This window comes from Dermochelys coriacea, chromosome 1, assembly GCF_009764565.3.
Source record: "Dermochelys coriacea isolate rDerCor1 chromosome 1, rDerCor1.pri.v4, whole genome shotgun sequence".
NCBI lineage: Eukaryota > Metazoa > Chordata > Testudines > Dermochelyidae > Dermochelys > Dermochelys coriacea.
The window spans coordinates 196,927,549-197,880,113 of NC_050068.2; the positions used below are offsets into that span (position 1 = coordinate 196,927,549).

General features: G+C 41.1%; 14 protein-coding genes and 5 long non-coding RNA genes across 78 annotated transcripts; 7 read left to right on the forward strand and 12 right to left on the reverse strand.

Moving 5' to 3' along the window:
* Positions 1–1,705: 1,705 nt before the first annotated feature.
* Positions 1,706–27,876, reverse strand: NXPE3 (neurexophilin and PC-esterase domain family member 3). Of its 6 annotated transcripts, XM_043510984.1 has the most exons (8): positions 27,667–27,806; positions 24,340–24,540; positions 23,148–23,367; positions 12,822–13,011; positions 12,251–12,380; positions 11,037–11,110; positions 5,979–6,185; positions 1,706–4,429 (listed from the first exon to the last, which is right to left on the reverse strand). In XM_043510984.1, the coding sequence occupies exons 3-8, from the start codon at positions 23,238–23,240 to the stop codon at positions 3,879–3,881; spliced, it is 1,245 nt and encodes a 414-aa protein (XP_043366919.1). In that variant the 5' UTR covers positions 23,241–23,367; positions 24,340–24,540; positions 27,667–27,806; the 3' UTR covers positions 1,706–3,878. The 6 variants fall into 6 exon arrangements, with proteins under 6 accessions (XP_043366919.1, XP_038235790.1, XP_038235750.1 ...); XM_038379862.2 differs by having other exon boundaries at positions 12,251–13,011; positions 24,340–24,474; positions 27,667–27,876; XM_038379822.2 differs by having other exon boundaries at positions 12,251–13,011; positions 27,667–27,876.
* Positions 27,877–31,901: 4,025 nt separating this feature from the next.
* On the reverse strand, positions 31,902–51,698 carry CEP97 (centrosomal protein 97). Of its 5 annotated transcripts, none has more exons than XM_038407965.2 (11): positions 51,431–51,698; positions 48,529–48,671; positions 46,162–46,320; positions 45,603–45,704; positions 44,382–44,495; positions 43,119–43,285; positions 42,180–42,344; positions 41,730–41,863; positions 40,368–41,148; positions 38,379–38,454; positions 31,902–37,488 (listed from the first exon to the last, which is right to left on the reverse strand). In XM_038407965.2, the coding sequence occupies exons 1-11, from the start codon at positions 51,480–51,482 to the stop codon at positions 36,763–36,765; spliced, it is 2,619 nt and encodes an 872-aa protein (XP_038263893.1). In that variant the 5' UTR covers positions 51,483–51,698; the 3' UTR covers positions 31,902–36,762. The 5 variants fall into 5 exon arrangements, with proteins under 5 accessions (XP_038263893.1, XP_043366940.1, XP_043366948.1 ...); XM_043511005.1 differs by having other exon boundaries at positions 43,119–43,258; positions 51,431–51,566; XM_043511013.1 differs by having other exon boundaries at positions 31,902–33,447; positions 51,431–51,566.
* Positions 51,699–51,755: 57 nt separating this feature from the next.
* Positions 51,756–57,829, forward strand: RPL24 (ribosomal protein L24). The gene is made up of 6 exons (XM_038407987.2): positions 51,756–51,823; positions 51,936–52,011; positions 53,408–53,518; positions 56,162–56,298; positions 56,931–56,994; positions 57,699–57,829. The coding sequence occupies exons 1-6, from the start codon at positions 51,819–51,821 to the stop codon at positions 57,777–57,779; spliced, it is 474 nt and encodes a 157-aa protein (XP_038263915.1). The 5' UTR covers positions 51,756–51,818; the 3' UTR covers positions 57,780–57,829.
* A 12,311-nt stretch (positions 57,830–70,140) lies between these two features.
* Positions 70,141–103,191, forward strand: ZBTB11 (zinc finger and BTB domain containing 11). The gene is given in 18 exon segments (XM_038404073.2): positions 70,141–70,968; positions 75,109–75,344; positions 76,953–77,184; positions 78,358–79,178; positions 82,463–82,642; positions 83,067–83,303; positions 84,283–84,427; positions 86,167–86,284; positions 92,615–92,773; positions 96,805–96,836; positions 96,839–96,892; positions 96,895–96,978; positions 99,378–99,484; positions 99,486–99,512; positions 99,514–99,547; positions 99,550–99,782; positions 99,784–99,820; positions 99,823–103,191. Coding segments are annotated over 18 exon segments (3,138 nt in total). The 5' UTR covers positions 70,141–70,658; the 3' UTR covers positions 99,915–103,191.
* Positions 102,690–106,949, reverse strand: LOC122459405. Its single transcript, XR_006280071.1, has 2 exons — positions 105,015–106,949; positions 102,690–104,879 (listed from the first exon to the last, which is right to left on the reverse strand). It is a non-coding gene; the product is annotated as an uncharacterized LOC122459405 (long non-coding RNA).
* Positions 106,950–107,183: 234 nt separating this feature from the next.
* Positions 107,184–126,727, forward strand: LOC122459402. Its single transcript, XR_006280065.1, has 3 exons — positions 107,184–107,201; positions 123,901–123,906; positions 126,000–126,727. It is a non-coding gene; the product is annotated as an uncharacterized LOC122459402 (long non-coding RNA).
* LOC119859285 (PEST proteolytic signal containing nuclear protein) lies at positions 111,447–125,291 on the reverse strand. 2 transcript variants are annotated; one of them, XM_038411201.2, is made up of 6 exons: positions 125,059–125,291; positions 120,000–120,059; positions 117,440–117,608; positions 115,183–115,257; positions 113,737–113,792; positions 111,447–112,452 (listed from the first exon to the last, which is right to left on the reverse strand). In XM_038411201.2, exons 2-6 carry the CDS (start codon positions 120,014–120,016, stop codon positions 112,326–112,328), a joined length of 444 nt encoding a protein of 147 aa, XP_038267129.1. In that variant the 5' UTR covers positions 120,017–120,059; positions 125,059–125,291; the 3' UTR covers positions 111,447–112,325. The 2 variants fall into 2 exon arrangements, with proteins under 2 accessions (XP_038267129.1, XP_038267120.1); XM_038411192.2 differs by having other exon boundaries at positions 117,440–117,660; positions 125,059–125,285.
* A 2,588-nt stretch (positions 126,728–129,315) lies between the features above and the next one.
* On the reverse strand, positions 129,316–133,186 carry TRMT10C (tRNA methyltransferase 10C, mitochondrial RNase P subunit). Its single transcript, XM_043511191.1, is given in 5 exon segments — positions 129,316–129,637; positions 129,639–129,990; positions 129,992–130,936; positions 132,376–132,454; positions 132,988–133,186. Coding segments are annotated over 3 exon segments (1,296 nt in total). The 5' UTR covers positions 130,906–130,936; positions 132,376–132,454; positions 132,988–133,186; the 3' UTR covers positions 129,316–129,607.
* A 166-nt stretch (positions 133,187–133,352) lies between these two features.
* Positions 133,353–137,953, forward strand: TXNL4B (thioredoxin like 4B). 2 transcript variants are annotated; one of them, XM_043511309.1, is made up of 4 exons: positions 133,353–133,498; positions 135,235–135,407; positions 136,972–137,119; positions 137,672–137,953. In XM_043511309.1, the coding sequence occupies exons 2-4, from the start codon at positions 135,272–135,274 to the stop codon at positions 137,835–137,837; spliced, it is 450 nt and encodes a 149-aa protein (XP_043367244.1). In that variant the 5' UTR covers positions 133,353–133,498; positions 135,235–135,271; the 3' UTR covers positions 137,838–137,953. The 2 variants fall into 2 exon arrangements, with proteins under 2 accessions (XP_043367244.1, XP_038231897.1); XM_038375969.1 differs by lacking the exon at positions 133,353–133,498 and having other exon boundaries at positions 135,269–135,403; positions 136,969–137,119.
* Positions 137,954–139,255: 1,302 nt separating this feature from the next.
* Positions 139,256–146,877, reverse strand: LOC119844468 (putative protein FAM172B). Of its 10 annotated transcripts, XM_038375398.2 has the most exons (5): positions 146,076–146,870; positions 145,596–145,762; positions 145,103–145,201; positions 144,444–144,509; positions 139,256–140,574 (listed from the first exon to the last, which is right to left on the reverse strand). In XM_038375398.2, the coding sequence occupies exons 3-5, from the start codon at positions 145,106–145,108 to the stop codon at positions 139,516–139,518; spliced, it is 1,131 nt and encodes a 376-aa protein (XP_038231326.1). In that variant the 5' UTR covers positions 145,109–145,201; positions 145,596–145,762; positions 146,076–146,870; the 3' UTR covers positions 139,256–139,515. The 10 variants fall into 10 exon arrangements, with proteins under 10 accessions (XP_038231326.1, XP_038231514.1, XP_043367207.1 ...); XM_038375586.2 differs by lacking the exon at positions 145,596–145,762 and having other exon boundaries at positions 146,076–146,877; XM_043511272.1 differs by lacking the exon at positions 145,596–145,762 and having other exon boundaries at positions 139,256–140,571.
* Positions 146,878–146,915: 38 nt separating this feature from the next.
* Positions 146,916–227,756, forward strand: SENP7 (SUMO specific peptidase 7). 7 transcript variants are annotated; one of them, XM_038374323.2, is made up of 24 exons: positions 146,916–146,972; positions 157,443–157,495; positions 160,526–160,633; positions 164,824–164,940; positions 176,291–176,488; positions 178,027–178,224; positions 188,668–188,786; positions 191,093–191,256; positions 197,054–197,375; positions 199,605–199,777; positions 200,448–200,594; positions 202,168–202,201; positions 203,082–203,264; positions 206,920–207,182; positions 208,376–208,512; positions 210,730–210,846; positions 212,377–212,496; positions 215,414–215,506; positions 217,548–217,765; positions 218,268–218,317; positions 220,932–220,972; positions 221,237–221,305; positions 224,038–224,188; positions 225,641–227,756. In XM_038374323.2, exons 3-24 carry the CDS (start codon positions 160,566–160,568, stop codon positions 225,776–225,778), a joined length of 3,120 nt encoding a protein of 1,039 aa, XP_038230251.1. In that variant the 5' UTR covers positions 146,916–146,972; positions 157,443–157,495; positions 160,526–160,565; the 3' UTR covers positions 225,779–227,756. The 7 variants fall into 7 exon arrangements, with proteins under 7 accessions (XP_038230251.1, XP_038229915.1, XP_043367092.1 ...); XM_038373987.2 differs by having other exon boundaries at positions 146,922–146,972; positions 164,843–164,940; XM_043511157.1 differs by having other exon boundaries at positions 146,922–146,972; positions 164,843–164,940; positions 208,379–208,512.
* LOC122459401 lies at positions 149,942–162,670 on the reverse strand. Its single transcript, XR_006280063.1, has 4 exons — positions 162,659–162,670; positions 162,285–162,290; positions 151,712–151,718; positions 149,942–150,151 (listed from the first exon to the last, which is right to left on the reverse strand). It is a non-coding gene; the product is annotated as an uncharacterized LOC122459401 (long non-coding RNA).
* A 107-nt stretch (positions 227,757–227,863) lies between the features above and the next one.
* On the forward strand, positions 227,864–327,412 carry IMPG2 (interphotoreceptor matrix proteoglycan 2). 2 transcript variants are annotated; one of them, XM_038387518.2, is made up of 19 exons: positions 227,864–232,717; positions 235,049–235,309; positions 255,216–255,382; positions 280,419–280,450; positions 280,553–280,576; positions 293,472–293,521; positions 294,039–294,130; positions 297,829–297,990; positions 301,219–301,277; positions 306,161–306,405; positions 307,407–307,492; positions 312,951–313,269; positions 313,698–315,397; positions 316,390–316,609; positions 318,285–318,495; positions 319,732–319,920; positions 320,848–321,046; positions 322,690–322,769; positions 324,535–327,412. In XM_038387518.2, exons 1-19 carry the CDS (start codon positions 232,639–232,641, stop codon positions 324,545–324,547), a joined length of 4,188 nt encoding a protein of 1,395 aa, XP_038243446.1. In that variant the 5' UTR covers positions 227,864–232,638; the 3' UTR covers positions 324,548–327,412. The 2 variants fall into 2 exon arrangements, with proteins under 2 accessions (XP_038243446.1, XP_043367085.1); XM_043511150.1 differs by lacking the exons at positions 227,864–232,717; positions 235,049–235,309; positions 255,216–255,382 and adding an exon at positions 255,419–255,482 and having other exon boundaries at positions 324,535–327,195.
* Positions 322,764–398,883, reverse strand: LOC119849986. Its single transcript, XR_005290662.2, has 3 exons — positions 398,790–398,883; positions 327,754–327,910; positions 322,764–323,459 (listed from the first exon to the last, which is right to left on the reverse strand). It is a non-coding gene; the product is annotated as an uncharacterized LOC119849986 (long non-coding RNA).
* Positions 398,884–398,988: 105 nt separating this feature from the next.
* On the forward strand, positions 398,989–810,224 carry LOC119844474 (ABI family member 3 binding protein). 22 transcript variants are annotated; one of them, XM_043511028.1, is made up of 60 exons: positions 398,989–399,047; positions 423,709–423,880; positions 465,160–465,220; positions 490,355–490,426; positions 546,798–546,977; positions 588,905–588,973; positions 599,747–599,879; positions 626,270–626,451; positions 636,242–636,306; positions 651,136–651,187; positions 656,881–656,952; positions 657,702–657,797; positions 658,203–658,280; positions 665,036–665,110; positions 666,706–666,780; positions 675,223–675,303; positions 677,232–677,306; positions 680,925–680,990; positions 681,389–681,463; positions 682,590–682,646; positions 688,066–688,140; positions 690,128–690,202; positions 691,219–691,293; positions 692,223–692,300; positions 692,822–692,896; positions 693,659–693,733; positions 695,150–695,224; positions 696,266–696,340; positions 697,242–697,316; positions 700,717–700,812; positions 703,727–703,807; positions 704,711–704,785; positions 705,109–705,183; positions 706,371–706,445; positions 707,921–707,968; positions 708,488–708,562; positions 710,386–710,433; positions 710,920–710,994; positions 711,129–711,203; positions 714,734–714,808; positions 719,219–719,293; positions 722,348–722,425; positions 726,820–726,894; positions 727,725–727,799; positions 728,294–728,368; positions 730,559–730,633; positions 734,371–734,445; positions 734,948–735,013; positions 736,101–736,175; positions 747,950–748,042; positions 755,841–755,951; positions 761,980–762,111; positions 763,479–763,547; positions 768,022–768,234; positions 772,177–772,285; positions 793,947–794,026; positions 796,293–796,322; positions 798,389–798,550; positions 806,114–806,236; positions 808,882–810,224. In XM_043511028.1, the coding sequence occupies exons 1-60, from the start codon at positions 399,031–399,033 to the stop codon at positions 808,995–808,997; spliced, it is 5,136 nt and encodes a 1,711-aa protein (XP_043366963.1). In that variant the 5' UTR covers positions 398,989–399,030; the 3' UTR covers positions 808,998–810,224. The 22 variants fall into 22 exon arrangements, with proteins under 22 accessions (XP_043366963.1, XP_043366994.1, XP_043367028.1 ...); XM_043511059.1 differs by lacking the exons at positions 398,989–399,047; positions 423,709–423,880; positions 465,160–465,220 and adding an exon at positions 490,044–490,261; XM_043511034.1 differs by lacking the exons at positions 398,989–399,047; positions 423,709–423,880; positions 465,160–465,220; positions 490,355–490,426 and adding an exon at positions 498,985–499,165.
* LOC119844483 lies at positions 508,956–519,284 on the reverse strand. Its single transcript, XR_005289287.2, has 4 exons — positions 519,253–519,284; positions 516,819–516,865; positions 510,398–510,473; positions 508,956–509,137 (listed from the first exon to the last, which is right to left on the reverse strand). It is a non-coding gene; the product is annotated as an uncharacterized LOC119844483 (long non-coding RNA).
* A 684-nt stretch (positions 810,225–810,908) lies between the features above and the next one.
* On the reverse strand, positions 810,909–845,911 carry TFG (trafficking from ER to golgi regulator). 12 transcript variants are annotated; one of them, XM_043511205.1, is made up of 9 exons: positions 845,649–845,911; positions 841,788–841,916; positions 839,272–839,480; positions 828,798–828,881; positions 826,776–826,922; positions 825,246–825,413; positions 820,924–821,064; positions 814,523–814,612; positions 810,909–811,680 (listed from the first exon to the last, which is right to left on the reverse strand). In XM_043511205.1, exons 3-9 carry the CDS (start codon positions 839,453–839,455, stop codon positions 811,322–811,324), a joined length of 1,173 nt encoding a protein of 390 aa, XP_043367140.1. In that variant the 5' UTR covers positions 839,456–839,480; positions 841,788–841,916; positions 845,649–845,911; the 3' UTR covers positions 810,909–811,321. The 12 variants fall into 12 exon arrangements, with proteins under 12 accessions (XP_043367140.1, XP_043367134.1, XP_043367166.1 ...); XM_043511199.1 differs by having other exon boundaries at positions 845,583–845,858; XM_043511231.1 differs by having other exon boundaries at positions 825,336–825,413; positions 845,649–845,855.
* A 3,858-nt stretch (positions 845,912–849,769) lies between these two features.
* On the reverse strand, positions 849,770–879,935 carry ADGRG7 (adhesion G protein-coupled receptor G7). Its single transcript, XM_043505878.1, has 13 exons — positions 879,663–879,935; positions 875,112–875,255; positions 873,212–873,312; positions 872,288–872,406; positions 872,087–872,188; positions 868,350–868,510; positions 863,516–863,665; positions 860,832–860,944; positions 857,753–858,081; positions 856,551–856,632; positions 855,196–855,357; positions 853,464–853,620; positions 849,770–850,368 (listed from the first exon to the last, which is right to left on the reverse strand). The coding sequence occupies exons 1-13, from the start codon at positions 879,933–879,935 to the stop codon at positions 850,135–850,137; spliced, it is 2,127 nt and encodes a 708-aa protein (XP_043361813.1). The 3' UTR covers positions 849,770–850,134.
* A 22,889-nt stretch (positions 879,936–902,824) lies between these two features.
* TMEM45A (transmembrane protein 45A) lies at positions 902,825–941,766 on the reverse strand. The gene is made up of 6 exons (XM_038377177.2): positions 941,474–941,766; positions 916,189–916,399; positions 913,253–913,465; positions 912,284–912,468; positions 909,940–910,085; positions 902,825–908,733 (listed from the first exon to the last, which is right to left on the reverse strand). Exons 2-6 carry the CDS (start codon positions 916,376–916,378, stop codon positions 908,640–908,642), a joined length of 828 nt encoding a protein of 275 aa, XP_038233105.1. The 5' UTR covers positions 916,379–916,399; positions 941,474–941,766; the 3' UTR covers positions 902,825–908,639.
* Between the last annotated feature and the right edge of the window lie 10,799 nt (positions 941,767–952,565).

Here is a 952,565-nt window from a genome sequence, read left to right on the forward strand (position 1 = left end):
CAGCTACATGCCATTGTAGGCAGTCTCATCATACCATCCCCTCAATAAATTTATCAAGTTCAGTTTTGCAGGGCACAAGGATGTGTAGGACATGTGCACAGGTCAAACAGGCATTGTTACCAAAAGTCTCCAATCAAAGGTGCACAGGGTACAAGCACACCTGAAATGGTATGCCCATAGCGTCATTACTTGACAAAGAACTAGAAAGTTTTCAGATTTTTCCCTTTTTCTTGGTCAAAAAATTTCAACTAGACTTTTTCACCACAGGTTCCAAAAAACAGCCTCAGCTGAAATAAGTGTGAGGAGACCAGGGTTCTAGAACCACTTGCCACTGATTCACTGTATTACCTTGAGCAGCAGCAAATAACTTAATTCCACTGTGCCTCCATCTCCTTGTCTGTAACTTGGGGGAAATGATTCTTACCCACCTTTTGTAAAGCATTTTGAAATCTTCAGGGGAAGACCACCATGAAAGTGCTAAGTATTTTTAATTAAAATTCCCTGTTATTTTTAGATATTTACAATCAGGATTAGGGCTTAGGGTGTGGGAAACAGTATATAAAAAAAACCCAACCAAAAAAAAACAGTGCCTGCCCCAAAGGGTTTACAATTTAAAGATGTAAATAGATCAGGGATGAGAATAATACACACAAGCAAAAGAATGGTGAAGAATTGTCTCAGCTATGTATTATTTTTTGTTCCTTTAGTTGTGGTTATGGGCAGGGAGTAGGCAAATAGGGGAAAGAGAAATAGTCACAGTTTCTCACTTGGCTAGCCATGATCAGCAGGCTGGGTTTTGTTGGCATGACAGAGGTGAGTGTTAAGGGGCTGGAAGATAAAATTTTAAATGGCCACAATCTTATCAGGAAGTTTATATAACTGCTTCTCAAGGCTTAAAGCAGTTTATTTAGCTCATAACGACAGAAACCATGAAGTAATTGATTTAAAAATATTTTATTACTTATTGTTGTGATTCTGTAGATCGGGGTGGCCAAATTACGGCCCGTGAGCTGGATATGCAGCCAATGGGAGCTGCGGGGCAGGTACCTGGAGGTGTGGCAAGGGCAGCGCATGGAGCCCTGTGCGCCCCCCCCCTTCCCCAGGGGCCATGGAGGGATGTGAGTCTGGCTGCTTCCCGGCGTGGAGCCAGGACAGGCAGGGAGCCTGCCCCAGCGCGTGCTGCTGCCACCCTGGCACCGCTTTAGGTAAGCGGCAGGGCTGGGCTGGAGCCTGAACTCCTCTTGCACCGCACCCCACCCCCCCAACTCCCTGCCTTCACGTCACACCCCTCCTGCACCCCAACCCTGAGCGCCCTGCTGCACTCCTGTGCATCCCAACTCCCTGCCCTGAGCCCCCTGCCACACCCCGCACCGCTCCTGTACGCCAACCCCCTGAGCTCCCTCCTGCAGTCCGCACCTCTCCTACATCCCTGCCTGGAGCCCCCTCCTGCACTCTGCACCCCTCCTGCGCTTCAACCCCCTTCTCTGAGCCCCCTCATATACCTCACACCCCTCCTCTTCCCCAATCCCTTGCCCTGAGCCCGTTCCTGCACGCTGCACCCTCTCCCACACCCCAACCCCCTGCCCCGACCCTGCATACCATTTCCCCACCCAGATATGGCCCTCAGCCCAAAAAATCTGCCCACCACTGCTATAGCTACGTCAATATACAACAGGTGAGATCACTGACAAATAGAGATGAAAACAGCATTGCAATAAAATTTTACTGATTTAGAAGTATAGTGTGACCATTGTTAAAAATGCTGAACACTGGAAACTCCAGTTTTTTTTCTTTCCTGTCAATCCCCATTCCCAAAATAATGAAATATTGGTCCTTAACTTGAGTAAACTGGCAACTTTCTTATTTTAAAATTCATGACCTAAAAGAAGTTGGTCATAAATGTGATTGAAACCAATTTCAATTAGATTTTTAAAAGCAAAAATACCCCTTGTGGCAGTCTTTCACCCCTTTTTGAAACTGCTAAAATAGGAACAATTGCATACTGGACCCATAAAGGGATTTAGTTTTTCTATTACTGTTGCTCCCAAACCAAAACTATCTGTGTCACCACAACATCTTGCAAAGGGGAGATGTGCTGGTTTGCACATACTTATGTCTGATGCAAGAGAAATAACCACACCAACAAAGGCTCAAGTTAAGCTGCCATGGTGTAGGTCAGTTATCTGACAATTCAATGGTTACGGTACATGTGTATACATTTGTGATAAATGAAGGGGGGGGGGCGGTAGCTCCCTTTGATGGACACCCAGCCAGCCACTTAGCTGTAAAATCCCTCCTGGTAACTGTTCTCTACTTGCTTTACTTGTGAAGGGTTAAAAAGTCCCCCAGGTAAAGGAAAGGGAGTGGGCACCTGACCAAAAGAGCCAATGGGAAGGCTAGAACTTTTAAAATTGGGGAAAAAAACAAAACAAATTTAGGACTCTGCTCACACCTGTTGCACAGTGACAGGGGAGCAAGACTTTGGCAGAGAAGCAGAAGGACTACAAAAAGAGAAAGATGGCAATGCTCTGTTCCCACTGAAGTCAATGGTAGAATTTCCATTGGTTTCAATGGGAGCAGCCTTCTGAAGATCGCATCGTTAGTGTTTAATCTGGGAATTGAACTTCATCAAGCCAATAAATCAAAGTGTGACTTACACTGTAACCAGGTCCAGTCAAAACAGAAAGCACAATGTGCAAATCTCATTAAGCCCTTCTCTAAAAGGGCCACTCAGCAATAAATTTTCAGCTTATCATTGGAAATTCAGGTGGGATTTACCAAGTACACAGGGCAACACTGAAGGTATTTGAAGCTGGCAGATTTGGCAGCTATGAAAATGGTGCAAAAAATGCCCAACGTAGAAGTGGAAGAACAAAGATCAGTCAGAGCAAGAATTTATAATGACACTGTCAAGAATTGTAGGCTCAAAATTTGACTCTTCCTCCCACTGTATCTGTTTGTGAAGTCCATGTAATTCTGTGTGTTCCTACCCCTCAAAACAAATATATTCCTTAATATAAACAGAAGCCGGATCTCATAAGCAGCAGTGAAGTGCTAAAACAGAGCGAGCACACAACAGAGGAGAAAACATTTTTGTAAGGAAACATTCCAATGAGTTATCGCAATTTTGTTGTTGCTGCTGAAGAAGAAACTACCTACAACTGGTGCTGGCTATTTGTATTCTTTAGAAGCCATTCTGTAAACATTGTGAATGGGTGATTAACATCAATGCCGACACATCCAATAAATATTCTGATGATTCTGCAGGCTTTTTAGGTTGTGCTTCCTGGACTGATCCAGAGGTTTTAGGACATCCCATTTAGATTCCCGATTAGGACTTTGAAAGAGGTATCCCCAGATTACTTCAATCAAAGAAGGACAATATGAAACATCTTTGGTTATTCCAGATACCAAATACAACTTTGGAACAACCAAAGAAAAAGCGGTTCCCAAACAATCCTTCCCAGGTTTCACACAGTACTCTGGATAGTAAGAAAGGACTTTGGTAACTGAATCAGTTCTGTATGAATAATCATGCAGTGCAGACAGACAATTAATAAAGCTAATAATTTAAGTACTTCTGTAGTGAGTCTTGTAGTTTTGATTTAAGGACCACCCTAGTAATCTGAGACAAATTACAAGGTCAAGAGAAACCATCCCTACAGGAAGATATAAAAGTGGTCAGAATTAGTCTATTCCTCCTTACTGCCATTCACAGTCATCTGTCTTCATGGCCAAGCAACTGAGATCACTTGTGGGAACAGGAACCATACAGTTTGCCTGTAGTTTCATTTTATAGCTCAGAGAGAATGACTTGGTTATGATACAGCAAAACACTATCTATCTATCTATCATGGGGCTCCTCTCCACCAATTGTGCTAAGTTTCTGAAGGACAAACGAAAGACAGGAATGCATCTATCTGATTCTTAACAATGACGTCCTGTGGATGCAAGTTGTGTGGCAAGTAATGGGCCAGAGACATCTCCCAGGCGTCCACAAAGAACACAGCAATTCCTGAGAACATCTTCCTCATGATTATGTCAAGCTGAAAGGAATACCAGTCACTGTTGAAGAGACTCACTTCTGGCCCAAGCTCCTGAACATTGGCTGTTCTGATGACCACCAGAGTTTTGGGGCTGCGATCTAACAGTTGAATTATGGACCTGCGAATGTTCCTCAATCTCCGGATGTACACCTCTACAGGGAAGGTACTGAAGTGGGACCATACGGTTATGGCTATCACGGTGTTTCTTCCACCTACAATGCCATTCAGCTCATTGGCAATGTAGCGTAGCTCGCTACTGAAGACAGTGGTAAAGCGAATGGGTGGCCCATGACAGCGGAACTTCAGCAGGACATTGTGCTTCAGGTCCACGGACATGAAAGGACCTACGTTTTTAGGACTCCCAAGGTTAAATTCCACTAGATCTGAAACACAAGAAGAATAATGTTTCCTCACCTGCTATCTTTTACTATCCATAAATAATTTGGACAGTATGGAAGTTCTGGTGTTTGAATAGAATACTAAATGCAGTTAAAAAAAACCCAAATGAATAAGCACATGGTACACTTTCTGAACTCCAGTGTTTGCTACCTGAGCACCGAAACATATACCCACTAAGACTGGCATCTCTCTAAAGATGAAATGCTAATCAATGAAAAGCTATATCTTTGATTGACTTCAGATAAAGTGTTTTCCCCCCCCCACCACCTTACAAATAAAAGGGATTTTCTGAGCAAATTCCTTCCATCATAAATACCCTGCCATATAAAGTGCCAGCAGAAAGCCTTCTCTGCCAACTTTTAACCTCCATTTAATTTAATTAGCACTTAAGGAGCGAAGTCAACTGTTAAAATGATTTCTACCCTTTATCTAAATAAAATTGATTCCTTTATGCAGTTATGATGGTTAATTCAATTACTGGCTGTTAAATTATGCCATCTCATAAGGAAGATCAAAATTTTGAGTGAAATGAAAGAAGAAAGAGTCCAACACTGACCCACAATAATTGAAAAAGTTACATTACTGGGACATTGCAATTGCTACCACGTCTTATACAAGCTACATCATGCCCCCTGGTGGTTGTATATTAACATGCTCACTTATCTCAAAGTAATAGAAATGGTCTTGATAGACGTAAGCAGAACACACTCCACAGTGCCAGTTTTGAGGATGTATTGTAGGAATAGGCAAACTTTTTGGCCGAAGGGCCACATCCCCAAACAGCCTGGCCCTGCCCCCTATCCTCCCCCTCCCACTTCCTGCCCCCTGCCTGCCCCCCTCAAAACCCCTGACCCATGCAACCCTCCTGCTCCTTGTCCCCTGACCGCCCCCTCCCGGGACCCCTCCCCTAACCACCCCCATCTAACCCCTCCGGCTCCCTGTCCCGACTGCCCCCCCCCAAAAACTTCTGCCCCATACGACTGCCCCCTGTTCTCAGTCCCCTGACCGCTCCATCCCCGACTGCCCCCCGGGACCTCCTGCCCCTTATCCAAACCCCTGGCCCCCTTACCATGCCACTCAAAGCAGCATATCTGGCTGTTGCACCGCCCAGCTGCAGCCAGACACACTGCCATGCTGCTCTGCATGAGCAGGCAGCCCCGCCGCCTAGAGTGCTGCCCACGCGGCAGCGTGGCTGTGGGGGAGGGAGGACAGCAGGGGAGGGGCCGGGGGCTAGCCTCCCGGGCCAGAAGCTCCGGGGCTGGGCAGGCACATCTGGCCTGCGGGTCATAGTTTGCCTACCTCTGGTGCATTGCATATATATTTGTTCACTGGGATTTGGCCCCATATATTTCCAATCTTTACTAAGGAATTTGGATGACTCATCCTGTCAATGACTATTTATTGAAAATCCATTTGCCGTCCATCCCTCTTTACTTCTTCCATGATTTTGATAGTAGGATATAAAATCATTATGGAGCGAGAGACGTAAAGACTTTTTGAAAGCAATCAGCACAAAGCAAAAAAATAACCAACCTGGAACAAATGTGGTCAGATATTCAAACCACTGTCTTATTGTAGAATCTCCAAACAAGTGGACTACTTTTCCTTGTAAGCATTTGCTTATATCAGCTGTCTTGTTAAAATGACGGATCCAACGTGTTCTTGGCCTCCACTCGTCTTGGTAATAGTAACCCAAAGGGAAAATATCTGGGCCTTGAGATCTGTCCACATTGGCTGATTCTGGAAGAAGAAAATGATTCCAAATTAATACACAATTACAAAAATAATCTCTATAATTTTCATGGAAGTATATCCAACCGAGAAAAAGCATCAACCCTTATCCTAACGCAAAGCAGCAAGACAAAGCAAACTGATTAAACACCCCAGTCTAACACATTTTTTCCTCCTTCTGCAACAAAAGACCGTTATAGGCATCTCTACCAGCTTCACCTACAGTTAAGGTTACTTAAGCATATTTCACATTAAAAGGCCCCATTGTAAGTTCCTTGCAACTTTGCCATCCTTTAACGGTTCAGGCTGAAACATTCCATGCAAGCTGTCTGCTTGAGGCTGAATTTTTTTTAAAATGTTTCAGCAAAAATGGTTCAGCTATTTCTGAGAAGAATAGTTTCCCCCAGGTTTAAAAAAAATAAAAAATCTTACAATCATTTAGTTGATAAGCTCTAGAATCTCCAGGCTTTAGAGAAAGGAACTGAAATCTGGATGAGGGGGGTTATCTGTCAGGGATGTGTCATGAAAAATCATCAGACCAAAATTGGTCAAGTTATAAGCCTTTGAAAAAATCTCAAATTTGCACATGTGCAGTAGAGACTTGTTTGAGTTTGGCAGCTAAATTTTCCCAAGATACCATTCCTCGCTGAGCATGCCCCATCCTGGGGTTGCAGGGATGGAGCTGCAATTGCTCCTCCCAGCTGTTGTGGACTGCTGTGGTACCAAGCATCAGAACCGAGGGCAGGAACCTGTCTCTCCTGTGATCTCAGAGGTCCCCCTGCTGGCTCCCAGTTAGCATGGAGAAGGAAGCAGCCTAACTCAAATACAAAGAGGACGGGGAGACTGGGACAAGGAGCTGCTAGGATTGGGAAGGAGTGACAGATTGGAATTGGCTGGGCAAGGAGCCTGGGACTGGGGCAAGAAGAGACTGAAGGGAACAGGAGCAAACAGGGTCAAGGTTGGAGGGGGGGGAACAAGGGAAGAAAGGTCTGTGCCCACTACAGCACACTCCCCTCCAGAGTGGAATAGAACAAAAGATTCCCTTGTCTCACCATTTCTCCGCTGTTAGCAAACACCTGTGAAACCCACTGGGCAAAGACTTGCTCTCTCATCCCCCTCTAGTGGCTGGCAGGGACACAGCTAAGGAGCGGGCCCAGATTACTGGCCAGCCACACCAAATTTGAGAAGTGCTGCAACCTGGTACCTGAGGTTTCAGATTGGATCACATATTCATTCCTTCATTCATTGCCTTTCACTTCAAAGCACCTTCATGGCTGGCCCATATAAAGGATGACAACCTAATATTGCTGTCAGTTACTCCATTAGCTTAAGTGGCAGAGGTCACTTCTGCAGTGGACATAAGGTTCCAACCCTTGAGGACCCATGTGGGTGTCAATATTACGCCACATGATAGTACTGTTTTTTCAGTTTGTTTTTTCCAAAAAACTAGGACGTTACATATAAAAACTGTTAAAACAACATTTCAGTTGCAAAGTCAAGCACTCAAAAGTTAGGAAATACCAAAGGTAAAGTTGCCCATGCGACCTTAAAGTTGCAAGGGCAACGTTAATTCAGACCTCATGTATGCATGCATTATGTTGCCGTCTTTAATTACATGATCACATAGTATTCTTTCCACAGGACCCCTGCCTCAGTCAGCACACAAGATGAACTATACTTCCAGATGAATCAAGGTTGTATAGTGAAGGAAGATGTGGTCTATAGGATCCATCTCATATCTAGGCCCCTAGGTGTCACTGAATACCGACAAACATATAGGTGGAAACCAACCTGGTTTACCTGTGTGAGAGTGTAGGATGCTGCATGTATTACAATTAATTGTAATATCTGCATGTTATAAAGTAATATTGAAATGTTGGCTCTCTAACTATAAAAATGTTTGCTTAGGCTTTGTTTGCCGGAACTTAGTCGGCAAAACTTTTGTTGTTCAGGTGTGTTAAAAAACACCCCGCAAACAACAAAAGCATTACTCACGAAAAGTGCTGGTGTGAACAGCACTTTCTCAGCAAGAGCGCTCTCCTACAATTAGTCAGAGGAGGAGCACTGCCAAGTTTGAAATGCTAGTTCACCACAAGAGGTGTTATCTTCTCCCTGACAAAAGATGGTCTACAGACATCAGCCAAATAAAAGACTTTGTAGCTTGCTTCCCCACACCCATGAAGAGGGTACATGCACAAGCCCACATCCCATCACAGCTTGAATGCTGGAGGAAGGAAATAAAAATGCCTGTTAAGGAGAAATTGTTATTCCTAAACTGCTTGAACTCTGAGGGGTGAGGATTTCTAAGCTTAAGCAAGGAGTCCTCAAGTGTTTAGCTTGGGTTAGCCCAAAAGGACACAGAGTTTGCTTATTAGAGAAGTTTCTATTATCTTTTGAAATCTAAGATTAACTCATTTGTATGTGTAAATTTATCCGCTTTAATCTTGTAAATAACTCTCATATGTTTTTCCCTAGTAATAAGCCTTTGGTGAGTTTATTACGGGGTGGCTACAAGTGTTGTCCTTGGCTTACAATCTAAATACAGCTGAGCTTAGGTAAACGACTGGTCCTTTGGGACCAGGAGTAAACAGATTACTGATTTGATTTTTGGTGTAAGCGACCATCAATCACAAAATTCCAGCTTGCCTGTGTGCCAAAATAGACTGGAATGCCCAAGGGGACAGTCTGTGACACCATGGTAGGACTGTTATAGTGCTATAAAGAAAAGGAGGACTTGTGGCACCTTAGAGACTAACAAATTTATTTGAGCATAAGCATAAGCTACAGCTCGCTTCATCGGATGCATTCAGTGGAAGATAAAGTGGGGAGATTTATATACATAGAGAACATGAAACAATGGGTGTTACCATACAGACTGTAACAAGAGAGATCACTTAAGGTGAGCTATTACCAGCAGGAGAGTGGGGTGGGGGGGGACCTTTTGTAGTGATAATCAAGGTTGGCCATTTCCAGCAGTTGACAAGAACCTCTGAGGAACAGTGGGGGGTGGAGGGGGGAAAATAAACATGGGGAAATAGTTTTACTTTGTGTAATGACCCATCCACTCCCAGTGTCTATTCAAGCCTAAGTTAATTATAGCCAGTTTGCAAATTAATTCCAATTCAGCAGTCTCTCATTGGAGTCTGTTTTTGAAGTTTTTTTGTTGAAGAATTGCAACTTTTAGGTCTGTAATCAAGTGACCAAAGAGACTGAAGTGTTCTCCAACTAGTTTTTGAATGTTATAATTCTTGACATCTGATTTGTGTCCATTTATTCTTTTACCTAGAGACTGTCCAGTTTGACCAATGTACATGGTAGAGGGGCATTGCTGGCACATGATGGCATATATCACATTGGTAGATGTGCAGGTGAATATATAAATCTCCCCACTGTATCTTCCACTGAATGCATCCGATGAAGCGAGCTGTAGCTCACGAAAGCTTATGCTCAAATAAATTTGTTAGTCTCAAGGTGCCACAAGTACTCCTTTTCTTTTTGCGAATACAGACGAACACGGCTCCTACTCTGAAACCTGTCATTATACTGCTTTAGGAGTTCATACTTGTTAATGCGTTGGAGACATTAATTATAGAACATACAATCAGACTGGGGGTTTTGCCCTGCTTCTTGACAGTCTGCCCTGAGGTTGGCACTCACAGTCGTGAGCCACTCCGGACAGTGTGACAATTCCTTCATTCATTGCCGAAGTTGGAAGATGCATAGCAAACGAAGCAAGGAATTGCAGGAAGAGAAGGATGGTCTAACGATTGAGTCAGTTTTATACTGCCCTGGAGGCTTCTAACCCTGCCTTTGCCACAGAGGTCCAATTTGATGCTCATCGTATCACCTAAACCAAATTTTTCACAAGTGGTCACTAACTGTGTGTTCCTCATTTTCTAGTGCCCAGCTTGAGACCCTGGGTCTGAGTATTTGCAACTGAAGTCAGTGGGAGCTGTGCAGTGAACATATAACGGGGGTGGCCAAACCGCAGCTCGTGAGCCACATGCAGCTCTTTTACAGTTAGAGTGCAGCTCTCAGAGCCCTCCGCCCCCCCTTCCCCATTCTCTGCCTATCAGCCTGTTTGGGGGACCTTCTGCCTGCAGGGAGGGAGATCTTGGGGCTTCAGCCCCACAGGAGGTGCCTCAGTCTGTCCTCCCCCACTAGACCTTATGAGCCTGTCTGTAACCCCCAGCAGCTCTACGCTGTCTGTCTCCATATCCCCCATCTCCTGACCTGGCCCGACAGGTGCTGTGAAGAAAGCACTGCAGGCTCTCTCTTCTCCCTAGCAGGCAGGAGAGTGGCTACTCTGTTCAAGCGTCATAGTACCCTCTGGTGGGCAAAAGGTGGAACTGCAGCAACTTTCTGGCAGAAAGTATGGGGGCAGGGGAGAGAGGAGGAATGGATGGGAATTAAAATATGCGCAGCACATTAAATATGAACATGTGCAGTGGTGCAGAATTCCCCCAGGAGTAAGAGAGAGTTTGTGACATGAAAACTTATGCTCAAATAAATTTGTTAGTCTCTAAAGTACTCCTTTTCTTTTTGTGACAGAAAAGTGTACAATCAACTGATGATTCCATTCCTAGACAACGCCTCTTTAAACAAAAGCTCACTGTTGTAAGTTGTTTAGTTTCTATTTACATGGCAAGGATTTGTACACCTGTTAATACTTCCTAAATAAATAGTTTTTTTAAAAAAGAGCTTTACCATCTAATTGTATTCAATGCATAAATTAAAAAAAATATTTTTGCCAAATAGCTGAGAAAACAAAGTCTCCAGTATTATTTAATCATGCCTGTTTCCCTTTCTGTTGATTTCACTATGATTTATAAAACAATGATATTTAAAAACACACTTTACCTGTAAATCCTAAGGGTTCTACAGTCACTGAATCAGAGCCACTGGGAAGTACTGGCACTTTGATATTCACATCACTTGAAGAACAGTAAGAAAAATATAAATGTAATAAAGCAATGCTGGATATTTCAAGTTCATTTTTTAGCATCAGTTTCTCCTTACTTGTGTGCACACACTGTATATGTGATACATTTTTTATTTCTAAGACGCACTCTACTTTCTAGAGCTCCAATCAGTACGTATTAATCTCCTTGAGACAACTCTCTTAATCCCACTTAGCCAAAGATTTAACATTTTGGTAGTCCTAGGATATTAGATTTTACTTTATAAACCCATTTTTACTTGCACAAAGCCAGCAGGGTACATCACTTCAGGCAATTAGAAGTCTGTACAAGTCACTAGGGGAGCTACCTCATAGATTCCATGGAGTCCTTAAGCCATGATGGGCTTTTCCTGGCTGAGACCTACACATTCTTGTATTGGGAAGGCAGAGCCATAGATGCTACACAGTGACCTCCAGTTCTACTATAGGAATAATTCATAATTGAAGGCTATCATGCACCCATTTTCTGTCATTTCAGGCCATGGTGATTGAGAAGGAGTGAAGGGCACAGCAGGCAAATCAATTTAGCAACAACATCCTGATTTTCTAAGAAAAAATTACTGTGACTGAAATCACCCTTGTAGTCACACACTTTTGAAATAATTTTTGTACAAAATATGCCTTGTGAGGTATCATATGAACACTAACAACACAGATCATCAATATTCTTATGTAATGCATGTACCAAATTGCATATTAAGAGTTATGAACATAAACTGAAATTATGACTGAAATAAATGGAGCAATAACAAAAAACAAAACAAAAAAAAACCAACCACCATCAGTGGCAGTAACACTCATCAGTGTGAGCAGACAAGCCTAGTACTGACTTCAGGGCACAGAGACTCCACTACCTCTCTCTTAGTTTCTTCAGTTTAAGACTGAAGCATGCGGGCTGAGCAGCATGAGGAAAACTTTCGCTGCTACTACTACTTAAGCAGTATGTTTCTGCTAATAAAGAGAAGATTTTGATCTCCAGGAATTTCAGTCCAGCACCTTTCATCAACATTACAACTAACTTGTTGCTTGATCTTGTCAACATAAAGACACAGATATAACTTAAGGACCATTAAAAAAAGTGTGCGCTTATGCATATATTTACAAACATACATACGTTTGGAAAAAGAGACTCTCAGAAGGTGTCAGAAGGCCCTTTTGATATCCTCCCTTGGCATGGTTGATTCTGCTGGCACAGGACAGTTTTCTTGGCTTGTAGCAGAACCATGGCTCACCAGTGAAGAGGTCTGAGAAGTTACAGACAGGAAGCTCTCCAGGCAAACATACATTGCATACAGTGGTTTCTGAAGTACTACCAGACCTGAATAAGCTTTTAAAGAAGACTCTGTCTGGTCTTTCTTCCCGTAAGCGCTGCAAGACTTGTATTCCTTCACTAGGATGGACCAGAGACACAGATACTCTGACATCCCCTGGCCAAAGTAGAGTGAAAAAGACTTTGTAAAACCCATTCTGATCATCTACAACCCTTCCCGTTGCTCCAGCTTTCAGCAGAGGAGAGTGAATTCTTGCCTGTATGTAGTCTCCACCATACTGTTTTGGTTTGCCTTGAAAATCCTTCATGTGGACAAGCACCTCTAACTGATCTCCCACCTTGAAACGCACATGGGAATTCAAAATCACAAAATTGCTGTGGGCAGGATCAGTGCTTCTTATAAATGGGATTTTACCTAAAGGGGGGTTTGGCCACTGTATAGCAGCAAATAAGGATTCCTCCTCAGCTTGTTCTCTTTTGGACAAAGTTTGATGTTCATAATCACAGTAGTGCTTTCGGGTTGCTTTAGTTGTTGGCGATGAAGACTGCTGGTCACCGGTCTCTATTATCCAATTTAACCCCGAGACCGTGTTGTGATCCAAGTGCTGCAAAGGAAGAGGACTGTTAGGAAATAGGCTATTAACATTACAAGTGACCAATGTTTTGTCAGGATATAAAGCCATAAAAACTGTGCTTTGTTTTGGGTAGTGTAGGTGGTGATTAAATATCTTAGTTTCACAGAAACACAGAAGATGATTATATTCACCCTAGGATTTCCGAGAAACTAGGTGCCTGATTTTTCATTTACACAAAGGCTCTGAAAATTAGGCCCAAAGATTTTATGGTTACATTTTGAACATCCATGCAGCAAAGTAATCATTATAAGGCTTCCTTTGCTTAAGAAAGAAAGGTTATCTAATGTTTTATTTTAAAACTAAGGGCCAAATTTATCACCAACATGAAGCAAGGGAAGTTGGTTACATTACTCCAGAGAAAAAACTGATCCTGCACGTTTACATGCTTTTTAGACTGCCCACTGCCTTTGGCGATCATGCTGTATTTGTCTAGTCACCCCACATTACTTTTCATCATCCTTGTGTAAAAATGCAACTCGTTCTTTAAAGTCAAGAATTAAAAGAAGTTACAGAAATTCAAAAAATGATTGAAAGACACCACTGAACGCATGAACTGGTTAGTGGTTACACAAGTAGAATAGTGAGTGACAAGACCCAAAAAGCATTCATCAGGACAGACTATGATTTCACATGCTGCTAAAGCTCTAAATCAGTAAACAAAACATTGTAGGGGGAAAAAGTAGCATAGATCAAGTGTTCCATGAAATTGAAGGAGATTTAAGAAAGTTAGGAAGGTTTAAGTGCTAAATCAGGCTAACAAAGAGGGAAATCTCTAGGGCAGGTCTTCACTACCAGCTGGATCAGCGGGGGTGGTGATCCAAATATTGGGGATCGATTTATCGCATCTCATCTAGACGCTATAAATCAATTCCTGAACGCGCTCCCCGTTGACTCCGGAACTCCAGCATATGAGAGGCGGAAGAGGAGTTGATGGGGGAGTGGTAGCGGTGGACTTGCTGCCATCCTCACGGCAAGGTAAGTCGACCCAAGATACACCAACTTCAGCTACGCTATTTGCGTAGTTAAAGTTGAGTATCTTAGATCGAACCCTCCCCTCCCCCCTAGCGTAGACCAGGGCCAAGGAAATTGCTGGAATTTCAGCAAACTGAAAGTATTCCCAAAAATAAGTTTTAGGAAAAACATTAAGACACCAGAGAATTCATGGTGGCTTCTACTTGCCAAGTACACCCTCCAACTTCAGTCCTCAGTTCAAACATGCATGAAGCCAGGGGTTATGGAGATATTTTCCTGTATGTGACAGAACCTCGCTAATTGATACACAAAATAGGGAAACTCTTCTTACTTCTTGGTGAAGACTTCATGTGAGATCTCTTTACTTTAAAAAAAGAAAAGGAGTACTTGTGGCACCTTAGAGACTAACAAATTTATTAGAGCATAAGCTTTCGTGAGCTACAGCTCACTTCATCGGATGAAGTGAGCTGTAGCTCACGAAAGCTTATGCTCTAATAAATTTGTTAGTCTCTAAGGTGCCACAAGTACTCCTTTTCTTTTTGCGAATACAGACTAACACGGCTGCTACTCTGAAACCTCTCTTTACTTTACTTACTAATGCCTCATCAACTTTACAAAAATATCTGAAGTGGGTTTTTACCCACAAAAGTTTATGCCCAAATAAATCTGTTAGTCTTTAAAGTGCCACCAGACTCCTCACTGTTTTTGTGAATACAGACTAACATGGCTACCCCTCTGATACTTTATAAAATATATTATTCTACGTTATAAGGTTTCTAAAAAAAAAAACAATCTACAGTATCTAAAAAGAGATGAGATACAATAGAAAGATTTTTTTTTACTAAAACAAACCAAAGGTTTTTGTTTGCTTGCCCTATAATTCACAAGATTCAGTAATACAGTGGATTTCCCAGTAATTTGAATTAGTGAAGTTCTAATGTAACACAATCCTCTACATGACATGGTAGCACATGACATTGTTTTGTATCTTTATTCATCCATTCCCCATATGTCTCCCCACACTATCATTATTTAAATTTTCAACTATTCCAAGCAGAGATTGTGTCTTTATGCTCTTAGAGGTGCTTATGTGCTGCTGGGTACTAGATATTTTTAAGAATAAGAATGCGTGGAATACACCAAGTCATTAGCAGAGGGTTTTTTTTAGTCTCAATGTAGTGCTGGCAGTGTGCAGCCCTGGGAAGTCCTATACTTATCCACACAACAGGCATTATACAGGCATTGCAAACTTCCTCACACTGCCCCACTAGCGTGCCACAGTACTATCTTGGAGGGTACACTTTTCAAAGTCAGAAGATACCATGCCCTTTCAGTGTCTGGTCTCTGCCATGTTTACCAATAAATGTACCAACAAATGTACCAGTGCAAAGCGAGTTAGTGTCAGCTGGGACATCTTTTGTGATGTGATCACCTTCCACTGACAGTTGGACTGAGATCAATTTTCACCCACACAACCAGAAAGCCATCAGATAGCAACAGCTGTTGGCTTCCACTGACCAAAGATGGATTCAAACTGGAAACACAGAGGTGAAATGTTCTATGTCCTATCATCAGTGGTCTGGGAGACAGTCTTAAAAGGTTAGTGACTTTCTGGATTACCCTCATGGTTAATTTCAGGTGCTAAACTCTCCAAAAACTGGCCAACAATGACAGCACTGTGAAGGCAACAAGTTGCTTTACAGTTTCCATGAATAAATGACCCAAAGCTGCATCGAAAGGCCCTGAGACATATGCTACTTGGAGGACGGATTAGTTGACCTCCTGTGGAGCCTTTGAGGAAGGGTTGGTGGGGAAGAATTACAGTGTGGGAGTAACCCTCTCATGTACAAATGAAAACCTGTATTGACTACTCAGGTAAGCACCCAATACAGGGCTGAATAGAAAAGTTTGAAAAATTTAAAATTTAAATTCACTTTTAAAATTTCAGTATGCTTCCAAGCAGATGAAACTTCAGCTCTGTTCTAATGCCCATAATTCTGTTTCAGTTATAATTCTTAGCACATCTTAACATACCTGGATGTCTCATTGTTGCAAACCAGCATTCGTCACTATAACATTAAAAGCAACACATCGCAATGGGGGGAAAGAGTCCAAACAGTAGAGACCAATTCTGAACAAGTGTGGAGAAGAGTAAACACTCTACTCCTTCCTTCAAGAGATTTTTATCCCCATAAAAATATAGACGACACTATATGGCACAAAACATGCCCAACCCGATAGCTTAGTCATCTTATTTTTATAGTATCATATCCTTTGTACCTTGTGCCTACTCACTGCCAGCTTAGACTGGAACAGGTCATTTCTGACATCAAAGCACATGGCTGAAGCTATGTAAATAAGTTTTTCTAAATGTTGAAGACAATTCTAAAAAGCTAACACCCAATAGAAAAAAAACAAACCTTCTAGAGCTGGTTGGCTGTCTTGGATGTTTGGGAACCGTCAGCTTGACTTAAGAACACACGAATGGCCACACTGGGTCAAACCAATGGTCTATGTAGCCCAATATCCAGCCTTCTGACAGTGGCCAATGCCAGATGCTTCAAAACAAGGCAATATTGAGTGATCCATCCTGTTGTCTAGTCCCAGCTTCTGGCAGTCAGAGGTTTACGGACACCTGGAGCATGGGGTTGCATCCCTGACTATTTGGGCTAATAGCCAATGATAGACTTATCCTCCATGAATGTATCTAATTTTTTTTTCTTAACCCAGTTATACTGTTGACCTTCACAACATCACAAAGACTTGCCTAATTTAATAAAAATAATAAAAAAACTAATAAAAAAACTTCCTGGACTAACCTTACTGAATTAGGTTTAAGTATCTTAGGAGTTCATTGTTGGAAGGACTGATCCTGTGCTACAGTTCTTATTGAAGTTGGGAGTGATCTCTGGTAAGCTTATTAGCATGAATGTAGGTTCTTTCATTGTTTTAATATGTTTTCTCTGTAGTGCTTTTACCTTAATAATAAATTTGCTTGCTTAGAAAGAGCTGTGTGGTAACATAACTGTGAGCAATAACTGTCTCTGAGAAGAAGGCAAAGCAGGACTGCTGAGGCAGTCTGACTTGCTGTGCAATTCACAGTGTAGGCAAGGAATAGTGTAGCCTGGAAAAATCCAAGTCTGGAGGGGGAATAGACATTGCTCTGCCCAAGAGAGGTGATGGCTGGGGTGCTAGAAGCCTGGGAATGAATGCCTTTGCTGGAGCAGAAAGGGGGAACATGGACACCGCTGCCCTGAACTGTGATCGATGTTAAAAGCTAGGAGCAGAAAAATAAGTAGCAGCACTGTTTTAGACTCTGCACTGCAATATTATGGACCCAGACAACAGAAACTTTGTACTTTATTCTCATCCTTTCAGTAATTGTTGTTTAATCGTGCTTTAAGTTTCACTTTGCACATCCAGGGCAGGGATTTGCACATACCTAAAGCAGCTACCACATTATTAGGTGTTATAAAAGAAATACTTGCTTCATTACATTAGTCCTATTGGATGATTATTTCCCTATGCACAAACAAAACCAAAAAGTCTGCACAAGAAATTGTTGCCAAAGGATATGCACACTTATTGAAAAAAGTGAAACACTTTTGGACAGAATCATATTAATAGCTTGGTGCAATATTTAACCCAAATGGTACAATGGCCCCAGCAGTATGGTAAATATTCTGGCTTTGATTCTCCAGATCACTGGAAGTAGTTAGGCCAAGTAGACATTTATCTCCAAATGGGCAAGACAAAACTCTGTTTTAATATCTTTCTCCATGAAATATAAAACCTGATTCCACACCAAACATTCCGCTTATAGGGTTGAGGAACCTATTTTGGATTTTTCAAAGGGATTTCAGCTCTGAATCAACGGGATGACAGCGGAACTCCTTAAGCTTAGGTATGGCCACATTGCAGTGTGTCATTTTAGCATCCCTGGAAAGAAATCCCTACCAGAAACACTGTGACCTGATCTACACATAGGTCTTTCAGCCCTGCCTACACTCTTGGTTATCATCTGCTAAGGTGGCTGTGTGACTATTCAGGTGGCATTTCTATTGTAACAAAGAAGAGCTGCAGCACACAAGCACCGTCTGTACAGCCAACTGAGCCTCCTGTATGCCAACACTACTACACAAGGTATTTGTTAAGTTTTGCAGACACATACTGGCATTAGTCAGCCTGTGGTAACAATCAGTGCACTATGCTTTAAAGCTGAGAATTCTGAACACAGAAGAAAGGCATGTTGTCCTTGTTCACCCAGGACCACCATAAGCCTCTAGTATGCAGTGTCCCGGATGCCTTACCTCACGGGTTTTAAGTCACTACTTTTAGACTTCAGGTTTGTTGGACACTTCTTTTAAAGAAACTCCAGTCGGACTCACGAGCTTAGGAAGGTTAGTTACTCATTTATATATAATGCCCAGGTGAACTTGACTTCATAAAGAACACATTGCAGAATCCCTGTGTCAAAACTTTCACAATCTAATTCATACAGATACAACACTTGGTCTAACCCATCAAGTGATGGAGAAGCACAGATGGTCATCGAGGAAAGCAGTATGTAACAGGAAGGCATTACAAAAGGTGTTCTCATAAACCAGGGGTGGGCAAACTTTTTGGCTCAATCAGGGTTGCGAAACGGTACGGAGGACTGGGTAGGGAAAGCTGTGCTTCCCAAAACAGCCTGGCCCCAGCCCCCTATCCATCCCCTCCCACTTCCCGCTCCTCCCACCCCGACTGCCCCCCTCAGAACCTCTGACCCATCCAACCCGCTCTGCTCCTTGTCTCCTCACCGCCCCCTCCTGGGACCCCCCCGCTGTTTCCCCCCAAACCTCTGCCCCATCCAACCATCCCTGTCCCCCGACTGCCCCCCTGAAAGTCTGGGATGTGGGTGGGTGCAAGGTGTGCTGTCCGCACGGCAAGCTGAGACTGTGGTGGAGGGGCCGGGAGTTCAAGGGCCAGGCAGGACAGTCCCACGGGCCTTGCCCACCTCTGTGATACACACACAGAAAATTGGGAGATATCCACACATAGTGGGGCACCCAAGGACATTCCTAACCAATCCTGAAGTGGCTCTGTTAGTCCAAGTAACATTGGGTATGTAAATATTTGTTTGCTTTCTATAAACAAGTCACCTCTTTGATGCAACAACCTAATGCTCCACAGAAGACAATTAAGATTATTCTTTTATTCTGTTTTATCTTCAAGAACCGCATCACATCTGTCACTATAATGCAGCACTCAACCGTAGATCTCAATATGGGAGCAGCTCAGCCTTAAGAAGCAAATAGTCTATCAAAACACTGAATGGGCAGCTCGAGGTCTTAACTGAAGCTAAAAAGCTAGCTGAAAGTTCAAAGAGAAGTGACATTTCTTAGCACTAGACTATTAAACAGTAAGTGGTTTGCATCTGCATCCATATGTTAAACAGTAATCAGTAGGAAAGGAGACTTCCAGAATAAACTGCATTTGGACTACCTCTGATTCTCTAAAAGCTCTCTCAAACCAGATCTTTTCTGAGAGCATTATTCATTTGAAGAATATCAACATATAAACCTGTGCTAAACTGATTGGAGAGCTATGCCCCCAAAAAAGAAACAAAATGTCGCAGCAGATGCATTTAGAGAAGTCAAGGACAATAAAAGAATCGGAACCTTTTGAATGTATCTGACGGAGTGATTTTATAGCAACATATAACTTTTGGGGGAATGTGGGATTTATACGAGAACATACCTCCCACCCAAAATGTATTTGTGAATTTGACTCCCCAAAAATAAGAGAGTCAGAGCATATATTTCTAGGACAAGTAATAAAAAATTAAATGTGTTGCCAGAGACAAGAATATCCCAATATCCTACTGTAAATGAAAAATCGGTAAGAGATAGCAACAGGAAACAAAAAGAAGAAACAAAGAAGGATCACCAGTTTTCACTAAGAGCAAATGCCATAGGAAAGGTACTTGACGCTCCTGAGACAGTCTGCCTAACCCACTATGTTGTAAAAATCAGTTGTGATGTCAAATTCCTATTTGGTAGATAACAGAACTAGTTGTGAAGATCAGCAAAGGAAATCTATGGTGTCCTACTCAATGTCAAACTGGGTACTAAGTGTCCATTTAAAGATAATACTTGAATTAGATGTATTCAGCATTTAGAAACAGCAGTTAGTGTATCTCCCCAACAAGATTTGGCTTTAGCACAATCAACTGAAACTTTGTTAATTTCTAAGAGCCCTTCTTAAAGGTGTGTCACTGCACACAAATATGCAGTGCTTAGTAGAAGACAACGGAATCCACAGAATGAAAGCCGAAAGGCTTGTTCTTGATTTTTGCAACCATTTGTGCGGAAGTTGCCAAATGCAATCATCCAAATATCTATGAAAACAGGAAGACATCTGCCTTGTTGAAAGTCAAGATTAGGCTGCACAGTATTTAACTATGAAAGGCAGTGCAGCCTCCATGGCCAGAAACTTTAAATGCGTCTGCTCAGAGACAGCCTTAATATGTGCTGACTTTCAAAGTTGGAATATTTTAAAAACTTTTTATGATGCTGTTTTTATTCCCCATATGTAACAAAATGTGTCCCAATATTTGATGCTCAAAAGCATTCACCAAGCTGGCAAGCAATAAAATGTTTGCAACACAAAAATTCTGATGTAAAACAAAATGAACGTATCACTTCAGAAATATAGCAAACATTTTTGCAAGATACTGTTCAGTTTATGTTTCTTGAGAAGAGTACTACATATTCAATAGACTGAATAAAAGTTGAATAAGCATTTCCAATTATACCCGGCTAACAGATATTTAATATAAAAATTTCATTTCTCTTCAGCGCCAGAAGCCTAAATTTCAAATTGCTGGAAGATGAATACTTTCTATCCCTTACGCACACACACAAACCCCTTTGTTGTAGCAGTTCTATTCGGTGAAATTAATGTATCTAGATAGCTGTGTATGAAACAATGGAGTATCAGAGAAAGAGGGGATGAGATGGACTGAACTTGCTGGAGATAACTGATAAACATTATTATGAAGCAATTCTGGATGAAAGGAGATTAGGATGTAAACCGAAGAGTAGACCAACCACTGTCCCACTGGTCTTTCCATTGACCTTGAAGAGCTACCTTAAACAAGAACAAAGCAAAACACAGACTTTCACTGGTAATATGATTTTAGTATGAGCTACACAAGGACCTTTTGGGGCACTGATCACACACACACACACACACACACACAGGTGGACAACACTCTGATAAGAGAGCGTTAGCACATGTAAAGCCAGAGAAAATGTACATACAAGACTTAGATATAAAACATGAAGAATGAGCAGTGCAACAGGAAATGGAGACATTATCTTTTAGTGGGGACTAATTTACACAGAAGGTCAAAGCAGAAGTGCTGATACTACAGGAAGAGCTTAGTGGCAAAGTGATAAACAGTAAGAGCTGGCAGATAGGAAAGCACCACAGCAGGAAGTAGATACATAAAAGTAATTCACAAAAAAAAAAAAAAAAAAAAAACGGTGGACTTGTGGCACCTTAGAGACTAACAAATTTATTTGAGCATAAGCAATGCATCCGATGAAGTGAGCTGTAGCTCACGAAAGCTTATGCTCAAATAAATTTGTTAGTCTCTAAGGTGCCACAAGTACTCCTTTTCTTTTTGCGAATACAGACTAACACGACTGCTACTCTGAAACCTGTCATAAAAGTAATTCAGTTAGTATTGTAAACTAAATGAAATAATGTTAATTAAACCAGTTATTTAAAGTGTTATAGGATAATGTGGTTGTGAAAGTATAGTTTGCCTGTTTTATTTAGTCCAAACACAGATTTGGGGAAGAGAAATTGTATATCAACTACTGTTAAGCCATAGTCAAAACATAATATTACTCCTCAGGGAATTCTGCACCAAAAATTTAAAAATTCTGTGCCAAAAAAAATAAAAATTATGCGCACAATATTTTAAAATTCTACAAATTTTATTTGTCAATAAATAAATGTGGCTCCAGCATAGCAGTGGGGAGCACAAGCCACTGGTTGCACTGAAGTGGGAGATCACCCTAAACCCCCACCTCTTCTGGTACAGGGACTCGACAGTGAGGCTGCACCCAACCCTGACACAGTGCAAGGGCCGGGTCTCACCCAGAAACACGCCGGGATCCTGACCCTCTGCACCAGGCACAGGTGTTGGTGGGCAGGCTCAGCCCAGCAGCATCCAAGCATGGAGGGGCTTAGTTTGGGGCAATCTGGGTGCAGGCAACTCAGTGGGGGATCTGAATTCACAAGGGCTCATTAGGAATTCTGGCTGCAGGGGCAATGGGACTCTTCAGGGGATCCAGGTGTAGGTGGCTGGGGCTCAGCAGGGGGGGTTGGGTGTGAGGAGATGGGGTTCAGCAGGGGGGTTGGGTGCTGGGGGCTCATTGGGGAGGTCTGGATGCTGGGTGAGTGGACTTGATGGGGTGGGGGTCCAGGTGCAGCTGGTTGGGGCTCAGTGGGGTGGGGGTCTGGGTGAGGGGGGGATGATCAGGGGGTCCTGATGTAGGCGGATAGGGCTTGTCAGGGTGAGGGTTTGATGGGCCTACTTAATTGGGGAACCCCAGCACCTGCCGAGGAGACACCACATGCCGGGCTCACCCCACGATTCCCCTATACCCTTTTCTTCCTCATCTCATCCCTCTCCCCCACTGCCCCATGCCTCTCCCTTCACTCCCACATTCCCCTCCCCCTGCCCTATTCCACCCCCCCTTCCTTCCCCACTACCTCATTTCCCCCACCCCCACAGCCAGCACTCACTGTTTAACAGAAAACAGGAAGGCTCCCAGCACACAAAATGGGAGCTCAACTGGCACTAGAACCCAGGAGGTGGCATTCAGCTGCAAAGTCAGTGGATCTGAGATATGGCTCTCTTCTGTTTAGGGGGGCAATCCCCACCCAAAAAACTGCACCCATGATTGTGTGGGGGACGGAAAACTGTTTCCCTTTGCTTACCTGCTGTTTTCTGCAGGGAAGCACAGGAATTCTGCAGGGAGAAGGGGAGTTTTTCTGCAGCATGCAGTCCCGCAGAATTCTCCCCTGAGCAGCATAAGCTAAACAGGAAGACTGTTACAGAAAACTGCTTGACTCACCTCAAACTGATGGAAGTTGTGTACCAACACCAGAATTGCCAACACTGCTAGGATCATGCAGAAAACCTGTAGTCTACAGAAACTGGGCCACATTGTCCACTTATGTCTTTCTCAACCATGTTAGTTGCTGACATGATTTCCATATCCCACAGGCACCAATGTCATCGTGTTTCAGTATTACACAAGAGATTCAGTTGACTTCTACTTCATTAGTCTCTTCCTGTGAATGCATTTACAAGGATTTTACTAAGTCCCTAGATGTATTCGAGAGTGTTGGTTTAACACTGAATTAGAAATACCTAAACATTGAACCAAGGAGAAAGGGAAAAATAGACTAGATAATATATTTTTATGGCACTATTATTTTACCTAGACAATACTCACGGTTACATTACTAAGTTACGCCCTTCAGTGTTTAGACTCACGACCTTACCATGAAATCAAATTTGGCCACCTATACTTAATAGCATCACCCATGGAAGAGCGTTGCATGATCTCTTGCCTGTAACTAACAATAGAAAGTGTACTCATAATGTAGGTTGACTCCACAGCCACAATCCATCTCGAAGGGGCCAAGATTTTCAGCAGTGACTGGTGACTTAGGTTATCTCCATTTCTAGTTGCCCAATCTGAGACACCTTCATAGGACCTGATTTGCACAGTGCAGGTGTTTAGCACTTTCTGAAAATCAGGCTCCTTTAAAGGTATCTCAAATTGGGGCACCAAACGATTACTAGTCTTCTGCAAATCCGTGACAGAATGACCAAGACAGACTGCTGCTCCGATCTTTCATCTATTCTCAAACAAAATTCCCCCCAACTCTGTCAGAGTCCAGGATCTGAACCTACATATTTCCCCTTACAAACGATGCAAGTTAGTTTTTCCCCCAAACATAAAGGCAACTGTAAAAGCTGATAATTAGACAAGTGCCATCTGTATTAATGAGAACTTCATGTCTTAGCATTAACTGAAAATTTATGAAACAAAGCACACCATTTTTTTTTCATGTTAAGCTGCATCATCTTTAAGTTTCGATACGAGAGAAACAGTATCCATTCATAGGTACATGAAAAAAGATAGAAAGATGTTTAAGGGATGCACTGAAGATCAGGGAGGATTATTTTTATAACCGATTACTATGAATGTTTCTTTTATAATAGTTCTTTTAAGGTTAAATAACATAGACACTTACCTTTTATGAAATGTAAAGATCTTCCTTAATGTTGTTAGATTTTTTTTTAAATGTTATAGGAGCAGGAATTTATCCACAATTGTTGACAAACTGCTCATAGCCTGACGCATCCTCAGTTTTACATCATTCTTCCTCCTTTGGGATTAATTTTGGGAGTCATTTTTGCATACAAGTTCACCATTCCTGTAGTGCAACTTGACACTTGAAAACAGAGAGTAGTCATTAAAAAAGGAGTCAAAAGACATTAGCTTCTTAAAATAAAATATGCTCAATGCAATTTTCCTTGTATAAACAACCATAAAGTATCTCTATAGAGTTACATGATTAGATCAACTTTGATTGAAAAGTTAGACTATTTGTTAAAAATTTAAGTGAAGGATGCTTAAATTGAAGATTGCATGCTAAACTGGATAACAGCGGTACAGTTACGGTTTTTAAATAAGTCACTACATGCACATAGAGTAAAAGATTCCTGATTATATCGGTAATATTCTGTAATAATAAAATAGAATGCACATGGAATTGCTTTACAAGCACTCCTATCAAGATTATACTTCAACTGCTTTCCAATGAGATTACAGAGATTACACTATATTTTTGATTGATGAACTAGACTGCCAGGGCAAACTATCCATTTAAAAAAAAAAAGGATTTAATATAGTTTTAATGACTGAACATACAAAAAGCTGCAGCTTTGTTAGAACTATCTTTACAGTATTCTGAAAAACCAGAGCTCAAAAGTCAACTGCAGTACAATACAACAATTGCACCGTTTTTACAACAACAAGAAAATCTGGTTTGCATATTTAAATCAAATTACAGCACCTGCTCTCTGCATTCTGACATGCTTTCAGTGCAGTAACAAAAAGCAATTTAAATGGACATGGGCAAACAAGACTCCAAGCTACACCCCATAGTTTGTTTAAAAGTAAATATTGTGCAACATTCCTGAAGGATGCTTTCTATATATTTTCTAAACAAAACAAAGAGATACTTGATTGCTTTGATCCTGAAACCTTTTTGAAAATACAAAAGGTATAATACACATACTTGCATAATTGAAATGGCAGGCACACACAAATGATAGTCATACAATAAACTGATAAGAGATTTATGATTCAATGTATTTATCATGCACCTTTGTGTGTATTCTTCCATCCCAACCACCTGAGAAACTTCAAAGGACTACTTTTATTCTTCCATCCCAACCACCTGAGAAACTTCAAAGGACTACTTTTTTTTTTTTTTTTTTTTTAAAGTCTCCTAGAGAAACGTCCTCCCAACAAATTCCTACTAGATTGTTCTCCCCCCCAAGTTATCACCATTTGAGGTCCAATACAGTTAACGTTCAACCCTGGGCCAATGATGGCTTTTCTATGCATAAAGACATGCTTAAGGTCCCATATCTTTTGCCATTAGAGGGATAGAAATAAATGCATTATTATACCATGGAAAAGAGGATATTTCCAACATTCTGATGGATGAAAAAGTACCCACTTCCAGTCGTTGAAGGGCCCACGTTTTGGTTGCAGCCCCTTGCAATGAGCTTTTTTTCAGGGAAGCATGACAGCTTTCACAAATATGACTCAGCTCGTGTCTAATCTCATTTTATAAAGACAAGGTCCATATGTGCAGTGGGTATGAACTGGAAGAAGGAGCCACTGCTGCTACCAATTTAATTAGGCCTTCAAGTTTTATCATCTTCTTTTTTATCCCACTCATCATTCCCGGAGCAAGCATATACATTTGTTGCTATAAGGATACACTGGCGGATTTGCATACATCTTGTGTGCTGGTAGGTTTCCTCATTTGCAGACAGAATAAAACCCTTCAAGAGGCTGCAAGTAAATCTCAACATCTGCAGTAGCTGGAAACTCCTTGCAGCGGAAACTGGGATGAAACTGACAGGCACTCAAGTGCACCTGCTAAAACGCATAGGCTTATAAATGGCAAGTCTGAGCTGAGCAAGAGCTGAACTCCAGAAGTGGATACAGACCCAGAAGGACCCTAGACACACACTCCAACCCCACAAACCCAGTGCCAGGTTTCCAATACGACCAGTGGCTCTATGGAGCCGGGCCCAGGCTCAGCAGGGGCCCCGGCCCACTCCACTTGCACTGTGCCCCGAGACCCTGCTCCTCCCCCTGCCTACCACTTGCTCCTGTTGGCCTGCCTGCTGGCCAGGGGCTCCTCTACTCCCCTGGCCCCACCCCCTGCTCCTCACTGCCCCCTGGCAGGACCCCAGTGCACCTCTGGCTCCATGTGAAGCCCTGCCTGTCTCCTCAGAGATGAACTGTCTGGGACTGGTGCAGAAGCCTGGCCAATCTCAGCCTGGGGAGGCAGACGGTGTGGGGGGGGCTTGGCTGGGCCCCTCCAGGCAAGTGCATCTTGAGGGAGCTCGGCCAGAGCAGGCCTTGGCCTGGCTGATCGTACCACTCCTGAAGGGACAGAGCAATTCCTGGCCCTGGGATCACCTGGCTGTGCTGCCTGCTCAGCCCAGCAGACACAGTCACCTTCCAGCAGGGCTGGGGAGTGCAGCCGGGAGGCAGGACATGGGGTCTTGGGGGTGGGGGGTTTGCTGGGCTGTGAGGGGGCAGGGAAGATGTGTGGGTTGAAGCAATATAGGGGTTCTATGCTAGACAGTTGTGGTGGGGCTGTAAGCAGGGGAGTGCTGGGCAGCGGTGCTGTTGCGCGGGGTGCTGTACATTTCTGGAGGAGCACTGGGCATAGTGGGCCCAGGGGGGCTCTAGTCAGAGGGAGTCCAGGGGTGTCGGGCAGGGGGTATGTGGCAGGGGCCTGTTCCCCCGAGGGGAAGGGGCATGCTGGCATCACAGGGCCACTGTGCGTCTGGCAGCTGCCAGTTTGTAAACAGTGCCCTCACACTGGGCTGGGCAGAGCGGGGCCGCCCTTGCCATGCCCCATTGCCTTCGGCTGGCCCCTCGATCTGGGGGCTGACCTCCCCGCACCATGCGCCATTGCCTCCATGGGGGCCCACAAAAGGTGAATCTGGCCCGGCACAAACCCCACTCACTCCAGCACCCTGGTACCTCATCACGCACCCTACCAGCTCACCCACTGTCCCCCCACCCCTCCTAAACCCCGCTCCTAGCCACGCACCCAGCCCCCGCCACCCCAGCGCTGGTCTCCCCAATACCAGCCAGTCTCCCCCATGACGGCCCGCCCGTGCCAACACCAGGCCCCCTGAACCCCACTAGCCCAGTCCCCCTAAGCCCTGAAACCACCTCTACCTCCCCCCTCCGAGCACGCCCGGGGGTGGGGGGGCTTCCTAGAGCCTCCGCCGCAAGGACCCCTGCCCCGCTCACTCACCGGCCCCAGGGTCCCAGCCAGCGCCGGCCCCGCCCGACTCCCAGCGCTCCACGGCCCCTGGGCGGCCCGGGGGGGGGGACAAACAAACAAAAACCATTGGCTGGGGCCGGCCGGAGGCGGGACTGACCCTGGGAAGGAGGCGGCTGCGGAAAGCGCGTCAGCCGCCCCAGCACCCACCTATCCCCTCTTACACCGCCCCCCCCGGCCCCCGGCGCTCAGCAGCCCCCGGGCCCACCGGAGCGAGCTCGCTCCCGCCCAGTGCGCCGCCGGCTCCTGCTGGTCTCCGATGGGGCGGCCGCACGCTGCCTCTGGGCTCGCTACGGCTGCCTCTCCCCACGCGCCCTGGCGTCGCCTCCCCTGGGCTTCGTGCCTCCGTCCCCATCCACCGGCGTTCTGCGCAGGACATCCCCTTTCCGCCACGTTGCCTCCTTCACAGCCCCTGGCTCCGTCCGCCCTTCCCGCAAGGGGCCCCCAACAGCCCCACCAAGCGCTTGTCAGGGGCCCCGGAGCCACGAGCGTAGGCTGGGCCAGAGCCCAAGCGCTGACCCCTGCCGCTGCGCGCAGCCCTGTCGGCCTTTGGGATTTCTTTAAAAAGAAAAGCAGGACTGGTGGCCCCTTAGAGACTAACACATTTATCGGAGCGTAAGCTTTCGTGAGCTACATGATGCATCCAGACACTAACACATTTATCGGAGCCTAAGCTTTCGTGAGCTTTTCCACCAAATGCATCCGAGGAAGCGAGCTGTAGCTCACGAAAGCGTGTGCTCTAATAAATGTGTTGGTCTCCAAGGTGCCACAAGTCCTCCTTTTCTTTTTGCGAATACAGACTAACACGGCTGCTCCTCTGAAGCCTAGGATTTCTTTCACTCTCAGCGAGGAATAAAAACAAAGCCCATTTCTGGAGGGGCTGCTTCGTGTATTTCTTTCCCATGTGTTTCTGTGCTGCGAATTCAACTACAGTGAAATACGCAGATGCCACAGAAACTGGGTCTTCCTATGACTTTTAGCTAACATACATCCACAGCTGTAGTTCCAAATTTGCAAAGTGACCTAGAGGAAGGGGAGGGGGCTGTAACCCAGGCAGGAAGATTTGGTAAATAGGAATTCCTACATGCTAGATTAGAAAATAAAGAACACAGATAGATAACAGGAGAGGAATGTAATAGCTAAAACCATCCTCTTAAGGCAAGTAAAAATTAACTTTTCTATCTCCCTCCTAGTCTCATTCAATTCTTTTTTCATTTAATAACCAAGCAGGAGCTGAAGTCTCTGGGTCAGATTTTCAAAAGAGCTCAAAGCTACAGTTTCAGGTTCTCAGCATTCACAATTCAGACCAGATTCTCCAAAAGCGTTCAGCACTCAGTAGCTGCCATTCTGACACTTGAAAACTTGGCCATAAGAATCAATGTCAGGAATTATTTTAAAACCAGCCATTTATTTAGGTGCCTAAATGGGAGCTAAACTCTTCTGAAAATCTAACTGCAACTGAGAACACTGAACACTTTTTGAAAATTTGGCCTTGTGAGAGAATTATAAAAGAGAACCACAGTCTGAGAACATTTGAGAGCCACCAACCCGTTGTGGCAAAGAGTCCGGTGGCACCTTATAGACTAACATACGTATTGGAGCATAAGCTTTCGTGGGTGAATACCCACTTCGTCGGATGCATGTAGTAGAAATTTCCAGAGGCAGGTATAAATATGCAAGCAAAAATCAGGCTCGAGTTAACGAGGTTAGTTCAGTCAGGGAGGATGAGGCCCTCTTCTAGCAGTTGAGGCGTGAACACCGAGGGAGGAGAAACTGCTTTTGTAGTTGGCTAGCCATTCAGTCTTTGTTCAATCCTGAGCTGATGGTGTCAAATTTGCAAATAAACTGAAGCTCAGCAATTTCTCTTTGAAGTCTGGTCCTGATGTTTTTTTGCTGCAGGATGGCTACCTTTAAATCTGCTTTTGTGTGTCCAGGGAGGTTGAAGTGTTCTCCTACAGGTTTTTGTATATTGCCATTCCTAATATCTGATTTGTGTCCATTTATCCTTTTACATAGGGACTGTCCAGTTTGGCCAATGTACATAGCAGAGGGGCATTGCTGGCACATGATGCCATATATTACATTGGTGGATGTGCAGGTGACCCCGTTGTGCTGTCCTCAGCATCTATTTCCTGTTGATGTGGCAATGTAAACAAACACTTCTTTCTCCACCCAAGAGAGCATTTTTATTATTAATTTCCACACATCCAGTTTTTTTCCCCCCTATAATGAGCATGTTCAGCTTACAATATGAAACCACACCAGAATAAACTGAGGGAAGCAACACCCACAATAAAGTTAAACCATAAAAAAAAAAGTAGAGACAATAGAGAATGGAGATTCAATTTTGAAAGGGAGACTTGGCAAGATGTAGCAATACCAGGAGGCTGATGCAGATAAGAAAGCTCTCACACCAAAAATGATGAAATGTGGAATGGGGTGTAGAATAGGAGATACATGTTAATTTAATCTGAAAAGAGGTCTATTTTTTTCTCTATCTTAGGATCCAATTATTATTATATAGCAATGGAGTTTGCCAGGTCTTTAACTGGTGTAAATTTAGCAAAGCTCCATTGAAGCCATTATGATTTAAAGAGCTTTGAAGCCAGTGGAACTATGCCTGTTTACACCTGATAAGGATCTGGCCTAATTCCCCTGACCTCCCTCCCCTCCCCAAAAATAATTTTGTTAGGACACTTTCTGCATAATTTTAAAATGAAAAATAATTTCCTTACAAATGTTAATGTAAAATTCTCACTTTAATCTAAACGTTTACCACTCAATGCTCTTTATTTTGTGAATCTCAGGCAGAATGGACAATAGAAATTAAACCAACCAGTGTAACTTTTTTAGTTTCTAATCCATTTCACCTTCTGGCTCTCTGTGCTAAGAAAAGGGCTGTGATGTTGGGACTGAATCATTTTTCATTTTCCCTACACTGTCTGCAAACAAAACAAACCTCACATCTTCACAAATTTTTAATGACACTTTAGTTAACTGAGGTTTTGTAACAACCTGCAACTCTATATGGCTCTGCACAGTCCTGAGCTGCTACAATATTTTGAAGGAGGTGGGTTGGCTGGTTTGGTAAAATCCAAATGACCTTTAGAATATTTTTTTAATTGCATGGCAGCCACCTGGCAGTTCCACAGTACTAGGAGGGGGATTAATTTACCCTGTAATTCTGTATCTCTTGATGATTTCCTGGCAGGATTCTTATTCTTGGACCTTGTGCTCCCTAGCTGAAAGGAGGACTGAAATCCCCATCTCTGAAGGTTCTTGGTCACTAAAGGCTGCAGTAGTGAATCGAGAGACACTTCTCTGCTAATGCTCATGTGCCACCCAGAGTACAGCACTCCTAGAGCTTAAATGGTTCCTTAACTACACTAAATGAAAACTCCACACTGGAACTATACTTTTTCAACTGCCAGTCTGGCTCTTCAACCTAGTCAGAGTTGATCTTGCTCTTTTTCATTAAATTTATTTCTAGAACAATGGTAGGATGTACTTCAAATAAATCTTGGCTGTGTGCCCCAGGACTTTGATTGGGCACTAACCATCCCACTGCCCTTTGCCCCTGTGCAATTGCCATTCACAGCTTATATTAACTTTGCTTTTTTCAAAGTCTCATGTTGCTTTGACTCTGGCTCTCTGCACTTCTAAATTAATTCAGCTCAACAGCTACTTGTTTCAACTGTTTAAGCTCTGCTTTCCCTCCCCCCCCCCAGGATGTCAATTGCCTTAGTCCTTTGGGAGGAAAGAAGATTGTGCAGGGACAACAAACAATGTGAGGCAAAAGATCTAAAAATGGAGGAGCAAATTTGTTGTATCCTCTGCCCAGAAATCATGGTTTTGTGCAAAACACCTCAAGCCCTCCTAATCTGATCATAAGACAACCTGAAAAACAGTTTGAAGCAGGGGACTGGGAGTCAGAACCCCAAAAATCATGACTGTCAATATGATTCATAACTTTAGGCAAGTCACTTAAGATCCAGTACTGCTCCAATTTTCATCAGTGGTAAGGTGGGCCCTTAACCTCTTTACCTCTCTGCATACAAGCATAAATCTAATACCTACCTTACTGACTATGATTTATTGATTTTCATATTTGTAAATCACTTAGAGCTTCAGATTAAAGGCACTACAGAAAACTCAACTGAAAGTGACTATCAGACATTTGTATAATCTTAACACCAAGCTCAAACATATCCAATAAGTGTAAAATTTATTTAAAATCAAAACTCAGAGGTACAAACTAAATATCAGAACCAATAAATTCACACATGTAAACAATCATAGAAAATATACAAATTGTACCAGCGTAACCACTCAACATTCTTCACAGAAAATAGCGAGAAGTATAAAGACAAATCAAGGCTTAATTGTTGTTTTTAAGACTAGTTTAGAGGTAGAATACTACTGTGAAAGATTCAAATTTAACAAAATTGACTTCAGAGAAGTTGCACTAAGGGTGAATTTAGTCCACTGTATTCATATGTAATGAAGCCATAAAGTGGTCTCCTATATCACTATTTACACCTATTAGTTCTGTAAGTTAAGATTTGGTATCGCACTTATTCACAGTTAAAGCACCTCTTATTGTAATACTATTAAATAGTTTATAGGAGTTAAGTGTCTTGGGTCTTACTTTTTGCTGAAGTGATGTGAACATTTAAGATAGCACAAGTCTTGGCCACCAAGACAAAAAATGTTGTGTGAAACACTTCTGAGAAAGTTACAGTAGGAAAATGGTCTATTATTAAAAGGAGACTTTTTGAAAGGCTTCACTATACTTTAAGTTTACTTAATTGAGTGGCACAATCCTCAAGGAAAAAATAAATAGAAAAGTCTCCTTTCCACTACTCAAAACAGAGGAACTGACCAGCTTTATACTGCATTTTCATTCAAGGGATCTCCATTTCAAATTAGACATATTTTCAACTCAAATAAAACAAAGCAAAGTAGACTTGGAGGAATATAGCTTCCATTTCTTGAGTTTGGCCAGTTCCCCAAACAATCCGCCACAAGTGGCAATAAGGCTTGGAGTTCTATAGACATTATGTACAAAAGTCATAATGTCAATATACTTTTAAAATATCATGAACAATTTGCAAGCTCAATGGCATTCTATATTCAGAAAAATGAAGTTATTTACATACATACACACACAGATTGGCTGATAAGTACATTTTCTTATTAGGTGTAGCATGCATGTTATGGGGTCTCCTAGAAATAAATCTATAAAAATTGTTACACTTGCACCATTTAACTTATCAAGGGCTTCCACAGCTATTTGTCCAGTGATACTTATGTTTTAGAATGATCAAACCAAACTTGTAATCTTAATGTTTTCCCTGCACTGTGAGAAAAGCATTTCTGTAAAGATGATAAACTTCTAGGGTGGGATTTGCAAGAGCACTCAGTGTAAGCCTAACTCCGCTTCCTTTGAAGTGAATGGGAGCAGTGTTAGACCACTGCTTCATGCTTTTGAAAAGTTCTCCCTTAGAGCGCTCATTCATTTTGTTTACCAAACAGCATAAAGGGTGGGGAGGTATAGAGGACAGATTAGTCACCACTCAAGTATCTAGAGCAACAGATTCTAAATTCCTTATATACTCAGAACTCCCATTGATTTCATTACAATTCTAGATACCTGAGGAATGCACTATAGTAATCATTACATAAGTTTCATACAAAAAAAAAAAATGGTGATCCATCTGTCTTCTCCAATGGGGAATTTCCCCATTTTTCTTTCTAAGGAAGGAAAGAGATTACTTAATATATAAATCAATTGTTCTCTAAATAGATTTTTAAATGGTCTGCATTTTAAGATTATCTTTCAATTCCATTTATCCAAATTCTACCCTGTGAACATTCACAGTCTATCACTTATTACATGGAGTGGAAATTAAAATAAACTGCCTTCAATCATAAAAATGTAGAAATATTGTAAACCAAAACACGGATCACAACTAGGACTTGTGTACACATATCCCAAAATTGACCAAAATTACTCTTTAAAAGTTTTATTCCCTCTAAGAAAAATTAGAGCCATAAATTAAAGTATGATACTATAAAAATTGCTTATGAGACTCCATTAGCTCAAATAAGCCTATTTTAGCATACATGTTTTTATTTGCTATTTTTCAGCTTTCTTTCATTATCTCTTCTCCTTTCATATTTAAGGTATTATTTAGCCTTTTGTTTCATGCTGCTCAACAATACTTTTTTGCTTATGTACAACTAATTACTTTTAATCCTGCAAAAGTTAATCCAAATCTTTCTCTCTATAACATTTAAATATGCTAAATTTAGGCAATTTATTTTCTACACATGCAAGATATACCGCACAATAACAGAAGAGATACTTTGTGCTTCAAAGCTTTTGAAAAAGTAACAAGATACAGCTGAATATTATAAGTTGGTATATATTTTGCTCTATCTTCACAAAATGAAAGATTTTTGGATGTTATATAGAGAGTTGGATGTACAGGTTACAAGTAAAAGTTGATATAGATACTGGGTAAAATAAGTCTTCATGCATTTGTGTTTGCAAGTCCCATGACTACAGGGAATACTATGAACTTCTATGGCTTCCATGGAAAATTAGTTTTATGAAGGTATTACCTTTTGGCACTTACACAACATATGTTGACTCTTCTCAGCTTAATTCCTGGCAGCAAATGAGGTACTTTTATATGAAATAGCAAAATTAAAGTCTTCAGTAATTGATACCGTTCTTATCCAAAGAAATTGAGAGCTCTAACTATTTTTCAACATGAGATCTATTACGCTGACATTCTGTCATTAGAGAGAGAACTTTCACTTCCTCCCAATCCCCACTTAGTGATTCCTTTCAACATTTGGCAACTGTTTTGTGTACTGCAGAGAAGTCTTCTCACACTTAATGGTATGCTCCAAGTCCCTTTAAAGAGCTGCATGAGTTCCACACCAGATTGATACAAAATCACCAACCCCCCACAGGGGCGCCATCCTGAAAGAGGCAGAGATCCCCAGCAGCCATTGATTTCAATGGAAGTAGAGAACTTGCATCTCCTTAGATCATCTAAATGCCAACTCAATTACACTACAGATATGTTTTAACTAGCATTAGGTGGCAAGATGTACATTTAATATATTTCAACCTCAATTATCTAAATATTCTCATTATTCAAAACAGAATCAAGAGCCCTAGCTTCTTAATTACAACAAGAATTCCTGGATTACCCAATATGTATATAACATCCCCATGACTTCTGGAAAAAAAGAAGGTTGTACTATATATAAAGATAAGCTTTATTCTTTCAAGGTGAAGTTCACGCCTGTGCACAGGGCTGGTAAAAGGCCCATACACTACTTGAGTTCCACTTCAGCTCTATTTTGGGGACTTAAGTGGTTCACTGGCTTTCTGCCAACCATCTGCACAGGGGTGAATTCCATCCTTAGGACCTAACAGGGACTGGGAATCAAGACTTTTAAAAAATAATCATCTCCAGAATTTAACAGGGTGACATGTTTGGAAAAATCACTTTATATTTAAAGAAGCAATAGCTGACCTTGTGAAAACTATCTTTGTTCATGTGATTAGTTGCACTGATCTCAGAGAAATTCACACACAATTCAAAGAGCATTGATCTCTCATCTTGCAAAATGCAACACTAGTGATCTGGAGGTTCAGCCTCACAGCACTTTTGATTTTTTTATTTTACTGATGACCTTTCCCAATTACATAGCACAATTTTCTATTGCTACTTTTGTGCCATACTGAAGATTTTATTTCCCCGAACAAGGTATAACAGGATAAAGTGGGGTTTGCATTATACCTAACTGCCATTTATACATTATCTGCTGTCACCGCTTCCCCAGAGTTTAAAAGGAAGGTGAAGCAAAACTAAATCAGCACATTCAGAGAGACGCACATTTACAATTAATTAAAACCAATTAGTGTCAAATGTTTAATGCTACTTTACATGGGGAAAAAACCAACAAAGGGGCAGGAAACAGTTTCAACTCATGGAATTTCCTTCTAATATTTACACCTGAGATACCAGCAGATAACAAGGCCATCTTTGTGGAGGTTCAATACTTCTAATTAGCTAATTTTAACCACACCAGTATGGCTCCCCCCAAACTATGTTTTCATCTTGTTCCTACCACACATTGCTGCGATTCACTTGGCAGAGAGGGACACTGCATATGCTTATGTTACTAGGTCCTTTTGGAGCCCTTACTCACGAAATACTGCTATTGACCCTACCATGAGTCTTACCTGAGAAAGGACAGCACGATTGGGCTGAATGGGAGACAAGGGTCAAGACTTGCTTTAAAGATGCATCCCTAAAGTTTGACTCGCCTAAATCCATATTTAGGCTTCTAAATAAATGGCCTATTTTCAAAGGGGCAGAGCACCCAGGAACTTCAATTGTCTTTTTTTTTTTTTTTTTAAAAGACCTAAAAGAATCTTGTTTTTCTGCGGATGCAGCTGTTTGTGGCCTACTGCCCCATCACTTGCAACTTGTCCTGGCAGTGACTTGCGATTCAAGTTTTAGAGCACTTATTTTTAAAAATCTTGACTTATCTAAATTCGGGTCCACAGAAACTCTAAGTGATTTCTGTTGTCCTGTTTCCTGTCAGTTTATACCGACAGATGAGTCTTTATTCTTCCTCTTTCCTGTTTTTTCCTATGCTGTTTCCTTATTTGCACAGAACATGAACTTAAGCTCTGAATTTTAGGAAAAATAAAAACTTACTAAAGCTTATCTACTTTAGCTGAATTGAGCCAATAGGAAAAAATCATAATCTTTTGAATTATATTTTATGAAAACCAGTTAAGCTACAAGAGTCATTAAGAAATAAAGTGCATTACGTCCATCACGGAGAACTTCGCTCATTTCAGTTTAGCATAGTTAGCATCAACATTCAAGATGCTATTAAAAGTTAAGTCTTTCTGGTGAAATGGGTATAGGAATCCAGAACAGAATATATGAAAAGAATACAAATATATTCTGTATAAATGTCAAAAAAAAAAAAGTTAACCATATTCCCTAATTTTCCATGGAGCTAAGCCCACTACACTGCTATGCCAACATGCAGGACCTGAAATGAAGCATCACATTCTGTTTGCTTCCCTGACACCACTCCTGAATTCAATTTGTAACTTTCTGGCGTCTGATTAATTTCATTTGGTGCAGGTGAAGGTACATCTTGAGAGACATTTATAGAAACAGCGTTGGACAAAACATCCTGTTTTTCTCCTGATGCAGCTGTCTGTGGCCTACTCCTTTCTGTCCCATCACTGCAACTTGTCCTGTCATCAGCCTCTTCTAGCTGCTGAACTGACTTCAAGTATTGTTGGAGAAGACTACTGTCCTGCTCACTATTTGAGCTCTCTTTACTCCATTCCTCATGGTCTGCCTTGACATCCTCTGTATCTGAAATACATTCTGAGACAGGATCTCCACACTGTTTGACTGTTTCTATAGAATTCCCAATCAGAGAGCTCTCATTTCTTTCTGTGGAACTCTTTTCAGAGCCATGAGAGTCATTAACATGAGTTTGGTCAGTTATAGAGGAGTGAAAGCCAGAATCTGGGAACTCAGGTAAAGTCTTCTCATGAAGAGCTTCAGTAGCTGAAATCAACCAGGTAGAACTACCAACAGGAGAGTTTTCTTGATTGAGCCCGGATGACTGGACAGATAGTTTGGATGGACACAAAGTACTTGATGCAGAAGCACCATGCTGCCAAGTGCTAAGGTTTTGGTTCACTGAAAGTTGCCACTGCTGAAGGGATCTAACCTGTAAACCATAGGGGAAAAAAGATTTCATGATGAAATAACATTTTGTTTCTTAGGAATGTTTTGTAAAGTGGCAGTCAATCTAATATCCAATGTACGATACAAGGACTAAATAAAAAGTAAGTGCACTTTGCCTCAAAGAAAGGGAAGATGCACTTCCCACTGTTAAACAGGGGAGGGAAGGGAAGGGGATGAAAGGGAAAAGAAAAGAAACAAAACCATTGAGGAAGATTTTAAGAAGGGACAACACATGTTTAAAAGAATATAAAGGTTTCACTGTTGTGGTACTACAACTACAGGAGTACCCAACTCTTTGAAAGAGGTCCACCTATAAGATGTAGCATCAACCTTTCAGAGTTAGAAATTAGTTAAAGAACAATGTGTAGCTTCCAGAATTAGTATGGTTTCATAGTCTTCAGTCACTCAGAGAATACTGTGGCAATAGCCAGTTATTCTTTCACTAAACCCACTGTGGGTTTCTACACACATTTTCAAACTGCTAGTGGCAGACAATATAGCCATTAACAGAACTTTCTAGTAAGGGATCCACCATGTCAAGTCAGTTTTGCTTCCCATTTTCTCCCACTTGACTCATTTACCTTCTCCTGTATTTTCTCCTTACTTCTATTCTAAACTGATTTTATTTTTAGTTATAAAACATATTTAAGTTTCTAATTTTACAGACAGTTCTGCATACTTTTTCTAGAGTTTTAATGGCAGGCAATATAGCCAATTAGCAGATAACCTTCTAGTAATGCATCTAGCATGCAAGATCAGTTTTGCAAGGATGAGCTACACTTTGTATACTTAAAGAATATATATTTAGAAGCATGCTTTTTAGTTAATCTGTAAATGGGAAAAAGAGAGGGAGAGAGAAAGAAAGAGGCTTACCTGGTTCCAAAGGTATCTGACAGCCTCGTCTTGTACAAGTTTTTGAATCCTCTCTTCTTCTCTTTCTTTTCTTAATCTACACACACACACACACCCAAGATATTTTAATTTTAAATACTGAAATAAAGCAGTGGTTTTTTGGTTGAAAATACCAGTACATTTGTATAAATGCACAATTTTACATGAGGCTATTCTTGAAAGATACTACAGGGCAAACATTTAAATATTGCAACTTGACTTATCAGCATCTTTTAGCTGCTGAACAGACTTCAAATACTGTTGGAGAAAACTACTATCCTGCTCATTATTAAAGCTTTTTGTACTCCATTCTCCATGGTCTACTGAACATCCTTTGTATCAGAAGGACATAGGGTCCTCATGCCGTTTAACTGTTTCTATAGCACTCCCCTTCAGAGAGCTCTCACTTCCTTCTGTGAAACTCTTTTCACAGATTTCAGAGTAGCAGCCGTGTTAGTCTGTATCCGCAAAAATCAGAGGAGGACTTGCGGCACCTTAGAGACTAACAAATTTATTTGAGCAAATAAATTTGTTAGTCTCTAAGGTGTCACAAGTCGTCCTCCTCTTTTCACAGACACATCCATCACTTTGGTCAATCATGGAAAAAAGTGAAACCCACTGTGGGTTTCTACACACATTTTCAAACTGCTAGTGACAAACAATACAGCTATTAGACAACTTTTTAGTAAGGGATCCACCAGGCCAGGTCAATTTTGCTTCCCACCAGCTTTAAGATGTGGGTAATTACAAACAAATGATTGAAGTGTTTCTCTTCTGTAAAGTACCACTGAAAGTGGCATTATGAGGTTGTATTTTATTGTGTCTCACTGGTTTTCTATAAAATTTGCTCACTTTATCCAATGCTTTTCTAACTTCTAGCTCATAACTCAAACTGAGCTCCAAGAGCCAAGCTGAGATATTTCCCTTTTCATGCATCAACATCAGTAATAACTGTTCTGCATGAACCTCTTCAAACCCAACCATAGGTTACTGGATTGCACCTATATAACCATAGGCATCATCTGAAAGCAATGGAATTTCACAGGTGGCACTGAGGGCCTAATTTGACTCACAGAATCTTTACTACTTATAATAAGATGGAATGATCCTAGATCTTCACTCAGATCCCAAGCTGAGTCTGCAGGGCTGACAAAATACTCTTCTCAAAGTTGCTCAGTTTACATCATATCATACAGACGTTGGACTCCTATGATGCCTTGTTACATAGCCACTTTTCAGAGAAGAACCTCATATTAAAAATGAATACCCCGAAACACTGATTTACTGTGATCTCAGCACGGATCCTGGACCACCATCTTTCACATTCAGAACCACTCATACTCTCGCTGAACTTTAAGAGAATGTCAAAGTATAGTTGCTTTATGCTACCTTATTTTGCCTTAATATTTGAGTCTATTGTCCTGAGCGTGGGAGGATGAAGAAGAGAGAAAATTTCCCTTTAACCAAACGCGTGTAGATAGAGCTATAGAGTGAAGAGAGGGGAGTTACATACATCCTGATAAGGGAGACAGAAGAGAAAGCTGACTCCTGCTGTGATCAGAGTAGTTCTGTGTTAGCATACCAAAGAGCTACTGTGCACAGAGTCACAGCCATAGAAATAGTTCCAAAAAGAAAAGGAGTACCCGTGGCACCTTAGAGACTAACAAATTTATTAGAGCATAAGCTTTCGTGAGCTACAGCTCACTTCATCGGATGCATCCGATGAAGTGAGCTGTAGCTCACGAAAGCTTATGCTCTAATAAATTTGTTAGTCTCTAAGGTGCCACGGGTACTCCTTTTCTTTTTGCGAATACAGACTAACACGGCTGCTACTCTGAAACCAGAAATAGTTCCATAAGCCAAGATAAGTTTATACTCATTCTGAAATGCATTAGAACAAGTTACTTTTCTGTTCTAAGTACATTAATTCAGTTTTGAGAATAAGAACATAAAATAAGACTTTTGACTTACTTTCTTACTTCATCAGTTAAGAAAACAATATGCTCTTGCATTCTGCTTAGCCGAATTTCGTAACGCACTTCCTTGGCTCTGGGATGGTAGTTTCTTGTGTGGAATCCCCTCCAGCAGGCTTGAAGCTTGGTGGCCGCTTTGTTCATTCTTTGAAGTTCAGCATCTTGGTCAACAGCAGCTGATGCATCAGTAGAATTTCTCTCTATAGTTTGCTCAGTATAAAGATTTTTAATTAATGGCTCATCATCAGTTAATGGTGGCTTGAGGTGGCTGCACAGAACTTGGTCAACAGAAGATGCGAAACAGTCATTAATACTCGCAATTGGGTTAGTAGTGACTGTTGCTGGACTAGGGGAAGGCAATATTCCATCCTCATTATCTTCCTCTTGAGTTTCCACAATTTCGGCTGTTTTGATGGAACATTCATTTGTAACCCAAGAAGTCTTTTCCTGCTTGTTATCATCCTCATCTTTATTGACCCCTTTCACAAATACAATCACTGTATTATCATCTTCTTCTAGGTTCAAATTGATTCCATGTAGCCTTAATTCTGTAGTGGGAGATACTGGAGATAGTCCTGAAGCAACTGGCATAAAAGTAGATTCTGAGGACAGAAGACTGCAGTTCAGTTTGTCCTCGTCAGTCTGTATGTCCTCCAGGTACAGCTCATTGCGACAGCTTCTTTCAGCTTGCACTGAAGCTGGAAAGACATTCTTAACTGCATAGGAATGGTCATCACTGGAGCCTGGCCCAACCCAAGAATTCCTTTGGATAACAGGTTCTAGAGGATCAGAAAGCCAAATTTAGACCACACAGTATTTAAATATATAATTTGTTTATTTAAATCAACAGGTATTTATTTATTTAAATCAACCCAAGTACTTACTGAGTAATAATAGTATCTGAAGTGCTAACAATGGCAATCATATGATTATTTAACATAGATATTGCAGTAGCATTTGGGAACCCCATTAAATGCCAGGGTGCTATATACTATACAAAAACAGTAAGAAATTGTCCCTCCGAAGAAGAAATGTCTAACTAGACAGAACAGTCAAAAAGTAGTAGGCACATAACAGAAGTAATGAGCTAATAGAAGGTATTATTATTATTAGTTACTTATTAATCTCATTTGTGATTGGTTTTCAAGATCTGAATAAGTGATGAAAGTGGTATTAGAAAACAAAGTATATCAATACCTGTTAAAAACAATCCAAACAAATACAATAAAGATCTGAAGGATCTGTTCCAGAGTCGAACTACATTGCTAATTTTCCCTTCACAAAGTTATTTGTGTGCAAACAGCTATTTTGTTCATTTCCACAGTGAACAGTAGCTCACAGTAGCAGATTTGGATCTTACCACTTTCAGGAATTATCTGGGGCCTTTGGGTTGGACTGTTGTGTTCATACACTGCAGGCACCACTTTGTTGGGAGTAGAGGATGTAGGCAGCCCTTCATTTTGGCTTTGGTACATCAACTGCTTCTGGTGGAGCCTAAACACAAACAAAATCCAAGTAATTGTAAAATCTCTCTTTTAAAATAAGAATTGAACTAGTGGTGCAGAAGGGAACTATAACTACCAACTATTCTGTGGAAAAAATAATTGGTTAAACCATTCTAAAACAAGGGGCTGACTGTACAAATCCTTACACATACAAGAAGTTTCACTGAAGCAACCTTACAACAGTTAGGGCTTGCAAGACCTGGTCCTAAACTGTCAAAATTAATTAGATTATCCTTAAAACCCCTCAGCTGAATAGACTAGTACTTACTAAGTGGCATCAATAGTTCAAGTTAAAATGTCCTTACCTCTGCTTACTCAGTATTTTTTCCAGTTTGGCATCCTCTTCAGTCTGGAGACCAAATGTAGCGGTAAGAGGACAAACAGTGGCCAGATACTGGACTAACTGAACATGCTGGCCAGGTCGATATGATCGTCCTTTACCTTGACTGTAAAGCCATTCTGCTTTCAAACTGGGGGGAGAAAATGCACAGTCATTGTCTTGGCATAAAATCATAGTTGTATACAAGTCATTTTCTTATTGCTAAGCTCTCTTTGTAACTTTTCTTTTACTGTGTGCCTTTGCCATATAAATGCAAAGCATGGTCCTGCGCACAAAAGGCCAGAGAAACTGGGATCTTCAAAGGAGCTGATGGAGGAAGAATCCCTCACAAAAAAAAAAAAAAAAAAAAAAAAAAAAGAGGCTATGAAGTAGAAGATCTATTCTGCAACTGATATTTTAGTCCACGGGCTGGCAATGCTCTTCACCTATCCATTCTCCGTCCAATTTTTTAAATTAATTCACTTCATCTGTGTTTATGCCCCTTTTTGTAGTCTATAAACATATGGATGAATGAGTTTATTAGCAGGAATGTTCACTGAAACAAACTTTATAAGCATATACTGTAGAATATTCACAGAAAGTAAACAGTAAATTTTAAATTGTGAGTATTCACACTGTAAACCTTATAAGAGTTATGCTCATCCAGTCAGGGAGCAGTAATATACTGACAGATACATACCATGTCCAGAATATCTATTCACAATGAAATGAATCATGACAAAGCAGAGACTGAGTATTTTTTCCTGTACACTCCAAACATATAGTAGCAAAGGAACAAAAAGACAGAATGGATAAGTATAGTTGATCCGGAGATACATTTCCACTCACGCAAAAATAATATACTACTTCACTTTATCCAAACATATGAATCAATTAAAAAGAGCAATTAAAAAAATTATTTCACCTCTCTTTCTGAGAAATCACATATCCATCCAGAACTTTAAGATTCAGACACCAGCTGACAATATATGGCCGATAGTCAAATCCAGGAATAGAAGGTGTGGCCATCACACAAGGGTTGTTCATAATTGACAACTGCTCCAACTCAGGAAAGGAAGCCAAGAAAGAAACCTGTAACAAACGATGTCTTTGTTGACAAAAGAGAACTACTCCATGTTTATAAAACGTAATGTATTTCCATTGGTTAGACATCTTGGGCAGAGTACCAGCATTATAGATGCAGTAACTTTTGCTTGCAACACATACACTACTTCAAAAAAAGAAAGAAGTACTAACAATACTGTGAACACCACTGTCATGTAACCATCCACTTTCCTGTAACATAGCAACCCCCATGGCCTTTGGAAAGAATCACCTCCTTTCAGTGCCTGGGTATGTATAAAATGATTAGATATTTGTGTTATTCTGCATCAGCACAGGAGAGAAGAATGTCTTACGATGGTCAGGCCAATCAGTAGAAAAGATGGACTGTGACCATGTGATCCTAAGGAAAAGGACGGAGGAATGTAAATCTGACCAAATTAAGGGGTCCCTCCAACACAAAGGCTACGATGACAATTTGGCAGGAGCAACTACTTATTTATATAATTTTAAAATAAAAAAAATAATAAATAATAATAACAAACAACTATAGCCAGACTATTTGCCATCTGCTTCATGGTAAAAGAACAGAACAGAGATGGGCCCCAACCAAAACTACGAATACAAATTTAGGAAAAGTTTGGGTCCAGGCTGTGCACTTCAGACCTATCCTTTCAGAACAGAAATTGTTTGTTGGATTTCTCAGCTGTCAAAGCCAGCAGCTGATCAGATTTGTTCTCACTCTGTAGATACAGGAAGAAAAGCCAGGAGAAGTATTTTATCAATTTGTAGGCAACATCTGGCCCGTGGACTGGACTTTTGGTATCTTTGAGCAATTAAACAAGGAAGGGGAAAAATGACAACTGAAAGTTAAAACTTCCATCCCAACACATTTCTTTTTGGTTTTAAGGAAAACATCCAAACCAGAGGATCAGCTGGTTTGTGTAGTAGTTCACTGCATGAACCTTTACTACAGAAACAAATTAGTACAAATAAACCCCAGTAGTCTAGCATGTTTGGAGAAAGCAAAGCCAGTTTTACATACATTCTTGATACTTTGTTCTCAAAAGAACTATCCTTTTTTATTGTAAGTTAAAATTTGAGGATAAATATTCCACATTCTTACCTCGTTTAAGTCTCTGATTTCATTTTCTGCCAAAGAGAGAATAATCAGACTTTGAGGTAGGCAAACAGGTACCACACGAAGCGAGGTTATAATATTTCCATGCAGCAGCAGAGTCTATGAAACAAAAAATATTGTAATGAAATGTATGCTTTTTTTTGTCAAAACATGAATGTTGTGAACAGTGATAGCTGCAGAACACACACACAGTGAAATGACAATGTAAAGATTTGCAAACAGATTATTGGTTGTTAGAGTCAGGGAAATAGTAATACCTTGAAAAAACCTCACATTTAAAAGCAAAAATTTTCCTTTATAAAATGTACGGTTTTAAAGTTTCTAACTACCGATATTTTTAAAAGTACATTTGTAAACGTATCTTTCTCCTATGCAGACAGTTCAGTGCAAAAAAGGTAGCAGAATTTGCTTTGTCCTGATTCAGTACTTAAGAGGAGGAGGATTAGTTTATTCTGAGGGTAGGTCTATACTACTGCGGGGATTGACGCTCTGAGATCAATCCACCAGCAATCGGTTTAGCGAGTCTAGTAAAGACCCACCAACTTAAATAAATACAGATTGCTCTCCAGTCGATCCCTGTACTCTACTCATGACGAGAAGAGTAAGGTAAGTTGACGGGAGATTTTCTCCCGTCGATCCCTCACGGTGTAGACCCCATAGTAACTCGACCGAAGGTATGTCAACTCCAGCTACGTTAAGGGGGAGGGATAGCTCAGTGGTTTGAGCATTGACCTGCTAAACCCAGGGTTGTGAGTTCAATTCTTAAGGGGGCCATTAAGGGATCTGGGGCAAAAATTCGGGATTGGTCCTGCTTTGAGCAGGAGGTTGGACTAGATAATCTCCTGAGGTCCCTTTCAACCCTGATATTCTAGGACTTACTGCAGTAGTGTACACATAGCCTGAGAAGAGAACTGGGAGCCAGGAATTTAAGTTCTCACCACTACTCTCATACCAATTCACTATGTGGCCTGGGACAAAATTAAAGATTGATCACAAGTGAATCACAAATGCTCTGCCTCAATCTCTTCATCTTTAAAATGGGGATAATAAATTTTTACATACCTCCGTAGTACAGCAATTATGGTGATTAATTAAAATGCTTTTAAAAGTGAATGGATAATGAAAAATGCTATCTGCTTAGAGTTACTGTCACAACTGTTTTTTGCAAAGAATATTCCAAAGACAGAGAGGTAAGGAAGCATTTACCTTTAGAGACAAAAGCTTGGAGAGATCTCCTATTTGAGGTATATTGTTGTCTGACAAATCAAGATGTTGAAGAGATGTGCAGCTATTGATCTGATCTATGGTCTACAACAAGAGAAATAATCATATTAGTTACTCTAAGACTTTCTTTTTCTATTAAATAAAAGTTAATATCAACATTCTGCAATCTTTTCTGAAGGTAATTAGACTGGACAAACTGTACCATTTCAAAACTACATTATTAATATAACTATAGTAAAAATGAGATTATTAAGTTTAGTATCTGACCTGCATTTCAAAAGATTACCCAAATCCCTTTATATTTTGGTATTCAGTTATTTAGGTCAGTTTTCCTAGGAGATCCCTTACACAAATACTATCTTTCTCCACTTCAGAGACTGGAAAGACACAAAATGATCCCATTAAAGTGAATGGGAATTTAGTGGGCGCAAAAATGGAACAGAATCAGGCTATGCAGGGATGTTTTTTCAGTATTTTCCTATTTACCCACTACATTCTGAAATACAGATTTCAGAAAACGTACAAAGAATAAATATTTCACCTTAAGGTTATTTCCTGCCAAGTTTAGCCACTCCAAGTGCACCAAATCCTTCAGCCCTTCCACATAACCAATACTGTTGTGAGGCAAGTTTAGTACCCGGAGCTGCATCAGTTTTGCCACACCCATCATCCTTACAAGTCGATTGTTGGCTACAGATAGCTGTAGATTGAATATAAGAAATGTTTTATATTTACTATCAAAGTCTATGAACAACACAGCCTATCGGAGATCTTTCTCTGATTTAACAGCTAAATATCCAATCCAACAAAAATGCTATGAATCTAGATTTTCCATTTTCACACAAAGGATAAGGTGGACAAGACAAATTGGAGAACTATACAGACTCTTTCTTCATCAAACTCTTAAAATCTCATACAACAAACTGGGACAAATTCACCTGGGCTTTTACCTGCTGAAACCAAAGAAACTGAAACCTAGTATGAATTTAGCAACTGGTAATCAGTATTTTAAATCAGCTTTGCAAAGTCACCATGAAAATGTACTATTCCAGGATCAAAATACACTTGCTTATCCTCATCATAGTGGAGAATTAAAAAAAAAAAAATTTACACAACTGTCAAAAAATAGTTTTTATCCCCAGAAAAAGAGTAATTTTTAATTATGTTTTAAATACAGACCACTTATAACGGCCACTTTCTACTCTGATACCAATATATGTTTTAATATGAAGCGTCATGAAAAACTGACCTTGTACATATTTTTGATATGTCAACACCAACCAATCGATAATGTCTTAGTTATAGTTACTCTGATACAATAGGACCTGTGGTTCAGCTGTGAAAAGGATTAACTACTCTGTTTTTCTACTGTAATTTTAGCTGGAATTGAAATTTGCTTGTGTGAACTCCCGGTGCATTTGTAGCTCCAAGCAGGTATAATAAAACTAAATACTAGTCCATCCCAAATGTAATGTATGGACTTTAGGAATGATAAATTCCTACACGAACAGTCATAGCACAAATTAAAACAACATTCTCCTAAGCCAATATTGTGAGCACTAGGCTTGAAAGACTCCTTTCATATATTAGTTTAGATTCTCTTCTGGAAGCTAATAAGGGGACTCAAAAAGACTGTTATTCATGTCTGGCTGGAAGTACATCGAATGATAGTTAATGATGGACGTGGACTTAGAGATGTCCTGTGGAGACCAGAGCCGGGATCCTACAAACATGTATGCACGTGTTTAACTTTACTACCGTGAATAGCCCTATTCATTTCAACAGACTACTCCTGGGACTAAAGTTAAGCATGGACATTAGTATTTGCAGAATCAAGGCCTAAGTGGCTCAGGGCATTAGTGTCAGAATGTAAAACCATTTAATTTTACAGTTAGCACTTTTACTTCTTGTAATTTATCCTGTTTTACATTTATTTTTTTTTTCACCTCTACTTGTGTTAAATTTTTATACCATATTTCAGGGGTTATTTACCAGTCAATTCATTTTAGCAGTTGTATATTGTGTAACTTGGAAATTTACATACATTAGCACAGGACTCACTTATAACTATGGTCTTACATTTTATGTTGCAAAGGCCTGGCTATTAGATGGATTGCCCTAAAAGTGATATTGGAATTTGTGATAGCAGTAGTTATAAAGGCATGAAAATAAACTAAGTATTTTTCTTTTTAAGCACCAATAAAAAGTTTTTTGACAAAACGGAACAAAGATGAACTATAGGTCAAACTGAAAAGAGTCCTGTTTAAAAGAGTGCAAATGAAAGGAGGACTGCATGGTCTGGTGACAGGGCATAGCACTAACAGTCATGAGATAGGCATCTACATCTAGCTGTGCCAGTGTGTGTGACCTTTTGAGTCACTAAACCTCCTAGTACCTCAGCTACACCACATGTAAAATAAGGATAATGATGCACTCTCTTTGTAAACAGCTCTGAAATCCAAGGATGGAAAGTGCTATATACATACAAATTTATTACACATGGAAAATTTATGTTAAAAGAACATTATTATGGTTGAGTCAAGCATTAAGCATTAAGATTACTTTTGACTTCACTAGGAACTGAGTTCACTCAATATCTGAGTACTAGGCACCAGCATATATATTTTTTTTTTAAGACAATGAAATACATTTTCTCTGAATTATATAGGTAACCAAGGAGACAATTTGTGCTACTATCAGCTGCAGACCTGTACTGGACTGCACTAAAAAAAGTCTCTAATTTTTAGCTATCACCTTGTCCATTCAGAAATATAGGAAGTTGAGTAGTTTACTATGAAAAAGGAACTTTTTGAGCTCAATTAATTAATTCTTGTGACAGAAATATTTTATCAACAAGCACAGTGTGGTTAAGTTATTTCATGGCCAACTCGAACCATATAATACTAACCTGCATTAAGTTCCTGCATTTCTCCAGGTGTTCCAGTTTAATTATTTGGTTTTTATCCAGAATTAGAGTATGAATGTCAGCATCACAGGGTAATGTTGGATCCAACTTTTGCAACCCCTGACCTGACCAATTAACTACCGAACCTTGGAGAAAGGGGGGAAAAAAGAAGTAAAGTACGAGCATGTGTGCTGCCAATTCGCAAGCAATATAAACAGACTTGTATTCATGACTAGAGAGAAATAACTGAATTCTATCATTTGCATCTCTGAGACTTTGTCAAATGAATATTTCAGACTGAATAAATGAGAAGAAGGATGACCCAGTGATTAGGACACTACCTGGAGACTTGGGAATCCATATTCCACCACAGACTTTCCTGTGTGACCTTTGGCAAGTCACTTAGGTTCTGTGTGTCTCAGTTCCCCTGCTAAAGCAGCAATAATTCTCTACCTCACAGATATGTAGGGGTACATAAAACATTCAAGACTGTGATAATAAAGTAATGGGTGCCATATAAGTATCTCAGACTTGACAGGTAGATATAATGGCTCTACAAACAATATTATAATGCTTCAGCCTTGAAAAAATGCTGTGAAAATTTTCCATCCCAATCACCAAATCTACTCATCATCTTTTACCATGAAAAATTTAATACATCCCTTGCCTTTCAAAAAATCCAATCACCTTTGCTGTAGTAGTCATAAGAGAAATACTGCAAAAAAGAGATCACTATATTTAGTGGGAATAGGAGCTAACAAAGACTTGTAATTCTTTCTCAGTTAGCAATCCCATTAATAGGAAGTCGAGGAGATTCGTGACACTACTCTGAATAGCAATAACAAAACAGAGCAGAGTCTTATTAATTTCATTCTGCGGCTTCCTGGGAAAGCTACGAGCAGCAGAAGTACTGGGGCAGTCTGCACATTCAGAAAAATGACTGCATTGTTTTTTATCTGGAAGGTTGTTTATTTACACCAACTTAAGGGGAAGGAGTTTTTTCTTCTCAATGGCTTAAGTCCCAACACAGAGAAATCTTCCCATTTGTCGCTGGAAAGGTTTTCCCCACTCCCCACCTGCTAAACTGGGAGCATGTATACTAGACTGGTTGGAATTTTTTTGACAAAATCTTTTTTTATTGTTGTTTTTGAAAAATGCTGTTTCATCAAAGCTGTAATGTTTTGAGGAGACACAGATTTCAACAAAGTTTCTGATGGGAAGGTTTCTGATCTTCGAGTGGACTTTCTGGGTGGAAACTTGACACGATTCTGTTTCACAAAAAATATCCAAAAGGTTTTGTTTTCATTCCAATGTGAAACAAAAAATTTCAAAACTTTAAAAGTTGTCACAAAACAGAATAGCTGTTCTCTGGCCAGCTATAATGCATATTACAACTCTACACAGCATCAAATTAACTTTCCCATGGGGTCCAGAAATGGGGAAATGCTAACTGATGGGCTAACTGTTCCAGATTCCAGCACTGCCTCTAGTGGAAAGCCTGAGCAAACAGTCCACAGTAAAAGTATGCAGTGCTTGAGTCCAGATATATTTTGGGCAAGACAAAATTCTAAAAAGTTGAGGCCCACCACTTAACTCTGTCCCCAGAGTTAAAACATTCCAGACGAAAGCACTTGTCGTAACAGAGCTGAGAAGGAGGGGCAGTCTCCAAAGTAAGTGAAACTTAGACCACTAAAGTTTCAGGATCTACAGCTTCCAATTATCTCTTTCAGATATTAGCCCAGCTTAGGAGGAGGTACTGACTGTATCCTATTTACAGCACATGTAAACCGCTCTCCCATTCCTACCCCCTGCTGGTTCCCCTCCCACCATCAGCTCAGTAGCAGACCACTACCCTCCAGTCTCGAACTCTGTAGTAGTAGGAAACAATCAGTTCTGACAATCAATATAGGTTCTATATGACTACATTCTTATACTCCTGTTGGAAGCATGCTATGGCTAAAAAAGAGACTGTTGGTGAAGAACAGTCTTCAAGCACTGAACTGATAGGCTAAATACAAAATTAACAGTTATTCTGCTGGTCGCTTTCCCAAACAGAATCAGAGTTAACCACACACACTATTACTTTTGTCAAGTTCACACTTGTCCACAGAATTCTCAATAGCAGCAGTGGCAATGCTACCTACAAAAGCTATAATAACAATAGAGACATAAAAGCTGTCTGGAAATTCAGGGAAACATGGTATATTTCTTATTTATAAGATTATCTTTGCAATAAGGCCTACATTTTTAAACAAATAAAACAACTTCTGTTTTAGCTCTCTCACTCATGAAGGAAAGCCCCCGGAACAGTGAACAGGATATTTTAGGAACTGTTTGTTGTAATTTACATACACCTGTGGGACTGGATGTCAGCTGCTTACTTGCAACAGAGCCTCCCCCACATCCAAAACCCAGCCACATCTCTTGGGGTGATTTCAGCACCACTCTGGCAACGGGAAGGTGGATGGCAACCAGTGCTATTGTCTCATGGTCTCTCTGAGCTCGCTGTTTTGTGGGGAGGGGAGAAAAGGACAGGTAACCCCCCCCCCACCTTTCCTGACATGCCCTGAATGGGGAAGGGACCGACTCGCCCAGCCTCCCCCTTCCCCTGCTGCACCCCCATTAACGGGCGACCACGGCCCCCCACCCCCTTTAGCTAATCCCTCTGCGCCCCATTCACCAGCACGGTTGGGGGGGAGCGCAAAGCCCTCTGGAATTTGTAGTCCACTCCCTGAGCTAACACCCAGGCTGTGCCACGGAAAAAAACTACAAATCCCATGATACATCGCGCGACCCACCTACTCAACGGTAGGCGAAAAGACACTAAATAAACCCCTGATCCCGGCTACCAAGATTCCCCAGGATCCCTGTAGCCCACCCGGCCGGTCCCCAGTGCCCCCGATACCTTCCCTGGCTCCCAGGGACAACGTAGCCGCCTCGCTCCTTGCCGCCGCCATACTTCCCGCTTGCTAACGACACCAGGCAACCGGGCGCCGCGCGCGCGCGCTGATTGGCTGCTTTAAGCCGCGAGAAAAAAATAACGTCTGGGTGTTTTAGCAGCGCACCCCCAGACCAGAAGCCCCGCGTCGCCGCCAACGGCCATTTTTAAAGGAGTTGGGAGGGGGGCCGGGGGAAGAGAAGGTCCCTCTCGGGCTGCGAGCGGGACGCTTCCTCCCGTGATGCACTGCGCGGCAGGCGTTTCCCAGCGTGCTCCGCGCCGGGTATAGAAGGCGGTTTCCCATGATCCTCTCTTTCTCTTAGCCGCTGGAGGCGTTGGGGCTGCCGGCGCCATCATGAAGTAAGTGCCGGCGAACGGCGAGACCATCCGGCCCCATCCTGCGGGCCGAGCCCCCCACGGGGCCGGGCTCCTCCGCGGCGCTAACCCGCTCTGCTTTCTCCCTCCCCCGCAGGGTCGAGCTCTGCAGCTTCAGCGGCTACAAGATCTACCCGGGTCACGGCCGCCGCTACGCCCGCACGGACGGCAAGGTGAGGGGCCGGGCTCGGAGCGGGGTCCACGGCCGCGGGGGTGGGGCCAAGCGCTGCCGGCCTGGGGCTCGAATCCCGCCTGGCTGCCGCATGGAGGCGACGGGCGGCCCGGGGCCACTGGATGAAGGGGCCGGCCCCGGCTGCCCTAGCGGGGGGAGGCTGCGCGCTGGGGCCTGGCCGCCCTGGCGGGGGGGTCTGTGGTGCGCCTGGGTCTGGCAGGCAGCATCCATGCTGTGGCCTGAGGTGCTGAGAGCGAAGAGTAGTTCACTCGTGGTTGGGAAAGGGGTGGCTTTAAGCCTCAGGTCTGAAATCACTAGGCCCTGCAGAAAGCTTTGAATCCCAGGTAGATTGATTCACCCGCTTGCGCTGCCAAGGCCAATACGCTGAGTGGAAAGGAGTTCGCTGTGTCGGGCTCGCTAAGATTACTCTTCAGACAGATCATCATTCTTTGGAGACTGAAGGTCTTTTGTTCCCCTGTAACCAGTAAGATTTACCTCACCTCGAGTAGTACGGTAGTGAATCTCACTGCAAACACTGGCCTAAACGTACTGACGTTTTTTATCTTGGCATTCTCTCTTTTCCCTTCTCACCCCCCAGGTGGGGATGGCTTTTTTTTTTTTTTTTTTTTTTTTTTTAAAGCATAGATTGTACTACACCGTTGGTACCTCATCCGCTTGCCTACTCTTGAGAGCATAGCTTGACATAGTGAACATTATGAGAGGAGGGATTTTGGTGACATTTTGATGTTAGGCATTCGTTATCATGTGAGGAAGGATTAGTATTAAAGCATTAATTGTTAGTTTTATCAAAGAACTGCCTGCTTCCAGTTCCTGTGTACTGGAAAGTTGTTTGTACTTAGTGGAGGAGTCAGACATTTAGCTTGATACACAGTATAACCATTAACCCAAGTCTTGAAATTTGTGTTTAATGTTTGTGCTTTCATTGGTCACCCAGATGGTTAAATGGAAAGCAGGGATGTAAGCTGGAGTTTGAATTTCTTTACTTTCAAATATCTTATAGCATTTCCGTGTTATTTCTGCCATGAAAAGACTAGCATGAACGTTTTCAAACATAAGCTTAGAAATCAGTCTTAATTTGCACTAGGATGCGTTGTTCCACAGAAGAATGTCTTTCTGTACTATAACAGATCATTTTTCTTAATAACAATGTATAGTTTATTTTAATTTCAAAAGATTTTTTAAATATGATGTCATATGCTACATTTATTTGAATTTTGCTTTAGAAGAGGGCATACTTTAATTTAAAAAAAAAAAGAGTTAAAGACTTTAATGCATCAGTGAGGTGGAAAGGATACCTAACATAAAACGTCACTTGTGGTTGTTCGGTATTTTACTAGAAACAAAGTTGCCTTAAAAATGCATGTTCAACTTCCCAGGTTTTCCAGTTTTTGAATGCAAAATGCGAGTCTGCCTTTCTTTCCAAGAGAAATCCTCGTCAGATCAACTGGACTGTATTGTACAGGCGCAAACACAAGAAAGGGCAGTCTGTAAGTATACTGCATGTGTTGTGACAAACACTACTTTAAACTTTCAAGAATGGTTTCCTGGGTGTCCTGGAACAATCGATCTAGCTGCCACCTGAGGTGAAAGTAAGCCGGTACGCCCCGGTACGGTGTACCAGGGTGGATCGGCTTCCCCAGGTGCAATTTAAAAGGCCTGCGGCTCCCAGCAGTGGCTGGAGCCCCCAGCCCTTTAAACCACTGCCAGAGCCCCTAGCTGCCATTGTTACTCTGGGGAGGGGGAAGGAGGCACTTGCTGGTACAGCCCTACACGCCAGCCCCAGATCAGCCCTGTACTGGTAAGTCCCTAGACTTTTTTTACTTTCACCCCTGGCTGCCACTGACAAGCAGGTAAGTGAAAGGTTTCTCTGGACACCATAGGGAGCCTAAACCATTGAGTTCTGTAAACCTTCATGTTTGTAAAGAGGTTTTTCAAGCCCTCATGACTGTGAAGACGTTACCACGCAAACACTATTTCCATGTAGTTCCAATACTTAGACTCGTGGCTTTGCTAATGACAAGTACATTGAAATGAAGCTGGTAATCTGATGCCATGGCTGCAGTCTTGGGCAGATAGTATTACATTGGTTCACATTTGAAAGGTGGATATTTGTTGAGCACAAACTACGAATGTATGTTTCAGTAGTACCTTGAGGCCTCAGTCAGGGCCATGCTGGGCTATGGACTGACAAACTGATTAACAGTTCATGACTTAAAAGTTGATCTGTATACAGTGGGGTGCTAGTTAATCCATTGGTGGTGACTTTTATTATTTTGTGTTTTTGTTTTTCTAAAAGTGAAATTTTATAAATGCACTGCTTGTGGCGGTATGGTAAACTGGTTTTAGAATGTTATCTTTGCAAACAGCTAGTATCAAAAATGCTCCTGTCTGAAAATTTTGGCTGTGAAGTTGAAATCTTTGGAGATACTGTAGCCCTGATGAAAATATTTTTGTATGGCATTTCTTCTGTATATATTTCCAGTGGCCTTATTTATGTTCCAGGTGCATGGGTTTTTAAAGATCTTAGTCAGTGTTCTGTAAAATCATAGTAAGTTAGGAGGATTTTTAGCATTTGGTTTGATTGGAGCAGAGAAGTATGGCTGGGATATGTCTACAACCAGGAGTGGTTTTTTTTTTTTCCCTTTCTGAGGCCTCCCCAACATGCTAAAAAAAACTCCACAGCTCCTCTGCCACAACTGTTTTTCTGCATATAAAAGCCATGGCCACTGTTAAGGGGTAGCAAGCAGGGCAATTGCCTAGGGCCCATTCCACAGGGAGCCCTGCAACGCTAAGGTGCTCAGGCTTTGGTTCAGTTCCAGGTGGCGGGGCTTGGGGCCCTGGGCTTCAGCCCCTTGTGGTGGGGCTTCAGCTTTCTGCCCTGGACCTCAGCAAGTCTAATGTAGGCCCTGCTTGTGGCCCCCCGGGGGCCCCAGACCCTTGTTTGAGAACCACTGGTCTAGACTAGTTTGTTTTTTGTTTTTTTTTTAAACCCTTGGGTTAATTCCCCAGGCAGTTGTTCCAGGCAACCCGGAACAAGAGCAAACCTTTGCATCCAGGAACAAATGCATTGGGAGCGTCCACACTAGCCTTTTCTCAGGGGTTGAGTATCTAAGTTAATTGGCAATCATAAAAGTCTAGTGAAATAAGCCCTTAGCCAGAAACCTCCTAAACTCTATCTTCACAACTCCAGCAAAGGTCACTGGGGATATGTAGCATAAAGTTATATGCAAGTCTTTAAAATTGGGGCCTGGACATTAAAAGCACAAAAGGTAACAAATGTGCATTTTTGGTATAAGAATTGCAAAACATTCACTAGCACATTGATTTATCAAATGAATGCTATTTAGATAAATGGTAATCCTGAGGATTACACTTAACCTGTTACAAAAACGACACTGTAACAAGACCCACTTTTGATTTCAATTTTTTACACTTAACAGTTTTGTTGGTCTTCCTTGCCTGACATAATTTTGTGGTTTTTGTACAGCTGTTCTTCACCGTGATCCCTGAGCATCTGCCACTTAAAATAGGCTGGCAGTGTTGAAGTCCCTTGCAGTGCCCAAGCAGCCTCTCTTGATTCTTCTTCCTTTTGGGGCTATAGAAAGCTGTTCTTGAATGTAAGACTTTGAGAAGAGGTCTAGAGAGCAGTGTAGCTGATATTCTGGTATAGAGGGAAAGCTTTTGCCAAAGAGGAAGGCTTTGTAGTATTTCCTAAAGATTCATCTTATGTTTGGAAGTTCATTCCATGACCATTAGAACGAATAAGCTTGATACAGCTAATTGGCATTCTGTTTCTAGTCAGTCACAGGGAATTTCTGATTAAAAAGTTTAATTTTTAGCTAGCTATTTTCTATGTTTTAATGGTCTGTGAATTCAGTGACTATTATACTGTTGGATTCTGCACATAAAGTGGAGATAGTGGTTGCCATTAGTCAATATTTGCCAAGACAGTAATTTCCTGTTTGAAGTATCTGAGATACCACAATAATTCTGTATACTACTGTTTGATAGCGGCAGATAAATTTTGACTTCACAACAACCACTTTGCTAATTGCCCCTTGTGGGGTTTTTTATTTGTATTTTTGTTTAAGTGTTTGTAGCACTAATTATTTTAAACCTCTCCATTTTAGGAAGAAATACAAAAGAAGCGCACACGCCGTGCAGTCAAGTTCCAGAGGGCTATCACTGGTGCATCTTTGGCTGAAATAATGGCCAAGAGAAATCAGAAGCCTGAAGTGCGAAAGGCCCAGCGGGAACAAGCCATTAGGTGAGAATCTCTAGTCAGTTGCAGCAATCTCCTTAGTATTTCCAAAATTATGGATTGTGATTTCCTTTACAAATCCCTAAGCTGTGGAAGAGCTCTGTGGTTTGCATGCTGCAGGCTGTTGAAAACAAACTTAGAGAGATTAGCTATTAATTGTTGGGACTGTAAAATACTAAATCACATAAAATTTGTTAATATTGCTTGAGCTTTTAAAAATTTAGCATTATTCCAATAGTTGGGTATGATGTCAGGGTTTCTTAACAAGACTTGCCATTTTACTAATATTTAATTAAAATTTGTGAGGAAATATAGAAAGACAAGATGGGTGAGGTGGTAATTTCTGAAATGCTGAGAAATAGAGTTCAGACATGGGAAATGTAGTTTGTCATGATACTCAAGTATCTTGTTATATAACTCAGCTAAGGGCCTTGATGAACCTTTTGGGATGCTTCATGTGGCTGAAGATAGGAGAGCCAACATACCTTAATTTTAAGTTTGTCTCATGGTAACTTTTTAATTACTTTATCTATTTAAACAGAACTTGCTTCACTTTTGAAAGGGAGCGATAAGGGTGAGTGGGAAAAATAAATAGCTGTTAATTTGTTCATAGTTCTTGCTATAAATATAATTAACAGGGCTGCCAAAGAAGCCAAGAAGGCTAAGCAGGCAACCAAGAAGTCTACACCCTCTACAACAAAGGTAACATCCATTAGGCAATGAATAGGTGCTGTTTGAGTGCTCAAATAAATTTGTTAGTCTCTAAGGTGCCACAAGTACTCCTTTTCTTTTTGCGAATACAGACTAACATGGCTACTACTCTGAAACAGTAGTATATGGTAGTACAAAACGTTTTAACTGGAAACTTGGGGTTTCCTTTACCAGAATTCTGAGCTTCGGCATTCTCATATCAAAACAACATTGCCCAGTCTGTGTTAAAGCTCAACACAGGTTATTCAGGATGAACAATATCTGAAAGAATAATCTTATGCTTAAAATACTGCTATCTTGTGATCTGTGTCTGAGAGAAGACTTTTAGCTAAATAATTAGTCCAATAGCCCTATAAGTGACTGTGTATTGTGTTGATGTATGCCTATTTTGGGAAGCAATAGATCTACTTTGCCCTCCATGTAATTAGTAGCATTATGCTCTCTTTGTATTACATGAATACTTGAGTTTAAACTGTGATAAGGGCATGCTGAAGTGAGTAATGGTAATGCAGCATAGATATAGTGTTGACAACGTTATGTAGTGTGTGTCAGTTCTTTGGTGTTTTACCTGAAGTAGACTTGACATAAATGTCCTACTTGATTATTTGGCAAATCTTTTCAAAGCCAAAAATGGAAATATTTATTTGGAGAACTAAATTTCATCCCCCACAATCGTGTTTAATGTCTCTTTACAGGCTCCCACAAAGGCTGCGCCTAAACAAAAGATTATGAAGCCAGTGAAAGTTTCTGCTCCTCGTGTTGGTGGAAAGCGCTAAGTTGTCAAACAGTAGTTGGTTGCATTAAATAAACATCTGACTGACTCTCATAACTTGTGCAGTGTTGTATTTGTTTTAAATATATGGGCTCATTTAAAGAATGATAGTCTGCTTTGGCTGATTAGGTATACCCACTTCCTGTACAAAAATTTACCTTTACTATTGGAAGGCAACAAAATCAAATGTAACCACAATTACATACAGTACTAACTGGCTTAGTTCAACTGTTAAACATACAGGATTCCAATAAGACACTTTTTAGTGTGTGTCGACACAGCAACTTGTCACCCACAGCTGACCGATGTCAACTGACTTGAGTTGCACGGCTGTTTCATTGCTATGTAGACATCTGGGTTCAGGCTGGAGCCCATGCAATAGGACCCTGCGTGGCAAGAGCCCTGGGTTTTTCTTTGCTGTGTAGACGTACCCTTCGAAATTATACTTTGTTTTTTGTGTTGGTGGTAATTGCAGGTGCTGGAGGGATCTGCCCTACAGTACAAGCAGGGTCCTCTAGACTTTGAAATAGGATGCTTTGTCCGCACTGTGCAGTGGTATGAGTAAAGCTGATTTCTTTCAGGAGACTGCTGGAGGGTCAGAATACCACCACACTAAGTATAAACCTCACTCAAATGGTGTGAGGTGAGTGACATAAAGGAGACTTTTAAGAAGGGTCAAGGGTTTAAAATAGGGCTGTCAAGTGATTAAAAAAATGTATTGCGATTAATCATACTGTTAATAATAGAATACCATTTATTTAAATATTTTTGGATGTTTTCTACATTTTCAAATATATTTATTTCAATTACAGCACAGAATACAATGTGTACAGTGCTCACTTATATTTACTTTTTATTACAAAAATTTGCACTGTAGAAAACAAATAGTGCAATCTCTATATATTGAAAGTTGAACTTACAAATATAGAATTGTGTACAAAAATAACTGCATTCAAAAATAAAACAATGTAAAACTTTAAAACCTATCAATCCACTCAGTCCTACTTCAGCCAATCGTTCAAACAAGTTTGGTTACAATGAGATCACGCTTACTTCATGTTTACTTCAAGTCTTGTCCGCGTCCTGTTTACAATGTCATCTAAAAGTGAGAACAGGCGTTCAAATGGCACTGTTGTAGCCGGCATTGGAAGATACTTACATGTCAGATGTGCTAAAGATTCATATGTCCCTTCATGCTTCACTCACCATTCCAGAATACATACATCGATGATGATGGTGGGTTCTGCTCAATAATGATCCAAAGCAGAGTGGACTGATACATGTTCATTTTTATCATCTGAGTCAGATGCCACCAGCAGAAAGTGGATTTTTCTTTGTGGTTCGGGTTCTGTAGTTTCCACATTGGAGTGTTGTTCTTTTAAGACATCTGAAAGCATTCTTCATACCTCTCCAATTTTGGAAGGAACTCCAGATTCTTAAACTCTGGGTCAAGTGCTGTAGTTATGCTTAGAAATCTCACGTTGGTACCTTCTTTGCGTTTTGGCAAACCTGCTGTGAAAGTGTTCTTAAAACAAACGTGCTGGGTCATCATCCGAGATTGCTATAACATAAAATATATGGCAGAATGTGGGTAAAGCAGAACAGGACATGCAATCCTTCTCCAAGGAGTTCAGTCACAAATTTAATTAACTCATTTTTTTTTAACGAGCATTGGAAGCATGTCCTCTGGAATGGTGGCCGAAGCATGGAGGGGCATACAAATGTTTAGCATATCTGGCTGCAACGGTGGCTACAAAAGTGCCATGCATACACCTGTTCTCGCTTTCAGATTGTAACTAAGCAGTCAGCAGTATCTCCCATAAATGTAAACAAACTAGTTTGTCTTAGCAATTGGCTTAACAAGAAGTAGGACTGAGTAGGCTTGTAAGCTCTGAAGTTTTACATACACTGTTTTTGTTTTTGAGTACAGTTAACAAAAAATGCTACATTTGCAAGTTACTTTCATGATAGAGATTGCACTACCGTACTTATGAGGTGACTAGAAAAATACTATTTTTACAGTGCAAATATTTGTAATCAAGAACAATATAAAGCAAGTAATGTACACTTTGTATTCTGTTGTAATAGAAGTCAATATTTTTGAAAATGTAGAAAAACCATCCAAAATTTTAAATAAATTTCAATTGTATTAACAGTGCAATTAATCATGATTGATTTTTTTGAGTTCATTTTTGAGTTAATCACATGAGTTAACTGTGATTGATAGCCCTAGTTTAAAACTTAAGACCTTCAGTCTCTTTCTACCAATTACAAGATCAAAACACATATGCTATTGGGTTGAGTACTTAAAATTTAGTTGGTGACTTCAGTTGATAACTATTCCCCAACCAAAAGCTATATTAAGCTGTTTTTAAGGTTATGAATTCTCATTAGAATGTTGCATTAAAAATACAAAAGCCAGAAGTTATTTGTACTTAAAATGGAGAGTTTGGAAATGCGGGCTTAAGGGCATAACTTGTGTTAAAAATAAACAGGGAAACATTGCCACACTAGCTGATGGGTAATACAAAGATGCTATTTAGTTCACTGTCCACCTCCTTCCCCGATCATTTCAAGCTATGCACAGAGGCCTTCTAATTACAGCACTTAATGGATTAAACTAATAACAAGAGCTTTGGATACAACAGCTTGTCTGTTGGATTGTGCACAGTTTACATCAAGTCTCCCTGTGTCCTCGTTAACCTTTCAATGACTACCTCACCTTTATTTCAACATAATAGCTACATTAGTTGCTGAACTCTCATAGATGACCATCATCTTGCTTTTTTTCTTCTCTCCAAAGTACAGTCTCCATCCTGCCATTGTGGCATGTAATTGAATCAGCATCTCTCCAAATCTGTGTAATCATGGAATGATTTCCTTACCAATGGTAAAGCAGATATGCGTTGTTGCCCAGAATCAGTGGCTTGACACCCTTAATGTCATTTAGTGAGAATAGTTTTTAGAAATCCAGCATTCTTAATATAGCACTTTTCTAGATTCTATATCTAAATCTATGTGCCACAATGCTCCAGTGAGGCTTGCACCATGACAGCTTCAGTAGCTAATTATTATTTCCTGTCAATGTACTACCGGGCTTGTTTTGAGGGAAGGGAGGAAAAAGCAGAAACCCATGTGTTCATTCAATAACTCCAGCAAAGTAGGAGTTCCCATTCTTTAAATCCTTCAGTTATACTACTTTAATTGAGTATGTACTGCCATGCACTCCCTTCATAGCAACAATGTCCATCATGAACTTGCTAAATTGCTCCCTGACTTTCACGGTAAGTAGATATTCCACCCCCACCCCCGTTGAATGGCAAAACTTAGCACAAATAGGTGGTGCCTGTTTGTTCAGCCTAGGTTGCAAGATGTCATCCCAGTGGTCTCTGGCTTGACTGGGGTAAGACCAAAAATGATACTCCAACTAGTAAAAGCCAACCAAGTTCTATGGGTTTTGCTGCTTTGGGGTGCATGGCCTTGCATCAAAAATGCAGTAAACTATTGGTTTGGCTCTCAGCATGTTTGCCACTAAAGTGCAGTCATGTTAACTGCTTTGGAAAAACACTAGCAGACACCTTCCGTTCTGAGTAGAGTGAGAGTTGAGAATCTTGGCTTCCATTTTCAAGCAGATCCTTCACCAGAGTTTCACCTTGTTCCACAGTTCTTTGGGGCTTTCAGAAAGTACTCTATCAAGGAAACTTTGAGATCGGTCCCCAAATAACACTGCAATTTTATGTAGTCAATGCAAGTGTGAATGGGGGGCAAAACAGCAACTGAAACAACATATTTAGGGTGGACATGCTGCATTATTAGAATTTTACACCAGTGCTATCCTATTAGCTCAGTTCTCTGCTGTAGGAAGCCTCAGGTTTAACCTGCAACTGTAGACAGAAACTCCAAAATAACTCAGGTGTGCATCAATTCTCCAAAAATGGCCACATTTTTTTAATTTAATGTATACACACATCATTCAAAAGTTTATGTACATTTAGATGAGGTAGGGGAAGCTGTCAAGTGGGTAAGATGGTAAGTGAGGTGAAACAATGGTATCCCAAATAAGAATAATTTTTGTACACTGCAACATGACTGATTATACTTTTTACTGTTTAAGTTAATTTCAACACCTTAATGTGATAGTTATTGGTCAAAGCTACCAAAAGACAATGTATTAAAAGATTTTTACTGGTTTTGCATAGGCAAGTATACTAACGTTATTTTTTCACATCAGATATTCTTAATTCTCAAAGTATCTCACAAGTTGTTAAACAATTTTCTATATTTTCAACTGAACTGTGCTGACCAGATTAGTCTCACACTGAAAGCTGTACATCAGTAGCAGGAGATTGCATGCCCATAGTTTATACTGGAGAGCAGATAGATATAAATGTATATTAATTCCTAATGCATCTTTCTCCATTTGTAAGCTTTTGTACACATTATGTAGCATATAGTCTGCCTGGTAGAAGGTTTTATTTTGTAATTGCCTATACATGCAGTACTAGCCTTTGAAATATTTTAGAGAAACTAGTTTTTTAATTCAGTGATACTTATGCAGTGTTAGAAATGACAATACATAGCTTCATATTATAAATATGCAAAAGCTATAAGAGAAAGAAGTGCCTAACAAGTAGTAGTGAAGACAAATGGGCCCTGAGCCAAGCAAGGGGTGTGTTTTGGTGGCTCCTGTGATGGGAGACGACAGAACAAGTTAGGTTCAACAAGATTTTCAGCTGCTACAGCTCTTCTAGGATGGGCATGAGGGCTTGTGGGATTTGTCACAAGATTTTGAGCCATAAGGTCTCACGGGATTTAGCATAAGACTTGGAGCCATGATAGGTTCACAGTACCACTTCCTGTTTTCTTGTTTCCAGAAGTCAACCCTCCCTCCCTCCTTTATCTAGGTCGCTGCAGGTTATGCTAGTTGCCACTCTGAGGCTGGGAAGGAATTTTTTCCCATAGCACCAGATTGGCGGTGGCTGGTTAGGTTTTTTGGTTTTTTTTGCCTTTCTCACAGCAAAAACTAGGGCCTGCTTTTGGTGAACTGGACAGCTGGGATTCTCCCTGTTCCAGAGGGCACAGTTGGACCTATGAGAGAATCATTTAGTTCTTGCAACTTTTGGCAGGTACCTAGTATAAGAACTTTGATTTAGGCTCCAGATCCAAAAAGGTAACATAGTGGGCATCCCAAGGGCATCTCTTAAGAGATGGGGGCATCGTGTCTAACCCCCTATTGGCAAATGCAAGCCAGAGCACTATCCCAGGGGCACCACCCCACCAATGCCCTTTATGGCAGTACTGGTTGGGGGTTTAGGTCCCCTCTCATCTCAACTCCTGAAAGGGGGAGGGATGCTAGCAGGCAAGTGGAGGTGGCCAGAGACCCTCCTCGTTTGATGATTGGCTCCCCCTGCAGTGAGAGCCCCCAAGAATTGACACAGGATCAATGGGGTGCAAGTTACTGTGTGGGACTGATCCCAGTCAGGAACTTTGGATGTAATTTGACTAATAAAAGTTACAGCCTGGCCTGTACCATGTGTCTTTGCCACCTTCCATGCAATGTGCACAGCAAAGTCCATAAACAAGTCCTTGTCTCTGCACTGAACAGGGATGAAGAGCACATTACAGTTCTTACTAAACATGTCTTTAACAATATCACAAACCCATTTGACCTGAATCAGACCCAGGGGTACTTACCAATATATCTACTGTACTGCATGCAACGTCAGATGTATAAGAATCTCTACTGAAGATAGCAGATATTGGCAAAGAACAAATGGAGAGATTTGTGAAAGGTGTATTCGACCCTGATGAGACACAGCTTCTTCAGCTCACTCAAGAAATCTGACATCAAAATATTTGGTGACATGGGGAAGACGACCAAATTTAAGTCTGGCAAGGGAGGTCACAGTAGTTACCAGTCCAGAAACTGTTTTCTGCAGAGCCCTGTTCTTAGCAAGATGCAGTAATTATGTTTCAATAGCACTCAATAGAACCTGTGCCTGTGTCCCTCTTCCATGCTGACAGAACAATGAGAAGAACAGACAGAGCGGAATTGGGCATCAGCTGGAAGCTCAAGCTGAAAGATCCCATGAGAAAAAGCATGCAACAAAGAAACCACAGTGTACATCAGAGATGGCATAGCTGTCCTACTAATGATGTCTGGAGACAAATTCCACAGATTTGATGAATTGGCTACCGAGGACTTGAGGCAGGTCCTAAAAGAATTTGACAAATCTAATTATGTAACTAAAGTCTTTGACAGATATGACAACAGTAACTCTGTGAAAAGTACAGAAAGACTGCAGGATCTAAGGTTGGATTAAAAAAAATTCCAGATGATTGGTGGATGCCCTGTGCCTCCAAAGGAAAAAGTTTCTAAATGTGGCATCCAATGAGCAGTCACTTGTAAAACTTCTCTTTTTGAATATATGGTTCAAAGTACCACACAAGCACTCCACGATGGAGGCTTTTCTCAGTGCTTAATTTGTAATGAAAGAGGTGCCAGGGCTCAAGCAATTTTTTTACTTTCATAACTGAAGCAGCAAGTCCAGAGGTCCCAGGGTTATGAACTGCCAACCCTAGAGGTGCCAGGACTCAACCCTGGCAGAAATTAAGCACTGACTTTTCAAATTTTGCAATAGTAAATTTCATCACCAGCAGATGTGTGGAAGAAGCCCAAAACTTGTATAGCATTGAGAAGCGGATACAAAGATGCTTCTGGAGGCTGAATGGGCCAATATGGCTTTTGGGTCTCTTGGGTGTCAAAAGACACGTAATAAGGTCACACAAATGTTTTGGTCCTTGCTGTTCACTCTTTTCGAAAAATGGAACACATAGATAACATGTGGATTGAAACAGGCACCATTACCGGCACAATTGATAAGCTTTGCTTCACACCTGTGGGTGAAATTTTTGATGCATTCACTCCTGACTTCTGCAACATACTTTCTGCTATACACGTGATGTGACTGTGTTTAATTTCAAAGCAAAGGGAGGTTACCACTTCAGAGATCTTGTCAAATTGGGGGAGAGTGAGGGGCAAGCCACAATATCTGCAGCAAGAAAGTTAGTAGCAATGCTGTATGACCACAGCGAGAAAGAAAAGGTGACCCACTGCATATGCCTCAATCAAGCCCTCAAAAAGGGCAATTCACTGGCCAAACTCCCACCATGTGATGACAGTTTTGAAGAGCATGTCAAAAGAGCATCTTGGCAAACGAAGATTTAGATGTTTTCACACATAGGCAAACCAGATATTGGATCACCATTGCAACATGGATAGGAAAATGTGGATGATGAACTACTTCCTGTATTCTTCAAGGGCCCAATGGCATCTAAAGCTTCTATAAGACCTTATATGTGCCTGAACTGGTAGGAGTCACTGTACAATCAACTGTGGCTGTAGTCTATAGTCAGAATAATCTTCCCTGAACAGAAATGGAGCAATATACGGACTTTCTTTCCTACCGCAGTCATTTGTTTATTAGATAGACATGCAACTCAAGAGAATATTTGTGAAGTTTATGCTGGGATGCCAGAATTTTCCTAGGAAGGATCCTGCCATCATCACGAGAAGGGATATATAAGGGATACAGAGAACAGATGTTCCTTGAATGAATAATAACTACATGACAATATGAAAATGATTTACACTATATGTGAAACTTTGTCTAAGGATCCAAAGATAGCCAAAGTCAGAGTTCCTCTCCCTAACAATAGAAACTAAAATGGATAAATGAGAATATTGTTAATCAACTGGGAAAGAATCTCTCATAATTTGCATATGAATCAAACCTCTTTCTCTCTTCCAGTCTAGCTAAAAAGACTGGTAACACCCTTCTGCCTATACAGATCTTGAACATAAGAACAGCCATACTGGGTCAGACCCAAGGTCCATCTAGCTCAGTATCCTGTCTTCTGACAGTGGCCAATACCAGGTGCCCCAGAGGGAATGAATAGAACAGGTAATCATCAAGTGATCCATCCCCTGTCGCTCATTCCCAGCTTCTGGCAAACAGAGATTGGGACACCATCCCTGCCCATCCTGGCTAATAGCCATTGATGGACCTATCCTCCATGAATTTATCTAGTTCTGTTTCAAACCCTGTTATAGTCTTGGCCTTCACAACATCCTCTGGCAAGGAGTTCCACAGGTTGACTGTGCGTTGTGTGAAGGAATACTTCCTTTTGTTTGTTTTAAATCTGCTGCCTATTAATTACATTTGGTGACACCTTGTTCTTCTCCTTATTTAACTTTCTCCACACCGGGCATGATTTTATAGACCTCAATCATATCCCTCCTTAATCGTCTCTTTTCCAAGCTGAAAAGTCCCAGTCTTATTAATCTCTCTTTATATGGAAGCCGTTCTATCCCCCTAATCATTTTTGTTGCCCTTTCCTGAACCTTTTCCAATTCCAATATATCTTTTTTGAGATGGGATGACCACATGTGCATGCAGTATTCAAGATGTGAGCGTACCATGGATTTATATAGAGGCAATATGATATTTTCTGTCTTATTATCTATCCCTTTTTTAATGATTCCCAACCTTCTGTTCGCTTTCTTGACTGCCGCTGCACATTGAGTGGATAATTTGTTATTTGATAGACATAACATTTTACGGGAAGCGGTGTAGCGAACTGAGAATAGGCATGATGCACTCACGGTAGCCTGTGTTGTGGAGATGTATGGCAGCATTTTGTACTAGTTGGAGTTTCCTAAGTGCTGAAGATTTCATGTCCAGTTATATCACATTGCTGTAGTACAGCAAAGAGATGACGAAGACATGAATAACTGAGTCCAGGTCTTGTGTTACCTGCAACTGTTGCAATGTGAGGGCTCAGCATCAGTGAGGAATCCAAGAGTTCCCCTAGACTATGGACTGAATTGACCAATTGTGGATGTGAACCTTGAATCAAAGAAGACTGCATCATGGCTGCAACTGCCTCAAAATACTTTCCTCTGCCCACCAGCAACACCTCTGTTTTGCTCGGGTTCAGTTTCAGCCAGTTGTTCTTCATCCGTGAGCTGATTGACCATCCTGGTGGTAGTAGTGCGGTGAAGTATAGGTAGAGTTGTGTGTCATCTACATATTGCTGGCACTTGAGTATTTGTTGTCTGACCAGTTCATCTGAGTTTACATATAGATGTTGAAAAGAACCAGAGAGAGAACTGATCCTAATGAACAGTGGTACTGGAACTAGGGACGTTGGGGGTGCTACTGCATCCCCTGACTTGAAGTAGAAATAACAGACACCAAATATATGGTTTCCATGATCAGGACCTCCACTATAAAATCTGTTCCAGCACCCCTGCTTGTGGAACCCCACAAGTGAGAGGTCTAGTGGTTGAGGTGCAATTTCCCATCACTACTATTTCTGTACACCCTCCAGAAAGGACTCAAATAACGGTAGCACATTACCCTGGACTCCTGTCACCGCTCTTAAGCAAGACAACAGTATCTCATTGTCAACAGTGTCACAGATTACAGACTGGTCCAAGAGGATGAGAATGGTAGTCTTTCCTCTACCCAAAGATGGGAGATCATATATCAGTGCCACTAAAGCAGTTTCAGTTCTGTATCCTGGCCTAAATCCAGACTGTGCCAGGTCTAGAATGTTGGCTTCAGTTAGATGAGCTTGTAGTCAACCTTTGACTAGCTTCCCTATGAGCTTGCTCAGGAATGATGGGTTTGACACTGGGAGATAGTTGGCTAGGACTAACATGTCCAGGGTGGGTTTCTTCAGTGTAGATTGGACTATTGCATGTTCTGTGGCAGAAACACATTTAGCAAGATCCAGGCTTTAATTGCAGTACTGAAATGATGATGGTACTTTGAGATCTATAAGACTCCTTGGCTCCAGTGTGAATGCTGGAACCTGAGAAATGTGGATATGTAAATTGGTCCTAAAATGTTTTTCCCAACATTTGGCTCATGAATTATGATCAGTGCAATTAGACTGGATAACAGATATCAGTGCAATTAGACTGGATAAGAACCAGTGTTAGCTGATCAGATTCTACTTCAAAACCTGCATTTTAAACAGAGATCTGCTGTCTAGAGCATGCTGTCATACTCAGGACAGAATCAGCAGTACGTTTTTCATCTGGAGGACGGGTTAGCTCAAAAGTGAACAAGTTTAATGAGGAAATAGATTTTAAGATATTATACTTGGACCTACTATGTTACCTGCAGCAATTTTAAGTTAAAAAGTCCATGCTTCAAATGTTGTCATTGTACAGAGGTCCACTGTTCACATATTTCTATAGACATTGATCAGAACAATACTAATAGTTAAAGTGCTTTTCTACATGTTTTAACAAAAATATTATTTGACATTAAAGGATCCTTAAAGGGTTAGCATATATTCCTTTACATACACACAAAAATGATAGATAGTTCAGAAATGCAGATCATAGTTTGATTGTAGCCTTCACTCAGCAAATAATTTATCTTTCAAATCAATTTTTGGGAATGCTTATAGGATTTATATTTGAATAAGTATCCAACCTGAATGAGTTTCTTACAAAGATCCTGATTCTTTAGTTTCCAGCCAGATTGCAACGAAGATCAATTAATGCAGATCCAATTGAAAGATCAGGACCATATATACTGGCTGTATATTCTGCTTTCATAGATACAAACGATTTTAAGAAACTGGGCACTTTCCTCGTCTCCCTTGTTTTAATTTGCAAACTTTATTTTAGAATAGATAGCCCCAGATAACATGAAAATAGAGTTCAAAATGTTCTTCTGGTTCCTACGGCTAAAATTATTTTGGAAAAAAGCAACAATTTAGTTGATCTGCTAGTTACTGAGGTTACTGCTTCTCCAGATGAAGCCAACAAAAACCCACAGACAATAATGGACTTTCCACTACCAGAATAGTTTTTAATATAATTTGATAATATAAATCCCTTCGTCTTGGTCAAGGATTGTCACCAATCCTTAATTCCTGGTATTATATTAACAGAGGTGATCCTACAGTTTACAATTGCTGCTTTGTGGGATAGTTATGGGTCCTGAAATCACTTTCAGAACAACCAGTGGTGAGCTGGAGCTGGTTTGCACCAGTTTGCGTGAACCGGTTGTTAAATTTTGAAGCCGGTTTAGAACCGGTTGTTAAAGAATACAAGGAACCAAACAGTGTGCAGTGAGGCAACTAGAAAGCTTTTGAATGCTGTCACAAGAAAACACTTAAGCACACAGTTAACTTTAGGCAATTTTTACTCACTCGGTGGCGCTCCAGGTCTCCGGCAGCGGGTCCTTCACTCGCTCAGGGACTTCGGTGGCGGATCCTTCAGTGCCGCCAAAGACCCAGAGCGAGGGAAGGACCCGCTGCCGAAGTCCCGGAGCGAGTGAAGAACCCGGTTTTTCACCTTTTGGCAGCTATCACTGAGATCAACCACTAAAAAAAAAAGTTGTGGTGTGATGGTGAGCAATGGGACACAAGGACATGTTGGGGTGGTATACACATTCTGCATCATGCAATATTGCCAACTGTTATTACTTTAATTATTTGGTGCTTTTAAACTCCAGCTCGTGGAATCAAAGAGATCGCATGAAAATTGTAGCTTCCTTAAAAATAGCCCTTGCGGTTGCAATGGTTCAGCAACCAAAGGACAAATATAAAGAACACAATTTGTATGTTTTAAAATCTCATGATTTTAAAGTTCGTTTTTGATTGCTGGGGGCTGGCAACCCACATTTAAGGTTCCAGTGCTATCTGAACATAACGGGGGATGCTTTTATGGGCGAGGTGAGGTTACTGCGCCAAAATATTGGTTGCTTCATGATCGCCACCGCTCTGAAAATAACCAAACGAAGCGGCAAGGCTGAGTGGCAATGAATTGCCCACGGCCAACAGTCCCCTCCCAGACGGGAGAGTCGGTGATGGAGACAGCGAGCCTATCGAGGGCAGTTTAGCATTTTGGCAAAACTAGCTTTGCCCTATTTCAAGATGGCTGCTCCTGTAATTTAAGCCTCCCAGGCTAAGGAAAGGAGGACTTGTGGCACCTTAGAGACTAACAAATTTATTAGAGCATAAGCTTTCGGGAGCTACAGCTCACTTCATCGGATGAGGTTTTGCCCTAGTTCAAGATGGCGGCGGTCCGACCTCACTTCGGCGCTTTTTGCCGTGTTCTAAGACAGAAGCAACCAGAACTCAGCCGCGCACTCCTTGCCCTCTTCTAAGATGGCGACGTCCCGACCTCAGCCCTTTTTGCGCTTTCGTCCGATTCCAAGATGGCGCCCCGCAATGCACGTTGCGCTCTGGAAGCACCCCGCCCCCCCCGCCCCGGGCCCAGCTCCAGCTCCCTCCTTGAGCCCCTCCCCGGCGCTCGGGCTTCTGACCTCACTTCCGCTTGTGCAGCAGCCATTTTGTCTTTCCGTTGCTGCTGCCCGAGCTTCTCCCTCCCTCCCGCCGCCGCTGGCTGGGAAACTCCAGTTCCCCCCCCGGGCCCAGCTCCCTCCGGACCCGCTGCCTTCAGCCTCCCACCTCCTGCCCAACGGCTGGCCAGGTTGCCTCGTAGCGCGTACCCGCGGATCGGCGTCTCTCGCCCCCTCCCCCCAGCGGCGCATGCTCTGCCGGGCCCACGGCCGCGCGGACACCTGGTAGCGCCCCCCGCTGCCCGAGGGGCTGGGGCGCCCCTCAGGGACTGGCCACGGCATCCCCCAGCTCTCGGGGAGACGCCCCAGGGCCCTCCCCCACGCTGAGCGCCGGAGACAAGCCCCTCCCTAGGGGCCGGGTGCGGAGGCGGGGCTGGCCCCAGCTGCCCCTACCCGGGGTGCGCGGCTGAGACGCCCCGCGGAGGAAAGGGGGGCACTGGCTCGGCAGGGGCCCCGGCAGCCGCGGAGCCGGTCCCGCCCAGCCCGGCGGCGCCATGTCCAGCGAGGAGAGCTACCTGGCCATCCTGCGCTACCTGACCAACGAGCGGGAGCCCTACGCGCCCGGCACTGAGGGTAACGCCAAGCGCAAGATCCGCAAGGCGGCCGCCTGCTACGTGGTGCGCGACGGGACCCTCTACTACCAGCGGCGGCAGCGGGACCAGCAGCGCTTCGCCGAGCTCGAGGTGGTGCTGCAGGCCGAGCGCCGCGCCCGCCTCATCCGCGCCGCCCACCTCGGCCCGGACGGCGCCCACCGCACCCGCCTGCAGACCTGGCAGGGGCTCTCGCAGCGATACTGGTGGAGAGGTGAGGCGGGGCGGGGCCCGTGTCCGCGCGCCCTGGCCGGGAGAGGCCGCCCCGGGGCCGGCGGCGTGGCTCAGCCCCACCGCGCCGCAGCGGGGAGCGGGGTCGCGTGGTGGGCGGCGCCCGGCCGGGGCCGATCTCTCGCGGCAGCGCGCTGAGCCCGCTCGGGGATGATGGGCCGGGGAGAAGAGCAGCTGGGGACTGTCCTGCGCGGCGACTCTCGCTGCTGCCGCCGCCCGGTGGGGTAGGTGGGGCGCGACATGCAGCTGCCTGCGGGAGCCGGCCAGCGTGTCTGGGCGGGGCTCCGCTCGGGAGCTCGCCAATCCCTGGAGGGCGTGTGCGCGAACCCCGGTGGTGCTCCCCGGCCCGAGTAGCGGAGCGCCGTGGTGAGCGGGGTGTCGCAGAGCCTGGGGCATCTGTCAGGAAGGGGCCAGGAATGGGCTCCACCTTTGCCAGCACGTTAACTACAGTAGAAGCAGGTTTCAGAGGAGCAGCCGTGTTAGTCTGTATCCGCAAAAAGAAAAGGAGGACTTGTGGCACCTTAGAGACTAACACATTTATTGGAGCCTAAGCTTTCGTGAGCTTTTCCACCAAATGCATCCGATGAAGCGAGCTGTAGCTCACGAAAGCGTGTGCTCTAATAAATGTGAAAAGGTGCCACAAGTCCTCCTTTTCTCTTTACATTAGAAGCAGGATGCTTGTCAAACAGGCAGTGGGGCCAGTGGATGATTGAGGGATTAAAGGGGGACTCGAGAAAGGCAAGGTCATTGTTGAGAAACAAAACAGATTTTTGCATCGGATTTCACTGCAGACGATGTGAGGGAGATTCCCGTGACGGATTTATTCTTTTTCGGTAACTGAGCTGAGGAATTGACCTAGATTGAGGTGTCAATAAAGAAGGTTTTAGAACAAATTGGTAAATAGTAAAAGGTCCCAAGCCTGATAGTATTCAACAAAGAGTTCCAAAGGAACTCACGTAGGAAATTGCCGAAACAGTTAACTGTGGTATATAAGCTATCACTTAAATCAGCCTCTGCGCCTGATGACCTGAGACTAGCTAATGTAACACCAATTTTTTAAAATGTCCTAGAGGTGATCTTGGCAATTACAGGCCAGTAAGCTTAACTTCAGGACAGGGCTAATTGGTTGAAACTATAATAAATAGAATTATCAGACACATAGATGAACATGATATGTTGGGGAAGAGTCAAAAAAGCTTTTTTGAAGGGAAACCATGCCTCACCAATCTCTTTGAGGGGGTCAGCAAATGTGAACAGGGGGGGATCCACTGGATATAGTGTACCTGGACTTTCTGAAGGCTTTTGACACAGTCCTCATCAAAGGCTCTTAAGCAAAGCAGGCAGTGATGAGTAAGAGGGAAGGAAGATAGGAGACAAAGAATAGGAATAAATGATTAGTTTTCACAGTGGAGAGAAGTAACAAACAGGGTCCTGCAAGGAGCTGCACTGGGGCCTGTAGTGTCCAACGTATTCATAAATAATCCGGAAAAAGGGGTAAATCGTGAAGGTGGCAAAATTCGTAGACCATACAAAATTATTCAAGATAGTTAAGTCCAAAGCTGACTGCGAAGAGTTACAAAGGGATCTCATAAAACTGGGTGACTAGGCAACAAAACAGCAAATGAAATTCAATATGGATAAATGCAGAGTAATGAACATAGAAAACATAATCCCAACTGTACATACAAAATGATGGGTCTACATTAGCTGTTACCACTCTAGAAACAGAGCTTGGAGTAGGCACGCCGGAGCGGGGCCAAGCCATGTGGTGCTTCCCGTGACCCAGCACCCCGGCAGGAGTGGGGCCAAGTGACTATTGTCCAAAGTCGTTGTTGCTCCAACTACTTCCCTAAGTACTCTGGGATGAATTTCATCTAGCCCTTTTGGCTTAAATGTATCCAACTTCTTTAAATAGTTTTTAACCTGTTCTTTCCTGATTTTGGCTTATGCCCCTTGTTATTAATATTAATTTTGTTGAATATCTGGTCACCGTTAACTCTTGGTCTTTCTATTTTTCTGTGTTCGTACAGTGCCTAGCACAGTGGGTTTTGGTCCATGCCTAGGTAGTACTACCACAGAAATAATAATGCTTAGTCATTCCTCGTATCTGTTTATTATGGGACAGCTTTGGATGAAGCATTCTTACAGTTAATTTCCAGTGACTATCGCTAGCTCGGGAGGGGCAGGGCTGGGATGAGCCTGAAATCTGTATTTCCTGATTCACAGGCTTAAGTGTACATACATTTGACATTCTGGAAGGGTATGAAGGATTGCCCATCAACCTTAACTCTGAGTTACCCAAGTTATGGGCCTGTGATAAACAGTTGGGTTTTGCATCATGATCTTCTGAAGTCAGCAGGCACAGGTTCTCTTTTTGCACTAACGGGAGAAATTAATTTGAATTGAAGACTGTGAGTGTTTACACTATGAGAGCTACAGTGGTACAACTGCACAGTAGATCCACCCCCTTTAAAGGCAGTGGCTAGGTTGACAGAAGAGTCCATCTGTCACCGTAGCTGCATCTAGAGTTGGGGGCTAAGTCAGCCTAACTATGTCGCACAGGGCACGATATTTTTCAGAGCCTTGAGCGATGTATTTAAGTAATGAGAATCCCTTGGGAGCTGCCCTAAGACATTTAAATCTAAGTACTGTTAATTCAGATGCCTCATCTCAGCTGCAGGTGTTGAAGTATTGGGAATAGTTTACACTCAGATGCCCTAAACTCACATGGAGCCTCATTAATTTCAACAAGTATCCATGGCTGTCCTTTCCATTTAATCAACTGATTATTATTGTCCACATGCATAGAGCCAGTTGCAGGATCAGTGTCATAGGTTGTAAAGCTAGGTTCCTTTGGAATTAAATGCTACATAAATGTAAGATTGGAAGAAGCAATCATGCACAAGTCCTTCTGGAATGATGTTTGACCTAATAAGTCTAATAATCTTCAGTACTTCCACCATGAACGAACTGTTAATAATCAGTTGATTAAATGGAAAGAACATTGAGTCACTCAAGCCCTTAAAAGCAATGAAAATGGCCACTTACACAGTTATTCTCTTTTAACATACCTTGAGCCTCGTACATCACATGAATCATTTCACTGACCATCTCCATATACCTTCAACATTTTGACAGTTATACAATTCAGGCGTTGTATTCTTTACCCTCACACGGTAATAAAACCTTAACTTTGACATCAGCAACATACATGTCTGTCAGGCATCTGCATACTTGTGAACTGTCTAATATGGTATTTTATCATTGGGATGTATGAGGAACAGTGAGTTGCAGACAGGTGAAAAAGTATAATTCAGGAATCTTTGAATGCTAGTGTGCTGTTCTAACCAATGAGCAGTCTTTCTCTAAATTAATCTGACATAAACGCTACAAAAGCTAAGGTTCTGAAGAAGTGTCTAAGACTGTTCTTGTCCCAGTGAAAACTATGTGAGGTAGGGAGTAAACTTCTTTCCATATGGTTTGTGATATTTTATTAGAGCTGGCTGAAATTTTGCAAATTCAGTTTTGATGTAAAATGGCAACCAAAAAAACTGACAACATTTTCATGAATTCCCATCCCCACCTCTTTCCATTTTTAAGCCAGCTCTAGATATTTTCCCTTTAAATGACTTATACATCACAAAGATAATTTAAAAAAAAAAAAATTCTTGGGCTATTTCTGGCTTTACAAACTGGGTTGAGCTAGCCTGGTAGTGTGGCAACAGAATGGAACATTGGTGGAGACAATGGTTTAGTAATGACTTGGTGATTGATTCATCTTCCTGGTTTAATGGAATTCGGCTGTGTGAAAAGAGGTTATTCAGTATGGTGATGAGGTATGTTTATAAGTTATAAATAATACAGGCAATCCTGGAGGGTGTTGTACATCTCCATTTCCTGATAACAGCTGGGATACAATAATGGTAGTCATGTATATTCAGTTAGAAAGGGCAAACGGGAGCCAGAGAATGAAAGTGTAGAAAAACAATTGGACCTATTTCTCTCAATAAATACACAATAGTATGGATGTAATACATCAGTAAAACGACAGATTGCCCTTTCTCACGTGTGTAATGTAAAAAGATGACTGACTAATGAAGCATTCATTAATACTTTTCCTTAGGTATTCTTAAGCAAGTTAAAGATTACATTAAAGAATGTAGTAAGTGCCAGGAAAAGCTAGATCGTTCTAGATCCTTGTCAGATCCTTCTGAAATGCTGGAGGAACTAGGACTGGACACAAGATTTCATGAAGACAGTAATGAAACAGATGATGAATTAAGTAACACTGCGTCAGTCCCAGCTGCATCACCAAAACCTGTGAAAAAGAAACCAATAGCAAAACATGAGCTTGTATTTGTAAGTAGCATTTTATCTACTTGTAAAATTATAAGATGTTAATTTAACCCTCTTAGTCAAATTATTATTTATCATAGCTCTTACTAGTGCTTACTATGATCTGATACTAAATTTCACTGAATGTTCAAGTAGAGTAGAGCATATTGCAATGTTTAGAAACTGGATCAAATGAGTGTCCAAATATCTGTTTTTCTGTCACCCTACTTGTCATTTTTGTTTCACAAATGATTGTGTGTATAGGAATTTAAAAAAAAAAAAAAGTTCCACAGGTTTTTGATTTCTGTATATTTTTCTTTTTTTCTATCATTTTGTCTGTTTTCACATTGTGCGAGTATAATTTTAAATAAATGTCTAAAAGGGACAGTGTTAGCAAATTGAAACAATTAATTAAAAGTCTTGCTTTTTTCAGATGAGCTGATCTTTTTTCAGGGTGGACTCGACTTAATCATGGTTTTCTACATAAAAGTGCATTCTTTTTGGTTGTTATAACCTTAATACTTATTCTTCACAACTCGGAGATAGATGTAGGTTTCATTTTTAGAAGATACACATTATACATTTTTAAACAGTGATTTATTTTGAAAACTTTTCAGATTGCTTTTACAGCTATATCAGAAAATGAATTATTGTTTGGTTATTTCATTTACCAAAGGTAATTGAAGCAGATACTGTATTTATGAAGCCATTGGAAGGTGAACTATCTCCAATTCAACAAGTTAATCATAAATATTTAGAGGATTTTCTTTCCACGCTGTATTAGGAGGAGAACATCACCAGAAAGATATTTAACTTGTTTTATTTAACTATCACAACAACATAAAGTATTCTGGATTTTTTTTCTTCAGCAGCAAACATATAATATTTTAACAAAACCAGCATATGTCCCTCACTTCTCACGTTTATCTCCAGATTTCTTCCACTTGTCCATGTCTCTTCCGCCCCTTACAATCTTCTATTCATTGAACTTTTTGAAACGTTGCACTCTTTTAGAGAGAGGTAAGGGATTGACTCTGTGCACACAAATTTGGAGAGGGACAATAGAGTTTCTCACTTCTATTTATTTATGTATGTATGTAAAAACATTTTTGCTTTGCTGTTAACAAGCATGTTATCTCTGGAGACAAAAATCCACAGTTTGAGAACTGCAAAACTAAGCATCTCTGATGGTATCTTCTAGACTGAGTCCCATTGGGTAGATAGAAAGATTAAACTAAATAATCTATACAGAAGCCTGTGGAACCCCATAAGGTTGGGTCCCTAATCCATGAACTATTGGAACTCATTTACAAAACTTTTCTTAAACATTACACAAATATATTGTCTAATACTATACAATTAGAATTTATAATCCCTATTCCATGATGAGATATCTTTGAGCTATAATGTATCTTAATTAAAACTATCTTTAGATAAGCTTTTTTCTCAAAAAGCATTTTATCAACAAAATCTGATTGAAATTTAAAAAAATCAGTTTTGTTTTTTTTTTTAATAATTCATTTTTATTCACCCTGTCTTTTTTCCAGAAAAGAAGAAATGTCTAGTGCTCAGTATGAATGCTTAAAAAGATAAATGTAAAGCAACTTTTTGTAATGGATTTGTTTATGGCAGGTTGATAGTAAAGGCCTTGTGAAGCAGTCTTCTTCAAAACATTCTCTGTCAGTTTTAAACCAACTGAACCAACAGAGGCTTTCCAATCAGTTCTGTGATGTTACTCTGTTGATTGAAGGAGAAGAGTACAAAGCACACAAATCTGTCTTGGCAGCCAACAGTGAGTACTTCCGGGAACTTTTCATCGAAAAAGGAGCTGTCTCCAGTCATGAAGCAGTAGTGGATCTTTCAGGTAAATAGGCTCTAACTTCAAAAGATTTTAAGCAGAAAATATTAAGTAAGGCTTAATGAATATGGTGTAGTAGCTTCTGAATATGTAAGAAGACTGAGCATTTGAGCTCACTTCGTGATTTAGAAACGTTGTGGGTGTTTTGGATTTTATGATAGAAGAAACCATTGTGATCATATAGTCTGACCTTATGCATAACACAGGCCGTAGAATATCAGTCAGTAATTCTTCTGTAGACTTTGAATAACTATTTTTTAATCTGCTTAGTTGTGTTCATTCTTCATATTGGTTTATTGCCTTTAAAAGCAGGTAAATGCTTGAATACATAAAGGAATGTTTATTATCTTCTGGAAGAGTTCTTTTGCCTGAGCAAATGCTTTTGGTCAAGTGGCCATTCTTATACAACTATAGGCATCAGAAAACTTGACCCTTCAAGTCTCTTGAAGCCAGGAGAATATTAATATAGCTTCAAAAACTGTGTTTTCATGACGGAAGTTATAATATATAGCACCTGGGTAGATGCTTGGTATGTTGGTCTACTAGTACTGGCCTTTCTTCTTGTTTCCTCTCCAATTCCTATCCTTCTGTAGCTTAGATGGATGAACAAATTGACTTTTAGCATGATAGTCCAGAAGCTGCACAAAAATAAGTTACAGTGGTTCTCATAATTGTGGGTGGAAAAATACACATTTTAAAATAAGTTAGTCACTATAAGTCTCTTGAACCCCTGTCACTTTTTCTCTCTCTTTCCTCTCCTCTTTCTTCAATCCTCTACTACATCAATTTTAATCTTACTACTCCTACACTTTTTTCCTTCAAGCAAGAAGATACCCATTAATTTAGGGCCAGGATTTCTATTTCAGAAAGGGTAGCAGTACCAAACTTTATGTAGAAGCAGTTTAAAAAAAAACTTAGTTGAGAACTTCCTCAGTTGTATTTAATATTGTGATCCTAGTGTGTTTGAATCTGCAGGCTTCCATGCTGGGAGTACACTTCTGCTCATGAGTGAGATACTAATTGAAACTATATGCAGCTGCTGCATCAGCTAGCTGATAGACATTACTCTAAAGCAGAGACCCATCCACATTAAGGGGTGTCCATTATGGATTAGCTTGGAACAATTTGGTGACCTCTATTTGTTTTCTATAATCTCACTTCTTGTGTTACTCCATACAGGTTTTTGCAAGACAAGTTTCCTTCCTTTACTGGAATTTGCTTATACCTCAGTGTTAACTTTTGACTTCTGTAGCATGGCAGAAGTTGCCATGCTAGCCCGGCATCTCTTCATGTCAGAGGTCTTGGAAATCTGTGAAAATGTGCACAAACAGATGGAAGATAAACAAATCACAGTGTACCAAAAGGGAAATATTCACACTGTAGAGTCTACACAGAGTTTACCGGAGCAGAATGCAGTTGAAACACAGCCTGTGGATAGTGTTGAACAGCCTTTACCTATGGAAGTGGTAAACAGTGAAGTAGTAGCAACTATGAATGGAGCATCTCCCAGTACTGGACAAGAGGAGGCAATAGCACTGCAGTCTGACCCTCAGACTTCAGAGCCTACAGGGGATATAACTGAGCCTACAGTACAGTCTGTTTATAGTGAAACAACTGGAAATGAAATAAAAATAGAAATGGTACAGAGCATTGCAAATAATATTGTTTCTGTCATGCAGTCTGAGCCTCCGGTGGCAGAGGAGATGGAAACATGCTCTCCGACTGAAGCTGAGGCCGATCAAAATGAGAGCAGCACAGCAAATGCAGAAATCGCCTCCGAAGAGTCTTTAGAAGCACTTAAGCAAAAATGTGGCAGGCCATGCAATTCGGAGGGCACTCCAGTGTCACAACCTGAGAGCATCGTCTGCAGCCAAGATGATACTTATAAAAGCAAACTTCGTCAGCGTTCTGTTAGTGAGGGTGGATATATCAGACTGCACAGGGGAATTGAGAAAAAGCTGCAAAATAGGAAGACAAACCCCAAATCAGCAATACAGCAGGTATGAGAAATACCTTTTTTTTCTTAGAACCATAATCTAGTTTTCAGTGGAAGAAAATCTCTTTTGTTTTCAAAATAATGTAAAAAAACCATTTTCATTTAACTTCTAAGCAACACCTTGGACAGATAAATATTAGTTAATGTTAATACAACATTAGTGTGGATAAAAATAATTGCTAATACATGTGACAGCTATTTGTGTGAAAACAAACAATATCCAAATTTCTTGCAGTCTGGTGATCTTAGTCGGCGTTTCTCAAATGCGGCCACCGAGGGTTTTTCTTGCCGCCACAACCTCCTGGGCAGTGACTGGGGAGGAGGGGGGCAAAGCATTCACCCCTTCCCTGGGGCCACAAGTAGCGGTTGGGCTCTGCCCTCCTCTGGAGCCACAAACACCAGAGGAGCAGGCAGCCAGTGTGAGTTTTTTTCCCCCCTTTCCCAGGGGCAATGGGGCTTGGGCTTCTGGCTTTAGCTCTGGGTCTTTGGGCAGCAGGCTCTGGCCATGGGGCTACGGGTTCCAGCTGCCGGGCTTCAGGCTCTAGCCCCAGGCTCACCCTCCACCCCCTATCGCCCAGGGCCCCCTGCTGCCTTCCACTGCCCCTGGCCCCTGCTGCCTCCCTACACGCACCTCCATTCAGAGCTTAACTTTTCCCCCGGCTTGCCAGGGCTGAGTACGTCCGCTGTGAAAAGCGATATTAACAAACCTACAAATATCAGTTTTCACAGGAGCAGACTTACTAGCTAGCAAGTCTAAAAACAGAAGAAACAACAACAAAAAGAGAAAAATGTTCAAAGCACTTTATTTTGTTTCTATTCTGTTTAGGTCCAGTAAAGAACAGAGACAATTGTACATTATTTTTATTATTGAGTCTGGAAAAAAACCCTACATAAATAAATTACAATGATTTGGACATGGATATGTGCATATTTATTTGTTTTTCCTAAAGTTAATTAAGTATTTTAGGAAAAATTGGGGAGCAAGAGTTGGTGGCCACATTCTAACGCCACCAAAAATTTTCTTGCGAGAACCCCCGTCTTAGATTTACTGTTGCTCCAGCACATAGAAGTATTTATCTTGAATGCTCAAAATATTCAGCTCAGTTTGAGTAATTTTTGGTGCCTTTTTATGCCATAATTGCAGGTGTGTGCACTCCCCTAAACAGAGAGATTTTTAGATGGGGTTGTGTATGTGGGTGGGGAAATCCAGCTATTTAAATGCATCTGACCATTTTACCAATGAATCTCCAAATTTTGGAGGCTTGAAAATAAAGTATATTTTAGGAGAGAAAAGGTCTGAGGCTGTTAGTCACATCACTGTATAGTTCCTTAAATGTGGCCCTAAATCAGAGCATTGCCAACCTTGCTATTAAGCTTGCAGATTGGGACAATTCTGCTTATAGATTACATAAGAAATTGAGTGAAGAACTTCTAAGGTTGCAAAGTTGAGCACTCATATTAGGAAATGACAAAATTAAGGTTGTATGGGCAACCTTAATTCAACCCTTTTGTGTGTATGTATTATGATACGGTCTTCAATTACATAGTCACATGCATTTTTTTTCCACAGGACCCACTGCCTCTCGTAAAGAGCACAGGATGGATGGCTTTCACTGAATTCAATATTTCTTTTAATAAAATTTGCATCCCAAGATCTTATTTACCACACACAATCTAAATGCTGCATTGGATACAGAATTATTAATTTCCCTTGGGGCTTTTCTATAGAAGCTCTCACTGTAGTATCTAAGTGCTTCACAAACACTAATGAATTTATCTTAACAACATCTCTGTGAAGTGAAGTGGTGGAATTATTCCCATATAACAGTTGGGGAACAAAGGCACAGAGGTTAAAGCCTACTCAATCAAAAGTGTCCCCTAATTTTGAATGCCTTGAGACACTTGGGGACTGATTTTTTTTTTTATTGTTATTTTTTTAAGACTTTTAAATTTTCAAGCATAGTTCCCATTTATTTCAGTTACAACTGTGAATGCTAAGCTCTTTTGAAAAACTGGTCCCCTTTGAGTCAAGTTAAACACCCAGAATATGAGACAGTGAAAACCTGACATGTTTGGTTTAAGTGACTTACCTAGCATCACATAGAAACTGGTAGAAGCAGGGATAGATTCCAATTCTCCTAGGCAACATTCAGTTGCCTTAATCATACGACCATCCTCTCTCTTCCTTCAGTCCCATGCCACATTCACTATTCAGCCCTTCCAAATTCTGTAACAAATGGGGAGTTGTACAGACAACAGTTTCGTTCACTACACTGCTGTTCTCCTTCTCAAAAACCAGAGGCAATACATAGACTTGAATCACACTTTCTCTTAAAACAGAGCCTGTGCTGGAGTTTCATTCCAGAGATTCGTCTACAGAATGTAATAGCCCCTGTTTAGCAATTGGTAGCTAGTATTAAGTGTAGCTGCACTGGGCTGACTCCTAAAGTATAGACATGGACATAAAGGGGTTTCCACCATTGAGATAACTGCTAATCTGCTTCAGGCTGAAATTGAACTGGGAGGATTGATGCTCTCAGCCATGGAATGTGCCCCATATTTAGGTAGGAATGTGGATTTGCACAGACAGCAAAAATTACAGGAAAAGAAACAGGAGCACAGTCTGTCCTGAGACAGTCTCTCAGCTAGTTTACTTATGATACTTACCTAGACTTTACTACTACTGGGAGGATGAGAGTAAGAATAATTTCAGGAGCTGTCTTACTATCTTACTATCTCTCAAACATAGCTTTTCTTTAAGTGATTGGTAAAAAATAAACTAGCCCAGCTGGTTTAGCTGGCTATTTTTTTAGAAAAGCAAGCAAAAACACTGAGAAGGGAACTTGAGTGAAGAACATAATTTAGCTGACTCAATCTGAAACAGAGGAGACGGTGGTCACTTGAAATGGAGGAAGCTGTGTTCTCTGTCACTTGGTTTTCCTAAAACAAAAGATTTCTGATTTGTAATAATCACTACTTCAAAGCAGGCATATGCACTGAAAACTCAGATATTGATCCTTCTATCTAGATGTTACTAAGGTGGCATCCAGTTTATGGTAAAACATTGTTCTTAACATATGGTCTGCAATATAATTGTGGGTTCAGTTTGCTTTTAAACAGGTACTAGAAACCTAGAGCAATTAGTTAACACTAAAGTAGTTACTGACAATGTAATAATATCTAGCTCTTGTATAGTAATATTAAAAGTAATGAAGGTTGATGCTTAAAAGCAAGCGTAAGACAGAACATAGTACTTTTTATTAGAAACTATCATTGTTTTCCAATTAGGTTGCCATGAAGTTAGTGCAAAGAGGGAAGAAGATGAAGCAGCCCAAAAGAGATACCACAGAGAACAGTGAAGTGGAAGCTCAGATCAAATGCACTGAATGTGGGATGGTTTTTCAGAGACGTTATTCGCTTATAATGCATACACTGAAACATGAAAGAACTAAAGATTATAAATGCCCGGTAAGTTTCTTTGTAAATTTTTCAATTTTTTGTAAATCCTCTGAGTTGGTAATTGCTCTTAATGTTGCTATTGGCACATACATTTATTCTTGTCTTATGGATTTAGAAAAGTCTGGAAGTGAATGTTATTGGGAACTGATCCAATGCAAAGCTGCTTCTGCCAGTAGTTGCCTCTGCCACTATTTTAATATTTACAATTAATAAATTAAGAACCTTACCTGAAAGTAAGTTGAGATGTAATGCATATTTATAGTTTTAGTAGCTGGATTTATAGAGTAGCTAATCATATTACTGTGATTTTATGTTTTATTTACAAATGTGAAACTTTTTTATTCAAAGGTTTCTTAAAATAAGATAATTCAACAGTTTTGAAATAATTTAAGAAAATAATGCTCATTATAGCTCGATGTATTTCTTTTCCTAGCTATGTAAAAAAGAGTTCCAATATGGTGCCTCTCTGCGTGCCCACCTTGTTCGACATACCCGAAAAAATGAAGTGAGCACTGCAACTGCTAGTATAGAAGAGACGGGAGCGTCAGTAGTGAAAGGCAGAACTAAGCGGGAGTTTATATGTGATATATGTGGAAGAACTCTACCCAAGCTCTACGCTCTCAGAATACATATGCTCAAACATACGGGTGTAAAGCCACATGCATGCAAGGTAAAGAAAATACATCCTTTCCTGATGTCTTAGAAATTTGAAAAGACTTCTTGATTCACTAGTAACTACTCTGCACCTTACAACCTAGGTTTCAGAGTAGCAGCCGTGTTAGTCTGTATTCGCAAAAAGAACCTTGTGGCACCTTAGAGACTAACAAATTTATTTGAGCATAAGCTTTCGTGAGCTACAGCTCACTTCATCTTAATCTTAATCACTTCACAGTGCTTGTGTGAAAAATAAGTAATGTAAGAACTTTGATTTTAAATATAATTTGAGATTGAAGGGGAATTAGAGGGAATGTAATTTCCCAAATTGGAATTTGGCTGGAACACTAGAGTTAATGCCCCTTCTCCCAAGAAGATGTCCTGGGATTTTTCATTACAAATGGTCAGGATCTCTATTTTTATGGTGTATCCAAAGATGACATCTCCAGCAGCACAGTGCCCTGCAACCCCAGGCTCGGAAGTTGGTTCTGTGTTGATTCAAATGGAGGAGCGTCCATCCAGTGATTTACTAGTAGTAGTCTTGGGTTTTCCTTTGTTCTCCCTTTGATATGCTAACCCATCCTGACTGCTTAGATGGAACAGCATGTCATGTTACAAACATTTCATATGGTGTGATGATGATTTGAATGACAACTACCTCAATGTTCCATACTTATCTGGGAAAGTGGCCTTTGCCCAAATATGCCTCTTGGCTACCTCTGTAACAAGAAATAAGGCAAAATAACCACAATGTTAAGGACAGAAATTTTTTTTGCAGTTTGTACAGTGGTTTCCTGCTGACACGAAGCCACAAGCATGATCAGCTAGGTTTCCCAAGTAGCATACTTTTTTACATTATATTTGAAGAGAAGGTAACATTTATGCTCTGAAAAATCTATGGTGAGATGCAATACTGTCTTTGTCTCAATGACTTGTAAATTTTAAGATTTATTTGATCTTATATACTTTTATCCAGTTGAGTTTTTTCTTCATAGGTCTGTGGAAAGGCATTTACCTACAAGCATGGATTAAAAATGCACCTGGCTCTCCATGAGACACAGAAGCAGTTCAAATGTGACTTATGTGAAAAGTCTTTTGTCACAAAACGGAGTCTTCAGGAACATATGAGCATTCATACAGGTAAACAGTGGGCAAGAGTGGGAGTAATGAGAACCATGGTATGTTGATAAACACTTTGGGGAACATAAAAGTTAATTCATTCGCTCTGTTGACTTCTGTAGATAGGGTCCAAGGAATTTGTAAAAATGTTTTTATTTTCATTGGACACCCATTCAAAAAAGACGTTAACATTTATTTTAAATTTCTGTTTGGACTCTAAGACAGAATAATAAATCTATAGATTTATTATTTTATTTTTGATGCCCAAAATGTGTTAGGCTCTTTACAAACTTAGAATAAAACAGGTCCTTGCCTTGAACTACCTATCTAAATATAGGGAGACATGGTCAGTCCACTTCTTGTATTTTTACCTGTAGTGTTTGCATATCAGAAATGGGGAAGTTTCTGGAAAGCCCGGGGGAGAGGATGGAATAGGCTTTACACTTACTATTTATCCTTTTGAGGGAGAAAACTAAGTTGAATCTCCTGCCTCTTGGATTTAAAGCATCCTCCTAGATTTAGTATTTTCTTAGACTTGTTGTAACTGTAAAAAAGCTTAGATAACTAGCATTAAATATTTGTAGCTGCACTAATTAGGTTGGTATTTGTGTAGAAAGATGTTCTGTTTTTCTTAAATACATTCATTTGATGTGATTCAGTGGCTTAATTGAAGTGTAAATTATTTTCTAGCACTTCACTCTTTACTCATTGTGATTTACACTAGTTTCCCCAATGTTCTGGCAGTGTTTGTCTGCATGTGACTTTATGCTTATGATTTGGGAGTTTCATGCCTTGTCAAAAAAGCCATCTTCATTCCACTGGAGTTCTGAGGCTTTTGCCCCAATTTAAATGTTCTCTCCAGCTTCACTCTACAAGGAGCCACCACGTTGCAATAGCCATCCCCTTAACTAAGGAATAGAGGACGTGTATAAGAACTTGTGAAATTAATGAGTTCTCAGATATAAGGAACTGATAGGAAAGCTTGAGGGTGAAAAGAGAATGTGAGATATGACAGTATAATAGTTTAGTGTGAACTCTAGGTATTTTAAGGTAGCTTAATGTATTGATTGAAGTCCTGTGCATTTTTATTTCCTGGAGTGTGATGTATTAAGAATTGGGTACAAAAGATCGTTTTATTTTACAATGCAGTTTTAAGTTCCAGAAAATAAAAGGGTTTTTACATACCTTCTTACAAATATCCTTTTGGCAGTCTAGTATTCAAGAACAGCCTGATAGCATCTGGGAATTTCCTGTTAAGGTAGCCTCCCATAGATCCAAGGTCTGATTTCTCTTCCCATGCCCCCCATTCATGTATGCTGAACTATTACTAAAGTTGCTGCAGATGCTGTGCTCTGACTGTTTGCAATCTATTTCTTCAGCAGTACATTGTTTTTTGTTTTTTTAAGATTGTTCAGAGTTAAAATAAGAACAAATTATAATTAAAGGCTATGAGATTTTTGTCTGAACCATTTTAAGTATCTGATGATACAGTAGATTAAAGTTGTGACTCAGCTTCTTCAAATACGTACAGCAATATTATCCAAGATTATACCAGCATGTAAAGAATATTCTTGAAAATCCCAACTAGATTCCAAGTGTATGTAATTAAACTTTCCTCTTCCTGTAGTAATAAAGCTCTGAGTACTTCAGATGAAATCTGTAAAAATTATATACTCCCTTTAAAGCACTACAGAGAGTTGGGGCTCAGATAGGAGACTTAACCTTGTAAAGTACTTTTTTTGTTGCTGTTCTGTTTACAGGAGAATCCAAGTATCTTTGCTCCATTTGTGGGAAGTCTTTTCATAGAGCCTCAGGACTTAGTAAGCACATAAAGAAACACCAGCCAAAGCCTGAAATTCGTGGATATCAGTGTACACAGTGAGTATAAATTGACCTTTAAATCCCTGGATTATTAAAGATAGTTTTACTTGTCTCTCATGCTGCAGTTGGTCACATGGAATTATTTAGAATAAAATATGTTTAAGCACCGGGGCGGAAAATGCACTTGTGAAGTTCATATAAGAACAAATGCAAAGTACTCCTCTTAGGAAGGAATAGTCAATTTGCACACATGCAAAATGGGAATTGACTGTCTAGGAAGGAGTACTGCAGAAAGGTGTCTGGGGTCATAATAGATCACAAGCTAAATATGAGTTGATGTTGCATGTTTGATGTTGCTAAAAAAAGCAAACATCATTTTGGGATGTAGTAACAGGAGCATTATAAGCAAGGGACAAGAAGTAATTCTTCTGCTTTACTCTGCACTGATACAGCCTCTACTGGAGTATTGTGTCCATTTCTGGGAGCCGGAGGCCCACGGCTAGCAGCTGGGGGCCAGGAGCATGTGGTTGGGACCCAAACTGGGCACAAGGCCGGAGCAGAGCTGAGGGGACAGCAGGGCTGGGTGGCGCTCTTTCCCTGCTCTGTGCTGGGGCTGGCCCCGGGCCCTGCTGCGCGCCCCCTAGTGGAGTGCCCCCCACAGTTTGGAGACGGCTGACATAAAAATTACAAGGAAGAGAGAGAAAAAATGTTTTTAATGTCTGAGGATAGGACAAGAAGCAATGAGCTAAAATTGCAGCAAGGGCAGCTTAGGTTGGACATTAGGAAAAACTTCCTAACTCTCATAGTGGTTAAGCACTGGAATAAATTGTCTAGGGACGTAGTGGAATCTCCATTATTGGAGATTTTTAAAAGCAGGTTAGACAAATGCCTGCCAGGGGTCGTCTAAATAATATTTTTTCCTGCCACTAGGTCCCTTCCAATCCTTTGATTCTATTTATTGGAGATGAAAGGCTTGATTAATATTAACCTTGATCATGCTTGTCCTCACCCCAGATTCTATTTAGATAAGGTTGTTTGGGTTTTTGGTTTTATTTTTATTTTTTTTCCATGGGTGTGTTACACTTTTCTCTAACAGTTTCAAAAGCAGTTTTAAAACTGTATTGGGTAGAGATGGGAGAGTGGTAAGCTCTTCAGTAATGAAGGGTCTTCTGCCTGCTCCTGGTCTTATTTTACTATGTAACTAATCTCAATTAAATCGGCACATAACTTTACATAATGTACAGTAATAGTATACATGGCAATAGCCTCATACAGTACAGAATACACTGTGCTTAGCATATAGTCAATTAACAATGATAATGATTAAATGGAAAAACATTTCATTAACTCAAAGTTAAGGCTGCCTGATAATAGCTTGGGCCCTTTTTGAACACTGAGTTCAGCAAAACAGAAATTTCCAAAAGAGTTAAGGTAAACACCAATGTAACCTTAACTCCTCCTCCCTGGACTTGCAATAGCTATTGGGAATGATCTGTATGCATTCCAACTTAATTCCCTGTGTTATGTGTAAGTGTATTGAATGGTGGAGGAATAAGTTGGAATGGCTTGCAAGATCTAATGTTGTGATATGAGAAGATCTTGGGATTAGCTTGAGGAGCATCCTAGAGCTGTGAATGTGATCTGAGTAGATATGGGTCTGAGTCCTTTCCTCCCTCTCCCACTCATGTGTGTTGTCAAAGGGAGGAGGTGTGTGTGTATCTTGAGGTTCCAATGTGCATAATTTCAATACAAAACTGTATAGACTGTCAGTAGTAGGGCACTGAGGTCTTTTGGCCATGGCTATTGTCAGTAGTGAGGTGGGATCTGAGAGTAGCCTGTGGATTTAATGATGTGTAAGGGAAAGTATATGTTTAGATATCTTGTGTACAAGTGTGAAGGAGTTATAAAAGGATATGAAGCGGTTATTACATTTTACAAGCATGGTATTGTCTCTGCGGGGGAGTGAGCTCCGTGTTTGAGCATACAGCAAGTGCAGGTAGTGCCTCTCCATTACAGTGAAAAGGCAGGGTGGGAATGTGTGTGTTATGAGTGTATTGTGGCATCGCTCAAAGAAGGCAGAGTTAAGATTGCAGGGGTGTTTACCTTAACTCTGAATTTCCTGGGTTTCAGAAGTTTCAGTTTTACTGAGCTCAATATTCTGGCAGGACACTAGCTATCACTGGGCAACTATAACTCTGCGTTAACTGCTTGTTGCCATTTAATTTTCTAGGTTTTTAAACAAAGACGACTGTTTCTTAGTAGGAGTTAGTGGTTATTTAGATTTGATATGCTACTGTGGCTAGATAATCAAAAGACTTAGCTCGTATATAGTGCTTTTCATCAGTTGATCTCAAATAACTTTTACATCAGTAGCCCCATTTTACAGATAGGAAACTGAGTCTCAGAGGGGTGAAGTTATTTACCCAAGGTTACCCAGGAGGCCAGTGGCAGAGCTAGAAATAGTCCCAGCCCAGTGGTCTTTCCATTAAGTCTCATGGTTGTGTGAGATTCGTCAGTGCTCCTCCCCCCTTTGTACATTTTGATATAATGGAGTGGGGTAATTGTCGTGCTTTGAAATGTTTGCAGTGAAGAAGAGCTCTGTGTAACCCCAGGAGCTTGTGCGTCTCACAAACAGAAGTTGGTTCAATGAAAGATATTTCCTCACACACCTTGTGTCTCTAGATGCTAACAAGGCTCATGAGAGAAATCTCATCCATAGTCTATGACCCAAATCCTTGACAGTTTTATTACATGATAGCTACAGTAACTTTAAGCATGTGAAAGAAAACTGGTGTGTGTGTCTCCCCGTGTCCCCTTGTCCATCCCGTTTTCATCTCATTAAGCCATTAGTTGGCACTGTAGAAGCCATAAACACATAAGAAGTTGCTCTTTATTATATCCTGTCCTATGCTGCTGTGTACATGTAGGAAGCAGTTTACTGGAGGACCATACGCTACCTTGGTATGTGTCCTGAGCTGCACACTGAACTGGGCTCTTCACTACCACTATTCACCCCCAGCTGGTGTTTAAATTTGTTACCTTCATTCCCTTCACCCCAGATCTCTGCCCACATGAAGGGGCAGGAAAGATGCCGGATCCCTGCAGCGGTCCCAGCACATACACAGAAGGGGATAATTCAGAGCTGACAAGTGCCTCCCGGTACTTGCAACCACAACTTTCTTTGCTACCCTTGCATAGCTGAGAGCTGCATTGACATAACCTAAATGTATTAACGCAACGGTATTTTTCAAGTGATTGCATTTGACTATTTCCAAGTTCACGTGTATATTTAAATTCCTGGTTTATTAGAACAAACGATTTAAAATCTTCCCCCAAACAAGAAGATTTTGTTTTAAGGAGATTTTTTTCAAATTTATTTTCAAAAGCACAAATGACAATTGGCACCTAACTGCAATTTATGCCTTTGAAAATCATCTTTTTATTATATACACATGCAAAATGATTTACTTCCTACATTGCAGACATGGTTTCAATGAGAAATAATATATATTGTAACACTTTCTAAAAAGTGTCTAATGTGGTGCTATCATATATTAATAAGCGTATACATTTTTCCTAACTGTAAAAAAGAACTCACTTTAACTCCATGGCATTTTATTAGTTTCTTAATAGCTTGTAACATGGACAGAAATTTATTTTTGTTTGCTCTGGGTTTCCAGAGGACGACTATAAATTGGCTAATTAAATATATTGGAGGGAAGAAAATATGTATTTTTGGAGGGGAAATAATTTTAAACCAGTTTACATTCTCTCATCCATGACTATACTGCGCTAACAAGGTTAGGTGATTGAGAAACATGTAGCTATCCCAAGTCCTTCAGAATTGGTACAATGCTTTGTCTTCTACAATGAAGATCTCTACTAAGTGTGTATGTTAGGGGATGGAATAATTCATGTTTGTCATAAAAGAATTGATCTTGACCAACTAAAACTGACAGTCATCAGCATTTTGTCACAAACTTCTGTTCTTAGCTGGCTCTGTAGCTCAGCTCAGTTCCTCAGATAGATCTCCATCCAACCTCTCTTCTGAGCTTTTGTCTTAGGCAAACCTTTACACACCTGGGGATCTTCTCTGGCACACCCTAGGTAGTTTGCCAGATGAAGAAGGTGCCTTCTTCCTAGAAGGTCGTCTTCTCTGACAACTTTGCCTAAGAGCTTCTCTCTTTTCTGTAAAAGCAGCAGAGAGTCCTGTGGCACCTTATAGACTAACAGACGTATTGGAGCATAAGCTTTCGTGGGTGAATGCCCACTTCGTTGGATACATGTGATGAAGTGGGTATTCACCCACGAAAGCTTATGCTCTAATACGTCTGTTAGTCTATAAGGTGTCACAGGACTCTTAGTCTGGATCTGTAAAAGCGGCAAACATGGCTACCCTTCTGATCTCTTTTCTAATATTCCCTGTTGTTAAGTGACTTGGGTAATGGGGCATTATGTCAGGGAGAGGAGGAGGCTTTCAAACAAGATGCCTGAGAAGCAGAGTTTATTGGTCCACTAGAGAAGAAGCACCTTCTTGATCATGCATATTCCTGAGGCTTGCTAAAGAGTAGCTGGTGAACCGTAGCCTCCCAGGGAGCTGTTATGGGGTGGCATGGATGAGGGGAGGCATTAGGAAAATTTGGGTTGAGGGATTGGCAGGGGGAGTGTCTTTGAGAAGCAGAGCTAGCAGTTGTAATGAATGTGCTTGAGCAATCTGAACAGTAAAACAATTTAATGTCTTCTTTCCTAGTCAATCCTCCATGGTTACAAAAAAAGAGATGCCAGTTCTTTCATAAGCATGGCTCTTCTAGCTTATAGAACAACACTTTGTGTACTGTAACTTGTGATGTCCTAACTCTCCATAACTCTCTTTTGTTTTTTGGGTACTGGATAGGAGTTATACAAACTTTTTTTCCCTATAACAGAGCAATTAAAGGAAATCAGCTTTCTATAACAGATAAAGGGAAAATATGCCTGAAGCCCATAAGATACATTCCAGATCTTTACATTAGCTGCTATTTCTTTTAATTTCCCTTAATGTAGAAGAGGATTATGTTGTTAATATAATGGTTAAAAGAAAAGGAGTACTTGTGGCACCTTAGAGACTAACAAATTTATTTGAGCATAAGCTTTTGTGAGCTACAGCTCACTTCACTGGATGCATTCAGTGGAAAATACAGTGGGGAGATGATTTATATACACAGAGAACATGAAACAATGGGTGTTATCATACACACTGTAAGGAGAGTGATCACTTAAGATGAACTATTACCAGCAGGGGTGGGGGGGAAGAAAACCTTTTGTAGTGATAATCAAGGTGGGCCATTTCCAGCGGTTGACAAGAACGTCTGAGGAATGGTGGGAGGTGGGGAAATAACATGGGGAAATAGTTTTACTTTGTATAATGACCTATCCACTCCCAGTCTCTATTCAAACCTAAGTTAATTGTATCCAGTTTGCAAATTAATTCCAGTTCAGCAGTCTCTTGTTGAAGTCTGTTTTTGTTGAAGAATAACCACTCTTAGGTCTGTAATCAAGTGACCAGAGAGATTGAAGTGTTCTCCGACTGGTTTTTGAATGTTATAATTCTTGACGTCTGATTTGTGTCCATTTATTCTTTTAAGTAGAGGCTCTCCAGTTTGACCAATGTACATGGCAGAGGGGCATTGCTGGCACATGATGGCATATATCACATTGGTAGATGCGCAGGTGAACGAGCCTCTGATAGTGTGGCTGATGTGATTAGGCCCTCTGATGGTGTCCCCTGAATAGATACGTGGACACAGTTGGCAACGGGCTTTGTTGCAAGGATAGGTTCCTGGGTTAGTGGTTCTGGTGTGTGGTTGCTGTTGAGTCAAGAATTATAACATTCACAAACCAGTCGGAGAACACTCCTTCCCCCCCCCCCCCGCTGGTAATAGCTCATCTTAAGTGATCACTCTCCTTACAGTGTGTATGATAACACCCATTGTTTCATGTTCTCTGTGTATATAAATAATCTCCCCACTGTATTTTCCACTGAATGCATCCGATGAAGTGAGCTGTAGCTCCTGAAAGCTTATGCTCTAATAAATTTGTTAGTCTCTAAGGTGCCACAAGTATTGCTTTTCTTTTTGTGAATACAGACTAACACGGCTGCTACTCTGAAACCTGTCAATATAATGGTTGACGCTGGAAACCTTGTCTATGTCATGAAGTCTTCCAGTCTTTTAAAATTACCAATATATACTGAGCTTTAGGCAACATGTAAATGATAAAGTACAGTGTTTTTGTGCCATTGAAATTGTGGTCCAGGATTTTCATTTTTGGACAATCCTCCCTCCATAGTTATCTTCATCTCATTATTATCCTGTCTTATGTGGGAGTCTGAAACCTTTATTGTTACAGATGTGAAAAAAGTTTCTATGAAGCTCGGGATCTCCGGCAGCACATGAACAAGCATCTTGGTGTGAAACCATTCCAGTGTGAGTTCTGTGGGAAGTGTTACAGTTGGAAGAAAGATTGGTATTCTCATGTGAAGTCCCATTCTGTCACAGATCCTTACAGGTGAGTGAGGGTCAGTTCACAACTGTTGTAAGCTGAGCACACTAAGGTGTTGCTGACCCACAGCTCTAATTAGACCAGTGAGGATCTGCTTCTTTGCCAAGAGCTATCCATAGTTAGAGACATGTAGCTTTCAGCAACAGATATAAAAGAATAACTTCATATGATGATCTCAGTTGAAGAAGAGATCTTGAATGTTTATGGATCAGTGTCCTAACAGAGAAAGCACAAGATGGGGTGCTAGTTAGTGTCTACTACCGACCACCAGATCACACTGGAGAAAAGGATAACTGGCTTCTTAATATATAGGGGGGGAAAAAGCTGCGTGATCTTGGGGGACTTCAATCTGAGTGACATACTGGAGCTCCCAGGCTGCCAGTAGTAAAATGTCCTTGGAATTTCTAAAACTGGTAAAGGACAATTTCCCAGGAAATGTTACTTCCAACATGAGGGAATTCTATATTAGACTCATTTGACAGATAAGGTATTGATCACACAACTGAAAATTAGTGGTTGCTGAGTGATACGAGTGACCGTGACTTTATTACATTCGTTGTGTGCAAACAGAATGACGTGCAAGCCAGTAATACATACACACACACACACACGCACTTGGTGCTTTAAAAGAGCTAATTTCATAAAGCTGAAAACAATTATGAGTCAAATTAGCTAGGAGAAAGTGTTTTTGCCCCCAAAACAACAATCCCGGAATTCAGAGAGAGAAGTTAGTTGGCTTAAAAAAACAGTGTGGCTTAGAGGGGAATTAAAAGCAGCTCACGCTCTCGTGCGCACTCTCTCTCTGTTATGGGATTGTTCTTTTGGGCAGAATTCCTTTCCCCAGCTGATTTGACTTATTGTTTATCAGCTTTGTGAAATGGTACTTTAAAGCACGGTGTTTGTGCGTTACTGGCTTGGACTTTATTCTGTTTGCATATAAACGTAGTCAAGTGATGATCATTTGTGTCACTAAACAACCATTAAATTTCAGTTGTGTGATGAATGAAAATATATAATATAGGGGGAGGGCGAGGGAGGGCTTGGAAAGATTAAATCTAGTAACACATAACTGGTTTCACTTTCCCTCTAAGACATTTACTGATTTAAAAAAAAATTAGTCCTTCCAAGCCTAAATATTAATTAGAAGCTATCTACTTCCCCTTTTTTTCTGTTGGTTTTGTGTGTTGTCTCTCTTTCTCGTTGAATGATTACATTTTTATCAGTATATGTCAGTAAATGTTGATTTCGCTCTACACACACAAACTGACAAAAATATTTCTGTTGCTAGTAATCAAAATTTACAGATAGGCAAAGTAAGAAAAATTCTGCTTGAGATCTTACTAGAGTCAAAATTCAGTGATTTAGACTTTTGAATTAGACTTGTTACAAATAGAATAGACTAGTGAATTAATAGTATAAATAGGTTTTAGTTGGAGTTTAAGGATATTTACATTGTCAAATGACAGGTCAAAATATACTGTTTGTGTTTTAATGGTTTGTAAAGCTTTAATTGTCTGACCACCCTCCAATAATTTTTCACAACTCTGGACATTTAAATAGATAATCTAAAATAATGCTAAAAATAACATCAATATCTGTTGAAATTCTGGGGAAAAAGTCAAATTCTGCAAAGCCTAGTTATAGTCATTGCTAGAAATTGTAGAAAATTGATAGAGAAGCAAAAAGTCACAAGGAAAAATCAATAGCCAGCAAAATTAAAGACAATAAGAAGGAGTTTTTTAAATATGTGAGGAACAAAAGGAATCCTAACAATAGTATTGGTCCATTGCTAGATAGAAATAGTACAATTGTCAATAATAATGCAGAAAAAGCAGTGTTCAATAAATATCTTCTGTGTTTGGTAAAAGGTCGGATGATTTCATAATCAAAAATTACAGGAGAGTGATATAATGCCAATCAACATAGATTTATGGAAAATAGATCCTGTCAAACTAACTTGATCTTTTTCTGATGGGATTAGATTCTAAGGCCAGAAGGGACCATTGTGATCATCTAGTCTGACCTCCTGCATAACACAGGCCATAGAACTACCCCAGAACAATTCATGTTTGAACTAGAGCATGTCTTCTTGAAAAAATCCACTTCTGATTTAGAAATCCACCACAACCTTTGTCAGATTGTTCCAATTGTTGATTACCCTCACTGTTAAAAATGTATGCCTTATTTCCAATGAGAAATTGTCTAGCTTCAGCTTCCAACCGCTGGACCTTGTTATACCTCTCTCTCCTAGATTGAAGAGCTCGTTATCAAAAATTTACTCCCATGTTAAGAACTTGTAGACTGTGTTCATGTCACCCCTTAACCTTCACTTTGTTAAGCTAAATAGAGCAAGCTCCTCCAGTCTGTGGCCTGGTCTACATTTAAAAATTAGATCAACGAAGTTGTGTTGCTCAGGGTTGTTGAAACAATTTGCTTCTTGAGCTCAGGAGTTAGGTTGACGTAATCCCTACTGTCAACCTAGCTACCACATCTTGGAGAGATGGACTACATGGATGGAAAAGCCCCTACTGTCAGTGTAGAAGTGTCTGCACTACAGCGGCATAGCTGCAGCTGTTCTGCTATAGCGCTTGTAGTGTAAACGTAGCCTATCACTATAAGGCATGCTTTCTAATCCTTTAATCATTCTCGTGGCTCTTCCAATCCCTTTCCAATTTATCAACATCTTTCTTGAATTGTGGACAACAGAACTGGAGACAGTATTCCAGCAGCGGTCACACCAGTAACAAATACAGAGGTAAAATAACCTCTTTATTCGTACAAGTTTTGATTTATGAAGATACTAATATTGATGTAATATACTTAAACTTCTGTAAAGAATTTGGCATAGTGTTGCACAATATTTTGATTAAGAAACTAGAACTACACTAAATTAACATGGCACACATTAAATGTGCTAACTGATATGTCTCAAAATGTAATTGTAAATGGGAAATGCTTATCGAGCAGATGTTTGCAAACCACACAGATTCAGAGAGTGGTAAATAGTGAAGAGGATGGATCACTGACACAGATGGATCTGGAACTACATCCAGTTCCCTTCAGTATCTTCAGGGAAAACTGAAGCTGGTAAAGTTCCCTATGGAATGCTTTCAGGAAACAAAATGGGGATACATCAGAATTACTTGGCATCACTAGCATACACTTCAGGATCCCGAATCCCATCTGTTCATCCATAACCTTATTTAGGCTTTATAAAAGATGCAGCACATGGTTAGCATTTTAGTCCATGTCCATGACTGCCTTTCCTGTGGGTGGCAAATTAATAATTGTACATGGAGGAGTCATGGTTATGTTCATTGGTTGAATACGTGCATTTCTTAAAACATTTTTTCCCCTAATGTACAAATAGCACAAACTAGGTCATTAAGGGCCAGAAGCAAACTTATTAGTACGGAGAATATAGCGATACTATTTCAAAACAGTTTCTTGCATTAATAATGTACAAATAAAACTGTCTGATGTAGCCAGTATTCCAATTCAAATATCATGTAGAAAATAGCATTGAGAGGATTCTGTAGGCTATCCCCTAAAGTGTATGTAGAAAATGGGTAATTCAACAAACTTAGTTACTTGGAGTACTTTACCTCTGCCCTCACACCTCCATCATTCTCCACGTACGCCTGCATAGTATGCATCCTCAAAGATAACAATATGAGCTACAAATAATAATGCATGTGAAACTTTAGAAGGATTAGTATGTCTTATGCAAAGTTAGAAATGTTTTGGTTATTAATCTTTGTGGTTTTGCTAATGTGGAATGGTGAGTGGAAGTTTGCGTCCAGGATTAAGAAAGCATGTGGGTGTAGTCTCATGGCACAATAATATTTTAAAATCTGAAACCATTTCTCTTACATTGGAGCATCAGAATCTAATATCTTTAATTATAAAACTGGTATTCCTTTAAACTTTTCCTATTTAAGTTAAAATGCGCTTTAAAAGCTTAACCTAAAATAGGCATGGGATAATGGTTTCAAGCATATTTTCTGTATCTAATAGGTATTCTTCTCACATTTTAGATGTAATGTGTGTGGCAAAGAATTCTATGAGAAAGCTTGTATAGAAGACATGTAAAGAAAGCCACTCATGGGAAGAAAGGGAGAGCAAAGCAAATCTGGAACGCGTGTGTGAGCACTGTGGAAGAAAATTCACCCAACTGCGAGAATACAGACGACACATGAATAATCATGAGGGTACACAGAAAATAAGTGATTGTGTCCTTTCTGTAAAAATACTAGTATTTTAACAGATAATATGTTTAGGGTCCCCATGAGTGGGGAGCCACAAGGAAATAGTTATGGATCATCAAGTCAACAGAAAGTAGGGTTTACACTCATCCTGTTATTTGACATGTTTCTAGCGACTTCCAAAAGTAGACATTAGAATCCTTCTAAAACCTTATAGCACTGGTCATGCAATAGATACAAAAGGTGTATTCTCAGTACTCTGGAAGGGTTGTAATAAAACACATTTTCAGGTGTTTCGGTGAGACTCCATAAAGTTTTTTGTGTGTGGCAAGGATTAATATTGTGTAAAAATTATTAAAATATTCAACTTCTACATAAGTGCAACCCTACCTCTTCTCTCCCCCCCCAAAGAAAAAAAAAGAGAGAGCAAGAGTGTGATTGATTGATTTCAAACACTTATAACTTCTAAAAATATTGTTTCCTTTTTTTGGACTGAAATTTGTCAGTTCATTAGTTTACAGTGGAGACTAAAACCTTTAAAGCATTTTGGGGACAATATGAACAGAACAGTTGGAATTAAGAAGTTTCCAATATATGCATAAGCATTTCATAAGGAAGCTCAGCATGAGACTTGGAATAATTGAATAGTCCTGACTAGCACTTTGTGTAGAAGTACATAATATTGTGGCAAAAATCACTTTTTCTAAACGTCCTTACCCATAAAGAACTGTAATAAGTCTAAAATCTCATTCACTGCTGGGGGGTAGAAATTTAAGTGTTTGTTTACATTAAAAAAAGAAGCACCTATAATGTCCCATATTTCTGCCATAAAGCTGTAGCAGTGTAATATAGGAAGTTAGCACTGAAATTTTCTTTTGTACGTCAGTGCAAATAGCGATCATACATACATTATGCATAATAATTTTTGCTATACACTGACTTGAGGAAGAAATAGTTTCAAACTAGGGATTTCAGGTTCAGTGGAAGATGGACACACAACTGTACAGAAATTAACAAAAATCAGTGAGTAGGATTTGGTTAGCAAGGTGCCAGGCAGTACATTTGGAGGAGAGATGGTACCAAATGGAAAGGCAAGAATGGGAGACATGGGATGTAACAGTGAGACTCTGTGCCCCAGGCGCTCCTAAGGTGAGACGCACAATATAGAGATATGCTCCATATAAGTGCCTGTGTAAAGTTTCGGGCTTTTTCTGTGCCTGCACAGATCCCCATTAACTGTCTGTTGCATCTCTATGAATAGAGATGTAGCCTCTCAGGCCCATTTCATTACCTTTGATACCTCTCTACCAGTTAACCCAATCTGTTACTTCTACCTCCCAGATTTAAATGAAAATTTATAGCTAGACAAAATATGGTTTTAGGAAATAGAAGCACCATCAACACAGATAGAAGCTTTAAAACCTAATCTCTTGGTGACATTTCAGAATGATATATAATGGCATGAAGATAAAAAGAAACGTTGGCAGAAAATGTTTCTGATATAGTTACAAATCCGATAACTTGGTTAGGAGATGGTGTATGGAAGAATGTTTAAAAGCAAGATCCTTTTTAAGGGAAAATCCTGTCCGCAATGGGATAGTTTTAGATGGGCCAAAAAGGTTTTTGCAAGCCTCGTCCTCTTCCGATGTTCTTTAACTTACAGGCTAAGCACAATTTTGTAATGATTATGTTGTAACTCTTGACCTCTACTATGAGGGTTCAGCTATACTTCTAGGATGAGATTTCCTAACACACTCAGCATTGCCTTCAAGAATAAGGCCATGCTGAGTACTTGTGAAAATAGTCCCTGTAACCTACTATTCATTTGTATTACAATATGACCCAAAGACCCCAGTGCACTACAAACATTAATAGGACAGCTCTTCTCCTCCAAGAGCTCGTCCTGGATTAACATATCTGATATAGTTGTGTATCCATCCCTCATATACTCTTGCTCTGGGCTGAGGGGGTTTTGCAGGCACTCTTCAAATATTATAGAATGCACTCAAATTTGTAGAGTAAGATTTTACTCACGTCTCTTTTGCTCTGTGATATGTGACTAGAAATTTTGTATTCATGGTTACCTATGAAAACAGTGGTTTTCAACATTTTTTCATTGGTGGACGCCTAAAAAATTTCAAATGGAGGTGCGGACCCCTTGGAAATCTAGACATAGTCTGGGGATCCCTAGGGGTCCTGTGGACCATAGTTGAAAAACCACTGTTCCATGGTAGCAAACAACCTTTCTCCGCCCTTAGACATAGTCTGTAGACCCCCTGGGCTCCGTGGACCACAGGTTTAAAACCACTGTATTAGAATGTTATCTTTGGGCCTAAATTTCTCATTCTCATTTACACAGATTTACCAAAACCTAATAATCTTCCTTCTCTTGTTTTGGTGATCAGGTTTTAAGCCTTTTGAATGTCTGACTTGCGTAGTAGCCTGGGCTGATGCACGTTCCTTAAGCGTCATGTGAGACACATACTGAGAACGACCATACGTGTGTCCAGTAATGCAATGAAGCGTACATAGATGCCCGGAACGCTACGGAAGCATATGACCAAGTTCCACAGGGATTAGTACCTTGCAAAATTATGCTGGAAAAGGACACCCTTCAGTTTCATAACCAGGGGACCCAGGTGGAACATGCCAATCAGTATTTAACAGCAGACATGCAAGAACAAGAAACTGAGATTAGCATTGGCAGTGAGGAGATTGAGACTGTGGTAGTGGCAGGAGAAACATTGAAGCTATTGAAGCTGTTGGCAGCTACTGAGGAATGTACATCAGTATCCACTCTTTCTGACCAAAGGCATCATGCAGGTGGTGAATTATGTATTGGCACAACAGCAGGACAGAAAATAGCTGAAGTTACACAAGCCATTGAAACTGTAAAAGTAGAAGTGGCCCACATCTCAGAACAGAGTGAACACCATCTCTAACAGAGAGGAGAAGAGTGCAGTATTGTCATGTAACAAGCTAAGTATTAACTGTGAGTATTTGAGGCTTACAGTAATACTGACTTTCAGATACAGAATCTCCTATATTGAGTTTCTTGGCTGCAGAATGATATTGCACAATGCACTGGTTAAAAAAATAAAATAAAGTGCAGATACTTCAGTACAGAGCAAGAGTTTGGAAGACTGATTTCTGGTATCAGTCCTCAATTAGTACAGAAAGGTCTAAAAATAAATATTTCCTGTGTAATGGCAGTAAGTATCATGTTGTAAATTTTTTTATAAACTTTTACAAAGAAGCTGTGCTAGAATTGTACAGCTGTTTACAGTAGCATTTTGCTTTTGTTTTAATATGTATTTCATCAGGGTCAGTGAATGAAGTTTAAGTGATGGGTTCTGTCATCTTTTCTTTCACTCTCCAAATCAGGGGATGTTGGACTACTGTGGAGTGCGTGTGGCCTTGTGAAGGGCTGTGGTATGGGGTCTTTTGCCTTAGGTAAACTTGCTAATTGTGTATAAATCTACAAAGGCTCCACAGGAATTTTGCAAAATTAGCTTAAGCTCCTCAGGAACTGTGTGGCCAGGGTCGTACACTTAAGGAGTCTGCAAACACACTGTACAATGACTTGCATAATCATGTAACTGTAACCAAATTTACTCAGTGAAGTCCATTGGAATCTGGGGAAAAACGGTCCACGTGGCGAACAATTACATTCCATAAAGTACAATGGGATCAATAGGGCTACTCAAATAGTAACTGCTCTTGCAGTGTGAATAGGGGTTTAGTCTGGCCCTATATGTGCAACCCTGTTTAATTTATTTTGCTAGTTCAGTTGTGTAAACAAAGCTTTACACAGCTTCATTGTACGTATCCAAGGTAGGCAAACTAATGATGGATGTAGAACTCTTCTAATTTTATATTAAATTTATGTGGAAGTTTCCACATGAAAAAAGTTAAGTGTAATTGGGTGCAGTTCTTTGGGAATGGGACACTGGTAGAAATCATCTGGTTTTTCCAACTACTGTATCATGGAGAATTGTTATTGAGAGGGCTGGGATGGTGGGAGTTAATAATTCCAAAATGGGGCAGACAGTAGCACTAGGATTGAATATATGAATGTCATAATGTCATGTTAAAAGCTAAATTTGTGACACATGCTGGAAATCTCCAAAGGCCTATTATAACCACAGCTATATGAAAACACGTGTAAGGCAGGCTGTTAATCCTGTTGCATCTCCTCATCTTTGTGGAAGAAACTTTCAGTCCCTATTGGTTAATATGTTAAAATAAAGTGAAGCAGAAATATTTGTTCTAATATTAAAGAAATCCCTTGCAATGAAGTTGCTAATCTTTTTCAGTGATGTATAATTCCCCTGGCTTTTGCCGGAAGCAGAAGCCCCGTCTCTGTCTCTACCAGCCCTGCCAATCTCTCATACTTGATCAAATCATTGTATCATGGCCATAACTTCTGTGTATGTATTGAGAGACTGCCATCCACTTTCATGTGTATTAAAGCAACATATATGTTTGGCATATTTGAAATTCATTATCTTTCAATACAATACAGCTCCAGATTGAAGGCAATAGACTATAGCAATGAATGAGAGAGACCGTGTCATCCAATCCTATATGCGCAACAGATGAAAAATGAACAACTTAAGCATGTATGTACATGAGGATTAGCTGAGACCAGCTTTGAGTTAGTATCCTTACATTAGCTTCAGCCTGTGTGTGATATAATCTACTCTCATTGTGTAAGATGCATACTGAGAGTGTTTAGTTCATGGACTAAACAGAAGATGTAGATGGTAGTTTTGAGTTCATGTTCTGAAAGGATATAGCATAAAAGCTTGTACTGTAAAAGTATTCAACGGGGGTAAGACCGCTGGTCCCTGCTAGATAAACTTAACAAATTGGTTATATTACAATTTTCTTGTGCGGCCTGTGAAACTGGCTTGCCTTACATATTAACAAAATAAGGGGTAAATCCCTGACAGGTGTCCAGCTCATTTGAATTAACATTTCTGTAAATGTTCCATCGCTTAGCTGAAAGATCTCATTTAGTAGGCTGTACAACAGACCACTTTCTATGTATTTTGCAGGCATGTAGATAAGCTGTTGAAAATATTACTTTTTTAAAAGCAATAACTAATGTAATTACGTTGAATTACTGCCTTGGGTCTGAACTGAGCTGTAGGTTACGGTATTCCAACGGACAAAATGTCTTCTGTGAGAACCAAACATGATGGCAATTTCATATTATTCACATACACCTTGTAACCTCTTATAATTGTGCTAGTCTCTAAGTATTGCAATGGAGTAAAATTGCATAAAACATACACTTGAAAAAAATAGTGCTAGTTGTATTTTCCTGAACACTTGTATACCCAAAAACATTATGGACAAGCACCCTGGAAAGATCAGTCTATGATAATATAAGCTAAAAACAGAGGTAAGTGTATCAGTTCTTATAACTATTATAATGTGAAAAGATTTTAATAGATTGTTAGGTGAATTTCCAAATTTTCTGAGTACTAGTAATTTATGCGTAAGTATATATTGATAAAGTTGTGAGGAAACATGTTCAGGACAACTATCTGTAAATATTGTTTAGAGCTTCAGTTGTATATTCAGTGTGCTACCTTTCAACACAATACTTGTTAGCATCTTAATTAATCCTTGGGTACCTTTATTTTTCATCCCTCTGGAGACAAAGGAGTCTGAATTTAATTAAAAAAAAAAAAGTATAATGCCTTCTGTAAGAACAAAAATATGTTTAATTGGCTTTATGACCTGCCACTCAATAAAATTGCAGAAAGGTTGTTAGATAAACAAAAAATCAAGCCAGCAATATGAAAATTAAAAGCTACGGCATCTCTTCCTTAACATGTACAGTTGTGCCTTAATTTTTTTCAGAATGGCATACAGTAAGTAGGGGAGTATCATTTAACCTTGCTGTTCCTGGATTTGTGAGGTTGCCTTTATTTAAGTACACCTCTTAAATTACTAGTTTGAGAGGTTACTACCCTACCACAATTTATGTGAAATCAGGCCATGAACATGAGCATTTAAGATTGTTGAAGCTAGATTTTTTGTTTATAAAAACTCATGAGAAACTCAGTCTATTTCTGAAGTATTCCTACTGAATTCCTGGACATAGTGAATTAAACGTCTTTGGTTTGTACATTCTGCTGTTTTGGTGTGTTAGATGTATAAAGTTCTGGTTATTTCTGTCATTAAATAAACAGATCTTTGCCATTATTCTTTTAAGCAACTTTCTTCAGAAAAGCGCACTCCAGAATTACATTTTTTGTGGTATGTAGCCACAGAATTCATGTTTAATTGCAAACTACTGAAGGGGCTCAGTTACTGGAGTGCAGTGAACAGCTCCAGTTTTACAATTGTGGATGGCCAGCTTAACTCCTTCCTAGAGAGTTAAATCTGAAGAACATTAATCATAGCAATTACTCATGCATTTGCATTAAATTACTCATGAGACCTTAAGGTCACTGGCTTTTTACTATGATGTGGTGGTTCTTTACTGCACCCACCCTTCATTTGAAAGGGGGCTGCTTTATGTTCAAGATCTTTGCATATTTTACTTAATTCCAGCTTTCTGCTATATAATTTATGAGGCAGGACCATGGCCTGCTCTCTCCCACCCAGTTGGTTTCCCGTTTTTTATGTATGTTGATAAGCATTCAGTGTGTTGGTACTTTTGTTTGACCAGTAATTGAAATTGTAGAAGTTGTCTGGGTAAAAGCTGAAGTTTCCACAGTTGGGAACTAGCCCCCCAGAAAAGATGCAATAATGGCAGTGAATTTGCTATCCAGCAAGCAATCAAGGGCTTTGGTTCTGAGGTGGAGAGGAGCAATCTGTTAGGCAACAACAGAGATTAGCTCTGAATTTGGAATGTGCTGGGGGAAGAGTGTGAATGGAGGTTTGAATCTTGTTCCATGCCCTGTTAACCCTTGACACCAATTAGCTGCACTCCCTCTCACCTTGATATGCCAGTAATGTCCAACAATAGTGAACACTTGTATCATTTTGTTAAAATGATCAGTGATGAACTAGTTAAGATTGCCACTTAAATTATCACCTACAAACACCCGATTGAGATCCCACTTCTCTGTTGCATTATTTGTTTCCTGCAGGCTCAGGCAGACATTACTGCATCACTTTGTGTGCAATTCATATTTTGGTTTTCTTTGCACTCACAGTTGCTATAGACCTGCATTCTTTTACGGTTTGTCCATTATTATTATTATTATTATTAATAAATATTATATTGGCAGTAGTGCTTAGAGATCAGTGTGTAGTTTAGTTGAGTAGCAGAACACTGAGTTACAGATTGCAACCAATATTATGTGCCCGAGGATGCCGGTAGCCTTTTCATACAACTGTTTGCACAACAGCAGTTGAAAGAACATCTACAGTGGGATCTGATTATACATGGATATTAAATGCATTCATGTTCAGACTTGTACTACATGAAGCAAGGTACAGACTCTTTGCAAATGAAACAACCCCTTTGTTCCCCTACCGATTTAGCTGATCCCCTCATAAGCAAACCCACTCAAAATAAATTTAAAAATTGTGGAACTAACATGTTTAGCACCATCACATTGTTCACTTCGCTTGTGTATTTTATGCCTTCTCTCCTCCTGGCTCTGTTTGTCTATTTAGACAGTATTGCCACACTGTGAGAATAATCCTGGAATGACTTCAAGAGTCATGGTGAATTCTCCACCACTGACAATTTTTAAATCAAGATTGGATGCTTTTCTAAAAGATGCACTCTAGGAATTTTTGGGGGATGTTCATGGCCTGAGTTATACAGGAGGTCAGATTAGACTACCACAATGGTCCCTTCTGGCCTTGGACTACATGAAATTATGAATTGTTTCCTTGTACTTGCCTATTGGATGTCTTCTGTCTTAAACTGTAAGCTTTTTGAGGCATCCGATGAAGTGAGCTGTAGCTCACGAAAGCTTATGCTCTAATAAATTTGTTAGTCTCTAAGGTGCCACAAGTACTCCTTTTCTTTTTGCAAATACAGACTAACACGGCTGCTACTCTGAAACCTTTTTGAGGCAGGGACTGTCTTTCTGTGATGTGCGTTCAGCACCTAGCACAATCGTGTCCTGGTCAGTGACTGGGGCTCCTATGTGCTACAGTAATACAAATAATCCAGTCTTATCTTCCTTATGCTATTGTTATCCAGGGATAGGAGGAAATGCAGAGAGAAGAATTTGAGATCAGGAAAGGAGCGAAGGATCCTGGGCAGGTGCCTGCGTTGGGGCAGAATAGAGTAGGCATGTGGTGGTGTCAATCATGGGGTAACCCCATCTGCAGAATTTAGGTATGAGAATGGAGTTCCTAACTCCTGGTTGGCTAACTACTGTCTGCTGAGGAAATCTGATAGATGAGGGATTCTCAACCTGGGGGTCTTTCCAGGAAGGCAGGGCGAGCCATGCCAAATTTGAGTGAAAAGGGCATTGCAAGTTGGCACTATTGTAGGAAGGTTGATCCAGTTTTTTTTTAAAGCAGCTTAGGTGAGACATAATTCAAAAAAGGTTGAGAATCTCTGTGCTAGATAATTTTGTTCCTAGTAGGTGAAGGGCTATGGGAGTTACACCAAGAAGATAGCACCATTTCAACAGCTTGATTCCTTCCTGACAGAGGGGAGGGAAAAAGCACCCTGTTGCCTCTTCATAAAATAGAATACAGTGCAGCACTGTTTTTGTCAGGACCCTGGACTGTGGCTCCATCCCCAAGTCCAAAGGAATGTGGATAAGGTTCTGGAAGCATCCTTGGGGGATTCCCCTCTCAGAAGCCATTCATCCAATTGCAAGTAAATTACATATTCCTTGCCATCTCAGGTGGGTAGCCACTACTGCCAGGTACTTTGTGAATACTCTTGGCAGGACGGTAGACAAGCTGAAAGGGTACTCTGTATGGGTAGTGGTTGTAGCTCACTGTAAATGTGTCCTGAAGATTGAGAGCCGTTAAACGAATGCTAAACTTCTAGAGAATTGATGGAGGCTAGTGTTGCTAATCAATATGAATTACAATAAACTTTAGTCATCTCAAGTCCAGTAAACTCATTTCCTCTCTCTTTGGAATATAAGGAATTAGCAAACATAGAAACCCCTCCCTCTGAAGTCCTGAGGTAGTACTACTGTGGTTCTTAATTAACGTAAGAAATCCACTTCTTCCCTGAGTTGTTTCATGAGATGGATCTGTGAAGAGGGACAGCAAAGTGGGGTGGAGAGCAGGCTCTGGTAATAAATCTCCATTGTTCTGAGGTAATCGTAGCCTGTGCCTGAAAAAAGTTGGATTGGGAGAAGGATGGTGGGGATTGGCACATAGCTCTTGACTTGAATATCAAACCTCTGGATGGCAGAGAGGGATGGGGCTCTCTTCCAGAAACACCAAGACTAATTAGAGGAGTAATCAACAGGTGTCTGTTGCTGATAGAAGTTCTGTCAGAAATGGCCCTAGTATCTAAATGGTTTTCTCCTCTTGGGAACTGTAGCAATACCCAGCACCCCCACTGTTGCCTATACTCAAGTTATATAATAGTTTATCTGTACAAGAAGTCCATAGGTCTGGCCCTCAGAAGGGTGATCTTCAGTGGTTGTTCGATTGAACAGATGTAACAAAGCTGCCCTCCTCATGGTGGTGGATGTGGCTATTGAATAGAGTGCTGTATCAGTTTTCCAAGGACTGCTTGGAGGGCAGTTCTAGCTACTTACTAGTCCTGCCAAAATGATGGCTTCCAGGCCAACCCTCATTTCCCCTGGAAGCTTGTTAATGAATGGGGATATTCTATCCAAGCTCACTCATATTTAGTAAATATGGCTTGATAGTTGGCTATGTGCAGTTAGAAACACCTAGAAATAGGCCTTTCTGCTTAAGAGGTCAAGGATCTTTGTCTTTTGAGTAGCTTTAGGGAATCCTGTTTGTTTGGAAATCCTTTTTGAGGTAGTTATCTTTTGTTACTGTTGAAGATATAAAAAGAAAAGGAGTATTTGGGGCACCTTAGACTAACAAATTTATTTGAGCATAAGCTTCAGGAGCTACAGCTCACTTCATCGGATGCATTCAGTGGAAAATAGTGGGGAGATTTATATACACCACACAACATGAAACAATGGGTTTTATCATACACACTGTAAGGAGAGTGATCACTTAGATGAGCTATAACCAGCAGGTGGGGGGGGGGAGGGGAGAAGGAAAACCTTTTGTGGTGATAATCAAGGTGGGCCGTTCTTCCAGCAGTTGACCAAGAACTTGAGGAACAGTGGGGGTGGGGAAATAGGCTTGAATAGAGACTGGGCGTGGATGCGTCCTTACACAAGTAAAAATGAAGTTAATTGTATCCACAGTTTGCAATTATTCCAATTCAGCAGTCTCTCATTGGAGTCTGTTTTGAAGTTTTTTTTTGGTTGAATAACCACTCAGGTCTGTAAAACTACTGACCAGAGAGATTGAAGTGTTCTCCAACTGGTTTTTTGAATGTTATTCTTGATGTAGTGCTGTGTCCATTTATTCTTTTACGTAGAGACTGTCCAGTTTGACCAATGTACATGGCAGAGGGCATTGCTGGACATGATGGCAAATCACATTGGTAGATGCGCAGGTGAACGAGCCTCTGATAGTGTGGCTGATGTGATTAGGCCCTCTGATGGGTCCCCTGAATAGATATGTGGACACAGTTGGCAATGGGCTTTGTTGCAAAGGATGGTTCCTGGGTTAGTTGTTCTGTTGTGTGGTTGCTGGGGAGTATTTGCTTCAGGTTGGGGGCCTGTCTCCGAAGATCTGTGAGAGTGATGGGTCGTCCTTCCGATAGGTTGTAGATCCTTGATGATGCGTTGGAGAGCTTTTAGTTGTGGGCTGAAGGTGATGGCTAGTGGCGTTCTGTTATTTTCTTTGTTGGCCTGTCCAGTAGTAGGTGACTTCTGGGTACTCTTCTGGCTCTGTCAATCTGTTTCTTCCTTCAGCAGGTGGGTATGTAGTTGTAAAAATGCTTGATAGAGATCTTGTAGGTGTTTTGTCTCTGTCTGAGGGGTTGGAGCAAATGCAGTTGTATTGTAGAACTTGGCTGTACGCAATGGATTGTGTGTGTGATGTGGTGAAAGCTGGAGGCATGTGGGCTCACGGAAGCTTATGCTCAAATTTGTTAGTCCCTAAGGTGCCACAAGTACTCTTTTTGTGAATACAAACACAGCTGCTACTCTGAAACCTGTTGAAAATAGGCTGGAGTCTGCACAAGTCATCTCTAGGCTCTAGTACTCCACTTATTGGTATTGACAATCTGCCTGGGAGACTGGAATGCAGAATATTCAATTGTGTGTGCTTTCTCTTCTACCACCAATAATCCAAGGTCCATAATGTCCACCTTTCCTTGTAATTCCTGAAAAGAGTCTATTAGCAGGAAAATGTATGGGAGAGGATGCCACTGCCTCATCAGTGAGGATTAAGAATAAATCCTTAGTAGTTAGCTGGAAAGAGATTAAGAATTTCCTGTGGCCCATGACATCCTTTGATCCCTTCCACTCCTGGGAAGAGGTTCAGTGGTACAAGTTGCTCTTAGAGCAGAGGTGGTAGGTGGCTGTCTCAATGTAGTACTGGGATTCAGGGGCAAGCTCCCATTCAGTGCTGAACTCAGTCTGAAGATTGGGGACAGCTGCCTGAAGGGGTAAGAGACCTGTTCTCAGTACTAATGACAGGAACCTTGATCAGAGTCTTTATTTACAGAAGTGCTAAAAGAGCAGGATCTCTTGCAAGAGATGCCCTTTTGGGTGAAATGAACATCTTTCTGAATTGCTCTAGAAGGTAGAGCTTTAGCCAAATGCCTCTGCAGTATCAGACAATAGCAGCGGAATGCACCCTATCTGTGGGGTGACGGTTCCTATTATTTCAGCTAGTGGGTCCATGAAAGAGCTCAATTTCTTTTCACATTTAGCTTGAGTGAAGATCAGCTGTTACACTCAACACAATATACTAACTAACCAATTTCCCTCCAATAAGAAACTTTCACATGAGAAGACTGCTTATCTGCTACATTTCAACACAGATTTACCTAATGTGAAACAAGGGGTTTATCTGCCTCCTCCTTGACCCTCTTCTAGAGTGAGGTTGTATAATCTCCATGGCAGAAGTCTGAAGCAAAGACTCAAGTTATAGTAGAAGGATGAAAGTCTATACTAACAAATCTATATGTGCAAGTAAGTTAGTGTAATTGGCATCTTTCTTTAGGGTGTGAAGCTAAAAGACTTAAGTAAAGTGGGGGATGCTATTAGGCAAAACAGATGGAATTCAACCAGGCCTGTATTATCCAATAGTACCATTTCATTTTATCAAATTGTGAAGGGTTGTCCCTAAAGTAAACTACCTCCATTAAAAATCTACAGGCTGATGGCAGCCTTTTTCTTGCTTTAAATTTTGTAGTTGACCTTACAAGGTCTGACCCCCAGCTCTATCCCATTTCTCTATAAACATAACTTTTGAACACCATTTGATCAATTCTAAAATATCAAGATATGTTCTAGGCATCAGTGACCATAACCCTATTGATTTTTGGGGACAACTGCACCCCTCAAAAGCTGGAAATGGACACATGGAGCTGTTATCTGTTGATGGTATGTATTAACAGTTTGCACTATTACGTGTTGATACCTTACAGCAAAGAAGAAGACTGCTTTCTCTGCTGGGAGTTGAGCGGAGAGGTTGCTTCCTTCCTCTCCTAATGTCCTGCTACATCAATCCTTGGTCCAGGCTGGGGAGACTGAGCCCGGCTTTGAACAGTAGAATGGCTAGTGCCCTGGTGGAGAAGGTATTTAGCAGGGGGGACAAATAAGCCCGATCAGGACAATGGAGAAGGCTGCTGTGGGGGAAAGGAGCATGGTGGAAGAGTAGGTCAAGGGGAAAGAGAAACCTTTACCCTGAAGGGGAGAATGAGGGGGATTGAGGTATACAAGAAAATCCTGGTGTGCACAATAAGCTCTACCTACAGAAGCTATGAAGTATACACCTTGTTTAGTTTAGTTTTGACTACTACTCAGTGCCAACATACACTGTAGCCTAAAGATTAACCTAAACCCTCTAAATTTGAGACATACCTATTATGAACACCTTCCACTGACTGACAGACATAAGCAACATCCTTTCTGGTTGGGCATAAACCATAAGCAAGTCCAGGCAGGAATCTGAGCTATGTATGCCAAGAGGTTTGAGGAGAGGGCTGAATGGAAATACTGGAAGCAGCAGAAGGCAGTCTAGAGCCAGGCAAAAGAACTTCTATGACGGTGGGGAAAAGCTTTGGGGTAAGTGCTAGCTGGAAAGAGAGCTTGCAACCATGAGCAAAGAAAGTGTCTCCTCCCTTGTTCACAGAAAACAGGATTTTATATACATTCTTTGTAAACAAATAGGACTGCACCAAACAACCAACACCATCAGTTCTCTTAACAGACAATGCACAAGACCCCAAATACTGCCAACCACTCAGGTCAAAAGGGGTATCATCATCAAAAAGGTAGTAGGTCTATGCACATTTCCATTGCTTTAGAAGGGAAGTTATTCTAGACAAGTGTAACCATGCATTAAATCTATTAAAGACTAAAGTAGGTGGTACAATTTAAGTGTCCCATTGTGTCTCCACTGCAGTCAACAAGAGTTTGTCACTACCTTCATGAGGGGTAAGAGGCAAAAGTAGTTTAGAAGCACCACTTTTTTTTTTTTAAGTCCTTACATTCAGCCTTCAAAGAGTTTATAAAACAATTTTTGCTATGAAAAAGTATATTTTATGTTACATTTATAACAAGCTTTTCAAGAAAATAATAGATACATGTATTCAATTGCATCAGACTTCAATGAAAAGACTACACAATACAAAATGTTAGACTTAAACTCAGGAGTCTAATTGGTCAGTACTTTTCTAACCTCTAAGATGCACTTTCTTCTCCACCAACTATACTCAACTTTAGCATATGGAAAGAATTTAAGGGGAAAGTAATTAAGGTGGATTCTGTTCATGAATATTCAATAGACAAGTTTACAACCAATTGCAAACAAGGATAACTTTACTAGCAGACACTATCAGATAGTTTTGAGCACTCCAAAAAATGCATGTATTAGATTTTTTTTTTTTTAAGACAAATGTCTTCAATTTTTGAAATTAAATGAAAATAGCTTAATGGAATTTAGACAACCCTCACCATGTTTGAAATCTTAACAGAGCACTGTACTAGTATATGAAATTCTGAAAATGAAGGTGATTAATATCATTGCTCAAACTAGGTGCAAAAACTTAGCCTAGTGAAAAGTAATTTTTTTTTTTTTTTTTTTAAGAACTGTTAGTCAGAAATATAGTAATGCAGGTAACAAAAATATGTTTTAAGCCTGATAGCGTTTTGCAGCCACAAACATATTTTAGCATCGACGTATTAAAAAAATGTCAAAATAAAGGAAGTGCATCTTACTGCTTATAAGTACAAAAACTAAGTCTCTACATTTTTGGTGTGCTTTTATTCCTTTTAGGCATAATAAAGAAGATGTTTAAGCCAAATATGATGTTTAAATAAATTATATACTTTCATCTTTTTGGTGGTGGCTTTTCTATATTGATAATTGCCTATTCATTTAATTCACAAGGAAATGCTAACAAGCACTACTTATACTACTGACTAAAGAGCACGCTGTAGTGAATATTCTTTAGAGACTGTATCTAATATACAGCTAAGACCACTTCCTTAGGATGAACTAGACCACAGATAGACTATTACACACATTACATAAAGTTTCAAAGGAAGGTTAGAGCTAAAGCTACCATAGCACTCAGAGCAACACAATTCTTAGTTTGTGAAGAACAAAAAGTGACCAGAGGGGAGGAAAAAAAATTCAGGTTGTTAAGATTTCTACTGTCTAAATTTATGTTCAAATTAATAGCCCAACACTTTAGCACAAGGCACTGTTCCCTCTCTCTAACAGTGATCTTAGGATCCAAATGTTTCATCTGATATAAAGAGGGAGCTAGAAGCCAGAGTGCAGTAGCATTCAACATTAACCTGATTAAAGAGACAGTAACCTTTTTTGTCCACCTTAGTGTATGAGTTGCTGTTACCCCCAAAAAATTTAAAAAATACCACTTCCAATTTCTTTATTTGTAATCTTTTGAAACTAAATCACAGAACTACAAAATTAGCAAATGCCTTGAAATCTGTATACAAAACATAAATTACCTCTAATTTCAAACTCAGTTATTATTGTACCACTCAATCCTTAGAAAAAGTGGCTCCAACAGTAAATCTCAGACCATTCTTAAAAAAGGAAACTGTTCCTTTAATGTCACACCCTGCCCTCCCCCACACCCGAATTTCAACAGATATCATTTAGTCATCCTCCTCAGGGACATTGCCAAGATGAGATTTTATGTTCCGTTCCCATAACTTCTGGTTGTCAGAAAACCCATGCTTTCCTTTGTTGAAAGAATTTGGTCCTGCTGAGGTTGGTGTATCTCTGCAAAAAGAAAAACAACAATTAGATGTGGAGATTAGTTTAATCAAATAGTTGGGAGAACTGGATGTGTGACTGGACTGTTTCAGCTTCACTTTGCTGTTTCATATCCAGCTTGTGTCAGGAGTGCCCAAAAGTTATAACTGTTGGTATGGCTCTTCAGGGGCTTCTTATGTGAAATGTTTAGTTCCCTCAATTTGGTTTCCAGTGGATAGGTGTCTGTCACAAGAAGTCATCACAAGTGGCAGTGTTGTCACCTGTTCCCAGAACTGATCCCTCCAAAATCAGCCTGAGACACCTGGGCAAGGGGGGGAGGGACACAGAAGGGGTAAGTTCCACTGCTGCTGCCTGTGAAATACTAGCTCTATGGATTTAAAAAACACATACACACAGAGGATCCAGGCCTGTCAATTTTGCATCTTTCAATAATAAGCCTACAGACTTTTTTTTTTTTTTTTTTAAAGAAATAAAATGTTAAACTGCTTCTAAAGTCAGACTCAAACTTAGCCATCATCTCTGGGTGCAACTTCACTGAAGACACCTCTGTTTATATTAGAGCCTAACTTGGCCCTCTCACTCTCTCATAGTTGTAGCAGCCAGAAAAATAAGTTTACAGTTACATCCAGAGAATTATATTATAATTAAACCATTATATACTCATATTATATACTCATATTATTTTCAGTAAGAGTTAAGTCCCCATATGGAGAGATTATGCTGGTGTCTTAACCATAGCATACTAAAGTACTTCTTTTGGGGCAAAATTCATTAAAAAAAACCCCATTCAACCCAAGCCCCTTTTTCCATATGCAGAGATTCAAGTTCTGAACAGACTACCCCAGCTAAGGAATATTTATACAGTGAAGGCTAAAACCAGACAGTTTGGGGTTGGGGAAATCTGGAGTTGGATAGAAAAAAAAAAAAAAAAAACTAGGAAGAGCAGAAGTAGTTTGCTTCTTTCAGTAACAACCACAAACTGCACCCAAATTTGCATCCTGTGGGAGGAAGCAGAACCTCTCTTCTCACTCTGGCAAAGCTAAGGGGGTATTTAAATGGGTGCATATCTGCAGGCCTGCATTTAGCCACAGCTGAAACATGAGAGGAATTCCAGTTGATAACGTCTCATTTCTGCAGAAAATGACACTAAAGCTACACTAACCTGTTTGCCCTTCATACATTTCTGGACCATATGCAGGACTTAATCTGAACTGTAGAAGGTCCATCCTCCCCACCCATTCAACTTCCTCCCACCCCTCCTTTGGAAGAATGAGGTTAAAGCTGATCTACCTTCCAATATTCTTCATGCGCATCTTTGCTTCTGGAGGCATTTCTTCTGGTTCACTCTAGTTAAAGAGAAAGAAGATGGATATTAGGGCATAGTTAAACATTTTATTATTCTTCTCTTTTGAACACTCAGAAGCCAGACATGAAATGGAACTAAATCTCTCAGGAAAGTAATACGTTTTAGAGTACACAGTGCCTCTAGTCTATAAAGCCAAAAACAGGTGTAAAGAAGTTTGCATGTGATAAGTAGATCCACACTATAGAGAAAGACCTTTATATTCAAATTCAGTAAGATACCAGCAAACATGCAGTACAATTTATCAGTGGCTACCGTTTTGGCAGCATGAGTTAATCACCTTCAATCATTTGCCTTTTAGGGCAGACTTACCCATCATATCATAATGTGTTGCAATGACACCCTAGAAGCTGTCTCATGACCTTTTAACATTCTGCAAGTGTAGGACACCAACAAGTGGCAATGCCTCACTAACATCAGGAAAATCTTGGGAGAGGAATGGTACCCTCCATGTCCTTTCCCAATTAGCTGAATTGTTTACCACCACATAATTGCTCTTCACTGGGGGGAGATCATTTCTTTTCAATTACTCTAGCCCCCCCATCATCAAACCCATAGACAGAAAGCAGCACTGAGAATTTGAACTGGTTTCCAGCAGGGCAATCTGGAGATCTGGACTCAAGTTCCATAAGTAAAAATGAGATTACTGGTCTCTTTTCTAGTGAAATTTTAACAGTTCTAATTATTGCATCTATTGACTTTTGTCAGTTAACTGCTCAAATATTTTTATGTATATGCTTTGCAGCTTGTGTAAAGTGAGGGTGCTTAAGCAGCTGTGGAAAAGCCTTGAAAGAATGTGGCTTAATTGGAAAGATTGGTCCTGGAAGGTAACTTATAAAAGTCTGAAGAAAAGACCCCAATTATCAGGAATGGTGCTAACGGGTTTTAGCATGGAGCAGTGCTAAAGTCATGTAGGTTCTGATAAATAATGTAATTAAAAAGATAAATTATTAACAATTTCATTGCTAGTATCTGCTGTCCGGTGTCGGAACCAGCCAAGCACCCCAAGTTTAGTCCTGTTGTAAGTATCTGACCAGTGCTTATAATGGCATGTTACTATATGGGTGTGATGATTTCTTAGGTGTTTAAGGCCCATTTGAAGTGTCCCTATAAGCACCATTCAACCTTTAGATTTAATAAAGGAATTTATGGTTGAAGTGGTTTTGTGGTGGTATTCTGTATTACTGATAAAATAAAAAATTCCAACAATTTCCAACAGTGTTTAAGGGAAACACTGGATCAGTTCTAAATTATAGTGCACTGGCATTTTTGTGGAGAAGCTTACAGAGTACCTACTCACACTGCCTAACTGTAACCAGCACCAACTGTTCCCCTCTGTAGTGAGTGCCAGCCATCAAGTGGTATTTACTTACATCATCATCTTCATTGAAAACTGCTGCTACAGAAAGGGTTTTTGGAGCAAGGGTGGGAGCAGGCTCTTTAGGTTTCTGAAATAGATTGAAAACGCACCAAATGAAATCAGACATGTCTGCTTACTTGACTAGGATCCATTTAACCTTTCAAAAGACTTTTTAAAAATGGAATTCATTAAACATCTTCACTTTAATTGAAGTAATTTTTTTTTAAAGACATGCATAAGTTAATTTCTAACTGGCTAAACTAAAAGGCAAGATAGTTCTCAAAAGCAGACAGAAAAGAGTTTTCCAGTAACAGGAAAAGAGTGCATCTGTCCATTTGGTCAAGATGTTTTCTGATGAACTAGTCCGATCCTCCCGGGTTTCAATTCCTTAAAAGCAAGTATTTTTGCAAACATGCACATTACAGGGGCACGTGGCTACTGGTGCATGACATGGGAAATTAAATCAGAATCTGAGCAGCTTGTGACAACTATGTCTCAAAAAATCACACACACAGGATTTGGCCATATCCCCATCTGTTCTTTATTCTTGAGGCCACACTGGAGTATTTAAGTCTGTCAACTGTAAGAGGCTGAGCATGTTTGTCTTTTTGTACTTTAACAAGTCTTAAAAAGCATTTGATCAATCAAGAAAAATTCTAACGAATGTTTCCAATTCAGAAGCAGAAGGTCGCATCAGACTGTTTCATACAGGGGGTCTTTGTTGGCAAAAGCTCAATTTACACTTCCCAACAGACACCTTCCTCTACTCAAATAGTATCCAGTCATCAAAATTGAGACATTTTTGTACTCTGTATAATGCAAAAGGAATCAAAATTAATGACTCCAAAGAAAAATAAGACAACGATGTTTAAACTGCTGGTAATAACTTTGATTTACATAGCATCCTCCTGCTCTAGTGCACAATGCTTCCTCACTTCTGTAGTATTATGGAGACATTCTGCATACATTTACACTCTGTGGTCATACATACAGTAGTGGGTATTGGGGAGGAACAGGATTAGGTTCAGTGTGTCAATGCAGCCACATTTATTCATTATCCTGCCTGTAAGGAACAATTGCTGCTAAGAAGTTTATCTTCCCTAGAGACATCAACACAGACCACTAGGATAGGCCAGAGGGCAGGGAAAAAATAACAACCCCAAATTTGGATGCAAACGTAGTTGAATCAGTGAGCTAGAAATCCTAAGAGCCAACTGAACTTGCTAGTGGCTCAAAAGGCATGTTTGTCAATTTTTCAAGGACTGTGTTTACTTTATTGTGTATGTTCTAAAAATGTTTTGTTTTGAAAGCAACATGCCCTTAGAAAAACATCCTATTGAGCAATCTTTTTACCTGCTGCTGGTTTGTAAAAATGCTGACATTGCACCTACAGAGTTCTTTAAGAACAGAGATTGAACTGAACCTATTTAGAGATTTACAATCAACACTCACTGTGGTATTTGAAACCTATTTAAGAATTACACTTATAAACAAGCATATGCTTGCCTGTCCCAGAAATAGTGAACAATGAAGCAGGTTAGTCAATGGGAAAGTAAAGTCCATTTGACTGGTAACAAACTGGAAACCTCTTCATTTAATTTAATACATTCACATAAACAAACGCGAGAAGGAATTATCAAATCTGGCCTGGACAACAGAGGATTAGATTCTTAGAAACGTAGCATGGCAATGAGGCCCATTTCCTGTACATTCTGCAGATAACCGATCTCAGCCCGTATTACCTTCTAGTATCTTTAAATCAAGCACACCGAAGAGGCATTTGTATAAATTAGACTAATTGGCCTTGTGACAGAAGAAGCAAAAATGAAAGATACATTTTCCATGCAAAGTAATATCTTAGAAGATGACAAGAATTACTAGTCCACCCACGGTGTTAGTGCAAGATATATTCCTCCATCTAGTTATAGCAGTCCTGAGCATTGAAGCTTCCAGCACTTTATTCAGGAAAGCTATTCCAGGCTTAGATCTTAGAGAATTATTTCAGATATTCAAGGACAATTTAGAGTTAATTTTGTCCCATTACTCTTCCTCTCTCTTGGACAACTCTAAACAATTCTCATTGGTGTTATACCCTTAAAATACTTATAGAACAAAAAAGGATAGGCCCCACATATCAACTTCAATATTTTTCATCAACCTACCTACATTAAGTTTCATTAGCTTTCTCTCCAAGTCAGTCCCTCAAGAATAAAACACTCTCTTGGTCTTATGTTTCCTTTAAAAATAAACCAAATATTCAAAAAACTTACATTTGCTCCAAGTTTGATGGATATCACAGGTGCCTTCTTTGTTGTCTGACTGCCTATGGCAAATCCAAACTTGGACATTTTGGCAGGAGCAGGCTTTGTGGTGAAATCTTCAGCTTCTTCATCAGCTACCCGTTTCTCTGCACTGCGACTCGAACTTTCCCCTCCATTACTGGAAGAAACAGTCTTAGTTTTCACAGGTTTTTCTGCCTCTTCTTCAGGTCCTGGTGAAGTCGAAACAACTTACCAAGATGAGCTATTTTTACTGAGCAGATTGTTGGGAGCAGCAACCTCATAAAGCATTGTTATGGGGAGGGTACTTACAGTGCCAGCAGTCTCCACCACTGCTGCATATACAGCAGACAGCATGTCAAGACAAACAGTGAAAGAAACTGCAAGCACTTAACTAAAAGCAGTACAAAAAAGTCTCTCTCTCTCCACACACACACACACACACACACACACACACGTCTGAAAAAGCATTGAAGCATCAGATCACTGTTAATATGGGACTGTAAGTTTATCTAGACAGTTACATTTAATTTTTAACAGTCTTCTGGGGTCTAGGTTGCACAAGTTAACATTTCACATTTGGAATCCCAGTTTCAAACCTAGTGTACACAATTTAATTTAAGATTAGACACAGATTTATTTACATAAAAATGCCCATGTCAGTCTATGTATAAGCTCCCTTAGCAGATCATTAAAACCATACGAGTAGTTGAGACTGGTAGTCTTAACCTAATTTCTAATCACTGCTTGTCTACATCCCTCAATTCAATATAACTGAGGGATTCTGTTTCAGGAGGAGATCAGCACCAGAATTGCTAACTGAAGCAAAGTGCTTTTGAGAAGCTTGTATCACACCTGGATTTGCAAACTCATGAGAAATGCCCTTTTCCTGTGAAAATGACCCATCCAGCACAACACTCCCATCACACCTGTGCTCATATGCAGAGCTCCCTCAGCCACACCAAGTGAAAAAAATGGTACTCGGAAGTTTCACTATGCTCCTGGAGTTGGTGCAGACATGGGCACAGCTTGCTCCTCTGCTGCTGCAAGAGCAGGAAGAAGAGGAAAAACCAATGGAGAATGGACAGAAAAGAAGGGAGTTCACACCAGTGGTCTGAGGACAATATTACCACGTTTGGGATCCAACTACATCCCTTGCTACGAGGGAAAACAGGGGATGGGAGTACCACACAGGCAGCAAATTCAGACCTTGAGTGAAGGGTCTGCTTTGCACTGCTCACTAGCAACTGTCAGCAACCATGTGGAAAAAACATCAGTTCAAAACTGGGGATGATTACCAAGATTATAGCCTTAGGGGAAAAACAAAATCTGGAGAAAAAGAGGGGCAACAGAAACAGGGAAATCTGTGAAAGGGGAAGTCATACTCTGTTTTAGCATAACAGAAGTCTTTAAATACATATTTAAATCTTAAATATGATGCCTCCATAAAACAGCACCACTATTTTTCCTAAGTACGGATGCATGGTGCCCTCTCTACCCATCCTCATCCTCCATCTATAGCAACTCCTCACTTAACATTGTAGTTATGTTCCTGAAAAATGTGACTTTAAGAGAAATAATGTCAACCGAATCCAATTTCCCCATAAGAATTAATGTAAATAGGGGGGGTTTAGGTTCCAGGAAAATATTTTTCACCAGACAAATAAATATACACATATACACACCCAGTATAAGTTATAAACAAACAATTTAATACTATACACAGCAATGATGATTGTAAAACTCGGTTGAGGTGGTCAAGTCAGAGGGTGGGATATTTCCCAGGGAATGCCTCACTGCTAAACAATGAACTAGCACTCGGCTGAGCCCTCAAGGGTTAACACACTGTTGTTAATGTAGCCTCACACTCTACAAGGCAGAACAAATGGAGGGAGGGGAGACAGCATGGCAGTCAGAGACACACAGCGTGTGTTCGTGTGTGCGCGTGCGTGGCACGCATTGCCCTTTTAAGTACACTGACCCCACTGTAAGTACATTGCCTTTTAAAGTAGCTCAGCAAGTTAGGACTGCAGCTGCTCCCAGCAAGCTCCCTCCGTCCTGAGCCCCATCATGTCCCGTCCTCTGCCCCACTTTACAGAGATGGGGTAAGCGGGGGGCGGGGCAGGAGCAGGGGGAAACCCTGACATTAGCGCGCGCGCACACACACACACACACACACACACACACACACACCTCCCCCGCACAGCAAGTAGGAGGCTCCCTGGAGCATCTCCAAGGCAGAAGGCAGGAGCAGCATATGGCAGTGAGGGGAGGGACAGCTGAACTGCCTGGCAATTGATAGCCTGCTGGGCGGCTGCCGCACAGGGAACTTAGAGGAGCGGGGAGCTACTGGTCCACCCTGGTTCCAAGCCCCCACCAGCTAACTGCAATGGGCTGCTTTTTCTGCAAGCAGTAAACAAAGCAGGCAGCTGCCAAACAACATTATAAGGGAGCATCGCGCAACTTTAAATGAGCATGTTCTCTAATTAATCAGCAACGTAACAACAAAACAACGTTAACCGGGACGATTTTAAGGGAGGAGTTACTGTACCTATAATTTCCTGCCATGCTTTCCAAGTCATAGAAACTGCCTGTCCATGAGGTTTCTTGACTGGGGAGCAAAATATATTGTTAGCTCACTGTTTCAGTCAGCAAAACAATAACAACTAGATGCAACCAACTTAGAACAGTTATTTTACCCTTGGGAACAAAATAGACAGTGAAACTGACTAGGAGCTCAATGGTAATTAGTTTCACTATCCATGAGCATGCTAGTCTGTGCTGCTACCCAGCTTGACTTAGGAACAGAGAAATAAAAGTGGAGGTAAGGAAAGAATAAAGTTACAGACAAGTGAGACAGAATCAAGAGGAAGAAGGAGCCATGAAAAAGTTAATTAGGAACAGCAATGTTCCTAGTTCTAATGCTAGTAATTCCATCTGAGACTTCTGAATGCACATTACAGAGCAATTTTTCTAAGTGTGCCTTAAAGCAGCTCTAAGTGCAAGACTAGTCTTTCATGTAATCAACCAAAGCTTTAATTCCTAACTTTAGAAAATGGTAGTTTAGGATAGGGCATATTTAATCCAAAATGTTTCAGGCAGAGAAACACCACTGTACTTGGAATATGTTGTCTTGCCAATGGAACATAAATAACCCTTTCTTAAAATGCTGAAAGAAATATTTCTCTAATAATGAAGATCACAGCAACAAGAAGATCTTGTCACAAAGTTGACTATACAGCCCCACTGTCTAATTAAGCTTAAGTTCAATCAGTAAAATGTGGAAGTTCAGAAGCCAGTTTTAGCAACTACACTCAGAGATCCAAACTGAACTGGAAGGAAGGGAAGGCCTGGGAATCTCAAAATGTAAACTCAAAAATGGGTTATTCTGGAGAGAAAACCCTTGCTGGCTTGCAGGCAAGGGAATCACCAAGAGAAGGAATGAGTGTAATGAGCCAACAGGATTTATTTATTTTTTTTAAAAGAAGACATTTTCCCAGTCAGCAGTCTGGCCAACTCATTCTCTACTTTGTGGTATTTTATTTTCTTCTCTTTCACTCCTCATTTTGGAATTTTTCTTGCTTTATCTGAAGGAACAGGCAGTGTGTTTATTGCTGACAAGCAGCTTGTAAATTTTGACTTCAAGAGCAAAACAGAGTGATGTGTGTATTCATGGAAGAGTCTGAGGAATAACTGAAGAGTGATTATGCAGATTGGACACCCTCAGTAAGAGTGCTGGGAAGTACACAACTAAGAAAAAAAAACGTAGTTATGCTTCAGTAAGAACAACATGCCTGCACTCAGACTGGCTGAGAATTTAAGTTCTGGCAATTATGTATTGAATTGATAATGCAGTATTTAAGTAGTTGGCCAAAGTTGAAATATTAATAAAACAATAATCCAAGATTAGCCAAAAAAAAAATTAATTACCTGAACTGGAAGCTTAGACAAGACTGACAAGTCTACTCTGAATTTATTCCTTGAACAGTTTAGATTGTTCATTGGCAAAGAAATTACAAGTTAACTGGAATCTCAACATTTCAAGAGACCCTCTCACAGGTGCCCATGTAACAAGTTTCAGGTAACTGATAAATGAGGCAAGCAGAGATGGGTTTAGAGCTTAGTTCCCGTTTTGAAATTGTGCGCACCTCTCTTTGTTAAGAATGTAGGACTTGATTCTACTGAAAATCTTGCAGAAATCAGATGAGCTTGCATAACCATGCAAAGTAATCAATTTTCCAAGAGATGCAGCAATATGTGCTGAATATCAGAGGAACAAGATAAAGCCCTTTATATGTAAGTGCTGCACTAAAATTCTATATGCAGTGAGGTTAGACAACAAACAGATCTCAAGGTTAGAACCACTATAACATTACACACGTTATGCATAACATTAGTATTGAATAGGAAAAGTGTATGATGATGATTTTCAGGACTTTAAAGCCACATTCTCCTATTCTCTCCCACCCGTCTTTCTGAAAATTACTACCTCTATCACCACCATTCTTTGTACCTCTCACACCCTGCCACTCTGAGCTAAGCAAGATTATATTTTTATAGAAATTAACATTTCTTCCTATAGAAGCCCCAATGTATTGCATTTCTGAAGTCTTTCTTCTGCAGGAATTTCTAAGCACTTCCCTATTAAGCCATAGGGAGCCAAATTATGTAGTTTAAGGCTATATTTAAACCTTTCTAGGGCTCCAAACACTATAAGAAGGAAGTACAGTACAGAGACAGGGGAAGCTCTTAATAGGAACGTTTCATCACTGTATCAGTTATGCCTTTCTAGAGTATGATTTTTACAAAGGGAGATGAGCTTACTCATTCAGAAAGGGAAAAAAAAAAAAGAAAGAAAAAAAAAAGAGACTCTACCCAGTCCAGACATTTACTTTTATGGAACAATTAAATCATTATCTTTAAAAAACATTAATGGCAAACCTGAAATACTGATAACTAAAAGCTGAATTCTAACTACTGCACTCAAGGAGCACGAGTCTTGTCCTCTTTTTACTTTCAACAATTTGATATTGAGTCTTCTCTTTCCCAAAATTGGCTTCCAGGACACCCTGTCGAAGTGGTGTGAACATTTAAGACCAGTCATGGATTGCCAGCAGCAAAAGCTTCCCTACAGAAACTTCACTTGCCTGATGAGCTGCATTTTCCACCAAATGCATCCGATGAAGTGAGCTGTAGCTCACGAAAGCTTATGCTCAAATAAATGTGTTAGTCTCTAAGGTGCCACAAGTCCTCCTTTTCTTTTTGTAAAATGTTTAAAGAGCCCAGTGAAAATTTCCCTTAAGTACTCTGTTTCTGTAGGAAATAAAAGAAATCTAGATACTAGTCTTCTCTGTTCTTGAATTAGGTTTACCAGCTGTTCTCAAGTGGAATTTTTTTTAGCCTTTCTCTAAGCCCCACAGTGCATTTGGGGTTTTGTGCTTTCATATTCTTTTTTCTAATCTCAACCAGATCACATTCCACCTCCCTTTTCTACCTTCCATAAGCATCACTGCTATCTTCATAACTACCCAGACCTGTGCTCTGTATTTAGGTTATAGCTAGATAGAGGAGTGTTGCTTCAAGGAAGAACTACTCACTTGCAAGTCAACAAGGACATACAAGTGAGCAGTTTTCACTTTCTTTTCTGTGTAGGTTGTGCATCTGATAAACAGGACTGGCAACGATGCTAATTTTATAGCTTTCTCAAGTTTCTGCACTGCTCATCCAATAGATCTCTTGCCTCTGGGCAAAGTTGAGAGTTCCAGACCCCGGTGTAGGACTATTAAGAGTCACATCAGAACAAGAGCACTTCCCACCTATGTTCATTTTGGAAAGCCTTCAGCAACTCAGGAAAAAATTCAAGGTTTCACATTAGTTTCTAAAGAGCAAGGAATAACTCCAGTGTCTTGGCCAACCTCCCACTTTAATTAAAAATAATGTTCTACTGTCCACAGTTGCGTGTGGGCCACTGAAGACTGCATGTCTGCAAAACTATTCAGTCACTGAATTACTAGCATCCAATTTACTGTTTCCTAAAGCACTGAAGTTTAAGGAGCTACACAAAACCAAATGTTTTTGTACAGATAACTATCTGTATAGAGGACTAAAATGAAACTACTTATGTGCCTATCTGAAGATATTCTCACTTGTCAAGTCTGTTCTAATTAGTTTAAAGCCTTCATTTATTGCTAGAGAGTGGCCCCATCTGAAGTCCCAATGTTTATGTTTAAACCAAAAAGGGGGAAGGGGTCAGCCTTTGGCTTGACAAATATATCATTACTACCAGGTGGAAGATGAGGAGGGAAAAAATTCAGTTTTCCAAGACAACAGACAATAAATGATATGCTGATAGGTTCTAATAGCAGACTCAAACAACATTAACCTCATTTTCACTTTATATAACAGAAATCTGATAGTCAACTACTATCAAAAAGAGCGTATAATGTTTGAAGTACTGTGTAAGGAAAATTATGGTTTACTGAGAACTGCAGAGGCACCATATAACCATAAAATAAGCTGAACCTTAAGAGGCAAAGGTATTGTAGATCCTTTGGAGCTATGATATAAATTATTGCTCTCAATATACGGTACAGCTACTCACTGGGCAGTTTGCTAACAAATTACATGTATTTGTTTATGCAAATTAATCTACTGGATATCTTATGTAAAACTTAGAAAAAAATAAGAATCAGGAAATATGACAAAAAAAATTGACATCCTTGGACAATACTAAGCCCAATCCTGCAGTCTTCATCCAGGCAAGATCCCCACTGAACGACAGGAGCTTTACCCAACTAAGCACTGCAGGATCAAGTCCACTAACTTTAAAGATCAAGTTTAACTACTAGGTACAATCCAGTAAGAGTGGAGCACACAGGGTTAATGACTAGACTGCCATTTTTCCTCTGATTCAAGTAGCAAAATAACCCCAAAAGCCTATGCCATGAGACATAATTTCAAAGATGTGGGTACCAAATTTACTGAAATCAAGATCTCTATCAGGCTGGTCTAGTGATCTTGGCATCACAGGAGGACAACCCCTCTCCAGAATAGGCGCTAGAAACTAAGGGTGCGGGGAGGAGGCGGGGGGGGGGGAAGGTGCTGCAACACCCCCGGTCTTGAAATGGTTCCCGTCACATCCAGCGTTCACAGTTCGGCTCAATAGCTCTCAGCACCCCCACTGTACAATTTGGCCCTGCTCCCCAGCCGTACAGCTCCAGGCCTGCGCGGGTCGGTCCCGGTCAGCGCAGGTGACACCCCCACGCCGCTGCAGCCAGCGACCGCCACGCCCGGGCCCCGCACTCCCCTCGCTAGGGGATGAAACCATCCAGCCAGGGCGGGCCGGTGACTCACCCCAAGCGGCCAATCGCCCGCGGGCGGCACTGAAGCCACCCGGAGCCAGACACGGCTCCCTGGCTCAGCAGCGGGGCAGGCGGCCGGACTCCGAGCAGCCGGAGACCGCGCCCCGGGCCCTCCCCCGCGACGCGACGCGACGCGCCCCGGGCCCTCCACCCCCAGGGGGACCCCGCCCGGCTCCCCTCCCCTTGCCCACCCTCGGGTCCCTCATGCGCGGGGAAGGGGGGATGTGGTGAGCGGCGCTGCGTGTTCACCTCCGTCTGCCTGCGGCTGCGTCGGCTTCTCCTCTCCGCTTTGCTGTCCGCCATTTTCCCCCACCGCCTCCCCCGGCTTCTGAGCATGCGCGTTAGCCTGCTTTAGTTCTCCCGCTCCCTCCCTGCCATACAGGAGAGGCGGCGGCCCCAGAATCTCTAGAAAGAACTCGCCCCCTGTGGCTGGGAGTGACGACGCCGGAAACGGTCAGCGCGTCACATGTCTCAGGGCAACGGCGCTTCCGCTTAAGCGGCCAGACGCTCCTAGATGCAGGGCAAACTGACTTCCGCTGCGAACGTCGGCACCGCAGAGGAACAAAGATAGCAATAAGCCGCTCTCTGATTGGTCTGGAGGAATGGCTCCGTCCTAACCAATCAGGGTGCCACTTGGGCATGGTTGGTGATTCGCACTGGACATTTAAAGGGCCAGGACAGGAGGTAATCTCTCATCCCCCTTAACACAGGCTTTTCTGCCCCAATGGGCTGGGAGGTGGGGGACAGACACAGAGCGACTCACACGGTGCCCCACGTAATGGCAGGACAACGTGGAGCGAATACACGTCATATGAGAGCCTGGCTGCTGCACCATCAGCCCTTGATTGGAGGCTGATCTCTACCACAGATTTACATATGGGTCCGTTCCTGGACCCACAGGTCCGCCTGCACTTGGTACAGACGCAGGTCAGGCCAGGCCGAGCCACCACTGCTCCAGAGTGAGCTGACCCAAAGCCCAGTGACGTCAATAGACAGACCATGGGTTTGAGATCAGGCCCACCGTCTGACCCTCAACCTCTGTGCCCTGAGAGAGGAGAGTCCTTTCGCTCAGACGGACAGGAACAGCTCACAGCTTTACAAACAGAAGTCCCAGGTTCAGTCTCTGCTACAAATGACACAGCCAGGAGCATGCTGTTACAAGGGATGACAAACAGGAAGAACTGAACTAGTGGGTGTTGTAGCTACATTGACCCCAGGATATTACAGAGACAATCTTCATATTACCTCATAGAGTCTCAGGGTTGGAAGGGACCTCAGGCGGTCATCTAGTCCAACCCCCTGCTCAAAGCAGGGCCAATCCCCAATTTTTGCCCCAGATCCCTAAATGGCCCCCTGAAGGATTGAACTCACAACCATGGGTTTGGCAGGCCAATGCTCATCCACCTTGCCTTTCTATGAATGTGACGCTTGGGACAAGCTTCCCTGTCCCCACTCCGCCCAGACCCCACTGCTGGTGGATGACCCACATATACAGTTTTATGAGCTGGCTGACAACTGAATCTTTTAGCTCAGGCAGAAGGTCCACAATCCTGAGGTCCCAGATTTGATCCCTGATGATGATGTCCTAGGGCCAGGTGAAGCATTTCTGCCTGTATATATTCTATTCCTGTTTTCATTTTTAAATATAGAGCTAAACTAAAAGGACTATCACTTTCAAATCTAGTCAGTTTTAAGAGCTTTAAAAACTAGTTTGTGGTTCCACACTTAGCCTAATCACTCCACCAATTTTTATGGTTTTAAAACCATATTTTCCAAAAATGGTTTTCTTTCCTGTTACTGTATAAAAAATAAGCAAGGGAATAGATAATAGTAAAGGTGAGGTTGATTGTACATCAAGTGTTCTCCTGCACACAGTAAACCTCACTGAAAACAAAATAAAGTTATTGTAAAAGATGAATCAAACAAACTTACATTATTTGTAAAAATACACTTTTAGATACAAGTGCATTTAAGTTGATGTTTGCAGTATTGTAGCTGTGTTGATCACAAGATATTAAAGAGACAAGGTAGGTGAGATATCTTTTATTGGGCCCACTTCTTGTTGGTGAAAGAGACAAGCTATCAAGTTTACACATGGCTCTTCTGGGGGGGAGGGGTGAAGGTGTAAATTTGAAAGGATTTAAAAAAGGGTCTCCCATTGCTCTCTGGTCCAATGACTGTTCTGCTGTGGATAAATACTTAGTTCTTGGGCCAGAGAGAAAAAGAGAATAACTGTGTAGTCCAATGATTAGGATACCTATGTTGGAGACCCTAGGGCATCCCCCTGCTCTAATCGCTCTTTCATTATTTATTCAGAGTGCAATAGGTTCAATAGGAGAGACTGAGGGCACCCCACATCTGAATATCCCATAGCTCAGTTGTTAAGAGTACCCTCCTGTACAAATACTTTCTCCCCTGCTGGCAGAGAGGTGGGGAAATGAAGCTAGGTTTCTCACATTCCAGGTGAGTGATTTACCTACTGGGTAGACCACTCCCAGCCCTTTTATATGGGGCAAGTCACGTGCCAAACTCATTCCTTCAAGAAGCAGTTTAGGTGCCCCTACCACATACCTCCAGGATTTGTTTGTGGATTGCTAAACTGACCTAGGCTCCTCTCTGAGAGAGAGGAGTGGGGCTTAGCATACATCTAGTCTGCATCTCCCCCGGGCTAGATTAGGTGGCACCTCCCTTAGCCTGATGCAGAGTGCACTTTTAGACCTCTCTCTCCCCTGCTCCATTGTATAAGGCCTAGATATTCAATTTAGCTTTAGGGAGCACAGCATTATTCTTTTCAGAGTAGCAGCTGTGTTAGTCTGTATTCGCAAAAAGAAAAGGAGTACTTGTGGCACCGTAGAGGCTAACACATTTATTTGAGCATAAGCTTTTGTGAGCTACAGCTCACTTCATCGGATGCATGAAAGCTTGTGCTCAAATAAATGTGTTAGTCTCTAAGGTGCCACAAGCATTATTCCTGTGATTTTCTAGATGGTTAAGATGGGCACCATGATGCTCAGCATTGCAACACTTATAACCCCTCATAGATTCCACCCGAAGTAGCTTCTCAAAAGGAAGACAGATTCTCATTTGTATTTTTAAAGATGCAGGGACCAATGAAATGTCAGATTCTTTTGATCAGCACTATTTTTTCAATCACATCTAGCAAGATATCCTGTTTGAAATATGAAGGTAAACAGGCCTGACCTTTACTTTTCCCTTGTTGCTGTGTAAAAAGTCTACTCGGGCCCCCATTAAAGTCATAACATTTCTGTTTAAAATTTTTGTAGGCAAGATAGGGAAATTGTCCCATTCTCACTGCTCTTGGGCAGAGGGTAACTAGAACTGACATGTAAAGGCTTTTTCAAAGGTAGGAAAAAACCCTAATCTGTAACTTGGTCATTTTCACCTAAATCAGTGATTTAAACTCCATACATAACTGAGAAGTGTTGTGTATTTTCAGTACAGTACTGCCATATGAAAAGAGACTCTCTGCCCCTACAGGTATTACTAGTACCAGTGTTTATTATTTTCAAAAGTTGTAGAGGATTAGAAAATCTACATGATAAAAAGGGACAAAAAATGCATATTTAAAAAAAAAAAGTCTTTCACAGGTCCACATCGCTCTCTTCCACACGGTGAGTGAATTTTAGAACCGCAGGTCAGATTGTTTTATATTTACATTCAGAAGGCATCACATCAGATACTAAAATACTTTGAATGAATAAATGGTGCAACATCATAATGAGATCTTTCTAAAACACCATGGAGCAAACTTCCTGCTCGTTCCCCTCCACCCCAAAAAAACCAAACCAAAAAGAAAACCCTAGGAAAACAAAACCACAACTTATTCACTAGGGTAAGAGCCAGTGGGCAAATCAGCTACATTCTAAGATCAGTATTCAAGACATTAGCAGCATTGTAAACAAATAGAAAGGCTAAGGTCTAAAATATTTACTAAGGCATTTGTAGTACATCCACTAGATTAATAGTATCCAGCTAGTCTCTTACAGTGTCTATTGTAGGGGACTGCGAAAAACTTTGTTACGGCCTAGCTAGGAAACTTCCGCTTTCTTGTTCTAATAAATTATTATAAAACATAAAAACCCAGCTAGAACCGGCTGTTGGCTGGTTACAACTGCTTCGCATGGCCCTTTGCCAGGTAGCAAAAAACCCCTTTTTAAAAAGTACCTAATTCTATATTCATAAGCCGTTTCTGTGTAGTGCTTATTAATGCTGGCCGTCGGACTCCGTCCCAGACAGAGCTCCGGTGTGCTGGGTTCCCCGCCTCCGTAACTGCAACGCTTGGAGTCCCCATTGCAAGTGTGTTGCTAACCTTCAGTAAAGCCAATAACTCACAGCTGTGTGTAAGCCTCGTTTTTTCAAAATACTCCTGCCAGGCCTGTGTTGCTTTGAACGTCTTGGCCCAGAACATCTATATTTACCATACTTCAGTCCATGATCTAATCAAGCGCATTACAGCATTTGGTGTTAAACAAATAAGGGTTTAAATGAAGTTATATGCACCACAGTTTTATTCAATTTAATTACATTCTTTCTTATGGTGCAATTTGTAGATTTGATCACCACAGCTTTTCCTCATGGATTTTTTTTGGGGGGGGGGGGGGGGAGGGAGGGAGAGGGAACAATCCTGTTAAGCTTCTGTTTAAATAACTGCAATACAAAGGTTATAAAAAACCCATATCAGACAGCAGTACTAGTTACTCTTTTACCCTTCAGTTTTTTCATCAAATTCCCACAGAAGTCAATGGAAATTTAAGCCTATTAACAGTATAGTTTGCCCTTAAGATTCTTCAGCTATCCACCATTTTTTCCTGTGTTTGCTTCCTGAAGGAATTCTCTGCAAAGGGCTTCTTTACTTTTTCCTGACTATTGCTAAATTCAGACTCCTTTGTTCTTCTCCCTGTATCAGTTTTGCGCTTTGAATAGAAGGATGTATCTACAAAAGCTTCGTATTTTCTTTTTGGAACAAATTTCAGCGCCTCCATCCAATCTCCAGTATCTTTTAAAGTTAATAAAATACGAATCATTTGGTCCAATGTGAGATTTTTGGCACCACTTTCCCACTTCAAGTACCTCTCCAGTGGAAGACGTTCAGTTGTTAATTTCAAGCGTTTTGCATGTGCAAGAGAGATTCCAGTCTGTATATTCCTGTCAACCATTGATAATATAAATTTTATCATGCTCAAACGTCTTCATTACATTGGGCGAATCAGCAGTTAAGTAGATGAGCTTGTCTCTTGGAAAGACATCTGTGTGAGACTGTTCTGTCACAGTCACAAGTAAATTGTCCCATGCCTCTCCATAGCGCTTGGCAAATTCTTTATGATATGGGCCATCTACTTTGATATTACAGAAATGTAAGTGAAAAGGATCCATAGCTCTTCGATTGCACCCTTCAGTCTCCATTAGCTGATTCACTGTATTCTCCATTTCTCTACGTGACATGTAATTTTCGTAAGCCATGTCAAATACTAGAGGCTGGCCAAAGATCATAGCCTGAGCAGTCCTCCAGTTATACATCTTATCCATAGACTTGGACCAAAATTGCAAGAAGAAAGTATTCTTCAGCTCACCAGTATCATTTTCTTTAGCCTTTTCCAGCCTTTCCCTCTTTGCTTCCTTTTGCTTTTCCTGTTTTACTTTACTAGCTTTCTTCACTTTTTCTTTGACAGCTAAGTATTTTAAATACTTCTTTTTGGATGACTTAGTGGAACATTCCATAAGGGTCTTTAACTCTTCTTCACTGATATTTTCTGGAACAGTTTTGCCAGCTAGCCTCCACATCTCCACAAGTTCCCTTGTGGCAGCTAAAGTGGAATTCCCCTCACTCTTGGATACCTCACCGACTTCCTCTTGCATTCCAGATCTCATGACATTTTTCCACCCATCCAAATCTAGCTTCTCAGTGGGGCTGGATGAAATCTGCTTCTTCAGGGCAGGAGACAAAATCAGTGTTCTGCATGGAAATGACCTCTGGGGAGTTGTTAAAAACAAATCTTTTTTTGTCCCATTCTGCATAGCAAAAGGAAAAACAGAATGTCTCACAATGCTTCTGAGAAGCATATTAAAAAACTTCATATTTAGGAGAGTGTTGTATCCAAGCAGTTATCTGCAAAAATGGTAACAAGACAAAAGAAAAACAAAATCATTAGTGTCAGATGTGAGAAAAACTCAATCTGCTTCGAACTTTAACTCCTCAGATGAACAGGAAGTTACTTCTTAGCACTTGATAACAATATTCTAATTAGATTTTTACTTTTTTACTGTCTCTAAAAGAAAATAAAGTTGATGTTGCTACTAGAGGGAACATCAGTTAGCACCGTTGCATAAATCAGCTGTGTGTATAATTCCAGATCAAGTCAAACAATACTTAAATATGTTTCAGCACTCCCACTTCAATCACTCTTGTATGTCATTTGTAGATAGGAAACTTTGTGATGGAAGCATGCCACAGCACACAGATGCCATGAATGCTTTCAGAGATGCAGACCACAGAAGCAATTCATTCTACTTGTGGTGCGACAATGTGGGTGATGATTTCTTTTTGAGTAGTTTTTCCAGAAAATTTTCACATCACTAATGGTCATCTCTTTGAAATGTAACAGTAAAGTAGGGAAGCGCCCTTGGAAACTCCTGCAGGCTTATGGGCTTAATTTTATGCTGTCATTGAAGCTAATGGGACTACTCACAATATGTAAGGTTATACATGTGAATAAATCTAAGCCTAAAGTACCAATCCTGTAAACACTAAAGCACATACATAGCTTTACTCATATGAGTAGTCCCATTAATTTCAACAGGACTCATCACACAAATAAAGTTAAGCAAACAAGCTTAAGTGTTTGCAGAACTGGGCCTAAAACAGAAGTAACTAAGCTGTTTTTTCATATCTTTTCTCCCCATGGCCAACCCTAAGTAGAGCCAATGAACAAATTACAGAGTTCAATTTAAAAATATTAAACAAATTAAAAGCAAAAATAAGTTATACATTAAAAAAAAAAACTTTGTATGCTGTAATCTTTATTTACTATACCACCTGAAACTTAGTGTCCTTATTTGAAAAGAACAACTTAAATCTTTTTTTAAATTAAAGAAACTAAAGTATAATCAGGCAACAGATTAATAAAACAAAATATTCTGTAAATATGCCATTGTTTTGAGATGCTATGACTGCAGCAAAAGTTAATTGACTAATATAATGAAAAAGATCGACTTTTAAAGTTGATGGACAACCACAATAAAATTGTTAATATGAATTATCAACATTGAAACAAGAGACAGTACAATTTACAGGACAGTAAAATAAAAATGATTCATTCTGTGGAATAGAACAAAAAAGCCACTGAAACTTTAACAAATTTGATACTTCAAATATGACATTAAGGCACTAAAATCAAAAATGCACATGACAGAATGTACATAAAGGAAAAACATAGGGGCCCACCCTCAGGTAATCTAACGTTACATAGCTCTAATGAAGTAAATGGATCTGTGCTTATTTAAACCAAGTAAGAATTTGACCCAAGTTTTCCAATAAAGCCATGTTACCTCTAGACTTGTCCAAGACTGAGTGTATTTGCTACTGGTTCATTTTTGCTGAAAGCTCTAAAAATCCCTTTAGAAGAACCTGGGTATGGAACACAGAAAACCACATTATTTTGTATTTATATACACAGGAAACACACCCCTTTTAAACACAGTTTTAGTGCTAGGTCTCTCAGAAGCTAAACTGTCTTAGTTGAACAAATAATTCTGCTATGTTTTCCGTAACAGAGGTACAGAAACTCAAGTTGTAGCTCATGAAAGCATATGCTCAAATACATTAGTTAGTCTCTAAGGTGCCACATGTCCTCCTTTTCTTTTTGTGATGAGGTGACCATTTGAGTTAAAGAACTTGCTTGTCCCTTCTACTGAAAACTGCAGAAGGGGATGCTTTTAAAACGATCTTAAAAGTTAACCCATAATGCTTAGCCATTACAAATACATTTGCCATTTCAAAGCACTTTTCATACATTATCGTTCAGCCTTTAGTGAACGTTATTATCCCAACTGCACTGATGGGTGAGTGGCGTGCACGCACACGGGGCTCAGTGACCCAGACAAGGGCTTCCTCCGCCCCACGCGTGACACCGGGCCCGCTAGCAGGAGCCGCTGCCTTACAGGCCGCCCCCGCAGCAGACGAGAGGCCGGGTCGGTGTCTGCCCCCCCCGCGCACTGCCATGGCCCGGGCCGACCACCCCGGCGGCGCCAGCGGACCCCAATGGAACGGGGCCTCCCGCTGCAGGACCCGGGGGGAGCCAGGGGCCCCCTCCCCCAGGGCCGCTCCGGCTGTGCTGGAAACTCGGCGCCCTGCGCCCGCCCCTGGACACGCACCTGTCCCCACGTGCCTCTCGCTCCGCTCTATCCAGTCCCACCACGAGAACCCTCCGACCCGCCGCGCTGCCACTCCCAGCCGGAGGGTTCTCAGTGGCGGACCCGCCTCCCCTCATCGGAAGGGAAAAAAAGCTCCGGCAGCCGCGCCGCTGGGCGGGCCTGCTTTTCAGCTGCTCTGATTGGCTTTGGTTTGTGGCCAATCATAGGGTAGGATCTGCGCTTGCGCGCGGAGCGGTTCTGTCCGGCAGATGGGCCCGGCGGTTCGATCCCTGGGTCCGATGCCTCCATTTTTCCCCAGGTGCGCGGTGTCTCCCCGTCCTGGTCCTCGGGGTTGTGCAGCTGCAAATCTAGGTTCCTACCTTCCCCCAGGGTCCTACTGCGCTGCCTGCCTCGGGGTTCTGCGGCAGGGCAGCGGGCAGCTGGAGGCCGGGGCAGGTTCCAGGGCTCATGCAGGGACGAGACGGGGGAGCCCGGTGGTAGCGGGGGCTGGGCAGCAGTTTGCAATGGCATAGAGCGGCCAGAAGAAATCAGTGTGATTGAGGGAGGCTGCAGATGAAGGGGCCTCGTGTCCCAAGGTGGGGAAGGGTGTGTCAGTATCAGATCCGCTTTCTGTGGCTCCCAGGAGCCCCTAGGCTCTGTTCTCGCCTCAAAAGGCTTCATGCTCCACAGGACAGTGGACACAGCCCCTTTCTCTGCGGAGTCTGCAGCTGGGATATCAGTCCATCCGTTGCTCGGTACCACGACAACATTGACAACTTGGAAGGAGTTCAGAGCAGGGTAACAGAAATTATGTGGAAAGCCTGACAGGAGGAAGAGTTTAAAGGAGCAAAATATTAGAGCTTTGACAGATGAAGACTAGGGAAAAGGTTGAAGAAGATACAATAACAGTAAAGAAATATTGACCAGTGTAACTATCTGTGATGTAGAGGAATTACGTAGTGTGGTATATGAGGATATAATAATGGGATAAATAAAGAAAAAGAAACTTCGAGCTGATTATCTGGGGAAATAACTTCCTGAGAGTGAACCGTACTGTGGTGTAGCACAGTCTCCCAAAGGAAGTGATTGCAACTCCTTTGCATAAATTATTTTAGACTAGACAAAGTGCTAGGAAAGTGTGCAGAAGGAGGCAGTCCTTCTTTGGCAGGGAGATGTACTGAGTGATCTAATAGGTCTCTCAAATCTCAAACACATTTTATTTGGTGGCTGGTACAGCTGAGGGGTCTCAATCTGGTGAAAGTTGACAGCCTCCCATAAAGATTGGGAACCACTGATTTAGGCTGTGCATGTAAAGTGCACATAGGGTGACCAGATAGCAAGGGTGAAAAATTGGGACACTTTTTTGGGGGTGGAGGTGGTAATAGTTGCCTGTATAAGACAATATCGGGACATCTGGTCACCCTAAGTGGACATGCTGTGGCATAGAAGATTTTGTTTTGTGACTGCATCATATCTTATATTTACTGCCAACAATGTATATTCTTCAACAGGTCTTCTGTTATATCCTTCCAGACCTTTTTGATATAACTGAACTAACTAGATAGAACTGCAGTGGCCAGACAACCTAGAGTTTGTACAAAATGTAAATTGATAGCTCCCCCTTGTCTTTAGGGACCTGCTTTTTCTCCGGCTGCTCACAACAGTATCCTTTTTTTCTCTTGCATCTTTGTATACCATATATCACCTTCTTTGCCAATAGTCCCATATTTAAATAATTCACACAGCCTTTTTTAAATGTTGTTTTTAAAACTGATTATCTTTAAATCTGTGTGCAACTCTCTCTGAAGCCCATGATATAATAGACAGGTATGTAAGTAAGCTAGTCTTTCTTTTGAAGAAAGCTGCACTGTGTAGTAATATTTAATTTTTAGTATTTGGAGCAGTATTTTCTCTCTTGCCCCTTAAAAAAAGAAATCCTAATAGATTAGGCTGCTTTAAGCAAACACTTAAAGCCCATTGTCTAATCAACTACTTTTTTGTGTGTGGTACGGAGTCAGGTTTACCAATTTTGACAGTGTTTCTTTTAATAATTAAATACAGTGTTTGATGTCTGGAGCCATTTTCAATCAAGATGAGTTTCCTGCTGCCCAAACTGACCAGTAAAAAGGAAGTGGATCAGGCAATAAAAAGTGTAGCAGAGAAAGTTTTGGTTCTTCGATTTGGGAAAGATGATGATCCTGTTTGTCTGCAATTGGATGATATTGTAAGAGCAGTTTTTAAAAACCTTTTATTGATGCTATGCCAATCATTGCATACACATTTGGTGCAATAGAATAAAATGACAAAAGGAGCCAAATTACAATTAAGTTATTAGTGCACTGGGAATGAAATGTAAAGTGGAGTAATTAGAGAATACTTCGCTCCCTTCCTAAAAGTGTGGTGAAAATTAATCATTGTTAGGGCTCCATGTCTGTCACAGAGGTCATGGATTCCATGACTTTCCACGACTTCTGCAAGGGCCAGTGTAGTTGACCCTGGGGCCAGCTACCGGAGTGGCCCTGGGACAGCCACTGTTCCGCCCCCAGACAGCAGTTCCCAGCTACCTGGAGCAGCCACGGCCCTGGGTAGCAGTCCCTGGCTGGCCAGCTGGAGCGGTCGCGGTCCCTGGCCCCGGGCAGTGGTTCCCAGCCAGCCAGAGCAGCTGCAGTACGGGGCAGAGGTCCCCAGCCAGCTCGCCAGAGTGTCCACGATCGCAGGCAGCAGTCTCCGGACAGCCGGCTGGAGCAGCTGCAGTCTGGCCCCTGGCAGCTGGAGCCACTGGACCCAGGCACCCTCTCTAGCAGCAGCAACCCCCCTTCCTGCCCTCCCCCATTTAAACACAGGTATTTTTAGTATAACTCATGGACAGGTAACACACAGGCTGTAAATTTTTGTTTATTGCCCGTGACCTGTCCATGACTTACTAAAAATACCCGTGACTAAATCATAGCCTTAATCATTGTTTGCAAAACACTTTGAAACTGAAAAGTGCTATATAAACTTTACTTTATAGCATTTGCATATAGTACAATTAGGGGTGCAAGGCACCTCACAGAGAGAATAAAGACATGGAGTGATATCCTTGCCCCTCTGAAGTCAGTGGGAGTTTTGCCATTGTCTTCAGTGGAGCCAGGATTTCATCCGGATTCCTTCACCTAAGCAGTTAGACTACACAGTAATAAAAACAGCTGTACCCTTTCTACAATACAGCTTCCACCATTGCTGCCAATGGTGGAGGTGCACTCATGAAAAATTACAGGATTGATTTTTTTTCCCCCAATGTAAATGCACACAAAGGGAAGTTAAATGACTTGCCCATGGCCATACAGCAAGTGGTAGAAGTGGTCTTACAAATCAGGCATTTTTTTCCAGGTCTCATGATATGAACACTAGTCCATGCTGCTTATGTTTGAAACAAGATGGATTAATATTTATATTTAAAATTCAGTAATGTTCAAATATCCATGATGTCTTCTCATAAGACGAACATTTCTCCATCTGAGAATGAATTGCCATGACAGAGGTCTTTGCTTCCTTATGCTTGCACAACTGTCTTTACAGTGACCAAAACATGATATTGGGGAAAAAAGCATGTGCTCAAAGCAGCAACCCAATTATGAATTAATTATAAAATATTTTTTTTTAAAGATAAAGATCAGTTTTCACTAATTCTGACTCTCCCTGATTTAAAAAACAAGGTTAGCAATTACAGCTGTGCTTTTAAACTTGGCATGTTTTGCCTGCTCATGTTAGAATCTGTTTTTATCATGTCTTTCTCCATTTCTAAAGCTTGCAAAGAATCTCATGACTTAAGTAAAATGGCAGCCATTTACTTGGTGGATGTGAACAAGGTACCAGTGTATACCCAGTATTTTGACATCAGTTATATTCCATCTACTGTCTTTTTCTTCAATGGACAGCACATGAAAGTGGATTATGGGTATGTCAGTTTGCATGAGGTTCTCTTCTGCTTACCATAATTAGCATAGTCTCTGCCTCTGTTATCTTATGAGGTGGCTTGAGAAAACTGTATTTTCCTTTGTCAGTAGTTGCATGAATATTGAAAGAGAGCAGGCCAAGTAATGAATGGACAGAGATGCTGAACTACGCCTTTCATTTTGAAATACCCTCTCGTTTAGTACTGTGTAAAAAAAAAAACAAAAAAAAAACAACAAAAAAAACAAAACAAAAAAAAACCTCTTTGATACATTTCACAGATGATGTGCAGTATAATGTCACACTTGACTCTGCTCTCCATGTTAAATTCTTGATCGTACCACAGCATCTTTTTAGGTTTTTGAGGTCTGGTCACATAATTCCTATATTGCCTTGTCTTTTTACTTCATGTGTACCATACCAGAGTGGTTCAAGCCATAAGAGTGACTAAATCAAAATCCTCCTTTCTTTTGAATAAGTTTTCATGTCTTTAAAAAGTTTGTTTCAGACCCTTTAACAGGCATTTACATTTCTACTGTCTTTATCTGCTATGTAGGTCTCCAGATCACACTAAATTTGTGGGAAGCTTTAAAACAAAGCAAGACTTCATAGATTTGATTGAAGTGATTTACCGTGGAGCAATGCGTGGAAAGCTCATTGTACGAAGTCCTATTGATCCAAAAAATGTTCCCAAATATGACCTTCTCTATCAAGGAATTTAAAATACTGATTTGAGATGAGCAAAACTCGTGAATTCATCTTGAAGATCATATTGGTCACCCTTTGAAGACAGACATTCTGTCACTTTCTTATAAATAAAGGTACATGTTTACTTGTATGAGTCACAGAAATTATTCTCTGAGATGCACACTATCTAATTGTTACGATATGGTGCTTTGAGAATGAAATCAGCTCTGTGGCACTGGTGAGTGAACAAATCACATTAAAGCATGAGCGTGTACTGCTTTGTGATCACTTTATACTATTCTCAATACGAACAGTATGCAAACAATTGACCAATTTTTCATTTTTGTTTTAATGTAACCCTTTCATTTTTCATATTTCACTAATTACTTCCTTCCTATGTAAGTAATTAATTCCGTCCCTTATTGCTAGGCATTCCCACTCCGCTGCTAGAAGCAGCAGCAGCAGCAGAGCATGGTTAAGTCTACCATTGAGCAAAAGGATAGAGGGAAACTATTACTCATTCTTCAGGCACAATCGTATCCTCAAAAGATCCTGGCCAAAATGGAAACTGAGGCCACCACTAAACACTAACGTTCTGTCATCTTTTAAGGCTCAATCTTGCAAGGACTTGAGCATCCTTAACTCCCACTGATGTGAACGAGAGCCAAGAATAGCCATTTTGTTTACATTTTACTTTCCAACATGCTGACATTCAATCAGTTTGCACAATCTCATTATGGAGGTGCAGAGAGCTCTTTCGCTTTAAGAAATACCAACCCCAATTTGAAATGAGACAGCGGAGGAAAGGGGAGAAATAGTAATATTTTTTATTATTTTTAGTAAAATAATAGTAATATTTTTCATATGGTCATTTTTTAATTACAGATTGCTTTTTTATGCCAAGTTTTTATTTTATTTTTAATTCGTCCAGGTTACTACACTGCAATATTTCCACAGCAATCATTCAATCTGAAAAAGGAGTTAAATGAGGCCAAATTAATTTCTAGAGTAATCTCACTGGTTTCATTGGAGTAACACTGAGGATAAATTTGATCCACTGTATATATGTTTAGACTATCTCATTTCTCTGACTGGAGGAAGGTGGTAGTGTATGGTTCAGTGAAGAATCTTTAGATGACAGGCTAGTGTCCAAAGGGAAGCAATAGAAGACTGAAAAAAATAGGAGAATATTTAAGGAACAGCTGGGCACTGCCAAGTGAGTGGATAGGCTAATGTTAGATTTGTACAGTCTTTAGCATTAATTTCATATGCCAAATTGCTCTTTACAGTAAAATGTACGGATTTTTTGCTGACAAAATCTACTTAGCTCAGATATGCACAAACTTCACAACATAAGCTTTCAGAATCAACATAGGTAAACTCTGGCACACCTTAACACTGTTACTATGTACCATTTTAAAGTACAGGAATAACACGAGCTCAAGTTTAAAGCTCACATGAATTATTTTTTTGAAATTGCAAGAATTAGCTTCCAAAAAGAAAAGACCAAACTTTTCTAATGTTTGGTGATAACGTTATTTGTTCTCCCAATTAGTTTTTCAACAATAATAAAAATCAGAAACCCAATACCACCCTTATGGCCATAAATCACTCTGCAATGCAAGGAAACTAACATGGTAGCTTCAGTTTCAAGCTTCCACGGAGTGGTTTTAAAGAGGGAGAAGAATCCTGAAAAATACTTCAGCATTCTTTTTATATATTGCCTCTCTTTTTATTTTTGCTGCTCCTTGTTACAATAGGAGAACGAGATAAAGCTACTGTGTTCCTAGCTTTCAGTGTGCTCTTCAGGTACTTGAAAATGGCCTGTAAGGTGGAGGATGGTGCTAACCTGTATTTTTCAGTCCCAGCAGAGACTGTAGGACAGTCCGCTTTCACAAGGGAACCCGTGGGTCTGTCTAGAGGTTTACTGTTTGTTACCCATTCACGGCAATGTTTCTGTATCCATTCTTGCACTTGTGGATTATTTTTTGCCTGGTGTAACGTGTGGTGCATGGAGTCAATAAGTGCCACAGAATACACTTTATTCATCACTTCCCATGTTCTCTGCATGAGCAGATTGATGAAAACCAAGCCTCCATAGCCATGGGCAATGAAGGCCACATTCTTGGCTGCGCTCTTTGAAATAAAATTATCCCAAATGTAAATGGTGTGCTCTTCGGGGCTGCTGCTGCACCTCTTTGGGATCCACCAGGAGGAATTTACAGTGGAAGATTCTTCCTTGGTAGATAAACTTAACCACTCATCTTCCATCTTCAGATCAATGAAATTGTCATTGGGATTTAAAACAATCACTCCTCCATAGCACTGAAGGGCCGTTTTAATGAATGGTATTTGAGTTCCATGGTCCAGGCCCTCATGGATTATGGTCTTTAGCCCCCATTGACCAGCCCGAAAGACTCCATGGTCTTGTAGGAGCACAATTAAGCTTGAGGAGTTAGATAATGCTTTCTCGTTGATGAAAAAGAAACTTCTGGGTTCATCTTCTGTAGCATCTGTTGGGATGTGGACTTTCTGAAGCTTGCAGACTCTTTCCAGGAGCTCATAAACATACTGTGTAATGAGATGTCCCAGAACTTGATAGCGTTTATGGTTCCTCTCATGTGCATTTTTGTAATAATTAAAGACAAAGGGCTCATTGGTATCTAGATGCTTCAGTTCACCATTTTTGTTGAAGTCGTATTTCAGTTGCTCTGGACACTCTGAACTCTCTACTAGTTTCCTGAAGCTTAACTCCTGCTCCATTTGCAACTGCTACAAATAAAACAGATGATGCCCTTACAACTGTAGACTTGGCTTATTTTTTTAAACATCATTTCTCAGGCCACTGATTCTGAAATTGTGGCATATGGACTACACATGGAACACAAAATGCTTGCTAGTCTTCAGCAAACTGGCTACTCCCTGCCTTCTAATTGCCAAATCACATTAAAAGAGGCTAAAAACACAGTAAGTACTTTCTTAACTCTGTTTTGCTGCAAACAATTGCTATAGTTGCCAAAAGGAGATTATAGGATCAAGAGTGGGAGACAAAGTAATCCATCCACACAATCATGAACGGGAAGGGAGAAGGTCCACAAGAAAATCTGTCTTCTAAGATTCCTTTGATTTCATCTTTTAAGGTTAAAAAAAATTGAGAAACCTCTGTTTTAGACAGTGTACTTTTTTGATTGCCTTCTATTGTAACTGATCAAAATTGCAGCAGCAAGAGTTTGGTATACTTTTAGGCTTTGTGTACAGCTTAATGTTTTTAAGATTGATATTGTTTCCCATTTTTCTATTTGTCTCCTCTCCCCAACCCTTTAGTGTAGGTGGGAGCAAGCTAGCCCTTCTTGCTGCTGCAATACTGCTTTAACAGGAGTTCGGTGCTAGCGCAGGGAGAGCAACTGGAGAGAACTCCCATGATCATTGACAATTTTCTTTTAGTGTTGTCTGTCTCTGTACACTAATTTGAAATTTGATAAATGGTTTGAATTAAGCCACGGTACTTGAATAAAACTGTGCATGGTGGATTGATTTAAATCAAAGTGAGAGGTTTTTAAGAACAGGTTAGACAAACGCCTTTCAAGATACTCTAGGTCAGTGGTACTCAGACTGAGCATCGCCAGCTGCAAGTGGCTCTTTAATGTATCTCCTGCCGCTCTTTGCAGCACATATTAAAACACTATGTGATTTAATTATTAACCAATCTAAGTTATTAACCAATCAGGATGCTTTTACTATGTTATTTACCAATTGTAGTTGATAAAACAATACTTGGTCAGTCATTTTTCTCTGTGCGTGTGTGTGTGTATATATATATATATATATAAAAAATTAAACAATGAATTCACACTACTGTGGTTCTTTTGGATAATGTTGATCGTTAATTTGGCTTCTGAGTATCACTGGTCTCGGTATACTTGGTCCTGCGTCAGCATGGAGGGATGGACTAGATGACCTCTTGAGGTCTCTTCTAGCACTACATTTCTATGATTCTAAAAATCACGAATTTTAACTATGATTTAAATCAGCAAACAAAATACCTTGATTTAAATAATTGATTTTAATTTTGTTTCGCATTTGTATTTTTAAATTATTTTCCTGAAGAATGGTTGATTCTCATTGATTCGTGACCAGTAAAACCTATTGATTTGAGCATAATTATAGCCTTTACACTAAATTTGGTACTCCTTATTGCCAGTCAAATAGATTCACTATATCGTTACACATTTATTTAAGCAATTATATAGCTTAACATACATGTGTTAAGAGTCTTAACTTCTACATTTTTATTGTATTTTAAAATGGTAAATTACATTTATTTGCTTGATTATAATTAATTTTTTACTTTTGTGTCAATCTGCAGTTGGAGGAAAATTGGAATTCAATTACAAATGCACAAAAATAGCATTTTAATTTTTTTGTAATAAATAAAACTATCCTAAATATGCTGAATACATAAGAGGGAGAAAAATAAGTTTATCAAAACATGTTTTGCATTTAAAACTAACTGGTTTATTAAACAAATGAAGTATTAGCTACAGATGGTCACCTATGATTCTTCCAATCTGTGGGAAGGTCAGTGGAGAGAAGAGAATTAATGTGTATTTCAGGAAGGGAAGTACACAAGAACCACAGTATGTTGGATGTAGCACTGAAGTGAGGACAATTCATATGGGGGAGAGACTCTTTCATATAAGAAGAGCTGCATATATGGATGTCTGTTCCTCAAAGCAACACAGTGGGAGGTGGTTGAATGCAAATGTCAGAGTAAGAGACTACACGGAGTAACAGATTTCAGAGTGGTAGTCGTGTTAGTCCGTATCAGCAAAAACAACGAGGAGTCCTTGTGGCACCTTAGAGACTAACAAATTTGTCCTCACCACAGCTATTTCAGATTTGGGTACAATTTATACCTTCAAGTCAGCTGGACTGCTATGGGTACCCGCATGGCCCCACAATATGCCAACATTTTTATGGCTGATTTAGAACAATGCTTCCTCAGCTCTCGTCCCTTAATGCCCCTACTCTACTTGCGCTACATTGATGACATATTCATCATCTAGACCCATGGGAAGGAGGCCCTTGAGGAATTCCACCAGGATTTCAACAATTTCCACCCCACCATCAACCTCAGCCTGGACCAGTCCATACAAGAGGTCCACTTTCTAGACACTACAGTGCTAATAAGCGATGGTCACGTAAACACACCCTATACCGGAAACCTACTGACCACTATACTTACCTAAATGCCTCCAGCTTTCATCCAGACCACATCGCACGATCCATTGTCTACAGCCAAGCTCTAAGATACAACCACATTTGCTCCGATCCCTCAGACAGAGACAAACACCTACAGGATCTCGATCAAGCATTCTTAAAACTACAACACTCACCTGCTGAAGTGAAGAAACAGATTGACAGAGCCAGAAGAGTACCCAGAAGTCACCTACTACAGGACAGGCCCAACAAAGAAAGTAACAGAACGCCACTAGCCGTCACCTACAGACCCCAACTAAAATCTCTCCAGCTCATCATCAAGGATCTACAACCTATCCTGAAGGATGATCCCTCCCTCTCACAGACCTTGGGAGACAGGCCAGACCTCGCTTACAGACATCCCCCCCAACCTGAAGCAAATACTCATGTGCCATACAACAAAAACACCAACCAAGAAACCAAACCCTGCAACAAAACCCGGTGCCAACTCTGTTCACATATCTATACAAGGGAAACCACCAGAGAACCTAACCACATCAGGCACACCATCAGGGGCTCGGTCACCTGCACATCTACCAATGTGATATGCCATCATGTGCCAGCAATGCCCCTCTGCCATGTATATTGGTCAAACTGGACAGTCTCTACGCAAAAGAATAAATGGACACAAATCAGACATCAAGAATTATAACATTCAAAAACCAGTCGGAGAACACTTCGATCTCTTTGGTCACTCAATTACAGACCTAAAAGTTGCAATTCTTCAACTAAAAAACTTAAAAAACAGACTCCAACGAGAGACTGCTGAAGTGGAATTAATTTGCAAACTGGACACCATCAAATTAGGCCTGAAGAAAGACTGGGAGTGGTTGGGTCATTACAAAACCTACTTTTCCCCATACTAATGTCCCCCTACTGTTACTCACAGCTTCTTGTCAACTGTTTGAAATGGGCCACTCTCCTTACCACTACAAAAGTGATTTTTCCTCCCTTGGTATCCTACTGTTAATTGAATTGTCTCATTAGACTGACCTCCCACTTGGTAAGGCAACTCCCATCTTTTCATGTGCTGTGTATTTATACCTCCTACTGTATTTTCCACTCCATGCATCTGATGAAGTGGGTTCTAGCCTACGAAAGCTTATGCCCTAATAAATTTGTTAGTTTCTAAGGTGCCACAAGGACTCCTCATTGTTTTTACACAGAGTAAGGTGATGACAGTCTGGAAAAAGGAAGAAGCTACTCACTAGCAGACTGCCATCCAACCAAAATATCCCCAAGATAACAGCCTAGTGGTACACAGCATCTCACCTCGCCTATTCCAGGCTACGTTATTATTCTATAAATTTCCACAAAAAAAAGAGAATATTGATATGATAGCAATTTAAATCCTGTAAATATAACTTGGAACATATACTTACATCCATGTTTACTTTAGGACACTGGGAAGGGCTTCTGGTGATTTCATTCAGCTCTGTCTTGGGATTCTGTTTTTATGGATGAAGCAGTGACATATTAATGTAAATGTAGCAAATTACTCTCTTTTGTTGTGGCTACACGTCTCCACAAGCCCTCTACCCCAAAAAATAAGTACAGCCAGGTGACAATTCTAAAGTTTTGAAGCAATTTACAATCATTTATACCTAAGACTTTTTGATTAAAAGCAAATTATAAATTATAACCCTATTAGTTGGGAAGAGGGATTTTATTGCAGCTGTATCATCTTCAGGTTTAAATAGCAGTGACTTCAGATGGCTAATAGTGCAGTCTCACTATATTAACCTCTGGGTTCTAGAACTGAACTTTAAAATGGTGAAGCACTCCAGTCTGTGCTGCATTGTTCCATGGATATAAATAACTAGGAATGCAATATTCAGAGTCAATCTGGTATCTTTTACAAATTCTAAGTTCATGTCAAAATATATATTCAAATGAAAAATTAACTTTCCCCCTGCTGTACATAACATAAGTCTCAACTGTAAGGCCTGCTGGGCTGAGATTTTGTCATCTAGCATGTTTGGAGCACTACTGCAAAAAAAAAAAAATACTGTATTTTATGAGGTTTAAAATCCAAGTTTACCTCCATCTCAACAAGACCCACTTATCTCACCGCTTCTTCTTGTAAATTTCGTTATCAGAAAAGCAAAATTTTAAATCAGAGGTTGGAGAAAACTTCACTCTTTTAAAGAAAAGAAACCTATGTTATGTTATTTCAAGCTTTCAACTTCACTAATTTGTTATGTACCTCCTTTGGGGGCTGTAAAAGGGGTCAGAAACTATTGTCAGATCATACACCTGTGGTTCAAAAGTCTGCAAGTTATGATCTAAAGTATCATTCTCAGACTTTGACTACTCCTTGACAGTGTCAAGATTAAAGCCTTTTTAACAATACTGAGCTGAGTTGCCAACACTGGTTTTCAGCAAATACTTCCCCTGACCTGATACAAAAATGGTTTAAGTGCTACTGAAGAGAGGAAAAAAACTATTTTCAATACCACGTCAAAGGGTGCTTTTGACTTTTCTTTCTGAAACAGTACTGAAAACATTTTTATCTCATCTGTACTAACACTTACAAAGTTCACAGCAGGAGCAGTTGCTGAAAGCTATCACCAGAAATGCAATGTATTACTTCCCAAACTTGCACACTGATCCAGAAGAGGGAACACCTGTGTCTCCAAACAGCCCCAGTGACTTTAATAGGGCTCCACTCAGAAGCAGGCATCTGCACTTACTGATCCTACTGGAGGACCAGATAAATAAGACTTTATGAATTCAAGTACAATTAAAATCTGATCCCAACCTCATTACAACCTCTCTTGAGTTTGACCAGGATCAGGGATTCAATCTCAGTGTGGCAAGATGTGAGAAATTTTGTAACGGTTATATATTTAGGTGTGTGTTTTCTTGATCAATTCCCCCTGTTGCTTCAATTCCCTATACTGGAGGACTTTTTCTTTATACCACATGCCTCAGCCCACATTTCAGTAAAATTAAATGAGAATTATTTGCTTTTATAAGGAAACATGTATGAAAGAGGCAAGCCCAATTGTTACCCTTTAATTTGCTCTCTTTCCTCAGGTTAAGTCGGGTGTTTGTTTCGGGGGTTTTTTTTTGGAAATCGAGTCAAAAGAAAATTTTTATTTCTTTGGGGCGTTGGTAATATTGGGGATTAAAATTAAAAGAGGGTTAGATGCTGAGGGAAATAGGGTAGTCACAAAATAGGGAAGGACACAGGAAGAGAGTGCGGGGCCATTGGTGCGACACTGAAAGAAAGACCAGTGTGACAGGAGTAAAGCCAAGCTTGCAGGGGAAACAATGATGGGGTACAGAAGCAGTGGCAGGAGGTGGTATTCAGTGGAGCTCCTGGGTGGTGTGAGAGGACGTGGGGCAAAGAGCGGGATCGGGTGGGGCCCCCGGGGGCTGAGAGAGGGCTGTATTTGGTGGGGCTATAGGGTGATGGGAGGAGGTGGATCTGGTGGAGCTCTGGGATGGTGTGGGGCCATTAGCGTTGTGGGGAGCTGGGAGGAGACGGTATCCGGTGGGGCTGTGGGATTGTGGAGGGGGTCCGGGCGGGGAACAAGGGGTTGGTGGGGCGGTGGGAGGAGGGGGTGGGGGGCTGTGGGGGCAGTGAGAGAGCAGAATCCGATGGGGCGGGCTGGAGGGGAGTTTGGGGGTTATGTGAAGTGGGGGAGTTGTGGGGCACTGTTTGGGGGGCTGGGGCAGTAGGACGGGGAAGGGGGTTTGTGGGGCGATGTGGCGGGGTCCCACAACCGAGGGCAGCGGGTCTCTGTGCGGACCCGGCGGGAGGGGGCAGCAGCGGCGACCCCCGGGCCGCTGGGCGGGGGCGGTGCCCGGCGGCGGCCCGGAAGTAGCCGGGGAAGCTGCGCAGGCGCCGGCGGCGGGGAAGCGGCGGCGGCGAGCGGAGCTGGGAGGCGGCGCGGCCCGCCCGGGTGAGCAGCGCGGGGCCAGGGCACGGGCTCCGCAGGGCGCGGCACAGGCCCGGTCATTAGCCCCCTGCTCCCTGCAGCCGCCCCCTGCGCCATTCCCGGCTTTGAGCAGAGACGCGGGCCCTGGGGGGCGGCAGCGGGTAAGAGCCCCGCGACCGCCCCCCCGCTTGTCTTGCCCGTGGGGGGGGGGCGAGGTCTCTGGGGCTGGGCTGGAGGCGCCCCCCCCTCCCCCACGGGCTTTCCTGTGCCGCGGGGGTTAGGCGCTGACTTCTTAGCAGCAAAGCGACCGCCTTGTCTGCACGCCCCGGCTGCGATGCATCAACTACCCTAGTGCTGCAGGGCACGGGGCCCAGCCCGCCCAGTGTGGCCGCAGTGACGCGCTATAAACGGGCTAAGGGGATGAGCCGGCCTGGTGTAAGGTGCTTTTATACCGGGATTAACCGCATCTGTCCTGGTGGGGCGTGATGCTAAGAGAGGGGTGCGAGTTAAACACCAAAGCGCACCTCTAAGGGACATTGCTGTACTGGTAAAAAGAAAAGGAGGACTTGTGGCACCTTAGAGACTAACAAATTTATTAGAGCATAAGCTTTCGTGAGCTACAGCTCACTTCATCGGATGCATTTGGTGGAATGAAGTGAGCTGTAGCTCACGAAAGCTTATGCTCTAATAAATTTGTTAGTCTCTAAGGTGCCACGGGTACTCCTTTTCTTTTTGCGAATACAGACGAACACGGCTGCTACTCTGAAACCTGCTGTACTGGTGTAAGAGCCAGAGCTCAGAGTCTCACGGAATCTCCTGAACGCGGGAGGAGGAGCTCAGTGTGTATGGTGAGAGCTGGCAACTCTGCTGAGCCTTTCTGTGATGCTGAGCTACCATCCCTCCTGTCCGCCTGCCTCGCGGATGCGTGCAGTCATCCTTGTGACACCCCTGTGAGAGAAGGAAGTTTTATTATTCCCATTTTACAGATGGGATTGGGGAGCCGTTGGGGGGTAGCAGGGAAAAGAAGGTCAGACAGATCTGACGAGCCAGGGTATGGGGGAAGAACTTGGGAGTGGCTGGCCAACGAGACTGGATGAAGAGCCTGAGGAGGGAGACTGGGACTGGTAGCCAGTGGGGTGGGAGAACATGGAGGGAGGGGGATAAACCAAGGCCAGGTGGGAAGGAGAGAGATGGATCAGATAGGGAAGGGAACTGAGCTTGTCTGGACAAAGAGACTTTCACTGGGACTATAAACTTGAGGACTGGAGAATGAAATTGCCTAGGTTTATTTCTGCCTGTAAATCCCCTCTCTTGAAGATTTCTTCTTAGCACTGGGCTCAGAGTGTAAATAGGCATCCTTTGTGAACCATACAATACTCAATTTACGTATAGCCAGTCAGGTAAACATCATTTGCCTGAAAGAAGCTTGTTTGTTACCAGGTGACAAGTCACAATTCTCAAGAACATAATTTTCAGTATATATACGTAACTTACATGTTGTCCATACATACATTTTGCAAGGATTATGACAACCAGTGTGACGTAGGCTGTCAGTAGAGACCTTACATGACGCACATTGACAAACTAGTATGAAGATACCAGATCTTTATGTACCCCTGTGCCCTTAGACATTTGGCACCAGGAGGTCCCTGGGTCACAATGATTTAATGGTTAAGACAGTTGAATGCTGCCCTGGGAAACTGGATTCTATCCCTGGCTCTGCCTAAGAGTTCTAATGTGATGCTGGGAAAGTCACTGAAACCAAGCATTTCACAAGTACTCCTGAGGGCATTCTGCACCAAACCCAAAAAATTAAAAATTCTGCACACAGTATTTTAAAATTCTGCAAAATACCACAAATTTTATTTGTCAAATAAATGTGGAGGCTGCAGTGTGGCATTAGGGAGCACAGGCCACTGGCTGCACAGAGGAGGGAGATCACTGTGCAGCTTCCCCGCCCCCCAGGACACAGACTATCTGGTGAGGCTTTACACAACCCCGACACAGTGCAAGGACTGGGTCTGCCCCAGAAACACCCCAGTGCCCTTCTCCTCCATGCCAGGTGCACCAGGTGTGGGCAGGCAGGCTCAGCAAGGTGGGATCCAAGTGTGGAGAGGCTTAGTGTGGGCGGATCCAGGTGTGGGTTGAGAGGGTTCTGTGTGGGGCAGTCTGGGTGCGGGTGGCTCAGCGGAGGATTTCGGTGTGTGTGGGGGATCTGGATACAATGGTAAGGGGACTCTGCAGGGGAGTCCAGGTGAAGGTGGTTGGGGCTCAGCAGGGGGGAGCGTCTTGGCATTGGGGGGGATAGGACTTGGCAGGGGGGTCTGGGTGTGGGCGGCTCAGTTGGAAGGTCCAGATGCTGAGGGAGTGGAGCTCAGTGGGGTGGGGATGCAGGTACAGATGGTTGGGGTTCAGTAGGGTGGGGATCTGGGTGCAGGTGGCTTGTTGGGGTGGTCCAGGTACAGCGGGGGTGGGGCTCATTGGGGGAGGTTCCAGGTGTGGCGGGTGACACTCGGCAGGAGGGTCTGGGTATGAGGGGGTGGATGCACAAGGATTGGGTGAATGGGGGAGCAACTCCCTGTACAATGATCCCTCCCCCTGCAGCTGAGGAGTGATGGGTGCAGGAAGGAGCAGGGGAGTTTGCAGAACTTCCTAGAGCCAGGGGAGAAATCCGGGGGTGGTTCTGACATGACCCCCAATGCCATGCAGGGGAAGAGGAAGTCCTTTCCGCCCCAGCGCAGCTGGGACTAGCAGCTGAGCCCAGCACAGGATTGGAGCCACCAGCTGTGTTTTCCCCAGTCCCGCCCCCTGCCCCACAGTGATTTACCTCTCTTCTAAAAGAAAAGGAGTACTTGTGGCACCTTAGAGACTAACAAATTTATTAGAGCATAAGCTTTCGTGAGCTACAGCTCACTTCATCGGATGCATTTGGTGGAAAAAACAGAGGAGAGATTTATATACACACACACAGAGAACATGAAACAATGGGTTTATCATACACACTGTAAGGAGAAAAGGAGTACTTGTGGCACCCTAGAGACCAACAAATCTACCAGAGCACAAGCCTTCGTGAGCCACAGCTCACTTGAAGTGAGCTGTAGCTCACGAAAGCCCACGCTCCAACAAATTTGCCAGTCTCCAAGGTGCCACAAGTACTCCTTTTCTTTTTGCGAATACAGACTAACACGGCTGCTACTCTGAAACTGTAAGGAGAGTGATCACTTAAGATAAGCCATCACCCACAGCAGGGGGGGGAAAGGAGGAAAACCTTCCATGGTGACAAGCAGGTAGGCTAATTCCAGCAGTTAACAAGAATATCAGAGGAACAGTGGGGGGTGGGGTGGGGGGGAGAAATACCATGGGGAAATAGTTTTACTTTGTGTAATGACTCATCCATTCCCAGTCTCTATTCAAGCCTAAGTTAATTGTATCCAGTTTGCAAATTAATTCCAATTCAGCAGTCTCTCGTTGGAGTCTGTTTTTGAAGCTTTTTTGTTGAAGTATAGCCACTCTAGGTCTGTGATCGAGTGACCAGAGAGATTGAAGTGTTCTCCAACTGGTTTTTGAATGTTATAATTCTTGACGTCTGATTTGTGTCCATTCATTCTTTTACGTAGAGACTGTCCAGTTTGGCCAATGTACATGGCAGAGGGGCATTGCTGGCACATGATGGCATATATCACATTGGTAGATGCGCAGGTGAACGAGCCTCTGATAGTGTGGCTGATGTGATTAGGCCCTATGATGGTATCCCCTGAATAGATATGTGGACAGAGTTGGCAACGGGCTTTGTTGCAAGGATAGGTTCCTGGGTTAGTGGTTCTGTTGTGTGGTGTGTGGTTGCTGGTGAGTATTTGCTTCAGATTGGGGGCTGTCTGTAAGCAAGGACTGGTCTATCTCCCAAGATCTGAGAGAGCGATGGCTCGTCCTTCAGGATAGGTTGTAGATCCTTGATGATGCGTTGGAGAGGTTTTAGTTGGGGGCTGAAGGTGATGGCTAGTGGCGTTCTGTTACTTTCTTTGTTGGGCCTGTCCTGTAGTAGGTGACTTCTGGGTACTCTTCTGGCTCTGTCAATCTGTTTCTTCACTTCAGCAGGTGGGTATTGTAGTTGTAGGAATGCATGATAGAGATCTTGTAGGTGTTTGTCTCTGTCTGAGGGGTTGGAGCAAATGCGGTTATATCGTAGCGCTTGGCTGTAGACAATGGATCGAGTGGTATGATCTGGATGAAAGCTAGAGGCATGTAGGTAGAATAGCGGTCAGTAGGTTTCCGATATAGGGTGGTGGTTATGTGACCATCGCTTATTAGCACCGTAGTGTCCAGGAAGTGGATCTCTTGTGTGGACTGGTCCAGGCTGAGGTTGATGGTGGGATGGAAATTGTTGAAATCATGGTGGAATTCCTCAAGAGCTTCTTTTCCATGGGTCCAGATGATGAAGATGTCATCAATGTAGCGCAAGTAGAGTAGGGGCATTAGGGGACGAGAGCTGAGGAAGCGTTGTTCTAAGTCAGCCATAAAAATGTTGGCATACTGTGGGGCCATGCGGGTACCCATCGCAGTGCCGCTGATTTGAAGGTATACATTGTCACCAAATGTGAAATAGTTATGGGTCAGGACAAAGTCACAAAGTTCTGCCACCAGGTTAGCCGTGACAGTATCGGGGATACTGTTCCTGACGGCTTGTAGTCCATCTTTGTGTGGAATGTTGGTGTAGAGGGCTTCTACATCCATAGTGGCTAGGATGGTGTTTTTAGGAAGATCACCAATGGACTGTAGTTTCCTCAGGAAATCGGTGGTGTCTTGAAGATAGCTGGGAGTGCTGGTAACGAAGGGCCTGAGGAGGGAGTCTACATAGCCAGACAATCCTGCTGTCAGGGTGCCAATGCCTGAGATGATGGGGCGTCCAGGATTTCCAGGTTTATGGATCTTGGGTAGCAGATAAAGGACAAAGGAGGTGCTGTCGTCATCATGAATAGGTCGGAGTATGAACAAGAGGCTACTAGGCAGCTCTCCAACACCACTTTCTACAAGCCATTACCCTCTGATCCCACTGAGAGTTACCAAAAGAAACTACAGCATTTGCTCAAGAAACTCCCTGAAAAAGCACAAGAACAAATCCGCACAGACACACCCCTGGAGCCCCGACCTGGGTTATTCTATCTGCTACCCAAGATCCATAAACCTGGAAATCCTGGACGCCCCATCATCTCAGGCATTGGCACCCTGACAGCAGGATTGTCTGGCTATGTAGACTCCCTCCTCAGGCCCTTCGTTACCAGCACTCCCAGCTATCTTCGAGACACCACCGATTTCCTGAGGAAACTACAGTCCATTGGTGATCTTCCTAAAAACACCATCCTAGCCACTATGGATGTAGAAGCCCTCTACACCAACATTCCACACAAAGATGGACTACAAGCCGTCAGGAACAGTATCCCCGATACTGTCACGGCTAACCTGGTGGCAGAACTTTGTGACTTTGTCCTGACCCATAACTATTTCACATTTGGTGACAATGTATACCTTCAAATCAGCGGCACTGCGATGGGTACCCGCATGGCCCCACAGTATGCCAACATTTTTATGGCTGACTTAGAACAACGCTTCCTCAGCTCTCGTCCCCTAATGCCCCTACTACTTGCGCTACATTGATGACATCTTCATCATCTGGACCCATGGAAAAGAAGCTCTTGAGGAATTCCACCATGATTTCAACAATTTCCATCCCACCATCAACCTCAGCCTGGACCAGTCCACACAAGAGATCCACTTCCTGGACACTACGGTGCTAATAAGCGATGGTCACATAACCACCACCCTATATCGGAAACCTACTGACCGCTATTCCTACCTACATGCCTCTAGCTTTCATCCAGATCATACCACTCGATCCATTGTCTACAGCCAAGCGCTACGATATAACCGCATTTGCTCCAACCCCTCAGACAGAGACAAACACCTACAAGATCTCTATCATGCATTCCTACAACTACAGTACCCACCTGCTGAAGTGAAGAAACAGATTGACAGAGCCAGAAGAGTACCCAGAAGTCACCTACTACAGGACAGGCCCAACAAAGAAAACAACAGAACGCCACTAGCCATCACCTTCAGCCCCCAACTAAAACCCCTCCAACGCATCATCAAGGATCTACAACCTATCCTGAAGGACGAGCCATCGCTCTCTCAGATCTTGGGAGACAGACCAGTCCTTGCTTACAGACAGCCCCCCAATCTGAAGCAAATACTCACCAGCAACCACACACCACACAACAGAACCACTAACCCAGGAACCTATCCTTGCAACAAAGCCCGTTGCCAACTCTGTCCACATATCTATTCAGGGGATACCATCATAGGGCCTAATCACATCAGCCACACTATCAGAGGCTCGTTCACCTGCGCATCTACCAATGTGATATATGCCATCATGTGCCAGCAATGCCCCTCTGCCATGTACATTGGCCAAACTGGACAGTCTCTACGTAAAAGAATGAATGGACACAAATCAGACATCAAGAATTATAACATTCAAAAACCAGTTGGAGAACACTTCAATCTCTCTGGTCACTCGATCACAGACCTAAGAGTGGCTATACTTCAACAAAAAAGCTTCAAAAACAGACTCCAACGAGAGACTGCTGAATTGGAATTAATTTGCAAACTGGATACAATTAACTTAGGCTTGAATAGAGACTGGGAATGGATGAGTCATTACACAAAGTAAAACTATTTCCCCATGGTATTTCTCCCCCCCACCCCACCCCCCACTGTTCCTCTGATATTCTTGTTAACTGCTGGAATTAGCCTACCTGCTTGTCACCATGGAAGGTTTTCCTCCTTTCCCCCCCCTGCTGTGGGTGATGGCTTATCTTAAGTGATCACTCTCCTTACAGTTTCAGAGTAGCAGCCGTGTTAGTCTGTATTCGCAAAAAGAAAAGGAGTACTTGTGGCACCTTGGAGACTGGCAAATTTGTTGGAGCGTGGGCTTTCGTGAGCTACAGCTCACTTCAAGTGAGCTGTGGCTCACGAAGGCTTGTGCTCTGGTAGATTTGTTGGTCTCTAGGGTGCCACAAGTACTCCTTTTCTCCTTACAGTGTGTATGATAAACCCATTGTTTCATGTTCTCTGTGTGTGTGTATATAAATCTCTCCTCTGTTTTTTCCACCAAATGCATCTGATGAAGTGAGCTGTAGCTCACGAAAGCTTATGCTCTAATAAATTTGTTAGTCTCTAAGGTGCCACAAGTACTCCTTTTCTTTTTGCGAATACAGACTAACACGGCTGCTACTCTGAAACCTACCTCTCTTCTGGCTGTCCTGGGCGCCTGAAACATACTGCTGAGGTCGTATGACCACTCTTCTGGCTTCCCTTTGCTTCCCCATCAGAAAGTAATTTTTCTGGGAGGAAGCAAAGAAGTCTGCAAGGGACATAAATTCTGTGTATGTGCAGTGTCGCAGAATTCTCCCCAGGAGTACTTTATCGCTATATGTGTGTTATCTTTTTCTGGGTGTCTGACTTTAGACTGGGGTCTGATTTGCAGAAGTGCTGAGCAGTCACAACTGCAACTGAAGTCAATGGGAACTGTATTTTGAACGTATAAAGTGTTACGTTGCAAAGTACTCTGAAAAATTCTCTCTCTAAGGCCAGGTCTGTAGTAAAAAGTTAGGTTGACCCAGCTACATTCCTCAGGGGTGTGAAAAATTCACACTGCTGAGCAACTTAGCCAAGGCAACTTAGCCAATTGTGTAGACAGCGCTAGGCTGATAGAAGAATTCTTCCACCAGCCTTGCTACTGCCTCTTGCGGAGATGGTTTAACTACAATGATGGGAGAATCCCTCCTGTCACTGTACTGAGAGTATACGCTGAAGCACTATAGCAGTGCCGCTGCAGTGTTTCTAGTGAAGACATAGCCTGATTCGGCACCTATAATTATTATTATTATTATCCTATTATTATATGGATATTTTTTACCTTAATCTCTCAGTGCTTCTGTTGTCCATCTGTAGAATGGGGATAATACTGCTCCATCAAACAGGGGTGTTGTGAAAATAAGGTTTGTGAAGCACTCAGATGCTATTGTTGTGACTTCTATAGAAAAGCCAACGAGAAAATTAATGATTCTGTCTTCAGAGCAGGGTCTGAATAGTGAGCAGTAAATAAGGCATGGGGCTGGCCACACTGAACAGTGAGGAGAAAACAAAATATTGAAGAGAGCACCATCAATTTTGTGCACCTAGGTATCCTGTGGAAATCATGTAATTAAAGACTGGTATCATAAGGAATATGCATAAAGGGACATTTCCTAACTTTTGAATGCTTAACTTTGCAACTTTAATAATGTTCTTTTAACATCATTTGTGTATATGTAATATCAGTGTAGCTTAGGTTAGATTCCTTATTGACAAGTTGAATTAGCAGAAGCCACTCTTAGCTGAAATAAGAATGTTTCCAGTGGTTTATCTAAGTTTAAAAGCACCTAAATTGGTGCAAGTTTGTGTGTAGATAAAATCTTGTGGTGAGTCTGGGTGAGAATTGGAGTTTCAGTGCAGTGCCTTAACTACAAAGCTTTGCTCCTCTATTAGTTCCCATTTCAGCAAGGTACATAAGCATGTGCCTAACTTTCAGCATGTATAGGCCCATTGTAGTCAATGGGAGTATTTGTGTTCTTAAAGTTAGGCATGTATCTAAGTATCTTGCTGTTCGGGGGCTTTAGGAATGGGTTTTGCCTACATGTTCACGGTCTAATTCTTCAATTTGTGCACCAGCTCAATAAAACAAGCAAAAATACTTTTATAAGCAAGGAACTCAATACCATTTAAAAACATAGAAGTCTGTTTCACATATTGCCTTTCTAGTACTTTACATCCCCCAAGGGTATTAGATGCACTAATCTTTGCAGTCCCTCCCATTTTGTATGGGGAGCAACTGAGGTATACAGGTTAAGTGACTTTTCCCAAGGCCAAACAGTAGATATCAGAGCGGGCATTAGAGTTTTGGAGCTACTAGTCTTGTTTTTAGTCTACTAGGCCACACTGTCCTTGCAAGGAAAACGTGAGCAACAATAACAACAATCAATTAGCAAAAAGAAAAGGAGTACTTGTGGCACCTTAGAGACTAACAAATTTATGAGAGCATAAGCTTTCGTGAGCTACAGCTCGCTTCATCGGATGCATTAAGCTTATGCTGTAATAAATTTGTTAATCTCTAAGGTGCCACAAGTACTCCTTTTCTTTTTGCGAATACAGACTAACACGGCTGCTACTCTGAAACAATCAATTAGAAAATTCTTAGGTTGTAATAACCTTCTAAAAGATGGAAAGAAGGAATATGAATGGTCTTAATTGACTTAGGGTACAGTTAATTTATTAAGTAGAACTGGGGCTTAAATAAACTCACTCCTCATAGAGAGGAATTCAGACTATAGTTCTAGTGAGCGGAGTAGTTTCCCCATCAATTAGAACTGCCATTTGCCAGACAAACTTTCACATAAAAAAAAGTCGGTTAGATCAGGAGAATTTTTTTGGTTGGAGGCTTCATGCTGGATATGTGTCATTAAGATGTCATTAGGAGATATGCAGAATATGTATAAAAGAGTAATTTCCCACTCAGTTCAGTGAGGTCTGACCTCTATATTCTTCCCTGTGAGGAAAGAGATTTGTAGAAGTTCTTTCTGCCAGAAACTCTTGAGTTACAATCTTAGTCCTGTCACTCAGCTCCCTCATAGTCTTGGGTAGGTAGCTTTCTGTTCCTCATTTTCACAATCTGTAAAAAGGGGATAATCAGGACTCAAAGGTTTATGAAATCTCCTCCTCTGGCTGGAAGGTATAAAACAGGGAATGCCTTGCTATCTGGACCCAAATGCTGGTGAGAACTCCAGTTCCCAACGAGCTGCTAGAATTCCTGCTTGAGCACAGTCCTTGGACCCTGCTTGAGTGGTGCTCTGTCTCTCGTATCCACCTTGGTTGGTAGGTGTCTAGAAAGGAGAAGGAGCTTTTTCTCTGTTAGCGGTCCCAGAGTTTCTTTCAGCATATAGGTGTCTGCAATGATTAAGTGCAGTGCCTGTTTCTCCTGTTGCTCAAAGCAATTGCATGCAACAGCAGAATGATACACCTGATTTTGGTCAGTTTCAGAGCTGCAGAATAGCAACCATGAAAATAAAAGACTTCGAACTTGAGAAAGTTCTAAGCTGCGGCAGTGGTGAGCACTTAGGAAAACTGCACTGAATAAATTTACATTAGCAACTCTGAAGACGAGAAACTTGTATTTAATGAAATCTCAGGTTCTGGAGAAGTTAATATCATTGACTTTTCCCCCACGTAGTGGGCAGGAAAAGCTTTAAACTCATTAAAGGCAAATAGGTTATTTTAAATCCTAGGAATGCTTTTACCTCCATCTGTCCCAAGGGTGTTGAGAAAATTAATTGGTTAATGTTTTTAAACTCTGAACAAGTAAAGTACAAATTACTAAGTTGATTTTGTATCCATTTACAGTAGTGACAGTTATGGAAGGAAGTGGAAAAACTGCTGCATCAAGTCATCTGAAAGTAAGTTTTGTATTGTTTATAAGAAAATTCTGCAGGCCTGGCATTATGTACTTGCAAAAATTCAAGAAACTGCAAATATACTTGTGAATTCTGCAAGCTTCACTTTATTGGGTTGGCTTCCCCAGGGAGCCAATTTAGTCTAGTCATGGGATCATGTTCATATGCATAAATATATGTTGCTTAATGGAGGCATATTTGGGTAGGGTTAGGTGATGTATAGCCAGGTGTTAAGTTCAAGGCTAATATAGAAGTTATTACATAGGAAAAATAATTAAGTACAGATCTTTGAACCGTGATTTAAGGACTTCAATAGCTCAGACATGGGTGAGGTTTTTCATAGGAGTGGGTGGGTGAGATTCTGTGGCCTGCGCTGTGCAGGAGGTCGGACTAGATGATCAGAATGGTCCCTTCTGACCTTAGTATCTATGAAAGTAATTTTTATTTTGTATTTAATCAGTACACTGTTTTGTATAAGGTCTTTAGACTACTCATGGCTTCTTTTTAGGGCTCAGTTCTATAACCGTTATGCAAAAAAACAGCTGTGTATTTCAAAGAATGGTCCACAAAGGTGCACCAGAAACTGTCTGTTAGCCTTTATTCTTCCTTAAATTTCCATGTTACTACCACTAGCACAATTCAGCTAGAGGCAGCAACACTGGATACACTGCTGAAGGCAAAGAACCTGTAGCAGTCAGCTTTTTAACCACCTTGTCTGGCCCTGGTCAGAGCAGGGCTAGGTAGTACAGTGGTTAAAAATTTAGCTGCTGCTACCTCTTGTTCACATTAGCTTTCCCACTCTTGCTACCATAAGTGGCAAATTTTAGGGAAATAAGGCTAGTGTAGACAAAGCTAAAATGAGTATTCTATAATGTATATATGCACATACCCAGATCCAATAAGCTTACGTCAGTGGGAGGCTGAAATGGGACTTAGAATTCTATTGCTACTAAAGAAAATATGTGATGATTTTAAACTTTGATTGCTCATTTGCCTTTTTCATGTTCATCTTGTCATAAGCGTAATTGTGAATATTTGGAGCTCACTTTTTTTTTAAAATGAGTGTGAGGATTGGAAAAGTGTCCTACTATGAGACTTGCAGGGTGGGAGAGTGCAGTAGAGGTTCATCTTAATATCCTGTGCCCTTTTTTATCCCTGTCCCCACTTTCTTTCCTTTTCTTCTTTCCTTCCTTTGAAGTTAGTCATTAAAAAAAGTCCTTTCTCTCTGTTGCAGTGTTTTTGTCACCTTTCGCTTTCCAGCTGCTCCCAAGCTTTGATCACACCAAACAGATGTTAAAATTTTAAATCAGATGATTACCAAATTATGGGGCAATCTTATAGAAACTTGCAGTCAAACACCACTCTGAATTTTTAAATATGAAAATTTAGATCACTAATGCCCAGACATAAAGAATAATTTTCAACTGTTATTAAAGCATGTGTACCAGTGTGGACTCTTCCTCAAAAAATATTTTCAAATGATGAACATCATATAATACTTCAGCACAAAAAAGTCAAAATAGTTCCCCCCCCACCCCCCTCCCGTAATACTGGTTGGTTAACAAGGAAAGTACACAGAGCATAAATGACTGGATTACTGCAGATGGATTAAGTTTGCCATCTTTAATTTGATGGTATTATCTTTGAAAACATATTCTTTATTGAGAGATCCTTTGGTTATCAAAAGCACAGTCTGATGGAGTGTGACAGTGCACAACAGACATTTGACTAGACAACATTCTGTCAAAATACAGCTACCCAAGTTCAGAGGCCAGATTTTGATTCTCTACACAGCCAGAAAGTAGAAAGAAATAGGAGTGGAAAGTAACTGAGCCTCCTTGTATTAAGACTATTCTATAGATATACAAATCAAAAGGACTGAATTTACAGAAGTCTGCAAACAGCTCCATAGGAAAAAGCTTGGATTTGCATTGATTTTTCCCAGCAATCCGGAATATATATCAAGTGGGTCAAATGTCACACTTTCTGTACTCCAGGAGAAGCACAAAAATTGCTGAAATCAGTCCCAAAACCAAATTCCCATGACCAAGAAGAAATGGGAACTGATTAAAGTTCAATTTAATCAAGAGTTCTCCCAAGTATCAAAGGGAAATGTTAATGATATAATAAGATGTGGGCAATATGTTGCTACTTATTGTTATACATATCAAGACTATGTAATTGTAATGTCTTCTTGTTAATGACCCAAAATTCCAAGTCTTTTCCTGTTAAAAACAAACAAAAGATGGGTTAAAATAATCTGATTGAAAAAAGATACTTGTTGCCTGTCAAAACATGCCCATAAGGATTTAATTGATCAGTTTTTGTTTTGATCTTCTGATGTCTATTGAGACCTGTGTTATTTCCTAAATGATGCTTTTAAAACATAAGATAAGAAAACTGACACAATGTTTTTATTATGTTGAGGCTGGGAATAGTAACACACGCTAGCATGTGTTCCATGCATCCTTTTTGATATGTAGATGTTGGTTGTCAACTCAGAAATATTGCTTTGGGGTTTAATTGTTCTTGAGAGGGGATTTTTAAAACATTTTCTTTTGAGAAAATGTAGGTTGATTTATTTGAAAGTTCTGTTCTTTCTGTTTTCTCTTTATCTTTCTGTGAAACTGGCATGCTAAGATTAGAATTCGATGTAAGTGAATCAGAAAAGAACGGAGGAAGTTACAAGAGGAGGGTGGATCTATTTTTATCCTTGAGGCATATGCATGGAGTAGTTAATGAACTTAACTCAGGATTTTTTTTTGTCTCCACCTCCCCTCCCCTCTGCAGTTTATTGAGATTTAAAATTAATTTTCCAGTGCCCAATGTGATAAGAAAGACAAACCAGGAATAGGGAATCATAAATACAACCTTCAAATTCAAGTTACAGTCGGTATTTCTCTTTTTCCATGTTCTTAACTTGGCCTGAGGGGTGAGAAGGGTGAGAATACATGAGTTCACAGCGCTAGGGGAGAACTGAATCATTTAATTTTAACAGATAATTAATGTAAAAGTAACATTCTCTGCTTCCAGTTTCGCATACCAAAGAAGAAACCAAACACAAAGTCAGAGGATGTCCATGTTCAGTCCCCTTTGTCAAGGCTCACAGACTCCCACCAATGGGACTGCCCTTTACAAGAGGTAAATAGAAGCTACTTAAAATCTGTTTTATTTGAAATTTTTCCAAATGAAATGTCAGGAACACATTATACATTTCTTGTTTGTTCTGAAATTGAGCACTCTCTTCCATCTATCGAAACGAGGTCACAACCGCAGGAGTGTGGGTGGGGCTGTCATTGACTTGACAGAGGCTCAAGTCTATGTCCATATATACGGTTGCAGTATGAGGACCTGATTGCAATATTGCCAGCCTCACATGTTCAAAAATCATGAGCCTTGCCTGAAACCCTTCCTCCCCTGTAAGATTATCTTAAAAATAATGATTTTTTTTTTAAATATACATTTGGGGTTAATTTTGTCTTTTGGTTTCTGAGTTTTCAGGTTAAACTGATGTCAGGTTGTAAAGCTTTTCTCTGCAACCATTTGCATTAGAAACTTACTTTAAAAAAAAAAATTTGAAAACTGAGATTCTGGACTCCCCGAGATGGGACTTAAGAAAAACATGACATATTGGGAGCCTTGAGATAAAATTGTGAGAGTCAACATTGTAATTTGATAAGACTCATGCATGCCTAGATAGTCCTCTTTTGCTGAAAAGATACCTTATTAAAGACTGTCTTAATCTTCTCAGTCATTTGTAGAAACACATAATTACCAAGTAATTTACTTTCAAAATTAATTAAATGAGATATAAAGATGCTCCATGTCATGAGTGTATTGTGGTGCTATTAAGTAGTATTTCAATTCAGCTTTAAAACTTTGTTTCTGATCATACCCACAGTATACTAGCTGCTGTGCAAACAGAAATGATGGCACAGGCTCTGCCCCAAAGAGCTTAGGATGAAGCTTTCAGAAGAACATAAAGGACTTTTGAGCACAAGTCCCATTGAAATTCACTGCTCCTGAATCCTTTAGGTGCTTGTAAAAAACCTGCCCTTTACACTCTTAAAGACTACACAGATGGAGAGGAAGGCACAGGGGAACATACAGTTTAGGTAGTCAGGTGATGATTGTCTATTTCCTAACGAAGTATTCTAAATTTGTTTTGGGGTTTTTTTGTTTTTTTTTGGTTTGGTGAAAAATGCAGATTCTCTTCAAGTGACCTACAATCTTGTAGAATCAGCTGCTTAGTTTTTTATAAGCTTCATGTCAGAAGATTTGTCTATGAAGAGGGTGGTGGTCTGCGAACCAGCTCTGGAAGGATGTTTCTTAGCCCACTTGCTGAATGTATAAAGTGGGGAATACTAAACCTAATCTTCTTCTAATTGCTAACATGCTTATCTATGTAGCAGTTAAAAAATAAATCTCGAAGAGCTTCTCCTCCCTCTTGGATCTGTGTTCCTGTGTGTAACTGGGATCAGAGTGCTTGGAAGCAACAGGTTTTCCACTAGTAAACTGCCTTGTCACTCTATGGTACACTCTTATGAGTGTCCTTGGCTCCTTGAGCTCAGTACTTACCATGTAATTTTGAGTGCTACTGAGTCTGAAGTTGCAGTATATATACACTTATGGACTAATTTTTAAACATTACTGGTCTGTCAGCTTCTTGTTCTTGTATATATTTACTGGATCCCCATTATCTTCAGCTCTGTTGTTGTAGGCATAACCTCTGCGTTTAGTTGCTCCTGGGTTTTGACATCCTTGTTACCCTGTGCATAACACCATTCAGTACTTTTCTCTGGGGAGTTTCAGCACTGCTCAGAAGCTAGGTATAAGGCATGTGGTTCTCTCCAGTTACCTCCCTCTTTCATGGCTCCACTTCCCAATACCCTCACAGTTATTGTGGGAAGTAGTTGTAGCAGGACTTGCTCTCTCATTGCAATTTGGGTGTTGGATTATCTCCTCCTTGATGTCCATCTAGCTCCACGTTTAAGAAACACCTCAGCTTCTAATCTGGACAGCTCTTAGCTTTCTGCAGCTTCCCCATGCTCCTTTCAGCTTATAGATCTGTGGCCTTGCAGTCGCTTGGGTGTTTGTGCCCTTTAATAATAACACTGTTTAACCTTAAGGAAGTGCAATGCACAAGATAACTTCAAAGTGTTTTACAAAGCTGAATAAATATCAACCCCATTCTACAGATAGAAACTGAGACCCATTTCTAAAATGGCTTGGCCAAGGTCATACGTCAGGTCACAGTGCAGGAGCTGGGAATAGAACTCAAGTCTCTTGACCTTCAGTCCAGTGCTCCCATCCATTGGATCATGCTAAAGCCCATGATTGTCAACTCAGAAATATTGTTTTGGGGTTTAATTGTTCTTGAGAGGGGATTTTTGAGTGTGTATCTGGGAGGCTGTATGACTACCATATTTTGCATTGTTATTCATCAGCTGAGTTGAACCTTAAGTTACATTAAGACTTAAGTCAGAAGCATGTCAGCTGTGGTAGCTAGCATCAGCTCTCTTCCTGCTCAGGAGATTGGCAGATCAGTTCCCTACATTTTAAGAAAATAAATTGCTTGGACTGAATGTCCTTTAAAATAAATACAATTTAAGTTTGGCTTCTTGCTATTACAGCATCTGTTTCCATCTTTCTCATTTCTTACCTGCTACTTATTTACTGAGAGCTCTATATTTTAAGTCCTTTATTTGTGTTTGGCCCCTTCTGATCACTCAGGGTTTTTTTGCTTGTTTCTTATTTTTATTTTTTAAACTCAGCTCTCATGATTAAACAGGTTTATGTTTCATCTGCATGTAGAAGCCAATATCCATCTTGGAGTTATACTTTATAGTGTTGTCTGCTAGTTTTCTTTCTTATTGTGTGAAAAGATCGTCCTTGAAGCTTTCAGTGGAATTCTGTTAGACAGATTTGTACTACACTGACGACAAATAATGTCCCATTATGCCCTCATGGTGGTAGAGGCAGAGTTACTTGCTCTGGTTGGCAGAGCAAGCCTTACTATTTTTGAATGGGCACGCAGAACAATTTTTTGCCACCAGCCTTTCACAGTTTTGGGGGCAGTCCACCACGATCCACACCACTATGCATAAGGCAAGCCCTCACGATTTTGGAGGGGGGTGGATACTTTCTTTGGGGCACAACCCAGACTTAGTTGATCCATTAGATTGTGTGTGTGCGTGTGAAATCTTCAGATTTCCCTTGGTCTCCCCATCCAAGCCTTCTACTGCAGAAGTGAACGAGGCTCAGTTTGCTTGTGTGCTTTCTACCCTGTTGATCCATTGGCATCAATTTTTATGTTTCGGTCTCTCTCTGAAAGCTGATATAGGCTCCTTTATATCTTCAGCTCTCCCAAAAATGGAGGGGACAGGAAGGAAATAAAGACTGTCTCTGGCTTTGGAGAACTCATTGTGTTTCTATAGTTTCTCGTTACGAATTACTGGTCAAAAAGGAACTGATGATTTAGGACATTAGTAACAATTGTGTCTCACCATTGTGTTGTGAAACAGAGCTCTGCCGTGCCACCCATCATGGAGGCAGTGTAACAGTTTTCGTTTTTGACATTACAGAGCATTCAAATCCCTGTCTTTCATAGAAGCATGAATCCTGAAGTGTACCTCAGTGATACTTAGACTTCAGTGGTTCAGGAGCCAATTTAATGATCAGCATTACTGACAAGAGCCACAGTAGTTTGAATGACAGGGAAATTTTTAGTTTTTATATACATTATTCTCAGAGCAAATATGTTAATAACTTGGTGAAAGTTGATGACTTAATTGGTTAATTGCATAGTAAAAAGCATCCTGATTGGTTAATAATTAAATCACACAGTGTTTTAATATCATGTGCTGCAAAGAGCAGCAGGAGACACATTAAAGAGCCACTTGGCTTGAAGGCCACAGTCTGAGTATCACTGACATGCATCAAATTAAGTCACTTCTTAAGGGAATTAAGCTAGACAGGTGCCTTACTGGATCATGATAAATATTGAACAAACCCACTACAAAAGCGCATGTGCTCTTTTCTTAAGTAAAGGTTCACAATCTTGTTGTCCTGCACAAACAGTCAAATTTCTTAGGGAAAGGGCAGATTTGAGACTTGGTTGGTGGTATTCATAAAAATGCTGGAAATTATACTGATTTCAATACTTTATATTCTTTGAACTGAATGTCTAGTTTTCTTTGCTGCTGGTCTTTTATGCTATGTAAGCAGTTATGTTGTTTCAAGCTCTGTCCTTCTCCTCACTCTTCCACCTATCCTTATCTCTTCCCCATACATTAACCATCATTTAATTTTTAAAATTTCTTCATTATTAGACCTTTTTTTAAATTCCAGTGGAAATTAAGGAAAAGAAATCAAGAGCCTTATCCAAAGTGGAAAAGACAAAGGGACTCTGACAGACCCAGCTTCATTGGCGAAGGATCAACAATTGGGTAAGATGTCTCACATCAAAACTAGCTAATTTTACAGTATAGTGTTTTACCTATTCTGAGCATTATAAACTTTTCTTGAAGACAGGTATCCTTATATTCCACACAATTATTAGGGCCATACAAATGCTACTTTCATAGCTGTTTAGAAAGCCCAAATTGAGATTAGTGGCTAGAATGTGTTTATATAGTAATCGTATGGTATTATACCCTCACAAATAGATTACAAGTAAGGCTGTTGATTAATTGTAGTTAACTCACGCAATTAACTCAAAAAATGAATCGCAATTATCGCGATTAATCGCACTGTTAAACAATAGAATACCAACTGAAATTTATAAAATATTTTTTCATGTTTTTCTAAATTTTCAAGTATATTGATTTCAGTTACAACACAGAATACAAATTGTACAGTGCTCACTTTATATTATTTTTATTACAAATATTTGCAATGTAAAAATGATAAAAGAAATAGTATTTTTCAGTTCACCTCATACAAGTACGTAGTGTAATCTCTTTATTGTGAAAGTGTAACTTATAAATGTAGATTTTTTTTTTTTTTGTTCCATAACTGCCTTCAAAACCAGAACAGTGTAAAACTTTAGAGCCTACAATTCCACTAACTCGTACTTCTTGTTCAGCCAATCTCTAGGACAAACAAGTTTGTTTACATTTACGGGAGATATTGCTGCCTGTTTTTATTTACAATGTCACCTGAAAGTGAGAACAGGCATTCACATGGCACTGTTGTAGCCGGCATTGCAAGATACTTACATGCCAGATATGCTAAACATATGCTCCTTCATGCTTCGGCCACTATTCCAGAGGACATGCTTCCATGCTAATGATGTTCGTTTAAAAATAAAAATGCATTAATTAAATTTGTGACTGAACTCCTTGGGGGAGAATTGTATGTCTCCTGTTCTGTTTTAACCGCATTCTGCCGTATATTTCATGTTATAGCAGTCTCAGATGATGAACCAGCACATGTTTGTTTTACGAACACTTTCACAGCAGATTTGACAAAACACAAGGTACTAATGTGAGATTTCTAAAGATAGCTACAGTACTCGACCCAAGGTTTAAGAATCTGAAGTGCTGTCCAAAATCCGAGAGGGCTAATGTGTCAAGCATGCTTTCAGAAGTCTTAAAAGAGCAACACTCAGATGCGGAAACTACAGAACCTGAACCACCAAAAAAGAAAATCAACCTTCTACTGGTGGCATCTGACTCAGATGGTGAAAATGAACATGTATCGGTCCGCTCTGCTTTGGATTGAGCAGAACCTTTCATCAGCGTGGACACGTCCTCTGGAATGGTGGTTAAAGCATGAAGGGACGTATGAATCTTTAACGCATCTGGCATGTAAATATCTTGCGACGGCAGCTACAACAGTACCATGCGAACGTGTGTTCTCACTTTCAGGTGACGTGAACAAAAAGTGGGCAGCGTTATCTCCTGCCTATTTTAACCAAACTTGTTTGTCTGAGCGATTGGCCAAAGTAGGACTCAGTGGACTTGTAGGCTCTAAAGTTTTATGTTGTTTGTTTTTGAATGCTGTTATTTTTTATAAATTCAACTTTCATGATAAAGAGATTGCACTACAGTACTTGTATTATGTGAATTGAAAAATGCTATTTGTTTTGTTTTTTACAGTGCAAATATTTGTAATAAACAAATATAAAGTGAGCAATTTATTTGAAAATGTAGAAAACACCCAAAAATATTTAAATAATTCTATATTCTATTGTTTAACAGTGCGATTAATTGCAATTAATTTTTTTAATCGCTTAACAGCCCTAATTACGAGCTTTACTTTGTTGTAAGATTTCTCACAAGGTTGGTTGGCAGCCTCAAACTAGGAATACAAATCTAACAGAGGCCTTATCTACACTATGGGGGTAAGTTGACCTAAGTTGTAGCTGGAGTCAACGTAGCTTAGGTTGACGTAGTGCAGTCTCATCACCGTGCTGTGTCAATGGGGGAGACTCTCCCGTCAACTTATCTTACTCTTCTTATTCCGGTGGACTACTGGAGTCAACTGAAGAGCGCTCTGCAGTTGATTTAGCAGCTCTTCACTAGACCCGCTAAATCGACCCCCGCTGCATTGATCGCATCAGCGTAGATCCCAGTAAGTGTATACATTGCCTAAGTCAGTAAGTTCTGTGGCCTGTGTTATTCAGGAGGTTAGACTAGATGATCAACTGGTTCTTTCTGGCTTTATAATCTGTGAATCTGTGCCAGTTAAATTATTTGAGATCCTTAGATGAAGACTGTTACTCTTTAAATACAAATTATTATTTCAGCATTTGCTGCTCTTGTGGGTTTTTTCCCCCAAATCGGTTTCCAGATCATCTTTCAAATATATACATCACTATGGGATCTCTGAAAGATAATAAATAAGTTGGTTTTGTCAGCTGTCAAAGGAAAACAAAGCCAACCAACATGATTAGCAGTAAGTACTGAGAAGTTAGATACAAGCATGTTCTCAGACCTCTTAAGTGAGTGAATGTGTGAGGTGGTGTGATTTACAGAATCTTTATACTGATGACCTTTTTTGTCATTGGTATCTTTTGGCTTGCCTCAGAGGTTAGTCGTGAATTGTATAGAAAACATCTATTCTGTAGCAACTGGATAGTTACGTATGTTAAAGAATATGTGTGAGAAATCGCATGCGGAAGGAATAAGAGTATTTGACACAGCTAAATGTTAAGAGTTCTTAATTTCTGTCATGAGGACTGAATCTAAGTATTTCATGATGCAGTTAAATCTACATAATTTAAACAATTAGATAATTACAGTTGTTTCTAGTTTGTGAATTGCAGAATTAGGATAATTCTCTATCTCATGGTTGGTATTTAGAATAAACTCGTTTATGAAGTAGTTTCTTGGAAGGAAAATATTCTAAAGTGCAAACTTTTGAAGAAGAAGCTACAGTTTAAGGAAGTGCTTAATGTAAAGTATGTCACATGATTCTGCACCTTGTACTCAATGTGTAAGTGACCACAAAGGTTTCTTTGGTGATTACTTAGCCCTGCATTTATGTACAATAACTCCTCACTTAACGTTGTAGTTATGTTCCTGAAAAATGCTACTTTAAGCGAAACGATGTTAAGCGAATCCAATTTCCCCATAAGAATTAATGTAAATGGGGGAGGTTAGGTTCCAGTGAAATTTTTTTCCCCAGACAAGAGACATCTCTCTCTATGTGTGTGTGTGTATATATATATACATACACACACACACACACACACACACACACACACACAGTGTGTTTTAAAACTTTTATAAACAATTTAATACTGCAGTGATTGTGAAGCTTGGTTGAGGTGGTGGAGTCGGAGGGTGGGATATTTCCCAGGGAATGCCTTACTGCTAAATGATGAACTGGCACTGGGCTGAGCCTTCAAGCATTGTTAATGTAGCCTCACACTCTTCAAGGCAGCACGAATGGAGGGAGGAGAGACAGCATGGCAGAGAGAGACAGAGACGCACCACCCTGTGTGAGAGAGAGAGAAATGCACATTGCCCTTTAAGTGACCCTACTCTAAGTACATTGCCTTTTTAAGTAGATCAGCAAGTTGAGACAGCAGCTGCTGCCAGCAAGCTCCCTCTGCCTGAGCCTTGTCCCCCTTGCCCCCCCCACTCCATTCCAGCCTGCTCTGTGAAGATGGGGGTCAGGAGCAGGGGGAGGGTGACACCCTGACATTAGCACCCCTCTTTCCTCCCCCCTTGCACAGCAAGCAGGAAGCTCTGGGGAGCAGCTCCAAGGAATAGGGCAGGAACAGCACATGGCAGTGGGGAGAGGGACAGCTGAACTGCCCGGCAAGCCCCCACCCAGTGGCTCCAATGGGCTGCTCTTCCTGCAAGCAGTGGACAAAGCAGGTGGCTGCCAAACAACATTATAAAGGAGAATTGCGCAACTTTAAATGAGCATGTTCTCTAATTGATCAGCAGCGAAACAGCGTTAACCAGGACGACTTTAAGTGAGGAGTTACTGTATTGAATGCTGCAAACTGTTGGAGGTAAGAGGTATGCATAACAGACATTCTAATTTAACTTTCCTGCTTCTCCAAAGGCATAAATATCTGCTCTGGCTTTGATGCCCCGGAATGCATCCTTCTTTAACATAAGATACAAGGGCGCAACTGGCAGGAAATGAAGCTTTTCTATTCCACCCCAGCCAACTTAAAAACTGGAGTTATTGTAACCTTGTGTTGTGACTTGGTATTCCAGTGGGGAATACTTGCTTGTCTCTGTGATGCCAGATAACATTATTGGGGTGTTGCAGGAGACCTTGAACTGGCCATTGTGACTTTGGGAAACTTAAAGAAAATGGATACCTTTTAGAATCCATTACACAAATTACTTTCACTTGATATTTGAGGTAGAGGTGCATAGAGTTAAATACTTTCCTAAAAACTCATTGAAGACACCCTAATATAAGAGAGGATTAGTAATATAGCGAGGCATCAAATGTTCAGAATTAATTTATGCTTTTCCAGAATTTTTTTTTAAGGCAGAGTTTGTACAGAAAATTGAGATGTTGAGAACAAAATTAATCAAGGGGTACAATAAGAAATTCTTTAATTGCATATTCACCAGTGCTAGGAGGCTGGATAATAAATGAGAGGAATTGTGTATTTAAGAGTATAATCTTCACCTAGTGGGTGGTATATAAACCTGTTGGGAAGATTCTTATAATTGAAATGTTAAAATAAATGGAATTTAGGAAGGAAGAAGTGGGCAGAAGGGGAGACGAATAGCACTCCATGTCAAAAATGGTTTTATCTATTTCCTGAGTGACACATCAGACCTCCAGCATGCTGGCAATACTAACATGTCCTTGGACTTTTTAAAAACTATAGAGGACAATTTCCTAACTCAACAAGTTGCTTCAACCCATGGGAATTCTGTATTAGACCTCATCGTGACAGACAGACATTGATCGCAGAACTGGTGATTGCTTAGTGATGCAAGTGATTTATGACTTAATTACATTTGTTGTGTGCAAACAGAATAAAGTCCAAGGTAGTAGTATATATTTAGTTCTTTAAAGGGCCAGTTTCATAAAGCTGATGATAATTATGGGCCAAATCAGCTGAAGAAAGAATTTAGATAGAAAGTTGTACATGTCAATTGGGAACTGTTTAAGAACATTTTACTAGATGCCCAAAATGTTATAATTGAGAAAGAAGGCTATAAAAAACAAAAACAACCACTAAAAAAACAATCTGGCTTAAAGGAAAAGTTTGGGACAGTTTCCCACCCTGGCCTGGGGGGGAGGGAGGTAAAGAGCTCCTATGGGCTCAGTTAGCCCTCACCTGGCGCACCTGGCCTGTTGCACATGGAGAGAAATGGCTCCTTAAAAGGGAGGACCAAGCCCCGCCGAGTATGGCACTCAGAAGGAAGTGGAGCAAAAGAACAGAGGTCCCTAGCCCCACAGAACAGAAGCTGTTTACCCAGAAAGCTGTTAAAAATCCTCTGCTGCTTGGATCCTCTGGAGAGGTAAAGAGACAGACGTAACTTTTTCTTTTTTTTCTTTTTCCTTTTTCAAGCCCAGGAAGCTCAGCATGGGCTGCTCAGATACCCAAGAAGATAGCAAATCGGCCTCTTTCATATAGACTATTTGCTTTTTTCCTTGTGAGAAACAGCAGGGTAAGCCCAGACTGTTGTGTAGGTTGTAGGATTATTTTGTTTGCCTTTTCCTTTTTTTTTTTTTTTTTTTTTTGGAGTGCAGTTATACCCAGAAGGTGGGGAGCTGTCTCGCCAAGATTTACAGCTGGGAGACTGCATCCTTCACTCCAAACTGGTGCTACAGTGACATCTACAGCCTGAGAGGGATGTCTGGGATGAGAGAGAGATACGTACCCTCACCCCATGGGGGAGCCCTGGAGGTACAACCCATGACAGGAAGAGGAAGCAGATTTTACATAAAACAAATGGAAGAAAGGGGAAGTTGATAGCAATGAATATAAATTAGAAGCTAGAAATGTAGAAATTTGATAAGGGAAGCAACAAGACACAAGGAGAAAGCTATGGCTAGCAGAGTTAAAGATAGTAAGTAGTTTTTGAAGTATATTAGGAACAAAAGGAATCTTAACAATGGTATAGGGTCCATTCTTATATGGAAATGGCAGAATTGTCAAGAATTCAAGAATTTTCTGCAGAAAAGGCAGAAGTGTTCAATAAATATTTCTGTATTGTACTCGGGGAAAAAAGCCAGAAAATGTAGTCCTGTCTTATGATAATAAAATGCTTTACATTCCAGTAGTAATTCAGGAGGCTGTTAAAGAGTAGCTACTAAAGTTAAACATTTTAAAATCAGCAGATCCAGATAACTTGCATCCAAATTTTTTAAAAGCTGAGCAAGGAGTTTTTGGGGCTGTTAATGTTGATTTTTCAGAAAGTCTTGGAACACTGTGGAAATTCCAGAAGACTAGAAGAAAGCTAATAATGTTCCAACGTTGAAAACGGGTAAGCGGGATGACCTTGTCAGCCTGACATTGATCCAAGGCAAAATAATGGAATGCTGATATGGGACCTGATTAATAAAAAATTCAGGAGGGTAATTATAAATACCAATTACCATGGATTTATGGGAAATTAATCCTGTCAAACTAACTTGATATCTTTTTTTGGTGAGTTTACAAGATTGACTCATCTAATACAATTAGACTTATGTAGGGCATTTGACTTGGTATCACATGACATTTTGATTAAGAAATAGAACAATAAAAATCAATATGGCACACATTAAATGGATTAAAAACTGGATAATTGTTAGGTCTCAAAATGTAATTGTACAGGGGGACTCATCATTAAGCAGGTGTGTATCTTGTTGGGTTCTGCTGTTATTCAGGAGGGACTCTGGTGTACAGGTGTGAGCAGCAGGATGGAATAAAGATTCCTAGCTTTTCTTCCCAGCAAACATGTGAACTTGTTTAATTCACTTAACCTCCCTATGCCTCAGTTTATTCATGTATAAAATGGGGAAAATACTAATTAATAAGTGTGTTGTGGTTTAATACTTAGAATGCACCACAAACACTAAGTAATCTTCACAATACCCCAAAAAAGCACATACATTGTATTCCTATTTTACTTATGGGTAAAATAAGACTGAATATAGTCAAGCAACTTGCCCAAGGCCACAGAGGGAGTTCTTGATTCCTAATCCCATTTTCAAACCACTTACCCCTCTTTCGTTATTAATTGTCATAAACCACTTTCAGATCCTGTGATGAAATAGCACAATGTATTATTACTGTCTGTGCTGTAAAGTTCACTTTAGTATTTGTGTACCAGATCAATTAACTTAATTTTTCCTTAAAGCATATATGAGGCTTTTAAAAATAGTTTTTTTACAGATGGGATACAACTCTTTCAGAGGCAGGTATCAGGACCTGGAACCAGACTTCACTGGCATCCATTTATCAGCATTTGCTCTGGAGTACATAGGATGGGCGCTTTTATTGTTCAAGCTTTTGATTCTTGTCCGCCTAGTTTTCCTTTTGGAAAAAAATTTGTAGAAATACCTGAGTTTCTTGAAAAAGGTGTGTAATGTTTTCCTGTTAGCCTGGCATTGTAAGCATTTCATTGATAAATATATCAGGATTGGGTGAAGTAGTGACTGCTTTGTCACAAAGACTTAACTCCTGTAATCAGTTACTGACAAACTTACTTGGGAAATGATTCCTTGCTCCTGGTCTGCAAGATTAGTGTGGAAGCTTGTTTGCTGCTAAAGTTAACGAATGCAGTGTTGGTTATCTGCCTACCACATACCTCTCACTTGCACAAAGATGTTTCTCTTTATATAAAAGTAGTTCCTCCTATAGTATGTATAATTCTTTAGTCTTCGTCTTTCTCACTTTATATATACAAATCTCCATGGGAAGCAATTTCTGCCATGCAAGTCTATTAAAATCAGGATGCGTATTTCACCATGTTCTCAAGATCAACCTTTTTGTACAACCAAGCTTAATTGTTACCCATTTAAAAAAAATGTATAATTCCATCTATTCATGACAAATCATATAGCAAATATATCACTAAAGCGGCTTACGTGAAATTGCTGTTTTGCATTCCTTGCTGCAGAACCAATTCAGTGCAAAAGAGACTTCAGTCTCAACTAGCAGAGCAAATGCAGCACATTAAGAACTGCCATACTGGGTCAGACCATAGGTCCATCTAGCTCACTAGCCTGTCTTCTGACAGTGGTTGATGCCAAGTGCTTCAGAGGGAATGAACAGAACTGGTAATCATCAAGTGATCCATCCCCTGTCACCCAGTCCCAGCTTCTGGCAAACAGAGGCTAGGGACATTCAGAGCATGGCATTGCATCCCTGATCATCCTGGCTAATAGCCATTGATGGACCTATCCTCCATGAACTTATTTTGTTCTTTTTTGATCCCTGTTATAGTTTTGGCTTTCACAACATCCCCTGACAAAGACTTTCACAGGTTGACTGTGCGTTGTGTGAAGAAGTACTTCCTTTTTTTTTTTTAACCTGCTGCATATTAATTTAATTGGGTGATTCCTATTTCTTGCGTCATGTGAAGGAGTAAGTAACACTTCCTTATTCACTTTCTCCAAACCAGTCAAGATTTTATAGACCTCTGTTATATCCCCCCGTGTCACCTCTTTCCAAACTGAAAAGTTCCAGTCTTTTTAATTTCTCTTCATTCAGAAGCTGTTCCATACCCCTAATAATTTTTGTTGCCCTTCTCTGAACCTTTTCCAATTCCAATTTATCTTTTTTGAGATAGGGTGACCGGATCTGCACACAGTATTCCAGATGTGAGAGTACCATGGATTTATATAGAGGCATTATGATATTGTCTGTCTTATCTATCCCTTTCCTAATAGCTCCTAGCATTCTGTAAACTTTTTTTGACTGCAGCTGCACACTGAGTGGATGTTTTCAGAGAACTATCCACAATGACTCCAAGATCTTTCTTGAGTCATAATAGATAATTTAGACCCCCATTGTTTTGTATGTATAGTTGAGATTATTTTCCAATGTGCATGACTTTGCATTTATCAACATTGATTTTCATCTGCCATTTTGTTGCCCAGTCACCCAGTTTTGTGAGATCCCTTTGTAAGTCTTCACATCTGCTTTGTACTTAACTATCTTGAGTAGTTTTGTATCATCTGCAAATTTTGCCACCTCACTGTTTACCCCTTTTTCCAGATCATTTATGACTATATTGAACAGTACTGGTCCAAGTACAGACCCAGGGGGATATCACTGTTTACCTCTCTCCATTGTGGAAACTGGCCATTTATTCCTACCCTTTCCTATCCTTTTTTTCCTATCATTTAAACAGTTACTGATCCATGACCTTCCCTCTTACCCCATGACTGCTTACTTTGCTTTAAGAGCCTTTGGTTAGGGACGTTGTCCAAGGCTTTCTGAAAATTCAAGTAGGCAATTTTCATTGGATCTCCCTTGTCCATATGTTTGTTGACCCCCTCAAAGATTCTAGTAGATTAGTGAGGCATTGTTTCCCTTTGCAAAAGCAGTGTTGACTCTTCCCCAAAATACCATGTTCATCTACATGTCTGGAAATTCTGTTCTTTACTATAGTTTCAACCAATTTGCTTGATACTGAAGTTAGGCTTACTTGCCTGTAATTGCCCAATTGCCTGTGGAGTCTTTTTTTAAAAAATTGGTGTTACATTAGCTATCCGCCAGTCGTCTGGCATAGAGGTTGATTTAAGTGATAGGTTACATACCTCAGTTAGTAGTTCTGCAATTTCGTATTTGAGTTTCTTCAGAACTCTTCGGTGAATATCGTCTGGTTCTGGAGACTTATTACTGTTTAATTTATCAATTTGTTCCAAAACCTCTGGCACCTCAATCTGGGACAGTTGCTCAGATTTGTAACCTAAAAAGAGTGGCTCAGGTGTGGGAATCTCTCTCTCATCCTCTGCAGTGAAGACTGATACAAATAATTCATTTAGTTTCTCCAAATGGCCTTATCTTTCTTTAGCACTCCTTTAGCACCTTGATCGTCCAGTGGCCCCAGTGATTGTTTAGCAGGCTTCCTGCTTCTGATGTACTTTAAAAAAAAATTGCTGTTACTTTTTAAGTCTTTGGCTAGTTGCTCTTCAAATTCTTTTTTGGCCTGCCTAATTATACTTTTACACTTGATTTTGCCAGAGTTTATGCTCCTTTCTATTTTCCTCAATAGGATTTAACTTCCAGTTTTTAAAGGATGCTTTTTTTTTTTTTTTGCCTCTAACGGCTTCTTCTAAATTGTTTAGCCATGGTGGCACTTCTTTGGTTCTCTTATTACAGTATGTTTTTTGTTTTGGGGGGTATACATTTAATTTGAGCTTCTATTATGGTGTTTCTTAAAAGTTTCCATGTGGCTTGCAGGCAATTCACTTTTGTGTCTGTACCTTTTAATTTCTGTTTTAATTAGCTCCCTCATTTTTGTGTAGTTCCCCTTTCTGAAATTAAATGCTATTGAGGTGGGCTGCTGTGGTGCACTCCCTGCCCCTCTTGGGATGTTTAAAATTAATTATATTATGGTTGCTATTACCAAGTGGTTCAGCTATATTTACCCATATTCACATCCTGTGCTCCACTTAGGACTAAATCAAGAATTGCCTCTCCTCTTGTGGGTTTTAGGACTAGCTGCTCCAAGAAAGTCATTTATGGTGTCAAGAAACTTTGTCATGTAGCACAACTCATGTAAGCAACTTTAATAGTAACTTGAACTGACCTTGTAATTTATAATTACATACAATTTCTCAAACATAGATGGCCAGAAACTTTTAATGTTGGGACATAAAAATCAAGGTGATGATCTGACAAAATATTTGGCTATGGTAATAGCATAATTTTCTTGCAAAACCTCATTTTGAATCTGTGCATGAGCCGCTAAATGCTTTATTGTCCTTAAAGTGTTCCCACAGTATGACCCCCTGTTTTCGCCCTTTGGTACAGTCTGTCTTGAAGATGCTCATATCTACAGTTTCAGTGCAGTTTGAGGTTCTTGTAGCACCAGTTCTGTGAACTTTAATAGAGGTGGTACAGGATGTGTGGAGATTTTGCTGCATTAAAAATTTACCCCTGTACATCCATTTGTGTTTGGGCTAGTTACTGATGCCAGAATGCAAATTTCTGAAAGGGATTCTGTCACCCAAGAGAATCAGTCTTGACTCTCCATCTGTACAAAGAGTAATTTTACAAGTCATCAGCTGAGCAAATATACCTCTAGCCGGGATGAAAACTGTTATTGCAGGGATTACAAAGTCCTTAAAGAAACTTTGTTGAATTCATGTACCTTCTCTAGACTTCAGCACTATATTTATTATGTCTTATTGTCTGTATGGCAGGCAACCCAAAGTTATGTTGACGAATGTCCTGAGGACAGAAATAGGAAGAAAATACACACAGAGCCATCTTATTACTGATGCTAATTTATCTGATGTTGACAAGTTGCAATCAGATCGACCACCCTCATCATCCGTTGCCAGCCTAGAGATATTGCAAATATTAAATCCTTCTCTCCAAAGCCTTTTTATATCCAAAAGGTATGTTGTTCAATACTGATTAAGTCTTAACATCCTGGACTTTTGCTTCATTTAACTAAAAATCATAATCATTTGCTTGCAATTGTTTTTTACGGAAAAGTATTCCTTATTACATTGTAGATGTTATGTGTTGTCTTGAACTCAAGCCTCACTCTTGTGAGTGTCGCTTTGGATCATATAATTTGAGTATGCCTGTACCAACCACAGTCTTATGGGATTTCTGATGAGTTGGTGTCTAGAACTTGATTAATTCTGGTCCAGCTTATTGGACTCTCTGAGATGGGTGTTTTTCATCACTCCGGTGAAAAGAAAACACATTAACATCTAACTGTCCCCCTAGAAGAAGAAATCTACAGTTCTTTCCTCTTCTGATTGTTCTTCTGGATCTGATTTTTGACTCTCTTCCAAGTCATACTTCTCATCACAGATCACCTGTGCTCCAGCTCTGGCAACTTGACAGCTGCTCTGCAAACACCAAGGCTCCCTTGAAAAGGACTTTGTACCTCTCAACAGAACAGGAATGGAAAGAAAGACATCAGACACCACAACATGCTATGCTGGAAAGTGACCCATGTGGATCAATACACAGAGAGAGAGGACAGAGGGAGGTGTTTGCAGGGCAGAGCTAGGAGACCGCGTCATTCATCCAAATTGAGAAAAGGCTGTGGCTGTACATCATCATCATCATCTGAAAGAAATCACGATGGGAACTGCAGAGCATAAGCACCAGAGTTTGAGGGAAGAGAGCCATTAGTCAGGCAAAACAGCAAATTGACTGTGATCACACATGTACGAGATTTTCAAAGTATTTAACATTTGAACCACTGATAAAATGCATTTTGTCATCTCTTGATGTTTTTGATTGACCTAATTTTGGTGCTCATCTCTTCTGACACATGCAGATGTTCTTCTCAGCCTCACAGTCTCACCTGATATATGGCAGAGTGACACCTGGGATTTGTGACAAAGGGCCAGAATTAATTACAGAGTTCGTTACATGCTTTACATATATACTGTTCACCAGCTGATGGCTAGAACCATGAGTGAATCAGACTGATTGACAATAAGATTTGTTTTATTGGAGACTTCCTGTTCCTAGGAGAATTTTTAAGATCACTCTGTAATTCTATCAGTGTTGAGATTTTGCATGGAAGTTATTCTGAGATAAACTTTATGTGAGCAGAGAATGATAAATACTTTGTTGAGATGTCAAAGGCAGTCTAAATGCAACAATATGCTAACATACTGTAGATGAGCTAAAGTTACATCAGTTTCCCCCTTGTCTCCTCTTGACTACCCAACTTCCAACCCATGGTCTGTTGTCATTGTTCTTTGTGTTAGCTGCCTGACATAGATTGTAAGCTTCTTGGTGGAGAGATCTTGTCTTATGTCTGTAAAGGACCATGAACAAAATGGTACTTCGTTAGTAGTAATGATATTTGGTGTTACCAAGCCATTAAGTTACATGAATTCAACCAAAAGTTTCTTTATCTAGATTTCAGTGCAGTATTTATCATTTATTATTATATGTATGGCAGGCAACCCAAAGTTATTTTGAAGAATGTCCTGAGGATGAAAATTGGAAGAAAATACATAAAGAGACAGCTTATAACAGATGCTAATTTATCTGATCCTGACAAGTTGCTATCAGGTCAACCACCCTCATCATCTGTTGCCAACTTGCAGACATGTCACATATTAAGTCCTCCTCACCAAAGCCCTTTTATATCTGAAAGGTATGTCCTTCATTATTGCTTTTGCTAGCCGTATTCTCTCTGAAACAACGTAACTTGTCATGAAAAAGATAACTTCTGTTAAACTGTTTTTATGAGAATCTGACTTGAAGCAATAGTTGAATTTCCTGAGTACAAACTAACATACAGTATTTTCAACAACCCATCATTTTAACATTACATTATTCTCATCCTTGCTACATCTGACATTACTTGGTCACCTTTTGTTGCTAAAAGAACTTAGATTTGGACTAGATCAATGTTTTATGTGTAGATATGATTACAAGGTTTTAATATGACTATGTTGGTTTGAAATTATGTCCAAAACTAACAATTATGTCACTTGCCTGTTGCTGTGATATTTGCTAGCTTGGTTCTAGGTTTTCTTTGACATATGCTCAAAGCACTTGTATATGCTAGTCCTGTTCCTCTTCCTAAATCCATAACTGGTCTCAACCCCACCATTAGTGTGCAGCAAGGACTGCCTCTCTCATTGGTTTAGCTCTCTATTTTTCCTATTTCCGTGTTTACATAGACGTCAGTACAACAAAAATGCTTTGTGTGTGGAATTAGCTGTAGAAATGAAGCTGACTAGGATTATATAATGTAAATTTCATTCTGAATTTGCAAAGTGAACTATTCCGTCTCTCCTCCTCCTATGCTCGTCTCTCTGCTTAAAAGAAAAACAGCATCAAGAACAAAGGAAAATAAGAGGAGGAGGAAATAATGAAATAAAGGTTATGACTACATAGCCGGTGGGAGGTGCGATGAGAATAGACATAGATGCACTAGCTCCACAAAAGTTAGCATATGAAAACAGCAGCGTGGCGACGGCAGCTCAGGCTAGCCACCAGCATACATTCTTATGTGACCCCCTGAGTATGTACTTGGGTGGCTAGCTCAAGCCGCCACCAGTGCCACTGCAGTTACACTAATGACCCTCCTCCCTATCCTTAAAATCCTGATGCAAACATGAGCATTTTGCAAGTTAGCATGCAGTACAAACAGTTGATTTGATCTTACAGGGTAGATGTAATGGTGTTAGGCAGATGCATCCCATTATTCCTTTATGAGGGCTCTTCTTTTTTTCAGTCTTCGCTGTCTCTTTATAGCTAGGATCATTCCAAGAAACAATGTGAAGTGCTGACTCAGATGAGGCTTGACAAGCCAGTACTGGGCTCTGAATCCACTCTGCTGCTACTTACCCCAGAATGAGACTTAAGAAAAATCTGGGTTTGTTGGATATTAACCACATAGTTGAAGGTGACATACTTGGCTGTATAAATCAGCTCATGCATGTTTTACAACAGCACCTGTAAGAGTGTGACACTGAATGGAAATGGTGAGATTTGTATTCTGCTGTAACTGGATATAATTTTGGAATGACAGTTATGTGTATTCATAGAGATCAGACTGTATGTGAAATTGGGTAGATAGTTCATTGTATTTATAACTGGAAGACAATAGGTAAGTTATACATCTGGAATAGTGAACATGGACTCACTCTACCCACTGATAAATATCTAAGGGGCAGCTGCTGTATAGGTTTCACTTTAAGCAGTATATTAGAAAAGGCAGTACAGGCATTTCAGTTTTGAAACTGCTAATTGCATCTTTGCACTATGTAACCCATTCTGATAAGTGTTATAGTTCACAGTGTAGGCAGGGCAACTGCACCTGTATTTCCCCCCTCGCGGTCCAGCAAGGTTCCAGCTCCCCAGCTGTCAAATCTCTTGGGCAAAGACATGTGTCTCTCTCCCTCCTGGCCAGGTGTTTTCCAGGCTGCACAGTTCCCTGCCTACACTGTGAATTCCCCAGCAAATCAGTCTGACTAAGCAGGGCTGCTTTGCCTTCTCTTCAAAGATTATAAACAGTGTAGTTGCCCATACATATACATTACCATACAGCTTTTCCTAAACATACATGTTTATTCTTAAGGTGAATGATTACAGAGAAAACATATTAAAATAATAAAAGAACCTATACGCATGCTAATAATACCAGAGATCACCCCAACTTTACCAAGGACTCTGGCAGGTGTACAGTTTTTCAGATTCCACTAAGAGGATTTTCTGAGTTCATAAGTTCATAATAGCTGCTAGATCAGAACAAGCACACCCATGAAAAGATTAGTCCTTCCTTTGTAGAGACGGAGTCTTTGATCTGAAAATAGGTAATTTGTAGACAATGTGTTTCTCCTTCAAAAGTTTAGGTAGGTACTTTTATAACTAACGGAGTTGCATTGGCATACGTCTCTCCCTAGAGATTTCCTGGGAAACCCACTTAATTTAAAAAGTCATTTTGTTTCAAATAACCCTCTGAAGCTCTCATAACACTTCCCAGAATTTACTTAACCATGTCTCCTCCCTAGAGACATTACATACAATCCCACAATAATGCATCAAATTTTCATTTTTAATAGAATGAACTCTTAAGGTACTTAAACTTAATTCAGTAAGATTTGCCTAGGATATTGCAGGAATTTGCCATATCTGTCACAATAAGCATGAGTAAGTGCATGCTTTGTGAAGGCAATGCAGAGCGACAGGTGAGGTATGTTTAAACTAAGATGAAAGAACTTTAGGCTACCTCTGCTGAAGTTTTTAGATGGGAATGGAGATGGCTCTATGTTAAAAATTAGTTTATTCAAGCCAAGCGTTAACATGTTTTTTCAATATCTTCTCCAGGTACATTCACTGAAACTAAGTGTTTCAGAAATTGGTTCTCTCAGCTTGCTTTGTAGCAGGGTTCTTTGTTGCTTGAGGGATTCATTTCTCATATTTATTTTGTAGTAATCTTCTCTGACCCCAGGCAGTAAGTAAAAATGTTGGGCCTGTTTGATAAGGCATGTTAATAGGAGAAACCAATTTTCAGGAATCAAATGTTACTTTTAATGGTGATGAGTAAGTGCTGATAAGATTGCTTACAAACCTGAGAAGTCTGTCTAAAATGTGTGGTGTAAAAATAGTAATGCTGAAACATCTTACTAGTGAAATGACACGTTTCAGAGTAGCAGCCGTATTAGGGAAGTAACTGTTTTAGACAAGCTCTTCAAACACTACCTGGTAGTTTTGTCCAGGATACGTTTGGGACCTGATTTTCACTAGCACAAAGGCCCCTTTACACAGCTCTGGCAGAGTAATAAAGCCTGTATAGTGGGTTCAAATACATGTACATCCCCATTAAGGTCCCGTGACATAACCAGAGCAGTGAATAAGGGCCTCCGTATATATGAGAATCACACCTTTGGTGTAGAAAAAGTATCCAGTTTTGTACTGTGGATATAAAGGGCCAATAAATATATATTTTAATTTATAATATTTATATAATAATAATACATGTTGGAGGCCTTAGCTGGGCTTTTCCATTCTTGCACCTCTACAGGGCAGTCAGTTAATTATGCCTGCTATTTAACTCGAACATGTAAATAACTGATTTGTTTATACTTGTCCTAGTGATTTAGAATTGTGGGTGTAGAAATTTATACCATCTTCTGAAAATCTGCTCCTCAATGTCTGCAGTAGGGAAGCATAATTTTTTAGTGGCAGGAGAAATTTTACTCCACTGTGGGTAGAAAGGCCAGAGATGTCCATTGCAAGTGGTGATAGAGCCTGATCCTGAACCCCATGAGAAGTTAATGGCATTTCTCATGTGAGTAGGTGATGCCCCATTTATGAAAAATGCATCAGTACTTTTCAAATGATTGCTATTGGAGAATTGCTTGTAGCACTCAGGGAAAAAAAGCAGAAACCGAGGTACTTGTATTAAATCACTTCTTGCCTCTGAATATACAGCTTTTCCCACACTGATACTGTATAAATAACTTATTTTGTCTTGATACCTGTCCAAGGAGAATGCTTTAAGGTGCAAGGCAATGGAGAATTAAGTCTAGTGTATATAGTAGCCTTGTAGTTTAGTGGTTCTGGTGCTCTGATTAATGCTGCTTTTCCCTCCAGTTCTGACATGTAATTTAAACTGCAACTTCTTGTCAATTGTATATACAAGATACTACATAGGTAACTGAATGTGTGTGCGTGTGTGTGTGTGTATTATATGGGGAGCTGGGAGCAACCCTTATGTTAGTTTCATAATACTATCAACTATAAAATATTCTTGCAACCCATTTTTGAGACGCAGCTGCAGCAGTTCACTCTGCTCTGGGAACCCTATGAGTGGACAATCTCTCTGTGAAGGGGGAGGAGAGAGTTAGACTGAGCTCCTCACAACAATCCCTATGCCTAGGCCCACCACATGGCTGCAGTGGCCCATCCCCATGTGGAGAAGCATCACATGGTGATGAGCAAACCCAGAGTGCTTATTACGTAATCAGAATGCATCAGTGTGTGTGTGTAAAGCTTTATTCAGAGTTCTGTTTCCTATTTTTGATGTGTTGTGACCATGTGTGAATTTAACAAGGAAAATTTTGGTGTAAATTTGAATACAGAATGCTCCCTCATTCTTTTCTGCATGTCTGTTTGCATTCATGATACTGTATTTTTAATTTGATTTTTCTGACTTGGCCTATCTGCCTGCCAGAATGGATGGTCTTCCTGTCTCTTTAAGGTTGTCATCTTGAATCTTTCATATCAGTAAGATGCTTTTACAGTAACATGTATCTCAGAATTTTTGTGAGGTACCTTTTTATCAGACCTCTGTCAATGTTGTAAGTAGCATTACTTCAGGTGTTAACACACACACACCTCACCATTCTAAAAACAGATTTGAAACTCTTTTGAAGAATGGGAAATCTATTCACAGAATATTTACAATAACCAAATAAGATGTTTATTAATGTACAGGTAACCTTAACAAGAAGATACAGAAGAATTAAAGGGAAATAATTCAAACCTCCTGTTCTACTATACCTGAATTAATAACTAGTCTATAAGAGTATTACATAAACATACCCAGCACTCCACAAATACATATTTCTTCTAATCATAGTCTGATCACAGCCGTCTGTCTTGTCTTATTCCCATTTCAGCCACCAAACAAAACTGGTTGGGATTTTAAATGTAGTAAATTTAGACTAGAAGATGAAAACATTAGTAAATAGTGCTAGATGTTGAGCCCTTTTAATTGCTTCAGAGTATGTCTACACTGCAGTCAGAGTTGTGACTGAAGTTCCTGAATACACACCCAAGCTATCTTTAATTTACTCAGCGCGAGCACAAATAGCACTGAAGTATCACATGCTTCAGCGTGGGCTATACAAGTCTACCCAGGGCTCTGAGTACTTACTGGAGCAGCTAGCCTGCACTGAAGTCAATGACTGGTATTAGTACTCAAGCTAGCTAGATCAAAACTAGGTTGAATGTGTCTATACGTGCTTCAATCACATCTCTGAGTGCAGTATAAACATTCCCTTGGAGACCTGATGGGTGCTGCAGAGGCTCCCAGAATTCATCAAATCACAGAGTTCCTTTTGTGAACCACTTGCAATATTCCCAGATCATTTGATAGCCCAGAGCTGAACAATTAACTGTTCCCTCATTGTAGCATTTGTTACACAAAATAATTTGGGAAGAGGGACAGAAGGGTTGAGAAATTTGCAAGCATATTATGAAGTCTCCTGAACTCCCATAAAAGATAGATAAGGTAATTGGTAATTTGTTTGTTTTCCATGTGTTAATCCCCATCCAGCAATGTGAAAATCTCATTTTTAAGTGCATTCCACACTTGGAAAATTATTACTAACTAATAGCTAATCAGATTTTACAATTAATAAACAGGAAAAAGAAGTGAGAAACTCCAGCCCCATAAGTACCCACCAATTTGCCTTGAAAGTAACGGTGTTTTATTTGTAATTCTAACACTATATTAGGAATCTCATTTATTTTCCACAGGGTATAAGAATATTTAAAAAAATATTCCTTGAGACAGCTTTGCAGTATGTTCAAAAACAAACCCATGAATCCTCCCCTTTGAATTACCTTACATCTTGAGACCATCTCCAGAGGTGACCCATCACCATGGTGATCCTGGGCAGATCATAGCTGTATAGAAACCTGGGGAAAGTAAGCTGTGTATGTTGGACCATCCCTCCTGGCTATTTGAAGGATTCAGCACATTTTCACAGCTGTTTGATTATTCATATATCTATGCGGTCACCTTTTAAAGTAATATTCACTGTCAGTACTAGAGGATGAAAATAAGATGAGCTGAGTTTATCTTTATTTATGATAAGGGGAAATGTTTGTGTTTGGATATATATTTGCTGAAACATTCCTGAAGAAATGTTTGATTTAGGGTATGTGTCAGGTGTCCTGGGAAGATTGATTAGTGGTACTAAACTAAATGCCAGAAACTCCTGATGCTTTTTGTGGGGTCTCTTAAACTGGGAAACTGTATGACAGACAGACAGACACAAACACACACGCACCACACACACACACACACACACACTAAAATAACATTATTTAAGATGAGAAAGTCAAGCACTCAAAAGTTAGGAAATGCCAGAACTAAAGTTGCCTGTGCAACCTTAATTTGGCTCCTTTGTGTGTATGCATTATGATAGTCTTCAATTATATGATCGTATACTCTTTCCCCCCCTCCCCACAGGCTCCCTGCTTCATTCAGTGTACAGTACTTAATCAATGAGCAGCTATTCAATATTTTGTTTTATCCTAATAGTTCAATATATAGCCCTTGCATGCCTTACTTACTGCATGCTATACCAATTCTGCTCAGAAGACAGAATTATTTTCTCCATGGAATTTTTTATGGCAGTCATTGATACAGTATGAAAGTGCTTCACAAACATTAATTTATCTTCACAACACACCTGTGAGATAAGGGAGTGTTATCTCCATTTTACAGATATGAAGAAGAGAGACAGCAAGATTAAGGTTAAAAGTATCTACTAACTCTGTGTGCCCAATTTGAGACAACTAGGATCAGATGTATTTAGCATTATAGAGTAATTTATATGTTCAAAGCACAGCTTCCATTTACTTCAGTTGCAGCTGTGAGTGCTCAGCAATTCTGCAAATCAGACCCCAAGATCTCTAGTCAGGCACCCAGAAAATGAGGAATGTGCAACTTATGACCACTTGTTTAAGTGACTTGACTAGAATTACATAGAAACTCTGTGGCAGAGATAAGGATAGAATCCAATTCCCTAGAGCAGCATTCAACTGCCTTAACCATGAGACCCTCCTCTCTTTTCTGGCAATGCACTGCATCATTCACTCCACACCTTCCAACATCTACAGCAAATAAAACAATGATCCTCCAGACCACAGTCGTCTTCACTACACAACCCAGATTCATTGCCACAGCAGGTCCAGCCTGTGCACTAAAGGAGGCAGGAATCCTGTAGAAAAAACATTGTGATCATGTAATGAAAGGCTAGCATAATGCATGTGCACAAGGGAGCGAATTAAGATTGCACAGGCAGCCTTAACTCTGGCATTAACCAGTGGTGTAAATAAGCCCTAAGGTATGTTGATATAATTTATGTCACTCAGGGGTGCAAATAAACCACCTGCCTGAGCAACATTGTCCACACTGGCACTTAGTAGGTGTAGCATGAGGTATATCAGTGGGAGAGCTTCTCCCACCAACATAGCTATCGCCTCTCGGGCAGGTGGTTTTATTAAGCTGATGGGAGAGCTCTTTCCTGTCAACATAAAGTGTCTTAACCAGGCACGCTATAGAGGCGCAGCTGCATCGGTTCAGCTGTGCCGCTGTAGCGCTTCTAGCATAGATTAGCCCTAACTTTTGAGAGTTTGACATTGTAATATCAGTGTCCTTTTAACATAGCACTTGGGCATAATTTCTTTGGCTTTTAAAAAAGTTCTATTGTGACATCATATGGACACCCGTATGGTTCATCAGCAGGGGTAGAAGCTTTAGATCCACCATGCAGACCTCTGCCAGTTGAGCTGATGGAGTAACTGATAGCAGTAGTAAGTTATCCTCTTTGTGGCACAGCACTAGAGGGGATGAGACGTACACTTTGCCTGTGGGTATCACAGATATTTGCTATCGGCAGAGGACTGGGGAAGTTCAGGAATCTTGGATTCCATTCTAGGCTTTCAGAGTAGCAGCCGAGAGCCAGTGTTCTTCAGTGGGCACCGATTCTTCTACCCATTTCACACAAGTGACCTCTTTTGCCCCCTCTCCTCCAACCTATCCCTGTTCCAGTCCTGTCTGTTCCTCACCTTTGCTCCTTGACCCAGGCCCATTCTCCTCACTTTACCAGATCCAGTTTCCTTGCCCAGCAAGTACGTCTTGCTTCTCTGGATTCTCCACCCCAGTTCTCTCCACTTCATGGCTCCTCATCCCATGTTTCTCCCCCTTCCTCTAGTCATGACCTCCACAGCCCCGATGTTTCCTAGTCACTGGCTCCTAGGCCCAGTCACCCTCTCTGGGCCCTCATCCAGTTTGTATCTCCTCTGACTTCTTGTCCCAGTCTCTTGAGCAAATCCCAATTTTCCCCTACCCCGCAGCTCCTCATCCAATATGTTGCCCTATACCTACTGTGTCTACATTGTATCCTATTTGCATTTGAATCAGAGCTTCCTCCTCAATGCTGCCTTCCAGGAGGAAGGTCATTGAGAGCAGGGAGGGTACGTCTACACTGCTTACTTCTTACAGCTGCATGTACAGTGCATACACTGCTTGCCCCCTGGCCCAGGTATAAATAGAAGTGTTGACAGTGAGGCACTGCTTAGGCGATTAAAGTAAAGAGATGCCTTAATCCGGTGGATATATACCCTACACAGCTCTCTGCGCACCCAAACAATGCCTACTCCATCTCCAATGCTGTTTTTAGCAGTGTAATGTCCCGATGTAGGGAAAGGATCTGGCAGAGGAGAGGCAGCGAGGAAAGGCTCCAGCGGTTCTTTGCTGCTTGACCCTTTTCTTGCCACAGAGGAAAAACTCCAGTAGCTAGGAGGCAGCAGGAAAAGCAACTGGCAGCTCCCCTGCCAAATCTCTTTCCCCTTGTCTCCCCCTTGCCAGAGCCTTTCACTGATACTTCTAGCTACACATTGCAGTGAACACAGCCTGGCATATAGCTACACGTACGCTACATGCCAGTGGTGTGCAGTATAGACGTAGCCAGAGATAGTGTCCCTGGTCTCAGTTCAGGTACCTGGACCCTGACCTGGTGCAGCTTGCAGCAGTCCAGAGCTGCAATTGCAGGGACAGTCCTGCTCAGCCCTGAACCGGATCCAGCATGCTCAGTGCAGAGGGAATTTGAGGTATTTAGATACTAGAATCTAAGAAGTCTCTACTGAACATGTGCAAACTATAATTTTTCATGGTCTTACAGCTTGGGTAGATTTTCACAAAAGGGCACTTGCCTGACCCAAAGGCAACTCTTGTGCCAAATTTCAAGCCACCACTCTAAGGCAAGGGAGTGCTTTTTAAAAAAAAGAATTTTTTAACATGGGCAAATGAACATATTTTCCCCTCACTTCATTCTCTGAAATGGCTGAACTATTTTGTCTGAAATTTTCCCAGAAAATTCAGGTTGAAGCAGACAACTGGCATGGAAAATATAAAATAGATTAATATGGCTTATTGTCCAAAGTGACCATTCTTTTTGCTGGTGTCGGAAATACATTTAAGCACCCACATCTGGCAGGTCCCAATCCTGCTAAGTGATGTCTCCTTGTCTGGTACAGTACTAAGCTTTGTCAACTCACATTAACTTCAATAGGAGTTGAGGGCCATCAGCAGCTCACAAGATCAGACCCTCAAAACTGAAATGTGACATCAGTTTGTTACCAGTAAATTTTGTACAGGAAAAAAAGAGTTGTAGAGGGCAGTAAAAGTCTTGGTTCTGCTATTGTTGCTTCCATTTTTAAAATAAAACCAACAGCTTGAGAAATAAGCACAGATTAAGACCCGTAGTTTTCTTTTCATCAGTTTCCAGTAATCTTCCCTATCTTCCTTCAGCCCTCTGTGTGCAAAGCACATCCTTTTCAAGACCCCTTTAGCTGGAATTCTCTGTTTGAAACCTTTTCTCTGGGGAACAACTCATACTTTGGAATCTTGTGCCCATTTAAAGTCTCAAATAATATGAAATATGCTATAGTTCCACCTATACCCGATGTTAATGACAAAGGGAAAGAGATATCTAATTGACTATGGCTTTTCTCTTTGCAGTCAGTGCTTCTGATCATTGTCTCAACAGTGCTTCACAGGCAGCACTGGCAGAACAATATTTAAATGACTAACCTTTACCAGTGAATCAGATTCTCAGGTTGCACACCTTCTTAGAAGCATCCTTTTCATTGGTGATCAACACTGCTAATGTCAATACGTCTAGTGTATTTCCACCAAGGAAACTAAATTTGTCTGCATTGTATTTTGCTATGCTTCACAGCACTTACTAGTGAAGCAGGATTCTGTAATCTGATCCTATCCATAGAGAGGGTTAGTCAGTACTCTTGCAGGATTAAGGAGAATTCATAGTTGTTGTTTTTACAGGAATGAATGGCATCAGAAGAAGACAGATAACAGTCTTCTGAAATTGTCTGAACCATCTAAAGAAGCAGAAAGCAATAATGCTCTGTTTACTGTAAGAAGATATGACCAGCAGAAGAAAGGTTAGTGGAACAGTTCTGTTTTGCATTTAAATATTTGGATATTAAAGTTGAATAACTGGATATTTGCCTTAGATTTACAAGAAGAGTAAGAAAAAAAGGGTAATACAAAGGTTTTGGTTTGTGAACAGTATGTACATTTTGTCAAAAGCGTGTGAGGTAAAATATCCATACACTATCAAATATCTAAAGCTAAATTTTAAATAATGTTAAGGCAATAGCTTAAATCCACAAACAGAAGGAAATCAAGAAAGAAGCCTAAGGCTCTACTTTCAGTTATAAGAAGTAGGGCTGTCAAACGATTAAAAAAAGAATGATTATCACTACAAAAGGTTTTTTCCCCCCGGTCTCCTGCTGGTAATAGCTCACCTTACCTGATCACTCTCGTTACAGTGTGTATGGTAACACCAATTGTTTCATGTTCTCTGTGTGTATAAATCTCCCCACTGTATTTTCCACTGAATGCATCCGATGAAGTGAGCTGTAGCTCACGAAAGCTTATGCTCAAATAAATTTGTTAGTCTCTAAGGTGCCACAAGTACTCCTTTTCTTTTTGCGAATACAGACTAACACGGCTGTTACTTTGAAATCTGTCCAAAAAAAAATAATTGTAACTAATTGTGAGATTTTAAAAAGTCATGATTAATTGCAGTTTTAATTGCACTGTTAATGATAGAAAACCAATTTTAGTTTATTATAAATATTTTGGATGATTTTCTACATTGTCAGATATATTGATTTCAGTTACAATAGAGAATACAAAGTGTACAGTGCTCACTTTATATTATTATTTATATTACAAATATTTGCACCATAAAAAATATAAACAAAAGAAATAGTATTTTTCAGTTCACCTCATACAAGTACTGAAGTGCAATCTCTTTATCGTGAAAGTGCAATTTAAAAATGTAGAATTTTTTGTTACATAACTGCACTCAAAACCAAAAGAAGGTAAAACTTTAGACCCTACAGGTCGAAGCATGAAGGGGCATATGAATGTTTAGCATATCTGACATGTAAATACATTGCGGTGCTGGTTACAACAGTGCCATGCGAAAGCCTGTTCTCACTTTCAGGTGACATTGTAAATAAGAAGCAGGCAGCATTATCTCCTGTAAATGTAAATAAACTTGTTTGTTTTAGTGATTGGCGGAACAAGAAGTAGGACTAAGTGGACTTGTATGAGGTGAAATGAAAAAGAATATTTATTTTGTTTACCTTTTTTACAGTGCAAATATTTGTAATCAAAAATAATATAAAGTGAACACTGTACACTTCATATTCTGTAACTTTGCAACTGAAATCAATGTTTTTAAAATGTAGAAAAATCTCAAAAATATTTATAATGTAAATTGGTATTCTGTTTAACAGTGCGATTAAAACTGCAATTAATCGCAACTATTTTTTTAATCTAGTTAGTTTTGTGTTAATTGCATGCATTAACTGCAATTAATTGACAACCCTAAGAATAATATCACACCTTTATACAAAGCCTTTTGTCTCAAAGGATGTAAAAATGTTACATGAACTTAACTAACGTACAAATGCTGCACAATGATTTCGTTCAGTACTGCAAGACAAGGCAAGTGGGTGATGTAACGTGCAAGTGTAATACGGACAGACTTCAGTTGTTGGCAGGCGGGATGGAACTTTGGATCTCTGAAGCTAAAGGCACGAGCCTGTACTGCATGAGCTAAAAGCCACAAGGATCTTAGCTAAGGTTGTAGCAGACTCATTAATCTATAAGTGGTCTGGGTGTTACTAGAGGGATAGAGCACCACACCCAGGAGGTGTGTGGATTACACAAGCTTTTTAACATTTCATAGCAATATTTACAAGAGGGGCAGAATACTGTATCCAGCTGAAACTGCAGGAGGGATTTAGGAAGGCAGAATGTTAATTACTAAAGCTAGAATTGGCTTAGGTACTGAGGATAATATTCCTACTCTGGGCTATGGGTTCAGTTACATCCTTTTCTTGCTCCTGTAGATTGCAGATTTGTTCAGATTTCAGATTGCTTATGAATTTAAAATAATTTTTCATTGTGTATCGCCATTTTCCCGGGGAGTGGGGGGGGGGGAGATTATCTAGTAAACACATGCAAGAAAGAGAGAGAAAAATCTTGTGTGGATGCAAATATGGTAATTGATACACTTTTTTTTATTTTTGCCACCGTGACCACAATTTGAAAACGGTGAAGATGTTTAAGGATGACTACCAGCAATTTTAATAGAAATGTTATGGTATTGTGCCCTATTAAGTCACTCTTCTTTTTTTGTTGTTGTGTTTTATTAAAATATTTGGTTTAGAAAATAAGAAAAGTGATCAACAAGATAAAGAAAGCAAAATCTTGAACTCTTTTGGTTTGAGGGAAGCAAGTTGTCTGAATTCTGAGAAGAGGAAAAGAAGATTTAGTGGCCATTTTCCTGATCAGTGTAATGCATGTTCCCCTGGAAAAGTACCATCGTCATATGTAAGTAACAATTTTGTTGTGTTAGTGTTTTTTCGCTTTAATAGCAGCAACTAAATCCAAAGATTATACAAGCAGCTAGTAAATGGTCTTTAAAAGACATTATGTATCACCTGTTGGCTAAGTAGTGATATATCGAATCTTGATAGCTTTTCTTCCATTTCCTTATAGCAAAAGACTAAGACCTTGACTGCAACATTTACATGAGTAACTCTACATATTTGAAAACAACGAGGACTCCTTGTGGCACTTTAGAGACTAATAAATTTATCTGGGCATAGGTTTTCTGGGCTAAAACCCACTTCATCAGATGCACAGAGTGGAACATACAGTAGGGAGGTATAAATACACAGCATATGAAAAGATGGGAGTTGCCTTACCAAGTGGGGGATCAGTGCTAACGAGCCAATTCAATTTAAGTTGGAAGCAGGCATTTCTCAACAATTAACAAGAAGGAGTGGAAGTCACTCTTGTAGTGTTAATGAGCTCAGTGTAAACAAGGTGGCCCATTTCAAACAGTTGACACAAAAGTGTGAGTATTTAGCAAGGGGAAAGGGGTTTTTGTAATAACAATGAGGCACCGTACAATACAATAACATACAATAAAATACAATAACAATTGTAACAACAATGTAATAACAATATGGCACCGTAGAGATGAACAAATTGATTTAGTTTCTGTAGTGACCCATCCACTCCCAGTCTCTATTCAGGCCTAATTTGATGGTGTCCCAGTTTGCAAATTAATTCCAGTTCTGCAGTTTCGCATTGGAGTCTGTTTTTGAAGTTTTTGTTGTTGAAGAATTGCCACTTTTTTAAGTCTGTTGTTGAGTGATCAGGGAGATTGAAGTGTTCTCTGACTGGTTTTTGAATGTTATAATTCCTGATGTCAGGTTTGTGTCCATTTATTCTTTTGCATAGAGACTGTCCGGTTTGACCAATGTACATGGCAGAGGGGCATTGCTGGCACATGATGGCATATATCACATTGGTAGATGTGCAGGTGAACAAGCCCTTGATAGAGTGGCTGATATGGTTAGGCCCTATGAGGGTGTCCCTTGAATAGATATGCGGACATTGTTGGCACCGGGTTTTGTTGCAGGGTTTGGTTCCTGGGTTAGTGTTTTTGTTGTGTGGTGTGTAGTTGCTGGTGAGTATTTGCTTCAGGTTAGGGGGCTGTCTGTAAGCGAGGACTGGCCTGTCTCCCAAGGTTTGTGAGAGTTGAGGGATTGTCCTTCAGGATTGGTTGTAGATCCTTGATGATGTGCTGGAGAGGTTTTAGTTGGGGGCTGTAGGTGATGGCTAGTGGTGTTCTGTTATTTTCTTTGTTGGGCCTGTCTCGTAGTAGGTGACTTCTGGATGCCCTTCTGGCTCTGTCAATCTGTTTCTTCACTTCAGCAGGTGGGTATTGTAGTTGTAAGAGTGCTTGATAGAGATCCTGTAGGTGTTTGTCTCTGTCGGAGGGATCGGAGCAAATGCAGTTGTATCTTAGAGCTTGACTGTAGACAATAGATCGTGCAATGTGGTCTGGATGAAGCTGGAGGTATGTAGGTAAGTATAGCAGTCAGTAGGTTTCTGTTATAGGGTGGTGGTTATGGGACCATCATTTATTAGCACAATAGTGTCTAGGAAGTGGATCTCTTGTGGGGACTGGTCCAGGCTGAGATTGATGGTGAGGTAGAAATTGTTGAAATCCTCGTGGAATTCCTCAAGGGCCTCCTTCCCATGGGTCCAGATGATGAAGATGTCATCAATGTAGCATAAGTAGAGTAGTGGCATTGGGGGATCAGAGCTGAGAAGTGTTGTTCTAAGTCAGCCATAAAAATGTTGGCATACTGTGGGGCCATGCGGGTACCCCTAGCAGTCCAGGGCCGGAAAGGACAATTGTGATCATCTAGTCTGATCTTCTATATAACACAAACCATAGAACTTCCCCAAAATAATTCCTAGAGCTTATCTTTAAAAACAACATCCACTTTTGATTTAAACAATGCCAATGATGGAGAATCCATCGTGATCCTTGTTAAATGGTTTCAGTGGTTAATTTCTCGCTGTTAAAAATGTATGCCTTATTTCCAGGCTTAACTTGTTTAACATCAACTTTCAGCAGTTGGATTGTGTTATACCTTTATCAGCTAGATTGATGATCCCGTTATCAATTATTTGTTCCCTGGCTAGATACTTATAAACTGTGATCAACACCCCCTTTAACCATCTTGTTGTTTAGCTAAAAAGAATGAGTTTCTTCTATCATTATAAGGCATGTTTTCCAATCTTTTCATCGTTCTGGTTGCTGTTCTCTGAATTCTCTCCAACTTATCAATATCCATCTTGCATTATGAACACCAGAATACTGGACACAGTTTTCCAGCAAAGGTTGCAACAGAGCCAAATACAAAAGTAAAATAATGTCTGTGCTCCTACTTGAGATTCCCCTGTTTATGCATACAAGGATTTTATTAGCCCTTTTCGCCATAGCATCAGACTGCTGGGAGCTCATGTTCAGTTGATTATCCACCACATTCAAATCTTACTCACTACTTCCCAGGATAGTCGCTCATCCTGTATCTACGGCCTACATTCTTTGTTTCCACCATGCATAAATTGACACTTAGACTTATTAAAATGCATTTTGTTTGCTTGCACGCAGCTTATCAAGTGATTCAGATCGCTCTGTCAGTGACCTGTCCTGTTCATTATTTGCCACTCCCCCAATTTTTGTGTTTGCAGTCTTTATCAGTGATGAGGTTTTTTTTGTTTTCTTCCACCTCACTGATAAAAAACGTTGTATGTTAGGGCCAAGAACTAATCCCTGCGGAACCACATTAGACATATGTGTGCTCAGTGATGATTGCTTGTTTACAGTCTCATTTTGAGACCTATCAGTTAGCCAGATATTAGTCCATGTAATGTGTGCCTGTAATGGGTTCACTCACCACAAGAGTGCCTCCTTGTGACCAGGCGTGGTATCCTGTTTTCTTCCCTTTAGGCACCCCCTGCTGATGGTCACTCCATCGGTGTAGTCATTCCTCTTCTCGTAATTCACAGTGCTCTCTTTTCACGACCTATCCCTCCAACTAGTCACTATATAATGCCCCTTTCCAGGGTATTAAAGTTCCACCAGACCAGCTGTGTGGATGGTACCTCCAACTTTCCTGTGGCTGGTAGAGGAACCCAGGCCCTCCCTCTACACTGCGTTCCAGCCCTGGAACCCTATGAACAGCAGTCAAGGTCTACATAGTCCCCATCCTTGCTGCTGCTTTCACTGGGCTTCTTCCTACCTGGACTTGTCAAGCTATTTTTCCCCACAGCTTCTCTGGGATTGACCCAGCTTCCGGGACTAGGATCCCAGGACTTAGAGCCTTGCGCGGATACAAAATTTATATCCCTGGGTATAAATCAATATCCGCTGATTGAGCATGGATGTACCATCCCCAACCCACCCACTGGGTCAGGCACCAGGCTCACCAACAGCTGTCCCTGGTCGCGCTAGTGTGTGCAAGTGGTTCACATGCTTTCAGATATGAATCCCTTTCACACAGTGTTCTGTGTCGCCTGTCCGGAGGAGTGTGAGCTGCTTGCACACACTAGCAGCACCAGGGACAGCTGCCAGTGAAACTGGTTGTTTTCTCCACCCCTCACCCCACTCTCGCGATGAGCAGGGCTGGGGGCAGAACAGCCATGCCAGGGGAGCTGCCAGCCTGGGGCACTATCTCCTGGGAGAGGCAGCCCAACATGTTGCTGCTTTCACCATGCAATTCCTGCAGCTCCGTGGATAGCAATTTTTTATACTTGGATGTCCGCATCTGTGGGTATATATTTTGTATCTGCACAAGGCTCTACTTATTCTCCACCCTGGGTTTCCTCCTTCTTACCTCTCTGCTCTTGGAGAATGACTACAGACTCTCTCCCTGCAGCCCTCCTGCTACTACAAACTTCCTGTCTTTATAATCCTTTCCCAGCTTCTCCCCCAGCTGGGCTTCCATCAGCAATTACTCTTTATAAATCCCTGAACCTCCCAAGAGATGCAACTGTGTAGATTAATTAGCCCTTTCTGGGCCACCTTAACCCCTTCAGGGCTGGTGTGGCGTGAGCATCCCATCATAGTACCATGCTGATTTTATGTCATTCTAGTTTTTTAATCCATCATGTGTTACCAAGTCAAATGCGTTACAAAAGTCTAACTATATCATATCAGTATTGCTATCTTTATCAATCAAATGTAATCTCCATCAAAAAAAGCTATCAAGTTAGTTTGACAGGATCTATTTTCTGTAAACCGATGGTGATTGGTATTAATTATATTACCCTGAATTCTTTATTAATTGAGTCCCATATCAGCCACTCCATAACCTTGCCTGGGATCGATGCCAGAGTGGCAGGCCTGTAATTACCTGAGTGATCCTGTTTACTTTTTTTAAACGTTGGCATAACCTTAGTTTTTTTTTCCAGTCCATTGGGACTGCCCCCGTGTGCAAGACTAATTGAAAATCAACATTAATGGTCCAGTGAGCTCTTTAGCCAGCTCTTTCAAAACTCTTAGATGCAAGTTATTCAGACCTGCTTTTGATTTTAAAAATGTTTAACTTTTAGTAGCTGATATTTAACTAGATATTAGTGGAGTTGAAAGAGTGTTATATGATGACAGCATTTGTTTTTCCCCAAATACAGAGCAGATATATTGAACACTTTTGCCTTTTGTGCATTATTATTAATTCCCCATTTTTGTCTCATAATGGGCCAATACTCTTAGGATTTTTTATGTTTCTGATGTACTTTAAATATCACCTCCTTATTGTCCAATTTGAATTTGTGTGACTACTCAGGTATGTAGAGTTACTTGTTTAAGTGTTTCCAGCATTGATGCCTAAGTAGCAGAATGTATTGCTGTGCTAATTTTCCTCTTTCACTGTTTTTTTCATTTCCAAAATTACTTTTTTTTTAACCTCATTTCAGTTTTAACCCTTTTTATTCTTATCTAAAATGCTAAACCATGGCTTAAAGTGTGCTTTGGAACCATTAATTATTATTACACTGCAATGCACTAAGCTAATTAAAGCATAAATTTAGTAGCATAGCTTCCTTCACTGATAGAAGAGAATAAACCATAACCTTCAAATATATTAAAATTATGAACTGCAAGTTGGTTATTGAAGTCCTGGAGATGATAAATAGTTTATTCTGATCAGTTGTTAAGCAAGGGGGGAAAAGGGGCAAAGGAATTCAAGTTTGAGAAACTGAACTTGCAGAAGGTAAGAGCAGAGTCCAATATAAGTCATCTGTGTTCAAGCACCTGAATGCTCCAATGATAGGTGCTCTGTAAGCACTTACTCCAAAGCCCCTTGCAGTCAGTGAAGAGACTGTCATTGACATCAGTGGGCTTTGGATCAGGCCCTGAACTCCCAATGGGCTGAATCTGAGAGTAATTCAATACCCCCAGCTCTGCTTTTGATAGGCAACAAGCACTTCTAACTCCCATCTGTGGCAGCCCATGGGGCTGCTGCCAGATGATTAGACACTGGTTTCTTGTTCAGTTTGAAAATAATCATGGTCAGAAAGGTTGTTCTCTGCTTACAATATATCAAGTAAACGTTCTGCATTGTCAAAAGATGGGGGAAGAAGAATTAACCCCAGTCTGAGTCCTAAACTTAGCTCCGTCTGAAATGTTAAGCAACATCTCTTTTACCTTGCTAGCTGTGTAAGTCAGTGGTCACAGAACTCAGTCATCTCAGCAAGGTCAAGAAACAAATGTATATTTTGCACCCCAGAAAAGATTAAATCTTTGATTTTTGTTTTCTAGAAAGAACGAAGGATAATTTCAACCCAGGGCCACAGATCTGGCCTGATTCAGGAAAATGTTTCCCTGGTTGTAGAGGCAGAATGTAAAGAAACATTCATCCATGACTATTTGGAACCAGCTCTCAGCTGTGCAAAGGAACACTGCTCAGAGCATCCTCCCAGGAGTTCATTGCAGAAGCAGTATTCTACCACCAGTGAGGATGTGAGGATTTCCCCGCTAGTTGGCACTTCTGGTAAACCAAAGATGAACATGTCAGAGTATCTGAGTAAGTTGCGCAACAGAATCTGCGAGGGCAATCAGTCATTTGTTTCAGCTGAGCCAAGTATGTAATATATCTGATAGTTATATTTATTGATCTTTTTAGAAACTTAGAAGAGGCAGGCATGACTTACTAATGTAAATACTTGAATTAGAATATATGGATCAGAGATCACAGTATCACTAAAGCATTGCACAAATCTCAGAACAGTGCATAATATGTATTATTGCAATGGATGGTCTTGTAGTTAAGGAACAGCATTAGGGAGATGGAATTTCTGGGTTCTGTTCCTTGTTCTGCAACTGACTTGTGTGATATTGGGCAAGTTACTCTGCTTGTTTCTGAGCTTTAAAATGAGAGAAATATTTAGCTACCTTAAGGATATGTGTTGTGGCTTAATTCATTAATGCCTGAAAATTGCTTTGAGATCTTTTGGTAAAAGGTTCTATACAATTATAAAATCATATAAATGTAAGACTAGCAGGGACCTCGAGAGGTCATCTAATCTAGCCACCTGCACAGAGGCAAGACCAAATATATCTAGACCATCCCTGAGAGGTGTTTGTCTAACCTGTTAATAAAAACCTCCAATGTTGGGTATTTCTCAGTGCCTCTTCCAATGTTTAACTATCCTTATAGTTTCAAAGATTTTCCTAATATATTAACCTCAATATCTTAGCTTCGTAATATTTTTATTTTACCTAAATCTCACTTAATGCAGATTACGCCCATTGCTTCTTGTCCTACCTTCAGTGGACATGGAGAACAATTGATCACCTTCCTTTTTACTACAGCTATTAACATATTTGAAGATTGTAATCAGGTCCCCCATCAGTCTTCCTTTCTCAAGATTAAGCATGCCCAGTTTTTTAACCTTTCCTCATAGGTCAGGTTTTCTAAAGCTCTTATCATTTTTGTAGCTCTCCTCTGGACTCGCTCCAGTTTATCCACATCTTTCCTGAAGTGTGTGCCCAGCATTGGACACAGTACTTCAGCTATGTCTTAACGAGTGCTGCGTAGAGCTAGACAGTTACTTCCTGTGTCTTAGCTCTGACATTTCTGTTAATACACCTCAGAATTGTATTAGCCTTTTTCTAAACTACATCACATTGTTGGCTTATACTAAGTTTGTGATCCCCTATACCCAGATCCTTTTCAACAGTACTATTGCCTCACCAGTTTTCCTCATTTGATTTTTCCTTCCTAACAGTAGTATTTTGCACTTGTCTTTATTTAATTTCATTTTGTTAATTTCACACCAATTCTCCAATTTGTCAAGGTCATTTTGAGTACTAATTCTTTCCTCCAAAGAGTTTGCAATGCTTCCCAGCTTGGTATTATCCGCAAACTTTATAAGCATACTCTCCGCTCCATTAGCCAAGTCATTAATGAAAATATTGAATAGTACCAGATGCAAAACAGACCCCTGTGAGACCCCACTAAATAAATCTTCCCAGTTTGACAGCGAACCATTGATAACTACTCTGAGTGTGGTTTTTCAGCCAATTATGCACCTACCTTATAGTACTTTCATCTAGACCACATTTTGCTAGTTTGCTTATGAGAATGTCATGTGGGACTGTGTCAGAAACCTTACTAAAATCAAGATATATCACATCTACAGCTTCACCCCATCTGCTAGACCAGTAATCTTGTTGAAAGTGTGTGTGTGTGTGTGTGTGTGTGTGTGTGTGTGTGTGTGTGTGTGTGTGTGTGTGTGTATAAAAATCATATCGGAGTGAGTAAAGGTGTCAACCTTAATTTTGAATCTCCTTTATTTCGTGATCATTTAAGTCAGAACCATAGTGTTGCATTAAATCTAAGCTTATTTTATTCAGTGTCCTTTTTGGTGTTTCACTCTCCTGCCCTCCTTGTATCCCTGCAGCTGTACATTAACATACTTTTAGCTGAAGACTGGGTGGAACTCTTAGGAGCTTGTAAATGCCACTCTTAAATTAGCCAGTAGGGGTTGTGCAGAGCAACGGAGGTCAGTCTGCATTACAGAAGTTTCTTTGCAGTCTTCTCTGCCCCTTCCAAGCCAATGAGAGAGACATACATACACTTGCATTTGTATGTGTATGAATGTATGTAATGTGGATTGCTTACATGGTAGTGCATAGTTCAATCCAAGGTCTGCCAAGGCAGTGTAACATCCTGTTTAATGGGGGTTTAATTAAACCCCAGTGTCAATTGCAGACAGGCTTTTTTTTTCTTACCAAAAATCTGTGATTTGATAGGAGTTACAATTTATTCTTAAATCTGAGTCTTATAAAAATGGATTTTCCTCTTTAGTTGTTCTTTCCAGCGACGATGAAGGATCATCTGAACCAAAAGACCCAGAAAAGCTGGATCTGCAGCCTCTGCATGATGACACAACTGATAATAAAGAAACAGAGCAAGAGCCTGAGTTACCTTTGGCAGAAGAGCTATTGCAAGATGTAACTGAAGATGAAGAGCAGCTCTGTGTAAGCTCAAAAGCTTCTCTCTCTCACCAACACAAGATGGTCCAACAAATGATATTACTGCACCCACTTTGTCTCTCTAATATCCAGGGACGGACACGGCTACAATAACATATGCTAAAACTGTTCATTTCCCATTGGCCTAAAAATGGGATTTGAATCTAAAACTCATGATAAAAGCAAGTTCAATAACTCACTGACCAATCATATACCACTGGGTTTTGTGTTGCTGTACTCAGTCTAACTCTGGAGCATCTCTGCATGTAGTCTTGTACCGAGTTAGAAGACACATTGCTGTCTTTTCCTATAGATGAAGTATTACAACATGCCTTGAATGTTGGTTTTAAGTTGGATTGTGTAGGTTTGATGTGGGAAAAGGGATATTTGCTGCTGCTGTACTGTATGGGTCTTCTTTTGTGTTAGATCAGTTTGCAAAGAGATGGAGCTGAAAGAGCACTGTTATATTTTGATGAAGTGGCACAAACTAGGAAGAGAGAGTTGCCTCTCACCCCTTGCGGGGATAAACTCCAGAACTCGTTCCTTAGTAGTAATAACGTATGCATCTTGTAATATGGAAAACCTGTTTGAAAAATAACTCATGGGGGAATTACCTTGAGGTTAGGGCTAAAACACTCATTCCAAGCACTGTATTAAAATATTTCTAATTATATAGGTTTCAACTGAACCACTTGAAGATAACTCTTCCACAGACTTACCTTCCTGTAACACATCCAATAAACAGATGGAGCCAGCACTGGATATTAAGATTACTACACTGTATATAGGAAACATAAAAGGAATGTCAACAGGTTGTCTTATGGTAAGTTGACTTATTATTACTGTGATGGGACTTTTATTTTTATTTTTAAAGCCAAACTTCTGCCAAGTTCCACATATTATGAATAGACTTCAAAGGATGAAAAGTCCTGAAAGAAGACTGATAACTCTGAAATTAAACCTGCCCCCTTCCTACCAGTTGTTTTGATCAAGAGGTGTCCATGTAACTCATCACCTCCTATCTGTTGTACTGATATGTTCCATTCAGTGAGCTGGAAGGCTGTTGATGTTTTCCAAGGAATCCATGCTCTGAAGTTTTCAGAAAGCAAGATTTATATGAGAAGGCAGGGTACTTACATTCTCAATCATAAATCAAACTGGGGCAATTTTTTAAAATTACAGTGGGAAAGCATAAACTGGCCTGGTCAGACGTAACATCTCTTGAAACCAAGAGCATTGGTGTTTTACTGGAATACTGCAGATCTTAGAACAAAGTAAACCCTAATGTTTGTATTCCAGATGGACAGTGTGCTTCAAAACTTCTCATTTAAAGATATGCACTCTATATCATAGTTTTAAAACAAAGAGCATTAAAACAGCACCAAAATCTTAGTATGGACAGAGGGGGCAACATACATACCATGTTATAAAAAATATAAATCAAGAAACAGATTAAACCATAGCCCAGGTAGGTTACGAAGTGTTGGGATTTCCGCAACTCCCAGACCAGACTCGGTGTACATACTGCAATTAAAAAAAATCAGAGTTTTTGTTTGGATACACTTTTCAGTTCTGGTTTATAGATTCATACTTCAGGGTATTTCTTAGTAATAATTTCATCTGTTCCCATTGCTAGTGTGCCCTGTGAAACAGATTCGCATACAGTAATAAAATGTATCATTAAAGTCTAATGAAATAAAGACTTGCCAAAATCATTCGAACCATAATTTGTGACTTCCATAGAATCAGTATCAATAGCCAGAATTTAAAATTTTTATCTAAACAGTTTAATTCTTAGCCTTTAGATTGGTAAGGAGAGGGAAAAGTGAAGACTAAGTATAGAGGATAATCTCAGTTTAAAATGACCACAGGAGGAGTATTTCTTCAACTAGATTTTTTTTATCTATAGTTTCCACATATTCTGTCAATAGTTTTAGACTTCTTGCCCTAAGATGCATGTAAGATACAGAACTGTACCGACATGTGATTGCTTATACAAAAGTTCTTAAATTATTTGTATAAGACAACTGCCAAAATGGTTGTTTCAGTAGGCTCCTGTATTCATATTTAGGGACCTACTTAAAAGTGACCAGGTTTTTAGGGGAGCTGGCCCTCTCGCTAGCTACCATTGACTCCAGGGAGATTTGAGATGCTGAAGCATCTCCGAAAATCAGATTGGAGTTATTTAGATGCCTTAGTATGGATTTAGGAGCCTAACATTAGGCACCCTGATCAAAAAAATGTTGGCCTGTGTTCTTAAATCAAATATTTTTTTCTCTCAGCTTATTCAGCTGAGCAGAAAGAGGAATGTACAGAAAATAAATGTGTGCTGTTTAACTGTTTTGAGCAATAATGTTGAAAAACTAATTTTTACTGTTTTTAATTTTTCCTTTAAGTTTACTACAAGGTATATTAAGATCCCATTTCAAGGTAAGATACTGTATTGCATCATGTCCGCCTCTTAACAAAACCATGTGCAAAACACTAACACATTTTCTATGAAAACATTTTGTATAACTTACTGTTCTGCAAGCACTTTCCCTTCTTAATTGTTTTCAATATGGCATTTAGACCAAAGTGAGGGAGTTCTTATGATACAGTAATTAATAGCTTAGTAACTTTTAACTATTTCAGTAGCATCTGTGATATTTATAATGAGTCCATCACTGTTATATATGGGGCCTTGATCTTGCAAAGACTTAAGCAGCATGTGCTTAATTTTAAAAGCAAGTAGTTTCATTAAAGTAAAAGGGACTGGACATGTACTTGAAGTTAAGCATACACATAAATTTTTGCAGTCCAAGTGAAATGTTACATGTTAGAGTTGAAGGAAATTCCTTAATCAACTAAAGATAAGGAAGTATAAACCAGCATTTTAATGTTAAGTCAGCTGTTCAGAGTATTATAACTTAATGAGCGTATAACCACTACTCATTGAGAAGTGTTACTCTGCCATTCTTAATTGATGACAGATGAATTGACTGAAAGAAGGGGAGTAGGGTCTTTGACACAATTAAATTTAAATTTAATAGGTAGAGAATTAATATAACTACAATTATTCTTAGAGAAAATGAGTTAGAACTTTTATAAACAATCCCATTTTTGTGCAGTTGTGCTTTTGTATTACAACTTTGTAACTTTCTGTTTCGAGTGCAAGTCTTAGAAGAGTAGTTGTCTTCACGTACTACTCATGCTGCACAAGTTGGATACAATGGCATTTGACTTTTATTTTGTGTGTCTTAATATGCAATATATTTGTGTGTGTATCTCGGTGGTAAGATCTGCTTATTTTAAACCCGGTTTCCAACAGTGGCTCCTAATAAGAACATAGAGTTGTCAGTGGATACCGTACACCTAAGAAAGTTTGGCCTGTGGAGGAATAATGAAGATTGTCACTCTTCAAGGACTAGCACTTTCATTTTCCTTTGGCTGTCTGCAGACTATGTAGAAAAGATCGAAACCCAATTAGAAAAGTCTGTTTTAAGCAAGCCATGTGAGTATATGATAGGGCTATTCACTGGCCCCTTTAAGACATTATGAAAAAAATTTGATTGCTATATATAAGCATGCAATCAGGTGGCTATTTCAGATTTTAAATTTGAGAAATAGGAGACCATTAATTATTTAAAGGTAGAAAGTGGTCAGTTTTGCTTTCTCAAAATTCATCTATTTAGTTGGCTTTCCTTAAAAGGGGAAGTAAAGTTAATCTAATGTAATGCAAAAATTCAACAAATTAATGGCTGTCTAAAGCTCAGTGAAGTTGATGGGAAATTGTGTGAAAAGTACAGAAATAAATGTGCCCCTCTGAACTGTGCAACATTCTATTCTGCAAATGGCTGGTGTGATAGTGCGGCCTCAGAAGGCCAGGCAGCCAGCTGGTTAGCAACCTGACTTTTGGCCCCTTTCTTCTATGACCAGGTGGTAGAGGTGTCTGGTTCTCTCACCTTAGACTGGAAAACTTCTGGCTCCACTTGCCTCTGGGTCTCAGCCTGTAAGGGAGTATGGTAGGGGGTCCTGTGCCGTGTGTGAAGTAACATCAACAGGGTCCCCCTGGCAGAGTCCAAGTCTGCTGCCATGAGCTACTTCCTACTTACGGCTCTTCAATTTTGGGCAAGGCCCCTATAGTCCAAACAATTTCTAGTGGCTCACCTGGAGTAGCACCGCCTTGTGGACCTTTTGCGGTATCAGATCCCTCTGAGTGGGGACAGATGTAAGGCTGGAGTGTCCTAGTCCCACAATGTCTTTTACATTCAAATCATAACTGTTCACTCACTGCTAGATGCTCCCCAGTCTCCTCAACAGTATCTCTTGGTCAGGGACACAGTGCTTCTCCCCCAGTGGCTGTCAGGCTTGTATTGAAGCTCCCGTCATGAAGAGGCAGAGCTACCGCTTGCCTCTCTTCGCTGGTCAACCCTGAACCTGAGCCAGGTTCTCTCTCTCCTTCCCCCTCTGGGCCTGTCATTGGCTGTAGGTATGTGGGGGCTAGCTGGACCTATACACTCTCTTTAACCCCTTTTCTGCCGGTGGGAGGTTTCTCTGCTCTATCACAGATGGCTTTTAAAATCAGGCTGACTATAATAAGTATCTCTTTAAGAGCAGGTATGGTGTTCTCCAGGGATTCTGTCTTCTGATGGTGAATGTGAAAGAAGAATATCTTGGAAGACAGCAGGAGATGTATTGAATCTTCAAAAATGATGCTGTAACACTGTGGTGCAGTCTTGTTGGATAAAATAGAAAAATCCCATGAGGTCAAATGCAGATAGATTTAACTTGTTTTTATGGTCTTTTGGGCAGAGATTGTCTTTGTTTTGTAAAGCACTGAACACATCTGTAATGCCATGTAAGAAATAATGTGGGGATATAATTCTCCTTCATACATTCAGAGACCTTATAAATTAGGCAGGAATGAGGTAATTGTCTGATGTACCAACTCTGACGTGGAGATGATGAACCACATTACTGTTGTTAAAAGAGAGAAAATAGGAAACAGGACGAAAATCAATAATTGAAGTGACACAGAGAATCTCTCATGACTGGTCTGAGCCCACAATATTTTGACTCATAAATGAGCAACCACATGACCATTATTAAAAACTGTAGTTTCAGTATTCCTTGAGATTCAGTAGTACTTCTAACCCATAAATGTGCTTCCTTCTATTTAAAGAGAGAATTTAGGGTAAGCATTAGCTTTTACGCATGGAATAGGAGTTTTGTAAAGTGAGCGATCTGAGTGAGGCCTAGTCTACTTTAGGGACTTAGGACGATTTAACTATGTTGCTGGGGGGGGGATGAAAAATCTGTACTCCTGAGTGATGCATTTTTTAAACTGACAGTAGAATTCTAAACAGTAGAATTCTCCCGTCGACCTAACTACTGTCTCTTAGGGAGGTGGATTACCTATGCTGACGTGAGGCGTTCACTGAAGTGCTAAAGCGGCGCAGCTGCAGCGGTGCCACTGTGTCACTGTAGTGTTTTATGTGTAGAGGTACCCAGAGGACTCTGGGACCCTGCAAGGTGGGAGGGTTCCAGCCCAAGCCAGAAGCCTACACTGCAGTTAAACAGCTCTGCAGTCCAAGTCTCCCGAGCCCGAGTCAGTTGGCATGGGCCAGCCATGGCTTTTTAATTGCAGTGTAGACATACTCTTACAAAGACAAGTTGGGTGAGGTAATGTCTTTTACTGGACTTTAGTGTCTTGATGAGAGACAAGCTTTCGAGCTACACAGAGCTTTTCTAGGAAACATAGTGTCACAGCTAATAGAATGTGGAACAGATTATTTAGCGACAGGTTTCAGAGTAGCAGCCGTGTTAGTCTGTATTCGCAAAAAGAAAAGGAGTACTTGTGGCACCTTAGAGACTAACAAATTTATTAGAGCATAAGCTTTCGTGAGCTACAGCCACAAGTACTCCTTTTCTTTTTGAGATTATTTAGCATAAGTCATTAACACATATTTCAAGGGGCCATTCAAGGTGAAGTGGCCTGATAACATCCCTCCAGTCACAGGGGAAGGAAGGAATGGGGGGAGGGAAGCACCATAGGGGGTGAAGGTTGTTAGTGGGATAGATAGTTGTAATAAGCCATAAATCTAGTTTCTCCCTTCAGTTCATGATTTTTTAGTGTCCAGTAAAGTTACGAATTTAAGCTTCCAGGCTCATCTTTTGAAGGTGTTGTGCAGCTTTCCTTTGAGAATGAGGACTGAGAGGTCAGATAGAGAGTGATTGCTTTGTGAAAAGTTTCAGAGTAGCAGCCATGTCTGTATTTGCAAAAAGAAAAGGAGTACTTGTGGCACCTTAGAGACTAACAAATTTATTTGAGCATAAGCTTTCATGAGCTACAGCTCACTTCATCGGATGCATTCAGTGGAAAATACTCCTGTGAAAATACACTTGTGAAAAGTGTTCACCTGTAGGTGATACGGTGTTCTTGTCTCATCGTTTTCCTGTGTGAGTTCATTTGAGAGCAGAGTGATTGTCTGGTTTCACCCACATAAGTGTTGTTGGGGCATTTAGTGCACTCGATGAGGTTTAAACCACATGTTGTGATAGGCATGGGTAGGACTCATGGATCTTGAAGGATGTGTTATGTGGAGAGTTGATCATCATAACAGTGGAGATACGTCTGCAGGTTTTGCATTTGTTCTGGCAAGGTCCGGTGCTGCTTTGAGTTGATGTGTCCTGTTTTGTGGGTAGCTTGTTTCTGATGAGGAGGGTTGGGGGGTGTTTGAAGGCCAGAAGAGGGGATTCAGGAAAGATTTCTTTCAGGATGTAGTCCCCATCGAGTACAAGTTGTAATTGAGTTATGCATTCGTGATGACTAGCTCTAAAAATTAAGACTAAATCCTCAGAGAATTCAGATGCATTGAAATTAGTGGTAAACGTAAGCCTAATCCAGTAGGCAGTTGTGAATATCGGCCCAAATTATTTTGAGGCATTATTGTATAATAGTAAACCTTAAGGAGGCACTATTAGGATTTTTATGCTTGTCTGTTTTTTGCCTGTTAAATTTAATTTAAAACTTTTGAAATGTAAATTGTAACTTCTTTAAACAAATCAGTGCTGTGATCTGACAATTATAGTCTATGCAACTGTTGCTGAAGTTCTGCCATGTCTCGTCAGTCTCAGTTAATGCTCTGTCTTTTTTCTTCTGACAGCCAAATCTAGCGAATTTGTTTTCCTTGAACTCTTCCAACCACTCACGGAAAGAGAACAGATTAAGCTGAATGAGGTGATTGCGGAAGTGAGCAAGAAAAACAGGTCCCCAGATCTCTCTGACTACTTGTCTTGGAAGCAGGCATTACCTTTGTTTAAGGACTTGTCACCTGAGGAAAGCTCCTTTATGAATTGTTGCCAGGCTTCGTTTCAGCAGCAGACGCAGAGGAGCAGCACTCCAGTTCTTGTGAACCCCCTACCTCAGGTTAATAAATGACTCTCAAATGATTCATTGGAGTCAAGTCACTTACTGCCAGTAGAGAAATCAAGCCATTTTCAATTATTCACAGAAAATAAAAGTATCTGTATCCATAGTTAAGAATCGATAACATTTGTTAGTGTATCCTTCATAATGAGGCAATAATTACATTCTGCATTAAATGCTAGATTGTCCCCTGTTAGGGTGCACAGGAGGAGGGTTCAAGGGGCCCTCTGCCATTGTACAAAACCTGTGCAAGAGCCAGCCAGAACCATGGTTCTTGCATTCAGAGAAGCACAAGGATCCCATTCCTGCCTTTTGCTTCTAAGTGTGCAGGCCATTGTAGGGCACTGGGTGTATTGCACAGTCTGGCCCTGATATGCGTCTCTTTGAGGGAAAAATTGGAAGCTGAAAGTATGAAACTGACCAAGTCCCCAAATGTCAAAAATCAGACACATTTGTTCTATTTAGTAAGAGTATTGGTATAGGAAGGGTGGGTTGGTCTGAGTACAAAACTAGAAGCCAAGAATTCATCTGTTTTGCTCCCTGCTTTTGTGATAGCTCTGTAGCCTTTGCCAAGTCACTAAAGGCTTGATGTGCCCAATAACTGCAGCTCCCATTGAAACCAATGGAGTACTTGGCACCTCTGACATTCTAGCCTTATCATTTCTGCTTCTATTTCCTTTTCAAAAAGGTGAGAATAATGCTGCCCAATTCACATGGCTGACTAATGTTTGTAAACCATTTTGAAGAGAGGTTTCAGAGTAGCAGCCGTGTTAGTCTGTATTCGCAAAAAGAAAAGGAGTACCCGTGGCACCTTAGAGACTAACAAATTTATTAGAGCATAAGCTTTCGTGAGCTACAGCTCACTTCATCGGATGCAATTTTTTGAAGAGAAAAATGCTGTATAGGTGTCACCTATTGTTTATTTGTGCGCTTTGGTTCACAGGTCCAATTACCACTGAACTGCTTATGTTGCATGTAAGTGTTCTGTTTTTGCTAGCCAGCAGGTAGGTTTTGTCAGGAGGAGAAAGGGGACAAAATATGAAGATTAATGAATAATGAATTAATTGAATAATAAATGAAGATTTATTGTAGATAGCAAGATGTACTTAGGTTTGTTTTACTTCTAGCCTTTGCTGTGTGTTCACTTGTGTATAAAGATGATTTTTTTGTTTAGGTTTTTTTTTTCTCACCAGCAGGAACCAAAAGCAAATGTCACCAAGCCGAGTTATGCTCTGTTGCAGAAGCAAAATGGTGGTTGTTATTCCATTTCTCTGTCATCTAAGTCAGATGATGAGTGGAAAGAAATAAGGGAAACTGGACCAGTTCAGAAGTATGTATGCTTTATTTAAATGAGCAGTTAAGAAAAAAGCCCATGATTGCAAATTACATAAGTAAATAGCTGGAATAAATTAATGACTTAATTAATATTTGTAAATCACTTTTGAGATTTTTGGGTGAAAGGTGCATGTGGTACACAATTAACAGAATTTTATTTTGATTTATTTAGTCCAGACTTTAAATAAGATATTTCAGAGGGTTACTATAAGTCTTAACACAACATCTCTTCTTTTTCACGATTTCATCCTTTTTCTTCACAGGCTTTTAGCCTGTGACTCATGCTAATATCCCAACTCAATTTAAAGCCATAGTTCACCTACATCCAATGTGGGCCAGTATTCCTACACACACTTCATTTTAGCTGAAAGTTTTACACTGTTTTGTTTTTGTTTGAGAGATTAAAAGTGGAAATACTCGTACACTGTTCAAATCAAGTAGTATGAGTATTGGCCTGGAATTGAGTTTTTACATTGTAAATGTTAACTGCAGAGCTAAACCTTCAGCTGGTGTAAATGATGATGTAAATGATATCAGTGCTGATTTAAATCACCTGAGAATCTGTATTGTATCTTTCCCCACTTAACACAGTCAAATATTATCAAATATTTAACAAATATTTATTTAAAACTAACTTCCTTAGATTATCAGTGTACCATGTCCTTAGTAGGAAGAAATGTAGATCCTCTTATTATTATTATTTGAGAGTGTAATGGCGAAATGTTTCAAGTTCAGAACTGTGCTAAGTTACTGACCAATGAGAAACTGCTGAGCTTGAATTAATATGCAAACTAGATACCATTAACTTGGGTTTGAATAGAGAGTGGGAGTGGCTGGGTCATTACACATATTGAATCTATTTCCGTAAGTTAAGTATCCTCACACCTTCTTGTCACCTGTCTAAATGGCAGGTTTCAGAGTAGCAGCCGTGTTAGTCTGTATTCTCAAAAAGAAAAGGAGTACTTGTGGCACCTTAGAGACTAACAAATAAGTGAGCTGTAGTTCCCGAAAGCTTATGCTCAAATAAATTTTTTAGTCTCTAAGGTGCCACAAGTACTCCTTTTCTTTTTGTCTAAATGGGCCATCTTGATTATCATTACAAAAGGTTTTTTTTTCTGCTGATAATAGCTCATCTTAATTAATTAGCCTCTTACGTTTGTATGGCAACTTCCACCTTCTCTGTATATGTATATATATCTTCATATATATCTTCTTACTATATGTTCCATTCTATGCATCCAATGAAGTGAGCTGTAGCCCACAAAAGTTTATGCTTTAATAAATTTGTTAGTCTCTAAGGTGCCACAAGTGCTCCTGTTCTTTTTGACCATACACTGTACATCTGGGTTAATGGTGAGTTTAGAAAGCCACTGTTTTAACAGCTTTTATAGAAAGAGACACGCCTGCCATATGCTTTTTACATAAGGGACAAGATTTTATAGATGGCTTTAGTTATATACAAAACCAGAATACTGATACTTCTTTTCCCCTGATTTTTTGGAAACGGTCAGTTTCAGTCATTTCTGTGTATTATTGACTCAGGTTTTGCAGTGTTACATTATGTGCAATATTACTGTAGTAGTGCAAATACTCAATTTTACACATGTATGATAGTGTTAGGAATAGAGTACTGAGATAATTCCAAGTGTTTAATTAGAGTCACTGTGAAAGTACATAGATTGAGCAAAAGTGCTCGTTCTTTTAGAACATTTCCATGAATGTGGTCATTCTAATGACACATTTCCTATTATTCCTATTATTTCATCATTCCCTTTCAAAATATGTATTAGTTTAAGTTCTTGATAATTTTCTGCCAAATGCTGAATACTTTGTGTTGATCACAAAGATCTTGGATGCATATATTGGAATCCATAGCAATGGTTAATGTGTCAGGCTCAAACAATGAAGAAAAGGTGGAGGTTTGTCAGGTTTTCATGAAGTGGGAACTTCATAATAGCTTTGTGAAGAGATGTGAGCGAGGATAATTAGACAAGTAGAATCATTTATATCTTAGTAGCCTGTCAATACATCTGCTTGAACTAGCATAAAACACAGTCCATAAAGATTTTTGCTTAGGTAATGTACATCTATGAATCTCTGTAGTATTGTTTCACTGCCTTCTGAAGCATAATTTCATGGGCATTAGGAATTTTTTGTAAGTGACTTGTTAAACTATAGCTCATCTTGTTATAACATCACTTTTGCTTTCTAGTTTGATTGTTTATCCCGCCCCACCCACAAAAGGAGGACTGGGTGTCACAAGAGAGGATCTAGAGTGTCTAGAATACGGAGAATTCCTCAATGATGTCATCATTGACTTCTATCTTAAGTAAGTAATAAAAGGGAGGAATAAGAATCATTTGGATGTTAATTTATTTTTGACTGAAACCTAAAATGGTGATCTCTAAACAGTCTGTGGTGATTATAATAGAGCAAAGACTTGGCCTACTTCCAATTTTGGCTGTTGTTTTTAGCCTATCTATATTCCCCAGCAGTTAAAGTTGGCTGGATTTTATTCTTCACTTCTCCCAAAAGATACTGTTGTATACTCTAGATAGAGCAGAATAGCTGTAGTGTTTCCACTCCAGAAATGAATGTACTTTAATTGTGAGTGAAGTAGGGTTGTCAGGTGCCTGATTTGCTACCAGAAAGTCTGGTCGAAAAGGGGACCTGGCAACTCCGGACCGCACTGCTGACCAGGCCATTAAAAGTCCGGTCAGCAGCACAGTAGGGCTAAGGCAGGCTCCCTGACTGCCTTGGCTCCTCGTGACTCTTGGAAGCAGCAGCATGTCCCCCCTCCAGCTCTTAGACATACGGGCAGCCAGGGGTCTCCACATGCTGCACCCGCCCCAAGCGTCAGCTCCGCAGCTTCCATTGGCTGGGAACTGCGCCTCACCCCAGCCCTGATCCCTCTCTTGCCCTCTGAACCCTTGGCCCCAGCCCGGAGCACCCTCCTGCACCCCATACACCTCATCCTCAGCCCCACCCCAGAGCCTGCACCCCCAGCTGGAGGTTCCAGCTTCCAGGAATTGTTAGTGGGAGTGTGGGCTTTTATGTATCCTGTCACCTTTCAGGAGCTATATGAAATGGAGCAAAAGCTTTACAAAGCCCACATTGCCTTCTGCCATTTTTTCTGGAGTATCCTGAAGTGCTGACTCAAACCTGAGCAGAATCCTGGTTATCTGCAGAGCATGTTCAAGGCTCACCTTTGTTTGTTTTGTGAAAGTTTTACTGCAGTAACAGTAAGCGAGAGCATTGCAATCAAAAATTTCTAACCCCGGGGGAAGCAAAGCATAGCACCATGTGAATGTTTTGATACACTGGGCTTTGCTGAAGAATAGTGTTCTCTGATAAACTAAAAATAAATTCTACAGCAGGGTACCTGGATTCTGTAATTTTAAAAATTGAAGGGTTTTACTTAATGAATTAACTATGAAATTAAATAATACAATTGTAATGAATGGGACAATACACACCTGTAACCTGTTGTTTCATACTCTTTGCAGGTGTGTTTTACAGTTGGTTCATGTTTTCAAGCTTATTTTAGTAGAAACTTAATTATTTAAATATGAAAGGATTGATTCTGGGGCACAAATCTCAGACAGAGGGTGGATTCAGTGGGGCTGTGCTCTTAATAACTGTGTTTGGCACTTGGATACTAAAGTGATAACCATCCGTACACAATTAAAATTAGTTAGATAGAAAATTTTGACATGGCTAGGAGCTATAAAGATAACTGATTACAAAATGTAAGATAACCCTGATGTATTTTAATATTTTTATGAAGATTATGTTGTCGAGGGGGGAAGGTAATTTCCACATAAAGAGTAAAAAGCTGCAATTGTTGTTTCTTTGGTAGATATCTCTTGTTGGAGAAAGCACCAAAGCAGCTTGCTGAGCGGTCGCATATTTTTAGCAGCTTCTTCTATAAGTGCCTGACCAGGACAGGAAAAAACTCTGAAGAAGATCCCAAACTGTCGTAAGTTCACTTCCAGATGCCATAATGTCACTGTTTACAAGTAAAGGATTTGTTACATTAACAGACAAGTACTGACAGTCATGGTTTTAATTAGAAGGGGAAGAAACAAATTAGTAATATACGTTGTTCTCCAGTAATGAATGTTCTCCATGGATCACGCATAATCTTCTGTAAAGTGTCCTTTGGCATGTAGTATTCTGAGTGTTCTCAGATCTTCCAGATATGCTTCAAGTCACAGTTTAGGTGTGCAGTCATAGGATGGCAATGGTGGATTTTATTAAAGTTTGTCTGTGATGGACATTTGATTATAAATACAAACAATGCTTTCGCCTTCCTTCAGATTCTTTTTCTGGGTCTAGGATTTAATATATGTTCACTTAGTTTGATTACTTCTCTGTTGAAGATTCATGCAATTTTGCAAGAAGGACCTCCGGTTTTTTTATTGTTCTTTTTAAGCATAGCATGTATAGCTACTCCCTTTATTTATTAAGTTCACGTGGTAATCACACGTGTTTTTGCGAGAGATTTCATATTGCGTAAGGGCAGTTCTCTGATATGGAGTCAGATTCTTTCCTGAGAAGTCAGGTTCTCTGAAATTTGATGTACCTTGTTCATTGAGGATGAAATTCATCTCTCCTAACACACAGCAACTTGGCTATTTTGTGTGTAGGTATAACTTCCTTCCTCCCCAGATCCTAGGCTGACTGGAACGCTGCAGTGTAGTCTCTTCACAGGTACTATTCCTGCCTATGGATTTTAATAGGACCCCTTCCCACTGCATGCTTCCTGTGCTCATTTTGAGTTGCACAGTAGTGGATCCTATAGCCCCTCCCCTAACCTGCCCCCAAACCTTCTCTTTACGTTGGTCCATGCAGAGCCAGCACAGAAACGTGCAGGGGGTGCAGAGTTGTTCCATCCTTTTCCTCAGTACTTTGTCTGTATCTTCGCACAGACACTGCCACAGTTCAGGTTGTAAGTAATACAGATGGCTTCTGGAACAGGGTGTATTTAACTCAAAGTTGACTAATATGTAGCACTTTACAAATCACTCGATAGTTTTCACATCATCCTATGCTAAATTAGAAAACGTGAAAATTAAGTTTTGATTTCCTGAAGATTTTGTGACAGTCTCCCTTAAAAATGGAACTATATTTTTTGACTGTAAGTTGGAGAGGAAATATGGTCTAGTAGTTCAACTACAGAACCAGGAGAGATCTGCGTTCTATTCCTAGCCCTTTCACAATGTGTGATCTTGTGCAAAGCCCTTAAATTCGGTTCCTTAGATTTTTCTCTCTATAAAATAGGGTTAGTCAATAATACTGGTCTTCAAAAGGGGTATTGAGGTTTAGTTCATGAATGTTTGTAAATCATTAAAGATCCTTGTTTAGAAATTGTTACAGAAGCCTAATATCACCATCTTCCATGGCGAATTGCTTGGTGCAGGAGTTAGTGGATGAGGTTCTATTGCCTGTTGTGACAGGGTTGGGACAGATGGCTATAGGAGAATAATAGAAGGCAGATATATTAGCTCCAGGCTAAGTAGATCCCTTTTCCCTGGGTAAGGTAACAGGGAAGGTTCCAGAACAATCAGGAACCTTCTGGAGACCATTAAGACAGGTTGATTAGGACACCTGCAGCCAATCAAGAAGCTACTAGACTCAATTAAGGCAGGCTAATCAGGGCACCCGGGTTTTAAAAAGGAGCTCATTTCAGTTTGTGGTGTGCATGTGAGGAGCTGGGAGCAAGAGGCACTAGGAGCTGAGAGTGAGAACGTGGACTGTTGGAGGACTGAGGTGTACAAGCATTATCAGATACCAGGAGGAAGATCCTGTGGTGAGGATAAAGAAGGTGTTGGGAGGAGGCCATGGGGAAGTAGCCCAGGGAGTTGTAGCTGTGGCACAGCTGTTCCAGGAGGCACTCTAGACAGCTGCATTCCACAGGGTCCTGGGCTGGAACCCGGAGTAGAGGGCGGGCCCGGGTTCCCCCCAATCCTCCCAACTCCTGGTCAGACACAGGAGGAGTCAACCTGGACTGTGGGTTCAGAAAAACGGCCAAGCTGAGGGCTGCCGTGAAGCTCCAAGGCGAGCAAATCCGCCAATAAGCGCAAAACCCACCAAGTTAGAGCAGGAACTTTGTCACACTGTGTTATGCAGGATGTCAGATTAGAAGATCATAATAGTCCTTTCTGGCCTTAAAATCTATGGATAAGCTAGCTCAAATAAGTTTTAACTGAAAAGACTCAGAAAATTACTCAGTATACAGATCAGTCCACCTGTTCTGTGACTTCTCAGAGATTCTTGATGAGGTGTTTTGCCAGCCTCTGCATCTCCCCTCTCTAACTGCTCTTGAGATTTTTTAAAAAAGGACTTGTTTAGGGTGGGAAGCAGTAGAGTTTATCGGGGAGCTAATTTCCAGCCTGACGCTTTTGTGGGCACATTAATGTTCAGTACATTTAAAATACATTCCCTTTAAAGATGTTTAAATTGGCAGAGCCCTTCTTTTCAGACACAGAAAAAGAAATTATTCCCAAATATTTGCTTTGATTTTAAGTTAACACAGCTGTATTGCCAGGCCTAAGCATTCAGAAATCATGAGTTTGGCCCCCAAAATCATGACACTTAAAAAGATATTCAGAGTTCATTTTATTTACATTCTGGTTTTTGACCTTGAGCATACAGTGAGGGTGGGGAGTCACATGATACAAAATTTTCTCTGCAATAGGGAAGTCTGGGAACCTTTTTTCAATGTCAGCTGAGAGTCTCACATAATTGCATGACTCTGGTACCTGCGACTTTAAGAGGAACGCCACATATTGCAAGACTTGCAGTAAGTTAATGAACGTTGGCAACACTGAAGTCCTTCAGCAGAAAAACCCAAAGAAACAAACCAACGGTAATTGTTGTTTTTGTATTCACAGAGTGGCACAAAGAAGACATAAAAGAGTAAGAACATGGACTCGACATATAAACATCTTTAATAAAGATTATATCTTTGTGCCTGTTAATGAGGAGTAAGTATGACACACATACTTTAGAAACAGTTTTTTGTGGGGCCATTTTCTGAATCTAAAAATTTCAAAGATTTTAAATTTACTCTTGAAGGGAGCAGTGAAATATCCATGGTCCAATATTTTATGATCCACCAGCAATAGAAATAAGTGCCACTAGAAAGCTAGGGATTCCTGATCCTAGATAGATTTTTTTAAAGCACTAAACACCATGCTGTCTGTCTAGATCAGGGGTGGGCAAACTTTTTGGCCTGAGGGCCACATCGGGGAATAGAAATTGTATGGTGGAACATGAATACTCACAAAATTAGGGTTGGAGTGCGGGAGGGGGTGCGGGCTCTGGGGTGGGGCTGGGGATGAGGAGTTTGGGGTGTAGGAGGGTGCTCTGGGCTGGGACCGAGGGGTTCAGAGGTCAGGAGGGGGATCAGGGCTGGGGCAGGAGTGCAGGAAGGGATGCAGTTTCCGGCTGGGGGTATGGACTCTGGGGTGAAGCTGGGGATGAGAGGTTTGGGGTGCGGGAGGGTGCTCCGGGCTGGGATCAAGGGATTTGGAGAGCGGGAGGGGGATCAGGGCTGGGGCAGAGGGTTAGGGCATAGGGAGAGGCTTAGGGGTGCAGGCGCTGAGCAGCGCTTACCTCAAGCAGCTCCCAGAAGTAGCATGTCCCTTCTCCAGCTCCTATGCAGGGGTGTGGGCAGGCGGTTTTGCACACTATCACATCCACAGGCACTGCCCCTGCAGCTCCCGTTGGAGTGCCGGAGGGAGCCATTGGAGCGTGTAGGAGCTGAAGGAGGCCATGCCGTGGCTTCTGGGAGCCGTGTGTAGTGGCCCCTGACCCTGGGTCCCAGCTAGAGCACCGGAATGGGGCTGAGCTGCATGGTGTGGCCCCCGACCCGGCATCCCAGCTGGAGTGCCAGAGCGGGGCAAGTCCCAGACCCTCCTCCCCAGCGGGAGCTCATGGACTAGCTTAAAACAGCTCCGGCCCATGGGCCGTAGTTTTCCCATCCCTAACCTAGATGAAGAGCCCGCATTTCCAGTGGTGTAACAGATTAGTCTCTAACTCTAGCAGTTTAGGAGATTGGCTAAAATGTCAGAATTGAAGTGGGGTAGTAATCTAAATAGTTTTAGGGTGTGCACTCATTATGTACCAGAGTTAGAAATGCTTTGGTTGATCAGTACAAACACTCCCAGAACTGTTAAGCTTTTCCAAGTGCGGATACTCTCTCATTGGTCAGCAAGAAAATAATTACATAGACTCTGAGTTTAAAAGTAAAATAAAGAGCAATCCTGTTCGTTGTGCGGAAAATATAATTAGTTAAAATAAAGTTCCTCCAAATGTTAACATTTCATATGCATCTGGTTTGAAGAAAGATATTTCCTTCCCTCCAGTAAGCTTTGCTTTGTGGGTCTTTATTGCAGAAAGGCTTGTTTTGTTTTGTTTTTAGTTGTCATCATATACCCTATGAACTTGGGTACTTTCCTGTAAGCAGCTCCCTGTAGAACAATACATAGTACTGCAGTACCGGTACCAATATATGGGCCTGATTCTACACTGCCCCATACTTGGAAGTCCCATTGAAGTTGATAATTGATGTCAGTGGAAGTTGTGAAAACAAAAGAGCAGCTGCAGAGTGAGGTCATGTAAATGTGTTCAGGTTGGCGGAATATATTGTGGACTATATCCATGTTTTCATACCTGGCACTGATCATTTGATTAGGGTATCCTGAGGTTTTTGTTTTGTTTGTTTTCAGGGAGTGTGTGTTGAGAACCAGATAGGAGAAGTACTTGAGAACCAGGAAAGTGAGAATTATCTTTACAACAGTGTCCTGCTGCAGAGGTGAAATGAGTAGGAGTATATGTGTATCATTGTGTTCTTCTAAATGAACATCGTAAAGGTCAGAACTGATAGACATACAGTGGAGCAACAATGCATTAGTTCCATTAGCTCACTAGTACCAAAGGCTTTCCACAGTGTTTAAAGGACTCTTGAATACTGAATTGCTGACCTTTTTATTTTTTTTATTTTTCCTCTCATCCCCATGGTAGGTCTCACTGGTACATTGCAGTTATTTGCTTTCCTTGGTTAGAAGAAGCGGTATATGAGGACTGTCCAAATCAGGGGTCACTGCAGTCCCAGACTCGGCAATCTCCACTTCAGTCAGAAAAGAAGAGAGAAACAGTTAGAACCAACACAGTGCTGGTCTTCAGTGATAACTGGAAGAATAAAGAAGACCTGGATGTAAAGAGCAATCTGCACTCAGAAGGTGGTGATTTTTTAAAGAGAAAAACTGTTAGCTTCATGCTTTAATGAGGCACTTATCAAAGAAAACTTAATTCTTTGCAAGACTGAGTTAGTGGGTTTTTTAGGTTACCATATATAGTAAAATTTCCTGATATATTAGGGGCTGTATTATGTTCTTGATGCCTGTGGGCAACTTTCTTAGACATGAATGGAAGTAGCATGTGCAGATCCAGCATATGATTTAGTCCTAAGTAAGGTTTCCATACTAGGATCCTGGTCGAACTCACATCAAAGTCAATGAAAAAAATCTCAATGATTTCAGTGCGAGTTGGATCGGGACCCTAGTGAGGTTCTTCAGCAATATTCAGCCATTCAAACATGCTTGTACAAAGGGAACTAAAGCTAGTTTATGTTCATCCATCTTCTTTACAATGCGGATAGAGCCATTGATCAAGAAATGCAAATATTTCAGCCAAAAAATAGAAAATAATTGTTCTTATTTTAAATTTACTGTCTCACACTAGGTAAAGATCATCTTGCTTCATCTCCGAATTTGGAGTCAAATCATTGTGAAGTAAGTACTTTTCTGTACTGACAAGGGAGAAACTGTGAAGTCTTTAGTGGCAATCTGACACGGTCAGATTAAAAATTACATTTAAAAATAAAATTTAGGACAAAACTATCTGCTAATGTCCTTTTAGGTAAACAATAACAAGTAGTAGTGTATATTTGGATGTATTGGACAAGGACATGCTTGGGTTTTATTTTTGCTTGGCATAACTAGACTACTTGAATGTCACTGCTTTAAAATAAATTACATTTTTGTAAAATTGACTTGACCCCTCCAATCCTCCTTGATATTTGCCATCAGGCTCTTCATTAGCAAAGTAGGTTGACTTCCAGGAGAAGTTAATTACATGTGGTGAGGAGGGTAATACTTGCCATTAATGTTTTTAACAGCTCAACCTTGTAAAATTTTACTCTCACAGAGCAAGTTTTTTTGAATATTGAACAAAATGATAAGGAAATAAATCATTATAATGTCTAGTGAAGAACAGAGGAGTATGTGTTATATCTGGGCTGATAAATTTGCATGACTGTTTTGCAAGGTTTACTATCTGCATCCAAACCAGTATTGTTTTTAGGCTGGGTTATCACTTTCATAGTATCTCAAACATGTTTCCCTTATAGCTTCTTGATTCTGCATCTTCTGAGCCCAATCTTGAGCTGATGGGCTCTGCTTGTTCTTTTAAAGATTGAGAGAGGCGTAATGCAAGATGAGCTTCTTTATGAATTAGAAGTGTCTTTAGGATGGTTGGATTCTACAGAACTCTCACCTCTGGGACTGGCAGGGAGAGCAAACTCTGAGGTGAAAAAAATGCAGGCAGGCAGATATTTGCTGATTTTAAGAAAGGGTATGGGCTAGATTGTGGCTCAGTCTAATGCAGGTGCAGAAAGGATTGAAAGGGTGTGAACTCCTCCCATCCCCCCCATGTGACTGCATAAGACTTGGTCAGAACTAGAGTCTGGGCACAAGATGGAAAGTAGAAACTGAGCATCTTGTACTCCCTTTTCGAAAGTAAGTGGATGAGAAAGGGGAAGGGAGTAGGAGTCATGTCTGTGCACCTTCCTCAATAAAACTGGTTGGATGAAAGGGACAGGAATATGATGTATGGCTACTAATGAGATGATGCAGTATATTCCCCCAAACCTGAAACAGGAGCTCTGGAGAAATTGACCCAGAGAGGTGCATCTGAGTCAGAGTTCCTTTCCGCAGCTTCTTCTGGGCCATTCACTCCCTCTTTGAGAGTAAACTCTCCATTTAGCCCTTAGTGCTTCTTCGAGTGATGGTCCCTGTGTGTATTCCACACATGGGTGTACATGTGCACCATGAATCCGAGTCCAGAAAATTTTAGTCAGCAGTGTCCATTGGTCTGCACACATCCAATGGAATTCCTCATGCTTTGAACTAAGGGCATAAAGGGCAGTGAGGACTGGTGCCTCTCCAGTTCCTTCTTACTGCTGCATGGCTTGAGTCAGAATCCCACGTTTGCTTCAACCTTCCTCTTCTGTTAACCTGTGAATACAATTTGTAAATTGTTTAATGGCGTAATATTTTAGTGTCTTTATAGTTAGTTTAGTTACTCCCCACCCCAGTGGGCGTCTTCCTCCAAAGAGGGACTATGCCAAGAGTTTCTGGGTTCAAGAACTGTCTCCTACCCACAGCCACCAGCTCTGCCTCATATCACCATCAAGTGCAGCATCTGCCTCTCTGCCCATCCCTGAACTCGGGACAAATGAATTTGCCATCTGCAGAGGTACTTACCTGTAGCTGAAGGTTCTTTGAGATGTGTATTTGTATTCCACTGTTGCCCTTCATCCCCGCTGTTACAGATCATCTCTAGATTCAGGGTAAGAAAAGGAGCTGGAGATGCATCGGTCCACACTGCCCTTTGTGCCCTCGGCTCAGAACATGAGTTCCACTACATAGGTGCAGACCAAAGGACACTGCTTACTAAAAGTGTCCAGAGTCAGGCCCATGGTGTGCATGTATACCCATATGTAGAATACAGATAGGGACCACATATCTCAAAGAACCTCCAGTTACAGATAAGTAACCTCCATTTTTTGTTGGTGGCAGTTAGAATAGAGAATATTTAAAAGGGATGTAGTTACCTTGAAAATCTCACTTATTTTAAAAAGATTTCCCTGTTACAGTACCTAAGTTTAGTAGAAAAGTTAGTGGAAAATAAGTTTCTATAAAGTTTCCCTATTTTTTCAGTGTTTACTTTGTGCATTTGACAGCACTTTGTGGGGTTTCATTGATTCCCCACTATACTACTTAGCTAGTCAATTTCTCCCTTTATGAAATGATCGCTATAAACATCAACAGGGGAGCAGCTAAAATATTTTTTTTAAAGGGATTTTTTAAAAACAAGAAATACTATTTAATGAGTCCTCTGTTAGAATTTTATCATTTCAGAGTTCATGTTGAAGTCCCTTTTTGTTTACCTCTCAGTGAAATACATTAATACTTGATTGTTTTGAATGTATCTCAGGTATTTCAGTTTCTTGATCACTTTGTTACATATTAACTTATCACATCAGGTGTCACCTCATAAAAATGTGGAGTCATTTTGTGCTTTTTTTCTGGATACAACTTGTAAAATTTATTTTATGTTTTTCAGAGCTCTTTAAATAATTCCAAATTAAAGAAAGTTTGTAAAAGGTAGGTTTATGCTTTCATAATAATGTAACAACACTTAAATGTCCATATTCAGCAATTTGGCAGCAACATTGAGCACTTGATTCAACTTTACACATAGTAAGGGTTACCTTTAAGGGGTGCTTTGTTCAGGTTTCCCCATTGATTCCTTGACCTTTCTATTCATATTACCACTGAAATTAAGTCACAAAATAAAAACCTCTTTTTGCCACTCAACTAATATGCCGAATGAAAGATTAAGTTGATTTTGGTTTTTGCTGTCAACAGGCCTTGTATACTCATCTTGGATTCTTTGAAAGCAGGTTCTCTGCAGAACACAGTTCAGATCTTGAGAGAGTAAGTAACAGTTTTATTCTTGTGTTAGACAGGGACATTGTCAGAGCAGATTTTAGACCCAAAATGTCTGATTTACATTCTTTCAAAAAATTGTACAAAACCTAAGAGCAGTAGAAAAGTTGCCATGATTTATTTAAAAACAAAACGGCAGCCTGCAATGCAAACTTCTGTCGTTCAGTTGTAAACATCTCTCAACAGGATTGACATGATTACAGGCCTGCTTCAATATCCTAACTAAATATAGTGCAAAAAAGGAAAAAAAGTGAGAGGTATGCTAGCCTTTTAAAAAAAAAAAAAAAAATCTTCATTTCAGTTATCTAAGGTGTTGTGATAATGCAGGTCAGGAATGTTGTTGTGTAATTCTTTTAAACCTGAAAGTGTTCTTTTTAAATGGCCAATTTTTCAGAGTATCCTTCAGTTTTGTGAGTATACAATTACAACATTTCAATAGAATGCAGTTACTGCATTTTTGCACACAGATGAAATATGATACCTGGTTGAGGGTGGCTAAAAATTTGGTATTACTGATTTAGTCAGATTAAAATATTAGTAGCTGTCTTAGAAGGCAAGAATAAGAACTGCCCTGAAATGTTGTATGTAAACTCAGAGCCCTTATAGAAAAGTACTTAGGGGAAATATAAACTATATAATTTTTAAATGATCATATTCTCAAGTTGTTGTCATGAGTTGGAGTAATAACTTGAGCTAAATGAGAACAAAAGCACTACTGTAAGTTATATGGATGGAAGAGAACTCGATGACGAATCACCCTTTCAACACCAAGCGTTGCAACATCATTCTTTGAGTGGTGTTGCACAGAGCAAATGACTTTAATATAGCATACACAAAATCTTTTTTGAATCAGTGCCCTATTGACAATATTAAGTATTTGCGGCTGAACTTGGATGTTGTTCTTGTTCTTTATTGTGTTTAATGAAAAGAGCAAAACGCAGCAGACCTAATAAAAATGGTCCGTGATGGAGATTCCACTAGGACCCTTGGTAAATTGGTGGGTGGTTAAAAACAGTAATTAACTGTTGCAACAATTTACAAAGGGTTGTGGTGGATTCTCCATCACTGACCCTTTATAAATCAAGATTGGATGTTTTCTAAAATCTGCTTTAGGCATTATTTTGGGGTAGTTTTATGGCCTGCCTTTTCTGTGGGTTTTCTCATAGGAGAAGGCAGTCATGCCAATGGTAAATGAGCTAAACTGGATGAAAATATGATGGCACAGATCTTTGTATTCACTAGGGAGTGGGCTTCATTTGAACTCTGAAGCCCTTACATTCAATTGTGTGTGTACCTTCCACTTCTCAGTGGCCTGTCTACCTTTTCAGGAGTGGTGTGGGTTTTGGGTGCTCGTTTCTGGGAGGCCTCAGAAGCACTGAATGCTTGCAGCTCTAGCTGAAGTCCAGCAAAAGCTGTGGGTGGTTGAAAATCAGACCCAGCATGTCTCACGGAATCCAAAATTAGTGTCAAGTATCAGAGGGGTAGCCGTGTTAGTCTGGATCTGTAAAAGCGGCGAAGAGTCCTGTGGCACCCTATAGACTAACAGATGTATTGGAGCATAAGCTTTCGTGGGTGAATACCCACTTCGTCAGATGCATTTAGTAGAAATTTCCAGAGGCAGATATAAATATGCAAGCAAGAATCAGGCTAGGGATAATGAGGTTAGTTCAGTCAGCGGGGATTAGGCCCTTTTCTAGCAGTTGAGGTGTGAACACCAAGGGAGGAGAAACTGCTTTTATAGTTGGCTAGCCATTCACAGTCTTCGTTTAATCCTGAGCTGATGGTGTCAAATTTGCAAATGAACAGCAGTTTCTTTTTGAAGTCTGGTCCTGACGTTTTTTTGCTGCAGGATGGCTACCTTTAAATCTGCTATTGTGTGTCCAGGGAGGTTGAAGTGTTCACCTACAGGTTTTTGTATATTGCCTTTCCAAATATCTGATTTGTGTCCATTTATCCTTTTACATAGAGATTAGTGGGCACTTTTGAACATTTGGTTCAATGTATAGCTGTTGCAGTCAGAGGGCAATAGGGAGCCTTCTGGTGAACACTTGTAAATTCCAGTGAATGGTAAGAACAGTCCCTGAAGCCCAGTGGATGCCTGGCCATCATCATGTTACAAAAGTGGTTCCTAAAGACTGTCATTTAATCTTTACCATAGATAGGGTACACTGTCGAGTTGAAATGCTGTAATCTAACTACAAGTAGTTCAGTTTGTTCCTAATTTAAATTCTGATGTTATATTTATGGTTTGCTTAGCGTGAACAAGATGCTTTTTATTTATTTGTGTGTGTGTGTGTGTGTGAAATGTTTGACAACATGAACCTAATTCACAAACTTTACACTCTCTGCATAATAATCATGCAGGATAACTATAGCTCCTTCAAGTGTTCAAGTTTAAGAAGTGCTGTTGTGTCTTTCTGATGGCTTGAGGAAACCCTGCACAGACAGCTGGTCAGAATTACCTTCCCATTTAAACTATACCTTGGCTATCTCATGCATAATATAAGTTATTTGGTACGGACCCGTGTGGCTGTTACACAGAACTGAACCATGGAATTATCTGTAACTTTTCAAGTGAGTTTTTGTGAGAGGTTGTGGAAGCAAGTTGGTTAGAAAATTGTGGTGTTTACTTAGTACTGTCCTAAAACAGGCAATACCCAAAAAAGGTCAGAGTTTAGCAGGCCCTTCTTGAGGATTTAACTTTCTTTGTTTTATTTCAGGTACCTGGAAATAGAGTGGGAAGCTAAACGAAAAACACACCGAGAATTCAGCAAATCAACGATGCTGGATTTCTGTCCCAGAGTCCCGAAACAGGATAACAGCAGTGATTGTGGGGTATATTTACTGCAGTATGTGGAAACCTTCTTCCAGGTACGTATAGAAATATTAGAAATGTCTGCTGTCTTCCAGGTGAAATCCTCAAATCCCTCTGAACGCCTAATGGTGAGGTATAATATATTGCTCCACTTGAGGAAGGGGAGAGAAGATCTACCCTTGACCTGGAGACAGGGCTGCAGGGCAGCCCCTCTGTTTTCTTTTGCAGCTGTAGTAAAGGCAACTTGAGTGTAGTTTTCGGGCCGCTTGATCCAGGGTGGCTTCTACCCTCAGACTCCTAACCCTGCTGATGTATTTGAAGTCTGTGCAGAGCATGTGGGGGTGGGGGAAGAGGGAAACCTTGCATGTTTGTACTGCTCCTTTTCTACATGCCTGAACCAAAGTCCTGTGCATGGAGAGTCCTGTTTGGGTCCGAGGCCCATGGGCAGATTTCTCTGTGCAGAAGAGCATGATAGGCTCCTGTGTAGGTGTGAGCCAGAGTTCAGTGCTGATTTTTCTGAACAGCTCACTTTCTAGCCACCCGGTGCAGTGCTTTTCTGTACTCTGATTGTTACCTTTTTCTCTTCATTAAACTTAATGTTTAGATTTCACATTTTTCTTCCTCTGAATGATTAAATGTCTGATCATTTAAATAAGTAATAAGTAAGTTGGTTTAAAAAAATTTAGTCATATCTGCCCACAGGCTGGGCTTGTGGAAGGTGATTTGTGGCATCCAAGCATCTGGTTTAGTTAGGACAAGCACATTCTCTGCCCCCATTCTCCTTCTTCACCAGCATAATGTGGTATAGAGGTCCCAGTGCCAGTGCAAGTATTCTGTCCCAGCCACAGGGCAAGAGGTCCTGACTTAACCTGCAGTCTCTTCCTCTGGTGTCCTGCTGAATCCCATAGAAGCATTCTTCACGCTTGTCATTTCTTCACCAGCAGACAGTCTGGCAGGGGAGACAGGTGGGACTGTTGTGCTGTTAGAAAACTTCATCCTGCAACATACAATTTTCAGCACCATTGTGACTAATTAGCTAGTGGGCATAATGTGTGCATGTGTGCGCTCTCTCTCGCCCCTCAGTGTCACTCTTTTTTCCCTCCTATCCTGCTGTCTTTCCTTTCCTAGCTAATTGCAGAATGTTGTTTCCTCCCTCACCATGAATTAAGATACATTCCCAAAGGGCCATGATTCTATAGATGCTCACATGGGACCTTCCTTTTCAGATGGGACTTCCTCCCTTTCTCTGCCTATGTGAGTGCTGGGCACAGGAGATGTCAGAATGTATCTCTCAAAACTGACCCTTTAAAAGGGTCTTATCCAGTTTCCTGAGGCAAACTGCTACGTTGTGTAGCTTATGCCTTATTGTACATTTCCAATCTTTAACATTGTACGGAGTGTAAGCTCTGATAGTGCTGTCCAGTGTCAGCAATAGTGTGCATGGAAGTCTAGTGAAAAAGCTGAAAGTGCAAAGATAGCTTTTAAAAACAACCTTTTTTTGCCACCAGGATCCTATTGTTAACTTTGAGCTGCCAATGCATTTGGAGCGGTGGTTTCCTCGTCGGGTGGTGAGGAGCAAACGGGAAGAAATTCGAGACCTGATCTTGCAATTGCATTTGCAACAGCCAAGCGGCAGCAGCAGCTAACGAATCTGTTCAGCCAAACCTGGCACAAACATTGACTGAATAAAATTGCTGGAAAGCTGCTTAGGAGCATTTAGACTCTCCCTTATGAGAAAGAAAAAATGCTACATAGTATTGTTGTTGGTTTGTTGTAAATTTATTCTGAGGCTTTATATTTGAATTGTATGGTTAGAGGATGCAGGGAGGGGTGGGGGTGTGGGTAGGGTATAGATAAAGTGTAAATATGTAATTTAAAGCTAATATTTGTTGGCTAACTGAATTTTCACTTGGAATCTGGAAGCAGCATACAGGTATGTGCCGCAAAGATGTGAAAATATTTTAATTCTAAGGAGTGTGTTTCTCACCATTTGTTACATTCATGTAACTCTGGGAGCTGCGTAAGCATATAGGTGTCATATGTGATGCCTCCTTGTTTAACTTGATAACTGATAATACGATCTCAGACCTCTTGTTGTAACTTTCCCCATTTTGCAATTCTCGTGTATAGTATGAATACTATGTATTTTTTAGTTTGAGAATATAGTACTGAATCTCTTTAGAGATGCCTTTTGTGGTATATTTTGTAATAAACTGAATCAGGAGTAACCTGTACCCACCAGGAGATCAGCCTGTTGAAAGTTGAAATTGCTGTTTAAGTGTTTCCATCATAAAACTTATTTTTGAAGGAGTTGAAAACATTTACTCCAGGGTGAAGCTTGAAGCCTTGCAAGGTGAAAAGTGGACTCTTTTCTATATTTTTAGATCCTTTTTTTCCTTAACCAAATTTTTAGAAAATGGTTTTGATTTTAAAATATAAATACATGCTTGTTGCAAAGACAGTAAATTAAATCCTACTCATCGTACTCTTGTGAGTTGTCCTATTGACTCGGATAGGATGACTTGTATGTGTATAAGACAAGCAAGGTTTGGCCCAGTATGTTGGTTTTAGGGGCTATAATGTGAAATATATGCACGTGCCTTCACTCAAAAAAAGCCCATTATATGCATATATGTAGTATGTCTTAAGAGACTGCATACATATTCAGTGTCCATTCCTGCAAACAATTAGGTCTGTACATAACTTTACTGATGGGAGTTAGTCCTATTGAATCCTATTGAGTAAAGATACTCGGATGTTTAAGTGTTTGAACTGGGCCTTTATTTGATAAGCTAGAACAAGTGAATGTATATATATTTAGCCAGTTTTTCAGAGATGTTAGTCACAAAAAGGTTTAATGACCTTTTAATGTATGTGTGTTTCTCCCATGGTCACTAATGGGAGATAGGTGGCTGTGTTGAAAAGGAGCTTTCTTCTGTTTTCTGTGGTAAGTCAGTGCATGTTTCAGAGCTGCCTTTGAAATAATTGTATTTCAGTTAATCAACAACACTCCCTCCCCCGAGCTTATGTTTTAAAGCAGCATTGCTGCTGACAACCAGAAAAAGTTGGAGCCTTCAAAGCTGAAAGTGAATTGCAGAACTAAAATGAAAATGAAGGGAAGGCCAGAAATGTGTTGAATGCTCCTAGAACTGAGCCAGATCCTCTGCTGGTGTAAACCAGTGCAACTCCATTGACTTAATTTACATCATTGGGAGGATCTGGCCTTCACTGTAGGAGTGCAATCAGCACAGAAATGTATTCTGTCTCAAACCAGGAAGTGCTGGATGATTTTACAGGGCGAGGAAAAATATTTTTAAACCAAGTTTCTTTGCTGAGTGCCATTACCTTCTGCCTATCTACGGCCAGCTTACTGGGGGCAGTCGTCATGCATTTCTGGTCTTAACATCATTTCCTTTTTAGTTTTTCAGTTGATCTTTTCAAGCTTAAACTATAGCAACTTCATTTCATATTTGCATGGGTTAAGAGCATCAGTCTCAACCTCCATGAACATGTGTTGCTTTCCTTACCTTATAATAGCATCATAATTATTATAGACATAAGTTTTTGTATTTATTGTAGACATGGATAAAAGAATAAGTAAATAAATGTATATGGTCACACTAAGCTTTTTCAGTTGATGGGTATTTTTTCTCTTGAGCCTGTTAAGGTTGTATTATAAATTTTTTTTTTACAACAGTAAAATTGGTTTTCATCATAAAATAGTACTGGTGCTCTTTTAGATGGGCTTGTTTGTACATTTTAAACAATAAAAGAAGGGGCAATCTTTTAAAATCACTTTTATGACATTGAGACCTTTCTTACAAATTGATGATGGAAATGTGTTTTGAGAATGCCAGTGTTTGATATTAAAAATCTTTAGAAGTTGTTGGACTTGATTGTTCCCGTTCTTTATAAACAATGAGTTAAATATAAGATGGAGTATTTTATCAACTTGTCACTTACCTACTATATCTGTTGTTAACCCATGTGGGGTTGTTTTTGTTTTTTTGAGTACTGTAACTTATCTAATTAATTTTGAACACAGCTATTCTAGTTGTTGCTATTCAGCCCTTAAAAAGACATTTTAATAGTTCACAACTCCTTGAGTGAAAAGCATTCCATTCTTTTTGAACCAGTTTGTTGACCCCCCAACAAGTCTATTTTCTGCGTGGCTCAACCAACCATATTGCCTCCCCCTTTCAGTCTTCCCTGCATGATGGATGTGCTGTGAGTGAGAGGAGGTGTGGCCGGAAAGCATTGAGCTCTGGAGATCCCTGCTTTCTGCAATGGCACTTTGGGGGCCATTGAAGGCAACATAAATTAGAACCACCCTGAGACTGCTCTGATTTGCATCAGGGGCCAAACTAGTACAAACAACTTTGCCCACATGTTCCCGACCTCTCCAGGTCCTGTGTCAAGCACAGTATAGTGGACTAGGGGATTGAGGGCATAGAGTTTAACACTAGTTCAAAAGCTACAGTTCATAGCAAAGATTTATACTCTGCATGCATAACTTTGGCATCAGGGTGCTTTACTCTATTTAAAAACCTATAGTTTACAAAATAATGGTCTATTTAAACAGAAGGTTGCCAGACTCTGGCATTGCCAGGCCAGCAGTGAAAGCAGGTTTCAGAAGATTGGTCCCTACAGAGGATGCTTTGGTATCAAGTCACAGAAAGGTCAGTTCCAGAAACTCACTGCAAGAGCAACCCAGCAGAAACAAAGATGAAGATATGAAAGGCTGTAGGAAGTAAATCCTTGATTAAAATGTGTAAATAACAAGTCATCAGCAGGCATCAAAGGACTGTGGTAGTCATACATCATGTGAGTTTTAAAAAGTGTTTGTGGGCTGCTGAATTTGTCCATTGGAATGGAAGCCATTTTGTAATTCACCTATCTTATCTGAGACTGAACTTCTGAGTCTTGAACCTGAAATTAATTTATTTTAGTAGACACATGCTACACCCCACAAGTGAAAAAGATGGGGGGAAATCGGACACAGCACTCTTACCTTGATAATGGCAGAGGCGGGGGGATGCTTCATTAGGTAACCAGGGATCCAAATCCTCCTGTTTCCAGATTTAAGCTCAGCAACCTAGAGTCAGAAGAAGAGGCCTCATGGGGATTGAGAAAATGTTCTTAAAGCAACCATACATCCATGCTGGTGCTGAAAATATTGTGAAAGGACAGCTGCAGGTATCCTGGCATCATGATTTCACTCAAATTAGTGAGCAAGGTAAAATGTGTGCTCTAGATCAACAGCTCCAAAGAGGAGGAAGACTAAGACTACTACACTGGAAAGCTTGTGAGCAGATTAAATTTAGAAGTGTTAGATTAATGTAGTTGACTATTTCATTTCCAAGTTGATGCTGCTTACTCAAATAATGCACAATAATACGTTGCTGAGGGATTGTCATATGATTAAGATGTTGCTTAAAATGTAATCGCACTCCTAGCAATCCAATCACAGGAGACAATTTAGAAGCTTGATATTTGAACCATGGAAGAGGGGAAAAGACAGGCGGATTCTACAGACACCTAAGTCTTTCTTAGAACTGTTAATCGGTGACATTTTGCCTTGGACATATCTTTATTTTGCATTGTTTTCTGATAAATTATCTTCCCTGTTATGCTCATAAGAAATTGTGGTTGAAACTTCTATGTTTCTATGGTCTGTTTAATTTGGAAAATATATTTTTGTTTTCTGTATGCACAACAAATACCAATAAAGAAATTATTTTAACACTGTGTTTGCACAATAAAATTATGCATTCAACAGGTTTCTGTTGCCCTCCAGAAAAATTGTAACAAGTAATATACTTGCTTCTTGGCAGTGACACAAAGATAGTTAAAAAGAAAATAAAAAATGTGTTAGAGCTAAGGTCAAGGTGGTACATTTGCGCATATATATATATATATAAATAAAATGCTTCATACAGAGTTCTGATACACATATCAGAAATTTAAAATTTAATGAAAATAAAGATATTTTTTTTAAAATTGGAAATGCCATTTGAATCTTTGCCTCTAATTCCTTTGGGGCTGAAATTTGGCATGTGTGTTTCAGCTATTAGCTGTTGGAGTTCTAAAGTTGCTTGTTTCAAAATACAGAATGCTACTTGAGAGGTTTTAGATATTGGAGGCATGCATTCATTTGACTCAAGCGTCTGCAAGTTTTATTATCACAGAGGAGGTTTTTTTGGCAACTCAGTTGCTTTGCATGTTTTAAGATATTTAAATGTTAAAACAATAAATGGTACATTCTAAGTAATGCATTTTGCTATCATAACCTTTTAGGGGCAGATCCTCAGCTGGTAGCATTGCAATATTGAAGTCAGTATTGCTACATCGACTTATGCCGGATGAAGATCTGACCTTTCAAATATAAAGTTACTTGCATGAGCTAGTCTTATTACAACCACATTTAAATGTTTGAAAGGCCTTTGTCCTTCTCAGAAAAGCTTAAATGGCCATCAGAAATGCTAAGGCAGGCTGTGGCGAAAGATAGTGAAGCTTCATACTATCCCCCAAATTCTGAGTGGGGCTGAGTACCTGATGCTTGTCAACACCACTCTGAATTTGCCCCTCTACCGTTGTATCTATGCAAGAAAACTTTGTACCTGTTTTCCAGCCAGAGTGCAAGCTCTAAGACGTAGACAGGGCTCAGGCATTTTTATCACTGTGTCATAAAAATGTGCTCAGACTAGGTTTTGTTGAGTGGTCATAGTGGCGGTAGTACCTGAGCCGTTGTCTGCATTAGCGTTTGTAGCATTGATAGTCTAGGACCAACTGCACAGTGGAGGGTAATGGGAACAGCATTTTCATGTCTAGTTTGAAAATTTCAAATCAGTGCACTTTTAAAGGAAGACGTGAGGAAAATCTCACTGCTTTGTAATATCATGACTTCTGTTACTTAGCACAAGGAGCAGACAAAAGCAAAAGTGACTTATTTGACCTATAAGAACTTACTACAATATCCTAATGTTGATTGGGTCAAAAATCAATCTGCCCTGATTAAAAATAAGGATTGAAGGGCTAACCAACCTACTTTTTTGTTTTCTGGTGTCATTTAGTGTGTGTTGGCCACATATCCCTAGTAGGAGCCATCTGTTCCCCTCGCCACATGTTGTTCTTGGTTCCTTTCTGCCTGTGTAATATAGTTGTAAAGACAGGGTTTCTCAAATTTGTTCATAATGTGGATGATGATGTAACAATGAGATTGTCTTATGGGCAACTCCCTTCCAATTTGCGATTATGCAGATGATCTTCCATTCAGGATTGTATGACATCCTTGTGATGATCACAGAAATTTCCTTATATGAAAAAATAACATTCGGAACCTATGTAATATCTTTTTAGTGGCTTTCATGCAGTGTAGAAGCTGTAAACAAGGAGAACCAGCACAGTGGGACCAGCCAGCTCTCTTTGGATAATGAGCAAGTGCTCCACAGACCATAGTTTGGGAGCTTCTGTGTTAGGAGCAATTGATATTGTGGTCAGGATACTTGGATTGGTGGTGATGTCTTGCTCATTTTGTAAGTCCTCACAGTGAACCTTGCCACTCCATGACAAATTTCTCCTGGAAATCAATCAGACGGCTTCTGTTGCTGGGTCTCTGTCATTGTATCATGCTATGGCAGCATCCCAATTTGCTTTCCTCTATTTCCTTATTACATTTAAATTTTCTTATTACATTGCTCACTTGTTAACCAAACAGCTGTTTAGACTTGGTGTCTAAACAGATGACTTGTTTATAATATTCATAGGTTGGTTAATGTTTAAAAAGAGATGAGAGAATCTGGGTCTGAGCTGCTGTTCTGCCATGCTAAGGACAGGGGTATTGCAGAGTAAGGTCTGTGCATTGCTATAATCTGATGTAGCAGTACTTTGCTAGCTCTGTCACCTGAAGAAAGATGTTAGTAGAGACTCATTGCTACCTATGTGGGGGGTGAGGATCTAAGTCAATCAGCACATTCTTTTAAAGCTTCACAAATATTTGTAATTAATACAAGTGGAGGAGCAGCTTGTTAATGTTAATGATGTTAATGACAAAGACCTTCCACTGAGGACCTGATCTTAACATAGATTGATGTTGTTTGGCTAGCGTGTGTAAAAGGGAAGGAAACTGAAGAGCCAATGAAAAACATGCTTAATTAAGTGTGAAAGGTACTGTCCTTGTTAACGACATGACAAGATCCGGTAAAGAGCTTAGCTGGCCAGATTAAAACTAAAAAATTGTCTCCTCAATCCATCTGCTTACTCCAAGGAGCTTGCTTTCAGCACCTTTTGTTATTTCTGAAATGAAGTGGAATACTGTACTTCCTTTGCGAAGAAAATAATCTCTGAAACATTTTGGCTGGCTTTTGTTGTGGTTTAATAATAATAATCCTTTTGTCAAAGACAATTATATGTGACGTCAGTAAATTTTCGAGAAGAGAAGGCAACTGACTGTGTGTTAAAAAGGGATTTTTTCCCCCCTTGTATTTGTTTTTTAGCCAAAATAAATATGCTGAACTTTCCTTGGAAAATCCATCTGGGTGTCTTGATTTTTGTGTTGATTGAAGGGGATCTTCAAGTATTTACAGGTAACACAACTCTTATCTTCATTCTCATGTCCTGTTTTCAATGGTTTAATGATAGCACTTTATGAACGTGAAAACAGCTCTTTAGTTTAACTAAAGTATGATAATATGGAGAACTACGTGACCAGGTTCTGCTCTGTAATACCAATGTAAATTGGAAGTAATTTCATTGTCTTCCATGGAGTTACTCTAGATTTACATTGCGGTAACTGAGTAGATGTAGCTATAGGCTGTTTAAATTGTGATATGTGACCTTTTCCAGGTTTTGAGTGGCATGAAATACCAATGAAAGCATTTTTTATTTTTTGCTTTTTCTTAATAACTTACAATGGAAGGTCTTAATATCAGAGATTCTGCAGCTTTGCGTAGATGTTTAAGATATTATTGTAGTTTTAAAAGAATAAGGGTTTACCCCAGTGAACCTAGCCAACATTTTCTTTTCTTTCTGATGGTTATGCACAATCTGGCTGTGGCTTTCCACCCCAGAGGAGGCTGAATTTTGATGGGTATGTACAGCATATGGGGCTTACATCTACATTCATTGAAATAAAAAGCAAAGTTCCTGTTAACTTTAATGGTGCAAAGTCAGGGCTATGGTTTTAACAGCACTTTGGATTGAAAGTACAATATCAATCTATCATCACTATTCCTGTAGTGAATGTTTGATACCTTATTATTCTTCCTCTACCTCACTTTGTCTGGTAACAATATTCCCCTGGACGTGTAGAATTGGATAGTTTTGGGTCATCTGATGAAATGATAGAGAACTTTGCTAACTATGGTTACCACTTGACAGGTCTCTTCCATCCCCACACCCCCTGTGAAGTTGTGGGCTTTTTGTGTTTGGGGGCTAATTAAAGATAAAGGTAAAACAAGTTAAAGCCTTTAGGATAATCTTTTTCTTTCGTTACTGTGCCATGAGATGAACTACATGGGGGAAGGAGATATAATCGCTGATTGTTGACAGGCTTCACAATTCAATCCAGAGAGATGAAGATCAAACAAGATTTGTGTAGAAAGGGAGTGTGCAACAGAGAGCTCATTTCCACCCCTTAGCTTAATTGTTCTCTTTCCTTATTTAGACTCTCAATCAGCAAGCCCTTAAGCACATGTCAGTTTTCTCAGATGGGTAGTTCCGCTGACTTCAATGGGCCAACTGGTATATATGTGTATATATAAGGTTAAACGTGTGCATTGGTGTTTGCAGGATCAAGGTGATAGTGCTGATAGTTCATTATCAAGATACTGCAAAGAAGTTAAAATTATTTAAAATAAAGACAGGGCCAGCCAGCCATCGTCAGGATAGAATACTTGAGGTAGATGACTTGTTGTGCGTCAGAAAACCACTGGGCATAAAAAGTTGCCAGCTCTAGTGGTAGCTTTTTTGAGGATGCCTACCCATTTGAAACTCGATTTAGACCTTTATTGGCAACATGAGAGAGGCCAAGGACTGAATGGGCCATAAAGACAGAACTCCCCACATCTGGTGAGGAGTGAAGTATGTTGGAGCAGCAATGTGGGGGAGGCTTTTGCTGCTATGGCCTATGCTGTTGCATGTGTTGCATATAAATGGAGCACTTGAGTCTCCATGGTGGTCAATACAGCACTTTCCACAATGCCAGCACTAAATTCACATTTAAATACAAATTTGTAAGCAGTTTTTCTCTTGAGACCACTCAGGAGGTAAAACCCTGGGCTTATCTTGATTTAAACTTTTGCCAAGTGAGCATGTGAAACTAATTGCTCGATGAACCAGACAAATGAAAATTCAGCTAGAAGGCATAAATTTCCTTGATAACATGGTAAATTCAGAGGAGCCAGGGAAGTCACAAACACCTTTCCTATGATAAATGCAGCTCCTTCTCTGCTACCGTGCCATCTTGCACCAGTACATCTGAGGGAAGAATTGGGCCCATTTAAAATGACTAATGAAAAACCAAATCCCTGTTAGCCAAATTTTATGGGTTTCAGAGTAGCAGCCGTGTTAGTCTGTATTCGCAAAAAAGAAAAGGAGGACTTGTGGCACCTTAGAGACTAACAAATTTATTTGAGCATAAGCTTTCGTGAGCTACAGGAAGTGAGCTGTAGCTCACGAAAGCTTATGCTCAAATAAATTTGTTAATCTTTAAGGTGCCACAAGTACTCCTTTTCTTTTTTGCAAATTTTATGGCGGTTAGTCAGAACTCCCACTGAAGTCAACTAGAGGTTTGCCCAAGTTAAGGACTGCAGGATATCAACTATAACTACTGCCCAGAAATCCAGGGCAGTGGTGTTGTGGTATATAGAATGGTGTAACTCTGTCAGCTGAATCTTGCATATGGTTTAATTTTACAGCAGAAACTTACTCAGCTGCAGAGGAAATTGAGGGTAAGGATGCTACACCAACAACTCAACCCAATGGCGGGCAATTAGTAAACCCTTCGCTGTCTCCTGAGTCAAGACACCATACTGAATTCATGGGAAAGGAACAACTCAACAGGCATATGTTGTTTCGAAGGAAGAGGTCCATCCTGTTTCCTAGTGGAGTTAAAATTTGTCCAGATGAGACTGGTGAGCAGGCCATTGCCAACCATCTGAAATACTTCAAACTCCGAGGTAAGTGAGTGCAGGGAAGCTGACACACTGCTCTGTAGCAGTGTTAGGTAAGTAAGGATGCAACTATTGCATGCTTAATAGATAATTGATTTTAAAAATTCATTAAAAAATGTTGTATTTGTTATAAACAATACTTATCATACAAAAAGGTCCTAGGTTAAGTATATTACCTAAGAAATTTTGGTTTTGTTCCTTGATAATTCATAATTATTACGTATGAGCTAACAACCCCGGCTAGCCACATTTGTCTTGGAGATATCTCAGTCCCCGCAATCAAAGCTCCTCCATAGTAACCAATACAACTATGCCAGTATGACTTCCTGTGTGGACATTCTTATTCCAGAATAGGAGGGGCTTTTCCAAGTGAATTAATGTTGCTTTGAAAGGGGTTTAAACTTAACTGGAAGAAAACAGACACTTTTTTTTCTGGATAGGGTCCATATGGGAAGTTATAACAGTATAACTGGTATAACTTAGCCATGTAGGTAGGGAAAGTTAGGCTCCTAAGTTATGTAGGCCTGGTCTACACTCTGGGAAATTAGGTTAGTATATCTATATATCACGCAGGGTGTGAAAAATCCATTCCCTTGAGCGACACAGTTAAACCGAGCTAACCCCCAGCAAATTCTTCCAGTAACCTAGCTCCTGCCTCTCAGGAAGTGGAAAACTCAAGCTGACCGGAGAATCCCTCCTGTCTGTGTAAATAGTGTCTTGACTTAAAATGCTACAGTGGTGCAGCTGCAGCATTTCACTGTAGACAAGGCCTTAGACATTTCTGGAAATTCTGTCCTAAGTGACTTGCCTAAGTCGCACACAGTCTGTGGCAGAAGAGGCGTTGGATCCTGGGTCTCCCAAATCCCAGGCTAGTTCACTAACCACTTTTTACTATGCTCAACAGACCCACATCCCCACCCCCTCTCAATTTTTGAAGTAGTCGCCAGATGAAGGACTTCCTGTAGTGTAGCTCTACTGGAATCAGAATCCCTTTTTGAAAAGCTATCTCTTTTCATTCTTAGCTCCCTCTCCTCTTGCATTGCTGCCATCTGATCCATTGATTTTCTTTGTTTCTGCACAGCACTCTCTCTCCAGTTGCTTTGTATACAACTGGGAAATTTACTAGTTCGTTATCAATTCACAGAGACCACTTCAGAGGTCATAGTCACAGAATACTTCATGTTTTCTTTTATAGCTAAGCTCATCTGAGCCCAACACTAGGCTCACAAGTCAACTAAAAACAGGACCCTGATTTTTAAAGAGACCTGGATCCTGATCTAAAGCCCATCAAAGTCAATGAGAGTATCTCCTCTGACTTCAAATGATGCACTAGAGACATGCTCTTGCTTCCTTCAAGTCAATGTTAAGGCCTGTTGACTAGTGAAATCAACAGGAGCTTTTCTACTGGAAAGTATGTTGAAAGAGTAAATTCAGAGAACACAATGAAATCATTTATGCTCTGTAGAGCCAGAGCCTTATTTTAATATTAAATTGTAACCTAGTGTGAAAGAGGAATTTTAAAGATCATGTAGCAGTGTGCCAAACTTCATGAACTTTCCATTTACATCCCTCTAGAAGCATTTTACTGGTTTTCTGAAAAATATTCATATCTGTAAAAACAACGAGGAGTTTGGTGACATCTTAGACTAACAGACTAACAGCGGTCCATCTAAGATTACAGGCATCATTGTACTGTACTGTACTTCTCCATAGTAAGAGACCAAGGAGCTGACAGTCTAAAAGGGAAGGATGCACAGCATGGGAGAGGCAAGCTCAGTTCAGGGAGGAAGTGACTTGTTCAAGGTCATCAAAGCAGGTCAGTGGCAGAGCCAGAAATACATGCCAGGTCTTCTGTGTCTCAGTCCAGTGCTGTAGTCACTCTAATCTCACACCTAAATCTCAAAACAATCCACTACTTGCAATAGGGTTAGCATTTTTTTTTACTTTCATTAGCAGCACCATCTGACCAATCTAGGGTTCTTACTGCCTCTACACTCCTTAGTGCTTTATACCCCTCTGTGCTCTTTGTAGTGATAGTCATAAAGAGCCTTTTTTTAAAAAGAGTATTTCCAGATGGAAGCAAGTCTAGCTAGAGATTTCTATCATGTTTATCACTGTGATATCTGAACATATAACAGAAGAGTTAGGTTCATGGTATAGTAGATACCTATGAATACTTGGAGAGTTGATATGGATACACAGTTTGGGTTTGATCCTGCCAACTGCTGAGCTTCTAGACATGGATAAAGGGGTGTTTGTGAAATCAAAATGCAACAGGTGCTGACATGGGAGTTAAAGGCACTTGACATATCACAGGATCAGGCCTTATATGAGTATATGGGTGGGATTATTAATTTGTGCTCTTTTAAGATTAATTTCTTTGCTGCTGGAAGGTTCATGTGATCTGGCAATAGTTTGCAATCAAATTATTGTTTAAAGGAACAGAAGATCAGTGTCCACTGGGCAGCACTAGGACGCACATTGACAAGACTGACTTGGTGGAAGCCTAAGAGTGTAAAGTTCAAATCATGAATGTACTGTGAAACATAATGAAAATAATGTTAGTGCTTATAGTTCAGGGGATTGGTAATGAGATATAGCCCGGGTTAGTGTTAACTGAAAATTGTTGCCATCTATTGGATATTGCATGGTCTCTCTCCACTTCCTCACAAAACTCACCACAACCAGCACAAATGGGCAGCCTTGTTGGCCAGTCTAAGTAGAGAGGCCAAGCATTGGATCAGCCAAATTGAACTGGTGGTGTAAATGGGTGATGTAAATGAAATTATGATTAAGGCAGCACGGGGAAGCTTTCACTGCTATGCCCTGTGCTGTACCTGCACAGTGGGTAAATATAAGATTCTGGTTGCCAGCACTATCAGCCTGGCACCATTCACCAGTACCAAATTCTTTCTCTCTCTTTGGGATGTCTGAGCTTAAGCACTGTGATGGTGGCTGCCTTTCCTATGCAGACTCCAAAGTTCCTTGTGCATTCTTCTCCCATGGAGGGTCATACACAATCTGGTTCTGTATGCTCATATACATTTCAGAGTTTATTCCTTAGGACAAAAGCACTTCTCTTAATGTGAACTTTCAGATGGCCAGAGTGGTATACAGTCTTCCTATCAGGTCTGTGTTGGCCAGCCTGTGCTTAAGATAAATTATCTAAAAGTACTGATCACAAAAGAAGGAATTAGTCAATATATTGGGCATAACAGTTGTTAATGAAGGAGTTGAAGGTGATTTTCAATGCTGTACTTGAGAAAGAAGTGTGTTCCTTAGGGGAATGAATCCTAGGGATTTTATTCATATTTATGGCCAGTGGCTTTAGTTATTACAGAGGTAGGACTGAACCATCAACATTTAGATGTGGATCAAGATTATGACCCTCTTCTTTCCAGTTTGGGTGGGTTCAGATCCAAAGTTATTTGGGATTGGTGCTATAAATTTGGATCATGGTTTGGATTTTGAAAAACCTTCCCCCCTCAAAGTTCGGGATGATCAAGTTTTGATTCAGGACTATCTCTCTTATTAAAACTAAAGGATTTTAATGATGAAATGATTTCAGTAATAATTATTAGTATTGAACTACAAAAATAAAACTAAGAGTCTGTTTGATTGAAATACCCTAACAGAAAGGCTGAAGTTTCAACTTGTTACTCAAACCTTAACTAAAGGTGAACAGAAGTAGCTTTAAAAACAAAACAAAACTAATGAATCTTTCTGAGTGGCCAAAGATGATAAAAGGCATTTTAATTAAACAAAGGGGCTAATTTAGTACAACAGTGCATCATTCACTCTCTGCTTAGCCCTTTTCTGCATTGTTTCCAGCCAAGCAAATTTTCATGCCTGATTTAAGAGAACATATTCTGGGGTTTGTGATGGAAGCACTGGTTCAGCCTCTCCTTCATCTGAGATCTTAGGTGTTAGCATGTGCAGCTAAAAAGCTCCTTTTTCTCCAAGAAAGAAAGATTTTTCTTTCTGCACTGAAATGCTGTATGGAGGTGGGGTGTGTGTCTTTAAAGACTTAGTGCTGCTATTATTGTGAATGCTATGTTTAATTGTTGCTGTGTTCTGTTTAAAGGTTGCTGTGTTCAACCCCATATATATTTCAACAGCAGAGGAAGGGATCTGTGTGTGTATGCATATATACATATTATAATCTGTTTGGCAAGTGTTAATGAGACCTTTGGATGAGACGTACCTTAGAAGTGTCAGTCATTCTTTTTATTACTATGAGTCTCACACAGGGGCTGCTCTACCAATTTTGCTGCCCCAAGCAGTTGCCACCAAAAGCCGCCATGGCGGGAAGAGCGGCAGAGCTGCCGCCGAATTGCCGCTGCGGGACACGGACTGCCTCCCCATTTTAAATGCCGCCCCAAGCACCTGCTTGGAAAGCTGGTGTCTGGAGCTGGCCCTGGTCTCACATCATCACAGACTGAGCCATGCAGTTCTGCAGAAGCACAAGAGAAGATATTGGCATCCTGCTGCTTCAGAATAGACTATCCTGCCTGATTCAGAACTCCTAGCCAACTGTACACGATTCAACTCTTAAGAGGCAGTAATGGGATTAAATGGGGATAAAACTCCAGCACTGCCCACTTACACAAATGACCAGCAAGCTACCCCTCCCCCATCGAGGTGTCCAATACTGTCATATGTTGTCCCTCCTGTTAACCTCACAAATCCCTACATATCAAGTGAGATGTAATAGGCTAAGTGACTCTTTCTCTTCAGAAAGATAAATGCTAAAAGCAGAGCTAAAGACACAGTTCCTTGGGAATTAGGGCGTCCCATACAGATGGGCGAGGGGCATGTTACGGGAAAAATGTCAACACAGGATTTCAGACAGAGGGTTACATGGCAGTCTTAAATAGTTATTTTCAAAAGAACAGTGCAGCCTGCAGGGAAGGGAATTTTAAACAGACTTTTTTCCCCCTCCAAAAGATTTGGCTGTGTCCGTGCCCTCTCAAACTGGATGTAAAACTTCTCAGGAGAAATATTTTCCATCAGAGAAATTAAGGGGAAGAAGATTAGGAAGTAGCTTGATCTTTGTTAGTTGTAAATTTATTTTTTCTTGCAAATACTGATAGGCAGCAATGCAGCCTGACGTATTGATATGCGATATGTCTCAGTGAATAGGACAGTGGCTGAAAGCCAGGGTTTCTGGCTCTACCATTGATGCACTGTGTCACCTCTGTGCCTCAGTTTCCCCTGTGAAATGGAGATAGTAACATTTAACTGCCTTTGTTAGAGGCTTTGAGTTCTACAGGTGAAACGTATTGTAAAAATGCTAAGTATTTACGTATGCACAATGGTGTAAGCATCAGGTTTGAAACATCTGGACTCCTTCACCCCAGGTTAGAATCCTGGCAGTTTCAGCTTCCTCGTTCCACACTAGATCTGTTGAGTTTTACATGGTTTTCTGATGCAACCTTTAAAACCAAGGCCCTGTCGGCTCTGTGTGGACATTAAGAGCCCCTGGAACTTTTATTCATTGGCATGTGAGTTTGCACCAGTGTCCTGAGCAAAAATTCCTGCTTTTGCCCTCAGTACAGTGAACTGGTTGTTCCCCTTCTAGCTGGGTTGTAGTTCTGTGGTGCATTAAATGATTTTTGAAATGCTATATAAATGTAAGACCTCCATTTTTAGAGAGAGGATAGGACAGGCTATCTGATTGCCATTCCTGGCTCTGCCACTGATTTGCTGTGTAATTTACTAGAGTCACACATCTGCTCAGTGCCTCAGTTTCTCCATCTGTAAAATAGGGAGAGTAATACTTCCATAGCAGAAGTGCTGTATAAGGCTTTAGTTATTAAGGTTTGTAAAGTGCTTTGAGTTCTTTGGATGATATAGAAGTGCAAAGTATTATTATTTTAATATTTTCTCTCTTTCAAGAGTTCTGAATTACCATCACCAGGTATGGATGGAAGCCATTTCCAGTAGAAGCTTCCCTTTCCACCCACATACAATTTCTAGCCTCTTTTTTTAACTGCCTTGAAAGACTGGTCTTGATTTAGTGATGCTTTTAATCAGTATCATCTGCTAGGGATTAAGGGGGGTGGATCAGAAATCCTGTCTCCACCAGGAGCTGATCCTGCAAACACCACCAGGCATGGAGCTAACTACTCTGACTTGTCCCACACAAGTCCATTGAATGTTTTTCCAGGGCAAGGACTAATGAAGACTGCAGGATCTAGCCAGATGGGTGAGCTCTTTCCATTTGTGTTGAGGGCTAGCATTTGTACTCAAATGCTTTCTGGCAGTGTCACTAAATCTGAAGCGGTGTCAGCATTTCTGTTGATACCCTGGTGTCAAGGTTCCTGCCCCACTCTGAACTCTAGGCTATAGATGTGGGGACCTGCATGAAAAACCCCCTAAGCTTATTTTTACCAGCTTAGGTTAAAACTTCCCCAAGGTACAAACTATTTTACCTTTTATCCCTGGACCTTATTGCTGCCACCACCAAGCGTCTAACAAATATAACAGGGAAAGAGCCCACTTGGAAACGTCTTTCCCCCCAAAATCCCCCCAAACCTTACACCCCCTTTCCTGGGGAAGGCTTGATAAAAATCCTCACCAATTTGCATAGGTGAACACAGACCCAAACCCTTGGATCTTAAGAACAATGAAAAAGCAATCAGGTTCTTAAAAACAGAATTTTAATTGAAGACAAAATAAAAGAATCACCTCTGTAAAATCAGGATGATGAATACCTTACAGGGTAATCAGATTCAAAACATAGAGAATTCCTCTAGGCAAAACCTTAAGTTACAAAAAGACACAAAAACAGGAATATACATTCCATTCAGCACAACTTATTTTATCAGCCATTTAAACAAAACAGAATCTAACGCATATCTAACTAGATTGCTTACTGACTTTTTACAGGAGTTCTGACCTGCATTCCTGCTCTGGTCCCGCTAAAAGCAACACGCAGACAGAGAGAACCTTTGTTTCTTCCCCCCCCTCCAACTTTGAAAGTATCTTGTCTCCTCATTGGTCATTTTGGTCAGGTGCCAGCGAAGTTATCTTAGCTTCTTAACCCTTTACAGGTGAAAGGGTTTTTTCTCTGGCCAGGAGGGATTTAAAGGTGTTTACCCTTCTCTCTATATTTATGACACCTGGTTTTTCAAGGATTCACAACTTGCTTGTAGAACTTCATTTCTGACTAAGCTTTTCATTCACGGCCTTAGTGTATGAGCAGACTTCTCTTTCTTTATTTTACTTCACATTTTAAAGTGATGTTGGCAACAACTAAGAAGTTCAGCCATCTGAGCTGCTTTTTGCATTCAAATCTCTAAAATGGCTTTGATTTCAACAATGAACTTTGATATGAATGATGGCATAATATTGTCCCAGAAAGTCTTGAGAATGTGGATGGAAAGGAGGAAGCTTGGGGTTAAGGCACAGGACTGGGATTTGCAGTATGTTCAGTACCTGGCCCTGCCACAGACTTCTGGTGGGACCTGGGGCAAGTCACTGAATCTCTGTGAGCCTCAGTTCCCCTTCTGTAAAATGGGCATTTCCCTACCTCAGAGTGGTGTTGTGAGGATAAATACATTAATGTTTATGAGGTGCTCAGATATTCTGATAATGTAGGCATACAGTATTAGATGCAATATACAGGAAGAGGACAATATCAAATGGTTGTGATGCTGCATTTTGCAGAGTGATTGCAATGCATGAGTGGTGGCTGTTTTTCATAAAGGATTAAATTCGGAGAGGTGCTCAGCATATGCAGCTTCCATTGATTTCACTGGGAATTTGCAGATGCTTGGCACCTGTTAGGATTTGGTTGAAGATTTTTACAGGGTAAGCAGTGTCCAGAGTGGGTGGGAGGGGGAGGGAACCATTTTGGAAACTTAAAAAAATTAAAACAGAATGCTCTGCTAATGGGTACTATATTGATACCTTTTCTAACCATCTGGGTTCACCCCACCTCAGATCTTGTCTCTTTTTGGCCCCAAGTGAACAAGAAGGGAAGCCTTCCTCACTAAGTGTCAGTTTAAATAATTAATGAGGAAAGCTTCCATTTGTTCTGGTCCTCTGATTGAGTAAGCGAATTTCTGCTTGGAATCTTTTAACCTAGAGCAGTATTTCTCAATGACTGGACAGTGGATCAGCACATGTCCCTGAGATCTCCCTGACACAGTTTAGGAAGGCAGCAAGCTGGTCCCTGGTATCAAAAAGGTTGAGAAACACTGACTGCTGTTATCTTCTTTTCATTGTGTTCCTCCGTTCAGTTTACAGTTTAATCACTGGTGTGTGAGTGGCAGTTAACATCTCCCTGTTGAAGGCCTGAATTAATTCAATTGCTTGATCACTGCCCTTGTTTGCTTTATGCCTATTTCTTCCCTACAATATGCATGGGCAACTCCCACTGAAGCCATCTGGCCCTCGGTAAAGAGCGATAAGTGAGATAAAATCTTTGGTAAGGCTATGTCTACACTAGCACTTTTGTCGGTAAAGCTTTTGTTGGTCAGGAGTGTGCAAAAACACACCCTGGATTGACATAAGTTATACTAACAGATGTACTGGTGTGGACAGCACTATGTTGGTGGGAGACACTCTCCTGCCAACATAGCTTCCGCCACTCGTGGGGGGTGGCTTCATTATTCTGACAGGAGAGGTCTCTCGCGTCGCAGAGAACGGCTACACAGGATACCTTACAGTGGCACAGCTGCATCGGCATAACTGTACTGCTGTAAGGTCTCTCGTGTAGACATGGCCTAAGTGAGTTAAACGTTTTGATAGGAAACTGACAGCACAGTGGGATCATGAGGCTCAGGAAGCAAGATGAAGTCGTGGGAGCTGACTGAATAGTGCAAGATGCTTGTTGACTAATGTGTGTCTCTTCAAGGCCACCTTACAGCTGAAAGCTGAATAACTTGGTATTATGTTACTGTTTGTGGAAGGGAATTGCCATGCATGGCTTTGAAAATATACCTCAGAATGGATTTTGTCTTGATGGCTTTGAAGGACCCCAAAGTGGAGACCCAGGGTCAGACTGAGCAAAAAAATATAGAGGAGCAAGGAGCCTCCCCACTTTATATCCGTGTGCAGGGGCCAGTCACAGTTGACGTGGGGAATTAACCAACCCAAAGGAGGTGAGGGAAGAGCCTCTTTGCCCTCCCTTGAGTATGGGCTATGACCATTTAAAGGATGGAAAGTACGGGTGTTCTGATGTATTCTGCCCTCATAGGCAAAGGAATTCTCCAGGATGTCTCTGGGGATTCCCACTGCGGTACAGTCCCTCTTCAACCTTCCCTCTCCACAGTGTGACCAGTGGCTTACAGCCACAGTCCTACCTTTAGAACCAGAAGCTGTTTGCTTCAGAAAAACGCAGGGGCTTGTCTAACAGAATGTAAAGGCTCTAAACGCTTGGGAATCTCTCGTGCCATCATCTTGCATACACTTCAGCAAGAAAGGGTTCTGATTTCCTTTTTTGTCTGTGAAAACAAAAGCTATATGTATTAACAGCTGGGTAAAATAACAAGGGCCTGCCACATATGCCTATTGAGGAGCGACAGGTCTATATTTTGTGCCAAAATATTAGCCATTTTTTCAGTTCACCCCTCCAAAAAACAATCCTTGCTCAATGCACTTCAATAGAGTTAAAAGGTGCGTCTATTTGTCTTCCCCTGAAGGTCACTATTGTTTGCCAACACTGGCATGAATGGTCTGAGTTAGAGTCAAAAGGCATGAAAAATGCCATGTTAAGTCTGTCATTAAGTTGCCCTGTGGTGCTTGTCTAAGCAGAAAACAGCCAACCATATGGTATGCAAAATCATCTCCTGTTTCCAAACCCTGAAACACTTCAGCACAATGGCAGATTAAGGATGGAGCTTCAGTCTTAACTCTGAGCTGCCTGGCTCTTGTCAATTTACTACAAACTCTTAATGTTGGTCTTAGCTTTTTGCCCATTTCTCCATGTGGCTAGAAAAACACCAAGGGCATGTCTACACTGGCAGAGTTACAGCGCTGGGAGTTGCAGGGCTGCTCAGAGAGCGTTGAAGGGAAACCGCTGTTGTGTGTCCACACTGCCAGCTGCCTGTGCAATAGCGTGTTCACACTTGCAGCGTTATTTGGAGCGGTGCACTCTGGGCAGCTGTCCCACAGAGCATCTCTTCCTCTTCGGCTGCTAAGAGTTGTGGGAAGGCGGAGGGCGTCGCGGGGCATCCTGGGTCCACTCCCAATGCTCCGTGGTGCATTGCTTCGCATCCCAGCAATCCCTGTGCTTCTGTCCACATTTGGCACCATCTTTCAACAGTTTGTGTACTGCGCATCCTGCCACTTCAGGCTGCAGAAATGGATCCCGAACTGCTGACCAGTATGCGGCTCGCTGTGACCAGCACATCACGAGCGGCAGCAGAGTTATTCCTTAAACTACAAAGGCAAGAGGAGTGTGACATTGATCTCGCCACGCATACTAGCTACAACACGAGATTGCTTGCGGCATTCGCGAAGGTGCTGACCACAGTGGAATGCCATTTTGAGCTTGGGAAACAAGCAGTGAGCGGTGGGATCCCATCGTGATGCGCGTCTGGGATGACGAGCAGTGGCTGCAGAACTTTTGGATGAGGAAAGCCATCTTCATGGGACTGTGTGATGAGCTAGCCCCAACCCTGCGGTGCAAGGACATGAGAATGAGAGCTGACCTGCCACTGGAAAAAAGTGTGGCGATTGCACTGTGGAAGCTGGCTACTCCAGACTGCTCCCAATCAGCCACTAACTAGTTTGAAGTGGGAAAGTTGACTGTTGGACTTGTGTTGACGGAAGTCTGCAGGGCCATTAGAATCATAGACTATCAGGGTTGGAAGGGACCTTGGGAGGTCATCTAGTCCAACCCCCTGCTCAAAGCAGGACCAATCCCCAATTTTTGCCCCAGATCCCTAAATGGCCCTCTCAAGGATTGAACTCACAACCCTGGGTTTAGCAGGCCAATGCTCAAACCACTGAGCTATCCCTCCCCCCATCCTGGTCTGGAAGACCGTGACTCTGGGCAATGTGCGTGACATTGTAGATGGCTTTGCACAAATGGGCTTCCCTAACTGTGGAGGAGTGATAGATGGCAGACGCATTCCAATTCTGGCACCAGACCACCTAGCCAGCGAGTACATTAATCAGAGGGGTATTTCTCAATGGTACTCCAGGCATTGTGGATCACCGTGGTCGTTTCACAGACTTTAACGCAGGCTGGTCCAGAAAGGTGCACGACGCACGCATCTTTCAGAACACTGGCATGTTCAGGAAGCTGCAAGCAAGGACTTTCTTCCCGGACCAAAAGATCACCGTAGGGGAAGTTGATCACAATGGGCATTTCCTGGGAGACCCTGCCTACCCCTTAATTCTGTGGCTTATGAAGCCATACACTGGGCAACTTGACAACAGCAAGGAGTGGTTCAACAACAGGCTGAGCAAGTGCAGAATGACTGTTGAGTATGCTTTTGGCCGTTTAAAGGCCCGCCGGTGCTGCCTCCATGGGAAGCTGGATCTGGCCGATGACAATATTCCTATGCTTATAGCCACGTGCTGTATACTCCATAATATTTGTGAAGGGAAGGGTGAAAGCTTCACTCAGGGCTGGACCACAGAGGTTCAACAGTGGAGGCTGAGTTTGAACAGCCAGAGACCAGGGCTATTAGAGGGGCGCAGGGCCATAACAATCAGGGATGCTTTGAGGCAGAAATTTGAAGCTGAAAGCCACAAATATTTGTTGCTATGCTCGGGAGTGCAGTGCTTGTGATGCTAATAGCCGACTGGTGCAGACGATGCAGTATGTTGGTTTAACATAATTGATTGTTGCTTTGCAGGGCTCTTTTTGCTTTCAGTTAATAGAATAAAGATTGCTTTTAAACCAACACAATTCTTTTATTAAAAGACAACAACTGGAGGAGAGAGTCAAATAAAAAAAAAAAGCATCAGCAGTGAGGGGGATGGGGAAAGGGAAGGTCCCAGGAGGAGGTGGGGTCCTGGAACGGCTAAAGATTTGCATATGTCCAGGGATCATACCCAATCTTCTCCTTTGGAGTACAGTGTAGCGGATACTGTACTTCAGCAGGGCCAAACTGCAGTGGGATTGGTGTTGAGTGCAGTGGGTAGTGCAGAGCTGGACTGTGAGAGGGGAGGAGTGGAATGCCGCAGGTATAGACTGGAGCCAGAAGGTTGATATCAGTGTGTTGGTGGTGTGTGGGGGGAGCATTGGAAAGAGTTTTGTGACAGCGGCCGCAAGGGACTGTGGGCACGGAGCTGCTCGGTTTGCAGAGTTAGTATCGCCTGCAGAGTGTCCGCTTGGTGCTCCATAATGTTTAAGAGCCGGTCTGTGGCTTCATTCTGGCGTGCTGCGTTTTCCTTTCGGTCCCTCTTCTCGCTATCCCGCCACTCCTTCAATTCCTGTTTCTCAGTGGTGGAGTGCATCATAACCTCAAGCATAAAGTCCTCCTTAGTTCTTCTTGGGTGCTTTCTAATTCTGCACAGCCATTCAACCTCTGATAACAAAGAGAGAGGTTGGGCTCCCAAGGTCATCTCTGTGAAGTTTAAATGCAACATTTTACAGAAGCAGTATTGTTTGCAACGCAAACACTGATTCAGTGCTTTAAAACACAGCCAGTACTCGCACAAGACCCCCAAAATGGTGAGTAGCTGCAGGGGCAGGGTAAATAGCTCTTCCCGGACCCTGCTGTACACTGGGCACGTGGCTCTTGGGGAGAGCCTGCACTGTAGAGAGGGCCTGATAATCAATCCTGTCCCCACACTTTCCACAGGATGTGATCAGTATGGAAGATATCTCGCTGCTGAGGGTGAGCAGGGAATCAAGGGAGGGTCTTCTCCAAGACTGCAGCTTCTGCCCTGGACCTTATGCGGCTCACTTGTGTGCAGCAATGGTGTCTTCCGCCCCCCCCCCACCCCCCCCGTGATGGCACAGTGGTGTGGGAAAGTTACCGTTAATGGGGCAAGAAACAAAGCAGCTCTGCCGAGGAACCTGTGGCAACGGATTGCCCAATATCTCCATGAGTTTCCTGGAGATCTCTGTGGGACTTTCCTGTAAAGTGAGGGAGTCAATCAATAGCTTGTTTTGACACTCAGACTAGGTATGCGGTGCGAGACAAGTCTGCTTTCTGCAACCCTCCTGCCCCCAACAACTTGCTTCAGTGATTTCCAAAATAAAAACCACTTACCAGGGGCCTCCTCTCCTGTTTGCACTTTGCCGACATCCGGAAGCCATGACTGGCTAGGCTTCTCCGGGATAGAGAAGAGCTCCTGTCTGCATGCATCTCTGACCGAGTCATCGTCTGCCTCTGGATCCCCCTCCACATTCTCATCCAAGATTTCCTCCTCCTGTGTCAGTCCATTCTCGACTGGCATGTGAGCCCCCAAGTATCCACAGTGGTCTTTGCAGTGGAGGTGGGGTCACCGCTGAGTATGGCATCCAGCTCTTTGTAGAACTGGAAGCTAGTGGGCACAGCAGTTTGCCTCCTGTTCCCTGCGGTAGGTGTTGCGCAGCTCCTTCGCTTTGAGCCTGCACTGCAATGTGTCCAGGTCATGGCCCCTTTCTGTCATGCATCGTGAAATCTGTCCTTAGGTATTGTAATTCCTGTGGCTGGAGTGCAGCTGGGACTGGACAGCCTCTTCTCCCCAAATGCTGATGAGGTCCAGCAGCTCAGCATTGCTCCAAGCGGGGGCTCACCTGGTGCATGGAGCAGGCATGGCCACCTGGAAAGATGCGCTGAGACCACTGCACGCATCACCGAGCAAACAGGAAGGGGGCTTTCAAAATTAGCAAGGAATTTACTGGGTGGGGCTGATGGTTGGTCACCTGAGGGCAGGGCAGTAGAGTTCAAACACTGATGATGAGAGAGGCAAGAGCAGGCATTGTAGGACACCTCCCGGAGGCCAGTTGCAGCGCTGTAATCACCATGGTGTCTACGCTGGCACTGCAGCACTGTAGCCCCAGCATAGAAAGCCGTACGCCTCTCGTGGAGGGGGATTTTTTTTATAGCACTGCAATTGCACAGTTTCTGCGCACTAAGTGGCATGGCAGTGTGTGCACCTCGGGAGTTACAGCGTAGGAAGCCGCTTTACTGTGCGGAAACTTGCCAGCGTAGACAGGGCTCAAGTCTTTTGCTTTAAAGGTGGGTTTTTAATTATGAAGACTGTTGGCCATATCTTTATCTTCCTAAACCCCTATTTTCCGTGTTTGGTCTCCTACATCATTTGCTTTTATCTCCTTTGAATTTGAAAATGGTAGTTTTTTAGGTTTTATTATATTTTAATTTTTTTCATTAAGTTGTGCAGTGTACAGAATACTTAGGGCGAGGGAAAGGGAGACAGGAGGGATACTTATACATAAAAATGCTTCTGTACTTTTTGATTTCAGAGTACCAGCTGTGTTAGTCTGTATTCGCAAAAGGAAAAGGAGGACTTGTGGCACCTTAGAGACTAATAAATTTATTTGAGCATAAGCTTTTGTGAGCTACAGCTCATTTCATCGGATGCATTCAGTGGAAAATACAGTGGGGAGATTTATATACACAGAGAACTTGAAACAATGGTTATTACCATACACACTGTAACCAGAGTGATCACTTAAGGTGAGCTATTACCAGCAGGAGGGAGGGGGGGAGGGGAACCTTTTGTTAACAAGAACGTCTAAGGAACAGTGGAGGGTGGGGTGGGAGGAGACATAACATGGGGAAATAGTTTTATGTAATGACCCATCCACTCCCAGTCTCTATTCAAGCCTAAGTTAATTGTGTCCAGTTTGCAAATTAATTCCAATTCAGCAGTCTCTCGTTGGAGTCTGTTTTTGAATTTTTTTTGTTGAAGGATAGCCACTCTCAGGTCTGTAATCTTGTGACCGGAGAGATTGAAGTGTTCTCCGACTAGTTTTTGAATGTTATAATTCTTGACGTCTGATTTGTGTCCATTTATTCTTTTACGTAGAGACTGTCCAGTTTGACCAATGTACATGGCAGAAGGGCATTGCTGGCACATGATGGCATATATCACATTGGTAGATGTGCAAGTGAACAAGCCTCTGATAGTGTGGCTGATGTGATTAGGCCCTCTGATGGTGTCCCCTGAATAGATACATGGACACAGTTGGCAACGGGCTTTGTTGCAAGGATAGGTTCCTGGGTTAGTGGTTCTGTTGTGTGGTGTGTGGTTGCTGGTGAGTATTTGCTTCAGGTTGGGGGGCTGTCTGTAAGCAAGGATTGGCCTGTGTCCCAAGATTTGTGAGAGTGATGGGTCATCCTTCAGGATAGGTTGTATCCTTGATGATGCGTTGGAGAGGTTTTAGTTGGGGGCTGAAGGTGATGGCTAGTGGCGTTGTGTTATTTTCTTTGTTGGGCCTGTCCTGTAATAGGTGACTTCTGGGTACTCTTCTGGCTCTGTCAATCTGTTTCTTCACTTCAGCAGGTGGGTACTGTAGTTGTAAGAATGCTTGATAGAGATCTTGAAGGTGTTTGTCTCTGTCTGAGGGGTTTGAGCAAATGCAGTTGTGTCGTAGAGCTTGGCTGTAGACAATGGATCGTGTGGTGTGGTCTGGATGAAAGCTGGAGGCATGTAGGTAGGAATAGCGGTCAGTAGGTTTCCGGTATAGGGTGGTGATTATGTGACCATCGCTTATTAGCACCGTAGTGTCCAGGAAGTGGAACTCTTGTGTGGACTGGTCCAGGCTGAGGTTGATGGTGGGAAGGAAATTGTTGAAATCATGGTGGAATTCTTCAAGGGCTTCTTTTCCATGGGTCCAGATGATGAAGATGTCGTCAATGTAGCACAAGTAGAGTAGGGGCATTAGGGGACGAGAGCTGAGGAAGCGTTGTTCTAAGTCAGCCATAAAAATGTTGGCATACTGTGGAGCCATGTGGGTACCCATAGCAGTGCCGCTGATTTGAAGGTATACATTGTTCCCAAATGTGAAATAGTTATGGATGAGGACAAAGTCACAAAGTTCAGCCACCAGGTTTGCCGTGACATTCATCGGGGATACTGTTCCTGATGGTTTGTAATCCATCTTTGTGTGGAATGTTGGTGTAGAGGGCTTCTACATCCATAGTGGCCAGGATGGTGTTTTGGGGAGTCTTGGGGGGAGGGGCAAGGGGCATGGCGTTTGGGGAGGGGTGAGACAGGGCAGCGCCTCAGTGGTCCAGTTATCAGGAATTAGAAAGTAGCCCCTTACTTTGCAATTTGACCTATTTAAGTAAATAGGGTAATTCGCAGAATAAGGTACTACTCAGTGGGACCAGGGGTAGCAGAATGAATAGTTTGTTTAGATTGGCGGTGAGCACATGCAGTCGTAGTGTTAGAATGAACACCAATGGAAATCGCAGTGCAAGTTTGTCCAAGATTTTTATTCCTCCCCAAATCCACAGGGTCACGTGAGTGAATTTTCATCGGACTATTTAGGAGCCAGAAATAATTTCTTGTCAACAGACCTACGGATTCTAAATAGTGTCAGCAAAGTGAGGGTCTTCTCTTCTTTGTTAGATAAGTATTAGTTAATGTATAACAAATCAAGATATGCAGTAGTGTTTTTTCAACAACAAGCTAAACCCCCCCCCCGCCCAGATACCCCCATATATCATTGATTTCATTGGAGGTGACTTGGTGTAAATGAGGGGAGAATTTGACTCCCCATCCCTTTCCGTCCTCCACAAAAAAATGTGACCATATTTTCCAGCTAAATTTGGTTAATGGCATCGGAACCCACAGATGGCGCAGCACCTGTGAGATTGGGATTCATGGTTGGGTGGGTGACTAATTCTAATTGAAAGGACAAACAACAAATCCCTAATCTAACAGGAGCTGATTGGGAGCAAATGTGCATGCTGCAGCAGCTTGTAATCAGGGGAAATACTGTTGGTCAAATTAATTTTAAAAATGAGATTAGACATATTTAAGACTGTTAAAGAAAACTGCCTGGGATTATTACTGCTAGTTATTACTTGCATCTGGGCAGCCAGTACTTGGTCTGTTGCTGTTGGAAAATCTTGTGGGGTCAGACAGAGCATCTGCAAAGATTTGCAAGAGATGTGTTGTTGCACTTCAACTTGCAGCTGTTCCATGTCACAATTACAGCCTGTTTGAAAACTCATCCCAAACATTTGGAATCGGAGTAGGATAGATACTACTGGATACCTGGGAGGGCCCTATACTCCTTTATAGGATACGAATAACTCCCAGTGAAATCAAGTAGAGTTACTTGTATCCTGTGGTATTAAAATAGTGTTCTGGATTTGAGGCTGATCTCAGGCCTTTCCTAAACCCTCACATCTAGAGGAGAGTGGGAGGAAACATTGCAGAGGTTAGTGGTGATGGTTTTGAACTGTGTTAGTGCCCAGAGGTCCCAGTCAGGATCCTGGCCCGATGATGGTCTTTGCCCACCAAAGAGTTTGCTATCTAAGAAGACAAATGACATGCAAAATCAAATATATAGAATTTTCAAAATATATATGTACATTTGCCATTTTTACTTATGAATAGATAAAATTAAGTGCCACTTCTCTCAATTTGCCCTTCAACCTAAGCAAAAATTGATTTTTGCATAGGCATCACAACAGATATGAGGCAGTCTTCACTAGAAGACATAACATGCATATAAAAATTTACCAGCAATATCTCTGAAAGACATCATATCTTATAAATTCCTTAGTTAAACCAGTGCAATGTGTTTAACCCAAAGAGCATCTGACACCCAGAGGTAATCGTAATCAAGTTTTGGATCTTGCAGCACAGAGAGGTTTTTTTTAAGCTGCTTGAAGAAAATGACTTTCTTAAAAAAGATTCAAGGTCAGTTCCCTATATGGTCTGGCTGAGTATATCAAACTTTCCCTGAAAGCAAAGCATTTCTCTGCCAAACTACTGTATATAGCTAGTGGAGGAAAATCCCATAAATCTCTCTCCTCCATTTATCCTGGGTCAAAGAGAGATTCTTGCATGAGCATTATGTGACCAACTGCTCTGACTAGAAAACAGAGAGAGATTAAAGCACGTACAGTACAGGAAGAGAATTTACCCTTGCGGTCACAAACCTTCTCAGCTTACAGCTCAGAATCAGCCCTTTGGAAGTACATACATACAGTAATGTTAGAATAGCTCTTTATTTTTTTAAGCACATCACATTTTCGTCTCATGATTCTAGCCTTGCTTTTCAGTAGCTGTTAACACAATGATAGCTTCCAATATTTATTTTAAGTCAGTCACACAATTGACTTCAAAGGAATTGTATTGAGAATTGAACCTCTAGAAACTTTTTCAGTACAAACTAACTATAATATTGGTAAATTTAAATGCTTGCTGCACCTTACCTTTGGTACCACAATACTTCAGTTAACATATATCTTCTGTGCAGGTGCTCACTTTTTTAAATTAGGAGCACAGTGTACAAGGGATTACTTTACCCACAGTTGAAATGCAGCTACTTCCGGGGTGCAACATGGCAGCTGTTTAGCAGAACAATAGTTTATGGGTGAGAAAATGCAGATTGATTACTTCAAATTAAATTTCAAGGGGGAAAGATGAAGGTTGAATGTAATTATCCCAGAAGGAATTTGGGTAGGACACTGGGGTTAACATATGCTTGGAAAAAGAGACATGAGTCTTTCACAACTTCAAGTGACCTGAACTTCTGTTGAACTAGTACTTAAATGGCTTACGTTACCATAGATGTGAGTTCCTCACAACATCTCTGTGTGATACTCACAACACACCTGTGAAGTAGGGGAGTGCCGTCATGTCCATTTCACAGATGGGGAACTGAGGACTAGAGAAACTAAGTAAGTTGCCCAAGTCCCACAGGAAGACACTGGAGATCAGGAAATTGAGTCTGGGTCCCGTGAGTCCCAAATTAGCGCCCAAACCACTGGATTATCCTTCCTCCCCTCTCTTGTCCAGTACGCACTGCCTCCAGCAGCAAAGTGCCATCCACTAACACTATGCCTGCTCATTCTGTTAGAAATGGATCAAATTTTAATTTTCTGCAGAATTTTTTCTATTGAAAGTTTTTTTTCCATTTTGAAACCTTCAATTGTTGAAATTTCAATTTTGGGAGCGTGAGGGGGCGAATTCTGCCATGACACTAAACTGTCAATCAAAATTGGTGATGCAAAAACTGAAAGGCAAAAATGCAAAATAATTAACCAAGCTAACTTTTTCATCAATAATTTGCATTGAATTATTTTTTTTCAAAATGTGCAAATATGCATTTTTGATAGGACTTGTTTTCTATGGACAATGTCCACCAGCTTTTCTGAAAAGGTATCACTCTTTCTGGAACTTTGGAGGGGAAAATACATCATGGGAGTGACTATGTGACTGTGCATGTTTTGAGAATATGACAATTTGCTTCACTTTCAACCTTTTTACTAAAGATTGCCTATTCTTGAGAAACTTGGTGTTTTTCTTAAAGCTCCTGCTTCTGAAGTCATGTGAATACATGCAAATCTCAGCTTAAATTTAAGTCTCTAGCTCTCTTGGTTGCAGTGAACGCTTGCAAATGTGAACCTTATTGTTTCAAAAACCAGAAGGCAAATCAATTATTTTTTAAGCCAATTTCATGGTTTCTGTGGTCTAACACTTAATTTTTGAATACTTGGAGTAGGCAATACTGGATATGTTTATATTTTCCAGAACACAGCATGTCAATGTGACTTTTATTTTAGATTAAGGAGAACAGCAAGCAAAGTAAGAACAAATATAAAGTCTCTATTAGGGAGGCAACAATGTGTGTCTTTTAATACATAAGATCTTCCATTCTGAATCCCCCTCAAAATCCTGCCCACTCAATACAGGCAGGCAGATTTTATACATATTAAAGTGTGTAGTACTCAGAAAATAGAACTATAGCTATCCACACCTACAGAGACCCTTCACCTTGTATTTATATTGTGTATTTCTGCTTCTCTAGTGTGCCAGGAAGCCGTCTGGGAGGTCTTCAAGACATTCTGGGATAGACTTCCAGCACGTGAAGAATATCAGTACTGGATGAGTTTGTGTGAGGAAGGAACTATGAGCATATTTGAAATGGGCACAAACTTCAGTCAGTCCGAAGAGCACCAGAACCTGATTAAGAAGGTAAGTGCAGTAGGATGGGATCTGGTTACCAACTATGAGCATATTTGAAATGGGCACAAACTTCAATCAGTCCGAAGAGCACCAGAACCTGATTAAGAAGGTAAGTGCAGTAGGATGGGATCTGGTTACCAAATCTTTTTCAGGAAACCAGCATGCATTGTTATGCTCCAATGTGTGACTTCAAATGACAATGAAAAAAAGTACATGTCTGAGTTTTGTGGTGCCTGGATTATTAATTTAGAGGTACTGTGTTATGAAAATAAGGCACTATGCTCATTTGAGGGAGAGCAAAACATTATGATGCAGAGGATGTTACTTTAACGAGTACCTCGGTGCCATTCACTGCAATGACCTGGCTAGTGCGTATGTGGGACCATTGCCTTCTACTGGATGGAATCGGACTTGTTCAGCTCATTATCATAGGCCAGGGTGGGCAAACTTTTTGGCCTGAGAGCCACATTTGGGTGGGGAAATTGTATACAGGGTCATGAATGTAGGGCTGGGGCAGGGTGTTGGGGTGTGAGAGAGGGTGTGGGAGGGGGTGCAGTGTGCAGGAAGGGGCTCAGGGCAAGGGGTTGGGGTGCAGGAGGGATTTAGGGTGTGGGCTCTGGCCCGGCACCGCTTACCTTGAGTGGCTCTGAGGTAGCAGCAACACACAGTGGGGCTAAGGCAGGATCCTTGCCTGCCCTAGCCCCATGCCACTGCGGCACCACATCCCTGCGGCCCCCCGCAGCTCCCATTGGCCACAGGTGCCTGCAGGCGAGGGCAGAGCATGGAGCCCTCTGCCCCCCACCCCCCCAGGGGCTGCAGGGTCATGTAGGGCCGTAGTTTGCCCACCCCGTTATAGGCTGTCTACAGCTAATAGAGGTTTTCTCTCAGCTCAAATGGTAGGCACCTGGGACTTCAGAGCAGGAGCCTCAGTTGAATTCTTGCTCTTACTAAGCTGAACAGCACAATGACAATACTGACATTCCAGTCGCCACGTATTTGCTACTCAGACGTGCACGTACGTTCACATGATTTGCAAACGTGTGTGTTTGTAGACATTAGACTTGATATCCTGCCTAGAAAGTCTATGGCCTTGTCTACATGGAGAGTTTACACAGATTTAACTAAGGGTGTGACTATAAACCACTGTAGTTAAACTGGTGCAAACCCCTGTGTGAACACTTATTATTTTGGTTTAAACCAAACTTATTTTATCTTAAATCAGTTTGGCACAGCTTTAAACTAACCTGAAATAAGCCACTCTTAAACCAAATTGGCATATCATCCCAAGAGTTTGCGATGGTTTAACTAAACCATTGCAAGTTTGTATGTGTACAATGTCTCTCTCTGTAACAATATTTGTTTAAAATGGTTTTGCAGTCCAGGCACATATTTCTTATTTGAAAGGAGTTGATGGTGGAATATAAGAGGCCATTTTTCTTTAATACAGAGCAGTTGTTCATTAAGGATGAAGGCTGTTCTAAGATGTATGGTGGATTCTATGATCTGTTTAAAGCTAGAAATCTCCATTACTTTTGAAGATTTTGTGTGTGCTAATGAGTAAGTTAATGCTTGGGTAGACTTTGAGGACTTTTAGGAACACAAGCCTATAAGTTGTGTAACGTATTGGTTAGTGTGATTTGTTCCTCTGCTGGTCAGAATATGAGACCGGCTCAAGTATTTGTCATGGTCACTTGCTAGTGACTGACCCACAGAGGATATAAACCTGAACAGCACTACAGCCAATTGGGCCTCTATCTGTGCTCATGTGATGGTTTTTGTAGATGGATGCTGGCAAAATCCTTTCTTACATAAACATGTAAGAAATTTGGTAGTGTTGCAGTTATCCTTGGAAAAGTTTGCAGCTAGATAATGAATGAAGTTCTAATGGAAAATTTTAAGGGAGTTAGTTTTTTATTTACATTTTGAGTGTATTGTTGAACTACCTGAAGTATTAAAGTGGTATGGGTGGTATAGAGTTGAAGGTTGTTGTCTTCTAGCCTTTACATATAAAGGCAGGCACATTCTGATGCATCTTAGCCCCACTGTTGCTGAAATGTTTTTGATAGAATATTTAATATTACATATGAAATCATTAAAGAATGAATTGCTTTAAGTCCAGCAATTAATTTAGGTTGGATTGTTTGTTGTCCATACTCCTATACAAGGGTGCTTCTCTCTCTCTCATATGCATGCATGCACTCACTCACATATTGTTTCTGTTCCCATTGCTGCCATCTACCACTTACTTCTGAACTCTTGGACTATTTTGCTCCACCCTAAATTTCCACATGGCTTCCCACTGCCTACTACCTTCCCAATACATCCAAATGGCTCCCCCTGAGCATTTGATCTAGAAATCATTGTGATAAAATAAACATGGAACCCCACCCTACCATTTTCAATCAGTTTCTGGGTTTAAGGCAGCTCTGAGGACTTTAGTCTGCATAGACACACGCCTTATGATTCTCTTTACTTTCAAGAACATTTTCTCTCCTAATTGTTGCTGCTGAATGGATAGTGTGGCTTTCATGAGTCATTGGCAAACTAAGTCTACGTGACGCCTAGATGACTTTCTACAGCACTGGGTTGTGTTCTGTTTCTCTTGTCCTTTTCTCCAGCTGAGATGATGATGGAGGTTGTGTATGAAACCCTTAGGATATTTGTGGAAATCTGCTTTCTTTTGCTGCGCTTGTCCATTATTTGCTCCCATAATGGCCTTTGTCTTTACTCTTTTATGTTCATAAGGCTTGTGTGACATACCCAGGCTACAATCTGGACTGATAAACTGCTGTATCCCTCCAGTTCTCTAACCTGGGGTGCCTTTTACACTGCCTTGTTGTGGGAGCAACCACTCCTGATCTGCTCTCTCACAGCCTCCAGCATGTATATTACTCCCAGATCCACTGTATGAGTGCTGTAGCCAGTCACTCTTGAATTACGCTGCAGAGCGACATCAGCAAACTCCCAGTCCAAGACTTCCCCCCAGAAATGTGTGTCTTGTACTGCCCAGCTCTCTCCTGGACAATACAAGCTCATAAAAAGTCCCTCATTTTATTAACAGAAAATGATATGCACAAATCCTGTTATCCCAAATGGAGTTTCCCAAACACTTTAGTCCAAATACACTGGTTTAGATAAAACAAGTTTATTAACTTAATTAATTAAAGGATAGATTTTAATTGAATACAAGTATTAAGGCATGAAAGTCAGAATTGGTTACAAGAAAAATAAAAGTAAAATGGAACTAATGCCTAACTTAACAACCTAGAATGAATTCAAAGCAAAGGTCTCTCTCATCACATGCTTCAGCAGCCTTACTGGCTGAACTTGTTTCAGTCAGGATCCTTCTCCCAGTCCAATGTCACTTTCTTTGTTCTTCAGCTGTTGTGGATGCCGTGGGCAAACAGAAAGGGAGGAATAATTTGGGGCTTTTGCTCTCCCTTCTTATAGTTCTTCCTCTTCTTTGAGAAGTCTCTCCAGCTGGGCTTCAGGTGACAGACAATGTGTGTGGATGGGAACCCCAAGTTGTTTCTTTGTCAAAATGTAGATTTTTTTGGTCACACCTTCTTTCTTCTTTCATACAGAGAAATCTTATGACTTTACATATATTACCACACATATTTTACGAGGACAATAATGATTAGGTAGTCATGAGTTTTGAAATGATATCTCACCAGGCATACTTGGTACAAAAGTTGTCATAATCCTGTGAAAGGGATGAACACAGGGGTACAGACTGTCACAACTTGTTCATGCAAGATGCTGAGCACCTTAATACCCACCCTTGACTTTCTCTGATGGTGTTCAGCATCTCACAGGAGCTCAGCAGCTCGCAGGATGAAACGTGTGAATGGTCCACATATTCAGTTGCTTAACAGAAAGAATCTCTTCTGTCTTGCACTGTAGTAAACTGCAAAGCAGCATACACTTTGTTGGTAATTCTGCGGTCTATCAGTTTGTGTCTCAACCACTTAGCCCACGCTCTGAAATTTCCTATGATCTGTTATCCTATTATTTTTCAGATTCACGGGCCTCGGTTTTTCCTGGTTCCAGCTAGGACTGGAACTGGAAATGCTGCAACACTGGTCAGATATCCAACCAAAGTTCACATTTTTAAGAGATGTGGAGGGTTCAGATAAGCAATATGAATAGGCTTTTGTGATGCTTTTCTGAACTGAAATCCATATATTTTGCGACTTCCCCATCTCTAGCATATAGAATAACCCTAACCTTATACAATATTGTGTAATGGGGTTTTTCGTACAAATTTTATCCTCAGATGCTTTGCAGAAGTGTTAAGTATATAGTTACAGAGTTAAAAGAACAGAGGGAGAGAAATTTAATAAAATACAGGCAAGGGAAAAAAATGTTTCCAGATGAGATTCAAAATAGACGTAGAGTCAATTATATCCTCAATTACTTTACAATGCTTTGACAACAAGAAGATGAGGCCATGTAAAAACTATGGAATAAACACTAGAAATCTGTGCAAAAATTCTAGCCTCATGATTCCAGTATAGTATCTGTTTTTCAAACCATCACCTAAGTCTAATATTTGGTGGCACTTTAGGATTGCATATTCCAGACTCAGACATTGAATGAATAGTGGTATATTACATCCATGATCATATCATAAATAACATGACTGGCTCTGGTCACAAGAATGCAGATTATCCATATATGGTGGCTAGATTAAAAAAAAAATTGGCCTTCCAGGAGAAGAAATCATTTGTTTTAAATAATGTTTATAAAACATTTTGTGACCTTCAGTTCTTCAAGTGTCCTTTGCATATTCCCACTCGTGGGATATACCAACTGGTGCAGCTTGGACAGTGAAACCTTCTGGTAGCAGTGTCTGTTAAAGCATTCACACTCCCCTTCTTCCCCTTCCTTAGTGTTTGAGCATGTGCTGAGGGTGTGTGTATAAAAGAGCAGGGTGTTGGTTGCCACCTCAGGTCCTTCCATCACTAATGCAGGGTCTAGTGTATTTGTCATTTACCATTCTGTAAAAGAAAGGGAAGTGTATTGGGAGTGTTAATATGCAGAGTACATCTCAAAGAACTCCAGCAACCAGTAAGTAACCTTCTTCATTTTTTTTTTTCCATTGGTCCAACATTGTGTCATGGCAAGTGTGGAAACGCATAGATGTGTGACTGCTGTGGAGAAATGCAGGAGTAATGAAATGGGCACCAGACTTGTTGCTGTTATGTTGCTGTAACATACAGACGATGTTCACTTATCTGAAATTGGAAGTGGCATTTGGATAGTGAGGTGCAGATTTTGTTGCCTGTATGCTTTGGTCAGTTAACCAATCTGTTTCTCTCCTGCCCCTCTCATCTATAATTCACTCATTGTCCCATCCCCGAGCCAGACCTGCGATTACACACAATAGGCTTGATCCCACAAAGCACAGATGTGGAGTGTTGCATATATAAACTTAATTTAGAGCAGATTGATGAGCACGGAGGAGACTGATCCTGCATTAATGAGAGCACTTCTGTGCAGCTGCCAGGTTACTGCTGCCCAGTGGCAGGAAGCAGGCCAAAAAGGGATTTGCAAGGGAGACCAGGAGATGGGATGGGATAGAGTAACTGGATAGAGTATGCCTCATTAGCAGATTGAGAATCTCTTAAGCCCTTGACTTCTCAAACATGATCATTAACTGTCTATGCCCGGCCCTGATCTTCTCAGAATAAGAAACCTGGAGGGACAGGAGTCGTGAGTCGGATTTCCATGCAGTGCGGAGGCTGGCACTTAAGTGTACCTTGTGTCTGTGTGGAGTCTCTGCTCATGCTCATGATGAAGCACAATTTAGGAATGTGGACAATTTTAATGTCCAATTACAAATAAATAAATAGTACACTCTGTTAGTTGCCACAATATAGGTAGCTGACAGGAATTTTAAAATAGTATGGCATGGGCTGTCATGGCGTGTGTGTGGTGGCACCACAGACTTGTACGGGTCAGAAAAATTGCAGTATGTACATTTCAGAACATTTGTTACTAAGCAGCAGCCATGGAATCATAGAAATGTAGGACTGGAAGGGACCTTGACAGGTCATCTAGTCCAGTCCCCTGCACTGAGGCAGGGCTTAGTATTAAGTTCTGTTAGTACTTAAGACTTTGTTAATTTTAAATCTTGACTGAAAGAGTCCTAATTTTTGGGACTGTCATCTGGGCTGTCGGCATCTTTTGTTTAGAACCCTCCACTGGGCTTTTGATCAGGCCCACTGCAAGTATATATAATATCAGTACACAAAAACACTGTGCTGTGTATCGGTGATCTCTGTGGAATGTACCTGACACAAAATCTAAAAAAGGAAGGCAATTAAAAATTAAATCTACTACAGTATACACTCTCTGTTACCCCACCCAGGGATGAACACCTCACAACTAGCACAACCACCATCCACCACAAAAAAATGCACCAGAATCTTAACTATGCCCCAATAATGACAGCAGCCTTCCAGGACATCCCCTTCCCCAAATTCTACCCATCCACCTCCATCACAAACAGACCAAAACCGCCCTCTCTGTTGTCCCTTCACGTCACAGTTTTGTCATGTGATGCAGGTTTGGAAGATTCATGCAATTCCTGGTCTCTGTCAAAAGCCAACAGCTACTTCATAGAAGATCCTGGTTGTTGTAAACCTCCTACTCTCCCAGCACATACGATTCAGATATGACGAACAGTGCTGACCATTTTTGTATTCTTTTTTACAAACAAAACAAGTTACAGTCTTTCTTCAGTTTATAGTTTTGGGGCTAGAGGGGACCAAAATATCATGGGACTCAGAATGTGAATTTATTTGTGGCCAGTTTAAATTTAAACTGAAACTAACCAATTGTTGGTTTTTTTTTTTAAACTCCTCAGAAAATTCAAGCATATTTTTCCTGGAACGAAATTATCCAAGTTGTTAATGAAAATACTGAACAGTATTGAAACCAAGAAAGATCCCTATGGGACCCCACTAGACATATCCATCCAGTCTGACAGCAAACTATTAACTACTCTTTGAGTACATTTTTTCAACCAGTTGTGCACCCATAGTAATTTCATGTAATTTACATTTTCCTAGTTTACTTATGAGAATGTCATGTGGGACTGTCAAAATCCTTTCAAAAATCAAGATATAACATGTCTGTTGCTTCCTCTCGATCTACAGGGCCTACAGCCTTGTCAAAGAAGGAAATTAGGTTGTTTTTGACAAATCCATGCTGGCTATTACTTATCACCTGTTTCTCCTTTAGGTGCTTACAGGTTGATTGTTTAAATTTTTTTCCAGTGTCTTTCCAGGAATTGAAGTTAGGCTGACTGGTCTATAATTCCCTGGGTCCCCTTTGCTCCCCCTTTTTAAAGATAGGTACTATGACTGCTCTTCTCCAGTTCTCTGGTACCTCACCTGTCTTCCATGAGTTCTCAAAGATAATCACTAATGGTTCTGAGATTGCTTTAGTTAGTTCCTTAAGTATCTGAGGGCAGTTTCCATCAGGCCGTGACAACTTGAAAGCATCTAACTTACTGAATTTCATCTTGTTCATTTCAGACCAATTCTCCAATTTATCAAGGTCATTTTAAATTCCAATCCTGCCCTCCAAAGTGCTTGCAACCCCACTCAGCTTGGTCTCATCTGCAACTTTTATAAGCATATTCTTAAAAATTCAAGCTTTATCCAGAGATTGTGATGAACGTTTTGGATAGATAAACTCTGTTTTTTATGTAAAACAGAGGTTTAAGTCCCACTTTGAGTTCAGAATATAATGCAAATGTAACTGGCATTGCAGTAGCTCCATCCTAATATTTATTTGTGGGCACAGTTTTCAAATGTAGATGTGTATAACATGGTGTGCTAGCCTCGTAAAACAGACAACAGGCCTGGCCCAATCTTCCTACAAATTTCATTCCAGGAAGATGGCATTCTGGGAGTTGTAGTTTCAGGGAGTCAGATAACTGTAGGAAGGCATGCCAGGAAAGGAAGTAGGACTGTATAAGTTTGAGGGAGACATGTGAACAGACCCAAGAGACAGTAAGGAAAACAAGGAATCCCAGACTGGGGAGAGTTTTTTATCTGGTAAAGGACTCCTTGTGTGAGCCCCTGGACCACGAGGGGAAGGCTTAAACTTGTTGTTGAAAGGGCTTTTCATTTTGTTGTTTTTTGGCTTGCATTACCCCCAGAAGTGACAGCTTTGTTGGTTGGTCAGAGAGATAAACTACCCTGATAATGAGGGAAACTGAGAAGGTAGTTGGTGAAATAAGCAACATGTCACAGGATGCTTTAATAGGGTGCTCGAGTCCTCATTAGCATGCTAAAATAGACACTTAGACATGTTAAATGTACATTTACGTTGTCTAAATTCTGAACTGAGTGTTCAAACGTAGGATTTAGTATCCCATGAAGGTGATATCTAACATCTTGTCTTTTCTGACCCTCTCCCAAACATTAATGAATTTATTTTCACAACTCTGGCAAGAGTCAGGGAAGTACTATTCTCTCTCCTTCAGTGCTGCCATCTTCCTAGATAAACAACTCTACTCCTCCAACTCAATTGAATCTCTTGCTGGCAATCCCAGCCACCTTTCACTCACTCCTCAAACCCTCTCCTTCTCCTGCCTCCATATCTCTCTCTGCACAGGATCTTGCTGATTTCTTTATTTAAAAAAAAAAGTGACCTTCTCATTCCCCTCCTACAACTCTCTCCTTCTCCCCGTCACAGGTTCTTGTCTGCTCTCCTTCTCTAACTCCTCTGCTTGCTCCAGTTACCCTCTCCCATCCCCTCTTCTGGTCTCCCTTGCACTCATTCGTATCCCCTCCCTTATTAAACGTCTCTCCTCTGGCTCTTTCCCATCACAATATAAGCATGCTTTAGTCTTTCCCATCTTAAAAAACCCACCCTTGACCTCACTTGTCTGTCCAACTACCACCCCCATCCCTCCTCCCTTTTGTCTTTAAGGTCATTGAACATGCAATCTGCGATTGCTGCCTGAAATTCCTCTTCTCCATTTCCAGCCAATCTGGCTTCCATCCCTGGCACTCCACTGAAACAGCTCTTGCCAAGGTATCTAATGACCTCTTCTGAGCTTTGGCTAGGACGCATACTCCATTCTCATTCTCCTTGACCGGTCAGCTGCATTCTCCTTGACCGGTCAGTTGACACAATTAACCATACTCTTTTTCCTGAAATCTTCTCCTCTGTTAGCTTCCATGATTCTGTCCTCTCCACATTTCCCTCCCACTTCTCTAATTGCTCCTTCAGTGTGTCCTTTGGAGGATCCTCCTCATCTGCCCTGCAACTTTCTGTGGGGGTTCCACAGGGCTCTGTCCTTGGTCCCCTTCTCTTTTGCCTCTACCCCTTATCTCTGGCCAATCTCATCTGCAAACACAAATTCAACTGCCATCTCTATGCTGATGACTCACAGATCTACCTTCATACTCCATATGTCTCCTTCTGTCCAAACTACAATCTTGGCCTCTATCTCTAACATCTCCTTGTGGATGTCTAGCCATGAGCTCAAGCTCAACATGGCTAAAACAGTGTTCCTAATCTGTCTCCCAAGACCTGCCCCCACCCACCTCTTCTCTAGATCACTTGTGGACACTACCACCATCCTACCTATCACTCAGATCCTGGGCATCATCTTCAACTCGGACCTCTTTCTAGGTTCCAGCATCCAGACTGTCTAAATCTTGCCGATTCTTTGTGCATAACATCTCTAAGATATGGCCTTTCCTGGCTCTATCATCTCACATCTTGGTTACTGCAACTTCCTTCTCTCGGGCCTTGACAAATGCCATCTTGCCCTGCTTCTATCCATTCACAGTGCTGCTGCAAAGATCATTTCCCTAGCTGATCGCTTTGACCATATCACCCCTCTTGCTGCATCACTTCACTGGCTCCCCCTTCTCTAATGCATGAAATATAAGCTGATGGTCTTCATTTTCAGGCCCTTCACAGCCTATCTCCACCCTAGCTATCATCTCTCATTGACTCTCAAAATGTCAACTCATGCCTCCAATTGGCCACTTATGTCAGCCTCCATTGCCCACTTGTTAAAATTTTAAAACAAGCACCTTTGTGCTTTCTCCCAGGCTGCCCTTCCAGGTTAGAAGGAGCTCCCCATAAACATCTGAAAAGCTACCTTCCTGCAAATCTCTCTTTACAACTCTCGTTTGCCAGGTTGCCTACAACAACATTGACAGTGGTAAGACTGATGGTGTTCTGATACCACTCCCTATTATGCTGAATGTTTCCTCTTGCTGCCTGGTCCAGCTCAGTATCTCTGTCTGTCTCTTGTCTTATTCTTAGATTGCAAGCTCCTTGGGGCAGGAACTGTGTTTTTATTCCGTTTGTACAGCATGTAGCACCATGGGTTTTTCTTCAAGTGCTTGCTCATGTCCATTCTATTGTAGAAAGAAAAGGAGTACTTGTGGCACCTTAGAGACTAACAAATTTATTAGAGCATAAGCTTTCGTGAGCTACAGCTCACTTCATCCAATGCATCCGATGAAGTGAGCTGTAGCTCACGAAAGCTTATGCTCAAATAAATTTGTTAGTCTCTAAGGTGCCACAAGTACTCCTTTTCTTTTTGCGAATACAGACTAACACGGCTGCTACTCTGAAACCATTCTATTGTAGGTGTGTCATAAATATAAAGGGAAGGGTAAACACCTTTAAATCCCTCCTGGCCAGAGGAAAACCCCTTTCACCTGTAAAGAATTAAGAAGCTAAGACAACCTCGCTGGCACCTGACCAAAATGACCAATTAGGAGACAAGGTACTTTCAAAGCTGGAGGAGGGGGAAACAAAGGGTTCTCTGTGTGTTGCTTTTGCCGGGACCAGAGTAGGAATGCAGGTCAGAACTCCTGTAAAAAGTCAGTAAGTAATCTAGTTAGATATGTGTTAGATTCTGTATTGTTTAAATGGCTGATAAAATAAGTTGTGCTGAATGGAATGTATATTCCTGTTTTTGTGTCTTTTTGTAACTTAAGGTTTTGCCTAGAGGAATTCTCTATGTTTTGAATCTGATTATCCTGTAAGGTATTTACCATCCTGATTTTACAGAGGTGATTCTTTTACTTTTTCTTTAATTAAAATTCTTCTTTTAAGAACCTGATTGCTTTTTCCTTATTCTTAAGATCCAAGGGTTTGGGTCTGTGTTCACCTATGCAAATTGGTGAGGATTTTTATCAAGCCTTCCCCAGGAAAGGGGGTGTAGGGTTTAGGGGGATTTTGGGGGGAAAGACGTTTCCAAGAGGGCTTTTTCCCCTGTTATATTTGTTAGACGCTTGGTGGTGGCAGCAATAAGGTCCAGGGATAAAAGGTAAAATAGTTTATACCCTGGGGAAGTTTTAACCTAAGCTGGTAAAAATAAGCTTAGGGGGTTTTTCATGCAAGTCCCCACGTCTGTAGCCTAGAGTTCAGAGTGGGGAAGGAACCTTGACAAGGTGTGTATGCTCACCACATGCACCAGTGCCAGAAGGTTTTCCCTCAGTGATATCCATAGGGCACTGACTCTGCCACTCTCTGGAGTGGTGCCCATATTGCGCGGTATAAGGGGTGCTGCTGGGCCCCCCCTCCTGCAGTTCCTTATTACCACCAGTGATGATGCTGTAACATCTCCTTGCCTCAGCAAGCTTTCTCCTCTCAATTGCTCGTTGGGAACTTTGTTATATATAGTCATTGAAAAGTTAATAGTTTTAGTTCCCTTCTAGTGTAGTTTAATGTTAGTTGTAGTCCCGGACGGGACTTAGCCTAGGGACAGGGCATGCCCTAGTTCCTCGGCTTCAAACCCTGTAACTGTTGCAGAAAACCTATGCCAGTCAGTGACCCCCACAGTAGCTGTTTGAGGTGCTCGGGGGAAATCCACCTCAGCGACAAGTGTCACATTTGTAAAAGTTTTAAACCTCGGACCGAAAAGGAGCAGGATATTCGCCTCCAATTGTTCCTTATGGAGTCGACACTTACACCGGCACCAGAGCTGTCCAGATTGGACTCCGCCCCTAGCACTGTGGCCTCGGTGCAGAGCGCACCACTGGCGCCGACTGAGGACTGGCGCTGATCCCCCTCCCCGGTACTATCTAGAAAGCAAAGAAAGGCTGAGAGGGGACATTCTCCTGCGTCCCATAAAGGGAAGAAGAGGGCCAGAGGAGAGCAAAGACCCACAAGGGGCAGCTGTTCGCCTCTGGATGGAGGTTGGGCCCAATCTTCCGCTGAGCGGGCTAGCCCACTCCAGGACCCACCCTGGGAAGCAGCAGAGGCATTTGGCACCTAGCAATGCAGTCCACACCAGAGGCCCTTCAGGCCGCAAAGTACATTTTGTCCCTACTGGTGCCACGCATGCTGACCACAAAGGTGCCCAGTTCCAGGGGAAAACCTGCCTTCCAATAGTCCCCATCAGTGCAGCACCACTCCTCACTGCAGGGAGTGTCCCACCAGCACTCACCTGCACAGAGCCACCACACCCTGGACATGGGTTGGCCCACCTGTCAGAGTCCTTGGTGTCAGTCCCCGGACTCGGGGCAGCACTCCGCGGGCTGGGGGGAGATGATTGCCAGTGGAATGGAGCAGACCTGCAGAGGTGTGGCACCTGTCCCCTCTGCCTTGGTGCCAGGAACGCCCAAACCACTCTCCCAGTGTTTGGCACCGCTCTGGCCAGAGAGCCCCGTTACTGGTTGCTGGTATGGTTCACCACGGGCGTGCTGACGATCCCCAGTGTGGCAGCCTATTTGTTTCTGTTCCCACATGACAAACAGCTCACTAAGTGTCAGGCATAGATCACTGGGTTACTGTCGCTGATCTGCCAAACGCCACTATCAGTCACCGGGATTGCAGTGCTGAGGGTCACGGTTCTCATGAAAATCTTAAGTGGAGCTCCAGGGTCAGCACCGACAGCATTGTCCTGGTCCCCTGGACATGGACCTTCCTCCAATAGTGAGGAAGAGTCCCTACCAGTGGGTCAGGGCCACCCATCAGAAACACCATTTTTCCCCAAAGCACCTCCTGGTGCAGTGTGGCCTCAGGGCCAGTGGCCTGCCCCCAGCACCTCTGGTAAACACCCTGGGGTTTCCACAGCCTTCACAGGGGCATAGGGAATCAGACAAGCGGGTTGATGATGGTCTCCCACCTGCCTCCCCCCCGACACAGATGTAACCCTAGAGAGGACCCCAGTGGGTCACCCGGCTGCAGTGGAGGTACTCATGCAGGAGACGACATAGATGGCAGAACCACCGGCGCCCGCCTCCTCTTCATGCTCGCCTGATGAGTGGATTATGGGGCCCTCTCACACAGTGCCTCAGGATGACACCCAGGCTCATCAAGAGCTCTTAAAAAGTGTTGCCTCAAACCTGGGGCTTGAAGCCGAGGAGTTGGCGGAGCCCCAAGACTCCCTCTTCGACGTGCTGAGTTCGGCAGCCCCTGCCAGGGTGGCATTGCCTGTGCACAAGGGAGTGGTGAAAATTACTAAGACTCTGTGGCAGAAACCTTCATCACTGCCCCCCATTTCCAAGGGGGCAGAGTGTAAATACATGTCCCGGCAAAGGCGTACGAATATTTGTATGTTCATCCTGCCTCAAGCTCTCCAGTTGTGTCCGCAGTCAATGAATGTGACCGACAGGGCCAACCCCAAAACACACACATGCAAAGAGGCTCGATCTCTTTGGAAGAAAAGTTTATTAGACTTCCAGCCTCCAACTGCAAGTGGCCAATCACCAGGCCTTACTTGGCTGCTATGATTTTAACATCTGTAAATCCATGGCCAAGTTCTCGGACTCGCTGCCAGAGGAACCCAGGAAGGAATTCCTGGCTATTCTCGAGGAGGGCAAAGCGGTGACAAGGGCAGCCCTTCAAGCATCCTCAGATGCAGCAGACTCTGCAGCCTGAATCATGGCCTCAGCCATCTACATGAGGCAGGCGTCCTGGTTACAGTCATCGGCCCTTTCAATGGAGGTTCAGCAGTCTATCCAGGACCTTCTGTTTGATGGCCTGGCATTGTTCTCTGAGCAAACAGACACAAAACTACATGGTCTGAAAGACTCCAAGGCAACCCTGCGCACCCTTGGGCTGGCTAGGGGCTGTACACCCCAGGGGTACAGCTGGGGCTGTACACGCCAGGGCTGGCTAGGAAGCGGTTCAAGCTGTAACAGAGCCAGAGGTTTGGAAGTCATCCTCAGTTGCAGCCCTACCATAAGAAGAAGGGCAAGACCTATAAATGCCAGCAAGGCCACCAGCCAGCATCCTCCACTCAATCAAGCTACACATGTAGCCAACAGGGTGGTAAGCAGGTGTTTTGAGGGAATGCTTGACGGTGACCTTCCAGCCTGTGTCCTGGATCCTGCTTCATGGCTTTTCTTCAACTGCCTGTCCCCTTTCCTCCCTGCCTGGGCCTCCATAACGTCGGACCAATGGGTCCTCAGCACTGTGGCTTCAATTTATTTTTGTCCCCCCTCTCCTACCCCCCACCCCATCCCTCTTCAGGGACCCCTCTCACAGGAGCCTGCTTGCTCAGGAGGTGTAGGGCCTTCTGCAGGTGGGAGCTGTGGAGGAAGTCCCCCAAAATTCAGGTGCAAGGGTTTTACTCCTGTTTTTTTAATCCCACAGGCCAAGGGGGGTCTAAGACCCATCCTGGACCTGCAAGACCTCAACAAATATCTCAAGAAGTCAAAATTTTGCATGATCTCCTGGTCTTCATCATCCCTTGGATCCGGAGAGATTGGTACGCTGCCTTCGATTTGAAGGACACATACTTCCATGTATCGATCCACGGACACAGAAATTTCTTGCGCTTTATGGTGGGGACCGCCCACTACCAATTTCCAGTGCTCCCTTTTGGCCTGGTAACAACCCCGAGGGTGTTTACCAAGTGCATGTTGGTAGTGGCGGCTTACCTCAGACATCACGGTATCCAAATTTACCCATACCTCAATGACTGGCTCATCAAAGGCTGCTCCAGGACCCAAGTCCAGCGCAGTGTCACTGTGCTGCAAGTCACATGCCATGCTCTGGGCCTGTTGATAAACGAACAAAAATCAGCGTTAATCCTGGTCCAAAGAATTGAGTTTATCAGAGCGGTATTCGACTCTACCCGAGCCAGGCATTTCTATCGCAGGACAGGTTCAGGAAAATGTCAGGTCTCATTGCCAGCACACCCACTCACCACAGTCTTAGGCAAATCAAACATCTGACTGAGACACTATAGTTAACTAATTTATGTACAAATTAAATTATATCAGATTTCAGATCAAATGTAGCTTCTATGTCATCTTCTGTATTTTTGGTTATCCAATATTGAGTGGATAAATAATATATCCAAGTGAGGTATGTGCGTTCAAACCCTTTGAAATTAGAGGTATAGATTCTCTAAAGTCCTTGCTACTGATAAATATACATTAAAATAAATATGTAGCGGTTGTGTTAACTATAGCTTCTAAATTATAAAAAATGTTGAATCATAGGGTTTAAGGCCAGAAGGGACCCCCAGATCATCTAGTCTGACCTTCTGTATATCACAGGGCCCTGATACCACCCAGTACCCACATACTAAACTGGATATGTGGGTTGACTAAACCAAACACATTCAGTCAGTCTTATATGGACAGAATTAGATTAATGTGGGATCAGGAAGGAATTCCTCAAGCCCCTCAGTGTTTATTGTCAGGGAGCATGTTTTTTCCACTGCTGCTCTCTGTAGCACTGCATAGGGATCATCTGTTAGGATCAGGCAGGTCTATCCCACATAACTGATTTGCTGCAGAAATTGGTGGAACTTGGTCCATATGGCCAATGTCTTTTTTGCTTCTGTGTATGTGATTTAATTCTTTATTATTGCTATAATCTTTGTGTTCATCTTAAACTATGGGTTTCTTTAACTTGCATTATATTACATTGTATAAGATTAATTGCAGTTGGTAAGAGAGGAAGATGTTGGAGCAAGGGAGCTAAAATCCAATCCACGCTTCAAAAGGAATGGTGTAATAACATGATGTGAGCATCTTTTCATCAGGTTAACCTAGAAAATACACATTGCATTTGCCAAATATAATCCCACTAGGTGAATGTCACCCTCTGTTACCCTGATGTGCAGTACTACACAAGTAGTAATAGTAACTACTTGGGTAATGCTTTAGGTATTTAAAGGGCTGTATGGACATTAACTACTTAATCCTCACAAAATCCCAGTGAAGTAGGTAGATATATGGTGATATCTCCATTTTGGAAATGTAGACATCTAGGCAGAGAGGTGAATTGACTTGCCAAAGGCTACACAGCCAGCCAATAGAAGGGCCAAAATTAGAGCCCCGGAACCCCTAAAGTGGATTGAAATTTGGAATTTTTGTCCTGCAGGAGATTCTGATATTTCAATATTTGTTTTCATCCCAAATAGAGCTGAAAATTGGAGATATTTGTTCTTTGCAGAGCTAAATAATCAAAAAAATTTGATTCAGAAATGTTGCAATATTTTGTTTCAATGTATTCAACTGAAAGAAACCATTGACATTCTGAAATAGGTAGCTTGGTCAGAAGGGAGTCTGCATCGCACTATGGGAGATATAGTCCTACAGGGAGGCCAGTCCACAGGAGAGAATGGGAGCCAGAATTAAAACTGCCATGAGGCAATGTGTACAATAGGAAATGTAGTTGAATATTGAATTGACTCGAAATGCTTAGGTTAGTTCAACAAAATGAAATACTCTGATTTGGGCTGAACTGACCCAAAGCAAAATATTTTTTTAAATTTTTTCCTGACAGAAAATCAAAATTTTGGGGTAAAATTGAAATTTTCCCGGAAGGGGGTGGGGGAGAGGGAAAGGAGTGGATTTCAATTTTGTGGAAACTGCATTTTTATCAACAAATCATTCTGACAGAAAATTCCCAACTAGCTCTACTCCCAGCTCTGTGCTTGTTCCTCATTAAAATTGGGCTTTATTAGGTTTTCTTCTGATAATGGGCATGCCTTTTTAATTGACTGGGAGCCCAGTACTGCAGTCTTCATTAAGGCAAAACTCTTGAAGTCAAATCAGGTAAATGCTGCAGAACTGGTCCTTAGAATTGTAAGATGCTCATTATTTTATACACCAGGGAGGACAAACTTTTTGGCCCGCGGGCCACATCTGGGAATAGAAATTGTATGGCGGGCCATGAATGCTCACAAAATTCTGATTGAGGTGCAGGAGGGGGTGAGGGCTCTGGTTGTGGGTGCGGTCTCTGGGGTGGGGCCAGAAATGAGGAGTTCAGGGTGTGAGGGGGGCTCTGGGCTGAGGTGGGGGAGTGAGGTGTGTGTTTGGGGGCAGGTGACGGCTCCAGCTGAGGGTGCGGGCTCTGGGATGAGGCTGGGGATGAGGAGTTTGGGGTGTAGGAGGGTGCTCCAGGCTGGGACTGAGGGGTTCAGAGGGCAGGAGAGGGAGCAGGGCGGGGGCAGGGGGTTGGCGTGCATGAAGGGGTACAGGCTCCAGTTGGGAGTGTGGGCTCTGGGGTGGGGCTGGGAATGAGGGGTTTGGGGTGCAGGACTGTGCTCTGGGCTGGGATTGATGGGTTTGGAGGGCAGGAGGGGGATCAGGGCTGTGGCAAATGGGGCATGGGGAGAGGCTCGGGGTGTAGGCTCTGGGTGGCACTTACCTCAAATGGCTCCCGGAAGCAGCAGCATGTTCCTTCTTCGCGCTGCTCCGTCCACAGGCATCACTGCCGGAGGGGGCCATTGGAGCACGTAGGAGCCAGGGTGGGGTATGCCACTGCTTCCAGGAGCCACGTGGAGCGTCCCCCGACCCTGCTCCCTGGCTGGAGCACTGGAGCAGGGCAAGCCCCAGACCCCGCTCCCCGCGGGAGGTCGAGGGCTGGCTGAAAATGGCTGGTGAGCCAGATCCGGCCCACAAGCCATAGTTTGCCCACCCCTGTTATATACTGTAAAACCTGTATTAAGAAATCACTCTTCTTTGTCAATCTCTGTTTTAAAAGACTACCGCTCCCCAAAGTATTCCATACATCATAAGTGTTCTGCTTGCCCTTAAGTAGACAATAATCTCTGTTAAAAAACCAACTTTTCTTGGCCCTTTGAGACGCTTTACTTTCTGTACATAATGAGTGGACCTTCAAAATGACTCTGTAAAGTAATGCACTTGAACTTTTCATGGGTTTTTAGGAGCCAAAGCATGGGCCATGCATCATTTAGAAGGTCGTTTCTTAGGATTTACAATCAAATCTCAGATTTTATCTATCTCCTTAATGTCGCACGGTATCAATGATCTCCACTCAGGCAATATATAGGCTTTTTTTTTTTGGTAGATGTGCTAGAAATGTAGTAATAAACTCCATGAGTAGAACTCACTTATTTTGAAATTTATGTATAGTGAATATACTCATTCATTGACTGGGTCAATCTATTATTTTTACAGTAACCCTCCAGAGCATATTGTAGCCTAATTTAAGGCGATCAATCTACAATCCTAACTCAAGCAAACCTCCCATTGAAGCTAATGGAGGGTTTGCTCGAACAAGGACTGCAAGATCTAATCCTAAATAATTATTTAATGCCTGTATTCCGTAATGAAAATGTGGATATGCAGATGTCTTTGTAATGACACGATGATATTCTCTTATGTATTACTGTGGGTCTCCTAATCAAGGGTGGATCAAGGGATAATCTAGCTGCTCCATATTGAGACTCCAGTTTAAAGCCAATCATGCAGTATTAGGCTCCACAAGTTTGCTACAAAATTGAATGAGAGGTTGATGGCTTTAAATTGCATTTTAAAATGTAAACATGAATATTGGGTACGGCAGGGTATGCTTCTAATTTTAGATTTTGACATTTATGAGTGATGATTATATTTTGTAAGGAAGAAAAGATTTTTTGAAATGGCAAGCCCAGGAAAACTAGAGAGATTACTATTAAAAAGTCTCATTTGCCAATAGTTACTACACAGTGGTGTCTGACATGCTGCAGTTATTTACTGTTCTAAATTTAGAAAACATATGTAGTGTCTTAAACATCATGTTAGCTGCATAATTGGTTGGGTGTTTACCATGCTGGCAGTGGTTTTTTGAAACGCTTCGCCTTGTGAGCATGTGTTGATCCTGCTGGGAAAGAGTTAAGTGGGTTCTGCTGACTCACTGAGATAGGGGGCTTGTTTCCCCTCCTGGATATAAGGGGAGTGTGAGTGGCTTTCTAGAGAAAAGGAGCAAGAATATAGGATGGGGCTGGGCAGTCTCTCTATGCCAATGGTTTTCGACCTTTTTTCATTTGCAGACCCCTAAAAATTTTCAGGTGGAAGTGTGGACCTCTTTGGAAATCTTAGACCTAAGCTGTGGACCCTCAGAGGTCTGCAGACCACAGGTTGAAAACCACTGTTCTATGATAATGACAATCTTTCATGGACCCCTTAGACTGTGGACCCCGGTTGAAAAACACTGCTCTAAGCAGCTAAGTTTTGGGCTTGCACTAAACTTCATTATCTTATTCCTAAATTTTTTGTTCATAAAGCCATATCACAGGAAAGGGTTGAGTTTTTGACTCTATGCAATATGTTTTAGAGCAGTTTGAGAAAGCCACCTGCTCACAGTCCTCTATTAGAAAGAGAGTGTGTGTGTGTGTGTGAGAGAGAGAGAGAGAGAGAGAGAGAGAGTGAGCATAATCTGCTCTATCCAGAGTGACAGCATATAGTGCATGTGCCATCAAATCAAAATACAGCTGGTAGGTGTTATTTTAAGCCTGCTGACCTTGACCAGGCAGCTGTTCAAGTGATCTAAAAAGAGAAGCATTTTGGTAAAATACATTTTTGTGATACAGCATTCATGTGTCACGTTATAATAACCGATTAAATCAGAGAATGGGGAGAGGGATTATTAATAGGCTACTGAAAATTATTCTGTGAATTTATGAAATATTAATGTTCAGAGTCGTCTTATCTGATCTCAGAGCATCTCCCCACATCACAGTGTTCACAAATGGTCCATGTAGGAATGGGAAGTTAGCATTAGTTATGTAGGTGTGATGGGGAGGCATGTGTGCAGAGTATAAGCTATCCTTGCTAGCAGCTGCTGTGCTTCTACCGTGCACTACTTCCTGACTGTACACCTGCCATTCCAGGGTGCTACCAAAGGTACAGGAAGTGAAGGTGGGAGCTGTGACCCTCCCTTGGCACTATCTTAAAGAATTAAAGGGATGGTTCCACTCAAGGGCTTCTGAACCCTAGGAAGAAGTGGAGGAGGAGAGCAAAATAGCTGCAATGGCCTAGTGCAGCTTGACTTTTTAAACAGCTAACTAACCCTTCTCTAACTTAGCTGTTTCTATAGATGTCACTTCTTTGTGACCGAACTATAGTTCTTCTTTTTCAAAACCTGGCTCTTTTTAAACACATGGAATGTACTGCATCAATACATAGTGACATTAGTAAAAACGCAATTTTCCTTGCACAAGGTTCCTAATGTACTGCACCACCAGCAGAATGGCAAGTTTTGCATCTTTAAAACGTTCTCTGTACCTTTAAAATACTACTAATGTTCATGTTTGTATGGCAGAAGGTGGCAAAGATACTTTAAAAGATGCCATAAACACAATTTAAATACACAAAATGGCTCCGGCCGTGAAACAAACTGACAAAGACCAGAAAAGATTTGGTCTACCCTAATATTTTTTTAAATAAGTAATTTAGTAAAAAGATCCTACAAATGTAAAGCTAACACCTAGAAAATGGTATTTCTGGTATCCCACACGTTACCTAGCACCATGTTAAGCTCTGCTTATTGGGGATAGAGCTAGGATTGGATTGCTTGGAGTTGGGATTGGATCCTTCTGGGTAGTCATGCTGTAGCATTGGTGAAGCCATATGAAATCCATTGGTGGGAAACGTCAGTCCTTTGCGTGGAAGGTGCACAGTATTTTGTTTGGATCCTATATCATTTTTATTTGTAATAAATGTACTTTATTGTACATCATATATTAACACTTCCATTGCCCCTGCTGTGATGCTGCCATTCATTAATATTCCATTAGAATCAATAGAACATCATCATTATTGATGTGAGCATGGCTGAAACCAAATACAATGTGCTAGACATTTCTAACCATAAAATAAGACACAGTCCCCCTCCTAAAAGACAAATCGACAAGGGCCCCACACTAAGTAAAAAGGTCAAGGCAGTAGTTGGCCATGTTTGGTAATATATTTTAATAATAAAATGAACTATTTTTTAATCATATCAAATCTCCAAGTACTCACAACTTACCTACAATCAACCTAGGAAACCCTTGCACATCCTAGAACATTATACAGTGTAACCTGCACTGAGTACCACCTCCTCTAGGCCAGCTCTCTCTCTTAAGGAACCATCTTAAAGAGTCCCTAAGGTTTCCAGTACGTTTTTTTTAACTTTAAGTTAGATCGACTTGTACTAGGCTACCTATTTTTGTTGGTCTCTTGGATGGTTGCTTAAGACAGGTTTCATGCTATCCTAATACTTCACAGTAAAGAATATCATAGCTTTTTAATTGAAAAGTGTAATTGTTCGTATTTACACTGATAATGAAAGAGGAATCTCCACATTTCTAGGTGATGCTCTCATATAGATAATTACATTATAATCTGCCCAGCTAAATACCATAGCAAGATGGTCCACTGGGTTACAACATTGCTCCAAAACTGCTGTCTGGTGGTGCTTGTTTGGTCTTCTACATGGACAGCTTGTCCCACCACGCTGCTATGTGAGGGTCCCTCCATGCTAGCAGCAAAGTTTGTTCTCCATTTCTACAAACCTGCAGAGCTGAGCGAGGAAACTCCTGTGATTACATCATAGAAGTGAATGTTGCTAATGCCATGTGGTTTTCCACTCAAAAATCTGAAGAATACTCAGGGGAGCTGCTTGTGGAGTGCAGATACTCCCTTGCCTCCAATATGATACAAGTAGAAGATTCCCCCCCCCCCGCCCCATCAGTCACTCATACAAACCAGCTAAAAATTTCAATCTAATCAGTACAAGTGAATTTAACCTTTAGTTGTATTTAAAATACGTATGCATTTTTGAATTCACAAACTCAGCAGAGTTAACACTTATTTCCTGAGATGTGAGAGTGAAAAGGAAAAGGTTAATTAGAACCTGCATCTGATCTCTAGCATGGACTCTGTAGGATAGTGGAGATTGAATCTAATGTAAAAAGAAAAGGAGTACTTGTGGCACCTTAGAGACTAACAAATTTATTAGAGCATAAGCTTTCGTGAGCTACAGCTCACTTCATCGGATGCATTTGGTGGAAAAAACGGAGAGATTTATATACACACACACAGAGAACATGAAACAATGGGTTTATCATACACACTGTAAGGAGAGTGATCACTTAAGATAAGCCATCACCAGCAGCAGGGGGGGAAAGGAGGAAAACCTTTCATGGTGACAAGCAAGGTAGGCTAATTCCAGCAGTTAACAAGAATATCAGAGGAACAGTGGGGGTGGGGTGGGAGGAAGAAATACCATGGGGAAATAGTTTTACTTTGTGTAATGACTCATCCATTCCCAGTCTCTATTCAAGCCTAAGTTAATTGTATCCAGTTTGCAAATTAATTCCAATTCATCAGTCTCTCGTTGCAGTCTGTTTTTGAAGCTTTTTTGTTGAAGTATAGCCACTCTTAGGTCTGTGATCGAGTGACCAGAGAGATTGAAGTGTTCTCCAACTGGTTTTTGAAGGTTATAATTCTTGACGTCTGATTTGTGTCCATTCATTCTTTTACGTAGAGACTGTCCAGTTTGGCCAATGTACATGGCAGAGGGGCATTGCTGGCACATGATGGCATATATCACATTGGTAGATGCGCAGGTGAACGAGCCTCTGATAGTGTGGCTGATGTGATTAGGCCCTATGATGGCATCCCCTGAATAGATATGTGGACAGAGTTGGCAACAGGCTTTGTTGCAAGGATAGGTTCCTGGGTTAGTGGTTCTGTTGTGTGGTGTGTGGTTGCTGGTGAGTATTTGCTTCAGGTTGGGGGGCTGTCTGTAAGCAAGGACTGGCCTGTCTCCCAAGATCTGTGAGAGTGATGGGTCATCCTTCAGGATAGGTTGTAGATCCTTGATGATGCGTTGGAGAGGTTTTAGTTGGGGGCTGAAGGTGATGGCTAGTGGCGTTCTGTTGTTTTCTTTGTTGGGCCTGTCCTGTAGTAGGTGACTTCTGGGTACTCTTCTGGCTCTGTCAATCTGTTTCTTCACTTCAGCAGGTGGGTATTGTAGTTGTAGGAATGCCTGATAGAGATCTTGTAGGTGTTTGTCTCTGTCTGAGGGGTTGGAGCAAATGCGGTTACATCGTAGCGCTTGGCTGTAGACAATGGATCGAGTGGTATGATCTGGATGAAAGCTAGAGGCATGTAGGTAGGAATAGCGGTCAGTAGGTTTCCGATATAGGGTGGTGGTTATGTGACCATCGCTTATTAGCACCGTAGTGTCCAGGAAGTGGATCTCTTGTGTGGACTGGTCCAGGCTGAGGTTGATGGTGGGATGGAAATTGTTGAAATCATGGTGGAATTCCTCAAGAGCTTCTTTTCCATGGGTCCAGATGATGAAGATGTCATCAATGTAGCGCAAGTAGAGTAGGGGCATTAGGGGACGAGAGCTGAGGAAGCGTTGTTCTAAGTCAGCCATAAAAATGTTGGCATACTGTGGGGCCATGCGGGTACCCATTGCAGTGCCGCTGATTTGAAGGTATACATTGTCACCAAATGTGGACGACCCACCACTCTCACAGATCTTGGGAGACAGACTAGTCCTTGCTTACAGACAGCCCCCCAATCTGAAGCAAATACTCACCAGCAACCACACACCACACAACAGAACCACTAACCCAGGAACCTATCCTTGCAACAAAGCCTGTTGCCAACTCTGTCCACATATCTATTCAGGGGATGCCATCATAGGGCCTAATCACATCAGCCACACTATCAGAGGCTCGTTCACCTGCGCATCTAGCAATGTGATATATGCCATCATGTGCCAGCAATGCCCCTCTGCCATGTACATTGGCCAAACTGGACAGTCTCTACGTAAAAGAATGAATGGACACAAATCAGACATCAAGAATTATAACCTTCAAAAACCAGTTGGAGAACACTTCAATCTCTCTGGTCACTCGATCACAGACCTAAGAGTGGCTATACTTCAACAAAAAAGCTTCAAAAACAGACTGCAACGAGAGACTGCTGAATTGGAATTAATTTGCAAACTGGATACAATTAACTTAGGCTTGAATAGAGACTGGGAATGGATGAGTCATTACACAAAGTAAAACTATTTCCCATGGTATTTCTCCCTCCCACCCCACCCCCCACTGTTCCTCAGATATTCTTGTTAACTGCTGGAAATAGCCTACCTTGCTTGTCACCATGAAAGGTTTTCCTCCTTCCCCCCCCCCCGCTGCTGGTGATGGTTTATCTTAAGTGATCACTCTCCTTACAGTGTGTATGATAAACCCATTGTTTCATGTTCTCTGTGTGTGTGTATATAAATCTCTCCTCTGTTTTTTCCACCAAATGCATCCGATGAAGTGAGCTGTAGCTCACGAAAGCTTATGCTCTAATAAATTTGTTAGTCTCTAAGGTGCCACAAGTACTCCTTTTCTTTTTGCGAATACAGACTAACACGGCTGCTACTCTGAAACCTGAATCTAATGTGTGTTTTTTGGATTCACTTTTGTCGTATTCTGTGTGTGTATGTGTATGTATGTATGTATGTATGTATATAGTAAATCTCAAAGCTTGTTGAAAAGATATCAGTCAAAAGTGCCTGATAATTTGGGGTCCTTGAGAGCCCTTAAAAGGTCCTGATTTTCAGAAAACGCTGAGCATGTATCTGAAAATCAATGCCCAACAAGGTGATTCAAGTTGAGCATCCAAAATCACTATTCCCTCTTGAAAATTTTGGCCAGTTTATTTTCATCCGTTGCTTTAATAATAAATATACTACTTTCTGCCTATGTTACCAATGTTAAAATATTTCTGGGAGAAAAATTTTGGATATAATTAAATTCCATTTTAATTCTCCCCTCAACTTATTTGGAATATTCTTATCTTTTCAGAAACTGTCCTATATGAAAGAAGAAATGGATAGGTGAGTATTTACACTCCCCTACACTTTATACTGTACGGTAACAGCTATAAAGCTGAGTCGTGACATTTTGTAAATCTTTCTCTCGTTCTGGTTTCTCGCCAGCGCCTGCAGTGATTGGTCCTGTGGGTAAGTCATTTTTACTTTTTAAAGCTTATGGCCAGACCCTGCTTAATTTAGTTTACACATTGCAGATTTTGTTTTTAGTCTTAAGTGATAAATGGTGAAATTCACCCTAGTGCAGAGGACTCAGGACTTAAATAGTGTGGAGATCGCTTGTGCAAGCAACAGGCAGAGTGTCCCAGCATGGTTGGCATGTTCAGAGCATCTCAGCTGCCTAGTAAAGCATCTGTATTTTTGCCTAAGCACAATATTGTGCTTAGTTTTGTCCAGCCAGGCAAATATACAATCTTTACCGGAGAGGTGAAGAGATTAGTGCAGATCTGAACTGGGGAAACAGCCATGTCACTGTGGCCTGTGTTTGTAATGGAGCACTCTGGCCTGTAACCCAGCCAGTTTGTACTTGGTGAGTCCTTCATGCTTGGAGACTTGAAACTCTAGAGATGTGTCTGGGCACCCTTGAAAATTGGACACATTAATGTTCTGTTTGTTAATATTTTTATATATGTTTAAAATGCCATAAGAGGTGTGCTCTAAACATTTTATTACAGGGATTTTAGCTGCACGGCTCCTGTTGATTTTAATAGGGAGATCTCTCACTTAAAATGCTGTGTAATGCTAATGAAATTTTTATGGTAAATATAAATAGTGCACCTGCTGGGGAAATAAGTCACTGAAAAGACTTCTTAAAAAACAAAGGTAATTGTTCTCATAACGACAGCATAATCACAGTATCACATATAAAAACGTAATAACACAGAGGTGAAGATAATGGCAGGGCTTAAACTAAAAACAAAAGTCTCTACATTCAAAGAAAAACTCTCCCTATCCCCCGCCCCGCACTTGGCTGCTATGACATACGCCCCACAAAAGCCGACTGACTTCAATGATGTTTCAGGAGCTGTAAATCTGTTCAGAATTTGTTTGCCATCCTGCTTCCCCCCGTGCCATTGAGGATTTCATTTTTGTAAAACAAATATTCTGGCCAATTTAATTCATTCTAGGCATCTTAAACTTTGTGGGGTTGATTCTTCTCTCACTGACATCAGTTTTATCCCAGTGTAGCTCTTATGTTAATGGAGTTGCTTCTGATTTACACTTGCGTGAAAGAGTTCGGAATCAGGTAATGGGATTTGTCTCAATTTGAAGGTTGGAAGTTTTAGGGGAAAAATAAAATCTGCATGGGAAGGTTTGATTTAAAAGAAATTAAATATCTCTTCATAATAATTGCTTTACAAAACTCTACTAAATGCAGAGAAATGTGACAGGACTAGAAATAACTACTAATGAAATAGGGTTAAATGCTGCCCTGGGATGCATGAATCCATGCACAGTGATGACTTCTGCCTCACACTGCATGTTTCTGAGGGCAGAAAGGGGTGCATAATGTTTTGTTTAATGTGAACTTTACATTAACAGCTGCCTTAAGTAGTATTCTGTGACATAGGCATTGTAAAGGAGGCTGATAACCAGCTGGCTAGCTAATACAATCAAATGCATCAGATGGATTTACTGTCTCTCATTTAAAGTAGGTGTACTAAACATGTTGCAGTCAACCCAGTGTAAATTACTCTGAGGCTGTTCACAGCAGAAAATTAGAGTTGGCTTTCTCATGTCTATTATTGGTATCAATGGAGTGTTCTCCTTTTGCATTTTGCTTTTTTCATTTAATTTTTTTTTAACATTTTAACTCTACAACATCCCACCCCTCCCTCAAATTGGTAGTTTACTTTGCATTTGGAGATGAGGCAATGTATTGAAACGTAGTCTGGCGGAACAAAAATATGATGTAAGAATTAAGTCAACTAACTACTAGGTGATAACATAAAGGGGAACATATACATTTGAATTTGCATTTGGAATTTGTCTTAGACAGATTTGCTGTGGACCAAGTGTCAGCAGGAAGAGATTCACTATCATGTACTTCAGTATATTCAAAATACACAAAATTTTTATTACGTATTAGAGAACCAAGTCCAGAATGTGGCACTTGAAGCCTTCATTGAACTTTGGATCAGAACTTTGATGTGGCCTTACTTTTGTAAAGGCCAGAACCAGAAGACCAATTCTAAATACCCCTGAATTAGGAATGGGGTTTGTGGTTCAATCCCATCTCAAACACACAATTTCTCTTCACATTCTCCATATGTTTATTGTATTGTATTAATCATGTAGATATTTTCAACCAATGTTGGTTGGCTTTCAGTTGGTCACAAGACAAAAAATGGCTTTTGCTGTTGACCTCTGAAGTGGGTCATGATTAGCCTAGACACTCACTGACATTGGTTGTGGACACTCAGCTGAAGAGGCAGGATAGCATGGTATCCAGCTCCCATAAGCATCTAACAAAAAGAGCTGATCACCTGCCACTGCGGAGACAAATAGGATGCCTCCACTGATGTCTTCTGCTGAAGGCACAAACTGGCTGGCTCTCCTCTTGACTTCTGCACATAAGGAGCTAAGTGGTTATCTTGGGCATCCTGAGTGGTCCTTTAGGAAGAGCAGATGCCCCAAACCTCTCCAGCCTTCAGAAAGAGTCAGCATGCAGACTCAATCTTGCCTGCTGAGGGGAACTGTTGTTCTATGCTCAAGTCCTTTATGCACATAAGGACTTTGGTGCATAACTAGGGTCCTACCAAATTCACGGCCATGAAAAATGTGTCATGGACTGTGAAATCTGGTCTTTTGTTGCTTTCAGATTTCACAGGGGAGACCAGCGTTTCTCAAATTGGGAGTCCTGAGGCAAAAGAGAGTTGCGGGGGGATGTCACAAGGTTATTTTAGAAGGGGTCACGGTATTGCCACCTTTAGTTCTGCACTGCCTTCAGAGCTGAGCAGCTGGAGAGCGGTGGCTCTTGGCCAGGCACCCAGATCTGAAGGCAGCTCCCCACCAGCAGCAGCACAGAAGTAAGGGTGGCAATACCATACCATGCCACCCTTACTTCTGTGCTGCTGCCTTCAGAGCTGGGCATCCAGAGAGTGGCGGCTGCTGACTGAGGGCCCAGCTTTGCAGGCAGCAGTGCAGAAGTAAGGGCCATACCATACCATGCCATCCTTACTTCTGTGCTGCTGCTGGCGGCGGCTCTGCCTTCAGTGCTGGGCTCCCGGCCAGCAGCCGCCACTCTCCAGCTGCCCAGCTCTGAAGGCAGCACCGCTACCAGCAGTAGCACAGAGGTAAGGGTAACAGTACCGCAACCTCCCCTGCAATAACCTTGCAAACACCTCCCCCCCCCCCGCATAGCACCTTTTTGGGTCAGGACTCCTACTGTTACAATACTATGGAATTTCAGATTTAAATAGTGTGCGCTGACTTTTGGATGCAGCTTCCTGCCAAGATACACTTGTATATATTATGACATAAGCAACACTTCATTTTGCATGAAGCTTTTGGAAAAATAAGTGGTGGTATTATCTCTATTGACTTTTTATAGCACTTTGTTCTTGGCTGCGGGGAGAGGGGAAGCAGTCAGGCTGACATCCTCTGTAACCTGTATGACTGTGTCCCCCCCATGTACATCATCTTTTGTACAGGAATAGGCTGTGCACTTCCTTTATCAACTTGGGTAGTCTAGGTTGAAGGTCTGTGGTGTAACAAGTATCCTGTATTTTAGTAAACAGTTCAGTGTTCTTGGCTCTATTTTACTCCAGGATCTCATAGCCTTTAAGGCCAGAAGGAACCATCATGATCATCTAGTCTGACCTCCTGCACATAGCAGGTCACAGAACCTCACCCACCCACTCCTGTAATAGACCCCTAATTTCTGGCTGAGTTACTCAAGTCCTCAAATCACGGTTTAAAGACTTCAAGGTACAGAGAAGAAAGATGAGGAAAGTGGGGAGCCTCTGCAGAGACAAGCAGAGAGGGAAGTATTCTGTGGCCCTGGACAGTGATGACTCCCTCTTGCTTCCCTGGGATTTGGATTTTCCCATCAGGCGAAGGCCTTGGACTGAGGTGACCCCAGGGGTGGGAGAAGAGAGGAAGAGGCCCAGGGAGGACAACCTTAAGTAGTCTTGGTGGCCAGGTTATTGGTAGCTAAAAGGGCCCCGGGTCAGAGCTTGGTGGGGGGGCTGTCCGGGGTTGTGGCTGTGACCACTAGGCCATTCTTCCCAACCAGACCCTGAGTGGAGACCATTACAGAGCTATTGGGATTATTTTCTTTCATATTAGAGAGCTGGGGACATGGGACACTTAATTATTCTTAAATCAAACAAGCAAAAAAAAAATCCAGAGAAAAATCTTAACTACTAATTTATTTTTAAAATGACATAAAAGACATCAATGGTATCACAGATGCACCATCATATGACAGATGTAAAGTGTTGCTTTGCCATTAACTGGAGGCCTTGTTCCAGCAAAGCACTTAAGTATGTGCATCTTATGACTTCAGAGGGTCTATTCATGTTTAAGTGCTTTGCTGGTTTGAAACCTATAAATACACAGAAGACCACTTTAGACCCTCTCAGAAGGGGAAAATCTGTGACATAACTGATTTATCATAAAGAAAAGAAAAAGAACCTATCTTGGGGTACACTCTTCATAAGAACTGTTTGCTTAAAAGGGCTTTCTTTAGTTCCAGTTCAGCTTGCGGGTGCCCCTAGGGCTATGCCTTTGGACCTTACTATTGCTGCCTGGGATCAAGTAGTTAACAGAACTAGATGGTCTGAAACTAGTTATTTCTGCCAAGGCACCATAGTGCAGCATTGCTCATCCTTCTTTTTAAACTTCTTTTGTGTGCTCCTTCCTGCCTCTCCATACATACATGATATATTTGTATATTTTGCTTAATGCTCAGCCACGCTGGTCCAGGTCTTCACTTGTGCAGGTAGGACAACAGAAATTACATTTTTGTCATGTATTCTTTTCTCAAGTTCACAATGGCCCAACAAATGCCTAAATTCTTCCCACTGAAGTCACAGGGTTGCATGAATATAACTAAGGGTAGAATTTGTCCCAGTGATTTCATGTTTGGGTGAACTTCAACATGTATTGATCCAATGATTGAAAAAGGATAAAGAAGAATTTGCATCTGTATTTACCATGAAGGGCAATATATATTTGATGGTCACTAAAGCATTGAGTCAATATATGTATTATGTACATTCTGAATGTCTTCATCAGAAGCATCTGGAAATATCTCCACTGTAGCCAGGAGTTTCTCAAGTACCCATTTTTATTAACATTTTAAGCTAGGAGTCCAGAAATAAGTATTGAGTACTGGCAAATCAATCAGGAAACACAAATTTGCATATGCAATGTGGTTGGTTAACATTGTTCCTAAAACCAGTGTTGTAGGCCTCTGATGTGGAAAACCACATTAGTTAACTGGGCAAAATCTATCCCTAGTGTTACTCCATTGATTTCAGTAGGGTCAAACCTGAGATATACTTGGACCCTGACTTGTGTTTTCAGCCAGTTGTGAGTGAAAATTGTGTGTGTAACAATACCATCTATTTCTTCTTATAATAATCAAATCTCTCTGCTTTTCAATATGCATGTCTGTGTCACGGGCACTTGAATTTAAAAATTTAGCATAAACTAGGTTGTTATTGCTGTAGAAGTTGCTCTTGACATTACAGAGGCTGTTTGGTCTTCATTTTATCAATTGTCCAGTCTTGGAAAGAGAGTTGTTCAGTTAGTGTTTAATGAGATTCAACTGGCTATATTTTAACAGAGAAAGGCCTTTTCTGCACTGGTGGAGCTGCATGAGAGCATGCACCTTGTGTAGATGTGCTGCTCCATTATAAACCATGGCTTGCACCAACCTGATTTCTAACCAAGGGGACAAAGGTCAGAGTTACAATTTGGGGAACTTGTGTAGTTGAAAATAGCAGGCTCTGTACCTAGATGTCATTAGAAAATTTCTGCCAGCAACCATTTTATAAATGAGAGCTACTGCCATCATCCCCATCTCCTGCCATCATCATGGCTGCTTCCAACATTCTTCCTGTTTTCTCCCCTCATGGTTGCTTCCCTGTGCCTGCAAACCAGGGACTTCCCTCTCTGACCATGTAGTCCCCTCTTCCACTCCCTGCCAACTGCTTTTTTCCTCTCAGCAGCAGTTGGCTCCATCTGTCCCCACGCTCCTTGGAGTTGAGAGGAGGTGGCAGCGAGAGCTGGAACAAGCTGCTGCGGAGAGGAAGAACAGGCCACTTTTATTTAGGTGCCTGTGTAAGCATTTAGAAGCCTAATTTTAGGCAATTGGAATTTTGGAAATGTTGGCCACGGAAAAATAAAAGTAAAGTTTATATTGTATCATTCTCTGCATTTTTCTGGTCTCCCTTGAGAAAAAAACCTTCAGAAACTGCAGCAAATTAGCTAAAAATGATCTTCCAGTAAATCATGGGGATTAAAGTAATCTTATTTCCCTGCTCTGCCACTGACTTGCCTTGTCACCATATGCAAGTCACTTTACCTCTGTGTTCCTGTTTCCTTTATGTAAAAGGAGGTTGATGTGAGGCTTAGTAAAGGGCTTAGAGCAGGGCTACTCAAACTTCATTGCACTGTGACCCACTTCTGACAACAAAAATTACTACATGAACCCACAAGGGGGAGCCCTGAAGCCTGAGCCTGCCTGAGCCCGGCTGCCACAGGTGGGGTGAGGAGCAAAGCTTGATCCCCACCACCCTGGGGGGGTGGGGTGGGCAAAGCTGAAGCCCAAGGTCTTCAGCCCTAGGCAGGGGGCCTGTAACCTGAACCCCACCACCCAGGGCTGAAGCCCTTGGGCTTTGGTCCCAGGCATTGGGGCTTTTGGGCTTTGGCCTCGGGCCCCAGCAAGTCTACTCTTGGGGGAATTCTGTGCCACTGCACGTGCACAGAGTTTGTCTCCCACAGATTTCATTGCTTCCCCGCAGAAAAGTGACTTTCTGATGGGGAACCAAAGGGAAGTCACAAGAGCGGCCATGCGACCCTCACCAGCAGTATGTTTCGGGTGCCCAGGGCAGCTGGCAGAGAGGTAAATCCCTGTGGAGCTGAGGGTGGGACTGGGGAAGACCCAGCTGGTGGCTCCGACCCTGCACTAGGCACAGCTGCTAGTCCCGGCTGGGCTGGGGAGGACGGGACTTCCTCTTCCCCTGCACAGCATTTGGAGCTGGGTCAGACCCACCCCCAGATTTCTCCCTCAGTTGCAGGAAGCTCTGCAAACTCTGTTCCCCACCCACTTCCTGCACCCATCACTCCTCAGCTGCAGGGGGAGGGAGCTACAGGGAGCTGCTCCCATATCCACCCAATCCCCGTGCATCCAGATCCCCTCAAACCCAGACCCTCCTGCTGAGCCTCGACCCCCTCCCCCGCACTCAAAAACCCCACCTGATGAGCCCAACTTCCCCTGCACCTGGACACCCCACTGAGCCCCAACCAGCTGCACCTGGATCCACACCCCACTGAGCCCCACTCCCCCAGCATCTGGACTCCCCACTGAGCCACACACACACCCAGACTCCTCTGCCAAGTTCTATCCCCACACACACAGACCCTCTCCCCCCGTTGAGTGCCAACCACCTTCACCTGGACTCCCCTGCAGAGTCCCATTACCATTGCACCTAGAACCCCACAACAAGTCCCTGTGTATCCAGATCCCCCACTGAGCCACCCGCACCCAGATTGCCCCACACAGAACCCTCTCAACCCACAACAGGATCCCCCCACACTAAGCCCTCCACACTTGGATCCTGCCTTGCTGAACCTGCCTGCCCACACCTGGTGCACCTGGCACTGAGGGGCAGGGCCCTGGGTTGTTCTGGGGCAAGCCCAGTCCTTGCGCTGTGTCAGGGTTGGGTATAGCCTCACTGCTGAGTCTGTGTCCTGGCACAGTGATCTGCCACCTCTGTGCAGCCAGTAGCCTGTGCTCCCCAATGCCACACTAGAGCCTCCAAATTTATTTGACAAATAAAATTTTCAGAATTTTAAAGTTTTGTGAGCAGAATTTTTATTTTTTTGGTGCAGAATGTCCTCAAGAGTACAAGTCTAAGCCAGCCCTGGCAACCCCATTAAAATGGGGTGTTGATCCACTTTGGGGTCCCGACCCACAGTTTGAGAACCGCTGGCTTAGAGCATCTTGAGTGGAAAGCATTATAGATGAGCAGAGTATTATTTTAAATCTATGCTGGCATGATTGTGCTTCAGTGGGGAATATACATCTTTTGTCTTTGCTTTCTATGAATTTTTGTGTACGAGTTTCACTGTCTTGAACATTTGTGGGAAGTGAATTTTTGGTTTGCACATTCCATATAATACTTTGGGAAAGTTAATTTCAAATTTGCTTTCTGTGAACATTGCATCAGAAATATGACACTTAGATGCTATAGTGACAGGTGCCTTAGAAAAAAACCTGACTGTGGTCTTGATCTAATGCCCTTTGAAGTCACTGGGAGTCAGAACCTGAATAGATTGGAAGTATTTGATCAGGAAACAAGATAGCTCTGATTTCAGATTTAGAATAGGAAGCAACTAAATAAACAAAATTGATTCAAATTTATTAATTACAATTAAGAAAGTCACAATTTGTTCATTGACATTGCATGAACAGAAAAAGGAGCAAAATTTGTTGACTAACTTATGTTATATAGTATTCTTTCAGCTCTAATCATCACTTACCTTATAGCCTTTGTTTGAATAGTTTTGGTATGCTAACAAGGTGCATCTTTCCAGATGTCAGAAATCTTGCCACTTATTTGCTTGAGATTCTAAAGGTATCAAAAAGAAGTCGCAAATTATCTGACCTTAAGTCCTTTAAAATCCATAGATTATGTAGACCTAGGTCTTTGTCCACGTTAAGAACAAGAGCATTCGGTCTTTAATCATTGCCTTTGTTACCTGCAGGGTATTTTTAGTAACACCTCTTCTGTACTACCAGGAAATGTTATCTCTAGTCTGGGCATCTGTCCAACTCTTCCTTATGTAAAGACCAGTCAAAATCAACAGATCCACAAATCACTGTACTTACTGCTCTCATCACCAGACTATACTACTTTCAACAAACTTCATCTCTTTGTTAGATCACTTTGTGGGCTGGTGTCCACAGCTCTGGGCTGCGCATTGATTTGACCCTTCAACATTTCACAATATTTCTATAATATGATTGATGATCATTTCAGTGATAATGTCTACTATATTTGTAGCTAGCAGGGATGGTTCTGCTGCCTGCTGCTGAAAACAGGTGACAGATACCAGGACTTCGAAGCAAATATAAACAGCTGTATCTCATGTCTGTAACCTGTACTTTTGAGGGTTTTTCTGAGATGCATTGGCTTACTGCTCAGGAAAATATTTTGAAGTCTAGTTTAATCAATATTTTCTGCTTTTCTAACCAGGAATTTTTTACGAAGTGCCATCCAAAGACAGCCTGGATGTTACTGAACAGGCATGAGAAACAATTATTTTGCCACTCCCCAAACTTAATGTTTTCTGGGCTAACATTATCACGACAACTGCATAGAGCTGGCCTAAGGATACTGGGAAGCTTTAGCAAGATAAGTCTTTGGGATAAACAGCAAACTCAACATACTCATTTTACATCATTGCGTGTGTGTTTGTGTGCACGCGCGCATGTATCTTTGGGTAATTCCAGTCTCCTGCTGCAGAGGTGAAGCCCAGCTGCTTGTGTTTTTTTAACATTAGCAACCTTTTCACATCAGTTTTATGTTTTTAAGGTTATCTTCTCCAGGAAAAGGATTAGACACATTAAAAATTAAAGGAAGAAAGCCAAGGATTTTTCACTTTCTAGTTCCTCCATTATTAGTGTGAGTGGACGCAGGGGATTCTCAGGACCCAAAGGTCAGCCGTGTTGGAACAAAGACATGTTTGATCTTGATAAAGTTCAGCATAGGGTATAGCTGCATAATTTGAAGCATTTTGTCAGGCTCCATTTTGTGTTTGTGTGTGTAGGAGCATTGTCAGTTTTCAGCATTGTCTCCAAAGTCACAGGACTATTCCCAGTTCAGTGGCAGCAGATGGCCCAGCCACGGAAATGGTATTAAATAGAACAAATGGGAAATGGTGTTCCAGGCAGGCTGCTGCAAAGAAGACCAATTCTTTTTCAAGTACTTGAGCCCCACTAGTGTTCTGATTCCCCTAAATATAGAGAGTATATTATAGTTCTGATTTTTAAAAAAACCTTATCAGAACTCAGTGTTTTTCTTGTCAAATGTTTGAAAGATGGATGAACAATGAAGAGGGTTGGCACAGAGAAAAATCACAGGTTTTACAATTGTCCATTATGACCTCAAGTTAGCAAAATACTTCAATATACCATATTTAGCATAAACTTAAAGGATGTGAGGAGTCTTAATGACTTCACTGGGACTACTCATGTTCTTAAGAACCTTGCTGAATAAGGGCCTATATGGAGTCATGACTTAGTGTAGAGTCCCTGCCATTCTTTGAGGAGTGATCTAAGGTCCGATTTTTTTGTTTTATTTGGGCAAAACACCCACTGACTTCAGGGGAAATTTTGGAGTAAAGACTGCAGGATAAAGCCCCAAGTAAGTCATAGAATCTTTGGGATTAAAACCAATATAGGGAGGAAAGGATGTTCTCAAAATAAACATTAAAATGCATTAAAATTCACAATTTTGAACTTTAGCATGTTCTTGTTGAAGGGAATTTTCTTGATTGAAAATTGTAAACAGCAAGACAATCAAGAAAAAATGTCTCTGGTACCATCTTATGTCTTAGAAGCATATCAGGATGAACTCTTCCTGCTGCAATGTTCATTTTATGGTACAGATATTACAACCGATGAAATAAGATTTTTCCCTTCAGTTGAAAGAAATATTTCAATCCAATAAACTCATTTTCCACTCATTTTCCTAAACTGATCACTGAATTAGAAGGTGTCTTCAGAGCTTATAGCCCAATCTTAAAGATTTGCTGTGTTTATCCAAAAAAGTACCTTCCTGCAAATCAAGTATTGTCGTATTCACTAAGGGGCTGGTCCTGTGAGGCGCTAAGCATACCCTAAACTCTCATTAGCTTCAGTACAGATTCAGCAGCTTGCAGGGTTGGACCTAAAATCGCTCAGGCTTACAACCAGAGCCAAGCAAAACTTGCTGGTTCCCTTTCACATTGAGAAATTTTCATCTCATTTTGTTTGGGGTGGTTTTGTTTTTCATGTTTGGCCAAAGTTTTGGGTTTGAACCCCCCTAGTAATTTGAATATGAAACTCAGCTGAAGCTGCTGAATTTGACATAATTTTGACCGCAAACCACTGGGACAGAAGACATATGAACAACTTCCTTTTCGTTCCATGATTTTAATCCAGTTCTGATCTTTATTATAAACTTCAGTGTGTTTTAAATGGTCTTTCCAGCAGAATTCCTTTGTTTTTGGCTGATTTGTATAAGTTATCTGTTCATTAAATAAACCAAACCCTCACCCCTCCCTTCGCCCCCCGGTCCCTTACTGCAATGGATTACCTAAAGTTTGTTCTTTTGCCAGTCTTGGGTAGAAAGGATGTATGAAATAGAGCAAAACTGGAGAGGTGCTGAGTGCCTTGTACTTGTTCCCATTGACTTTAGTGGGAGTGGCTAGTGCTCAGCACCTCTTGGGTTTTGGCCTCTCTTTGGGCTCTAACGTCTATACCAGAAAGGTTTTGAGTACCCTCAAATCCCCCTGACATCTATGGTGCATTCTTCGCCTTGCAAGCTGAGACCTTAGATTCTAAGATCTGTGGGCATGGATTACATCTTCATTTTTGTACTTTACAGCACTCAACATACAGTAAATGTGCAACGTTATTTCAATCATCTGTTTATTTCCTCAGCAGTGGTAGAAAAGAGAAGTCTGACACCTTTTCCCGAGCCTCACTATGTTAGCCTCCTTGTGAGAGGCATTTTTTTAAATCTGCAGCTCCTCACAGGCTGTCGCTGGTGTCTTCACATTGTCTCTGTGTGCTGTTCTCATTTGTTTCTCCTGCAAAGACATTAAAAGGCTAGATGCAATCAATTTTGTAAATCAAGTCAGTTGGAATTAAGGGAATTTAGCTTCTCTCTGGAGGCACTTTGCATCTTGCAGGATCAGGTTCAAAGTCTGAATAACATCAGACTTGATTTTCAGGACTCCTAAGGACCCATAGCTCCATTTCAAATCAATGGAACTTCGGGTGTTCTGCTCTTTTGAAAGTTAGAACAGTTGTATTCTGGTCAGGCAATATTGCTGAGGCTGCAACTCAACATCATCACTGTATGAGCACAGTTTGACTCCTGCAACCAAAACTGACTGTAGTGAGGTTGCGCGGGTGCAACTGAGGCCAGAATTTGATTTCTGATATATTTATTCACTCATCTCCAGCTAAATCCAGCTTTAAAGTCAATGGGTACGTCTGCACTGCAGTTGGGAGGTGTGATTCCCAGTGCAGGTAGACAGACTTGAACTAGCTCTGCTTGAGCTAGCACGTTAAAAATAGACATGTGGGTGGCAGCTCAGACTAGCTGCCTAATTCCAAGCCTTCCTGACCTCCAGTTTGGGTGGCTAGTCTAAGCTACCATCTATGCCACAATATTTTCACTGCTGTCTTTAGCATGCTAGCTGGAGTGCTGGCACTCACCCCTCCCAGCTGCAGTGTAAACATACCCAAGAAGACTGAGTAAGGCAAGGAGGACTGGCCCATAACAAAAGCAAGGTTTGTGTTGCTAAGCTTTCTAAGATGATGTGTGATAGCTGTTGTGCAGATGCAAGTGACTCATTACCAAATTGCTGCTGATAATTAAAATGTAAAATCTGTTTTTTATGAGGTTGTCAGCAAAGTAATACTTGGAGAATTTATTCTGAAAATGTGCCTTTTGATTTGGTAATAGATACTCAGGTAAAACTGGGTGATAGAACCTTAACTAGATTTTTAAAAAAAACCCTCTCACATTCTTACCCTTAATTTCATATTTTTATTCCAGTTTCTGTTTTTGTTTTTCAGCTCTGGAATTCCAACACCTTCTCCAGCTGCTGATGCTACCACATTAAGAGGTCTTGTTGTCATCTGCTTATATTTAGCTCTATCCATCTAAGTTATTGTATAAACTGATGTTTTAAATGTATTGCAACATTCACCTTGGGGAGCTTGATGGCTTGGGATTGGTAATTAGACATGAATCCTTTAACCTCTAGGTCACTGCTGATCCTGATAGAGTCCTGTAGATGCTACTATAATACAAATAATGATGCTGTCAATGCCCAATGCGCAATTGCATGCATCTTGGAAGATCCCAATTTTAAAATTGGCTTGGGACGCTTTTTAATATTTGTGATTTTATACTTTTAAATGCATCACATCCTTGTTAGGCCGATCAAATTTTTGTGTAGTCCTGAATAATATATTTGATTTATTTTTTCTGTACCCCATCAAATGATTCATCTGCTTTGTTCTTCTCAGGATGGTGGGAGCAGGAAGAATTGCAAACATATTTTAGTGTGTTGAACTGTCTAGCAGGAAGTGTGCACAGGTGTTTGTATATTTTTTTAAAAAGTTTCTTCTCATTCTCAGATGCAGCTGCCAATGTCCCATCTCCTCATGAGGTCTCCATTGAGAGTCCATCAGATTATACCTTCAACAAGAATGAAGACTCAGATGCTAGCGTAAGCAGTTCTTCATTTGCCCTTCGTAACTGCTATTACCTTGGTTTGCATTGCTTTCTAATTCAGCCTGTCTCTCTTTCACCTCTTTTTTCTGATCCGGCCACAGGATTTCTAATAGTTTCAAACAAAAGATAGTAATTACTGAGGGTCGGCAGGATTTAAGAAATTTACTGGCGGGACTTGATAAAGCAGTGCCTTGAGGAGGGTAATGTCTGAACTAATGGGATGAATTACGTAAAGTGTTTAGTTAGTTCACTGCAGAAAGAGATTCTCCCAGTCACACAGGGTACATAGTGAAACTTCCACACAATGCTAAACATGGACTCAACCCAGAAGTCAATGTGTGTTTTGCTAGTACTGCAGGACTGGACACTGGGTGAGATTTTCAAAAGCACCTGTGTGACTAAGGAGCACAATTCCTATTGGAAGACAATGTGACTTGTGCTCCAGAGTCATTCTGGTACTTTTGAAAATCCTACTCCCTATCTAATAGATGGATTTCATTGAGATGGTAGTATTTATAAGCATTCATCACCTTGGTATCTATCTAAGGCAAAACTCTCCAAACTTGAATACCTAAAGTTAGATACCCAAATTCCTTTTTAAGCACCCAATGTAAAAGTGAACTGGCTTTCAGAGATGCTGAACACCTACAACTCCCAATGAAGTCACTCAGAGCTGTGGTTGCCTCAGATCTTCTGGAAAACAGGCCACTGTTAATTAGGTGCCTAAAAATGGATTAGGGCCAAACTTTAGGCACCTACTTCTGAAATTGTTGGCTTGCATGACTAGAGAAGAAAATTGTGCAAATCTGTGAGGTGAAATTGCCTGTTTTGGGTTTTGTTATAAGCTTCAAACTCTCATTAGATTAACTGAAAGGTTCCTGAAACTGGGCTAATTTATGGTACTGGGCTAAAATCATGCAAAGCTCAGTAGTTTAGCATGATTGTGATCCAAACCAGGCCAAACTCTATAGCTTCTCTTGGAGTTTTCAGGTTTGTTTGAATATGAAACTCTCTGAACTACCAAGAACAAACACTGAATATGAAGTTTACGTGACCCCTTGTAACCTGGTTCCCCTGAGTTTATCATGGCTGTAGTTCTAAATCACTGACTGACAGTGCCTCTGGTTTGGTCCCACCTAAACCATTGTTCTTTTTATAAAAGAATTGCATGGATTGTGTTAGAAGTGTAGCTGAGCAGAGATGGGGACTACTCAGTAATTCAGAGGGCAATGTAAAATTAGATTACTGCTGCTACAGTGCTTTCTCTTTTTATAAAGTAACACTACAGTGCAAACTGTATTGTAAATTACAAGAACAAAAGCCAACATTCCTCATCTTATGTATTCACACGCCACCTTTACTTTTATTTTTGGGTGACTGGTCAGCAGTTCACACCACACAGAAACACAAACAATCAGGTAGTAATAGTCGTCCACTACATGTAAATTTGCCTTCGGATGCCAGCTAGTTTTAGGTTTATTGCCAATGAGCCTGACCACTGATGGTTACCCAGTGATACAAGAACCTTTCTTACCAGGATAAGTCCAAGATCAGACTTCAGAACTCTGAGCCTCAGGGGAATGGAAATCCTCGAAATCCTCTCCTAAAGGTGTGAACACTGATATCTGCAAAATTGAGATGGGGGAGGACACTGTAGAGCACTAAGGAGCCACAAACCCCAAGACAGTTTACAAGATCTTTTTTTTTTTCTTTAACCATCAGCAGCCTGTGAATGGGGGGTTTGAAGGGAGAGAATTACATTTAAAAATAATTACAAGCTCTAAACAGTATAGAAGGCTCTTGCTGATGGCAGTGAAGCTTTTGGAGAAGGAGGTGTGATAGGGGAAGGTTTCCGTCCCTCGTGTCAGATACAGCAAAGGCTGCTCTTTAGTTTAAACAAAATCTCTCTTTTTTTTTTATTATTATTTTAATCTGCCTGGGGAAAAATTATTTAAGTAACAGGAAAAAGATCTTCAAGTTATACAAACCTAAAAAAAGTAATCTTAGAGGTTTGTAAATAAAAAATAAAAACGCCTCCAAATCAACTGGATTCCGCCCCCCTCTCACCCCCCAGTCATTAACACTTAGTTTAGGGCAATATTCTCCATTCTGTTTCTGTCAGCAGAGGGGAGCCAAGGCAGGCTAATGCAATCTTAGAATGCATCAGGTGAGGTATTTCCAGTAGAGACAGGGAAGTGTTAGTACCATTATTCACAACATTGGTGAGACCTCATCTGGGTGCAGTTCTGTTCTCCTGGGTGTAAGAAAGATGAATTGAAGCTGGAACAGGTGCAGAGAAGGGCTATGAGGATGAGCAGAGGAATGGAAAACCTTCCTGAGGAGCGGAGACTCGAAGAGCTTGACTGGTTTAGCCTAACCAAATGAAGGTTGAGGGGAGATATGACTGCTCTCTAGAAATACATCAGAGGGATAAATACTGTGGAGGGAGAGGAGTTATTTAAGTTAAGCACCAACATGGACACAGGAACAAATGGATAGCAACTGGTCATCAGCAAGTTTTGACTTGAAATTAGAGGAAGGTTTCTAACCATCTGAGGAGTGAAGTTCTGGAACAGCCTTCCCAGGAGAGCACTAGGGGCAAAAAACCTAACTGGCTTCAAGACTGAGCTTAATAAGCTTATGGAGGGGGTGGTATGATGAGACTGCCTACAATGGTATATCACTGATCTGTGACTGCTAGCAGCAAAGATCCCCAACGGCTGGTAATGGGACACCTGATGGGGAGGGCTCTGAGTTACTATAGAGAATTCTTTCCCAGGTGTCTGGTTGGCTGGATCTTTCCCACATGCCCACGTCTAACTGATCCCCATATTTGGGGCTGATAAGGAATTTTCCCTGGGTCAAATTGGCAAAGACCCTGGGGGAGTGAGAGGGGAGTTTAATCTTCCGCAGCCTGCAACATGGGTCACTTGCAGGTTTAAATTAGAATAACCTGTGCATTCTCTGTAACTTGATATCTTAAACTATGATTTGAGGACTTCAATAACTGAGCCAGAGGGTAGGGGGTTTGTTACAGGAGTGGGTGGGTGAAGTCTTGTGGCCTACAATGGATGATCATGATGGTCCCTTCTGGCCTTAAAGTCGAAGTTGACTGTGGCTGGGGTGCATGAAGGGAGGAAGCACTGATTCTGTGGCATGTTCCCCCTGGGGCCCTGTGGGAAGCCTGACATTAGAACAACAACAGATTGCAGGCTGGGGCTGATAGGTAGGGTCACAGTGAGGCAGAGCTAAGAAGCAACTGTTCTTCATGGCACACTGCCCTGCTGACCCTGCATATTTTAGTTGAAGTTTGATTGGCTATTGCTTGCTTCCTGAGGCATCAGCCATTGGCACCAGGGTTGCTTCAAAAATTACAATGCAGCTCTCCAGATCAAAGGGGATACAACTGGGTAGTTCTGCAGAGGCCTCTGCAGATCACCCAATATCCATGCATATCTCATGAGATCCTTTGGTTACAGAAGCTGAATCCCATCCTATTTCACTGAGGGAAAAGGGGAAATACTTGCCCCCAAAATGACACAATAAACAAATAGGAAACTTGTGTGTTTCCTGCCCTCTGCATGGATAAAACCCACAAAGTGTAGAATGGCCCAAGGATTGAGCTTCATATAAAAAATAACGCAAGAGCAAATCATACAGATCACTAAATCCCATTGTTTTCTTTTTTCCTAGATCAACAATGAGATCAAGAAGGAGGATGGGAAGCTGATGAAACCTGTTCCTGACCAGATGGTTGAGTTCAGCATCCTTATTTTGGGAGAGAAATACACTGAGGAATTGAGTGACCCATCCACCATGCAGCATCAGCTACTCTCAGAACAATTTATTTCTCAGGTAATTTACTTTCTCTGATCTTTTTCCCACAAGCTCCTGGTATAAGTGATAGAATGAGAATGCCATGTTAGGGCCAGCTTTTCCTTATGTGGTTCTCCTGAGCTAGCTAGGGATTTTGCTGCCTGAGGCATGCTGGGAAATGCCCATCACCTCACTCTCCAGTCATTAAAAATGTGATGCCTCAAATATCCTTGCTGTCCTGATCTATGACAGCCTGCTCTGCCTTAAATGGTAAACCAGTGTTGCTGCTTCTTCTCTGAGATCCAGACTCTAATTCAGTGAGAATGCTGGGGCATTCACTCACCATATGTTGTCAGCACAGCATTGTGGGATTTTCCCTTTATACTAGAACTTCTCAAAATTATGCTTTATGAAATGCCTGAGAGAATGCCAGCCCAACAGCTCCTGCAGGAGTGGAGTTGTGTCCTATGGACAGTGTACTGGGGCACAGCCTGGTTCTTGTTCACCAGAGATTAATCTAGTTGATCTTCTCCATCTCTTCATACAGGACTATAATTTGGCTTTTTTGCAGGTAGAGATGGGAGGATGCTTTTGTGAAGGATGGGCTCCATACGCTGGGGCAGAGGGACTCAGTTGAAGCCTGAGTTGGGAAGTTCTCGGTTTCCTTTTCTGCTTTTACTAATGCATTTTGCTTTATTATTATAAAAACATTATTACTTGGTGGAAAAGGCTTGGCTGATCACAACTGCCTTTTGTTCTGTTGCATCATTCTGCCAGTTTACACAGCTGCTTATCCAGGACTAAGTTTGGCCCTATTCTTTCTGAATATTTCAATGACTCACCAATAAGGTTGTCAGACAGGGCTTCAAGAAGAGTCAAGATTCTCATTGTCTCGTGATGGAATTCCATTTGATCTTAATAAAACTTCAGGGCTTGGAAAGGCTATTTAAAATTTTAATGCTTCCTTGTTACTGAATGGCCTGCCTAAATTCATCCCAGAGCTCTCTAAATTTTTGGCCAGTTTTAAGATCCTGAATACGTGAGAATACTGAGTCCCAACTGCTCAAGCAGAAAGACTTCCCAGCTTAATTTCAATAATCTTAACAAGTGGAATGAACCTTCAGATGATGGTAAAAACAACTACCTTCACGGCAGTGAATTCTTTTAAAGAGAAGTGAACGATGGTCACAAAACAACAGAGCACTACTCAGTACTGTCTGGGAGCAGCGACATTTCCTGAATGGGTGGACACCCCTTACGTGTAATACACCATTTGTAACCTGAGCCACCAAGCCCATACTCACTGCTCACTTAGGCCCCAGCTCAGCAGAGCATTTAAGAACCTGTCTAAATCTATTCCTATTCATCAAAGTACTCAAGCACATGTTTAAATCCCATTGAAATAAATGGAAATTAAGCTCAAAAGTGTTTTGCTGAAAAGGAAGGGCTGCTGAATCAGGGCCTTAAATCCTTCTGAAAATGCACTTCTTCTGCAATTCCCACAACTAGTGAGTCCATAATATTTGCTGTCCTAGAGCTGTTTTTTTTAAAAAGAAAAAATGGTTACTGGGCCACCGATATACATGTCAGGTTTCAGAGTAGCAGCCGTGTTAGTCTGTATTCGCAAAAAGAAAAGGAGTACTTGTGGCACCTTAGAGACTAACAAATTTATTTGAGCATAAGCTTTCGTGAGCTACAGCTCACTTCATCAGATGCATTCCGATGAAGTGAGCTGTAGCTCACGAAAGCTTATGCTCAAATAAATTTGTTAGTCTCTAAGGTGCCACAAGTACTCCTTTTCTTTTTACAATATATATGTTGTAACTGAGCGTCTGTGTGATCATATCACTGTAACTCTGGACCTTCCTCGCCCGATCTCCCTGTTTCTCACCCATACTCATTGACATGTTCACATTTTGACCATAAGCCCTTTGGAGCAGGGATCATGTCTTTCTTTTGTATTAGGTAAGACACCCTGCACAACTTTGGGTGCTATAAAATAACTAACAATAATGGCATTCTTTTCTCTAGCTTTATTCCCTTTTCAGACTTATTAGTTGGAGCTCTTCTTGGCAAAGTCTGCTGAATCCATTATAATGGGGCTAACTCTATGCCAGATTCTGAGTTAGGTGGGAAATAGATGTACTCTATCCTTAAGCCAAAGGATGTCACCACAACTGTCACGTATGGCCAGTGTAGGTCAGACATCTTAATTTTCCTAGCTGTGTGGCCAAATACCAATGTCCTAGTGTATGTGGAAGAAATGCCAGATGGAATAGGGGCCACCCGGCATCTGGATGTTCCGTTCCTTTGATCCCCTGCCTATTTCTCTCTGTGCTTGGACAAATAAGCCTTTGAAAATCAGCAGCACTTCGGATAGTTTAAGTCTCACAAGAGACCGTTTAAAAACAGGTCTTGGGGGTGGAATCTGGGGAGTAAAAAAGCTTGTGATGACAGATCACAGGGATTTTCTGTTCCAACATGAACACAATTACTGGTGGCTTCTCCTATTTGTGTCCCACTATTACAGCACAGTCTCCTATTTAATTAGGCCTGGATACACCAGCACTTTACCACCTGCACGTTTCCCCTCCTAGCTGCACCCTCACCCAGTGGGTTGTTATCTTTCTTCCACTCCTAAATCCTTGGTAATTCTACCCAGCCTAGCTAGCCCAGTAGCAATTGGCTGTGTTCTGCACTAGCACCTGGTTCGCTGACTCATTGCTGTGTCTTGGGATCTGCTATAATGTGTCCTAGATCCTAAGACTTTTGTCTTAATCTGTCCTACATTTAATCCGAAGAATTTTAGAGGCAATCATAACCTTTGGGGAGGGGGAGGAGAAGATTTGAGTTGGCTAAGCAGGATAGTAGTGTATAGGTACATTACTGTCAGGAGCCATGGAGACTGTCAGTTAAATGGGCTCATATAAAATCTGATCGTGTTTTAACCTCATGCATGTCTGTTGAAAGGCCACTACAGAATTAAGATGCCAGAGAGCTCTATTGTGATCATTCAGATTTATAGTTCCCTTCTCTCTGTGTACAGTCATATGTCTGTAGATTTCCTATAGGTGCTGGGTATACTCACAATTTCCTTCTGTTTTTGTATCAAAAAAGATTTGCCATCTCAGCTCATTTTCTATACAGATAAAAAGTTCTATGATATCCTGTGTCCTTTTCTATTATAAATACATAACTCATCATTTTATACAATGCTGCAAATATTTCATAAAACATATATTTATCTCTGTTTTTTTTTTCAAAAAGGTAAAAAATGCATTTGAAGGATTATCTGGATACAATAATATCCACGTGCTGGAATTCAGGTAAATAGATTTATAAAGGCATACAAACCTAACACCAGTGTTCTCATAACTGATCGACACAACTTTTATTGATCACTGCTGCAGAAGACAAATTTGATCAGCTGTTTCTTTCTTCTGCCCCTGAAGTCAGTCAAAGCCTCTCTCATGATGTCTGCCCCTATTTCTTTGTCCTAGGATTTAAATACAATAAACATGTCTTTTGCCATTTGATAATTCTCCAAGATTCTCAAATGTTCATAATTTGATACAGGTTAGTATTAAATGCAGAGGAATCCAAACACTTTTGGGAAAACTTTGAGTGTACTTAACTTTTTATCCAGTCTATTAGGGAAGACTGGATGGCTCAGAAGGTTAATGATGAAATATATAACATTTCACCTCTAAGTTACAAAGAGAAGTAGATGAATAATTTGTAACAAATTGTTTATTTGATGTATTATGCATGTCTTTCTGTTCATGAATATTCTGTGAAAAGACTGAGTTTCTCCAATTTATTTGTTTTTCAGAATGATTTGAGTCCATTTGTTTTGTAAATATTGTTTCCAAGAGATTTGTAGCAAGTACTTGAAATTGAGATTTGAGCTGATTTGATTGGATGCACAGGTCACGTGACATGTTTCTGTTTCCTGATTGGATTGAGTATAACTTTTAGGATTAGGTTTCTGATGTGAATACACAGGAGTATGAATCTGAAATTTATCTGCCGTAACATTTTGCACTAGTTGATTTACAAGTCAATGTTTTTCTGAATATTCCTGCCAATTAACTCAGTTGCTACAATACTCACTGGAAGCAAAAATGGCAAGGGACAAAGGATACTTTGTGGTTGGAGCATCAGACTGGGAATCGGGAAATCTGGATTCAGTTCTCAGCTCGGCACAGACTTGTTGTGATTATCTTGAGCCAAGTCACGCACCCGCTCTGTGCCTCAGTTCCCTGTGTGTACAAGGATAACACTTCTTTAGCTTGGGGGAAGGGGTTTGTGATGGTATTCAAATGCTATGATTATGAGTGCCACAGAAAAGCTGATACAGAATGAAATAATAAAACATTTAAAAGGTTATCTGTGGGCCTGTTTTTGGTAGGATTTGCCCATTTGTGTAGTGACAAATTCAAATCTAGCCCAATGTGCAGTGGTTTGTTAATAATTGGCAACTATTAGTTGATCTTTAGGTGCGTAAAATGAAGTGGTGGTCTCATAAAATGGTTCGTAGTTGATAAATGGGCATATCACATTCTCCCTAATATTTATCCTTGTTTGCAGTCTCTGCAAGGGAAACTTAAGCTTTGCAGGAGCATGGAAACAGCCCTTTCAGTTCTCACTTTTAGCAGAAGTCAGAATTAAAACACACAGGTGTGGCAGCGCGGAAAAGCCTGCACGGTCTCAGCGTATGTAACACCAGTTCCATAGAGAAATGGCTTCCATCTCCATTAGTGCCATTCCAATACCTCCTATCAGCCCCAGCAGCATGCAGAGTACGTACACTGCATACACCCCTAGCATGGGTATAAGCAGCAGTGTGTACACTGCTTAGGCATGTAGAGTAAAAACATGCCAGAAACCTAGAGTATACGTCCTGCCTATACAGCTGTCTGTTTACATGCTCAAGCAGTGCTTCCCCTGTCTACGCTGCATCCCTGCTGCTGGAGCCTTTCCCCATCACAGCAAAAGACTCCAACCGTGAGGAAAGGCTCTGGCACTGGGGAGGCAGCAGGGAAAGGCTGGGGGAGCTGCCAGAGACTTTCACTGCTGCATGTAGCTAATGCCGCATTGTAGACACAGTTTGCCTTTCACTGTGACGTGTAGCAACACATGCACTACATGCTGCTGCACCTGTGGAGAAGGCCGAAAAGGCTGCTTGTTCTGGCAAAATATTCCAGCAAGGATATCCTACTACTTTCTGATAAGTAAATATGTTTGTAAACTAGCCGTAAGTAACATTATTGTGCCCGTTTTTCCCCCTGATATATGCTAGCACAACTGCACTGACTTAGAACAACTTTTAGTCTCATTGAAGCCAGTAGTGAATCTCCCATTGAGCTGAGTGAACAGAATTTGGTCCCTTGTATAGCAGAATAACATTTTTGTCTTGTAAGCTATTTAATTTGATTTATTTTCAAATTTGCCTGTTCTGTAGCATGTCAGAGCTGTCACTGTAAGGAATAAACTAGAACATAGGTTCTGAAACTTCCTTGCACCGCGACCCCCTTCTGACAACAAAAATTACTACACGACCCCAAGAAGGGGGACCGAAACCTATGCCTGCCCGGGCACCGCTGCCCCAGGTGAGGGGCCAAAGCCAAAACCAAAACCCAGGGGCTTCAGCCCCAGGCTGAGGACCTGTAACCTGAGCCCCAACACCCAGGGCTGAAGCCCTTGCTCTTGGGCTTTGGCCCTGGGCGGTGAGGCTAGGGCTTCAGCCCCAGGCATAGGCACATCTAACTCCAGCCTTGGCGACCCCATTAAAACAGGGTCACGACCCACAGTTTGAGAACCGCTGAACTAGAAGACTTCAATGGAATGACAAAACTGTTTCTCATTTAACATATTTATTTCTTTTTTTTAATGTTTAGCTCTCCTGATGATGACAGGTAAAGGCAACATATGTATACATATTGTTGTAGTATAAATTTAGACAGGCTTGCTAATTGCATGAGACTACCAGTTATTATGGCAGTGTGGTTATGAATTAAGGATACATCCAGTAAAAATATTATCCCTTGCTGTAGATTTACTTAAAACTACAAGTAGCTGACCTGTTTTAGGCTATCTGATTTTTTTATTTAACTGGTAATCAGAAACAGTTACATAGCAAACTCTACCTAAACACGAATCAGTTAGTGAGTTATGTTTTTTTTGTAGGAATCTCTAGTTTAAAGCAAATAAAATTGCTCAACTGCTGTTTACTGTTTTTGCATTGCAATTTGTGGCAGGGCACCTAGAGCCATTGATAGGTACCTCTTTTTCATGACCGTATAAAGCCAAATAAATTAAGACAATGGTACATCTCAAGCAAACCCCATTTAAGTGTTTGAAGGCCAATATGGATGTGAACCTCAGTGGAAGTTGTACTTCTTCAGCTGGAAGGAGAGATCAGACTGGGCCTGTTCGGGGAATGTTTTTTTGTATTTAATGTGTGTGTATCAAGGTATCAAAGAGCGCTCTTTGAAGCCCATATTAAGTACCTCAAAATCTGTTGAGGTGCCGTGTGTGTGTGTGTGTGTGCACGCGCACACATATTTTAGAGGGAATTAATACTTGACTTTTAATGGATTAGGAGCCCACAGTTTATTGACCTTTTCTTAGAAATTTCCTAAAATGCAATTAAAGAGAGAGCACTCTTTGAAGCCCTTATTCATTTGAAGAATTTTGAAGTAATTGCCAATTAATATGGGCTTCAAAGAACGCTCTCTATGATACCTTTTTGGGAACTTGCCTGACAAAAAATCAATGAACTGTGGGCTCCTAATCCATTAAAGGTCAAATATAAATTCCCTCTAATACACATCTTAACATAAAAGCTGGTTTCCATAAACAATCTTGTAGAGAAGCAGCATTTGATTTTAGAAGAAGGGATTGAAAAGAAAAAAAACTCTGCAAAAACAGCAGAGTATTAAAGCCATGCCCTTACTCCCATGCACTTCTGCAAGAAAGGATGCACAAGAATCTATTCAGAGACATTCTGCTCCAAGGAACAGATGTTTGGGCCCATTTCAGGTGGATGACCGTAGTTATTAATTGCATTTAATAGCTGCAACTGACAGCATGGCTTTATTAAATCCAGATATTGTTGTCCAGCATATTGGGTTCTGATTTTTGCCCTGTCTTTTCATTGTTGTGCTCTGTTTCCATTCCCCATAGTGATACTTATGCCCATGATGCGCCTACAATGGGTGAAATTCAGCCAAAGTGTTAACAGCAAAACTCCAGCAGAGTTGTGGTTTTAGTGCAGCTGCATTTGCTGCTTACATCTGAACTGAACTTAGCTCTGTAGGCCTCACTAAGCCCAGCCATTGATTAGGGATGCATTCCAGCTCTATGGCAGGAGGAAAACCTATCTTTGGAGCACGGTTTCCTGGTGCTTCATAGACAACCTCATTTTCTCATTATGCACTTTGTACAGTCAAAGTGTGAAACACTAACTAAAGCTCCCTAGTGCTTACGCTCTGTTTATGGTAACTCTGATTACTGCACTGTCTTGTGGGGAGGTAAATCCAAGTGTGCTCATGAGAAGAAAATTCAGAAAATAGGGTAGGATTGGCACAAATAATTCAGCTGTACAAATTTACAAAACAAAAACTTCTTAATAAAAATAAATGAGAGACACTACATTCTTATAAATAGGCACTTTTCTGGGCATATAATATAAACACATCTTTAGATCTATCAAGAGCACCATTTAAAACAAGTTTAAATTGCACAACTTGTCCACTAGGGATGATCAAGGACTCACATTTTTATATTTTGTGCTTGTTTACATTTTCCCAGGCTGATTCTATGTCTCAAAGCCATTCATGGGGTTGACAAGGTCTTGTAAAAACCTGGTCTCTTCACGCATAGTATTTCCACTTCTGGATATTGGTTGGACCTATTAATGACTATGATATAAAGCCAAATATTTGGGCTTGTCATGATGTTGGAAATATGAGATTTTGAATTTGGGTGGTGCACTCTCTGAAGATTTTGCTCCATCTGTGATACATTTTACAGAGATAGACAAACATAAAGACAATTAAATATATTTTTACCAAAGACCCCCTTTAAACTGTTGTATCTTTTTCTAAGTGTGAGACGTGGCTCCTCAAACATCCAGAATGCATGATACAGCTGGCCAACTGTTTAGCTCTGATCTATATTTTCTTTTTTCTTTATAAAACTACAGTGGCGTGGAGGTTCACTACGCTGTCACGTTTGTTGGGGAAGCCATCAGCAATGCCACCTGGGACCTTATTAACCTTCATTCCAACAAAGTGGAGGACAACTCCTTCGTAGAACTTGAGGATAAGCCAACTGTTGTTTACACAATCAGTGACTTCAGAACTTATATTGCTGAAATCCTTCAAAAGAACTCTTTCCTTGAAAATGTCTCTTTGACCTTGGACCCTGACTCTCTCCAGCTCATTAATGGTGTGTATTGTTTAAGAAATGCTGTGGTCTGTTAATCAGAATTTATGTTTAAAAAAGATGAAGGATGTGGTATGGGGGATTAGGAGCTCCTCTCTCAAAAGGAGGAAGTTATATGCAGTGGTATAGTCCACAGTGCTCCTCCTTTTGTCCTGATTTTATTAAAATCAAAGCAGATCAGCAGTGCTAGGATCCTATCCCTAACCCACCAGATTAGCCTCTCTTAAATTAATTTAACATTGCGATGTATAATTTTTAAGGTATGCATTTGATGGGTTCAATCATATTTCAGTAACTAAAATGAAATACAAATTCCACCCAAAATATATACTTTGTATGATATTGTATATCCTCTTACAGCAGGATGATGCTGATGACATTCTGTAAGAGTGAAATTCAGCTCAGTGCAGAAGGCCTGCAGAAGGCCCTATGTGCCACTTAAATGGAGCTCAAATGATGCATAGGGTATTGTGGATGAATTTCAGCCTAGTAGTGCTGAGTTGGACCCTGGCAACACAGACCAGCACTAGGTAAGTGCTGCCTTCTCGATGTCCTGCCTGTTGCCAGTGGAAATTGTTATCTATCTCCGGTCGTTATCCTTCCTCTATACTTGCTTCAAGTGTGACTGATAAAGGGCATTCCAGACTCTCAATCATTCTGGTGAGCACTTTGAGAAGCTCCTGGAAGCAAATATGAGATGGAGAGAGGAAACATGAGTGATGGTTTTAGTCCAGAGTACCCTGTTGCTTCTACAAACAACTTCCTTTCAGTGCTAGTGCAACTTTTCACAGGATTCTCGAGGACAAATTGGGATGATAAATTGGACAGTGTACACCTTCAAATTCTGAATGTTTTCTTATCCTCTGCTTTTAATTATTTTCAGGCACCCGCAGCTGTGACAGCATTTGGGAAAAAAGAGACAATAAAACACAGTTGGCATCATATAAACTACAATAAACATTCTGTACGAACTGTTATTTTACAACTCATCTTTATTTTCACAGTGAAAGAAGTTGTTTCCCCTGCACCCGAAGACACATCCAGGATTACTGAAAATCCAATTGTTTTTGAGTCTCCAGTAGTTGATGATGTAAGTACATTTCTGCACTGCATTCTCATTCTAATGACTCTGATTTGTTCTCCAGCCGCCTACTTACAAACACAACCGAATACTTTAATTCTACAAGGTGGAAGTATAGTCAGAATTCAAAAACGCAGTTCCCTGCCATGTTTGAAATACAGAATGAATGCTCAGAAATACACACAATATAGAGATATACAGTCTGATGAGAGAGCTCTGTTTTGAAAGTCTTCCTTTTGGGAAATATTTGGTCTTAGGAGAGTGGCACGCCTCCTACAATAGAACCTGATCTGTTCTTTTTAGTACAAGCCAGTACTGTGTACTTGTTATAGCCTGTCTAACCATGTCTTCATTTTAGGATTCCCTTTTGGTTTCTTGTAATGTTTTGATTGTGTGGCTTCATAGGGAAATGATGGTCCTCACAGCTAAAGAGTATCATAGATACTAAGGTCAGAAGGGACCATTCTGATCATCTAGTCCGACCTCCTGCACAGCGCAGGCCACAGAATTTCACCCACCCACCCCTATGAAAAACCTCACCTATGTCTGAGCTATTGAAGTCCTTAAATCATGGTTCAAAGACTTCAAGGAGCAGAGAAGCCTCCCTCAAGTCAACCATGCCCCATGCTACAGAGGAAGGCGAAAAACCTCCAGGGCCTCTCCAATCTGCCCTGGAAGAAAATTCCTTCCCGACCCCAAATATGGCAATCGGCTAAACCCTGAGCATATGGGCAAGATTCACCAGCCAGATACTACAGAAAATATCATTTGGGCCTTTTCTTGGAACAAAAGAGGTAGATGTGAGGGGAAATTTTGCCCATGGAAGAGATTAGATTAAAATAGAACTCCTTTTTCTCCTTTGCAGCTGTACTGTTATCACTGAGAAGTGCAGTGCTCGGTTCTTTGTAAAAACAAACCTACATCTCAGTAACAGCAAAGGAAATCTAGACAAATATTGGCCAATAGTTCCATTTTTATATGTCCAAGCATGCTCCGAAGTTGAAGGCGTTTAAGGCAACACCTGACTATACACAATTTGAGAGAAACTGAAATTAAGCCACAAAATTCAGACCTAGCTTCTGAACATCCCTGAATTTGGTGGTGATACGATCTAGGTTTTTATCTGGCCCATTATGCAGATAGTTTTATGAGCCTGGACACACTTAATTTCAGATGAAGTCCCTGAAGTCTTCACTCAAGTAGAACTCCCATTGACTTCATATGAGTGTATGTTATGATGTACATTGTATTAATATACAGTATATTAACATGTGTAGTATCCCAGTTAGTGGGAATCTTTGGCTGAATAAAAACTTCAGAAATAACCCTATGCAACTTAGACATTTACAGGGGAATTGCCATAACAAATTGATTATGGTGAACAGCATGAATATATTGGCTAATTTATAGAGACTGGTTTTCTATATTGTATATTTACTAGAGATGAGTGAGTAGCTTAAAAATGTTTCATATATACAATAATAAAAGAAATAACTTTAGCTATGCTTACACCCCTTCTATGTTCACTTTCTGCAGATATTCTAGCAAATGAATTTATTGACAGGAAAGTTTGTGGCAATTCACTTAACTGGATTTTTGAGAATCTTTTCTGGAAGTGAATTATGAATTTGTAAAAGCAAGTATTTGCACCCAGAATCCTGATTCCAATAGCTCTGTTTATCTAGTCAAAGAATAGAAACAATAGCATGTGATCTACATTTCCAATCAAGAGCTTCAATTTTAGATATTGAATACTTGCAGCGAGCTGCTATGTGCAATCAACAATACAGAAATTATTTCAATAAGAAAATCAAACTGCTTATGGACAGATTACAAACAGAAAACAAGGCTGAATTTTTTTAATTGCTCAGTTGCAATATCTGTTCTTCACAGCTAAAGCAATATGGGAGAAATTAAGTGCCAGTGAGAAAATGAGTCCTGCTATATTTTGTATTAGCCCCTCTGTAGAAATAGTTAAAATTTTAAGGACTGTATTTTAATTCATCATATTTGTGTGGGACTATCCTGACTTCACAAACTGATCAGTAGCAGATATCAATTAACTCTAGATCCACCTCTCTTTAAATTTTACAAATCCTCATCGCTGTATCTCTCTCAAATCCTGCAGATAGGATTTAAACCAGACTTTGTTGTTGTAACAGGCTGGATTATTGAAAGTAATGTCTTTCTGGCAGCAAGAAATGGGAAATTGGGATATTTTTCTTTTTGCAGTGATCTGTCATATTAGTAAGCCATTCAAATGATATTGGCAAAAACAGAACTTGCCACTCTAATATTAAACTTGTTAATATAACATTGTACATAACAAGAATCTTTGAAATGCATTAGTTGTCATAGGAACACCTCTCCACATTAAATAAATGATGAAGTGCAATTCCTGGCACCTGTGTGCTAACATTTAAAAATTTTGCATTGAAAAGTTATTGACACCAGTTTTTATGTTTGTTCTTTTTAATACTTATTTCGCTAATCTTGCAAAAAACCAAAACAAACCCTGATAGTTTTACATGCATTGGAGATTTTTGCTCCTGAAGCACATAACTCATATATATTAATTTCAATTCATTGGTCGCTTGTAATTGCTAAAATGAAAACAGCCTACAAACATATCAGGAGTGGAATAACAGCTAGTCATAAAAATAGGAAAGGCAAATACTTTTAAAGAGCTGAACAAATAATACACAAGAAAACAGCTTATTCTGTGAAATTCACATTTTTTTTTTCCTTGTTCACAAATTGTTCAAACACGGGTAATTAAATTCTCAGATTTATTCATCATTTGCAAATTATTTCAGAATAATTCCTTGGTCTAGACTGTGAAGAGTCCATTGTGAGTGTTCACAATTCACACTCCCATTTAAATCATATGATATTGTTTCTATTTCCTTATTGGATGAATTCTATAACTAATGTGTCCTGCAGTGTAATTGCAAGCATAGACCCCTCTCCTTGGTGGAGTCCAAGGGCCTACACTAGTGAATCACGTTGCAGGATAGAGGCCCACACTTCGCAGACTGCAAGTTTTATAACCAAAGATGCAATTTGAATTTGACAATTTGAGCTTAAATGAGTCTTTGATGAGTATTCATGCTAGGGGAATGAGCACTGGTGTGCACATTGCCCACCTGGTTCATTTTTCTGTGCCAAGGACTGGAAGCCAGGCTCCTCAATTCAAGTCACAGTTATGACATGCTGACCCCCTCTATGGTCTTGGTTAAGTTAATCTCTCTGCATTGGTTTCTCTGTGTGCAAAATGGAGACAATACCTACCCTATCTCTCGGAGGTACTGTGTGGATAGATTAACGTTTGAGGATGAAAAGTGCTAAGCACTATGATGGTTACGAGGCCCACACACTAGTATAGTGTAGGAAAGAAAGAGAGAAGCTTTGAAATCAAATTTGCTTTTCACCATGTATGTTGTTTACTTTCTGCATTTCACTCAGCTTGCAGAAGAAAAGGACTATGTAAGTTCTAAGCATTCTTCTTCTTATTATAGATTCCACTTTTTTTTTTACAGGCTTTTTAAAAAAGTTTGTGTTGTTACCCAGATATGCCTATGAACTCCAAGGGAACAGATGGGTTTCTATACTAGAGTCAGGGGCACTTGAGGCAGCCGATGGGTAGCTTATAACACTGTTCTTTAATTGGTGGTCCATGGTCCACATCCAACCCATGAGGCCCTCTCATTTGGCCCGCCACTGAGCATCAGCTGATCCTTCACAGCTGCTGGGAAGCAGCAGCATAGTTTTCTTCCCCACCTCCCAGGAGCCGAGCCTATTCTTGTAGGAAGGGTGGGGGGAAGAGGAGGGGAGCCCTCCCAGCGCACAAGAGGGGCAGGGGAAGGAGGGAGCAGAAAGAGCCTTGCAGCTCAGGGTGGCTCCACTCCCTGTAATACCTAATGTGAAAAAGGGGAGGGAAGGAGGTGAGGAACCAGTGGAGCCTTCCTCTCACGCCTCAGAAGGGGGAAGGGGACCCTGCTGCAGCCTCCCCCCAACCTGGGCTGTGGGGGTTGGTGAAGAATCCCAGTAAGAGCTGAGATGAGGCTGGGAAGGCCACAGATAATTGGGGGGGGGGGAAGGGCTAGAGGCAAGAACTTAATGGGGGGGCTAGAGTGCTGGGCAGATGGAAGAGCTAGAGGACAGAACTGATGGGAGTGGGGCAGATCCACCTCCATTTATTTTCCTTCTATTATCACACCATGTATTTAATTTATAAACTTTTAATTTCTATTTAAACACACTGAAGCTAAATTTTGTTGCTACATTTTGATTTACAGGGGTACACTTTTAAGCAGGTGCTTACGTAACGTAAAGCAATCGATAATTGATGTGCTTTCATCAGTTAACTTGATTGCGTCCTGCACAGTAATTTTTCAGAAAAAAAAAAAAAAACAACAACCCACAGAGCAGCTATCAAAATATCAGGCTATAAAGAAGGGAAATAAGATGTTCATTCATTTAATTTCTTGTGAGTTTAATTTATAGTTTTAATAGAATTAATATGAATAGCAAGCTGTTTTAATAGCATTGCAATGTATTTGTATAATTATTTCTTTGCAAGATTTCACTGGAATATTGTCTACTGGCATGCTTAGCCTTTTATTTTGAGATTAATAAATACAATCCAGCACATCACTTTTGAACGGTTGCAATCCCTGGCAGGCTCCCTAGAGAGCAAACACCTGTAGAGCCCTCTGACCCTAGAGAGAGCCTTTTAGCTTGCCAAGACATGCAAGTTGCTTTATCTGACATGTGAAAAAATTTAATTGAATATTACTCGTTTATAACTAAGGATTAGATTATGTCCTGGAATTCATTAATTCAGAGATTTCTGTGACATTTTCCACTTCAGCCTCGGGGCGGCGGGATTGGAGCTCCCATCTGCCACAGGTGGCAGGGAGCCCCCCACCCCTCATGCAGCAGAGCTTGGGCTCTCATCCCCCGTCTGGCCCATTTTGTCAGTTATTTTTAGTAAAAGTCAGGGAGAGATCATGGGCTTCTGTGAATTTTTGTTTATTGCCCATGACCTGTCCCTGACTTTTTTATTAAAAATTATTGTGACGAAATCATAACCTCATTTATAACACATCAGTAAATCCTTTCAGTTGGTAAAAGGAAAACAGATGGGCATAAGTGGTGCACATTCTAATCCACAGTATCCCACTGCTATTGAATATCATTTTCAAAGGAATGCTGCAGTTCTCCTCTAAAGAATCTGTATATGATCCTATCCTTTGGAATGAATATGGGCTGATTTAAAATGTAGGTCAGCCTTACAGTTTGGAACCTCTTGATAGTGCATGTTATCCTCTAATCACGGAAACAGTAGCCCACCAGGCAGAAGCTGCTATTAGTTAACAATTACTGTACTACTTAGCATATTGTGTGCAGTCCATATGCAGACACAAGTCACACAATAATAGGTTATTATGGATTTGCCTTTCAGGATAATGCCCTTTTAGCTGAGTGGCCCTCTGCAGACGCAACAACTGCAAGCAATATCTTGCCACTTGATTTCACCAAATCAGGTTTCACCTTTGATATTGAACAGTCCAATGGCAATGAAATCTGGTTAAGATCAGAAAACCTGGACTCTGAGAACAACATGAATTCAACACCAAAGGCTGTCCTCACTTCTTCTCCTGGTGGAATGAGTCTAGAGGAAAGGAGCCAGACTCTTCATTCTGTCACCCCATCAATATTAGAAAATGGCTCTCCTGTGGACTCTCAGGAATGGCTGTCTATCCCTGCTTCTTTAGAAGATGGTAAGTTACTTCACTTCATTTATTGAAGTTTAAGTCTGGGTGACAATGTTACCTTGTGCTCAGGAGCCAGAGCCCTCCAAAACAACTTCCTAGAAACTCCTATGTATTCAGTCAGGTGTAAAAAGAACCAACTTCTAAGTTTAAATGTTTATAGCAACTAATAAGGCCTGTTTGTCCCTGAAGAGATTAATGGTGTATGCATGATCCCTGTTGTTCCGTTTCACAGAAAAACTGCCAAGTAGTTTTAGCTGGATACAGCAGTAGATAAATCTGCAATAGATACTTTGGCATGTAAGGAGATCAAGGTATTTAATGGGGAAAAACAGAGTTACTGATCCTTGGGAATATAAGAGAAATAGAGTCTGACAAGCTAAAATTGCATAAGTCACAACACAACTAAATGAAAATTGTTGACTTTGTGTTTGAAGATGCTGGAGTGTCGGAAGGCATTCTTCTGCCTTCCAGTCTATACCCTCATCTTGCATCAAAAGAAATGCCATCCACAGTCATTTCTGTGGTTCCTCCGACTTCTATACCAACAATGGCCTCTACATCAGAAACAGAGCCTAATAATGAGGGAGTGATCTCTACAGAGAAGGCAAGAGAAGCCATGCCCATTGACATAGACTCTATATCCCGTGACAGCCTGGAGGATGGAGAAGTTTATCTAGAGGTGAACTCTCTGCAACCCGATCTGTATCCAGGAGGAGAAATTATTTATGAGGATGGATCTGGATCAGCATTTGATGCTTCAGGTAAAGAAGCATGGCCATGGGGCATAGCAACAGTAGAGCCAGTTTTCTACCGTCTTCCTGAAAGCTGGCTGAAAGAGAAAAATGATTCTCTGTTAATCAGAGCACAGGATACTCCTGAGGGACAGATCCTGGATTATATAATTGATTCTATAGAGAAATTAAATGATAATCCTGAGGATGGAGGCATGACCAATGCAAGAGGGGAATTCACTGATGACTCTGAATCAAATGTACCTGGACTTTCAGAAACTGCAACTCAGCAGATGCCTATGTTATGGACACAAGAAACCTCGAATGTGGAACTGTCCATGCAAACATTAGAGGCATCAGGCATGTCTGATTATTCTTCATCCTTTGCATATGAGCCCTCAGTGGACTATTCTTCTTTAGATATGGCAGATGAACAGACCTCCATCTCACCACATGAAAAAGATACCTCTATAGAAGATCATCTCCTTACATCTACAGAGACATTCAATGTTAAACAAGCTGAAGAGTCCAGTGAGAATCATCAAATCATTTATGAAGCACTAGGAAACCAAAACAAGGAAGGGACAAAGCCAGAAGAACTATCCACAATAGTCCAATCAGGTGTAGCAGTTACAATAGGACACCAAGACATGGATTCCTCATGGATGGGGCTCCTCAAGCCAGAAATAGTACTGACAGCAACTCCTACGATGGAAAATATAGTCACTGACATTTTCATGGAGGAGCAGCAAATTCCAGATTTGCACTTGACAACTCAACAAGTTTCTGGATCATTTGCTGTGAAACCAATAAATATTTGGCCTACTCACAACACTGAAAGGGCATCTGAGAAACCTGCAGATCAAGACATGCAATCTGAAGCACCGACTAAGGTTGAAGTTTCAACGATAGCTCCTTATTTACTGGAGCTGGCGACTGGTTCAGAGGATTTCACTGGACAGTCTAGTACAGACCATGACACTAGTACCCCTAGTAGCTTAAATATGGCAGTGGGTTCTTTTGCAACAGTGACTATAACAAAGAATCCTATTGGTTCCCTGTCCAGTTTCCCTACTACACAGTATACAGTTAGCTCAATAAAATTGGGGGAGGACATGACTACAAGAGTGCTGGATCATGTGGGCACAATGTTGTATCCTCATGAGATGAACCTGGAAGAAAGAAGTATGATTGATAGTCGCATGGAGGTATCTACCAATGTTCACTCCACAGAGATGGCCAGCATAGCTTGGCCCACGCATGCAAATCGCAACGCTACCACGTCCTCACGAGCTTTAGTGGTGTTCTTTAGCCTCCGTGTTACCAACATGATGTTTTCAGAGGACCTATTCAATAAAAATTCCCCAGAATATAAGGCACTGGAGCAACGATTCTTAGAACTGGTAAGATTCACTTTATAATGAATATGTTACTAGCAGCTACTATAAGCCCTAAGTTAAAACCTTTTCTTACCATGCATGTGAGCAAAAGGGGGGAGAGACAGAGAGAGAGAAATTGTTTGCAACAAAATTACAGCAGCCTAGTACATCCCACAGGTTGTGAGTAACTCATATTTATGATGGTGGGAGAATTTGGCTGGAAAATGTAACATTTTTATTTGAATATTTGTGTGTCAAATTTTGACGTTTCACTTGTGTGGGACAGATTTACCAAGGCAAAAATAAGTCTCTTAAATACTTAGTAATGCTGGGACAGACATGTGGCTTCTGTAAATCATGTATTTTAATCGGCTCCACTGGCCCTTTGTGTTCACACATTTCCAAACAGTGTCTTCATTTGCTGAATCAATGGGTGAAAGGTAAAATAATTGGGAGTGCAGAGTGATATGTTACTGGATGCTCTCGCCTGTTTTAAGATGCTTTTTATTTAAAGCAACTATTTTATTAAATCTGTAGCTCAGTGAGTTAAACTGCCTGTGGATCTACTGATCTCTTAAATAGCCAATGGGTGGCAGAATGCCACAGGAGTAATTATCAGTTTTTAAGCTGAAAATCAAATAGTTTGGCTGCAGTAGCCAAATGTATGAAGGGTGATACCCAACACGTTAAGTCCTGTTATGCAGTATGAGCTTGCTTGGATCAAGATGGAGCACTGCATCCAGTGGGATGCATTTCTATTATAGAACAGGGAGCCTGCACTGATTTGCTCTATATTATGGAAATTATGTGAATCTCTCAGGCTTCTGATAAGCTGCCAGTAGGGCCTCAGCTGGGTACAGTTTTGATACCTTTTTTTGAATGTGACTGGGACAAAATATCTAGTCTCTGTGTGTGATGTAATAGCATTACAATTGGCCTGGACAGTAGATTCAGAAATAGATCTGCTATCATTGTATTCATACATCAGTACAGATACTGTGTTTCCTACATTGCAGCTGGTTCCCTACCTCCAATCCAATCTAACAGGTTTCCAGAATCTCGAAATCCTGAACTTCAGGAATGGCAGCATTGTGGTGAACAGCCGCATGAAGTTTGAAAAACCTGTGCCTCGTAATGTCACGAATGCGGTCTATATAATTCTGGAAGACTTCTGCAACACTGCTTACCAGACCATGAACCTGGCCATTGACAAGTACTCCCTGGACGTGGAATCAGGTAATGACAGTGTGGGAGTGCTGCCAGTGCAGTGAGTAGCTTCTGCCAAGTCAAATATGCTTGGGGTTCAAAACCTGAGCAGACTTTCTCAGAGCCTTAGAGAAGAGCACCATCACTCTTCTCTGTCTTGGTGTCAGCAGAGTTTTTAAAACTTTGAAAACCAATCTGTTTAGCAGGGCAGATTAAGGTAAAATGGGACCAACATCCACCAAAACTTTATGGCCTCCTAGAGAAATTTGGGGCCATGTTTGGTGCTGACTTACATCCTATGCGACTCCACCAACTTCACTGTGGTTGCAGGCAGAAGGAAGGTTAGAACATAGAATTTGGTTCCTGTTTTTCCCAGCCTCCCTCCCTCCCTCCCTGCTCTAGCATGCTGGTGTTCCTGGCTTCCCCATTTGACTGGACTCTTCCATGCAGCTCTTCCTAGGCAGAAAGATCCTTCCCCCTGCCAGAAATAACTCAGTCAAGGGTGTATATATATTGGGAAATTGCTTCCTGTTGGAACACAACATTGAGTCATGGCATCAACATACTGTGTAGATGGGGTTAATGTCGTGGCAGCTGCTCCTGGTTCACTATAACAAATGTTAATTATCATGACTCCTCAGGTCACTTTCTAATATTACATAACTTACACTGTAGACTGACTCCAAGTTGGACTTCTATCTTCTGGCCATTCTTGAGTCTTTAATCTAATTCTCAAAGGAGGGTGAATCTTTACTCTGGAATTCTGGGTCTGATCTCAGTAACAGTGAAAAAGACCTTCTGTTAATCAATTCCTCTGGTTAAAGGGGGGGGGGAATCTGTTTTCTATACTCCTCTTCTTCCAGAAATATTTGTGCAAAAACAAGATCTCCAGGAGATACCTCACCATACTACAATGCTTGCAATTAAAGAGTCAGCATTTGCCAACAGTTACCATAGATTAGCAACAGAGAAATATTTTCCCCTATACTAAAAACGGGAAATAACTGCGATATGTATTAGCAAATGGTGACTACTGCGTTGAAGTAGTTTGTCTCCCAACAGAGAGGGGGAGAGATGATCTAATTTGGTTTGGAAATCTTCAATATTGATTTTTAAATTGTCCTTAACAATTAATGTCATTGTATGGGTCAGATTTCAGTGGGATGTGGTGATAGATAAGGGATCAAAGAAAGTGCAGGCTCTTGTAACACACTGTGCGTACTGCAAGGATACATACAAACCTCACTACGCTCTCCTCAGGGCTGTAATACAGCTCTTCTATAATGGATAGTGCTAGAGTTCAGCTGTATTTTAAGCAGAGAGTAACTTTGAGAAATGGCAAAAGTTCCAATGATGGAAAGCATGAAAGAGACAGCATAGTCCAGTGGCTAGAGAACTAAAATGGGGGGCAGGAAACCTAAGTTGTATGCTAAGCTCTTCCACTGACTCACTGTCTAACCTTGGGCAAGTCACTTATCCCTATATTATAGATGTGAAAGTGGGGTAAAAAGAGGTTAACACTACATATGCTCTTTGGCAAAGCTTTCAGATCTATGCTATATTTATATTAAGAATGACCAGGAGTCTTGAACCATCTCCTTGGTTGATTTCAGTGTGGTAGGTTACAATGCTCATTGACATAGAGCAGACCAGGTAGCTAAAAACTATCCAATCTGTTACCTACATTCTCTGTCTCTGTTCTCAGGAGATCAAGCTGATCCTTGCAAGTTCCAGGCTTGCAATGAGTTCTCCGAATGCTTAGTAAATCGCTGGAGTGGTGAGGCAGAGTGTGTTTGTTATCCTGGCTATCTAAGCATTGAAGGATTGCCCTGTAATAGCATCTGTGACCTACAACCAGACTTTTGCCAAAATGATGGGAAGTGCGACATAATCCCAGGACAAGGGGCCATATGTAGGTATGTTATCCTTTGTCTTAGTGGCTTCCAGAAACAGGAAGTACCAACCTTGTTTCCCTATTCTATATCCCTGTCCCCCCAAAAAGCCAAAACAACAAAACACAAGGCATAATGTTGAGTGTAATGACAGAGGTCCCTAATGATTAACACTCCATCCATTGTTTGATATTTTCATGTGGTAAAATGCTACAAATCATCATAAAACGTCATTTTGTTGATTGTTTTATAAAATTCAAATTTGTAAGGCAAATTAAATATACCTGAGTTAAAAATGGTACTCCCAATAGAGGAGAAATCAGTATGAACAAATATCAAAATGGGGGGAAAACCATGTACAAGTTATCAAAGACCAGAACAAACAGAGCCATTTGTGGTTCAAGCATTTATTTTTAGTTTTTGAAAGATACTGGCCTCCTCTGACGGGCAGCCTATGCTGGTATGATAACCTACACCATTATCCAGGCAATTGAGAGTGACTAGAAAAATGAACAATAGGACGATGAAAGCTAGATATTTAGTACATTTTTGGTACCAGAGGCTTTTGAGGCCTGATTCTGGTGTAAGTCTAAGTACTTTAGTGGAATTACTCTAATTTATACAACTGTATGAGGAGAACTAGGCCCATCATGATTTTTGCTCCTCAACCAAATTCCAGTGTTCTTGCTACATATTAAAAATATGTGATTTTCTTCTGGGAAACCATGACAATATTTAAAAAAAAAACCACATTTCAAAGCAGGGGGTTGGGTAGGAAGAGCTGATGCAATAAAAAGGAAATTAACATACTAATTATTATTTGACTAGAAAAAAAATCACTTGCAATAAGTATTAAGGTCTCAGCAATTAGGATCCATACTTTACTTACATAAAAGAGTTACAACAACCAACATCAGAGACATTAAATACACATTTTAAAACTATCTTTTAACCATAGATGTGTATTATAGATTTAATGAGATCATCTGTAATATACACACATACCACACTTTTGTCAACTAATAATTAACATTTAAAATTCTCTACAAAAGATATTCCACTATATTTGCTAAATGGTGCTCCCGTAAAATTCTTAAACAACCTTAATTGGCATGTCAGCAACAGGGAGTTTAATGCTTAGTAAATACTGAAGAAGGCTATAGTAATAAAGTGTCTGATTTTTTTTTTCCATTGATCTCTTGGTAGCAGTAGTTAACTTTCTTGTTTTCTTGTTTTTTTTGCTGGTGTGGGGGATTACAGATGTCGTGTAGGTGAGAACTGGTGGTACAGAGGAGAGCACTGTGAAGAGTATGTCTCAGAGCCATTGGTTGTGGGTATCGCAATTGCTTCAGTGGCTGGCTTCCTTCTTGTGGCATCCGCTGTAATTTTCTTCCTGGCCAGGACCCTTCGAGACCAGTACTCAAAAAGTGACACTGAGGACTCTTTAGGGTATGTAGAGCATCTAAAGTTCTAGAGCACTATTGCTACAGGTCTAATGCAAACCTCAAATTACAAACCTGAGTAACAAAAGGTGAATGCACTCAAGGGTTGCAGGTATAATCTTCCCCAGATTGTCTAACCTGTCAACATAGATACAAGTGAGGATTTAACTTTAGCCTGCTAGCTTTCCTTCAAGCCCAATTTGCATACAAACACTGGGTAAGTATGTCCAAAGCACCAGTGAGGTCAGATGAGGCAGAGGATATGGAGCTGATGTCATCAGTTTATTGCAGAACCCAAAGCTTCTATTGCCTCACTTACCTTCTAACTGCTTCATTTGCACAAGAGGGATGAACTTGTATGAGCAAACCCAAAGATCCTGTGAGCAACTATCCAAAAACCACTTTGTGGGATTTCTTGTAGAGAAGGAAACGTAACCACTCAGGGCCATCCACCTCATCTACTCCTGATAGGGACTGCAGATGTGTCAACATCATCAAAGACAGCATGAAAAGCTGATCTTCATCCATTCCTAGGATGAGATAAACCATCATCACCTCCTGCATAGGTTTTTTGACTTTCAGGCCTGAAACTAGATTGACTGAGGTCAAAGAAATCATTGGACTTCCAAGTTACCTCACCACAGACTTGTGAAGCTCCCTTCACAAAAGGAAATTGGATGCAAGTCATTAGCTGATAAGGTTGTCAAAACACTGTTTTTTGAGCAGAGACCTTACAATAGCTTTGTTAAGGATGCTGGCAGTCTACACAGACAGCAAGCCCACTTCTCCCATGGCCTCACTAATCCAGAGGGAAATGAGTTGAACTCCACAGCTGTTGCCTAGAATACCCTGAAGATCTATTGATCTATGTTTTGAAGAGCACTCTGAAAGACCTCAATACTTGACCTCTGTATTTTGTTTTTCTCTCTCACAGGCAGGGTGATAGCCTCTCCTCCATTGAGAATGCAGTGAAGTACAACCCTATGTATGAGAGTGATACCACTGGGTACAGCCACTACTATCGGAGATACCCACAGCTCACCTCATACAGCTCTACCAGTGCAGAGACGTCCACAGACTACAGCAGTGAAGAGATAAGGCACATTTATGAGCATAGTGAGCTCACAAAGGAGGTGGGTGACTTTGTAGCTTTGCTCCCCGCAGCGCCAGGTGGTGGGATTATGACCGAGCCTTGTGAGGTATTTTAAAACTGCTGGTAACTCCCCCCGCAGCCCTTGTGCTCAGAATACAAGTACTAGCTGCACCCTGTGCAGATGTTTGAGAGGAAGATGGTTTCTTGCCTCCTTTGTGTACACAGGGGTAGAGCTAGATTCTGGCCTGTAAAGAGTTTCCCATGGTTGAGCAGCTGCACTTTTAAATAGTTTGATATTTTTATGGAGCTTCAGTTAAAGCTATTCCTGTCCTAGCAGAGGCACACAATTTGACAATTTTTTTTAAGTTGGTGTCTGCCCAAAAAGCTTCGTCTTGGCTGCCAGCTCTATCCCTGGAGGAAGCAGTGCCTTCTTTCAGAGCGGTCAAATAGCTAGAATCTCTCTTCCAAGGATGCGCACATGCTTTTAAATGTTTAGCTCTTAATAGAATCTTCTGCAAAGTTTGGGAGTGTTGACCCATTTCCACATTTATATGTGGACAGACAAAATGGAGCTAGCAGCTAGGATGCTGCTCTGGGAGTCTGCAGATGAGGGTTCTAATCTCAGTTGTGCCAGCAATCTGGCCCTGAAGCCTTGAGCAAGTTACATTATCGCTATTGTACAGATGGGTAAATGGGGTCTGATGGAAATGCTACTAATATCTCTTCGTACAATATTCATCTGCAGATCTCAAAGGTGCTCTGTAACAGTAATTGTTATAATTAAATGTGGAAGAGAGCAAGTCCCAGGATGGAGTCTGATTTTATTGTTGAGGCATTGAGCTGAAATACTTACTTTTCTATGTTTGTTTGAGTAAAATTAATTTAATTTCCCCCCGTTTTTAAATCTGTATGGAACTTTCAGAAGTCTAAAATTATAAAGCTACAGCCATTTTTAGCATCATCTTGGATTACAAGTAGTGTTGACCAATTTAAGCATATATATACACACACCATAGAAAGAGCTGTTTTTGTCATGTCTAAAAGAACATACCTAATGGAATATACTTTCAGTGACCCACAGCTGTGATGGTTTTTTTAAAGCTGTATTTTTCAGTAGTATATCAGTCATAAGTAATGTATAAACTACAGTTGTCATTCCTATAGTCTATCAATGAGGGCATCATATTCTCTCACTTTCACTGCTGTGAATTATGAATAATCACATTGAAGTCTATATAGTTACTGATAAAGATGAGTCAGACCCCCATTATTGGACATTCTGTTTGCGTACACACACAACGGTATCCTCTTTTGAGGGTAACAGATTTTGCTGTGTCATTTTCTCCATTAATAATTTCTTGACTTTTACTAAATTGTATTAATAGCTTCCATCTATATTAGCAGACAAAAACTAATTTTGAAGAGTTGCTCCAATTTTAATAAGAAAAGAATGACTAGAATCCCCCTTTAAAGTGTTCTGCAAATTATTTATGATGAAAGCTATACATGCTCAATAATTTATAAAATGTTCCCAATTCCTGTGTTTGTTCCTTTACTAGGAAAGTATACTAGTCAGCTGTAATGCAAAGTAAAACTGGTCCAACTTTTCAGTGTGATTTTAATATTTAGAGCTGTGCACTTTATTTTGGTTCTTGTAATATTATTGTGTGTCTTGTACTACAGGAAATCCAGGACAGAATACGGATTATAGAGCTTTATGCCAAAGATCGGCAGTTTGCAGAGTTTGTTAAACAACATCAAATGTAAGTGAAATGTGTTCTCTGAATAACATTCTGGCAGTTCATAATGCTTCACCTAAATACCTTTCAATAACCAGCAATCTATTAATTGTATTACTGTAAATAGAGCTTGCTTTATTACTTGGCCCTTGAACTAACAACATACTCAAAACAGATAAACATTGGCCTCTTCCCCCCTGCAAGTAGCCATGGGTATGTGAGACGTTGTATCTAAGGTGAGTAAAACAATGTCAAAGACTATTCCCGCATTAGTACAAACACAAACAGCTTCAAACGTTTGATTTAATCATTTCTTCTTAGGAATAAAAACAATAATAATTGCTGTCCCAGGGTAAAATACTAGTTATCGAAGCACACGACAGATCATATTGTGCATAATGCCCATTGAACTGGTTTGTTGCAAATGTACATTTAATCTGCATATATGGATCAGAGGAAGAATTTCCCTCTAGTTCAGCCATTTACTCTGACTCATCTCAGGAAATTGCAATGGTCAAAGGATGAGGCTCCCAGAAAAACAACTGTTAGAGGTAGAGATCCTTCATGGAAAGGGAATGGTGAAGCCAGGCCTCTTGTCTGTATCTGCACAGAAGCCTAAATTTTCAGGATTGGCTAGTGATTTTGGGAGCGTAGCATCCAAGATTTAAGTCTCTCCGAGATGTCAAGTTGGGCATCCAAAAATTTTAATCGTTTCTGAAAAAAAGTAGATCAGGCAACAGCAGCACATGGGTACCAGAGAGACATTTGACATGAAATAATAGTCTGTTTCATAGAACACAGGCGAACAATGCCTTTTCAGTATCTGTTTAATAGTCAGTAGTTTCTCTTCAAAATTGGAGTTTGAAAACTGTCAGACAAGCAAATCTTACCAGTTTGTCCTCCTCTAGTTCATTGCAGTGTTGAATCTGAAGAACTCAACACTTGTTGTCACTGGTAGAGAGTATTATCTGGAATTATGGGTGCCATAAAATTATAAACCTGTCATGTTAACCTATGAACTCAGTCTCCACAGCTTCGAAGACTCAAGGCCTGCTACTTGAAATTCTATTAGATTCCTTTCAGCCGCTTCTAGTATAGAACAACCTACTGCTTCCTATCTCTAACTCACGCTAAATATATTTTAATAATAATATTTTAGGGTTTCTATAAATGTGTTCTAAATAGTACTTTCTAGTCCACAACAAAAACTAGTAGATAACAGACCCACAAAAATCTGCTAAAACTACAGAAATTCCAGGAAGGCAAGTACTACACTGATAATCTACTACTACCCTAAAACTTGCAATTCAACTTATTACTGCAGGAGTTTTTAATCTTCATAAAGGTATAATAGATTTCTGATCAGTATAGTTATATACTACTATACTATACTATAGTTATATAGTCAAATAAGAGGGCTTACAATGATTTGAGAACTGATGCAGGCAGTTAATAGACAATGACTTTCTACTAGTTGCATTAGTGCTATTTTAGCTATCTGAATGTTTAAAACAGCTGTAATTCAAGAATATTGGGAGTAAAATATTTCAGGGGAATAGATTAAAAGTAAAAATCGGTCAGCTACAGAAGCAAAATGTTGTGGGACCAACAAGTCAGGCATTTCAAATGCTGAAATTCCTTTAATTTGTAATAACTATAGCCCATATTTAAAATGAACATCTTAAATTTTCCACACCTGGAAAATAAGAAGGGTTGCCCGATTATGAGCTTTGAAACAAAGTCTAGAGAAAAATGTGTAATCACTATTTGTCTGTGTTTTTCATTTCAGGAAACTGCTTTAAAAAAAAAATTTGAAGCCAGTAGAAGTGGAAGGTGACCTTGTTGCCCTAGTAACAGGGCACACACGAAACTGCAAAGTTACGTATAGTCTTTATGATGTATGGATATTAAACACGGCTGGTTGGATGCAGATGTTTTCTAAATGAATGATTAACTGTAAGAATATTTATCTGGCTTTTGTGAGTACAGTTATGACAGTAACCAGGGATCATGAAAATTTACTTTTTTACTTATTTTAATTAGGGAAAAAGCATTTCCTGAACTGGACATTGAAAGTTTGTGCATGTATTTTCTCATCTCGAAGATTTTTTGCTTGGTGTGCAAAGAAAAAATTAAAATGAAATACAAGTTTTTCATGTTACTCTGGTGTTTTCCTGTTTCAAAAGTAAAGTATTAGTGGGGGGAAATATTTGGGTTGCAGGTGAGGGGTTTATGGGAGGATACTGGTTCTGCTCAAGTGATACTAGCATTATTTTGATATTGCCCAATAATAATCCCAGACAAAATGTATCATCTTGCTAGAGAATTTGTTTTGTACGGCTGGCTGATTTACCCTCGTTCATTGCTCACGACTAAAATAAATAGTCATGTACTTCATAAGGTTCAGCTTGCAGCTCTCATGACACTTTTTAATTGCTTTTAAGACAAAATAATTCAATGTTGTTGGCTTTCAACTGCCACATGTCAGCTTGGGCAGTTGGTGCAATACTTAGTGGTTGCCACCAAAAGAAATACTAGAATGTGTGCGTGTTCTGCTTCTCTCTGTTCCAGATTGGGGCAAACAAGGGCTAGACCCCCTCCCTGCCTTTACAGAACATTTCTAGATAATTACATAACTAAACTATAGAAGCAAAAATAAAAATTCTCTACGATGATAGTTAGTAATTTTGTTCCCTATGATTGGTTATTTTTATAATGGCTTAATTGTGCTACAAGACTACTTATGCCACCATTCTTGTTGTTTATTCCTTTGGCACTGAATTTCTCCCCTTAGGATTGTATGCATCCATCCTTCAACTAAAGCCAACTGAATACCAGATAAAATTCAGCTGACATATTTGAATAATACATTAGTCAACCACTAGCTCTATTTCAAAATCAGGCCCTGTTTACTTTTGAGTCAGAGCGTAGTATTTACCAATCAATAATATATTTTATACTTTTGCCTCCTCAGATGTCAGCAACCTCTAATGGGAAAAAGTGACCTCACTTCTGGCTTAGGGGAAACCTAATGTTAAGTCTTTAAACTAAACTACTTTCCAGATTTAGTTACTTAAAAATAATTGTTTTTAAGGGCATATATTATAAAAATGTGCTTCCAATTGCCAATTTGGACCTGTATTTTGAACTCTCAAAAGTTCCCTTGGGTTTCGTATGGCTTATTGAGGAGGGTGCCAGTATGAAATTTGGATCTGGATCCAGGTTTGAACTTCAAGCTCAGGGATGTTCACATCTTTAGTATTTAATACTAAACAGTAATATTTTCCCACCTGATTTAATACCCAGTGAACAATGAAGTTAGTTTTTTAACCAAGGTGGTAGTCCAGAGGCCCACAAGTGCCAACAGACCCCTCCTTGCCACTTTTCCAGTGCATATTACAGTTTAGTCATGGTGAGAGCTACTTACCTTCCTAATTTAGACAGCTGGGCTGCACAAGATGGGGGAGACTGCTGTGAAGAAAAACACTTAATTTTTTTTAGCGCTCCACAGCTGGTGTGGGAAAACACTTCACCAGATTGTTGGGTTATTCTCAATTTCAGTGCTAGGGGTAAGGACTCATGGTTTAAGTGTCAAGCTGGAAATCAACTTTTAACAGCCCATGAACAGTGATTAGTTGGTGCTTAGTAATGCCATAGTCTATGAGCCAGATCTTGTGGAGTAGTGTGATCACTGGGTGCTGCACAATCTGTCTCTAAAGATGACTTTCGTGGCCCTCAGGTACTGTAAAGATGCACCACTTTCCCTCCCTGCTGGAGCAGGGAAAGGGGGCATAGCTGGGATATTGCTCTGTTACACCAATCCTCCCCTTCTGTTTTGGGCCCCTATAATCTAGTCTAGTTGAGAAGAATAGCAGAATCAGCGTGGATGCAAAATTAAACTTTAAGATACGTTTGCATAGCACCCCTGCAGTTATGTTTCTTTGCAGTTGGGTTATAACTAAGAATGAGATGCTAAAACTTATAAAAAGGTGCATTTTCAATATGGTGCCCAAGGAATAAACCACTCCCCTCAACCTTGACGCTTCATGCCTTCTGGTGTGCTGTACTGACAACTTACTTCACAATCCAGATGCAAGTTAAATGAGCGACATACCTGAATCCTGGATCTGAACAGTACTGAAGTTTAGGATTAGGGGGCCTTGAAATTTGAACCTAAAGCCAGATCTAAATTTCATGGTTGTTAATCCCTTCCCTTCAGTGATCTGAAACAAAATTGCATCGGTAAGGGTTGAGATTAGGAATTGAATCTTGCATCTTGGGCCCATCTCTAGTTAAAGCTAAACCCTAGTCTAGTGGTCCCATCCATAAGCAGTAGCCTAGAAGAGGTGCTGGTCACACTGAACATGTGGTATTTCATTGTACATACAGGGAATATTTTTCTTTTTGTATATAAATGTCTTATTTTCACTGCAATAAATGTTTGTTTCAAGAATGTGTCTGTATTCTCCTCCTCCCCGCCCCTTAAAACCTTGACCAGTTTTTAAAATTGATGTGGAGACTATGAAAACATAATGGGATGGAACGGCAAAGGCATTTATTTTATAAAGTTGTAAATGAACATTTGCACTACTTGGAACAGGTTTTTAATCAATCTGGTAGAACTGTTAAACTCATTTGTTAATAAAAATGCCAAGTAAATTTCTCAATGATTTGTGGCACTATATTAGCCGGAAGATTTATTGTGGGTAGTGTACAACTTATTCAGATTTGTTCTTTGCTATTCTTCTGTTTTTAAACAAAAACTTTTGGGGATTTCTGGTTTGTGAGAAATCAGAGCAAAAGTGTTTCTTAGGTGACCATAGACAAACAAATAGTCTGATGATTATTTATTCAGTTTGACAAATGAACTCATCCTGACCTATTTTAATGACTCATGCATTTGTTATCCTGTAAAAAGGCATAATGAACAGTTTGACTAGCTTTTGTCTATCCTATCATTTAAACAGTCAGCCACTAGAGTATTGAGTTATTAAATAAAAAAACTCACAGGATTTCAGTCCACAGGGAAGCCAGAGCCTGCTCTTCAGCCTCTTGCGCCTATGTCTAAACAAGAGGAGAGGGTAGAGACCAAGAACTTCAAAGCAATCCACCAGAAGAAAGCTGCCACTGTCCCTGTTGCTCCTGCAGCTGTGGGCCCTAAGCACCTCAATGGGGGGTAGTGGGTGAGAGAGAAAACAAAAACACAAGTAGAGCTGGCTGAGACTTGATTTCCACTTTATGGGAAATTTTAAAAATTAGTCAGAAAAACATTTTTTGAAACTCCCCAAAAGGTTTTGTTTCAGTAGTACCAACACATGGTGTTTCTGCAAGAAAATATGCTCCCCAGGACAGGCTGACTGCAATTGACATTCTTGTAGATTTCATACAGCTATTCAGTAGTATTCAATAGCTGCAATGAAAGCAACAGGAATGTCTATTTCAGTCAGCAGCTGCTGAAGCTCTTAAGGTCTGCAACGCTGGGGCAGCTCTTCCATGCACTATGCCTAGGGACTTCCGGGCTCCCCTGTTCAGAAGTCAGGCAATACGGATGGCTAATTGGTTCAGGAGTGTGGAAGCCCTGGAGTGTCCTAGCCAGGGCAGTATGTATGATGAGCCTGCCCCCAAACCATGCACCCTAGAAGCGCATCCCACGACATCCACATTCCCAGCTGACAGCCCTTCTGTTTACTGGCTCAGCACCAGGGAGCCTGTATCCCCAAGAGCCTTGGCTCAAACTGGAGATTCTGCAGAGCAGAAAGCCTGAGCTTGGCAAGACTGCTACAGACCCAGGAAGCCCTAGGCCCCAGCAGGCAGGTTTCCATCTGAATGCTTTGGGATTTAATTAATCACATCAAAACCAGATCCATTTTCACAGAAAATTCAGCTTTGAAAACCTGTTTTCTGACAAAACTCTTGCATTGGAAAATTTCCATCCAGTTTATCTAGGCCCAAGTCTCCAGGGCTTCTATTAGAGCTTCTGATGTCAGCAGGAAGTTCACATAACACAAGTGGTTTGTTCCTTTTTTAATGCAACCATTTAGTTAGCTGTCACAAAAGAAAGGTTTCAGAGTAGCAGCTATGTTAGTCTGTATTCGCAAAAAGAAAAGGAGTACTTGTGGCACCGTAGAGACTAACAAATTTGAGCATAAGCTTTCGTGAGCTACAGCTCACTTCATCGGATGCATGAGCTGTAGCTCACGAAAGCTTATGCTCTAATAAATTTGTTAGTCTCTAAGGTGCCACAAGTACTCCTTTTCTTTTTACAAAAGAAAGGGTTAGGAGGCTGTGACTCAAACCTAGTAAACAGAAAAGTAAATAAACCTTCTCATAATGGTAAATACTAATAGAGGAGTATGCAACTGAAATTAAATTTGCAAGAATATAGAAATTTAGTAGCAAAATATGTAGTTTACATACTAAAGCCTCAAATCCCTGGCCTAAGTAAAGTTTTAGAAACCTAACTTGTATATTATGGATCACATATATAAAATATTGTGACAGTATGAATATTGTCACACACAACTAGCTTATTTTTTCCAGTCTGAATGACAATTTTAATAACCAAAAAAGCAGCTGCCTCATTCTGGTCTCACAATGGTGAGAATCAAGAGTAGCTGTTACTAGCTACTAGTAATTCCAGACACTTTTGTGGACATAGACTGCCTGATTCTGATTTGACTTTTATTAGTGTATGAAAGATCAGTGTGTGCTAAACTGTATAATGCTGCCTTACAAAATGTCAACTTCTCCTGCAAACATCAGACTAATAGAAATTTTAAGACAAATCCTATGTCTATGCTGCAATCATGAGGTGTGACTGCAGCCATGTAAACATACCTGAGCTTGATGGATCAAAGCTAGCTCATGCAGCCACAGCTTTACTGCTACTTGCGCTAGCACTGTAGCTAGATATACCCAAAGAATCATGTAACATAGCTACAGACACAACAAACTGAAGGGTGTGGATTAAGCTTACTGGGACCTTAGTTTAGGGTCACCAAAGGCCTCAGCCGATCCCCACTATTACATCTCAAGGTGATAGTTAGCGTTCATAGAATCTCTACAATCACAGTCATGGATGCATACTCAAATGGGCCCGTCTCTCCCTGCCCCCACACTTAAAATTTCAGAGATAGACCTGGGATTGGAGGAATTGCATCAAGCTATATACTTAGGCCCACTCTCTGATGGCAGAATCTTTGCCTAACAAACCGGACTGCAGAAAACTCATTCAGGTACATCTTGGGAATGTAGAGAATGTCTAAAAACTCTCTCTAGCAAACTTCAGAAGGAAGGGCTTCTTCAGCCCCGTCTTTTGATTCTAAGATTCTCCTTATTGGGCAATGATGCATCCCATGTTTTCAAGTCAGTAGGGGCCCAATTTAGTGCTGTCAATATGCTGGTCAGAGTAGAACTTCCTGACTCCTATTTATACTAAGATCAGAACACAAAGAATCTAAACAAACCACCCTCTTGACCAGAGTCCTCAAGTGTCCTAGTGGAGGCAGATGAAAAAACAAACAGTGTTACGTCTCCCAACTTTAGGAACATAGGTAAAGCCTGGGCTTTAGTAATCACTTTATAAATCAATTGCTAAATTAATTGTAAAAAAAGTAATTGGGAAAAGATACCAAAGGATGAACAGAAAGGACAACATGCGTAAGCTCAAGATTGTACTTCAACTCACATTCCTTTTCAGGTCAACTATAAATTCCTTGCATAATGATAGGTTTCAGCGTAGCAGCCGTGTTTGTATTCGCAAAAAGAAAAGGAGTATTTGTGGTACCTTAGAGACTAACAAATTTATTTGAGCATAAGCTTTCGGGAGCTTATGCTCAAATACATTTATTAGTCCCTAAGGTGCCTCAAGTATTTTTTTTTTTTTTTTAAATAAATTTCTTGTCTGGTATGGGCCAAAATACAGCTTCAATAAGCAACTCCCCTGCCAATGCCACAATCATGATTATAACCAAGTAGTAATAAGTAGACTGAAGTGGCTCACCATCTACACAGGTTCTGTGCCCCCTTGCCACAGTACTGAGGAACTTTGTCCACTCATCCAATCAAAAACCCAGCAAACATGCAACAAGAGTGCCAGTCATCACCACGTTCATAAGTTTGTATTATAGCCCCAAATCTTAAGTCTGTAAACTCTCCAGGAGAGATTCGCTGACTTTGTCTGTCTAGTACTATAACAAGGGGTTTTCTATAATGAAAATGTTAGTAGCTAACATGCAGGCAACATGGTGCCGCAAGTTTATCTGTAGACCAGCTCAATTCCGTCTTACCTTTACCCCAGCACTTGTCTAGCAGATGATGCTATCTGACCTAGTTTTCAGCCAGGCACCCTACATTTAAGTAATATGTAAAGCTCATGTTAATGAGGAATTTTCTGTCACTGTTTTTCAATGGAAAATGCTATTTCTACAAAATCAAAATTTTCCATTGGGAAAATCTAAATGAAATATTTTATTTTAGGTTGGGGTAACCAAAAATCAAAATCTGGTTATGTCAAACCAAAATTAATTCGTTTCAGGTCCAGTCTCAGCATTAATTTGTCTCTGCCTCTGATACTCTGATTCCTCATGGGAGCTGTAGTTTGGAAACCTCATGTCTCTATTCTCCTCTATGGACTGGGCGCCCTGGCCAGATTACATCCTTCATAATGCACTACACAGTCTCCCCTCTGATTGAACTGATTCACTGCATCATGGGAGATTCAGCCCAGCTGGGGCCCCCAGCCCACAAAGAAGGTACAAGGCACAAGCTCCCATGAGGCACTGTGGTAGCTCAAGTAGACACAGTTTAATTTTAGACTGAGCCAAAACAAAATTTCCATGTATCCAAACTGAATTTTTTCTAGATTTTTCATTCAGCAAAAAAATTGGTGTTTCATCTTTGTGTTGTGATTTGAGACAATGACACTGAGATATTCCAATTTCCTGACGTTTGACCAATTCCACTGAGAAAAAACACTGGCATAACAGACTGGACAATGCTCCTTTGTCTCATGCTGCACTGATTCACAGGGCAATCTGCAGCAAAACCTGTCCTGCTGTGGTTTTTAGCTGGGTCTTATTTATATAAGCGAAGTCAGAAGTTTTATCAGATCATGAATGGATGGACAGATGAAGTTTTTTATCCAGATACTTTGCATTAAACATGAACCAAAGACTGTTTATCTCAGTGAATACAATCCTCCTGAGATATCAGACACAAGCCAAGGTGACATCTTTCACTAGAAGAAAAGGAGTACCTGTGGCACCTTAGAGACTAACAAATTTATATGAGCATAAGCTTTCGTGAGCTACAGCTCACTTCATCGAATGCATCCGATGAAGTGAGCTGTAGCTCACGAAAGCTTATGCTCAAATAAATTTGTTACTCTCTAAGGTGCCACAAGTACTCCTTTTCTTTTTGCGAATACAGACTAACACGGCTGCTACTCTGAAATCTTTCACTAGGTTTCCATTTGACATTGTTTTTCCTACCTGTCTTCTATTGCCCATAGCCACAGGAGTCAAAGACCTCAATCTCTCGCAACTAACACCCACCTTAGCTTTCATAGCTCCAGCACAAGCCTCCATTTTTCTACACTCTTGGCAACCCTAACATAGCTACATTGCTATGATGGCCACAAAGGTGGCCACCTGAAAAAGCACTTCTCAGCCAAGCCACAAAGTATGTTCTCAGCACTAGTTCATTCTCAACCCCAAAGAATCCAAACCAGATTCCCCTGCTTCCCACCCTCAGTCAAAAATTGACCTCCCACACTCACTCCAGGATTCTTCTTCAAGCATCTGCCCTTCCTAGTTAAGAGATATCTCCCCCAAGATGCTCTCAGCCTCTAAGATGAGGGACCTCACCTACTGCTAAGGTCAAAGGGAAAATGGACATTCTTAAAAAAAAAAAAAAAAAAAAAAAACATAGCTGCCTTTTGCAGAACCCAAACTGTGCCCAACCACAACAGTGCATAAGAACGGCCATACTGGGTCAGATCAAAGGTCCACCTAGCTGAGTATCCTGTCTTCTGACAGCAGCCAATGCCAGATGCCCCAGAGGGAATGAACAGAACAGGTCATCATTAAGTGATCCATCTCCTGTTGCCCATTCCCAGCTTCTGGCAAACGGAGGCTAGGGACACCATCTTTGTCCATCCTGGCTAATAGCCATTGATGGACCTGTCCTGCATGAATTTATCTAGTTATTTTTTGAAACCTGTTATAGTCTTGGCCTTCACAACATCCTCTGGCCGAGTTTCAAAGACTGACTGGGTGTTGTGAGAAGAAATTCTTCCTTTTGTTTGTTTTAAACCTGCTGCCTATAAATTTCATTTGGTGACCCCTACCTTCTTGTGTTATGAAAGAGTAAATAAACTTCCCTATTTACTTTCTCCACACCAATTATGATTTTGTAGACCTCTATCATACCCCCCTTTAGTGGCCTCTTTTCCCAGTCTTATTAATATCGCCTCATACAGAAGCTGTTCCATACCCCTAATAATTTTTGTTGCCCTTTTCTGAAACTTTTCTAATTCCAATATATCTTTTTTGAGATGGGGCAACAATAATTGCACGCAGTATTCAAGATATAGGCGTACCATGGATTTAGAAAATGTCATATCACCTCTATATGTCGTCTTATCTATTCCTTTCTTAATGATTCCCAACATTGTTAGCTTTTTTGACTGCTGCTGCAAGTAGAGTGGATGTTTTCAGAGAAGTATCCACAGTTACTCCAAGATCTCTTTCCTGAGTGGCAACAGCTAATAAAATGATGGGGTTCTAAATATGTATAGTTGGGATTATGTTTTCCAATGTGCATTACTTTGCATTTATCAACACTGAATTTCATCTGCCATTTTGTTGTGCGGTCACCCAGTTTTGCGAAGTCCCTTTGTAACTCAGGCTGTTAACCACACAGGCTAGTACGCTTTCTGTATGATCTAGGGCCAGCCCATCTCTGGAATAAAGGCAATGATCCACACAGTGCTAGTAATTAGGATACGTGAATCTTTCAGCAGCAGATTATGCTTTTGATGCCTACAGGACACAAAAGACAGTTGATATTTAAAACAGGGTCACCTCTGCTTCAGTTAAATGAACTGACTTTAAATTTGATCTTTAAACATCAGCAACTGGTTACCCCAAGCACAGAAGGGGAAACACTGTCCCTCTTGAAAGCTTGTCAGTTCTGAACTGAGGCAGAAGCAGCAAGAGTATTACATGAATTTAGAATCAGGTCCAACATTTTAAACAGTGATGAAAAGATCAAGTAGAAAAGTGAGGATAAGGATTGGTGAAAGAGGATAAGGGAAGAGGGAGTCATCCAGGAATGAACATACATCCCATCCAGTAAAAGGGACATACATCTCTCAGTGCAGTCTTAGAGAAACAGCTACAAGGAAACTCACTCGGCTTTGCTTAAAGAGGATTACAGAAAAGCATATTGCAGATGATTAATGGCCTCTCACAGAGAAGGAGTGGGCTTGAGCCCTGTAAAGAGCTAATGGACGAGTTCCCTAGTGTGACTGGCAGGTAACCGTTTGCTGTGATGTATTTTTTACATTTCTAAGAGTTTGTTCAATAAGTGAGCAGCTCCGTTATTCCCTTCTATTCCTGTCAGAAGGGAAGATGGATATAAATATAAGAGGTTTATGATTAACGGGAATGTTTTCTACAGTTTAAAAAAAAATTCAGCCCTCTGTCTCTCTACAGCAGCTTTAAAAACCAAAGGCCTGTTTGGTGGTTGGTTAAGGTTCCATAAAACTTCCAGTAAAACTTAGCTGCAGATTGCTTGTTTTTGACTTCATCTTCCATGTGTTCCTTTAAGTAGTTTGCCATAAGCACCTGCTGCAGAACAGTGGATTATGGTGTTCCTACAGAGTTCCTATGATTTTCTCTTCATCTTATGAATATTGCCAGGAAGTACAATCTCCTGCTTACCATCCACATTTACTGCCCCCATAACATGCTCATCATATTCGCAATGACATCAGCGGAACCTCATCTGTACATCCAAGGGCAGAATTCGGCCTTTGGAGAGTCTGGCCTCATGTCCTTACATCATGGATAGAGGTAGTTAATGGACAGACACTAGGTTTAATATTCGATACACACAACTAAATGAGAGCAGACTCAACAGATAATTTCAGTTCCACCAGGAGGAGTCTAAGTGTTCAGGCTTACTTCCAGAGCTTCCCCAGGATCCTACTGACTTTGAAGGGTGAACTGAGTAACATCTTTGCATGCTTGCTAAGAACAGAAACAGTAGTTGCTGATATGGCTGTCAGAGTAGAGAATCAGTCCACAGTTTGAAGGCAGAATAATCCACTTTCTAAAGAGGGATTATTTAGCTTGGAAAGAGGAAGAGTAAACTTAAATGAAGAGAGACAAGATTTATGAAGTGCACTGTATTCACTGGTCAGTCATTCCCCTTTACTCTGCCTCCCAGGATGAGAAGGGGAGCACGCCACAATTCTTTACAAGTTGCTGCTAGTTCTATGTGTATTTAAGCCCAATACCCTGCTCAATTCAAAGTACCTCTCAAGGGTACTTTGAGGGGAGTGCTTGGCACCTTGCAGGCCCTTAGTGACCACATTGCATATCTGCATATTGCAAAAGGGAAGGCATGACTTGAGGGTCTAGTTCAGGTGAATCTGAAGAAGGTGGTTAGGTCAAATTCTGACTCCTTTGATATCAGTGATAAGGAACATGCTAGACCTGAATCCTGACTGAGTTTTGCAGCTTCTCTGCTTAGCACTTGTTGCTCAGTAAATTGATGAATAACCTTTGTCAAGGGTTCTCAATTTATTTACTTGTTGACCATTAACCACTCCCAATTAATCCTCAAAACCGCACAGGAATAATTTATGTCTATGCCTACTGCAAATATTCCTGCAGCTCCTCCTCCTGAATGCAATGTTTAATGGGCCATTCTTGGCATCTGAGGAGGACCTGCTTAGAGGTGTCTGAACAAAACCACTTAAGCTGAATGCCTCAGACCAAGAACTGGATACAAGAATCTGATGACCTACTAAATAGTTCCAGATGTCTCCATTGAGGCTACAACCAACATGTGGTCAACTAATGTCCTTTATCTTATTTATTGTATTATTAAGCGATCAGTCTGATTGGGTCTTGAAATAGTAGGGACCAATTTGTAATTACATAGTCCACTCTAGGAACAGCACTGAATTACACAAAAAGTTCACTAATGGAGGAAAGCAATGTTCCATGCAGCTTTTGCCATGAAACACAAACTGCTAAGCTGTGCTGGATGACATGGTCCAGGAATGGGCAGCAAAATCCCTCTCTGAACTCTGACTGAGCTGACTGAACTCCCAACATGGATAATTTAATAACGCGAAAAGCTAGAGTTCAATGGCAGTCAATGTGAAAAACTAAAGCAATATTTAACACTGTAATGCTAAGTCAAAGAAAATTCCCATAATAAAATAATTTGTGTTTACACATCCTCTTTCACATTGACTTTCCAGAGCTTCTGATAAATAATAAATTAACCAATTAACTAAGCCTCACTACACTGTTCAGGTATGCATGTAGACTACCCATGGTGCAGATGGGTAAATAAAGGCACAGAAGACTTGTCCAAAGTCTCACAGCAAGTAAGTGACACAGGCAGGGGTAGAATTCAAGAGTCCTGCTTACCTGTCCAATTTTAAATACTAGACCATACTGTTGCCTCCATGGAAAATATGTAACTCCTTCTAAAGAAATACAGTTAGCATGCAAGCAATGCTTACTTTTACTTTTCTAAAGGTTCGCTTCAGTTCTTAGACTTTCCCACCTTACTAGGGTCACTTAGGAGGCACATAGCATCAGTTCAGCGGCATTAGTGCTTGTTTCATAACCCCACCACTTTGAACTTTCTTCCTTCTTATTAGTGAAACTATATTAAGAGGGGTTTAACTTTAAAGCCCCTAATGTAGAACAATTCAATTTAAAAAACGCTCATCCCTCTCTGCTGACAGTCATACAAGGAGAGAGAGGATGGGGCTAACTGATCTGCTAGGATCTGTCCCACTTTGGTAAAAATCTCTATATGGAGGTGAGGGGACTTTGTTAGAGAGGGAAACTGACAACAGTCAGAAACTTAGTATTGCGTTAGATTGGCCAGAAGTCACTATTCTCAGAAATTGAGTTGTCCATTTCAGAACAGATGGAGCCTAGATTAGTTTGCTGACCTGAATCCAACACTACTTTCCCAGTCCTTGCTGTGTGAAGGGCAAAAGGTAAATGTATTCCTAAAACAGAAATACCAGACCCAAAATGCCTCTGAACTCTGGGGGAAGTTCAGATCCATATCTAAATTGCATGACTGGAGCTGCTCTCTAGAATGTGCCAATCTGGTTCTGAGGAAGAGCAGTTTCAGATCTAGATTAGCAAACGTACTTTAAAAACATCTGTTCTGTTACAATGAATTATGCATGGAGGAAAATAGAAGTTAAAACCAAACATCTCTGTAAAGAGCTGAACCAGAGTAGAGTCAGATCTTGGGGATGTGTGGGAAAGAGAAAAGGAGGAGTTCAGGTTCAGATTGGTTTCAAAATTCAAAACTTTGGAAAAACTTTTTTCACCACTTGGGCTCACTGCTACCAAAAAATAAAGGAAGAGCATAAATTCCTTCAGTTTTAATAATCTTAGTTGTCTACCTTCTTAACCCCCTCTAATAATTAAGCATTTCTACTTATAATCACACCACTGACTAACAAGACTATACAAAGCATTGCATTAACATATAAAATCCTACCTCTTGAAATATAAACACAAAATCAAGTCACTCTGAGAAATCCTTGGTAATGAGAAACTTTCCAGCTACTGCTGTTTCTATGCTTTCTTTACTCAAAGACTGAGAAAACAGCTGTGTGTGTGGGTGTCTCTCTGTCATCTGTCCAATCACATCTTATTTATTTTTCCTTTCATAAAATGTCATGAGAGCTTGCTTGAGAGTTTTGTTCAAAGTTGCACTGTATCAGAAGCACAGTTAAGGACCTCTACAATATAAGACTGCTTTCTTGATGATTTTTATGGCAATCTAAGACAAATGGACCTGCACTGGGGGAAGGCTTTTGGGGGGAGGGGGAGAGCAATGAATACATTTCTAACTAAACAGCCTAACTTCTGTTCTTCTCAGCTGACAATCAGAGTTTATTGACGTTTATCTAAAGATGCAGCACAGGACAGTGATACTTCAAGTTTCTCCCCCTTACATAGTTCAGTTACGGTTGCCACATTCCTAATTGCTGGTAACTGGACCCGAGGTCCTGCCCCTGCTCCCCCTCTTCCCCGAAGGCCCTGCCCCCGTAGCTCAGTGGCTTGTTTCAAGGAGCCTGCCTGCAAGTAGGAGGCATCCCTGGCTGAACAAGTTGGTGCGGGATAATGACCTGGTGCCTCCTCTCATCCATGGTGACTGGACTTTTGGGTGAGGTGCCATTTAGGGATGCTATGTCCCCTTTTTGACCAGACTTTTCAGTTGAAAGCCGGGCACCTGGCAACTCTAAATGGCACATGGACACAGACACCAAAAACTGGACTGTCTGGGTAAAATCCAGATAGGTGGCAACCCTAGGTTTAACTGTGTTTTGAAGGGACCCGTCTGTGGGTGAGAGAATAGCTCAATTTCTAGGCTGAGTCATTCATTGGTTCTCCTGAGCACCAACAAAGAGCCACCTATGATGGCAACCTGTGGAGTAGATATTCCAGTTTAGAATGGAGCAAGACCAATCTATTTCACATAGGCCACAAAAAGGCAAAAATAAATGCCAGTCACTATCAACGTAGGTTGAATTCATGCCATCTGGTGTAGAGGTATTCTAAAAGTCCCCTGAACCATCCAATTATCACCAATACAAACGTATTTGAAGCTCTTCCCAGGCTCCACACACTGGAATTCTGAACATGATCCAAGAGATTGAGTCCTTATTCTGGTATAACTCCCACTGGCCTTTCAATGGAGTTTTGCCTGGTAAGAACTGTGCAGGGACTTTAGGTTTAGTGGCAATGCATCTTAGTCTAAATATGAAGGACTAATACAATTCCTTATCTAGCTCATGCAGAATTTTCTAATGCATGGGTGAGCATCTGCCTTATGTTCCTTCTGTTGTAAGGTGTTTTAGCTTCCACATTGCAATAAATGACAAACTCCTGATAAAGGTGCTGTTAAATAGGTAAGTGACTGCTAAGACTACAGAGTTCAAAGGGGCTGTGTACTGTATTTCCCACCTTTGTTAACCTTGGTTAGCTCTACCGGTGTTCGGCTTACAAAGGTGCCCTAGTGTAGATGGGCTGCTGTTTTGAACACCTGTTTGGAGCAAAGCTGTGATGATGATGCTTAGAACAGTGGTGGCTGTCACCAGTGTGCTGCATACTGTAGGGCTCCCAAGGTTGACGGTACTGGTGGAGCTGAACCAGTGCTTGAAATGCTGTGAAATGTATCCAGAGTGTCCCTTACGTGGACAGCACCATAAAACACAAACTCAGTGATAAAGACAAATGAATGCTCTGTTAAATGTCACTTTCATTTTAGAAGTCTGAAGATAGCTTTCCTTAAATGTTTTCTATAGACAACAGTTTCAGGGCCTGAGCCAGCTTCACAAGATGTTAACTGCTCGTATAATCTTTTCCTCATAAAAGAGAGACTTAAAAGAAAAACCACCACCACCTATGGTCACGATTATAAATGCCTCCTGTTCAGTATGGCCTGAGAGGTTTTTCCATCGCTTACATTTTTCTTGCTTTTACTCTAAATTCTTTTCTTTGACTGCTAATTTGAAAATCTTAAACTTAGATTTCTGAGTCTACCAATTTAAAGGACCATGCTGCTAATTAAGAATACTGGCATCTTTCCATGAGGAGGATAGTCACAAAAATGTTTTTGGAGATACAAATACATCTATTTTGCTTTTCTTTCAGAACCGTCTTTTTTGACTGATGGGTTTTTAAAAAAAAAAAAAAAAAAAACCTATTTCTACAGATCAATGGAAGACTTCAGCCAGCAGCACTGAATTCAGTACTAAGAGTCATGCAAGAACAAATACAGCACAGACAGCTTTCAATGTAACCTTCCCTCACACTGTCACACTAACATGACTCAGTCCTATTTATGGCCTCTGTAAAATAGATTAGTCTTGGAAGCACCACTTCTGGACTGGTATGCCTACCCAATCATTTTTCTCTGTGTTGAGATTGCCACTCAGGGTACCAGTTGTGGCTGTGGACACCTATCCACTGGAAACTGGCCTGAGGCCACAAATTCATTTCCATAGGCTGCCAATCCACCATTAGATGGTAAGGACTTCTGGTCACCACTGACCAATACTAGGTTTTAAACAGATGCTGCGGAGATGAAAAGCAGTGCTCTCATAGAGCCTCGCTTGATTTGAACATTGTCTACATGAATAAAGAAACACAGGTATTAGTAATAGAAAGATGGTGGCATTAAAAGCTTGTTGAAAAATAATTATTTTAGGGGTACTGAATGTTTCAGGGGATTAACAATAGCATATGGTGCCTTTCACCTCCTGATTACTGGCTCAAATCCAGCTAGAGCAACATGACTGAAAGTCTTTGCCATCTGGTGATTTACTAGTTTATACGAAATGAACCAGTGGTCTGAGCTCAGTTTACTGTGAACACCTGTTCACATCACAAACACCACCCAAAATCATCATAATTGGAAATCTTGCTGGTACTCTCAGCAGAGTTCAAGGACCAAATGGGACCCAGAGGCTGAAATCCTGTTGCCTCCTCCCACCCCCAATTCTCCCGGTCAGAAATGAGAAAAATTGAATTTAGCATACTACTAACCATGCTGTAAACCCTGAACACTGAAAACTACAGGAAGACCTTTATATAGCCTCAGTCTCTTTTCATTAAATGAAAAGATTTTACCTTAAAGTTCTTCTAATCTAGAAGATTTCACAATTGTCATCCTTTAGACTGTGGATGTCAAGAAACCCTAAAGTGCCCATATGCCACCGAATTTCACTTCACGTATCTGTTAAATGTTTTACATGCAACAATACTGTTCAAGTTTAGTTTCAGTGGTTCATTTTAAAAACTTATTCTTCCAGGAGCATAACAAACTAATTTATTACAAAAAATGTAATATTTTTAGATTTTAATTTAAGTACAGCTGTGTGAATAACTGATTTTCTGAGTTTACTGGTAGTTCAGAATTTTTTTAAAAAATTGTTTTTGATCAAAGTTTCATTCAACCCAAAATGAAAAGTCTCATTTAGGTTTTGAGCTCTTTTAAACTTCTGTTAAAAATAAAATTGAAGAAAATTTTACAATGAAAAGTCATTTCAAATCAAAATCGTGAAATGTTTTTTAAATATTCCAACAAAATGTTTAAACTTTTCAGATTTTTGGGGCTTTTTGGACACTAACTGATTGGTGAAACTGACATGAATAGGCAAAACATTTTGATATTGCCAAATGTGCATTTCTTGCCCAACAAAGTTTCAGCCAAAAAAATGTGTGCAGCTCATCTCACAAGTTGCTACAACTGCCCGCTAATTGCTAGTTTTAAAAAAACAAACTGTTGAAGAAAAATTTGTGGCCGATGTATAAATATCCTAGGTTCTCTCCCTTCATTTTCTCTTCAAATCTAGCTGGCCTGACAATAGAATTCCAGCCTATACGTACCATGGTGTGGGTGTCCTCCCCCCCGGTTAGGTTGGCATATTGAGTAAGAAGAGATTCCGGACCACTCCCTTGCTAGATAACTTATTTGGTCTCTTTAAAATTATATATGTGTCTTTTGCAAGCCTATTGGTGTAGGTGTAGGTGCAAGCTGTAGGTGTTCTTGTTTCACCACACCCACCCACACTTCGGAGAGAGACTTATAAAAGTTTGACAATGTAATCCAGAGTCTAAAAGGTCCCACTGTCCATTTGCACCTCCATTGGCTCCTTGGTCAGTATCACTAACATGGGTATGAATAAGGAGATGCTAGATAACACCAAGATAGATTTGTTAAAGTAAAAACTTTCCAGAAATATTATGTTACGGATCCCATGTCTTGTTGTCATAGACCAACCACACGAGTTCCCCAGACTAACCACTTTGGTTTCCTACAAACAGTGTCTAATGTAATCCCAGTAGATATCCTTCATGTTCCTTTGTGTGCATGTCCTGGACTTTTGCAGCTCCTGCTGAAAAATCATCCAGCACCAAACATACATCAGGTATGGCATTCCAGCAGTTAATAGTCGTTAAACACCCTGAGTCATTTTCATCCCTGGTGTAATTCCATTAATTTCAGCCAAGAACAGCTCGGAAATTTCAGCATGATCAAAACTGACTTTTAACCATTGCTCTGATTTGGCCTCAACCTTGAACCCCAAGATTTAATTTAAACTTAATATGCATCCAGGTCTGAACACCAATTCCTCCACTTGTTTCTAATTCCTGTATACTCCTGATATTACAGCATTTGAACTACAAAACAAGTATTCAGTGAATTCTCATCTATCATTTCAAAAGGAGTTATGCACCATAGAAAGTACAATGCAGAGCCAATACCACTTAAGTGTTTCCTAATGGACAGCAGCACAAAGGTTCAGCTGCCATCATGTCTGTCTGTTAGAAACGATTAACACATTTTAAGGTTTGCTTGGCACTTATCCATCTTTAAGGTCTTAATCTCCAACCTTCGTCCTTGAGAGGCTACGGTGCATTTGCTTTACAGACAGCAAGACCCCTCCTTCACTTTGAGACTCCCACTTTGAAATGCATGTCCAGCCTCCTGTTGAAAGGAATGGCTCCTCTCCATTCATTCATTTGCTTATTACACGACTCTACTCCTTTATCACATTCCTAGTGAAAGGAAAAAACAAATTCTTAATCATCAGAGAGGAGAATTAAAAAAAAAAAAAAGCTGAGCTGGCTGAAGCAATAATGAACTCCTAAAATCAGCTAAAGGGCCAGATTCTCCTTTCATGGTTACACTATAGGGTTGCACTGGTGTAGCCAAGGATATGTCTTCACTGCAGAGCTAATCTGGGCTCTTATTCAAGTACTCAACACCTCTCCCATGCACGTACAATTCAGCAGTGCTTTCAATTCAATTAGTTGACTTGTCTAGAACTGTAGACTAAAGCCCAAATGAGGCCTCCGTTTGGTTGGTGACCCACCCACTGTGCAGTGAGGGCACAGCTAAACAACTCAACTGCTGATAGCAGTTCAAAGTCTTCCCACAACTTCCATGTGTGCCAAGGAGGACATAAATTCCCTCAAAAGTCACTGGGAACGAATCAGAGTGGCTCCGTTTACTACAGCACAAAGAACAATGGGATACATCTCGTAAAGCCATAACACATGGGGGAGTGCAGCTGTGTCTACACTGCAGCCGGAAGCACGCCTCCCAGCCTGCGGTGACAGATTCACATTGGCTAGGCTCCAGCTAACACCCTAAAAATAATAGTGTGGACACTGCGGCTCTGGTGGAGACTTGGGCTAACCTTCTGATCTCAGACCCAGTTGGCCCCTCAAGAGCCCATGGGGTAACCCAAGCGGCAACATCCCCACTGTTATTTTTAGAGCACTAGCCTGAGCCCAGCTAGCGTGAATCCACCCACCCAGGCAGGGAGGCTAGCTCCCAGCTGCACTGTAGACATACCCAGTGAGGACACATTGCAAAATTCTACCAGAGTTGTGTGGCTGCTCACACCCAGGCTCCAAATCACTCAAGTTACCTCTGGAGCGTAGATATCCCCTAAGAGAAATTGGCCCTATGTACTTCATAACATAGAACAAACAGAAAAACAAATTGTATTTTATAAAAGCATGACAATGTTTATAATAGCTTTTCCTTTAGTGAAAGCTTTAATTAAGGTTACACTGCACCAATGAACATTTATGTAGTAGTTTACCACACCACTCATTGTGACCGATCAAAAGGGATAGGGTGGACTGCACAAGGCTGATGCTTAGTCCCCCCTCCCCACCAACGTACAACATGAGGTTTTCCCCCACTGTATTCTACCTTCTCCCCTTCCCCACTGGAATAGATTGACTACTTGCATGAATAAGAATTACAAGATCAGGCATTAATTGCTCCAACATGGCAGTCAGGGAAAGAGCGGCGGCAGGTAACTTGAGCTAGTTTCATATAAACATGCACAGTTGTGAAGTGCATTACTATATGCACTAGCTAGCCATTACTACTCTGAGTTTCTGAGCTGCTGAATTTAAGAAGACAGTCTTACAAAACATTTGGGAGCTATTTTGGCTTGACAATTTTATGTGACCTCAGAGCATCCATGCCCTGTGTTGGAATAGTTATGCTCACGAAAAAGCTTTCCAGACTGCCCCCGCCCACACATCCCAATTCATCTCTATCCTGTGCCAAGAAATTACTCATTAGAAAAAAACCTTCTTCGCATACTGCTTGGAGTGAGAATTTCTGAAAACTTGCTACTAATTACTTCTGGTTGCAATTGTTAATCCGTTCTTAAACGGACGGTTGAACATAAATCGGTAAGATAATTAACACTAACAAGGATCTGAGCCTTACTGGAAAGATGTTTGGGTTATACTCAAAAGCTGATTTCCAAGACTAAAAGCAGCTGGATATCACGTGTTGGGAATTCAGGTTGTTTAAAAAAAAAAAAAAAAACACTTCTAGCATTCTTTGTTTATGGTGATAGAGGACGGTCAAGTAAGTCAAGCCAACCTTAACATCATTTTGGATCATCAGTTTAAGTAACTGCCCCCATAGTTATAAAATTAAAGAGGTCATAGCCTTTCCTACATCTGTTTTGCTGACATATGATAAAAACACATTGGAGATAAACTATTTAAATTTTATATTTCAAGTTTTCCTTATTATCTTATGTGTGCAAAAACAAGAATTCATATATGATAAGAGCACCAAAAAGTCAGTCCTTAAATAAGCAAGAGTCTAGTTTGGCAGTGATTGGGATGGTAAATAAGACACAGAAACACATCTTTATCTAAAGACAAACATGGCTTAATTGGCTGGAAATTTTGTTTAGAGGAAGAAAATTTGGTGGCTTTACAGCAGTACAGATATATTAGGAAACACACACATATATTTCCCAGTGAAGTCAATGGGACTAATTGAGTGAGAACTACAGAACATGTATGTATGTATGAGAACTCCTGTTCCATCTTCCTCTGACTCCCTCCCCTCATCACAATCCGTCATCCTCTTCTTTGAGAGACATCAACTTCCACGTCAGTGACCTTCATGCACTTTCCGTCCTTTCCCTGGCATCTTTGTTTGACCTTAAGCTCCAGATTGCACATTTCCCCACTTACCATGATGGTCACTCACTCATCCTCATCTTGCTGAGTTCCCCTCTGGTACCTCAATTTCAGATCTCCCCCTCTCTGACCACTATCATCTTATTCAGTGTTGCCCACATGCCCTGTTCTCACCCCACCACAAAGTCCTCCAATGACTGCCAATTCATTAATAGTCAATACTCTTCAGCCATGCAAGCCCACAAACCCTCCAGCTCTTCTGCCCACTCAACACACTTCAATCTATGCTCTCTAAAACTTCTGCCCCTCTTCTACCTCAAGGTTCAGCCAACCTGCAGTCCTCCCTCACCTCAGCACTCACTTCCTCTCTTTATGCTCTCACACTGTTGGAGTGCCCAAGGAGAAAAAAAAAAAAGTCAGTGACTACACACGCTTCCTTCACTGCAAGTTTGCACTATCCTCTCAGTTTTGCCATCTTCCAAACCAATCTGCACTACTTCTACATCCAAACCGAATCCCACACCCTCCGTCCTCACCTGGTTATCCACTACATTTAACTCTTTCCTATAACCCTCACTGCTTCCTATTCTCTCCATTCCTTTTCATACAGGATCTCAATGACTTTCAGATAAAGTTTGACAGAAGGACAATGGGACCTCTTTTTCCACAGTACTCACTTTGCCTGCCCCAGTGACCCCACCCCACCTCTTGACCTCCTTTACCCTTCCCCCAACCACCCCTCCTTTTCCTTTCTCAAACTACCACTCTCCTCAGGCTTTATCTCCCTCACAGGGGCAAGCATGCTCTCATTTTCCCTTCATAAAAATGGCACTTGATGTCACCTGCCAATACTGTCCAGTCTCCCTTCTACTTTGAAGTTAATTGGAGGCCACATGCACACCTGCTGTCTTGAGTTCCTCTCCTCTACCACCACCCTAAACCCTCTCCTCAACCCAACCTGCTCTCACTGAAGTACAATGACCTTTTCTCGACTAAATTCCAGGGCCTGTTCTCCATCCTCAAGCTTCTTGGCTACTTCTGATGCAGCTGACCAGCTTCTGGTCCTCCCTTGGCTTTCACAAATTTGTCCTCTCCAACCTTAGACAGTTCTATTGTATCTTTGCTCTTTACACAGCAACTGAACCACAGGCACAGAGGTATTCAAATAACCACGTTTACTAACTATATACAACATGCATGGCTTACTAACACATACACACAGCTGCTCTGATGGAGTTCTGGTGACTTCTGAAACACAGAAGGAAGTCAGGGTCTCCAGAAGGCTCACAAAACAACTAAAAAAGGGATATTAGCCCATACATGTACTGCAAGTTCCTTCAGCAGCTCAAAAGTCCTCCTCTCCCCCTTTTAGGCCTGGTCTACACTGGGGGGGGGGGCGCGGGGAGGGAACCATTGAATGCATCCGATGAAAATGAGCTGTAGCTCACAAAAGCTTATGCTCAAATAAATGTTAGTCTCTGAGGTGCCACAAGTACTCCTTTTCTTTTTTGCGAATACAGACTAACACAGCTGCTACTCTGAAACCTTAGATCAACTTAGAATCACTTACTTTGCGTCCTCACGGCGCGGGATTGATAGCCGCTGCTCCCCCGTCGACTCCGCTTCCGCCTCTCGCCATGGTGGAGTTCTGGAGTCGACAGCAGACGCGATAAATCAATCCCTGATAGTTCTATCACTACCTGCTGATCTGGCAGGTAGTGTAGACGTGGCCTTAGTAGGAGTCTTACAGAGCTCCCTCCTTGCCTCCATCCTCTCCACCATCTTTGTCCACTTCCATAGTTTTAAATATCTTTATGCCCTTGACTCACAAAATTTACTTATGTACTTCTGCTCCGTCTCCCTCCATCCAATCCTGTAACCTGGCCTCGCTTTGGCATCTCCTCATTTAATGTCCTGCCATAGAGTAAATTCAATATGGCCAAAATTCAGCTCTTATTCTTTTCTCTCCTCTTCTCCATTAGTACTAACACCATCCTCCCAGACGCTCAGGCTTGTAACCATGGTGACATCGGATTCTCATTACTAGACCTTGAATTAAATCTTGCATTTACTTATTCCACAATATTTCCAAGACCCAGCCTTCCCTATCCTCCTAGCCAAAAACTCATTGAGGCCTTTAATGCTCATCTTGACCACTCCAAGCTGCTCATCATTGGCCTCCTGACACTCATCTTACCCACTCAGGGTCAATACAGTTCTACTAAGACAATTTTTCTGGCCTGTTGCTTTGACCACATCACTCAGAGTTCCATCAAGGCTAAAGTTAGCACACCCCACTCCCCTGAGAATACGCTTATCTGCTTCTGCATCTTACTTCATCACCCCAGCCCCCTGTAGTCCATTAGAAATGCCAGTCTCCACTGCTCAGTAGTCTGATTCACCTTTGTACCACTCCCATGCAAAGAATGCCTTCAGCTGAGGCAATCTGTGAAGAGGCTACCGTGTACTCCTTCAAATCAGTTGTCAAGATGCATTTCTTCTACAAGGCCAACTAATAATGGCTAAGGCGTTATGGTGGGCAACATGAGAACTTTCCACAAATAAGAACTGAGAAAATTTGTGGCTATTCACTTAAGAATCCAGCTTTCCTGAAACATTCTGATTTTTGATGGAGCATTGCTAGCTCCTGAAAAATACAAGAGGGAAAATGGAAATCAATTTTAAAAGTTTCCTGTGAAACTACTGAGAAATACAACTATTCCTCATTTTTAGCATATTCTGAAGTTGTTCTTAGTGTTCAACAATTTGTTTTGCAACCCAGTGTAAATCCTTGTACTTCAAAAAGGGAATACAGAACATTTTTGCAGTTAAGATCAAAAGATCTGGGCCTATTCCCAGTTCTGCCACAGGTTTCTAATGTTATCTTGGACAAGTTAGTCAGTTTCTGATTTTCAGGAATTCTGAGCATGTGCAACTCCAAATGACATCACTGGGAACCCACCATTCCTAAAAATAAATAAATAAAAATCAGACTTAACCTCTGTGTTCTTCAGTTTCTCCATCTATAATACGGGGATAATAATAATTGTTGAAAAACAATTAAAATTTGAGAAACGCTTATACAAGTTCTGTAAAATGCCTATAAATAAAATACATGTAGTTTTAAAAGGCTTAAAACGTGGAGAGGCAGGGAGTATGTGAAAGATCTTGTCCGTCCTAGAACATGCACGATCTTTACTCTTATGTAACATTACCTAAAAAAATACTACAGTTCATGCTTTTCACCTTTGCTGTTCTCCTTTCTGCTCAGACATTTAACATTGTAATTCTACCTTTTTAGCTGTGCTGTCAGCACCTAGGGTCCTGGAGAGTGGGGTAAAGAAAGGTCTTTGGTTTAAACCTGCAACCTGAAGCTCCACTTACACATGTGCCTACTCTCCAGTGCTAGCAGATGAGTGGGGCTAGATGGAATACAGGAGAAAATTGGCCGGACTTCAATTTTTACGTACTTTTAAAAGGTAGACAGGAGAACAGATGGTATGATGTGACATTCCCATATAACTGCTGAGTAAACAAAATAATCCATTAATCTAAGAGCCTTATTTCTCCTCCTTGTCTCTGCCTTGTGATTGGGAAACAGTCTATTGCAAGGTTTTTCCTTCTTACAGAGAAGAATACTTCCCCAAGAGCGCTGGAAAAGTTTAAGCTTTCCCGTCAGATGAGCCTCTTTATCCCATTTAGCGGACAAGCCTTCATTAAATTCTAGTTAATCAGCAGATGACTTTTCAGCAGGACATCACTGCTTCTGGGAAGAGAGACAGGAGTATACTTTCAACAGCATGGAAAATAAACTGGAGATTTGTCTTTACCCCCAACTTCTTTAAAAAGAAAAAAAACTAACAAGCCATCCCACGCATATTACAAACCTCCCTTCTGTCAAGGAAATATTTTTAACCCCCTTTTCACATGCTTCTGACTTCCTGAAAAATTTAAAATTTCTCTCTCTCTTTTGACCACCAAAACATTGACATAAGCAACACCCTCCCTGCCAGCCTATATTTGACAGATGGGTCTTTGCCAGTTATCACAAAGGTACCAAGGCAGATATTTTTATCACTGAAGGCAAGTTCCTTTCCTAGAGAGGGTCACCAGTTTAACAATCAGGAACACATTACTCATAGCAGAGGGAAGCCGGCAATCAGCAGATACAACCCAGACTGAGTGGGCACTGGGCACCTTGTGTAACTTGGTAACTGACCTGAGCGACAGGTAAAAAGCTTGTAGTCAGGTACGGAGGGAGTGTCACACAGGCACTGTTACAAGGACTGAAGAAGTTTTGAGAATATTAGATGGGGTAACATGAAAGTTTTTTTGCCACAGCAGAAAATGGATAATATTTTTGGTTTGGGGATTTGTTGACAGGTCTTGGTTTGCTTGTTTAAAACAACTCCTTGCCTTAGCATGCGAACATTTATTAAACACACAAACCTGGTTAAAAAACTAAGTAAAACGTTTGTAATATTAACTTTATTTCCTCTCCTGGCTGGTTAAGCTGGGCTCTTGTTAGGCAAAGAGAAGAAGTAAGGAAAGAAGAAGAAAGTGAATGGGAATAACAAGTGGTGGAGATGTAGCAGGAGCTTCACATCTCATTTTTGTCATTTGGTTTCCCCTTGTCTGGTAATCTTTGAGGATGAGAAAAGGGAAGGCCCAATGGCACATATGCAAATCCCTGAGTTCTAACATGGGTGGTTGACTTTTTTTTTTTTTTTTAATATAAAAATAAAATAGGTGGCACTTGGCAACTGCTTATGCTTGGCAAAGTGCCTAGCCATATAACTATCACTGCAGTGTCCAAAAAGGTAGAGAAGGTAGAGCAACCGCTTTTGTTCTCATCTTGCAACACAAAACGGGACATTTAAAGAAATTTAAAAGGCAGCAAATTAAAAAAATTGTTAAATGAGTAATTAGACTGTGGAACTCCTTGCCATACAATTATCACTAAGGCCAGGAATTTGCAAAAAGAAAAGGAGTACCGGTGGCACCTTAGAGACTAACAAATTTATTAGAGCATAAGCTTTCGTGAGCTACAGCTCACTTCATCGGATGCATTTAGTGGAAAAAACAGAGGAGAGATTTATATACACACACACACACACACACACACACACACACACAGAGAACATGAAACAATGGGTTTATCATACACACTGTAAGGAGAGTGATCACTTAAGATAAGCCATCACCAGCAGCAGGGGGGGGAAAAGGAGGAAAACCTTTCATGGTGACAAGCAAGGTAGGCTAATTCCAGCAGTTAACAAGAATATCAGAGGAACAGTGGGGGGTGGGGTGGGAGGGAGAAATACCATGGGGAAATAGTTTTACTTTGTGTAATGACTCATCCATTCCCAGTCTCTATTCAAGCCTCAGTTAATTGTATCCAGTTTGCAAATTAATTCCAATTCAGCAGTCTCTCGTTGGAGTCTGTTTTTGAAGCTTTTTTGTTGAAGTATAGCCACTCTTAGGTCTGTGATCGAGTGACCAGAGAGATTGAAGTGTTCTCCAACTGGTTTTTGAATGTTATAATTCTTGACGTCTGATTTATGTCCATTCATTCTTTTACGTAGAGACTGTCCAGTTTGGCCAATGTACATGGCAGAGGGGCATTGCTGGCACATGATGGCATATATCACATTGGTAGATGCGCAGGTGAACGAGCCTCTGATAGTGTGTGGCTGATGTGATTAGGCCCTGTGATGGTGTCCCCCGAATAGATATGTGGACAGAGTTGGCAACGGGCTTTGTTGCAAGGATAGGTTGCTGGGTTAGTGGTTCTGTTGTGTGGTGTGTGGTTGCTGGTGAGTATTTGCTTCAGATTGGGGGGCTGTCTGTAAGCAAGGACTGGTCTGTCTCCCAAGATCTGTGAGAGTGATGGCTCGTCCTTCAGGATAGGTTGTAGATCCTTGATGATGCGTTGGAGAGGTTTTAGTTGGGGGCTGAAGGTGATGGCTAGTGGCGTTCTGTTGTTTTCTTTGTTGGGCCTGTCCTGTAGTAGGTGACTTCTGGGTACTCTTCTGGCTCTGTCAATCTGTTTCTTCACTTCAGCAGGTGGGTATTGTAGTTGTAGGAATGCATGATAGAGATCTTGTAGGTGTTTGTCTCTGTCTGAGGGGTTGGAGCAAATGCGGTTATATCGTAGCGCTTGGCTGTAGACAATGGATCGAGTGGTATGATCTGGATGAAAGCTAGAGGCATGTAGGTAGGAATAGCGGTCAGTAGGTTTCCGATATAGGGTGGTCGTTACGTGACCATCGCTTATTAGCACCGTAGTGTCCAGGAAGTGGATCTCTTGTGTGGACTGGTCCAGGCTGAGGTTGATGGTGGGATGGAAATTGTTGAAATCATGGTGGAATTCCTCAAGAGCTTCTTTTCCATGGGTCCAGATGATGAAGATGTCATCAACGTAGCGCAAGTAGAGTAGGGGCATTAGGGGACGAGAGCTGAGGAAGCGTTGTTCTAAGTCAGCCATAAAAATGTTGGCATACTGTGGGGCCATGCGGGTACCCATCGCAGTGCTGCTGATTTGAAGGTATACATTGTCACCAAATGTGAAATAGTTATGGTCACTCGATCACAGATCTTAGAGTGGCTATACTTCAACAAAAAAGCTTCAAAAACAGACTCCAACGAGAGACTGCTGAATTGGAATTAATTTGCAAACTGGATACAATTAACTTAGGCTTGAATAGAGACTGGGAATGGATGAGTCATTACACAAAGTAAAACTATTTCCCCATGGTATTTCTCCCTCCCTCCCACCCCCCCCCCCCCCACTGTTCCTCTGATATTCTTGTTAACTGCTGGAATTAGCCTACCTTGCTTGTCACCATGAAAGGTTTTCCTCCTTTCCCCCCCCTGCTGCTGGTGATGGCTTATCTTAAGTGATCACTCTCCTTACAGTGCGTATGATAAACCCATTGTTTCATGTTCTCTGTGTGTGTGTATATAAATCTCTCCTCTGTTTTTTCCACCAAATGCATCCGATGAAGTGAGCTGTAGCTCACGAAAGCTTATGCTCTAATAAATTTGTTAGTCTCTAAGGTGCCACAAGTACTCCTTTTCTTTTTGCGAATACAGACTAACACGGCTGCTACTCTGAAACCTGTGATTATGCAAGGCACTGAATTTAGCCGTATAGAGTGGAAATCTGTCAACTTCATGAAAAAACTCGCACAGATACAGACAGACATCATCTTCCTCTCCAAATGCAAACAGATGGACATCATACCGAAAGGACTGAAGGTAAAAAATCCATTACAATCTACATACCACACAGACTATGCTGACAGCTTGTGCCACACACTCTCAAAGAAACTGCGGAACCACCTGATCAACATCCTCTACAGCAAACAGGGAAAGATTAAGAATGAGCTCTCAAAACTGGATACTCTCATAAAGAACCAACCTTCCACACAAACTTCCTCGTGGCTGGACTTTACAAAAACTAGACAAGCCATTTACAAAACACACTTTGCTTCTCTACAAAAGAAAAAGGACACTAAGCTATCTAAACTACTATATGCCACAAGGGGCCACAACAATGGTTCCCGTAACCCACCCAGCAATATTGTTAATCTATCCAACTATACTCTTAGCCCAGCAGAAGAATCTGTCCTATCTCGGGGCCTCTCCTTTTGCCCCTCCACCCCCACGAACATGATACAGTTCTGTGGTGACCTAGAATCCTATTTTCGACGTCTCAGACTCAAGGAATATTTCCAACACACCTCTGACCAACATATTAACCCACAGAGACCTTCCTGCCAACACTACAAAAAGAAGGATTCTAGGTGGACTCCTCCTGAAGGTCGAAACAGCAGCCTGGATTTCTACATAGACTGCTTCCGCCGACGTGCACGAGCTGAAATTGTGGAAAAGCAGCATCGCTTACCCCATAACCTCAGCCATGCAGAACACAGTGCCATCCACAGCCTCAGAAACAACTCTGACATCATAATCAAAAAGGCTGACAAAGGAGGTGCTGTCGTCATCATGAATAGGTCGGAGTATGAACAAGAGGCTACTAGGCAGCTCTCCAACACCACTTTCTACAAGCCATTACCCTCTGATCCCACTGAGAGTTACCAAAAGAAACTACAGCATTTGCTCAAGAAACTCCCTGAAAAAGCACAAGAACAAATCCGCACAGACACACCCCTGGAGCCCCGACCTGGGGTATTCTATCTGCTACCCAAGATCCATAAACCTGGAAATCCTGGACGCCCCATCATCTCAGGCATTGGCACCCTGACAGCAGGATTGTCTGGCTATGTAGACTCCCTCCTCAGGCCCTTCGTTACCAGCACTCCCAGCTATCTTCGAGACACCACCGATTTCCTGAGGAAACTACAGTCCATTGGCGATCTTCCTAAAAACACCATCCTAGCCACTATGGATGTAGAAGCCCTCTACACCAACATTCCACACAAAGATGGGCTACAAGCCGTCAGGAACAGTATCCCCGATACTGTCACGGGTAACCTGGTGGCTGAACTTTGTGACTTTGTCCTGACCCATAACTATTTCACATTTGGTGACAATGTATACCTTCAAATCAGTGGCACTGCGATGGGTACCCGCATGGCCCCACAGTATGCCAACATTTTTATGGCTGACTTAGAACCATGCTTCCTCAGCTCTCGTCCCCTAATGCCCCTACTCTACTTGCGCTACATTGATGACATCTTCATCATCTGGACCCATGGAAAAGAAGCTCTTGAGGAATTCCACCATGATTTCAACAATTTCCATCCCACCATCAACCTCAGCCTGGACCAGTCCACACAAGAGATCCACTTCCTGGACACTACGGTGCTAATAAGCGATGGTCACATAACCACCACCCTATATCGGAAACCTACTGACCGCTATTCCTACCTACATGCCTCTAGCTTTCATCCAGATCATACCACTCGATCCATTGTCTACAGCCAAGCGCTACGATATAACCGCATTTGCTCCAACCCCTCAGACAGAGACAAACACCTACAAGATCTCTATCATGCATTCCTACAACTACAATACCCACCTGCTGAAGTGAAGAAACAGATTGACAGAGCCAGACGAGTACCCAGAAGTCACCTACTACAGGACAGGCCCAACAAAGAAAACAACAGAACGCCACTAGCCATCACCTTCAGCCCCCAACTAAAACCTCTCCAACGCATCATCAAGGATCTACAACCTATCCTGAAGGACGAGCCATCACTCTCACAGATCTTGGGAGACAGACCAGTCCTTGCTTACAGACAGCCCCCCAATCTGAAGCAAATACTCACGAGCAACCACACACCACACAACAGAACCACTAACCCAGGAACCTATCCTTGCAACAAAGCCCGTTGCCAACTCTGTCCACATATCTATTCAGGGGATACCATCATAGGGCCTAATCACATCAGCCACACTATCAGAGGCTCGTTCACCTGCACATCTACCAATGTGATATATGCCATCATGTGCCAGCAATGCCCCTCTGCCATGTACATTGGCCAAACTGGACAGTCTCTACGTAAAAGAATGAATGGACATAAATCAGACGTCAAGAATTATAACATTCAAAAACCAGTTGGAGAACACTTCAATCTCTCTGGTCACTCGATCACAGATCTTAGAGTGGCTATACTTCAACAAAAAAGCTTCAAAAACAGACTCCAACGAGAGACTGCTGAATTGGAATTAATTTGCAAACTGGATACAATTAACTTAGGCTTGAATAGAGACTGGGAATGGATGAGTCATTACACAAAGTAAAACTATTTCCCCATGGTATTTCTCCCTCCCTCCTACCCCACCCCCCCACTGTTCCTCTGATATTCTTGTTAACTGCTGGAATTAGCCTACCTGCTTGTCACCATGAAAGGTTTTCCTCCTTTCCCCCCCCTGCTGCTGGTGATGGCTTATCTTAAGTGATCACTCTCCTTACAGTGTGTATGATAAACCCATTGTTTCATGTTCTCTGTGTGTGTGTGTGTGTGTGTGTGTGTGTGTGTGTGTGTGTGTGTGTGTGTGTATATAAATCTCTCCTCTGTTTTTTCCACCAAATGCATCCGATGAAGTGAGCTGTAGCTCACGAAAGCTTATGCTCTAATAAATTTGTTAGTCTCTAAGGTGCCACCGGTACTCCTTTTCTTTTTGCGAATACAGACTAACACGGCTGCTACTCTGAAGCCAGGAATTTGCTAAGATTCAAAGAGGGTCTGGAGTTTATATGAATGAAGACATTCAGAGTTAACAGGTTATTGGGTTGTGGAGCAGGGGGGAAGCATTGGAAAGGATAAAAGTCTCATGTTTCAGGTTTTAACCCAACCCCCAGCTATTAGGGATTAGAATGCAGCCTTTGGAGGAAAGGCAGATTACCCCCCACTTCTGCTCACTGTGGATTTCTTGCATCTTCCTCTGAAGCATCTGGTACTGGTATCAGAGATAGGACACTGGATTAGATGAACCACAGAGCTAATCCAGTCTGGTAATCTCCGCATTCTCTCTCTTTAAAGATGGAGCCCAATTGAACATTGATGTAATTCTAGCTATTTTACTAGATAACGAAGAATTAAGAGCAAATGTTTTTGAAAGATCTATGCTTTTGTATGAAGAAGGCGTGCACAACAGGTGAGGAAACTCATTCTCAATCCTTCCACCTGCTCCAGTGATCTTATTTTCTCCATTGCTCTCTGCAGCCCCACTCACAATACAACACACCCATGTCTCCACATCCTCAAAAGCCATCCTTGACCCCACTATTCTTCTCTTAACTTGCAAGTTGATTGGGTTAGCAGGTCAAACCTTCTGCCCTCTCCATTCAACCCGCTATCACCCTGGTCTAACATCATCTTTCTGCATCTATCTCATAGTCTTCACTCAATCCTCTCATTCTCCTTGATCTCTCCACTGTTTTAGACAATTTTTCTCATGACCTCTAGCATGGTATCATGTGCTCCCTTAGCTTTTAGCAATACACTACTCACTGCTGACCTGCCTTAACCTTTTTGACAGGCTATGAAACATTTTGCCACCAGACATGCCATAAAACGTCCCCCCAAAAGTTTACTTACTCACTCTTCTCTTCCCCCCAACTCTGCATATCTTGTATGTTTTACTACAAATATTTAATTAAAACTTAAGCTACAAATCTGAGAAACAGGAATATGAGCTACTCTACGTGGAGCGCAGAAATAGTCCTTGGGATCAGGTCACACACGAGCGCGCGCACACACATGCACACACACACACACACACACACACACACACACAGTGCAGAGTTGCAGTTTGCACTGAAGTTTTCTGCAGCTGTCTGCTTTAATGCAATACATCTTGATGGGGCATATCATACGAGTGAGTTATGATCTGCACTTGCTGCCTATTGCTTTTGACTGAAAAAACGGTTACCTACCTTTTCGTAACTGTTGTTCTTTGAGATGTGTTGCTCATGTCCATTCCATTTTAGATATGCATGTGCCCACGTGCACAGAGTTGTTGGAGATTTCTGCCTTAGAGGTATCCATAGGGCTGGCTGTGGCGCCCCCTGGCCCTGCGTCGATATATCATGCATCAGTATATCAGGCACCACTGGCCCTGTGCCCTCTTGGTTCCTTCTTGCCAGCAACTCTGACAGAGGGGCAGGAAGGTGGCTAATGGAATGGACACGAGCAACACATCTTGAAGGACAGTTACAAAAAGGTAGGTAACCGTTTTTTCTTTGAGTGCTTGCTCATGTCTATTCCATTTTAGGTGACTCACAAGCAGTATCCACGGAGGTGGGCTCGGAGTTCACAGCTTAGTGACTTGCAGTACTGCTCTACCGAAGCCAGCATCGTCCCGGGCCTGCTGGCTCAGTGGGACGTAAAAGGTATGGACAGACAACCAGGTGGCCGCTTTAAGAGATGTCCTGGATAGGCACATGGGCCAGAAAGGCTCCCAAAGAGGCCTGTGCCCTGGTAGAGTATTCGGCGATGATCACTGGGGATGGCACCTTTGCTTGGTCATAGCAGAAGTGAATGCAGGCAGTGATCCAAGAAGAAATTCTTGAAGTCGATACAGGGCAACCTTTCATCCTGTTGGCCACAGCGATGAATACATTGCATCGACTTCTGGAATGGTTTGGTCCTGTCAATGTAGAAGGCCAGAGTCCGCCTGATGTCTTGTCCAGAGTATGTAGCCTGTGCTCCTCCGACTTACGTGGCTTCAGAAAGAAGACCGGTATGTAAATGTCCTGGCTCAAATGAAATCAAGAGACTATCTTGGGAAGAAAAGCTAGATGCAGTCTTAGTTGGACCTTGTCCTTGTAGAAGACCATATACAGCGGCTCCGAGGCGAGCGCCCAAATCTTGGATACTCGGCAGACCAACATCACTGCAACCAGGAACATGACCTTAGGAGGAAAGGAGAAGGAGAGAGCAGGAAGCCAAAAGGCTCGAAGGGAGGACCCATGAATTGCGACAGCACCAGATTCATATCCCACGGTGGGATGGGGTCCCTGACTTGCGCGTAGAAGCGCTCTTGGCCCTTAAGGAATCTGGCCGTTATATCCTGAGCAAACACTGACCTGCCCTTGAACTGAGATGGCTACTAGATATATCTTGATCAATGAGAGGGACAAGCCCTGGATCTTAAGATGCAAGAGATAGTCCAGAATAAGCTGCAGCAAAGTCCACTTGGGACGAACACCTCTGGCCGCAATCCAGCAGGTGAACCATTTCTACTTGTCTGGTGGAGGGCTTCCTACTTCCCAACAGGATGCACTGAACCTCAGCCAAACACTGCTGCTCCAGCACGTTTAGCCACGCTGCAGCCAGGCCGTCAGATGCAACACTGGCAGGTTGGGATCCAAAAGACTGCTGTGGTACTGAGACAACGGGTCCGACCTGAGCAATAGCTGGAATGGGGTTGCCACTGAGAGGTCCAGCAGAGTGCTGAATCAGTGTTGGCATGGCCACGCCAGCACTATGAGGATGACTCTCGCATCTATGTGACTATGAGGATGACTTTTCTGTTTGATCTTCGTGAGGACCCTGGGTAGCAACGGCATCGGAGGGAAGGTATACATCAAAGCTCCCGACCACGGGAGCAGAAAGCCATCTGACAGGGATCCTCTCTCCATGTCTCCAATCAAGCAGAAGACATGGCATTTCCTGTTCTGCCGGGATGCGAACAAGTCCACCTAGGTAGGTCCCCAGTTGCGGAAGATGGAACTGACCACCTCCGGATGAAGGGACCATTTGCGGTGAGACACCCTGCTGAGGTGATCTGCCAAAGCGTTCTTGGTCCCTGGAAGGTGAGCAGCTATGAGATGGATATTGTGCAGCAGACAGAAGTCCCAGAGCCAGAGGGCTTCCTGGGAGAGGGCAAACTACCTAGCTTCGCTCTGCCTATTGATATAGAAGACCGTAGCTGTGTTGTCTGTCAGGACCTGAACCACCTTGTCTTGAATCTGAGGTAGAAAGGCTTGGCAGGCTAGTCGAACTGCCCTGAGTTCCCTGACATTGATATGCAGGGAGTGGATGCTGCTGGACCAACAACCTTGAGTGTCGAGAGCACCCAGGTGGGCTCCCTATCCCAGGTCTGAGGCATCAGAGATAAGGGTCACCAACAAGACCAGGGTGACGAAGGGAACTCCTTCCACCACCAGTGTAGGATCCTGCCACCAGAGGAGGGATGACAGTACGCTGTCTGGGATCCTGAACACCCAGTCCATGCTGTGATGGTTGGGGACATAGAACAATGCCAGCCCGCCTGAAGGGGTTTGAGGCAGAGTTGTGTGTGCTGGACCACGTAAATACATGCTGCCATGTGGCTCAGCAGCCTCAGGCATGCGTGGGCGGTGGTGAGCAAGTGGGCCCATGATGAGGTCTGTCATGACTGGGAACCGAGTCTCGGGGAGGAAGGCCTGGCTTGAGCGGAGTCGAGGATCGTGCCATGAAATCTATGCATTGTACTGGGATTAAGGTTAACTTTTTCTCAATCATCATCAACCCCAGGTCTCAACAGGTGGAACATACCAGGTCGATATGCCTCCATACCCGATACGAAGACCGTCCCCTTATCAACCAGTTGTTGAGGTACAGGTATATTTGGACTCCCCGATGTTGCAGGTAAGCAGCCACTGGCACTATACACTTTGTGAACATTCTCAGGGCTGATGAGAAACCCAAGGGCATCGCAGTGAACTGGACATGGCACTGGTCCAACATGAAGTGGAGGAAGTGCCGGTACCCTGGGAAATAGAAATATGGAAGTATGCATTCTTCAAATCAAGGGCAGTGTACCAGTCTCCCGGATGCAGGAGGCCAGGAGACCACATGCAATTTCAGCTTCTGGAGGGAACTGTTGAGGCGATGCAGGTCTAGGATGGGTCTGAGACCCTCCCCCCCCTTTGCCTTTGGGATTAGGAATTAGCAGGAGTAAAATCCTCTTCCTTCCATGTTCCGAGGAACCTCTTCCACTGCCCCATGTGCAGGAGGTTTTCGACCTCCTGAATGAGGAGTTGTTCGTGAGAAGGGTCCCTGAAGAGGGACGGGGAAGGTCATCTATAAACTGTAGGGTGTAGCCCAACAAAACTGAATTGAGCACCCAGTGGTCCGAGGTGACGTGGGACCAGGCTGACTGGAAGTGGTTGAGGAAAGGGACGGTTGGATCCAGTACTTTGATTGGGACACTGTCCTTGAGTGTACCCTCGAAACGACTGCTTCTGGTCTCCTTGACCTACAGGAGGGTCAGGTTGGGCAGCCAGGCAGGAAGAGGATGGATAGCATCTCTTAGGCCCCTTATCCTTTCTCCTGTAGGAACCAGACCTGGGAGCCCCCCAGGACCTAGACGGTGATGGTGGCAAAGGCCAGAATGCCTTCCTGGACTGCTGAGGGGTGTGCAAACCCAGGGAGCGGAGGGTGGCTCGGGAATTCTTGAGACCATGGAGCCTAGAGTCAGTCAGCTCAGAAAAGAGCTCCGAACCCTCAAATGGGAGGTCCTGTATCAGGCCTGCATCTCCTGGGATGGCCCAGAAGCCTGCAACCAGGAGGTGCATCTCATGGCTACTGCTGATGCAACCATCCTGGCAGCCAAGTCTGTTGCATCCCAGGCCATCTGGACGGCTCCCAGGGACACCGCTGTGCCTTCACTCACCAACGCGGTGAACTCTTGGGCATGGTCCCATGGGAGGGCCTCCATGAACTTATTAAGGAGCCCCAAGGGTTAAAGTTATAACATTCCAGCAGGGCCTGGTGGTTAGAGACTTTAAACTGTAAGCTGGCCATGGAATAAACTTTCCTGCCAAACAAGTCTAGTCTTTTGGCCTCTTTATTTTTCCCTGGGGTAGCCATGTCTGTCCCTCTCGTTCTCTATGGACATGACCAGTGAAGCTGCAGGGGGTTGAGTATACATATACTTGAAGCCCTGGGACTGTAACTAAACACTATAACTAACTGCTATGAACTATGTCCATCAACCAACAGAACAAAGTCTAAGAGGAAAACCACTACTGCTCTTGCGATGCAAAACAAGGCACTCCAACCAACCGTCACAGGCAGCAAGAAAGAACTGAGAGGGTTAAGGGCTGGTAGCACCCGATACAGTGCCGCATTGGAGCACCATTCCAGAGGGTGCCACAGCCGACCCTACAGATTCCGCTAAGGCAGAAATCTCCAACAACTGCAGGTGGGCACGCAGACACCCAAAATGAAATCAACATGAGAAAGCACTAGAAGAAGAAGTTGTCGTCGTCTTATACAGTCTGTGACTATCTGAGAGACCACCTCTCACCATGCAATACTGTAGTAGAACAAAAGAGCCTGAAGCATGGGCCTCATGCAAGGCCTGAATCAAAGTCAGCAAAAGTTATGCTATGAGCAACAGTCAGGCCCTGTCAAAAGTAGATGCTTGCCTGCAAGCCAGTGTTCAGTACATGAACTCGGCACCAGTCTTGCTAGCATTGCTAAAACACACTGAATATGTAAACACATTCCAGCATGCCAGCACAAGAACACCCCAACCTAGCACACAATAAAATGGTTTGACAAAAGTGATGAAGTGATATTTTGTCTGAAACATTGAGTGAAAGTACAAAGAAATGTAACATGTTATGAAATGCGTAAGGTGATACATAAGCTGTTTATCCTAGATTGTTTGTCTCAGTCTATAAATGTTGGAATACCTCACCTTAACCCTTCACCCAGCCTAGGGGGCAGCAGAAAGTCCCTCCACTGACTGAGCTGCGTCCATTGTCATGGGCATACATGTGCTAGTGTAACTACAGACATTGATCTGGGGAGCTAGGAACATGATTCATCAGCAATAAACCTGGCTGGGCTACTTCGCAGGTCTTGTGGTCACTGGGCCGTTCAATCGAAGCCTGCTGTATGGGCTATCTGGCTGAGCCAGTGCAGCACGCAGCCAAACATCTGACAACAAATACTACCACAGTTGAGAGCACCACAGAAACTAGAGCAGGAACCCCTTGAGTTAAATGGGAAGCTCCTGCTAGCTTGATGTTTTCTGTGAGGATCCCAAGATTTTCGATAGTCTTCCATATCTTGAGGTAAAATAGCCTGGAATTCTGATGGCTTGCTGCTTTCCTCAAAGTTCTGCTTATCCCCCATTGCATTTGTGGAGAATGGAACTTTGGGGAAACTAGGATAAGTTTGCCCCATTGCTCTGGTGGCTTGATTATTTTCTATTGGGTCAGCACAGCTGGACTAGCTTTTAATTTGTAGAACTGTACACTTCATATGATGTCCTATATTGATGGATATACATGCATGCCTAGGGCTAATGGACAAAGGTTTTGTTGGTTAGATTACATGTACACCTGTGTGAAAGAGGTCTGCTTTGTAATTTGACTGTAACTGTACATCCATTTATATATCGTGCTGAGTATTTATCCAAAACTGACACTAATTCAGTTTTGCTCTGGTTATGTTTGTTATATTGCTCATTCTGACACTGCTATAAAAGGGAAAAATATTTGATTTGTAGTATGAATAAATATAGTGTGTGCTGGAGAGATTATAAATACACCTAATCTCACTGACCTTCCAACAGAAACATCATATACTCAGAAAGACAACTGAATACTGGCATGTTTGAAACACAGATCCAAACTTTGTCTTGAGCACCTATTCAGTAAAGATGCTCCTTTCTGAGAATCCTCACTTTGTGTAATCTACTTTGCTTCATACCACCAGAGAGCAGCAGAGGTTCACAACTGCTAGGCATTTTGTAGAACCTCCTCAAAATTAACAGACAGTCAGTCAGTAAAAGGATTAAATATTGTGATCATCAATTTAAAGTGAATGAATGAAATAGATCAACTGGAGCACTTGCCCAGCAACTAACACTATAGTTTTACTCTGAATCCCCCACCTGCACACTTAGGCTATTATCTATGTGGTTAGCATTAATACTCTTTGCATTTTAAAAGAATTTTAAAGTGGATTTGTGCATCATGCCTTGACACTTGAAGAGTCAGAAACACTTATCTATCCACAGACGAGGGTAGGTATGGCAATTCCTATCAACGTTTGTGCTGCCACTGTCCATATCAGACCAGTGATCCATTGAGTTCTGTATCCCATATGACAGTGGCCAGCGTCATCTCTTTGAGAGGAAGATTCAAGAAACCCTAAAGCAAACAATACTATTTCGTCCTAACCCCAGTTAGAGGTTGGCCAAAACCTGAAGGTTTTGATCTTTTCTTTCTAGTTAATTGGATGTTCCCATGCATACAAGCGTTCAGTTCTTCTAGGAATTCCATAAAGCTTTTGGCCTTAATGTTAGCAGTGAATTCCACAGGTTAGCTGGGGTGGGCAAAAACACAAACAGTTTAAAAAATTGCTACCTTTGTTGGATTGAAAGGACTTTTGTTTGCACATACGTGGGCAGGCAAGCCCACTCCTTACTCTTCTCTATACTGTTCATTAATGGTGTGTCCATCTATCCTATCCCTTCGTATTTGTCTCCTCTCAAAACAGGCTTAATTTCCCTCATTTTTCATTCCTCTTAAACACTGCAGAAATGCAGAGAGGTAAGGTAGGGGCAGAACACAGAAGGGAGATAAATTAAAATAGGTAAGCCTTTAAAAAACACATGGTAAGCTTGCAACTGGTTCTAATTTTCCTGAAGGGGAGGTGGAGGGTACTCAGCTTTCAGAAGTTTGGCAAACCCTACTCTAGACATCCTGACTCTGGTTGTGCCCACTGCTGTATGCTGAATAGAGGTTTTTCTTGAGTAGCCCACTATATGTATTGATTGGCATTCCCCCTTCCTTACTCTCCTACTGTCCTACCATTCCAGCTCTTCTCCTTAGGGCTGAGGCAATGGGTCTAGGAGTAAGGAGAAAAATCAATCTCCATCCTTCAAGAGGGTAATCAAGAAGAGTGGCAGTTATGACTGTATTTGGTCACACAGATACTTGACAAGAATGTATACTGCCTGTTTCAAACTATAGCAGAAAAAGCAGGAGGTGGCCAAGGAAAGCTATAGGCAGAGTCACTGTAGTCCAGCAGAGATAGAATGACTTAAGGATGCTATTTTCCTTACTCAACTCGATTCTAACACTGAACAAAGAGTTAAATGATTTACTATTGTCACATGACATGTTTGCTGGGAAATCGACAGACCACCAAATCCGCTTACATTTGCCACCAGAGAGCCAGACCAGCTGTTAATCCAATCCAGCCCATATCTGCAGCAGAGTTGATAGGCTCCTATTGAGCCTTGCAAGTTCTAGTCACACATTGTAGCTCCCAAGATTTGAGAAAGGCCAGCAAAAGCACTTTGAGTCTATCATACCATCCCAGTCAGAGCTTTGCAGTAGCATTTTAGGTCACTTTAGATCAGATGTGTAGCCTGTCACCAAAGTTATTTGCTAGGGAAGAACAGGTATAACTGAAGGTAGTAAAACAGTGAGCCTACAGACTTCTAGCTTGTAAAACAACTGTTTAGCCAAATTAAAGCATAAGGCCTAGCCAGCCTTAATATTACTAGGTAAACACAAGTAACCTTAGATCATAAAAGACAGAATATTGTAATAAGTGGTTTACCTATCAGCCGTTCATACAGAATACCAGTTGATGCTAGCTTTGGATATTTTAAGATATAAATATATCGAATTATGTATGTACAAATTGGTTACCATAGCATTCTTGATTTTATAGTGTACACACACACACAAGTTTGCAGTAAATAGCTTAATAACCTATAAGAGGAGAAGCACTGGAGGAAGTTTAGGACAGAAGAAGCCAAACATCCTTATGAATATTTGTGGTGGCCCTCTAACCCTATAAAAAGGTTGACCACAGTTTAAGCCGTTGGGATCTTTTTGGCTTGCCAGCAATAGGACTACTTGTGGACCACTTGTCTCCCCAGTTTTGATGCGCGTATATGAATGCTCTAAATGCCGGACATTTTGACCATTCTATTTAATCTCTTTCTACTTTGCTAGGTTGGAATGTTTGTGATTTTGCTAATTGTGCTAATAAAAATATTACAAGATCAGAAGGCCTTTCCGAAGTGTGTGTCTGTCCCTCGCCCACCAGGGTCCTCATCATAGTGAAAACTCTAATAAAGTCTGGGTCTGATCTTGAGGTAGAACCCTGCCGGATCATAAAATGTTAATTGGGAAATCTAATTCAGAACCAATAGATCAGGCAACAGATGTTGCTTCCGCAGTAGCAAAGCAAGTGTATTGCAGTCTTGTGCATGCTGAGGCTTATTTTTCCCTTTGTGATAGTGAAGTTGAGAAAAACATATTTAATGTCAAGCCATTTAACCAGATGAAATTTCAAGCTGGGGCAAGTTTAGGGAAATAATTGCTTTGCAGCGATAAATCCCACTACATAGAAATAGGATAACTAACAAACTAACCTCTCTTCTCCTTCCAAGCTTTGGGAAGGGAAAATCTTTTAAGGTAACTTAGAATTGGAACATGTGAGTTCTATAGTCCATCATGTGATGTGGCACTCAACAATTTACAACTCCCGTGTCTTTAGTTTTCTCCTCTGTAATATGGAGATAATACTTGTCTGCCTCATGTGATATTGTGCAGTTAGTAAAATGTTTTGTACAGCACCAGTAGTGAAGCATTTCAGACAGATGTTTGAAACAGCTTGCCATCTAAATAGAAGATGCCCAAAACAAAGTATGGGCAGCAACAGGAATGAAGTGAAGGTTGCATTTGGTTAGTTCCATAGTTAGTTCTCTCCAATCTGAGTTTAATGTTTAAGATGATCATTCATGTATTAGTTGAGGTCAAAGGGAGGATTTATAGGCCTTTTGCAAATTTAAGGAGGAGCAGGTGGAAACACATCAATCCAGGTAAAAAAAATACAGGGCTTCATGCTGGCCACTGAACCCACACATCCTGGTGTTGCAGAAAAACTTCAAGATCTTCAGCTTCCAAGCTAGAGGTTTCTGCCACTTGAACAGGCAGATTCTCCAGTAGGGTAGTGGAGCATACAACACTGTGGGGCTAGATTTGCAAGTGCTCTCCACACCCAAGGGGCTGAGCTGTTTTGAAGGTCTTGTTCCAGCTGCGAGTGCTGAGCATTTTTGAAAATTCTGGCCTTAGAAGGCAGCGGAACTTGAAGGTTTGAAAGTAAATCCATCAGAAGGCAGCTGTATGCACGCACTAACCCGTACGTTATATATTGCAATCCTAGGATGAAAAGCACTGCACACTACAAAAAGCACAGTGCACTATGACAGAATAGTTACGTAACAAACCATACCGATTTTTTTTATTACGAACATATATTAAGCTTACGAAAGATTGCCAGACATGACACTTAAGTTGAATTGGACTCAAATGCTGATAGACTTGAAGGGAATCACAGATAAGAGTACATGATTACTACTAGATCTTGAGTGATTTTAAGGAAGATTTATAAAAACTGAGCACCAAACTCCTATTTAAGTGATGCATAACCTTTGCACAAACTACCCAGGGGCAGCGGTGGCTGACCAACTTTTACAAGTTTGGATGTTTAAGCAATGAATAATGGTGTTTGAGAGCTAATTAAAGCAATGTATTTGTGTAACAACCTGGCAGATGTCTGGAATTTGGTTGGCATATTATACACTATGGAACATCTGAATTTCACCACTGTGCATCTAGCTAAGCTTCAGATGTAAATACTCTCATTTCATTGGTTTCAGAGTTCATTTCATTGGTTGCATACCATCCAAGAGTAGGAGATAAAACCCAATTGCTGTAGAATTCAGTTTAACATACTGCATTTCACTAATCTATATATTACTGACCCCTAAAGTTTCTAATTGGTGAACAGGATGTTAACCTGAACTGCACTGAAGACAGATTATATACTTCATAACTCCTTTCAGCTAAGACCTTGCAATACTTGGCAAGAGCATCTCATTTAACCTCAGTGTCTCCATTTCCTTAATGTTACACAGCAAGCCTGTAACAGAACTGGAAATTGAATGCAGCTCTTCATATTCTTTTTTTAGAGGATGAAAGCAATAACAAAAGGTAGAAGAGGGAAGCAGTTTTATCCAGACTGGACAGCATTTTTGGGTTGATTTGAGGAACCAATGAAGGTTCAGGCTGAAGCTTCTATATTGTACTTTTCTCAGATGGTTCTCTCTTCCTTATCCCTCAACTCTTTCTTCTCCCTATGTGCCCTAAGGCTTGGCCAACACAGAGGTTTTTTTCTGGCTTAGCTATGTTAGTTTAAAAACAAAAAACTCACACCCCTAATATAAATATATTGGTACTATCCCTAGCATGGACACATTTATACCGGCAGGAAGGTGCTGTGAAGCTGCTGAGTTGTCTCACCGGCCCAGGAGAAAGCAATGCCACAACAGAGACTGTTTCAGGGCACAGATTACTGCAAAAACTCATGAAATAATTAAAAAGTTATTCTCCTGGGGTTGCAGTCCCCAGAAGCCTTTCTCCTCTCAGCCTCTCCTGGGCCTTGCCCTAACCCAGGGACTCCTGCAAGGGCCATCCTGCACTTCTCCAGTTTAAACTGAACCCTTGCTGGCCTTTATTCAGATCAAGTGCTCTTTAGACTATCACCTGACCCTTCACCTCATACCCTCAGCTGAGAGGCAACTGATCAGTCACAGGTGGGGCTGGGCCCATCTCCCCTTACAGGGGCCAGTCACTGTCTGACAAATGCCTTCTACTGTTATAGCTTATTCCTCTTCCTGTACAGAAATAAGCTATAGTGGTATAATGCAGTGGTTCTCAACCGGGGCAGGGGGCTGCGGACAGGTCTCCGGGGTTCTGCCAAGCATGGCTAGTGTTAGACTTGCTAGTACCCAGGATAGAAAGCCAAAGCCCCGCTGCGCAGAACTTCAGCCAGGGGACCCGAGCCTCACCAGGAGGGCTGAAGCCAAAGCCTGAGCAACTTAGGTGTGGGGTCCAGGGCAATTGCCCGGCTTGCTACCCCTTAAGGCTGGCCCTGGTTTTTATATGCAGAAAAACAGCTGTGGCACAGTGGGGCCATGGAGTTTTCATAGCATGTTGGGAGGGGTCTCAGAAAGAAAAAAGGTTGAGAACTCCTGGTATAAGGTACCCTTATAACAGTATAATTGCATCCACATGTGGATTTGGTAGGGCTGGTGGGTGTATCAATTTAAATTATACCAATATAATTAAAGTGGCACAACTTTTGTGTTTAGACAAGGCCTAGGTCAGTTAGGGGAGGAATAAATACTCAATATCAAGTACTAAATGCTTTCACTGCAGGAATATATTGTATACCATCCAGAACACTAAAAAACACATGCATGAAACAATACCAATTCATGTGAAAATGAACAGAGGAGGTAGTAAGAGTTTCTTGCATTCCCCAAATGACACACAGAAGGACCACCAAGTAATCTTCAATCTTTCTCATTTCTGCTTGAGAGCCAGAGTGACTGGGCATGAGGTTGCCTATTTATAAATTTCTCTCAGTGGCATGTCCTGGACAACAGACCTTTGCTACCATAATATTTATTACTTACCATTTTTATAAGTGCTCTAAGATCTCCATTTTACACATAGGCAAATGGGAATAAAGGTGAAGTGAAGGTCAAACAGCAACTCTTTCTTGGTAATCTCAGAAGTATCATTAGCAACTCAAAATGATACACCTCACCTAGCTATACAAACTAGCAAGAGCTCATAATGCCTGCACCAATCCTGTTGTGGATAAACTGTTCCTATATTGGCCACCACGAGAAGCTTTTTTTCCATCCATGCATCCTTCTTAGCCTGGAAAAATTGAGACAGCAGGTACACAGTACAAAAACTGAAATTCACTGTCCACCATATGGCAGCAGCCAGGCCATTAATTTGAATTAGTTTTTTTGGTCTTCCTACACATCCCCCACTGTCATGAAACTTCTGTAAATATTTTAGGCCACCCTTTTCTATTACGATTAGAATTTGCGAAACTCATGAATTTGTCAAGTCCCTATTTAGTGAGTTTGATTGTTGCTCTTGGGCAATAGTACTGTTTGTATATATTTGGAAAGGGCAAATCAGGACATTGTATATTTTGTCTAAACTTACTAAAAAGAATAGTCTGGTTATTTATATTGCACATATCACAGTGGTATCTGAACGCTATTTAGGAAACAAGCTTTAAAAGCAAACGAACAGAAAGGCTGATCTGCATTCCTCCCTTGCATATGCCGTTTGGATGCACTGCTTCCTTACCCATCTGCCCCCACGGACACACAAAGCTATTGCAGAGAGATTTTCTTAATCTCACTCTGAACATGCCAAAATCCAGGGTATTTCTGATGCCTTGTGAGGTACATACCAGGTTCCCTGCAAAATCTCATTCTCTACCCTGGGCCCCAAATTAAGTGGTCATAGTCAGTGAGGAGACCCCTGATATACAAATAACTGCAAGCGTTTGTCACAAGAACCATAGGTCCTAGAACATGGGAAACTGAGGGTGCAGCAGCCCCCTCCGGCTTGAAGTGGTTTCCATCATATATAGGGTTTACAATTTAGTTCAGAAAAAAGAAAAGGAGTACTTGTGGCACCTTAGAGACTAAAATTTATTAGAGCATAAGCTTTCGTGAGCTACAGCTCACTTCATCGGATTTTCCCTAGAACCCTGACCTGGGGTATTCTATCTGCTACCCAAGATCCATAAACCTGGAAATCCTGGACGCCCCATCATCTCAGGCATTGGCACCCTGACAGCAGGATTGTCTGGCTATGTAGACTCCCTCCTCAGGCCCTACGTTACCAGCACTCCCAGCTATCTTCGAGACACCACTGACTTCCTGAGGAAACTACAGTCCATTGGCGATCTTCCTAAAAACACCATCCTAGCCACTATGGATGTAGAAGCCCTCTACACCAACATTCCACACAAAGATGGACTACAAGCCGTCAGGAACAGTATCCCCGATAATGTCATGGCTAAGCTGGTGGCTGAACTTTGTGACTTTGTCCTCACCCATAACTATTTCACATTTGGGGACAATGTATACCTTCAAATCAGCGGCACTGCGATGGGTACCCGCATGGCCCCACAGTATGCCAACATTTTTATGGCTGACTTAGAACAACGCTTCCTCAGCTCTCATCCCCTAATGCCCCTACTCTACTTGTGCTACATTGATGACATCTTCATCATCTGGACCCATGGAAAAGAAGCTCTTGAGGAATTCCACCAGGATTTCAACAATTTCCATCCCACCATCAACCTCAGCCTGGACCAGTCCACACAAGAGATCCACTTCCTGGACACTACGGTGCTAATAAGCGATGGTCACATAAACACCACCTTATATCGGAAACCTACTGACCGCTATTCCTACCTACATGCCTCTAGCTTTCATCCAGATCATACCACACGATCCATTGTCTACAGCCAAGCTCTACGATATAACCGCATTTGCTCCAACCCCTCAGACAGAGACAAACACCTACAAGATCTCTATCATGCATTCTTACAACTACAATACCCACCTGCTGAAGTGAAGAAACAGATTGACAGAGCCAGAAGAGTACCCAGAAGTCACCTACTACAGGACAGGCCCAACAAAGAAAATAACAGAACGCCACTAGCCATCACCTTCAGCCCCCAACTAAAACCTCTCCAACGCATCATCAAGGATCTACAACCTATCCTGAAGGACGACCCATCACTCTCACAGATCTTGGGAGACAGGCCAGTCCTTGCTTACAGACAGCCCCCCAACCTGAAGCAAATACTCACCAGCAACCACACACCACACAAGAGAACCACTAACCCAGGAACCTATCCTTGCAACAAAGCCCGTTGCCAACTCTGTCCACATATCTATTCAGGGGACACCATCATAGGGCCTAATCACAGCAGCCACACTATCAGAGGCTCGTTCACCTGCGCATCTACCAATGTGATATATGCCATCATGTGCCAGCAATGCCCTTCTGCCATGTACATTGGCCAAACTGGACAGTCTCTACGTAAAAGAATGAATGGACACAAATCAGACGTCAAGAATTATAACAACATTCAAAAACCAGTTGGAGAACACTTCAATCTCTCTGGTCACTCGATTACAGACCTAAGAGTGGCTATCCTTCAAGAAAAAAGCTTCAAAAACAGATTCCAAGGAGAGACTGCTGAATTAGAATTAATTTGAAAACTGGATACAATTAACTTAGGCTTGAATAGAGACTGGGAATGGATGAGTCATTACACAAAGTAAAACTATTTCCCCATGTTATTTCTCCCCCACCCCCCACTGTTCCTCAGATATTCTTGTTAACTGCTGGAAATAGCCTACCTTGCTCGTCACCATGAAAGGTTTTCCTCCTTCCCCCTCCCCCCCGCTGTTGGTGATGGCTTATCTTAAGTGATCACTCTCCTTACAGTGTGTATGATAAACCCATTGTTTCATGTTCTGTGTGTGTGTGTGTGCGCGCGTGCGTGTATATATCAATCTCCCCTCTGTTTTTTCCACCAAATGCATCCGATGAAGTGAGCTGTAGCTCACGAAAGCTTATGCTCTAATAAATTTGTTAGTCTCTAAGGTGCCACAAGTACTTCTTTTCTTTTTGCGAATACAGACTAACATGGCTGCTACTCTGAAATTTAGTTCAGTGGCTCTCTTGACCCCCACTATACAAATTGGTCCAGCAGCCCTCCGAGAACTGAGATAAGATTGAAATCTTTGGCATCAATATTTAATGGCCTAGTTTTTTTTCCCCTCTAGGCATGAAGTCACTTTTGTAAATGTAGAATGGCATAATCTGGAATTTAATTCACATGAAAGTTCTTGAGGTGGTAGCTTTGGTAGAGAGTTGCTGTATCTTAATGAATAATGTTGCCAACTAAAGAGAAAAATTGGATCAAATTTTGTCCGGGTGTTAATTTAAAAAATCCTGTCAACTCTCAATTGGATCAACTTCTCTTCTAAACCAGAACAGTGCTACCGAAGCCAAAGTGCCCTCTGATCCACACATACTACCACTGAAGTCAAAGAAACACAGTAAATGATCAGACCCTTAGACCCATGGTCCATCTATCTTGTTTGACAGCAACCAGCACCAGATGCTTCAGAGAAAGATGCAAGAAACCCTAATTAAGCAGATGTGGGGTCATCTACTCACATCATATGTAAAAAGAATTTGGCTCTTGGTTTAAAACAAAAACAAACAAACGAACAAGGAAAAACATTTAGATCACTAGTAACTCTGCCTCTGGGGCACCATCACCACGCTGAGAATAAATGATAAAGAAAAGTTTACCTTCATTCAAATTCACAGCTCTGCAAGAGTGAGGTAAGCTGCTCAGTATAATAAAACTCTACCGCTTTATTTCTCAGGGAAAAAAAAGTAGAAATGACTAACTAGAAGAAACTTCTACTTATGTCAGACAGTATTTCTGAAAAATAAACACTGTTGTACCAAAGTGGCTTATCACGAATGGTAAATCAGTAAAATTACTACAAGTGCTGCCATTTTTAAAAAGGATGCCAGGAACATGCTTGTTTAAGATTATCACATGGCCAATGTCTCTGCATCATTGGTTTTGTTTACGTTATTTGCAAGTGTCAACCAACGTGGTTGTCTTTGGAAACTGCACAAGGGAAAACATCTGCTAATGTTGCTGTTCCAAGAAGAGACTTGTCCAATCCAGTTTAAATGTATAAAAGCAATTTCAGATCAAGCTCATGTCTTTTATATAAGCTTGCTAGAGTTATCAAGCCAGTTTTCAATACTGTGAAAATAAAACTAACATCTAGGAAGGTTTCTTTTAAAAAAGAGATATCACCTGTGCATCAATACCTAACAATGCCTAAACAAATACTTGTGATATGACAGGTATTCAAAGTTGCTAAGAAACCCATATGCCTTCTGAAGTTCTTTGCTATGATGCCAACTAAAAAACTAAACCCATACTACACACCGTAAGGCAGGCAGCTAGCATGCTGAGATCACCGCTTATCATGCTGACCAATATTGTCTAATTGTTTCCTTGTGCTCCCTGTCAGCCCAGACCTACATGTTTTCTCTGTCTTGAACCTGATCTACATTGAAAAGTTTTACTAGCATAGCTATCTCAGTAAGGGGCGTGATTTTTACTGATGTAGCTATGCCATTAAAAGCTCTAGTATATAAAAGGTATAGCAGTAGAACTATGCTTGTTCGGATATGGCTTATGCCGGTTGCTTGTACCAACATAAGAAAATTTATACCAGTATAAGTGCATCCATGTGAGAGGGTTTTGCTGGTATAAGCCTGGTCCACACACTAGGAGGGGCCTGCCAGTGGGTGCTGAGCACCCACTATTTTTTTCCCCTCGTGGGTGCTCCAGTAGTTGGCGCCGATGCTAACAGGAACCTAGATAGGCCACTTACTCTTAAGCAAAAAAAGCAGCATAAAGCTCCCTAGCACCTTTAGGTTTTTCCTCAATTCAGCCAACTCCGGTTAACTATGTGGTTTCAGCACAGGCATTTAAAACCAAAGAATTGAAGTACTAGAAAGTGAGCTCAGGAAAACAAATGGTGGTAAGGAAGGAAAAAAGCATGGAAGACAGGAACAGACAGATTTCTATGTAATAATTCAGGACAGAGATGTTTAGGAGAGGAATGAGATGAAAGGAAATTTCTGCATCAAAATTGGTGTACTTCTGTATTCTGTTCACACTGTAATGGGCCAAGAAGTGAACAAGGAAAATGTTATAATGTTATATATTTCTGTAATGATTCCCAAGTGTTACTTAAAAGATTAAGGCATTATGGTGCACAGACCAATTGGGAATCTAAAAATTAAAAATACAAGGTAACACTGGCAGATAACAGAAGATGTTAATGCCTTTGTGGTAAGATTTAAGGGAATATTGGGCATCCATTGGAACAAAAAAAATCTTCAGGAAAAAAAACAGAAAAGAAAAAAGTTGAAACTGCTGAGTAAGTATTGTGAAGAAAAATTTAAGCTAGTCCCAAATCTCCCTGAATAGGATTTAAGTACTCTTAGCTGCTTAATGCATTAAATGCCACTTTGATAATCAGATTCAGAATATGTCCTTTAAGCCAGTGATTCTCAAACTTTTTGTTTCGTGGATCAGTTAAAAATTGCTGAGGGTCTTGGCAGACCACTTAATAATCTTTCCAAATGTTGTTTGTACCGTTAGCTAACTATTGTAAAGCGCATTGGGTAAAAGTGCTACGTTAAAAAAAAAAAGTTTTTTTGTTCTACAAATAAAAGCACACCTCTCATATTTTACTATCAGTAGTCTTACCTTTCTAATGCGATGGATATGCCCTCTCTCCCTCACTGCAGCAACCCCTAAGTTGGGCTGGGAAGGAGGACCATCTCTCCCCAGCAGCCGCAGCCCTGGAGCTCGGGAAAGTCACCTCTTTCTCTGGCCACTGAAGCCCTGCATGTCCCAAATTCCCTCCATCCCCTCTTCTTACCCCACTGCCCCCCCCGCAAGGCCACCACCTCACCTTATATGCGTGCCTTCTCCAGGGTCCAGGCACCTAATTGGTGGAGCCACGCCCACATGGCTCCACTAATTAGGTGGGTGGCCCTTCAGTCTCTCGTGTGTGGCCACCCAGGCGCACACATTAGATCCGCGGACCACTTGAATGGAGTTTGTGGACCACAGTTTGAGAACCTCTGCTTTAAGCCATATACATACCTATGGACATTAAAATTTTACAGTTGCATTGTTCTGTATTCTTTAAAAAAAATTATGAGACAATTCACCCCTCTCAGGGTGATAGCCTAAAACAATCTGCAGACTCAGATGCACAAATTTGAATTAGTTATGCTTGCGTCATGTTTTCAATCTTTACTTTGTAGCTATGGCACGTAAAAACTTTTTAAAAAAATAATCAATTCTAGATTCTGATGCCATCATGGGAGACTCCGAAAACCAGAGCCCAAGGCCTGTACCTAGATGTGCCTATGTCTTAAACCAACCATACTCATTTTACTTTTGACATGCAGAAATGCCCCCTAAGTGCAAAGTCAGTGAATTTACCCTGAAGCTCAAGGATATGGAAGTGGATCCACTGTGATTTGGTATCACATCTTCTCTAGATATTTGTGTTTATCAAACCGGCACCTTCAAGATTATAGGTGACCTACAAACTCCTAAACCAGGAAGAGATTCAAATTGTACTGGAGATGAGAAGCTGGGTACAGTAACATATTTAATATATATTAGACAAGTGACTGAAGGTAGGCCACCAAGCTTCTCTTCCTTTTCTACAATTGTGCACAGAGAGATTCCACAAAATTGTCACAATTTATGCATTCTGTTTGAGATTATAAACTCATATAGCTAAGCAGCATTTCTGCAGAAAAGAACCTTGGGATTACAGTGGATGAGAAGCTGGATATGAGTCAGCAGTGTGCCCTTGTTGCCAAGAAGGCTAACGACATATTGGGCTGCATTAGTAGAAGCACTGCCAGCAGATCGAGGGAAGTGAGTACTTCCCTCTATTTGGCACTGGTGAGGCTACATCTGGAATATTGTGTCCAGTTTTGGGCCCCCCATTACAGAAAGGATGTGGACAAATTGGAGAGAGTCCAGCAGAGGACAACGAAAATGATCAGGGAGCTGGAGCACATGACTTACGAGAAGAGGCTGAGGAAACTGGGCTTCTTTAGTCTGCAGAAAAGAAGAGTAAGGGGGGGATTTGATAGCAGCCTTCAACTACCTGAAGGGGGGTTCTAAAGAGGTTGGAGCTCGGCTGTTCTCAGTGGTGGAAGATGACAGAACAAGGAGCTATGGTCTCAAGTGGCAGTGGGGGAGGTCTAGGTTGGATATTAGGAAACACTTTCACTAGGAAGGTGGTGAAGCGCTGGAATGGGTTACCTAGGAAGGTGATGGAATCTCCATCCTTAAGAGGTTTTTAAGGCCCGGCTTGACAAAGCCCTGGCTGGGATGATTTAATTGGTGTTGGTCCTGTTTGAGCAGGGGATTGGACTAGATGACCTCCTGAGGTCTCTTCCAACCCTAATCTTCTGAGATAACTGTTCATATGCTTAAACCAGTGTGATTATCTGTATTGTGTTCTTGCTTCATATCCCTTGTGTGAAGGGCAGATCTGCATGTCTGGGTTGTGTAAACATTCTGTCAAGACTCACTGACATTTGAATACATCTGTCTGGATACACTAAAGAAGTTGGTCAAGCCAAGAAAACTGGTTCTGCTTATGTGGGCTGGTAACTAAGCAAGAGACCACCTGGTGGGGAACTTTGGTTATCTGACAAGGTTGATTATAGGATGCGTGGGGGCAAAGGAGGCTTGAAGATACAAAAGAAAAGATCTCTCACTGGCCCTTTTGGGGGGGGGGGGGAGGTATGAGGATAAGGCCATGACAAAAAGAAACTGGCTGCAGGACACAAACACTACGCTATGATTAGGAGGAGAAGCAATGAGATGGGAGGGGAATCCTGGGCTCCCTAGAATACTCCGGACAGATCCCAAAGAACACTCAAGTGAGGAGAGGAAGCTGATGCAGGGAATGGTGTATAGGTGTTTTATTGTTTCTGTCTAAATTTGTATATCCCTTGTGCTGTTGAAGATAAAGAGAAGTTTTGTTAGGAAACTTCCAAAGCTGGTGTCCAATTGCTTCATCTTCCACATGTACCTAGAGAGGTAAATGATAACCCAGAGTCCCCACAAGGTTCGAGCTTTGGGAAGGGATGTGCTTAAGGAGCTGGGGTAGGGTGGGGTGTCCCAGTTCCATGAAGTGGTGACAAAACAGAATCTATGCCCAAAAAGGCGTGCCTAAGACAGACAGTCATAGAGCCTATCCATAGTAAGGGAAGCTTAAGAATACACAACTCCAGCATGGCGAGAACCAAACACAACAGCCTTGTGAGTGTCCAGAAGGGGAGCTCCACAAGGGCTGTGACAATAATATTAGAAGGCTAGCGATTTTTAGATTGAAGGCAGGATTTGAACAAAATGTCTGGCTTCTATAGTGGGTGCCTGCAGAGAAACATGCAAGTTTAATTGGATCAATTGCTATTGGCCAGTCACTGTACTGCCTGCACACACCCTCTTAGGACTGGTAGAAAGGTTCTGTTCTGTATCAGTTTTGAACCCAAACTGTTTTCAGCTGGCATAGGAACAAAACTTGAATCCATGGAGGGCAGGGAATGATACTTCTCCCCCCTATTTCTGGGTAAGTGGATACAACTATTTATCTGCCTTCAGATATTTCAGGTTCAACTGCAAAGGCAGCTAACAAATTAATGACGCATGGATTTTGCAAAGAGGTTTAGTTTTTGGCTTCTTATTTTTACCCCCTCACACCCTGGAACCTGGGGAATTGCTTCTTTGTAAGTCTTATGCATAGAGAGGGTTTTATTCCCCACCCACATGGTCACTTACTTTCCTACCTAAGGGATGTGTTAGCACACTATCTGACAGTTTGAAGGGATTTAAAAGAAACACTTGTTAATTTTATTCATGACAGTTTGTCTCATTTTATAGCAAAGAAAGTTAAACAATATTTATTCTACAACCCCTGTAGATCCCTTTCCTTTTTTTACTGCTCACAACATTTGCATGGAAAAAGCATCTTTATTATTTAAGATCTGAGCTGCTCTTGCTACTTCACCCCCATCTGTCTGTGATCTCACAACTTGGCTTTCTAGAAATGATTGGATTTCCTGAAAACACAAAGTGAGGATTCAGGAATAGTAGCTCAAGGAGAAATTCTGTTCCGATACTGGATGCCCTAGCAGTTTTGATATTTTGCTTTTGGCTGATATGAATGGGAATTGCATGTATATATGCAAGAGCAGGACTGCCCCCTAAGTGTAGCTGTAGTCCAAAAATCAAGCCGCCGGTATCCATATTTTTATGGATTACAAAGGCACCTTCAACAATCCATGTAACCAAAAGTCTGGTTCACAAAAAAGCAAGTGAGTGCATGCAACTGTGATGGCCACCATCTTGGCCTACATAGTTGTGGAATGAACTGGAAACCTCCAGAGCTACTAATGTGATTTGCTCTAACTTAAGCTAGAGCCAAGGCTGCATAGCTGGGGCTGTAACAGACTTGTATTCTTCAATTAACTAGGCACAGAAGGAGACTTGTAAACATACTTGACAGTGAGTTACATAACTGCACAAATTTGCATGTGCAGAAATTAATTAATGCTAATTGTGACTGAACTGGCCACATGCCCATACTCAGCCAACATAATCCATTATGCACAAGTTTCCACAAAGCTACGTACATTACCTTCAAAAACCTGTGTGCCTAGGTCTTATGTTTACTAAGCTGACAAAAAATAATTTTCTATTACTCTTTGCCAATACAGTTACTCCTTCCCTGGAGACTGTGCCTTGATTCGATAGAAAGACTTGTGAGTTCCAGTGATCCTGTGAGTTATGCCAGTGGGAGATTAAACTTTCAATAGGGCCATCCAAGCTGAACAGATCAAATGAAAGGGACCAGACAAAAAGCAGTCTACTGATTCTCCAAGTTGGAGGTTGAGTGCTAGACCAAAAAGCTATCCTTGTAACAGAGTTACATAAACACAATAAGGTAGCCATTCTGGCAAAACAGCATGATAGGAAACGAACAAGGCTTTGCCATGCTTGCCTAAGTGACATCTGTCAGCACAGGATGGATTCAGAATCAGAATACAGTTACTGGAGATTGATTTTATTCTAGCATTTGATTAATAATAAAAACTCTGTCAGATAAGTTTCAGTTGCTGAATTGTTAACAAGTCACTGCACATGAGTCAAAGAAAACAGTTGATTTTCAAGGTTCTAGGCTGTAGTATTTAGAGGTTGGCTTTAAAAAAAACCCTTGTAAACTGATCTAGTTTATTATAAAACCATTAGGAAGAGGAATGCAATCAATTCCAGGGCGTTGCTAAGTATTTTAACAAAAATCCCTCACATTTCATATAACAACTTAATGATAAAAGAAGAGAGAAATAGCAGAATGTTTTCCAAAGATTCACAGGAAGTGCCAGCTCTGACTAACAAGTCAGGCACTTGTATTTCCCTAATGCACAGGATCACCGCCACAAGAAATGGACTGTTTCATTCTGTTGCCATTTCACTATATCCATTTACTCCCGAGACCATATCAGTATGGAAATACACTACTCTATAAACTTTCAGAAGCAGAAACTGCAGAGTACAGAGGTTTGGGGTTTGCTATATGGAGCACCACCAACCCAGGTTAATAGCAACCAGGTTATCAGACTGGCTGTTTAGTCCCCGGACTGAAATCACATAATTCGGACCAAAGCAGAAAATGATCCACTTAAGAAACTGCCAACACAAATTGCACATTCTGAAACTCTTTCACAGTGGCTAAGGAAAGTATGGTCATGGAAACAGAGGTGGTAGTTTTAGAAGTGAAAAAATAGTTAAGACTGTGGTCATTAGCTGGGCAATGCAAGTACGTTTGCATTGACATTGCTCTATTTTGTAGCTAATGGAATTCAGTTTTCAGAGCTGTCACGCCAACATTTTTGCCAGTACTTGATCTGAAAATTTTAATAAGGATTCATTCAGTAATGGAGCTGTTGTCCTCAAAAATCAGGCCAAGACGATGAACCAACATGGGAAGAGGATCTGAAGTATTCTATTGTTCTGACAACGGTATTAGCTTAGTACATTCAGGTCCAGTATTATGTACTTGTAATTTACTTATCTGCCTTCAGGCTTTATCTAAATCCATTGAAAAGTAATATCAGAGTTGAATTAATTATATAGTTATCCAGAAGAGTAAGATTATGTCTCAGGAAATTAAAAATAAATTTCGTCTCTCAGTGTGACTGCTTGCTTGCTTACTAAAGAATCTTACTGAAACCATATTGGGAGTGCAAGATGACACAGAGATCAAGATTTCCTCTGCTACGAGAGATGGTTTTAAAACTGCTAATATACGAACTACAATAAAAACTTGGTATTTAGAAAGTGAACTGGGCCATCAAGGTTCAAGTCTAAGCTACCACATGGTTGGAAGAGTTATTCTTTTATATCAATAAGTTTCTATAAAGTTTCTTTGGCATCCAAAAAAAAAAAAAGCTCAGCATTGTATATATATATATATACACACATACACATACACACACACACACACATATATACACACACACACACACACATATACACACACACACACACACACACACACACCCTGGTTTGATATCTATGCAGTTTGCACAAACAAGGACTTGTGCACCCCAAAGGGTAGGTGCAAATATAGAGGTCAGACCAAAGCCACTCAAACAGAGCGATTCCAAGAACACGTTAAACCAGCAAAATGAAAAGCTTCCCAAAATTTCAAATGTTCATGTTCTTCAATACATTTACACAGAACAGCACTTATAAAGAAAGTATGCCTGAGATCCCAGCTCTCCTTCTGAGTTAGAGGGAGACAGGATCCTTTGCAGTGTTGAAGCATATGGTGCCCCTCCTGCTATAAAGAGAGAGGGGTATGTGACAGTGTGTGTGACAGACAGGTCATTCCTGAAGAGGTCTGAGACTCGGAAACTCACTACTTGCTTTTTACATCTAGTAATACATTTCCTACACACTTTGTAGTTTTTTAAAGGTCTAGTCCTCATCAGCTCATAAAGAACATTGATAACAAACATGCAAGAGTTAGCTTGTCAGGAACCACATTCTTTTTTGTTTGAACTTGGTAACAGTCATTAGAGGTCTGCATCTGAAAAAAGCAAAGATCCAAAATTTTAGCCATAAGACAGTTATTACAATTTTACTGTCTACTATATACGTTTGTGCACATGTAAAATAAAGATTCCAACAAGTTTATTGATAACAAGCCTCAATATTTTTAATCTATATAATAAGATTCCAGGATTTTCACTCTCTTTCACTCTGAAGCCTAGAATGTCTGTTGGATCAACATAAAGCAATAGAAACAGCTGCAAGCATGGTTGAGGGCTCTTTTTGTTTAGAATATCAGCAGGTTGAATAGTCTCTGGGATTCACAGTCTTCTGAACTTCTGCACCATTTTTGGCTTTAAAACACATACAACTTCATGAATCACACCCATGCTAGTAGCAGTTTATAATACACCTTTAAAGAGATTGTGTTTTCTCAACCTGAGCAGCAGCTGATCCCTTTATCGTGCATCACCTTTCAATTAGAAATGTGACAAAACCTAGAACTCTTATCTACCAAAAGCTTTTGATCCTATGAATTCTGGTAGGTTGGACAAAATGGAACATGCATATATATCATTCTTGCTCTTGCAAAGCCTAAGCCTGCCCATGTCAGCCCATTTCTAATCCAACAGCTACCAAGAACTTGTTTGGAAAGCTTCAAGACTGTATAACTTACAGGCTACTCCAAACCTGAAAGCTTCCATTGAACCCCCAACCCATATACATAGTAGTTATATGTTAGATATTGGTAAACTAACTCCCAAATTAAATAAAAGGTCCATCAGGTGCAACCTCTCAAGTGGAACTGGGAATTTTACAGTTCCAAACTGAAATCTTGCCAAATTTGTATTGTTCAGTTTTTATGTAAAAATCAGTTGAAATGTGAGTTTTGAATAAGATCTACTTTGAGTTTCCGCATTTGTTCAAACTGCAAAGTAGAGCCACATTTTAGAGTATGTGTTAGGGGGTCATCTACTGACAACTTTCTTTCATCAAACAGTTCCACTTCTGGGGTAGATATTTGAATTGTGGCAGGGAAATAATCAAAGACGATGCAGTCCTTTCCCAGAACACTTAAGTCTCAACAGGACCGAGTAATCCTTTTGAGCACCATGCAATGCATATGTAATAGGGCTTTATTTTTATTAGTTTTCTCATAAAGATTGTAATGTGCAAGTAAGGAATTCTGTCTTGGATATTGTTGGGAGCAAAGGCATATTTAGGCCTGACAGAAGCCTGCTGTGAATTTTAAGAGTGTGGTCTGATAATGTTTAACAGCATAAACAGAATTGTGCATGTATAAGAAGTTGCAGAGTAATCATGTTTGATTAGATTTAAAATGCACTCTCCCTTGGAGGTGGGCAGATGGTGGGGAACTATTCAGGGGAAGAAGGGTATTGACATTTATAGACACCCTCCGGAGCATCTGAAGAAGCTAGGAGGCCTTCCCACCCCCGCGCCCTCACCATGTAGAAGGGTTTAGGTTAAAGAAGAGTGCAGACAAATTTTAAAAATCAGCTTTCCTGCTGTGAAGGACAGCCCCTGTAGTGGTGCCAACTTCTTCCCATTGGGTGGCTGAGGTGGGCCTTAGCCCCTGCTCACCATAGACCATGCCCCTGCCCCTGCCCCTGCTCTCCTCCTCTCCTCTCCTCTCCCCTCCCCTCCCCCCTGTCCAAGACAGAAGCCAGAGCCGGGTTGTGGTAAGAGCCACTCAGGGAGCACAGGCCTTTGTGGGGAGCCCTGGACCCTCCACCTGCTCTTGGTGGTGCACCTCCAGGGGGCGGGGACATGGGCCAGGGGCTGTTCTTGGGCACCCTGGCCCCCCACCCAGGGCAGGTGAAGGCTCCAGGGCTCCCCACAGCAGCCCGGGCTCCTGCCCCCCCCCCCCCACACTTCTACACAGGTTCTGGTACTCCTGGATCACTATATTAAGTTCTGATCACTAGCTCCCAAAAGGATGAATGGCAGGTACCTGAATCCAGTTGGACCTGTTGGGGGTAAGCATGGTTGATCCATAATATCCTGGGACTGGCTAAGAGTGGGGGAATCATATGATTCCACTCTGAGAAAGGTGAAAGCATGAGGTCAAACACATGAGGGGGTGCACTCAGAGAGAAGGAGTCAGAGGTGCAGCTAGCTCTGCAACCATGACAAAAATAATGATGGAGATAATACCTTTTATTGGACCAACTTCTGTTGGTGAAAAAGAGACAAGCTTCAGAGCGTTTCTTCAGATCTGGGAAACTAACTCAAAGTATCACTGCTAAATACAAGATGTGAACAGATTGTTTAGCATAAGTAGCTAACATATTTCAAGGGACCATTCCAGGTGAAGTGGCCCGTTAACATTTTTCTAGTCATAGGGAGGAAAGGAAGGAAGGGGAAAAGCATCTGTGGGGGGTTGTCAGAGGGCTACAGATGATTTTTAGTGTCTAGCAATTTTCTTACCAACAGAATTTGATCCAATAAAAGATATTACCTCACCCACCTAGTCTCTCTAATATCCTGGGACTGACACAGCTACATCACCACTGCATACAAAAGTAATGGTGAACGTTTGTGGCACGTATTTGCAGCTACCGTAAATTAGCTGTATAGTTAACTACCTCATCCCCTCAACTGCACTCTAGAAAAAAAAAACTGTACTGCAAGCTCAAAACATGATGTCTGACTAAAGCAGACTGTACTCCCATGCATACAAAAGTTACAAGATGACAATATTTGAGAAATATTTGACCATATAATTGAAGGCCATTGTAATAAGTCTACTCCCTTGCAGATGTACGTTTGCGTGTAATTCCACGTAATCATTTGCTGACTTTTTTCCATTACCATATAAGGTCACCTTTTAACAGCACAGGCAAGCATAGGCTCTTAAGCCCAAACAGGGATATATTATTCATCTAGAAAATTACACCTGCACTTGATACTGCATTCTATGCATACTCAAAAGTTTCACAGGTTTCAAATTAAGATTTGAATTTTTACATATGCAGGATTTGGCCTCTACAAATTGTTGAGAATATTATACAGGCATTATATGCAGTGAATGTTTAGTCTTCAAGAATGATCTTATCTGCTATTATCATCAATCACCTCCATCACCACCACCAGAATGGCTTTCAAAGAAAGCTGTAAAGTTTTACCATTGTGTACGCTTTACTAGTTTAGTCATTCACAGCCACACAGGAAAAAAAGAAAGAGTTAGAATTACCATGTTCCTATTTGCATAGTACCCAGGTACAGAAGTCTCCGATACAGAACATAATTTAATGGGAGGAGAAAAATGGAGGAACAGCAACATAGCTGTATAAATTCCAGAATCTACGAAGATATCCCCGATAGTTAAATAAATCCAACATATTTTGCACCCCAGAAATATTGCCATAACTGCAAACCTTCACTAGCTTGAACTTGTTTTTGTTTGCCTGACATTTAGTATTAAATAATACAACTAAACAGGGGGGAAAAAATCCCACCACAGTGCACTGCTTTTGTTTAGTATGATACCAGCTGGGATGCTCATTTACTGATTTTGTCCACGATAATGACATTTACTGTAAGACAGTTTTCCAAATATTTTTGTGATGGCCAATTTTTTCCTCTTCTTATTTATAAAAGTCTTATAGTCCAATTTTATATAAGCTGTTGATTGCTAAATCATTTTGGGATACAGACATGGGGAATTTGTCAACTGACTGCAAGGCATTTAGTTCAGCTTTCGTTTCCTTATAAACTAATTCTGTGTCATTGTGGAGAATTACAGATCTAGCTACTATAGAGTTCACCACATGACCAACGTGCAATTATCCATTAGAAATATTACAATTATTCTGTTAAACATTTATTTAGGGTGAGGATTCCATGCTTGGTAGACCCAAAATATTTCTCATGTCTTTTCCTCAACTATTTGCAAAGTACATGCAATCCTTTGCCAGGGTTCAGTGCACTTGTTTCATAATATCTTTGGTTCGTTTTTGTACTTAAGTCTAGTATTTACCAAAAGAACATTTGGGGGTTTGGTTAGAGGCCATCAGATTGGCATCCTGTAATTGATCTGTGACCTCCATACATGTACATACGAACACAGTCTGTTAAATTTCACATAAGCAGAATAGTACTAAAATCCTTTAGCTCCATGACCAGACTTCTGCTACTGGAGCTAAAGTACAATATTTATTAGTTATAAATCTGTATGTCAGCCACTAGCAGGAGAGCTAAACTTTTGAGCAAATCTGATTCAGTCTTGTAGAGGGCTGTGGTATGTATAAACAAGGATAAAAAAAAGACAACAGTTAACATCAGAGCTGCTACAATAGAATCCAACAGAATCACAACTCACGCAAAATAAGATTTTAATTATAAACAATTTTTAGACAATTAAAAACACTCCTTGTCTTGAACTTTCAGCTCAGATCACTAGATAACTTCGATTATCCCTTTTTGGTTGGAAACATGCAAACTGAGAAACCACTAACTGCATACAATCAAATATCTTGAGCGACTTAGAAGTGCTTCAACAAGTTTCAGGGCAATCAGTTATTACTATTGTTAATAATGTGACCAGTTCTGTAGGGAACAACCATTCTCCTTGGGCAACTAGAACATCCTCAGACATGATCCTCTCCATCTCCCTTCTTGACTTGTGCTAACCATTTGTCTCCACTCTATTCCTAGTATCATTAATGCCATCTCTACTCCTCACACTTACCTTTTGCATTATCATTTCTGCAACAGGGCTTGTACATGCCACTTCCTTGACTCAATGTTTGCTGTAATTTATGCCTTAATTTCCTTTCATCTAGTAACTGCACCTCAAAGTCTGGAATGTGGAGGATAAAGAATTGCAGAATGCATCTGCTACCTTACTGCTCACAGGTAAGAGAGCTGAACCACACCACCTGAACTCTGGTAACTGCACTGGCTCCCCAATCCTTTCAGATCCCATTCCAAATTGCCTTGTTAAAACCTTTGTGGCTTTATTCTTGTCTACCTCAGACCTTGTTTGCAACCCTCTACAATCTTTCCATTCCTTAATAGGGCCTGCCATCTGCGACAGCCTTCCTGTATTCTTCTGCCTCACAGCTCTGTGTCTGCGGATTACATTTCCTACCATTTTTGCTTACTTCACTGAAGGACTGAACCCAATACTTCACAGGCTGGAACCCTGTCACTCTTGTGCACCTGCTCTTACCTCGAGGCCTGTATTTGGGAGAACACATAATGCACCTTTCAATGTTACCAGAGTGACACACGATATCCCCAGGAGGCATTCTGTCCATCGCTCCCCAATGCAGGGGCAATGCATCCAGGCACTGCTACCTGAGTGTCACCTCCACACCCCAGTTGAAGCTGTCATAACCAGACCCTCAAAATATTATGTTTAATTATTTACACTACTACAACCACCAAGAGCCCACTGCTTTGTGTGGAAGCCACATGTTGGATAGTCTCTTAATAAAACTTTACATGCTACAGAGTTCCCTTTTCTCTACTTTCCAGCTGGGAGTCCTTTTCCTGCCAGTTCTCTCCCTTCCACCTACCTGCCATTAGTCTCCTTCCCAGAAGACAATTCCTAGTCCATAAATATACATTCCATATATAAAGATAACACTTGATTTGAATGGGGTATATCAGGGGTTTCCAGTAGTGTTTGGCAACTACAAAGAAGGCTGCTTGTAGGCAGGATTAAGTTGTCTTCACAGGTTGTTCTGCTGTTTCCAATTTTGGTGCCTGACCTCCTTAGAAAAGGCATATGTTGAATGCAATAGGTACTGTGGAACAATGGTTAAATCAAGAAATTAATTAATGCACTGGCATGATTTTTACATAAATGTTTCAAGATGCACTAGCTTGTTTGCTTGAATTTGCAGCGAGCTGTTTTGCAGATTACATGCTTTCAACTCACTTGAGTTTCTGACTGAAATCTACTGGTGCTCTGACAAGTGTAAAGAAGGTTTTTAAAAACCTGTCTGATTTGGTTTTTTGTTACTATCTAAGCATTTATAATTCTGGTGACATACAAAGCAATACAACATATTGGCTCATGTGTACAGTCCTGGCACCCTATTTCATTAAAAAATTAATGAAATACAATTTTCAAGCCATGTTTTTCTCATAACCACTGCTTTTGTTTCACCTTGGTATTCTTGAAGTCAAAAACAATACACTCGATACACCCAGCAACACTCCAAATGACTCTCTGAGAGCAGCCAAGGAAAACATAATATATCTAATGAAGACTGGAGTCAGTGTTGTTCTTTTTTCCTTTTATTAAGGTCTCACTAAGGTCAAATGAAAAGCCCAATTTTGGATAAACATCCAAGAATAGAGATGCTTTCCTGAACCTTATCTGAATTAGTCAAGTCTCCTGAGTCTGTAAAACTGGGCTGGAAATTAGATAACAGGTTTTTCTGAGAGATCCAATACTACCAGCTTTCAGATAGCTCAGAAACTGGAGACCAGCCTCTTTCTGGAATCACAACGTCTTCCTAGCTTGAAGCAGCCTATTGTGCTTCAGTCATCGCTAAACAGGTTAATTGTGATCAGATGCTTAACACAACTAAACGTTAACAACAAGGGGGAAGGAATGCAAGCCAAAATAGGGTAAGAACAAGGTTAAAGAATATTTAGGTAAGATGCATGCATTCAAGTAGGTGCAGCCTAATAGCATTCAACCGAGGGTACTTAAGGAACAAGCTGAAGCAATCTCAGAACCATTAGCAATTAACTTTGAGAACTCATGGAAGGGGAGCGAGGTCCCAGAGAAAAGGAGAACAAAAATAGTACCTATCTTTAAAAAAAAAGGGAACAAAAAGGACATGGAAAATTGTAAACCAGTCACCCTAACTTCAATACCTAGGAAGACACTGGAACCTGTTATTAAACAATCAATTTGTGAGCATCAAGAAGTAACAGGGTGATAAGTACAAGCCAACATGGGGATTTGTCAAGAACAAATCATGCCAAATCAACCTAATTCCCTTCTTTGATAGAAGAAAAGGAGTACTTGTGCCACCTTAGAGAGACTAATAAATTTATCTGAGCATAAGCTTTCCTGAGCTACAGCTCACTTCATCGGATGCATGCATGCGGTGGAAAAAAAATTGAGTTATTGGTGTCATGGATGGGGGTGGGGCAGCAGTAGGCATGATAAAGCTTGAAATCCCCAATATTGGAGGTTGTTAAGAACAGGTTAGACAAACACCTGTCAGTGGTGGTCTAGGTATACTTGTCCCTGTCTCGGCCAGATGGACTACATGACCTCTTGAGGTCCCTCTCAGTCCTATATTTCTATGATTGTATGATGCTATATCATCTGACGTGAGGCGAGGACACAGAAAATATGGAAATAATGTTATATATAGCCACACACAGGCCAGAATCCTTGGCATAATTTAGGCCTAAGCCTTTAAAACATGTCAAGTAGCAGATCCTGCTTTTGAGTTTCACATAAAAAAGTGACATATGTTGAGTAACAAGAACAGCTAATCGGTTAGGCTTAACCACAAACTGCCTATAAATTCATAATAGAGTAGATCAAGCTATTAAAAGAGACAAAATGGGGGAGGTACTATCTTTTATTGGACCAACTTCCATTGGTGAGAGAGACAAGCTTTCGAGCTTACACAGAGCTCTTCTTCAGCTATAACATACCTTATCTAAAAATTATGCCTTCTAATATTATTAGATATCTAAAAACTTGCAAGTGAGATTTAAGAAATTATATAAAAAAGTAAAGCCATCTAGAAGGGATTTGTTACAAAATGTTCAAGTTGTCTTGGCAGAAAACTTCAGTCAAATCAAACTGATCACAACGAGTGCTGTAAATAGTTTGGAGCAAGTGTTCTTTTTATATGGAACTGTGATAAAAAGAAATACATCCAACTAATCTTTAAGAAGAGTTAAATGTTACATTCATATATGTTGAGAGGCCAATGTGAGGTGAAAATCTTTAAGATGAAATCAACTAAAATGTTACAAAACTTGCTCCACCATAAGGGTTGATTAACTGTAGTATTAGCAGTTGCACATAATTTAAGGTATGAAGCAATCATACTCGCTTTTTCACTGAAACGTAGGGAATAATCAACTACTAGTGATACAGAGCTATATAAAACCATTTTTATTTTATATGATTGGTGAAGGACCAAGTAAATGAGTCAAAAGACTTTGTATTTGTTTAATAGTACATCTTGCAGCCACCAAGGAACATGAAGAGACTTGAGCCGTAGCTCACGAAAGCTTATGCTCAAATCAATTTGTTAGTCTCTAAGGTGCCACAAGTACTCCTTTTCTTTTGTTCTAACTTCATAATGGATGTTTCTGTAGACAGCTAAAAGTGATGACAGAAAGAGCACAGAATTGTACAAAACTTGCCCAAAGGACCACACTACAGATGGGCACCATAGAAAGTAATTTTCAGAAGTAGATTGTTGACCGGAGCTAAATCAGCAAGTGTTTATGTATGTCCTAAGTTGTTTTGTATAAACTGGTAAAGGCACAAGGTCTTTTGCCCAAAGGAATTAGAATTTTCCAATGACAAAGGTGAAAGAAGTCACAAAGCAAACTCCCTGTTTCCCCCTGACTGTATGATGAAAAGGGACAACTTGTATTCTGATTGATATTTCAAATCTTTGCCAGGAGAATGGGCTACTTTCTGACTCATTGACATCAGTTTCACCAAGAGGAGAAATGCATACTTGAATTTCACTAACACGTTTCATCTTTGTTGTCTAGAAACTATTGTAAGTCAGTAAGGAGTTAAGAGCACGGAGGCTGTAAAAACTATTGACGCTAAGCCTAGTACTGTTGGTAAAAGGAAAAATGGTTTTTCCCGACAGCATAAATTGACTAATAGTAATCCACAGTATTTCAACAAGAGTTCAGCCTAGAAATCACACTGATTATGTGGTCAAGAAAACCAGCAGTTTCTCAGACAAAAAGAGGAAGTAGCTTTGAATTGGCTTGTAAGCTACCACTATTTGAACCTTTGGTTAAAGTGGCATAAGAACCTTTAGTGGCGGTGAAAAAAGAAATTAGAGATATTTCAAAATCATTAACCTCCAGATATAATATGCAGGTAATTTATTATAGTCTTGAGACCGTATAAGTGGCAATGCTTGGCTCTGAGTATCACCTGGGCAAGGTAATTTTGAACTGAACTGATACTCTCTGATAAGTAACATGTCTAGATTCTAAAACTGAGAATTGCCTGGTTCAACTGCTACAGGTAGTCCCATAATTTATTGGGATACACACTTGATTGGAAATGAAAAAAAGTCTATATTTTAAGAATCCCACGTTGGTACAAAAATCATCCACCTAGAATAGTACAGAACCAGGCTAAAAGTTTGCCTTTGTAATGATACTATTTATTATAATACCATGAATTAATGTATTGTCTCTGGATAAAATGCAACATCCCATGTTGAATTCTCTTAAACATTAACAAATTTATTAGAGCATAAGCTTTCGTGAGCTACAGCTCACTTCATCGGATGCATTTGGTGGAAAAAGCAGAGGAGAGATTTATATACACACACACAGAGAACATGATTGTTTCATGTTCTCTGTGTGTGTATATATATATAAATCTCTCCTCTGCTTTTTCCACCAAATGCATCCGATGAAGTGAGCTGTAGCTCACGAAAGCTTATGCTCTAATAAATTTGTTAGTCTCTAAGGTGCCACGGGTACTCCTTTTCTTTTTGCGAATACAGACTAACACGGCTGCTACTCTGAAACATTGTAAACATGATAATTTAGTCATCTTCATTTTACTTTCTGTAATTTCTTGTTAGCTTTTTACATACTATAATGGTTAATAAAACAAATCATTTAAAAATAATTCTCTAGTCTGTACTCAGGCTAAGGAATAGAGAGAAACATCCTGGAGCTAACTGTTCTACGAAAGATATGTAACCAACATGTGTTTTATAATGTATCTTACTTTCTCAAAAATAGACTCTTTGTGGCCAAGTAGGTCTTGGGACACAGGCCTGATTCAAAAGTATTTAGGTAAGTTCTTTTCCTCAGATACTAAATGCCCACCACACAGCCCAGATTTGTGCAGCCAAGAGCAGAGCAAGAAAAGAAAGACCCAAAACTTGCAACTGCCCAGGAAGGCTTCATCCTTCTGTTTTGTACACTAGATTTTAGGAAGCTTTAGGGCCTCTGACATATACATAAGACTATGATGGAAATACTGCATTACTCCATTGACTGGTTCACGTGGAAAAGAAGCTATTAAAATGCATTGCATTAGGTGGAGGATAGTAGACAGGGTAATTACATGGTGACTAAGTCTAAGCAAATGGGGCCACATTCTTCTTCATTACATCCATATAGTTCCATGGACTGAATCGTAAATTAAGTTGTATGACAGGGGTGGGCAAACTTTTTGGTCCGAGGGCCACATCTGGATGGAGAAACTGTATGCAGGGCCATGAATGTAGGGCCAGATTGAAAGCCCTGATGGTCTGAATTCAGCCCGTGGTCCGTAGTTTGTCCTCCCCTTTTGTATGATGTTACTGGGAGTACAACTGACATAAATATTGATCTTGTTCTTAGGAAAACTGATCCCTGAAATAAAACAGAAGTTATTTGGTTTTGTCAAACAGGAAAAAGTTATCTTGCATATATGCAAGTGATGCTGATCAGACGTACAGGGGACAGAGACCTAACAAAAGCAGATGAAGCAACATTTGACTGCAAGAGATTTGAAAGCTGATAAGTTATAAATAACACTTAAACCATCATCAAAACAAAAGACTGGCCCATGGCCCTTCAAGAAAACCATTAATCATAATATTTTCCAATGGGAGATTGCATAATTTTGGGGTTTTTTTTCTTATTTTACTTTTAAGAGTTGTCTTCAGACGTGCTGAAATAGAATGTGGTTCCACCCCCCCTTTACAAGAGGGGGGATTTTTTCCAAGTATTTCCCATATACTGCTGTAGGGGAGTACACTCCTAAAGGGTTTTTGACTTCTTTAGCAGTAATAACAACTTTGCTCTTATATAGGGATTTAAAAGTGCATTACAAAAGAAAATATCATAAATCCCATTTCAAATGGGGAAAAACAGAGAAGTGAAGTGAGTTGCTAAAGGTCACAAAGCATTTTGGTTGTAGCGCCAGGAATAAAACTCCTAGTATAGTACTTTATCTTCCAGAATCCTTGAGACACAAGGCAGGTGAGGCAATATCTTTTATTGGATCATCTTCTGTTGGTGAAAGAGACAACATAAGTTGGTCCAACAAAAGGTATTACATCATCCTCCTTGTCTTGCTAATATCCTGGTACCAACTCAGCAACAATAACACTGCATACAACAATCCAAGAATCTTTCTTAGTATGATTAAGAATCTAGAAGATGTATCCTTTTCTTGCTACCCTCCCTCTTACGCTGGTCTACCAGTTTTTTTACCACTGAAACTCTCTTCCTCACTCTTGACTGAAGTATAGCTTGCCTTTCTTGAGAAAGATAATCCCTCACTGAACATTATAATGTTGCTCTTGATAGCTGTGGGTGCTTGAGAGTAGGAATACATCTCCTTGTATCCAGAAGTGGACAATATTACATGACATTCTCAGTGCTACTGGTTTTTGAGAGCAACTGAAGGTACACATTCTTGAAAGGGCTGTATATAGTCCTAAGCATTCTCTGCTTAGCCATTTACCTAGTGTGCATCTACTTCAAGCACGATACTAGTGTTCATGGAAGGAGCTGGCCAGACAGCTCTGGAAACAAAAGCTCTTTATTCAAAGAAAATATACAATAAAGGCAAAAGCAGTGCAGGCTTCTCACAATCAGAATGGATTCATTTAAATCAAAGTGATTTAAATCACCAATTTTAAATCAGCAAACAGGAAACGTAATTTAAATAATTGATTTTAATTTTGGTTTTGCATTTGTACTTTTTAGTTATTTTCCTAAAGAATGGTCAATTCTCATTGGTTAGTAGCCCTTAAAACATGTTGATTTGCAACTAACTATAGCCTGTACACTAAATTTGGTGCTTCTTTTTGCTAGCCAAGAGGATACACTATAACTATACACATTTAAGCAATAAAACAGCTCAACATGCATTTATTCAAAGTCTTAATGTTTACATTTTATTATATTAAGAAATGCACTATTCATTTCCTAATTAATAGAGGATTTAATATTTTACTTGTGATTTGAGTCAAGCTCTGTTTGGATGGAAATTAGAATTAAATTAAAAATGCACAAAATCAGCATTTTTTATTTGTGAAATAAAACTATCAAATATATTTGGCATTTAGAACTGATTTATTTAACAAAGGAAGTATTATCTGTTAGTGAATTGAAGCGATCATTTTTGGTCACCATGTCCTTCAAGATTTTAGAACTAGTAGATCTCCTCTCACAGCTATTTTTTTACTCAGAGTTCGGAAGAGGAAAACAAGCTTTCTTGTTTTTTCAACTCTCAATCAATTTCTTAACTTTGGATGAACCAATCATCGAACTGAACTAGTTGAATAAACTGAAATAGGATGAAAATATTCTCTCTGTACCTGCAGAAGGGGCCACTCTATCAAAAGCTGGTTTCGCACTTCAGGGAAGTCTGGTTCCAGGTGCTTAGACAATTATTTTCACCAGTTCAGTGATTTGACTTTAAAACTTCAGACCAAGAACATATATTGCTTAATATTAATTTTTAATTTAATTAAATTATTTTAGTAGATTAAAGTTTAGGCCTTAACAGATTTATTTTTTAAAAAAACAATGTATATAATGTAAATTAAAAAATCCCATTTTTAAAATTGATTTTTATCCACCCTGCACACATGCTTTAATCCTGATGCAGAGGTACTTCTTCTAGAATCAGAAAGTAGTTCAGTCTCCATGGCCACTTATTCTTTGACCTCTTTGCTGACATTGCCAACAAAGATACCAGTTGTGGCAGTGAGTAGTTTTGTGCTGTGGATATTGTGACCCTAAGAGCCTACTGGCAAAGGGTTCACTGTCATGTAACAAACTCATTGCATGTAACAAACTTAAAGCAGGGCAGTTACAGGCCAAGGCTGGGGTTTCTATGCACACCAAGGCAAACCAAACCAGCCAAACAGAGAAGACTTTGTTTTTACCCCATTGGCTAACCACAAATCACACAAACAATTCTCTTAGACACTCCAGTTTCCCAGTATCCCCACCTGGGCCACTCGTTATGGGGACAAATGGTTATGAAAACCAATACCCCAGTAAAAGAAAAAAGGTTCTCTAGATCCCAAAGGACCAAGCCCCAGGCCCAGGTCAATATACAAATCAGATCTTACCCACAAATCATGCTGCTGCCAATCCTTTAGAATCTAAAATCTAAAAGTTTATTCATAAAAGCAAAAAGATATAGATGAGAGCTAGAATTGGTTAAATGGAATCAATTACATACAGTAATGGCAAAGCTCTTAGTCCAGGCTTGCAGCAGTGATAGAATAAACTGCAGGTTCAAATCAAATCTCTGGAGTACATCCATAGCTGGGATGGGTCATTCAGTTCTTCGTTCAAAGCTTCAGTGTAGCAAAGTTTCTCCAGAGATAAGAAGCAGGATTGAAGACAAGATGGGGGAGCTGCAGCAGCTTTTGATAGTCTCTTGCCATGTGGTCTTTCTTTCTTTGTCCCAAAGACAAGCTGTCCATCACATGGCATGGAAAAACTCAGAGTTCTGTCCATAGACAGGTCCCTACATACCTTGCTGAGTCACAAGGCATGTCTGCCTTCTCTCAATGGGTCAATTATATAGCTGATGGTCCTTAATGGGCCATCCAGCAGGCTAGGCAGAGCTGACACCAACTTGTCTGAGGTGTCACCGAGAAGCACAGCATAAGTTTGAAATACAGACAGTATAGAACCAATATTCATAACTTTAACTACAAAAGTGATACACACATATAGACAGCATAATCATAACCATCAAACCATAACCTTGTCTTAAACACTTTGACTCCCTTTATACAAGATTTGGTGCCACTACAGCACTTTGGTTGCAACAATAATCTATACAGTCCCAGCTTATGTCAATAACGTCACACACTTACATGTCTGTTCTTTGTTAATAAAAACTTATTCTTGGTTTTACTATAAATTCATCTAAGTGACATAATATTAAAGTGTGTATCCTCAACTGAGCCAGTAGGCTGGTATGTATAGTGTCTCTTTGGAGACAGCTGACTTGGTTATTTTTTGTGAGCATCCAATGATGGGCTGGACACAGAGGAACGCTCTGGTAGGTGGGGGTTGGGAATTGGGGGCACCGAGTGTTAACTGCAAGGCAAAGGGCTGGCAGAGTTCTGAGGAGTTTGTCTGGATAGCTAAAAAACTGGGATGACAGGGATCTGTCATTCAGTTTAACACAGACAAATCTCTTTTCCAAAGCAGAGAGGTAACAAGGTGACATACAGTTCTGTACACCCCAAGAAAGCACCACAGACACCTATCCACCGATAAATGGATTGGGACCACCAACACAATATTTTCCTTTTTGAAGGTAAACGTGATTTCTCATGACATATGGTATATTTACAGTCAACAAATATCCTAGAGCAGGGGATCTCAAACTTCATTGCACCAAGACCCCTGGTCGGGGGACCGAAGCCTGAACCTGCCCAAGTCCTGCTGCCTCAGGCTGGGGGACCAAAGCCAAAGCCCAGCTGAGCCTCGCTGCCCAGGGCTGAAGTCCTTGAGGTTTGACCCTGGACCCCAGCAAGTCTAAACCAGCCTCGGTGACCCCATTAAAATGGGTCCTGACCCACAGTTTGAGAACCGCAGTCCTAGAGCAATGAGCCGAGTAACAGGAATTCCCATCTCTGGTTAGTACATCTGAGCCTGTCTCTTAGATCCCTTCTTGTAATACAATAGAACATCTCAAAATATAAATCAAACTTATATATGCATGTGTTTTTTACTTCAGCCCCACAGGATTATAGAAAAATAGTTGTAAAATGTTATGAGAGCTGCAGATCTTTCCTAAGACATTCTGAAGGGAATCCTTGATGGCTTCAGTATATGGAAAGGTGGCCAAATGCTATAATTACTTCACTATCCAAAGAAGTATCCAACATTTCAGTATCTTTCAAATCAACTGCAATATTTTACTGTTTATTAGTACAGCCCTGAATGAAAACTAAATTGTGCAGATTTAAGCAATCACCTGAGCTATTGAGGCCACCTTAAAATGTATTGTATTGGGAGGTAAAAGCTTTATTCCATGTAAAAACTATAAATATTTCATGAAACAAACATTTCAGAAACTGAGATGAAGTCAAATACTGTAGCTTCCATAATGAAACAGGGGAAGAAGCATAACATTTATTTAGCAGTAAACTATGAAATCACTTTTACAAAGTACATAGTATTAATATTCCCATTTTACACACAGATGGAAGAACTGAGGAACAGCAAGGTTAAGTGGCATGCCAGAAGCCACAGCAAGGAGAGAAGAATCCAGGTCTCCCACTGCCCTCTCGGGTGCTTTGTCCACAAGATGAAAAAATAATTGGCCAAATTCCATTTCACACCTGAATTGTATTTAGATATCTTGTGTCTGAAAGCCTATGCCACCTATGCAAGGTAGGTGTGCCATCCGTCTACCATTTAGCCACACAAAAACTGTTCTGAATCTGCTAGCTTGATCAAAAATGAGGTTTTAGCAGAGTTCATTTGGTGTCTTGCTGTGTTCCTGGAAGTGTTAAATCTACCTTATTATATTTTGGCATGGTTTTTAGAACCATGTGCATACATTTGAGCATTCTGTTTGCTCTGTGCAGGTAGCAGTAGATCCAAATGGACAGATGCAAAGCTGGCCATTTGTGCATATAATTTATCTGCTTGCTCATGAATTTGCTATGTGTGTGTTTGCAAGTCAAGGACATAATTGCACATAGCTTTTTTAAAAATGTGAATCAAAAATGTAACAGACCCAGTATGTCCAACTCTGCAACTGATGCTAGTTCATTTATGCACAAAACCACAATATTGATTTTACTAGCTGTAGCATTCAATAAGTCATTCCACTCATGAATGATGAATAAACTGTTTGCAGTCTGTAGATTTATATGTGTTTTTAGCATTGCCACTTCTTAAATTCTATAATGAGAATTGGCAGACTGAAGACAACTTTGAAGCCTCCACTAAAACTTAGTTTTCAAGGTATCACCATCAGGATTGGTTTAAAAAAAGGCTACACTATACAGATCTCCTCAGACAGCAACAGCCTCTTTGCTATGACAACATGATAAAAACAGTCTTCGAAAAAGCAGCACTTTACTGCTGCTATGTGTAACCATGCCCAAAATTAAAATGCTTGGTAGGCAAACCAAATAGAGTCCTGCTCAAATAAATAGCTTTATGCTACCCTGAAGACAGTCTATGAAACTGAGTTCCACTCTTCCAAATGGGAAGAAGGTAATTTATTCACGTAGTTCACATTTTGGTTTGTATAAAGGCAAATGTAATGGTGGTACTGTGCTTGAAAAATAGACCACATCTAGGAAGAGCGAAAGAGGAGCAGACACAGAAGAATTAAAATGTTTTAAGAATTAACTGAGATACAGTTGAGAAAATACAAATACTATGCTTAAAATTCCAAATACAACTTTTAAGGGAGAAAGAGAAGTTATCTTTTATTTAAACTTCTTGAAGAGAATGGACAGTTTCCAAGAATTCTGGTTGGAATTCTTCCCAACTCCAGCATTAATCTCTTCAGCATGGCAACTTTCACACACATTCCTTTTTGAAGATTACAGTACAATAAGGTTGTGAGGAAAGTCAGGAAATTCAGAGCTTCAGTTTTATATTGGGTATTACAAAACTTTCTGTACAAACACCGAACCCACTTATCCGAGGCCTTTGAAATACCCTGGCATCATAGAACAGGGTCCCTGATTTGTGTCTGCACTTGTTTTGACAAAAATAATTCCCGATGAAGTTCTGGAGGAGGATCACCAGTGGGCCTGCCAACCTTCACAACTATTTATAGCTTTAACTTAAGAGGCCCTTGCTTTGTACTGTAGCTTGCAACTTTAACTTAACAACAGGATTGGATTATCTTCACAGGCTGTCAGTGGTGTTTATAAATTGCAACAAGAATTGCTACAGAATAATACAAGACTTCTATCTTCCCTCCCCAGCAGCCAAGTAAAACCTTGACAGGACTATAAGACTGGTTACAGCAATATTTTAGTTTCCTTCTGATTTTTGATCTTTTGTCTAGTAACAATAATTCAGTTGAAAAGATGATGATATGTTTCCCCTCAAAGGAAATGATATCAAACTAATTTCTATAATATCATTACATATACAATGCATAACAACTGGAAGAATTTACTGTGTTGTGGCATTTACCTTTGCCACAGTATATGTACTATCCCCACTAATCAGAAGAATAAAAACCAAATTCTGTGATACTGTCCAGATTTAAAATAGTCTCTACCTTTAGAGAATTTTTAAACAAAATATTGATTCAAAAAGTCTTAGGCATCCTAGAACTCCTTACTCCTTGCCAGTAAATCGATATGTAAAAATACTGAACATGTGGTCATTCGATTAACTTATTACAGGGCATAAAATAAAAACCTTCGTTTTGTACATTTAATTTTTTTTTTTAAAAAAAGAGTCCACTTTTATGTGTTTAAGGGACTTGTTTCCTTTCTAATAGAAGCTGTTACAATCTATTGAGTAAATAGCCAGTACCATTTACATAGGGATAGTTATTTTCAGTGAGTCCCCTAGGAGTCATTTACTGCATTTCCATTTTAATATCATAAAAACATGTTTGTACTGGGTGTATTAGCTTTTTAGGGTTAGAAGCTGAAAAACCCTAACGTGTATTGCTCAAAATGCAACCTGAAATGCACATGCAAAAACACAGGCTTCCCCACTAGATACTCAGAAAGACATTCCTTTTATCCTCTGGGGTCCGAGAGCTAGCCGCCTATTTATCACTATCCCCCGCTACTTTGCCTAGACTCCTATTACACTCCCATTCTCCCTCTATACTCTTCCTACAACCCATTCCCTAAAAATATTCACAATCTATTCCTTTTTCAGTACCCTATAGCTTCCATTTGCTCCATGCACTCACCTCCTTCTACCACTTCCTTTCCACATTCTTCAGTTTCCCCACACTCCACAGGCTCCTGCCCAGCCCCTTAGACACCAAGCAATAAACACCATCTCAACCAGCACCTGGCTTCAATCACAATGAAAATAATGGGAGTTTGTGGTTATCTTCATTAGAGGTAGGCCAAGACCCCAGAAAATAGCAACCATTTAGCTTCCATACCCTGGGAAATGGCAGCCATTTAGCATAAGAGAAAATTCAAAAGTTTGAATACATGAATCAAGAAACCATAAGAAGCAAAACACCACAAGAGCTGGCAACATTGCAAAAGTCTTCCTTATTTTTTCTACATAGATTTAAAATACTCAGTACCATTTCCCTTAACAGTTTTCCCATCCCCCAGTATTCATAGAGAGGAAAGAAAAATACTTTCTTTATCCCCCTATTTTGCCAGATAAGGTACAAAAGTAGATTACCACCCCCAGCTTCCCCCAAAAGGTAAATTTCACTTCAGTCCACGATTATACACGGCACATACAGATTAGAAAATACTTTGGCACCTTTCAGGACAAATAGAACAATAAAAGTTACTTACTGAGTTACCACAAACAAGAGCAACACCCTCCTCTTGAAAGCTACCAACTCTCTCTACCTATGGATGCTACTGGTTCCTCAGATAATTTTCAACAGCTGGCCACTTAACTCTGGTAGAGCCAACATGCAGCTTCAATCGTACAGCAGCCATGTTGTAAGTACTTATTGTAGCTTGCTCGGTTCCAGCTGGTGAGTATTCTACACTCTGGGGTTTGCTACTAGTTCTTCTTTTCGGGAATGACATGTTTTCACCTTTAATGTATGTATATTGGGTAGCTCACAAAGTAAGGGGTGCAAATGCTGATTACTGTAGTTTATTTCAAAGATGCATTTCTAATTTGGAGGGTTGTTGTTAAGCCCAAAGCAGTTATTCAGCTGAATGCTCAGTAATAAAGGTGCACAAGGGTTTATTCTGGTAGCTGGGAATTGCCAGGGTGTTAATGTAACCCACTGTTTGGCAAAGGAGGTGCTACTGAAGTGGTGCCCAGAGAATGCAGGGCTATGTATTTTATTTCAGTAAATTTAGTTTCTGGAAATACAGCAGTAGTTTCTCCACTTTGCCACAGCTCCTCTGTGTCAGATATGTGTGTCACTTTAAAAAAAAAAGTTTCTAAAATGGTGCAACATTTTGGGGATTTGGTAGAGACCTAAGGACTAAAGGGGAAGCTTCTAGAGGGGCACTAGGGAGGGAGACTCCGGACATTGGGAAGAGGGACTGATTTGGGGCTCCAAGCAGAGGCAGTCCTGAAGTGTTGCTGTAAAGCCCTGGTTCATGCGGGGAAGTGATGGGGTGGGGAGTTTGCAGCAGTTGGGAGAAGAGGCTTTCTAGTGTGGATTCCAGCAGTGGCTCCTTGCTGTGAAGCAGGGAGAGCTCTCATTTAAGTAAGGGAGGGGAGAAGAGCATGAAGAGAGGTTGGGGCTGGGGATAAAAGCTGAGGGAGGGTAGGAACCCTCTGCTGCGGAAAGGCCATCTGTAGTGACATTGCTGCTTTCCCCTTGAGGTAGCCTGCTTGTGTTGATGTTCTTGTGGAGAACTGATGCTTTCTTCCTTGGCTGCCCTTTCTAGTCACACCCACTTGTGAGTGTTGAGGCTTTTGTTTGGTTATTTTGTTTGATAGTTTTTAATAACTTTCTGCCTTCTGTCTTGCCCTTGTCCAAAATGGCTGTGGTCTCCCATTGCTGTCAATGGGACTGAAGCCCCACACAGTCTTAAGCAGCATGTCTGCTGCATCCCTGCAGACATTGGAGGTGGCAGTGAGGGAGCCCCCCAGCAAAGATAACTGCCGGGTCTTATTGTTTGTAATGGGGCTGAAGTCAGGCTGCCCCCATGGAAATGGTGGTGCCTTAGTCACCATAGCAGGCTGGTATGACCCTGCTACCTCAGATCAGCTTGAGAAAGAGGAGCCTTTCCCCACAACTTCCCATAGCAAATCAGACACTGCAGAGGCTAGGGCTCCCCACCTTACTGGAAAATGCTTAACTTCCTAAACTCAATGATGAAAGTGAAAAGCAGCATGACCCCCAAGTTGCACGGGAGGGGACCTCCTGCCCTGGCAGAGCCAGGAAGTCCTTACCCCCTTACCTTAATCAGTGGCAACAGCTAGCACTCACACCCAAGCAACTGTAGGGTGCCCTTCGGGATGCCTGTTAGGGGCTGGAGCCTCTTAGGACAGTGGGGTGTTAGTTTGCTATGGTGAGGGGTGCAGAAGGAGTGGGCAGCTTTCTCCCTCCGCTGGAGGCAGTCTGCCAACTCAGGTAAACATCAACATAGATGATATTCGGGAGCCACATTTTCAAGCTTCTCCTTGCAACCATTAAACTTTTTCTTGTTTTTTACAAAACTTGATATTCTGATATCACCATGTCACTCCAAGAGCAGGTACAGAAGCAGGTGCTTCTAGTGCTTATGTCTGCATACAGCCTGTTCCTCTCTTATGATCCTTATGCTTGTGTGTGCTACGTGTCATCAGCCACTAAATAGGACTATCAAATTATTTCCATAAAAATGTCAAAATAATAGAAGGCTAATGCTGGGCAGTGGTCTGGGGCCTAGACAGTTCCTTAGCTGGAAATGCTGGCCTGAGTATAAAGCACTTGAGTCTCCAGGGCTGGCAATCTGCCTTCTCTCTCTCTCTCTCTCTCTCTCAGAGAGAGAGAGCGAGAGCAAAGATTTAAACAAAAAAAACTTCAAATTTAATGAAATGTAAAATGTGGAAAGATATTCAAATAAGCCCTTTTAAACAAACTACTTTCTATGCCCCTTACTACCATAGCTCCAGGATTATCTCTAAACTGCCATTGGTAACATTTCAGAATATTCCTGTGGCACTGAAGAAGCAGCTGCTTGGCAGCTTGTCCATGTTGTATCATTGTAGGCTGAAGGGTTTGGGGCAGCAGTGATTCTAAACTAGAAAGTGGTACAATCCTGTGTGTTAAAATGAAAGTGGCAGCATTTCATTAACAGGTTAATGCAAGATCAGCTGTTCAAGTAAACCCATGTTAAATCTGTATCAGATGCCTCTCGTCTGTCATTTAGAGTCTCTTGCAGAGCAGCGTGAGTGTTTCTCTTGGCTGGCAAATATAAAAATAATATTTTTGCCAGTTCAATTGAAGTCAAATCACTTTGGGATTCCCTAAACATCCCTCAACTTGTTTTCACACACAACAAAATTTAAATCAGTTCAAATTTGAGGTTTAAACTAAAATAAATGCTCTGTTTGGTTAATGCTAAACAGCTTCTAATGGCTATTAAACAGAATGTATTAAACTAGTAGGTGTACTCAGACTTGTACCTAAAACCAGCATATCTGATATTGTTTGTCAATCTCAGCAGCAAAGCTAAAAACAAATCACTTCCATATTTTCTTTTTCATCCAAGACCTCTGCCAGCCTGTAACTCTAATCCAATGGGTAAATGGAAGGTTTGTCTCAGAATTAAACAATATTTTTTATTACAGACTTATTTGTGAAGTTACTGTCATTGTTCAGATCCTTTTCTATTGAAAACCCTAGTGTTTCATTAATGTGTTTTCACTTCACTTGCTGTAGTCCCCAAATTTCCACAGAGAACCGGATTTATGTTACTATAATTTATTATTCTCAAAATATTTTAAAACAGAAACTTAAATGTTTTAATTAACCTATTTATGCAAGCATTACCATGTTATCAACAGATTAACATTTATGTCTAGTATGACTTCTCTGGACATCAACAGCCTGGTATAAGTCTTGTTTGAAAGCAATGAAATATAAAGGGAGCCGTTTTATTAGGGGAGCTGGTTTCTTCATATCCTCCCACATACTTTAATTTGCAGTTGCTTGGTCTTTGGATGGCTAGGAAAGCACCGAATAAGAATGCTGCAGCTGTGTATGCAGGGCAGAAGGACCGCAAGGCAAATTTATTTTAACTACATAAGTTCAGATTCTCAAATCATTTTTTTAAGCAAACCTGAGTTTTAGTTGGTGATAGAGCTGTGTTATCCAATCGGTCTTGTACACTACAATAGTCTTTATCGGGGTTGCCAAACTCATCTGGTGCAGACGGACAAATTCCATGTTAAATTACAAGCTGTGGCCTGGGTTATAAATTTAACACTCCACACTCTCCACAATACATAGTGATTTCCCATAGATGTCACTAAAAGATTAACAGAATTCCTGTTGGTGATCCAGATCTGCTGCATTCTGGACAATTTCCACAACAGATTGTGGGATACCTCCTGAAGAACAAGGGACTTGTGGGAAGAGGGGTCAAACTTCCATAATTCGCTCCAACTCATAACTTACTTACTGTTAGCCTTAACTAAGAACTAATATCAATCAGAATGAACTAGACCCAGAGAGATACTGTGCTTTTGTCTGTTCCTGAGTGCAAAGTACTTTTTGGTATGTTAGGAAGATGCATGCTTTTTTGGAAATGAATGCTACCTCATCTGTTCACTGATTGTATGTGTTTGTTGGTATCTGTACTGTTATTGGATGTTTTTCTTGTACAGCTGGAGCAATGTTTTTATGCTTTGGGCTCTTCCATTTGGTGCTTTACCTGGATGTGTAGAGTTGAGAATCGCAGACTGTCTTATGAGCCAGGTTTTACTTTGATTTGCTTATTGCTGTTCAAAAAACCTTGTTTTAAAACCAAGAATCCCCCTCACCATACTGTACCAAACATAGCCAATTAAAATGAACTTCAACAAGCGTGCATCAAAGGCAACAAATAACAGGGTATAATTTAATCCTGAAAGCCTTAAACACACATCTGAGGTTTGAGTCCTGTCTGGCAAAGCTCTCCTTGTCCTGGGGAATAGGAGTCCATTGCCTTGCACAGGGAGGGATGTGTTCTCCAGTGTAGGACACTAGACAGGAGGTGGGTATGCTTTGACAGAGCTGCCTCTGTATTAAGGGAACAGATTATTTGGCATTTATTTGTTCTACTCTGTGTTTTGATTAGGCCGTAAAGAACATGTACCTCCTTTTCTATCCCACTCTCTCCTACTATGCCTCCTCGCTTGTCATCTGTGTGGCCAATGCTGCTCCTGCCACATATTACAGGGTCTCTTTGTGCCCCTCTGACTCTTCCCCATCAGTGAGTTAAACAGAACCTCCCTGGTCTTCCTTTTTCTTGACCTCAGACATGTGTGGTGCTGTGCAGATGTCAGGGGCTTCTCTTTCTAATTGGCTCTTCTTCGGCTGCTGTCAAAAGAGAGAGACAAGTCACACATCTGGGGGAATGAGATAGCTGTCGCAAGCCAACCTTCCCTAGCCCAGCAGCAACAGAGGAAACGTGACCAGAAGGGTTTTCCAAACTCAACCTAGGACACCATGAGGTTGACATTAAACTTAAAATTGCCTTGTTGGGACTGGGAAATATAATGACCTCCTGGATGTGCACAGTTGCCTAGATGTTTATGCACTTAGGACTGGAGAACCCAGTTTTGGTCACAACATGCCCTGTGGAGCCCTTTGTGGTGATGTAATGGATCCATTACACATATGCTAGCACCAAGAGGGCATATGCCCTTGATGCATCCTCAGCCCAAGAATAGCAGATAGGAGTCCTGGCCTCTCTGCACACCATGATGCTCTGGAGATGATGTAATGGTGCCTAGATACTTGGGATGCCCAGAAATTGACAGAAAACAGTTCCCACCTCCACTTGCCCTGAAGCACTCCAGAGATGGAATGGTCAACGCTCACCTGGGAAACACCTTCCTTCTCCTCCTTACCTGATTCCAGTGGTTGTTCCTACCCATGGACTATGAGGTCAGTGTAAAAAGAAAAGGAGTACCCGTGGCACCTTAGAGACTAACAAATTTATTAGAGCATAAGCTTTCGTGAGCTACAGCTCACTTCATCGGATGGATCCGATGAAGTGAGCTGTAGCTCACGAAAGCTTATGCTCTAATAAATTTGTTAGTCTCTAAGGTGCCACGGGTACTCCTTTTCTTTTTGCGAATACAGACTAACACGGCTGCTACTCTGAAAAGAGGTCAGTGTAGAATTTGAAATAATCCCTTCTGGGACTTTGAAACGTTAGAATTCCATCACTTGGAGAATTGTCTGTCAGTCAACAAAAAGAAGAAGTCAGGAGTCAGTGAATGCCAAGATAAGGTTGAAAAATCAACTTTGTCTCTGCCCTCTCATGGTTGTGCCTTCAAATTAGAATGATTCCTATATAGAAAGATCTTACATTATTTCTCAATAATTAAGTTCTAATGCTTTACCAACTGGATGAGGACCTTTCACCTCATGGGTTCCAGCATCCCACACATACTCAGGAAGGGGGAAGATTTTCACAGCTTCAGCGTGTAACTCTCTGCATCTTGCAGCTATGCCCTTCCAAATGAGGGGATTAATTGGGATGGTTGGCAAACTCAGTGGGAGCTGTATTTTTTTTTTCTGTCACAGAGCAGTTGGACAAAGGTCCCCAGAGGAGGATTGAGCCTGGAAACATTTGAGATCACACACTGACTTCCACCTTGAATGTGGATTTGCTTCCCTGATTCTCTTCCCCTTCGATCCTCTTCAACTCAGTGCATTAAGTCAAGATGCCCTTTGAGACAAAGAGCTAGCTTTTGTCCCCCTACTGTGACCTGGACATCACAGGGCAAGATCCTTTGTAGTGCACAGCATGGTCACTCCATGGCTGCTTGCTCTGAGTGCTGAGTATCTATGCTCCGTAAAGGGGTATGTCTTGTTTCCCGCGTACAGTTGACCTGTTGGTACAGATTGGACAGCCACCAGAGGATTAAATGTCAGCAACTAATCCCAGAGAAAAATCCCCACTTTTTATATCTGGGAACGAGGAGGGTTTTATCCCACAGAGATCAGCCCTCACCCTATTCATCTAATATGCAATCTCTTGTTTTAGGTTTGAGAGAATAAGGTTTGTTCTGTTAAATGCACCTATGGGCTTGGACTTTACTGAGTCAATCACTCCATCCCCAATTCTCTCCACCTGAGGATTTAGGAAAACAGAATTCAGGTTTCTTCAGATGGAAGATGATCTCCTTTCATGTCTGTTTCCAGGGGATAAGGAGAACTGTCTAGTCCTCTGTGAGATGCAAAGGGCTGGCAGAAAAATATCAGACTTGGCCAAGTCAAGGAAATTATTAGTAAGGTTGAAAGCCCTTCCTCAGTGGGAAAGAGAGCAAAAGATGACCCGTGACCCAAGCTTCAAGAAGCAAATTCCCATCCCTTCTGGAATCACTTTTTTTCTGATTTCCCAATTTAATTAGAAAATCCACAATCCGAGCCCGAGGGTATAACTGGAACCTGGCACCATGTTCTGAGCTCTGAGAAATGGAATACATCTTCATAGCTACACTGATGTAGGGATTTCTCTGAACTTGTTCCTCTCTTTTCATCCAGTCTTCTTTACACACAGACCTTTATACGTATCACCACCTCATTCTGCACTACAAGAATTTATTTGTTTATAAGCATTTATTTGAGCCGTTAGGTGGTGCACACAGACACTTTGCTCCTGCTGTGCTGAAGTCTCCAGTCCCTTCTGAGAAGGGAGGCCAACCTTCATCTTTCACTCAGGTGTTGTGCTGACCTCATGGGACTGGGCTTTGTGCCGGGAGGGTGATATTGCCATGGAGAGCTGTGATGCTGTCTCTGCCGTCTCTTTCTATTGTTCCAGATTTGGGCAGGAGTCTTACTTCCTCATGTTTGGATGGAAAGTCTTTTAGTAACTGACACTGCACAGTCTCTTTCTTCACTCCTGGTTGGCTGGATCAGTGGAGCAGAAAAAGTCTGAGTTTCCCTCTTTCATGTTAGCTGCACAGTTGTTCATTTCTGGTTCTTCCTGTGCTTTGTGTGTCCTGTTTTCTTTCCCTTTGCTATCACTGAATCTGGATTTTGTGGAGCTTTTTTTTTCTTTCTTTCCCATTTTTGGTGAGGGAGGTGCTGGCATGTAGGTCCGGTCCCAGCTTCTGCCACATCCCATCCCACTGTCCCTCCCAGCAACCATCCCAGGGTCTGGTCCACCATTTTATGGTCAGTCTCCTTTCTTTCTGATTTTTATGACATCTATGTGATCACTCCATGACCCTCCCTCTTTAGTTGGTTCCCATCCAGCCTGGTTGCTGTTATATTTATGTCCAGGTGCTGCTTTTGCTCACAAGCTTGCCTTGTAAGCTATGAGAACCAGGCTTAGGACACTACTGGAAAAGGCCCTGAGGGCTATGTACACATTGGCTCAGTTTGATTCCACAGTAGAGTGGATGAAATCCATGTATTGGTTAAGGAGATTTTGAAAGGCTCCTTTTCCTGCTCCAACCTTACCTCCCCAACAGAAAGCATGAAAATCGGGGTTGATTTTCCTTTCCACAGTCTCTTGCTGAGAATTGTCCTAATATCTGTCTAACAGTTGTCCTAACACTCATGACTAAATCAGTCAGCTGCCTTTTCCACTCCTCACTCCATACTCTTGAACCAATTATCCAGACTCCGCTGCTCCCAGTTTACCCAATAGCAGATGCAGACCTCACAATCCCACAATACAGCACAGTTTGAAGAGCAGAGAAGTGCAAGCCCAGGCATGAATATGAAGGCATGGACGCTGTGGGCATGTGTCTGCTCCCCAGGCTCAAATGATACTCAGCTTTCTTCTTAAAAAAAAAAAGTTTCTAGTCCTCATGGGTACAAAAGACAGCTTGAAAATGTGACCCAAATGTCTTAGATGCATTGACATTCCTGGGGCTGCAGAGTGACTCCAGCGTGTGGAGAAATTTTCTGACCCCACTGACTACTAAAACGCAGTGAGCTTCTGTAGCTATATGGGCTTTTTGTGACTTTTGGGTACTAATCTTTTGGTGCTTGAGGGAAGAGAGGGCTACCATAACTCATCCAAGGAAGTGAAATTGAAGTAGAATTGTTTCAAGTCCAAATTGTTTAAGATACAAAGCTCTGTTAGATGGAAATTGATGACTAAGTTAAATATTTATTAGAAGATTAATACTGGCATATGCTGAGATGGTACCCTTTTAGAGGGAATTTATTTGAAAAGGAACATGAAAAACAGGAAGATGGGAGAGAAGTAGTAGGATAAATCTAATATGGAGTTTGAGATAATGGAAATAATCACTGACCTGCTATAGTGTGTGCTAGAAAGGTGTGTGTGTGTGCCTTTTTCCATCCTGGCCACTATGCTCTGATGTTTTGCCTTTTTCCTGTCCTTCATATGTCTGTTTAGATTAAAAGTTCTTTGAGGTTGGGACGTTTTCCTGTATGTTTGCACAGAGCCTTTCAATGGTCTTGTAATTGTAGCCCTTGGGATCTATCTCAGCCCAAGTAGTAAAAATAATTAAATAGCTATTTTTTCCCCTGCTCCTGATTATTATATGGTGCATGGTATTTTTTCCCTAAGTATGTAGGAAACATTTTTCTGTTAGGGTTCTCTTAAGGTGTTTTTATATGTAGGTGTTTTGGGGCTTTTGTACTATAGTCAGTGGAAACTTTTGTCATTAAATATGAATACATGTTTGAAATATTGATGGCTGTGCCTCTGCAGTAGCTTGGCTCATACTTTAGTAGTGTATTTATTATGAATGTTATTCTCCATTTTTAAACTGGTGTGGGCTGGTGTGTTGGTGAAATGGGGCTCCCTGTAGCCATGAGGAGTGTTGCACCTGAGTTTTCTCAGTGTGGAGGGGCTGTCAATCAATTTATGGTTCCCAGGCAGTCTGAAAACCTCTGTCTGCTCTTAAGTCTCTCAGGAGATCGGTAAGTGAACCGAGGACTGCCCGCTCCGCTAGGTTCCAGCTAATCATCTTTCTGGCTAGATATGATTGAAGGAAAAACTACTGAGGGGGAAAAGTCCCCACAACACAGGTTATAATAACAGAGGGTTAAATATAGCAGCCAAGCCCAGGAACTATTACTGGAGCAGCTTTAATGTACTACCTAAACCGTAACCAGTAATGACCCTGCAAAAGGGAAAATTTTTTGAATTTATGTACTGTGATTTGAAGTGGAAAAGATGTCTGTTTCAAACCCCAGCAGACAGCACTAAAAAGCAAAGTTAGGTCCAATATCAGTGATGTTTTCCTGTTGTCTTAATTTCTTTTACAGAACAGTTGTATGATTTATTCATTGCTAAGAAGAAACCAAATCCATTAAAAAAATTTAAACTGAAATAAATAATATCCAGTAATATCAAGGCAGTTTTTGGGTGATTTTCTGTGCATATATTGGTGGAATATAGGGGGTTGTATAGTATATAGGAGGTTCCATTCACCCCAAGATATTCAACTTCTGCATTGCCATGATATATTAGGGGCATGGTGATTCTTAATGAACATAACATGCTGAATGACTGACTGACTCTGAGGACCTTAGTTAATTTCTACAATTAATTTTAAATTACATAGTCTTATAAGGGGAAAGATGAAGGACCCCAAACATTTCCCAAGTTAATTTCCTTCCCTACTGGAGAAGGATGGAGGGAGAAATCCTCTTTCTTCGATGGAGTATTTAGAATCTTGTCATTATTCCTCACTTTGCTTCAACTTTCACATTACAAAATTACTAATTTCTTAAAAATTATTTACAAAAATATACAATTGCTGCATGTTGTGTTTGCTAAGCAGTACTTAAAATTAATACATTAAAGGCCCAATCCTGAAAGATATGGACCCTCAGCATCTTATGGGATGAGGCCTTTATAGAAATGTAGGACTGGAAGGGATCTTGATAGATCATCTAGTCCAGTCCCCTGCACTGAGGCAGGGCTAAGCTATCTAGACTATCCCTGTTAGGTGTTTGTCTAACCTGTTTTTAAAAACCTACAATGACAGAGGTGCCACAACCTCCCTAGATAATTTGTGCCAGTGTTTAATTACTCTTATAGTTAGTTTATTTTCCAAGTCTAATCTAAATCTCCTTTGCTGCAATTTAAGCCCATTGCTTCTTGTCCTGTCCCCAGTGGTTAGGGAGAACAACCACTTTGTATTCTAATCCTCCAAACCACTTGCAATCCCTCCCAGCTTGGTATCATCCACAAACTTTATATGTGTACTCTCTACACCATTATCCAAATCACTTATGAAGATATTGAATAAAACAGAACCTGTCCTTGTGGAACCCCTCTTGTTATGCCTTTCCAGCTCAATTGTGAGCCACTGATAACTACTCTCTGGATATGGTTTTCCGACCAGTTATGTACCTACCTTATAGTAGGTTCTTCCTGGCTATATTTCTCTAGTTTGCTTATGAGATGATCATGTGAGACTGTATCAAAAGTCTTATTAAAGTCAAGATACCACATTTACCTCTTCCTTCCCTATTAACAAGGCTTGTTACCCTGTCAAAGAAGAATATTAGGTTGGTTTGACATGATTTGTTCTTGACAAATCCACGTTGACTGTTACTTATGACCTTTCTTTCTACTAGGTGCTTACAAATTGTTTGATTACTTTCTCTGTTATCTTTCTGAGCACTGAAGTTTAGCTGGCTAACCTATAATTCCATGGGTTATCCTTATTTCCCTTTTTATAGATAGTTACGGTATTTGCTCTTTTCCAGTCCTTGGGTATTTCTCCTGTCCTCTAAGAGTTCTCAAAATGGCTCAGAGATCTCTTCAGTCAGTTCCTTAGGCATTCTAGCATGTATTTCATCAGGCCCTGCCAACTTGATAAGAATTACTTAGGCAAGTTAGATGTTAACTTGTTCTTTCCCTATTTTAGCCTCAGATCCTATCCCATTTACGCTGATGTTCTCTGTGTTAGTTGTCCAATCACTGTTCACTTTTTGGTGAAAACTGAAACAAAAAAGGCATTTAATACTTTAGCCATGGCTACGTTTTCGGTTATTGTCTTTCCTGCCTCATTGAGTAGTGGGTCTTCCCTGTTCTTGGTCTTCATCTGGCTTCTCGTGTATTTGTAAAATGTTTTCTTGTTACGTTTTATGTACCTAGCTAGTTAAATATAATTTTTTGCCTGGAGCTTTCTAATTTTGTCCGTTCGTGTTCCTAGTGTTTTTTTAATATTCATCCTTCATAATTTGACTTAGTTTCCACTTCTCTTTTGAGCATCAAGCAATCTCCTGGTTAAGCCTGCCTTCTTTCTTTCTTTCTTTCTTTCTTTCTTTCGCTCTCTCTCTCTCTCTCTCTCATTGGGATAGTTTGCTCTTGTGCGCTTAATTTTTTTTTTAAATGGTCAACTCTCCTAAACTCTTTTTCCCCTTAGACTTGCTTCCCATGGGATCTTACCTGCCAAATCTGAGTTCACTAAAGTCTGCCTACTTGAAGTCCATTTCTCTCCTTCCGTTCCTTAGAATCATGAACTCTGTCCTTTCATGATCACTTTCACCCCAAGCTGCCTCCTTCCTTTAAATTCTCAGCTAGTTCCTCCCTATTTATCAGAATCAACTCTAGAATTGCCTTTCCCTAATTGCTTTCCCCACCTTCTGTAATAGAAAATTGGTCTCCAGTGCATTTCAAGAACTTTTTGGATAATCTGTTCCCTGCTGCATTATTTTCCCAACAGATGTCTGAGTAGTTGAAATCCCCCGTCTCTACCAAGTTATGTGTTTTGGATGATCGTGTTAGTTGTTTAAAAAAAGTCTTATCCACCTCTTCTTCCTGGTTAGGTTCCCCATAGTGGACACCTACCATGACATTACCCTTGTTTTTTATTTCTTTTATCCTTTCCTAGAGACTTTCAACAGGTCTGCCTCCTTATAGTCTTTAAGATCATTAAAGCAAAATTAAGGTCCCTGTCTACACTATGAAGCAGCAGAGTCCGGGAACCAGTTAGAATATGATTGTTCTCAGTTGGTGCCTAGTTTAAAATTTGGGGATATTGAATGTGTGCCCTTAGTCTAACCTGAAGACAAGCAAAACTCATCTGATCTGAGGTGCACCCGTGACACTGTCAGTAGAGGAAGGGAGTTGTCATTTACAGCATAATAGGATGGAGGTGGATGTGTTTCTGTGTGTGTCTCTCTATAATGGAAAGGGACGTTTATTGTTCATAAAATTACACAGCTGTGTATCACTTAACATCTGTAAATTTGAGAGAGTTTATCTGAACAGTTGGTGGCTCTTCCAAGAAAACAATTTTATGTGAACATAGTTTTCATTGTCTGCCAGGCAAGCCTTAGTTTTAAATGGGACAAGACAGGAACCAGAGAGATTGTGCAGCATGATTTCATCATAATTAATAGCTGTGCTAATAGCCAGGACATAGACTAATGCTGGAATTGTGGAATTGGCATTTCCCTATAGTGTAAAAGGAGACAGAGATTTCATTTTTACGTACAATAGCCAGATGTTTAGCATTTTGATCAATCTTCCATAGAAGGTGAAATGTTGTCTCTCCTAGTTAACTGTATTCTGTATTTAATCTATTTTTGAGTCTCTTCTGTCTTCCCTTTCTCCACTCTAGTGGCTGTCTTTCATGCTCCGTTTTTGTGCATTGGCAGCTTAGCTACTTTGATCAAGTATCTGTATTTATTTTCTGTTGCATTAAACCAAATTGGCTCAAACCTATGCTGTATTGATTTAGTTGTTTATAATTGCCTAAAATCCACACAATATGCATTATGAACTGTTCCAAAATTGTAGTTACTTTCCAAGTGTATTACTGTTATCTACAGCCTTTCAAAATAAGATATCACTCAATCTTTTTTAAAGTTAAAATTTAAAATTGCTTATCTGCCTAGCAGCATAATTTTAACCTGTGCTTTATAGAAAAAAAGAAACACAAGGTACCTTAGAAACCGGTAGAACCATATTAAGAACTTTAATATTGTTTGACTACTCTAGTTTTCAAGGCTACTTATAATATTGAGTAGTCCAGTTAACTATAGTGATGATAAAACAAAAACTGATGCCATATTATTGATATTAATCAACACATCACAGGAAGAGAAACAGACAACTACAGAATCATAGGACTGGAAAGACCTCCAGAGGTCTTCTAGTCCAGTGCCCTGCACTCATGGCAGGATTAAGTATTATCTAGACCAGTGTGGCTCTCAACCTTTCTAGACTACTGTATTCCTTTCAGGAGTCTGATTTCTCTTACATACCCCCAACTTTCACCTCACTTAAAAATTATTACTTACAAAATCAGACATAAAAATACAAGTGTGTCACAGCACACTATCACTATTTTTTTTCTCATTTTTACCATATAATTATAAAATAAATCAATTGGAATATAAATACTGTACTTACATTTCAGTGTATAGTATATAGAGCAGTATAAAAAATCATTGTATGAAATTTTAGTTTGTACTGACTTTGCTAGTGATTTTATGCAGCCTGTTGTAAAACTAGACAAATATCTAGATGTACCCCCAGAAGACCTCTATGTACCCCTGGTTGAGAACTACTGATCTAGACCATTGCTGACAAGTGTTTGTCTAAACTGCTTTTAAAAATCTCTAATCATGGAGATTATGCAACCTCCCTATGCAATTTATTCCAGTGCTTAACCACCCTGACAGTTAGGATTTTATTTTCCTAATGTCCAACCTAAACCGCCCTATGTACTGATAATATAGCTAAATGTATTGTAGCCTGCTGCCAAGAGAGGGTGGCACTGTACTATGGGTGCACACACTTGAATGTTCCATCCAGGAAAGGGTAGTGATGCAACATACTGTACAAGCCAGTACAGTACTCTAAAATCAGAATTGATTGTGCTTTGCTCCCAAAATATTAATTCTAGGAGCTGTAATTCGTAACTTAAGTTATGAATTGTATGCGGTTGTGGAATTAACAAGACTTGCGCTAGACTTCACAGATCAATCTCACTACTATTTTTTCCATCTTATTTTCCTTCCTTCATTTGCATATTGTCTACTTAGATTGTAAACTCTTTGGGACAGAGATTATTTCTTCTTGACTGTCTAAAACACTGAGCATATCATTGAGGCTGTACAAACAATAGTAATTAAAAAAAAGTCCCTCCTTTCTCAGCTATGAATTTTCCCACAAACAGGACACATAGTTAAAGAAATGAAAATCATTTTTATAATTTAATTTTCTGCATGAGGGTCACTAGCTTTGTGGAAAACCAGAAACACTGTGTGGTTCTGTTGCTTGGTATTGTTTGGGCAATACTTCATATGCCCCTATTATATTTTTCTTCCCACATAGCTAGTAATGATTGTGCTCTTCCAAGTTGGCTTTAGGGTCTACCCCAACTGTTAATATAATACAATACACTGATGGCCCATTTAATTATTTTTTCAAGTGAAATTTAAGTGGATATCTTGCTGGGTATGATTTTAGGCAGGTTGGTGTAATTAATCTTTGTCATCAACTTGGATCCATACAGTGTCTGGTTAGTGTCTGTCTGAATGTATGCATAAACCATTCTGCTGGCACGCTGTTGTGAGAACTAGCTGAAGCTGTAGGAACTGGCAGTGTAGGGCTCTGATGTTTGTGTAACTGAGTTTTCATGAACACTTTTTTAAAAAAAAATTATTGATCTGTCTCTTTTAAGTTTACAATAAACAGTGTAAATCAAAAGCTGTGGTATTAATGAATAATGATAATGGAATTCTGTTTCTGCTCAGGTACTTCAAAGCTTTTCTTCTAATCTCTAAGGCAATATCTGCCTAGGCTGAGCCTTCTAGCAGGTTTGAGAATACAGTTGTATAGTAAGAAGAACTAGTATTAAGGCCTGGCCATACATCTACATAAGCCCATTGGAGCAAGGAGTGTTTTCTTGTGTTTGTGTATGGATTTAGGACACCAGAGCCCCTGACCTTGATTGATATCAAAGGGTACTAGCATAATTTTAATATGAATACTGCTCAGGGATGAAAGTGAGATAAATATTTGGATGGATAGATCCTACCTAGAGCTGGGGAATTTAAAGAAAAATATTTTGTTTAAAGTTCATCCAAATTTCTAATCTAATTCATTTTAACCTTTTGTGTTCACTTTCTGCAAACAGTTGGACCGAGTCTTACTAGCAAAAACATTCATGGAAAATATATTACAGATTTGCATGTGCAAGTATTTTCTTGCAGAAACCAACTTCTTGTGTTGTAAGTCTTCATCCTTGAAACGTCTTGTGCATGTTCATCCAGCTAGGGAGCAGAAACAATACCATATGACTTACTGGTTCAATCACAGTGCTTTCAAGCATTTGATCACTGCATAGGGTGAAAGACACTTTATTTTTATACACACACACATACACATTGACAATATCTATAAAACAAATATGAGAAACTAATACATTCATAGAAATCACAGATATAGGGTTAGATATTCCATTAGCAGAGAAATGAGGCTAAATAAACTCTTCATTGCAATTTACTTGCTCAGCTGTAACAATAATTTAAAGTTCAGCCATATGAATGGAAATAATAATATTTATCTGGTATAATGATAGGTCAACCTTGATTCAGAGGTTTGGTTTGGATAAGGCCACAGACAACTTGGGTAATGCTCCAAAGTACTGAAACATTTTTTGCCTGCAGAATCAGGTGGGAATTCTCAGGAGAACAGGATATCTTGCAGGAAACTTTGGAAATCTCACATCTGGCCAGGTCAGACATATTATAGGGGAAGAACCTTTCATATGGTATTCTGGCACTTCCAGTTGTGCTCTTGGCCTCAGCTGAAGCTCAGGAATGCTTGGCCCAGTTAGAAACAGAGGTCCAAGGTGTAGTGGTAGGATTTTATAAAGGGTTGGCCTTGGAAATACACATCCCAGCCCCCATTCTGCATCATATGCACATGGCTTCTGAGGGTAGGTTTATGCTGCAATTAAACACCCAGGGCTAACCGGTGCCAGCTGATTCAGGCTCACAGATCTCAGGCTAATGGGCTGTTTAATGGTGGTGTAGATGTTTGAGCTTGGGCTGGGGAGCAGGCTGTAGGACCCTGCAAGAAGGGAGGATCCCAGAGCTTGGGCTGAAGCCTGAGTACGAACATCTACACCACCATTAAACAGCCCCTTAGCCCAAGTCTGAGTCAGCTGGCACGGGCCAGCCATAGTTGTCTAATTGCAGTTTAGACATACTCTCAGATATCTTTCTTTCTCCTCTGGTTACTTGGTGCCTAGAGTAGCCTGGGCAGCAAACCCACCAGTTTCCCTAAAGAACAAACAGGTGTGTCCTTCTCACTGCAACACAGTTTGAAAAAACTGGGCTCAAACTTTGTTTTAAAAAAAAAATATGCTTGGCGGAGCTCAAAAAGTTTCGAGTCAATTGTGTGTGAACAGACTTGAGAACAGCTTCTGTTATACAAGTTTAAATATAGTAGAGGTGACCATCTGCTGTGCTATGCTATTATGACTGCTAAATACTTCAAACCTGGCATTATATATCCATTTAGATCATTATATAACTCTTTAAGTTGTTTGCTTCAGTGAATATTTCTGAGATAAAGTAAACCACTTAGTATGCTCAGTGGTAAATGGGGTTTCCGAAGGATCATAAGGAAGATTGTTTAACTGATGTGCTTTTGTTTCCATCTGAGGTCTCTGCCAGTTAAATGGATTCCATTATTTTAAGAATGGGTCTTTATCCTACACATTCTCTTTGATATACAATTTAGTCATGTTATGGTGTCTCAGTTGTGTGTCCCCTTCCTCAATCCCCCATCCCAAATAAGCATTTTGCGTTCTAGAATTGAACTATGCCAGTTTCACAGTGCGCTGCTATTTCACATATATCCTATCCTTTATTTTTTGTCACTTTTCTTTCTCGCCAGGGTGTTCCTATTTAACTCTGGCTATTTTTACAGGCTCAGAACTGTACTTGGTCTTCAAGAAGGAATGTAGGGCTTCCAATAAAATGTTTTATAAAAATTTTCCATACACATTATCTGGGTTCTCCTGCGGTCCCTTGAACCTTTCTTGCTGGGAACTGTTAAACATCGACTGTTTAAGTATTAAACATCTATAAAAGATAAAGTAAATAAGCTCTGGCTTTGATGGCCTCTTGAGTACCTTAAAAACAATAAAAATGTAGAAGTGCATTAGTGTCAGTGATTTCAGAATTGTACATGCAATGAAGTGAACTAGTGAATTTTGCCTCTTGGTGGCTTTTGATAAATGGTGTGTTGCAGTGCACGTCACTTACCACCAGACTGTCGCTTCCTGCTCGCCAGCTTGGGGATTAGCTTGAGGCCGACGCCTCGTCCAACATCTGCACGCTGTCATTCAATTTCCATCGTCTGCCTGCAGCCCCTCTCGCCACCTCAGGAACCGTAGCATCCTCTTTGTGGCTTGGACCTCTGGCCTTGTCACTGTCTTTATTCCCCCTTTCCAAGGGAGTTTAGCTCCTAGTCCTGCTGCTTCCCCAGCCCAGGGACCCTCCAAACCGCAGTCACTTACTGTGTTTCTTTGGCTTTCCTATTGCTGCATGTTCCTGGGCCACTTCCCTGCAGCCACAGCCCCCTTCTCAGTCTCAGCAGCCTGCACAGAGCTCCTTCTCTTCTCCCCAGGTTCCTGCTCTGTCCAAGGTGCTATAAGGTTGCAGCCTATTCCAGACACAGGCCTCTCTCCTCGATCTCCAGGCAGCTACTGACCCTGCTGTGCCCTGAGGCTCTTTTTATATGGGCCTGTTGGGATTTTCAGTGGCTTAAGATGAGTACTCCCTACTCTGCTGTCTACATTTGGCACTCTGCTCCCAGGCAGAGCCAGCAGTAGTTATTGTACCATTGGCACACATGGTAAATTTGAACTTGTTTTATTTTTCTGTCATCCTATGCTCTAATAACTAAAGAGCCCTAATGTTTCAGTGTGCCAGATGGAACGATCTTTTCAGCCGTTCCAGCACTTTAGATGGTGTAGTATGCAGGGACATCAGGAAGACCCTCTCACTTCTTTGAACAGCTTGTCAGGCACAAGGCGCTTCCAAAAGTGCCCTTAATTGATGAACATAGGCCTTTTAGGAGCACTCTTGTAATAAAGGTGTGACCCACAGGAATTCTAATTGGAGATTTAACTTTGTTACGCAGTCACACCCCATCATGTGTTGGGTGAGGATCTATTTATTCCAATGACTGCTGTTAGGGTTACAGCATCACGCTTAAAATTTTGATCTAGAGTTGTGATTGTCTCCCTAGAAACTATTTCCTGAGCCAGGACTCTCTCCTCGATATGGGACAAACAACAATGAGTTGTCAAGAAGTGCGGGTGCAAAAAGCAGCAGTTGCCCAGCCAGTACTGTAAGTTGGTTAGTATACAAAATAAAAGATGCAAGGATTAAAGAGAGCCTCACTGGTGTCAGTGATATTTTATCAGCATTCTCCACATATTTCCATTGACGCACATGGGTTATGTGTAACAAGATGGGCTTAGGCAAGTTAACAAAGGAGAAGAAAGAGAGAGCCAAATAGAGAGAGTAACTGTTGTCATCTGGGAAGTTATTTCTGTACAAACACAGTAGGGATGATAAATCTACTTTCTTTGGAGCATCCAATGCACTGACAGGGAAAGTGATAGCAAAGACCCAACTACAGACAAAAGTCAGCCAAAAAAATTGATCCTTTTAGAGCAGGGGTTCTCAAACATAATTGTGCCATGACCCTTGTCCGACAACAAAAATTACTACACGACCCCAGGACGGGGGACCGAAGCCTGAGCTCACATAAGCCCCACTGCTCCGGGAGGGGAGCAAAGCCTGAGTCCTGCTGCCCCGGGCTGGGGTGGGGGGCAAAGCAGAAGCCCAAAGGCTTCAGCCCCAAGCTGGGGGTCTGTAACCTGAGTCATGTGACCCAGGGCTGATGCCCTCTGGCTTTGGCTTCGGCCCTGGACCTCAACAAGTCTAACGCCAGTCCTGGTGACCCCATTAAAATTGGGTCGGGACCCCAAAGTGGGTCAGGACCCCCAGTTTGAGAAACGCTGTTTTAGAGCACTTCCACTAAGGCTGTGTGTATACGTCACAATCGTTGGTTAAGTCAACTTATGTAGACTTACAACTGCCAATTTGTGTGTGTTGCTCAGGCATGTGCACACTTGGCTGCTTGCATCTGAGCTGTACGTCTTCATCACTAGCAAATGCGCATTCCATGGGTAAGTATCCCGGTGTGCCTCGGGCCGCTATCAGGTGCATTCTTTTCCAGGACATTTTTGCAGTGCTTTGTGGGATACCAGTAATTTATCCAGGGATTTCTGGGAACTAGGATTCAAGTTCCCACAACATCACTTTCTCTTTTTCATAGTGCTTATTCCATCCCATAATTTTCATGCCATTTTTTAAGTTCCAATATTTCCTTATGCCACTTTCTGGTCTCTGCCATCTCTCCAGAAGAAGCAGGATCTCTGCACAGCTCGCTACAATTCTCATGATGTTGCTAATACAGGACACTTGATTTTCCTGTGTCTAAAGAGATTCACAAAAAGAAAAGGAGTACTAGTGGCATCTTAGAGACTAACAAATTTATTTGAGCATAAGCTTTCGTGAGCTACAGCTCACTAGTAATCCTTTTCTTTTTGTGAATACAGACTAACACGGCTGCTACTCTGAAAGCTAAAGAGATTCAGTGACTGGTGTGGAGATGAAGATGAGGTGCCGAGGAATGGATGATGGACACAGTACGTAGAAAAATCAGGTTGTTGCTGGCATTCATGGAGCTTCTCCACATTGTGTATTGGTGCTTCTGGCGCTAAGAAATGAGCATTAAGTGGTGGGAATCGCATCAAAAAGTAGATTTGGGATGATGAGCAGAACTTTCAGATACGAAAGACCATGTTTCTGGATCTGTGTGCTGAGCTCACTCCAGTCCTCCAGTTCAGGGACAGCAGAATGATGCATTGACAGTGGAAAAGCAAGAGGCAATTGTGCTTTGTAAGCTTGCTATTTTAGATTGCAATCAGTCAGTGGGCTATCCAGTTTGGAGTGGGAAATCCACAGTAGGCGCTTTTGTCATCCCAGTGCACAAGGCCATTAAATATCTTCTGCTGCACAAGACTGTGATTCTTGGCAATGTGCAGGAAATAGTAGATGGATTTGAAGCAATGGGTTTCCCAATCTGTGGTGGACCAATAGACTGGATGCATATCACTGTTCTGGCACTCTCTCTCCTTGCCATGAATACATAAAATGAAAAAGGTACTTTTCCATGGTTATGCAAGCAGTAGTAGATCACCAAGGAAGCTTACTGATATTAATTGTGGGCTGGTCAGCGTAGTTTCATTATGGTCACATCTTCAAGCATACAGGACTTTTCCAAAGGTTGCAATAGGGACGTTCTTCCCTGATTGATTGGCACATTCATGTTGGTGCTGATGAAATGCCAATAGTGATTCTGGGGGACCCATCCTACACCTCCTGGGTCATGGAACCATACCCTGAGCACCTTGACAGAACCAAGGAAAGCTTCAACTACTGGTTGAACAGGTGCAGAGTGACCGTTGAATGTGTATTTGGTAAACTCAAAGCTCGCTGGCAATGCTTAATGAATAGATTGGATCTCAGTGGGACAAACATTCTTATAATTATTGCTGTGTTTGTGTATTACATAATATTCATAAAGTGAAGGGGAAAGCAGCATGGAGGAGTTGTAATGAGAAATTTCACTCTGAATATTTTGAGATACCTTGCAGCTTAAATTGAGCCTTGCAGAAAAACCTCATAAAATATTTTTGATATTTAAACCCCTTCCCTTTCCCGGTTGACATAATTAGGCTGGTGACAGTATCAGAACACTTGGACTTGCATAAACAATAGTTAGTTTTAAGATTAAGGATTCAGTTAAGTATAAATAATGATAGTTCAAAATTAGAAAATCCAACATCAAAATGGATCAATGGAGGATCAAAATGGTGGAGGTGGGGATGAGAGTGGAAAGTTTTCTAGCAAACAAGATGGTGTTGGAGGAGGAGCTTAGGTCTAGAATCCAATATGGCATCGGGGAGGAGCTATTTTTCTTCTCTAAAAATAGGTATGATGTCAGGGGGAGGAGCTAGACAGGAAATACAAGTATGCTAATAAAAAGGGGAGGATCTAGAGAGGAAGAGGAGTTATTCTAATTTCTGGAAGCTGATTGGCTGAGCCAGGCTTAATACATTATGTTAATGAGCAGAGCTTGAGAGAGCAACCAGTATATAAGTCTGAGAGCCAGCAGGCTTATGTGTGGGATTTTTGGGGTTTGTGAAGATCAGAAGCCTCAACAAGCAGCAAGAACAGCAGCTGGGACAACTTCAGTAGCAGCATCCTATGAAGATTCTGGAAAAGGAGCAGCACGCTCTGAGGTTGCTTGGGCAACGGCCCTTGGAACAGCTACCTGCAGCAGCAGCACCTTCCAGAGGGCAGCAGCTTGAGAACCCAGTAGCTACAGAAGCCTCTAGGCAGCAGAAACCGAGACTTCTGAGACAACCCTCGCTGCAGCTTCTATAACAACCACGCAACTACCTGCAGGCAGCAACCGCCACTACCACAGCTTCTGAGGTAGCAGCAGCAGCTGCTGTATCGCGCACTGCCTTTATCTTCAGTTTGTTGTGTAACATCTTATTGACAGAACAGAAGGCCCATCAGACATAACAGAGGGAATTTTAGGAAGAAAGAGTGTAAGTCTGATTTTACTGATTTTACTGTCTATTGCCAAGGAATGATTGAGTCTTTCTGTCAATAAAGCTGGATGCCTGTGTTTGAGTGAGATCTACCCCACCCCATTCTGCGACCGGCTGATCACCACTCACAGAACGGTAATATTAAAATGTAACATCATTTAAAAGTAATTACATTGTAATTATTGTCTCCTCCAGATGTGATACAGAATATTCTATACAATGTGTGGCTTTTATTTTCCCGCACCGTTTTATTGTATGAATTCTTAAATATAATTCTACTGTGTTTTATTAAATCCCATGTAGCTTTTCTTGCTTTATTAAACTCTCTATATTTCCTGTATTTATTATTTCTATTAAATAAATAAGTCTCTTGTTTTCAAAGAATTTCTTCTTGTGTGTGTCAGTCTTTCAGCGGAAGGCCGTATCCGTGTCCTTTCAGGGGTTAGCGAGACTAGCTTGCTCTGGGGAGCCCTCTACAGTTCGTAGACAAGCCCCCTGGCAAAACCTTGGCAATTTCTTTAGGGCGGGCCACAACCTTGTTACCCTTCTGTTAAATTAAAAGTGCTATTGTAGGCTAACATAATTGGTGTCTAAATTTTTAGGGTAATAGGGTGAGGTGGAGCGGCTGTCTGTCTGATTTTGAATAGGTAGACAGAAGGGCTATTAGAACAGTCAACCCTGGAGCTATACAGCTGAGGGAGACTTTAAAAGATCAATTTAACGGTGTGATGTTCCCCTGGTGTTATCTGGACCGGTGATCTGCTAGGTCACGCCGATCCTTGACTCTGGGAGCCAGACTTACCCTGCTCTGCTGTGAGAACCTCCACTCCTGGGCTCTTCATGCACAGCTTCTGGCATGTAAGCTGCTTGGATTGTACAACTGAATGACACTAGCCAATATCTCCGGTCCCAGACACAACCCTAGGAACCTCCATCTTGCAGTGTCCAGTTATGCCCGCTGGACACTGCAAGCTTATATGAGTTTGTCAATTTAACAAAGAAATTGATATGTACCAGGCTTGTTATCCCAAGGGGCGTCTCTGACACACTTCAAACCAAATGCAGTGCTTCAGGTAGAATAAAAAAACAAATTTATTCGCTACAGAGATAGATTTTTAAGTGATTATAAGTCAAAGCATAACAAGTCAGATTTGGTCAAATGAAATAAAAGCAAAACGCATTCTAAGCTGATCTTAACACTTTCAATACCCTTACAAACTTAGATGCTTCTCACCACAGATTGGCTGGTTGCCTTTCAGCCAGGCTCTCCCCTTTGATCAGTGCTTCAATCTCTTGGTGGTGATGTCTGTAGATGGAGGCGGAAGAGAGAGGAAGAGCACAGCAAACATCTCTCCCTTTTATCATGTTCTTTCTTCCCTCTCGGCTTTGCCTCCCACCCTCAGGGTCAGGTGAGCATTACCTTATCACAGTCCCAAACTGACCAAAGGAAGGGGGTGACTCACTTGAGAGTCCAACTGATCCTTTCTTGCTGCCTAGGCCAGTGTCCTTTGTTCCTGTGAGGCTGGGCTGGGTTTGTCTCATACATGCCCTGATGAGGTGTGAACTGCTCCTGGAGAGTTTTTGTCTGGGCTTTCTTTAAGCTATGAGGACACTTTTTCAGCCTCATAACTATATACATGAAATTATAACCTATAACATTACTAGAACAACAATGCTCAGTGTATCATGAGCCTTCTGAAGACGCCCAACATGACAAACTTTGCATTGGATACCACACAACCATATTATAAGGATGAACATGGGAGTGCAGGGTATTCCCCCGAGGTACAGAACGTCACAAACAGGCAGCCATAATAGTGTTGTGTGATGATTTTGTGCACCTGTATGACTTTGTGTGTTCCTACATTTAAATATCAGTGGGACTCTGACTCCTGTTCATTTTTATTTAGGAATGGGTGGGGGCATGCTGGTATCACACTGGCGTGGTATCACACTTTTTATCTGTTCCAAGCAAAGTATTGTGTAAGATCATAGTCCAGCGTATATCAGAGGCAGTTGATAGTGTTCTCAGAAAAGAGCAAGCTGGTTTTCGGAAAGGGTGTGGATCAGATCTTCACTCTACGAAACATAATAGAACAGTGCTTAGAATGGCAATGGCAACTCTACATAAATTTCATAGACTTTGAGAATGCTTTTGATAGCATTCAGAGGACTAGCCTATGGCGCACTCTGCGGGAATATGGAATTCCTTTCTGTATAATCAACATCATCAAAAGCTTTTATTTCAACTTTACATGCAGTGTTGATCACAGTGAGCTCAGTTTTAAAGTCAAAACAGGAGTACGTCAGGGGCGCGTCGTGTCTGCAATTCTCTTCAACATCTATTGATCTCTGTCATTAGCACCCTGCCAGTGTAGCAGTGAGTGGGAGGGGAGAGGCGGCTGCTCTGTGGTCAACGGATGTGGCTGTGAGCATGGGCTTCGGTGGCTGGGCGGAAGGCTTCTCTGGCCCTCTGATATTGTGCTTCACCCTACACTCCTCCATGGGGGAAGGAGAGGGAGGACAAAGCCATCGCTTGCTGGTGCCAAGCCCACGGCCTGTGCCAAGCCCAGGACAGTTTTCTGCTGAGAGGCTGCCACTGCTTCATGGGAGCTCTTCTGATCAGGGAGGGATGCTTCTGGAAACCCTGCCATTGCCTGAGCACTTGAGAGAGGCATGGGTCCCCATAGAACAGGCCCACACCTCCATGCAGGCACTTAATCTGTGAGGGAGGTGCAGAAAGACAGTGTCTAGCTTTCCCTCTCTTCTTAGCCTTCTCTGCCATGCGGCACCTGCATGGGTGAGCAGCGACTGAGGAGAAAGAGACTCCTCCCTGCCAGTAAAGGCAGACTCTGACAGCCTGGATATTTCATGACTTTTTTTTCTCCCTTTTGTTTTTCTTCAAATGTGCTTTGCGGCATGGAGAAGATGTTTTGCCTGCCTGCCGCTGGAGAGGCAGACAAAATCTCAGAAATGGAGCCAAATCTTCCCTTTCTCTGTTGGAGGCAGACCAATCAAAAACGGTCAAAGATTGCATACAGCACAGTACCCAATGTCATGGATCCATGGACTTTATTACTCCAAGCAAGGACATTTTCAGGTAAGGCATACGTACATTTTCCTAATTGGTGTAACAAAGCAGTGTCTATGAATGTCTTTACAGTGTCTCTTCACAGCATAGCAAGCTCGAGTTGTAACTTGAGTGTTGCCCCTAACTAGGCGCATGTCCAGACACAAAAATCTCTAACTGGAGTGCTATTGACGCTCCAGCTAGTATTGCAGTGGGATGCAACAGTTTCAGTTACAAGAACTCAGCAGCAGCTAATCCAATTGCTCCGCTAATCCAATAACTCTGTAATTCCAGTGCCCTTTTGAAGTGTGAGTGCCTCATTTGAGCTAGCCTAGCTGCAGTGCAGTTACTTGGGTGTACTAACTTGATTTTAACTGTTGCAGTGAAGACAAGCCCTAAAACAGTATGACCATCATACTATTAAAAAGAAAAGGCGTACTCGTGGCACCTTAGAGACTAACAAATTTATTTGAGTATAAGCTTTCGTGAGCTACAGCTCACTTCATCAGATGCATGCATTCAATGAAGTGAGCTGTAGCTCACGAAAGCTTATGCTCAAATAAATCTGTTAGTCTCTAAAGTGCCACAAGTATTCCTTTTCCGTTTGCGGACAGAGACTAACACGGCTGCTACTCTGAAACCTGTCATCATACTTTTGTCATCTGAGCTCTGTGAACAAGCCATTCGTGACTCCTCAGGAACACAAAGCCTGATTAATTTTGTTAAAGATTTATTGACCAAGGTTTAGAAACACAAAGAACAACAGAGTTGAGAAGAGAAATGGATAGAAGCAAAAGAAAGAAAGGAGAACACTGTATTATCTTGAGATCTTCTTTCTCATGTTCCTTTCTGGTTTCCCCTGCTCTCCTACGTGGTTGGTGCCATTGCCTGGGCTGGAATGTCAAGGTAGGTTAGCTTTTGCTAGGATTTTGTCAGCATGGTTTCACTGCTTCCTTGGAAGATCTCCACTGAATTCTAGAATGATCTACTGGTATCTCAAGAAGCCATTACTGCTGAACTATATAGTAACTCCACCTTCAATCCTGAACATAAGAGCTCCAGTGTCCTAATGTATAATAAAATAGAATTGGGGCCATAGAGAGGCAGTCCCAAAAGAAATGGCAGCTGTTGATCACACAAAGAAACCATAGGAACAACTGTATTCATGTTCTTAGGTGTCCTGATAAATAGATGCCTCTTTGAAATACTAGTGGAAATTAAGTCCTAAACAGTTACCCCATTACTCTCCATGCTACTGTAGGTTGGGGCTTTTAAGAAGTTGCTGTAAGGATTATACAGTACCAGACCCACTAAGAAATGAGGACTAGAGAAGAAGAATACTTTATCTATGTAGCATCCTTCATTCAACTCCAAAGCCATTTACTGACCTTAAATAATTATAATCTTACAAAGAGATCCATAGCTTGCTTTTTGCATAGTATCATGGTGAGGTGATTTTTCAGGCCCATGTGTTTTTGGACAGGGCTACAGAGTGAGTCTGGAATAAAATGTAAGGGTACACATACCCAGTACCCTTCTCTATCCTTGGGACAATGCTGTCTCCTGCACTTCCACTACCATTGAGATATGACTATAAACTGAAGTAGAGACTATTCCATTGTTTGTTTTGTTTTTTATTCATGTAACTGTGTGTCCCATCTTTTAAGTCTTGCTTTAAAAGCACAGAATGTTGTAATAGGCTTTTCATATACTCAGAAAAAGCAGTGCTAAAAAACCTGAGTTTTCTAGTTACTCTTGCAGATGGGAGACGGGCTTGTCAGGCTGGATTGCATTTTCCTGTTGCTAAAGTTTCTTATGTTCTCTTGAAAAAAATAACTAAAAGAGGAAAATCCTGAATGTATAAGTTACAGCCTCTCAGAAAGGAGGGAGATCAAAGAAAACAAAGTCTGACTCCAAAGGGACACTGGCTCATCAACTAATGATAAGCTTTCTTTCCATTTCCTTTTTATCGTGATTTATTTCTTTGTAGAGACAAAGGGGTGAGGTAGCATCTTTTACTGGATCAGCTTCTGTAGATGAAAGAAACAAGCTTTTGAGCTTCACAGAACTCTTCTTCAGGTCTGTAGTTTGTCTTGTTCAGCAGCCAGTCTACTTTCTGGATAGAGCTCTGCTGTTAATGTCTTCTAGCAACCATTTGCTAACTGGTTAAAACACACATCTTGAATCTTTCAGTGCTTAATCAATTAAATTTTTCGGTGTAGTCAGTATTTTTTACAGGCTGAAATGGAGAAAATCTCTTCCCCCTCCCCACCTTATTTTTCTTGCTTTGTTTATACTGGACTGTGCACTGGTGATTGTTAGCATTGTGGGTGTAGCTCTGAAAGGAGAACTGTTAAGAACACTTCCTTTCATTCATATATTGTTAATTAAATCTTGTTTCATTTTAATGAGAGCTGTTGAGATGTGAGCATGTTCTATGAATCCAATATCCTGAGAACACAGCAATTTGTATGTAGTTAATACCTGGGAATTAGAAGGAAACCTTCTGATTCCATACATTAGTGGCTCCCCAAACCTTAACACCTGATTTAAAATGTCTTGAGATGTTGAAATCCAGCTCAGGTCAGTAATAATATCTAACATTTATGTAGTGTTATACAAACATTAGTTAGCTAGTGTCTGACAGTTACTAACTGATGGCTATTTTATAACCTATGTGAAGTTTGATGGTATCAGTCCAACTCCCAGTGGTCAGATTTCTATACTGCATAAAAAACTACCACTAATGGCACTAACGTTACACCCAAGAGGCCAACTTTGCCAAGAAGTCAAGAATTGAATAGAATTGGAAACTGAACTTTCCTCATCACTAAAGGAGCTTTCTACAGCCTATCTCCGGGGTTGTCAATCATGTAATCTCTCACAAATGTTACGTTCACACAAATGTTTTAGAGGGGGGGGGGAAAGGCAAAGTAAAACGATAGTCTGTTGATCAAGTTTCAAGTATGCACACAGCATCTGTGTGATAACCAGCAGCTCTGATGCCAGTAGCCTGGTTCCCAGCTGCTTATCACATATATACTCAGAGCTACTTGTTTGCTGGCTGTCGGTGTCTAGGCTGTGAACCACAGCAGCAGAGCATTCATGGCACCCAGGGTTACAAGGGCAAGTAGTGACACAGCCTCTCACTGGTTGGGATTGCACCCCAGAACATGACAGCCATCTCATTCTGTCATGCTAGTGTTGTGTGGTGCAGTTGGTCTCAGGATCAGGTGAAAATCTGAGAGAGGGAGGACAGGAGGAAGATGAGGACAGGAGGAAGGAAAAGAACGCACAAGGGAAGAGAAGACAGAGCATGAACTCATGTGTCAGGCTGATGTTTCTCTCATCTAATGGTGAGTCAAGTGTTCTCACCCATGAGTTGATCTGGATTTTGCAATGGTCAAGGCAAAGGACAGAGTCTCTGGAGCGAAGCAGAGGCCGGGTGGCCTTTCCCCAAGGAATCCTCCAAGAGTCCGTTTCACCATTATGGTCCTTAAAGTATCTCTTCTTAAAAACTCGGCGGTGGTAGGAAGCGATGGGTGGAATAGGTTACCCCTTCATTATTTTGTTCACTAATTAGGCCTATTTTCCGACATACCAATTTTGGTCCATTGATATCTGATACTATTCTCCCATGGTTTATTGCTCACAGTCCTATCAGAGGCCTTGAGTTGTTTCAGTTGCCCTTTTTGTCTGGAGTAATCCAGCCTTTCTGTCTCCTTTCCATACTGATGTTCTGTTTCTAATAAACATTTAAATTATAACAGGCTACTGGAGCATTCTGTGCTCCAACTGTTGACCTTACAGTTAGGGTAGATTTGCTAGGCCTAAATTACTATAACAGTGGATCCAAAACCTAGCTATACATATGCATGTGAGGGAGGCAGGTGCCATAACATTCGTAAGAGGTATAGCTGATCACTTTTTTTTTTCTTTTTCTGTTGACTCTTTGGCCTGTAGAACTGTTTTGGTTTAGTCATTTGAATCTCCGTTTCAGATATCATCTTGATATCTCTGTATTGTAAAATGTCTGACTTCATTTGGGGCTCAACAAATTTGGATTGCCTATTCTACTTCAGGGATGTGATATTATTACAAAGTATTGCATGCAGTCATGAGCATGCGGCACTCATTCATTATCAATCTTTAGTTAGTACCAGTGGCTTCTCTGCACTGTGCCACTGAACTCTCTGGTCCTAGTCTATGTCATTTGATCTGTGCGATCACTGGCTTCTGCTTTTTGACCCTTTTGAGTTTTCATTCTGCAGTGGTCAAGACATCTTTTGGCATGGTCAGCCTTCTGATGTTCTCAATATCTTCATTTTCCCCCAAATCCTATTCCCTTGGTTTTATGACTGATCGGTTTTCTGTGCATTTGGGGAGAGTATGTCGCTATATTCTGGGTTTCCAATATCCCACATTTTCATTCCATATTTTCCTCCCTCTGTGGCTCTTTCCACTTCACTGAAGAGTGTGCCTGTATTTATAATTACTATTTGTTTATTTAATATTAATAACACCCATTTACAATTTAGGTCTTTATTTGGATTCTAAGCTTTTTCTTGTAAACACGCTGAAATTAAAGTTGAAATTCCTTAGTTTTGTTGAACCAGCTATGTATATTCGTGTGGGTGGTCTGGAAACACAATTTGTACTTCCAGCACCATTTTTAGGTTGGCTAAATATTCTTTGCAGAAGTTAGATTGTTTTCAGCTGTAATGACAAGAACCCCATGGCCTCGGCTATATTTTACAAGAAGTTAGAAGTGCTCTTATTTTTTTCTTGTAAAGAGGTCCTTAATATCCCTTGTTGTCTTTAAATTTAGTGTTGTGGACTTACTCTACATGATGCAGCTTTCTTAGTTTTACAGCATTACTACCCTTCAAATGCTTTTCTTTTGGGCCTTTGCTCCTTTACATCAGATTGAAAATATCTCAGCAGACTCCTCAATAATGGGTGTTTTATGTTTATTAAACTAGGTCTGTCTTACTGAATGAAATGATTTATGCTGGCTTCTTGTCTGTCTTCATCTCTGTTCATTAGAGCATCTGGATGCCAAATGTTAAGAAACAATCAGAAATTACAGTTCACCTTTTTCTTTTCCAGTCCCTTAATTTTGCTCTGTGTGACCTGTATTTTGTGTTAAAAGCAAAAGGGTTGACGTACAGTTCTTCACCAGATGTCATAGTAGTACCAAGTAGCCTGTTAATGATGACTTGTTTTCTCAGCCGCCTTCGCATGTAAACTATCACTCCAGCTCATAAAATTTGCTGAGAAATTGAATAAAACACTCCATTTACCTCTGAATATGCTCTGGTGTATATATATTGCCTTTGTCTTGTCCTTCAATTTGTCTTTAGTGCCACATAGGGTCATGATTTAATGTCTTGTCCATATGGCAGTTTTTGCTGGATACTAAATTATTTTTAAGATCAGTTTCTGAGAATCATTTAAGGCTGTATGGTTTTGCTGACATGGTGGGTGGGAAGAAAAAAGGAAGTATTTATTTTAAAAAGTTATTGAAAATCACTATTGCTCAAACAAAAAGTAATAGAAATTGCTTTCCTTATCAAATGAACATCTTTAAGTATGATAATACCATATATCAGTGTTTCTCAGCCTTTTTGATACCAGGGACTGGCTTGCTGCCTTCCTAAAGTGTGTCAGGGAGATCTCGGGGACCAGTACTAGTCTACAGAGAATCTATGCTGAGAAAAACTGCCCAATATTACTACCTACTTTCTCTGTCTCATTTTTATAGACTTTGTGGTATGAGTTTGGTTCTTATCTGGTTTGTGAATGGCTTCCAGAGCCTTGGAAAGTCTTAGTTTTGTTTCCTGATTTTCTCATATGCATCTCTTGGTGTTAGATGACAAATTCATTCTTATATTGTTGATCTGGAACAGGGGTGAGCAAACTTTTTGGCCTGAGGGCCACATTGGGGTATGGAAATTATATGGTGGGCCATGAATGCTCACGAAATTGGGGGTAGAGTTGTGGGAGAGGGTGAGGGCTCTGCCTGAGGGTGCAGGCTCAAGGAGGGGCCAGAAATGAGGAGTTCAGGGTGCTGGAGGGGGCTCAGGGTTGGGGTGTTGGGGTTCTAGATCACCCCTGATCTAGAATTATCTTTACAGTGTTTTGGAGAGATTGTCTTGAATCACAGGTTTCAGAGTAGCAGCCGTGTTAGTCTGTATTCTCAAAAAGAAAAGGAGTACTTGTGGCACCTTAGAGACTAACAAATTTATTAGAGCATAAGCTTTCGTGAGCTACAGCTCACTTCATCGGATGCATTTGGTGGAAAAAACAGAGTAGAGATTTATATACACACACACAGAGAACATGAAACAATGGGTTTATCATACACACTGTAAGGAGAGTGATCACTTAAGATAAGCCATCACCAACAGCAGGGGGGGGAAGGAGGAAAACCTTTCATGGTGACAAGCAGGTAGGCTAATTCCAGCAGTTAACAAGAATATCAGAGGAACAGTGGGGGGTGGGGTGGGAGGGAGAAATACCATGGGGAAATAGTTTTACTTTGTGTAATGACTCATCCATTCCCAGTCTCTATTCAAGCCTAAGTTAATTGTATCCAGTTTGCAAATTAATTCCAATTCAGCAGTCTCTCGTTGGAGTCTGTTTTTGAAGCTTTTTTGTTGAAGTATAGCCACTCTTAGGTCTGTGATCGAGTGACCAGAGAGATTGAAGTGTTCTCCAACTGGTTTTTGAATGTTATAATTCTTGACGTCTGATTTGTGTCCATTCATTCTTTTACGTAGAGACTGTCTTGAATCAGTATTCCTGATCGAAACATTTGTGCACTTTATGGAATTCAAAAAACTAGAACTCTAGGGTGGGATTTTCTAAAATACTCACTGTTGGTGTAACTTTCTCCCATTAAAGTCAATGTGAGTTTTATCAATCTCTGTGGTCAGAGAGTTAAGTCAGTATATATAAAAGTCCCATCTGCAGTCTTGAGCATAATATTCTTTTTTCATTACTAATCTTAGAGATCTATTTCATTATAGATTTCTTTACTTTTTAAAGGCCTTGAATACACACACACACACACACACACACACACACACACACACACACGGAGAAACGGTGACCTTCTTCTTCCTATTTCTGCTGAATGACTGCAGAATGTCTCAGAATTTCCTTGAGCTGTAGCTCATGAAAGCTTATGCTCAAATACATTTGTTATTCTCTAAGGTGCCACAAGTACTTCATTACTGGGAGTTCAATCCCAATATGGATTATCACAGGTTGATGCTATCTGTGTGGAAAGTTGGCAAGAAAATATCTGGAGGTGTTCTAGGGTTGTCAACTTTCTAACATCTGAAAACAGGACACTACAGCAGGAGAGCTAGAATCTCTCCCCTCCCCCCCTGCTTTCCCTCAAGCCCTGCGCCCATTGCTCACTGCTCTCCCTCCTCCATTTTCCTCATTGCTCGATCCTGTTTACCTTGCCTCCCCCACCCCCCCTACCCAAGGGATCCCTCTGCACCGGGGCTAGGATGGGAGCCTGAATGCCCATGGGATGCAGGTAGGAGGAAACCCCAGCTGAGCCGACTCTGGCATGGGTTGATGACCCAGTGCCTCTTCCCTTAGACCGCCCTGCCCCCTGCCCACAGTACCTGGACTTTTGGTGTCCAGTCAGTACATGTGACCAGACACAGTACAGTCGAAAACCATACATCTGACAACCCTAAAGTGTTCTGAGGAATGCTGAACTGGTCTTTGGAGAGGAAACGGAAATCTGGATTGTAGACTGTTCCAGCAGGCAGAATGAAAAGTGCCTCTGTCTTCTACATCGTAAAGAAGGTATGTGTGTTCATCTGATGACCATTCTGCAAGTGTGTCACCTGCAGTATCATTACTGTTATAGCACCACATCATGTGTTGGCTATTGAAATCACCAACATATATAGCTTGGTGATAGGCTGTGGGTAATGGGGGAGAAGGCCAGTCTATATTCAGAGGTTTATACACATCAACCACCATCATCTTGGGGATTCTTATTGATATGGTGAAGGTTCTGGTGTTGCTCTGGCATCTATCATGTCATAATCCTTGATGCCTTGCTTGATGTACATGGCAAGGCTGTTTTGAGTGGTGGAGGGAGAAAAGGAGATCATAGCTAGCAATACTGCAGTGTGATTCTTGGACGATATCTTTGAGATGGGTTTCTCACAGGGCAATGACATTGATCATGTTGTCTTGCATTATGTGAACTTGGTATTCACTTTTAGATTGGAATATACCTTGAGTGTTCAATTGGCAAATTTGTAGAGCTAGGCCTCTTAAAGTGGCTCTGGCAGGAGTTGCTTTTTGCAGACTAACGATTTCCATTGCTGTTCAATCTGGGATTTTGTGGAGCCATATTCGGATGCCATTTTGATGACATTGATTGTGCTTTAGCATGTAACAGGGCAGACTACAAGAAGGTTATCTGTTTTGAAATGGTCTTGTCTACCCATCTTGTGTGCCTGTTAACTTCAGTTCTTTCCAGCCTGATTTCAGTTGTTTTATATAATTTTATTACATTTCTCAAGAGGAATTAATAAATCAAAGCTCTTTCTTGAAGGCTAGTATTTGACAACTATATCCCTACAAAATACAGTTTCTGGGTGCAGAAGTTTGTGTTTGGCAAGTTTTGCATTGCAGATACACTTGAAGATCATCCCATTTCAGGTGTAGAGTCATCACTAACAGACTACGTGGTACTGGTATGACATCTGGTGAAGAACTGTATGTTAACCATTTTGCTTTTAACACAAAATGCAGGTCACATAGAGCACAATTAAGGGACTGGAAAACAAAAAGGGGGGGGGGCTATTCGAATCAGGGAGGCTTTGCGGCAGCACTTTGACAATGACCAACAGTAACGTATATCTCTGAGTCGCTTCAGTGGTACATGACATGTAGTTTTCCTAGAGGGTAATGGTGACATTGTAATAAAGTGATTAAAATGCCTATGTATGTATTGGCAGTGCCTGCAATCTCACTTTGTAGAAAAAAAATAAAGATGATTTACCATTATAAAAGTTTGCTTTTATTGCACAAGAAACAGCACACACAAACACACGGATGCTTGGTGGGAAGGGAGGAACCCGGGAAGGGCAGACTTTCACAGCTGTGTGTAGGTCCGGCTATCATTGTGAAAGTTGTCCAAGCAGGTGGAGTGAAGGGGGAACTGAGAAGTCCCAGAAGGTGGAAAGGACTGTGTGGGCAGAGTCCTTGGGGGGGGGTGGGGGCGGGCCAGCGGGCATCGAGAAGAGTTCTGAATGTGCTGCAGTCTGCAGCATTATTAAGGACTTCAGCATCTGCGTTTGCTCCTCCATGACTTTAAGCATCCACTCAGTAGCGTCCTTAACAAACGTGTGATTCTCTTTTCTGTCCTATTGTTTGGCTTCCCAGCACTCCTTTCGTTCCCTTTTTTCTGCATTGGAGCTCTGCAGGACCTCCCGGAACATGTCTTCTTTGCTGCGTCTTTGGCACTGTCTTATCTGGCGGAGATGCTCGGCCAGGGTGCATGGGGTGTTCCTGAAGGCCACATCTGGTGCTGCACAGGGGACAATGCACAGAAGAAGGATTGTTAAATTCATGCACAACATTGAAACATTTCTGTTAAAATACACCTTTTGCAACATTGCCATCGCTTTCTCACTGATCCTAGCCAAGCATACATCTCTGCAAACACCCAAAGCTTGGTGAGTGTTGGCGTGGGGCAGGGGTGGGTGTTCGCAGAGATGTGTGCCTGGCTAGAATCAGTGAGAAAGCGATGGCAATGTTGTAAAAGCTGTATGCCCTCCGAAGTATCCACAGGGCTCCTGGCAATGGAGATGGGGTTGCCACCGAGGATAGCATCCAGCTCCTTATAGAACCGACAGATCTTAGGTGAAGCACCTGAGTGACAGTTTGCCTTCCTCATCTTATGGTATGCCTGCCCCAGCTCCTTTATCTTCGCTCTGCACTGCAGAATGTCCTGATCATAACTCTTTTCGCAAAAGCCTCAAGAAAATTGCCTGTAGGTATTCCAATTCCTGTGGCTCAAGTGCAGCTGGGACTACACAGCCTCTTCTCCCCATATACTGAGCAGATCTAGCAGCTCTGCAGTGGTCCAAGTGGTAGAGCGTTTGCTGTGATAACCTGCCATGGTCACCTGGGAAGATGCGGTGAGACCTCTCTATGCTGAGCAAACAGGAAATGGAATTTCAAAAATTTCCAGGGCTTCTAAAGGGGAGGGATGGATGGTTGTTCACCTGGCTGATGGGCAGTGGAGTTCAAACCACTGACCAGAGCGGTCAGGATGGGCATTATGGGATACTTCCTGGAGGCCAATTAAACTGATGAAATGAAGCGTGGTGTCTACACTTGCATGTTGTCGACAAAAATGTAGAGGAAAGAGACTTGCATCTCTCGTGAGGGTGGATGTATTTTGTCGCCAAAACTGGGCATTCTCCCCAACAAAAGTTGCCTCGCAGTGCATACGCACTGTTTGGGTCAGTAAACGGCAGTTTTGACGACAAAACTTGGCACTGTAGACAAGGCCTCAGTGTTGACGAGTTGTAAGAGGGGGGCCTGAATGAAGAAATGGGGTTTTCCTCCTTTCCAGCTTTTTCGCCTTTTAGATGATAAATGCATTCCATTAAGTATAACAGTCCACTGGGATTTTTCACACAGCAAAATATACTATTACAGTATATTATCAATTTCTCAGGAGATGCTGAGTTTCTTTCAGTCTTTTATGTTTTTAAAATGGGAGAAGGGCAGGAGATAAGCATCTCAAATGATGGGAATGTTAGCATTTGCAGTGATTGTATATGGCAAGGGTGGCCAAACCGCGGCTCGTGAGCCGCATGCTGCACTTTTACAGTTAAAGTGCAGCTCTCAGAGTCCTCCACCCTCCCCACCCCATTCTCTGCCTACCAGCCTGTTTGGGGCAGCTCAGGTTTTCTGCCCTGCAGGTCATGGTGGGGCTAGAAGCTTCTGCCTGCAGGGAGGGGTGTCTTGGGACTTTAGCCCTATTGGAGGTACCTGCTGGGGCTCGAGGCTTCAGTGGGAGTGGGGCTTTAGCACTGAGCCTGGTCAGATGTGCCCCGTGGTTCTGAAGCCTCAAGACCCCCACGACTTCACAGGCAGAAGCCTCTACCCTCACCACCTCACCGAAGGGCTGAAGACCCAAACCCCTGCAGTCACACCCTGGCTCTCGAACTTCTGAAGATTGTGGTATGCAGCTCATAGGGTCAGTAAGTTTGGTCACCCCTGGTATATGGTTTGGGGATTTGGGGGGCTGGCTACAGCTAGTGGCAAGCCAAGGCAAATGAAAAGCCTCTCTGTTTCTCATTAAACATGTTTTCCAGATGAAAGCCAATCCAATGAAAAGGAACAAAATAGTTTATTTAAATATCAGAATTCATACCTGTGTTCAGAAAAATCTTTCATTTAAAAAATAATTCCATGGAAAACTATGTGGTGGGTTCTCATCATGCCTACACATTCTTAAAATAGTTTATCTATAAAACATGTGGCATGCACAATAAAACATGCTGGAGCAGTAATAGTCTTATAGGAATTCATTTGGGGTGATGATACATTCAGTAACTTGGTCTTTCCAAATTTATGCCAACAAAACCTTTGATATCGCACCATCGTGGTCATTCTGTCTGCATGTGTCTCTTTGAAGACAGGTTCTTCCCATGCAAATAAGGTGGTGATGTTCGTATGAAAAATTGCAGAACCGGGAGATGATGTATATTGTAGAGTTGGGTATTATTATGCTTCTTTGACCTTGTCTCCTATGCTATTGTTGATCCGTATTTGCCAGGCCTATTTCTACCACACCAAGGTCCTAAGCCTATTCAAACAGCTCCCTTTACAAAAAATAAAAGGCTGTAAAAATATTTCCCCCTTCTAAAAGTGAAATTTCTTTGCCAATATTTCAATGCCCTTACTCCCAGGGTGGGCAGTATTCAGGCCTGGACAAGTGATAAGCTATCTAATAATCAGCCAGGGTAAGAAATGGGTGTTTTAACCCATTTGAAACCTGAGAATCCTCCTTTATCAATGTGGTGCAGCATACATCTACATCACTAGTAAAATCAAGAGAGTGGACCTCAAATTGCAACATTATTATGTTAAATAATTTGTAGAGGTTTTTGGCCCCCTCTCATTCTACTACACTGTCAATGCTATGCCTGGGAATATAAATGCCTAAAAATTGGGAAATTCAAGTTGGTTAATCTTGCACCACCCCTAACTCAATTCTCTTTAAACATATATGTGATATTAAATTTCTGTAATGCTAGCATGACCCCATGTATTTTGCATACATCAGATGTTAATTTCCATGTCAGTATAAAATAGATGCAGAATCATATAAAACAAACAAAATTGCACCCCGTGGACTCTATACCTTGTATATTTAAAAGCAGAATAGTATATAAACTGACTCTAATTTCAAAATCTGGGGGAGGGCTAAAATTATTGACCTATATATAGAACAGGACTCCAAAAGTTGCTTGATTCATTAATTATATAGTGAAATATTTTTAATAAACTCATAATCTCAGTCTGGTTCAAAATTGTTTCTATTTGTGACTCATTTTCGGCAGGCCATGCTGTAATGAGTTTCCAGTTACTTACTGTGGTGTACACACCTAAGAAATTGTCATCTTTTTTTTTTCCTTTGACCAGGACAGCAGTTTACATTTGTAAACACTTTTGCTGTGTGAAGTAACCAGCAATAGAGAGAGCTTGCTGTCTCAATGAGCCCTTTTTGTCGTTGTTGTTTGTAATTCTGTCTGTTGTCATTCTTGTTATCAAAACAAAAAGGTTTCTTCTTTCATTTTGGGCTAAAAGTATATGCTGTGCTGTTTGTCTATGGCAACAATACACTTTTCCTAATCAAAAAATTTTTTGTGCCTTTTGTAGTGGATTATTTTGTTCTTCAGGATCTTATTATTCTGCCAAAGACATAGCAGCATGAAGCTTCCGTAAAACATGTCATCTTTGTTAAACCTGCTTTCAGGTACCCATTCTTAGGTATATTATGCTGCATCCTTGAATCTAGAGCTGGTTGGGAATTTTTCAATTAGATGTTTTTCCAGCAAAATGATGAAACATCAAAACTGAAACTATTTACAGGATAAGGTCAGCTTAGACCAATTACTTGACTCAAAAAAAATATTTTTTTTAAATTGTGAAGCATCCCTTTTTAGTGCATATTATATTCACATTTTCTTCAATTTACACCCTGTGCAGCCATATTGGAGCCAATTAGATTGTTAGACAGAATTTGACATTATGTGCTTGATCTATCTGTCCTCTCCCACCATCCTCTTCTTCCATCTGGTATTTGTTTTCATGAGATGGATTGATGAATTTATCTAAAATGTGGAAGCATATTTAGGTCACCTCAGACGCATCAGCACCATCAATGGTATTTGAAACCAAAACTGATCAAGTATACATGCAACAAGGAGTGATCAAGAGGAATCATCTTAATGAAAGTTTAAAGGATGATTTTGCAATCCATGAATGAACGGTTTTGTGGCAGTACCAATAGCAAGATTCTAACAAAACAGAATATTTTTGAATTAAAATCAGTGTCAGTAATGGAAAGGAATGACTGCATGATCCTATGGCAAAGGGAAACAGATTTTTTGAATAGGAGAAGACTGGTAGATAGCACATGCTGTTGGATCTCTCAGTCCTATAGTGATTGTGATAATTGCCTGATTATTTTGAGAATTAGTACACAAATCCTCTAAAATTCCGTGTATTTGCATTTATTGATTCTTGGGGACAAGGTAGCAGATTTGAATATAGAACAACACAAACTTTGTTATCGTATATCAAATTTAGAGCTATATACAAAAAATCTGATTTTAAAAACAAAACTGATAATTCATGATTTAAAAAAAAAGTTCTTAGAGATAATCCTATTGAACGTGTAAACTTACACACACTTCTTGATCAGTGAAAATGTTGGCTGTGTGTCTGCATGGAAGAAACAGTCTGCTTTACCTCTCCTATCCCATATTCTCTGTGATCCAACTGAACAATGACTGTTTCCTGGTGATTTTCCCTCCACCCCATCCCTATCCCCTAGACTTTTTTGTGAAGTAGAGGTACTACAAAAGGCTTCTTTTCTGTGTCCCCCAGTCCCATTAATCATTATCTTTGGTGTTACAGACTAGGGCTGAAGTTGACCTCTCTTTGAGAAGTCTGCTCATTTGTGCACCTGGCTTGGTATGCTGCAGATCTTTGAGTTTCCTGGTCATCTCTGGTTACAGATTTCAGAGTAGCAGCCGTGTTAGTCTGTATTCGCAAAAAGACAAGGAGTACTTGTGGCACCTTAGAGACTAACAAATTTATTAGAGCATAAGCTTTCGTGAGCTACAGCTCACTTCATCGATGTAGCTCACGAAAGCTTATGCTCTAATAAATTTGTTAGTCTCTAAGGTGCCACAAGTACTCCTTTTCTTTTTTCTGGTCATCTCTAATTCTCTTTGCAACTTCTTACTGTATTTGTAACATTTTCAATCCGAGCCTGACATTTTACCTCTTCACTTCTCTTACCTCCTCTCCTCCTTTTTTAAGTAGCTTTTGTCTGAGTGTGTCATAGGGAAATTTAAAATATTTAGAGTTGGTCCAGTTGATCAAGTAGCATTACAGTCTCTGACTGTCCAATGTAACGCTGGAAGCAAAGCTTGTGTCTTGTTCATCACATCCCATCACATTGCTACTTCTAATGGGAGCGAAGTACCTGACTTTCTTTATAAAGCAGTCTATTTAACCTTTTGATTACTAAGTTACACTAATATATACAGCCTTTAAGAAGAAGAGTTGAGATTTTCAAAGCAGTCTAAGAGTATTCAGGTACATCTTCCATTAATTTTAAAATTTGATCGATTGGCACTATATTGGCCCTTTCCCAGTCCTCTGGAATCTCTCCTGTCTTCCATAACTTTTCAAAGATAATAGCTAATGCAATTTTAGGATGGCATGCATACAGTAGTTTAATTTCTTGGATTTCCAGCTGACATTAATTTTTTTCATAATGGTTACTCAATTTTATCTGCTGTATTTCAGTTTGTAGTTACAATGACTCCGCTTCACATACTCAAATATTTGCACTTTGGGATGCAACTTTTCACATATCCCAAAGTGAATTTTTAAAAAAAAGATCAAAATCCTTTCAATCATTTGAGTTCAGTGAGGGTGGAGGGCAGGGGAGGGAGGAATTAATACTAAGCGTGCAACAAGATTTGAAAAATAGCATGGGTGGAGTCCCCATTGAGACTAGAGTTTTGACTTGGATTGAAGGGGAAACGGTTTTATTTTAAGGAAATTATGAGCCCTGGAACATCATGTACTCACTTAGGAGTGTTGATCATGAGGCAGGCATTGCACTTGCAGTTGGGAATGTGTGGACTTTTAAGAGTTGGCTATCATCTTGAGCCATGGTGTTGCTTCTGCACTTAAACCAACATGGTGCTAGCATAGGAGCAATTAAGGTGAAAGAGTCAGATGCCTGTTCAACATACATCACAGAGGTTGGCTCAGATATAGTGCTCAGTGTGGTGTATATACTTTAACACTAAAGAACAGTGTGACAATGTCGTTTTAAAATGCTTTTTGGTTAATTTTGGTAAGGGATGTTGAGCTTTGTACTTCCAAGTTAGCATGAATGTAGCTTGGGTTTGTAGTGACAACAAGTCAAAACTTCATTACCATGTGTCCAACTCAGTGTCCTATTAGAATCATAGGACTGGAAGGGACCTCAAGAGGTCACCTAGTCCGGTACCCTGCACTCGCGACAGGACTAAGTATTATCTAGACCATTCCTGAGAGGTGTTTGTCTAACCTGCTCTTAAAAATCTTCAGTAATGGAGATTCCACAACCTCCCTTGGCAATTTATTCTAGTGCTTAACCGCCCTGACAGTTAGGAAGTTTTTTCTAATGTCCAACCTAAACCTCCCTTGCTGCAATTTAAGCCCATGGCTTTTTGTCCTATGCTCAGAGGTTAAGAAGAACAATTCTTTTTCCTCCTCCTTGTAACAACCTTTTATGTACTTGAAAACTGTTATCATGTCCTCTCTCAGGCTAATCTTTTCCAAACAAACTCAATTTCTTTCCTCATAGGTCATGTTTTCTAGACCTTTAATCATTTTTGTTGCTTCTCTCTGGACTTTTTCCAGTTTGTCCACATGTTTCCTGAAATGTGGTGCCCAGAACCGGACACAATACTCCAGCTGAGGCCTAATCAGTGCGGAGTAGAGCGGAAGAATTACTTCTTGTGTCTTGCTTACAGCATTCCTGTTCATACCTCCCAGGATGATGATCACTTTTTTTGCAACAGCGTTACCCTGTTGACTCATATTTAGCTTGTGGTCCACTATGACCACCAGATCCCTTTCCCAGTACTACTTCCTAGGCTGTCATTTCCCATTTTGTATGTGTGCAACTGATTGTTCCTTCCTAAGTGGAGTACTTTGCATTTTTTCTTATTGAATTTCATCCTATTTGCTTCAGACCATTTCTCCAGTTTGTCCAGATCATTTTGAAGTTTAATCCTATCCTCCAAAGCACTTGCAACCCCTCCCAGCTTGGTACCGTCCGCAAACTTTATAAGTGTACTCTGTGTGCCATTATCTAAATCATTGATGAAGGTATTGAACAGAACTGGACCCAGAACTGATCCCTGTGGGACCCTACGCTTATGTCCTTCCAGCACGACTGTGAATCACTGATAACTACTCTTTGGTAGTTTTCAACCAGTTTTGCACCCACCTTATAGTAGCTCCATCTAGGTTGTATTTCCTTAGTTTGTTTATGAGAAGGTCATGTGAGACAGTATCAAAAGCATTACTAAAGTTAAGATATACCACGTTTACCACTTCCCCCCATCTCCAAGGCTTGTTACCCTGTCAAAGAAAGCTAACAGGTTGGTTTGACATGATTTGTTCTCAGCAAATCCATGCTGACTGTTATTTAGCATCTTATTATCTTTCCAGGTACAGAAGTTAAGCTGACCGGTCTGTAATTCCCCGGGTTGTCCTTATTTCCCTTTTTATAGATGTGCACTATATTTGCCCATTTCCAGTCTTCTGAAATCTCTCCTATCTTCCATGACATTTCAAAGATAATTGCTAAAGGCTCAGATAGCTCCTCTGTCAGCTCCTTGAGTACTAGGATACATTTCATCAGGCCCTGGTGACTTGAAGACATCTAATTTGTCTAAGTAATTTTTAACTTGTTCTATTCCTATTTTAGCCTCTGATCCTACCTCATTTTCATTGACATTCACTATGTTAAATGTCCAATCACCACCAACCTTCTGGGTGAAAACTGAAATAAAGAAGTCATTAAACACCTCTGTCATTTCCACCTTTTCTGTTATTTCCCTGCCCCCGCCATTGAGTAATGGGCCTAACCCTGTCCTTGGTCTTCCTCTTGCTTCTAATGTTTTTGTAGAATTTTTTTTGTTATCCTTTATGTCTCTCTAGCTAGTTTGATCTCGTTTTGTGCCTTGGCCTTTCTAATTTTGTCTCTACATGTCTTATTTGTTTATATTCATCCTTTGTAATTTGACCTAGTTTCCACTTTTTCTAGGACTCTTTCTTTTTTGATTTTTAGATTATTGAAGATCTCCTGGTTAAGCCAGGGTGGTCTCTTGTCATACTTCCTATCTTTCCTTCGCAGTAGGATAGTTTGCTCTTGTGACCATAATAATGTCTCTGGAAAAACTGCCAACTGTCTTCTATTGTTTTTCCCCTTAGACTTGCTTCCCATGGGATCTTGCCTATAAACTCCTTGAGTTTGCTAAAGTCTGCCTTCTTGAAATCCATTGTCTTTATTTTGCTGTTCTCCCTCCTACCATTCCTTAGAATCTTGAACTCTGTCATTTCCTGATCACTTTCACCCAAGCTGCCTTCCACTTTCAAATTCTCAACCCGTTCCCCCCTATTTGTCAAAATCAAATCTAGAACAAGCTCTCCCCTGGTAGCTTTCTCCACTTTCTGAAATAAAAAAAAGTCTCCAATACATTCCAAGAACTTGTTGGATAATCTGTGCCCTGCTGTTTTATTTTCCCAACAGACGTCTGGGTAGTTGAAGGCCCCCATCACCACCAAGTCCTGTGCTCTGGATGATTTTGTTAGTTGTTTAAAAAAAGCCTCATCCACCTCTTCTTCCTGGTTAGGTGGTCTGTAGTAGACCCCTACCATGACCTCCACCCTTATTTTTTATCCTTACCCAGAGACTTTCAAGAAATCTGTCTCCTATTTCCTTCTCAACCTTCTGTCCAAGTGTATACATTTTTTAATATACAAGGCAACACCTCCTCCCTTTTTTCCCTGCCTGTCCTTCTTGAGCAAGCTGTACCCTTCTATACCAATATTCCAGTCCTACGTATTATCACACCAGGTCTCTGTAATGCCAACTATATCATAGGTGTGTATATTTACTAGCATTTTGAGTTCTTTTTGCTTATTCTCCATACTTCTTGCATTAGTATACAGACAGCTAAGACACTGATTTGATTTCCTCCCTCCTCCCCCTGTTCTGTCTTGTCTCTCCTTTATCCCTGGTATAACAGCCCATGCTCCCCCCAAATTCTGACCCTTCTCCCAGGTCTCCATGTTCTTGACTTACCTGTGGGCTTTGGTCACCTGCCCCCTTCAAACCAGTTTAAAGCCCTCCTCACTACATTAGCCAGCCTGTATCCAGACATTGGTTGATGGTCTTAGACTTATTTCCTCCCCACACCTGAGACAACTGTCTTTTTCATAAAACCCTAGTTAAAATTGATTAATGGCAACCTCAGTGTCAATTTCAGCAGAGGCGCCATGGATTTAAATACTCTTAAAGACTGAAACGCCTTCTCATCCTCAAAGATAGGGAACTCTGCGCCGGTGCTGATTCTGCTGTACCTGCTCTGTTACTAGAGGAATTCAGTTTCAGTGCATTGTCCATCCAGTACTTTTCACTAGTTACTAAAATTGCCTTAAACACATGTTCAGAGATAGATAGATTAGCTGAGCTTTAGTATTGTAGATTGCCCCATAATCATAATAAAGGAAAACATTATAGTCAGTGTAAATGGCTGAGTGGATCTAACATTTTGTTGTCTCCTTTACCACAGAAAATCAGGCAGTAGTTTTCAGAAACTCTGATGTTCAATACTTAAAACTCAAAACATTTCACTTAGGTTAATGCAAACCATTCCATCCCTCTTTCAGTTATCACCAGCTTCTACTGGTGATTAAACTAACACTGTCTTTCTTGGTAACTTCTAAATTGCTTCTCTCCATCTAGCTTCAGCTTTTTATTGAGCAGCAATTTTCTCATGCCTAAACTTGTTAGACTTCTGTACAGTGAATTACACTGTGGTACATTCTTTGGTGCTTACAATAGCAGTTACTTCTCTGAATAGCCTGCATGTGATCTCTTAATTTTATGTACATCTGGATTTTATAGGTTAAGACTGTCCTATTTATTCAGTACCCTAACAAGTCAGCACATTCATTCAGAATAGATGAAAGATTTTCCAAGCTTATTTTATTCTTTCAAGGTTTCCAGCAGATAATATAGTTTCAGAAGCTTTGTTAATCTTTTCCAAATTTTCCAATCACATAGTTATTTCGTCAGTCACCTTATAGGCTGGGCTCTAACCCTTTGTTGCTACCCACCTGCAAGTTTTTCCAGCATTGTGTATACATATATATTACTACATACACCAGTCACGTACAACTGAGTTATGATGCTCTAACTCCTTCAGGGGGTCCTCCATACATCATAAAACAGAGTAAAGCTCAAGTCTTTCTCCATCCCCCACTCCGCAGGAGAAACTGTATCTTTTAAATGAAGTGTCTTGTTTTTTATATACTATATGGATCTAACTCCTAGATGGTATCCAACCAGACAAAAATATAGGCCATTTCACAGTCAGTTTGCCCCTAAACTGACAACTGTGATATCACAGGTTTATACTACTGACTTTTTGTGCAAACAGTGAGTAGGTCTTGGGCAGCGATGCCCTGAAAATGTTCAGATTCAAATGTGAAGTTCAGAAACATTCCGCCATGGAAATGTTTATTGTATGGAAGAAGAAGATTATAAAGCATCTCATTAGATAAAATAAATATCCCAATATGCAGCCTGGGAACTGGACTATAAACATGGACACTTTCTATCAAGTGAGGAGCCAGCCTGTCCTGTCATCCCTAAAAACAAGAGCTACATTCTAAGTGATGTAAACTATTCTCTTGATACTTACCAGACTGTATTAACTTTGTTTCTGCAGCGCATCTGCAGTGAGAGTGCAACTGAAGTGGAAGATGAATTGGGCTGGCTAAACAATTGAGAAAATATAAATAACACTGTACAGTTTCTGCCATTAACTAATGCAGCAAAGGCAGAGATTAATTATGAAACAATGGCAAATATATCATCTGGTCTTTTTAAAAGCCAGTTCTAGAGTTGTGTGGTGTTTTTTTTTGTTTTTTGTTTTTTTTTATTTAAAGCTTCACTTGGCCTGCAAGGAGAATTCAATTTAATGATCCTGAGTTCCTAGACAATGCACTTTTTTCCCTGGAGGAGAGGAGTAAATTTAATATTTCAGGCAAGGCTAAGGTACATATCGAGAGTCCAAGAGTGAAATTGTAGCTACCCATTACAACTTTAAAGCAGTTATTTGTCAGAAACTGCATTTGAAAGTTTTCAGAGCATAGTAATAGCATAAAAGCATAACACCTTAGTTAAGCTTTACCTGATTATTTGTTGTGTAGCCAAAAGGTTAAGAATACTGTACATTACTTTTCTATAGTGCCTGTACTTCACTTCTTTAAGTGAAGTACTTCTTTAAGCATTGCAATACCTCAGTGAGAGAGGTATTAATATCCATTTTACTGAAGGGGAAACCAAGTCCCACAAGTTTAGTGACTTGTCCAAAGTCAGACTGAGTCACCAGCAGAACTCAAAAAGAAACTAGGCCTCCTAATGTAACCATTACACCAAACTCCTCTCAAGGTCACTAATGATAGAATCTCTCCCTGCTTTCCCATCCCAATAGAGGGTTCTGTTCATACCATAAGCCAGAAGTCAGCAGCAGTGGTTATTTTGTTTCTTCTGTTGGAAACCAGGTCTTTACATCTACAGAAATGGAATCTCTCTCCATAATCCACTGTAAAATGACAGGTTTCAGAGTAGCAGCCGTGTTAGTCTGTATTCGCAAAAAGAAAAGGAGTACTTGTGGCACCTTAGAGACTAACAAATTTATTAGAGCATATTTATTAGAGCCCAACAAAGAAAACAACAGAACGCCACTAGCCATCACCTTCAGCCCCCAACTAAAACCCCTCCAACGCATCATCAAGGATCTACAACCTATCCTGAAGGACGAGCCATCGCTCTCTCAGATCTTGGGAGACAGACCAGTCCTTGCTTACAGACAGCCCCCCAATCTGAAGCAAATACTCACCAGCAACCACACACCACACAACAGAACCACTAACCCAGGAACCTATCCTTGCAACAAAGCCCGTTGCCAACTCTGTCCACATATCTATTCAGGGGATACCATCATAGGGCCTAATCACATCAGCCACACTATCAGAGGCTCGTTCACCTGCGTATCTACCAATGTGATATATGCCATCATGTGCCAGCAATGCCCCTCTGCCATGTACATTGGCCAAACTGGACAGTCTCTACGTAAAAGAATGAATGGACACAAATCAGACGTCAAGAATTATAACATTCAAAAACCAGTTGGAGAACACTTCAATCTCTCTGGTCACTCGATCACAGACCTAAGAGTGGCTATACTTCAACAAAAAAGCTTCAAAAACAGACTCCAACGAGAGACTGCTGAATTGGAATTAATTTGCAAACTGGATACAATTAACTTAGGCTTGAATAGAGACTGGGAATGGATGAGTCATTACACAAAGTAAAACTATTTCCCCATGGTATTTCTCCCTCCCACCCCACCCCCCACTGTTCCTCTGATATTCTTGTTAACTGCTGGAATTAGCCTACCTGCTTGTCACCATGAAAGGTTTTCCTCCTTCCCCCCCCTGCTGTTGGTGATGGCTTATCTTAAGTGATCACTCTCCTTACAGTGTGTATGATAAACCCATTGTTTCATGTTCTCTGTGTGTGTGTATATAAATCTCTCCTCTGTTTTTTCCACCAAATGCATCCGATGAAGTGAGCTGTAGCTCACGAAAGCTTATGCTCTAATAAATTTGTTAGTCTCTAAGGTGCCACAAGTACTCCTTTTCTTTTTGTAAAATGACACTGAACCATAAGGGCACCTTGAACACATTTCTCCCAACATACTGTCATCACCTTCCTCAGAGGCTCAGTCTCCCCCATAACAGAAGCAAGGATTTCTGAGGTTTTTTTTCTCCATACATATTTTTGTAAGGCTGCCTGGGGAAGGTCTGATATGGAGGGAAAGAGTTCAGAAGGCATAAAAACCTCAAAAAAAGGAATTTGAGGAAATAAGTCATTGTGTTTTATGTAGAAGTAAACTATCAGAACTGGATCTGGATGAGCTTGGAACTAGCCCCACTTGCCTCAGGCTGAGTAAGCCAGTGGGAAAGCCTCCAAGCACAACAGCCTTGGTAAGTCTGCATTGAATTTTAAGGGGAAAAAGGAAATTATGAATCTTCATCTTTGGAAAGTCCACAATCTCTGCCAAAAGGTTCTTCCCTTCCCCACCTGGATGTAGTACAGCAACACAATTATGCTGTCAGTGCTTAATCTCTGGAAGGGGGAGTTGGGATTTCCCAGCCTCAAGGCCCTTTCCAGCAAAGACACTCAACCCACGAGTACAATCAGGAAACTGTAATTGAGAAATGCTCTTTACTGGCAACCTTGATGAAAAGATTACAGTCAAGCTGCACACCCAAGATGTGCTGTAAACATGCTGAGGTAGTAGAAGAAAGCAGGTCATATTGTTATCTGCATTTATCAAGAGTTTAGCAATTTTAACTGGTTCCATAAAACACCAACAGTTGAGCTTTGCTAAACATGGGGAAATAAGACAAATTAATTATGGATCCTCAAACATTATAGTGTATCTGTACAATATATTATATAGCTATATATGGATCATGGCGTTTAAGAACAGTAGGTTTCAGAGTAGCAGCCATGTTAGTCTGTATTCGCAAAAAGAAAAGGAGTGCTTGTTGCACCTTAGAGACTAACAAATTTATTTGAGCATAAGCTTTCGTGAGCTACCGATGAAGTGAGCTGTAGCTCACGAAAGCTTATGCTCAAATAAATTTGTTTAGTCTCTAACGTGTCATAAGTTCTCCTTTTCTTTTTAAGAACAGTAGAAATCTGAGCCTGGTTGGAATGAAAAAAGCACGGTTTATGTAAGATTAAATTTGATGAGAAATCCTATTTTGCCAACTGATCTATTCATGCATGAATGCACAGATTTGTTGAATTAGTAATGGATTTGTAAATACCTATCTGCTTGGGCTGGGTGCATAATGCAATTTTCCAGATAAACATCTAAAAATGTGTGTATATAAAAAGGAAGGGTCACATGTTCCTGGCTTATGTGTCTCCTTGTGTTTTAACTTGCTAGTTGAGAATTCTTCCATTGTGTGGAAAGAAAGATAGGCCTGTACTGTTATAGATCTAGCATTAGCTGGCTACTGTACCACTCTTTTTTTGCTGGGCCATGACCCTGGGCAGGAATCAGTGCGGTTGGAGTGCAAGTCCTAGCTAACAGACAACTTTGTGGTCTCTTACCACCTGGTGTAATTTAGAGAAGCTGCTAGAATCAGGGAACTGTTACGAGGTGATAGCCATGTACTGCAGTGCAGGGTGTGGGCCAACATGTATCAAACATGACTAAGGAATGTATCAAACATGTCTATGTGGAATTAATTTGATGTATACTTCATGCCATATGGGGATATTGCTTTGGGAATAGAACATTTTGGAATTTATGTTTAGAACAATATCTGGAAAAGGGAGTGAACCAATTCTTGAGATTTTTAGATTTCAAAATAATTTAAACATGATATCAAAACGCTTCTTGGGTGCTGTCACGGTTCTGGGGTTGGTTGTACCTTTGACCCCTAGCTCAGTATCTCTTCGTGGGGACCACTTTCAGATGACTGTCTCACCATCTGCACTTGGAGGAAAATCCCACAATTCACCCCACTTTTAGACTGGATTTCCAGGTGACAGCACTCCAGTTTACCATATTTTCTCAGCAGGTCCAACTGGTTTGGCCCCTGCTATAGACTTCCCTTTAGGAACTCTGATCAGTATGAAAATTCAGCAACACTGAGTATTTTATTTATTTATTGATCCAAAGGAACATAGCAATCAGAGAGAAAAGAGGTTAAAACAACAAAAAGCCCTACACACACATTCATGTTACCTAAAGTTTAGCATTTTGCCTTAGAATTAGGTAGGCCCGACCTATCCCTGGTATGCTCCCACATTTGGGTTTTCTGCAGATTCTGCCTCTTCTCTATGTCTCTCTCAGCAGTCTTTTTTATTTCAAAGTTCCTTTGTCTGCTTTGGGACCTTTGAACCTTGTCAAACTGATTTATGTATGCTACGGGGCAATGAGAGGTAGACTTCCAGGAGTTGGGGTCAACATATTGGAGTTGGGGTCAACATCAAGCACTGGTGACTGAGTTAGCTCTACCTGTTATCTGCTATCCTACAGACCTGCTGAGCCACCTAGGGACTGAGTTAACCTTTAGTACTCCATGAAGCAGCCACTCAATCGTAATCAAACAGTGGGTCTCACAATAGTTGTCATAATACAGATATCTCCCATGTTCTTTCATCATGCCTTTTCTTTCCTGAAAATTTGCCCCCATAAAGTTATGGTAAATGGCATTTAAAATATTGTGATTTGGTTTTCACTAAGTTCTATTCAGAGTGTGAGTATGAAAATTGACCTTAAGATGACAGACTTGCTTCAAAATAAACTCTAAAGAGTTGGAGTGTCAGTAGAAAGAGCATAGGACACACTGTAAAATCACTATAGGAGATGCTAGTTAATGCTCAGCTGGGTGAACAAAACAATTAACCCATTTATTATGTATGGGACACTTCAGAAGAGTGGTTTTTTTTCCTTTTTTTTATGGTCCATACTGCTATGGAATGTGACAGTAAATACAGTGACAGCTTCTGAGTTGCACAACTGTCATTTAAATCCTGACTTTTCTTTAAGTTCTTTGAGAGCTCATTTTTCTGGGCAGAGTGTGCAGGTTGCAAACAATATATTTTCATCATGGACTGGTGAATCAGTATAGATTAAAACAAGAACTGACCTAAATCAACCCAAAACCTTTTTTCCAGGTTTGTAAAAACTTATTTTTTTTCTGCGTGCCTCTGAAATGATTGTCAAACTATATTAAAAGCAGATGCATTTGATTATAAACATCTGTTTACAAGGCATGTTTACTGATATTCATGATGCATCCTTTCATTCAGGCTTTGAAATGTAGAAAAAGTGTCTAGTAATTTTTGTATATTAGGGATGTGTTTGTGTCTTTGTAAATACATCCTGTGGGCACTGGCTCTGTACCTAAGAAATTAGTCAAGTCAGGGAGGTTCGGCCAGTAAATAAATTGTTTTGTGTGCACTGTTCCAAATAAAGTGCTCCACAGTTAACACAGCATTTCACAAGATCTGGCAACCTATACACATTCATGTTGTAAGGCTAGTTGTAATAGTCGTTTGGTGACTCCCTATATTATAGAAAATGGAAAAACTGGTAGAACTATATTTGTACTATGACAGGTTTCAGAGTAGCAGCCGTGTTAGTCTGTATTCGCAAAAAGAAAAGGAGTACTTGTGGCACCTTAGAGACTAACAAATTTATTTGAGCATAAGCTTTCGTGAGCTACAGCTCACTTCATCGGATGCATTTGGTGGAAAAGACAGAGGGGAGATTGATATACGCACACAGAGAACATGAAACAATGGGTTTATCATACACACTGTAAGGAGAGTGATCACTTAAGATAAGCCATCACTAGCAGCGGGGGGGGGGGGAAAGGAGGAAAACCTTTCATGGTGACAAGCAAGGTAGGCTATTTCCAGCAGTTAACAAGAATATCTGAGGAACAGTGGGGGGTGGGGTGGGGGGGGAGAAATAACATGGGGAAATAGTTTTACTTTGTGTAATGACTCATCCATTCCCAGTCTCTATTCAAGCCTAAATTAATTGTATCCAGTTTGCAAATTAATTCCAATTCAGCAGTCTCTCGTTGGAGTCTGTTTTTGAAGCTTTTTTGTTGAAGGATAGCCACTCTTAGGTCTGTAATCGAGTGACCAGAGAGATTGAAGTGTTCTCCAACTGGTTTTTGAATGTTATAATTCTTGACGTCTGATTTGTGTCCATTCATTCTTTTACGTCGAGACTGTCCAGTTTGACCAATGTACATGGCAGAGGGGCATTGCTGGCACATGATGGCATATATCACATTGGTAGATGCGCAGGTGAATGAGCCTCTGATAGTGTGGCTGATGTGATTAGGCCCTATGATGGTGTCCCCTGAATAGATACGTGGACACAGTTGGCAATGGGCTTTGTTGCAAGGATAGGTTCCTGGGTTAGTGGTTCTGTTGTGTGGTGTGTGGTTGCTGGTGAGTATTTGCTTCAGGTTGGGGGGCTGTCTGTAAGCAAGGACTGGCCTGTCTCCCAAGATCTGTGAGAGTGATGGGTCGTCCTTCAGGATAGGTTGTAGATCCTTGATGATGCGTTGGAGAGGTTTTAGTTGGGGGCTGAAGGTGATGGCTAGTGGCGTTCTGTTATTTTCTTTGTTGGGCTTGTCCTGTAGTAGGTGACTTCTGGGTACTCTTCTGGCTCTGTCAATCTGTTTCTTCACTTCAGCAGGTGGGTATTGTAGTTGTAGGAATGCATGATAGAGATCTTGTAGGTGTTTGTCTCTGTCTGAGGGGTTGGAGCAAACGCGGTTATATTGTAGAGCTTGGCTGTAGACAATGGATCGTGTGGTATGATCTGGATGAAAGCTAGAGGCATGTAGGTAGGAATAGCGGTCAGTAGGTTTCCGATATAGGGTGGTGTTTATGTGACCATCACTTATTAGCACCGTAGTGTCCAGGAAGTGGATCTCTTGTGTGGACTGGTCCTGGCTGAGGTTGATGGTGGGATGGAAATTGTTGAAATCATGGTGGAATTCCTCAAGGGCTTCTTTTCCATGGGTCCAGGTGATGAAGATGTCATCAATGTAGCGCAAGTATATTTGTACTATGATGACCTTCATATGAGAATGCCAGAGCCCTTCACAAACATGAAGACTTGCACAACCCTGTGAGGGAGGTAAGAGTTATATTGTTCTTATTTGTCAGATGAGGAAACTGAGGCAAAGATTAACTGACTAGCTTAAAGTCATGAACCATGTCAGTGGTAGATTAAGGGCTTGTCTACACAGTTAGTGAGTGTTAAGCAGGGGTGTAACTCTATAGTTCTCTAGCCCAGTGGCTCTCAACCTTTCCAGACTACTGTACCCCTTTCAAGAGTCTGATTTGTCTTGTGTATCTCGAAGTTTCACCTCACTTAAAAAATACTTGCTTACAAAATCAGACATAAAAATACAAAAAGTGTCTCAGCACACTATTACTGAAAAATTGCTTATGTTCTCATTTTTATCATATAATTCTAAAATAAATCAATTGGAATATAAATATTGTACTTAGGTTTCAATGTATAGTATATATAGAGCAGTATAAACAAATCGTATGAAATTTTAGTTTGTACTGACTTGGCTAGTGCTTTTTATGTAGCCTGTTGTAAACCTAGGCAAATGTCTAGATGAGTTGATGTACCCCCGGAAAACCTTTGCATAACCCTATGGGTACGTGTACCCCGGTTGAGAACCACTGCTTTATGCTGCCATGCAGTAAGTCAAAGGCCCACATAGCCGATTGGTGCTTGGCAGGCCAGAGTGCTGTAGATTTATATCCCAGTTTGTCATGCTAGCAGAGCATTGTCCAGGAAGACATCTGGATCTGGGACGTGTCCACATGTTTTGAACATGCATCACATTTCTCAAGTATTGGTAAAGTGGACCATCTTAGCTTTGTGTGGTGTAGATGGCATGTGTTTTTAACAAGCTCAGGAGCCTCATAAAGCACATGTGAATGATGTTCCTTTTAGAATAACCAAGTTGTATCCCGTTAGAGAACAACATGTAATCAACTTTACTCTTGCTTCATAGAGTTGTACAGCTTAAGGACACAAAGGACCACTAGATCAGGGGTTGTCAACTGGAGGCTGGGACCCCTCAGGGGGTCGTGAGGTTATTACACGGAGGGGTCACAAGCCATCAGCCTCCAACCCAAACCCCACTTTCCCTCCAGCATTTATAATGTGTTAAATTAAAAACACATTTTTATATATTTAGAAGGAGGGGTCACACCCAGAGGCTAGCTATGTGAAAGGGGTCACCAGTACAAAAGTTTGAGAACCACTGCACTAGATCATCTAGTCTGACCTCCTGTATATCACAGACCACCTATATCACCACCAAACTCCTGCACACTTAAACCCAACAACTGAAATGAGACCAAAGTATTACAGCCCACAAGAGACTAGGTTACTGTGTGCCACAGGCAGAGAATATGGGGGACTAGACTGCATCAGTGTCTGAGGTACCTGCAATGGCAGGTAAATGAGTGAGTGAGATGTACCCAGATAGTGTTTGCAAGTGACCTGCACCCACACACTACAGAGGAAGGCAACCCCCCCCCAATTCAATGTCAAGGTCATGTTTTATATGGTTTATTTTTGAGGTTCATTATTTTACACGCAATACTAATAATGAAGAAACACAAATTAAAACTGATGAGTCCCATTGAAAGTCACTGGAATTTAGGCTCCTAACTCACTTTAAGTGCTTTTGAAAATTTGATCCTGGAGCTGAATGAATAGTCAAAAATTCCTCTAATAGTGATTCACTGCTAAACAAATAAAATTAAACCATTTTTGCTACCCTTTCATACCCATTTTCTCAGGACATTAGTTGTCCAACTTTATTAGCATAAATAGCTGGGAAAGTAAAGTAAATCCGATTATTCATGTCAGAATAGCAGTGACATTGTAGCAAAAATTTCTAAAGCCTTCCCAATCCATTGCTAACTTTGAGACCTCGCCAGCTGATCTCCCAGTAATCTGTCACACACCATCCATCCATCTCCTTGGTGGTTGTCCCCTACTACGATAATCCTCTATCATTCCTTCTACAATAACTTTCTCAAGCTTATTTCCACCTCTACGCCTAATGTGACCAAAGTACACAAGTTTGCATTGGATGGTTTTCAGCATCAGGGTCTGCTTCTCTCCAGAAATATTTCGAACACAGCAAGTAGTCTTTTTTTTTCCCCCTGCCCCATCTAGGAGATATGCAAGAGTCTTTCCCAGAACCACATTTCAGAAACTTCAGCAGCATTAACTTTCTACAGTTATAATCCATAAATTGCCATGGGAAAAATTAGGCTTTTCATCAGTTGCACCTTCATACATTTCAGGATGCCATGGTTTTTTCATGCCTTTTTAAAGGAGGCAATAGCCTAGTCTTTTTCCAATTTCTTTGAAACAGCCTTGGATATATATTATCCCAGATAGTTAAATTCACTTATTGCCTCCCCAGCTTGTCCATTAATTTTGATGTCTACCTGCATCCTGTTTTTGGTAGTTGTGTCAGTGTACGTGCATTTTATTTTCATTGCATTTAGGAATACTCTGTAGTCCTCATTAACTGTTTTTGCAGGCTCCAACATTTATTGCATTGTATTGGTGGTTGTAGTAAAGAGCATCATGTCATCAGCATATCTGAGGTTGGTAAAGAGGTGTCTCTCTAGCTGTTGCCAGCTTGCTATTGTAACATAAGAAAAGATACTAAAGACTTTTTTTAAGTAACAGTAAACACTTGTTGCTGAGAACTGTACAGATAGGTGTCGCTGGATTGCCTGCCTAGCTCTAAGTGCTGTAGCAATATGCTTCTGCAGATACGGCTCACTGTGAAATGATTTCCCCCTCATACAGAACAATGGGTAAATTTGGTTCCTACTCCAGAGTTCCTATCATTTTAACGTCCACCAATGGAGATCCCAGTTCCTTCCACTTTATCAAAACCTTGCGAGGCTTGTCTCAATACATTTTATGTATACATTAGAGCAGGGGTTCTCAACCCTTTTCTCTCTGAGGCCCCCCCTCGACATGCTATAAAAGCTCCAGGGCCCAGCTGGGGAGAAGGGGGGGCCTTCACGCAGAGGTCCAGGGCATAGGCGTAGTTTGACTTCTATTTTTGGGGGGGTAAGGGCCAGCGGGGCTCAAGTCAGCTCCGCATGGTAGGGTCCAGGGAGGGTGAGCCACCTCCACCCCCGGACTCACCTCAGCAAGCTACCCAGCCTGTCTGGGTTGTGGTGGTGGGGGCAGGGGTGCACAACCAAAAAGCATAACTCAAAGGTGAGGGGCTTAGCTTAAAAAATTTGAAAATAGCTTAGGGTGCAGGGAGAGGGGTAGCTGCGGCTGTGTGCAGGCACAGGGTACCTAAGGGTGCAGGGAGAGGAGTACTAGGGGCTGTATCCTGGGAGGGTTCTCCTCTGGTCCCTGTTCCCGGAGCGGTCTGCCAACCACTGAGTTGGTTCTCCCCACCTGGGGGACTCTTACTGGCTGCCTCTGTGGGAGCAAAGGGGGCTGGGAGCTGAGGAGCAGCTTCATCCTGAGGCACCAGCAGAAAAGGAGGGAACGCTGCCGCTGTCTGCTCCATGGCACCAGCCAGAGCAGCAGCTGTCCTGCAGTGCTTGGCTCTGGCTTTCCACCTCCAACCTGGCTAGGGGGTGGAGAGAGGAGATGGGGGGGGTGTGAAGCTGCGCCTGCAACTGCCATGCTCTTGTGCTGCAGTTTGCGGGAGGCATTACCATCCATGTCCCCAACTGTGCCAAATGGCTCAGGGCTTCTTTCCCACAGGGAGCATCAGGGCTTGAGGCTCCAGGATTCAGCCCAGCGCCTCCCGGCTTCAGCCCTGCGGGGAGTGCCAGGGATCAGGGCTTCAGCCCCGCAGGGGGCACCAGAGGGGAGCACTGGGGCTTCCCAGGGGGGCAGCGGACCCCTGGTTGAGAACCACTGCTTTAGAGGCTTGGGAACAAAATATACCCTTGTCTTACATCCTGCTCAGTGGAGAACCGCTCACTGTCACAGACTGGCATTTGCACCATGGTCTTTGTTGGTAGAGACTTGGGATGAGTTCAGTGAGATGCTTTGGAATCCCCAGGTCTGCCAGTATTCTCCAAAGACAATCATGTTGGGCAGTTTGAAATGCATTTGAATTGTCAGTGAAGCTCATGATCAATGGGTGCTTTTTCAGTGATATGAGGGATATTCGCTATTTTGTCACCTGGGTCCCAGTCCTCTCTGAAACCAGCTTGTTGTGTTACTGCATTTGGTTATGTCTCCTTTCTTTGGTAAGGGCAGAAGAATTCTCTTTGTCCAGTCCTCTGGCCAACTTCTAATCATCCATACATCATTATGATTTTTCCACATAAGATCAGTACTGCATTGTGAAAAGAAAATTTTAATTCTGACCATTCAGGTTTTCTGCTGAGAGCAAACTTTTGGGTTGTATTTTAGAGTGTACTATTTTGAAATTGACATTTGCGATGAAACTAACCAAAAGTCATCCAAAACCCAAACAGGAATGATACTTTGTGACTTAAGCAACTGATTCATGCAACCTGATACTGAAATTCAGACACAGATATTCATAACTAAGACTATGAGTCTGTCACGGAGGTCACGGATTCCGTGACTTTCTGTGACCTCCGTGACTTCTGCAGCGGCTGGTGTTGGCTCAGGGGCTGCCCAAGTTGGGCAGTCCCTGGGTCAGCAGCAGCAGTTTGGGTGTGTGGGGGGGGGTTCGGAAGTGCAGGGGGCGTTTACCTCAGGGTTGGGGGCTGCCATTGGCATCGTCCTGCAGCTTCTAGCTGGCGGAGGGGCCCAGGGGGCTCCGTGCTGTGCACTGCCTGGCCCTGCAGGCCCCACCCTGCAGCTCCCGTTGGCTGTGGTTCCTGGCTAATGGGAGCTGCGGCGGCCGGTGCTTGTGCCCCTCTGCTGCCTCGGAGCTGCAGGGACTTGGAGTCAGGTAGGGAGCCCTGTCGGCCCTCCCTCTCCCCCCGCCAATCACCAGCAGCGTCCCGGGCCACCTTCCCCAGCACCTGCATCACTCCCAGACAACCCCCTCCAGAGCACCCATGGAGCCCTTGGACACACACCCCAAGAGCACCCGCGGCCCCCTGCCCAAATTTTAGTCACAAGTACTTTTAGTAAAAGTCATGAACACATGGAAACAAACAAAAATTCACAGCCTGTGTCCATGACTTTTACTAAAAATACCCATGACTAAAATGTTGCCTTATTCATAACAAATACTTTGCAAGCTATTAATATTGGGCTGGAGATCATGAAGAATTTAGTTAATAACTTCAAATACAAAATTCTTGAATTCCATAAGCTCTGCATCATTTGATTATTTATTATAAATTAGCTCAGCTCTACTAAACACTTGTTTTAGGACTATCCATGTTGGATAAATAAAATGATACTAATGTGTACAGTTATCACTGTTTGCTACAAGAGCTAAACTCATGCAAAAACTCATAAAACTTAAGCTTTGTGTAAAGTTTGGTACAACAAAATAATTAAAATGATCTAAACATTTTTTGAGTTAATTATACACCATAGTATAATACATTGCCCACATATAGCAGAATCAGTTGTGGAAATAGACTTCCTGTAAATATTAATTAGGGCATTGGCCATCGCACAGAGTTCATAGGCTTACTCTAAATTAGAAGGTCTTCAGGTATAGTTGGCAATTTCATTTTACTGCATTTTTAGAGATAATCCTGCAAGATGCTGAGCATGCTCAATTCCCCGAGGTCAATAGAAGTAGAGAGTGCTCAGCCCCTTTGTGGGATCAGGCCCTTGCTAGCTATATAACCTCAGTGAACATTAAACATTCTTTTTATTAAGATGAAGTATTTATAACCCCACTAGTCAAGTTTTCCCTCGTTGGTACTGATCGGTTCGACTCGTGTTGTCACACCCTCATTGTTTAGTGATTGAGTATGTGTGATTTTCATCAGGACTCCACAGTTTAATCTAACTGGCATGTCTCCATAAGCAAATTACAATTCCCCAGATGTGTTCTCTTCTTCCCCCTGCCCTTCAGCAGTGCTAAATACCAAGCAGTATATGACCTGGCAACTTTTCCCTTTTAAAAAAAAAATTTCAACATGTTGAGTTCTGCTTGTGTGCCTTTCTCCCATCTTGGTCCTGAAAAGAAACAAAAAAGACTTCACAAACTGCCATACCTTTCCTCCCCCATTGCTTTTGGACAGTTTTGTATTTCTTTTCAAGCCATACACAATGTGTACAGCTGTGTGGACTTTGCTGGTGAAGAGAGCTACAAGCTGTTACAAAAGCAGTCATGGGTAATTTAAATGTCTCCAAAGAGATTAGAGGGCTACTTTTGGCTGGCCAGCTGACCAAAAAAGGGTGAGGTTTATAATTGACCCTTGATCCTAATGTCAACCTTTTAAAAGTTTTTTTTCCATGCATAGAGTGGTTTTCATGATTAATTTGAAAATATCCTTACAGTTCCCCTGTATAAATAACAAGATAATGAGATTAAAGGTACAGGGCAAAAATGTTTTTGTAAATATATTTTTTTTAAATTGCAGTAGAAAGTTATTTAATTTACATCACAATAGGGTCTGCAATCCAAAAATTTCCTGAGAACCTGAAAGTGAAACTAATTAGAAACTACTACAAGTGAAACTGACTAGTTTCATTTCATTGTCAGAACTAGAGCTGGTCATATACTAGAGGGGAAGGAAGGAATCAGGAAAACTTAATGAATGTTAGGGCTTTGGGTCAATTGAACCATATTGAATGCCTTTAATATTCACACTCTGTGTGAAGCTCCACAACTGATCTGTGTGATTTGATTGAATGTCTTTCATTCACTTTGAGTATATGGGTGATTAATATTGTCTCTCAAAAAACAACGTGAAAATCTTCATGTAATAAGTCACAGACTGCCATTTATTTGCTTGTGCTAATCTTCCAAAATTTTTGAATACTGAATAGATACCCAAAAGATAGGGCTAGTTCACATATCCTTCAGTTAGCCAAAATTTGTTGTTTGTCAGAGTCAGAGGGCTTAATTTTGGCGGCAGAATCCTTTATTACTGATGACAATTCCTAAGATGGAAAGAACCCACCTTGACTCTCAGAGCTCAAATTGAGTTTTCAGGGCTGTCAGCGAAGAAAAAATCCTTTTATTTGTCAACTGCACACCTGGACTGGGAAATAATTGAGATAGTAAACATGATGGCAGTGTTAGGCCATGTCTACACTACACTGTTTTCTTGACATAAGGAGCTTACATCAACCTACTTGTGGAGGTGTACACACTGCTGAGCTCCTCCTACCGATTTAAGTCTCTTGCTACGCCGACATAATAAAACCACCTTGATGAGAGGCGTAGCACTTAGGGTGATGAAGTTAGAGCGACTCAGTGTCAGTGTAGACATGGTGTTGCTTACATTGCCCTAAGTGGCCTCCAGGAGATGTCCCACAATGCGCATTGCAACTGTTTGAACTCCACTGTCCGACAGCCAGGTACATAGACATATGCCCCTCCCCCTTTAAAGCCCAGGGAATTTTTTGAAATTCATTTTCCTGTTTGCTTGGTATGGACAGCTCACATAGCATCTTCCCAGCTGACCATGCCAGCTCCCTGCAGCAAATGCACTCCTGCTTAGAATATATCAGAGTTGATGGATCTGCTAGGTCTGTGGGGAGAGGAGGCTGTGCAGTCACAGCTCTGTTCCAGCTGCAGGAACTTCGATACCTATGAGCAGATTGTTCATGGCATGGAGGGGAAGGGGCATGCAGCAGTGCAGCATGCAAAGATCAAGGAGCTGAGGTAGGCATATCAGAAGGCAAGGCGGGCCAGTCGTCATTAGGTGCATTGCCAAAGATATTGCCAAATAGTGCATTGCGCTATTTTACAAGGAGCTGCTCACTATCCTCTACGGCAACCCCACCTCCATTGCCAAGAGCCCGTGGATATTTCAGGAGGGTGGGGGCTGGAGACAGTGACCAATGGAGTGAACCCTGAGGACGACATGGTGGACGAGAAAGTGGAGTTTGGGAGGATGGGGGACGTGCAACGGGGACGTCTGGTGGTGTGGCGAGCCAGGACCTCTTTTTACACTGAAGGGGTCTAGCCAGCTCTGACGTGCTTGATGCAGGAGAGGGAACCTTTGGTAAGTACAGTACAGACCTGTTTACATGCAAATCCCCTTAACGCGCGGTAGTGCCATGCCTCCCAGTGCTACCTATTTAATATGTGAGACTCGTTAACACGCGGTACAGGAACTCACTATGTAGCACTACAGATTTGCTCACTAACTTATTGACATAGAAATCGACAAGAAGTGCAGAGTGGAAAAGTGTTGTATGTCTTTACTGATATTGGTAAAGACTTATCACGCACGCTTAGTCATTGTCACGCTAAAGAGATATATAATATATAGTAATATATATACTACATTAGAAAATTTTAACTGTAGGCCTAATATAATGGCAGAGGCAAGCATCAGTGTTCCTACACTGTAGAAGAAAAACTAGCTGCAATAGATCGAGTAAATAGTGGAGAAACCCAGGCCAAAGTTTCAAAAGATATTGGGATTGCCAAATCTACTCTGAGGATGGCTAAAAAACGAATCTAAACTGAATGGCTTTGTACAAAATATCGATTCTGCCGCGAGGCTTAAGCAAAAACATGTGCACTATTCAGCAAAACCCACAATAGACAAAGCTATGCACACGTGGTTTGCTCAGGAAAGGCTGAAAGGAATACTGCTAAGTGAGCCAATTCTTCAAGCCCAAGTGACAAAATTTGGAAATTTAATGGGGGATGAATCATTCCAAGCAGCAAGGGGTTTATAAGTCGTTTTAAAAAGCGCCATGGCATAGTGCAGGTATCGATTTCTGGCGAAAGCTGATCAGCCGATGAATCAGGCCGTGAATGCGTTTTTCGCCAGTTAAAATCTATTTTACAAAATGAAGACTACCACAAAGAACAACTTTATAATTGTGATGAAACAGCTTTATTTGCAGAACTGCTACCTGATAAGACTTCAGCCTTTAATTACAAGACACAGAAAACTGCTGGATTTAAAAAGATAAAAGATCATGCGACTCTTCTTCTTTTTTGTAGTAATAAGATGGGCAGCCATAAGCTTACCCCTCTTCTCGTTGGCCGCTTTCATAACCCTCGCTGCTTTAATCACCTCAATAGAGCCAAACTGCCAGTAATATACGCTAACAGAAAAAATGCTTGGATGACAAGACACATTTTCGACGACTTGTTCCACAACAGCTTTGTTCCAGCTGTTCGTAAGCATCTGTGGTCGAAGAAACTCGAAGCCAAAGCACTTTTGTTACTTGACAATGGTCCAGCCCATCTTCCAGCCGAATCACTGGTATTGAGCAATGGAAAAATTTGAGTGCTATACCTACTATTCAACACTGCATCAAAAATTCAACCTTTAGACCAGGGCATAATTCAGAATTTTAAAAACAATTATCAACGGGAGCTGATTTTGGCGATTGTGTCATGCACGTCTTCAGGCATTTCTGAATTCCTGAAACAGTTAAACATGAAGGAAATTTATTTATTTAGTTAAAAAAGGTTGGGACGGACTAAAACAAAAGTCCATTGAAAACTGCTGGATGAAGGCTCTCGGTGATGCCTTTTCTCTCAAAGATGGCTCAGACTCGGAAAACTCCAGCAGTAGCACTGATTCAGAGCCAGACTTTAAAGGATTTTTGGAAGAAGACGTCCTACAAACACGCACGTAGACAAAAGAGGGTAAAGGTAAACTTCTCTTTCAAATGATAAAAGATTTTAGTTTGGATACGTCGCTGGAAATCATTACCTAGTGGCTGGAGATCGATGAAGATTGCCCGACTTCAGAATTTCTGTCCGAGGAAGAAATATTAATGGGCTGCGATGCTACATCAGACCGCAAAAGTCATGGCGAGGATGTTGTTGAAAAGGTCAAAATTTCGCCCACAGAAGGCCTTAGTACTGTAGAAACTATTATAATATTTATGGAGGAGCAAAATGCGGAAAATATCGAAATCATTCATCTGCGGCGAATGACAGACTTCATAAGAGAGAAAAAAAATGCGAGCCAGAAAGAGCAGAAAATAATGGTGTTTTTTTCCTAAGTGAGTCATAGACACTTTTTTCAGCCTGACCCTCTTAACCTGCAGTCTGTTAACACACGGTCGTGACAGCTTGACTCCCGACATCCACGCGTAAATGGGTCTGTACTGTACTCATTTGCTTACCTCATTTGCAGGGAGACATAGGCTAGGGATCTGCTTTTTTTCAATCAGGGAAGAAGAGAGATTGAAATAACCTAAAGAGCCAAAGTTTGTATCTGCTTCTCATTCCCCTGTGCAACTAGGCAAAAGGGGCCCTATGGAAAAGTTTGTTTATGGAAACTCGAATGTCTCAGGAATCCTCCATAGAGATCTCTAGAAAACTTTTGTGGAGGTACTCTGCAATCCTCTGCTGAACGTTTCTTGGGGGGGCTGCTTTATTTCTTCCCGTGTAGGAAATTTTGCCATGCCAATTGGCAATTATATCTGCAGGCATCAAAGCAGCACTCAGATGAGCAGCATAAAGGCCCAATCTGCAGCCAAACACATGCAGGAGCTGCATCCCTTGTTACCCTCAGGAGCAAGATATCAGGTTCTGTTACCCCCGCCTGTGGAAAATGGTGCCAATATTCAGAACAGTGGCCCTAGGCACTTGTAGTGAAACCTCTCTGAAACCCCCCCCCCCTTTGTCCCATCTTGTCCTATTCCCCCTCCCACCAGGGCCAAACTCGCCATGCCTGAGGCTCCCACTGTGCTGTGTGCCTGCCAAGTGAAAATGAGAGAGTGGTGTCTCCACTTGTTTGGATCAAGGCAGTGAGTGGACTCCTAATAGTGCCCTTTGTCTATACTTTCTTTAACTTCTGCAGATGTGCCTTGAGGATATCTTCCTGCACACTTGCTGAGCGACCCTTTCTGATAGGGAGACAAAACAGGAGGAGTAAGGAAGACATGGCCCGGGAAGTACTTGAATCCTCTGATGCTTCAGATTGTGAGCAGAGAGCATGGAGAGAGGCTGACAATCAGAAACTGCAACTGGATAGCCAAGATAGGCAACAGGCAGTTGCAGATGATACAGCTGCTCGAGGACCAAAGAGACGTGCTGAGGTCTCTGATTGAACAGCAGGCAGAATACATCCATGCTCTCCTCCCCTTTCAGTCCATACCGAAATGCCTTCCATGCTCCTCCTCCATTCCTTCTATGTTCCCAGGCTATTGCAGTACCCCATGCATTCTACCCCAAGGGACATGTTTCATAATGATAGCTGGACATAACCTAGCTGTGAGAGCCTCATTTGAAAATCTGCTCTTAATTTTCATGTTCCTTGCAGAACATAGATGTTTGCATTGATGTTGAATAAAAATGTTGTTATAGAAAGAGAAGGAATCTTTATTTTGTCTCCTACATGGGGTGGACCAAAGCTAACGCAATTGAAGACAAAGAAGGGAACAGTCTTAGAGAAGAAAGGAACATCATCACTCAAACACTACTAAGGGACAAACTACTGCTCTGAGCTATACAAGCACCAGACAAATGGAGATCCTAGTATCTTAGACAGCCCAGATTCAACAGAGGAGGGTAACTTTCCAATGCTACGTGAAGAAGTGGAGAGAGCTGTGAAATCATTCAAGAAATGAAAGGCTACAGGTATTTATAACATCCAAGCCAAATTGATGAAATTTGGAGGTGAAATAGTAATAGATGTACTCACCAAGATCTGCAATAAGATCTGGCAGACCGGTGAGTGGCCCTCCATGTGGACACAGTCACTAACCATCACTCTGCCAAAGAAAGGCAACCTGCAGTTGTGTCAAAATTACCGGACCATAAGCTTAATTAGCCATCCCAGCAAAGTGATGTTGAAAGTAATATTGAACAGATTGAAGCCACAAGCAGAGAATATCATTGCTGAAGAACAGGCTGGCTTTTGTGCTGGAAGAAGTACCACAGAACAGATTTTCAATCTTCGCACAACACTAGCAGGACATCTACCACCACTTTTTGACTTCAAGAAGGCGTTTGACAGAGTATGTCACGAAGCTCTCTGGGAAATCATGAAACAGTACAACGCTGGTCGTAAGCTTATTCTTACCATGAAAGAACTATATGCCAAGGCCAGCAAGGCAGTTCTTGTCAACGGTACAATAGGAGAGTGGTTTCGCACCACTGTTGGAGTCTGGCAAGGCTGCCTTCTTTCACCCACGCTATTCAACATCTACTTGGAGCGCATAATGACTGATGCCCTAGAAGATCACATATGCACAGTCAGCATTGGGGGGGCGAACACGCACATTACCCAGTGTCACAGTCCTTTGTAGCAGGACGCGATTAATGGCCCTGCACACTTGCATCACTGCATCCTTCCTCCCCCCAGTGGACTTCCCCACTCCAAACTGTTTTGTGACTGATGGGTAGCAGTCAGGAACTGTCAGCTTCCACACAGCAATGGCCTCTCACTTCTCCACCATTGAGCAGCTCTCATTTTGATGTCATTGTGCTGGAGGGCATGGGCAAGCTCTGCACACCTTCCAGCAAGGTGACTTTGCAAATCTGAAAGTTCTGCAGCCACTACTCATGATCCCATACCTGCATAATGATGCGATCCCACCACTCAGTGCTTGTTTCCTGCACCTAGAATTGACAGTCCACCATGTGCAGCTGCTCCATGAATGCCAACAGCAATCTTGAATTGTTTCTGTCTATGGTGCACAGCAGGGCAGACACTATGGTGTCATTATCAGATTTGCAGCTTATGAAATATTACAGGATCAGCCATGTTGTGTTCATAACACTCATCACAGTACTAGAGAGCAGTGTAGGATCCATGCAGACGAGCAGATTACAGGGGGTGTTGAAAAATGACGTGAAATATAGCTGGAAGCCCATGGAATGAAGAGACAGAGAAAACTGCATCTTGGGAAGCTGATACTGCCCCCATGAGGCACTGTGATCCCTTCCCACAACACTCAGTGGCAGTCGGTTGGGAGTTATACAGTGAGGATAGCTACCCATGGTGCACTGCTTCTTGTTAATGCTAGAGCACCAACTGGGAATGTGCTCCGCTATCACAAGGAGTGTTGTGTGGATGTGTAAAAGTGGTTTAATTACAGCAGTGAATGAACGCCAACATAACTAAAGTTGACTTAGCCTCAGTAACTTCACTCCTGTCCTGAAGGCCTTTGTTAGTACAATACACCTATCAGTGTGTAGAGCCGCTCACTTGATGTTTCTGTGAATGGCCTGGGAGTGTGTGGGAGGAATGTTTCTGGTCCTGTTGCTATAGAAAGAAGTGGGGGAGTATTTTTCCTTCAGTTTTCCTGCCCTGTCAAACATACTGAACGGATTTACTAAGAGAACAAGTCTACCCCATCCTAAGGGGAACGAAGTACCTTTCCACTTGTAGGGCTCACCTTCATGTACAGTGCTACAGTGGCACAGTTGTGCTGCTGTAGCACTTTAGTGAAGATTCTACTATGCCCATGAGAGAACTTCTCCCATCAGCTTAGTTAATCCACCTCCCCAAGAGGCGGTAGATATGTGGACAGGAGAAGCTCTCCCATTGACATAGAACTGTCTACGTGGAGGTGAGTTAGGTTTGGATTTTTCACACCCTGAGCGATATAGTTATCCTGATATAGGTCTGTAGTGGGGAGAGAGAGAGAGAGAGAGAGAGAGAGAGAGGGCAGAGGCAATAAAAAAGTAAACTGCCAAGCTGCTCTCAAGACATAACCCCATGTAGGGGGGAAGGTTATGGTACTTGATAATATTTCATTCTTGAAGGAGGGCCCATGCCTATAATTTTACTTAAGTCCCTGGTCCATTTTCTCAGGAAAACCGTATGGCATGAACAAAGCAGGAATTCTCTTGAAAGGAGTTGTAGTAATAAAATTATCCCATTAGCTGTTTTCCCAGAAGTTTTGTGTGCTAGAATTTTGTTTCACATTTATGAAAACTCACTTACATGTAAGACTATACTACCATATTTTTGTCATTTAGTTCAGTTGAAAAGTATTTGATTTTTTCCATTTAATTAGGGGGAGACAAAAGCCGGAGTGTTCCTCCTAACAAGTGGCCAGTCCCTCTGTCAGTGCTGTGGTAAGCATTGTGCATCCTACAAATGTTATTTAAATAGTTTTATTGAAATTAATTGTATCTAAATGGTGTCTTTAAAATGATGATTAAGCTCGTGGCATAGCTGCGCTGAGAGTGCTGTGTTTAGTAAACAGGAAAAAATGCAAGGCCATACAGCTGAGACCTACCCTTTAGCTGGAGCTGAGCCTCCAAGTCTATTAACACAAGTCAGCCAATTCTGGGTTTATATTGAAAGGTTATGGAATATGCTCCATATCAATAGACTCAAATAGTTTATTTAAAGTTCTCTGATACATATTGAAATTCATTCTATTTGAGTGTATTCAGAGTAATATTAAAGGCAATATGGTCTAGTTGTTAGAGCACAAGATTGGGATTCAGGACTCCTGGATTATTTTCCTGGCTCTCCCACTAACTCTGGGATCCTAGCAAATCACTTAACCTCACAGTGCCTCAAATATTCAATTGGTTAAGTAAGGATGATACATACTTAACTCCACAGCTATACAATATTTAGTTTTGTTCCCATAATTCTGTGTGAGGCCCCATTCAGTAAGCCCAGTCCATTCTGTGCTCCTGAATGATGCAGGAGTTCTGTAGGAAAAAATAGTCCATACTCATCTCATTAAAGACTATCATAAAACATACATGCATAGGTGTCAAATTAAGGCTGCATGGGCAACCTTACTTCTGGCATTTCTTAAACTTTTGAGTTACTGACTTGCAACCTTAACAATCTTTAATGTAGCCTTTTGTATATAATATAAACATCAACAATCACATCACCTGTGGATAATGAATGAATCTAAGACATTTGTTTTCTTGCATCCACGTGTAAATGGACAAAAGTATACTGCACAGCACATACATACATCAACACATACTATACAACCCAACGTACAACAAAAAGACAAATCTTTCCTCCTCATACCACCCACCAGTGGTCAGAGTTAAGGGTGCAATCTGTATTGGTATCGGTGGATTTAGAAGCTGTTTTTAATGTTTAAAATTTGTATGGAGGAGCATGTGTTATTTTCAGACTTACAGATTAGATATGGTTTTCTAATGTCTTGAACTTGAATTTTCTTGTTGTCATGTTTGTAGGTGAGGATACAGGTTGGTTAGAACCCTTACTTCTGTTATAGTGTAATAGTTTGTTAATGAATTATATTAAATGATATACTTATAGTTCTGTGATAAAAGAGCATTTTCTACTTTCCTGTAACATTTACAGCTGGAAACATGCTATGTACATCTGAAACAAAGAAACATCTTTTGCAAATAGTTTGAAAATGGTACTTGCACTTTAATCAGAGCATGTGCATGTCACATAAAGCATTACTAGGAATGATATAGTTAATCCTGTAGTCTTGTAAAATATAGTTTGTAAGACTAAATGAGTCATGTTGTCTTTTTTGGCTGGCCTTATTCAAAATCTTTCTAATGAAAAAAATAACCGGGTGTGAATGTTAATCATGCAACAAATATGCAGAATAAGTAAGGCTGTAAGAAAATCACAGCCATTATTTTGTTGCAGAAACTTGAACTTGTAACACACACCACAACTTGTTATAGTTGCCACAAATCTGATTGTCATTGCAACCCATAACTATTTCACATTTGGAAACAATGTATACCTTCAAATCAGCAGCACTGCTTTGGGTACCTGCATGGCCCCACAGTATGCCAACATTTTTTTGGCTGACTTAGAACAACGCTTTCTCAGCTCTCGTCCCTAATGCCCCTACTCTTCTTGTGCTACATTGATGACCTCTTCGTTATCTGGACCCATGGAACAGAAGCCCTTGAGGAATTCCACCATGATTTCAACAATTTCCATCCCACCATCAACCTCAGCCAGGACCAGTCCACACAAGAGATCCACTTCCTGGACACTACGGTGCTAATAAGTGATGGTCACATAAACACCACCCTATACCGGAAACCAACTGACCGCTATACTTACCTACATGCCTCCAGCTTTCATCCAGACCACACCACGCGATCCATTGTCTACAGCCAAGCTCTATGATACAACCGCATTTCCTTCAACCCTTAGACAGAGACAAACACCAACAAGATCTCTATCAAGCATTCTTATAACTACAGTACCCACCTGCTGAAGTGAAGAAACAGATTGACAGAGCCAGAAGAGTACCCAGAAGTTACTACTACAGGACAGGCTCAACAAAGAAAATAACAGAACGCCACTAGCATCACCTTCAGCCCCCAACTAAAACCTCTCCAACGCATCATCAAGGATCTACAACCTATCCTGAAGGACGACCCATAACTCTCACAGATCTTGGGAGACAGGCCAGTCCTTGCTTACAGACAGCCCCCCAACCTGAAGCAAATACTCACCAGCAACTACACACCACACAACAGAACCACAACCCAGGAACCTATCCTTGCAACAAAGCCCATTGCCAACTGTGTCCACGTATCTATTCAGGGGACACCATCATAGGGCCTGATCACATCAGCCACACTATCAGAGGCTTGTTCACCTGCGCATCTACCAATATGACATATGCCATCATGTGCCAGCAATGCCCCTCTGCCATGTACATTGGCCAAACCGGACAGTCTCTATGTAAAAGAATAAATGGACACAAATCAGACGTCAAGAATTATAACATTCAAAAACCAGTCGGAGAACACTTAAGTCTCTCAGGTTACTTGATTACAGACCTAAAAGTGGCAATTCTTCAACAAACAAACTTCAAAAACAGACTCCAAGGAGAGACTGCTGAATTTGTAAACTGGACACCATTACGTTAGGCTTGAATAAAGACTGGGAGTGGATGTGTCATTACACAAAGTAAAACTATTTCTCCATGTTCATTTTCCCCCCTTACTGTTCATCACATGTTCTTGTCAACTGCTGGAAATGGCCCACCTTGATTATCACTACAAAAGGTTTTTTTTCTCTCCTGCTGGTAATACTCACCTTAAGCGATCACTCTCGTTACAGTGTGTTTGGTAACACCCATTGTTTCATGTTCTCTGTGTATATAAAATCTCCCCACTGTATTTTCCACTGAATGCATCTGCTGAAGTGAGCTGTAGCTCCTGAAAGCTTATGCTCAAATAAATTTGTTAGTCTCTAAGGTGCCTCAAGTACTCCTTTTCTTTTTGCGGATACAGACTAACACGGCTGCTATTCTGAAACTTGGGAAAGTTTGTGAATGAATAAAGCATACATCATGTTTCCCAAAAGTGTGTTAAATCAACATAGTACCACAGGTAAGATCACAATTAGGAAGGAAAGGTAGAAGTTAAGGTTTAAACACAAACATTAACTTAGAACATGATGTGCAATTCAGCTGTGTTCCACACACTAAACATTTTATGACATAAACAGGTAAAATATTGTAGCACATATATTTTCTATTCCTGTTTTACTGGATGTAATGGGCAGTGTGATCAAGTTAATGTTACTTTTGGAACAAGTTAATTGTTACTTAATGTTTGCACTTCTGATTTTGAACTATGGAACTAATGCTTCATTAGCAGGATGTGTGGGGTTTTTTGTTTGTTGTTTTTTTTTCATTCAATTTCATAGGGTGTTTTAACGGAAGAATGTCTTATGTGATAGACCCAGGCCAGTTGGGTACAACAAAGTAGTAGAAGGCAGATATACTGGCCACTGGATTAGCAGTTTTCTGTTCCCTGACTGATCAGAGCAGGGGCTGCTCCAGGCTAATGAGAACACCTGATACCAATTAACCTGCAAAGAGTTAGGTGAGGCCATTAAGGTAATGTGAACACCTTACTAATTAAGGCCCTTCTGATACTATAAAAGGGCTCACTCCAGTCAGGCTGAGGAGAGCCAGAGGAGAGGAAAGGAAGTGCGGCCGAAGGGCTGGTTAATGAAGACACCCTGAGTTAGGGAGCCCTAAGGTAAGGGTGAAGAAGAGAGAAGCGGGAGAGCTGTGGGGAAGTGACCCAGGAAAATGTAGCAACTATGGCAGTGAAAGGTTGGCTGCAAACAGCTGCTACCATTAGGGTCCCTGGGCTGGAACCTGGGGTAGAGGGTGGGCCCGGGTTCCCCCCAACCTGCCACTACAGAAACATCTCCTGGGAGGGAAAGACAGGCCCCTGTCAGGACCGGAGGCTAAACTGTTCTGAAATAAGCCCCTTGGGACAACAGAGACTTGGAGTTCTCTCACCTACCTCCTTGCTGGCTTATGATGAAAAGAGCTCAGTAGACTGTAACCTTGGTCCTAGAGAGAGAAGGGCTACGTGGAGGGTCGCAGTGAGCTACTGAGGCTAGCATAAACCGCCTAGAAGCACAGGACTCACAGGGACAAGGTCAGAGCTCTGCCACACCGTTTAATGTTAGCATGTCCCAATTAAATTGTCAAGTTTCTCTCTTTATCAGGTAAATAGGGGGATAAGGGGGATGAATTGTTTCCATTACTGCTGCTGTTTGGATAGAGACTGTTTGTTTTCTTCAGGGCTTTTTTTTTTTTTTTTAGATGACAGCACTACATGGACAGATATTTCTTTGCAATAAAGAAAAAGCAACATACTGTTTTTAATGAAAGCTTACAATCTATGTACTGTTTTAGATGCAGCTAAAAATTGCAGGGTCTTTGATATGTAGTATGTAAGTGCTTGTGAGGATGAGCAGAGAAAATGGCATGAATGTTAGAAATAGGTAAGCTAAAAATACAGACTGAGCATGCTCAGAAGAGACTTAATTTTTTTAAAATGACTTCTTTTGAGTTTAGAATTAGAGGTGGTCAGAACATGGGAATGTTTTTCATAAAAGTTTTCATGAAAAAATGTCCCTTCTTTTCACAGAAATTTGAAATTTAATTTGTTCAAATTTGGAACATGTCAACCAGTTGCAAAGCTGGAAGCAAAATAGGATGACTTCTGAGTTTGGTGTGTGTTTTTTGGGGGTTTTTTTGCAAAAAATGTTTACCAATATTTCTCCCCACCCCACAGCCCCCTTTTTTGGGGGGGAGGGTGTCTAATTTTGAAATTTCAACAACATTTCAAGCAGCTATATTCACAATATGCCTGGCTTTGTACAGGACAGTAAATGCAGTCCCTTCCCCTGAGATTTACTGCTTAAATTTTATTTTTAACCTTTCTCTCTGAGGTTTGTAAAGGCACTAGTCCTCATTAAGAGGTATATTTATACTAACTTTTCAGGTATAAATCTTTAAACCTTTTGATGTTTTCCTCTTCTAAAAAGCCCAGTTAGAATTTTTTAATGAGGAAAAGTGTTTTTCCCACACCCATGCTCAAATAAGTCTAAAATGTTGGGAAGAATTTAAGCTAACATATTATTGCTCAGGTTTATTAGGGTAGTGTGTAAGGGGCAACCAAGAATGAGGCCCCATTGTGATAGACACTATACAACCAAAGTAGTAGGTGGTCCCTATCCTGAAGAGCTTACAACCTGAATAGGCAAAACAGACACAGGATGGAGGAAGGAGTATAAGACAAACGGAACAGGTAATGTGATAACAGCAAACATCATGCTAGTTCCACAATATTTTTGGTGGGGGGAGGGGATAAGCTAAATGGAAAGAAAAGAGAATGACGTGATGGGGACAGGGAAGAGAGAGGGAAACAGTTGGAGCAAACAGCTGATCGGTATGAGGTAGAGAATGTCCAGTCAAAACGGTAGCAGGTTCTCTAAATGTTCAGAGGTCCAAAGGTACCTGCATTGGCTGCTTCTGCACCTACCAGCAAGAGTCTCTTCCTGGCTCCTCTGCAGTTTTCCCCCAAGACCAGATGGTGGGAGGGAAGTGGGAAGGAAGCACCACTAGAGCCCTAGTGCTCCAGGGTGTGTGATGATCTCCCTAAGGCAGTTGTGGATGCTGGGGAGAGGGGTGGCCCCATAGGAATTCATTTTATTTTTGTCCCCACTTTGGTTGCTTCAGGTTGTTGTTTTGTTTGTTTGTTTTTTGGGGTTTTTTTAAAAGAATTATTAGATGGAGACCAAACACAATTGTGATAAATGAAGAGGGGAGGATAGCTCCCTTTTATGGACACCCAGCTAGCCAGTTAGCTATAAAGTCCTTCTTGGTGGCTGTTCTCTGCTTGCTTTACCTGTAAAAGGTTAACAAAGACCCCCAGGTAAAGGAAAGGGAGTGGGCACCTGACGAAAAGAGCCAATGGGAAGGCTAGAACTTTTTCAAATGGGAAAAAAAACCCTTCCCCTTTGTGTCTGTTTTTTTTTCTCTCTGGGAAAGAGGGGAACAGGGAGCAGTTATGCTATGAGAAGCTTTAAGCCAGATATGATGATAGATCATCAGATCAGACCGAGAACTACTTATTTGGAACCCTCAGATGTATAAATGGATCAGGAATGTTTAGAAAGACGCGATTAGGTTTATTTCTGTTTATTTCTTATGTCTAGTGGACTCCTCTGTGCTAACCCCAGATACTTTTGTTTGCTTGTAACCTTTAAGCTGAACCCCCAGGAAAGCTATATTGGGTGCTTAATTTTTGGAATTGCTCTTTTTCAAATCCAGCAAAAGCCTAACTTCCAGATGTATTTTCTTTCTTTTTGTTTTTAATAACGTTTACCTTTTCTAAGACAGGATTGGATTTGTGGTGTCCTAAAAGGTTTGTGCATATGTTCAAAATGATCTCCCTGCTCTTCCACCATATCAAGGTTGATTCCCCACTCTGGCACTTCGAGTTAATTAAACAACATATGCCCAGAACAAAGTAAGTCACCAAGCAAAATAAAGCAAAAACATGCAAGTCTAAGCCTAATACATTAAGAAACTGATTACAGGTAATATCTCGCCCTCAAAGATGTTCCAATAAGCTTCTTTCACGGACTAGACTCCTTACTAGTCTGGGCCCAATCCTTTCTCCTGGTACAGTCTTTATTAGTTCCAGCAGACATTTCAAGTGGTAAGCAGGGGTTTTCTCATGACTGGCAGCCCCTTTTGTCCTGCTCCACCCCCTTTTATAGCTTTGGCACAAGGCAGGAATCTTTTGTTGCTCTGGGTCCCCACACCTCCTTCTAAATGAAAAAGTACCAGATTTAAGATGGATTTCATGATCAGGTGACATGGTCACATGTCACTGTAAAACCCCTCATCTCCATTCCCCATGGGCTGGCTTACATGTACACAGGAAGGCTTTCAACTAACTAAGGCCATTTACAACTGATTGTTTCTGGAGCACCCTTAATGGACTCCACTTAATATGTTTACATCAGTGATACAAGTTTATATCTTATTTTCCTCACTCCAGATGTAGAAATCATACATGCAAACAAATAGGATGAACACACTTAGTAGATAACAAGCTTTCTAATGACACCATACAAGGGGTATTTAGCGTAAAGCATATTCCAGTTATGTCATATTCATAAGCATATTTCCATAAAGCATATGGAGTGCAACGTCACAATAGCCATAGCTTATTCTGCCTTGGTGACAGTCAAATCCTAAAACAATGCTGCATGTGCAGATCCTTCTTGACGAGGATATGGCAATCCAGGGATACATGTCTCAAACGCTACTTTGAAGAGAAATCCATGTATGTAACTTCCATCCTTGAAGGGAGAAGTTCTGCTTTAAAGATGGATGGGTTGGCACCCCTGTTAAATCATCCTCTGTCAGTGTCCCTACCAGCTGGCATGTAAATCCCAGGATGGGTACCAACAAGAAATCATTGCTTCAGACAAGGACTTTTTATTGAAATCTACCACAGCATTGATGACCCCAGCATCTAACACTAGTACCGAAAGACAAGGCAGGACTGAACACCCACACTGAGGCCTAAGCATCAATCATCTAGGGAACAAACCACTAAACCTCCTCCCTTATCAAAGGCTAGTGGTGCTGGCTCCAGCTCAGTACTGAAGAAGTACTATCCGGGGCAGCCTATACATCAGCACAAGTATTAACAGTGGTGCTGTCTATGGAATCACTGATGCTACCTGCCATTTCCTCACTGTAAGGATCTGTATTGCCCATGGTAACGTCTGGGCACCCAGTCACATTTGGCACTGAAACATACTCCTGACTTTGTAGTGCTAAGGTCTCCTCGGGGTCCTTACTGCCCTGCAATGATGTTTACTACTTGTCACTGAGACGTATATTATAAGCTATCTCCAGTAAGGAGCTTTCTGTATTCAGATCAGAAGAGGACCCCTCATTGCAGCCGAGAGGCTTCTTCAGAGTTCTCATGTATGCCACAGTCATGCCAATGACCTGGCTAATCCCAGTTGAACCACCCATACCAGTATAATGTACCACCATAGCTATACTAGGCTTATTCAGGACCTCCATCCCAGGCTTTAAGGAATTGATCCCCTTCATGTCATTCCAGGAAGAGAAGAAAATTGGGCTCTTCATCTGCATCTCTGGCCAAATAAATAAGTGGAGCTGGAGCAAATCCTTGAGGAAGGATTACCACCAGAGCCTCAGGAGCTTCCTCCTTCCCCTCCCAGAGTCCTGTAGTCCCTTTCCCTGGATAAAGCCATGGTTTCAGTTCCAGTACTGGGGTGGGACACTTAAAAACATTCATGGAGCTGCTTTCCTGAGTCACTGAGACACTGGATGTTGAAACATCAATGGTAAAGGAAAAAGCTCACAAGCTTTTTGAGATGTTACATTTGGCTTCTCCTGCCAGGGTTGCCCTTCCCATTAGCACATGGTCACAGTGGGGGTCATGGACCTTGCAGCTGTGTTTCAGGCATCCATGGCTATTTGAAGGGATGTCTTTGGCTACCAGCTGGCCTTACTTAATGATGTCTCTGAGCTCCTGTCTTGCATCTTGTGGGAGGGGTGATAGATCAGATGGGACAAAGCCACATTAATTCTGATATCTCCATAGTTGCCAAAACAATTCTGGCTAACAAACCTTCTCCAGATATCTATTCAGCCTCCCATTCTACTTGTCTGGACATAAAATTGCAGAACCAAGGTCAGATACTGCATCTAGACATGAAGTCACTGCATCTGACAGTCTGGATGTTGGCTGGCTGAGTGCCACTGACAGATACTGCTCCCTACAGGTACTAGATATCCTCCTGCACAGCGGGAAGCCTTCCATGAGAAGGATTTATTCCTCAAAATGGAAAAGATTTTAAGCATAATCTTGATCCTTTGAAGGCTCACATATTAAAGATCCTTCACTATATTCTGCCTTTGAAACACTCTGGCCTTTCATTCAGTTCCATCAAGATCCACCCTGCATCAATCTCTACATGTCATCCATCGATTGAGTAATGTTAATTTTGCTCACATCCCATTATATCCAGATTTCTTAAGGGTTTACTGTGTACCTACCACCAATCAGAGAAACCCCCATCCTGCATGGGACCTTAATATTGTCTTTGAAAACCTCATGGAGTCCCCTTTGGAACCTCATTCAAAGTGTACCTTACACCAGAGGTTCTGAACTTTTTTCTTTCTGAGCCCCCCCACCCCCAACATGCTATAAAACCTCCATGGCCCAAGTGTGTCATCAACTGTTTTTCTGCATATAACAGCCAAGGCCGGCATTAGGGATAGCAAGCAGGGTAGTTGCCTGGGGCCCCACACCATAGAGCTCCCCATGAAGCTAAATTGCTCAGGTTTCGGCTTCAGGCCCAGGTGGTGGGACTTTGGCTTTCTGCCCTTGATCCCAGTGAGTGTAATGCCAGCTCTGGTTGGTGGACCCCCTGAAACCTGCTGGTGGCTCCCCAGGGGACCTTAGACCCTGGTTGAGAACTGCTGCCTCACATCACACCCCACTCAGGACTTTCATCTTTATCGCCGTCGTATCAGCCAGGAGAGTTAGTGAACTCCAAGCTCTCATGGATGATCCCTGTTTGACAACCTTCTACAGAGATATGATGGTGGTAAGACCTATCCTAAGTTTATCCCTAAAGTGATTTCGGAATTTCATTTGAAGTAGTCCATCAACTTACCTGTTTTCTTCCCTACAACTCATTCTGCTCCTGGAGAGAAGAAACTCTGGCTGGACATGCACCATCTCTTGGGATATGACTTTTTCCATGGCTTGTGCATGTAGGCTGGAATTTGTCCCTTCTAGCCTGGGAGTTCTCTCTCCTTGCCTCAAGGGTTTGATGATGATGACTTTTAACACTCAAGTGTCTGTTTATAGTTTCTAAGTTAGAGGTTTTTCAAGTTGCTCCTGCCTTTTGTTCTGTTTGTTTTACTAGTTCAGACTGCTTTGCTTTCTGTATAACTTGTGGCTAGGGTTAAATCTGTCTTCAGCTGTAGCTGCTGTGAAAGATAGGCTAGTTATTGGGTTAACAGATTCTCAGTTATTTTCATGTTTTACATTCCCAAAATCAGAGTTTTCAACCAATGTATGCCGAGCTCTTTTATAAAACATTCAACATTTTCTCCTGGTTTTTGAATTCTCTGGTGAAAACATGCTCTTTCATAAACCACATTTATTTGAGGTATAAAGATGAAAGGGTCTGGCTATGTTTGATGCATAGTCATCTTTGTGATGAACTTTAGTAAAATCAAAAGATTTAAAGATATGCTGTACCTCCTTCCCCACAGCATAAATTAACGAAGATACCTGTATATCTCCAGTTTCTTTGTGAAGCTTGTTTGCAATTCAAAATCTTGCAAAATACTGCTTCCAGTCTGTCCATTGTGAAGGTTTGTCAAAGCTGAAGTTCTCTGGGGCATAGTGGCATGTTGATGAGAACCTGCAACCTTTGTTGCTTTGTTCCTTCTGTTTGCAAACTTGGTTACTGTTTCCCTTCAGTTTTAGCTCTCCTCTGATCTAATCCTGTTCCGGACACAATATCATGGTCCTTGTAGCTGATATGGACTGGCTACAAAGCTTGCATCTGAGTAAGATGCACACCCAATATATTCATCGTAAGGTTCTTAAATGCCAGGTATGGCTGAGGTTCTTGTACATCAGGTATTTTGCACACAGAGCCAGGGCTGAAGAGTATAATACAGTTTAGCATTCCATTACACCGACAGATGGCTATGAAATGATAAGAGGGATAGAAGCCCAGATATGGAAGAACTGGCCAATAGCAAGGGGCCTCCTGGCCCATCATTTCTTTCTTTCTACTCATTTCCTACCCCTCCGCCCATATCTCCATTCTATAAGGCTAGAGGAATACTCAGTGTACATGGTCAAAATTTATCCTGGTATCACTACTGAAGATGGGTATGCCTTTTTTCCTGGGGAGGGAAATTTGTAGTGGTGTGGCTAGAGCCGCCATTGAATTCCTTGTTCTGCAGGAGGATTGTTCTATTTATGCTTATTGATACAGTGGTTAGTTTTCTTATTGATACAGTGGTTAGTTTTCATAGGCTATGGAAGTGTTGCAGCTGGCAGTTTCTCACAGGCAGAGCCACCTCCACTGTTTCTGATTGACAGGATTGGTCTGCTTCCAAAGCTGCATAGTGCAGAAACACCTCCCATGTCATGAATCAAATAATTTTAATGATCTCTGATCACCAGTGAATTTAGAACTTTTGAGTCTTGATCGTGATTGTTCGTTACTGTAATGGCTCCATCAGGCAAGTATTGATTAATGGGATTGTGAGTGACTCTTTATTTTTGTTGGGGGCATTTTAGCACAATGGACTGAACATAATTCTTGAGCCAAAAACCCCTGAACTCTTTAAGGCAATTTGGATCCAGGCCTAGATTTGCTAAGAATTTTGCTGCTTAGCCCCATCTGTACTACAGACTCTTTCTGTGCACAGTATCATGCTTCTGACATGTTTTCTAATGATGAACTCTTTGGCTTTAAACTGTGATTGATGTGTTATTGAATTCCTCCCTAAAGGTCCTGAAGTTGTACCAAAGTTTTAGCTCTGATTTTTCCAAAATGCCTTAATATTTGATACTATTTTTCTTTCACGTTTACTTGAGAGCCAATAAACCCAAATTTAAAAATACAGAAATCATAGTAATGTTCAAAAAATTAGAACATTACAGAACGAGCATAGCACGCATTAAAAGGTGGCCGACAGGCCTCAAAATGTAATTGTAAATGAGAAATCATCACTGAGCGGGTTTATTTCTAGTGAGGTCCTACAGGATTTGGCCCTACTCTATTTAACATTTTTATCAATGATCTGGAAGAGAATATAAAATTATCACTAACAAGTTTGTAAATGACACAAAGATTGGGGGAAGTGGTAAATAATGAAAAGGGCAGGTTACCTATACAGTGTGATCTGGATCTCTTGGTAGGCTGGGTGCAGACAACAATGTGCTTTAGTATGGCCAGATATAAAGTTAGTCTGCTAGAAAAAAAGAATGTAGGCCATACTTGCAGGATGGGGAACTCTGTCCTGGGAAGAAGTGACTGAAAAAGACTTGGGGATGTGTTGGATAATCAGCTGAACTCCTGGTGTAATGCTGTGGCCAAAAGGGCTAATGTAGTCCTTGGTTGTGTAAACAAAGGAATATCAAGTAGGAGTAGAAAGATTGAATTACCTTTGTATTTGGTGCTGGTGTGACCTCTACTGTAATAGTTTGTCCAGTTTTGGTGTCCATAGTTTAAGAAGGGTATTCATAAATTGGAGAGGGTTCAAAGAAGAGCCACAAAAGTGATCCAAAGATTGGAAAACATGCCTTATAGTGATAGTTTAACAAAGAGAAAGTTAAGGGGAAACTCAGTAAGTTTGAATACCTACATGGGGACAAAAATTGAGAATGGGCTCTTCAGTCTAGCAGAAGAGTATAACAAGATCCAGTGACTGGAAATTGAAGCTAGACAAGTTCAAACTGGAATATAATGCACATTTTCACCAGAGAGAGTAATTAAGTACTAGAACAGTTTATCAAGGTTTGTGGTAAACTGGCATTTTAAAAATCAAGATTAGATATTTTTCTAAAAGATGTGCTCTATTTCAAACAGGAATTAATTCAGGGAAATTTTATGGCCTGTAATATGCAGGAGGTCAGAATGGATGGTCCAGACTCCCTTCTGGGCTTTATAAGCCATGGGGGAAAAATTTGGAATCATCTCACTCAATAATACAATCACTGCTTTTTTAACCTATTTATAATAAAGTGCAACACCAGTGGCTAATGTAATAGTGAGTGCGTATAAACAAAATGCTTGTTTATTGGCTAATGTTCTTGTAATGGTTTCTTGTCCTCACAATGAGGATTTATAAATATTTCTGTAGCTACCTCTTGTATATCTCCTCCATTAGGTTCACAAGCAGCCTGGATGATACGCATGTGTATACCTGCACAAATACATGTATGTTAGTGTAGAAGTTAATATTCTAGTGTAGCGTTTAAGATCAGTTCAGTTCAGTTGGTGGGCTGTTCAGTCATTGAAAAGTTTACTCTGTGGTACTGTTTGCACAGTCTGCTGTGGAAAATCCTTGTAATAAGAACACACAAAAAAGTGATTGCTGCAGTTTTTCCAGGTAGCCTTCCTTTTGGGACGCACTAGTGTGGACTACCATGCTACTAATTATTTTTAAATTTAAATTTTTATTTTTTGAAGGCACTTGAGTCAAGAGGGAACCATCTAAGCATCATTTGAATCCAAATGGTCATCCTCTTTTCCCTTTGTTCTGGGATCTGATGCATGATTTATACTATCCCTAGACAAATCCCTAGACAGATTTATCCTACTTGCTCTCGCAACTTGAAGTGCACAGAATTTTAGTACTGAAGTGACTAAAGTCTCCTGAGAATGCCAAACAGAAATGTAACACTAAGAAGTATCAGAGGTAACACTCCATTGAGAGCAAGGCAGTTTCTGTCTATCTTAGGAGTGAATCCTGCCCCCTCGTTCATGGTCGTGGCAACTTCTTTCCCATGGTCCTGTTGTTGGCTGTAGACTTTATTATATTGTGTAACATTTGAGTCTTGTTTTCTTTTAAATAATGTGTAAATTTCCTCCCTGCAGATTTGGTGGAATTCTAAGGGCCCAGGACAGAAGACATGTTAACCCATGCTCTGTTAGCTTCACTGCATGCTTCCTCATGAAAAAATTCTAGAGAATTTAATAGAAAATAATGAGGTTCTATAGTAGTTACTCTAAAACCTTTTAGAATTTAATGAAGCCTGTCTGTAGATTTTGAGTCTTTTGTATAATTATTTATAGAAAGATTATAATTATCTATTATTTTATTGGATGGTTCAAAAATTAGATAAAAATTGTTTAATAAATTGTTTACTATAGGATTTTTCTGTAAGAGGAGCATAGGGCTAGGAGTCTGGATTTTCCTGAAAGTGTTACTCAACTAGCCCATGCCCATGAACATTCAAATACTAGGGTAAGGAGCATAGTATAAATGCCTGGAACTAGACCATATTAAGCAGGAGCACAGTGGATGTCCTTAAAAAATTTCCTTTTGCCTATTTATTGGAAGGCAGGAAGTGATACAAAGTGGGATGAAAGGAAACTTCCTCTGTATAAAACTGGAAGCCTTAAAATTCCTGATGTGTGCTTTTGTTTGCTTTATTTTGTTAATCACTCAAACTACTTAATTATTTCTTAAAATTAAATGATTCTGACATTTTTGAAAAACACTAGAGTAATTTTTTAATTTTGCAGTGATAACTTGCAGTTCAGACATTTTAATGACTTTTTCCCCCCACAAAGACACATTGGTGAACTTAGAGATTGTTGAAATGCTATGTTACAGAAACAGGACTTATAAAATGAAAAAAAATCAGTAGATGTAAGTGCCATAAGCCTCAATATATGCAGTATTTAGGATGTGTCATGGAAGCCCCATGGCCTGTGTAATACTGGGAGACCCTTTGTGTGTTGCCACGTCAGAGCCTCAGGACCAGCAAGAACTGCAGATGATAAAGTGTCACTCAGGGCTGGTCTACACTAACACTGTAAGTCGATCTATATTACACTACTTCAGTTATGTAAATTATGTAACTGAAGTTGCTGTCATTTAGGTAGACTTACAGTGCAGACTTACTGCACCACGATATGTCGATGGGAGATGTTCTCCCGTCAACATAGCTTCCACTCTTGGGGAGGTGGAGTACAGATGTCGACGGGAGAGTGCTCTCCCATTGCCTTAGCATGTCTTCACCAGAACCACTAAATCGACACTGCTGCATCTATTGCAGCAGTGCCGATTTAGCCAGTAGTGTAGACGTGGCCTCAGATGGTGACATTTTAACTGCTTTGGTGTGTGCAGTGGAACACAATATATGAGACCAACAGCAATAGATTGTTGAAAGATGGGTTTTTGTCACATAAGCTTCAACCCTTGAAAATCGTTGTTACTGGTGCAATGGCCTAGTATGTAAACTTGCAATCTCTTGGGGAGCCAAAGTATTAAATTGGTTAAGGAAGAAGACTCATATGAAAGGGCCTTAATAGTCTCACAGTAAGAACTGCACATATTTTGGACGTATTTGGTGGGGGAGAAGAAACATCAGGCAAGACTTTTATTGTAATTTGTTGGAGCACACTGTCTTTTGGCAACTCACAAGTCAGACTGACACTAATGCAATGAATTTAATGACCTCAAGTACTGTTTTACAGAGGAATCAGACCCCACCTCCCTGGTATGGTAACTTCTCCATCCTAGTACATATGAAGGAAGAGAGGGCACATGATTCAGTACTGAGTAGAGCAAAGGTCAACATAATGTTGCATGGGTGGGGAACGATCCAATTTCCCTAACGCGACTCCCATTATACTATTTTGGTATGACCAAAACAAATATTAAAATATTGCTCACTTAAATAGGTTAGTGAGTGCATTTTGTGTGTCTGAATGACTTACTACTGGTGGAGAGTACTAGAATGAGCTCTTCTCTTCTACATGTCAGGTACAACACTTGGCAGCAACAGTAAAAGCTTCTGTCATGCTGCTTCACCAAAGTGTGTTTAATTTGACCTGGAGGGGACCACCTCATATGCTGAAAGATTGTAAGATTTTAAGTTATAAACTGTTTGGAACATAGACCATTATTTAGTATGTTAGAACATCATCTAGTATAATTGGGTCCAATCTCATTGGAGCCTTTAGGCAATACTACAATACAAATGTTTATTAATAATAATAATAATTAATAATTAATAAGATTATAATTCAAAGGCAACATTTTGGTGTGATGTATGTCTCATTTGGGATGTCCCATTTGAGTGCTCCCCATTCTTTGTCTGAAATAGTCTCTAATTCTTGACCCTCAGGCCACAGTGCCATGCTCATCTATTAACTATTTGGGGTTGGTGTATGGGAGAAAAGGAGTATTGATTGGCTTTTGATTTAATCTTTGGTTAATTATTTTATGGGTTAAGGGATTGGAGCAGGTGCCAGTTCATTTTTTTCTGTGATTACATTTTTAATGTAGGCACCTAAAGCCTCAGGCAAATTTTTATGTTTTATAAATGGAAATACATATTTCTACATAATTATTAGCAATAGATTTTAGTGACTAGCTGCTATAAATGTTAAGTTCTCTTTAAGGTAGACTACAGAGAAAAGACATCTTGGGTAAACATGGAAAACCTACTTATTATAAACAGTTCCTAGGCAAAAATAAATATTTAAATAATGTTCATAATGAACATTAAGGGATAATATTATTGATGCCTGAAAATTTACCTATTAAGGGCTCTCCTCCGCAGTCAACAGCTCTCAGGGCACTGTGTAACTATTCTGGATTGCACAATGGGCTATGCTGTCACACAGCCAACTACCCTAGTTAACTTGTCCAATTGTTATAAATGTTTAAAACTCCCAAAATAACCAGTTATGATGATTTATAGTGGCTGATTGTGCTACCAAGCTTGTGGCATTCACATCTTACCTACATTTTGTCTTCCAGTCTGTTAGTTCCTCTGCAGCTAGCTGGAGCTCTTCTGGAAGGCAATTCTGCTGAATGACTGAAGTTTGCTGCTTCTTCACCTTTTCTGTTGATGCTGCAAAACATGATTTTTTTGTATTTATTTTTTTTATGATGATAGATTGAGTAAGAGCTGGCAGTTTCATTTGTTTTGAAAGCTAGAAAAACCGTTTTGGATCATAGAGACTAAATACTATTTGGGAACCAAACTGATTCTGTGTCAGTTTGTTGGCTGGTTTCTCTGCAAGGCCTTGAGACTCCCTTTAGCCCTTAATTCTCTGTTTCTCTTCAGCTTCTCCCTTCCATTCACATGACAAAAACTACCTTCAGTTTCTTTGCTGTCACGTTGCTTCAAGAGTTCTTGTCTGTTTTCATCCAGATACTGCTCCCAAAGAGCTATCCAAAAATTGTCCACCCTGACTCATGTGAAACTGAGATGAATCTCTTCTGATCAAAAGATTTTAAAACTCTTTTTCTGGGAAATTTATGCCTTACACTGCTGTTTCCAGTCAAAAGCAGCTAACATCTGTGGATAGAGCATAACCGAAGCATGAGGAAGTTCCATGTCGTGTTTCATTTGTCAATTGTTTTGTGAAAAAAAATTAGCTGTATTTTTAAGTTTCTGCAAATATTGGCTGTGGAATATCATCAGCTACCTTCTCCCTTTCTGTCAGACACTTACTTTTTTCTCTGATTTTTGGCCACCAGTCCATATCTTCAGCACATGTTCTCTTTCTCCTGACACTTAGGCTATGTCTACGCTACAGACTTTACAGCGGCACAGCTCTACCGCTACAGTTGTAAGTTTTCCCATGTAGTTGCTCTTTGTTGGCCGGAGACAGCTCCCCTGCCAGCATAATTAAACCACCTCCAACGAGTGCCGTTAGCTATGTTGGCAGGAGAGCCTCTCTTGCCAACATAGCACTGTCCATATCGGCACTTTTGTTGGTGAAACTCATGTTGGTCAGTGGTGGGGTTTTTTTCACACTCCTGACAAAAGTTTTACTAATTAAAGTGCTAGTATAGACCAAACCTACGTCAGTTTAGATGGTCCAGAGACTTGATTCAGGATACTGAGTTGAGGGTAAAATACCTTAATAGGTTTAATTCCCTTCTATCTTTATTGTTCATATTTCTTTTAGACACTTTCCTTCTCTCTCGTATTGTTTTTTGCTGCTATCGCCTCTGACTTTAACACCAACCTGAAATGACTGAAGTGACTGACCTGCAAAAGGTCAAATGGAGCTTTGCTTTTGGCTATTGTGCATTGTGACAGGGTTGGGCCAGATGGCTACAGGAGAGTAGAAGGCAGATATATTAGCCCCACGTTAAGTAGGTCCCTTTTCCCTGGGTAAGGTAACAGGGAAGTTTCCAGAACAATCAAGAACCTTCTGGAGATAATTAAGACAGGCTGATTAGAACACCTGCAGCCAATCAAGAAGCTGTTAGAATCAATTAAGGCAAGCTAATTAGGGCACCTGGGTTTAAAAAGGAGCTCACTTCAGTTTGTGGTGTGCGTGTAAGGAGCTGGGAGCAAGAGGCGCTAGGAGCTGAGAGTGAGAACGCATACTGTTGGAGGACTGAGGACTACAAGCATTATCAGACACCAGGAGGAAGGTCCTATGGTGAGGATAAAGAAGGTGTTGGGAGGAGGCCATGGGGAAGTAGCCCAGGGAGTTGTAGCTGTGGCACAGCTGTTCCAGGAGGCTCTCTAGACAGCTGCGTTCCACAGGGCTGGAACCCGGAGTAGAGGGTGGGCCCTGGTTCCCCCCAAATCCTCCCAACTCCTAGTCAGACACAGGAGAGTTGACCTGGACTGTGGGTGGGTTCATGAAAACGGCCAAACTGAGGGCTGCCATGAAGCTTCAAGGTGAGCAAATCCGCCAGTAAGCCCAAGACCCACCAAGGTAGAGGAGGAACTTTGTCACAGCATGTACAGAAGTTTGTTCTTATCTCCTAAAATGATTAAGATAATCCTGTTTTCGGGATTGTTAGTGTCTTTTAAAATTGTCATATTGTCAGCTTCAAAGATCTGCTCTGTGACTCCTGAGGCTCCATAGTGCTGGTTGCATGCATTTAGCAAATTCCATGCTCTTAATATCAGAGAGAACCACTTCTGGAATTAAGTCTCAGAGGTGAAATCCCTTGCCTGATTTGATGGGTCAGTTTAAAATGTTTTTATCCACCATACTCTGACTCTGTCTGCCCCAAAGACCAGGAACATCCCATCTAGAGATTTGGAGCTCTCAGTCTGTTCCTGACCTGTCATCCATATGTGTGAGTTGGGTAGGCACGCATGTATTACAGCAACAGAAAAATAGTCAACAAGAAGAGTCACCTACATCACTTTTAAATGCCATGCCTTCAGACTAGCCTGTTAGGGAGCTAACCCTTAGCTCTTTTCAGAGAGAGATAATAAGCAGACATTATATCATATATTATCTGTCTCTTCAGCAACCCCCAATCATGGTCTGCAATCATAAATAACGTTTTCAAGGATTTGCTGAAGGGGAGCTGGTTCTAAGGTGAATTGAGGTGGAAGTGGCCCTCTTCCATGTGCTGACATCAGCAAGAGTCATTCTGCTATTGCTTCTCCAAAAAGCATAGATCTGTCCTCCATTAGGATTTGTCTGAGACAAGCAAGTTTGTGTCCCATCCGCTGAAATGGATTTGGTCAACCACTTCTATTTGGATCTCCCTGTGAGACGCTCTTTTAAACATTGGAAAGATCTTCCTTTGAAGCACCAAGAGGACTAGATTGTGATGCCTCTGAAGAGACCAGTTTGCCCAAGAATAAGGTCATGGTATACAAATGTGGGACTGTGGTAAGAAAATATTGATCACCCTTGGCCAGTCCTTGGTATTTGCCTCACCCATGTTGTGATCTGGAAATAAAATGAAATACTGTATCCTTAAGACCATAAAGGTTAACTCAAATGTTCATTCAGCTTCCTTTGTTGCCGCTTAATATCTATGGGGGCCTGATCCTGCAGGCTGCTGAGTATCTCCTGTTAGGTGCTGAGCAGTCTCAGCTCCTGCTAACCTTGTAAAACAAAAGATGTTCAGCACTGCATAGAATGAAGTCCATAGTAAGCAAGGCAACAAGGGCACACTGTTGACTCATATCCAGCTTCTCGTCCACTGTAGTCCCCAGGTCCTTTTCTGCAGAACTGCCACTTAGCCAGTCGGTCCCCAGCCTATAGCGGTGCATGGGATGTCCTAAGTGGAGGACTCTGCACTTGTCCTTGTTGAACATCATCAGATTTCTTTTGGCCCAATCCTCTAATTTGTCTAGGTCACTCTGGACCTTATCCCTGTCCTCCAGCGTTTCTACCTCTCCCCCCAGCTTAGTGTCATCTACAAACTTGCTGAGAGTGTAGTCCATCTCATCATTCAGACCATTAATGAAGATGTTGAACAAAACTCGCCTCAGAACTGACCGCTGGGGCACTCCGCTTGATACCAGCTGCCAACTAGACATCGAGCCATTGATTACTGTCCGTTGAGCCCGACGATCTAGCCAGCTTTCTGACCACATTATAGTCCATTCATCCAATCCAAACTTCTTTAATTGCTGGCAAGAATACTGTGGGAGACTGTATCAAAAGTTTTGCTAAAGTCAAGGTATATCACGCCCACCACGTTCCATATTCATAGAGTCAGTTATGTCATCATAGAAGGCAATTATGTTGGTCAGGCATGACTTTTCCTTGGTGAATCCACGTTGACTGTTCCTGATTACCTTCCTCTCCTCCAAGTGCTTCAAAATGGATTCCTTGAGAACCTGCTCCATGATTTTTCCAGAGACTGAGCTGAGGCTGACTGGTCTGTAATTCCCTGGATTTTCTTTCTTCCCTTTTTAAAAGATGGGCACTATATTTGCCTTTTTCCAGTCATCCGGGACCTCCACAAATTTTCAGAGATAATGGCCAGTGGCTCTGCAGTCACATCAGCCAACTCCCTCAGCACCCTTGGATGCATGCATCGAGTCCCAGGCACTTGTGTATATCCAGTTTTTCTAAACAGTCCTTAAGCTGTTCTTTCATCACTGAGGGCTGCTCACCTCCTCCCCCATACTGTGCTGTCCAGTGCAGCAGTCTGGGAGCTGACTTTGTCTGTGAAGACTGAGGCAAAAAAAGCATGGAGTACTTGAGCTTTTTCCACATCATCTGTCACTAGGTTGCCTCCCCATTCAGTAAGGGTCCCACACTTTCCCTGACCTTCTCTTTGTTGCTAACATACCTGTACAAACCCTTCTTGTTACCCTTCACATCCCTTGCTAGCTGCAACTCCAGTTGTGCTTTGGCCTTTCTGATTACACCCCTGCATGGTCAAGCAATATTTTTATACTCCTCCATAGTCATCTGTCCAAGTTTCCACTTTTTGTAAACTCACCAAAACTTTTTGTGTTTAAGCTCACCGAAGAGTTCTCTGTTAAGCCAAGGTGGTCGCCTGCTATTCTTCTTCGAGTGCTTGTTCATGTCAATTCCAATCAGATGTGCGCACATCGCATGCATGACAGCCAGAAGATTTTCTCCTAGCAGTATCCATAGGGTCGGCCTGGGTGCCCCGTGGAGTCATGCCTTCATGGCTCCCAATATAGGGCCCTGCTGAACCAAGCCCCCCTCAGTTCCTTCTTACCGCCTGTGACAGCTAGTTGGAACTCCCCATTGTTCTTGTCTCGACTAGAGAGTGTTAGTAGTGTTCGTGTATATAGTTAGTGTAGTAGTTTTTTCCTTCAGGGGGTCCCCCCTCCGATGTTTTCCCCTAGCAACGGGTCATGCCTCGGTCTCCAGGCTTTAAACTGTGCTCGGACTGTGGCAGGTTGTTGCTGAAAAGTAACCTGCACGCTTTGTGCTTGAGGTGTCTTAGCGAGGGGCATCTTGGAGATAGGTGCAAAATCTGTATAAGTTTTCGCCCCAGGACTCTTAAAGACAGGGAGTAGCGTCTCTGAGTGTTGCTTATGGAGGCAGCATTTTGACCTCTGTTGGAGCTGAACGCGATAGATCTGGCTTCAATCGTCCATGCGTGAGCTGGTGCTGAGGAAGGACTCTGCTAGAGACCATCGGCTCTGCCCACAGGCCCTAGACATCGATTAGGTACCAGTCGTATTCCCGCTGTGCCACAAATGAAAAAGGTTGACCGAGAGTGCTCCCTGGCCAGGTCTAAAGACCAGTAGGCCAACAAGTCCCAATCGGGCACCCATTCGGTGGGGTTTCCGTCGACTCCTGCCCTGGGACAGATCCAGTTGAGTCTGGACCCGCACTGCTCACCGCTACGAAGACCTACAGCTCCCCTCCATGTCAGAGGCATTCTAGGTGGCTATGGACCTTTTGAAGCTTACAGCGCCATCTTCACCTCCTAGGTGAGAGAGATGGCCAGCACTGGTTCCAGGCCCGGTACATTCCTTGGGCAAACCTGCAGTGATGTTGGCCATAAGATCACCATCCCCGTCGCTTTGGTCTGCAGCACCAGTGGCCTGTGTGGGTGAACTGCTCTGGTCCCCCAGTTGGCACCGCGTTCAAGCACCAAGCGGCTCCGCTCCTCCATGGTCATTACAGTCTGAGACCTCAGAGTCGGAAGCGGAGCTGTCGCCCTCTAGTAGAAGCAGAAGATCCCGTTCCTGCCACGACCAACCAACCCTACCCAGCACCATGGCCGGATCAATGGTAGGCTCCTCAGTGGCCTGTCTAGACACCTATCTGGGCCTATCACCAGAGCCAGGGCTTCACAGCAGCATCGGTGGCCTCAGCTTCTTTTGGGCAGCTGCATACGCTCTCCACACTGGGCACCTCTGTGGGGACCCACCCACTGACGTCAATGGTCTCAGCTCCGACAGCAGAGTTGATGATCACAGCACCAATCATACCACTGGCAACGGTTGCTGCATCACCCTCAGCATCGATACCAGCACAAATCGCGACGCGAACTGCGTCCTTTGGGAGCGGTATCGGGACATGAACAGACAAGAACTCTTGAAGAAACGTGACAGCAAAGAAACTGAAGGCAGTTTCTGTCATGTGAACGGAAGGGGGAAGATGAGGAGAAACAGAGAATGAGGGAGCAAATCAAGCATTTTGCTGTGCTTCAGAAGTGCTATATTCAGCACTGCTCCAATTAGCTTTAAAACTGAAGTAGAGTTTAATCAGTTGAAGAGTCTATTCATAAAAATGTTTTAAGGTTCTCCAAAATAGTAGAGCATTCTGGCATGGTGGAGTTGGCTGTGTAGTACAACCCAAATGTAATAGAGATATGGTTTGGAAGCTAAACTTGGGAAAATCCAGGCTTACATAGTGCACAGCGGAGAATTACACAGTATGTCCAGGAGTTTGGCTGAACCCTAGTTTGTTCCCAGGGCTCAGACCTCAGAACTGGTATGAAATCATCGAAATCTGTGCAGCTCTCTAGAAGTTATTACTTCTACAAGGGATAACATATTTCTAACATATTAGAGGGGGGGTAGCAGGTTGTTCATAGTCTGGGAAGATGGACAAAGTTAGTGACTTAGTGAATCAAAATCTTGAAATGGGTTTCACATTGACTCTTGTTGTAAACTCTCAGATGAGAACTAGAAAATCAAATACTTGTCTAATCATTGTGAGCTAATAAACTTTGTCCAAGTGGCTTTGGCAAAGTTTTTCTTTCTCGTATGTTGTGAAGTGTACTCTGCAATGCTTGCCTGCCTGTTGCCCTCCTCCCCAGAAGTGGTTGCATTTCATTGGTGTAATAAATTTGTTGTTAGTAAATCATTTTGGAATCTAGAGATGAAAGGCCTGTAAATGTAAGGTTTTGTTGTTAATTGCCACAGCTTTCATAAACATTGGATTTTACATGTAAAACCATGATTAAATCTGTTGTTTGTATAGGCCATCTGAAACTTTAGACCTTCATCTCTCTCTAACTGCGAGCAGGTGGGTGTGCAAGTTTTATGTGTTCTGAAGCACTGACAATTGAGATATTAATGTAGTCACCACTATTAAATCACCAGAATGTGTGTGCTCATTCCTCTGGTGCTGCTGGCCTGTGGATCGGGGGCAAATACTCAGATTATTTGGAGAATTATCCCTGGAAAAATATTGCTAATCTTGGCAACTATGAATTTTCTTAATTTGAAATGAAAATGTGTCTCGAGGTACCTGGATTAGTTGTTTGTTTGTGGAATTAAAGCAGGAAAATGACTTGCACTACTTTTATGCATCTTGTGTGAGACCGTTTTCTTTTCCCTTTTGAAAGTTTAATTAAGCCACACTGCCAGCAAACAGTTTTCACTCTGACTGAGGTTTTCACTCTGACTCAGCCTTAGACTCTGTGTGCGTGGGAGAGGAATACTATGCAAAATGTGGATCAGAGGATAATACATTGTGGAGTGGTATCCCTTCCAATTGGTTTCCTTCCACAGTTGCCACTGAGCAGCCACAGTAAGAACCAGCCAGTGGCAATTTGACTGGCAGAATGATTCCAGCAGAAATGGAAAGGAGACAGGAGAGCAGAAGATGCTGTTGCTTTCCTACCAAATCGCTACCATCAACCATAGCTGGGTCCTTCCAAGAGTTTTTGATTCCCGCTCTACCTCCAATGCCTCCCACCAGAAAGAACGGTTCTCTTGATTTCAAAGTTTTGCCTGAGTAAGGACTAATTTAAAAATTGAGTAAAGTCTTCAAAATTTGGCCTAGTTATAAGGATCTAGTAATATTTATTTTCAAAATGAGGACCAGATCTTTTTGTGCATGTTTGTCTACTGATGTACTGCATGAAGAACTGATGTACTGCATTTGTGATAAACATTCTATCACTTCATTTATATAAAAAAAAGTTATACACACATAGGAACTTCCAACATATATTAGTACACCTGGCCATACTCCAGACTGCATTCCAGGTCCATCCCACAGTAGCAGTCCCCAGCTTTTACAAATGCTACACGCCCTTGCAAATTCGCACTTTGGGCCATATCTGTATTACTTTGTATTGCTTTCAAGACATTCAGATTCTAAACAGGTTCAAGATAGCCAGGGCTGACTCTATACTATTCACCCTATTTCACAAAGCAGGAGCCACTTTTATATGTAAAACTGGAAGCTGTCATCACTGGCTATTTTACTAGATAAACCAAGGACTGAACAGCCTTGAACACTGAACTAGGCACTGCTTTCTAGAGATAATGCCCTCCAGCTTGTGATTGAAACACAATGGCAGATAGCATGGAGAAGCTTGCTTTACTCTTTGTCATGTTCCAGTCCTTTGGAAGAATGGAGTCGGTAGACCTGTTTAGTCTCACATGATTTATGAATATTAAATTCACTTCAAAAATTATGAGAAGCATTGCCTTTCCCAAATTTAAATTTTATCTTTTTTACAGTAGACATGACCTTCAAAGAAATCTCACCAAATATTTCAAGATTCTTGGATGAAAGGTGCCTCAAAGTACAAGGTATGTATTATTTATTATTATTTAATTATTAGATGATCTAGATTCACTGTAATCTAATATTAAACAAGATCCCTTTGCCCTACAGATAACATTACGTTTTGCCCTGAGTGTACAGATTCTGAAGCTTTTGTACAAAACTATTTGACAAGGCCAGTTTTAGTGCAGAAATTGGGGTATTGGGATATCTTATTTTAAAAAGTTACTTTTGCACTTGTGTAATTTTTGTGTAATCCCTGTTTTGTTTTGCTTCAGGCAAACTATGTATGAACTGTTACTTTAAGCATATGTATAGTGTAACACATTTGTGTTGTCTCTTGAGTAATGAGAGGATGGTAATGAAAACTGAAAGACATGAACGGTTACGATCAAAATAATTTTTATTCCATCTGCTACATACTTTGGAGATAGTGTAACTTTTGGGTTTGGGGCAAAAACTTATTCCCATTCAAGCGAAGGGGGCACTTTATATTGTGTTCCAACTGCTTACATTCTGTATGCAGTAGTGACTGGTGTCCCTGCTTCAAAATTATTTATAGCATTTTGAATCACATAAAGCCCACTGATCTTGATTCTACCCCAGTGCAGCTTGTTAAGCTGAAAAGTCTGTGAAAGTTATTTTAATAGGCCAAGGTGACTCATAATGGGAGGACAATGTAAATGATGTATTTCTCTCTTGGCCCTGCACACATTCATCATATCTCTGCATCATGGCCAAGGAAAGAAATTTCTTTAGGAAGAATGCTAGTTAGGCCAAGAGTCACATCTTCACAGAAAGAAACGGAGAATAAGCACCCTTAATAAAACCAAAAAAATCTGGTTGTCTTTCCCCATCTGACTGTGAGAGCTCCTCACTGCACTTGATAAATGTTAACTATGTTTTATTTTTAGTTTTACTCCAGCCTCTCTCAGTGCTGCCCCTGGCTGAATGTCAGAATCTTTGAGTGGGGGGGAGAGAATGTATGTGGCTTAACTCTGCACCTGCTATCCCTAGAGTGTGCCAGATTTAGTGCTCACTTACATTTCATGCAGTACCACTGACTTCAATGAGGCATCATGAAATGTGTCAGCTTTGAATTTTACTGTAAGGTTTCTTTATTGAAAGATGCTGAACTTGCATCTCTGGAGACTCAGCTTTTCTGTTTATCCAGAGAATACGCACAGCACTGGCCAGCAGCTATGCAAATTTCTGTATGTTGCCCCAGCAACATACCTCATTTCTGACACACAGGATCCCATCTATGAAGGAGAGAGGAGTTCAACCTCCATCCCCTTCTTAGGTCCTGTCCTTGATGACTGTGCTGGAGACTGTATATTGAAATAAAACAAACAAAAGTTGCAGTTAATGGTAGTTGTGTTTGTTTTTTATTGTGTGGCTGTTTGCCCACTGGAAATGGGACTTCAGATGCTTTCCATATAGGTCGCTGAACAGTCATCAGAGGGTAACAATCTTTGATCACTACTGACTTGAGTTGCAGTCCTACTTGGTGACCTTGAAGTGAACAGTTCCATTCCATTACTAGACTTCTGACTCAACTGGTTTTTTGCCCTTCCCATTTGTCTCCCAAACCTTTCCTGAAAGAGCTATACCGTATTGATAAGGGTTGGTATATGAGGCTCAACAGGTGTTAAAATATCTATAAAATCTTTGTATACTGTTGCAGCATTGAACACCTAAGTGTGGATTGTGTTTTTGCATTGTTTGATGTTAAACATCACATATTTTTAATCTGAGAGTGGCCAAAATGGACGTTTTGGAAAAAATTGAATTTCTGAATTGCAGAATGCTCAAAACAAAATGGAAACCAAATGCGTATGTAAAATTGGGGGGGGATATTTGGTTATTTGGTGTATATGTGTATATATATATGTTCGTGCAATAGCTAGTGAAACAGTAGTCAATGGCATTAACAATTTTCCTTTCTGCAATTCTAGGAAGGTTAACAGATTTTATCAGGCTAACAGTGCTATATAATCTTGATCACGCACAATTTTTTGGAAGATTCTCTAGGTGACACAAGAATCCCCAATGACTAAAAAAATATCTTGAGGATGCTTTCCATTGTCAATCTCGTGTTGAAAGCTAAATTTAGTTAGGGAAAACTTGGCTTTCTGATGGTAATTAGGAAATAATAATCAAGAGTCAAATGACAATAGAGTTACAAAAAAGGCACAGAAAGTTTTATTATAGATCACTGTTGATAAAAGAATAAGAAAGTAAAAGTTGTGATATTGAATGAGATGAGTCAGAGGGATTAAGCTGTATACAATTTTTGGCTAAGAACTATTTGGGACTGCGGTAGAAACCAGTGATTGGGAAGTGGTGAGAAAGAGAAGCAAAGGGGGCCATTCCCCGCATAATAAATAGGTCTTATGAATATAATTGAAGGAAACTTTGACTGTATTGTTATCATACACACTGTAAGGAGAGTGATCACTTAAGATGAGCTATTTCCAGCAAAAAGACAAGGAGTATTTGTGGCACCTTAGAGACTACAAAATGAGCTGGTAATAGCTCATCTTAAGTGATCTCTCCCCTTACAGTGTGTATGATAACACCCATTGTTTCATGTTCTCTGTGTATATAAATCTCCCCACTGTATTTTCCACTGAATGCATCCGATGAAGTGAGCTGTAGCTCACAAAAGCTTATGCTCGAATAAATTTTAGTCTCGAAGGTGCCACCAGTACTCCTTTTTTTTAACTAATTATCTGAAATACCAACAGTCCAGGCTGTTAAGAGGGAGGAAACCAGCCTTCATCCTAGGCTCTGATGTCTCCAATAACGATATTCAGGACTTGCACAGTGCTACACAGGTTCAAGGGGGAAAGGTCCCTTACTAGGTTGACCCTTAAGAATTGAATGAAACGTGGTTTGCCTATTACTGCCATGATTCAGCAAGGAGGAGCCTGCAGAGACTGAACCCTCCAACTAAATATACAGTATTTTGGGAACCTCAGAAATCATCTCTGAACTCACACCAGTGCAATCCCATACTGTATCATGAGCATACTGCTAATTGGTGCATTTAGATGGAACTAAAGGAAACGTTTCACTCAGCATGTAGTCAGCCTGTGGGATTCACTCTCAGCAGGAGGAGGTCATGGAATACAGTGCTGGATGCGGATGAATAACTTTAGAGCAATAACAAGATTGTTAGGTATGTATGCCAAGATAGGGGCAATCATGTCTAAAGTTTCAGAACATAAGATTATGACCACAGGGACCAAGGAGTACATAGGAAACGCTGCCCTCTATCTGCCCCCCAGCAAAATATTGTCCATGTGTACTATGGATACCACTTAAGCATGGCATGACAGAGTTACAAAGGGTATGCATATCTCTTAAGTCAAAAAAACCGAACAAACCACATAATATGTCTAAAAAACGAGGCCAAACAAACATCCTTCAGAAAATGGAAATCCCGCCCTCTGAGGCCAATAGAAAGGAGCATAAACTATGGCAGGTTACATGTAAGGTGGAAATTAGGAGTGCTAAGAAGGAATTTGAAGAGCAAATAGCCAAAGATGCAAAAGCAAATAATCAGTTCTATCAGAAGCAGGAAGGCTGTGAGAGAATTAGGTCTACTGGATACAGTGGAGTCTAGGAATGATTAAAGAGGGTAAGAACACTTGAAGGTATGGCTACATGGCAGTTACATGCCCAGGGCTGGCCTGTGCCAGCTGACTCGGGCTCGCCAGTCTCGGGTGAAGGGGCTATTTAATTGTGGTCTAGATGTTTGGGCTCAGGCTGGAGCCCAGGCTTTGTGATCCTGTGAGGGGGGAGGGTCCCCTTGGAATTAATCCAAGAATTCTCAAGGCACTTAAAAATAAAAAGTAAAATTTTCAAAAGCACTCAGTCCCATTGACTTTTGGTGTCTCCATTCCTTGGCACAGTATCCTGGAACTTAGGCTTGTAAGTCATTTAGATGATTTGGGAAATTCTAACCACACTGGCTAATGTGCTAACAAAAGTATGCACGCTATCATAAAAATCAGAGGATAATACTGGTTTGACTTACCTTTTAAAAAGGTGCTAGGGTTGATCCTAGAAATTACAGACGAGAAAGTCTATCTTTGCTCTCAGGGCAAAAAATGAAATGCTGATAGATTTTGGATGCCAGCTATAATGATGGGACTTCTTTTCCTCCTTTCCTTTGTTTTGGCCATTCCCCAATTACACTTCCCTTCTAGTATGCCAACTCTTCTGTATTTTTTCACTCTTACCCACTATTTTTGTTCACTTTCTCTATTTCATTCTGTTTCTCACTCCCACCACTGACCTTGAGGATCTGGAGTTCAGTTTGGGAGCAAGACAATGGAGTTGCCATTGTCCACTCTTTGCATGACACATCCTACACTATGTGTATCCACAGAACCTGTCATAAATATAAAGGGAAGGGTAACCACCTTTCTGTATACAGTGCTATAAAACCCCTCCTGGCCAGAGGCAACATCCTGTTAACTGTAAGAAGCTCAGCTAACCTGGCTGACACCTGATCCAAAGGACCAATAAGGAGACAAGATACTTTCAAATCTTGGGGGGGTGAAGGCTTTTGTTTATGTTCTTTGTTTTACGTGGTGGTTCTCTCTTGGGACTGAGAGAGGCCAGACAGAAATGCATCTTCTCCAACCCATCCTAATCCAAGTCTCCAATATTGCAACCAGTATAGGTAAGACAGGCAAGGCAGATTAGTTTATCTTTTGTTTTATGTGAATTTTCCCTGTGTTAATAGGGAGGTTTATTCCTGTTTTCTGTAACTTTAAGGTTTTGCCCAGAGGGGGATCCTCTGTGTTTTGAATCTGAATACCCTGTAAAATATTTTCCATCCTGATTTTACAGAGATGATTTTTACCTTTTTTTTTTAAATAAAATCCTTCTTTTAAGAACTTGACTGATTTTTTCCATTGTTCCAAGATCCAGGGGTTTGAGTCTTTGATGATTTTGTAACAAATTGGTAAGGATATTATTCTCAAGCCTCCCCAGGAAAGGGGGTGTGTAGGGCTTGGGGGATATTTTTTGGGGGAAGATGTCTCTAAGTGGTCTCTTTCCCTGTTCTTTGTTTAAAACGCTTGGTGGTGGCAGCATACTGTTCAAGGACAAGGCAAAGTTTTTATCTTGGGGAAGTTTTTAACCTAATCTGGTAAGAATAAGCTTAGGGGATCTTTCATGCGGGTCCCCACATCTGTACCCTAGAGTTCAGAGTGGGAAGGAACCCTGACAGAGCTGATTATCCTACAACATTGTTAAAAGCAGACCCTTACATCCTTCATAGTATAACAGGGCAGATATACACACACAGAAATAAGTGGAGGTGGGGGGAAGATGAGAATAAGAAAGTGCTCACAGAAGGAGTGAATTAAGTGGGTTGTTTTTTTTAAAGCCCTACATCTGAGTCAATATTTTTGGCATCTCTCTTTTCCTCAAGGCTTTCAGAAGATCCTGTGACAGATTTACAAGAAAGATAAGGAGTCCAATAACTGAGTCACCCACAAAAGAACCATGATTATAATTAACATTTATGTAGTGCATTTTGTCTCAAAAGTTCCCAAAGCTCTGAACAAACAATAGCCACAGCATCACTGAAGTGCAGCCATCTCGGAGGTTGGGGGACACACAGCATTCTTAACAACAGTGAGGGGAAGAAAATTTGAGGCAAAGAAATGGGAAGAAAGAAAGTGTCAAGAAATTGTCAACGTTCACACAGAGAAGACAGGATCTCAGTTTTTATGCATCCATTTACAATCCCCCTTCCTGCCTCAAACAGTATGGAACATATAGAACTATTCCCTTTATCTAACTCAGAACAATGAAGAGCTGAGGCAGCTCCTAGAATTTGGTTTGCTGGACTATCGAGGGATGATGGATGAATTAGTTTAGATAATATGAGAACTATCTTGAACTTTAGTCCAAATCTCAGAAAGAATCTTTGTTTATATTTGAAAAAAGTTTAATTCCTCCCCAGAACCCCCATTTTCACAGCACTTACTGGTTTGAAAAATGCCAGCATGAGAGAGAGAATGAGTCTGTACTGGAGATGCTTTGTTTTGCACCCAAACTAGGCACTAATGAGGTAAACAGGTGAATTTTTAAGTACTTAACTATTGTTCAGGCAACATGGTCTAAGGGTTAGGACAGAGCAGTGGGGTCAGGAGATCTTAATTTGACTCACTGCATGACTTTGACCTGTCTGTGACTTTCCTCATCTGAAATACTTATTCTGCCTTGGTAATGCACTTTCTAGACCTTCGTTTAATGGCATCACAGTGCAAAACTATTATTATCTAAACCTTCCAAGGTTAACTTCTTGCTTCTAATACAGTAGTAGGAGTTTACAGATGGATAACATGAAGTTTGTGGAGATGAGGGAAAATCTAAGGCACTTTGGTTTGGATAATGTTGCACCTGAATGGTCGAAAAGTCCAGTTCTTCTATTTTTGTGAATTGAACCATATGCTGATTTTGCTGAAATACATAACCATATAGGGTACATGTTGTTTGCAGAATACAGAGATGCATGTTTAACTTCCCATCGCTGGTGTAAGCAATGTCCAATAACTAGTGTAAGGATTTGTGTGAAAGGGAAAGGCAGAGGTTTTCTCTGGTAACAGAAATGTTTCCAGGAAAAGCAGTTCTTCTGGGAAAGGAAGGCACAAAATCATACAGTGTATAGACAGCACAGACACACAGGACCATATCTGAGGAGCTGAAGTACATCCAGAGAGAACCTACGTAGGTTCTTTTTACCTTCTTGTGATCCATTCAGCATGTACTTACACCTACTTACCAAACTGTAACTGCCTGTATTATGAGCACCTGCTACAGAAGACGAGGCGGAAATGAAACAGGAGCCAGCCTTGGAGGCCTGGAATAACCAGAGTGGCTAGCTGCTGGAATGATCAGAGGGAGAAGGAACTGGGTAGCCTGGCAGTATGGCCAAGAAAAAGTCCAGATAGCTGAGCAGCAAGTACAGCAGAGAAGGGAACTGTGTGACCGAGAAACGTGCAGGGATTGAGGAATAGGGGAAGGGGAATCAGCAGCAGAGAAGCAGAAGATTAAATGAAGAGCAAGAGTATAATTATTTCTGCTGAGATAGGATAAAACACTGTTGCATTAGATAATTAAAGTACATAGTTTTCTAATATCCATTTTCCTTATAATAAATCGCTATAGTTGGTCAGAAGGGTGTCATGTGATTGTGAAAAGGAAGGCAGACTGTCTGCAAGGCAAGTTGATGCTGTCTACCTCTGCTCCTGCAGCATTCTAGAGAGCACATTACATAATCTAATTTAGTAATATCTTCTGTAGCTTCCCTTAAGATACTAAAACATCATCTGACAGGCCTTTGATGCCTTATTTAGAATAGTTTAAATTAGAATATGTTTCACAGAGGATTTTCCCAAATCTACATTTAGATTTTTAAAAAAAGTAAAAGGCAAGATAATGCTGTGCATGCAGCTCAGTTTTCTTCCCTTATTGTACATCATTACAACTAAAGATCTGGATTGGAGTGTCGAGATTTCTCCTCTATAAACAATACCATTTTCCCCCTTTCATTTTTAACCCCTTAAAATGACATTTACATACTTTATTCCAGAAATCAGATGAGCAGCTACATCTAAAGGTGATATCAGTGCCATTTTTTTTGTCAATCGTTTTACCAACAGATGATGTAAGTGCATTGAGAAATGCCCAACTACAGTCTCTGAAGCCTACTGTATCACCTTTGTGTCTCACCCAAGTTTCATCTGCTGCAGGAATCTGTTTTTAATTTTCATACCTCTTATGAGAGATGCTCAGACTTTCAGGATCTGAATTTTCCCAAAGTGCAGGGGGTGAGAATGTTTGGATCTAGGTATTTTGGTTTGGATCCATCTGTAATATTAACTTCCAGTTTCCTACTTTATCTGAATTGTATTGTGATGGGACTGAGGAAAGATTTCCTCATGTCAGGATACAAGCAAAAAGGGCCTGACCAGTTAAAGTAAATGTCTAGATCAGGAAATCATTTATGGAATGCTTAAGTAGCCTCCAGGGGGAGTTTAAGAATTTTAATTTCCTTTCATTTGATCTTAGGGCATTTTTCATGATCTTCTCCATTTTTGAATTCCCCCTCGTCCCTCACCTCTGCCCCCTTTCTCCAATTTGTTAATTATTAGGGACAAATTCAGCTCTTAGTTACACCCATTTAAACTTGGACTAAATTCACTGATTTCCATGGAGTTACTTGTGATTGGCATAAATGATAGCAGAATTTGGCCTTGCAGTTCACCTTCTTCGAACAAAGCAGTGTAATAGTATGTCTTCCTGTCTGGTTTTCCAGGGTAGTTTTAATGGAATTTTGACATCTGTGTGATTTCTTTGCATGAAGTGTAAGTGATCACAGGTCGATCCTTTGTAAGCCTGAGAGACTGAAAGATCCTATAACAAAAACCAGAAGTCTACTGCAGTCGGAGTCAGATAATATCATTTTAAAGCTAATTTTCCTTACTTTTCCAGGGGAGGGTATGATGTCATTCTGTCTCCTCCCACTGTAAACTAAGCTGCTGTCAAAGTTTGCTGCCTCTGCCACTGAGAGAACAGTTCACTTAACTGCAGCTGCAGTACCTTATTCTGTGATACCCATCAGCATCATTCACTGTGCGAGTTTGGGTTTGTAACCATGATATCAAGACTGGTCTTTCTACTTTTCTGTGGACATATTGCACTAAACCTGGGAAATGCTCAGAAATTGCCAAGAGGCAAGTAGCTATGACAACTTTGTGTTTTTTGGAAAATGTCTTTTTTTTTTTTCAATACAAATTTGCTTTCAGTATGTAAGGAAGGATTAAATAATCTCTGAAAGAGAAATGTAACAGAAGGGCAGCCTGCAGGGCAAAATCCAGGTACAAGAGATAGTTGTTTAAAACTCTTAAACTTAACCTAAGCAAAGACATAAACATTTTCATTGTAGCTTGTGAATCCAGTATGAATTGCCATGCAACAAAGAGAACTAATTCTAGTGCTTTTATTATGGTTTAGACAATATTGTGTAAGTTTGTTGGTAGTAAGATCTTCAAGGAAATGGGGTTGAGTGCATCCCAAGTTGTTGGCAGGGGATTTAAATCCTGTTTTGGAACAAATGTTCTATGCTTTTCAATTATATCCATCCTTATATTGCAATTCACCTCTGCAAGTCCATATGTATTCTTTCAAGAGAAAAATGGGATTTATTAAGAGACTGCATTTCAAAACTCTGCACTTCACATGAAAAAAACCCATGTCGTGAATATTTGTTTAAATATTCCCCTCTGCTGGAGTTTGGAAGTAGTTTTGCAAAATTGGAAGAGACACTCCCCTTTTCCTTGTTAGTTTGATCTGTGTGACATTGGCATTTTGTGAGTATTTTATTGCTGCAAGAATAACAGATGTAGTGTAAAATTAAAATCATATTTCTAAATCTAGATTATGAAGTACTTCGTAGCACCTTGTAACTAGAGTAGCACTTCACTTCACAACTGTTCGTGTGCTGCATATACTGCCGTCCCCTTTGTAGAAATGCCTATATAAGTCCAGTCTGTGCTTTGTAGATGCATTTTATATCTGCAGACTGCTGCAATCAGCAAAGTTTACAGGAGAAGCTGTAACTTTTTTATTATTATTATTATTTAGTTGCTTAGAGCCATATTATGCCACAAAGCAGGGTCCTTGAGGACATCCTAGAGTATGACATACCTTACGTGGGGGATTAAAGGGGTACTGAGGAGAGGAAGATGCAACTGTTATCCCAAGATAAAAACATCTCAGGAATTTTCTGTCTAGATGTTTGCTGTGAAAATGCCTTGCTTTTTGGATCCTCCAAGCCCACTGGAATTGAAGAGTGTTTGTTGCAAGTGTGTTTCTGCAGAATGATAATAGTGAAGCAACACAAAGACTGTTCTCTCATTACTGATATAAAAATACAGCTCAGTTCAAATAGACTTTTTTAAGCCCTTAGTACGTACACACACACACACACACACACAAAATCCACCCCTTCTGGGTAAGTTTACACTAGAACTTTTGTGTCCTTACAACAATAAAAAGTTATTACTATCCGCAGACATAGGGTATTAGCATGCCAAGATTATACAGTACTTCCAAGTATGTACTGTCTGCTTTTGGAGGATGGAGCTTTTCCAATGCCCACATTATGCAGATAGTATTATTTAACTTTCTGCTCACTTTGATGGGATGATAACCATGATTATGTTTAACTGAAAAGTTCTGGCAAAACTTAAAGCTTCACTTTTCATGCTGCAATCACAGGAGGTGATCTCTGGACACATTCTTGCTCTGCTAATATAATAAAGTAAAAAACATAGTTCCACTTGTCATTTGCACTAAAGCTGAAGGTGGAAATGCCAGGTTCATGTTGTTTAATTGACTTTTGAAAGGGCTCTCCCTTTGCAAATGTATGAACATAAACAATTTCTGACCCTTGCAGATATAATTTCAGATGATTATTTTTATTGGGTTGGACACACTGTACATTGGTTCCCAGGTTGTTTATCTAGGAATACTCAAAGATGTCTTTGTTAGAGCATTCCTGTTTGACTAGAACTATGTATGTTTCCATAAATGAGCAGTATGATGTTTAGCTTTTAAGCACTTCTAAAGTAACAGAGGTGTGTGGGGGGGGGTTTCTGTCTCATTATTAGGGTGGTCTACTGTGTCTTGTAAAATCACTCCATGAAGTACAAATGTAAACTTTTTTTCTATGTTGTTAAGTCTCAGTCACACACAGCACACTTAAGTGATGCTCCAGAGTCACTCCTACTGTACAGAGTACAATCTGTTCTGTATTACCTGAGAGAGGCTCCAGACAAATTCATTTTCTCGTAGTGGAGTAGCCTGTAATAGATTCACAGTATAAACCTTTTAATTCTTACTGCTGCTGTGGAATCCCAGTTCTTGAATCTCCTCTCCAGAAGGTGAAATGGATGTACTGATCCCTGGCCTCATGCAATGGGATTTCCTTTCAATGGTCCAAGGAGGAAAGACAATCTTGCAGCTGTAGGGAAGGCAGCCAATAAACCCTTTGGATGTCAGTGATTTGCGGAGCCTGTCTTTGGAAAGACTGTCATATTCAAGTATGCCTTTCATGAAGTTGGAACACACATGGCTCCCTCTTCCAGGATGTTTATGTGCTGCCACTCCCACAGGCACGTATTTGACTAAAATGATGAGAAATGTCTGTGAATGTTTTATTTTTCTTTGCCATTCCTGAGTTGCCCTACTAGCAAACACTTGCTTGAAGCATTTCATCTTTGAAAGATATTGCAATGCTGGAGGAATGAATTGGAAACCTAAATAATTATATACAGAACATGACATTAAAAGAACTTCAAGATTGCAGAGTCAAGAACTCAAAATAAGGAAATGCCAGAGATAAGGTAGCTACATTACATCTGCCCCTGTGTGCACATGCACTATAACAGTGGCTCTTAACTTTTCCAGACTACTGTACCCCTTTCAGGAGTCTGATTTGTCTTGTGTACCCCAAAGTTTCATCTCGCTTAAATACTAGTTGCTTACAACTACATCAGACATAAAAATACAAAAAAGTGTCACAGCGTACTGTTACTGACAAATTGCTTAAGTTCTCATTTTTACTATATACTTATAAATCAATTGGACTATAAATATTGTACTTACATTTCAGTGTATAGTATATAGAGCAGTATAAATAAGTCATTGGATGAAATTTGAGTTTGTACTGACTTTGCTAGTGCTTTTTATTAGCCTGTTGTAAAACTAGGCAAATATCCAGAGGAGTTGATGTACCCCCTGGAAGACTTCTGAGTACCTCCAGGGGTACATGTACAACTAGTTGAGAACCACTGTATTATAATACAGTCTTGCCCAACATCACGTAGGAGTTTTTGAAGTTTTTTTATTCAAAAACAGACTCCAACATAGAACTGGAATTAATTTGCAAACTGGACACCATCACATTAAGCCTGAATAAAGACTGCAAGTGGTTGGGTCATTACAAAACCTAAACCTAATTTCCCCCATACTAATTTCCCCCTACTGTTACACACACCTTCTCGTCAACTGTTTGAAATGGGCCACTCTCATTACTACTACAAAAGTTATTTTTCTTCCTTTGGTATCCTACTGTTAATTGAATTGTCTCATTAGACTGACCTCCCACTTGTAAGGCAACTCCCATCTTTTCATATATTTATACCTGCTTCTGTAGTTTCCACTCCATGCATCTGATGAAGTGGGTTCTAGCCCACAAAAGCTTATGCCCAAATTAATTGGTTAGTCTCTAAAGTGCCACAAGGACTCCTCGTTGTTGTTTTTTTGATGATTTTTCTGCTGTACAGTTGAGTCAAATTCAGAAGTTCTCTATGACCTCACATTTTCCCCATCACACAAATATTCTGATGTGGAGACCTCCCATCACTTTTACACTTCTGTGCAATGGCATCATATCTGACCTAATGGGCATGGAAGTGTGGTTTGGGGAAATCCAGCTAAATAGATGAGAAAAGAGGAATGGCTTCACATGAGGGCTACCTGAGTTAAATTAAGGAAAGCGTACAACGTATGTGGCTGTATATAACAGAAACATTTTCTGTTCTGTGGATAGTGACAGAACGCAAAAGAAGACATGGCACTAAAGAATAGTTTAATAAACAGAGCAGAGTGAATCTGAGCAAAATAAAAAAATCTATCATAATGAATTAGGACTAAACAAGTTAAGAGACAGGAGACAAAGTTTCAGGCACAATCCACAAGATTGTATCTCCTTGAAAACCACATTTTTCTGGCTCCCTATCCTCTTAGGACGTGATCCAAATGCTTTTGAAGTTAATGGGCTTTGCAGCAGGCCCATAGTGTTGGTAAAAAGCATTTTATTGTTTTAGTTTTCTGGATGGACTTTCGGTGGACAGCACAGATGTGCATAGAAATCAATTCTCTTGAGCACCACGGGCGCTGTGTTTAACAGACACTGCCAAGATGTTGCCTGCAGAGTGCAGCGGAAGGCAGTCTGGTTAGAAGTTGGAACCCCATAGTCAGGGAAATTCAGGTCAGCTTTTCCTTATCCTTCTTTTTCCCAGATGACTGTAACCAGACAGTAAATACAAACCTGGCATCAGATGACCATCATACTTATTCTTCCTCCTTCTACTCTGTCCTATAATCTCACTTTCTCTGGCTGTTTCCATGTATCCTCCTACGTTTTCTCTTATTGGAGCTGAAAGGAATCTGAAGTTACTCAGTTTTATAAACTAGAATGACCTTATGGTTGCATTAAACCAGAGCAGCACAAAATTTGCTTTGGGTTACTGAGTTTCTGACTGAAGGGTATACGCCTGCATTCTTGGTGCTTCAATGGTAATCACGTCTGACAAAATGCTGGCCTGTCCTTATTTTGCAGGGAGGGCACAAGACAGCCTGTTTCACCCTCCTTGCTAGTGCCACCTCACAGGAACAGGGTAAGATATAGACTTAATACTCCCTTATGTAGTAGGTTGACAGGCTTGTCGAGGACACCTGGTTCAATAATTTTCTTTGCATGTTACTGTCAGCAGAGGGAGCTGATAGGAAAAGTATAGTTGTACTGCAATGGAAGAGGGTATGCAGATGTCTCCCTTAAAAGCATGACAGTCACCTCAGTATTTTCAGTGTTGGAAATAGTTGCAGTTGTAAGAAAGAGTACTATAAGGGAATAGTGCACATACTGAAGTAACCTTATTTATTTTTACAAGGCAGCTTTTGGAGCGTGATCACTGTTTTTACAGTATTCTTCCCAACTTCTTACGTTCTGCTTTTTAAAAGAGCAGGAGGTTAGTTTTCCCCATTCTAAATTTGTTGGCTGTGTTACATTTTGTAATACTTATTCCTAACCACAGGTTAAACCTCAGCATGTGTTTGTTTTTGTGTCAAACAATTAGAACAATGGAGATTTATTATGGTATATTCTATGACTGTCAAAACAGAATAGCCAAATGTTAGTCTCAAAACATTTGTGGGGCCCCAACAGCATTCCTTTGATAGCTACAGGATAAAAGGTCTGAAACTATCATGAAGGAGAAAAATATCCTCCTGAACGTTATTTATTTGAACAAATAATGAAAATGCCATATCAAAGTAGCGCCTCCTCCCCCAAAAAAGAGGAAATTACCAAATGGGTTACAGGTTAATTTTCCATATTTTATAGAAGTACTTTCAAAAGACTGCTTTTAAAAATAGACAGATCCTTTAAGATTTAACACCCTTTGTAATAAAGGAGAGGCAATTCAGACTAGGTTGGTTACTTTTTTTTTTTTTTTTAAATATCTGCAAGGAAAAATGTTATGGAAAATAAACTTGTGTGAAATAATTCCCCTATGTTAATGTACAGAAATGGCACTATGATTCTATAAGAAATCCTCTTAAAATCCTTTATTCCAAAGAAAGTATAACCAAATTGCTATGAATTTTCAGTCAACAAATGTGTCAAGTCACATTCATTGCCTCCTGTATTGTCTTTAAAGAACCCTCTCTGCCCCAACAACTCAGGCAATTTTACAGCTTATTTCACCAAAACTAACTTAATCAGCTAGTCAAGTATGGCCTAAAATCACAGCATAAAAAACCAGTATTAAACGCCAGGCTTCCCAGGTCAAGGGTAATTTACATAACATCGGCTATAATCCTTCAATCTGATGCACGTGGGTGGATCCATTAAAGATCTGTTCATACAGTTCAAATTTCTGGATCAATAGCATAATAATTAAATATCTCTAAAATGATCTGAGTATTGTATAACCTTGAGATATTATCTGTCTTGTTTAATTTTCAGATTCGCAATAAATATCTTTCTGTACATTATTCTTTAATCTTTAGCCACCTATCTTTTTTGTGTCTCTAAAATATATAAAATATATTTTCTTTGGGGCTTTGTACAGTATAGAAATTGAAATCACATCTTTACAGTGTACCTATTACAGTGTGTGTTTAGTGAAATATGTTTGTTTTACATTGTTGTGAATATAGTGTTGGTGAAAATGACTAAGAGCAGTGGCATGATTCAAGCTTTATGTGACCAGGGGCTGGACCAGCTTTCCCTTCACAGATGTCCTAAACCACACAAATCTGGACTGGCGGTACTTATGCTAAATCAGCCCTGTGCCTTTCCAACTGAGCAAAATAATTACTCAGGCAGAAATGTGGAATGGGTTTATAATGTGCAAAGTTTGAACCATCAAACACATTTTCACTGCTGATGCGCTAAGTCACAATTTTAATTTTGGTCACAGAGAATTAAAGGACCATTCACTTGTCCTGACCCACCACACTGGATGAGTGATAAAAATTTGCAAACATCTAGGGCTAGATTGAGTCTGGTAGACAGACACATATAGTATAGACATATAGTAGACATAGAATATTCAAGTAGCCTTCACCCATCCCCTTCCCAGGCTCTGGGTAAAATACCAGTGAGAAGTTGAGGCACTCTGCCTGGCTGAAGCTGTTGGAGGTACACTATCTTTTACTAAAGGAGATGGGGTGAAGAGGGGCTGTTTCCTTCCAGAAAAAACAGCATGTCTTCCCAAGTGTGGAAGGGAGTATTGGTTGTACTTGTACAAAGGGAGGTGGAGCTCCTGCCCGTAGAGGAATTCTGGCCTAGTCAGAATGCATCAGGTTCCTACAGAAGCATGGCTCCTCACTGACCCTACACCTTCCTACTCCTCTCCCTGCACCACAGTATAGTGGCAATATCTTAAAACCAAGACACTGGCTTCTAGTTTGTTCAATATTGTTGACTTTTTGCTGAGCTGTAGCATTTCATAAGGCTTTAGTATAACTTAACTTTTTTGGAAGGGAAATAAGTGACACAGAGGCTCCAAGTATTTCCCTAGTCTGTACCCACAATATGTGCACAAGTGCTGTTTACCTTGAACAAAGATGTCAAAACAGCAGGTCTATACACAGCAAAGCAAAAAGCCCCAGCTAAGGTGCTTCTGTGTCCAAGGAACACCACAATGGAGGGATGCTGTTCCAGTGTAATTATCAGATTGGGATACTACTATGTTCATTGAATTCTATAAATTTTGTATGCCGTGTTGTTGTATCCATGTTTGTTTCAGGATGTTAGAGAGGCAAGGTGGGTGAGGTAATATCTTTTATTGGACCAATTTCTGTTGGTAACAGAGAGAGGCTTTCCAGCTTGCACAGAGTTCTAACATTGGCTGACTTAGAACAACGCTTCCTCAGCTCTTGTCCCCTAATGCCCCTACTCTACTTGCACTATATTGATGACATCTTCATCATCTGGACCCATGAAAAAGAAGCCCTTGAGGAATTCCACCATGATTTCAACAATTTCCATCCCACCATCAACCTCAGCCTGGACCAATCCACACAAGAGATCCACTTCCTGGACACTATGGTGCTAATAAGCGATGGTCACATAAACACCACCCTATACCGGAAACCAACTGATCACTATTCCTGCCTACATGCCTCCAGCTTTCATCCAAACCACACCACACAATCCATTGTCTACAGCCAAGCTGTAAGATACAACCGCATTTGCTCCAACCCCTCAGGCAGAGACTAACACCAACAAGATCTCTATCAAGCCTTCTTACAGCTACAATACCCACCTGCTGAAGTGAAGAAACAGATTGACAGAGCCAGAAGAGTACCCAGAAGTCACCTACTACAGGACAGGCCCAACAAAGAAAATAATAGAACGCCAATAGCCATCACCTTCAGCCCCCAACTAAAACCTCTCCAACGCATCATCAGGGATCTGCATCCTATCCTGAAGGACGACCATCACTCTCACAGATCTTGGGAGACAGGCCAGTCCTTGCTTACAGACAGCCCCCCAACCTGAAGCAAATACTCACCAGCAACCACACACCACACAATAGAACCATTAACCCAGGAACCTGTCCTTGCAACAAAGCCCGTTGCCAACTGTGTCCACATACCTATTCAGGGCACACCATCATAGGGCCTAATCTCATCAGCCACACTATCAGAGGCTCGTTCACCTGCACATCCACCAATGTGATATATGCCATCATGTGCTAGCAATGCCCCTCTGCCATGTACATTGGTCAAACTGGACAGTCTCTACGTAAAAGAATAAATGGACACAAATCAGATGTCAAGAATTATAACATTCAAAAACCAGTTGGAGAACACTTCAGTCTCTTTGGTCACTCGATTACAGACCTAAAAGTTAAGCAGTACTTGTGGCACCTTAGAGACTAACAAATTTATTAGAGCATAAGCTTTCGTGAGCTACAGCTCACTTCATCCGATGAAGTGAGCTGTAGCTCACGAAAGCTTATGCTCTAATAAATTTGTTAGTCTCTAAGGTGCCACAAGTACTGCTTTTCTTTTTGCGAATACAGACTAACACGGCTGCTACTCTGAGACCTAAAAGTTGCAATTCTTCAACAGACAAACTTCAAAAACAGACTCCAAGGAGAGACTGCTGAATGGAATTAATTTGCAAACTGGATACAATTAACTTAGGCTTGAATAGAGACTGGGAGTGGATGGGTCATTACACAAAGTAAAACTATTTCCCCATGTTTATTCCCCCACCCCCACCCTCCACTGTGTTCACCTGCAGGTGATATGGTGTTTGTCTTTTATCAATTTTCTGTGTGAGCAGAGTGATTGTCTGGTTTCACCCACATAGGTGGTGTTGGGGCATTTAGTGCACTGAATAAGGTACTCCATATGTTGTGAAAGGCATGTAAAGGACCCATGGATCTTGAAAGATGAATTGTGTGGGGTGTTAATCATCATAGCAGTGGAGCTATATCTACAAGTTTTGCATCTGTTGTTCTGGCAAGACCTGGAACAACTTTGAGTTGGGGTGTGCTCTGATATGTGAGGAGTGTGCCACTGATGATGAGCTTGGAAAGGTTGGGGGTGGTTCAAAGGCCAGAAGAGGGCGTTCAGGAAAGATTTCTGTCAAGATGCACTCCCCATCAAGTATGGGTTGTCATTGTTTAATGGTAGGTCAACTAGTGATGTGTGGTCGGAACCTGTATGGGGTACCATTAAACAATGACAACTCATACATGATGGGGACCACATCCTGAAAGAAATGATTCCCGACCCCCCCCCCCCGTCTTCTGGCCTTCGAATTAAAAGATGTAATTCAGCATACGTTATGCAAAATATATTCTTAAAATGTCATGGAACTGTATGCATAGGTATTTTTGTGTACTTTATGTATTTTCAGGTTTCTGCAATATCCCTAAACCTATTCAAGAAAAACATGCTTCAGAAAAAACAGCAAGAAGTTGTAACTTTCTCCCATCACCACCCCAATTCAGCAGTTATTGCCTTGTGGGTCTATAAAGGGCAACAATTTAAAAGAGCATGCTCTGTTTGAGTTCACACAATTAATACTTTGGGAACTACTCCAAGTGTAGAGGTTTGGCAGTGGATCTGGGGAAATACAGCATTTTTGTTGTTGTTTTTGAACTTGCTTAGGGAAAAATCCTCTCTTTTGTCCAGTTCTTGCCAGTGTATCATATTTATTGTTCATACAGTTTTTCTCTTCTGTGATATTAAGTATGGAAATTGTTTGGATAACAGAAAATCGTGGTTAGTTCAAAAATACAAATAAGTAAACAAAACTTCCAGGAAGTTATTCTCACTTGAAGCAATTGAATGTGTTCCGGCAGGATTGATTCACTCCTTGCTGCAGTTCAAGTCTAAACATGAAGATGGGATAAATTAAGATACTGTACAAATAAACAAGAGGTAAACATGCAGAAAAATATTTGACATCAAATCTTTGCTTTTATTAATCAGTTTAGTTCTTCTTTGAGTGATTGCACCTGTACATTCCACTCTTGGTGTCTGTATGCCCAGTGCATGGCCATTGGAAACTTTTCCCCAGTCAATGGTATCCATTGGGTGGCTCAAGCACTCTCTGGTGCTACTTGCCACTGCATTCAGGTATAAAGGATAGAGCCGCCCCAACCCCTCCCTTTTTATTGCTATTCTTATTGCTCATGATGGTTGTTGGAATCCCTGTTTAATACCAGAACGGTTTTCTTTCGGCTTTGTATATGATATACTGAGGACATGGCTACACTTGCAGATGTAGAGTGCTTTGAGTTAAACCAGCCTTCGTAGATTGCAGTAGCAAAAGCGCTGCAATCTGTCCACCCTGACAGCTACAAGCACACTGGTATGGCCACATTAGCAGCTCTTGCAACGGCCACAGAGAGCAATGCATTATGGTAGCTATCTCAGCATGCAAGTGGCTGCAAATGGTGGGGGTGGGGTGGAGTGTGACAGGGAGTGTGTTGTGTGTATGTGGGGGGAGAGAGAGTGGGTTTTGGTGGGGGCTGAGAGTATGTCAGCATGCTGCCTTGTAAATTCAGACAGCAGCAGACCTTCCCCCCCTCGCCTCTGTCTCTCTCTCACACAGCATTCCATAGTAATGGTTGCTTTGTCTCGGAGCAGATAAGCATGCCGGCTGTCAGAAATGGAGCTTTCAAAGGGCATATCTGCATTCCTACAGTGAGTTCAAAACAATGACAAGAGTGGCCACTTGACTTAAGGGGATTATGGGACGTTTCCAGAGGCTGATCAGAGCACAGTAATGTAACTCGTTCACACTGATGCCTGGGCGTTTCAGCCAAGGCACAACAAGTGTTAATCTTCTCGCCAAGGTAGAGTACCAGGAGCGCTCTAGATGCAGAGTCAGAACGCTCTACGTGCCTTGCCAGTGAGGATGGATTTTGAGCTGGGGTGCCCAGGGCTGCTTTATTGCATTCTAACTCGCAAGTGTAGCCAAACCCTTAGTCTAGTAGTTAATATCACTATTGTAATTTTAAGTTTTAGTTGCATTTTTAAAAAAAGCTTTTTGAATTTGTTCCTTTTCCCCTGTTTTGGGGTTCTGCTGCCGGCAGAAAAACATCAAGCTGTGTGCTTCTTGCTGAAGGGCTGTGTCGGTAAGTCACCTGCACAGTAGTTGTCCGAAGTGCCTGTATGAAGCATACATGAAGGACCAGTGCCAGCTTTTCTGGGAATTCAGGCCTAGAACAAAGAAAGATAGGGAAGCTAGGCTGAAATTCTTGCCAATGGAGGCGGCACTCAGGTCACCATCAGAGCCATCCTGGTTTGACTCGGTGTTGCGGGCTGCAGCTTCATGAGAAGCATGCCTTCAGCATTATCCGAGTCCTGGCACCAGTCTCCCCCACCGGTGCTGAGGAAGCAATGTAAGATATCTGCATAGGCTCTGGCCATGGGAAGATCTCAGTCCTCCAAGTCTAGTAAGAGGGGAGAGAAGGAGTTGAGTTGAGTGCATCTGAAATCTAAGCCCTCCTCCTCCAAATCAGTGCTTCATTTGGCTCTGGCACGAAAATTGGCACCATCGAGCCTAGTGCCAGAAGTGGCACAATCAACTTAATCAGCACTGCAACAAGATATGATCTCAGTGCCAATTACCCCAGAGGAGTTTGCAGGAGCAAGGAATTTGCCCTGTCTCTCGGTGCCAGTCTCTCTATCAGTGCAGGAGCCTGATCCCTCAGTACCATTGCCCAGTCTGGCACCAGCTCCAGCAGTATACCCTACGATACCACAGTGGCCTGCTTCCCAGGCAGTCCGCTGTCAGTACTGTGGGGAAGTCAGCGATTATGGTGATGTTCCACCCATCACCAGGTGCTTGGCTCCAATACCTGGCACTGACTGGATCAGCCCGTCCATGGTCAGAGGAAGGGAATATTCATCGTCTGACTTGGAGGGGGGATCTTATGTCTCACAAGCCTGAAGCAGGACTTGCTGGTCCCCCTATAGATCTTCTGTCCCGCCTACTATCGTGACCCCACAATGGGAGTTGCCATGGGCAGGTGGCTACATCACTGGGGTCTAGCCCCATATCAGTGGTCTTTCTGGAACCCAAGGTGTTTTCCCCCAGCTTCCAGATTTTCTCCTCACTGTGCCTACTTAGTGCCCTCATGTAGACCAGGGGCTGGGGGGAGTCTAGTGCTGCTCTGTTTCCAGTATGTGGCACTGGGCCCAGTACCAAGTGTAAGGTCCTAGAACCAGAGGAATAACCTGTGGAAGAGACTCATAAGAACGTCCATACTGGGTCAGACCAAAGGTCCATCTAGCCCATTATCCTGTCTTCTGACAGTGGCCAATGCCAGGTGCCCCAGAGAGAATGAACAGAACAGGTAATCCTCAAGTGATCCATCCCCGTCACCCATTCCCAGCTTCTGGCAAAGGCACTAGCCTTTCTGGTACAACAGTGAAGAAGCCAGACAGTGCTGATGGCCCATCAGAAAAGACAATGGACCCTGGAAGAACTTAACCTTCCTGTGAACGTTCCAGACAGCCAATAAGTAATAGCTGCTATCATCAGCAAGGTATGAAAGGGCATGTGACCAGGCCACATGACTCTGGATAACATCTTGGGATGTCAGTGTTTTTCCACAAACTGAGTTTGGGACAAAGGGTTCCTGCCATATGGTAAAGCTATATAAGGCAGGGAGTTACATCATCTATTGTTCTTCACTCTTCATACAAGAAACTGGAAACACCTGAGTAACAAAGACTGAAGTGGGGGGAAGTGCTGGATCAAAGCTAAAGAAATTTTTAGCCTGTGTATGAAAACTTAGGGATTCCAAGCTGCAAAGCAAGTGTAACTTGTGTAACTTTGCTGTCTCCTGAGAGGCTATAAGTAGCTTAGTTGCCCATAGTTATGTTACGACACAACTTTTTCTAAGCAAACACAACTGGTCTGAAGGTGAAAGCATTACAGAGAAAAGGTATTAAAGCAATCATAGAAGTGTAGGACTGGAAAGGACCTTGATACGCTCACCAGGACAAAGGGCATGGCTACGCCGGAAACTTCAAAGCGCTCCCGCGGCAGCGCTTTTGCGGCAGTGCTTTGAAGTGCGAGTGTGAGAGCTCTCCCAGCGTTTCTGGTAATCCACCTCCACAAGGGGATTAGCTCTGAGCTCTGGGAGCGCTGCTCCCAGCGCTCGGAGCCTGTTTACACTAGCGCTTTAAAGCGCTCTGACTTGCTGCTCTCGGGGGTGATTTTTCACACCCCTGAGCCAGCAAGTTAGAGTGCTATAAAATGTAAGTGTAGCCAAGCCCCAAGTATTATCTAGAGACCCTCCCTTTTATAACAGCCTTTTCTGTGCTTGAATGCTGTTATCTTGTTCCCAGTCCATCAATCTTAAATTCTCCAGACTAAAATAAACCAATTTTTTTCAATCTTCCCTGCTATGTCATTTTTGTAGTCATTTAATCATTTTTGATGTTCTCCTCTGGACTTTCTCTGCTTTGTCCACATCTTTCTTGTAGTATGGTGCCCAGAACTGGACACAGTACTCAAGTTAGGCCTGTTCAGTGCTGATTAGAGTGGAGCAATTATTTCTTGTTTTGCTTACAATGTTTCTGCTAATACATCCCAGAATAGTGTTTGCTTCTTTTGCAATAGTCTTACATTGTTGACTCATATTTGGACTGTGATACATTGTGACCCCAGATCTTTCCCGCAGGAATCCTTCCTATGCAGTCATTTTCCGTTTTGCATTTGTGCAACTGATTATTCCTTCCTAAGTGTAGTACTTTGCATTTGTCCTTCCTGAATTTCGTCCTCTTTATTTCAGACCATTTCTCCATTTTGTCAAGATCATTTTGAATTCTAATCCTGTCCTCCAAACTGCTTGTAACCCCTTCCAGGCTGGTATTGTCCACAAACTTTGTAAGTGTACTCTCTGTGCTGTTATCCAAATCATTTACGAAGATATTGAGGAGAACCAGACCCAGGACCAGTCGGTGTGGAACTTACACACATGCTAATGAGAACCTGCACACATTCTAATAAGCTTACCAGAGATCACACTCCCCCAAAATCCCACAAGGGCTCTTACAGGTGATCAGTCCTTCAGACCCTACCAAGGAAGTTATTTTCCTGTGCTCAAAAGTTCATAACATCTGGTAGCTCAGAACAACCACACCCATGAATCTAAGATGCACTCCTTTATATAGTATGGGCCTCTGATCTTATCCTCACATTAGAGGTCATCAGCAGACAAAGGTCCCCTCCCTAGGGTGAAGTTTCAAAAGGCTGAATTCCTGCATAACCAGAGGGGGTACATTTACATACACCTCCCCCTAGAGAGTCCCCGGGAAACCAACTTCATTTTAAAAGTTAATTCTTGTCTGACACATTGTTTCAAATTGTCCTTTAAAGCTTATAGCAGTTACCAGACTTTATATTAGTCATGTCTCCCCTGACCCTGAAATGTTACACTCAAACCCACAATAATGCATAAACGTTTGCATTTTAATACAATGAACTCTAAAATACTTAAACTTTTACAGAAAGGTTTTTCCAGGATATTGCAGGAAATTGCTGTGTCTATCACAGAGGCCAAGCAGGCAAAAAAGCTCAGTCCAGAAAAGAAAGAGAGGGTGATGGTAGTTTAGGGGTATTGTCTGGATAGTCTAACAGAGATAATATTGTCCCAGTGATGAAGAGGACTCTTTGACTATTGGTCAGCTAAGTTTGCAGTTTAAAGGAGGTATCCTAAGCAGTTAATTTTGCCATTGACTTCAGTGGAACAGGATTGAGTCTTCAGTGAAATCCCACATAAGAGCAAAAGCTCTGAATAGCTTTATATTAGTGTAGAAAGTTCCACAGAAATTGGAACATTTTAATATCATAGAGGTGAAAATTGTGCAAAAATATTTTTTTTGTTTTCATAGGTTTGATTTTTGTGAACCCTTATGTGAAGATTCGTGATAATTAGCATGACTAAGAGTTTGCGAGTTCAGGCCATTACATTTTGTAAACTGTTTGGGGCAGGGGACATGTCTTAATCTGTGCCAGGTTTTGCAACCCTTATTCATGTGAATGGTTCTTACTTACACTAGTGCTTCCACTGAAGTCAGGGGGCTTATTTACATTAATATTAACTACTCTGATATCAGTAATGTTTCTACAATCAGGTTTTCTGTTTGTAAATGTAATGTATGCTTTTTTAATAGGTGTTTCTTTCCAATTTTTCTCTAAGAAATTATTGTAGTGATGTGATCAGTTAATGGTTGGTAAAAGCAACTATACTGTTGGCCTTACACAGTGTGCTCTTGGGAATCAGAACTGTCAACTGTCGTTTTTTGCAGAAGTTCTGAAGTGCTCACAAAACCGCCAATAGTGGATGATGAATACTGTAGATAGAATCTTAATTGGGGATGGGTGTTTGTGTGTGTATGTTGGGGGGCATTTACAGCATTAATGCTGAGACAAATTATGGAAACTCAGTTAAATCAAAAGTAAATGTATGCATTTGGCTGCACTGATTTTCAATCAAAGGGAGCTCAGACATTGTGAGTTTGTTTCCCTGTGTCCAAAGTTTGTCCAAGATCTGTTGCATTTGCTCACTTGTGTGAAGTTTAACATTTCAGACATATTGTCAAATAATTTAAAATTATATAGAAAAAATGCATCTCGGATTATAGAAGGAGAGAGCTGCAAGTTTATCAACATGAAATAATATGTATATAACATACTTGTAAACTATGGAACAACATTCATGGGAATTAATGTACTGTACTGACCCATGGATTACAAGATTAGTGATGACATATGCATGAGTTTTCATATACCATTAATACTCTGCATGGAGTCAGATATGTTTTGCATAGTACCAGAAATTCAACTCTGAATAATTATACAGTGCAAGCGAAATGCAAAATTATCCATACACAGTACAGTAAATCCATGTTATATTTAAGAGGATGCAAGTATTGTCGATGTGCATTAAACAAGAACATACATAATTAGCACTATGACTAGCTAGAATAGCGGACAAAGTATGCTTGGTTCACAGAGTTATTGTCCTCTTCAGTGGATCTGGTATGATTTATTAAAGGGACACTTAAGTTAGTAAATCTTAACATTTTCATTTTGTCATGAAAGAAGAAAAAAAGTCATCAGAGAAGTTATACAAAATCAAATAAGAATGGAAGTGATTTCATGACTTAACAAATTTCAGTGAGAATTATTTTTGATTCAAATGGTGCTAGTGTATGAGAACCAGAAAATGAAATTGACTAGCCTACTTTCATTTGCATATCACTCATTGCAGACAAGCCATAGAAATATTAAAAGGTTAGCTACTTTAATGATATTTACTATGCTGGGTGCAGAGTCAGTGAGCAATAAATGAAATTCAAGGATTGAGGGCAAATTACAGAATTGTGTGGACACATTCATTGGAGATACAATTTACAAGCAAGTCAATAGAATAAATAATTACTAATTTATACACACAATTGGAAACCTTAATGTTACACTTGATTTCTCTTACATAACATTCAGTTCTTGCTGAAGAACAGTTGTTTTCTGGTTGAACATTAAAATCCCAGCACTGTGTGCTAAATAAACAAGAAAAATGGCTTCATGCGCCAGAATGCAAAGGATTTCTCCACCTTTTCTTTCCTCCAGAGCCAATTCAGATTTTTTGTGTGTGTGTCTCTGGATGTGTGTGTGTGTGTGTCTGGATATGTGTGTATATATAATATTTCCCCACTATGGTAAAGTTTTCAATACCTACTTCTCTATATTGAATATTTTTCTTTTAAGAGAACAAAACTTCTGAGAGAGAATCAGCCAAAAGAAGAGTGACTGGGTTGGGCCAGATGGCTGTAGGAGAGTAATAGAAGGCAGATATATTAGCTCCAGGCTCAGTAGGTCCCTTTTCCCTGGGTAAGGTAACAGGAAAGGTTCCAGAACAATCAGGAACCTTCTGGAGACAATTAAGACAGACAGGCTGATTAGAACACCTGCAGCCAATCAAGAAGCTGCTAGAATCAATTAAGGCAGGCTAATCAGGGCACCCGGGTTTTAAAAAGGAGCTCACTTCAATTTGTGGGGTGCATGTGAGGAGCTGGGAGCAAGAGGTACGAGGAGCTGAGAGCGAGAACGCGGACTGCTGGAGAACTGAGGAGTACGAGCATTATCAGACACCAGGAGGAAGGTCCTATGGTGAGGATAAAGAAGGTGTTGGGAGGAGGCCATGGGGAAGTAGCCGAGGGAGTTGTAGCTGTGGCACAGCTGTTCCAGGAGACTCTCTAGACAGCTGCATTCCACAGGGCCCTGGGCTGGAACCCGGAATAGAGGGCGGGCCTGGGTTCCCCCCAAATCCTCCCAACTCCTGGTCAGACACTGGAGGAGTCGACCTGGACTGTGAATTCAGAAAAATGGCCAAGCTGAGGGCTGCCGTGAAGCTCTAAGGTGAGCAAATCTGCCAATAAGTGCAAGGCCCACCAAGTTAGAGCAGGAACTTTATCACAGAAGGTAAACTTTAACTTAGGAAAATGGGATAAAAATAGGGAATTTCTTTCCCGAGACGGAGGTTTTACCTCAATGTTTCCATCCCTGTCTGTAATAGGTGAAGAAAGAGCAGGTGCTGTAATGAAAGCAGAAATTACAAGTTAACGTAAACTCTGTCTTTCTTGCCACTTTCTAGTTAGGAAAGGAAGTTCAGGGAGAAATAGACAAAAAGAAAACACTACCAGAGTGTCACTCCTAAAATACCCTTCAGACAAGGAACACTTTAGTAGCCAGGCTCAGGCAAAATACAAGTGCATGTTGTTATCTGGACAATGTCCTCTTAATTTTATACTTCTTGATTTTTACACTTGTCTTTTTATATAAAACTTATTATATATGTATAATTTGTTTTAGGAAATTTTTCTGTAATGTATACAACACTGCTTTTTAACCATGTCTATCATTGCATGTTTTGGATTTCTTTTTACATCTATACTTATATTACCATAGCTGCAAAGTGTCCATAGAGCAGGAAATTAAAATTCCTGTCAAAATCTGGAAGTGAACATTACCTCTAAAATCATCAACTGAATTCTATCATGAGCAATACATTTTGTCCTTTAATCACAGGCTAATGCTTATTGAAAGTCTATCAAGTCTTTCTTCAGTCATTTCCTAGGGCTATAGCTTATGATATTGTAGTATGGGCTCTGCAAGGTCAGAGAGAGCTTCAAGCAGCACAGAAAAGGACAAAGGAGTCACCCGTCATTGTTTTAGGCTCACTGCTTTTGTAAGGGATCAGGTCATAAGAGTCCTGGGATTCATATTCTCTAATGATGCAAGATGGGGTAAATATTTCCAGCTGTGAAAATCAGATGCAGTTGGAGCCAACATTGAAAGGGCTTAGCTGGAGCCTACTTGCATAATGCACATGTGTGAGCGTGTTCAGCTTGCTAGAGAGTTAAAGCTTAAGCAAAACCTCTTTATTATGGATGCTGTGTTGGAAATGTTGGGAAAAGGAAAACATGTCTTTGTAAGTGATTGGTCCTCAAGCTCATCAGGGAATCCTTGGATCATATTTTGGGGCTAATTTTTGCCAGTGTTTTATAACTTTCTAAATTGGAGGGGAATGCACAGCTGAAAGGTTTACAATGGTCCTCAGTTAGGGAATCATATAATTTCAGTTGTGGAATATTGAAATATTACTGATAATTAACAAAGTAAAATTAAATTACTGTTTGCCTGGAACTGTTCTTATTGAGTTCAACCAGCATGTGATATACAGTAAGACCTAAGCACTTTTACATACGTTCCTGGGATTTAATTGCTTTATCAGGTGGCTAGATTCATAAAAATACAGAATCCATTCTAAAGCTACAATATAGTATATTACAAACATCAGAGCCAAGTATATTTCTAAACCTATTAATCTTTGCACTGTTTAAAGTCCTGTATTGTGTTTCAGATGTAATGAAGAGAGTCTGTATGGAAAATTCAGATATTTAGTGTGATTTGACATATGGTTGTTTCATTGTTAGGGAGAGAAATCATCATGACATCAGATAAGGGATAATCATTTGTCTAATCTCATTTTATCTATATTATTTCTAAAGAGCCTATGACATTAATATCTGGGATATGGAGAATTTGTATGCTATTAGGATTCAACCTCTCTGCATACATATGTACTTAGGTAATAAAGAATGAAGGAAAAGAAATATAAAAAATATATGGTATTGAAACTGCTATAAGTATAGCTACACCTTTTGTCCGCCTTCTGTTCTCTGTGATAGGCCTCTTGCCTTTCTCAGTTTTAAGGTAGAATCTCACAATTCTTCTACTCTTAGATCAGAACTTGGGTACACTAATCTGTGGGTTCCTAATGCTTATCACCCCATCTTGGTTTGGGTACCTGCTTGGACTTCCTTTTGGGAATCTGACTACTGAGATTGATGAATAGCTTTCTTAAGAATATTTTTATTTAGCATTTGGAAGAAAGCATTAGCGAGAAATTATTTTAAATTACAAACAACTTGTACATGTCTGATTTACTAATGTACTGACATCTGTACTTGCAATCCAGGTAGACTTAGCTTCATAAGACACCTCGGTGGGTTCCTTTGTTAGTGTGTCTCCAAGTCTGGCTCTCTCTAACTGCCCCCCCCTTAAGAGAGTCTATGTTCATATATCAACTACACCTCTTTGTCTTCCTGGGTTCTTTCCCAAGTATAGACAGGTCCTGGACACATTCTCTCCCTCTACTCCTATTCAAACCAGTTAGGGGGCTATCCAGGAGACTGGGCTAAAGCCTTTAAGGCTGCTAGCGCTATCATTATATTTTAACAAACTCTAAGTGGAAGCTCTTAAGTGACTGGACTGTTAGAAATGACCTTTTACTTCTTGCCAGGAGCATCCCAGTGGTCTCCTGTTCAGAAGCATTTAAATAAAACGATTATTACAGAAGACACTATGCCACTGACAGGCTAAGACTCAGTATTAATAATTATTAAAGAGCATCCTCACGTTTCTCAGAGGTTCCTGCATGTCATACAGGAAGGCCAGGGAGCAGTGGGAGAGTAGTCAAGGGGAGATGTATAAGCCCTAGGCTAATTAAGGTGTGGTTCCCTGTAAACTAGGGAGGGTTGCTACAGGTTAATTGAAACACCTGTAGTCAATTAAAGCCCTGTCAGGAACCTAATAAAACCCCCTGCTTAAGGCAATCAGGGTGTGCAAGGAAGGAAAGAGAACTGGAGTTTGGAGGTGTGTTGCTGAGACTTAAGAGACCAGAGAACTGGAGGAAGGGAGACCCTGCTCCAGCATCAAGGACTGAGGGTAACCCTACCCAAGAAGGAAGAGAGTAAGAAACCCATGGGGGTTGAGAGGGGCTGGGGCTCAGAGTGAGGAGCAAACCCAGACCCCTCCCCCACTTCCCACCTCTACCACCTTCCTGGGCCACTAGTGGGGCCCTCGGCACCCCAAGAGCAGGGGCAATGGGTGGCGTCTTAGCCTCCTGCCAAGAAAAGCCTGGGACCCACCAAACCAACACCAGCCATTTTGTGTCACTGCTGTATGCAGAGTATTCTTAAACTTTAATTTTACTGATATGTTTTGGGCCATTATATTTGCTTTTATCTCATTTCACAATTAGATTTTCATGGAGTGCCTACGGTTATTGGATAGAATACTGGGGTTCTCAGAACTTTCTTATGTGAGTTAATCTGATGGAAGTATCATAATGGTTTTGTGGGAGTCCAGCATGTTGAAATGTCAGTCAGCAGTTAGGAGATCCAGTTTTATGACTAGTATGTGGATTGTAACTTCTCCACTATGGGCAATAGTGCATAGTGGAAGTATTGGAGAAAAACACATAGGCTTCAGGAGGAAAAGTGATCACTTTCTACCATATGGTTGCATCTGCAGAGTTGTACTGATTCTCTGGTGGAGAAGACTCATCAAGGGGTTACAATTCCCAGCTGTGTCCCAGGGCTGTGTTTGCCTGATGAGGAGATTGTCCCCACAACTCTGCTTCCCCTTCTGAGATGTTTGCAGCAGCTGGTGACCTGCAAGCTTCCTAGAATGACCTATGCTGAGAAAAGCCTGAGGCAAAGTCTTCTGCTCCCCCTGACCCACAACAAGTATCTTGATGGTGAGCTTAGTAGGCTCTGAGGGCAGAGGGCTGCTTCCCTCACAGCTCAGGCTAGCAGGGTTTCTTTGGTCCCCTCCCACAGCTGAAAAGGAGCCCGGCAGGTTTTGAGAATGAGGGAATGGAAGTAGATATTACCATATCTGAGGTAGAAGCGAAACTGAAACAGCTTAATGGGACTAAATCGGGGGGCCCAGATAATCTTCATCCAAGAATATTAAAGGAATTGGCACCTGAAATTGCAAGCCCATTAGCAAGAATTTTTAATGAATCTGTAAACTCAGGAGTAGTACCGAATGATTGGAGAATTGCTAATATAGTTCCTATTTTTAAGAAAGGAAAAAAAAATGATCCGGGTAACTACAGGCCAGTTAGTTTGACATCTGTAGTATGCAAGGTCCTGGAAAAAATTTTGAAGGAGAAATTAGTTAAGGACATTGAAGTCAATGGTAAATGGGACAAAATACAACATGGTTTTACAAAAGCTAGATCATGCCAAAGCAACCTAATCTCCTTTTTTGAGAAAGTAACAGATTTTTTAGATAAAGGAAACGCAGTGGATCTAATTTACCTAGATTTCAGTAAGGCATTTGATACCGTGCCACATGGGGAATTATTAGTTAAACTGGAGAAGATGGGGATCAATATGAACATCAAAAGGTGGATAAGGAATTGGTTAAAGAGGAGACTGCAACTGGTCCTACTGAAACGCGAACTGTCAGGTTGGAGGGAGGTTACCAGTGGATTTCGTCAGGGATCGGTTTTGGGACCAATCTTTTTATTACTGACCTCGGCACAAAAAGTGGGAGTGTGCTAATAAAGTTTGCAGATGATACAAAGCTGGGAGGTATTGCCAATTTGGAGAAGGATCGGGATATTATACAGGAGGATCTGGATGACCTTGTAAACTGGAGTAATAGTAATAGGATGAAATTTAATAGTGAGAAGTGTAAGGTTATGCATTTAGGGATTAATAACAAGAATTTTAGTTATAAGTTGGGGATGCATCAATTAGAAGTAACGGAAGAGGAGAAGGACCTTGGAGTATTGGTTGATCATAGGGTGAGTATGAGCTGCCAATGGGATATGGCTGTGAAAAAAGCTAATGCGGTTTTGGGATGCATCAGGAGAGGCATTTCCAGTAGGGATAAGGAGGTTTTAGTACCGTTATACAAGGCACTGGTGAGACCTCACCTAGAATACTGTGTGCAGTTCTGGTCTCCCGTGTTTAAAAAGGATGAATTCAAACTGGAGCAGGTACAGAGAAGGGCTACTAGGATGATCCGAGGAATGGAAAACTTGTCTTATGAAAGGAGACTTAAGGAGCTTGGCTTGTTTAGCCTAACTAAAAGAAGGTTGAGGGGAGATATGATTGCTCTCTATAAAGATATCAGAGGGACAAATACAGGAGAGGGAGAGGAATTATTTAAGCTCAGCACCAATGTGGACACAAGAACAAATGGGTATAAACTGGCCACCAGGAAGTTTAGACTTGAAATCAGACGAAGGTTTCTAACCATCAGAGGAGTGAAGTTTTGGAATAGCCTTCCAAGGGAAGCAGTGGGGGCAAAAGATCTATCTGGTTTTAAGATTCTACTTGATAAGTTTATGGAGGAGATGGTATGATGGGATAATGTGATTTTGGTAAGTAATTGATCTTTAAATATTCAGGGTAAATAGGCCTAATCCCCTGAGATGGGATATTAGATGGATGGGATCTGAGTTACCCAGGAAAGAATTTTCTGTTGTATCTGGCTGGTGAATCTTGCCCATATGCTCAGGGTTTAGCTGATTGCTATATTTGGGGTCGGGAAGGAATTTTCCTCCAGGGCAGATTGGAGAGGCCCTGGAGGTTTTTCGCCTTCCTCTGTAGCATGGGGCATGGGTGACTTGAGGGAGGCTTCTCTGCTCCTTGAAGTCTTTAAACCATGATTTGAGGACTTCAATAGCTCATACATAGGTGAGGTTTTTCGTAGGAGTGGGTGGGTGAGATTCTGTGGCCTGCGCTGTGCAGGAGGTCGGACTAGATGATCAGAATGGTCCCTTCTGACCTTAGTATCTATGAGAGACCAGCTCTACTGGGTAAGATGCAACCCAGGCTGGGTGGGATCGCATTGCCATTCTCTGGTAGGAAAGGAGACAGAAATGTTTGGAAAAAGACTGACTCTGGGGCAAGCGGGGCCCCCTCCCCTGTGTCTGTGTGGGTAGTGGAGTCAGAAGGGCAGTGCACCAGTTGCCAGATTACTTCCGACTCAGTTCCTATAGCCCACACCAGCAGCCACAGCTATGACTGTGGAGCTCAGCCACCACCTGCCCCTCCTCTTCCACTTCCCCACGAGTCATGGATGACCCTGCCAATGCCGGAGAGTGTGGCAAGTAGCTCTTCTACCGCTGTCACCTCTATAACAGCCCCTGCTTTGTCCCAGGGGATCCCTACTCATATTATGGTTGAGTCCTCCAGGAGAAACGCACGCTTATCTGGCCCATGTGGAACCCAAGCACTCGAGAACCATTGAGCTTCTGGGGAGCCCATCCTCTACCCTCAAGCCAGTACTTTCCTTTAGAGACCCAGAAAGGGACCATGGAAAGCTTTCTATTCCTCCAGTGCTCCTTGGGGAAATGTAGTAGAAGGTGTGAGAATCTTCTGCCACATATAAAAGACTGGGAAAGTATCAGACTGTTGTCACCAGCACCCACTGCAGATTGCCAGACCCCAATTAGCTCGCTGTCATTTCCCAGCTGCCACAGCAACCCTTACTCGATTCCCACAGAGTTATAGAGCATGACAGTAGAACCTCATTCTGCTTGCAGCACTGCCCATTTTGAGCCCTTGCCTGAGGTATCGTCATATTTACGAGCCGTTAAGGTAGAATTCCCAGTGGCTACGAAACTCCAGTCAGGTGAGTTCTTGAAGTTGAGTTTTCTCAGCTGAGATGGACTGTTGTGCTTTTAATTCAGACAGACAGTCATCACAACTGTCATAACACTAATACCCCCAAATAAATGCAAGAAATATTCTTCATGCTATTAAAATCTAGTTCTCAGGAGTACTGACAGTCTCAGGGTAGAGAACTCGTGTCTCCTGGCCGAGATCCGCTTGGCAGTCCTATGGCCATCAATATATAAGATCACCACATTCTACATATTGGTCACCCAAACTTCAGTCAGTACAACTGTTTGACCAAAGTCTTCTCAATGCTTAGTGCCCAAGGAAAGATGGAGGAGATGAAATATACCTTGTTGTGGATGTTCATATTTAAAGGTTTCAGAGTAGCAGCCGTGCTCGTCTGTGTTCACAAAAAAGAAAAGGAGGACTTGTGGCACCTTAGAGACTAACAAATTTATTTGAGCATAAGCTTTCGTGAGCTACAGCTCACTTCACATTTATCTGAAAATTTCCTTTCTTCAAGTAATAGAGTGCACAAATCTGGCCGTTCATGGAAACAAATGGATGATCAGAATAGAGGTGGAAATTGACAATCAGGGATTTTGGTTTATTTAATTTGGGGAAATTTCCTGTGCTCTACAGTAGGGGAAAATGTTGTGCTTTTTCCTCAAAATGTATTTAACAGAATCTATGACTTAGGAGAGTTAAAACTGAATTAATCTGGCTGTGAACGTTGTCTCATCTGGAGGGAATTTCAGGGGGCAGTGCATTTCCCTGCTGCCAGTGACTGACAGATCTGATTCTACCTCTCAGCTGCTAGTGGCTAAAGTGCACATTGAAATAGATCTGTGGACCTTATTACTCAAAGAAAGGAAATTTTGGGTAAGCATGGATAAATGTTCCTACTCTGGAAAAGGAATTAAGTGAAATACCTTAAGATGATTTGGTAAGATATGTCTCATCTAATGCTTGCAAGTCGGAGACAAGTTGTCATCAGAATTCTGTCCAAAAAGCTTTCCACCAGTTGATGATTCCCATCTGTCCTTTTCACCAAAACCACAGATGTAGCTTTTTGCCAACAAATAATCCTTCCTGCTTGTTTTTGATTTTGCTTATTGTGCTATGTTAACAAATGAGTGGTTGTGGAATGGAAGCTAGGTCTAATGGTCAGAGCACAAAATTGGAATCCAGAAATTCCTGGGTTGGAATCCTGGTTCTCTTCATCTCTCTGCCTCAGTTTCTCTGCCTATAAAATATGCATGTTAGTTACAATGCTCCTTCAGATAAATCCAGTAAGGCTAAATAGGGCAGTATTTAAAAAGAGACTTGTAAATGAAAGTGGTAGGAGGAGGGAAAACTTGGCTTCAGAAATGGCTTTGGTGACCCCAAGAGTGGGCGAAAGAGATGACTGTATACTCGCAACAAATTCTGTTTCATAAGGACTTCATACAGATTTATATCAGGTGGAATTACTGCAAACTGAATGCACAGCCCTTTACTCCCTCATTGCTTTTAAGGAGCCGAGAGGAACAGGAAGCTGCAGTTTAATAGGACAGCTTTCAGCTGTGTATAGGCCATTGCGGAGGAATCTGGAGAGGAAGGAATGAAAAGCAGATAGCCATAAAATGTTGGGTAAGAGTAAGTGCATTTAATGTTTTAATGAAATGTGTAATGAAGGCGTGCATACCAAAAAAACAGATGGCAGATTCACCTCTCTTACACTGCATGCTCATTGAAATCAATGAGCTTACTTCAGAATTACACCAGTGTAATTAAGGAGAATCTCATCCACTGGAAGAAAGCTGCCCCAAGAATCCTGGGAAAGTAGAGAAAATGAACTGATGTAGGTGGGAAAAAGTGACCAAGGTTGAGTTTAGTTACAAACTTAAATTGAAGATTGCATGCAAGCTTTACAGGTGGTGCTGGTAGCCTAAGGTTGCCTGTTTTCAGTTGCTCATAACTTTATCAAACTTTAACTATTCACGCTGAACTTTTCCAATCTCGGTGACTGCCTCAGGTTGAATTTTTGTATAATTTCAGCAAAAACAGTTCAGTCATTTCAAGAATGAGATTAGGGAAAATACATTATGCCCACATTAAAAAAAATTCTTACACCTGGTTCGTTGGGAAACTCTAGTGCCTCCATGCTTTTGGAGTGAAGACTTGAATCTGGGAGTGGTGTGCTCTGGTTTCAGGCATATTCCTTTCTGCCATACTTGAAAAATCCCTTCAAATTTGGCCAAGTTTACAAGCATCTAAAAGTTGCAGTTGGTATGTCCTCTGGAGAGGCATATTAGACTTTGGTAGCTAAATTCTACAAGATTCTTTCTGTAATGAGCATGATCCACCCACCTCACAGCTCCTCCCTATCAAGAAGACAGTGCTTGCATCCTGGTCTTTGTGGCTGAGCAGGATTTTCCTTACAATTGCTCCTCCTGGCTACTGAACTGACGTCAGGGAGACTGTCTCTCCTCTGTTCTCAATGAAAGATGTGGTCTGACATGAATGCAAAGGTTTGAGGATTGGTGTGGGAAAACGCAGAGATAAGCATAGAATGATAGGTGCAAAGGGGGAAATAGGAGCAGATGGGGGACAGGAGTGGGGTTGGACATAGGATTTCAAAGAAACAGAAAGAGGGAACAGGAGACAGGCTGTGGGTAGAGGCAGGGAAGGGAAGATTAGCTTATAACCACTAGAACACACTTTCCTTCAGAATCTCAATGATCCCATTATTTCTTAGTTTCAACAGTGAACAAATATCTTTTGAAATACATTGGCAAAATGTCTCTTCCTCTGTAGTTGCTAGTTCACATAGAGATAACAGTGAGCTGTTGCTACCAGTTATTCAGTTAGCTCAAGTGATAGATTTCTCTACTGTGGACCAAAAGGTACCAATCATCCCAATGACCTATGTGCGGAGGCCATTTTGGCTCCACATAAAGAACTGCAGGCTCAACCACTCAAAAGTTTGGAGATGCCAGAATTAAGGTTGCTTCTACTCATGCAGCCTTAATTCTGGCATTTTCCAAACTTCGAATGCCTGACTTTACAACCTTAATGTACTTTTTTTTAATGTAAGAATTGTATATAGCTGTTAGAACCGCAACACTATTATTCACTTTTCAAGAAAACCTATGCGAAACGTTGTTCTATTGTGTGCTTGGATTTGATGCTTCATACCAGGAGCTAAAATTCTCTGAAACACTGTGTTAATAGAAAGAGCATCTCTAGCCACCTAAAATAGGGTTTATCTGAGATTTTATTTTTTAAATCTAAATGAATAGCAAACTGATTTATTATAAACTACTTTGGAGGCTGTACATGCCTGCCACTCTGTCAATTTTCCTATTTTGAATCTTAGGGTACATCTGCACTGCAGTGGGGGTCATGCTTCCCAGCCTGTGTAGACACACTCCACTTGAGCTAGCACACTAAAACTAGCAACATGGATGTTGTGGCACCAGTGATGGCCAAGGGGGGTCAGGTGGGCTTGGATTTGAGCTGCAAGCCACAGACGTCAGCACAGGCTGTCAATATGTACCCAGGGGCACAGGCAGGCTTGTACCACCTGAGCAGCTGCATCTTCACTGCTATTGTTAGCCATGCTCTCTAAATTAAAGCTAGCATGTGTATGCCTACCCGAGCTGCAGTTACACTGCAGTGTAAATGTGTCTTTAGAGAGAGAGAGGCAATAGAACCCCTGCAGATGGTTGACGGCCGTGGGACAGGAAATTGTGGCAAGGAGGAGGTTATTACAGGTGTGAGAAAACTGCAGTGGTGTATTGTGTTTGTCCAGATACACAGAGCAACCATACTGGCAAACAGAAGCTAAGTTTAGTGATTTGTAAAGGTTGTAAAATTGTGGAAATTAGAAGGGAAACGCTTAGGCAGTCCTTTTCACCTTCCTGTTGTGTACAGCGCTACAGAGAACACACTTCAGAAGTCCACAAGGCTCCAACAGACACCTAAAAGCAGTATGTACCACAACTTCATTAAACTTGCACTTTACCACAAAACCTTAAGTGACCTAATAAGCTTTTATATCAATTATATCAACAGATTGTCACATCACACTGTCATGCATTCCACGCTTTTGGGAAGTTTTACTGCCTTAACTCTGCTGAGGACACTGTTAAGGTATTGCATTGGTTAAGGGAGAGGTAAAATGGGGCTCAGCAAGTGTCACCTACTTGTCCCTCACAAGAATTCCCCAGACCCCAAGCTGTGCAAGGGGAGACCCCACTCTCTGGAGGCACTAGAATCCATGTGACGTTTCCTCTGCCCCCAGCCACATGGAAAGTAAGTGCCTGGTGGCAGCCAGCCAGAGATTGAAGCTGGCACAACAGTTTCAGAAAACAGTTCAAGCATACTAACACACACTTCTGTTCTCTGCAGTTGTCACACGGAACATGCTGTCCTGTGTGCAGACTGGCTGTTTGCTCTAATTCCTCCTTCCCCTCCTTCGCTGTCTCTAACCCTTCCTGCTCCTCCCTTCTTTTCTTTCCATCTAGCTAATCCCCTCCTAATGTAACCCCACTGAAAGGATTTTTTAAAAAAAAGAAAAGAAAAAGAAAAAAATATGGGACTAACATGACATTTGCAGCTATCAGTGTTGTTCATTCTGCTTGTATTTATATCCCTCTCTTTGTTTTGTCTATTTACATTGTAAACTCTGTGTCAGGAACGGTCTCTGATTATATGTTTGTACAGTACCTAACACAATGGGACCCTCTTATTGGTGGTCTCCAGAGTACTACAATAATAAACATAATAATTAAGTTTGTTTTGAGTCGGTGGAAAGACAGTTTTCAAGATGCAGATTATGGTAAACCTATTAAATGAATTACTGGGTGTCATGGAAAATTAACCACTCGTTTTAGGAATCGGAATCGCCTGAGGCTTTTTATTTTATGCTAGCATATATGCAAGGAGAGACAGCATAGCCCCACACAGAGTGGCAAGCTGCTCTGTTTTCCATACACTTCAACAAACTTATATAGGGTTTTCAGTAGCATTCTCAAACAATACACTTCCACATGGGTACTTTTCCACAGACCCTTCCAATAATGCCTTATAAGGATAAAATCATGCGTATTGCAGCAATAAGCAATTTTCCAGTTTAAGCAAGCTTTGAGGTTGATTCATAAGCCAAGTGCGCTTAACAGTAGGCCATAGGTTGTACATTGTAATGTTGCCGTTTAGGGGCATTAAAAAGCAGAACTGGCCGGATAGTCGGGGACTTTCAGAAACCCTCTTGCTGCCATATTGTCTGTCAGCTGCCCAGTAAGATGACCTTTACTCATCCTTCTTTAGCACATACAGTTATTCTGACAATTCTCATGCTTTCTAAGCACATAGAATTAACCTGCAATAGGGGGATCACAAAACAAAAGGCCATATTAGATTATTTTTTCTTCCACGCTGGGTTTGGAAAAAGCAACTGAAGTGAGGGTTATAAACAAGTGCAATAGTTAGAAAAACATCGTTTCAGAAAATTGTGAGCAGATTTCTCTTCCTTCTGCTTTTATTTTCCCACCACCCTCTGTCTCCTGTCTCTTTTTTTTATTGCAAATATAGTAATTAAAGACAAGGCTGATTATTTAATCCACCTTTCAGATGAAGCCTAAAACAGATAATGTGAGCATTGTAAAATCCCACAGCTGTTTTTGTAAAAGTAAAGGTGTTAACCTCAAAGTCCTGGCTGAATTTCAGTCTTGGCAATCCCAATCGCCCTACTCTACCTCTGTCCACTCTGTTGTAGTCTTCATATTGTGAACTATTGTGCAGTGCAGCTGTTAACATTTAAACAGTTGAGAGAGTTGCAGAGTTTAGGATCCTATGTGAGATCAGATTAATATTTATCATCTTTCTAATCACTGGTGTTTTAATGATTGTACATTTTAGTTAAATATTTTGTCACAAGATTTGACAACTGATGAAGATTAGCTATGGAATGTTATATTGGTGTTATGGTTTTAAGTTTTAAAATAGGCCAAAATCTGCCCTCAGATACACTTAAGTGATCCCATTAACTTTATTCTGTTTGCGTGTTGATGGCAGAATTGACCGTGCTGGCATTGTGCAGTTGTCAATTAGAACAGAATGAAGAGCCCATTGACCGTATACTCTGAGTCTTTTTTCTTTTTAAAGAGCCAATTCAGTGTTGCACCTAAGCGTTGACTTCATTTCATTAGTGTAGATGAAGTTTTCAGAATAATGTCATTTTAAATTACTTAATCTTGAAAACTGCCATAGTTAGAAACAAGAGATTTATCCTTGTGTTTAAAAAAAAAAAAAAGTGGCTACATGCAATATGTTTTTAAACCTGCATATATGAGATGTAGTATAATATGTACTGAACTTCACCATAGCTTATAAAAGTTAATTCAAATTTGTAAAATGACCTCTGATGTATACCAAATATGAAAACAAGCCAAAAGAGTGTAAACCAGGCTGTTGGCATCCATAATTAGTCCACTATTTGTCTTTTAGTCAGCAGCTCTGATCCTCTAATTATGATCAATAAGTTTGCAGCAGCTGCAGATTTCTATTTAAATCCAGAGTCAGAATATCTCAACTGGAGAATTATGTTCAAAGTATTAAGAGTTAATGTGTGTTAAGTACATACAATTTTTTTCATTTAAGAAAACCACAGTGTCATCGGTCTGTTGTGGGGTGTTCATGTTCTTTAGGGGATTAGGCACAACTTTAATAGTTCCTTAGTGTTTTAAAATGCAAGGCTTCTACTTTGTGTTGAGAAATTCCAGGGCAAAGACTTCTTGTCGATACTGTTTTACCCTAATTGGATGAAAAAAGTGTATCCGATTTTTTTAGTCTTCAAAGTATATCGACATCAATGAAGATGCACCTCCTTACACCAGGTCTGAATTTTGTGCACTAAATCCCAAAGGGTGAAAGAAATATTTCAGTTTAGGAGTTTTTCCTCTTCCTGCTCGTTTCAACATCTAAATATACACTGAGAGTAATCTTAAATTATTCTGCTTGATCTGTAGGTATAGTTTATGACCAAATTTTTAAACTTGAATTCCATCTTTGTAGTGGCGAAGCACAGGATTGGGACTCTCAAGACCTCTGCCATTGGCCTGCTGGGTGACCTTGGTCAATTATTTCAGCTCACTCTGTTTCCCCATCTGTAAAATTGGGATAATGATACTTAACTCCCTTGTAAGATGTTCTGAGGTCTTCTGTTGAAAACCCACTGGAAGTATTTATTTAAAAAAGGAAAAAAATGAGGAGCTGACATGATGTTTGCAGCCATTGTATAAGCTATACATGAAACAGGTGGTGGTGGTGGTTGTTATTAGATTGACCTGAGACACCTGAGTTTAGACATTTAAGCCTATATTTGTAAGTAAAAGATTAACAAGGATTGAAATACACAATCAGTTAGGGTATGTAAAAATGATCTGTGAGTAACTGGTTAACTTTAACCCTTTTAGTACCCAAAAGATCATTGGTTAGCTGTTTGATTCCTAAATGTATTAAATGAAAAGGACTTCTTGGTAGGTTAGCATTAGGTTTCATTTCGTTTAGCTTTCAGCATCAGTGCTGTAAAGACTGTATAGAATAATACAGATGAGACTCGAGGACAGTAATGAAGGGATAGAAAGTAGAGAAATCTCCTTAGCTATGATATGAACTTTATCTTTCTCCATGGGGTCCCACCCGAAGCCAAGCATCCTTATTCAGCTGTAGTTCTGGGATTGCTAAAGAAAGAGCAGCTGTCCTTCTTTTACCAACAGGTCCTGTATATATTAATAAGCCCATCATGGCCTATTTTTGGAAATGGAAAAGGTTTAAAAAAAGCAACCCATAATTATTGCTCAGTAAAATAGTTTCCATGTTCCTTCAGTATTGTTAGGTGGCGACTAACTTTTTTCCAGTGAGAGATCAGCTACTTGATGTCAAGGGAGGTGGAAAGATATCAAAATAGTGTGTCTGTTTAAAACTGAAGACAGTCAGATCCACTTAATTGAGACCTGCTTAATGTCCATGGAACTGCTATAACTTAGTAGCAGTGCCTTGAATTGACTGCTATGGGTACCCACATGGCCCCACAGTATGCCAACATTCTTTATGACTGACTTAGAACAATGCTTCCTCAGCTCTTGTCCCCTAACGCTCCTACTCTACTTGCATTACATTGATGACATCTTCATCATCTGGACCCATGGAAAAGAAGCTCTTGAGGAATTCCATCATGATTTCCACAATTTCCATCCTACCATCAACCTCAGCCTGGACCAGTCCACACAAGAGATCCACTTCCTGGACGCTACGGCGCTAATAAGCGATGGTCACATAAACACCACCTATATCGGAAACCAGTTGACCGATATGCCTACCTACATGCCTCCAGCTTTCATCCAGACCACACCACACGATCCATTGTCTACAGCCAAGCTCTAAGATACAACCGCATTTGTTCCAACCCCTCAGACAGAGACAAACACCTACAAGATCTCTATCAAGCATTCTTACAACTACAATACCCACCTGCTGAAGTGAAGAAAAAATTGACAGAGCCAGAAGAGTACCCAGAAGTCACCTACTACAGGACAGGCCCAACAAAGAAAATAACAGAACGCCACTAGCCATCACCTTCAGCCCCCAACTAAAACCTCTCCAACGCATCATCAAGGATCTACAACCTATCCTGAAAGACAACCCATCACTCTCACAGATCTTGGGAGACAGGCCAGTCCTTCCTTACAGACAGCCCCCCAACCTGAAGCAAATACTCACCAGCAACCACTCAACACACAACAGAACCACTAACCCAGGAACCTATCCTTGCAACAAAGCCCGTTGCCAACTGTGTCCACATATCTATTCAGGGGATACCATTATAGGGCCTAATCACATCAGCAGCACTATCAGAGGCTCGTTCACCTGCACATCTACCAATATGATATATGCCATCATGTGCCAGCAATGCCCCTCTGCCATGTACATTGGCCAAACCGGACAGTCTCTATGCAAAAGAATAAATGGACACAAATCAGATGTCAAGAATTATAACTTTCAGAAACCAGTTGGAGAACAGTTCAATCTCTCTGGTCACTCAATAACAGACCTATAAGTGGCAATTCTTCAACAAAAAAAACTTCAAAAACAGACTCCAAGGAGAGACTGCTGAATTGGAATTAATTTGCAAACTGGATACAATTAACTTAGGCTTGAATAGAGACTGGGAGTGGATGGGTCATTACACAAAGTAAAACTATTTCCCCATGTTTAGCCCGCCCGCCCGCCCCTCCCCCTCCCTCCGCTGTTCCTCAGACCTTATCAACTGCTGGAAATGGCCCACCTTGATCATTACTACAAAAGGTCCCTCCCCCCGCTCTCCTGCTGGTAATAGCTCACCTTACCTGATCACTCTTGTTACAGTGTGTATAGTAACACCCATTGTTTCATGTTCTCTGTGTATATAAATCTCCCCACTGTATTTTCCACTGAATGCATCCGATGAAGTGAGCTGTAGCTCACGAAAGCTTATGCTCTAATAAATTTGTTAGTCTAAGTGCCACAAGTACTCCTGTTCTTTTTGCGGATACAGACTAACACGGCTGCTACTCGAAAACCTGTATTAACTGTGTCAGCCTCACAGTTTTTTTTTTTTTTTTTTTTTGGCTGACTTGTGAGAGTATTTGATGTAAAGTATAAACCAATCTTCTGGAATACTGTTTGTTTTTTTTCAAGCCCCTTCTACTTCTGTTATGCTTATCTGTAACACATAACATCCAAAACTGCAGCATAGCATTCCAAAAATGAGAGCTTTGTAATGGAGAACCCTTTCACTTGTGTGCAGTCCCTCAGGAGAAAGAAGTTTGAGATTCCTAATTGGTGTAAAACTTTCCAATTTCAAAAGAAAAAATAGTAATTTTAAGAGATGTTGATTAAGCCAGAATGTAAGCATACATTTATTTAATTGTATTTGTGTGAAAAGTAATCTGAAAGCTTTTTTTTTTCCCCCCCCTTGCTTCTTTAGCTGTTTGGTGTTATGCAGTGAAGTCAGTACAATATTAACAATGCTAATTTCACTTGTCAAACTGTGTTAGAATGTCCACCCTGATAGCTCCATCTTGTTACATGTTACACCAGAATCAGCTAAGCGTTATTCTATTGGTATTTTCAGAGCATAGGTGGTTGTTTTGATGGCAAGAATCTATTTCAGACAACATAACCAATTGTAATTCAATCATAAGAAAGCTAGTCTGAAATGTTGAATTAGGAGAAGAGATTTTATTCTAGGCTTTTATATCAGATTCAAAATTCCCTTAGCTTCCTCTCAGCAGTGTCATTTCAGAAAATTTCTGGGGAAGGGGGGCAAGTTGTGTTAGCATATAGAACATTATATGTGATGTCTTTGGGCACAGGGAGGGAGTGGAAAACACACAGACCTATGAAAAGTGGGGGAGAGATGAGAAGCTGACCTCTTGACTCATAGCAAATGATGCCAATGGTTGTTAGCCCTTGAAATTATCTTATTAAAACCTAATTAGTTGAATTTTTTATCAAAGTTACTCTCTCTTTTTATGAGAGGAACCTTCTACTTAGACTTGACTGTGTTCTATCCCTCAGTTTGCTTTTATACAAAATAATCCAAGGTGACAACGTGTGTGCCAGCCTACAGCAGACTAAGTACTGTACCTGGAGGAATGGTGACTTCTCACGCTCCTCCTCACCCTGTGAGAAACCAACTTTGTTGTCTTTTGTTCAAATTTGAAGGTGAGGGGAGAGGTCTGATTTATTTCCCTGGGAAATAAACCCTATCCTTCTATATCTTTTTAAAAACTGAATTCACAGACTTTTCTTGTATATGAGAAAGTTCAAATTGGCTTGAAAACCTAATGTAAGGGGTCTGTGAATAATTGGTCACTTGTGCAATGTTTCTATCAACAATTGAAATACCAGACCTTATTTTTTCCCATGTGTCATGTACCACTGATAATGCATGAGAGAAATAAGTTTCACTTAAAATATTATGTAATGCGTTGACACAAGACAAAGCAAGCAGCAAAGAAAGGCCAATGCAAAAACCTGCATTTTTCTACTGATGGAAAGAGCTTCAAATATCATGGGCAAATAAAAGCTCTGTAGACAAGAAATCTGATGTTAGTCATACTGTTCGTGTGCTTGGCTCATGAGGCACAGTGGCAGCTAGGCAACGCTCCATGATTGTCCTGGAGTCTCCAGGAATTAAAGATTAATCTTTAATTCAAGATTGTCATGTGATGAAACCTCCAGGAATACATTCAACCAGAACTGGTGACCCTAGGCTAACAAATGTTCTAGATAGTTGTAGGAAGTGAACTCAATGGGAGTTTTGTCTGAATATAGACTGCATGATGAGGTTGGATGGCAAGTGGTGTGTATGGAAAAGGTGACCCTTTCCTCTGCGACTCAAGTGAGCCTTTGGAGGTGGAAAGCCAGGACTTCTACAAAGATTCCATTCAGAGAGTAGTAAGGAAAATGTATTAGTGTTAAGGGGACTGTAGACGTTAGGCATCCCCACCTGGGTAAAGTAAATATATAAAGGACTGTGAAGGAAAGAAAATTGCCTTTTTATAGAAGAGATCAAAATATTTTGAAACCTTTCAAAGCCAAAGTGAAAGTTCATTTTTGCTCCTGGCACAGCTAGCAGCACTTTAGAACCAAATGATTGAGCAGGATTAGACTAGATCTTTTTGCAAGATATACCTGTGTAAACATGAATTGAATAATTAGCGTGCTGCATGATGACAGCTCACATTTGCTTGGGAATGTTAGACTTACACATTGACTTTTTCCTTCATTAATTTCATTTTCAAGACACTGGTGCCTCAGGGGACTTTATTGTGAATGAGGAAAGCAAGTACAGTGCCTCCAGTTCATCAGCTTTAGCATGTTTATCATGATGTTTTTAAAAAAACGGTATGTTTTCGTTGTGGTAGTGCAGGATATGTTCTTTCTGGCACCTAATTTCATCTCTCAAAGCATTTAATTTGCTGACTGATAAACCAATTGTGTGTATTTTGTGTCTGGGTGTGTTGGCAAGTCTTTTATATAAAGAAACATGTATAACTGTATTAATGTTAAGTGAGACAATTACAGCTCCCTTTTAATGTGGCTTGTTTATCTTTCTGCATAGAAACAAACCTATTTTTAAGTATTTGTCATTTTAAACTGTGGTTCTTTAATCCAACCAACCAACATTCCTTCCTGTTTAGGAGACAGCTTGGGTTGGGTACAGGAGACAGCACAGCTAAATAAAAATAATGCACTTTGTTAGGTGATATTATTGAAATCCTGGGTGATGGGACATATGGCATGAGATTTGGAAAATGCACGCACTGGTGCAAACTATTGAATATAAGTGAGACCATGCACAAAAATAGACTCTCCTGATGTGTGTGGGGGTTTTTTAATGGCATGTTCCATTTTGTTCAGCGTTCTGGGAGGCAGTGCCACCTAAAACCTATGCAATTGTGTAAAATAAGCAAAACTTCAGTCCTAAGGCTAGAAGAATTCTGGTGACGTGGCCGACTTTATTGTAATAAAGCACAGCTGTCTTCACCTTCAGTTTTGTAGTTCAAGGTTTTTTATTCTCTGGGTGGAAAAAAGAAAAACAGGTGTGTAGTTGTCCCTAAATGTCTACTGTCACAGTGCCGAGAGAGGGACACAGCTGAGAATGCCAACTCAGGACAGACTGATGAGAAACAGGGGCAGATACACCCCAAACTGTTGGTTATTCTATAATTAGAGTTTACCAAGCCAGTAACAAAAGAGAGAGCTCCTGTATCCATACACTGGTTAATAACAAGCTAAAACACAGTCCCCTTAGTCATTCCAGCCCCTGGCTCACCATCCAGACAACTGGACTTCTAATACAGTTCTTCTAATCCTGAAGGATCAGACGCACACCCAGGTCCAATTATGCTTTCATCAAATATCACACTGCATCCAACTCCTTCAGTAACTAAACTTTATTAATATAGAAAAAAGAAAAGTTATTAAATGGTTAAAATGAATCCTGTACATTACAATTTGATTTCAGAGTCTGTAGATCAGGATCATAGCAGTGAAGGTGATTCTGCTAGCTTGCAAAAAGTCTCTCTGGATCACCCAAACAGACTAGAGGTCATCAGTCCCTTGTTCAGAGCTTCCTTGTTAGAAATCACAGTCCAGAGAAGAGAAGCAGGGATGAAGACAAAGCAATGATGTCACAGCTTGCAATTTATAGCTCAGCTCATGTGCATGGAAAGATACTGGTCAATATGAAGTCTAGGGTCACATGAGCATGGAAAGCTACTGGTAAAAGATGGAGTCTAAGGCCTTGTCTACACTACTGCTTAAGTAGACGTAAGTTACATTGCTCAGAGGTGTGAAAAAACCACTGCCCTGAGCAACTTAATTTGCATCGACTTAAAGCAGTATGTACACTGCCTTATATTGGCAGGAGATGCTGTCCCATTAACATAGCTTCCACTTCTCATTGATTTAGGTGGAATAGTTACATAGGCAGAGTTCTTGCCCATCAACGTAATGTGTCTTCACCAGATGTGCAAAATTGGTGCCGATTAAAAGTGGTAGTGAAGACAAGCCCTCAGATCACATGTCCTTGTATGCTTTGTAGTATCAGGCACGCGGGTGGGGGTAGTCATTGGCTCCACACTGTCCGCAGTGTCCTCTGGAAGGGCTCACTGAACATTTGATTCTTCTCGATGGCCCATCACCATCGGCAGTCCCGGAGCACCCACGACTGTTTGGCAGCCCCAGCTGTTTGGCAGCACCCCCAATCAGCTGTTTGGCAGCTGGGGGAGAGGCTTCGGGGAGGTTGAAGAGCAGCAAGGGGGGTGGAGTTGGGGTAGGAAGAGGCGGAGTGACGGCAGGGCCTTGGGAGAGGAGGCAAAGTGAGGGCGGGGCCTTGGGGAGGGGGCAGGGTGGGAAGATATGGGGCCTCAGAACGGGGTGGAGTAGAGTCAGGGCCTTGGGGCAGAGCAGGGGTTGGAGTACCTCCAGGGAAAAGAAAAACTCAATGCCTATGCCCATCACCACATGGGTGGCCATCAACCAGTGATGGCTAGTCTGAATGTAATTTTGGTGGAAGTTATCAAGGAATAGAACATAGCAAAGTTTTATAACTTCAAATACAAAGATGATATACTTAGCAGAGTATAATTTTCCAAACAAAATCTTACATGACATACTTTGTATAAGATTTGTGGCATTTGTATAATAGTGGTAGCAGCAATGATATAAATGGCCATCTTCCTTTTCATATAGCATAACATCTACACAATTTTGCAACCACCATACTAGAAAAAGAGGAAAAGCTAGTCAGTACAGAGCTGCTCGGGATTTTTTGAACTAACCATTTTTTGGTCCAAAAATGCTGATTTATTGAAACTGAAACTTTCCACAGAAGTCCGTTTCAGCTAAACTTTTATCGGGAAGTTTCTCAGATCAAAGATGGAAATACAGGTCAAAATGAAAGTGAGAGAAAGAGACACACTCCAGAATATCAACTAGCTCAGTAGTTGGGGCACTTAACTGGGATGTGGGAGACCCAGGTTCAAGTCTGTGCTCTAAATTGGGCAGGTAGGAGCTTGAACCTAGGCTGCCCACATCCTAGGTGAATGCTTTAACCATACTATTGGCTATTATGGGGTAGGTTGGTATCTTTCTTGTTCTCCTTCTCTTTCGCCTCCTCCTCCAAATTTAGAAAGGTCTTGTTTTCTGATGCAGAACAAAAACAAATTTTGAAACCTCAACGTTTTTTGCAAAACAGAATTTTTGTTTTCCACACATCCCTAGTCAGTAACATTCTTGCAACCGTAATGGTTTCTCTGATTCTTCAGTGAAGCAAGGGACCAGAGAAAACTTATAAAGGTTAGCTTGCAAAGTTACATATATTCTTAAAAATAAGATTTATAAGTTTGAGTTTGCAGATGATTCCTGGTGTCTGGCACAGAATCCTGAAGTTTGCTGCTGTCAGTGCCAAGGTAAAGTTACCAATGAATGAATGGTCTCCTTCCCTCAAGTGAATGCTGCAAGGTGTGGTGGATTATGTTGAGGCAGTTTTGGTCAACAGAGTAAACATATCAAATTGGATCTGAGTAGACACAAGCAAGATAGTTAATTCAAATTCCATTAACCCCACCACCCAAATTCATTCTTTTCCATTTGCTAGAACCAAACTAAATCAAACCTTTTTTGGAAGGTTCAGAATTGTTACTTTTTTTCAGTATTTTTCCTTTCATCAGTGTTTGTTTGTTTCCAGATCCTTGGGAAAGCTAAAAAGCTGAAATACTATAAGAAACCATTCTTGCTGTGTTTCTAGCCAGATCAGAAGCAGAAAGCATTCAAAATTTCATGGAGTCTCTAAGTATCAGGAGGTTTCCTTCTCAAATTCTAGAGATTAAGATCAATATCTTAACTTTTGAACTCTTGCCTGAGATGAACCCAAATTCCAAATGGTTTGACATTCATCCACTACTGGGTCTAGTATAAAGAAGTTTGAAATCTCATAAGTGGCAGCAGCAACAAGTGTGTCTGTAGTGTCTGGATAGGCTCAAACAAGAGCAGGCAACATCACAGGAGAGTTAATAGTTTATATTCATTTGCATTCACCTCTAATTTGACTTCTGTGGATTTATTTAATTGTTTCAGCCTACTGTGATCACCCTTAAACGTTTTCTAAGTGCCTAAGATAATTTCTTGGATACCTACACTCTGCAGATGTAATTTTTTAATTATCAACTCCGACAAGTAGAGTAAAATATAGGAAATATTAAGATAATCTTTATATATTTATCTAACACAAAATTGGCAAGCTTTTAAGAGTGATAAATATTCATTCAGTTACCAGAGATCATTATTTTCCTGGGCTAATGCTTGGAAAAATTCACTGGTCCCAAAAGTGTTTGTTTGTACTTAGTTTTCCGTAACAAAAGATCTCAAGATATCATTTCTCAAGTTCATTCCATTGGGATCTTCCCCCCTTCCCCCCCCCCCCAGTAACTTAGTTCAATTCTGATATATTATTCAGTGAGTCTTAAATGTCTGCTTAGAGTTTAATGCTTCATTGCATCAAAAACTGAAATTTATAGATATTCCAAGAGGGTGAAATTCACCTTCATGCAGAAGGCCTGCACCCCACTTAAATCCACTTAGGACTGCAAGCTAGATCTTTAAATGGGACTCAAGTGGTGGATAGGCATTAGACAGGCCTTTTGCATTAGGAGAATTTCACACAGATGTATAAACTAAGCATTGGTTTGTATCTCATGTACTACTTGAGAACTTTATAACCATATTAGATTGAAGTAGAGATTGGGGAGAAAAGCAAGATACTAAACTGAATATGATTTAAAGTCCACAAGCTGCTAGGACCAGAGACAAATGTGAATTCCAGCTTTCTAATGTAATGGGGTATGTGTGTGTTTGTAGACCTATGGTTCTCAATACTGTGTATAGTAGAAGTCGTGAAAAGTCAACATGTGCCAACCATTGCTACACATAGAGTTACCACAGGTATTTCCTAGTCTAAGTATGGAGAAAAACTGTGGTAATCTCAGATACCAGTGAGTAGTAATTACTGGCAAATGCTGACTTTTTAATGCCAAGCTCTGTATTTACTGTATTTGAGGTAAAACTGTCAAAGCCAGTGAATCTAAAAGGGTTTGGTTTGGTTTGTCCCTAGTCCAGGACTAAATATAGCAAGTACCACAAAATGTGGCTTTATAGTATATAATGGCATTTTGAAAGATGTCACCTCATATTTTGTATAATTTATTTAAATCTTCATCTTCACACAGTTCAGCACTTTGCTTTTAGACACACACACACACACACACACACACACACACACAAAAGAAAAAGCTAGGCAAGTATGTTGAAAGGTATCTGTATCGGTGTAATGAAATAGATGTGTGACCAGAAGAAGACAGATTTTAGTACTTTCAATTTCTGTCCCAATCAGATTAGTGTGCTGTGTTGAAATGGAAAATTGGGCCTCTCTTATTCTAACAGCTGAATATCAACTAGTAGAGAGAGCTTTAAGAATGGGAGAAGGCAAGGGTAAAGAAGGAACAAGGAGTCTGCTTCAGGATCTTCTCTGCCTTCAAGGAACTACCTACTCCATGGATTAACAAGAGGGAGGAATCCCATGTGTCTCTGCCCTCCTAGAATCCCTAGAATCCCTGCCCTCCTAGAACTTGCTACAGGTCACCTCAAAGTTTGTGGCATCTGTGTGTCCAAGTGCACATTACATGTTTGATTGTAATAGTAATTTTCAAAGTTTAAAGATGTGTGCATCATTTAGAAACACTTACAGATAAGCATTTGAAGAGTTTTATATTCCTTGCTTGCTCTTGGCTCCTGCTGCCTGTTCCTGACTGCTTATTTCTGTCAACTAGCCAAAAAAAATGGTGCTTCCAGGTGGCATCGTCAGACTCTTTTGGGCTGTACAGGCTTTCCACTAAGCTGTTCCTTTAACATACAGTTGTTTTTATTGGACTGTCCTTTCAAAGGTCCTAACCTTGTGGATGGGGAATTCTCTCCCCAAAATGTTTTCAAATATCACATGTGGAGAAATTTTCTTTTATGATAGAGTTTTAGTTAAGATATTCTTTTCACTGTATGTCAAGTTGTTTTTAGCCACTGATAATCTTCCACTGCAGTGAATATTTGAATTTTTTTGGCAAGTGAGAACAGAAGGATTATATTTCACAGGTAGATATGGGTCTGAGAACCTTTCCTTTAATGATTATCTCAATGTAAAAGACATAGCATTTGTGTCTGTCGACGGAGGGTCAGATTTTTACTAATACATGCCAAAGGCTAATGCAAGTGAGGAAAAGGCAAGAGTACGCCACCAAAAGCTAAGGTTTCACTGGGATTCTAGACTAAATTTGCCAGTAGCTGGAGAGGTGCGGAACCCAAAAATGCTGCCTTTTACTCAGCAACTGGCATGGCCATTTTGTTCCTCAATATACTATGCTGGTCCCACATATGCAGCCAGGTCAAAGGCTCCCTGCTAGGTCTTACTGGAAAGCAGCAGGGGACACTTGGAGAACCACTCCAACACTGCCAGCTGGGCAACATTTACCTTAGGTGATTCTTCTGTGGCTGTCCGTTGCTCACTTTGCCTCTCTCCCTCTATTAGAAGCAGTTTCTGTGTGGTAATTATTCAGTGTCTCTGCTCAGTTCACTGATTTCCAGTCTATTGGTATTCTTGTGTGGGTTGAAAACACTGTAGTTTGTTCTCTGGCTTATATAATGTAAACTCAAATTCACTATGAGAAATGCCAGTGTACTATTTACAAGAATGTGTTATTAAATATAGGTTTCAGAGTAGCAGCCGTGTTAGTCTGTATTCGCAAAAAGAAAAGGAGTACTTGTGGCACCTTAGAGACTAACAAATTTATTAGAGCATAAGCTTTCGTGAGCTACAGCTCACTTCCAGTGAAGTAAGCTGTAGCTGATGAAAACTTATGCTCTAATAAATTTGTTAGTCTCTAAGGTGCCACAAGTACTCTTCTTCTTTTTATTAAATATAATTAATATTTCATTATATGAACTAGCTTCACTTATGGTTTATTTATTATAATGTATATGAAGAAAAGTGAAGATGATGGCATTAAGTGGAAGTTAAGCCATGTTGAGACAAATTATTCAGTGTTCATGAAGAAAAGCTGACCTTTTGTTGTGGCAGAAGTGAAATGGGAGTATAACAATAAGCTGACTCTTTGATCGTTATTCTTCTCATAACTAACATCTGGTAAAATGTTAATAGGTTTTCCTGACTCTAGATGCGGTGGAAATGCTACAGTTGGAATAAGTGCATGTGATAAAATAATCTCACAGTAATGCTGTGTTCTTTCTTTGGAAGTAGTTGCTGATAAATAGGGAGGTGACTCAGAAAAATCAGTTAGTTATGGAGCATGAACCTCAAACTTCCACTTGCCCAGCTTTCAGCCTCAGTTCGTATTCAGAATACTTCAGGGTCCCACACATGTAAACTTCAGTTGATATCCTCTTCAAGCCCCTTTACCATATAAGCTGAAATTTCCTTAGCTTCTGATAGAATTCCTACCATTCATGTAGAGACATGAAATAAACATCACTTTGAAACTGGATTTCAGTCCCTACATGTGATGGTACAAATATTTCCTGGTTAATTAGGTAGTTATCTCTGCTAGGCACCAGGCAAAGGAAGGCTGGTGCAAATGAATACTCCTACCTGGTTTGGGATCATCTTTATTCTCTGAGTTTGAAGTGTACTCTTGAGTATTCAGTTGTATGTAGCACTATTCAAATGTACTCATTTCTGTACATTTTAAACAGAAAAAAAAAAACCCAGGGTGTTTGAGTGCTGTGATCTTTTTGCTCTATTCAGCAGGATCACATATTGGTTACCTAGTGGTTAATACAAATTAAATACCAGAAAAAAAATCTGATTTGGATAGAAAAAAAGACTGCAAGATGAAATTAAGGTACTTTGCTAATAAGCAATAAATAAATAAATAAATACTTAATCTGTGCGTTGTTCGTTTTACTCTTCTCACTTGATGGTGTGTGGTACTAAGAGAGGCTGTGTATTGGAAGCAGAAAGATTGCAGTAATTGAGTAAAGTATATTTTGGTTCTGATTTAAAACTGAAGAAAGCCCAATTGATTGTGCTCGTCTATTTTAAGGCTTTCTTCCCGCCACAGTGAGATCAAGGGATTGATTTCATTGTAATTGTTACATGATAGGGGAATTTTCTAGGAGAGTAAAACGCACACCTGTCATGTGGTAATAGCATGCAGGCTTCTGTGACTCATGCTATTCATTCAGCACTGTTTAATAGGCTATGTGAATGTTTATATGAGTGCTAGCCATATAGGGTGATATTACGAAGAATGGGAAAGTTGGCTCTGACTATGTTTGTACTTGAATGACAAATAATTCTAACAGTATGAGACCGATTTGGTGTGGATGGACCTAATTACTCAGTCCAGGGGTTGACCCTAGAAAACCTCTGTTCCAATAGTAATGACATTATCAGTTAATGCAGTAGATCATGATATGTAGCAAAGCACTAAGTCTAAAGCAAAAGCAGAATTATTCTTGTCCATTCCCCCTAGAGGGCCCTGCTATGCCAGTACTTTTATCTGAGAACGTTTGTGATGCTCCCATCTCCGCCATCCCAATAAGAAAACCATGGATTTATTAAGGGAAACTGGTCAGGCTTCTAGGTTTACCAGTTGGTATCCACCCCTGGTCCTCAATTCTGTAGAGTTTCTTCTTCATAAATTTGACTAAAACGCTTATGTTTTCTTGATTTTATTTTATTTTAGTTTATCACCAGGGCTAAGGAATTACTAAGAATAAAATACTCTCTCAAATCAGAATCAAATTAAGCAAATTAATCTCAATATTGCCTTGAACTTCAATTATCAGATGAATACCAAAATATAATCAATCCTTATATAAATTCTAAAGACGAGTCTAAGAAATTGTCTATTTGGGTATAAATCCCAACCACAAAATTTCACCAAAATCAAGTGAATTTATCATTTGTGTCTGCTTAAGAAGCTTAATACTGAAATCAGGTTATCTAATGTCTGAACTATAACATCAGAGCCAATGATAAAGATTCCCTCTTAGACTTCAATTCCGGTATGAAGGTTAATTCTTTACCCCTCACCAAACTCACACAGAGATGTTATCACACAGACTTTAATAGAAAACTCTTCATAAGAATAATTTTAAGAATTCTTATTTACCAAAAATTACAGATGACAGTCTGAGTCTCAAGATACAGAACACACTTTATTAAATGTCTTTTATGAAACCATAATTACAGTTGTTTAAACCTGGGGACCGTCTCTTTCTAGCATTTTGCACATGGGGTCTTTCGGTGCTCAAACATACATGCAAGTACACAGCCACAGTTTCACAACTTAAATAAATACATAGAAAAGGCCTGGACATCTCCAAGCTACTAAAAAATAAGACCGAAAAGAAAAAAAAAGGGTGTGTATGTGAAAAGTATGATGCTTAGGATGATCAGCTCTTGTAGTCGTCTTGACTTTTGCAGATTAGGAGGTGGAAATTCAGGCAAAGATCCAGACTGGGATGTTCTACTGCAGCCTCACACTTCCTTTAATGGAGCTTTGGGGTGCAGGAGAGACTGGAAAATGGAGAGGCTTGATTGTTGCTGCTATGATCTGCTTTCCTTAAGATAATCAGTCTTGGAGATTCTGGTCTGGAATGTCTCTCTTCCACTGCCACATCCCAAGAATACTGGATATTCCAGGACTTCCAGGGATGGCATGGGCCTCCCCTTGCCAGCATGACATGGTGTGTGCAGGGTCACACTGCATGGGGGAAGCCATATTGAAGAGTGCATCCCTCCACAAGCATGACTTTGGATACAGTGTATGTGATGCTGGCAGGAGTGGGCTGGTGTGCTCTTCAAAATAGCATCCCTTGTCTGATAGTGGACAAAACCATGACTGGTTTTGCTTCAGTACTGGAAGGGGGGCAAACCGTCTACCTTAGATGGCTTATTGACCCGAAAGGCCTTTGGGCGGTGTCTTCATTTTCTGTGTACTGCACCTTTACATTTCTAAGAAATCTGCCTGATTTCAGAGACTGCAATCATTTTGTTTTCAGAGAAGCTGCCACCTGTTCAGAGAAAATACACACAGTGCTCTCTCAAGGAGGTTTTGTTTGTGTCTGTGCTTTTTCCAGAATCTAAAATATGTCAGTCAGGCTGAAAGCACATGGTTGTCCTTTTAGTGGAAGGAGAAATACAGTGTTGCAAACTCTCACACTATTATTGCAAGTCTAGCAATATTTGTGTTTGGGGTTTTTTTTTCCTTGACTCTCTAGCCCCTGGAAGGAAGTGATTTCATGAGAATCTCTGCTTTTGTTTATTTTTAAGTAAGTTTTTTTTTTTTAACCCCCATGGTTGCAGATAATCTTTGAAAATGTTCCTTGAGTACAGCCCAAGGGCTCAGAAACCAAAAGGTAAATAAAAATCCAACATGTATTTTTAAGGCAGTCTCATAATTTTGGGAGAGGGGCCTACCCCATTTCTGAACATGGGGATTAGAATTAATGGAAATATAACAAGCGTAACTATGAAGTGTGAACTGGAATGGTACGTACTGAGAATTGAAACATTACCCCCGCTATCTCACACCATGATAGAAACGTACTGATTGTCTATAAAATTGAATACCCGTGGCACCTTAGAGACTAACAAATTTATTAGAGCATAAGCTTTCGTGAGCTACAGCTCACTTCATCGGATGCATTCCGATGCATTATCATCGAAATGCATCCGATGAAGTGAGCTGTAGCTCACGAAAGCTTATGCTCTAATAAATTTGTTAGTCTCTAAGGTGCCACGGGTACTCCTTTTCTTTTTGCGAATACAGACTAACACGGCTGCTACTCTGAAATCTATGAAATTGCTTGTTCTGTTATAAAGGTCATAATGTTATGGCGATAACATGATGATCTATGCTGCTATAAATTGTTGTATTGTATGGATATTCAAGATGTTTCTTGTTCTGTTCCCCAGGAAAGAATAAAAAAAAGTTTAAAAAAAATCTCCTGGTATTTTGGCCAATATAAGCACGTTAGTTCTGATGTGCAGGCCTGACTAGAAAATTACATTTTGTTTACATTAACATAAAACCACAAACAAACAAAAAACCCCAACAGCAATAGCTGACTGTAATTTCAACTGGATGTAGTTATTCTTTTCCCCAAACAGTTGTATTGTATTCCCATGCATTGTTAAAGAAATACAGTGAACTTAAAAATCACACTTATGTACTTCCGTTGGAAATTTTTCATCTATGGTTGTTACAGGTGATACCTAGAATTATTGAAAATAAAGGATTTTTTTTTAGTTTACTTTATGCATTTCACAGCAGTTGGCATGTAATGAGTTTTAGGGCATGTCTACGCTGAAGCAGGGAGCATGCCTTTCAGCCTGGGTAGACAGAATTGCGTTAGGTCTGGTTGAACTAGCGTGCCAAAAATAGCAGTGTGGTCATTGCAGCATGGGTGGCAGCAAAGGATAGCCACCCAAATACAGATGCTGAGGGTCTGGTGGGCTTATACTCTGGCAGCTAGCCCATGTCACCACAGTGCTATTTTTCACATAACTAGTTCAAGAAGCGTTAGCATATGTCTGTCTACCCAGGCTGGGAGGCACACTCCCAGGTGCTGTGTAGACAAAATCTCATTGTTGTTTGTTGCTGTTTGAAAGACTTGCATGAAGGAGAGAGAGCATTTCAAAGAAAAATGTGAGTGTAAAACTCTCACAAAAGTTGGCAGGGGGCTCAAAGGCAAGTGCAGTCCCTGAAATGACGTTTAGTTCGCTTTTTAAAATGAGCTAGATTTCAAGGAGACAGCTCCTTTAAACATCTGTTGTCTATCACTAGGGTGTTGAGCTCCCTTTATTCTGATATTCTCTTAGTGAATGAGAAGATAACTCCTCATCTCTTCTTTTTCTTTCTCCCCCAGTTAAAAGACAAAACCTGAAAGTCCAGATTAACACAACTGATGATACCATTTGCATGAAATACCTTCGGCTAAGTCCAGACACCAAACTCCAAGGCTTCATCCTGGGATATGGAGGCAGCTTCTTCTCTAACCAGTATATCCCTCTGCCTTCAGAAGGAAAATCCTATGTAACAGAAGTTGGTAAGGCATTATGGTTTTGAGTGCTACTTTTGGTCCATGGACAGGGGGTTGGAATTAAAAGAATGGGAATCTGTTTGCTTTTTTAGGGAGGGTGGGGTGAGTTGTGTGTGTGTGTGTGTTGTATGTTCAGGGATTTTTGAAAAGTTTTCAGATGGCAGAGGGATTGGGAGATCATTTAAGGAAAACAGGTACTGTATTTCTGGTTCTGGAAAATTTGATGTTGGTTGGCTATTTGGTTTACATGTGTGGTGTTTTTTTTTTTTTTTTAACTGCCGAAATTTATTTTCGGACATTGGCTGTATGCATGGATTAGATAGGGTGATTTTGGATACAATTGCAGTCACCAGAGACAGCTAAGGTACCAGGGAGTCAGGTGTCTGTCAGGCTTTAGGCCCCTGTTACCGGGTTCAGAGACTCACAATAGCAACTAAAGTGGGCCATATGAATTCTAACTCAGGAGTATAAAAGCTATTTCCTCTAAAGCTATCATCTGAGGAGGTACTGCTAAGAGAAACCCTAAGAACAGCTTGGGAGTGAACTGTAAAATTAAGGTTTATATTTGTAAATACAGCACTATCATAAGGCTTGATTACTTAAATTGTAAATAAAGTCCAAACCCCAAGAAGAGGGATGAGTTTGGACAATAAGCCATGTGTGTGAGAGAGATGTGGTAAGAATGGGAGTCTAGTCATTAAGAGTCCTCAAAAGTTAAATATACAACATTGTTTTTAGCAAATTTTGTTCATTCTTAACTAAAGATGAGACTGAACCATAAAATTTTGATGTGAAGACAAGTTTTAACAATGTTAGGGGGATTTGGCATTCTGATTTGGAGCCATCTGTTATTTGTCGTTAATCATGTGGTGTTCAGGGCTATGGTTGGATATCGCAATGTGGGAACTAAAGGTGGCTTGCAACATAAAGTTAGATGAAAATGTATACTGCCTTCTCCCAAAGTAATACTGTATCTTGACTACAACTGACTGATTTTTAACATGCACATAACTAAGTGGTATTAAGTTAGCTTGGTAATATGCTTTTCCAAATGATATTTTATAATTGGAATAATTCATAATATCAACACAAACAAAATCTTCGTTTTCCTGTAGGCCCCAAACCTCCAAAGGAGTAGACTGTTTGTTTGCATAGATGGCAGCTCTCCTATATATTTGGGAGCTGCCCAAAGACCTAAAAACCTTGTTCTCTGTTCCATGGCCTCAGAGCACTGCAATGGGGGTGATATTGTCATTGAAGTTAGGCAAATTTAAACAGGAAATAAAATGTCCATTTTTAACAGTGAGGGTAGTTAACCATTGCAACAGCTTAGCTAGGCATGTGGCAAATTCTCAGTTGCTTGGAGTATTTAAAGCAAGATTGGATGGCTTTCCGAAAGATTTGTTCTAGTTCATCTGCAAATTATTGGACTACAGCAGGAATTACTGGATGAAGTTCTATGGCCTGTGTTTATGCAGATCGGATTAGATCAAGTATGTCGAACCTGGTGCTGGCTGCTCTAATATCAGCGTTGTGGTGAGGCTTTGGGAGGCCTAGGAGAGCATGCTGACTAATGTTGCCTTGACTTGGGGAAAAAAATTAAAATATTTACTTATGGCCATTTGACCTTTCTGAATGATGATTAACCCTCTGGTTGAAAAATTTGGACACTACTGGACTAGGTGATCATAATAGTCCTTTCTGTCCTTGAAGTCTGCTCCGTCACTGTAGTATCAGAATACTTGATGGTAAATGTTTATGGGGGAAAAGGTATAACTGTACTGAAATTCTTAATGTGCCCCTGCTAATGTGGTTCTGGGTGCTTACAGTGATTTCATAATAAAACAGCAGAAGGAAGAAAAAAGAACAGAGGGCATTTCAGTGATAACAGTAACCCCTTGGGGTGGGATGTGCATGGCAGGGAGGGGAATGCTATAGATTTTTTTTCTTTTTTAAAGTAAGGAGATTGGGGGGCCAACGGGATTTTGAGGGTGTGAATTCCTTTCTCTCTGGGCCACTGCAGCAAAGACATGATTGTTGTATAGCTGGGAATCAAACTCCTGAGATCTTTCTAATTCCATCAGATTTGGAGTTTGAGTTCAGGAAAGTCACTTACACAGCTCCACCGAAGTCAGAGTTTAACAAGTCTGAATTAGACTCTTTGTATAATTTCTGCAAATGGATATAATGCCTTCTGTAATTAATTTTTCAGGAGTGCTGAGGCTTAATTGATGTTTGTAAAGTACTGACGTCCTTGGGTGAAAATAGCAATGCAGCATTCTGTAGTTCTCCTAAAAATTTTTCCATTGAATAGGAATGATGCTACCTGGTGCTGTGTAAAATCATATGAAGCCAGGGACTCTGTCAAAGGTGGACTTCATCTGGGACAGATTGCATTTAGTAGTTGTATTTTCTGTAGCTTTTATGTGCAAGGTTAGTAGCTTATAGAAAAACAAAGCTCTCAGAGCATCTACTACCTGAGTGGTGCAGTACATCCGAGTATCCAGCTGTATCCTAGAATTCCAAAGAAGCTGTTGCTGTTACACAAGCAAGATTCTGCTTCAGTGAAGATTTAAAAAAAGATGATAAAACCTTTGACATTTATAGCGTGGAATGAAATGTGCTATATGGTCTCATATATTTAGACACAACAAAGCACCAAGTCAACGATCTTCTCGCTGTGTTTCGTTACGCTGAAGTACTGGGGAGGACTTTTCGTTTCACACCTCTCCTCCCTACATTTTTCATTGACAGATTCAAGCTGTCTACATCGTAATATAATCCATTGAGACAACTTAATAGCAATGCACCACTTAAAAGTTAAGGGAAATAAATATAAGTATACTTGTGTCATGTAATGAAATGTAAAGTACAATATGCTGCAGTTTTAAACACGAGCATCTGTGACTTTAGGCAAATATCTTTCTGACACAGAGCAAGAAAGAAACCAGCTGCAGAACTTGCTATAGGCTATTGGTGTACTCCTCAGGTCTACAGTGTTTGTTGATTGCATTTAAAGATAACAGATTTATGGTAATTGTGTTAACTCAGGGGCATTTCAGGTTAAAGAGATTAAGAATTATTTTATGTGCCTTATGGAGCTGTTCATTTGAATGAAAAAAGTCTTCTGTACTGCATTAAAATGGAACTCCAAGTTGCACATTTCCACCTAAGTATATAGCATTATCTTAAAGGTAGATCCTAAGTTGTATTTATCTCATGCTCAGTGCAACTTGAGTGGGAGGTGGGAGGGAAAGACAAAGGTGGGTGCAAACAGCCCCTTGATTCTTAGGCTAGCTGCTGTCATAAGTTAGAGCAGCCACCAAGCTGCTATTATGCTGGCTGGAAGGGTCCTGTGGGGACTGTTCTGCCAGTTGATTTCCCTGTGATTAGGGACTCCCCAATTAACCCTTTTTAGGGGCAGCGTTCAGTCCCTTTGCATCCCTCGGGTGGCTCATAGGTGACTTAACCTTGGGTTGGGATCTAGCCCTTTAATATTAAAACTGATATTTGTTCATTTTAAGTTCTAAAAACAAAAATGTGCCAATCCATAGCTTAAGACATTGTCAATTAAAACCGCCTGCAACACTGTACAAAACAAAAGCCAGGATAATCACCCTAACTCTTTAACAAAGTCACTTACAATCAAACTAACTAAACAGACCAATATCTCATTCTGCCTGAGATCTTGTCTCGTTGCCTCTATGTTCCACCCCTCCACACAGGGCTGGAAAAACAAATGAGCCTTGCTGATTTCCCTGAAGATCAGCTGATTCAGGCTGCTTGGGATTTATTCTCTCAACTCTGTTCCAAAAGTCAAAGTGCTGTCATAGCTCATATAAACCAACCAGGTCCAATTTAAGTCTTCTGCTGGATGTGGCCATGGCAGTGTTGCTGTCAGGGTTCCCTCCCGACTCTGAACTCTAGGGTACAGATGTGGGGACCTGCATGAAAGATCCCCTAAGCTTATTTCTACCAGCTTAGGTTAAAACTTCCCCAAGGCACAAATTCTTTGCCCTTGGAGGATATGCTGCCACCACCAAGTGATTTAACAAAGAAACAGGGAAAGGACCACTTGGAGTTTCTATTCCCCCAAAATATCCCCCCAAACCCTTAAACCCCCTTTCCTGGGGAGGCTTGAAAATAATATCCTAACCAATTGGTTACAAAGTGATCACAGACCCAAACCCCTGGGTCTTAGGAGAAATCAGTCAGGTTCTTAAAAGAAGGATTTTATTTAAAAAAAAAAAAAAGGTAAGCATCACCTCTGTAAAATCAGGATGGAAAATAACTTTACAGGGTAACAAAAGATTCAAAAACACAGAACTTCTTTTAGGCTTAGTTTCAAAGTTATAAAAAAACAGGAATAAACCTCCCTCCAGCAAAGGAAAAATTCACAAGCAGAACAAAAGATAATCTAACATGCCTTGCCTGGCTTTTACTTACATTTTTTGTAATATGTGAGACTTTTAGGATGGTTTATAGGAAAAGGAGTTTTCTGACCTGATGCTTTTCTGCTTCCCAAGAGAACACACAAAACAGCCTCCCTCCCACCCCCCAAGATTTTAAAGTATCTTCTTTCCCCATTGGTCCTTTTGGTCAGGTGCCAACCAGGTTATTTGAGCTTCTTAACCCCTTACAGGTAAGGAAGGAATTCTAGGCTACCCTAAGCTGTATGGTTATGACAATTGCATTGGGAAAGAAGTGGTCTCTCAAGGAGGCAGGTCACAGGCCACTTGTTCCTTTAAATCTGCAATGATCAAGACCATAAATTTCTCCCAGAAGCCAATAGCAGGCAATGTGGATTGTACAGCATCATTGTATTTTCATCCTGACAAGCTGCTCCACTCACCATATTCTGCACCAGTTCAAGCTTCCTAATAATGTTAAGGGATGGCCCTATGTAGAATACATTGCAAGGGAATCGTAGAAGTGTAGGACAAGAACGGACCTTGAGAGATCATCTAGTCCAGTCCCCTGCACTCAAGGCAGGACTCCATAATAATTAGACCATTCCTGACAGGAGTTTGTCTAAACTGTTCTTAAAAAGCTCCTATGAGAGAGATTCTGCAACTTCCATAAGCAATTTATTCTAGTGTTTAACTACCCTCACAGTTAGGAAGTTTTTTCCAGTGTCCATCCTAAACTGCCTTTGCTGCAATTTAAGCCCATTGCTTCTTGTTCTATCCTCAGAGGTTAAGAAAAACAATTTTTTGACCTCCTCTTTGTAACAACCTTTTACACACTTGAAAACTGTTATCATGTCCCCTCTCAGTCTTCTCCTCTCCAGACTAAACAAACCCAATTTTTTCCTTTCCTCATCGGTCATGTTTTCTAGACCTTTAATCATTTTTGTTGCTCTCCTCTGGACTTTCTTCAGTTTGTCCACTTCTGTCCGAATCTTTTGTTGAAATGTGGCGCCCAGATCTGGACACAATTCTCCCGCTGAAGCCTTATCACAGAGTAGAGCTGAAGAATGACTTCTCGTGTTTTGCTTACAACATTTCTGCTAATGCATTCCAGAAAGATATTTGCTTTTTGGCAGATTCATATTTAGCTTGTGATCCACTATAACACTCTCATCCCTTTCCACGGTTCTCCTTCCTGGGCATTTATTTCCCATTTTGTATGTGTGCAAATTGATCCTTCCTAAGTGGAGTATGTTGTGTTTGTCCGTATTGAGTTTCATCCTATTTATTTCAGATCATTTCTCCTGTTTGAACAATCATTTTGAATTTTAATCCTATCCTCCAAAGCACTTGCAACCTCTCCCAATTTGGTATTATCCAAAAACTCTCTATGCTGTTATCTAAATCATTGATGAAGATACTGAACAGAACTGGACCCATGATCAATCCCTGTGGGACCCCACTGGATATGTCCTTCCAGCTTGACCATGAACCACTGATAACTACTCTCCGGGAATGGTTTTCCAACCAGTTGTGCATTCACCTTATAGTAGCTCCATTTAGGTTATATTTCCCTAGTTGGATCCTGAAGTGATAAAGGCATGGATGACAGTAACACAACACTGGTTTATATATGGAAGAAAAAGTGAGAGTAGAGAGAGTTTGGAATAGAGATAAACTAGGTGATTGCTGCAAACAGAACAGTACCACCTTGGAATGAGCCTTTGAAAATTATAATTGGGTGAGTTATCAGTCAGTCAGACCTCTATGTCTAGGTAATATTGGCTCTGTCCTTGGCAATGCCAACATTGTCCATTTTAAAGAAATTTTGGAAACTAAAAAATATGCATATGGAATGGAATCCCCTCCTGGCCTTACTTAGTAAGGTGAGGGCTAAAGAAAAGGAATGACTTCCCTAATTAAACAGAAGTGCTAATGAAGGAAGATATGTAAACTCTGTGTGTGTGTGTGTGTGTGTGTGTGTGTGTGTATATGTATATGTATATATATATATATAATATATATATATAATATATAAGCCATAACTTCCATGGGTTCATAATGAGATAACAAACCTGCACTCCCCCAACATATAGGCATATACTTTCCACAGTATCCACCCTATTGAGTTTTGGTATGACTAAAAGCCCTGATGCTCTGCTGATCCACATATCCTTCATAACACAGTTGACATTGCAGTTAGTGGGGCCAGACAAGCCAAAATTTGGTCTATGGCATGTGAAATTACATATGTTTATTTGCAGCCAAAAAAAAAAAGCCCGTGAATTTTAAGTTGACCTTTCCTAGTATTTTCAGCCAAGATGCATGGCTTGGATTAATGTGTGCTTATAGGCACCTATAATACCACCACTAAATATTCAGTAAAAAGAAAAGGAGTACTTGTGGCACCTTAGAGACTAACAAATTTATTAGAGCATAAGCTTTCGTGAGCTACAGCTCACTTCATCGGGCTCACGAAAGCTTATGCTCTAATAAATTTGTTAGTCTCTAAGGTGCCACAAGTACTCCTTTTCTTTTTGCGAATACAGACTAACACGGCTGCTACTCTGAAACCTGTAAATATTCAGTAGCTCGCAACAGTGATCCTTTACATCAAGAATTTTTCTTTCCCTTTTCTTTCTTTTTCAGTTAAAATAACAAATAACTGAACCAGCCATTGTGTAAAGTAATCCAGCAGACAGGATCATAGAGAGAACATAGGCAAAAGAAAAGGGTTTTATTGATTTCCTGAACTTGTAATGTGCATACGCTGGCTGTAACCTCTGTAGTACCATGCCTCTCTGCATACCCTGAGTCAGCTCAGGGAGAAGGGTGAATGATAGTGGTTTGCTTAAAAAAAAAAAAACACCTTAAACTATTTAAATTGTAAACTTCTTGGGGTACGGGCAGTGTTTTCCTGTGTGGTTTATATAGTGCTGAACACACTTTCTGAACTTAAATAATAGATAAGAGATATTAGAGAGACAAAGTGGGTGTGATTAGAAACAATAGCATCCTGGAAGTTGCTCAGATCCTATGGAAAGGGGCATCAGTATAAGATCCTAGAAAGAATTATTCAATTTACAGATGTTTATACAAAAGTCTCCGCTTTATTTGAATTTCATCTAAATCTATTGAGCCTGCAAAATGGGTAGCGGAAGAAAAGCCTTTCTTGTGAAATTTCTACTATTTCTTCCTAGTCAGGTTAGAAATATTACAAGACACCCTTTCTCACTTTCTTTTGGTTCTGCTAGATGGAACCAAGCAAATGCAGAGACATGAGAAAATAGGACTGAATTTTTAGAAAGAGAAAAATAAATTTTATTTTAAAACACCAAAACCAGTTCAGATTGAGTTCAATTTAAGTTTTGGGGAAAGCTCTGAATTGGCTTTTTATTTTATCCAAACCAGACCACACCCCCTAATAAAAGACCAAGGGATGCCTGGGGAGTTTCCTCACAACTTTAGAGTGGTAGCCGTGTTAGTCTGTATTAGCAAAAAAAAATGAGGAGTCCTTGTGGCACTTTAGAGACTAACAAATGTATTTGGGCATAAGCTTTCATGGGCTAAAACCCACTTCATCTGATGTATGGAGGGGAACATACGGTAGGGAGGCATAAATTCACAGCATATGAAAAGATGGGAGTTGCTTTACCAAGTTGGGGATCAGTGCTAAGGAGCCATTCAGTTCAATTCAATTTCCCTTGCTAAATACTCACACCTTTGTGTCAACTGTTTGAAATGGGCCACCTTGTTTACATTGGCCTCATTAACACTACAAAAGTGACTTACACTTCTTCTTATCAACTGTTGAGAATTGCCTACTTCCAACTTAAATTGAGTTGAGCAAAACTAGGAAATGCTCAGTTATGATGTTCATGCAACTTTCACTCTGACCTCTTTCATCACTGCCCCAATATGCCTCATTAATACATATACTTTTACTCTCCACCCAAATACATGATTTCTACCTTCAGCACCCCGCCTATAAAAATTGTTCCAGCACCACTGCTGAGACATTGCTTGAAGAAGGTAGAGGGAAAGTGGCGTGGACAACCTTTTTTTGTTTTTTGTCCTTTAATAGTGTTTAATGAAAGAGAGAGAGAGGAAATATCTTTTTTGAATTTTCCATTCTGAAAAGAAAAATAGTTTTTGGAAACTAATATATATTTTTAGCACAGTTCATAAAGTATCATTAGCTAAAATTTGTGACAGCCCTTTCAAAAAAATATGGCTGGAATTCCACAGCGTTCTACAGGGCCTATGATCAGTTGTCAACACTGCTGTTTCTTAATATCCATGGCCTCGTGAACTTTCGTTTTGGTTTCCCATTGCCAGTTCCCTGAACTCGCTGATTATAGTCTGTCATTTTATTGTAGATTTCATATTATCCATTACAGTGACCTTCACTGTGTTTCCTTAACTAAACATAAGTTTAATTAAAATAGATATTTAACCTCCCTCCCCCACTTCAAGTTTTAAGACACTTGCTAGAGTTTTGCACTGCATATTAGTCTCTTAGTGACATTGACATGTATAACAAAAGTCATGGCATAGCAGGTAAGGTAATGAAGAAAATAAGCGTTGGCCTGTGTTATTAGGATGTGTCAATGATATATCCAGTGCCAGAAATGTGATTAGTTTATAGTGACACTGAAGTGTTTGCTCACTTGCATGCTGCCTTGTAGTCTTTGCAAGGTTTAAGCTATGATATGTTATAGAGATATCTAGCAGAACACATAGTATTTAGATGTCAGAAATGTCCTAAATTAAATGAACTATGGGAAACAGATTGAGTTCCCATAATGCACTGTAGTGATCTGGTGTTTAGTGACTATACCAAGATAGGTGTATGTGCCTGCTGTTAAACAGAGTGAGGGAGAATAGTATTGAATGCAGTGTACTAACACCCTGTTTCACAAAATCTAGTGCTTTGCGCGTTTGTTATTGGAACACTCGGCTTCTTCTCCCTTGTGTCAACAGTGGTATCTCCATGTGTGACCTTTTGTGCGTTACCTTTCTGCCTGCTTCATATTTAGCTGTGGGCATTCTAACCTGAGTGGACTGCCCCACCATCAGGTAAGACTTGCATCCACAATGGCATGAGAAGTGGAGAGCGTTGATTTGCACAGCTGAGGTTTTTCTGTAATTTACTAAACTGGAGCAGTTGTTGAAAGGTACAAGATCCACTGTGCTAAGAAATGCATCCGATGAAGTGAGCTGTAGCTCACGAAAGCTTATGCTCTAATAAATTTGTTAGTCTCTAAGGTGCCACCGGTACTCTTCTTTTTGCGAATACAGACTAACACGGCTGCTACTCTGAAACCTGTGCTAAGAGAGAATCAGGCATGGGACTATTTGGACGTTCATTCTTATCTCTTAACTCCAGATTGATCTATATGGGACAAAGACGTTCCAGTCCTTCAGGACTCTTGTGGCTCCTGTGGCATCTTATAAATTAAGTAAGTTGAGAAATCCAGAGCAGGAAGGCTGCACAAGTGATGCTTGGCACTGACTGACCTGATCACCAACTCATGGAATAGGATTTACTCATGAATAGACTATGCCATGTGGCAGCAAAATTTGCCAGGACACTAATGCACTGTGTCCTGACTACTGTTTATGCTTAAGCAACTGAGCATGGGGGTTATAATGGTAAGCGTTAAACAGCCTTAATAATGGGGGTTGCTATCGGTGTCTCTTGTAATTATTTTTTGTACTATAATAGTGCATAGAGGCACAAGGAGAAATCAAGGCTCCATTATGGTTGGCACTGGACAGTGCCTCTCCTAAGGAGCTTGCAGTATAAACAGATGAGACACAAAGCTTTGCAGAGAAGAAGCATTACTATCCCAATTTTACAGCTGGGAAACTAGGGCACACAAACTTGACAGGTTTCAGAGTAGCAGTCGTGTTAGTCTGTATTCACAAAAAGAAAAGGAGTACTTGTGGCACCTTAGACTAACAAATTTATTTGAGCATAAGCTTTCGGGAGCTACACGAAAGTTTATGCTCAAATAAATTTGTTAGTCTCTAAGGTGCCACAAGTACTCCTTTTCTTTTTACAAAAAATTGAGTGGCTTGCTAAAAGCCACACAGGAAGCCTGTTCAGAGCTGGAAATGAGCCTAGATCTGTAACAGATCCACAAACTGAACTTAGATAAATTCTGATACTTTATGGAGAGTGTAGGAAAACTGCAGTGAGTTGTTGATATGAAAGAGAATATGAAAAGAGGTTATAAAACTAGAATCTTGTCTTGTTTGCTGTTCCCAAACATAAAGGTAGTGAAGTTCTCATTTGTTTGAAAACACTTCATTATTGATCATAGGCCATGTCTATAACAGAAACTTTTGCTGATATAGCACTATTAGTTAGGGACTTGATATCTTATGACACTTGGATACTACCAGAAGCCACCATATTGATGTAAAAAGAAAAGGAGTACCCGTGGCACCTTAGAGACTAACAAATTTATTAGAGCATAAGCATGCATCCGATGAAGTGAGCTGTAGCTCACGAAAGCTTATGCTCTAATAAATTTGTTAGTCTCTAAGGTGCCACAAGTACTCCTTTTCTTTTTGCGAATACAGACTAACACGGCTGCTACTCTGAAACATATTGATTTAGTTATAGAGGCATAAAAGTACTTTTGCTGGTATTGTGCTTGGTATAAACTAAAGCAACAAAATGTTTCAGAGTAGCAGCCATGTGAGTCTGTATCCGCAAAAAGAACAGGAGTATTTGTGGCACCTTAGAGACTAACAAATTTATTAGAGCATAAGCTTTCATGGGCTATAGCCTACTTCATTGGATGCATAGAATGGAACATATAGTAAAAATAGATATAGATACACACACACAGAAGGTGGAAGTTGCCATACAAACTGTAAGAGGCTAATTAATTAAGATGAGCTATTATCAGCAGGGGAAAAAAACTTTTGTAGTGATAATCAATCAAGATGGCCCATTTAGACAGTTGACAAGGTGTGAGGAAATACATTCAATATGTGTAATGACCCAGACACTCCCAGTCTCTATTTAAACCCAAGTTAATGGTATCTAGTTTGCATATTAATTCAAGCTCAGCAGTTTTTCATTGAAGTCTGTTTTTGAAGCTTTTCTGTTGCAAAATTGCCACCCTTAAATCTTTTACTGATGCCACAGAGGTGGTCACAGAGGTTGAAGTCTTCTACCATTTTTTTGAATGTTATGATTCCTGATATCAGATTTGTGTCCATTTATTCTTTTGCGTTTGGCCAATGTACATGGCAGAGGCGCATTGCTGGCACCTGATGGCATATATCACATAATAAAAATGTGCAGGTGAACGAGCCCCTGATGGAATGGCTGATGTGATTAGGTCCTATGATGGTGTCCCTTGAATAAATACGTGGACAGAGTTGGCATTGGGCTTCGTTGCAAGGATAGGTTCCTGGGTTAGTGTTTTTGTTGTGTGGTTGCTGGAGAGTATTTGCTTCAGGTTGGGGGGCTATTTGTAAGTGAGGACTGGGTCTGTCTCCCAAGATCTGTGAGAGTGATGGGTCGTCCTTCAGGATAGCTTGTAGATCCTCGACGATGCACTGGAGAAGTTTTAGTTGGGGGCTGTAGGTCACGGCTAGAGGCGTACTGTTACTTTCTTTGTTGGGCCTGTCCTGTAGTAGGTGACTTCTGGATACCCTTCTGGTTCTGTCAATCTGTTGCTTAATTTCACCAGGTGGGTACTGTAGTTTTAAGAATGCTTGGTAGAGATCCTGTAGGTGTTTGTCTCTGTCTGAGGGATTGGAGCAAATGCAGTTGCATCTTAGAGCTTGGCTGTAGACAACGGATCGTGTGATATGGTCTGGCTGAAAGCTGGAGGCATGCAGGAAAGTATAGTGGTCAGTAGGTTTCCGGTATAGTGGAGGTTGTGACAATCGCTTATTAGCACAGTACTGTCCAGGAAGTGGACCGCTTGTGTGATCATTTAACACAAGTCCATGGGGCCGGATGTGCTGCATCCGAGAGTGCTAAAGGAGTTGGCAGATGTGATTGCAGAGCCCTTGGCCATTTTCTTTGAAAACTCATGGCAATCGGGGGAGGTCCCGGACATCTGGAAAAAGGCTAATGTGGTGCCCATCTTTAAAAAAAAGGGAAGGAGGAGAATCCGGGGAACGACAGGCCAGTCAGCCTTACCTTAGTCCCTGGAAAAATCATGGAGCAGGTCCGCAAGGAATCAATTCTGAAGCACTTAGAGGAGAGGAAAGTGATCAGGAACAGTCCAGCATGGATTCACCAAGGGCAAGTCATGCCTGACTAATCTAATTGCCTTCTGTGACGAGATAACGGGTTCTGTGGATGAGGGGAAAGCAGTGGACGTGTTATTCCTTGACTTCAGCAAAGCTTTTGACACGGTCTCCCACAGTATTCTTGCCAGCAAGTTAAAGTATGGGCTGGATGAATGGACTGTAAGGTGTATAGAAAGCTGGCTAGATTGTTGGGCTCAACAGGTAGTGATCAATGGCTGCATGTCTAGTTGGCAGCCGGTATTAAGCGGAGTGCCCCAAGGGTCGGTCTTGGGGCCGGTTTTGTTAAATATCTTCTTTAATGATCTGGAGTATGGTTTGGATTGCACCCTCAGCAAGTTTGCAGATGACATTGCAAGGAGTCACTGGGAGGAGAGAGAGATACGCTGGAGGGTAGGGATAGGATACAGAGGGACCTAGACAAATTAGAGGATTGGGCCAAAAGAAATCTGATGAGGTTCAACAAGGGCAAGTGCAGAGTCCTGCACTTAGGACGGAAGAATCCCATGCACCGCTACAGACAAGGGACCGAATGGCTAGGCAGCAGTTCTGCAGAAAAGGACTTAGGGGTTACAGCGTACGAGAAGCTAGATATAAGTCAACAGTGTGCCCTTGTTGCCAAAAAGGCCAATGGAATTTTGGGCTGTATAAGTAGGGGCATTGCCAGCAGGTTGAGGGATGTGATCATTCCCCTGTATTCGACATTGGTGAGGCCTCATCTGGAGTAGTGTCCAGTTTTGGGCCCCACACTACAAGAAGGATGTGAGAAAATTGGAAAGCGACCAGCGGAGGGCAACAAAAATGATTAGGGGACTGGAACACATGACTTGTGAGGAGAGGCTGAGAGAACTGGGATTGTTTAGTCTGCGGAAAAGAAGAATGGGGGCGGGAGGGTTTGATAGCTGCTTTCAATTACCTGAAAGGGGGTTCCAAAGAGGATGGATCTAGATTGTTCTCAGTGGTAGCAGATGACAGAAAGAGGAGTAATGGTCTCACGTTGCAGTGGGGGAGGTTTAGGTTGGATATTAGGAAAAACTTTTTCACTAGGAGGTTGGTGAAGCACTAGAATGCATTATCTAGAGAGGTGGTGGAATCTCCTTCCTTTGAAGTTTTTAAGATCAGGCTTGGCAAAGCCCTGGCTGGGATGATTTAGCTGGGGATTGGTCCTGCTTTGAGCAGGGGGTTGGACTAGATGACCTCCTGAGGTCCCTTTCAACCCTGATATTCTATGATTGGTCTAGGCTGAGGTTGATGGTGGGATGGAAATTGTGGAAATCATGGTGGAATTCCTCAAGGGCTTCTTTTCCATGGGTCCAAACGATGAAGATGTCATCAGTGTAGCGCAAGTAGAGTAGGGGCTTTAGGGGACAAGAGCTGAGGAAGCGTTGTTCTAAGTCAGCCATAAAAATGTTGACATACTTTGGGGCTATGAGGGGGCAGTACCTCTGACTTGAAGGTATATATTGTCCCCAAATGTGAAATAGTTGTGGGTGAGGACAAAGTCACAAAGGTCAGCCACCAGGTTTGCCGTGACAGTATCGGGGATAATGTTCCTGACGGCTTGTAGTCCATCTTTGTGTGGAATGTTGGTGTAGAGGGCTTCTACATCCATAGTGACCAGGATGGTGCTTTCAGGAAGATCACCGATGGATTGTAGTTTCCTTTGGAAGTCAGTGGTGTCTCAAAGATAGCTGGGAGTGCTGGTAGCTTAGGGCCCGAGGAGAGAGTCCACATAGGCAGACAATCCTGTTGTTAGGGTGCCAATGCCTGAGGTGATGGGGCGTCCAGGATTTCCAGGTTTATGGATCTTGAGTAGCAAATAGAATACCCCTGGTCGGGGTTCTAGGCATGTGTCTGCACAGATCTGTTCCTGTGCTTTTTCAGGGAGTTTCTTGAGCAGATGGTGTTGTTTCTTTTGGTAATCCTCAATGAGATCACAAAAGCTTATGCTCAAATAAATTTGTTAGTCTCTAAGGTGCCGCAAATACTCCTTTTTCTTTCAACAGCTCCATAGTGGCTCAAAATTTCCAAATTCAATGACAAATGTTGTTTTCAAATGTCAACAGTGAAAATGCAAAGAAATGTCCCCCTCCTCCCCCTTTTCCTTTTTATCTAGCTCTAGTTGAAAGCATAGAACTCTGAGTTCAGTGGCAAAAAAGTATATTTCTCAAGAGGACAGTGGGATTTATCAAGTCATAATGAATCCAGGTTCACAAGTTCAGATTTCATGACTTCACATAAATTCAACGATAAGTGTGTGTGTGTGTGTGTGTGTGTGTGTTGGGGGGGGGGGGGTCAGCTAAAGCTTTGAGAAGCATCAGAAGCAAAAGGTTTGGTTTCAGGAGTCCATCTACAATCTAATTGCGTTCCACACTTTCCCCAAATTTCTTTACCATGCCAGTTGAGAGAATGAGGGAGGTCCATTGGTAATGTCTCAGACTTCTGTGTGGGAGGTATTATGGACGGAGCTAATGGAATGGTGAATGTAGGTTTCCTGTTAAATAGAGGAAGGGTGCTTCCACCAAAGTTACGATAAATGGAGAGAGGTTACAAGCACCTGCTGACTGGAGACTTGGCAGCATTGTATATACCAATCCTGAGCTCGCAGCTCTAATTTAATATGTTAAATATTTACATTTGTACAGAATGTTCTTAATTTGGATAAGACACCTCATTATCCCAGTTTTATTCTGTTCAGGCTGAAGGACTAGCCATAATCCTGCCAAGCATTTTGCTCTTTATGCCAGTATTCATGTACTAGCAGAGCTGGGCAAATAACATTTTTAAAAAGTGAATATTTGTTTGAATTTTTAAAATTAATTCATTTTGGCTGTGTTAATGCCTCTCTTGTGCTTATTTTATGTGAACATTTGAGAGAAAATTTTATTGGAAAAAATCACAGAAGGCAAATTTATGTCACATGCGTGATATTTGTGGAAATTAAATTTTAAATTAACATTGGGAAGTGTTGGAGGACTTGCAAGCTCATCTAATGGAGTAGCAGAGACAATATCAGCTAACTTAACTGACCAAACCACTTAATATTGGAAGCAACACAGTGTGAATTTTGAATATTTGCGGTCAATTTTTGATCTTGCTACAGATATTCCATGGCTAAAAGTGGCTAAAATAATCATATTACTTATTATGAATTATTTCCTCAGATCTTTATAGTAGCATGTTATATATTCAGCGTTTCTAATGAAAACTGAGTATTTGTGTTTAATATTTGATTCTGGCTTTAGTTCACTAAGGGTTTGTCTACACTGCAACTAAACACTCTCTGCCAGCCCATGTCTGCTGACTCAGGTTCACAGGGCTTGGGCTATGGGGCTATTTAATTGTGGTATGGACATTTGGGCTCAGGTTGGGACTCTGGGAGGGTCCCCAACTTGGGCTCTAGCGCAGGCTGAACATTTATACCATAATTAAACAGCCCCTTAGCAAGAGCCCCACAAGCCCAAGTCAGCTGACATGGGCCAACTGCCGGTGTTTAGTTGCAGTGTAGATGTACCCTAACAGTCACATAAACACCACTGTATAGTGGAAACCTACTGACCACTATACTTGCCTACATGCCTTCAGCTTTCAGCCAGACCATATCACACGATCCGTTGTCTACAGCCAAGCTCTAAGATGCAACTGCATTTGCTCCAATCCCTCAGACAGAGACAAACACCTACAGGATCTCTACCAAGCGTTCTTAAAACTACAGTACCCACCTGGTGAAATGAAGAAACAGATTGACAGAGCCAGAAGGGTATCCGAAAGTCACCTACTACAGGACAGGCCCAACAAAGAAAGTAACAGAACGCCACTAGCTGTCACCTACAGTCCCCAACTAAAACTTCTCCAGCGCATCGTCAAGCATCTCCAACCTATCCTGAAGGACAACCCATCACTCTCACAGACCTTGGGAGCCAGGCCAGTCCTTGCTTACAGACATCCCCCCAACATGAAGCAAATACTCACCAGCAACTACACACCACACAACAAAAACACTAACCCAGGAACCGATCCCTGCAACAAACCCCATCGCCAACTGTGTCCACATATTTATTCAGGGGACACCATCATAGGATCTAACTACATCAGCCACACTATCAGAGGCTCATTCACCTGCACATCTACCCATGTAATATATGCCATCATATGCCAACATATATTACATATACATTGACCAAACCAGACAGTCTCTACACAAAAAGAATAAATGAACACAAATCAGACATCAATAATTGTAACATTCAAAAACCAGTAGGAGAGCACTTCAGTCTCCCTGGACACTCAATAACAGTCTCAAAAGTGGCAATTCTTCAACAAAAAAAACTTCTAAAACAGATTTCATTGAGAAACTGCAGAACTGGAATTAATTTACAAACTGGACATCATCAAATTAGGCCTGAATAAAGACTGGGAGTGGATAGGTCACTACAAAAAATAATACTCACCCATCTTGTCAACTGTTGGAAATGGGCAGTGTTCACCTTGATTGCATTGGCCTCGTTAGCACTACAAAAGTAATCAACTGTTGAGAATAGGCCACTTCCACCTTGATTGCATTGGCCTCATTAGCACTGACCCCCGCACTTGGTAAGGCAACTCCCATCTTTTCATGTGCTGTACATATGTACTGCTTACTGTATTTTTCACTCCATGCATCTGATGAAGTGGGTTTTAGCCCACGAAAGCTTATGTCCAGATAAATGTGTTAGTCTCTCAGGTTCCACAAGGACTCCTTGTTGGTTTTCCTAAGAGTTTGGTGGCTCATTTGTCTGTGAAATGGAACAGAGTATATTGCAACTGTAGGTTGTCCAAGTAGTGTTGCCTATAGTTAGCAACCTTAATTTCATTCTCAAATGCATATGCATTATGATAGTTTTTAATTACATGATCACATACTCCTTTTTCCAGGTCCCATCACTCATTTTAGTGCATGTAATGGACTGTGGTCTGGGAATGAAGATATTGAATGTAGGATGCCTGCCTCATTTTTCTTGCAGAAATTGGAGGTGTGTGGTGAATGAGACAAAGGATTGCAAGAAGGGAAAGGATGGTCTCATGGTTAAGGCATTTGAACACAACCATGGAGAACTGTATTCTATCCCTGCCTCTGCCACAGAGCTGCTGTGTGATGCTGGACAAATCATATAAATCTGTATTTTCACAGTTGGTAACTGTATGTTCCTAATTTTCTGGGTATTCAACTTGAGATATACTGGGCTCTGTTATGCTGAAGTGCTAAGCACTACCATCTGCAACTGAAATCAATGGGAGCTCTTGTCTGAACAAACAAAGCACTATAAAAAGCAAAGTTTGCTGAAATGGATTCCTCAGATTGGGCACCAAAAATAAGTTTACACTTTCAACAAATTTGTCTTTAATATCTATGCCTCATTTCCCCATGTGTAAAATGGGGATAATAATACACATGCCTCTCAGGAGTGTTTTGAAGATAAATTCATTAATAACTACCCAAAATTTAATTACTGCAGAGGTAAGGTTGCCTAGTGGCCCTTCATGACCTACCAGAATGTTGAGTTCAGATACAATCAAACCTCAGAAAACCAGACAATGAAGAGTTAAGGTAACGTTACCCGAAATGCAACCTTTTCTCTGTCCCTTGGAACAAATAATAGCCAATGGGAAAGGGTTATTGAATAGAATAATAGAACCATAGGGCTAGAAGGAACCATAAGGGTTGCCAAGATGCAGGATTTGTTTAAACCAGTGGTTTTCAACCTGTGATCCGTGGACCCATGTGGGTCTGAAGACTGTCTAAGGGATCCATGAAAGATTGTTGTTACCATAGAAAATGCCATATGTGGATGTGAAGAATGACTAAGAAACAATACTGAAGTATGACCAAGAGAGTGATATTGTTTGTCTTGCATTCCACAGACTTCCAGCATCTACCTGCATGATCTATTTGAGAGTAGGCAGCTCTTGTTTACTATGCTGGACTTAAACTCAAGTTTTATCTTAGCACAGGGAAGGTATTAAACTTGGTCCTACAGTGCTTGAGTTCTCTGATCTCAGAATTTTCTGTAGTGTTTGAAAGGGCAGAGTTGAAGCCTGCCTACAGCCACGCAGCTCTGACCCTCCTTTTGTTCCCAAACTCTCCTGCCTAGCTCCGTCCTCCCCTTTTTCCACTGGATGTGGCAGACCCAGGGGAAGGGTGAGCCTGGTGTCCCTTCCCCATTGCTGGAGGCAGCATAGGGAAGGAGGAGAATTCTGGGTTCTTTCTCCTGGTCAGGGAGCAGTGGAGGGAAGGGGAGCCCATGAGCCTCTATTCTTGGCCTGGTGGGAAGGAATTGTTGACGGAGGAAGGAGTAGTTGTAAAGGAAGGGACCAGGAGTGAGGAAGGGCACAGATGGCTCTACTTTGTTTCCCCTCCAAGTATGTCACTGGAGGGGAAGGTATCCAACTTTTCCCCCTTATGGTTCTGCACTGTCAGCACTTCTGAGGATTCCTGGAGAGAAAAGGTCCCTTTAAGGAAGATCCCCCTAGTGGTCAAGGGATTGTTTAAAAATTAATTAAAAAAATAAAATAAAATAAAATAAAATAAAAAAGGACCCCTTTGGAAACCCAATTCTTCCTCAGCTTTAGTCATCGAACTGGGTTTTCAAAATACAGAATCTAGATGATCACTTACGCTAAATAAGATTACCATATAGGAGTGCTCTGCTTCTTCACTAGTTGTGCCAGAACCCAGCCCTAAAGGATGTTACTCTGTAGCAAGTTGGTGCATTGTAGATTCATACCCTGGCTTGCCGCACAGTAACTTCCCATGTAAACAAGCCCTTAGATGTAACCCATTTTCTCTGAGTCTGAATCTGTCTGATTCTGGCAGGCAGTAGCTGGTACATTAATGTCTTATATAATTCTTCCAGTTTTTTTTAACTGTCTTATTATTATTTAGTATTTTGGCTGTGTAATAAAGATATTCCATTTTGCAAAGGAAATGTTTTCCTGAGATAAGAAATCTGTTGTAGCATCCAAGCTGAGTTCCAATCTTTATATATTTCTGGAAAAGGTCATATATCTTCTGTAATTTCCCAGTTATTGGCAATGGTTTCACTTTATAGTATGGCTCACAAATTATAGCCCAGTTTTAGAAGGGCAGTTAGTTCTTCTGATACCTGAGTTTGCTTGTTTCATCAGAGCCAACACTGTAGTCGCACCTCTGGTTCTGGTGAACAGGCATGAACCTAAACCTGATCCATGAGTTCCCAGAAGAATTTTACTATGAGAAAAATGTGTGTTCTAGAATGTATTCTGACAGCTTTTTGAACTTCACTTTCATATGTGTTTTACAGATTTGCAGACCAACTTCAATCTGAATTTGGAAGGGTCTGCACAACTCTACAAAGTTCTTTCGTTTATGACATTTTGGATCCTTAAAAGAAATCGTAGAATCGTTCAACTGGAAGGGACCTTGAGAGGTCATCTAGTCCAGTCACCTGTACTCAAGGAAGGCACTCATATTATCTAGACCATCTCTGAAAGGTGTTTGTCTAACCTGCTCTTAAAAATCTCCAGTGATGGAGATTATCCCTAGGCAATTTATTCCAGTGTTTAACCACCCTGACAGGAAGTTTTTCCTAATGTCCAACCTAAGCTGTCCTTGCTGCACTTTAAGCCCATTGCTTCTTGTCCTATCCTCAGAGGTTAAGAAGAATAATTTTTCTCCCTCCTCTTTGTAGCAACCTTTTATGTACTTGAAAATTGTTATGTCCCCTTCTCTTCTCCAGACTAAACAAAACCAATTTTTTTTCCATCTTCCCTTGGAGGTCATGTTTTCTAGACCTTTAATCATTTTTGTTGCTCTGCTTATCTACCATCCAAACAACTGGTAGGTTAAATGTTTTATGGAGTGGTGCTGGATTTATGGATATGTGCCCAGATGCTTGAACTTAATTTCTGATTGTTCATAAATTAGTTCAAGTGTGGTGTCTTCTAGTTGAAAACAGTTTATGGGAATTAAGGAACAAGATACTGTGGACTATATTGTCTACAGTCCATTGTTTTATTTACACTTGTGTGAACATGAACTTTATTTATTTATTTAGAAAATAAACTAATCACTTTTACTGCAAAATAGAATTCAGGGTAAATTATTGATGCAGTCAGTAAATGGCAATAACACACACACAGGAATACATAAACATGATTTTCAGGTTTGTTTGCCATATATGTGCTACTTGGTGCCTCTCAGTAGCTGTCTTTTGCTGTGTCCGCTTTAGGATGAAGATGAAATAGCAGAAGTTACATTATAGGGATTTGCAATCTTGTGGCAGATTTCTATAGCGTGCCGATACCGATTCCTCCTGTCATGTGAATTTTTTCCCTTAAACCATCTCCTTACAGTAGCATCCGAGTTCCTTCACTGTTGCATACATGCCACTGACATTTAGATATATGTACTGTGACAAAGTTCCTCCTCTGCCTTGGTGGGTCTTGAACTTATTGGCGGATTTGCTTGCCTCAGAGATTCACGGCAGCCCTCAGTGTGGCCACTTTTGCTAGTGGCTCAAACCTGCTATTCACTCAGCTAACCTCATCACTGGCCAGCATGGGAAAAACGAAGGAGAACAATCCCTGCAGTCTCTGCTGGCCCATCTGGTGGGTCGGGGAACAGGCCAGGGATGTTCCTCTCTGGTTGGACCCACTGTCCAGGTCACCACCTCCTGTATCAAGTAGGGAGTTGGGGGAATGGGGGGAACCCGGGCCCGCCCTCTACTCCGGGTTCCAGCCCAGAGCCCTGTGGATCACAGCTGTCTACAGTGTTTCGTGTAACAGCTGTGTGACAGATACAACTCCCTGGGGTACTTCCCCATGGCCTCCTCCCAACACTTTCTGTATCCTTACCCTAGGACCTTCCTCCTGATGCCAGATAGTGTTTGTACTCCTCAATCCTTCAGCAGCACACCCTCTCAGCTCCTTGTGCATCCCGCCCTGACTGAAGTGAGGTCCTTTTTAAACCAGGTGCCCTGATTAGCCTGCCTGTCTTAATTGATTCTAGCAGCTTCTTAATTGGCTCCAGGTGTCCTAATTAGCCTGTCTGTCTTAATTGGTTCCAGGAAGTTCCTGATACCTTTCCCAGGGAAAAGAGACATGCTTAACCTGGGGCTAATATATCAGCCTTCTATCACTCTCCTGTAGTGACTCGACCCTGTCACAGTACTCACAAACCCAGTTTGCCTGTGCGCCTCAGGAAAGGGTTTCTGTATCCAAGTGAGATGTTGTACAAAATCATGCTTGCAGTTAGGCAGACATCGCTTTGAAAATTAGAGTCTGACAATAGATAATTAATTAGTTGTACTTTCTGATTCTTATGTGCTAACAGAAAGTTCTTGTTTCAGCTTGCTGTGAAGGGATATTGACTGGAATTGTTGGTCCAAACTAGCACAAGTCTGTTGTTTTTTGGGGCATGCTCCAAAGTCCATGTAGCAGTTTTCCAAGCTTCTGGGGGCAGAGAGAGAGGCTAAAGTGCCCTAAGTTATTGTGGATTGTTGTTGGTCCAAACTGTTAGCTGAAGGTTTAAGTTCTGGTTTGGGTGAAGGGAAGCTTTTACTTTTGTTTTAAGAATTCTCAAAAGTGCATAGAGATTTGGATAAGTGATTTTATTCCCCTCCTTTCTTACAAGAAAGAAAAAATGCAATGAAGTTTGAAGATGTTGGCTAATGTAATAGTAACTTAAAAGCATATCTATAAGCAGTTAATTATTATTATTAATTCTGTAAGCACTGGAAATTTAAGAGTTATATCTTTTTAAAAAGTCAGAAAAATCAGGTAGCAGGGACCAACATTCAGAACAGATAATATTCTACACTAGAACTTTCACATGAACTCTGCACACTTGATTACCTTGCAGTTCAAACTCTATTAAGGGCCACAAAACATGCTATTTGATATGACATAGCTGTGAATCCTTGGCATTGTTGCTAGAGAGATGCTTAAAATATTCTAATTCTGAATTCATTTTAAGCATTCTTTGAGAAAGCGATTGAAAATAATGAAAAACAACATTGGCAGCTTGACAGGACATTGTGAAAACCAGATGAATGTGTATGAACTCCTCTTTCTCTGTTATAAAAATGTTCATATCATCGTCTCTCACTATACACCCAGTTCCTATAAAGAAACCTTTTCACTCATTGTTTTTTATTTGTTTTTGGTTTAGTTCTTTTAATACTGGAGTATTTAGGGGATTTTCCAAATATTTTCAGAGGCTGTAAGTTACAATTTTTAGTAATGTCTGGCAAGTGCACATGGTAAAGAGAGAATCTCTGAGTAATAGTAGTTAGTATGTGATTGAAATTAACACTACTGAATCTTAATGAGTTTGATGTTGGTTTGCTGGGAGACAGAGGGACTGAAAGTGGACGTTGGGGGAAAATTACAAAATTTGGAACTCTTCGATCACATTTCTAATGTTCTCTATAAAATTACTAGAAGGTCTTGTAGGACTGCTGTATGTTGTTCATATATATATTTTTGTTTTCCAGATGTATATGTTAATGTTACATTTGATTTTTAAAAACCTTGGCTGGATTCCAGACTCGGTTTCACTGATGTAAATTGACTCCAGGGGAATTACTCCATAGTCGCATCAATCCCTTATGAGCACTATATCATGTTCTGCTTAATAGATCTCGGGGTTGTCATACCAAATGGACATGGCATGTGGCTGCTTCAGCATAAACGTTATCTAGTGTAGGAACATCACTGAAAAGTGAGGGTAGCAAAATGTCAACTGGTGTACTGGCATTCTCTCTCCTAAACATACTGTGGTTGGCAATTGAACTGCTACATTAGGATTTTGTTTTTCCCTGAAGTGTTATAGCTTTACAAGTGCTATTTGCATTGTCCACTGGTTCCATTTTCCACTGTGGACAGAGCAGAGGACAATATAGTTCAGTAGTACCACCCCATGAAAGGTACACTGAAAGGTAAAACCATTTTGGTGCCCATTTGGCAATAAGAGAATCGTTTGTGCTTTAGCAAGGAGGACAACTGCCACTGACTCTCAAGAACGAAATGTGTTTTAAACATTTAGGCTATATTTTAACTTACTTTTAAGAATCGTGCCATATATTTATACGAAGCTTTTCGTACAGAATTATCCTTCAGTGCTTTATTAACTGCCTGTATGGGGATCGCTCAAATACCACTGAAAGATTGTGGGTGAAATACAATAGCCATTCCACACCAGCCCTATGTAGCAGGTGATTAGGAGTGTTGGAGAAATGTAAGGAGGCAGAATGCAAGTACCCAAGTTGGAATTAATCCACCTCTACTTCTATAAAAAGTGCTACAGGATGCTCAACAATCATGAGTGAATAGGTCCTTGGTTTTGTATCTCAGGGTATATCTATACTGCAGTAAAAAACCCATGGCACCAAGTCCCAGAGCCTGAGTGAGGTGACTTGGGCATGTGGGACTATAAAATTGCACTGTAGATGTTCAGGCTCAGGCTGGAGCCAAGGCTCTGAGATTTCATCTCCCTCCAGCCCGAGTCCAAACATCTACACTGCAATTTTTAGTCCTGCAGAATGAACCCTGCAAGCCTGAGACAACTGACCCAGGCCAGCTATGGCTGTGCCATGGGTTTTCATGGTAATGTAAACATACCCTCACTGGCAAGACAGACACTGCCTAATTGTAAGTTACAGGACAATAGAACAAGTACAGTAGACATATATACTGAATTTTCTAAAACAGAACTCAGTCCTGCTCCTCTTGAGTCAGTGACAAGTCCTTTGGTATCAGTGGTGCTGAATCTGGGCCATAGCTGACAGTGACTTGCGTAGTGATGGGTGAGGACTGCAGGCACAATTTGAAACCCTTTGAAAACCTGTATCTTCATATCAATCTGAGTTGTCATCTGCGAAGCCTGAACTTTGTTAAAGTTAAGTGAGAGTTCATATGGCATCCTAAATAGAAAGATTATAATTAACATGGATGTGGGACAAAACACAAGGTGAAACTTAGTATTTTTTCCAAAGTTGTTCCATGAAACAAAACAGTAGGAAGATAGAAAACTTAACTTGGCAGTGAACAAAACTTGACATTTGTCAGAGAGTCAAAGACCTGGGTCTCATCTTTCTTTGCTGTTTCAAACCTCCACTTCACCTGGACTGTGTTTGTTTGGTGCTACCTTAACTCCTATTTTAATGTTTTAGTACATATGGTGGCTTGCTAATTTTCATCTATTAATTTGAAAATAAAAGTATCCTGCACTCAGGTCATGTCCTAACTCGTGTGTGTTTGGTTTTGAATGGATGGAAAGAACTGGATCATTTAACAAATATAAGTAAGACCTTAAGGGAAGATCAGACTATTAGCTTTGGCCTTAGTCTTGAGCCCATGTGCAAAATGTTAATGTTTCAAGGGACCTACGTCCAGAAATTTTTGGTGTTTTTTTCCTCAAGGCCATAAAACACTTTAAAGTTATGTAAAAAAGATTATATTGTTCCATAATAAAGAATAGTTGAGCAACTTTCTCTGTCCTGTTAAATCAATAGAAACTTCTCATGAATTCATGAGACAAGGAGTTGTCCAGTAACACATGGACAAATCTTTATTTAAAATAATATCTTTCTAAAGATTGTAGGTTTTGTTCCATCTGTTTCACCAAGCAATTTTTCATGTATCAGCTTGTAGAGTGGTTATTTCCAAATTAGTCTTCATTTGGGCAGATGGCAAAACTTATTAAAGTCAGTAAAAAATATTAGTATCCATAAAATATAACTCAGGGTACACCCTAAACTGAATGACATTTTAAAAATCGTTGGACAATTTTACCGGAATTTAACATTTTCCATGACTTGTTGAATCTTCAATTTCACATAGGCCAATATACTTAAAACTTGAGAATTTTAAATGGAATCAGACAAAAGCCATTGACTTCTGAAAACAAGATTTCTGCATCTGAAACAGTTAATGCAAGTTAAGGTTGCATTTTCTAGCATTCTAGAAAGGAAGTAGTTTTTCTGATCAGTTATCTGTTAAACAAGAGCAGAGGGATATACAGCATTTCATGCTCAGCTGCTAAAATAAAGGCTTGTTTGGATCTAACAATTGTTGATTTCAAGCCAGCTGTGCTTTAAAATGTCATATTCAGCTGTTGGGTGTTGGAGTACGATATTCTGATGGATGACTGGAAGATTGAATGAGAGAGAGTTTAATCTCCTTCCTAGAAATCTACCATTCTTGGATGTAGCTTCCGGTATGGTTTTAAAAAAAAAATAACCCCAACCACCTAATCCAGCTGAAGCTGGATCCTAAACTTAATATGGAAGGAATGTTGTAGTGTCAAGAGCTGTGTCTCAAGTCCAGTGGCCCTATTCTCAGCTGCCATAAAATGGCATAGCTCCGTTGAAGTTGACTTGGGAGTTACAGGTGTTCAGTTCCTTTTAAAATTTGGCTCAATTATGCTGAAGATTCTCAAGGTAATTGAACAGATTTGTAAATGTGTTATGAATCATTTTTTTGCAAATGTACAGATATCCTTTATACCTCCCTGGGAGAATTTGGGGTTAAGTAGGCCCTGAAGAAGAGAGCAGCCTTTTGGGTCCTTGCTCTTCAGCTTATTTTTGACAGGTTTCAGAGTAGCAGCCGTGTTAGTCGGTATTCGCAAAAAGAAAAGGAGTACTTGTGGCACCTTAGAGAGTAACAAATTTATTCGAGCATAAGCTTTCGTGAGCTACAGCTCACTTCATCGGATGCATTTGGTGGAAAATACAGAGGGGAGATTTATACACACACACACACACACACACACAGAGAGAGAGAGAGAGAGAGAGAGAGAGAGAACATGAAACAATGGGTTTTATCATACACACTGTAAGGAGAGTGATCACTTAAGATGAGCCATGGACATCATACCAAAAGGACTGAAGGTAAAAAATCCATTACAATCTACATACCACATAGACTATGCTGACAGCTTTTGCTACACACTCTCAAAGAAACTGTGGAACCACCTGATCAACATCCTCTACAGCAAACAGGGAAAGATTAAGAATGAGCTCTCAAAACTGGATACTCTCATAAAGAACCAACCTTCCACACAAACTTCCTCGTGGCTGGACTTTACAAAAACTAGACAAGCCATTTACAACACACACTTTACTTCTCTACAAAAGAAAAAGGACACTAAGCTATCTAAACTATTACATGCCACAAGGGGCCACAACAGTGGTTCCCGTAACCCACCCTGCAATATTGTTCTATCCAACTATACTCTTAACCCAGCAGAAGAATCTGTCCTATCTCGGGGCCTCTCCTTTTGCTCCTCCACCCCCACGAACATGATACAGTTCTGTGGTGAACTAGAATCCTATTTTCGACGTCTCAGACTCAAGGAATATTTCCAACACACCTCTGACCAACATATTAACCCACAGAGACCTTCCTACCAACACTACAAAAAGGATTCTGGGTGGACTCCTCCTGAAGGTCGAAACAACAGACTGGACTTCTACATAGAGTCCTTCCGCCGACGTGCACGGGCTGAAATTGTGGAAAAGCAGCATCACTTGCCCCATAACCTCAGCCGTGCAGAACACAATGCCATCCACAGCCTCAGAAACAACTCTGACATCATAATCAAAAAGGCTGACAAAGGAGGTGCTGTCGTCATCATGAATAGGTCAGAATATGAACAAGAGGCTAGTGGGCAGCTCTCCAATACCACTTTCTACAAGCCATTACCCTCTGATCCCACTGAGAGTTACCAAAAGAAACTACAGCATTTGCTCAAGAAACTCCCTGAAAAAGCACAAGAACAAATCCGCACAGACACACCCCTAGAACCCCAACCTGGGGTATTCTATCTGCTACCCAAGATCCATAAACCTGGAAATCCTGGATGCCCCATCATCTCAGGCATTGACACCCTGACAGCAAGATTGTCTGGCTATGTAGACTCCCTCCTCAGGCCCTACATTACCAGCACTCCCAGCTATCTTCGAGACACCACTGACTTCCTGAGGAAACTACAATCCATTGGTGATCTTCCTAAAAACACCATCCTTGCCACTATGGATGTAGAAGCCCTCTACACCAACATTCCACACAAAGATGGGCTACAAGCCATCAGGAACAGTATCCCCGATAATGTCACAGCAAACCTGGTGGCTGAACTTTTGACTTTGTCCTCACCCATAACTATTTCACATTTGGGGATAATGTATACCTTCAAATCAGCGGCACTGCTATGGGTACCCGCATGGCCCCACGGTATGCCAACATTTTTATGGCTGACTTAGAACAACACTTCCTCAGCTCTCGTCCCCTAAAGCCCCTACTCTACTTGCACTACATTGATGACATCGTCATCATCTGGACCCCTGGAAAAGAAGCCCTTGAGGAATTCCACCATGATTTCAACAATTTCTATCCCACCATCAACCTCAGCCTGGACCAATCCACACAAGAGATCTACTTCCTGGACACTACGGTGCTAATACGCGATGGTCACATAAAAACCACCCTATATCGGAAACCTACTGACCGCTATTCGTACCTACATGCCTCTAGCTTTCATCCAGATCATACCTCACGATCCATTGTCTACAGCCAAGCTCTACGATAAACCACATTTGCTCCAACCCCTCAGACAAACACCTACAATCTATCATGCGTTCTTACAACTACAATACCCACCTGCTGAAGTGAAGAAACAGATTGACAGAGCCAGAAGAGTACCCAAAAGTCACCTACTACAGGACAGGCCCAACAAAGAAAATAACAGAACGCCACTAGCCATCACCTTCAGCCCCCAACTAAAACCTCTCCAACGCATCAAGGATCTACAACCTATCCTGAAGGACGACCCATCACTCTCACAGATCTTGGGAGACAGACCAGTCCTTGCTTACAGACAGCCCCCAACCTGAAGCAAATACTCACCAGCAACCACACACCACAGAACAGAACCACTAACCCAGGAACCTATCCTTGCAACAAAGCCCGTTGCCAACTCTGTCCACATATCTATTCAGGGGATACCATCATAGGGCCTAATCACATCAGCCACATTATCAGAGGCTCGTTCACCTGCACATCTACCCATGTGATATATGCCATCATGTGCCAGCAATGCCCCTCTGCCATGTACATTGGCCAAACTGGACAGTCTCTACATAAAAGAATAAATGGACACAAATCAGACGTCAAGAATTATAACATTCAAAAACCAGTTGGAGAACACGTCAGTCTCTCCGGTCACTCGATTACAGACCTGAGTGGCTATCCTTCAACAAAAAAGCTTCAAAAACAGACTCCAACGAGAGACTGCTGAATTGGAATTAATTTGCAAACTAGATACAATGAACTTAGGCTTGAATAGAGACTGGGAATGGATGTGTTATTACACAAAGTAAAACTATTTATTTCCCTTTGTTATTTCTCCCCCTCTCCCCACCCCCCCACTCTTCCTCAGATGTTCTTGTTAACTGCTGGAAATAGCCTACCCTGCTTGTCACCTTGAAAGGTTTTCCTCCTTTCCCCCCCCCCTGCTGCTGGTGATGGCTCATCTTAAGTGATCACTCTCCTTACAGTGTGTATGATAAAACCCATTGTTTCATGTTCTCTCTGTGTGTGTGTGTGTGTGTGTGTGTGTGTGTGTTTGTGTATAAATCTCCCCTCTGTATTTTCCACCAAATGCGTCTGATGAAGTGAGCTGTAGCTCACAAAAGCTTATGCTCAAATAAATTTGTTAGTCTCTAAGGTGCCACAAGTACTCCTTTTCTTTTAGCTTATTTTTGAGCAATTCTTCTACTGTATATATGTAAAAATGGATTATTGAACTGCAGGCCTCATAAAGAGATGTATTAGTATGTTGGTAGAGGGTTGTTGCAGTATGTTAATGTTTAGTATAGCCATTGGACAATTATTCACCGGCCCCTTAAAATGAATTGGTGGTGTCAGTCCAACAATTGGTTTCCACATCACAAAAAATCATCATAACAATTGCCATCAATATGCATGTGTGATGGTTTGGGAAATTGATTAATTCTGATTCTAGGACCTCTATGTATAACTAACCCTAAGCATGTATTGAATCAGTCATTTGCTGACAGGGACCATGTCACGTATCACACACCCCCTCTGGAAGTAGCTACAGGAAAAAATAATTGTTAACATGGAATGCCTTTGCCCTGATAATCAATGGATTTGCTAAAGAGATTGGCTAAGCTGAAGGAAAGTGGTTATCCCAGGTTGCCTTGTGGGAGGGAGGGGAATGTTGGAGTAATGGAAATTCCTCAGTGGAAAAGGAGAACAAAGGAGGAGGTTGTTAGAAGCTGCTGTGAAGACGCATGCTCTCTGAGCTAGGGAAATCATTTGGCTCCCGAACCTGAATGAGCTAGAGAATTTGTTTCAGGGACACAGAGAGAATATGAAGGCTGAACAAGAGGAGAGGAAGGTCCTGGCATCCTAAAGGGACTGACCAACAACCCCAAGGGCTTTCAGAATGGTGAGGACAGAGGAGGGAGTGTTTTGTGTGCAGGTTTTGGTTGGATTTGTAAGTCTCTAGGCTTTCTTCTAGGAATAAAGTATTCATGTGTTTAATAAATTACTTTGCAAAGCTTCAGAGTTCATTCCTGTAACTGTTGCATGTCCCTGAAGGGTTAATATGTAACAGGGGTGACTAAACTACTGGGGAGATTTGGAGGATTCAGCACTGATCGTGGGGCCTATGACAGCTGGACTGCAGAGTCTCACTTCCAGGAAGGGCTACTAGTCTGGGCATCGGTACCCCAGGACAGAGCTTGAGGGTATGTCTACACAGCAACAGAACACCTATGACTGGCCTGTGCCAGCAAACTAGGGCTCACAGGGTTTGGGCTGCGGGGTTGTTTCATGGTTATGTAGACTTCCTGCGAGGTGGGAGGGTTCCAGAGTCTAGGCTCCAGCCCGAGCCCGGAAGTCTACATAGCAATGAAACAGCCCTGCAGTCTGAGCCCTGCGAGCCTGAGTCAGCTGGCACAGGCCAGCCACATGTCTCCAGTTGCTGCTCAGGCATACCCTGAAAGGCCAGGGCCAGAGACAGTGCCCGGATGCTGCTCAGGCTCAGTGGGATTAGCAGCATGCAGGTCCTAGTGTTTAGATCTAAACAAATCAGTCTGGTGAGTGTCCATCAAGGGGAGCATAACCAGGTCAGTGACACTGCTTTTCAGCAACACAGAAACCAATGATTCAGTCAGCATGAAGACTCAACCTTCTCACTCAAATGGGAGAAACGTTAAAGTACAGCACAGAACTGGGAGTCAAGAATGCTAATTTCTAATCCTGGCTCTGTGGTGGACTCGCTGTGTGAAACTGAGCAAGTCACTCTGCCTTTCTACACTTCTGCTTCCCCATCTGCAAAATGGGAGAATACTTCTCTACCGTACAGGAGTATTTTAAGGCTAAGTTAATCAATTTGTGTAGTGCTTGTTTTGATGGTTTTCATCAAACAGCTGAAGAATAATAAGGTATTTGGAATCTGATGGAATCCCTGTTGAAATCTTCGAAGAAGGGGGGGAAAACTGGCTCATCAGCTTACATCTTAATGGTCAACATTTGGAATTGAGAAGAAATTCCAGCTGATTTTAGGGATGCCATCATTGTTACTGTCTTCAAAGAAGGACACAAAGCGGATTGTGGCAAGTATCAAGGAATTGCCTTGTTGTCCACTTCTGGAAAGATTCTTGCCAGAATCCTCCTCACCTGCTGCTTCCCGTGGCCAAGGAAATTCTCACAGATTCACAGCGTGGATTCAGACCATCTCGAGGTACCATCAACATGATCTTCACTGCCCACCAACTTCAGGAAAAGTGCCACAAGCAACATCGACCTCTGTACATAGTCTTCATTCACCTCATGAAAGCATTTGACTCCATCAATTGTGAGGCTCTTTGGAGAATTCTCCTTCAATTTGGATGCCCACCAAAATTTGTTGCCAGCTTCCAATCCTCCACAGCAACATGGCTGTGATGGTCATCAGCAATGGATCTGAAACGGACCCCTTCCTAGTCAGGATAGGAGTCAAGCAAGGCTGTGTCATCACTCCAAGCTTTTCCTCCATCTTCCTTGCTGTCATCCTCCGTCTCATTGCTGACAAGCTCCAGGCTTGACATCCAATACAGAATGGATGGCAAGCTTTTCAACGTCAATCACTTTCAATCCAAGACACAGTCTCTCACTCAGGGTATGTCTACACTTACATTTTATAGTGCTCTAACTTGCTGGCTCGGGGGTGTGAAAAATCACCCCCCTGAGCGCAGCAAGTCTGAGCGCTTTAAAGCACTCGTTTAGACAGGCTCCGAGCACTGGAAGCTCTCTCCCAGCACTCGCACGCGACCACACTCGCACTTCAAAGTGCTGCCCCAGGAGTGTTTCCGCGACAGCGCTTTGAAGTTTCCAGTGTAGACATACCCGAACTCAGTTGCTGAACTCTAACATGTGGATAACTGTGCCCAGTGCACCCACTCAGAAGATCTTCAAAAAAACAGTCAACACTTTTTCAGAGGCTAACTCAGCCTCATCCTTAACATGCAGAAAACTAAACTACTCCATCAACAGACTCTGAATCACCAGGATCCTGCTCCTGTAATTCAGCTCAATAAAGAGACGCTGGAGGATGTTGAGGACTTCCTTTACCTTGGCATCTATCTGTCACAGAAAGTTGACGATGATGAGAAAATTCAACACTGCCTTCAATATACCAGTGCAGTTTTCATAGATTCATAGATACTAAGGTCAGAAGGGACCATTCTGATCATCTAGTCCGACCTCCTGCACAGCGCAGGCCACAGAATCTCACCCACCCACTTCTACGAAAAACCTCACCTATGTCTGAGCTATTGAAGTCCTCAAATCATGGTTTAAAGACTTCAAGGAGCAGAGAAGCCTCCCTCAAGTCACCCATGCCCCATGCTACAGAGGAAGGCGAAAAATCTCCAGGGCCTCTCCAATCTGCCCTGGAGGAAAATTCCTTCCCGACTCCAAATATAGCAATCAGCTAAACCCTGAGCATATGGGCAAGATTCACCAGCCAGATACAACAGAAAATTCTTTCCTGGGTAACTCAGATCCCATCCATCTAATATCCCATCTCAGGGGATTAGGCCTATTTACCCTGAATATTTAAAGATCAATTACTTACCAAAATCCCATTATCCCATCATACCATCTCCTCCATAAACTTATCAAGTAGAATCTTAAAACCAGATAGATCTTTTGCCCCCACTGCTTCCCTTGGAAGGCTATTCCAAAACTTCACTCCTCTGATGGTTAGAAACCTTCGTCTGATTTCAAGTCTAAACTTCCTGGTGGCCAGTTTATACCCATTTGTTCTTGTGTCCACATTGGTGCTGAGCTTAAATAATTCCTCTCCCTCTCCTGTATTTATCCCTCTGATATCTTTATAGAGAGCAATCATATCTCCCCTCAACCTTCTTTTAGTTAGGCTAAACAAGCCAAGCTCCTTAAGTCTCCTTTCATAAGACAAGTTTTCCATTCCTCGGATCATCCTAGTAGCCCTTCTCTGTACCTGCTCCAGTTTGAATTCATCCTTTTTAAACACGGGAGACCAGAACTGCACACAATATTCTAGGTGAGGTCTCACCAGTGCCTTGTATAATGGTACTAAAATCTCCTTATCCCTACTGGAAATGCCTCTCCTGATGCATCCCAAAACCGCATTAGCTTTTTTCACAGCCATATCCCATTGGCAGCTCATACTCACCCTATGATCAACCAATACTCCAAGGTCCTTCTCCTCTTCCGTTACTTCTAATTGATGCATCCCCAACTTATAACTAAAATTCTTGTTGTTAATCCCTAAATGCATAACCTTACACTTCTCACTATTAAATTTCATCCTATTACTATTACTCCAGTTTACAAGGTCATCCAGATCCTCCTGTATAATATCCCGATCCTTCTCCGAATTGGCAATACCTCCCAGCTTTGTATCATCTGCAAACTTTATTAGCACACTCCCACTTTTTGTGCCAAGGTCAGTAATAAAAAGATTGGTCCCAAAACCGATCCCTGAGGAAATCCACTGGTAACCTCCCTCCAACCTTACAGTTCGCCTTTCAGTAGGACCCGTTGCAGTCTCCCCTTTAACCAATTCCTTATCCACCTTTTGATGTTCATATTGATCCCCATCTTCTCCAGTTTAACTAATCATTCCCCATGTGGCACGGTGTCAAATGCCTTACTGAAATCTAGGTAAATTAGATCCACTGCATTTCCTTTATCTAAAAAATCTGTTACTTTCTCAAAAAAGGAGATTAGGTTGCTTTAGCACGATCTACCTTTTGTAAAACCATGTTGTATTTTGTCCCATTTACCATTGACTTCAATGTCCTTAACTAATTTCTCCTTCAAAATTTTTTCCAGGACCTTGCATACTACAGATGTCAAACTAACTGGCCTGTAGTTACCCAGATCATTTTTTTTCCTTTCTTAAAAATAGGAACTATATTAGCAATTCTCCAATCGTTCGGTACTACTCCTGAGTTTACAGATTCATTAAAAATTCTTGCTAATGGGCTTGCAATTTCAGGTGCCAATTCCTTTAATATTCTTGGATGAAGATTATCTGGGCCCCCCGATTTAGTCCCATTAAGCTGTTTGTGTTTCACTTCTACCTCAGATATGGTAATATCTACCTCCATATCCTCATTCCCATTTGTCATGCTACCATTATCCCTAAGATCCTCTTTAGCCTTATTAAAGACTGAGGCAAAGTATTTGTTTAGATATTGGGCCATACCTAGATTATCTTTAACCTCCACTCCATCCTCAGTTTTTAGCGGCCCCACTTCTTCTTTCTTAGTTTTCTTCTTATTTATATGGCTATAGAACCTTTTACTATTGGTTTTAATTCCCTTTGCAAGGTCCAACTCTACTCGACTTTTAGCCTGTCTCACTTTATCCCTACATGTTCTGACCTCAATTAGGTAGCTTTCCTTGCTGATTCCTCCCATCTTCCACTCCCTGTATGCTTTCTGCTTCTTCTTAATCGCCTCTCTAAGATGCTTGGTCTACAACTCCTTTCTATGAATTTTTTCCCCTTTCTTGGGATACAGGCTTCCGATAGCTTCTGCAGCTTTGATTTAAAGTAATCCCAGGCCTCCTCTACCTTTAGATCCATAAGTTCTTCAGTCCAATCCACTTCCCTAACTAATTTCCTTAATTTTTGAAAGTCAGCCCTTTTGAAATCAAAAACTCTAGTTGCAGATTTATTTTTGTTAATCTTTCCATTTTGTTTGAACTGAATTAGCTCATGATCACTTGAGCCAAGATTGTCCCCTACAACCATTTCTTCTCTGAGGTCCTCGCTACTCACCAAAATTAAATCTAAAATGGCATCCCCTCTAGTCGGTTCAGCAACTACTTGATGAAGGAATCCATCAGCTATCGCATCTAGGAAAATCTGAGCCCTATTATTATTACTAGCACTGGTCCTCCAGTCTATATCTGGGAAGTTAGTCTCCCATGATCACGCAGTTTCCATTAGTATTTACTTGATTAAAAACATTAAAAAGGGCTCTATCCATATCCAAATTAGATCCCGGAGGTCTATAGCACACCCCAAGAACCAGATGCTTGAGAAAAAGATGTCTTCAAAGATTTTCAAAGGTGTCTTCAAAGATTGTGGCATCAGGAATCAAACCAAGCTTCTTGTGTACCAGGCTGTTGTTGTTCCTGCTCTCTTGTACGGTGCTGAAACCTGGGTCACGTACAGTAGATATCTCAAGGTTCTTGAACGACACCATTAACAGTGCTTCTGAAAGATTTTCCGAACAAGTGGGATGACTGACGCAACAATATCAGTGTTCTGTCCCAAGCCAGAATCTGCAGCATTGAAGCTATGATCATCTGCCACCAACTTCGTTGGGCTAGTCGTATAGGGGAAGGGATAGCTCAGTGGTTTGAGCATTGGCCTGCTAAACCCAGAGTTGTGAGTTCAATCCTTGAGGGGGCCATTTAGGGATCTGGGGCAAAAATTGGGGCTTGGCCCTGCTTTGAGCAGGTGGTTGGACTAGATGATCTCGTGAGGTCCATTCCAACTCTGATATTCTATGATTCTATTCTATGTTCTTCGAATGCCAGAAAATCGACTCCCAAAGCAGATAATGTTCTCACAACTGAGCCATGGTCGACAGTCTGGGGTGGGTAAAAAAAAAAGTGCTTCAAGGACACCCTCAAAGCCAACATGAATGTGTCAATATTGCACATCTTCCTGGAAAACCCAATCCCTCGATTGATCAAAATGGAAAAGGACTTTGTGGCAAGGGTGCTAGTATTTTGAGATACAGTGGAAACAATAGAAAATGGGAAGGGAGGAAAGAATGTGCCACAGCCCAATTTAACAATCCAGATCTGTCCCTTCCACTGGGAACTGTCTGTGCCAACTCTGACAAGAGATGTGGATCCCAGATTGGTCTCATGAGCCACCTGCAGATCCACCAGCAATAACTGGCCATCATTTTATTGGACGACAGTCATCCTCAAACTCCAAGGGATTGCCAACAACAGTGCTTGTATACTATGTTGATTGGCACTGTACAGATACATACAAATTAAAATAAACTATGATCCTTGTACTCTTACATATGCAGTAAAATGTTGGGGTCTGCTCCATAACCTCTCCCAAGCATATTTTTATATTATAATATGTTCTGTTAGCTCAGTTTAGACCAGGATTTTAATGTTGTCTGGACTGCAACATGAACTTAATGTCTGATTTTAAATTGTTCCAGTTTCATAATCATTGACCTTGATGAGGATGAACATAATACAATACAATGTTGACTTAAATTTAGTTTAGTAATTTTGGCTCTAATGTCAGACAACTGGTTCCTAGCCTTATCCATTAGAACAAAAAAAAATCCTTTTATTTTTCAAAAGTGCTTCCTTTTTAAATAGTGTTATCAGGGAAATGATGAGTTCATTGGAAAATGTGGATATGCTCTGTTCTTCACATGGAGTGTACTTGCCAACCTCCATGAAGGGTGAGTGAACAACGCCCAACATAACACATTTTTTCTGAGAACAGATTTCAAATATAGAACAAGAAGAAATTATAAAACTAACAACTGTACATAAACATTAGATTTCGTGATCTTTGGTGTGTAGGGGAAGGGTGGGTGGAAGAAGTTTATGCTTTTTGGATAAACCCTTCATTATGTGTTGCTGCACATACTATTCCAGACTCTTCTCTAATCATATCTCACAAATTGAGTGGTTTTTTTCTGCTCAGTATTTGGATGAGAGGACCTCCACCCCACCCCAGGATTAATGAAGGTTGCTTCAGGAAATAGCAGGGGGAAAGGGGCAGATCTAAACAGCCTGGATAATAGATTTCAGGCAGCCAATAGGCCTTTTATTAATAAAAATGCTTACATGCTGCATTCCAAGGAGCAACATTTGCTCTTCATGAGCCAATGCAAAGTAAGGCAAGACTTAAAATCAAGTTTGTGGGTATTAAAGATTCCATGGCACTTTATACAAGAATAGAGGGCAATGTGATCTCTCACTTACTTGAATATCTACTAGAGGATTGTCAGTATTTTCAAGGTTTTGGGTGTTTTAAAATTAGCCCCGTATGTCCTACTACTGTTCTTTGTCTTGCTCTGCCACTAACTGTGTGATCTTAGGCAAAGTCAGTGAGGTGCTATCTTGTATTGAGCCAACCTCTGTTGGTGAGAGATGAACTTTCGAGCTACACAGAGTTCTTCATCAGGTCTGGGAAAAGGAACTCTAAGTACAGGGGTGGGATAACTTTTTGGCCCAAGGGCCACATTGGGGTTGCCAAACTGTATGGTGGGCCAGGTAGGGAAGGCTGTGCCTCCCCAGACAGTCTGGTTCCTGCCCCCTATCCGCCAGCTCCCACTTCCCGCCCCCTGACTCCCCCTCAGAGCCCCCACCCATCCAACCCCCCCCACTCCTTGTCCCTTGACTGCTCCATCCCGGGATCCCCTGCCCCCTGACTGCCCCCGGGAGCCCCCCACCCATCCAACCCTCCCTGCTCATTGTCCCTTGACCGCCGCATCCTGGGACCCCCTGCCCTCTAACAGCCCCCCACCCTTATTCAACCCCCCTGCTCCCTGACTGCCCCAACCCCTATTCACACCCCCACCCCCTGACAGGTCCCCCGGGACTCCCACGCCTATCCAACTCCCCCTGTTCCCCGTGCCCTGATTGCACCCCCCCCGAACCTCTACCCCATCCAACTGCCCCTGGGACTCCCATACCTATCCAACCGCTCCCTGCCGGCCCTGGCCCTGGCCCCCTTACCATGCAGCTCAGAGCAGCATGCCTAGAGCTGCGCCACCCAGCCAGACCCAGACACGCTGCCCTGCAGGAGCGTGCAGCCCCACCGCCCAGAGCACAGTGGCATAGCTGCGGGGGAGGGAGGACAGTGCAGGAGGGGCCAGGGGCTAGCCTCCCCAGTGGGGAGCTCAAGGGCCGGACAGGACAGTCCCACGGCCGGATGTGGCCCACCTCTGTCTTAGTACATTCCCTGACCTGAAGAAGAGCACTGAGTAGTTCGAAAACTTCTCTCTCACCAACAGAAGTTGGTCCAATAAAAGATATTGCCTCAACCCCTTGTCTGTCGGATAACCTGGGATCAACATGGCTACAACACCACTGCATGATCTTGGGCAAGTCGTTTAGGCTTAAATTGTCAAGTGCCCACTAATTTTGGATAGCCCTGTTTTGGCTGTCCCAACTTGAGAAACTGATGGACTGATTTTAATAGGTGTTAAGAACCTCACAATTCCATGTTGATTTCAGTGGAGCAGTAGGTGGAAAAATCCAGGCAAGTAATATCTTGAATTGGGCACCAAAAATGAAGTCTTTTGAAAATGTAAGGTCTTAATCTCTCCTCTCTCAGTTTACCCATCTGTAAAATTTCATATTAATAATATTTACCTCACAGGGCTGTTGTAGAGTTTAATGAACTAATGGTTGAAAGAGTTTTGAGATTGTTAGATAAAGGCAGTGCCATAACTTTTTCTCAATAATAATAATAATAATTTTCAAACATCAAAAATGTTTTGTTTCAAACTGTGGGATGAATGAAGTTTTGGGTCAGTTCCTGTTTAATTTTCACTACATTTCTTGTTCCTGATTGAGGTTTTGTGTACACTGAAAATTTGCATCAGTTAACTAAAATTGATTTAAAATCAATCTTGTTAAATCAGTTCAAATTCCTAATGCAGATGGTGTTAAACAAGATTAACTTTACTGCATTCAGTTTCTTTTTATTCAGATACAGTCTGAACCCATTTAAAAGCAAGCATTAAACTAGTTTAAGTACATCTTTGTTATGGATTTCTAGCTATTTAACTGTAAATTGATTTAATTGAAATTAATTAAATTCATTTAATTAAATCAACTAAAAATCCAAGCAACTTATCCAATACAGAGAAGGCATTAGGTGTGGTATTCTAAGATTCTTCCTGCACCTTCCCGCACGCTTTTTAAAAAAAAAAACAAACAAAAAAAACCACAGCTTTTCCCTGGCCCTTTCTTTATGTACTTGTATAGAACACCAATGAGAGTTCTTCTCTGTGGTTTCTTTTAATTGCAGTACTGCTTTGTAATGCATAATGATTTTGGGGGCCTAGGGCAATTGGGCTGCAGGATCCATCACTAAGGACAAATTTGGCCCATTGTATCTTATAGTAGCCCAATGAATTTTATGTTGACACCCATATTTAAAATTATGGGGAAAACAGTCCAATATACTGTGGGCCAAATTCTGCCCTCAAATATGCCTACCCAACTCCCGTGATTTCCGTTAGAGTTGTGCAGCCATATCTGAGAGCAGAAAGGGGAATTGAATGTTTTAAAAGAGTGAAAAATTGGTTTATCTCATCTCTGATGTCTCAGGAAGAAGGATTTCCTTCCTTTTTTCTGAAGATAAGTTTCCCAAAACTATAAACGCTCCTCCCCTCTGAACATTGTTTTAATCAAACAGTTTATTATTCTAAGCCATGGGGTGAAGTTATCTGGCTTTTGCTGCCGGAACATCACTTGATTTGCAGCCTCTCACAACATGCGTTTGTGCTCTTTAGGGTTGTATCAAACATACTGAGAATTTGTTAGCCTGGATATAAAAATAAAAGCAAGGTTTGATTTTGCTTTATTTGCTTCATTTCATTGTTTCCTGTGAAGAGCAATATTTCCACAGAATTTACAAGCTGGCTCTCAATCAATCAATCAATCCAGCCAGCCAGCCAGTAAATGACTGACACTTGAAAACAGCTGTAGTTCTGATTTGCAACACTAGCTTTATGAAAACTTAATGCTACTTTAGCAGGGCTCAGTTTAAAAACAAAATTCTCATCTGTTTGAAACCCTTTGATTTTATTTTGTGGGGCTAATGGGCTATGAGATTTGTTTTTGTTTAAATGTTGCATCTTTAGCTATTGTAACAAGTTGCACTGTATATTAAAAAAATAAAATGTAGCCTCAACCTTAACGTCACATCTTTCACTTAAGGATAAAATTTTTATGAGAACTTTGTAGTTTAATAAATGAAAATAGAAAACCAGGATACTGAGTGTTAAGAATAAATTTAAATAAATGTAAACATTTGAAGCTATGGAAAATGCATATTTGTCTGGCAAGAAAATTGCTAACAATAGCTCAACTTTCACATTAAAAATATTATTTGTATTCTAATAGTAGCCAGAGATCCTAATAAAGATTAGTGCTTGTCGTGTTATGCTTAAAACATAGTCCTGGCCCAAAGGAGCTCATAATAACACTACTTGCATTTATCTAGTACCCTTATTCAAAATTATCAAAGCATTTAACAATTTAATTAAACCTCATAGTATCTCTTTGAGAGGGGTAAGTAAGACATTTAATTTTACAGAGGGGGAAACTGAGGCACATGCCAAATGACTTGCTCAAAGTCCAAATTCAGTCAGTGGTGGAGTAAAGAATAGAAGTGAGCACATCTGACTCCCACTACTTCGCAGTGGTCACTAGATCATGCAAGTATTAAATGATTAAATATCAGTCTATGCGCTTATACACTTCGTTGCCGCCACTACACCAACATAAGCTCTACACCTCTTGTGGAGGTGGAGGGCACATCTTCACTACCGCTTAAGTTGATCTGACTTATGTTGATTAGGGATGTGAAAAAGCCCTCTCCACTCCCTGAGCGTCGCAGTTTTCGCACTGTCCATCACAACCAAAGAGGGATACTCTTCCTCCAGCATAGCTTGTCTCCAGCCAACATCGCTTATGCTTCTTGCCGTGGTGGAGTAATTATATTGACGGGAGAGCGTTCTCCTTTTGGCATAGTGCGTCTTCACCAGACATGTTACAACGGCACAGCTGCATTGATGCAACTACGCCAATGTAGCACTCTACTGTACTGTAGACTTGCCCAGAGTTGTTATGTTGGTGTACTAGGGCACTTACATCAGCGGGAGCGAGGCTGTAGTGTAGACACTGACATAGTTAGGTTGACATAAGATGTCTTATGTTGACCTAACTCTGTAGTGTAGACCAAGCCTCAATATCACAGGCGCTGACTTTTATTTTTCCCAGTGGGTGCTCCACCCCCGCTCTTCTTCCCTGAGACCCCGCCCTCGCTCCCCCTCTTCCTGCCCTTGAGCACCTTTCTCCAGCTGCCAAACAGCTGATGGGCAGCCCCGCCATACAGATGTGACTAGTGGCTGCTGAGCACCCCCTATTTTTTCCCCGTGGGTGCTTGAGCCCTGGAGCACCCACGGAGTCGGTGTCTATGCTCAGAATCCTTTGGATTCCATCCTCTGCTCTATTCCCTGTGCCCCATCCCGCTGCTTCCCTTTCTGTCATCATCTCCTCCTATTGCTACTTACTTTGCTCACTTGTTCCATCTGTAAGCAAATAACATGTAGCCCTAGTAGAGTAGCTAAAAACCATTGTGTCCCATCACCTAGTACCCTGCTTCATCTCTCTTTTGGAATGTCTGTTTAGATGGTAATTTTTTTCATGTAGGGATGTGTCTTTTTTGGTTTTTAAATCTTTCTAATAGTGCCTAGAATGTTTCTGAATTGTCAGTGAATAAATCATGAAGTAAATCTGTGCCATAGACTGGAAAAAAATTAGACCTTGTTAAATGTTGTTTGAATATTCCACTATTCACCAGGAATAATTAATTGATCATTTTAAAAAACAAATTGTGAATTAAACTAATTACCAAATTGTTATTTCTAGATGCCGAGCCAAGATACTTGATTACAGTGCGACCTGCACCCATTCCAAATCACAAGAAAACCTGCTCAGGTACTGTAATATTACCACATTTTTTTATTTACAGTCAAGTGAAGACAGAACATTGTTTTTATTTAGTTTGTCTGAAAGAACCAAATTTTCTGATGTGGATGACCAAATCCCACATTTGCATGATTAAAATAAAAATGTAAGCATGTACATTTACACAGTATTCACTCAGGGATTTTCTGATTAAGAAACCTAGATGCAGTTTTTGGAGGTCCTTCTTTATAATAAGTTCTCATTATGAAAATTGAGATTGAACATATTTCTTTTTTCTAGAATATGGGGATCAAAAATGCATATGACAAGTTGCCATAGCTAGTGGAATGTTGATACACAATTATAAACAATGGATTCTGTCTTGAAATATACTGATCTATAATCTTTGGAATTCTTGGGCTTGGGTTGGATAGGAGATTAATGTTTTATAATCTCCCCAAAATGCCAGTTAGGAATCTTTCTCCCGTAGAAATTTTAATGCACTCCATTGATAAAGTAAAGGGTCTTTACATATTGAGATGAGGAACTTTGTCACAACTGGTGAGAAGTGGGATTTGGTGTGCACAGTGTGGCGGAAGAAGGAGGGTGGTGGTATTGTTTAAAAAAAAAAAAAAGAGGTTTTTTGGGTTTTTTTTTTTGTTTGTTTTTTTCACCACAATGGAGGAGGTAGTGCGGGCACTGATACAAGCCATGGCTGCCCAGCAGGAGGCTACCTGTGTCCAGGCAGCTGCCCAACGGGAGGCAGTGCGGCTGCAGCAAGAGACGAATCGCCTGCTGATGGACCAGGCTGCTCAAGACCATGCTGTGTTGTGGGAACTAGTAAACCAAGGCCCTTACAGAGCTGAACCGCGGCCATGATGGGACGCAGATCATGCGGGCCAGCAATTGGCTGCAGAAAATGACGCGGGAGGATGATGTAGAGGTATACCTCCTGGCCTTTGAGAGGACAGCCCTTCGGGAGGTTTGGCCTCGAGATCAGTGGTCTGGCATCCTCGCTCCATTCCTGTGTGGGGAGGCCCAGAAGGCCTACTATGATCTGCCTGAAGACTACCCCCAGCTGAAAGCAGACATCCTAGCCAGATCTGGGGTACGACTGCAGTGCAGGCCCAGCGGTATCACGAGTGGAGGTACCAGGAAAACAAAACCCCGCAGTCCCAATTGTTTGACCTCTTCCATTTCACAGGAAAGTGGTTGCAAACTGAGTCCTGGAGTCCGGGGGAGATACTAGAGGTTCCGGTCATCGACCGGCACATGAGAGGACTACCGCCAGACCTTCATGCCTGGGCAGAACGAACCCTCCACCTATGACAAGGTTGTCTCACTGGTAGAGAGACGAAGGACAGCGAGGGAGCTGACCCGACCAGTTAAGGAAGAAGCACCCCAAGTTAAACTAGCAGCACCAAGCCCTAGATCTCGGTGACTGGGCCACCAGGAGAACCCAGGTGGAAAAAGAGAGGGGCTGAAGGCCCACCAGAAGCCACAAAGAGTTGGAGCACTGAGGGGGAAGAGGATCGTGATGTTAGACTGACCAAACCAAGAGACGGGGGAATGCCTAGAGCTCCATATAGATGTTACGCCTGCGGGGAGTGGGGACACGTAGCTGCACAGTGTCCCAATGCTGAGGAGCCTATGCAGTGTAACCTGGGGAAATGGGTTACACTGCATAACCTAATCCACCTTGTGGGGGTCTCACTAACCCCACATATGTACACCAGACCAATGAAGCTAAATGGGGTAGAGACTGCACTGGTTGATTTGGGGAGTGCTATCACGCTTGTCTCGGGGAAGCTTGTGAAGCGTAGTCAGCTGCTGTGGGCTAAGCGTACGGGGATACATGTGTCCATGGGACAGTTTGGTTATTACCCCCACCATCCCAGAAAAAATCGAGATTCAGGGGAACGCTATTGAGGTAGCAGCAGGTGTAGTCCCTAAACTCCCATACCCAGTGTTCATAGGGAGGGACTTCCCAGGGTTTGGAAACTTACTCCCGGTAGGAGAATTGGAGAAAGGGGGAAACCCTCAAGTCAGTGAGGCATCCACAGTAGACTGTCAACCCCCAACCTTCTCTGAAATATCCCCAGATTTGTTCTCCACTTCCAGACAGGGTAGAAAGTCAAAAAGGGAAAGGTGGGCAGCCAAGGCCTTGGAACCCGAATACGGCCCAAAGCCAGAGGGTTGCTCTCGTAGGTAAGCGGACCCAAGCAGCTGAAAAGGAGGCCACCCAGGAGAGAGAAGCGCCCGAGTCTGACCCACACCCTAACGCCTCTGAACCAGTAGAAGCAACAGAGACTGGCTCCCTAGATCTCGGGGAGATTAGTCCCGGGAGAGGAAATTTTGGATGGGACCAGGCTGAAGATCCAAGGTATGACAACATTAGGAAGGAGGTGACCGAAATAGATGGGGTCCCCGTGGAAGGGAAAACCCAAGGACCAGGACCCTACTTCATAATGAAGAAGAATGTCTTATACCGGGTTGCACCAGTACAGGGGCAGAAGGTACAGCAGATCCTAGTACCTCAAAAACACCAGAATGCTGTATTAAGTCTGGCCCATAGTCATCTTTTTGGGGGGCATTTGGGGGTAAAGAAGACCCTGGCACGGGTCCTGCAATGATTCTTCTGGCCCGGAGTACATGAAGTGTGGAGGTACTGTGCGTCCTGCCCGGAGTGTCAGTTGCACAGTCCCCATCCCCACTTGAGGGCACCTTTAGTACCCCTTCCCACCCCTTTGAGCGAATAGCCATGGACCTAGTGGGACCCCTGGAGAAGACGGCCCGGGGCCACCAATATATACTTGTTGTTCTGGATTAAGCTACTCGCTACCCAGAAGCCATCCCCCTGCAGAACACAGCCTCTAAAGTGATAGCTTAAGAGTTGGTGGAGATCTTTGCCTGAGTGGGGCTACCAAAGGAGATATTAACAGACCAAAGTACCTCATTTATGTCGAAGCTAATGAAAGACTCTGTACGCTGCTCCATATCCATAGACTGAAGTTCTCAGGGTATCATCTGCAGGCCAATGGGCTGGTAGAAAGGTTTAACCGAACCCTCAAGGCAATGATAAGGAAAGTGGTAAGTCGGGACAGGAAGAATTGGGACACCCTACTACCCTACTTTATGTTTGCAATCCAGGAGGTACCTCAGGCCTCAACTGGGTTTTCCCCCTTTGAGTTATTATACGGACACCACCCCCATGGCATACTAGATATCGCAAAAGAAATCTGGGAAGAGGAACCCAATGAGGGGAGAAATATAATTGACCATGTGTTGCAGATGAGAGAATAGATAGCCCAGGTCACCCCTATTGTACAGGAACATGTGGAAAAGGCTCAGGAGGCCCAGCGAACCAATTACAATTGACAGGCAAAAGTCTGACAGTTCCAGCAAGGGGATCGGGTGATGGTGTTGGTACCCAGGGCAGAAAGCAAGCTTTTGGCCCAATGGCAGGGGCCCTATGAGGTGGTTGAACCCATGGGGGAAGTAACCTACAAGGTGCGGCAGCCAGGATGCTGGAAACAAGAACAAATTTATCACGTTAACCTCTTAAAGCCTTGACACCAACGAGAGGCATGTGTAGTGGCCCAAGAGACCCCGATCCAGGGAAATAATATGCAGGAGCAGATCAGGATATCCACTGATCTGGCACCAAACCAGAAGAAGGAGGTAACTGGGATGATGATCAACAGATACCAGGACGTGTTTTCAACCAAACCAGGTCGGACCACCGAAGCATATCACCACATTATCACAGACAGTGGGGCAAAGGTAACTTTAAGGCCCTATCGAGTCCCAGCGGCAAAAAGGGAGGAGATCAAGGCAGAGGTAAAAAGGATGTTGGAGTTGGGAGTCATTGAAGAGTCCCACAGTCAGTGGTCAAGCCCGATTGTGTTGGTGCCCAAACCCGATGGCACCACTAGGTTTTGTAATGACTTTTGCCAGCTGAATGAGAGATCCAAATTCGATTCATCCCATATTGATGAGTTAGTTGACTGCCTGGGCAATGCCCGATTTTTGACCACCCTTGATTTAACGAAGGGATACTGGCAGATTCCCCTTTCCAAAGATGTAAAAGAAAAGATGGCATTCTCTACACCAGAGGGTCTGTTTCAATATACTGTTCTTCCTTTTGGACTGCATGGGGCACCTGCCACCTTTCAGCGTCTTATGGACAAGCTCCTGCGGCCCCATACCAGTTATGCAGTGGCATACCTGGATGATGTGATTATTCACACCCCCGACAGAAACCCACATGGAAAAGGTGGAAGTGGTTCTGGACACACTCAGACGGGCTGGCCTCACAGCCAACCCAGCCAAGTGTGCTATAGGGCTAGCCGAGGCTAAATACCTTGGCTACATTGTAGGAAGGAGCATGGTCAAGCCCCAACTAAAGGAACTAGAGGCTATCCAAAATTGGCCCCGGCCGAATCGGAAAAAGCAAGTCCGGGCATTCCTGGGTGTGGTGGGGTACTACTGACTATTTGTTCCCCATTTTGCTACCAGAGCGAGTCCCCTGACAGAAGCCCGGGGTCCGGACACGAAGTGGACAGGTGCCGCAGAGAAAGCATTCATGGATCTATGGACAGCCCTCTGCAGTAACCCCATGCTTATAGCCCTAGACTTGGACAAAGAATTCATTTTACAGACCGATTCATCTGAAGCAGGATTGGGAGCTGTCCTATCGCAGATGGTCGGAAATGAAGAACACCCAATCCTCTGCCTCAGCAGGAAACTCCTCCCGAGAGAGCAGAAGTATGCCGTGGTTGAAAGAGAGTGCCTAGCTGTGAAATGGGCCATGGAAACACTAAGTTATTACCTTCTGGGACGAAGGTTTACCCTTATGACCGACCAGGAACCCCTCCAATGGATGCAGCAAAATAAAGAGAAGAACGCAAGGGTGACCAGATGGTTCCTGTCCCTTCAACCTTTCCAATTCACCATACAACACTAGGCTGGAAGCCACCATGGCAATGCAGATGGCTTGTCACAGGTACACTGCCTGATGTCCCAAGTTGCCCAACCCTGTGGTGTTGGGGGTGTGTGGGGGGAAATATGTGACAGGGTTGGGCCAGATGGCTACAGGAGAGTGATAGAAGGCAGATATATTAGCTCCAGGTTAAATAGGTCCCTTTTCCCTGGGTAAGGCAACAGGGAAAGTTCCAGAACCATCAGGAACTTTCTGGAAACAATTAACAATTAAACAATTGATTAGAACACCTGCAGCTAATCAAGAAGCTGCCAGAATCAATTAAGGCAGGCTAATCAGGGCACGTGGAGTTAAAAAAGGACCTCACTTCAGTTTGTGGTGCGTGCTAGGAGCTGGGAGCAAGAGGCAGAAGAAGCTGAGAGTGAGAAAGCGTACTACTGGAAGACTGAGAAGTACAAGTATTATCAGACACCAGGAGGAAGGTCCGGTGGTGAGAATAAAGCAGGTGTTGGGAGGAGGCCATGGGGAAGTAGCCCAGGGAGTTGTAGCTGTCACAGGAGCCAGTGTAGACAGCTGCATTCCACAGGGCCCTGGGCTGGAACCCGGAGTAGAGGGCAGGCTTGGGTTCCCCCCATCCCTCCATCCACCCAACTCCCTACTTGATACCAGAGGAGTTGAACTGGACTGTGGGTTCCATCAGAAGGGAAGGTCTCTGGTCTGTTCCCCGATCCACTAGGTGGATCAGCAGAGACTGCGGGGATTGTTTTTCATAGATTCATAGATACTAAGGTCAGAAGGGACCATTCTGATCATCTAGTCTGACCTCCTGCAAAGTGCAGGCCACAGAATCTCACCCACCCACTCCTATGAAAAACCTCACCCATGTCTGAGCTATTGAAGTCCTTAAATCATGGTTCAAAGACTTCAAGGAGCAGAGAAGCCTCCCTCAAGTCAACCATGCTACAGAGGAAGGCGAAAAACCTCCAGGGCCTCTACAATCTGCCCTGGAGGAAAATTCCTTTCCGACCCCAAATATGGCAATCGGCTAAACCCTGAGCATATGGGCAAGATTTTCCTTTCCCCATGCTGGCCAGTGATGAGGCTAACTGAGTGAACAGCAGATTTGAGCCACGAAAGTGGCCAAACTGAGGGCTGCTGTGAACCTCTGAGGCGAGAAAATCTGCCAATAAGCGCAGGACCCACCAAGGCAGAGCAAGAACTTTGTCACAATATATATTATTAGAGACACCAACTTCACTAATACATGGTGCTTAAGGGAAAGGATGGTCTTCTGGCTGAAGCTGCAAGTCTGGTAATAAGAAAATCTGAGTTCTGTTTCTGGCCTCTGCTACAGACTTCTTATATGACCTTTAGCAAGTCATTTCAACATTCAGTACTTTAGGTCCTAATCTTAAAATGGAGATAACTCTCTGCTTCACATGGGTGTGGCAAAGAATAATTGATTAATGTTTTTAAAGTATTGGAGATCTTCAGATGGAACTTGTTTAATGATCTGTATTTTTGGGGGGCCTAATATATTTGCCAGGGCCCTTGTAGTCCATGAAGCAATATTTTTCTCCATTATATGCACATATCAAATATTTTCTAACAGATTGCTATTTACCAGCTATTAGAATCATAGAATCATAGAATATCAGGGTTGGAAGGGACCCCAGAAGGTCATCTAGTCCAACCCCCTGCTCAAAGCAGGACCAAGTCCCAGTTAAATCATCCCAGCCAGGGCTTTGTCAAGCCTGACCTTAAAAACCTCTAAGAAAGGAGATTCTACCACCTCCCTAGGTAACGCATTCCAGTGTTTCACCACCCTCTTAGTGAAAAAGTTTTTCCTAATATCCAATCTAAACCTCCCCCATTGCAACTTGAGACCATTACTCCTCGTTCTGTCATCTGCTACCATTGAGAACAGTCTAGAGCCATCCTCTTTGAAACCCCCTTTCAGGTAGTTGAAAGCAGCTATCAAATCCCCCCTCATTCTTCTCTTCTGCAGACTAAACAATCCCAGCTCCCTCAGCCTCTCCTCATAAGTCATGTGCTCTAGACCCCTAATCATTTTCGTTGCCCTTCGTTGTACTCTTTCCAATTTATCCACATCCTTCCTGTAGTGTGGGGCCCAAAACTGGACACAGTACTCCAGATGAGGCCTCACCAGTGTCGAATAGAGGGGAACGATCACGTCCCTCGATCTGCTCGCTATGCCCCTACTTATACATCCCAAAATGCCATTGGCCTTCTTGGCAACAAGGGCACACTGCTGACTCATATCCAGCTTCTCGTCCACTGTCACCCCTAGGTCCTTTTCCGCAGAACTGCTGCCGAGCCATTCGGTCCCTAGTCTGTAGCGGTGCATTGGATTCTTCCATCCTAAGTGCAGGACCCTGCACTTATCCTTATTGAACCTCATTAGATTTCTTTTGGCCCAATCCTCCAATTTGTCTAGGTCCTTCTGTATCCTATCCCTCCCCTCCAGCGTATCTACCACTCCTCCCAGTTTAGTATCATCCGCAAATTTGCTGAGAGTGCAATCCACACCATCCTCCAGATCATTTATGAAGATATTGAACAAAACGGGCCCCAGGACCGACCCCTGGGGCACTCCACTTGACACCGGCTGCCAACTAGACATGGAGCCATTGATCACTACCCGTTGAGCCCGACAATCTAGCCAGCTTTCTACCCACCTTATAGTGCATTCATCCAGCCCATACTTCCTTAACTTGCTGACAAGAATGCTGTGGGAGACCGTGTCAAAAGCTTTGCTAAAGTCAAGAAACAATACATCCACTGCTTTCCCTTCATCCACAGAACCAGTAATCTCATCATAAAAGGCGATTAGATTAGTCAGGCATGACCTTCCCTTGGTGAATCCATGCTGACTGTTCCTGATCACTTTCCTCTCCTCTAAGTGCTTCAGGATTGATTCTTTGAGGACCTGCTCCATGATTTTTCCAGGGACTGAGGTGAGGCTGACTGGCCTGTAGTTCCCAGGATCCTCCTTCTTCCCTTTTTTAAAGATGGGCACTACATTAGCCTTTTTCCAGTCATCCGGGACTTCCCCCGTTCGCCACGAGTTTTCAAAGATAATGGCCAAGGGCTCTGCAATCACAGCCGCCAATTCCTTCAGCACTCTCGGATGCAATTCGTCCGGCCCCATGGACTTGTGCACGTCCAGCTTTTCTAAATAGTTTTTTAAATATTTTCTAAATAGTCCCTAACCACCTCTATCTCTACAGAGTACAGTATTTAAAAATATTAACTGCCTAAAGCCACAGTTTAGGAGTATTAATTTTAATATCTGCTTCAGTCATGGGGAATTTTAATTGGGTCCAAACTCCCTGATCAAACACTGCTCAGTATGCATAACTTTGGATTCTGATCCAGACTTTGCAATAATGGGCTAGGCCACAACTCCAGATGCAAGCAGTCTTGATCTCTGGGGAAACTTAGTTCTGAAACTTGCATTCTCTCATTCTTAACATCATCACTACATAACTTAAATTAACATTGCCACACTCTGCAATGTCAGAATCAAATGTTTAACTATGGTTGCGAGACCTAATTTAGATAAAATAACATCCTTGAATTTCAAGCATTACTGCTTGTTGTCTTGTTGTAAAAGATTTGTTTATTTGACAAACAGTAGTTAAAGACATTCCCTGCTCTTGAAAGACAGATGTAGAAAGGACAAAATGTACTGGGAGACAATGAGGAAAGGTGGACTTAATTTAGACATTCACCACCCCCCAACTGCACCCCTTTCTCTCCTCTCTTCAAGTGTTAAGTTGAAGAAGGCATTGGACTGATGTGAGTTAGTGCTTGTGTGGGCCTCAGGGAAGAAATGAGTCTTTATGATGGTCACATGATCTCTTGCACTTCTGTGACACTGCATACCAGAGTTCATTTCCAATGCTTGCAGGATTGGCTGAAGCTAGTCCGCACACTTGTAAAGCTAGAGCCCGACTTCACAGAGCTCAAAGAGAAATTATAATTACTTCAGAAGGTTCAAAGGTTGAGTTTCAAAGATTTGGAAACCGCTATGAATGACCTAAAATTGATTTTCTATTAATGAAAATGTCTGTTTCAAGATATAGCAAGGCTGTTCTTTAGTATATAATAAATCAATATTTAAAAATTATATAAAACACAACGGTTGCTGATGAAAAATGGGCTTTTCTCTTCTTGTATTTCCATGTTCATGTGACCCTTGGTTCCCCAGAAAGCAAATTTTGAAAGTGATTTCACTGTAAAGAGGATATATGCCAAAAAGTTTGACAAATAAATGAACTATGAAAACAACCCTCCCCCCCCCCCCCAAAAATCCCTTTAAGAAAACAGGGAGACTGGGGAAGCTAACCTGCACATCAGACAAATGTTTGGAGTTTTGCTTTTCTTTTTTAAATGTTGTACATTCCACAGTACATTACATCACAGCACACTTCATCTAAATGGAAAAAAAAATCCCACTTTTTTTCTGTGAATATGTGCCTAATCGGTGTCGTGTAAAACACACATACTACAGGATTTTCCTACTACCTGCAAACTGCTTGGAAAATAAAATCTCACTCCCTTGTGGACTTGCTGGAAAATCCTGCTAGAGCGCAAAAACACTTCTTAAGCCTTTGGAGGTATCATTGATAAAGAGGTGAGGAACTCCTACCAATGGCTGAATAGCACTTCCAATTTAATGATCAAGAGGCATGAACAGGGAATTGAACCAAGATTTTTGCCAGGTAATGCAGAGCACTACCCTCAGATCACTGCACTAGCCACAGGCACTAGCTTTTAAAACTTTATTTAAAAGTTCTTCTTCTTTGTTTTGCTGTATCCTTCTTTTCCATGGGAGTCACATAACAGCCCCCACCACCTACTGTCCAGGGCAGAAAGTGATTCACTGAGGGGAGCAGAGCAGGCAGCTCCTGTTCAGGGCAGCAGCAGAATCATGGCTGGCTCTATTCTGTACCCCCATGGACGACTCAGGGAATTGAGTCCCTTGCCTTCTTCCCACCTCCCCTCCTCCCTGGCCCAGCCTTAACCTCTGACTCCCACAGGCTCCAGAGTTTTTTAAAATACATGGGACAGTGACTGGCAGGTGTTTGGGCTAGAGCAGGCACCAGTGGGCATAGCACGCAGGTAGTCCCCAGCAGTCAGGGAGGAGAGGAGGGGAAGAGCAGCATGCTGCTGCTGGGTTGGAGCTGGGCTGCATTCCCTCACCTCTCCCTGGCCACCCGGGACTCTGCATGCTTTTCCTGCTGCTGTCCTGTCCAGGCCTGGACACCTGGCCGGCTGCAGCCCCACACACCCCTGATAACCACATTGTGCCCCCCAGAGGGGCATGCACACCCCACAGGTTGGGAACCTCTGATCTGGACGGATGTTTGCACCACTGTGTTCAGAGTAAAGCTAAATGGCAAGTATTGTGTAAGAGATGAGTTAAGTTATCTGATCGTTACCGGAGGACAGACTCGTGAGACAGAGGCACCGCTCAAGGCTTGTCAACAATCTTAAGTGAAATAAGTTTGTAAGGTTTTGTTTTATTTCAGACCTGTGCATAACTCATTATTATTGATGATCCTTCCTAGGGATATATGGAGAACTATATTCACTTGGAAATTGAATATTCTTTCTCATAACTAAAGAGAGGCACGTGCAGGTGGTGAGGAGGTGATCCCTTCAAGTCACGATTGAATTCACTTGCATTATACCTTGCCTTTGAATTTAGAGGAGAAATTAAATCATAATTCTTACGTTGTCTTATCCAGCCACAAATATCTTCCCCCCCTTCCACCCCCCCGAATAGAGAAAACGTAAGTGTAAATAGAATTGTCTGTATGTTTCTTATGCAGGTAAGACCAAGACTCAAAAGCCTCTCCAGTTGGTGATTGGCACTTTGACCCCAACCTCTGTCTTCCTGTCCTGGGGCATCCTAGTCAATCCACAGCATGACTGGACTGCAATGAGTAGCTGTGCTAGTGACAGGTAATACACCAAAAAACAGGCTAAGTGAAAATAATGTAATGTTTTGTTAACATTTAAAAGAAAAGGACATGAAGGTAAGTGGCTGACCAAATTCTACCAAATAGCATGACATTATTGAAGCAAAGGTTCTCTTCTGTATGTGTAAATCAGCAATTAGCAAGCACTTTCTTGCCTAAAGTTCTGATTTAGGCAAGTGTTTACATGCCAAAGTGTTGATTTTGTGATTTCACTGTGGGTTGTTTATGTTGTACAGCCAAAGTGCCTGAGTCTTATCTCAAAAAAGAAAAGGAGTACGTGTGGCACCTTAGAGACTAACAAGAATGCATCCGATGAAGTGAGCTGTAGCTCACAAAAGCTTATGCTCAAATAAATGTGTTAGTCTCTAAGGTGCCACAAATACTCCTTTTCTTTTTTGCAAATACAGACTAACACGGCTGCTACTCTGAAACCAGTCTTATCTCAGTTACACTGGTATAAATCAGGAGTAACTCTACTGAAGTCAATGGAAATATGCTACTGTAAAACTGGTCAAGTGAATAAAATTAGCCTTCATTGAAGTGCTGATGGAAGAAAGAACAAATCAATCCTTTTGTATTATCCTGGATTTTTATTTCCAGTATTTGATCTTCTGAATTTTATTTTTATTTATATTGCAGTACATATAGAAGCTATGAATGATTAGCATTATACCTATTTAACAAAAAAAAAGCCTTTTGCTTTATGAAATTCTGTGTTCTGTTCCAACTACTTATGTGAGAGGGTCAGCACGTCGGAAAGGCCTGGCATATCCACAAGGTGGAATTTCTAGAGAGGTCAGAGAGTCAGTAAGTTTGTCAACTGAGCAGGCCATAAAGTTGTATGCTGTGCTCAGCAAATGAATAAAATTCATATTCTTGTAGGTATGAAGATGTATGTTTCTTCCAGATCTCTCTCCTTGGTGCTCCCTTTGTATCCTCCTACTTGTGACAGAGGCACAAATTCTGCCCTCTTTTATACCTCATGTAACTTCATTGCCACTTCTTGTGCTTGGAACAGTTTGCCTATTGATAACCTCCTTTAAATCCCTCCTTATAACCCTCTTCTTTTGCTTAGCTCCACAACACTGATAACTGTGACACCATCTGCTCCTACTCTTGCAGGTGATCCTTTGTTGTATCTTTCTAACTTAGGACCCAGTCAGTCTCCCAGTGAAGCAAATACCAAAACTCTTATTGATGTTAATCCACTGGACCAGCCTTTAGGGCATGAACCAAGACCATTAGAGCCAATGGGATCTTCCAGTTAATTCCAGTAGGCTTTGGATCAGGACCATGGAATAGGAAATATTTGGGGGAAGGGATCTTATCTTTCTACATATTTTTAAAGTGTCATGCATACTTATGGTATAAAATATGCAATTATAATGGAATATAAGAAATAATCCCATGAAACAGAAACAGATTATTTGTATTTATTTTTAATAGAATCGTGCTTCATGATGCAACTCAGCCCAACTTCATGCAACTCAGCCCACAGTATAAAAAAAAAAAAAAAAAAAGGATGGCACCTCATTGTGGGTTTAATGTTGCCTTTTTAAGCCCTGGAGGAGCAAATCCTTTCACATTGTTAGTGACCTCTAATACTGGCTGATTTAACAAAAGATTCTAAGTCTTTCTTCCATGTTTTAATTTTGTGACACCTTTTTCACCAGGGATTACACCCTTGCTACATCCCTGGGCAGCAACCATAGCCATAGCACAAACTCTGCAACTGGAAGGAGAGAAAGATGCTGTAGTTACAAGCAACTAGGCAGGGCTGGCCTTACCATGAGGTGAACTGAGGCATGCCACTAGGACTCAGAGTGTAGAAAATTGTGTCTGCTGCTGGTGCATATGTATTCTCTCTGCTCTAGATGCACAGAGATGGTGGAGTACTGTGTTGGAGGAAGGAGGGCACAAGACACACAAAAAGCAGGCAGGAGAAAAGGTGAGAGGGAATGACAGAAAGCAGCAGGAGCTGCAGGGAGAGAGAGGAGGAGGAGCCTCTTATGTACCTCTCTAGCACCTCCAGGAGCCTGGACTGATTAACACCATCTTCTTATGGAATCTTCCTGTTTCCTGCTGCTTCCCTGAACCCACTTGAGGAGAACAGGCAGTCAACTGAAGTAGTAGGATCCAGTTAGGCCCTTAAGATGCTGATATCTTCCCTCACTCAGGCCCTGCTACCAGCCTGCTTATTTGTCCCCTTCAATTGTGTTAAGAGCCACTATAGCTGGCACAGAACAGCAGTCATGAGTGAAAAAAGAAAACGCCCCTCTGGGGCAGCATTCAGAAAAAGAAAGAAAAGCTTCCTTTGCTTTCTATCTAAGCAGGAAGGAGCTCTCTTGAGATACATAGACACAAATGTTCACGGTGAGCCTTCCGGCCTCAGTGAAGATGAGAGTGGTGAGGAGAAGGAGATGCCTGATCTTCCAGTTAGTCAGAGTGCAGGTGTCCTGGCAGCTACTGCAGCATCCATATCTCCATCTCAAATGGATGTAACCATGCACATTCCTGAAGAAAAGTGTAGATCAGAGAAGAGTGTAGTGGAGGCGCAAGACACAGCTGCTGCTGAGTTTAGTTCCTTAAGTCTAGATGATCCAGGACTGTGGACCCACTTGAGCAGTAGCCTGAGGGACTTCCTTGTACTGCATGGGCCACAGCAAGTGAAAAACTTCATATTCTCCAAAGATAATGAAAATAGAAGTTTCCGTCCAACACATTACTGGCGTGAAATCCCCAATGGTGACAAAGTGGAGAGGCCATAGCTTATGGACTCAAAACCCCAGAATGCTGCATACTGTGTTTGTTGCAAATTCTTCCAGTCTAAAGTTCCAGCCATATTGGATTCTACAGGAAAAAAGGACTGGAAAAATCTGGCTAGAAATCTGGCATGCCATGAGAAGGCAGCAAATCACCAGAGAACATTCCATAGGTGGAAAGAGCTTGAGATGAGACTAAGGTTAAAGGCCACCACAGATGATCAGAATCAAGAGAAGATTGCATCCGAGTCTCGTTTCTGACAAAATGTTTTGAAAAGGCTCATTGCCATTGTGAGAATGCTTGCTACCCAAAACCTAGCACTGTGTGGCACTTCAGATCAGCTATATGTGCCAAACAATGGAAACTTCCTTAAAATTGTGGAGCTGATGGCGGAATTTGATGCTGTACTCCAGGAGCATCTAAGAAGAGTCACCACCCTAGAAATGTACACACACCACTACCTTGGAAAAACAATTCAAAATGAGATCATGCAGTTACTGGCAAAAAAAAAAAAAAAAAGTCAAACAAGATTGTGGCAGATCTGAAGTCAGCAAGATATTACTTTGTTGTTCTGGACTGCACACCTGACATCAGCCATATGGAACAAATGACTTTAATGGTACATTTTGTAACAACAACAGAACCTAGTGAAAATGTCCGTTCAATGGTGACTATCAGAAAGCATTTTTTAGAATTTGTTGACATCTTATGATACTACAGGAGCTGGTGTGACAAATGTGCTTCTTAAAAAGCTGGAAGATACAGGAATTGTGACAGCTGACATGAGAGATCAGGGCTATGAAAATGGTGCCAACATGAGAGGAAAGAACAGAGGAGTGCAGACACGGATCCAAGAGTTAAATCCTTGAGCTTTTTTTGTCCCATGTAGTTCTCGCTCATTTTAACTTGGTGGTCAGTGATGCAGCATTAGCTTTTAGTGAGGCTGCTGAATTTTTTAATGTAATTCAAAGCATCTATGTATTTTTCTCTGCACCAACTCATCGATGGGAAATTTTGAAGCAACATCTCGGAACATCCTCTCTGACACTGAAACCACTGAGTGCCATATGATGGGAAAATCGAGTGGAGGCAATAAAGCCTATCAAACACCTATTTTCCCACCCATTCAAGAATACAAGAGTCACTGAAGAAAAAGACATTTTGATTTTGAGGCAGGGAATAATCCCATAGGAGACCCCAAACAACAATTCAAAGTTGAATTCTTTAACCAGGTGCTAGATTGTGTAATACAGTCAGTTGAAGAAAGTTTCATGCAGCTCAAGGAACACAGCGGTATATTTGGGATGTTGTATGATATTCCCAAACTCCTCACTATACCTGAAGAAGGCCTACACCAGCAATGCAGGGCACTAGAGACAGTGCTGACACATGATGGCGTGAGATATTGATGCGAGTGATTTAGGTGATGAACTGAAAGCCTTTTCAAGATACATTTCAGCAGGATCAATTCCAAAGGCTGTTCTGGAATATATGTGCACAAATAAGATGACCACACTCTTTCCAAATGCGTTTGTTGTTCTGCGCATACTTCTAACACTTCCTGTAACAGTTGCCAGAGGAGAATGCAGCTTCTCCAAGCTGAAGTTGATAAAAACACATTTATGCTCCACAGTGACACAGGAGAAGCTGGTTGGCCTTGTAACCATCTCAATAGAGCATGAGTTGGCGCAGACTGTGGACCTTCAGGAAGCAGTTCAAATCTTTGCAACCAAGAAGGCATGGAAAGCACCACTTGGATTATTCAAACAGATAAAAATGCCAGTGTTTACTATGCAGACAAGAAAAGTTACATTTTGCTGTTCAGGCGTTTAAAAGTTAAGTGTTACTTAAAATTTTTGAACGCGGCATTTTAAGTTGTTCTCCTTTTTTGGGTAGGTAGCAGAGCAGTACCATGAGAGAAGTAGAACGGAAGAAGGCAGAATTGAGACCTTTCAAAGTTTTGCCCCAAGCAAGGAGCATGGGGATGTCATTTCAGCTCCCCACCTCAGGTGCCAAAATGTTGTGGGCCGGTCCTGCAAGTAGAAAAAGCATGGCACATGGTTCCTTGAACCCTTCAGTCCACACTCTTACTTCCCCCCAGTGACTGAGAGTATTTTTCTTGGAGCCTCCTAGACCCAGACATTAAAATTCATGCTTCCTAGCAGTCCTTTCCTAGGTCTTAGAGGTAGTCATTTATTTTTATCCCCTCACCATTTACTGGAGTCAAACCATATTTACATCTGCAGGCAGCCCTCGGACTTACAACACAATTGGTTCCTGAAAATTGTGTTGTAAGTTGAAATGTCATAATTCAGAACCACAATCCACTCCATTGCGGGACTAAACATCGTAAAGTTGAAACCAATGTCGTAAGTCGAATCAGGGTGTCAATTCAGTAACATCATTAGTGCTATTTGTCATAAGTTGAACGTTGTAAAGTCAAGGACTGCCTGTATTTTTATTCAGTGTAAGATGTCTCGCTGCTTCTATGGTGCAATAAGCTCACTTGTAACACATCCATTTCTCAAGTCACCACGGATATGTCTACACTGCAATGGAAACCCAAGCTCAGACTCTGTCTTGGACCTGGGGTCCTAGGATCCTGTAGGGTTGGAAGGTCTGAGCCTTAGGGTACGTCTACAGTATGAAATTATATCAAATGTATATGTCGATTTTTCGGAAGAGATTTTATACAGTGGATCGTGTGTGTCCCCACTAAGTGCGTGAAGTCAGCGGAGTGCTTCCACAGAACCAAGGCTAGCATCGACTCTCGGAGCGGTGCATTGCGTGAGCTATCCCACAGTTCCCACAGTCTCTGCCACCCATTGAAATTCTGGGTTAAGCTCCCAGTGCATGATGGGGCAAAAACAGTCTCGCGGGTGTTTCTGGGTGCATGTCGTCAGTCGCCCCTCCCTCCGTGCAAGCTATGGCAGACAATCGTTTCGTGCCTTTTTTCTGCTATGGTCAACAGTACACCACTGCTTCCGCTGCCACTCTGCTCTCCTGCTTTCCTGCAGCAGATGGTGCAGTAGGTCTGCAAAAGTCTGCTGTCCTGCAACTCATGCAGTATGCCATTGTAAACCATACTCCGCTGCTTCTGCTGCCACTCTGCTCTCCTGCTCTCCCTTTTTTCGCCCCTTTTTACCTGGATTATCCTTGCAGGTGCCAAACACAGCAAGCATGGAGCCCATTCAGCTTACTGCTGCAGTTGTGACCATTGTAAATACCTCGTGCATTATTCAGCAGTGGGAGGTTGAGGCAACTCGCTTGCCGGCCAATTTTGCACAGCCAGACAATGGGGCGATTAGAAGAGCACAGCAGGACGCGCTGCGCATCAGAGAAGCTTTGAAAACCAATTTCATGACTGGCCTACGGTGTGACAGTTGTGTTTGTTTCTCCTTGATGCTACCCACTCCCTTTCTTGATTCTAATTGCCTGTAAGCCAACCGCCCTCCTCCCCTTCGATCACAGCTTGCAGAGGAAGTAAAGTCACTATTATTTCAAAACCATGCATTCTTTATTAGTTGATTAAAAACACAGGGAGATAAATCACAAGGTAGCCCGGGTGGGGTGGGGCAGTGGGGGAAGGAGAGAAGGACAAGGCCACACTACAAATCAAAATTGAGGATATGCCAGCCTTCTGCTGCTTGGGCAATCCTCTGGGGTGGAGTGGGTGGGTCCCCAGAGCCTCCCCACTCCCGGCCTTTGTTCTTGGGTGTCTGGGTGAGGAGGCAATGGAACTTGGGGAGGAGGGAGGGCAGTTATACAGGGGCTGCAGTGGCTGTCTGTGCTCTTGCTGCCTTTCACTCATAAGATCCACCAAACAGCAGAGCATGTCAATTTGCTCCCCCATCAGCTTGAGTATGGCATCCTGCCTGCTCTCATCGCGGTCATTGAATGCTTTCCGGGACTCTGCCATTGTTTCCCTCCACGGATTCAGCAGGGCCCTATCAGTGCAGGAGGACTGCATAAGCTCTGCAAACCTGTTGTCCCAAGTACCTTTTTTCCCGCCTTCTAATCTGGGCCAGCCTCTGGGACAGAGTTGATAGGGGGCGTGTTGAAACATTTGCACCTGCAGGAGGAGAAAAGGGGAGGGTATAAGTTTAAAAGATACATTTTAGAGAACAAAGGGGAGATTGTTTCTCAGGGAAACAAGCAATTCAAAGTACACAGCACATGTTGTTTCTGTACAAGGTCACATTTTGGCTTTTACACTGAGTGTTGCCAGTTTGGTGTGACTGCATCACACGTGGCTGGGCAACAGCATTCAGCTTGCAGGCAGCCATGGTAAGCCGTAGGGGCACACGGGGTTCTGCTTCTTCCACATTCATTACAATGCTTTCAAACTGCAGTGCTCTCTTTTCCCATACCAAGCAATGCCTGGTGGGTTGGCCATTTAAAAGGGGGGCCTGTGGTCTCTCAGGGATAATCGCCACACACGCACACCCCACCCTGCGCCCTTTAGGCCAAATGCCAACAGGCCAGTGTGGATGGGTTTTCCCCCACCCCCACCACATGGCTCTGACCCTTTAAGCCAAACGCGAACAGACTTTTCCTGTAGCTTTATTGGACCCGAATGCATCCCAAGTCTTCAGGGCAAATGAATCAGAAAACACACTTTCTTTTAAACCCTGTATTGTATCTACAAAGGTACACTCACCAGAAGTCGAGGTCCCGGAGCCTGCCTTGGCAGGGGGTGGAGGGTATTGGCTTCAGCGTGATGAACAGTTCCTGGCTGCCAGGGAGAACGGATTCACCACTTGCTGCCTGTGCACTGTCCTCCTCCTCCCACTCTTTCTCCTCCAAAAAAATCATCCTCCCCGCTCTGTGAGAGTCCCCCCTTGCAGGTGTCCATGGACAGTGGTGAGGTAGTGGTGGCGTCTCCCTCCCCCCAGAATTGCATGCAGCTCATCATAGAAGCAGCATGTATGGGGCTGTGAACCGGAGTGCCCGTTTGCCTCTCTAGTCTTTTGGTAGGTTGCCTGAGCTCCTTCATTTTCACATGGCATTGCTGTGTGTCTCTGGAGTAGCCTCTGTCCATCATGCCCCGGGAGATTTTCGCAAAGAAGTTTGCTTTCCTTTTTTTGCAACGGAGTTCTGCCTGAACAGATTCTTCTCCCCAAACAGTGATGAGATCCAGTATCTCCTGCTCGGTCCATGCTGGAGCTCGTTTGCGCATCTGGAACTGCATAGTCTCCTGTGCTTGTGGACTCTGCATGGTCACCTGTGCTAATCAGGTCGCCACGCTGGCCAAACAGGAAATGAAATTCAAAAGTTCCTGGGGCTTTTCCTGACTACCTGGCTAGTGCATCTGAGTTGAAAGTGTTGTGCAGAGTGGGCACAATGGAGCATTCTGGGATAGCTCCCAGAGGCCAATACCTTCGAATTGCGTCCACAGTACCTCAAATCCGGAACAGCGATGTCAATTTTAGCGCTACTCCCATTGCTGAGGTGGAGTACAGAAACGGGTTTTAAGAGACCTTAAAGTTGACAAAACTGGTTTGGTTGTGTGGACGGATTTAGTTTTAAATTGATATAATGCAGCTAATTTCGATATAATTGTGTTCTGTAGACCAGGCCTAAGCCAAGCCAGGACCCAGGGTTCAAACCCTGTTGCTTTGCACATGCAGCTCCCCTCTCGCTCCCCCAAATTTAGATCCTGGGAGTCCTCTAAAAATGTCTCCATCATATGGGCCAACTTTCTTTGTCTTCTCTATCCCAAGAATCTCCAATCGACTGAAGGGGAAACAGAAGCAACTCCCATTGGTATAGTGCAGCAATTTGATGAGTCAGCACTTAATCCTTCTATTATTTTCTGACTGCCAAGGTGCAAACACGCGATCAGAGAGCCATTTGTGTTTTCAATTGACACTGACCAGAAGCAGCCTTTTACAAAGCGCTCTGCTTCATGGTCACGGGAGCATAACCAGATTTTGGTAAATTTCTGGAGTGAGGTCAGCAAAACAGTGGATTTTGGTAAGAGTACCAGGAATAGCCGCCCATATCGGCAAATAGAATAGAAGCTGGCAGCATTGCAAATATACTCGACTGGTGGCCAGTGCAGGGAGTAGATTAAGTGTCTCAAGACTGAATACAGGAAAATAAGGGACAGAACTGCACCTCAGGCAACTTGCTGACATCATGTCCGTTTTATGAGGAATTTGACTAGGTGCTGGGCTCTGCTCCTAGCCCGGAGCCAGCAGTAGTGCATGATGACCCTGTCAGCCGGAATGGCACCCTGCTGGCCCCAGAATACTGGTTGGGGACTGATGGGAGCCAGCAACAGGTGCAGACAGAGCCAGCGAAGTGACTATTGCTGAAGCCAGTCGCACAGGAGGCTCTGCTGCAGGAGCAGCAAAAGCACATCCTGCACCCATATTCAGAGGAGCTCTTTGATGCCCCTCCACCCCCAAGAAACAGTCTGCTGCAGTGCCTGCAGCAGACACAGACAGGACAGAAGCTGCCGTAGAGCCTGGTAAGTTTCTGGCTCCCATTATGTTTGTTAATATAGGAAAGGGAGGAATTTCCATTGTATGAACCAATGCAAAAGTTATTAGAAGCCCCAGCTAGCAGCATGGATCTGCTAATGGTGGATTGTGTCTCAGTGGGGGGCTCCCTACCCCCTCCTCACCTTCCACCACAGGGAATTTAAAATGGCAGCCGGGAAGTGCAAGCAGTAAAAATTCCTTGAAAGGGTGGATATTTTTCCTGGAAATACCTGTTGGGTATTCCTGCTTCTTAAAAATAATATTGCACTGTGTGATGGGGCAAGGCCAGATGGCTATGGAAGATTAGTGGGAGATAGATATATTAGCTCCAGGCTAAACAAATCCCTGGTACCAGGATAAGTGAAATGGAAGCTGCTCCTGGTCAATTAAGGCACCTGGGGCCAATTAAGAATTTTCCAGAAGGCAGGGAGAAGGCTAGGTTGATTGGGACACCTGAAGCCAATCAGGGGCTGACTGAAACTAGTTAAAAGCCTCCCAGTTAGTCAGGTGGGTGTGCATGTCAGGAGCTGTGGGAAGAAGTTGCGCGGTTGGAGAGGCTGAGTAATACACACCATATCAGGCATAAGGAAGGAGTCCCTGAGGTAAGGGTGAAGTGGAGCTTGAGGAAGTGAGGGCTGTTGTGGGCGAATTGTACATGTCATGGGAATTGTACATGTCATGTTTCTAAAAGGTCAGCTACTATAGCTGATACTATTAGGGTCCCTGGGATGGAGCCCTGAGTAGAGGGTGGGTCCGGGTTCCCCCCCTTTTGCCCCCTGATTAATCACTGAGACTGGGAGACAACAGAGACTGTGCAAGGAGGGATAACTTCTCCTCACCTCCCTTGCTGGCTTATGATGAAAATGGCTCAGTAGACTGTGACCCTTGTCTCTAGAGAAAGAAGGGTTACATGGAGGGTCACAGTGAGCCTCTGAGGCTAGCGAAATCCACCAGGAAACATGGGACCCACGGAGGCAAGGACAGAGCTTTGTCACAACTGCCATACCTGTAAGTATGCCGATCCGTAACTACTCAGCGGTATAATGAGCTGCCTGAAAACCGTGAACTGGATGAGGGTGGGGAGAAGTGGATTTCAGGTAAAGGTAGCCTATGCAGTCCATAGTTGATGAAATAATTTGTGCCAGATTTGACTGGGGTTTGAAAATATCCAGAAACATGCCAGGGTTAGGGGAGGGGATGTAAGGGGGATGCCTATGAAACTCTTATGTTGGCATGCAGTCATAACTGGCTAAGCCGTATGGAAGCTAATGCAGCATCCTGATGACTCTCTGATGAATTCTGACCCAATCCTGGGGGCTGATAGATGCAAACTTTTCCAGAAGCAGGAACTCCAGGTAGGTACTCAAATTTTGGGGAAGGGCATATTTTCCATGCCATCTTGGGAGCTGCCCAGCCCACGCCACTCATAGAAGTGCTGTTCAGTCATTGTACGTTTGATTATTTTGGTTGCATACACTGCAGATTTCCCACTGGCAGTTTGGATAACATCTCCCTTTGCCAGTTGGGCACTACAAGAACAGTTATGTTCTCCAAAATGTGGACTCTGCATTTTTTTTTATTGTGATTAACCAGGCTGTGTCCAGAGAGCTTCTGTGGTCTGAAGTATCCGTCTCACAACTTAGTGAAATTTAATTTGGAAAAGTAACATTTTATGTCCTTGAAATTCCATGAGGATTTTTTTCTGTGCTTATACACTGAGGTATGTGAGACAGTAACCCACTGTGTCTTGTCCTAGTCCAACCCCAGTACCTCCACAGCCCACCTACACTGCAGTACAAGCCTGGCCCAGCATACTTTCATGGACCATTCTAAGTGTTTCCCTAAAAAAAGGATTTTGTAATGTTAGTATAATAAGGCCTGCCTATTCTTCCCCCCAGGTCTATTGTTGCAGAGGTATACGTTTCCAGAGTTTTTAAGGAAACATTAAAGAACACGGATATAACCTTCCAATAAACGAATAAAGTAATTGACACTGGCAGTATTCTTTTCCAAAACAAAATCTTTTTATTACTGTAACTATTAATCCCTAATACAGTGTATTTTAAAACCCTAAACAAAACGCACAATTCCAGACACAAATCCTTTATTGCTAGCTAAAGAGCATTCAAAATACAATGGCATATGATTCTAAGCAAAGCGATTGGTTACAAATGGCCAGTTTGTAACAAATCATTGACAGCGGATCTTAAATTTGCGTTTAAGTTTTACATAAGATACAATTAAAACAGGGTCACACTTAAAGCATACACATATTAAATATGTATGCTAAATTATACTACACTAAAAACTGGCAATTTTTATAAATTAAAAATTATAAATAAACTTACTTTATAAATTAATTGGTACCCGTTTAAAATCACTGTTGCTGCTTTATAAATTCTTTGGTATTTTTCTTTAATCGCTGTGGCTGTTCCGCTCCTGGTCAGCCAGCTTTGTTATGCTCTGGTTTTCTTCTCTCTCTCTCTCTCTCTCTCTCTCTGCAAAACTTTTTTCTGACTTCTTTCCTTTAGCTTTCCTCACTGGTTTCCCGTTCTTCCATCTGCTCCCGACTGAATCCCACCCCCCACCCCCCCGCGACTCAGACTTCAACTCTGAAACTGGCAGCTGGCCTTTTATGCTACATTGTGGCTCTTTCCTAATATACCTAATTCTATTCTTAGAAGCAATTACCTCACTCACAAATGCCCAGTATCAACCATTACTTCAGAGCTCTGATTAACAGCTCTGACTTTCTAAACCAGTTCCGAGTGGGCTATGACCAGCTAGCTGTGCAGTTAACTGACCTCTGTCACCCCTTAGTGCACATGCTCACTGTTGTCCTTTACCTCAGAGCTGTGATTCTGCTGATCCACACACACATATATACTTGGCTTTTTGCCAGGGCACCATTTTAGAAATCCTGGGTTTTCAACTGAGCGTGCTCAGGGTCCATATCAGGGTTGAGTGACTTTTGTTTATTCAGAGTAAAAATCAGAAAAATAAAGGGGAGACTGGAGAATTTCTATAGTAATACAAGAGGAAGTGTTTCTGGGAACTTATGGTTTGAAGTTCTGGACAAAGTCAACAAGCAGGTCCAGCACCAAAGACAGACTTGTGGCTAGAGTAGGGTGACTGGATAGCAAGTGTAAAAAATTGGGACAGGTTTGGGGGTAATAGGTGCCTGTATAAGAAAAAGCCCCCAAAATCGGGACTGTTCTTATAAAATCGGGACATCTGGTCACCCTAGGCTAGAGGCAGGAGGAAAGGCAGAAGCTGGCTGCACAGCTTGAGGACAGGGTTTCAGCATGAGAGCAGGCACTTGCTTTGCATTTCCTGGAACAGGAATGGCTGCTAAAGGAGGAGGACAGAGCTCAACAGAGAGAATTGTTTAAGCAGCTGATATCACTAATGGTCACAAGTGTACCAGCCCCTGCGGAATTGTCCGTACCACGGTCTGTGTCCCCTGTGCGAGACCCTGGGATTCAGTCCAGAAACAGCTTAGAAAGCTCCATGGCTCTGTGGCCCATGTAGTTGGGTCGCATGAGTGACTAGCCAGGACAACTTAACTCCATGCAATCCTCTGTATTTCCTCCCTCCTCTGTGGATGTCTCCACTACCCTCCCCCCTGCCAATTGTGCAGCAAACTGGGAAAGGAGAACAGGGAACATACCATGGTAGGGAGTTTCTGTCTTGCACATGGCTGACTTGTTTGCACTTGTTCATGCACCTTTTTGGTTGCTGCTTTTTTCCCCTGAAAGGTTCTGTTGTTGTTTTGGTGTGGTAATGGCAGCTGGCATGCCTGGCAGTGGGTGAATGTTGTACTTTTCTAATATACAGTGGTGCAAGTAGGGAGTTACAGTGCACCATACCTGTAAGATATTTATAGTCAGTACTCCATACCAGAAAGACACAGGAGGAGCAGAATGTGGGGTTGCCGGCCCAAGTCCTTCCATGCAGCAGTGTGCCTGTGTCTCCTGTCTGGGGTCTGTACAGCAGCCCTGCTGGAGGACGGGGTGGTTGTGGGGTGGGGTTGGGGGCAGTACAGCCATGCCAGAGGAGCTGCTGGTGTGGGGTTTTTTGCCACTGCAGTTCTGGAGAGCCCTGCATTCAGAAGTCTCCAGCGCAGCGGGAGGATGGAGCCCACCCACTCCCCCCAGGTAATGTGGGATGGATCATGGGGAGGAATGGGGAAAGTGTGGGTACCCTGGGCTGGGATGGAGGTGGCTATGCCCTCTTCTGGAAAGGAAAGCCACCTAAAGAGAGACACATTCACGAGATTGCCATCAAAAATAAAATCGCTAGTCAGCTTTTGGAGCTTCCCATGGGGATCAGTAAGCATCACATGACTCTTCGGCTCAAGCTTATTAACAACCAATATGCCACAGTCATCAGTGCATATGCCTCAACACTTGATGATGAGGAAGACAACAAGGAGCAGTTTTACAGAGCTTTCAATGCAGTCCTCACAGCCACACCTAAGACAGACAAACTCATCCTCCTGGGAGATTTCAATGCCAGAGTCAGACGGGATTCCCAACTCTGGAGTGGCACAATAGGCAAAGAAGGGGTGGGAAATGTAAACCCCAGTGGTATTCTCCTTCTCAGCAAATGTGTGGAGCATGACCTGCTTATCACAAATACCATCTTTAGGCAGAATAACAAATTTAAGACCACCTGGAAACATCCTCTGTCGAAACACTGGCACCTCCTTGACTATGTTATAGTCATAGCCCAGGATTACATTGATGTCCATATAACACGAGCCATGAGAGGTACAGATCACTGTTGAACAGTCTGTCAATTAGTAAGATCAGTCATGTACCTGCTGCTCACTCCACCACACTACAAACACCCAAAGACTAATGAAAAGCAGTACGTCAAAGCAAGACCAAGCAAGACCAGTACGTTCGAGACCAAGCCAGCTGTGAGACGTTCCAGCAAAACCTGTCTGAATAACTCTCTAACATCTCAAACTTGTCAATAACATCACTGACATTTGAGAGCACTGGGATTGACTTAAAAATGCCATTCACAGTGCATGTGCTGAAACTATAGGGTATTCCACTCATCAGCACCAAGACTGGTTTGACGAAAACAATTAGGAAATCCTAGCATTAATTCAACAGAAAAGAACTGCATTCTGTAGCTGGCAAAATGATTCCTCCAACCAATGAAAACATGAGGCTTGTCACCTGCTCAAAGCCGAAGTCCAAAGGAGTCTACATGAATCAAAAATAAGTGGAGGCAAGAGAAGGCCTCTGAGATTCCGGGTTTCGAAGACCAGGATGACATGAGAAGCTTCTTTCGAGCAACAAAAGCTCTATGTTGGTCAAGCTCCAAAGGCCCAACCCCCTTACATTCCCAGGATGGATCCACCCTCCTCCAGGAGAATGTAGCCATTCAACAATGCTGGAAGGAGCACTTTGAGAGCCTAGTAAACTGCAAATCCATGGTCTGTGAAGACACCATCAAGTCTATTCCACAATGCTAAGCAACTGAACACCTTGCTGATCCCCCATCTTCTGAGGAAGTCCATCGTGCCATCACAAAGACAAAAAATCACAAGGCACCAGGTCCAGACAGCATCTCAGCTGAAGTTTTTAAAGCTGGTGGAACAATTATCAAGCCCAAATTTTGCCAACTCCTTGACAAAATCTGGACCTACGAAGAAATTCCACCCAGCTTTAAGACTGCCAACATTGTTACAATATTTAAGAACGGGGACAAACCTTTGTGCGAGAACTATAGAAGTATTTCCCTCCTAGTAGGATCTTTGCCCGGATCCTACTAAACCGCTTTCTCTCCCTTGCCGAGGAATTCCACTCTTCCCCATTTACCTTGCTGTGATCGTGATTCTCATCCATGACTCCCTCCCTGATGGAATCGGGGTTGAGTATTGTATGAACGATACACCTAAATCTCTAACATCTCAAAAAAAAAAATCTAAGATCATGAGAATGCAGATGACTGTGTCATGCTTGCACACACCCACACAGAGGCACACCTGCAAAGTATCCTAAATCTTTTTGCAGATGCCTATCACAGCCTGGGTGTCTCTCTCATCATCGGGAAAACCAAGGTACTCTACCAGCCCTCAAACTACTCTTCGTACTCCACAAATCACCATCAACGGAGAACCCCTGGAAAATGTGGACCATTTTCCATACCTTGGCAGATCCCAAACAGCCAGAATTCACACAGAAATTGAATACAGGATCCGTTGTGCCAGCACATCCTTTGGAAGACTACTCAAATGAGTCTTCAATGATAGGGATCTGCATACAGGCACCAAGATAGTGGTGTTTACAAGGCAGTTGTCATCTCCATCTTTCTCTATGGGTGTGAGACCTGGGTAACCTACAGATGACATTTCAAGTGGCTGGTGTGGCTCCAACAGCGCTGCCTCAGAAGAATTCTCAGGATCAGCTGGGAAGACTGATGCACTAACAGCATTCTCTCTTCAGTCAACATCAGCAGTATAGCAGCACAGGTCATGAAACACCAGCTCCACGGGGTTGGCCACCATGTACGTATGCCTGACACTTGCCTCCCAAAACAAACAACTTTTCTCTCAGTTAAGTCATGGAGGGCAGCGGAAGTGCTTCAAAGACACACTCGGAGGCATCAACCCAACAAACTGGGAGCACTTGGCATGGAACAGAACACAGTGGCGTCACCCCATACACCAAGCCACAGCTCACTTTGAGGAGAACAGACGTGCTCATGAGACAGAGAAGCGACAAAGGAGGAAAGAAAGGGCACAACAGTCCAGCCAACAACTATGTCTCCTCCAAGATAACACCTGTCACTTCTGTGGGAAAATCTGCAGGGCACAAATTGGGCTCCTCAGCCACTTAAAACCCCACCAATGAACCTCCTTGGCAGACATCATCCTTGCATTGAGGGATAGTCAAAGATGATGATTTAATATACAGTATATATTTCTATAGTTCCAAGCAGAGGTCAAATTCAACTGTATATAGTGTAGTAGTCTCCAGTAAATAAACTAAAATTGCTGTCCCGTGAGAGCTTACAAGGTTTACGATCTCACAGCTATAAAATGTTAAAACGAAGTGTTAAGATGTCACATTCATATAGAAAAATTGCAATAGATATAAGGGTGATTCACAGACATTTCCCAGGTGCAGGGCTAGTAAAGCCAATAATCTCTTTTAGAAAAAAGCATTTAAAAGTAGAGCTTTTGGAAAACTCATAATTGGAACAATTTTCCAACTAAAAATGCCCTTTTGCTAAACTGAAATTTCCCACGAGAAAACCTAAATTTTACTGAAAAAAATTCAATATACTGTCAAGAAAAATCCAAACAATGGCTCCATGGCTATGTCCGCCTGGAAGGGTCTTCTCAATTTCACTTTCTCCCAGTGAAATTAACAGAAGCTTTCCCGGAGGGCTACTTCCCTTCCTCCCTCCAGCTCTGGGAGATGGTGAGGCAAAAAGCCCCACGGTCATAGCTCTCTACCTATATGACTTCTGGAGCTGGAGAGGTGTTGATGGTGAGGCTGAATACCCAGACTCTCTGCCTGTCTGGATCCAGAGCTTGCAGGTGGGAGGGAAGTGGGGAGACAGGGAGGTTGAGTGCCCATACTCTTGGACTCTCCAGCAGCCAAGCTGTAAATCTCTTCCCAGCGGGCTGAAAAATTTCATTGCAGTTCATCTGAAATGGAATTTTTCTTTTGAACCCCTTCCATGAAAAACTTGGTGTTTCTAACGTTTTGTCTGGTTTGAGGTGATTTTTCCCCCCAGAAATACCAGGTTTTTTTGCAGAAAGGGGTTCACTTTTTTCTGCCAACTCTGTTCACAAAGTTATCCAATAAATAACTCATTGATACCGTTTTAAGAAGTATCAAAGTAAATATTGTTCAAGTGACTCACCAGCATCAGCTTTTATTTCAGGTGCAGGGTGACTTACTTTACAAAATACGTTTTTGAGATGTTTCACTGTGGCACATTCTAGCTAATATCAGATTTTGAAACACACAAAGCTAATCATCCGTGAAATGTTAAGATTCCTGTGCAGTGGTTAATCTCTGTGCTGGTTGGTTACGTGCGGTGTGTGGTAAATGTCATTTCTTAGCAAGAGATGTGCATCAGTGTCCACATAAGGAGTTTTAATTTCTACCTTTGAATGATCTGAAACAGAGTCAGTGTTCTCAGTCTCAAATTTTACCATCTGACAGATGTCCGAATGGACATTAAGCTGTTATACAAATGTTGCATAATATAGGCTAGTTGCTTTGGAACCAGCTACTGGACATTGATTTTGGAGATGGAAAACATATGGTAAAACATGAGTTCATTGGCCAAGTTCATCCATTGCGTAACTCTGTCAACTTCAGTGGAATTACACATTGGATGAATTTGGCCCTGTGAGTAGCTGGCATGCTGGAGTATTGAATGAGTAGGTGCTTTATTCCCAGGGACATCGTTGACTTTATTGGCATTGTTTTATTACTTCCAGTGAAATTTGCATTCATGTTCTGCAGATACATGATGTTAATCACAAGCCAAATGAATACATATTTGTACACTCTGTATCCATATTGACAGGAACATTATCTGTGCCAGTTCTTAGTATTGTTTTCATATTACTGCATATTCCTCCAACCTTTTTCACAATTTACCAGATTAAGGATTTGCTCCATCAGGGAGCTGAATGCTTCTTGCAAGGCTATTAGTGCCCTCAATGCCCAGAGAAGCGATAGAAGATGCTCAGCATTATTTAGGTGGCACTCAGCTCTTTGCAGGGTCAATCTCTAAGGCTGTGATCTACATGAAGTGATTGAAAAATTTTGGTCACTGCCTTAAAACTGTAGGGATGTACGTAGACAATAGCATTCATTTAATGTCTTAAATGAAAAAACCTGCTAATGCGGTTTTATGGTTACCCAGTTATACATTACCCAAAGTCAGGAAGTGCTAATGTTAAGGTTCCACCAGTAGTGTTAACTCAGCCACATGTCACATCCCCTATTTTTATGGTATACAAGAGGTCACTCTGTGGAATAGAAGGGGAGGTCAAAGGTGCCTTTCTCTCCCTTCCTTTTATGCTCCCCAGGCAAGTGCTAAGCACAACTAGTCTTTGTACATTGGGCAGTGCAAGGCCCAGCTCCTGTCTAGTGCCCCTGGGGATACAAGCCATTGTCAAGATTTAAGGGTGTGGATGGGCTGTGGTGGAGCTGGCGGTTCAAGGAGGGGGAACACGTTGTGTGAGCAATATATTTACTCTCCCTGGAGGTCTGTGAAAGAGTCTCTACTGTGATGCAACCCTTCCTGAACATCCCCCACTGTGTCAGATCAGCTCCACACCATGCCCAACACAAACCAGTCCCCAACAGACACAGTTTGATCTTTGATCAGAAAAATAGGAATAGAAAGTATTATATGCACCAAGGCTGAGTAAAACGCTCTGTGAGAAATTTGCGTTTCTTAAATTTTTGTTTGTGCTAATAACTGTGTTAATATTGCATCTGCAAGAGATTTTTTTCTCTCATTTAATTTCCTCCTAGATATTTAAACAAGGAGGGGGTTGGAGGGGGGGCGGGGAGAGGAACGAAAAAAGATCCAGAGCATTTTGTTGCCTCATGGAGCATAATGGTTCTGCCAGCATTACCAGCAGGGCTTATAAAACTCTTTAAATCCAAATAGCTAGCTGAACGTATCCAGCTGTAAATATCTGACAGTGTTTTTAAGTGCACAGCTAACAACTTAATTTTCTACTGAAGATACTCAGTCCACTGTTGTATTTTCATACTCAGCAGAGTTCCTTGATGGAGACTATTAACACACTGAGTTTGAAGTTTCAAAAGTGTTCAGCAACTTTTATGTTGTTGCTTTGGGAGAAAATATGTTGAGCATTTGTTTAAGCAGGGGAAAATGTGCTTGTTGCTGTTCTCTCATACTATAAACAATTGAAGTCTTTTTGCTAAAAATTTTAGCCAAAAAGGTGAATGTTTTAGAATGGCCATGTGAAAATAGGGAGTTACACTGGGAACTGCTTTGATACTTTTTGCCTTATATATAGACCGTGTGGCTCTAGCGCTGTCAGAGAAAACTGACTACTGTAACAGAACAACTATGTTTCCCAGGGGAAACTATATGTATACGCTTGTCAAATAAAAGTAGAGTAAAATAATTTCTCTAATCTTTGTTATATAAATTGTAGATATTGCAAGTAACAGCTAGTTTAAGAGAAATCAGGCACAAATGTGATATAATTCAGTGGTGTATTTTCAAAATGTGACTACGTTTCTTTGAACAGAAATTTAATCACACTGAAATGACCTCCATTTGTTTAATATTACACTATTTTATGGCCCAGACCTGAAGAGGTCTGTGTAAGTTCAAAAGCTTGTTTCTCTCACCAACAGAAGTTGGTGCAATAAATTGCCTGATCCACTTTGTCCCTCTAATTGGGCTCATGGCAGTGAAGTCATTGACTATTGGCGCATTGGAAAGACAATGCCTTTCTGGCTGAATCGAAACGGTTTGTATGCATGTTTCAGAATGTATGGCCTACTCCAGCTCCCCAAAACAGTTGCAGAGCTTGTATTGGTAGAAGCAAAAGGGGGTCTCTAGATAAAAGGAACATATTTCAGACCACTTGGATGTATTGTATGTACTCTTTTGAAATGCTCGCTACTCAGTCATTTTATGTATTAGGTATATAAAGACTGGGACTAAGCTAAGTATTGCATAATAGAGGCCTCAGTCTCTGGTGTTTTGCATCTTGTGGAGTCATTCACATTCTGTATTCACTGAGTACTAAAGAAGTGTAAAAAGCCTTTTAATCACAATGGAAATGTTTTACACTCTCTTTTCACAGGTGTAAATGACTCCACAGTTTGCAAGGCAGAGGACAATCAGGCCCAAGAGATTTTCTTTGAATGAAGAGGTGTTTTTTGTCCTCTTTGCTTTCTTTTTCTCTTATACTATTGCCTTCAATGGGAGCTGTGTGCATTTTTCCCAGGTCAGAATATCACCTTGCTGATGGGAATTTCAAGAATGATCACTTCCTGGATTTTTAAAAACCTATGTATAGGAAGGCCACTTTGAGTAACCCCAAATGAAATCAAGTTATTAAATCAAGTTATTAAATTAAGATTGGATGTTTTTTCCAAAGATACGTTCTAGTTCAAAAGAAATTATTTTGGGGAAGTTCTGTGGCTTGTGTTATACTGGAGGTTGGACTAGATGATCACAATGGTCCTTCTTGGCCTTGGAGACCATTAACCTGACTAACATGCTGCTGCTTGCTCTTAGGCTGTATGTTTCTTTACCCTGCTTATTTTCCTGAGGAGCTGTATGCATCATCAAGCTGTCGACTGACTGCGACAATACTTTTCTTCTGTTTACAGCTTCTGTATTTTGTACTCTTGCGGCGCCTGGGCTTTTTAGGTGCCTGGTTTAGTTGTTCTCTGATGGAATGGAATATCTATGTAGGTGGAGGGTGAAATGCCTCTTCCTTGCCCCCTGCCCTCCAAGAGATCTGTTGAAGTACCCTATTTAGGTGCAACCCGAGACCTGGGAAAATACTGTCTGAGAGATTCATTATTATGGGGCATCAGAAGTATCATAATGTATTCAGTTGGAATACAAAACTGAGTGAACCCTGAGATGTTTTAAGCAGTGTTGACTGAAACAGAAATAGATTTTCTGGACACAAGATATGGTATTTTCTGATTAAAATGCACCCTCCAAAAAAGCAAAACTTATCCCAGAGTTGTGAATCTAGCAATTGTGGGTGGGCAAATATAGACAGATTTTTAAACAGTAACAAACCTGCTCTGAAATAAACTCCCACCTAGTATGTCTCTTTCTGAAAGCCCTGATAAAGGGGAGGGAGGTATGTCTTCTTGCTGATTACAAATAAAACCAGACTTTGCAACAGTGGTTGAAGTATTATCTTCAAATATTACAGGTTCACACAGGGAAGAGCCAGGAATTTGTGACAGCTACAGTAATGTTTTGTTTGAATTATCCATTGCTGTTTGCTTTGTATTGGGGACAGCAGTACCACCAAAGGCTGATCTCAAGCTTTATCCTGAGAAATACAGTAGTGTGCATATACTTAGCTGTTAAATACTGATAACTTTCTACTTTTTTCTTTTTTTAAAATGATTTACTGATCGGTCTTCCCTCCACCCCAATTCCTCTCCGAGTCTCTTATTTTTGAAGGGAGGAGGGAATTTCAGTAGGGATGTATTTAAAATACAAACCCAAAATTCCTACTATTGGGGGGTGAGGGGAAGTATGTGTGTGTGTGGGCAGGGGAGGGGGAATGGAATGCTGCAAAAGATTAAGTAATATATATATTAACTACTCTTTGCCCCATTGTTCCTGCTTAAGGGGTAGGAATAACTTGTAGGGTGTTGGGGCTGTGTACAGGGAGCAATACTTCATCTGTGTGGCTGCACAGGTGTATGTGTACGCGTATGTACTCCACACACACACTTTTCTGTGGAAATGCCCCCATTTCACCCCCTCATCCTATCAATCCTTCTGGACCCAGTGCTTAATTTGTGCCAGGGCTAAGCCCCGGCACCTCTAGGCTTGGTAGTTTATAGCTCTGGCACCTCTGTGCTTGCTGTATCAGTTATGAATGTAAAAAAAAATTGTTTGACCCTTGGCACCTAATTGCTTGAGCCCCAGCACTTCTTTCATTACAAATTAAGCATGCAGATCGGCAGTGTGGTCTCCCAATATCTTTCCAAAAAGACAAAATCGGGGTTGTCAACTTCTGTTGGAAATTCCAGTGCAAAGCCTGTAGGTTTTCTTTATGCATGTGTGTATATCAGTGGTACAAGGAAATTCATAGAAGTCTAATTTTATTGCATACAGGCCTTTTAATTGTGGTTGCTGATTGCCTGATTTTAGCTAAAACAAAAAAATTATTGAGGGGGGGTAAAAAGATGAAGGAAAGAAATGAAAATGACAATTAAATCTTCTTTGACACTGGGGCTGCCATCTCTGTCCTGTCAGGATTAAGGGCTAATTTTTAAGCAGCAAGGGTCCCTGGGTGAAGGGCAGAGGACCAACAGAGATGGAGAAAAGTGGGAAATTCTTTCCCCCATTCTAAGAAAGTTTCTGCTGCTGCAAGGATTGTGCCTGGATAGTTCCTTTGACGCCATCCTATTAATCTGTCTGCTACACTATCTCTCCAATTCCGATGGCTGATTTAATTAACAGCATATGTGAAGAGAAAGCCCCAGGCCACAAGAACAGCAGATGGCAGTGATGGTCTTCTTTGTCAACTAATTTCTTAAGTCAAACACTAGGGACTGGTGAGGGACAGTTATTCCAACCCTCTCTGGCAGTGACACCTCTGCCCTTTACTTTTAAATACATTGGGCCAAAATGCGTGTGGGGCAATCAAGTTAGTGTACCAATTAGTAATCTTCTCCCCTCTCATGAGTTAACTTGCTGTGTGTTCTGTATGTATTGTTAAAAGGAGAAAGAATGGTCCAGTGGTTGGGGTGCTACCATAAGATTGGGTTCAATTCCTTGTTCTTCTGCTGACTTCCTGTGTGACCTTGGGCAAGTCACTTAGTTTCTCCGTGGCCCATCTGTAAAATGAGGATAGTAGCACTTCCCTACTTCACAGGGGTGTTGTGAGGATAAATATGTTAAAGATTGTGAGGTGTTCAGATACTGTGGTGATGGGGATTGTATGAGTATCATAGATAGCTACTAGTGTTTTAAATGTTCTGAAGATGAAAATAGCATTGGTTCTATAAACCGTTGTGGGAGTAAGACAGCAAATGAGTTGCAGGGAATACAAAATAAATATCACTAGGTCTTTCTAAAATTTGAAAATACATAAACAATTATACTTTGTTCTTACTATTTTTCATTCAGGGATTTCAAAGTGCTGCACAAACATAAATTAAATGTCTCAACAGCCCATGATGACTTGTTATAGAGAAGGCTACAATTTTGATATGATGGTCACAGATGGGAACAGAAAGCATGGATTTAAATAAAGTCTGTGAAATCTTGAAAGTGGCTTGGAAACCAAGCGCATCCAGCACTCACCCCACAGCTGCATGTCTCATCCCGTGAGGGTGGGCCCAGCTCCTCACTGCAGGCATTGTGACCTAGCACCAATCAGGTTAGGCACGTCCACTCCTCTTCAGGGCGGATGTGAATAATACTGTATCCAGATGAGAGTGCAGGAGGAATTTAGGAGAATTTAAGAATTTGAATTTGATGAGGATCTGGGATTTCCCCTGTTGTCTAACGAAAAGTTTCCTGGTATCTAATAACCACAAGCAGTCATGAACATGTTTGTACAACAAATAGGAATACATTTTAGTTGCTAAACTTGTCAGTGAAGTGTATCTAATTCTCAACCCTATCATGAATCCTGCCCACAATTTGCCATCCTATAGACAGGAAACTAGTCAGCAGTTCTCAAAGGTTTGCAATATGACATGCCATCAGTAGACCTAAATTCCCAATCCCATTTAAATCTGTTGAAAAAATATTAACAGTGTGCAGGTTAAACACACAGAAAAAGTCAACCCAGCTCTTTAAAGTTGTGAAGGAAACTGCTGTGAACTGCAGCTTGCCTTTGGGTATATTTTAGTAATGAAATAGAATGTTCTCTAGATTCAGCAGCCACCTTTCACAATAACCCTCGCTACAGCCACTCTGTTGTAAAATTGGCATGGGTGGGTTCATGCCTTGGCTGTGTTATTTTAGGCCCATGAAATAAAGTTAACCAGGATATAATGACTTTAAACTTCAGAATGGAGAGGGGTAACTAGTGGTGTTCCCCAAGGATCAGTCCTAGGACCAATCCTATTCAACTTATTTATAAATGATCTGAAGAAAGGGGTAAACAGTGAGGTGGCAAAGTTTGCAGACGATACTAAACTGCTCAAGATAGTTAAGACCAAAGCAGACTGTGAAGAATTTCAAAAAGATCTCACAAAACTAAGTGAGTGGGCAACAAAATGGCAAATGAAATGTAATGTGGATAAATGTAAAATAATGCACATTGGAAAAAATAACCTCATCTATACATATAATATGATGGGAGCTAATTTAGCTACAACTAATCAGGAGAAAGATCTTGGAGTCATTGTGGCTAGTTCTCTGAAGACACCCACGCAGTGTGCATCAGCAGTCAAAAAAACAAACAGGATGTTAGGAATCGTTAAAAAAGGAATAGAGAATAAGATGGAGAATATCTTATTGCCCTTATATAAATCCATGGAACGCCTACATCTTGAATACTGCGTACAGATGTGGGTCCTCTCATCTCAAAAAAGATATACTGGCATTAGAAAAGGTTCAGAAAAGGGCAACTAAAATGATTAGGAGTTTGGAACGGGTCCCATTTGAGGAGAGTTTAAAGAGGCTAGGACATTTTAGCTTGGAAAAGAGGAGACGAAGGGGGGATATGGTAGAGGTATATAAAATCATGAGTGGTGTAGAGAAAGTGAATAAGGAAAAGTTATTTACTTGTTCCCATAATATAAGAACTAGGGGCCACCAAATGAAATTAATGGGTACAGGTTTTAAAACAAATAAAAGGAAGTTCTTCTTCACACAATGCACAGTCAACCGGTGGAACTCTTTGCCTGAGGAGGTTGTGAAGGCTAGGACTATAACAGGGTTTAAAAGAGAACTGGATACATTCATGGAGGTTATGTCCATTAATAGCTATTAGCCAGGATGGGAAAGGAATGGTGTCCCTAGCCTCTGTTTGTCACATTTGGAGATGGATGTCAGGAGAGAGAGAGAGATCACTAGACCTTTGCAGGAGATTAAAGAGAAATTTGTATTGTTTTCTTAAGATTCCTTTCTTCCTGTGATCTCTTTCTCACCTTTCTTCATACATAATATGGATCAAACCTCCTTAATCAAATCAAAAATTAGATCTGTCTTTTACTTTTAGTGATTTCTGAGTGATTCTTTGTCATGTAGGAAAATATTTTAAATATGTCCTTAAGTTCCTTCTGAAGTCATTTTTCAAATGAAGAAAAATACCACTGGACAGAATGTATGCCTTTCCTGTTGATGAAAATGTTAGACTGATGAGGAAATTAAACTTATTTATTTATGGTATGTCTAACAAGTTTCAGCAGTACTTCAGTTAAAATGCTGCCAAGTATCTTTGCATTGCCCCACAAACCTTGGCAGTAAAGTAGTGTGTATATTAAATATGAGAAGCTATGGCAAACCATGTGAGTTTTGTTCCAAAGTTTATATTACGGTGATTCATACTCATTAGCATCACAGTCGTCATTTTTCAGGATGGGGGTTTGGGTAGGAAAGGAATCTGGCAAATCCTACTGGAATATGTTTTTAATTTCAAAGTTCCTCCTATCTTCCTCCCTACATACTACATTTTAGACTGCAGAAGGTAATATCTCATTTTCCCCATCTGTAAAGTGTGAGCAATAATATTGAGCTTTATATTAAAGCTCTCTGAGATCCTTGGATGAAACGTATGTAAGCCTAAAATACTATTTATTTACTATACTTTATCTTTCTTAAAAATATGTAGGGCCAGATTCTCTGCTGTATTCAGGATCTTCTTGTCAGGGAGAGAGATTACGAGGAGTTGCTTGTGCCTCCCTGATTCCAGGGGCCAGTAGCGCACTGGCCCTGGTTCTGGCATACTTTAGAGAGCACCACAGGGGCTGTATAAAGTAAGCCTGCTGGCTATAGCCAACAAAGGGGCTTGTCTGAAAGAGGAAAATAGTTACACACATTAACACTCTCGCTACACTCACTCCTACTCCCAATGCACCCCCTCTGCTGAGAGTTGCAGGGTGGGGAGGGTGCTTACATAGAATCTGGCTAAGCTGGCTCTACCCCAGCTTGGGAGATACAGTGGCTTTCCCAGCATCTTTGTGCTGCTCTGATGACTCAAAGGAGCTGGAAAAACAAGAGAACTGGCCTTCTGTATAGAAAATCTTTCAGGATTTTCAAGCAATTTCATACCACTTTCTCTAGAAATCCACAAGGAAAACCTTCTTTCATCCCAAATTATATAGATATATGAAAGAGTGGAAAACATTATTTTAAGAAAATATTCATTTGAATTGGTTTCCTTTTTGTGAAGAATAGTTCTTTCATTTCTGTTGAACAGATTTTATACAGTTCGCTACAGGGAAAAGGATAAAAACAAGAAATGGGGTTTTCAGCTTTGTCCAATTACGGAGACAGTGGTGGAGAATCTTAAACCCAACACGCCTTATGAATTTGGAGTGAAAGACAACACCGAAGATGGGATTTGGAGCAAGATTTTCAATCACAAAACCATCCTATCTAGTAAGTACTTAGCAGTATTTCCTTGAACTTACAAATATCTAATTTGTCAGCAAACTTTCTTTTATTCTTTTAAAGTAATCTATTATAGACCAGTTCTTTGGCATGTTGGGTAGTCGATCATGTGAATAAATTCCAGCTCTGTCCATAGCATATTTTATAGGAATCTGTAAAACTTGAAATACTGCTTAAAAAGCTGTTATCTGCCTAATTGAAACATTTTCCATTCAAGTTACAAACAACAGAAGAACATGTTGCAAGTCAGCATAATTGGAACAGTGATGGGACTGGGGCAATTTGAAGTATTCCACATACGACTGCACTGTTGGCTGGAGCCAGCCTTGCTCCGTGTGCCATTAATGGGAATTTCACTGTTTATTTCAAATTGGTAGTAAGTTGGGCAGGGACTGTGTTTTTGTTCTGTGTTTGTACAGTACCTAGTATCATGGGGTTCTGGTCTGTTAGGCACTATCACAGTATACATAGCAGTAGTAATAATAAAGTTGAATTCTGGCTCACAAATAGTTCTCCCTTCACTGAAACATCTTTTCAGTGCTCTGGTGAAAACTTACTCTGATTTGGCCAAATCAAGAGGCTTTGCAAAGTGCACTTATGTATATGCAGTCATGTGCTTTCTCTATATCTCTCAAATGTGTCTTTAGTCAGATTTTCATAGAGACAGCAAATTTTCTGATGAAAAAACACTAAGTCAAAAAATTCCCAAACGGCTCCATCACTGAAGCAGCTCTGTACCACTCTGATCTGGGAATATTCCCCCAGGGTTAAATCTGCCCCTTTTGAATCTCTTATGACTCTGAACCAGTGTAAAAGCAGTGTGGAGCATTGTGTGGAATCTGACCTACTGCTTTCTCTGTTGGATCCCTGCCAAATTCAGTGCACAGGATGGATAGCACTCAGTAAATGGGGGCAGCAATTCAATATTTCTTTTGATTTCCTTCATTTGATGGGTTGCAATATGACTTACTGCACACCATTCAAACCCTGAACACAAAGATGATAATCCCCAGTCATTCCTTCATGGCTTTTCAATGGCTCTCATCACTTCAATGTTTAAGCCTCATAAACATTAACTAATTTATCTTTGCAATACCACTGTAAAGTAGGGAGTTGGTGTTATGCCTGTTTTATAGTGAACAACCGTCAAATAGTAACGACTCTCTGTTGATCTGGGCAGGATTTGAGCCACCAACCAAGGACTCTTATCCCAAATCTTATTTCACTGGATTATGCAAATTCCCAACAAAAAGTAAATCTGAGGGAAGTTGATTGTCTCGTAAATTTTCAAATAGATTTTTCTCTTTATTTGAATAAATCCCAGTTGATGAGTAATTGCACAGCTGATTATAGGAACATCTGTTGCACAATAGCTTTAATTTTATACTGGAAAGAAAGCAAGTCAAACTCTGCACGCGCACACATTTTTTTGCAAACATTTGTTTAAATAAACCACAGATTTGCTTTGCAGGCATTCACAGCCCCTTTTAATTCACTTTCCGCAAACATTTATGTAAGTGAATATCTGATTGAAGTAAAGAGAAAGTGTCGTGAACACTCTTGGAAATATGTATTCAGTATTTCTATTTCAACTGGAAACAGGAAGAATAGAAAGACTTATAAGAGTCTTATAAGAGAGCTTATTTAGGTAAGATTTTCAGTCCAATTTTTGGATGAGATTCAGAAAAACATTGGGCTCCAATTTCAAACGGTGGCCAAGTTGAAGCTTGGCATGGCTCAGGACAAGGAGGGGGGAACTGTGAGGTGGCTTTCCACCACCTAAAAGTCCCCAAGATTCTGGATGGGGACCGTACTGACTCTCAGCATAACTTAAAGCAGCCCCAGAAACTCTTCTAATTTAAAGCAGGCTATCACAATCCTTATAGGTCACTGCAGCAGCCTATAGTAGTCCCATCTCTACAGTATGGGCTCTGAGGGGAAGCACTGGAGGGCCTTTCTTCTGCCTCTGCATCGCCCAGGGGAACCCCCTACGTCAGGGGAATTCCCAGATGCCTGCTTCTACTGAATTTCTAAAGATCCCCAAACACTTAGGGATCTTTATTAATGAAAGAAAGGAACTATGGGACAAATACTGAGAGATGCTTGAGCATCTTCAAACCAGTAGAAGTTCAGCATGATCAGTATCTAAAGACTGCACATTATAATGGTGGGCAAACATCAACACTCCAGACAATAGTATTTATTTAATTTGCTATACCGTACATAACACATATGTGAATGATGTTTGGGCAGCTTCCTTTTATAGCCACTGACCATTTCCTGTATGCAGGGAGAGACCGGTGTTTGCACTTGGTTTCAGAGACTGATTTTGTGCCGAAGTGAGGGATGTTTTCTTATCAAAAGTTGTATTTGATTTGAGTTTTAGGGAAAGAAATCCTAACGTCTATTCCGAGGACTCCACTGTAGCAGCTAAACGTTGGGGAGTTGTCATTGCCATTGCTCTCTGCAGTCTAGAACCCCATAATAGCAAGAAACCCAAGTTATTTAGGAGCCTTTTCAGTGATGTGCTGAGTTAACAACTATCAAAACAAAACTCTGGGGACTAGATAACTCTTTGGGGACAGAGAAAAGTTAACCAGCCAAATCCAGTTTTCAATTCATAATTCAGCAGGATGGTGGGAAAGGAATGGTAAGTGACCAATTCTTTTTTCAAGTATAGTTTATTAAAAATGATGAGCGTAGGTTATTTTTGTCAATACATTTGAAATTATGACTCAAATTACCATCAAGCAGTTTAAATAGTTAATAGTCCAAATGTAATTTGAGTGAACATTTCATACATTTGAGATGATGTTTTTGGAAGAAGAAAGTTCTAATAAAAATACATTGTGTTGGAGATTATGAATAGCATAGTATATTAGAAAAGACCTAGTAAAATGCAATCCAAGGAAGAAAACAGGAACAAAAGGAAGAAAGTAAACTACATAAAAATACCACTCGTTCCATTCATATACAGTGAGATTTCCTGAACACTTAAACAAAGCAAAAACTATCAAAAATGGAAGGAGTTATTGTGGACCTAGTTTCCTACAGAAAATATCTGGAATTTGAAATTCCATGTTGCTTGAGGGTGGAGGGACAAAAAACAAATACTATGCATATAGTGTCCAACAGAAGTACAATCTCTGGAGAAACGTTTGGACCATGAGACTGGTCATGGAGTTACTAATGAAAATGGGAATACAACCTCAGTAAAGATAAACAAAATTGCATGTAAATTTTTTTAATTCCATAACACATTTTATGAGGCACTGATTGAACATTTTGGTTCTTTACCAGGTCTTTTGTGAATAGATATCTCAGTGACCCCTTGTATTAGAATGTACATTATTTTTATATGTATTACAGTAACCCCTTGAGGCTCCAGTTGAGATTGGGTCCCCATTGTTCAAGATTCTATACAAACACAAAATGTCCCTGTCACAAATGCATTCCATTCTAAATAGACAAACCTGAAAAAAAGTGGTAGGGGAAACAGGGGCAAAGAAATAGGAAGTGACTTTTTCAGGGCCATCCAGGAGGTCAGTGGTGGAGCTGAGACTAGAAAACAGGTCTTCTGACTCCTGGTCAAGTGCCCTATATGCTAGACCATGCTGCCTGCAAACTTGAAGAGCTTGATATCAGTGGGAGTTGAGTGCTCACCACTAATTAGGAGGCCCACAGCATCTTGCAGGATCAGGCCCTGGTATGCTGGTATGTGTGGGGAACCTCTAGTCAGTGGATTGGTCAGTGGATTTGTGTAGAAATTTCAAGCGCTAATTTCAAATCAGTTTAGTAATTAGCATAAGTGTACTTTGAGTAGTGTCCCTATGGGTGCTCCACTTCAGGTGCCCATGTGCCTTTGATCAGAGATTTTCAGTAGCAGTACGTTTGTCCCTCACATACATTCTACACATTCTTGCGCCCCATAGGATGCATAGAGCGGTGTGGGCAAAACGCCCTCAGTTCCTTCTCAACTGCTTTCAGGCTGAGAAAGAGCATCAAGTGTGCCTGGTTCACTTACACATAGTTAAATGTAGGGGTTTTTTTCTTAGTTTTTCTTACCTTAGTTTAGTTGTAGTATTTAATTTGGGGGATTGTTGTTAGTTCCCCACCACCCATTTTTATTTTCCTGCCTAAGGGGTTATTCTGGATCTTGATTCTTCTTGGGGATGCCAGTATCCCCAGGCTTTAAGCACTTTGAGGGCCACATTTAGATCCTTTGGGATTTATAAACTTGGATCCCTTGGGATTTATATACCTGCAAATAAAAGAAAATTTAGTAGGTCTCAGACACCTCAAAGATCTTCATTTCTCTAATTTCCTTGGATCCTCTGAACCAATCTCCTAGGAGCTGTAGGTACTAGAAGAAGAGGCTATCGACTGCAATAGTTACCTCATCCCAGCCATTTGTTTCTTCCAAATGCTAGTTTTGATGGTCTGATCATCTACTCTTCAGGAATCTACAGCTGTACTATCCCGCTCTCCTCCCCTCGCTTTTGATACTCTTTCCCATTTCCAACGTGCATGGGAGAAAATAACATCTGACAAATGGGGTTTTGGATGTCATAACATCCATATCATGCCTTCCCTCCTTCCTATCCCCTTTTTTGAGGACCCATCTTGTAATCAGTTGCTGAGACAGGAAGTCACCTCTCTTCTATGCTGAGGGGCCATATAATAAGTTCCAGTCTAGCTCAGAAGAAAGGATTTCTATTCCAAATACTTTGTGGTCCTCAATAAGAATTGGGGATGGAAACCAATATTAGATCTCAGGTGTCTAAACTACTACATGAAACCACAGAAATTCAGGATGGTAACAGTTGCATGTATAATTCCTTCCTTGCAAACAAATTTTCAGTATCTAACTCTTAACCTTTAGGGCATGTATTTTCATGTCTCAGTTCACCTTTCTGACAACACGTTTCTTCTTTTTACAGTCAGCCATGATCACAGTACCATGTGCTCCCATTCAACTTCTCCTCTGACCAAGGGTATTCTTAAAGGTTGTAGTGGTCATAGCTGCCCACTTACATTGACTGGGGATTATTGTCTTCCCTTACCTCAATGTTTGGTTACTCAGGACCAACCTTACCAAGATGTTTTATTGTCAATAACAAGGTCTCTGTTTGACAGTTTAGACCTTTGTCTCCATCTTGAAAAGTCCACTTTGACCTCAAGACAGTGGATAGATTTCATAGGAGCTTTTCTCAATGGTGTGATAGCCAGGACATTGCCTATGGACAGATTGGCAAACCTAAAAAAACAGGTTTCAATAGTTCAGGTAAATCCTCAAATCTCGGCAAGAAATTGTCTCCAACTATTAGGACATACATCATCTTGTACCTTTGTAACCCAATTTGCCAGGTTACATCTTGTGTGCTTCTAGGGATGGCTCAGGACAGTTTATATACTGAACACACAGTCTAGACAAGCAGTTTTCTGTTCTCTGTCAGGTTCTGAATTATTGGTGGAAGGACCCCTCCAAAGTCTGTGAGGGAGTCCCTTTCATTCAATCTCCTCCTACCATTGTTATAACATCAGATGCATCCCTCTTTGGATGGGGAGCACAGCTAGGGTCACACACCATCTAGAGCAAATGTCTTCCCAAGAGCATCTTCTTCACATCAACCTTCTAGAATTGAGAGCAGTCAGGAATGCTTGCACTCATTTCCTTCCACTGATCAGAGCCAAATCTGTCACAGTCATGACCGTGACAATACAGCCTGCATGTTCTACATTAATTGTCAGGGCAGAGCGCACTCTCCCTTGCTTGTACTGAAGCATTAAAACTCTGGAATTGGAGCAGAGCCAACCAAATAGTAATCTCATCTTCTTACCTCCTGGGTAAACAGAAAGCCACAGATGATGACGTCAGTGGGCACTTCTCCTAGAATTACAAATGGGAGTTGGCCTCACAAGTCTTCAACAGCATATTTCTAACCCGGGGGGGTTCCAGAAATGGATCTCGTTGCCACTGCTATCAACAAAAAGGTGAAAAATATTGTTTAAGAGGAGAATTCTAGCCTCAATTACTAGGAGAGGCATTCCTTATTTCATGGGTCAAGGGCCCAACGCCATTGTTCTTGAAGGTACTGAACAAGATCAAGCAGGACAAGGACAAGGTCATTTTATTTGCACTGGCTTGGTTGAAACAGATTTAGTATCCTTACCAGATTCAACTCACTTCCTGTCCACCACTGATACTTCTCATCAGGTGCTGTCTGTTGCCCCAATGCCGGTCATCTCAAAGTAGAAATTCTGTGATTCCAGGTGGTTCTTAGATGGTTCTCAGCAAAAGAGATTTTCTGTTCAACAGGTATTGTTCTATACCAGGAAAGCATCTACACAACGTACTTACCTTCAGAAAGGGAAGAGATTTCACCATCGGTGTACTTCTCAACAAGTTTCTCCTGTTCTCTCTCCTCTTTCCACTGTCCTGGACTACCTGATTGAATTTAAAAGATCAGGTCTTGTTATGAATTCCTTCAAGATTCCTTTGATTGCTATAGCAGCCTTTTACTCATCTATGGAAGGTTTTTTCAATTTTTGCTCACCCCAAAACGTCAAGGTTCCTCAAAGGACAAATGAATCTTTCCCCACAGATTAGGGAACCTACCCCTATATGGTTCTTGAACTTCATCCTTAATTACCTTCAGCTACATGTTTGTTGCTTCACCTATGCATGAAAACAGCTTTCTTGATAGCCATCACTTTTTCCCAAAGGGTAGGAGAACTGGGGGTTTTAATGGCAGATCACTTCATTTACAATGTTTTTCAAGGAAAAAGCCTTGTTATGACCACATCCTAAATTTCAACCTTAAGTGTCTTCTGAATTTCGTATTAATCAGACCAGTCATCTTCCATTTTTTTCCCCCTGAAACCACATCAGACTAGGCAGGAAGCGGTCTTCGATGCCTTCAGTGTCAGAAGGGCATTAATTTTCTATTTGGACACAACCAAACGATTCAGCAAGTCTCCCCAACTGTTTGTTTCAATTGCAGACAGATCCAAAGGATCCACAATATCTCCCATAAGATTCTTGGGGTGGATTTCTGAGTGTATTATCTAGTGTTATGAGTCTGTCAAAATTCAACCTCCCTGTACACTGTTAGACCATTCTGCAAGATTTCAGTCTACTTCTATGACGTTACTCAAGGATGTCCCAGTCTCTGAAATTTGAAGAGCTCTCCTTCCTCTCTGCTTCTGAGCAGAGGTGCAAACTCCATGGGTGCTCAGAGGCTCAAAGACCCATAGAGAAAAAATAGGGGGTGCTTAGCACCCATGGGGCTGGCTGGGGCTGCTGCTCTGGCAGCTCTGGGGCTGGCTGCCAATCAGCTACTCAGCAGTTGGCCCTGCACCTCCATCAGCTGTTGAGTAGGGCTGTCCCCCATATTCACTGTTGAGCAGGGCTGCCCCACCACTCGCTCCTCTCTGTCACCACCCCCCTTACTGCCCTTTAAGGCAGAAGGGGACAGAAAGGAATGAGCAGCAGGTGGGAGGCGCTCAGGGGCGGGAGTATTGGGGAGGGGGTGGAGCTGGGTGGGCTCTGGGGGTGGAGTGAGGGCATGGCCTCAGGGGAGGGGGTGGAACCAGTGTGGGGCACCAACAGAAAAACCAAAAGTAAGCGCCTGTGCTTCTGAGTTTCCTTTGTAGGACTTTGTGGTAGAGAAGGCCCTGAGGGAAGCTTGCTCATACAGCTCTATATATCCACAATATGGAGCAAGAGATGGCATAGAGTGCATGTGCTGGCCGACTGGACAATGCTACTGACAAATTTCTGATCAAAGGCGCATGGTGCGCATGTGCACCTGAAATAGAACGCCCATAGGAACCCTGACCTTGAACTCTAGTTACTGCACAAGATGAGTAACCTCTTCTTCACATCAACTCCCTGTGGCCTCTAATGGCGTGTATATGCACAGAAAAATATTGCAGTAAACCTCAAACTAAGTAGCACGCTATTTTTTGCTATAAATTCTTTCTGTCCTGACTGGAGAATACATAACAGATGTGAATTCAAATTATTACTGCCACATCCTGTGTCCATTGCCGTCAATGGCAAAGCTTCCATTGACTTCAGTAATGCAGAATCAAAGCCCTAAGCAAAAATGGGCCTTACCCTGAGAGGTGCTGAGCACTTAGATTGACCTTGAGTTAAAGAAACATAGGACTAGAATGGACCTTGGCAGGTCATCTAGTCCAGTCCCCTGCACTCATAGCAGGACTAAGTATTATCTAGACCAGGGGTTCTCAAACTGGGGGTTGTGACCTTCCTCAGCGGGTCACACGGTGGGTATATGGGGTCACGAGTTGTCAGCTCCATGGGGCTGACAACCCTGAACTCCCATTAAATTACCTCCCACCCCATTTTTAATTTATAAGGGGGGGTCACACTCAGAGTCTTATTGTGTGAAAGGGGTCACCAATACAAAAAGTTTGAAAACCACTGATCTAGACCATCCCTGACACTTGTGTTTTTCTAATCTGCTCTTAAAAATCTCCAATGACTGAGATTCCACAGCCTCCCTAGGCAATTTATTCCACTGCTTGACCACCCTGGCAGGAAGCTTTTCCTAATGTCCAACCAAAACCACCCTTGCTGTAATTTAAGCTCATTGATTCTTGTCTTATCCTCAGAGGTTAAGGAGAACAATTCTTCTCCCTCCTCCTTGTAAAACCCTTTATATACTTTAAAACTGTTATCATGTCCCCTCTGTCTTCTCTTTGCCAGACTAAACAAACCTAGTTTTTTCAATCTTCCCTCATAGGTCATGTTTTCTAGACCTTTAATCATTTTTGTTTTTCTCTTTTGGACTTTCTCCAATTTGTCCACATCTTTTCCGAAATTTAGCACCCAGAACTGGACACAACACCCCAGCTGAGACCTAATCAGCTCAGAGTAGAACGGAAGAATGAATTCTCATGTCTTGCTTACAACAACACTCCTGCTAATACATCCCAGAATGATGGGTTTTTTTGCAACAGTGTTACACTGTTCAACTCAGCATCTCTCTGAGGATCAGGCCTAATTTATATTGCTTTGCATGTTTGAAGTTGTTTTCTATTGTTTGTTTCTTTGGGGTCCAATACTGATCACACACATTATCCTATGTAACTTTATTCTCAGTGTAGGCTCATTGGCATCAAAGGGACTATACATGGGAATGAAGGTTTGGGCAGCAGTTACTGTTTGGAGGAATGGGGACCTGGATCCTAACACCAAATTTTTAAAGGAATATATGTGCCTACTGAGATTATTAAAAGTATCTACATGCCTAACACTCACTGATTTCAATGGGATTTAATCATCTAGATGCTTTTGAAAATCCCAGTAGGTGCCTAAATACTATTAAAAACCTGGCCCTGAGATCCTAAGGAAAAGGGATTATTTCTTCTCTGTATATACGGTAGCAAAACAGTGTCAGCCAGCAACCAATAAATAATATTTAAAATACTTAATGATTGCAAATTCCAGCAGCTCACCCAGCCCTTTTCCCTCCTTCCACTCTTCCTGTACATACACCCAGTCAGGTATAATTACAAGAATACCTTGTTTTCCTCATTAATAATATGGGAAGAAGAGGAGTTCAAGATGAATTTTAAAACAGTTGCGGAAAGAGTGAAATAAGCTATGGCAGGTTGACAGAAGGCACAATTCTCGCTACCTTCATAGCCATTGAAAAATATTCCGGAAAAAACTTAGATTATTATTTTGCTTTGTCTTGAAGAATGTGAATAATAGTTCCATGTGTTTGTTTCTTTCTTGTTAAATCAGATAAAAACAAAGAAAATGGACAGCTCCAGAATACCTACAAGGTCAAACCTAATATCCAAACACAGGTATGCAAAAAGAATATAGTATTCCCAATGTAGCCTTGTGCTTTGTAATGTCCGAATTTTTTTCTCCCTTAGGTGCTGTATATGGGATGAGGAGAATGTGGCAGCATGATTGTAATATTGGAAAATCATTAAAGCCTCTTAATCAAAACTTGATATCTAAAATTCAACTACTGTATTTAAATGCATGTTTTTATGCGTGCATTGACTGCAAAGGCTTGCAGCCCCCTGATTTAAAAGGGACAGAACTGATAGTTTCAGTATGTGAGTTCTCGACCTTGATCCAACAGTGCTTGAGTTTGCTGACCTGCAAGGCCTACCTACGTTTTCTTGCACTTTTCATGTGGCGGTGAAGGTGTAACTGAGGCATGTAGGGAAGGATTTGTTTTGTGATAGGTAGTGCAGGGCCTTCTTTTGAGTATCCTTTGATATGATATTGAGCCTATCTGTCCCGCTGTGTGTTCTATAAATATTGTAAGGGGCTTAGAGTTTTATAGCCTGATCTTCCAAGCATATATTCACGTAAGTTGTCCCATATAATTCAATATGACTTCTCACGTGGGAAGTTGCTTGTGTGAAATGGTTACAGGATCAGAGTGGCTGGGAAGGACTCATAGCTTTCTCAATTAGATAATTAGGAAATCCCTAATATCTTTACAGATGGCTAGATAGGGGAGTTAAAATTGTTCTGCTCGTGTGTTTGCAGAATGTTCATGTGAATCAAAATCAATATTTAGTATTTTTCCATATATCTTCTTTTTGGCCTTCATGAAAGCAGCCCACAAATGTGGATGTCACATGTTCATAGATATGCATATAAACAGATCTTTTTTTTTAAAAAAATGACATGTCTGAGACACAAATGCAAAGGAGGCACAAAACAGACAGAGGGAAATTTGTAGTTAAATCTGCTTTAGTATCTTAAACAGTGTCAAGTAAGCATTGCATCTCAAGATTGTTGAACAATACCCTTTCTTCTATGGGTATGTCTACACTACGAAATTAGGTCGAATTTATAGAAGTCGGTTTTGTAGAAAGCGTTTTTATACAGTCTAGTGTGTGTGTCCCCACACAAATGCTCTAAGTGCATCTAGTCGGCAGACTATGAGCACAGTACCGAGGCAACCGTCGACTTCCGGAGCTTTGCACTGTGGGTAGCTATCGCACAGTTCCCGCAGTCTCCACCGCCCATTTGAATTCTGGGTAGAAATCCCAGTGCCTGATGGGGCTAAAACATTGTCGCGGGTGGTTCTGGGTACATATCGTCAGGCTCCCGTTCCCTCCCTCCCTCCCTCCGTAAAAGCAAGGGCAGACAATCGTTTTGCACCTTTTTTCTTGAGTTACCTGTGTAGACGCCATACCATGGCAAGCATGGAGCCCGCTCAGCTAACCGTCACCGTATGTCTCCTGGGTGCTGGCGGACATGGTACTGCATTGCTACACAGCAGCAGTTTATTGCCTTTTGTCAGCAGACAGTGCAGTATGACTGGTAGCCGTCGTCGACGTAGTCCTGGGTGCTCTTTTAACTGGGTGCCTGGGCAAACATGGAAGTGACTCAGCCAGGTCATTTCCCTTGTTTCGTCTCATGGCGATTGAGTCCTACCGGCAGTGCACTGTCTTTTAATTTGCAGCCAGCAGAAGACGATGGCCAGTGGTCATACTGCACCGTCTTCTGCCGAGCACCCAGGAGGTGACGATGGCTAGCGGTCATACTGCACAGTCTGCTGCCAGCATGATGTATAAAGATAGATGAAGTGGCTCAAAACAAGAAATAGACCAGATTTGTATTCATTTTCTCCTCCCTTCCTCTGTGAAATCGACGGCCTGCTAAACCCAGTTTTGAGTTCTATCCTTGAGGCGGCCATTCAGTTTCTCGCAAAGCCACCCCCTTTGTTGATTTTAAATCCCTGTAAGCCAACTCTATAAGCCATGTCGTCAGTTGCCCCTCCCTCCGTCCGGGCAACAGCAGACAATCATTCCGCGCCTTTTTTCTGTGCAGACGCCATACCACAGCAAGCATGGAGCCCGCTCAGATCACTTTGGCAGTTAGGAGCACATTAAAAACCACACACATTGTCCAGCAGTATATGCAGCACCAGAACCTGGCAAAGCGAAACCGGGCGAGTAGGCGACATCAGCACGGTGACGAGAGTGACGAATACATGGACACAGACTTCTCTCAAAGCACAGGCCCTGCCAATGTGGGCATCATGGTGCTAATGGGGCAGGCTCATGCGGTGGAACGCCGATTCTGGGCTCGGGAAACAAGCACAGAATGGTGTGACCGCATAGTGTTGCAGGTCTGGGATGATTCCCAGTGGCTGCAAAACTTTCGCATGCGTAAGGGCACTTTCATGGAACTTTGTGACTTGCTTTCCCCTGCCCTGAGGCGCAAGAATACCAAGATGAGAGCAGCCCTCACAGTTGAGAAGCGAGTGGCAATAGCCCTGTGGAAGCTTGCAACGCCAGACAGCTATCAGTCAGTCGGGAATCAATTTGGAGTGGGCAAATCGACTGTGGGGGCTGCTGTGATGCAAGTAGCCAACGCAATCAAAGATCTGCTGATATCAAGGGTAGTGACCCTGGGAAATGTGCAGGTCATAGTGGATGGCTTTGCTGCAATGGGATTCCCTAACTGTGGTGGGGCCATAGACGGAACCCATATCCCTATCTTGGCACCAGAGCACCAAACCAGCGAGTACATAAACCGCAAGGGGTACTTTTCAATAGTGCTGCAAGCATTGGTGGATCACAAGGGACGTTTCACCAACATCAACGTGGGATGGCCGGGAAAGGTACATGACGCTCGCATCTTCAGGAACTCTGGTCTGTTTCAAAAGCTGCAGGACGGGACTTTCTTCCCAGACCAGCAAATAACCGTTGGGGATGTTGAAATGCCTATAGTTATGCTTGGGGACCCAGCCTACCCCTTAATGCCATGGCTCATGAAGCCATACTTAGGCAGCCTGGAGAGTAGTCAGGAGCTGTTCAACTACAGGCTGAGCAAGTGCAGAATGGTGGTAGAATGCGCATTTGGACATTTAAAAGCGCACTGGCACAGTTTACTGACTCGGTTAGACCTCAGCGAAACCAATATTCCCACTGCTATTACTGCTTGCTGTGTCCTCCACAATATCTGTGAGAGTAAGGGGGAGACATTTATGGCGGGGTGGGAGGTTGAGGCAAATCACCTGGCTGCTGGTTACGCACAGCCAGACACCAGGGCGGTTAGAAGAGCACAGGAGGGTGCGGTGCGCATGAGAGAAGCTTTGAAAACCAGTTTCATGACTGGCCAGGCTACAGTATGAAAGTTCTGTTTGTTTCTCCTTGACGAAACCCCCCGCCCCTTGGTTCACTCTACTTCCCTGTAAGCTAACCACCCTCCCCACCTCCCTTCGATCACCATTTGTAGAGGCAATAAAGTCATTGTTGCCTCACATTCATACATTCTTTATTAATTCATCACACAAATAGGGGGATAATTACCAAGGTAGCCCAGGAGGGGTGGTGGAGGAGGGAAGGACAAGACCACACGGCACTTTAAAAGTTTAAAACTTCTTGAATGCCAGCCTTCTGTTACTTGGGCAATCCTCTGGGGTGGAGTGGCTGGGTGGCCAGAGGCCCCCCACCGCGTTCTTGGGCGTCTGGGTGAGGAGGCTATGGAACTTGGGGAGGAGGGCAGTTGGTTACACAGGAGCTGTAGCGGCGGTCTGTGCTCCTGCTGCCTTTCCTGCAGCTCAACCGTATGCTGGAGCATGTTAGTTTGATCCTCCAGCAGCCTCAGCATTGCATCCTGCCTCCTCTCATCACGCTGCCGCCACCTTTCAGCTTCAGCCCTCTCTTCAGCCCGCCACTTACTCTCTTCAGCCCGCCACCTCTCCTCCTGGTCATTTTGTGCTTTCCTGCACTCTGACATTGTCTGCCTCCATGAATTCGTCTGTGCTCTGTCAGTGTGGGAGGACAGCATGAGCTCAGAGAACATTTCATTGCAAGTGCGTTTTCTTCGCCTTCTAATCTTCACTAGCCTCTGAAGGAGAAGATCCTGTGATCCTTGAAACACATGCAGCTGGTGGAGGAAAAAAAAGGACAGTGGTATTTAAAAAGACATATATTTTTATAGAACAATGGGTATACTCTTTCACAGTAAACCTTGCTGTTAACATTACATACATAGCACATGTGCTTTCGTTACAAGGTCGCATTTTGCCTCCCCTCCTCACCACCCCCCGCATGGCTAACAGCGGGGAACATTTCTGTTCAGCCATAGGCAAACAGCCCAGCAGGAACGGGCACCTCTGAATGTCCCCTTAAGAAAAGCACCCTATTTCTACCAGGTGACCATGAATGATATCACTCTCCTGAGGATAACACAGAGAGATAAAGAATGGATATTGTTTGAACGCCAGCAAACATACATTCAATGCTTTGTTCTACAATGATTCCCGAGTACGTCCTACTGGCCTGGAGTGCTAAAGTGTCCTACCATGGTGGATGGAATAAGGCTGCCCTCCCCAGAAAAATTTTGCAAAGGCTTTGGGAGTATATCCAGGAGAGCCATGAATGCCAGGGCAAATTAAACATTAAACATGCTGGCTTTTAAACCTTTTATAGTATTTTAAAAGGTACACTTACCCGAGGTCCCTTCTCCGCCTGGTGGGTCCGGGAGGCTGCCTTGGGTGGGTTTGGAGGGTACTGGCTCCAGGTCCAGGGTGAGAAACAGTTCCTGGCTGTCGGGAAAACCGGTTTCTCCGCTTGTTTGCTGTGAGCTATCTACAGCCTCCTCCTCATCGTCTTCCTCATCCCCAAAACCTGCTTCCGTGTTGCCTCCATCTCCATTGAAGGAGTCAAACAACACGGCTGAGGTAGTGGTGGCTGAACCCCCTAAAATGGCATGCGGCTTATCATAGAAGCGGCATCTTTGGGGCTCTGACCCGGAGCGGCCGTTCGCCTCTCTGGTTTTCTGGTAGGTTTGCCTCAGCTCCTTAAGTTTCACGTGGCACTATTTTGGGTCCCTGTTATGGCTTCTGTCCTTCATGCCCTGGGAGATTTTCACAAATGTTTTGGCATTTCGAAAACTGGAATGTAGTTCTGATAGCACGGATTCCTCTCCCCATACAGTGATCAGATCCCGTACCTCCCATTCGGTCCATGCAGGAGCTCTTTTGCAATTCTGGGACTCCATCATGGTCACCTCTGCTGATGAGCTCTGCATGGTCACCTCTGCTGATGAGCTCTGCATGGTCACCTGCAGCTTGCCACACTGGCCAAACAGGAAATTGAAATTCAAAAGTTCGCGGGTCTTTTCCTGTCTACCTGGTCAGTGCATCTGAGTTGAGAGTGCTGTCCAGAGTGGTCACAATGGAGCACTCTGGGATAGCTCCCGGAGGCCAATAACATCTAATTGCATCCATAGTACCCCAAATTCGACCCAGCAAAACCGATTTCAGCGCTAATCCCCTTGTCAGGGGTGGAGTAAGGAAATCGATTTTAAGAGCCCTTTAAGTCGAAAAAAAGGGCTTTGTCATGTGGACGGGTGCAGGGTTACATCGATTTAACGCTGCTAAATTCGACCTCAACGCCTAGTGTAGACCAGGGCTATGACATTCTGTAGTACCCCTATTTTACAAATACTGTTAATGGAGTTTTTCTTTATATCTCTGCAGGGAATGTCACACTTAGCAATCATTATTCTATGGACCAAAAAAGTATCCTATCAATGAACATGTATTAGACAATACAATAATAGCCCCCCCCCAAAATGGTGGAAGATCCCATTAATTCACTCGTTTAACAAAACACTGTATAGAACACCTGATTGAATACGGTAGAGAATAATCCATAGGGCTTAACCTCACATGTCTCTTCTGTCTCTGTAATCTGTTTTTATCAGAAGAGGGAAGAGGTTACAGGTCCTAAATTGTTTCTTTGTATGTAACTTCAGATATCTTGTTTTGTCACTCTCTGATATAAAACCATATGGTGGTAGCTAGAGGGTAGTTTGTGCATGTTGTCCATTTACCGTGTGACCAGTAAATCCTTCAGGAGTTACCTTACATAATCATTCCCTTTCCTCCTTGGAGGAAGAGTTAGGCCATTAATTTAGGAAAGCAGGCATTCTAACTATAACAGCTTGCATTATGAGGATGCCTGGAATCATTGGAGTATAAATTTTGGGACACTAATTTAAAGCTAATAGGCGAGATCTTTGAATGTGTCAGAGCTGCCCCTGGTGCAGCTCAGAGTGGTGTGTTGTGGGGCGGACCACCTCTACATTACCCAAGCTGAGCATGGTGAGTTCCCTAGCCTCAAGACTATTCTAAAGTAATACCTGGCAGCCCATGGCCCAGTTGAGTCATTCCAGCTTCTGGGGATAAACAGAGTGAAAGTAAACTCTGGCCAAGCCCTCTACTCTTAGATCTTGGGCACATCATGTTGGCTCTGGGCCACCTAGGGATTCACCTTATGCAAGGGGAATTGTGAGATAGCTGATTAAGTTCGGTTTCCAGAAGTTTTGTGCTTCCTGAGCATAGGGGAGAATTGGAGCCAATAAATCTTCTTTTTGTCAGCTTCCTGGGGCTTAGATACTGGTCACCCTGCTGTGAGACACGCTACTGATTTGTAATGAAAATATTCAATGCTGATGTGCACACACCATCATTCCCAGTCTAGTGGTACAAAACAAAACAAGGATGGTGATCAGCTATCAATTACATCACTCCCACATTTACATTTTTACTTTAGTTTCCACAGCAGAGAACCAGTCATACCACTCATTAGGCCGGGTGTGTTTTAATGATGCAACAACACTATTTCTACAAAGCCAGATTGGTAATGAGTTAGGCCAAAAGTCGTTTTTTATTTGTTCAGAGGCAATAGTCTCATTTTTGGAGTGGTTCTGATTTTTCTCTGTAATGAGTGCCTTTGAAAGGCTTTATTGCTGCATTTCATGTATAGCCACCATGTCATTATGTATGTTGTTGTTCTGTTGTGTTATGTGCTATTATGTTATGTTGTTGTTCTGCCTTTTCAACAACATTGCAACAAAACAGTTTTTGTTTCTTTTGGTAGCTTGACCCAACAAGTTTGGCTAAATTTTGGGGCTGGGTGATGAGGAGCAGTTACAAGAAAAAAATAAATAACAATCATAAGTACAATCCACTTCATAAACAAGGGGCAGGGAATGTGGTGGGGGCTAGAGGAGAGAAGAGGAACACTGTAGAAAAAAACTTTCTCTTCTAGCTGATTAAAATGCAGCGGTTATATAATGTCAGGCTGCAAGGCGGAGTTCCCTCTAGATTCTCTGTCCAACAGGGAAAGGCTTTTAGTGTCAATCACTTATTTATCTCCAAAGAAAAACATGACTGTTTTCTTAAGGCTTGTCCAGTCGGATTGAATCCAGTGCTGCCATAAGGAAAGCAACAATGTCCTTATGTCTCGCATTTTAAAATATATGTTAACTTTATGTGGCTTTGGGAGATTGGAGCGTCAGAAATAAGTAAACAGCAGCTGCTAAAAGTTGTACTGCTATAAGAAAAGGAGTACTTGTGGCACCTTAGAGACTAACACATTTATTTGAGCATAAGCTTTCGTGAGCTACAGCTCACTTCATCAGATGCATTCAGTGGAAAATACAGTAGGGAGATTTATATACATAGAGAACATGAAACAATGGGTGTTACCATACACACTGTAACAAGAGAGATCACTTAAGGTGAGCTATTACCAGCAGGAGAGTAGGGGAGGGGAGCCTTTTGTAGTGATGATCAAGGTGGGCCATTTCCAGCAGTTGACAAGAATGTCTGAGGAACAGTGTGTGTGTGGGGGGGGTTGATGGTGGGAGATAAACATGGGGAAATAGTTTTACTTTGTGTAATGATATAATTGTATCCAGTTTGCAAATTAATTCCAATTCAGCAGTCTCTCTTTGGAGCCTGTTTTTGAAGTTTTTTTTGTTGAAGTATTGCCACTTTTAGGTCTGTAATCAAGTGACCGGAGAGATTGAAGTGTTCTCCAACTGGTTTTTGAATGGTATAATTCTTGACGTCTGATTTGTGTCCATTTATTTTTTTACGTAGAGACTGTCCAGTTTGACCAATGTACATGGCAGAGGGGCATTGCTGGCACATGATGGCATATATCACATTGGTAGATGTGCAGGTGAACGAGCCTCTGATATTGTGGCTGATGTGATTAGGCCCTATGATGGTGTCCCCAGAATAGGTATGTGGACAGAGTTGGCAACGGGCTTTGTTGCAAGGATAGGTTTGTGGGTTAGTGGTTCTGGTGTGTGGTTACTGGTGAGTATTTGCTTCAGGTTGGGGGGCTGTCTGTAAGCAAGGACTGGCCTGTCTCCCAAGATCCGTGAGAGTGATGGGTCATCCTCCAGGTTAGGTTGTAGATTTTTGATGATGCGTTGGAGAGGTTTTAGTTGGGGGGCTGAAGGTGATGGCTAGTGGCGTTCTGTTATTTTCTTTGTTGGGCCTGTCCTGTAGTAGGTGACTTCTGGGTACTCTTCTGGCTCTGTCAATCTGCTATATAAACTCTTTTATACCTGGGACAAAAATAGATGAGAGGTGCATTAGGTATATGTCTACAAATCAAGAGACCTCTCTTTTGACAGTGGCTGCATCGCTAACTTTTTGTATCACCTTGAGCTAGTCACTTCTGTTTATTTCTTATCTACATTATTTTAAATGCTTCCATCACTGTAGTATCTGATTGCCTAAGCTCTCTGTTTTATTTTCTCAGTCTGGAAAATGAGAATAATATTTGCCTTACTCACAGGTGTGAGCATCATTTAGTTAATGATTATAAAGTGGTTTGATAATGTAAAACTCTATACAAATAGTAGGTATCACTTTGGCATTTAAATCCTGTGGTGAAAAAATGCCTGAGGGAAAAGGTACATCAATATTTGTCAACTCAAAATATAGGTTTGCTATCCTAGATTCAGAGAGAAAGAGGGAAAGAGTTCATTATGGCAGGCATTGTCAGATGGAGCTGTTACACATGGTCCTCCAAGTTATCTTTCTTAGCATGTGATCAAATGTACAGTCTTGGGAGAACATGCTGTCTTGTTAGTTTTTGTTGTGCATGGTCCTGTATAGAGGCAGAGGTCCTTAAAGAAGAGATGTGCAAGCAGCAGGAGAGTTGGCTCCCTGTCTTGGTCTCTGACTAGAGTCAGGTCATGAGCAGAGTTGCTCTTTGAGAACTGGGTATTGAAGTTACTCTGAAATACTGGATTGCCTGCATGCTGTGTAAACATCTGAGAAACCAGTCGTGAAATCTGTGTAAATATACAGGTTACACTTAGAGTACACTCAGACTTTGTCACTGATTTCCCGTCTGTTGGGAAGCTGACTTGTGGGGACTTGGACATCTATTACCACTCAGCAGAGAGAGAATGCTCATGTCAGGATGAAACAGTGGTAGTGGAAGAAGGGAGAACAATAGATTTGATTTAAAATAATGCTGGAATTATGTCAGTGCCCACCAGGATTTTAGCCCTGATCATTCAGGAAGCAATGTTCTTAATGGGAAGTCTGATTGATTAAATGAAAATGCCAGTGGGTTGGGATCCAGATGTTAGAAGAAGCAGGGCCCAAAGTTATGCAACTAGCAACTTTAGAGATACTTTAGCAAGTGAGCATCTGAAAGACCAGATGTTGATAGCAATGGTGCTGTGGTAAACCTTGCTCACTAGTAATGGGAAAATACTGAGCATTAAGCAAAAAAAATCTTTTGAGTTCTTCAGTAAAGAGCATGATGTAGACTTCTCCTTGAATCCACCCCAGGTTGGTACTGAATCAAGGTTGTTACTGGGTGATAGCTGTTCGGTGGCCAGTCTAAAATGAGAATGGTGGTCCCAGGCCACTTTTTAGTACAGGAACTCCTCACTTAAAGTTGTCCCAATTAACGTTGTTTCATTGCTGATCAGTTAGAGAACATGCTCGTTTAAAGTTGCGCAATGCTCCCTTATAATGTCGTTTGGCAGCCGCCTGCTTTGTCCCCAGCTTGCAGGAAGAGCAGCCAGTTGGAGCTAGCTGGTGGGGCATGGAACTAGGGTGGACCGGCAGCCCCCCATCAGTTCCCCACTCCCCTAAGTTCCCTGTGCGGCAGCCATCCAGCAGGCTGTCAATTGCCAGGCAGTTCAATTGTCCCTCTCCCCATTGCCATATGCTGCTCCTGCCCTCTGCCTTGGAGCTGCTCCCCGGAGCCTCCTGCTTGCTGTGGAGGGGTGGAAGAGAGGGTCTAATGTCAGGGTGTCTTCCTGCTTCTGCACCCCACTTTCCCCATTTCCATAGAGCAGGAGGGGGACACGGCAGGGCTTAGGATGGAGGGAGCTTCCTGGCATCAGCTTCTGTCTCAACTTGCTGATCTGCTTAAAAAGGCAGCGTACTTAGAGTGGGGTCAGCGTACTTAAAGGGGCAATGCGCATCTCTCTCTTTGTCTGCCATGCTGTCTCCCCTCCCTCCATTCGTGCTGCCTTGTAGAGTGTGAGGCTACAGCTCAACTGATTGCTAGTTCATCATTTAGCAATAAGACATTCCCTGGAAAATATCCCACCCTCTGACTTCAGTTGAAGTTTTGCATGGTCTCCCTAGCCTCCATCATTCCCTCCCTGGATCCGGGAGACTGATATGCTGCCCTCAATTTAAAGGACACATAATTTCATATTTCCATCTTCCCAGGGCACCAGCACTTCCTTCGCTTCATGTTGGGCTGGTGCCATTTCCAGTTCACGGTGATGCCCTTTGGTCTCTCGTCAGCCCCATAATGTTCATAAAGTGCACAGTGCCAGTGCCCACTTAACTGCGGCATCGGGGAGTCTAAATATACACGTACCTCAACGACAGGTTGATAAGGGCCAGTCCCCGGATCACGTGTGGCGGCATCTCAACTTGGTATGTTCCACCTGTCAAGACATAGGGTTGATAATAAACAAGAAAAAGTCAACCTTAATCCCAGTACGACGCATAGAATTAATTGGAGCGATCCTCAATTCCCCTCAGGCCAGGGCCTTCCTCCCTGAGTCTTGATTCCAGGCCATGGCGAACCTCATCGTGGGCCTGCGGGCCCACCCACTGACCACTGCCCACACGTGCCTGTGACTGTTGGGCCACATGGCAGCATGTATTTACGTGGGCTGGCGTGCATGACTGTGCCTCAGACCCCTTCAGGCGTGGCTGGTGTTGGTCTATATCCCCAACTGGCACAGCATGGACCAGGTGGTCAGGATCCCAAGTCAGTGTTGGAAGGAGTTCCCTTTGTGGCTCTGACTTTGTCAGTGACCCTTGTCTCCAACGCCTCAGACCTGGGCAGACAAGCCCACCTGGGCACTCTCTGCACTCAAACGCTTTGGTCCAGTCATGATCACTCACTGCATATCAATGTCAGGGAACTCAGGGTGGTTCGACTAGCCTGCCAAGCATTTCTACCTCATATTCAAGACAGGGTGGTTCAGAGGGAGAGGAATTATTTAAGCTCAGCACCAATGTGGACACAAGAACAAATGGGTATAAACTGGCCACCAGGAAGTTTAGACTTGAAATCAGACGAAGGTTTTTAACCATCAGAGGAGTGAAGTTTTGGAATAACCTTCCAAGGGAAGCAGTGGGGGCAAAAGATCTATCTGGTTTTAAGATTCTACTCGATAAGTTTATGGAGGAGATGGTATGATGGGATAATGGGATTTTGGTAAGTAATTGATCTTTAAATATTCAGGGTAAATAGGCCAAATCCCCTGAGATGGGATATTAGATGGATGGGATCTGATTTACTATAGAAAACTCTTTCCTGGGTATCTGGCTGGTGAATCTTGCACATGTGCTCAGGGTTTGGCTGATTGCCATGTTTGGGGTCGGGAGGGAGTTTTCCTCCAGGGCAGATTGGAGAGGCCCTGGAGGTTTTTTTGCCTTCCTTTGTAGCATGGGGCATGGTTGACTGGAGGGAGGCTTCTCTGCTCCCTCGAAGTTTTGAACCATGATTTGAGGACTTCAATAGCTCAGACATGGGTGAGGTTTTTCATAGGAGTTGGTGGGTGACATTCTGTGGCCTGCGCTGTGCAGGAGGTCGGACTAGATGATCAGAGTGGTCCCTTCTGACCTTAGTATCTATGAATCTAGGTCCTGACAGAAACTATGGCTATGGTCTTCTATATCAACAGGCAGGGCAGAGCCAGGTCGTCTGCCCTCTGCCAGGAAGCCCTCTGGCCTTGGGACTTCTGTCTGCAGCACAACATCCATCTCATAGCCGCTCACCTTCCAGGGACCAAGAAGGCTTTGGTGGATCACCTCAGCAGGACGTTCTCATCTCTCCACAAGTGGTCTCTTCATCCAGAGGTGGTCAGTTCCATCTTCCACAAGTGGGGAACTCCCCTGCTGGACCTGTTCACATCCTGGCAGAACAGGAAATGCCACGTCTTCTGCTCAATCAGGGGCATGGACAGAGGATCCCTGTAAAACACCTTTCTGCTCCCGTGGTCAGGAGCTTTGATGTACGCCTTCCCTCCAGTGCCGTTGCTACCCCGGGTTCTCACAAAGATCAAACAGAGCAGGGCAAGAGTCATCCTCATAGCGCTGGTGTGGCAGTGCCAACACTGGTTCAGCACTCTGCTGGATCTCTCGGTGGCAACCCTGTTCCAGCTACCGCTCAGATCGGACCTGTTGTCCCAGTGCCACGGCAGTCTTCTGCATCCCAACCTGGCAGCATTACATCTGATGGCCTGGCTGCTGTGTGGCTAAACGTGCAGGAGAAGTAGTGCTCGGCTGAGGTTCAGCACATCCTGTTGGGAAGTAGGAAGCCCTCCACCAGAGTGATCTACCTGGTTAAGTGGAAACGGGTCACCTGCTGGATGGCAGGCAAAGGTGTTCCCTCCTGAGCAGGCTTCTCTGCAGCTTATTCTGGACTACCTCCTGCATCTTAAGATCCAGGGCATCAGTAGCTCTGGCCACAGCCCATTTCCAACCAGCTCTACCCATTTTGGGGGATTCTTTCTTCCCTGGCATATAGGAGAAGTTGCAGCCACACTGCTCCGCTGCAGCCTTGTGCCACATGGATTTATCCACAAACTGAGGTCTCCTTCAGCTTAAACAGGAAAAAATTGCATAAATGCTTGATTAGTCTGGCCCTATATCTACTGCACAAACTGAACTATTCCCAAACATGACTTGCGCCAAAGAAAAATACTTGAAAACATTTGCAGTGGGTAAGATGCTATACCATATTGTATATACTAAACTATACAAGAATATACATATTTACTACTACCCCTACTAGCAGTATTTTTTCATGATATTCAGTCAGGAAGCTGCTCAGTTGTGGTTTTTTAAAAAACTGTTTTGTGTTTTTAAAGGGAAAGAACATACGATATATTTCTGTAATTAAAATCAACAGATGAAACTGCAATCTGTTTAATTAGATTTGTTTTCTGTACAGTGCAGTACAGTTTATTTTTAAATAATGTTTTGATGGCCTGAACTTGACAGCAAAGGTTGATCAAAAATCCGGAGAATCATAGAATCATAGAATATCAGGGTTGGAAGGGACCCCAGAAGGTCATCTAGTCCAACCCCCTGCTCAAAGCAGGACCAAGTCCCAGAAGAAGAATGTGATCCACAATGAGATCTCAAATGGTCTCATAAAAATTTGACTCAGATGAAACGATTAATAAAAATGCATAGTATTTTATTATTTTTTACCTAAATGTGCTTTTGTATGAAATAGATTAAATGAATGACATTATGAAATACAGAATAAACCAGTAGCATTAACTCCCTCACTCATTTAGAAGCAGGACTTTATATGCTATATGCTTAGCCAAAAGAGGTATTTGTATATTGAGTTCTATTCCTCCTTTAAACTCAGACTTCACTGGAAGAGGATTATATTTTATAGCTACAGTTAGTATACGTATATATCTGGCAGTACTTCTGCCTGGTCCCTTTCCAGTCATTGTACTATTGAAATGTTGGCTCCCGTACCTGCACGAGCCAAAGGACGGTCAGGGCTTACTTATGTCATAGAGATCTGCTATTTTCTCCATTCTGAGAAATGCAGGGCCAATTCATGTGCTAAAGATGCTTATTTCCATGCTGCTCAAAAGTCTGTAAAGGATTAGTATGTGGATGGAAACCTTTCTGGATCAAAGACCAATGTAAGGCAAAAATATTTGCAATACAAATATAAAAAGCATATAAATGCCTTTCAATTTGGAGCCCCCTTGTTACTGGCCTGTTATCACCCTGAGAAATCAGTTGTTGAAATTAAGGTGATGCCATTGATAAATTCCACAGATGCTAACCCACATCAAATGCCTTTTACATCCATACTTTACATTAGATGAGAAGTGAGCATCTGATCTGGATTTAAAAAACATAAAATAGTCCTGGTTTATGAGAATGGTTTGTGAACTTTTCAATAACCTTGATCTGAGTTGGAAGTTAGTAACAAAATACACAACTGGGTGATTATTGTTGTTTTGGAGGTTTCATTGTTACTTTGCACAGTTTCATTGTCAAGGTTTCTCCGGTTCTTTAGTGGTCCACAGTACAAGCTGGAGAGATTGTTCTCAAAGAGAACAAAGGTTAGAGGATTTCTTAGCAGTAAGATTTTCTGTATTAATGGAGCAAAACAACTGGCTGTAGCCAAATGAAACAGTTCTCGCCAGCAAAAATGAAGTGTAACCTTCAGTGATTGGGTTTGGAGCCATATCCATTGTTAACTTGGGACAAATGAGGCACTGGATTGAAGCCTTATATTTTCATTACAAAGAAAAATTCAATTACTATTATGGCACAGATCCTAATGCTTATATATTTTTTCTCTTTATAGCTCATACTACGAGATGCTACAAAACTTGTCCCTATTACAAGAATCAAACAAGGTAACTTGTGTTTTTTTTCATGTTTTTTTCCCCTTGAACACAAATATCTCACAAAAACGTATAAAATGAATGAAAAAACAGAATACATTTACTGTAATTAATATATGCAAAGTCTAGTGAAACTTTCCTTCTAACCAAAATCAATGGAACTTCACAATCAAAATTGTAGTTAAAGTAGTTAAACTGTGTTCACTCTTCATTTTTAAACTGTTATTTTGTTGCATCATACACAACTACTTCATTGAATCATTTGCTGAATGGCTACCAATTCTAGTTTCTGCTAGTGTCTAGCTATTAGGTTATCATGTGAGCCATATTGATAAAGGTATCCAGATTTGTCATTCTCTCTGCCTTGCATTCCCTAGCTGCCAGGTATGCAAAGAAGCAATATGTGACTTGAGTTAAACTTGTACTACACAGTGAGATATTTACAATACATAATCATGCACTGATCAGTTCTTCATAAGCTTCAAATTGTATTCCATCCCTCAGTACCTAGTCTTTGGTTTTCTCCATTTCCTGCCCTCCTTCAGGCTTTCTTTCCTTCCTTTATATAGGCATCTTCTGTGTGTTTTGAAAATTAGATATTGCTAAGGCTTTACTTTTCTGAATGTTAAATTCTGCATTGTAAGATTTAAAGTGTTGAGCTAGATATAATCTGTGTGCTCTGCTCAAATTGCAAAGCCCGTTCCCTCCTGGCATCCATGCCAATGTGACTACTCTTTGTTACTGTGTATATAGTGTACTCAGGCAGATAATATGAATCCAGCTGCAGACCATGATGTTCTAAAATGTGATCTGCAGCCTCCCTCATACAAATCTAGAGTTCTAGCCCTTGGAGATAGCAGGTTCCAGCAATCAATGCCCCATTTTCATCTAAATAGCCCTTAGTTAGTTAAATATGAGCATTGCATGCTAGAGCCTGTAGTCTCTGCACATTGTAGGTGACACTCTACAAGTTAGATGCAGCCTTGAGGCCCCTAAAGTGTTGTCAATGTGGATCACAGAAAAATTTGCATGCCTCTTGTATTCTGTTTTCTTGCATAGTGCTGTAGTAAAATCCACAATCAGTGTGTCATACACACTCATCCATATTCTCTGCCCTGTACACTGCTGGAGGCTTAGAAGGACAATGTTACAGATATAGAGCCATAGAAGAAATAACCAAGGTTGAGTCAATGTTGATAGTATGTTTCTACTGTTATTAGCTTGGTATTCACATACAAGTGGAAGCACAATTATGACAATTGTCAGAATATTTCTTTAACAAGCAATTCACTAAACACAAAAGTTATTAGCCCAGATGTTAGCTTTTTCTGAGCAGTGTGTGTGGGGAAACGGGCAGAGTTCTTCTTTAGTAGTTTTAGATGAGTAAAGATATTCCCTAAACTTTAAGGATGAGTTGGGGAAAACTCAACAAATATTTTTAACGTCCAGCTCAAGGGCAGAGGATGTTTAGAAACTTTTTTTTAAATGCATATGTTTTCAATGTGCTTTAGACCAAAATAAAGATGGAGGGAAGGCTTTTAGGAAAGAAATGAAAGTAGCAAATGAAAGCATATCTGGGTATGGGTAGTGCTATCTTCCATCAGTACTTCAGTGATGAGTCTCAGCAGAAACTGATAAACAGCCAGCTACAGTCCAAGTGGAAGAGAGGAAATATTGGCGTCTGGAAATGTATTTACCAAGAAAAAGTTAAGGTTGCACAGCTGCATTTCTAGAAAAAAACGGGGGAGAGATTTTTCCTCCTCCTTAGTTATATTTTTACAAAACAGAATCATTGCATAGTTGATTTTATTTCTGCAGCCTTGAAATAGTGATGTTTAAAATTGGAAACCCCATTTTTGTTATCCAGTGGTCCTATGTTATATAAGGCTTTCTGTGATTAAAAATCTCATATAACTCGATGTCCTGGGAAGTTCGTGGGTCTGGAGCTGACTTGTGAGAAATCCTAACATGGAGCATTTACATAAAAAGTTTTCTGCTATCTTTTCAGTGGCGTCACCTGCAGGGATTTTGAAATGTTCCAATGTGATGAGTCTTCATCACTATGTCAGTGTGTCTCCGCTCCCCTGGGAAGCTTTTGGTATCTGGGCTTTTATAGATTAGTAAACCCGCTATAGGGTGTGCCTATGACAAATGTGAAATAATATTTCTTGTTAAATTTAGTTTTCTATGAGTACAAATATTTAACTTTACCTGTATGGTTTCTAAGTTGAGAAGGATTTAGAAAAATAAATATGTTCCAAATGACTTCGTCCAAATCTTTTATATTTCCACTATGTGTTCCTGGAGAAGAAGTTGTTTTCAGAGATGGCTTTTTGCACTTGTTTTCCAGATGTTTATAAAATGTCACTTTTTTTTATTTCAGAGAAATAAAAATTTGACGTGTCCATAAAATAGAGTAGACTGTGGAGCGGGTGTGATTTATTTAATTAGTAACATGTGTGAATAGACTTAAACCAACATGCTCCCCATACATTGGGATTTGAAGCATGTGAAAAACATCTTTAAGGGACCAGCTCTTTGAAATTTGAAAATGCTAATTTCCATAGAAACAGAAATACAGGAGCTTATTTAATAGGTTCTGAAAATGATTGTCTTTGCATTTAGGTCAGGAGCTTCCCAAGTCAGAGAAATGGTAAACACACCAATATATAAAGAGGGCAACACATGAACTAAGTAAAAATCTCAGGTTTATTTTGACATACTAGCCACAGGACATTTGGTCCTTTTCATTTTCAGAACACTTCATAAACATAGAGCCTCATCCTATGTTCCTACAATATTTAAGCTCAGTGGAAGTTTTGAGTGTGTTGGGAATGCTGGATTGGGCCAATTAACTGATGAATCCTCATCAATCATTTTAAGAGATAAATTAGTAGTATTGTCCTCATTTTACAGATGGGTGAAATTTTAAGCAGAGAGAAATTTAAGCCCAAGTCCACAGATGGAAGTCAGTACCAGAACCAAGTTTAGAGCATAGTAGTTTTTGGCTCCCATCCATGCATTCAGATCACTAGAATACCTATGCATGTCATGTGGTCAGGATTTAGCCTTTTTTTTACTTATTACGTGAACTCCTTGCTCTGGGTTCAAACTTGTCAGTTAGACACTGGCTCGAGTTTGGGATGCTGTGGAATTGTACTGCCCTAGTGGAAGCTCAGTAACACATTCTTATGTGGTTTGTAAGCAAGCATGCTCCAGGATGCATTGTTACATAGCCTATGTCTAAACATACGGTGGCGTTTAGAGTACAGGCACTACGCATGTAGCCACACACCACAATAAAAGGCAGGCTTCGTTCCCACTTGTCGGTAGTGTGTGTAGCTACAAGCCTCAGTGAAAGGCTTCAGCAGCAGGGAGGGAGCACATAATGGCTCTGGCAGCTATAGACTGCCAGAGCCTTTTCCCCCTGCCTCCCCATTGCCAGAGTTTTTCCTCTTTGCTGGAGCCTTTTGCTGCAGCAGGGAAAGGCTCCAGTAGAGTGGAAAGGCTCTGGCAGCAGGAAACTGTAGTGGGAGGTACTGCTTGGGCCTGTAGAGAGCCTATGTAGGGTATGTACCCTGGTGATTCAGGCATTTAGGGCACTTGTCTAAGCCATGCCTCACCATCTACTATGCTGTTTATACACGTACTAACTGTGCATGCAGTGTCTGTACGCCACGTGCCACCATCAGTGTAGACATACTCTTAGATTGTAAGCTCTTTGGGGGCTGTTTGTTTTGTGTTTGTACAGCCCCTAGTACACTGTAGGTCCTGGTCCATAATTTAGGCTCCTAGGCACTATGGTAATCCAAATAATAATGTTGGTGCATGGTGCACCTTTTAAAAGTTCTCCCAAGCATGCAGATGAACCACACCTGCTGACACTCTCATAAGGTGGTGTGTGCAGCATGCATTCTCCTCAACTGCTGGCCAGTGCAGACAGAGGTTTATGTCCTGAAGCACAAGATCAGTCTTTACTTACACAGTTTACCTAGGCTATTTTAACTGCAGATATTTCATACGTTTTTCTTAGAAGATGCTTATATACTGTTATGCCACTTTTAACCTTTAAAGTAAATAATTTATATTGAAAGTTCCATATTAATTAGTATTTATGATGCACCCAACATGAAGCATAAGAAGGGGGATTAAAAAGGATTAGAAGTTTGTATAGTAAAAGCATAATATTCTGTTACAACAGCCAAGATAAAATAGGGATATCAGACCTATTTTTTCAGGGCATAAACCAATCAATGAATCCAAGGTAAAGAACAAAGTTTCCCACATAAACATGCTATGGTATGAATATCTATTGCGTGATTTTATACCTTCTTCTGAAGCATGTGATACTGGCTACTGTCAGCAGGATATAGGACTGCAAAGAACATTATTCCCATGTGGCATTTTTTATTTTGTTCCTATAAATGCTTGTTTTCATGCTGAGTTAAAAATATCTATTACCATTGCTAATCAAATACTACAAAACCCTAAATATTAATTTGAATGTTTTGTTTAAATTCACTTTGGCTGTGTTCAAACCCCTTTTCCATTAATATTCGAGTGCATGGGGATACTGCAAAGAATATTTGTGGTAACAATAAATGTTAAGCAAATATTGCAGCAAGCAAATTTTGAATTTGTAATTGAGTATTTGAACCAAAAACTTGATTCTTAGAATTATTCTTATCCAGCCATGTGAAAGAAACATGCAATGAGACCTGCATTGTCTAATTAAAGCAACTAGAACTTAAAAAATTGAATACTTGCAAGAAACTGCTAGCAAATGAGATGCAGAATAAGAACTATTCACGGTAAAAACAGTGAAATGTCTCAAATTATTAATTGTGAATTATTCACCCAGATCTACCTGTTAAAAATACTGCCACTCTTAACATTTACTAGACATGTTCCAGTGTATCTTCAGGATCACATGAATGGTAGGGGTGATGGGAGGTGAGTGGGAGCACACAAATAGTAGTGGTCTCCTAGCCAGACATAATATCGTTTTAATATTGTAGTGTCTCATTAAATAGCAGACATTTTCTAGGGATTTTTTAAGCTCCCCTAAATCTCTTTAGCCCTGAGTTCTGCAGTTCTTGAAACTGGTCCTGTGATATCTTGAGTATACAGCAGTGGTTCTCAACCTGGGGTCTGGAGCCCCTTGGGGGAGGAGCGCGAACAGTTTTCAGGAGGTCTGTCGATCAAGTCCAGTGTTAGACTCACTGGAGCCCAAGGCAGAAAGCCAAAGCCCCACCGTGCGGGGCTGAAGCTTGAGCAACTTAGCTTCACAGGCCCCCCTGTGGCATGGAGCCCCGAGCAATTGCCCTGCTTGCTACCCCAATGCTGGCCTGGGATTTTTTTATAGCATGTTGTGGGGGGCATGGCTCAGAAAGAAAAAGGTTGAGAACCGCTGGTATAGAGCATAATTTTCCCAAAGAAAATCAATCTAATGTTGATGGCATGACAATTGACATTTGAGTGTATGGGAAAGATTTGCAGTTAGGGGTGGTTTAGAAAAGAGACAACTTGCAAACCCTTAGATAGGTTTGAGATAATGTAAGAAAATATGAAGCTGATATCTCAGAGCTACTAAACTGAATAAAGAGGCTTTCAGAATGTTTAAAGTCCTCTTGTGTGTGTGTTTTTCGTTTCCTGACTTAAAATTTGTAAATTTCTCTGATAATGCACTGTTGCTGTTTACACAGTAATTCAAAACGTCACACGTCGGATGCTGCCTAAAACCACGGACAGGCCTTCTCTGGCAGGAGCAATACTAGGTGACTAAGACATTCCTTACTTCTCTGGCCAATAGATATAGATCTGTGTAAATCCTTTTACATTTCCTGTCCTTTCTAGTTCTTGCTTTCTTGAGGCTGGTTCATATTTTTTTTATTATATCTTATGATAATTGTGGTAAGGGGAAGGATGCACCTGAAGCATAAAATTGACTATGCCATGGTCAGAATATTTTAAAGGATTTATTGCCACTATTTTATCAAAAACAGTTCTTTCATATTGCAGGAGATGGGAGAGAAGTGATTTTGCAGAGACAATCTTGAGGTGTTAAGTGAACATATGCTCAGCTCCCTCCAGGTGTGCGTTAGGTCACAGGTTTCCAACCACTGGCACATATACCTGTACTGATACTTCAGGCTTTTGTGAATGGTATACTAAGTTTCCCCACTCCACTGTATTACTGAGACCTGTACTAAGCCCCAGTGCATCACAGCTTCCTTCATTCCCGTCAGTTGTCTGGCCTTATGTAGAACTTGGGTAATTGTGTATCAGGTTAGAGCACACAGGTAGCAGGCACTAGATGGTACCAACTTACTATAATAAATGGGTACTCTTGTCTGAAAAGATTGGGAACCACTCTGCTTAAAATATCTGGAGGCAAATTTATCCCCAGTGTAATACTACTAGTGCTTAGTTCTCAGTGGCTCAGAGGGTATTGCATGGACATCTCTGAGGGCAGATTACAGCTCACCATGTTTTGAGTGAATGGCTCACTTATCTTTATGTGTAGTGCACCTTATCATTCCAGGTCTCAATGAAACACCACAACAGAAACTCCCTAAACCAGAGACACTGGGCATATCTGAAACACCAAATAAAAAATTGGGTAAGTAGACATCTCGTATATTAAGTTAATGTAGTTGGTGAGCATCATCAGAAGAAATGTATTTTGGTGTGAGAATATACATTCAAGATAAGCCTCTTTTTTTTTTTTTTTTTTTTTTTGAGCATTTGTTCACTCAAGTGGGTAAGAAGGTGTCCAATCTTGCAAGGTTTTGAACACCAAATACTAAGAAAAGACATTTTAAAAACAATGCAGGTTTCAGAGAACTAGTCACATGTTACTGGGTGTGTGGTGAAGGCAAGTTCAGCAGTTACCTAAGGTATTTGATTTCACGTGTTTGTTCATTTTGGATTGTTTGGGCAAATTACAGTGCGAATAGAAATAAATGTAAACAGAGGCAGAGCAGATGTGTCTCTGGTATTTACAGTCTAACTTCTGCCTTTTTAGTTACAAATGAAACCCAAACATGGCCTGAGGAATCCAAAACACCAGAAGTACAAGAAATCTCCCCACAGCCCTTCCCAGGTAATTATAGATCTGTTTTAGGTTTTTATAAATGATGTGTTACACCTTTTCCTCACTGCCAGTTTCGTGGGTTGGGGTTTTTTTGTCTTTCCCACAGTGGGGATCTGGTGGATTGGTGAGGATATACAGTTCAGTGTTGCAGTTTAACAGGTGGCAGGTATCCAGTATATATACTTGTTCCAGAGGGGGTCCAGTTCACCGATAAACCAGAATTGGAAGTGGATTTAGGGGAAGGCTTCCCCTAAAGAAGCTGGGAGTGGGATTGGGGCTCCTAATGTCTGGTACAGTGAGGAGAGAATCTGCTTTCCCCGGGTTCCCCAGCTCCCTAACTCTCATATGAAGGGAGGGTTCTGGGGTCCCAGTAAAGCGCTGGGGACCAGCTATCAGGTGGAGAAAGGTTACTGGCTATCCTCCATCAGTTGGAAATGATTAAGGAAGGAATCTTGACCTGCACTGTGTGGGTTATTGCCAGATAGTTCCCAGATGAGAAATTAATAAAGTTGCAGCCTAATTAAATTACGTCTTTCTTCTTACATGTCTGGGACAGTATATATGAACTCATTAGCAGTTTTAGGATTTGTGCTGCTCAAGGGTGACACCACTTGAGAGCATGTCAGAGCTGATATTTCCAAAGAGGGTACCGTGCACTACATTAATGCTCTCACCTAGTATCAGCAGTAACGCATTGCTAGAATGAGTGTAACTGAGGTGGGCGGTAAGGTCAAAGGTTAGAATGGAATAATTGCAGCTGTTACTCTATATCAGAACTGCAGGTGGTAGCAATATAATCTTCTACAGATGGATTGAATAAGTTCGCTTCTGAAAATGTGCCCCTTGTCTCCAGACTGCTGCTGGGTTAAAAGCCTGCTGTGGCTGCTGCTCTAGCTCCCTGTAATAGAATATACACTATGCAGTCTGGTACACTGGACTAGTTGCCACTTTTATATTTTTCATCTGGAACACAGAACTGTACTTAAATTTCTATTTTCTGTTTTGGGGCAAAGTCCAATGGGAGAACTGCCAGTGAACTGATGATGCCCTTGGTAAAAGCAATTGGCCACCTTGGTCTGGAACTATGTCTGTGTTGAACTGTCTCTCTTTGTAGTGCTCCATTCGTTTACTTGGCTGTGAAAGCATGGTGAAGAAAGAATATGACTGCAATACTCTTTGACGCACATAGAATATACACAAAATGAAATTAAAAAAAAAAGAGCTTGACCTTGAAAAACGCTTATGTGAGTGACATACTGTACTCTTACACTAGTGGCCCTACAAAAGTGAATGGGACCATTTATTTATGTGGGTAAGGGTTAAAGGATTGGATCCTAAATTTTTAACCAATTTGATCAGTGCAGTTGTCTAACTTAGTAAGATGTTCTGCCTACAATTATGGGTGATGAAATATCATTATTACCAAAAATGGCATCCATATTCACCTGATAATTTCTTTTAAAAATAATTCAGAATACATAAGATTAAAATTGTAAGTGTTGTGTATCTGAAAGTAGCAAAATTAGCAAATTCAATCCAATTTGTCAGTATGTATGTCAGGTATTCCGTGCATCACAACCACACACACAAGAAAGCCTTTAGCATTTGTATTTATACTCCCACAGGATAGAGCTTTGGCAGGTTTGTGTCTCTAGTGTTAAATAATGGGGAATATAATTTCATTTTATTGTGTATGGATTTGACTAAGAATCCCATAGCATTACAATAAAATTGTACCTCTTTCACGTTTTCTGGTCTGTTTTTATAACTGAAGAAGGGCCTGATTCTTTTCCCATTAAAGTCAGTTGCAAAACTCCCATTGACTTCATTGATGTGGACCTGGGCTACAAAAGAGGCAAGACAGAAGCATTGAAATGAATGAGAAGTTTAGAAAAGTAATTGTTTGAAGAAGATTTTGTTTAGGTTTAATATAGTTAGTGTATAGTCTTGTTGTCACTATTCCACTTTGTTCATAATATATGTCCTTATTGACCAAGCAGAATATATGGCCAAGTCCTGCTTGTCTTGCTGATTGTCTTCAAATGAATGGAAGTACTTTCATGAGTAAGAGGCACAGAATTTGGCCCTTAAATCTCATTGTGCTTGTTGTATACCAGAGTACATCAAAGAGGCACCATTTTACAACTGATCAGACGAGGTCAATTTTCATTATTTTTTAAAGATCTCTAACTTTATTCTCATGAAGACATAGTTTCTATTCTCCACTTAAAATTTCTGACCCAGTAAATGACTTGAGAGTAGAGCAGACTCATTTATTGAAGTTAAAAATTAAATTTATTTTGTGGGACTTTTAACAAATAATTTCTACAACAGTATGTTGAATATTATGGACAATAAATTCCTTGGACTAGGTACAACTCAAGTCAGTCCAGTATGGAGATTCAAAATTGAGTGGTTCACCAGACTTCTGTACTCCTGGAGAGTATATAGGGAACAAAAGAAATTTAGGTTGTAGTAATGCAGAAAAAATGTGTAAGGATTGCCAACTGTCTTCTGGATGAAACTATTACCTTTTAGTCTCTAAAAGTGTTTGCAGATTTCTTATTCTACAACCTCCAGGTAAGTCTATTGCCAAATTCCAGTCTGTACTGTGACAGAGAAGTCTGCTTTTCAGTTGTTCTTTATATTCATCCTAAAGGGCTGGAAGAAAAAGTAGGACACTTCTGCACATAGGCATTAACCATAGCAGTTCAGGGTACAGATACTGAACGCTTGATTTTAATTAGAGTTGGATGCATAAAAAATATTCAATGACTATTCTTTTTAAAATAATTAGTTTTTACTGTTTCATCCCTTTTTGTACCTCACTTTTCACAGATATTTTAGTAAATGAGTTCAATAGCCAGAGTTATTGCAGAAATAACTATAATGCATATTGCAAATATTTAGAGAAAATTTACTTTCTCAAATCTGTATTTATTTATTGGATCTGGAGACTTGGTCCTAAGATTTATATGCATCCAATCAGGGAATGGGGTCGGGGGAAGTGGCCTTGTGTATCCCCTCAAGACATCTCAGATGTAGAGAACTGAAAAATGACTACCCTTTTGTGAACAAGCTAGACTCAGAATTATTCATAGAAATTATTTGGTAAATAATTTTGAATAATAAATACATTCTGGAATAATTAATCTGTATGAAGAATGACCCATGAACAGAAAAGAAGCGAAAGATTCTCAAATTATTTGTCACAAAATACTTGTCCATTTCTATTTTTAACCAAGTGACAGCAGATATATTTTTAACCTCATTTAGTGTTGTTGTCATTCTTAATACTGGAATACTTCAGCAGTCATTTAACTTTGAAATAATCAGTTCAACAGGTAATTTTTAAACAGTTAAGCTTTCCATGGTGTATATTTTGTCCTGACAATTTTGAGCATCATAGGATAAAATCATTATCAACGTCTTTTTTATGTGCTTATCAGATGCACATCTCACTATCTAACAGGCTGATTGATAGACCACTTCCACTTGTGTCCTTCAAAAATCATGAGATCTACAACAACTTCCTATCACATGAAGAGACCTTCTTACAACAATGTCATACCTCCAGTTTTATAATTCAGTGGGGGGGGGGGGGTTCCAGAAATATCACAACTTTGTAGATACTCAGTTTTTGAGTCACAATATGCAAAGTCATGCATCTTATGTGCAGCTCCTGAGGTTTCAGATGATATGTATCTTTGCTAACTATTATATCATGGTAAATATATTGCACTATTCTTTATTCAACCTTTCCTAGTGACTCAAAGAATAGCTCATTCGCTTGCTCTCTCAAACAACCTCAGCTGCATCCACTTAAATTCCTTTGTCTTTTAAATCAAATCCTGTGCATGGCTTTCATGCATGTTGTCTTGCATAAGCAGATAGGCATGCAGCTCATATATATGCCAATCCTTCATTTCCTCTGTTCATTTTTTCCTTTTTACATCCAGCAGTTGTGTATACTTATGTACTGTACAGTAGTGCCACTCAAAAAAATCATCATCTGTTAACTGATAATTCTGTGGTATTTGTTATTTCCTAATTTAAGAATAGAGGGATAATGTGGTATTTCAAATACAATTATATGTTAACTGTTGGCAAATGCTGACTGTATGTTCATTTGCTCCAAATAAAGACATTGTTAAACTTTTCTATTATTATCATTAGATTCTCTATATTTATTTACTAAAATATTTTATGTATTTTCATGTTTTCATAGTTCACCTTGAGAGCTGCTTCCATATTTTTTCTTTATGCAGTGATCATTCCTTTCAGATATCTTTCCAGTTCAGAACACTAGCATCACAAAGGGTCAAGTAGTTCGATCTTCTGTTTGTGTCATTGTTTCTGTTCAACAGTGTACACTTCTCTATGTTGCCAGCACTATAGTTTAAAAAAAAAACAACTTTGAAGTGATATGCCAATGTTCCTTGTGTGGCATTTCTGTCTAGCACAGTTAATATTTACTTGAATTGTTGTGCATTCAAGCAATAATTTCAGTTCTGATTCCCTCCTGTTCAACATTTTTAAAAAAAGAAAAGGAGTACTTGTGGCACCTTAGAGACTAACAAATTTATTTGAGCATAAGCTTTCGTGAGCTACAGCTCAGATGAAGTGAGCTGTAAATTTGTTAGTCTCTAAGGTGCCACAAGTACTCATTTTCTTTTTGCGAATACAGACTAACACGGCTGCTACTCTGAAACCTAACATTTTTAAAAATACCTAAATATTTGTCTAACTTCTTTTGTGTATTCTCTTGTGAAGCTGAAATTGACCATGATAAATGCTAACTTGCATCAATGATTAAAAGCTGTTGTGTTATCGGACAAAGTTATAGTGCTCTCTGAAACACAGTACACACATAGGAAACTAACTTGCTGTATGGGGTAGATCAAAGTTAAAATGTTAAGTAATCCTTTGTATAGTTCCTTGACCATGAAAATGGTGAGTGTCAAAAAAAAAAAAAAAAAGTCATAAGAACACAGTTCAAGAAATCCATCTTTTCACCTTCAGTGCTATGCTCTCACATTGATGCTTTATATATAGGCTACGTATGTTTGTCTGTGTGTACTAAATATAAAATAATGCCTTTTCGCAACATTGTACAGTGTGCCATGTATTAACTACTGCTGGCCATCTCAGAGGTGGTTATATTTATTTTTTTCTTTTATGGATTTTTAATTGTGTATTGTCAACAAGCTATGGAAACACGTACAATGAAGATGAGATCCTTTCACCAAACATCTTGTAATCTAAATAGACAATGAACAAATGAAGGGTGAGGAATGGGATATAGCAATAAGCAGGATAACTGAGTTGTGTAGTTGAGTGCCCGTTTTGTTAGCTCCTTGATTTTTGTTTGTATTTTTGGTTCAGATTTTAGTCATCAAAACTGAAAATGCTATTCTACCAAAAGGGTTAGGGTTTTTCTGTGTTTTTGGAAGCCAGGCATCCCACCATTTTCTCATTTGCATCTCTCGTCCCCTTTGGCCTGAGATGCCATAGAGAGACTGTTCTATGATCGGATCTCTTCCATGCCTTATTTCTCAGAATTTTCCACTTTGGAATTTTTTTTCTCTTAACACTGCAACCCATATTTCTTAATGCTGTCTTATGTCTCCTCACCCTTTCAATTGCATTTTTTGAACAGTTAGCACATTTTTCTCTTTCATAAGGCCCAATTGAACTCCACTTGAAGTCAGTGAAAATCTTTTCATGGACTTCCATGGGAGGTGGATCAGGTCAACAGTTAGCAGAATCTTTGCATTTGTTCTAGGACTTGGGAGAATTGTCTTTGAATGACATCACAAGTTATGTATTAAAGTGGATATGCTGTTTGATATGAATAAATCTCCTTAAGGCTCCTTTCCTAGTAAATGTTCTTGGTCTAATTACCCAATAGAACACCTTCAGCATAGTGAGAATAATAATATGTTGCTCTTAGATGGCATTTTTCAAACAAAGTATTTTGTTTGTGAAGTTTGTAAAGTGCTAACTAAAACTTGCAACATCTTGAGGTGGGTAAATATTTTTATCACTATTTTATAGATAGTAAAACTGAGGCATAGAACAGTTTTGCAACTTGCCCATGTTTCACAGAGAGTTATCACAAAAAAGCTTCTGGACATAAATTTCCCCTGATCTAACCACTAAACACACTCCCTTATTGCTGAATGCCTTCTGCAACAAAGAGTAATTCTAGCAAAGGGATTATACAAAAAAACCCACAAACAAACTCTGCATCTAGGAATTCATTATGTACGTTTATTCAAAAGAAACTATATTTGTTGTTATTTCAAAGATAAATAGGTAGGTTATTTCAGTCTGCAGTAGTCCTCTGCACTTGCTTGTACTTATAATAGAAAATATATTAAAATCTTGGTGCAAAACTGGGTAAAGTATGTAATGAGTTTCTTTAGAGCCACCACTGTAATTGCATACCATGATATTAAGCAACCTTATCTCACTCAAAAAGAAAAGGAGTACTTGTGGCACCTTAGAGACTAACAAATTTATTAGAGCATAAGCTTTCGTGAGCTACAGCTCACTTCATCGGATGCATTCGGTGGAAAAATGCATTTTTTCCACCAAATGCATCCGATGAAGTGACTGTAGCTCACGAAAGCTTATGCTCTAATAAATGTGTTAGTCTCTAAGGTGCCACAAGTACTCCTTTTCTTTTTGCGAATACAGACTAACACGGCTGCTACTCTGAAACTTATCTCACTCAATTGTGTTAACCTTTTGCTTTGTAGCTACCATTGAATCAGTTCAGGAAAGCATTAAACCTACCATGTCTGCTGCCCCAGAAAAATCAGAGGCATCTCCAGGTAAAAGCATCTGCATGTTAATTTTAACCCTTAAGCTTGCTGCTCCCTGAATTCCTTTTATTACAAAAAATGGCCTGAGTCTCTGCTGTATGCAATAAAAAATATCAAATAGCCTTTTTTATTTTATTCTATTTGTGGACAAACCTGAAATGCCTTAGCTTATTCTATACATTGTTCAGCTAACTTGGCAGCCAGCTTCAGATATCATATGAAAAGGCAAAACAGCTGATACATTTAAAAAAAAAACGCACCTCGACGAATTCTGAGTGTGTTTTATCCTTTTTTTATATTACTTTTGAACCATACAACAAGCTAACCTTTCGAAGTACTACAGAAAAGTACAGTGGTTCTTTTTTTAAAATTGTCTTTCTATCCCTCTTGTCAATGACTTTTTGTTACAAGCTTTCAGAAAGCTACCTTGCTTCATCTGTTTCTCTGTAGGGACCCAGCCCATCTTCCACTTGTGTCAGTTGCAACACTTCTGCTGACTTCAATGGAAGTTGAGTTGGGTCCTAAAGAAGCAACATGTGTTGCAATATCTGGTTTTGTGGCATTGGTTTCCATTCCACAGCAGAAAACATCCAAACATTTAGTTTTTATATATAACTGTTTGGGCCGCAGGGGTAAAATATAAGAACATAAGAATGACCGTACTGTATCAGACAAAAGGTCCATCTAGCCCAGTATCCTGGCTTCTGACAGTGGCCAATGCCAGGTGCCGCAGAGGGAATGAACAGAATAGTGTTCAAATGATTTAGCCCCCAACTTCTAGCAAACAGAGGCTAGGGACACCATCCTTGTCCATCCTGGCTAATGGCCATTGATGGACCTATCCTCCATGAACTTATCTAGTTGTTTTTTAACCTTATCATAGACTTGGCCTTCACAACATTCTCTGTCAAAGAGTTCCACAGGTTGACTGTGCATTGTGTGAAAAATACTTCCTTTTGTTGCTTTTAAACCTGGTGCCTATTAATTTCATTTGGTGTCTCCTAGTTCTTGTGTTATGAGAAGGAGTAAATAACACTTCCTTATTTACTTTCTCCTCACCAGTCATGATTTTATACACCTCTATCATATCCCCCCTTTGTTGTCTCTTTTCCAAGCTGAAAAGTCCCAGCCTTATTAATCTCTCCCCATACGGAAGTCGTTCCAGACCCCAATCATTTTTGTTGCCCGTTTCTGAACCTTTTCCAATTCCAATATATCTTTTTTGAGATGGGGCAACCATATCTGCACCCAGTATTCAAGATGTGGGCATACCATGGATTTATATAGAGGCAATATGATATTTTCTGTCTTATTATCTATCCCTTTCTTAATGATTCCCAGCATTCTGTTCGCATTTTTGACTGCCACTGCACATTGAGTGGGTGTTCTCAGAGAACTATCCACAATGACTCCAAGATCTCTTTCTTGAGTGTTAACAGTCATTTTAGACCCCATCATATAGCATGCTACCTTTATGAAATGAGATGTTACAGCTGTTAAACCAGTCTGGTCAGTTCTGGCTTGAAGCATGCTTAGCATGTTATGGACAAAGTGTAAAGTGAATGTCTACTGAAAGAAAAATATAATTATCTTATTTCTCATAGCTCACAGTAAAAATGAACTGGAATCCGCAGAAGCTAGCATAGCACCTACGCCTGAATTACCATTGAACACTCTGGGTAAATACTATGTTTATGCTACTTTCTTTGTAGAGTGAGGGCTACCAAAGACTGCCTTAGTGAAATCTCCCTTTCATGGATGTGGTATTAAAAAAGAGCTTTTGCAATAGGCTGTATAATATTATGTGTAATAGGCCTAATAAATATAACTTGAAAATCTAGCAATTTACTTATAATACTTTTCAGTGCCTTTAAAAAACAAACAAACCCTAACTTAAATGTTCAAATTGCCTTGAATAATTCATGATTCAATAAAAAGATAAAGTAATATCTCCAAATTATGAAATGCAAATTGCTGCTATGGCAATCTTTTACCTGTTGTTCTGATTAGTCTCTTATAATATTGCTGCCTATATTTATTTATTTCAAGTGAAAATAAAATTATATAAAGATATTTCCTGAAAATCTATACATGTGGTGTAGTATAAAGCTCTCCCTGAAGAGAATTAATGCTCTTTTCAGCACCGACATGGTTGCCATTTGACTGAGGGCACAGCCCTGCTCTGATTGAAATCTGTAGGAGTAAGATTAAACACACATTTTCTGAAGCTGAGACTGCCACTTGCCAACACCTTGTGCTGGTGGTGATTGGCATCTACAGGCCCACAAAAAGAGAGAGAGAAAAAATCCAATATTTCACTAATCAAAAGCCTGAATTGCCAGAATAAACACTTTTTTTTATTTTTAGAATGTGTGATATATATTAGTGATCAGTATTGGTTTCTGATTGGCTAAATTGTTGTTTTAACTTTTGTAAGTGCTGTAAATAAAGATAATCTCTCCAGCTGTCTCATTGCTGACAATGATAGAGAGACAAATTCTAGTTCTTTAGCACTGGCCACAAAACAGAAGCACATTACATTGTAAAATGGAGCGTTATTGTGAGTCTGTGTTCTGGCTGGAAACAGCTCTGTACAGTGACTACTTCAGATTTTAAAAACAGTAGGTGGACCACTGCAACATGCCTTAGTTCTACCTGTGGCAGCTTATCAGGGCATTTTGAAACTAGCCCTCAGTGCTCTACTGTGGGTACCAGGCTGTTCAGTGAAGTCCTCCAGCTGCTGCTGCTATGGAGGCTCTTGTGGCATCTGAGCAGCTGCTCTGTATGGAACCTTCATGTTTTCTTTTAAATGAACAGTGGCACAGAAGGCTAGGAACTCTTTAATTTATCAAAAAAGAAGTTTGAGACATGACTTGATTACTGTATACAAGTACCTTTATGGCGAGAAAATACTGGAAATTAAAGTGCCCTTTAATCTAGCAAAGAAAGTATTAACAAAAACCAATGGCTAGAAGCTGAAACCAGACAAATTCAAATTAGAAATAAGGCACACATTGATTATTTCATAGAATCATAGAAATGTGGGGCTGAAAGGGACCTTGGGAGGTTATCAAGTCTAGCTCCCTGCACTGAGTAAACCTAGAACCCCTCTGACAACTGTTTATCCAGCCTGTTCTTAAAACAGGGATTCCACAACCTCCTTTGGAAACCTATTCCAGAGTTTAACTACCTTTGTAGTTAGAAAGTTTTTCCTACTATTAAACATAAATCTTTCTTTGCTGCAGATTAAGCCCGTTACTTCTTGCCCTACCTCCAGTAGAGATGGAGAACAATTGATCCGTCCTCTTTATAACAGCCCTTAACATATTTGGTGACTGAACATGCCCAGGTTTTTTAACCTTTCCTCAAAGGTCAGGTTTTCTGAACCTTTAATCGTTGTTGCTGTCCTCTAAACTCTCTCCAGTTTGCCCACATCTGTCCTGAAGTGTGGCACCCAGAATTGGACAAAATACTCTAGCTGAGGCCTCACCAGTGTCGATTAGAGCAGGGCTATTTCCTCCCATGTCTTACAACACTCCTGTTAATACACCCCAGAATGATACTTGCCTTTTTTGTAACTGCATTATATTGTTAATTCATACTCAATTTGTCATCCACTGTAACCTACCACTAGCCAGTTATTCCCCATCTTGATTTTTCCTTCTTAAATGAAATATTTTGCCCATGTTCTTATTGAATTTCATCTTGTTGATTTCAGACCAATTCTCCAATTTGTCAAGGTCATTTTGAATTCTAATCCTGTGCTTGTGACCCCTCCCAGCTTGTTGTCATCAGCACATTTCATAAGCTTAGTATCTACTCCATTATCTAAGTCATTAATGAAAATATTGAATAGTACCAGACCCAGGACAGGCCCCTGGGTGACCCCACTAGGTACGCCTTCCTAGTTTGACAGAAAACTATTGATAACTACTTGTTTATGGTCTTTCAGCAGTTGTGCTCCCACCTTATAAAAATTGCATCTAGAGTGCATTTCTCTACTTTGTTTATGAGAACATCATGTGAGACTGTGCCAAAAGCCTCATTAGATCAAGATCTATCACACTGACTGCTTCCCCCACTATCCCTAGTCCAGTAACCCTGTCACAGAAGGAAATTAGGTTGGTTTGGCATGATTTGTTCTTGACAAATCCATGGGAGCTATTCTTTATTATCATCTAGGAGCTAACAAATTGCTTGTTTAATAATTCGTTCCAGTATCTTTTGAGGTATCGAAGATTGGCTGACTGGTCTGTAATTCCCCATGTCCACTTTGTTCCCTTTTTTAAAGATAAATACTATGTTTGCTTTACTTCAGTCCCCTAGGATCTCACTCATCCTCCATGAGTTTTCAAAGATAACTTCCAATGATTCCAAGATAGCTTCAGCTAGCTCCTTAAGTACCGTAGGATGAATTTCATTAGGCCCTGCAGACTTGAATACTTCTAACTTGTATAAATATTCTTTAACCTGTTCTTTTCCTATTTTGGCTTGCATTTCTTCTCCCTTATTGTTAATATTAATTGTATTGATCATCTGGTCACCCTTTTAAATGAAAATAAGCATTCAACACCTCTGCTTTCTTGACATCATCAATTATTAGCTCTCCTTCCCCACTAAGCAGAGGATCTGCACTTTCCTTGTTCTTTCTTTTGCTCCTAATGTATTTATAGAAAGTTCTTCTTATTGCCTTTTATGTCCCTTTTATGTTAGATGTAACTAATAATGTGCTTTAGCCTTTCTGTTTTTGTGCCAAGGTATTTCCAGTAGAGATAAGGAAGAGTTGTTACCATTGCACAAGGTACTGGTGAGACTTCATCTGGAATACTATGTGCAGTTCTGGTCTCCCATGTTTAAGAAAGAGGAATTCAAATGGGAACAAGTGCAGAGAAAGGATACTAGGATGACCAGAGGAATGGAGAACCTGCATTACAAGAGAAGACTTAAGGAGCTTGGCTTGTTTAGCTTAACAAAATGAAGGCTGAGGGGAGATATGATTTGTTCTCTATAAATATATCAGAGGGATAAATACCAGGGAAAAGGAGGAGTTATTTAAGTTAAGCGTCAATATTGGCCCAAGAATCAATAGATAGAAACTGGCCATTAAGAAGTTTAGTCTTGAAATTAAATGAAGGTTTCTAACCATCAGAGGAGTGAAGTTCAGGAACAGCCTTCCAAAGGGAGAAGTGAGGCAAAAAGCCTAACTTGTTTCAAGACTGAGCCTGATAAATTTATGGAGAGTCTGATGTGATGAGATTGCCTACAGTACAATGGCATATATCCTATCCGTGACTGCTGTTAGTAAATATCTCCAGTGGCCAGTGATGGGACACTAGATTTGGAGGTCACTGAGTTTCTACATAGAATTCTTTTCCTGGTGTCTGGCTGCTGGGTCTTGCCCACATGCTCAGGGTCTAATTGGTCACTATTTGAGATTGGGAAGGAATTTTCCCCAAGTCAGTTTTGCAGAGAGCCTATGCGGGAGGGGTTTGCCTTCCTCTGCAGCAGGGGGCCTGGCTCACTTGCTGGTTTGAACTATAGTCAGTGCTGGATTTTCTGTAACTTTAAATCAAATCTTTAAATCAAGATTTGAGGACTTCAGTAACTCAGCCAGAGGTTAGGATTGTGGACCTATTACAGGAGTGGATGGGTGAGGTTCTGTGGCCTGCAATGTGCAGGTCAGACTAGATGATCATGATGGTCCCTTCTAGCTTGAAAGTCTACGAGTCTAATGGTCCCTTCTGGTCTTAAAATCTATGAACTGGAGCTTTAAGAAAAACACCAAATATGATTTGGAAACACTGTTGACTCACATCTTGATTCTATCATGGAATGTCCCTTTGCAGCTCGTGTTACATGGAGTGATTCAGAATGAAATAGAAAACTTCTGCCGTGGCTGTGCATCAGTTTTCTGGATGGCATCTATTGCTAGACAAAACAACTTCCAGAATTTGGTCTTTAATAAGTTGGCCCTGTAGTCCTTGCACACCCAAAAGAGTTATTTAGGTCCACAGGAGTACTGGGTGCATGTGGTTGTGCACTAGCCCAATAAAATATGGGTAGCAATTGAGGTTAATTATGATGAACAAATATTCCATACGCTACAGGTGCTTTACTTTAAATCAGTAGACATAATAGTAATGAATAGCAGCTGACCAGTATAATGTAATAATAATACTGGACAGAGGGAAGAGTTGAGGAAAACCTCGGTGAATCTTTCCATCATAAAGTTTCAGTGTTAGACTATAATAATAAATAATAATATAATAATAATAATAAAACAGTACAGTATGGGTGGGGAAAAGTGTTTTATATATATCACTGGTATTATACATTTTGTTTGTAGCAGGTTAAGTATTGAATTTTGGCAAATTTTTGCAAAGACACTTCATGAGCTCCAGATCTCAATTTTACTCTTTGTGGGGGGTTTATTTTCCTATTGTCCGTGTAAAACTGCCCCAAAAGAAATCCAAAATCATATCCATGTTGGATTTCACTTCTCAAATCAAAGTTACAGGTTTTAATGATGGTGGAGCTGTGCTATTGCAGAAGTTGTTCTAATCCTATAGCATAGATTGTTGGCTGCCTCAAAAAAAAAAAAAAAGTTTGTACACATTGGCTAAAGAAAAGCTTACAAGGATTGCCGCTGACTTGAAGGTATATATTGTCCCCAATAGTTGTGGGTGAGGACAAAGTTGCAAAGGTCAGCCACCAGGTTTGCTGTGACATTATCGGGGATACTGTTCCTCACAGCTTGTAGTCCATGTTGGTGTGGAGGGCTTCTACATCCATAGTGGCCAGAATGGTGTTTTCTGGAAGATCACCGATGGATTGTAGTTTCCTCAGGAAGTCAGTGGTGTCTCGAAGATAGCTGGGAATGCTGGTAGCGTAGGGCCTGAGGAGAGAGTCCACATAGCCAGACAATCCTGCTATTAGGGTGCCAATGCCTCAGATGATGGGGCATCCAGGATTTCCAGGTTTATGGATCTTGAGTAGCAAATAGAATACCCCTGGTCGGGGTTCTAGGCATGTATCTGCACAGATCTGTTCCTGTGCTTTTTCAGGGAGTTTCTTGAGCAGATGGTATAGTTTCTTTTGGTAATCCTGAGTGGAATCAGAGGATAATGACCTGTAGAATGTGGAGTTAGAGAGCTGCCTAGCAGCCTCTTGTTCATATTCCAACTTATTCATGATGACAACAGCACGTCCTTTGTCAGCCTTTTTCATTATGATATCAGAGTTGTTCCTGAGGCTATTGATGGTGTTGTGTTCAGCAACTATTTCACATTTGGGGACAATATATACCTTCAAGTCAGTGGCACTGCTATGGGTACCCGCATGGCCCCACAGTATGCCAACATTTTTATAGCTGACTTAGAACAATGCTTCCTTAGCTCTTGTCCCCTAACTCCCCTACTCTACTCGCGCTACATTGATGACATCTTCATCATCTGGACCCATGGAAAAGAAGCCCTTGAGGAATTCCACCAGGATTTCAACAATTTCCATCCCACCATCAACCTCAGCCTAGACCAATCCACACAAGCGGTCCATTTCCTGGACACTACTGTGCTAATAAGCGATGGTCACATAAGCACAACCCTATACCGGAAACCTACTGACTGCTATACTTACCTACATGCCTCCAGCTTCCATCCAGGGCATTATCCATTGTCTACAGCCAAGCTCTAAGATACAACCGCATTTGCTCCGATCCCTCAGACAGAGACTAACACCCACAAGATCTCTATCAAGCATTCTTAAAACTACAATACCCACCTACTGAAGTGAAGAAACAGATTGACAGAGCCAGAAGAGTACCCAGGAGTCACCTACTACAGGAGAGGCCCAATAAAGAAAATAACAGAACGCCAATACCATTACCTTCAGCCCCCAACTAAAACCTCTCCAGCGCATCATCAAAGATCTACAACCTATCCTGAAAAATGATCCCTCACTCTCGAAATCTTGGGACTAGTCCTCGCTTACAGACAGCACCCCAACCTGAAGCAAATACTCTCCAGCAACCACGCACCTCACAAAAAAACACTAACCCAGGAACCTATCCTTGCAACAAAGCCCAATGCCAACTCTGTCCACATATTTATTCAAGTGACACCATCATAAGATCTAATCACATTAGCCACGCCGTCAGGGGCTTGTTCACCTGCACATCTACCAATGTGATATGTGCCAGCAGTGCCCCTCTGCCATGTACATTGGCCAAACCGGACAGTCTCTATGCAAAAGAATAAATGGACACAAATCTGACATCAGGAATCATAACATTCAAAAACCAGTAGGAGAACACTTCAGCCTCTCTGGCCACTCAGTAACAGATTTAAAGGTGGCAATTTGGCAACAGAAAAGCTTTGAAAACATACTCCAACGAGAAACTGCTGAGCTTAAATTAATATGCAAACTAGATACCATTAACTTGGGTTTGAATAGAGACTGGGAGTGGCTGGGTTATTACACATATTGAATCTATTTCCCCATGTTAAGTATATTCACACCTTCTTGTCAACTGTCTAAATGGGTTATCTTGGGTTATCACTACAAAAGTTTTCTCCCGCTGATAATAGCTCATCTTAATTAATTAGCCTCTTACTCCACCTTTTCATGTTCTCTGTGTGTGTGTGTGTGTGTGTGTGTGTGTGTGTGTGTGTGTGTGTAAATATATATATTCTTACTATATGTTCCATTCTATGCATCTGATGAAGTGGGCTGTAGCCCATGAAGGCTTATGCTCAAATAAATTTATTAGTCTCTAAGGTGCCACAAGTACTCCTGTTTTTTGCGGATACAGACTAACACAGCTGCTACTCTGAAACTTGTAAGCTTACAGTCTTACAAGAAGTAAGCAGTCATGGGATAAGTGGGAAGGTCCTCTTATGGATCAGTATCTCGTTAAAAGATAGGAAACAAGGGGTAGGAATAAGTGGTCAGTTTTCAGAGTAGAGAGAAGTAAATAGAGATGTCTTCCAGAGGTATGTATTGGGACCAGTACTGTTCAACATAGTCGTAAATGATCTGGAAAAGGGGTAAACAGTGAGGTAGCAAAATTTTCAGACAATACAAAATTACTTAATATAGTTAAGTCCAAAGCAGACTGCAAAGAGCTACAAAAGGACCTCACAAAACTGGGTGACTGGGCAAAAAAGAAGCAGATAAAATTCAATGTTGATATGTGCAAAGTTATATACACTGGCAAACATAATCCCAACTATACATACAAAATGATGCGGTCTAAATTAGCTGTTACCACTCAAGAAAGAGATCTTGGAGTCCTTGTGGATAGTTCTCTGAAAACATCCACTCAATGTGCAGCAGCAGTCAAAAAACCTAAATAATGTCAGGAACCATTAGGACAGGGATAGGTTACAAGACAGAAAATATCATAATGCCGCTATATAAATCCATGGTACACCTACATCTTGACTACTGTATGCAGATCTGGACACCCCAATGCAAAAAAGATATATTGGAATTGGAAAAGGTACAGAGAAGGCCAACTAAAACTATTAGGGATATTGAGCCAGCTTCCATATGAGGAGAGATTAATAAGACTGGGACTTTTCAGCTTGAAAAAGAGATGCGTGGGGGAGAGAGGGGCAGAATATGATAGAGGTCTAAAAATCTTGACTTGTATGAAGAAAATGAATCGAAACTTTATTTACTCCTTCACATAACACAAGAAATAGGGGTCACCCAATGAAATTAATAGGCAGCTGGTTTAAAACAAAACAAGTACTTCTTCACACAACGCCCTGTCAAACTGTGGAACTCTTTGCCAGAAGATATTGTAAAGGCCAAGACTATAACAGTGTTCAAAAAAGAATTAGATAAGTTCATGGAGGATGGGTTCATCAATGGTTATTAGCCAGGATAGGCAGGGATGCAACACCCTCTTCTGAGCATCCCTAATATGTGCTTGCCAGGAGCTGGGAGTGGACTAAAGGGGATGGATCACTTGATTGCCTGTTTTGTTCATTCCCTCTGAAGCATCTGGCATTGGCCGCAGTCAGAAGACAAGAAGTTAGGCTAGATGGATCATTGGTCTGGCCCAATATGGCTGTTATGTTCTTGATTCAAAATTAAGTCTAGATTCTTTTTTCCAGCTCACAGTGAAACTGACAGTGGACTTGAAGAAACAAAATCAACTCCTAAATCTGACCTGGTACAAACTCAGAACATACTGGGTAACTAATTTGACTACTTCTTAGCTTCTATATACAGTATTTGCTTCTTTTTTCCACTCCAGAATTCTCCTACCTTTTACTACAACACTTCAGAAGTGAGCTGTTCCAAAGAAAATCTTAATTAAATTTTACTGGGTTATTTTACATTTACAGCTACTAATTTATATATCTCAGATAAAATGTAGTACAGAAGGCTGTCGTTGTGAGATGATAGTCTCTGGTAAAGTTTTCTTGATAGGTGTACCAAGTATTCTCATTTTCAAAGTAATATTCTGTCATGCCCTTTACTGAATTCTGGGTTGTCTGTATGTCTCTTGATGTCTGTAACCAGGTGTAGCACTAGTAGTAATGCTCTACAGATACAAGAGAAAAGTCCAGCTCCTTGGTTTTCTCTCAAGATCCTTCTTCAAGGAAATCCTCCTTGGTAATACATTACTTATAACATGGAAACAGTTTTTCACTATAAACCACAGGGACTGTAACATTATTATGCACAGTAGGTGCCATTAAAATAATAAATTCACCTGACTGGATTCCTTCAGTAATAGGCGTATCTCTAGAATAAGAGATGCTATGCTACTGACATCTCTGCAGAATGGCATGTGCTCCATTTTTAATGTGTGGGGGGAAAAATCACAAAAACACTTGTATATTTTCAAGGTAGAAGCAATGCAAATCTACATAGGTGAAGTTAGAAATTATCTTTAGCCTCCTGTTGTGACAGGTTACACAGTTTGTGTTATATTACAAAATTGATTATTTAAATGTATAAATGCTCAAAACATCAACAACTCAAGGAAGATTGTCTGATGGCATCAAATTGTCAATTAAAATATAAATGTCATTTGTATGATTCTCATGACTCATTAAGGCTTAACATGGCATGAAATCTTTATTTTCTTCCTGGAGAAAAAAGTGTCCTATACAAAATCCTGGTCACAAACTTTGTATTGCAAATTGTGTTTTCTCCATTAACAGTTACTCATTTTTGTTTTGTTGTTAGACGCAGCATCCACAGTCTCCTTGCAGTAACAATTCTGCATTAAGAAATGTCAAAATGTTAAATTCATTCCCTGTATTGTACACACAAATCTATGCAAAATTGTCAACAAAAGTCCAGAGATAGTCTTTGAAAATTTGGCCCCTAGTTAGTTGAAAATTTGGCCTCATTTTCCAGAGAGGGGCGCAGGCATGAATAGTCATGGAATGATGTATGCAACTCTGTACTTAGTAGGTATATAGGTGAGTAATAAAAGAAAAGATTGTATTGAATTCACCAGCACTGGAATGTAGGGACAAGGGTCTTTTTGTTACACTATACAAAGAGAACCGCAAGTGTTAACAAACACTTTTTTTTTCAGCTTTCTACTGACTCGCATCAATTTTGTACTTTCTCTTTTTCCCTTACCCCCTTGCAGTTCCAAACAGGCTTCCAGAATTTCCTAACACTAAAACACCTCCTGCATTTCAGAAGCCCAGGGGAACATTGTGTAATGGTGATTTTTTTGTTTTGTTTTGCTTGCAGCTTATTTTAATCCCATTTTTTCCTTTGCAGTTTCTTTGGCAAGGTTAACTTTGTTTGGCTGCACTACTTTAGAGGATGCTTTTATGAGAACTAAATCATGGTTGTCTCTGCTTAACTACAAAGCAGATAAACTTTCATTGTTGGATATTTACTTCTGTCTTCCTTAGACAGGTGATTCTTCATATGATGGTTCAGGACAGAGCTGAGGATATTCATGTTCCAATCTCCTTTCTCTCTTTCCACAATGTTTCTTTCCATTATTTATGAAATTGTATCTCAGTGGTCAGCCTATTCTTATATTGCTGGCTTCTGGCATGCACTTTGTGTGTGCTGGAATAATTCTGTGCCATGTTTTCCCAATGACCCATAGAAAATAAAGACCTCATTATTTCTTTTATCATAGCTTCTAATGAAATGCAGCTGATGCCTTCTGGATCCAAAATATTTGATACTCCAAAAATACTACAGACAAAACCTGGTAATTGCCTTATTTCTAAAGTTGAGAGTTTCGAGACAAATATTATTTGAGTTATATTTGATGGTATTATGACCAGGTGGGTTTTGTGGTTTTAATGACTCGGATACAATAATGTGGTTGTATGGTTTATAATGCTACAGCCATGAGATTTTTCTCCTGCAAAATTATGACTCCACATAAGTCTTGTTTTGATTTTAGTGACATGATGCTCAAAATGATTTACTTACAAATGTTGTTAGAAGACTTGTGAAGATATGGAGACTATCCTCAGCTCGTGTAAATTGTCACAGCTCCATTTAAGTTAGTAGAGCTATAAAAACTTCTATTTGTGAAAGATCTGTTCCATGGGTTTAGCATTTTCCTTGTAAATGCCCCTTCAGTTTCAGAGGTGGCTTGTATCTCTCAGCTGAACTGTCATTCCATCCAACAGCAAAGTTTGTGGACTGTGTAATGACTTTGTTAAATAGTTGATTTGTCTAGTGAAGTTATTAGCTTCTTCTTGTTAGAGATGTACCTATGGCCTAAATTTTCAAATGTGAATAGTTATTTGTGTTGCTTCAACTGTTGGCATACTTTAAAAGGGCCTGATTTTCATAAAGTGTTGAGGGCTCACCCTTTGATAATCAGTCCCCTTTAATAAGTCTCCAGCTAGGTACCCAGAATCGGCAGTTTTTTTAACCTTAGACCATAGCACTTCTGTTGTGCTTGAGAACCTGACAACCCTTCCACAATTGCCATAGGGCATAATTTTGTCCATGGATGCATTTGTATGGTTCCCATAGAGTCCAGTGGAAACTATCCTTGCCCATGCTAAGGTGTTAGAATAGTGAGGTAGTGAACCTCACTAATATTTTAGTGAAAAAGTCTAATGATTACTAACAAGAGCTAGAGCATATTTATTGATTTTTTTTGACTTACATTATTTTAATCTTTTATTTTGAATTTGTGCCAGAGCATATTTTTTCTTAACTGATTTCACAACTAAATTCTAACTTGCAAGTTTATAGATAAGATGAACTCAGAAGACCCCATTATAATGCTGTGAACTTGAATTTCATTGCTTAAGTATGATCAGGCTTAGTTAACACTCAGGTGAGGTAAGTGGTATATTCTTTCCCCTGAGACAGTACTGATTCAATTAATTCTTGAACTAAATGCTACTGCAGCCTATCATGTGATAGTGGCAGTTTATTTAGAGCATGTACTTTTCAGTTCATGCAAAAGAAGTCCCTAATACTGAAATGCGTAAGCAAACTCCGGTAGACTTCAGTGTGAGTTAGGACTGAGTAGAAATTTGGTAAGGATTTTAGAATTTGTTTCTGATTTATAATTTCTCACAGCATTTCTGGCTTTGCTTTGAGGCCAGCAGCTGTCTCCCCTATGAAATGAACATAGCCATCTATTTCTATTGTTGTGAAAGAGATCCAGTAAGATATAGTTAGGGCTCATCTCGATGAGCAGTTAGTGCACAGCAAGCTGGGGTGTAAATCTACTTCACACTGGCATGCTGCGCACCATGTGTGGACCATGCTGTCATGCCCTAAAAGTTCCCTAGTGCACTTAGATCTACTCCTATTTCAAAGTGGATTAGATCAAAGTGCATAGGGAAATTTTAGTGAGCAACTTCAGGGTCCACATGAACAGTTAGTGCACGGCAGGCTAGCACGAGGTAGATTTACACCCCATCTTCCCGTGAACTAATTGTACGTCTTGAAAAGCAATTAAAGTCAGTATTAAAGAGAGGATGTTCAGTATTTTTTAAGAACATGGTTTGTTGAAATATAGCTACTGACTTCAAAATTATTAGGGATAATACTACTAATAATCTAATCCCAAACCTGCTTTCCAAAATTAAAGGTAAAAAAATAGAATAGTGATAGACCTGGCAAAGCTAGCATTTCATTCACATAATTTGTTTCGGGTTAGCTCTAAATTGTATTTTTGAGGTCTTCCATTGAGACCACATAGCATGAAGTGTGATTTAATTATTCTGGTTTGGGCCCTGATTTTGGGAGGGAGATTCACACAGTCAGAATCTCATTGAGCCCATCTACACAGCAATAAAAGATCCATGGCATGGCTAAAGCTGGCCTAGGTCAGCTGATTTGGGCTCAAGCTGCAGGGCAATAAAATTGCAGTGTAGACATTCAAGCTTGAACTGGAACCCTGGGCCCTGTGACGGGGGAAGGTCTCAGAGGCTGGGCTTCAGCTCAAGCCCAAATGTCTGCATTGCAATTCTCAGCTCCACAGCCCGAGCCCTGGGAGCCCAAGTCATCTGATCCAGGCTCTGAGACTTGGTACCACGGGATTTTTCATTACGGAGTAGACATAGGTGCTGGAATTGGAGGTGCTACTGCACTCCCTGGCTTGAATTGGTTTCCATCATATGCAGGGTTTACAGCTTCATTCAATGGTTCTGAGCACCCCCACGATACAAATTGTTCCAGCACCCCCGAGTGTAGACATACCAGACAAAGTCAGTGCCATTCCATGTGGTTGGTAAGGGCTTTTCACCTGAATAACTTTGCAGGATTGGGGCTTGAATGCTTTTGTTATCACTCTTGACACTGTGTTCCAGCCTATAGAATTTGAATACCATGGTCCTTTAGCCTGGATTTTCCAAACCTTGAGCATGATTCTTGTGAATCTCTTTATAAAGTGTATTATTTTGGCTTCATTCTGCCTCCATTGAAATAAATGGGAAAAATCCCATGCTCTCAGAGAGGCCAGTACACTTACAAGGCCTATGATACCACGTCACTTTTCTGCACAGTATCTGACTTATTGTTTCAAGTGACTATCTTCTGAATTGCTTTTTAAAATGTTACATTTTTTTAAAAGTTAACTTTTAGTAAGTGGGTTTTATATTAATTGCATCAAGAAAGTGTCAGATCTCTCATAAGATCAGCAAATAGAGTAAAATTTAGTTTCTGTAAATATATCTTTAGTTGTGTTTTACATAAATTTTTCCCTGCTTTCCCCCAGAATGTTTTTCTTCTTTATTTTTGGATTGGATTATACCACAGAGAGGCATCTTTTTTTAATTTAGAAACTTTGTGGATGGCCAATTTACTTTGAATTTTAAATTTTTAAAAAAGACAGCTTTTTTATACACCTGCAGTTTAGTGTGATACTTTTGGGAAATATCGCATAGTTCTTATTGGGTGTAAATACAGTTAAAGTCCTGGTGCCAACAGCTGTGAATAATGTGGTATTTGTTTGCATAATGTCCAAGATCACTATTCCCCTTTCTGCTGATAAGGTAGCATGGGATCATATCCGCTGATAAAATGAGTAATTCAGAATCTGATTGAAAATAGATGTGGAAGCAGACAGCTACTGTATGAAACAGAAAACAATTTAGTTTATTAGTTCCAATTTTAACATATATTTGTCATCCTCATTAAAAATGAGCCCAAACCACAATATTTGGATTTTTTTCATAAACTGCAATAGATCAAGGGAGTTCATATCTTCTCAAAAACTTAAATGATTTTAAAAAAAAACAAAAAACCAAATACGGACTTGTTTTTTCTGTTTTAAAGTTATGAGTTGGTACCACTTGTGCAAAGAATGCCTACCCCAATATCTCAGGATTATTTTCATGTTTGCTCTTAGCTGCCAAGAAACCAGCCCTGAAATCTACATCTTTTCCTTCTATGGAAACCCCAGGAACAGTGATGGGTAAATCTTTTATATGATTCAGTTATTTTTTCGATCATCTTGGCATATCTTCTATCTGCAAAGGATAGTCTTAAGGTTTGCTCAAACATTTCGGCTTCAAAACCGCACATGCAAAACTTTTCATTTGATCCTGCTGTATCAACCATTTCCTCATAATCATCATCTGAAAAGCATTTTCTGAACTGATTTAACGGCTTGCTGCTAAAAGGACCTATTGTCACCAACCTCACTCTTCATGTTACACAATCATCTCACAGCTCACTTTCTGCCCATCCACCATCTTGCTTTTCTCTGTGTCAGCATCATCTTGAAATGTGCAACTTGGCTGTAGCTAAGTGCCGTGCTGCCCCATCAGCTCTGAAGTCCCTCAACATTTTAAACTCAGATTCTCTTTTCAGTTTTTGATGAAACACAGCTTGTTTCTTCAAGATCCAAACAATCTGGCATCCCAGAAAAGCTACCAACCAAATCTGGTAATTATATTTCTTGTGAAATTAATTCTTTTGGCAGGTAAATTTAGAAGACACCTCTGTATTTTTAGTCAAGTGGTTAGCTTAATTTACCCTGTATAACTTACTTTGGGAACAAGAATACTGTTGACATGTATGTGCTGTATGAACATTTACAACATTTTGTATGACACCTTTAGAATCCTGAATCATTATGATTAAATTTCTCATATACCTTTATTAGATTTGTAAGATCATATTTTAAGTACAGTAGCTGTTGACCTATTATATACAAATGGATATAATAAAGTATTACTGTAAACCATCCTAGTGCCTTAAAATTGTACCCGGCTTACAGTGGATACCTAAAGTTAATATCTAAATCCATGTTTCAATACCTACATTTAAGTGTCCTGATTTGAAGAAATGCTAAGCATTGACAAACACCACTGAAATCCGTGGTAGCTACATTCATTCAGCACCTATGAAAATCAGGCCTTTTTTTTTTTTTTAGGAGTCTCTGTATAGATTTGCAAGTTAATTTTAAGCACCCAGGTTTGAAAACTTTGCTCAGAGTGACCAGTTACCCCACTCCAGTAGCAAGCTGCTATTTCTCACAGATAACTCATGCCTTGTTTCTGCTGTGAAAATGATTTGAAAATAAAAGTGGTATGTAAATCAATAAAATGTAGAATAGAGTAAGGGCCTGATCCTCTACTAAATTACCTTGTGTAGCCCTCTTCCCCTATGAAAAATTAGTGCAAAGGGGATGAAAAAGCTAACAAATTTGCATATTGGTATGTTACATATATTTTGCACAGGGATAAATGACCGCACAGAGTGCAAAGTAGTAGAGAATCAGATCTGAAGCCTTTATTTGAAAATCTATCACAGTTGATGCCACATAACCTGTAAGGTTGGCTATAATGTCATAATTATAATTATATAATTATGGCTTCCTTAGTTCAAGGCCATTTGCATTTGAAAAAAAGTATAATCTGCAATTCTGTCCCATTCATTACTGTACAGGAAGCTTAAATGCAATTTTGTTAAACTACATAGCAACACAAAACGGCAACTATATAAAGAAATTATTTGTGAGGTGTACAATAGGATCTGACAGTCTCAAATGGATTTTTTTTTCTTACAGTAATTATTCAAACAACTCCGAAACCTGTTACACCTGAAGCTAGTAAAGCAGAAGTTGGTAAATGAGGATGATGTTTTCTCGGTGTATAATATCATACTTTTTAGATTTCCATATCACAGAATTCAGTTCAGTTCCCGTTCATACTGTCAAAGCTTATTCTTTACACTTCTTTTATTTCCCTTTTTCAGACACATTATGAAACTTCTTAATCAGTCATCTGTTCCAGAACACACTGAACATAAGTAGCATGCAGCTGTACCCATGCTTATGGTTCTGACTGTGCACGTCTGTTGTCTTTATGTGAACAGAATATTCTGTTTCCTTTTAAAGCTGAGAATTCCATCCAACTTTTGAGGCAATTTCAAGTTGCTGCCATTAGATTGCACTGTGGAATATACTGACTTTTAATTTAAAAGGAGACTTAGCAGCTGACCAACTGCTTTGTCACTAAGTTGATGGCATATGTTTTCTGTGCTCAACAAAGCATTCTGTCATGATCTCGGAAACTGTAATCTAGTTTTTCTCTCAGCCCTGTGAGAAATGCAGTTTTTTCCTTCTAGACCAAAAACTTCAGAAAAGGCACTAACCATATCTGGTCATTACCGCTCATTGTTCTCTAAAGGCTCATAATCTTTTATTAAGCAATCTTGTGCAGCCCACCACTTCTCTTTACCTTAATGCACCAAATTAATGACATTGTCTTTAATTACTCTTATCTAAGTGTGTGTTTGTTTTACAGAATTCCACTCTTAGAGTGTCTCTAGGAATCTGGATGGTTGATAAAGACTGGGGCAAAAAGGGCCTCAGAGCTTGTTACTGCAAGATGCTGTGCTCTATCTCTTCCTCTTCCTCCCCCCCCCCCAACCCCCCACTGATGCAGTGAATGTTATGGGCACTCATCACTTCTCTGTGTCTAAGGTTTTATGCTATGCTATACCATAGTAACTGAGCAGCTTGCAGGATTGAGCCCTGATCAAAATTTGGAGCAGGCAATGCATGACTTTTAAAACAAGGAATTAACATTTTATATATTTAATTTATTATTCGGTTGGAAATTGGAGTCAACGCCCTTCATTGAGAACAATGGTTTATAAGTGTAATATATACATGACTCTAACCTTAAAGGATTAGAGGCTCAGTAAGGAACTTCTCTATATATTGACAGAATGGCACAAACTTCTAACTTCCACTATTAAATGGTTCTGCATGACAGAGACTCGTACACATACTCTTATGCTCAAATAAATTTGTTAGTCTCTAAGGTGCCACAAGTACTCCTTTTCTTTTTGCGAATACAGACTAATACGGCTGCTACTCTGAAACCTGTCTTTTTACACTGGGTCATACATTTTGCACCATGTAAGAGAGCGGGGGTAGAGGAGAATATGGAACTGTGATCCTATCTGGCATTTTTCATTTTAAATAAAACATGGATGGCCAAATATAAAAATGTTTGCTTATTTTGAGGGAGTTGAACAAATGACAAAATACTAATATGATATCAATGCTTAATTTAAAACTTGGAATCAGACTATTTGATACTAGAAAATAGTAGTCAGCATTTGTAATTGTTTGCATTTACAAGACTGCTTTGGAACATCTAGCCTACTGAGTTCTGATTCCTTTTTTGTAGGCTACTGGTGTTGACTTGCATTTTCAAACCAGATCCGAAGGTGATGAGTGCTGCACTAAAGCACCTGCTTTGCCATTTTTCCCCTGAAGAAGGATGTTTAGCTACTATTTTTTTAATAACCTCATGTAATTTGGTGTTAGTGACAAAAAACTGATCACTGAGCTAGTAAATAAATGATCAGGCATTACTATCATATTGAATCTTTAAGCCTACCTATCTATTCTTGAGCTCTTCCATTTTATGGGTCTCCTTCACTACTATGTTACTCCAGTTTTATGCTATTGTAACTCCATGGAGTTACATCAGTGTAAAACTGTAGTAAAGTGATGGTTAATCAGGCCCTAAATATATTACAGCACTTTGAAAATGCATTTTACACACAAATTTAACTATGGTGTAGTTAGCCACTCGTTAGCATACTTGCTTCTTATTAACTTTGATAACCAACACTGTTATCCGAAACCTCTTATTTTGCAGTTGACCTTGTGTGAATGGAATGGAAACTTATTTATAACTTTTATGAGTATTTCCTTCCCCAGTCATGTTTTTGTCTTTGTAATATAGAGAGGCTTTTGTGGATAAGTAACATTTGTTGACTATTAAATTAAATAGTTTAAAGATGTCAAGTTTTACACATATATCCTGCATGTGGTTTGCATTAAGTGTTTGTTTCAACTAGTCCAGCCCACCCAATTACAAAAATTCTCTGCATAGATGAAAAGTAGGAATGAGTGTCTATCTTGCAGGATTTGAAGATGAGTGTAAAATGTAATTTGTACTATTGTTGTAGCAGTGTTGGTCCTGGGACATTAGAGAGACAAGGTGGGTGAGGTAATATCTTTTATTGGACCAACTTCTGTTGATGAAAGAGACAAGCATCTGAGCTACACAGAGTTCTTTCTGCAGGTAAAAAGTATAGGTAGTTAAAAGATTTGTGTTGAAATTGTGCTAAACTACTAATTACTTGCCTGCTGAGGATTCAACTGTGAAAAATGATAGTTGTCCACATACAGAAACTACATTTTACCTAATGTAAAAAAGAAAAACGTGTTGCTATTTCACAAACCCAGAAAAACATAGTGCTGGCAAAACCATTAAAAACAGTAGTGATACATTGTGGGATTTTTGTTCTTTAGTTTTGGGGGGGGGGATTTTGTGCAGTTCCATGGCATAGAAGTGATGAAGTCTGATCTATTGGCATCTCCCTGTCCCTCCTCAGACTTGTGGATGTTTTTTGTATTATAGTAATACATAGAGGACCCTGCTGACATTGGGTCCACATTATGGTAGCTGGTGTGTGTGTGTGTGTGTGTGTGTGTGTGTGTGTATATAGGGTTTGTAAATATATATATATATATATATATATATATATATATATATATATATATATATATATATATATATATATATATATATATATATATATATATATATATAAAACATAGTTTGATCCCCAAAGAGTTTACAATCTAAACATCCAAGACAGACCAGAGGTGGGAGAATGGAAATATTATTCCCCATTTTATAGATGGGAAACTGAGGCACTGAGCGATTAAGTGATTTTTTTTCCTGTGGTCACCCAGAAAGTCTATGGTATAAGGAGGAGTTGAACCAGATCATCTTTGCCCCTTCTGTGTTTTCTTTGTGCCTTAACCACAAGATCAGTCTCTTTTTTTAAAGCTGCAGACATTGTGAGGATTGCTGCCTGGTTGCTGGCATTATTAATACCTTGCTCTAACTAATTGAGTTAACCAACCAATGATAAACTTTACAATACTTGTTACAATGGCCACTTTTAAACCTTAAGTTTCAGCCCAAGTCTGGGACCACAATGACTTTTATCAGTTATTTTGCAGCATCAGAGGGTACATCTGCGCTGTCTGGCACCTGGCAAAGGAGAGGGTCTCAGCCCAGGCTCCAGCCTGAGCAGGAATGTCTACAGTGCTATTTTTATTGACCCGGGCTCAGAGACAGTGTTGCAGTTTTACTTTGCAGTGTAGACTCACCCAGATAGTCCCTAGCTTTCTCCCTGCCTATACTCTAGCAGACAAGTTTGCTTTCATCTTTCTTTTCCTTGGGTAAGGTCTGAGCTCTGGGTTCTCTTGAGTATTCTAGCCATTAGCTTCCCCTGGCAATAGTATTGGCACTATGTTTAAAGGTTACATGGATTACAGTACACTAGAAACTTGCCTACACAGAGAAAACAGCCAACCAACTGGGTTCTGAGGGGAAGATATTTCTGAAAGTAGTGTGTCTTGTTATAGTTTTCAGCTTTCACTTAAGTCCCATTCCATTCACATGGTGATATCTGCCTTTACACTAGAGAGTTACATCCTTGATTCTGTCTGTTCATTAAAGACTAGCTGCAAAAGAAGTTTTGGTTTTTCTGATATTTGTAAAATTATATGAAGAAGGCCTGAAAGATTTCTCACCCCCCAAAGGTTCTCTTCTCCCCCTCCCTCCCCCTGCTTTTTTAGCATTAGAAATTAAGGTCTTTTAAACTTTTTCCCCCCTGGAAAACTGTTGTATGGATTGCAGGAGATTCTAGTTAATCTATTCTATTCTAGTTATGATACCACTAGCACCCTGGAAACGAACCATGAACAATTTAGGGGAAATACTATTTTCTCAGTTTAAAATGTTTTGGTTTGTTTTTGTTAAAACCTATTTAACTTAAACTCCTGACAAACACTGAGGAAGAAAACTCATTTTTGTTAAAGACTTAACACTCCTTGCCATTCAGGAAAGTAATGAGAAAGCTCACATGCAGTTTTGGTCTGCTGAGGAATCCTCAGGCAAAAACAGGGAAGGCAAGACTTGATATTCCTGATATTTGTAAGGTAAAAAACAAATAAAACATTTGTTTGCTCATTATGTTGGGGGAGGGAGCGTTTCAGGCTTTTTACATCATAAAGAAACAAAGGGAACAGACCATGTTGATTATTTTTCTTTGTAGATCACATTTAAAACTGTGTCAAAGAACATATTAACTTTGTGTTATCCGCTTATGCTGAACAATATCCCTTTCTCGTACAAACAAACATGGACACTGGAGAATATTATATCATTTGGAGGTATTAATTTCCTTCCTCTCTTGCATACATGCCCATTAGCAGCTCCACTCTAAGTCTAACAGCTTTTAATAACATATTTCATAGTACTACAATACTGTGCCAATAAAGCTACAAGCATTAGCTAGTTAATCCTCACTGAACCTCTGTCAGGTAGTTATCATTTCCATTTTAGAGATGAGAAAACTAAGGCAGAGTGGCTTGTTATTTCCCAAGCCCACAGAGAATCATATGATCAAATACATTACTGAAGGATTGGACTTATTGTCCCATCCTCCCATGTGCCAGTGAATGATTGTTCTCTTCAGCAATTTTCTAGGGATACATTTTTTAGAGTGAGTCTGTTTCAGAATCAGGACTTCCAGTCCCTTGCATGGCTCACTAGACAACAAGTCATTCTCAGCCTGTTACTCAGCTTGTCTACAAAGTTTAATCTCCTTTCATCTACCTTGTCATCTTTCATCTATATTTTTGTCTTTCTGGTTGTCAATAATATTTGCTTACATCTTTTGTGGTATTTTTACTATGATTTCAGCAATCACTGTCATTTGCATAGTGTGTGTGTGTATGCATGTCTGGGAAAATAAATATGGTTCTTTATTAGATCGTTCTTGTATAGCAATGTAGGTTTCAGCTGCTGATGATCTTCAGTTCCTAATACTTCTGTAGAGGCTGGAAACAGTCTTAAATTTTTAAGTGAAGATGCTGTTGTTCCATGATGGTTCTTGGTGTTTTCAATTAATAAAGCACAGCTTTTTGTTTTGTTTTCCAGCTTCATATGACTTTCTACATGTTTCTTCCACTCCCCAAACATCTGAAATTCCAGAAATATTTGAGCTAGAATCTGGTAAATGATAGTTGCATTATTTCTGAAGCTTAATATTTTGTACCAAAAAGGTTATTTATTACTGTCTCTGTTTTAACTCAGCTCTGCCTGATTTCAGTGTGATTTCACATTCCATGTTGTTCCCCCAAGTCCAGCAAATACATCCTGGTTTTTTCTGTACTAGAGACAATGCAGATTTCAGACAGAAACTCTGGCAAGGCATTGTGCCTGTGTAGTGTGGTATTTACCAAAGGGAGGGGTCAGGAAAGGACCTCCGGGGCTAGAAGGAAAGGAAAGCAGGGTGGAGTTAGGATCAGTTGGGATTGTGATCTTTTCTTGGGTAAAAGGTATCAGGTAGACAAAATTATTGGTGAAAAGATGTGGATTAGTATGTTGCCAGCTGTTGGGAAGTGAGACTTACATATAGAGGGGAAAAGTCTTAGGCCCCTGCAGTACTGCAAAGGTAGAATAAACAATCAAAAGTTCAGAGAAAGATTGACTGTCTGAGGGTTTATCCAGAGCTTTCAGAAGCTTTGGAGGTTAGCTTTGTATCAGAGCTGATAGTGAAATAGCAATCTGAGGTCACTCCTCCACTGAAAGGAGGATAGCTAGAAATACTGTGTGGAGATACCAAAAAGCAAGGGATGATCTCAACACAATGTACAGTAGAAAAGATATCTTTTGCCATAAAGATATCCGTGCCTTGACTGAGGTTCACACCCTACAAACAAGACTAAGTGATCACAATACAGTTTGTAAATACTGACTGAGACAATGTCATTTGAAAAGAGGATGCAATACAAGGGGATTCCTGTTGAAGTATTATATATATCTTTTCCCTACACCATTTGAGGGATTTGTAGGTTGTCCTGAGCACCTTCTACTGTAACTGTTTCCCTAACTATCTGTCGATCTAAAAATATGGTGAAGGCTTGTAAATATAGTAAAGGCCTTTCAGCAGCTCTAAATTAACTTTTGTTGTTGGGAGTATATTATTGTTTACCCTGGGACGACTTTGTCTTTATTCGGCAATTAGTTTTCTTAGACAGAACTTGCACATGCAAAGCTAGACCCTCCACTCCACACATTTCTCCCTTTGGAAAATAAACAACACATAATAGATGTGTGGTCACGGTGCTTAATGTGCTATAGGAAAGTACTCCAATACTACAGTGATGAGCACAGTATAAAAGCCTGAATAGAACAGAATAAAGGTTTGAGGGAGAAACATTGGTCATAGCCTTACCATGAACTATTAAGCTGTGGTTTATTATGAACTTCCTTGCTGTGTTGCCTCTGGGCTCTGCAGCATCCCTTGGGATCTTGTATGTGTATGTTTTTGTTAGATTATAATATAAAATGTACTGCTTGTAGTGATTGATTTTAAACTTAATTAATTCATACCAGGGACACAAGTCCAGCATGAAAGAAAAAAACACCTGTACATAGAAAACTACCAGTGTTAAGTAATTTCATGAAGAGCTACACTGGGGCACCTATAACTGGAAAATGCAGTGTTTACTGTAGACATTCTAAACCTTATTCTAACCCTTTATGCAAATGTGTAGCATAAGGAACCAGTCTGTTGCTTTAGATATAGTTGAAGGCAAATGTGTGCACGCAGTTGCACACTACTTCGCTGAACCTATTTATAAAGAATTACATCATATGTTATATGTGTTTTTCCACTGAATGCATCCGATGAAGTGAGCTGTAGCTCACGAAAGCTTATGCTCAAATAAATTTGTTAGTCTCTAAGGTGCCACAAGTCCTCTTTTTCTTTTTAGAATATACTAAGATAATGACATTTTTGCAAAACTTTATTAAATGAGTTTCTTATCTGGGTGCCAAAAGGCCCTTGAATCTGCTCATGTAAGATCGACAGCATTGTTAGGCCCTTGCAAACGAATGTAATGTAATCTCTCTCATTTTCCCCACACACATACAACCCCCTCACTACACTGTATGCGGCCACATCTCAGATTTGTTTCATTTTTTTTTCCTGCAGCTACAAATAGCAGTGACCTGGAAACATCCGTGCCTCTAATTTCCAGAATATCTCATTTGCTAGGAACAACAATGGGTAATAATCACACATTCCGTTTCTTTCTTTAATTAAACTCTTTGGTTTTGTCATCACAGCTAATTCTGGGAGTCTTTTCTTGTTTAGTCATCTGCCATACCAATAATTCATGCTGATTGCCATCAATAAATCCCACAGCTATACTCACTGCTTTTTTTTTTTTTTTTTTTTTAAAGGAATCAACATCCAGTCTGTGTTTCACTGCTAAGGTTGTCACCTGTTGGGGCATTTTTGTTTGTCCCTGTCAAGAGCAGTTATTGGGGTGTTCTTGTTTGTTTGTTTTGTTTGTTTGTTTAACTCTCATGTAACTGATGAAGCCTGGTGAATCATGCATAGAGCTGAGTAAATAATTTGTAGTGAATTATCTATCTGATAAATTAATCATTTATTTTTCTGCTGGTAGAGTATCCATGAGCAGGTCACACTTAACTGAAAATTGTTCAAAATTTGTTGGCAGTTATTTTTTTAACTTTATGGATTGGTCACAAACATTTCGCTGTGTTTTAGTTATATAATTTGTTACATAATTAACATGATATTGCTTCCTTTCCATGAACATTTGTGTTGGTAAAACTCCATCACAGAATGTCCCTAGAAAGCAGAGCACTAAGAGGGTGTGAATTGAATCAAATATTTGCAGGAATATTTTTTGCAATATTTGCCCAGCTCTAAAGACATGTTATTGCCATTGTTCCTTGAATACTCGATGCTTATAGAATCCTAGCAGATTGCGTCAGAAGCTTTTTTGTCTTTGTACTTTTCAGGGTGCTTAAAGACCTATGAAATGAACCACCTGAGTAAACATTAGCCTTCACTGCATTGTGTGTGTTTCCATTTGAACTGTAATTTTAATTGCTGGCCTTTAGATCTCATTCCTTATCAGCACTGCTCCATTGCTAGTGTAAGAGATGCTCACTCATTAGATTGGCTGGACCACTGACTTTTAATTGAGTACCTCAGAAGATAAAAATCTAAATTTAAAAAATAATAAACATTATTACCCATTTCTTTTTTAGCTTTCGATGATACTCATCCTGTTTTTTCAAACCCCACAACATCCGATGAGCCTGATATAACAGATCTCAAACCAGGTACAATAATTATTACACAGTCTTTACCATTCAGTGGCTCACGGTCAAATATAAACCGCATTGAAATAAATGGAAGTCTTATAATTGATTTCAGTGGACTTTGGATAAGGCCCTTAGAGCTGAATTTTTAGCAAGCATCCAAATTGTATTGCTGTTGAGAAAATGGCATTAACTTGTGTTGTCTCACAGCTATGTTGTGTGTGGCAACTCATACCAGTCAGTTTTCCTGTCAGTAATTGGAAGGATATGCTGCATGGATAACACTATGAAACAAATATTAAAAAGTACTATAGTATTCTGTAATAATTATCCAAAACATTCTATTAACATCATGTTGTAGATGGTAAAGTTGTAGACAAGTACTGTAGAATGATTATAATTTTTATATGAAGGAAAAGAATGTCCTAGGCGCATTAAGTTATTTAACTAATTGAACACCTGATTCTCCAGAACTGTGGCAATAGTTGGATCAGTTGTTAGCTTTCTGGACCAAATATCATCTGTTGTCTGTATTTGAGTAATTGACAGCACAACATGTCCTTTTTATTCTATTCCTTTGTGTTACTCCATGTCATCTTAATAAATGCGGCAACATAACTCAAAATAACGAGGTAAGCCATGTGAGGACCTAAAATCTGATCATGAGAATTTAGTCCAAATTTATTTTTGTGAAGGCAGGAAGGAATTAAATAAACATCCAAAATCTCTGCACATTCACAGATACCATGATTTATGGTTACCATAACAGTACGATTCAAAAAGCTGAGCTCATCTCTAACACGTACTAAACTGACAAACTGAAAATAATGTCCAAGAATCGGTGGAATACTTCAGTTTTTCTTGTAGAACAAAATTGTTTTACCCATGAAGCAACTTTTTTTTCTTCCATAAGCTCTTTGCTCTCTTGTAACTGTCAACATTTCTTCCAGCAGCAACAAGTGAACCCACTCTGGAATCTTTCTCACCTAAAACTTCCAGTCCTCTTGAATGGCCAAGAGAAACATTGGGTAATGTTGTTGTTTGTCACAGTGAATGGTCACACTGTGTCTCTTTAATCAGAGAACATCCCATCCCACATGAATGCATTTCTTCCATAAAATCGTTTCATGCATTGAATCATTAACCTTTATTCTACTTCTAGATTCTTGTTTTTCCTGTGTCACCAAAGACTCTAACACCTTTTGATTCACTTCTCTGTAGGAATGTAGTTGATGCTAGTGATACTGTTCTTAAAGCAGTAAAACTATCAGCTATGAAACTTGCATGGAGAGCTCCATCATCCTTTTATCATCTATCTCCCTCATGTCTATGATTTTAATTGTATCCATTTTTGGAACATTGACTTGATTTCTGATTAATGCACAACAATTTAGTACTCCATCCCTGCCCCCCTTTTGAATGCTGATGTCCTCAGCTGACTTTCACATTCCATACTGAACTATTTCTTCTTCATTGCAAACTTGTGGCATGTACAGTTTCTTAAACGATTCCTGAAGTAGTTAGTTATAAACCAAGCTCTTTCTTTCAGCTCCAAATGAAGCACCACTTATTCCTTCTAAACTGAAGCCATCTCCTCTTCCAGAAGTGCAGCATGTGAAACCTGGTAATTAAGTAGTCCATTTATTCAATCAATATATCAGGAAGATACTTTTAAAAATATCCTATGGTGTTGCTACAAAAGAAGCAAACAGAATAAAGGTATCTGATCCATACTGAGCAAGACTCAAGATCTTCAGACTATTGAACATGAGTATGGTGATAAAATGCAAAGAATTTTCACAATTTCATAGCTTACTTAAAAAATCAGGGAATACTTTTTGCATGCGTTTTTAACTATATTTTTAACTTCTGCCTTGCTGTGTACAATTATGAGGTACATACAACACATTATTAGTCCCAGCACAATGTTGGTGCCTCGTACATTCTACTCATTTGCTTCCAGGATGTCATGATGGGGGAGCTTCCTTTCAGTGAAAATAGCTGTGATTGACAGAAGGGGAAGCCCCTTACAAGGTCCATAGTTGTGTGCTGGATCTTGCCATTTGATCATGATATAACCAGTGTCTTGTGGTGCTTTTTTTCCTTTTCTGCTCCTTTGATCAGAAACAGTTGGATCCTTGTCACAGTTCTATTCAAGATCAAAAGAGGGGAGAGCCCCCTTCACGATCCAAGTACTGGTGATCATAGGTTACCAGATGTTCAACAATCCAATCTATGTTCTATTATTTTGTATACTTAATGTTATATTAAAAAAGGAATATAGGAAATACTAGATGAGCTCTTTTAAACCTCCCACATCTTAAACTTATTACTGATGTTCTTTATTGTACTATTCAATTATGCTTGGATTCTTTTTATTTTATAGCACGAAAGCCACCACTTTTGGAGCATAGTACACCTAAAGCTTCAAAGACTATTGAAAGGCCAAAGGCGACACTAGGTAACAAATGTTTCAGTAGCTGTGTGTCAATCTGTATTTCTTTTCAAGCCATCATTAGAATTCCATCACTGAAGACCATTTCATACCATCATTGCTAATCATGCCAACTTCATTCTGTTTCTGGATCTATTTCTTTTATACAGGAGAATTGTTAGGAGAGAAATACTGTAAGAACAGACCCAAACTCACATTCATGAGTTTAGTTTCTTTTCTAAGTTGAGTTTGTCCACAGAATAGTGGTTTTTATCAATGTTATTGTAAGGATAAAATATCTGCCCTTGAATAAACTCAATAGGAGGCATATGTGCATCTCTGTAAACAGAATTTGCCTCTCATTGTTTGAGAATTGTTGAGATCATACACAAAAAGACAACCATCCACTTGTATGTCAAAAATAACTATTGAAAGACTAAGTGCAAAACTGGGTAAGGAGACTTTCTCAAAGGAAAGTTTGGGGTTTTTTCTTTACATTAAAAAAGCCTAATATTCTCTAAGGAGATCTATTTGTGGCACTAGAAACATTAGTCTTTATCCTGCTTCTAGGTATCTTGTCATATAGTCCTTTAGGCTTAAAAACCTCCTCTCAGTGAATTCACATATACTTATTCATAGGAGTGCATTGCCACTCTGTTTATAGCAATGAAGCTCTTCCTCCTGAATCTATCTTGGAAGCAACCTCATTATCCTATTTTATAAAATAGGCAAAATTAATGGTCCTGTCTTTTGAGGTGCTGATTGGTCACCTTCAACTTTCACAGACTTCGCCTCCCAGAATAAGGCCTTAGGCTAGCATTCAGACATGCTAACTACAGTTTCAACCCCTGCAATTATGGGACGACAGCTTCAGGGTTTGCAGAACTGCTTAGACTAATATTTCCCCCATTCCTCCAATCAGTGCTGCTTTTTTATAAATAGAATCCAGGGGCTGCAGTTGTGAGATAATCCCACTCTTGCATGTTATTCATTTCGTGGCTTTCTACCTCTGCCAGAATTTTTTTCTTCTTGAATAGTTGAGAGTTCTAAGAATTCATGTTACCTTTTCAAACCTCATCTAGTTAAGTCTGTCAGTTGCATAAAATTGATCAGCAACTCAGGAATATATACAATATAATATATATTATATATTTTAGACTTCTCTTGCAAAATTCAACTTCCTAGCTTGCCCAGAATAATTTTTTATGGGCAAGTAAAACACAATTAGAAATTTTAATTATTTATCAATCATTATAGTAAAGGGCAAACTAATCATTTTTGTACCTGGACAAGTAAGTTTTCACGACAGTTTTGCGAGGCCCTTTTTAAAACTGATTTTATTTCCAGAAGCCTTTTTGAAGTATCATTGCTTTACCACAGTGATTCCTTTTCAAAGGAAAAGAATTAGAAGAAAAATTGTATAATCTAGTCTGTTTCTTTCAGCTCCCTTGGAAACAAAGTTTGTTCCTTCTACACCTAAACTATCTGCCAGACCCAAAATGCCACGAACTAAACCTGGTAATTACATTCCATGCCAAGTATTATAATAATTTATTACTTTTGTAATTTAATGTATTTTGCTTTAAAGGCATCCTTAGTGAAATTGAGCAGATTCAGTTCTCAGGAAGATTATGCAAAGTGTGGGTTTGCATCCCTTGAGTTAGACTTGGAATGTAAATTTGGAAAAATAAAAAAAACTTGAAGCAAAACTTAGATCAAATCACCAAATTGCACAAGGCTTGGGGTTGGAATCAAGTTTTTACATGGTTTCCACCTGAAATCATGAATTGGCCCATGCTTGCTCAACAGGACCCTTGTTGGCCCATAAATTTAAAAGTCTCTTAATCAAAAGTCTCTTGCTTTGCTTTTGAGGATAGGTTACCAATCTCTACCATTTCATCTGTTGCTATAGGATGAGTACAGATGCAGTGATAGTTGGCATCTGTTGAGGCTTATCTAAAATTGTAGAACTCTGAGGGGTGAAACTCAGGCCTGGAAATAAGCAGGTGGATACAAAATAAAGGCAGTCGAATTGCACCATGTTTTTACACCATGGTTGAATTTAACCTGTGATGTAGATCAAAGGAAAAAAAATATCACACACATCCAGACTTGTCAAACAAAGATAAAGCCATGAAAACATTTAAAAAATGCATGGTTTATAATGAAGTTATAAAGCTAAAAAGATACATAATTTTATAGTGTAATAAGATATTATTTAAACAGTATTGTAAGAGACCAAGCAACATTATTATAATTCTTTCCAGACTCCCTGCAAAGTATTCTGTTAAAATCTTGCTAGTTAAAAAAAAAATTATCCACTTCAAGGCAAATAGTTATCACTGAAGCTTGTTAACGTAGTGGTATTTAAGTCTTGGAATTGCATCAGTTATTATGAGCCAACTTTTAAAACATTTTCGCTATAACGACAACTCTTTAGAAAGGTTTTTTGCTCTGTTCAAAATTAACTCTTGTATTATTAAGACAATTTTGTCTGTCTCTTCTAGAGATGCCGCTACCTTCCATATATGTATCTCTATATTTTTTCTTTTTCATCAGCAGAAAAAGCAATTCATTTGGAAAGCAATACACCTAAATTTTCTAACCCCTTTGAACTGCCAAGGACAACACTAGGTAATGATGTTTCCACAGTGCATGGTCACTTTGTTTTTCAATTTAACTACAGAGAAATCGGTATGATTGCATGTTTGTGCAAGTGTGGCTAGTCTATCATCTCTCTATTACTAGTCTCGCTGATCAGTCCAGATGGGATCCTGAGAATAAGTAATCTATTCATCACTGAACTTTGAATGATTTGCCACGTCTTCCCTTCTCTATATAAAGTATTGTGAATTCTGCATTTATTCCATAGGGATACCCTTATTCAGATTTTACTTCTTGGGGGATAAGGTACTATTCAATGTAAGAGGATCACAATCTGGCCTTTAGCCAGGAGGCATGATGCCCATGGATCAAGCTCCCATTAATATCCCAGTGTCACTAGAAATTGACCAAAAATTAGAGCTTGTGCAATAGCAATAGTTGTCTTCTTTCCTTGAAGTTCAGATGCTTCTAATCAAGATACCTCAAATTAACGTAGACTCCATGTACTGCCACAAGTGGGAATATGCAGACGCCCTCAAAGGAGAAAAGAGAGGTTACTTTGCAGTAATTTTTGTTCTTTGAGAATTACCTCTGTGTATTCACACTACTCAGCCACCTTCCCTTCTGCCTCAGAGTTCAGTATAACATTAGGTCTCCGGTTTGGGAAAAGGACTTGAGGCGTCTGGCTGAGTGGATGCACTTCCTTATATAGAGTAGGGTGATGCCATCACCCTCACTTGATCTATCACATGAACATACACCACAGTGGACATGGTTTTCCAAGGCAGTTCTCCAGCTCAGTGCCAGGGGTGCCACATCCCACGATTCTGAATGTACAAATGTGACTCCCGAAGAGCAACAGTTACTGGTAAGTACTCTCTCCTTTCCTCAAAACTTTGGGATTACAATCTTCCCTCTTTCTTCCTTTCAGCACCGAGTAAAACAAAACTAATTCCTTCCAAAGCTAAAGTCTCTCTACATCCAGAAGAACCCAAGACAAAACTGGGTAATTACAGTAAGCTCTGCTATTATCATTTTGTTCCATATTGTTTGAAACATGCGGGCTCCTGACTTTTTTTTTTTTTTTTGGACATGTGTCCGTGGAAACTGTAGAAATCTATTAGCATCATAATAGCTAAGCATCATAGTCTTGCAAACTAAATCCTTTATTCTCCCAGCCTTTATTTTGCTCTGTTTTGCTTTGTTAGAGTAACTACAGTGTTATTACATAGATCAAACTCTGACCAAATAAAGTAGCGAATTAATAAATGAGATAGGAGAAAAAACTCTGAACACTGTCCCATTAAATTACAAGTTGGTAAACAGTGTTTAAAATAAAGACTTATGAATAGTTTCAGGTAGAAAAGCATCAAGTATGGCAAACTTTAACTATTATTATTCATAAGTTTGTAGATTACTGCCTCATCTTCATGAGTATGCTTGCAAGTCTTGAAAGCTTCATCAATTTCAATAGGAAAGATCACTTGTCCAAAAATTCATAGTTGGAGTGCATTATTCGTTATTCCTTCCTGTTTTAAAAGGTTTTTCATCTATTCAGGAAGGAGAAGCTGTGCCATGGAACATAGCTGATAAACCAAATGCTGCGTAGAATCAAAATACTGAGTCAGAAAATGACTCAGTGTGATAGTTTGGATAAATAAAAGTATTCAATGAATACTTAGAAATAGTGAATACATTTGAAGAAAATGAAGGTGCATTAAAGAACAACTTGTGAATCAAAAGAGGGGCTACATTTTTAAAGAACATTATTCATAATAAATAAATCCGCCAGCTCTATCTTTAAGTCCCTTCCTTTTTCAACAGTTTTGAAACTGTCCCTTGGGTAGGCATGCTCAGTGGTTCTTGACTGTTGTAGGGTGTTTGGACAAGTGACATGTGCCTCAGAAATATAACACACAGATCAATAGATAGGTCTGCTCTGCAGTTTTCATTCCTTTCCTTTCACTATTTAAAAAGAAAATGATCATTTTTTATTTATCCATTTATTTGTTTTCTAGCAGCATAGATGGCTGGGTACTGTTCAGCCCCTGTCCCAAAGAGCTCTCAATTTCATCTAAGAAAAGTGGATCAATCATAAGGGGGGAAAAAACATGTATGAATCAGTACTTGAGCAAGATGCATAATAACAAATATTTTAGCCCCGTGATTTATAACTGGACATTATTAAACTGTGATGTGTCTGAAATTGTATGTAAAGATTCACGGCAAATTTGGCATTGGCAAGAATTGGACAAATTCTAGCTGTGATAAAACTGAAGCGTGTGCGCACACACACACTGTTTAACTGGGATGATAACAACTAATGCAAGATCTGAAATGAGATGTTTTCAGGTGGCATGAAACAGACTTAGATTTCTTCCAATTATTTTTCCTAGCTAATAGTTTCAATCGGTTTAGTCTTGGATTTGTAACTGGTAAATGATGATCTACTCTAACAGCAAAGTGGGAAGTGGAAGTAGGAAACCATACCCAGTTACTGAGACTGATTAAATATACAGTGAGGGTAAAACCCTGGCCCCATTAAAGTCGGTGGTACCAGGATTTCATCTTGACAGTTCATTCATTGTGGACATGATCCTGAACTACTGAAGGCAACAGGAGCCCTGCCATTGCCTTCAGTGAGCTCAGGATCAATATGCCATTTTTCTCATTTACTAGATTTAACCTGATTATTGTTTTGCAATATATTAAGTAATACTTTTTATTTTGAGGTATTTACATGAGTTAGCTTTATCTTGACATGATTATTATTTTGGTAGAAAATTCTCCTCTCTCTTATAGAAATGAATCACAAGGTTTGGATCCAAATTTTGCATTTTGTCTGCTACAGTATAACTTGTCACTTTCGTATTGAAATTCCCTAAATAGTTAGGTTTTTTTCAAGAATGGGACAGGGTTTAATGTTTCAGTAATACTGAGAATATGGTCTGAGAAAGACTTACAAAAAGTAACAAGACACATTCCCCTTAAATAGATGTTAAATGTGATCACGTGCTGTGGGCAAGTGGGCCAGGATTTGGGGAGCTCTCTCCACACTGCAGAGCCAGGTTCCACATTGGCTTACTGTGTATCCCCATGCTAGTGAGTGTGTGGGGTGGAACAGTGGTAAGATGGATGAGAAGTGGGGATTGGGCCAGTGACTCCTGTACTGTGCAGTGTGAGGCTCAGACCAGACAGCTATAGGAGAGTGGTAGAAGGCAGGTATATTAGCCCCAGGATAAGCAGGTCCCTTTTCCCCTGGTAATTGAACAGGGGTTACTCCAGGTTAATTAGGACACCTGGAGCCAATCAAGGGCCTGCCAGAACCTGTTGAAAGCCTCCCTTTCAGTCAGATAGGCATGTGCAATAGGAGCTATGGGGAGCAGGTATGCTACTAGAGGGCCGGACGGTGTAGACGCTGACAAATGCCAGGAGGGAGACCTTACAGGTACAGAGGTGAAGAGCAGGGGAAACCCTGTCCAACAGGACATACAGCCCTTTTGGGCCCCCAGAGGTTTGGGGGGAAAGAGACCCCGCCAGAGGGGAGTGATTGAACTGGGTATCTGGCCTGCCACCACTACATCCAAAGGAACTACCAGAGACTAAGAGGCTCCCCTGCTCAGACAAGGTGGGGAAAATTCTCAGGGAGAGAGGAATCGCCCAGCCCACTGCTAAGGGGAAGCTCAGAACCCATCAAGGAGGAGAAGCCGGTGTACATAAAGGAAGGGTGGCTGATGCAGAATGATGTAACTTAGGCTCAGACTCCTAAGATGAAGGATTACTTTCCACCCAGGTCCCCATGCCAAGTCTGGCTACTCAGACTTGATGAGGTGGAAGGAGGATTTCATCCTACTGTGTTTTAATTTAGTTTGCCACAGACATATTCCTTTTGGCTGGCTTCAAATATTCAGAACTAAACTAATTGAAGGGAAGCAAAACAAATGTGTTAGTTGTAAAATATATACTAAAAAGGGCCTGAAAAAGAAAAGTTTGGTTTTGCTTGCCCCATCAGTGTCCTGCAGAGCTTGCCATCCTGCTCCATTTGAAGAATGATAGAACCCTGTTACATTAAAGCATTGGTTCCCAAATATTTTGGCCTATTGTAAAGAGATCAGCTGTGTTTTAGCCCACAGTGCACTTGAGCATTCCAGACTGCAAATCTATTGAGGCACAAGATACATTGGGCAGGGGGATGGAGGGGGTCACTCACATTTGAACAATACGTGGGAATCAGCAGTGGACAAAAAGCTCCCCAAAAGCATCACTGTTAAGATAGGGTTTGAGTCATCCTGTAGAGTATCCGTCCCAAAATCTTGATGTGCAAGTACCTATACCAGACACTGGGCAGCAGTTTAAAAGGTATAGATCTGCCTTCGTCTCTCTCAAGGTAATGTCCTTTACTCCAGCAGCAACCAGGGAACCTGTTCCAGTTCCAGTCACTATTAAGATTTCTTCTATTACTGCTACTACTAAGACTCTTGAACATCTGAAATCTACAATGGGTAATGATATTATTCATTCTTAGTGAATTGTCAGCTCTTCGCTTTTCCTTTTCATCAAGGAGGAATTTTTCATCTTCTAAAATGGCATTTCATGCTTCCTTATTCATAACTAATCACTGAATTTCACTCTGCTTTTAGATGTGAGTTGGTTTGGTGCTGCCGTCTCCTTCTCCGCTGTTCATCTTTCCTTTTGCTTTTCTTTATAGGAATTTGTACTGAAGCTGTGACTTGGGAAATGATCATGAGGAAATCCCATCCTGTGTTCATATCTGCCCAGGATGGGTCCAAGAGCTTTTTCTTGTACTTGTTAAGGGTGAAATCTTATTCCCATCAAAACCAGTAGCAGAAATCCCATTGACTACACTGGCAGTAATATTGAGTCTTAAATGATTAATAAAAATAGTCCTCAATACCTCAGATTAGGCAACAGTGACATCTCATCATGAGTAATGAATAATTTAAGTACAAGAGTCATGAAACCAAGCTGAGCAATTCTGATACTTTTACCCAAGAAGGAGTTGATTTTCCTTCAGTTGACTGGAGACCTCCATGCATGACATTTAAGCATTAAAGATGAAATTCACTGTTGTGCAAAAGACTCACACAAGGCCTTACAGACCTCTCAGGTTCCATTAAAATCCTTGTACTAGAGTTTAAGTGCTACTTGAATTATATATAGACTTGGTGCAGGCCCTCTGAACAGGGGTGTATTTTCCCAGTGGAAGCACAGTCATATCCTAGTGCAGGGATCTCAAACTCAAATTACCACAAAGGCCACATGAGGACTAGTACATTGGCCCGAGGGCCACATCACTGACACTGCCCCTCACCCCGCTGCTACTGCCCCCTCTCAACCCCTTCCATGATGCCCTGCCTCTTCCCACCCCTTCAATGCCCCTATTCCAACCACTTCCCCAAAGTCACCACCCCAACTCCGCCCCCTCTCTGCCCCTATTCCAACCCCTTACCCAAATCCCCACCCCTGCCCTGCCTCCTCCCCTGAGCACGTGGCTCCCTGCTCCTCCCCCTCCCTTCTGGAAAGCACTAAGTGCTGCCAACCAGCTGTTTGGCGGTGGGAAGCACCTGGAGGTAAGCAGAGGAGCAGGGACGTGGCACGCTGGGGGGGAAGGGGGAGCGGGGGGGGGAGGGGAGCTTGGCGGGCCCCAGGAAATAACTTGAGGGGACGCAGGAAGCTTGGCGGGCTGCAGCAAATAGCTCTGCGGGCCATGTGTTTGAGACCCCAATCCTAGTGCATTATAGATCATTAGTTTCATTTGTGTGCACGCCTGGAATAAAACTTACAAAAGATACAAATGTATCTGACCCAATTCAGATCCAGATTTCAAAGACCAGAAAGTTTGCAGGTTGTCCGGGCTTGTATTTTAAATTGTTCTCTTGAGGTCTAGTTGTGAAATTCCAATTCTGGGTTTGGATTCAAAACCTCCCAAGACTCTGGGGACATTCAGATCTTTATAGAGAGAGAGTTCAGCTATGATATTTGGCTTGGGATCTGGATTTGGATTCAGAATTTCAGTTTAGGCCTATTTCTATGATATTGGGGTTTTATTTCCCAAGTAATAATGCTGTCATCATTTCAAGTCTCTATACATTAAAATGTCCCCAGTGCCACTTGTGGCAACAATTGCAGCAATGTAACAGTGACTAGTTAGTTTTGGGATAGATAATACTTAGTGCTTTACATTTTTAAGGCATTTTACAAACATTAACTAAGATGTGTGCCCAGTGTATCCTGTGGTTTCTCAGCCATGGTGTTAGCTGCAGAATCTACCCCAGGCAGTAGATGCTGTAAAAACTAACCTTTAATTACATTAATGAAATTTGTTTCTAGCCTTTATAGTTTTGAAGAAAATCTTGGAAAAATTATGAGAACATAAAACCAATGCTGTGTTGTCTTCCTGTGGCCCTGCTTATATTAGAAATATTTAAGGTGTAGCTGCAATGGTGCAAACTGCTGGCTACAATGGTGCAAACTGCCAGTGTGGAAGTGTTACACCGGTGCAAGGTGCATTTTACATTGACACAGCATAGTTACTTCAGGGTGTTTGTACTGATGCAGATATTCTCCATATAGACAGGTGCTGAGTCTGCAGACACCTTAAAACAACAACATTGAGAGGTGTGGATTACCCAGTTGGCCACATGAGGCAATGACTGGAACTTGAATATGATAACTTAAATGGCTACTGTAACTCTTTCACTGATGTTCATTTAGTAAAAACATCTGACTAAAGTGTTCATCCCACAATCACAAACTGCCTCCCATGCCTCCACTGCTGCCAGAAGCCCTAATTGCCACCTACCCAGTTGCCAAAATTTCCAGCTTCTTACCTGGCATTGTCAGTAGCAATGTCTTTGGTGTATCAAAACTGAAAAAAGTGTGGACTGCCTAAAATTTGAATTTAATCTCAAAATAAATAACTCGGCAACTTCTGTACTGACTGTATTAGTCTTTTTCATATTGAATTCATTAAACCACTCAATCCTGTAATTTAAAAGAAGTTCCTGCAAAAATTTCCTATCTGCAACACCAGAGTGCCGCAGAATCCGGGAACTTTGCCACAAAATTTAGGACCAGCTTGCCACAAGAGTACAGGAGTTTGATGAAGAGAGTGCTGATTGGTTGGTGCCAAGATAAGTATATAATAGAGATGGGAACTTCTTGTTTTGGCAGAGTGCTAGGCATTCCTGCTCTTTTTGTCTAGCTACTCTAAACATTTAACTTCAATACTTTACTCGCGCTTTTTTTTTAAACATGCATATTAACTACAGCCTGATTTTTGGAGTCTTGTAAGTTATTTTTGCCTCCAAGGTAGGCTTCAAGTCTATGCTTTCTGTGGTCTGAATAATGATACATGCAGTAATTCAATTATGAACTGGGCTTTTTTTCTTTCAGTTTCATATGAACCACAACACATTTCTTCCAAACCTAAAGCATCTGCCAGTGCCATGCCAGAAATGCCACATAGTAAACCTGGTACAGTAACTATTTTTCTGTAATTCACTACTTGAATTTGGAGTATTATTTTAGCCAAACTCAGTGGCACTGCTGCAAAGAAATTAACCTGGTTTTAGGGCACACGTGAAATGCAAACTATATAAATGAGTTTGTTTTTAGTCATTTAGTGGTTGCCCAACCATCTTAAAGTTTTAAAGATGTACATTTTATAACATATATGTCATGTTAAAAACCAGATTATTTTGAACAAGAAATAATTGTGCTTATAAAGATTTCAGAAAGCCTACTTTTATTAAGAATATACACAATTAAAATCATATTTAAAAGACAGCAAGCATTGAAACACAATTTCTGTAATGAGAATTCTACACTCCATATACAGAGCATTACTCCATTTTCAAATTTAGGGTTCCAACTAGTTTTCTGGATGTTGCAAAATTTCTACAGAAACTAAGCTTCTGTTTAAAAAAACAAATGATGATTCTAGTGATGTGGAAAGCTTGAATGTAGTTAGCCGGAGATGTAACTGAGTTTTTATTGAATGTATAGCACAGGGGAATATGCACTTAATGGAATTCTTAGTATGAATTTATGTCTGTCTGTCTCTTTAAAATAAACACAAATTCTCACACCCAGAATAAGAGAGTGGTGTCTGTTGTACTACATCTTTGCAATGTCAAATCTCATTGGAAGTATTCTTCTTTTAAAACATTGCCTGTCTTTAACTGTGCAGATTATGTTCAAGGAAGCACGTTGATCTATTTTTAAGAGAAACTTCTACTCTCTAAACCACTCTCAGGAAAGTGCTTAGGCACGAATTTAAGTCCAGCACTATTCAACAAAGCACTTGCATACCTGCTTAAGTGCTTTGCTGACTCAGGGTCTAATAGTCTTCACTTAAATTCATTTTTATTCTAACAGTAAAAAGTCCAGCTACTCCAGAAGCTACATGTAAAATTTCTTCTTATGACCTTGAGTGGCCCAAGGCAACATTGGGTAACAGTTTTTTTCTTTGTTTTATGATAGCTACCTTGCTTTTGCCTTCCAATTTAGAAACTATAATTTTCCTCAGAAGATCATTTTATCCCAACTCTTCGATAGTTTCTGTGAGCAAAGAGGTTATCTGCTGCTTTTTTTTCTGTTAAACTGCAGTTGCAATTTTCTACTTGGTGGGTCATTGATATTAATTTTAGTCACTTTTCCAGTTCTTCACAGTAGTGCTGTTTCTTCACTGCAGGCATATGGTGTTTTTGGGATACACACACTTTTACATCCTTATGTTTAAATACTGATAGTTATAAACCAAATTTTTGTTTCAGAATCCAGTGAAATACATTTCACACCTTTGAAGCCCAAATCATCTACTGAACCTAAAATGCCTCAATCTAAACCTGGTAAATACCTTTATTTTTTTCAATTTGGTACATGGAGGCGCACTATTACCCTAGTTAATGGCAAAATATCAGCTGTAGGGGCTCAGGAGACTGTGCTTTTCTTCTTACCATGCACCTTGTACAGAAATTGTAGATAAAGATGCCAGTTTTACTATATAGGATCTTTGTCAGAAGGACTACATTTTTATGTCAATCTTGTACTGAGAGAGGAGAAAGAAACTTAGATCCATCTTGGAAATATTTTGCACCAAGAATAGGGATTAATTAATTTTATTTTCATGTTAGACTTTTCAAACACACTTGAATTTTATACGTTCATATTTTCTTAGTTAAAAAAAAATTACTCCTTCAGAGGTGATCTCCAAACTAAAATATCCTTGTATTTGTGCAGGTCCATTTTCAGTTAATCTTTAAGCTTCTGGGAAGTTTGAACAGCGAAGTCACCACAGCCTAGAGTATATAGCAAGCAAATTGGAAAGAATGGTGAATAATTGTTGGATTTAGTGTCTGGCCATTTGTTGATATGAAAAAATAACGATCTCTCAGGTTTTAGTTCCATAATGTTGTTGTTTTGTTCTCAGCAAGATTACCACCACCAACAGAAGACTCAGAAATGCCAATTTTTGTAATCAAAAGTGTTTCAAATATAGATTATGGTTATATCTATGACAAGAAATTCTTTTCACTACATGAACTTTTAGAAGACCATGTGAGGAAAATTGATACAACTTTCTTTTAAGATTAAGAGCCAAATTCTGCCTTCAAAACATGCGTCCATCTCTTATTGCAATCACTGGGAAGACCACAAACTTATCTGAGGGCAGAATTTAGCCGCTAACTTACTGTTCCTGTCACCTCACGGCTCGATTCAACACACTCACACTTACGGGAGTAGTCCTTAGGCTCACAAATATAGCCATTGAAGTCAATTCCTATAATTAAGCGTTTGCAGGGGTTTTCCCCATTGTCAGAAGCCCTCAAATTGCACTACTACACAAGAATATTTCTTACCCCTTTCGAGTCACAGTTATTGCTGAATACAATAAAAACCAACTGAATTGAATTTTTGTTGTTGGCAACATTGCAAGTATCACTTCTTATGGCTTAAACATGGTGCCAGAGTCAGGCTGTGACTCCTTAAGACGTTTAGAAATGTCGGGTATTCTTTTCTTTTTTTTTTTTTTCAGCTCCAACTGAAACACAGTTCATTCCTTCCAAACCTAACACGTCCCCAGAGCCAGAACTACCACATTCTAAACCTGGTAATTACCTGTTCATGCAACTGGTTCTAACAAAACCCCATTGATTTAATGTGTTTCCTTTACTTTGCTGTCAGGAGTTTGTTATAGACTCTGTCATCTGATACTTGAAGGTTGGTAAAATTTGCTAAAGGTTGAGAGGAATTATTTATTGCTCCTGTGATATAAGTAGGATTAATAGGATATAACTAGAGCCAACTGGATAATTCATAGCAAATGATCTATAGTAAATTGTTTTTAATTGATTTGTTCAAAATTAGTTCGCTTTTTGCAGTATTTTTTCTTATTCTGTGGATTGATCATGATCAGTTTGCTAGGAATACTTGATACTCAGTGTTTGGAATTTGAGATGGTTTGATTAATGGCGAATGGTCACAAATCTCCTGGTGTTTCTGATTGGATGACTGTAATTCTTGTAGTCCCCGATTCAGTAAAGCTTTGTAAATACATGCTTAACTTCAAGCACATGACTAGCCATTGGTGGAATATTGAATCTCTTGGGGATAGAGCTAGTAGATTAGCAGATTTAGGAAATTTTACAATCTTTGCCTTTCTAAACCACACAACTTTGCCAAAGACTTCATTCCCAAATAAATAAATAAAATAAAATTAGTCTAGTGTAAGGCACATTAGTTATGTGGAGAGTTTAAATCTAATTTTATCTCATTTCATTCACGTAATATATTTGTGTATACATACATGGATGTTTGGTAGTTGCAAATAATTTCCTTTTTTGGTCTGATTTGATTGTTTAATTGCTTCTACTCTAAACATGGGAACCGTGTCATCTTGTTGAGTCACACAGTGTACTACCCCATCCTGGATTATACCACTTCCCATTATTGTGCAAACTGAACACTTGTTTGTGTGAAATTCCATGCAGTGAGATACAATAGCTTGCATGTTTGCAGAAAGCAAATACAAAAGGGGTATAAGCATTGCTAAAGTTTTTTATTTTATTTTATCTTATTGCTGTATTCTTCCAGCTGCAGATTTTTTAAAAAAAGGGAAAATTTAGCCTAAATATCAGGAAAAGCTTGCTGAGAATGAGATGTATTAGATAGTAGAATAGTCTACTAAAGAAAGTGGTGGAAGCACAATTGCTTGGGACTTTTAAAATTAGACTGGATAATGCACTATAGAGTATTTTGTTAACTGCAAGATGAAATGGATGACCTCTTAGATCTCTTCTTTCTCTAACTTCTATGGTTCTTTGATTTTTACTGTCTCAAAATTGAGAGTTTGTTTCATCCAGTTCATGCAATTTATTTATGGTAATGGTGTCTTCAAAGTAATTGACTACAATTTCTAAAAGTCAGAATAAGATATCCAAGGGTAATTTGATAATCCATGGAATTAGCACAGATCAGATTAGCATAATCTTTTACTTATTGCTTACCTAGGAAATAGCTTTGATCATTTGAATGGGTGTTCCATGTTTAGATTCTCATGCTTTTTCTGTTTTGTTTCTGATGCAGTCCTGGAACATATTACACTTAGAATTGAACCACCAAGGTCAACAATAGGTAAAGAAATTTGTTTAGTGACCAATCATGTTTGTTTTTCTTCTCTTCACAGAAAACCAGATTGTAGTTGTCATCTCATGTCACCAGTTTCTTTCCTTAAAATTCCTCTTTTTTTCCTAGATATATCTGTCATTTGGCACAAAAGGCTTTTTAGGAATTTTGTTTACCACACAGGTGTATTATCTCCTTTTTAAGGCAATTAGGCTGTCAGTTCTGAAACATCTTTATCATAGTCATGACTGTCTGTGCTTGCAACTTATTTCCCAACTTTTTTTTAAGCTGGGCTTCAAAATGATCAGGAATTCCATTTCCCTGCTTAAACAAATCTAGATACACTCATAATGCAGTATTTTTCTTTAAACTCCTTTGTACACCTGACTTTGTCTTCCCTGTTACCCATAAAAGGATTTTGTTTCTCCATTGCAGGCTTGAAACGTGCCATGTCTGTGTGTTACACCTGGCATTAGATTCTGATTCCCAGAAAATTTAATAATTTGTAACCCAGGTTCTCTCTTTCAGTACCAAAAGAGACACAACGTGTTCCTTTGAAGCCTAAAACATTACCCAAACCTCATGTGCCACAGACAAAACCTGGTAAATGATTTTCTGTGCCCTATTGAAGTTTATCACTAAGCAGCTGTTTAATTATCTAAGTAATTTGAAATACACTCAGCATCATAGTGACAAGGGGCAACTCTGCTGCAATGTGTTGGATGTTTTGTTTGTTAGCCATTTACGGCAATAGCAGAAATTGACTAGCTTTTTATCATCATGCAGTAGCATAATAGTACCTCATGTTTAGACACATGGATGAGAATTAGCGTTATTCCTGATTTATAGTAGTGTAATTAAGAGGAAAATTTGACTCAGTATTAAATAAAATCAAATATTAAAAATGCATTAGTGTTCTATTAGAGATATACTGTATTTGTATATTTCTTCAAACTTTGCTTTGCACTTTCAGAAAAGATGTTGCACAGCTTTTCTTGTATTTACCATTATTGTATGTCTTCTTATTACTCTTTTCTTTAAGAACTAGTAAATTACCAAACATATAACTAATATTTGTTTAACTGAATTCACAATATCAATACATTATCATTCAGTATTCCAAAACACTGAATTCAGGATTTATATAGACAATCAATTAACTTGATTTCAATGGGGATAGTGTAAAAAAAAAAAAAAGTCAATAATTACTATACTGTTGTATCCAAAATACCACTCTATTTTGTTACACTAGTAATTTTCTGTTGATGCCATTCTGTGCTAACTGTTGGTAAACATGGATGACTTACTGATGATCACTTTAATCAAAGTGCCCACCTACATGTTTGGATGGATTCTTTGTGCTACATTACCACTCTCAAAAACAATAGTCACCAAGTAGACATGGTCTCCTGGTATGAAAAATCTAACTCGTGCTATTAAGTGATTTTTAAAATCATTGCAGCTGTTTGCAAAAGGCTGGCTGCTATCTTCAAGTTAAAACAAAACTCCTGATAAATTAGATACACAAGTTTTAATTGTATATTTTCTCCTTGTGGTCATTTTTCCATTATTCTTATGTCCATCTGATACTGCAAAATGGCGTACTAACTATCATCACAAAACTGAGATGTCTGTATTATCCTGTGTATGCATTTTCAGTTATTAATTTATCATAATTTCTACAAATATCAATAATATACTGAAAGTTATTTCTTAACTGACCTCCGTCAGTTTCAGCATTGTGTCCCAATTTTCTTGGGTTTGCGTGCAAAGATCTCAAGAAAATGTTTCATATTTAACCTTTTTGAATACCACACATACCCGAGCGGTTACGGTGAGGAGGGGAAGACATTTTTTTATGCCATTGCATGTCTGTGGAGTGGAATACTATTGTTTGCATGGCTGTGGAGTAGAATACTATTGTTTGCATGGCTGTGCAGTAAAACAATAAATCTGTTTTACATTTAAATAAAATGGAACAGTGTATAACTTAAGAGTGGCCTTTGATGTTTGTATTGCACAGTGCACAAATAATCACATCTTTTAATAAGATGGTACCCACAAGCAAGAGGCTCACCAACACCAATTTTATATACAAGTTCCATATGAAAGGCACTTGTCGGGAAAGATCTTCATACCACAGGCTCCAATTTCTGGGTATATGACTGAGATAAATTTCAATCATCTTTCTTTTTAAAGACCATAAAAAAAGATGGAAACATTAGCCCATATTTAAGGGGTAGGTTCTCTCTTCAACTGTTTAGATTTGTTAGAGCATAATGGTTCTTGCATATTGACTAGTTGCTGGCAGACCGATGAAAACATAGTTGTTATTTAGACATAAATAAAGTTGATGTTAAATAGAATTATTCTCTTCTATTTTGATTTTCATTCTTATTTTTATGTTTTATTTGTTTTTGATACAGCCCCTGAAGCAGCTACATTTAGAACTGAACAACCAAAGACACCATTAGGTAATGATGGTAACTATATGGATGGTCATATTTCTTTTTCCTTCTCATTAGAGATGTAGGCATGATAGGTTCTTGCTCAATGAGCTCATCTGTCATCACTTTTCATGATTAAACAGTCTTTTTTTCTAGGTACCTTTGTCATTTTCATATTCACCTTTGCATATTTTCCTTTACAGGAATGTAGTTTCATTTAAGTTGTTTGCTCTCTAGAGCATCCAGAAATACTCCATCTCTCTGAAGCCATGTTTGTTTGTGTTTGCAATTTCTCTAATGTCCCTTGTTTTTTTCCTGGACTCAAAATCTGATTTGTGTCCAGCGAGTAATCCTACCCCATAATTAGTTGATCTTGATACAGATACTATCCAACAACACAACGTTTTCTTTGAAATTCTTTTGCACACCTGACTTACATTCATGTTCAGGTGTACATGGTGTCAGGCTCAGATTCCTGGATAATTATTTTAATGCTCAAGTTATTTATTTCAGCTCCAAAAGAGGCACGGCGTGTTCCTTCCAAGCCTAAAACATCACCGAGCCCAGATGTGCCACAAACCAAACCTGGTAAATATATCAGTGTTTTGTATCTCATACTGAGGTACTCCAGGACTATGTATACAGTCTTGCATTGTGGCTGGTGTCAGACTGTGGTACTTGGGAAAGCTTTAACAATATATAAACCAGTTGTTTTCTTTCAGCTCCAAAAGAGACGCGGCGTATGCCTTCCAAACCTAAAACGTCACAAATCCCAGATGTGCCACCATCTAAAGCTGGTAAGTGCATCTTAATTCTATATTTCAGTGCAGTGACGCCTATGATTTTGCAACTTTTCTGCCAAGAATGTTGGTGCGTGTGTGCGCATGCGCACACACACACATTTGTGGCAATGGCAGAAATCTATTATAACAATGCTCTGCTCCACAGCTGTCATGGAGAAAGATTGCCCTACCTAATATGTACACACGTTAATGAAATATACAGTCATTGTTTTACAGTATTTTACTCAGTGGGGTGGGGGGGTTGTGCCCTTATGCAACAAAAGACTTTAGTCTTAATTTCCATAGGTTGGGAGAGAGATTGTTTATCTACTGACCGATGTCTATAGTTTCAAGGGATTTGTTTATCTAGTGTCAAAAGACAAAGGTATCAAAAAACCTTCCACTTTGCTTTTGTACATCACCTTCCATCTGAAGGTGAATGGTGAAGATCCCCATCTTTGCTGTTCCTGTTGCTTATCTGGTGATATTTTTATGAAAGGCTGGGTGAAGAGGGTAAGATTCTCAGAAAATTCAACATACGAGGGAGCACCAAAAGGAAAAGATAGAGACTGAGATCTTGTGTACAGGGCATGGCAATGTGCACGCACCATGGGTGGTGTGATTTCTAAAGCACACTAATGTGTTGCACATTAACTGGTCCATGTAGACCCTGCTGGTGCACATCAATAGGTGTTATGCTTTAATATATATTAAAGCAATGACCTAGAATCCTATTTTCGACGTCTCAGACTCAAGGAATATTTCCAACACACCTCTGACCAACATATTAACCCACAGAGACCTTCCTGCCAACACTACAAAAAGAAGGATTCTAGGTGGACTCCTCCTGAAGGTCGAAACAGCAGCCTGGATTTCTACATAGACTGCTTCCGCCGACGTGCACGAGCTGAAATTGTGGAAAAGCAGCATCGCTTACCCCATAACCTCAGCCATGCAGAACACAGTGCCATCCACAGCCTCAGAAACAACTCTGACATCATAATCAAAAAGGCTGACAAAGGAGGTGCTGTCGTCATCATGAATAGGTCAGAGTATGAACAAGAGGCTACTAGGCAGCTCTCCAACACCACTTTCTACAAGCCATTACCCTCTGATCCCACTGAGAGTTACCAAAAGAAACTACAGCATTTGCTCAAGAAACTCCCTGAAAAAGCACAAGAACAAATCCGCACAGACACACCCCTGGAGCCAGGACCTGGGGTATTCTATCTGCTACCCAAGATCCATAAACCTGGAAATCCTGGACGCCCCATCATCTCAGGCATTGGCACCCTGACAGCAGGATTGTCTGGCTATGTAGACTCCCTCCTCAGGCCCTTCGTTACCAGCACTCCCAGCTATCTTCGAGACACCACCGATTTCCTGAGGAAACTACAGTCCATCGGTGATCTTCCTAAAAACACCATCCTAGCCACTATGGATGTAGAAGCCCTCTACACCAACATTCCACACAAAGATGGACTACAAGCCGTCAGGAACAGTATCCCCGATACTGTCACGGCTAACCTGGTGGCAGAACTTTGTGACTTTGTCCTGACCCATAACTATTTCACATTTGGTGACAATGTATACCTTCAAATCAGCGGCACTGCGATGGGTACCCGCATGGCCCCACAGTATGCCAACATTTTTATGGCTGACTTAGAACAACGCTTCCTCAGCTCTCGTTCCCTAATGCCCCTACTCTACTTGCGCTACATTGATGACATCTTCATCATCTGGACCCATGGAAAAGAAGCTCTTGAGGAATTCCACCATGATTTCAACAATTTCCATCCCACCATCAACCTCAGCCTGGACCAGTCCACACAAGAGATCCACTTCCTGGACACTACGGTGCTAATAAGCGATGGTCACATAAACACCACCCTATATCGGAAACCTACTGACCGCTATTCCTACCTACATGCCTCTAGCTTTCATCCAGATCATACCACTCGATCCATTGTCTACAGCCAAGCGCTACGATATAACCGCATTTGCTCCAACCCCTCAGACAGAGACAAACACCTACAAGATCTCTATCATGCATTCCTACAACTACAATACCCACCTGCTGAAGTGAAGAAACAGATTGACAGAGCCAGAAGAGTACCCAGAAGTCACCTACTACAGGACAGGCCCAACAAAGAAAACAACAGAACGCCACTAGCCATCACCTTCAGCCCCCAACTAAAACCCCTCCAACGCATCATCAAGGATCTACAACCTATCCTGAAGGACGAGCCATCGCTCTCTCAGATCTTGGGAGACAGACCAGTCCTTGCTTACAGACAGCCCCCCAATCTGAAGCAAATACTCACCAGCAACCACACACCACACAACAGAACCACTAACCCAGGAACCTATCCTTGCAACAAAGCCCGTTGCCAACTCTGTCCACATATCTATTCAGGGGATACCATCATAGGGCCTAATCACATCAGCCACACTATCAGAGGCTCGTTCACCTGCGCATCTACCAATGTGATATATGCCATCATGTGCCAGCAATGCCCCTCTGCCATGTACATTGGCCAAACTGGACAGTCTCTACGTAAAAGAATGAATGGACACAAATCAGACGTCAAGAATTATAACATTCAAAAACCAGTTGGAGAACACTTCAATCTCTCTGGTCACTCGATCACAGACCTAAGAGTGGCTATACTTCAACAAAAAAGCTTCAAAAACAGACTCCAACGAGAGACTGCTGAATTGGAATTAATTTGCAAACTGGATACAATTAACTTAGGCTTGAATAGAGACTGGGAATGGATGAGTCATTACACAAAGTAAAACTATTTCCCCATGGTATTTCTCCCGGCCCCCCCACCCCCCACTGTTCCTCTGATATTCTTGTTAACTGCTGGAATTAGCCTACCTGCTTGTCACCATGAAAGGTTTTCCTCCTTCCCCCCCCTGCTGTTGGTGATGGCTTATCTTAAGTGATCACTCTCCTTACAGTGTGTATGATAAACCCATTGTTTCATGTTCTCTGTGTGTGTGTATATAAATCTCTCCTCTGTTTTTTCCACCAAATGCATCCGATGAAGTGAGCTGTAGCTCACGAAAGCTTATGCTCTAATAAATTTGTTAGTCTCTAAGGTGCCACACGTACTCCTTTTCTTTAGGGAATCTTGAGTGATACCAGCATGGTCTACATAGACCACTTAATGCATAACACATTAGAGTGCTTTAGAAATCCCCTCCCTTCTGTAGTGTGCATTATCCCAGCTAGACAAACTCTAAATCTTCAGCTACACAAGAGTTCTGTTGGCGCAACTGAAAGTGGGGGGAACAAAGGTGTAACTCATCCTTTCACTGCCACAATCTGCAGAGGAGGCAGGGGTCACTTCAACCTCTGACCTCTTCTCTAATCTATGCTGTGTTGTAATGACAGGCTATCGGCCATTATTAGCACTGTTCAGGAATTTTCTGTTGGAATTATTTTCTGAAAGAAATTTAATTTTCCATTGGAAAAATCTAAATTAAAGCTCCCTGGTAGCACACCTGTTTTAATGTACAACTCTGCATCCTTTCAGCCACGAAAGAGAATCGACGTGTCCCATCTAAACCAAAAACATCACCCAGCCCAGATATACCACAAACAAAATCTGGTAATTATATCATTGTTTTTTATTCTTAAATGTCAAGGTTTTATTTTTAGCAATTGTACTTCAAGGGACTGAATTTTTTTAAGCTAACATGTTAGCATCGTAGCATAGCAAGTCTCTACTTCTCAGCCATCAGCTTGTGAGCATCTGCAATCTCACATTTTACACCTACAGATGAAAACTACAGAGATTTAATGACCATTTTCATTTTTATCAGTAATGTTATGAAAATGTTTACATACACTTGTTTAACGTACTTTAGGGAACCTATCAATTAAATTATGAGACTTATCTTTTCAAAGAGGTAAGAAACTCCACTTTTTGAGTAACTACCTATTCATGGAAATCAAAATAAAAGTTACATTTCCTACCTGGAAAGTTGGAGCCCAGATGGTCACCCCCTAAAGTTAGACTTTCCACTGATTCACTTTAGACGTGAATAAAACTGACAAAGCTTCTTGAAACAGAACTGAACACAGAGGAAAATGAGATTTTTTTTCCTCAGTGGTGTTTAGCCCTTTTGGTCCCAGGATATTAGAGACGCAAGGTGGCTGAGATAATATCTTTTATTGGACCAACTTCTGTTGTGAAAGAGACAAGCTTTGGCGCTCACACCAGAACTCTTCTTCAGGTCTGAGAAGTGTACTCAGAGTGTCACAGTTAAATACAAGATGGAATTGTTTACCATAAAAAGTTAACACATATTCCAAGGGACCATTCAAAGGGAAGTGGCCCCTTAACACCACTTCACTGAGAAGTCAGATATACAGTGATTGCTTTATGAAAAGTGTTCAGCTGTGGGTGATATGTTGTTTTTGTCTTTTATCATTTTTCTGTGAGAGTTCATTTGAGAGTGGAGTGATTTTCTGGTTTCATACACATAGTTGTTATTGGTTTCAGAGTAGCAGCCGTGTTAGTCTGTATTCACAAAAAGAAAAGGAGTACTTGTGTCACCTTAAAGACTAACAAATTTATTTGAGCATAAGCTTTCGTGAGCTACAGCTCACTTCATCGGATGCATTTATTGGACATTTAGTGCACTGGATGGGGTATACCACATGTTGTGATAGGCATGTGTAGGACCTCTGGATCTTGAAAGGTGTGCTGTGGAAAGTACTGATCATCATAGCAGTAGAGATATGTCTGCAGGTTTTGCATCTGTTTTTCTGGCAGGGTCTTATGATGCTTTTAATTCGTGTGTCCTAGCCTGTGGGGAGCTTGCTTCTGATGATGAGCCTGGAGAGGTTGGGAGTCGTTTGAGCACCAGAAGAGGGGGTTCAGGAAAGATTTCTTTGAGGATGTGGCCCCTGTCGAGTATAGACTGTAATTGTTTAATGATATCCTGTATGGGTTCCAGTGTGGGGTGACAGCTGACAACCAGGAGTTTGCGGTCAGGGGGTATGAGGGGGAATATTGAAACAGGTTTTCTCCAGGTATTTGGGTGGTCTGTTCCATTATGCAATCTACGTCTCTGGTGGAGTGCTCTGGTTTGGCGAAGGCGGTTTTAAGTGTGTTTAGGTGTGTATCCTGGACTTTCTCCTTGGATCATATTCTGTAATAGGTGAGTACCTGGCTCTAGATAATAAGATTTCTTGGTGTATCTGGATGTGTGAAGGTAGGAGTGGTGATCCATGATTTTTTTGCATAAAGCTGACTGTAGCATTCCATTGTTGAAACTGATCATGGTGTCCAGGAATATGAAGCTGATGCAGGAGTGTTTGAGAGAGAATTTGATGGCTGGCTGGTGGTTGTTGAAGTTGTGATGGAAATCCATGAGGGAGTTTAGGTCGTCTGTCCACAGGATGAAAATATTATCAGTGTATCTCAGGTATATCATTGTGTTTGTGGTGTATTTGTCCAGAAATTCTTTCTCGATGTGGCCTATGAAGAGTTTGACATATTGGAGAGCAAATATACCACAGAATATGCTCCAAGGAGAAAGTCTAGACCCTGCCATAACAACAGATACAAAACCTGCAGACATGTCTCCACTGCTATGCTGAGCTATACTTCCAACAACAGTACTTCAAGATCCATGGGTCCTACACATGCCTATCACAGCATTTGGTGTACCTCGTCCAGTGCACTAAATACCACAGTAACAACTATGTGGGTGAAACCAGACAATCACACTGCTCTCAAATGAACTTTCACAGAAAAATGATGAAAGACAAAAACACCATAATGTTCATGCACAAAAACTTTTCACAAAACAATCACTCCATATTTGACCTATTAGACCTCATTTTCAAAAGAAACTTGCACAACACCTTCAAAAGATGAGCTTTGGAGCTTAAATTCATAATTGGATAGACACTAAAAATCATGTTCTAAATAAAGACACTACAGCAATCTGTAACACACTTAACCCCCTTTTTTGTTCTATGAGTGGAGAGGTGGTAACAGGCCATTTCACCTTGAACAGTCGCTTAGAATAAGTAACTATGTATGCTACACTCTCTGTTCCACCTTTTATTTAGCTGTGACACTCTGAATACCTTTCCCAGACCTGAAGAAGAGCTTTGCATAAGCTCCAAAGCTTCTGTCTCTTACCAGTAGATGTTGGTCCAATAAAAGATAAGACCTCACTCACCTTGTCTAACTAATATTTTTACTTGGTGAATAATTCCATTATTTTGTATAATTAGATAACTGAGAGTTTTAGAAAGTCTCGCGTTAAATCAATGCACTTTTTAAAAGCAATATTATTCATAAAACTACTTATCCAAGCTATTGCAGAAAACTAAATAAGTGCAGTGATAAATGAAAAGCAGTACTCCAGCTGTTCCAGAAATAGAGATTCTGTATTCCAGCTGAGGATTTGTGGAGAGTGAGGGAGTCACAAAGATGGTTTTAGCCTGTAGCCACAGTGTTCAAGCTTCTCTTACTTATGCCTAGCTGCTCCTGGTCCCAAAAAAGGGTGACATATAACTGCTATGGTATCTCGATGGTACCCAGAAATTCCCCTTACATAAGGTGAATGTCTAGAGGGCTGATGCACCAGATTTAAGGCTTCTTTGTGAATTATTATTTGTCTTTGCTCCTTCAAGAACTAGTACAATACCAAGCACACAGCTAACAATTAATGCTTACTATAACTGGATTCAGAGCTTATAGAAGGCCACTATTCAAGATCCTGCCATCAGCTGACTCTCAGCCAATTATTTTGGCTTTCACAGAAGCTACCTAGCACTGCTGCTCAAAGCCCAAGCGACTGCTCCTTCATAAGGCTGTACTTCTGCCATGTTATTGGTATTTTAGGTGGTGCAAAGTTTACCAGTCTCACTGCCATTGCCAAAAGCAAAATCCAAATAAAAGCACCTCACACTAACTTAGTGACCTAAATAAATTTGCAGTGTATATTTTCTATCACAGCTATTTGGTTTCACTGTTCACATTTGACTGATATTTTTCAACTATTACTGAACAAAAATCAGCAGTGTTAATGTTATACTAAAAGCTTTTTTTATACAAGAGTGTTCTGCAGGAAATTTGGAGTCACTTTTTCTCTTTAACGCCTCTCAAAAGTTGTCTAGGGAAAGATACGAAAAGCTTTAAGGAGCAATTTATGCCTTCATATGTGAGCACAACTCTCATTGATGCTGAATGTCTATATGGAAGACTCAGACCTGTGTTCAAGCATGGATTTGAGGGCAGAATTTGACTCTTAAAATGCCTACTATAAATATTTATCCCAGTCCTGAGAGGGACTGATCAACTATTGACTCCCTGCAGCTCCTACCTGTGCTCAATCCATCATTTGGCCCACTTTTTAGAGTTAAGATGTGTTAATTAAATATCTACTTATCTCTAAAAGAGAACTTATTGTGTATTAACATTGAAAAGGCATGGATCAGTCTAAAGAGAATTATTCTATCCTTCAATGATTCATTAAACTTTATTCTGTTTTGTGTTCTTAGATACCTCTGTTGTTTGGAACTGGGGATTTCTATCCACTCTGTTTTCTTCACAGGAAAATCTCACTTCCATTCTCTTGTACTTTCTCATTTCACTGATATCTACAGGAGTTAAGCATGCATATCATGACGAGAAGTGCTGGGTACACAGCTATCTGCTCTGAAACACAAATGGAAAGATCTCAGTCATCCTGCAGCCATGTCTGTCTGTGTTAATAAATTCTTGTCTTAATCCTTGTCAGCTTGGCTCCAAACAGGACAAGGACGTCTGTCCCTTGCTTGCTTGATCATTTTTCAAATGCTTTCACATGCCAGGCCATCATTTCTCTTTTTTAAAGGCCTGTGCACATATGACTTTCAGCCTTCTTCACTGTCCCTATAAAAATTGTGTTTCTTTGTTGCAGGCAGAAGGCTTGCAGTATCTGTGGCTTTACACCTGCGGTTAGACTTTTATTCCTAGAGAGTGTAAACATTTATAAGAGGTTCTTTCTTTCAGTTACAAAAGAAACTCAGCGGGTTCCTTCCAAACATAAAACATCACCTTGTCCAGATGTGCCACACATTAAACCTGGTAAATTATTTTGCATTTCATTGTGCTTAAGTTCACATTTTTAGCAACTCTTCTACAATGGACTGTTGCGGGAAAAAATGGTAACAGCAGAAATGCAACTAACATTTTACTATTATAACTAAAGAAGTCTCCATTTTACTGCAGTTGAGTAGTGAGTCTGATGAAAACAATCAGTTGTTTTCAGTGTAATAAAGGGGCATTAATATCCTACAGGGGGAGCTGGTAGCAGCCCCTTTATTTAAGTTACCTAACACCTTCCATTATAAAAGATTCTTGTAATTTATATTTAAGAAACTTTCACGCTTCCATTGTTTGCAGGATGCCTTGGGAATTTGGCAGAGAAAAAGGCCTTAGACTCGGGAAGTGGTGGTTCCCTTGTCTCATCAAGGTCCTTTCAGGTTCAGCTGAGGTTAAAAATCATCATTTCTCTCTGGTCAGTTGCATTCCTCAGGAAAATTCTGGCAGCATGCCGAAACAATAACTGAACAGACAAACAATTCAAAGTGTCCAGTTCACACCACCCCCAAAGCACCAGCAGTAGAGCGCACTGCTTCGGGAACATCTGGAGCCTGCCAGAACAGCTGTAGCAGCGGGATATGTGTCAGTATAGAGAGAGAGCTGAGCTGGGCTCCCCACACACCTTAGGCCCAACACAGGAACTCATTGTCCTTCATATCCCCGCACTTTGGGGCACCACATAAGGCAAGAGCTGCCCCAACTCCTGGATAGGAGGTGGGGAGGGCAGGAAACAAGGAGAGCTGGGCCAAGCCAGGCTCCCTTCAGCCACCCTGGAACCAGCATATAGTGCCTGCGACCCATTCCACCCTCTCTGGATGCCAGCTAATGTAGTTAGTGCTGTAGTTCAAATGATAGAAATCTGGGCTGAAGATTCAGGGTTCTAATCCTGCTGCTAATGGCATGATGGTAGGCTGTCAGTTGCACATAATAGAATTTGTTTTTACCTTTTTCCTCTTGAAAAAAATAACTAGGCAGTTACATACAAAAATACATTCCAAGAATGTTATTTAACTCGCAAAGTCAAGTACCCAAAGGTTAGAAAGTGCCAGATTTATGCTTACCCATGAGGCCTTAATTCTGCCCCTTTATGTGCATTTGTTATGATACTCTCTTTAATTATATCATCACTATTTGTTCCATACAATCCCTGCCTGATTTAGGGTCACAGGAAGGACAAAGGTGCAGCAATTAAGTTCACATGAATCTGGCATTTTGTAATTTACATAACATTCTCCTTACATTGTTTTGTGTATCTAATTTATTATTTATATTACAGTAAGACCCAGAATATTCTAGTCAATGTACAAAAGGCTGAAGAGTAAAATTTAAAAGAAAAAAAGATTTATTAAAAGTACCTCAGATAGGAGGTATTTTATAAACGTCTAAGATAGATAAAGCATGAGAAATCATATTGATAAGGTTCTAAGGCTGGCCCAATTTCTCAGAGTATAGAAATGTAATCAATATGAGAAACACTAACACTGTGCTGACATATACATCTTATTCTGATCCTTTGTCGTATAACACAAACTTTCCACCATCATCATTGATCCTTACCTCTCATTAGACCCCTCTGTATTGTCCGCATGGGTTTTAACCAGAGCTAATCGAAAAACCAAATTTTTTCCTGTGACAAATTTCAAATGAAAAATCTTTTTTTTCAGAATTTGTCTATTGAAATATTTCAGTTTTCCCATGAGAAGTCTGAACAATTTGAAATGAATTTTTAATGAACATTTCAAAAAGAAAAAAAATGTTTTGTTTTGACTTAAAATGGCAATGTATTTGTTTTTTGACATAAAAATATAAAACCAAAACATGTCAAAGTAAATTAAATTAAATTTTTCTTTTCAAATTGACAAATTGACTTAAAACATTCCATTTTGTTTTGTTTTTTTTTAAACCACAAAACCGAACCAAAACATTTTAAGTCAAAATTAAAATTTTTTTGTTTGGAAATTCCCTGCAGAAAACCAAAATTTTTAATCGGAATCGACATTTTACTGTGAAAAATTTCAGTTTTGACAAAATCCATAATTTTTGATGGGAAAACCTTCCTTGTGAAAAATTTTCCGCCTCTGGTTTTAACCATACCTAGTCAGAAACTGTTGTAACAACCATTGCAAAGCTAAGTATATTATTAACGATACCATCAGAAAATTAATACACATGTTCAGGCAGTGTTAAAAGTTCTCCTATTTCATCTTTATGCACAGTATGATTACTTTGTACTAACAGAGCCCTGAACCAAAACACTGGATCAAATTGCTTTTCAGTCTTTAGGTAAATCTGGATCTCGATCTGAATTTTGCTACCTATACCAGTCTATTTTTATAGATACATCTATGTGTGTATCAAGTAAAGAGAGCCTACTATAGAGAATTTTCATATAAACAAGGAACAGCATGAATGTAGAAAGAAAAGGAGTACTTGTGGCACCTTAGAAACTAACAAATTTATTTGAGCATAAGCTGAATGCGTCTGATGAAGTGAGCTGTAGCTCAAATAAAAATTGTTAGTCTCTAAGGTGCCACAAGTACTCCTTTTCTTTTTGCGGATACAGACTAACACGGCGGCTACTCTGAAACCTGTCATGAATGTAGAGTATGTGCCACCGTGTTTAATTAATTAGCCTCTTACAGTTTGTATGGCAACTTCCACCTTCTCTGTGTATATATATGGAACATATAGTAAGAAGATAATCTTCTTACTATATGTTCCATTCTGTGCATCCGATGAAGTGGGCTGTAGCCCATGAAAGCTTATGCTCTAATAAATTTGTTAGTCTCTAAGGTTCCACAGGTACTCTTGTTCATGTTAAATGTTTTTTTCTTTAAAAAAAACAAAACAAAAAAAAACCCCTCAAAACTCTTTTTAAATAAAGCCTAATAGTAGCTACTTATATCTTGTAATTCTCTGATTGCAAATGCTTGCTGCTATTTTAAAACCTCCTGGGCCAGATCTTCATCTAATATAAATTGTGTAGCTTCATTGAGTCCCTTCATCTTTCTCAGGATTTATCTACATTTTTTCCAGCAGGAGTCATTCCATCCCTCCAAGAGCCAGTCACTGCTACAACTCCTCATTCTCTTGAAAAAGCAAAAGCAACAATGGGTAATAATACTTATTCAATAGGTAGTCACTTTGTTTTGTTTGTTTTCATCCCCATCAGAGAAGAAATTCCCAGAAGAAGCTCATTTTATGCCATTTAAATATAATCATCAAACTTTCCTCTGCTTCTAGATGCATGCTTGTACTTTGGCGCTGAGCACACAATGTTGTTTGCTGTACCTCACATGAACAAATCTTTTTTACAGCAGCAGGACCCATCAGTCCAATCTGAATTTTTGAATTGATAACAGATGGAGAAAATGCTTCAGTTTCATTTGATTTTGGAAAAATAGCAGTCATACATTCTGCTACCTTACTTTGGGAAAGACCAAATACTAGAATTGCTCTTGTAAATTGTACAATATGATCTAGCTGGGTGTAGTGTACTTTTTAGGATCTTTATGAGCTTTTCAGATAGGTCCACACAGAGACTTAGTGTGCAACAAGTTGGGACGTAAATCTACAATGCACTAGCTTGCCACTCACTAACTGGCCATGTAGACTCTGCTACCATGCTGTAAAAGTTCTATGGTGCACACACTACAGAACTTCTAGTGCATGGTACTAGGTCTACTTGGTGACTTAGTGTCTGGCAGGCTAGCACGCTGTACAACTCCTCAAAATAGTTAAGTCCAAAGCAGACTGCAAAGAGTTACAAAGGGACCTCACAAAACTGGGTGACTGGGCAACAAAATGGCAGATGAAATTCAGTATTCATAAATGCAAAGTAATGCACATTGGAAAACATAATCCCAACTATACATATAAAATGATGGGGTCTAAATTAGCTGTTACCTCTCAAGAAAGAGAATCTGGAGTCATTATGGATAGTTCTCTGAAAACATCCATTGTATGCAGCAGCAGTCTAAAATGTTGAGAATGTTGGGTCTCATTTGGAAAGGGATAGAGAATAGGACAGAAAATATCATGTTGCCTCTATATAAATCCATGGTACACCCACATCTTGAATACTATCTCAAAATACCCCATCTCAAAAAAGATATATTGGAATGGGAAAAGGTTCAGAAACGGGCAACAAAAATGATTGGGGTCTGGAACAACTTCCATATGAGGAGAGATTAATAAGACTGGGACTTTTCAGCTTGGAAAAGAGACGAAGGAGGGATATGATAGAGGTCTATAAAATCATGACTGGTGTTGAGAAAGAAAATAAGGAATTGTTATTTACTCCTTCTCATAACACAAGAACTTTCTGTTTATTTTCAGTCCTTTGAAACAGGACTATGTTAATGCAAACTACATACCTTCTAGTTCCAGCCAACATGGTCTAGGTGGGGCAGTTAGTGCAGAGCACATTAGAGCACTGTACAAGTCACAACTTTCTAATGCGCTTTACTGCACTGTGTAGACAAGCCCTTAGAATCTGATTGTGTCTTGGGCTTCCCATTACTTCAAGCCCAACTCTGGAAAGCAGACAATTAGTAACTGAGTGACCATTTTCCTTTTCACTCAACTTCCTAGAATTGGATTGCCCTTCATGCTCCTTGTTTGTTTTGTTTTTCTCCCTTTCTGGTTTGATAAGATCATCTTTCCTGTCTTGCCTTCACTTCTCTATTTTAATAAAAATTTCAGCTCTCTAAGGCCTTCTTTGAGGCAGTCAGCCTCTTAGCACCCCCAGTCCCACCCCCAATCTCATCACCTAGCATAATTAGAAACAAATTCAAGGTGCCTACATACTTTAGGGAATCTTTTTCTTCAGACAGTATGAATTTTCTAGGAGAAAACATTTAAATCTTCAAAACATGCAATGTTGCCTCACAAGTTATTTTTATCTGTTCTGTAATAGAATATGGAAATCCAGGAGCATTATCTTTCCATGAGATCATCCTGCCAGTCAGTGTATTCCTTGTCTCTCTCCTTAACTCTACAATGGGGAAAAAAGGATGGATTTTTTACTGCTAGGACTGTCTATATGGCTAAATCCTGATCTTGAAATACATAATCTTTTAAATGCCATTTCCAGCTACTCAGGAAGATCTTAGGAAAGGAATAGGGAAATGATTGATCATTTTGCTCATGAAACTCTGGGAAAAACACTTCCAATATTTCAACAGAGTATTTTCAACTATTTTCAATGAATAGAATTTGGTGAAATAAAGCAATGTTTACTTGTGAGTTTTTTAATGAAGTTTTCCTGTTTCTGAGTGAATTGGAACAATTTAATTAAATTTCCAAATTTTTTAGTACTACTTTATAGAAAATATTTTTCATTATCCAAAAATTTGCAGCGACTGTAGAACTACTTTCTAAAAATATCACATTTTTGAAATAAAGGATGGAGGTGATATTGCCTCATAAAAACCACATGGTTTTTAAGTTGGGTAAGCAGTGGGCTGAAAGCTAAGTGGTTATCCTACAGTGGCATCTTTTAAAAAGCATACAAGCATGAATTTTTATGTTAAAATGTCTTTCAGGAAAGTGACTTGTTGCTTTTTTTCAGGCTTTCTATGCATAATTTTAAACCTGCCTAGATTTTTTTGAAAATTGAAATGATATGATTGCAAAATGTGGAACAAATTTGAAAAAAAGTCACACAAGTGTTCCTGGCACTTTTTTATTTTTTTACCAGTTTTACCCAACTCTGTTAATAAGGACATCACCTACAATATTTCACTCAGTTTCCTTTCCTTGATAGTTCTTAAGATCAAGGAGATTTCCTAAATTGTTGAGATTTCATATCTTTTCCAGTAAGAAGAGACTTGACTCATAGAACAAGTAAGTGTTGCTGGAAATGTAGTATCAGGTGACAGAAACTGATATCCAAATATGTAACACTCTTCATTGTGTCTCATAAATTCAGTTCTTTTAAGTCATTATTTAAAAGGTATTTATTGAAAGGTGTTTCCTGCACCCATGTTTGGTTTTGAGCTCTTTACACAATTTATATAAGACAACTGAAAGAAAACTATAGGAATCTAACTGCCACCATAGACCATACAAAAATAAAAATGGACCACGTACAATCTCTTCCCAACTCCAAGCAGCAGCTCTCTATCTCATCTCTCCAGTCACCTCAACTAGCTCCCAGTCAGTCCTCTTCAGAAAAGGTTGGGTGGAACATAAACACACAGTTTTTATTCTGAACTTCAATTATTCATGCCCCAGTTGGAGAGTTTCTGAATGAATCTGAGATAAATACCCTTTATTTGGGCTTGTGGGCAGAAATAAATTTTTTTCATTGTAAATTTGATCAGTCGTAGTGAGAAGATGGATGCTTCGTAGAGTAGTATAGTACTTCGTATAGTACTATACTTCGTATAGTATTAACTATAGAGTGCATGACTCCAACTGTCTTAATCAGCAGTCTAAGACGTGTGGCCTCAGCTTCGTAGATAGGTCTTGGCCAATGTTTTGAAAATTAAATTGGTGCAACTTTTCTCCATCTAAGTAGATACTAATATCTATATTGTAATTGCTGGTTTATACTATTTCTCAGTAGCTCTGGAAATTAAAATTTTGTATTATATTAATATTTTACTAAAACAATGTCCTGTTTTTGCTCTGAAAGAGCAAAAGAATCAGTACTTGATGTATGCATTAGCAGATAGTGTGAGCTATCTACATCTTCACCAGATATTATTGTATATACGTTAGGTTACTTGAGATCCCACACGTGGGGTGAAAAGTTTCTTCAGCATGTGGGTTTATAATGTTTTTATTTGAATTGCCTTTAACACCCAAATATCCACATAGTGGTGAATTTGCCTATCGTGAGGATATGATAGTCCCTGTCCATTGCTTTTTCACACCAATATGTATCACAGACCCCACCACTACCCCTAAAAAAAAATTTGCCATAAATACTAAGCATATTCCTAATATGTTTTTCAGTTGAGGATATGCTGCATGAGAAGAGTTCTTGGCTGAAAGATATGTAGAACAACTTAGAATTGAGTAACTTTGTAGCTGGAATCGGGGGCTGATCCATAGATCCAGTTAGGTGGAGGGGGGGACTAACAGGAAAATAACATAGTGTCCAATTCTGTCCTCAGGCTTTCACATACAGAAGAATTTGGCCAGTAGTGTCTGAATAAATTATCTTTTGTCAGGTTAGCTTGAGCAGCCCCTTCATTGTATCGTGTTCTGTGTCTCTTTTTGTCAACACCTTTCTCCTGTTTCATCCAGAGGTGGACGTTCTCATAACACTGGGAATGCCACCCACTTCATACATAGCAATTACTATTGAAACAAAATGCAGCATAATTTTTTCTTCTTTTTTGGGCATTCATACTGAGTGATTTTCAGCGTTGCGCTTGCATAATTTGCCTCACAGGTTATTGGACACACATTTCCTTGAAGGCCGCAATCACAGTGTGTTTCCTTAAAGAAATTTGCAATTATAATCCAGGGGTGTGTGTTTGTTTTTTTTATTTCAGCTTCAAGTGAAAAACAGTTCATGCCTACTAAACCAAAAATATCCATCAAGCCAGGGATGCCACAGACCAAACCTGGTAATTGAGTCATTTTTGTAATTCTGTATATTGAGGTTTAATCATTCATTTAGCCAGACCTCAGTTGTTGTGCTTTTCGGAAGCATTCAGCCAATTTCTCCTGAGTTATTCCTGTGCGGCTCTAGTCAGTTGTGTTGCGCTGGGGTAAGTGATGGCAAAATGTACACCTCTGCATATGAAAACCAAAAATACTTGAAAGCTGACAGATTTATAGTCCCGAAAAGGAGAGGGAGAACCCCATGCCACTATTTCTCTTTTCCAAAGGATTTTCAAGGAATGGCACATGATGAACCGTCATTGTTTCAGTACTGGAAGATTCGCTGTTTTGTTTTTTTAAAAAACGTTTGGGTGGCTGCATACATGAAATCCTTTCTAATTACTTTCTAGTCATTTCTCTTATCTTGTCTTACTCTTCCCCTATGGGGATCGTTATAATGACCTCCTTTGTAAAGTGCTTTGAGATGTACTAATTAGAAGTGCTATATAAGAGCTAAGTAGTAGTATTATATCAGAACAAAAAACAATTTTAAAATGGATACTTTTATATCTATCTCACCACTGCTTGTGTATTGTATTATAAATATAAAGCAAGAAGCTACAAGGAAGATCTTAGTCAATTTGTTTCTGTCAACAGTCAGTACAATTGATATTGTGTTATTCTGTGATTTGTAAATTGACCCTTTTGGGATGGGAGCAAGGCAATTGCTTTGAATAACCCAAATGCTACCTATTTCCATTTCAGTTTTTGTTTTATCTTGTGTGCAAAACTGAAGTTCATCTATTCTTTTTTTATTTTAGTATCTAAGATTCTTTGCATTTTTCCCCAACAGCAATACATCAAACGTCCCCACAACCACTCATAACAAAACCTTCTGTCACCTCTAAACAGACAAAGGCAACATTGGGTAAAGAAGTTTCCTTACTGAAATTGTTATATTGATATTTTTCCCTTTTCACCAAAGAAAACTCTTCTAGAAAACATGTTCTAGAAAGTTATTTGGTGCTGCAACATTTCATTCTCTTTCATTCTCCTTCTACATGTATGCACATCCTTTGCCATGGAAGACTCACAGCTCTGTCTTCGAAATGATCTCTCTGCCACTATCAGACCTGCTCAGAGGCACCCATTAACCTATTATTTCTTATCTATCTGTCAAAACTGAGTGGTCCTGCTTTCTCAGAGTATCAGAATTTTGGCCACTTTGATCACTATATCAAGTCATCCCACAGCGCAGCACTCTTAATTTTCTTCCTTTTGAGCAGTCATTTTATTTCAGCTTCCAGAAAATCATGAAATTGTTATTGTCTTTATTGCAGGCTTGTATTTTCTGTGAGCTAAACGTGGCATTGAACTATGATTCCTGAAGAATACAATAATAATCCCTCTTCTTTCTTTCAGCTCCAAAAGAAACACAACTCATTCCATCCAAACCCAAAACATCTGTCAGGCCAGAAGTACCGCAGACTAAACCTGGTAATTGCATTATTTCTGTAATTTGGTATAGAGGCTTACAATCTTTAAAAATGTTATTGTGGCACTAGCTTAGCTACACATGTTGACATTGGTTAGTGCCTTGATGAATTGACCAACATGGCATATTGAAAGATGTTACGGTCATTTTATTTAATTGAGCACACAATAGTGAATTGTAAAAGAAGAGGACACTGAATGGGCTAGCGTGACTTGAATCTCTCCTTGTGGAAAGCAGGTGACAAGTCAGCCATTTGTTCACGGTCGTTTCATGTTGAATTTAAGTAATATCCATGGATTGTTTTTAACCCATAGAACCCCTTGATGTGTCTTTGATATATATGCATTTCTATAGCGGCCATCACTCTTCTTATGGAAATTATTGTATGAAAGGGAACCATGAATTGATAAGGCTTTCCTCACCTTTTCAACTATCCTCTGAATTCCAGTCTCAGAATCAGACTCCAAAAGAGTCTGGTGACACTAACCAAGCTCAGGCTTGCCCAAAGAAAGATGAGCCTTGCATTGTATTCTGAAGCTCGTAAGACTTTACAGAAGTGTTCCTCTCTGGAACTTGCAGAGAATAGAGACTTTCTGCTCTGTTAAACAGGTGCAAACTTAGAATAATGCCATGGACTTCAGTAGATGTCTTCAGATTTACACCATCTAACTGAGGGAAGAATCTGGCCAGGGATGGTACTTTCTAGATCACTTTGTTCTAGGCAAAAGATTCAGTTTGAAGATCTGCATTTTCCCTAAGAAAAGAGACTCTTCTAATCAGTAATAATAGGAGAGATGGAAAAACTAGTGGTGACTCAGATACTATTTTGATAGGTGCATTAGATAATACAGATGCACTGTTATAAGGGAGGAGACTCCTGATTCTTTAGCCCCGGGCCACAATCCTGAAATGTATTTGTGCACAAGAATGAGGGAAAGTTATCCAAATACTTTTGGAATCTTCCAAGTATTCAGTTTTAGTTGGATTATTAAATAAGGAAAACTTTTAGGGTGAGTAATGACAGGAAAAAAAGGAGTTCTTAATTTTTCCAAAGTGGTGGCCCCAACCCTCGTCTTTGAATTGTCAATTATATTTGCTCTTGAGGCAGACTTTATAGTTGATGACATTTTTAATGATTTCCTTTTTCTCAATCCTCTAGCACTGAGAGAATATTATCAATAACTCTGTTCTTTACAGAATTGTACATTTTTTGTTGTACCTCACAAATAAAAATTGAAACAGATAGTTAATAAAAGAGAAGGTTAACTTTTTAAAGGATGATTTTGAGAGACATCCTTATAAGTAACCGAGTCGCTCTTACGGGAGGAATCAGTTGACTAGAGCTATCAGTGGTCGCATCAGTGGACATTAGTGTTAACACAACTGCGAAGAAGTGTGCATCTGAGAAGAGAATGGTGAGGAAATTTAAAATGTACAACAAATAGGAAAAGCATTATTCCTATACATGTGAATACTTGAATTAAGTATTTGAAAAATGAATTTTCTGTAGCTGGCAATTGTTTAATTAGAGTGCTATTTTATCTTGTAAAAGAAAAACCTGGTCTTTGATCCCGACCCCGCATACTACTAAGTTGACCTTTGCTTCTATCCCAAGAGTCGCTGATATTTTATTTCCTACTGCTCCAAAAACAGTGCGTCTGAGATCAGTTAACCTTGTAACAGTTTGTGTTGTTGATGGGTCTACAGTGGCTTTGGGCAATGAGAATTTTTTTGCCAGTTTTTGTCATTACCTTTCCCCTCTGCTTTTGGAAGATGACTGGAATTATTCTTTTATCAATAGCTAAACTTTCCATGTTTCTTTCCCTTTTGTTTACTTGTTGGTCATGCTCCAAGGCTCATGCATAATACTGCTTCTCATTTTTCAGTCAGTTTGCTGTTCTTTCTAGGAATACACATCTCATGCACAAGGCTGGACTGTCATCTGCAATGCACTGCCCTGACCTCCTAATCTTCTGTTGCCTGTCTTATTAATGCTTTGTATCCTCCTAGTCTCAAAGATTATACTTTCAATTAAAGCATGATTTTGAGCCAGGTTATCAACACTGAACCTTTTCACTTCTGGATTACACAAACAGAGTTTTAATCCTCCTCCTTCTTGAATTTAATATGTAGCATCTGATTTTAAGAAGACATGATGTACATTTAATAAGTTCTGACGTTTTCACTTCCAGTTCCAAATGAAACATACCAGATTTCGTCCAAGCCCCAAACTGCTCTAACAACTGAAAATCCACACTTGAAAACTGGTAACTGATTTGTTTTTCTTAATTCAGTGTTTTGAGACGGTTAACAATCTCTGAAGTGGATGAGTGCACTTTTCACTTTAAAGTCAAATGGTGTATACATTTTTACCAAGAACACTGTATTCCAGGTACATATTAGTTTTTCTCAGAAGCCCAAATACCATACTTTATGTTTTTAGAGGGGGAGGAGGGGGCTCAGAATCTGAGCCAAATTGTGCCCTTGAATGGACATGTGCTGCTCCCATTGGAAAAAAAAATTGTGCATGCACATCCATGAGCAAGATTTGGCTTGGTAAATGCACAAAATGTGCTAATCTCATTTAGTTCTGTCCTTGGAACTCAAGGATTCTTCTTCAAGTGATGGTCCCTGTGTGTATTCCACTGTGGGGTGCACATCTGCCTGCAACTGAAAAATGTTTGCTAGTAGTTTCCATTAGTCTGCACCTGCACCCTTCTCCTTGTGCTCTGGAATTCCAAGACCTATGAAGGAGGGTTGCTGTTGCCCCAGATCCTCCCCTCATAAACCCCTCAACTTTCTGCAGAGCATGGGGCCTACCAAGTTGGTGGCAATCCCCATTAATGACTCCATCTTAGAACCTGCCAAGGTAGTCTGGCATACCCCAGCCATATATTCCCCCGCTCCAAGGAGGACAGAAAAGAAGTACTTTGTATCAATCTAGGGAGCAGAATTTATATTTACACACCTTGCTCCAATCTCCTTCATAGTCCAAGCAGTCACTGAAAGATACAGGCAACATCAACCAAGATCCACCCCCTTGTGATAAAGAAGCTTTTCTCTGAACCTATTTAGGAGAAAAGATTTTACTTCAACCAGCCTGCATTTATGCATAGCAAATTGCCAGGCATTAATGTCTAAATACAATTTTGTGAATTACTCTAAGTTAACAGAATTTACTAACCAGCTGCTGTAGGATAGAGTGCAGTTCCAAGTACTCATTGAGGAAGGTAAATTGATTACCAGATCATTCCTCCAAACGTCAGTTGATGCAGTGTACACGCCTTCCAATTGATGGTGTTGGCTATTGTCTGGTGTAGAGTGTCATGGCTTCAGTCCTCAGGGAAGTCCATTCTACAGTGGAGGATTTTCCCTTTGAAGACAACAGTCTGTTTTGTGAGAAGGCTGGTAATTCATTACACTCATTGAAGGACTCAAAGGCAACCCTCTGCTCTGTGGGGATCTATACTCCAGTACCGTGGAGGAAATTCCACAGCCACAATGGTATAAGCAGTGACTGGCACCTCACCCCTTTTATCTTCAGAGGGGCTATAAACCACCATGGGAATGACAGAGGGTGCAGCAGAGCAAGCAAACATTCCCCCCCTTCCTCCATCCAACCCCAACCTGCTGCTAAGAAACACTTTTGATGGGGACCAAATTATTCCAGATGCCATGTCTGTCCTCCCAGATTTCTTGTACACAATTTGGTGGCCATGTAGCTTGTTTCTCCCACGCTTGGCAGATGATGATGACTGACACATGCATTCTTCACATCATTCTATAGATGATAGAGCTACGCTATAGAGTTAATCTCCTCTCTCCTATCAAAACCCATTCTCCACCCTTCTTCAGGAACCAATTTCACAAGAGGTTGTTCATTCAAGAAGTGGAATCCCATCTTCATCAGGAACCACAAAGCTGGTACCCCTTCAACAGTGGGCAAAGGGTATTTAATCAAATACTTTCAAATCCCCCCTCCAAAAAGGAGGATGGAGACTCTGATCTAAGACAGCTCAGTGTCTTTATCTGCAGATTGAAGTTCAGGATGGTCACCCTAGCTTCTGAACCTTCTGCTCAGTTCAGAACCTTCCCTCCTGTGATGAAGCCTCAGTCCTCTCAGCATTAACAAGGCTTCCATTTAACCCCCTGTCCTCATGCTCTTTGACCCATCTATCTATAAAGATTGCCTTTCTGGTTGCCATCACCTCAGCTAGAAGATAAGGTGAGCTGTGGGTCCTTATGGCTGATCTGCTGTACACAGTCTTCCAAAAGGGCAACATTTCTTTAAGACTTCACCCTAAATTTATTCCTAAAATAATCTTGGATTTTCATCTGAATCAAACAATTCACTCATCTTTTTTCTTCCCAAAAGCATATGTCACCAGTGAGGACATGATACTTTATTCTCTAGATATCCACCAGGCTCTGGCATTCTACCTACAAAGAAGATATTGTCTAGACTCTTTGTCCTTTGCAGAATGGTTGAGAGGGGAAGTGATCTTTTCACAAAGACTTTCAAAGCGGATATGAGGCTGCCTTGTGCTGTGTTGCAAGTTAATAGCCATCCTCCCCGCAGATGTGAGAACCCACTCAACTGGGGCCAAGGCTGCTTTGATACCCTCATTTTGTGATGGTCCTCTCACTGAAATCTGTAAAGCAGCAACATGGCATTCTGTCCATAGCTTCACGATCCTGATACAAGTTTCAACAGCTAACGTATCTTCCAGCAGAGCAGGCTTCCAGTCATTGGTACCACAGAGGTCCTCCACACTCTCCTCAATGAATACTGCTTGTCAGTCACCCCCAGTGGAATACACATAGGGACTATCACTCTAATAAGAAAGAGACATTACTGGTAATTAGGAACTAGAGTGCTTCGAGATATGTTGTCCTTATAGATATTCCACTATCTGCCCTCCTTCCCCTCTGCTTTGGTTCCTTTGCACATGATTCATGGTGGAGAAGGAAATGGAGATGCAGTCAGTCTGCACCGCCTCTTATGTTCTCAGTTCAGAGCATGAGGAGGAGAATGGCACAGGCAAAAAATCTTCTGGTCTCAGACACGTGGAGCGCATGCATGCCCCACAGTGGAGTGCAAAGAGGGACTACACATCTTGAAGAAGTTACTGTACAAGACTGAGAAAGACATTACTTACCATGTGATACTTTTCATTGGAATTCTGTGGGATAGAGTTTAAATAATTAAAATTAGCCTGATTAATCATGACTTCCCCCTTTTTCCTGACTATGTAGCCCTGCATACACACAGCTTCTGTGAACCTCAGTGGGAGTTATGGATGCATAAGCGCCGCCTTATTAATTGAGAAGAAGGCACAAAAAGATAGCTGAGTGCACGTTTCAGACAATGAATACAGGGACTTTCAGAAACCAGTTTTCAGAATTTTATCTCATTCATGTTTTTAGTCAAGTAAATGAAACTTGCAGGGAATGTTGCTATTCTTAAAAAAGATATTTAAGAAAAAGTGTCTATTTTCCCCAAATCTCGTGGGGAATATTCATAATATGAAAGTTGATATTCCCCCATGGAGCATTTGCTTTAAATATACTTGATTTCTGTACAATCAAAATCTACTATCTGCCTCACAGTGATCATATGAAGTTTAATGCATTTATGTTACTACTTTGTGTTTTGTTTCTCAGATGGATAGTGTTACAGAAGTGCAAAGTATTAATATATTCAGCCATCTTTCAGATGAGATATTTGATGTAGGCCTATAACACTTTTTCCAAGTTGAGCAATGACATTCTGTCTGCTTAAATGTTTTCTCTATAGTTTCATATGAAAAAGATATTATTCTTCATTTAGACTCTTAAAAAACTATTTTACAGTGTTGCTAGCGTAGGATGGCTACTAGGTTCAGCAGCCAAATGACAAACTCTGCTTATGGTGCAAAGAATTGTAGAGCCTATTAGACTGTATTTTGGTGTAAGATGATAGTGACTAACTCAGCTGTTACTGACTTCTGTTTTACATTTACAGCTTCCTATGTGATTCATACAGAAACCATTAAACCTAAAATATCAAAACCATTTGGCAAAACAGAGGCAACCCTGGGTAATGGCCAACACTTCACATTTTTAAACTTGATGCTGTCACTGTATTTCACCAGCACATGCTCTCATTGCTTTGGATTTCTTCATTTTGCTTGCAGACATCGTCTCTTGAGTGATGCTGAAAACTTTCACACCTTTATCTGGAATACTGGACTCTTTGTTTTTTTACAGACTCTAATTACATTTCTTAAGGCCACAAACACCCTGCAGAACTGACTCTGTATCCATACGCAATTGTGTAACTGAGTGTAAAATAATTCATGTCTTCTCCTCTTAAAACTAAGCATGAATGTTGCCAGCTAGACTCTACAGACTGGCTGCAGTTAACTTCTGACTCCTAAACAAACTAGCACAGGCTTTCAATGTGCAACTAAATTAATATGTTGAAAATTACAGAATTGTCACATGCTCATTTTGCTTCAATGCACTGACTGGGCCTGTCTCCCTTGATCATTGCTATTCCTCACAACCTTGGCACTTAAACTTCATTTTGTCTCTTTCAGCACCACATAAAGTGCGTCTCACTTCTGCAAGATCCAAGATATTTGATAAGCCACAGACCAGACCTGGTAATGAAGTATTCTTTCAAAATGTCCTTATTTAATCAGCTTCACTTACTTTTAGCTGTATCTTTTAAGTATTGCTGTGAAGTAGTTAGTATTTTCTTTTCTGTTGAGTAGGTCTGTTGATGTAGTCTTTCCATTGCTGATTTTATCTATTTTACTGAGAATTTTTTTGAATCGGATAAACTTTCAAAGAGCTGGTTTCTAATTTTTTTCCATTTGAAAAAGATGTTTCATTATTTCCAACTTGTATAGAAGCTGTTGACACAGATAATGCATAGCATAATCTAGAAAGTACCTTATAACTGCTTAACCAACAGTAGTAACCAGGGTTCCCATATTCTCTGATAAATTCAGTTTACATTTCATATCAGACTCCCAATTTCTGCAGTGCATTGTGTTAACTTCTGTGACACATTGAGCCATTTCACAACACTGATTTTGAAGCAGAATTCCCTGTTGAAATAAATGCGGAGTTTTGCTTAAGAATTAGTGGCACAGTATGGTCCACTGAAATTTCTGTAGCATCTTCAAGTAAATTCAAAGACCAAGATTTTTATTTAATTAAATATGTAAATGAGTAATAGAAACAGTACATTATTTCTTCTGTAGTCCTTGCTGATGTTAAATTTAATACAAATATCAGTTTTAATTTTTTTTTAATTTCCTAGAATTTCAATTTTCAACATGCTGCACAGTTTTATGAGAGCAGTTGGGACTTTGTTCACATAAATTTTTATTATTTGTTCAATGAGAGCTTGTATTGTGCAATCAAATTTTGCAACTGGTGGATTCTGCAGCCATTCTGTGAACGTGGAATAAAAGAATATTAAACCATATCTAGTTGGTAGTTTCCATTTTTAAAAAGGGTTTGCATACATTCAGATAAAGTGGTTTTTGAAGACACAATTTGTGGACTAAAATAGCATGTTTGTTTGTTTGTTTTTTAATCAAATGCATGAGCCACAATACCATTATTATGTCATTTCCTCTCTAACCAATAGGGAATTCAGTTTGCAGTGGCCTGGCTATCAGTGTTTTCTTTTTTTAATTTAAAAAAGATCTGAGCAATTTAGTATTATTGTTTCTGCAGCACTAAACAAGACAACACCAGGACCTGGTAGAACAAAAACTGCTGGAGTGATGAAATGGGGTGGGACACCAACAGGTAATGCTTACAGATATGCTTTCTCTGCAGTCTTTTTGAGTGTATCAGTAAAAAGTCAGGAGTCTATCTGTTCAATCCATCTAGTTTTCTCTGAATTCATGTTGGACCAAGTTTTACTTAGTTATGGGAGTGAATTCTCTAACTGGAATACTGTAATTCATTTACTGTTTTCTGTTCATGTTATGGTGCTTAGTTTATGCCTATCATGACTGAGCATCACTATAAAAAGCATATATATATATTCCCTACTGTTTTATATATGGTCCATTTATAGCTTCAAATTGAGCTAATTGGATATTAAGGAGAACCACAGTATATTTACGGTCATGGGGTTCCAAGCTGGGATCAAGTTCCCTACCACTCTAGGGGTATGATGAGAAAACAGTTTCATGAACCACCACTGCCCTCAGCCATTTAATTATATTACTGTAGTAGTTTCCGTCTTAATTGGTACTTGGAATGTCCTTTTGTAACTCAAGAGGAAATGTCAAGTGATGATGATGATAATGGTAAGCAATGGTAAAATGCATAAAATAATAAAAAAGGGCTTATATGCTTGCATGGTAATCCAAGAAGATCAAAGACATTTTTGCAGATAAATTTCAAATGGAGTTGTTTAAACTAAGTATGCTATAATTCAATCACAGGAGATGATACAGCATCAAACTGTTTGTAAAATAAACTATACATAGGGATAACAGAAATTAAGTCTTACTTCTGAATCTGTGGTTTCACTTCTGCTTGAGTAGTTAGTAATCCAAAGTTTTCATGATCTAATGTTTGTTCATTGGCTTAGATGTGAAATGAGCTGAACATATTGATCCATTTCCCAGCAAACAGGTTATCTGCATTACAGAAACCATTGTTTGGCAGACCCAGTGGCGAGTGATAACTGGGACAAGGAGATGGAACTATCCTATAGCCTTTAAGGATGATCCTTTCAGGTCAAGGCTGAGACACATTGGCTATATAATGGGAGGACACTTGCACCATCATTGCCTGTGCTGTCCCAATTCTAAGAACTGATAGAGGCCTTCAGTCAGGCCCAGTACTGTCAATCCATCAGTTTGCAGCAGGATGAAATTTTGGAGGGAAAAAAAGTGTTAGAACAGCATTCAAATTGAAGATCGGAAATTAGGGTTTATACCAGAGAAGTGCTGACAAATTCTCGTATTGTAATGAAACAACACACTTCGTTGCCACTAAAGAGAGAGAGAGAGAGAGAGAGAGAGACCCCCCTTGAACAGCTTGAAATAGCTGATGGGATTGTGCAGGGAGTTGTCCATTTGCTGAAGCATCGTTCAATAGAATGTCTGTAATGGACTTATTGCGGTCACTAGAAAGAGACTGAATATTAACTTCTCACTAAGTGGCTGTGCTGCAGAATAAACTCTTCATCTTTTAGAATGAATACGTCTGTGCGCTATTTGGTTAGGGATCTGGCTGTGATGGTGAATGTTAAGCAAGATGTTTCCTTCTACTTTTCCAAACCTAAAAAATGTTGAGGGAGTTTGAGTTGCCAAGACCTAGGAAAATGTTAAGTAGCTAGCTTGGTAGAATTTATTTAATTGTATAAATGGTTGTGTGTCAGAGAGTCCAGGGACCCAGGTGTTTCAAAAACAATGCTTAGGAGCCTCTGGCCACCGTTTCCAATCAGTGTGGTTCATAAAGGATTCATTCCTGCCTCAGTCATGTGAAGAATGTGGGTGGAACTATCAACAGAGAGAGAGAAAGAAACTGGGTCTGATTCTTTGAAAGGGAAATTAGGACCAGAGACTTTCAAAACTATAGCTGCCGTGATGTGTCTATAATTTTTATAATTCGTTTGGTGATTTTTATTTCTAATTATGAAAACTGGTAGAACCTTCTTAAGATCAGCATTAATATCAGAGACTGGTCTGGACTGTAGTCTTGGGCTGCTCTTTAAGCTTCACAATATGCATATGGCAACAGTACAAAAACTAACTTTCCATCCTGCTGTTACTTACACCTTCTTGTCAACTGTTTGAAATGGGCCACCTAGATTACATTGAACTCATTAGCACTACAAAAGTGATTTTTCCTCCCTTCTTGTCAACTGTTGAGAATAGCCCGCTTCCACCTTAATTGAATTGGCTCGTTAGCACTGACCCCCCACTTGGTAAGGCAACTCCCATCTTTTCATATGCTGTGTATTTCTATCTCTCTACTGTATTTTCCCCTCCATGCATCTGATGAAGTGGGTTTAGCCCACGAAAGCTTATGCCCAAATAAATTTGTTAGTCTCTACGGTGCCACAAGGACTCTTCATTGTTTTTGCTGATACAGACTAACACGGCTACCACTCTGAAACCTGTCACCGTTCTTAATGGAGCTGTTGAAATTCCAAATACCAGTTGAGAGAGTCATAGAAATGTAGAGTTAAAAGGAACCTTGAGAGGTCATCTAGTCAAGCCCCTTCCACACTGAGGCACTACCAAGTATATTTAGTCCATCCCTGACAGGTATTTGTCCAACCTGTTGTTAAAAACCTCCAGTGATGAGGATTCCACAGCCTCTCTTTGAAACCTATTCCAGTACTTAACTTTCTAATAATAAGGATAGTTTTTCCTAATATCTAATCTAAACTTCCCTTGTGGCAGTTTAAGCCCATTACTACTTGTCCTCCTTCCAGTGGACATCCATATAAACCATCCTCTTTATAAGAGTCCTTAACATATTTGAAGACTGTCAGATAGTCAGTCTTCTTTTGTCAAGGCTAAACATGCCCAATTTCTTCATATCTTAGTGTGATGCCCAAAGCTGGACACAATACTGGAGCCAAGGCCTCATCATTGCCAAGTAGAACAGGATGGTTATCTTCCACACCTTAGATATGAACATCAAAATTAGTCTTTTTCGCAACTGCATCACATTGTTGGCTCGTATTCAATTTGTGATCCACTGTAATCCCCCAGATCCTTTTCAGCAGTATTATTGCCTAGCCAGTTATTCCCCCTTTTGTAGCTGTGCAATTGATTTTTCCTTCCTAAGTATAGTACTTTGCACTTGTCTTCATTGAATTTCATCTTGCTGATTTCAGACCATTTCTCCAATTTGTCACAATAGTTTTGTATTTTAATCCTGTCATCCAAAGTGCTTGTGACCCCTTCCAGCTTGGTGTCATCTGCACATATTTTAAACAAACTCATCAAGTCATTATCCAAATTATTAATTAAAATGTTGAATAGTATCGGACACAGGACCCTACTAGATGCATCCTCCAAGTTTGACAGTGAACCACTGATAACTATTTGAATAGTTTTTCAACCAGTTGTGCACCTATCTTGTAGTAATTTCATTTAGACCATATTTCCCTAGTTTCCGTATGAAAATGTCATGTGGAACTGTGTCAAAAGCCTTTTGAAAATCAATATATATCATGTCTACTGCTTCCCCCCTCCCCGCATCCACTAAGTCAAAAGGAAATTAGGTTGATTTGGCATGATAGGTCTTGACAAATCTGTTACTTATCACCCTATTAACCTAAGGGTTTTAACAAATTGATTATTTAATCATTTGTTCCAGTATCATAGAATCATAGAATATCAGGGTTGGAAGGGACCTCGGGAGGTCACCTAGTCCAACCCCCTGCTCAAAGCAGAACCAATCCCCAACTAAATCATCCCAGTCAGGGCTTTGTCAAGCTCACCTTAAAAATCTCTAAGGAAGGAGATTCAACCACCTCCCTAGGTAACCCATTCCAGTGCTTCACCACTCTTCTAGTGAAAAAGTTTTTCCTAATATCCAACCTAAACCACTCCCACTGCAACTTGAGACCATTACTCCTTGTTCTGTCATCTGCTACCACTGAGAACAGTCTAGAACCATTTGCATTGGAACCCCCTTTCAGGTAGTTGAAAGCGGCTATCAGATCCCCTCCTCATTCTTCTCTTCTGCAGACTAAACAATCCCAGTTCCCTCAGCCTCTCCTCATAAGTCATGTGCTCCAGCCCCCTAATCATTTTTGTTGCCGTCCGCTGGACTCTTTCCAATTTTTCCACTTCTTTCTTGCAGTGTGGGGCCCAAAACTGGACACAGTACTCCAGATGAGGCCTCACCAATGGTGAATAGAGGGGAATGATCACTTCCCTTGATCTGCTGGCAACGCTCCTACTTATACAGTACAAAATGCTGTTAGCCTAACAAGGGCACACTGTTGACTCATATCCAGCTTCTCATCCACTGTAACCCCTAAGTCCTTTTCTGCAGAACTGCTGCCTAGCCATTCAGTCCCTAGTCTGTAGCAGTTCATGGGATTCTTCCATCATACGTGCAGGACTCTGCACTTGTCCTTGTTGAACCTTATCAGATTTCTTTTGGCCCAATCCTCTAATTTGTCTAGGTCCCTCTGTATCCTATCTCTATTCTCCAGCGTATCTACCACTCCTCCCAGTTTAGTGTCATCTGCAAACTTGCTGAGGGTGCAAGCCACGCCATCTTCCAGATCATTTATGAAGATATTGAACAAAACCGGCCCCAGGACTGACCCTTGGGGCACTCCACTTGATACCGGCTGCCAACTAGACATGGAGCCATTGATCACTACCCTTTGAGCCCGACGATCTAGCAAGCTTTCTATCCACCTTATACTTCATTCATCCAGCCGATACCTTTTTAACTTGCTGGCAAGAATACTGTGGGAGACTGGTTTCAGAGTAGCAGCCGTGTTAGTCTGTATTCGCAAAAAGAAAAGGAGTACTTGTGGGACCTTAGAGACTAACAAATTTATTTGAGCATAAGCTTTCGTGAGCTTATGCTCAAATAAATTTGTTAGTCTCTAAGGTGCCACAAGTACTCCTTTTCTTTTTCTGGGAGACTGTATCAAAAGCTTTGTTAAAGTCAAGGAATAACATGTCCACTGCTTTCCCCTCATCCACAGAGCCAGTTATCTTGTCATAGAAGGTAATTGGGTTAATCAGGCATGACTTGCCCTTGGTGAATCCATGCCGACTGTTCCTGATCACTTTCTTCTCCTCTAAGTGCTTCAGAATTGATTCCTTGAGGACCTGCTCCATGATTTTTCCAGGGACTGAGGTGAGGCTGACTGGCCTGTAGTTCCCCAGATCCTCCTTCCCTTTTTTAAAGATGGGCTCTACATTAGCCTTTTTCCAGTTGTCCGGGACCTCCCCCGATTGCCATGAGTTTTCAAAGATGGTGGCCAGTGGCTCTGCAATCACATCCACCAACTCCTTTACCACCCTCAGATGCAGTGCAGAACTTCCAGGTATTGAAGTTCAGCTGACTGGTCTATAATTCCCTCGGTCCTCTTTGCTCCCTTTTATAAAGATGGGTACTATGTTTGCCCTTCTGTAGTCTTCTGGGATCTCACCTGACTGCCAGGAGTTCTCAAAGATAATTCCTAACAGTTCCTAGATTGGTTCAGCTAGTTTCTTAAGTACCCTGGGTTGAATTTCATCAGGCCCTGCCTTATGAAACTCATCTAAATATTCTTCAACCTGTTCTTTTCCTAATCTGGTTTGTATTCCTTCCTTGCTTGTTGTTATAAATTGTTATGCATCTGGTCATAATTAACCTCTTTAGTGAACATTTGAAGCAAATTAAGCATTAAACACCTTCGAGCCTGCTTGGTGTCATCTGATATTAGCTCTCCTTCCCAACTAAGAGGTGTACCTGCTCTTTTCTTCTTCTTTTTCTTGCTGCTGACATATGTATAGAACCTCTTCTTATTGTGCTTTATGTTCCTTGTTAGGTGTGACTCATTTCGTGCCTTAGCCTTTTTGATTTTGTCCCAACATTCTTGTGCTGTTCTTTTGTATTCATCAGTAGCAATTTGTCCGTTTCCACATTTTGTAGGATTCCTTTTTTATTTTAGGTCATTAAATTGCTGCTGATGGAGCCATTTTGGCCCCTATTATTCCTGTTTTTCCTTCACATTGGGATAATTTGCAATTTGGTCCTTAATATTGTCTCTTTTAGAAACTGCAGCTCTCCTGAATGCCTTTTTCCCTTAGATTTTCTTCCCATGGGACCTTATCTACCCGTTCTCTGAGTTTGTTAAAGTCTGCTTTTTTTAAAGTCCATTATCCTTATTATGCTGTTCTTACTCTTTCCTTTCCTTAAAAACATGAAACCTATCATTTCATAATTACCTTCAGCCAAATTGCTTTCTAACTTCAAATTTGTACCGATTTCTCCTTGTTAAATTAAATCTAAAATGCTACCCCCCGGTTACTTCCTCCACCTTCTGAAACAAGAAGTTGTCCCCAGTACAATCTAAGAACTTAACAGCAATTATATTTTGCCATATTACTTTTCCAACAGATGTCTGGGTAGTTAAAGTCCCCCATTACTACCAGGTCTTATGTTTTGGACATTTCTATTGTTCTAGAAATGAGTCATCCACCTCCTCCTCTTGATTTGGTTGTCTGTAGTAGACCTCTACCATGATATCATCGTGTGTTTTTCCCCCCTTTTATTTTTACACAGAGACTTTCAGCAAGCCTGCTTCTCAGTTTTTTGTGGACCTCAGAACAACAATATATTCTTGGTGTATAATGCAAGCACCTCCCTGCTGCCTGTCCTTCCTAAACAAACTATACTCCTCTACCAATATTTCAGTCATGAGATTTACCCCACCAAGTCTCAGTGATGCCAGTTAAGTCATAGTTTACCTTGTGTACCAAGATTTCCAGTTCTCTCTATTTACTCCCTATACTTCTTGCATTTGTGTATAAACATCTAAGATATTGAGTAGATTCCCCCATTAAATTCCCTCTTATTGATTCTTTGACCCTATTGTAATTTTCCATTTCCCCTCTAATAGGTCACCTTTTGTGTCCCTCAGACAAATATGAACAAAAGCTAATTAAATCAGTAATATAAATATAGTAGTTTTATGTATTTAATATAGTTTTCTTTATTAACTTTCTTTTCAAAGTACTATTTAAGTATTCTATAACTCACTGCATTTAAATGTGCAACATTTAGGTTATTATGGTAGTGTCAGACAGGGCCTAAATGTTGCATGTTTAAATGCAGTGCTTATACAGTTCTTAAATAGTACTTTATAAAGCCTTTAGACATTGCATAATTTTTTTCCCCTGAACAAGAGTGCAGTACTAAAGAACCTTGGCTAGTCTGTCATTCTAATACTAGCTGGACTCTTCTTCTTTCTCCTTTCTTGCTGGTAGTGTTCTTGGACTGTGCTCCAGTTCTTCTTCGTCATTGACTTGTGGCATCAGAGCCAAGATATGCTGCCCCATGCAGAGTGTGCTTGGCAGCTGGAGGATTCAGATGCTAACCTGTGGAATGTGTTTTTCCAGCAGCAGCATATGAGACGGTGCTGGCTTCCTGGCTGGCTTTTTTCGGACTTTTGGCTGGTTGCATTCTTGGCTCTGGTGCCATGTGTTAAACTGACTGTGGGAATGGGACACAGATGGCATCCTTTTGAATAACTTTTTTTTAATTCTCTTCCTAATGTGAAGCAACACTTTCTATAATTTTCTTTGAATTTGATTCCCTGCTTATTTGTCTTAACCTACAAAGCTTGTGCCATAATGGAAAAAGTGGTTTTCTTAATGCCTCATTTATATTTATTTGATCCTGACAATTTAAAGCACTGCACAATGTACTAGCATGGTAGCATTCTCCTTGTGCAGGAACTGAACAGGCTGCTTCTCTCACAGTAGCCACCCATTGTATGTGCTGCCCTTTTTTCCCCACCTTTAAAACTAGAGCTGTGTGCTCAGGCTCTACAGGTCTCAAGTGTTTAGGTAGTTTCGTTAGTTGTTTCATAAACTCACCCCAGCCCATCCTCTGGCAAAAGCCATTTAGGTTATGGCAATAAAGTGAGATTTGGTCATCTTGTGGTATTTCTGCTATTGGGGTGGGGGATGCTAAATATTGTGTTTATTCCAGGCTGCATGAGTGTTTCCAGGAGGCATGATTAAAGTCAGAGAAAAATATAAATACACAAGCAAATACTGTCCGCCACACTCATCCCTATTCAAAAGTCTGGGTGAATGTGCTGAGAAGAAATTCTCCTGATAAACCATTACACTAGACTGACAGATACCATGACAAACAGCATGCTGTTGGGTAGTCCAAATACCACTAAATCCTTGAAGTAATGAACAAAACCACACTGACTTGCAACTTTGAACTCCATTTAATCAGGCAACAGGGAAAACAGAGCAACCATGCCAGTGTTGTGGTTTTGTCAGCCTTTCTCCTGGAAACCCTGGATTTGTTTTTCCATGCTGCCTAATTTAAATACCATTTACATTTTCATATAAGATTAGCTTTGTTTTCTTCAGGATGGCCTAATTTAGCTATGTTTGGCATAGCGGGCAGTTCAATGGTTTTGTCAATGTGCCTACACATTGTATTGATAATTTAGCTCTCGGATAGCATAGTAAACTAGAACATACTTTTCCCCTGTGTCTCATGGCATGCAGCATATTTTTCTGTTTGAGACAGATATTGAACTGTGTGATCTTTACTCACACAGACAGAGCCATCCCTTGGGTAGGGCAAATCGGGGCAACCACTCCAGGCCCCGTGGGCTGGTGCGATTGCCTGGCACAGTTGGTCCTGGAAGACATAGGCAAGGGAACTAGGCGTGCGGAAGATGCTGCAGCCCCCGCGGGCTCCCAGCAGCCGTCCCACACAACCGGGACTCTGCCCAGCCACCGATGCAGAGGGGGGCTCCCAAGCCTGCAAGGGCTGATTTGTCCCGGGCCCCGCACTCTCTAGGGACAGCCTTGCACACAGACCCGCCAATGGATCTCGTGCCTGAGCTGTAGCGCCATTCTGAGTCCTCTACTGTGTGAGAGTTATTTAACATATATCCATTGCTTTGATCATGTAACGAGTTATTTCAGTGCTATCGATAATCTGAAAGTAGATTGCAGTCACATCAGTTATATGGGGTGGCTTTGAGAGGAAATGCAGTTCTGTGACAGGATACCAGACTAAGAATTAGGAGACCCAGGTTCTAATCCCAGCTCTGAAACTGATTAATTGTGTGACCTTGGGTGAGTCACTTGACATTTCGGAGCTCCAGTATCCCTATCTGTAAAATGGGAGTAATCATTCTGAGCCACCTTTGTAGAGTGCTTTGAAATCTAAAGAATATGCCTTGTCCAAACCCATCTCCTTTTATAACTAAATCAGAATTTAAGAGAAATCATACCTTCCTAAGTGTGAGGATTACTGGATGTCTGATTCCCTAAATAATGATAATTTACAGGAGGTTCAGTAGGTCAGCCAGAAACTTAAATACTGGGGAGTGTGTGGGTATATGTATATGTATATGTATATACACACGCACGTTCCCCAGTATTTAAATTTATATATATCAGTATTTAAATATATAGAGAGATATAGATATAGATATATATCAGTTAATTTGGAAAATGAAATTCATCATTTGTTAATTGTCTAAAAGTAAAATTATGCTGTATGTGAGTATAACTTTAGATATCTAATATAATCAGAAAGTATTGAGCACTATGAGAACCAGCAGAATGTCAAGAGAGTAACAGATCTACCTCCTGTTTGGGCAACACATAGGCACAGAGTTTTCTTTGGGGATATTGTCAGTAAATGTTAGTTTTAGTAATCTCAAATATTGAAATTCTGAGATTGTGAAGTTACTTTTTTAGTTCAAACTACCCAAACTATGCAGAAACCCGCTGGCAAAAGATGAGAAAGCAGGTGAGAACTTGAGGATGGAGACAGGATTTTTCAAGAACTAAACAGGAAAGCCAACCAGTGGAAAGTATGGATATTGGCTGAATAGATCACATCCAGTTTTGTGCCTTGGAGGTTTTTATTGAAAATTAGGGATGACAAACCAACACTGAGGATCAAATTGTATTTTTTTAGTCACTAAATCCTTTTTGGGAGGTAAGGATGAAGGCATGTAGCAATGGGAGTACCCAGAAGAATTCTATTTGACTCATTCACTCTCAGATGTAACCATGCTCTATACTTGCAGGGGAAACAGGCCTGAAAACACAAAACCCAGATCTGGATTTTGAACTTCCTGAAGTTCAGAGTCAATTTGATTCAGCATTTTTTGGTTTGAGCCATTTCCAGTTTGTGGATATGTATGTGACTGAGTAGCAGTGTGACTCGGTGTGGAGGACTGAAGTCAAGTGGGGTCATTCTTAATGAAATACACTGAAGATGAATATATTGTTCTTCTCCTAACTCTCCTGGCAGCTGCTCTTCTCTCTCCTCAGAAGAAAGAGGCTCCTCCTATAATTCCTCATGACCTCTGCCCTCGCCCCCATCCCCATTCCAGTGCCACTGCTTCCTCCACGCCAGTTCCCCCTCTCTGCTCCTTCAAAAAAGTGCTGAAGTGGTACATAGACCTTGTGTCGCCCCTCTGCACAGGGATGAATTTCACCCTAAAGTAGTGGCTAAGTAAAGATTAGACAGTGGAGAAAATTGCAGCGGTTTCTGCGGAGACTAGATTTGTTGTTGTTGCATGCGTTGTTACCAAACACCGTATACATTAGCAGAAGATGTTTATAATTGTATTAGTTCTTGAGAACAAGTGTTCTGAAGAAGGGTCTTTTTAGCCTGAAAGCAGAGAATTTTATTTATCCAATAAAATGTGTTACATTCTCTGTCTTTTTATATATATTGTGACAAAGTTCCTCCTCTGCCTTGGTGGGTCCTGCTCTTATTGGCGGATTTGCTCGTCTCAGAGATTCACAGCAGCCCTCAGTGTGGCCACTTTTGCCAGTGGCTCCAACCTGCCGTTCACTCAGCTAACCTCATCACTGGCCAGCATGGGGAAATTGAATTGATTGGAATTTAAATGGATAGTTATTCGACTGTGGTTTTCATTTTCAGATAGTGTGCTATAATAATTTAGTTGATTTCTTTGAAATGTTATCCAAATTAAGTTTAGGTACACAATGTTCTGAGTCATTTGGAAAGTAAATTGTGATAAAACTTTGTTGTGATTGTTTTTAATGTAACATACTGAGCACAGTAAGGAGAATTCAACAGATGGTTTTTCCACAAATGTGACAAAATTGCAGTGAATCTCCTCATTTTACCAACATTAGCCATTGTGCAGCCAATGGGATATGTAAATGTACCTTCATTTTGTTAGGGGAATGTATATTAAGATTAGTCTACATGTGTCTTAATTGTCAGTATGTAAAACAGTTATACCAAAATAGTTATGTACCGAGAATAGTTATGTAGATCTTTATAGTGCCACTCAACTTTGGGTTTTTTAAAATCTGTTTACATTACTTGTAAGTAGGACAGTCCTTTATATACAAACTGAATTTTACCCACATTTTGCCTTCAGTAGTCCAAATATGGTCTTTTTTGGTTCAGTGTATCTCCAGTGGTTCCCTACTGGGGATGAACAGTCAGTCTTTTCTAAGAGGGGAAAAAGAGCTGGCCCTTTACAAGAGTCAGTACATTTAATTTATGTATTGAAAAAGGAAACAAGCTTTTTCTCTATCATGTTGAGCCCTAGCTTTTCTTGAGTAACCATGGAATCTCACTGCTGTTACCCAGCCCTTGCTCTCACTACCCCTTTGCCCCCATTATTGTGCTGTACCTGAAATTAGATTTCCATCTCTTTGGGGCCAGAGCCAATATCTTCTTTCTTGCACTAGAAGGCAACTAGCACACTTTGAGGTTCAATAAATATAACTATGAACGATAGGTGTATGTTATGAGGCTCATGTTTGTTTTAGCTAGAGTTTGAAAATGAGTTTTATGTATGTGTTTTGTCATGTATACATTTAATTTCACAGGTGACAAAGAAACAGTTCAGGATTTTACCAAATTTCTTATGGGCTCAAACATATCACTGGAATCCAATATGACAAAGAAAAAGACAGATTCCGGTAAGATTAATTATGAATACCCTGTCACAGTTCCTCATAAATGATATTAGTGATAAAATTGCCCTTTTAGATGACAAAAAACAAAACAAAACACATTGTGTCTACTGAAGTAGATAAAATAGGATCTCTCATTTCTCATCAGAAAAATATATCCTCATGGCTCTGGAGATTGGTGACAGAATAAAGAAATTTATACTTCCAGATCATCAGTTCGTATCCAGCCCAGGTTGCTGGGGACCAAATGTTGTTACCATCTGATGGTTGTTTGACAACCTATGTGGTGACCAATTCCTAGTGGTGAAGAAGCCACATTACAAAAACACCATCACAGTTGGTACTGATTGGCACTCTTGTTGGATGTCTCAGGAAAGACGCAAGGATGGAATGGGTCTAAATGAAACTAAATTACCATCTAACCCATAAGGATACACTCTACAGGCTAAGGTTGAGGACAATTAGCAAGGCAGTACGAGGAAGCTTGCACTTCCTCTGTATGTGCTGTATCTGTGTCCAGGGCTCTCAATTTGGCAGGTTTCACAAGAATTAAATTCCCATGAACATTCTACATTTTTTTAAAGCATTCATATTGTTAAAATAATAAAACAATCACTCTGTTCATGCTTTAATGGATTTTTTTGTGGACGACCCAGCAAATTACTTTTTATCTAGCTAATTGTATTCCAATAAGCTTATTATGAATTGCATGCTTTTAATGAAAAGGAATATATACATGGTATCATTCTGCCTTCATTATAAGAACCCACACTAGCTGCTATTTTGGCATTTCTGTTCACTAGCATTTAATCTGAAAAAAATTAGCATTTCTCTGAAGCTGTGCATGAATTTACTTTTATGCTTTTACTGATGTTTTTGAAAGGCTTTTCCTTTTGAATCCTGTCTGATGTTAAAACTTCAAAGAATGCATGCAAAGAAAAGCCTCCTAAATTAATTATAAACTCTGGTGTGTTCATAATCCCTAGATAAAACACTGGCACTTAATTTATTTGTGTAAAAAAAGAGAAACAGGGCTTATGGTTGAGATTTGGCATTTCAGTCCCTTAAAGTTTATTCAGTCTAAAAATTGTACTTAGCAAGGATTAAGTCAATATGATAAACTAGTAGTAGCTTCATCCAAGCAGTAAGGTAAAGCCAAGGATAGCTATCAGTTTTAATTGACTAGTACACTTTTTCTGAACTCAATTAAGTAGTATGTATTTAAGTAGATCCCTTCTGGGATTTGAAGAGTTTGAAAGGACATATTATACATATGATTTTTGAAAAATATCTACATCTGCTGTTATTCGTTTTGGTACATTATATATTTAATGGTAAGCCTTTAGAGCTTTGAAGTACGCCAATACTTTGAACTGCAGTCAAAATAGACTATCGGATATACGCTGTTTTCTCATTTTCTTAAATAAGAGTGGACTGTAATTTAATTTTTTAGTTCAGTACTATTCATGAAGCCTACCTACATAAAAATTCAAAGATAAATCAGAACTCGGAATATATTAGCATAAACATGGCTTCATTTTTAATACACTTTATTTAATCATTTAGGTTTCTGAAACAAAATGATGCATTTCCAAAAATCTAGAAGCCCTGCCATTAGTGCCTTTTTAATAAGATACAGGCAAAATAAGTTGGAATATGCAGGTTATTTTGAGCTTGTTACACTGCAGAAATTCTTTGAGCAGTTGAGCATCCTCAGTTTTCATTGAAGTCAGTGGGAGTTGAGGGGACAGAGTACCTTGAAAATTCATGTTATTGAGAAGAAATGAGCCCCTAATAGTTTGCATGGAACTGAGTCCATTAAAAATGTATGAGATATTCCCTAAAATGATATTCTTTGTAACTGATTACAAATGGTAAATAAAATGATGTAGATTTGATGGTGTTATGGAAATTCCACAAACTGTGCAAGAACATCACGGGGTGAATGTGTGTCTTTGTAGTTTGTGTTGTTTTCCAGAGTACACTGCAGTAGGCTCAAGTGTATGCACAAATTCTATTGAGTAATAATAGGTTGTGCCTGTACGTAGCTGCTGGGCACTACCAAAGGTTTTTACAGTATTTAGAAGGTACAGTAGATACCACTGAAAAGTCAACATCTGCCAACTCTCATCACACAATTGCCTCAGGTATTACCCATTCTAAGCATAGGGAAAAACTCCATTAATCTCAGATACCACTGTGTAGTAACTGTTGGGAGATGGTGACCTCTTTATACACAAAATTGTTTTTTTGAAAGGGTGTATGCATTTCCTCCCATCTGGGATTTAAAAACGAAAATAAAAATTCAAATAGCCATTCTTAAAATGCTAAGGCCTCCAAATATAACCTAATTTAAAATCAATTGTCTATAAGATTGTCTCCAGTCTTGCTTTTTCACATGGTTTGGGGGACATTTCCATTATGATTTGTGAGTTGGTGCTCAAGTCCAAAATGAAAGAAGAATAAAGAAAAAGAGGAGGAACTGTCTGTCTAGCTTAGGCATTTCTAAACGTTCCCCCAAATTAATGTGGAATCCATGTCCTATCCCTCTTACTACATTTATAAATCTGTGTATGCTGCTTAGGGTATGAAATACTGCATGCAACCAGTATTACATCAACAGCCAACAATGTCATTGACATTGGCAGCATTATGAGTGTTATCTTACCCTTGAATAGTTTCTCCTGTTAGACACAAGCAGTCTTCTTTTTAACGTAAATCTTGCACATCTCCTCTAACCTTATGGACTCTCTCTTCTAAAAAACAGACATGTTTAAACTAGGGCCATCAAGCAATTAAAAAAATTAATCACGATTAATCACACTGTTAAACAATAAGACAATACCATTTATTTAAATATTTTGGATGTTTTCTATATTTTCAAATATATTGATTACAATTACAACACAGAATACAAAGTTACAGTTCTCACTTTATTTTTGATTACAAGTATTTGCACTGTAAAAAAACAAAAGTAGTATTCTTTAGTTCACCTAATACAAGTACTATAATGCAATCTCTTTATCATAAAAGTTGGACTTACAAATGTAGAATTACGTACAAAAAAACTGCATTCACAAATAAAACAATGTAAAATTTTAGAGCCTACAAGTCCACTCAGTCCTACTTATTTAGCCAATCGCTAAAACAAACAAGTTTGTTTACATTTGCAGCAGATAATGCTGCCAGCTTCTTGTTTACAGTGTCACCTGAAAGTGAGAACAGATGTTCGCATGGCACTGTTATAGCCGGCATCGCAAGATATTTATGTGCCAGATATGCAGGGGTGAAAGTAAGGCGGTACGGGCCGGTACGGCATACCGGGAAAAAATGGCCGCCTGTACTGGGCCATACCACTGACTTTAAAGTGCTGCCGCAGCAGCGCTTTAACATCGCCGCTCCTTTTGCGACCCCCTGTCAGCAGCCTTGCCAGGTCCCTACTGCCAGGACCGCCAACGGGGGGGGTGTGCAAAAGGGGCAGCGATGTTAAAGCACTGCCACAGCAGCACTTTAAGCTTGGTCCTTTAAAGCGCTGCTGTGGCAAAAGGATCCTGCTTAAAGTGCTGCCACTTTAACATCCCTGCCCCTTTTGCCCCCCCCCACCGGCCGCCAACGGCGGCGGTGGGGGGCAAAAGGAGCAGCTACCCTGGGGCCCGCGATTTTAAAGGGCCCGGGTTGGAGCCCTGGGCGGCGCAAGTGGGCTGGCTGGGGGACTCTGACCCCCCCCGCCACGTAATTTCTGCCTGGGCCCGTACTGGTAAGAGAGACGTTTTACTTTCATCCCTACAGATATGCTAAAGAGTCGCATGTCCCTTCATTCTTCAACCACCATTCCAGGGGACATGCGTCCATGCCGATGACGGGTTCCGCTCGATAACAATTCAAAGCTGTGCAGACCGACGCATGTTCATTTTCATTATCTGAGTCAGATGCCACCATCAGAAAGTTGATTTTCTTTTTTGGTGGTTCAGGTTCTGTAGTTTCCGCATCAGAGTATTGCTCTTTTAAGATTTCTGGAAGCACGCTCCACATCTCGTCCCTCTCAGATTTTGGACGGCACTTCAGATTCTTAAACCTTGGGTCGGTTAAAAATCTCACATTGGTACCTTCTTTGCGTTTTGTGAAATCTACAGTAAAAGTGTTCTTAAAATGAACATGTGCTGGATCATCATCCAAGACTGCTGTAACATGAAATATATGTAAGAATGCGAGTAAAACAGAGCAGGAAACACATAATTCTCCCCCGAGGAGTTCAGTCACTAATTTAATTAACACATTATTTTTTTAACGAGCATCATCAGCATGGAAGCATGTCCTCTGGAATGGTGGCCGAAGCATGAAGGGCCATATGATTGTCTAGCATATCTGGCACGTAAATACCAATGCCAGCTACAAAAGTGCCATGCGAATGCCTGTTCTCACTTTCTGGTGACACTGTAAATAAGAAGCAGGCAGCAGTATCTCCCGTAAATGTAAACAAACTTGTTTATCTTTGTGATTGGCTGAACAAGAAGTAGGACTGAGTGAAGTTGTAGGCTCTGAAGTTTTACATTGTTTTATTTTTGCGTGCTGTTATGTAACAAAAAAAATCTACATTTGTAAGTTGCTCTTTCATGACAGAGATTGCACTATAGTACTTGCATGAGGTGAATTGAAAAATACTGTTTCTTTTGGTTTTTTTTACAGTGCAAATATTTGTAATAAAAACATACACTTTGATTTCGATTACAACGTAGAATACAACATATATGAAAATGTAGAAAATCATCCAAAATATTTAATGAATTTCAATTGGTATTCTATTGTTTAACAGTGCAATTAAAACTGATTAATTGTGATTAATTTTTTTGAGTTAATTGCGTGAGTTAACTGCAATTAATTGACAACCTTAGTTTAAACATGGATAATAGAAGAAAAGTCTCTCTACTTAGATTTGATTTCTCCTGTTTTCCAAGGTGTTGGTCAGTTGTGATTCATACTTACATTATCTTTTTCTAAGACGCCTCTTCAAAACTCATACAGTGTACTATAAATGTCTGAAAAATGCATTCTTCTCACTGGGTATTGAGATGTGTATTAGTATTATCAGTTCAGAGGTGGTAACATGGCTCTCTGTTGAAGCAGTTTTGCCATTCTGATAAGTAAAACCAGCCAGTATTTTGTATGAAATTGTCACCAGCTATAGTTGAAAAAACTGAATCAGATATTGGTTATTTTATTATTTTAAAAAAATTGATGTCACTGCAAATTTAAACAGTAATTTACACACATAGCAATTTCCTCCCCCTAAGCATTGTATATTTTTTTAAGACTATGCATGGGGCTATACATTTTACGCCTGAGGGCATTCTGCACCAAAAAAATTAAAAATTCTGTGCACAATTTTAAAATCTGCAAATTTTATTTGTCAAATAAATGTGGAGATTCCAGCATGGCATGGGGGAGCACAGGCCACTGGCTGCACAGACGTGGGAGATCACTGTGCAGCTCCCACTCAGGATATGGACTCGGTGAGGCTGCACCCAATCCTGACACAGTGCATGGACCGGGTCTGACCCAGAAACACCCCAGGGCCCTGCCTCTCCATGCCAGGTGCACCAGGTGTGGACAGGCAGGCTCAGCAATGCAGGATCCAAGTGTGGAGGGACTTAGTGTGGGGTGGTCCAGGTGTCAGTTGAGAGGGCTATGGGGGGGGAGGCAGTCTGGGTGTGGGCAATTCAGTGTGGGATCTGGATGCACAGGGGTTTGTTGGGGGTTCTGATGCAATGGTAATGGAATTCTGCAGGGAGGTCCGGGGTGGCTGGGGCTCAGCAAAGGAGGATCGGGGGGGGGGGGAACAGAGCTCAGCAGGGGGGTCTGGGTGTGGGGTTCCAGATGCTGGGGGAGTGGGGCTCATTGGGGTGGGGACCATGTGCAGATGGTTGGGGCTTGATAGGATGGGGATCTGGGTGCAGGTGGCTTGTTGGGGTGGTCCAGGTGCAGGGGGAGTGGGGCTTGTTGAGGGAGGCGTTCTGGGTGCGGGCAGAGGGGTGAGGCTCAGCGGAAGGGGCTGGGTATGAGGAGGTCTGGATGCACAGGAGTTGGGTAGATGGGGGAGCAGCTCCCTGTACAGTGATCTCTCCCCCTGCAGCTGAGGAGCAAGGGGGGCAGGAAGTGCGGGAGGGAGGAGAGAGTTTGTAGAACTTCCTACAGCCGGGGGAGAAATCTGGGGTTGGTCTGACACGGCCTTAGATGCCGTGCAGGGGAAGAGGCAATCCCGTCTCCCCCAACCTCATCAGGGACTAACAGCTGAGCCTGGCGTAGGGTAGGAGCCACCAGCCGGATCTTCCTCAGTCCCGCCCCCTGCCCCACAGTGATTTACCTCTCTGCCAGCTGCCCTGGGCACCTGAAACATACTGCTGGGGAGAATCGTATGACCGCTCTTGTGGCTTCCCTTTGCTTCCCTGTCAGAAAGTCATTTTTCTGCAGGAAAGCAAAGAAATCTGTGGGAGACATAAATTCTGCACATGCACAGTGGTGCAGAATTCCCCCAGGAGTAACATTTTTTTGTATAGGCTCTAGTACAGTGCGGCCCTTGGACACTACAGTAATAAAACTGTGGGAGTGGCTTCTCATCAGCGGCATCCAACGTGACCTGGAAGTCTTGTTTCAGTTTCTATTGGCATGTGTTCACGGTGTAATAAAACCTCAGAGTTACAAACACCAGAGTTACGAACTGACCAGCCAACCACATACCTTATTTGGTTGGAAGTATGCAATTAGGCAGCAGCAGAGACAAAAAAAAAATACCCCCGCAAATATAGTACAATACCGTGTTGAATGTAAACTACTAAAAATAAATAAAGGGAAAACAGCATTTTTCTTCTGCATAGTAAAGTTTCAAATCTGTATTAAGTCAATGTTCAGTTGTAAACTTTTGGAAGAACAACCATAATGTTTTGTTCAGAGTTATGAACATTTCACAGTTACAATCTCCCTTCCCAAGGTGTTCATAACTCAGAGGTTCTACTGTACAAACTACCCCCGCAATTGACACTCTTGTCAGTAGCCATAGGGGAAGAGCCAAGGGCTGAATGAGACAGGCAGACGGTCCAACCTGTTAACACCTATAGGTGGTCTGTCCAGATCAAAATTGAGCCATATTGGCCATTCAGTTTAGGGAAGTTTGCACTGCCCGGGCTGTACCTGTTCCATAGCTAAACTATGTAAATCTTCCTTAAAATTTGTTAAAAATAAAATAATCATTTAGTATTTTGGGGTGATGCCAGCTTTGTAATGAGCAGAGATGCAAGGTAGTAAAAAAAAAAAAATTACAGCATTGATGGGATTTGGGAATAGGACACTTAATTTGCAGAATTCCAAATGTTCTCAGGTGGCGGTTATCCTTTGGAAGAAAAAATATCCAGTTGTGCCTACAGGAATGTTCTTCTTGACAAAAGTAACTGTGTACACATCTCTGAAGCATATGTTAGTCTCTAAGGTGCCACAAGTACTCCTTTTCTTGAAGCATATGTGTAACCTGTCAAAGAAAAGAGAGGTTCAAATGGACTGTCTTGGCCGCCTTGCTTTGATGAAGGCTTGGTTTAATCCTGCAGGCATGCACTTTTCCTGCAGAGAATTTAAGGTCAATACGTAACTTCTTTCAGGATCTCCCTTTTTGTGTTTCTGCTGTTCTGAGTGCTGAAGCACATGCCATAAAATTTTGTTTGAGAAGTCAAAATAAAGCTATAAGCCCTGTTTCTCTTTCTGATTCCATGGTTTGTGGTTAAACAGCTAACAGTAGTGTCTTGTAACATTTATACAGTAGCTACAGTACCTGACCGTCGGCATCCTCCCTTAGCTCCTGCTAAGCCCACACAGGTGCGAAGAAAACCATTGCCTCCAAACACGGTGACTGGTAAACCAGGGAGTGCAGGTATTTCAGCCTTTTCATTTTCCGTTTTAATGCTTTTGGTTGCTGTGCTGTGCTGAATAGCCTTAACCCCTGTTGATATCCATGGGAATTGAGCGCAGTCAGAACTTCACAGGATCAGGTCCTTTTTTTGTTAGCTAACGCAAATTCTGCAAGGTTCCCACTTGAATTTCCTTGGATATCTATTTTGTGCACACAAAGGATGGATCTGATGAAGCACACGCTGAATATGACTTGTACTTAAGCTACCCTCCTAAGATGAACATGTCTCTTTTGCCTTCGCACATAAGTCCAGTTCCTTCTCTAACCAGATTTCAGTATAATCAGTCCTACTGGTGCAGCTGAAAGCATAATGGAGTGATGCAAGTTAAGTCAATATTTCCTCTTAAAAGAGTTACAATAGATAATTTTATGACCAATCATAGCATTTACAGTTATCACATGCATGCCTCAGATAGAAGTAATCAAATATCATGTCTCAGGATATATCTGTAACTGACTATCTGTAAGAATCAAGAAGGGAAAAAATGGTATCCAACATATGCAGCATTACAGAATTTTCAGGGGAATTCAACCCATAAATAATCAGGGTTGAGATTTGCAAAGCAGTTCAGTGGATTTAACCACGCATCTTCTATTGAAAATTAATGGCAAGTGTGTGGCTAAATCCTCTGCTCTACTTTGAAAATTGCAGCTCAGTTATTTACTACTACTACTGGAGGCAGGAAATCAGACCCATCAGACTGATTATCTGTTCTAGTATGATTAATACTTTTGTGATTCCAGTATTCCTATATTTATATAGTATTTTCCCATACCCACAATAAAATATAAAAGTCAGAAAAAATATGAAGATAGTTACTTAACTATATATAAATACTTCCAAACAAAACTATACTTCATGATTTAGTATTCTAAAAGAATACTAATACTATACATTATTAGACAATCTTGAGCCTGCATCCAATAACTGTATTGCAAATTCTCTAATTCTGTTTTGACCAAACTGCAGAAATACTTATGTTAAACTGTAGCATATACCACAAATATTTGCCTTTTCTAAAAGTGTGATATTTATTAAAATAAAATCTATTACTACAGACAACATTAGATTTAGTTCTATAATTTTGTGATTTACTGCAAAATTGTGTTAAATAAAAACCTGGGTTAAGATTGTAAGAGGTCACTGGTTTACAAATAAAAGAAAGAAATTAAGAATGGCTCAAGCTATATTGCCTTCATTGTTATTTCCAGGGTCTGATGTATTGATACATGCATATTACTTTTTGGGTGGATGTAACTATTCATGAGTGTGAAAGGCTGCTGCTAGGTCTGACTAGAGGCAGGCAAATGTGATGCAAATGTATCCCAGTCAGATTTTCTAATTCACCTTTATTTTGGCTTCTGATGTTAGTTCTGAGGTAGAGATTGCCAATTGTGCAAGCTGGTGTGCAATGGGCACTATATTCAGGAGAAGAACTCACTTTGTTGAGACATTAACCAGTTTGCCCCAGGTCTCCAGTATTGAAATGTTGGTATTGCGTCAAACTATTGCATTACCTGTTTCTCCTCTTACCACACACAAGAACAAATGCACATGAAATGCTGGGGGCCTGTTTTCCCCCTTGACACGGTAGTAGTTCCAGGTGTGAGTTAATGCTGTTAGTTGATTAATATATATTTTAAATGTATGTTGTAATTTGAACATGTTGGAGCAGTTTCATTCTTGGTGTGATTCCATTGATTTAATGGACTCAGAACAGGGATGAATTGGGTCCAGGTTCTGCACATTGTTACACTAGTGTAGTGGTCCCCAAACTGTCAGGTGCGCCTTCCTGGGGCGGCACAGATGAACATTTATGGACAGCATGGCAGGGCCCTGGTCAGCCCCCACAAGGGGCGCAGGGAGGGAGTGCCACCCAGCCCCACTCTGCCCCCAACCCAGCTCCATCCCATACACAGCTCCAGTCCACCCCATGCTCCACTCCCAGCCCAGCTCTGCCCTCATTCCCTCTCTGCCCCCAAGCCAGCTCCGCCTCCAGCCCCAGCTCCTCCCCTATCCCCAGCTCTGCCTTCAGCCCAAGCTCCTTTGCTGAGGAAGCCTTGATTGTGTAGTAATGGAGGAGAGTACAGATAGATTCCATTGCTGGTAAGGGGGGCATGACAGGAAAAGTTTGGGCACCAATGCAGTAGTGTAAATCTGGAGAGACGACTTTGATGTCCAAGAGTTACTCCACATTTGCACTTTTCTTCGTTAAATCTCTAATTCATTAAATCTCTGATACATCTACCAGTGTTTCATATTTGGCCAATTTACATATTAGCTAGTAACTATCATAGAATCCTGGACGTTAAAGATAGAATAAACTGAGTAGCTCATCCAGTCCATCTCTCAGGGCCAGGATTTTCTTCTATCATACATTTCCTAATGTTTTGTCCAGTTTAGTTTTAAATTTTCCAAATCACGAAGCTTCCACCAATTCTCTTGAGAGACTATTCCACAGCCTTAATTAATCATATGATCAGGAAACTTTTGCCTCCTGATATAATGTGCACTGATTTTCCCTTTCGTAATTTTATCCCATAGTTCTTTCTTGTACCACCACTGGAAATTCTTATTAGTAACATTTTATATACAAGCTGAGTATTACGGGAGGAGTTATTGCTCAGCCATTCAAAATATCCAAAAAGGAAGTAAGAGATTTCTATAAACATCCTGAAATTTGATGGCAAGAATGAAAGCCTTAAGGGAGTTTCCATTTCTGTCCTTGTGTCTGACCAAAGCCACTGTCCGTTTGGAAGCGATGTTCTTGTGTATCATACAGAGCTGGGCAAATAACAGATATTTTGCAATTCAGAAAAATAAAAAATGAATTGTGTTTCAGATCAAATTGAAAACGTTTTATTTAATTTTTGGCAAATTGAAAAGTCAAAATACATTTTGTTTTGAGTTGAATGAAGAGTTAGGTTTCTATTTAGAGCATTTTTTAATGTGTGTGTGATGGGATCCCCGGGGGGCAGCCTGGGACTGTGGGACCACTTTGTCCCCTTAAATCTCTCCAGCCTGGGCTGTCTCTCACAGTGCCTTGCTAGTGACCAGCAGCAAACCCCTCCAGGTGCTGCTATCACTCAGCACAACCGCATGTGGAGACCCCACACCCAGCTGAATGGCATGAAAGCTCCCAGAGCCACTCATGAATCCCACAGAGAAAGGCATCAGAGCCAAATCCCTCCAGCTCCCAGCACTGTACCTCGGAAATATACCGTCTTACATTGCTCAAGATGGGCAGTGTAAATTTACTAATTGGCTCATCACTTCATCAATGGAAAGTGGATATACACCAGCCGTTGCAAAACCTGAGCAGATTTGCCACACACTTCATACAAACTCACTGGTAAAGATAAACAGTTAAAATCTACCTTTTATAGTCAATAAATTTGTTTAAGTGATATTAAGTGATAGGCAAAAAGTCAGAGTTAGTTACCAAAAGAAATAAAATATAAGCGTGCAGTGTAAACTCTCAACCCTGTTAGACTGGGCAACAACTAGACTAAGCAGTTTTTCCTCACCCCACTGGATATTGCAGTCCATAGTATACAGATTTCACTCTTAAAAGTCCCCTCAGTTGGGGTCTTCAGTCTTCTTCTCAGTGTCTTTGTTGCTTGCAGCATAGGTAGGGGCAGGAGAAAAGGCACACCATGTGGCCACTGTGTCTGTTTTATAACCTCAGTCCCATGTGATTGGGGGGCACAAGTCCAGGCATGTCTGGGTGCATTGTCTAATCTCCAGGCAAGGTTGAACAATTCCCCCGGTGTGGCCTCATGCAGGTGAATCATTGCATTGTAGCTCCCTTGCTGGACAATAGTTGTTGATGGGTTGATTGATACCGCACCCAGGTGTTGGTTACTTTCCTTGCTGTTGCCTCTGGGGAGCTAATATCAGGCTGATTCCCCAACTTACAGCACATTTTAGTGACAAACATACAACACAATTCTCATAACTTCATATATATTAATAATATACATATGTGGATAGAGAAATGACTTTCAGTAGATCATAACCTTTCCCCTTATACCTTACAAGGCATGCTTTATATGTAAGATCACAATTATATAAAATTGCGAAATATGGGGCCTCCAGGCTGCTCCCCCAAGGTATAGAATGTCACAGTGTGTTTATAAAATTATAGAAAAAAAGAAAAGGAGTACTTGTGGCACCTTAGAGACTAACAAATTTATTAGAGCATAAGCTTTCGTGAGCTACAGCTCACTTCATCGGATGCATTTGGCAGCTTATGCTCTAATAAATTTGTTAGTCTCTAAGGTGCCACAAGTACTCCTTTTCTTTTTGCGAATACAGACTAACACGGCTGCTACTCTGAAACCTATAAAATTATAGGAAGTTTTGAAATGAAATCCATTTGAACCAAAAAAAGTGAATGTTTCTTTATGTTGTTTCTTTATTTTTATTGTAAATTTGGCAAAATTGATATGAATTTGCAAAATGTTTCAACATTGGCAAATCTGCATTTATCAACAAAAAATGTTTTGTGTGAAAAATATTGACTATCTCTAGTGTCATGACGAGCGGGGAGCAGGCCTGAATTATATAAGTATTTGAACTCTGAGATTTGCCATGCAATATTTGTTAGAAAATATCTGACCTTTTTCAAATGTAATTTTGGACTTCCACTTACTTTTTGAAAACAAACTACAATAGAACCTCAGAGTTACAAACACCTTGGAAATGGAGGTTTTTCATAACTCTGAAATGTTTGGAACTCTGAACAAAACGTCATGGTGGTTCTTTTAAAAGTTTACAACTGAACATTGACTTAATACAGATTTGAAACTTTACTATGCAGAAGAAAAATGCTGTTGCCCCCCCCCCTTTTTTTTTTAGTAGTTTTATATTTAGCACAGTACTGTATTGGCTTTTGGGGGTGGAGGGTCTCTGCTGCTGCATGATTGAGTATTTCCGATTTCAAATGAGGTGTGTGGTTGACTGGTCAGTTCATAATTCTGGTGTTCATAACTCTGATGTTCTACTGTAGAAATATTTTGCTGCAAACCATCCACCTCTTCAAATACTTGTCTTCATCATTTAGTTGATACCAGGAGAGAATAAAAACAATATCACATGATTTAAAATGGCAAATAATTTAGTCATTTATTTTCAATGGAGAATAATAGCACTACTCATCAACGCCTTCTCAAGATGGATATTGCTTACTATAAAAAAGGGTCTGTCCACCCAGAATAAAACCATCCTACCCAATTTCTGGGACCATTGTGCTATCGGTTGTACAAAGTGTTGGGCAGAACTAATAAAAGTCATGCTGTTTGTCTTGAATGGATTTAGAGCTGCCCTATGGAAATACTGTAACAAACTTTTTAGGGGTCCATTGTTCAGCTGTGTAAGTTCAGCTGTAATTAGGACAACGCTTGCTGGCTGTCTCTGTTTACATCCATAATCCTTTTTCATACTCTGGACTTGGTAATGTGCCCACCAGTGAAAGGAACTTAAAAACAGTATTACAGTGGAAGAGTCCAAATCTCAGTTACTGAATTTAGCTCTCACATCATGAATCTTGTCATAGGCGTAAACCATCACCACTAACCTAGAAGCAGAGAATTGGAGATGAGAGAAACAAAGTTTTATTGGGTAATTTTTGTCCTTTACCAATTAGTGTAGGATTGTTGCCTGTAGTATATTCAACTAACTGTATTCTATTTTTATCTGCCTATAATCCCTCAGAAATCAAAATTTGAGTGACCTAGCATTTTTTATTTATTTATTTTTTTAATATTGACAGTGTAGACATATTGTTTTAGCCCGCAATCAGGCCTTGTCCAGTCTTTCTTGAGCCGAACTGGACAATGAGGTACCTGTGCTGAGGGGGGAGCTATGCTTGAAAATGGAAATAGGTGCTTCCCTCCTGAATACAGGATCCCACTCTTTTTCTGACTAAACAGTCGTCAAAAATCTGAGTTCTGTTCAAAAGAAAACAAGCTTGCTTCTTCCACATAGGAATTGCCTTGAAGTCACGAGTTCCACCTTCTTCCACAACTACTGTAGCTAAACCTACTGGACCAACCATATCTCTGAAGATGGAAGTGCCAAGAAAGAAGCCAACAGTTTCTGCGTCTCCAGAGGACTATGGTAAGCATGTTAGGAGCAGTTTTGTTTTATCTTTGTTTGTTTTTATTTGAAGTTAAGGGAGCTCCTGTATTAAAGTTTCATGCAATTCAGCCCCCTGATTGTATCAATCACTTATTTTCTGTTGCATCCCTTCCCCCAAACACTTGTGTTTATGTTATCTATGTAATATAAGGTCCCCTGGACCGGTTCTGATTCTGATCTCACTTACACCACTTCTGCACGGGCGTAACTCCATTGAATTCAAGTGACTTGCTCCTGATTTGCATCTGTGTGAGATCAGAATAAAACCCTTTCTCTTCCTAGAAGTTTGTACGTGCCTCACACACTTTTGATACTTACTAAGAGGCCACTTGAATTGTGTTGAGACACCACAAGATGTAACCTCCTTTCACTGTATGTAGTGCCTACACATTCATGTCAAGCTGTGATCTACACGGTGGTGGTGTTGTATATGTCCAACGAGTTACTCTGATAACCCAGCCCCCTTGCCTATAAGAAGTAATATGAGATGGGTCCAAGCAACTAGATCTGGTTTTTAAACTCATCTGAGTTTGGGAAAGTTGTGATTGGCACATTGTAAAATGAGCGGCAAGCTTCAAAATTTGGATCTGGATTCAGATTCGGAATGACCCCAAAGTTCAGGTGTGTTTTGGGGTTTGGCTTTGAATCTATCCTTGGGCCAAATTCAACCCCAGTGTATGCGGGCATGGCTGCGCTATCATAAAGGATGTTCAGATTACTTTTTTCACTCACTCCATAGTAACGCAAAAGTTCCAGCCTCTTAACAATGTTGGTGAACTCTCTATGACCCAGTCTGCTGGCAAAAGCAGGTTTGATGCTGGATTTATAAGAATGCATGCTGTGAATTTACATTGTGTGCTGTCCATCAAGGTTTGTTCTCAAAAACAGATATTGAGTTTTCAGGATTGTTACTTGGTATGGCTAGAAGATCACAGCCTGAGTTCACTATTGGAAAGTTGACTAACATGGCTACTACTCTGAAACTTATTGGAAAGTTGTAATTTCTGCTCCTAACTTGGTATGCTTCTTTACAGTAATGATACGCCACTAGATACAAACAAGTGACAGTCTTTGATGGGGAGACCTTTAAAAACAAATGAAAATAGGCAGCTAAAATAAGAGCTCAGTCATTTAGGTAATGATTATCCTGGTTTTGGCCAAGAAGATAGGCTTTTATTTTCCATCACAGCCAAATTCAGGTGACTACTAGGAGAAAGCAAAAATGACAGCAAGCATGCATCATGGAGAGGTCATTTAGAATGGCAGATGAAATATGAGGTGTTGTCATTTTTATATTGCAACTTGATGCTTTTCTGAGAATTTTATTGTGACCTTGTCTTCCCCAGTTAATGCAACTGTCTTCAGCTCGAGTCCTACGTCAGAGACTGATTCTCTGGGCAAACCACGGTACACAGGTATGACTGTAATGGCTACAATCCTTCGTTATTAGGTCAGTTTTCATATATTTACCTATCTATCTATATATATATATCTGTAGAAGTGTTGGACTCATAAGTAGCGTGCCTCCTCCTGACCAGCAACGGTGTAGCAGTTCTCTCCCAATCTGGCATTCCGTGCTAATAGCCACTCTTGGTCTCTGGTGGTCCATCTCTTCCCATGATTTGACTCTTCAGCCGGGTGATGATTTAAGTCCACCCCTTCTACCGTAACAGAACAGTTGAGCAATATATCAGGTCTTCAGACCCAACTCTGGGTCCCATGGTTGTCACTCCCTTTTCTCAGGACTTTCCATCATCCCTCTCCCCTTCTCTTGCTTAATGTTTGCTTAGCAGTGGCTGGTAAAGGAACCTGGGCTGTCCTGCTACACCACATTCTAGCTCAGTGAACCTGTAACCAGCAGCAAGGAATCCTTCATCCAACTCTTTGCTGTTGTTTCCTTGGACTTATTCCTTTCTCAGGACTTCATCCCCGCAACTCTCTGGGCTCCTCCTTCTTTCAGGGCCAGAATCCCCCTAACCAAAATCCCAAAGTAAAAGTAGAAACTTAAACACCATTCTGCCCTCTTCTGGTTCTTTCCACTCTCTGATCCCAGGTCAGGTCTACAATAGGATTTGTAGGTGGATGACCAATGCTAGTAGGAGAATCCCTCCCATCAGCATAGGTCATGTCTAACCTCAGAACACTACAGGGGCAAAGCTGTACCGCTAAAGTGTAGACAAGCCACCAGAGAATAACTGCAGAGTACCTGACTGTTTTCCTGCAACCCTTTTCTATCACAGCTTCCTGTCTTTATACTAACCCCTGACTCCTCCCCCATCAGTACTTGGTAGAGCCCTGTGTGGATACAAATTTATGTCCGCGGATATAAATCCGTATCCGTGAGACCTCAGGGCTTTCCCAGGAACTGCAAAAGGAGCAGAACATGGGGCTGCCGCTCCCAGGAGCCAGCACCCACGCTGGCAGCTCCACCGGTGTGGCTGTCCTGCCCACATCCCTTCCACATAGCTGCCTGTGTTTCCTGTCTGGGGGCGTATGCACCACTTGAACACAGGAGCATGACCAGGGACAGCTGCCAGTGAGCCTGGTGCCCACCCCAGTAGGCAGGGCTGGGGGCGGTACAGCCGTGCTGGAGGAGCTGTCAGCACGGGGCGCTGGGTCCTGGGAGCCGCGGCCCCACGTTCTGCTACTTTCACCGCTGCAGTTTCCAGAAGAGCCCTGCGGTTTCGCAGATACTGATTTATATCCGCATCCACGGGTATAAATTTGTATCCACACAGGGCTCTAGTAACTGGGACTGACCTACCCTCCAGATGCAGCAAAGTACCTTAATTGAGCTCTCTAGCTCCAGTTTTGAGCATAAGCTTTCGTGAGCTACAGCGAGGGGAGCTGTAGCTCACGAAAGCTTATGCTCAAATAAATTTGTTAGTCTCTAAGGTGCCACAAGTACTCCTTTTCTTTTTGCGAATACAGACTAACACGGCTGCTACTCTGAAACCTGTTATTATGCAAGGCACTGAATTTAGCCGTATGGAGTGGAAATCTATCAAGGAATGCATTCGATGAAGTGAGCTGTAGCTCATGAAAGCTTATGCTCAAATAAATTTGTTAGTCTCTAAGGTGCCACAAGTCCTCCTGTTCTTTTTGCGAATACAGACTAACACGACTGCTACTCTGAAACCTGTAACTCCGATTAACGCCTATCATACCAGTGTGTGGTACACAACCTATCACAATACCCAGTTTAGTTCCTGCTTCCAAACTTTAAGTGCTTTTTTTTCAGTTACATTTTGGTGGCAGATGAAAGGACTTCAATGTAGACTACCTAAGCATTCATGACTGTATTTTGTCTCAATTTCCCTGTACTTCCTACCTCACCATCCAGTTCCTAAACTGGAGGACAGGAAACAAATCTGCCAGAAAACACTTGCCAACAATTGTGCTAATGCATGTTGTTCATATTCTATTGAAATCATAATGGAATGTCCTAATATGCTTTGCAAACCCACCCATACAGGCTTTTACCATTTATTACCACTGTGCCTCAAGGCAAGCTTTACCTTATGGATTACACACCCTACCAAGTATTACAGGGCAAACCCATTCTTACAGATAATCCCCACCGCTGCCAGTGTGCCTGATCATAAAAACTATGCTGGGAAGAAAATACACCAGTCACTGTGAATAATTGGTTTAAAAGACAATTATTATTTTCTTTCAAATAGAGAAGCACTATCGAGCGTTGAAAAGAAACCTGAAGGATGGGAGTGCAGAGTTACAGTAATAGCTCCTATCTCCTCAGAGGAAGAATTTACAGTAATAGCTCCTATCTCCTCAGAGGAAGACTCATCCTGCCTCTCTCCTGTCTATGCATAGAAACTGTTGCATGTGCAATTAAAGCCATATTATTACTCTATCTCTCTGACCTAATAAATTTTAAGGCCAATACACTCTTTATCACCTTCATTAATCTTCTTTTATAATGTCACTACAGAATGCAAAACTCTTGCCTTTTAAGGGTGGTTTGAGGGCTCGATCTTGCACCATTGAAATCAATGGAAATTTCCACTTGACTTCAGAAATGGCAGTATCAGGCAGTTAATGAATGCAAGGCCCTGCATTAAACTTGTTACCCTTTTTGTGGAAATGAGACAATGATTGTTATGTATTATAGTAGTAGCTGGAAGCTGCAAACAGGATCATAGTGCCATAAAAATACAGAGTTGGAAGGGACCTTGAGAGGTCATCAAATCCAACCCAGTACGCTGAGGCAGGACCAAGTAAACCTACCATCCTTGACAAGCATTTGTCCCACCTGTTCTTAAAAACCTCCAAAATTGGAGATTCCACAACTTCCCTTGGTAACTTTATATCACTGCTTAACTAACCTCATAGTAAGAAAGTTTTTCCTAATGTCTAACTTCAATCTCCCTTGTTACAGATTAAGTCAATTGCTGCTACTTCTGCCTTCAGTGGATATGAGAAGCAATTGAACACTGTCTTCTTTGTAACATCCTTTGCCATATTTGAAGACTCTTATCAGCTCCCCCCCTCAGTCTTCTTTTCTCAACACTAAACATGCCCAGTTTTAACTTTCCTCAGAGGTCAGGTTTTCTTAACCTTTTATCATTTCTCTTCTGGGCTTCAATTTGTCCATACTTAAAATGTGGTGCCCAGAACGGGACACAGTACTCCAGCTGAGGCATCACCAGATCCAAATAGAACAAGACAGTTATCTCCCATGTCTTACATATGACACTTCCGTTAATACACCCCAAAATGGTATTAGCCTTTTTCAGAGCTGCATCACATTGTTGACTCATATTCAATTTGTGATCCACTATAACCCACAGATCCTTTTTGGCAGTACTATTGCCTAGCTAGTTAGTCCCCATTTTGTAGTTCATTTGATTTTTCTTTTCTAAGTGTAGTACTTGGGACTTGTCTTTATTGACTTTCTTCTTGGTGAGTTCAGGGCAATTCTCCAATTTGTCAAAATTGCTTTGAATTCTGATCCTTTCCTCCAAAGTGCCTGAAACCCCTCCCAGCTTGGTGTCATCCACAGATTTTATAAGCATACTCTCCACTCCATTATCCAAGTCATTGATGAAAATATTGAATAGTACTGAACCCAGGATAGACTCCTGTAGGACTCCACTAGACACAACCTCCCAGTTTGATAACAAACCATTATTAGCTACTCTTCGAATATGGCTTTTCAACCAGGTTTTTCATTTAGACCACATATCCCTAGTTTTTTTATGAGAATGTCATGTGGGATTGCATCAAAAGCCTCACTAAATTCAAGATGTATCATGTCTACAGCTTCCCCTCTTCCCCCACCATCAAAGAGAGCAGTAACCATATCAGAGAAGGAAGTTAGGTGGGTGTGGCAAGATTGATTCTTGACAAATCCGTGTTGGAGCAGGGCTTCATTCTTCTAGGCACTGTAAAAAATCAAAGTCAGTCCTTGTCCCAGTTTGTGATAGAAACTAATTCATTTGCTCAGACTATTTAGCTGTGCCTTCACCCTGTTGACTCCTATATAACACTGTCCCTGCAGTTTCGAGTGCCCACTGCCATCATCACTCGTGCGAATGAGAGATGGGTGAAATGAGCACAGGCTCCAGGTGTACAAAAATCACACCAACATGTTGGTGTTGGGATATTTATTATTCTGTCTCTCACGTAGACATTAGAGAAGATACATTACAAAAAATGGAAAAATAATAGTTAAAACATACGCACAAATACAATGCGCAAACAAAGTGTAGATGTGACCATCACAGAATGGCATTTGTGTTAGATTTTGGACATGATTTGTCAAGCAGGATTTCCTACTTCATGCACTTAAATAAGTTTTTCCTTGTTTTAAGTGTATCTGCATTCTGCTGTCCTACCTAGCACTAACTGGTGATGCTTTTCTCCTAGGCCCTCATGTCAAGTACGTGCCAAAAAATGTAAGCGAGCCATGTTCTATTACAAGCACTCTCCAATACTTCCCAGAAGAGGAAGGCGGCAACAAGGAAGATGTTACTAGCCCTCCACAAAATCCTCCTTCCAACCTCACTGTGGTGACAGTCGAGGGTTGTCCAAGCTTTGTCGTACTGAACTGGACAAAACCGGAAAATGACACCGTTACCGGTCAGTTTAATTTCAGTTATCGTCTACTACTTCAATATATAACACTGTATGCTCATTTTTACTTTAGTTAAATGTTTGTGGTTGTTTTGTGTCCATAGATGAAAGTATCATTTAGACAAAGGGAGCCTGACTCTTCACTGCCTAGCATCTTGTGTAACTGTTGACAGTTGCAGAATGTGGGTATAAAATGCTATCAAATCAGAACTGTGGAGTTCTGCACACTCACTGTGTACTGATGTCAGTGACTACACAAGATGCAAGACAATGTAAAATCAGGCCTATACAATATGTGTCTTCCCATTATTTATTTCTGCCTCCTCAGTGCATTGTAGGTAAGTGGATTCTCTACAATCTGGTAGAATCTAATAATGGTGACTCAGCTGTTTGACAATAAAAGGGAAAAGCAAGTTATTTAACATTATTATTTAACACTTATGTATAGCACAGTATTGTAGGTGTGTATAGCATTTTACAGCAATAATACAGACATGGAGTTTGTAATGCTAAGGACCTGATCCAGCAAAGCCTTATGACTAACCAATAAAGTCGATGGGTTTCTACTCGAAGTAATAAGCATCACACCCCAGAGTAGATACTTGTAGGATCGTCAGGCCCTAAAATAGTTACATCTTTCCTTTGGAAATCTGTAACCCAAGTCAGGTTTTTAGATTTAAAAAATAGTGAGGATTACTTAGCATTCATGTTCATCTTCCCATAAAAAACACAATGTATTTCATTAGTCTAATGGATGATCTTTCATATTGTCATTATTGGTAAGTGAAGGACTCCTTAGCCTTGATGTACTCACAAGTCTACTGTGGACCCTTAGTCATACCCATTTTACAGATCTGTATAACTAAAGGCAAATTCAGTCTTTTCTTTCAAGAGGAACACATGTAATGGTATAAAATAGTCTGCAGTCTGGTGTTTGGGAAAGAGGAACTCCTCTCCACCCCAGATACTTTTGAGGCGGCAAGGGAGCTCACAGGAAGTACTACACCTCAGCCCTTTGCTGTTAGAGACAAGCCCCCAGCACTACCTAGACGAGTGCCATCTAGAGGCATACTGGCAAAGATGAGGCCCTCTTCCTCAGCAGACCGGCACCATTCACAATCTACTTCACGCCTGGCACCGGTCCCAGTACAAGATAGTAAGACGCAGGGAATGCAATGCTCGGGGTCTTCGGCACTGGTCGTGATCACCCTCTCTTGCCTGGCACTGGACCACAGGAACTGTTCCCCAGCACTGGATGCTGTCACCCACCCAACAAATAGAATTCACTGAGGCAGTGCTAGACTCGGTTCAGGCAAAAGCCATCCTGCCAGAGCCCAGATTCCAAACACTGTCACACGTCATTCAGATGCTCAGACAATACTTCCCCACCACCGCAAGGACATGCCTCAGCCTCTTGGGACACATGGCGGCATGCAGCTATGTCATGAGGCATGCCAGGTGTGACTCGCTTCAGTTTATCACCCGGGTCGAGACAGTCTAGACTCAGTAGTAACAGTACCGTCATGAGTCCTAGACATGTTAGGATGGTGGTTGGACCCTCGCATGGTCTGCGAAGGAGTCCCATTCACCACCCCTCAACCATCCATGACCTTAGTAACGGGCATGTCAGACCTTGGTTGAGGGGTACACTTAGGAGACCTACAGACTCAGGGCATGTGGTCGCAACCAAGATCCTGCTCCACATCAATACGAAGGAATTCAGAGTGGTGAGACTAGCCTGCCAGACCTTCCATACCATATTGCAAGGTCAGTGTGTGGCAGGCTGACCAACAACACCACCGCCATATTTTACATAAACAAGCAGGGCGGAGCCCGCTCCTACTTTCTTTATCAGGAGGTTCTCTACCTGTGGGAGTTTTGTATAGCCCACTCCATTCACCTGGTGGCGTCCTATCTCCTGAGACCACGCAACAGCAGGTCTACTGCAGTCACGAGTGTTCTATGCGGATGAACGTCATCCACTCCATCTTCCAAAGGTGGGGGTTTCCCCAGGTAGACCTGTTCACCACCAGGGGCAACAGGAAGTGTCCAGTATTTTACTCCTTCCAAAAACACAGCCCGGGATCAGTCTCGGATGTGTTCAGAATGCACTGTGGGAACCATCTACTGTATGCCTTCCCTCTGATACCACTCATCCACAAGGTTCTCCTAAATATCCACAGGGACATAGCATAGTAATTCTGCTTGCTCCAGTGTGGCCATGCCAACATTGGTACACAACATTTCTGGAGTTGTCAGTGAGCACCCCCATCGCGCTGCTGCTCCTTCCTGATCTGATTACACAGGACCACAGCTGCCTGCTTCAATCAGACCTCCAGTGCCTCCATCTCATTGCCTGGAAGCTTCATGTTTAAACACAAGGGTGCTCCAGTGCACGGAATCGGTGAGGGAGGTACTCCTTGGTAGCAGGAAACCTTCCACCAGGGCCACCTACCTGGCCAAATGGAAACGGTTCTCATGCTGGTGTAAATGCAGTCGAATTTCTCCACTTCAGGCATCTATACCATTGATCCTGGACTATCTACTGCACCTGAAGCGGCTAGGCCTGGCTGGATCATTTGTCAGGGTGCACGTCGCAGCCATCTCAGCGTTCCACCCCGAAGAGTTAGGGTGTTCAGTCTTTGCCAGTCCTATGGTGGGCAGTTTCCTTAAGGGCATGGAACAGCTATACCCGCACTTTTGCCCACCAGTACTTACTTGGGACCTCAATCAGGTCCTAGCTAGGCTGATGGGAGCCCCATTTGAGCTGCTCACTACAAGTTCCCTTCTGTATCTCTTGTAGAAGGTAGCCTTTCTGGTTGCCATCACATCCACATCACATGGAGGGTGTCGGAGCTAAAAGCACTAATCTCCGACCCCCCCAACACACACACACGATCTTCCACAAGGATAAGGTACAGCTCAGACTACACCCAGCTTTCCTTCCCAAGGTGGTATCCCAATTCCACCTCAGCCAGGATGTTTTTCTACCCGTTTTATACCCCAAGCCACATGTCAACGCACAGGAGCAGAGGTTTCACTCATTAGATGTGCAGAGGGTGCTAGTGTTCTACATTGAGCGCACAAAGCCTTTCAGGAAGTCAAACCAGCTGTTTGACTTCCAGACTCCTCACAGCACATCTCTTCCTGGATTACAGACTGTATCCAGATCTGCTATGACTTTGCCAAGGTCCCAGCCCCGGCTATAACGGCCCACTCGACAAGAGCCCAGGCCTCTTCCACTGTTTTCCTGGCCCAGGTGCCCAGAGCGGTGACCTGGTCCTTGGTGCATACCTTTGCCACCCACTATGCCATCACACAGCATGCTATAGACGATGCAGGTCTTGGTATAGTGGAGATCCAGTCAGTGATTCCTTAACTCTGAACCCACCCCCGTGGGAGAGCTTGAGAGTCATTTAATTAGAATCGACGTGAACAATCACTCAAAGAAGAAAAGATGGTTACTCACCTTCTTGTAACTGTTGTTCTTCGAGATGTGTTGTTCATGTCCATTCCAATACCCATCCTTCTTCCCCTCTGTCAGAGTAGCCGGCAAGAAGGAACCAAAGGAGGGTCGGGTCGGCAGGATCATATATTGAGCACCAAGAGTGCCACTCCAGGGAGCTTCCTGGCCGACCCAACAGGAGTTGCTAAGGGAAAAAGGTTATGATGACCGTACACACAGTGCACACACACTTAATTGGAATGGACTTGACCAACACCTCTTGAAGAACAACAGTACAAGAAGGTGAGTAACTGTCTTTTTTAATCAGCTCAAGTTATAAACAAAGAATATTTCATATGGGATACCATTATGATCTATAAGAAGATAATATGGAAAATCAACACAAAGGAGGAAATCAGACAAGAAAAAAGAGAGGAATGAAAAATGTAGAGGAATTAGAGCTTTTATTAAAGGGAAAATTTCTGTTTCTTTTAACTTTTCAGAGTATGAGGTTGTATCAACTGAAAATGGAGCACCTAATGGAAAGGGGACGTCCATTCTAACTACAAATCAAACCCACTCTACAGTGGAAAATCTAAAACCTAACACAAGGTAATGCAGTAAGAAAACTTTTCAAATTCATCCAGCTAAATTAGACTAAAAGAAAAGGAGTACTTGTGGCACCTTAGAGACTAACAAATTTATTAGAGCATAAGCTTTCGTGAGCTACAGCTCATGCATCCGATGAAGTGAGCTGTAGCTCACGAAAGCTTATGCTCTAATAAATTTGTTAGTCTCTAAGGTGCCACAAGTACTCCTTTTCTTTTTGCGAATACAGACTAACACGGCTGCTACTCTGAAACCTAAATTAGACTGTCAATCATATCCTAGATTAAGAAGAAGATACAAATATAAGAACAAAGTGAGTTTATTCTAATTCTGATGGGAAACAGACTTTTTTTTAAATGTAATTAACACAGAAAGTAATCTCATGCCAAGGATGTTACAGATGGTCCAGACTCCACAAGCTCAGTATAGTGCAAAGGTGACATATTTGGTGGCCTGCAAAAAGATCCACAGTTTAGTTTTTAAAGGTCTACTGCCTCTTATGGGAAAAAAAAATCCTGTAGAATTTAATAGGGAAAAAATGAATTATATTTTGTAGAAACATTAGTATTGGACTTTAATAATGTGCTAACATTTCCATATTTTTAACCATCCTATAGAATTCAGGTTTCAAGAATCTAGAGCAGGGGTGGGCAAACTTTTTGGCCCAAGGGCCACATCTGAGAATAGAAATTGTATGGTGGGCCAGGAATGCTCACAAAATTGGGATTGAGGTGTGGGAGGGGGTGAGGGCTCTGGTTGGGGGTGTGGACTCTGGGGTGGGGCCAGAAATGAGGCGGAGTTCAGGATGCAAGAGGGGGCTCTGGGCTGGGGCAGGGCTGTGGGGGGGTGAGGACTCCAGCTAGGGGTGCAGGCTCTGGGGTAGGGCTGGGGATGAGGACTTTGGGGTGTAAGAGCGTGCTCCAGGCTGGGACTGGGGGATCAGGGCTGGGGCAGGGGTTGGGGTGTTGCGGGGAGGCTCAAGGTGCAGGCTCCGTATGGCACTTACCTCAATCAACTCCCGGAAGCAGCGGCATGTTCCTTCTCCAGCTCCTACACGGAGGTGTGGCCAGGCAGCTCTGCATACTGCCCCGTCCACAGGCACTGCCCCTGCAGCTCCCATTGGCTGCGGTTCCTGGCCAATGGGAGCTGCTTGGGGTGAGGACAGCGTGCAGAGCGGAGCACCCTGGCTGCCCCTACACATAGGAGCTGGAGAGCGACCATGCCGCTGCTTCCAGGAGCAGCATAGAGCAGCCCCCGACCCTGGTCAGAGTGGGGCAAGGCCCAGACCCCACTCCCCACCGGGAGCCTGAGGGATGGATTAAAACGGCTGATGGGCCAGACTCGGCCCATGGGCCTTAGTTTACCCACCCCTGATCTAGAGGGTGAGACTAAAATTTCCAGTGGGAGTATCTCACCAAAAACTGCATATGTGACTTCCTTTTTAAATGAATAATTGTAGTTTGAGTGGTAGATTATTTTAATACGTGTATAATTACATAAATGTGTACAGATGTGAATTTGTTATACCAATATTAAAACATAGCTAATGATCCAATATTCATGTTTGGGGGGAGAATTCAAGAATTAACATCCAAATATTTTGAAGTTGAATGGAGCATGATTTTCAATATTGAGGAATAATCGCATCATGCTCAGTGTGCCTCAGGGTATCTGTCTTCAAAGTGAATAGACTTAGGCCATGTCTACACTACGTGGCTAAATTGGCACAGCTGCGATCGATACATCGATTTAGCGGGTCTGGTGAAGACACACTAAATTGATGGGAGAGCACTCTCCCCTCAACATCTGTAATCCACCTCACTGAGAAGCAGAAGCTATTTTTGCCAGGAGAGCATCTCCTGTCGACATAGCATAGTGTGGACACCGCTGTAAGTCGATCTAAGGTATGCTGACATAAATTACTTTGCTTACGTAACTTAACTAACATAACTTAGATTGATTTACAGTGGTAGTATAGACCGGGCCTTAGAAGCGATGTCAAGGGTAAAAGAGAGAATGTGTTTTCATTGCAGCCACAATACTGATAACTCTCTGCCAGAAGCTGAGAGTCAGGTTTTTCCCATGGTAAATGCTCATACAAAAGTATTATATTTGTTTGCATACATAAGGCAACTCAGACTCCCACCTTTAGCAAATTAAGTGAAGATTTTTCTATCATTATTGCAGCTCACATAACCAAATTCCTTCCATCTGAGATCCTTTACAACCATTGTAGTCATGATAATTTATGTCAGTAGTAGGATTAGATCAGAATTCCAGACCCAACAGCAGCCATTTAGTCCTGCATGTCATTGGCTATTAAATAGTACCTTAGTAATAAAGCAGTTTCCTTGTTCCTTCAAATGGTGATCTTCAGTACGTCTGCTATAACTGAACAGGAAAAACATACCATTAATATTCATATTTTCCTTTAGCAAAGTATACAGCATAACATTATTGCTATTTGTCAAGTGCCTGGAGCTGTACAAAATACAACATGAAGGAAGCCCTTGCTCCAAAATACTTAGTCTTGAAGAAAAAGAAAAAGACACTGGATTGGGAGCTTGGTGACCCTGGGTTGTATTACTATCTCTGCCATTGATCTGTTATGTGACTTTTCATTTCTCTGTGCCTTTGTTTCCCCTCCCACTCTCATCTATCTTTTCTGTTTAGGTTGTGTACGCTCTTTAGGGCAGAGACTGTCTCCTATTAGGTGCTAGCATACCTAGCACAATAGGGCCCCATTCTGGGTTGGAGTCTCTTAAGTGTTACTGTAATGAACATAAATAAATAATAATAAATTCACTAGGAAGTCCAACAGGAAGAGTAACTTCTAATAATTCTTAGTGAGGAGAGCTGTCCACTTCTTGTGGGCATTGTGGAAGAAGTGAGCGTTTAAGAGGGATCTGAAAGGAAGGAGAGGAGTGGGCTGGTGAACTGAGACGTGAAGGATATTTCATGCACAGGGAATGGCAGGCAATGATGCACAGAGATGAGAATGTGAGAAGACAATAAGTTTGTTCGCATGAACAGAATGCCTCGTGCTTTTTTAGTCTTTCTAGCACTGTGTGGAAGCTTGTACTGCCACTGCCTCTGCCTTTTCCATTCTATGGATGAAATTGAACACTTTGACCCGAGATGCCAAATTCACCCTGTTTGTGAGCACTAAAATTCTCTGTGAACGTGTTTTAGGTTTTTAAGCTCATCTGCTAAAATTCATGGATCACCAAAGAGTATGTTTTCCTCATAGTGAACAAGGACTTGGGACTTCATTAATACTAGTGGAGCAGTATTGTTGCATGATACTGTCGTGAGGAGTGCCTTAGAAATGTGTGTTGTAACAATCTCCATGCACTGCACTGAAATTTCCCCTCTAGGTCCCCTATAAAATCATATTTTGGGACCATCGTGGTGGTCAAGATGCAGGGTTGGTCAACTCCTAATCTCTCATTCCTCAAGTCACCAAGGTCTAAGAACTTTGTACATTGCAGCAGGCTTTGTCCGGGTAGAGAGGGACAGAAGCTGAGGAATTGCTTTGCGTCACTGAACCAAAAATCTGGTCAGTTAAAGAATAGTGATAATGGACTGCTAAAGGAATCCCGTCCATCCTTTTTCTGTTGGAAGGAGCTAAAATAAAACATTTATAGTCTATCCACTCTATGACAACTATATTTGAACACAGTTGCAGCATGATTTCCCTGACCATTTCACACTGAGAAGGGTTTTTTTGAAGAATTATATTTTAACTGTACCATAAAGCCATAATATGGACTTCCTTCAGGTGGGCAGTTTAGCTTTGTGTAGGGTGGGATCTTAATGTACAGCATGATTTGATTTGGATGGTTCTTAAAAGAAACAAAAATCTGTCCTTATTGGTTGGGGTACCTTGCAGACTACCATGTTTAAACCTAGTGGTTGCTAGCACGCTCTTCCTTGTAAAGTAGACAGGGCCTTTTGTTGAGAGACTGAAGCCTTGAAGATCATGTTATAAAGCATCTGTTTGCTTTGACTCATAGGAATAATGCTGGCTATTTTCTCCTCTAGACATGCCCGGCAATATAAACTTCAGAAACAACTATAACTTAGTTCATAACCGAGCAGTTTATAGTTACTTAATTTACCCAATGATTGGTGCAAGGACTTCAGTCCAAACTACAACATCTTTTGCTTGCCTTGTAATCTGTACCTCAGCTTTTTTGTTTGGTGTGAATTCAGACTACTCCAAAGCATCCAGACTCAATGAAATGAGAGTATAATGTTCTGTTTGAAACCTGTTTTACTGCGTAAAAGGCACACCCTTTAAATGAATGCATGGCACTGTCAGCTGCTCAGCAGCCTGCATGAAATGTGCTGATGTTCTTATATTATTCCATTTTGTTGGATCACCTGGAAATGCCACAAGTTTGCCCAAGACACAGCCGTGTTGTGCCTATTCCATTTTCTAATAGTCACACATGCCTGACAATTGGCACTTGTCATTGGTCATTTAAAAAACTTTTCCCTAGATGATTAGTGCCTTGGCCTCTGCACCTGGAGAACTGTCAAAAATAACGTTTGCAGAATTTCAGCATAAGGGAAAAATAACGTATCTTAGAAGACTGGTAAAAGTGCAAATAACCGGAAAGTACAAATCGTAATGTGCAGTGTTTAGTGGGTTGTGCTTTCTCAAAACTACTACATGTTATTGGCACTAAGGAGTAATTAGCTAGGTACCCGACCCCCTCATTTAAAACGATACGTGTTTACTACAGATCTAATATTCTGCTTATTTTCATAAATGCTTTGCCTTTCCATAGCTGTTTTCATCTACGGATTTCAAAGCACCTAAGAAACAATTAAGTCTCCACTTGAGTTAAGTAAATCTACCCATTTTGTAGATGATTACCCCACTGGGGCTTCCCAGAAGACTTTCTCTCATTGCATCAGTTTCTTTCCTGTCTATGTGCTCCTACAGTAGAGTAGTCTGTGTAATAGTTACATAAACATGATTATTAATTATGCTGCAGTTTGTATTGCACTCATCTTTTATAATGACACTCGGTCCCCTCTCTCATTTCATAGCAACTCTCTTTTCATACTCATCTTGATCCACCTTTTTCTGAGACGCGCATCTACAAAATCAACTGTAGAACTTTCAAACATGGATGTTTCAGATCCAGATCATATTCCATCAAGCTCGCCTCTGCACACACAGAGAAGTTCTTCTCTAACCTTTTCCATCCCAATGTGCTTTCATTCACAAGTGCCCTCTATATTTTAATATCTGAACTCATTCTTTCACCCACTTGAGCTCACTCTGGGCCAGATCCTGATGTCTTACTCAATTTCTATTCCTTTCTTACTCAGGCAAAATTCCTCAGGATTTGAGTCCCCATAACTACTATGCTGATTAGTCTGGTGGATAGTTATATCTTATAAATCTTCACTTTGCCCTTTTTCACAAATGAAAGCTAAAATTTTTTGTGGTGGCTTCTCTGAGAAATTAATTTTACACACGTGCTAGTGTCACAGTTTCCAACACTTCTGAGCAGAGAAAAATACCACGATGAGCAATAGCATTAGTGTACTCATTTGCCACCAGATGGAAATGTTGCCTTTTTAAATAGCAAAAACAGTTCTTGCTGTTACCTGAAAAATCAACCTTTTGTTTCTTTTGGAAAACAAGCCAAGTATTTGAAGCAAAACCACAAAAAAGGTGGTTTTGATTAAAGCAGTTAGAATGTGATTTCCAGCCAGTCTTTCCTACTAGCGAGAATTGGTTCACACAGTTCAACTTGTAATTTGGAGCCTGATTTTTCAGAGTTGTTCCCATTAGAATCCTGGTTGTTCAGCTCTTCTGAAAACCAGGCTTTTAGTCTTTTGTAGGATGCTATGTCACAAATACTCATTGAATTGACTAAAATATGCCCCTGGCTTCTTAATAGTCCTATCTGGCATGATCTCTTTGTGAATCTGTTCTTCCTAGGGCTTCCTTTAAAAGAATGCAGTCAAGGTTTTTTCACAATTTTTAGTGTTTTTCCTCACTGTCATTGTTTTAATAAACCTTTGGAAGCTCAAAAATTTGAAATTTCCTTAGTATGAGTTGTCTTTTCCCTCATTGTGTTTGCTTTACAGTAGTAGTGTTGTTTGTAAACAACATCTTTCCCATAGCTAAAGTCAGTCTCGCAGCTTTGTTCTTTTCCTGGATCTTTCCTAGCCCACACGTTAATTACAGGTGGTGTATTAGTTAGTCTCCAGTCCATTGCTTACAAAGAAGTTTAGTACTTATCTGCTAATGGTTGTCTTTATCTTTTCTACTATTTCCTTTAAAATTCTAAGTGGTTCATATCTGCCCTAGGATTATGTCAGTCTTCAGTCTAATTTTTCAGTCATCTATTGTGGTGACATCCTGATTTCCTTCCTCCTCTGGGCAATGTACAGTCTGTTTTCCCCCATCTCCCTCCCTCTAGTCTTTCTTTGTGAACACTGAGGCAAAGGATGTCATTTATTTTCAGAAATGTCAACCTCTTCTGACTATAAATCAGCCCCTGTCAGCCCATAGAGGCCCTTCTGGCCTCTTATGTCTAATGTACTTGGAAAATGTTGTAGTTATCTTAACCTCTTGTGAGATCTTCTTTTTGTTTGCTACCGAGGAAACTTTGTGTACACCAATTGCTCTGCTGTCCCATATACTATAGTGCAGCTGCAATGAAATACGGGATTTTTTTTAATGCCAGATTAGCTCTTTGGTCCATCTAGTCTCTTGCCCTTGGCAGTAGCCAGCACCTAAAAGAAAGATAAACCCATCAACACCATTAATATGCTTATCCAATTAAGCCATGTTGTCATTGGGAAGGAAAATTACTCTTTTACCTCAGGTGATTATATTTAATCTCTGAAGAATGAGATTTGAATACCCACCCACATTGTTATCTTAATTTGTATAGCTGTAAATGCAAATAATATAAATTCACAGAGCACACAATAAGTGGCCAGGAAACTTTGCAACAGTAAGAAAGTATATAACTTTACAGAAGTTAAAGTTATCCATACAAAGTTATATACTTTGTAAAAGTTAAAGTAAAATGTTACGATTGCACTGCTGTCCTATTAGAATCAGAGATGTGCCGAACAGTTCAGGGGAAATTCGGGTAGCAGTTAAATTAGGCGGGAATGTGCATACAATATTTGCATACAGTTATAAAACAAAAAAGGTAAATGTTGAGTTAAAGCTATAATTTTACCTCAGGGTCCTAGCAAATGATTCTTCAGATCCATCATTTATTACATCGCTAGAAGCTTTCAGTGATATTATAGCCTTTCGTTCATAGTTGCCTGCTTATGCTATCATTACTCTAGTGCCCCAAATGTGGTAGGCAAACGTATAGGAAAATACATTCCCTGCCTCACAGATCTCTCACTCTCATGGCAACATGACTCCGCAAGCAAGAGCAACAATAATAGATGGGGAAATAGGCAGACACGGGTTAGTTGACTTGCATGAGTCTTATTAAAAAATGCGTTCCCCAGTATGCACAGAACTCCCCCAACCCACAGGGTTTTCTTTAGGGCAAAGTGCTCCTTACCAACTTTTCCAGCATGTCCTTAATTATCCAACCAACCACCTCACTATCCTACCTTCCTCCCCTCTCCTGTCCTCCATTACCATTCAACATCCTCTCTACCCACTCCACATGGGAGCCCTGGACAAGTGGTCCTGTGACCGTCATCAACCCACAGAGTACTTCACCTAAAGCCACAGGATGGGAACCATGGTCAGCCACTCTGCTTCTCAGACGCCATGAAAATTTCTACTGTTAGGGTGAAGATTGTTCTGTGCTGGAAACAGAGCTTTCTCAGGGTCTGGTTGGGAAACTGGAACAAACACCCACAGGAGCTGAGGACAATCACAAACCTCACCATCTTCTGCTCAGAGTGCAAGGCACACTTCTTCAACCTGCATTCTCTAACTTAACACACAGCAGCATGACATTTCAATTTTAAAAAAAACAAAACCAAAAATAAAAACCCTACCAGTACAAAACTTTATGCTGTGTACACAGTTCTCCCCCTGGGAGAATACATTGTTGGAAGGTGCTCAGGTACTACAGTCATGAGGACAGTGGAAGACTCTATGTTGAAAAGAAAGTCCTCCCCTCTACATCACTCTTGATGTTAGGATCCCACAGCTCTGAAGGCTGTGGAACAATTTCTCTCCCCCACCAGACTGTCTGTGTGAACAGAGAGATAGCAAAATCTCTGTGGCAGTGCCTTTTGGCTCCCAGGAAATGGTCTTTCTTTCTGTCTCAGCCCATATGTCTGAGGAAGAGTGGCACGTAAGGGCCTTGTGCCTCAGTGGGTTTAGGTGGGAGGCAGGCAGTGGCCTTGTATTGTATATTATTTTAGTTCTGCTGACAATAGAATTTGCATATTAAGTATGCATACTTGTAAGTGAAAGACAGAAGGCACATACCACTAGATAAGAGAACTTCATAGGATTCCTTTTCTGTTTGAAAACTGTAGGATGCAGAGGCGGATTACAGTTTTTGTGGGGCCCTGGCCCAGAGCAAGTGGGGGGCCATCCCTCCTGCCTGCAATCCTCCCTGGCGCTCGTGCTGGGGAGCAGGGTCAGGGCACGGGGGCTTCCCCCACCTGCCCAGTGCTGCTCTCGTGGGGGAGTGGGGCCGGGGCCCTGTTAGCTCAGTAGCTAATCTGCCACTGGTAGGATGGCAGTCCAAGTGATAATACTACACTGAAAAGCTCTGTTTAGTTTCACCTTTTCAGTTCTGTGATCTTACATTTTTCTCCTTTTGCATGATTTGGAAAACGATAGAATTTCCTTTGCTTGCCAAAGTTTCATGTGGCATAGCAATTTCCTATGGAAAAAATAGTCCATACAGTAATTAAATAAATAGAAATTTAATCTGCACTAGTACTTTTATTGTCCTCTGTGGTTTGGATGGATTTCTGAGGGCTGTTCTTTCCAGAGCCTATGGAATGACATTCCGACAGAGGCTGGAGTCAAAGGTTGCTTTAAGCTGCTGTTTATATTGGTTAGTTGAGGAGTTTTGGGCAGTGTATATGAGATGGAATATAGACTGCAGCTTCTTATGAACATCAAACTGGCTAAGATGTAGGTATGGGATAATCATTATATAGGTTTCCTATTTATCTTGCTAAACACTGGCTTATGTAGTCTCTTAATCCCTTTGGGGTTTTTTTGTGTTGTGTAGAAATCAGTAAAGTAGCAGAGAGCACTTGATCATTTTTACATCCATTTTATTTATATACATAGAATAGTCACTTCTGAGATCTTTTACCTGCAACCTTAAAAACTGATGTGTGGCTATGTGGACATTTATTAAAACACCATGTGAGCGCTTTAGAGTACAGTATGGTTTGATGCCTCTCTCCCACTGTTTGTTCTTGGCCAAACATTTTCCTTCTCCCACTAGTGTGCAATATGCTGTTAATCAGTAGTTACTATCCTGTGCCCCAAAGGTGGCTGCTGGTTCTTGTGCTTCTGCCACTGACGTTGCCTCCTGATTGGAAGCAGCCAAGGGAGAAGGCAGAGATGCTTCTTGCCTAGATACTTTTTTGAAATGCCTGTCACAAGACCTGGGAAATGGAGACATTTAGATTTCCTCTAAAATGTTTACAGTCTTCAGTTTCTGTTCTAGTTATGGAACTTATGGATATGATGGGTCCTATTATTCAAACTGAGTGCTTCAGGGCAGGTATGTAACCATTCTGCCAGGTGTCATTCACAGTAGTAACTAATGCATCACAATAACCATATATTCACCTAAAAAATTCAAAACTGACAAAACCCAACCAGTATTTCAGGTGTATGGCCAACCCCAAAGTCCTAGGTATTAATTACCTGGCTGGGTGACACCCATAACTCTTATTCACAAAACAACCCGTACCCATCTAAACCCTATCATGAATCCAGATAGACTTGTTGGAAGTCAACTGGGTGTGGGGGCAGCTCTCCTGTCTGCTTTAGTTCAACAAAGCCTACGCCATCGGGTTCTGCTCCATCCTGCAGCTGGTCAGAAAGACCTCTCCACTTACTCAGTTGCTGTCCTGTCCAACCTAGTCCCACTCCACAGAATCAGCTCTATGCAGAGCTTGGAATTTCTGGATCAGGCATCCTAGATAAATCTCCTTAGCTCCATTTATTGAGCTCCTCAACTCCCAGCCCAGCCAGAGTCCACTCTATGTCCATTCAGGGTAACTAACTTTCTATGGGGTATAGCTTGCGCAATTCATGTGCCCATTCGTAACTCCAGTTACAGTAACAAACGATTGTCCTTCAGAAAACCAGAACACAAACTCCAAATAATGCAACACTATATTAACTAAGCTACACTTTCTCCTGTGAGGGAAGCAGAGCATTCCATCCTTCTAAGCCTTGTAGCTGTGAGCTTATATCTGTTTCTACAATGCCTAAGACGTATGGGGGCTCTAGGAGGTACTGTAATCCAAATAATTAATTTATGTTCATTAAACTTCTTGTTAAACTTCTGCTTCTGCCTTTAGTTGTTAGTCAAAAAAGTGTCTAGTGCTCTATTGCCATTTGAAATATAAATGTTTTTATCTTGTCTGCTCGAAGTCTGCAAAATGTAACAAAAATAGTGTGCTACAAATCCAATATGAATAAAATAAAATGTTTATCACCTACATATCACATTTCAGCTACATATCACCTACATTTCATACACTAAAAGTGGCCACATAGAATGCTTTGGTGTACTTAGGATCAGTGTGGTTGATTATTCCATTAATAAAATACCTCATGCAGCAATATCTTCTTAAAATATAGATCAGCACAGTTGGCTTAAATAGCAAACCATGATGTATTGTATAACTAGTGAAAAATATGTGATTTGGCTCTAATGGGAAATTTTCATGGACTTGACCCATCATATAATAAAATACATATAAATAAAATACACTGTTTTATATCCAAACTTTCAAGAAACATATGGATATGCTTCAGTTATTACCATGCTGCTGCCCTGTAAATCAAGGGAAAGACTTTTGCAGCTTTTAAGTTATAAACTTGGATTGATGATGCACATTACTAAATCATTCTTCACTTTGTCCACTTAATTCTCTCACAACATAGCCATTTCCTTTAATCTAAAAAGAATAAATCAAAGGGATTTGTCTACATGCAGAATTGTACCAGTTTACTTCAGGTATTGTTTTACACAGGTGCAAAAGGCTATATAGACACTCTTAGTTCAGTTTAAGCCAGGGTTTCTCAACTTCTGACTTGGGATCCAAAATTGGGTCACCAGAAGGTTTCAAAGGGTCGCGTGGCAGCTCCTGTCCCAAGGGGCTGGCTGGGCTCGCCTCCCAGCTCCAGACACTGCATCCTTTGAGATCCCAGTGCCACTCAGGTTTGGCCCAGCCGTCATCAGGACGGGAGCCCAGGTAGGCCGAATTTGAGTGAATGGCCCTGCAACCCCATGAGCCAGGTCACAACTCCACTCACACAAATTTGGTCCAGTTGGGGATGGAGCCAAACCTGAGCAGTGCTGCTGGCCCAGAAGTTACAGAGCTGAGAGCCAAGCCCAGCCAGCCCCATGGCACAGGAGCTGCAGGAGCCACCACTGTGGGGTGAGTGCCGAGCAGGACCCCGCCCCCCCTCTCCTCTCAGGGGGCAGGATCTCATTGAAACCACCCCAGAACCTCCACACACACACCCCAAACTATTTACTGGGTTGTGACAGGCCATAAACATTTACAGATGGGTCCTGAGCCCAAAAAGTTGGGGAACCACTGGTTTAAGCCACTCTTAAAAGGTAATAAGTATCCACATCAGTGTTTGCACCAGTTTGGCCCAGTGCATGTGTGTGTGTATAGACAAGGTTTCAGCATGCCTAAACTGTTCTTCTATCATGCAGCTTGTTAAGTAGGCAACAAAATCCCCAAATCACCAGCTTGTGCTGTTGCATGTGCATAGAGCTGCATACCCACTATGCCCTGGGATACTGTGTCTCCCGGAGACAGACTCCTAGAACTCCCAAACATAACAAGCCTGTGTGCCTGCTGCTGCAGCAGCCTTTTGTTGCATACAGCTTGTGCATGGCTGGCAGGCTCTGCTGGCCAGTGTTTAAAGGGTGGAGACATAGTCCTCTCCATTCCCTTGTCTTTTTTGGAGCATCTTGTGTTTTTGCCTCCACACCATCCAGGGCTAGGAAGGGGGCAATCCCCTTGCTCCTCTGAACACAGGGACTGCAACTCCACCTGACTTTTACATGAGCTGTGCAAAGAGACAATAGGCTCTAGTGTCCTCTGTCCCCCATTATGCACCTACTAAAAGGCCATGCAGAATCTAGTCCTTAGTAATGGAACAAGACCATAGCCACAGAAACACCAGAATCCTTCCCTCTGCTATATTCATCCTTTGGAAATGCATAGCAAAACCTGATCTATATTTACTTTTTAAAATAATTATTTATATATTTTGCTGGTGATACTTTTTAATTTTATTTCCTATTACGCCACTTAAATGCTGACAGTCTGGACAGCTATCATCCAAGATCTGCATCCCATTCCTGGTTAAGTTTGTTGAGAAGGCTGCTGTTGGAGAACTCTTGTGGTATCTGGCTGCCTCAAGTCTCCTTGACCTTTGTGAGTTTGGCATATACCCTGGGAATGGCATAGAGACCACACAGGTGGCTCTGATAAATGGTCTCCTCCTGATGATCAGGGATCTCTACCGATGCTGCTGGTCATGATTAGGGCTATGATTTTGTTACAGAGGTCACAGAAATTGTGAATTTGAATAGTGTGTGAACTGTTGGAAATGGCTGTTTGATTAGCCCCACAAACTGAGCAGCATTGCAACCTGGCACATGGGGTCAAGTGCCACCTAGGGTTGTCCTGCCCGTTCCTCCAGCTACAGGGAGCCAGGCCCAGCCCTGTGGGACAGAAGCTGCCAGTGCAGGGTTAATGCAAGGTGAGCTCATTCTCCAACTACCCTCCATACCTCACCTTTCAGCACCCCCACTATATTCTTGGGTATGTTGATATAGAAAAAACTACATTATTTGGTGACCTTTCCCTGACTTATTTTTCCCTGCACTCCTGCCATGAAATTTACTAAAAATTTCCATGCCAAAATCATAGCATGAATCATGATGTGTTTTTTATTCACTAGTGAATCCCAGGATGTCAGTACAGAGCCTGCCCTTCAGGGGATTTGGAAGTCAGGAAATTTGAGCTCTGTTCTTAGCTGTGCAACTAACCTGCTGTATTTGACTTTGGGCAAGTCACTTCACCACTCTGAGCTTCTATTTCTCCCTCTGTAAAGTGGGGATAATGATCCTTATCTTCCATAGAAGTGCTTTGTGATCTACAGAAGAAAAAATTTATTTAAGAGCTTAGAACTGTTGTTACCACAAACTCAACTTTCCTTCAATACACACAATGAATTAGTAAAATAGGAATAGATATCATGTGCCATAGGGAAGGCGGGAATTGTTCCACTCTGAATAATTCCTGCTATTTCACCAAAAGTGTCAGTCTACACCAAGAGTTCTTCTTCAGGGAGTGTTCCTTTGGGTGCTCCACTTTGCGTGAATCTGTGCCAAATGTAATCGGAGATTTTTAGTAGCAGTACCTGGTTGGGTCACACATACGCTGTCCCCATCTCAAGCCGTTTCTGGCGTTACATAGTGCTGTGTGACCAACCCCCCTCAGTTCCTTGTCTGCCGCTCTCAGCTTGAGACAGAACACAAAGTTTATAACCCAATTATAATCCAGTTCAGTTAACTCTTCCCCATTTATTTTTCTTTTCTTAACTGAAACAAACTCCTAAGAATTTTTTTATTAGTATACTCCTTAGCGTAGTATAATTACCCTCCCTCACGGGAGAAGCCCTAATCTAAGGGGCATGCCCAGTTCCCCGGGTTTTAAACTTTGTGTCACTTGCCAGTCATCAATCCCGGGCTCGTATTGGCATTCAGTGTGTCCACTGCCTTGGCAAAATGCACATTCCACAAAAGTGCTCCTACTGCCACATTTTGAAAGCCCGTGCCAGGAAGGTGAAAGATCTACAGCTAAAACTCCTCATGATGGAGAAGTCTCTGCATCCGGTCTCTGATCCTGGATCACGGGCCCCTCCTGGGCAACGGTCTCCAACAGCAGCATCTGAAAGAGGTTCCCCACCACCCTCTCAGAGGAAGGAGCACTCCCCCAAAAAGGCGACAAAGAGAGAGGCTCTGACCTCACCGTGTTGGGAACCTGCCAAAAAGAGACATTCTCTGACCTGTCAGACCACATCGGTACCGACTGCACCAAGGCCATCCACCACTGAGGTACTGGGACTATCCGGTACCGTGCAAGCAAATGAACCTAAGCAGGCTGGCTCAGAAAAAATCTAAAAAGAGAAATCTACGATCCCTACCTCGGTACCGATGCAGCCACTCAAACATATGGCACCGAGCAGCTCGGCAGCGCTACAGTCTCTGGCCTCCACAGCACATAGTGCACGACTCTCAGCACTGACAATTTCAGTAAAGGTATTGGTACCACCAACAGTATCCTCCTTCGTACTGATGCTCTCGATAACCGAGCAGTTTCTCCGCCATAAAGATCTTCTGGTCTTCTCGGCACCAGAATCTCCAATCCTTGAGACCGACCTTACTCCGGCACACTCAGTACCGAGCCAACTTACCACACCACCCAGATCAGCTCCTCCTTTATCCAGCAACAAGGATGATGATGATGAAGGGGAAATCTACTCCTCCCATCACTCCTGCCTATTCACACAGCTACTAGACCAGGATCACCAGAGCACCATGAATACCACCCCAGACCTGAAACTCAAGGATGGTACAGACGCCCATGGATGCCGCCACCTATGTCATTTCCAACACTGTGGCCTTACTGGGACCTATGGCTGCAGAGCACCAACGCTACCCTAACTTTCCCAGTCCACAGACGGAGAGGTCGAAGTACTCCCCATCACCTTCTGCACCTGGACCCTCTGAACCTCCAGAAGAGGCAGTGGAGGAACTGGAGGAGACTTCGGATCAGGAAGTCACACCAGCTGCCAATTTTTCATCCTTCTCCACAGATGAAGCTATCATGCCCCCACCACACATGATGGGGGATAACTTTAAACAGTTCCTGTAACTATTTAAGAGGATCGCGGATTCCCTGAATATATACTGCTGGAAGAAGTTGTGGAGTCCCAAGACAAGTTACTGGACATCCTCCAGACTTCAGCCTCCTCCAAGATTGCCCTCCCAATAAATGAGGCTCTTGTGGACCCAGCCAAAACCATCTGGTACATCCCAGCAACAATTCCACTCACCTGCAAAAGAGCGGATTAAAAAAAATACTATGTTTTTTTTCCAAAGGGATGGAATTTCTATTTTCACACCCTACACCAAACTCTTCGGTGGTAGAGGTCATGAATAAGCAGGGCAGACAACACCATTTCAGTTCCATGCCATATGACAGGCACTAGAAGAGATTGGATCTTTTTGGGCATACGTTTTCCTCTTCAGCGAACCTACATCTCAAGATCGCTAATTACAAGGCACTGATGGTCAAATATAATCACACAAATTATTCAAAACTGTCTGAATGTATTGATTATTTCCATGAGGACAAAAAAAAGCAATTCAAAGGAACCATCTCAGAGGGCCACCTTCATGCTCGAATGGTCTTACAAGCCTCACTGAACTTGGCAGACATGCTGGCACGTTCCATCACCACATCCATAGTCATGTTACAAGCTTCCTGGTTTTCCTAACCAGGTACAATCTGCCATCAAGGATCTCCCGTTTGAGGGCCTGAAGCTGTTCACAGCTAAGATGGATGAGTCGCTTCACACACTAAAAAAAACTCTAGGGCACCGCTGAGATCCTTGGATATTTACTCACCTACTCAAAAGAAGGAACAGGGCATGTATTATTCAGTGCATAGAACAAGATCTGCGCCCTGAACCCAACCTCAGAGGCAATATGACCTGCAAATGTAGAGATCCACTAGACCAGAGGTGGGCAAACTATGGCCTGCGTGCCAAATCCGGCCCGTGGGACTGTCCTGCCCGGCCTCTGAGTTCCCGGCTGGGGATGCTTGCCCCCGGCCCTTCCCCCGGCTGTCTCCCATCCCTGATAGTGATGCCACCACACAGGGAGCGCGGCTTGCACCCGCTCACCTCCCAGGCTTTCAGATAAGCCTGTCCTGCTGCTCTGAGCAGCAAGGTAAGGGGGGGGATTGGGAAAGGGGCAGGAGGTCCCAGGGGTCAGACAGGGGGCGGTTGGATGGGGCGGAGGTTCGGGGGGTGGTGGTCAGGAGACAGGAAGTAGGGTGGGGTTTGGTTAGGGGGTGGGGTCCTTGAGGGGCAGTTAGTGACGGGGGTCCTGGGGGGGGAGGTTGATGGGTCAGGGGTCCCAGGGGGCCTGTCGGGGCAGGGGTGTGAATAGGGGTGGGGTAGTCAGGGGACAGGGAGCAGGGGTGGTTGGATAGGGGGTGGGGTCCCGGGCAGGTGGTTAGGGGCAGGGAGTCCTGGGAAGGGGCGGTCAGAGGACAAGGAGCAGGGGGGGTTGGATGGTTTGAGGGTTCTGAAGAGGATGGAAAGTGGGAGGGGGCAGATAGGGGCCAGGGGCCAGGCTGTTTGGGAACGCACAGCCTTCTCTACCCGGCCCTCCATACCGTTTTGCAACCCCAATGTGGCCCTTGGGCCAAAAAGTTTGTCCACCCCTGCACTAGAGACCACTCCCTTCTCAGCCCTCGACATCCCAACAACCACCCACTAAACGACAGTTTTGAGAGTTTGGTCAAGGACATCTTCTATTGCTGGAACCATCCGACACCATCCACCCATTCGGAGACCATCTGACTCCATTCCACCCAGTGTGGTGAAACATCACAACAGACAAATGGGTACTAGAGATTATCGAGACTGGTTATTTCATTCAATTTAATTCCATCCCTCCTACACACCATCCCTCCCTATCCCTCTTCAGGGACCCTTCTCACGAACACCTACCACGACAGGAGGTAAACCACCTCATACTTGTGGACACATGAAAACCAGTACCAACACAACACAGGGGAAAGCATTTCTACTCCCATTAGTTTCTAACCCAGAAAAAAAACAGAGGATGGAGACCCATTTTAATTTAAGAAGACTCAACAAATTTGTGAAGATCCAGTGATTCAGGATGGTCACACTTGCAACAATAAATCCAGCATTAGAATGAGGGGACTGTTTCTCACTCTCAACCTCCATAGCGCATATTTCCACATATCGATACATCCTTCACACAGGAGGTTTCTCAGATCTGTTCTCAGCACAGATCATTATCAATACAAAGTACTTCCTTTTGGCTTGTCTTCGGCTCCACAGGTAGTCCTTGCGGTGGTTGTGGCTCACCTATGCAGACAAGGGGTCATAACGTTCCCCCTACTCAAAGCTTCAACATGAGAAGGGGCCCTAGAAGCTACTCAGAAGACAGTAGGTCTTTTCATACAGCTGGGTCTACAGATAAACAAAAATCAATGTTCCCACTCGTGCAGAGTCCATCGGGTCCTACCTCGACGCTCTGGAAGCCACACCTCTCTGCCCCAGCACAGGTTTACCATTCTAGTCAACCTAATCGCTACAATGCAAGCCAGCCCACAAACATCAGCTAGGACGTGCCTCCCACTGTTAGGCCATATGTCAGCAACAGCACTTGTCATAAAGCACAGCAGACTGCACATGTGATGCCTGCCAGGCTGGCTCAGGACAATACATATTCTGCACAGACGCAGTATAAACAAGCATCTTACGATGTCAAGCAAAGTAAAAAAAATTCTCTGCTTTTGTGGATTCAGAGACACAATGTTTGCACGGGAGTTCTCTTTGCACAGACCCTCCCCCACACACACACACTTGGTGATAAAACAGATGCCTCATTGCTAGTTTGGGGGGCACACCTGAACAATCACATAATTCAAGGCTGCTAGTCCCATTGGAATCAACATTACGCATAAACTTACTGGAACTGCAGGCAGTCCGAAATGCATGCTTACACTTCCTACCCATGATCAGGGACAAGGCTATAAAAGTGCTGATGGACAGTGCTGCTTGTATGCTTTTCATAACCCCCCAAGGAAGGGCACGGTCACACTCCCTATGCACAGAAACTATGTGACTATGGAATTGTTGCATCTGCTGCAACATCTCAGCCTCCTACCTGCCAAAGCACCACAGCAGATGCACTGAGCAGAAAATTTTCCTGGGACCACAAGTGGGAAATGAACAGCAGGGTACTGCAGAACGTATTCAGACACTGGGGCTTCCCAACTATAGACCTCTTTGCAACAAACCAGAATGCCAAATGCCCATACTTCTGCTCCAGAGCAGGACCAGAATCCCGATCTCTCAGCACTGCTCCAGAGCAGGACTGGGATCCCAATCTCTCAGCAATGTTTTTCTCCTCAAATGGGATACATATCTACTGTACACTTTTTTTCCTCCAACTCCTCTCCTAGTCATGGTCATGCACAAGATAAGGACCAGCAATTCTAGAGGTAGCCCCCACGTGGCCCAGACAAAGGTAGTTTTGTTACCTCCTGAAGATAGTTGTGCCCAACACACGTTCTTCCACTTGTACCTCATTTCCTGTCTCAGGATACAGGCCATGTCTACCATCCGAACCTAGCAAGACTCCACCTGAAGGCATGGCTACTCCATGGTTCCGTGATAGTGAAATGACTTGTTCAGAGGAGGTAAGGGACATTCTTTTAAATAGCAAAAGGCCTACTACACGATATACGTAGCTACTTCTACAAATGGAAGAGATTCCGTACATGGTGGCAGAATAGGCAAATAATGGCAACTACCTCTTCTTCACCAATGGTCTTGGGTTACATACTGGAATTCAAGAAATTGGGTCTCTCAATGAGCTCCATTAGAGCGCACCTTGCGGCGATCACAGCATTCCACCACAAAGTGGACGAGTTCTCCATCAGCCTCACACAGCACTATGCCATAGAGAAATACTTGGCATCAGATGCTCTGCTTGGACATACACTCTCCTCGCTTCTGCTTCGGAGTTTTTACACTAGAGATTCTGTGGTAGAGAAGGAACCTTTACTTTTTTTTATAAGATGAAAAAATTCCCTCCCCCAAGGTAGATTTTCTGCATTTAAACATCATATGGCTTATTTAAAGTGTCCTTAAAGCAGCTTGGATACCCACAATGCTGAGCATGCAATAAATATTTAAATTAGATTAGATAGGCCTTTAACATAAAAATAATGAACCCATGGTTACGCTTATAAATGTAGACACCTCATTTACAAAATATTTGCCCATTATGAGAACACTTGCAAGTATTTCTGTTTTGTGTGAAGATTTACAAAAATTGAGGCAATCGTTAGTTTTATGCATTAAACTTTGAAATAAAAATGATCCTACCAAGTAGCTGTGGGAGACTGTCCTTTGGTATTTGGCCATAAAGAACCTACCGAGAGTAATCGGCATGCTGCTCAGGTCTTCAGAGACCAAGAAACAGTTTGGAAATTCCACAGTTTGGATTAAACTATTCAACCTCTTTGTGGGGAACTTTTAAATGGAGTGTTGGCAACCAAAGCATGGGAATAGTGGCATGTTTTTTAAATTTTGTCTCTTCAGATCATTTGATCTCTTGGAAATTTGTTGCTTGGGAAGCAGTTTCTTGCAGCTCCATTTCATAGCACTGTGATAAATTCACCAAGCACCCCTTCCATTAATAAGTGATTCTTTGTGAATCAACGGGAATATTTAATTGTCCAATATAACATTCAAGATAGAAAATAACCTAAATGCCTGCTCATTGTTTTGAAAATGTGTCCATTGTTTTGCGTTAATGGCTAATTTAAAATGTACTCGGTTGCCTACTACTTATTTATGTCAGGGTTTCTCACACCCCCCAAAGCAGGGGATCTTTCTTGCTGTGACCCCAGAATAAGTCCTCTAGGCTTTCCTGTAATACAAATAATGATAATGAGGAAAAGAATAAACTATTGTTTTTCTGTACACTCCCCACACTGCCTAGAGCTCCTGGAAAGCTGCTGCTGGAAAGTGAACCACAAAGGATTTTGAGTGTTAGAGACTTTGGGGAAATTACCTCTGTATCTTCTCTTTTTCTCAACTACATTCCTTACAATAATTTAAAAAACCAAAAAAACAACAGGAGCTGTATGTGTCTCAAAGGCCTCAGTGAATGAGGTAGCTTTCACGTTTGCATGACAGGCACAAGCTGACAGTCGTCAGTTCAAGGGAAGGAACTGATACATAACCTGAAACTGGAACAGAAAGAAGTAAAAAGAACATGAACAGGAGCCTTTGTACAGTAACATCAGCAAAGTGTGCAATTTTCTGTTGCTCCGAAGCATGCAGATCACCAGGGAGGTGTACATTATAGTTGTGCTATAGTTGTTAATATCGGCAGGTGATGGTATCTTATAATATACCAATTCTGAGTGGTTTTTATGTCAGTGCTTGGCTGTGTGGGTGGTGGGGAAAAAACACGTGCACCGACATTGATATTCTTACCCATATTGCTAGTTCAGTACCTCAGACTGCATCCATTAGCATGGGTGCATCACACACGAAAAGCCATCAGTGTAGGAGAGGAGGGGATTTGGGAAACAGCATTGAGTGGAGTGACCACGTTTGGCTCAGCCATGTACGAGGTGTACAGGAGCCACTCGGCACCAGGTAGCAGCCCGGGCTGTACTGCTCTGGCCACCTCTCCTCACAGCACAGCAGCAGAATAAGAAAGCCACACATGGCAGGGGCCCTGAGCACCGTTAAGGAGAAGAGGAATGAGAAGCAGGGCTCTCCCCAGGCGGTAACAGTAGGGAATTGGCAGCAATTGTTCAGCCTCCTAGATTTGAGTTGTGAGGATGGGAGCAGGTCTTTGCTTTCTGCAAAGCCACATAGGCAACAAAGCCAGAGGAGGGACCTCAACAGTGCAGTGTGACTGGGATTATTCTTGCTTTTCTACTTTGTTTTACTTTTCCTGCGTTCTGCCTTGGTCCCAACTAGAGCTGCCACCTGTCCAGGTTTCCCCAGGATTGTCCCTTTTTTGAGGTAGCTGTCCTAGGAAATCGGTAACAGAGCTCAGTACATGCTGCCAGCTGTCCAGTTCTGTGGGCTCAGGATTATCCCATATGTCCTGGCTTTTGCATCCCAGAGGTAGCAACCCCACTCGGGGGGTGGTGGGGAGAGTTCAGGAAATATTGGTGTTTAGGACTACGCCATAAAATATTGCTGTGGGGAAGGATAAGAGAAAGACATCCCCAAGTGAGGTGCATTGTTGTTGTTAAAGGACTATATATCGCACTGAGGTGCATTCAGACAGTTGGATCTTTTGCCAGTCCCACCTCCTAAAAGACATACATTACTTGCTCCCCTGCCAGCATTAACAACAGGATAAGGTACCACTGGAGCATTAAAACAAACAGTAAGGACCTGCATGCAAGCTCGCTATGCATAGACAGAGGGGTCTTACATTATTAGGAGCAGTGTGTCTTAACTGTTTTCAGTGTAAGAAGCTTGATACTTTATGCTTGTCCAGGAAGCCAGTAGCGTCAGAGAGGGTGTCTGCATGGGTGGTTTGCTTAACCATGACAATCAAGAATACAGTGTGTGTTTGTTTCTAATTTTCTTCTCCAGTTATGAATTCCAGGTGAAACCCAGAAACCCTCTCGGTGAAGGTCCAAGCAGCAATAAGGTCCCATTTAATACTGAATCAGGTAAGAGCTTCAACAGATGTATCAGTTTATCAGTGAAAACCATGACAATGCATTCACCCAAAAAGACGATGTAAACTTGACCCTTATGTGTTTTTGATTATGGATGCAGTATAGCCTAGTGTATAGGGCACTGGACTCAGACTCAGGAAACCTGGATTCCCTTCCTGCTCTGCCACTGACCTGCTGGGTGGCCCTGGGCATTTCACTTTACTTCACCCTGTGTCTCTGCCTCCCCATATGTAAATGACAAATTCCCATACTCCTTTATGGACACAGGAGAGAGTTGTGGTTTAACTATGGAAGGTATACAAAGGCTTACACTGAATCCAGGGATTTTTTTTAATGGGTAGTGTGGCATCTTAAATCCAGAGCTTTGTTATAGTAAATCCACGTTTATGTTCGTATCCCTCTATCAGATAGCTCTGCAAACAGACAGGCCTTTGCACACAGTGATATATAACGGATTTACACACATGGCACACTTCTGCAATTTTACTTTGTTGCCCATGCTTTTCCCACTGTCTGCAATATAGGATTGTTTTAATTTTATTACTGTTTGTATCACGATAGTGCCTTGGGGCTTAACCGAGATCAGAGTCCCTATGTGGTAGGCACTGTATGTGTGTGTAAACAGATAGATACCTAGAGAGAGACAGTCACTGCCCTGAGGGGGTTACAGTCTACATAAACAAGACACACTTGTTGCAGGAATGGAAACAGAAGCACAGAGTGATGAAGTGACTTGCCCCAAATCATCCAGCAGGTCACTGGCAGATCTGAGAATAGAATCTAGATGTCCTGGGCCCTAATCCAGTGTTTTACCCACTGCATTGACACTTAGTGGAATAGGGTCAATGTGAGCACAGGAAATATATTCTTTAAAATTAAGGATTACTCATTTAGCAGATTGGTATAGGGCCCTCAAAAATATGCATCTATCTAATGCATCTGGAAGCTAGCGTGCTATTTGGAGCTTTGTCATGTGTTTAAAATGGTGCAATAAGCAAAGTTAGGGTGACCAGATGTCCCAATTTCATAGGGACAGTCCTGATTTTGGGGGCTTTTTCTTATATAGGCTATGGGGGGGAGGGATAGCTCAGTAGTTTGTGCATTGGCCTGCTAAACCCAGGGTTGTGAGTTCAATCCTTGAGGAGGCCATTTAGGGATTTGGTGCAAAAATTGGGGATTGGTCCTGCTTTGAGCAGGGGGTTGGACTAGATGACCTCCTGAGGTCCCTTCCAACCCTGATATTCTATGATTACAGCCCTACCCCCATCCTGATTTTTTATATTTGCTGTCTGGTCACCCTAAGCATAGTCCCACCTAACTTGGCTATGGGGAACAGAAAGAATCACTCAGTATGGCACTGCACTATCCATTCAAGATCCAGCTTCTCTAGAAGCCAATTACAAAATAGCCATTGACTGCAATAGAAGCAGGAGCTATTCTTATACTTAGAGTCGACTGCCTATTGTTGATAGTACTCTGAACTAGTAGGCACTTATTGTGTACCATGCCTCTTTAAAGGGACACTATCAGGTTTAACATTTTTAAGTCAAATCCTTCAGTGCTTTCTCACTGAAATTAATGGACATTTTGATGGAGTAACAGATAAGTGGAAAATGAGTAAGGAATTCAGAATATGTCCCAAATATTTTAAGAAAAATGGATACCCGCTTGTGTTACTAGTGTATCTTAGATTATTAAACTTGAAAGAACCATTTATATTTTAATGCCATTTCATGATTTTGGATGTCTATTTTTTTCCCTTCACTCTGTGTGGACAAAGGAAATAAAGTGGTCGGTTTCACTTTTCCCTAATCACTTTCCACACGTTCTCCATTTCTCATTCTCATGAACTAATGTAAAGCTGCAACATTTGGGCAGCAAGCATTAAAGAGGAATTCTTTAAAATAATAATAAATTGTCTACATTGAAATTTAAAAAATGCCATGGAAATATGTTTATTGATGATAAGCTTTGTAATCTTTTTTTTTTTAACAAAACCAAATTTTACTGGTAGTGACCCATTAATAATGTTTTTAAAAGCTCAGTGATGCGGTAATTCCAAATAGTTATATGAGCAGTTTATTTCTTTAACTTACACAAAAATGTAGCGACCTCAACTTCCCAAAACTGTTGCTGTTTTACAGATTATAGTTTATGTCAACCATAGAAAATCACTTTCTAGTGTGCTTCTGTAGAAATATCAGGAGAGGTTATTTTACAATGTCTGATTGCATGTTTGCTTTGCTTTTCTCCCCAGCGGACCCAAGAGTGAGTGAGCCAATTTCAAGTAAGCCCTTTATGCATAGCATGCTCTAATCAGAACGTTTTTCTGAAGTAAGATAACGTACTACTTTATGACAGGAGTGGTTGTGCTGTCCCAGCTACACATGCCATGGAACAGAACACCATTCACATATGATTTCACTTCTTCCATCTATATAACTTGTAAGGAATTCCTGCCAATCTAAATGTTTACCTGAGCACAGCACAATCAATGTGATGTGGTATTCCCGTGGCAGCTAAAATGGCTTGGAACCAATGTACACAAATGAGCCATGGCCAGCTTGTGTTTTCTCAGCCCTGTTGTTAAATCAATAGAAAGTTCTGTAAAAAGAATATGCTATTTCTAACTTAGTAAGTGACTTAACAGAATGCAAGTCGAAGTCCGCTATTTGTCTGTCATTGTGTTGAAATGTATGCCATGAAAAATAGTCAGCTTTGAAAGGCTTTAACCCAGTTCCTCCTGAAGCCAGTGGTAACACTCCTGTTGACTTCAGTGGGAGTTGGGGCAGGCTCTAAAAGAGCAGAAGAGACCCCTTTCAGCCTAAGGGCCTGTGTATTGCACTTAGTACTGAAATTGCCTTTAAAAATTTGCAAATAGCCTACACTGTGGAAAGGAAGAATATCTCATCTTGTTTATCATAAAGAAAAGGAGTACTTGTGGCACCTTAGAGACTAACAAATTTATTAGAGCATAAGCTTTCGTGAGCTACAGCTCACTTCATCATTTCTTTTTGAGAATACAGACTAACACGGCTGCTACTCTGAAACTTGTTTATCATGTCGTTTTCTGCAAATTAACGGTGCCCTAATTTGTACCCTCTCTGTTAGAAAAGCTGTGGAATCACAATTCCCCCACTACTACTGTATATTACCCACTTTTATAAGTTGTAGCTGTATCTCAATACACATACAAATATTTGTCTCCCTGACATGGCAATGCATGCTGTACATACAAGGGCCAGATTTTGATCTGAGTTACAGCAGCCTAAATCTGGAGTAACTGTTTACCTCAGTGGAGTTATTCCAGACTTACACCAGTGCCAGAACTAACCCCAAAGTCAGGTCCCTGTGTGAAAAACTTGGAAACGTGTTTATAATATTTCTTATGACTCAGTTTCCTTGGTCATATTTTGTATTGCTGCCTGCCTGAGTGCGTAGAGTTAAATCATAAAAACGTTGTTAAAGAACCCAGGAATGGTAAAGATAAGACAGCCTCTTGGATCCACTGCTTCAAAAGAATTAAGAAAATAATTGCTGGGCCATCAGTTGTGGGGAGAAGTTACCTAGCTGGCTCCATCCAGGATAGGATGCTGTTCTCTTCCCAAGACTAAGCCTGAGGTCAAAGGAGACCTAACCCCTTAAATATGCTAAAATGTTGGGTGAGCTGAGAGCCTGGCCAAGAATTGTCAGCAAAAAGGCTGACAGTCTGAGACATTCAGGGACAGGGAGAGGACTGCAATCAGTGTAGGCTGTTCCTCCCAACTCAGAGATGGTGAATAACCCAGACCACACTAAGCAGTGGATGGAGAGGTTAAGCTTAGGTAAGGAGATATGCTTGTAGGTTTTGGTTATTTTAAAATCCACTTCTCTAAGCACTGTATACCTTCTGGGCAAAATAAATGACACTTTGTTTGAAGCAGCTCTTTCTGTATCACTGCAAAAGTATGCTGACAGAGGTCCCCAAAAGAGAAACTCTGGCAGGGACCAATCCCAGCTGGACTTGCTGAATTATTCATGGTCGATATGTAGGAGGCTGTAATCCAGATCCTGGTCTGAGAGTGGGTGATACGTGGAGAGGGGCCTGACACCAGTGGGAGTGGCTCAGTGTGACTCTCAGAAGGCACAGCTGTGCAGCCTGCCAGGGACTGGGACACACTGCTCCTATATTTTGCTGCTTACAAATTCCATAAAATATCCTTCAAAATGCAGATGACTGGTGCTGTTAATATGTTCCAAGTAGCATCCTTTTGCATTTTGGTTTCTGGTTTTCTCTAATCATTTGAATGTATTTGTCACGCCTAGTTTTGTATGGCAGTATCATTAATTCCCCTCTTTCTTCTTCTCCTGCAGTGGGAAAAGATGCCATCTGGACTGAAGTCCCATTCAATTCTGACTCCTATTCAGAGTGCAAAGGGAAACAGTACATCAAGAGGACCTGGTACAAGAAGTTTGTAGGCGTTCAACTGTGTAACTCCCTGAGATACAAGATTTACCTCAGTGATTCACTTACAGGTAAGGGAAACTCAAGGCAGTGTTAATGTATTTTTATAGCTGTGACCCAAATTACACGATACACATACAGTCATCAAGGTTCTTCATACCCATGGGCCTGGACTGAATGGTTTTAAAGGATGATCAGGCATGCATATGCTACGTACCTTGGAAATGTGGATACGGATGTTCCAAGATTCACAAGTTACTATTAATAGTACCTGTTTTATGGTACCCAAAACAGTGCTGGACACTGGACAGAACATTTACAAATATCACGGCCCTCTCCTGTCCTGAAGAGCTTACATTCCGTGGTGTCAGTCTTGCATTAAAAACCTGTGGCTGCACAGTTCTTCATGCATAGTAGGGGCCTAATATTAGATGGGATGCCATAAGAAACAGAGATGACAGGAGCAGATGCGATAGAGCAGGGGTTACAGTACTCTCCTGCTGGGACCCAGTTTGGCCTGTAAACACCTTGTGGCTCTTTTCTGAATGATGATGTTTTATGGGGATTGTTTTAATGTATTTTCTACACATGGGTTTGTATCTCACTGTAATCTTTTCCTCACCTACTTTCATTTTATTTTAAATCATGCCTGTTTGTTTTGGGTTTTTTTAAAGCCTTGTTCCCCCTCAACCCCAACATACACACTTTTATTATTAACACTAGCCTTCTTGACATAGTTTCTTATCCCTTGCTCATTACATTCAGGTTATTGAAACCCTCTAGTAAGTGCTGGCCTCTGTTTTGTTTCTTTATGTCTGCCAGTGGTTTGGTTTATTCCCAAGTGTTTGTTGTGCCTTTATACACATGTGCACTCATCTCGAGAGTTGTACAAAGTTTTTGTTTCAGTTTTCCATTTATTTATTGATAAATTGTTGGGCAGTTTTTGGGAGACCTCTCATCATGAAACTTCTGTTGGTGCAGCTCCTTTGGTGCTACAACTAGTAGGAGAACTAGTGCAAATGTCATTGGTTTTACCACCTTGCTCTGTAACTCTGCTAAAAGTAGGTATAGATGACATGTGGCATGTATAGACTAGGAAAATAGGTTGTGTTTTAAAACATGGTGGGTGAGGTGATTTTTAAACTTGGACGTTGGTACCTAATGAAGTTGTGTTTAGAAATCCATTTGCCTGTCATGGTCATCCCTAGGTTCCTACTTGCTTCAGTATAGTTGCCCCAAGGCAAAAAACTTCAGTGTAGACAAGGTCTCAGTCACCACCATTGTGGTGTTTCAATGACAACTACTACTGAAGAGCCCAAAATACAAAGAGTAACACAGACCTGTGTAACCTATGGGAAATATCCCCAAAGGTGAAAAGTATGCTGATGTGTCTGTTACGTGCAGTCGTATCAAAAACCAGACACAGTCGTTGAAGTAATAAGCAGCTATGCTGCCTGACTCTTCTCCTCAACCCCAAAACACACAGGAGGAAAACCCTGTGGGTAATTTTAAGTTAATATCTTTTATGTAAACAGTGTCTTGACAATTATGTAAACAAGATAGACCATTTTAAAACAAGGATCATTCATTCTTTGCTATGGTACTAGCTATAATCAGAGAGACCAACTGACCGCTATATTTGGAGTCAAGAAGGAATTTCCCCCCAGATCAGATTGGCAGAGACCCTGGGGTTTTTCAGCTTCCTCTGCAGCATGCAGCACAAGTCACTTGCAGGTTTAAACTAGTGTAAATGGTGGATTCTCTGTAACTTGAAGTCTTTAAATCCTGATTTGAAGACTTCAGTAATTCAGCCAGAGGTTAGAGATCTAATACAGCAGCGGGTGGGTGGGGTTCTGTGGCCTGCAATGTGCAGGTCATCAGACTAGATGATCACAATGGTCCTTTCTGACCTTAAAGTCTATGAGATGAAAAAACTGCCAGTCAGACATAGCACACTGTAACACTAGTCTGTGGAAGAAATAGCAGTGCTAATCTGAACTGTAACACAGTCCTAAATCAGATGAATTAACACTGCTTCAATCTCAGAACAAACATCTAATGCAGCAATGGCCAATTTTCTTTTATCTGTTTGATTTTGTTGTTGCTCTTGCTGGAAGAATGGTGATTTAACTTGGCAGGACAATCAACAAGGCAGCCGGACTGTATTCATTACACTTACGAAGTATGGCTCTCTCATTTGTATTGTTTAACCAACACCAGATCAGTTGCCACAATATTTGAATGAACTGGAATGTTTATCCAATACATATAACATTGTGTTACATTTTTCACCATTCTTTCACATGGCGAAGGCTTCTGTGCTGTAGTGGAAAAATTTCCAGTTCTAAGGCAAAACTCAAACCTGATGTAGGTCAGTACAACTCCATTGAATTCAATGGAACTATGCCCACCTGTATTAGAGCCAAATTTAACCTGTAATGTCCAGCAAACTGAGGAACCATCTTGTGTTACTGTACATAAGAGCCACACAGAGGTCTGATTTCTGTCTTGAAGTGTGTATTCTAAAAGAACCTATCTAGGCTTAGTTATATTAAGAAATTAGTGATCTTCAATTTTTTTTTTTTTGGGGGTAAAGAAAGTCCTGATAGCAAACTATGAACAAGCCTGGGGGCTCAATCCTGTTCTGTTAACTTCAGTGATATCTAGATCAGGTCCTAAGATTTTGAAGGGAGGAAAACGCAACATTTCTCTCCTCAAAAATCCTTCCCATTTACCCTCTTTCAAACCCACTAAAGCCTGGGAAGGATAAGCTAGCCACAACAAGACACAAAAATCTTTATCTGTGGAGATGAGACGCTCAATTGCAGAAATGTTAACATTTTGGGTCCATTTTCTTTACAATAAACAACTGTGAGATCTACGTGTTAGAAATCCACCCTATTAGCTAGTCATTACAGGGAGTCTTCCATCTCTTTCCTTTTTTGATATTTTTGCCTCCATGGCTCTGTGTGCACCCATGTGTGTAATATAAAAGATGTGGTAGTGAGTTGTGGGCTTTTTATTGGGTATTGAGTGTTACTACAAAATCCTCAAGGAGCAAAGCACAGCCAGATCAAGACTGTGCAAGACCATCCATGACGAGGAACACTGGAAAAGGTTTAGTACAAAAACATGTTAGAGATAACTACAGAGTAGCTGCTAGTAAATAGGTGGTTATATTTAGAGTTTTGTCAATCTAAGATTTCTCTGGTAGGATCCATCGCATATGTTCCTGATTAAGCAGAGCACTTAATCACGTGCTTTGTTGCATCAAAACTGATCTCATGTATCATACTATGATAAATAGTATCATATTGCCCATGCTAATGTATTTGAAGAAATAAGCTTCAGTTATTTCCCATTGGTATTGTGGGTGTAAATAAAAACATACATATAATGCTATGTATAATGCCCACACACAATATATATATAAGAGGGGCGGTTAAGGGAATCTTGGCAGAAATTTGGGATGATCCCATTATTTGTCCATCTGAGCCATGAGTGAGTTATGCAGATCATTTCAAAAGGTCATAATACCTCAAACTATCATAGTTAGTCACTTCCTTTGTTTCCATTTTGCTCATTTATTAGTTTCCCTCTGCTTTTCTCCCCTTCTGAAATATGTTAGAGAGATACTGGTAGGTTTTACAAAACCAAGCATCAATATACACTTTCTCCAAGATACTTAAAAAACAAAATTTCCAATGAAAACTGTTTTTGTTCAGATTCAAATATTGTAGCATCATGATAGTGTGTGAGAGCTTGAAAGGGAAACTCCCTGCTGAGGAAAATTCTGAAAGGTGAGTAATATACATGGTGAAATGTTAGTAGATCCTGCAAAAAAGATCTATCTATACAGAGGCCTCCTGAAAGCCACATGGACAGATTTATTTATAAGCTAGGGGCCTGTATTACTTTTCATTTTTAATCATTTAAGATGATGAGTTGAAAAGGAGTTTTTTGGAGTGTGTATTTATGTTGCAGTAATTGAAAGCGACTGTGTATTAGTAATACAAACACTGTATAAAAGAGGAAAACTGCTCTATTCTAAACATGCCAATGCTGTTCCTATAAAACAGCAGCCTTTTCTGATCTAATTTAACAGTCCTTCTTAGCACTGCAATGTAAGCATTCCAGTAAATAATGTCGGCTAAAATAATTAAAAATTTAAATTTTAAATGTGGCCTTCAGCAGCTGCCATTTTGAGCTGCCTGAATATTCTTCATTTCAGTTTATAAATTTATCCAAGAGAAACTCCCTCTTAATGAGCACCGGAGACCAACTCTCCCATGGAAGAAACACAAATACAGCTGAAAACAAAAACAGTAATAAGTGCCTTTCATAAGAATGGCCATACTGGGTCAGACCAGTGGTCCATCTAGCCCACTATCCTGTCTTCTGACAGTGACCAATACCAGATGCTTCAGAGAGAATGAACAAAACAGGCAATCATTGAGCGATCCAACCCATCATCCACTCCCAGCTTCTGGCAAACAGAGGTTTAGGGACACCCAGACCATGGGGATGCATCCCTGGCCATCTTGGCTACTAGCCATCGATAGACCTATTCGCCATGGACTTACCTAATTCTTTTTTGAACCCCACTATAGTTTTGGCCTTCACAACATCCCCTGGCAAAGAGTTCCACAGGTTGACTGTATGTTATATGAAGAAGTACTTCCTTTTGTTTGTTTTAAATCTGTTGCCTATTAATTTCAGTGGGTGACCCCCTGGTTCTTGTTTTATATGAAGGAGTAACAACTCCTCCTTATTCACTTTCTCCACACCTGTCATGATTTTATAGATTCTATAATATCCCCTCTTACTCGTGTCTTTTCCAGGCTGAAAAGTCCCAGTCATTTTAACCTCTCCTCCGGTAACATTATTACCTTTTTTGACTGCTGCTGCACACTGAGCTGATATTTTCAGAGAACTATCCACAATGACTCCAAGATCTCTTTCTTGAATGGTAACAGCTAAGGTAGACCCCATTATTTTGTATGGATAGATAGGATTACGTTTTCCAATGTGCTGTACTTTGCATTTATCAACATTGAATTTCATCTGCCATTTTTCTTGCCCAGTCACCCACTTTTGTGAGTTTCCTTTGTAACTCTTTGGAGTCTGCTCTGGACTTAACTACACCGGACCCTTGCTAGAACGCGGGATTTGGAATCCATGTGCGGTACTGTGTTAACGCGGGGACCGCGTTAAAATGAATTCCACTTAATTAAATTTGGGATCCATGGCCGCGAGCGCGTTTTACGCGAATTCGCACTATATAGATGTGCGTTGTAGCGAGGGTCCGGTGTATCTTGAGTAATTTTGTGTCATCTGCAAATTTTGCACCTCACTGTTTGTTGCTTTTTCCAGATCACTTGTAAACATGTTGAACAGCACTGGTCCCAGTATAGACTCCTGGGGGACCCCACTATTTACCTCTCTCCATTCTGAAAACTGACCATTTATTCCTCCCTTTTCTGTCTTTTAAGCAGTTACTGATCCATGAGAGAACCTTCCCTCTTATCCCATGACTGCTTATTTTGCTTAAGAGCCTATGGTGGGAGACCTTGTCAAAAGTCCAAGTACAGTATCTGCACTAGATCACCCTTGTTTGTCTACATGTTGTTGATCCCCTCAAAGAATTATAATAGATTGGCAAGGAATGATTTCCTTTTACAAAAACTGTGTTGACTCTTCCCCAGTAAATCTTGTTAATCTGTCTCTCTGATCATTCTGTTCTTCACTATAGTTTCAACCAATGTGCCGGGTACTGCAGTCAGGTTTACCAGCCTGTAATAACCAAGATCACCTGTGGAGCCTTTTTTTAAAATTAGTGTCACATTAGCCATCCTCCAGTCATCTGAACAGAAGCTGATTTAAATGATGGGTTACAAACCACAGTTAGGAGTTCTGCAATTTCATATACGAGATCCTTCAGAACTCTTGGGTGAATACCATCTGGTCCTGGTGACTTACTGCTGTTTAATTTATCAATTTGTTCCAAAACCTCCTCTGTTGACATCTCAATCTGGGACAGTTCCTCAGATGTGTCACCTAAAAAAAATGGGTTGGGTCAGGTAAGATAATCTCTCACATCCTCTGCCGTGAGTGCAAAGAATTGATTTAGCTTCTCTGCAATGGTCTAATCTTCCTTGAGAGCTCCTTTAGTACCTCGAGTGTCCAGCGGTCCCACTGATTGTGGAGCAGGCTTCCTGCTTCTGAGGTACTTTAAAAAAAAAATTGCTGTTAGTTTTTAAATCTTTGACTAGTTGCTCTTCAAATTCTTTTTTGGTCTACCTAATTATACTTCACTTGCCAGAGTTTATGCTCCTTTCTGTTTTCCTCAATAGGATTTAACTTCCACTTTTTAAAAAATTTATTTTTGCTTCTAACTTTTTACTCTGTTATTTAGCCAGGGTGGCACTTTTTGTTCTTACTATGTTTTTTGATTTGGGGTATACATTTAATTTGAACCTCTCTTATGATGATTTTAAAAAGTTTCTGTGCAGCTTGCAGGCATTTCACTTTTGTGACTGTATCTTTTCATTTCCATTTAACTAGCTTCCTCATTTTTGTGTAGTTCCCGTTTCTGAAGTTAAATGCTACTGCAGTGGACTTTTTTGGTATATTTCAAAAGGAATAGCAAAATTTCATGCACAAAGACTAGTCAACCAGAGATGAACATTTTGGCAAGGCATTTCCTGCAAAGGGAGATTTTGTTTGTATACTGCCTCTGCACAGAGTCAACATTTAGATCTATTCTGATGCAGCAAGATTGTTTATTTTACCTTTCATTTGGGAAGACATTGATAAATTGTTGGTCCTTGTTTGGGAGGATTTTACCTGTAAACTTGAACCTAATCATTGAGTTTAAGGGAACCAGGATTTAGCCCTTAAGCTCTTTGGATGTTTTATGTTATCAATCTTAGCTCATTTTAAGAATAATATGCAGGAGAGCATTAATGAAGCAAAGCTTCATTTATCTGAAAATATTTTTTCTATAGGTCCAGTAAGAGTTAGCTTGGTGTTTTTTCTCATGCTTCTCACCTAATGCATGACTGGGTACATATTAGCTATTTAGTCATCTCTAGAATGTGAATTATACACACATTGTAAGCACAAAAAGGGAGAGTAGGCTTGAAGAATCTGGCCTGCTATGTGTTAGATGTGGCCTACAAGAATTTATCTGGAGTAATACTGGATTGCTTTTTCAATAGAACTTAATGGCCATACTGGGTCAGACCAAAGGTCCATCTAGTACCCAATACCAGGTGCCCCAGAGGGAATGAATAGAAAAGGTAATCCTCAAGTGATCCATCCCGTCACCCATTCCCAGCTTCTGGCAAACAGAAGCAGGATCAGATCAGCACTGATGTTGTTATATAAAATATACTAATGTCAGGGGGGGGAAAAAATGTGTGCTTTTGTCAAACAAAAGCGTTCCTTTTTTATTAATTGGCATTGTTTTGGCATTTATACAATGCTGTAAAAACAGAGTTAGATCTTAATTGGGGGCAGCTTCAGACTTAACATTGAGACAAAACGAATACTGGAACTCAACACCTGCTCAACTACAAAGGAACTAACAAATGCTTCAAAGGGTTTTCCTCATATTTTCCTTCCATTTTCAGGACAATTTTACAACATAGGAGACGAGAGAGGACATGGAGAAGATCATTGTCAATTTGTGGACTCATTTTTAGATGGACGGACAGGGCAGCAAGTTTTCCCAGACCAGTTACCAACCAAAGATGGTAAGTTCTAAAGAGTGTACTTGTAACACAACTCTCAAAATCTCCCCCAACCCCATGGTCTGATTTTTCTCCTGCTGATGGTTTTAAGGCTAATACCCAGTCTGAGTTAGACAGGGTAGAGTCCCAAATTTAGCTATCTTCCCAGCAGATCAAAACTATCCTTCATGTCTGGCATGATGCTATGCCACCCCATGCCCCCAAAACCATTAAGGATTAGCCAGCCTACAGTTGTCAGCCACCTGGGAGTTAGACAATGTAAGAGTGATGCAACCTTTTATCCTGGAAAGGAAAGCCCTTTGATGCGCTCTTCACTTAGGGGGACAGCATCAGGAGCTCCCAAGTTCTAATTGTGGCTCTGACACTGAATTCTGTGCTCTACCTCAATTTCATCCATAATTTTGCATAACAGAGCTAATATTGTGCATTTCCTTCTTGGGCAGCATGGTGTGGTTTGATGATGAACAGTACTGTGATAGAGGGAAATTGTAACTAGTATGGTGGTAGATGGGAAGTTTAAAATATGAGAGAGCTCTTACTAACAGATTTTTTTCATCAGTGTTGCACAATAAAAGCCTTTCAAGAAAACCATTGTCTTAGCCTTCCTCCAGTTTGTAACTTTATGGTCACAATGGCATGGTTGGTTTTAAAGTGCTCTAAATCAGCAGAGTTGTGCATATATAGCTTTGCTTAGTGATAATGAAAGACGAACTGGAAAGGAAAAATTAATTGTGGGGGGGATTCCTACTGCACTAAAATTCAGTACATACACTGCAATTCAAATCAGATGCCTAGAATCCTCAGAGGCAGCTGTGCATGGACTAGATGTCTTGAACTGTTTTCTAATCACAACTTTGAACTTGAAGCGTAGCCTTGGACAAGTGACTTAATCTCTCTTCCCCAGATTTGTCATCTGTAAAATGGGGATAATTAAGCCTTAGTTACCAATACCGACCTCACAAGGAGTTGAGACTCTATACCTCAGACTTTTGCCAGCATAGCTACGATGAGGTGTGATTTGTCACTGACATAGCTGTCTGTACCAGCAAAAGCCTCATGTGCAGATGCAGTTAAACTGGCCAAACTGCACTTTTGATGCACTTGGAAATCTTTGCCAGTGTAGCTATATCAGTATACTATGCCAGCAAAGCTCTCCTAAGTGTAGCCCTGGCCTTGTTTACACAGAAAAGATTTAGGTATACCAGTGTAATTAAAGCACTACAATGGATTGTAGGGTGGATGTAGTCCTACTGGTATACCTTATTACCCTTCCTATATAGGGAAGTGGAATAAGCTATATCAGCATAAGGCATCCGCACTATGGGTTGCATGTCTATTGATTTATGTTTTAAAAAAACCTAACTGAGGTATTTATACCAGCACAAAATCAGAGCTTAGACCAGGCCTTAATGTTTTAGGTGCTTTCCACATTAAAAGTACATATTAAGCCCTAAATACTAATAAAATCCCCATAATTGAACTTTTATGTCCAAAAAGAATAAATCTGAACTTCTTGCAATTGCCTTCCTGAGAGCAAATAAATAAGTTTATTTGTATTCAAACTGGCATTGTCAAGCCAGTAAAGCTCAGAAATGCCAGAGTTAGTTTTTAAAAGCATTTATACACAAGTACAGTACCTGGTAAGCTTTCAACAGCCACAAACAGAATTAATGTTTGCCTTCAGGTATTGAGCTTTGGCCCACTATCCCCCAGCAGGAGGCATTTCTCTGGCTCCAGCGTGGTGCCAAATAACCGCTGTTTTGTGCTGGCCCTTTTCAGTCTACTCACTAGGGTTCAGCCTACTCAGAATCCTCTCGCCCTCCCCTTGCAAGAGGAATTGAGGGGACATACAAAAGCCTCCCCCATCTTCTTCCAGGCTCATAGGGTTCCCAATAATCTCCTGGGTGTGTTTACCTTTGGGAGCTGGCACCTTCACAGGCATTAGATGCCAGCTGCAATGAAATTCCAAACTCTCTGTCCTTACGCCTCATTAACCTCACACCAGGCTTCCAGGATACTGCAAGAAAAGTGGGGAAAAAACCCCACCAAGCACCTTGTCATTCTTGCCCCAGGGAATATTCCTTCCTGATCCCCAACTGGCAAATCCCACAGCATCTGGAATACAGTTCAGATGTGCCTCTATTATAGGGCAGGGCAGCACAGCACCGCACCCCCTGCACATGGCTGCTGTATGACTTGAGGGCTTCATATATCCAAAAGGGAGGGATATGAGACATTCTCCCCTCCTCACCCACGCCCCCCACAATCACTTTCAGTGGCAACACAGAGACAGAGAATTCTCCACTTCCTGCCTACTCTACATGTGTATTCTGGATAGGGAGGCCCTAGAGAAGACAAGCCTTGCCACCCCAACCACCACCACCTCTGGATGACCTCTTCTCCCCTCCCCCCCACGACTTGTCCAGAATGGATTATTGTTTATGTGCTGCTGGACAAACTATTTTCTCTTATTTGCTAGGGTACGTGTCTAAATTCAGCCCGCAGTATTCAGGCAGTTGATAAGAGTTGAACTTTCCACTGAGCTTCTGAAGTTAGATATAAACTCCCTAAGAGAATCAGGAGCACCTTTGAAAGGTACTGTCTTTTTCTCCCCACCCTGTACTAAGCCTTTCCTCACTTTTTTTCAGGCTTTTTCAGAGCAGTTCGCCAGGAACCTGTCAAGTTTGGAAAAATAGGTGGAGAGACCCATATTACCTATGTTCATTGGTACGAGTGTGGAACTTCAATACCTGGTAAATGGTAGCTGCTACATGAACTTGAAAATGAAAAAGGTCTATTCCTACCCTGCCCCTACCCCGAACAAGTTCAGAGATGGAAATGTTTATGGTCTTCCTGTCATTTAAACATGTTTACCCATGTATAAAGTCTAATGACAATACTGCATTAAGTGTGTTTCATAGCATAGGCTGCATACTATAGTTACTCCATTTTACCACAAAGCAAGATAAGCACATGTCATAGGATAAGGTCTGGGGAAGCTGGCTCCCTATATTCTGGGTATCAAGGTACAGTTTGTATATTATTTATCACAATGTTGTAACAAATATTTTGAGGGAGTTATGGCAAAGTTGATCATGAAACTGCAGTATACATTTAATTTTAGATATTCAGTGTTACTGAAGTATATAGTGTCCTATGCTACCTGTTGAGATAATTCTGTAAAGTCTCTGGCAATTTCTAATTTAAATATATGGGGAAAGCTCTCAAACTTTATACTCAGATTAAAGAAGCTTTTCCCCTTAGAGCTAAATAGACAATTTGTGCTCTTGCCAAAATTGGAAGAAAGCTTGTTGTATTTTAAATGCGTTAGCACCAAGAAAGCAATTTTAATGTTTAAAAAAATGCAAGCATAGCTTCAAATCTATGACAGAAGTGTAGATTCTGTCACCAAGAAACTCAATATTGGAAACAATGCCTGTTAAAATTATAGTCTGTGTCCCTAAACACAGTTGCTGAATAGTCTTTTTACTTAATCGGGCTTTCAGGTAGGTATTGTGCATGGGGAACAGAAGTCAAATCTGCCTCTACTGCAGTGGGTTTTCTGAAGTGTTGATGAACTACTTTGCAGGCCAATTGTATAGCACCACAGAATTTAATAAGGTGTAGGAGGATATGCTCACAAATACCAGGCAGGTTTGATTTAAAAAAAAAAAAAAAAAGCTGTTTGTTTCACAGAATTGTTATTGTGGGACAAGGGGAAAAGTAGAGTGAAATTATTTTTTTCAGAATTACTTTTACAGTAGTTCCATTAAAAAACTACTCACCCTTTCTTCCCTTCCCAAAATGCTAGATGTTGTATTGCTTGAACATTTATGAACTAAATAAAGAGATGGGTTTTTTTAAGCAGGATGTTTCTAATACAATGAATAAAGGTATGAACAGGAACACCAAAGAAATGTCATTTGTAGAAAATGCCTTATAAAGTACATTGCAGGTACACTGTACTCTAATAAAATGTTTTTTAATCATTGGTTTTCTACTCAAGTGTTGTATATTGAGACAAGATGGTAGGTGAAAGAGAGCACCAAATTGGCAGCCTATCAACAGAAGAGGATACATTACAAGCGTCTGTCAATCCTTTTCTGAATGAACCATCGCTACAGTAAGAAGTGAAGTGAAGTGTCAGGGTTTCTTGAAATATTTCCATTAGGTCTGCACAGCTCTTTAAACTCTTTTTCCTTGTAATTGATGCACTACATACTTGCCTGTGCTTGTCAACCGAAGAATATTGGATTTGCACCTGTGGGTTTTGTTACAGGCATGATTTGTTTTTTTCTGGACTCAAAATGGAGTTTGTAGAGTTATTCTCTCCAAGTTTCTCTGGCTGGAAAAAGGTTTGTGGTTTAAAAAAAAAATTATATTCCTTGTTTTGCCTGGAAACGTTAACTCAGTGGAAGCTTTGACTTGATGTTATGTCCCTCAATGCGAGCTGTATTAATGCAGTGTAAACTAACACGATTTGGTAATCTGTGACAAGAGTTTGTCCTGAATATAACATGTGCAAAAGCAGTCTGCACTTGTAACACTTACCCTGTCTGTGTCGCAGGTAACTACTTTTTTAAAAAAAATTATCCTTTCCCTTAAGGCCTGGTAAGAATAGTTCTTAATCTGTCAGGTACACATGTAAAAAGAAATGTGCTTAAAAAACAAGTACTGGATTCAATATTTTTATTAGCTTTCAATGTGAATGGTACACTTTATACATAATACCTAGTTTTAATTCCAGAGTGGGTCTAATTTAGTACATCATGTTATTAGTAAAAACAAGCCAGATAAGTGGGCTAAATTTCCAACTAGCACTTTAATTTCCTTCAGACAAGGCAAGCTAGAATGTCAATCACCTTACAAACATTTTAGGAAGTGTTTCCAAAATCTAAGTAGGAAGCAGATATAGTTTAAAGCAGGAAATAAGATTCATTTGGTCTTTTGTTCCAGCAACACTGAATGAATGCTCTGACTTATTGTTGTGGATCATTAATACCAATTTTAAATATTGGAATCTGTTGGGATGTAGTAGTAGTAAATAGCTGCTTGTATTTACCTGCGTCATTCAGCAGCTGAGCTTCCTTAGCGGTAGCCAGGTCCTGGCTGAGTATAGCCCTGAGCAAAGGGAGGACGGTTACGTGCATAAGGGTTAGGCCCACTTGGAGGGGGAGTTATAGTACTTCCAGGGGGTGGTGTGAAACCTGGCCTTGGTTGATACGCGCCTGGCTGGCTTGGAGCCATTGCAGCTTGGGAAACAGGGGCCACATTGTAATTAGCAGGCTGGGAGGCTTGTGTAGTATAGTTCTGTGGTGGGTAGGAGCTTGCCTGGTACTGCGGCTGAGGCTGAGCAGAAAAGCCAGGAGCTGGAGCCTGTGATGGTGGCTGACTGTATCCTTGGAACTGCTGTCCTTGTTGAGGAGCAGGCTGCTGGCTGTAGCCTGCTAGGAAGACAAAACAAAGCAAGCAGCATTTTTACTTTGAGAAAGTGATTATTTCCTTATAAACAGAGATATCACTCATAAGCACAATAAAGGATCTTGAGGTTTGATATATTCAACAGACAGTGCACACAGCTGGATGAACTGCAGTTTCTTGTCTGTCTGTGGTACACTAAAGTGGAACATTCTCTAGTAATGGGAAAGAGTTTTTAATTCAGGGCAAAATAAAGCTTTTACATTTAGGCTGAAAGACACAACCCTGATTATAGATTTTGTAGTGATAATTATTCCCAAGGGGAGACTAGTATACAGACTCTTCGTTTTCACATTATGAAGGAATTTAAAGGGCTCAAATGTACACTGAAAGGCAACGGTTCATTTGGGACAGGTGCTTTAACTTTGTTTCATTCAGTAAGTAGATCATAAATCAGTGCAGAATACTTGCACTGAATTCACACCTAAATCATTGCCTAGTGTTTTGGTTGATTCACAGCTTTTAGTATTCATTAGCTAAAGATACAAGTCAGAGATTAAGAAGTGCTTTCACATTTGTTTAGCTTTGTAAGGTGCAACTGCTGCTGGCATCAGTTTAATATGTCCAAAATGTGATTTATTTATGTAAAAGCAGCTTCCCTGGGAATTTCTCAGATGGGAGATGTAAACAAAAATCCTGCTATAATGTGATAGCTACTTTTATCTCTATCATGAAACACACCTGCAGCTACTTGCAATGAAATCTCTCCATTGACTGGAATCCTGTCAGCATTAAACACCAGATATATAAGAATTATTAAAAACGCACATCCCTGAAAATAGAAAATAAGGATTGAAGAATGCATTGGAGTAAATTTTGAACTCACCTTGATACTGGCCTCAAAATTTACTCATGAAACAAACCTCTTAAAGGTTCCATTTTCATTGGCATGACCAAAAGTCAGTACTATGCCAAGCCCATCTGCCAGAAGAGGCAAGTGGTGCTTGCAAGAAGGTAGATGGAGGACTAAGCAAGTCCAATCCCTTTGATGAGGATCAAGGAATGAAAGCTACAGAGGGAAAGGGTATAGATCTACCTTGACTGCCATCTGTGAAGAGTTTATTTATGAGGAGCCCTACCTTGACAGATTAATCCAAGCATGAAAATAAATCTCTTTAGAAAAAGAGTTCATTGCAATTTAAGGTTTCCAATTTTTTGTTTTGTTTCACCGACACTTTTAGAAAATTGTGGAGTTTAAGTAAAACTCCCACAATATGCCAAACCTTCCAAGAAACACTTCCAGTAGAATACCAGATGAGTCTGCTATTGTGTTATTAGGGAAAGTAAAACTAGCTTGGAAACTACAAGAACCGTTCAAATTTCAAGACTGGAAAGCATCAGACAGACCCTCCTACCTCTGCTGAAATTAGGTTTCAGGAGGTCTGACACGGGCTTCAAATCATGAATTTTGCAGTGGGGAGGAGGGGTCTACACAGAGCAGTCAACCACAGCTTAGCAGAGTGCTGAGAGGTGGAAAAAGATGACACACTGAGAACAAAACCTCCATGTCTGAAGTTTTCAAGGCTCTCTTACCAGTTATGCAAAGGATAACAGTCTATTCTTGAAAGTAAATTAAACTCTTCAAATTAGTGCACTTTGCTACACAAGTTTCTAAAACAGCAACAGCTTCAGCTATTATATAAACAATTCCTATTCCTTTGTAAGTGTTCTGCGAAGGTTTGCGTTTTTTGCGTGAGATAAAAACTTGGTATTTGATTAAACACTAAGGACGCGCACACTGAATTTACGTTGTACCAATTTCCTGCGATGCAAGTTTAAAACAACTGGCAGAGATGTTTATACTGATATTTGTCTATTGGCCTTTATTAAACTTTTCACAGGGTTACAGGATCAGAGCAGTGTTACTCTGCAATATCTAAAAGCATGAATAAATACCTTTGACTGTCACAGTAACTAAATAGTTGAATAAATTGAATTATTACTAGAATCAATTATTAGATATTGTCTCATTTAAAAGGAAATTCAAAGTTCCCTTTTTCCATGTCTTTGAACTGAAGGTAACCCTAATTTTCTCATTTGGGGGCCATGTAGACGCCTAGCTTTTTATTCAGTTTCACTCCCTCAATCATGTAGCACAAGGTCACAGCATTAAAGTGTTCTGCTGATAGAAAACAAAACAGCGATCCTTAAGTTCAAGTACTATTGACTTCTACAGTTTTTTTTAAATCAGTCCAAAAGAAACTAGTTTCTTTTGGGTGACAGTTGGGATTGTAGCAGTTCTTCTGTATTTATCTAGTGTTCACACCAAATGTAAACTAATGGAAAAGCCTCACTTTGCATGCTGTATTTGATAATTGAGAGGTTGAAGCATTTTCTTGTCCAATTTAGTAGGTTCAATGGCATCACTTGTTAGAGGCATCAGAGTGGAGTACTTCATCTTTTTTTCAACAGAACTAAAAACACTGCCTTTAGACAGCTTCTTAACTCCTTACGATTTTCTTTCAATTTGTCTGTCTTTGTAACAAGGCATTCTGTTGGGTAACCCTGAAAAATCCTCTCTAGTTCAGAATCAAGTAGCATTGAATGTTAGGAAATCAAACATCAGGATAAACTTTACATATCTACAGTTATTGCTAAGAGAACAGAAATACTGACAATTTAAGGGCAATATATTTTAAGGAGCTGCTGAATGCCCTCTAATCCCACTGAAGTCAATGGAAGTGACGGACGCTCAGTGCCTTGCACTGCCACTCAAGTACAGTCGAAGTGAAATTAATACTGTGGCACTAAGAAAAATTTAGTGATCATATTCTGTACCTACACAGAAATTTGAGAGCAGCAGCTGCTTACCTGGATACTGCACACCATATTGTTGCTGAGGCTGAACTTGTGGCTGCTGAGCCGGATAACCAGCCTGTTGGTACTGTTGATACATCTGGCCTATGAATTAAAAACACGGTTTTTAGTAAAGGAACACAGTACCTGAGGCCAAAATCTGACATCATACACAACAGTCTGGTGGCCAATGGTTAAGAAGCAATTTGGGTCTCAAAGAGCCCATCCCGTCAAAGAGCACATTTTTAAAAACACGGAATTACAACAGATTGTAGAATGCTTCCGCATAAGGGTTAGTTACAAGGTGTTCTACCAGAAGGCACTTGTCTATACAGGTCCCACAATATTGGTCTAATAAGTAGAAGGTTTTATTTAACCTGCAAAGCCCAGTACACACAAGCTTTTTCTTAACAGATTGTGGGTTTTGGAGGGGCTGTGATGCAACAAGTATGTGCCATAATTAACAATGGTTTAGCTCAGGGCTAGTGATGTTTTTATTGTTTATTAAAGGATCTTAATAAATGGGGCTTAAAAAAAACAAGGCATTTTCCTCTTTAATCTCCAATGTCTGCCTGTTTATACCACAGTTCTAAAAATGTGTTCTATGGGCAGTATTCTAAGGAGAATGGTACGTTATTCACTCCAATCTCACATTCCAGACATCTTTTAGCATATTCGCTTTGCTATAAGCCATGTTTTCCAAGAGGCTCAGGAGTATACGCTTTTAAAGAAAGCTATGTGCGTAAGATGAGGAGTTCCATTTTAATATTTTTATTTGCTAAGTTCAATGCTGTATTTCAGTTTTCTTAGGCTAACATTGCACGTTAGTGTTTGCTTTCTTTTTTTTTTTTTTAATCTTCTATTGAACACTGAATCAGACTTTCCTTGGTCTGTGCCCTGTTGAGCTTGAAGGAGTCTACTTTTCAACTCTCCTCCACTGTACAAATACTATGCAAAGAAGAAACCAAGGTGTGGCTGCCAAACCTCATGTCTGGCTTAGCTTTGGCAGACATGCTGACAGCACTATGTCCACTACGTGTAAGTGTACCATTTACTATTTCTGCAGCAAAAATCTGAGGAAAACTGAAAAAGAAGCAAAATTATTAACTTCTGTGCCTTTTGAGCTACTCCACATGAAGATGAGATCAAGAGAGTCACAAGAACTGGCTGTAAGCCGCCTTCTCCTCCCTCACCAACAGCAATGGCATACCATTTTCATATAATCCCACTTTAATAAAAAAAGAAAAAAAAAAGGTGAAAGGATCAGTGCTATTTACCTTCCAACTCTGGAGGCGAAGTCCACAGAAAAAATCCAACAGTAAAATCTCACATTTTACAACTACGGTATCTGCTGTCTTGTGTACATTTAACAAAAGGGGAGTCTCGAGTTGCCAAAAGGAAAATAAAAGCTAGTCTCTGGACCAGGGATGGAAAAAAAGGGGCAAAGCTAACAATTGGTCTTGAATATATGACATGCAGAGGGGACAGAAAGGTTTTAAAGAACAATTTAATTCCTTATTTTGTGGTATCTCACACCAAGATAAAAATCTCAGCAAGGGAATGGACAGAGAAAGAAAGTGAAGACTCTCACTTTTATGGATCGGAAGAAAATAAAGTGTTAGTTTTTACCTCCTTTGTTTAGTGATAGCCTAGGAATTAGTCTGCTAGTGACCATTTGTTTCTAGGGCACTTTGTCCAAGACAATAAGTGTTCCACATTCAAAAATGAAGTGTCACACATCCCTCAGTTATCAGTAAAAATCAGGTTGTTCAAATTAAGACCAAAAGTTTGTTTTTGGTGCAGAAGTGCACAATAGCTAAATGAAAGGGAGTGAATAAAAGATACCTCTTTTCAAATTCTTTATGCAGAGAGTTGCTCCCAGCTCCACTCAGGATTACATCAAGTAAGATAATACACATAGCAGGGGAAAAGAATCATAAGAGAAATGACAGAGAAGAATGTACTGGCCATCTTTTAAAAAGTGGATAGTAGAAAGACTGAGACCTTTAGAAACATGAGCACTGAGCCATAAGCCAAAGTAAAAAGCTCATCTAGGGAGGGAAGCTTGAGGAAGTGGTTCTGTCATGTTCCCTGATGTTGTGGTAGTTGCCACTAGGAAGAAAGCTTCTATCTTCTTCTTTAGCAACATTCCCTCTTAGCAACCCTTAAAATACTTTCTAATTGGGAGCCCTCTCACTCATGACACTGATGAGGCCTCTCCCCCATCCCATTCTCCAAAAAGGCTCCTACACCATTCATGTTGATGGGGAAAAATAGGTTAAACCTGTCATCAATCATTAGAAGTTACAACTGAGGAACTTAAAAGCATTTTTTCTTGTCTCAGTCCAAGAAACTTCAAAAAAATGTAGTTGGGAACAATACGAGACATGTAAAAGGATAAGAAACTAACTAGAGTATTTGATGAAGACACTGGAGAGAGACTCACCTCTATCACCATTTCAGATCAAGCCCTAGATGTAACTACTGAAAGCCTTTCCTGTCAGACTGCTGTTTGGTAGGCCACTTGAAGGAAGCTGGTTGTGTCTGTACAGTTACTAGTGACCATACCAGAAATGCAACCACTGAGGAAGCCAAGAATTGAATGGACATGGAAAATAAGTTCTTGCCTCTAAAGTGGTCCCTCCAAGGTCGAGACACCTTGGTAAGAAGTATGAGGATGCTTATCACCTATTCGGTCAACAGAAAATGTACTGGATTAAAAGGGATGGGGGACTCGAGAGGAATCAGCAAGGAGTATTTGACCTCCAGAAAAACTGCTGCATAAGAAGCATCTCACTATGAAATTTGCTACTGGTGTCTTGTTTCTATAAATCACAAATGAAACTAGTAAAAGTAAAGATCCTAGTGTGGGCATATAATTACTGAAGCTATAGGAACGTTCTATTATGACCAGCCTGAAAGCGAAGTGCACTGAATAATACAAAGCCAAGTGTTGCACAGCACAAATGAAAACACTAACAAGTTAAGCATTCTACAGTTTAACAGTTCCTGCATTTGTTACAGATTTTCTGAAGTTCAGAGACAACTGTTTCATATTACTTTAGACTAAACCTGGCACACGAAAAATATCTTATTTGCATAGCACCTATCAGCCAGGAAGATCCTGAAGTGCTTTACAAACTTACGATCTATTAGTGCAGGATTCACTTTACCCACCACTGAAATGCTGCCACATCTGCATAAACAGTTGGTTTAAATGAATCTGAGTTGAAATCAACAAAATGCTTAATGAAAGTTTCCAGTAAGCAAATAAGGAATGACTTAGAAATCATTCATATCTCAGCACCCAAAAGAATCCTATGTTAGAGTCCATTTGATGTACAGGAATGACTAAACTACTTCAATATTTCAGGTACAGAGGACGTGACAAATGTAGACTGATGAAATTGAGGTAATTAAATGTGATAGCGCAATTTAGAGATATAACAACAACAACAGAGATGATGTTTTAAATTGAAACAATGTTTCAAATTAGTCTGCAACTGAAGCATTTAGTGCCCTGTTGTAGAAAAGAAGAACATAAACAAAGGAAAAAATTCTTACTATGCTTAGTTGGAAAGAAACTAAATACACCACCATCCCCAATAAAAGTAACTCAGTTTTTGAAAGTAGAAAATATTCAAAGCTTTCACTCCCATCAAACTAACATTTATATTGGAAATAAAATAAATATTAGCAATAAAGCAAGTGACCATTATTTGCAAGTGGACAAGGCTCCTTATTTATGCATCAAGGAATGAGCAACAGTACACACTAATATTTGTGATGACCAAAGTGCAATACCTGTGATCTCTAACCTCTTCCCAGTGACCAAACTAACTAAAATCCTATTTTGAAAATAAAATTATGTGAGGAAAATAAAATCACCTCCATTCAATGAAATAGGAGAATTTGGGAGAAGCAAGAAAGGACTTATAGAAAACTCCAGTTTTTTATTTTAACTCATATATGTAATGAAATATAAATAGGTCTGTAAAAAAAGATGTAAAAAATATATATGAGTAGTTTAACAAACACAAACCCTTGTATTTGTCTCAATTTAATTTTGGTAAATGATACCAAAAATGTGTGTTCCGCATGCTTCTAAACCATGCTACATTGTTTTAAAAGGTATTCTCACTATGGACCAATTACCTTTAGTGGGAAAACCCAAGATTTGTGGTGCAGTTTTTTGTGTCTTCTGCCTCTCTCCAACATGTCAGTGAGTGATTTTTCACTCATTTGACACTGACAAATGACTCAACAGTTGCAGACCTGTATTTGCAGTTTAAAACCTTTACCTTGTTACTTAATTCTATTTTTAACAGTCAACATGTAAAAACCCACATCTTGTTTTTGTCCATTTGACTTCCTTTTCCACAGAACTGCTGACAAAATAAGTTGTTAGCAGCTTAAAGTTACAGTGCTTACTTTTCAGTTACATTTTCTGGCTGCCAACAAAGACCTAAAATTGCTAGTGCCCAAAAGTATCTACAGCACAAGTCCCAGGAGCCAAAAGTGTTAAATAGGGGACACACTAAAAGTATTAAATGCAACGTACAGAATTATTTTACTTCCACTTAAGTTCTAAAGAATATATATAAAAAACTAAATCCAAGTCAGCAGCTCAACAAAGTGTTAATATTAATAAACAGCATATATTAATATTTGTTATATTGTTTACAATCTGACACTTTGTAATTATATTATGAGCACTTGCCTCTTAACAGCCAATTTCAAGTTTACTGATGTCTCTCAATGGTTCTACAGGTACCTGACATATTTGAGTCCTAAAATCTTCCTTGCTAGCCACATGATATTGGTTTACCTTCATCAACTTCTTTAGTATTCGATACACGCACCTGCTGAACACTGATCTGTAAATTGCAATATTCAGTATAGAAAGCAAAACAGGGATGCAATTCTGCCTCACAAGTTTAAAAAAAAAAAATCAAATTAAGAATATATGTCTACCCCGATATAATGCGGTCCAATATAACCCAAATTCGGATATAATGCGGTAAAGCAGCACTCCGGGGAGCGGGGCTGCTTTACCTCATTATATCCGAATTCGTGTTACCACAAGCGCCCTCCCTTACTTGCTGCACCCCCCCATCCCAGCTTGCCTCCACATCCTCCCACAAGCGCACCGCTGCCGCTCCGCTTCTCCCCCCTGCCTCCCTTCCTTCCAGGCTTCCCACACCAAACAGCTGATTGGCACGGCAAGCCTGGAAGGGCGGTGGGGAGAGAAGCAGAGCGGTAGTGACACGCTCAGGGGAGAAGGGGGAGGCAGAGCGGAGGTGAGCTGGGGCGGAGAGCAGTTCCTCTCCCTACCCCGATATAACGCAGTCTCACCTATAAGACGGTAAGATTTTTTGGTTCCCGAGGACTGCATTATATCAGGGTAGAGGTGTACTAGAGAAAGATCTTTCAGCTGCATCTTAAAATTTAGTAGAGGTAGCACAGCAGGTCCTTCCTGGAATAGAATTCCATCAAAAGGGATGACGCATGTTTGGCGTGTCAGTATTTTTGCAAGTGACAATGTAACTTGAATATAATGGAGAATTCAAGCATGTGAATATTAAGAAGTCAAATAACAAAAAGAAGAGCACACGTTACGAGGCAGGGCTTTGAATGCCGTGTGGATCTTAAATGGAATTTTTAAAGTAAGATCTAAGTAAGGCATTTGAAGAAAGTCAGCAGGAAAAACAACAACTACAAACTGTCACAATGACAACATGATTCTGAACCAGACTGGGAGAATTATTGGTAGATATTATGAAGGCCATTACAATACTCTATCTGTGACAGAACCATAGAGTATTATACAGTGTATATTAGAGCATTAACAGCTGAGCTGGCCTGGATTTTTGGACAGGAGAGTAAATTTGTCTGTCATCTAAGGAACATGTACTAAACGACATAATTTGCACGTTGTGTATAATTGGTTACTTTATAGTATGCAGACCAGCATTTCTAACAGATTCCCCTGTATTTACTGTTAAAGTAAGTGACATTACAGCACGTAAAGTAACATGTACATGTTAGACTTTCAAACAGTTCTAATGTGAAGTTTGACATCTGGAACGGCTAACATTCCTGTCAGTTTTTACAATGACATTAACATCTGCACTAATTTTACTACTAAAGTACTACAGTAATTTCTATTATTTTTCAGTACCATCTGGCTTTTAAGACAAAGCTACAGCACCATCTACTGTTTTAATATTGAATCTTTTATAAAATTTATTCTCATGGGGGGAATCATGGCCTTTAGAGTCTGATATTCCTTATAAAATTCCTAGTCATATATAGTATTAGATGTGCAATTTGAAGTAAACTCTTAATGTAAAACATGACAATCCTCAATTATTGAAGTCTGACTGCAATTTTCATGATGAGAAGATACTGCTCACCTTCTATCTGACCCGTTGGTGGCTGAGTTCCTGCATATGCTGGCTGCTGTGGCTGAACCCCAGGTGGATGGGCTGCAGAAGAGGAGGAAGCAATGCTATCAGGTGTTCCTGAACGTTCTTCTACAGGGGCACTGGGTGGTCCTGGGGGAGCAAGAGAATAGAGTAAGCATGGAAAATAAAAAAAAAGCAAAAAGATTTGATAATCTTAATGTCTTTGCTGCATCAAAAACTTTCCAGTTTTTCACACCTTTACATTTGAAAAAGTTTAAAAACTCTACTTCACAGCCCAGTATATGCCATCGAAATTCTAAACCCAGTCTACTTGGAAAATAACTGCTGGAGTGATTTACCATGAATTTCCTAGGGTAAATATGTATTTGATTGGAGGGGTTTATTTGTTTTCAGTATTCTAAAGACTCTTTTGGGTTTCTACTCCCGGCCAGGATATAGCGGGTTTCTGTTTGAAAATAATTACCTGCATGGGAATTTTGAAAAATAGAGTGGGGAAAATGGTCACTTGGATGCTAATAAACCGTCTGAAGTCACAAAGACTAGGTGAATTCTGGATATTTTAAGTCTGTAAAACGCTCTGGAATACTCAACTGAAGAAGCATAAAACGTATAATTATGTACATGTTGATCTGAGGCCTGCAAACTAACGCCCCAACCCAAAGCATGAGTAGTGCCACTAACTTCAAAGGGACTCCTTAAGGAGCTTAACATTAAGCACATGCCTAAGTGTTTGCAGGACTGGGACCTAAACCCATAAATATTTGGTGTGACTTAAAGGCACTCATACAATATGCTTCCACTAACACAAACGTAGCAAGTATTTTTTCAGTTTTACTTTCACATTCCACAGTTTTAAAAATTTGAAACAAAGATGTCCCTTTCTGCTGGCTTCCTTGTTTATGTAGTGGTATCAGCACAGCTTTGGTAATGGGAACGTCTTTTGCTCTACCAGCCCTATATACATCAGAAGCTTTCATTTTTTCCACTGCCTCCAGCAAGAGCAGGGAAATTTTTCTAATTTTCATTAAGAAGATAGCTTCCCCGCCATTTAGACAAAAAGCACGGTAAGACCATTCAAATATAATGTCTTAAGATTTGTTCCAATATGGCTAGTAAAGTATTTTATAATGAATATTTTTATAGTAACAGTAAGAACCTATTCCATGGAATATCTACCCAGCTCACAAGGCTGCTCAAGAGAAAAGTAACTTGTAACTTTAAAGTGATTTACGTTATACAGGAATTTAGTAACAGTTTTGAGAACCAAAGTTCAACAGACTTACAGATAAGACTTTCCACTCTATACGGCTAAATTCAGTGACTTGCATAATGACAGGTTTCAGAGTAGCAGCCGTGTTAGTCTGTATTCGCAAAAAGAAAAGGAAAAGTACCACAAGTACTCCTTTTCTTTTTGCGAATACAGACTAACACGGCTGCTACTCTGAAACAGATAAGACTGAATGCTCATTTTTTAGTATATTTTTATGCCTACTATATCAAAAATGTAGTCCATTGTTCTAACACAGTACATCATCAATAAGCTTGGCAGATTTTTTTTTTTTTATAATTTCAACTGGTATCAGTGTTTATTTTAAATTTTTTTTTTTTAGGTTATCATCTATTTATATTTTCACAGTTGCATGAAATTACAGGAGGGTCAGACAATTTAATGACTGACCTTCAAAAAGTTAAAGATTTATAAACCATTAAATCACAAATTGTCATTGTCCCATGTCAAAATATACAAAATAAATATCCTTAAATCAACAAATCATTTTTTAAACTATTCATTCCCTAGTCCATTTGTAACTAGCCTAATTCAAAAAGTCTAAATCATTGGATTTTGACTCTAATAACTTCTCAAACAGCATTTTTCTTACTTTGCCTAATTTTTTTTTTAATCGGTTTGTGTGTATACAGTGAAATCTATGTTTACTGACATTTACCGATAAAAATCTAATCCTTCCAAAACTAATTACGAGTGCTTTCTTTTCTTGCAAAGATGTTTAATCAATCAAAAAGAGTTGTGCACCAAGCAAGTAGAAGTTTGCAAAGCTGCACTGTAATATTAAGATTAAGGCTTTGTAATGCTATAGCATCACCTTTATCTGAGGACTGAAAAGCAACACTGACGAGTTCTTAGCTAGTTATACTAGTGGAAAGAAGTCAATCATTTCAGTTGTTCAGATAAAGCCAATTCATGAGATATGTCTAAGCTATCATTTTTAAGACTGCAGCTATACAATGGCTCACCACGTTTACCATAATTTAATTCTCTAATTTTATTTCTAATTAAAATCTCTTTCCAATGTTTTCATGCAATTCTTGAATTAAAAACTTCTAAAGTTGATCCTCACCACGAGTAATAAGCAGCATATATGTGAACATTGAACACGATTGGTACTTGCTCCTGACAGGAAAAAAAATAGGCTTGTACAAGACATTCCCATTGGCCAAAAACAGCAGAAACACGTGCCACGGACACACACTTTATAGCAAGATCAGGAAGCAAATAGTAACAGTTGATCATGTTTTCTAGTAATCAGTATGCATCAGTGACTTTTTTTTTTAATAAATTACTATATGCCATCTACAACTATATAGAAATACCGCTAACCTTTTTTTTAAATTATTTTAAAATCAAAGATTAATTACTGGATGCCAGCATTTATAGAATCTTGTTAATGGTCTTAATGTGAAGGTCTGGTTTTAACAGTATCTGTCCACTTGTGTTTCTATCAGATAACAGTTTCTCTGCTGTCTGCACATGAATATGGTTCATATTTCCACTCTTATTTCTTTGTTCAGAAGGAGTCTTTAAAAAAAATCCTTTTGCTGAAGGACTTAACATATCCTTTTGTTAGGATTAACGAAGTTATGAATAGCAGTTCTAAAATGGAAGCTTACAGAGCGTACAGGAAATGAGGGTCTTAGTTTGGCAAATTTTGGGGGGCATAAGAAGAATATGATTCCAATTTTACTTCCTATCAAATTACAGTTTATAAAGGATTGAGTGAGCATGGATAAAGCTTTTATTGCCACTTTAATAAATATAAAAAGTGGAGATATTAAGCTGTTTTGAATTTAGAGCACCCACATTAAATGTCTGAGGCAACAAAACACAGAATTTCCAAATTAAAAAGCCTAAATTGAGCTCCCACAACTTGCAGTTAAATCAATGAAACTCAGTGCACGTGGTGGCCCTTACAGGATCTGGCCGCAACGTTGCCACTTGGCTCTCAATCTCTTTTACTCCCAATTTCAGCACTTTAAATAATCCCACAAAGTATCATCAGAGCTGTAAAATCTAGATACAGAAAACAAACCTGTAGACTGACAGCCCAAATTCAGATTTCAATGCTATTGTGTGGTTGCTTGAAGTTACCTTAGTTTTCATATAAGGGATTTAAGATGACATTATATGTATTCATTTCAAGAACATCTGACATGTTTGAAGCAGCTGACGATCAAGTATAGTCAGTATTTAGTACCTGTACTGTCCTACTTTTGCACTGATACTGTACTAGCTCTGAAGGTACCATTGCCATAAGAATTAATTTAGTAACAATGCTATGATTAATAATGATGCTTAGTAAATAAATTGGCAAATGATTGCTTCTTTTGTTATATCCTTTAAACAAAATTTAGTGCTGCTGTAAATTAAGGATAATCATTAGTAATGTTTATTTAAAATAGTAATGGGGAGGTTTTGGGGTTTTTTTTAAAAATTCTGACCAGTATTTGCCACTCTACATTGCCTTTTTGTGCAAACACGTGAAACTCTGAAAGTAAAACTGACTCAAAGCTCACTATAAATGAAAGCGGAAGAGGACAGTTTATCCAGAAAAAAAAGGGAAGAGGTGGTTTTGTTTTTTTTTGTTTAAATCCCTCACTTAAGTAACATCAATAGACTGAAACCCTAAGGTCTTTAGTTTAACTAGCATAAGCAGGTGCAAATCCTTGGATTTAAATACAGTTGTGCCCACTTATTTGTATAGGCCCCAAAACTTTCTATTAAAAGTAAGCTGATTGTTTTAGTTTAAATTACTGTAAACTATTTTTGCTCTCCACCTAACTAAAAATGATGCAATATAAATTTGTTACATATATTCCATCAGAATTTGTAAGCCTATTCAACCCAGGCAGTTTAAAAATACCATATCATGGAACTCTGTAAAAACAAGGTACTGAATGGAAATAGTAACCTAACACATTCATACTATGAAGTCTTTATTTCATAACACTGAAGTTTTAACTGCCAACAATGAAAATCTCTTGCGCTTTATTTTCAATAAAATATATATTCTTACCCGACACCTGATCATCTGTCAACCCAAATGCTGACATGACATTTTTGCTGATTTCATCTTGATTTTTTAATGGATCAAAAGCAGACATACTTGCTGCTATAACTTGAGTAGATGGCTTGACAGAAGAGTCAGTAGCAGCAGGTTTTTCTTCGCTACCATCAACAGCATCTATTAACAAAGCAATAGATTTGTTTCTGTTACATAAGCCTTTTCAAAAATTTTTAATTGGTGTACCAATTTGAAGTACCATTCTGTGACAAGGAACCAGTGAAGTTAAATGTTCCATGGCTGCTCATATATATAATTTGCACAGTAAATTTTAAAAACTGCACATACAACTTGTAAGTTGACGTCAGAATAACTGGAGAATGAAGCTTATCTACATACCCGCTATGGAGGTCAATAGAAATTGGTTCAGTCTTAACTCACTTCTGTAGCAGAATGTGATAGTACACTAACTTATTTAGACTGTAAGCTCTTTGGATCATTTTTGTTTTATTTGTACAGTACCGAGCATAATGCGTTCCTGACTGGGGCTCCTAGGCTGTACGGCAACACAAATAATAAAAAAAACTTGAGATCCCAAGACTTCTACCTCCACTTGCAGCAAGGGCCTGCTTTTCTAAATTGTCCCAGCATAGGACAACGACTAGAGAACCCCCAATGAAGCTGCCCAAAAGAGGAAAAACAATCAGGAGAGTTCCATATATTAAGTGTTGTCACTGTGTCTCTGATTGGGTATTATTATATTCCTCAAAGGAGGGTTCAGTTAAGCTGACTGGTAAGGTACAATTCTTTGTATTTATCAAAATGAAATTGCACAACCCCCAGAAAATCCATACGTCAGACACATTGCTGCTATTAAGTAAAAATGGAGCAACTACTTAGGCTCAGATCCTTTTCTCGGGATTAGCAGCTAATGCTTCAAATCAGCTTCTCCCAGCTGATTATTAATCCCCATAAAATGCCATGCACCCCGACAATTGCTGCTTAAAAATCAATATTTGTTTCATTTCATATTTAAGAAACATCACATCTTTTAGGCATCAGAAAGGCAGTGTTATCTAAAGCATTGAGCATAGGACTAAGCCAGGGATTCTCAAGTTCCAAACTTGGTTTCAAGCAGTGATTAGATAAGTCATTATCTTTCCAGCATCCACTCCTCCCTCTCCTCCCATCTGCAAAATAAGCATATTACTACTTACCTAACTCACAGGGGAGTTTAAATGATTGAAATAATATTTAAGAGTACTCTGAAAGATAATGCTTGATTATCTTCAAAGTAACCAGTTAAGAAAGTCAGTCAACGTTTCTTAACTTGGTACAATACCCCTACTAGTTAAAAGACTTTAAGCCAAGCACAGTAAATAAGTTATCTGAAGGGCACTAGCAATTTAAGTTTCTAAAACAGCAACTGAGGAGCAGTCTGCAGACTGAGAGAATTAGTAGGCAAGACTCCCTTTTTTGAGGGATGTAAGAGCACACAGTTTAACTCAGACAATTCTTTAACAGTAGAAATGCCCAACCTACCATTTTCAGGCAGGCTGGTGGAAAGCCCTGGTTCAGCAGGTGGCTCCAAACAATCCAACAAGCAATTCACTTTGTTGCGAAGTTCTATCAGCTCTCGACGGAGATATTTCACCTGATTGGATTCTAGAGGTCTTGGCTGCCCATTAACTATAAAATAGTAATTAAAGAAATGAACTCTGAGGGAACATAGTAACATTTGTGCAGGCACAGGTTAAACAACTTTCTTACACAGTAGTATTCCTAGATGTCAAGCATAAAGTAGTACATCTCTGTCTCTCCTTTGTGGAGGGGAGTTTAAAAATCAAGTGTATTGTAGGCACTGTAGGTATTTGTACAGTCATTTTTCAGAGTCGCAGCTGTCTTAGTCTGTATTCTCAAAAAGAAAAGGAGTACTTGTAGCACCTTAGAGACTAACAAATTTGTTAGTCTCTAAGGTGCTACAAGTACTCCTTTTCTTTGTACAGTCATTGTGGGTCATGAGTGAAAAGACTATGATCTCACATGGGTCCAAAATGCACATTTACCACAACCCAATTTGGCACCTTATTGCATATTACCAGAGCTGCATGGAGAAGTTTGCATGCACCAGCCTGCAATATGCTTAGGTCAACCAAGAATTCATTCTTTTTCAATTACCAGATTTTTTCTGATCTTTCAGTTGCAGAAATTTAAGTGTTAATTGTAAAACAGCAGGTAAAAAAAAAATGTTTAGTCATGTTTAAGTTGGCAGTGTCCCTTAAAAGCATCAGGAACAGTTTACAAAATACAAACTAACATATTTGTCTGTGCAAAAAAAGCTGTGATAAGAACCAACATGTAAGAAATGGTTTGCTTAAACAATCTTTAAAATGTACTTTTTGAACAAAAAAATTTTCAACCACAACTCTCATGTTTTTCTGTCCACTTAGGGTACGTCTACACAGGGATAAAAAAGCCGTGGTCAGCTGACTTGGGCTCACGCTCTGGGGCTGAACAATTGCTGCATACACGTTCAGACTCGGGCTGAAGCCCAAGCCCTAAAACTCTGTGATGGTGAAGGGTCCCAGAGCTCAGGCTCCAGTCCGAGCCCAAACTCCATGAGCTTGAGTCAGCCAATCCAGGCCAGCCATGGCTGTCCTGCAGGTCTTTTATCCCTGTGTCGATATACCCTCTGGATTCAAACTCTTTACATATGCTTGCAGTCCCACAGTTTTTCCTCTTAATTTAAGCCTGAACCATCGCTGGAGCCTATTAACAGTGGAAGAAGGGAGAAGGTCTATATGCACTGCCAGCACCAGAGTGGCTGCCCTCTGTGCTCAATTCATTTCCCACTGTACTTCCTGAGTGTGTATGCATGGTACAATACAATTATCACAAATCAAAATGGAAAACATTTTCCCTCTTTCTGCTCCACAATAAAATTAACAAATGGACAGAATGCACAAAGCCAGTACCACAGTAGTGCTCAAGGACTCCTTATGTCTCTTGACAGAGGGTGCTTACTGCTGTATGAGCACTATATATCAAGCCTACTAGTTGCTTGAACAGTGGTCATTGGCTGAAAAACAGCTCCTTAAAAGGACACAGTCAACTTGAAATCTATTCAATTTTTAAACAAGAAAATGAGTTAAGAATCTTCTGATTTATACCAGTCTGAAGCCCCCTTTTTGTAGTTTATAACCACATTTTATTGTTTCTAATGCTTCTCTCTCCTACGTTGCTGTCTGGAAGACCCACACAAACCAAGGAAAGTGAATGGCTGTATGGAGAAAACAATGAAATTCCCTAAACACAATGCTCTGCCAAATGAATTAAGTAAAGCTGCAAAAATATTTTTTCTTCTAATCTGCAGTTTCTGTAATCTTAGATGCCTCTTGTAACAATAGGGAAAGCTATTTCAGGCAGCAAGGTAATTTTTAAGTGTATGGCATCCTTTTAATTATAAACAGCCTTCATGGAAGGAAATGTCACCAGCATACAAAGAAGAGAGCCTATTGCCTGAATTAAAAGAAATAAAGAAGATCCCCAAACATCTGTACTTACCAAACAATGTCAGTTTAAGTATCCTACTGCATTGAATTGCAAAGGAAAGATCTGAGCTATCAAAAATTGTTATAAGATCTCCATCTGTAAAGAATTTTTTTAAAAATAGTTAATATTGAACAGTAACACAAAAAGTCCCAATGCCCATCTACAATTCAAATGCCCATTTAAAGTAAGATGTTTGCTTTCTTGAAACTGTAATCATAACTTGTTAAACTTGGTTTTAAAGCAACTAGAAAAAAAATTGTTACATGTTACATTACAATTTACATGTACAGCGGTACGACAAATACAATTATGGGCTAATGTAAAATGCACAGAGTTAAGAACACTCATCCTTTCTTAAGTCTTAATGACATGACCAAAAGGTAATTTATAATTTGCTATTTAAATCAGATTAGGAAAAATATTCCTTCCACCAAATTATGAGAGAGATATTAATGAGAGAGCGCATTTAAGAAGTCACTAAGGTAAGTTTGGTGGGGTTTTTTTTAAACCACTCTAATTTTAATATGCTTGATAGTGACAACTTTAGAGTGGATTATTCCACAAACAAGGATATTCAAGTGCGCTTTGTTTATTCCATAAACAAAGGAGTTTTAGACAAAACATATAAGGAAGTTTTCAACAAGATATGCAAGAAGGAAAAGGAAGAGAAATTGGCAGAATAACTCATTTAGATGGAACTCAGACACCATACTTTTGGAAGGATTTTAAATTCCACATACAATCAACCTACCCCTGTAAATGTTTGCACAGAGGGTGGATGAGTTAGGCCATGTCTACACTGCCACTTTACAATGCTGCAACTTTCTTGCTCAGGGGTGTGAAAAAACATCCCCCTGAGCGCTGTAAGTTTCAGCGCTGTAAAGTGGCAGCGTAGACAGTGCCCCAGCGCTGGGTGCTGCTCCCCTCGTGGAGGTGGGTTTTTTATAGTACTGGGAGAGTTCTCTCCCAACACTGCTGCCGCGACTACACAGCCACGTTAAATCACTGCTGCAACAGCGCTTTAACTTTGCTAGTGAAGATATTCCAATAGAGCTCTAATGATTCATTCCCACCAGTTAGAATTACTACATGTCCATTTCAAATGGCTCAGAACAGTGCCCCAGAATTTCATTAGTTGACACAGGTCTATCATGATTGCTTTCTGGAACAGAAAATCCGTAATCTCAATAACCAGGGACTGTGTAAACCAAACCCAATTCTGTTTATTGCAAAAACAAAATGTCATAAGGGAAAAAATGGGTCAAGAAGCCAGAATCAGATAGGTGTAAATAATCCAAGAAACTATTCTCTGAGCATCAGAGCATGAATCTGATCAACACAGAGTAGCATCATTAACAGAAGGCACTACAGTGACTTTCAAAAAGCTAAGAATCCAGTACCTGAGGAAATGCATGGTTAACATTCCAGGCATCTCCACAACAAAAGTACTGGGAAGATTTGAAAGGGTCAAGGCACTTAGAACAGCGGTTCTCAAAATGTGGGTCAGGACCCTAAAGCGGGTCACAAACTTGTTTTTAATGGGATCACCAAGGCCGGCATTAGATTTGCTGGGGCTTGGGCTCCACCCAAGGCGGTGAGTAATTTTTGTGGTCAGAAGGGGGGGTCACAGTGCAATGAAGTTTGAGAATCCCTGACTTAGAATAACATTTTGACATCTCTAAACCCAGAAGTTTGGTGTAAAGCCTTAGCTCCCAATTATTTATTTCAACATGGAGGATCTGAACATGTCTCCTGTTAAAGACAGATGTTGGGAGTTTGCACCTCTTCATTTGCCTTCACAACTACAAGGATAATCCTAAACAGATCTCAAACTTTTAGGACAACATTATGAAATGCTCAGTGCTTTCAACTTTTCTAACATCCAAAGGATGCAAGGACACAAAACCTCAGATTAAGCCCTTAGTGATTATAATCTGCCCCAAGACAATCACGTCAGTAGCTTCTTCCACTCACAGATGGGGCATGAGAGATACTTCTCCCTGTCAGATAACTAATCCAATGCTCACAGCAAGCAATGATATACGTATGATACATGAAACCAAATAAAAAGAGCAATCACATTTTAAAGTAACATTTTAAATAAACCTCACATTATTCAACAAAAACAGTAAAACTTCCAAGATAAGTGTGCACTCCCAGCTTTCTGGAAGGAAGGAAATAACTTGTAATTATAAACTGCTTTTCATCCAAAGATCTGGAAGTGCTTTACAAGTACTTTAAGCCTCAGACTATCTCTGTTTACAGATGAGGAAACTGAGGTACTGAGAGACTAAATGACGTATTCAGGGTTACACCGTAAGAGAAAGCTGGGAACAGAATGCAGTCCTGACTCCTAAATCCCGTCCTAATCATGCTTCCTCCCCAAAGAATTCTTTTGGAGGCCACTCTAAAAATTCAGATAGCTTTCAGCATAAATACTGGGAATGGCCAACAATTAAGAGTGAAAATAATAACCATCTTAAATTTAATTAATGTTTAGATATATATTCTGAGTAAAGATTGATTGCAGGCTGATAAGCTTGAAAACTGGAAGTTTGAAGATTTAAATATTCTAGCTGCGCCATCTTCTTACAAAAAATCATGCTGAAGTATTAACTAGTGTCATAGAATCATAAAAACATAGGGCTGGAAGGAAGGGACCTCGACAGGTTATCAAACCCAGCCCCCTATGCTGAGGCAGGACCAAGAAAGCCATCCCTGATAAATGTTTTTCCAACCTGTTCTTAAAACCCTCCAATGATGGGGTTCCACAACCTCCCTTGGAATCCTACTGGAGAACCTAACTACCATTATAGTTAGAAAGATTTTCCGAATACCTAATCTAAATCTCTTTTGCTGCAGATTAAGCCCATTAAGTCGTGTTCTACTTACAGCAGATATGGAGAACTACTGATCACTGTCATCTGTAGAAGAGCCCTTCACATACTTAAGAGAAGACTGAGGGAGGACCTGATAAATTGTCAAGACTAAACATCCCTAGGTCCATCTTTCCTCATAGGTCAGGTTTTCTATACCTTTTAGCATTTTTGTTGCTCTCCTCTGGACTCTCACTAGTTTATCCTTCCTAAAGTGTGGTGCCCAGAATTGGACACAATACTCCAGCTGGGGCCTCAACCAATGACAGTAGGGTGGGACAATTACATGCTGTGTCTTACATACAACAGTCCTGTTAATACACCCCAGAATATTAGCCATTTTATGCAATTTCATCACATTGATGACTCATTCATTTTGCGATCAACTTTTACCCCCAGATCCTTTTCAACAGTACAACCTAGACAGATATTCCCCATTTCATAGTTCTGCGTTTTATTTTTTCTTTCCTAAGCATAGTACTTTGCACTTGTCTTTACTGAATTTCATCTTGTTGATTTCAGAACAATTCTTCAATTTGCCAAGGTCATTTTGAATTCTAATCCTGTCCTCCAAAGTACTAGCAACCCATCCCAGCTTGGTGTCATCAACAAACTTTATAAGCACACTCTCTGTTCTGTTATCCAAGTCAAACATGAAAACATGGAATAGTACCCGACCCATAACTGACCCCTGTAGGGCCCCACTAGATATGCACACCCAGTTTGACAGCAAGCCATTGATAATTACTCTAAATAAGTCTTTTAAGCAGTTGGACAGCCATTATAGACTGGATTCTGACTAACTGGGAGGAATTGGTTGCGAATCTGAAGGTGGAAGACAATCTGGCTAGAAGTTATTATGGAATGATAGATTTCATGCTTCCAAAGGAAAGGAAGGAGTGCACGCAGCAGAATAAGGACACTCTTCACCTTTTTTTAAGTCCGTAAAACCTATTGTTCCATAATTACTTTAGCCAGATTGCCTTCCACCTTAAGATTCGCAACCAATACCTCCCTCTTAGTCAGAATCAAGTCTATAGCAATGGCTGTCTACTTAGTTACTTCTTCCATTTTGTGAAACAAGAAGTTATCCCCAATACATTCTGAGAATTTATTGGAAATTTTATTTTGCCATATGTAACAAAATGTAAGATTTGGCCTTTTTAGCTTTCAGATCTGTTACCACTTTCTTAAAAAAAAAAAAAAAAAAAGTGATTGAATATCAGATCGCTTTGTTATGATATTTTCCCCAAATGGTTAACTTTTTAAAGTTACCCTATATTTTGTCTCCTAAGGCTATTGTTCTTATTTCCCAGTTCAGGCACAGCCCCCCACCCCCGCATAGCTGATGCTGTTGGAAGAATTGTTTGGCACCGCGACCACTGGGCAGCAGTGGTTGCTACTAAAGATCTTAATATTCTACCACTGCCCCAAAGATACCAGACGTATTTCTGGAAGGATGTAAGGGACGCTCTATCAGACCCAAAAACACATCGCGTCACTGGGTATGTCCGGAGGGAACTAGGGGCTACCTTCTGATGTCATGAGATGATTCCCAGCTGGCCATGAGTTTGCAGTCCTAGAGAATATGCAGTAAGTCTCCCTAGAACTGGTCATTTTCCTCTACTCCCATTGTCTGATTGTTTGCACGGTGTCTAAGGGCACCACCCTCTATGGCCCTCTCTTCTGGTGTGCCCAGAAAGATCCCTGAATGGTCCATTTCTGTATCATCTCCACTTTTCCAAAATCCTTTTTAAAATGTGGAAAGCAGAACGGCAGGTAGCATTCCAGTATCTGTCTCACCAATGCTATAGAGAGGTAAAATCACCTCCCTATTCCTAGTCATTACCTCTGCTGTTTATTTATCCAAGGATCGCATTAGCCCTTTTTGCCAAACACTGGGAGCTCACATTCAGTTGCTTGTCCTCTACAAACCCTAAATCTTTTTCAGTCACAGCTTTCCAGGATACAATATCCCATTCTGTAGGTATGGCCTGCATTCCTTATTCCTAACTTTGTATTTGGCTGCAATAAAAAGCATTGTTTGAATGGGATAGTTTACCCTGCAATCCAGATTGCTCTGTATGACTGCCCTCTCATCATTATTTATCACTCTAATCTTTGTTTAAAATGCACGTTTTATCAGCAATGATTTCACATTTATTCCCACATCATTATGAAAAAAATGCCAAGTTGTGCCTACCACCAATCCCAACGGGTCCCCACTAGAAGCAACCCAACTCAATGATATTTCCCCATTGACGATTACTTTTTCATCTCTGTCAGCCAGTTCTTAATCGATTTTACATGTGCTTTAATGATATTATATATAGTAAATTTTTAATCATACTGTTGTGTGATAGTTATGCGTTTCATTGATAAAGGTAATCTCAAAGAATAAAATCAGATTTCTTGGACCAGACTTATATTCCATAAAACCATGGGGACTACCATTAATCGTATCCTTTGATTCTTTATCAGCTGAATCCCAGATCAGTTTTTCCATTATTTTGCCCAACGCTGAGCTCAGGCTAGCCACCCTATAGTTACCTGGGTCATGCTGCTTGCCCTTTCTTAATACTGGTATAACATTAACCATCTTCCAGTCTTCTTCAATTTCTGCAGTATTGCAAGATTTATTAAAAATTATCAGCAGGCCAGAGATGATCTGAGCAAACTCTTTTAGTACTCTCATGGGTACATGTTATCCAGGCCTAGTGATTTAAAAATGTTTATCTCTAGTAGATATTATCTAACATCCTCCTAAGTTACTACTGGACTGGAAAGTATAACATCCTTATTAATAAAAAGAAAAGGAGTACTTGTGGCACCTTAGAGACTAACAAATTTATTTGAGCATAAGCTTTCGTGACCTACAGCTCGATGAAGTGAGCTGTAGCTCACGAAAGCTTATGCTCAAATAAATTTGTTAGTCTCTAAGGTGCCACAAGTACTCCTTTTCTTTTTGCGAATACAGACTAACACGGCTGCTACTCTGAAACCTATCCTTATTAATATGAGTATATGATCCTGTTTCTTTCCAGATTCAGAACAAAAATATTTATCTATACTACTTCCTTTTCTGCAAATAATTTTACACTCTCTGTCTAGTAATGGACCTATACAATAGCCAGAATTTCTCTTGTTCCTAGTATACTTAAACACCTCCCTATTGTCCTTAGTTCTGCCAAGCATGGCTTGTCCCTTAATGTCTTTAGCTTCCCTTATTAATCTTCTCCACTTCATAAATTCTAATTTATAAGGATAGCTATTTCCAATTTCTGCCTTAACTTCATCACTGAATCTAGATGGGCTTTTTGCCAAAGTTGTACTCTTTCTTGTGAAATTGTGGAATTTTGGCCATCTAATAAACTCTTGCTTAAAAACCACCCAGTTTTCATTCACATTTTTCTATCTACATTTTTCCTCCCAGTCAATTTCTCTCATAATTTTCCTCATCTTTGGGAAATTAGCCTTTTTGAGGTACCAAGTTTATCTGTTACTGATTGGGACGGTCCTCTGCCCATACTGAATGTGATCAGGTCATGGTCATTGGTCCCTGTGTACCCACCAACTTCCAGTTACCTATCACGAGGCAGCAACTCTGTTGGATACAATACTTTTTGTATCAGACAACCATGTATAATTTTTAGAAATTCATGTTTTACTGCTGACTTCATGAGATCTCCACCATATGCCTCTGTAACAGGCTATACTGGCCATTTAAGCACAGATGGGGGCCAAAGAACCCTGTTTCAGGAAGGCTGGAACAAAAAAAAAAAAAAAAAAAAAAGGCCTAGAAGTGGCTAAACACAGAGCAAGAGAAAGGAAGTGATCTCAAGGGGATTAGCGTGTAGGGAAAATCCAGGCTCTCTTTAAGGGCCTGGAACAAGAAGCCCTATAGCGTAGGGTACAGCAGGGCTTCATCTCAGTTGGCTGAGAGAGACAGAACAGGGAAGGAGGGCTGAGGACTCCTGATCCCAGATGAGAGAGACTGTCCTTTAGTCTGTCCCCAAGAAGAGAGAGATAAACTCCTGATCTAAGGAATGAATTCTAACCCAGTCAAAGAAAGGAGAAACTGTTTAATTAGCTAACCCAATCCAGGAGTGCAATGGATTCCTGATCCAAGGAGGGAAAGCGCTTTTATTCTAAACATGCTCTGAGATAGAACTGTGGATTCCTGAGGCAAGGGGGAAGAGGCTACTTTAGTTGTACCCAGCTCCCAGAGGAGGTTAATACGCTACTATACTAAGAGCAAGGATCTGAACTGTACACCGCCCGGGGAGAAGGGCTGTAGACTCCTGGTTCCTATAAAACAACTAATAGAGTTATTACCTGGCTAAGAAATCTACCTGAATACTCACACCAACCCCAGAGGGCCATGAACGAAAAAGGTTGAGAAGGAAACTGAGGCAGGGCACCATTTCAGGCCATGTTGGGCATGCTGAAGGAGACCACTGTACTACAGTCCCAACCTGAAGTCCCCCCCATTACAGCACAATTTTACTTTCCCTCCATTAGGGCAGATACTTGAGTAGTAACTCACTCTGTTCTCTGGTTTGACTCAGTCGTCTGTAACTTGATCCCCACTGGTATCCCCTCCTGGGCTTTGTTTGTTAGCACACTGATCCATATGAATGCAACATCATATGGTTCTGGGTTATCAGTAACTAGCAACCCATGTGTCAAGGTTCTTTCCCCACTCTGAACTCTAGGGTACAGATGTGGGGACCTGCATGAAAAAACCGTGAAGTTTATTTTTACCACCTTAGGTTTAAACTTCCCCAAGGTACAAACTATTTTACCTTTTGTCCCTGGACTTTATTGCTGCCACCACCAAGAGTCTAACAAAATATAACCGTGAAAGAGCCTACTTGGAAAAGTCTTTCCCCCAAAATCCCCCCCAAACCCTACACCCCCTTTCCTGGGGAAGGCTTGATAAAAATCCTCACCAATTTGCATTGGTGAACACAGATCCAAACCCTTAGATCTTAAGTTCTTAAAAGAAGAATTTTAATTGAAGAAAAAGTAAAAGAATCAGCTCTGTAAAATCAGGATGGTAAATACCTTACAGGGTAATCAGATTCAAAACATAGAGAATCCTTCTAGGCAAAACCTTAAGTTACAAAAAGACACAAAAACAGGAATCTACATTCCATTCAGCACAACTTATTTTTATCAGCCATTTAAACAAAACAATCTATCGCATATCTAACTAGATTGCTTATTAACCCTTTACAGGAGTTCTGACCTGCATTCCTGCTCTGGTCCCGGCAAAAGACACGCACAGACAGAGAGAACCCTTTGTTCCCCCCCCCACCCTCCAGCTTTGAAAGTATCTTGTCTCCTCATTGGTCATTTTGGTCAAGTACCAGTGAGGTTATCTTTAGCTTTTTAACCCTTCACAGGTGAAAGGGTTTTTCCTCTGGCCAGGAGGGATTTAAAGGTGGTTAGCCTTCCCTTTATATTTATGACACCATGTTATTTTGCAAATACAAAATAATAAAATGAAAAACTCACCCCCACAGCTGGCTGCAGCAAGTTGGACTTAGCTCCCTGCTCCAGGCTTCATGACCTGGCATACAGGGTCACAGCATTACTCACTCAAATTTGGCCCAGCTGTCCCTCTGTCATGGCAGAGGGGCAACGGGCCCAAACAGGAGTGGTGCTGCAACCCCATGTGGAAGGTGATGCCCAGAGGAGGGAGCCTGACCCAGCCCCTCGAGACAGGAGTCACCTCTGCTGATTGAGTGCAGGGGGCTTGCTCTGCAATCCCCCATCCCGCCTCCCCCACAGTGGCAGGACCCCAACCCTTCCCACACCCACAGGGATAAAATGGATAAAACAAAACACTAAATTCACAAAAAATAAGTTAAAAATTATAAAAAATTTCTATCAATTTTAAAACAGGAAATGGTGTCTTTAAGAGCAACAGCCCAGTATTTATTAATCAGGAAGTGGGAAGGGCTGTTATGATTCATTAATTGGTGAGCATGGGAGAAGAGTATTAGTTGTTGAGAGAAGAAAAGCCTTTTCACATGAGCAAAGCAGGATGTGCTGTTATCCACTTTTACTTGGGCCCCTCCCTTTTTTTTTTTTTTGGTAGTGTGTGGCCATGACAGTATGTATAAATCCTGAAGGATCTCTGACCCCCACCCCACTAAATCACGGTGGCACAATTACTGCCCCTGTTGGTTCAACATCTCAAAAAGGGATTATAAAATTTAGACAGTGTATACCGTGGAAAATACAAACAGAAGCAAGACTTTTCAAAATGGAATTTACATGTTAAAGTATTTTCCCTGAATATAATATCCCCATCTTCACTTAGACTCCTTTACAAATGGTTCTAGCCTAAATTAAGAACAACTCTTATTGCATGGTGCTGTTGTCACATTATTGAAAACTTAAATTATCTTCAGAGGAGTAATTTAGCAACAAACATCTCCACAACTAATTCACTGGCAAAAGGTACCTGCGGGTAAGGGTTCATCTCAAAACACAATATTAAAAGTAAGTTTACAATCAATCCTACACTCAAGAACAGTACTATCCAGTTGGTTACCTCCGCTCCCCCAAATACACAGGATTTCTTCGATACTGAAGTGTCAGACTCATTTCTGAGGCTTCAGAGTAGCAGCCGTGTTAGTCTGTATTCGCAAAAAGAAAAGGAGTACTTGTGGCACCTTAGAGACTAACAAATTTATTAGAGCATAAGCTTTCGTGAGCTACAGCTCACTTACAGCATGCATCCGATGAAGTGAGCTGTAGCTCACGAAAGCTTATGCTCTAATAAATTTGTTAGTCTCTAAGGTGCCACAAGTACTCCTTTTCTTATTTCTGAGGCTGTATTTGTTGAGCATCAATCTATGAGATTTTTTTTGTGGATACATTAAGATATATTGTAATTGTGTAACCTCTTTTCCCATGGAGTCCAACCACCATGTTCAATTGTTCAATCATTGCTGATGAGGAAGTACTTAGGAAGAAATGAATTCCTCTTAAGTTTTTCCTCTGAAACTGTCAAGAGGGTTTCCTTATGTTTTATATGTCGTGGCCCCTCTTCCTGTGGAGAATTCATGTTTGGCTAATGCTCCAGAATTCTAATATATAAAGGTGTTTGCATGATGACCAAGGTAGAAGATGCCATTTTCAAAACTGTTGAAACTGTTTTTGAAAGGTCTTAAGATTTTCTTCCAACAAAAGGCAGCTGCCACAGAGAAATCAAAAATGATCCCTACACAAAAGACCAGACTGAGTTAAGGTTGCTTACCTCTCTAATTATCCGCAGCTGTGATAACAGGAAAAAGGTCAGACCATAGATACTATGCTAATGTCAACACCTTACTGTGACAAAGGAGAGACTACAGGAGGTTGGAGCCATGAATATTTTTGTAACCTCCCTCTACTCTGTCAAATACATGAGGAGATGCATAGTACACTCTCAACAGAAACAGCTTTTATAGACTGGCATAATCTCATAATATAAATAGTTTATATATCCCAAGAACAGGAATATCCAGAAGTAATTTTCAAAAGGTGAGTTTTATGACAGTTTTCAGTCTCACATAAATTGTATCTAATCAATAACATTAACAAGAACACCATACCTTCATCTTTATACTTTATTGTGACTTCATCATTGCTCAGAAGTTTTCCTCTGAAAACTCTCTGCATCATCAGCACTAGCTCATCATAGGTGATGTCCTCATTATGAATAGGAATTCTCCTAATATCCTCCCCCAGCTGAGCTTTAATAATCAGCTTCCCACTTAAATCCAGCTGTCCATTCATGGTGGACTCCAGATCTCCTACAGACCTGTTAACAAAAAACATTTACACAACATCTTTTAGAAGATGATTTGTTTCACAACCACCACAGTCCTATACAATACACAGTTCTGTAACTTTCTGGATTTCAGAAACATTATTGTGAAAATATGCTCTAGAGCAGCTTTCTTGGGTACATCCATGCAAAACTATGTTCTCTCAATTGTTAATTTATTAGACTTATTACAACCGTTCAAGTGCAAAATGGAGATTTACAAAATGAGATATTTAAAAATAATCTTTGCTCTGTGTTTTAAGCCAAATTTTAAAGTTCTGAGATGAAATATATGCTTTTTACTGCCCACAAAGCTATGGGGAAAAAATTATTTTTGTTCAAAATGTAACTTTTACCATGTTATGATGTGTGCCTTCAAGTAGATATATTTACATGTAAAATAATTCAGGGTTTGTATTTGAGAGACACGTGTATTTCATGGAGACTAGGAACACTGCAAAAGCACTTTGCCTTAATAAATAAAAAAGGCATGTATGATCATCTCTCTAGCTATTTCTATGGGACCCACAAATATGGTATCTCACAGCCACAAGTAATGTAGATAAAATGCAAAGCAACAATGCTTGTTCTTGTTTTGGAGAGTGGAGGAGATTTGGCAGAAGGAGAGTTTTGTAGGAGGATCAAATTGGGATGTGTGTCACTCTGGATGCAAGCAATAAGGAGGAAATGAGCCATCTAAAAACTGGTTTCATTTTAAGTGGCTAGATCACACTTAAGCTTTCCTGCAAAACCAGTATATCTGATCACTAATGCATGTGTCATGTTTTAGGATGCAACCAATAAAGAGAGAAAACTACATCTAACCCATTTTTCACAATGGGATTTTTTTAATATAAAGCAAAAAATAACCTATTTAAGCTATTTTTAAATTTCAGTTTTGTTTTCAGCCTTTTTTAAATTCCCAAATTTGTTGAGAAGTTAAATGAAGATAGAGAGCTTTCTTACGTAGTTATGAAGCTTATAACTATTCCTATATTAGGAGAGCAGTGTCTAAATCAGAAGTTGTAACTTCGGTGAAAGTCTGGACTTTAACGTTTGAGTTAATTTTTTTTTAATTTTAATAAAAATATACAGCTTGAAAATTACTAGTTTGCCTGAAACACCAAATTTCAGAAAAAAAATCAGAAATCCTCAGCAAGAAACGTTAACGCAAAAAAAGTACATAGTAGGAAAGGTTTTGTTTGCCAAAAATATTTCATTATACCGTTGTGCAAAAAAATGTTTCTCAGAATAGGGGTGCAAAGGAAGCCTAGGAAAAGAGCCTGGGGAACACCGTTTTTCTCTCTCCAGATCCTTGCATAATGCCAGGGAACACCAAGCTCCGGAGTGGGAGGAAACAAGAGGGATTTCTTCATTATCCTGATACCTTCAGAGGAGACCTGAGAGAGCTCAGAAGTTAGGAAGTCTTACAATTCAAAACCCCTGCTGCCAAAGAGGTAGGCAGACAGGAAGGTGTACTGAAGAAAGGGAGGGGCCATAGCTTGAGTATTCTTGATTTTTCCCAATTTCCTTTGAAAAAATCCTTATAGGCACACGCAGGAGACTAGATATACACTTTTTTTTTTCTTAAGAACATACTGTTTAAAGCGTGTTTATTAGAAACTTGCTTAAGTTGATCAATTTTAAAAGTTTTCAACATGAAGAACGTCTTTTTCACTTTATATAATAAGAGAAAAGTTTTTCTAATAAGGCCTTAAGTATGTTAATCTTGATGCTTCTCCACATATTTAGCCCAGTGTTTTGACATCTGATAAGAAACCAAACTATACTGTGATGCTACAACACAAGTGGGAGTACTAAGGCCTTCACAAAAGAACAGAAGTCCTGAGTTATTTCATCTGAATCTAACAGGTTTTCCTATATAAAAGGCAATAATATTGTTCCGACTGATGCTTACTATATGGCAGCTTTCAAAAAAAAAAGCAAACAAGCAGCTATCTTACAAAGGTCACTTTTTCTGGTAGTTCAGAAAAGGGGATGGGAATTAGACAGGCACAGAGAGTGTGCTACTGTATTATACAGCCCTCTTCACTGCACTAAGAGTGCCTTTCAGGTCAGATTTGAGACACATTCACTGAGCAACATACTGAAGCTTGTACCACGGCTATGGCGTTGTTCATGTTCTTTGGACAGGGAAATTTACACTCCAGGGCTTGTGAGATGTGATGAGTTACTGGAAAGAAGTATTATGAAAACTGTTTTTATGACATATCATTCATATCACCTCTAGATCTTCCTTTACTTCCTTGCCACCAATATCTTTTTTATAACAGTAATTACCTTGTCTTACAGATTTGCTAGACTGTTTTTCAGGTTCCCTGCTTCACTTCCAGCTGGTGTTCAGATGTCCCGCCATGCACTGCCAGAAGCGATGCTGATCAATGATAGATTATAGATAGGGCATGGAATCTGCATCAGAAAACCAAGAAGGATTAACTTATTGTGAGCCTTCACTGCAGCTACGTGCTTTTCATATTATCCAACTTGGCATGTTACAGGGAAGAAACAGAATGAATTTACTTTAACAATTTGATATTTAAAGTCTGAGTAACAGTGAAGATTGTATTTCACCCGTAACATATTTTACCAGCTTTCATAATTTTGCTTGACAATTGCTAACAGTCTAGACTTCCCAGTCTAACACTTTCAAAACAGACATGATAAAAGGATTCATCACCCAAAATACACATACATCGTTTAAATATCTTCTCAACATCCAAAAATAAATTTTAAAAAATTAAGTTTAAATTTTAGATTGATTTTGCAATATTATAGCCCAGGCCTCAACTTCCTCATTAAAGGCTGGAGCTGCTCTGACATTAAGTGAAAGTCCTCAGGACACCATGAGGACAGGGATTCTTTGGAGCAGAGAAGTGCTAATGTCACTTTTCCACAGGAAAAAGAGCTAAACTGGACAAAAGGAAGTACAGTGGCAATCATGGCCAGAGAGCCACAGCCACTGAAAGAAAGATTGCTCTTTAGAAAAGAGAGCTAAGGGACAAAGGGAAAGGTGGGCAAGAGAGGAACGCCTTCCTGCCCCACTACCAGGAGACCTTCATTCCTTTTTGGTAGGTTACTGCAGCTAGCCCTGCTCATGGGCTCTTTCCCTAAGTGACAGATTTATAACTCCCTTTCTACAGACAAAAAGAAAAGGAGTACTTGTGGCACCTTAGAGACTAACAAATTTATTAGAGCATAAGCTTTCGTGAGCTACAGCTCACTTCTTCGGATGCATTTGGTGGAAAAAACAGAGGGGAGATTTATATACACACACAGAGAACATGAAACAATGGGTTTATCATACACACTGTAAGGAGAAAGAAAAGGAGAACTTGTGGCACCTTAGAGACTAACAAAAGTGATCACTTAAGATAAGCCATCACCAGCAGCGGGGGGGGGGGGGGGGGGGAGGAGGGGGAAGGAGGAAAACCTTTCATGGTGACAAGCAAGGTAGGCTAATTCCAGCAGTTAACAAGAATATCTGAGGAACAGTGGGGGGTGGGGTGGGGGGGAGAAATAACATGGGGAAATAGTTTTACATTGTGTAATGACTCATCCATTCCCAGTCTCTATTCAAGCCTAAATTAATTGTATCCAGTTTGCAAATTAATTCCAATTCAGCAGTCTCTCGTTGGAGTCTGTTTTTGAAGCTTTTTTGTTGAAGGATAGCCACTCTTAGGTCTGTAATCGAGTGACCAGAGAGATTGAAGTGTTCTCCAACTGGTTTTTGAATATTATAATTCTTGACGTCTGATTTGTGTCCATTCATTCTTTTACGTAGAGACTGTCCAGTTTGGCCAATGTACATGGCAGAGGGGCATTGCTGGCACATGATGGCATATATCACATTGGTAGATGCGCAGGTGAACGAGCCTCTGATAGACTATTACAGGGGTAGAATGAAGCTACTGAAAGCTCCATGGTGCTACTGCTAGAGAAAGGTGAAAGCCAAATGACTCCTGCTACAGAGACAAAGAAAGGGTAATGAGACATGAACCAGTTCAAGGACATTTTGTTCACTCCCCTAACAGAAGCTGACGACAACTGTCAGCAGCCCCAACTCTCACCTCTCTGGCTATCTCCGTCTAGACTCACAAGAAGACAGAGGGACTGCAGATCCCAGCCCCCTCTCGTCAGTCAATGCTGGCTTCTTTGTATATAGAGAAAAGGGGTGGGGGCAGGGTAGTGTCACTCCACACGTTGCACTCAGCTTTCAGTAGGGTCTCCAGTTGTCTAACCCTCATGCTGCTCTGAAAACGTTCCTTCATTATGTCAGAGCAGCACCAATGGCTCTTGTTCCCAACCAGGAAGTGGAGACAAGGACTATAAAATTACAAATTTGATCTCAAATTAACTTTTTTTTTTTAAATTATATACGTGCATGTGTATGTATGTAGTGTACTCTGGCATGAGAATCACACTTTAACCTTACTAGCAACCATAAGAATCAACTCTATAGCCTTGAATCCAAAGGCTAAAAGTGGCCTCCAGATGCATGGAGTGTACGACTGCATATATTGTTAGGGAAAATCAACTACATTAACATGCTTACATAAGCACTTTAGCTTCTTTGCTAAGATTACTCATGGAAATCCACTTCATATATCTCATACAAATAGAGAAGTTTCAGAGTAGCAGCCATGTTAGTCTGTATTTGCAAAAAGAAAAGGAGTACTTTTGGCATCTTAGAGGCTAACAAATTTATTTGAGCATAAGCTTTTGTGAGCTACAGCTCACTTCATTGATGAGCTGTAGCTCACGAAAGCTTATGCTCAAATAAATTTGTTAGTCTCCAAGGTGCCACAAGTACTCCTTTTCTTTTTACAAAAGGAGAACAAGAAGAAGCTTCTAACTGCAGTTGGTTGTCCAGCTGTTCTCCTCCCTGCATGAGGTAATTATATAGGATTTAAAAGAAAGATCCTGATGACTGGATCTGTTTAATTGTTATAGAAAATGATGAAAGCTGTTTTACTGTTGATATGTACAGCATTCACACTGTATTTTCTTTCTGCATGTCTAAGACGTAGCTAAATGTCAGATTTCCATAAGGAATGCTGATATGCTTCAGATAGTGATAAACTCTCTCTACTTGGCCTTAAAAATTCAAACATTCTAAATAAGATAAAATCATCATATTTGAATAAGGTAATTTTTCACCAAAAATTTCTTGATTTTTCACATCCCTGAGCCAGCAAGTTAGAGCGCTATAAAACGTAAGTGTAGCCAAGCCCTAACACACCATAGCATAGATGCTTCCTACATCAACAGAACAGATTTTTCTGGTGATATAGTGACTCCACCTTTATGAGAGACACCAGCGGTTGGGGTGACCCTAACCACCTCATGCAGGGTGCAAAATGTGTTGCAACCCTGAGTGAGGTAGCTGGGTCGCTCTAATTTTTAAGTGTAGACCTGGCCTAAGAGTGCCTGATTCTGAAGGAGCGTGAGGTAGCGAATCAGGCCAGGCAGGAACACGGCACGCTACTCCCGTGTGGACAAGCCCTAAGAACGGGGCCAGTCCCACAGCGGCTCCTGAGCTCTAGAAAAGTAAAACTGACCAGGGGCACGTGAACTTCACCGAGATTTGGGGGGCGGGGGGGAAGCCAGCAGCTGGCTCCTCTTTCCCCTCCCCCAGCCAGCGGGCCTGATCCCAGGAGCAGCAGCGCCCAAGGCCATTCGCCCCGGAGCGCTACTGCGGGCTGTGCTGGGAGGCTCCCCTGGCCCGGGGAGGGGCGGAGAAGGGGGGGGGGAAGAGGGCGGTAGCACCCCCCTGCCCTGGCGGGGGAGGGGCCGAGTTCCTCCCCGGAGAGCTGGAGGGATATTTTACAGGGGCCTCCCCCCCCCCGTCCCAGACCCCATGGGGGAGGCCGGGCCGGCAAAGGGGGGAGGGACCCGAGTCAGGTCCCCTCGCGCGTCCCCGCCCCCGCCCCCAATCAGCCCCGGCGATGGATGCGACGAGGCCCCGCTCCCCGCCCGCTTACTCCGGCTTCTCCTCCGTGTGCGGTGGCACGTGCGTGGTAGCCGCGGCTCCGGCCGGCCCGATGCCGACGCCGCTGCCGCTGCCGCCGCCCGTACGTGGCAGGGGAGAAGAGCTGGATCTCGGCCGGTGCCCCCGCCGGGCCGTCGCGCAGGCGCACTCACCCCGACGGAGGCTGATGGCGGCCGGACGGCGCACGCGCAGTGATGGAGCTAAGCGCCCGAGCAGGCCAGAGCAGACGAAGGAGGCCGCGCGTGCGCAGTCAGTGATCTAAGGGTCCCATTCACAGCAGAGCCGGCCTTCGCTTTACGCATGCGCCGGCGCGGCGACGGCAAGGGCACCAGTGCGCATGCCTAGTAAGAGAACCCGCCGTCGCCAGTCGAAGCTGCGGCTTCCCTCATGCAGAGCAAGCAACGCTGGGTTCCACGCATGCGCCGCACCAGCTGCCATAGCAGCGGTGTTTGTGTAGCTCGGGGAGTGCCCTGTAGCATTGTTTGTGCCGCAGTGACGTGGAGAGGCGCGGCCTCTGTGCTGGGCGCTGTACAAACTTGTCAGAAGGAGACAGCTTGGGGGGCAGAGGGCGAGGTACTGAGACTTGGCGGGCGGGGGGGGAGCAGAGGAGGCAGCTAGCCCCAGGCTGGGAAGGAGCTAGGGTGGCCACTCGTGCATTCCCCGAATACCAGACGTCCCAGTACTGCCCAGAATGGCATGGGACCCACCATGCAAGTGTGACCTTGTATGCACAGTGTGTATCTGAGTCTGCTCCATGGCATTAGAGCCACATACTGGCAGGTGGCATGGCACGGCATGGTCATGCCAGCAGTGGGCGGCACATGCTCTCCATTCTGGTGTCCACCATCTACCAGACTAAACCACCCTCTCCCACCTTCCCAGTTCCACTGCGCCTGCCATGTTACAGTATGTGGCTCTAGTGCCATGGAGCAGACTCAGACACTTGCTACATAGAATCATAGAATATCGGGGTTGGAAGGGACCTCAGGAGGTCATTTAGTCCAACCCCCTACTCAAAGCAGGACCAATCCCAACTAAATCATCCCAGCCAGGGCTTTGTCAAGCCGGGTCTTAAAAACCTCTAAGGATGCAGATTCCACCACCTCCCTAGGTAACCCATCCCAGTGCTTCACCACCCTCCTAGTGAAATCATGTTTCCTAATATCCAACCTAGGCCTCCCCCAGTGCAACTTGAGACCATTACTCCTTGTTCTGTCATCTGCCACCACCGAAAACAGCCTAGCTCCATCCTCTTTGGAACCCCTCTTCAGGTAGTTGAAGGCTGCTATCAAATCCCCCTTCACTCTTCTCTTCCGCAGATTAAATAACCCGTTTCCTCAGCCTCTCCTCATAAGTCATGTGCACCAGCCCCCTAATCATTTTTGTTGTCCTCCATTGGACTATCTACAATTTTTCCACATCCCTTCTGTAGTTGGGGGGACCAAAACTGGATGCAATACTCCAGGTGTGGCCCCACCAGTGCCGAATAGCGGGGAATAATCGCTTCCCTCAATCTGCTGGCAATGGTCCTACTGATATAGCCCAATATGCCATTGGCCTTCTTGGCAACAAGGGCACACTGCTGACTCGTATCCAGCTTCTCGTCTATTGTAATCCCCAGGTTCTTTTCTGCAGAACTACTGCTTAGTCAGTCGGTCCCCAGCCTTTAGCCGTGCGTGGGATTCTTCCTTCCTAAGTGCAGGACTCTGCACTTGTCCTTGTTGAACAACAGCAACAGAAGTTCTAGAGGCAGTAACAAGAAGAATTCTTCTGTCACCGTAGCTGCATCTACAGTGGGAGTTAGATTGACTTAAATAACAGCACTCAGGGTGTGAAATTTTTCAGAGCCTTGGCCTATGTCACTAGCTTGACCAAAGTTTTAGGTGTAGACCTGATCAGCTCTCAGCAGGGTCTAACAGTAAAACCCTAGTAGCAGAGTAGTGGGGAGGCACTGGGACTGCAAGTCACTCAGATTGAAATGGAGAGGAAGTAGAAAAAGTGTTTAAAAAATAAGCTAAATTTGCTATAGGTTTTCAATTCTAAATGTTACTTAATAAGAGAGGATTAGTAGTCCAGGTGGCTTCCCCTGAAAAAATGTTAGAAAATATAGATTTCCAATACCAAACATACCAACTCTTTTGTTGTTCACTGCCACCAGACACACATACACACTCGTTCTCTTCTAGTCAGACTCTCTCCCTCCCTCATTTTTCATACCTTTGGTCAGCCCTTCCCCCCACATTTGTGGCTTTTATGGACGCAGCACTTCCTGTTAGTTACCAGCAAGAAACTTTACCTCTTTAACATCTACATTATAGAGAATATCAAAGTTCAGCACCATTAGTAAGATCACTGTGTTCCAAATGCAGATAAGAGTTGAACTATTGCTCTTAAACACATGCTGCTAAGAAAAGATTTTAAAAAAGAATAAACTTTGGGTTCAAAAACATTGACTCCCCGCCATCTTTCAAGGGGAGTTGAAAATGGTTATTGTGCTACTGTGAGGAGGGTCCAAACTGTTCAATACAAATTGTCGCAATACTTCATTCAACACTGCAGGACTCTAGCTACAATGTGTCCAGCATGCATCAATACCAAAGCTAATACCTCGAACAGAAGGAATCATACCAATTCTTTTGGGGGGGTTTGTTGTTCATTTTGGTGTCTATAAAGAGAGGAAAATTATTTCTAATTTAAATAATCTAATCTCAAATGTACAATGCAAAAATGATCTGATGTCATTCTATAGAATAACTACACTTTTGTCCAAAAAATTAAATAAATTTGAATAAAGCTTGAGTGGTATTATTACACTCATCATAAAGACCAATCACCACTGTATGAGTGTGCTTTACCTGGCTTTCAGTAAAAACAAATGTTTTCCTCAATAATAATAATAATTTGCTGAACAGAGCACCCTTCTTCCAATGATATCAAAGGGATTTACAACACTAGGTATTAAGGACCTCCTTTTACAGTCGGAGAAACATATACACAGAAAATTAAAGTGTCTTGTCCATAGGGAGTGTGATAGAGTGTATGCATGATAGTACAATGTGGACAACTACCTTGCAGTTTAAGTGCTCCTCACCACCTTCCTCCTAATAGTGATAGTGGTTCCAGCTTCATATCTGACATAACTGCTTTTGTTTAAAGGGTCCCCAATCTAAAGGAGATGTCTACCTTCTCCCTCCCACCAATACTATGGTTTTCTGGAGGCTAGAGAGGTTTTCAGGACAAAAGGACCCTCTCTTTGTTATTGGCTGAGCTCTATTTCAGAATTGTCTGTCACAGTATGTGTATAGGTGTATGGTCTTTTGAAAGACTTCCATCAAGGCATGGTTCTGTGTATTCCCAAAGGTTACCCACCAAGGTTCAGATCATCATATTGGGTCAAGACCACTACCCAATATGAGGCAGCTTGGGAGTTTGCAAAGCATGCCATCCCGTTCATTTCGCTTTAGTTCAATTAAAAACCAAAAGAGGGAAGGGGGGAGAAATGTACAAATTGTTTAAGGACAGACTTCTATTTAACCTTTACCACAAGCATTCTTTTGTTAACAGAATGGCTAATCATACCAATGTTCTATATCAAGGCCTGTTGAATCAGGGAAATATATTTTCTTTTTATCCAGGAACTATCTAATTCTCACAGACTTCCCCCAACACACTGTATAGGATTGGAGGGTCAATATTGTTATCAACCCCATTGTACAGATAAGGAACTTACTATAGCACCGCTGACTTTTTCTCAAGGCTACAGAGTGAGTCAATGTCAGAGCTAGGATTAGAACACTGGAGCTTCTGGCCCCCAGTCCTCTGCTCAGGGCACTAGACTAGACAGTGCTTCTTTCCTAAAGGATAATCTGCTGTTTGTGCTGTCCCCACTCTTGACTTCAGTATCCAGACACTTCTCCCCAGGACCCTTTGACATCATCTACTTCTTCTCATTGGATTTTAAGCTTCTTCCATTATAAACTGACCATATTACATACTCACAACAAATACCAATAGCTTCACCACACTGTTTTATTTGTTTATTCTACCATATGGAGTCAGACATATTTTATAGCATTTATAGCAGCAGTTTATCCTAAAAAGCTTTTAGCTGGGAAGCTCAATAGGCAACTCTAAATCTTTTTCTAAAAGACAGTCAAATAGCGATTACATTAGGGAAGGGATTGGCATTTAGAATATGGAAAGAGAGCTAATGAGAACTCTACTGTTTATTCGCAAAAAGAAAAGGAGTACTTGTGCAACCTACTGTTTATTGTTTTGCTTATGTTTTTTAGTTAAACGGGAATTACTTATAAAAGGGAAAAGAGACTACCTTTGGACAGAGTATATTAGATAGGCCAGGAACAGATATATCTGGGAGAACAGACAGACATGACTAAGTCAGATCAACACCCTTCTATTTTGTGCAATATTGTAATGACCTTCAAATTCCCTTGTAAGAACTTTCTTAGTTGTGTACAATTAAAGTGCCACATATAGGCTCTGCACAGCTGTTATCCTGCCTTACATTTTTGGTAGCTGTCCTACTGTCTTCTGATCTGTGCCCAGCGCTTGTTGCAGGAGTGGTGGTCACCAATGATCTCTCTCTAGAACAAACTCAGAAAGCTGCGATTTTACATTTTAATTCTTCGTAGGTGTCTGATCATTGCTGGAAAAGGAGGTTTCTTCTGAAAAGGTCTCAGATGGTTTGAAGGTCTCATATATGTTTTTTTTAGAACGGAATTTTAAAAGATAATAAGTCTTCGAATGCAGGTAAATCGGTATATCCGGCAGTGAGACAAAAGAAAACATCTCAGTAACCTTTTTCTTGAAGATTGGTGATCTGAAAGTGTATAGAATACAGATCTGAAGTCCCTGTGGGTTAAATGAAAGCACAGAGTTAATCATAGTAATGAAATGAAATGAAAGCTCAGAGTAAAATTGACCAATATCTTTTCGTAGTGACTTGAAGATAATTGCAATGATGATAATACCTATTTCTTATATAGCACTTTTCATCAGTAGATCTTAAAGCACTTCACAATCTTCAGTGTACTTATCCTCTCAACATCCCTGTAAGGTAGGGAAGTGCTATTACCCTATTATACAGGTGGGGAAGAGAGACTAAGTGATTTGCCCGTAGTCACATAAGAAGTCTGTGACAGAGGAGGGAATTGAACCTAGATCTCCCAAGTCCTAGATTAATCCCCTAACCACTATAATTATTAACCATAACATTAATGTCTTGAAATACAGGATGGTATTACAAGAATGCTGTATGTATTTGCTAGTATGTATAAGATTGGCAGTATTGCCCTCTACTAGATGGAATATAAGGCCTACTTAAGCATGTGTTATATAAGACCCTATACTATAGGTAAAAGAGAGTCTCCTTGCAATACTACAATGTGGGATGGCACCAAATAGGACAGTCTGCATCAGTCATTAGTTAAAACTGGAGGTAGATGGGACTTTAAAATTTTAAGCCATTGCAAAAACATATCACATCTTTGGGATGCATCCCTCTGGATTATGTGAACTCATTCACTTTACTTTCAATCATTTTTACTTAAGCCCAGTCTACGTTTAAAAACTTTGCTGGTATAGCACTATTGGAAAACCCTCCTGGTGTAGACACAGCTTATATCAGCAAAAAAGGGCTTTTGCCAATATAGCTTATACTACTTCCCTGAGCAAAATAAGCTATACTGGCAAAAGCACTTTTATGCTGGCATAACAGAGGGTTTTTGCTGGTATAGGAATGTTGTGAAAACCCCTCATTCCTAGCTAACATTGTTATACCAGCAAAAATTTCTAGTGTAGACCTGGCCTTAGACTGTAAGTTCTTCAGTGCAAGGAAGGATACTCTCATTGTTATGTGTTTGTTCAGTGTCTATCACAATGGGCCCCTGATCCATGATTGGCTTCCCTAGCCACTACTGTAATACAAATAATAATAAATAATAATAATATGTCTATCTGCCATACATTCAATAGTTGCTTTCAGGGAAACTGCTCTCACAGACAGCAGAACCATTGAAACAGATGGGCTAGACAGCTGACTGCATGGTTTAAAAACGAACTCAACTCCAGTGGAAAGGGGTGTGATGTTTTATTTTTAATTATTCTGAAACACTAATAATTATTTTCATGCTTAGAAACTAAACATCTGACGGAAATTTTAATTAACAATTTCTGCAGACTGTTGTGTGCTTTTCAAGAGTCAGATTAGGATGGAGGGAAATGGTTGAACTTCCAAGCTCCAGCCACAAAGTAAGCTTAGCCCATGGGAGTCATCAAGATGAGAAACAGCTCACAGTAGATTGTACAGATGTTCAATTGTGATCATGTGTGCCATTTGGCTCCACTGGGTCCCTTGAGCTTGGCTCCCTCTCATTGGGGCTTAAATACATATGGGCTGTCATACGCTCCTTCTAAGAGAAGGAAAAAAATGTGGTGGCTTCTCCCAAATGCCATCTCACTTGTGGCGCCAAAAATGAAATTTCATTCATAGTAAATTGTGCAGATCTCTGACAACTTCCTCTCCTTTCTTTCATGAAGAATGATATAGTTAATAAGGGCTTTTCTACTCTGGGAAATTTACTGGAATAAGTGTGTCCACATGAGGAATTATACCAATATAAATATAATGCTTTGAATTCACACACCATACATACCTTATACTTAAGGGTAAGAGTCTGTTACGGAGGTCACAGAAGTCACGGATTCCATGATTTTCTGGGACCTACGTGACTTCCGTACCTGAAGCCGCTGGTGTGGCTGGTCCCAAGAGCCGCCGAAGCAGCAGCAGTCCCAGGGGCGGCCCCTGAGCAGCAGCAGTCCCGGGGGCTGCCCTGGAGGCTGTCAGAGCAGCGGTCCCCAGGGGCTTCAGAGCAGCAGATGGGCAGAGGCAGTCAGCCCCCACTGCCGGAGAAGGGGCCAGCCACTGGCCCCCATGGCCTCCCAGAGCATCCGTACCCCAGGAGCAGCTAAGATTTAATCAGGGACATTTATAGTAAAAGTCATGGACAGGCCAGGGACCGTGAATTTTTGTTTATTGCCCGTGACCTATCCATGACTTTTACTAAAAATACCCATGACTAAATCTTAGCCTTACTTATACTGGTATAACTTCCTATGAAGATAAACCCCCACTCTCCACCCCCTTTTTTTTTTAACTAAGTCAGAGATTTTGGAGGAAAAACATAAAAGTTGCATTATGCCAGTTGTTTCCAAGCCCTGTTGATTTTTAGGTTTCAAAAAATTACTCCCATGCATATACAGAATCTGAAGTACTTTTTAAATAAAGACTTTGGGGATCCAATACTGTTGAATGTTGAGCACTCTCAATTCCCATTGAAATTAATGGGAATATATATATTCTGCTCTACTTTGGATCAAGCCCTTAGTAAGCACACTTATTACTCATGCAAAATACAGGTTTTACCTATGTCTGCTAAACAGTATTTTGGAGATTATACAATGGTGTAGTATGCTATGCTATGAAGTTTAAAGCCAAAAGTCCAGCATGACCACATTGCTCATGAGCAATAGAGATGCATGTGCTTTTCTCTAGGGCTTTGTCCAGTCTAGTTTTAAAGATCCTAAAGCAATGGAAATTTCACAACTTCCCTTGGCTGACATTTCCACAGCTAATGAAGTTTTTCCTAATATTCACTCTCACAATCCCTTTTTGTATGGTCTGGTACAAAGAGAAGCCACTACATATGGACAAGTCTTTTCAGTGTGACCTTACACATCCTACGGAATAATATAGCACATTAGCTAGTAATACCAGAAGAGTTTTATGAATAATATATTCAACTCAGCCATTTTTAAACAATTTTTGAATTTTTGTATGAAGCAACATGGTTTTCCGACAATTTACTAAGATACTGGATTATGGAGGGAAAGGGGATGCATTTTTTCAGTGTCTCATTCATCAGTATTGAAACAGCTACATACTGTACCTGGGTGGCATTGAAAATACAGAACAAAATGCTGAAGACAAAATTTGTTGTCTCTTGATTTATTAGCATCATATAGCCCAGGACCCAGGTGATTCCAAGCACTACAGCTACAGATAAAGTGCCAAGTATCTTCGTTGTGAATGATTTCTTTTTATTGCTAGAGGGGAGAAAAAAAGTAACATTCCCAAGTGTTAAAAAATGTACAGATAAAATAACTCATTGTCTTGGTTTATTCAACCATTTTATTTAGCGTCCTGCATTTAAGGATTATTCAGTGGTAATCTAAGCTGTGTCCAGAACAGAGAGAACTCAACTGAGCAGATCAAAAGAGATATCTCCCTACGCTGCTCTGAAAGACTAATAAGAATAGCATCAGAACGATTACTGCTGGAGGTACTTTGCCTTACTAGATACAGAGAGAGAAAAAGCTGCCAATGCAGCAGAAAGCAGGAAGGAATAATAAAATAAAATAAAAAATAAACTATTATTGTTTAAAATTATTTAAAAATGTGACCAAATTAGAAGAATTCTTATTTTGATTCAAATTTCCACAATGTTCTACCTATTATAGACATAGGCCCCCAATGATGTTTGGATTCAGCTCCGAATCCCAACTTCTCCCAAGTCTGACTATATTTCATTATCAGGATGTTTTGGGTTCGGAGCCATCTCTAAAAATTATAGGGGGGGAATTAAAACAATGATGTAAACACTTGTTGAAGGCAACACTTCTTCAGGTTAAATAAAAGTAACAGTTCCCTTTCAAACTGATATAAATGCATATTCTCCTTTACTAACTGTGAATCTGAGTTTCCAATATAACATCAATTACCATGAGAATAACAGTCACATCCAAATTCAGCATTATATATTATAGTCAACATATTGAAATCTGGCTATGTAAAATCAGACATCTAAGTCCATTTTTAGATTTCTAAGTAAGTGGCCTGATTTTAGACTCCTGGGGTGATAAGCACCCATAATTCTCAATGGGCTGTGACAGTGGCTTTAATTCTTTTCCCACTTATACTGCTGTAAATCAGGAATTAATCCATTGAGATCAGTGGAATAACACTCATATAAAACTAGTTTAAAGGATGATCCAAAGCCCACTGAAGTCAATGAAATGGCTCTCTTTGGATCAGGCCCAGTGCACTTTGGGGAGAATTGGGCCAAAACATGTTAAAGTGCCTAACTTTTGCAACCCAAGTTTGAACATTTCAACCTCATGAACAAAGAAGGAAAGGGGTTGTAAAGGAGAAAAGTCATGCTCAAAATCATCAGTGAACATTTTTTAAAAGGGCAAGAAAAATTATGAAAGACACCAGGTAATTTAAAGTATGCATTTATATCAGTTTGAAAGGGAACTGTTACTTTTATTTAACCTGAAGAAGCATTGCCTTCAACAAGCGTATACATCGTTGTTTTAATTCCCGCCCCCTATAATTTTGAGACCAAGAATCAGATTTTCCAAGGACACAGTCTACTGCTGTCGAAAGAGAGACAGGGCCAAATTCTTCTCTCAGCTTGTACCAGTGTAACACAGAGCAGAATTTGGCCCACTATGTTAAGTCAATGAGATAATGAGGGCTATTGCACTCTGTGATATTCTAGTTTCTCTGAAAATATTTTTTTAAATGAAAGAGCCTTCTGTCAAACGTTTGAGTTGATGTCATCTAAGAGAACATATATTAATATTCTAAATGCTCTGAGTTCTCTGCCACCCCCTCACCTTGTCAGATTTGTGTTTTCCTTCCACATAACAAGGACTGTGATCTTGACAAAGATGATAATGTTAAACAGAAGGATGACTGCCACAACCAAAAGGAATGCCCATATCATGGGCTTTTTTGTGCTCACTTTCCCTTTGTCATCCAGGACTGCAAGCCAGCAACTTAAACATAAAGAGACCATTTCAACAGATTTGGCAGACATATTATAAATGCATAACCATAACATAATACACCACCTTTCATCCTGAAGGATCCCAGAGGACTTTATAGGCATCACTCACCCACTAGTGAAATGCAGCCATATCTAGAATGGAGTGCTGTAGACATGCAGCACTAATAAAGCTATTTTTAATTTTTTCTCCCCTGGAGAAGTGAAGAATATGTTATCAGCTGAAACTTCACAGGAGAATTTGGGGGAGATAGAATGTAATTATCCAAACTGGAATCTGACAGGACATGGGAATTTATTATTATTATTATTATTGTCTATATTAGAATAGAGCCTCGGGACTCTCAGTCAAGATCAGAGAGCCCCATTGTACTTGGGATTGTACATACATGTAGTATAAAGACAGACCCTGCACCAGAAAGTTTACAATCTATGTTCATGGCAAGATGAAAGGGGCAGCAGCTGAAACAGATAAATGGGGCCAAGGAAGGGAGGATGAGGTTTCAGTATAACTATCATGTTTTTGTTTAACAAACAGTACTCTCAGATAAGAACATTAATACTCCCTAAATCTTGAGAAAAGCACCATTAGATATATAATGATCCAGGTGGAAAGGGTTTTGTTTTTACATCTCACTTGAAAGAATCGACCTCTGATTACATACTTACAGTCCACTAGAACCAACCACAGACCGTGCCCAGCCCAGCATATTTTATAAGAAAGACTGTTATGGTGTGGCTGCAGTCATATAGAAAGCATATAAAATAATATAGGTTAATTGTGGACTTTAGTGACATAGGCCAAAATTTTAAAACTTACATGCCTAAATTTAAGCACTTAAATCCCTATTTAGGCACCTAAATAAGTGGCCTGAATTTCAAGGGGGCTGAGACCATACACAGTTGCCACTGAAGTCAATGAGGAATTGTGCATGAACATTCAAGGCAAATTTTGGCCAGTGCCTTAATCAGCATTTGTTAACAAAGGACCAAAGCCTGAAGTCCTTACTTAGGCAAAACTCCAGCTGAGTTTAACAGAAGTTTTGCTTGGGTAAGAACTAAGACGTTCAGGACTGTATTCGTTAATTAGTTACAATTACTACCATGGTAAATCCAGGGTATCCTTAATACTGCTGTGCATTAAAGATACAATAAAACAAGTGGTGTAATCATTCATCTACTTACAACTCTTCCTGTCGGTAGTTTAATGGCTTGCCCTTTCTATAGGTAGCTCCAAGTGTTATAGCAACCACTACAGCAGGCACTCCTAATTGACAAAGAGAGAGAGAGATCAGTAGTGTATTGTTTAATTACCTAGGTCTAGATCACCCCCTTCTGCAGAAATACCAAAATAAGGGGGAAACTTGCCTACTAAAACCCTCAAGGCTTGTTAAGGGCCATTTTCTATCTGTCCTGCACTCAGTTAAGTGGTGATAGTGTCCTTGAGGAAAAGGCAGGATTTGGGATTGAGTAAGGCAGTTATCTATGGGAAGCTCAGGGCCAAACCTTACTGAGTTTACCTATGGAGCATCAGTTCCTGAGCATGCCTTCTAGAGGCTCACCACATCCTGGGAGCACAGCAAACTCCTCTGCTGTGCTGTCGTTGGCTCTCTTACAGCAACTGTGCAATCCTAGCCCCTTTTCACAATCTAGAACTATTTAGTAGATTCCACGAGAAAGCTGTATCCCACATCAGCTGCATACTTAGTGAGGCAAAGACAACTACGATATTCATGCACACTTTATTAGAATACTGTACCAAATGAATCTGAATCCCAGAGACTCCTGTCTTATTCAATGGGTACCCCCGTCTCCCTCAGTTCTCCCAGTAGTTCCCCTTAACCTTGCATCATTGCTGCTTATTGCTATGCTCTGAAGATGTGATAAATGTTTATTACAAAGTAGTACATAATAATAATACAAGCCAATTTTTTTTTGGATGGCTGAATGGCTCCTATTGAAATCAATGGGAATCTCACATGCTCTTCCTAGGGCAGAATTTGACTCCAAGTATGCAATCACTTATCAGAAACAATTTTGTTTCAGGTGATAAAATATTCTTGAAGCCCTTAACTATTGCCAAAATTCTTGCTGCATGCAGCAGACGGGAGTTGCTGTGACAATGAACATGGCATGTATATCCGATAATTCTACTGAGCTCCATATTAATGCAGTGAAAGCAGATTGATAAAGCAGCTGGTAAACTCCAGGTGAATCAATAAAAGGACATAAGAAGTAGCTGGAGGCTACCTGTTAAACCACATAGCTGATCCAAAGAAACTGACTGTATTTCATTTTCTGTCTATTGGATTAATATGTTTAAAGCTTACACTGAATGCACTACTTACATTTTGAAAGCCCTCTGCATATGAGACTCTAATTCTTACCCCATCCAATTATTGACATGATTAAAGTGAAGTGTCCAGGAATGGGCCTCAGGGTTTTAAGCAGCAGTAAGTACAAATGTGCAGAATTGAGCGCTGTCCACATAAATGTTGCCAACAAGAAATAGTGCAGCAAGACAGCTACAGCAGTACACAAGGGATTTTCAGGAGGATCTTCACAGTCCGAGGCCATTACGGTGTTTGTTTTGGAAGAATTTCTGGTATTATTGGCATTTGGGTTGTCAATTCCAAAGATGAAGATGATGTTGAAAATCAGCATTGATGTGCAGAGACTCACCAACATCCAGGTAACTGAGAATTTTCGTGTTTTCCTATTGGTTAGTAAGCACCATACATATTTGAGAAAAAAGTAGCAAAGCAAGAAAAGAAATTATGATACATTTCCCCCTTTCCTGAATCTCTTAACATGTTAGAAGTCAGCTGGGGGTGTGCAACCTTTTTTTAATACAAACTTTGTATTAACTGAAATTTACAAAGCCAAAAACCAGCAATAAACATTTGGCAAAGAGTTCTACATTACTTTTATTTTCACACCTATCTATCAAATTCACCTTGACATCAGTGAGGGTGTCTGTGAGGGCACTCAACACCTTGTAGGACTGGGCCCTTAGTACAATATTTGGGACACATTTCCATACTTTTCTGCTGCTTTTCAGGCTGGTTAGTCTCAGTGTAAGAGGGAGAAAACAGTGTAACAGAAATATTTCTAAACACTCTTAGAGGCCCAACAAGCTGGGCACATCAACATATTTTATAAATGCACATGAAAAACTCTCTCCTTCCTGGAATTGGTATAACTCCATTGACTTTGGTGGAATTACTCCTGAACTACACTAGTGTAAGCAAGATCAGAACAACTCCTAGAAACAGACTTTGTCATTAACCAGGATAGCTGCAATTATGTGAGTTGGAGTTTGGCTATTGCCTGAGAAAGGATCACATAATATTAACTAATACATTGATGTCTCGGGAGCTTTATAAAGCCACTGCACATTTAGGGCAAAATACATCATTCTACCATGTATCAAAACACACTCGGACAATACCCGAGGTCTTTACTTAGTCTTTAATCGGGCAAAAGTTCTAGGGAAGTCAATGAGAGTTTTGCATTGAGTAAGGACTTCAGAATTTGGCCCATATGGACTGGAGTGTTAAGACTAAAGGTTTGAAAATATTATCTCCTGAATGCAGTGATACCTTAAAACCAGCAGCTTCGAGCATTCTCTCTCAGTCTTTTTAATCCCATAGAACAGGCAAACCTTTTGGCCTGAGGGCCGCGTTGGGTTTCAGAAATTGTATGGAGGGCTGGTTAGGGGAGGCTGTGCCTCCCCAAACAGCCAGGTGTGGCCCGGCCCCTGCCCCACTTCTTGCCTCCTGATGCCCCCCCCATCCACCACCCCCCACTCCCTGTCCCCTGACCACCCCCTGAACCCCCACCCCTGACTGCCCCCCGCCACCCCATCCAACCCCTCCCCTCATTCCTGATTGCCCCCCCCGGGATCCCTGCCCCATCCAACCACCCCTTCTCCCTGACCGCCCCCAGAACCCCATCCAATCCCCCCTCTCCTTCCTGACTGCCCCCACTGGGACCCCTGCCACATCCAACCACCCCTTCTCCCTGTCCCCTGACTGCCCCCTGCCACCCATCCAACCCCTCCTCTCCTTCCTGACTGCCCCCCCAGGACTCCTGCCCCCTGTCCCCTGACTGCCCCCCGCTGCCCCATCCAACCCCCACTCCTTCCTGACTTCCCCCCAGGAACCCCTACCCCCATTCAACCCCCCTGTTCCCTGCCCTCTGATCTCCCCAACCCCTGTCCATGCCTCCTCCTCCCCCCCAGAACTCCACTGTCCTCTATCCAACTTCCCCGCTCCCTGACCCCTTACCGTGCTGTCTGGAGCACTGGTGGCTGGAGCCAGCCACGCCACTGCGCAGCACAGAGCACTGGGTCTTGCCGGGCTCTGCAGCTGCGCTGCCGCAGGAGCTCACCACCCTGAGGATTGCGCCGGCGGTGGTGAGGTGAGGCTGTGGGGGAGGGGGGACAGCAGGGGAGGGGCCAGGGGCTAGCCTCCCGGGCCAGGAGTTCAGAGGCCGGTCAGGAGCGTCCCGAGGGCCAAGGTTTGCCCACCTCTGCGGTAGAACCATCTTTTCTAAAATAAATTTCTATCCTGCATCACAGGTTTCAGAGTAGCAGCCGTGTTAGTCTGTATTCGCAAAAAGAAAAGGAGTACTTGTGGCACCTTAGAGACTAACAAATTTATTAGAGCATAAGCTTTCGTGAGCTATCCGATGAAGTGAGCTGTAGCTCACGAAAGCTTATGCTCTAATAAATTTGTTAGTCTCTAAGGTGCCACAAGTACTCCTTTTCTTTTATCCTGCATCAGTCTCTGTATCTATCATACTATTGTCTAAACAATGAAATGTCATTTGTTACTTTTGATTGTCTTAAAAATAATTAAGTAAAATTAGCCCAAACTATACAGACTCCAAATGGACTCATACTGACACAGCCTGCTTTTGTGGATCCCTTTGAAGGATTGGGACCTTAGGGTAAAATTTTGTGAGTCAGAGCAGGTTGGTAGTACTCAGTATCTCATAGGAAGGGCTCAGTACCTCACAAATTGGGCTGTGAGATACTCTTCAGAACTCTGTGGTGCCACTTCTCTTTGAATCTAAAGTATTTTCAAATATAAGTTGTCCTAATGACTTTTAGTCATTAATTTTACTGCATTGTTATCCTCATATATTAAAATAAGGAAACCACAGCAGAGAAAGGTTACATGATTTGCTCAAGGTAACACAGCAAGAGAGTGGCACAGAGGACAGCCCAAGTCTCCTGACTTCTAGTCCTTTGCTCTAACTGCTAGACAATACTGCTCCTTAAGCTTACAACATATTTTAACATATTGTTGATACTATGCAATAGTAAGATATTAAGAGTATCTATCTATATTATAAAGTGACTTCACTCACTTTTTTCAGACTATATTCAGAGCAGCATAATGTTAAATTAGCATAAAAATATTTTTGCAGATAATGTCTAGTTTATGTCTTTTCTCTTACCTGGTGAGAATTTGAAACAGAATGGTAATAACCAGACCAGCAATGGAGAATCCACTACCAATGTTTGAGACAATCTCTAGAGGTTTTGCATATTTGTAATTGATCCTGAAGCTCTAGAAAATAATTTTTATTAATTATAAATAAGATATTCAGCTAGTTGGGTGTGCATGTTGTGGGGGAGATAGTTTTCTCTCTAAAATTTATGTGGATGATTGACATGGGAATAATCGTGTTTTTTTAATGTTATGGCTATTACTAGTCACTGCCAAAATTTTCAGGTCACACAAAATTAGTCAAAACCAGAGACATTTTTCAGGAACTTCAGAGCGACCTAACAAAGCTAAGTGAATGTATAAGGCAATGGCAGATGAAATTAATTGTTAAGAAATGTAATATACCTTGGAAGAAATAATTTGACCTAGTCATATACAATTCTGGATTCTAAATTAATTGTGACATGTAGGGAAAAAAATCTGGGCAATATTATGGATAGCAAATCAGAACCTGTCCTCTGTATAGTTACAGTAAAAGCAGCAAACAAAATGTTAGCATATATAATGTCTGGTGCAGACAGGCCCGCCGACAGCAATTCCGGGCCCCAGGACAGAACAGTCAATGGACCCCCACTCACACACATGCTGTGCCCGCGCGGACACGGTCCGCCTGACATTTGGGTGGTGCTGTGCCCGTGCTGACTGGTGCCCAGCAAGCTGCCGGCTGCAATGCTGGGCGCACTCTTCTGGCACAGCCCGGGCTTCCACATGCCCACCCAGTAGGGTTGCCAACAGTCTAATTGCCCAAACCCAAACACCTTTGCCCCACCCCTTGTCCCGCCTCTTCCCTGAGACCACGCCCCTGTCCTGTCCCTTCTATGAGGCCCTGCCCCCTGCTAACTCCATCCCCCCTCCCTCCGTCGCTTGCTGTCCCACACCCCCACTCACTTTCACCAGGCTGGGGCAGGAGGCTGGGGTGCAGGAGAGGGTGTGGGGTCCAGGCTCTGGGAAGGAGTTTGGGTGTGGGAGGGGGTGAGGGGTCAGGCTCTGGGAGGGAGTTTGGGTGCAGGAGGGGTGCATGGTGTGTGCTCAAGGCTGGGGCAGAGGGTTGGGGTGCAGGAGAGGGTCAGGGGGTCGGTGCTTACCTCGGGCAGCTCCCAAAAGTTACCAGCTCATCCCTCTGGCAGCAGCTCCTAGGTGGGGGGCCAAGGTGGTCTCCACACGCCACTGCCTACAGACACTGCCCCTGCAGCAATGGGAACTGCAGAGTTGGTGCTCGGGGCAGGAGCAGCACATGGAGAGCCCTCCCCAGGGGCCCCAGGGACGTGCTGGCCACTTCCGGGAGCAGCCATGGCATGGAGCAAGGGCAGACAGGAAGCCTGCCTTAGCCCTGCTGCACAGCTGGTGGCAGCTGAGGCCCTCTGGTCCTTTTAAATCGCCCAGAACCCTGGGCAATTGCCCCCTTTGCTCCCCGGGCCCCATTGGCGGGCCTAGGTACAGATAACATTGAAAATATTATAATGCCATTACATAATTCAAAGTTACACCCTTAGGTGCAAAACTGTTTTAATTTCTGGTCACCTTATCTTGGAAAGGATATAGTACATAAAGGCAATTGAGAGATGGGTGAAGAAAATTATTAGAAACATTGAAAGACTTGCCTATGAAGAAAGATTAAAAAGATTAGGGGTAAAATCCTGGACCTATTGAAAGTTGATTGCAAAACTCCCATTATTGACTTCCATGAGGCCAGGATTTCACCCTGGAACTGTTTTGTTTAGAGATGATATGACAGAGATATACACAATAATGAATGACACAGAGAAGCCATTAATTCCTAATGACAGGTTTCAGAGTAGCAGCCGTGTTAGTTTGTATTCGGAAAAAGAAAAGGAGTATTTGTGGCACCTTAGAGACTAACAAATTTATTAGAGCATAAGCTTTCGTGAGCTATAGCTCAATTCCTAATGACTCTCTGGTTATTAAAACAAAGGGACACTCAATGAAACTAAGAGGCAACAAATTTAAAATGAATAAAATAGATATTTTTACCACAAAAAAATCAATCTATTGAACTCATTGATACTAGATATAACCGAGACTAAGAGCTTAGTAGCCTTCTCCAAAGGGTTAGACGTTTATGTGGATAATGAGAAAATTCAGTTATATAAGGTCAGATTTTTATTTTATTTTATTTTTTTTAGAAGGGATATAAAACTTTGTGCCTCAGGACATAATCCAGCCTCTAACTAAAAGTGGTTAGGAAGAAATTTCCCTTATGGCAGGTTATTCTGCAATTGTCAACTAAAAATTTTCTTGCACCTCCCTTTCATCTGGTATTGGCCACTGTCAAGAACAAGATACTGGACTAGATGAAACACTAGTCTGATATGTCAATCCCTACGCTCCCTCAAGCATCACTTCTCCCATGATATCTATAAGAAATTGGTCAACTAGGAATGTCTGCATAAAGGGGAAGTTGGGGATAGCTGATCTTTTAAAAATCTTGATTGTATGGTTTTCTTTCTCCCTCCCCCGCTCTTCTGTTGCTCCTCTTAGATAATTCTTTGGGGGCAGGGACTGCATCGTCCTGTATGTTTGGAACAGACCTTATACTTACATTCTGCTATTATAAAAGCCACCAACAACAGAGAAGAAAAGACAAATGATTTGCTGTTAAAAAAGTCTTACCATTAATACAGCAAAATTAGTAGTGTGATTACAGCTGCATCTCAATTTCTTTTCTCCTTTTTTTGTGCAGCCTGTTGTGTTCCAGTCATTTGCATCGTAATCCCAAAAGACACATGCATAATCATGCAGTAGAATTTCCATCTTATTGTACTGTGGATCGGGAATACAAGAAGAAAAACTGGCAACAAACACTTTGCAAAGATACACCAATGAAACTGTGTTTGGTAAAGACTGTTCTTTCTGAAGGGAGAGCTGACACATATACTGAGACACTTGCAGAGTTTCCAGTCAACTTTGTGGGAGATCTTACGTTGAAGACAATTAGGCCTCATGAACTGACAATACACCTCAACTTTCCATTTGAGGGGTAAGAGGATAGTTCAGTCTCCATTTACATCATTGTTGAGACTGCCAACAAGCTGCCAATTTGCTGAAATTGTTTTGGTAATTATGATAGAAACACATGTCCAGTGAGAACTGGACAGAATCGGACAGAATTTCACATATGCCAAACAGCAATCATCAGATAATAGTAACACTCAAATGCTGCCAAAGTGAATTGGGTTTGCACTACAACCAAGAGGTAGAAACTTATGCATTTCACTGGCAATCCTACTCCTATCTGCCAAATATGGCTGTTTAATACCTTTAATAAATAAAGCATGCAATTTTGCATTTTCATAACATCTGTAGAAATTTGCAATTAAAACAGACCTTTGCATTATTTGTGTATGATAGATGGACTTCAGATATATACAAAGGACTTTGAAATGCTCACATGAAAGAAAGTATTATGCAGCTGTATTGTAAAAACCAAACCGAAACTAAAGATATTTCACTGTAATCAATATGAGTGATACTTATTTTCCAATCCACCCAGTTTATGATCTATCATAGTGAATCTTGATCCATCACATTAATGAGTTTGATCCTCCAAATCTTAGCCACATGATAAGAAAGGCTTGTAGGAAGAGGCCAAATGTTACCTTTCAGAAAAAAATGCATGTGACATTGGCAGATGAGGTGCCAGCTCATGCCAACATCCCAGGCCTTACTGAACAATTAAAATGCATAGCTGGATGCCAGGCCAATTCACTTTTGTTTTAGTGTAAATCAAAGTGATTGTTAAATCTATAAGAATGCATTTGGTGTTTAAACTTCATGAAAACTAATGGGATGCTGCATGCATTTTTTCACTGTTTTGTATTCTATTATAATGTAATACCAAACATTTACATTGAAGAAGTCTTGTGTAATGCAAATAAAGAACTTTAACTGGAAAGCACTAATTCCTGTGCATTTGTAGGCAAGTGGTCATTGTGTATGATGATCAGAGATCAAAGACTCTAAATGCATTCCTCTCTTTCTGCCAGTCAAAGAAAGAGCCCATGTGGGTAGGGACCCTGTCAGCTTGTTTTCTGTGAGAGGAAGATATAAGTATGGACAGAAGGAAGAATTCTTCATCTCTGGACTATTTGGATTCTATCAGGGCAGAATAACTGAACAAGAAGACGGAGATCCCCAGAGTTACTCTGGGTAGCCCTGAGAGACTTTTGGGAAACTGGCAGAGTACTACATCTCTGCTAGTATTTGGAATTATAGACTGTGACTCACCGGTACCTATATTTTACCTGCTTTAATTTCTCAATAACTCTCATTTGTTTTTCCTAGCTAATAAGACTTTAGTTAGTTTACTATAGAATTGGCTACAAGTCTTGTCTTTGGTATGAGATCTAGGATGCAAATCGACCTGGGTGAGAGACTGGTCTCTGGGGACTGAGTGTAACCTGGTGTTTTGTGATTTTCAGTGTAAGTGACCATTTATCACACAGTCCAACTTGCCTGGGTGGCAAGATAGACTGGAGTGTCTGTAGGGACTTTTTGTAACTCCACTAGAAGACTATTGTAGTACTTTTGGAGTTCACATTTAGTACTGGGTTGATGAAGTCTAGTTACAGAACACACCACCAATTTCGGGTATCTGCCCTGCTTTTGGCAGTCTGCCCTGAGGTAGGCAGTTATGGTCCTTAGCCACTCCAGACAGTGTGACAATGCAATCTAAAAATTCAGAAATCACGATCAAATAGGAAATTCACACAGATCACTGCATGCAAAAGGTAATAAACGTATGGAACAAGTTTGGGGAGAAGACAATTGAGGCAAAACTTGCAGCTATTTCAAGAGGCATCTGGAGTTATCTCTGAAGATGGTAGAGTTTAAGGGATAGGGTTAAAAAAAAAAAAGCAAGTAGAATTCAGGTAACACCCAAAAATGAATAGGCATATTGGGCTGTATTTGGTATGTTATCCTTTTCGTGTTCCCAGAATTTATTATATTATATTTCCTGTAGAGAAATGACTATTTTTGTCCCTCTCAAATTTCTGATTTAGGCTCTGGTCTGTACTTAAGAAGTTTTACCAGCAGAACTATGTCAGTTAGGGATGTGATTTTTTTTGCTATCATAGTCATGCCAGTAAAAGCTGAGTGTAGATGCAGTTATGCTAGTATACACAGCTGATCAACGTGCCCTTGATTAACTACCTGAGAAACATATCTAAGAGGACCTAGACCTCTCTCTATCAGTTGAATAAGTCACAAAAGCCAACAAACAACTGAACTCTGGCAAGGCATCCGAAAAAGATGGAATCTCAACAGAACTGTACAAAGCAGCAGGCCCAAAGGCTATCGACAGGCCCACAACATCTTGAGCAGTATCTAGGAGGAAGAAGAAATACCACAAGACTTCAAGGATGCTACCATTGTATCACTGTTCAAAAACAAAGGCAGCAAAACTGACTGTGGAAACTACAAAGGCATTACTCTCTTCTGTACAGCAAGGAAAATACTTGCTCGCATTCTACTGAAGAGACTCTTTGCAAATATATCTGAGGAGAATTTGTCAGAAGCACAGTGTGGTTTTAGATCAGGTCATAGCTCTCTGGACTTATTTTTGTTGTAAGGCAGGTCCAGGAAAAATGTTCAGAGCAGAACACGGACCTTTATTCAGTCTTCATTGACTTGACTAAAGCCTTTGATATGGTCAACAGAGAGGGTCTATGGGCTATTTTACATAAACTGGGCTGCCCAAGAAGGACCAGTTCCATGATCACATGACAGGACAAGTGCTCTCCAATGGTGACTCTTCTGACGCATTCAAAATCTCGAATGGAGTAAAGCAAGGCTGCGTTCACCTTGTACTGTACTTGCACCCTCAGCCATGCCACAAGGGACTTGGCTCAGGGGATATACATCTGCTACCGACTCAATGGCTCCCTCTTTGATCTTTGAACATTAAACACTAAAACCAAGACATCGGAGAGACTTCTCATTGAAGCACTCTTTGCAGATGACTGTGCCCTGATGGCCCACAGACATAATGGCCTTCAGGTAATCGCTGACAGATTTTCTGAAGCATCCCAGCTCTTTGTCCTCACCATTAGTCTCGGTAAGACAGAGGTTTTGTTCCAACCTGCACTTCATTCCAATGCCCCAGTGCCAGCCATCTCCATCCAAGGCACAAAGTTGAAAAATGTGGATCAGTTCAAGTATCTGGGTAGTACCATCTTCAGCGATGGTTCTCTTAACAAGGAAATTGCCTTTAGAATAGTAAAGCTAGCCAGGCCCTTGGACGACTTCGAACAAAAGTCTTCAATCAACACAACATCCACCTCTCCACCAAACTGAAGATCTATAGTGTAGTGGTCCTAACATCTCTCCTGTACAGTTCTGAGACATGGACTCTTTATAGATGGCATATTAAACAGCTTGAGCAATTTCACATGCGCTCCCTCCACTCAATAATGAGCATTTGCTGGCACAACAGAATGACCAACATTAAGGTCCTTGAGAGAGCAAACATAACCAGCAATGAGGAAAAGTTGTTGAGAGTGCAACTTAGGTGGACTGGACATCTCATTGGAATGGAAGACCCACTCCCCAAAAACAGATCTTGTGTGAGGAGCTGAGGCAGGGGAAAAGAAAGAAAGGTCATCTGTACAAGTGCTTCAAAGACAGTCTGAAGAGCAGTCTCCAGAGGGCTGGCATTAGCCCCAAAGAACTTGAGCAAATGACTCAGAACAGGACTCACTGGCGGTCTCTGACAAGATCAGCCTGCAACAATTTCAAGCAGTATTGATACAACTGTCTCCAGGCTGCATGTGAAAGGCGCCATAGAGCTGCATCATCAAACATCATTGATACGGACTTCCCATACCCTCAGTGAGGCTGATTCTCTGCATCAGCGTTCGGACTTCAGAGTTATATGCGTAGCCACCGATGAGATTCATGATATCATCATCATTGTTACTGATGGACTACCAACACCACCAGTGTAAGGCACTTTATACAAGTATAGTTTATTTCACTTTACCTAATTGGAAAAAGCTATGCCAGTATAAGCACTTTTATATCAGTATACATTACGCAGCTTTGCCATTTTAACTATACCTGCATAGTTAAAGCAGCTGAACTTTTAAGTGTAGACAAGTCTTCTTCTGTCTGGGTGGCATCCCTCCCATGCCAATAACTGAACAGTGGTAGAATTATGTTGTTCTTTTGAAGACTAAAAAAGAATAAAGGTAAACAAAGCCCTAGAGCCTTTTAAAAACTGTAAACTTCATACCTTCCATGAATACAGCTATAACACCGAGGGGATAGAGATGGTCATTTACTATATGTTTTCATAGTGCCTACTACAAGGGGGCCCAATCTGGTTGTGGGCAGTAGGTGCTATGGCAATTGAAATGGTAAATAATTGAGGCTGCAACAGCAACATTTTCTATGTAACATTCTCTAGAATACTCTTTCTCTCAGTTCTATTTATAAGAGGACTCACCTTTGGCTTCAAGGCTATTTCAACATAATTTACTGTTGCATTATCAACATTGCCAGAGATAACTTGTTTAGTATGATTAAAATGAGTCTTGTAATTTTTTGATTGGAAAAATTTGTCATTTTGATACAAGACAAAGCCAATACGTCCATTTCCAGATGAACCTACATTGGGCAAAGAGAAAAGAGATGTAGGTCATAGATACTAATGGAACAGATTATTATAGAGTAGATGATAGCAACTCCTATATTTAGCTTGCCTAACACTTCCATTGTAAAAGATTCTTTGAGAAGCTCTTACACCTCTGTTATACACAGCATGCCTTAATATTTGTAAGGGAAACCCTTTGAGCTAAGGAAGTACCTATTCTCTGTCCCATGAGATTCTAGTCAGCTTTTGCTGAGACATTAACTGTTAAAAAAAAATCACCATTTCCTTTCTCAGAGTTGCATGCCCTGGAGCAATTTTGGCAGTCTGCAAGAAATAATAACTATATGCATGAACATTCCCAATTGCCAGGTTCACAACGATGACAAAGCCACAGCAATAGAATCAGACATGGTGCTGGGAATACGTGAAAGCTGCCAGAGCAGCTATAGGGATGGGAGAGAAGAGATCCTGGCCTCTTTCCCTCAGACCCAGCACATGGCCTCAGTAGCTCATGCACTACATGGGACAGGAACTGGGATAGATGGTTCTGCCCCCAATATCTTCTCTGCACAGCATCTGGCCCCAGCAGCTTATTCCCATTTTCTGGAGATACCTCATGGAGCAGGTTCTCACCCAAGAGCTAAGCAAGGCTGAGCTCCATCCCTCTGCTCCCAATATAGCACATTCACCCAGGTTTCAGAGTAGCAGCCGTGTTAGTCTGTATTTGCAAAAAGAAAAGGAGTACTTGTGGCACCTTAGAGACTAACAAATTTATTAGAGCATAAGCTTTCGTGAGCTACAGCTCACTTCATCGGATGCATTTGGTGGAAAAAACAGAGGAGAGATTTATATACACACACACAGAGAACATGAAACAATGGGTTTATCATACACACTGTAAGGAGAGTGATCACTTAAGATAAGCCATCACCAACAGCAGGGGGGGGAAAGGAGGAAAACCTTTCATGGTGACAAGCAGGTAGGCTAATTCCAGCAGTTAACAAGAATATCAGAGGAACAGTGGGGGGTGGGGTGGGAGGGAGAAATACCATGGGGAAATAGTTTTACTTTGTGTAATGACTCATCCATTCCCAGTCTCTATTAAAGCCTAAGTTAATTGTATCCAGTTTGCAAATTAATTCCAATTCAGCAGTCTCTCGTTGGAGTCTGTTTTTGAAGCTTTTTTGTTGAAGTATAGCCACTCTTAGGTCTGTGATCGAGTGACCAGAGAGATTGAAGTGAGTGGTCCATCCTGCCCCTCTGGGATAACAGCCTTCTCTTTCTGCCAACTAAAATAGTTAAACCTGTATCTCCAGAACTCGTGTTGCAGTCTATGCTGCAGTGCAGAAGGCTCAGGGTGGGGTTTTTTACAGTTGCACATAGTAGAATTTGTATTTATCTTTTCAATTTAAGAAAATCTAGGAAATTACATACAAAAAACTACTTTAAAAAGGCTTTTTACAATGTATTAACTTAAACAACAAATTAAAGTCATAATATTAACAAAAATAGAGATAAATATTGCAAACAGAGAAAAATGCTAATATATCAGTCAGCAGACTGCATCTCCTTTTGATGGGGAAGGTAGAGCAGAGCTGCAGAATTGTCTCTCTTAGGGTGAACGAGACTGTGAAAATAATAAGAACTACAGAGCAATTAGATCACACTGGTTTAGAGTCTTCCAGTGTATTTAATTATTTGTATAGCACCTTTTACTAGTATCAAATCAACGAATAAGCAAATAAACAGATGTGACATTACAGAAGTTAAGAGACAGATGGACATCTGTGAAAAGAACTTCTAAGAGTGGAATTATTTTTTAAAAACTGTATACTTGTAATGAGGAAAGACAGTAGCTGTTTTAACCAGTTCTCCAGGGTTCATTGTTAAGTCTTCCACCACACAAAGAGCAGAAGACGTACTTTTTTTTTAGCCTAGATGATTTTATTCAGATAAAGGAAAACAACAAGAAAAGAGAAAACAAATATAAAGTCTGCATGTGAAGGAGAACACAATAGCTCAATCGGTAACATTCTGCAACTGAAATTACATTAAAAATGATTAAAACAATGTTATTATTTAGGTTACAAAGTCAAGCACTTGAAAATTAGGAAACGCCAGATCTGTGTTTGATAAGACAACTTTAATATTGTCCTTTTGTGCATCCCTCCTGTTCACTGAACGAGGCAGGCATCCTGTGGAAAAAAATGGTTTGTAATTATGAAATTCATCATGAACTAATCAAATTGTAATCATGAAATTAAAGTCCGTACCATAATAAATATGCACAGAATTAAGAATTAAGGCTACACAGGAAATTGTCTATCTGGCATTTCCTAACTTTTGAGTGCTTGACTTTGAAATAAAACACCACAGTTTTATGTGCAACTGTGACAATCCCCCTATCGTGCATCATTTGAAACTAGACTGTCCTGTACCCCAGCACAGACTTCTACACCACTGGAGCTACCAGACTAAAACAGCCTTCTACTGCTATTACCTCTCTAATGCTCCGGGGAGAGAATGGGCTGCCCTAGCTCTCTCTCTCCCATACCACCCTTACAGCTGCTCCGGCACCGCCCAGGTGTTCCCAGTGCTGTACTGTGCGTGCATGTATGCGTGTGTGTGAGGCAATGCTGATGCTGATGCTTTGGTAGCAGCAGAGGCCTAGCACTTTGGAATGCTCATGTCACCATTATTTTGGCAAGTTGTCATCATTTCCCTGAGGAACATAAGGGCAGCGTCAGTTTTCAAACATGTGAACCTCAGCAAAGCCTGAACAGATGTTCACAGGAATAAGAAAAGACATTTCTCTCTAGCCCAAATTTCCCATTGCCATATTTCAGAAGCCTGCTGCAAACAATTGAGGTGTTAGAACTTGTTTTTAAAAAAAGGGTCTTAAGGAATTTTATAAAGGAAAACATTAGGCAACCTAAATATAGGGGTCACTCCCAGTTTAATGAAACATAAAGTGGCGACTGTCCCTGCAGCAGACAAGCAGGCTACTCAATATTTAAAGATGCAGTACACCAAAAACAAAATGACCTCTTTGCTTGCCATATATACACTAAATTTAACAAGTTTTCTTATAGTTTAATAAAGAATCAGACTAGTGACAAGCTGAAGTTAGAGACTCCCTCATGTCAGAAATTAATTACTTATCTGTAGAAGAAAATAATTACTTATCTATATCTACCAATCAAAATGGCCTTTCTTTTTAAGAAAGAATTTTCGTTTTAAGCTTACGTGGTAGTAGTCTGTAGTTTTGGAGCAGAAATTTTTAGTCCAACCTCTAATGGAGATATGTAATTTAGTGGTTCACTTTGGAGACTGTAGCTCTGTAACCATACATTCATTACAGTTATAACATAAAAACAACTCAGGTCATGCTACAGGTAAATCAGCAGTGATTCACAAATAAGGTCACACAGTTAGCTTTGGCATGTACACTTCTTGTTCTATGATATGTACCCTAATATATGTACATAAAAACGACATCTTTTCATAGATTTTAGTCAAAGGAGTATGAAAATACTTTTGTGCAGAATTTGCCCAGCACTAGTTTTTGGGGAAGAGAAGAGTGTACTTACTGTTCTTTGTAACATTGACCAGTATTTGAATTTCTGCATTGTTGGCATCATTAGAGTAATTTTCAGCTACGCAAATATTTTCAGACTGTAAACTTCCTGATACTGTGTAGGCAAAAGTCACCAAAGAATTTGTACGAATTGTTAGAATTTGTAAAAATGTGCTCATTGTCCTTATAATTCCCACAAAGCAAATAAGCTTACCTGTCTGTGCAGAGAAGAAAGCTGTAGTTGAATTTGGCTTCAATAAAATGTTCCGAACTGCAATGTTGGGCTGAACAACAGAGCCATTCAAAGAGAAATTTTGCAGCGTCTTTGTGAGGCTGCATTGAAGTAAGGAATGGTGTAAATGTCTTTACCGCTGTAAAGTATATCAGAATATAAAGCCTGTCTGCCCTCCCTCAGTGACTTCAAATTTGTTCCATAGAGCATAGGACAGGGTAGAATTTGGCCAAAAATCTCTTATTCTAATGGGCCAAATCCCATTACTGTTGAAGTCAATGGGAGATTTGCCTTTGACTTCAGTGGAACTAGTATTTGGCCTTTTATGCATCAAGGAGGAAAATCTAGAATAGTGCTACAATTTAATATTTAGTTAGATAACTTGGATATTTTTTTCTAAATGTGTTAATATGTTCAGGAACCTGCTCCTTCAAGGAGACAACTTACTAGCATGCTAGTAACTCTCCTTTTCCATTCTCTGGATATCCTACTAGTAATAATAATACTTCACACTTCTATGATTCCTTTCATACAAGAACCTCTATGTGTTTATTAATATTCATTAAGCTCCACATCACCCCAGGAGGTAGAGTAAGAATTCCTATTCCCATTGTACAGACAGGGAAAGCGAGGCACTGGTTAATTGACTGGCCCAAGGTGACATAGCAAATCACTGGCAAAGCTGGGAACTGAATGCAGGTAACCTGACTTGTCGTCCCCAACTCTAGACCTCACTGTCTCCAGATTAGGAAAACTGGGCAAACTTCATTCATCCCTGGGGTAACTCTTCTGAGTTGGTGGAGTTACCCTGGAGATTAATTTGTCCCACTATGTTCCATTTTTAATCTTAAATGGATGGACATGTTTAGGTTTACCAAATTTAATAGAAACAGAAATTGTAATTACCCTGCTGTAATATTAGTAAGGGTCTCATTTGCAAAGTTCAATTCACTCACTCTAGCATCCAAAAGTTGGCTAACTATAGCCACTGCAGGCACTGTAGCAGTAGCATCCTGACAAACAGAAAAGAGGGAAATATTCAGTAGGAATGGTATACAAACTCACTTCTTTCAATACACTGAATTGTGATAGAATATTTTGTTAACACTTGCCTTAATCAAAAGGAAATAGAATAAGTAACCCTCTTCTCCCCAGCCCTGTCTGCCTCCCCTTCCTTTTTCTTTCCATTTAGCTGATCCCCTCCTAAATAAATTCCCCCAAAACAAAACAAACAAACAAAACAAACAAACTCCTAATGTGGAACTAACATAATATTTAGTGACAGGTTTCAGAGTGGTAGCTGTGTTAGTCTGTATCAGCAAAAAGAACGAGGAGGACTTGTGGCACCTTAAAGACTAACAAATTTATTTGGGCATAAGCTTTCATGGGCTAAAACCCACTTCATCAGATGCATGCATTGGAAAATACAGTAGGAAGATAATAATACAGAGAACATGAAAAAACGGGGGTTGTCATATCAACTCTAACAAGACTAATCAATTAAGGTGGGCTATTATCAGCAGGAGAAAAAAACTTTTGTAGTGATAATCAGGATGGCCCATTTCAAACAGTTGACAAGAAGGTGTGAGTAACAGTAGGGGAAAAATTAGCATGGGGAAATAGTTTTTAGTTTGTGTAATGACCCATCCACTCCCAGTCATTATTCAAGCCTAATTTAATGGTGTCCAGTTTGCAAATTAATTCCAGTTCTGCAGTTTCTCGTTGGAGTCTGTTTTTGAAGTTTTTTTGTTGAAGAATTGCAACTTTTAGGTCTGTAACTGAGTGTCCAGGGAGGTTGAAGTATTCTCTGACTGATTTTTGAATATTGTAATTCTTGATGTCTGATTTGTGTCCATTCATTCTTTTGCGTAGAGACTGTCCGATTTGGCCAATGTACATGGCAGAGGGGCATTACTGTTACTCACACCTTCTTGTCAACTGTTTGAAATGGGCCATCCTGATTATCACTAGAAAATTTTTTTTCTCCTGCTGCTAATTGCCCACCTTAATTGATTAGTCTCGTTAGAGTTGGTATGACAACCCCCACGTTTTTCATGTTCTCTGTATATATATCTTCCTACTGTATTTTCAACTGCATGCATCTGATGAAGTGGGTTTTAGCCCACAAAAGCTTATGTACAAATAAAGGTGTTAGTCTCTAAGGTGCCACAAGTTCTCCTCATTCTTATAACATTTAGTGGAAAGCTTATACCCTTTCCCCCACCTTGTGTGTTGTGTCTATCCTGTCTATTTAGAGTGTAATCTCTTCAGGACAGGGACCATTTACTACTCTGTTTATGAAGTGCCTAGCACAATGGGGCCCCACTCTTGGTTGGCCTTTAGGGATTACCGTAATAAACCTGTTAAATAAAAAAATTTAAATAAAAATGAGCTATTAGTAGGGAAAAAAGGCTTTGAGCCAACAGATGCATAGGCACCTCACATTATTCGAATGTAGATAAGCAAAAAAAAAAGGTTAATGTAGGACATCAGGTTCAGTTGATGCCAATATTTGAATTTCAAATGCACAAAATTTAAAGTGATTGATAGAGATGAATCCTCCAGGTTATCCCAGAAACTGAGATAGGGACACTCCACTAAGATGCTTGAGATCTCAACTCAGATTCACTGTTTAATAGCTCAATGTATTGCAACTAGATTAGATACTTGGGTTTTGTCGTTGTTTTTTATTAAGTGAAACCAAAGAGACTAATTTTCCATGGGGCTAGGAAAAGTGTCCCAAACATCCTACTATATCCTATTAAGCCATAAAACAAAATACTTTTTTAGTCTTGGTGATTCTCACCTTAGAATTCTTTTTCAGAATCTGCTCTGCAATATTAGCAGCACAAGAGATGTTCTCGATGGTCAGTTTCTCCAGCACAGAAGTAAGGATCTGGGTATTATTGGCAATGGACGAAATGATCTCTGAGTTATTTTGACTGAGTATCTGTTAGAAAAACGACAGGTTTTAGAGTAGCAGCCGTATTAGTCTGTATTCGCAAAAAGAAAAGGAGTACTTGTGGCACCTTAGAGACTAACAAATTTATTTGAGCATAAGCTTTTGTGAGCTACAGCTCACTTCATCGGATGCAGAAAAATGGTACATCACACAAAGAAAATATGAGGGAAAACAGTGGCCATTTTTATACCCATTCTCTAATGCAATAAAAGAATAGCAGGTTCACAGCCAAATTATTTGCTCTATAAACTGACACAGCTCCTATTAACTCAATAGCTCTGTGCCAGCTTACATCAGCAAGCAGAAAATTTGGCCCACTGTACACAGTCACTTCTCCCACTCATAAAAACACAATAAGATCTTGTCTAGATGACTAAAGGTATGTTTACACTGCAATAAAAGACCCAAGGCTGGCCTGGGTCAGCTGACTTGGGCTTGCTGGGGAGGAGGGGGGGGCTTGGGCTGTGGAGCTGTAAAATTACACAGTAGGTGTTTGGGCTTAGGCTGGGCTGGAGCCCAGGTTCTGAGAACTTGTGGGTCTTTTCTCATTGTAGACCTACCCTGAGCTTCTGAATCCATGGACTTCTGTAGCCCCTTCCACTCACAATGTGTGCTACATAAACAAAACTAGATTTGAAATGACTTTAGGAAGCCACCAGAAGAACAAAGGAAACACCATACTAGAGTAGCTTAGTCCTTCTCTAAGTAGTTCTAGTATGACTGATAAATCTTTAAATGATAAAGCTTGAGTGAAGCTCTGAGATATAGAGTGCATTATGTGCATGTTACATACAAACATGAACATTATTAAGGTTGCAAAATTAAGCACTCAAATAGGAAATATCAGAATTAACATTGCCCATGCAACCTTAATTTCCCCAGCCCCCACCCCGTGTACTGTTTGTGACAGATAACATTGTGATACAGTCTTTAATCACATACTATTTTTGGCACAGGACCCCTGCCTCATTCAGGGGCTGGACCTTCTCTGCAGGATGAGTCAGGCTTATTTAGTAAAGGAGGTTGTTGTCTGCAGGACCCCTGCTTCATTTGTTGCAGAAGTTGGAAAGGGTGTAATGAAGGAGGCCGGAGACTGGCGGAAAAGAGGATGATCTCGTGGTTATGACAGCTGAATGCTGACCTAGATAATTGGATTCATGTGCCCATATGCCTTATTTACTGCACACTATTTAAACCCTGCCCTGGATATAGTATTAATTTCTCATGGCACCTATCACTATTATATCTGAGTGCTTCCAAATCCTTAGTTTATTTTCAAATTATCCCCATGTTACAGATGGGGTACTGAAACACAAAGATTACAGTCAGAAATATCCACCAATTTGGGATTCCCAATTTGAGACTCCTATGACCTGATTTTTTCAGGGTACATAGTATTGAGAGTACAGGAGAAACAGTCTGGGTTATGGGCCTTTAAAAAGTGGTAATTCCTGATCACTGCAGATATAGCTTTCCCAAATTTTCCATCATCATTTGTAACTGAAAAATGCTGAGTTTTCTTTAAAATTCACTAGGTGGCAGTATAACTTCAAAAATTAAAAAAAATATTGTGGGCAACAATTTAAACTGAAAACACAAATACAGAGCCTTTGTTATTACTGGTTTCAGAGTAGCAGCCATATTAGTCTGTATTCGCAAAAAGAAAAGGAGTACTTGTGGCACCTTAGAGACTAACAAATTTATTTGAGCATAAGCTTTCATGAGCTGTAGCTCATGAAAGCTTATGCTCAAATAAATTTGTTAATCTCTAAGGTGCCACAAGTACTCCTTTTCTTTTTGTTATTACTATTATTAGTAGTAATAAAAATATATATTATGGTAGCTCCCTGAGGCCCCAGTCTGACACTGTTCAGAAAAAGAGAGACAAATCCTGCCCTGATAGGCTCACGATCTAAAGATGCAAACAGAACAAGGATAGAGTTGGTGACAGTACCTGGGAGCAAATAAATATGATGAAGAATTGGCATATCTTTGCTAGTTAAATGGATTGTAGCTTTTTTGTTTTGTTTTAAACTGGAGTTGAGATAGGGAAGTAGTGAGTAGGAAAAGAAAAAAGGGGAAAACACTATAAAGCAAAAAGAGAACAACACCTCTAAAAGAAGGGCTGTTTCTTTATATGTTCAAAGCACAGATCCCATTGACTTTAATTTGCAGCTCTAGGTGCTCAGCACTTCTGCAAATCAGACCCCACGGTCTCAAGCTGGGTACCAGAAAAAGAGGAACGCACAACTCGGGATCTCCTGTGAAAAGTATGGTTTCAGTGACTTGCCCAGCATCACATAGGAACTCTGTGGCAGAGGCTAGGATAGAATCCAATTCTTTAAGACAGCATTTACCTATGAGAACATCATTTCTGTTCCTGCAATCCACAGCCTTATTCACTACTGTGACAGGATCGGGCCAGATGGCTACAGGAGACTAATAGAAGGCAGATATATTAGCCCCAGGTTAAGTAGGTCCCTTTTCCCTGAGTAAGGTAACAGGAAAGGTTCCAGAACAATCAGGAACCTTCTGGAGACAATTAAGACAGACAGGCTGATTAGAACACCTGCAGCCAATTAAGAAGCTGCTAGAATCAATTAAGGCTGGCTAATCAGGGCACTTGGGTTTAAAAGGAGCTCACTTCAGTTTGTAGTGCACGTGAAAGGAGCTGGGAGCAAGAGGCACTAGGAGCTGAGAGTGAGAAAGCATACTGTTGGAGGACTGAGGAGTACAAGCATTATCAGACACCAAGAGGAAGGTCCTATGGTGAGGATAAAGAAGGTGTTGGGAGGACACCATAGGGAAGTAGCCCAGGGAGTTGTAGCTGTCACACAGCTGTTCCAGGAGGCACTCTAGACAGCTGCATTCCACAGGGCCCTGGGCTGGAACCCGGAGTAGAGAGTGGGTCTGGGTTCCCCTCAAACCTCCCAACTCCTAGTCAGACATAGGAAGAGTTGACCTGGACTCTGGGTTCACAAAAACAGCCAAACTGAGGGCTGCCGTGAAGCTCCAAGGCGAGCAAATCCACCAATAAGTGCAAGACCCACCAAGGTAGAGGAGGAATTTTGTCACACTACACACCTTCCAACTTCTACAATAATTGAGGCAAAGATCCTATAGGGTACACAGCAAAAAAAAATCCTATGGCAGCAAATCTCAGAACTTGGGTCAACTGACTCATGCTTGCGGAGCTCGCACTACTGGGCTAAACATAGCACTGTAGACATTCGGGCTCAGGCAGCAGAGTCTGAGAGTCGGGGCTGCAACCCTAGCCCAAATGTCTACACTGCTATTTTTAGCCCCTAGACTAATCCCAAGTCAATTGACCAAGGCTGTGACACTTGCTGCCATGTTTGTTTGTTTGTTTTTGAAGTATAGATGTACTCATCGACAACAGTCTCCTTCACTGTATAACCCTGATTCATCCCCAGAGCAGGTCCATCCTGTGCAATGAATGATGCAGGGATCATGTGGAAAAATAGTATGTGATCATATAATTAAAGACTGTATCATAATGCACATACAACAATGGGACTGAATTAGGTTTTCACATACAACTTTAATCCTGGCATTTCTTAATTTACATGTGCTTTTGATTTTTAACATCATTTTTTAATGTAACTTATATAAGGGCTGATCAAAAATTTACCGTCAAAATTTAGGTTTGATGGAAAATTGAGTTGAGAAAACAAAAAATTTTCACAGAAAGTATCAGCTTTCCACAGACATTTTTTTTAACTTTTCCATCAAAAAATTGAAAAGCTGAAAACCAAACATATTTCAGTCAAAAAAACCTAAAAATATATTGTTTTTAAACAAGAACTTTTACAGAAGAAATCATAACCTAAACTGAAACAAGGAGTAAGATGTGAAAGAGTCTTAATAGGGAATGGTTTCAGAGTAGCAGCCGTGTTAGTCTGTATTCGCAAAAAGAAAAGGAGTACTTGTGGCACCTTAGAGACTAACAAATTTATTAGAGCGTAAGCTTTCGTGAGCTACATGATGCATCCGATGAAGTGAGCTGTAGCTCACGAAAGCTTATGCTCTAATAAATTTGTTAGTCTCTAAGGTGCCACAAGTATTCCTTTTCTTTTTAATAGGGAATGTCGTCCATCCCTAGGCCAGTGAGTGTTTGCTCCTTACGTTATGTTCCTCAGTGCCATAACCAGTAGCTTTCAGAGGCTTAAGTGACTTTCACTACTTCCTTTGGAAAAATATTGTACAATCTGACCTTACCATTTGGTAACTATCCTGATATTCTGCCTATATTCATCCCATTACTCTTGATGCGACCAGCCTGAACAAGTCATTTTCTTCCTTGGTGTTTACACCCTTCAAATACATGTAAGCATTTATAATATCAATTCTACATCAGATTTGGCTGTGCTGTACGTTAGTATTAGATTTTAATTTTTCAACATAAATTCGTTCCTCCAGCCTCTTGATATGTCTGTTTCTGTTCTTTAAATCCCCTCCAGTTTGTTCTCTACCACCTGCTACTGAGCTGCCCATGAACTGAACACAATATCTAGATGTGGTTTCTCTTTGTATCTCCTTTCCTGGTTTGCATATATCTACAGTAGTTTCAAGGGCATAGGGATTTCCACACAGCAAAGATGTAAGAGTCATTATTGCTAGTCCAGTAATGGTCTCAGCAAGTTTCATAGCTGCAAGCTGATGTAACAAAGACAATACTAGTCTTACTCCCTGGACACAAAATGCCACTTGTTCATAGGGTGAAAACTACTATTTCCCACTTAAATGTAACTATAATTTTTAATATATTTAACCACAACAGGATAGCCCACTTACATAGTTCCTTGAAAAGCTCTTCATGTGCACATTAATGGTGAATACAGAAGTATAGTTTTCAACTGTATTTACTAGCAATAAAATTATTATCAGGGGTTTTCATAGAATCATAGAAGGAACCTGGGAGCCAATGCATAACTGTTTCCTACAATTCACTTTCTAGTTTTGATCCAGTGTAGTTTAAAATCTCAAGTGACAGAGTTTCCACCACTTCCTTTGAGAGACTATTCCATCCTTGATGTTTATGCCAGCCCTTCAAAGACATGTATGCTGCTATGCTTAGTCATCACTTAGCTGAACCACAAACATTTTGGTCCTGATTCTGCAGAGATGTGTAAAGGTGCAACAATGCTGAATTCCATTGCTTATGGGTCTTTTATGTCTTAGTCCTTTCTAATGTCTTAATCCATCCCCTTGATCATTTTAATTGACTTCTCCACAATCCTTCCCATATGTCAGTACAGTATCTTTAGAACAATGTAGAGACCAAAACTGAATGTACTATTCCAGGTGTGGTTGTTAATTATAATCCAAATTGTCTGATGAGAGCTGGATGAAAAAATTGCAGCAAATTATTTGGTCAACAAATGTTGCCTCTATTTCCCTTTTCATATTGTCCAGAAACAAATCATAATTATTCACTAATCAAAACTGTTAATCAAACCTTTTGGAAAAGTTTTTAGTCTCTAGCTTGTTTGCGACAAGTTTGTTGCAAAGATTCAAAATTTAAAATTTCATCTATGATGCTTAGTTTTTATTGGACACATAGATCATACATGTTTCTGTACTGTGGTTGGATTGGAATAATTCTCACAATCAGATTTCCTGTTTGAATACTCATGTTTGCAAGTTCAATAGTTATTTTACAGGAATAGTCTCTAATATACTGGTATACTTACAATAGTTTCCATGAACGTTCCTATCAGTAAATTTGCAAATATTCCCAGAAAATAAACATAAGAGCATGAAGAGCCAAAGTAAAACATTAAATTTTAAATGAACAAATATTCATGGAATTTTTTAAAAAGTAGTCACCCTGAATGGGATTTTCAAAGGTGCTTAATGGAGTTAGCCACCCAACACCCATTGTCTTTCAGTGAAATTTGGGTGCTTAAAACCCTTACGCACATTTGAAAATCCCACCTCTGTGTACACCTAACTATAAATTACGATGAACACCAAATTGTCATATCTGAGTCAATGCTTCTGCTGATCTGAATCAGAACAATTATCAGACTAATTATTTTACAATTTGTCGAGTAATCACTAATACTCTTAAAAAGCAAGTCACATGGTAGAAAGAGTGATGGTTAGGGGAAGGAGGTGGTGTACATTTTGGTTTGGAAGTGCCAAGCTTCATCTGAGCAAATCAGAAAGTTAAAAACAACAACAAGAACAAAAACCTAGTAGGAGACAGGAAAACTGACTTTCCATATTGGAATGGGTTCTAGAACCTTGCAGCTTCATAAATCTGCACAGCTATACTCTAAGAAGGCATAAAAGTTTGCAGACTCATGAGTTTTAAAATAATTAGCAAAAAACCCCTATACTTTGGAATGTCCACTTCAGAGAGAACTTAGGGGACAATGTGTAAACTTATGTCTCTTCTCTTTGTTACCAATTTATTTTAGGGTGGAGTTTTCAAAAGTGTTCAGCATTGAACTCTGCTCCCACTCAAATCAAATGGGAAGTCGCAGGCCAAAAGTGAGTGCTTTTGAAAATCCCACCTTTATTTATTTTCTGTATATGCAGCTGTACTGTAATATGGAATCATATCTGATGGCTTGAAACAGGTTGAAAGCTTCGTTATATTTTATATCAGTTTTATTGATGAAGACAACTCTGTTATTTATTCTATTTTCTAATGAACCTATCTTTATAAATCAGCGACATACCATTTTACAGTAATGAAAAGTTTAGTTCTTAAAAAGTGGGCAAATACTCACTGGGCTAGGGAAGAGCAAAGCAGCCAGAATGTACTGTTTAGCCCACTGTTTCTTGTTTCAACCAACTCCGCATTTGGAATCCGTATCCCAAACTCAGACCATGAAGGTCATTATAGCCCCCCTTCACTGTAGTTGTAGCAATGGCATATTAAACGGCATATTAAACAATAGGATTACCTGATCCATCAGGGTATTCAGGTTCATACTGCAATTCACAAACTTCACATCATCTAGTGTAGGTTTTCCTTCTATTTTGGAGCACTTCCGGCTTGCTTTTGGAATACCAGCTTTAATTTAAAAAAAAAAAAAAGTCTTTTCACAGTCATATGATGTCAGCATTCTTTGCAGGTCCCCATTAACCCTGAGGATTTTTAAAATTGTTTCCAGTAACTCACTCATATAAGTAACCCTTATTCAAACAAGTAGTGCTACTGATGTCATTGGGTTTATTCATGTAAATAAGGGAAAGATTAGTCACATAGTAAGGATTGTAGAATCATACCCCTTAAGCAGGTAATTTTTCCCCCACAATAGGTTTGAAAATTTGTCACAGGTTACCAGAAGAAATATAGCGGAGGCTGTAACAATATAAATATTACTGAACAAAGAGATGTCCTACAGATCATCAGACATTGTAAGTAGTGTAAACTTACTGTGTTATATAATATTCAACTGGCCCCATTAAAAACCTCTTTCCTACTCGTGTTTTTTACTTACAAAATACCCACAATCCAATCAGAATAAATGGATGATATTTTAATAACTTTTCCTGAAACCTTTTTCTATGTCATATGGTGCAATTAAATTAATTCTCTGCACAGTAGTAGCTGACTTAATTACCACCTGATAACTGTTCAGTGGCTTATGTGATATGAGTTAGTGATCTCAGTCCAGTGCCAAGTGGCCAGGTATCCCACTCACAAAACTCACCATTCAGGACTAGCATTTTTGCTGGCCATCTTGGAGACCAAAGACATGAAGAGTAAATTAAATTTATTTACATTGATATATGGAGACTAAATTACCTCTTCACCTTCATAGGGATCAGCATCAAAACATAGTGGCAACGCAGTGTGGGGAGGGCTGTATCTGTTCAGGGTTTAAATAGAGGACTTCCATTTCCTGGTCTGATAATCTGACATCTTTCACCAGCTATAAATTCACCTTTGGGCGGGGGGAGGAAGGAGGAGAGAGGAAAGAAACACCTACCATTTGCAGTGAAGTTTTCACATTTTTCTGCAGAATAGCCATATCTGTCTACTACAATTCTTGTAAAAGTAAACATTTCTGAAGAGTTGTCTAAGTTAGTAAAGTAAGTACTATCTGCACAGAAATTAGCTGTGTAGGGAACAAAATACATTCAGATTAAATACTATCATTATGTAGAGCAATTTTCAAGAACACAAAATATAAAGCTAGAAAGGAGGTGATTATAACTTTCGACTTGTGACTTAAAGCAGTCGTTTTCAACCTCTGATCCATGGACTCCTGGGGGTCTGCAAACTGTTTAAGATTTTCAAAGGGGTCTGCACCTCCATTCAAAATTTGTACGGGTCCATAAATGACAAAAGGTTGAAAACCACTGCCTTAAAGGGACAATTACAGAAACAAAGTGGGGGAAGTAATGTCTTTTTGTGACACTGAGCCAGAAAGGGTTGAGCAACTAGCAGGCTCAATGACCCAAATTCAACCTTTAAAGACATATTAGAAAAATATATAAAATAGTAATTAGGACCATTCCTTATAAATAGCTAACAAAGCCATGTTAGATAAACTAGAACTTTGAAATGCAAACCTATAGTGTAGAGAATAAGAGATAAATACTAACTGTATGTGTTTACCTATCTCTTGTTAGATGTTAACCATGTAACCAGATTAGCTTGTGGATGCTAATTCCCTTTTGTGTTTTAATTATATTATATTATGCTTATGGATGGTTCAGTTATCCTTAAGATCGAAGACGTAAGATATTGCAGGAAATAATATTACTTACATTGTCTTCAGTTTAAATTGTCTGTGCCATAATAGAATGCCTTGATAGTTTGAATGGATAATTGCCTTATGTTAATTAATACTACTAGTTTACCTGGGTATACATAGGAAATAGGGATTTTTTCGTCAAAGCATTTGATGTGCATTACCTATTCTTCATTCAAGGAACACCTGCTGTGTTATTATACTGTCCAAAGGCTATCACAGTCTGCCAGAGATCTATAAAAGAACTCTAGGGCCCCGATCTTGTACTTGAGATCTTCTTAAACTTGGTTAGGGGAAACCTGAGTTGGAATGCTGAAGTCTCCAGCTCCAGTCTGGATTACTCTGCTAATTCTCAGGGAAGAATTTGAACAAACTCTATATATGGACTGCCTATTTGGACTATAACCTGAAAAAATGATTCTGAAAAGAACTTTTTGCAACTCAGCAGCTCACCATCTCTACTATGAAACTGACATAAGAACTCTATTCATATCTGTACGTATAATGATCTTTTAACCACAATACTCTTTCTTCTTCTTCTTCTTTTTTTTATAAATCTTAGTTTAGTTAATAAGAATTGGCTATAAGCATGTATTTGGGTAAGATCTGAAATATTCACTGACCAGTTGGGTAACATGTCCGATCCCTTGGGATTGGTAGAACTTTATGTATGACGAACAAGATTTTCAATAATCCTCATCATAGTTGACTTGGCTGTCTGGGTGGAGCCCAGGGCTGGGTTGCTTTAAGGGAGCTGTGTATTTGGCTTCTGGGTAACCAGTAAGGTATTGCAGAAGCTCTTTTGTTGCTGACTTGGTGGATCTAATTACTAGAATAACCACCAGTTTTCGGGATCAGATGCCCCATTCTTTGCAATTTGCCCTGATTGAGCAACCTCAGTCTGACCTCTCCAAGCGACAACGGTCACACTTGTATTGGACCAACTTCTGTTGGTGAGAGAGACAAGCTTTAGAGCCACACACAGCCCTTCTTCTGGTCTCATTGCATACAACAATTAAAGGGACATTGTGAAGTTACAAATTATGGGCCAGATCCTCAGCTGTCGTAGCTCCACAAAAGACAATGTAAGGGATTAGACCCTTACTTTTCACTAGCTGTGCTGCCTGTATTTTGTGGGATTTGGACAATGAAAATAGACTAGCTAGTTTCACTAGCCAAGTTCTAGTGCCATGGCAAAATGTGGGAATATCTATGTCAAATACTTAAGGACCATGTTTATTTGCTATTTGAATAGAATTACAGAGGGAGCTGGTATCGACCAATATATTTAGGTTGCCTAACCCTGTCATTCTAAAAGTTTCCTGCAACCTTTTCTTTGAGAAACTTCACACCTCCATCGCTTATAGCAGATTTTTGATATTCAGCAGAGGAATCCCCTCAGGGTAGCAAAATGCGTACTCTTTGTCCCATGAAATTCTGTTGCGCTTTTGCTCAACTGTTACAAATCACCATTGCCTTCCGCTCTCTTGAAAAAAGCTGGGCTCTCCTCCAAACACTCACGACCTATCAGTACTCTCTCCCTTTATGGTAATGGCCTTCTTCTGCTACCTGCTAACTTAGCTAGTCCCATAGCTTTATTAAGTGATAGCAGTTAGTGTTGCAGTACTGAAGTTTCAGGTGAGGGTGCATGCTGAAGACAGGGAGATTGTTTTAGCTGCACATTGTGATGCTGTAGGAAATAATGTGAGAGACTTTATGATATTATTGATACCACTATTATAAAATTGCAATGAATCTTACCAGATATGCTGTGTAAGGTATCAGTGAAAACATTGTGATTTGCCAAGTATGATAATCTTGTTTACATGTTTATATCATCTTTGTATGGTGAATTACAAATATGTGTGATATATCTGTATTTTAAACTTGTGCTGTGTTTCTGGGTGGCATCCTCAGACAGATTGGCATCAGCACTATGCAGTATGATGGCCAATCAAATGCAATCATCTATACAATGAACCCATTTAGAGAAGGCAAGGGTTACATGTATAAGTCAGCAGGATATGTAGGGTCATGTCTGTGGACAGGGGACTGCAAGTGCCTCTGAGCTGTGAGTTTGTGTATGGGACAAAGGAACTACAAGCCACATGGCAAAGGATATAAAAGGCAGCTGCATCTTCTCCATTTTGTCTTTAGTCCTGCTTTTGCCCTCTGGAGTAATGTCTCTACAAACTGAAGCCCTGAACTAAGGACTGAATGATCTATCCAAGCTTTGGATGTGTTCCAAAGGGACTCTACAAGTCAGCAAACTCACCAATACTGCTAAGAACCCGATATATAGAATCTGGAGTCTTATGTATATATCTGACTGCTTTTACCATTTAACAACTCTCTTCATGTTTTTTCTTTTCTTTTCTAATAAATCCAGGTTAGTTTTAGATTCTAAAGGATTGGCTGGCAGCATGGTATTTTGGGTAAGATCCAAACTAATATTGACCTGGGGTAATGTGGCTGGCTTTTTGGGGTTCAGAAGAACATTTTGTATCGTGAACAGAGTTGTTTAATAAGTCCTCATTTTACTGCACCTGTGTGCTGATTGGGAGCCAGAGAACTGGAGTGCAATAAAGGGGGCTCTGTGATTTCTTTTTTTTCCCCCTTGCTTCCTGATAACCAATGTTTGTGGGGAGGGGGGATCAGGAGCACAGTTAGTGACTGGTTGGTGAGCCTAACTTTAGTGTTAATCATACATTTTGGGAGAATCTGTCTCCTTTTGGCAGTGTGCCCTGACCTTGACATTTTCAGGGTGGGCTACTCTATGCACCTACAGGTCACACATATGATGTGATTTGTTTTTACTTTTTTTACTCTTTAAAAAAAATGCAACCTAGGAGATTCATGTAAAAAAAAAATCCCGATGTGAGAAGAACGTTATTTGGGTCGCAAAGACAAGAACTTGAAAGTCAGCAAATACCAGATTTATTTATTGGCCATGCAACCTTAATTCTGTGCCTTTGTGCATGTGCATTACAGATTAGTGGGAAATTATCTCATTTTAGGTTTTGTAAAGACTGTTTTTACAAAACTTAAATTTTGGTCCAAATGAGAGCTGATTGTGTCCTTTTATTAAGTATAATGTTTGCAAATCCAGTTTTGTTTTGTGGTCTTCTTTTGTATAGCAAAAGAAATGATCAGTAACATTCAAATAACCAAGTTCATGGGTAGCTTCAGAAGTGGCTTGATATAAGTGAGAGGCCACCAGCAAATGACTGAAGCGGGAACTGAATTACAATCTGGTCCATCATTTTATTTTATTTTTATTTGTATGTTTATGGGAAAGGGATTAGACTGGGACTCAGAAGACCTGAGTTCAACTCCCACTTGTGCCACAGACTTCCTGCATGACCTTGGGAAATACACTTAATCTCTATGTGCCTCAGTTTCCCCATCTGTAATATGGAAATAATACAGATGTTTTGTTTCACTGATGTTTGGGAGATGCACAGATGACAAGGGAAGAGAGACTGTATAATACTGTGGCAAGGTGGTGCTGGAGAAGCTCTTAATCAGCTCCTGCCACTCCAGCTCCAATCAGGGAAAATGGATTGGGGCTGGGTGAACCACACCTGATTACTGACCACACCTGCCAGCCTCATTAGCAGGAGCTATAAAGCTGGAAGGGAGGGGGACTAAGAGTGGGAGGTCAGCCTCAGCGTCTGTTGCTGGCCAGGCCTGTGGTAGGCCAAGTGGTAGCAAAGCCTGTATATAGTTGGAAACTGGTGCTGGGAAACTGATCACGAATAAAGAACACAGGTGTTGCACCAGACTGAAGTGTCCCTGATTCACGGAGGAGAGGGGCCAAGGGGCCGAATCCAGAGGGGCGCAGTGTGTACCCCATTCCAAATACCTAAGACAGATCATGCTGCAGGATTCCAGAGCTGTGAGCATTCTTCAGACTCTTGTTTATTAGATTCTGTGGCAGTGTATGTTTTAGGGATGCTCTGACTCCACATGGAGAAGAGGAAGGGAACAAGACCCCTTATTTACTCTCTCCCTCTACAAATGTATGAGTAGCAACAAAATAGGGGCTGGTGAATCTGATGATATTTAGACCTGAGTTATAGGCCAAAAGCTCCCAAAACTTTAACCTAAACATTCCTTGCATGCTGGATAGCTGAGAGTAAGCCATCAGTCCATTCCCTGGTGACAGGGGGGAGAGAGATGCAAGAGTAGAGGCTGGCCTCCTTCAGCCCACAAGCCAGGGATAGGCTCCCATCTTGGCCAATTACTTTTGCCATGGAATTGGCTCTCGCCTGCATGAAGCAGTATCAGCACCTCCAGTCTAATTCAGAGTTTTACATGGAACATTGTGATGTTCAGTGGTTCAGACAGAAGAATTCAAAGAACTGAGTCAGCCTAAGTTGTCTGGGAAACAGGCCATAGTCGGATGAAACTAAATGCTTCCCTCTGATACTTGTCTTTTAAAAACACAGCAGAAATGGCTGAAATAAAACAGTCCCAGCTAGTACATGAATAACATTATTGCCCAAGAATCCAATCCTGTGACAGGCTGAGCACCCCCAGCTTCTCTGACTGATTCATAAAAATAATATTGCTCATACTCACTTATCTCACAACGTGGTCCTGTCCATTCTTCTGTGCAAAGGCAGAGTCCATTTTCATAGTCTCCCTTGTTTTCACAGGGCAGAGGGGATGAGGATGAGGTTTCTGTTTAAAAAAGAAAAAAGCTGACAAATGAAAGACCCATCACAATGCTTTCATTATATTCTATGAGTCACATTCCAGTAGATACGACACAGATGTCCCATCTCCATCCCCAACCCACCAAAATATTGCCAACAGCAGCAGGAGTATGGTGCAGAAGCGTCCCATCTCTGCTTTTGGGCTCCCTTAAAAACTTAGGCAAAAGGTTGTTCTGTAGAGCCTCCACAACAGGAGGAGCTAAGGTTCTATGGCTTAGGCATTTAGGATACATCTACACTGCAGCTGGGAGGTGTGATTCCCAGTGCAGCTAGACAGATTTGTGCTAGCTCCATCTGAGTTGGCATGCTAAAAATAGCAGTGTGGCTGTTGCAATAACATTGGCCGAGGCTTAAGCTAGCCATCCATGCTCAGATCCAGGAAGTCAGTGGGCTTGGACTCAGGTGTGTAGCTCGAGCCACCACCTATGCTGCAACCTCCCACAAAGCCACAGGAATTCCACTTGCAAAACTATTGCAGGAAGGAATAGCAAATGTCCCAGTGTATTGATAAGTAATAATATCTAGCTCTTGGCTGCAGGGACTCAGGAGTTCTATTCCTGGCCCTGCCACTGGCCTGCTGAGTGATGATGGACAATTCATTTACCTCCCCGTGCCTCAGTTTCCCCATCTGAAAAATGGGGATAACAATACTGACCTTCTTTGTAAAGCACTTTAAGATCTATAGATTAAAAATGCTATATAAGAATTAGGTATTATTATGGCATTTAAACAATACAGGGTCAAACTCTGCTTTAAATCTATAGTAATTCCAATTAAGGCAATGGAGATACTCCTGATTTACACAAGTGTAATTGAAAGCAGAATTTGGCTGAAAGATTTTTATAAGTCAGTTTGTATAGAATATTTGATCAGTTCCAGTTTCTTCTAATGGTTAAACCCACTGAGCCAAAATTTGCTCTCCATTGCACCACTCTAAAGACCTGATCCCTCTCCCATTCAAATCAATTGAAAGACTTTAGATTGGGTCCCAGATCTCAAGTTAACTCTCCTAACTTCAGTGGCGTCACTCTAGATTTACAGTGCTGTAACTGACAGCAGAACTAAACCCGCTGTTTTCTTTTAACTTGCAACTGGAAGAGCAATCTGAAGGAGCAGCTCAGGGCACTCTACCACCAAAGTCATATAACAAGAATTAGCATGGCTGCACCTGTTTTTTAACTTGTATCTTCCAGGTCAGGACAATGTAATCAGGTCCATAAGAGTATACAAAGGGAAGTATAGGGCACAGATAGGGAGTCAGCTGTTTTTTTTATCACAGACACCTGGTAGTACCTACTATAAAGGAGGCTGTAAAATTTTCCATGAATACGCTTTATTTTCACATTCAGTTTTGGAGCTATAAATTCCCACACCTAGTCTCTGGCTGAAGAGAGATTTTTTTATTCAGGCATTTGAGTACAATCCCTGTGGTTATTTTTGAGTCATGGGAGACTGGGAAAAGAAAAATCCGTTTTTTTCAATGAAAACAATTCTAGACATAAATTTTGAACAGCAACACAAGAAAAATGGAGAGCACAACACCTGGCATGAACAGAGCCCTCACTGAGGAATAGGCTTTGCTCCTTAATAAGCATGATAAAGCAATTGAAAAATCACTTTGATGCATGCTCATGTAACAAACAAACAGTGGCCACATGTGTAAACTACCTTGAGCATCAATTGGAATCAAACTGAGGACCCATAGCACCACCAACACCTACCATTAAGCTAGAGGACTAACTCCTTCAGGTCTGAGTAACATAAGTGATCTCTCTCTCTCTCTCCTGCCGTCCATCTCCACCCTCTGACAAACAGAGGCAAGGGACACCATTCCTTACCCATCCTGGCTAATAGCCATTAATGAACTTAACCTCCATGAATTAATTCTAATATACTTTGCAAAACTAAATAGTACAGTTATAAAATTAAATAGTAAGTAGCAAGCTGTGGCAAGTCTTAGGATATGTCAACATTTCAGCTGGGAGGTGTGCTTCCCAACTTGTGAAGATGTACCTGCACTAGCTCTGCTGAAGGTAGTGCCTCAAAATAGCAGTGTGCCCGCAGCAGCCCAGGTGGCTCTTCAGGTTACCACCCCAAGTATAATTCTGCCCAACCTCCTGGGTTCCTGCATGGACAGCTAACTCGAGCTGCCGCCTGCACTGCTGTGGACACACTGCATTTTTAGGTGCTAGGTCAAGCCAAGCTAGCACAGGTACATCGGCACGTTGTGAATCACGCTTCGGAGTTCAAATGTAGACATACCCTTGATACATCTGCATGTCAGCAAAAGAACTTCACCATGGCCACGGCTGGCCTGGGTCATCTGACCTCGGCTTGTGGGTCTTGGACTGCAGGGCTAAAAATTGCAGTGTAGACATTCAGGCTTGGGCTAGAGCCTGGGTTCTGAACCCCATGAGTGGGGGTGACTCTCAGAACCCAGGCTCCAGCCGAAAGCTGATCAGTTAGCTGCTATTTTTAGCCTCCCAGCCTGAGCTGCACAAGCCTGAGTCAATTGACCTGGGCTCTGAGGCTTGGTGGAACTTTTTTTTTATTACTGCGTAGACATAAGAGGCTAGCCACTGGTGAGATACATGGACATGGTCCGTATATTATACTCAATAGGCTATTGAATGCATCACTTCAGAACATGTTCAATGAATTGCCAAGTGCATCACTTCTGATCTTGCTAGCATTTTTAGCAAAACCTAATAAAACCATGTCCGATTTATAACATGAATGCATATTCTCCGAGTGCCTGGCCTGACAGGCAAAAAAGCCTACTGTTACTCTCACAATCTTGATGAAACAGTGTGCAGGAAGGAGAATGCAAATTATTCATTGAAATCCTACCAAAAAAAAAAAAAAAAAGGAGAGAGAGAGAGAGAGAGACAACATCAGGAATGGAAGAAAAATCACAGATCACAGAAATTTCAGGACGCTTCACAGTATTTGCTGCGTTCTGTGAAGTTCTGAAAACTTTAAGATTTCTTTAAAAATAAATTTCTGTCCTTTTTTTCTTTATAAAGACAAAGCTCTCACACTGTCAACTAATAGAAAATTATCTTAGGTTATACAATAACTTCAACAAAATTCGGGATTTACTCCGGCCTATAACCCATTCGCCTAAATGGGTCCTCATGGTCAAAGCCTAATTACAACTAACATAACTGAGCATGGACAAGTCTCTCTCTTTTATTTAAAAATACTAAAGAAACTAAAGTGCAAAACTTGTTAACATAATGTTAATATCGCACAGGCTAAAAATTGCAAAGTCTGAAAATTCAAAAATTAAGAATTCCATCAACAATGCAAACTTGGCCAGCATGTACACACACACTATTTTCTATTTCTGATTTTCTTGTTACAGTAAATCAGTAACTTAATATATTACCGTTACCAAATAATACCATTTGTCATTGAAAGTACAATATAAAATATAAGGGATGTGCAAAATGGCTTGAGTTAATTCTATTTTTGGAATAGTGACAGGTATTGCTTGATTTTTGTTGTTGTGATCTTATCTGTGTTACGCTAATGTGTTGTTACTTAATATTACTATTTTGGTTTTACTCAGGGCTTGCGTACACAAACAGTTAGTTCCCTGCAAGCTGGGTGTGAATCTACCCTGCACTAACCTGCCTCAGAGTAAGTGTGCATGTTGACCCTGCTGACATGCATAACACATAACAAACTGTTAATGCACATCAGCAGAGTCCATGTGGACGGTTTCTCTGAGGCAGGTTAGTATGGGGTAGATTTACACCCAGCTTGCCGTGAACAAAATGTTTGTGTAGGCAAGTCCTCAGATGTGTCACACCCAGATGTCCATGAAGAATATGGAACGCTGTCTTTTTTTTTAGTACAACTCAATGCATCTGTGTAGTGCGTCTATTGGCCATCATTTTAACCATTAAATCCAGATTGCCTCTCCCTTGGAAAAACCTGCAGAAAGGAAGGAAAACTTGTCCAGAAACTGAATAATTTCATTGGCACTGAGGAGCTTGATTCCCCACAACATGCCATGCAATGAGCAGTGGGGTTAGCCTTCAGAACTAGTACGTTTTAGGGCATCTGCTGGAGGCCATGGACCTCTGCCTTTCCATTCATTTTCTCCTTTTGCTGTCCCTGGCTCCCAAGCAGCAAGGCTCTAGTAGACAAAGAACCCAGACAGGCTCTTTTCAGAAGCCAGTGAAGCCTCAGGCTGTATTGAAGTTGTGAATAGATTCCTCTCAGTGCTGGTGAAGGATCCCTGTTCATCCCAGTCCCACTCAGCCATCCCTGGTTTATCCAGGTCTCTCTGAGGTGCAGTGGTAGGGGGAGGTTCCATAGATTCATAGAAGGGGCAGGAACAGGGAGTAGATCCGCACCCAGAGCTAGGGTGCACAGTGCAGGCCTAGCTGAGGCTGTGTTAGTCATAAATTGTATAAAGGAATGAAAAAAGATAAGGCTGACATTCCAGCCTGAAATCATACCATTTTAAAACAAAATAAGAAAATCACAAGGCCATGATGACAAAAGATCAGCTTCTGCACAAACATAGCTCCCATGCAGTGTCACCCAGGCAGCCAAAAGCAGAAGCTACCACAGAGTATCTGCATTTCTTTAGAATTTTCAAACATATTTACTTCTGCATCAAAATCTTAATCCCACAAATTCTGCCAAATCCAAGATGGGGACTATAGCTGTATTTGTTGCTGTCTAGTCTCTCCCCTGCCTCGCTGCTGTGTTCATATGATTAGAATTTTCAGTCTCCACATTCACTATTTTGCATGGATTCCTCTTTTTAAACTCTCTTATTTGAGGGAAAGGAACCTGTATCCTCTACAGACATAAAATACTCCAGTATTGCCAAGCCCAAGTGTTCAAAAATCATAAAACAGAACCCCAAATCATGACATTGGCTTAAAAATCATGAAATTAAAAAAAAAATTGGGGTTCTTTTAATTTGCTTTTTGAGCCTATAGGGTTCACATTTTCAACCTTTTCTCCTAACTGATGATGCCTAGAATCTTAATTTTTCTTTTTAATGAAAGCTGAAATTCTCATATAATCACGATTTCATGAGCTGCAGTTCTTAGAAAAACATCAACTTCCATGAGAGTTGGCAATACTGAAACTCCCAGAAAAGGTTTTAAAAGTGACCATCTAAATCAGGGGTTCTTAACCTTTTTCTTTCTGAAGCCCCCACAACATGCTATAAAATTTCCACAGCCTGTCTGTGCCACAACAACAGTTTTTCTGCATATAAAAGCCAGGGCCAGCGTTAGTGGGTAGCAAGCAGGGCAGGTGCCTGGGGCCCTGTGAAGCTAAAGTTGCTCAGGCTTAGGCTTCAACCCAGGGTGGAAGGGCTTGGAGCCCTGAGCGTCAGCCGCAGGCGGTGGCGGTTCGGCCCTCTGCCCTGGGCCCCAGCAAGTCTAATGCCAGCCCTGCTTGGCGGGCCCCCTGAAACTTGCTCCAAATCCCTGGTTGAGAACCACTGATCTAAACTCTATGTAGCATGCCCAAATCCCATAGCAAATAGGAATTAAGGCCTTGTCTATGCTTGAGATTAGCCCCATTCCATTTCAGCCTTTTGTTGCCAGCAGCCAGTGTTGCTGTACTGGTACAAACCCTAAGTGTAGGGAAAAGAAAAAGAAGCCATGGTTTGCATTAGTTACTCCAAGTTCAAGCAGGAGTTAGGTGCACCAATGCAAATTGCAGCTTTTCTTATCTACACTTGGGGTTTGCACTAGTGCAGCTACACCAGTTGCTGGCCACAGATAGCTGAACTCCAGTCCAAATAAGACAAAGCCACAAACACACAAACGGGTTCCTTACCCTGATGAATGAATGCCATATATAGGTAAATTATTATGTTGTACTTTCAGCTTCCGATGTGACATCCAAGAAATACAGAATAGTTAAATTCACAGAGGCTGATAATGCTTGACAAAGGTTAATCAACTGTTATATAATTACATGCTAACTCTTATTCTTAGGCATTTCCCCTCCCCATTGACACTCCAGTAGGTAAATTTCCTTATTGGACATTTTCATAGGTTTCCTAGAAGGCTGGTATCTGCAGATCACATTTGTGTCCTTTTCTATTAAAGCACCAAGTAATGTCTGATTCTTTCTATTTGTATCAACTTTTGAATAGATGTTCACACATTATTTTTTGCATAATGTCAGTGTACAAAGGCACTCCACAGAAAGGAATTAAGACAACATGCTTGTGCCAAAGAGCATAAGTACACATACACATATGGGCCTGGTTTTCTTGGCCACATGTGCCCCTGTGCATGTGTTTACATACATATATTCATTCTTATATATTCAACAAGATCTGAAAATGTCATAGAAGAGTTTATAGAAAAACAATAGTGTAACAAATAGCTATTACAAAGCATATATTTTATTTAAATGTGGTATGTATTATCGATACTATATGTTACTGCAACCTTATGAAACTTTATTTGCCCACTAGCCCAAGGCATGTGTGTTGTTTTTTGGGTTGTTGACAGCGGGGGTTTGTTTTTGTTTACTTTTAGAGGACAGAAAGTACAGTCAAGTTAAATATCATTCAGGGCTTGGAAACTTTCCTAATAATTCTGCCAGGCTATTTTATAGGAATTAAATAGAGCATAAATGCACTGCAAATAAAATACTCCGTATATGAATATTGCATATGAATAAAGTTAAAAGAAAGTTTAAAGTACCTCTTTAAATGTTATGACAACAACAACACAAGGTGGATGAGGTAATATCTTTTAGTGGACCACTTCTGTTGGTGAGAGAAGGTATGCCTACACTTAAAATGCTACAGCCAGGCACTCAGATTCCACAATATTCGCTCTGAGAAGAAAGTCCGGGATATACACCTTAACACACTTAAAACCACCTTCACCAGACAAGGACACCCCACCAGAGAAGTAGATGCAGGGGTGACAAATTCTTCCTAAAAGTGGCGGGGCACGAGGCTCCGCACCCACAGTGGCCCCACCCTTTCCCCTCCTCTTCCCCCTGGCCAAGCTGGAAGCTGGAGCTGGGCTGGGGAGCCTGGGCCCCTCCACATGCCCTGGGTAGGGGGGGCCCAAGAGCAGCCCCCAGCCTATGTCCCTGTTTCCCGGGCCCGCCACCCAGGGCAGGTGGAGGGTCTGTAGCTGCCTGCGTAGCTCTTAACCAGACCCGGCTCTGGCTTCTGGCCTGGCCTGAGGGTGGGGCCGAAGAGCACAGCCAGGCCAGGGGAAGAGCCATCCAAGCAGCTGCGGGGAGCCACAGACCCTCCATTTGCCCAGGGCTCAGGGCCCAGAGGGTGGGGACATGGGCCAGGGACTCCATGCCACAGGGGGCCCTGTGAAGCTAAGCTGCTCAGGCTTCAGTTTCAGGTCTGGGTGGCAGGGCTTGGGGTGGTGGTGCTTTGGCTTTCTGAGCCTCAGTGAGTCTGATGCCTACCCTGCTAGGCAGACCCCCTGAAATCTGCTTGTGGACCCCTACGAGGTCTCGCACCCCTGGTTGAAAACTGCTTCAATAAATAGGGTGACCATATTTCCTAACAGGAAAATGGGACACAGCCCAGGACTGGTCTGAGCTCTCCCATCTCTCCGCCCGAGCTGGCCCAAGCCACTCACCCAAGGGCCCCACCCCTGCAAAGCTGGGGTTGCTGGAACCCTGCCTGCCCCCTCACCTCATGAGCCCTGCCTCCCCTTCTATAAGGGGCTGGCATCGCTGATCACCACGCACACATTCCTCTGTACCGCACACCACTTTTTTGACAAAAGTTGGCATTTAATCAGTTGGGAAGAGCAAACAGGACAAATGCCCACTTTTGCCAAAAAAGTTGGGGCGACCAGGGCAGGGCTTAAAAAAGGGACTGTCCTGGCCAAAACAGGACATATGGTCATCCTAGCAATAAAAAGTATTATCTCACCTTGTGTCTCTAATATCCTGGGACCAACACAGGATAGTAACAATAATTAGAAGAGACATTCCTGCTCAAGAAGCTGATGGCACTAAGAACTCAGTCAGTATTAATTATATCCTTTTGTAAACTGGATAAAGCAGAAAGATATTTTTGTTACCTGATTTAAACCTGAGGACAAGCTGCCAAATGCATAATATCCAAAGCACTGCAGTTACTATCCCAAAAATAATCACAATCAACGCTCTCCTGTCCCAGCGGAAGGAAGGCATCTTGTGTATGCACTAAGCATGCCCTGCTATAAAATAATACTATCAATTCACTTCCTTGTGATGGATAAACTATTAACTATTTTCTCACCTTCAAGGGTAAAAATTTAACCCTCTCAGTTCTATTTTAAGGAAGTTTTGACATGCAAAACCAGAGACAAGGTGGGTGAAGTAATATTATTTATTGGAACAACTTCTATTAGTGAGAGAGACAAGCTTTTGAGCTTACAGAGCTCTTTGAAAAGCTCAAAAGTTTGTCTCTCTCACCAACAGAAGTCAGTCCAATAAAAGATGTTACCTCAGCCACCTTGTCTCTCTAATATCCTGGGACCTATATGGCTACAACACCCCTGAAGACAAAACCAGGTCATATAAGCAAACCTTTCTAGCATTCTCCATCTGATGTGACAGCTCACTTTTCTGCTGTTCTCTTGGCATTAAATCTTATGGGCTCCATGTGTTCCAGGCAGAGGAAAGGAAGGGGGGGCTGGATAAACAGAAAAGGACAAGGAAAGAGGGGTGCCATTTAGGGATGGTGGTGGGGGCGGGGGTGTGAGCGTCCAGTTTCATACCACATTCAGGTGAAGTTTGCAGCAGGAGGGAAGATACTGCTCCTTCTCCTTCTCCTCCCCCACCCTGCTCCCCAGCCCTCTGAAGCCTCGCTGCTTCTGTCCACCCCCCACCATGGAGCCTGCTGGCCACACTGCTTGTGGACCTGGAGTCAGCCTCTGGATCTGCTGAGCAGAGCTGGGCGGGGGCTGATGTTGAGGTGTACCTGGTCCCCGCTGAGTTAGGGTAGGGGAACAAGGAGTCTGTCTGGGCTGCTGCCTCTGGCTCAGGAGTGGGAGCTGCAGTTACTGCTGTACTGAACAAGCTTTCAGGCTCCAGTTTGCTTAAAGAGACAGCATGCTGACACACTCAGGCGCACACACAATCTCCCACACATACACACTCTCTCTCTCCCACACACATGCAGTCTCCCACACACATTGCCTTCAACAAACACACACTTACTCTCTCTCTCACACACACACTTATATGCTTCTTATTGTTGTTGTTACTTCTTGGTACTTCCTGTCGAAATGGACAGTGCACATATATTCTCTGTAATTTTATTCTTTCAAAGTTCGTAAAGGATTACAGTACTGTTATTTTAATTTTTTGACTGGTCTGTGCATTTCATAATTTTATTTCTCTTATGCTTAAATTTAATTATTTGAGTAGTGAGTTCTAAAATGCCTAACCAGCTCTGGCCAGCCATTATCATTATTACTTTTATTACCATATTGTGGTTTGTCATTCATTATTTAAAGTGGTACAATCAAATAATAGTATCCTTCTAGAATATAAATTTAGCTTGTACTCACCTTAGCAGTGACAATTTAAAAAAAAAAGTTAACCAAACACATAATTTTACACATCATGCAGATAAAGGTTGCTTATTTTCAAATTGTATTTTTAATTGTATCTGTAAAATAACTTAAAATTCGTACAAAAATAAATGTGGTTCCAAGTCTGATACTGTAATGGGGTGAATTCACCTCTCATGAGCGCCCCCTAGTCAAGTGCATGCCTGCAGTTTTCTCAGTTTCCTCTGCTCATGGTGCCCCCTGTTGGCCGCTGCCCTCATCAGGTGTGTTTTTGGTTATTCAGCCCTCCAGCCAAGTCACATGCAGTCTGTGTGCAAAACAAACAAACCCCTTCCGGGCTATAAATCCAAAATGTCCTCAGTGTCCTGCAGCCCTTCCTAGGCTCAGTCTTCTAACAGTCCAACAGGGCCTGTTGTGATACCCTCAGTTGGTGCGTTCTTCTCTGCAGCTCTCTCTGGGCTCAGTCCTTAACCAGTCCAATAGGACCCATCATTTCACCCATCAGTATTCTCACTTGGTCCGGGTAGGTTGCATCACACCATCAACAAGTATCGCAACTTAAGATTTGGTTAAGTATGATAGGAGCTGTGAGGAGTCCTGGTTCCTCTCCCTCGGATGAAGGTAGGGAGTGCTCTCTCCTCCCCCTGCCCCATTTCCTCTGTCATATAACAAAATGGGGAGAAGAAAGGAAGGAAAATGGCCTGGGTAGAAAAAATGGTTAGAGTCTGGAAATGGAGGCAAGAAGTGGACTGGGGGAGAGTGGCAAGTGCATATTAGGGAGGGGATGAGGGAAGAAAAGAGATTTCCTTTCTCTCCTCTTCTCCATTCTCTGGGTATGTCTACACTGCGAAGTTGTCGACAAAATTTTTGTCTTTCACAGGTACTTAAAAAAGCTCCCCTGCGAAAGACAAAAGTTTTGCCAATGCAAATGGCAGTGTGAATGCGGCTTTGTCAGCAAGAGCGCTCTCCTGGAAGTATTTTGTCGACAAAAGAACTGACAAAGTACCAACAAAGAGCACACAGCCTTGTCGCTAAAAGCTGCATGGTGTAGACAAGCCCTCGTCCTTCCCCACTCAATCAATCAATGTCCCCCCAAACACCGCCAATTAATTTTGCCACCCTCAAATTGAAATCATTCCTTCCATACACATCAAATAATTTTGCCCCCAATTAATTGCTCTGTTTTCCATCACATACACACTTATTTCATCTTGTCCTTCTCCCACCCTCCACAAACCCTGTCATCATAGACTCCCTCGCAGACACCCCACACCCCAAACACACACCTCTCTCCAGATGCTGATGCAGCTCCGTCAGCACTGGGCTCCTGCTTCTTCCTTGGCTGCTCTCTCAGTTCCCGGCCTGAGGTTGAGTGGGGTTGGGTGGGGTGCAGCAGGAAGTCTCTGACCTCTCCTCCAAGCACGTGAATGGCAGGAAGGAGTTTCAACTTGCTGTCTCTCACATGCACACACATACACACACTCTCTCTCTCTCCCCCAGGTCCCTGACCTGCCTGGACAAGTTGGAGCGAAGGAGCTGCAGAACCAGGTGAGGAGCATCTGTAGAGGGAACTCTGTCTGCTCTATGCACTGAGGGAGGAAGAAGCCCCTCAGTATGTGGAACAGCTCCCATTGTCTTAACTCAGGAGGCCAGGGAGTGGGGAAAGACAGCTCATCCGAGGGGATTTTCCCAGGAACTGATGGGTTCCCCCTTCCCCAGGGCTATAAATGATCTCAAAAAGTGGTTGGTCCATCATAATCTGGATGCAGCAGCTTCAGTAACAGTATTTAAATTTCAGAACTTGCCACCTGGCTCCATTTTTAATTTTTTTTTTTTTTTTGGCCTCTTGTGGCATCCCTCCCTCTTCTCCCCCAAGTATTACCCTCCTTCCTGTTAGAGGGTCTGAGAACCCACAGGGTGTGGGGGAAACCCCTAGAGTGGACAGCTCTACCAGATTAGAGCATCCAATAAGAACTATGTAAAGGTTAAATGGTCGAACACCAAGTCTCTGGGCTCTTAAAGGAGCCCCAAACTTTGCATGCTGAGGTGAAAGATGTATTAGATAAGACTCTGGGGCCTCATGACACTGCTGTCCCACCTCTGCTATATTGTGAACAAACACAATGCACAGCTTTAGATAAATATTTTCTCACAGTCACTATAATTACTTGGCCTGCTAACATCTAGAAAAGTTTCCATTTCCCTTCAGCAGAATCTGTAACTTTTAGAGGATGCAGAATGCTATCCTTACACACTGTACTTATCCCTAACCTCTAGTACTCCCCACTGCTTATCTCAAAGGAGTTGATTGTAAGTGATAACATTTTACACCTAGAGCCAAAAGCTGCACAGAAGAGGTCCACCCTGATACTCTTCCGTGGAACCTGGCATGCAGGTATGTTGAAGACATTAAGGTCAATTGGCTGTCAATTTCCCAGTCATCCTTTCTTGAAGATGGGCACTACATTCACTTTTTTACTAGACAACAGGTATGGTAGCAGGCTCTCCTCATTCACTGAAGGCTGTTTCTAGAGCTTCAGGAATTCCTGCTGGTATTTTTTAGAACTCTCATATGAAATTATTTCAGACTCATGAATTCACAATATATGATGTGGGCAGATAGAGGTCTGAGTGCTGACTTTATCCCTTTTAACTAGGGCTGTTAATTAATTGCAGTTAACTCACGTGATCAACTCAAAAAATTAATCATGATTAAAAAAAAGGGCAAATATAGTGCCCATCTATAAAAAGGGAAATAAGGACAACCCAGGGAATTACAGACCAGTCAGCTTAACTTCTGTACCCAGAAAGATAATGGAGCAAATAATTAAGCAATCAATTTGCAAACATCTAGAAGATAATAAGGTGATAATAAGCAATCAATTTGCAAACATCTAGAAGATAATAAGGTGGATTTATCAAAAACAAATCATGTCAAACCAACCTGATATTTTTCTTTGACAGGGTAACAAGCCTTGTGGATGGGGGGGAGTGGTAGATGTGGTATATCTTGACTTTAGGAATGCTTTTGATACTGTCTTGCATGACCGTCTCATACACAAACTAGGGAAATGCAACCTACATAGAGCTACTATAAGGTGGGTGCAAAACTGGTTGGAAAACTGTTCCCAGAGAGTAGTTATCAGTGGTTCACAGTCATGCTGGAAGGAAAACCCCGCATGGATCATTTCTGGGTCTGGTTCTGTTCTTCATCAATGGTTTAGATAATGGCATACTGAGTACACTTATAAAGTCTGCGGACGATACCAAGCTGGAAGGAGTTTCAAGTGCTTTGGATGATAGGATTATAATTCAAAATGATCTGGACAAACTGGAGAAACGGTCTGAAGTAAATCGGATGAAATTCAATAAGGAAAAATACAAAGTACTCCACTTAGGAAGGAACAATCAGTTGCACACTTACAAAATGGGAAATGATTGCCTACAAAGTAGTACTCGAAAGGGATCTGGGGGTCATAGTGAACCACAAGCTAAATATGAGTCAACAGTGTAACACTGTTGGAAAAAAAAGCAAACACCATTCTGGGATGTATTAGCAGGAATGTTGTAAGCAAAACACGAGAAGTAATTCTTCTGCTCTATTCCGTGCTGATTAGGCCTCAACTGGAGTATTGTGTCCAGTTCTGAGCGCCACATTTCAGTAAGGAAGTGGACAAATTGGAGTGAGTCCAGAGAAGAGCAACATAAATGATTAAAGGTATAGAAAACATGATCTATGAGGGAAGATTGTAAAAATTGGGTTTATTTAGTCTGGAAAAGAGAAGACTGAGAGGGGACAGGATAACAGTTTTCAAGTACATAAAAGGTTGTTACAATGTGGAGGGATAAAAATTGTTTTTCTTAACCTCTGAGGATAGGACAAGAAGCAATGGGCTTAAATTGCAGCAAGGGAGGTTTAGGTTGGACATTAGGAAAAAATTCCTGTCAGGGTGGCTAAGCACTGGAATAAATTGCCTAGGGAGGTTGTGGAGTCTCCATCATTGGAGATTTTTAAGAGCAGGTTAGACAAACACCTGTCAGGGATGGTTTAGGTAATACTTAGTCCTGCCATGAGTGCAGGGCACGGTACTATATGACCTCTCGAGGTCGCTTCCAGTTCTATGATTCTATGATTTTTGTATTTGACGTTGATAACAGAAGAAATGCCAAAGTGTGTACTTGGAAGCACAGTAGCAAAGGAATCCTCAGTTCCAACATGTGACGAAAGGCCTTCAGCTTGTGTGGCCTTGCTGGCTGGCTGCATGGTATGAGCAGGAAAGGAGAACACATAGCCTGCCATTCCCCTCTAACATGGTGTTCGGCTCTTGTGGATTTGTGCTTTGTACAGACCCAGTGGCACTGCCTCCAAAATGCCTTCTTTCATCCCTGTGAACGGCAAGGAAAGTGAACTGGATATCAAGGCAGAACTGGCATTCAGGAAGTTTCCAGTCAATGAACTCTATCCTCAGAGGGCATTAGACTTGTAAAAACACACACTTACACCTCTATGCAGTCAAGCCTTTCCACTGAAGAGATGACAGACTTCAGCAATGCATAAATCAGTTTTATTTAAATAAAATTACAGGCACGTCTTGTTTGTTATTAAATATTGTGGTTTTTTTAAAGGCACCAATATTTAACAATAACTTAAGTTTTCATTAAAGCACTATATTTTTTAAATGGTATGTTTGTAAACCTGGCAGACTTCCATCCTTTCTCTGAATTCAAACAGAAACTATTGATAAAGGAATGCCAAAGCTCATATTTCTTTAGTGTTAACAGAGAGTAGTGTTCAAAACATAACCAGTCAGGAACAGCCTTTGAAGACACCCGATGAATCTTTCTGCTTTAAAAAAAAAAATTCTTCCTAAAAATATACTGCTTGGTTTCTTTCATTATGCTATTACAACAATATTAGACAGTTTGAGAAAGTGACTGCACCTTTTTATATTATAGATACTGTAAATATATTACAATTTTCCCTTTGCTTTTACTTGTATTTGATCATTTTAATACCAGACATTTGTACAGAAATTCAAGAAGTCTTAAAATTTGAAGCTTTAGCATCTGTTTTTTCCATGTGTCTCCAAATTTGAGACATTTAAATCATCAAATAATTGTGCATGTATTGAAGTTAGTTTCTTATTTTTCTTATCATTTGAAAGTAGGCATTATACTGCAGTATTTGTGGGATAAAGAGACAAAAGCATCACTGAAATAACATTTATTATTCTCACCTTAAGTCAGTGGATGTTGAGGTCTCACCACTTAGTAGGATCAAGCCCTATGTGTTAAAAACTACTCACAATGAACCAGGAGCAGCCAGTTAGTTACTAGCTTTAGAGTAGAGATGGGCCTGAGCTGAAAGATTTAGATCTGGATTTTGAACATTTTAAGGATAGGGGTGCGGGTGTATTCAGTTTTGCAGTTTTGGTTTGGTCCATCACAGAGTTCGTGTCAGCCTTGATATTAATGTTCAGATTCCAACATATGCCAATGCTTGTATTTGTTGAGAGGTAGGGTATAAATTCAATTCCATCTTTACAATAGAGTAAGAAGCTTGTCTACAAGACAGATTTGGTAAAGACAGCATGAGATAGGGGAGGAAAAACTTGGAGGAAAAATTATTGAACATCCTGAACACTTTAAAATCTGTTTTTCTTTTGCCTCTTTGTGATGCCATCTTTAGTAAAAGGAGGTATTTTGTGCATAAAATAAATGATAGGATTAGTCACAAAAAGTGTTGACTTCTAACTTCTAAATTGGAATTCTGGAAGTGTCATTTCTGGAGATTTCTATCTGCCTAAAACAGACAAAATGTACCCAGCTAACCTGGTCATCCAATTCTCAGACACCTGTATGGATCACTCACTAAATCTAGCACAGGGAGCTGTACATGTCCCCTCTCAGCAGAGTATGAATCATATCTGATTTTTCCCTCACAACAACCTATGGCATTATCACCACTGATGGAATTATGCCAGGGTTTAATTACATGAACTCTGGTAATTCCAAGAGTTCGGTGTCAGAATTTTAGGGCTGAGACAGGGAAAGGAGGAGCAAAGAGGCACCCACTTTTAGGGTATGTCTACACTGCCCCTCCAAAAAAGTGTATTCTTCATTTGGTTAGCTAATCCACATTGGATAACTCAGGTTAGAATAGCAATTAAGACGTAGCAATGCTGCTTTTAACTCTGATTAGCACCTTGAGTTCAACCCCAGGCTGCCCTATGGGCATTTTTTTTTTATTATGGTCGTTGTCTCCGGTTCAATGACAACCACACTGAGCCAAATCTTCTGCTGGTGTAAACAGACAAAATTCTTTTGAACTCAATGGAGCTGACTTCATTTATTCCCGCAGAAAATTTTATTTTCATGAGGCTCCACTAGTGTAATTAATGGGAGAATATGGCCCTTCGAGTGCCACAAAAATCCTAGATTTGCAGAGTGGGGTAGGTATCACTTCCTTCTGAGTTTCAACTGCACTATGAAGATAATGTCATGGACTGCAGTATGACTAAGCCCTGCTGATATGGAAATGCCTATATATAAAATGGGGAGCAATGATACTTAACTCACAGGAGTATTGTGAAGCAGACTTCATTAAGGTTTGCAAAGAGTTGCAAAAGCCTCCAATGAAAGGCACTACAGAAGAACAAATGATTATTTAGCAATTGATACCAACTGTGAAGTTTGGATCTGGATCTAAACTTTCCCATCTCACAGTGATGGGTAGTATAAGAATTTAGAGGGAAAGTTTGGGAGTGTTCTGTTCCAAGGTTTTGATTCAGGTTCATATTTATTAATAATCAATAATTATTCTCAGATGTAGTGACAAGTAGCAAGATACTTGGTGGGGACCAGAAGTAATTCAAAGTGACCATCTAAAATCTTTATATTGAAAAAAATACTCCATGCAAGCTGCATTCTGTAACGTTTCCAGTGCTCAGTGAGTTACTGCCCTCTTCTCCTGCTTACATGGTCTCTTCAGGTCAGGGCTTGAGACACATTTACAGTTTTATAGTACTAAGCATTGTTATTGGCAGGACAATGAGAAAGCTTGCATTGCTGCTGCCTGAGCTGTACCTGAGCAAAGTGCTTAATAGTCAATTTAACATGTGCACTATTTTTAAATTTAGTTCAGAGTTAAAGATTTTAAAATGTAGCTTATATTAGAAAAGCTCTGAAAAGCCAGAAATTCTAAAGTGACCAGCTCCAACCTTTAAATAACTGGCAACTGAAGGGAAGATTCCCTGAAAAATTTAGCCTATAGTGTATTTGTGTGCATTTAAAGTTAAAGTAGCTATAGGTAAAGGGTCTTGAGCTTTTCTCCTTATCCTTGGGGTTCCTTACAGCTATAAACTACTTTAAATAATAGTTTTATATTTTTAGAGTGGTAGTCTGACTGTAATTAGCTTTATTTAAGCTATACTTTTTTCTGCTTTATATCAAAGGGACAAGGATAAATGCAGATGAAGCACACAAATTTAGATCCAGATCCTGCCGACCTTACTCACCTCCATCAATGAGTGTGACTGCTTACATAAGGACTGCAGAACTGGGATCTTGCCTTGTAGTGTCTGATGAAAACATGAGAGCACTAAGAGAAAAAAAAGTATGTCTCTAGTTTCAGTCCCAGTGGGCTGGAATTTTTACATTACATTACTGTGCAACTGGAATTTCTACATTACATTACTGTGCAACATCCTGTTTTTAAATGCAATGTGTATAATATATAAATATTAATATTTTAAAAGGATGTATTCTGAAAGCAAGAGGCTCCTTTTGCAGAGTAACTGCCCTACAGTTGATGGCTGCTGTGTACCACTGCCTTCAGAATTCCTATTGTACTCACTTCTCTGGCAGTGGAACCTACAATAACAGCAACTGTTTACTCCTGGGGGAATTTTGCATCACTGTGCATGCACAGAATTCATGTCCCCTGCAGATTTCTTTGCTTCTCCACAGAAAAATGACTTCTGGCAGGGAAGCCACAAGAGCGGTCATGTGCCCCTTCCCAGCAGTGCAGGCAGGTCAGTTTGGGCAACTGGTAAAGACGTAAATCACTGCTGGGATGGGGATGCGTGAGAGAGAGAGAGAAAGAGAGAGAAACACTCTGTTCCTCTCACTCACTATTGCAGCATGCTCAGCATGGAGGGGCAGGCTTCAGGGTGTTTCTGAGGAGGTAGGCGTGGGGCAGGCTCTGTCCCCTCAGGCAGAGCAGAATGCAGCAGCCTGCCTGCTTAGTGTTCCCATTGTCTTTGTGAATTTCCCCAGGAGTATAAAACAAGTGTAAAAGTTTTAAAGGATTCTTTACGTTGCCAGAATTTTCCCAGGAGTATAAAACAGGTGTAAAAGTGTTAAGGCTTCTTTACATTGCCAGAGTGCCCAGGATAAAAGACAGTATCGCCTTATAAATGCTGACGGTGCTTTAGTAATTAGAACTGGTCTAAATTTTTGGCCTGAAAAAATTTTCTATCACAATGTGCTCAATGAACTGTTGGTTACTGACCTTTCAGAGATGGTCAGTAGCCAACATAAATTGTGAGTTTGATTCCCCTGCCCTCATTTGGTCTTCATTTGCCTATGTTGTAACACTGAACATATGGCTGCATATATTTGTTGACTTGAAATAAAGGGTCAAACCTAGCTACATTACTATTAGGCAAGGGGATCTGCTCCCCACTCCCATTCTCTATCCATTATATTGTAGTTTAAATAAATTACCAAAATAATTGGAACCAGAGTGAGTATATTGCCTTATTTTGACAAATAAAAATATGAAGAATTTTGCAGAATTTTAAAATATTGTGAACAGAATTTTTAATTTTTTGGTGCCGAATTCTCCCAGGAGTAATTGTTGCTGAATGGCAGATGTCCAGTCATGACCAATTACTACTATAGACTTTTTGAAGAATGAGCTGTGTTACAGATGTACTTCAAGTATTGAACCCCCTGGGGGCAGTATGCTTCCATGCAATAAGGCTCACTAATGTTCTTTGCCACGTATTAGTCATTTCCTAATCCTACAATTCATATTGGAATGTATCCTTACTGCAGCAGGAGTGGAAGAAACCGGCACCTCTCAGAATCATTTGTACAATACAAATAACTGAACATTCAGAAATGCACAAAGAAGCCTGCGGAGTTGATTTTAAAATGATCACTGTGTGCATGTGTCCATACAGCACTCTATTCTACAATGATCAACATCCTCCAAGAGAGGGCACAGAGAACAGATCGGGTCCCTCAGCTGCAGACTGCGTCCAAACACATATGATGCCATTGCTGAGCACAGCATGTGGATTTGTGCACTGCATCCCGTCATGTGACTGCCCCAGTGCCTTACTGAAATCCCACTAGATTGCAGTATGGGAAAGGAGCTGAATTTAGGGTACAGAATTAACTTGGACGCCTGATGTTGCTCTGTTTGACACACAGAAGCCTTTCTATAAAAAGTTGCTATACTTGCTGTAAACAGGGATGTGGAACTAAGAGTGCTGGGAGTGCAGCAGCACCCCCTGGCTTGATGTAGTAGTAACAACCACATACATGGTTTCCATCATATACAGGGTTTACAGTTTTGTTCAAAGGCTTTCAACACCCCCACTATAAAAATTGTTCCAATGCCCCTGGCTGTAAAGTAGGGTCAATGTACTGCTTGTCAAAGCGCAGGGTGATAGGAATGTCAAAGTCACTGCACTGAGTAACTTCCCCTTATGATGAGCAATCCCCATAGTCATTTCTACACTTATTTGATCTCCTTGCAGAAATGTGGTAGAGCACATGTTGTAACGAACAAAGGATAGACTGTGTAGATAAATGCTACATGGGTTTGCAATTTGCAGTTTCATTTGAAACTACAAGCAAAGATATTCTTCAATATACTTGACAATGCAGATGTAGGTCTCCATCAATAATGTGCTTATTCCATTGTTTTAAAGTTCTGTACAGTTATTTTATGTATATGGCTGGCAATTCAGCAAATTTAGCTTTTTTGATATATTTATATTTGGAAATTTACCAGTTTCTCCAACAGCAGGAGGAGAACATGTTGCTCAGCTATTAATGGGCTGAATTGATTTTACTTGACAAAGTCACCCCATCCAATCTATGTTCAGCTAATAGGAAAATATTTTTCCACTAAAGCGTGTGATGAACAATGTACTAATGGAAACACCACAAATTCATATCAGGCCTACACTTTGCAAATAAGAATCTAATTATGTAGAAGTAAGTATACAGTACTTTATGGATGATACTTGCATAGCGAGTTATATGAAGAACAAATAAGATGGTAAACTAATCTAGAAATGAGGTAAAATTATCTTAATGGTGAAGAAGGCAAAGTGGTAAAACAGAAGTTATACAAAACTAGATTTCATCTTCTGATTCCTGATCTCGTTCAGATGTTTTCAGTAATCCCATCTCCACGGACTGGGCCTGTTTAATCTTTGAACGAACTACCCTGGAGACAGTGAGGGAAAGAAAAAAAGAGGTTTACCACATAATTTTACATTCTAACCTAAACAATGAGTCAAATGCTGATCTGGTTATTGTTACAGGGGACACAAAGTTAATCATTTTTATCATCAAGGAGCCAAAATGACTGATTTATGAGGAAAAACTGGAAGAACTAAATATGGCCAAAGGATGACCAAGCAGGGATATAATTGCCTGCAAGAATGGAAAAGGGTAAACACCAAGGAAGATGATACAACAGGTAGATGGGCTAGACATTGCTGTCACAGTGATCAAGCCTGATTCCTCCAATATACCATTCCACAGAAAATCAGGACTTCAGTGGGGGTTTTGTCAGATTAAACACTGAGACCAGGCACATGGCTATAGTTAGGAATAATGGGATAAAACTGGCCAAAAGAAAATTTAGTCAGGAGAAAACAACGAAGTCTGTTTGGTCTGTGCAATAATCTCCAAATGAAGTGGTAATAGCCATCTGTCTTGAGCCATTTAAAACTGGCACAGACAAGCACTATCTGTCACCACACTGTAGGGACTGCCCCTGTCTTGACTCTCAGAGATCTGGAACTGTGGTTCTCAACTAGGGGTACGCATATCCCTGGGAATACGCAGAGATCTTCCAGGGTACATCAACTCATCTAGATATTTGCCTAATTTTACAACAGGCTACATAAAAAGCACCAGCAAAGTCAATACAAACTAAAATTTCATACAGACAGAATGAGCAAGTAAGCAATTTTTCAGAAAGTACGCTGTGACACATTTTGTATTTTTATGATTTTGTAAGCAAATAGTTTTTAAGGGAGGTGAAACTTGGGGTACCAAAGACAAATCAGACTCCTGAAATGGATACAGTAGTCTTGAAAGGTTAAGAACCACTGATTTAGAAGGTATTTTCCAGCTCTCATTTTTGTAATGCAATTCTAAACAATGTCAAAAGTAGCTCAATTTACATGAGATGCCAGTTAACAGTGGTGAAATACCATTCTGTTCACAAAGTACTTATTTTCCCTTTCACTGGAATGATTAGTTATGTAATGGCCATGAATGAGCAAAGCCTATCTTTATTTTATCGGGGGGATGGGGGACGGGGGGGGAAGACAACGGATTTTATCCCATGAGCCTACAGTCTTACACTCATGCTGCAACTGACACATGGTTCTCCAAAATTTTAGTTCTGTAGTTAACTTACCAGCTGACAATAGTGTAATTCACTGCAAGTATAAGAAAAGCAAAGGCATAATGCCAGCAATAGCACATTGTCAAGAACATCATATTATTGTGATCCATTTGGTTCCATTCCAGTCTCCCATTTGGAGGATAAAGTACAAAACCAATCTGTAATTAAATTAAATTTATTTAAATAACATTCATTTGACATTTGTTCTGAGCCATACCATGCATTATATATCGGGCATAAGTCATATGGCAAACGTTTGTGGATTGTTTTTAAGTGTATTGAAGATTACATCTAAGAACGTTATAATAAAACAATTTTACAGCATCATACTTAAATTAGATTATTTCTAAAACTGCACAAATACTAGCCCTTTTTGCACTCCCCCTTCTTCAAAAGCCTGGTTATTAATAAGATTCTGTTGCAGGATAGGGACAATAATCAGGTTACATTGCAAACAATAATGGCTGGATTTTAATTATTTATTCGTTTCAAGAGAAGGAACTTTAACTTACATATTTTCATAGTTTCAGTGTCACTTTTTATTAAATCAGTAAAGACTAATAAGAACTGTATGTATTCTATAGACAGTGAGTGAGATTTCTTTCCAAAATATTACAAAAATTTAACACACTTATCCAAGCTAGTGCCCCTTATGATGGTGACCTTTTTTTGAGGCATGGACGCTAGTCTATTAGGAGCAACAGCCATCAGATGCTAGCTACTGCTACCTTTGAGCACGGTTTCACTTAAACAGTACTGGTTCCTTAGGCTATCTAGTCCCCTCTAGCATCAGTTCTCAACAGTCTGGCTGAGAACATTTGAGGTGGATTGACTGTATTTTGCTTCACATGCAGAGAATCTGATGAATCAAGGCATTGGTGATACAAAAGGAAAGCTCGCTCATCTTTTACAAATTTGCCACTCAGCAGCCAGTATGTGGTATTCAACCCACACAAAGAATTGAAGCCTGTCATGCAAGTGTCAAAAAAGTGTGAAAAAAGCCATCCTTGTATCTGAGAACTCTTCTGTTTTTCTACTTAATTCTTTGTGTTGTCTTGTCTAGGACAAGATAGAAAAGGAAAGCTAAATGACTACATCTAACTATTCTGTGAAACTTTTTAGTCAAGAGAGAAAACTCATGGAACAACAAAATACAGCAGTAAGTTCTGAGACACTGGACATTTTTCTTGAGCTCAATTATGGAAAAGTTTGCAATTGAAGAGGTTTCTCTTTTTGCTAGTGCAAGTGTTTAAATATTTGATTTGGTGCTAAATGTCTAGTTCTTCTAAAGAACCCTACACATTTTCATTCACCATGTCCGGCCAACATGTTTAAAAAAAAAAAAAGGAAACCAGTCTAGACATAGTGGAAAGAAAAGTTACTGTAGCAACCACAGTTCTCCAGCATAAGATTGCTGATATTCCTATTTCTGTTATTAGACAGCAGTGATTTATGCAATGAGTATTTACCACCATTTCTCTCATGAGCACACTGTGCTGAGAGTAGCAAATTAATTGGTGTATGGCTACTAAATACCAACTAAGTATATGGAATGACAAAATGGTGACAGGAATGTCTATTAGACTTTTAAGAGGTAATGTTAGTGACTGATGCTAGTGCCCACATTGCTGAAGTATTAAAGTTTGGGGCACTTGTTTTACCTGTTCCACTGCCAAAGTTTTGAAACTGGCAAGCTGGGCTTGGAGTGATGAATCAGGATCTAGAGTGATCACTTGAGATGTTTTTTAGGAAACAGAGAGATGGGACCAATCCAACACATTCAAGATACTTCTCCCTTTCCTTCCTCTTTACAGCAATGCCAATGAATTGTTCACATGGCCTTTCCTCCATCTTCTACCTTGACTGTGCTTTGATGAGCATTTACATATTAATTTTCCTGCAGATTTTCTGAATTGTGGACTAACTTTATCTGTAAAAAACATTGCATTCATGTAGCACCACTAAGTAACTGTTGGTTTACATAGTTCATACAGTATTTTTCAGGGTTGGGATTGTCTAGTCATTACAGCAAAGGACTGAAGCTGAACTCCTGGCTTCTATTCTTAGTTCACTCATTGAGTCAATGTCTGGCCTTGGGAAAACAAATGTACTGGTAAAATGGCTTCCCCATCTGTAAAATGTGTACTAAGCACTTCTATATCCTTGCAGGGAAATTCAGGATTAGTCGTTATTTATGAGTGGTTTGAGATCTGTGCATAAAAGGCACTGTGTAAATGCATAGTAGGTCACATCTGAAGTGGAGATGCCATAGCATGCCAGTGGAGAAGCAGCAAAGGGGTAAAGCAAGTATTACAGTCAAAGGAGGGAATCCTAATAGCTGGAAACACTGACTCACCTGCCAGAGCCAGCTACCTTGCAGAATGCAAAGACTTGTCCGGAGCATCTCAAGGACAATGCTGCCGCGGAAGAAGACTTCCAGAAATATGCAAAAGGCTGCTCCAAAGATAGCCACTAAAAGTAACTGATGAACATGAAAATCCAGCATGGCTCGCCCATGTATGTGGTAATAAAAGAGAAAACCTGTGACAACATAGGAACTGATCAATCTTTTAAGAGAGAATAGTACAATACCAGGCATTTGTTTTAATGATGTCCAACAGTTCCCCTCATCTCCCACTAGAAACTGTGAACTGTTCCTTCTGTATCAAGCTCCCTTTAAAATTTTTATTCCAAAGTGAGTTAAGTTTAGAAATGCACAAAGATATTTATATTATGGTAGCACCCAAAGGCCCCAGTCGGGATTAGGCCCCTTTGTACTATAAAACGGAAGCAGACACAAAAGGAGGGAGAGGGGGAGACATGTAATTGTACATACATACATGCTTTTATAATCAGGTTACAGTTATATAGTAAGAACACCATATAACACTGAGGCTGGGTGCAGCCAGTTTGGAGGACAGCAGGAAAAGGGTGTTGATTCCTCACCACATTTCCCCTGTGACTCTCCCCAAAGTCCAGCCCACTACTCTGATTGGGAAACAGGGAGGGGATTTTCCCTATAATCCTTAATTAAAAATGGGATTAACATAAAATATTTCTAAACTGTCTCTAAAGCGTAACAAAGGTGATGCTATAATACACTCATTTTGTTTTCCGTATACTTACTTAAAATCTAGACGGATCAAGGCTGAGATTTTTCAAAGGAGCTTAAGGGAGTTAAATGCCCAACTCCTATTAAAATTTGGGAACTTAACTCCCTTAGGCTTCAGTTTCAGTCCAAATAATTGCTACTTTAATAATACATAATATTTGGTTGATTGGCCCCTCATTTTCCTCCAGGTTCTGAACACACAAGTAAACTCACCTTCAATGAAAACTGCTAATGAAAGCATCATCCTATCCAAGGCCACTGGCAATGCATTGGTGCCATGAGCCACAATGTCAACAAGCCCTGAGATGCTGTAGAAGAGATACATGGTGGCATGCTGCCAGTTCATCAAGTGATCCCAGTGTTTTTCCTCATAATTATACAACTTCAGATGAGGCCCATCAGGAACAAACTGCTCAGCTAGCATACCTGCATATGAAATAACAGGGGAAGCATTCACTGGTGGCTATCCTGGAGCTTAATTAGGGCACAGACGGGTTTTAAAAGTCTTTAGCCATTCAGTAAAGACAGTACTTTACTCAGCAGCAGCAGGCCAGTCCTGCTATTGTCCTGGTATCATGCAGCCATTAACCGTGCAGATCACCACTTTATGTTGCTTTCTAATCAAACATTTACTATTGTCTGTGATCATCTGACTAAATCTTTAACAATCTTTTTCTCTGGATACACAGTGGCTTAAGAATGGGTTTAACATCTCGATTCCTTAGATTAGAACCACCAGTTCAAGACCCAGCAGGGACACCTTAGCCTTTCACCCCTCTGCAGTATATACATTGGTATGCCAATTAGTTGACTTCCTGGGGATCTTTCCTATGATGCCTTAAAGGCAAGGAGAAAAGGAGTACTTGTGGCACCTTAGAGACTAACAAATTTATTAGAGCATAAGCTTTCGTGAGCTACAGCTCACTTCATCGGATGCATCCGATGAAGTGAGCTGTAGCTCACGAAAGCTTATGCTCTAATAAATTTGTTAGTCTCTAAGGTGCCACAAGTACTCCTTTTCTTTTTGCGAATACAGACTAACACGGCTGCTACTCTGAAACCTGTCATTAAAGGCAAGGGTTCCTCTCTGCTGTGTATGGGCATTAAAGCTCTAAGGGGACTTTTTGCTAAACGTAGGGATTTACGCTGCTTTTTTTGGACAGCCCCTCCAGCCCGAACACAGTTATGTAGCTACAGCCCTCCATCCCAGTGAAGACTGCATTTGAGTGGTATTTTGAGTGTACACGGTAGTTTGTGAAGCACTTTGTGTTCAGACACTCTATACATGTAAATATATATTTTAAACTGAAGATTATATGCAGCATAACGGATCCCACTATCCCCCTATAGGATACAAGTTGTTATATTAAGGGGCAAATGCACATTTTTTCCAAATTTGTTTCAGTGCCATACACATCCACGTACTCCAACGCTGGCGCTTTCATTCCTTCTCCCTCAGTCTTTCCTCTCCGCTCTTTGGACTGAGAGCTAAGTTACAATACAGTAAAACAATACATTGCTGCAGCAAAAAAGAAAGCACCAATTTAGTATTTTGCATTCCAACATAATATCAACTCTACAGATCTCACAGTGAATCTGAAGAGAATTTTTCTGTAAGGGGATAATATATAATTGTACATATTTGCTCGCAGAGTATTTCAAATTATGTACATACAGCATTACTGGAGTGCAGCCATCTCTGGGGTGGAGGGCAGTAGCCAACTGGAGATGTGGTGTGTGAGGACAAGCAGGAAGGAGACTGTGACAGAGCAGAAGAGGACAAAGCCCATGTCTTATTAGGAATACCATGGAATCTTTATTATCCCTACAAAGCAAATAGCTAAAAGTAACATTGTGGCCCCATTTCAATATCTAAGTCTTGAGACCACACACAGTGAGCTCCCAAATACTCAAGTTACCTGCTTCCCAAGGGAAAACTGCTAAATTAGACTGTGCTGTGATTTGAATGAGGCAAAGGTTTCAAATCAGCTGCTTAGTCCACTAAGCCATCGGGTCTGGCTTTTATTTTGCTTTGTTTCTAAGCCATTTCATAACAGAATGCAAAGTGGCAATCTCAGGTAGTGATTCTGCTGTTCAGAAGGTTTGGTTCTTTTAAAAAAGGGTAGCTATTTTCACTTCTGAGTTTCACCAGGTAGACAAAAAGAAAAGGAGGACTTGTGGCACCTTAGAGACTAACACATTTATTTGAGCATAAGCTTTCGTGAGCTACAGCTCACTTCATCGGATGCATAGGTAGACAGCATTCTATATTCACATGTTATATTAATAATTCAGTGGAAGCCAGTGACATCTGAAAGCTGGTAGGCGCTCACAGCAATGGGCAGAAATCATAATGAAGTACATTCAAAAAGGGCAAGCACTGCCCACCCTGCCTGCAGTTGCCAGTTTGCATATGAGAGCCCCAGGTCAATGACCACACATTTGCACCACAACCTCTATCCCAACCCCTGAACTGGCAAACTGATATGTGTGAGAGTGTGCGGATCTTAAAGGGGCTTCAAAATTCAGCTTTAGACAGGAAACATGTTTCAACCTTAACTATGTGTATGATAAAACCCATTGTTTCATGTTCTCTGTGTGTGTTTATAAATCTCCCCACTGTATTTTCCATCGAATGCATCCGATGAAGTGAGCTGTAGCTCACGAAAGCTTTTGCTCAAATAAATTTGTTAGTCTCTAAGGTGGCACAAGTCCTCCTTTTTTTTTATGGAATGACTGAATGTGACTCCAGTTATTCATAGACTATAAGGCCAGAAGGGACCATTAGATCATATAATGAGACCTCTGTATATATGTCTTCCACAGGCCATGAAATTTCACCCAGTTACACCTGTATGAGCCCAATAATTTGTGTTTGGCTAAAGCATATTTTCTAGAAAGGCCTCCAGTCTTGATCTGAAGACATCAAGAGGTGGAGAATCCACCACTTCCCTTGGTAGTTTGTTCAAATGGTTAATCACCCTCACTGTTATTATGACATTAATTCATAGGCTTTAGTTTCTTTTTTAAAAACAATGACCAGCTCTATAATAAGACTGACAGTAAATAGAAAATTTTAAAAGAAAAATATTAACTAGCATAGCCCTCATCTTTTTATTCTGTCTCTTTAAAATCAGAGTCTGACTTACCAATCAGGGCAAATACTGCTTTGACGATCCCCTCAATAAATTCCAAGCGCTGAAATCCTGCCCTGGAACCAAGGTAACAAGCATTCTTGTTCTTTCGACAGACATGCTTTAGTGGGTACTTCACTGACCACCAAAAGCCAAAGAGGAGGAAAAAACTCCCAGGCAGAGCATGACCTTTGAAATTGCCCATGTCTCTCTATAATGCAAAAACCTGAAGAGAAACACAGATTGCTGACTCAGTAAGGTATTTCTAGGAAGACTAGCAGTTATAATTTGATATATGTAGGCTTCAATTTTCAAAGGATCCTAAAGGAGTTAGTTGTCCAAATACCACTGAAATTCAGTGGTATTTGGGTTCCTAATTCCCTTAGGCTGCTTTAAAAATCCTAGCCCGAGTCTTACAAGTTTACAGAATTTTGCAAAATGAGAAGGATTATAAAATTTCCAGGACAAGTCATTCTAAGACAAAAAAAGTTACACACAACATTCCAGGTGTTGAGATTATACTGGCAAAGAGATCAGTGAAAGATAGTATAAATACTTAGAGCCCATTTCTGCCCCCTGCAACCCACTAGTGAATGCTGAAACAGCAATGTCATTCAGATCAGCAGATTGTGGAGCAAATATGGATTAGATTTTTCACTTTCGCAATAATGATCATAGAATTCCCATCGTATGCAGTCGATCTGATATAAATAGAATACGAAAGCTCTAGAATCTTTCCTTTCTCCTTCTTAAATACCACCTTATACAGCCATTTTCTATCTGTGGTCTGTGATCCACAAAGTACACACTGACTGCCCATGTAATGTTGGCTGGTCACGTAGTGTCAGCTCTACTTCTTGTTTCCAACTGCTAAACTCCATTACACGCTAAAAATACATCAGATACCTTCCCAATAATATCTTTCCATCGAACCAGTGGCTGAAGAGGCCACAAGGATGTTGCCCAGTTGCATGTGGAGGGGAGGAGACCCACATAATCACAAACGGGAAGGGAAGAGATCCTTGAGACAGCTTACTAGCATTTGTTCTGCCCTGTTGGAGCAACAGAGAACCCCTGGGCTAGAATACAAGAAGTCCCGACCCACACAGAAATTACATTGGAGTGTGTACAAAGGAAGTAAAAAAATGTGTCTAACATAGAGGAAAGATCTGTGAGATAGTTATTACCAAACTATCAGAACAGGGAGATGTGGCATTGTCTGCCAAAGCAAGTCCATTTCTTGATCTGCCCAGCAGAGATCACCACAAGCACCAATGCTTAACCATTCAAGTTTGGGAGTGAGATGTAATTTTAAGTTTCAGAATCGCAGCCGTGTTAGTTTGTATCCGCAAAAAGAAAAGGAGGACTTGTGGCACCTTAGAGACTAACAAATTTATTTGAGCATAAGTTTTCGTGAGCTACAGCTCACTTTATTGGACGCATTGTTAGTCTCTAAGGTGCCACAAGTCCTCCTTTTCTTTTTATGTAATTTTAAGAGATTCTGATTCAAAAGCTCCTCACTTATGCATGCATCTTTTACACTATTCAGCAGCACCTTGCTAGTTTGGTCTTACACTCTTTGCAGCACCAACTCGATCTGAAATTCTGGGGACAGGAGATCCCTCTCTGTGTTTTGATCTCACTGTATGCCATTCATTAGAAATGTTTTATTCAGTCTTATTCATCATTCACTGCAGGTGCAAAGCCTTACTGTACACCATACATCAAAGCAAGATACCGGATTAGAGATGCAATTAAATCCATAAGAAGCCCTCAATTAAAGGGAGATTACAATTACAATATGTCTGGTTCAAATGCAGATCAGCATGTTACTGCCATATTTAGTACATGGTCAATAATACCTGAGACTATAAGAATAAGCTATTAAGCAAGGTAATAAGAAGACTGACATTGCAAAAGTTTTTTCCTGCCCTAAAACATGTCCAGATAGCCCATTTCCAATTCATATTTCTCTTTCAAAGTAAGAAGGGGGGAAACCACACTTTTCCAAATAGGGGAAACAGAAAATGAGTACACATAAGTGCTGTCAAATGCACAAAGTAAACAAACTAAGCACACATAAAGATAGATGATCTCTGATCTTTGAAAAAAGAAAAGGAGTATTTATGGCACCTTAGAGACTAACAAATTTATTAGAGCATAAGCTTTCGTGAGCTACAGCTCACTTCATCGGATGCATTTGGTGGAAAAAACAGAGGAGAGATTTATATACACACAAAGAGAACATGAAACAATGGGTTTATCATACACACTGTAAGGAGAAAGAAAAGGAGTACTGGTGGCACCTTAGAGACTAACAAATTTATTAGAGCATAAGCTTTCATGAGCTACAGCTCACTTCATCGGATGCATCCGATGTAAATGCATCTGATGAAGTGAGCTGTAGCTCACGAAAGCTTATGCTCTAATAAATTGGTTAGTCTCTAAGGTGCCACAAGTACTCCTTTTCTTTTTGCGAATACAGACTAACACGGCTGCTACTCTGAAAACTGTAACGAAAGTGATCACTTAAGATAAGCCATCACTAGCAGCAGCAGGGGGGGGGGGGGGAAAGGAGGAAAACCTTTCATGGTGACAAGCAAGGTAGGCTAATTCCAGCAGTTAACAAGAATATCAGAGGAACAGTGGGGGGTGGGGTTGGGGGGAGAAATACCATGGGAAATAATGACAGGTTTCAGAGTAGCAGCTGTGTTAGTCTGTATTCGCAAAAAGAAAAGCAGTACTTGTGGCACCTTAGAGACTAACAAATTTATTAGAGCATAAGCTTTCGTGAGCTACAGCATCCGATGAAGTGAGCTGTAGCTCACGAAAGCTTATGCTCTAATAAATTTGTTAGTCTCTAAGGTGCCACAAGTACTGCTTTTCTTCATGGGGAAATAGTTTTACTTTGTGTAATGACTCATCCATTCCCAGTCTCTATTCAAGCCTAAATTAATTGTATTGATACAAGTACTCCTTTTCTTTTTGTGAATACAGACTAACACGGCTGCTACTCTGAAACCTGTCATTATTTCCCCATGGTATTTGGTATTTGGTATCCCCATGGTATTCCCCACCCCCCACTGTTCCTCTGATATTCTTGTTAACTGCTGGAATTAGTCTACCTTGCTTGTCACCATGAAAGGTTTTCCTCCTTTCCCCCCCCTGCTGCTGGTGATGGCTTATCTTAAGTGATCACTCTCCTTACAGTGTGTATGATAAACCCATTGTTTCATATTCTCTGTGTGTGTATATAAATCTCCCCTCTGTTTTTTCCACCAAATGCATCCGATGAAGTGAGCTGTAGCTCACGAAAGCTTATGCTCTAATAAATTTGTTAGTCTCTAAGGTGCCACAAGTACTCCTTTTCTTTTTGCGAATACAGACTAACACGGCTGCTACTCTGAAACCTGTCTGATCTTTGAGTTATACAGCCAGGTGTCACTTGTGAAAAAAAATCAAACAGAATTATGCTTTAAATTGATGTGTCCCCTATAAATCTGTATCTTCCAGGTCCCCCAAAAATCCATACTCATCAGCTACAGCATACATGCTGCTTGTTATGTCATACCCCTCCCAGTTGGATGTCACAGCACACAATGGAAGGAAGGATGTGGGCTCGTAGACTTAGGGAGCAGTCAGGTAAATTATGCTTTAATACTCTTAAGCAGATTTGAAAGAGTCAGTTGTTATTCAAAATCCTCTGGATATGAAACAAGCCATGCAGTAAGTGGAACATTATGGTTTCATGCATTCGTTTGTGCCTTTGAAGACCTAAATTAAACTCCAGTCAGAGTTAAAACATCACTCAGGCTATTCTGTAGTGCAGAGGTCCCCAAACTGTGAGGCGCACCCCCCTTAGGGGGCACAGAGGAACATTCGGGAAGAAGTGGCTGGGGCCTGGGCCAGACCCAGCAGGAGGCATGGAAGGAGCCCCACCCAGCTCCACTAGTGTCACCAGCCCCAGCTGCTGGCTCTGCTCCTGGCCCCGCACCCAAGGTTTCACTCCTGCCCATGTACCTGGAGTCCAGGCTGCCGGCCCTGCACCTGGGACCCTGGCTAGCAGCCCTGCCCCAAGCTGTGGCCCCAGTCTCGGCCCCCTTGCCCCCCTCCCGGAGCTGTGGCCCCACTCCCGGCCCCAGGTCTGCGGGAGGGGACAGCTAGGGGTAAGGTGGGGCACAAGGTTAAAAGTTTGGGGATCACTGCCCTAGTGACTATTTGTTCACACCACACTAGTATGGTACACAGGACTGGTTACAAGTCCCAGGGCTAGATTTGCCAGACAGCACTTCTTAGTGTACGGGCAATTTGACTCAAGTGGCATGTAACCAGGATTCATCACCAAATTTGGTCTGCTGGTTGGATCATTAGCTTCCCCAGCTCGGGACAGGTATTGATGGGCAGCGTGACATGAACACTGATCCATGCTCCCCCAGACAGCACAAAGGCATACTGCACAGAGAAGCTAACACACTGCCTGGTTATTCACAAAGCTTTGTTAGTAGTTTTTAAAAGTACTGTATTAATACCTCTTTTTAATAATGAGAAAATGAGGCAACATATCCTATATTGGATCAGGATACAAACTACTGTCAAGTTGGAGGATACAATATATGTGTGTAGCTCTCCTTCCCTGCACATTCCTTTGCTACATCATATGCCTTGTAATTTCCTGTGTTTATCAAACCCTGGAGGATGTTAAACTAAAGAGGACAGTCAACCAAAAACACTTTTAAAAATGATGTAGAGTAGTGAAATTCTAAGGCCTCCCTCCTTTTCTATTCATCCAGGCAGCTTTATGAGAGAAGCACATCCACTACCGAAGTCCCCATTAGAAAGTCTGCATTTGTCAAGTTACCACAGTGATATTCATAACAATTTTTCCTTCCCTCTACTAATCTCTGGAAATAACTGTGGGATGCTTATGACATCTCGTATCAAATGCAGTACTACCACCTACTCAGTTATTCCCCATTTTGTAGCTGTGCACTTGATTTTGCCTTCCTAAGTGAAATACTTTGCACTTGTCTTTATTGAATTTCATCTTGGTGAATTCAGACCAATTCTCCAATTTGTCAAGATCATTTTGAATTCTAATCCTATCCACCAAAGTGTGTGTCTAATGGTCTCCACTCAGGGTCTTGTTGGGAAGCGTGGCCTAGTGGTAATGGCCACAACCCTGGACTGCCAAGGGGGGTGTGGGGTGGGGAGCCCGGCCCCCCCACTCTACCGGGCTCCAACCCAAGGCCCTTTTAGCTACCAGAAACCTGGCAACCAAGACTACTTAAGGTTGTCCTCCCTGGGCCTCTTTCTCTTGTCTCCCCTCCTGGGGTCACCTCAGTCCAAGGCCTTCGCTCACTTCAGCACTGCCCGTCAACTGACCTAATTCGCTGCCTTTTAATTCCTCCAGCAGATGGAGCATTTGCTGCAGGTGTGGCAGTGCGGGGCTAGCTGAGCCCAAAATGACCCTTTAAGATCTTGTTGCTCAGTGTGGGGTTTGTACACCCCATCACACACCCTCTCACTCAAGATGGAGCCTGGGAAGTTAGGGCCATCCAATTGCACCCCCTCTTTCCTGGAAGAGAAGTCAGCATTCTGGTGGGCTTTCCCAGCTCGATGCTGAATTTAGAATGCATAGGGTTGGAGAGACAGGTACCAGCACATCAGTCGGGGGTTTGTGTCCTTCATGGTGTTTAACCATCTTAATGCAGCATGGTCAGTGATGAGTTTGAATGGGTTTCCCAGGAGATAGTATCAGAGTGAGTCTACGGCCCATTTCACTGTCAAGGCCTCCTTCTCTATGACACAGTAGGCTCGTGGGAACAGCTTGCGGCTCAAATAGAGCACTGGATTTTCCTCCCCCTTTATTTCCTGAGATAAAACAGCGCCGAGTCCCACAACGGAAGAAACTGTCTGCAAAATGAATTCTTTGGAGAAGTCTGGACTGAATAGGACTGGTTCTGTACAGAGGCGTTCCTTCAATTCTTGAAAGGCCTTTTCAGAACCTCGGACCAGTGTACTTTCTTGGGGCTGTCATTCATGACGAGATCTGTGAGAGGGGCTGCAATCATCGAGAATCTCGGTACAAATCAGCGGTAGTAACCAGCAAGTCCCAAAAAAACTCCTGACCTGTTTCTTGGTGGTAGGTCATGGGAATGTCCTTGAGGGCCTGGAGTTTATCTATAAGGGGCTGGATCTGGCCTTTCCCAAAAATGTATCCCAAATAGATGGTCTCCTCTTCCCCAATTTTACATTTTGCAGGATTTGTTGTGAGTCCAGCCTGTCGAAGGGAGCGGAGCAAAGTTGCCACTTGGACCAGATATTTTTCCCAGGTTCGGCTGTAGATGACTACATCATCTAAATAGGATGCGGCGAATGAGTTATGGGGCTGCAACACCTGACATTGGAATGTCGTGGATGCCCCATGGAGTCCAAAGGGCATTGTTCAAAACTGGTACAGACTGAATGGAGTGGCAAAAGCATTTTTTTGTGTGATTCTGGTGTGGGCGGGATTTGCCAATATCCCTTTGTTAAGTCTAAGATGGTGATGTACTGAGAGCTTCACCCAGCCGGTCTAGTAATTCATCCCCCCGGGGCATGGGGTAGGCATCAAATTTGGAGATTGCATTAACCTTCCTGAAGTCAAAGTAAAACTGGACAGTGCTATCTGGCTTTGGGACTAATAAGACAGGGCTTCGCCACTCGCTGTGGGATTCCTCAATGACCCCAAGCTCCAACATGGTCTGGACTTCCTGTTTTACTGCCTCACGCACTTTCCGGGGAAGCGGCCAGGGGTTCTCCCAGACGATCTGTCCAGGTCCAGTCTGGATGTGGTGGTGCGTGAGGTGGCTCCTTCCTGGTAGGGAGGACAACACCATTGGGAAGGCTTTCACTAGGCTCTGCACCTGGGCTCTTTGTTCAGGGCAAAGTTGTTCCCCCACCTGTATAGCCCCTGGGGACAGGGCGTAAGGTTCTTGGGGCCCCGGTTCTGGCTCTGGGGAACATGGGGTGATGAACAGACTTTCTCGTTCTTTCCACGCCTTGAGCAGGTTGATGTGATAGACCTGGGTGGGCTTCCATTTGTCAGGCTGTCTAACCTCATAATTGACTGGTCTGACTTGGTGCACAATTTCATAAGGTCCCTGCCACTTGGCCAGTAGTTTAGACTCAGTGCTCAGGAGTAGATGGAAGACCCGATCGCCTGGCCTGAAAGTGTGTACCCGCACTCCCTTGTTATAGGAGCATTCCTGGGTTTGTTGGGAGGTGGGGAGGTTTTCTTTAGCCACAGCTCCCACAGTCTCAAGTCTCTCCCTGAGTCTCAACATGTACTGTAGGATATTTCGAGTTCTCGGAGATTGTCCTTCCCACATCTCCCGGACCAGGTTGAGTATTCCTTGGGGCCGTCTCCCATACAGGAGCTCCAGTGGGGAGAAGCCTGTAGAGGATTGTGGGACTTCCTGAATGGCAAACAGGAGGCAGGGGGGGGAAATCAGCTGATCCCAATGGGGGAGGTCTTCTGACACAAACCTTTTCACCATATGCTTCCAGGTTTGGTTGAAACGTTCAACCAGGCCATCTGTTTGCGGGTGATAAACGGACGTACGGAGGCTCTTTATTCTCAAAAGCTCACAGACCTGTTTCATCAAGGGGGCTGTGAAATTGGTGCCTTGGTCAGTGAGAATCTCCTGGGGAATTCCTATTCGAGCAAAGACTTTCAAAAGTTCCATGGCAATAGTCTTTGCATTGGTGTTACAGAGTGGGATTGCCTCCGGATAGTGAGTTGCAAAATCAACTAATCACCAGTCGGCGTTTGTATCCGGTGGCACATTTTTCCAGGGACCGACAAGGTCTATCCCAATTCGTTCAAAGGGGACATCGATGACCGGGAGAGGGACAAGGGGGGCTTTCATCCCCCCTTTTGGCCTGATTAGCTGGCATTCTGGGCAGGAGTCACAGAAGTTTTTAACTTCTTCATGTACCCAAGCCAGAAGAAGCAGTCTAAGATCTGAGGCAGAGTTTTCTCTTGTCCAAGGTGGCCTGCGGAGGGGACGGCACCCGCCAATCACATGACTTCTCACCGATGCAGCCGAGGGACAAGGAATTGTGAATGGATTTCGCCCATCCAATGGTCCTTTTCCAGCTGATATAATTGTTTCTTTTTGAGCTCTAAGTGGGGGTACTGTGCAGCCCGGTGGGGATCTACGACCTCGCCATTAATCACTCGGAGTTGTTCATATGCATGGGTCAAGGTCTCATCCTCCCTCTGGTCCTTCACAAAATCCATCTCTTGGGTCAGTAACTCCCCTTCCAGGAGCGGGATTTGTAACGTCTCCTGATTGGGCGGATCTTCCGGCAGCACTCCCTCTTGGCAGGAACCCCCCTCCTCGGGGTCCTGCTCCTCCCCTACTCCCACCAGGGTCACAGGCCGGGGTTCCCTGTCAGCCCTGCTTCCCCCAGGTGTTTCCTTTGGGCTCCAGGGAACAGGTCTACATCCCCTCAATAGGTCAGAAAAGTGCTCCCAATCCCGACCCAATATAACAGGGTAGGCTAGGGTTAGGGCTAGCCCTACTATGAGCAGCCTTGTGCTATCCCCTATGGTGACCTCTACCGAGGCACTGGGATAGGGTTTAATATCCCCGTGAATGCACTGCAGGAAGATGGTATCTCTGAGGGCTTCAGAGTTGGGGACCAGGGTTTGACCACACCCCACATCTACTCGACCTATGACCTCAGTTCCATTTATTTGTACAGGAACTGTTAATTTTGCTGGGGTGCGCTTCTGGGCAGGGCTCTCTGCCATCCATACTTGCCCATAGCTGCATTCCATATAGGGGCATTCCTGATAATGATGGCCCAGACACCCACAAGAGAAACAGGCCCCCATGGTTAGCCCTAAGACTGCTGGTCCAGACCAGGCCTCAGGGAATGTCTTCCCCCAGGTGCTTGGCCCCCTCGCCCTTCCTGGCCTCTGGACAGGGCAGTCGCTTGAGGATCCCAGACTTTATGTTCAGGCTGGGGCTGGAGGGCCTGGGACTTCTTCCAGGCTCCTAGCCCTGGGCTCAAAGCCCCTGATAAGAGGGGGCTTTGGGAAGCACCCTGTCTAGTTTCTGTCTCCCCTGGCTGGCTTCTCCCTTTTGTCGAGGAGCCCCTCTGGAGTCAAGCAACAGCTCGGAAGTGGGAGTTAGAGCCATCTCAGCTGCCAGATAGTTTTCCATCAATCTCACAGTATCGGTAAGTGATTCTGGTCAATGTCTGAGTATCAAGTCCCTACCCCCTTTCAGGAGGATTTGGGCAAAGTGCTCCACCAGGATGAGTTCAGCCACCACTCCTCCGGTCCGCCCTTCAGGCTTTAGCCATCTCCAACACAGATCTCAGTTTCTGGGCAACAACCCGGGGCTGGGCACCTGGAGGGTACCTTTCACCCCAGAACCTCTGGCGAAGATCTCCTCAGTAATGTCGAGGTAGTCCAAGATGGCCGCTCTGACCTGGGGGGTAGTCTCGGGTGCTCTCTGCATCCAGTCCCAAGTATGCGGCCTGCGCCGTTCCCGTTAGCTAGGATGCCAGCAGGATGACCCACTGGTCAGGTGGTCATTGCGTAGCCATAGACACCCACTCAAATGTTGTCAGAAAAGCCTCGGGGTCATTCTCTGGGCCCATCTTTGTGAGCTCCACGGGGACCGGCGAGGCTCCTAGGCTTGGGCCCAGGTCCCCTAATGGGGACGCTCCTGGGACTGCATCTACGCCACAACTTGTTGAACTAACCTTTGCTGTTGTTCCTGTTGTTGGGCCCCTAAGTCCCGAACCAGTTGCTGCTGCTGGGTGGCCATTTGCTGCAGGAGTTGTTGCTGCTGCTGCTGTTGCTGGGCCACCTGCTGCTGCTGCTGCTGGTTCTCAGTCATCCATTTCAGCCGTCGATCCAACGCCATCGTTGCTGGCCGACCAGCCCACATTGTTCTAAATCAGGCTGTTTGGACGCCTAGGTCAGTTCACCTCCCCTTCTCTCAGGGGTGGGATCAAATATCCATTCTCCACCAATTGTAATGGTCCCTACTCAGGGTGTAGTTGGGAAGCGTGGCCTAGTGGTCATGGCCACAACCGCAGACTGCCAAGGGGGCTGTGGGGAGGGGAGCCTGGCTGGGCCCTCCCCATCTACCAAGCTCTGACCCAGGGCCCTTTTAGCTACCAGTAACCTGGCCACCAAGACTACTTAAGGATGTCCTCCTTGGGCCTCTTCCTCTCATCTCCCCTACTGGGGTCATCTCTGTCCAGGCCTTCGCCTGATGGGAAAATCCAAATCCCAGGGAAGCAAGAGGGAGTCGCCACTGTCCAGGGCCACAGAATACTTCCCTCTCCGCTTGTCTCTACCGAGGGTCCTTCCTTTCCTCACAGAGGGCCCCTTTGGGCAGCTGCATCAGAGCCTTTCGGTTTCCACTCTGCTCTGCGGGAGCTGTGGGCTACAGGTCTGCTCACCTTCAGCACTGCTCACCAATTGAGCTAATTTGCTGCCTTTTAATTCCTCCAGCAGATGGAGCATTTGCTACAGGTGTGGCGGGGCAGGACTGGCTGAGCCCAAAATGAGCCCGTAAGCCCTTGTTGCTCAGTGTGGGGTTTGTACACCCCATCACAGTGTGCAACTCCTCCCAACTTGATGTCACCCCACAAATTTTATAAGCACACTCTCTACTCTACTATCCAAGTCATTCATGAAAATATTGAATAGTATTGGACCCAGGACTCACCCTTGCAGAACTCCACCAGATACATCCCCCCAGTTAGACAATAAACCATCAATAACTACTCTTTGAGTATGGTCTTTCAACCAGTTGTGCACCCACCTTATAGTAATTTCATCCAGACCACATTTCCTGAGTTTGCTTATGGATAAGGCTACGATTTAATTTAGTCATGGGTATTTTTAGTAAGTCATAGACAGGTCACAGGCAATAACCAAAAATTAAGGGCCTGTGACCTATCCATGATATATACTATAAATACTCCTGACTAAATCTTGGGGTGGTGGGGGGGTGCTGCTGCAGGGGGTGAAAGGGCGCCCCAGGGAAGCTGCTGCTGGGACGGCCCCCAGGGCCTGCTGTCTGGGGCCGCCCGAGCAGCAGCCGTCTGTGCGGCTGTCTGTGTGGACATCCTGGCGGCTGGCTGCAGATTCGCTCCAGCAGCAGCTGGTGCAGCTCACCCCGAGGCTGCCAGAGCAGCAGTCAGTGCAGCAGGCTGCGGGTCCACTCCAGTAGCGGCCGGCGCAGCTCGCCCCAGGGCCGCCTGAGCAGCTGGCCCCAGAGCCAGCTGATTGGGCAGCCCTGGGGTCAGGCACACAGGCCACTGCAGAAGTCATGGAGGTTGCAGAAAGTCACGGAATAGGTGACTTCCATGAACTCTGTGACAGACACATAGCCCTACTTATGGAGAATGTCATGTAGGACTGTGTCAAAAGCCTTAGAAAAAAATCAAGATATATGATGGCTACTGCTTTCCCCCATCCATTAGGCCAATAAACCTGCCAAAGAAGGAAATTAGGTTGGTTTGGCATGATTTGTTCTTGACAAATCCATTCTGGCTATTCCTTATAACCCTATTATTGTTCTGGTCTTCTGGGACCTCACCTGTCTTCCAGGAGTTCTCAAATATAATTGCTAATGGTTCCAAGATTGCTTCAGCTAGTTCATGAAGTACCATGGGATGAACTGGAGATGAAGATGCCTTAGCAGTGGAAGTGTGTTTTATCCCATGTTTCTGATACATTAAGCAGAGATGAAGCTTTCAAAGTCAATGAGCATCATGCTGCTGATCACCTACACAGCTCTGAAAATGTGCTCCCATGGGGCTACTTTGGAGTTGATAACAAGTGTGGCAATACATGTAATACTGATCTTAGGTCAAGTATAACTGTGGCACAGAGGTGCAAGCCCATATTTTTAGACAGGATCACTGGTTTGGGGTGCCTATTAGACCGTGAGCCACATTTTCAGAGGTGCTGAGTATCTGTAGCTCCCTTTTAAATTCAGTTGGAATGAAAGATGCTATATCCTTATGAAAGTGAGGCCCAAGGTGCCTCAAATTGGACAGGGAAAAGCACTACACATTCCTGAAATGTTTGGCCTAACTGACTTACCCAAGGCGATCATGAGAGCATCAGTGTCAGAATTAGAACTCAAGCACTCATCTCCCAGTCCTGGGCTCAGACTGCTCCTCTTCATGAGTCAGTTACTTCTGTGAGTCCATACCCATGTCCCAGCATGTAAGTTTCCAGTTGAAGGGGGGTGGGGAAATTTGTTGTCTTCCTTTTCTCTTTTTTCAAAACATGTACTTTGCATTAAAAAAATTCTCTCCCCCCAATTACAATTTAGGTACAAGAAAGATCTGCAATCCAGCAGCACCACCTTTGTGCAGAAGAAAAGAATTCATTCCCTGCTCAGAACACATAGCTGTATCTATCACCTAACCCTTTCAGTTCCTCCAATCCATCAACTCCTCATCCTTCAGTGATGGCCCCTCACTCCAAGTCTCCTCCACTTTTCAGTCCTCCTTCACCCAACCCTGCTGCATCTGCTCCTGTTCCCATATACCCACATCATCTCTGGAAGAAATCCAGGGACAACACAGACTTATTCCACTACAAGCTTCTTCTCTTCCATTATGACAGGTTTCAGAGTAGCAGCCGTGTTAGTCTGCATTCGCAAAAAGAAAAGGAGTACTTGTGGCACCTTAGAGACTAACAAATTTATTTGAGCATAAGCTTTCATGAGCTACAGCTCACTTCATCAGATGCATTCAGTGGAAAATACAGTGGGGAGATTTATATACATAGAGAACATGAAACGATGAGTGTTACCATACACTCTGTAACGAGAGTGATCACTTAAGGTGAGCTATTACCAGCAGGAGAGCGGGGGGAAAAACCTTTTGTAGTAATAATCAAGGTGGGCCATTTCCAGCAGTTGACAAGAACGTCTGAGGAACAGTGGGGGGTAGAGGGGGGGCATAAATATGGGGAAATAGTTTACTTTGTGTAATGACCCATCCACTCCCAGTCTCTATTCAAGCCTAAGTTAATTGTATCCAGTTTGCAAATTAATTCCAGTTCAGCAGTCTCTCCTTGGAGTCTGTTTTTGAAGTTTTTTTTGTTGAAGAATTGCAACTTTTAGGTCTGTAATCGAGTGACCAAAGAGATAGAAGTGTTCTCCGACTGGTTTTTGAATGTTATAATTCTTGACATCTGATTTGTGTCCATTTATTCTTTTACGTAGAGACTGTCCAGTTTGACCAATGTACATGGCAGAGGGGCATTGTTGGCACATGATGGCATATATCACTTCCATTAGCTCTCATGTCAGAGCAGCTGCTGCTCTGCAGACATAGGATATCAATCAATTTGCGAATTTGGAACCTTTCATTAAGCACTAAATTATCACAGGAAACAAAAATGTAAATAGCAAGTTCAACTTTGTGATTTCATGGGATATTAGTGGTTTTTTATATATATTTTATTTTATTTAGAAGGAGCGTGGCTCTACAATCTGATTAGTTCTACAATCTGACGATCACTTGGACCTTCATAGACTAACTTATTTCCAAGTGCCACAAAATGCTAACTTGGAGTTCTTCACAATACCTGCATTAGGCACACTGGTTTTGGTCTTGTGCTAGCAATTTCAGTTCCATATTCCCTCCATGAAGAAGTACATCTTCCTACTTGTCTCTAAACCAACTAAAGTCACTTCACTGAACAGTCTCTGTGGCATTATAAATACCTCTTGCTCAACCAGAAATCACACAGTCCACAAAAAAGACAAATAATATACTAAGCCATAATGGCCACTATAATCCTATGACTCCTTAGAATTCTATGCATGCTCACACACCAAGCATTGCTGGTGCACATGCTAGCAAGATGCCAAGAGAAGAGAAGGCTTTGTTATCTCAGCTGATGACTTTGAAGTCAAAGCCCATCTTGGGAGACGTAATATGGCAGAACATATAATTTGGACAGTATTAGAATCAGTTTTATGAACCACAGAATTCCCTTGCAGCCAATTTACAATATTATGAGTGTTTCAGAGGAATGGATCTAATAAGACAGTGCAGCTGTCAAGAAAGCTCATTTAAAAAATAAAATGTGACAAGTAGCTGTAATACACCAAAGAGCTCCTGTATAGTTAACACTGCACTTGGCACTTATGTGGCACTTTAACAGTTAGTCTGTAAAGTGCTCTGAAGTAAAGGCATTACATTTTATATGTCCACTTTCAGGTTCTTTCTGAAGAAAAGACAAAAACAAAGGAATTGCAATCATTTTAAAAAATGTGCGCATATACAACACGAACCATTAGGAAACTGACTAATCTTGACATGTTCTGAACTTTCAGTCCAGGCTATTTTTAGGGTCTAAGGGGACACTCTAGGAAGCACTGTTTTTGGAGGAGGAAGTATCTCCATCTACTGAGAGGTGGTTCCATCTTATTTCTAACCAGAAATCATAATTCTCTATTTGCAGTATCACAACTAATTACTGTAGAGTCTGACACCAGCAAGAGCATTAAGATTTCAAGTGCGGAATACTTAATTTTGCAGGGTAAACGCACCTTAGAATAAGCAGCGGGAACACATACACTCTTCAGAATGAAGAGCCAATTTTCCTACAACTATCTCTGATCAGACACATTCATGATATGACAGGCAAAGGTGCCTCTAACTAGTTGTTATTTTTCCCCAGGAGGTATCGGTCGCTCTTAAATCAGTTTTATCAGGGAAATATAGCATCTTAAAACAAAAAGATATGTCAGGTTGCAAAATTAAGATTTTTCAAACTTAAGGTAAGTAGAAAGGTTTAAAAACCTGTGTTTGGATTTAAAGATTCCCCTGCAGCCTGTGAAACCTAAACATTACAGCATCATACCAGTACATGAGAACTAGAATGTGAAACTGATCTGTATATTCATTGTTCAAGTTGAATGAAGTGTGCTTGTAGATACTGCAGTGGTGCCAGCCTTTGTGTCCCCTCCAGCCACTTCCACAAACATCTGCTCTTCCCAATCCACCCCCATGATGACCTCTTTTCATAGAGCACTAGCCTCACATTGGCCTGCAAAGCTGCTACTCTCCCCATTTAAATCTCTGAAAACTTAATTCTGTGATAAGCAATACAAACAAGTGAATATAATTTTTATTAAAAATAACTTCATAAAACACTATGTGGAGCAGGGCTTTGGAGCGGAGCCGGAGCAGGAGCGCAGAGCAGTGGAGCTGCAGGTTTTTGCCCAGAGCTGGAGCAGAGCTGGAGCACAGAAAATCTTGACTGCTCCTGTTTTTTTTTTTTTCCATTTTCCATCCAAAATGAATAATATTTAGCAAGAAAATCCTGAAGGTGCCAAAAAGTTTCAGATTGTATAACAATTGATATCAACATCTACTTTACCACTTTACATAATATATCACAGTTATTCTCACTTCTGCTGAAATCAAGATTTAATGTACAGATACAAAATTACAAAGTTTCTTGGAGATATGTTTTATTAAAGAATCAGATAATTAGGAGACATCCAGCAACACTGCAGACTGCTCCCACCCTTGTGCCAAGGTTAGGCGAGAACGTACTCGTGTAGATTAGTTAGATAGTTAGATACTTCTTTTGTAAGGGTTGATCAACGAGACGCGCTGAGTACTGCGATTACAGAAAAGTGTGATACAAGATGCAACATTTAAGATAACACAAACAGGTATATTGCAAAAAAAATAATGTTTTTGTTTATTGATATATTAAGATATCACAAGAGATATTAACCACATAAGCTCATTTCTCACATGGGCTCCCGTTACTGGTACAATTGTTCATTTGTACATGCTCCCATATCACTCTGGCGGACTTATTTTATATGTCATCTGTTCAGTAGTCTTTTGGTAGCATTGTTTTTAATTTTAAATTTACTGAAAAAGTTGTGTGCAGCAGGCATATAAATATACAGTAAACATTTTTGCATACATTAGGAGTGATTTTTGTGATATATCCAGAATGACTGGAAAATGTCCAACACAACTTTGGGGGTGAATCCTTAGGTCATTTTAAGAAAAATGTTTCCATGAACACGTGTCCTAAAATTCTTCCTAAGGGAGCTACAGTCCCTTCAAGGAGGTGATGAAAAGTTAATTTCTGATTAATATCTCAAAAACGCTTTAATATAAAGTAATGAAATTATGTCTGTGTCTTAGCGTTAGTATGTGCTACCATATTACATTATTCAAAATTATTTAAACCATAAGCATCCCGAACTGGTGGTTGGTCATTTTTATTTCACATTTCAAGAAAGGCTTGTCGTCGAGTGCCCCTGGCTACGAGTGGTACTATTATGTTCCATAATAAGTTAAAAAATTTTGATTATTTATTATTACGTTTAAAATTTATGGTTCCAAAGTTGAAAAGTAATAAGTAAAATTGTTTGTATCATTCTAAGCATCTAAGCAGATTAAAATTTTTAAACAGTTTTCTCAGAAACAGTTAATTATACAAAATAAATTAAGAGTACCATTTTAATGCATGTTTTAGCATTAAATCATATTCCAGGGTCGTATCTGTTAAACAGTCGAAGATTTAAAAAATGTTAAATAAAATTGGCCCAGTCCCCCCAGTTCATGGCGCCTGTAGTTTAAATAATTTTATTTGAATGATGTTGTATGATAGATGTTGGAAATAAACTTTAATGGGAAAGCGGATTCAAATTGCAAGCACAGTCCTTTTAGTAAAGAGAGTAAATTTTTGGAAATACATTTTTCCTTCATCAGGCCGGAAACATTATACAAGCTAGAACCTGTTATTTGCTTTATCTTGTATAATCTATTCAGGCTGATGAAGGAAAAACATATTTCCAAAAATTTGCTCTCTTTACTAAAAGGACTGTGCTTGCAATTTGAATCAGCTTTCCCGTCAACCTTGTAACGTGTTGCCTCGTTACTTCCCAACAATTAATGTTGTAGAATAGTGATAGCACGTACTAACGCTATGGCACATACCAAATTTCATTGATATATCTATATTAAAGCATTTTTGAGATATTAATTAAAAAGTTGGAAAATATTTTGAATATTTTTACCACAAAATTTCATAAGAAAAACTAACTTGCAATTTATAAATAAAAATTTATATTAATTATGTATATTAAAATACTTCTTACTTCATTAAAACAGCAAGAAATGTTAAAATATTAAAATATACTTTAATAATAATTTTGTGTAAAAAGAAAATGCGATCATTTTTGTCCAGAAAATCCAAAATAAATTTGAAGTACCTTAAGTAGTTAAGATATCACAAGCAGGTACATTATAAAAAAATGTAATGCTTTTGTTCATTGCTTTTCGAAGATGATAAGAAGAAACATTTGGATGCGGTAACTGCACAAGAAGATTTGACCATGGCTTCAACAAAAAAATCAAATCTGCCCCCCATGATTGATAGCTGATTTACGGAAAAGGATCTCAACAACGTCTTTACTTTTGAATTTGAAAAGCCCAAATTTTGGCTTTTAGGAAAAGCAAAGAGAAAATTGGCAAGGTGCAAGGTGGAAAAGGAAGTGAATGGCAAGCTCAAACCATGTAGCTTCAAGACAAGTGAAGCAAGTACCATGAAAAGTTTCAACCTTTAGCAGCATGTAAAATGTAACCATCCTGAAAACTATGCAGCTCTGGTTACAAAAAAGGATCAGGAAGATTAGGCAAAACAGAAAGCTGACACGGCTAAATGACGTTCATCTGGCTCTTTGAAAACTCCTGGAGAAAAGATTTGTTGTGGAACTTCATCTGAAAAGAAACCCAAAATTGAGCAAACAAAACTTGACCTGAAGTCCTCAAAGGTTACAGTCACCATGGATGCAAATATTTTCCGTGCAGGGCTGCAAATGGTTTGCTTGAGTTCAACACCGCTCACTACCTTCAGGCTAAAGAACAATGGATTCCAAAAAACTGCAGATGAAATGGGTCGGCAGCTTGGCGTTTCAATGGGGCACGATGCAGTTCATCATTTATTTGTCAGCACAGCTGAGTCTGGTCGCAAAGAGCTCAAGAAAACTTTGGAGCAAAAATTGTGCTACCTGAAAATGGATGCAGCAACCCATGGAAACAGAAATTTCCTTGCAATCAATGCTCAGTACTACGAAGAAGGAAAAGATAAAGCTGTGGTAAAAACCTTGGACATAATCGACACTGAAGGGCGTCACAATTCTTCATACGTGAAAAGTCAAGTAAAAGCTATTTTAGAAAAATTTGGGATCGGTGAAATGCAAGTGCTGAACATCTGGGTTGACAATGCAGCAAACATGACGTGTGCCATCAAAAATTTCAGCTAGGACAATGAAACCATTTCGACCTCTGAGCACAGGGATGTGGACAGAACTGAAGCTATTTTGCCTGATGAAGGAACTAAAGGAATGGATGAAATTGAACTCAACTCAATGGATGCTGCTGTGCAATGGGTTAATGACCCTAGCCTCATACTTCCAACATGGCTTCATGAGGACAACTCAAAAGTTCAACTGATGAGGTGTGGTATTCACACTCTTCAGTTGGCAATCTGGGATGGACTGAACAAAGAACATGCGAAGAAATTTCTGGCAAAAATTGGACAAGTCGTTGTCAATCTACGAACTCCAAGTATTCAAAGAGTTCTGCTTGATCTACATGGGCTAACTCAATCATAGGATACTGTGACTCGCTGGGGTTCAACATTTGCAATGATTGATCGGCTTCTTGTTTTTCAATCTTACTGTGAACAAGTGGCTGCTGCTGGAACAAGAGAACTCAAGTTAACAAAAGTTGAATGGGACGAAGTGAAGAACCTGAGAGACCTCTTGGCAAAGCCAAACCAAACAACCATGAATCTTCAAGTTGTCAATGTAACCCCGGGAGTTTTAATGAAGGAATGGTGAAAACTGTCAAAATGCTTGCAAGAAAATGGTGGACAAATTGCAGAAGGAATTCTATCCTCCATGCAGAAACGCGAAGAGAAGCTTTTTGACAATATTCATTTCCTTGCTGGAGTTTATGTTGACCCACATTATCAGATTCTTCTTACCTCAAGGGAAATACCAAAGGCAAAGGAAGGGCTCCTTGATATTGCTCAACGACTCGAAAAACAAAATCCCTTGCTACATTTGAACTCAGTTGAAGAAAACAAAACACAACAAAAGAAGTCATCAACAATCGAATATGCGGTTTCAGAAAGTTAACATCCTTCAGAAATAGCAGGCTGTGCTTAAACTTCTGTCTCCACTCTGAACTTGTTCGAGCGTCCATCCCTGAGACGTCTTCAACCATCACAGGGAAATGGAAATAATTCAATCACCAATTCGTCAGAAGATGATGCCTTCGATAAGGAATTGGATAAATAAGAAAGACGCCGGCGAGTTTCTGCAATTCATAATTGTAATGAAGCATTATTCAAGATTGTGAGGCGATGGAGTCTATTGGTAGGCTAAAAGTTAAGTCTGTTTTTGAGGTCATTCACAGCTACCCATACTGCATTCAGGCTGCCTGTAGAATTGCTTCGAGCATGCCAACAACTCAAGCTAGTGTAGAGCGACTGTTTTCAGTTTTAAAGTTAATTTTAAATGATTTGCAGCAGACTATGAAAGACGACTTGATTGCTTCAATAATTTTTTACAGAATTATGAATGATTCTAATTTGTATCATTATTGATGACATTTAAATTGTTTTAAAAGTCTGAATAAAAATAATAGAAGTACTTGTGGCACCTTAGAGACTAACAAATTTATTTGAGCATAAGTTTTCGTGAGCTACAGCTAACTTCATCAGATGCATTCAGATGAAGTGAGCTGTAGCTCACAAAAGCTTAAGCTCAAATAAATTTGTTAGTCTCTAAGGTGCCACAAGTACTCCTTTTCTTTTTGTGAATACAGACTAACATGGCTGCTACTCTGAAACCAATAATAATAAGGTTTTTTCAAAGTTACAGTATGCAGTTTTTTATTTAGTTAAAAAACTCATTTGAGTTGGAGCGCGGAGCGGAGTCGGAGCGGAGCTGGAGCAGTCATTATTGGTGCCGGAGCAGAGCTGGAGTGGAGCAATTCAGAAATTTGATTGCTCCAAATCCCTGATGTGGGCTTGTATAAACTGAGTACCCATGTAACCTCATTACAATAAACCTTGGCTTCCTCACCACATCCCTCGCTTCAGTCTGTCATCCTAGAGGTTGTGGTCTATCTACAATTTAGATTGTGATATGAAGCAGGAGCCATCTTTGAAGCACTTAGTACATTTATGTGCTATAATAAACAATATAATGACTCTATTTAGCTCCAGGTTCACCAGATGATTCATTCCAATTTATACTTGCACATTTAGTATTTTACAAACTTTTTACCATGAATTCCAGTATGCTTGCTCCAGGATTGGCCAACACATGATGCTGCAGGGAAAGATGAAAAGTCAACATGGGAAACTTATGAGTAGAAGTGGAAAAAAGAAATTCCTTCCTGACCCACACTACAGTCAATAACACATAGAGCTTGAGATGTCATTACTTTGTCAATACTTGGGATTTAGCAATCTGTGTCCAGCATCTGGAGTAGACAAAGAAAGCTATGATTTACACCATTTCTTCTTATTCCTGTTTCAAGCAAAATTAACTCATCCTGTACAATTGGCAGCTTTCCTCATCTACGTTTCAGGTTTCCCTGGGCAGCAGCTATACTGGTTGCTGGCTGCTACTGCTGAATCAGGACTAACCTGAGAGATAGACAGGGCCATAGCCTGTTTGACTGTTCTTGTCAACATTCTCAAAGATGGCCCTGCCGCACCACAGGCTACAGCAGCTGGCCGTGAACCAGTCTGAAAGCAGAGTGAGCAGCAGGTGATGCTCATGACAGTTGATTACTGTCACCTTCTGCTGCTAAAAGCAAATGAGGTTAGGAACAGGAGAGAGGGGAGACACCTAAGCCATCCCAAATGCATTCTAGATTCCTCATGGAAGATTGCACTGCAATGTTGCTAACTCTTGTGATTACAGAAAAAGTCTCACAATACTTAGTGTTTTTCTTCAAGTCCCAGCTTCTAAACTCATGTGAGAATCTCAGCTTTCATTTAGAAAATGTTTCTAACTTTCATGGCTGTGGAGAAAAGCTGAAAAACACGAACACTAACAGCTCAGAAAACAGAAGACAAATAAAAAGGCCAAAAATGTATGTTTGAGTCTCATAATTTTGAGGGGCCTGACCCATGAGTTTTGAATGCTTGAGGCTGGTGATACTGCCCTGTTATTATTTATTTATATTATGGTAGCTCCTACGAGTTCCTGTCATGGACCAGGACCCCATTATGCTAGGTACTGAACAAACACAGTGTAATGGGAGAGCAGGAGACTGCCACATGGCTAATTGCCATCAGGCCAGCTGCATCCAGCAAAACACTTGGCCTGAGCAGAGCAGGAGCACTCATGTGAGCTGAGGCTAGGCCCAGTGGCATAGCCTGTTCCCCTCCCTCTTCCATGAGACTCATGTTTTCCTGCTGTTGGAAGTCTTCTCCTCAAGATAAGGCCTGTGAGAGACAGTGTGCTCAGCGTGCTGACCCTCATGCAGCTGAATAAGCATACTGCCCTGGCAAGCACTACTGTGAGGAGATGCAAAAAGCCATATGGGGCAGGGAAGAGAGATGGAGGAACAAGGCCTGGGCATACCACACAAACAGTATTGTTAAGTTTGAAAACCTGACCTGTAAGTAAGCCCAATACACCCCAGGCATATGAACCCCAGAAGCAGGGATATTCCCTGTTTAACAGAGCACCTTGGACCTTGTAGTGACTACATGGGCATTTGGTAATGATAGTAACATTAGTAGGAAATGAAAAATCCTCCAAAATGATGGCTAGAGCACAAGAAGGCTCAATGCTGCAGCCCTTCTTCAGGCAGAAACCCTATTGAAGACAGTGAGAATGCTACCCACAGAGTAGCCACAGGATAAGTTCTTAATAGATTAACCAAATCAATGGCTACAAGTAATAGGCCAAATGTTCCTCCAAGATACAACCAAGCATCATCACTGACTTCAACGGGCCCCAATTTTAGACGTGTCTTGACTCTGAGCCCCTGTAGAGAAAGCAACAGGCACAACAATATAGGGAAATACAAAGTTATAAGATGTCCTAGTCCAGGCTTAGCCTAGTTAAAAAGTTAGTGCTGAAGAAGTGAGGTGAAAAGAATTATACAGGCTCAGCAACGTGAATGACGTGTTAACCCACTTCCTGAACTGGAGAAAAGAGTGACCAAGAATCAGCCTGGCACTCCGATTAACTAGTGAACATATTGTTATGATCATACCTACAGCTTTTTCTTCTTTTCCATTGGGAAGAAAGGTGGAGCTGGACTCTTAAGCATGGCGTGTATTGTACCCTGCCCTGTAATAAAGAATGGGTGTAGCACTCATTTCTTTGCACAATACAAACTAAGAGCTTTTAATGGAGTCTGCTTACTTATGTGTAGAAAGTCCGCCAAGCAAATTACCAAGGCCACAAGAGTTTTGCCCAGTCCAGTGAGCATCTAGGAAGGAAGGAGGATAATAATCTCTATTGCTGTCTGCTATAACTAAATACAGTATGGCCCTGTGATGAATAAGGAGAAGGAGATAGGCCATATCCTGTTCCCAATGGCATCAATAGGAGTTTTGCCATTGACAAATCCTGGTTCAACAGTGTCTTAAGACTAATGAACTGGAGAAAGCCTTTAAATCTTTTGATGCTACTGCTCTGGCCACTTGCTGCTGTAAATGAAAAAAGGGATAGTCACAGAAAGATACAATATTCAAGAGAAGACAGAAAACAGCCAACAGTAAGTCAAAAATAAAGTTTATCCAAAGATAGCTTCAATCATTCACTCCATTTTACTATTCTACCCCTACAGTAATTCTCCTTGTTTCCACCCATATTCTCCACAGACCAAAAACATCTCTAATATTAACCTACTCCACCCACAGAGGATAAATATGGGGAAAGCCTACCTAAGTAATGCTGAATGTTGTAAGACATTTGAATTACAGCAGGGCGAAAAACGGATTTTTCAGTTCACTGGCAATTCCAAAGAGTTGAGAAAAGTTTCATTTGGGTCAAACTGAAAACAAACTTCTTTTTAATATTTTCAGCAAATTACAAAGTAAAACAAAAATTGAGTTGGCTCAGAATCAAATGTTTCATTTTGACGTTACTGAAACATTTTGATTTTTCAGTCCGGTCAAAACTATTCAGTGAACTCAAGACATTGACTAGTTTCAGGTTCAACCAAAACTATGTTTTTCAGCAAATAAACTATTCACTGACAAAATTTCATCCAGCTCTAATTTGAATTAGAAATGGTGATTTTAGTGTGAATGATCAATCTGTCCTCAAAAGCAACACCAACACATTTTTATTTACAATCGTGACCTACTTATGGTAACTTTCAAACGGTGTGCCATTATTCAACAGATGAACAAAAACAGTTACGTAAGATCATAATACTATCAGAATAAAGTTATAATACCGGAGAAAACACAAATAGCAGGTGTGCAAATACAAAATGATCACTCAAACTCTGATTTAAAAATGCAGAGGTGTAAAATGCTTTAAAACTTTAACTTCTTGTGCATTTCAGTTGCCAACTGCTGAAAATTCTAAAAACTGCCTACTAAAAAAGTAAAAAAATATTTGAAATATGCAATTCAGTGAACATATACAAAAAGAAAAGGAGGACTTGTGGCACCTTAGAGACTAACAAATTTATTAATTACAAGTTCTCCTTTTCTTTTTGCGGATACAGACTAACACAGCTGCTACTCTGAAACCTGAACATATACAGTTATAGAATTATCAGAAGAGGGAAACAAGTGATTTCTGAAAACTGGAACAACATGGAGCACTCAGAGATTTTAAACAAAATAAAGTAAAATAGGGAGCCTGGTAGTTTGGGAGTTTCTAACTTTAAAGTCAACTCTTGTCTAGAATCCAAAAGTTTCCTTTAGGAAGGCCATTAGGGCAGTGACCAAAGGAGAAATCGCCAATGTGAAAGCCGAAGATGGCAGAAGCAGCAGTTCGGACGCTGATGCCCAAAGTTTACGCAGTATCAGGTCAACTCCCTATTCTGACAGATCTCATTCTCCAGGCCAACTTTAAAGTTAACATTTAATAAGTGATGCTTATTAAATTCCAATTTAGTTCTTTCAGCTAGAAACTGAAGACAAAACACAGATTTCTCTCAACCTGAAAGACCCAAGAATGAGGGAGAAAGGTAAACAGTGCCAGCCACTTAAAACTATGTAGGATTTGTTTTATTCACATCCACAATATTTCCAGCAGCCTCCATTTCATGATTCAGAATTGCTGATGTAAATGATTTATAGTAACTGAAGTAAGAAGTCACCCACGCTTTGAATGGAATAGTTCAGAATATTTATGGGTTTAAAATGAAGCGCATTATTATATAATCCCACAAAAAATTAAGAGATACATAGTATCTGAATGTACTCTAGACTGAGTGTCAGAACCGCTTGCCTATAACACACACACTGCACAGGTCATAAATGAGGGTGCTCTGCTATCCCTCACTTCTCCTGCTATGCACTTCTCACCTTTCAGCAGAGGATCTCAACAAAAGTTAAGGACGTCGATTAGTCCTCAGAGCAACTCTCAGATGAGTTACCCAGAGCCAGGAATAGTACCCAAGAATCTAGGAAACAAAACTCCTAGTCCTTTGCTCTAACCACTAGTCCACACTAGTCTGATTAATCAGGGGTGGCTTGTTTGAAAGTTTTCAGAGTAGCAGCCGTGTTAGTCTGTATTCGCAAAAAGAAAAGGAGTACTTGTGGCACCTTAGAGACTAACAAATTTATTGGAGCATAAACTTTCGTGAGCTACAGCTCACTTCATCGGATGCATTTGGTGGAAAAGCTCACGAAAGCTTATGCTCCAATAAATTTGTTAGTCTCTAAGGTGCCACAAGTGCTCCTTTTCTTTTTGTCTGAAAGTGTTTGTACAAGGGAGAGAATGCAAGACACTAGTCTAGAGTAAGGAAGGCAGCACACGTTGCTGGATGCAACCCTCCTCCTCGAAGGAAATGCTGCCCACCCAGCAGGCAGCACACCAGAATTTAAAAGCAAATAATTTGGGGGATGCATGCAGGGAACACCGTTACAGCCGCTCAAATGCTTTTAAATCGGAGGCTCTCGTGCAGGGGCCGGCGGCATCTGCTTTGAGGCACGGACTGATTTCTTCCCTCCCCACAGTCGGTACAAAGTTTTAACATATATTAAGCAACCCCTTACCTATCTTGGTCTGTTTCTTTGCAATTTCTTCCTCCCGCTTTCTTGCCCGTTTAAACTTGAACTGCGACCAATCTGCGGCGGCTGCCTTGCTCTTCAGCCGCCTTTACAGTCCAGCTGTGCGCCGAGTCCCCGCTGCCTCCCATCTCCGAGTGGGAGTGAAGCATTAACCCCCCCCCCCCCTTCCCCCGCGTCTTCTTTGCGGCACGTACAGAACGCCTCAACTTGTCGTCCGCAAAGGATGCGCCCCCGCCGCAGCTGCCCAGCTGTGCCTCAGCTGGCTGCACCGCTAGGCGCTAAAGTCCAGCGCGGCCTGTCTGCAACGCCCCCCGATTGCCTTTCATTGGTCGCGCTGCCGGCTCCGCGCCTTCCGATGGGCTCCCGGCGCGGTCAGTCTCTGGGCTGCCGGGCCCGCGTGCAGAAGTCAGGCAAGCCGCCCTCTGCAGGGGGAGGGCGGGGACGGCGGAGGCTGGAGTGATGTGGCACTGAGCGGCGGGGAGGGGGGAGTGGCTGGGCAGGGGCGCCTCTCTGGGCTCTTGAATGTGTGCGGAGAGACCAGTCCCAAACGGCGGGCTCCCGGCACTGTCTCTGCCCCCCGGGCTCAGACATTTAAACGGGCGGGCTCACTCCTTTGCGGTTGTTAAGGGGGATGATGGATTTTGCAGGGCGTTTCAATCGGACACTAGTCGTGTATCTCTTTAATTTGTATTTTACTCATAGGTATGGTCACAGGGGGCCCAATAAGGGGGCATAGCCTAGCCCAGCCTCCAAGACCTACCAGCCTGTTGGTGCCTCCCTTTCAAACCACTGCAGGACTTAGCAATTCTCCCAGCATCTTTGCCCTCATTTGAATAGTCACAGGTTGGCAGCGCCTAGCACAGTTTAAGTGCCTCAGGCAGCTCTGTTTTGGGGCGAGCTCAGTGACTAGTCCAGGTCTACGCTACCGAGTTAGGGCAACGCAAGGCAACTTATGTCAGCCTAGCTCTGTAAGCGTCTACACTAAAACGTCGCTTCCACTGACGTAACTTGCCTGCTATGCTGATCTAATAACTCCACCTCCATGAGAGGCGTAGCGCTTAGTTTGACGTAGTTATGTTGATGCAGTATCAGTGTAGACACCGTGTTGATTACATCAACTGTTGCTGCCTTTCAGAAGCCATCCCACAATGCCTGTCCGACTGACAGGCTTGTCTACACTACAGCACGGGGTCTATCTAAGAGACGCAACGTCAGCTGCGTGAATAGCATAGCTGAAGTCAACGTACGCAGATCTACTTACCACGGTGTCCTCGCTACGGTAAGTCGACAGCTGACGTTCTCCCGTCGATTCCGATTGCGCTTCTTGTTCTGGTGGAGTACCAGAGTCGATGGGAGAGCACTCAGCCATCGATTTATCATGTCTATACTAGATGCGATAAATCAACCCCCGCTGGATCGATCGCTGCCCACTGATCTGGTGAGTAGTGTAGACAAGCCCTTAGATTGGTGCAAGTGCTCCTGGTGACGATGCACTCCAACAACACTAGAAGCATAGTGTGGACATACAAAAGTGATTTAATTACGGCAGTGGCTGTATGTCAATGTAACTTAGGTTGACATAATTTTGTAGTGTAGACATTCCCTAAGAAATGCTTTCTTTTCACAGCTGGCTTTTTTCCAAAGTAAAATGGAATATAGCACAAAAATGACACTTTCTTGCAACTGTCACCTCTCCTGTCAACCTGTGGAACTCATTGCCAGAGTATGTTGTGAAGGCCAAAACTATAATGGGGCTCAAAAAAGAATTAGATAAGTTCATGGAAGCTAGATCCATCAATGGCTATTAGCCAAGATGGTCAGGGATGCAACCCCATGCCTAAACAGCAAGTGGACAATGGGATGGATCACTTGATGATTACCCCTGTTCTGTTCATTCCCTCTGATGCACCTGGCATTGGCCATTGTCGCCAGACAGGCTACTGGGCTAGATGGACCATTGATCTGACCCAGTATCGCCATTCTTTTGTTCCTATCCCCCCATTCACTCTGGTTAATTAGCTAGAAAAGTGACTTTGTTTATAATAGAAGTGCCTTTTCTAGATCATAAAGATCTTTACAAAAGTAGGCAAGTGTTATTGTGCCCGTTTTACAGAGGAGGAAACTGAGGCACAGAAAGAGTAGATGATTTATCCATGGTCACACAGAAAATCTATGGCAGAGCCAGGAATAGAACCCAGGAATTATTATAAACTGAAAAGGCTATTAACAGCATACTAATACATTATACTATAAAGGATACCTCACGCTAGTTGCACAATAACAGCTGGCAGAGACTATCAACACAGTTCAAAAGCCTTAAACAGAGGGAGTTTCTCTTTGCAAGTGTTTACCAGGAAGTTCTGGTAAACAGGTATTTTAAAAAGTCCCTGCTTAGAGCCAGCAACACACAAACTGGAGTGGCTGTCCCTCTCCTCCAAGGCTCCCGGGAATAGCCTATGATGCTAATCTCACCTCTTCTGCCTACTAAATTATCTGTTTTATGGGGCTTTCCAGAATAAATCCTTACACCCCTAAAACTGCCCTCATTCAAGTTCTCTGCCTCTAAACCTTATTAAGAATCCCAACCCTTCCTATTTGTGGGTGGGTTTAAGATATTTGGGGAGAAGGTTAACGCTATACAGATTCATCCTGGATCTAGCAGACATTCTGTTACACACTGTTTGATTTTGTGCCTATGGTTGTCCCTGGATCCTTTTGAGAGGGCTAAATCCATACCCACCTCTCTAGTATACTACTATGAATATGCTTGCTTGCATATAATATTGTATAAGTAGTTGCTGCAGGTGCCTTTTATACAATTTTATTTGGCAAGTGGAGTTGCCCTTCCAAACTGCATAGTGATATGAGCATTTACTAGAACTCCCACCTCACTCTAAGCAGAGTTTCAAGTTGTCCTTAGTTTCAAATGAAGGGCAAGTCTGCCATGTGCAGTCAGAATTTAAAAAAAGGTATCACCCTATAAGTGAAAATACAGCGTTAATTGTCTTCCCCCAGGTCATCTAATCAAACCACAATATAAATTGGCAAATCTGTTGAGAGTACACGTCAGCTGGATCCAACCTGTATGGCATCCAGACCTGTTTTCTGGTCACAAGGTACTTCTTTAGCAGTTTATTTTAAAACTGACAGCAGAGTGCTTCTCATGTAATTATACTGTCTCTGCCTAATGGATATCCTTCTGCTGCTGGGGAGGTTTCAGGCAAACTAAGCTGCTTCAATCTGAGTGCACTTATCTCATCTGTTTACCAGTTGTCTGATGTGTTTGTGTTGGCAGCAGTGATATCTGCCCTTCTGGGATTCACCATCTTCATCTTTACACTCACCTCTTTTCTTTTCCTTTTAAGCAAAGTGTTTCCCCCTGTGATAATACTCTAACCAGCCGGCTAGCAAAGGATTCTGCACCCCTAGGGGAGTCTGAATGCTCTTGTGGTATGTGTTACTGTAAAAACCAAAAAGTAAACAAGAATATCCTGTAGCGTCTTTAGTGCAGGGGTAGTCAATTATTTTTTGTCAAGGTCCAAATTTCTTGGTCAAGGTATAGTCAAGGTCCAGACACCAGGGAAAATTTAAAAAAATAAATAATGATAATAATATGTAAATTAAAAGGCTTGGGGGTCCATTCAAAAGCATCTGGCTGTCTGGATTTGGCCCATCGTCTGCCTATTGACTACCCCTGCTTTAAGGTCTAAGGACTAAGAGACAACAGGGCTTCCCTTAGCCAAAGTAGGAACAGGATTGTTTTAGCCAAGTCCAAAGAAAGGTCAAAAGCACAACTAATTTCAGCCAGGTGCGAGAGGCCCAACACTTCTTAGCTCTCCTCTCAGTTACAACTAACCCCAGAACACAGGGTGCACACATTCCTCTTATACAGTGTGATGGCAGGGAATTACTTCCACACAGTTGCTCCAACCTTGCTAGACCTCCCTCCACCCCAAAATCCTGCACTCACAGAAGGCAACCATGTTTTTTTCTCTAGCTAGAGGGATCGGTAAGCTCATTTCTGCCAACCTCTAAATGGGTTATATAATCATGATCATATTTGGTTAAATGAAGCAACAACAATTGTTCAAAATTTTTCTCACTTAAAAGAAGAATCCAGGGTAACATAAGACGTATTCTGTTAAATAATTACAAAGAAGGACAAATTCCTTCAAGACAGTTTAAGCATGTAAAATCTACTATATAGGTAGAAAATACTTGTTAGGTTGTCTAGTCCAACTCCTACTTGTTCAAGATTATCCTCTACAATACAATAAAAAGTGTAAAATAATATGACTGGTTATTAAGGCCATGTGACTAATTTGTAGGGAATAATTTAGTGGATGAATTTCACCTTTTTTCTGTTTGTAGAAAGTCGACAACATGATAGTGAATCCCTCCAGTGAAATGGTTATTCAAACTTGTCTGACTTTTGGTTTGGTTTGGCTTTTTTCTGATTTTTAACTTCATGGTATGAAAAGTTCTGTGTAAGTATTCAGAATGTACACTGCATGGGTTAGGTCTGATTATGATAGCATATTATACTGTTTCTGTTCCCTCATTGGATGACTATGCAATCAGACTATGTACCTTCTCCAGTATGGTAAATCCTATTAATTCCATGTGATTCCAACTATCAGATTTCCCTTTCTCAAATGCCCTTAAAATAAAAAGTGTGGATTATAAAATGGAAGAGCAAGCTTCTCAGCCGTATGGAGCTTCACTTCCCACTATGAAAGTGTCCAGTTTGGTACTGATGAGACTTCAGCTTAAAGGAGTCTTACCTGGACAGTGTACAAGAGCATAAAAAGGAAGCAGATTTTTTTCAGTGAAATGCCAATATAAACACTGAAAATTAATGAAGGCAAATTGAACTTCATGCTGTTTGCTGTAGCTTGTATTACACATGGGTTAGAAGCATATAAATTATTAGAAGTACAAAAATTATACAACATTGTGAAAATGGTGTGTTCTCTCTCTCTCTCTCTCTCTCTCTCTCTCTCTCATGCTTGAGATTTGATTTAGATCAAAATTAAAAAGTTTAGTGATCTCCACACAACCTGTCCTCCCATGACAGTTTACCAGCATCACAGCCTAATCACACAGCCTTTACTTCACTGGATTTTTTGCTACAGTAACACAACCTAAATTGACATAATCCAGAATGAGGACTTTCTCTACATTTTCTCTTCCCAGCTGCTGCTCTGATGGTGGGCACCAGAACTGGGAGAAGGGAGACTATCTGTTTCTCCAGTACCATCAAACCCCCTCCAGCTGGCACCCAGGCAGCATGGAGGAGACCAATGAAGCACACTGGTTCAAATACATAAGGGTGAGGAGCATGAGCAAGAGCTGGAGGGAGAAGAGGAATGGGGGTCAGGAGCAGAGAGAAAAGAACAAGGGCAAATAACCACTGGAAGACAGAACCTGGAATTGAACCCAGGAGTCATGAATCTCAAAATCCCTCTGATAGCCAATAGCTGTGGCCACTTGCATAGTGGTTGGTCCACATTGACAATAATAGCCTATTACTGGTTTCAGAGTAGCAGCCATGTTAGTCTGTATTCACAAAAAGAAAAGGAGTACTTGTGGCACCTTAGAGACTAACAAATTTATTTGAGCATAAGCTTTTGTGAGCTACAGCTCACTTCATCGGATGCATTCAGTGGAAAATACAGTGGGGGGATTTATATACACACACAGAGAACGTGAAACAATGGGTTTTATCATACACACTGTAAGGAGAGTGATCACTTAAGATGAGCTATTACCAGCAGGAAGGGGGGCGGGCAGAAGGAAGAAAACCTTTTGTGGTGATAATCAAGATGGGCCATTTCCAGCAGTTGACAAGAACTTCTGAGGAACAGTGGGCGGGGGGGGGGGAATAACATGGGGGAATAGTTTTACTTTGTGTAATGACCCATCCACTCCCAGTCTCTATTCATGCCTAAGTTAATTGTATCCAGTTTGCAAATTAATTCCAATTCAGCAGTCTCTCGCTGGAGTCTGTTTTTGAAGTTTTTTTGTTGAAGAATAGCCACTCTCAGGTCTGTAATAGAGTGACCAAAGAGTTTGAAGTGTTCTCCAACTGGTTTTTGAATGTTATAATTCTTGACGTCTGATTTGTGTCCATTTATTCTTTTATGTAGAGACTGTCCAGTTTGACCAATGTACATGGCAGAGGGGCATTGCTGGCACATAATGGCATATATCACATTGGTAGATGCACAGGTGAACGAGCCTCTGATAGTGTGGCTGATGTGATTAGGCCCTATGATGGTGTCCCCTGAATAGATATGTGGACAGAGTTGGCAATGGGCTTTGTTGCAAGGATAGGTTCCTGGGTTAGTGGTTCTGTTGTGTGGTGTGTGGTTGCTGGTGAGTATTTGCTTCAGGTTGGAGGGCTATCTGTAAGCAAGGACTGGCCTGTCTCCCAAGATCTGTGAGAGTGATGGGTCGTCCTTCAGGATAGGTTGTAGATCCTTGATGATGCGTTGGAGAGGTTTTAGTTGGGGGCTGAAGGTGATGGCTAGTGGCGTTCTGTTATTTTCTTTGTTGGGCCTGTCCTGGAGTAGGTGACTTCTGGGTACTCTTCTGGCTCTGTCAATCTGTTTCTTCACTTCAGCAGGTGGGTATTGTAGTTGTAAGAATGCATGAGAGAGATCATGTAGGTGTTTCTCTCTGTCTGAGGGGTTGGAGCAAATGCGGTTGTATCGTAGAGCTTGGTTGTAGACAATAGATCTTGTGGTGTGATCTGGGTGAAAGCAAAAGGCATGTAGGTAGGAATAGCGGTCAGTAGGTTTCTGGTATAGGGTGGTGTTTATGTGACCATCGCTTATTAGCACCGTAGTGTCCAAGAAGTGGATCTCTTGGTCCAGGCTGAGGTTGGAAATCCTGGTGGAATTCCTCAAGGGCTTCTTTTCCATGGGTCCAGATGATGAAGATGTCATCAATGTAGCGCAAGTAAAGTAGGGGCATTAGGGGACGAGAGCTGAGGAAGCGTTGTTCTAAGTCAGCCATAAAAATGTTGGCATACTGTGGGGCCATGCAGGTACCCATCGCAGTGCCGCTGATTTGAAGGTATACATTGTCCCCAAATGTGAAATAGTTATGGATGAGGACAAAGTCACAAAGTTCAGCCACCAGGTTAGCCGTGACATTATCGGGGATACTGTTCCTGATGGCTTGTAATCCATCTTTGTGTGGAATGTTGGTGTAGAGGGCTTCCACATCCATAGTGGCCAGGATGGTGTTTTTTAGGAAGATCATTGATGGACTGCAGTTTCCTCAGGAAGTCAGTGGTGTTTCGAAGATAGCTGAGAGTGCTGGTAGCGTAGGGCCTGAGGAGGGAGTCTACATAGCCAGACAATCCTGCTGTCAGGGTGCCAATGCCTGAGATGATGGGGCATCCAGGATTTCCAGGACAAGCAAAGGATTGTAGCAAGAGAAAGGATAGCCTCTTGGCTCAGGAAGTAGAATGCCACATAGAAGAATTAGATTCTATCCCTCTCTCAGCCACAAAGTTCCTATGTGATGGTAGGCAAGTCCCTTAAACCAAAATGTTCACAGGTGGTCACTAATTGTGTGTTCTTGTTTTGAGTGCCCAATAAAAAACACCTGAGGTCAGATTTGCAGAAATGCTATGTATGCATGACTCCAACTGAAATTATTTGGAGCTGTGCTTTCAACCTTATAAAGTGATATAAAATGCAAAATACTCTTAAAAGAGTCTGGCCCGAGGTGTATTCCAAAAATTATGGGTAATTTTGATCTGAATTTCTGTGACTCAGTTCCCCCTCAGAAAAATGGAGATACCACCTTACCACAAGGGTGTTGTGAAGATTAATTAATGTTTATGAAGTCCTCATATACTACAGCTGAGAATACCATACAAATGCCCATGGAAAAATTAATATTTCTGTATTCAGTCTGGGATTTGAATGGCATATGGCAAATAAGGCCTGAAGCCACACACTGAACCCAAGTTGTTCACTAAGCACTGGAGAGAGGGTGCTATGGGGGGAAAAATAGGATGTGATCATGTAATTAAAGATGGTATTATAATGCAGTACATACATACAAAGGGACCATGTTATGGTTGGCAAGGCGATTTCAGTTTAGGCATTTCCTCACTTTGCAACCTTAAAGTTATTTTAACCGTATTTTTATGATGCAATTTCTGTTTCATCAATGTTTTCTCCAGTCAACTTTACCTCTGACTCACTAGCTGTCCTCGGCACGTACTTTTGGTGAGTCAGGAAAGCAAGCTGGCCAGAAGGGATATAGGGGTGGGTTCTAGAGATGATATGAGATGTGTGTGAGCAGGGACCCAGACAGAGAAAGCAGGACCTGAAGGTTATACGAGGTTGAGTAGTGATTTGGAGAACATCAGGGAGGTTCCATCTGTGTGAGCGTAGCAGAGTAAAAATACTTTTTGGGGAGGGTCAGAGTAGGATTGTAACTGTGCAGGCAGCCAGGGATGGACAGAGCGCTATGTCTGTACATAGGCACAGCAAAGGCTTCTCATGGTACTGCCACTAGAGCTGGGCAAATAATGGATGGTTCCGTTCACTGGCGATTTAAATAAAATGGGGTGAGGTCCACCTAAAAACAATTTTTCAAACTTTTTGGTGAATCAAAAAGGAAAAAAAATGTTTGGGGTCATTTTTTTGCCTTTGACAAAATCAAAAATTGCAAAGTTTTTAGATTAAAAGTTATTTTGAGCTGCAGCATCAAAACATTTCTGAAGTATCAAAATGTTAGTGAACATTGTGTTTGTTTGATGATGACAGTTTGGCAAAGCCAAGATGAATTCACAGAACGCTTGTCACCGAACCGGCCTTTTTTTTCCACCAAAAAGTGGTAACATAAAAAAAAGTAATCCAGCTCTAGCTGCCACCTCAGTTCCCCAACATACCAGTCCAGCAATGCCATTGACAGCCCTTCAGTGCTAATGCCTCAGAACAGAGGTTGGTGCTGCACTTGTCTCCCACCGCCTCACCCGCCCCCATGCACTAAGCAACAATGCCAAAGGAGCCAGGTTTCTGCATAGGTGCATTAGAATGCATTCCCCCACTGCTGAAGGGGTAAGTGCATAGGGGAACAGAGGTGGTGGTGTTGAAGAATCCCTTAAAAGGGCCTATCCCTCTGTCAAGGTTCCTACCCCACTCTGAACTCTAGGGTACAGATGTGGGGACCTGCATGAAAACCCCCCTAAGCTTATTTTTACCCCCCTAAGCTTATTTTTTATTTTTTCCCAAGGTACAAACTATTTTACCTTTTGTCCCTGGACTTTATTGCTGCCACCAGCAAGTGTCTAACAAATATAACAGGGAAAGAGCCCACTTGGAAACGTCTTTTCCCCCAAAATCCCCCCAAGCCCTACACTCCTTTTCCTGGGGAAGGCTTGATAAAAATCCTCACCAATTTGCATAGGTGAACACAGACCCAAACCCTTGGATCTTAAGAACAATGAAAAAGCATTCAGGTTCTTAAAAGAAGAATTTTAATTGAAGAAAAAGTAAAAGAATCACCTCTGTAAAATCAGGATGGTAAATACCTTACAGGGTAATTCAAAACATAGAGACTCCCTCTAGGCTAAACCTTAAGTTACAAAAAGACACAAAACCAGGAATATACATTCTATTCAGCACAATTTATTTTCTCAGCCATTTAAACAAAACAGAATCTAACACATATCTAACTAGATTGCTTATTAACCCTTTACAGGAGTTCTGACTTGCATTCCTGCTCTGGTCCTGGCAAAAACCACACAGAGAGAGAGAGAACCCTTTATTCCCCGCCCCCTCCCCTCCAGCTTTAAATGTATCTTGTCCCCTCATTGGTCATTGTGGTCAGGTGCCAGCGAGGTTATCCTAGCTTCTTAACCCTTTACAGGTGAAAGGGTTTTTTCCTCTGGCCAGGAGGGATTTAAAGGTGGTTAGCCATCCCTTTATATTTATGACACCCTCAAAACTAGGCATAGGGCATCCCCCTGCTGAACAAACAAGGTGTGAGTACTAATTTTGGGGTGAGTGAGTTTGTTTGGCTGTTTGTGTTTTTCTTTCTCTTTCAAGTTATTTCAGTTACTGGATCAGTTGGGATTGTGTGTCTGGAGACTGTTGGAACCTTTGTTCCCTGGATGATCCTTGATCATCTTTGATCAGCCTCAGTCAGCCTTGTGATCACCCTCTCCCTGTGTGATTAACAAGGGGGTAGGGCTGAGCTAGGAGAGAACGCCTTAAAAACCAGAGGTGAAGCGACCAAGGGGAGCTAGCCAACAGGAGAGTTTGAGAGGGAGTGGTAGTTGTCATATAGTCACTATGGATAGGAAGGGCCGCATTGCCAGTGCCAACGCTGCTCCTGTCTCTTCCACCTGCACCTGTATCCAGACAAAGAACCTAACCGTGGATGCCTCTACCCAGATCCTGGTGTAGATTTGCAGAGACTGCGGCCTGCATTTCCCACTCACAGAAAGCCAAGCTGGGGGGACCATCCAGTGTGAAAGGTGCCTCCTGGTGGAATCTCTCAGGAAGCAGGTGGGAGAGCTACAGGAAGAGGTGGCTAGGCTGAGGAGCATCCGTGCCCATGAGGAATTCCTCAAGAGAATTTACATGGAGACAACAAAGGCTGAGGAAGCTATCCAGCTACAGAGGATTGTTATCACACCACCGGGGGAGGAGGATGTGGCTATGTCATAGGGAGGACACTGACAGCTGGTTACTTCTGGCAGCAGGCAGCGTTCCACCCCAACTCCCAACCCACCTACCATGGGTGATGGAAACCGATATGCTGCCTTGGCAATGAGGGATGAGGAATCACCCCCAGAGGAGGAGGAGAAGCCATGTACTCCCAAGTCTGGGAGGATTGTAGCCACCATTCCCTGGAGGAAACGTAGGGTAGTGGTGGTTGGTGACTCTCTTCTGAGGGGGACGGAGGCACCCATCTGTCACCCTGACATGGCATCCCGGGAGGTATGCTGCCTGCCAGGGGCCCATATCTGAGATGTTATGGAGGGATAGTCGAGGATCATCTGGCCCTCTAACTACTACCCCATGCTACTCTTTCATGTCAGCAA

Coding starts and splice junctions, on each gene's coding strand:
- IMPG2 (XM_038387518.2), top strand. CDS start 232,639: ATGCTGAACTTTCCTTGGAAAATCCATCTGGGTGTCTTGATTTTTGTG. Junction 280,577..293,471: donor TGCAGTGATTGGTCCTGTGG/GTAAGTCATTTT, acceptor TTTGTTTTTCAG/CTCTGGAATTCCAACACCTT. Junction 307,493..312,950: donor AGTCTCCAGTAGTTGATGAT/GTAAGTACATTT, acceptor TTTGCCTTTCAG/GATAATGCCCTTTTAGCTGA.
- LOC119844468 (XM_038375586.2), bottom strand. Junction 140,575..144,443: donor GTCCTAAAGTAAACATGGAT/GTAAGTATATGT, acceptor TTTTATTTGTAG/CAGTTGCAAATGGAGCAGGA.
- TMEM45A (XM_038377177.2), bottom strand. CDS start 916,378: ATGGGCAATTTCAAAGGTCATGCTCTGCCTGGGAGTTTTTTCCTCCTC. Junction 912,469..913,252: donor ATTAGCAGTTTTCATTGAAG/GTGAGTTTACTT, acceptor ATGTTGTCACAG/GTTTTCTCTTTTATTACCAC. Junction 910,086..912,283: donor AAGGTAGCTGGCTCTGGCAG/GTGAGTCAGTGT, acceptor ATTTAATTACAG/ATTGGTTTTGTACTTTATCC.
- NXPE3 (XM_038379862.2), bottom strand. CDS start 23,240: ATGTGGCCCAGTTTCTGTAGACTACAGGTTTTCTGCATGATCCTAGCA. Junction 13,012..23,147: donor ACAACTTCCATCAGTTTGAG/GTGAGTCAAGCA, acceptor CTTCCTTTGCAG/CACTTGGATCACAACACGGT. Junction 6,186..11,036: donor AGAACCCTTAGGATTTACAG/GTAAAGTGTGTT, acceptor TTCTTCTTCCAG/AATCAGCCAATGTGGACAGA.
- SENP7 (XM_038373987.2), top strand. CDS start 157,454: ATGGAAGGAAGTGGAAAAACTGCTGCATCAAGTCATCTGAAA. Junction 164,941..176,290: donor GGCGAAGGATCAACAATTGG/GTAAGATGTCTC, acceptor TCTGTATGGCAG/GCAACCCAAAGTTATGTTGA. Junction 218,318..220,931: donor TGGAGTCAAATCATTGTGAA/GTAAGTACTTTT, acceptor TATGTTTTTCAG/AGCTCTTTAAATAATTCCAA.
- CEP97 (XM_038407965.2), bottom strand. CDS start 51,482: ATGGCGGCGGCAAGGAGCGAGGCGGCTACGTTGTCCCTGGGAGCCAGG. Junction 44,496..45,602: donor CCAAGCTTTTGTCTCTAAAG/GTAAATGCTTCC, acceptor TTTGTTTCATAG/ACTCTGCTGCTGCATGGAAA. Junction 43,286..44,381: donor AAATCAGAGACTTAAACGAG/GTAAGAATGTGG, acceptor CGTTTGTTACAG/GTTTCTTTCTTGGCTTCCTT.
- LOC119844474 (XM_043511028.1), top strand. Junction 691,294..692,222: donor TATAACAGATCTCAAACCAG/GTACAATAATTA, acceptor CATTTCTTCCAG/CAGCAACAAGTGAACCCACT. Junction 708,563..710,385: donor TGTGCCACAGACAAAACCTG/GTAAATGATTTT, acceptor TTTTTGATACAG/CCCCTGAAGCAGCTACATTT.
- ADGRG7 (XM_043505878.1), bottom strand. CDS start 879,935: ATGAAACTTGCTGAGACCATTACTGGACTAGCAATAATGACTCTTACA. Junction 863,666..868,349: donor AAATAGCCTTGAAGCCAAAG/GTGAGTCCTCTT, acceptor CCCGATCCACAG/TACAATAAGATGGAAATTCT. Junction 853,621..855,195: donor GAAAACACAAATCTGACAAG/GTGAGGGGGTGG, acceptor TCTCCCCTCTAG/CAATAAAAAGAAATCATTCA.
- TFG (XM_043511205.1), bottom strand. CDS start 839,455: ATGAATGGACAGCTGGATTTAAGTGGGAAGCTGATTATTAAAGCTCAG. Junction 826,923..828,797: donor ACTTAAACTGACATTGTTTG/GTAAGTACAGAT, acceptor ACTATTTTATAG/TTAATGGGCAGCCAAGACCT. Junction 814,613..820,923: donor ACCAACGGGTCAGATAGAAG/GTGAGCAGTATC, acceptor TTTAATTCATAG/GCCAGATGTATCAACAGTAC.
- RPL24 (XM_038407987.2), top strand. Junction 53,519..56,161: donor AACACAAGAAAGGGCAGTCT/GTAAGTATACTG, acceptor TCTCCATTTTAG/GAAGAAATACAAAAGAAGCG. Junction 56,299..56,930: donor CAGCGGGAACAAGCCATTAG/GTGAGAATCTCT, acceptor TATAATTAACAG/GGCTGCCAAAGAAGCCAAGA.
- LOC119859285 (XM_038411192.2), bottom strand. CDS start 120,030: ATGACTTGGAAAGCATGGCAGGAAATTATAG. Junction 117,661..119,999: donor AGCATGGCAGGAAATTATAG/GTACAGTAACTC, acceptor CGACTTCACCAG/GACCTGAAGAAGAGGCAGAA. Junction 115,258..117,439: donor CCATCAAACTTGGAGCAAAT/GTAAGTTTTTTG, acceptor AATCTATTTCAG/AAACCTAAAGAGCCTGCTCC.
- TXNL4B (XM_043511309.1), top strand. CDS start 135,272: ATGAGTTTCCTGCTGCCCAAACTGACCAGTAAAAAGGAAGTGGATCAG. Junction 135,408..136,971: donor GCAATTGGATGATATTGTAA/GAGCAGTTTTTA, acceptor TTTCTAAAGCTT/GCAAAGAATCTCATGACTTA. Junction 137,120..137,671: donor CACATGAAAGTGGATTATGG/GTATGTCAGTTT, acceptor TCTGCTATGTAG/GTCTCCAGATCACACTAAAT.